We start from the raw sequence: 1,147,424 nt of genomic DNA on the forward strand, positions 1-1,147,424 counted from the left end.
AAAATGAAGGGGGTCGACAATGCAGATTGGCGCCGGGCCGTGTTCCTCACTTGTGCAGTTCAAAGATCTACGGTCTGATAAAGAATCTACTCATGCCTAGTGAGGCGAGGAGTTGTGTACATTGGTACGGGAGCACCTCAAGCCAGACGACGGCATCATCATCTCGAGATACAGGTTTTATACACACGTTCGATCAGAGGGTCAGAGCGCGGCGGAATTCGTTTCTGACCTGAGACGTCTAGCGGGACTGTGCAAGTTCGGGACGTGTTGGCAGACATGTTGCGGGACTTCTTTGTTATTGGTATCAACCACAAGGTGACCTCTGGCGGTGGAAGAGCTGGATTTAAAAAGTACCATCTAGATCGCTCAATCATGTATGACGACGGGCAGGAGTTTAAAGCAAATATCGGTGAAGAACCGAACCTCGGCAAGTATTGGAAATGCGATTGATTTGGCATTCGGCAGAGCGGCACATGGCAGGGCCTATCCAGCTGCGTTCGCGAATGATTCGGCATTCGAGCGGCACATGGCAGGGCCTATCCGGCTGCGTTCGCGAAACCTGTGGCTGCCCAAAGTCCGCCAGAGGGAATGTATCTGACTTCTCTGTGTTGGCATTGTGGGGGAAACCATCGGCACCAGTAATGCCGATTTAAGCAATATGGTTGCAAAGGCTGTCTGAGAGTGGGGCATCTCCAGTGCAAGTGTCCGCAGTAGAGCAAGCGAGCTGAGACATACCACATGGAGGGTGAGAGTCAGACTAGCGCGGATCCGAATACGCACTCCGAGATGCCAGAGGAGGAACTGTATGGACTGTACTCTTTCATAACCAAGAGTAAACCAATTTTGATTAACGTGAAGTTTAACGGGATACCGGTATCGATGGAACTGGACACAGGGGCGAGTCAATAGATCATGAACGAGAGGGCATTTAATAAGCTGTGGGATACTGTGAGGCCCAGGCTGAGCCCTGTTAATGCCAAGCTGCGCACGTACACCAAAGAACTGATAAAGGTGATTGGCAGTGCACAAATGAATGTACGTATAACAGTGCAGTTCACGAGTTACCGCTGTGGATTGTTCCAGGCAACGGCCCAACACTGTTGGGCAGAGCTGGTTGGAGAAAATCAGATGCAACTGGAACGAAGTAAAGGCTTTGTCATCGGAGGAAGATACATGTGTCCAAGCATTGAGCAAGTTCCTCTCGCTGTTCGAACCAGGTATCGGCAACTTCACGGGAGCCAAGGTGCAGATCCACGTGGATTCAGATGCAAGACCCGTCCATCATAAAGCTTGGGCAGTGCCGTATATGATGAGGGAGAGGGTCAAAATTGAATTGGACAGATTCCAGCGTGAAGGGATCATATCACCGGTTGAATTTAATGAATGGGCCAGCCCCATTGTTCCTGTGCTGAAAAGAACAGTCAGAATCTGTGGAGACTACAAGGTTATGATCAACAGGGTTTTGAAACAAAATCATTACCCGTTACTGAAGGCTGATGACTTGTTTGCTATGCTAGCCGGAGGGAAGTCGTTCACAAAACTTGACGTCAGCCTATATGACACAGGAGTCGGTCGAGACGTCAAAGAGACTTATGTGCATTAACACGCACAAAGGACTGTTTATTTACCACAGGTGCCCGTTTGGAATTCGCTCGGCTGCAGCAATATTCCAGAGGAATATGGAAAGTCTGCTGAAGTCCGTTCCCAGAACCATTGTGTTCCAAGATGACACCCTGATCACCGGTCATGACTCCAAGGAACATCTGAACAACCTGGAAGAGGTTCTACTGCGTTTGGACAGAGTGGGACTCAGACTTAAACGCTCGAAGTGCGTCATCATGGCACCGGAGGTCGAATTACTCGGGAGGAACATCGCCGCTGATGGCATCAGATCTACTGACGTGAAAACCAAAGCCATCAAGAATGCACCCAAGCCGCAGAACGTGATGGAGCTGCATTCGTTCCTGGGTCTACTCAACTACTTTGGTAACTTCCTACCTAAATTGAGCACCTTACTTGAACCACTGCACATGCTATTGAGAAAAGGCAACAACTGGGTGTGGGGTGCATTGCAAGACAGAGCTTTCGAGAAAGCCACCAATCTGCTTTACTTGAACAAGCTGCTGGTGCATTATGACCCATGTAAATGTTTAGTTTTGACCTGTGACGCATCGTCATATGGAATTGGTTGCGTGTTACAACAAGCCAATGAGTCGGGGAAACTTCAACCTGTCACGTATGCATCCAAAAGTTTGTCTAAAGCAGAAAGAGCCTACAGTATGGTAGAAAAAGAAGCTTTAGCGTGTGTGTACGGTATTAAAAAGATGCATCAACATCTGTTCGGTCTGAGGTTCGAATTAGAGACCGATCACAAGCCGCTCATTTAATTGTTTTCTGAGAGCAAAGGTATCAATACCAACGCTTCATCAGGTATCCAAAAGGTGGGCGTTGACATTATCTGCCTATGATTATGTCATTCACCACAGACCTGACACAGAGAATTGTGCTGATGCTTTGAGCCGGTTGCCGTTGCCCACACCGGAGTTGGAAACGCCACAACCGGCAAATTTAATGTTAATCATGGATGCTTTTGAGAGTGAAGGTACCCCTGTCATGGCTCAACAAGTTAAGACCTGGACCAGCCAGGACCCAATATTATCGGTGGTAAAGGGTTGCGTCCTCAAAGGGGATTGGTCTGCCATACCTAAGCAAATGTGCGAGGAGGCCAAACCGTACATTCGTCGCAGATTGTATATTGTGGGGCAATCGAGTTGTAATTCCTAAGATAGGGAGAGAGAAGTTTGTGAGTTATACAGCACACATCCTGGTACAGTGATGATGAAGGCCATTGCCAAGTCCCACATATGGTTGCCAGGAATTGATTCTGAGCTGAAAGCATGCGTGCAACACCTGCATGCAGCTCAGCAAAGCACCAGCGGAATCGCCGCTGAGTCTGTGGTCATGGCCATCCAAACCTTGATCCAGGATCCATGTAGATTTTGAGGGCCCTTCTGTGCAAGATGTTTTTAGTGATGGTGGATGCTTATTTGAAGTGGATAGAATGCATAATCATGTTATCCAGTACGCCCACGGCAACCATGGAGAATCTCAATGTCATGTTCGCGACACATGGTCTGCCTGACATAGTGGTGAGCGACAATGGGTTGTGCTTCACCAGTCAGGAATTTCAGGAGTTTGTAAAACTTAACGGCATAAAACATGTAAGGTCAGCCTGCGTCCAATGGGCAAGCAGAACGTGCAGAACAAATTATCAAGCAAAGCATGAGGAGAGTAACTCAAGGGTCACTGCAGACCCGCTTGTCTTGCATACTGCTGAGTTACAGAACAAGACCTCACACACTCACAGGGGTCTCGCCTGCTGAACTCATGATGAAAAAAGGTCTTCAGACCAAGTTATCTCTTTACACCCGGATTTAAGTAATCATGTTGAATACAGAAGACAGAGTCAACAAGGATACCACGATCGCGCAACTGTGTCACGTGAGATTTCAGTTGATAATCCTGTATATGTGTTGAATTATGGTCAGGGTCCCAAATGGATCACTGGTACGGTCATGGCCAAGGAGGGCAACAGAGTATTTGTTATTAAGCTCAAGAATGGGCAAACTTGCAGGAAACACATGGATCAAACAAAGCTGAAGCACACAGACGAGCCAGAGTAGTCGGACGAAGAAACCGTCGATGACCAACCAACCTACCAGCAGCCTTCAGTGGACTCAAGGGTCATCAGTGAACCCGGAATTTCCATTACGGACTTGTTCAATAAAAATGGACTTGCAATTCCTGGCATGGCCACTGCCACCCCCAACAAGTCAGCCATCTAGCCACCAGCCACAACTCCGCACATTCACCCAAGGCCAGAATCGAACTGAGACAGTCAACCCGGGAGCGTAAAGCACAGACCATCTCAACCTGTGAAAGACTGTGATAAGATCTCAGAGGAGGGTATTGTCATGTATGTACATGCTGTTTGTAGGCACCAGAAGGTGTCATTGTTGGAGGCCATTGAGCAGCACGCACATGGTGCTGCTCTAGTATAAAAGGCCGGCCATTTTGTGAGTCAGGCACTTTGGGCCTGAATAAAGCAGAGCATGTTGTGCCTTGCTTGGTTAAACAGTACTCAGTTTGAACCTTTATTGCATACATAACAACAACTTTGATGACACTCTCAAAGTGACAGTAATGGATGAAAAACTCAAGGCATCATCTGTTTATTGACTACATAGGAAAAAAAATACTAATAGATGTGACTTATATCCATATTACCAAGTGCTTAATCAGCACCAATATCAGCCAACACAGGTAGGAATCATTCTCACCATTATATAAATACAGATTGGAGGTGAGAGTTTGCAGGAGGATTAATGCAAGTTGGAAGGATGAAGAAGAATGAAAAAAAAGAGATTGTTCTTCCTTTGTGGAATTAGCATTCGTTCAGATTATGGAACTGCAATTGCAGATCATAACAATTCTCTATGATATTTTCCATTTGCTGTGTCAGAGATAATGGGGGCTAAATTGGGCTGTGTAGAGCTCATTTTTAGGTACTGCGCAGTCACCCAACATCTCAAAAATGGGGTCCGAGATGCACGTGCGCACACTTCCAATGTGGTGAGGGGAGATGAGAAAGTAAGAAGCGCGTGATTACGCCATCTGCAGCTTGTGATTCAGAAGAGATTGTGAGATGAGGAAGAAATGGGAAGTGAGAAGGAGGATTAGGTATGCTACCCTCATCATTAATCTCTCCAGCCCTGCCAGTGGCCACAGCCTCAGCAATGCCCCTTGCCACAATGGCCAGCACTGTCCCCTCCAAGGGGATTAAAACATACAGGCGCGTTTGTCCTCCTCTAGTCCTTTTCTGCTGCCTCCTGTTATGCATCACCTTCTTCTGCAAGAAAGAAGTGTGTCAGTGAGTTTCCTGCAATCGATTTTGGGTGATGTGGCTGTCTTGGTTGAATGCTGTCAGTGTGTGTGGGTGTGAGGCTTGTAACAGTGCTAAATGTGAGAGGGTGAGGTAAAGCAAATTAATTCAATGATTGAGTATTGATTGATAGAAATTGTTGGTAGGTGGGTGATAGGGATGTTGTGATTTGAACATTGTAAGAGGCTAATGGTGCAGTTGGTAGGATATGCCATTTGAAGATGAACTCACTCACCTAGACAATTCGTGTCAGACCATTAAACTTTTTCCTGCACTGCATCCATTTTCTTGGAGCTACACTCCTGGCATTGACCTCCACTGCTTCTTCTTCCCCTTGCCTCCTGACTATATGTCTGGAGGGTTTCCTGATGCCCTGCAGATACAGGATGTCTTTCTTTCTCTCCACGTCTTGCCCAAGTCCTCCAGTACAATGTTAAAAAACCTTGGTGCTCGCTCGCATGTTCAACCATTCCTCAAAGTATCACAGCCCAGATTCAAATAAAATAAGATATAAAAATCTATCACCACTTCTTGCAGCCACAATGCACCTCCCCTTTAAGAGGTGCAGGCTGCATTTAAGTAGCGCTAGTGCAATATAGAGGGCCCCTGCTGATGCAAGCTCTGGCTGCATGCAGCAATCATTTAAAACAGCAGGCAGCACAAATTTAATGTTCTGCCTGCATTGCAATGAATAGGCGCAGGTTAATCGCCTACCACAATGCCCACGCCCGTATTTGGGGATAATCCAATTTAACCGGCAATGACTAATGAGTGTTCGTTTGGCTCAGTTGGTAGCACTCTTACTTCTGAGGCAGGAGGTTGTAGATTCAAGGCGTAGCACAGGCTTTAGCATATAGGAATTGCATAAATACTTAAAGGAGAAAAAAATTGCACAGATATGAAGAAAGAGCATGGGAGTAGGCCTAAGTGGATTGCTCTTTGAAAGAGCCAGCACAGACTCGATGGGCTGAATGGCCTCCTTCTGTGCTATATTATTCTATGATTCGATGATAACCTGAGCTGAGTGCAGTCCTTAGAAAGTGCTGCATTACTATTGGTCCCTGCATCTGTACTCGATAAGATGTTAATCCGAGATCCTTAGTGGCTGCTCAGTTGGACATAAAAGCTTCCACAGCAATATTTAAAGAAGAGCAGGAACTTCTCCTGGTGCTCTGCCAAACATTTTTTCAATCAATACCACTAAAAACAGATGATCTGGCCATTCATTAATTTTCAGATTGTGGGACTTTGCTGTTGGTAATCACAGGTTCCTTGAGGGCAGCTTATGGAGTCTGAGACTGAGCTCCTGTCTGTGTAGAAAAATTGTGAGAATGAGGGTGTGGGGCAGAGAGGCAGACTGAAGTAAAGCGAGAAGCAGACTAGCCAAGTAGGTAATGGTCAGAGGCACTCGACAGGTGACAGCCCACAGCTCAGAATGGGCTGACTGATCACAGATGCCAATTCGTAAGGTCCATAGGAGTGGGGATGGGAGTGCGGGGGCGGTGGGAGGGGAGGGCTGCTAGCAGGGTTCAAGAGACTGTCACCCTAATGGGCAGGTAGGCAGCTGTTTTGGCATGGGGAGCCACACAGGATTGAGCAACCTCTGTGTGGAGATGGTTGAAGCAGTGGGCTGGAGTACAGTTAAGGGAGAGGAGAGGTAGATAAGGCCATAAGAAGGAGCCATGGCATTGGAGGAGAGCAAATGCAAGCCTGACCAGGAGCCCCAATCAGGCAAAACTGCGGTTCAGGGAAATGAAAATCAATATGACAAATTATACGATATGTAATTATCAAATGTATGGGGGAGAAATTGGGTGCATTTGTGCTTCTCAGGGGACACTAATGGGGTGCAAATGAGTTATCGACCGGGCATGGCGTTGTTAACGACTCCTGCCGTATTGGTCAGGAGTTTAGTGGCGGCGCTACGGCTTTACGCCGCGGTCTCCTGCGCCCGGAGATCGTGACATCATCACCGCGCGCATCGCCCCGTTAGCGCCCCGGCCCTGAAACTGACTTTCGACCCCTGCAGCAGCGCCAGGCAAAAACACCAGCAGTTGCAGAAAGCGTGTCTCGGGCGGCCGGCCACTGGGGCGAAAATTAAAGGTGGGGTGGCCGAGTGCAAAATTTTTAAAAACTTACCTTCCTGTTGCCACTACTGATTCGGTTTCTTTGCGGAGTCCTGGCCGCAATCGCTCAGCCCAGCACTCTGCTTAACTGCCGGGCTGATCGCACGATAGTCCTGCTCCATGGTGGTCCAGGTAGATGCCTTTTTCTTCTGCAGAGTCAGCAGCAGGGACCCTTCCCTTTAAGTGAGGGAAGAGCCCCTCGGACATGGTAGCACTGCATGCCCGAGGAAGGAATTGGAACATTTTGATATAGCGATCCACTTCCTTCTGGGGGCGGTTACTCGAATTTCTGGAGGGGACGAGACTTCAGCACTTGGCACCAGGTCTTGCGCCTCCCGACTGTTACCACCCACAAACGGGGCGATACTGAATTTCTCCCCCTATAAGTTTTATACAGAGTTGAATGGCCAGTTACCTGAGGAGAAAAATAATAAAAAATATCATTGACAGACAGCTCAGAAAGCTGTTTTACAGTCACTTGTGACTGCTCAATCTGCGTAACAAATTTATATAGGCAAAGCCCATAACAAATGTGGACATAGGAAGTTATAATAGGAAAAGTTGACACAAAAAGTGTGATAAATCTGTGACAAAAGGAAGACAAGTGGTGCAGACAGGATGTGTATTCAGACGTGGGAAGTAGGCCATTCAAAGGTATAATTTTTTCAATATATTATAGATATAATCCATCTCCAATGTTGTTACACATAGGATTCAAGACCAAGTGTCATCTTCAAGTGAAATGGCACGAGAGGGTGGGGGATAATTTGACCATGGTGTGTAGATGCAGTGCAATCCCCATTTTAGGTTTGTCCATTCTATCCTTGTTTTCATATATCTCTGATATCAGTTCCTACTTTTGGGAGTTACTAAATTTGTAACATAACCTATGTGTTGCAGAATCCCTTTCTTGCAGCATAAATGTTATATCACAGTGGTTTTATTCCCAAAGTGATGCCTCTGTATAGTTTAAATGAGAACACCTGCACTGTAAGCCTGTGTTAGGCACAAGTGTCTCCGGAAGTACAGGAGGATTTCAGGCTAAATTACAAGTCTGCTTATATTAGCATTAATTACTAATTTCTGAAAAAACTTATCAGATTATGAAACATCTATCACCACATTTAGCAAACAAATCTTTTTACACACTAGCTTGCAATTTAACTGAATTGCCTCAAGGACATTGTAATCCAGCAAGGTGCAATCTCTTTTTGTCCTAAACCCCAAATTACAAACTACCACACTCCTGCATTACCATTAGTACTTAAACAATCAAGCAGTCATAAATTTCAACAGGTTTAGGAGATTCATTTATCAATTACAGATGACATGCAATAACAAATCATGGGTAGATTTTTCAAATATATAGCTGTAAGAAATTACAATTTCAATGTTTTCGCAAAATCTCCTTTATGCTAGCAAGAACTCTTAATAAATATAACATCATATTCCACCCCTTTTACACACTTGTAGATGGCTCACAATTACTAAAGACACTTTAATTCTCTCTTGCCTCCTCCTTTTGTTAAGATCCTTGTGCAAGAAGAGCACAACCGCATCAACAGTAGGCAGCCAAGAAGCTCAGAGGCTTTTGAAAATACCACTGTGTAATCAGATGTTAGAAGTACATTGGAACATTTTGGAATTGCAGAATCTCTGATTTCTCTGTCCCCCAGGGGAGAAGCACTACTTGGTATCTCACCTGATATCAGGATTAGGACTGGGAAAGAGCACTGTATTAGCACAATCTATCTCTTTACCAGTTGAAGTTAAAAGCTTCGTGTTTCTTTTCCTGGTAAATTTGCAAGTAATGTGTGTGTGTGTGTGTTAAAAATATTACATCTGCGCACATTTCATGTCAACAAACTTTACCTCCTGTTATGTTTTTTGGTCACACCTTTGTATGTCAGCTTTTCCTATTGTAAATTTCTATGACCATATTTGTATGTCAACTTTTACCATCAGGGCCTGTTGATGAACCAATAAAATCACTCAAAATGATCTTTCATTTTTTTGGGGTCCCTATTATTTTCTCAATAGCTGAAATTTAAGATATCCAAAATATTATTGAAAAACAAAATTTATATATATATATATATATTTTGCAATAATATGATTCCTCATTAAATAGCTTCAAGGTCCTAAGTCTGTTTCAAAAGCTTGGGGGTCTAAATTCGGTTGGTACCGCCAGCTGATACCGCCTGAGTAAGGCGACAATGGCTGCATTAGGCGAGGGTGCCGCCTGATGGGAAATTCAGTTGTCCTTTTTCAAGGGTGTAAAGATTTGCCGCCCCAGCGGCTACCACCATGGAAATCCTGACGTCAGTACGCATGCAACGCCTCACTTACTGGCTGGCACGGCAACATGCCACAAAAAGTTGTTGTTCACAAGTCAAGGTAAAGATTCGGGTTAGTATTTAAAGGGAGTTGCAGCTGGGCCATAGAGGTCGCGGTCAGTGCTGCGTTCTCTCCTCGCAGAGTGCATAGGTGTTGGCGTGCTGTGACTACTCAGCTTCGCAACTAGCATTTCACAAAGATTGGTGGCTTTCAGTCGAATACATTGGCGACTAGCACATCGCGGCTACATTCTGCAACTTAATGGGGGCAGGGATGGCAAACTACAGCATCCTGCTGCAAAGACTTGAAAGGCGCCATCTACAGAGATGGCTTCAGGCCAATCTAGGTCCATGCCAGAGGAGAGGCCCCAAACCTGAGGGCAGGAGGCTGCACGGATGCAGGGTTTACCGTGCACATTATTCTTATCTTGATATGTATGAGGAGCAGTGCATAAGAAGGCTGCAGTTCTGCAAGGAGGTGGTCACGGAGCTCTGCCACCTCCTGCTCACAGAACTCGAAGTTGAAATTGGCACCAGCTGTCAATGGAAGTTGCCCTCAACTTCGATGCTATCGGTTCTTTCCAGTCTCCTGTAGGTGATATATGCAACATCTCGCAGTTTGCAGTACATTGCTGCATTCACCAGGTGACCAACGCTCTCTACAGCTGACTCATGAACTACATAAAGTTCAGTATGTCCAGGCAGAGCCAGGATGAGCGCTCCCCTGGCTTCGCCAGGATAGTGGGCTTCCCCATGGTTCAGTAGGCCATTGATTGTATGCATGTGGCATTGCTGGTCCCGCCTCACCTGGCCATCTGCTGAAGACATTGCGCCCCACCCCTCCAAGCCTCTGTGTATATAAATGGTAAGATAAGATGGTGACAAATTCAACAAATTTTTATTTGCAACAAAAACCATCGTGTGCAGTAAAGAAGCACTATAGGATGTTATCATTCACAGCAAATAATAATTGAAACCAGACCCCTTCAAACATTATCACCCACATCCACGTGCAACTATTCACATTAGTTCATAATGGAACAAGGGCAGCATCTCTGGCTAGCATCACACAATCCTCTAATGGCTCATGCAAGTGGAACTATTGACACAAGTTCAGATTCGAGCAAGGTCACCATTTCTGGCCACTAGCACACACATATTTAATGTCTCTTTCTCAGTGCTTTCCCACTCTTTCCCTTCTCCCCCCTCCCAGGCCTGCTGCTCCTCCTCAATGGGGTCTCAGTGCCTGCAGCAAGGCTGATAGAAGGTCACTGTATTGGCGTCGCTGCCACAGCTGATGGCTTAGCAGGACGTTCCGCACCAGCTCGGGCCCTGGAAAGCCTGGATGCAGACTACATCACCTCAGCATGAGCGGCAGCACTCTGTGGTGGATGGGTTACAGAGAGCGGCAGGGACAAGGGCAGAATGATGTTATCCTGAGAGAGGACATCATGTTCCAACAGGCCCGATACGCTGCTACTCCTCCGGGGCAGAGCTTCAGCATCTGGAGCTATCTGGCTGAGCACAGATTGCTCCTGTGCTTCACCAACGTTAGTTCCCCGTGCAACTGTTGGGACCCCAGACATGATGGCAGCGGTCAGTGCCTGCGTGGATTCAAGATGGCTCTACATCAGGGCAGACTTAGACTGCAGCACACCACAGAGCTGATTGATGCCACCATACACTGATTACATGACAGTCTGCAGGCCTACCATAACATTGGCCTGATTCTCAATGTCTACTGCCACGTCAGCCATAGCCCATGCCACCATGTCTGGGACCCCATGGTCACTTGAAGAATCCAACATCAATTGGTATCTACCAAGGATGGGCTCGATGGGCTGCTGAGACACAAATGTGGCCTCCACCACACTCAAAGCAAGTGCATTGACACTCTGGGGCACCATTGACAAAACATCCAGCAGATCGCTGTGCATCTGCAATGACTTTCTTGCAAGATCCTTTAATTTGGGCTCATCATCAGAGTGCTGCTGAGCATCACTCAGGCGCACGCTTACCCTCCGGGGAGCTGACCCCCTGATCTCCCCATATCCGCTGCAGGCCACTGGGTCCTGGAGCAACACTCACATCCATCTCCCTTATCATGCCTTCTGCCAAAAAGCTGCTGGCCCCGCTCTCTGAGGACGCTGGATCCTCTGTCATGTCCAGAGAGGTGTCTGCCACTTCCTCGTCCTCTCCACCGTCACCCAATGGAAGGCTGATGTGCAGACCCCGGCCGTCTGTGTCATCATCTGAAAGCATAAAGCCAGAGAAGAGTGGTTACCTGCATGGAAGGGGGCTAGGACTGGGAAAGGTGTTCGCAAATACCAGTCTCATGGACAGTGGTGAAGGATTGTGGTGTCAGGGCTAAGTGGCCTGCTAGAGGCTGCAAAGGAACTCAGCATACCGTCACTGTCCCGAGGGGGCTCGGCCTCACCCACCGCCACCGCACCCACTTGTGCGCCCATCAGGGTCGATACGCAGTGCTCCACCCGAGTGCACCTCAGAGTTCCCTGCTCCACTCTGAATCTGGTATGTTCTGATCTGTGCGAGCTTGGCCTGTATGATTAAAGAGAACATCAGAGTTAGTGCCCTTCTATCCGTCTGTCCGACAGGCCTTACATAGTTCAGAACATGCTAGTGTATGAGTCTTTAAAGGTCGATGTAACTTCCATTAGCTGTGAGTACTTGGTATAGAAACATGGAAAATAGGTGCAGGAGTAGGCCATTCGGCCCTTCGAGCCTGCACCGCCATTCAACAAGATCATGGCTGATCACTCCCTCAGCACCCCCCTCCCGCTTTCTCTTACGATTCCCCCAACCGTAAGGGCCATATCTAACTCCCTCTTGAATATATCCAATGAACTGGCATCAACAACTCTCTGCGGCAGGGAATTCCACAGGTTAACAACTCTCTGAGTGAAGAAGTTTCTCCTCATCTCAGTCCTAAATGGCCTACCCCTTATCCTAAGACTATGTCCCCTGGTTCTGGACTTCCCCAACATCGGGAACATTCTTCCCGCATCTAACCTGTCCAGTCCCGTCAGAATCTTATATGTTTCTATGAGATCCTCTCGCATCCTTCTAAACGCCAGTGTATAAAGGCCCAGTTGATCCAGTTTCTCCATATATGACAGCCCAGCCATCCCTGGAATCAGTCTGGTGAACCTTCGTTGCACACCCTCAATAGCAAGAACGTCCTTCCTCAGACTAGGAGACCAAAATTGAACACAATATTCCAGGTGAGTCCTCACTAAGGCCCTGTACATCTGCATTAAGACCTCCCTGCTCCTATATTCAAATCCCCTAGCTATGAAGGCCAACATACCATTTGCCTTCTTTACCGCCTGCTGTACCTGCGTGCCCCCTTTCAGTGACTGATGAACCATGACACCCAGGTCTCATTGCAGCTCCCCTTTTCCTAATCTGCCGCCATTCAGATAATATTCTGCTTTCGTGTTTTTGCCCCCAAAATGGATAACCTCACATTTATCCACATTATACTGCATCTGCCATGCATTTGCCCACTCACTAACCTGTCCAAGTCACCCTGCAGCCTCTTCGCGTCCTCCTCACAGCTCACACCGCCACCCAGTTTAGTGTCATCCACAAACTTGGAGATATTACACTCTATTCCTTCATCTAAATCGTTAATGTATATTGTAAAGAGCTATGGTCGCAGCACTGAGCCCTGCGGCACTCCACTAGTCACTGCCTGCCATTCTGAAAAGGACCCGTTTATCCCGACTCTCTGCTTCCTGTCTGCCAACCAGTTCTCTATCCATGCCAGTACATTACCCCCAATACCATGCGCTTTGATTTTGCACACCAATCTCTTGTGCGGGACCTTGTCAAAAGCCTTTTGAAAGTCCAAATACACCACATCCACTGGCACTCCCTTGTCCATTTTGCTGGTCACATCCTCAAAAAATTCCAGAAGATTTGTCAATCATGATTTCCCTTTCATAAATCCATGCTGACTTGATCCGATCCTGTCACTGCTTTCCAAATGCGCTGCTATTTCATCCTTAATTTTCCCCACTACTGATGTCAGGCTAACCGGTCTATAATTACCCATTTTCTCTCTCCCTCCTTTTTTAAAAAGTGGTGTTACATTAGCTACCCTCCAATCCATAGGAACTGATCCAGAGTCGATAGACTGTTGGAAAATGATCACCAATGCATCCACTATTTCGAGGGCCACTTCCTTAAGTACTCTGGGATGCAGACTATCAGGCCCCGCGGATTTATTGGCCTTTAATCCCATCAATTTCCTGCCTAATAAAGATATATTTCAGTTCCTCCTCACTAGACCCACTGTCCTCTAGTACATTCGGAAGGTTATTTGTATCTTCCTTTGTGAAGACAGAACTGAAGTATTGGTTCAATTGGTCTGCCATTTCTTTGTTCCCCATTATAAATTCACCTGAATCCGACTGCAAGGGACCTACGTTTGTCTTTACTAATCTCTTTCTCTTCACATATTTATAGAAGCTTTTGCAGTCAGTTTTTATGTTCCCTGCAAGCTTCCTCTTGTACTCTATTTTCCCCCTCTTAATTAAACCTTTAGTCCTCCTCTGTTGAATTCTAAATTTCTTCCAGTCCTCAAGTTTGTTGCTTTTTTTAGTCAATTTATATGCATCTTCCTTGGTTTTAACACTGTCCTTAATTTCCCTTGTTAGCCATGGTTGAGCCACCTTCCCAGTTTTATTTTTTACTCCAGACAGGGATGTATAATTGCTGAAATTCATCCATGTGATCTTTAAATGTTTTCCATTGCTTATCCACCGTCAACCCTTTAAGTATCCTCTGCCAATCTATTCTAGCCAATTCACACCTCATACCTTCGAAGTTACCTTTCCTTAAATTCAGGACCCTAGTTTCCGAATTAACTTTGTCGCTCTCCATCTTAATGAGAAATTCTACCATATTATGGTCACTTTTCCCCAAGGGGCCTCGCACAACAAGATTGCCAATTAGTCCCTTCTCATTACACATCACCCAGTCCAGGATGGCCAGCTCCCTGGTTGGTTCCTCGACATATTGGTCTAGAAAACCATCCCTAATACACTCCAGGAAATCCTCCTCCACTGCATTGCTACCAGTTAGGTTAGCCCAATCAATATGTAGATTAAAGTCGCCCATGATTACTGCTGTACCTTTATTGCACACATCCCTTATTTCTTGTTTGATGCTGTCCCCAACCTCACTACTACTATTTGGTGGTCTATACAAAGCTTGAATGGGGCAGCGAGGATCCAACAGTTACTGTGAGGATAGTGTCTTCCAGATGCAAATGAAAACTCAGAAGGTAACAAAATGAGGGGTGGGTCTCCACAACAGACTAGGAAGGTTAACAGCGCATGCAGGCCCTTGGAGTGGGTGAGGCTGCAAATGCGAACCTTGCATCTGGCCTCACCCACGTAGAGCATAGGGTCAGCCACATTCACATTGAGGAGAGACTGCACATTGAACTCAGAGCATAGCATGCTCAGGTTACTGAAAATATACTCACCCTCAACAACAGAGTCATGTCTATCCACTTCTGCCGACATTGGGTCGCTGTCCTGAGCACAGTGTCAGTCGCAGACACCATTTCAGTGACCCTCCCGCCAGAGCCTTTGAGTTTTTGGGCCTGTGGCCTCCTTCCAGCTTCCGTGCTGAGTAATTCTTGACGCCTCTCCAGTGCATCAAGCACTGCATTGAGAGCGGCGTCGGAGAAACGGTGAGTGCGCTGGCGAGCTGCTGCTGCATATGCCATCTTCACCCTGTGAGTGAGTGAGTGCGTAGGAAGCAAATATACGCTCGAGGTGGTGCTGCGACCAATCACCGCCTCAACTGAATCCAGGTGGCGGCAGTATGTCTATGGTGCAGTTACAAATGATGATTGCCGCCTGGATGTTGCTGCCTCACTTGCCGCCCCACTTACCACCGCTTACCGCCTCTAGAGTGGAGTGCAATGCCTGATTTGATGCTGCAATCCCCTTTTCAGGCAGCAAAACTGAATTTTGCAGTTCGAGGCGGCAACCGCTGCCTGGCGTTAAAATCTCCATTCAGACAGTGACACCGGCTCAAAAATAGTGCCACCGAATTTCGACCCCTTGGATTTTGAATTGAAAGCTAGAAAGGTTTGTCCCCGCATCCTGTGAGAATTTCAGAGTTTCTTTGTTTCCCAAAAAATGTTTACAGAAACTGGAGATTGAATTCTCAAAGTTTTTATTTCAGGCAAATGGTGAGTTTATTGAAACACATCGTCAATTTTGCTTTTCTGTTATGATATCCACACAGACAAACAACTTTGAGAGATAACACGTGTGAACAGGAAGGCTGTTTTCATGATTTCTTTGTTGATGGTTAGAATAGAAAACAAACAAGATTTTTTTATTAAGAATGGGTGGGGGGGGCAAAATTGCGCTCCTTTGCGCCTCCCTGTTAGCACTTCCAGGGGGGCGATAACGGGGTGCCAATGGGTTTGCAACTGGGTGCGGCGAGATCAGCGACTCCCGCTAAATTCGGCAGGAGTTTTGCGGCGGCGGTATGACGATGTGTCCCAATCACGTGCGCCCGGAAATCGCAGCGCACCGGTAGAACCCCAGGTGTCAAATTCCCTCTCGCTCCCAGCTTGTGCGCCTGCCGTTAACAACGACAGGTAAAGGAGGCGGCTTTCAGTCGCATGTCGGCCGGAGGGGCACTATTTAAAGGCGTCAACATCCGATTTAGTTTTAGTTGCCCAACAATGCTGCCTTGTTACTTTCACATAGGCAAACAGGCCGTTTGACCGATTTGAGCGCTATGAGGTCTGGATCCGCATGGTCTCTCTGGGAGTCCACCATCCTCTGCAGAGTGGAAATGATGGGCTCCATGGTGTGTGCAAAGCTCTGTGCAATGTTGGAGGCGGACTCCTCCACATTCCTTACAATTGCCGAGAGACTCTTGGGCACCCTTGCCATTGTACCTATCATTCCGGAATGCATGGCGATCACCCTTCTTGTGTATGCCTCCCCATCGAAGTCCTCATCTGAGTGCTGTGCAGCAGAACTCACGTGCAAACTTGCCCTCCGGGGAGCTGGCTCTCAAGGTACCCTTTCCCCTTGGCCTTGCTGCAGCCCATTCGTCCCCAGTATATCACCCAGTGCAGACCCCTCTAGTAAACTTGCCCCTAAAGATCACATAGTGCCAGTATCTGAGATGATGACTGTGGGTGAGAGATGCAGTGACGCAATGCTTTGCTCCTCTTCCTCTTCCTCTTCCTCACTCTCAGTGATGGGCTCAGGGACAAGCTGGTCATCTGGTTGCTGATCATCTGAATGCACAAAGGCACAAGACTCGTGTTCAGGTGAGGCAGGGGAGCAGAAATGGAGCAAGGAATGCAGACATTATTAGGAGCTGGAAAGTGATAAAGACTTGTGGCATGAGGGGGAAGTGGGATGAAAAAAGGAGGGGATGAAGACACCATTATTGTTCCCAACAGGGTCGACAGCGCCCACTACCTGCTGCCTAATGAATCATAGCACTCGCTCCTCAAGGTCTGAGAGTTACTGAAGACGCGCATCACCACCACCTGCTGCGCCCTCCTATTGTGGGTCATCTTGGCCTGCTAAAGAAACTAATATGTGTGAGTCAGAGTGCAGCTATGTGTTTGGGAGATATGCTTGCCATTGTTGAATAGCTGTGATTGTAGGCAAGGTGTGAGATGTGGATGTGAGTTTGAGTAGGTGCAGATGTTTGGTGGTGGAGTGGTGGGGTGTGATGCTTTGTGCAATATGCACAGACTGAGATTCAGTTGCTGGTATGTAGGACCTGTTGAAGCATGTTCTCACCTTGAACACCCAACTGAGGTCATTGAATTTCCTCTGGCACTGTGTCAGGCAGTATTGCACCATACTATTGACCGAGACCTCCTGGTCCACTTCCCTCCACATTGCCCTGAAGACCTGGGGCAATGACCTCCTTCCAGTGGCCGGGAACAGCATTGCCCTCCTTCGTTTCACTTCCATCACCAATGCCTCCTATGCCACGTGAAACGATGATCTCTCTCCCTGGGAGTCGGATCAGCCATTGCTATTAGGGGTTTCAGTTGGTTGCATGTTGCCTTCAGAGCCAGCAATGCTGAAAATGAGCATCTGCACAATGCTACAACCTCCCCTTTAAGAGCTGGAATTAGCCCGTGTGAAGGATTATTGCTGAGTGCATTGCACCTGAAATCCATTATTGTTCTGCTGGTAACACCTCTGTTGCACCCTACTGAGGTAATTCAAACTTGTTTTAGCATGCCACTTCCTTCCTGGGGCGCTAACACCCAATTTAGTAGAAGTTCAAAATCATTAGCTCCTGGCACTAAAATTTCAAAATTTCAAAAGTTAGTGCCCCGAATTTCTCCCCCAGGATTTTGTATTTAGTTAATCATCTCTTTTTGGTTGCATATATGCAGTTTAATAAATGTGTCTCTCTTGAAACATTTTTATAGTTTAAGGAATTTGTTTATGCAGTTTCTGAGTTTTATAGAAAACTTATGAACTTTTAAGCATTTTATGAGGTAATTGTTCTTTTATGAAAATTTGTGTTTAATGAAAGTCAGAAGACTTGCCAATAATGCATTAAATTTCTCCTGGTTGACGCTGGGAATGCATATCAGGAAACTGTGCATTTCACGCCTGTGATTTTCTGTCCGTTAATTATAAGAAGCAGAAAATTTTCATTTGTATGTTTTAAGGCAGCAACATAAAGACAGTAACTGGCTGATGAAGAGGAAAGTGGCTGTGGGCATATCTGAGGGTGGAAAGGGCTGTGGAGGGTCAGGAAGGAGGCAGATAGGCAGCAACTTGTAAAGGTTTGAGTCTTGATCTCAGGATTTGCCCCAGTAGTCCCAGACCAAGGTCTAAAAATCGTGGCTGCCTCTTCGCCACCAGACAGGTGTCCAAAATTCAAAATCCATCGCCTTGTCTTCTGTTACCTTCAATGCTGGTAAGTCTATTAGATATGTTTATGGGTTTTCAAATTTCAAACCAATAAAAATGTACATAATTAAGAGTTTTGCTTCTGGCAACTGTCTGTGGGGCATGGAAGAGTATCCAAATGCCTATAGGGTATGAAATATGTTGATTGGATCTAATGTCTCATTCATTAAGAAGCACAATCAAAAGCTGCCACTTGTGAAAAACACAGTTCCTTATTTTCACTATTGTTAAAACATTTGCTATTTTTTTATTTTAAAAATCCATTCAGTAAGAAGTAACCAATGATAACGAGAAACCACCAAAAAAGCAACCAATCAAATCTCCCATTTTTTTCATATTATTTTCAGCAGTGAGTTTGTTCCTCACTCATCCCACTATGTATCTGTAATCATAATATTTTTAACATAATAAACTCATTCAAAAATTTAAACTTTACCCCTAAAGTTACTTACCCTACTCAACCTATTTTACAAATCCCCTTCAACAACTTTCCCCTCAAAGGATCCCCCTCGCCCAGTGGCCTTAGGCTTTATTCCTGGGGCTTGGATCCTAAGTTTAGAACCCCAATGTTATGGACATTTGCAACCCAAGTGCTGTTTGGTGGCCTCATTGTCTCTCAGAATCCCCCACTCTCAGGTTCAAAATTTTGAAGCAGACACTAGCCCTCCTGTCAATAGGCATCATCAAAAAGAACCAGGGGCTGTTGCTGCAAGGGATCCTTATCTAGCCCAGAGATGGTGGCCTGGAATTTGCGATCGGAGCTTGCTGCCCGTGTACGCCTCCGAAGTGCAACAAAGCTCCACACTTACCTGCTGCCACCGGAGCTTCGAACTCTTGCACTCTTGGGCCTACAGGCATACACCTGTGTAAAGGCCCACGGATCCCAGGGGCACAGGCAGTTTGCAAGCATCCCTGGGATCACATGGGCCAGGCCAACCAATCACAAAGGGGGATTCCTATTATGCTTATGGAGATTCCATTTATGTACGGAATCCCCATAAGCATAATAGAAATCACCTAAAAATACAATTTCACAACACTGAAATAAAATAAATGATCACAGCTTCAAAATTAATTGAAATACCCTTTAATTAAACATTTAAAATTAAAATGTAAATTTTTTAAAAATAAATATAAACATTTTTAACCAGGACAAAATTGATCTAAACTCATTTTAAATGTAAGTGAATGTTTAAATCATTTTTAAAAAGTTATTTAAACTCTTAGGTTGGTGAAAGAAAGCCTTGCCCCTGCTCTTACCAACTCTGCGCCAGCGAAAGTGAATTTCCAGTGCATGAGTACGATCTGTCAAGGAGGAACTTGACAGATCGCAAGTTCTGGGTTTTCGCGCATGTGCATCGCATGTGGAAACCCAGAACTTGCAGGTCACTTGGGCCCCGTAAAATCTGGGCCGGTATTTTTAAACATTCCTGTAGTGATCGCTTACTCTGCAGCAGCCGTGGGAACTTTCTCTTTCTTCTCACAGGGATTATGTGTTAAAAGTATCTCCAAGTGTAGTGTCAAATAGAAAAATTAAACAAATTAACCTGAACTAGGAAGCAAAATAACAATGATTTAAAAACAGACAATGCAATTTAAAAAAGAATTGTAAAACAAACAGCAAAAATTAAGTGAGACAAAAGTATATGTAAACAAAAGAATAATAACATCAAAGAATCTGGAAAATAACATTTAAAGTAAAATAAAAATAAGAAAGACAAAATAGTTTTGAAAGACTTGGATTAAAAAAATATTTCTCCATGGGTTACAACATTGGGACCAACTAGTGTTATTATAAAATAAAAAAATAGTTGTCGAATGCCATGTACCAATTTATAATGTGTGGCATGTACTGTGGCAAGTCCTGTATACAATATCCATTTTCAAAAATAATTTGAACATTGAGATCTATTATTCATACAACAGCAGGATAGGTACAACTGTAATAAACTACTCTGGATCATTCCTGTGAGTTATGTAATCCAATAAAACACAATGAATCATATTGCGGTTTCAACTGATCCACATAAATTATTATAGATATGTCATACAGAGAAGCTATTAATCCAGCAATTACACATTACTGAGTTTATATCACTGTGTAAATGGCACATAATTCATACACAGCATAGTTGTGAGAAAATCATGCGCTTTTTCTTACAGGTGACAGAAACACAGTAATCGCCTGGAAATGATACAAAACGTCATATACTTTCAGGGTGCTAATGACCTACAATATATATAAAAAACTTCAGCACATTTTTAAAACACTAGTGGATCTTCTAAGGTGATACTCACCAACTTATATGGAAAGGGCTCTTACCTGTCTCCAGTGATATCTGTGGATGCTACACAGCATGTTGCAGTTATAAGTACAGCTCAGGTTTAGGCTGAGATCCTTGAATTTTTTGTGCCTCTTCCTGAGTTACATATGACCTGATATTGTAGCACATACCTTGTTCCTTGTTGCTTTTCCCAGAAATGCTTTTTAAAAAGCAAAAGATTATTGTAATTTAATAAAGAAATTTGCCCGCATTTATCGCAGTTGCTAAAATAAATAAATCTCCCAAAAAGATCCCTTGGACTCAACTGTCCGCTGAGACTTGCACTGCGCTGAACACAATCATAGTTTGAGAAATTGGGGCTCGAAGTTGCAGGGGACAGTGACAATGGACTGGGGATCCAGGGATGGGGGCTTGGGGAGACAGGGATACTGGGAAGTGGGCGGTTAGAGCTTGGGCTGATAGGAGAGAGGAAGATTGGGGGTTAGGAGGGCGGGGGGAGCAGGGTTTGGAGCTTGGGCTCGAGAGGGTGGGGGTGGGGGGTGTGGGTTGGGAAATAAAGAGAGACTATGAAATGGGGTGGGTGTGGTGCCTAGAATTTCCTGCAGAGCCGGGAGCAACAGCAACAACGTGGTGAGTGGAAGAGACTTCCATTCCGACCTCTCTGTCTGGGGCCTCCTACACTGTTCCAATGAAGCTCAATGTAAGCTCGAGGAACAGCACCTCATCTTTTGATTCGGCACTTTACAGCCTTCCGGACTCGACATTGAGTTCAACAATTTCAGATCATAACCTCTGCCACCATTTTTCAGATGGCAGTAGTTGATGATTCTGCCATTCCTATTTACACATCCTCTAGACCCATTTTTTGTTTATTTACTTGTCCCATTACTATCTCCTTTTGCCTTACACCATCATCCATTTAATCTCTCCAGCCTTCCACCCGATCACAGACCTTCCCTTTAATATTTTCCTCCCCTCCTTCCTTTCCTTGCCTCTGTACTTGTTTAAAACCTGTTACATCTCTAATTTTTTTTCCAGTTCTGAAACATTAACTGTTTCTTTTTCCACAGATGCTGCCTGACTTGCTGAATATTTCCAGCATTTTCGTTTTTATTTTGTATTTATGAACCCTAGTTCTGGTCTTTCCCACAAGTGAAACCATCTTTGCTATGTCTACTCTACCAAACCCATTCATAATCTTAAAGAGCTCTATCAAGTCACCCCTCAGTCTTCTCTTTCCTGAAAGGTATAACCTCTCAGTTGTGGTATCATCCTTGTTTAAAAAAATTCATTAATGGGATGTGGGCGTTGCTGGCAAGGCCAGCATTTATTGCCGATCCCTGAGCCACCTTCTTGAGCCATTGCAAACCATATGGTGATGGTACTCCCACAGTGAACTCAGGTCGGGAGTTCCAGGATTTTGACCCAGCGACAATGAAGGAACGGCGATATGTTTCCAAGTCAGGATGGTGTGTGACTTGGAGGGGAACTTGCAGGTGATGGTGCTCCCATGCACCTGCTGCCCGTGTCCTTCTAGGTGGCAGAGGTCATGGGTTTGGAAGGTGCTGCCGAAGAAGCCTTGGCGACTTGCTGCAGTGTATCTTATAGATGGTACACACTGCAGCCACGTTGCGCCAGTGGTGGAGGGTGTGAATGTTTAATGTGGTGGATGGGGTGCCAATTGAGCGGGCTGCTTTGTCCTGGATGGTGTCGAGCTCTTGAGTGTTGTTGGAGTTGCTTATCCAGGCAAGTGGACAGTATTCCATCACGAAAGCTTTTTGGAACCATCTCCAGTGCCTCTGTATGATTTTTATATTATGGAGACCAGGACTGTTCACAGTACTCCAAGTGTGGTCTAACCAATGTTCTATATAAGTTTAACATAACTTCACTGCTTTTCAATTATATCCCTTAGAAATGAACTGCATTACTTTGTTTTTTTTATAGCCTTATAATCCTGCGTGTTACTTCAGTAATTTGTGTATCTGTACCCGCAGATCCCTTTGCTCCTCTGCCCAATTTAGACACTTATTTTCCAAGGAGTATATAATCTCCTTATTCTTCCTACCAAAATGTACGATCTCACCTTATCTATATTGAAGTTTATTTTCCAATTACATGCCCATTCTGCAAGTTTATTGATGTATTCCTGTATTTTGTTGCAATCCGCTGCATTAACAATGCCCTCCAATTTGGTGTCACCTACAGATTTTGACATTTTACTTGTGATTCCCCAGTCCAAATTGCCACTCTGAGTAACTACCTTTAACCCCTACTCTCTGTTTCCTGTTTTGTAACCAGCTTGCTATCAATTCTGCTATTTGTCCCTGAAGTTCTTGTATAACAGCTGCTGGTGCGAAACCCGAGCAAAGATGTTCAACTACAAAGGACCCAACTGCATAAGGTAAATGCAGTAACATTTGCAGACTTCACGTGATCAATTCTCTCCATAACCCCAGAGTTGGAAACCATACCCAGACTTGTTCTTGATATTTCCAGACGTCCGGTGGTTGTGAAAGGCGCTGTATAAATGTCAGTCTTTCTTTCTTTACGAACACTTTGTACGTGTTTGTGCCTCTTCAATGAGTAAGACAAATTTAAACAAATGGAGATGTGTTCACTTTTAAAACAAGGTATACTTTTAAACCCAAATAACTAAGTGGCTCTTTCACTCCTTAAAAAAAATACAACTGCTGAGAATTCACCATGCACTAGCCAGGTTTGAGGCATTCCGCGACCGATGGGCACAGGGTATAGAATGTATTGCAGACACCAATTACAATATTATAGTAATTGGTGTTCATTTTCTGTTGCTTACCAAGCATATTATTTAATTGGATGGTTTGTGTTTATTTATTACATTAATGGTGCCCTGCACACTTGCCCCATTGATTTTATGTTTCAATTTAGTGACACTGGGGCAACTTCATGTCACCCATGCATGCCAGCCGTGGCTCAATAGGTAGTACCCTTGCCTGTGAGTCAGAGGGTTGTGGGTTTAAGTCCCACTCCAGAGACCCGAACACAAAAAACTAGGCTGACACTCCAGTGCAGTACTGTCGGAGGTGCTGTTTTTCGGATGAAATGTTAAACTGAGTCCCGTCTGCTCTCCCAGGTGGACGTAAAAGATTGTGTGGCACTAGTTCAAAGAAGAGCAAAGGAATTATCCCCTGTGTCCTGGCCAATATTTATCCCTCAATCAACAGCTGTAAAACAAAACAGATTATCTGACCGTTATCACATTGCTGTTTGTGGGAGCTTGCTGCGTGCAAACTGGCTACCGCGTTAACGACATTACAACAGTGACTGCACTTCAAAAAAAAGTACTTGATTCGCTGTAAAGCGCTTTGGGACGTCCGGTGGTCGTGAAAGGCACTAGATAAATACAAGTTGTTGTTGTTATAAATGCAAGTCTTTTTCAAAGTTTCAACCACAGTGGGCGGGGGCAGAAGGAGCAGCCTGGGCATGCGCAGAACGAGGCGGCGATGACGCAGCGGTGAGGAGGAGCGAAGGAGGAGAGCGTGCGCGCAGGCGCGAGGAGCAGCGGTTGGCCGCACGCGCGGGTGGCAGTTGGTGTCGGCAGCGCAGGAAGCGCACGAGAGGCGAGTGCCGGTTTCCCGAGCGACTGAAGGGGCGAGGGCGGCTAAATCCATGACAGAGCCGCCGGGTTGGTTTGTCTGGTGATTTCTTTTACATCTCTAAATAAATAAAGAACCGGTTGTTGGTTTGCGAGCGAGTCGGGGCCGGCGGGGAAGATGATGTGCGAGGTGATGCCGACGATCAGCGAGGATACCCTCCAGCAGCGGGGCTCGCAGAACGGCTCGGAGGACGCCAATTTTGAGCAGCTGATGGTGAACATGCTGGACGAGCGCGACAAGCTGATGGAGACCCTGCGGGAGACGCAGGAAACTTTGTCCCTCACTCAGGACAGGATGCAAGAAGTGGCCCACGAGAGGGATCTGCTGCAGCGCCAGCTGAATTCCGCTTTACCCCAGGTAATGGGCGGCCGGGCCGGTCGGTGCACTGGGGTTGTCTGCATTTATTTCAACAACAAAAAATGAAAGCACCACCGCAATCTTTTAAAATTGCAGAGTTGTGTTACGCAAAAATGTTCGCACGGGGATTGCAACGGGGTGCTGGGATCGCAAGGGGATTCTTTTTGTTATTTGTGCATTGCCTCGTAATTATATACGGTTGAAATGATGTGATGTTGCACCCATTGCAGCACCTAGTCTGTGATCAATATGGGACTGTCAATGTGGGCAATTATCGACAGCGTCCAATATATGAAAGCAGTGACTGCACACCTTTGGTTGAAGCTCATTGCACCTATTTTAGTGAATGGAAGGCGGATTTGGAGGTGAATTTTATATACGAGGACCTGATTTCTGTTTCTGAAAGATGTAGGAAACTCTGGAGGGCGGTTCGACATGTCAATGCACCTGTCTTCAGGTAGATGGGTGAGCGGAGCGGAGCTAACGGTTTTGAAGCTGTTAAATACCTGCCCGCAGTATGTCTGCATGCCACCACCAGGGGGCTGAAGCTTTAACCAAGAACTGATTTATTTGCGAAGACTGCAAATCATTGTTTTTCTTTCCCGTCAAAATTTATGTTTGAGATTTTATAGTTGTGTGTGGAGCTAGCTATTTTAAAAGTCCGACTTGTCTTCACAGATTTTGAAATGGTGTATATGTATTAATACTAAAGTGTTCAAGGGCCATCCTATTGATCATACTGCAGTGTCATATTTATATATTCTGAATTAAATCTCTCCTGTGCAGTTCCAGATAGGGATGTAACTGAATATCTCAAAAGACTGTACAATAACTTATTTTTAATGTTGCTTTAATAAAATTGTGACTTTTTCTTTGATGAAGTTATTTTGTAATGGTTTATTGAAAGGAAAATTTATTAGGATCTCATTTTGACATGGAACACCATGTTCACAATGTGTCCCTGATGGTAGCTTCTACCATATGGAGCAGCAATGACAACTGAGGGGAAAACCTGCAATACAGTGAAACTAATTACACAATACTCTGGCAATAAAGATTTAATATAGAAAATTATAAATGGCTGGGACTATGTTGTCAAGGCTATAGGACATAGATTCCAGATTATATCATCCAAATGCAGAGTCTGTTCAGTGTCTTGCTGGAAAATATGATTTTTCTCTCTTCCCCCATCATTTGATTTTTGTCTTTGAAGCTAGTACGTCTTCTGAAGATGAGCTCAACTGACTCAACGGAAGATGAGCACAAAATAGTCTTTCAGAATATTTATCATGTCCTCCTAGGATTTTCAAGGGAAAACACGAGAAACATGGTTTTCCCCAAACAAAGATACCTCCAAGTAATAATTACTTTGATATAAATAAGATTAAAGTCCTAGTTAGGCTAGATTGACTCAATACAAATAAGTTCCAGGGGTGGATGGTATTTATCCCAGAGTGTTGAGAATATCTTGGGAACAGTTTTGTGTGGCATTGACTAATTATGAGGGAGTCAATGGAAACCGGGGAGATACCAGTAATTTGGAAACGGGCTACCTTTTGTTTGCACTCATTATTTTAATCACTTTATTCTTGAATATTATATTAATTTTTATCCTTTGCATTTAGACAGGTTTCTCATGTTCCTAACACATCACAGTTTCCTACTGCCACAATAGCTTCCAGTTCTGGCATCTTGTTTCTAATGCTTCTCATGTTCACATATATACATCGTATTGTAGATTTGTTTCCACTTGCGTTCCTTAAGTGTCTACCTAATTCTGGTCTCTAGTTCATGTGTTTCTCTTTCAGTATTTATGTCCATACCAACTTGTTGACAGCTTTCTATCTTACGATCTGTTTCATCTTGGATGCTGTTTCCTGTCAGTCTTCTTTCTATCCTCCTTCCCCCCAAACAATCTAGTTTTAATAATTTTCTATTGCTGATTCAATGCTCCTCGGATGTTGGATCATGGATTAAAACATTATTAATTATTCTTCAGCTGTAGTCAGTTTTCTATATAAAATTGTTGCAGTCCATTTATGTCTGGGACATACAGCCTTGATAAGATGCCAAAAACATAAGCAAGGTTGAATGATTTTAGAACTCTTAGCTGAGTTCCTTGATACTACTTATAAATTATTGTCCTGTGTCTGTTCGTGTCACATGCTGTTTTAGGCCTGCTCCCGTGCGTGCAGCTGGTGTTGATGCTGTCTGTATGCTCTAAATGGCTGAAGTATGAGGAAAGGTTCAAGCAGAAGGGAAAAGTCCCTCTGATATAAAATACTTCTGCTTCTCCAAATTACATAATGTTGCACCTCTGAACTGGTATGAAATAATTGGAGGTAAAGTTTATCTTTCTCCCCCAACCTTCTCTGGAGACCCCTGATAGGTCAGGTCTTCCTCCCCTGGCCCCAAGCAGGGAGCTGCTTTGTTGATGGGACTTGTGGGAACATCAATGAGCATTTCAAGTCAGGAAATGTATAGATAGGTGCTCTTCCGTGGCTCACATATCTTCCAACAGGTACCTACGATTGGGAAATGTACTACTGATCAATAATAAACATCTGGCTCAGATGCCTCAAAGCATGGCCTGAAAGTCAGAAAGATGTTCAATATAATTGCTCCAGGAAGCTGAGCGGCGTTTCAAAATGGCAGGTTTCCATTTAGACTGGAGGAGGGGGAGAGCTATAAAATTATAGCTCTATCCTTTAAGGAGATTTTTTTCCATTAACAGTACAGGTTAGAGGGGAAAGAGTACTTATATTTATGCTTCTGCTCCCACTTTATTTCACCTTTTTAATGATTGTGACAAGTTTAACATGAAACCATGCCTATCTAGGAATTTGAGTGCCCATTATATTACGATATGCAAGTCAATGAATATATATATTTTTTTAAATGCACAAAAAAAACAAAGATATGATTAGCAACGTACTCGTTCAACTTCATTTTTAAAGTCTGAGAATTTCACAGGGTATTTATGTTGTGCCTTTAACATCCCAAGGAAGAAGCATCCCAAGGAAGAAGCAATGTAACTGATCAGGAATAGTAGAAAAATTCTGGGATGTGACCAAAGGAACAGACTGATTTTGAGGAGTCTTTTGAAGGCAAGGCAAAGAAATATCGAGTGAAAAAGTTTGTTAAATGCAGTGATTTTGGGAGAAAGTTGCCAAGACCTTGGTAGAGGGTTCAGGTGCAGATCATAGTGGACTGGGTTCAGAAGATTAGAAATAGAGCATGGAGGAATTTAAATGAGACTGAGAATTTTAAAATTGATGGACTGGGGGACAGGGAGCCAATGAAAGTCAGCAAGAACAAGGGTGATATGTTTGTAGCATAGAATACAAGAAGCTGAAATTTCAATGGGTTGGAGTTTATGTTGGGCTGAGCCTTGAAGACTGACGAGAGAATTAACCTTTAGGGAGAAAGACGGGTATTAGGGGTTCAGCAGTTTGGGGTATAAGACTGAGGCAAGGGTCACCATAGCTCCATGCGTAACAATTAGTGACAATTAAAACGGGAGGTAAATTTTATGCACCCAGCCAAACGGTCTATTAAAAGATTAAATTCAATTGTACATCTAAAGCAGAAGGTGGTACGACAAGTACAGCATCAGAAATTGTTTGTGAACTGACTAAGCAGCAAAGGAAAGAACATTGCAGCGTGAAGAGGCAAAGGAAGATGAGATTTGTTTGAATTGTTTAAACTGGAGACTTGACAAAAGAGCAGAATAAAACAGCAGAAAATGCACAGCACTAGAAATAGAGGAAGGAAATATGTTGCCGATGATCAATAAGTGAGAGTCCAGTGGATTCAGCCCAAGATTCAGTATATAATTACTTTGTTAAATCTAATTTTATTCCAAAATTTACGAAGATGAATTAATTAAATTCTTCAGAGCTTTCCAATTGTTAATAAACTACAGAACAGGGAAAAGAAATATGAGGAGAGAGACTAGTACAGTACTGTTACTGAGTGCTATTTAGTGCATTTTCAATGTATGTATCAAATGTACAGTTGCAGCTGTGATGTAAAATGGGAAATTGTTTCTGCTTTTGAACTTGTGGCAGATGCATATAGGTGTAAATTTAAGAACATAAGAACATAAGAATTAGGAACAGGAGTAGGCCATCTAGCCCCTCGAGCCTGCTCTGCCATTCAATAAGATCATGGCTGATCTGGTCGTGGACTCAGCTCCACTTACCCGCCCTCTCCCCATAACCCTTAATTCCCTTATTGGTTAAAAATCTATCTATCTTTGACTTGAAAACATTCAATGAGCTAGCTTCAACTGCTTCCTTGGGCAGAGAATTCCACAGATTCACACCCCTCTGGGAGAAGAAATTCTTTCTCAACTCAGTTTTAAATTGGCTCCTCCGTATTTTGAGGCTGTGCCCCCTAGTTCTAGTCTCCCCTACCAATGGAAACAACCTCTCTGCCTCTATCTTGTCTATCCCTTTCATTATTTTAAATGTTTCTATAAGATCACCCCTCATCCTTCTGAACTCCAAGGAGTAAAGACCCAGTCTACTCAATCTATCTGTAAATGTAGATTCTTTTCCTCAGTCTGGTTCAGTAAAATTACTGAGTCGAATACCTATTGTGCTTTAAACAAAGCAGTCTTTATTTTACCGGCCGGCAAGACTTATCAGACAGAAGATATACTCTCTCGATAGAGCGTACACACTCCCAAGGATAAGTGACGTTACATTGTCAAGGCACGATGGTTATACATTTTTGGCAAAAGATAACAAGATAGGGCTAGAGTGACATCCCAGCTCAGCCCATCTCTTTTGATCCCTCCTTCCCTTCGTCCACTCATAAGCCGACCCAAGCATGGTCCAATTTTAAACAAAGACCTTCTGTCAATGTTTCAGGTTAATAACATGATTTAATAAGACCTTGAGGTTTTTCTGCAAGCTGTGGGTTTTGTTTCAATATGTGTTAGTATTGTAACATTTCGCAGTCTCGAGTCTGAGATGTCATGACTATTCCTCCATGAATTGTTTGTTAGCTTATACTGTCCCTATACAATGCCCACGTTCTCAACTTCAATGTCTCTATACATTTTTAAACATTCACATATCATCATAAGGTAACCCCCTCATTTCTGGAATCAGCATAGTGAATTGTCTCTATACCCCCTCCAGAGCTAGTATATCCTTAAGTAAGGTGACCAAAACTGCACGCAGTACTCCAGGTGCTTTATATTTATATTTTATACTTCAGATGCATTATAAAGCTAATTGCCATAGTTATGAGTTCTGGTGCAGTGGCCTATATATATTTGGGTACATCAAATTCTCTTAAGTGGGTGGCTATGTATTGCGAGAGGAAATGGTGCCATTTCAAGAATTTGCCAGAAGGAGCTGAGTGAACGTACTGCTTTAACAGTCATTCCAGTTGTATCTATTGTAAATTAGTACTTGTGCTGTATAATATGTCTATCTCTGCTTCTGTCAACTAAGTGTAAATGCACTTTCGTAGTTTTAGCATTAATGAGGTGAGTCTACTGTCTGATGTTTTCTGCGTTCCAGATTATCAAGAGGCAGTAGGAATCCTGTGTAAGTGCTAGTTGCTGTTTAAGGTAATTGTTAGCCCTGGTCTATGCGGACTAAGATTTATATTTCCATTTCTAGATGCGCTGAAGGGGAATCTAGTACACTGATAGGAAAATAGTGTCTAAATAACTTACAGTTTTGTTGTTAGCTATCAGATCATTGGATGGAAAGCCCAATATGATGTGGCCAGGTAACTAAGTGAGGAATTCTTGTCTTGCACACGTGCAAGTAGAGAATGATGTAATGGGCTGAGTCTTACTGGGAAAATAAGGGCGTGTTAATGACGCTCACTGTTAATGTGTAAATTAGCCAGCAAGTTCAGGGGATTAAAATATATTGAGAGTTGCGAATCTCCAGAACTTGCTGGTTGATTTACGCCGCAACTGTTTGTGTTTAATTTAGTTCCTTCATCCAAATAGCTCCGGAACCGTTGCTTACCAGTTTCACCCTCTGATGTGATCTGTACTTTGTTCAGACTGAAGTAATAGTTAAAATACAAAAGGATGAACAAGATCAGGATTTCTTGTTTCATTTCTGAAGAGGACTGCGAGTAGCAAAGTTCATTTTCATGTTGACCAGGGTGAAGAATGCCCATATTGGCGAATGCAACACTCTTTTTGGTATTTACTGTCAGCACTGAGCACAAACAAACACAAAGTTACATTTCTTGTGCACTGATTCGTGCCTCTGAAGATCACCCTACCCTGCACAAGTGTGTGCAGCCACTGTTACTTTTCCAGGTGAGACTGCCTGTTGTGGACAGTTTCTGAGCTGAGGATCTGCAGCCAAATAGAACTGGCTTGGAACTTCCAATTGGTTTCTCACGTAGGACACTTGTGTCCTGCCCAACAAAGAGAGAAAAAGATGACTCATTTATTAACTTTATTTTAAGGCATTACTTATGATTCACAGGTAACAACAACCCTTCGGTATCCTTGTAAAGTGGACGTGCTTCATATCTGTGCCTAAATAATGAGTGTCAGCAGACTACTGATTTCGGGAGATTGAATTTTGCTGAGCCTGAATCTGATCCTGTCTGAATCTATCCAGAAAGCTTGGACACCTCAAGTGTATGGAAACTCTTGAGTTGAGAACAGGCCATAAAATTAATGCTAACTTGGGAAAATGTACAACTTTGAGTTTCTAGCTGTTTTAATTTAGGGCGACAGACTAGTGCTAATAAAAACCTCAATGTCTGTACTTGATATGCAAACGTTAATGGACCGGCATTTTATTGTTTATCTGTGACTGAATAATACCTGCATTTGGATGAGTCATTAAACCGAGACTCTGTCTGCTCTCTCAAGTGGACATAAAAGATCCCATGGCACTATTTCGAAGAAGAGCAGGGGAGTTATCCCCAGTGCCCTGGCCAATATTTATCCCTCAAACAATATAACAAAAAAAGCAGATTATCTGGTCATTATCGCATTGCTGTTTGTGTGAGCTTTCTGTGCACGAATTGGCTGCTGCGTTTCCCACATTACAACAGTGACTACACTCCAAAAGTACTTAATTGGCTGTAACACGCTTTAAGATGTCCAGTGGTCGTGAAAGACATTATATAAATCCAAGTCTTTCTTCTTTCTAAGGTGTCTGTTGCCTTTGAAATGGATTACAGTTAAATAATTCTAATTGCTGCAGCAAAACTATATGTGCTAATTGTTATACTGAGTATATGCCAAATCTTTTATCACTGCATTTATGTGAGAATGGTAAGAAAGCAAATTAAAAATGTACAGTAAGTTTTGGTGTTAAAATGCATGTTTAAAAGAAAACTCCATGAAGTCAAACCTTTGGAAAGATGTCACTGCATGCTTGGATCAGTTCATTATCTGTGTGCTGTGATTATAAAAATAAATTATTTTAAAACAAAATTGATCAGAACTGTTTTTTCTATGTTCATTTAATCGAATTCATTGGGAAAACTAGCTACGGAATTCAAATTGACCCTATTTATAACTGTTGGCTGCTATATTCTTGCACATAATGGGTCATTTGTGAATTAAGTGGTTTTACTGTGTATAGCATCCAAGAGCAGTTGAATTATTTCTTTACTGGTTGGGTTTGGAATTGAATTGTGCCAGTAACTTGAAAGTGCCAATTACATGTTTACCTTCATCTGTTTTTAGTTGAACTGCTGGGTGAGAGCTGAGTACTGTGGGTGGAAAATGGATGAAGGAATTCATTTTTACTTGTCTTCTCCACTGCTCTTCTGCTTTCCCCCAGTTGAGCAGACTATCCCATCCAGCTGAATAGAGCAGTTCAGTAATTATGCAAGTCTAACATGTATTTTACCTTCACAAGGTGTCTGGAGGCAATTGGCTGATAGATGAAGTAATCTTGTGCAAAGACTGTGAGCTTCTGTGTATAGATAGTGGATCTCCTGCAATGTTGTTCACTGGTGATGCGGAGATGCTGTCTTATGCAATGAAATGAGCAATATATTATCTGCGCCATCTATTAAGAGTATTGTCGAAGTGTTGAGTGACATTTTTAGAATCCAATGTAGTAAAGTGTTAGGAGGATAGCAACAGACTTCAGGAGGACATAGATGAGTGAAATGAGTAGACATGGCAGATGAAATTTAATGCAGAGATGTGGAAGAATGAGGTGAGGCAATAACTATAAACAAAATGGTACAATTTTAAAGGGGGTGCAGGGACAGAGGCACCTACACACACAAGTATTTAAAGGTGGCAGGAAAGGTTGAGAAAGCTGTTAAAAAGGCACATTGGATTCTTGACTTTACAAATAGAGGCATAGAGTAAATAAGCAAAAATGTTATGCTAAATCTTTATTCAATACTGGTTAGGCCCCAGCTGGAGCATTGTGGCCAATTCTGTGCACCACACTTTAGGAAGGATATCAAGGCCTTGGAGAGGGTGCAGAGGAAATTTACTGGAATGGCACCAGGGATGAAAGACTTCAGTTATGAGACTAGAGAAACTGGGATTGTGTTCTCCTTAAAGCAGAGAAGGTTGAGGGGAAATTTAGTACAGATGTTTAAAATCATTCAGAGTAAATAAGGAGAAACTGTTTTCAATGGCAGAAGGGTCGGTTAGCAGAGAACACAGGTTTAAGGTAATTGACAAAAGAACCAGAGACGACATGAGAAAATATTTTATGCAGCGAATTATGATTTGCAATGTGCTGCCTGATGGGTGATGGAAGCAGACTCTATTTTTAAATGGGAATTGGAAAAATACTTGAAGTGAAAAAATTTGCAGGGCTATGGAGAAAGAGCAGGGGTAGGGGACTGATTACATAGCTCTTTCAAATGAGGTTTGACCAAGGCTCTGTACAACTGAGTTTTCTATTCCAACCCCTGGAGAAAAAGGCAAACGTTCCATTGGCCTTTTCGATTGCTATTTGTTCCCGTGCACTGCCTTTTGTGATTTGTGCACCTGGACACGCAAATCCCCTTTTCTCCACAGATCCTGGTCTCTCGCCATTAAGAAAATATTTTGATTTTACTTTTTGGATCCAGTGTGGATGACCTCGCACTTCCCCACATTGAACTCTGTTACTGTTTTTCCCACTCACTTAATCTGTCTCTGACCCTTTGTAACTTCCTTCTCCCATCTTACTATTACTTACTGTGCCTCCTAACTTGATGTCCGCTGCAAACTTAGATATTTTCATACCTTCTTCCAAGTCATTGATGTCGACAATGAAAAGGTGAGGACCCAGTATAGATCCCTAGGGAACACCATTTGTCAAATTCTGTCGATCAGAGTATGCTCTCTTCATCCCTACTTTCTGTCTCTTCTTAACCAATTACCAATCCATGTAACCTAGTTATCTCCAATTTCAAGAACGTTCATTTTTGTGAAAAATCCCTTGAGACTTCTGGAAGTCCATATCGCCAACATCTGTAGACACTCCCTTATTCACCAGGTTAGTGACCTCCTCAAAAAATTCAACTTAATTAATCCGACATGATCCACCCTTCACAAACTATTCGATTAGCTGATACTTGTCCAAATGCTCAGTTGCTCTGTCTCGGCTGATAGTATTCTGTAACTTCTTCTCAACTGATGAGTCTGTAGTTTCCTGGTTTCTCCCACCCTCCTGTCTTGAATAATTGAGTGACATTTGTAATTTTCTAATCCAAAGGGACAGTTCCTGAATGTCGGGAGCTTTGTAAAATTATGAATAATGCATCTGCAATTTCCTCCTATTTCTTTTAATACCCTTGGGTGGCAACCATGAGGTACTGGAGATTTGTCTATCTTAAGCCCTATTATTTTGTCCATTACAATTTTTTACTTTTATTAAATTCAATTAGTTCCTTTTGAATTATTTTTGTCCTCTTTCTCCACTGTGAAAATGGATACCAGTGTTCATTTAACAAGTCTACCATTTCCTTACTGTCCATTAGTCTTGTCTGCAGCTGTGTTTGCCTCTCTTTCTCAACATAGTTACAAAGACTCTTGCTATAGATTTGATATCCTATTCATGTCTTCTTTCATATTCCCTTTTTGCACCCATTACTTTCTTTGTATCCCTTTGTTGCTTTTTTTATTTCTCCCAGCCCAGTCTACTGGATTTCCATTTTCTTTACATTTGTGTAAGCCATTTTTTTTCTTGAAATGGTCTCTCATATTATTTGTTGACCATGGTTGTTTAACCACACAGGCGAAGCCTTTGCCTTTTAGGGGTATGCACTGGTTTTGTATCATACTAATATTTTTTTGAATACTTAATAATTTGGTTATAGGTTTTATCCATTAATAGTTCAGCCCAGCTTACTGCCGTCAGTTAATTTCTCATCCCTTCGAAGTTTGCCGTACTTAAATTTAAAACCCTGACTCTCTCAAACTTAACATCAAATTCAATCATGTTATGGTCATTGTTCGCAATTTGTTTCATTACTGTTAGATTATTGTTCGTTACCCATCACAATATAGAATGGCCTCTTCCCTTAACTGCTGCCTTGATTTTCATATTTATACATCCCTCCCTCACTATGGGCCCAAGTTTCCACATGATTTGCACCTGATTTTTAGGAGCAACTGGTGGAGAACGGACTATCTTAGAAATCGCAATTCTCCACATTTTCTTTTTCTGCAGTTCTAGTCAGGTAGAACAGTTCTACTTTGGAACATAATTTTTTCTTCAAAAGGGGGCGTGTCCGGCCACTGACGCCTGATTTGAAAGTTTCTACAGTGAAAATGTACTCCAAACTAAAGTAGAATGGAGCAAGTAAAGATTTTTGTAGAACTGAAAAAACCTGTTCTACACATTAAAAAAATCAGGAAAATCAGGCGCAGGTTACAAATTAGGCGTCCAGAACGAGGTGGGGGGGAGGGGGGAAGGGAAGTCATTAAATTCTATAATAAATCCTTATTTATACTTATACAAATATTATACAAATAAATCCAACCTGAATAAACATTTATAAGCAAAGAAAAGATTAAATAAACCATCTTCCTACCTGTGTGAAAGTGCTTCAGGCCCTGTCTCCAGCACCAGATTTACAGGTAGGTGGCGTTGGGTTGGGTCGGGGAGGGGGGCGGGGGAGGTCAGGTCGGATCCAGTCCGGGACCGGGAGTCGGGTCGGGTCCAGTGGGGGGGGGGAGGCGGGAGCGCGGGTCGGGTCAGGTCCAGTCAGGGAGGCGGGGAGCGGGAACAGGAGCGCGGGTCGGGTCCAGTCGGGGGGTGGGGGGGCGCGGAGTGGGAACAGGAGCGGGTCGGGTCCAGTCGGGAGGGGGGGCGGAGCGGGAACAGGAGCTCGGGTCGGGTCCAGTCGGGGAACGGGAACAGGAGCACGGGCCGGGTCGGGTCTGGGGGTGGGGGGGGGGTGGGGGGTGGGAGCGGGTGTCGGGTCTGGTCCAGAGGCAGCGGGGGGGGGGGGGGAGAGCGGGTGTCGGGTCTGGTCCAGAGGCAGCGGGGGGGGGGGGGGGGGGAGCGGGTGTCGGGTCTGGTCCGGAGGCAGGGGGGGGCGGGGAGCGGGTGTCGGGTCTGGTCCGGAGGCGGCGGGGAGCGGGTGTCGGGTCTGGTCGGGGGGGGGGGGAGCAGGAGCTGGCCGTGGGAGGAGCCTTATTCACGCAGCCCCAGTGAGGCCATTCGGCCAGGGCTAGGGGCTGCGTGCTTCGGGCCCCTCCCACACAGTTCGGCGCCTGGAGCTACTGCACTTGCGTGCCCACTGTAGCGGCATGTGCAGAGGTCCCGGCACTGTTTTCAGCGCAGGAACCTGGCTCCGCCCCCCCACAGCTCGTGCTGGCTGCGCCGAGGGCCAGAGGACCTGCAGGGAGGTGGAGAATACGGGGGATTTTTTTAGGTGCACTTTGTGGCGCGAAAAACGGGCATCCAGGTCGGGACTGTGCCGTTCTAGGCGCGTGTGGAAACTTGGGCCCATATATTGCTATTATCTGTAGATAACTCCTATCAGAGTCTTTCATCCTTTGCTGTTGGTTACCGCTACCCATACTGTTGCCACTACTTGATCACCCTTGCTGAAATCCCTTCTATCCACTGCAGTAATTCTGTCCTTTTATTAATATTGCTACTCTTCTTCCCTTCTCAATTTCTCTGTCCTTTTCTAAAGATCCGACAGCCTAGAACATTTCCCTCCCAATAATGTTCTCTGTGCAGCTTGGTCTTTGCAATGGCTAATACATCATACCCCTCAAGCTGAATTTATGTTCCAACTCATTTTGTTTCATTTCTTATGCTAATTGCATTTGTGTATAGAGCTTTTATTTGGGTAACTGTCCCCACCTGCCCATATGTCCTGATGATGGACTCTTTTTCTCTCAGTTTTTGACATGCACGGGATTGTCCCCTCCCACCCCCTATCTGGTATGCAACAGATAAGTTTTAAGGTAAGATTGAGTCAGGAACTAAAGGCCATAAATTTAAGATTGCCAAAAGAATGAAGAGAGAAGTCAGGAAAAATGTTTTTACACCGAGGATCAGAAACTGGTTGAAACAGAATCCATAATCTCTCATACATATGAAAATTCTTATGTGAAATGAAAATTGCTATGTAAACATTTTGTCTGGGATTTGGAATATTAAAATGTTCCGTTGTCCTGATTCCTTGTGATGTCTGTAGATGGTGCTTTAATGGGAATTATGTTAATTTGATGAATCGGTTGCCAACAGCAGCTTCAGCTGTACCACCAGATGGAGCTGTAGAGCATGCTGATTGCAACTTTCCCACAGCTGCATCCTATGCAGTTGTGAATAAATTACTTTGACCCTTTTAACAGCTTAATTTAAAATTCACTCCTAATTGAAGCAATCTCTGCAGCCCTTACATTTGAATTGGTGACAGTGCTACTTGCTACTGTTGTACAGGGTATTGGTGAGGCCACACCTGGAATACTGTGTGCAGTTTTGGTTTCCATATTTACGAAAGAATATACTTGCTTTGGAGGCAGTTCAGAGAAAGTTCACTAGGTTGATTCTGGAGATGAGGGAGTTAACTTATGAGAAAAGGTTGAGTAAATTGGGCCTCTACTCATTGGAATTCAAAAGAATATGAGGTGATCTTATCGAAACGTATAAGATTATGCGGGAGCTTGACAAGGTGGATGCAGAGAGGATGTTTCCACTGGTGGGGGAGACTATAACTAGAGGGCAAATCTTAGAATAAGGGGCCGCCCATTAAAAACAGAGATGAGTAATTTCTTCTCTCCGAGGGTTGTAAATCTCTTCTTTGAGGGTTGTGGATCTGTGGAACTCACTGCCCCAGGGAGCTGTGTAAGCTGGGGCATTGAATAAATTTAAGACAGAATTAAACAGTTTCTTAAATGATAAGGGGTTATGGGTAGTGGGCAGGGAGGTGGACCTGAGTCCATGATCGGATCAGCCATGATCGGATTGAATGGCGGAGCAGGCTCGAGGGGCTGTATGACCTCCTCCTGCTCCTATTTCTTATGTTCTTATTGATGCTGTGGAGTTGAGAGAGAAAACATGAGGCTGTTGGGGATTTTCTTTAACTGTGTGCTGTAGCACAATTAACTTTGTTCAGAAAGGGCTGCCTCCAGACTGCACTGGAAAATTCCAATCACCAGCTAGTTAAGGAGTGGGTAACCTTCTGGTATTACCAGCTGAATTCTAAAGTTTAAAAAAAAAATTTCTTGGGAATGCTGGTAAGGCCAAATTTATTGCCCATCCCTAGTAGCCTTGGACCTTCTTGAACTACTACAATCCTTGTGATGATAGCACTCCCACAATTGTGATTCGTAGTGGATTTTAAGATTTTGACATAACACTGATGAAGGGATGGCAATATATGTCCAAGTCAGGATAATATGTGATTTGGAGAGGAACTTGCCATGATCTTGCTGCGCACATCAGTTTTGGTGGTAAAAGGTTGTGTTGAAGTAAACTTGATGATTTTCTGCAGTGCATACTTTAGATAGCACATATGACAACCACATCACATTGGTGGACAAGAGGCTCAACCATACCTCAGCAAAACGGATTGCACGAGCTCCATCTTAGGAGCCCAGGAAAGGTTCACCATGAGCCAGCAACGAGATCGGGGCACAGGAAAGGTTCACCACGGGCCAGCAATGAGGTTGGGGCCCAGGCAAGGTTCACCACGAGCTAGCAACGAGATCGGGGCCCAGAAAAGATTCACCATGGGCCAGCAGCGAGATTGGGACCCGAGATCGGGACAGGAGGCCAGAATACGCATGGTAACCAACGACCAAAGCTTGAGCGGCTGGAGAGAGAGTGGAAAAAGTGCAGCAGAGCCAGCTCATGGAAAGCAGTGTACTAAAGCTGGAGCCGGGTGGCCGGGGGTACAGTGTCAGTAGTGTGCCGGGACACTGAGAGACCCAGTTAAGAGAGCCCTATACAGCCAGCGCCTCACAGCCAATCTGGCATGCCTTGATGACCCTGAGATGCGGGGAGGGGGGGGATGGAGGAAGAGCAATAGTGGTAGGGGATTCGATAGTTAGGGGAGCAGACGGACGTTTCTGCGGCCGCAGACGTGACTCCAGCCAGAGGTTGTGGTCCACATCGACACCAATGACATAGGAAGAAAGAAGAAAGAGGGATGAAGTCCTTCAGGCAGATTTTATGGAGCTAGGAGAGGGATTTTAAAAAGCAGAATCCAAAAGGTAGTAATCTCCAGATTACTCCGGTGCCACGTGCTAGTGATTACTGAAATAGGAGGATAGAACAGATGAATATGTGGCTTGAGAGATGGTGCAGGAGGGAGGGCTTTAGATTCCTGAGGTAGTGAGACCGTTTCTGGGGGAGATGGGACCTGTGTAAGCACCTCAATAGAGCTGTGACTAATATCCTCACGGGTGATTGCTAGTGCTGTTGGGGAGGGTTTAAACTAGTTTGGCAGGGAGAAGGGAACCTGAGAGCATTGTCAGAAGGGAGAGAAGCCAAGCTGGAAATGGTAGAAAATTAGTAAGCAAGTTTGGAAGGCAGAGGAAACAATAGCTAGAAAAAAGACACCAAGGCAGTTTGGCAATGCTAAATGGCATATACTTTAATGCAGGGAGTCTAGGAAATAAGGCAGATGAGCGAAGGGCACAGATAGTCACGTGGGATTATGATATTTCAGCCATTACTGAGACATGGCTGAAAGAAGGGCTGAAATGGCAGCTCAACATTCCTGGTTACAGGATTTTCAAGCGAGATAGGGGGTTTAAAAAAGGAGAGGGATTGCAGTATTGATTAAAGAAACAATTACAGATGTGAAGGGATGATATGTTAGAAGGATCATCAAATGAGGCCTATATAAGTTGAACTAAAGAACAAAAAAGAGACAATCACTGCTGAGAGTGAACTATAGACCCCCAAACAGTCTGAGGGAGATAGAAGAGCAAATTTGTAGGCAGATTTTTGACAAGTGTAAAAGCAGTAATAGTGGGGGATTTCAATTACCTTAATATTAACTGGGATACTATTAAGTTTTAAAGGTGCAGAGGGCACATAATTCCTAAAAATTGCATTCTGAAGAACTTTTTTTTTAGCCAATGCGTAGCAAGCCCAACAAGAGGGGGTGCAGTTCTGGATTTAGTGTTGGAATGAAGCTGGGCAGGTGGAAGGAGTATCAGTGGGAGAGCATTCTTGTGGTAGTGAACATAATTCAGTTAGTTTTAGCATAATTATGGATTTAGGACAAAGAAAAAAACAGGAGTAAGGGTTCTAAATTTGGGGGGGTGGGTGTAAGGCTGAGGTGATTTTGCAAAAGTGAACTGAAAACAGTTACTTGAATGTAAATCAGTGCTAGAGCAGTGGGAGGCATTCAAGAGAGAGTTCAGGGTAAACATGTTCCCACAAAGAAAAAGGGTAAAACTGCCAAAGGTAGAGCGCCCTGGATGATGAGGTGCAAACAGGGTAAGATAAGGCAAAAAAGGGGAACCTATATCAGATATCGTGAGCTCCTACAGAAAGCCGAGAAGAGCATCGAAATGCAGGGGTGAAATTAAGAAGGAAATTAGGAAAGCAAAAAGAGGGCATGAAAAAATACTGGCAAGTAGAATCAAAGATAACCCAAAGATGTTTTACAATTATATAAAAAGCAAGAAGATAACTAAGGAAGGTGTAAGGGTCTAGGGATCAAAATGATGGTCTATGTGTGGAGACGGGCAGAGGATGTGGGTAAAGTATGAAATAAATACTTTCCGGCTGTCTGAAGAGGACGATGCCGAAGTTTAGGAGGAAGATAGTGAATTATTGAGCGGGGAAGTAGATAAATCGCCAGGACAGGATGTAATATATACGAGGCTATTAAAAGAAGCAAAGGAGGAAATTACAGAGGCTCAGACTATCATTTTTCAGTCCTCCCTGGCTATCGGAGTTGTGCCAGAGGATTGGAGAACTGATAATTTGTACCATTGTTCAAAAAGGGAAGAAGGGATAAGCCAAGTAATTACAGGCCAGTTAGTTTAAGGATGTGTTTATTTGTACAGGTGCAGCGTCCAAAATCCAGAGTTTCGGAATCCAGAATGTTCCGGACCGGAGTTTGGACCGATCGGTGGCAAGGCCGTCCAGAAAACGTAAAATGTTTCGGAATCAGAACCCACCAATTTCTGGCCTCGCTGCGTCCCGCTCGCCGCTGCCGCCCTTGCCTCGGGGCCCCCCGCCGCTGCCCTTGCCTCAGGGCCCCTTCACCGGCCCGCCCCACCGGCCTGAACACCACTTCCTCAGCGGGGGGGGGGGGGGGGACCAACCCCACCTGAACACCACCAACTCGGCGGGGAGGGGGAAAACGACCTGCCCGAACACCACCTTGACGTGATCGACCTTCTCGACGGGGCCCCGCCCGAACAGCTCCACCTCGATAGGGCCGGTGGCCCGAACAGCTCCTCGGCGGCGACTCTCCCCACACCCCCCTTTCTGACGTTACAAAATCCGGAAATACCTGAAGCTGGGTTCTGGTGTTTCCGGGTTCGTGACGTAAGAAAGATGATCTAAAGTCCGGAAAATCGTGAAATCTGGAACGGCCTCGGTCCCGAGGGTTCCGGATTCTGGACGCTGCACCTGTACTAACTGTGAATGGCAGCTGTTTTTCTGATTGGCTCTCCATTATTACATGGCCTATTGCTGATTGGACCCTTGGAGGATAAACCCTGAGGTTGCTCTGGAATGTGAAACTGGAACTGCTCAGCCCACGTTCTGACTGACTTTACAATTTGTAATTCGATCCATTTTGACTTCAGAAGCCACAGAGGATAGATCTCCCGAAAGGCCACCAAGTTCCAGCTGAAGTCCCTTACCCCAGCGCAAGTGTATCCCTCCCCCAGCTGAAGTCGCTTACACCAGCACAAATACTGCCTCCGCCAACTAAAGACCCTTACCCCAGCACATGTGCTGTCTCCCACAGTCGAAGTCCCCTCGCTGCCCACACCTCCCCTACCCTCCCAGCCATTAATGGGGCATTGTGTGCAGATTGTTAACAGGTTTATTGGGTATGAAGTGAATAGTAACAGTGTCATGACTTCTGGATTTCATCCATCCCAATAATGTCCCTTGTAACATACACATCGAGCTTGCACACACCAGGGGGCTGGAAGAACGTAATTTGTCTTCCCTGAGTTCCCTTGTTCTCCACCAATTCCCCCCCACCTGTATCTCTTATTCCCCCCCCACAAGGTGCTCGCTCCTCTCCTCCCCCCACAAGGTACTCTCTCCTCTCTTTCCCCACCCCCCCCCACAAGGTGCTCTCTCCTCTCTTTCCCCACCCCCCCCCCCCCCCCACACCGAGGCGCTCGCTCTCGCCCTTTCTCCCCCCCGCCTCTCCGCTCAATTTTGGACATCTGGTGAACTGTGTCGGGAGTTGCAAGACATCTTTGAACGGAGAGACAAATCGGATCGGGCGTCATTACAATACCTCTGACACCTGGCCTAAGAGCGACAATGGCTTGGAAATGTATTAGTTTATCGACAGCAAACATGAGTAGCTTAATGGGACAGACTTCTGAGAGCACTTGGACCGCCTATATATATATTTACCATACAATGAAGTATTGCTGCTTTAAAAAAAAAATGTATTACTTACCTATTATGTATCTTCTTTAGGCGCTTCTAACTTGTGGTCATGAAATTCGGTCTTATTGGAGTGGTGCTGTACTGACCTTGATACAACACTCCCGTTTATTCTCTCCATGTGATGCCAAATAGGAACAGATCTGTTTTCTGCATGTGTGCGCAGCATAATGATGCCATTTCAGGTCTCTTTCAACCAGATGTTTTCATCTATCAGCAATTGATGTTATGACATTTGACACACTAAGCTGGCCATGCATGTTTACTAACCAAGGCAGATCAAGAGGTGGGCAAAAAGTCTCAACATTTTGAGTCTCTCCTGTCATTCAGAGCAATGACTGTTGTGTTCTTCACATTTGCAGATGCAGCCAATACTGTGAGAAATAGATATTTGCTTTTGGCTTCATTTTACAGGACAGGAGGGAGGCCATTCAAATCATTGTGCGAATGCTGGCTTTCTGAAAGAAAAGACAGCCCAAATCACCTGCCTTTCCCTCATACACTTAAAAGAAACTTATTTTTGATCTTAAATTAATCCCTTGAATTACCAACTCTGTGAAAATAGTTTGTCAAAGCTCTCATAATATTGAACATCACTATTAGAACTTCTTTTAATTCTTGTTCTGATGAAAAGACCCCCAGTTTCTTTGGGCCCAAGTTTCGGGCCGCACCTAGAACGGCGCAGCCCCGACATGGACGCCTGTTTTTCGCGCCACAAAGTGCGCCTAAAAAAAACTTCCAGATTCTCCGGCTCCCTGCAGGTCGTTTGCAGCTGGGCACGGTGCAGCACAAGCTGTAGGGGGCGGAGCCAGGTCCCTGCGCTGAAAACAGTGCGACCTCTGCACATGCGCGCTACAGTGGGCGCGCATGTGCAGTAGCTCCAGGCGCCCAAAACTGTGTGGGAGGGGCCCAAAGCATGCAGCCCCTAGCCCTGGCCGAATGGCCTCACTGGGGCTGCGTGCATAAGGCTGCCTCCCACGCCCAGCTCCTGCTTCCTCCGGACCCGACCCGACTTGACTCCCGCTCCCACCCACCCCCCCCACCGGACCCCCCCCCCCCCCGACTGATCTTCCCCACCCCGACCGATCTCCGCCCGCCCCCCCCCCCGACTGATCGCCCCTCCCCCCGCCGACTGATCTCCTCCCCCCTCTTCCCCCCCCCCCCCCCCCCCCGACCGACTGACCCTCCGCCCTGACCCGCGCTCCCCCCGATACGTGCTCCCGGACCCGACGCCACCGACCTGTCAATCCAGTAAGTCTAAGCCCAAAGTCTTGGGCCCGGCCGGTCCCAGCCTGTTCAGCCTCCCTCTCCTTTCTTTCTCTCTCTCTCTCTCTCTCTCTCTTCCCCCCTCCCTCCCTTCTCTTCCCCTCCCCTCCCTCCCTCCCTCCCCTTCTCTCACCCCCCCTCCTCCCTCCCTTCTCTCACCCCCCCTCCTCCCTCCCTTCTCTCACCCCCCCTCCTCCCTCCCTTCTCTCACCCCCCCCTCCTCCCTCCCTTCTCTTAACCCCCCCTTCTCTCCCCTCCTCCCCTCCTCCCCTCCCCTCCTCCCCTCCCCTCCTCCCCTCCTCCCCTCCCCTCCTCTCCTCCCCTCCTCCCCTCCTCCCCTCCCCTCCTCCCCTCCCCTCCTCCCCTCCCCTCCTCCCCTCCCCTCCTCCTCTCCTCCCCTCCCCTCCTCCCCTCCCCTCCTCCCCTCCCCTCCTCCCCTCCCCCTCCCCTCCCCTCCTCCTCCCCTCCCCTCCTCCCCTCCTCTCCTCCCCTCCCCTCCCTCCTCCTACCTCTCCTCCCCCCCTTCCCTCCCTCCTTTCTCACCCACTTCCCCTCCCTCCTTTCTCACCCCACACCTCCCGCCCTTCTCACCCTCTCTTGTCCCCCCCCCCCCCCCCCCCCGGCCCCCTCTTGTCGCCCCCCCCCCGGCCCCCTCTTGTCGCCCCTCCCGGCCCCCTCTTGTCGCCCCCCCCCCGGCCCCCTCTTGTTCCCCCCCCCCGGCCCCCTCTTGTCGCCCCCTCTTGTCGCCCCCTCTTGTCGCCCCCCCCCCCCCCGGCCCCCTCTTGTCCCCCCCCCCCCCCCGGCCCCCTCTTGTCGCCCCCCCCCCCCCCCCGGCCCCCTCTTGTCGCCCCCCCCCCGGCCCCCTCTTGTCGCCCCCCCCCCCCCCCCGGCCCCCTCTTGTCGCCCCCCCCCCCCGGCCCCCTCTTGTCGCCCCCTCTTGTCCCCCCCGGCCCCCTCTTGTCGCCCCCCCCCGGCCCCCTCTTGTCGCCCCCCCCCCGGCCCCCTCTTGTCGCCCCCCCCCCCGGCCCCCTCTTGTCGCCCCGCCCCCCTCTTGTCGCCCCCCCCCGGCCCCCTCTTGTCGCCCCCACCCCCGGCCCCCTCTTGTCGCCCCCACCCCCGGCCCCCTCTTGTCGCCCCCCCCAAGGCCCCCTCTTTTCTCCCCCCCCCCACCGCACCGCCCTTCCTTCCCCGCCCCCCCCGCTCCTCTCTTTCCCCCCCCCCCCACCGCACCGCCCTTCCTTCCCCGCCCCCCCGCCCCTCTCTTTCCCTTCTCCCCCCCCCCCCCCCTCACCTGTCAGAAACACAGACACTAACAGAGAGAGAGTGAGAGACACTAACAGAGACACACTGGGTGGGTGGGTGGGGGGGCGTCTCAGCATGCTGTTGGAGGACTCCCAGTGCTGCAGTTAGTAAGTAGAAAATGTTTTTTTTATTTGATTTTTTAAAAATTTATTTTTTATTAATTTTTTTGATTGATTTATTTGTTGATTTATTGATGTATTTATTATTTATTATTGATGATGACTCTTTTTGTAAAATTGAAGTGCTTAATGTTTGTAAACTTCCCTTTAAACCCCCCCCGCCCATTCCCTACACCTGATTTGTAACCTACGCCTGATTTTCTAAAGTGTAGACAAGGTTTTTTCGAGCGTACAAAAATCTTCACTTACTCCATTCTAAGTTAGTTTGGAGTAAGTTTTCACTGCCGAAACTTTGAAAACAGGTGTAAGTGGCCGGACACGCCCCCTTTTGGGGAAAAAAAATTCTGTTCCAAAGTGAAACTGTTCTAACTGACTAGAACTGGAGCAAACTAAATGCCGAGAATTTGAATTTCTGAGATACTCCGTTCTACACCAGTTGCTCCAAAAAATCAGGAGCAACTGAGGCCGAAACTTGGGCCCTTTAGTCTTTCCTTATGACTAAAATCTCTTATCCCTGGTAGTTTTTCATACCATCTTGCATTTCACCCAACTATTTGCAATATAATGTATACACATCTTTTATGTACTTTTAAAATTAAAAAAAATGTATTCATGGGATGTGGGCGTTGCTGGCAAGGCTGGAATTTATTGCCCATCGCCTTACCCTCGCCTTGCCTTGAACCGCTGCAGTCCTTGTGGTGAAGGTACTCCCACAGTGCTGACTTTGTCGTAGCGGTTTGGTACAACTGTGGCATGCTAGGGCATTTCAGAGTGCAGTTAAGAGTCAACCACATTACCGTGGGTCTGGAGTCACATATAGGCCAGACCAGGTAAGGGCGGCAGATTTCCTTCTCTAAAGGACATTAGTGAACCAGATGGGCTTTTACGACAATCCAGTAGTTTCATGGTCACCATTACTGACACTTGCTTTTTATTTAATTAACTGAATTTAAATTCCCCCAGCAACCGTGGTGAAATTTGAACTCGCGTCTCTGAATTATTACTAGTCCAGGAACATAACCACTACGCTACCATACCCCTGATTGGTCTAGAGTTAGTTTGCTACATAATAACTATGCCCGTGATATTCTTTACGGCCTTGATTAAAAACAAAATGAAACACCCATTGTTTATGGTTAAGTATGTTACATTCATAATATGCTTGGTCCATGGTGTTTTTCTTATAAGTTTGGTAAGCCATATTTTCAGATTTGCCTGTGTACCATATATTAGCCACATTTATCTTATTTTTTTAAATTGCAGGACAACCTTTATTGATCAGTTTCAAAATAAGCTGCGTGTTGATTTCTTTGGCATCCCTGAAACCATGCAGGAAAAAGGCAGAATTAACAATGAAGAAATCAATGAAGAAAGGAAAAGTGAAGGAGAGGCAGGGGTAAGAGAAGGAAGTGAAAACAACTAGAAAGTTAATGGGGTAAATAAAGAATATAAAACGCCCAAGGGAAGGAAGATTTGGACACTGATGTAAAGAATTACAGAAAACTACGGTTTCTTTTTCATTTTTAGGAAATGTCCTCTTTTTCATTTTGTCTTCCTCTGATTTCACTGAGATAGATATTGTGGCATTTCCAGGTAAAAAATTTTACAACAAATAAAATATGTATGAAATAACTGTTTGCCAAGACTCTAGAATTTGCGGGGAAATATTCCATTCCTTGTTAACTGAACTCTGAAAATTTAGATATAGCTAATGTTATTTCTGTGTACATTTTTTATAAAATTGACATTAGAAGTGATACAAGACAGAAATTAAGTAAATAAAAACAAAAGTGGTGATTGAGCGAGTTTTACAAGAAACTCGCTATAAAATGAGTATATGAAACATAGAAACATATAGAAACATAGAAAATAGGTGCAGGAGTAGGCCATTCGGCCCTTCGAGCCTGCACCGCCATTCAATGAGTTCATGGCTGAACATGCAACCTCAGTACCCCATTCCTGCTTTCTCGCCATACCCCTTGATCCCCCTAGTAGTAAGGACTATATCTAACTCCTTTTTGAATATATTTAGTGAATTGGCCTCAACAACTTTCTGTGGTAGAGAATTTCACAGGTTCACCACTCTCTCTGGGTGAAGAAGTTTCTCCTCATCTCGGTCCTAAATGGCTTACCCCTTATCCTTAGACTGTGACCCCTGGTTCTGGACTTCCCCAACATTGGGAACATTCTTCCTGCATCTAACCTGTCGAAACCCGTCAGAATTTTAAACGTTTCTTTGAGATCCCCTCTCATTCTTCTGAACTCCAGTGAATACAAGCCCAGTTGATCCAGTCTTTCTTGATATGTCAGTCCCGCCATCCCGGGAATCAGTCTGGTGAACCTTCGATGCACTCCCTCAATAGCAAGAATGTCCTTCCTCAAGTTAGGAGACAAAAACTGTACACAATACTCCAGGTGTGGCCTCACCAAGGCCCTGTACAACTGTAGCAACACCTCCCTGCCCCTGTACTCAAATCCTCTCGCTATGAAGGCCAACATGCCATTTGCTTTCTTAACCGCCTGCTGTACCTGCATGCCAACCTTCAATGACTGATGTACCATGACACCCAGGTCTCGTTGCACCTCCCCTTGCACCTCTACTAATCTGTCACCATTCAGATAATAGTCTGTCTCTCTGTTTTTACCACCAAAGTGGATAACCTCACATTTATCCACATTATACTTCATCTGCCATGCATTTGCCCACTCACCTAACCTATCTAAGTCACTCTGCAACCTCATAGCATCCTCCTCGCAGCTCACACTGCCACCCAACTTAGTGTCATCCGCAAATTTGGAGATACTACATTTAATCCCCTCGTCCAAATCATTAATGTACAATGTAAACAGCTGGGGCCCCAGCACAGAACCTTGCGGTACCCCACTAGTCACTGCCTGCCATTCTGAAAAGTACCCATTTACTCCTACTCTTTGCTTCCTGTCTGCCAACCAGTTCTCAATCCATGTCGGCACACTACCCCCAATCCCATGTGCTTTAACTTTGCACATTAATCTCTTGTATGAGACCTTGTCGAAAGCCTTCTGAAAGTCCAAATATACCACATCAACTGGTTCCCCCTTGTCCACTCTACTGGAAACATCCTCAAAAAATTCCAGAAGATTTGTCAAGCATGATTTCCCTTTCACAAATCCATGCTGACTTGGACCTATCATGTCACCTCTTTCCAAATGCGCTGCAATGACATCCTTAATAATTGATTCCATCATTTTACCCACTACTGAGGTCAGGCTGACCGGTCTATAATTCACTGTTTTCTCTCTCCCTTTTTTAAAAAGTGGGGTTACATTGGCTACCCTCCACTCGATAGGAACTGATCCAGATTCAATGGAATGTTGGTAAATGACTGTCAATGCATCCGCTATTTCCAAGGCCACCTCCTTAAGTACTCTGGGATGCAGTCCATCAGGCCTTGGGGATTTATCAGCCTTCAATCCCATCAATTTCTCCAACACAATTTCCCGACTAATAAGGATTTCCCTCAGTTCCTCCTTCTTACTTGACCCTCTGACCCCTTTCATATCCGGAAGGTTGTTTGTTCCTTAGTGAATACCGAACCAAAGTACTTGTTCACTTGGTCTGCCATTTCTTTGTTCCCCATAATGACTTCCCCTGATTCTGACTGCAGGGGACCTACGTTTGTCTTTACTAACCTTTTTCTCTTTACATATCGATAGAAACTTTTGCAGTCCATTTTAATGTTCCCTGCAAGCTTCCTCTCGTACTCTATTTTCCCTGCATTAATGAAACCCTTTGTCCTCCTCTGCTGAGTTCTAAATTTCTCCCAGTCCCCAGGTTCACTGCTATTTCTGGCCAATTTGTATGCCACTTCCTTGGCTTTAATACTATCCCTGATTTCCCTTGATAGCCACGGTTGAGCCACCTTCCCTTTTTAATTTTTACGCCAGACAGGGATGTACAATTGTTGTAGTTCATCCATGCAGTCTCTAAATGTCTGCCAATGCCCATCCACTGTCAACCCCTTAAGTATCATTCGCCAATCTATCCTAGCCAATTCACGCCTCATACCTTCAAAATTACCCTTCTTTAAGTTCTGGACCATGGTCTCTGAATTAACTGTTTCATTCTCCATCCTAATGTAAAATTCCACCATATTATGGTCACTCTTCCCCAAGGGGCCTTGCACAACGAGATTGCTAATTAATCCTCTCTCATTACACAACACCCAGTCTAACATGGCCTCCCCCCTCGTTGGTTCCTCGACATATTGGTCTAGAAAACCATCCCTTATGCACTCCAGGAAATCCCCCTCCACTGTATTGCTTCCAGTTTGGTTAGCCCAATCTATATGCATATTAAAGTCACCCATGATAACTACTGCACCTTTATTGCATGCACCCCTAATTTCTTGTTTGATGCCCTCCCCAACATCACTACTACTGTTTGGAGGTCTGTACACAACTCCCACTAACGTTTTTTGCCCTTTGGTGTTCTGCAGCTCTACCCATATAGATTCCACATCATCCAAGCTAATGTCCTTCCTAACTACTGCATTAATCTCCTCTTAAACCAGCAATGCTACCCCATCTTCTTTTCCTTTTATTCTATCCTTCTTGAATGTTGAATACCCATGGATGTTGAGTTCCCAGCCCTGATAATCCTGGAGCCACGTCTTCGTAATCCCAATCACATCATATCCGTTAACATCTATTTGCACAGTTAATTCATCCACCTTATTAGGGATACTCCTTGCATTAAGACACAAAGCCTTCAGGCTTGTTTTTTTAACACCTCCATGGGTCGTTGACCTCCCTGAGGCACAGATCAGACCTGCCATGTGCTCCTCCAGGTCTGTCCGAGGCATTGCTCTGGATGGACCGCCGCCTGTCCATTGCCGTTCTCGGCGGTTGTGGGATATCTTTCCATGAAGAAAATATTTCTGTAAATTATGGTTGTCAGTTAGCAGTGATTGTAGATTAGAATTCCTGTTGTTTGGCCGTGGTGTCAGAACTGATTGTGGAATAAAACCATTGGACGCCGTTCGAAAATCCTGTTGTTGACAGCGGTGGAAAGTGTAAGCACTGCCGTGCACCAAATGACAAATAGTTTCTGAAGCAGCTTGCACAGTGGTTATAGCGATTTGTGAGGTGCTGCTTTTTTTTCACGTGAGATTGGGGATGTACACGGTTCGGGCACCACCTTGATCCGCTGTTCGCGGCGGCTTTTGATTACCTCATTGTTCAAGCTGGTTTCCATCAAGCTGAATTCACAGAGGTCTTTAGTAGCTGAGCTTGCTGACCTGTTGCTGTCCACTCCATTGCCCAATATTTGTTGATTGCAAGGGAAAAATATTTTAGTTCTGTTGAACAATTCTGCAGGTGAGATGTTGAGTGTAAAACCTTCCTTGTTTCCCTATGATCAGCTTCAAGGAAGTGTATGAAAATGTCCCAGAAAGGCACTTCCCCTCATTTTATTTATAGCCCCTCCTTTTCTGTGGTTTACCACCCGGCTTTCATGCCTCTTAATTCTGCTGATGTGGAGAACAAAATGGGAGAATCATGGACACCGGTCCACATACGAGCATTCTGCATTTGCTCAAATTTCACAGCACCTAAATTATGTCTCTGCTGCGGTGAAGTTGAATAATCAAGCTGGAATTGGTACACCAGTTATAGATTTAAATTGTGAACCTAATGTTCAACACCCTGCAGAGAGCAAAATTCACCAGAACCCCCCCTGTGTTTGGGCTCATTCGAAAGGAAATTTAATTTGGGACTATCTCCCGAAAAGTTTGGAACTCTAAAGTGCTTATCGAAGAAACTATGAACTTTTGCAAGACACATTCAAGCCTGTGGGCGGACCTAGGGAACAAAAGAAGCCCACTTGATTATTGGGACTGTCTGGGTGTGAGGACTGAGCTAACCTGTCTGGAAGAATGAGTCTTTGGAAATCTTCCTCCACAAGAGACATTACTATCACAGTATCACCCAGAGATAGCTCCCCATCAACATGGGTCTGGACAAACCATTTTCAAAGAGGCCCAATCCAGCCTGTATGTGAAAGACTAAGAACAAAAGGACATTGCAATTACCAAACTAATATTTCCATCAGGAAACAGTTTTTCGACGATCAACCCACCCAAGACATATCAACTTTAACGACAAAATATTACAAAGAAGAACCAAGCCTGCCAAAATTATACAAAGGATTGTGAACAGATTGGGCGGCAAGATTAGAACACTGAAATTGTATAACTGCCCCTGTTTTCAACAGAGGTTAGTGTGGGGGAGAGAGGTGGTCGCTACTACCTCATTAACAAAAGGAAATAAACCAACGTGACGGTTGTAAAACTAACTTCTCCAGCCTTGAAGTCCTGAAGGAAGGAAGAACATCACCATCTACCATTAACTATCAAAAGGATTGGTAAGCATAAATCCCTGCCACCCTGGAGTCTAACCTAGCTAGAGTTAGGTAGTGGGAGGTTTAATTTTACTGCAACCCCCTTTGAATGTGTAGTGTATGGCACTTTATTAGTGATTATGAATTTGACCTTGTACCTTTCCTTGCATTGTTTTTTATTAGTGATTAAGTTTGGCTGTGTATTTTCTTACTAGAGTAATAAGCCTGTATTACCTTGACTATAATAAAACCAAAGTTCTTTGCATCAAACCAGCATCCTCTGCACTTTAGTCACACCCCCCAAATAAATCCAGAGTACAGAATCCATAGGGAGGGGGAGCGATTTGAAACCGCTCAAGTTGGTCAGAAGGGAACCTGACCCTCTCATAGAGACCACAGCACACCATAGCTTACCCCCCCCCCCCCTGTTACAACCCTGAATGTGGAGCAGGGTGTCCAGTCTACAAAAGAACATGGATGGGTCACTCTCTAACTGTTATGATCAGTCAAGGCCCATCTAAATCAGAGAGGATCATTAATGGTTTAAGTGCTTAAGTTTAACGTACACATCAAAACCAAAATAAAGTTGTTTTTTGATATCTTGTGATAACTGATATTGCACTTATGACTAGTTTTTACAATAAAGATACATTATTCTTCTTTCGTATGGTAGTAGCAAATCAAACATCAATATCCAGGCCAAAGCTTCTGGTGTAATAGCGTGGATATTTTGTCGGCTGCCTGCAAATTTCCTCCAAGGGCAGTGCTCAATGATGTACTTCAGGGTCTGATTAGGAGCTCCACAATCTCATGATGGGGATGCTTTAATCTTCCACCTATGGTGAAGGTGGCAGCATCTATCATGACCAGTTTTGAGGCAGTTGATTGTTGTCCATTGATGGCGAGGAAGATTTGATCCTACAGGTTGTACTTTGGGGTCCTCTGTGAGGAATCTATTCTGCATGTCGCAATTCTTCCAAGCATTTTGCCACCTGTCATCAAGGCTGAGGGGAGATTGCTGAAGATCTTCAGCGATGGTCCAAAATGGCCGCCTAGATTTGAAACGGGTTGGTGGTAGGTTGTTCAAGTCTGCCTGGATTGGCATGTCTTTGCTGGCGTAGTGGTTGGATTCTCTGGAGAATGCATATTCGCGGCGTAGGTGTGGTGGTGCGATGTTTGCAAGCATGGGGAACCAAGATGTTGGTGTTGATAAAAGCGTACCGGTGGTGATAGTAGAATTCAGCTGGACATCAACGGATTTGATGTGGTCTTGATAGCCATACCGCAGAGCAGTACTCCGATGTAGAATACACCAGGGCGAGTGCTGCTGTATGGAGGGTTTGAGCGTCTGCTCCCCATGTGGATGTGGATCTGGATCAAGTTGACCCTACTCTTTTTAGATTCTTCCCAAGGTTCTGGAGATGTTGTCTATATGACAGGGTGCGATTAAGCGTGACCCCAGCGTGATCAAGTTGCATTGAAATGGAAGATTAACAAGTGTTGGATATGTACATACGGATCTGTGATCCTTACAAGTGAATGAAGATCTATTGGATAGACTAGTGACGAATGGCAATGATAGCTTGTGTATGTATTGCATTGTCAACAGTTAAATCTGCAACACACACACTGAAGGACTCTTATAAAAGTGAATCAGATGAACTTGTTTCAATGCTTTGGTGAGAACAAAATGCTGTGCCTGGGGAGTTTGTCATCCAAGTTGTTCTGCCTTTCCTAATCTTTTGTTCAATTATTGTTCCACCCTCTAATTGGAGGAATCACCATGGATGCAATTCACGCAATGCTCCTTCAGCCTTTATTGAGAGATGTCCTGTAATCAAACACCTGGCATGTTTGTCAGGTAATACTCAGCATTTATCCGTGTCAGTTGTTAACAGTATAATATCCATTTAGTGATTACTCCTTCGGTGTCCTGCTTTGTTCCAAGCTGTTGCATTATTTTCCGATTCTGGCTTTTCTAGAAGCTTATGCAGACAGTTTATTTCAATACATTTTTTATTTGTCGTCTTTTTGTTCTGTGCCATCAATGCTGCTATGAATTTTCATTACACTTTCACTTCGGTTAGAGGTGCTGTACTGTTGTAAGAGCTTGGTCACTGGGCTAGAAATTCAGTATTTGATTTTTAACGTCATTTTTGGGGAAAAAATAATACATTTTGCCATTTTTTAAGGGGGTCATCATCTTAGGCAGTCCCTTGAAATCGAGGAAGACTTCCACTCTAAAGTGCTTCCACTCTAAAAGTGAGTTCTTAGGTAATTTAACAGTCCAATATGGGATTTACAATCACTGTCACAGCTGGGACAGTTGAAGGAAAGGGTGGGTGGGTAGGCTGGTTTTCCGCACGCTCCTTCCGCTATCTGCGTTTGGTTTCTGTATGCTCTCGGCGACGAGACTCTAGGTGCTCAGCGCCCTCCCAGATGCTCTTCCTCCACTTAGGGCGGTCTTGGGCTAGAGATTCCCAGGTGCCGTTGGGGATGTTGCACTTTATCAAGGAGGCTTTGAAGGTGTCCTTGAAAAGATTCCTCTGCCCACCTGGGGCAAGTTTAACGTGTTGGAGTTCCAAGTAGAGCGCTTGCTTTGGGAGTCCTGTGCCGGGCATGCGGACAATGTGGCCCGCTCAATGGAGCTGGTAGAGTGTGGTCAGTGCTTCGATGCTGTGGATGTTGGCCTGATCGAAAACATTGACGTTGGTGTGTCTATCCTCGCAGTGGATTTGCAGGTTCTTGCGGAGGCAGCGCTGGTGGTACTTCTCCAACGCTTTGAGTTGTCTTACTCTATGTGGTCCACATCTCTGAGCCATATAGGAGGGCTGGTATCGCTACTGCTCTGTAGACCATAAGCTTGGTGCCAGGTTTGCGGTCCTGGTCTTTAAACACTGGCTTCTTCAGGCGACCGAAGGCTGCGCTGGCACACTGGAGGCGTTTGATGTTGGACCTAGTTGTCGATGTCTGCCCTTGCTGATAGTCGGCTCCCGAGGTATGGAAAGTGGTCCACGTTATCCAAGGCCGCGCCATGGATTTTGATGATCGGGAGCAATGCTGTGAGGTGGGATCAGGTTGGTGGAGGACTTTTGTCTTACGGATGTTGAGTGTAAGGCCCATGATTTCGTAAGCCTCGGTAAAGATGTTGACGATGGCTTCGAGTTCAGCCTCTGAATGTGCACAGACGCAAGCATCATCCGCATACTGTAGTTCGATGACAGAAGATGGGACGACCTTGGATCTAGCCTGGAGGTGATGAAGGTTGAACAGGTTCCCATTGGTTCTGTAGTTTAGTTCCACTTCAGCAGGGAGGTTGTTGAGTGAGATGGAGCATTGTAGCGAGGAAGATCGAGAAGAGCGTTGGCGCGATGACGCAGCCCTGCTTGACCCTGATCCGAACGTGGATTGGGTCTGTGGTGGATCCGTTGGTCAGGATCACGGCTTGCATGTCGTCGTGGAGGACGGTGACAAACTTTTGGGGGCAGCCAAAACAGGAGGACGCTCCATCATCCCTCACTGTTGACTGTGTCAAAGGCCTTTGTGAGGTCAAAGAAGGCCATGTATAAGGGTTGGTGCTGTTCCCTGTATTTCTCTTGTAGTTGTCGCCCGATGAAGATCATGTCCGTTGTACCCCTTAGTGGACAGAATCCACATTGTGACTCTGGGAGGAGTTCTTCAGCCACAGGGAGAAGATGGTTGAGGAGGATTCTAGCAATGACTTTTCCAATGGCCGACAGCAGGGAGATTCCTCTAGTTGCTGCAGTCGGACTTGTCCGCATTTTTGAAGATGGTCACGATTACGGCACCTCTGAGCTCTCCCGTTATATTCTCTTTCCAGATAAGAGAGATTAGGTCATGCATTCGTGCCAATAGTGCTTCGGCGGGGATTCCATCTGCTCCTGATGTCTTGTTCTTGAGCTGACAGATGGCCTTTGCTACCTCGTTCAGGGCTGGGTTTTGCTGAGATAGTGGCAGGTAGCATGCTACGGGATGGAGTCGAGGACACTCGTGTCAAAGGCAGTGTCTCGATTAAGGAGGTCTTTGAAGCGGGCCCCGACTGCCTTGCTGTCCTTAATGAATGTGTCCTCGTTCCTGGCCAGCAGTGGGGTTGATGTCTTGGGTGCTTGGGCAGTAGGTCAAGAATCCTCGCACGTCATGTCTGTTGGCCAGCTGCTGGATCTCGTGCTTTCTCCACCCACCATCTATTCTTTTGGTCGCGGGTTTTTTGTTGGACCTCGGCCTTCAGCTGTCTGTAGAGCTGCTTTGCTGCTCCAGAAATGGGTGGTTGCTTTAAGTTCAGAAATGCACTGCGCTTGCGGTTTATTAGCTCTGGATCTTTTGGTTGTTCTTGTCAAACTAGTCTTGGTGTTTCCTGGTTGAGTGGTCGCAGGCGCTGGTTATGGTGGCCTTGAGGGCAGACCAGGCGCTGTGGGCATTCTGCGTCTCGGGGTCATTGAGGGTCGCCAGGTTGGCAGTGAGACGCTGGCTGTATAGGGCTCTCTTAACTGGGTCTTTGAGCACCCGGGCGTTGATTTTTATGTGGCATTGCTTCTGTTGCCATCGTCACTTTGGGGCTGTATTAATGTTGATGACGGAGCGGATTAGGCGGTGGTCCATCCAGCAGTCGTCAGCTCCTGTCATGCCGTGACTGATGCGCACGTCCTTGCGGTCCCTCGCTCGGACAATGACATGGTCGAGCAGGTTCCAGTGCTTGGAGCGAGGGTGTTGCCACAATGCCTTGTACTTGTCTCTCTGGCGGAACAATGTGTTGGTGATGACAAGGTGCAGGGTACCGCTGGAGTTGGTTTTCCCTACCATCTCTCTGCCGATCACGCCTCCCCAGAGGTCTGTGTCCTTACTGATTCTGGCGTTGAAGTCGCCGAGGAGGATCAGTTTGTCATCTGTAGGGACTCGGGACAGGGATTGTTCGAGGCTGGAGTAGAATTCCTCTATGGCCTCCTTTGTTGCGTCGAGTGTTGGGGTGTATGCGCTGATGACTGGCGCACTGGTTCCGGGATAGGGTGAACCAGAGAATCATGAGACTTCGCTTATCACGCAGGGGGAGTCTCTGAGGCGACCGACCAGCTCGTTGTTGATGGCGAAGCCAACTCCATGGAGGCGGTGTTCTTCTGGTTTGCCTTTCCAGAAGAAGGGGGTAAAATTGGCACAAAAATAACACCTATCGATAAAAAATCGGCGTTGCAAGAGGATTCGCAGTGGGAACTGCAATCTCGCCGCCAACTTTAGCTCGAGGCCTATCAATGCTAAAAATACAGGCCCTAGGAGGGGCGAAAACACAAAAAACAGCAAAAATCAAAAATCAGAAAACATTTACTGAAATAATAAATCGCTGAAAAAGAATTAAAAAAAATAATAAAAATAAAAACTTCAACTTTTTTTTTTGTAGGTCTTCCTACTTACCGACGTTTCTGAGGCTGCAACGACTGCTTTTCTCGTGCGTTGTTCTTTCACCAGAGTATGGGTTCGCCGAACGGCCAAATTTAAGTGGTGCGTTTATTTTTGGCGTTGCACCTTGGCGATCCGCTTTTCAGCGATATTTCAAAACCGCCATTGTTAACCTTTGGGGAATTTTGTGAGGTTTCTTTTAACGACAAAAAAGCACTTTTAACGCAAAAAAATCGCATTAAAATGTGCGTTAGGCTGGTGAATTTCTAACTCTGTATTTTTACATTTTTAATACTGTATGCTGTCTTTTTTTTTAAGTCCTTGGGATATGTGCATCGATAGCATTTATTCCCCATCCTTGGCTGCCCTTGAGAAGGTTGTGGTGAGCCACCTTCTTGAACCTCTGCATTCAAGATGTGCAAACCTCTCAAATCGATTGGAGGCTTTCTTGATCGATTAGTGTTATCTTCCTTGAACTAAGTGTTGAATTCTGTCATCTCTGCATTTCTCTTCAAACACATTCCAGTGCTAAATGTTTACTCTGGGCGGATGGTTATAGTTCCCCTTGTGGTGCTATTGCAATATCATCAATCTGATTTAACAAAATTTGCACTTGTGACTGCATAAATGCAAGTTTCCCCTTTTTTTTCAGAGATAGAACCTGTTTTTATTAAAGATTACTAGGCCAGAACTAATGAGTTTTATTTTTGTACATATGGCATTTTGCAGCTGTGCCAGTGGCAAGTGGCAATTTTCAGGCCAGGTTTGAAAGATACGTATTTGCTTGGGGACTGGTTGTTACCAGTATACAGAGCACATCTGTTTTCTCCAGATGAGCTTTTAAAAATAATTCTCTTGCATTCTTCTTCCCCTGCCCCTGGGGCATATGTAGAGAACTGTACATACTAACTGCTCTCTACAGTACCTGCAACATCTTCACTATCCAAGCTGAAGAGGTAAATGCCCTGAGATGTGATTTGAGGGGCTGTGTAGAAGCACAAACATTTGAAGGTGGCAGGACAGCTTAATAAAAAGCATATGGGATCCTGGGCTTTCTAAATAGAGGCATAGAGTACAAAAGCTAGCATGTTATGCTAAACCAATATAAAACACTAGGACACCAGCTTGTGTCCAATTCTGGGACCACACTTTAGGAAGGACGTGAAGGCTTTGGAGAGGAGGCGGTAGGGATTTACTAGAATGGTTACAGGGATGAGGGATTACATTTATGTGGATAGACTAGAGAAGCTGTGGTTGTTATTCTTGGAGCAGATAAGGCTAAGAGGAGATTTGATAAAGGTGTTTAAAATCATAAAGGGTTTAGATAGAGTAAATAAGGATAAGCTATTTCCAATGGCTGAAGTCAATAACAAGAGAGCACAGATTTTTTTTTGATTGGCAAAAGCACCAGAGACAAAATGAGAAAACATTTTGTTTTAGCCACAAGTGGTTAAGATTTGAAATGCACTGTCTGATGGCAGATTCAAAGTAATCTTCAAAAGGGAATTGGATAAATTCTTGAAGACAAAAAAATTGCAGGGTTATGAGGGAAGAGCAGGGGGAGTGGGACTAACTAGATTGCTCTTTGAAAGAGCCGGCGCAGACTCAATGGGCCAAATGGCTGCCCTCTATGATTCTATGGTTTGGCCATTCCTGCTTCGCTCCAGTTTTGTTCCGAATAAAGGAACTATTGGAATGGGCAAAACCATTTGTCCCATCCAGATTATTCCACCAAGTGGATGACTACTGACTTAGGCATTTATCTTCTACATATTTCTCCTATTCCCTGTAAGGCTTTTACTGTCCACATCCTGGAATATGTTTTAAGCTTATATAGAATGAAGAATGTTTTTTGTGAAATCTGCAGACCCATCCAGTATATATTGCATTGAATAGTAGTGTATTCATTATCTTAATCCTCTGAGAAGTTCCTTCTCATTTTTTGAATGGAAAGGCTGCTGGCTAATGAAAATAATTTAGATTGAGAATGCTGCTTCTAATGGGATGCTTTAATAGAGCAAACTGTAACTAAACCATTATTGGCTTAACAGCTTTGAGAGACGAGGAACTGTGGTCATTTCATCTAGCTGTACTTGGCAAAGTTTCATAGACCTGGAAATTCCTTCACCATGTGCTGGGTTTTTCAGTGATATTTTGCCATTTTTGGCGGAAAACGGTGTGGTGAGAAATTCCCTGAAGTCTTGCGCCGGCGGTTTTGAAATACCGCTGGGGAGCGGACCTCCGGCATGCAAGACTTGAAAAAGCACTTTCGCCTGATATTTGGCTCAGCGGTGACCCGTAGATAGGACCAAAAAAAACGCCAGGGAAAAACCTGCGTTGCAGCCCTTGGAACAGTCGGTTTGAAGACCTGTTTTTTAAAAAAAAAAGGTAAGTTAAAGTTTTTATTAATTCTTTTGCAGCAATTCGCTAGAAAAGGGTCTTATGAATGTTTTGTGATTATTTTTTGTTTTTTGGATTTTTTTCCCCCCCTTCCTAGGCCCAACTCGCAGCGGTATTGGCCTTGGACAAAAGTTGCAGAAAATTTGCGGTTTGCGCCGCGTATCCTCGTGCAACGGCGGTTTTTACTGCTGGGTGCATTTTTCCCAAATGCTAGGCCTCAAAATCATAGTGGTGTGATTTGTGGTATTTTTGGTGAAAAATGCTGAAAAAATACCCCATGACCAAAAAACGAATTTCTAGCCCTATATAGTCTTGTACAATGTGATATGCTAAAAATGGATGAGTGTGTGTAAGTAAAAAGATGCTCAATTATCAGTTCTAAACTCTTGCAATTTTCAATGAAGAAATGCTACTAAAGGTGGGATAATGAATGTTTTGGCTGCTTTCAAGTAATGTTACTGATATGCAAATGATTACGCCTACTTTGAATTACATTTGCTCAAGAGAAACAGCAGATGGAGGAATTTTACCTTGTAGAGAAATCCACATTCCATGGCACCAGCTGTTTTTTTTGAACTTTTGTTTCACGTGTTTCCTTGGGTCTACTGATCATTTTTGCTAATTTATCGAGCTGTGTTTTCGGTCGCCAACCAGGTCAGATCAGTTTGTGAAATAGTAATATTGGCTCGGATTTTGCAGTCATCGGCGAAGGAACGGTGCTTGCTGTTCATCAAGCTTACAACTGCCCAGACTTTTTGCAGGCTTTTGAGAGCAACTTGCTATCATTGGGCATCTGATCCAGGAAATCTGTGACGTGTCTGAGCAGACCAAGAATCTTCACTGAGACATGCAGTCTGTATCAGGAAGTATAAATTAGAATATTTCATTCATTGTAAAATCATGTATAGAAAGTGATGTCAATAGAGATGGAATTAAGAGAGACACAACAGACAGAAAAAAGTTTAAAGAAAAAATTACTTTCTTTTTTGTTTAATAAATCTCCAACAATAGTTAAAATTTAAAGGAATGAGAATCCACAGTTGCAAAATGAAATTTTCAGGGCTAGCGAGGCTACTTGGCAGTTATTATAACTGATCATGCTGCTAAAAATTCACTTGCACCTGATTGCACCAGCCCTCACTTTTTCTGGTGTGTCTAATGGGTGAGTACAGCAACTTCGGCTTTACATGGAGTTCACTGCCATGTCTCTCTGTGAGGCACTGGTGGCGTGCAACTTGTGGAGGAGCAGTGTAACTCAGACAGCAACTTCCTGCGTTCCGCCTTTAATTGCATGTGCGAGCTATGGAAGTTTCTGTCTGATTTACTCCATAATAACAGTGAGCGTTACCGTTAATATTAATATAACATCATGGCCAGTGTTTTGATATTGAGTTAATGAACTGGAACCATATTACAGATGGGTGCTTTCTAGTCTATTAAGAGCACCGTCTGGATGCTGGTTAAGTTGCTGGGGTGGGTGTAAGGCAGGAATGTTACAAATGATTAATTAGGCAGAACATCCATTTTCAAGTAGTGATTGCAATTTTTCCCCACCCCTTAAAAATTACTGGTCCTCAGCCAGGAAACAGAAGTTATTTGTCACTTGAACTCCATTAATGGACTTCATAGTTTAATAATCATAAGAAGTACCTACTCCTGTGCTTTAGATGGCATCACTTTACAGTTGAATCAACAACTGCAGTGTGTGTTAGCCAAGAAATGTTCGTCTGGTTCCATTCTTATCTATCGAATCATAGCCAGAAAGTCACCTGCAATAGCTTCTCTTCCCATTCCTGCATCGTTACCTCTGGTGTCCCCCAAGGATCTATCCTTGGCCCCCTCCTATTTCTCATCTATATGCTGTCCCTTGGCGACATCATCCGAAAACACGGCGTCAGTTTCCACATGTACGCTGACGACGCCCAGCTCGACCTCTCCACCACTTCTCTCAACCCCTCCATGGTCTCTAAATTGTCAGACTGCTTGTCCGATATGTACTGGATGAGCAGAAATTTTCTCCAATTAAATATTGGGAAGACCGAAGATATTGTCTTTGGTCCCCGCCACAAACTGTGTTCCCTAGCCACCGACTCCATTCCTCTCCTTAGCATCTGTCTGAGGCTGGACCAGACCGTTCGCAACCTAGGTGTCACATTTGACACTGAACTGTGCTTCCGGCCACATAGTCGCGGCATAACTAAAACTGGCAATTTCCACCTTCGTAACATTGCCCGTCTTTGCTCCTGGCTCAGCTCATCTGTTGCTGAAACCATCAGCCATTTTTGAAGGAGTGATGTCCCAAGTGGATAATGAGACACCTTATGATCTAATGTAACTAGACTACCAGAGAATGTTATCCATGGTGAAACCGGGAGGTAGGTAGGTAAATAACTGTCTACTAGTGAGTAATGTCAGGCTAGTGAAATGTACTGTTCATTATCTATGTCTGACCTGGATTTGAAATATAATTTGCAGATACAAAGCATCATGAGGCATAATGGTTAAGTTTGACGAGGTAACCAAGATACTGCAGAAGGATCTGAACAAAATTTGTAAGTGGGCAGAAATATGGCAGGAAAAACTTTAATATGGATACATGCATAATGTGAAGCATTACAAGGAAAGAATGGGGAACACATTTCTCAATCAATGGTGTTGAACAAGCTAGTTAGTGGTGAGGCTGAAACAAGTTCTGGGAAGGATAGATTTGCCCGGTCATTTGTGAAGTAACAATCAATAAAGTTAAGACAGTGCTGAGCCAAATCAGTTGAGTACATACTGAGGTTGTCATGCTAAAACTGTCACAAAGCTACCAGAACTCACTATATGGTACTTCATCAATCAAGGCTGAACAGTTCCATGTTGGGCAAGTTTAAAAAAAAAATCCTATCTACACTGTGAAGAAAATAAACCTGATTAAACTTTATCAGATATTGAATAATTAGTGACGTAAAGAAAGGGGGAAAGACTTGCATTTATATAGCACCTTTTATGCCATCAGGATATCCAATCAATAGTCAGTCAATAAATTACTTCTGAAGTGTAGTGACTTGTTTTATAGGTAAGGTAAGCTCTGCGGTCATGCATCACTTTCTCATGTGTGTGATTTCTGTGGTAATTTTCTGTTTTATTTATAAATTCATAATTCAAAGTGTGAGACTGAAGAGCCCAGAAAATGGCACTCAATGGATGAAGAACTGAAGTGCTCTAGTGTATTAACCAAACAGATCTTTATGGGGTATGTCTCTCATCATCCTGCCCTTCTCTTTAATTGCTAGCATCATGCTAAATTTGGATTAGGAATTCTTTGCACAGCAAATCTGTTGGACAGACTGCAGCAGAATGTCCTTGCCCACCCGTGGCCCCGGTTTCTTCTGGCAACATGTCGGAGTTGACCGATATGGCAGTCTTACCATGCAGCTTGCCCAGAGAGAGGCAGCTCCCACTGGATTAGATACATCGGAACTACACAAGCAAAAACACTCACATTCTATCCAGCTGTGTAATTTTCGCGTCTGTTTTGAACTTTGTCTGTCACGCCGTGTCCCTGTCAGCTTTCATGAACTTCATTGGTCCAGCATCTTTTAATGGCAAGACTGTCAATAGTCGGGGGTAAGGTGTGACAGAGTCCAGCCATCAGCTAAAACAAGTCATAGACTTCAACCAATTGAATTGTGCAGGGCGACTATCAAAGATTTCCTATTGCATTGTGCATGCCACCTGACTATATCCAGCCTCTATTCGTCCCGAGCGCTTCGGTTCCTGGGCTTCACCTGTGCTCCATTTCCCGGCTTCGGCTCGTCTACTGGGATCTTCCATGGTTCATTTCTACACTTCGTGAGATATTTACCCAGTCACTGGGACAGCTGGATGTGTTTCAGAGAGGCGGGAAATCGAGGAACAACGTCAGGAGGCCTTTTAAGGCCAGCGGGGAGTTCGGGAGGCAGTCGGAGAGGCCAGCTGCTGCAACTGCAGCAGGGAGAGAAGGCAAAAAAGGAGTAGAAAGAAATCAAAAGGTGACGTCGCAGCCAAGGGGGTAAGTGATTGGCTGGTGATTGGTGAGTAGTTTTTCTTTTCTTTATTAGTAAGTAACCTTTTAGCATTACTGTTGCCAAATTAAGTTAATCTAAGGGTTAAGTCATGGCAGGAGACCTCGGACACGTGTTATGCTCTTCCTGTACTATGTGGGAAGTCAGAGACGCTTCCAGTGTCCCTGACGACTACATGTGCAGGAAGTGCATCCGCCTGCAGCTCCTGACAGACTGCATTGCGGCACTGGAGCTGCGGGTGGATTTACTCTGGAGCATCCACGATGCTGAGAATGACGTGAATAGCACATTTAGTGAGTTGGCCTTACCGCAGGTAAAGGGTACACAGCCAGAGAGGGAATGGGTGATCAACAGGAAAAGCAGTGGAAGGAAGGTAGTGCAGGGGTCCCCTGTGGTCATCCCCCTGCAAAACAGATACACCGCTTTGGGTACTATTGAGGGGATGACTCATCAGGGGAGAGCAGCAGCAGCCAAGTTCATGGCACTGTGGGTGGCTCTGCTGCACAGGAGGGCAGGGAAAAGAGTGGGAGAGCTATAGTGATAGGGGATTCTATTGTAAAGGGAATAGATAGACGTTTCTGCGGCCGCAACCGAGACTCCAAGATGGTATGTTGCCTCCCTGGTGCAAAGGTCAAGGATGTCTCAGAGCAGGTGCAGGACATTTTGAAAAGGGAGGGTGAACAGCCAGTTGTCGTGGTGCATATAGGTACCAATGATATAGGTAAAAAACGGGATGAGGATCCGACGAGATGAATTTAGGGACCGAGGAGCTAAATTTAAAAAGTAGGACCTCAAAAGAAGTAATCTCAGGATTGCTACTAGAGCCACGTGCTCGTCAGAATAGGAATAGCAGAATAGCTCAGATGAATACGTGGCTTGAGAATGGTGCAGAAGGGAGGGATTCAAATTCCTGGGACATTGGAACCAGTTCTGGGGAAGGTGGGACCAGTACAAACCGGGTGGTCTGCACCTGGGCAGGACCGGAACCAATGTCCTAGAAGGAGTGTTTGCTAGTGCTGTTGGGGAGGAGTTAAACTAATATGGCAGGGGGATGGGAACCTATACAGGGAGACAGGGAAATAGAATGGGGGCAGAAGCAAAAGATAGAAAGAAGAAAAGTAAAAGTGGAGGGCAGAGAAACCAGAGGCAAAAAGGACCACATTACAGCAAAATTCTAAAGGGGCAAAGAGTGTTCGAAAGACAAGCCTGAAGGCTCTGTGCCTCAATGCGAGGAGTATTCGGAATGAGATGGACGAACTAACTGCGCAGATAGCAGTTAACGGTTATGATGTAATTGACATCATGGAGACATGGCTCCATGGTGACCAAGGCTGGGAACTCAACATCCAGGGGTATTCAACATTTAGGAACAATAGACAGAAAGGAAAAGGAGGCGGGGTGGCACTGCTGGTTAAAGAGGAAATTAATGCAATAGTAAGGAAGGACATTAGCTTGGATGATGTGGAATCGGTATGGGTGGAGCTATGGAATACCAAAGGGCAGAAAACGCTAGTGGGAGTTGTGTACAGACCACCAAATAGTAGTAGTGAGGTTGGGGACAGCATCAAACAAGAAATAAGGGATGCGTGCAATAAAGGTACAGCAGTTAGCATGGGTGACTTTAATCTACATACTGATTGGGTGAACCAAACTGGTAGCAATGCGGTGGAGTAGGATTTCCTGAAGTGTATTAGGGATGATTTTCTAGACCAATATGTCGAGGAACCAACTAGAGAGCTGGCCATCCTAGACTGGGTGATGTGTAACGAGAAAGGACTAATTAGCAATCTTGTGCGAGGCCCTTTGGGGAAGAGTGACCATAATATGGTAGAAATCTTTATTAAGATGGAGAGTGACACAGTTAATTCAGAAACTAGGGTCCTGAACTTGAGGAAAGGTAACTTCGATGGTATGAGGTGTGAATTGGCTAGAATTGACTGGCAAATGATACTTAAAGGGTTGACGGTGGATAGGCAATGGCAAACATTTAAAGATCACAACGATAAACTTCAACAATTGTACATCCCTGTCTGGAGTAAAAATAAAACTGGGAAGGTGGCTCAACCGTGGCGAACAAGGGAAATTAAGGATAGTGTTAAATCCAAGGAAGAGGCATATAAATTGGCCAGAAAAAGCAGCAAACTTGAGGACTGGGAGAAATTTAGAATTCAACAGAGGAGGACAAAGGGTTTAATTAAGATGGAGAAAATAGATTACGAGAGGAAGCTTGCAGGAAACATAAAAACTGACTGCAAAAGCTTCTATAAATATGTGAAGAGAAAAAGATTAGTGAAGACAAACGTAAGTCCCTTGCAGTCGGATTCAGGTGAATTTATAATGGGGAACAAAGAAATGGCAGACCAATTGAACAAATACTTTGGTTCTGTCTTCACGAAGGAAGACGCAAATAACCTTCCGGAAGTCCTAGGGGACTGAGGGTCTAGTGAGAAGGAGGAACTGAAGGATATCCTTATTGGGCGGGAAATTGTGTTGGGGAAATTGATGGGATTGAAGGCCAATAAATCCCCGGGGCCTGATAGTTTACATCCCAGAGTACTTAAGGAAGTGGCCCTAGAAATAGTGGATGCATTGTTGATCATTTTCCAACAGTCTATCAACTCTGGATCAGTTCTTATGGCCTGGAGGATAGCTAATGTAACATCACTTTTTAAAGAGGGAGGGAAGAGAGAAAACGGGTGATTGTAGACCAGTTAACCTGACATCAGTAGTGGGGAAAATGTTGAAATCAATTATTAAGAATGAAATAGCAGCGCATTTGGAAAGCAGTGATGGGGTCGGTCCAAGTCAGCATCGATTTATGAAAGGGAAGTCATGCTTGACAAATCTTCTGGAATTTTTTGCAGATGTAACTAGTAGAGCGGACAAGAGAGAACCAGTGGATGTGGTGTATTTGGACGTTCAGGAGGCTTTTGATAAGGTCCCACACAGGAGACTGGTGTGCAAAATCAAAGCACGTGGTATTGGGGGTATTGTACTGACGTGGATAGAGAATTGGTTGGCAGACAGGAAGCAGAGAGTCGGGATAAACGGGTCCTTTTCAGAATGGCAGACAGTGACTAGTGGAGTGCCGCAGAGATCAGTGCTGGGACCCCAGCTCTTTACAATATACATTAATGATTTGGATGAAGGAATTGAGTGTAATATCTCCAAGTTTGCAGATGACACTAAACTGGGTGACGGTGTGAGCTGTGAGGAGGATGCTAAGAGGCTGCAGGGTGACTTGGACAGGTTAGGTGAATGGGCAGATGCATGGCAGATGCAGTATAATGTGGATAAATGTGAGGTTATCCACTTTGGGAGCAAAAACACGAAGGCAGAATATTACCTGAATGGCGGCAGATTAGGAAAAGGGGAGGTGCAACGAGACCTGGGTGTCGTGGTTCATCAGTCATTGAAAGTTGGCATGCAGGTACAGCAGGCGGTGAAGAAGGCAAATGGTATGTCGGCCTTCATAGCTAGGGGATTTGAGTATAGGAGCAGGGAGGTCTTACTGCAGTTGTACAGGGCCTTGGTGAGGCCTCACCTGGAATATTGTGTTCAGTTTTGGTCTCCTAATCTGAGGAAAGACGTTCTTGTTATTGAGGGAGTGCAGCGAAGGTTAACCAGACTGATTCCTGGGATGGCTGAACTGACATATGAGGAGAGACTCGTTCAACTGGGCCTTTATACACTGGAGTTTAGAATGATGAGAGGGGATCTCATAGAAACCTATAAAATTCTGACGGGAGTAGACAAGTTCGATGCACGAAGAATGTTCCCGATGTTGAGGAAGTCCAGAACCAGGGGACATCGTCTTAGGATAAGGGGTATGCCATTTAGGACTGAGATGAGGAGAAACTTCTTCACTCAGAGTTGTTAACCTGTGGAATTCCCTCCGCAGAGAGTTGTTGATGTCACTTGATTGGATATATTCAAGAGGGAGTTAGATATGGCCCTTACAGCCAAGGGGATCAAGGGGAATGGAGAGAAAGCAGGAAAGGGGTACTGAGGGAATGATCAGCCATGATCTTATTGAATGGTGGTGCAGGCTCGAAGGGCCGAATGGCCTACTCCTGCACTTATTTTCTTTGTCTATGTTAAGTGGTTTGGCAATACTGTGGTCTGATTGACTAACTTGGAACTATTTAAATTTTTGTGATAGAAAAAGAAAAATGAAATTGTATTCCCTCCACCCTATTCACAGTGCTGGATTTTAACCATCCCAGCATTCAGATGGAGTGAGGAAATATACATCTTATGGAGCATTTATCACTTCCAATAGAGTTCTGTATTTTTTTTAACCTATTGAATGAATCTGGCAGCATAAAGATGGCAACCTGGACAATGACCAAGTACATGGTCGGTCCTTCTACTTATTTAAAAAAACAGAAGGTCCAGAATTGATTCAGAATACATCTTTGTAGAGAGATGTAAAAGTGGATCAGAAGAGTGACTTCTAAGTTAGCCCAAGCCTCCGAACAAGTAGGTGAGCCGTAAGTACGTGGAAATTACAAATGATTTGTTTCCACAGTAGCCTATGTGTATTGAATGTCACATTTTTAGATACAATGTAGACTACAGTTTTCTATCTAATGTCTGTAACTGCTAGATGTTACCATGCTGTTTATGTGGGAAGGTGATGCATTTATCACTTAACAGTAACCAAGATCCAGAAAATGAACTGATGAAGATGTAGGATCTGTGAAAAATAGCAGTGCTGTAGTCATCTTCACACCTTGTGTACAATTGCGTAGGTTGAAGTATTCATGGATTTTCAATTTAGAAAATGCACTGTCGGTAATGAGGAGGAAACCAACTGGATGTCCAATATCATCGCAGGGACACAAAAATTACAGCCCTGACTTATTCTAAAAGCATGTCATATAGCAACAGAACTGTACCATGGAAACTTATACTTGTCAGGATGGTTTATTAGACTTCTGTGGTACTCGTAACACATTTTGCAAATAAATAATTTCTCGGGAATAGGTGAGCTGAAAAATTGAGGCTCCAGTGCCCAGTGAATTCTTGTTTGAACTAAATTTATGCCTTTTTGCTTGAATTAGAAGAAACATTTAGGCATTGTAAATCTGTTGGACAAATTAGTCAAAATATGTTTGCTGTTGATGGAAAATTTTATTTTCCTTTGAGGAATCTACTCATCATCACAAGCAGTCCCTCGGAATCGAGAAAACTTGCTTCCATTCTAAAAATGAGTCCTTAGGTGGCTGAACAGTGCAATACGGGAACCACAGTCCCAGTCACAGATGGGACAGATAGTCGTTGAGGGAAGGGGTGGGTAGGACTGGTTTTCCGCATGCTCTTTCGCTGCCTGCGCTTAATTTCTGCATGCTCTCAGCGACGAGACTCAAGGTGCTCAGCGTCCTCCCGGATGTACTTCCTCCACTTAGGGCGGTCTTTGGTCAGGAAGCCTCAGGTGTCAGTGGGGATGTTGCACTTTTATCAGGGAGGCTTTTAGGGTGTCCTTGTAACATTTCTTCTGCCCACCTTTGGCTCGTTTGCTGTGAAGGAGTTCCGAGTAGAGCGCTTGCTTTGGGAGTCTCGTGTCTGGCATGCGAACAATGTGGCCTGCCCAACGGAGTTGATCAAGTGTGGTCAGTGCTTCAATACTGGGGATGTTGGCCTGGTCAAGGACGCTAACGTTGGTGCGTCTGTTCTCCCAGGGGATTTTCAAGATCTTGCGGAGACATCGTTGGTGGTGTTTCTCCAGTGACTTGCGGCGTCTACTGTACATGGTCCATGTCTCTGAGCCATACAGGAGGGCGAGTATTACTACAGCCCTGTAGACCATGAGCTTGGTGGCAGATTTGAGGGCCTGGTCTTCGAACACTCTTTTATCGCAGGCGGCCAAAGGCTGCACTGGCGAACTGGAGGTGGTGTTGAATCTCATCGTCAATGTCTGCTCTTGTTGATAAGAGGCTCCCTAGGTATGGGAAATGGTCCAAGTTGTCCAGGGCTGCGCTTGATGAGTGGGGGGCAGTGCAGTGCGGCGGGGACAGGTTGGTGGAGGACCTTTGTCTTACGAATGTTTAGTGCAAGGCCCATGCTTTCATATGCATCAGTAAATACGTTGTTTATGACTTGGACTTCAGCCTCAGTGCGTAGACGCAGGCGTCGTCAACGTACTGTAGCTCGACAGGTTGGGGTGGTCTTGCACCTGTCCCGGAGTCGACGAAGGTTGAACAGGTTCCCACTGGTTCTGCAGTTCAGTTCCACTCCAGAGGGGAGCTGGTTGAGGTGGAGCATAACAGCGAGGAAGATTGAGGCGATGACGCAGTGCTGCTTGACCCCAGTCCGGATGTGGATTGGGTCTGTAATGGAACCATTGGTAAGGAACACGGCCTGCACGTCATCGTGGTGGAGGATGGTGACGAACTTTTAGGGGCAACCGAAACGGAGGAGGATGTTCCATAGACCCTCGCGGTTGACCGTATCAAAGGCCTTTGTAAGGACGAAGAAGGCCATGTATAATGGCTGGTGCTGTTCCCTGCATTTTTCCTGCAGCTGTCACACTGTAAAAATCATGTCCGTTGTCGGAGACGAAAGCTGCACTGTGATTCCGGGAGGAACTCCTCAGCCACAGGGAGAAGACGGTTGAGGAAGTCTCTAGTGACGACTTTCCCAGTGACTGATAATGGAGATTCCTCTGTAGTTGCCGCAGTCGGACTTGTCCCCTTTTTTTTTTTAAAAAGGGTGAAAGGAATCAACTCCTATATAGATGGTATGTATTTTTGGTTAGTAGATGTTGGAAAATTTTACAAGGAATGCATGACTGGACTCTAGTTATTGAGAAATAAAGCACAGAATGATCTATTAGCTGCAATTCACAAGGTGGCATATATTTGGTACAGTAAACAAAATGTATGCTCGATTTCAAAGTGCTATCTTTTGGAAGATTGTAAATTTTTCATGGCGAAATGGTACTGGTGTCATAGATGATTTGCCAAATAAGATTATATAGGCTTAAAAAAAAAGCTGAAATTTTCTGATTGGCAATATAGTTTCTTGTACAACAGAGGGGATCAAATTGATCCACAAAAACTAGCCAGCTTTCCTTGTCCAAACTGCAGCAGAATTCTTGTGATTGGTTCCAATTGTTTTCTTTCACAGACTCACCATTTGTTGTCCAACCACAGTTGGTGATTGGACGTAGCAGTTAATCCAATAAAAAGTCATGGTCATTACAAAGGCCAGGGAGGTGGCTGTTTTACTGGCATGCATGCCAATGTAGAAAACTAGCACAAGCTGACAGAACCTGGAAAAAAAGCTAACTGGTCACAAATGTACTTAAAATATAGGCCTTGACATATGAAGAGAAGGAATTGGGCTGAAACTGTCGTGGTGGAGGGAGTGAATGTAGTGGATGGGGTGTCAGTCAAGCCTGCTGCCTTGTCCCTGGATGGTGTTGAGCTGTTTCTGTTGCTGGAGCTGCACTCATCCAGGCAAGTGGAGAGTGTTCCATCACACTCCTGATTTGTACCTTGTAGAGGGTGGAAGACTTTGGGAAGTCAGGAGGTGAGACACTTGGCGCAGAATACCCAACCTCTGACCAGCTTTGTTGCCACAGTATTATGTGGATTGTCCAGTTAAGTTTCTATCAATAGTGACATGCCTTCCCCCCCCCGCCGGGGGATTGGGCGATGGTAATGCCATTGAATGTCAAGGACAGTTTCTAGATTCTCTTGTTAGAGATATTTATTGCCTGGCACTTGTGTGACGCGAATGTTACTTGCCACTGATCAACCCAAGCTTGAATGTCATCCAGGTCTTTCTGCATGCAGGCATGGACTGCTTCATTATCTGAGGAGTTGTGAATGGAACTGAACACTGCAATCATCAGCGAACATCCCCAGTTCTGACCTTATGATAGGGGGGGAAGGTCATGATGAACTAGCTGAAGATGGTTGAGCCTAGGACACTGGGCTCCTCCTTCAGTAGGACTTACACAGACTGGTGAAATGGGCAGGCACATGGCAGGAAATTTAACGTAGAGAAGTGTGAAGTAATTCATTTTGGTAGGAAGAATGAAGACAGGCAATATGAACTGAATAATATAATATTGAAGGGGGTGCAGGGACTTGGAGGTGTATATACACATGTCTTTGAAGTTGGCAGGACAAGTTGAGAAGGCTGTTAAAAAGGCATACGGGATTTTTTAGTTTTATAAATAGAGACATGGAGCACAAAAGCAAGCAAGTTAGGCCCTCACTTGAGTCTTGTGGCCAATTCTGGGCACCACACTTGAGGACGCACGTCAAGGTCTTACAGAGCGTATAGTGGAGATTTACTCGAACGGTTCCAGGAATGAAAGACTTCAGTTATGCAGTGAGACTGGAGAAACTGGGTTTGTTCTCCTTTGAGCAGAGAAAGAAAGGGGAAATTTAATAAGTGTTCAAAATTATGAATATTTTTGATAAAGTAATTAAGGAGAAACTCTTTCCAGTGGCAGGATGATCGGTAACCAGAGGACACAGATTTAAGGCAATTGGCAAAAGAACCAGAGGAGGAAACAAAATTACGCAGTGAGTTATGATCTGGAGAGCACTATCTGAAAGGGTGTTGGAACCAGATTCAGTAATAACTTTCAAAAGGGAATTGGATAAAAACTTGAAAAGGAACAATTTGCAGGACTATGGGGAAAAAGCAGGGAGTGGGACTAACTGGATAGCTCTTTCAAAGAGCCTTCACAGGTATGACCACCTCCTGTGCTGTATTCCATAATTGGGAGTCTGTGAGCATGCATCCCCTCCCCATAAATGGGTTAAATCTTCTGCTAAAATAATGGACAAACATGTTATATAAACATATTAACCATAATTGCGCTATTGCCAACAGTAATACAAGGGACTGCCTAAGAGAGAGAGAATTTCTAGTCAATATTGCTTTTTTGACTTTTATTTAAATGCTTCATAGTCTGCTACTGAAAATAAAAATCATTAGATACGATAATTTTAAAGAAACTGAGGAGCACAAAAACATGGTTTGCAGATCCAGGCATCATGAGCTGATTGTGTTCACAAATGGATCTTAGACTATAATGTATACTCTTACAAAAGCAAAATACTGCGGAGGCTGGAATCTGGAATAGAAACAGAAAATGCTGGAAATCTCAGCAGGTCAGGCAGCATCTGTGGAGAGGAAGCAGAGTTAACATTTCGGATCAATGACCCTAAACATTACTAATGTATACTCTCTGCCTTTTTTTTACAATACAATTCAAGCTGTTGTGGAATCTGAATTAGTACTTTGTTTAGAACATAATGGATGCCACTTCAAATGTCAATTGGAGGAAATTAACATTTATTTTGTACATGATATATGCTGATCTCCATAAGTGACTACCTTATTTCTCCCGATGAACCATGCCGAGTTTTTGTTTGGTTTTCTAACTAGGTGGCCAGTCATCTTGTAATGTAATCACTTTGGGTCCTAATACAGTCGAGCCAGGTTTGTACCTGTTCAGAGTTTACAGTATTCAGTCTATTGCATACACAATAAAGATAATGAAAGGGTTTGATAGGGTAAACGTAGAGGAGGCTGAGACCAGAACTAGGGGCCATAAATACAAGATAGTCACTAATAAATCCAATAGGGAGTTCAGGAGAAATTTCTTTATCTAAAGAGTGATTAGAATGTGTAACTTACCACCACAAGGGGTAGTTGAGGTGACGAGCTTCGATGCATTTAAGGGGAAGCTAGATAAACAGAGGGAGAAAGGACTAGAGGGATATGTTGAGGGGGTTCGAAGAAAAAGAGTGGGAGGAGGCTGGTGTGGAGCATAAAGAAAGACTTGTATTTATATAGTGCCTTTCATGACTACCGAATGTCTCAAAGCCCTTTACAGCCAATGAAGTATTTTTTGGAGTGTAGTCACTATTGTAATGTAGGAAAGGCGGCAGCCAATTTGCACATAAGCAAGCTTCCACAAACAGCAGTGTGGTAATGACCAGATAATCTTTTTTTTGTTATGTTGATTGAGGGATAAATATTGGCCAGGACGTCGGAAATAACTCTTGCTCTTCTTTGAAATAGTGCCGTGGCATAAACACTGGCATGGACTGTTGGGCTGAATGGCCTGTTTCTGTACTGTAGTTACTATGTAATACTGTACTATGTCATTCAGGATTAGATGGGATAGGTGCACGAAGCAAAAGGGGTTGAAGTGATATGGGAGCAGGGTGGGTAAATATGATTACCCTCCACTTGAACAAATAGTTCTAAAGGCTGACTCAGACTGGCTGGGCTGAATGGCCCGTTTCCTTGTTGTAACTACTGTCTACATTCAGGTATTATATAACACTTTAACGTGCTCATTTTTTTTTTTACTTCGTTTACATTCTGGCAAAGGGTCATCGACCTGAAACGTTAACTCTGCTTCCTCTCCACAGATACTGCCTGACCTGCTGAGATTTCCAGCATTTTCTGATTTAGTTAATTTACAATAAGTGTATGACTGCCAAAAAATAGTGCATCACCTAAAAGAGTCTGACCTAGAAATTCGAGACAGCTAAAAATCTGCTGGTGTCACCGTGGGCCGGAGTTAACAGCCGCCAAATTTAATGGCGCTGGCAGGACCGGGATTTTGACGCTGGTTGCTAATTTGGGGAAGTCCAGAAACAGGGATCACAGTCTGAAGATAAGGGGTAAGCCATATAGGACCGAGATGAGGAGAAACTTTTTCACCCAGAGATTTGTGAACCTGTGGAATTCTCTGCTGCAGAAAGTTATTGAGTCCAGTTCATTGGACATATTCAAAAGGGAGTTAGATGTGGCCCTCACAGCTAAAGGGATCAAGGGGTATGTAGAGAAGGCAGGGATGGGGTTGCATGATCAGCCATGATCATATTGAATGGCGGTGCAGGCTCGAAGGGCCGATTGGCCTGCTCCTGCACCTATTTTCTATGTTTCTGTTTCTATGTCATGATTGGGATGCATTCTGACGAAACACGTTTTTTTTAATGCTGTCCAACGGACCAATGTGCTAAATTTTTCAAAGGCATTCATATTAACATTACAGCTTGCCGAATTGAAGAAGTATGATGAAACATTGACATGTTTTATGTAAATTCTGTGTTCTGAAGAACTAATTAAAAAAAAAAGTTTAGGGAAAGATTTCGGAGTAATTTATTTAGTGACTCCTGTGCACTGTTGAATTTTGACTTGCATTTGTTTTTCTCGCAGATTTGTACCTACTTTGTAATTGAGTGGTACAAAACTTCAAATTTGTGCAACCTTGATTTAATCTGGTATAGGGTACTAGTCAGCATCGTGGGTTATAAAAGATGCAGAGGTGTGTAATGGAGAGATTTTTTTTCCTTTTTAATAAACTAAGCCCTCCTGCTCGTCCTCCTAGCTTCTTTCCCTAGAAATATATTTTGGTTGGGGTGGGAGTGGCTGATATAGCAAATACTTCAGCACATAAGACAATATTTTACCCAACTAGTTCAATTTTACAACTTCAGAATTTAATTACTTTTGGCCAGGTTATTGATAACTCTGCCATTCCAAGACTTAATTTCTTGTTAGCATACACCTAACCAGCAACACTTCCTATGGGTGAATTGAATTACGGGACTTGTGACCTCAATGCAGAGGCCATCTCTATAGTTTCCTTGAATCTCCGATTTCTTTATTTTAAGGATAGAATCCGTATATTCTCACAGGAAAGTGAGTAACTATAACTGTGCCCTCTGAATCCCACATCTTTTGACGCTGTCACTGCCTCTGATTTGTCACGCGGCTCTTCCGAAATCCAATATTGGATGAGCAGAAATTTCCTCCAATTAAATATTGGGAAGAACAAAGCCATTGTCTTCATTCCTTGCCACAAACTCCGTTCTTGAGCCTCTGACTCTATTGCTCTCCCTAACCATTCTGAGGCTGAACCAGACTTTAGAACCTTGCTGTCCTACTTGACCTTGAGCTGAACGTCTGGCCCCATATCCTCTCCACCACGAAGACTGCTTACTTCAGTCTCCCATAACACTGATCGTCTCCACCCCTGCCACAGCTTATCTGCTGAAACCCTCATCCATGCCTCTGTTGCCTTTAGACTTGACTATTCACATACTCTCCTGGATAACCTCCCCACTTGCACCCTCCATAAACTTGAGCTCATCCAAAACGGTGCCCATATCAAGTTCGCATCAAGTTCCATTCACCCATCACCCCTGTGCTCGCTGAACTATACTGTCTCCCAGTCCTCAACTTTAAAATTCTGCTCTTTGTTTTCAAATCCATCTATGGCCTCGCCCCTCCCTATCTCTGCCACCTCCTCCAGCCCTACAGTCCTCTGAGATTTCTCCACTTCTCCAATTCTGGCCTCTTGAGCATCCCTGACTTTATCACTCCAGCATTGGTAGCTGCCGAGACCTCTCTTCAGGCCCTAAGCTCTAGAATTCCCATACCTGCTTATGTGGCTCATTGTCAAATTTTGTTTGATAACGCTACTGTGAAGCACCTTGGAACGTTCTTCTACATTAAAGATGCTGTGGTAGTAGTAGCAGTAGAATTGACTTTATAATGCCACCTTCACAGTATAATTCAGAGATGAATGACAATCTTTGGTCCTTATACCAAATCAGTTTAATTCAGAAATGCAGTAAAGATGGTATAACATCAAGAGCATTTATTCTCCCAACATTCAAGATAGTTATGAAGATCTTCTGGATTTCCTTCCATTCTATTGAACATGTTTGTACTTGATTATTACAGCAAGATTAAAGCATGTGCTGTGGATCGGTCAATTATATCAACGCAGTACCCAAATCTAGCAATAGGGTGACCCTGGGATTTGGGCAGTGATTTGGCTTTATAATATATGGATTAATGACTTGTATCAAGCAATCTCTAAGAAGGTAGCAATGAGAATGAAATTGGATGTTAATCCTTTGCTTAAAAAAAAAACCACGAGAAAGAAATAATAGCTGCTACTTCACTGAGGAATGGTCTTGTCTGTTGCCTCAGCCCACCTGCCCCCTTCCCTGCCCATCCTCTTAATATTTTAACCATGTAGCAAAAAAATTTATAAATTAAAGATCAGAATGATTGTTCAAGAAACAATTTCTCTTTCCGATACATTCAGGTTGAAGGGCATTTGAAATGCTGTGGCAGCTAAAGCTGTAGTTTGAACAATTGCTGAAAGAATGTGTTTTAGGCCTTTCATGAAAAAAGTTGGTGTTTCCAATAAATTTACTTGATATTTATAAAATTTTAATCTTCCAAAAAGAGTCTGAAAAGAGCTGTACCCGAGTGAATAGTTTCAATGGGCTGAAATTTCAGGTTTTGAGGTTTTTGGGCGAAAACGTAGGTGATATGTAAAAAATACAATTTTCGCTGCTTTACCGATTTTAGGCTGAACTTTGGTGTCAACGCATTGCAAAGAGAGGCGTTGCACAATTATTAGCGTCGCAAAATGCAATCCTCTACACTCAACAACTTTAATGCAGGGTTGGGAGCGGTGCGAAAGAGGCCTTGGGGTGGGGGGGGGTGGGGGAAAACATTCAATGACCATTCAAAAAACATTACCAAGACCCTTGCCTAATAAATTGCTGCAAAAAATTAAAAAATTAAAACTTTAACTTACCTTTTTTGCAGGTTTTCTAACTTACCGCGCTACTGGCAGGGCTGCATCGTCGCTGTTCTGGGCGCGGCATATGGGTCAGGAGAGTGCCGAAACTTGGACGGTAATACGCGCCGGTACTTTCCGTCGCCGCAAACAAGGAGCTGAGGATCGTGCCCGGGCTTTGTGACTGGGTTTTCAATGTGGAGGATCAAAACGGGGCAAAAACCCGGTTACAAACCCCTCGAACATCCAGTCCAATATGTTTGTGAGATTGATCTAAAGTTGTGCATTTTGAATGTCTGAAGTGATAAAGATCTCCATTTCAGTGCACAAGTCCTCCCCCTTTCATTTTGAAGCTGAGAATGATTTGCTCATGTTTCCAACAGGCAGAATGGTTAATTATCTACATGTGGCAGGTCTATTTTGGTACAAATGAAAAACTTCAAAGTGAAACTCAGCTTCTGAACTCAAGGGGAATATTAGGCTTTCAGGTGGATTTGTCACTGCAGTGCACCAAACCGTTTGTTATGAGTGGCAGAGTTCTTCTGTCGGAAATGAAAGAATCTGATGACTGTTGAATTCATTGTCGGAATGCCCAGGGTTTAATAAACTGAGGTAAGTTTTCTGATGGAAAGCAGTTTGGTGGATTCTACATTCTTTGCAAAGCCTTCATACCAAAACTGTCTGAACCTTGCTTAACAGAAAATAAAAAATCAGTTTAAACAAAAAAAACTTGCAAGTTAAAAGTTACAGAAGGTTGTATACTTATCTACTGGTAGCTTCTTAAAAAGAAAGATGCTGTCAGAGCTGGGTGAATGGTTCACAATCACCTGGTGGCCAGAGTGACAATTACAATGTGACAATTTTATTGCTTTTTCCATTATAAATGTAGATGCAGGAATTAATAACGAATAAAAGTGTCACAATAAACAGGACCATATGATGCAAGATTTTTGTTGTATAGAGACAGGAAGTGCACGCAGATGTAAGATGTAGATAGAGGTCCTTGTGTGAATAAAGATTCCCAGATTTAGATAGTTCAAACAGAATTAGATATGAACATGATATGTGTGCTCAAAGGTTAAACGATTTTAAGTAAAATGTCCATGGGCAATTTGCAATAAAATATGGAAAATGCTGGAAATGTACAGCATGTCTTCAGTATCTGAAGATAGATCAACTCTTCAGGTATAGACTTTTTGGTCAGAGCTCTCAATAGTTCTTATTCAATGCCCAAGAACCGTAGAATTTTACAGCATATAGAAGGCATTGAGCCATTCTTTTTTGTGCCAGCTCTGTACTGTAGCAAACCAAAACTAATCCTACTCTCCTGGTGTTTCCCTATTGCCCTGCAGCCGCCTCTGTTTCAAATGTTTATCTACTCTAAGAAGTAACTACCTCATATGGGGCTCAATTTTCCCCAAAGCATTTTTTCGGCGTACTTGGAAGAGTTCCGCCAATTTTTGGGGGGCCTAAGTAGGCCAAAAAAAAATATTCTAATTTTCCCCGTTAGATTTCTTCTTTTTGACGTGGCATTTCCTGACCTTTAGTTTTGGGGGTGGAGCCTTGATCGGCGCCAATAAGATCAGGCTGCCATGGTAACCAGGGACACAGTGCAAGCTGAGGCTGCAAACTGAACCATACAGCCAGCTCCCAACACATTAAAAGAATTGAAAAACACAAAGCAGCAACTTACCTCCAACCCCGCCCGATCCCCATTCTCCCGGTCGAGTCTGGTCTGTCGTCTCTGTCTCTGTCTCTGTCTGTCTCTCTCTCTCTCTCTCTCTCAACCAGGAGAATGGAACAACCTTCGGGCGGGCTTGGAGGTAAGTTGCTGCTGTGTTTTTCAATTCTTTTAGTGCGCCTGGCCATATGCTGACCTAAGCCCAACTGGAGTAACTCTCAGCTAGCCAAACTTCCCTAATTGGTGTAGGTGGCTGATAACGCCCCTTTTGGCTGAAAAAAAAACTGAACAAAAAAAATCATAACTGAGTTACACTGGTGCAAATTGATTGGGGAAACTATGGTTTTCAACTTAGGCCAAAAAGAGCAGCCTGCTCCAAATGCCATTTTTTTCGAGCCCATGCTCTCTCTGCTCCAGCTACTCTCCATATCAAGAAATTTCTCAAGCTCTCATGGACAGTTTTAAATTGATGACCTCCTTGGCACTCCTCCCCAACTAGAGGAAGTAATATTTTCCTGTTCACCCTATCAAAACTGCAGAGTATTTTTAATATGGCCTAACCATTGCCTTGTACAAATATATTAAACTCTGCACTTGTACTCTTGCCGTTTATAAAACTCAAAATGCTACTTTGTCTTTATTTACCTGCACTTGCATTTTTAATTATACATTTGTACCATGGGTGTTTCTTCCTCCACATCCTTCAGCAACTTTCCACTATGTTTTTATTCCCATTCCTTGTTTACTCCCAAAATGCATTACTTCACACATCTCTACACCAAGTTGCATCTGCCAACTGTTCCACAAGCCTTTGCCAATCTGAACATTACCCACCAATTTGAAAACTCTAACCCTTTAACAAGTCTCGAGACACCTTACTAAACACCTTCTGAAAATCCATATGTACTACATCTCGGCCTATAAACAATTAATCACATCTTCAAAGGGTATGCTGTATCATCTCTGACTTCCTGCAACAGCAACGGGTATAATACCATATGGGCCCAGTGACTTGCCTAATTTGAGTTCTCCTTTTCTCAGAACCAATTGCTTTTTTACTGTTGACTCTCTAACAATTTTCCATATCCTTCTAGACACTCCCTTCCACTATCATTTGCAAAGACTAATGCAAAATATTTTAATATCTCTTCCATATCTTAATCCTCCACAAGATGATTCCTGCCTTCATCCTAGAGTGTTCCGACTATCTAACTATTCGGTTACTACCGGTATTTACATGCTTCTAGAAGTCCTTACTTCATTTTGTATTATCTGCTCATATTTTTCATATTCCCTGTTGGCCCTTCTAAATCTGCATTTTTACCTCCCCACCACACTACCTTCAATATTGTTAGCCCTACTTTTACCATATGGCCTCCATCATGTTTCAGATTAATCTCTTTATCCATAGAAATCTATCTTTTGAGGCACACGTTTTTTTATCTTGTAAGAATATATTCATTTTGTGCTCTCATATTTGAAGATTCCCCACTAATGACTTATTGTCCTACACATTTTTTCCTGGAATGTGGGGGTCGCTGGGAAGCCAGCATTTATTGTCCATCCCTAACTGCACTTGAGAAGGTCGTGGTGAGCCACCGCTGCAGTGAAGGTACTCCCGTAGTGCTGTTAGGGAGGGAGTTTCAGGATTTTGACTACGTTAAAAGTGCTATATAAATAAAAGTTGTTGTTGTAGGAACGACGGTATATTTCCAAGTCAGGATGGCGTGTGACTCGGAGAGGAATTTGGAGGTGATGGTGTTCCCATGCCCTTGTCCTTCTAGGTGGTAGAGGTGGTGGGTTTGGGAGGTGCTATCGAAGAAGCTTTGGTGAGTTACTGCAGTGCATCTTGTAGATTGTACACACTGCAACCACAGTGCACCGATGGTGGAGGGAGTGAATGTTTAAGGTGGGATGGGGTGCCAATCAAGTGGGTTACTTTGTCCTGGATGGTGTCGAGCTACTTGGGTGTTGGAGTATTCCATCACACTCCTGACCTTGTGGATGGTGGAAAGGTTTCGGGGAGCCAGGAGCCAGGACACTTGCTGCAGAATTCCCAGCCTCTGACCTACTCTTGTTGCTACAGTATTTATGTGGCTGGTCTAGTTAAGTCAATGGTGATGCCCACGATGTTGATGTTTGGGGATTTGGCGATGGTAATACCATTGAATGTCAAGGGGCAGTGGTTATATTCTCTCGTTGGAGATAATCATTTGTGCAATGCGAATGTTACTTGCTACTTATCAGCCCAAGCCTGCATGTCATCCAGGTCTTGCTGCATAAGGTCATAGACTACTTTATTATCTGAGGAGTTGCGAATGGAACTGAACACTGCAATCATTAGCGAACACCTCCACTTCAGACGTTATGATGGAGGGAATGTCATTGATGAAGCAGCTGAAGAGGGTTGTGCCAAGGACACTAAAACATAGAAACATAGAAATTTATAGCGCAGAAGGGGACCATTCGGCCCATCGTGTCCGCACCGGCCGACAGAGCCACACGGCCCTTGGTCAGCAACCCTAAAGGTTACATATAAACCTATGAATAATGATGGAAAGGCAAAGAGCATCCAGCCCAACCAATCTGCCTCATCACAACTGCGACACCCCTTATACTGAAACAGTCTACACTCCACCCCAACCAGAGCCATGTGATGATCTGGGAGAGGCAAAAACCAGATTAAAAACCCAGGCCAATTTCGGGAGAAAAAATCTGGCAAAATTCCTCTCCGACCCATCCAGGTGATCGAAACTAGTCCAGGAGATCACCTTGGCCGTATTCTATTCCCCTGCAGTACTTACCATTATATCTGCGCCGTCCAACAAAAGGTCATCCAGTCTAATCCCAATTACCAGCTCTCGGTCCGTAACCCTGCAGGTTACTGCACTTCAAGTGCCCATCCAACCATCTCTTAAAAGTGGTGAGGGTTTCTGCATCCACCACTCTTCCAGGCAGCGAGTTCCAGATCCCCACAACCCTCTGTGTAAAGAAGTCCCCCTCAAATCCCCTCCAAACCTTCCACCAACCACCTTAAATTTATGCCCCCTCGTAATAGACCCCTCCACCAATGGAAATAGACCCTTACTATCCACTATGTCCAGGCCCCTCAATATTTTGTACACCTCAATGAGGTCTCCTCTCAACCTCCTCTGTTCCAATGAGAACAAACCCAGCCTATCCAATCTGTCCTCATAACTAAGATTCTCCATTTCAGGCAGCATCCTAGTAAATCTCCTCTGCACCCTCTCTAGTGCCATCACGTCCTTCCTGTAATACAGCGACCAGAACTGCACACAATACTCCAACTGAAGAACTCCTGCAGCGATGTCCTGGGCCGAGATGATTGGCCTCCAACAACCACAACCATCTTCCTTCATGTTTGACATGACTCCAGCCAGTGAAGAGTCTTTCCTCGATTCACATTGATTTCAATTTTACTTGGGCTCCTTGTTGCCACACACAGTCAAATGCTGCCTAGATGTCAAGGGCAGTCATTCTCACCTTACCTCTGGTACTGAGCTCTTTTGTCTGTGTTTAGACCAAGGCTGTAACGACGTCTGGAGCCGAGTGGCTCTGGCGGAACCCAAACTGAGCATCGATGAGCAGGTTATTGGTAAGTGTTGCTTGATAGCACTGTTGACAACACCTTCCATCACTTTGCTGATTGAGAGTAGACTGATGCATTGGATTTGTGCTGTTTTTTGTGGACAGGACATACCTGGGCAGTTTTTCACATTCTGGTAGATGCCAGTGTTGTAGCTGTACTGTAACAGATTGGCTAGAGGCGCGGCTAGTTATGGAGCACAAGTCTTCAGCATGACAGCCGAGATATTGTCGGGGCCTGCTGTAGGCATTCGGCATCAGCTGAATATAATGATGGGAACCCCGTTCGTCAAGTAATGAACTGGGGCTGACCGAGCAATGACCCTGTGAGGCCCACTACCAGGAATGCCTTGCATACAAGATAATTATAACGAACCATTATAGTACACTGGTATAATCAGTGACTTCACACAGCCGAACCCCGAGGAACAGAGATAAGGGAAGAACCTGCCTCACATAACGAGGTCATTAATCAGCCCGAGCTGACAAAACTGAACATACAGCCCCTGAGGTATCAGGGAAATTCTATTGGGTTAAAGAAACCTATATGTAATCTATAATTATGATTGGATTGTGTCCATCCGAAGTGGGCTGAGTAACTAAAGAACTATTGTAAAACATATAAATATCGATGAGTTTCATTGTTCGTCGGAGAGAAGTGCCTGGATCCAGTCCTGAGGCTTCCTCCCCGCTAGTGAAAATAAAGGCCGCATTGGCGTTGGAACCTACTCTGAGTGTTGAGTGATTCTTCCGAGAAAACATTCACGCTAACAGGGCTCATAGCCTTTGCTGTATCGAGTTCCTTCAGTCATTTCTTGATATCGCATGGAGTGAATCAAATTGACTGAAAACTAGCTTCTGTGATGGTGGGGACCTCAGGCAGAGGCTGAGATGGATCATCTACTTGGCACTGCTGAAGAATGTTGCAAATGCTACAGACTTGTCTTTTGCACTCGCATGCTGGGCTCCACCATCATTGAGGATGGGGATGCTCAAAGAGCCTCTTCCTCCTGTCATTTGTTTAATGGTCCACCACCCATTCACAACTGGATCTGGCAGGACTGCAGAGCTTTGATTTGATTGTTGGTTGTGGGATTGCTTATTCTGTCGAGAGCATGCTGATTCCATTGTTTAGCATGCATATAGTCCTGTGTTGCAGCTTCCCCAGGTTGGTACCTAATTTTTTTAGTACACCTGGTGCTGTTTGTGGCATGCTCTTCTACGCTCCTTATTGAACCAGGGTTGGTCATCTGGCTTGATAACTGTAGAGTGAGGGATATACCAGGCCATGAGGTTACAGCGTGATGGAATACAATTGTGCTGCTGCTGATGGCCCACAGCACCTCATGGATGCCCAGTTTTGAGCTGCTAGATCTGCTCTGAATCTATCCCATTTAGCATGGTGGTAGTGCCGCACCACACGATGGAGGGTGTCCTCAGTGTGAAGGCGAGGTAGATTGGTGAGGACGAAGTGTTGGTTCTCGCACCAACTGCTGCAGGCCCAGTCTCGCACATCCTTCAATGCTCGGTCACTATTGGTGCTACCGAGCCACTCTTGATGATGGACACTGAAGTCCCCCACCCAAAGTACATTCTGTGCCCTTGCTACCCTCTGCTTTTTCCAAGTGGTATTCAACATGAAGGAATACTGATTCATCAGCTGAGGGAGGGTGGTGGGTGGTAATCAGCTGGAGGCTTCCTTGCCCATGCTTGACCGGATGCCATGAGACTTCATGGGGTCCGGAGTCTGTTGATTCCAGGGCCACCCCCCCCCCCCCCCCCGACTCTACCACTGTGCCGCCACCTCTGGTGGGTCTGCCTGCTGGTGGGACAGGACATACCCAGGGATGGTAGCATATTGGTTATATTACTGGACTAGTAACCCAGAGGCTTGAACTAATAATCCAGAGACACAAGTTCAAATCTCACCATGCAGCTGGGAATTTAAATTTAGTTAATTAAACAAATCTGTTTTTTTTTTAAAAAACTAGTAGTCGTAATGATGACCATGAAACTACTGGATTGTTGTAAAAACCCATCTGGTTCACTAATATTCTTTAAGGAAGGAAATCTGCCGTCGTTACCTAGTCTGGCCAAACGTGACTCCAGACGCACAACAATGTGGTTGTCTCTTAACTGCCGTCTGAAATGGTCAAGCAAGCAACAAACCGCTACGAGAAACAAAAAGGAGAATAAAACTGGACGGACCACCCGGCATCGAACTGGGCACCGGCTTTGGACATGACAACGGCTCACCCAGCCCAGTCGACCATGCGACGTCCTCCTCGCCAACATCTGGGAACTTGTTGCAAAATTGGGAGAGCTGTCTCTCAGACTAGTCAAGCAACAGCCTGACTTAGTCATACTCACAGAATTATATCTTTCAGCCAATGTCCCAGACTCTTCCATCACCATCACATTAACTTTTCTGCCCAGTTAATTTGGACAAGATCCCCATTTGTCATTGAGCTTGACCGTTTTCTCAGTCCAGCACCTTTATTTCTGTCAATTCATTATTATTCCCGTTTTCACAATGAACCCAAATGCTGATGTGATCATGATTTCCCAATACTTCGGCTGTCACATCAGTTATTTGTCCCACTTCATTTCCCAGAACTAAAACAAACTGCTTCTTCATTTGTTCAACGAGAAATATAATGATCTGGGAAGCAGTCTTGGATGTCTACTCCTGTTCCTATGGAAAAAGCATGACCTTTATTTGTTGATCTTGGGATAAGTAAAATAATTTTGCTGCTGCAAAATACAAGTTGTAATTCATTATTGTCTTGTTTTTCATTTCTACAAATTTCCTCCTTTATCATATCTCCACGGTTCAGTGGTCTGTAATGCACACTGAGAATTGTAGCATTTCCCTTCATATTCCTTAAATCTATTCATCTGATCTTAACAACACCTACGAGAACATTTTTGCATTCTAGCGTTGATATAATTCTTAATTAATACCAATGCACATTCCCCTTTTCTCTTTCGTGCTCTCCTGAAAACCAAGAATATTAAATTCTCAGTTATTTCCACAGCTGAGCCCAACCCGACAGAGATACTTTATCATACCCCTTCAAAGTTACTTCTGCTTCCACCTCTACGCATTTGTTCTGAAAGCTTTATGCATTCACATACAAACCACTCTATCCTGATTCAGATTTTTTGTAATCTTATCCTTTAGTTTCTCCTGCTTCTGCTCTTCACTTGTGTAGTGTCTATAGGAAAGGATCGGCAATGTTTCTCCGTCTTAATCTCCCACCCAGAGAAATTACGCTGAATTCTAGAGCAGCCATCTAGCCCATAATGCACACTGCCTCCCTGATCAGCTATCCTTCTTTGTATATTTCTTTGGTCTCGGGAGTCATCTTTCTTGATGCAGCATTCAAAAATGTAACATTTATGTTGCAAACAGTATCAGATGACCGAGAGAGTTCAGTTTCCCTTCAGATTCATTTTTACACATTAGCCCATTTTAATTTTACATACGAACTTATTGAAATGTTAGGAATGTGTTGTAATTGAGACACAGCTTTCTAAAACTACTTAAAATTGTTTTCTGTAATCATTGGTGCTGATACTTACGCAATAGTTTTCAAAAATTGGTCATGTGCACCTAGACAGCGAATGCCAGTGGGTTATTTGATTACAAGAATAAATACAACCAAGCACAATTCAGTCCCCTCATCCATGATGACCCAGCTGGATCAGGAATGAGACCCTGGCTGGCTTTTTCCTTCTGCACCCCCCCCCCCACCCCATCCCAAGATTACCTAATTCAGTGCAGATCATCAAGTCTGGTACCTTCCAGGAACACAATATATTTCCCACAGACCCATCAGTGTCAATCTTTTCACTTAGCTTTATAACCTCAGGAAAAGGTATCCCAACCCACAATTGTAAAAAAAAAAATTCTGCAGTTGGTTAAATGGGCAGCTGACATAAAAATAAATGTTCTTCTTCAGCATTGGTGCAAAGGACATAAGAAATAGGAGCCCCTCGAGCCTGCTCCACCATTCTATAAGATCATGGCCGATCTGATCCTGGCCTCAACTCCACTTCCCTGCCCGCTCCCCATAACCCTTGATTCCCTTATACAAAAATCTGTCTATCTCCACCTTTAATATATTCAAAGACCCAGCCTCCACAGCTCTCTGGGGTAGACAATTCCAAAGATTCACGACCCTCAGAGAAGAAATTCCTCCTCATTTCTGTTTTAAATGGGCGACCCCTTATTCTGAAACTATGCCCCCTAGTTCGAGATTCCCCATGAGGGGAAACATCCTCTCTGCGTCTACCCTGTCAAGCCCCCTCAGAATCTTACATTTCAATAAGATCACACCTCATTCTTCGAAACGCCAAGGAGTATAGGCCCAACTTGCTCAACCTTATGGACTTAAATGTGTCTCCAGTATCTAGTGTAAGAGTATCTATTTCGAATGGGCCTTTCTAAAGTAGAGATTTTACACTTTGCTTTTAAATAAATGATTCGGACTTGAATCGATATACTGATGTTCAGTCTACCCAAAGCTCATTTGGAAAGGTACAAAAGCAAAATACTGTGAAGGCTGGAAATCTGAAATAAAAACAGAAAATGCTGGAAATACTCAGCATCTGTGGAGAGAGAAACAGAGTTAGTGTTTCAGGTCAATGACCTTTCATCTGAGTTCTACGTTTTAATCACAGGCATCAAAACCAGCTTTTTGCACTTCACTTCAATGTGATTATCAATGGTGATGCTGTAATTTACTATACTGCTGGTGATTTTAATTTTCATGCTGCATACTGTACTTACCAAATGACAGTTTTGGGTCACTGCAACTTAGATAAAACCCAATATTGTCACTATGGAAAAACAAATTCCATTTATATTTGATTTGTGTCTCTACAATGATAAAGATAAATTATCCACACTCTTGTAGAATATTTGTAGAAATAGCCAAGTTAAACCTATCTCTAGTCACTTTTTAACAATCAGGATTGACTGTAAACCAATATGGTGGGTATATTGTGTTTAATTAGTTTAAGACAGAATATAACACACTAGTTATACAGCAAAAACATACAACCATGACAAGTAGTTAGTATCGTTCCGATCGGACAAATGGTTGGCGCACGTGAGCAGTTCTCTAGTTTACGGCCTCTTTCTTTCGTCTGGAGCCTCCTTCGGTAGAGCATGGGATCACTCTGTGTTCGACCAGCCCAACTTTTGGTTCTTTCCTCCACTGTCTGTGGGGATAGTGTTTTTAGGGGTGGGCATGGAAGGGGATCTTGATAACACCTTTTGGCCTATAGAGGCTCCTCTTAAAATACGGTGTCCAATAGGACGTTGAGTTTTTTGTCTAAACTTGCTGATGAAGACCTACCCTTGTTTATAGACTTGAAGACCAATCCATCCACCTGGACCCTCTTGTCTTGTCTGGCCCTCTCCCCCAAAAGCTATAGTCTTTTATCTCATCCTGCCTTGTCCTCCCTGGTCCAGCCGGTTAATACGAATTAATTTTTAATTATCTTTACAAACTGTTCTGTTAAACAACCTCCAACTTCTACCAGAGCGTTATAATTGGTTATTAGCAATAATGGAAGAAACATAGGTTGGCCTTCATTGGCCAAATTAAACACCAAGTCAAAATCCTAACAACAGGCAAGGCCATATCATGCTGTGGGCCCCATTTGCAATGTTATGCATTCTCTAATCTAACTCATTAAAAACTGTCTCACTTCTAATACAAATCTTCCTAGGAAAATAAAACTTAAGCAATCACAGCTAAAACATATCATCATAGGCATTCCCTCGAAGCAAGGATGAATTGCTTGCACACCAAAAAGGGATGAGTTTCAATGAAGGACCTAATATTCCAGATCCCAAACTACATCGTGAAGGATGGAAGATGCCTGTGCTTGGATTTTTTTAATGTGTGGTGGCCATTGCACACCAGCCACCACGCGGACTTGACCGAGCTTGATCTTGGTCCAGTGGCAAGGATTACCCAAGACTAACTGGAGACAGCTCTGCTGCACAGACCGAGCACGCGCACATATCGCAGTGTGGGCTGGCCCATGCTGCCCCTGGGCCCTCACCTCTTCTGGGCGCCAGATTCACGCCTCTCCTGTGCTCATCAGTTCCCTCTACGGACTCTTACCACTCCTTCGCCCCTCCGGCTGTGCCTGCCTGCACTGCAATCAGCGATCTGGCTTCGTAGCCGTCGCCCTCCTGCAGCAGCACGCGCGCTGCTCCCTGCAGTGGTATGCCGCCGCACACTGTTCCCTCCAATGGCCCCAGCCTGCTGATAGTCTTGCAGGCCAGGACCGTGCCGATTTCTGGGCCGGGCCACTGCACACTGTTCCCTCCAATGGCCCCAGCCTGCTGATGGTCTTGCAGGCCGGGACCGCGCCGATTTCTGGGCCGGGCCACCGCACACTGCTTCCTCCAATGGCCCCGGCCACCAAAACATAACCCTTTAATTGTTTTGAACCCTTTGTATGTTTCTGTTCGAGACAATTAATCATTTAAACAAAGTGTTATTTTTAGGTACCCCGAATTTCTAACAAATATTTGAAGTTATTTAACTGAGGGAGTCCAATGAAACATTTATACTGGAGCCCTCTTAGACTCAGGATGCTGGGAATGTTTACTTTTGCTTGCAGTATTGGACTGCATATGAAGGTTGGTCCTTACTTTCTGAGTTTTCATTTTTCACCACAGCAAATGGACAAAAACTTGGTTAATCATCTCACCCAAAAGAGTAGTTGTTCCAATAATTGCACTAACCCTGTAATACTGAACTGGAACTAATACAGTACTGGAATCTACTATCGGAGGCAGAGTGACTGAGCTCTTGGCCACCTATCAGCTGAGCAAAGAGAGTCCGCATTGATTTGTGAAGGTTGGGTCATGTTTGAGTAATCTAGTTGGATTTTTTGAGGTCACTAGCATGGTGGATAGGGATGTCTATGGATGTTGTCTATATGGACTTCTAGAAGGCACTTGATAAATTTTAGCAAAAATTAGAGTGCATGGAATTAGAGGTAACTTGAGACATGGATCAGTTATTTGTTGGGTGGTAGGAAACCGTCAAGACAAAGTGAATATTCTCCCAGCTGCTCCACCCGATCCCTGACCCTCGGCGGCGCCCAGCGAGCTAGGTGAACATCCGGCCGGGCGTTCGGCCCCCCGGCGGCGGCAGCTGTGCCTCTCCTCCGCAGTGGCGTTTGGGCCTCCTCTTTCGTGGCGGCGGCTGGCCTTTTCCCCCTCCTTCAGAGACGGCTGGGCATCTACGTCACAACAGGAATCCAGGTGTGGTCTAACCAGGGCTTCGTGCAGCTGCAGAGGGCTGGCAGCACCCATGGAACAATACCAAAGGAAGTAACTTAATATTAACTTTAATTTTAAACTTTTAAACAACTTGGGAAAATATTTTAAACTTCAGGGGAAACTTTTAAGCAATTTGGAGAAACTTTTAAAACCTCTGGAGAAACTTTTAAACATTTTGGAGAAACTTTTAAACAATGTCAAGGAACCTTTAAGAATTATTTTCTTAGAACATTTTTTACTAAGGAATTGAATACTGTACCCCAATCTAACTAGGAAATATTTTGGTGTGATTTATTAGCATCATTTTCAGTCATTTGAAACCGGATTACTCATGATGCCCGGAGAGCAGGTGAGCCTCCGACCAGTCGACCAGGATATCATCCCCTCCCCCCACCCCCCCCCCCTCCTTGACCGGGCTTTCATCCCTCCTGCGGCGAGCCTTCATCCCTCCATCATGGCTATGACTCTTCCACTCCTTGCTGACCTCCCACCAGGAACTCCAGCGGACAACTGACCCTCCTCATGCCTGCCCCCAACCAAGCCTTGAACCACCCACCATCAAGGGTGCTACTCGGCGCCGAGCTTGCGGCAAACATCTTGCCAGAGACAGTTAGGCTTATACAGCAGTGCCTGGTCTCCAGTCATCTTGAAACCCCTTGCCGCTGGACCAAGACCTTTCTCCGCTTAGCCCGTGTGGTGGCTGGTGTGCAATGGCCATCCCACGTTAAAAGAACTCGCGCACAGGCATCTTCCACTCCATTAACATGAAGTTCGGGAGCTGGAACGTCAGGACCCTCATGGACAACTCCAACAGCGACAAACCAGAATGCTGCACTGCCATAGTTGCCCGGGAACGTAGACGCTTTGACATCGACATTGCCACCCTAAGTGAGATCCGGCGGGCAGGAGAAGGCCAGCTCGAGGAACAAGGTGGAGGTTCCACCTTTTTCTGGAAAGGGAAACCAGAGGAAAAACGGCGCCTTCACGGAGTCGGCTTCGCCATCAAAAATGAGCTGTTCGACTGCCTCAAAGACCCCCCCCCACACCTTATGACTCTTCGACTCGTCCTATCCCGGAACCAATATGCCACAGTCATCAGTGCATACGCTCCAACACTCGATGCAACGGATGAGACCAAAGAGGGTTTTTATTCCAACCTCGAAACATTCCTGTCCCGCGCCTTCACGGGCAACAAACTGATCCTCCTATGTGACTTCATTGCCGGGATTGGCAAAAACACAACCCTCTGGGGAGGCGTGATTGGCAGAGAGGGGGTAGGGAAAGCCAACTCCAGCAGTATACTACTCCTAACAAAATGTCTAGAACATGAACTCCTCATCACCAACATCCTTTTTTGCCAGAGGGACAAATATAAGGCATCGTGGCAATACCCTCGCTCCAAACACTGGCACTTGCTCGACTTATGTCATCGTCCAAGCTAGGGATCGCAAGGATGTGCGCATCACCCGCACCATGACAAGAACTGACGATTGCTGGACAGACCACCGCCTAATCCGATCCATCAACAACATCAACATAGCCCCAAAGCAGAGGGGACAGCAGAAGCAGTGCTGCAAAAAAAGTAAATGCCGGGGCATTTAAAGACCCAGCTAAGAGAGCCCTATACAGTCAGTGCCTCACATGCATGCCTTGATGACCCTGAGATGCAGAATGCCCACAGCGCTTGATCTGCCCTCCAGGCCTCCATAACCAGTGCCTGCGAAGAGACACTTGGTTACTCAACCAGAAAACACTAGGACTAGTTTGAAGAACATGATCAGGAGATCCAAGAACTAATAGATCGCAAGCGCAGAGCATTTCTGAGCTTCAAGCAACAATCCAACTCGGGAACTGCAAAGCAACATTACAGGCGGCTCAAGGCTGAGGTCCAACAAAAAACCTGGGACGCAAAGGTGATGGATGGAGAAAGCACAGGAGATGCAACAACTGGCCGACAACCATGATGTGCGAGGATTCTTCATCGCAGTCAAAGCCACCTACGGTCCAAACTCCCAAGGCCCCACCCCACTGCTGGCCAAGAACGGGGAAACACTCAAGGACACAAAGGCAGTCAGGGCCCGCTGGAAGGAGCACTTCGAAGATCTCCTCAATCGAGACTCTGCCTTTGACTCGAGTGTTCTCGACTCCATCCTGCAGTATGCGACCCGCCACCACCTCAGCGAAACCCCAACGTTGCATGAGGTAGGAAGAGCCATAAGACAGCTCAAGAACAAGGCTACGGGAGCGGATGGAATCCCTGCTCAGGCGCTGAAGTATGACGGAGCGGCGCTGTTGGCGCGGATACATGACCTTATCTCTCTCATCTGGAGGGAGGAGAGCATGCCGGGAGATCTCAGTGATGCAATGATCGTGACCATCTTTAAAAAAGGGGACAAGACCGACTGCGGCAACGACAGAGGAATTTCCCTGCTATCGGCCACTAGGAAAGTTGTCGCTCGAGTCCTCCTCAACCGTATTTTAACTGTGGCCGAGGAGCTCCTCACGGAGTCGCAGTCCGGATTTCATCCCCTATGGAACACAATGGACATGATCTTTGCAGCGCGACTGCTGGAGTAAAAATGCAGGGAGCAGCGCCAGCCCTTATACATAGCTTTCTTCGACCTTACAAAGGCCTTTGGCGCTGTCAACCGCGAGGATCTATGGAGCGTCCCCCTCCGTTTCGGATGCCCCCAAAAGTTCGTCCACATACTTCGCCTGCTCCACGACGACATGCAGGCCGTGATTCTTACCAACGGATCTATTAGACCCAATCCACGTTCGGACCGGGGTCAAACTGAGCTGCGTTATCGCTCCAACCCTCTTCTCAATCTTCCTCAGTGTCATGCTCCACCTCTCAGTCAACAAGCTCCCCGCTGGAGTGGAACTAAACTACAGAATCAGTTTAACCTTCGCTGCCTCCAGGCCAGATCCAAGACCGCCCCAACCTCTGTCGTTGAGCGACAGTACGCGGATGACACCTGCGTCTGCGCACATTCGGAGGCTGACCTCCAGGATATAGTCAACGTATTTACTGAGGCATATGAAAGCATAGGCCTTACGCTAAACATCCGTAAGATAAAGGTCCTCCACCAGCCTGTCCTCGCCGCACAGCACTGCCCCCCCAGTCATCAAGATCCATGGCGCGGCGCTGGACAATGCGGACCATTTCCTTTTGAATATATCTAACGAACTGGCCTCAACAACTTTCTGTGGTAGAGAATTCCACAGGTTCACCACTCTCTGGGTAAAGAAGTTTCTCCTCATCTCGGTCCTAAATGGCTTATCCCTTATCTTTAGACTGTGACCCCTGGTTCTGGACTTCCCCCAACATCGGGAACATTTTTCCTGCATCTAACCTGTCCAATCCCGTCAGAATTTTATGTTTCTGAAATCCCTTCTCATTCTTCTAAATTCCAGTGAATATAAGCTTAGTCAATCCAGTCTCTCCTCATATGTCAGTCCTGCCATCTTGGGAATCTGTCTGGGGAACCTTCGCTGCACTCCCTCAATAGCAAGAATGTCCTTCCTCAGATTAGGTGACCAAAACTGTACACCATCAACGATGCCTCTGCAAGATCCTACAAATCCCCTGGGAGGACAGACGCACCAACATTAGCGTCCTTGACCAGGCCAACATCCCCAGCATTGAAACATTGACCACACTTGATCAGCTCTGCTGAGCAGGCCACATTGTCCACATGCCAGACACGAGACTCCCAAAGCAAACGCTTCACTCGGAACTCCTTCATGGCAAACGAGCCAAGGGTGGACAGAGAAAACGTTACAAGAACACCCTCAAAACCTCCCTGATAAAGTGCGGCATCCCCACCGACACCTGGGAGTCCCTGGCCAAAGACCACCCTGAGTGGAGGAAGTGCATCCGGGAGGGCGCTGAGCGCCTCGAGACTCATCGGCGAGTGCATGCAGAAAACAAGCGCAGGCAGCGGAAGGAACGCGCGGCAAACCTGTCTCACCCTCCCTTACCCTCAACAACTGTTTGTCCCACCTGTGGCAGGGACTGTGGCTCTCGTATTGATATATTCAGCCACCTAAGGACTCATTCTAAGAGTGGAAGCAAGTTTCCTCGATCCCGAGGAACTGTCTATGATGATTCTCCAATTGGCAGGATGTCATAAGTTTCGCAGGGATCTGTACTGGAGCCTCAGCTTTTCACCATATATATTAATGACTGAATGAATAAATAGAGAGTCGTATGACACACAGGTAGAAGGTATAGTAATTTTTGGATGGGATCAGGAAATTGAAAAGCGACATAGACTAAGTGCATGGGCAAAATTATGGTAGATGGAGTTCAATGTGAGGAAAATGTGAGGTTTTTCCACTTTGGATCAAAGAAAAATTGGAATATTTTCTGAATGGCGAGAGCTGTGGACAAGCAAGGGGATATAAGTGTTCAGGTACACCAAGCACTAAAAGCTCATGCGTAGATACAAAAAGGCAAATGGAATGTTGTTCTTTATCTCAGGGATGAAATACAAATGTGAGGAAGTGATGGTTCAGTTGTGCACTGCCTTGGGTAGACCCCATTTGGAGTATTGTGTTCAGTTCTGGGCATTGAATCTCAGGAAAGATTTGAATGGGGTACAACACCGATTCACCAGGGCTTCAAAGGTTAACTTATTAGGGCAGGTTGCTTAACCTTGGCTTGTAGATTCAGGGATGACGTAATTCAGTTGTGTAAAATGATAACAGCATGCGATAGAGTAGATACAGATAAACTGTTTCCTCTGGTGGGGGAATCCAGAACAAGAGGTGAAAATAAAGTTAAAGCCTTGCCATTCAAGAGTAAAATCAGGAAGCATTTTTCACACACAAGGTAGTGGAAATCTGGAACTGATTCCTCCAAATGGGTCAACTGAAGTTTAAGACCAATAGTGTTTGTTTTTTAGCTAAGGGTATCAAAATATACAGAAAATGGAGTTGATGATCATATAATAATACAGCACAGAAATAGACCATTCAGCCCATGTCTGTGCCAGCTTGTGGAAAGAACTATCAATTAGTCCCACTCCTGTTCTTTCCCCATATCTGTAATTTTTTTCCTTTTCAAGTATATATCCAGTTCCCTTTTTGAAAGTTTTTGAATCTGTTTCCACCACCCTTTCAGGTAGTGAATTCCAGATCATAATATACTATGTTTAAAAATAAATTCTCATCTCTGGCAAAGGAACTAGAGCAATCATAAATCTGTGTCCTCTGGTTACTGCCATTGGAAACAGTTTCTCCTTATTTACTCTTATCAAAACCCCATACAATTTTGAACACCTATTAAATCTCCTCTTAACCTGAGGGGATAGAGCTTTGGGACATGCTGGAGGTGATTGTGGCGTGAGGGGAGAAGCCATTGGAGATGAAATGTGGGCGCAGCCATAATCTAATTTTAATTGTGAAATGGGCTCGAGGGGCTGAATTTGCTCCCCACCCCCGTTCCTAATGCAACATCAAAATGGATTCAAATCTGGCCAGCATTTCATCTCGAATGACTTTTCTTCACAGGCCACACAATCGCCTCCATCCACTTGATTGGTGTTATGCCTTGGCAACATCATCCATAAACCTGGAGTCACTTGTCAGAAGAATGTCAATTGTTATGCTCATAATAAATGGTCAGACCAAGTACTGTGTGTAATGAGCAAATGTGACCTTAGCTCCTTTATTGTAGTTCCAGAGTGCAGGTACCTCGTGGGTGGTCTGCTTATATACTGTGCTCCCAAGGGATGCTGGGATCCCTTGGGACGCCAACAGGTAAGCCCTCTGGTGGACAGGTGTGATGTCGGTTACAAGGGGTTAAATACATAACATCACTCCCCCGTGAAGTCAACAATACACTTATTTGTAAGGTGAGACGATCTGGGGCTCTGTGCTCCCTTGTCGATCGTCTTGGTACAAATGTCGGTGTGGTTGGGCTGGTCAGTTCTTCACTGGGCTGTTGGGTAGCCAGCCTTGCCGGGCTGCTGGGGATGATGAGTTCTGTTTCGTGGTCAACTGTGATGTCAGTTGCCATTTGTGTGTGTGTGTTGGAAGGTCAAAGTTGGTGGTGTCCTCTTCAGGTTGTGTATAGCTGTTGGTGAACCGCAGTTTAATTTGATCCAAGTATTTCCTGTGCGTTTGTCCATTGGATAGTTTGACCTGAAACACCCTACTCCTTCTTTGGCTGTGACCATGCCAGCAAGCCATTTGGGACCATGTCCAAAATTGAGCACAAACACAGGATCATTGATCTCTATCACGTGACAAGTTTGTGCGGTTATGGTACACACTCTGATGCCATTTGTCCTCCACGTGATCATGTAGATCAGGGTGGACAAGAGAGAGCCTTGTTTTAAGCGCCCTTTTCATGAGCAGCTCGGCTGGGGGAATCCCTGTGAGTAAGTGGGGTCTGATGCGGTAGCTGAGCAGTACTCGGGACAACCGGATCTGCAGGGAGCCTTCTGACATGCGTTTCAAGCTTTGCTTGATGGTCTGGACTGCCCGTTGTGCCTGGCCATTGGATGCGGGCTTGAACGGCGCAGATGTGACATGTTTGATCCCGTTGCAGGTCATGAATTCTTTGAATTCGGCACTTGTGAAGCACGGCCCATTGTCGCTGACTAAGACATCGGGCAGGCCGTGCATGGCAAACATAGCTCGTAGACTTTGTGGTGGCCATGGACGTGCTTCCAGACATTATTGCACATTCAATCCATTTTGAGTAAGCATCCACGATAACCAAAAATATTTTGCCTAGGAATGGGCCTGCATAGTCTGCGTGGATCCTCGACCACGGTTTGGATGGCCAGGACCATAAACTTAGCGGTGCCTCTCTGGGTGCATTTCTCAACTGAGAGCAAGCATTGCACTGGCGTACACATGACTCTAAATCTGAGTCGATGCCTGACCACCACACGTGGGATCTGGCTTATGGCTTTCAACATCACGATGCCTGGGTGGGTGCTGTGTAGTTCCCCAATGTATGTGTCTCTGCTTTTCTTGGGCAAGACCACACGATTGCCCCACAAGAGACAGTCCACCTGCAGGGACAGTTCATTTTTGCGTCTGGAATGGCTTAATCACTTTCTGCATCTCCACTGGGACACTGGACCAGCTCCCATGGAGGACACAGTTTTTTTTTTACCAGTGACAGTAAAGGATCCTGGCTGGTCCAGGTCCTGATCTGGCGGGCTGTAACAGGGGATTTCTCGTTCTCAAATGCCTCCATGACTATAAGCAAGTCTGCTGGCTGTGCCATTTCCACCTCGGTGGTGGGCAACGGTAGCTGACTGAGAGCATCTGCACAGTTCTCTGTGCCCAGTCTGTGGCAACTTACATAGTTGTATGCCGACAGCGTGAGCGCCCATCTTTGGATGTGGGCAGAGGCATTGGTATTGATCCCTTTGCTCTCTGAGAATAGCGATATGAGTGGCTTGTGGTCTGTTTCAAGATCGAACTTGAGGCCAAACAAGTACTGGTGCATTTTTTTTACCACGTAAATGCACGCCAGAGCCTCTTTTTCAACCATGCTGTGGCGGCCCTTTCGGCCTTGGACAAACTCCTGGATGCATTTGTGTTAATACGGATTCTTTTTCCCTCAATCTGCTTCAGCGAATACACTGACACACGAACACCTTTGTTGCCTTTTCAGTAAAAGACCTTGATTGGAGATTCTCCGGCCAGGACTTATCAGAACAAAGGAATGCTCTCCCTCAGAGTGCGCTCACTTCCTTCGGACAAGCCCCGTTACAATGTAGGGGCGCAACGGTTATACACTTTCGTTACGTAATACAATTGAGGGACATTCAGTTCACCCTATCCTTTTGTGATCCCTCCTTCCCTTTGTCCACTCATGAGCCGACACCTGGCCTTCCTTGCCCAATTAGATACGGGCAAGTGGTTATGTGTAATAGCAACTGTTTTTGCACAAAGAGCTTTTCACCCATTTCCTTATTTGGGCTTGCTATTGCAACAATTTTACTGGCTTGACTAGTAACCAAGACCTTGAGCAATTCTGCTATTCGTGCCAATGTTGTAACATTTGCAGCCTGACATTCTTTTGGTTATCCTTCCATGATTCCTTTGTTCACTTCACTGTCTCCATTGCTATATGTTTTCACACATTCTCATTCCCCCCTTTTATCATTCCTTGATAACCCTGGTGACGATTCCAGGAGTATCGCATTCATCCGTTCGCACTCTCTTTCCTGATCCTCCTTGTCGAATAGGTCTTTAGTTTGCTGGATCATAACCCGGGAGCCCATGGCCACAAGAGGGTTTGCTAACCTTGCCATCATGACTTTACAACAAAGGTTAAAGCAACCAATAATCAAGCAAGAGGTAATTATTACTATGATGAGAATAATTGCCCCATGCATTAGATAGGATCCCCAGGATCCACCTAATAGCCAATCAAACCAGCTAGATTCTCCTGGTGTGGATAACTTCTTCACCTCCCTTCTTATGTGATCAGCAAGATTGGTTATGTTTTCTGAACTATCGGGAATGTAAGTGCAACATTCAGATCCTATCAGGGCACACGTTCCCCCTTTCTCAGCTAACAGATAATCGAGGGCCATTCGGTTTTATAATGCCACGGTCCGTATTGCTACCATTTCGGCCGTGATGTCCTCCAGAGCTTCAGCAGTATAGTTAGCTATCTGTTCCAATACCCTCTCTAGGTTCTGTACTTCATCCATGGTGCGTCCTATCCCGAATGGGAACATTATGACCCCAAAGAACCTCTCGACGGGGGTGAGGGCTTGCCTGTGTCGGCTGGAGACATGTGCTTCCGCCAGGGTACGTGTTTGCCGCACAAATGGCACCACATATCCCAAATAGCAGGATCCTGTCCATCGCCTAGGTAACCAGGGATATGCCCTATGCTCGTACACAAAATACGTGCCGTTATATGTTGCCTTTTTATATATTGTGTTGGGGTCCCAAGACTGGGCCCACAGACCTCCACCTGTTTTATTCAGAAGGCGAGAGAGGATAGTGACTCGTGCACCTGTTGTGATGTTGAGGTTGTGTGGGCAATCGCTGTACCGTATGATATGTCCCTTGCTGCTGGTGTCATTTCGGGTTAAACATATGGTCCCGGTTGGCCTCCCGATCTCCGAGGTATTGGTCAGGACTAAGAATGGGGGTTCCTTTTTATGGTCATAGGGTGGTTGGTACCATCCCTGGAACGTTTGACTAATGGGGTACCCAACACTCTCCCACTCGGTGACGTCCCCGTGGTTGTCCACACGGTAACGGTATGATGCTCCTCCTGCCCTCCGTGATCCCTCTCTTGACCCGCCTTTCATCTTTCGTATTTGCATTGGCCCCCCCTCCTCTCATGCTAGTCTGGCTCAGAAGCCACTTGACAGTCTCAGTTAGGGTCAGTGGAACGGGGCGCAAAGGAATTCCCGCTTTGGAATGTATAGGGATATGTGAGCACGCCCAGCAACGAGAAAAGTTCCCATTTCGCGCATAAACATAAGACGTATACAAAAAGGTGTTTACATGGAGCTCTCGCTTCAGTCTCGTTTCCCACGCGCTGCACTTGACGTACACCAACGCTACTATACAGACTGTGGCACACAGACACAGTTTCATCTTATCGCTCTAGGTTAACAATTACTCGAGAACAAAATGTTTCTTGTAGCGTCTCTATGGACAAGGATAAATAATCTGAATATTTTGCTGATTCAAGAGTTCGGTTTTCTAGCCTCTCTTCTCAGGTCACCGTCGGTGTGGCTGGTTGTCTATCACTACGGGCAGGGGTTCAAACTGTTCTCCTCGGGATCCACTCGGTTAGTCGGGACACTCCAAGGGATGACCTTATTCAGCTATGGAGAAGAGGAAGTCTGGAACAGAAACGGGTTAGGACAACCATAAAATAGGTTCATTAGAGGGTGATGAGCTTGCAGTGGTGCAGGTGAACCCAAGCGCTTCTCCCCTCAACCTTAGCTGCAGTGGGGGTAGTAAGTAACACCTGAAAAGGCCCCTCCCATCGTGGCTCTAATCCCTTTCGAATCCATTTCTTAATCAGGACATACTTCCCTGGTGCCACGAGGGACGATTCGGGCAAAACTGGGAGGTCGAGGTGAGCATCTCGAACCTGGTTGTGGGCGATTCGCAGAGCCTGAGTCAGGGAAAGAACATAGGTGGTCATTTCCTCAGTCATGTGGTGGAATTGGACAGTGGAGGGGACATTCTGATTCCATGGGGTCCTAAGGGCTCTACCATAAATGACCTCCGCGGGGGTCAGTCTAGCCTTACCAATAGGAGTAGTATGGATCTGGAATAGGGCTATGGGAAGGAGTTTGAGCCAATTGAGTCCAGTTGATGCTACCAGTTTGGCAAGCTTAGTTTTAAGAGTTTGATTAGCATGTTCAACTAGTCCCGCAGCTTGGGGTCGGTAGGCACAATGCAGCTGCTGGTTAATGCGCATCTGGGAACAGAATTCCTTGTTAACTTGGCCAATAAAGTGAGGGCCATTATCGGAACTCAGTCGAGCTGGGATACCATATCTAGGAACAATTTCCCTCATTAACACTTTAACAACAGTTTGAGCCTTATTGTCCAGGGTAGGGTAAGCTTCGATCCATTTGCTAAACACATCTACTATTACTAACACATATTTGTAACACTGAACTCTTTGCAACTCAATGTAGTCCAACTGCAAGGTCTCAAAGGGACCTTCGGGTAGGGGCGTCTTACCCCAATCACAGGGGACTCCCTTCCCTGGATTATGCTGTTGTCAAACAAGGCAGCGACTACTGATGTTCTGGGCCAGCGCCTGGAGTCGAGGGTGCCACCAAGTGGCCAAAAGCGTGTCACTTGTCCTTGCTCCACAATGAGTAGCAAAGTGCATAAATTCAATAACCCATAGGGCCAACTCGTCAGACATGCAAGTCTGTTCCGCGGGAGTTGTCCAGAGTTTAGAAACATTATCATAAGTACATCCATAATCTTTCCACAACAGTTTATCTTTTTCAGGAGCGTCCTCCTGTGCTTTAATTACATCTTGGATGGTTGGCATTGGTTTTTCCGAGGCTGACTTATCTTTTGCAAGGTTTTAGTCTGACGCATCTTTTATCCATGCACGTCGAGGTCACTGTGAAATCGGAGGTCAGGGTTAGGTTGGGTTTGTGGACTCCCCGCCGTGGGGTACATTGGCTCTTTTGCCACAGGTGATGGTGCTATGGCTGTGCACTGTACTATCTGTATCTGTCTGGTCCCGTTTTTTAAAAAAAAAAATCTCTTTCAGCTTATTTATCTTAGCCTTTTAACTCTTGAATTTGTTTTGTTTGAGTATCTATTTCTTTATTGTATCAGGCAAGTATTATTACATAAGCTAGTTCTATTTTATTCTGACTATCCCACCATTTCCTTTATCTGTCAGGTGAGTCTTTATTCTATTAAGAAATCCAAATTAATACTGTTCAGTATAAAACGGCTGTCGATGGAAAGGGTTAACTCCTTTACAGGTTTGTAAGAAGAGCTGATGTCATTACGTGACTTCACGTAATCATCTGGAAAAAAAAAAACATTTTTTTTTAAGTCTTTGTGCCTTCAAAACTTGCTTAGAAATTAGGAATCCGTTAAACAGCAGAAATCATTAGTAAAGCTGTATAATAAAAGTCTTCTCATCAGGAAAGGCAGCATTTTAGATTAAATTCCAAATTTTTTTTTAACTTCTAATTCAAGTACTTGCCAAAGATTTTTTTTAAATTGATTTAAAACGAGACCACACATTTTTAATCGGTATTTGTTTACTGAAATTCAATTTCGTTATCAGCCTCGGTCAATGCAAGGCCAACCATTTGACTACGTAGTCTATCAATACCCTTTTCAGAGGTCCGAGTGGAGCTCTTGGTACGTTTTTCGTGCGTGCACTCTTTCTTTAATACACCTCGGGGTTCAACATGTCCTCCTTCCATTAATGAGAGTGCGAACTTAGTGGGGTTTTCCTGCCAACTTGACAGAAGTGATTCATCTTTTCAAACTGCAGTGGAACTTTCTCATAATTTAAAATCATTATCAATGGAGAGTGTCTTTTACCTCTTCCAAAATTTTTTCAATAAAGCCAATATATTTTTCACAGCAAATATCAGCTAGTATTTAGTAAGTTATGTCCTTTTCCATCTCAGAACACTTTTTTTTCTTTCAGCACCTATTTAGTACGTTACGTCTTTTTTTAAGATCTCCTTTCTTCAAATTAGGTTTTGTATTTTACACAGAGGGCTCGTGTCTCGGTAAATTTGTTAATTTAAAATCATCAGACATTCGAAGACACTTTTTCTTTCAAATTCGTTCAATTTGTTTTCTTTCAAGGTTGCGTCTTTTTTTTCCGTCTTTTCCATAACTAGAGGGGAGTCTGGCACGTAGGCTGAGAGGGCTGCTTTTTGTTATCTCAATTGTTCCAGTTTCAAGGTCGTTACAATGTCTCTTCTAAACTGCTAAAGCTTGCTGTTTTTAACATTTTTCAAAAGTCCCTTTAACACCTTCGCAGATAGCTCGCCACTCGCCCAGGAGTTTGACCTGATCCCTGAAGGTATTTCTAGATTGTTTCCAAACTTTTTAGTTTTATATCTCCTATTTTCTTTGAGATCAGATTTAAGATCATTTTTTTTTTTGAATCTAACTCAGTATTTTGCTGTGCCTTCTCTTAATATCTCAAAATCCCAATTCAAATTTTGTAATTTCAATCTTTATTTAAAACTTTTTTTTTGAGCTAGAAGCTTTCTTTTTTAAAAGGCATTCTTTACCTCATTCCTAGACTAAATTTATGTCTTTCAACCCAATGTAATCAATCATTGCATGTTTTCTTTCGACAAGTAAGTGAGCGTGTCAAATAAATTCTTTTTTTTTTCAACCACCGGGACCATGTATTTTTTATCTTTTACTCAACAAATCTATCCTTTGTGCATTTCCTAGCTCCGTAACTTATCATCCGAATATATCCACACCTGCGTTCCTAACTTAAAATGTAATTCAATAAGGTTCACACTCTTAAACTTTCCACATACAGGACAACACTACGAAGGGTTTAAAAAAAACTTTCACTCTTTGAAAAAGTGGGTGGAGCTAAAACAAACCACAACTCTCCGGTTTCCCAAACAGGCTTTCATTCTGCAGTCAAAATCACACAAGTACTTCTCATTCAAAACAGACGTTCACAAAAGTCTCTCTTCTTTCCTATTAATTGTTTTGGCCGGCTCTATTTTTGGATCCATGATTGCCCATTCCCGCGTTGCCCCGCGGTAAAGAAATATTTTATCCTTGCACAATTCCTCACGTAGCCTCACATCGCCCCGTGATTTAGTTTTACACAATTGACCATCATCTAATAATTTGTTCAAGGCTCCAGATAACAGTCTAAATTGTCCAGCTCTTTCAGGGAATTCTTCACATAACTTCTGTAGCGGACTACCCGCATCCATAGTTTTATCTAAATGATTACCCATCCTCGCGTCGCCCCGCGTAGGATCAGGGTCCTAATTAGTCCCGATTGTCCCCACGTCGTCCCGCGGTGGAATAAGTTATCTTATCCAGAGCCTAGGTGGACCAAGTGATATACAAGATCGACGCCGTACCTGGCATAAGTACAATTTTAAATTTACACAGTCCCGCGTCGCCTCGCGATTTCCCTTTCCCTCCCGCATCGCCCCGCGGTAACTCGTTTAAGTCCAATCAGCGCCTAGACAGGCCAAGTGATATACAAGGTCGACGTCATACCTGACTTGGACACTTATTTCCCAAGTTTAGAAGGTATTCGCCAGATTGACCTGGATCTCGTTCAGACGCTACCTGAGAACCAGCGAGTGGCCAAACTTTCCTCAGACTTTTGGAACTGAAGGAAATTGAAGTGGTATTTTAAAGGGTACTCACTCCAGTGGCCACTTTCCTCCCGTCTCGTCCAAGGCTAGTCTGGCTCTTAAGTCGCAAGCTTTCGGCAGTCGTCTGTTGAGATCCCACTTCTGACACCAAATGTTAATACGGATTCTTTTTCCCTCAATCTGCTTCAGCGAATACACTGACACACGAACACCTTTGTTGCCTTTTCAGTAAAAGACCTTTATTGGAGATTCTCCGGCCGGGACTTATCAGAACAAAGGAATGCTCTCCCTCAGAGTGCGCTCACTTCCCTCGGACAAGCCCCGTTACAATGTAGGGGCGCAACGGTTATACGCTTTCGCTACGTAATACAATTGAGGGACATTCAGTTCACCCTATCCTTTTGTGATCCCTCCTTCCCTTTGTCCACTCATGAGCCGACACCTGGCCTTCCTTGCCCAATTAGATATGGGCAAGTGGTTATGTGTAATAGCAACTGTTTTTGCACAAAGAGCTTTTCACCCATTTCCTTATTTGGGCTTGCTATTGCAACAATTTTACTGGCGTGACTAGTAACCAAGACCTTGAGCAATTCTGCTATTCGTGCCATTGTTGTAACATTTGCAGCCTGACATTCTTTTGGTTATCCTTCCATGATTCCTTTGTTCATTTCACCTTCTCCATTGCTATATGTTTTCACACATTCTCATACGCAACCGGTTGCAAAATTCTCGATTCATTAGCCTGTTGTCACACACACCCGACCCCGTATGACGACGCATCATAAGCTAACACTAGTTGTTTACAGGGGTTATACAGGACAAGCAGTTTGTTAGAACGCAGTAAATTTCTGGCTTTCTTAAAGGCAGCCTCTTGTGAATTCCCCCATACCCAGTCGTCTCCCTTGCGCAGTAGCGCATGCAGGGGTTCTAGTAGGGTGCTTAACCCAGGTAGGAAATTACCGAAGTAGTTAAGGAGTCCCAGAAATTACCAGCTCTATCATGTTCCATGACCGTGGTGCATTCTTGATGGCCTCCATCTTGGCGCGGTGGGTCTCGTGCTGTCTGCTGCGATCCTCCTTCCTAATAATTCGACGTCCTGTGCCAGGAAAACACACTTCGAGCATTTCAAACTGAGCCCCACGCGATCCAACCGACTAAGAACCTCCTCTAGGTTCTTCAAGTGCTCCATGGTGTCCAGACCTGTAACCAATATGTTGTCCTGGAAGACCACTGTACAAGGAACCGACTTCAGCAGGCTTTCCATGTTTCGCTGGAAGATCGCTGCAGCCGACCGAATCCCAAACGGGTACTGGTTGTAAATAAATAGACCTTTGTGCGTGTTAATACAGGTGAGGCCTTTCGAAGACTCCTCCAACTCCTGCGCCATCTAGGCCGAGGTCAGGTCCAGTTTGATGAATGTCTTTCCTCCAGCCAGGGTCGCGAATAGGTTGTCTGCCTTGGGTAGCAAGTACTGGTCCTGCAGCGAAAAACAGTTAATCGTTACTTTATAGTCACCGCAAATTCTAATTGTACAGTCCTCCTTGAGTACCGGAACAATCGGACTGGCCCAGTTGTTGAACTCCACCGGTGCGATGATGCCCTTGCGTTGCAGCCTGTCTAGCTCGATTTCCACTTTTTCACACATCATGTATGGTACTGTCCGAGCCTTGTGGTGGATGGGTCACGTACTGGGAACCAAATGGATCTGCACTTTCGCCCCCGAGAAACTTCCAATGCCTGGCTCGAATAATGATGGGAACTTGCTTAGTACCTGGGTACATGTGGTGTCATCCACTGACAAAAGCGCTCGGATGTCGTCCCAGTTCCAGCGGATTTTCCCCAGCCAGCTTCTGCCAAATAACGTGGGGCCATCCCCTAGCACAATCAATAGCCGGAATTGGTGTACTGCTCCATCATAGCAGACTTTGACTTCAGCACTGCCAATTACTGGGATTAGTTCCTTTTGTATAAGTCCTTAGCTTCGTGTGAATGGGGCTGAGCTTGGCCCTGTATGCCGCCTTCCCCCACAGCCTGTCGAAGGCCGTTTTACTCATTATGGACTGACTTGCCTCCGTGTCCAGCTCCATGACACTGGAATACCGTTCAGTTCAACTTTCAACATTATTGGTGGGCATGTTGTCTTGAACATGTGTACCCTGTACATCTTTGCCTCCTCCGTACGAGTTTCTAATTCTGTCTGATCCACTGTGGACCGATCTTTCTCTGCAACGTGGTAGTTTGTAGCTCGCCTGCACATTCTTTGGAGGTGTCCTATTGTTTTGCAGCCATTGCGCGCATAGTGCTTAAAGAGACATTGTTGGGGCCGATTATCACCCCCGCAGCGCCAACAGGGTGTTAACTGCCTCGCATTAGCAGATGATGACGGACTCTGGGTCAATTGAGGTCGGGCCACAGCAGCCGGCGTGTACATTCTCCCCTGTACATTTCTGCTCAAAACCGACATTACTTTATGCACAGTACTGGCCAAAGCTTATTTGTTCTGCGAAATCTGCTTGGTGTTGTCGCTGATGGACATAAATGCTTGGGCTATCGTTATGGCTTTGCTCAGATTTGGAGTTTCTACAGTCAACAGTTTGCGAAGGTTTGTCTCATGTCCGATGCCCAGTACAAAAAAGTTCCTGAGCATTTGTTCTAGGAATCCCTCAAACTCTCAATGTCCTGCAAGGCACCTTAGTTCGGCGACATAACTCACCACTTCCTGGTCCTCCGATCGCTGACACGTATAGAACCGATATCCCGCCATCAAAACGCTTTCCTTAGGATTTAGGTGCTCCCGGACTAGGGTACACAGTTCATCGTAGGATTTCTCTGTTGGTTTAGCTGGGACCAGGAGATTCTTCATGAGGCCATATGTAGTGGCTCCACAGACGGGAAGGAGGATCACCCTTCATTTGGTCGCATTCTCGTCCCCTTCCAGCTCGTTGGCTACGAAGTATTGGTCGAGTCTCTCCACGAAGGCCTCCCAATCGTCCCCCTCCGAGAACTTCTCCAGGATGCCGACTGTTCTTTGTATTTTCGTGCGGTTCGTTATCTTGTCGCTAATTGTTATACTCATAATAAATGGTCAGACCGAGTACTGCGTATAATGAGCAAGTGTGACCTTAGCTCCTTTATTGTAGTTCCAGAGTGCAGGTACCTCGTGGATGACCTGCTTATATACTGTACTCCTAAGGGATGCTGGGATCCCTTGGGACTCCAACAGGATGATCCTCTGGTGGACAGGTGTGATGCAGGTTACAAGGGGTTAAATACATAACACCAATGACTCCAACTTCACCTCTCCACCAACCTGAACTAGCTGTGCTGCAACTTTCTCCAACTCATAGGGAAGTTGGAAGCCACCCTCCATTCAATTTCCCCCTATCCAGTTATTTGCTTAGGTTGAATCTGACATGACATAACCTCAGTATGCCATTTTTATCCATGAGCTAAACTTCAAAGCCACACCCACCCCTTTTATTCTTTCCTCCCCTTCCCCCTTTTCCTGCCTCTGAATCTGGTTAAAATATGTTAACCTCTCTAACTTTTCCAGTTCTGACAAAGGGTCACAGGCTTGAAATGTTAACTCTTGTTTCTCTCTCCACGGATGCTGCCTGGCCTGCTGAGTGTTTACTGCATTTTCAGTTTTTGTTCCACCTTCTAGACTGTTTGCATTCATCTTGTTTATGCCATTGCCTATAAACCAGTCCCACAGACCCTTATTCATGCATTAAAAAAAAGTGAATGTGCAATTTCTGCAGCACTCTCCATGCCAGCTTCCTAAACTCCATTTAATTCAGAATTCTGCAGCTAGTATTCTATCCCATGCCAAGTCTCGCACACCTATTATCCCCGTCTTTGCCCACCTTCACATAGGCCTATATACCTAAGCAAATCGACTTCAAAATTCTTATCCTCAAACCTCCTGGCCTCACTCCATCTGATTTTTGCAATCTGCATCCTACATCTCAGTACACACCATCCGCTCTTCCAGCTGCAATCTGTATCTAGCCGCTCACTGGCAGAGCCCTCACCCACAACATCCCTACACTCGAACGAATTCAACACTTGTACCTTCCCATCTCTCCCATATCTTCAAAGACTACCTCCCCTTCAGTCACCTCACATAACTTACAAGCCTACTTTCTGCTCCTCGCGACATGTATTACGTGAAAGACTCTATACAAAGTCTAAGCTGTTATGACCAAATCATTAGCCACATTTAAGGACATCAGAGTATATTTTCAATTTGCAGAGAATTGCTTGGAATGTACGCTTTCAGCAGAAATACATTCTGTTGGGCAGCTCTGACAGCTTCCAAGCAAACTACTCAAAATTGGACTTCATTGGGAGACTTGTCAAAGTTGTCATCATAGCCATGTACTCTGGGTATGTTACTCAGTAACTCTGCTGAGTCATCGAAATCCATGGCTCGGCCTTGGACAGCGTGGACCATTTTCCATACCTCGGGAACCTATTATCAGCAAGGGCAGACATCGATGACGAGGTCCAACACCGTCTCCAATGTGCCAGCACAGCCTTTAGTTGCCTGAGGAAGAGTGTGTTTGAAGACCCCAGGACCTCAAATCTGGCACCAAGCTTATGGTCTACAGAGCAGTAGTGATACCCGTCCTCCTCTGGCTCAGAGATGTGGACTATATACAGCAGACACCTCAAAGCGCTGGAGGAGTACCACCAGCGCTGCCTCAGCAAGATCCTGCAAATCCACTGGGAGGATAGACGCACCAACGTCAATATTTTCGATCAGGCCAACATCCCCAGCATCGAAGCACTGACCACACTTGACCAGCTCTGTTTAGCGGGCCACATTGTCCGTATGCCCGATTGAGACTCCCTAAGCAAGTGCTCTATTCGGAACTCCGACATGGCAAGCGAGCCCCAGGCGGGCAGAGGAAACATTTCAAGAACACCCTCAAAGTCTCCTTGATAAAGTGTAACGTCCTCACTGGCACATGGGAATCCCTGGCGCAAGACCGCCCAAAGTGGAGGAAGAGCATCCGGGAGCGTGCTGTTCACCTCTAGTCTCGTCGCTGAGAGCATGCAGAAACCAAGTACAGACAGCAGAAGGGGCAAACCAGGATCCCCACCCACCCTTTGCTTCAACTACTGTCTGCCCCACCTGTTTCAGAGACTGTAATTCTTGCATTGGACTGTACAGCCACCTGAAAACTCACTGAGTGGAAGCAAGTCTTCCTCAATTTTGAGGGACTGCCTCTGATGATGATGAACTCTGCCGAGCTTCAATTTAATTGAGAATCAACCGAATTCAACCAGATTTTTCCCTCAGTCTATTAACAATCCTAAACATTTTAAACACAATATTCAGCTAATCTGCCTCCTAAATCAGCAACCACAAGTAGTAAGACATTTAAAAAGGAGATAAAAAAAAGCCCATTACACCAAGGTGTCACAAGGGAATAGAACAATCATTACCTGTTGGAGCGCTGAGTGACTGGGCAGCATTCAAACTCTGAAATTATATTCACTTCAGATTAGCATCAAGAACTGAGCACAAGGGCAAAGGTGGCAGAGGGTCACATTATACAGAACATAGATGGCATGCATAATTGGAAAAATAAGTTCGGCACCCTGGAAGCTCATTGTAAAGTGCATGAAGGTTTACAGTGATGATATGGAAAAGATTTCATTGCAAAGCCTTCATACATATTTTTTTGGCAAAGAATGTCAAACCCACCAAACTGCTTTCTGTCAGAAAACCTACCTCTGTTTATTAAACCCTGGGCCATTCTAACAATGAATTCAACAGTCATCAGATTGTTTCATTTCAGACAGAAGAACTCTACCACTCATGACAAGAGGTTTGGTGCACTGCAGTGACAAATCTACTTGAAAGCCTACTATTCCCCTGAAGTTCAGAAGCTGAGTTTCACTTGGAAAGTTTTAATTTGTACCAAAATAGACCTGCCACATGTAGATAACTAAGAATGGATTCTAATATCCATTCTGCCTGTTGGAATCATGAGCAAGTCATTCTCAGCTCACAGGACTTGTGCACCAAAATGGAGATCTTTATCACTTCAGACATTCAAAATGGAAAACTTCAGATCAACCTCAGCCAGCAAACACACAACTTTTCACTCAGGTTCAGCTCTTTTCAGAGTCTTTTTGGAAGATTCAAGTTTTATAAATATCAAGTCAATTTATTTAAAACACTTTAACTTTTTTCATGAAAAGCCCAAAAAACATTCTTCCAACAGTTGATAAAACTACAGCTTTGGCTGCCACAGCATTTCAAATGCCCTTCAACCTGAATGTATTGGAAAGAGAAATTGTTCCTTAAACAATCATTCTGATCTTTATTTTATACAGTTTTTTGCTATATCGTTAGGATATTAAGGGGGTAGGGGGAGGGGAGGCAACAGACAAGACCATTCCTCATTGAAGTAGCAGCTGCTACTTTCTCATGATTTTTTTAAGCAAAGGAATCACATCCCATTTCATTCGCATTGCTACCTTCTTCGGGATTACTTAATACAAGTCATTAATCCATGAATTTTCAAGCCAAATTAATGCCCAAATCCCATAGTCACCCCATTGGCTCTTGGCTCTCCTGCTCTACTTCCCTTGGCTTTTCTTTATTCACCTACTGGCTGATCTCCTCAATGTATTTCTGTGCCATTGGCATCTCTCCTGCTGGATCTTGCTCTGGTCTTTTCCTGCTTGTTCTTGCTACCATTGCTCTGACCTCGCTGCTCAGTTGGTCTGCAGCCTGTTGAGCCATTCTCGTCATAGTTGCTTTATGCCCCTGGACAAGTATTTTTCACCGAAAATAGGCTCTTCAGGTGGGGGAAGGAAAAAAAAATTGTTTCAGCCTTTGCTCAGTTGTAGAGATGTACCCTCTGAATTAGGTCATGGATGCAAGCCTCACTCCAAACATTTGAGTGCATAATCTAGTAGCAGTGGATTTTCTTTCAATGTCTTGGGCACCATTTATTCCTCAGACAACATAATTAAAAACTAGATTCTCACTTTTATGTAGGAATTTCTGTGTGCAAATTAGCTACTGTATTTGGCTACAAAACAGTGAGTACATTTCAAAAGTATTTAATTGTTAAGTGATTTAGGACATCCTGAACAAGTGAAATTATATTGTAATATGAAAATCATGTACAATATCTTTTTTTTCCCTCTATCCTGATCGGTAGACATTGATATCTGTAATGGATGATAACTTGTATTTATATAGTACAGCAATGTAGAAAAATGTTTCAAGGTGTTTCACACAGGCATAATCAGAAATAAATGTCTAAAAACTGGTGTTTTAAACAGGTTATGAAAGGAGGAGAGGGAGGTGGAGAGGCAGCAGTTTTTAGGGAGGGATTGATGGAATTCCAATGTATGTGACATATGCGAGGAGCTGGAGAATATCGGAGTTTTTTTTCGGCGTCCAGGTCGGGGCTGCGCCGTTTTCGGCGCGGCCCAAAACTTGGGCCCTAGAAGTGGGCTGCAAAGTTTTGGATGAGATGAAGTTTACTGTTGGTAAAGGGTGGGAAGCTGGTCAGAGGGCATTGGAATGGGAAAATGAGTCTGGCAGTGATAATGTCATAGATAAGGTTAGAGTGAAATATATAAAGTGATAATGTAATCCTCTTGGTCCTGAACACACATTTTACTTTAAAGGAGCTTATATTTAGGAGTTTTAATATTTAGACTTTAACCTCTTCTCCAGCCTAGTATTTCATCATGGAAAATGTAGGTCAGATCCATTTTGATCTGTCAAAATCTGACCTTTGTAAGCTGTCTGACTTGGGAGTTTTTGTTCAGTGTGGATGCAATGCAGATTTTACTCGAGAACAGATAGTGTGTTCGTGCCTTGTCTTTCCTTCCCTTCCTTTCCCGCTTTGGTTATATTGAATGGAAATAATCCTACGTGGCTGTTCAATTTTGAGTTGGTTTAACAGTAATGCATGTACACTACAACTAGCATTGCTCAGACATTAAAGCTGCAATACAAATCCAGACTTGGACCCTGACCTGACTCGAGAAAACCGATGAGAGCCCTGGAGTGGTTGTCTTGCACTGTTTAGGTTTGACACTGCATGGAGTATAACTCGTGTGTGTGGTGTCAAAACTCTTTTTTTTTTTTAATTGCTCAGGGGCACAATATACCTTCTAGACACTCATAAACTTAAGCTAAAATTAAATGTTGAAAGTGCAGGCATCCTAAATGTAAATTTTTTAACTATTTGAAAAGGAGCTCTGCTTTTGTGAATGACCACATGTACAAAGATCTTCCCAGGCAGTATAAACTCTGCTCTCCAGCTGGAACTCAAACTGGCAGCTGCAGTATAAATTGCAAAAAAGAATTCATGATATACAGGGGGGAAAAAAAGACTACGTGCTTAAGCGCAATGCAGGTATGAGCTGTTCGAATGTCAATTTGACAAATCAGGGAATTGTCTTTTCCCAGTGAGGATATTACAGTTGCATAGATAAATGTATTTAGTGTCAAAGATTTTTAATAAAACTGGTCGTAATTTGTGCTGTTTTATTAATGACTGTTGGAACCACACTTTCGCCAGCACCATTTATGATAAATGATCAAGAATTAAGTTGCTTTTAAGAACATAAGAATTAGGAACAGGAGTAGGCCATCTAGCCCCTCGAGCCTGTTCCGCCATTCAATAAGATCATGGCTGATCTGGTCGTGGACTCAGCTCCACTTACCCGCCCTCTCCCCGTAACCCTTAATTCCCTTATTGCTTAAAAATCTATCTATCTTTGACTTGAAAACATTCAATGAGCCAGCCTCAACTGCTTTCTTGGGCAGAGAATTCCACAGATTCACAACCTTCTAGGAGAAGAAATTCTTTCTCAACTCGGTTTTAAATTGGCTCCTCCGTATTTTGAGGCTGTGCCCCCTAGTTCTAGTCTCCCCCACCAATGGAAACAACCTCTCTGCCTCTATCTTGTCTATCCCTTTCATGATTTTAAATGTTTCTATAAGATCACCCCTCATCCTTCTAAACTCCAATGAGTAAAGACCCAGTCTACTGAATCTATCATCATAAGTTAACCCCCTCATTTCTGGAATCAGCCTAGTGAATCGTCTCTGTACCCCTTCCAAAGCTAGTATATCCTTCCTCAAGTAAGGTGACCAAAACTGCACGCAGTACTCCAGGTGCGGCCTTACCAATACCTTATACAGTTGCAGCAACACCTCCCTGCTTTTGTACTCCATCCCTTTCGCAATGAAGGCCAACATTCCATTTGCCTTTCTGATTACCTGCTGCACCTGCAAACTAACCTTTTGGGATTCATGCACAAGGACCCCCAGGTCCCTCTGCACCACAGCATGTTGTAATTTCTCCCCATTCAAATAATATTCCCTTTTACTGTTTTTTTTCCCCAAGGTGGATGACCTCACACTTTCCAACATTGTATTCCATCTGCCAAACCTTAGCCCATTCGCTTAACCTATCCAAATCTCCTTGCAGCCTCTCTGAGTCCTCTACACAACCCGCTTTCCCACTAATCTTAGTGTCATCTGCAAATTTTGTTGCACTACACTCTGTCCCCTCCTCTAGGTCATCTATGTATATTGTAAATAGTTGTGGTCCCAGCACTGATCCCTGTGGCACACCACTAACCACCGATTTCCAACCGGAAAAGGACCCATTTATCCCAACTCTCTGCTTTCTGTTCGCCAGCCAATTCTCTATCCATGCTAATACATTTCCTCTGACTCCGCGTACCTTTATCTTCTGCAGTAACCTTTTGTGTGGCACCTTATCGAATGCCTTTTGGAAATCTAAATACACCACATCCATCGGTACACCTCTAGCCACCATGCTCGTTATATCCTCAAAAGAATTCCAGTAAGTTAGTTAAACATGATTTCCCTTTCATGAATCCATGCTGCGTTTGCTTGATTGCACTATTCCTGTCCAGATGTCCCGCTATTTCTTCCTTAATGAGTTTCAAGCATTTTCCCCACTACAGATGTTAAACTAACCGGCCTATAATTACCTGCCTTTTGCCTGCCCCCTTTTTTTAAACAGAGGCGTTACATTAGCTGCTCTCCAATCCGCTGGTACCTCCCCAGAGTCTAGAGAATTTTGGTAGATTATAACAAATGCATCTGCTATAACTACTGCCATCTCTTTTAATACCCTGGGATGCATTTCATCAGGACCAGGGGACTTGTCTACCTTCAATCCCATTCGTCTGTCCAGCACTACCTCCCTAGTGATAGTGATCATCTCAAGGTCCTCCCTTCCCACATTCCTATGATCAGCAATTTTTGGCATGGTTTTTGTGTCTTCCACTGTGAAAACGGAAGCAAAATAATTGTTTAAGGTCTTAGCCATTTCCACATTTCCCATTATTAAATCCCCCTTTTCATCTTCTAAGGGACCAACATTTACTTTAGTCACTCTTTTCCGTTTTATATATCTGTAAAAGCTTTTACTATCTGTTTTTATGTTTTGCGCAAGTTTACCTTCGTATCTTTGTTTTGAAAACCCATGTAACGGATTGCTGTGTCAAACCTGTTGATACCCAATATTTTCAAATTAGCATTTTGCTTTTTACAGAAACTTGGTTCTATGATTTTTCAAAATTAACACAGTATGTCACTATGTTGTACTTCACAGGATTGAGAAGTTTGTTGTTCTGAGGCCAAGATAACGTAGTTATTGTGCAACCATAAGTTAAAAGTCTTCAATGGATAATGTGTTGTCTAGAAGGGAGCTTGGTTACCTAGATTCTTGATTTTCTGAGGGTGCATTCCCATCCAGGAAGCATTCTAACCAGTTCATCAAGAAGTTGTGTTGGCCATTGTAATGTATTTGCTTCATGGGTTCTTTGCTTAAGAATTCATAGCAACACATTGCTATTAAATACTAGTTGGTTTATTAACAAAGGTTAACAATCATACTACACATTACCAGTTCATCCACTAGGCTCAAAACTGCATACCTCATCGTGGATGACCTAGACCCAACTGACTGGGGTTTTATTGAGTCTTGTGAACATCACATGACTGATTAAGCCACTCACAGTGCAACAGCTCTACAACTATTTTTAGTGCATACTCACAGGTACATACATTACAGCTATATCCATAGGTTGATATGTTTTCGCTTCCCAACTAAAATCCTAGCATGTAGGATGAAATAGCAAAGGAGAGGGAACTGATACAGAAGGAAACCTGAAATAATGAGCTACTTGTACACAAGACTATGATTAGAGATATTTATAACCAATGTGCCGGTCTTCACAATCATCCAGGTTGGATAACTGTGAATGATTAGATTTTGTTAAAGTAAGTGGAACCAGTTGAAAATGTACTGAAATCAAGGGAGTGTTAGTCATTATTACTAGAACAATGAAGAGGGATACTTTTCACCTTCCAAAAATAGATTGATTTTGCAGTTGGACAATTATGGTTCTCGATCTGTCCAGGTTTACCATCCTATGTGACGCATGGACTTGGAGAAAAGTGGACCTCTGTTCAATGTGCTGTAAATATATTGTTTTTCTTTTTGAGTACTACTAACTGAAATCCAAATAAAAGATAAATACACAATATTGGCATCTGAATGAGAAAAGATGGGTTAACGTGTTGGGTGTAAGTCAGTTGTAAAAAGTGACAAAGGGTTATATCGTCAACTTTCTGATGCACATTTCTAGTAGTTTCTTGGTAGAATTTCTGCTTCAAATTTAAGAAATGAATATAAAACTTCTCTTGATCAGACTGCATGGAATTGCTGGAAGTTTCCATTTGTTTTTATGAAGTGTAATTTGCAGATCTAATGGGATAGAATGTAAATTGTTTTAAGAGAACAGGAAATACAGGTGCCTTGCTACTCTGATCTTTATATAAGAAAACACTTTTGCACTGTCTGATCTGCTGTATTCACTTCTGAGTGTCTATTCGGTTTTTTTAAAGTAAAAGAGCTGGGATTTCAGGAAAGTTTTCTGTAGATTTATTACAAAGCCGATTCATTTTTGTCAAACAATCTATGCTTTTTATGACTGAATTCAGTAAACTGTTGCTAAGTATTGGAATTTCTTTACAAGATCTTATGAATATTCACTTTGAATGCAACAAACCTTGGTAGATCACAACAGTAGGCAAGACTTTAAAGTCATTGATAATTGTGTCCACTTAAGTTTGGTGTGATTACTTTAAAAGCCAAATAAATGAGTTTTATGGTGAATTTTTTTTAAGTAATTGTTAAAGTAGATACAGTGCCACTGTCTGGCTGAGCATCAAGGCAGATAATCCGAATGCAAGTTAGAATATTTACTGCAGCTGTGCTTATTGAGCTGTCAGCTGTGCATTATAATCACTTGTTTAGCTTTCTAAGTGTGAGTCAGCCCTTCAGGAATGGTTGTAAATTATATTAACGCCATTACTTCTGTGAATCTGGGTGTTTCAGATGGCACAAAAATACATTTTGTTTCTAACCAAACAATGTAAATGCAGTGGGATTTGTGTGAAGTGGCCATATTTTAACTTTAATCTCAATTTCAAACTCTGATTAATTTCCAAGATTATGGGGAGAAGAGCAGCTGCAAGTGCAAATTGTTTCTCTCTGCCCCCCCCCCCCCCCCACCCTTGAGCCTCCCCCCATATCTGGCTGGCAGGAAGTGCTGTTCAGCTGAAGTCCTTTCACATGCTGCAGTGCTGGGGAAATAGCCAAATCTGGAACGGTTATCTCAGGGCAGCATCAGTTTCTGCAGCTGCAGTTGCCATGATTGTAGTCGTCTAACTTGAAACAAAACGAAGGGTGAAAGAATATTGGTAGCAGAAATAAACTGCTTCAAGGACAGGGATCCAATTTCCAAATGTAATTTTTTTAAGGTTATTTTGTGCTCATCAAAATTCGGCTATCTGTGCTGGGAAATGGAAAACTTTGTTGCTTTTGGCCTCTGTCGTCAGTAGCAGGCATTCCCACCGGGCCCAAATTTTCCCCAGCACTGGGTGCTGTTTTTATTTTGGCGCCCAGTGATATTTCTGGCGCTAAAGCTCAGTTTGAAGATTTCCCAATGTTGGGGGGCCGGTGTCTACTACCGGCGCCAGATTGTTTTGCACCAAACATTCTGGTGCTGGTCTACCTATAAAGAAGGCTCCTGTGCTATTTCTGTGCATAAGGCCAAGTTTCCTCCCGAAAAATGTTTTTTAAACCGGCGCACAGACCCTAGAAGCACTGTAGGAAAAACCCTTACCTTCAATTACAGAAACCCGTGCTGGCCCACTCCTCTCCCCGGCCGAAGGGCCTCCCCTGCTATTTTATATACACTTTATGCATCTTAAAAATAAATCAGATAAAGCAAAACTCGCCATTAATGCTCCGAAATCTAAAGAAAAGAAATCCAAAGTCTGTGTTGACTGCTGCTAGAGTGACGGTAGGAAAATAAAAGAAATCCAAATAAAATAAAGCCAAAGCTAGGGTGACTGTTTGCTGGAGTATCAGCCAAGAGAGGTCCCCTAAAAGGGCGCAAAGTTTTTTTAAAATTTTCTTCATTTTTTTTTATGCGCATTTGTATTTAGGTGGCCATTTATTTTTGAAGAGCATGTGTGGTGTACATTTCAGGCGCATGCTTGAAGCCCCGTCCTGCCGGAGGGAATCGGGTAGCCCCGGCGCCAGAAGGTGTGTTGGATTAAGAAAATTTAGGATTTTTATTTTCAGCGCCGAGGGGCCTAAAAACAAACCCGCCGTCCAGGTGAGTGAGCGCCACTATTTTTATTTTGGGGAAACTTGGGCCCCAGGCATGTCAAGGGATGGATACAGAGAAGAGTTCCCTCGACTGTGCCCAATATTGCCTTCACCTCAAGGACACTTCATACTGCACCATGTGGCACTTTGACTTTTCATGCCAGCTGGGCTTGTAGTCTCTGAACTTGAATGCCAATTTAATATTACTCAGTGCAAACTGAGCAGTTTGTGCCATGGACAAAAGCCTAGGCAGAACTGGTTGAACTGCCAGACTTATTTCAGAAGGACTCTTGCAACTGGTGAGAAGAGAAGACTTTCATTCATCAGTCTGAATTAAGAAGTTGCACTCCGGTGTCAGACAGAAATGTTCAAGCGCTTGTTAGTTGCAGGAAGTTTTGGAATTCATTAATAAAAATGCAAATTTATTTTTGACTGTAGGATGAAGTTGCTGAGCAACACAATCCAATGACACAAATGACTCGAGTTGTGTAAGCCCCCTAATTGTGCTATTGTTGTTGTGTCTCTCCCATCTGTTTATAATTGTGTAGCACTGTAAGTTTTGTACATAATTAGTAATCCATGTAATCCTTTTCTGTGACGATGTCAAAATAATGTTTTTAAATGAGAAAGGTCGAGTAGAGAATGAAGCTGTGCCATTAAATCATGCTATTTGCTGTAAAATATCTTGGTCCATTTTTTAAAAATTCCTTGCTATGGTTTTCTTGACTCCTATATTGTCAGGTTATAATTGATTCTAATATGTGGGGTGCTCAAGGAGAATGACTAATAAGAGCACGTCTAACTGTGAACATTCTTCACAGACTCTTTTCAACCTTAATTAGAATTACTGCTTATTGCAGAGGTTTTCCGATACTTAACCCCAGAAGCAAGCACCTTCCATTGCAACATCAGCCCTTGTTTCTCTTTCTGTTCTGACTCTTGAATAGGAGTGTGAAAAGTTGGATATAGTTGTGAACACCATATTGTCCACCGAGGTCATTCTAATCATCAATGTTCTGTGTGCCAAAATATGTTTGAGGTCATCACCGTTGGATAATGAACATGATCAAATAAAAGTTCTGTATAAGCTGAAGTGAAATAACAAGAAGTTGAAGATTTTAATTGATGCTAAATGTATGGGTGTGACCTGTGAGTTGTTTTTGGAAAATCAGTTGCAGTTAAGGTAAATTAAAATAAATAGAAGCGTGAAATGGCGAATTTTCTGTAGTGTACTCTGCAAGTATAGCTTCAAATCATGTTTTTTAACTTTTAGCTTTGCTATGGATTCTGTACATAAAGGTGTAATCCTCTTATCAGAGTTCAGTAACTTGATTTGTTGGAGTTTCTGATGCCAGTTTTGTGCTAAATACTACTGTTGTCATTTGCATAATAGCAGAAATCAAAACCTATAGGCCCCAAGTTTCCACACGCTACAAAACAGGTGCCCCTCCGAGCTGGGCGCCCGTTTTTCACGGCAAAAACGCCGACTGAAAAAAAACGCGCGATTCTGGAGCGCCCTGCAGCTCCATGGCTGCTTGGCGCGGCGCCCAGGGGTGCGGAGCCTACCATTCGCGCCGATTTTGTAAGTGGGAGGGGGCGGGTACCATTTAAATTAGTTTTTTTCGTGCCGGCAACCCTGCGCGTGCGCGTTGGAGCGTTCGCGCACGCGCAGTGTGAAGGAAACATTGGCACTCGGCCATTTTTGTAGTTCTTTGTAGCTGTTTAATTTTTGAACATTTTTTAATAAAAGCACATTGCCCTTCTATGATCAGCACTGAGGCTTCTTGCAGCAGTGAGAAGGCTGCAGGAAGCCTCAGAAGTTGAGGCAGCCGTTTCCCGACGGCCTATCCCCCCCCCCCCCCCTGCCGTCGGGAATGGCTGCTCAACTTCTGAGGCTTCCTGCAGCCTTCTCACTGCCTCCTTCCTCCCCCCCCCCCCTGCCCGCCGTCGGGAACGGCTGCCTTCTCCCTCCCTCCCGTTCGCGGGAACGACGCCACACCGCTGAGCTGACTGTAAAGCTTCCACCTCAAGTGGAAGGCTGCACAAATGCCTGCTTCCTGCCCGACTGCCCCTCCTTCCCTCCCGTTCGCGGGAACGACGCCACACCGCTGAGCTGCCTGTAAGGCTTCCACCTCAAGTGGAAGGCTGCTTACTGCCCCTCCCTCCCGTTCGCGGGAACGACGCCACACCGCTGAGGTGACTGTAAGGCTTCCACCTCAAGTGGAAGGCTGCTTACTGCCCCTCCCTCCCTCCCTTCCTCCTGTTCCCGGGAACGACGCCACATCGCTGAGGTGACTGTAAGGCTTCCACCTCAAGTGGAAGGCTGCTTGCTGCCTGCTTACTGCCCGACTGCCCCTCCCTCCCTCCCGTTCGTGGGAACGACGCCACACCGCTGAGCTGACTGAAGCACTTTCACACAGGTAGGAAGATGGTTTATTTAATCTTTTCTTTGCTTATAAATGTTTATTCAGGTTGGATTTATTTGTATAATATTTGTATAAGTATAAATAAGGATTTATTGTAGAATTTAATGACTTCCCCCCCCCCCCCCCACCTCGTTTGGATGCCTAATTTGTAACCTGCGCCTGATTTTTTAATGTGTAGACAAGGTTTTTTCAGTTCTACAAAAATCTTCACTTGCTCCATTCTAAGTTAGTTTGGAGTACGTTTTCACTGTGGAAGCTTTGAAATCAGGCGTCAGTGGCCGGACACGCCCCCTTTTGAAGAAAAACTTCTGTTCCAACTGACTCGAACTGTAGAAAAAAAAATGTGGAGAATTGCGATTTCTAAGATAGTCCGTTCTCCACCAGTTGCTCCTAAAAATCAGGCGCAAATCATGTGGAAACTTGGGCCCATAATGTTGCAAATGTATAGCAGATTGGGTCATCAGTTGGAGACCAGGTTGATATGTGTTTCTAGATGGACTCTTCCCAGTACTTTATTTCCAACTTCCAGTAGCTGCTGTAAGGTACTTCATGTACTTCATCTCCACTTTTCTCAAGGGCAAGTGTCAAAGACTAATGTGCATCAATTAACAAATCATTGGCAAATAAGGACAGATGATAGATTTTGAATGGCCTTGAAATGAAATCATAATTTTGTGAAGGGTGGGAGAACTGTTCCATTCATTTATTCTGCCAGCATGGAATACTGAAATTCAGAAGATGAGCAAGTGAAATGTCACCAAAAATATTTTATCCTAGAATGTAACCTTTTTTCATTGATGCCCATGTCCTTACATACTGGCTCTTGTATAATTGGTTGTGGACTCCCATCAATGATAATTTGAGATCAAAAACATTTTTTTGTTGATGGAACGAACTAATGTTTATTTTTCATAAAACTTTGTGGGTAGAGAAGCTGTGTAATTACAAATGACATCCAGCTCCCATGTAATGCACGTATTAAATATGACTGAGTACACTGGTATGAACTGTTTTATATATTGCTTGATACATCTTGTGAAATGCTTTAATCATGAGATTCCATCAATATTATTTCAGTTTTTTCCCCTCAAACTCTTGTTTTTTTTTTGAGGATGTGCCAGACGATAAATTCCACTGAAGGGAATGGCTTTGAACATGAAAATGAAGGCGACTTGTGGGATTTGATGTTAAGAGGTGATGTTAACCGGGATCTGCTAATATAAAGGCCTGTACAGAAAAACGATTAGTTACAGTGACTGCATCTGTTGTACTTGCCTTTCAGCTACAAAATTCTGGACTGTAATTGCTTGGTTGAGCAGCTCTGGGTGAGTGAATTGGAGCTCTTAAGTTGCGATTAATAGATTTTTGTTAGGTAAGGGTATCTAGGGATATGGAGAAAAGACTGGTAAATGAGGTTGAGGTGCAGATCAGCCATGACCTAACTGAATGGCAGAGCAGGCTCGAGGGGTTGAATGGGCTACTCCTGTTCCTATGAAGTATTGTAAAATACAACGGAGATTTGAAGAGATCAGTTTGCCATTTGTTTTTGTCTCTTTTTTTTTTGCATAGTGGAGTCAGGAAGTTCTTAAAAGTTGAAATGTTCAAATGTTAACTGTATTGCTGATCCTGTATACATCAGTCGAGTAACTTGGAGTAAGCTGTGGCTTGCAAATAAATGAGATATGGTGGAATATCCATTAGCTGCCATATTGGAGTGTCTTGATGGATTAGAGTCTCCAAATGTTGGTGTTGCATGTGTGGTGCAGCATTAATCTAAGCACGAGAATAAAGACATGTAATATAAACAACATGAATTGAACTTGAGCTTCAAGGTTGAGTTAAGTGGAGATTGACAGACTGTACAGTGAGGCTACATCTCGCACGCAGTTTTCGCCTGAAAAATTCTTGCAGATAATCAGAGCGTGAATAATAGAGATTCCACTTTAAATCATCATCTGTGTAACATCATTTAATTGTTAGTGTTTTGGAAAAGAGAGTATAATTGCCATTGAATTATGCTTTAGTTTAAAATTTTTTTTTACATTATGCAATCCGTTATGAAAGATGTGAGGTATGTTAACATGCTGATTCTTAACAATACTTTTGTATTTATCGAGAAGCACTGAACATTTTGCTGTGAATTTCAGTGGACAAACCTTCAACACAATCCATACTGAAACTGTCAGTCACATTTGTTCACGCTTCTGTCTAAAGAGTTTCCATGACTGACCGGTTCCACTTCAGAAGAGTAACTGAGTACAAATGCATTGCTTGGGAACCCCTTTCTTGCTAAGGCTGAGTATATGACCACCTAATCCTCCTCACATTTTAAGGCTTGTTAAATGAAACCTTCATTAACTGTCTTGTGATGGGCACTGATAACTATTGTAAGCATTAAAGAAGGCTGCCCTTGATTTTAATGCAACATGACGTAGAGAATAATTTGGGAAGTTCTAATAATTGTATATTGTGGTATCTTATCAGTACAAGTCCTGTAATTATAACGAGGCATTTATTGTTGTTTGGCATGATCCTACTTCATCCATGGCATATTTGCTGAGAAAATGCCATTACAGAAAAAGATCTGTGACATGGAGAATAACAATAAAGACAGGATGATAAAAGGCTTGAACAAATGCTCTAATTAATGACATGGTGGAGCATACTTCAAATATTAGGGGCAATCCAGTGTCAGAAGTTGAGACATTATTTTGAGAATTCTTTGGGAAATTTTCCAGTTGAAGCATACAAACCAATTATACAGAATGCACTTAAAGGAGTACAATAGTGAAGGTTAAGTGGCCTTTGAAAAAGCTCTTAAGGTTATTATACTTGAAGAATTGAGCAGCTTTGTCAGATTTTGAAAGATTCAGACCTATTTCAATGCTCCTCCTGGACAAATTAATCATGTCCACTCTCAGATCTACCGATCGTGGAGCAGTCAGACTATGCTGAACCAACCTTCCCGGGGTCGTCGCCGTAATGGATTCACTGGAGGTGTCCTGCAGCAAAGTGCTTGGCCCCGCTACCTCCTCGGTTGAGGAGGACGTGGCCACAGAAACACTCAAAGCTACTGCTGCTGCAGGCTCCTCCTCCACCTCTTCACTGTCCTCAGTGGAGAGGAGGACCTGCAGCACGACAGGCAAGATACGAGATTTCTTGCCCCCAGAAATAAGTACGACCGCAGCTGAATCCATTGGTTGATGCGGTGGTTTCACTTGGACAGCCTGTGCTCTTGGCTGAGCTAGAAAACATGAGGTAATTAGAGGAGAAGTGGGTGCTAGGGTTACATGGGAATCCAAACGCTATATGCATGAGAGCAACACTACTGCTATAAGAATGATGACGGACATCTCATTTGAAGAAAATCATAGTACAAAATCTGCATTATAATGATTTTCATGATCCCATCATTAATTATATAACATTACATAACATAACATTGCATCAATAAATCATATATTATACAGATATGAGTGGCATTAATTTACTTTACATCACCCAATGGTTTTTACTTTACTCCTGTCGCATGAGGACAGGTTCTGACGCAGCAGGAATGGCCGATCGGTTGTGGATCCCCACAAGTGCCAACGCCTGCTCCTCTAGATTTGTGAGGGCGGATAGGTCTGCTAGGCCGCCACCCATGCACCGCTGCTCGACCCTATTCTTTGAAAGCTTTTTCTGCAAAAGGTGACAACAGCATGGCATAAGATCATTGCCAGGTACTTTTACAGATACAACAGATAGTAAATAACTGACAGATATTTTTTATTATTATTAATAATATTACACAACACAACACACATGCTAGTCCACCATAAAAGCTATACATCGCATGCATGGTTATATCTACCTTCTGCAAATAAATTGTTTAAGGTTGCGATTAAATGATTACTGATCTAACTACAATGCATCAGATCTGCTTTTTAAATTAATCATTACAATTACATAAATATAACTAAATTTTACTTACACTGTCGGAACCAACCAGATCATTCCAGCGCTTGCGGCACTGGTTGGGCTTTTTGACCTCCTGCATGCCAGCTAAAATCACCTTGGCACTCTCGCCCAAATTTATTGATAAACCCAAGGCAGTGGTTTTCCACGCCCACCCCGGGTCAATTGTGGCCACCTTCGTTCAACCTCGGCCACTAAGGCAGCATTGGCCTCCTCACTGAAGTGTTTTGCACGCCTATGTTCACCCATCTCTCCCGCCTCCGCCACTTTGACCTCCTCCTCGCTCATCCTTACTTCGCTGACTTTACTTGCATCTATATCTATCCACAACTCTCAAAAAAAACCTCAAAAATCTCCAATCCACAGCACTACACCACCACAATCCCTCACCAGCTTTCTCCTCTCTCTCTCTCTCTCTCTCTCTCTCTCTCTCTCTCTCTCTCTCTCTCTCTCTCTCTCCCTCCTGCGCATGTGCAGATGACCCCTAACCTCCTGAAATGCGGGAAAAGACCGTTGCTATGGACGACGGCCTTTTACGACTGAAAAAAATGCTAACGTCCATTTCACATTGCTCCCGCTAACGCCCAAATTATAAAGTGGAAACTAGCGGGTTTGAAAATGGGTGATATTCCGGTGATCACTTTTGGGCGATCTGGACACTAATGCAAAGTCTAGCCCAATACCTCTATTTATGAAGCCCATGATCCCGTAACCCCGTTTAACTGCTTTCTCAACCTGCCTTACCACCTTCAACGATTTATGCACACACATACCCCCAGGTCTCGGTTCATGCACCCCCTTTAGGATTGTACCATTTAGTTTATAGATAAATTCAGTAAATAGATCAAAAGGTGACAAAATGGAAAACTAAGAAAAAAAAATTTAAGGTGGCATTTTTAAAATCTCCCACAACAATTCCCTACCTGAAAGAATGAGACTGCACACTTTTAATTGTTCACTTTCTGCCTCAGCAAGGTTGATTGGCAGTTATTAACAATAATCAAAATTATGGTACTTGTTATTAATTATTAGACTTAACTTTTTGTGGCGAGTTTAATGGGCAAATAATTTGGAAATGCAGCAATTTCATAGAACTCTGAGGTTAAAGGCGAGATGCTGTTTTCGCGAAGCTAATGGCGGAGTGGTACAAATCACAAATCATCCAACTTTTGGCGATTCGCAATTCACCGGATATCACTTCTTCATCCCAAGTTGTTGGCTGATTTTCATGTTAAAAACTGCGTGCATCGGTCACGCACTGTTATTTTTTCAGAAAAGTCTGGCCCATAAAATTCTGAAATTTCTAATTACCCAACTTCACTTCTTGGCCCCCATGTTCTTGTTCCACTAGTACTGATCCTCTCCCTGTCAAAACTACGGTTGTCATCCCTTTCCACAAGGAATCCCACCCTTGAACCCTCTGTCCGCCCTTTCCTCTCCAATGTCCTTGAATGTGATGTCATCTCCCAAATCAGTGCCCGTTTGAATCTCTCCAATCATGTTTCCGCCCCTGTCGTGACCAAAGTCACAAATGACATAGGAACAAGAAAAAAAACAAAGAAAAAGACCATTGATTTATTGAATCTGTACCATTGTCATGTTGCAACTAAGTATCATAAACCCCTGTGTTACCTTCTCCCTGCAGCCATGTAATCTCCTATGAGGAGCAGGAGCCAGATTTAAAAGAAACCCAAGGCCAATTTAGATCTCATTGTTGATGTTTGGATAGTATCTCTTCTCCTCCCCCTTCCTCCCTCCCCAACTCCAGCAGCTTCTTACAACACAGACTTAGCCACAGGTCATTTCCTAGATCAGGCTAGTTTTCAGGTTCTAAGTAATAAATTTGTCATGATCCTGTCATAGGATCTGTTCAGCACAACTGTAGCTTCTATCTGAGAAGAGATGTGTAGACTAGAGGGAATGCTGTGTCTGGTAGAAATTCACTCTTCCATAACTATAAACAGACTGCAATGGGTATTCACCAATCAGGAAAGGAAGGAGCAATTTGAACTTGGTATATGTAGAAACTGGGATGTTAGGGAGAATCTATTTTTGAAGACAATCCCATAAATGCTTTTTAAATAACTGCTTCAAAAGGAGGGATATTGGGGTAAGATTAGATGAGCTGGCTTGCGTGGATAAAAACACTGGCACAGACAAGTGCGATATGTCCTTTTTCTGTTGCTGTAACATTATGATTCTATGGAAGCTGCCTTCCTGAAGCTGTGGCAAGACTGTCTGAAGATCTGGAATAGAAGAACATTAGCCAAATAAATCTAAATATATCTCGGTGGAAGCTCTGAGTGATAAAAGCAACATCAATCACATTTGGGACAGCTTTTCTTCAGTTAGTCCCAAGTGGAATTCCAGAGTCACTGGGAGTTGATGCCCATTCATGGAGAATACAGACCAGTAAGATGCACGTGGGCTCCACCAATATCATCGCTGCTTCCAGGTCCGACTGGGAGATAATGATCGATAACATTCAGTGCAAGAGAAGTTGTTTGAAAATACCAGTCCTGAGGATAAACTATCTAATGTAGTGCAAATTCCAACCAACGCAAGCACCATATGACGATAAATGGAGAATTCTTCTCTCAAAGATTCCTCGTTAGACAGGACATCAACCTGGTGTCAGACGTTAAAAACTGATGGGCAGGGGGGAAAACACAAACAATTACTTGCATCCCCTTTATACAAGACCACAAGATCAAATTCAAATTGAAAAAATAAATACTGAATAAAAATAAGTACATTGCCACCTTTATAATGTAATTGAAATGTCTCAAATCACCTCACACAGTGAATTGCTTTGAGTGGAATGACTCTTAATAACATCAGCATAATCCTGATGTAAACCTTTCCTACAAAGTTGAGACCCAAATCTAGATCTGTCTTAAATATCTTTGATCACTGCATTGAGAAAAATGACTGGTTCGAAATTGTTTTCTTAAATTGATGTAACAAACTCACATGATTTATCTTCATTTTTCTCTTCTTGAACCCAAATCAAAAATGAAGTATTTAAGAAATCTGCAGCAGTTTGCAGTCGATCTTTTCTTTGCTCTCCGACATCCTGCCTAAAATTTCAACAGGAGAAGCATGCAGTGTATAGATCAGTGTATCTCAAACTGGGGTCTGTAGAGACTTTCCAGCGGGTCCGTGACCCGAGGTAATTTGAAGCCTCTGACACTGATTCAGTTCTTGCAAATTATTCCCAATGGCTGGGCCAGCCTCCTCACTCACTCACTGCTCTCACTCACCATGTAACGAGCACTCCTTGCTGGTCAAGCCAATTCCTCTCCCTGGCGCCGTGATCAGAGTGTCTGCGGGGCCCTTCAAACACGTAGCTGAACGTGGTCACGCATATACGTACAACCCCATTGTGCAGCTGTTAAAGAACATGCCAGTGGGGCTGTATGGCAGTGAGTCCAGCAGCATCCCAGCACGTGCACGGGTGCTTGTGCTCTCAGTGCAGAGGCCAGCCTGCTGACGGCTTTAAGGATTGTCCAGCACTAAGTGACGAATGGTGGCCATCTATTGTGGAATACTCCGAACTGGTGTGAGAAGCAGGCACACCCATCTCACTGATATCTAAGTAAGTACCTGTGTTCTTAAAAGTATTATTAAAACACTCCTTGCATGCATTGAGTATTATGTAGTATTATAATTTAGATGGGGGGGTGGGGGGGTCAGCGATTAATAATCCATTTGTAAAGGGATCCTTCAACTAAAAAAGTTTGAGAACCACTGTTGTAGATTACAGCCCAGCTTTTGCAAAATAATGAGCTAGACAGGAGCAGATACTGTGAAGAATGACCATTATGTGTGGTGCTGTAGCAGTATCGAAAGGGCTATTTGTGCAGCTGGATTTCCCAGCTGTAATTTTCAAGTTGTATTTTGTGGAGAGTGGCCATGGCATCCAGATCCCATGAGTTTAGCCCTTTTAGGAAACAACTTGCAGAACTGAAATCAGTGTAGTGACTAATATACAGGCTTCCAACTTTGACATTGAAGTTGAATTTTGACGCCATTGCTGTGCAGATCTAATGTTTACTTCGTCGCCTCATGGTTAACAACTGTAGCAAAACCCTAGTTTACAAAACAAATGAGATTGCACAGCTATTATATGCTGTATCTTCACCACATAGAGCTCTGATGAACTTAGCTGTTTACTATTAATCTATTTTCCCACTGCAAAGCAGTTTCTGGTAAGGAAGTATTGTTCAGATGTAAACAAACCAGTTATTTAAAAGACACAAAGAAGATTTTGCAATTGTTGTTGAGATGTTGATACAGGAAAGGCCAATGATGAGCTTCTGGTAAGCAACTTTCAGATTAATGATCTATTGAGAAAAGGCTCAGCATTGCTTTGATCTGAGCCATAGTTTATCTGATTAATACTTACCAACACTTTTCCTTATACTGTTATTAGTTTCAATGCAATTATTGTTGTCCAACCCTTCATTCTACTTTGTGGAGCTCCCTACTTCATTTACTTTTGTCTCAACCACACCCATTTCCTCAATATGGTGTAAATGTGAGCTGTAACCTTAACATTTTTCTAGATAAGACGCTGTTAAAGTTATTTGGAAATATAAAACGCGCACTTTTTCTCCACACTTGACCTCTTTTTCAAATGGTGTCCAAGATGAACTTAAAGGTATTGTATTTATGTAGTTTTACCCAGTGTTCTGGAAGAGATTGCAGTCAAGAAAGTGGAAGGATGACTTTCGGATACAGCAAAATCTGGATAAATGGATACCTCCAAACAATGGATTCCTGCAAAATACAGGCACTACATGACAGTCTCAAATAACTTGCATTATAAAAGATACAAGAGGCACTCAAACGACGGACATACAAATTACAAACTATGGGCAGCCTTCAATGTACCGAACCCTATTTACTTGGTGTGTTTTGCACCTCGAACCCAGGACACTTCATAATGGTCCTATATCTGAGTCAGGTAGCCACCACCGAGCTGCTCCTGGAATTTGTGCACGTTTCAGCTGCCAATCAACGTCTTTGTGCAGTTGCGCAATCTCGGTGGCAGTTTGGTTGCTCGGCAATAGGAGAATGATGCACTTGCAAAAAGATAAGACTCAAACAGTTCCTGCTGTGGTATTATCTGCCAGATGAGGCTAGGAAGACTGGGGGCGGTGGGGGTTACTAAAGTCGGGAGAGAGACGGGTACTGCCCATCAAATGAGGCCAGGGTGAGAGGGGCACTGCCTGTAGGGTGAGGGCAGGGTGAGATGGATACTGCCCGACAGGTGAAGCCGGGGGTGTGGGCTACTGCCCACAGAATGAGGCCGGTGCGAGAGGTGGGTACTGCCCATTGGGTGAGGCCGGAGAGAGGGGGTGGGGGTGAGGGCAGGAAGAGGAAAGGTACTGTCCAGCGGGTGAGGCTGGGGCAAAGGATGGGTACCCGTCTGGTGAAGCCGGTGAGAGGGAGTTGGGGTACTACTTGTCAGGTGAGGCTGAGGGGGGTGGGGTACAATAGTGCCATTCTCTCGGAGAGCACTGCACATGAAGCAGATTACCTTTGATGTGGTAGCAAGTTCCACGTTCTTATCACTTTGGGTAAAGAAGTTTCCTATTGGATTTATTAGTGACTATCTTGCATTTGTGGTCCCTAGTTTTGCTCACCTCCACAAATGGAAACATGTTATCTGCATCTACCCTATGGGCATATGAAGAATGGGTATATGATTGGCAAATAAAATTTAACACTGATAAATGTGAGTTATTACATTTTGGTAAGAAAAATAGGGAGGTCATATATTACTTGGAAAAAATAAATCTAAGTGGGGTAGAAGAGCAAAGGGATCTCAGAGAAAAAATACATAAATCACAAAGTAGCGGTGCAGGTGAACAAGGCCATAAAAATAGCAAACCAAGCACTAAGATTTATTTGTTAATAAATAAATAATTAAGGCATTGTTAATGGTTCTCTCTCCTCAGGTACTGTTCCCCTCTCCTTCAAATCTGCTGTCATCACCCCTCTCTTTTATAAAAAAAAATCCTCGACCCACTGTGCTTGCTAGCTATCGCCCCACCTCCAACCTCCCTGTCCTGTCCAAAGTACTGGAACGTGTTGTCGCCTCCCAAATCTGTGACCATCTTTCCATGAATTCAATGTTTGACTCCCTTCCATCTGATTTCCGCCCCTGCCACAGTACTGAAACAGCTCTCATCAAAGTCACAAATGACATCCTTTGTGAGTGTAACAAAAAGGTAAACTATCTCCTCCTCCAATGCCTCTCCACCATCATCCAGCTCGGTTGGACTGCACTCACCGGTTCCATTCTTATCTATCTAATCGTAGCCAGAAAATCTCCTGCAATGACTTCTCTTCCAACTCTCGCATCGTTATCTCTGGTGTCCCCCAAGAATCTGTCTTTGGGTCCCCTCTTATTTCTCATCTATATGCTGCCCCTTGGCGATACCATCCGAAAACAGAGTCAGTTTCCACATGTATGCTGACGACACCCAGCTCTACCTCTCCACCACTTTTCTCGACCCCTGCTTGGTATCTAAATTGTCAGATTGCTTGTCTGACATGCAGTTCTGGATGAGCAGAAATTTCTTCAATTAAATATTGGGAAGACCGAAGCCATTATATTTGGTCTCCGCCACAAACTGCATTCCCTGATCACTGACTCCATCCCTCTCCCTAGCATCAATCAGAGGGTGAACAAGACTGTTCGCAACCCAGGTGACATATTTCACCCTAAAATGAGTTTCCAGCCACATATCCGCGGCATAACTAAAACCGTCTTTTTCCACTTCCAAAACATAGCCCGCCTCTGCTCTTCTGCATCTGAAACCTTCATTTATGCCTTTGTTGCCTTTAAACTGGACTACTTCAACTCACTCCTGGCCGGCCTCCCACATTCCACACTGTGTAAACTTGAGGTCATCCAAAACTCAGCAACCCGTGTACCAAGTCACGATCACCCATCACCCCTGTGCCTTCTGACCTACATTGGCTCCCAGTTAAACAATGCCTTGATTTCAAAATTCTCATCCTTGTTTACATATCACTCCATGGCCTCACCGCTCCCTATCTCTGTAATCTCTTTCAGCCTCACAACCCCACAAGATATCTCTGCTCCTCAAATTCTGGCCTCTTGAACATCCCTCATTATAACTGCTCAACCATCGGTGGACGTACCTTCAGCTGCCTGGGCCCTAAGCTCTGGAACTCCCTCCCTAAACCTCCGCCTCTACCTCTCTTTCCTCCTTTAAGACACTCCTTCAAATCTACCTCTTTAAACAAGCTATTGGTCATCTGTCTTAATTTCTTCTTTTGTGGCTCAGTGTTAAATTTATCTGTTTGTCATGAAACACTGTTGTGAAGCGCCTTGGGATGCTTTACTGTTAAAGGAGCTATATAAATAAAATTTGTTGTTATTTCTAGAGGGATTGAATTGAAAAGTAGAGAAGTTCGGCTAAACTTGTATCAAACCACATTTGGAATACTGTGCACAATTCTGGTTGCCATATTATAAAATGATAGAGGCACTGGAGATGGTGCAAAAAAGATTTACAAGGATGATGCCAGGAATGGATGAACAGGCTGGGTGTCTCTTTTGAAAAGAGAAGGTCGAGAGATGACCTAATAGAGGCCTTTAAAATCATGAAAGATTTTGATAGTTTAGATGCAGAGTGTGTATTTCCACTTGTGGGGAAGAGCAAAACCAGAGGCTATCAATATAAGATAGTCACCAAGAAATCAAATAGGGAATTCAGAAGGAACTTCTTTACCCAGAGAGTGGTGCGAAAGTGGAATTTGTTGCCACGGGGAGTGGTTGAAGCCGAACAATATAGATGCATTTAAGGGAATTTGAAATCTAACTGCTCACCTTTCCAGGTATATTTCCAATTGAAAGAATATCTAAATGTTTCCGTGGTGCTTTTGGCAGCCAAATAGTAAACATGAGTTTGAAACCTTTGACTCATATTCTCAGAAACCTGTTGACCCAGATGCAGACTTCTTCTGAAGCAAGGTTGACTATTCATCAAGCCCAAAGTCCTTGGAATGCCTGTGCGGTTTAAAATACATGAGGTAATGTTAAGATTCCTGGGTCCACCAAGCCCTTGTTTACTAGAATCTCTGCTTAACTAAATCTATTTGTGTATAGAAACATAGAAAATAGGTGCAGGAGTAGGCTATTCGAGCCTGCACCACCATTCAATATGATCATGGCTGATCATCCAACTTCTTCAGTACCCCATTCCTGCTTTCTCTCCATACCCCTTGATTTCTTTAGTCGTAAGGCCCACATCTAACTCCCTTTTGAATTTTTCTAACGAACTGGCCTAAACAACTTTCTGTGGTAGAGTATTCCACAGGTTCACAACTCTCTGAATTAAGAAGTTTCTCCTCATCTCGGTCCTGTATACTGTAGAAATGCACACAGTGAGCTGCCCCGACCTGTATGAGAACACCACCGCAGGTCAGGGCTATAAATAGAGCTGGAATGCCGGGCCCTGGAAAATCGTGGGCAAAGGTGCGGCGAATGACGGTACGGGGCCCAGAAGAGCCGATGGCCCAGGGGCAGCACGGGCCTGCCCACACTGCGATATGTGCGCGCACTAGGTTCGTGCAGAAGAGCAGGTCTCCAGTCGACCCGGTTCAACCCTTGCCACTGGATAAAGGCCAAGCTCTGACGAGCCCATATGATGGCTGATGTGCAACGGTCACCACACGTTTAAAAAATCCACACACAGGCTTCTTCCACCCGCTCAATTGGAGTTCAGGACTGGAACATCAGGTCCTTCATTGAAAAATCTGTGAACTCTTGTGGAAGCAAGTCATCCTCGTTCGAGGGACCGTCTATGATGATGAGAAATGCACAGCATATAAAATATTGAGGCTGGAGGATAGTTTTGTATCTGTATAAGAAAAAGTACTGTAACCGGATTATGTGATCTTCCTATAATGGGTGATGACGTCATATGGCATTGAGCTGCTGTGTTCTGTGGTGAAAACTGAATCATCATCATTCACATAGCAGACGGCAGTAGAATAGCTTGCTGTTTATAACCAAGGATGGAAAAGCAGCAAAAGGTTTCAGATTCTTAGTTTTACGAATACGAGTGTTAATTCCTTGAGCCATGCAGCTTTGCACATCATTTAGAAATAGAGCAGCGGATGCATTTATTTTTGTTCAAAAAATTGTCCTGATTTAGGATCCTGATGTACATGGAGCACAATTAATTATATTGCCATGGTTTTATTTATTTTTTGATTATATCTCTTTTTTAAATCACAGAAGACAAACACTTTTTTTACAAAATCAAAATATTGCAGATGCTGTAATCTGAAATAAAAACACAAAATGCTGGAAATCTCAGTGGGACAGACAGCATCTGTGGAGAGAAAAACAGTTAACGTTTCGGGTCGACGGCCCTTCGTCAGAACTGACGAATGTTCGAAAAGAGCACATTCTTAAGCACTGAAAGGGGGAGAAGAAGAAAGAACAAAAGGGAAGGTCGGTGATCGGCTGGAAGGCAGGAGAAATTAGAGAGACAAAAGGAATGATGGGCCTACAAACATTTTTTACTTCAATTGATGTTTTGGAAAAGTTAGACCAAGATTATATATGAATGAAAAACATTTACATTTTTTGCTGTTCTTTCATTGTCGATGCGTTAAAATCCTGAAACTCTCCGATCTAACAACATTGTGGCAGTACCTTCACACACGGACTGCGGTGGATCCCGAATAAGGCCCACCACCACATTCTCAGGCCACTCGGTCTTGCTAGCATCCTGAGTGTGATTTCCTTTTAAGTGACAAGATAAATGGAATTCTATAATGTGGCGTCATCAATTTATTCTGGTATCAAAAATGTTTCTTATTGCAACCTGGGCGGGCAGAGAATGATGGGAGGAAGAGGCAGGGCAACCAGAGCAGAACTGGGAGATAGCAGAGATGGTGGGTGAAGGGGACAGGGAAGAGAGGAGGATAGAAGGGGATGGGGTGGAGGACACAGGAGCAGCAGAATTGGAAGGGTGGAGGAGCAAATCCATCGTAGTCTTCCTTCAGAATTATAATATTCCCAAAGGCAAGTCTGCTTCTGGTCCAATATTCAAAAATGTATTTGACTGTGTACTGAATATTATAATGGCAGGAAGATTTTCCTGTCATTGGTTATACAGTATTTGTGTATATACACACATTGACTTGATTTCATAATGCCTGAGCAATTCTTGCCGAGTACCCCAAAATATGCCTTGTTTATCACATCAGATGAGCACATTGTTCTGGAGTCTTATTCTTAAATTTATGTTCAATTTATAATAAATGACAGTGGGTCACAGAAACGATTTATCTGTCGGATGTAATGTATCAGTAAAAAGACCACGAAGCTGGATGATTTGTATCCTGCTGTCTTTATATTAAAAAAAAAGGAATAAAATCAGTTTGGGTCTAGGCTGTCTAAGTGGTTTGATGTTTACATTAAGACAGTGGATTCCAGATAGATTAATTTGGCAGCAGTTGCTAGCTAACCATGTTTTCAAAATATATTTCTAAGTCAGAAATTGTTCTTGTAAACATCTGTGCATATAATTGTAAAACTTGCTAATTATTTATTTTTATGATTATTCAAAATATATTGATCAGTACCTTTACTTTGAACATAAGGGGTTTGCTTGATTATTTGAGGAATTTTAAATCTGAGCACGGCTGCCATGAGAATATATAATATCACTGCACTTTCGTCTGCCTTACTTACGGCAAGTGAGCTTTAATTCAGCTCTATCAACTTTATGTACCAGATTTGCTTTGATAGATGTGTTGTGGGGAGCAGTGGTGGCTGCAAATGGGCCAATGGCCTCATCCTCCTGATGATGTATACTGCCTCCAGCATCATCTGGTAAACTAAAATTTGGACAGCCAGCGACATTTGCAGTTTATTATGGCCAGCACAAAGAGCTGGCTTTCATAACATTATGAAAGGTGAAATGTATTGGTCTGATAGTTTAAAGGGGCATATCAACATGCTGATTAGTATCTTGGTTACTTCATGGCAACCAGTTAGATAACCTATATATTTTTTGTGTGACTTGTCGACCTGCTGAGAACAAAGCAATATTTCAGTAGGTGTCCTGGCGAATATTTATCCCTCAATCAACACAACAAAAACAAATTATCTGGTCATTATCACATTGTTGTTTGTGGGAGCTAGCTGCGTGCAAATTGGCTGCTGTGTTTCCCACATTACAACAGTGACTACACTCCAAAATTACCTAATTGGCTGTAAAGCACTTTGAGACGACTGGTGGTCGTGAAAGGTGCTATATAAATGCAAGTCTTTCTTTAGGTGTACTGCAAGCTACCTTCGGTATCATCACAGCTGCTACCTCCTTGCTGTAATGGGGATCTTGTCTATAGGTCAGTGGGGCCAGACATTTGGTTCCCAAGCATAGCTCACTAGGACATCAATAAGCTAAAACTGAAGGCAGAATAGTTGACACTGGATCGTTAAAATTCAGAAAGTACAGAACATAGAGAAACTCTAATTCCAATATACTGGTGCCTAATCAGTTATCCACCTCAAAGTTGCTTTCCATCACCTTGCCCATCTCCTGTGGATGAGCAATGCCGCAGTGGTGGTGTAAATTGTTAAAGGGGAGAGGAGCACATGTACTCCAGATTTTATTTCTGCCTGCCTTAAAGTACAGATACAGAAACACAGTTGTGTGCTGATTGTATAACATCTGACCGATGGAGGGTATCATGACTGAACTCCTTTAAGCAGTACGATTCAGTCTTTCAATTAATCCTCCTGAGTGCCATGATTTTCACAATCCTTCATTTTTTTTTCTGAAAAAATCCACAAGTGGCTGCATTCCCTTGAACCTGGTGGACATGGAGCTGTCCAAATAAGATCAGATAGTTCACCAGGTGTTCAGGGCAACATTCTTCCCTCACCCAACAGCAACTTTACTAGTCTTTGATCTCATTTTGAGAGACCTTGCTCTGTAATTTGGCTGCTGTGTTTGCTTACATAAGTGACTGCAGTTCAAAAGTAATTTATTGGAGCATACTGAGGATGTGATGAGATGCTATATAAATGCAAGTTTAAAAAAAATGTTCCAGGAATATTGATTTGTCCAAAAGTATTTCCCTTGACTTTTTTTTCCCAACTCTAGTTAATTAGGTGGAGAATAAATAAAGTCAGTTAGTAAACTTTGTATGACTGCCTAAATAGAGATTTATATACACCTCTCAATCTAATGCTTTTGGTGATATGCAGTGGAGCTGCCGAGCCTCAGTTTAAGGAAACAATTGTAATATACAGGTACATGTTTATTTTACAAAAGGAAAATACTGCGGATGCTGGAAATCTGAAATAAGGACAGAAAATGCTGGAAATACGCAGTGGGTCAGGTAGCATCTATGGAGAGAGAAACAGAGTTCACGTTTCAAGTTGATTACCTGAAATGTTTTGACGAAGGGTCATCGACATAAAACGTTGACTCTGATTCTCTCTCCACAGATGCTGCCTGACCCGCTGAGTATTTGCAGCATTTTCTGTTTTTATTACATGTTTCTTTACTTGTCCCATTACCACTTCATTTTGCCTTGGACATCATCCATCCCTTTTGTCCTTTTAATTTCTCCTGCCTTCCATCCTATTATAGACCTTCCCTTTTGTTCTTTCCTCTCTTTACCCCTCTTCCGCCCCCCCCCCACCCCCAACCTTTCCCTACCTCCTGTACTTGCTTAAAACCTGTTGTATCTCTAACTTTTTTCAGTTCTGACGAAAGGTCATCACCTTGAAACGTTAACTGTTTATCTGTTAACTGCCTGACCTGCTGAGTATTTCCAGCATTTTCAGTTATTATGTAATATACACACATGGTCCACTTCAGTATTGGGATCTAAGGCTGTTGAGCAGTTTAGCTTTAAGTGTAAACTGTCTGCATTTTAGACGGCTGTCTTGAAACCATCTGTACTGAATTTCTAACCGACTGAAATAGGAAAGAATTTTAAGCAGTCCAGTTGAAATAACCCAATGATTTAAAAAAAAATAAATGGGAGGTAAAATTAAATTTGCATTTATATCTGCTCTAACTTGAATTGATAAATTCAAAGAAGTGGTGCTTCAAAGAAGTAGTAGCATGGGGCCAATTTGCTCTTTTTTTGCAGAATTGTTCTGCTACCGTGGCTGTCTGGGGCTTTTCTAAATGTGTAACCATTCCAGGGTTATCCTTGTACAGCAGACAGCTGTACACATGGCCTTGGCATTGCTTTCAAACTACCTGCCTTGTGCTATAATTATAGCAGACCAACAATAGAGGAGTTAGTATTGGGGCTTCCACGAGAATGCCGTAACTAGCAGGTGCTGTGATAATTTCCACTTCATTGATCACAGCAGGGAAAATGTCTGGTCAAGCTGAAGGACAAATGTATTCGTAGTCATAGTACATGAAGCTGTGACCTGAAGTAATCTATTATAATTCTAATTGTGACAGAAATGGCGAAGCTATTAAATTTGATAATTATATTACCCAATTATAGGGACGTTTTAACTTGGCTGCATCCAGAACTTGCAGTCATTTTTCCAGCTGCCACAAAGCCGTGCTTCGTAGATTATAATTTGATACTGAAATATGAATCAATAAAACTTGCATTCACAATAGATGTACAATCTCGAAGCAAGTGTAATAATCAATGACTACAAACAATTATCAATATAAGAAGTCCCATGCAGCCAAGATTAGATGCCCAAGATCTCTCAGCATCACAGAAAACTACGACTCTGAACTGAACCACTTATTCACAGCCACTTTGGAAAAAAAAATCCACTCTTCCTCCAAATGTTTTCTATAACTTGGGCCTATTAATCTTCAGTTCAATTGAGATCAGATTTTTAAACACGCACTAATTGAATTTCTGTTACTGGATCCTGTATTTTTCCTGCTTTGGCTTGCTCTCTCGTTTCTGCTCCATTTATGTTCTTGCCTCCTGCTGCTTGCCTGCAATCTATATTGTGAGGTGATCAGCTCATTTTCTCCATGCTGTCAGACAACTGCTGTTTTGCTGATGGGATGGCAGACTTCCATCGGCTCTGCTCACCTTCACTGGTGTGTGGCTTCCCTCATATACAACTGTGAATTGTGGCTACTCGTTCTGTACATCATGCAGGTGGGTTGGGAAGTTGGGTCCTGTTATGTTATGATGCAGTGACTAATACAGCTGTAAAATATGCACCTGAATGCTTGGCTCCGGTATCCATGGATTAAACTAGTCCCCAAATAATGCTGTGCTTTCCCAAAGCATTACCCATAGATCCTTTGTAGCTTGTATATTTTACTGCAGCACCCTTTTCACAGTATGAATGATTCTATCGGTTTCCAAAGTTTTTCTTGATTGACATCTCAATTTTGCCAGCGCAACTCAAATACATAAAGGATAGGGGAAAAGCAGCAAAGTTGTTATGAGGAAATGGGAATAAAAGGGGTGGGACATTTCTCCTAATCTCTTCACTCTGCAACAATTTTAAATTTGTAACTCCTCATCACTAACTCACAAAGTGGACGAAATAGTCTTTCCTATGCACTCTATCAAAACCTTTCATCATTTTAAAATATCTCCAGTAAATCTCGACTTTATCTGTTACATTGGAAATAATACCAGTATTTTGAGCCGATACTGATAACTATAGTATTTTTATCCATTGTAACAGCCTTGTGAAACTTTGCTGTGGCTTTAGTGTTCTTCCCATAATGGTGTTTCTAAAACAGTACACAGTGATCGAACTGGCTTATCTATTTTCAGAGTACACTGTAAATCCAAAATGGCTTCAGACTTGTAGGGGGTCAGGTTCACGTCTGACCTTCTGAGCGGTTCGAATCGCTCCCACTCCCTGGGTTCTAGACTTTGGATTTATTTGGGGATGTGACACAGTGCAAGAGACAACTGGTTTAGGTGCAAGAAACTTCGATTTTATTAAGGAAAAGAAAGTACAATGTCAAAACTTAAAATCACTAGAATAAGGAACACGTTCAAAAGGGGTTACAGAAAATACCTCCCAATGCCTAACTCTGACTCGGTTGAACTCTAGGGCAAACAGGGATTATGCTCACCAATCCTCTTGTCAGTTAGCGGTGGTTCGCGGTTTCGGGGTTCGCTGGACTCTGTAGGTTCTGCTTGCCGTACCCCGAACGTCGTGGAAGATTTCTTACTGCGTAGTCTTCAGTTGTGTGGTGTCTGCTGATGTGGTAGGACGCGTATTGGATTTATGGGGTGAGTACCCACTTCCTTCCATCAGCAGTAGGTTTTAAAGTTCTTTCAGGTAATGCTTCACCTGTTGGTCGCTAGGAATAGATTATAGAGTGGAAACTTTCGAATCTTTGGTTTCTTGAGTTTTTTTCTTAGAATTTGTCGATCGCGGTGGTTCGATGTTACCACGTTGGCTGTGGTCAGTTGTTGCTGCGATGATGATGTCCGAAGTTGCTGGGAACTGCTTTTCTCTGCCTGTTTGATGATGATGATCTTCCTCCTTCGGTGGCAGAGCAGGGTAGCCCAGGAGTGTCGTTGAGGCTGAAGACGTTGATCTCTCGGAAAGTTGTTCTCAGAAAGCTGCTTCCTTTTTTTTCCCGACCGGTAAAACAGGGCCCCAATTATACTTTGAGAGCCTTTATAATCTGCGTGCTAAATCAGGCCTGATTCTTTGTCTTAATTTTGGCGGGCTTAGTAATTCTTTGTTATATTTTGGCGGACTCGTTAACGATAACTCGTTTCGGATGTGCCGATCTGTTGAATTAGTTTTTCGATTGGAAAAATTAGTTTTGGTATTTATGGTATCTGCCTAGGCCTGGGTTTTCCATGCGGGCTGGATGGGTGATTAACATTATGCATGCGCTGGATGGGTTTCATTCTTAGAGCTGTGGCTGACTTTGGGTCGATTGTTGCTATGTTAATGTCTCCTGGGGAGAAGGGTTTTTGAATTTACACAATTCTCCAGACAATTTGTTTTAGCTCTAATGTCCCAGACAGCTCCAATACCCAAAAACTGATCTTTTCAGAGGTTAATGTTCTCCTGGTTTTTGCAGTCCTTTCCCCTTGCAGACCCATGCATCCCTTAAAATCCCAAACTTGGTTAAAACTCGTAGATTTCTTCCATGTGCATCTTAGGATCCCAAACTTTCTGCTTGATAGTCCCAACTCGAATTTCCTTTTCAATGAGTCCAAACACTGGGGGGGGTTTCCCACAAATTTTGCAACCTTACAGACTATTGAATACAGTTCTGATGAAAGGTAATCGACGTGAAACATTAACTATGTTTCTCTCTTCACAGATGCTGTCTGACCTGCTGAGTATGTCCAGCATTTTCTGTTTTTATTTCAGATTTCCAGCATCCGCAGTGTTTTGCTTTTGTGCAAAAAATTCTGCCCTATAGGAGAGCGTAGTTGGAAATCTTATGGTGCCGGCCTTGGGTCAGTGGTAGCACACTTACCTTTGTCAAAAGGTCGTGGGTTCACTTGAGCACATAATCCAGGCTGACACTTCAATGCAGTACTCGGACAGTACTGAGGGAGTGCTGTACTATCGGAGTATCCTTCAAGGAGACGTTAAGGCTGTGTCTACCTGTACATTTCTTTTTTTAAATCCCATACACTATTTGAAGAAAAGCAGGGGAGTTCTCCCTGTGTCCTAGCCAATATTTATCCCTCAACCAACATCACATGGAGATTATCTAGTTGTTTATTTAATTGCCATTTGTGAGACCAGGTTATGATAGTGACTACACTTCGGAAGTACTTCATTGACTGTGAAGCGCTTTGGGATATTCTGAGGTTGTGAAAGGCGCTCTGTGTAAATGCAAATCTTTCTTGCATTTGTTAGCACATGTCTTCAGTATCTGCAGACTGGCTTACGTGCACTTTGGAAATTAGGATGAGTAGCAGAAGGTCAAGAGCTGAAAACCGTGATTAGAAATCAGCTGGCACATGGGTTGTAAAATAATCCCTTTTAAGATAATTAAAGTAACAGAATTGTAATACCCCTGTACTGGAAATGATCTGCCACACTTTGAGCACTGAGGTTGCAGCAAGAATTTTCTTCTTTGTACGTAATTTTCTTGCATCTTTGAGGAGAGAAATGAGGCAACCAATGATGGGCAGAAGTGAATATATGGCAAAGTCTTCAAAACCTCTTAGTAAATCAGTGAAAACAAAATTCCATTTTACTTGGTATGAAGAGGAGGGCTTTATTTGGATTGGAAAAATCAATACAGAAGCGTATGCAAAAAATGTGACTGAGCATATTTCAACATCCAGAAGTTGGTCCTTAATGATCCCAAATATGTGTGTGTAAAAAGAAACCCTGATCTTCAGAGGCAAGTAACTTTCCAGGAAAATTACCTTCAATAGATTACACTTAAATACAGTGTTGTTTTAGAAAAAATACCATGTGAGGGGCACATTATTGGTTTCATTGTAGCAGGTAAGCAGGCGCCCAGAACGGCAGCTCCCTAGGGCCTAGGGAGCTCCGCTGACCATCTTCACCCGTGGCCATCCGAGACCCTATCTCCCCGCCCTCCCCTCCCCCCCACCCACCACCTGCACCAGGCGCCTGTGAAGCCTACCAGCCGGATCCCCGGGTCAAGAAGAAGCTACAGCCACCATCGGACCTCTCAGTTTTGAATCTGTCATCTGTGTCGCTTTGGCCAGCTCGGTGTCCCTTCAGCCCATCTGGAACCGGCGACTCGGCGTCATTTCAACCCGCTCGGCGTCCTTTCGGCCCACCTGAAACCGGTGGCCTGGCGTCCCTTCGGTCCACCTGGAACAGGCGACTTGGTATCCCTTTGGCCCACTTGGAACTCGTGGTGCGGGTAATGGCGGCGGCCTTCCTGTCCTCTCCAGCCGCTCACCAAGAAACAAGGTGGAGCGGGATGCAGCCAACAAAAGTGAACAGAGCCCCAGTGGCTCCCACCCTCACCCTACACACTTCGGGTCCCTCACCACCTTTCCTGAAGGCGCTGCTCAGTGCCGAGCTTATGGCTCACATCTCACCTACTAGGCTCATACAGTAGAACGTGGCCTCCAATCCTCTCGGACCCCTTTGTCACTGGGCTAAGACTTCGCTCTGCTAAGCCCGTGTGGTAGCTGGTGTGCAACTGCCACCCCACGTTAAAAGAACTTGTGCACAGGCATCTTCCACCCTTCAAAATGAAGTTCGGGACCTGGAACGTCAAGACCCTCGTGGACAACCCGAACAGCGACAGACTGGAATGTCGCACTGCTATCGTTGCCCGGGAACTTGGACGTTTTGACTTCAACAGCATCGACCTAAGTGAGACCCGACAGGCAGGGGAAGGCTAGCTCAAAGAGCAAGGTGATGGTTATACCTTCTTCTGGAAAGGTAAACCAGAAGAAGAACGCTGCCTCCATAGAGTTGGCTTTGCCATAAAGAATGAGCTGGTGGACAGTCCCAGAGACGACTCCTACAGGATATTCGAATGTCTCATGACTCTCCGGCTCATGCTAGTCCAGAACCAGTGCGCCACAGTCATCAGCGCATATGCCCCAACACTCGACGCAACAGATGAGACCAAAGAGGAATTCTACTCCAGCCTCGAACAATCCCTGTCCCGAGTCCATACGGAAGACAAACTGATCCTCCTCGGCGACTTCAATGCCAGAGTCGGTAAGGACACAGACCTCTCTGGAGGCGTGATCAGCAGAGAAGGGGTAGGGAAAACCAAGTCCAGCGGTACCCTGCTCCTGAAAAAATGCCTAGAACACGACCTTGTCATCACCAACACCTTGTTCCGCCAGAAGGACAAGTACAAGGCATAATGGCAACACCCTCGCTCCAAGCACTGGCATCAACTCGACTACATTATCGTCCGAGCGAGGGACCGCAAGAATGTGCACATCACCTGCACCATGACAGGAGCTGACGAATGCTGGACGGACTACCGCCTAATTTTCTCCATCATTAACATCAATATAGCCCCAAAGCAGCGATGGCAACAGGAATTAATGCCGCAGAAAAATCAATGCCGAGGCACTCAAAGACCCAGTTAAGAAAGCCCTATACAGCCAGTGCCTCACTACCAACCTGGTGACCGTCAATGACCCCGAATTGCAGAGTGCCCAAAGCGCCTGGTCTGCCCTCAAGTTCTCCATAACCAGTGCCTGCGAAGAGATGCTTGGTCACTCAACCAGGAAACACCAAGACTGGTTTGACGAGAATGACCAGGAGATCCAGGAGCTAATAAGCCACAAGCGCAAGCTGAACTTAAAGCAGCAACCCAACTCTGAAGCAGCAAAGCAGCTCTACAGACGGCTGAAGGCCAAGGTCCAACACAAAGCCCGCGACCTAAAGAATAGATGGTGGGTAGAGAAAGCACAAGTGATCCAGCAGCTAGCCAACAACCATGATGTGCGAGGATTCTTCAGCGCAGTCAAGGCCACCTACGGCCCAAGCACCCAAGACCCCACCCCACTGCTGGCCAAGAATGGAGAGGCACTCATTAAGGACACCGAGGCAGTCAGGGCTCACTGGAAGGAGCACTTCAAAGATCTCTTTAACAGAGCCTCTGTCTTCGACACGAGTGTGCTCGACTCCATCCCGCAGCAAAGGTAGAAAAGGCCATCTGTCAGCTCAAGAATAAGGCATCAGAAGCAGATGGAATCACCGGCTGAGACACTAAAGTACGGCAGAGAAGCAGTATCGGCAGAGAAGCAGTATCAGCACAAATGCATGACTTCATCTCTCTTATCTGGAAGGGGGAGAGCATGCCAGGAGATCTCAGATGCCATAATCGTGACCACTTTCAAAAAAGGGGACAAGTCCGACTGCGGCAACTACAGAGGAATCTCCCTGCTGTCGGCCACTGGGAAAGTCATTGCAAGAATCCTCCTCAACCGTCTTCTCCCTGTGGCTGAAGAACTCCTCCCAGAGTCACAATGTAGATTCCTTCCACTAAGGGGTACAACGGACATGATCTTCACCGTGCGACAACTACGAGAAATGCAGGGAACTGCATCAACCCTTGTACATGGCCTCCTTTGACCTCAAAAAGGCCTTTGACACAGTCAACAGTGAGCGACTATGGAGCGTCCTCCTCCATTGGGGCTGTCCCCAAATGTTTGTTACCATCCTCCGCCTGCTCCGTGACGACATACAAGCGGTGATTCTGACCAATGGATCCATCACCGACCCAATCCACGTCCGGACCGGGGTAACGCAGGGCTATATCATCGTGCCAGCGCTCTCCTCGATCTTCCTCACTGCAATGCTCCATCTCAGTCCCAACAAGCTCCCCGCTGGAGTGGAACAAACTATAGATCCAATGGGAACCTGTTCAACCTACGTCGCCTCCAGGCTAGATCCAAGGTTGTTGCAACCTCTGTCATCGAACTACAGTACGCGGACGACACTTGCATCGGCGCATATTCAGAGGATGAACATAAGCTATCTGTTATGTATCCATGGCTCCAGGGTGACCAAGGCTGGGAACTCAACATCCAGGGGTATTCAACATTCAGGAAGGATAGACAGAAAGGAAAAGGAGGTGGGGTAGCGTTGTTGGTTAAAGAGGAAATTAACGCAATAGTAAGGAAGGACATAAGCTTGGATGATGTGGGATCTGTATGGGTAGAGCTGCGGAATACCAAAGGGCAGAAAACGCTAGTGGGAGTTGTGTACAAACCACCAAACAGTAGTAGTGAGGTTGGGGATAGCATCAAACAAGAAATTAGGGATGCGTGCAATAAAGGTACAGCAGTTATCATGAGCGATTTTAATCTACATATAGATTGGGCTAACCAAATTGGTAGCACTACGGTGGAGGAGGATTACCTGGAATGTATTAAGGATGGTTTTCTTGACCAATATGTCGAGGAACCAACTAGAGAGCTGGCCATCCGAGACTGGGTGATGTGTAACGAGAAAGGGCTAATTAGCAATCTTGTTGTGCAAAGCCTCTTGGAGAAGAATGACCATAATATGGTAGAATTCTTTATTAAGATGGAGAGTGACACAGTTAATTCAGAGGCTAGGGTCCTGAACTTAAGGAAAGGTAACTTGGATGGTATGGGACGTGAATTGGCGAGAATAGACTGGCGAATGATACTTAAAGGATTGACGGTGGATAGGCAAACATTTAAAGATCACATGGATGAAGTTCAACAATTGTACATCCCTGTCTGGAGTAAAAATAAAACGGGGAAGCTGGCTCAACCGTGGCTAACAAGGGAAATTAAGGATAGTGTTAAATCCAAGGAAGAGGCATATAAATTGGCCAGAAAATGCAGCAAACCTGAGGACTGGGAGAAATTAAAAATTCAGCAGAGGTGGACAAAGGGTTTGATTTGGAGGAGGAAAATAGAGTATGAGAGTTAGCTTGCTGGGAACACAAAAACTGACTGCAAAAGCTTCTATTAGATATGTGAAGAGGAAAAGATTAGTGAAGACAAATGTAGGCCCTTTGCAGTCAGAATCAGATGAATTTATAATGAGGAACAAAGAAATGGCAGACCAATTGAACAAATACTTTGGTTCTGTCTTCACTAAGGAAGACACAAATAACCTTCCGGAGATACTAGGGGACCGAGGGTCTAGCGAGAAGGAGGAACTGAAGGAAATCCTTATTAGTCAGGAAATTGTGTTAGGGAAATTGATGGGATTGAAGGCCGATAAATCCCCAGGGCGTGATAGTCTGCATCCCAGAGTACTTAAGGAAGTGGCCTTAGAAATAGTGGATGCATTGTTGATCATTTTCCAACAGTCCATTGACTCAGGATCAGTTCCTATGGACTGGAGGGTATCTAATGTAACTCAACTTTTTAAAAAAGGAGGGAGAGAGAAAATGGGGAATTATAGACCGGTTAGTCTGACATCAGTTGTGGGGAAAATGTTGAAATCAATTATTAAAGATGAAATAGCAGCGCATTTGGAAAGCAGTGACAGGTTCAGTCCAAGTCAGCATGGATTTATGAAAGGGAAATCATGCTTGACAAATCTTCTAGAATTTTTTGAGGGTGTAACTAGTAGAGTGGACAAGGGAAAACCAGTGGATGTGGTGTATTTGGACTTTCAAAAGGCTTTTGACAAGGTCCCACACAAGCGATTAGTGTGCAAAATTAAAGCACATGGTATTGGGGGTAATGTATTGACGTGGATAGAGAACTGGTTGATAAAAAGGAAGCAGAGAGTCGGGATAAATGGGTCCTTTTCAGAATGGCAGGCAGTGACTAGTGGGGTGCCGCCAGGGCTCAGTGCTGGGACCCCAGCTATTTACGATATACATTCATGATTTAGATGAAGGAATTGAGTTCAATATCTCCAAGTTTGCTGATGACACTAAGCTGGATGGCGGTGTGAGCTGTGAGGAGGACACTAAGAGGCTGCAGGGTGACTTGGACAGGTTAGGTGAGTGGGCAAATGCATGGCAGATGCAGTATAATGTGGATAAATGAGAGGTTATCCACTTTGGTGGCAAAAACATGAAGGCAGAATATTACCTGAATGGCGGCAGATTAGGAAAAGGAGAGGTGCAACGAGACCTGGGTGTCATGGTACATCAGTCATTGAAAGTTGGCATGAAGATGCAGCAGGCGGTGAAGAAGGCAAATGGCATGTTGGCCTTCATAGCTAGGGGATTTGAGTATAGGAGCAGGGAGGTCTTGCTGCCTTGGTGAGGCCTCACCTGGAATATTGTGTTCAGTTTTGGTCTCCTAATCTGAGGAAGGACGTTCTTGCTATTGAGGGAGTGCAGTGAAGGTTCACCAGACTGATTCCCGGGATGGCAGGACTGACATATAAGGAGAGACTGGATCGACTGGGCCTATATTCACTGGAGTTTTGAAGAATGCGAGGGGATCTCATAAAAACATATAAAATTCTGACCGGACTGGACAGCTTGGATGCAGGAAGAATGTTCCTGATGTTGGGGAAGTTCCGAACCAGGGGTCACAGTCTAAGGTTAAGGGGTAAGCCATTTAGGACCGAGATGAGGAGAAACTTCTTCACTCAGAGTTGTTAACCTGTGGAATTCTCTTCCGCAGAGAGTTGTTGATGCCAGTTCGTTAGATATTTTCAAGAGGGAGTTGGATATGGCCCTTAGGGCTAAAGGAATCAAGGGGTATGGAGAGAAAGCAAGAAAAGGGTACTGAGGTGAATGATCAGCCATGATCTTATTGAATGTTGGTGCAGGCAAGAAGGGCCGAATGGCCTTCTCCTGCACCTATTTTCTATGCTTCTATCTTGCATGGCCACCGTTGGTACTATATCAAAGTGTGCTACCAGAGAGCACAGCAGTGGTACAGATGCGCCTGGTCTCGTGTAAAAGGCAGGCCATCAGGTGTAATCCTTACTCTGCAGTTAACTAATAAAGGATTAAGGTCACTACAGTTCAAGTCCAACACACTGCCTTGTGGAGTCATTGTTAGAGCATCTAAAGACACAACAACTGACGAGGAGATTACGAACTTTCACGCGGAAATGGCTACCCTTGGTACATTGCAGCAGTTTGCCGATGGCGATGATTGGGACGCCTTTGTGGAGAGGCTAGAACACTTTTTCACAGCAAACGACTTGGCAGGAGATGACCTTGCCGCACTGGCTGATAAGCGCCGGGCTATCCTGCTAACCAGTTGTGGGCCCAATGTCTATGGCCTCGTCAGGGACTTGCTGGCACTAGCGAAGACAATGACCCAAGTCATACAAGGAGCTCGTAACCCTGATCCAGGAGCAACTCAAGCCCAAGGAGAGCATCCTCACAGCCAGACACCGGTTCTACACCCACTGACAGCCCGTAGGCCAGGAAGTCGCGAAGTAAGCCACAGACCTCAGGAGGCTGGCGGCACCGTGCGAGTTCGGCATCCACCTCAACAAAGCGCTGCGGGACACTTTTGTCATTGGAATCGGCCATGAGGGCCTTCTTCACAAGCTACTGTCGGCAGATACCACAGTCACACTGCAGAAGGCCATCTCTGTGACCTCGACCTGCGGCTCTAGGCAGATGCCTCACCCTCTGGACTCAAACCCGGCAGGTACTGTGCTCAGAATGGCGCCATTCAGGAGCTGAACTGTAGAGCGCGAATCCTCTTGGGGACGAGAGAACAAGCCCCCGAGTTCCTTAACTCAGAGTCCTCCGAGGGGGGCTAATCGAGTAGCACCATGCTGGCGTTGCGGAGGGAATCACTGGGCTCACCAGTGCCATTTTAAAGATTGTTTATAAAGGCTGCAGCACAAAGGGCCACCTCTAGCGAATGTGTAAGAGAAATAGGACTCACTGTGTCGATGAGGAGTCTGCAGATGGCCACGAATCCAGCATGGATTATGTATTGTTAGACACAGAGGCAGCCCCACGTGGAGGTTCATAGCATGTTTACCTGCACCACCGAGTGCTCCCTGCTGAAGATGGAAGTCGAGATTGAGGGAAGTCCGGTCTTCATGGAAGTGGACACGGGGGCGAACCAGTGATGAATCAAGGAGCCTTTGAGAGGCTATGGGACAATCCGGCTGAACGACCCGAGTTGGCCCCGGTTCAGGCAAAGCTGCGCACCTACACCAATGAAACCATCCCAGTCGTTGATGGTGTGAATGTGAAGGTACCCTGTGATGGCGCGGTACACAAGTTACCTCTGTGGATTGTTGCAGGTGATGGACCAATGCTGCTCGGCAGAAGGTGGATGGAGAAGATCCATTGGAAGTGGGAAGATTTCACTCCTCCAGCAATCGAAGCCCTCTGCGCTCAGAGGCAAAGCAAGCCCTCACCTGAGGGTGGACCTGACACCGATGAGCTGACCAGCACGGCACCCGAGACACAGACCGCTCAACACGACTGCGTGGAGATGATCCAGCTGAGACGACCCGAACCTTCCAGGCTCGAGTGGCAGGACTCAGGAGGGAGAAAATCGGATCCAGCAGCGACCTCCCTACTGCGGAGGCAGAACCCGGGGAGAAGAGGATCACCGCAGTCGACATCGTGGACGAAGAAAAGATGGCGCCCGAACCACGAGGTGATGAGCTGAAGACAAAGATGGATGCGGCCAGACCACAAGGTGCAGCACTGATGGAGCAACACGTGGCACCAAATGCAGAAGCGGATTGGTGTAAAGCAAGCAAGGCTCTCTTAAAGGAGGCCTGCAACCCACTACAATTAAAGGGACAGTTCCACACACTTAAGCAATGTAACAAGAATTGTAAGTTAGAGACTAAAGGTGGAACGGATTATATAAAGTGTACAATTGACCATGTAAAATGTGTAACTGATAATCAGAATTGTACATAAGCAACCAGCGAGGAAAAGTCACGCAACCGTGACCGGACCCCTCGAGTGTCCATCATAAGTAAGGAAAAGCTGTGCAATGCAGGATTCCCACTGCACGCAGCCAATGCAGCGGGCGGACACCCATCGGGTGCACACAGGTCCGGTGAGCTACCCAATGCTGTAGCCTGCGTCCCGGGGACCAGAGTCATGCACCACGAAGTGCGGCCACACACGAGCTGCGAAGCAAGCGATCCCAGCAAGGCAACGGCAATGGTAGTGATACCATGCCCTGGGTCGGCTCCATCTCTCAGGCAACCGATGGCACCAACTGTCACGAACCATGAAGGAGCAGACTGCACCAAGGCCATACCCCTAGATGTAAGGTCACCTGCCACTGTGTTTCCTCAGAGGAAACAAGCACCAGCCAGGATCCTTCAAATCCACTGGGAGGACAGACGCACCAACATCGGTGTTCCCGCTCAGGCCAACATCCCCAGCATCGAAGCACTGACCACACTTGACCAGCTCCGATCCACATTGCCCACATGCCCAACACGAGACTCCCTAAGCAAGTGCTCTACTTGGAACTACTACACTGCAAGTGAGCGCCAGGTGGGCAGAGAAAACGTTTCAAGGATACCCTCTAAGCTTCCTTGATAAAGTGTAAAATCCCCACGGCACCTAGGAATCCCTGGCCCAAGGCCGTCCAAAGTGGAGGAAGAGCATCTGGGAGGGCGCTGAACATCTCTAATCTCATTGCTGAGAGCATGCAGAAACCAAGTGCAGACAGCGGAAGGTGTGCGCGGCAAACCAGACTCCCCACCCACCCTTTCCTTCAACCACTGTCTGTCCCACCTGTGACAGACTGTAATTCCCGTATTGGACTGTATAGTCACCTGAAAACTCACTGAGTGGAAGCAAGTCTTCCTCGATTTTGAAGGACTGTCTATGATGATGATTGGTTTTATGTAACTAGTGCTGTTGGACACACAGATGAGCAACCAGTTTGTGAAACTGAAGACGGTGGTGATTTGCTGAAATGTAACTGTTGGGAGGGAATTAGATTGTAGCAATTTGACGAAACAATCCTGTGATCCTCCGAATGAGCTGTTTATTGAATAATATTTTAAAGACAGTGGTGTGGTTTTATTCCAGATGTGATGGCGTAAATTCTGCGATCCAGCACTTGTGGAGGGAATTGTGTGAGGGGGGTTGCCGGGGGGAATTACGGTCTGCTCATCTGTGATTTCTTGGTGTGCTCCCCACAAGTGCTGCTCCCTGCTGGGAGTGCTTGATCTTAGAATCACTCTTTTGTACAACGACTGGGGTACATACAGCAGTGGCTGTCATTGATTTTTGAGTCAGTATACATCAACCTGGAAACATCAGTAATTTAACAGATGAAAAGAAAAACTGATGCTAAAAATGAAAGGGAGACCATTAATATCTTGAGAAAAGACATTAATATCTTGTGTGAAGACACATTGTTCGAACTCTAGTAATTGGTTGAATATAATTTATTCAGTGATGTTGTTCAATGTATTGAAAAGGTACAAGTGGTTATTGTTTTGGTTGGTTACTTGAGAAGCGATGCCAATGTTGCATCAGAATGAGTTGAAATTATAAGCAATGAGGTCTTTGAAGATCCATGAGTAGAAACAGTCCAAAATTGTTGAAAATTTGCATGTGCTGAGAAAATCTGTCGAGCATAAGCGTTTTTGGAAATGCAGGATGGGAAGAAGTCTTGTACACAACATCTGGCCAAACTTGATCATTACAGATGTGTAGGAATGAGCAAATTAATTATCTGCCGTTCGCCATTTCAGGGATTCTGTTGGCTACAAACAACAGTGGAATTTTCTGACTCAAGTGAAAGGCTAGTTTTTAAATCTAGAAAACCCCATTCTTCCTGCTGCAAGTGATACTGAAAATGAATAGTTTTGGGGACTTTGCAGTAATTGAGTGTGCACTTGCCATGTTTAGACATGGTCAAAAGTGCAAGAGATCCTGGGAAATTTAGCTCCCTTCGCTTGTTGAGTGTAACTTGTTGCTTTACTTTCTAATTTTTTTCATGTCATCTGCTGATCGACCCTTTTGTTTTTCCCTGCTCCATCTGAGGAAGTCTGCCACTCTTGCCCTGAACTCTTCTATCTTCTCTATCATTTAATAAAGCTAAGAATTGAATTTCAATGTATACAACCATTTCAAAATGGAGACAGAGATTCGCTGAGAAAATATGCCCCTGCTTCCCTACCTCTTTGTTTTCTTTGCCACTTGATCTAGTTAAGAAATATTCTTCTCTTCTCTGGTCCTACTATGTGGCAAACAGCATGTCGCATCCAAATAGACTTATATAGCAAAATTGCTGAGCTCCAAATGGCGAGCGGGTGCAGTTCCAGTTTGGACTCACTCAACACATCTGTCATGTGTTTAAAGTGAAACGATCGTTTCTATAAATGGGCTCTCTCATGGACCACTGAACTGTCACCCACTGTCTCATTGTAGATTCCCCATCTGAATCCTAATCTATGAATTCCAGCCGTGTTAAATTTAACTCTTTGCGATTTAATATTTATCGAAATGGTCGCATTTTTAACGTAGATTACACTTTTACCCCCCCCCCCACCCACTCCGTCCCAATGAGGCATGGTCAGAAATCCTAAAACGTGATCGACAATTTTGAAACATAGCCTCTTTTAATATTGAAAACTGGGTTTAGTGGATAAATCATTGGTATGTCACTGAGCTATACAAACTGAGATGGTTCAGCCCCGACTCCATGCAACATTGGCTGATCTCGTATGGGTGGTCAATGTCCTTCAGTAGATGTTAGGAACTTTGAGTTTACCAGGGAGGAAATTCAACTGATCTCTGAAAATTCCACATGTATGAATTGGGCTTGGCTGTGATGTTTCCTTTCCTACCCTACGCCATGCCACGGTTGAATAAGCTGCTGAAACTGCTCACGTGTAGAATTAGCCTCCTGAAAGGGGCATTGGTAGGCTGTTTGCTTGATTACTACACTGCTTTTAGAAGAGGAAGGGAGAAAAAAATGACACCTGCACTACCGAATGAATGCTTCCTTCAATTGAATTTGCTGGAAAATTTGTCTTGCCCCCACCCCACTCCCTTTTCAATGTCTGATAATTACTGACTGACACACTGGTGTTTAAAAGGAACGTTGGAGATCTCTGGTTCTCAGCAATTACACTGCCTTTCTCGGGTCAATTTTGAGAATCTTCACTGCCTGCATTCCTTGGAGAGAGTCTCGCAGAGAGCTTCATTAAAATTTTCGAGCCTATCTGCTTCACATTGTATGTGTCCTCAACAGCTCACGACCGTAGCTCCATAAATGTCTGTGAAAACTATGAGGAGGGTGTTAAGATGAAGCTGATGGGAAGAGATTTTAGATTTAGTGCAAAGCTTGTAAAAATTAAAATCTTTAATTTTCTTCATGTACTTGTACATGTTAAGTGTGTCCAAGAGAAAAGGCAGGCAAAGCTGCTTTAGACAATTTCCAGTGAGAGCTCAGGAAAGGTCCAAAGGCCATCCTGTTTTACATATTGCATAGGATTGATTACATAAGATGTGCAGCATTAAAACGGGCCATTTGGCCCAACCAGTTCATGCCGGCGTTTATGCTCTGCTCGAGCATCCTCCCGTCTTTCTTCATCTAAATCTATCAGCATAACCCTTTATTCCTTTCTCCCTCACATGCTTGTCTAGCCTCCCCTTAAATGCATCTATACTATTCGCTTCAATCACTCCTTGTGGCAGAGTTCCACATTCTCACCACTCTTTGGGAAAATAATTTTCTTCTGAATTCTCTATTGGATTTCTTGGTGACTATCTTGTATTGATGGCTTCTAGATATGCTCTTCCCCACAAGTAGAAACATTCTTTCTGTATCTACTCTATCAAAACCTTTCATCATTTTAAAGACCTCTATTAGGTCACCCCTCACCCCTCACCCTTTTTTCAAGAGAAAAGAGACCCAGCCTGTTCATCGTTTCCTGATACGTATACTCTTGCAGTTCTGGTATCATCCTTGTCAATCTTCTCTGCACCCTCTCCAGTGCCTCAATATCCTTTTTATAATATGGCAACCAGAACTGAATGCAGTACTCCAACTGTGGTCTAACCAAGGTTCGATACAGGTTTAGCATAAATTCCCTACTTTTCAATTCTATCCCTCCTAGAAATAAACCTTAGTGTTTGCTTGGTTTGCTTTCTTATGGCCTTGCTAACCTGTGTTGCAACTTTTCGTGATTTGTGTATTTGTACTCCAAGATTCTTTTGTTCCTCGACCCCACCCAGATTCGCACCCTCCAAGTAATGTGACCTCCCTATTCTTTCTACCTCACATTTATCTGTGTTGAAATTCATTTGCCAATTATATGCCCATTCTGCACGTTTATTAATGTCCTCCTGTAATTTGTTGCAGTCCTCCACAGTATTGATTATTCCCCCCCGCCCCCCACCAATTTGGTGTCATCAGAAAATTTAGAAATTGTTTTTGATTTCAAAGTCTAAATCGTTAATGTAAATTGTGCAGCAGTGGTCCCAGCATTGATCCTTGTGGAACACCACTACCCACTTTCTGCCACTATGAGAAGCTACCTTTTATCCCTAATCTATGCTTTCTGTCTTGAAGCCAGCTAGCTATCCATTCTGCTACTTGTCTCCTGACTCTGCATCATCTGACCTTGTTCATCAGTCTATTATGGGGTACCTTATCGAAGGCCTTATGAAAATCTGGGGTAATTAGATCTACTACTGCATTACCATTGTCTACTTTGTCTGTTACCCCTTCAAAAAAAATCGAAGGCTGGTCAAGCAAGACTTTCCCCTTTTGAAATCCATGCTGACTATTCATTACTATATTTTTTGTTTCTAGATGTTCTTCTATTTCTTCCTTCAGTAGGGATTCCATTATTTTTCCTACCACCGATATTAAGCTGACTGGTCTATAATTCCCTGGGCATGTTCTAACCCACTTCTTAAATATAGGTATTGCGTTAGTTATCCATCAGTGCTCTGGCACTACATATTTTTCTAATGAATTATTAAATATGTGTAGTAATGCCTCTGCTATATCTTACCTAGATTCTTTTAAAAGGCATGGATACAATCATTCCAGACCAGTTTGATTAGTTTATTTAATATATCCCTTTTTTTATTTTAAATGCACATCCCATTACTCATCTCATCATCCAATGTCATGTCCACCAGTTCTATCTCCCTGGTTAAATACAGAAGCAAAATAATGATTTAATATTTCTGCCATCTCCCTATCGTTACATGTGGTATTATCCTGACTATCCCTTATTTTCCCTATTCCCATCCCAACCTTCCTTTTTTATTGATGTGCCTGTAAAATATTTTACTGTTTTGTTTTATGTTCTTTGATAATTTAATTTCATAGTTCTTCTTTGCCTTCCTAATTGTTTTTTTTTACTTCTCTCCTAATCTCTTTGTATACTCTCTTCTCATGCTGTCCCTGCTGTCTATGTATTTAATGCATGCCTCTTTCCTTGCTCTCAATTGTTCCCTTATGGCTTTATTGATCCATAAAGTCTCATTAGTGTTTAGTTTATTTTCTTTTACCTCCCTAAAGGGAACCGCTGTGTCATTTCGACTTTCGGCAAGATGGAAAGTATGTGGTAGCAGATAGGCTGCCAGTTATCTCTTGCCGCCCTCCCCCCATCTGATTTTTCTATTGCATTAATGGGAGAGAAAATTTAGTTTGAAGACTAAATACAGATCTGCTTCTCTCAAGATACAGAACAGTCAGGAAATTGAGCCAAAAGATCTGCTCTCACTGATGGCTGTTCAGGGTCATAGGAACAGGACCACTGAGCCCCTTCCACCATTCAGTCAGATCATAGCTGATCTGTACCTCAACTCCATGTACTCGCTTCTTCTCTATATCCCTTGACACCCTTGTCCAACAAAAACCTATCAACCTCAGTCTTGGAAATGTCATTGACCCAGCATTCAAACTTTTGCTGGAAGAGAATTCTAGATTTCCGCTGCGCATTGTCTGACAAAGTGTTTTCGGACTTCATTCCCAAATTGCCGAGCTCTTAAGATTGTAATTTTAAGATTGTTCTGGATTTCCCCACCAGAGGAAATAGCTACTCTGTTGAATCTCTATCATTATAAGCATTTCAATTAGATCAGCCCTCAACTTAAATTCAAGGGAAAAGAAGCAACTTGTCCTCATAATTTAACCTTTTAAGCCTCTGTATCATTCAGGTGAATCTGCACTGTACCCCTTCACAAGGCCAATATAACCTTTCCAAGTTTGCAGAGGACCATAAGCCATAGTAAGTTTGGTAGGTGGGAGCACGAAGTTACAAAGGGGGACAGATTGAGAGAGTGTGAGGTCATCCATTTTGGATTCAATAAAGACAAAGTGGAGTATTTTCTTAAAGGTGAGAGACTAGGAGATGTCGAGGGGCAAAGGGACTCGAGTGCCCAGGTACACAACTCAGTGAAAACTAGTGCACAGGTTGGAATCTTGGCCTCTACTTGGAAGCTGGAATATAAAGAGGAGAAAGTGATACTTCAGTTGCACAGAGTACCGACGTATTCGATGGTTCAATGGGCCTGAATTTGCGGTCGGAGGATTTCCGTGGGCGAATGCCTCCATACCTCAAGAAAAGTACGAACCTACCTGATGGTCCCGGAGGTTCGGACACTTGTGCTCCTGTGGCATTATCCTGCGTAAAGGCCCACGTATCTCAGGGCACACGCGGTTCGCGAGCACCGCACGGATCACGTGGGCCAATGCAATCAATCAAAAAAGGGATCCCTATTATGCTTATGGGGATTCCATTTATGTATGGATTTCCCATAAGCATGATTCGGAATTCCCTAAAAAAAAAAAATTACATACCATTTAAATAAAAAATAAATTACATGTTCAAAATTAATTAAAATACAATTTAATCTAACATTTAAAATGAAAATTTAATGTAAAAACACAAACGAATGTTTAAAGAGGCTAAAAATAATCTAAATTAATTTGAATGGTTTTATGATGTTTAAATGTTTAAAATTTAAACAAATATTTATTTAAACTCTTATGCTGGTAAAAAGGCCTTATGCCTGCTTTTACCAGGTTTAGAGTTTCGCTGGGCTGTAGCTGGGCAAATAGTAAATAGCCCAACTGTCCACAAGCAAATGTTCATTTCCCGGGAATACGATGGATTGGCCAAGCTGAACCTTAACCGATCGCAAGTTCCGGGTTTTCGCGTAGACTTCCTGGGCTCTGGAAAATATGGGCCAATTAGTTGCATTCAAACAATGTCAGAATAATTTGCTTCATTAGTCCACAGAACAAAATGAGTTATCATGGCTGCACAGTTCTAAGGAGTAGAGCATTGCAGTCACATTTGTTTCTCCTCCCTCCAGCCAAGGATGCCCGGCCCCACTGAGATAACGTTACACAAATCCCAGCACAACTCCATCACGTCGCCAAAGTGGCCATTTTGGATTGTGCGCCAGGATGCATGTTGGAATTCCTGCAGAATGTTTGCATGTGGCATCAGTTATGTTCTGTGAAGTCCCAACATAGCAATAAGTGAGGAGGGAGAAAGAATAAAAAAAAGTGAAATAATAAGTACAGTACAATAAAGTAAAAATGAACAGGGGCACCTCAATAATCACAATCCTGCTATTCTTCAGCTTCAAGTACCAGTATGACTGTCACAAAAGGATCAATTAGGACTTCACTTCCTCCAGCATAAATGGAGTTATTCTTAAACAGGCCTTGCAGCATAATGATGAAAAGGACTGCAATATTTGTGTTCAGTTAAATCTTCCAACCTCCTCCTCCCCTGACCCTCATTTCAGCTGACAGAATGCGAGAGAGCTACAAGGCACTGCAGGAAGAAACAGGAGTGTGGAAGAACAAACGTGGCAGCAAGTGCAGAATCAAAAGGCAGAGTGACAAGTTAGATTTAAGACACTAGTCAGACAAATCATTTTTTTTAATTGAGAGGTGGAATACATTTTTGTTAAACTACAATAAAACATGGGACTCTTGCATTTTATGGTTTACCTTGCTGAAAGAAATATGCTCGCAATGAATCAATGCACAGCATTTCAAAGTTATTTGAGAGAAAAATGGAGGTTGGAGTTTTATGATGCAGCATGCAAGAGACACCAGTTTGTTCCGCCTGATTTCTCACTGCTGCTGTACTATCTGAAGGAAGTAATGGACAGAGATTCTGATGAGGTAATCCTCACATTTGGTGGGGTTGGAAGGTGGTCGCAGATTGGCTGCCCAATATGCGCCCAGCCTGGCCCGGCCCCCTCCTGGTCCGGCTTGATTGACCTTGCTATATTGATTTATAACTGACATGGTGTGTAAAACTACTTATAATCATCTCTTAAACTTCCAGCATTTTCCCATATGAGTAATGGGTTGCCCTTATTAATGGTTTATTTAAAATAAACCTATATTCCAAGGAAAATCAGGCAATTAGTGCCATGCATGATCCAAAACTGCTAAGAATCTTCAGGAGTTTCGTTACAATTATTCTGCCTGCTCTTGTATTCAGTAGAGCCGCTCAGTGTTGTATAAGATGCTTTAGTTGTCACTTAGCTTTCTTTCACAAGTGTGCTGCAACACATTCCTGACCCAAGTGTTGGACATGCAAATTTAAGGCAAGAACATGAGTGCACTGACTTGCATTTCCAGGACAAAGCAGCCGCCTGATTGGCACCCCATCCACCACCTTAAACATTCACTCCCTCCACCACTGGCGTACTGTGGCTACAGTGTGTACCATCGACAAGATGCACTGCAGCAACTCACCAAGGCTTCTTTGGCAGCACCTCCTAAATTTGTGAACTCTACCACCTAGCAGGACAAGGCAGCAGGCACATGAGGACACCATCACTTCCAAATTCCCCTCCAAGTCACACACCATTCTGTTTAGGAAGTATATCACCATTCCTTCATCGTCGCTGGATCAAAATCTTTGAACTCCTTCCCTAACCTTCACTACACAGACTACAGCAGTTCAAGAAGACTGCTCACCTCCACCTTCTCGAGGGAAATTATGGATGGGCAATAAATGCTGGCCTTGCCAGCGACGCCACATCACATGAACAAGTATTTTTTTTTTAATTGCTCTGAAGTCAGGCATCCTTCGGGAGAAACATAGAAAATAGGAGCAGTAGTAGGCCATTAAGCCATTTGAGTCTGCACCGCCATTCAATGTGATCATGGCTGATCTTAGATCTGAAAACCATATTTCCCCTTTTTCCCCATACCCCTTGATGTCTTTTGTTTCTAGAAATCTATCTCCCTCTTAAATATATTCAGTGACTTGGCCTCCACCGCCTTCTGTGATAGAGAATTCCAAGGTTCACCACCCTCTGAGTGAAAAAATTTCTCCTCATCTCGGTTCTAAATTTCCTACCCCGTACCCTGAGACTTGACACCTTGTTCTAGACTTCTCAGCCAGGGGAAACATCCTCCCTGCATCCAATCTGTCCAACCCAGTCAGAATTTTGTGTTTCAATGAGCTCCCCTCTCATTCTTCTAAACTCTCGTGAATACAGGCCAAGTCGATCCAATCTCTCCTCATATGGCAGTCCTGCCATCCCAGGAATCAGTCTGGTGAACCTTCGCTGCACTCCCTCTATGCCAAGTATATCCCTTCTGGGGTAAGGAGACCAAAACTGCGCACACTATTCCAGGTGCGTTCTCACCAAAGCCCTGTGTAACTGTAGCAAGACATTCTTGCTCCTCTATGCCAATCCTCTTGCAATGAAGGTCAACATACCATTTGCCTTCCTAACTGCTTGCTGCACCTGCATGTTTGCTTTCAATGACTGGTGTGCAAGGACACCCAGGTCCCTCGATACATCGACACTTCCCAAGCCATCACCATTTAAATAATACTTTGTCTTTATGTTTTTCCTACCAAAGTGGATAACTTCACATTTATCCACATCATACTGCATCTGCCATGTGTTTACCCACTCACTCAACCTATCTAAATCGCCTTGCAGCGTCTTTGCATTCTCCTCACAACTCAAAATCCCACCTAATTTTGTGTCGTCAGCAAACTTGGAAAAATTATATGAATAGCTGGGGCCCAAGCACTGATCCCTGTGGTACCCTACTAGTCACTGCCCGCCACCCTGAAAAAGACCCATTTATTCCTACTCTCTGTTTCCTGTCAGTTAACCAATTTTCAATCCATGCCAATACATTAATCCATAACCGGACGGTCTGCACCTGGGCAGGACTGGAACCAATGTCCCAGGGGGAGTGTTTGCTAGTGCTGTTGGGGAGGAGTTAAACTAACATGGCAGGGGGATGGGAATCTCTGCAGGGAGACAGAGGGAAATGGAAGGGGGGCAGAAGCAAAAGATAGAAAGGAGATGAGTAAAAGTGGAGGGCAGAGAAACCCAAGGCAAAAAGGACCACATTACAGCAAGATTCAAAAGGGGCAAAGTGTGTAAAAAGACAAGCCTGAAGGCTCTGTGCCTCAATGCGAGGAGTATTCGGAATAAGGTGGATGAATTAACTGCGCAGATAGCAGTTAACGGATACGATGTGATTGGCACCACGGAGACATGGCTCCAGGGTGACCAAGGCTGGGAACTCAACATCCAAGGATATTCAGCATTTAGGAAGGATAGACAGAGAGGAAAAGGAGGTGGGGTGGCGTTGCTGGTTAAAAAGGAATTCAGTGCAATAGTAAGGAAGCACATTAGCCTGAATGATGTGGAATCAGTATGGGTGGAGCTGCGGAATTCCAAAGGGCAGAAAACGCTAGTGGGAATTGTGTATAGACCACCAAATAGTAGTAGTGAGGTTGGGGACAGCATCAAACAAGAAATAAGGGATGTGTGCAATAAAGGTACAGCAGTAATCATGGGCGACTTTAATCTACATATTGATTGGGCTAACCTAACTCGTAGCAATGCGGTGGAGGAGGATTTCCTGGAGTGTATTAGGGATACTTTTCTAGACCAATATGTCGAAGAACCAACCAGGGAGCTGGCCATCCTAGACTGGGTGATGTGTAATGAGAAGGGACTAATTGGCAACCTTGTTGTGCGAGGCCCTTTGGGGAAAAGTGACCATAATATGGTAGAATTCCTTTTTAAGATGGAGAGTGACAAAGTTAATTCGGAAACTAGGGTCCTTAACTTAAGGAAAGGTAACTTCGACGGTATGAGGTGTGAATTGGCTAGAATAGACTGGCAGAGGATACTTAAAGGGTTGACGGTGGATAAGCAATGGCAAACATTTAAAAATCACATGGATGAACCTCAGCAATTGTACATCCCTGTCTGGAGTAAAAATAAAACTGGGAAGGGGGCTCAACCATGGTTAACAAGGGAAATTAAGGATAGTGTTAAAACCAAGGAAGAGGCATATAAATTGGCTAGAAAAAGCAACAAACCTGAGGACTGGGAGAAATTTAGAATTCAACAGAGGAGGACTAAGGGTTTAATTAAAAAGGGGAAAATAGAGTACGAGAGGAAGCTTGCAGGGAACATAAAAACTGACTGCAAAAGCTTCGATAAATATGTGAAGAGAAAAAGATTAGTAAAGGCAAATGTCGATCTCTTGCAGTCGGATTCAGGTGAATTTATAATGGGGAACAAAGAAATGGCAGACCAATTGAACCAATACTTTGGTTCTGTCTTCACAAAGAAAAATACAAATAACCTTCCGAATGTACTAGGGGACAGTGGGTCTAGTGAGAATGAGGAACTGAAAGATATTCTTATTGGGCAGGAAATTGTGTTAGGGAAATTGATGGGATTAAAGGCCAATAAATCCCTGGGTCCTGATAGTCTGCATCCCAGAGTACTTAAGGAAGTGGCCCTAGAAATAGTGGATGCATTGGTGATCATTTTCCAACAATCTATTGACTCTGGATCAGTTCCTATGGATTGGAGAGTAGCTAATGTAACGCCACTTTTTAAAAAAATGAGGGAGAGAGAAAGCGCGTAATTATAGACTGGTTAGCCTGACATCAGTAGTGGGGAAAATGTTGGAATCAATCATTAAGGATGAAATAGCAGCCCATTTCGTAAGCAGTGACAGGATCGGACCGAGTCAGCATGGATTTATGAAAGGGAAATCATGCTTGACGAATCTTCTGGAATTTTTTGAGGATGTAACTAGTAGAGTGGACAAGGGAGAACCAGTGGATGTGGTGTATTTGGACTTTCAAAAGGCTTTTGACAAGGTCCCACACAAGAGATTGGTGTGCAAAATCAAAGCGCATGGTATTGGGGGTAATGTACTGACGTGGATAGAGAACTTGTTGGCAGACAGGAAGTAGAGAGTCGGGATAAAAAGGTCCTTTTCAGAATGGCAGGCAATTACTAGTGGGGTGCCGCAGGGCTCAGTGCTGAGACCCCAGCTCTTTACAATATACATTAACGATTTGGATGAAGGAATAGAGTGTAATATCTCCAAGTTTGCGGGTGACATTAAACTGGGTGGCGGTGTGAGCTGTGAGGAGGACGCTAAGAGGCTGCAGGGTGACTTGGACAAATTAGGTGAGTGGGCAAATGCATGGCAGATGCAGTATAATGTGGATAAATGTGAGGTTATCCATTTTGGGGGCAAAAACAGGAAGGCAGAATATTATCTGAATGGCGGCAGACTAGAAAAAGGGGAGGTGCAACAAGACCTGGGTGTCATGGTTCATCAGTCATTGAAAATGGGCACGCAGGCGGTAAAGAAGGCAAATGGTATGTTGGCCTTCATAGCTAGGGGATTTGAATATCGGAACAGGGAGGTCTTACTGCAGTTGTACAGGGCCTTAGTGAGGCCTCACCTGGAATATTGTGTTCAGTTTTGGTCTCCTAGTCTGACGAAGGACGTACTTGCTATTGAGGGAGTGCAGCGAAGGTTCATCAGACTGATTCCAGGGATGGCTGGGCTGTCATATGAGGAGAGACTGGATCAACTGGGCCTTTATTCACTGGCGTTTAGAAGGATGAAAGGGGATCTCATCGAAACATATAAGATTCTGACGGGACTGGACAGGTTAGATGCGGGAAGAATGTTCTCGATGTTGGGGAAGTCCAGAACCAGGGGACATACTCTTAGGATAAGGGGTAGGCTATTTATGACTGAGATGAGGAGAAACTTCTTCACTCAGAGAGTTGTTGACCTGTGGAATTCCCTTCCGCAGAGAGTTGTTGATGCCAGTTCATTGGATATGTTCAAGAGGGAGTTAGATATGGCCCCTACGGTTAAGGGGATCAAGGGGTATGGAGAGAAAGCAGGAAAGGGGTACTGAAGGAATGATCAGCCATGATCTTATTGAATAGTGGTGCAGGCTCGAAGGGCCTACTCCTGCACCTATTTTCTATTAACCCCAATACCATGTGCTTTAATTTTGCACACTAACCTCTTATGTGGGACTTTATCAAAATCCTTCTGAAAATCCAAATGCACTACGTCCACTGGTTCTCCCTTATCTATTCTATCAGTTACATCCTCAAAACTCCAGTTAGTTTGTCAAACATGATTTTCCTTTCATAAATCCATGTTGACTTTGTTTAATCCCGTTGATATTATCTAAGTGTGCCATTATCACATTCTTTATAATAACTCTAGCATTTTCCCTACTACTGATGTTCGGCTAACCGGTCTGTAGTTCCCCGTTTTCTCTCTCCCTCCTTTTTTAAATAATGGGGTTACGTTTGCCACCCTCCAATCTGCAGAGATGATCCTGAAGTCCTAAGTCGCATTTCAATCTCTGACTTCAGTGCATGAACCTGACAGGTTTTTTTTTCATTGTTTTCTGGCAACTCTGATGTTCTATTGCTTGTACAGGTACTGGTTGGTTAGAGAAGGATGGCTTGCTTAGTTTTCCTTTCTATGGAGATTAGAAATAGAGGGCCCGAATTGGATGACGGTCTTCGGCCGCTCAAAGGACTGCCGATGGCCGCCAAGGTCCCTGACTGTTCTTTGGATGGGGTTTTCATCACTCCGGTTCCTCGAAGGTCGGTGGGTGACAAATTTGCGACATACGCCGCCAATCTGGGCAGCAACCGGCAGGAGCTCTCATTCTCGGTGGCAGAGGCGCTTGCCGCCCACGGAGGATCGAAGAACTAAAAATAAAAAGCATCAAAAATTTAAAAAAAAACATCAAAAGACCTTCACGGAACACCATTGAGGTAAGTCACTGTGAACATTTTTTTTAAAGTTTACTAACCTTTTTTTCAGGATCTTCATACCTACCGTCGGGGACAGACCAGCCTCTAGCCAGCGGTCCACCCCCGTTCTGGCGCCGACTCCCGCCTGCATGAATATCACATCTCGGCGGGCGGGAGTCTACTTACGCCACTCAGCCATCCGCTGACGTCAGCGGCGCTTCCCGGTGGGTCCCCGCTCCAGCCCACATCGAAAGTGGCACTGGGTAGATCTTCACGAGGAATGTGGGCGGTAAGGTGATCAATTTTGGGCCCCAAGTCTGCATTTTATTCGGGGTTGACAACAGAACAGACTGGATAAGCATGCAGTCAGTGCTGTGTTAAACTGTGCTTCAATTATTGAGTATGTTTTACATGAAGGGAAATACCAATCAATTTCTAAATGATCCTTAATTGCCATTCACTGGCTAGTATTTTGCCTCCTATTATAGATCTGCTGAAGTGAAATTCAAATAAAAAATGTTATACCTTTGAATGTGGCTTTCGAAGAATATGATTTATTAGAAAGTTCTAGGTGTGGGAGAGGGGGTGACAGTGATGGTGGTGAGAGGTGGCTTTTCTGAAGTTTCTTTAAATGCGAATACTCTTCAGGAATGTTTGAGGCAGTAATCAAGTCCTGCACTGTTTAGGTGCTTGGGCAGTGATTGCACGCAGTATAATGCAAGAGTGAAACTACTTCAAGTTTAGTCTGTTTGAGGTGTACTCTCCCATAATGGCTCTCTCTCCCCCTCCTTTGAAAGAAGACAAGTTGCTTTGGTTTGCTTTGGGCCCAAGTAAGCCCCAAAAGAAAGTTCTAAGTTTCCACGTTGGATTTCTTCATTTTGGCATGGCCTAACCTGACCTTTAGTTTTGGGGGTGGAGCCTTGATCTGCGCCAAAAAGATCGGGCTGCCATGGTAACTAGGGACACAATGCGGGCTGAGGCTGCAAAGTGAAACATACAGCCAGCTCCCAACACATTAAAAGACATTGCATCAATTTAAAAACACACTAAAATATATTGCAGCAACTTACCTGCCGGTTCGCTCCCCCGCCTAACATCCCAAAAAATGGCCCCCCGGTCTCTTCCCCCTCTTTCTCTCTCTCTTCCCTCTCTCTCTCTTCCCCCCTGCAGAGGCCTCATACGCTGGCCTAAACAGAATTGGAGTAACTCTCAGCTGGCCAAACTTGTCTAAATGGCTAGAATTGGCGTGGGTGGCAGGTTACGTCCCCTTTGGCTGGGATAAAAAACATACCTAAAAAAATCATAACTGAGTTATGCTGGTGCAAATTGATTGGGGAAACTGTGGTTTTTTAAACTTAGGCCAAAAAAAGCAGCCTGCTCCAAAAAAGGGCGCGAAACACTGGGGAAAATTGAGCCCTATATAATCGCTTGATGGCTAGCAATTTACACAATTATTCTGCAGCTGCACACTTCAAGACTCAAATAAACTGGCACAACAACGTACGTTGTGTGAACCTTTCCATTCCAGATGTGAAGGCTGCTTATTTTTAATTACAATTTACTACAGTTGCAGCATCTAAAATCCAGAACCCTTGGGACCAAGGCCGTTCTGGATTCCGGGCTTTTCCGGACTTTCGATTTGTTTTCTGACATCAGGAATTTGGAAACACCCGAGCCCAGATTTGGGTATTTCTGGATTTCAGAATATCAGAAAGGCAGGGGAATGTTGGGGGGGGGGGGAGAAATGTTGGGTGGGGTGGGAGGGGTGGGGGGGTAGGGTGGAGGGGGGATTCCAGGCCGAAATGCTGTTCAGGCCATCTGGCCCCGCCAAGAAGGTTGTCTGGCCCCGCTGAGGAGGATGTCGTCAGGTAGCCCCCGCTCAAGCGGGCGGGCCAGCTCTGCCGAGGTTGTCGGGCAGGGCCCTGCGGAGGTGGTGTGCGGGCGGGTCGGACCCGCCGAGGTGTTTGGGCCGGCCGACCCCGCCTACGAGCTGTTCGGGTGGGCTGGCGGGGGTGGCCCCGAGGTAAGGGCAGCGGCGGATCAGATTGCAGAACATTTGACGGATTCACGACGACCCTGCCACCGATCGGTCTGGATTCTGGAACATTCCAGAACTCCGGACTCTCGACGCTGCACCTGTAATTGTAGGAAAACAGTGTATGTAATAAGGTTGGGTCATGTAAGAGACTGAAAGCCTATCCTCCGACTGACCAGCAGCAATCCCATGGGAGGTCTGCTCGTCATACTATAGCAACAAGTATACACTTCCTGATAGATGCACTTTTGTCACTACATTTTGTAGATTGGCTCAAAGTTAAACAGCAACAAAATCACAACTGAAGAAAAAAACAAGGAAGTGGATAGAAAACTGCCCATGAGGATTTTTAAATGAAAAATCTACAAAGACCAAAAAGGTGAACCAATTGAATCGTCAACACTTCTGTAAAAACAATTATCCATTTTTCTCAGCAACTGAAATTTCTGTCCAAAATAGTTAAAAACAAAATAAAAAGCCCAGTTACATCTTTCACAATAACATGATTACATTTGCCCATTAATTTGTCTTTTAAGATCTCAAAGTTTTTGTCAGAAGGATCTTGACTCTGTTAATTGAAGGCAGATTCTGCAGTCTGAGCAGCTGAGCAATTTGCCGAGATGAATCAGTTAGCTCAACTATGTCAGTGCTTTGCCAGGCTCTAATGCAGTGGTGGGCAAAATATGGCCCGCGGGCCATATCCAGTCCGCCAAGTCATTCTATCCGGCCCGTTGAGTGGGACAGAAATAGAATGTGAGCTGGAGCTTGAGCTACACATTCATCTATCCACTTTCACTTCTCATGGGTCCGAGACAGATCCGAACTGCAGCCAAGGAAAAAACACAGCAATACTTCATTCAAATAAAAAATTTGCAAAAGCGATTCTCCCTTGCCCGATCTTAAGAGGGTCCGTTGCGTGATTCTGCACCCCAATGGCGGACGTCAGTACCCAAAATGCACTGCATACTTGAATATGCACTATACATATTTGAGTGGAGTCATGGCTACTCCGCTCCACAACTCTTTTACCTAAGAAAGTGACCGGCGCTGTATCTTTCCTCTCCCGGTATCCAGAGTACGATGGCAGGGGAGTTTTCATCTGGCACCATTGGGACGGCATTAGCAATCTTTTCAGAGGGGCATAAGGATGATGGAGGTGTGAAATTAATGCAGTCACAGGCTCTAAATAGGGTACAGTTCTATTTCGCAGCACTGATTTACAGAGACCAGAGGATACCACAACATTGTCAACTTTTATCTTTGAATGATTTCTAAGCAGTATCCAATACATGCTGTGTATGTAAGATGTATATGTTTATGCAATATATCCTCTAATTTTTTTCGCATGTGGTCCCTTTCAATTTGCTGCGTGGCCGGCCACAATGCAGCCGCGCATGCGCAGTATCTCTTCCAGTGGCAGGAGCCGGGGAGCGGTCTGCGCGGGACCATGCGATTGTTGCGCGACTGTGCAGCCACGCGTCTTAGGGGAACATTGGTGGGCGGCCCTTAATAGCTCACCAAAACTTATTAAGTGGCCCTCCAGTCCAACTAATTGCCCATCCCTGCTCGAACGCTATCAAAATTATTGGAAGATGTGTAAAGAACAACCTATTTCAAAATGACCAATGGTATCAATTATACACCTGTTGTAACTTTATTCATGTTCAAATTCTCAGTGGAAACGTTAAATTGTGTATGTGCATTAACAGTTTGCAATCCTGTTTTAGTTCCATTTTAATATATGGACAATACAGTATGTCATATATTCAACTGTCATTGTAACCCATGTATAAGCTGACCTAAGTTGTATACCTTGAGAACAGGGGGCGAACTTGTGGGAGACACTCCTAACCTGGACTTTCCGGTATAAAAGGGGAAGCTCCACCTACAGAATGATTTATGACAAAAATCTTGGCTCAAATGCGGCAAACGACCAGGGAGTCAACATTGTTAACGCAGCACACAGTTCTCTAGGCAGACAAGGGCAATCGGACATGCCCCAGCATGCAGTCGAACCCAAAGGAGGAATTCAACAGAGACAATGGCTAGCTGAATGGCGATTCATGCCATCGCAATGGACAATGCGGCCAGTAATGCGGCTATCAACACATGTTAACGGTGCGCTTAAGGACAGTTACAGAGACAGTCAGAGACGATCGACTGGTAATGGACCTTTTGTTTCCAACAAAGGGGCCTCCAGCTCATGCTAGAGGTGTGGAGGTAAACACTCAGCCAGAGCTTGCAGGTATCAGCAATATACCTGCAGAAACTGCAACGTCAGCGGTCACTTGGCGTGTATGTGCAGGAAGCCTGCAGCCAGGTTGATGTACGAGGAGGACGGGCCCGATGTAAGCCCTACGAGGCCAAATGAATACTGGGGGAAATCGCTGGAAGCTGAAGTTCAGCGAGTTCATGTGGAGCACATACACAGTTCATATACCGCGACATCACAGATAATGATGAAAGTGTTCCTCAATGGCATCCTAGTATTAATGGAGCTAGACACGGGGGGCCAGCCAGTCCCTGATGTGTATCAAACGGTTCGAAAGGTTGTGGGTGTCCAAGGCCAGGAGGCCAAAATTATTGCCGATTGACGCACTGCTACGGAGATCATTCCGGTGCTAGGCAGCGCCCCATGGTAGTTGTGACCCACAAAGATTCGGAGAACAGGTTGCCACTCTGGATTGTCCTGGGGGACGGTTCCGCAACTTCTGGGGAGGAGTTGGCTTGCTGTCATGAACTGGAAATGGGGCGATGTCAATGCAATTTCTTCTGTGGAGCGAATATCATGCTTTCAGCTCCTGGACAAATTTGACTCGTTATTTCAACCCGGCATCGGCACTTTCATGGGGACCAAGGTAGTGATTCACATAAACCCGGATGCCAGGCCAGTACACCACAAGGCCAGAGCGGTGCCGTACGTGATGCGGGAAAAGATAGAATGCGAATTGGACCACCTGCTGAGCGAAGGCATCATCTCGCCAGTCGAATTCAGTGACTGGGCAAGCCTGATCGTGCCGGTGCTCAAGGTGGATGGATCAGCAAGGATATGTAGCGATTACAAGGCCACCATCAATCGGGTGTCACTCCAAGACCAGTACCTGCTACCGAGAGCGGAGGACCTCTTTGTGATGCTATCCGGTGGCAAACTTTTTTCAAAATTGGACCTGACCTCAGCTTGCATGACCCAGGAGCTGGCGAGTGACTCAAAGAAGCTGACCACCATCACGACACACAAGGGATTGTTTGAGTATAACAGATGTCCGTTCGGGATTCGTTCGGCCACCGCGATCTTTCAGCGAAATATGGAAAGCCTCCAAGTCGATTCCAAGGATGGTGGTTTTCCAAGATGACATCCTCATCACTGGTCGCGATACTGAAGAACACCTCCACAACCTGGAGGAGGTGCTACGCAGACTGGACCGGGTAGGGCTGCGACTGAAAAGGGCGAAGTGCGTCTTCTTAGCTCCAGAGGTAGAATTCCTGGGGAGGAGGGTAGCAGCAGACGGGATCAGACCTACTGCGTCCAAAATGGAAGTGATCCAGAGAGCATCCAGACCCCGTAACACGACAGAGCTGCGTTCGTTCCTGGGGCTCCTGAACTATTTTGGCAACTTTCTTCCCAAATTGAGCACACTGTTAGAGCTGCTACATGTGCTCCTACGCAAAGGTCTGGGGGGGACAGCCAGGAAAGGGCTTTTGATAGAGCACGCAATTTGTTATGCTCCAACAAACTGTTAACGTTATTTGACCTGTATAAGAAACTAGTTTTAACGTGTGATGCGTCGTTCTATGGGGTCGGGTGTGTGTTGCAGCATGTGAATGCAATGGTCAGTTACAGCCGGTAGCTTATGCCTCCAGAAATCTATCCCGGGCAGAAAGGGGCTACGGGATGGTAGAAAAGGAACCGCTAGCATGTGTATATGCAGTAAAATAAAATGCACCAGGATCTGTTTGGGAGGAAATTTGAGCTGGAGACAGATCACAAACCTCTAACGCCCCTTTTGGCCGACAACAAGGCCATAAATGTGAATGAATCGGCCCGCATACAGAGGTGGGCACTTAGGTTAGCCGCCTATGACTACACAATTCGGCACAGACCGGGCACTGAAAACTGTGCCGATGCACTCAGCAGGTTACCACTAGCCACCACTGAGGGGGCAGCTGAGCATGATGCTGAGATGGTCATGGCTGTTGAAGCTTTCGAAAGCGAAGGCCCACCTGTGACAGCCCGTCAGATTAAAGTCTGGACAAATAAAGACCCGCTACTGTCTTTAGTTAAGAAATGTGTCCTGAATGGGAACTGGGCAGCCACATACGGGGCATGTCCTGAGGTGTTTAAACCATTTCATAGGCGCAAGGATGAATTCTCAATTCAGGCCAATTGCCTACTGTGGGGAAACTGAGTAGTCATGCCCCAAAGGGACAGAGAGGTGTTTATCAGAGAACTTCGCAATGAGCACCCGGGCATTGTCACGATGAAGGCAATTGCCAGATCACACTTTTGGTGGCCAGGGATAGATGCAGACCTGGAACTTTGTGTTCGCAGGTGCAACACGTGTGCTCAGCTGGGCAACGCACCCAGGGAAGACCCCCTTAGCCACTGGTCCTGGCCTGCCAAGCCATGGTCACGCATCCATGTGGACGACGCAGGTCCTTTCATGGGAAAAATGTTTTTGGTTGTAGTAGACCCCTGCTCCAAATGGATTGAGTGTGCCATTTTAAATTCAAGCACATCTCGTCTACGGGCAATGTTCGCCGCCCATGATCTACTGGATGTCTTGGTCAGTGACAATGGCCCGTGCTTCACAAGCAGTGAATTCCAGGACTTCATGGCAGGCAATGGAATCAACCATGTCGGAACTGCACCGTTCAAGCCGGCCTCAAACGGCCAGGCGGAACGAGCAGTGCAGATAATCAAACGGGATGGTCAGTAACCAAGGGGGTTCCCTATTAGCGAACAGGAGGCGCTTATCACGCCTCCTGTTCGCCAATAGATCCCGACCACACTCGCTCACAGGGTTCCACCCGCAGAGCTGCTAATGAAAAGGACGCTCAAAACCAGGTTATTCCTTATACACCCTACTATGAAAGAAATTGTTGAAAGCAGGCATCAGTCACAATGTGACTACCATGACAGGAATGCGAGGGCGCGATGTATTGATGTCAATGACCCTGTTTTTGTCCTTAATTACGCTGCAGGGCCCAAATCGCTTGCAGGCACTGCGATTGCCAAAGAGGGGAATAGGGTTTTGGTAGTTAAACTTACCAATGGACAAATCTACCGCAACTACGTGGATCAAACTAAAAGGAGGTTCAGCAACCCCATAGAAGAAGCAGAGGAAGAACACGACGTAGAGTTTACTCCACCACAGGTGACCGAACACCAGAACCAAGCGGAGGAGAGCCCAGTCACTGTGGGCAGTCCGGACAGGCCTGAGGCACCGCAAACAGCAGACACTCAGGCCAGCGCCCAACAACCGGAGCCCCAACTCGGGCGCTCTGCAAGGGAGCGAAAACCACCAGAAAGACTTCACCTATGATCCCAATAAGACTTTGGCGGGGAGGTGATGTCATGTATTCAACTATCATTGTAACCCATGTATAAGCTGACCTAAGTTGTATACCTGGAGAACACTGATCACAGGGGGCGAACTTGTGGGAGACACTCCTAACCTGGACTTTCCAGTATAAAAGGGGAAGCTCCACCCACCGTCTGCCTCTTGAGGTCTTGGTAATAAAGGTAACTGGTCACAGAGTGATCTTTTCTCAAGTATGGGCCTCGTGTGCATTTATACTGTATAGTATAACCCCTGAAAGCCAGGTCCCAATCATTAAAGGGACTTATAATGCATCATTTATCAGTGGTATTTGATTGTTTTGTCTATCGAAATGTTCCATTCCTTTTTAATGTGGCACACAGTTAGCTGTTTATTGCATGGATTTGCGGAGCCTGAATCCCACAGCATGACTCACCATTGCTGAGTGATGTTTCTGTTTCAAAATGTGTCTCTGGATTTGTATTCTTACTGCCACGGTGGGAAATGTTGCTAATATTGGGGGTGAAGCTCAGGTGTTGCAAGAAAATTGAGGAATTTCCACTATTTCTCAGCCACATCTTGATTGAATCTCCCTATACCATTGAAGGCATATTGCTTTATTCTTATTAACGTTCATCTTGATGAGCTTTTATTTCTTGATTTTAAAAAGAAATATCTGATCTTTAAAGTGTTTTAAAAAAACAAAACCTCATTGTTGTGACTGTTGACATTTGTGTGAATAATTGAGTATTTGACCCTGGAGGGTTTTGAGAATGTGTTGGTGGTTTGTGGCAGGGCTTTTCAAAGATCAGTACAACCAAGCTCTTCAATTAAAAGTAAACGAAAATGCTAAGTACCATGCACAATCGCCCATATCAGAATGGTTGACCGGCAATTACAGGCTGCAGGTTGACCTCGCTGTGATTTATTGGTCTTTTTTTAAACCAGAAGTTCATTGCTCACAAACCAGGTAAACTGTAAAGCCTCACCATGGTTTTAAAAAGCTGGTACTTAATATAGCTTGTATAACAGCTGACTGTCCATATGATTTTAGTTAATAGTTGCAACTAACAGTGAGGAACATAGGAACAGTCGGCCATTCAGCCCCTCGAGCCTGTTCTGCCATTCGATGAGATCATAGCTGATCTGTGACTTAACTCCACATATCAGCCTTTGGTCCATATCCCTTAATACCTTTAGTTAACAATAAGTGATCGATCTCTGATTTAAAATTAACAATTGATCTAGCATCAATTACTGTTTGCGGAAGAGAGTTCCAAACTTCTACCACTTGTGTGTAGAAGTGTTTCCTAATTTCACTCCTGAAAAGCTTGGCTCCAATTTTTAGACTATGCTCCCTAGTCCTGGAATCTCCAACCAGCGGAAATAGTTTCTCTCTAGCTACCCTATCTATTCCCCTTAATATCCTGTAAACTTCTATCAGATCATCCAATAACCTTCTAAATTTTTGGGAATACAATCCTAATTTGTGTAATCTCTCCTCGTAACTTTAGCCTTGTGAGGGTGTATATGTGGTTCAACCTCCAACAGAAGCATTCCTCTTCATTCCTTTCATCATTGAATAAACCTGGTTAGAGGTTACTTTCTTGAAGAGTATGAAGAACTAATCTGTGAATTTGACTTTGTAAGTCCTTCACTCGTAGGCCCCACACCATCCTCAACATTGGTAGCTTGGAAGGGGCAAGTAAGCTTACTTAAAGTTACTGTTAATAGGACGACAGAGAAAGCAGTCAAAATGGAGAGCGCATCAGGAGATTGGCAAGAACATTCAGATAGATTGATATAATTAGGCAGACCAGTGAGAAATTATATTGGAGATAAATGTGAAGTATTACACATTTGAAATGTGGCTCGAGTTAACAATGAACGGAACTGATTTAACAAAGGGAAGCTTGGAAAGGGAGCGGAGAGGCACAGTAGACACTGGACTTCGGCTGTCCAGATGATTGGGGAAGCAATTGAAAAAGGTAGAATGTCAATATATAAAACCAGGACAAGAGTCAACAGAGGTCATGCTAGGCTTTGCAATGCTACAGTCAAATGACACTTGCAGTGCATTCTCACTACAAGTTTAGTGTCTATGCCTCACATTTTTGACTTCACATCAATACTGACTTGGAATGTAAATTGGGTTTTAAGGCCCAAACTGACTTGGAAGCCAAGTAGAACTCGACTCTCTTCTCTCGGGAGCTTTACTCCTTTCTGCTCCTCCCTCCTTGTTCCCCGCTCCTCGCCCCTCGTCCCTTGCTCCTGCCCCTCCCTACCCTCGCTCCTCCTCCTCCTCCCCCCCCCCTCGTTCCTTGTTCCTTGGTTCCTCGCTCCTCCCCCCTCGCTCCTTGTTCCTCGCTCCTCCCCCCTCGCTCCTTGTTCTTCGCTCCTTGCTCTCCCTCACTCCTGCCTCACTCTTTCCTCCCCCCCCCCCCCTTGCTCTGGCTCCCTCCTCCTTTCTCCACGCTCCTCACTCCTCGATTCAATCTCCTCTTCTCTCCATTGTCTGGATGAGGCCTGATTCTGGATTCAGGCTGCATAATTACAGCATCTGTACACAGCAAAAGCCATGCTCCAGTTAAGTGTGAATGCACCCTTCAAGAATTATTCAGTTATGGTTATCACCGTACAGGTTGAACCTCTTATCTGAGACTCCCTTATCCGGCACCACTCCTCGTCTGGCAACATTTCCCGGGTGGCGCATGCGCAGAACTCCGACCCTCCCCCCCAGGTTTCCATTCCCTATTTTAGGCACACTGGTGATATCTTTCCTTTATTGTTTAATTAAATCATTCACGTGAACAGCAAATCCACAAATTTACTAGAAAGAAAGTGATTGGCAGTAGCAAAAGCCCCCTCAACCGAGAGTACGTCGGGGACCACTCGGGCCACCGACACATTGAGGCCCGCTCGGCTCGCCAACACCTCTGGACCCTCCGACACCTGAGGGCCCATTCGGGCCGCCGACTTCCTCCCTCCGCCCACCCCCCCCCGGCCCCCTCGGGCTGATGACCTCTCCTCATCCGGCAAAATCCCTCAAGCAGCACAGGCCAGGTCCAGAGGGTGCCAGATAAGGGGGAGGTTCAACCTGTACAAATAAGCATAAATGCACAGAGAAAGGCAACAAGCCTGGTCGCATGCATAAATTATGAGAAAGTTCAGAAGTTTCAGCTTTACTGTCTGGAAAGGCAGCTGATGTGGATGGGGGAGTCTCATCGAAGTATATGAAACATTAAACGATGTAGATAAGACACTGATATTTTGGCTCAAATTATACCAGGAAAGTTGGATGAGAGAACATAAATTGGAAATTAGTAAATCTTAAAAAAAACACAAGACTGGAACAGTGTCATTTTACTCAATGTTAGAAAAGGTAGGATAATCTACCAGGCATGATGGGAAAGACAAAAGTGTTATGATTGCTTCAAAAAAAAATACAGTTGCATGCTGTGAAGAGAAAGTTAGGGTAGGAAGGAAAATAGGAACAGGTGTAAGCCATTCAAATCCTCGAGCCTGTACCGCCATTCAATTAGATCATGGCTGATCTGCATCTCAACACCCTTTTCCCGCCTTTGCTCCATGTCACTCGATACCCTTATCTAATAAAAATCTGTGTGTCTCAGTCTTGAAAGCTCCAACTGTCTCAGCCAAAAGGGTACTAAAGGGATCAGCTTTGATGAGCTGAATTGCTTTTTCATGTGCATCGGTCTGTTTATTTTCCTGGGTCCTGCCTACCATTCTCAAGCCACACCTCATGGACCCTTTTCTTTTAGTTGTATTGTATTTGAACAGTTGTGAGTGAGAATAAATCTTAGAAGTTCCAGTGCTTTGTGGACATGAGTTGGTTCTGTGGTGTCTCCAGTGTCTTTATCTTGGATTGATATCTGGCTGCATTCTTCACGGCTTTGCAGAAAATCCTGGGAGTGGGGGCTGGGTGGTGGGTATTGGAAAGGAAACATTGAGTTCCATCATGAAGCAATGCTGCTTTTCCATTTTCATTTTTTTTTGTTTTTGAAGTTTTTTTGAGTAAAACTTAGCATGTTTATGATCAATGGGTAGCCAAGTTCAACATACTGCAGTTTTATATGGACGTGAAATTTTACAGAAGTAAGCCACAAACCCGTCGGTTATTAGGTGAAATCAAGATCATCTCTATTGGCTGTCAGTAGGTGGGGAAGAAAAGTGTGGTTGCCCAATTATTTACTTTATTTCGAATGCATTAGTACATAAACAACTCATTTCTTGAATCCTAAGCATGTGATGAGCACTGATAAACAATTGCTGCACTATCTATGCATTTCAACTGAGGTGACGATTAATGAACCAGGCCCTTCAGCCACAAGTACATTGATGTGAAGTCCTGACCTTGGCTCCGATATACTAAACTTAAAGCCAGATTGGCAACAGTCGCTGTGAAAAGGTTTGAGATGATGGGCCAATTTTGTCATAAAGACCTGTTGCCTTGTCAGTTTTTACAATGGAGTGGATATTGATTATGGACTTGTGTAGAAGATTCAGAAGCAATCTTTTAATGAGGCGATAGGACCACTCTGGAAACCTGTGGTTTCATGTCCATATAAAACTGCAGTATATTGAACTTGGCTACCAATTGGTTATAAACATGCTGAGTTTTATTCAAATCTAGTTTACATTTGAAATGAGTATTTTTATTGACAGGTTCATTTACAGTCAACATGATATCCTCTTGTGATCCCTCAGCCCCTAGGTGGTTAATGAATCCTACAGTGGTTGAGTTGATGAATAAAGAATCAGATAATGATCCCATCTCCTCACTCACATTCGGAGAGGTGGGATGGAAGGAGAGGGAATCCGAAGTCCATTTTAGAGGTGGATCAGCCATTTTAGAGGTTTACTTAGAAGTCCAAGGCAATTTATTTCTTGAATTATTTTTTATTTGATAAATAAATGCAGTTTTGTAACCTGGAATATGTACCTCCTTTATCTACAACTTTCAGCTATGTTAAAAATTATATATAAATGCAAGTTGCTGTTGTACGATTAAATTCTCTCTTTTTTTCAAATCGTCATTTCATGGTAACAAATCAATTTCCCACTGTTTTCATTTCTAAGACTGATGAATTATCTTGTTTTATTCCTGACAAGACAATACACATGGGAATACAATTCATAATCTGGATACTCAGTACTTGAACTCAACAACCAAAGTTACTTGTGTGGAAAGTCCATTATAGGTTCTATTGTTTTGTGGAGGTAGTGGTCAGTAAATGGGCCAAATTATTACATTTGGAAAAATAGATGAATCTGGGATCCTAAATCCTATGCTAGTTGATTTAATTGCTGCAAACTTATATCTATTTTTAATAATGCTTGATTAATTTTTTCTGGCTCCTCATGTCCTCTACCATCTTCAGTCGAGGACCTCCTCAACCCAGAGTTTGTGTTTAAATAGCACTATTGCTTGATTGCTTGGAGAGGCTGTTGTGCACATCCATTGATATCAATAGAATAAATCTGTAGTTGAGAAATTACTATGTCTTGGAGAGGCTGTTGTGCACATCCATTGATATCAATAGAATAAATCTGTAGTTGAGAAATTACTATGTCTTGCTATGACAGTGGACTCCTATAAGAACAATGGAAACACTGGATTAAAGACCAAAATGCTGAGCATTGAAGATTATTAAAGATGTAATAGCAGCGCATTTGGAAAGCAGTGACATGATCGGTCCAAGTCAGCATGGATTTATGAAAGGGAAATCATGCTTGACAAATCTTCTAGAATTTTTTGAGGATGTAACTAGTAGAGTGGACAAGGGAGAATCAGTGGATGTGGTGTCTTTGGACTTTCAAAAGGCTGTTGACAAGGTCCCACTCAATACAAAATTAAAGCACATGGTATTGGGGGTAATGTATTGACATGGATAGAGAACTTGTTGGCAGATAGGAAACAAAGAGTAGGAATAAACGGGTCCTTTTCAGAATGCCAGGCTAGTGACTAGTGGGGTACCGCAAGGTTCAGTGCTGGGACTCCAGCTATTTACAATATACATTAATGATTTGACAAAGGAATTGAATGTAATATCTCCAAGTTTGCAGATGATACTAAGTTGGGTGGCAGTGTGAGCTGTGAGGAGGATGCTAAGAGGCTGCAGGGTGACTTGGACAGGTTTGGTGAATGGGCAAATGCATGGCAGATGCAGTATAATGTAAATAAATGTGAAGTTATCCACATTGGTGGCAAAAATAGGGAGGCAGAATATTATCTGAATGGTGACAGATCAGGAAAATGGGAGGTGCAACGAGTCCTGGGTGTCACGGTAAATCAGTCATTGAAAGTTGGCATGCAGGTACAGCAGGCGTGAAGAAGGCAAATGGCATGGTGGCCTTCATAGCGAGAGGATTTGAGTATAGGAGCAGGAAGGTCTTGCTGCAATTGTACAGGGCCTTGGTGAGGCCACACCTTGAATATTGTGTACAGTTTTGGTCTCCTAATCTGAGGAAGGACATTCTTGCTATTGAGGGAGTGCAGTGAAGGTTCACCAGACTAATTCCCGGGATGGCAGGACTGACATATGAAGAAAGACTGGATCGACTAGGCTTATATTCACTGGAATTTAGAAGAATTAGAGAGGATCTCATAGAAACATATAACATTCTGATGGGATTGGACAGGTTAGATGCAGGAAGAATGTTCCCGATGTTGGGGAAATCCAGAACCAGGGATCACAGTCTAAGGATTAGGGGTAAGCCATTTAGGACCAAGATGAGGAGAAACTTCTTCACTCAGAGAATTTTGAACCTGTGGAATTCTCTACCACAGAAAGTTGTTGAGGCCAGTTCGTTAGATATCGTCAAAAGGGAGTTAGATGTGGCCCTTACAGCTAAAGGGATCAAGGGGTATGGAGAGAAAGCAGGAGTGGTGTACTAAAGTTGCATGATCAGCCATGATCATATTGAATGGTAGTGCAGGCTCAAATGGCTGAATGGCCTACTCCTGCACCTATTTTCTATGTTTCTATCTTTATCAGTGTCTTCTTCTTTATCAGTGTCTTCCAGTCCTCCATACTGCTGTCCATGTTCTAGTTTAGTAATTAAGGTGCAAAGCCTTCTTGCCCAATAATGGTGCTCTGTATTGGATAACTGTCTGGAATGTGTCTAAAAGCGATGTGCATTTTAAGATTGCGATTCCATCATGAGGCATGAGAGCAAAATTGATGCGGTTTATTATTTGGGCTCTTAAAATTATTATTTTTTTGCAACACCTTTCAGACTGAGTTCGTATAATAAGGAATATCATTATTTACTGTTTTTCTTTTAGCGAACAGTGATTGACGTGTCCATGAACAATTCACTTCATTGGACAGAAGTGACATTGTGTAATTTGGGGTTTCATTTCAAGACAAAAAATTTTGCAATTTATGCATATATTGCACATTTTCACTTTTTTTTCATATTTCGCATATTTTCTCTCATTTTGCATATTTTCACATTTCCAGTAAAGTGAGTTTCTGTACATGATTATAATTGTGCTCAAGATGCCTGTAAACTGTACCTGCATATACTGTCGAGTCGGAAACGCACAGCTTTGTATATAAGTTCCAAATAGTGCTGTATAAAGCACTAATGGACCAGAATTTGCTGAAGCGGGACATCTTGCAGCATGCCACGTGAGACTTTTTCCCTTGCCCTTCAACTGGAAAATGATTTGCCCTGTAAGTTGCTGGAAGTACAAGCTGATAACAATGCAAAGAGACAGAAAGGAAAAGTAAGAAAATTAATCTTTAATTTAAAAAAAAAATCTAGAACAAAATAATTTGCTACCTGAAGGAGGGATACATCATCGTTTCAGATGCTCCCTATCTGGGCCAGACAGGTTGAATGGTATTACAGAAACATAAATCTCCTCATTTAAAAGATACTTACACTGTTAAGTACAAGCCCTAACTTTCATTGGCAATTAATGTGCAAATTCAACAACTTTTTGAAACTCAGGGGGAGGTTGAGGACGATCTGCTCTTTTCTACCTTTTAAGCAGCTTCCTTTAAAACAACAAACTATAAATAGAATAAGGTACAAACCTGTAGGTAATAGTTCTGATAAGATAAACTACCTTACACCTCAAGACTACAACCAACATGGATGTGTCAGTTATTAAGCCAAGTATCACAATTTCATGTTGAAGTGGGACACAAGTTTCAATTTTTTTCTTTTGTTCCCTTCAAAGTGAAAATATACAAAATGTGAAAAAATGCAAAAGTTTGCAATATGCGTGGAGCAGTGCAAATCATCCAGAAATGTGTGGCGACTAGCAATTTATGGGGTATCTCTTCCTCGCCATAGGTTGTACAATTTACACACTAATAACGGTGACACCATTAAACTTGCCATTATTTTGGCACCAATTCTGGGTAATTGTTTTTGTACAGGTGTGTATGAATAAACATGCTACTGGTGTTGCTAGAAAGGATGTAATTATTTAAAGAATTATTTTGTGTTTCAATTGACCTTTCCTTGATGAACTAGCATGGTAGAATAGTTGCTGAATAGCAGTTCAAAGTAGTTTTCAATTCCCTGTGGCATAAACATCTTGAATTTAATTTGCTATAAGAATGAAGTTAATAGTTGCTAACTGTGCTCTCGATTTCCTGCATGCTGAAATCATGTTAGTTAGATGGGGTAATGGATAGGAAGTGTAATAATAATTTAAAAAGCTGCAGCATATTTTAGCTTGAAACTGGCTGGTAGATCATGTAAATCAATGTGTTAGTGTTTCATTGAGAAGTGACTTTGAAGGGAACAAAAGAAAAAGATTGAAACTTGTGTCCCACTTCAATAGGAAATTGTGATACTTGGCTTAAGAACTGACACATCCATGTGTAAGTTGTTGTCTTGAGATGAAGGTAGTTTATCTTATCTGAACTATTATCTACAGGTTTGTATCTTCTTCTATTTATAGTTTGTTGTTTTAAAGGAAGCTGCTTAGAAAGTAAATATATCACTTCAACTTTGTTACAGGTACCATCTATTGCAAGCATGCTGACCTAGAAAAGCTGACCCATCAGTTCAATAAAATATGACATAGCCCCAAGCAGCTGACAACTAAAGAATGGCCCTGATTATAAGCCTATAAACATGTCAAAACATAGTCAACCAAAGGTTTGTAACTTAAGATGTTGGCACAGCCAACTTTCCTTTGTTTATATTGGAGCAATAGAAAATGCAACTTCTGAAAGCCTGACGGGGAAATTCAAATGCTTAAAATTGATGGGACATTTCTAAGGTGTTGGAGAAGGGTAGTGGAAATCTGGAACTCTTCCCCCACAAAGCTGTTGAGCCTAGGTCAATTCAAAATGTCAAAATAAGTTTGATAGATTTTTGTTAGGCAAGGATATTAAGGGTTACGGAACCAAAGCGGGTAGATGGAGTTAAGATACAGATCAGCCAAGGTTGAATTTAGGACCGAGATGAAGAGAAACTTCTTCACTCCGAGAATTGTGAACCTGTGGAGTTCTCTACCACAGAAAGTTGTTGAGGCCAGTTCGTTAGATATATTCAAAAGTGTGTTAGATGTGGCCCTTACGGCTAAAGGGATCAAGGGGTATGGAGAGAAAGCAGGAATGGGGTACTGAAGTTGCATGATCAGCCATGATCATATTGAATGGTGGTGCAGGCACGAAGAGCCGAATGGCCTGCTCCTGCACCTACTTTCTATGTTTCTATGAATGGTGGAATGGGCTTGAGGGGCTGAATGACCACCTCCTTTTCCTATGTTTTGCGAAATGTTTCTATTAAAAATGTCACAATGTTAGGCATTTCTGTATTTAACAATTGATAGATTTTTAAGCTAGAAAAGGAAAAACAAATTACCTTACAAATTACATTGGATTTTCAGCAGACCAACCAGGCCATCATCATGAGTTCAAAAGTAGGACACATCAACCCCCACTCCTAAAGTGTACTGTACTTCAGAAATAAAATAATAAATGGTCACAATCTACATGCAAAATCATTGTCTTCAAGTTGACCATTGTCTATGGAGTATCCTTTCCTCCTTGTTCCAACTGTAGAAGCTAAATTGGTTAATTATCAGCCTGGAATTTCCACTCGGTTGTGTTTTTTTCAGAGCAATTCGCCCAAAATCGGCCAAATCAGTGCAAAATATTGCGGTATTTCAAGCGCAAATTACATCCAACGCAAATAGAGTTTCCGCAATCTTTTGCGCTAGTTTAAAAACATTGCGTTAGGAGCTGGCCCTGCCACAAACTGGCCATGCCCCCAGAACAAATTAATCACTATTACGTGTTTTCAGTAATTGTGCCCGTTTGCGGGCCTTCGATGAGGCTCTTAAGATTAAGCTGCTGCTTTTGGATGTAAGACATTAGTAAGCATGTTTTAAAATCTTTTGAATAGTAAACTGACTGCTGTACATCATTATAACTAGAAAATGGTTCTGTATAGTTTTTAAAAGCCATTTTCAGTTATTTAAAATCGGGTTGCTCATAGGTGGTGGACTAGACACTGATTAAAATCCTTTTTTTTGATAAACCCATTTTCAGCTGCATTAATAAAACTTCAAGTTACCACCCTTAAATATATCAAGGAATATTTTTAAAGCAAAACATATTTATAAAATTACGTTCTAAAACACTGCCTGATTGCGCTGGTTCATGGCAGATTTTACATTTGGTGATATGTAAATGAGTTTGAGCGGAAACTTGAGAAAAAAAACACTTCTCAAAACTATTGCGATTTTGGGTGCAGTTTGCGCTTGGATCACTGATTGTGCCCAAAGCAGAAACTCTACCTCATCATTCACTGAGGGTTCCAGCCAGCTTGTCTCAACTCAAATCCAATTGGGAACAGTTCCAGCTCATTAAATACCCTCGGATATAGTGCTCAGAGCTTTTAGGCGACGGCAACATTCAAATTTAACTGTCAGTTATGCGTACAACTGACAAAGTTACGCAGTATGTCTTTGAATGTGGCTTGGCTTCTTCCAGCCTTTTTTGTTACAAAGCAGACCAGCCAGGCCTTGCAATATATGTATCGATTTAGGCTGGGAACATGGATTTCAAATGCAGCTGCTTTTAAAACTCCTTGTGTCGTCTGATTGAATTAAAGGAACCTCTACCAAAGTAAAACAAAAACCAAATAATTTTTCTTCTGTTTTGTCTCCCGATTGTCTGAAGACACTTGCTGCCAATGAGTCTGTGCTTTATCACTTGTGCCATTTGGATGCTGGCACTCTGCAAGATGTGTATGAGAGCCTTCGCTGTGGTGGTTGTGCATAAATAGAAAGAAGCAAGAGAGAATGCAGACTGAAGGCAGCTGTTAATGGGGTATTACATAGAATTTATACACAAACAGGCCATTCGGCCCAACTGGTCTGTACTGGTATTTATGCTCCGCACAAGCCTCCTCCCACCCAACTTCATCTAACTTTCCAATTCAGTTTCCCTCGTGTGTTTATCTAGCTTCTCCTTCAATACATCTATGCTATTCACTTCAACTACTGTATATAATAGCAAGTTCCACATTCTAACCAGCCCCTGGGTAAAGAAGTTTCTCCTGAATTTCTTATTGGATTTATTAGTGACTATCTTACATTTATGATCCCTAGTTTTGGACTCCCCCACAAATGAAAACATTTTCTCTCGGTCTATGCTATCAAACTCCTTGATAATTTTAAGGACATCTATTAGGTCACCCCTCAGCCTTCTCTTTTTTTTTCTCGAATAAAGGACCCCAGTTTGTTCAGTCTTTTCTGATAGTTTTCACCCTTCAGTTTTGGTATCATCCTTGTGAATTCAATAGCAAGAATGTCCTTCCTCAAGTTAGGAGACCAAAACTGTACACAATACGCCAGGTGTGACTTCACCAAGGCCCTGTACAACTGTAGTAACACCTCCCTGCCCCTGTACTCAAATTTCCTCGCTATGAAGGTCCGAATGGACGACTCCTGCACCTATTTTCTGTTTCTCTACACCCTCTCCAGTGTCTATCCTTTTTTGTAATATGGAGACCAGAACTGTTCACAGTACTCCAGTGTGGTCTAACCAAGGTTTAATGCAAGTTTAACATAACTTCTCTGCTTTTGAATTATATTCCTCCAGAAATGAATCCCAGTGCTTGGTTTACATTTTTTATGAATGTTGGATACTGTGTAGTCAGAATACAATTTTGCAGGGTTTTGTTTAGTTCCTGAGTTTGGATTTGTTCGAAGTACAGATGATGGGGTTTTACTTTTGTGGTTATATTGCCAAATGAATCTAAGTGATAAATTACCACTATTAATTGTATCTCCAGACACATGGACAAGGCAAACCGCATATGGCTTTACACAAAATATTACAACCATCAATAATCATCCGCTTCCACAAAATCTACGCATGCACATTTACCCTTGCACTTCACTGAAGAAATCAAGTGTCATTCACTTCACAGGAACTTTGGGCTAGAATCTGAACAAAATCCGCCACCACCGGATTGCCGTTAAAAAAAAAACTGCTAAGATTATTAAATTAGCCCGACGAAAAATTGATCGATTAAAAAAGGAAAAAATTCCACCTGGCGAGAAAAATGGGTCATGCATGCAGATTCTCAGCGGAAAACGCGATCCTGGGCAAATTGGACGGTATTTATTCAAATTTAGTCCGAGGCTGCGGGTTGGGCCTAGGGACAGGCGGGGGGGAAAACGCGCACAATATTTTTCCAAAAAAAAAATCGGAAAATATTCTCAGGATCCTTTTCCACTTAATCGCTGTAAAAGAATTTAAAAAAAACTTTAACTTGCCTTTTTTTGCAAGGCTTCATACCTACTGCCCACCTCCAGCTGGTTTCTCGTAGAAATTTTTTTTCTACTCCCCTACGGGTCACTGCTGTGGGCAGTAGTGGTTTTTTCGGCGGTGCATGCAGGTGGTCTGCTCCCCAGCGGTATTTCAAAACCACCGGCGGAACTCTTTGGTGAAATTCCTGCCGAGTGGTTTTCCGCCGAAAATGAAGAACACCACCGAAAAACCCGGCGGAAATGGTGCTGAATTTCTAGCCCTTTTGTTTTTCTTTTCTTGCTAAAGGCAAAGGATTCATTAGATCTCAGTCTACATGCCCCTTATTTCATACTAGAGTACGAATATAGGTCATCTCCTTACAGATGATTTATAAAGTTATCGTGAATGTTGATTGTAATGCCCTCCTTTTAATCACTGCTTGTGATAGATGCCTGATATAGTATAATTGTCTGAGCTAATTTGTGTGCGAAACACCCATCAACTGGGTTTGGGCTGCTGGTTCTCACTTATGGCTAAAAATGAACAGAACTGCTAACATCCCATTCAAACTGGACACACTCTGCGGAGCTGCCTCATCACTCATCTGTTTTAATGCACACGCACTGTCACGCTATGTTTTCCTATAATTGGTGGATTGAAGTCATGGAGGAATGAAGTATGGAGTCTGTAACACTCGAGAACAATTGCTTTTGGCTTGAAAGGCAGAATTGCTTTCATTACCAGAATGCTTGAAGCAAGTGTCAAAAATCAAACTGTCCTGGACGGCGCTCTCTCAAATCTCAAGGCCCTCATCAACCATATCATCTTCATAAATTTATACATTTATCACTGCTGCAAAGTACACTATTTTGTATTTTTTAATACCAATAATAAAGCGATGAAATGTCAGATATACCTGCAGTTTAAATGACCAAGTCCATTTCCCACACTTTCAGTGCTGTTATTTTTTTGGATGCTTTTCGTCACATTTGTATGTAGGTTAAACTGATCAGCTGCCAACTCAACGTAGCAATGTGCTTCTTTAAAGCTCTTTAAAGCATAATAACAGTGTACAGTGTAGCTCAATTATAATGGAGTTAACCAATGAAATAACCTAAAATGACGATTTGAAACAAAATCTGTACTTTTCCTGTGCTGATGCAGAGAGTATTTCAGTCCTTTTATGTACACCGTTCCAGCTCATTTAACCCCTACAGATTTTGATGTTATTTGTAGATTACCTCCTACGTATATTTCTGATATGGAACAAATTAACCATTTCTGTTGGAATTTAAGATTAATGATGGGTGCAGCAGCTAACTACATCTTGACCATTGCAGTATAGTTAAAAACAACAAATTTGCTTCCAGTACTTATTAATATTACACAACTCCTTCAGGGAACAAATGTGTAACATTAGCTCAGTTTATCTTGATGTTCCTGCAACAGCTGGTCCTGCTTTAAAATAACTGGTTACATTTAAGACATAGCTTGCGACATTTGGTTGGCGGCTGAACTACATTGGGAAGTTCCGCACCGGCTTTGCTGGCATATGAGTGAGCTGAGCTTCTAGCAGGAAATCTACATTGAATTTATGTTGTCGTTGGGCAGTGCTACTTGAGACCCTATCAGTAACAAACTAGGAAGGTAAATGCAGCATTAGTTTCAAGGACAAAAGTTTAGTAGGTCCTAAATCCCTGCCCAGTTTGTGCAAACATAACCAGGTTTGAAAACTTGAGTACAGTAATATTTGATAAGCAAACCCTGCATTCACTCTTCATTAATTGTTTGTTTATTTTTTGTAAGACTGAGGAAAACCTGCATTCCTGAACATACCTGGCAAATTACTGTCATTGTGTCGGTCTCTGAATTCAGCTAGCTTTAGTATTTTATTTCCCTTGAGTTGCTTCTCTGTATCCATACTGTCCTCCGTGCAATGGCTCAATCTGTGACATCTCTAATCTACACCTTTAAGGATGCGTGAATAGATGGCACCCAGCTTAAGATCTGGCCGAAGACTGGCAAACACACATTTCCAAGGAATGACGAACCTGAACATCCGTTAATAATAATGAGATTTAAACAGCTCCATATTGGTGTTACTGGGCTCCCAATCAGTCTCCCAATTTTAAATTGCCAGTTTTCCTAGAAGTGACACAGTAACTCTGTCTCCACCGGAGCTGGTATGACCACTGCCATCTCCACTCTGGAATCTTTCTAACTAAGAAAATGGGATTTAGCAGAAAGAAATCACTAACTCTTTCACAACTCTAACACATACTCACTCTTTTTACATATATTCTGTGGATCCCTTGAGTCAAATTGTGCTGCGGTATTTCTTTGGCTTCTGTTTTGTTTTTTGGGGGCAAGATTTAGTGCTCGTGGTGAGCAATGTCAGTGCGAGGGACTAGTTATCAGTGTTACCATTGGATACTGCTTGGCCATATACAACTTGGGTTATGCGCTGAATATTACAGCAGATATACGGCACCGAAACAGGCCAATAGGCTCAACCAGTTCATGCCAGCGTTTATGCTCCACTCGAGTCTCCTTTTGTCTTTCCTCATCTAAATCTATCAGCATTACCTTCTCTTCCCTCCTTCCTCATATGCTTGTCCAGCCTCCCCTTAAATGCATCTATACTATTCTCTTCAATCACTCCCTGTGGTAGTGCGTTCCACATTCTCACCACTCTGGGTGAAAAATTTTCTTCTGAATTCCCTATTGGATTTCTTGGTGACTATCTTATATTGACCTCTAGTTATGCTCTTCCCCACAAGTGGAAACATTCTCTCTATATCCAATCTATCAAAAACTTGCATAATTTTAAAGACCTCTATTAGGTCACCCCTCGGCCTTTTTTCAGGAGAAAAGAGACCCATCCTGTTCATCCTTTCCTGATATTTATATCCTTGCATTTCTGGTATCATCCTTATAAATATTCTCTGCACCTTCTTCAGTGCCTCTATATTCTTTTTATTAAATGGCGACCAGCACTGTACACAGGACTCTTAAATGTGGTCTAACCAAGGTTCGATACAGGTTTAGCATAAATTCCTTACTTTTTAAACTCTATACCTCTAGAAATAAACGCTAGTGCTTGGCTTGCTTTTTTTATGGCCTTGCTAACCTGTGTCGCAACTTTGTGATTTGTGTATTTGTACTTCGAGATCCCTTTGTTCCTTTACCCCACCTGGACTCGCATCCTCCAAGTAATAAGTGACCTCCCTATTCTTCCTACCAAAATGTAATACTTCACATTTATCTGTGTTAAACTTAATTTGCCAAATTTATGCCCATTCTGCAAGTTTGTTAATGTCCTCCTATAATTTGTTGCAGTCCTCCTCAGTATTGACTCTCATTCCTCTTCCCCCCCCAATTTGGTGTCATCTGCAAATTTAGAAATTGTGTTTTTGATTCCAAAGTCTAAATCGTTAATATAAATTGTGAACAATAGTGATCCCAGCACTGATCCTTGTGGAACACCACTACCCACCTTCTGCCACTGTAAATTTACCTTTTACTCCGACTCTCTACTTTCTGTCCTGAAGCCAGCTCGCTATCCATTTGGCTACTTGTCCCCTGACTCTGCATTCTCTGACCTTGTCTATTATGGAATACCTTATTGAAGGCCTTTTGAAAATCTAGATACATTTCATCTACTGCATTACCATTGTCTACTCACTCTGTTACCTCTTCAAAAAATTTAATGAGATTGGTCAAGGAAGACTTTTCCTTTTCAAATCCATGCTGACTATTCATTACTATATTTTGGGTTTCTAGATGTTCTATTTTCTCCTTTAGTAGGGATTCCATTATTTTTCCTCCCATCGATGTTAAGCTGACTGGTCTTTAATTCCCTGGACATATGCTATCCCCCTTAAATATTGGTATTATGTTAGCTATCCGCTAGTCCTCCGGCACTACGCTTTCTTCTACGAATTATTGACTATGTCTTATAATGCATCCATTATCTGTTATCTAGAATAAACTGCTCTCAGCACTGTCCCAAAAACAAACATTAATTGCACTCAAAAGAGCAACATCTACTTTACCGCTGTGTAGTTTTCCATTTTTCATATTGCCTATTCTTGTAGCCCGTCTGCCAATATAAGCAGTTTTGTGACAATGGCTCTGCATCACTAAGAAATGGTTTAAGATTGCCTAAAATAATTTAAGATCCTTACAGCTAGGAGTGAGCGAAAGGAGACTTTCATCCTAGCATGTTTTCTGCTTGATTTGAGTCCAGATCCCAAAAGTGACAGGAAAGTGTGCCAGTCCATTGCACGGCCTGGTCCCCTAGGTGTACATTATTTCCAAAGAGCAAGTTTAGTCTATATTTTTGACGGAGGGAAATCTGGTAATATTGAGACATTTAACTGTTCAACCCACAAAGCAATTAGTTCAGCTTGACTTTATTTGTGCTTTGGCACCATTCAATGGGCCCAAATTTGGCCCTCCCGTTTTTTCCATGCACTCACGTTGGGTATGCTGACTTCCCACGCTCAATACGGCACCGAAAAGATGTCCCTGTATTCTCCCCGCTCTGTTGACTGTCCTTGTGCTTGGCGCGGCATGGCAATTCTATTGAGGGGGGCGGAGCTTGGGCCGTGCGGCTGAAAGAGTGCTGGCAGGGGAACAGAGCTAGGGCCCAGCGCGTGTAAGAGTGCCGGCAGCATTGCTCATGCGCATTGGAGCGTTCGCGCATGCGCAGTAGGGAATAACATTGGCAATCGGCCATTTTTAAAGGGAAAGGCTTCTGATTGATTTTTGGTGCCTGAAGGAGTGGTGTGGAAGAAATCAGCTGCTGGAATTAGTGAGTGCTTTGTGTTGCTGCTAAAGTTCCAGAAGGCGTGCTGCACAGGTGAAAATCATTGCTGCATGCAAAATAAGGACCGTGTGTTTTGAAAAATCACTGAGTGTTAATTCAATACAGCAATGCAACAATGTGCACCAAGAACGAAGAATTTCTTGCATGACGAAGTGGAGATACTAGTTAATGTCATTGAGAACAGATGGCAGGAGCTGGATACCAGCAACAGAGGTTGCACAAAAGTGCCACCCAAAGAAATGAAACGCTGGAGCGAAGTTGCAGAAGATTACTGCGCAGTGGTGAATACCACAAGATCTGGAAGTCAGTGTAAAAAGAAATGGCACGACCTAGGTCAAGTAGTTAGTGTAAGTAATATTTTAATTTATTCAATGCAATTGCAATTGTAAATGTGACCAGCTGTATATGTTCCATCCAGCAGAAAGACACCGTCTTTAAAAAGTTGTATTTTCATCTTTGCAGAAGAAATTGTCCCACAACAAAAGGGAAAGAACTCGAACAGGAGGATGCCCGTCAAATCTACACCAACTGACACCCTTGAAAGAGAGGGTCGCTGCTTTGATGGGTCCTACCTGGAGAAAAACAATGTACAGCACAAGCTGGGTCCACTCGCGAGGGAGAGGGTAAGTCCTGAAAATTCATCGTGGCCCTTCAAATCAACCTGTTGCCTGGCCTGCTACGTGTGAGCCTACTCATGCCACCCATCCTGCCCCCTCCTCTGCTGCTAACCATTTGACTGTTCTGTTATATTTTGCAGAACCTAATGCCAATCCTGAAGATCCAGAAGAAGATTCAGACGCTTATGAGCCAGACCAACTTGGGGGGGTGGCGGGGGTTGGAGTGGGCATGGAGATGTATGAAGGGGAGAATGTTGAAATTAATATGGTTGAGGCCATGGTACAGGACTTTGCGTTGCCAAACACTTCCATGAGTTCTGGTGCAACATTCTTTGGTTTCAGCCTGTCCCCGTCTACGTATCGTGCTTTAAGTTCTGATGTGACATTCCATGGTTTCCCAAGTTCCGAGGTTGCGGGTCCCAGTGCTGGTGGAGTGCAGCATGGAACACCCAGGGCCCCACTGTCCCAGCCTGCACCTCCCACTGGGGGGGGGGGGGGGGTGCCGCGAGGCAGACCCAGGGTGAGGGGAAGGAGAAATCAACCACGCTCTCCTGAGATGCAGGATGCAACAGATGTGGTTCAAATGATGGCATCGGGTGTGGAGAGCAATGGCCTTACCTGATCATTCGTGCACACCATCAGTGGGGTGGGTGATGAGGTAACGGGACTGTCGGGAGAAATGACAGTAATGACACGGGAAATGGGAACGATTTCCGGGAACATCAGAGAGGGAATAGTGTCCCTGAGGGAGGGAATGTCAGAGGCAGCGGAAACGACGGTACAGGCCACCAGAGAAGGCATGTGTGAGGTAGCTGCTGCAATAAGGGAACACAGCCAGGCCATGCACCATTGACAGAATCAACTGCCACTCCCACTGCAGCCTCTGAAGAGACCCAAACCGGGCCCTCCACATTAACACCTGCCCGCTATCTCTCCCGCCGCCGCCCCCCCGCCCCATGAAGAAGTGCACATTCACTGAAATGTGGATGAGAGATGAGTGCAGCCTTTCTTTGCTGCTGCTGCTGTTGTTGTTGATACTGTTGTAACTGTTTTCAAATTGAAAGTTTTTTTTGAAAGTTTTTTAACTTTACAAGTTTATAAGTGATAAAGTTTTTAAGTGATCTTAAAGAGTCGTATTAAAGTAAAGTTTGATACAAGAATTATTTTATTACACTAAAGTGAAGTACATTGTAAACTTTTCAATAAAATATATTTTACATTAAAACTGAGTCATGTTCCATGAACACAACACAACATTTAGGAACAAATGCAAAAAATTAAATGTCATGCGGAATAGTTGTCGCTGAGCCCTCAGGCATCAGTAAAGCGTTCACGGATGAGCTGCTGGTGCAAGGCTCAAGCAATCGTTAAAGGAGCACGATGGCCCGCCCTCCTCCGACGTCGTGCTCCAGCCTCAGGCACGTGCATGGTTTCCTGGTCATCGTCATCCTCCTCCTCCACCACCTCCTCCTGTTCGTCACCTGCATCTTCCAAATCATTATCATCAGCCACTTTCATCGTGGGTCGTCTTCTTCCACTATGTATATGGACCACATCCAAAAGGTCTTTTGTTCTCTTCCCCCTCCCCCCTTCAGTCATGTGACTTCTCTCTCCCTCCTCATCCACCACCTACCCACCCCCCCCCAACCACCCCCCACCCAGCCTGTTACAGCCTGGTTCATTTCTGCTGCCTGTGTGTTCTGCCAAGCCCAGTCCCCCCCTTTAAGTTGACTCCTGCAGCTGCCGTGATCTGCAAGCCCAGCCTGATGTGTGTTGTGTGTGGTCAATTCCCTGCATGCTCTCTCCCACCCGGGCGTCAGGAGGAGTGGCCTCTCGCACCGGCAGGCCCGCTGACTTTCCGGGCAGAGTTCTGAAGGTGGGACTTGAGTTTTATTTTTTATTATTTATTTATTTATTATTTATTATTGATGGTTTTTATGCTTCTTGAATGTTGTTGTGAAGGTGTTTAGTGCTTTGCAAGGTCCTCTCCACTTCCCTTCCCCCTCCTCTCCCCGTGCCCCCCCCATCTCTGGCTACCTGCGCTGATTTCTTAACTCTGCGCAAGGGTTTTCTGTGCGGCCACAAGTGGCCACATACACTGGCCTAAGTTAGTTTGGAGCAACTATTAGCTGTCCAAACTGGCTTAAATGGCCAAAACTAGCGTAGCTGGTAACGCCCCCTGTTGAAAAAAAAACAAAACTAAAAAAAATCCTAACTAACTCACTTACACTGGCGCAAATTAAATGTGCAGAATGGAGATTTTTAAGATACTCCAGAAAAATCAAGTTGCTCCAAAAAAAACCGGAGCAACTCCTGGGCAAATTTGGGCCTAATAATTGAACATTCCCATAAAACATTCATATTAAATTTAATATATGCAGAACACAAATTGTACAGCCAGTGTGAGATGAAAGATGCTCTGCTGCTTGAATTTACTTTTCTTCATTTTGTAAAATGATTGTCACTTGTTTTTTCTTTCTGACTCCTTTCTAGAGGTCTTTACTGCATCATTCACAGATTGAGAGTATAGGGATGGGACAGAGGTGATGTGATACCAAGCAGCTGTCAGTACTTGCAGAATAGCATTTGCACAAGTGCAGCCTATGTTGCTGCCTCAGTCTGGTCCAACCAACAGTGGGATTTACTCTGTGCCTGGCATAACAAAACAGTAAACCTTGTTCTTTGTAAATGGGTTCACAATTTTGTTAAACATAATACAGAGTACACATTGTAATTACAAACTTATGCTTTGCCATTCTGTTGGTATTTTCACAAATCAGGGCCTTGGAAACTGTTGCAGGGCAGTGTCCTCGACCCAACCATCTTCAGTTGCTTCTATAATAACCTTCCCTCCATCATAAGGTCAGAAGTGGGGATGTTCGCTGATGACTGCACAATGTTCAGTGCCATTCGCAACGCCTCAGATAATGAAGTAGTCCATGCCCACATGCAGCAAGATCTGGATGGCATTCAGGTTTGGGCTGATAAATGGCAAGTAACATTTATGCCACACAAGTGCCAGGCAATGACCATCTCTAACAAGCAAGAGTCTAACCACTGCCTCTTGACATTCAACGGCATAACCATCGCCGAATGCCCCAGCATCAACGTCCTGGGGGGGTCACGATTGACCAGAAACTTAACTGGACTAGCCACATAAATACTGTGGCAACAAGAGCAGGTCAAATGCTGGGTATTCTGCGGCGAGTGTCTCTCCTCCTGACTCACCAAAGCCTTACCATCACCTACAGGGCACAAGTCAGGAATGTGATGGAATACTCTCCACTTGCCTGGATGAGTGCAGCTCCAATAACACCATCCAGGACAAAGCAGCCCACTTGATTGGCACCCCATTCACCACCTAAAACATTCACTCCCTCCACCACCGGCGTACCGTGGCTACAGTGTGTACCAGCTACAAGATGCACTGCAGCAACTCGCCAAGGCTTCTTAGACAGCACCTCCCAAACTCATCCCATGAACGAATAAAAAAAACGGCATTAAAAATCATGCCTCCTTTCTTTCTTGTCACATTATCAGCAAGTAATTTGGCACCTATCTCACCCATTTCATTCCATCAGTACTGAGTGCTAGACTACTTTAAGCTGCACAGAAATATTCACCACAAAAAATAGGCAGGAAGTAGCTTAAAAATGCAAAGCACTCTAATTACAAGTTCACCAACCTGTGAAATAGTTTTTCCTGACTTGATTTTGTAAAAATCCCTCAATTTTGAACACGTCTATCAGATTTCTTTTTAGCCTTTTTCCAATGGAAATAGCCCGTTTCACTGGTCTCCTCATACCTACAGCTTCTCATCCTTGGTTTCATAGTGAAACTCTTCAGTTCCGTCTCCATGGCCTTGACATATTTCCTAAAATAAGGTGGCCAATACTGGACACAATATTCTAATCATGGCTTAACCAATGATTTGTATAGACGTAGCGGTACTTTGCTTTTGCACTCTATATATCTTGGTTATAAAACCTTGGATCTTATATGCTTCTTGTTTTTAAACATCTTTGTCAACTTTCTTTGCCAGTTTTAAAGATGTGCGTATCTGAACCCCCCCAAGTCACTTTCCCCCTCTTATTGCTTTAAGTTTAACCATTTAGTGCCTAGGACTCCAAATTGGTCCACCCCTTTTTTCTGTGCACTCTAGAGATGCGGTGACTCTGTGGGCTGAAAAGAGCATCGATAAAATGTCTCCCAATTCTGGCCGCTGTGTTGCCTCTCCCGGGGCTTGGCGCGGCCAGTTGATTGGGGGGCGGAGCTAGGGCCCTGCGCCAGAAACAGTGCTGGCAGCTCTCCACATGCGCGTTGGAGTGTACCCCTGTGTGTGTGCTGCAGCGTGGGACCCGATGCGTCCTACCCCTATCCCAGGCCGAGTGGCCTCCCACACAGGCCGGCCCGCTGCCTTCCTGGGCTCAAAGGCCACAACAAGCAAGTTGGTATGGCGGAGATGGTGTGGGGGGGGGTGGAATTCCGAACTGCAGGGTGGGTTCGGTCACCGACCCCATGAGAGTAGGGGGTTCTGATCCCGTGGATGGTCCAATCCCTGACCTCTAGGAAAGATCTGATCCCCAGTCGTGTCCGATATCTGACCCCAGGTGCTGTTCTGATCCTGGAGGGTCTGATCCCCGACCTCGGGAGGTAGGGTTGTTTGTAAGGGGCCTGGCTGATGGTGGGTGAGCTTAGGCGGCTGGGAGAACATAAGAACATAAGAATTACGAGCAGGAGTTACTTCTATTTTCTTTTAGATATTTTGAAAAAATTATGTAAATATGTTTTGTCTCTTTACTATTATTTTTGTAGTTTAAGCTTCCATGAATGCTTCTGTTGTATAGTAAATTAACTTTGCGAAGTTTGTCTTATGTTCTGTATAGCTGTTTGATTCTATTCACATTCTTTAATCAAGTCATTAAGTTCTGCTGGCCTCCGATGTACCTACCTACGCTGATTTCTTAACTCTCTGCAAGGGTTTTCTGTGCGGCCACAAGTGGCTACATACGCTGGCCTACGTTAGTTTGGAGTAACTATTTGCTGTCAAAAGTGGCCTAAATGGCCAAAACGGGCGTAGGTGGCTGGTGATGCCCCCTTTTGAAAAAAAACTAAACTAGACGAAAAAAATCCGAACTAACTCACTTACACTGACGCAAATTGAATGTGCAAAATGGGGATTTTTAAGATACTCCTGAAAAATCAAGTTGCTCCAAAAAAAACGGAGCAACTCCTGGCCAATTTTGAGCGCAGTATCCTCTCCTCCTTGATCCTCCCAAAATGAATCACTGTTGATTTCACTGCCTTAAATTTCATCTGACCTGAATCTGCCCAATCTACTAACGTGTCTATGTGCTCCTGCAGTCGCTTACAGCCCTCGTCACTGTTAACCATATTCCCTACAGTGTCATCTGATTGGAGGGTGTAATTAAAATGACATAGGAAGTTTCTCTTATAAATATGGACGTAGAATTAATGGAAAATATAAACAGGAAATAAGTGCAAATGTAACATTTTTAATGTATCTTGATTGATTACGCTGGAGAATTTTCCTAACACTGATCCCTGGGGCACCACTGTTTACACCCTCTTTCCCCGCTCTCCTCCCACCCTTCCTAGTCCAAAAAACAACCATTAACTACCACTCTGTTTTCTGTCCTATTAATCTGCTTCCTATTCATGTTGTCACACTACTTTTTAATACCATGTGCCGAATGTTATCCACAAGCCACCTATGTTATCAAATGCCTTTTTGAAAATCCATGTATTTAACATCCATGTTTCCTTTATCAACACAATCCATTATTTCCTTTCAGGACTCTCTTAAATGTATCAGCCACTGCTTGCTTTTTACAAACCCGTGTTGGCTGTCCTTATTTAACCCACATCTTCTCAGGTGTTCATTTTATTCTGTATAATGGCCTCTACCAGTTACCAATACCAATAAGTTGAATTTTCTACAATTCATGGATGATCCCTTCCTCAGTTTTTGCACCAACAGTGTTTGATTGACGATCCTCCAGTCCTTTGCCGCAACCTCTGTTTCCAAGTATGTTTGAAAGATTGCAGTCAGAGCCGCCGCCTCTTTTCACTCTTGGATCTCCCTCAGCATTCTACGATACATGCCATTAAGGCCCAGTGCATTTTTCTTCATTTTTTTTAAACTGTTACTTCCTTATCTATTATTCTATCTAATTGCTCTACTTCCTCTTGCATCCTTTCATTCCTAATGCAGTACTCCTTTGCATACTAATCCAAAGTACCCCTTTGATATATTAACCATTCGTTCAACCTTCACTATGTCTCTATTTAACCTGCCAGTTTTTCTTCATACCCTTTCTGAGCCTTTCTAATCTTTTTGCTTTCCCTTTGTTTTCTATATTTGGTTTGATTTTCCTTTTGTAATAACCCCTGCTATTTTAAAATCTCATTTTAATTTTAATTTCTCTCTTCATCCAAGGAGCTTAGCTTTTGCTGCACCACCTTTTACTACTTGTGTAGCCTATACCCTAGTCATCTCCTGTTTGAATATTTCTCATTGCTCGTCATGTTTGCCAGTTTTTCTTTTCCAGTTTATGTGGGAACACAAGTGCAAGATGTTGCTGGGTTGGGGAAGTGCTGCTTACACCAGTTTGGAAGGAAAAACAACCTGAAAACTGTGCTTTTAATGTACTTGTTTGCGTACTCAGATTGCCAGTGACATTAAAAATGAAAAGAATGAAGTTAACATTTCAGGTGGGAGAATTCATCAGGCCCTTTTGTTTCAGCATTTAAGGTTTTTTTAATGTCTATTATTTGTGCTCTGTTGCATATTTACTTCAAATTGGGTAAGTTTGGAAGGGTTACACCTTGGTGCGAGCCCCAAGGAATGCGCACTATTTGGGTTTAAAAAAACATACTGATTATAGCTTCAGATTCCAAAATAATTTACTCAAAAGACCTGCAGGAGCAGAAGGAAGTTGAAAAGCCTTGGTTGGGGCAAGTACTAGAATGCCATCACTTGTATCTTCGAATTTTAAATTCAACAAGTGTGCAATTTTTTATGTTATAGAAACGTCCTACAGTTTGAGTTGTTTCACTGTTAATATTTTAGTTTCAATTATCTTTCTGTCGAGGACGGAATAAAACTAGTATGGTCTGTCTGTTTCAGGTACGTGGAGCAATAAATACGTATTGGCCCTTCTGAATTGTGTCTGCCGTTAAGCAATGGACCCATTATTCCTTTTTGCATTATGCATTCTAAGCAAGTGCGAAGTGTGACTTTGATCATTTCTAGCCAGAAGACAAATCTCATGAACCATCTTGTGTTCCATCAGTCCCAATTATTTTAATGAGAACTTATTTATTCCTCCACTCCTCATGCTCAATACTAGTGTCTCATTTTATTGTGACTTTAGTTTGGTTTATTATCTTGCCTATGGGAAAATATCTGCTGTGGAGTTCAGCATTGCAGTGTGGGTTTAGATTCAGTACAGTGGGAGTTTCTTGCTGTCTCTAGAAATTAGTGTTCAGATCACTCCTACCATTGTCACTGCTGCAGGCATCTTCCTCCAATAGTTTTAAATCACCCAGTGAAGATTGGATTTGATTTACCTGAAATAAAAATTGACATGAGTCCTTACTACAATTTTAAATTTTCAGGTTGCAACATATGTCGAACGATATCAACAGCAGCAAAATACGATGGTTCTGTGGCTCACAGATTGTTGTCATCGAAATTTGTGGTTTCTTTTGTAATTGTAAGAGAATGACATTTCTAAGTGTTTTTATATACCAAATGTAATCATACGATTTCAATGTTATGAGAATTTTCTATATTTTGACATTATGTAGGCCCACAATTTCATGCAATGGCTAGATGGATGACAGACAGCAAATTCCGCCATCTAGCCCATCGATCTCTCGCTGTTGATAAATTTTCCTACCTCTGTAATTAGAATCATAGAAATTTACAGCACCGAAGGAGGCCATTCCGGCCCATTGTGACCGTGCCGGCCAATAAGGAGCTATCCAGCCTAATCCCACTTTCCAACTCTTGGTTTGTAGCCTTGTAGGTTACGACACTTCAATTGCACATCCAAATACTTTTCAAATATGGTGAGGGTTTCTGTCTCTCTCACCCTTTTAGGCAGTGAATTCCAGACTGCCATCACCCTCTGGATTAAAAATTGTCCGCCCAAATCTCCTCTAAACCTACCAATTATCGTAAATCTATGCCACCTGATTGTTGACTCCTCTGCTAAAGGTTCTATCTCGGCCCCTCATAATCTTATACGCCTCAATAAGGTCTCCCCTCAGCCGCCTCTGTTCCAAAGAAAACCTATCCAATCTTTCCTCATAGCTAAAATTCTCCAGTCCAGGCAGCATCCTCGTAAATCTCCTTTGTACCCTCTCTAGTGCAATCACATCTTTCCTGTGACCCGAACTACACGCAGTACTCTAGCTGTGGCCTGACTACTGTTTTACAGTTCAAGCATAACCTCCCTGCTCTCGTATTCTATGCCTCAACTAATAAAGGCAGGTATTCCGTATGCCTTCTTAACCAGTTTATCTCCGGCCTGCTACCCTCAGGGATCTGTGGACATGCACTGCAAGGTCCCTTTGTTCCTCTACACTTCTGTGTCCTACAATTTAATGTGTATTCCCTTGCCTTGTTGGCCCTCCTCAAATGCATCACCTCACACTTCTCGGAATTGGATTCCATTTATCACTGTTCTGCCCACCTGACCAGTTCATTGATATCTTCTTGCAGTCTACAGCTTACTTCTAATTATCAACCACGCAGCCGATTTTAGTATCATCTGCAAACTTCTTAATCATACCCCCCACATTCAAGTCTAAATCATTGTTATATACCACAAAAAACAAGGGACCTGTGGAACCCACTGGAAACAGCCTTCCAGTCACACAAACAGCCATCAATCATTACCCTTTGCTTCCTGCCTCTGAGCCAATTTTGGATCTAACTTGCCACTTTGCCCTGGATCCCATGAGCTTTTTATTTTCATGACCAGCCTGCCATGTGAGACCTTATCAAAAGCCTTGCTAAAATCCATATACACAACATCAAACGCACTATCCTAATTGACCCTCCTTGTTATCTCCTCAAAATATTCAATCAAGTTGGTCAGACACAACCTTCCCTTAACAGATCCATGCTTACTGTCCTTGTTTAATCTGTGTCTTTCTAAATGAAGATTTGTCCTGTCCCTCAGAACTTCTTCCAATAATTTACCCACCACCGAGGTTAGGCTGACTGACCTGTAATTACTCGGTCTATTTCTTTCTCCCTTTTTAAAAGAAAGGTACAATGTTAGCAGTCCTCCAATCCTCCGGCACCGCACCTTTAGCCAGGGGGGATTGGAAAATGATGGTCAGAGTTTCTGCTATTTCTTCTTTTGCTTCTCTTAATAGTCTGGGATACATTTCATCCGGGCCTAGGAATTTATCCACTTTCAAAGCTGTTAAACCTGTTAATACTTCCTCTCTATGTTTATTTCATCTAATATTTCACACTCATCCCTGATTGCAATATCTGCATCGTCCCTCGCTTTTGTGAAACAGATGCAAAGTATTCATTAAGAACCATACACATAGAAACATACATAGAAAATAGATGCAGGATTAGGCCATTCGGCCCTTCGAGCCCGCAAAAATTTCTTTAGACACACTAACAAGCAGCAAAATCCCGCGAAGAAACCGTCTGCACAACACCGAACATAGTTAAAACGTTTGGTTTGTGACAAAGTACAAATGGCATTTTCTCAACATTTTTCTTCTTTGAAAAACCCATGACAAAGAAGCAAAAGAAGAAATAGCAGAAACTCTGACCATTCAATAAGATCATGGCTGATCATTCCCTCAGTACCCTTTTCCTGCTTTCTCTCCATACCCCTTGATCCCCTTAGCCATAAGAGCCATATCTAACTCCCTCATGAATATATCCAATGAACTGGCATCAACAACTCTCTGTGGCAGGGAATTCCACAGGTTAACAACTCTGAGTGAAGAAGTTTCTCCTCATCTCAGTCCTAAATGGCCTAACCCTTATCCTAAGACTGTGTCCCCTGGTTCTGGACTTCCCCCAACATTGGGAACATTCTACCCGCATCTAATCTATCCCGTCCCGTCAGAATCTTATATGTTTCTATGAGATCCCCTCTCATCCTTCTAAACTCCAATGTATAAAGAGCCAGTTGATCCAGTCTCTCCTCATATGTCAGTCCAGCCATCCCGGGAATCAGTCTGGTGAACCTCTGCTGCACTCACTCAATATCAAGAATGTCCTTCCTCAGATTAGGAGACCAAAACTGAACACACTATTCCAGGTGAGGCCTCACCAAGGCCCTGTACAACTGCAGTAAGTCCTCCCTGCTCCTATACTCAAATTTCCTAGCTATGAAGGCCAACATAGCATTTGCTTTCTTCACCGCCTGCTGTACCTGTATGCCAATGTTCAATGACTGATGAACCATGACACCCAGGTCTCGTTGCAACTCCCCTTTTCCTAATCTGCCGCCATTCAGATAATATTCTGTCTTTTTTGCCTCCAAAGTGGATAACCTCACATTTATCCACATGATACTGCATCTGCCATGCATTTGCCCACTCGCCTAACCTGTCCAAATCACCCTGCAGCCTCTTAGCGTCCCCCTCACAGCTCACACCGACACCCAGTTTAGTGTCATCTGCAAACTTGGAGATATTACACTCAATTCCTTCATCTAAATCATTGATGTATATTGTAAAGACCTGGGGTCCCAGCACTGAGCCCTGCGGCACTCCACTAGTAACTGCCTGCCATTCTGAAAAGGACCCATTTATCCCGACTCTCTGCTTCCTGTCTGCCAACCAGTTCTCTATCCACGTCAGTATATTACCTCCAATACCATGTGCTTTGATTTTGCACACCAATCTCTTGTGTGGGACCTTATTAAAAGCCCTTTGAAAGACCAAATACACCACAGCCACTGGTTCTCCCTTGTCCACTCTACTAGTTACATCCTCAAAAAATTCCCGAAGATTTGTCGAGCATGATTTCCCCTTCATAAATCCATGCTGACTTGGACCGATCCTGTCACTGCTTTCCAAATGCGCTGCTATTTCATCCTTAATAATTGATTCCAACATTATCCCTGCTACTGATGTCAGGCTAACCGGTCTATAATTACCCACTTTCTCTCCCTCCCCTTTTTAAAAAGTGGTGTTACATTAGCTACCCTCCAGTCCATAGGAACTGACCCAGAGTTGATAGACTACTGGAAAATGATCACCAATGCATCCACTATTTCAAGGGCCACTTCCTCAAGTACTCTGGGATGCAGACTATCAGGCCCTGGGGATTTATCGGCCTTCAATCCCATCAATTTCCCTAACACAATTTCCTGCCTGACAAGGATATCCTTCAGTTCCTCCTTCTCACTAGACCCTCGGTCGCCTAGTACTTCTGGAAGGTTATTTGTGTTTTCCTTCGTGAAGACAGAACCAAAGTATTTGTTCAATTGGTCTGCCATTTCTTAGACTGCAAGGGACCTGCATGTATGTGGAGGCGGAAGATATCCTCATCTGTGTCATAAAGACACATTGCCTTTATGGTCTCTAATCGGCTCTACTCTTTCTTTAGTTATCCTCTTGCTCTTAATGTATTTATAAAATATCTTTGGGTTTTCCTTGATTTTACTTGCCAAAATGTTTTCATGCTCTCTCTTGCTTTCTTAATTTCCTTTTTAATTTCATCCCTGCACTTTCTATACTATAGTTTTTGCAGTATTGAGCCTTCGGTATCTGTCATAAGCTTCGATCCTACCCTGTATGTTCCTAGATATCCAGGGGACTGTAGATTTGTTTGTCCCACACTTTTTCCTTCTTGGGCTTGCCGTTCTCTTTATCTCAGCTCCGGTAGTCCTCATCTCAGAGCCGTTCAAAAGCATTATTGCATTTAGACAATCTGTGATCGTCATCTAGGAGCGCATCATGTAACATGCGGATGACACTAAGTTGGGTGGCAGTGTGAGCTGCGAAGAGGATGCTGTGAGGCTGCAGAGCGACTTGGATAGGTTAGGTGAGTGGGCAAATGCATGGCAGATGAAGTATAATGTGGATAAATGTGAGGTTATCCACTTTGGTGGTAAAAACAGAGAGACAGACTATTATCTGAATGGTGACAGATTCGGAAAAGGGAAGGTGCAAAGAGACCTGGGTGTCATGGTACATCAGTCATTGAAGGTTGGCATGCAGGTGCAGCAGGCGGTTAAGAAAGCAAATGGCATGTTGGCCTTCATAGCAAGGGGATTTGAGTACAGGGGCAGGGAGGTGTTGCTACAGTTGTACAGGGCATTGGTGAGGCCACACCTGGAGTATTGTGTACAGTTTTGGTCTCCTAACCTGAGGAAGGACATTCTTGCTATTGAGGGAGTGCAGCGAAGGTTCACCAGACTGATTCCTGGGATGGCGGGACTGACCTATCAAGAACGACTGGATCAACTGGGCTTGTATTCACTGGAGTTCAGAAGAATGAGAGGGGACCTCATAGAAACATTTAAAATTCTGACGGGGTTAGACAGGTTAGATGCAGGAAGAATGTTCCCAATGTTGGGGAAGTCCAGAACCAGGGGTCACAGTCTAAGGATAAGGAGTAAGCCATTTAGGACCGAGAGCGGAGGAACTTCTTCACCCAGAGAGTGGTGAACCTGTGGAATTCTCTACCACAGAAAGTTGTTGAGGCCAATTCACTAAATATATTCAAAAAGGAGTTAGATGAGGTCCTTACTACTAGGGGGATCAAGGGGTATGGCGAGAAAGCAGGAATGGGGTACTGAAGTTGAATGTTCAGCCATGAACTCATTGAATGGCGGTGCAGGCTAGAAGGGCCGAATGGCCTACTCCTGCACCTATTTTCTATGTTTCTGTGGTGATTGTTAATTGGATTATGTTGACATCCACTTTGATTTGTAAGTTTTAAACTAAACAGCTAAAGGTTGGCCAATATTTTCCTGATGTACTGAACTGCTAGTGAATCACAGCTTAACGAATTCGCAAGGATATTGGAATTTTTTGAATCTAATTTTATGATCTTTTCACTAATGAAGTAGTTATCAATTGATAAGATGCAGTGATTGACATGCAATTTATATTCAAAATATACTGGTTGCAGGATAAAGGAATTTACATTAAACTTGAAGCAACTGATTTTTTAATCTAAATTTTCAAGAGTATGAAGGGAATCAACAAATTGGATACAGGAAAATTGTGCCCAATGTTGAAGGGGTCAAATGCCTATAAGGTGGTGCAAGTGTTCCTGTTGAATGTGATTTCCTTTTCTGAACAAATTGTGTTTGAGCGAATATTTTAATTCATGTGGACTTTTCTATGCATACGCTTCAGGTGTTGATGCATGCGTTTATCTACCTATCTTATCTATATCTGATCTTCAGCCTCCTTAGTTGTGCATGGTAACCATTGTTGAACAGCTGTTTTTTTTTCTATTGAATTGCAGTCCCCTTTAAACCTATACAGGAAGGACTTCTGTTTGTCATGATTTGCAAATTTTAGGCTGATTTCTCCCTCCGCCCTCCCCCGCTCCCAACCACCACCATCCTTTACACGTCCAGTTAGCCCAAAGGTGATTTTAATTTGGCTGTAATTGCCAATAAATCTGTCAGGTAATTAAGACAGATAGTGGGGAAGTGGAAAATATTACCTTCCTGCAATGGGGTGAATTCTGAGTGAGTTAGAGGTTTAGGTACATTGTCAGAGTAATGACGAGGGGAACTGAGTGTAAAATCATGGCCTCTATCAAACCTGCTCTGGGGTGTGCCCATTGGTTGTGATGACTGTGCAGAGGCAGAGATTTTTCTTGGCTCCAAGGCTGATTAGCAGAAATCCATGCTAACAAATTTAATATGTGATCTGGATGTGTGTTATGCTAGATGATCACAGATATGGCCACATTTCCAGTGTAGAAGGTATCGCTTTCCATACTACTTAAAGTATACCTCTTCTGAGTTCAGAAATATGGTTTGATCTGACATTGACTTGTGACCCAGCCTCAGTTTTAGAATATGCTGTCCTTATCAATCTGCTCCACACTTTGATGCTTAATTTCCTCCTTTATTTTGTACTTAAAGGAAGAATTCTCTCTATGATTTTTTAATGAGTCACTCTATGGCCCTGCAGATTCACTTCCCCACTGATCAATATTGAAATTGTACTTGATGCCATTTTTTGTCTGACTACACCTGTCAAGTGAGACAGTTTTCTACATTAATGGCACTATACTGTTCGAAGATGGGAAAGCATGAGGATCGCATATTGTGGGCGTGTGTAGAAGGTCAGGCTGTTTAATCCTGCTGGAGCCTTGCTGCGCTGAAATAAAATCCTAAATTTAAATATAGATTATACATTTCAGAGATGTGGTGAAGCACTTCTGAGGACTGCAATGAATAAGAGGGGGTGGGGGGGGAGAAGAGAAGTCACAAGACCTTGGGTGTGGTCCATCCATACAGACCTTGTGGAGCGAGAACTGTGAACCTGTCCTGCCTGCTTTCCTGCCGGTTTGAGCTTTCAAAGGTAAAATTTAGTATGGGAACAATACTGACAATGTCATACCTTGTGCGAGCCTTCTGCATCATGGAGATAATTGATTCAATGTCATCTAATCAGGAACATCAGAGCCCATAGGGTGTTGGGTAAGAGGCCTTACCCACCTTGGGTATATCGAGACAGGCATTCGTACCTCCACCTGAGTGATGCAGATTGTGTCAGAAGGCTGCGTTTCCGCAAATAAGTTGTAACTGAGATCTGTGAGTTGGTCAAAACAGACCTGCAACCTAGAAGTATCAGGAGGACTGCTTTGTCAGTTGAAGTGAAGGTTACAGCTGCACTTTCATTCTATGCCTCCGGCTTGTTTCAAGCTACAACTGGGGATGTGTACACATCTCTCAACATGTAGCACGTGTCTGCAATTCGCCAGGTGACAACTGCACTGTGCGCGGAGGAATGACTTCATAAAGTTCCTCATGATTACCCAAGCAATGCATGACGTGGCTGTGGGCTTCTCCAGGATTGCTGGCGTCCCAAAGGTACAGGGCTGCATTGATTGTACCCACATCGCCTTGTGAGCACCTTTGGAGGATTCCGAGATGTACAGGAACAGAAAAGGCTTCCACTCCATTAATGTACAGCTCAGGTGTGACGACATGCATTGTATCATGTCAGTCGATGCAAGATACCCTGGGAGTACCCATGAAGCATTCATACTACGCGACAGTATTATATCTGCAATGTTTCAGCAGCAGCCAGAAGGGCAGAGCTGGCTACTGGGGGACAAAGAGTTCGGCCTCGCCACCTGGCTCATGTCGACCCAATGGGTAACCCGGATGGAAGCTGACCATGAATACACCATATGTCACACATTGCGACACGCAGTATCATAGAGAGGACCATTGGCATCTTGAAACAGCGTTTCCGATGCCTGGACCATTCCAGAGGCTACTTGCTTTACTCCCCTGAGATTGTCGGTCAGTTCACTGTTGTGTGCTGCATTGTGCTTAGCCATCTTAACCATCATGAGGCAGTACCACCTGGTCGTGGAACACCCACCTGCGGTGAGAATGGCTGATGATAATGATGCGGAAGATGCAGATGACAAGCAGGAGGAGGATGAGGAAGCCGTGCAAGTGCCTGAGGCCTGAAGCGGACCATTGTGCCCCTTTAACGATTGCTCGAGCCTTGCACCAGCAGCTCATCCATGAACTCTTTACTGCTGCCTGAGGGCTCAGCGACAACTATTCCACATGGACCATGTTTACTGTTTGGAGCTGTTCCGTAATGTTGTGTTGTGTAAATGGAACATGATGGAAATTATTCTTGTTTACTTCAAGAGTTGTTTTAATAATCAAACAAATAATGGAAATGATTCAGTTTTAATGTAAAATATATTTTTTTCAAAAGTTTAACACAGTTCTTTTGTACTTAACTTTAATAAAATTATTCTTCTTTCAAATTTTACTTTAAGATCACTCTTTAAAATCATTTAAAAACTTTAAGATAATTTACAAATTTTTAAACTTGTAAATTTACATAACTTACAAAAAACTTTTAATTTGAAAACAGTTACAACAGTAGCAACAATAATAACAACAATAGCAGTAAAGAAAGGTTGCACCCACCCATCTCTCCTCCACCTAAGACAGCCCGCTGCGCTTGGTCTTGGATACTCCACCATCCCTTCCCGCAGGCAGTGGTGCAGTGTTTCTGGGTTTAGTACCAAGCTTATTCTTTCTAAGATCTCGGCTACTGAGCACCTGTTGAGGGGGTGGGTCATCGGGTCCTTCTCACACCCAACTGCCTCTTTAATAATGGCTGATTGCCAACTTAGAGCTGTACTTCGCATGCATGTCCATTGCAATGACGTCGGAAACTTAATTTTTTTTCTGCGCATGCGCAGAAGGTGTAACATCGTTTTTCAGCGCAGACAGCAGGCTCCATCCCCCGAGATGACTGGACACGCTGCGCGGTGCCAAATTGGAATCCTAGATCGGAGAAACTTTGGCAAATTATTTCTGCCATATTTCTGGCCTAGAAAAACGGGCGTAACTCTGGCAATATGCCGGAAAACAGGCTTCGGCAAAATTGAACCCAGTTTCTATTCCATGTCAGTGAATAGTTAGCATCAGTTAATTAAGCTTTTTATGTGACCTGTCACCACCGGATAGTACAGCCATTAAAACATTTTGTTATCTCAATAATTAGTTGAAATTTTAGTGGGCTCGTGATGTTTTTTGATTTTAATATTGGAATGTGTGGTTGAAAGCAAATATGAAACACATTTGAAATGTTGATGCAGTAAATCCTATTCAATATTCTGAGTCATGTATTTTAAATCAAATTCAATTTTATTGCAGATTGAACTGCAAACTACCAAAATAGCCAATGGTATAAATATTGTCAGATATCCGATTCCAATATGCATAATATCAGCATCACTAACTTCGAAAGCAAACATTCAGATAAAATTCCACCTTCTACTCCTGCATTATTCATTCACTGTAAAGCAACAAATGGAAAACACTCGAGGGAAGAAAGGCAAGGAAGGGGGAATGGAGAAGTCACTGTCCTGCCCCAGATTGGCCCTGTATTCTCCAGGGTAGTTCCCCAATGTTTCTTGATGCGAAAAGGGATTTGATCCTGAATGAACTAGAAGGAAGGCTCCCTCTCTTTTTTTCATAAACCCCTCTCAAACAGAGGATTTTCATCCATCAATCTTGTATTTAAGGTGCTTGATATTCTGTTTGATCAGCTAAGAAAGGATGAGCATGCAGTCTGTTTTTGTCAGCAGTAAATCCCACCCGTGAGAGGCCAAACTAAGTAATAGCACAAAACATTAATATTCCCCATCACAGTGAAACTATCGGCTGCATATAGTGACACCGCAAAATGCGGCTTTATTGGAAATGATTGGGTAATTTTCCCGTCATTCACGCCTGGACACCACACTGGGTGACTGCGATTGATTTTACCCATGTAACTATCCTCACCGCATTTTGCTGGAGAAATAATCTTGCTCTTTTTGGGAGACTCTGCTGTCGTTTCTGCAGTTTGAGTTCTGATTGCTGTATTCTGTACAGACTCTATTTCAGTGGATGCTGTTTGCTGGGTAAATAGACTGTTAGCTGTAAATTCTGTCCTGCTCTTGAACTTGTTGGCTGACAAAGTGGTGTCAATATTTAGTTTATAAATTATATTTCAATCACATACTTGTTGGACGTGTTAGACACTTAGCATGTTAGGAATGAATAGATAATTGTACAACTGTGCTGCTTATAGAAAACAACAATCTTCGTCCATGTAGGATCAGGAAAGTCCATGATTTTAGCAAAGAACACCTTGTAGTTCCATGTGTTTCTGAGAATATAAGAACTTTAACTGGAAAGTTAAAGTTAAATAGTTTTGTACTTATCCTGCAGTACTACAAACCTTCAAATTGAACCTGTGAAAAAGTAGTGATACCCGTTTTGGAGGTTGGGGAGACATTTCCAAATTTTTGGTCTGCTTCCTCAGGTGATGGATTGAATTGGTAAGATTCCATAATGTTGAATTGCCTGCAGTCCAGGCTTAATTTAGGACTTCCTGTCATCTCCATCCTATATTCACATCACCCCACATCAAAAATACCCAGCAAATACCAGTTTCAAGAGAAGCTATTTACAAAAAAGCAACTTTAAATGATTTATTGTGTTAAAGAACAAATACTCCAGTTGGGAGTTGAATGCTGGAATTAAATCTTCAAGGCTTCGTGGACATTTATAAATAGTTTTCATGGTTGTGACATTACGGTCCCGAAACCTCTCTTAAACAATTACTCCATCTCACCCTGGCCATTCCTCCAGTACAGCCCTGATCTTCGCTCTCTTAAGTCCAAGGGACGCAGACTTGAACAGATATGTGGACAACTGGTTTTGCCATTCATCACCAGATCTGGCTGGACCACAAAGCATTATGGGGTCCTGCTCTCATCTGCCAAAATTGCTCACTATTCCAGAATCATTCTGGAATGTAAAGATAAACCCTGACTTCCATTCTCTACTGCTAACCGAGTTTTTAAACCCTTCTCCCCAGCCTCTACCTTCACCTCTGAGAATAAGTGTGAGGAGCTCCTGGACTACTTTGTCTCTAAGATTGAGACCATTCGTTCAGCCACCTCTGCCAGTTCCTTTCCTTCCCCTAGCCCACTGGGCCAAACTTCCTCTAAGGATCCTTCCCTTGCCCTGACCTCACATCTTCCAACAATTTCTCTCCGATCTCCCCATAAGATCTTTCCGAGCTCATCCTGTCCATGAGACCCACTTCCTGCTCCTTTGACCCTATTCCCACCAAACTGCTGAGCACCCAACTTCCTTTTCTGGCTCCCATGTTTGCTGACATTGTTAACGATTCTCTCCTCAGATACTGTCCCCCTCTCCCTCAAATCTGCCGTCATCATCCCTCTCCTCAAAAAACTAACCCTCGATCCCTTTTGCCCTTGCAAACTACCGCAACATCTCCAACTTCTTTTTCCTCTCCAAAGTCCTTGAATGTGTTATTGCCCCCCAAATCCGTGCCCATCTCTCTCCAGTCTGGTTTCCATGCCTGCCAAGGTACCCAAACGGCTCTTGTCAAATTCACAAATGACATCCTTTGTGACTATGACAAAGGCAAACTATCCCTTCCCGTCCTGCTTGACTTGTCTGCAGCCTTTGACACGGTTGACCACTCTATCCTTCTCCAACGTCGTCCATTTGGGTGGAACTGCACTCGCCTGGTTCTATTCTTATCTACCTAATCGCAGCCAGAGAATCACCTGCAATGGCTTCTCTTCCCACCCCGCATCATTACCTCCGGTGTTTCCCAAGGATCTATCCTTGGCCCCCTCTTATTTCTCATGTACATGTTGCCCCTTGGCGACATCATCCGAAAACACAGCGTCAGTTTCCACGTGTGCGCTGATAACACCCAGCTCTACCTCACTACCACTTCTCTCGACCCCGCCAAGGTCTCCAAATTGTCAGACTGTTTGTCTGACATCCAGTTCTGGATGAGCAGAAATTTTCTCCAATTGAATATTGGGAAGACCGAAGTCACTGTTTTCGGTCCCCGCCACAAACTCCATTCCCTTACTCCACGGACTTCATCCCTCTCCCCAACTTCTGTCTGAGGCTGAGACTGTTCGCAACCTTGGTGTCATACCCTGAAATGAGTTTTCGACCACATATCTGCAGCATAACGAAGACCGCCTCTGTATCATCACCCGTCTCCGCCCTTGCCTCAGCTCATCCGTTGCTGAAGCCCTCATCCATGCCTTTGTAACCTCTAGACTTGACTATTCCAATGCATTCCTGGCTGGCCTCCCACATTCCACCATATGCAAACTGGAGGTGATCCAAAACTCAGCTGCTCGTGTCCTAACTCACACATAGTCCCGCTCACCCATCACCCCTGTGCTTGCCGACCTGCATTGGCTCCCGGATAAGCAGCGCCTCGATTTCAAAATTCTCATCCTTGTTTTCAAATCCATCAATGGCCTCGCCCCTCCCTTTCTCTATAATCTCCTCCAGGCCCCACCAGGGCTCCTCTAATTCTGCCCTCTTGATAACCTTGATTATAATCACTCAACCATTGGTGGCTGTGCCCTCTATTGCCTAGACCCTAAGTTCTGGAATTTCCTGCCGAAACCTCTCCGCGCCTCTACCTCCCTTTCCTCCTCCAAAAAGCTCCTTAAAACCTACCTCTTTGACCATACTTTTGGTCACCTGCCCTAATTTCTCCTTATGCGGCTCGGTGTCAAATTTTTTATTTCATTATACTCCTGTGAAGCGCCTGGGGACGTTTCACTATGTTAAAGGCACTATGATGAGTTGTTCTGACAGGTACTGAAAATTCTACTGCATTCTGAAATAATTTACTACTTTTTAGTAATACTTTGTTATAGCAAAAAGAAAATATTAACTTGACAGATTTTAATTTACATTGGAATCCTGGTATATGCAGAGGAATAGAACAGAAGAGTGTGTTGCTTCTTACACTTGAGGACCAGGGTACGTCCAGGGATGACTGCTGTACAAAAATCTCCACACACTTCCTTTAATCCTCTGGGGTAGCCAATCTACACGCTGGTTTTCTGCCTCAAGGGATCTGGTCAGGAAATGGCAGCTCTTCGGCTTTTTGATTATGTTCTCGAGACAATTGTCGGCTGCAGATCCTGTCTGATGGAACTGCTTTGTTCTAGGAATGGTTTCTGTGCTGCTGGGAATTCCTGGTCTTGTAATAGATCAACAATTGCTGTGCTATGCAGGGGTGGCGTCAGGTGAAAGATCCATCCAGGACTAGACCTGAAAAGAGCGCCAAGGATGGAGTGTGCCAAAGGAGAGTGGCTGGGCTGGAGGGGATAAAAGTGCTTTTATGAAGAGGTGAACAAGAGTGCCTCTGTGAACCTTTGATAGAGGGATATGGGGAGGGGGGCTGGAGTGGCGGCTGCGGGGCAGTGGTGTGGTTAAGGGGATAAATGCCTCTGTGAACTGAGGCGGGGGGGGGGGCGGCGTTAGAAGGAAAGTGCTTCTGTGAAGGACAGTGACTATTCAGGTATCTTTTGACGCAGCAATGCTCTGCATGATTTGTTGAATATGGATGAACCCATTTAACAAAAAAATGTAAAACTCTATCATTTGCAAGATAAACATACTTAAATGAACTGGAATACACACAACTTCAGATTTGTGTTGATAGAAGTGGGGGTGGGATGTGGATGGAGATGGAGAATTCTAAATTTCCTATTAATGGCCTTGGTGCGATGGTGTTAGCAATGCTGAATAATTGAGCTGTAATGCAGCAAGTAGGTCATGCATTGTGCATTACCCAATGTACAGTGTTGCGATTACATGTTCTGAGTACATGCTGTTGGATGGCTTATTCCAGGTGTTCGCCTAAGTGTTTCCCTTGTATATAAATAAGTTGTTCAGTGCAGTTAACCGTTAAAAACTATTCACTTGAATTGGTGTACAGTATTGTACAAAGTTTTATTTTGTACTCATACAGCTCCTGATGCTGTGGAATCTGCTCCATTTATATTCAAACTCCATGGTGCTGGTGCCTAATGATGCACAAGCAAATCCATTTTTTTGATAGGTCTTGCTATCTCTGGAGGCTGAAACAGTTCCACCTCCTAGACCTTAAATGTGTCAGCTGTGGTTCAGTTGGTAGAACATAAAAACATAAATAGGAGTAGGCCATTTGGCCCCTCAAGCCTGCTCTGCCATTCGGAACCAACCAGGGGACAAGCTATCTTAGATCTGGTGCTGTGTAATGAGACAGACTTAATACACAATCTCCTAGTAAAGGATCCCCTTGGAATGAGTGATCATAGCATGGTTGAATTTCAAATTCAGATGGAGGATGAGAAAGTTGGATCTCAAATCAGCGTAACAAGCTTAAATAAAGGAGATTACAAAGGTATGAGGGCAGAGTTGGCTAAAGTGAACTGGGAAAATAGATTAAAGTGCAGGACGGTTGATGAACAGTGTTGTACATTTAAGGAGATATTTCATAACTCAAGAAAAATATATTTCAGTGAGGAGGAAAGGGTGTAAAAGAAAAGATAGCCATCCTTGACTAACTAAAGAAATAAAGGATGGTATCCAATTAAAAACAAGGGCATACAAAGTGGCCATAAATAATGGGAGGATAGAAGATTGGGAAGCTTTTTAAAAACCAGCAAAGAACGACAAAAAAAAATGATTAAGAAAGGGACGATAAACTATGAAAGTAAACTAGCACAAAATATAAAAACAGACAGCAAGAGTTTCTACAGGTATATAAAAAGGAAAAGAGTGGCTAAAGAATGGATGAAACCGGGGAATTAGTGATGGGGAACATGGAGATGGCAGAAACTCTGAACAAATATTTTGTATCGGTCTTCATGGTAGAGGACAGCAAAAACATCCCAACAGTGGATAGTCAAGGGTCTATAGGGGGGGAAGGAACTTATCACAATCACAATCACTAAGGAAGTGGTACTCAGTAAGATAATGGGACAAAAGGTGGATAAATCCCCTGGACTTGATGACTTGCATCCTAGGGTCTTAAGAGAAGTAGTGATCGTGGATGCATTGGTTGTAATTTACCAAAATTCCCTAGATTCTGGGGAGGTCCCAGCATATTGGAAAATTGCAAATGTAATGCCCCTATTTAAAAAAGGAGGCAGACAAAAAGCAGGAAACTATAGACCAGTTAGCTTAACATCTGTGATTGGGAAAATGTTGGAGTCCATTATTAAAGAAGCAGTAGCAGGACATTTGGAAAAGCATAATTGAGTCAGGCAGAGTCAGCATGGATTTATGAAGGGGAAGTTATGTTTGACAAATGTACTGTCATTCTTTAAGGATGTAACGAACAGGGTGGATAAAGGGGAACCAGTGGATGCAGTGTATTTGGACTTCCAGAAGGCATTTGAAAAGGTGCCACATAAAAGGTTACTGCACAAGATAAAAGTTCACGGGGTTGGGGGTAATATATTAGCACGGATAGAGGATTGGCTAACTAACAGAAAACAGAGAGTTGGGATAAATGGTTCATTCTCGGGTTGGCAATCAGTAACTTGTGGGGTGCCACAGGGATCAGTGCTGGGACCTGAACTATTTATAATCTATATTAACGACTTGGATGAAGAGACCGAGTGTAACATAGCCAAGTTGTCTGATGACACAAAGGTGGGAGAAAAGCAATGTGTGAGGAAGACACAAAAAACCTGCAAAAGGACATAGACAGGCTAAGTGAGTGGGCAAAAATTTGGCAGATGGAGTATAATGTTGGAAAGTGTGAGGTTATGCACTTGGGCAGAAAAAAAATCAAAGAGCAAGTTATTATTTAAATGGAGAAAAATTGCAAAGTGCTGCAGTACAGCGGGACCTGGAGGTCCTGGTGCATGAAACACAAAAGGTTAGTATGCAGGTACAGCAAGTGATCACAAAGGCTAATTGAATCTTGCCCTTTATTGCAAAGTGGATGGATTATAAAAGCAGGGATGTCTTGCTACAGTTATACAGGGTATTGGTGAGGCCACACCTAGAATACTGCGTACAGTTTTGGCTTCCATATTTAAGAAATTATATACTTGCTTTGGAGGCAGTTCAGAGAAGGTTCACTCGATTGATCCTGGAGATGAGGAGGTTGACTTATAAGGAAAGGTTGAGTAGGTTGGGCCTCCACTTATTGGAATTCAGAAGAATGAGAGGTGATCTTTTCGAAACGTATAAGATTATGAGGGGGCTTGACAAGGTGGATGCAGAGAGGATGTTTCCACTGATGGGGGAAACTAGAACTAGGGGGCATAATTGTAGAATAAGGAGTTGCCCATTTAAAACTGAGATGAGGAGGAATTTCTTCTCTCAGAAGGTTGTAAAATGTGGAATTCGCTGCCTCAGAGAGCTGTGGAAGCTGGGTCATTGAATAAATTTAAGAGGGAGATAGACAGTTTCTTAACCGATAAGGGAATAAGGAGTTATGGGGAGAGGGCAGGGAAGTGGACCGGAGTCCATGATCGGATCAGCCATGATCATATTAAATGGCGGAGCAGGCTCGAGGGGCCGTATGGCCTACTCCTGCTCCTATTTCTTATGTTATTCAGTAAGATCATGGCTGATTTTCTACCTCAACTCCACTTTTCTGCACTATCCTTTGATTCCCTTAATATCTCTAAAATTCCCTTAATAAACCCCAAATTCCCTTAATAAACCCCAAATTCCCTTAATATCCAAAAGATTCCTTTTAATATCCAAAACTTATTTTAATATCCCCCAAAATTCCCTTAACAGCACTCTCACCTCTGAGTCAGAAGGTTGTGAGTTCAAGTCCCACTCGAGGGACTTGGGCATAAAATCTAAGGTGACACTCCAGTGGAGTACCAAGGGAGTGCTGCACTGTCAGAGAGGGGCTGACATTCAGATGAGACATTAAACCGAGGTGGATGTAAAAGATCCCATGGCACTATTCGAAGAAGAGTCGGGGAGTTATCCCTGATGTCCTGGCCAACATTTATTCCTCAATCAGCATCATAGAAACAGACAATCTGGTCATTATCACATTGCTGTTTGTAGGTCCTTCCTGTGAGCAAATTGGCTGCCAGGTTTCCTACATTACAACAGTGAGAACAGTTCAAGAAATACTTCAGTGGCAGTAAAGCGCTTTGGGATGTCCTGAGGTCATGAAAGGCACGATATAAATGCAAGTCTCTTTTGATACCGAACCACCATTCACCCCACCCCGGGGAACTGCATCACATCATCCCATAACTATTCAAAATGGAAAATTGCTGGAGATTATGCTGGCATAAGAAAAGAGCTAAAGGTCTGCCAGTGGTATGAGAATGGTTAGTGAGGAGACTGATTTGCTCAGCACAGCGAAGTGCTTCAGTGCGCTGGTTGAGGAAAACATTTCTTGGAGGCTGACTTTTTTTTGTCCTTCTAAAGCTTGGACAGCCAAGCAGCTTAGTGGAGAACATTTACATGAATAGATCTTTACATTGCTGTGAAGTTGTATACAGTTTTTAAAAATGGTTTCACTCTGGATTTCACTGCACTAATTTGCTTTTTTTCTTCCTCTCACTTTCTTTGCTTCTGCCTGGCTGGTTCCAAAACGGCACTGCTGCCTGTCTCCGTCTTATTCTCCACTGGATTTCAGGTATGTGTCATCTCGTAAAAATTGAAGAGAAAAACAAAACATGTGAAGTACATTTTTAACACTTGGTCTTGGGTGAATGTTTCTGAAAAGGCATATTATTCATAAAAGCATAGGACTCATTTCTCATTAATAATGCATTGAAATGCTTGGCGTGGGAGACCCTTTTATGTTGCTATATTTGGCTTTGATTACTGAGGTGTGAAATTATGTAATGTTATAAATGTATTGGTTCACTTTTACACAGCACCATATCACCATGGTCCATCCATGAGGGTGGAAACTAGTCTCTTTTGTTGATGCTCTGGAGAGGGGGTCTTTGGAATTGAGCAGCAGGGTCAATTGGCAGTGTTGAAGAGTATTTTCTGTTTGTGTTAATTCTGTTTCCCTAACTAATTGAAAGTGCACCCTTTTATTGGGATGAACTCCATATTGATCTAAAATGTGTTCAAGCACAATCATATTTTCCCAAATCCCACTATATTCTGAATTACAGTTCCAGCCTTGTGCTATAATCTCAATATAAGTTCAAGACCTGTTGAAGACAGATAATGAGAAATTCATACTTCACCTGGCATGTTATCATTCATTACTAGACAAATGAGTGAGTGGCTAGTAAAATCATTACCAGCACAGATGTATCAAATAAAATTGCAGGGACTTGTTAGCAATTTACACAAGAATATATTTTTAGGAAAATTCCCTTGCCACTGGACCAAGACCTAACTCTGTCAATCCTGTGTGGTGGCTGGTGTGCAATGGCCACCACACGTTTAAAAAAAAATCCACGCACAGGCATCTTCCACTCTTCCAGACATAGTTCAGGACCTGGAATATTAGGTCCTTGATTGAAACACCTGTGAACTCATCCTTTTTGGCGTGGAAGCAAGTCATCCTTGTTCGAAGGACTGCCTATGATGATGAATAAATTGTACTTTCTATAGTTCCTGAATATTTCAGTTGCACTACACACACAAACTACTTTATCTCTGTAAAATAGAAAATCTTGCCACATGTCACCAGGTGGCTTTTGTGTAACAGCCCAGAACTATCTGGGCAATCCAATATATTCTCCAATCTCGGTCAATATTTCTGAATATTATCTGCACCTCCACCGACTCTCAATTGTTCTTGTTTTGATCTCATCAGTGCTCCTATCGTTATTGCTTCTCTGAACCTTGCTCTTTTTTCCTCCAAAACCCCTAAATTCCCATCCTGGATATTTTTCTCCTTCTGGCATTGCCTCTGTGTTGAAATCCAGGCTCATTTCACATACATGCAAATCAAGAAAAATGAGCAAAAGCTGGTCTGGCTCCTAAATAGCTGATAACTCAGCCATGTACTCATTATAACGTATAACCTATGACCTTGGAAACAAATAGCTACATAGGCTTTGTAACTTAAGCTGTAGGTATACACCGCATGTATTAGGGGGTGGGGTGCACAGCAAGTACACAAGGCCTAAAGATAGACACAACAACTCTTTCTTGCATTTATGTAACATCTTTAACATACAAAATGCCCCATAACTCGAAGAGGGACAAAATGCTAAGGCGGGGAGATTGAAAACTTGAGTGAAAAGATGGGTTCTGGGTAAGTTTTTAAAGGAAGAAAGTGAAGTAGGGGTGAAGAGGTGTAAGGTAAGAGTTCCAAAGAGCAGGACTCTAAGCTTATGTCTCCAAGTGGGACGCAGTAAGGGGCAATGCAACAGAGCCAACGGTATGGGAACTCGGAGGTTGCAGAGGTCAGGTACAGTGAGTCATGGAGAAATATGATGGAGAATTTTAAGCTTAATGTACTGAGGGTTGGAAAGGTAAGAGTGGAACAAGTTGCGTGCCGTCCCACTGAGCTGGACAATGGGTGAGAGGCATTGGAGTAGAATTGTTGTGGTCGACTGTATTGAAGGCACCAGAATGAGGAGTGATGCACCACACTCACAGTTACCTGACCTCTCCAGAACCTGATTCGTCTGAATTTTGTACAATGGTTTTGATAGCACTCGCACACGTGAATGGTGCTTGTCTACAACTGAGGACGTACATCTGTACAACGCACTTTTGCTGGTCACATTGTTAGGTAGATTTTGGTTGAGCATTTTCAGATGTGTGATGGTTGCAGTGAATGCCTTATTGTGCAATGAAATTCAAAGACTTGAGTAATTGCCACTCTCCATCTGTTCAACTCTACAATGTACAGCCATCTCCTCAGGCCAGGTACTAAGAGTGCATTTATTAAAACAAATGTATTATTTGAAGTCTTTTTCACCCCTTTTTTTAAAGTGGAATTTTAAATGTGGTGACCAATAGATCAAAAGAGATGCTTTTTTAACGTACCCACATATCTATTTAATCTCCTGCATTAGCTGCAACAGCTATGCAGCTTTGGATATTTAAAGCAAGGTTGAGTCATCCATTTCTGCTGAACTTGCTTCAAGCCATTCCCGGCATTGCTGTGGAGCAGAGGGAGCATAGCTAATAAAGAAGCACCTTTGGCTCTTTGTGAATTGAACGCAAATGACACATTGAGCTCATGAGTAATTGTACAGTGCAGCTGTGAGTGAAAAAATACAAAAATTCAGTCTTCAGCTTTTTCATTTAAAAAAAATTATATTTCAACACCTTCTGATGTGTGCTTTTTAGCCTTGGTTCATTTTGTTTGCATAAATTCTCCTCCAATGCCTCTGCACCAATGTCCAGCTAAGTGGAACTGCACTCGCCTAGTTCCATTCATATCTATCAAATCGCCAGAAAGTCTCCAGCAATGGCTTCTCTTCCCACTCCTGCATTGTTACCTCTGGTGTCCATAAGAACATAAGAATTAGGAACAAGAGTAGGCCATCTGGCCAATCAAGCCTGCTCCGCCATTCAATAAGATCATGGCTGATCTGGCCGTGGACTCAGCTCCACTTACCCGCCCGCTCCCCGTAACCCTTAATTCCCTTATTGGTTAAAAATCTATCTATCTGCGACTTGAATACATTCAATGAGCTAGCCTCAACTGCTTCCTTGAGCAGAGAATTCCGCAGATTCACAATCCTCTGGGAGAAGAAATTCCTTCTCAACTCGGTTTTAAATTAGCTCCCCCGTATTTTGAGGCTGTGCCCCCTAGTTCTAGTCTCCCCGACCAGTGGAAACAACCTCTCCGCCTCTATCTTGTCTATCCCTTTTATTATTTTAAATGTTTCTATAAGATCACCCCTCATCCTTCTGAACTCCAACGAGTAAAGACCCAGTCTACTCAATCTATCATCATAAGGTAACCCCCTCATCTCCGGAATCAGCCTAGTGAATTGTCTCTGTACCCCCTCCAAAGCCAGTATATCCTTCCTTAAGTAAGGTGACCAAAACTGCACACAGTACTCCAGGTGCGGCCTTACCAATACCCTATTCAGTTGCAGCAGAACCTCCCTGCTTTTGTGCTCCATCCCTCTCGCAATGAAGGCCAACATTCCATTCGCCTTCCTGATTACCTGCTGCACCTGCAAACTAACCTTTTGGGATTCATGCACAAGGACCCCCAGGTCCCTCTGCACCTCAGCAAGTTGTAATTTCTCCCCATTCAAATAATATTCCCTTTTACTGTTTTTTTTCCCAAGGCGGGTGACCTCACACTTTCCGACATTGTATTCCATCTGCCAAATCTTAGCCCATTCGCTTAACCTATCTAAATCTCTTTGCAGCCTCTCTGTGTCCTCTACACAACCCGCTTTCCCACTAATCTTTGTGTCATCTGCAAATTTTGTTACACTACACTCTGTCCCCTCTTCCAGGTCATCTATGTATATTGTTAACAGTTGTGGTCCCAGCACCGATCCCTGTGGCACACCACTAACCACCGATTTCCAACCCGAAAAGGACCCATTTATCCCGACTCTCTGCTTTCTGTTCGCCAGCCAATTCTCTATCCATGCTAATACATTTCCTCTGACTCCGCGTACCTCTATCTTCTGCAGTAACCTTTTGTGTGGCACCTTATTGAATGCCTTTTGGAAATCTAAACACATCCATCGGTACATCTCTATCCACCATGCTCGTTATATCCTCAAAGAATTCCAGTAAATTAGTTAAACATGATTTCCCCTTCATGAATCCATGCTGCGTCTGCTTGATTGCACGATTCCTATCTAGATGTCCCGCTATTTCTTCCTTAATGATAGTTTCAAGCATTTTCCCCACTACAGATGTTAAACTAACTGGCCTATAGTTACCTGCCTTTTGTCTGCCCCCTTTTTTAAACAGAGGCGTTACATCAGCTGCTTTCCAATCCGCTGGTACCTCCCCAGAGTTCAGAGAATTTTGGTAGATTATAACGAATGCATCTGCTCTAACGTCCGCCATCTCTTTTAATACCCTGGGTTGCATTTCATCAGGACCGGGGACTTGTCTACCTTGAGTCCCACTAGCCTGTCCAGCACTACCCCCCTAGTGATAGTGATTGTCTCAAGGTCCTCCCTTCCCACATTCCTATGACCAGCAATTTTTGGCATGGTTTTTGTGTCTTCCACTGTGAAGACGGAAGCAAAATAATTGTTTAAAGTCTCAGCCATTTCCACATTTCCCATTATTAAATCCCCCTTCTTATCTTCTAAGGGACCAACATTTACTTTAGTCACTCTTTTCCATTTTATATATCTGTAAAAGCTTTTACTATCTGTTTTTATGTTTTGCGCAAGTTTACCTTCGTAATCTATCTTTCCTTTCTTTATTGCTTTTTTAGTCATTCTTTGCTGTTTAAAATGTTCCCAATCTTCTAGTTTCCCACTAACCTTGGCCACCTTATACGCATTGGTCTTTGATTTAATACTCTCCTTTATTTCCTTGGTTATCCACGGCTGTTTATCCCTTCTCTTACCACCCTTCTTTTTCACCGGAATATATTTTTGTTGCGCACTATGAAAGAGCTCCTTAAAAGTCCTCCACTGTTCCTCAATTGTGTCACCGTTTAGTCTGTGTTTCCAGTCTACTTTAGCCAACTCTGCCCTCATCCCACTGTAGTCCCCTTTGTTTAAGCATAATACGTTCGTTTCTGACACAACTTCCTCACCCTCAATCTGTATTACAAATTCAACCATACTGTGATCACTCATTCCGAGAGCATCTTTTACTCGGAGATCGTTTATTTTTCCTGTCTCCTTACACAGGACCAGATCTAAGATAGCTTGCTCCCTTGTAGGTTCTGTACATACTGTTCTAAGAAACAATCCTGTATGCATTCTATGAATTCCTCCTCCCAGGCTACCCCGTGCGATTTGAGTTGACCAATCGATATGTAGGTTAAAATCCCCCATGACTACTGCCATTCCTTTTTCACATGCCTCCATTATTCCCTTGATTATTGCCCGCCCCACCGTGAAGTTATTATTTGGGAGCCTATAAACTACGCCCACCAGTGACTTTTTCCCCTTACCATCTCTAATCTCCACCCACAATGATTCAACATTTTGTTCATTCGAGCCAATATCGTCTCTCACAACTGCCCTGATATCATCCTTTATTAACAGAGCTACCCCACCTCCTTTCCCTTCTTGTCTATCTTTCCGAATCGTCAGATACCGCTGTATGTTTAATTCCCAGTCTTGGCCACCCTGCAACCATGTTTCTGTAATGGTCACCAAATCATACCCATTTGTAATAATTTGTGCCGTCAACTCATTTACTTTATTTCGAATGCTGCGTGTGTTTAGGTAGAGTGTTTTAATCCTAGTTTTTAAACCATGATTTTTAGTTTTGACCCCTCCTGCAGCCTCTTTATATTCAGTGGCCCTTTTTGTTTTTTGTCTTGGGTTTCTCTGCCCTCCACTTTTACTCATCTCCTTTCTGTCTTTTGCTTTTGTCTCCTTTTTGTTTCCCTCTGTCTCCCTGCATTGGTTCCCATCCCCCTGCCATATTAGTTTAACTCCTCCCCAACAGCACTAGCAAACACTCCCCCTAGGACATTGGTTCCGGTCCTGCCCAGGTGCAGACCGTCCGATTTGTACTGGTCCCACCTCCCCCAGAACCTGTTCCAATGCCCCAGGAATTTGAATCCCTCCCTGCTGCACCACTGCCCAAGCCACGTATTCATCTGCACTATCCTGCGATTCCTACTCTGACTAGCACGTGGCACTGGTAGCAATCCCGAGATTACTACTTTTGAGGTCCTACTTTTTAATTTAGCTCCTAGCTCCTTAAATTCGTCTCGTCGGACCTTATTCCTTTTTTTACCTTTGTCGTTGGTACCAATGTGCACCACGGCAACTGGCTGTTCTCCCTCCCTTTTTAGAATGTCCTGCACCCGCTCCGAGACATCCTTGACCCTTGCACCAGGGAGGCAATATACCATCCTGGAGTCTCGGTTGCGGCCGCAGAAACGCCTATCTATTCCCCTTACAATCGAATCCCCTATCACTATCGCTCTCCCACTCTTTTTCCTGCCCTCCTGTGCAGCAGAGCCAGCCACGGTGCCATGAACTTGGCTGCTGCTGCCCTCCCCTGATGAGTCATCCCCCTCAACAGTACTCAAAACGGTGTATCTGTTTTGCAGGGGGATGACCGCAGGGGACCCCTGCACTACCTTCCTTGCACTGCTCTTCCTGCTGGTCTTCCATTCCCTAGCTGGCTGTGGACCCTTCACCTGTGGTAAGACCAGCTCGCGACACGTGCTACTCACGTCATTTTCAGCATCGTGGATGCTCCAGAGTGAATCCATCCTCAGCTCCAATTCCGCAACGCGGACCGTCAGGAGCTGAAGGCGGACACACTCCCCGTGCACGTAGTCGTCAGGGACACCGGAAGTGTCCCTGAGTTCCCACATGGTACAGGAGGAGCATATCACGTGACCGAGCTCTCCTGCCATGACTTAACCCTTAGATACACTTAAATTGGCAACAATGTTAACAAGTTACTTACTGTTGTCGGAGAGAAAAAAGAAAAACTACTCACCAATCACCAGCCATTCACTTACCCCCTTGGCTGTGACGTCACCTTTCTGTTTCTTTCTACTTCTTTTTTACCTTCTCCCTGTAGCTGCACAAGTACGCCTCTCCACGCACCTCCTCGACGCTGCTCCCGACTGCCGCCGACGTTGGGCCCCGGACTCCCTGCTCCGCCTTTTATAGGCCTCACCCAAGGATCTGTCCGTGGTATCCCCTTAGTTCTCATCTACATGCTGCCCCTTAGCGATATCATCCGAAAACACGGAGTCATTTTCCACATGTACGCAGACGACACCCTCTCCACCACTTCTGTCGAACCCTTGCTTGGTATCTAAATTGTCAGATTGCTTGTCCAACATCCAGTACTGGATGAGCAGAAATTTTCTCCAATTAAATATTGGAAAGACCGAAGCCATTATCTTTGGCCCCGCCACAAACTGCGTTCCCTAACCACTGACTCCATCCCTCTCCCCAGCATCAATCGGAGAGTGAACAAGACTGTTCACAACCAAGGTGTCATATTTGACCCTGAAATGAGTTTCCAGCCACACATCTCCGGCATAACTAAAACCGCCTGTTTCCATCTCCATAACATTGCCTGCCTCCGCCCCTGCCTCAGCTCTTCTGCTGCTGAAACCCTCATTCATGCCTTTGTTACCTCTATACTTGACTACTCTAACTCTCTCCTGGCCGGCCTTCCACGTTCCACACGACGTAAACTTGAGGTCATCCAAAACTCAGCAGCCCGTGTACTAACCCGTACCGTCAAGATCACTCATCACCCCTGTGCTTTCTGACCTACATTGGCTCCCAAAATTCTCATCCTTGTTTTCAAATCATTCCATGGACTTGTCCCCCCAACTCTCTCAACCTCTTTTTCAACCTCACAATCCCACAAGATGTCTGCGCTCCTCAAATTCTGGCCTCTTGAACATCCCTCATTATAACTGCTCAACCATCGGTGGACATGCCTTCAGCTGCCTGAGCCCTAAGTTCTGGAATTCCCTCCCTAAACCTCTCCGGCTCTCTTTCCTCCTTTCTGATGCTCGTTAAAACCTACCTCTTTAAACAAGCTTTTGATCATCTGCCTTAATTCTGTGGCTCAATGTCAAATTTATCTGTTTTGTCTGTACCACTGTTGTGAAGTGCCTTGGGACGTTTTACTACATTAAAGGCGCTTTATAAATAAAAGTTGTTAATAATAAATATTAAAAATGTAGCAAGAGGAGGGGTGGGGCGGGTTAGGGACCAAAAAGGAGACCGACGCATGGAGGCAGAGGTACTAAATGAATACTTTACATCTGTCTTCACCAAGGAAGAGGATGCTGCCATAGACATAGTGAAGGAGGAGGTGACACTTCGTGGAGACACTTGATAGGGTAAAAATTGATAAAGAAGAGGTATAAAGGCTGGCTAAACTTAGTCGATAAATCACCAGGAGCCTATGAAATGCAACCTAGGATGCTGAGGGAATTGAGGGTGGAAATCGTGGAGGTACAGGCCATAATATTCCAATCCTCCATAGATACGGGGGTGGTGCCAGTGAAAACGATGCATCATTGTTCAAAAAGGGTGTAAAGATGACCCAGCAGCTGCAGGCCAGACAGTTTAACCTCGGTCGTGGGGAAGCTTTTAGAAACCGTAATCGGGGACAAAACTAACTCACTTGGATCGGCGTGGATTAACTAAGGAAAGCCAGCACGGATTTGTTAAAGGCAAATCGTGTTTAACCAACTTGTTCGAGTTTTTTGATGAGGTAACAGAGAGGGTTGATGAGGGTAATACGGTTGACGTATGGATTTGCAAAAGGTGTTCGACAAAATGCCACATAATTGGCTTGCCAGCAAAATTGAAGCAAATGGAATAAAAGGGACAGTGGCAGCCTGGATACAAAATTGGCTAAGTGACAGGAAACAGAGAGTGGTGGTGAACAGTTGTTTTTTGGACTAGAGGAAGGTATACAGAGGTGTTCCCCAGGGGTCAGTTCTAGGACCACTGCTTTTCTTGTTGTATATTAATGACTTGGACGTGGGTGTATTTGCAGATGACACAAAACTTGGAAGTATAGTGAACAGTGAGGAGAGTGATAGACTTCAGAAAGACATAAACAGGCTGGTGAAATGGCTGGACACGTGGCAGACGAGATTTAATGCAGAAAAATGTGAAGTGAGGCATTTTGGTAGAATGAATGAGGAGAGGACAAATAAACTAAATTATACAATTCTAAAGGGGGTGCACAAACAGAGAGATCATGGGGGAATGGGTGCATAAATCATTTGAAGGTGGCAGGGCAGGTTGAGAAAGCAATTATAAAGGCTTGTGGGATCCTGGTCTTCATAAATAGAGATATGAGTACAAAAGTGTGGAAATTATGATGAACCTGTATAAAACAGTGGTTCGGCCTCAACTGTAGTACTGTGTCCAATTCTGGGCACCACACTTTAGGAAAGATGTGAAGGCCTTAGAGAAGGTGCAGAAAAGATATATGAGAATATACGAGATAGGCTGGAGAAGCTGGGACTGCTGAGAAGATTGAGAGGAGATTTGATAGAGGTGTTCAAAATCATGAGGGGTCTGGACAGAGTAGATAGAGAGAAACTGTTCCCATTGGCAGATGGGCCAAGAACCAGAGGGCACAGATTTAAGGTGATTGGCAAAAGAACCAAAGGCGACGTGAGAAAAAAAAATTATTACGCAGTGAGTGGTTAAGATCTGGAATGCACTGCCTGAAAGGGTGGTGGAGGCAGTCTCAATTTTATCTTTCGAAAGGGAGTTGGATACATATTTGAAGGAAAAAAATTTGCAGGGCTTATGGGGAGATGGCAGAGGAGTGGGATTGCTGAGAGTCGGCATGGGCTCGACGGGCCGAATGGCTGCCTTCCGTACTGTAACCATTCCATGATTCTACTGGTGGCAACAAAGTTTGGTTGTTGTATCTTGCCCTTTTCTCTTGCACAGAAAATGCATTCATGCCTCTATTTTAGAAGCTTGATAATGGCCAAAGAGTTACAGTCGAAACAGAATCATGAAATCTGACATTTCACACTGTCTGAGAAACTGCAGACCATTGGCAAACCATTCCACTAGGCTATTCAGTCACTGCCCTTTGCTTTTCTTGGATGACTCAAGATCATGGGAAGTGAGTGTGCTCCAGGCTTTTTCCCTTTGAAAGGTGTTGATGGTTTGACTGTGCAGTCTGGAGTATGCTACATGCATAGTAGTAAAAAGATAACTATACCTTCTAAAGGCACTTGATCCTCCCCCCATGTGTTAAATGAGGGTGCTCCCCACATTGCTCTGGAGTTGACTTCAAAATGATTCATTTAAAAACATTTATTGCTCTGGTTATAAGGCACCTTCTCTAACACAGCTGGTTCTGTTTCCCTTCAGATTATTTGTGGGTTAGTGAGGGTTTCCCGTCTCTTGGTGCCCTTTGGGCAAGTGGATCAGAGAGAAGATGGGTAAGAAGGTGCAGCTTCCATTTGCTCACTCCTTCCCAGCAGTCCTGCCTGATATTGAAAGTGGACAGCCTGATGAAATGACAAGGCTGTTATTTTGCTTGTAGTCAACTTCTCTATCTCCACATTTAGGAGTGTTGCATCCAGCAGTGTCGAGGCACAAAGTATGCTAATTGACTCAAATGTCCTATTGACTTAAACAACCAATCAAGATCAATGTACATTTGTTGAAAAAAATCTGTTAACTATCTCTTTATAAAAACAATCAATTCGCTATAAAAATAACCAATAGATAAATAATCATTAACATGAAAACAATCCATGAAACCCCTGGAAAAGAAATGTCAACGACCTTTCGGCAGCCATTTTGGTGGTTCACCTGCAACATGATATGTCCCAAAATATAAACACAAACCCATGGACAGTTGAATTAAATAGTTTGAGAATTACCCATCAAATATCCATTCCATATTGTAATCGGTCCCACAACATCCCGACACTCAGCCAGGTTGCATGTGACTAATTAACATACTTGATCTTGGGTCATAGACAGGTCTGCTTCTGCGTTGCCTATAATAATAAAAGCATTGGTAATTTATGTATCTTAATGATTTTTCTGGCCCTTCACTTTGCAGGTATTTGCTGGCAGCAGGTGTGGTAACAGTGGCCCCCTGCCTGGCAGTGACCAGCGCAGTACATGTGTCCTTACTGAGAAAATGATGATCTTAAGTTTGAATGACAATCAAGTACTGAGTGAGGAAATTGGAATCAATGTATTTTAAATTGGCAACTTGTAAGCCAAATTACAGTTAACAATTCTGCCAATTAAACTGCAGTTTTACTAAATGTAGACGGATTTATTTTTCTGTCCTGTTAAATATGGAAATGCAATTTCCGGTGACGCCAGCAGTGCGAAGTGGTATTGAACTGAAGCTGAGTCGGTTTGGCGGGTTTGTAATGTTAGCCGAGATGCAGCTGCTGTGCAGCGTAACATTAATTACTGTGTTTGCATGTGTTGAACATACTGAAGACTAGGAATTTGAAACTAATCGGGGTTAGCACATGCAAAGAGCAAACGGGTCATTGAGGTCTTCCAACTGGCACATTTCAGTTGCTATTGTGGAAATCTGAGTCAGATGCTGCATCATTGACTAGTCTTGACTACAGTCGTGAGCTCATCAGTGCTTCTGGCTCCAAGTACAATGGAGCCAATTAAGATCAGTTGCAGTCTCCCAGTAAAATAAGTTTAAATAATCAGCATGATTAGATCTGAATTGATCTTAATGCATAGAATGGAGACCGAACCTTAACTTCCGTATCGGCTGCAAAAGAAAAACATTGACGCACATTTGCTCCAAGTCACTCGATGCTGGTTAAAGAAATCCCTTCTGAATTATATTTATCAGTGTGTATTGTTGTAAGACATAACCTCTCTGATGCACAACCATTCTGTGGAGTAAACTCTGATTCTTTTCATTACCTACACATCAGCAAAAAATTATATTTATATGGTGTATCTATGAAATATCCTCGAGCTTCATATGCAGGGAAATCATTGAAGTGCAGTGACTGCTGGGCAAGCAAACACCGCAACCATTTTATGCATTAGATCCTACAAGCACCAGAGAGATGAAAGACCATTTAATCTGCTTTGGTGGTGATGGTTGAGAGAGGAATATTTACTCTCACACAAGGGAAGTTCCTTGCTCTTTGAATCGTACCATATGAGCTTCAACTTTTATCTGAACCACTCACAGACAGATGAGGCCATGGGTTAACTTCCCATATAGCACTGCCTCAGAACTGCACTGATGTGTCTGCTCAGATTGTATCCAAGTCCTGGTATGGGGCCTGAGGCCAGAGTGCTACCAGCTGAGCCAAGCTGCTAATGAGCAGCCACAATACATGGATAATAAAATAAAATACTTCTGTAAACTTCACCTGCATGTGCACAGAATAATGAGTTGGAGCATGTTAAAATGACAAAAGGTGTGATGTTTCAGAGGGTGATAAACTCCTCGATTTCCTCACTCCAGACGGTGGTGAATCTTTGACATTCTCTACCCCAGAGGGCTGTGAATGCTCAGTTGTTGAGTATATTCAAGACAGAGATCGATAGATTTTTGAATATTAAGGGAATCATGGGATATGGGGATAGTGCAGGAAAGTGGAGTTGAGGTAGTAGAAGATCAGTCATGATTTTATTGAATGGTGGAGCAGGCTCGAGCGGCCAAATGGCCAACTCCTGATCCTAATTCTAATGTTCTCAGACTTCTCATGATTGTGTGGCGGTCTTTGAGGCCTTGTGCTACATTTCAACTTGATGTGTAATCTTTGCAGTGCACTACCGAAACCATTAGATTTTTAGATATATTTGTTCTTTGGTCAGTGTAAAGATAGGCTAATGTAAGAACTGCGACCGACTTTTTCGTTTCCCTCCAGGAGTCTGCAGTGAATGTAATAAGTGTTCAGAGCAAGGGGTTCAGTGGAATGCTTGAGCACTTTTTAAACCTGGCTTCACGCTGTACTGGAGCACTACTTGACATGCTGTCAAGTTGAGGCAGCTCCCCCAAGGTGATCACACAACAGTCGTCTTAGGTTTCAGATCAGAACCTGTCTCTGGAGTGGAGTTGCTGCCTCTGCATTGACGTATGGCTGAAGCCAGTTTACACCAACATGAACATGGTATATAACTGCATCATTAGATTGCAGGGCGGGGGAGTGGGGGGGTGGAGGAGGAGAAGCATCTTGGGTCAAGAATTATTTTCCCCTCAGAATTCAAGAATAACATTATCAGAAATTAAAACTAGGTGTAACAGCCAAATTAGTTTCATGAATTAGAAGAAGCTTTAATTTTCTTTGATATTTCTAATTTATAAGGGAAAAAAGAATCTGACTTTGCTATCAGATTTCCTTTTTGGTAAGGCAGTTATTTTTGGCAGTTTACCTTCACTCCAGACAGTTGTGTAATCACTCTTGGAGCCAGTCACGCTCTTGTTCTGCTTTTTCTTCACATGGTTCACTTTTCCGCGGTAATGATTACTTTGATGTTTGGAGCATGTGATGCTCCACAATATTTGTTAATTATTTTTCCAAAGACACAGATTTTAAGATAGCCACCTAGTGGGATGACCCCATCAAATCCACTGCAGCAAGGTTTGGATGTAGGGATACCATTTTACTGACCTGCATGCTATTCGCTGATGGGCTAATGGGGCCAACATTAACTTCAATTCAAGCTGAAATGACCTCATTCTGATCCCACTGTGTTGTTTCCATGAGGAGCATGTTAACAATCTTTCCTCCCAAACCAAGTAGCTTACTTTTCAAATGGATTGATATTTTATGAGGAATTACTTCAGAGGTGTTGTTACCCCATTTATTTACATGTCCCATTCTCTTGGGTCTGTAACCCCACATCCACTGAAAATGACTAAGTAGTTGAAGGAAGTCTTCCCAGAGCTTGATATGTGAACAGTCCATGGAAGTGGCTCCTGATGCAAGCACCAAGCCATGACCAATAGCAGCCTAGATTATGGGCTTAAGTCCTGGAATGGGGCTTCAACCTGTGACCTTTTAACTTAAACGTGAGTATGCTACGAACAGCACCAATGTGGTACATGCACGCTCTTTAATGCACATCCTCTTGTGCACATCCCAGTATGACTGCCATGTCTTTCCCTATGTAAACAATCCTTATGAAATTACGTCATTTTCAATTTTATTGATTACATTTGTAGTTGCATGTGAATCCGATAGCTGGTGCTCTAATAAGAATTTCCAAATTTAGCAGACTTGGGTAACATTCTATTTTTTAATTAACTTACTTATTTATAACGTATTTATTCATTTATTTTCCCCATTCCAAAATTGTCATCAGCCAATTTCCCTCCCAACTTATAAAGCAGTTAGTGTGCATGTCCCTTGCTCCTCTCATCCTTGTGTTTAAATCCTTTCATGATCTCACCCCTCTCTATGCTGCTAATGTGGAACTGTTTTCCTTCAAGACAGTAAAATGTCATTGCTGTTAACTAAACATAGTCGAGTGTCAGTCCATCATCGGTTACGAATGACATCCTCTGTGATTGTGGTGCACGATCCCCCTCATCCTCATCTTCCTCCTCATCATCCTCCTCCGCATCCTCCTCCGCATCCTCCTCCGCATCCTCCTCCGCATCCTCCTCCGCATCCTCCTCCGCATCCTCATCCTCATCCTCATCCTCATCCTCATCCTCATCCTCCGCATCCTCCTCCTCCGCATCCGCATCCTCCTCCGCATCCTCCTCCTCCTCCTCCTCCGCATCCTCCTCCTCCTCTGCATCATCCTCCTCCTCCTCCTCTGCATCATCCTCCTCCTCCTCCTCTGCATCATCATCATCCTCCTCCTCTGCATCATCATCATCCTCCTCCTCTGCATCATCATCATCCTCCTCCTCTGCATCATCATCATCCTCCTCCTCCGCATCCGCATCCTCCTCCTCCGCATCCGCATCCTCATCCTCATCCTCCCTGCAGCCTCTAACTTTGTCAGGTCACACCATCCTCCCCTGATGCCTCTCATCTGTTTTCCAGCTCAATGAGACTGCCCTCACTTAGTTCCGCTATTCCATTGTAGACAGAGCATTTACAGCGATAGCTTCAGTACCTGATCTTGCAGTGTTCTGTCTGGAGTCTCCCAAAGTTCTATCCATGGCCCGTCATCTTCCTCATCCACATGCTGCCCTTTGGCAACATCATCCAAAGACTTTGGGTCAGCTTCTATAGGTACGCTGATGATATCCAGCTTTACCTTTTCACTACCCCTCTCTACCCCACCTGCTTCTGTGTTGTCAGACTGCTTGTCCAACATCAGATTTGGACAAGCTGAAATTTCTTCCAGATAAATATTGGGAAGACTGAACCCCTTGTCTTCAGCCGCAACCATAAACTGTGTACACTTACCACCGATTCCATCTTCCTCCTCGACCACTGTCTCCAGTTGAACTAGATGGTTCACAACTTCAGCATCCTATTTGAACTGAGCTTCCGACGATATATCCTCTAAAGAAAGACCTCAAATTTCAACTCCAGCATTACCTACCTATCATTTCGCCCGCACCTTTCTTAAAACATAGGAACAAAACATTCAGCCCCTCCAGCCTCTCTGCATCTGGATACCTCTGTCGGTTTGTTGTATCTAAGCAGTAAGCAGTTTGTTCTCCTGAAGGTCTGCGCTAGTGTTCTGTAGCTTAATATCAAAGTAAGCGTCAACAGGACTGCAGAGGCTCTCAATTGCCCACAATTTGTTTCGAAAGCCAGGACTTAGAACGATAAAAATACAGTGAGGCTTGATAATGGGCTAGTTACTCTTGATTAGAAACTCTGGTTAAAACATAAGGTGGTTCTAAGCCAATCCATACATCATCAAATCCTGTGAAAATGTTCCATCAAATGTGTGCCTAACATTTATAATTCACTCAGATTTCTTCATGGGTCTTCTGACTAATTACCCTTGCAGCAACTTTTAAAACAGCAATGCCTTTCTAGTGGAGTGGGGGCAGAGAAAGTCGTTTAATGTAATTTAAAGATGAAGTTAAGCTGGTAGCATTATGAGATGTGGTTCACGTCTGGGGCAGCTATAGTTTGCATTTTGTGTTGATGTGAAATGGGTTTAGCTTTGCAGCAACAAAAAATTTTCAACTGAAGTGTCATGAATCAAATTTAGGTCACCAATTGAAGACTATCTTATGGAAATACTGTTCTTTCCCTGCTACTTGCTACGTTATAACTGCAGCCAGTGCGGAGTGAAGTTTGAAGGTTCCCAGACTGTTGGACACCCTGAGAACTTTATGAATTTTATTTTAATATTCGAAGCGATGACCATCCCTCTGGCTCTGATTCCACCTTAGCTGCCACCCTGGCTGAATCAGCAAGTGCCGAGCCTTGGAATACTGAGCTTTATTTTTCCTTCCCTTCCTCTCCCCCTACACAGCTGACAAAATCTTTGAATGTGCCTTTTTAGTTCGACTTTTCTAAAACTCTCCCAGTTAACCTCTACCCTAATTTCCGTTCAGAACACTGCAGCCCTCGTCCTCAGCATAGCTAAAGTTGGGCAGCCCCATCACCCCTGTACTCTCCAATCTCTGCATGCTCCCTGTTTCCCAATGAGTTCATTTTAAAATTTTGGTCCTTGTTTTAAACCTCTTCATGGTCTTGTCTCACTTTCCCTTAATCTCCTCCAGCTTTGCAGCACACACCAGGCTTGTCATTGTCTTCCTCTCCACCATTACCTTCAGCATGTTCCTGTTCTCTCCAAGGCCCTGTCCAGTTCCCAATGCCTCCCCCTCTCCTCTTTATGCCCACCATCTTCACATTACCGTTTCCACTCTTGCTCAGTGCTTCTTGTTGTGTCCTCAATGTGAACACTGAGCCGGAGTGCCAACGGGGTATCGGGTCTTCCTGCAAATGAGGAGAACTGTGGGAATGCAAGTTGCTGACTCTTCAGAATAACATTTTAACCGGCAGTCAAATGTCCTGTTTATTAGTTTATCCTGGCGAGAGAGTAGTGTGGAGCTGGCAGTATAACGTGGATCTGCATTTTTCTAACCAGCATGAAACTTTCAAACATTATGGTACCTGTCGTGTAATGATATATTTGACTGCAGGAGATCTGTTCAATATAATTATCAGCACATGATGTGGCTTCTGAAATGGAGACATTTTAATTGGAATAATTCCAATTGCGGTTGGTGAAGATGTGGGATCTGCTAAATGCCAAGTTTCACCAGTGGCACCACAGAGCGACGCGGGCTATTGTACACCATCTGCTTCTGCACCCGATGAAGTCATGCACACCAATCACCATGCATTCTGCATGAGTAGTTCAGTATTTAAAAATAGCACAGTAAATAAAAAATGAGGATGGCATGTTATTTCTATCAGTGATCTCATTTCTCCAGTGTTGCTGCCGGTATGTAACATGTTCATTGGGAGGCACTTTATTAATGCGGTGGGTGGAGACTGCAAATGACAATTTAATTCTGCTTGTTACTGACAGCTGCAGTGTTCTAACTACTGCCTGATGAAGTTGCATGTTCACCATGGTGTTAATTACTGCTTAGAGCTGCTGTTTGATTTCAAGCCAGACTCGAGGGACCTGCGATTACATTTACCTGTTCTGTGCCCGTGACACAGGAGTCGGTCGTTGCGTTTGAGTGCTGAAGTAAAAACCAATACTGGTTGTTCTTTCCGAAAGCAATTTAATCCACCTCGCCCCCAAAAGAGGAAAAAAATCCTCTCATTAGGATTAATATCCCACTGTTAACTGAAAGCCTCATTAATAGTGGGAGATAGAAACACAGAAAATAGGTGCAGGAGTAGGCCATTCAGCCCTTTGAGCCTGCACCGCCATTCAATGAGTTCATGGCTGAACGTGCAACTTTAGTACCCCATTCCTGCTTTCTCGCCATACCCCTTGATCCCCCTAGTAGTAAGGACTACATCTAACTCCTTTTTGAATATATTTAGTGAATTGGCCTCAACAACTTTCTGTGGTAGAGAATTCCACAGGTTCACCACTCTCTGGGTGAAGAAGTTTCTCCTCATTTCGGTCCTAAATGGCTTACCCCTTATCCTTAGACTGTGACCCCTGGTTCTGGACTTCCCCAACATTGGGAAAATTCTTCCTGAATCTAACTTGTCTAAACCCATCAGAATTTTAAATGTTTCTATGAGATCCCCTCTCATTCTTCTGAACTCCAGTGAATACAAGCCCAGTTGATTCAGTCTTTCTTGATATATCAGTCGCACCATCCCAGGAATCAGTCTGGTGAACCTTCGCTGCACTCCCTCAATAGCAAGAATGTCCTTCCTCAAGTTCGGAGACCAAAACTGTACACAATACTCCAGGTGTGGTCTCACCAAGGCCCTGTACAACTGTAGTAACACCTCCCTACCCCTGTACTCAAATCCCTTCGCTATGAAGGCCAACATGCCATTTGCTTTCTTAACCGCCTGCTGTACCTGCATGCCAACCTTCAATGACTGATGTACCATGACACCCAGGTCTCGTTGCACCTCCCCTTTTCCTAATCTGTCACCATTCGGATAATAGTCTGTCTCTCTGTTTTTACCACCAAAGTGGATAACCTCACATTTATCTATATTATACTTCATCTGCCATGCATTTGCCCACTCACCTAACCGATCCAAGTCACTCTGCAGCATCATAGCATCCTCTTCGCAACTCACACTGCCACCCAACTTAGTGTCATCCGCAAATTTGGAGATACTACATTTAATCCCCTCGTCTAAATCATTAATGTACAATGTAAACAGCTGGGGCCCCAACTCAGAACCTTGCGGTACCCCACTAGTCACTGCCTGCCATTCTGAAAAGTACCCATTTACTCCTACTCTTTGCTTCCTGTCTGCCAACCAATTCTCACTCCACGTCAGTACACTACCCCCAATCCCATGTGCTTTAACTTTGCACATTAATCTCTTGTGTGGGACCTTGTCAAGTCTTCTGAAAGTCCAAATACACCACATTAACTGATTCTCCCTTGTCCACTCTACTGGAAACATCCTCAAAAAAATTCCAGAAGATTTGTCAAGCATGATTTCCCTTTCACAAATCCATGCTGACTTGGACCTATCACCTCTTTCCAAATGCGCTGCTATGACATCCTTAATAATTGATTCCATCATTTTACCCACTACCGATGTCAGGCTGACCAGTCTATAATTCCCTGTTTTCTCTCTCCCTCCTTTTTTAAAAAGTGGGGTTACATTGGCTACCCTCCACTCCATAGGAACTGATCCAGAGTCTATGGAATGTTGGAAAATGACTGTCAATGCTTCCGCTATTTCCAAGGCCACCTCCTTAAGTACTCTGGGATGCAGACCATCAGGCCCTGGGGATTTATCGGCCTTCAATCCCATCAATTTCCCCAACACAATTTCCCGACTAATAAGGATTTCCCTCAGTTCCTCCCTCTTACTAGACCCTCTGACCCCTTTTATATCTGGAAGGTTGTTTGTATCCTCCTTAGTGAATACTGAACCAAAGTACTTGTTCAATTGGTCTGCCATTTCTTTGTTCCCAGTTATGACTTCCCCTGATTCTGACTGCAGGGGACCTACGTTTGTCTTTACTAACCTTTTTTCTCTTCACATACCTATAGAAGCTTTTGCAGTCCATTTTAATGTTCCCGGCAAGCTTCCTCTCGTACTCTATTTTCCCTGCTCTAATCAAACCCTTTGTCCTCCTCCGCTGAGTTCTAAATTTCTCCCAGTCCCTGGGTTCGCTGCTATTTCTGGCCAATTTGTATGCCACTTCCTTGGCTTTAATACTATCCCTGATGCGACATGATGGAGCATTGTGTGTCAACTGTGGCTCAGTGGGTAGCACCCGCACTGCTGAGTCAGAAGGTTGTGGGTTCAAGTCCCACTCCAGGGACTTGAGCACACAAATCTAGGCTGACACTGCACTTGGCTAGCTCTGCACTGTCGAAGGTGCCGTCTTTTGAATGAAACATTAAAGCGAGGCCCTGGCTGCCCCCTCAGGTGGACGTAAAAGATCCCATGGCACTATTTCGAAGGGGGAGTTATCCCCGGTGTCCTGGCCAATATTTATCTCTCGATCAACATTACTAAAACAGATTATACTGTCATTATCACATTGCTGTTTGTGGGACCTTGCTGTGCGTACATTGGCTGCCTACATTTCCTACAACAGTGGCGACACTTCAAAGAGTACTTCATTGGCTGTAAAACATTTTGGAACGTCCGGTGGTCGTGAAAGGTGCTATATAAATGCAATTCTTTTCTGTCATTGCTCTCGTGCCACTTACTTTTATGTCTCTAGTAAACTGTAAATCAAAGGGAGTGATTTATTCTAAGCATTGCTACGTTTGCGATAGTGGGTAAACTCCATGTTTGGTTGAATGCACAACTTTATTTGGGTGCACTGATTGAACAATCCATCTTCTCTCTTCTGTCATGAATATTCTGGTGATGCACTTTCTTCTGCAAGTACAGACTATTTAAAGGTTAAGAATGAGGGAGCACTACAGAGCAAAATGGTACAAGGCTACTTATGACTGGGAGTGGAATGAGCAATGGGTGAAGAAACATCTCATTTGAAGGAAACAGTATGCTCTTACTGGGAAGCTGGTGTCTTGGAAAGGAAGTGTGTGAAGTTGTATTTTTGAACATCACGCTTAAGTAGAACTTAATATAGAAGAAGTAACCTATATTTAATAGTTTAAAAAAGTATGTCAGTGAAACACGTACCCCACATAAACAAGCTCATTAGTTGGTGGTGTAGAACTGGAGACAGTTGTTAATTAACTATATCTGGCTTAGCAATGGACAGCATCACATGACTCTCGACATTGTCCTCATCGGGTAGAGGAGCCTGGGCCTTGCACTGGTGTCTGTCAATAATGGTGGTTATTTTACTTTTATATCCATATTTGGTTTATTCAAACATGCTCGTCAGTTTTATTTATCAAATTTGAGCAAAGTGTCAGCTGTGCAGTGGGCTGTAGACAGAGTTTTGAAGGTTGATCAAAGCTGACATCGGTAAAAGTTGGAATCCTACCGCAAATTGGTATTAGTTTGTGATTTCAGCATGACAGCTTTCGGTGCAGGGATAGTGAAATCTCACAGAAGCAGGCAACATATTGTCACTGGACTAAATTTTGAAAGTTTGGCTAATTCTTCTTTGTCCTGCTGCACACCATCTGTCAGTGTATGATGTGGTCAGTGATCGGTGTCCGTAAATGTTATCTGTTCATTAGAATGTGTAGAATGTCTTTCGGACAGTGTTTCGTATATTATTTTTCTTTATTTTGGGGGAAAAAAGTTGTATTATCTCCAGTGTGAACCACCCCACTGAATTCAAAAATGTCTGCAGTTATATTTAAAGTAAACTGATTTCTGTCTGTGTACACTCTGTATAGGTTTCAATTCAAAGCTTACACCATTTTAACTATGTCGTCCCTATGTCTTGTAACTGATATAAATTCATATTTAGATTACCTCGCGTCTGCAAATCACTAACCTCATTGCCCTAGTAATAAGAACATACCATAAGAAATAGGAGCATGAGAAGGCCATACAGCCCCTTTAGCCTGCTCCACCATTCAATAAGATCATGGCTGATCTTTGACCTCAGCTCCACTTTCCTGCCCGATCCCCATATCCCTTGGATCCCCATATCCCTTGATTCCCCAAGACTCCAAAAATCTAACGATCTCAACCTTGAATATAGCAACGACTGAGCATCCACAGCCCTCCTCGATAGATAATTCCAAAGATTCACAACCCTCTGAGTGAAGATATTTCTCCTCATCTCGGTCTGAGATTGTGACCTCTAGTTCTTGACTCTCCAGCCAAAGGAAAGAGTAATTTGTAATTACTCCGTGTAAATTGTCCCTAATGTAAGAAGAACTGTTGAATGGTACCTAATTAATGATGTCATAAGGGCCTGGATATCTTGCTGAATTGAGTTTGCTGTGGAGTAAAGGAGGAAATCACATCCACACAAAGACAGACAGGCAGCGATAGTGATAAATACTCAGAGGGACAGGTGGACGTAGAAAGCTACAGAGAGAGTGAGAGCCACATGAATCGAGGGGAAAAAGAACTCTGGATACCCATGTGTAGAGATAGAGAACCACAGGGAAAACCAGAGAGGAACAAAGGAGCACAGGTATACGCAGGGGTAGATGGAACTGAGAGAACCACATGGAGAGCATCACAGGAAGATAAAGAGAAAGACACATCAGAGGCACACACAAAAAGGGTGATCATGAGAATAAACCACTGATACAGAGGGGAGTGAGAGAGATGAAGAGAATAATGCATAAAACCCAGGGACAGACAGAACCAGAGATGCACACAGATACTGTGCGCATGTGCATCGGGTCCTTTATGATCAAGGATGGACTGATGACTTGAGCATGGTAAAAATATGTTAATTTGGCTCCAACAAAATGAAGTGTGCCCACCTTGGTTAGAGGTGTCGTGGGAGTAGCAATAATGGCTTCTCTATCTGTCTCTCCTGGAGCTTAAATAGTAAGTTCAGTTACAAACTGCTACTGCAGTGTATAACTTGGGTGGCTTCGGGACATTTTCAACATACTGTAATCTCTAATATCCACCAGAAGCTGCCAGACTTATTTCGTTGGCAGTATAGTCACGAGCAGAAGACAATCTAGTTTATTGCCAACTTCCCCATTTTATTACTTTTGGCCTGGCCCGATGCTTGTTTTCAAAGCCTTTCCCAGCCAGAGTAGGTGAATGGGCAGTCGGCCAGTTTGTGAAAAGCAATCACTATTCCTTGCACTTGGCTGTTACCAATTTAATTTTGTGAATGTAAAAACATTCAGTGTTGCCCTCACCAACCTGCCAATGATGTCACCTAAGCTTTTATTGGGGTGATTTTTCTCCTGATTTGTTGCCACAGGCTGGTTGGCATTTGCTGCTAACAGGGACTGCTGCATTCTTGCAGGCTTTCTGTTGGGGCACAGGATTTCCATAGGCACAACCAAATTGGGGAGGGGTCTGGGGGCTGCAGGACAAGGAGGAGAGTCTATTCTCCATGGTTTGAATCCAATTGAAGAGTGAGAGCAAGACCCAAAATAAATATATTTGTTTCCCTGCAGTGCAGCACACTGAGGTGGCAAGGTGGCTACCTTTGGGACACGATGGTGCACAAAGCAACCATTTTATCCACTTTTAGACAAAAAAAGGTGTTTGTTACTGGGAAAACTACCTTGATGTGATGGGCGGGGTAGTCCGGGTCCAGCATTCTCCATTAACTTTCTCGAGGATAAATATTTAAAGCTTGAATCAACTAACTGTCAAAGTGTGGCACAGGAAAACACATCTCCCTTAATAGTCTCCATTTTTTTCTTAAGAATATGCAAGATCTCTGTGTGGAACGAGTCCAATATTGTGATGTATTTGGGCTGCTAAACATCTCTGCAATGCTGTATTCAGGAACAAACGTTGGGTGAACTTGGGGAGAAATACGAGCTGTGTGTTTTTGTCTGTGATCACACATGCAGATGATGCAGTGATTTTTTTTTGTGATTTATGCCATCATATATATTTGAACTTTATGTTCAATTATAAACACTTCTTCATGAAGACACTGTTCCTTTGAAAACCCTTAATACTTCAACAGTAAATTTCTCCAGTTCACCTTCTTATCCATATATCTGACGCAGCGTTATGATCGCTTTACAAAAGTTTATTGAAGTCCAAAGTGACAAAAGGATGTTCAGCCCAGAAAATCTACTCCATTTAGATGAAGTCTGTACAAGGCTCACTTATTATGTCGATCACTGCCCACTCCAACCATCTAATCCCTAATTTGAATAAAAATCAAGCAACGTTATTACTAATGCCTCCCTAACACAGTCATTGATCACTCTCTGTTACAAATATCCACTGTCCTGTGAGGGGGAATAAAATCACGTTTCCAATTTGTAACTTTGTAAATGTTGCATTTGTGTCTTCTAGTCCTGAGTCCACTGTTCAAATTAAGGTAGAATAAAGCAAAGATACTTGCACCTTTCAATATTAAAAGACCTGTATCATGTTTCTCCTGAGCGAAAATAAGTTTCATGGCTTGAGCCTTCCTGCATAACCTGATCCTCTAAGGGTTGGAATCTATCATCGTGTCATCTTCTCTGAACTCTTTCAAATGCGTCTATTTACTCTTTGAGATAGGGTCACCAAAACGTGCTCCAGAACTAGTTGTGTCATTATCTGTTCGATGTTACTAATTCCATTCCTTCCAGATCTTATTACCCAATTTGCCATATTGGTAATTGCTCCACACTGAGCAGGTACCTTGAAGGTATGATCATAAAGCATTCCAAAATCTTATTCCTTTTTAGTCTCTACCAGTGCCCTCCTTCATGTTCTGCACACATTTATTGTTTCCTGCTTCTATATGCACAAACCACATTTAAAATCTGTCGTATTTCAACTAATTTACATAATTGGTCCAAGTGTTTCTAAAAATAATCAACTCCTTTCTGCGTATTACCTGCTCATATAGCTTTGCATCATCAAATAGTACTACGGCACGTACTGTTTCATATCATTCACAAATATTGTCGCCACCAGGGCTTTTGGAACCGGTCCTTGTGAAATGCCACTAGTTACTATGTTCCAAGCAGAGCATTTATCATTTTCCACCGCCCTCTGTCTTCTGTTGTTGAGCCAATTCTCAACGCACCCGAACAATTTGTCATCTGTTCCATTAACCATAACCTTCCCCAATAGTTTCACATGAGGAATTTTGTTGAATGCCTTTTGAAAATCCAAGAAAGCTATAGCTTCTGGATTACCCTCATCCACTGGCTGAGTTAACCCCTCAAGGAATTCCAGTAGTTTTGCAAGGCAAGACCCATTAATTCCAAAACCACGCTGAGTGCTGTCTCTCATGATGTGCTCATAGATGCTCATTTAGAGCATCCTGTGGAATGGCATTATTAATTTTTTTCCCCACTCTGCATGGGATGGGGGACGATGAGAATGTTCGTATGGTTGATTTGGAGGGTGGGTCGAGGGAGAAGAATTGGCTTGAAGGGGCAGGGGATAGAAAACAAGTGCAGGTTGAATTGGGGGGTGGGAGTAAAAGAGAAATAATTGCCAGTGTCAATTGTAGGGAAGAGAGACACATGCCAGTTTGAACTGGGTGAGTTGGAGGGGAGAGAATGGCGAAGGTAGGAGAGTTGGATGGGACACAGTTCTTTGTGAACTGGGTCTGATGAGGGTTGAGTGCCTCTGTGCACTGTGAGGTTGAGGAGGGGGCTGGACGTGGGAGAGTGACTGTTGAAGTGAGATAACCTTTAGGGAAGTGATCTATCAATTGATGTGACAAAAATGCAAATGTCACGTTTCTATTACATTAAAAATCTATTAATTGTGAAGTATGGAAGTGATTGAAATTGACCAATGCATGTAATATTACATTTAAAATTGTGAACTTTTCTAAGGGAGTTGCCTAAAAGTCCACCACTAATTTTGTGCTTCCAACATTTTGATTGTCCCTTCAGGCTGTCATGTACTTGGGTGTTTTACCTCCAATACAAGTGTTCAATCTCCCTATGTGTAACTACTTGTGTTTACATGTTGTAGGATTTACAAGTTTATTGTGTTGTTAGCTTTTATTTCAATGCTGTTGGACAGCTTTTGCTAGTTTTCTTTTTGAACCTGGTACACCTTTCTCTCTCTAAATGTCCCTCTCTCTCTCTCTCTCTCCAATTTCCCCCTCCACCTTTCTCCAATTTCCCCCTCCACCGTTCTCCAATTTCCCCCTCCACCGTTCTCCAATTTCCCCCTCCACCGTTCTCCAATTTCCCCCTCCACCGTTCTCCAATTTCCCCCTCCACCGTTCTCCAATTTCCCCCTCCACCGTTCTCCAATTTCCCCCTCCATCGTTCTCCAATTTCCCCCTCGCTCCAATTTTCCCCTCGCTCCAATTTTCCCCTCGCTCCAATTTTCCCCTCGCTCCAATTTCCCCCTCGCTCCAATTTCCCCCTCGCTCCAATTTCCCCCTCGCTCCAATTTCCCCCTCGCTCCAATTTCCCCCTCGCTCCAATGTCCCCCTCGCTCCAATGTCCCCCTCGCTCCAATGTCCCCCTCGCTCCAATGTCCCCCTCGCTCCAATGTCCCCCTCGCTCCAATGTCCCCCTCGCTCCAATGTCCCCCTCGCTCCAATGTCCCCCTCGCTCCAATGTCCCCCTCGCTCCAATGTCCCCCTCGCTCCAATGTCCCCCTCGCTCCAATGTCCCCCTCGCTCCAATGTCCCCCTCGCTCCAATGTCCCCCTCGCTCCAATGTCCCCCTCGCTCCAATGTCCCCCTCGCTCCAATGTCCCCCTCGCTCCAATTTCCCCCTCGCTCCAATTTCCCCCTCGCTCCAATTTCCCCCTCCCTCCAATTTCCCCCTCCCTCTCCAATTTACCTCTAATTTTGTGTCTCTAATTTCTCTCTCTCTCGCTCCAATTTCTCAATTAATCGAACAATGGGCTGCCTTTAAAGAGGAGATGGTTCGGGTACAGTCGAGGTACTTTCCCACGAGAGGGAAAGGTAGGGGAACCAAAGCCAGAGTGTCCTGGTTAATGAAAGACATAGAGAGTAAGATAAAGCAGAAAAAGGGCACGTAGGACAGATGTCAGGTTGAGAATACAAGTGAGAACCAGGCTGAATATAGAAAGTTCAGAGGGGCTGTAAAAAATGAAATGAGGGACAAAGAGAGAGAAAGAGAATTGACTGGCAACTAATATAAAAGGTAATCCAAAAATCTTCTGTCGGCATATAAATAGTAAGAGGAGGGGTGGGGCTGATTAAGGACCATCTGTCCTATGTATGGAGGCAAAGGGCATGGCTGAGGTACTAAATGAGAAGATGCTACCAAAGTCACAGCAGAAGAGGAGTTAATTGAAATACTGGATGAGATAAAAATTGATAAAGAGGAGACACTGGAAAGGCTGGCTGTACTTAAAACTGCTTTTCTTGATGTTTATTAATGACTTGGACTTGGGCATACAGGGCAAACTTCAAAATTTGTAGATGACACAAAACTTGGAAGTATAGTGAACAGTGAGGAGGTTAGAGATAGACTTCAGTAGGACATAGACAGGCTGGTGGAATGGGCGAACATGTGGCAGATGAAATTTAATGCAGAAAAGTGCAAAATGATACCTTTTGGTGGGAAGAACGAGGAGAGGCAATATAAATTAAAGGGGATGCATGAACAGAGAATCTTCGGGGTATATGTGCACAATCTTCGAAGGTGGCAGGACAGGTTGAGAAAGCGGTAAAAAAGCATTTGGGATCTTGGGCTTAATAAATAGAGGCATAGAGTACAAAAGCAAGGAAGCTATGATGAACCTTTATAAAACACTGGTATTGTGTTTAATTCTGGGCACCGCACTTTAGGAAGGATTCAGAAAAGATTTCCAAGAGTGGTTTCAAGGATGAGGGACTTTAGGTGTGTGGATAGACTGGAAAAGCTGGGGTTGTTCTTGGAACAGAGAGGATTGAGAGAAGATTTGAAAGAAGTATTCAAAATCATGAGGTGACTAAGAGAAGATGGAGAGGAACTGTTTCCATTGGCAGAAGGGTCGAGAACCAGAGGACACAGATTTAAGGTGATTAGCAGAAGAACCAAAGGCGCCATCAGGAAAACCATTTTTATGCAGCGAATGGTTAGGATTTGCCTGAGAGGGTGGTGGAGACAGATTCAATTGTGGCTTTCAAAAGGGAGTTGGAAAACTACATGAAGGAAATAAATTTGCAGGATGTGGAGTGAGACAAGCTGAAGTACTGCTGCAGAAATCCGGCACGGGCGCGATGGGCTGAATGGTCACCTTCTGTGCTGTAACCATCTATGATGCTGGCTCTCGCGCTCTCGCTCTCGCTCTCGCTCGCTCGCTCTCTCTTGCTCTCGCTCTCTCCCTGTGTGTGTCTCTCCAATTTCTCAACCCCCGACAAGATTGCCGCTTCTTCCACTTTCCCAAGTTCACATTGGCCCCTTCTCCCCAGTCTACACTGGCACTATTTTTGTTCCATTTCTCACTTTCCACTGCACCCCCCCTGAAGTTCACATTGTCTGCTTTCTTATTGCTCCGCCCCAAGAAGGAAGAAGGGGGAAATCTGGTAGCGGAGTGATTCTGTGCTGCTTTTCGCCCTCACATAATAGACTAGGCCCTCCAAATGCAGATTAATGCATCCTGCATTCGAAGAGTGAAAACCATCCATTCCATGCAATCCACTCCTTATAACTTGACGGAGTGAAGTGTTTGTGGAACTGCAGACTGCAGTTCCAGCCCACTTATTAAACATTTAAATTGTGAAGTGTGTGTTTTCAGAGCTTCAGTTTATATTTTGGCTAATATTCTCCATTCCTGCAGGTACTGACTGGTTGGGATACCTTCCAGTCTATGTGAGAGAGTCTAGACATTGTCAGGGGGTTGTTTGATTGTGGGACCATATCTTAGCCATAGCCTATCCTGCTCTCTCACAAGCCATTTTCATCACACGTGTACATTCCAACAGAGCACCTTGGAGGAATTAGGAGCAGTAGTTGCTTTTTTCCACTGAGAAACTTTGCACTACACTGGAGAGGTGGATGGGCTACTTTTAAGAGTCTGCTCCCAGCAATAAGCCTGTCTCCTACGGCACAAATCAGAAATTTGAGTGTACACTGCCCACGGAAAATAAATCATGGGCAGTACCTCCCTAGATTTAATTTATTTTCAAGATGGCTGCTTGTAGGAGTAACCTTGTCTGGGTAACTTTATGATGAGCCCCCCAGAAATCTCTCTTCCTCTAACTTAAACCCACCATTTGGGGCCATACCTTTAGCCATTTTGGCCCTAAGCCCTGGAATTCCCTCCCCAAACCCTACCCCAAGCCTCTCCACCACCCTCTTCTCCTTTAAGGCATTCCTTTAAAATCCACCAATGTGACCTAGCTTTAGATCACTAATTCCTAATATTTCCTCTTCTGGCTCAGTTTCAGTTTCGGCCTTTGTGAATGCCTTGGGACATGTTTGTATGTTACAGGCATGTACTTTAAGTTTTGAATGAACAGAATACTTAAGGGGTGGAATATACAAGAGGTTTCAATCTAATTATTACAACTCGGCCTGTTTACAGTACATTTTGCATAGTATTGAGGCTGTTGGGGAAACGATCATAATGTTTTAACAACCTCTTGTGGATGAAATTAAGTACTACAAGATTTGACTTTTTTGAAGTTTTTCCCCCTCATTGTATGGCCAGAGTTGATGTCTGGACCCAAGGCAGATACCTAGTACCAGATGCATGCATTTTATTTTGGGCTGGCCATTATGAGGTGTGAGATGCTGGACATCCCTGTGATTTACTTCTATTATGTCATAATAATGGGACTGAAGCCTCTTGTACATTGCATCTCCATCGCTTTTCATTCGCTTCATATTCAGTTCATATTAAAAAAAAATCTTAATTCTTACTGTGTCTCTATTATAACAACTTGCATTTATATTAACCCAAGGCACTTCATAGAGGTAATGAGACAAAAATTGAGTTAAAATATTTTAAAATGCTGAATACATACGTGATGCAGTACATCCCAGTAAACAACGTTTTTAGATTGATGTTGCTTAACCTCAAGACTTGCTGCTTTAAACAATATGCAGGAGACTACAGTGCTGTGTACTGCTCAATTCGATGCGTGGCAGGGAATGCTGACTGGACACTGATGGGATGCAATTCCCACACACCAGCAAAATCGCTGAGACTGGCAAGAGTTTGGATTCAGAATTTTTGCAGCAAAAAATGACATCATTGTTGGCTGGCTGCCAGTTGCCATGGTAATGTGCTCTCGGGCTAGCAGCTCGTCTTCCTCTGACAGAAACTATCTTAGGCTCTCACTGATGGACTGAATGCAGTTCAAAAAACCACATTAGCTCAATTAGTGTTGAAGATTTCTGGGCTGGGCAATGGGTATTTGGTGTCACCAAACAATTGATATAATAAAATGAGTAGAAGTCAACCCAGAACAGCAGCACTGGTCCAAAAGAGGTCATTGCATTAATAACTAGACAAAGAGCTTGTTTTTGATTATTTTCTCCCTTCCTCTCCTGAAGCTGTTAAATTCTTTCAGCATACAGTTGTAAGGACATGTCAAGCCCACTTCGATCAAGTGGCCATTCTTCACTTATGAACCGAGCTGAGAGAGGTGTATTGGGTTCAAGTCCCACTCCAGGGACTTGAGCATACAAATCTAGGCTGATACTCCAGTGCAGTGTTGAGGGAGTGCTACACTATCAGAGTGCTGTCTTTTGGATGAGACGTTAAACAGAGACCCCGTCTGCCCTCTCAGCTAGACGTAAAAGATCCCATGGCACTATTTCGAAGAAGAGCAGGGGAATTATCTCCAGTGTCCTGGCCAATATTTATCCCTCGATCAACATCACTAAAACAGATAATGTGGTCATTATCACATTGCTGTTTGTAGGAGCATGCTGTGCCCAAATTGGCTGCTGCATTTTCCACATTACAACAGTGACCACACTCCAAAAGTACTTCATTGGCTGTAAAGCGCTTTGAGATGTCCAGTGGCTGTAAATGGAACTGTATAAATACAAATCTTTCTTTTGCTATTCAACTCTGTGAGGTGTTGCAATGGAGTCTGATCCTGTTCTCATCACCTGATGTCCCTACATGTGCACTTTTTGGAGGAGTCACTGGATAGAGATTTGTATTGAGGATCTTGATAACCCTCCATCCCCCCACAAATCCCAGGTTAATAGTAGAGCCACAACTACAGGACAAGGATTGAATCTTGTGCTTTAGATGATGCAGATAGAAGCTTTTTTTCTCAGCTGATGGCTCAATTGATAAAGCCAGTGTGTATCTGAGACATGCAGAGGACCCAAGATTTAAAATCTTTGTCTCTGTTGAGTTAGCTGCATCTCAACCACTGTGGCACCAGTGAGGGCTGTGATTGGCCGCAGCACCGCTAGGGAAGGGTTAGGGAAGGACAGCCGTGGTTCCTGCTTCTGAAGCGTTGTTTAGTGTCCTCTGCTGACAAGTGCACGTGTGTGAACATCAGGTGAGGACAGGTTGTGATGTCCTCTATGGTAGAATTAGTGAGGCTGGGGTTAGGTTCATCTGTGATGCCTTCCATGGTTGAATAAATTGACAGGGCTCACTGACTGTGCTTGCGTGTGAAGAATAACCCACTTGAGCACAATATCAGTACCTGATGCCTGGGGAATTGAACTTGAACAGAAATCACTGCGTGCAGCGGGAGAAGTTGAGACAAAGTGCACAAAATTTGAAACACTTTTTAAAAAAAATTTTTACTTTGCGCAGAATTGCAAATATTGTGCAGAGCTGGTCAAGTGTGAGACTCGATGCAATGATGAAGTGCACTAATTAATTGGTGCCGGTTGACTCTGCGCAACTGGCAAGTTTCCCTGCAGCTGGGACCATTTTCAAGCGGAAATGGTGTTGTGTTGTCTGCAGAGGCGATGTTCGCAGGTTTTTCTGACCTTTGCAGTAAATGCATTGCCGTTGACCTGATTAGTGACATGGAGGGAATTGCTGAGCCCCTTCTTCTGTTGGAAGCACAGGTGATGTCCTCGCTGGGTGGTGATAGACTGTCACGAATGCATGAAGGTGCTCTGGGCAGCAGATTGTTACATCCGTGACATCCCAACACTGCTTCAAGTTGCTTCTTTGGTGACGCCATTAATTACAGGTTCCTCAGCAACTGCACTTTGACTCCAGATGGGGCGGATTGAGTTGCAATTCATGGTATAATATTATAGGTGACCCCCCCCCCTCCCCACCACCACCACCCCTACCTGTTGCTTACTGCGCTTTAAATCTTAACTCATTCAGATATATCCATTATTGTATTTGTTTAATGAAAGTTTACATCAAGTGTAAGCACACTTGTTAAGAATAAGTAATTCTGGGGAGCATTGTACTTCAGGGGAAGAATAGCTGTGATGTGCTCTATAAGGTATTAGGCTGGATTTTCCTCTGATGTATGGTTTCCGCCAAAGGTGGGTCGGGGTGGTACAGGTAGAACGTCCGAAATCCGGAGTTCTAAAAACTGGAATTGTCCGAAAACCGGACATTGTGCAGATTGTTGTCTGGAATCTGGAAATATTTCCTGAAAACTGGACTTTTAAGCTGCACATAACTTTTTCAAATATGAATCCAAAAAAATACGCACACCGGCGCGGCCTTGAGGTTGCTGGATTCGGGCCGTTGGGTGAAATGCTCCGAAATCCGGAAATACAGGTTGTAACTCTCCAGTCCAGGACTCTCTAATCCGGAAACATCTGTGGTTTAGCATCAGTTGAGCCTGAAGGAGAGGAGGGTTTATTTTTTTTAAAGTTTTGATTGGCTGGAGCAGTTGTCAATCAGTGAGTGTGTTCGGCGATTGGCTGGAATGGCTGTCAATCGTATTGTGTCGGTACACCATTCAAACATGGTAATCAAGAGGGAGAGGGAGGTCAGAACTTGCCCTGGATTGGAGGTACAGTCGAGGCTGAATGGACCCATACTGCATATCTGCAGTGCTGCAAAGTAGAAGGGGCTTCAAAGTTGTTAAAGCAGCTTTCATTTTCTTAGTAAAACAGGACAGTGAGCAAAGACATTCAGACATGTGTTCGGCGATCGGCTGGAATGGCTGTCAATCAGTGAGTGCGATCGGCTGAGGGAGCCGACCGCATGCGCGCACACACACGGGAGCCTGGGGGCTATCGACAGGTACTGGTAAGTGTTAACTCCCGTGGTTCAGAAAATTCTCTGTTCCCGCACCGGTCAAGTCCCGAGGGTGCCGGATCAGACAGGTCGAACTACACAAAAGTTGGCTCAAGTGTTTCTGGATTGGGGATGTTGGATTGTCTCCGAAATCCGAAAATACCCAAAGCTCGGCCCAAGGGTTTCCGGATTCGGGACGTCGGATTTCTTCTCCGAAATCCGGAAAAGCCTCGGTCCCAAGGTTTCCGGTTTCAGGACGTTGTACCTATACTTTTACCTTCTGCTCCAACACCAACATGACCGCAATCCATCTTCCTAGAGGGTCCCATCACTGATACAGTGCGCACTCCCAGTGGCCTGTCACTCCAGTGAAGAATTTAATATCAAGGCTCCTACTGAGCTGCAGGCCCCCTCCCTTTAACAAGGCCTTTTTGTAGGCGTACAACTCCTGCTCCCTCATGTACTGCCACATTTCTCGCTGACCATGTGCCCCACCCGACTTTCCTGAGGATTGGGTGGCTGGGTTCTCTGCCTGGTGAGTGTGAGGGTAGTTGGGAATGAAAGATTTCTCGCAATGTTTGGAGGGGCCGGGATCTGGCGGCCAAGCTTCCCTGTCCCTTCTCCGATTTACCAATTCTCCATGTGGGTGATGGAGCAGTGTCCAATCTTGCTGTTTGCACTTGTTCTAAGCTGAACATTTCTGGAATGAAACTGGGCATGTGGTCTCTCTCCCTTTTTAAGCATAGAAATCCATTTCCTTCTGTGTCTCATGACCTGGAGCTATTACTCATGAAACTTACGAAGGTGTTCACTTAATTTTGATCATCAGTAAAGCCAACATCAAAACGCGTCATGTTGGACTGCCAATCCATCCCGGTTCTGACTGCTGCCCAGTCTTCGGAAATGCTGCCATTCTAATAGTTGGCAACTGTGTCAGCAAGCAAGCGTTTTACGAACAATTTGGAAAAAAATATTTTAAAGTTATGTTTGTGAAAGACTGATGAGATTTCCAATTAAGCCTTCACTTTGCTTGACCACTGAAGATGCCTCCGACAAGACTGGGCCATATTCAGCCTTCCCTGTGGTTCGCTTGCCACAGAAAAGATGCCTAACTCCAAGCAAAATCTGACTCATGCTTATGAATGAAATCCCTTCAGAATGTAGACTCTATGCTCCACATTGGTGGGAGTGACCTGCTTGTACGTACAATCCTCTGGTGAGTTCCTTATCCCAAGTCATGTTGCACAATATAGATGCTATTCACATGGAGGGAAAATTACAGGCAACTCAAAATGTGCTTGCTCAGCTAGTTTTGGCGGGACGGTGGGAAGCCTGGGAGCGGGTTGCTGTTTATCCTCTCCTCTAGGAACTGTTATTGGCATAGGGAGAACCCAGGCAGATAGAAAATGGGCTTTTCAATCCACGTCTTCTCGAGCAACTGAGGATATCGGGTAACCATGGGAGCAATTTCTTACTTTCCTTTTTTTTTATAAAACGAGACAATAACGAATGTTGTGGTTTCGGAATGGTTTGTAAATCATGCCACGACATTGGTGTATGAACCAACTGCAAGTATGTTGCCTACTATCCCGGATTTCCCGATCCTTGTCAATGGAGAGCTGTTAAATAGAAATTCTATTAGTTTTTGTTAACTAAAAAGGAATGACTGGCCTTGTCATCAATTCCAACTCTAGATAATCATTAATTGTTCCTGCTGTAAATATCGGGGCAGAATTTGCGGTCAATACGACGGCGTACTCTGAGTACATTGTCATTCCACCTTTGAAATTGACTGCAAGTTGGGCATTTCTGTATGTGTTAAATCCCGAACTTGCCATCTGTCAAGTTCCGATTCGACAGATCATCTGCTGCAACTGTCAAATTCTCATTGCTGGCGTTGGTTGGACAAATTGCGCAACAGTTACGCTGGAAAATTTTACGACTGGTGCAAACAGGCGCAGGAGCGTGTTTGCGTGGCGCAGGGAAGGGGGATGAGAAAATTGTATAACTAATTAAAACCGAATCTATAAAAGCAGTGTATCAACCTACCAGGCAGCTTTAAAGGCTCAGTTTGAGGGGCGAGATTTTTTGTTAATCTTGCAGAGACTTCCAGTAAAGTACTGTACTTATACCAAAGTATTCCCTGTGCTTTTTAAAGCCAAGTACTATACTTATAAATATAAATAGTCACACCGTTTAATTTAGAAGTTGATTGTCGGGTATCGGAGATTTTGGTTTCCTAATTAGCTAGTGAAAGAAGCACCGCCCCTTGTGATCCCAGGTACGATTGCACTTAACGGTGCGCCCCTTGGATCCATGGGCAACTAAACTGTGCACAACTCCGCAGCATTTTAAAGCACGTTTTCGTATGGGGCCCTCGCACAAGCTAAGTGCAGATTTCGTTCGGAGGTTGGCAACGTACTCCTTAGCTACGCCGTCGACTGCAATTTCAAAAAGAAAGACTTAGATTTATATAGCGCCTTTCACGACCTCCGGACGTCTCAAAGCACTTTACAACCAATGAAGTACTTTCGGAATATAGTCACTGTTGTAATGTGGGAAACACGGCAGCCAATTTGCGCACAGGGAGCTCCCACAAACAGCAATGTGATAATGGCCAGATAATCTATTTTTATGTTATGTTGATTGAGAGATGAATATTGGCCAGGACACAGGGGATAATCCGCTGCTCTTCTTTGAAATAGTGCCATGGGATCTTTTACATCCACCTGAGAGAGCAGACGGGACCTCGGTTTAACGTCTCATCTGAAAGACGGCACCTCTGACAGTGCAGTGCTCCCTCAGCATTGCACTGGAATGTCAGAGCCATTAAGTTCACTGATAATGTGAGGAAAGAAGTTGCCAGCACTGTTGAGCAGAGGTGACTAACAGGTGAGTTACGCATTGCTGTGGTCAATTTCTTAGATATTGTAGGCGGTCTGACAACAAGGCGGTCATTGGAGGGAGGTGACCGTGATGATTAAAATTGTGCTTGTGTAAGTATGTGTGGTTCCGAGCTCTCTAATGCTGTTGAGGGGCGGCAAGCCTGAACAGTTACTGAGGGGTACTTGCACTGTGTAAACTGTTGATTGACTGCATATGGTTGGATAAGGCCTTTCTTTCAGGGAAGCAGGATTACTGGGGCGAGTAATCCTCCTAATTACTGTCACTGCAGGTAGCCATCGCAAACACTTCCTATAAAAGAGAAGTACCAGTGTATTTCCTGCAACATGTCGCCTTCATACAGCAGCCTCTAAACTTTCACTGATACTTTTGGCGCAGTGCAGTGTAAAGTGGATTCTGAATGGGATCATTACATGAAATCCTAACATCACCTGGGAATCCTTCCTGAGGCTTTTGTAAAACATTTAAATTGTTGCAGTTAATTGGGTTGATTAAGAGGCTCTTGGTTGCAGGAATCAACTGTTCCAGTGTTTACAGAGCTATCTTTACTCTCCATCATTTCAAAGGTGTCTGACTGACGACCTGTTTATTGAAGTGCAGCTCTGGGAGTTTTAGACTGAGGTGAATTTTGACACATTCTGGTTTACGCACTCAGCTCTCATGTAGCACAATCAGTTCTGTGCTAAAATTTCTCCTGGTTGTGAGCTGCCATCCCTTGATAAAATTGCCCTGACAATGTAGCTGTATATGTTGCACGGAGCCACACTGTGAACTAATGAGATTAAGATATTTTGTAGATCCCATCACAGAATTGTCGAGGCTGTGATCTAATCTATCGTGGTTCATGACTGCTGGACTCTTGAAATATGCTTGCTGCCTTGCAGTCACAAGATTAATACGGATGAGGAAGACTTTTCGGCTCCTAGGTCCACAAAGACTTCGCCCACCCCCGCGTCCCGTCCCCCTGTCACAATCCAAGCGTATCTTAAATTACTCGTTTCCTACGATACCTGGCAGTCCATTCTGCTTGATCACTGTAATCAATTTTCAGTTGTCTGATGCTGGTTTAAGTTTCTATGCCAGTATCTGTTCTCTGTTTATCTTGCTCCTGTGTCAACCCAATTTAATCGTTTTAAGATGTGTGGTGGTGGTGGTGGTTTTGGGACTGACTGGATATCTCTGTTACTGGTATTCCAATCGGAGCAGGCAGCAAGTCGACGGAAGGACAATCTCCCAGTGGTTGGTTAGAGGCATTGAAAGGGTCCTGGGAACAAGTTGCCTCCTAATTCTGTTGATTCAGGGAGTGACTTCTGATGTGGAGACCTGGGATAGAAAAGGAAGCAAAATTCCTTGCCATTCCACGCCCCTCCCCCACCCCCAAAGATGATTTTATAATTGACCATTAGGGCTCATCCTGCAGCTATGACAAATGTTTACAATTTTGTATTCTGCATAAATGTATGTTCATGAATTACAAGTGCTTCCGTTGCCTGGAGTGCTGGCTGAGAGAGACCAGGGAGATTTGTGAGGCTCTGGTGACCTTTGAGAGAGTCACTGGATACTGGCAAGGTACCAGTCGATTGGAAACAGCCCAGTTTGGCATCCAGGTTTAAACCGAGTGACAAATGCGACACTGGCAGCTACCGACCCATTAATCTCACTTCCGCTCCATAAAATAATTATTGGGACACAACGTGATTATCTGGTACAAGAATAATCTAGTAAATATCAGTCAACAAAGATTTAGAAGGGGATGATTCTGTCTGACCAACTCTTCGATGACTATGAGGAACGGATATCCTATGTGGACTGCGGAAGGTCCTACAACATAGGTTTCCGAAAGGCATTTGACAAAGTTCCACACGCAAGATTATTAATGAAACTCAAAGTAGGACAGGTTGCAAAATTGAAAAGTTAGCTCAGAAATTAAAGAATGAGAGCAGAGCGATGGCAAAGTACAACGTGCGGGATGGGAAAAGTGGAATGGTGTTGAAATAGCTGAAAAACAACAACAACTTGCATTTATATAGCACCTTTAATGGAGTAAAACATCCCAAGGCGCTTCACAGGAGCGTTATCAGACAGAATTTGTCACCGAGCCACAGAAGGAGATATTAGGGCAGATGACCAAAAGCTTGGTCAAAGAAGTAGGTTTTAAGTTGCGTATTAAAAGAGAAAAGAGAGGTAGTGAGGTTTAGGGAGGGAATTACAAAGCTTAGGACTCAGGCAGCTGAAGGCATGGCTGATAATGGTGTAGCGATTAAAGTCGGGGATGCTCAAGAGGCCAGAATTAGAAAAGCGCAGATAGACGGAGAGAAGCTGAAGAAGACCCAAAGGTCATAGTAGAATTAACACTAACCATGTGCAACCAATGTAGGGCGGCAGTCAATTACATCTTTGGGATGTTGAACTATGTAGACAAAACAGTAGAATATAAGCCTGGAAAAAGTGATCAAACGTCCATGCTCTGGTTAGACCACACCTTGAATATGCCATGCAGTTCTGGTGGCCAAGACACAAGGGAGGATTAGTCTTTCTAATCATTACTAGGCTCGACCAAGTATGGGGTTAATAGATTAGCGTTTGTCTGTAGCTTAATATAATCATATAAATTAGGCAGTCCCTAAAATTAGGATCTAAATTCCAAGAAATAGCAGTTCACTGGCCGATGCAAAGTTTAAAAAAGTTGGATTGCTCATCAGACGACAAGCCTTGTCCTATATTCTGTCCAGAAATTTTAGAGATTTTAGAAGAGCTTACTATATATAGGAGCAATACTCAAGTGTTGGATGGGGCTTGCAAAGTTTGAAGGCTCTTCACAAAACCGTAATAGACCATTTTGTTACCTGCTGATGTTACCTGTCGTATTGTAAGAAGACGACCTCTGGGTTTTAGTATCCTGACACATACATGCCGAGGAACCAGACAAATCCTTAATGCCTTTGCTAAGAGCCGTCTGGTGTTTATGTCCCTGTGTAGGCTAAGGAGTGAGTGGTGCCTGTGTCAGCTCACGCAATGATCCTTGCACTCACCAGTTCGGATTAAATTAAATCTTTAGTTAGACCCTCAATTACGCTACGTAATACAGTGTCAGCTGTGGCTCAGTGAGTAGCACACATGCCTCTGAGCCAGAAGGTTGTGGGTTCAAGTCCCACTCCATGGACATGGGCACATAAACCTAGGCTGACGCTCCAGTACAGTGCTGAGTGAGCGCTACACTGTCAGAGGTACTACCATCTTTCGGATGAGATGTTAAACCGAGGTCCCGTCTGCGCGCTCAGGTGGATGTAAAAGATGCCATGGCACTATTTTGAAGAAGAGCAGGGGAGTTATCCCCGGTGTCCTGGCCAATATTTATCCCTCAATCAACATAACTAAAGCAGATTATCTGGTCATTATTACATTGTGGTCGTGAAAGGTGCTATCTAAATGCAAGTCTTTTACCTGCAAGCTACTGAGTGAATTAAACCTTTCTTGCCGAAGGAAGGACAATGAGTCATGCACTATAAGACTGTTTATTGGTTAATGCACTGGCTGAAGCTCACATCAGACCTGGGAATGAACCTGGGGCCTTGCTGCTCTGTGTTGGTTTAGTTCCACACTAAACAGTTACTGTCTGACAATTGGGGATGGTTCAGTGTTTTATTTCTTTAGTTATGAATGCTGATGTGTGAGAGCATCTTTGTATTACTCATGTCATTGCCCACATGAGTATCAAAAAAAATGTGTGGACCATTATATTTGCGCATATATGTATTTTCTGTTAACTAGTGGATCCAGGGTAATTTTTATGGATGGATAAGATGTTCATGCTTTGACATTTTTTAGCAGACTGCATAGATGGAGATTGACCAGCAGAGGGTGCAAAAGTACAACAAACTACAGTGGTTTTCACTGAGGAAAGGTCAAATAATCAGTTCTCTGCATGAATGCTGAAAAGAAAGTGCTACCTCCAGCTGTGTGCGTTGATGACTTTTTAAAATGCAAATTGCAAGTGGAAAAAAACCTTTCACAGTTACATTATTTCTTGGAACCCTGCCCTACTTCCCCCATGTGCTTCCATGCTCAATCTCACAAGGCGGCTGCTGCTCTCTGTGCAATCAGTTTACATTTTCCTTCCACGTCACTTCTGTAATAACCTTGGTGTATGTACTGTCGAAGCCTTTCAACACAAGGCTGCAGTAGCAACCCCTGGTGAGGAGCTCCTGAAGGGAGCTTGTTGAAGGATCTCCTCAGTCAACTTGTGACCTTAGGCCAGGCTGCGGAATCTAAAACAACAGCTTGCGTTCGTATAGCACCTTTAACTAAGTAAAACGTCCCATGGAGCTTCACACATGACTTTGCCAGACAAAAATTGACAGCAAGCCACATAAGGAGATATTAGGACAGGTGAGAAAAAGCTTGGTCAAAGAGATAGATTTTAAGGAGTGACTTAACTGGGGAGAGAGAGGTGATTGGGCGGAGAGGTTTAGGAAGGGTTTTCCAGAGCTTAGGGTCTAGGCTGCTGAAGGCACGGCCGCCAATGGTGGAGCAATTGAAGTCAGGGGTGTACAACAGACCAGAATTGGAGTAGCGCAAAGATGAAGTGTTTGAGGCAGAGTCTGGCAGAATCGCTCGTGGACCGCGTTGCCTACTTTTAACATGTAATCTCTTGCCTGTTCAAGTTTATAGAGCTTGGCTGTGAAGGCCTCGATAGTCAAATAGTCTGTCAACTCTATATGTGGACCCACACATGATAGAGGGAAGGGTTGCAGAAAACCTTGAAGGATGAGATGCAAAATAATGTTGAAGAATTGGCGGTGCTGAGATGACCAGACAGAAAAACAAATAGACCAGTGTTGGTGGAAATTATGGCGAGTGTGTGTGTGTGTTTCTGTAAGGTGGTGATTGCTATAGATTTCTGATCATCTTCCAAATGGACTGATCCCATTCACACCAGTGTTTAGCCAATGCAACGCAGGGGTTGTCCTGCTCTGCATGACTCCAATGCACCTGTGTGAAATGGCTGATTGAAAACACCATGGAGAAGCATTGTAAACAGGACATTTCCACAACATAGATCAATTTTTTTTAAATCGCTTGTCTTGTGGGAATTGTAATTCGTAGTAATTAATACTGTGCTGCAGTTCTCACTTAAACAATCCAGTGTTGGTATTTTCTCAGCCAAATGACATAACTAGTAATTACCAATTCCTTATTAATCTGCCAGCTCAGTGACTTTGCAGAAAGCTGTCCAAGTTTGTGAATTACTGCTAATCTCAAATGTATATCTGAAAATACTTTTGTGTTTTTTTTCTGTTCTTGTATTTACAAAAGGATTTTTACTTTTAACCAGTTAGAAATATAAATTATTATTGCAAAATTAAAAATTAATTGTACTTTAAGGATAAAGCAGCAGCTTCTGTTTTCTTGGGTCTGTTGTATTTGCAATGAGGATTCAGTAGAGGGCGCCAGAGATGGTGTTATGCAAGCGATCTTAATGTTATCAACTTTGTACAGTTTAACCCTTCATTGCCTTTATCGTGGCTTCTAGCATATATTGCTGATTCTTTCTTTCTCTTGGCATGGGTGTAGGTACCAACCTTATTTTTGCAAGTGATTTTTTTTTACACCAACGGGACGGTGCAGATTTTATTTTCTCTGCCGGTTTCCCTTCTAATTTGTCCTTTCAGTGCAGACAAAGCCACATTTATATATAAAAAAGAAAGACTTGCATCATTCTTCTTTCATATGGTAGCAGCAAAGCAAATCAAATATCAATATCTAATTTGGATATCCAGGCCGAAACTTCTGGTGTAACAGCGTGGATATCTTGTAGACTCTCTGCGAATTCTCTCTGAGGGCAGTGTTCAATGATGTGCTCCAGGATCTGATTAGGAGCTCCACAGTCACATGTTGGGGATGCTTTAATCTTCCACCTATGGAGAAGGTGGCAGCATTTACCATGACCAGTTCTGAGGCAGTTGATGGTTGTCCACTGTTTGCGAGGAAGGTTTGATCCTTCAGTTTGTACTGTGGGGTCCACTATAAGGAATCCATTCCGTACGTCGCAGTTCTTCCAAGCATTTCACCATCGGTCATCAAGGCTGAGGGGAGATTGCTGAACGGCTTCGGCGACGGTCCAAAATGGCCTTCTAGATTTGAGACAGGTTGATTGTTCAAGTCGGCCTGGATCGGCATATCTTTGCTGGTGTAGCGGTTGTATTCTCTGGAGACTGCATATTCGCGGCGTTGGTGTGATGGTGCGATGTTTGCAAGCACGAGCAGCCAAGCTGTTGGTGTCGATAAAAGCGTACCGGTGATAATTCTCATAGTAGAATTCAGCTGGACATCAACGGATTAGGCATGCGGACTTGATAGCCATGCCGGAGAGCAGTACTCCGCTGCAGAGTACACCAGGGTCAGTGCGGAGGGTTTGAGCGTCTGCTCCCCATGTGGATCCGGCGAGTTTCTGAATCAAGTTCACCCTACTTTAGTTTCTTCCCAAGGTTCTGGAGATGCCTATATGATAGGGTGCGATCAAGTGTGGCTCTTAAATAGGAGGGTTTTTGGTATGGTTTACCTCTGCACCGCAAACGGAGACTTTCAAAGCTTGGTTTGCTTGATGGGTGTTGAGGTGGAATGTCAAGGTGGTAGTCTTTGGCCAAAGTCGCCATTGGCGCAAGTCTGCCTCCATCCTCTGTAAATCACTGGTTATGGACTCTTCGGTAATGGACGGATTGATGTTTTGTGAGGTCAAGGCAATATCATCGTATTTGAACTTGCAGGACTCTATTTCGGGCATGTCACTGGTGTAAACGTTGAATAACATGGGTGCCAGGACATAACCCTGTGGGAATCCGTTGTTCAATGTCCTATAATCTGCTCTTTGAAGTGTTGTAATGTAGGAAACATAGCACCCAATTTGCGCGAAGCAAGCTCTCACAAACAGCAATGTGATAATAGCCAGGTAATCTGTTTCAGTGATGTTGTTTGAGGGATACAATACTGGGGATAATTCCCCCTTCTTCGAAATAGTGCTTTGGGATCTGAGAGCAGACGGGATCTTGGTTTAACGTCTCATCCAAAAGATGTCATTTCTGACAGTGCAGCGCTCCCTCAGCACTGCACTGCACTGTCAGCCTAGAATTTTATGCTCAAGTCCCTGGAGTCGGACTTGAACCCACAACCCTCTGACTCGGAAGTGAGAATGCTACTCACTGAGCCACAGCTGACACTACAATTTATTGCCCATTAACCGGGTGGTGGTGGCCTTCTCCTTGAACCGCTGCTGTCCGTGTGCTGATGGTGGCCCAGGATGGTTGTTGGGGAGTTCCAGGATGTTGGCCCGGCGATCATTATGTAGTTAATCTAGAAGTCCTGTACCCAATTCTTACGGACACCCGGCATTCCAAATGTTGGAGGTGTATTAAACCTGCTGTCGTTTTCAAGGTTGTTGACCAGTAAACACTTCCATTCTAATGGAAACAGGAGCTGATTCTGGGTCCCATTTTCCATGTAAAACGATGATTCAATGAAACCTAATTCTTGTGCGTTGCAAGAAGTCAGCGGTAATTGTGACCTTGATTAGGTCTTTTTCGCTGCTATAAATTATCGCGGTGTTGCAAGCAGAGCCGGTGACAGCTCCACAGCTACATCATCAGGAAGGAGCAATCCCGTGCTCCTTCCTGATGATGTAGCTGTGGAGCTGTGTCTCACTGCACCATGGAGTAACGATCTAAACTCTGCATGTGTAAACGTTGTGACGTATGTGCACAACGGTTGCCAGGTCATTTAAAGATACCTTGTTTTGCGTCATTTGATACAGAGGAGCCCTGGCCTTTCTAAGTGCTTTACGAAAGAAAGCTCTTGTGTATCAGGAGGGGTTGCGGAGCAGCAATGCTAGCAGTCGCTGTGTGCTTTGCTCACCTCTTCCTTCTATTTGTGCAACAGCCCCAGCAGCAGAAACCGGGTGATTTTACCAGGAAGAGGATTGAAGTGCAACTGTGTACTGTAAATGGAACATTTGTGTAACCTGTCTGATGGGCCAGAATTGTTGTACTTCGCTTTACATTACTTACCTAATAAATTAATTGGTGCTGATGATGCCAAGGTCGCGGGTTCGATCCCCGTACAGGCCATTAGCAGTTTCACTAAAAAAAAACAGATTATCTGGTCATTATCACATTGATCTTTGTGGGATTTTGCTGTGAGCAAATTTATTGTCGTGATTCCTACGTTACAACTGTGACCTGCACTTCAAAAAGTACTTCATTGGCTGTAAAGTGCTTTGGGAAGTCTGGTGATTGTGAAAGGCGCTATATAAATGCAAGTCTGTCTTTCTTTACCTGTGGTTCTCGACTGAAGTAGGAAGTATTGGGGACACATTCGACAGTTACACAGAACCGGGCCGTTTGGCCTAACTGGTCTGTGCCCCACACGAGCATCCTCCCACTCTACTTCATCTCACCCTATCAGCATATCCTTCGATTCCTCTTCTCCCTCTGTATCTATCTAGCTTCCCCTTAAAGACATCTGTGCTATTCGCCTGAACTGCTCCCTATGGCAGTGAGTTCCACATTCTAACCACTCCCTGGGTAAAGAAATTTGTCTTGAATTCTTTATTAGCCTGTGATTTAGAGCAGGAGGGAGAGGGGGGCATAACACATGGCAAAATCTGGGGTGGGGGCAAAGAAGGAGAGAGGCGCATACACACTTCTTCCTCCAGTCTCCCCACTCTCCCCCCACCCCACCCCCTGTCCAAAGTGGTTGTGCGGTTAACTTGAGACATTATTGTATTGATTTACTCAGAGCGATATTTATGTCAGCAAGTAACCAAACTGACAATCAGGGGACAAGGGGCCCAAGTTTCCCCAGGAGTAGCTCCGTATTTTTTTGGAGTATCTTAAAAATCGCAATTCTGCCCATTTAATTTGCTCTAGTGTAAGTGAGTTAGTTAGGTTTTTTTTTTAAGTTTCGTTTTTTTTTCAAAAAGGGCCGTTACCAGCCACTTACGCCTGTTTTGGCCATTTAAGCAAGTTTAGACAGCTAAAAGTTACCAAATGAACAGGCTAGCGTATGTGGCCACTTGTGTCTGCACAGAAAAACCTTGCGATGAGCTAAGAAATCAGCGCAGGTAGCCAGAGATAGAGAGTTGAAGAGAAGTGAGAGGACCTTGCAAAGCACTAAACACCTTCACAATAACATTAAAGAAGCAATAATACATTTAAAGCACCAGGCACTAAACAAAGCACAAAAATAAGCATTCAATGTAAAAAAAAATACAAGGAAGCTGAGAGGACCTGCACCTAGCACCAAGACTTACAAAGCACTAAACAACTAGATTAAAAATGGATTGGTAAACTAGCAAATACGTTATAGCAAGTCCTGTAAATAAGAGTTTCAGCCAAATTATTTTACAGAATTCCTTTTGAAAGCAGATGAAAAGTAAGCTTGAATGTATTGTCTTCCAAACACAGATGAGACTGCACACAGTTAAAGTAACAGTGACCTCAGTCTTTAATAAGACACCCCAGAGTGAGGAACAGGCCTTGGGGGCCGGCTTATATACAGTGCTCCCAAGGGATGCTGGGATTCCTTGGGACTTCAGGGGATGAGCTCCCTGGTCATGCTTTACAGATACACAACATCACTCTTTTCCCCCCCCCTCTCCACCCCAAAGTCAAAGTGAAAACTATTTACAAGGTGAGACGGTCGGGAGCCTTTCTTTCCCTGGTGGACCGCCTTGGTACAAATGTCTGTTCTGGTGTGTTGGCTGTGCCCTCGCTGGGCTGGCGTGTTGTTGGCCCTGCAGGGCTGCTAGTTGAGCCTGGCTTTGTTGGGCATGATGGGTTCGATTTCCTGGTCCGGCATGGTGTTGTGGATCCTTTGGGTGTGTGTTGTGGGCTCGAAAAAGGTAGTGTGTGCTGTGGGTTGTTCAGGGCAGTCTGTGAGCCGCAGCCTCGTTTGGTCCAGATGCTTTCTGCATATTTGTCCATCAGCTAGTTTGACTACAAACAACTCTATTCCCTTTGGCTATCACCGTGCCCACGATCCACTTGGGACCATGTCCATAGTTTAGCACATACACAGGGTCATTCAGATCAATTTCCCGTGACACAGTGGTGCGGCCATTGTTTACATTTTGTTGCTGCCGCCTGCTCTCTACCTGATCATGCAGGTTGAGGTGAACCAGCGAGAGTCTGGTTTTAAGTGTCCTTTTCATGAGTAGCTCAGCCGGGGGCACCCCTGTGAGGGAGTGGGGTCTCATGTGGCAGCTGAGCAGTACTCGGGGCAGGTGGGTTTGGAGTGAACCTTCTGTGACTCGTTTAAGGCTCTGTTTGATGGTTTGTACTGCCCGCTCTGCCTGCCCATTGGAGGCTCGTTTAAACGGGGCCGAGGTGACATGTTTGATCCCATTGCGGGTCGTGAATTCTTTAAATTCAGCACTGGTGAAACATGGCCAGTTGTCACTGACCAGTATGGCAGGCAGGCCGTGGATGGCAAACATGGCCCTCAGACTTTCAATGGTGGCAGTGGTGGTGCTTTCCGACATTATTTCACGTTCAATCCATTTTGAAAAAGCATCCACCACCACCAGGATCATTTTACCGAGAAACGGGCCCGCATAGTCGACATGGATCCTCGACCGTGGTCTGGAGGGCCAGGACCACAAACTTAGTGGTGCCTCTCTGGGCGCGTTGCTCAACTGAGCACATACGCTGCATTGCCGTATACAGGACTCTTAAGTCAGAGTCGATACTGGGCCACCACACGTGGGATCTGGCTATCGCTTTCATCATTACTATACCCGAGTGTGTGCTGTGGAGATTCAAGGTGAACGCCTCCTTGCCCTTTTTTGGTAGCACTACACGGTTACCCTACAACAGGCAGTCTGCCTGAATGGACAGCTCGTCCTTTCGCCGCTGGAACGGTTTGATTGGCTCTTGCATTTCAACGGGGATGCTGGCCCAGCTCCCATGCAGTACACAGTTTTTTACAAGGGACAGCAGAGGATCTTGGCTGGTCCAAGTCCTAATCTGGTGGGCCGTGACAGGTGATTTATCATTTTCAAATGCTTCCATGACCATCAACAAGTCTGCGGGCTGCACCACCATCAACAAGTTTGCAGGCTGCGCCATTTCCACCTCCGTGGTGGGCAATGGTAGCCGACTGAGAGCATCCGCACAGTTCTCGGTGCCTGACCTGTGGCGGATGGTATAGTTATATGCTGATAATGTGAATGTTTAAAAATGTATAGAGACATTGAAGTTGAGAACGTGGGAATTGTATAGGGACAGTATAAGCTAACAAAGAATTCATGGAGGAATAGCCATGACATCTCAGACTCGAGACTGCGAAATGTTACAACACTAACACATATTGAAACAAAACCCACAGCTTGCAGAAAAACCTCAAGGTCTTATTAAATCATGTTATTAACCTGAAACATTGACAGAAGGTCTTTGTTTAAAATCGGACCATGCTTGGGTCGGCTTATGAGTGGACAAAGGGAAAGAGGGATCAAAAGAGATGGGCTGAGCTGGGATGTCACTCTGGCCCTATCTTATTATCTTTTGCCGAAAATGTATAACCATCGTCCCTTTACAATGTAATGTCACTTTGTCCGTAGGAAGTGAGTGCGTTCGAACAGACTTTCATTCCTTCTGTCTGATAAAGTCCCCGATCGGGATTTGCTTTTTAAATAAAAGCTTGCTTTGTTTAAAGCACAAACGGTATTCGTTTCAGTAATTTTGCTGAACCAGATTGAGGTAAAAGAATCCAGAAATCAACATCTGGTGTCAGAAGTGGGATCTCAACAGACGACTGCCGAAAACTTGCGAATTAAGAGCCAGACTAGCCTTGGACGAGACAAGGGGAAAGTGGCCACTGGAGTGAGTATGATTTCAATACTGCTCCAGTTTCCCCCGGTTTCAAAAGTCTGAGGAAAGTTTAGCCACTCGCTAGTTCTCAGGTAGTGTCTGAACGAGATCCAGGACAATCTGGTGAATACCTTTCAAACTTAGAATAGGGATAGAGATAGGGAAATTGCGCGATGACGCAAACCAAGCGGCGACTTGGAAAAATAGGTTATAGTTAGAGCTAGATAGGGATAGATGATCAATCATGGATCCAAAAATTAATAGGAAAGAAAAGAGACTCTTGTGAACGTCTGTTTAAATGAGAAATGCTTCTGTGATTTTTACTGTTTAAAAAAAAAGCCGGGGAGAAGTGGTTTGTTTTAGCTCCACCTACTTTTTCAAACAGAATGAAAGTTTTTTTAACCCTTCGTAGTGTTGTACTGTATGTGGGAAGTTTAAGAGTGTGAACCTTATTGAATTACGTATATTTGGATGATAAGTTATGGAGCCAGGAAATGCACAAAGGATAGGTTTGTTGAGTAAAAAAAAAAGAAAAAAATACATGGTCCCGGTGGTTAAAAAAAAGGATTTAACATGCTCACTTACTTGTCGAAAGAAAACATTCAGAGAAGGCACAGCAAAACAACTGAGATGGATTCAAAAAAAAATATATTAAGTAACACGACCTTGAGGCTGGAACAATTGAGATAACGAAAAGCAGTCCACAGCCTACGTGCCAGACTTCTCTCTAGTTATGGAAAAGACAAAAAAAAAAGTAACGCACTAAATAGGTGCTAAAAAAAAAATGTTCTGAGATTTTAAATTGAGAAAAATTCCACTGCAGTCTTAAAAAAAAAAATCACTCCTGTCCAGTTGGCAGAAAAACTCCATTAAATTAGGGCTTTCATTGACTGATTGGATTTAAACTGCGCAGTGACGCGAAAGGATAGGGAAATTTGGAGACTAAAAGAAATTAAATAAGGCTCATAAGAAATCAAATTTAGAAAATTAGGCTCTCAGGGAATTAAGTAAAGTTTATGGGGAATTAAATAGAGGATAGGTGTTCAAGTCAGGTGTGACGTCGACCTTGTATATCACTTGGCCCGTCTAGGCACTGATTGAATATAAATCACGCAGCAACTTGAAAGGTAGGGTGAGAGAAGCGCGCGGCGGCGCGAACACGCAGCAACGCGAGACGTGCGGCGGCGCGAGCGTGCGGCCGAGTGGAGGAGGGCTGACGCAGACACGCAGCAGCGTAAAACGCGTAGCGACGCGAGATGTGCGAGCGTGCGGCCGAGTGAAGGAGGGCTGACGCAGACGCGCAGCAGCGTGGAACGCGTAGTGGCGCGGGACGTGCGGCGGCGCGAGCGCGCGGCCGAGTGAACGTGGGACGACGCGAACGTGCAGCAACGCGAACCGCGGGGTGATATAAAAGTCAGTGCTGGTTTCAGTAAGTCTCTGTTTATTTTAAGTGTTTTAAAGTGTTTTAAATCGCGCGGTGACGCGAACCGCGGGGCGACGCGGAAGTCAGTGTTAGCTTTAGTAAAGTCTGTTTATTTTGAGTTTGTTCAAAGTTAGTGTTAGTTTCAGTAAAGTCTGTGTTTATTTTAAGTTTGTTCAAATCGCACGACGACGCGAACGCGTAATGACACGGTAATACGAGGGGCAGCGTGAAAATGGGTAATCAGTTGGATAAAACAACGGATGCGGATAGTCCGCTACAAAAGTTATATGAGGAATTCCCTGAAAGAGCTGAAGACTTTAGAAAATTATCAGGAGCCCTGAACAAATTATTAGGAGATGACCAGTGGCCTCTAGATGGCACTAGAAGCGTAGAGGTAGCAAAAAAAAGTACAGGGATTGTCAAAAATTAAAATTAAAAGATGCATCACTTCTGTCAAGTTAGCAAATAAATGCTATTAAATTAGGACTCTCATTGACAGAGGGAACACATGTTAAAACTGTAGACGTCTTAAAAAAAGAATGTGCGCACGAGAAACTTACTAAGAGATCCTCTGGGACCTCTGAGAAAGGTATTGACCGACTACGTAGTCAAATGGCTGGCTTTGTGTTAACCAAGGCTGATGATGAAATTGATGAGTGGTCACTGACTCAGCGCCCAACGGCGCCTCCCGCACCCCCTGGCCCCTTGCTCCAGTCCTCTTCCCAACACCCTCCATCTTACACTCCGGCGAGAGGAGTTAAAAATAACCCCATACCACCAAAGCAACAAACCCAAACTGACTCCTCATCCTCTGATAGCGATTCGGATCCCCAGTTCACAAGCAATATAGCCGAAAGGACCAGATCTCACACTCAAAAGGGCAGAACTATATCTCGATATCACAGACAGTCCCGTAAATCTTCGAGTCAATCTACCAGTCCAAGTTGTGAAAGACATAGCAAACATCCCCGCCGATCGAGACGCAGAACTGTCAAGCAGTCACACAGCTCCGAAACATCCTCCGACCTAGAAATGATTTCCAAGATCCCAAAGTCCCGACACCGATTCCCTGTCAGACCAATGCCAAACCCTGATGCACAACAAGCTGCAGACCACCCCACTATAGATGTCTATGTGATCTTCGAACAACTATTTCAGTTTATAATGCAGAATCAAGGGACCTGTGGGCCTTGGTAAAGCAAACCTTGAGCCCAACTGAACACACCCGATTTCTAACTCACCTAGGACGTGCTACTCATGATGCATTGTTGGTTGCTCACCCTAACGATATCCAGGATCGCCTAAACGCTATCTTCAATTCTCTCACCACGACCCTTCAGAAGCCCATCAGTATGGCCACAGTATTAGAAACTAAACCCAAGCGTGAATAAACTGCCGATTGAAATATACGGGAGTCAATCAGGAGATAATGCCTTCAGGGCAGGAGAGGATTCTCCTCAATTTTGCACTATCCTACTTCAGTGCCTGCCCTATTCGGTTGCTCACGCTATTCGGACAAATAATTGGGCAGATAATAGTAAAGCCCAGATGGAAAGGGCGGTTAGATATTATTGGCAGGAAAAGAGAGGAGAGGGGGGAGGTGCGACCCCAACCCGGGTCAAGACTGAATACGTGACTAGAAAGGATCAATAGAACCGCAGTGTTGCATACAGGATTGGATGGATAAGCAAGGATACGGTTATACTAAACAACCACACGGCCCGAGCCCTGTTAATAAACCTCCCTATTGTCCCCGGCCTGGTATGGGAAGAGGTCGGGGCTGGGAAAGACGAGATGGATGTTTTAATTGTGGGCAGGAAGGACATTGGAATAAAAATTGCCCCTACCGTCCGCGTGGAAAAGGAAGAGGAGGAAGAGGAGGGGGGCAAGGGGGGAGAGGAGGATCTTACACTAACTTCTCCCAGAACAACCCCTTTGGCCAACCGTCCCCCGATTCGTATTGACTGCGCAGGGACCCTCCCCGGATGACAAACCGATGATATTGTTAAAAATTCGGAATGAGTGGCAACCCTTCTTGATAGATACGGGAGCCTTCATGTCTTCTGTACAATCAAAGCTTAAACTCCCTGCCTCTACTGAAACACAGGAACTTTCAGGATTCCTGGGACAAATCTCGACATTCCCGGTGTCAGAACTGGTTAAAATGGGTTACCAGGAAGAATCGGTGGAACATCGATTTGTTATCACAACCAATCTGGACTGTAACTTGATGGCTAGAGACCTCCTCTGCAAATTCCAGTTGCATTTGGAGTGCGGAGATGATGGGATTATTGCAAAACAGGGAACCCTTAAGCGGCAGTATTATAACACTAGAACCCCTCAGTGGTGGTCTCTGGACCTGCCGCAGGCACCCTATCACGTGACCCTAGCATACGATCCCAGTGGAAAGAATCAGGACCTGCAGAACTTTTATCAGGATCACGAAGGGGAAGTGAAGGAAATTCTATTAAGGACTAGAGTGACTGGACCGGAAGGGAAGGCAGATTTTGTGGAAATGGACAGCCCCCAACGGTGGCACCACATATTACTCGTGAAGTATTATCTCCCCACCACGCTAAAGATTTGGAAGTTATGGTGCGCCAGGCTATAGACGAGGCTGACCCTACCAGCCGGGATGTGCAAATACCTGACTATGTGGATCCTCATGTGTGGGCAGAGGACCACTCCCAAGTGGGTTATACTCCTATTGATCCGATTGAGATCCCAGTGCAGGGCAATGTGGACTGGCCCTCTATCCGACAGAACCCACTGAAATCACAGGCAATCCTAAGCTGACCTTTCGGCACTGTACTGCAATTAATCCGGCCTGTTTTCTTACTGAGCCACCCCAAGATGAGGAAGAACCCAGTCATGATTGTTTATCTTTAATTCAAGAGGCCACATCAGTCAGGGAAGATGTTGACGGAAGTTCTTCTATTAATCCAGAAGGTAGACGAATCTCAGGATACGCCATAGTAAACCAGGAGAACCAGGTCTTGGAATCTGCCGCTTTTGAAACCGCCTATTCTGCCCAACAAGCTGAACTATTCGCCCTCACCCGAGCCTGTATCTTGGCCAAGACCTCAAAGTCAATATCTATACCGACTCTAGGTATGCCTTTGGGGTGGCCCATGATTTTGGACAACTATGGAAAAATAGGGGATTCCTAACCTCACAGGGGAATGAGATATCCCATAAGCAACTAGTATCTGATTTGTTGCAAGCCCTCATGCTCCCTAAGCACATTGCCGTTGTTAAATGTACCGCCCACACCACCGGAAAATCCCCGGTTGATATAGGGAACCACTGTGCTGACAAAGAGGCTAAACAGGCCTCTCGTGACCAACAGATGGTAGTGCCCAAAATGATGAGTCAGACTAAAAAAAATCCTGCGAAGGATAAGTTAGCCTCGGAAAAACCAATGCCAACCATCCAAGATGTTATAAAAGCACAGGAGGACGCTCCTGAAAAAGATAAACTGTTGTGGAAATATTATGGATGTACTTATGACAATGTTTCTAAACTCTGGACCACTCCCGCGGAACAGACTTGCATGTCTGACGAGTTGGCTCTATGGGTTATTGATTGTATGCATTTTGCTACTCATTGTGGAGCAAGAACCACGAGTGATACACTTTTGGCTACTTGGTGGCACCCTGGACTCCAGGCGCTCGCCCAGAACATCAGTAGTCGTTGCCTGGTTTGCCAGCAACATAATCCAGGGAAGGGAGTCCCCTATGATTGGGGTAAAACGCCCCTACCTGAAGGTCCCTTTGAGCTATTTCAGTTGGACTACATTGAGTTGCAAAAAGTTCAGTGTTACAAATATGTGTTAGTAATAGTAGATGTGTTTAGCAGATGAATTGAAGCCTACCCTAACCTGGACAATAAGGCTCAAACTGTTGTTAAGGTGTTAATGAGGGAAACTGTTCCTAGATATGGTATCTCAGCTCGACTGATGACCACCTATGTTCTTTCTCTGACTCAGGCTCTGCGACTAGCTCACAACCAGGTTCAAGATGCTCACCTCGACCTCCCAGTTTTACCCGAATTGTCCCTCCTGGCACCAGGGAAGTATGGATTCGGAAGGGATTAGAGCCACAATGGGAGGGGCCTTTTCAGGTGTTACTCACTACCCCCACTGCAGCCAAGGTTGAGGGGAAAAGTGCCTGGGTTCACCTGCACCACTGCAAGCTCACCACCCTCTAACGAACCTATTTTACTGGTTATTCTAACTCCTGTTTCTGTTCCAGACTTCCTCTTCTCCATAGCTGAACAAGGCCGTTGGCATCCTAATTGGAACGTGGACCAGTTTGAACTTTTACCCATAGTGATAGACAGCCAGCTACACTGACGGTGACCTGAGAAGAGAGACGGGAAAACTGAACTCTTTTAATCAGCAAAATAATTGGACTATTTATCTGAATCCTGAGCCATAAGATGAAACTGTCTTTATGCCACATTCTGTATAATAGTGTTGATATATGACAGTTTCGGCGCATGGGAGGAGAGACAGAGACGAGAGCTACATGTCTTATTTTTATGCGCAAAATGGGTACTTTTCTGGATATTAGGTGTGTTCACATTTCCTAAGCATTTTACTCCTAGAATGATCCTAAGTGTTATCATGGAATGATAAAAGGGGGGAATGTGAATGTTTAAAATGTATAGAGACATTGAAGTTGAGAACGTGGGAATTGTATAGGGACAGTATAAGCTTGGGTCGGCTTATGAGTGGACAAAGGGAAAGAGGGATCAAAAGAGATGGGCTGAGCTGGGATGTCACTCTGGCCCTATCTTGTTATCTTTTGCCGAAAATGTATAACCATCGTCCCTTTACAATGTAATGTCACTTTGTCCGTAGGAAGTGAGTGCGTTCGAACAGACTTGCATTCCTTCTGTCTGATAAAGTCCCCGATCGGGATTTGCTTTTTAAATAAAAGCTTGCTTTGTTTAAAGCACAAACGGTATTCGTTTCAGTAATTTTGCTGAACCAGATTGAGGTAAAAGAATCCAGAAATCAACAATAGCGCGAGTGCCCTTTGTATGCGGGCTGAGGCATATTAGTATTTATCCCCTTGTTTTCAGCGAACAGGGATGTGAGAGGCTTGTGATTGGTTTCCAGCTCAAATTTGAGGCCAAACAGATACTGATGCATTTTCTTTACCCCGAACACACACGCTAATGCCTCTTTCTCAATCATGCTGTAGGCCCTCTCGGCCTTCGACCAGCTCCTGGAAGCATAGGCGACAGGTTGCAACTTCCCCGCAACGTTAGTTTGTTGTAATTCACAACCGACGCCGTACGATGATGCATCACATGCTAGCACAAGTCTTTTACACGGGTTATACAATACCAGCAGCTTGTTGGAGCATGAAATGTTTCTGGCTTTCTCATAAGCAATTACTTGCTTTTTTTCCCCATACCCCGTTCGCACCTTTGCGCAATAACACATGTAGGGGCTGTAAAAGGGTGCTTAACCCCAGTAGGAAGTTACCAAAATAGTTGAGGAGTCCCAGGAACGACCGCAGCTCCGCGACGTTCTGTGGCCTGGACACCTTCCTGATAGCCTCTGTCTTGGCATCTGTGGGCCGAATGCCGTCCGCCGCGATCTTTCTCCCCAAAAACTCCACTTCTGTTGCCTTAAAGACGCATTTTCACCTCTTCAGCCGCAGCCCTAAGTGATCCAGTCGCTGGAGGACCTCCTCCAAGTTTTGTAGGTGCTTGGCGGTGTTCCGACACGCGACCAATATGTCGTCCTGAAAGACCACCGTGTGTGGTACCGACTGGAGTAGGCTGTCCATGTTTCTCTGGAAGATCACTGTAGCCGAGCGAATTTCAAATGGGCATCTGTTGTAGATGAACAGTCCCTTGTGCGTGTTGATGCAGGTGATGCCCTTCGAAGACTCCTCCAGTTCCTTCGTCATGTAGGCTGAAGTCAGGTTGAGCTTGGTGAACGTCTTGCCTCCTGCCAGCATCGCACATAGGTTGTCTGCCTTCGATGGCGGGTATTGGTCCTGTAGCGAGAAACGATTAATAGTTACTTTATAATCGCCGCAAATCCTGACCGTGCCATCACTTTTGAGTACTGGAACCATCGGGCTGGCCCACTCGCTGAATTCCACTGGGGAGATGATGCCCTTGCGTTGCAGCCTGTCCAGCTCGATTTCCACTCATCATGTGAGGTACCGCTCACGCCTTGTGGTGAATGGGTTGTGCCTCTGGGACCAAGTGGATCCACACCTTCACCCTGGAAAAGTTTCCAATGCCTGGCTCAAAAAGGGAATGAAATTTGTTAAGAACCTGGGTACATGAGGCCTCATCGACATGTGATAGCGCTTGGATATCATCCCAGTTCCAGAGGATTTTGCCCAGCCAGCTCCTTTCAAGCAGTGTGGAACCATCGCCCGGGACAATCCAGAATGGCAGTTTGAGCACCGTGCCCTCGTAGGTGACCTTGACCATGGCGCTGCCCAGGACAGTGATAAGCTCTTTGGTGTCTGTCCTCAGTTTCGTGTGGATGGGCCTTACTGAGGGTCGTGTCTCTGCAATCAAAAGTTTATGTAGGATGGTCTCGTGGCCAATGCCCAGTACAAAAGTCTCTGAGCATTTGCTCCAGGTAGCCATCAAACTCGCGTTGTCCTGCAAGTCGCCTTAGCTCGGCGACGTAGCTCACCACTTCCTGACCTTCAGATCGCTGGCACGTGTAGAATCGATACCTCGCCATCAGCACGCTCTCCCTCGGGTTAAGATGCTCCCGAACCAGTGTACACAGCTCCTCATACGACTTATCTGTGGATTTCACCGGAGCCAGAAGATTCTTCATGAGGCTGTAGGTCGGTGCCCCGCAGACTGTGAGGAGGACCGCTCTCCTTTTTGCAGCGCTTCCTTCTCCGTCCGGCTCGTTGGCTACAAAGTACTGGTCTAGCCGTTCGACATCGGCTTCCCAGTCCTCATCCTCCGAGAACTTCTCCAGGATGCCCACAGTTTGCTGCATCTTTGCGTTGGATTTGTATACTCGTCGCCAGTTATTGTGGTCCTGTCACAGATGAGACTGCACACAGGGAGGTTAAAGTAACAGTGACCTCAGTCTTTAGTAAGACACTCCAGAGTGAGGAACAGGCCTTGGGGACCGGCTTATATTCAGTGCTCCTCAGGGATGCTGGGTTCCCTTGGGACTTTAGAGGATGAGCTCCCTGGTGGCGGAACGTGGGAGTACATGCTTTACAGATACACAACAGAATGGAAATCAAACAAGAATTTAGGACCACATAATCAATCAATCAATCAATAATTAAATACATAAACAAATAAAAAAATAGAAGTCCTACCTTCAGCAAAGCTTTACTGCCGAAAAAATATGACGGAGCCCAGTTGGCCAGGGCTAGAGGCGGTAAGACGCACACCGGGAGGCTAGGCTCAACATGGCATCGGTAAAGGGGGAGGGTTGGGGTGAAGGCTGAATGCGGCATCGGTAAGGTGGGAGGGTGGAGCGGCTGAACACGGCATTGGTAAAGGGGTGGGGGAGGGGCTGAACGTGGCAGGGAAAACCAATGAGGGAGCCCATTCGACCAGGGCTATGGACGGCGTGCTTCAGGCAGTTTTAACACGGAATAAATACGACTAAGTGGGCGTACCTGATCATACCCTTCCTAACACTTAAAATGAGTTGCCGGGGGAACTGGAGTTCTAAATATGCATTGAAGCGCGCATGTGAACTGGAACTCTCCCACTGCATCTCGCCAACAGTCAGACTGAGGTCAGTCCGCAGCATGACGAAGCTGACATACGCTTTCTGTCAAATGCTCATCTCAAATTGGAATCTGTTGTCTTGCTGCAACCTAAATCATTAATAAGCTACTGAAAGTCTTTTGGATCAGTGAGAGAGAGACGGGAAATCATTCAGTCATTGATATGATATGCTTGAGCTGAACGCAGTAGGGAATGCCATTGAGGGAGCCCATTCGGCCAGGGCCCCTCCCACACAGCCTGCAGAGATTGTGGGGGCGAAGAGCTACTGCACATGCGCGCGCACTCTGGTGCGCATGTGCAGAGGTCCGCCCCCCACTATTTGTGCTGCACGACGGCAAGGGCCTGTGACATTCCAACAGTGGGGAGAATACAGAGGTAAGTTTTCGGCGCGGTTTTTACTCATGGAGGTGCGCCGTTTTAAGTGGGGGGGCAAACTTGAGCCCATGGATACTAATGACCTCTTGTTCATCTGCTGTTGTCGTCGTCGTCATCATCATCATAGGCAGTCCCTCGGTGGGACAGTCAGTGGTTGAAGGAAAGGGTGGGCGGGGAGTCTAGTTTGCTGCACGCTCTTTCCGCTGCCTGCTCTTGATTTCTGCATGCTCTCGACGACGGGACTCGAGGAACTCAGCGCCCTCCCAGATGCACTTCCTCCACTTAGGGTGGTCTTTGGCCAGGGATTCCCAGGTGTCAGTGGGGATGATGCACTTTATCAGGGAGGCTTTGAGAGTATCCTTGTCACATTTCCGCTGCCCACCTTTGGCTCGTTTGCCGTGAAGGAGTTCCGAGTAGAGTGCTTGCTTTGGGAGTCTCGTGTCTGGCATGCGAACTATGTGGCCTGCCCAGCGGAGCTGATCAAGTGTGGTCAGTGCTTTAATGCTGGGGATGTTGGCCTTGTCGAGGACACTAACGTTGGTGCATCTGTCCTCCCAGGGGATTTGTAGGATCTTGTGGGGACATTGTTGGTGGATTTTCTTCTACAAAATTCCTGGAGTTTTTTTATGTGGAGGAATGTCTTTGCTATCCAGGCAGAAAATATCATCTTCAGGGGCAGGAATTAAGTGAGCAAGATACAGTTTGTGTTCAGACCATGTGCAGATTATCCTGAAGATGGTTTTTATTCATAATTACAATGGTCTGGATTGTACGGTCAGCGGCAAACGAACGGCACAGTCGTTCATTGCACTTACACCTGCCCACAGACTTTAAACCGGGTTTGCACTGGTACTTGTGGTAATTCTAGAGCCTTCTACAGGGGATCTGGTACCTGTACCTGTGTGAATAGGGCAAGCAACGGTGTGTCTCCTTAACCAATCAGATTGAAAAATCCTCACTGAAGCACACTCAGTCGGAACCAGAAAGTGTAAGTTAGAATAGACAACGACAGCTTGTATTTATATAGCACCTTTAATATAGTGACGCATCACAGGAGTAATCAATTCAATGTCAAATCATGTGCAGAAAGTGAAATTTAGGGCTCAATTTCGGACGCCTGCTAGAACGGCGCACATCGGAGAGGCCTGCCTAATTTATAGAACAACAATTGCGCCGAGTACTCACCTTGCGATTCTCCGATGTCTGTAGGCCCATTTCCACCTTGGCGCGACGCAGCAGGAGCTGCTGGGGGCGGAGCTACAGCCCTGCGCCAAAAACAGTGCTCGCAGCTGCTAGGAGACAAGCCCTCCTACCGCGTCCTGTCTCCTGGGCGACGACCCTATTCCAGGCCGAAGGGACGTTGCCCCTATCCCAGGCCGAGTGGCCTGACGTATCTTACCTCGGCAGTGGGCCCGCCCGCCCAGCCTCTCGCTGGGGGCAGGCCCCGCCCGAAGTCCTCGGCGTGGCCCGGCATTGTCATCGTCGTCTTCTCCCCCACCGCCCCCCCCCCCATCATCATCTTCCTGCCTCCCCCCTCTTCTCTCCCCCCCCTCTTCTCTCCCCCCTCCCTCTTCTCCCCCCCTCCCTCTACTCTCCCCCCTCTCCCCTCCCCCCTCCCTTCTCCCCCCTCTCCTCTCCCCTCCCCCACCCCTCTCTTCTCCCCGGTGCTGCAGTCGGGGAGTAGAAATAATGTTTTATTTATTGTGATTTTTAAAAACATTTTTTTTATTTGAATTTTTTAATTTTTTTTATTGATTTATTGGTTTATTTATTGATTTATTTATCATTTATTATTGATGATGGCTCTTTATTTGTAAAAGTGAAGTGTTTAATGTTTGTAAACCCCCCCCCCCCACCCCCCTATCTCTCGTTCCCTACGCCTGATTTCGAAGTGTAGGCAAGGTTTTTCTGAGCACACAAAAATCTACACTTACTCCATTCTAAGTTAGTTTAGAGTAAGTTTTCTCTGCCTGAACTTGCAAAACAGGTGTAAGTGGCTGGACACGCCCCCTTTTGAAATAAAATCTATTCTAAAATGGAACTATTCTAACTCACTAGAACTAGAGCAAACTAAATGTCGAGAATTGCAATTTCTAAGATGCTTCATTCTAAACTATTTGCTCCAAAAAAAATAGGAGGAACTCAGGCCGAAACTTGAGCTTTTTAAAGAGAGGGAAAGAAACATAGGATTAAGAGAGAGAGAGAGAGAGAGAGAGAGATAAGAGACAAAGGCAAAGTGAACTTTTTTTTCCAACAATAATTAAAATCTGATGGAGCAAGACTCAAACACCTTGTAAAAGTTAATTTTCAGTACCAGAGCGATTGTTTGGCAGGAATTAAGACTTATCAGGCCATTAAAAAAAATTACTTACACTGGAATGGCAAGCCCTAACTCTTTATGGTGAGTTTAGTGGGTATTTATCACGTATGTAGTGCAACTTCACACTGTTCCATGTGTTTCAATGTCGAGTCTCTGGTAAAGCAAAGCTTCTGGAGGAACAGGGCAACTCAGACACAAAATTCCTGATTATCACATTTAACTGCCTGTGTATGGTTGCCGGAAGTTGCTGTCCGATTTACTGTTCAATAACGGTGAGCATTGATAACCTCACTGTTATTTCTACTGCAAAATCCAAGCCAAGGTGTCAGTTGTCTCTTCCTTTTTTGGGTCTGTTTGTGATTTGACCAGTAGCTGGTGCTGGAGGACAAGAAATCTGCTGTGAGTTTTCTTAAACATAAGAGAGTGGCTCTATTAGAATTAACAGATAAACCTAAAAAGCAGTTTGAGTTTAATGATACTGGTTGTCACACTGGGTTGGTGCCCTTGTCACAGCTCCTTTGTTAGCTGGCAGATGTTTGGTGTCAGCCAGTGGCTCAATGGGTAGCACCCTCACCTCAGAGGTTGTAGATTCAAGTCCTACACCAGAGACTTTAGCTCAAAAATCTAGGCTGACACTCCATTGCAGTACTGAGGGAATGCTGCACTGTTGGAGGTGCCGTCTTTCGGATGAGACGTCAATCCGAGGCCCCATCTGCTGAATTAAGTGGACATAAAAGATCCCGTGGCACTATTTTGAAGAAGAGCAGAGGAGTTATCACCAGTGTCCAGGACAATATTTATCCCTCATAACTAAACATAACTAAAACAGATTACCCGGTCATTATCACATTGCTGTGTGCAAATTGGCTGTCGTGTTTACTACATTACAGCAGTAACTACACTCCAAAACTACTTAATTGACTGTAAAGTGCTTTGGGACGTCCGGTGGTTGTGAAAGGCACTATATAAATACAAGTATCTTGCTTTCTTTTCTTAGTTGTCAAGATAAACTGATAATACAAGTTGAACGTGAAGGACCATGGAGGTAACACAACACTATGGGGTTCTGCAGCTTTAAATAAATTGATGTGATAGATCATTTTGCTTTGCCACTCATGGAATCGGCTGCAGTGTTTGTGTGAACCTCTCGCAGCTACTGTATGTTTGCAAAGTCCTGGGACAGGCAGGATGGATGGTGGTAGGGTGTTCATGACATGACCTCCAGTCCTTACTCCCTCTGCACCTCCAGTAAGTGATTGCAGGGATTGGCCCTCCATGGCTATCCGTTTCACGCACTGTTTGTTCTTGTGCGGACAAGAACTTCCTGATGGTCCATATTTGTACTAATTTGAATTTGTGGCTCCCTGTCAACTGTTTTAATTTCAATTTGTGTTCCAAATTATGTTTTTCTGTATCTTTTACAATCTTTATTAAGCTCCGTAATAAAGAAACACTTGCATTTATATGGCCCCTTTCACGACCACCGGACCACAGCTAGTGAAGTACATTTGGAATGTGGGAAACGCGGCAGCCAATTTGCGCACAGCAAAGTCCCACAAACAGCAATATGATAATGACCAGGATAATCTGTTTTTGTTATGTTGATTGAGGGATAAATATTGGCCAGGACACCGGGGATAACTTCCCTGTTCTTCTTCGAAATAGTGCTATGGGATCTTTTGCGTCCACCTGAGAGAGCAGACGGGGCCTCGGTTTAACGATTCATCCGAAAGACGGCACCTCTGCACTGCACTGGAGCATCAGCCGAGATTTTTGTGCTCAAGTTCCTGGAATGGGACTTGAACCCATAACCTTCTGACTCAGAGGTGACAGTGCTACCCACTGAGTCGCAGCTGACACTCGATGTAACCTTTCAGTCACCTGTTTCTCCAGTCTTTATTCATAGTGCAGTTGTCTGATGCTAAAGATCAATCCAGTGGCGCTTTGCACGTGTTCCCAAGGCTTGAATGTCACCTTGTGCACTTGTAACCGGGACTGGGCACAGTACTTATGGTGTGGTCTGACCAGAGTACCGCACAGTTTAAGGATTATTTCCTTTGACTTGTATTTCACTGATTTCATTACCTGGACAGCATTCTCTCTCTATGTTGAATGTCACTCTGCAATTATGGGACCTGCTGAGTGACGACTCCAGTAATGCTCCTTGATCTATTTATGTCACCTGAGCTGTTTCAGCACCATTCATGGAGTACTTGGATCACCATTATTTCCTACTTGCAGCACTTTATACTTGCATATCCTTATTAAATTTCATCTGCCGCTGTTCTGCGCATTTTGTTGGACTCGTTTTGTAATCAGACACATTTGGGATCCCAAACCAATCACTGAGTCACTTCATTCAGCACTTCCCCTCCCCCTCAGCATCACTCACCTGACAAGTACCCGCTGCTTCTGCACCTGCGTCTAATTTCTTATTTATTCCCAGGTTTTGAAGTGAATTCCCTTATGCTTCAAGCTCTAGTAGTGGTCTTTGGTGTGGCACTTCCTCAAAGGTGTTTTAAAGTGTAGGTACACTGTTTGAGCTTTCCACAGTCACTTACTCAGGAAAAAGTCAAAGAAGGCTATGGGGAAAGAGTAGAGGAGTGGGACTAATTGGACAATTCTCTCAAAGCCCAGCACAGGCACGATGGGCTGAATGGCCTTCTGTGCGATTTGATTCCATGTTTCTATAGGTTGGTCAGACCGGAAATTCCCCTCCCCTTCTGAATCGATGTTAGCTGCTATTTACTAGATTAGAACTATACAGGCAATCACTTTTACTTAATAAATACCAGGCAAAATAATGGAATCTATGTGAGATTAATGAGTCTGTAGTTAACTTCATTTTGTCATTCTTTTGAAAATGGGTGCCACATTAACTTGTTTTCAATCTGGAAAGATCTCGATATGTTGTGTGTATACTTTGGACTGTGCAGTGTGCAAAATGTTATTGACTTCCACTGCTCTTGAGTGCCAGATTATAGAATCATTGGGCCCAAGTTTCGGCCTCAGTTGCTCCTGATTTTTTGGAGCAACTGGTGTAGAACGGAGTATCTTAGAAATTCAAATTCTCGGCATTTAGTTTGCTTCAGTTCTAGTCAGTTAGAACAGTTTCACTTTGGAACAGAATTTTTTTTCAAAAGGCGGCGTGTCCGGCCACTTACGCATGTTTTCAAAGTTTCAGCAGTGAAAACTTACTCCAAACTAACTTAGAATGGAGTAAGTGAAGATTTTTGTACACTCGAAAAAACCTTGTCTGCACTTTAGAAAATCAGGCATAGGTTACAAATTAGGTGTAGGGAACGAGGTGGGGGGAAGGGAAGTCATTAAATTCTACAATCAATCCTTAGTTATACTTATACAAATATTGTACAAATAAATCCAACCTGAATAAAAATTTATAAGCAAAGAAAAGATTAAATAAACCATGTTCCTACCTGTGTGAAACAGCAGTAGCCTTCGAGCTGTTGTGCTTCAGGCAGGTCTTTCATGTTGGAGACAGACAGGGGTATGGCGTCAGTGTCTCGACGGCAGCCCCAACAGCGGCAGCAAGCAGCCTTCGAGCTGAGCTGCTGTGCTGCAGGCAGGCCTTCATTCTGTTCATGGCTGGCCGGCAGCCAAAGGATCAACACCGGAGGCACGCAGCTTTCCAAGGGGGTTTGAGGCCATTCAGCCATGGGATAGGATCGGCGTCTGTGGCTGGCCGGCAGCCGAAGGATCAACACCAGACGCACGCAGCTTTTCAAGAGGGTTGAGGCCATTTGGCCACGCTTAAGGAGCGGCGTCAGTGGCTCGACGGCAGCCGAGTCCTTTTAAAAATGGCCGAGTACCAATGTTTGTTTGACACTGCGCGTGCGCGCACGCTCCAACGCGCACGCGCAGGGTTGCCGGCACCACGTTGGCTTATTTAAATTGGACCCGCCCCCCACTACTTACAGAATCGCAAGTGTTTGGCTCCGCCCCCCGCTGTGAAGAGCGCGCCGCGCCAAGCTGAGATCGAGCTCCGAGGAGCCGGAGAATATTGAAGTTTTTTTCTAGCGCACTTTTAGGCGCGAAGAACAGGCATCCAGCTCGGAGGTGTGCCGTTTTCGGCGCGGGCCGAAACTTGGGGCCATAGAATGGTTACAGCACAGAAGGCAGCCTTTTGGCCTGTCAAGCCTGTGCCGGCTTTCTGCAAAAGCACTTCCCCGTAGCCCTACAAATGTACTTATCCAATTCCCTTTTGAAAGCTACGATTGAATCTACCATCCTCTCAGCAGTGCATTCCAGATCCTAACCACTCGCTGTGCAAAATAAGTTCCTCATGTCATCTTTGGTTCTCTGCCAATTAATTTAAATCTGTGTCTTCTGGTTCTCAACCCTTCTGCCATGGGAACAGTTTCTCTCCAGTTTCGCTCCAAGGCGAACAATCCCAGTTTCTCCAGTCTAACCACAAAACTGAAGTCCCTCATCCCTGGAACTATTCTTGTAAATCTTTTCCACACCCTCTCCAAGGCCTTCACATCCTTCCTAAAGTGCGGTGCCCAGAATTAAACACAATACTCCAGTTGTGGCAGAACCAGTATTTTATAAAAGTTCATCAACTTCCTTGCTTTTGTACTCTCTGCCTCAATTTATAAAGCCCAGGATTCCATATGCTTTTTTATCAGCTTTCTCAACCTGCACATACACCCTAGGTCTCTCTGTTCATGCACTCCCTTTAGAATTGTACCCTTTAGTTTATATTGTTTCTCCTCATTCTGCCTACCAAAATGTATCACTCGCACTTTTCTGCATTAAGTTACATCTGCCACGTGTCTGCCCATTCCACCAGCCTGTCTATGTCCACTTGAAGTCTATCACTATTCTCCTCACGGTTCACTATCCTTACAAGTTATGTGTCATCTGTAAATGTTTTAATTGTGCCCTGTACACCCAAGTCCAAGTCATTAATATATATCAAGAAAAGCAGTGGTCCTAGTGCCGACCCCTGCGGAACACCACTATATACATTCCTCCAGTCCGAAAAACAACCATTCACCACTACTCTGTATCCTGTCACTTAGCCAATTTCGTATCCATGCTGCCACTATCCCTTCTATTCCATGGGCTTCAACTTTGCTGGCAAGCCTATTATGTGGCACTTTATCAAACGCTTTTTGGAAGTACATCTACACCATGTCAACCGCATTGCCCTCATCAACCCTGTCAACAAAAAACTCAGTCAAATGATAGAAATAATAAATGGATGAAAATATAAAGGAATATTCCCAAAGAGTCATTTGTAATGGTACAGTGCATGGGGAATGAAGCACTTTATGTCACAGAGTTCTCTTGGCCCACATGGCAAATCTTTTGTCTTAAGTCGGCCATTGCAGGGAGGCAGTGAGCAGAGGCAAAGTACGTACTAGCTGGGCTGGGGAAAAGGTCAGTTAAAGTTGTGTATGTAGTTGTTGTTGAAGTTAAAATTTTAGATTGATGTGAGCCTGAGAAACACCACTGTCATATCCCTTAGCACACTCGTCTCTTTCAGGAGCTTGTTAATTCAAGATTCATTCCAATGACTTATGCACCTAATCCAGGTTTATGCCTGAGGGCACTACTGAGGGAGCACTATATTGTCAGAGGTGCCATCTTTTGGATGAGACATCAAAGCAAGGCCCTGTCCACACCTTGGGTGGATGTAAAAAATCCCATGACTATATTCTAAGAAGAGCAGAATTCTCTCTATGTCCTGGCGAACCAATACCACTAAAATAGATGGTCTAGTTATTCATATCATTGCTGTTTGTGGACCCTTGCTGTGCACAATTTGGTTGCTGTTTTTGCTTAGACAACAACAGTGATTACACTTCAAAAGTACTTGATTAACTGTGAAGTGCTTTGGGACATCTTGAGGATGTGAAAGCTGCTGATAAAAGCAAGTTTATTTCCTTATTTACAGTTACTTATTTGCTAACAAATTGAAATTTTGGAATTGTTAAACCAGATATCGGATATTCAATGAAACGCACTTCCAATGTGCCAATTAAAAACTTTGACTTTGGCCACAGCTATTTTTCTTTGAAGCGTTTAACAATATTACGAGAACTTTCAGTCTAATTACTGCAGGTTTAATTGGTCTCCAGCCTAATCTCAGCAAAAAACAATCTTGTAATGTTTGTACACTGTGGGGAGATAAGCACTGTGATATAATCACACTGTCCCACCTGTGTAATGTTTCATTAAAGCAAGACAAATCATACTTGTTCAGCAAGTTTTGAAGGCTTGAGCTCAGTGCTTTCGTCTGTTTCTATTTGTTTTTGATGGTCAAGTACAGTAAGTGCTGATGTGATGCAGGAAGGAAGAGACTCTTTAATAAATAATCTGTGCTGTGACCTTACCATAGTAACTGCAAATTATAGAGATAATGGAGAGAGGGGGGGGTAAATTCAAGTATTCAAAATTTGGTTCTCTACCCTACTGGCATCCAAGGACTGACCGGGTCTTAGGAATACAGGACTTGTAACCTTCATGATTAAGAGTCTCGGCCATAGCTCAGTGGGTAGCACTCTCACCTCGAAGTAGAAGGTTATGGGTTCAAGTCCCACTTCAGAGACTTGAGTACAGAATCTAGGCTGATAATTCAGTACAGTCTTGAGGGAGTGCTGCACTGTCAGAGGTGCCGTCTTTCGAATGAGACATTAAGCCGAGTCTTTTGAGCATCCCGAGGCCATGAAAGGCGATCTATAAGTGGAAGTATTTTTCTTTCCTTGCCTTGCTCGACTAGAGTCAGCAATGATGTGGGAACTCATTTTATCTTATTAACTAAATTTACGCAGTGCTATAGTTGCAGGTTATTTTTTTTAAAGGATTCAAAATATAGGTTTAACTTTTGTGTACCCTGTATTTGGGAAAGGTTATTTTTAAACTGCAGTAGCCCTTTTAAGAAGTAAGTGGACTTTGATGATTGAGGCTGTAACATGATAACATTGCATGACTCCTGGTCAGCGCTGCATTAATAAGATGTCAAGTATGAACATTTGTTCAATAAACACTGATTAAATGAAATGTGCAACATTGTTCCTTTGACTTTGAATGTCGGAGACGATCTTCATTCTGACAGAATTTATATGAACACTCCACTTCATGGCATCGATGGATCACGGAATTACTCTCTGCTCACATACTAGGGTAAGTAAATATATTGTGGCCGGATATTGTTGGAGCGGGGAATCTTGCTGCACGCCCTGTTAATTAGACTGTTTTTCTGCACCCTTTAGAAACTGAGGAGGGTGAATTAGTCAAATCAGGTACAGAAAGAGAAATAGAGAGGGAAAGAAAGATTGGATTAAGAGAGAGCAAAAAGAGATAGAATAGATGACATTTTAAAAATCTCTAAGAACAATTTACCATCTGAAGGCATGAGACTCCACAACTTAAATTGTTCCCTTTCTGGGCCAGAGAGGTTGATTGGCATTGCAATAATAATGATCACATTGTTAAAATGATACTTGCATTGTTAATTACCAGATTTAACTTTCTATGGCAAGTTTAGTGGGCAATTAATGTGCAAATCCAGCAAGTTCTTAAAAATAACGGGAAGACTAAGGGCGAGATACTGTTTGTGGGAAATAATTGACCAAGTTCTGCCGATTCGCAACTCACACTGTATCCCTTAATCCCCTGAACTTGCTGGCTGACACATTAATAGCTGCATGCATCGTTAAAACGCATTACTTTTCCAGCAGGATCTGGTCCATTATCTGTACTGGAAAAAGGAAAACTATGATCACTATACACTGATGTATAGAGTAAGTTGTTCTCCAGTTGGAACTACCTGTATTAAATCCTAAAAGAATTAATTTTGTCACCTCCTCTTTCAGAGGGTCTAAGGAGGTGAAGACAAACTCTTGCCCAATCCCCAATATCTGTTTCAAGCAGTTTTGCTTCCAATAAATAATGCTTTCTATCGACGAATAAATTTTTCCAAATTTTAGTCAGAAGGCAGAAGTGTACAACTGAAATTTTCTGAAAATAAAGGTGTAATCTTAAAGACTGGAATACACAACAGGTCAGGTAGCAGATGTGAAGAGAAGGGAGCGGTTAATGTTTCAGGTGCAGATGTAAGGGAACAGGTAGCATAGTGGTTATATTATTGGACTAGTAATCCCGAGGCCTGGACTAATGATCCAGAGACGTGCGTTCAAATCCCACCATGGCAGCTGGGGAATTTAAATTCAGTTAATTAAATAAACCTGAACTTAAAAAGCCAGTATCAGTAATGGTGACCATGAAACTATTGGATTGTGGTAAAAACCCATCTGGTTCACTAATATCTTTTAGGGAAGGGAATCTGCCACCCTTACCTGGTCTGGCCTATATGTGCCTCCAGACCCACAGCAATGTGGTTGACTCTTAACTGCCCTCTGAAATGGCCACTCAGTTGTCTTACCACAACCTTCTCAAGGGCAATTAGGGGTGTGCAATAAATGCTAGCCTTGCCAGCAACGCCCACATCCCAAGAATGAATATAAAAAAAACATTCTTCATCAAATTAAAATAAGGAAAAACAAAAATCATTAAAAGTAGGTGGGTACTGTGTCAGGAAGAGCAGAGAACAAGTGGAAGTAATCTATTGAATTAATCCTCAACCTAACTGCACTGAGGGACTAGCTCATCATCATCATCAAGGATGACTTGCTTTCACACTAAAAATGATGAACTCATTTTAAATGGTGGAAGATCGCCTGTGCATGAATTCTTTTAAAGTGTGGTGGCTGTTGCACACCAGCCACCATACGGACTTGATGGAGCAAGGTCTTGGTCACTGCAGCAGCAGAATCAACAACAATCGTAAGAGTGCAACAAAATCAAAGTGGGCGACAAAATTAGACATCATCAGAATGCAGGTAGATGATTGGTGGCATCTCGGAACGTGGTGGAGCCTAGTGGAGGGGTTGGAACCAAGGAGCAGGAATAGGAGAAGCAGCGGTTGGGACGGGCGGAGTCCAGTGGTCCAGACGGGCGAGGTCTGGAAGTCGGAAGCGGAGAGGAGAGGACAGACGAGGCAGAGCCCAGAGGTGGAGCAGTGTGGACAAAAGCAAGGAAGGTGCAGCACGGGCTTGTGCCAGTGGCAAAGGGATCCAAGATAACTGCCGACCAGGCTCCGCCGCATGTGCCAATACATGCACACAAACTCAAACATGCTCCTATTATCCTTCCTTCCTCCTTCCCACAGGACCACTCTCTACATGGAAATCATAGTACGCAATGTGAGCCTCATGACCTTACGGCCTCACTATTGGCCCGTGCTGCGCCTTCCTTGGTTTTGTCCACACTGCTCCACCTCTGGGCTCTGACCTCTCCGCTCCTCCATGCCTCGTCTGTCCTCTCCTCTCCGCTTCTGACTTCCGGACCTCCCGTCCGGACCGCCCGTCCCAACCGCTGCTTCTCCTGCTCCTGTTCCTTGGTCCCAACCCTTCCACTAGGCTCCACCACGCTCCGAGATGTCACCAATCATCTACCTGCTGATGTCTAATTTTGTCGCACTCTTACGATCGTTGTTGATTCTGCTGCTGCGGTGACTAGCTTTTTTTGATTTGCCCACACTCCAGCCTCGCGCTCCAAACTGCTCCTCTGACTCCCCAGAGGGGACTAGTTACCTCATGTCAGTAACACAGTGCAATATCATCTCAACCAAGCAGTCTCTGTGTCCATTGGGTGTTGGTCTGCAACACAAAACTACCATGAATTAAATATTATTTGGCAATCTCAGAGGCCACGGTGATAGCTGCTGTAGGAAACAAATGTCACACTGATGTAGGTGAAGCAATCTACATATTTTAACTTTTGCTCTGTATTTTCGACTCAATTCCAATTTTCCATTCTAGCTCATGGACAGTTAGTTTTTGATTTGGTCATTAATGCGGTGGGTTGTTTATATTAGGTAATGGAATACATCTCCATTTTAGGCACCCAGTGATAGCATTGAGCACGCCCAGGTTCGGGTGTAATGTGATCAGACTATTGCCCCCTTTCCTCTGCTCTGATTACATTTATGCAACCCCAGCCACTGTAGAGGATCCTTAATACATCTGTGAGATATTTGTAGCAAATATCCAAAGCAAATTAGGTCAACAGTGTAACAGCAGCATTATGTCCACTGGCTGGTTCCATTGGCGTTCGACAACAAACATTTCGCATTTCAACTTATATATGATGATGTAGCAGAAAAGGCCCTGATAGATCCAGCCTTTCCCATACAACTATCTTGTGCATCACATTATATATATTCCCGCCACATCCTGAAGCCATGTGATCTCCTGGGATTGATGAAGAAACATATAAAACCCAGGTCAATTAGGGAAAATAAAATCTGTAAAATTCCTCTCCGAACCCTATAGCCCGCTCTGGCCTATATTTAATGTTACACAGTACCTGCCTTTTGTATGGACTGATCTGCGCCCCAGCCAGAAACTGGCCCAGCTCTCACTTGAAGGAACAATGCAAACGAGTTCACCACACGAGCTGGCAGTCTGTTCCTGAGGCCATCTATCCTCTGGGGAAAGAACTGCCTCCTGGCATTAATCTAGTTCCAGCCTTGCATAACTTGAGATTGTAGCCCCTGGTGCTCCCTAACTTACTTACTGGAAATAAACTGTTGACTCAGCACCTTTGCATAGTTGTGCAGCAGTTTTGGTCGTGCATCAACATGATTTGGTGATAACAACTTGGGCCTGATCTGACATTCACGTACTCTAAAGACAAGCGGTTATGAGAATTTCTTCAAGAAACCCCCTCATACCATCTCCTGTAGAACTCCAGTCCAATCTTTTTTTTAGGTTTTGAGGTGGGAGCTTTCAAAACATTTGCGGAACCTTCCAATTTCTAGGCAAAGTGAACAGTCCCACAGATATCAAAGTTAAACTAGTTGCCGGGGAGTGGAGCTCTGTGTGTGTGGTTGCATTGCATTGCATTGCTCTGCAGGGGCTTGTCAGACTGAGGCCAGTCTGCAGTCACATAAGGTTCTGCCGATCATTCATTGGACATCTCCGATTGGTAGCTGCAGTGTCCATTTCTTGCTGGATAGGGAAAATCGCACATTTTGAAATGACACTGCAACAATTTTCAAACCAAGTCCAATTACCCTGTACTGCTATGTGGCAGAGCTCAGTCTCGGTTTAATTCGCTCCTTCAGTAATCCAGAGGGAGTTTTTAATGCACTCATCAAATTGATTCAACAGTTATATTATTGATACGATGGTGTAGGCAAAGGATTTTTATTGGTGTTACGCTCTCCAATGCACAATTACCAAATTTGTTGAAAATAGGCAGAGAGTTGTTCTTATTACAATAGTGTTACATATTTGTTGCAGCCTTTAAAGTACAGGGCCTCGACATTCCTGGGAGCTCACTTTTGTGGCAGACCAGAGTTTTCCTCCTGCTGAGCCCTAGGCTGGGAGGCCCTGTCTCCAATCTTTACATGGTCAGGGTGGGCTGCTGATGCCTATAAGGGCGCATTAAGGAGAAGCTGGATAAGTACATAAGGGAGAAAGGAATCAAAGGATATGTTGATTGGGTGAGATGAGGTAAAGTGTGAGGAGGCTTCTGTGGAGCATAAACCAATTGGGCCGAATATACTGTTAACGTGTTGTAAAACTATGTAATACTATTAGTGGTACTTGCCTCAAGCTAACCATGTAAGGTGAAACGGTACATAGCCATTATACCTCAGGACCCTTCCAAGATCCAACGAGGCTAAAGAGTTTCAAGTTTTGAGCTCCAAAAGAAATAATTTTTCTTCCGGGATCAGTTACTTTATTCTAGAGAAGGTTTGGAGGCTTTTCAGGAGACCTTTAAAGGATTCACACCATTGCTCAGCTGCCCTGAGTTCTTATCGGGCTTTTTAAGAGAACAAATGATGGTATTTTCCAAGGTAAGCTAAGATCTCTCCATGACATGCCTGCTTGACGTAAGATCTGCCCATTCCCACTGCCTCTCCCCACTAGAAGTTAAAGGATTAGTCTAAATGAGGCAAAATCCCAATCTGAAGAGCCTCCGCATGTTCAGTCTGCCCTGATGGTTGTGGCAGGCAATAGTACTAAACGAAGTACTAAAGTGCTGTGTGCACTGGTGAAACAGAGTTTTGTTGGGTTGGCGCCCAGTGTAGATGCAGCCCTCAAATTCTATGGTTTCTCCCAACAGCAAAGTCGTTGAGAAGCTGGGTCAGAAATGGGACTCTATATTTCTACCACCGATACCTTATGCTTTGATGTTTAACATGTACACAAACGATACTCAGCTCTAACTCACTTACCATCTCTCTCTCGAGTTCTCCAAGGTCTCTAATTTGTGTCATTGGATGAGTAAAATTTTCCTCCAATTAAATACTGGAACACCAAAGCCATTGTCTTCGGTCCCTGCCACAAACTCCATTCCCGAGCCACCGACTCCATCCCTTTCTCTGGCACCTGTCTGAGGCTGAATGGACTGTTCACAACCTTGGTGTCATATTTGACACTGGATGAGCTTCCGACCACATAGCCGCTTCATCACCAAGATTGCCTACTTCCACCTCTAATATCGTCCGACTCTGCACAAGCCTCAGCTCATCTGCTGCTGAAACCCTCATCCATGCCTATATTACCTCTAGAACTGAGTATTCCAAAGCTCTCCTGGCCGGCCTCTTGTCTTCTACCCAACATAAGCTGGAGCTCATCAAAAACTCAGCTGCCCATATCCTAATTCGCACCAAATCCTGTTCACCCATCAGCCCTGTGCTTGCTGACCTACATTGGCTCATGGTCCAGTAACGCCTAAATTTAAAAATTCTCATCCTTGATTTCAAATCCTTTCATGGCTTCACTTCTCCCTATCTCTGTAACCTCCTCTCGCCCTACAAACCTTCTAGATCTCTGTGCTCCTCTAATTCTGGCCTTTTGCACATCCTGATTTTAATCGCACTGCCATTGGTGGTTGTGTCTTCAGCTGTCTAAGCCCTAAACTCTGGAACTCCCTCCCTAAACCTCTCCACCTCTGTACCTCTCTCTCCTCCTTTAAGACGCTCCTTGAAACTTGCCTCTTTGCTCAAGCTTTTGGTCATATGTCCTGTTATATGGCTCGGTGTCAAATGTTTGATAATGCTCCTGTGAAGCACCAGTTATTGTTGTTGAATTGAGAGAACAGCAAGCATCACTTGATGAGGGAGGTACAGCCACACACCCTTATTCTGCCACTCAGGTTAAGGTACTTGGTAAGTTTAATTAACCTGGATATGTTTCAAATTAAGCTGAGGAAAAGAATATATAACGTGCCAGATTTTTCTGTCAAAATAACAATGAGACTAATGGCACTCTCTTATTTATGTGCAAATGGTACAGCAACTTCAGGCAAGGGGCAGGTACACAATTAAATTCAGAAATCTAACAGTTGCTGTTCACCATTAGCTTTGTGAAAACGACATCTCGCTGTCGGGCTCACCATTGAAAAGCATTGAATGTATTTGTGTAGTGGATGCGAACTAAACTCGCCATAAAGTTGTAATTTCAAGTAAAAGTAAGTGTTAATAACTGCCAGTCAACTTCTGGCACTGAAAATTAACTCTTACAAGTATGGAGTCTCATTCCTTCAGATTTTAATTCTTGGAGATTTAAAAAATGTAGAATTAATTTTTTTCTTAACTTTCTGTCTCTTTTTCTCTTAATCCAATCTTTCTTTCCTCTCTTTCAATACCTGATTTGGCATTACATTCACCCACTCTAATTTACACTTCCTTTTCAGTCCTTGCACTGTTAAATTCACAATCCTTCAATTTGATTGGTTATGGAAATGCATAGTTGCTTGCCCTGTTCTCTCAGATCACAGTTACCCTGTTTCCCTCACTGCGACACTCTCAGCTCGCACTTTCAGCAACTTGCCACGCTAAAATATTAAAACCTAAATGTGCAAGGGCAAGTCTAACGAACAGCATACGGTGTTAGATGCCCCATCACAGCAAATTACGGCCCAATGCATTTGCTTTCTGGTCATCGACTTAAAAGAAAATTACATTCTAAACTTAAAAACAAAATTGTGGCTCCAGCTTACCTGGTGCTGACGCACTCTGGTTCTGTGTCACTGCCAAAGGGTTCAAATACTAGAGGCAGCCATTTATTTTTGGCACCATCAAAAGTGGGGAGAGTGCTGATCAGTGCATGTAGCAGAAGAAAGTTGGTCCCTGAGGTACATTTGTGAGTACTGGGGGTGGGATCCTATTTCAGGATTTGAGAGGAGATACCTGGTTCCAGGAGCACAGGAAGAGGTGTCCTCGGGTCCAGGAACACTGGGGCGTAGAAAAGCAGAGTATTTTTTAAACGGTGAGAGATTGGAAAATGTCAGTGTTCAGAGGGACCTGAGTGTCCTTGTACACAAATCACTGACAGTTAACATGCAGGTGCAGCAAGCAATTAAGAAAGCAAATGGTATGTTGGCCTTTTACAAGGGGATTTGAGTACAAGAGTAAAGATGTCTTACTGCAATTATATAGGGACCTGGTGAGACCGCACCTGGAGTATTGTGTACAGTTCTGGTCTCCTTACCTAATGAAGGACATACTTGCCATTGAGGAAGTACAATGAAGGTTCGCCAGACTGATTCCTGGGATGGAGGGGGGGGGCGGTGGTTGGGATTGTCCTATGAGGAGAGATTGAGTAGACTAGGCCTATATTCTCTAGAGTTTCGAAGAATGAGAGGTGATCTCATTGAAACATACATAAGGGTTTGACAGGGTAAATGCAGGAAGGATGTTTCCCCTTGCTGGGGAGTCTAGAACCAGGGAGTCACAGTCTCAGAATAAGGACTGAGATGAGGAGAAATTTCTTCACTCAGAGGGTTGTGAATCTTTGGAATTCTCTAGCCGAGAGGCTGTGGATACGAAGTTGTTGAGTATATTCAAGACAGAGATCGATAGATTTTTGAATATTAAGGGAATCAAAGGATATGGAGATAGTGCAGGAAAGTGGAGTTGAGGTAGATCAGCCATGATCTATTGAATGGGGGAGCAGGCTCAAGGGGCCGAATGGCCTACTCCTGATCCTATTTCTTATGTTCTTATAGGTCCAAGGGTTTAGGAGTAAAGGGAACGGAATCGAGAGATTGGCAGCCCTGTGATGAGGGATTAGCAGGGCCTAAGATAATGTGAGTCAGCCCACCCCCAGCCCCTGTATTGGCTCTGAGCAGTCAGCTTGGACCCCAGCTTGAAGCTTGCATTCGTATTGTACTTTGTGCCAATACTATTTTTGCTGACTGCACACACATGTTTAGCAAATACAGGACTGAAGTGTGAGCAGTGCTACAAAATGTGTCTCTCTATCTCTCACACGCACAATCTTAAAGCTTTCATTAAGTAAAATGTTTTTGTAATGTTTTCTCATGATCAAAAAACACTTTTTGAAAAGCTTTTGTATTTCAAAATTCAATGCATTTGTTTTTATTTTGAAAAAAACAGAAAAACTCAAATTATAAAGTCTGTCTGTTTCTCTGTTTCGCTGGCCAGCTATCTGGCTTTTGCTGTCTTTGAGCTTAAAAAATTTACACTTGATAAAATGTGAAATTTTACCTGAAAATGTCATGCCACAACTTGTTTGTAAATAAATTTGAGAAACTTAAAAATGCTTTGACACTTTAAGATGTACTCTTCTTATGAATCAGCCTGCCACTGGCATTGACCGGACCCGACCGATGCATAAGAACCTAAGAAATAGGAGCAGGAGTAGGCCATACGGCCCCTCGAGCCTGCTCCAATGGACTCAGCTCCACTTCCCCGCCCGCTCCTCATAACCCCTTATCCCCTTATTGTTTAAAAAAACTTTATTTCTGTCTTATATTTATTCAATGTCCCAGCTTCCACAACTGTCTGAGGCAGTGAATTCCACAGAGTTATAACCCTCTGAGAGAAGAAATTTCTCCTTATCTCTGTTTTAAATGGACGGCCTCTTATTCTAAGATCATGCCCTCTAGTTCTAGTCTCCCCCATCAGTGGAAACATCCTCTCTGCATCCACCTTGCCAAGCCCCCTCATAATCTTATACGTTTCAAAAGATTGCCTTTCATTCTTCTGAACACCAATGAGTAGAGGCTCAACCTACTCAACCTTTCCTCATAAGTCAATCTCCTCATCCACAGAATCAATCGAGTGAACCTTCTCTGAACTGCCTCCAAACAAGTATATCTTTTCGTAAATATGGAAACCAAAACTGCACGCAGTATTCCAGGTGTGGTCTCACCAATACTTTATATAGCTGCAGCAAGATTTCCTTGCATTTATACTCCATCCCCTTTGCAATAAAGGCCAAGATACCATTGGCCTTCCTGATCACTTGCTGTACCTGCATACTATTTGTTGTGTTCCTGACACAGATTAGACTGCACACAGGGAGGTTAAAGTAACAATGAGCTCAGTCTTTTATTAAGACACTCCAGAGTGAGGAACAGGCCTTAGGGGAGATGCACTCTCTGGTGGCGGAACATGGGAGTGCATGCTTTACAGATACACAACATCACTCCGCCCCCCCAAAGTCAAAGTGAAAACTATTTATAAGGTGAGGCTATCGGGAGCCTTTCTTTCCCTGGTGGACCGCCTCGGTACAAATGTCTGTTCTGGTGTGTTGGTTGTGCTCTCGCTGGGCTGGCGTGTTGTTGGCCCTGCAGGGCTGATGGGTGAGCCTGGCCTTGCTGGGCTGTTGGGCGTGATGAATTTGATTTCCTGGTCCAGGGTGGTGTCGTTGATCCTTCGGGTGTGTGTTGTGGGCTCGAAAAAGGTGGTGTCTGCTGCAGGTTGTTCAGGGCAGTGTGTGAACCGCAGCCTCGTTTGGTCCAGGTGCTTTCTGCAAATTTGTCCATTGTCTAGTTTGACTACAAACACCCTACTCCCTTCTTTAGCTATCACCGTGCCCGCGATCCACTTGGGACCATGTCCATAGATTAGCACATACACAGGTCATTCAGATCAATTTCCCATGACACAGTGGCACGACCATCATATACATTTTGTTGCTGCCGCATGCTCTATCTGATCATGTAGGTTGGGGTGAACCAGCGAGAGTCTGGTTTTAAGTGTCCTTTTCATGAATAGCTCAGCCGGGGGCACCCCTGTGAGCGAGTGTGGTCTTGTGCGGTAGCTGAGCAGTACTCGGGACGGGCGGGTTTGGAGTGAGCCTTCTGTGACTTGTTTAAGGCTCTGTTTAATTGTTTGTACTGCCCGCTCTGCCTGCCCATTGGAGGCTGGTTTAAACGGGGCCGAGGTGACATGTTTGCTCCCATTGCGGGTCATGAATTCTTTAAATTAGGCACTGGTGAAACATGGCCCGTTGTCACTGACCAGTATGTCAGGCAGGCCGTGGGTGGCAAACATGGCCCTCAGGCTTTCAATGGTGGCATTGGCGGTGCTTCCCGACATTATTTCACATTCAATCCATTAAGAAAAGGCATCCACCACCAGGAACATTTTACCGAGAAATGGGCCCGCATAGTCGACATGGATCCTTGACAATGATCTGGAGGGCCAGGACCACAAACTTGGTGGTGCCTCTCTGGATGCGCTGCTCAACTGAGCACACACGCTGCATTGCCGTACACAGAAATTTAAGTCAGACTCGATAACGGGCCACCGCACGTGGGATCTGGCTATCGCTTTCATCATTACTATACCCGGGTGTCTGCTGTGGAGATCCGAGATGAACGTCTTCCTGCCCTTTTTGGGTAGCACTACGTGGTTACCCCACAACATGCAGTCTGCCTGAATGGACAGCTCGTCCTTTTGCCGCTGAAACGGCTTGAATAGCTCTTGCATTTCAACAGGGATGCTGGCCCAGCTCCCATGCAGTACACAGTTTTTTTTTATACTCGGGACAGCAGAGGAGCCAGGCTGGTCCAAGTCCTAATCTGGCGGGCCGTGACAGGTGATTTATCATTTTCAAACGCTTCCATGACCATCAATAAGTGTGCGGGCTGCGCCACCATCAACAAGTTTGCAGGCTGCGCCATTTCCACCCCCATGGTGAGCAATGGTAGCCGACTGACAGCATCCGCACAGTTCTCGGTGCCTGGCCTGTGGCGGATTGTATAGTTATACGCTGATAGCGCCAGTGCCCACCTTTGTATGCGGGCTGAGGCATTAGTATTTATCCCCTTGTTTTCAGCGAACAGGGATATGAGGGGCTTGTGATCGATTTCCAGTTCAAATTTGAAGCCAAACAGGTACTGATGCATTTTCTTTACCCAGAACACACACGCTAATGCCTCTTTCTCAATCATGCTGAAGGCCCTCTCGGCCTTAGACAAGCTCCTGGAGGCATAGCGACAGGTTGCAACTTCCCCGCAACTTTAGCTTGTTGTAATGCACACCATACTCCGTACGATGACGCATCACATGCTAGCACAAGTCTTTTACACGGGTTATACAATACAAGCAGCTTGTTGGAGCATAAAATGTTTCTGGCTTTCTCAAAAGCAATTACTTGTTTTTTTCCCCATACCCAGTTCTCACCTTTACGCAATAACACATGTAAGGGCTCTAAGAGGGTGCTTAACTCCGGTAGGAAGTTACCAAAATAGTTGAGGAGTCCCAGGAACGACCGCAGTTCTGTGGCCTGGGCGCGTTGCTGTTTGCCTCTGTCTTGGCGCCTGTGAGCCAAATGCTGTCCGTCGCAATCTTTCTCCACAAACACTCCACTTTTGTTGCCATGAAGACGAATTTCGACCTCTTCGGTCGCAGCCTTACGCGTGGTACCGACTTGAGTAGGTTTTCCATGTTTCTCTGGAAGATCGCTGCAGCCGACCGAATTCCAAACAAGCATCTATTGTGGCTGAACAGTCCCTTGTGCGTGTTAATGCAGGTGAAGCCCTTCGAAGACTCCTCCAGCTCCTGCATCATGTAGGCCGAAGTCAGGTTGAGCTTGGTGAACGTCTTGCCCCCTGCCAGCGTCGCAAATAGGTCGTCTGCTTTAGGCAGCGGGTATTGGTCCTGTAGTGAGAAACGATTAATAGTTAATTTATAATCGCCGCAAATCCTGACTGTGCCATCACTTTTGAGTACTGGAACAATCAGGCTGGCCCACTCGCTGAATTCCACTGGGGAGATGATGCCCTCGCGTTGCAGCCTGTCCAGCTCGATTTTCACTCTCTCCCTCATCATGTGAGGTACCGCTCGCGCCTTGTGGTGAATGGGTCGTGCCTCTGGGACCAAGTGGATCCGCACCTTCGCCCCGGAAAAGTTTCCAATGCCAGGCTCAAAAAGGGAAGGAATTTTGTTAAGAACCTGGGTACATGAGGCCTCATCGACATGTGATAGTGCTCGGATGTTATCCCAGTTCCAGCGGATTTTGCCCAACCAGCTCCTTCCAAGCAGTGTGGGGCCATCGCCCAGGACAATCCAGAGTGGCAATTCATGCACCGTGCCCTCGTAGGTGACCTTGACCGTGGCGCTGCCCAGGACAGTGATGAGCTCTTTGGTGTCCCTTCTCAGTTTCGTGTGGATGGGGCTCAGGGCTGGTCTGAGTGCCTTGTTGCACCACAGTCTCTCAAACATCTTTTTACTCATGATGTATTGGCTAGTGCCAGTGTCCAGTTCCATGGCTATGGGTAAGCCATTCAATTTTACATTTAGCATTATAGGTAGACATTTCGTCTCAAATGTGTGCACCCCGTGTACTTCAGCATCTGCCTCCTCTCTCTGAGGCTCGAAATTGCTTTGATCCACCATGGACCGGTCTTCCTGTGCCACGTGCTGATTGGCAGGTTTTTGCAGAGCTAGCAGCTCGCCTGCAAGCTCGTTGGAGGTGTCCCATTGTTCCACAGCTCTTGCAAACATACCCTTTGAAACGGCATGAAAAGGCTGAATGGAAGCCTCCACAATGCCAACAAGGTTTAAATTGCCTTGCATTCATCCTTTGTTGCGGACTCTCAGATTGCAGCGGTTCAATAAGGCGGCTCACCACCACCTCTCGAGGGCAATTCAGGATGGGTAATATATGCTGATTTGCTATCGACGCCTAAATCCCATGAATGAATAAAAAATAAGCAAAAAAACAAGGGGGCCACGCGGGAACACTCAAATCCTTGCTGACTCCTCTGGGCAGCTCTGTGCTCAACCCGCCTACCGTCTGCCCATTGGTCATTCACACGTGAAAACCAGCCCCTTGTGTATTGTCACTGAATTTATTGGGCAGACACTATTGCTTAACTTTTGTTAGTTATAATATAAATTACTATTTTGGTTCTGTTCTTTTGGCTTTTCTGATTTTACTGCTCATTTTTCTTTGATTTCTTTTACGCTCATCTTCAGATTTCCTTCTCTGCCAGTCTTCATTCTCCTTCTCCACTTTGCTTCTATCTCTTGTTTTTCTTAAATGGGTTTCCATTGTTCCTTTGTTCCCATCTATTTTTTAGGGTGAGGGCAGGAATAGAGTAAAATAAACCGATGTGTGAAAGATCAGTGCTGAATTGATGGATGCCCATAAAATAACCCATGCCGAATGTAAGCTACGGTTTTACATCGACTAAAACTTTCATCTTGACCAGAACTCGGGCAAGTGGATTGTCAACATCAGACATGTGATGATTTCCATGAATCTCTCTGCTTACTCTGTGTGGAACAATATGTTGCCCGAGTGCCATCATTTTTCAAAGCAAGTCTTTGAAGCAGTGAGAATTCTGGTATCTGAGTGATGATGAATCGCTGTCTGCAACAAATCATTCCAATGAAAATAGAAAGCATTGACAGGTGCATGCTGATGTAAGATTTTTTAATATCAATGAAGAGAGATATATAATCCATTTACGGGATCAGTTACATTGATGTTTTTCATCGACAAAGTTAATGTTTTAATGACTCGAAGTGCAATTTATAGAATCATCAGATAAAATTTGAAAGTGGTTTGTAGAATATATGTGGGGATTTGAATTTATTCTTGTGTGTATGGCAAGCAGTTACTGAATTGTCAACAAATACAATTAGAAACTAGACCTACCTGGAAATGTTGATTTCTGGATTCTTTTACCTCAATCTGGTTCAGCAAAATTACTGAAACGAATACCGTTTGTGCTTTAAACAAAGCAAGCTTTTATTTAAAAAGCAAATCCCGATCGGGGACTTTATCAGACAGAAGGAATGCAAGTCTGTTCGAACGCACTCACTTCCTACGGACAAAGTGACGTTACATTGTAAAGGGACGATGGTTATACATTTTCGGCAAAAGATAACAAGATAGGGCCAGAGTGACATCCCAGCTCAGCCCATCTCTTTTGATCCCTCCTTCCCTTTGTCCACTCATAAGCCGACCCAAGCATGGTCCGATTTTAAACAAAGACCTTCTGTCAATGTTTCAGGTTAATAACATGATTTAATAAGACCTTGAGGTTTTTCTGCAAGCTGTGGGTTTTGTTTCAATATGTGTTAGTGTTGTAACATTTCGCAGTCTCGCGTCTGAGATGTCATGGCTATTCCTCCATGAATTCTTTGTTAGCTTATACTGTCCCTATACAATTCCCACGTTCTCAACTTCAATGTCTCTATACATTTTTAAACATTCACATTCCCCCCTTTTATCATTCCATGATAACACTTAGGAACATTCTAGGAGTATCGCATTCATCCGTTCACACTCTATTTCCTGAATCATATTGTTGTTAGTGTCGAGTAGTTCTTTAGTTCGTTGGATCATAACTCGGGAGCCCTTGACCACAAGAGGGTTTGCTAACCTTGCCATCATTACTTTACAACAAAGGTTAAGGCAACCAACAATTAGATAGGATCTCCAAGATCCATCTGATAGCCAATCAAACCAGCTAGATCCTTCTGCTGGTGTGGATAACTTCTTCACCTCCCTTCTTATGTGATCAGCGAGATTGGTTATGTTTTCTGAACTATCAGGAATGTAAGTGCAACATTCAGATCCTATCAGGGCACATGTTTCCCCTTTCTCAGCTAACAGGTTATTGAGGGCCATTCGGTTTTGTAATGCTACGGTCCTTATTGCTACCATTTCAGCTGTGATGCCCTCCAGAGCTTCAGCAGTATTGTATTGGCCCCCCTCCTCTCGTGATAGTTTGGCTCTGAATCCATCTGACAGTCTCAGTTTGGGTTAGTGGAACGGGGCGCAAAGGAATTCCCCCTTTGGAATGTATAGGGAATGTATAGGAAATGTGAACACACCCAACATCTAGAAAAGGTCCCATTTTGCGCATAAACATAAGACATGTACAAAAAGGTGTTTACATGGAGCTCTCATCTCTCTCTCCCCTCCCATGCACCGAAACTGTCATATATCAACACTATTATACAGACTGTGGCATACAGACAGTTTCATCTTATGGCTCAGGATTCAGATAAATAGTCCAATTATTTTGCTGATTAAAAGAGTTCAGTTTTCCCGTCTCTCTTCTTAGGTCACCGTCGGTGTAGCTGGCTGTCTATCACTACGGGTAAAAGTTCAAACTGGTCCACGTTCCAATTAGGATGCCAACGGCCTTGTTCAGCTATGGAGAAGAGGAAGTCTGGAACAGAAACAGGAGTTAGAATAACCAGTAAAATAGGTTCGTTAGAGGGTGGTGAGCTTGCAGTGGTGCAGGTGAACCCAGGCACTTTTCCCCTCAACCTTGGCTGCAGTGGGGGTAGTGAGTAACACCTGAAAAGGCCCCTCCCATTGTGGCTCTAATCCCTTCCGAATCCATACTTCCCTGGTGCCACGAGGGACAATTCGGGTAAAACTGGGAGGTCGAGGTGAGCATCTTGAACCTGGTTGTGAGCTAGTCGCAGAGCCTGAGTCAGAGAAAGAACATAGGTGGTCATCAGTCGAGTTGAGATCTAGGAACAATTTCCCTCATTAACACCTTAACAACAGTTTGAGCCTTATTGTCCAGGTTAGGGTAGGCTTCAATTCATCTGCTAAACACATCTACTATTACTAACACATATTTGTAACACTGAACTTTTTGCAACTCAATGTAGTCCAACTGAAATGTCTCAAAGGGACCTTCAGGTAGGGGCGTTTTACCCCAATCACAGGGGACTCCCTTCCCTGGATTATGTTGCTGGCCAACCAGGCAATGACTACTGATGTTCTGGGCGAGCGCCTGGAGTCCAGGGTGCCACCAAGTAGCCAAAAGTGTATCACTCGTGGTTCTTGCTCCACAATGAGTAGCAAAATGCATACAATCAATAACCCATAGAGCCAACTCGTCAGACATGCAAGTCTGTTCCGCGGGAGTGGTCCAGAGTTTAGAAACATTGTCATAAGTACATCCATAATATTTCCACAACAGTTTATCTTTTTCAGGAGCGTCCTCCTGTGCTTTTATAACATCTTGGATGGTTGGTATTGGTTTTTCCGAGGCTAATTTATCCTTCGCAGGATTTTTTTAGTCTGACTCATCATTTTGAGCACTACCATCTGTTGGTCACGAGAGGCCTGTTTAGCCTCTTTGTCAGCACAGTGGTTCCCTATATCAACCGGGGATTTTCTGGTGGTGTGGTCCCGGTACATTTAACAACGGCAATGTGCTTAGGGAGCATGAGGGCTTGCAACAAATCAGATACTAGTTGCTTATGGGATATCTCATTCCCCTGTGAGGTTAGGAATCCCCTATTTTTCCATAATTGTCCGAAATCATGGGCCACCCCAAAGGCATACCTAGAGTCGGTATAGATATTGACTTTGAGATCTTTGGCCAAGATACAGGCTCGAGTGAGGACGAATAGTTCAGCTTGTTGGGCAGCATAGGCGGTTTCAAAAGCGGCAGATTCCAAGACCTGATTCTCCTGGTTTACTATGGCGTATCCTGAGATTCGTCTACCTTCTGGATTAATTCCGTCAACATACATAATACAGTCTGGATCTTCCATTGGTACACCAACAAAATCTTCCCTGACTGATGTGGCCTCTTAAATTAAAGATAAACCATCATGACTGGGTTCTTCCTCATCTTGGGGTGGCTCAGTAAGAAAACAGGCCGGATTAATTGCAGTACAGTGCCGAAAGGTCAGTTTAGGATTGCCTGTGATTTCAGTGGGTTCTGTCGGATAGAGGGCCAGTCCACATTGCCCTGCACTGGGATCTCAATCGGATCAATGGGAGTATCACTTGGGAGTGGTCCTCTGCCCACACATGAGGATCCACATAGTCAGGTATTTGCACATCCCGGCTGGTAGGGTCAGCCTCGTCTATAGCCTGGTGCACCATAACTTCCAAATCTTTAGCGTGGTGGGGCTCTTTTTTCAACCACGCTGCCCCTCGCTGCAGGAGGAACGCCATCTTGCCTCTGTCCTCGAGGTCGACTGCCTTGATCCTTCTCTCCCGCGATTCTGCCACAACCGCTGGAAGGGTACCTATGAAATTGATCATCTTCTCCAGGAGTCCTGCCACTGGAGCTGGGAAGGTATTTTTAGATCGTTCCAGTCGGATCATTGCCACGCAGTCGTGATGGATGGTCTGTGGCTCAGGTGCTGCACTGGTCTGTTCTCTGGTGCCTGGCCCAAGCAAAGGTGAGGTTTTGCTCTGCCTCTGAGCATGGGGGACATCGATTGCTGGAGTGAAGAGGTCTTCCCATTTCCACTGGGATCGTATGCTAGGGTCACGTGATAGGGTGCCTGCGGCAGGTCCAGAGACCACCACTGAGGGGTTCTAGTGGTATACTGCCACTTAAGGGTTCCCTGTTTTACAATAATCCCATCATCTCCACACTCCAAATGCAACTGGAATTTGCAGAGGAGGTCTCTAGCCATCAAGTTACAGTCCAGATTGGTTGTGATAACAAATCGATGTTCCACCGATTCTTCCTGGTAACCCATTTTAACCGGTTCTGACACCGGGAATGTAGAGACTTGTCCCAGGAATCCTGAAAGTTCCTGTGTTTCAGTAGAGGCAGGGAGTTTAAGCTTTGATTGTACAGAAGACATGAAGGCTCCCGTATCTATCAAAAAAGGTTGCCACTCATTCAGAATTGGTTCGTCGTCCGGGGAGGATCCCTGCACAATCAATACGAATCGGGGGACGGTTGGCCAAAGGGGTTGTTCTGGGAGAAGTTAGTGTAAGATCCCCGTCCTCTCCCCCCTTGCCCCCCTCCTCTTCCTCTTCCTTTTTCGTGCTGATGGGAGGGACAATTTCTATTCCAATGTCCTTCTTGCCCACAAATAAAGCATCCATCTCGTCTTTCCCAGCCCCGACCTCTTCCCATACCAGGCCGGGGACAGTAGGGCGGCCCGTAATTAGCAGGGCCCGGGCCAATTGGGTGTTTGATATAACCGTATCCCTGTTTATCCACCCAACCCTGCACGCAATACTGCGGTTCCATCTGGTATCCCCTTGGGTCGGGTTTTGGTCCTTCCACCCGAGGCGGTTCTTCCTTTCTAGTCACATATTCAGTCTTGACCCGGGTTGGGGGCGCACCTCCCCCCTCTCCTTTCTTTTCCTGCCAATAATATTTAACCGCCCTTTCCATCTGGGCTTTACTATTATCTGCCCAATTATTTGTCCGAATAGCGTGAGCAACCGAATAGGGCAGGCACTGAAGTAGGATAGTGCAAAATTGAGGAGAATCCTCTCCTGCCCTGAAGGCATTATCTCCTGATTGACTCCCGTATATTTCAATCGGCAGTTTATTCACGCTTGGGTTTAGTTTCTAATACTGTGGCCATACTGATGGGCTTCTGAAGGGTCGTGGTGAGAGAATTGAAGATAGCGTTTAGGCGATCCTGGATATCGTTAGGGTGAGCAACCAACAATGCATCATGAGTAGCACGTCCTAGGTGAGTTAGAAATCGGGTGTGTTCAGTTGGGCTCAAGGTTTGCTTTACCAAGGCCCACAGGTCCCTTGATTCTGCATTATAAACTGAAATAGTTGTTCGAAGATCACATAGACATCTATAGTGGGGTGGTCTGCAGCTTGTTGTGCATCAGGGTTTGGCATTGGTCTGACAGGGAATCGGTGTCGGGACTTTGGGATCTTGGAAATCATTTCTAGGTCGGAGGATGTTTCGGAGCTGTGTGACTGCTTGACAGTTCTGCGTCTCGATCGGCGGGGATGTTTGCTATGTCTTTCACAACTTGGACTGGTAGATTGACTCGAAGATTTACGGGACTGTCTGTGATATCGAGATATAGTTCTGCCCTTTTGAGTGTGAGATCTGGTCCTTTCGGCTATATTGCTTGTGAACTGGGGATCCGAATCGCTATCAGAGGATGAGGAGTCAGTTTGGGTTTGTTGCTTTGGTGGTATGGGGTTATTTTTAACTCCTCTCGCCGGAGTGTAAGGTGGAGGGTGTTGGGAAGAGGACTGGAGCAAGGGGCCAGGGGGTGCGGGAGGCGCCGTTGGGCGCTGAGTCAGTGACCACTCATCAATTTCATCATCAGCCTTGGTTAACACAAAGCCAGCCATTTGACTACGTAGTCGGTCAATACCTTTCTCAGAGGTCCCAGAGGATCTCTTAGTAAGTTTCTCGTGCGCACATTCTTTTTTTAAGACGTCTACAGTTTTAACATGTGTTCCCTCTGTCAATGAGAGTCCTAATTTAATAGCATTTATTTGCTAACTTGACAGAAGTGATGCATCTTTTAATTTTAATTTTTGACAATCCCTGTACTTTTTTTTGCTACCTCTACGCTTCTAGTGCCATCTAGAGGCCACTGGTCATCTCCTAATAATTTGTTCAGGGCTCCTGATAATTTTCTAAAGTCTTCAGCTCTTTCAGGGAATTCCTCATATAACTTTTGTAGCGGACTATCCGCATCCGTTGTTTTATCCAACTGATTACCCATTTTCACGCTGCCCCTCGTATTACCGTGTCATTACGCGTTCGCGTCGTCGTGCGATTTGAACAAACTTAAAATAAACACAGACTTTACTGAAACTAACACTAACTTTGAACAAACTCAAAATAAACAGACTTTACTAAAGCTAACACTGACTTCCGCGTCGCCCCGCGGTTCGCGTCACCGCGCGATTTAAAACACTTTAAAACACTTAAAATAAACAGAGACTTACTGAAACCAGCACTGACTTTTATATCACCCCGCGGTTCGCGTTGCTGCACGTTCGCGTCGTCCCACGTTCACTCGGCCGCGCGCTCGCGCCGCCGCACGTCCCGCGCCACTACGCGTTCCACGCTGCTGCGCGTCTGCGTCAGCCCTCCTTCACTCGGCCGCACGCTCGCACATCTCGCGTCGCTACGCGTTTTACGCTGCTGCGTGTCTGCGTCAGCCCTCCTCCACTCGGCCGCACGCTCGCGCCGCCGCACGTCTCGCGTTGCTGCGTGTTCGCGCCGCCGCGCGCTTCTCTCACCCTACCTTTCAAGTTGCTGCGTGATTTATATTCAATCAGTGCCTAGACGGGCCAAGTGATATACAAGGTCGACGTCACACCTGACTTGAACACCTATCCTCTATTTAATTCCCCATAAACTTTACTTAATTCCCTGAGAGCCTAATTTTCTAAATTTGATTTCTTATGAGCCTTATTTAATTTCTTTTAGTCTCCAAATTTCCCTATCCTTTCGCGTCACTGCGCAGTTTAAATCCAATCAGTCAATGAAAGCCCTAATTTAATGGAGTTTTTCTGCCAACTGGACAGGAGTGATTTTTTTTTTAAGACTGCAGTGGAATTTTTCTCATAATTTAAAATCTCAGAACATTTTTTTTTTAGCACCTATTTAGTGCGTTACTTTTTTTTTTGTCTTTTCCATAACTAGAGAGAAGTCTGGCACGTAGGCTGTGGACTGCTTTTCGTTATCTCAATTGTTCCAGCCTCAAGGTCGTGTTACTTAATATATTTTTTTTTGAATCCATCTCAGTTGTTTTGCTGTGCCTTCTCTGAATGTTTTCTTTCGACAAGTAAGTGAGCATGTTAAATCCTTTTTTTTAACCACCGGGACCATGTATTTTTTTCTTTTTTTTTTACTCAACAAACCTATCCTTTGTGCATTTCCTGGCTCCATAACTTATCATCCAAATATACGTAATTCAATAAGGTTCACACTCTTAAACTTCCCACATACAGTACAACACTACGAAGGGTTAAAAAAACTTTCATTCTGTTTGAAAAAGTAGGTGGAGCTAAAACAAACCACAACTCCCCGGCTTTTTTTTTTAACAGTAAAAATCACAGAAGCATTTCTCATTTAAACAGACGTTCACAAGAGTCTCTTTTCTTTCCTATTAATTTTTGGATCCATGATTGATCATCTATCCCTATCTAGCTCTAACTATAACCTATTTTTCCAAGTCGCCGCTTGGTTTGCGTCATCGCGCAATTTCCCTATCTCTATCCCTATTCTAAGTTTGAAAGGTATTCACCAGATTGTCCTGGATCTCGTTCAGACACTACCTGAGAACTAGCGAATTGCTAAACTTTCCTCAGACTTTTGAAACCGGGGGAAACTGGAGCAGTATTGAAATCATACTCACTCCAGTGGCCACTTTCCCCTCGTCTCGTCCAAGGCTAGTCTGGCTCTTAATTCGCAAGTTTTCGGCAGTCGTCTGTTGAGATCCCACTTCTGACACCAGATGTTGATTTCTGGATTCTTTTACCTCAATCTGGTTCAGCAAAATTACTGAAACGAATACCGTTTGTGCTTTAAACAAAGCAAGCTTTTATTTAAAAAGCAAATCCCGATCGGGGACTTTATCAGACAGAAGGAATGCAAGTCTGTTCGAACGCACTCACTTCCTACGGACAAAGTGACATTACATTGTAAAGGGACGATGGTTATACATTTTCGGCAAAAGATAATAAGATAGGGCCAGAGTGACATCCCAGCTCAGCCCATCTCTTTTGATCCCTCTTTCCCTTTGTCCACTCATAAGCCGACCCAAGCATGGTCCGATTTTAAACAAAGACCTTCTGTCAATGTTTCAGGTTAATAACATGATTTAATAAGACCTTGAGGTTTTTCTGCAAGCTGTGGGTTTTGTTTCAATATGTGTTAGTGTTGTAACATTTCGCAGTCTCGAGTCTGAGATGTCATGGCTATTCCTCCATGAATTCTTTGTTAGCTTATACTGTCCCTATACAATTCCCACGTTCTCAACTTCAATGTCTCTATACATTTTTAAACATTCACAGAAAAATGCGAATGTGAATGGCGAAGAATGTTCTCCCTGGTTCGTTCCATTTGGTCATCCAAATCACTGCCAAGCTGAATGCCAAACTGCGTTCCTCGGATTTAACTTGGTTGAGATAGGAAGTCGTGATCTTTTTGGATATTTTCAAGCATGTGGAGTAGGAATTAGTTAAACTCTAGATTAGCAATTGTCTTGAGTTGGAAGCGGATTGAGAAAACTAAATATGCAGGCCTTCCATTTAATTCCAGCCATATGATTTGAGTTCAGGGTGAACTTTGTGCAGCTAACTTGCAAGAATGTAACCTGCCACACCAAGCACTTGGCATTAGAGGCAATGCAGTAACATGCATCAGTATTACCACGGAACTTCATTAAAAAAGTACAAGCGTTTATCTAAAACACATTTCTTTATTTGTACTGCTTTAGATATGACCGTGATTTCTCCTGAAGGAAGGTAAGCAAATATTGGGGTTGCTAGTTTTTAAATTGCATTGTTGAGGGTGCGCAGTGGGTTTATGTAGGTGGCTATCTGCCGACACACAGACCTCCCAAGTCTAGCTCGCAGTGCTGATTTTAACAGTTGAAACCCTTATTTGACTGACTAACCCTGTGGGAGACTAATGCCAATACAACAAGGCAAAAGTTTAACGATTGTGTAATTCTGTTCATTGCCATGTCATAATGCCTCCGATTTTATGTCTGGAAAGCACTGTAGTGTACTGTTGTGATTTTCATTTATCTAATCCCTGGATAGCTGACAGTTTGAGGGATTTGTATTTGAGCGATTTGTATTAAATTTTCAGCTCAGAAACACCTTAATGCTGCAAGAAATACTAATATTATGGGAATATAAGTGTACTCATGCCAAAAATAGTTTCATTATTGTAAGGAGAGAGGGATTTTCTACAAAACAAATTCTTAAAAATAGTTTTCCATGAAAATAGGGCAAGAGTTTCCTTCAATTGATTATGAATCGGTGGGAAAGCTCACCAGTAAATCACATATTTTTGATTGTTCTGTACTCCCTCTAGTCCATTTTCATCTTCCCCATTCTCCATCCTATTTTTTATTGCCTCAATGTTGCTATCTAACCTAACCTATTCTAACCTCTTGCTCTTCTAACGACTTAAAAACTCTTGATTTTCCTTCCTCGTGGTGTCCAATGCCTGTTTTGAAAAGAGAAGCTGTCCAAGCCTTGGCTGGAGAAAGCCTCGGAAAGCCTAATTTTAGCTAATGAAATTCCCAAGAATGAATATTGACCTGGAGTATGACGGTAGTGACCAGGTTAGTCTTGGATACAGAACAAACCGACCACATCATGAAGAGTTGTTAACAGGCAAGTGAACTCGGGGGCAGGCTATATAAACCAATCTTGGGACTATACCACAGACAGTACAGAAGGAGGCCATTTGGCTTAGCCTGCCTGTGCTAAGTTGCGCAAGCAATTCAAAACTAATCCCACTTCCCTGTGCTCTCCCCATAGCCTTGTATCTTTATCTGCTTGAAATCAATGCTTATTCAAATTAACTTCATGCAGAAGTCTCTGCCTCAACCACTCCTGTCACAAAGCATTCCATGCTCCAACAGCCATTTAGAAACATGTAAACAGGAGTAGGCCATTCGGTCCCTCGAGCCTTTTCTGCCATTCAATTAGATCATGGCTAATCTGTATTTTAACCCATCTTGTTTCCAGAAACCCATCATACCCTTGCCTAACAAAAATCTATCAATCTCAGTTTTGAAATTTTCAATTTGCATAAAGACATTTCTACTCATTTCAAATAAAAACAGAAGATACTGGAAACACTCAGCAGGTTAGGCAGCAACTGGGGAGAGAGAAACAGAGTTTAACGTTTCAGTTGGATGAACTTTCATACGAAGTGGCAGATGTTGAGAGATGAACAGCTTTTAAGGAAGTACAGAGCCAAGGAAAAAGGGGCACTGAAAAAAAAGGTCCTAATCTCTATCGTCACACTCTCACTTGTAATTATCTATTGACAATCCTTTGTCACTGACTCCCCAATTGGGGGAAATAGTTTTTTCTGACTCACTTGATCACAAACCTTCATCATTTTAAGAACCTTTATTAAATCTTCTCTCGGTCTTCTCTGCTCCAATGGAAATAGTGGCACTATCTTGAGCCTTTTTTTGTAATTATAGAATCGCATCTTTGGCATCATCTTGGTGAAACCGTGCAGTATGCTCCCTATGGCTTTAATATCCTCACTGTAGTGGGGTGTCGAAAACTGCACAGTCCTCTACTCATGGCCTACCCAATGTTATGTACAAACTTAAATTAGCGCTTGTATTCTGTGCTCCTATTTATAAAACCCAAAATATTGTTGCGACAACTACTCACCTTGACGTGGTGAAACACCCCAAGGTGCTTATTTTAGCCCATTTTAGGGCTTTGTCTACCTGCACTTTCAGAGAATTATGTATTTCATCCACAATGTCTTTCCATTGAGGGTCTCCTCCCATTTCTTGTTTATTCCTGCAAAATTTATTCCCTCATGTATCCACATTAAATTGCATCTGTTACCTTCCTGCCCATTCTACGAACCTGTCTGTTTTCCCTGAAATCTTTCTCAGTCCTCCTCACTGCTTGCCATCCGTGTTTGGAACTCGAAGGGTTAAAATTGTTCTCTCCATTGAAAATAATTTTGCAGGTGTGAAGGAAGTGCTGATGCCTGTAAAGGTGAGATAACTGAATTTTATTTTGTGAATCTGATGAATTGGTTGCTTAAGTGTTTGTAATGGCAGGCCCCCCCTGTGTCAGGCTTTGAATTGCTTTCAGTGTCTGCTCTATAAACAAAAACCGAGCTGCTCCTGTCAGTAGATAAATCTTAGCTGGGATTTTCAGCAATTTCAGATTTTAAACAAATGTAGTTGAACGTCTCAAGCTGAGTCTGTCTAATAGGCCAGAGGGGATGGTCAAGTAGAATTAATGTCCGTGTCTTCCTCCATTTTTCTTTTTCTCCATTTTTGTTCATTTTCATTTATCGTAATCTCTTTCTTTCTCCCTCATGTTGTTTTACTCTATCTTCCCCCACCCCCCCCCCCACCCAACTGTCTCCTGTTCTCCCAAAGTGACAAAATCAAGAGATGGTTGACTCTTTCAATAACAGGATTTAGGAATTGTTCCAAAAGGCCTGCGGAATACTCCTCCTCTTTGGCAGGGTGGGTGGGGGGGTTGGTGGTGAGTGTCTGGCCACCCATTGCAGTGAGTATGTACGTTATTTCTGTTGGGATGTCCCTACTGGTGAGTAAAACAAGACCCGTCTCCTCGCCCTCAATCACTGATGTGCCGATCAGTATGTTGGACCAGTGTTAATGGATTGTGAATAATCTCATTGACTTTGCCGTTGAGCACACCACTGGATGCATCATCATCATAGGCAGTCCCTTAAAATCGAGGAAGACTAGCTTCCACTCCAAAAGTGGGTTCTTTGGTCCAATACGGGAATTACAGTTTCTGTCACAGGTGGGACAGACAGTTGTTGGAGGAAAGGGTGAGTGGGGAGTCTGGTTTGTCGCACGCTCCTTCCGCTGCCTGCACTTGTTTTCTGCATGCTCTCGGCGATGAGACTCGAAGTGCTCAGCACCCTCCCAGATGCTCTTCCTCCACTTAGGGCGGTCTTTTGGCCAGGATGTCGGTGGGGATGTTGCACTTTAACAAGGAGGCTTTGAGGGTGTCCTTGAAACATTTCCTCTGTCCACCTGGGGCTCGCTTGCCGTGTAAGAGTTCCGAGTAGAGCGCTTGCTTTGGGAGTCTTGTGTGGGTCTTGCGAACAATATGGCCCGCCCAACGGAGCTGATCAAGTGTGGTCAGTGCTTCAATGCTGGGGATGTTGGCCTGATCGAGAACACTGACGTTGGTGCATCTGTCTTCCCAGGGGATTTGCAGGATCTTGCGGAGACATCGTTGGTGGTATTTCTTCAGCGATTTGAGGTGTCTCCTGTATATGGTCCAAGTCTCTGAGCCATACAGGAAGGCGGGTTTCACTACAGCTCTGTGGACCATAAGCTTGGTGCCGGATTTGAGGGCCTGATCTTCGAACACTGTCTTCCTCAGGCGGCCGAAGGCTGCGCTGGCGCACTGGAGGCAGTGTTGAACCTCGTCATCGATGTCTGCTCTTGCTGACAATCGGCTCCCGAGGTGTGGAAAGTGGTCTACGTTCTCCAGGGCAGTGCCATGGATCTTGATGACCGGGGGGGCAGTGCTGTGTGGTGGGGTCAGGTTGGTGGAGGACCTTTGTCTTACGGATGTTTCGTGTAAGGCCCATACTTTCGTACACCTCGGTGAAGATGCTGACGATGACTTGGAGTTCAGCCTCTGAATGTGCGCAGACGCAAGTGTCGTCCGCCTACTGTAGCTCAACGACAGAGGATGGGACGGTCTTCGATCTGGCCTGGTGGTGACGAAGGTTGAACAGGTTCCCACTGGTTTTGTAGTTTAGTTCCATTTGTTGAGTGTGAGGTGGAGCATTGCAGCGAGGAAGATCGAGAAGAGGGTTGACGTGATGACGCAGCCCTGCTTGACCCCGGTCCGGATGTGGATTGGATCTGTGATGGATCCATTGGTCAGGATCACGGCTTGCATGTCGTCGTGGAGCAGGCGGAGGATGGTGACAAACTTTTGGGGGCATCCGAAATGAAGGAGGACGCTCCATAGTCCCTTGCAGTTAACAGTGTCAAAGGCCTTTGTAAGGTCAAAGAAGGCCATGTACAGGGGTTGGTGCTGTTCCCTGCATTTCTCTTGCAGTTGTCGCGCCGTAAAGATCATGTCCGTTGTATCCCGTAGTGGACGGAATCCGCACTGTGACTCTGTTAATTCCTGGATTCTTTTACTTCAATCTGGTTCAGTAAAATTACTGAGTCGAATACCTCTTTTGCTTTGAACAAAGCAGTCTTTATTACCGGCCAGTAAGACCTATCAGACAGAAGATATACTCTCTGGATAGAGCGTACACACTCCCTACGGATAGGTGAAGTTACATCGTAAAGCGTTAACAGTTATACAGTTTTGAAATCAGATAACAAAATACAAATGGATTGACAGTCTAACTCAGACACTCATTAGTCAATCTATATGAGATGTTCTTCTTGAAAGCTCAAGTATTGCCTCCAAATGTTTCAATCTAATGGTGTGACTATTTACTGAGACCTTGCAATTCTGCAGATGTATTTCATGTTACAATTATATATTATTGGCAGGATTAGTGACTTGAAACCTTGAGACAGATTGTTAGCTATGCTGATGTTGCACTATTTGCAATCTGACATTCTCCCAGCTATTCTTCCATGGCTTATACATTTTCATATATCCCGTTTACTTTACTATCCTTAATTCCATATATTCCGTTCAGATATCCACAACTCCAGGAGGAGCTCCTCAGCCACAGGGAAAAGACAGTTGAGGAGGATTCTAACGATGACTTTCCCAGTGGCTGATAACAGGGCGATTCTTCTCTAGTTGCTGCAGTCGGACTTGTCCCTTTTTTTAAAGATGGTCACGATTACTGCATCTCTGAGATCTCCCGGCAAGCTCTCCTCCTTCCAGATGAGAGAGATGAGGTCATGCATTTGTACCAATAGTTCATTGATGAGAATGACCAGGAGATCCAAGAGCTAATACATTGTAAGTGCAGGGCATTGCTGAACCTAAAACAACCACCCAACTCTGGAGCAGCAAAGCAGCTTTACAGACTGCTTAATTTGTGCCAGTAAGGGATTCCATCCGCGCCCGATGCCTTGTTATTCTTGAGCTGATGGATGGCTTTTTCTACCTCTTGCAGAACTGGGGTTTTGCTGAGATGGTGGCGGGAGGATGCTACGGGTTGGAGTCGAAGACACTCGTGTCAAAGGCACAGTCTCGATTAAGGAGATCTTCGAAGTGCTCCTTCCAGCGGGTCCTGACTGTCTTGGTGTCCTTGATGAGTGTCTCCCTATTCTTGGCAGCAATGGGGTGGGGCCTTAAGGGCTTGGGCCATAGGTGGACTTGACTGCGGTGAAGAATCCTCGCACATCATGGCTGTTGGCCAGCTGCTGACTCTGTTGTGCTTTTTCCACCCACCGTGTATTCTTTAGGTTGCGGGTTTTTTGTTGGACCTCGGCCTTAAGCCATCTGTAAAGTTGCTTTGCTGCTCCCGAGTTGGGTTGTTTTAGGTTCAGCAATGCCTTGCGCTTGCAATTTCTTAGCTCTTGGTCATTCTCATCAAACCAGCCCTGGTGTTTCCTGGTTGAGTGACCAAGCGTCTCTTCGCAGGCACTGATTATGGAGGCCTGGAGGGCAGACCAAGCGCTGTGGGCACTCTGCATCTCGGGGTCATCAAGGGTTGTCAGGTTAGCAGTGAAGTGCTGGCTGTATAGGGCTCCCTTAGCTAGGTCTTTGAGTGCCTCGGCGTTAATTTTTCTGTGGCACTGCTTCTGCTGCCGTCGCCGCTTTGGGGCTATATTGATATTGATGACGGAACGGATTAGGCAGTGGTCCGTCCAGCAGTTGTCGGCTCCTGTCATGGCGCGGGTGATGCGCACGTCCTTGCGGTCCCTCGCTCGAACGATGACTTAGTCGAGCAGATGCCAGTGTTTGGAGTGAGGGTGTTGCCACGATGCCTTGTACTTGTCCCTCTGATGGAACAAAGTGTTGGTGATGACAAGGTCGTGTTCTAGGTATTTTGTCAGGAGCAGGGTACCGCTGGAGTTTGTTTTCCCTATCCCCTCTCTGCCTATCATGCCTCCTTACCGACCCCGGCATTGAAGTCGCCGAGGAGGATCAGTTTGTCGTTCGAGGCTGGAGTAAAATCCCTTTTTGGCCTCATCTGTTGCGTCGAGTGTTGGGGCGTACGCACTGATAACTGTGGCGCACATGTTCCAGGATAGGGTTAGTCCCGTAAGGAGAGTCTCTGAGGCAGTCAATCAGCTTGTTCTTGATGGTGAAACCGACTTCATTGAGTCGGCGTTCTTCCTCTGGTTTGCCTTTCTAGAAGAAGGTGTAACCTCCACCTTGTTCTTTGAGCTGGCTTGTTTTGCTTGTAGTCACTGTTTGCTTTGTGGGAAAACAAACTCTTACTTTCTTTTCAAGCTTATAAGTAAATAACTGCAAGACAGCTAATTGCAAACAGAGCTTTGTATATTGCCTGTAAACACCTACTTAAAAATTGTATGAACCAATGAGAAGAAGGCTATGTAGTGACCTATATATGCACCGCAGCGTAATGCCTGTATAATGAACAGGGCTTGCAGCTGCTGACCCTGTTGGTGTAAATCTCGCTTTATCACACTCGGCCAAGCCCCAGATGCACAGTCCTGATGCATACTGCGATGTAATCTGGAAATGATTTATGTTTGAGCAGTTTTGCTCCTGATGTGTGTTCGTGGATTTACAACGGGCTTTGACAGCAGATCTCATTCTGCCTAAAATCCAAATGTTCTTTTCACAGGTAATTTAGTGTCACTGTGGTAGGTAAGGGTGGGAGGAGAGTTAATGGCTGCCAAACAAAGCTTGCATGGTGAATTGCTAAATTACCTTGTCAGTCATTCAGAAATCATTGCCACCGTACAGGTCTGGAGATATGATCCTTGTGCAGGTCTCCGAGCTGTAATCGTGCCAGTAATAATGCAGCAAATTATAAATATCAGTAGTAGTGAGGGTGATGGGTCATTTGGGCTTGCCAACACTAATGTCCAGCAATTAAGGAAGCGTCATGCAGTAGATTTGAATTTCTGTCAGGTTGCCCACTTACTTTGCCCAAACCCAAAGACTTTGTTCATCAGAAGCTTCATAGCACTGAAACAATAGACTATCAGCAGATGGAGCATTGCCAGTGTACATTTTGTTAGTCCCTCCATCCTTACAGACTCATTAATGGTTTTTTATATTAAGACTGGTTAAAACTAACTTGTACAAGAGCAAAATACTGCAGATGCTGGAATCTGAAATAAAAACAGAAAATGTTGGAAATCTCAGCGGGTCAGGCAGCATCTGTGGCGAGAAACAAAATTAACATTTCAGGTCTGTGACCCTTTGTCAGAACTGGTGAATGTTCGAAATGAACAGATTGTTAAGGAGCACTGAAAGGGGGAGTGGAGGAAAGAACAAAAGGGAAGGTCTGCGATAGGATGGAAGAGATTAGAGAGACAAAAGGGATGATGGGCTGACTTGAGATGGTAATGGCAGAAGTTAGAAAAAGGTTAGTCTGGATAGGGTGTGAGTGGCAGAATAATTACCAGCTGCCACGGGAGACAGAGAAAAAAAATTACATAAGATCGCGGGGGCAGGTTAAATAAAGGAGGAAAGGGAGCCAAATATGGGCAGAGGTTATGGTCTGAAATTGTTGAACTTGATGTTGAGTCCAGAAGTCTGTAAAGTACCTAAACGAAAGATGAGGTGCTGTTTCTCGAGATTGCATTGAGTTTCATTGGAACAGTGTAGGAGGCCGAGGATGGAGATGTCGGACTGGGAGTGGAGCAGGGAATTAAAGTGACAGGAGACCAGAAGCTCGGGGTCATGTTTATGGAGATGTTCCGCAAAGCGGTCACCCAATCTGCATTTGGTCTCCCCAATATAGAGGAGACCACATCGTGAGCAGTGAATACAGTATACTAAATTGAAAGAAGTACATCATCATCATCATCATCATCATCATAGGCAGTCCCTCGGAATCGAGGAGGACTTGCTTCCACTCCCAAAATGAGTTCTTTGATGGCTGAACAGTCCAATACGAGAGCCACAAACCCTGTTACAGGTGGGACAGACATTCGTCGGGGGAAGGGGTCGGTAGGGCTGGTTTGCCACGTGCCCCTTCCGCTGCCTGCGCCTGGCCTCTTCATGCTCCTTGCATTGAGACTCAAAGGGCTAGACTTTCCACTTTCAGGCTAAGGCCGAAAAAAACGGGCCTTGTTCCAGTGATGCGGGACCTATCGCCTGTGCTGATCGCCGGCTCAAGGCTCTTTTTTTTTGCGATTTTGCACTCGACCTTAGCCCAGCGATGTCAAATGGGCAATGTCATTTCTCGGCGATCTCCTGATCGCCCAAAGAAAACGGAAGTGAATGGAAGAAAATGCTTCCCTAGCAACGCATTACTGCGCATGTGCAGGTTGATTTTTTTTTCAGGTTGATGCTTCTTCCTGTGTTTTGAGAGGTCAAGGGTCTTCACACATGCTCAGAAGCTCTGGGTGGATCTGGGAGAGAGAGAGAGAGAGGAGAAATGAAGCAGGTCAGAAAGTCTTATCCAAATTACAGATAAATTTAAAGAATGGAGGGAGGTGCAGGAAAGAGAAGGGTCAAACCCTTCAGCGAAGAGGCAAATGAGGCCCTTATAAATGCTGTCAGCTCCAGGTGGGAGAATCTGACACGGGGTTGGCAGGGGAAACCTCCACCCCATGCATATCGAAGGAATTGGTCCGAAATAGCCGACGTAGTCACATCGGCCTCCAATGAAACGCGCACACCGGACCAGTGCCACAAACGGTGGAACAGCCTACTGGCAGCTGCGAGAGTAGTTGAAATTTATATTTATGTATTATTTAATGATCTAAATAGTAACTGGAATCTGCAATGTTATTGGGTTACATTTAAACATAACTAAATTTTACGCAACCCAGCATAAAGTTAAATGTTCACTTGTTATTGTAAATTCCCGGATTCTTTTACCTCAATCTGGTTCAGTAAAATTACTGAGTCGAATACCTCTTGTGCTTTGAACAAAGCAGTCTTTATTATTACCGGCCAGTAAGACCTATCAGACAGAAGATATACTCTCTGGATAGAGCGTACACACTCCCTACGGATAGGTGAAGTTACATCGTAAAGCGTTAACAGTTATACAGTTTTGAAATCAGATAACAAAATACAATTAGATTGACATTCTAACTCAGCCACTCATTAGTCAATCTATATGAGATGTTTTTATGAAAGCTCAAGCATTGCCTCTAAATGTTTCAATCTAGTGGTGTGACTATTAACTGAGACCTTGCAATTCTGCAGATTTATTTCATGTTACAATTAGATGTTATTGGCAGGATTAGTGACTTGAAACCTTGAGAAAGACTGTTAGCTGTGCTGATGTTGCACTATTTGCAATCTGACATTCTCCCAGCTATTCTTCCATGGCTTATACATTTTCATATATCCCGTTTACTTTACTGTCCTTAATTCCATATATTCCATTCAGATATCCACATTATCATTACTTAACTGTTCCTTTTCCTTTCTTTCTGAAATGGTCACTTGTTGTCATCACTGAAATGGTCACTTGATAGCATGACTGAAATGGTCACTTGATGGCATGACTGAAATGGTCACTTGTTGTCATGATTGAAATGGTCACTTGTTGTCATGACTGAAATGGTCACTTGTGGTCATGACTGAAATGGCCACTTGTGGTCATGACTGAAATTGCCCTCTCTAAGACCCTGAAAAAGCAACTATTTTTGAGCACTCTTTTGGGCCTTGCATCGGCCCAGCAAAGTGTATACTAAGTGCTGAAACTTGGGATGGGCCTTGTGTGGGCGATCATTTGGGCGATCATCTCAGCGATCAAAGTGGAAACTTTGGGGGCCTATTTTTCCGGCGATATTTTGGGCTTAGTTTCCACTTTTTGCTCAAAATGGCCGATAGAGGTCCATTTTGGGCCATAGATGGGCCTGAGATGGACGATGTGAAATGGAAAGTCTAGCCCATGTGAGCTCAACGTCCTCCCAGATGGACTTTCTCCACCTCGGGCGGTCTGCGGCCAGGGTCTCCCAGGTGTCAGTGGTGATGTCGCACTTTACCAGGAGGGCTTTGAGGGTGTCCTTATAACGTTTCCGCTGTCCTCCTTTGGCTCGTTTACCATGAACAAGCTCCGCATAAAGCATTTGCTTAGGGAGTCTCGTATCTGGCATGCGTACTATGTGGCCTGCCCAGCGAAGCTGATCGAGTGTGGTCAGTGCTTCAATACTGGGGATGTTAGCCATGTCGAGGACACTGATGTTGGTGCGTCTGTCCCCCCAGGAGATTTGCAGGATCTTGCGGAGACATCGTTGGTGATATATCTCCAGCGACTTGAGGTGCCTTCTATACATCGTCCATGCCTCAGACCCATGCAGGAGGGCGGGTTTTACTGCAGCCCTGTAGACCAAGAGTTTGGTGGTAGATTTGAGGACCTGGTCTTCAAACACTCTTTTCCGCAGGCGGCTGAAGGCTGCGCTGGCACACTGGAGGCGATGCTGAATCTCTGCATCAATGTCTGCCTTTGTTGATAAGAGGCTCCCGAGATATGGGAAACGGTCCACGTTGTCCAGGGCCGTGCCGTGGATCTTGATGATTGGAGGGCAGTGCTGTGCGGCGGTGACAGGCTGGTGGAGGACCTTTGTCTTACGGATGTTAAGCGTAAGGCCCATACTTTCATGTGCCTCAGTAAATACATTGACTATATCCTGGAGTTCAGCCTCTGAAAGTGCACAGACGCAGGCATCGTCCGCATAATGCAGCTCAATGACAGAGGTTGGAGTGATCTTGGACCTGGCCTGGAGGTGGCGTAGGTTAAACAGCTTCCCACTGGTTCTGTAGTTTAATTCCACTCCAGCAGGGAGCTTGTTGATTGTGAAGTGGAGAATGGCGGCGAGGAAGATTGAGAAGAGGGTTGAGGCGATGACGCAGCCCTGTTTGACCCCGGTCCAGACGTGGATTGGGTCTGTAAAGATCACGGCCTGCATGTCATCGTGAAGCAGGCGAAAGATGTTGACAAACTTTTGGGGGCATCCGAAACGGAGGAGGACGCTCCATAGACCCTCACTGTTGACAGTGTCAAAGGCCTTTGTAAGATCGAAAAAGGCCATATATAAGGGCCGGCGCTGCTCCCTGCATTTTTCCTGCAACTGACGCACTGCAAAGATCGTGTCTGTTGTGCCTCGTAGGGGACGGAATCCGCATTGTGATTCCGGGAGGAGCTCCTCGGTCACAGGAAGAAGACGCTTGAGGAGAACTCGAGCGACAACTTTCCCAGTGGCTGAAAGCAGGGAGATTCCCCTGTAGTTGCCGCAGTTGGACTTGTCCCCCTTTTTAAAAAGAAGTGCAAGTAAATCGCTGTTTCACCTGGAAAGGAGTATTTGGGGACCTGGACATTGGGAAGGGAGGAGGTAAAAGGGCCGATGTTGCATCTCCTGGCGCTTGCATGGAAAGGTACGGTGGGAAGGGGAGGGGCTACTGAGGGTGACTGCAGAATGGACCAGGGTGTCATGGAGGGAGTGGTCTCTTCGGAATGCTGAGGGGAGGGGGAAGATGTGATTTTTGGTGAGATAACGCTGGAGGTGGCGGAAATGGCAGAGGATGATCTGTTGAACGTGGAGACTGGTGGGGTAAAAGGTGAGGACAAGGGGAATCCTGTCGTGATTCTGAGAGGGAGGGGAGGTGGTGAGTGCAGAGGTGCGGGAAATAGAACGGACATGGTCGAGGGCCATTTTAACCACAGCAGAGCGGAATCCTTGGTTGGGGAAAAAGGAAGACATGTCAGAGGCACGAGTGTGGCTGGTGGCGTTGTCTGAGCAGATGCGACGGAGAAACTAGGAGAATGGAATGAAGTCTTTATAGGATGCGGGATGGGAGGAAGTGTTGTCCAGATAGCTGTGAGAGTCAGTGGGCTTATAATGAATGGTTGTCAGTAGTCTAGCCCCAGAAGCGGAGACAGAGAAGTCGGAGAAGGGAAGGGAAGAGTCGGAGATGGACCATGTGAAGGTGAGGGAAGGGTGGAAATTGGATGCAAAGTGAATGAAATTTTCTAGTTCAGGGCAAGAACAGGAAATGGCACCGATGCAGTATTAATGTACTGGAAAAAGAGGTGAGGGAGGGGACCCGAGTAGGACTGGAACGAAGAATGTTCCACTCTGACTCTCACTCCGACATCTCCGTCCTCGGCCTTCTACACTGTTCCAATGAAGCTCATCGCAAGCTCGAGGAACAGCACCTCATCTTTCGTTTCGGCACTTTACATACAGCCTTCTGGATTCAACATCAAGTTAAATAAATTAAGACCATAACCTCTGCCCATACTTGGCTCGCTTTCCTTTTTTTTTTAACCCCCCCCCCCCCCCCCCCACCAGATCTTATGTAATTTTCTTCTCTCTGTCTCCCATGGCAGCTGGTAATTATTCCACCATTCACACCCTATCAAGACTAAGCTTTTTCTAACTTCTACCATTACCATCTCAAGTCGGCCTATCATCCCTTTTGTCTCTCTAATCTCTCCTATCTTCCATCCTATCACAGACCTTCCCTTTTGTTCTTTCCTCCACTCCCCCTTTCAGTGCTCCTAACATTCTGTTCATTTCGAACATTCACCAGTTCTGACGAAGGGTCATCGACCTAAAACATTAACTCTCTTACTCTAGCCACAGATGCTGCCTGATATATTATAGACAAGTAACTTGTGCCCATCTCAATCAACTTCACAATAAGTAATTGATATTTTGTGGAAATTGGTTTCCAGATAAGCTTGTGTTGATTTCCCAATGCCTTGGCCTGCTTACTGAGTGTGACTTGAAAACCAGTGGGCCTTAAGTTCAGTTGTTGGTACTGATACACTAGAATTGCCCCTAGGTTGGGGCAGGGACAATCAGCCAGTACTGCTGAATCTGATTGCTACCTGCTGCAAGCACAGGTGTGCAGTTATTGGCTGAAGACTGGAAGGAAGTAACCTTAGAACTATACAGCATAGAAGGAGACTATAGGGCCCATCGTGCCTGTGCCAGCTCTTTGAAAGAGCTGTCCAATTAGTGCCACTCACCTACTCTAGCCCCATAGTCCTGTAAATTTTTCCTTTAAACCATCCACATACGGTTCTGTGAATCGTGGATCCATATCTTCCCTTCCTTCATTATATCTTAGCAAGAAATTGCAAGGTGGCATAAAAACCATTCAGAATCCCCCCCCCCCCCCCCCCCGTTGGTAATTGGATGCTTAGGTTGTGTCTTTAAAGAGGGGGGTGCGCACTGCAGTATCATTAAATAGTTCGACCTCGGACATGGCAACAACCATACGAACCAAAATCCACATGACATGAAGAACAAAATACAACATTGGTTGCACCTTCTGCACTAAATTGATGGCAACTGCCTGTACCCATGATGCCCATATTGGCACAGCACACAAAGCTGCAACACTGCCTATAAAAATGGATTAGAATCAGTTGCGTTTTGTGCGCTAGCACTAACGTCAACCAGTATGTTAGAAAATCTTGGCTTGCATAATTTTCATTTCATTTCCTTCACTGGTGTTGAAGGGTTGATTCAAATGGAAAGCCTCTGCTTTTTATTTCCCTTTTTGAAAATAGTGACATGGCAGCAACACAGTTGTACTGACGTTTAGGCACTCAACAGAGCAGTGCTCTTATTATATTTGACAGTGAGTGTGATTGTGCTCTCCTACTTTCTGATAAATAAAAATATCCCACAGTTTTTAGAGTGAGCTTACAAATACTGTATTCTAAATCTATTTTTTAAAAGTATGTAGCAGGTACTCTACAATTTCTGTGGTCAGAAATGATCAATTCTAACCTTAAACTTATGAGGGTTTTATGCTCCCGAAATGGTGGCTGTTTCACCAAAGCATCATATTAACCTGCTTCTGTTCTGATGTCATTACTGCAATATCACAAGGGAATTACTTTCAGATCACTGTCATATTCAGGGTTATAGTTGGCTGGCAGTGAATTAAAACCTCAAGTCCATGAGGGTTAGGATGACCTCATGAATAGTTGTATGTCAAGCACCATGTTAGATGGAGGTGATGGCTCAGCATTAACAGTGGTGACAGAAGAGCTTAAGGTATGTGTATCATGTGACTGGCACTGTGGTAACATCAGGTTTTTTTTTAAGATGCTGGCAAAATTAAGTGTTTTTTTCCCCATTTCTTCTTGTCCAGAAACTGATTAATGCGTGGGGTATAGTTTCTTGGGTACCTGCTGCCCTGTCTAACTTGCCAGTGATGTTGTACCAATTGTACCACCGAGTCCCCAAAAATATATATATTTTTAAAAAGGTTATTTTTACTTTTGAAACATTGATGGGGCAGGAAAATTAATAGTAGGACAAATAGTAGGAAAGTTTGCCTCTTGCATGTTAAAATCCTCAGTAGGTGATGTCCTGATGTTGTTTGCCCAATTATACTATCATTGTTGTGATGGCTAAACACAAAAGTAAGGACTCCAGACGCACAGATCACAAAGGTCCCAGGTCGGAATCATTCTCAGTTGGGGATGAAGTCAGGGCACTTCATTGGTCTCTATGTCCTCTGGGTTGAGTTGGCAGGGGGAAACATTGATGAGGATTCCAGCAGAAAAAGAAAATAAAAGAGAAAGTAAACTCAAATATTTGAATACCATTTTTTGTGTGTAATGAAAGCTAAATATGGAGGAAGAATAAACAGTCATACCTTGTTTGTTGATGATTCAGGACATCTTTTCGAGATTCATCAGAAAAACATCCACGTTCAAGGCTGCTGCTAAAGAATGCAGCGTTCATTTTGTGCAAGTAGAACAGTTTTAAACAGTCAGTACACCTTCATTTGTGACGGAGGAGAAAATTATTTGTTTAAAATGATTGTTGATCAAAATGTTGAACAGTAATTGCCCAAGCAGTTAAGTTTGAGCATTAGTCCGGAAGTTGAAGACAGCTCTGAATCCTACTCTCCCGTTCTCTCAATGTGTTTTATTAACTTGTCAGTTGTGGCTGTCAACATGAGAGAATGCAGAAGAATCTGGCGATGGCCCAGAGAACTGGTCTGCACTTACTCATGAACCTTGCAGCCTTGATATTGCAACCAATTACTGGAAAGTTAATGCTGCAATTTATATTGAATATTCTGTGCATGAGTAGATTTTTTAAAGGTCATCAGCAATCAGTGGTGAGAAAGCTTTTTAGATTGGAAACACAGTACTTGATGTTTATTTTTCAAGCACCATGCCAGTGATTGATTCAGATAACAGCAGTATGTTTCACAGCTTGAGACTGAACTTCAGTGTACTTGATCTGTACAGTACAGGCCCTCTTATTGGTCAACCAGTTTCATGCAATATATTGGTCATTTTACTGCATCCTTTTTAACGAACTGAGCATTGATGTATATTCCTAATTTTAAGGTTACCTTGCAAGTAATAATTCTCTGAGAAGATTCATCCACTTTAATGGTGTGGAAATGAATGCCGTTGAAATCATTGAGGAAATATATGGCTTCCTAGATTAAAGGTGCTGCCAAAAGCTAATACTCATATTTCTTCAATCTTGGTTGGTGTTCGAGAATATATTCTTGACTGAAATATCTGTAATTGCAGAATAGGCACTTCCATTGCGTGTGTGCCTGGAGAACTTGTACAATTATAGATGACTATCAATGAGATCCAATCCTGCAATTAAGTTGTGGGGTACATAATTAATCACGAAAACCATGCTTAATTATTTTAGAGTGTCATTTACTCTGGAGGTTTCTGACTTCATAGGTAACCAGAGACAGAATGAATGACTTATACTGCTCATTTTCTTGCAGCTACCGGTGGTTTGATGTGTCTAAAGACTGCTGTTGCAAAGGTTAATATCAATTTTAAACAAAGTGAGTGAAAAGATGAGTGGATTTGCAGGTGTGTAGTTCAGTTCATCACTTCATAAAGAAGAAATTGGGATTTGAGATCATTGGTATGGACTGAGATGATCAAATACCCCGTGGAATATGATGTCTATGGCAGGGAGCGATAGACGGGTGGGACATCAGACCATGGTTGAATAATGGAGATGAATGAATAGGCACACATCATTTCAATAGTTTTCCTTGATGACCTTTGAGCATCTGGAAGTAGATCTGTAGAATTATCCTTTAGGAGATTAAATGGGTCGGGTAGAGTCTATGGGTAGGTCGTACATGGTCTGTGGAAGGCTTAATGGGCCAAGTGACTTCTTGTTCTGTGCTTTATGTTCTTATATGAAAGTACAGCATATATTTGAATACATTATAACGAGCCTCAATTGTGGGACGGTAGACAGTGAGTTGTTTTTTGCTGACATTTTATATACAGTATATATAAAGTAGTAGTGCTGTATCTTTTTAAAACCAAGTACGTTATTTGTCACCTAAACGTTCTTCTTTGCAGATGAGCCTATTTTGCAATGGTGAACTAATGCCGTAATGTTTCCTTTTTTTTAAAGTCTTCTTATTGAAGGATGTGAAGTCACAGCGATGAAAGCTTGGTTGTGTTACCAGTCATGGTTAGCAGTGGTAAAATAGGATTCCAACTCTGATTTGTTAGTGGAGAAACTCTAAAATCCCGATAGATCTGTATGTTATAATTCCTGAATTGGGGAGCATGTTTGGGATACAGTCTAATTAGTGGATTCCTGTTATCCACATTAGGCAAAATAGGGAGAAGCGGAGTTGCATTTGAAGGGATGTCTCCTACTGATAGCTCAGAAAAACAGAATTGATGATGAGCGTCAGATGTGTATTATCTTAATCTTCTTGGGCGGTCCCTCATATCGAGGATGACTTGCTTCCACACCAAAAAGGGATGAATTCACAGGTGTTTTGATGAAAGACCTGATATCCCCGGTCCCAAACTACATGGTAAAGGGTGGAAGATGTCTGTGCGAGGATTTTAACGTGTGGTGGTCGTTGCACACCAGCCACCACATGGGCTTGACCGAACTAGGTCTTGGTCCAGTGGCAAGGATTAACCAAGACGACGGGAGACCAGCTCTGCTGCACGGGCCAAGTGTGCACACATATCGCAGTGTGGGCTGGCCCATGCTGCCCCTGGGCCCTCGCCTCTCTTCGGCCCCGAACTCACGCCTCTCTTGGGCCCCGATCACGTCACTCCACGATTGCTTGCTGCTCCTTCGCCCTGACCTCGCCGCTCCTGCTGTACCTGCCCACGCTCCAATCAGCGACCTGGATTATGGTGACGTCCAATCCAGTTGTCCGCTTCGTTGCCATCGCCCTCTTGCACCAGCTTGCGCTGCTCCCTAAAGTGGTATGGCTGCCACACTGCTCCCAGGGGCCGTCGCTTGCTGCTCCTTTTATGGCCCCGACCTGGCGCTGATGGTTTCTCAGTTAATGTTATAACTGAGCTATTCAAGTCAAGGTGGTTATGTGCAAATAAAGCTTTCACTAAAAACTTGTATTTTACCCTTTAAAACTCAACAGGGCAGAGAATTATAACTTCAGAAAGAGTCGCTTATTTATACTGTATATGCTGATTTAAGACTGGAACATGTTTGGATATGGTAGTTCAAACGCTTAGGACTGGGTCTTGGCTCTGCGGTGGTGGCATGATTAAAGCTCAGCTACACATCCCGTATTGCAGGTCTCGAATTCTACCCCTCCAAAGCTGCAGTAGCAATACACCACAGTTGGCTGAAAATAGTTCCATGTCAATGAAAGGATTTGAAAATAGCTGTGAGCAAATATTTAAATGGAATGTAATACAAATTTATAAATTTTAATGCGGGAATTCTCTACATTTCATAAACTTAGTCTTGGGTTTATTTTGTGTGCAGTAGAATGGAAGGCAGCAGCAACCAAACAGGCTAAAAGTGCTGAGGGAGTTGGAAACGAATTTAAAAAGCAGAGAGCTCACCTGACAAGTGTTGCAACTTTTATAGAATAGCCGTCTGCTTCCCCACCCAAGGAATTAAAGTATTTACAAATCATCCCAGTTGATCTATATACAGCATATTTAAAGCATCCATTTTTAAATGGCATCTGTGGAGAGAGAGTCTGTTGAACTGAACACATATCCAGTGACACAGAGGCTGCCACTTGTTTCTTTGTTTCAAATGGATTTGGATATTGGTCTCTGATTTGAAGCTTGTGTTAAATGCCAGAAGCAGCCATTTTGATTTATAACCCGTGACCATGCATGAACACCAATTTTTTGTGACTACAGTTTGGGTTTATTTAGTTCGAGGAAAACTTGATGCTGTTATTGGAACAACATCAGCCTCATTAATATTGAAAACCTGTGGCCCTGAAGCTTACAGTCTGACAGGATCAAAGGTTAAGGGTTCAGCAATACTCGTTTTAGTAGACCAGTAAACAACTAGCAGTAACCATTGTATAAAGGTAATAGACTTGGTATTCAAACGATAATAAATACTTCAAATGCACAACGAGATCTGCTGACTATTAATGTAATACAGAGTAGTGTGTTCTGGTCATGAATTCATAAATGTACGGAAATGAGTGCAGGAGTAGTGAGTGCTGATTGATTTGCTTATTCTTTGGTCAGTAACCTTTCCAACCTTACACACTTGTGATTAAATGTTCACAAAAGTATGTGAGATACTTTATAGCACAGATGATAATATGGGTGTAATACTCTTGAAATGAAAACACCCTTTCACACTGTGATGTGAATGCATGTGGTTCAAAGGAAGTTATAAGCCCAAAGTGAAAATCCTAAGTGGAAATGATTAGAAACTGCAAGGATGGTAAAACTGTATATGCTGAGAAATGGTTTCGTTGTGTGCATTGATTATGACAATCACTGAAGCTGCTTTCATATTATTTAGAATATCAAATATCTTGAAGCTGTGTAATGTAATCAAATACATGGATCATTCTCGTATAACATGTGGTAATTGTAATCATAAATTATGCTCACCAGAAACAGGACCATCCTGCACAGTGATGTTGATACAAAGCAAATGCAGAGTTGGAACTGCTGTGGCCTGAGATGGAAGAATGGCCCAATGATGTATTGCACCGCCTCACTGCTAATTTTAACAAAAAAGCCAGACCTGCGTATAAAGTGATGTTTCCCAGTTTTATGTCAATAATTTTTTGCTAAAGTGTATGAAAGGAGGAAAATGGTTGGGGTGCTGGCCTAGGGATGCTGTACATGGAAGGCACTTGAGAAACATTTGACCCTGAACACTTTTATACTGCAGCTTAAAGTAGGCCATGAAGACAAAATGTAATATATATAACTCCACCCAGTGGACTACTGTGGCATTGCAGCCATTGCTGTTTACAACAATAAAGAGGGAGTCCCCTGACCGTTCCTCAAGTTATCAGCCATCTTAAAGCCTGTTTATGAGATCGTACTGAAAAGTTATTGACAACTTCTAACTTGACTTTTGATTTAGCTTGTTAGACAGCTATGTCAATGGACATGGCCGACCAATATTCCCGAGAATTTCGTACCATTTCCAGTCGTCAGACAATCGAGGTGAATCGCCTGCAGGTTAAAAGTAAAAGGCAGTTGGGCCTCAAGGTCTCGGCAACTGGCAATGATAACAGAGCATTGAAGTCATGCTATCGGTGCCTGGAACAACACATTGCTCAAAGTTGTCCATATGTGAAGGCAGCGTTTCTTCTGTAGGAAAACTGGGCATCTTGCGAAGGCATGCCGACTGAAGAGTAAACCAACTTTCAAGGCTATAAGTAGAAATCTCCAGAGACTATATTGCATGGAAGAAAACCAACAGGACGAGGAGGTTTTAGAGCTACACATCATCAGGAGCACGAGGGTATCCAACAACGATTCAAAAAGTATCATCATCCACGTAGATGTTGCAGGAACCAAGATACCCATGGAAATTGACACTGGTGCATGGTGTGAGTGTAGTACCGGAATCGCTATACCGCGACAAATGCGTGATTTCCCATTGGAGAAATCTAAGATAGAGCTGTGAGGCTACTTGGGAGTGCACATTCCTGTGGTAGGCCGTGTCACCGTACCAGTGAAATACAAGGATCAATTTCAGAGCTTGCCTCTCTTAGTAGTTGCAGGAGACAAGCTTGTCTTACTAGGAAGAATTGGTTGAGTTAACTGAAGCTGGATTGGAGTAAGATTTTTTGTGTTGAAACGAGATTTGCATCAAAGGATGATGTCATCAAGAAGTATCCAAAAGTGTTCTGCGAAACAGGCAGTCCGATCCAAGGCTTCAGGCAAGTGTCAGGGTACAGAAGGATGTTAGACCACTTTACTGCAAGCCACGCCCCGTACCATATGCACTCAAGGAGAAAGTTGAGCAAGAGCTCAAAAGACTAGAGACTGAGAACATTATTAAGATAGATCTATGTAATTGGGCTACACCATTGTTGTTGTACCTAAGTCTGATGGTAAGGTAAGGTTGTGTGATGATTATAAAGTAACTGTAAACCAGGTTTTGGAGGGTAATCTCCCCAATACATTGCTAAGTGCAGAAGATTTGTTCACAACACCGACAGGTGGTCAGATTTTCTTCAAAGTTGGATCTTACGAATGCCTACTTACAACTTGAACATGCTTGACTATAAGTACTCATCTAGGCTCTATCAATTTAATAGGCTACCGTTTGGAGTGTATTCCTCCCCCGCCATATTCCAAGGGGTGATGAACCAGATTTTGCAAGGTATTGAAGGGGTAGTATGTTGTTGAGATGACACAGTAATTTCAGCACCAAACAGGCAAATTCAGAATATCATATTGCATGAAGTCCTCAAATGGCAAGAAAAGCACAGAGTACGAGTGACTGCTCGCAAGTGAGAGTTATTTCAAAACTCAGTGGAGTACTTAGGGCACAGAGCAGACAAAGATGGTTTACATCCAACCAAGAGAAAGCTGAATGCAATCAGAAATGCACCCACTCCCAAGAATGTCACTGAACTTTGATCATTTTTGTGTTTTTGAACTATTATGGGAAGTTCCTACCAAATTTGGCTACAGTGTTACATCCATTGAATGAACTATTGAAAAAACAGGTCCATTGGAAGTGGTCAGAAGAATGCGATACAGCATTCAAGGAGTGTAAAAGTCAATTGGTAGAGAGCACCATGTTAATTCACTATGAGGTATCTAAGTAAGTCAAGCTAGCATGTGATGCCTCTCCATATGGAGCTGGGGCAGTGATCTCTCATGTACTACATAGCGGGGAAGAGAGACCAATTGCTTTTACTTCACGCACTCTGTGCCAGTGAGCGTAATTATGCGCAAATCAAAAGCGAAGCTTTGGCATTAATTTTTGGAGTCAAGAAGTTCCATAAATACTTGTTTGGTCATAAGTTTAATATTGTTACGGATCATAAACCCCTGACCGCAATCCTCCATCCAAAGTCCCCAGTTCCAACATTAGCTGCAGCCCGAATGCAGAGATGGGCTTTGATTTTGTCAGCATATACATATGATATTGAATACAGATGATCAGCTAATCACAGTAATGCTGATGCTATGTCTAGATTGCCTTCCCCATCACGTTACACCCGACAGTGAAGAAGTGTTCTATTTTTCATACATTGATGAACTGCCAGTCACAGCTGAAGAGATTGGTAGAGCAGCCAAATGTGACCCAGTTATGTCAAAGGTGTATGATTACATCGCAAATGGCTAGCCAAACCAGGTAACAGAGAAAGATATTCATCCATTCTTAATTTGTAGGAATGAATTATCAGTCGATAAAGATTGTATCATGTAGGGTGCAAGAGAGTTCATACCAAATAAATTCAGGTCCAAATTATTAGGAGATCTTCATGACCAGCATCTGGGAATGCGCTTCACAAAGAGTTTTGCACGCAGTTACTGTACAACATGTCAATCAGTCAGTGTACAACATGTCAATCGGTAAGCAAGAAACCACCATCAGTATCATTACAGCCATGGAAATGGCTTCCCAGTGTGTGGTAACGGTAGCCATTTGAAATGGGTTGAGCTGTTTCAGACCAAAACTGTACACAATACTCCAGGTGTGGCCTCACCAAGGCTCTGTACAACTGTAGCAACACCTCCCTGCCCCTGTACTCAAATCTCCTCGGAGGAAGGACATTCTTGCTATTGAGGGAGTGCAGCGAAGATTCACCAGACTGATTCCCGGGATGGTGGGACTGACCTATCAAGAAAGACTGGATCAACTGGGCTTGTATTCACTGGAGTTCAGAAGAGTGAGAGGGGACCTCATAGAAACGTTTAAAATTCTGACGGGTTTGGACAGGTTGGATGCAGGAAGAATGTTCCCAATGTTGGGGAAGTCCAGAACCAGGGGTCACAGTCTCAGTATAAGGGGTAAGCCATTTAGGACCGAGATAAGGAGAAACTTCTTCACCCAGAGAGTGGTGAACCTGTGGAATTCTCTACCACAGAAAGTAGTTGAGGCCAATTCACTAAATATATTCAAAAGGGAGTTAGATGAAGTCCTTACTACTCGGGGGATCAAGGGGTATGGCGTGAAAGCAGGAAGGAGGTACTGAAGTTTCATGTTCAGCCATGAACTCATTGAATGGCGGTGCAGGCTAGAAGGGCTGAATGGCCTGCTCCTGCACCTATTTTCTATGTTTCTATGTTTCTATGTTTCCAATTTGGAAAATAACAAGTAAAACATTAGACATTTTGCGAAGATTATTTTCTTCATTTGGCATCCCAGAAGAAATTATTTCTGATAATGGACACAATTTTGTTCAGAAGAATTTGCACAGTCCATGAGCAAAAATGGTGTGAAACATACCAAGGTTCCACCCTGCTTCAAATGGTGTAGCAGAGCGCACAGTACAAATTGTAAAACGTGCCCTCATCAAACAGATGTGGGATCCAAATCCAAAGAAACGACAGTTGTTATTGGACCACAAACTGGCTAATTTTCTAATTACTTATCATAATATTCCTCATACAACTACTGGTAGAACAACAGCAGAGTTGTTTCTCAAACGACAGCCACAAACCAGATTCTCGTTGTTGAAACCAAACTTGGCACAGTCCATAGAAAAGAAACAATTAAGACAGAAAGAGAATCATGATAGAGGTAGAGTAAAAGAGAGAAGTGTGAAATTAAATCAGAAGGTGAGAGTGAAGAACCATCACCATAAATGGTTAAAGTAGTTACTAGAAAGAGTGATGAAGATATGTGGACCTCGCACATATTTGTGTGAGGACCACATATGCCAAAATGCTTGATCATGGACAGGTTAGGTTTGTTCACATTGATCATATTTTACCTACAGATGTAGAAGGAGTTGAAGGTTGGAATGATTCGATAATTTCTGACATCAGATAGTTTTGATACAAGTACCAGTAGCATATTCCACATCAAATGTACTAGAAACAAGTCCAAGAGAAAGTCAGAATTTAAGTCCGAGTCCGAGTCAGGCAGACAAACAGTCTGAAATTATAGTGAGTTCAAATGTAAATCATGGGCATCTTTTGGAGGAAAACTTTCCTCAGGATCAGCCTCGAATGAGTCTAAGTTCAGCACCTGTTCGAGAGCAAAGGTATCCTCTTCGAAACAGAAAACAAGTGGTTAAGCTTGATTTCTAAATATTGCCAAATCAGTCCATATCTTTTGTTATGTATAACCATGCAAGTTATGTATGATGATTGTTATAATTACTTATTCATTAAGGAGGGAGAAGTTTAATTATAAATATATATATTTATAAATATATATATAGCTCCACCCAGTGGACTACTGTGGCATTGCGGCGCCATTGTTGTTTACAACAATAAAGAGGGAGTCACCTGACTGGTTCCTAAAGTTATCAGCCATCTAAGAGCCAAAAACATAACACAAAAGATACACTTTGTGGAGAAACTCTGGATCTCCACTTCCCAGCTTAGCACTTCAAAGTACTTGTGTACAAGATCCAATGTGCTACAATATAAAAAAAGAGGCTTTTAGGGATTTCATGTTTCAGCTAAAATTGTCCTATTGTTCAGGAATAACACTCAAGCTCTATTACACATTTCGGCCATGATTTAGACATAAGTGGCGGGATTGATGTGGTTGGGGTTGGTTGCATGTGGTAAGCCCGCTCTCTGTCCCAAATCTTCCGATGATTGGTCTTATTAAGCCCGCCCTGCGGCTTCCTGGCCAATTAAGAGGAAGCCGGTCTGATGACATCATTTGAAGACGCGTCATCAGCTGGTTTCCTTAAAGGGACCGTGTCCACAATGATTTTGACAGTTGTTCTGTCAGTGTTCTGCAGCATTGAGGTGCTGCAAACACTAAGAAGCACTACACAGAGGTGCACAACTGCAACCAGGCCTCTCCCATGACTCCCCCCTTATGCTTCTGGAGGGAGTCATAGCATGCAGGGAGGGCCTCTTCCCTTCGCATGGGCGGAAGAGACCTCGCCAGGACACCCACGCAGCCTGGTTGCACATTGCACAGGAGGGCACTCTCAGGGATGTCATCAGGAGGAGCTGGCTTGAGTGGCGTAAACCTTTCAATGATCTCTGGATCATGAAATGTTACTGCAAAGCTACACTCAACCTCATCCTGCTGTGCCATTCATTACATCCCCATCACCTCTGCCTTCCCTACCCAATTCTGCACATCCTGACATCAACTTACCTTGCACCTCCACCCATCGCTGTCTCTCTATCTACATTATTACTTCCTCAATCCACTAGCCACCCTTCACACTCTCATCCTTGTCCAGTCATACCAACTAACAACACACAAGGGTAGGGACTTTGTATTTTAGCCAATGTTCATGTGAAGTTGTTGTCAAACATGGAGCTCTTTATTTTCAGCATTTCGTGTTCTTGGACAGATTTGGGGGCACCGTTAAAAGTGGCTTAGTGAGTTATAGTGATTGGTGAGACATAACAGTACCTCCCATAATGGTGATGAGTGTGAAAGGAATGGCTTGGGCATTGCAGGGCTACTTTATGGAACTGGTGTGGGATGGTGCCAACCTGGCGCATCATGTGGCCGCCAGGGTGTACAGCGTCAAATGAAGTAAATGTGGCCATGGTGAGGCCTTCCCGGCCAGCAATGTGATCAGGTGCTGATGCCCTGTGTCCTGTGTAGCATCAGATGATTGTGGAGAAGTTTGCTGTTGATGATGCTAGTGTGTTTAATGATGTTGGTGTTGGGGCTGATCATGGTGGGATTCTGAGGACAAAGGTGAGATTTTTTCAAGGGCACCGATGTTACTGGAATAGATGGCAGGTGGGTTTGAGATGACAGAAGTGCCCTGTCAATGGTGAGAGAGGTTGCTCCAAGGAGATGACAGTGAATAGAGAGTTCACTGCAAACACTTCCAAACTGCATACAAGTCAAAAGTCTCTAACAAAACCTGAAGGCTTTAGCTTCTGACATTAGAAAGTGAACAACTGTGAAATGGTAGTTTTTATACCATTTCTGCAGCTGTCAACTAGCCAAAGTGATGGAGAGTCACTGAGAAGCCGACGCATTTACCTGGCGTGTTCTCCGAGGGATGGCAAACCCATCAAAAGTTTGGTAAAATTGTAAGTGCCTGGTTTTAAGCCTCTAACTAGCATTCAGCTTACCTTTTAACGACCTTAATTAACTGGCTTGCCACTTGCTGTCAGAAACTCTGACAGAGACTGGTTTAGACCGGGTTCCCAATCCGCTGTCAATCAAGGCCATTTTGACAGCAGGCCTACCTTCAAACCGGGCTGGGAAGATTCCGACCTGTGTATCAGAAGACAAGCCAGTGTGCTAAAAATTCTCTTTGTTCTGGTCTGTATCCGAACACTCTTGTCCAACACGGTTTTCCAGGAGATCTGAAATTGAACATTAGGAACGGACTTGTCCTCTTTCAGTAAATTTGGCATTGATTTGTGTGTAATGCTGGTTAGAGGTTCCTCAGTTGTTCAGCAGATGAGCGTTGAAGCAGCTCTTGGAAATTAGTCATGGTTTAGAAACCATTCATGGCCAGAGCTTACAGGCATCAACTCAATCAACTTTCCCTGTACAGTGAGCCAGGTGGTTCTAGCTGTTCCCAGTCAGTCGGTTAACCAGCACAAGTTAGGAGTTTTGTCATGTTAAATTGAAAATTGACATTTTATTGTTAAATGCCTTCGGGAGTAAGATTGTGTCATGTGTAATGACCGAGGCAATCTTCCCCATTGTGACTGGTTTTTAAAGCCATTTTCTTTTCCAACCTTGGTCTTGTCTAACTACCACGAGTGATACTCCCAGTACAGCTCGCTTCCCCCTCACCCGTGACACTCAAAATGACTACTCCTTGTTTCCTTGGGTCCAAATGAGGGTGTAACGAGCAGAATGGATAAGGGGGAACCAGTGGATGTGGTGTATTTGGATTTCCAGAAGGCATTCGATAAGGTGCCACATAAAAAGTTACTGCACAAGATAAAAGTTCACGAGGTTAGGGATAATATATTAGCATGGATAGAGGATTAGCTAACTAAAAGAAAACAGAGAGTGGGGATAAATGGTTCATTCTCTGGTTGGCAAACAGTGACTAGTGGGGTGCCGCAGGGATCGGTGCTGGGGCCTCAACTATTTACAATCTATATTAATGACCTGGATGAAGGGACCGAGTGTAATGTAGCCAAGTTTGCTGATGATACAAAGATGGGTGGGAGAGCAAATTGTGCGGAGGACACGAGATCTGCAAAGGGATATAGACAGGCCAAATGAGTGGGCAAAAATTTGGCAGATAAGAACATAAGAACATAAGAATTAGGAACAGGAGTAGGCCATCTAGCCCCTCGAGCCTGCTCCGCCATTCAATAAGATCATGGCTGATCTGGTCGTGGACTCAGCTCCACTTACCCGCCCTCTCCCCGTAACCCTTAATTCCCTTATTGCTTAAAAATCTATCTATCTTTGACTTGAAAACATTCAATGAGCCAGCCTCAACTGCTTCCTTGGGCAGAGAATTCCACAGATTCACAACCCTCTGGGAGAAGAAATTCTTTCTCAACTCGGTTTTAAATTGGCTCCTCCGTATTTTGAGGCTGTGCCCCCTAGTTCTAGTCTCCCCCACCAATGGAAACAACCTCTCTGCCTCTATCTTGTCTATCCCTTTCATGATTTTAAATGTTTCTATAAGATCACCCCTCATCCTTCTGAACTCCAAGGAGTAAAGATCCAGTCTACTCAATCTATCATCATAAGGTAACCCCCTCATTTCTCGAATCAGCCTAGTGAATCGTCTCTGTACCCCTTCCAAAGCTAGTATATCCTTCCTTAAGTAAGGTGACCAAAACTGCACGCAGTACTCCAGGTGCGGCCTTACCAATACCTTATACAGTTGCAGCAACACCTCCCTGCTTTTGTACTCCATCCCTTTCGCAATGAAGGCCAACATTCCATTTGCCTTCCTGATTACCTGCTGCACCTGCAAACTAACCTTTTGGGATTCATGCACAAGGACCCCCAGGTCCCTCTACACCACAGCATGTTGTAATTTCTCCCCATTCAAATAATATTCCCTTTTACTGTTTTTTTTCCCCAAGGTGGATGACCTCACACTTTCCGACATTGTATTCCATCTGCCAAACCTTAGCCCATTCGCTTAACCTATCCAAATCTCCTTGCAGCCTCTCTGAGTCCTCTACACAACCTGCTTTCCCACTAATCTTAGTGTCATCTGCAAATTTTGTTGCACTACACTCTGTCCCCTCCTCTAGGTCATCTATGTATATTGTAAACAGTTGTGGTCCCAGCACTGATCCCTGTGGCACACCACTAACCACTGATTTCCAACCGGAAAAGGACCCATTTATCCCGACTCTCTGCTTTCTGTTCGCCAGCCAATTCTCTATCCATGCTAATACATTTCCTCTGACTCCGCGTACCTTTATCTTCTGCAGTAACCTTTTGTGTGGCACCTTATCAAATGCCTTTCGGAAATCTAAATACACCACATCCATCGGTACACCTCTATCCACCATGCTCGTTATATCCTCAAAGAATTCCAGTAAATTAGTTAAACATGATTTCCGTTTCATGAATCCATGCTGCGTCTGCTTGATTGCACTATTCCTATCCAGATGTCCCGCTATTTCTTCCTTAATGATAGTTTCAAGCATTTTCCCCACTACAGATGTTAAACTAACCGGCCCCCTTTTTTAAACAGAGGCGTTACATTAGCTGCTCTCCAATCCGCTGGTACCTCCCCAGAGTCCAGAGAATTTTGGTCGATTATAACAAATGCATCTGCTATAACTTCCGCCATCTCTTTTAATACCCTGGGATGCATTTCATCAGGACCAGGGGACTTGTCTACCTTCAGTCCCATTAGTCTGTCCAGCACTACCTCCCTCGTGATAGTGATCATCTCAAGGTCCTCCCTTCCCACATTCCTATGACCAGCAATTTTTGGCATGGTTTTTGTGTCTTCCACTGTGAAGACGGAAGCAAAATAATTGTTTAAGGTGGAGTATAATGTGGGAAAGTGTGAGGTTATCCACTTTGCCAGAAAAAATAGAAAAGCAAATGATAATTTAAATGGAGAAAAAGTGTTGCAGTACAGAGGGACCAAGGTGTCCTTGTGCATGAAACACAAAAAGTTAGTATGCAAGTAATCAGGAAGGCAAATAGAATGTTGGCCTTATTGCAAGGGGAAGGAGTATAAAAGCAGAGAAGTGCCACACCAAGCGTACTGCATACTGTTTTGATCTCTATATTTCAGGAAGGATATAGTTGTATTGGAGGCTGTTCAGAGAAGGTTCACTAGTTTGATTCCGGAGATGAGGGGGTTGACTTATGAAGATAGGTTGAGTAGTTTTTGACTTTGACTCATTTTGACTCATCAAAGTAACAAATGACATCCTTTGTGATTGTGACAAAGGTAAACTGTCCCTCCTCGTCTTTCTGGACCTGTCTGCAGCCTTTGACGCAGTTAAGCACTCCATCCTTTTCCAATGTCTCTCTACCAATGTCCAGCTAGGTGAGACTGCACTCGCCTGGTTCCATTCTTATCTATCTAATGGTAGCCAGAAAATTTCCAGCAATGGCTTCTCTTCTCACTCCCGCATCGTTATCTCTGGTGTCCCCCAAGGATCTGTCCTTGGTCTATTCTTATTTCTCATCTGCATGCTGCCCTTTGGCGATATCATCCAAAAACACGGAGTCAGTTTCCACATGTACGCAGACGACACTCAGCTTTACCTCGCCACCACTTCTGCTTGGTATCTAAATTGTCAGATTGCTTGTCCGACATCCAGTACTGGATGAGCAGAAATTTTCTCCAATTAAATATTGGCAAGACCGGAGCCATTATCTTTGGTCCCCGCCACAAACTGCGTTCCCTAACCACTGACTCCATCCCTCTCCCTAGCATCAATCTGAGGATGAACAAGACTGTTCGCAACCTAGGTGTCATATTTCACCCTGAAAAGAATTTCCAGCCACATATCCGCGGCAGAACTAAAACCACCTTTTTCTACCTCTGTAACATTGCCTGCCCCCGCCCCTGCCTCAGCTCTTCTGCTGCTGAAACCCTCATTCATGTCTTTGTTACCTCTGGACTTGACTTCTCCAACTCACTCCTGGTTGGCCTACCACATTCCACACTACATCAACTTGAAGTCATCCAAAACTCAGCAGCCCATGTACTAAGTCATGATCACCCATCACCCCTGTGCTTTCTGACCTACAGTGGCTCCCAGTTAAACAACACTTTGATTTCAAAATTCTCATCCTTGTTTCCAAATCATTCCATGGACTTGCCCCTCCCTATCTCTGCAATCTTTTTCAGCCTCACAATCCCACAATATGTCTGCACTCCTCAAATTCTGGCCTCTTGAACATCCCTCATTATAACTGCTCAACTATCAGTGAACATGTTGATTCTGGATTCTTTTCCCTTCAATCTGTTTCAGCGAATACACTGAGGCGAACACCAAAGAAGCTTATAACAAAGCAGTCTTTATTAATTGTTTCATCGGCTGGGACTTATCAAAACGAAGGAACGCTCTCCCTCAGAGTGCGCCCACTTCCCTCGGACAAGCCCCGTTACAATGTAGGGGCGCAACAGTTATACACTTTCAGTACGTAATACAATTGAAAGACATTCAGTTCACCCTATCCTTTGTGATCCCTCCTTCCCTTTGTCCACTCATTAGCCGATACCTGGCCTTCCTTGCCCAATTAAATACGGGCAAGTGGTTACAGCAACTGTTTTTCACAAGGAGCTTTCTCACACATTGCTTGTAAATGTTACAATTTTACTGGCGTGACTAGTAACTAAGACCGTGAGAAAGTCTGTTAATTGTGCTGATGTTGTAATATTTGCAGTCTGACATTCTTTTAGTTATTTTCCATTATTCCTTTGTTCACTTCACTGTCTCTATTGCTTATACTTTTTCACACATTCACAAACATGCCTTCAGCTGCCTGAGCCCTAAGGTCTGGAACTCCCTCCCTAAACCTCTACGCCTCTCTACCTCTCTTTCCTCCTTTAAGGCGCTCGTTAAAACCTGCCTCTTTAAACAAACTTTTGATCATCCGCTTTAATTTCTTCTGTGGCTCGGTGTCAAATTTATCTGTTTGTCTGTAACACTGTTGTGAAGCACCTTGGGACGTTTTTCTACGTTAAAGGTGCTATGTAAATAAGTCATTATTATTACAATAAGTTGGGCCTATACTCATTGGAGTTCAGAAGAATGAGAGGTGATCTTATCAAAACATATATGATAATGAGGAGGCTCGACAAGGTGGATGCAGAGAGAATATTTCCACTCATGGGGGAAACTAGAACTAGGGGGCGCGTTTCAGAATAAGGGGCCGCCCATTTAAAACTGAGATGAGGAGAAATTTCTACTCTGAGGGTTGTAAACCTGTGGAATTCTCTGCCCGAGAGAGCTGTGGAGGATGGGTCATAACAGGAATCACCCTGTTATCAGCCACTGGGAAGGTCATCGCTAGAGTCGTCCTCCATCGTCTTCTCCCTGTGGCTGAGGAGCTCCTCCGGCGCCACAGTGTGGATTCCGTCCACTACAGGCTACAACGGACATGATCTTTACAGCGCGACAACTGCAAGAGAAATGTAGGGCACAGCACCAATCCTTGTACATGGCCTTCTTTGACCTTACAAAGGCCTTTGACGCTGTTAAACGCGAGGAACTATGGAGCGTCCTCCTTCGTTTCGGCTGTCCCCAAAAGTTTGTCACCATCCTCCGCCTGCTCCACGACGACATGCAAGCGGTGATTCTGACCAACGGATCCCAATCTACATCCGGACCTGGGTCAAGCAGGGTTGCGTCGTTGCGCCAACCCTCTTCTCCACCTCACACTCAACAAGCTCCCCGCTGGAGTGGAACTAAACTATAGAACCAGTGGGAACCTGTTCAATCTTCGTCGCCTCCAGGCCAGATCCAAGACCATCGTATCCTCTGTCATCGAGCTACAGTACGCGACGACGCTTGCGTCTGCGCACGTTCAGAGGCTGAACTCGAAATCATCATCAACATCTTCACTGAGGCATATGAAATCATGGGCCTTACGCTAATTATCCATAGGACAAAGGTCCTCCACCAACCTGACCCTGCAACACAGCACTGCACCCCAGTCATCAAGATCCACGGCCCAGTCCTGGACAACAAGCAAGGGCAGACGTCAACGACAAGGTTCAACACCATTCCAGTGCACCAGGGCCATCTGAGGAAGAGAGTGTTCGAAGATCAAGCCCTCAAATCTGGCACCAAGCTGATGGTCTACAGGGCTGTAGTGATACCCGCCCTCCAGTCTGGCTCAGAGACGTGGGGCATATACAGTAGACACCTCAAATTATTGGCGAAATGCCACCAACGATGTCTCCACAACATCCTGCAAATCCCCTGGGAGGACAGACGTTGGTGTTCTCGATCAATTCAGCATCGAAACACTGACCACACTCGACCAGCTCCGTTGGGCGGGCCATATTGGTCACATGCCTGACACAAGACTCCAAAAGCAAGCGCTCTACTTGGAACTCAGGTGGGCAGAAGAAACATTTCAAGGACACCCTCAAAGCCTCCTTGATAAAATGCAACATCCCCACCAACACCTGGGAGCCTGCGCTGAGCACCTTGAGTCTTGTTGCCAAGAGCATGCAGAAAACAAGCGCAGGCAGTGGAAGGAGTGTGCGGCAAACCAGACTCCCCATCCACCCTTTCCTTCAATGACTGTCTGTCCCAGCTGTGACAGAAACTGTAATTCCCATATTGGACTGTTCAGTCACCTAAGAACTCACTTTTAGAGTGGAAGCAAGTCTTCCTCGATTTTGAGGGACTGCCTATGATGATTGAATATATTTAAGGCGGAGATAGACAGATTTTTGAGCGATAAGGGAATAAAGGGTTATGGGGAGCGGGCAGGGAAGTGTAGCTGAGTCCATGATCAGATCAGCCATGATCTTATTAAATGGCGGAGCAGGCTCGAGGGGCCAAATGGCCTAATCCTGCTCCTATTTTTTATGTTCTTATGTAAATTCACGGTCAATAGTTCTGAACGTGTGTTGAAAAAAAAATGTGATGTTATATTCCATGGCCACCATAGACATGAATATTGAGGAGGGCGGAGTAATGAAATTAGTTCCGGAGGGACTGAATGGCATTTCTATCTTTGCACACTGTGGACAAGGGAGGATATTAACATCATGTGTTTATAAACTGAGCTCCATATTAAAGCAATGAAAGCAATCTCCTTCCAGGCTTTTCCTTCCCTTTTAACTAATAGTAGCAAGCAATTATGTTACTTCGTTGTCAGTCTGGCATTTTGCATTAGCATCATCAATTTTGAGTCTAAGAACGGATGATCTACTTTCCTTGTTCAAGTTTACTGCAACGGAATATTAAGGGTAGTTGCTGGACTCAGGCCCAGCTGCAGTATGTATGCATGTGTCTACCCTTAGGAAATGGGGGAACCTTGGAGGGAAACGTTATACAGGGAATTAATACCTTAAGTTGATCTGACCTTTTGAGGGAGAATTTTTTTTTTCTTCGCAAAGGATTTGGGAATGAGTTATGTTTAAGGGCTGTGTTTTAAAGCTGTGATTTTTCTCAAGTTTATTTTGGCGCGCGTCACTTTTTTGGCGCAAGTTAAAAAATTTAAGTTTCCCCAAGCTATGCGCCAGCGTAACTCAGTTAGTTACAATTTTTTTAGGTTAGTTTTTTTTTTGCGTCATAGGACACGTAACTTGATGTCTGCGCCAGTTTTTGTCAATTATGTAAGTTTGCCTCCAAAAATGTTCTCCTAGGTCGGCGCATGTGACCACTCCCGAAAAACCTTCTGGTGAGTTAAGAAAAAGTGGCACACGTTGAAAAATCGGCGCAGAAAGATGCCTTTGTATTTCAGCAAAGTTTTGGAGGGAGTCAAGAACACTTAAATATGCATAATAGAGATTTTTTTTCACCTTATAACGCAGTAAATGGAAGTTTGATGGAATTCTTGAAGTTTTCATTTTTTTTCAACTGACACGCCACCACCGAATTTCTGCAACAGGGCTCGAGGGTTGCTGCGTCGGCCGGCAGAGTCGATCCTGGGCCCGGACACGGGCTCGGTGCTTGGCTGCAAAAGAAACCCGTTTGGGGGTGGGGGGGGTGGTTGTGAGACACCTATGGAAGGCATCAGAAGCCTGCACTATGCATCAAATCAAGCTCAGGTGAGTGGGGGGCTATGGAAAGCATACGGAAGGCATCAGAAGCTTGCACTATGCAAAAAATGTAGCCCTGGGGTGGGGGGGTGTGGATTCCTGATCACTAAGCCTGCTCAGACTAGGGTGTGGTCCATACAGACCTTGTGGGGAGAGAAAACAAAGAACCGCTTGCAAAGGTAAAATTTAAGCATGGGGGCAATACTGACAATGCCATACTTGCAAAGCCTTTTGCATGCTGGTGCTGCGGAGGAGATAATTGATTCGACATCATCGCACGAGGAACTTCAGAGCATGTAGGGTGATGACAGGAGGCTTTACCCACATCGGGTATATCAAGACAGGTGTTCATACCTGCACCTGATTGATGCAGACTGTGTCAGAAGGCTGCGTTTTTGCAAAGAAGTTGGAACTGAGATCTGTGAGTTAGTAAAAGCAGACCTGCAACTTAGAAGCGTCAGGAGGACGAATTTGTCAGTTGAAGTGAAGGTTACAGCTGCACTTTCATTCTATGCATGTGGATCGTTCCAAGCTACAACTGGGAATGTGTGTGCCATTTCTCAACATGCAACACATATCTGCATTCGGCAGGTGACTGCTGCACTATATGCCCAGAGGAATGATAACATAAAGTTCCCCATGAGCGCCCAGGCAATGCATAATAGGGCTGTGATCTTCTCCAAGATTGCTGGCTTCCCAAAGATACAGGGTTACATTGATTGTACCCACATCACCTTGCGAGCACCATTGGAGGATTCCAAAATGTTCAGGAACAGAAAAGGCTTCCACTACGTTGATGTGCAGCTCGTGTATGACTACATGAATTGCATCATGTCAGTTGATGCGAGATACCCCGGGAGCATCCATGATGCGTTCATCCTATGCGAGAATGGTATATCTGCCTTGTTTCAGCAGCAGCCAAAAAGGAAGAGCTGGCTACTGGGAGACAACGGGTACAGCCTCGCCACCTGGCTCACGACACCCCTATGCGTAACCCGGACGAAAGCTGACCGGGAATACAACATGTCGCACATTGCGACGCGCAGCATAATAGAGCGAACCATTGTCATCTTGAACCAGCGTTTCCAATGCCTGGACCATTCCGGAGGCTACTTGCAATACTCCCCTGAGATTGTCGGTCAGTTCGCTGTTGTGTGCTACATGCTGCATAACTTAGCCATCATGAGGCAGCAGCAGCTGGTAGTAGAAGACCCACCTGAGGTGAGAGTGGCTGATGATAATTATGAGGAAGATGCAGAGGATGAGGAAGCCATGCACCTACCTGAACCCGGGGCACGACGGCGTAGGTGGGCGGGCCGTCATGCCCCTTTAATGATTGTTCGAGCCTTGCGCCAGCAGCTCATCCATGAACGCTTCGCTGCCTGAAGGCTCAGTGGCAATTATTCCACGTGGGCCATGTTCACTGTTTGGACCTGTTCCGTAATGTTGTGTTGTGTTAATGGAACAAACGATGGAAATGATTCTTCTTTACTTCACAAAGTTGTGTTAATAATGGAACAAATAATGTAAATGATTCAGTTATAATTTAAAATATATTTTATTCAAAAATTTAACAAACATTTGTTTGTATTGAACTTAACTTTAATAAACATATACTTGTATCAAACTTGAAATTTTTCACTTAAGATCGCTTAAAAACTTTAAGATCACTTACTAACTTTAAAACTTGCAAATTTACATCACTTACAAAAAACTTTTAATTTGAGAACAGTTACAAGAGTAACAACATCAATAATAACAGCAGCAAAGAAAGGCTGCTCCCATCACTCCTCCACCGTAATCGAAGACCGCTCGCTGCGCTTGGTCTTCATGACTCCACCACCCCTGCCTGCAGACGATGGCGCAGCATTTCTCGGGTTGGTACCAAGCTTATTCTTTCGAACATCTCGGGTGGTGCGCACTTCTTGATTGGGGGGGGCGGTGGGGGATGGGTGGTGAGGTGGAAGGGAGCCGGTAATGTGGAAGGCCCGGCTTACATAGCAAATAGCTGCAGGAGTAGGAGTAGGTGCAGGATAGACAGAAAGGAAAAGGAGGTGGTTACTGGTTAAAGAGGAAATTAACCCAATAGTAAGGAAGGACATCAGCTTGGATGATGTGGAATCTATATCGGTGGAGCTGCGGAATACCAAAGGGCAGAAAACGCTAGTGGGAGTTGTGTACAGACCACCAAACAGTAATAGTGAGGTTGGGGACAGCATCAAACAAGAAATTAGGGATGCGTGCAATAAAAGTACAGCAGTTATCATGGGTGACTTTAATCTACAGATAGATTGGGCTAACCAAACTGGTAGCAATAAGGTGAAGGACGATTTCCTGGAGTGTATTAGGGATGGTTTTCTAGACCAATATGTCGAGGAACTAACTAGAGGGCTAGCCATCCTAGACTGGGTGATGTGTAATGAGAGAGGACTAATTAGCAATCTAGTTGTGCGAGGCCTCTTGGGGAAGAGTGACCATAATATGGTAGAATTCTTTATTAAGATGGAGAGTGATACAGTTAATTCAGAGACTAGGATCCTGAACTTAAGGAAAGGTAACTCGATGGTATGAGACGTGAATTGGCTAGAATAGACTGGCGAGTGATACTTAAAGGGTTGATGGTGGATAGGCAATGGCAAACATTTAAAGACCACATGGATGAACTTCAACAATTGTACAACCCTGTCTGGTGTAAAAATAAAACAGGGAAGGTAGCTCAACCATGGCTAGCAAGGGAAATTAAGGATAGTGTTAAATCAAAGGAAGAGGCATATAAATTGGCCAGAAAAAGTAGCAAACCTAAGGACTGGGAGAAATTCAGAATTCAGCAGAGGAGGGGGAAAATAGAGTATGAGAGGAAGCTTGCTGGGAACATAAAAACTGACTCAAAAGCTTCGATAGATATATGAAGACAAAAAGATTAGTGAAGACAAACGTAGGTCCCTTGCAGTCAGATTCAGGTGAATTTATAATGGGGAACAAAGAAATGGCAGACCAGTTGAACAAATACTTTGATTCTGTCTTCACGAAGGAAGATACAAATAACCTTCTGGAAATACTAGTGGACCGAGGGTCTAGTAAGGAGGAGGAACTTAAGGAAATCCTTATTCGGCGGGAAATTGTGTTAGGGAAATTGATGGGATTGAAGGCCGATAAATCCCCGGGGCCTGATAGTCTGCATCCCAGAGAACTTAAGGAAGTGGCCCTAGAAATAGTGGATTAGTTGGTGATCATTTTCCAACAGTCAGTCAACTCAGGATCAGTTCCTATGGACTGGAGGGTAGCTAATGTAACCCCACTTTTTAAAAAAGATGGGCGAGAGAAAACGGGTAATGATAGACCGGTTAGCCTAACATCAGTAGTTGGGAAAATGTTGGAATCAATTATTAAAGAGAAATAGCAGCGCATTTGGAAAGCAGTGACATGATCGGTCCAAGTCAGCATGGATTTATGAAAGGGAAATCATGCTTGACAAATGTTCTGGAATTTTTTGAGGATGTAACTAGTAGAGTGGACAAGGGAGAACCAGTTGATGTGATGTATTTGGACTTTCAAAAGGCTTTTGACAAGGTCCCACACAAGAGATTGGTGTGCAAAGTTAAAGCACATGGTATTGGGGGTAATGTACTGACGTGGATAGAGAACTTGTTGGCAGACAGGAAGCAGAGAATCGGGATAAACGGGTAGCCTTTTCAGAATGGCAGGCAATGACAAGTGGGGTGCCGCAGGGCTCAGGGCTGGGACCCAGCTATTTACAATATACATTAATGATTTTAGATGAAGGAATTGAGTGTAATATCTCCAAGTTTCCAGATGACACTAAGCTAGGTGGCGGTATGAGCTGTGAGGAGGACACTAAGAGGCTGCAGGGTGACTTGGATAGGTTAGGTGAGTGGGCAAACGCATGGCAGATGCAGTATAATGTGAATAAATGTGAGGTTATGCACTTTGGTGGCAAAAACATGAAGGCAGAATATTATCTGAATAGTGGCAGATTAGGAAAAGGGGAGGTGCAACGAGACCTGAGTGTCATGGTCCATCAGTCATTAAAAGTTGGCATGCAGGTACAGCAGGCGGTGAAGAAGGCAAATGGCATGTTGGCCTTCATAGCTAGGGGGTTTGAGTATAGGAGCAGGGAGGTCTTACTGCAGTTGTACAGGGCCTTGGTGAGGCCTCACCTGGAATATTGTGTTCAGTTATGGTCTCCTAATCTGAGGAAGGAAGTTCTTGCTATTGAGGGAGTACAGCGAAGGTTCACCAGACTGATTCCCGGGATGGCAGGACTGACATATGAGGACAGACTGGATTGACTGGACCTGTACTCACTGGAGTTTAGAAGGATGAGAGGGATCTCATCGAAACATATAAAATTCTGACAGGACTGGACAGGTTAAGTGCAGGAAGAATGTTCCCGATGTTCGGGAAGTCCAGAACTAGGGGACACAGTCTAAGGCTAAGATAAGGGGTAGGCCATTTAAGACTGAGATGAGGAGAAACTTCTTCACTCAGAGAGTTGTTAGCCTGTGGAATTCCCTGCCGCAGAGAGTTGTTGATGCCAGTTCATTGGATATATTCAAGAGGGAGTTAGATATGACCCTTGCGGCTAAAGGAATAAAGGGGTATGGAGAGAGAGCAGGAAAGGGGTACTGAGGTGAATGATCAGCCATCATCATATTGAATGATGGTGAGGCTCGATCATTCAATATGATCATGGCTAATCATGCAACTTTAGTACCCCATTCCTGCTTTCTCTCCATACCCCTTGATCCCTTTAGCTGTAAGGGCCACATCTAACTCCCTTTTGGAATATATCTAACGAACTGGCCTCAACAACTTTCTGTGGTAGAGAATTCCACAGGTTCACAATTCTCCGAGTGAAGAAGTTTCTCCTCATCTCGGTCCTAAATGACTTACCCCTTATCCTTAATCTGTGACCCCTGGTTCTGGACTTCCCCAACATCGGGAACATTCTTCCTGCATCTAACCTGTCCAATCCCGTCAGAACTTTACATGTTTCCATGAGATCCCCTCTCATTCTTCTAAATTCCAGTGAATATAAGCCTAGTCGATCCAGTCTTTCTTCATATGTCAGTCCTGCCATCCCGGGAATCAATCTGGCAAACCTTTGCTGCGCTCCCTCAATTGCAAGAATGTTCTTCTTCAGATTAGGAGGCCAAAACTGTACACAATATTCAAGGTGTGGCCTCACCAAGGCTCTGTACAACTGCAGTAAAACCTCCCTGCTCCTATTCTCAAATCCTCTCACTATAAAGCCCAACATGCCATTTGCCTTCATGCTGTACCTGCATGCCAACTTTCAATGACTGATGTACCATGACACCCAGGTCACGTTGCACCTCCCCTTTTCCTAATCTGTCACCATTCAGATATTCTACCGCCTTGTTTTTGCCACCAAAGTGGATAACCTGACATTTATCTACATTATACTGCATCTGCCATGTGTTTGCCCACTCACCTAACCTGTCCAAGTCACCCTGCAGCCTCTTAGCATCCTCCTCACAGCTCACACTGCCACCCAGCTTAGTGTCATCTGCAAACTTGGAGATATTACATTCAATTCCTTTGTCTAAATCATTTTAAATAGCTGGGGTCCCAGCACTGAACCTTGTGGTACCCCACTAGTCACTGCCTGGCATTCTGAAAAGGACCCGTTTATTCCTACTCTTTGTTTCCTGTCTGCCAACCAGTTCTCTATCTACGTCAATACATTACCCCCAATACTATGTGCTTTAATTTTGCACACTAATCTTTTGTGTGGAACTTGTCAAAAGCCTTTCGAAAGTCCAAATACACCACATCCACTGGTTCTCCCTTGCCAACTCTATTAGTTACATCCTCAAAAAATTCCAGAAGATTTGTCAAGCATGATTTCCCTTTCATAAATCCATGCCAACTTGGACTGATCCTGTCACTGCTTTCCAAATAGGCTGTTCTTTCATCCTTAATAATTGATTCCAACATTTTCCCCACTACTGATGTCAGGCTAACTGGTCTATAATTCCGGTTTTCTCTCTCCCTCCTTTTTTAAAAAGTGGGGTTACATAAGCTACCCTCCAATCCAGAGGAACTGATTCAGGGTCTATAGAAGCTTGGGCCTCTTCAGAGGCTGGTCAGGAGATTGGAATGGGAGTGGCAGTTGATTCTGTCAATGGGCGCGGGGTCTAGGCATGTTCACTTACTGTGGCAGCTAACTCCAACATTCCCTCCCTTATGTTCGCCGACAGTGTCTCGCCTACCTGTGTCATGCCCTCCTTCATATTGAGAAAAAGTGTGTCAACTACCTGCAACATTCCCTCCCTCATGTTCCCGGACTGCGTTCCCATTTCTCGTGAGAATGTTGTTACTTCTTCCGACAGTCCCGATACCTCATCACTCACTCCACTGATGGTGTCCAGGAGTGATTGGGTAAGGTCAATACTCTCCACACTCATTGCCGTCATCTGGACCACATCTGTTGAATCCTGCACCTCAGGAGAGTGCAGTTTAGCTCTCCTTCACCCAGGGTGTGGCTCGCAGCATCCCAGTGGGACCCCCAGCCTCAGACTGTGGGAAATCATGGAATGTCCCACCAACACTCAAACCACTGCTCTGGGAAGGGGCTAGCACCTCAATGGGCGGCACCTGCACCTCCTCCAAAGTGAGTACAACAGTGGGGACTTCAACCATCCCCTCGACCTCACGCCCCCTGCTCTTGGTCTGGAAGGTGGGACGGAAGATGTTCTCCTCTTCAGGCTCGTACTCATCTGAATCATCTTCTGCATCGTCAGGGTTGGCCTCAAGTTCTGCAAACTATAACAGAACAGACAAATGGTTAGCAGCAGAGAAGGGGGCAGGGTGGGTGGCATGAGTAGGCTCACAGAGCGCTGGCAGCAGACTGATTTGAAGGACCACGATGAATGATAGTATATTGCATCAACCGAAGCGTAGCTGACTGAGACATCCCCATGAACCGAAGCATGGCCATCCCACACAGTACTTAATTACCAAAGCCAGACTGTGGAATTTGCAGGACTTACTCTCTCCCTCGACTGTGGGCCCAGCTTGTGCAGTGGTGGTTGTTTTTCTCCAGGCAGGACCCATCAAAGCAGTGACCCTCTCTTCCAAGTGTATCAGTGGTGCAGATTTGCCCGGCCTCCTCCTGTTCGAGTTCTTTCTCATTTGTTGTGTGCCACCTTCTCTGCAAAGATGAAAATATAACTTTTTAGAGAGGGTGTCTTTCTGCTGGGTGGGACATACAGATGGTCACATTTCCAATGGTAATTTCATTGAAAAATGTAAATATTACTTACGCTAACTACTTGACTAAGATCCTGCCACTTCTTTTTACACTGGCTCCTCTGGGTGGTCACCATTGCACAGTAATCTCTTGAAAGTTGGTTCCAGCGTTTCTTCATTTCTTTGGGTGGAACTTTTGTGTGACCCCTGCTGGTGTCCAGCTCCTGCCATCTGCCCTCAATCACAGTAACTAGTGCCTCCACTTCATCCTGTAAGAAATTCTTGGTCCTTGCACTGCATTGCATCTTGTATTGCAGCTCCGATTTTGCCAATGATAATTAAAGTTCTCACACAGCACTTAAAATTCTCACACACACAACTGGCTCTTCAAAAATGGCCGATTGCAGACCGGGAACTGTATTGCGCATGCGCGTCCATAGGAATCACGTCAAAAAGTCTTTTTTTTTGCGCATGCGCAGAAGGGACAGCATATTTTTTCGTCGCAGACATTAGGTCCCACCCCCCCACCCCCCACAAGGCTACAGGACAGGCTGCGCAATGTCAATTAAAAAAAATAGAGCGGGGAAACATGGCACGTTTATTTTTGGAACAGTTGTGGCCTCGAAAAACGGGCGTATCTCTGGCAATACACCAAAAAACGGCTTTGGGCAAAATTGAGCCCGAAGTGTTGATTTGTTAATAGACCAGGCATTTAAGATGTTTATTATAAAACAACTTGCATTTATATTGCGTCTTTAACATAGTAAAACATCCCAAGGTGCTTCACGGGTGTAATCAGACAAAAATTGAGACTGAGCCAAGGAAGGATATAGTAGGAGAGGTGACCAAATGCTTGGTCAAAGAGGTAACTTTCAAGCAGTGTCTTAAAATAGGGACGCGAAGAGGGGGTTTGGAGAGGGAATTCCAGAGCTTGAGGCCTAGACAGCTGATGACACCGCTGCCAATGGTGTGACAGAGAATGGGGAAAGCATAAAAGACCAGTGCTGGGGGAATGCAGAATTCTCGGAGGGTTGTCGGGCTGGAGGAAATGACAGAGATAGGGAGCAGTGAGGCCATGGAGGCATTTTAATATGAGGATAAGACTTTTAAAATTGAGGAGTTTGTGGATTGGGAGCAAATGTAGCTCGGCGAGCACAGGAGTGATGGGTGAACAAGACTTGGTGTGAGTTAGAATATTATAGTTAGATGAACCAGTTTATGGAACGTCATGGCTTACAGACTACTTCAAACGGAGACATGAGCTACAGTTGATCCTTTAAGCAGATGGTGCCCTATTCACTTGGAAAATATCAGGAGATAGTTTTTTAAGATTCTTCTGCTTTGTGTTTTTTTGTCCATGTACTGAAAGGTTGGCAAAGCTCACGAGGGCATGTATGAAACACAAAATACTCAGTTCCAATCGCAAGGGGATCCTAGTGTTACATCCTTACGTTGCACTATTATATCATTAGATATTGAGCTGTACTTGTACACATGGACCACTTAAAGAAATGATCAGCACCACTGTACCTGAAGCTTGTAAGTCTCCTTCCCCCAAGCCAATATGGAGGTACCACTTTTTAAAATTCGTTCTTAGGATGTGGGTGTCGCTGGCAAGGTCAGCATTTATTGCCCATCCCGAATTGACCTTGAGAAGGTGATGCTGAGCCACAGCCTTGAACTTCTGCAGACTGTGTGGTGAAGGTACTCCCACAGTGCTGTTGGGGAGGGAGTTTCAGGATTTTGATCCAGTGACGATGAGGACCTTATGGGCATTGTCTCGGTGGGCAGAGGGCCTGTTTCAAAAGGACTGGAATTTCAACTTGGCTAGAGAGCACTGGAGCTTCCTGTTCTTAGGAGAGAAAAAAACCTATATTACAGGCTGGGGATGAAAACTTTCCAGCCTGCAAAAGATTTCCCAGACTTTGGCAGCTCTTAGGTTGATTTCAATTTGTTGTCTCCTCTTCTAGAGCTGTTTGGGGCACAAAGTAAGTTCCTCATAATTGACCACCAGAGAGGTGTAAGAGGGACAGAGGGTTCAATTTTCCCCAGTGATTTGCACCATTTTTTTTGGAGCAGGCTGCTCTTTTTGGCCTAAGTTGAAAAACCACAGTTTCCCCAATCAATTTTCACCAGTTAGTTATGATTTTTTTAGGTCAGTTTTTTTTCAGCCAAAGGGGGCATAACCAGCCACCTACGCCAATTCTGGCCATATAGGGAAGTTTGGCCAACTGAGAGTTACTCCAGTTCTGCTTAGGCCAGCGTATGTGGCCTCTGCAGAAAAACCTTCCGGAGAGTTAAGGAAATCGGTGTAGGTATGGAAATTGGCGCAGCAGATGCCTGGATACACTAAAAGAATTGAAAAATACATAGCAGCAACTTACCTCCAACCCCACCCGAAGGGCTTGCCGGTTCAGTCCTGTAATGTCCTTACACACTACTATAAATTCCACACGAGACACATTCTGCAGACAAGAAGGTCACTCTGTGACCTGAACCTTTATTCACAGGACCAAGAAGTGATGACCCTGCGTGGGACCTCCCTTTATATACCTGGATGACCAGGTGAGGAGTGTATCCCACAAGTTCACCCCCTGTGGTCAAGGTGTGCATTTCTTATGTGTATACAGTATGCAGTGTTGTTATGAAGGTTACAGTTACATGAAGGTCACATACATGACCGGTCTCATTCTCGGTCCTCATTCTCCCGGTCTGGTCCCATTCTCGGTCCCCGGTTCACGAGAGAGAGAGAGAGAAAGAGGACCGGCAAGCCCTTCAGGTGAGGTTGGAGGTAAGTTGCTGCTATGTGTTTTCCAATTCTTTTAATGTGTTGGGAGCTGGCTGTATGCTTCACTTTGCAGCCTCAGCTCACATTGTGTCCCTGGTTACCATGGCAGCCCGATCTTTTTGGCGGAGATCAAGGCTCCACCCCCAAAACTAAAGGTCGGGTTACACCACCCCAAAATGAAGAAATCCAACGGGGAAACTTAGAATTTTTTTTGCCATACTTAGGCCCCAAAATATTAGGTGTAACTCTTCAAATACGCCAAAAAAATGCTTTGGGGGAAAATTGAGCCCAGCGATCCTACCCTAAGATCTCCATACTGCCATGAAGGTTGACATTTTTTTATATTTAAAAAAAAATCAAATAAATTTGAACTAAGCATTTCAGTGCTTCAAATAGAAGTACTCCCTGGATGTATCCCTTCCCTTTAAGTATATTTGTTATGTATTTTTTTCCTTCCCATCATTTCTCTTTCTCTTTCACTGCCTCTCTCCACTGTAGTGGACTAATATGGGACATGGAGATCTCCCTAGTTACTGTATAATGCCTTGATCAACCAGAAGTGTGCAGATGCTTATCCTGTGATTTCTTCCCCACCTCATCCAAAAACAAAGCCACCACCAAACTTTTGCTACCAGAAGGAGATTTTCCCAGAGAAGGACGGAGATTCAAATGTCTGAGGCAAGGATTTAGGCTTGGGGCCCACTGTGACGTAAATGCTCTATAGCTGAAGCAAAGAACTGCCTGACAATTGAGGAATTTGTACTATCGTGAGCCACAATTGGAAAAACATGTTTCTGAAGTTGATGTTTTCTGCTCATTATCAGAAGTATTTGTGCTTTAACAGCTGCCTCTTGTGAGGCTCAAGTGACCAGCAACAAAGGAACCATTTGTTCTGGAAATATTCAACCGGTCAGGCAGCATCTGAGGAGAGAGTAACAGAGTCACCATCTCAGGCCGGTGACCCCTCATCAGTTCTGAAACAGTAACTTTTTTTTTCTCTCTTCACAGATGTTGCCTGGTCTGCTGAGTATTTGTTTATATTTCAGGTTTCTAGCATCTGCACGTTTTTGCCTTTGTAACCATTTGTTGTAGTTGGTTAGGTGAAGTGTTTTTTTAAAGATTTGATTGGCCTATGAATTTGAGGAACATTGCTGCAAAATCCCACCTGATTTTACCCAGAACGTGCGCTGTGCTGATTTAACTCAGTGGACTGAGCTTGTAAAACAGGACTAATAATTGCTGTGGAGCACAAAGCTATTGGAGAGAAAACTGTCAGTGGGAGTAATTTGAGGAAGATGAAGCAGAACATTTCATTTAATGAAGAGAATCGTCTGACATGGGGAATTTGCAGCACTGAGCAACTGATGTGACATTGTGTCTCAAGCAAGTGAGCAGCTTTCAAGTCTTGAGGGTGCTAGATCGATGATGGAGGCCATCATTTAAATGGAGTTCTTCTCTGCGTTCTATGTTCTGTCTATTTGCAGGACTGGATTATTGATTTATTGTCTGACCTTTTTTTAAAAAAATAATTTATTTCTGGCAGTTGAATTGTTGCCTGCTGAGCTTAGTGCCCTGGGCCAGCATAGAGTTAGTCAGCTCCCCACCTTATTCAGCCTCGAGGCTGTTCAGTGGTGCAGCAGCAATAGGTGCAAAAATCACACAGCGTTTTACCTTTTGGGCAATCTGCCTATTTCATAGCTTTCAAATTAGCCTTTTGTTTTCTGTTACTGTTGGTTGGTAAAGCGGATAAATCAGTCAATATGTAATGTGTTGTAGTGGTTTTACATGGTAATTGAGGATTTTAAGAAGTCGAATGTTTTTTACATTGACAGTAGCTTACTGACAGACAGCATGGTTACATTTAACGAAAAGGGACTTGCTAGTAATGATTTGGCCTGTCCTTAATCTACTTAATTCCTTCTGATTTTTTAAAAGTTTTAAATTAAAACTTTTTAAGTTGCATTAAAACTTTTTAAGTTGCACTGAGTCCAAGTCATTCCAAAATCAGGTTCTCGAAATGAATTTATTTTTTCGAAATGTTCTAATTTATTGATAAACATAGCAGTCAATTTGCGCACAGCAAGGCCCCACAAACAGCATTGAAAAAGTAACCCGTTAATCTATTTTTGGCGGTGCTGGTTGAGGGAAACATATTGGAAGAAATCTCTGTTCTTTAAATACCTCAATAGAGTCTTTTAAGCCAATCTGCACAGGCAGACAGGGCCTTATCCAAATCTTATCCAAATGACTCACTTCTGACAACACAGTGCTCCCTCAGTACTGCAACAAAGTGTTAGTCTAGATTACTTGCTCAAGTCCTGGATTGGGGCTTAATCCCACAACTCCAACAGGGATATGGAGATCGGTCGGGAAAGTGGCGTTGAGGTCGCTGATCAGCCATCATCTTATTGAATGACAGAGCAGGCTCGAGGGTCCGTTTGGCCTACTCCTGCTCCTATTTCTTGTGTTCTTATGTTCTTAACTCGAGGTGAAGTGCGACTGCTGAGTTAAATTGACATTTCAATTTTGACATTTCCTCAATTTTATTGGCACTTTAATGTCATTGTGAATTAAGGATTGGATCCTGGTTTTATTAACCATGGGTCATTCTGACCATGGTTGTAGACTACACACTCCTTCCAAATACTGTCCCCACACAGTATGCCTCCACACAGTATGCCAACAATGGTGTCTTTCTAGATGATCGGGGGCAACTGCTCCAGAACATTTTGAATTTTTACATTTAAAATAGAGCATTCTGTTCATTTTAAACACTTTATTTTTACAACACTTTATTTTTAGCTTGACAATTAATTTTTTTTAACCTGAGAAAAAAATACAAGCAACATTTGGGCTCTCAACAGACCATCATTTCCCCCAAAGACTACCTGATAATACTCTCCTGCGTACTGGACTGAAACATTTTGCCCACTGTCTCACCCAAAGTTCACGATCACACAATCATTGTTATCCTTTGCCCCTCCCCTGCCTCAAGTTCACAGTGGCACTTTTTCCTCCAGCTGTCCCTATCCCCATCCAGTTCAGACATTCTCCCTCTCCAACACCTTTTAATTGAGATGCTGTACACCTCAAGTCCTCTTCCCCTGTTTAGAGACAGTCTCCCCTTCAGAACCAGCACCACCCCTACCTAAGTTCACACTCTACCTCCTCTAACCCTCCACTCACTTCAGAGGCATCCTTTCTATCTGCTGCCTGTTCATGTTGGCACTCTTCTCCCTCTTCAGTATGAGGACTTTTCTCCCACTCTCTTCTCCCCCTCAAGTTTCAGCACAGATTTCCTGCCTCTCCCACACCCCGGCTGGTACTCTTTCTGCCCCATCCCAGTTCACATGGGTGATTTCATTATCTTCCATCAGGTGCAGGTGAGAATTTGTGACTGCGTGTTCAGTGGCATTCAATCCTTTGGATGGGCAGCAAAAGTTCGGAGCCAGAAGTGATACTGCGGTAGAAGGAGCCGGCAACAGCGCTGATAACCAATGGACAATGTGCATGCTGCCCTGAAAACACTAACCAGAGTCCAGAACCTTTCAATTGATATCTTAATGTACCCTCACTTAGAAATAAATAAACTCCTTCTTTAGTATTTGGGTTGAGGATGTCATAATGCAGTTGGCCCCATCTTGCTGAGTCTGCCTCTCGGCCAAGTAGTGACATGCAGACTAATGAGAGTATTATACCTGTCCTTGTGCCTTAGCTTGATTGGGAGATGGGCTCAGAGTACACTGTCATTATTGTCTCAGCTCTTCCTGATGCCATGATGAGAGAGCAGAAGCAGTGTTCCACATTTAGGTAAAAATATTAATTTTCTGTATTTTTTTATTTGAACCATTCCTGTCACCTGAGTGAACAACCTATTTTCCCAGTAAAATGCCATCTTCCTGTCACATGGTATGAAGCTGCATGGTGTGTGTGTGTGTGTGTGTGTGTGTAACTTTCGGTCTGTGAAATAAGCTCAGCAGTTGAACTGAGACGACATCCATAGAAGGTTGAGTTAATTGGAGAGAGCAGTTTTCCATTTCTCCTGCAATTTTCAGGGATTGAAACTCCCAGCTTGGAGTCACCTAACCACTAGTTCTTTATTTACCACTTGTCTTATTTCAACCTCAGTTGTTTTCTGCAAAATCAACCTTGGCTCTTCACCTTGGATTCTGAATGAATTGTACTGTCCATGGTTCTGATCATATGACATTTCTACTGGTGGATCCAGGTCGGAGGGTGCAGTTTGAGGCAATTGATTAACAGTAATGATCAGGATGCATACTGACTTCAGTGCAAACCTTGCTGTGGTATATTGACATCTGTTCAACAAATATGCCTGATTGCAAGTCGTACTCAACTAATTAAGCTGAACCACTGTGGTGAAAGAAGCCAGCTGTGTCAGTGGCCATAATACCATCTCCCGATAGTAAAGTGCTCAATGTTTACTTATCTGGTTTTTGTAATGTAATCAGAACCTAGGCAGTAATATATATTATGGCCTTGCCCCTCCTGAGCTCTTTAACATCTTCAAGCCCTGCAGTCCTGAAAGAATTCTATGTTCCTCCAACACAGGCCTCTTGGGCATCTCCCATTCTGCCCACCATTGATGGCCGCGCCTTCAACTGCTGATGTCCTAAGCTCTGGAATTCCCTCCCTAAACCTCTTCGCCTTCCTACTTTTCTCCCCTCTTTCTCCTCTTTTAAGAACCTCCTTAAAATCTACCTCTTTGACCAAGCTTTTAGTCACCTCTCCAAAAATCATCATCTTTTGGCTCCGTGTCAAGATTTGCTTGATTGCAAGTGCATTGAGACATGTTCCTATATGAAATGCACAATATAAATGCAAGTTGTTGTTTCTCATTTACTTGTGAATTTGTACTGTGTATAGAATGACTTTGTAATGTCCTTCTGTCATGAAATGAAAAAACTCTTAGAGTATTATGTAACAAAGAATTGTGGTAATGATTTCCTGTGACATGCATGATTTCTCCAATAGCATTCAATGTGCATCAAAGGAGATGCTACAAAGAAAATCAAAATGACAAAGATTGCATGTGTTCAAAATAAATGGGCGTCAGTGAGTTACTGGACAGTAATCCAGTTTGGGTATTCAGGTTACATGTGCGAAATAATACCCGCCCTCCCGTACGGCTCAGAGACATGGACCATGTACAGTAGACACCTCAAGTTGCTGGAGAAATACCACCAACAATGCCTCTGCAAGATCCTGCAAATCCCTTGGGAGGACAGACGCACCAACATTAGCGTCCTCAACCAAGCCAACATTCCCAGCATTGAAGCACTGACCACACTTGATCAGCTCCGCTGGGCAGGCCACATTGTTCGCATGCCAGACACGAGACTCCCAAAGCAAGCACTCTACTCAGAACTCCTTCACGGCAAACGAGCCAAAGGTGGGCAGAGGAAACGTTACAAGGACACCCTGAAAGCCTCCCTAATAAAGTGCAACATCCCCACTGACACCTGGGAGTCCCCGGCCAAAGACCACTCTAAGTGGAGGAAGTGCATCCGGGAGGACGCTGAGCACCTGGAATCTCAACGAGAGAGCATGCAGAAAGCAAGCGCAGGCACCGGAAAGAGTGTGCGGCAAACCAGTCCCACCCACCCCTTCCCTCAACGACTATCTGTCCCACCTGTGACAGGGTCTGTGGTTCTCGTATTGGACTGTTCAGCCACCGAAGGACTCATTTTTAGAGTGGAAGCAAGTCTTCCTCAATTCCGAGGGACTGTCTATGATGCTGATGATGGACAGTAATCCAGCTTGGGTATTCAGATTACATTAGTTTATTATTTCAACCACCAAGATTTGTTCACTGTTGTATTCACAGCCGTACGATATTATTTATAATGTTTTGTGGCTAATTGTGGCTTTGTTGTTGATATCTGATTCTTTTCATGGCATATGATCAGAACCTTGGACAGTGCAACGCTAATGATTTTCTTCATCAAAAAACCAAGCTGGAGAGCCAAGACTATTTGCTGGAAACCACCAAGATTGAATAAAGGGTAAAACTAGTGGTAAATAAAGAAATGGAGATTTGGTGACTTTAGCTGGGGCTTTCAATGCCTGTAGATTGGCAGAGACAGGGAAGACTGCAGAATCTAATGTCCACAATTTTGAGGTTGTAAGAGAGAATGCAGACAATACATGCTTGGTACAAGGAATGGACTTGATGCACTGAATGGCCAATGTTTTGTGTGTTCCTTTGTGTCATCACATTCTGATTGATACTATATTGAAAATTAAATGTCTAAATAACATAAAATCCATATAGCATAAAATAGCACCACAGCTGATTAGCATTTCTTTTCCTCTTTTATGTTCCTCTGCCCCCAGCCTCCAAAGCACAGTATTCACTGGCTGAGAAGATGGGTAATGGAAGAAATAGGTGATGTAATCAGACTGGGGTGACCAAGCTTCTCTTGAGCAATAGGAGGTGCCCAAAGCATCCTGGTTATTATCCTCCCTGCTGATTTTCTCTCCCACTCTATATATGTCCCTATCTGCTTGTTGGCCCTCGAGCCGCTCCCAGTGCTGGGCACTTTAGACATGAACCTGTTGTGTTTCATTCCATGTCACTCTAACCAGTAAGTAACCTAATCTGCAAAAGCAAATCAAACTCACTGCAATCCATGTCTAAGACAAAACATTCTGATAAACTATTGCTTATGGGGAGGGAGTCGACTGCAAATGATATTTGCGACTAAATATCTAAACACTATTTGGAAAGAGGTTTCATTGATGTGCCAAAGTTAGGGATACCAGAAGCACAGCTGGAGAGCAAAAATATACTGGCAAATGCTGGGAAAAATTACAAGAGCACACCATGGGGAAGCGTGATCATAATATGGTAGAATTCTTTATTAAGTTGGAGAGTGACACAGTTAATTCAGAGACTAGGGTCCTGAACTTAAGGAAAGGTAACTTCGATGGTATGAGACGTGAATTGGCTAGAATAGACTGACGAGTGATACTTAAAGGATTGATGGTGGATAGGCAATGGCAAACATTTAAAGAACACATGGATGAACTACAACAATTGTACATTGCTTTCTGGAGTAAAAATAAAACAGGGAAGGTGGCTGAACCGTGGCCAACAAGGGAAATTAAGGATAGTGTTAAATCCAAGGAAGAGGCATATAAATTGGCCAGGAAAAGCAGCAAACCCGAGAACTGGGAGAATTTTATAATTCAGCAGAGGAATACAAAGGGTTTAATTAGGAGGGGGAAAATAGAGTATGAGAGGAAGCTTGCTGGGAACATAAAAACTGACTGCAAAAGCTTCTACAGATATGTGAAGAGAAAAAGATTAGTGAAGACAAACGTAGGTCCCTTGCAGTCAGATTCAGGTGAATTTATAAGGGGAACAAAGAAAGGGCAGACCAGTTAAACAATACTTTGGTTCTGTCTTCACAAAGGAAGACACAAATAACCTTCCGAAAAGACTAGGGGACCGAGGATCGAGTGAGAAGGAGGAACTGAAGGAAATCCTTATTAGTCAGGAAATTGTGTTCGGGAAATTGATAGGATTGAAGGCCGATAAATCCCCGGGGCCTGATAGTCTGCATCCCAGAGTACTTAAGGAAGTGGTCCTAGAAATAGTGGATGCATCGGTGATCATTTTCCAACAGTCTATCGACTCTGGATCAGTTCCTATGGACTGGAGGGTAGCTAATGTAACATCACTTGTTAAGAAAGGAGGGAGCGAGAAAACGGGTAATTATAGACCAGTTAGCCTGACATCAGTAGTGGGGAAAATGTTGGAATCAATTATTAAAGATGAAATAGCAGCGCATTTGGAAAGCAGTGACACAATCGGTCCAAGTCAGCATGGATTTATGAAGGGGAAATCATGCTTGACAAATCTTCTAGAATTTTTTGAGGATGCAACTGGTAGAGTGGACAAGGGAGAACCAGTGGATGTGGTGTATTTGGACTTTCAAAAGGATCTTGACAAGGTCCAACATAAAAGATTAGTGTGCAAAATTAAAGTACATGGTATTGGGGGTAATGTACTGACGTGGATAGAGAACTGGTTGGCAGACAGGAAGCAGAGAGTCGGGATTAACGGGTCCTTTTCAGAATGGCAGGCAGTGACTAGTGGGTTGCTGCAGGGCTCACTGCTGGGACCTCAGCTCTTTACAATATACATTAATGATTTAGATGAAGGAATTGAGTGTAATATCTCCAAGTTTGCGATGTGAGCTGTGAGGAGGACACTAGGAGGCTGCAGGGTGACTTGGACAGGTTCGGTGAGTGGGCAAACACATGGCAGATGCAGTATAATGTGGATAAATGTGAGGTTATCCACTTTGGGAGCAAAAACACAAAGGCAGAATATTATCTGAATGGCGGCAGATTAGGAAAAGGGGAGGTGCAACGAGACCTGGGTGTCATGGTGCATCAGTCATTGAAAGTTGGCATGCAGGTACAGCAGGCAGTGAAGAAGGCAAATTATATGTTGGCCTTCATAACTAGGGGATTTGAGTATACGAGCAGAGAGGTCTTACTGCAGTTGTACAGGGCCTTAGTGAGGCCTCACCTGGAATATTGTGTTTAATTTTGGTCTCCTAATCTGAGGAAGGACGTTCTTGCTATTGAGGGAGTGCAGCGAAGGTTCACCAGACTGATTCCTGGGATGGCAGGACTGACATATGAGGACAGACTGGATCGACTGGGCCTGTATTCACTGGAGTTTAGAAGGATGCGAGTGAGATCTCACAGAAACGTATAAGATTCTGATGGGACTGGACAGGTTAGATGTGGGAAGAATGTTCCCTATGTTGGGGAAGTCCAGAACCAGGGGACATAGTCTAAGGATAAGGGGTAAGTCATTTAGGACTGAGATGCGGAGAAACTTCTTCACTCAGAGTTGTTAACCTGTGGAATTCCCTACTTCAGAGAGTTGCTGATGCCAGTTCATTGTATATATTCAAGAGGGAGTTAGATGTGGCCCTTACGACTAAAGGGATCGAGGTATGTAGGGAAAGCAGGAAAGAGGTACTGAGGTGAAAGATCAGTTATGATCTTATTGAATGGTGGTGCAGGCTTGAAGGGCTGAATGGCCTACTCCAGCACCTATTTTCTATGTTTCTATGTTTCTATAGATCTGAAAGATTGAAAACCGGGGAGATAAACCATGGGAGATTGGACTATAGTGGAGCACTGAGAATGACAGAGAAATGGTCATGAAAATTTCTATGTAATTACTGTAAATTATGATGAGCCAGTTTGCAGAGTCTGCAAAAGTGTTTGATTGATCACCAGCATCTCCTAACTATTGTAGTATCCCGCTGAGTGTCGGAGACATTTTATCAACTGATTTGAAATTTAATGAGCAGCATGTACGTGCATTTCTGAGTAGTTTGATTGGCAGATATTGAAAGGAAAAGGCACCAGTTGCGCATGGACTGTTTGCATACCTTGCAATGTGATCATGGCCCGTCAGTCAGCAGGGAAGCATAGGCGTTCGCCGCTGGCCCCGAAGTAAGCTTCACACAAAGATCTGGCATTCCCTATGGCGAGAAGTTCGGCTTTTCCGATGCTCTGTTGAATTCAGTGTAACGGAATGGGGAATTCCTTGTGCGAGCTGCTGTGATGTCAACAAGCCATCTAAGCAGCCAATCATAATGCAGAATTCTCACTGACCAGGAAGTGAATGAGCTCCTTTTATTCTAACTTTTTAAAAAAATGTTAGAGAACAAAACAAAGATTAACGGGCTCACATGGGGAAAAGGTAAACCTGAAATAAAAAAACTTCACTTTTTTTTTTAAAGTTTCTTTAAAAATATTTTTTTATTAAAATGGATAAATTTGACACAGCACCCTATTAAAATTAGTTTTTCAAGGCCATAATGTTTGTTAAGCAGTCAATGCGTTGTTAAAACTCCAGTTACACCTAATCCAATGAAGTCTAACTTTTTTAATGGGGTATTTAACAGCAGCGTTAGACCACACCTGGAGTACTGTGAGCAGTTCTGGGCACCACATCAAAGGATATATTGGCCTTAGAGGGAGTGCAGCGTAAATTCACCAAAATGATACCCATGTGGGGGTGAGGACCAAAGCGCAGCCAGTGTTGGAGCAGTGAATGACTGACCGCAACTTCAGGAATTCCACGTTGGGATGTGCTAAATCCTGAAGTTGCAGTCAGTTTCAAACTACCCACCACAAATTTCAGGCCATTGTGTTCAGCTCATCACTACAACCTTAGTGTGTGATATGTAGTTTGTTATTTTGAATAATGGATTTAAAACTAATGTTTTGTTTCACTGATCATGTCAGTAAGAATGAAGTCTCACCAGCGGTGGTTTACACAATGTGACCGAGCAGATGACAAAAGTTTATGCTTCTCTCCATGTATTTTGCAAAACCTATTTGATTGTTTTTGTGATATATTCACAGAGCACAGCACATACCGCTTCCTAACATGGCAGGCAGCTCTCTCGGAAGTCTCCGGAATTGCCTGGTTATGTTTAATGATTAACTCTGCAATTGCAGTACACAATACGTCCACATCCACAATGTGGAGCTACAAACATTACACGCTTACAGACATTACACTTCTCCCTCCTTAATGAAGAAGCCATCATAACAAACATCATACATAACTTTCATGTTTATACATAACACAGGATATAGACTTATTTTTTTCTTTCCATATTTACAAATTTAACTTTACCACTTGTTTTCTGTTTCGAAGAGGATACCTTCGCTCTCCAACAGAACCTTCCAAACATGGTGTCGATTTCACACTCATTCGAGGCTCATCCTGAGGAACGTTTTCCTCCATGGAATTTCCTTGATTTTCATTTGAACTCTCTCTAACTTCAGGCTCTTTGTTTTCCTGACTCAGACTCAGACTTTCATTCTGATTCTCTCCTGGATATGTTTCCAGTACATTGGATTTAGGATTTGCTACTGGTGTATCAAAACTATCTGATGAGTCAGAAATAATTGAATCATTCCCACCTTCAACTCCTTCCATGTCTGTAGCTAAAATATGATCAATATGAACAAACCTAACCTGTTCATTATCAAACATCTTTACCAAATATGTACGAGGACCACATATCTTCACCACTCTTCCTGGTAACCACTTTAACCATTTATGGTGATGGTTCTTCACTCTCACCTTCTGGTTTAATTTCACACTTCTCTCTTTTACTCTACCTTTATCATGATTCTCGTTCTGTCTTAATTGTGTCTCTTCTACGGACTGTGCCAAATTTGGCTTTAACAACGAGAATCTGGTTTGTGGCTGTCGTTTGCGAAACAACTCTGCTGGTGTTCTACCAGTAGTTGTATGAGGAGTATTTCGATATGTAATCAAAAAATTAGCCAATTTGTGATCCAGTGACAACTGTCGTTTCCTTGGATTTGGATCTAACATTTGTTTTATGAGGGCATGTTTTACAATTTGTACAGTGCGCTCTGCTGCACCATTCGAAGCAGGATGGTATGGTGGAACCTTGGTATGTTTCACACCATTTTTGCTCGTGAATTGTGTAAATTCTTCTGAACAAAATTGTGGTCCATTATCCAAAACAATTTCTTCAGGGAGGCCAAATGAAGAAAATAATTTTCGTAAAATGTCCAATGTTTTACTTGTTGTTATTTTCCACATTGCAAACACCTCAACCCACTTCGAATGGCTATCAATCACAATGAACAATTGTTGTCCTTCTAACTCAGCAAAATCAATATGTAGCCTTTGCCACACCCTGGGAGGCCATTTCCATGGTTGTAATGGTACTGGTGGCTGTTGCTTGCTTACCGATTGACATGTCGTACACTGGCTCACGATGTACTCTATATCTTTATCAAGAACTGGCCACCATAAATAACTGCATGCAAAACTCTTGGTCAAGCACATTCCCAGGTGCTGGTCATGGAGGTCTCCTAATAATTTGGACCTGAATTTATTTGGTATAACCACTCTTGCACCCCACATGATATAATCTTTATTGACTGATAATTCATTCCTACGAATGAAGAATGGATGTGTATCTTTGTCCGTTACCTGGTTTGGCCATCCATTTGCAATATACTCCCAACACCTTTGACATCACTGAATCACGTTTGGTTGCTCTACCATCTCTTCAGCTGTGACTGGCAGTTCATCAATGTATGAAAAATAAAACACTTCTTCCCTATCGGGTATAACTTGTGATGGGGAAGGCAATCTAGACATTGCATCAGCATTACTGTGATCAGCTGATCGTCTGTATTCAATATCATATGTATATGCTGACAAAATCAAAGCCCATCTCTGCATTCGGGCTGCAGCTAATATTGGAACTGGGGACTTTGGATGGAGGATTGCTGTTAAGGGCTTATGGTCCGTAACGATGGTAAACTTACAACCATACAATATTTGTGAAACTTCTTGACCCCAAAAATTAATGCCAAAGCTTCCCTTTCAATTTGCGCATAATTACTCTCACTGGCACTGAGAGTGCGTGAAGCAAAAACATTTGGTCTCTCCTCCCCACTACTTGATACATGAGAGATTACTGCCCCAACTCCATATGGGGAGGCATCACATGCTAGCTTAATCTCCTTAGATATGTCACAGTGAACTAACATGGTGCTCTCTACCAATTTGCTTTTACACTCTTTGAATGCTGTATCGCATTCTTTTGACCACTTCCAATGGACCTGTTTTTTCAAAAGTTCATTCAGTGGATGTAATACTGTAGCCAAATTTGGTCGGAACTTCCCATAATAGTTCAAAAGACCCAAGAATGAACGAAGTTCAGTGACATTCCTGGGAGTGGGTGCATTTCTAATTGCATCCAATTTTTTCATGGTTGGATGTAAACCATCTTTGTCTACTCTGTACCCTAAGTACTCCACTGAGTTTTTAAATAACTCACACTTACGAGCAGACACTCGTACTCTGTGCTTCTCTAGCCGTTTGAGGACTTCACTCAAAATGTTATTATGAATTTGCCTATTTGATGCTGAAATTAGTATGTCATCCAAGTAACATACTACCTCTTGAATACCGTGCAAAATCTGGTTCATCACCCCTTGGAATATGGCAGGGGCGGAAGACACTCCAAACGGTAGCCTATTAAATTGATATAGGCCTCGATGAGTATTTATCGTCAAACATGATTTGGACTTCTCATCTAGTTCAAGCTGTAAGTAGGCATTCGTAAGATCCAGTTTTGAGAAGACCTGACCACCTGTCAGTGTTGTGAACAAATCTTCTATATTCAGTAATGTATTGGGGACATTACCCTCTAGAACCTGGTTTACGGTTACTTTATAATCACCACACAATCTTACCTTATCATCGGACTTAGGTACACCAACAATGGGGGTGTAGCAAAATTACATCGATCTATCTTACAAATAATGTTCTCAGTCTCTAGTCTTTTGAGTTCTTGCTCAACTTTCTCCTTGAGTGAATGTGGTTTGTAGTAAACCGACCTAGCATCCTTCTGTACCCTGACACTCGCCTTGAAGCCTTGGATCGGACTGCCCATTTCGCAGAACACCTTCGGATACTGCTTGATAACCTCATCCGTTGATGAAAATCTCACTTCCACACACAAAATCTTACTTCAATCCAGCTTCAGTGAGCTCAACCAATTTCTTCTGAGTAAGGCAGACTTGTCTCCTTTCACTACTATTAGAGGCAAGTTCTGAAATTGATCTTTATATTTCACCAGTACGATGATACGACCTACCACAGGAATTTTCTCTCCCGAGTAGCCTCGCAGTTCTATCTTGGATTTCTCCAGTTGGAAATCACGCAATTTGTCGCAGTACAGTGACTCAAGTACTACACTCACGGATGCACCCGTGTCAATTTCCATTGGTATCTTGAATCCCACAACATCTATGGATTTTGATGCTTTCCGAATCGCTGTCCGTTAACCTCGTGCTCCTGATGACATGTAACTCTAACATCTCCTCGTCCTGTTGTTGTTCTTCCAAGCTATGTAGTCTCTTGGGATTTCTACTCATAGCTTTGAACGCTGGACTCATAGCTTTGGAAGCTGGTTTACCCTTCAGTCGGCATGTCTTCGCAAGATGCCCAGTCTTCCTGCAGAAGAAACACTCTGCCTTCACGTATGGACAACTTTGAGCAATGTGTTGTCCCAGGCACCTATAGCACGACTTCGACGCTCTGTTAGAATTTCTAGTTTCTGAGTCTTTCGGCCATGCCCGTCTTTTACTTTGAACCTGCAGGTGATTTACCTCGGTTGACTGACGACCGTAATTATTATTTAATTCTCGGGAATATTGTTCGGCCATGCCCATCGACCTCGCTGTCTGACAAGCAAGCTTAAAAGTCAAGTCATCCGTCATCAATAACTTCCTTCTGATCACATCATTTTTCACCCCACAAACAAAACTATCCCGTAATGCTCGGTTTTGAAAGTTTCCAAAATTACAGTGCATCGATAGCTTTTTTAATGCTACGATGTAATCACTGATACTTACATCAGCCTTTTGATTCCGAATCCCGAAACGATAGCGTTCAGAAATTTCTAACGGTTTGGGGTTATAGTGCTGTCCAGCTTCGTTAAAATCTCTTTAAGCGTTGTGTCCTTTGGCTCGTCAGGCACAAGCAGATTTACAAGGGTTTCGTATAATGCCGGACCTGCCTCCGATAAGAAGATCGCTTTCTTACGTTCCAACACAGCCCGGTTCTGGACTGCATTGTCTGGAACTTCAATTATGTTATTTGCAGTGAAATACATTTCTTGCCGATCCACATTTGCTTTAAAACGTTCCTGGTCGTGTCGATATTCCCCCAAATATCCCAATACACCTGCCATTTTAATCTCTAGCCGTTCACACCACATTCTGTATTTTACCTCGGATTTTGTAGCTTTTTTCCAAAGACACAAACTTCCAAAGTCTCTCTGTCGGCTGGCTGAATCCTTCACCAACAAAATTTAAGCTTTAAATCATCCGAAAAATCCCATCTTCCGTCGCCAAATGTGATATATTCACAGAGCACAGCACACACAGCTTCCTAACATGGTAGGCAGCTCTCTCGGAAGTCTCCGGAATTGCCTGGTTCTGTTTAATGATTAACTCTGCAATTGCAGTACACAATACGTCCACATCCACAGTGTGGAGCTACAAACATTACAAGCTTACAGACATTACAGTTTTTAAGGTTTATTTTAACAGAACCACGTGATGCTGTGGAGCCTGCTGGTCCTGGGCTCTCAATTCTGTACAGCTCCATCTGCTGTGTGAGCTTGAGTGTTTTTATTTTAAAATGTAAATGTTTTTTTAATGGCAGTTTCAGCATTGTTAGGCATTGTATGAGTGGACCTGAATTTTCCCTCCCTCTCGCCCTTTACAAACATTGCTCCAGGCCCATTTCCAAGTGGGAAATTATTTTATTTTAAATGAGTAATTGTTTTTAAAACTTGAATGTTTTGCATATTTTGTGGTTCGCAACTGATGTCCTGCTGTGATAGCCAGTCCCTACCCAGTTTGTCCATCCCTGTTGGCTGTACCCAATCCTGCCCATGATGTGTGTCCACATCTCCCCCCTCCCTCCCCCCCCCCCCGACCACGTTTGGCAGCATTGGCCTCCGGTTAGAAGCAATTTTCAATTGAATAATGTATTTTAACTTTCTTTTTATTCCTGCCTTGTATTTTATCCCGAGCTTCACACCTACTGTGTCTGCCCCTCCCCACGATCTGCCCGCCCCCTCCCCGCGATCTCCGCGCCCCCTCCCCGCGATCTCCGCGCCCGTGATCTCCGCGACCGCGATCTCCGCGGCCCCTCCCCACCATTTCCCCGGCCCCTCCCCGCCATCTCCGCGCGCCCCCTCCCCGCCGCCTCCCCGCCATCTCCGTGCCCCCTCCCCACCATCTCTGCACCTCCTCCCCGCCATCTCCCCGCCATCTCCGCGCCTCCTCCCCGCCATCTCTGCGCCCCCTCCCCGCCATCTCCGCGCCCCCTCCCCGCCATCTCCGCGCCCCCTCCCCGCCATCTCCGCGCCCCCTCCCCGCCATCTCCGCGCCCCCTCCCCGCCATCTCCGCGCCCCCTCCCCGCCATCTCCGCGCCCCCTCCCCGCCATCTCCGCGCCCCCTCCGTGCCATCTCCACGCCCCCTCCCCGCCATCTCCGCGCCCCCTCCCCGCCATCTCCGCGCCCCCTCCCCGCCTCCTCCCCGCCATCTCACTGCGATCTCACCGCCCCCTCCCCGCGATCTCGCAGCCCTCTCCCGCAGTCTCCGCTTGCCCCCGTCCCCTCGATCTCCTCGCCCCCGCGATTTGATCTCCGTGGCCCCTCTGATCTCTCCACCCCTTCCCCGCGATCTACCCGCCCCCTCCCCACGATCTGATCTCCGCTCCACCTCCCCATGATTTCTGCGCCGCCTTCCCGCGATCTCCATGCCCCGTCGCTGCGATCTGATCTCGCCGCCCGCTTCCTGCGATCTCCTCACCCCCTCCCCGCGATCTCCTCACCCCCTCCCCGTGATCTCCCCTCCCTGCGATCCCCCTCCCCGCCATCTCTGCACCCCCTCTCTGCGATCTGATCTCGGTGTCCCCTCCCTGCGATCTCGGCACCTCCTTCCTGCGATCTTGGTGCCCCCTCCCTGCGATCTCCATGCTCCGTCCCTGTTAGTTTGCGTCCCTTTGGATTCATCAGGTCACGGTCTGATTTCATCCACCCCATTAGCTGTGCCAACCCCGTGGACACAGTCCAATATCACGCCTTATTTGAAATCTCTCTCCTCAACTCCTATTATTCGAGATCAAATTGGCAATTTCTGAATTGGCTGCAGGGCATTGAAATTGAATTCAAAGTCAGCTCAGACTTTGGATATTTCAGATGTCTGGAATCCAGCCAGCATAATTAAACAGATGGGTTCCGCTGCCAAATTCCCAGTAGTTCCAACAATATGGGTGGCCATCTAAAGATTCCTCCTGTCCACCTGCACTGTTGTTTTCTCTAATTCAGAGTTTACATCTTTAAATAAATATTTTAGTCACCTCAGTATCTAATTTTAAATACAATATGCTAGAATTTGAAGCAGGGAGTCTTCTAGGTTGGGAGAAGAAAGGGAGGAGGGAGCAGCTGTCTATGGGATACTGCAGAAGCAGTCATGGTATCTGAATTAAGTAGATTTCTGCCTCTATGCATCTTGCACCAGAGAATAGAGAAACAGAAGTGCACAAACAAACGGGAGAAAAGAAAGGAAACAAAAAACAGGACAGAGTTAATTCGAAGAGCACACAGTCACGCAAAGTGTCAACATGAAGATGGTTTCCTGTTGTCATTTTTTTGTCAACTTTTCCATTATAAATTCTTATATCCATGTTTATGATGGGGCAATCTCTTTCTGAAGTGATTCTTGTCAACAGCAACTTGTATTTATATAGCACATTTAACGTAGTAAAGTGCTTCACAGGAGCGTTATCAAAGGCAATTGGCACTGAGCTGAAGGTGGGTGACAGAGGCTACCGGGAGCAAAATGGAGGCAGTCCTCCAAAACCACGTTGGCTGGCATTAAAATTATTTTGGGGATGGAGCAGTTATTTTCATGACTGCTCGACCCCCACTGGGTTCGCAACTGGCATCACTTGCAGATTACTTGAACCTCTCGTGTCTCTTAACTTACCACCTGTAATTCCATTGATACTTCTGACAATCTGTTGCACACTTGTCTTGCTTCCTCTTTAAATACCCTTGTTTCCATCAGACCTCCAATTTAGGCAATAAGTTTGAATACATTTGGAAAGTGACTAATCTTGCTGTCCGCGTCTTTGCTTTGAAGGCATGCAGTCAGCCCTCAAGTCCTCGCCTTCAAATCCCTCCACTGTCTTGCCCCATCCTACCTCAGTGATCTCATCCCTGTGCCTGCACTGCACTTCTCCAACACTGGCTTACTATCTGCTCCGCTCTTGATATCCATGCCTTTGGCCATCAGACTCCTTGTACATTTTTAAAATTTTGATGCAGTCTACTCTTATTCCACTGAGGGGTGAAGCCAAAGCAATATTGGCGCAATTTGATTCGTCTGGAAGTATTTGTTTGCACAGTATAAAATAAATGGCATCCAAAACGATCAGGGAACCAAACTCCAACATCATTTGCAGTAGTGACAGCATTATAGCTGAGCGATGGTGAATGGATTGTATTATTGTCTTAAATTCAGTGAGAGGTGACTGCATTTATAACGATGGATGGAGAGGAAAAGGCCACCTGGTCCATCAGGTTCACTCTGCCGAGCAAGCCATGTACAGTTTGCAGTTCCGTGAATATTTCCTGATTTGATATCCTTGCAAGGGAGGTGAATATCCATGAGTAAGACTTGCACAATAAGGACACTGACTACCTATTTCCTGAAATTAATTAACCGAAAATTACAGGACGAGAGATGGAACATATTCTTTTTTAACTCTGACCAGTTGAATTCCATGAGCTATTTTCATTGCCCAAGCCAGAGTGGATTCATCGACAACTTCTAATTCATTGTTGTATAGATAATGTAACTTAAAAAGTTCAGTTCTTTGTGAAATGTTTCCACAAATAATTGTCTACTGAATTTCATTCAAATATTTCAGATGGTTTAACTCAATTTTCTATTTCTAATTGTATGTGGATGATAATGCCTTAATGTTGAGAAGGCAGGTGTTTATGATATTAAGCTTAACTTATACAGCTTAACTTAATATCATAAACACCTGCTTTCTAAACATTAAAGCATTATTATCCACATATAATTAGAAATAGAAAATTGAGTTCAACCATCTGAAGTAATTGAATGAAATTCAGTAGACAATAATTTGGGAATTCACTTCACAGAATTTATAAACAGAGCACGATTGGTATTGGGGGGCACTATCTGGTGCTGAAACACTCTTCCATGACTTTGTTACCTCCAGATTTGATTATTCCATGCTCTCCTGGCTGGCCACTCACCTTCAACCCTCTGTAAATTTGAGCTCATCCAAGTCCAGTTGATCCATCACCCCTGTGCTTGTTGACCTACATTGGTTCCCAGTCCGGCAACGCCTCTATTTTAAAATTCACATAATTGTGTTCAAATCTCTCCATGCCTTTGCCCCTCCATATCTCTGCAACCTCCTCCAGCCCTACATAATAGAAACATAGAAACGTGAAGGAGTAGGCCATTCGGCCCTTCGAGCCTGCACCGCCATTCAATAAGATCATGGCTGATCACTCCCTCAGTACCCCTTTCCTGCTTTCTCTCCGTACCCCTTTCCTGCTTTTCTCCATACCCCTTGATCCCCTTAGCCGTAAGGGCCATATCTAACTCCCTCTTGAATATATCCAATGAACTGGCATCAACAACTCTCTGCTGCAGGGAATTCCACAGGTTAACAACTCTCTGAGTGAAGAAGTTTCTCCTCATCTCAGTCCTAAATGGCCGACCCCTTATCCTAAGACTATGTCCCCTGGTTCTGGACTTCCCCAACATAGGGAACATTCTTCCCGCATCTAACCTGTCCAGTCCCGTCAGAATCTTATACGTTTCTATGAGAGCCCTTCACATCCTTCTAAACTCCAGTGAATAAAGGCCCAGTTGATCCAGTCTCTCCTCATATATCAGTCCAGCCATCCCGGGAATCAGTTTGGTGAACCTTCGCTGCACTCCCTCAATAGCAGGAACATCCTTCCTCAGATTAGGAGACCAAAACTGAACACAATATTCCAGGTGAGGCCTCACTAAGGCCCTGTACAACTGCAGTAAGACTTCCCTGCTCCTATACTCAAATCCCCTAGCTATGAAGGCCAACATACCATTTGCCTTCCTCACCGCCTGCTGTACCTGCATGCCAACTTTCAATGACTAATGAACCATGACCCCGAGGTCTTGTTGCACCTCCCCTTTTCCTAATTGCCACCATTCAGATAATATTTTGCCCGGAAAATGGATAACCTCACATTTAATCCACATTATACTGCATCTGCCATGCATTTGCCCACTCACCGAACCTGTCCAAGTCACCCTGCAGCCTCTTAGCATCCTCCTCACAGCTCACACCGCCACCCAGTTTAGTGTCATCTGCAAACTTGGAGATATTACACTCAATTCCTTCATCTAAATCATTGATGTACATTGTAAAGAGCTGGGGTCTCAGCACTGAGTCCTGCGGCACTCCACTAGTCATTGCCTGCCATTCTGAAAAGGACCCGTTTATCCCGACTTTCTGCTTCCTGTCTGCCAACCAGTTCTCTACCCACGTCAGTACATTACCCCCAATACCATGCGCTTTGATTTTGCACACCAATCTCTTGTGCGGGACCTTGTCAAAAGCCTTTTGAAAGTCCAAATACACCACATCCACTGGTTCTCCCTTGTCCACTCTACTAGTTACATCCTCAAAAAATTACAGAAGATTCGTCAAGCATGATTTCCCTTTCATAAATCCATGCTGACTTGGACCGATCCTGTCACTGCTTTCCAAATGCAATGCTATTTCATCCTTAATGATTGATTCCAACATTTTCCCCACTACTGATGTCAGGCTAACCGGTCTATAATTACCCGTTTTCTCTCTCCCTCCTTTTTTAAAACGTGGTGTTACATTAGCTACCCTCCAGTCCATAGGAACTGATCCAGAGTCGATAGACTGTTGGAAAATGATCACCAATGTATCCACTATTTCTAGGGCCACTTTCTTAAGTACTCTGGGATGCAGACTATCAGGCCCCGGGGATTTATCGGCCTTCAATCCCATCAATTTCCCTAACACAGTTTTCCGCCTAATAAGGATATTCTTCAGTTCCTCCTTCTCACTAGACCCACTGTCCCCTAGTACATTCGGAACATTATTTGTGTCTTCCTTCATGAAGACAGAACCAAAGTATTTGTTCAGTTGGTCTGCCATTTCTTTGTTCTCCATTATAAATTCATCTGAATCTGACTGCAAGGGACCTACGTTTGTCTTCACTAATCTTTTTCTCTTCACATATTTATAGAAGCTTTTGTAGTCAGTTTTTATGTTCCCTGCAAGCTTCCTCTCTTACTCTATTTCCCCCCTCTTAATTAAACCCTTAGTGTACCTCTGTTGAATTCTAAATTTCTCCCAGTCCTCAGGTTTGTTGCTTTTTCTGGCCAATTTATATACCTCTTCCTTGGTTTCAACACTATCCTTAATTTCCCTTGTTAGCCACGGTTGAGCCACCTTCCCCGTTTTATTTTTACTCCAGACAGGGATGTACAATTGCTGAAGTTCATCCATGTGATCTTTAAATGTTTGCCATTGCTTATCCACTGTCAACCCTTTAAATCCTTTGCCAGTCTATTCTTACAAATTCACGCCTCATACCGTCGAAGTTACCTTTCCTTAAGTTCAGGACCCTTGTTTCTGAATTAACTGTGTCACTCTCCATCTTAATAAAGAATTCTACTATATTATGGTCACTCTTCCCCAAGGGGCCTCGCACAACAATCTCAGTGCTCCTTCAATTCTGATCTCTTGAGCATACCTGATTTCCATCGCTTCACTGTTGGTGGCTCTGCCTTCAGCTGTCTAAGCCTGAAGCACTGGAATTTCCTCCCTAAACACCTCTGCCTCGCTGCCTCACTCTCTTTTAAGATGCTATTTTTTAAAATCTACCTCTTTGACCAAGCATTTGGCTACCTGGCTTGTATCTCTTTATGTGGTTTGGTGTGGAATTTTGTCTGGTAACGTTCCTGTGAAGCACCTTAGGGGATGTTTTTACTATCTTAAAGGTGCTCTATAAATGCAAGTTGTTGGTCGGGTGAGTGGGATAGGGAATGTCACTGTGCTGGGAATGACAGATATCTGTGAAGCCCAACCTGCGATGGAAGCTTTAGTTACTTGGGAGCAATCTTTCAGAAGATATTAAGCGGGAACATGAAGTTCAAGTGGCTTGTAAGTGTTGCCTAAACAAAATTGTTCCTCACTCTCCACTGTTTGTAATGTATGTTTTCAGAGTCACATGGGATTTTTTTGGTCTTTCTGTGGTGACAGTGATGCCGATGCATGATCATATAGGGAGGGTTAAAGGTCACGACCTGAAACGTTACCTCTGTTTCTCTCGTCATAGATGTTGCCTGACCAGCTGAGTATTTCAGCATTTTCTGTTTTTATTATTTATGGTTACAACATTATTTCTGTGAATTTATTGAGAAATAATCTGCAGTTGATTACCCATAAATTCAGCACACAGTATATAGAATATTCCTTCTAATCTTAGGCTACAATACCTCTCAACCATGAACAAATTATGTTTTATTGGCAGCTACGAATGTTAATTTTTCCACTGGCCACTTAGTTATTTTTTGTGTCCAAATGTTACAAGAACATAAGAAATAGGAGCAGGAGTAGGCCATATGGCCCCTTGAGCCTGCTTCGCCATTTAACACGATCATGGTTGATCCAATCATGGACTCGGGTCTACTTCCCTGCCCGCTCTCCATAACCCCTTATTCCCTTATTGTTTAAGAAACTGTCTATTTCTGTCTTAAATTTATTCAATGTCCCAGCTTTCATAGCTCTCTGAGGCAGCAAACTCCACAGATCCACAACTCTCTGAGAGAAGAGATTTCTCTTCATCTCAGTTTTAAATGGGTGGCCCCTTATTCTAAGATTATGCCCTCTAGTTCTAGTCTCCCCTATCAGTGGAAACATCCTCACTGCATCCACCTTGTCAAACCCCCTCATAATCTTATACGTTTTGATAAGATCACCTCTCATTCTTCTGAACTCCAATGAGTAGAGGCCCAACCTATTCAACCTTTCCTCATAAGTCAACCCCCTCATCTCTGGAATCAACCTTGTGAACCTTCTCTGAACTGCCTCCAAACCAAGTACATCCTTTCGTAAATATGGAAACCAAAATTGCACTGATATCACTGACTCCATCTGTATATTATGTTCTTGGACACTGGAATGTTGACACGAAGTGGCCGTAATTGACTGAAAAGCACTGGCCAATCCATGAAGTAGGAGGAAGGAGAGCTTTCTTTCCAATGCCATGTCCTATTCTATTCCTATTCACCACCAACACTGGGAGTGCAGCAATGCATATTTCAGCACAAAGGAAAGACAGAGCATGGTTGGCAATTGAGACTTAGATTATAACTGGGGTCAACAGTGCAGCATTCTGACATTGCAGGTACTGGGGACACTGCAGGTGTAAGTTCAGATACGTCTGGCTTTCATTCGAATGGATTCGAAATTGAATAATGGACAGAAAGCAGAGAGCAATAATCAACTGTTGTTGTTCAGACTGGAAGGAAGTGTGCAGTGGTGTTTCCTTGGAGTTAGTGTTGGGATCGCTGCTATTTTTTGATGTATATTAATGGTCTGGATTGTGAATACAGGGCTTCATTTCAAATTTTGCAGATGACACAAAACTCAGAAATGAGAAGGATAGTAGCAGACTTCACATGGACATAGACAGACTGATGAAATGGGCAGACACATGGCAGGAGAAATTTAACACAGCGAAGTGATTTGGTAGGAAGAATGAGGAGAGGCAATGTAAACTGGTACAATTTCAAACGGGCTGTTCGTACACAAGTCTTTGAAGGTGGCAGGACAAGTAGAGGAGTCTGGTTAAAAAGACTTTCACTTTATAAGTAGAGGCATAGGGCTAGAAATTCATTTTTTGATGAAAGCAGTATTTCTTTGCCAAAAATACCGCTGCGAGGCCTAAAATTCAGGCTTCGATTTGTGCAGCAGTAAAAATTGGCGCTGCACGAGGATTCGTGGTGCAAATTTTCTGCAACTTTACTCTGAGGCCGAAAGAGGCCGGCCTTGGGAGGAGGAAAACACAAATAAAAATGGCAAAAAACCAAAAATTTTAAATCACAACATTCACAAGACACTTAACTAGCGAATCGCTGCAAAAGAATTAAGAAATTAAAACTTTAACTTACCTTTTTTGCAGGTCTTCATACTTACCGCTGCTCCAAGGGCTGCAACGCAGCTTTTTACCTTGCGGTTTTTTTCATCCTAAATACGGGTGAACTGTGAGCCAAATTTTTGGCGAAAGCTATATTTCGAGTCTTGCACGGCAGCGGTCTGCTCCCCAGCGGTACTTAAAATCCGCCGCCGCAAGACCTCCCCGAATTTCCCGCCGCACCAAAATTGCAGGTCTATGGAGAAAGAGCAGGAGAATGTGACTTATCAGACACGATGGGCCAAATGGCCTCCTGTTTTGTATTATTTTATGATTCTATGAGTGAATAACAAACTGAACATTATTATGTCCTCGAACCACAGTGCAGCTTTTAAATAAATGTTCTCGGATTTTGTTGTTTGAACTTGTGTGAATTATAAATTAGCAGCTAAGTCCTGTTGGATAAAGTTGGTGTCAGCTGTGGCTCAGTTGGCAGCACTCTCGCCTCTGAGTCAGAAAGTTGTGGGTTCGAGTTCTACTCCAGGAACTTGACCAATAAAGCTAGGCTGACGCTGCAGTGCAGTGCTGAGGGAGTGCTGCACTGTCAGAGGTGCCGTCTTTCGGGATGGGACGTTAAACCGAGGTCCCGTCTGCTCTCTCAGGTGGACGTAAAAGATCCTCTAGCGCTATTTCAAAGAAGAGCAGGGGAGTTATCCCCAGTGTCTTGGCCAATATTTATCATAAGAACATAAGAATTAGGAACAGGAGTAGACCATTTAGCCCCTCGAGCCTGCTCCGCCATTCAATAAGATCATGGCTGATCTGGCCATGGACTCAGCTCCACTTACCTGCCCGCTCCCCGTAACCCTTAATTCCCTTATTGGTTAAAAATCTATCTATCTGTGATTTGAATACATTCAATGAGCTAGCCTCAACTGCTTCCTTGGGCAGAGAATTCCACAGATTCACAACCCTCTGGGAGAAGAAATTCCTTCTCAACTCGGTTTTAAATTGGCTCCCCCATATTTTGAGGCTGTGCCCCCTAGTTCTAGTCTCCCCGACCAGTGGAAACAACCTCTCTGCCTCTATCTTCCATCCCTTTCATTATTTTAAATGTTTCTATAAGATCACCCCTCATTCTTCTGAACTCCAACGAGTAAAGACCCAGTCTACTCAATCTATCATCATAAGGTAATTCCCTCATCTCTGGAATCAGCCTAGTGAATCGTCTCTGTACCCCCTCCAAAGCTAGTATATCCTTCCTTAAGTAAGGTGACCAAAACTGCACGCAGTACTCCAGGTGCGGCCTCACTAATACCCTATACAGTTGCAGCAGGACCTCCCTGCTTTTGTACTCCACCCCTCTCGCAATGAAGGCCAACATTCCATTCACCTTCCTGCTTACCTGCTGCACCTGCAAACTAACTTTTTGGGATTCATGCATAAGGACCCCCGGGTCCTTCTGCACCACAGCATGTTGTAATTTCTCCCCATTCAAATAATATTCCAAATCTAAATACACCACATCCATCGGCACACCTCTATCCACCATGCTCGTTATATCCTCAAAGAATTCCAGTAAATTAGTTAAACATGATTTCCCCTTCATGAATCCTTGCTGCGTCTCAATTAACATAACAGAAACAGATTATCTAGTCATTATGACATTGCTGTTTGTGGAAACTTGCTGTGTGCAAGTTGGCAGCTGTGTTTCCCATATTACAACAGTGACTACACTTCAAAAGTACTTCATTGGCTGTAAAGCACTTTGAGATGCCTGGTGGTCGTGAAAGGCGCTGTATACGTGCAAGTCTTTCTTTCTCAATCAACATTACTTTTTTTTTTAAAAGATTATCTGGTCATTATCACATTACTGTTTGTGGGAGCTTGCTGTGTGCAAATTGGCTGCCGCATTTCCTACATTACAACAGTGACTACATTACAACAGTGACTACACTTCAAAATAATTACTTAGTTGGCTGTAAAGTGCTTTGGGACATTCGGAGATTGTGAAAGGCGCTATGGAAATGCAAGTCTTGGGTTGCCTTTGACTGGATACAATTATCAGTGAAATGGTTAAATTAGAACACATTCATGCTGCATAGTAGCAGATGGAGAATTTCACATCCTATGTTTAATGGAGAACAACAATAATGGAGAATGGTAATAAAATGTAGCTAAAAATTAACTATTGAAGCACAGAGTTAATATTAATAAACTTGTTCATAACATTCATACAAAATAAATTGAGATCCTTCTATTTTATGGTTACTGTTTTTGCATTTTAGTAGGTGACTATTAGTAGTCATTTGCATATCCCTATTAGAGATGTTAAATGAGCAAATACTGATACAAAATAAAATTGTATTTTTGTTTCTTGTCGTAATTTTGATTGTACTACTAGCAAGTAAAGTACATTATAAGCTGGCTATACCACATTTTTAGTGTCCTGTTTGGGTTGAGGCAAATTGGCCCAGCAACAAATTCCAAGCCCACGACTGCTGTCGACCCCAGTCATGCCTGACCCACATTTTGATTTTGATGTAAACAATAGTTGTTCAGCTGAAAGGGTTCTGGCTGGGCAGGAACACTGAAAGAATTGCACTGTATTCTGTTCGCAGCCTTGATTGAAGGGGCTTCCTATTTCACTGGATTTAAAAGCAAACTTTCTAGAACTCTTGCGAAGAGAACTCAATATTCAAGGGCTGTAAGGATCCATGAGTCATAGTCTTAGCCTGCAGTAATCTTGTGCTTTTTTTCTGTGAAAGTGGGTATTACTATGATTTAAAATCTTTCATTATCAAAGACCCTTCTCAATATAATAAAATGTAGAGCTGCTTCAGTACCTGGAGACCATTAAATGTGCCTTTGTTGAATGGATAAATTGGCTGCTGCAACTTGCTTATTCAATAGTTAATTATGCACTTAATTTAACACAGCGCATATATATTTGTGGTGTCGCAAATTCGTGTTTAACCTAGACAGTGTACTTGCTCCTGTTGGTAACGCACTAATGCCTCTGTAAAAATATGGAAATCTGCTCTTTCAGCTAAGCCTTTTGAATCTTTTAAACCTGTGATCTGATGTGTGACAGCCAGAACGATGTGTTTCAGTGTCAACGCGATCCTGTAAAACTAGCAGCATAATGGGAGCAGTTAAACACAGAGAGCTCAATGATTACGTTTAAAATCAGCTGTCACTCTTCCCATCCTGGGTTTAATTAGAGCCCTTACAATGGTGGGGGTTGGGGGGGGTGCAGTACTGTTGGTGGGCTCGGTTAACCGGCTGTAAACGTGTTGGACCGCAGCAGGATCGGCTTCCTGAAGTACCGTCTGCCGCCATGCTCGCCCGTGCCCACGCTGGCTGTTGGGCCGCTTGGCTTCTGACACGGGGGTGTAATCAGTCACCTGGCTGTTCTGAAGGCATGTGATTATCAGAGCGAGCAGATGGGCAGCTCCTGTGCGCTCTGAATGCCTCAATGTGACATACTCTCTCATGATCCCTGTCCCAGCTATAATTTCCTCATGTTTTACATCACCCGTCCATTCAGCGAGGGACTGTTTTTTTTTCCAACGACAAGGGAGCTTATTGGCTGGCTCCAGCTAAAGCTAACCCACCCTTGTGGGGGTTAAAATTTCCCTTGATTATCCTGCTCCAAGTTGGAGAATACAGAGCAGTTTCTGTGAGAACCCCCACATACTACAGCAGGAAGGATTTAAGCTTTGCAACTCTCTACCGTTGTGGATTTGTTGATTACTGTGGTGCTGGAGTATGATTTTTTGCGACATGAACTCGGGGACTAACTCCATAAAGATTCAGCTGCAGAATGGAATCCGCTTTAGCACGTATCAGGTAAACCACACTGTACTTGAGCAATTAGGGGGGAGATTTAGTACAGAAAATAGAACAAATGAAGTGCTTTGTTAGAAAAGCTCTTGATCGTGGGTTTCTTGATACCCTGCAAAATTGGGTGATGTAGCTATGGAAATAAAATTGCAGTTTTTCTTCGAATTCCTAATCGATAAATCCTTCCTCGTTTATAAGGTTGTTACAGAAGGTCAGTGTGAGATTATCGTTATTTTACGACTGCTGGTCACAGAGGCAGCTTTTATACTCACAGAAGAGATTTTGTAAAGCTGAATGCAACACAACTGATTCATATTCAATCAAAGATGTCGAGGAGTTAAAGCTAATGAGTTATAGTATCAAATCTATCCAATCTGTGACAGTAGGAGTCCCACAGATGAATAATAAACTAAATCTAATAATTTCTAAATAAAAGCCACTGAGGAGGTCCATGGAGTGTGTCACAAAATGGGGATGGTTCTGGAAGTTTAAATGCCTTGATATCAATGTGTTTGGCACGAAGATTATTCCAACTCGTTTGTTGATTTTAGGTTGTCAGAAAACAGTGTATTTGGAGGCCATGTGATTGAGATTAGTTTGGATGTCGTATAAAGTAAGAAGAGTTGCTCAAAATATTTTTGACAACTGGAATAATTTCCCCTTTAGTCTTTCTCAATTGCTTCATGTGATCCTTCTCTCACTTTTTCTGTTACTATATATATCTATATATTTTTTTTAACTATTGCTTCCCTTATCTACAAGTTTTGTTCTCGTGTATTCTTTGCCTTTGTGTTTCTGAAATCCTCATATAAGCCCTCCGAGGGTTCTCGTTTATGCTGTCAGGAGCGAGACTGGGGAGTGCCTGCAGTTCACTGCTGAAGTGGGTCTGGTGGCAGCATTGCTTCGGCTCTGACTTACAGAGCCGAGATGCTTCTATTTTATCTAACAGCATGCTTAAGCTAGGGAGCATCTACAAATTGTTAGAACAATTGTTTCATCTGAAGAATCTCTTACAGATGAGGCTACCTTATAAATGACATGTCATCGTTTGCAGATTTTGTTTATGATCTGACCAAATAGAGAGGGAGATTGAGAGACTTGTTTATCTGACAAATACTTGGTACATAATTGACAAAAAAACTTAGTTGTAGGGGTAGATTCTCTGAAGTGATTATCGCAAAGGAAGCAGAGTGGGAACTGAGGGCATGTTTATTTGTTCCGGAATTGACTGATGTGACATTGCTGGGACTGGGTCAGTGTGTGCAAGTGTATCGAACTCCAAATTCAGCTGTGCTTGTGCTCAGGACTGGCACGGTCCTGATGTTCCATCCATACACACTGGCATCCTTGTTGCCCTTGATGCGTTCTGCAAGGCTAACACGGTGTTTAATGATGCCTGCAGTGTGTTTTGGGCCTGTAATCAGTGTTTTTAATTGTCTTGGCCCCTGGTCTGAACCCAGCTAAAGGGAATTAGTCTGCAGAGGTAAAGCTATGCAAGATTTTGGAGAGTGAAGCTGCTGTTAACTGAGAGTGCAGTATGACTTTAATTTTATAATTTACAAAATAGTTTTCTGTTTTAATTGTAACCACTATAAAAATTATCGCTAGGTTCTGTGGAAAAAATACTTCACAAATTAAGTAGAATTCATGTAATATTGGAATGTTACTTCAATATTTTTTTAAAAAGCACTAAGCTTAAGCAACAAAAAACATAATCCCCGATTGCACAAATATGAAAAGGGTGCAGTTTTTTAATTTATTGGTTCCTGGGAGGTGGGCATCGCTGTTAAGGCCAGTATTTATTGGCCATCCCTAATTGCCCTCGAGAAGGTGGTGGTCTTGAACTGCTTTTCTTTGTAGTGTTTTTTTACAACTAAGTGGCTTGCTAGGCCATTTCAGAGGGCAGTTAAGAGTCAACCACATTGCTGTGAGTCTGGAGTCATATGTAAGCCAGACCAGGGAAGGATGGCAGATTTCCTTCCCTAAAGGAACCAGATGGGTTTTTACGACAATCTGGTAGTTTCATGGTCACATTTATTGATGCTAGTTTTTTTATTCCAGATTTATTTAATTAAACAAATTTAAATTCCCCAGCTGCCATGGTGGGATTTGAACTTGCGTCTCCAGATCGTTAGCCCAGGCCTCTGGATTACTTGTCATAGAAACATAGACATAGAAACATAGAAACATAGAAAATGTTGTCTAGTAACATAACCACTATGCCACCATTAATAGGTCATGATTTCTATTCAGTTACATATTTAATTAAAACTTCATAATCTAATTCTTTAAATCCCTAAAATCGAGGTCTTTAAAAAAAATGTATAGCAAGGGTAATTACTCTCAGGGTAGGAATTTTTTTGGTGTGGGATTGAAGGATGGATAAAGGGGACTGGGCAAAAAGTGTTGCGCAACAATCCAATCTGATGCAAATCTAAGTGACTTATATTAGCGGTTCTTCCCAGTGTGAACTTCAGGGAGATTGATGGTGGAACCATCCCCAAGAGGCGTTAAGTTGTGGCGTATCTGCAGGAGACTTTTTCTTTTAAGAGGAAATTAACTTCAGTGTTGTCAATCATGTAGCCTGTAAGTCTGTTTTTGCTGATATTTTTGACCGTAATGTCATGACTCATGATGCTGATTGGTCATTGAAATAAAAAATAAAACTGGGGACTTGGGTGAAAAAGCTTGATTGTTGATCAAATTAAGAATTTTGCTGGCAAAGATGGTTAGAAACCCCTTTGAAAATAATCTGGTTACCTAAAGATGTAGGTTAAAGAGTGTGGATGTTACTGAAAAGACAACAGCAATGACCCGAACTCCAAGGTTCACATTGAAGTGTTCCTTCCTTTGTGCTGATCATGATGGAGATGCATTTGTTTGAGGAAACATAAATTAAATTTCAACCTGATTTATTTTTGAAGGAGGTTTTCCTCAAAATTGAGGAATTTTGTAACGGGTTGCTAAGTGAGTGTTAATCGGTAAAATGACATGCTGTTTTCGTGAGAAGTGGAGTCTCCTGGGTGACGCTGCATTCGTGGAAATTTTGTGCAGTTGGTGGAGTGATGTGTCTATATATGGTGTTATTGTGATGCTGATAATTAGAATAATCACATCCTAATATTACAAAAGGGTCTCAACACAAGGAGTTGATAATTGTAGGTCTTTTCAAAAAGTTGTCAAGTTGCAACACAGAAAGTAAATTGTACCTTGTTATGAATAATATAGATTATAGAATCATAGAAATTTACAGCACGGAAGGAGGCCATTTCAGCCCATTATGTTAGCGCCGGCCAACAAAGAGCTATCCAGCCTAATCCCACTTTCCAGCTCTTGGTCCGTAGCCCCGTAGGTTATGACACCTCAAGTGCATATCCAAGTACTTTTTAAATATAGTCAGGGTTTCTGCCTCAGGAAGTCAGTTCAAGACCCCTACCACCCTCTGAGTGAATAAATTTCCCCTCAAATCCCCTCGAAACATTTACCAATTACTTTAAATCTATGACACCTGGTTGTTAACTCCTCTGCCAAGGGGTCTATCTAGGCCCCTAATAATTTTATATACCTCAATAAGATCTCCCCTCAGCCTCCTCTGTTCCAAAGTAAACAAACCCAGCCTATCCAATCTTTCCTCATTGATAAAATTCTCCAGTCCAGGCAACATCCTCGTAAATCTCCTCTATACCCTCTCTAGTGCAATCACATCTTTCTTGTAATGTGGTGACCAGAACTGCACACAGTATTCTAGCTGTGGCCTAACTAGTGTTTTACACAGTTCAAGCATAACCTCCCTGCTCTTGTATTTTAAGCCTCAGTTAATAAAGGCAAGTATACCGTCTGCCTCCTTAATCATCTTGTCTACCTGTGCTGCTACCTTCAGAGATCTGTAGACATGCACGCCAAGGTCCCTTTGTTCCTCTACACTTCTGTGTCCTACTATTTAATATGTATTCCCTTGCCTTGTCCCAATTGCACTTCAACTGGATTGAATTCCATTTACCACTGTTCTGCCCACCTGACTAGTTTATTGATTATCTTCCTGCAGTCTACAGCTTCCTTCTTCATTATCAACCACACAGCCGATTTTTGTATCATATGGAAACTTCTGAATCATACCCCCTACATTCAAGTCTAAATTATTGATATATACCACAAAAATCAAGGGACCAGTACTGAGCCCTGCAGAACCCCACTGGAAATAGTCTTCCAGTTACAAAAACGCCCATCAACCATTACCCTCTGCTTTCTGCCTCTGAGCCAATTTTGGATCCACTTGCCACTTTGCCCAGGATTCCATGGGCTTTTAATTTCATGACCAGTCTGCCATGTGGGACCTTATCAAAAGCCTTGCTAAAATCCATATACGCTACATCAAATGCACTATCCTCATCGACCCTCCTTGTTACCTCCTCAAAAAATTCAATCAAGTTAGTCAGACATGACCTTCCCTTAACAGGTCCATGCTGACTGTTCTTGATTAATCTGTGTCTTTCTAAATGAAGATTTATCCTGTCTCTCAGAATTTTCTCCAATAATTTGGAACCACCAAGGTTAGTCTGACTGGCCTGTAATTACTCAGTCTATTCCTTTCTCCCTTTTTAAACAAAGTTACCACATTAGCAGTCCTCCAGTCCTCTGGCATCACAGCCAGAGAGAATTGGAAAATGATGGTCAGAGCCTCTGCTATTTCCTCTTTTGCTTCTCTTAACAGCCTGGGATACATTTCATCTGGGCCTGGTGATTTATCCACTTTCAAAGCTGCTAAACCCCTTAATACCTCCTCTCTCAATATCTTTATTTCATCTAATATTTCACAATCCTCCTCCCTAATTGCAATGTCTGCATCGCCCCTCTCTTTTGTGAATACATATATTCACAAAATATATATAATAGAGTAGATATATATAACATATATATAACACCATAACTGGCACAAGCCCAGTGTTTCCACACAAGTGACTATATTCATCTGAATGAGGGGCCATTTTGCCTATCTTATATTCAACATTGACTGACATATTGAACTTGCCAAGTGGGGAAACACTGATGCAAAACCCTTATACTTGCAAGCTATGTGGTGCAGTTTGTAGGTGCACATTGCAAATTGGGGCTTTTCCCACTCCTGTCTGATGTCAATAGCAAAGATAGATGTTAAAACCACGAGATAAGATGAAACTGCCAGTTTAAAAAAAAAATCTATGCCTGTTTTCCAGCCCTTAAAAATGGACTGAAGTTTCTGACACTTTTTTTGAAAACTGAACTGTTTCATTTTAAATTCTTTTAAATTCCTTTTTAATGAGCTTTTGGGGAAAGACCTTGTGGTTTTCCACTGAGGGAAATTAAAACACCCTCATGGGAATGAGCTCATCTATTGAGCTGGCACTAATAGATATAGAGTCTAAACTGGTGAAGTATCTGTTCAACATATGTTTTGCTGCAGTTTAAAATTAATTATTTTTGTCTTGTGAATACTGGGCGATGACTTACCAGGATTGTGAGCTCCACTGGAGACTGAGCACCCATCCCATCAACTACCACCAGTTAGCATTGCACTTTCAGACATGTTTACTACCCTCACCTGCACTTGAATCAGCTGAGCAAAATCCATAAAATAATTTAGCAGTAAATTATTCAAAAACTCAGTTTCTCCATTTCACCCTCCCTCATGGGAAACCACAACTTCCAAGGTTTGGTTGTTTAAATTACTAGAGATACAAAGCAGGCCAAAACTAATCAAGAAATTAATTCAAATCTAATCTTCATTATAAACTAAACCAGTAGAAGTGGCAAGTTTTAAAACTTGAATTGCAGTATAAAATTTGCTTCTGATTACAAATCCAAGTTGGTTACATGCATGAGCAAATGCCCATCTGAGCACATTGATCGATAAATCAATACCAAAATACAGAAATGGCCGTGTCACTGAATTGGGACATAGAACTGTGCTGCTCTGCTTAACCACTTACAATTTCCTGCTCATCAGAGCTGGATTGACATTCTTGTGTGTTAAATAATGAGTCACGTGAGGTGTGTGAAATAAGTCTGTACAGTCACGTCCTGATTGCTTTCTGCTGGTAAAACTATCTCTGCAGCCACCTCTTTTAGAACCCTGGGATGTAGGCTATCTGGTCCAAGGAATTCATCAGCTTTTAGCTCATTAATTTTTCCAGTACGCTTTCTTCACTAATATTAACTACTTTAAATTCCACACTCTCGTTAGACTGTTGGTTCCCCACTATTTCTGGTGTGTTTTTTGTGTCTTCTACTGCCGTTTCCTTACACCCCAATATCATTTCTCATGTCTCAGCCTCTAAGGGACCCATGTTTACTTTTGCATTGAATTGCAATGTGCTCTCTTTTTCACTCCCATTCTGTACAATTGACATGGAACAAATCACTCCTATTAAATTTGAATCCTCTTAAATCAAACCACGTCCAATTGCCTCTCATTATTTCGAATTCCAGTTCACAGGCATCAAATCACTGCTCATTACATAAAAGATAGTGGAAAGAGCAATCCATTTGACTTTAAAAGGGTACACGAAGTACAATGCCTCTTCAGAGACTTGTAGCGCAAGTCAGAGTTGGGGAGAAGGAATTAGTTAGATGACACATTGGCTTAACAATAACAAAACAAAATATAGTGCGAAATACAGAATGGTGATTTGTGGACTTCCACAGGGAACCGTTCTTGATCCTCTACTTATTGCAGTTTCCAACAATGACCTAGATGAAAGGATTAAAAGACACATTTCCAAATTTTCTGGTACCAGAAAATTGTGTAGGTTGGCAAAATGCATAATGGAAGCTTATATTCTAGGGATTTGGAGCTGCTTAGCAGTTGGCCAATGATTAGTAAATTATGTGTACTATGGATTAATGCAAGGTAGTGCAAAATTCATCAAAGAGAAGGCATAGTCTGACGAGAGTTCTTTTGATTCTAAGTACCCTCTTTTTTATGTGAGGGCATGATGTGTTCACCAGAATGTTCTGTGTGTCAAATAACAAATCTGTCAGTAGTACTTGTCCCAGAAAAGAACATCATAACATAAAAAATAGGAGTCGGCCATTTGGCCTCTTGAGCTTACTCCACCATTCAATAAGATCATGGCTGATCTGATCATGGACTCAGCTCCACTTTCCTGTCCGCTGCCCATAACCCTTTACTCCCTTATTGCTCAAAAATCTCTCGATCTCCGCCTTAAATATATTCAATGACCCAGCCTCCACAGCTCTCTGGGGAAAAGAATTCCATAGATTTACAACCGTCTGAGAGAAGAAATTCCTCCTCATCTCAGTTTTAAATGGGTGGCCACTTATTCTAAGACACTGTCCCCTAATTTTAGTTTCCCCTATGAATGGAAATATCCTCTCTGCGTCCACCTTGTCGAGCCCCCTCATTATCTTATATGTTTCAATAAGATCACCTCTCATTCTTCTGAACTCCAATGTGGATAGGCCCAACCTGTCTTCATAAGTCAACCCCCTCATCTCCGGAATCAACCTAATGAACCTTCTCTGAACAGCTTCCAATGCAAGTATATCCTTCCTTAAATATGGAGACCAAAGCTGTACGCAGTACTCCAAGTGTGGCCTTACCAATACCCTGTACAGTTGCAGCGGGACTTCTCTCCTTTTATACTCTCTCCCCCTTGAAATAAAGGCCAACATTCCATTTGCCTTCCTGATTACTTGCTGTACCTACGTACTAACATTTTGTGTTTCATGAAATCAATGCAATTGTAAGGAAGGACATTAGCCTGGATGATGTGGAATCGGTATAGGTGGAGCTGCGGAATTCCAAAGGGCAGAAAACGCTAGTGGGTGTTGTGTATAGACCACCAAATAGTAGTAGTGAGGTTGGGGACAGCATCAAACAAGAGATAAGGGATCTGTGCAATAAAGGTACAGCAGTAATCGTGGGCGACTTTAATCTACATATAGATTGGGCTAACCTAACTGGTAGCAATGCAGTGGAGGAGGATTTCCTGGAGTGTATTAGGGATGGTTTTCTCGACCAAGATGTTGAGGAACCGACCAGGGAGCTGGCCATCCGAGACTGGGTGATGTGTGATGAGAAGGGACTAATTAGCAATCTTGTTGTGCGAGGTCCCTTGGGGAAAAGTGACCATAATATGGTAGAATTCCTTATTAAGATGGAAAGTGACAAAGTTAATTCGGAAACTAGGGTCCTGAACTTAAGGAAAGGTAACTTCGATGGTATGAGGCGTGAATTGGCTAGAATAGACTGGCAAACTATACTAAAAGGGTTGACAGTGGATAAGCAATGGCAAACATTTAAAGATCACATGGATGAACTTCAGCAAATATACATCCCTGTCTGGAGTAAAAATAAAACTGGGATGGTGGCTCAACCATGGCTAACAAAGGAAATTAAGGATAGTGTTAAAGTCAAGGAAGAGGCATATAAATTGGCTAGAAAAAGCAGCAAACCTGAGGACTGCGAGAAATTTAGAATTCAACAGAGGTACACTAAGGGTTTAATTAAGAGGGGGAAAATAGAGTACGAGAGGAAGCTTGCAGGGAATATAAAAACTGACTGCAAAAGCTTCTATAAATATGTGAAGAGAAAAAGATTAGTAAAGACAAATGTAGGTCCCTTGCAGTCGGATTCAGGTGAAATTATAATGGGGAACAAAGAAATGGCAGACCAATTGAACAAATACTTTGGTTCTGTCTTCACGAAGGAAGATACAAATAACCTTCCGAAGGTACGAGGCGACAGTGGGTCTAGTGGGAAGGAGGAACTGAAGGATATCCTTCTTAGGCGGGAAATTGTGTGAGGGAAATTGATGGGATTGAAGGTCGATAAATCCCCGGGCCTGATGGTCTGCATCCCAAAGTGCTCAAGGAAGTGGTCCTAGAAATAGTGGATGCATTGGTGATCATTTTCCAAAAGTCTATCGATTCTGGATCAGTTCCCATGGACTGGAGAGTAGCTAATGTAACACCACGTTTTAAAAAAGGAGGGATAGAGAAAACAGATAATTATAGACCGGTTAGCTTGACATCAGTAGTGGGGAAAATGTTGGAATCGATCATGAAGGATGAAATAGCAGCGCATTTGGAAAGCAGTGACAGGATCGGTCCAAGTCAGCATGGATTTACGAAAGGAAAATCATGCTTGACGAATCTTCTGGAATTTTTTGAGGATGTAACTAGCAGAGTGGACAAGGGAGAACCAGTGGATGTGGCATATTTGGACTTTCAGAAGGCTTTTGACAAGGTCCCGCACAAGAGATTGCTGTGCAAAATCAAAGCACTTGGTATTGGGGGTAATATACTGACATGGATAGGGAACTGGTTGGCAGACAGGAAGCAGAGAGTCGGGATAAACGGGTCCTTTTCAGAATGGCAGGCAGTGACTAAAGAGTGCCACAGGGCTCAGTGCTGGGACCCCAGCTCTTTACAATATACATTAACGATTTGGATGAAGGATAGAGTGTAATATCTCCAAGTTTGCAGATGACACTAAACTGGATGGCGGTGTGAGCTGTGAGGAGCTCGCTTAGAGGCTGCAGGGTGACTTGGACAGGTTAGGTGAGTGGGCAAATGCATGGCAGATGCAGTATAATGCTGATAAATGTGAGGTTATCCATTTTGGGGGCAAAAACACGAAGGCAGAATATTATCTGAATGGCGGCAGACTAGGAAAAGGGGAGGTGCAACGAGACCTGGATGTCATGGTTCATCAGTCACTGAAAGTGGGCACGCAGGTACAGCAGGCGGTAAAGAAGGCAAATGGTATGTTGGCCTCCATAGCTAGAGGATTTGAATGTAGAAGCAGGGAGGTCTTACTGCAGTTGTACAGGGCCTTAGTGAGGCCTCACCTGGAATATTGTGTTCAGTTTTGGTCTCCTAATCTGAGGAAGGACGTTTTTACTATTGAGGGAGTGCAGCGAAGGTTCACCAGACTGATTCCAGGGATGGCTGGGCTGTCATATGAGGAGAGACTGGATCAACTGGGCCTTTATTCACTGGAGTTTAGAAGAATGAGAGGGGATCTCATAGAAATATATAAGATTCTGATGGCACTGGACAGGTTAGATGCGGGAAGAATATTCCCGATGTTGGGGAAGTCCAGAACCAGGGGACATCGTCTTAGGATAAGGGGTAGGCCATTTAGGACTGAGATGAGGAGAAACTTCTTCACTCAGAGAGTTGTTAACCTGTGGAATTCCCTGATGCAGAGAGTTGTTGATGCCAGTTCACTGGATATATTCAAGAGGGAGTTAGATATGTCTCTTACTGTTAAGGGGATCAAGGGGTATGGAGAGAAAGCAGGAAAGGGGTACTGAAGGAATGATCAGCCATGATCTTATTGAATGGCGGTGCAGGCTCGAAGGGCCGAATAGCCTACTCCTGCACCAGTTTTTCTATGTTTCTATGCACAAGGATCCCCAGGTCCCTTTGTACTGCAGCACTTCGTAATTTTTCTTCATTTAAATTATAATTTGCTTTTCTATTTTTTCTGCCAAAGTGGATAACCTCACATTTTCCCACATTCTGCCAATTTTTTGCCCACTCACTTAGCCTGTCTATATCCCTCAATTTGCTTTCCCATCCATCTTTGTATCATCATCTGTGTACATTACACTCAGTCCCTTCATCCAAGTCATTAATATAGATTGTAAATAGTTGAGGACCCAGCGGCACCCCACTAGTCACTGTTTGCCAACCGGAAAATGACCCATTTATCCTGACTCTGTTTTCTGTTAGTTAGCCAATCCTCTATTTATGCTAATATATTACCCCCAACTCCATGAACTTCTATCGTGTGCAGTAACCTCTCATGTGGCACCTTATCGAATGCCTTCTGGAAATCCAAATACACCACATCCACTGGTTCCCCCTTATCCACCCTGCTCGTTACATCCTCAAAGAACTCCAGCAAATTTGTCAAACGTGATTTCCCTTTCATAAAACCATGCTGACTCAGCTTGATTGAATCATGCTTTTCCAAATGTCTCGCTACTGCTTCCTTAATAATGAACTCCAGCATTTTCCCAACGACAGATGTTAGGCTAACTGGTCTATAGTTACCTACTTTCTGTCTGCCTCCTTTTTTTAAATAGGGGCGTTACATTTGCGGTTTTCCAATCCACTGGGACCGCTCCAGAATCCAGGGAATTTTGGCAGATTACAACCAATGCATCCACTATCTCTGCAACCACTTCTTTTAGGATGTAAGCCTTCAGGTCCAGGGGTCTTGTCCGCCTTTAGTCCCATTATTTTACCGAGTACTACTTCATTAATGATCGATTGTATTAAGTTCCTCAATCCCTATAGCCCCTTGATTATCCACTGTTGGGATGTTTTTAGTGTCTTCTACCGTGAGAACTGATACAAAAGGTTTGTTCTTGGGGTGTAGGCATGCTGATAAGGCCGTATTTATTGCCCATCCCTAGTTGCCCTGAAAAGAAGTTGGTGAGCCTTCTCCTTGATCTGTTGCAGTTCTTGTGATGATGATAATGGTGTTAGGTAGGGAATTCCAGGATATTGACCCAGCGACGATGAAGGAACCGAGATATATATATATAAGTTAGGGTGGTTTGTAACATGGAAGTGATTGTGTTCCCAAGTCATCAGTGCTCCTGTCCTTCTCTGTGATGGACTTTGTATGGGAGGGAATTGCGGTTAAAGTAACCCTGGTAAGTTGTTGTAGTGCAGTCTGTAGATTGTACATACTGTAGGCACAGTGAGCTGGTGATGGAGGGAGTAAATTTAGAGTCCAATGGCAGGGGCACTGATCAAGCGAGCTGCACAGCCCTGGATGGTGTCATTGTTCCTAAGTGTTGATGCAGCTGAACCTATCCAAGCAAGTGGTGATAGATGATGGGAGGGCTTTGAGGAGGTGAGCCACTTGTGGTAAAGGACCCGACCTCTGCCCTCCTCATAGCCATGGTGTTGATAAACTTCTGGTCAATTGGGACTTCCAGGATGTTGAGGGTGGAAACTCTGATGGTATTGAAGGCCAGGAGGAAGTGGCTGGGCATGTTCTTATTTGAGATGACCAATTTCTGTAACATAGAAAAAAGGTGCAGGAATAGGCCTTTCGGTCCTTCTAGCCTGCACCACCATTCAATAAGATCATGGCTGATCATTCACCTCAGTACCCCTTTCCTGCTTTCTCTCCATACCCCTTGATCCCTTTAGCCGTAAGGGCCATATCTAACTCCCTCTTGAATATATACAATGAACTGGCATCAACAACTCTCTGCGGCAGGGATTCCACAGGTTAACAACTCTCTGAGTGAAGAAGTTTCTCCTCATCTCAGCCCTAAATGGCTTACCCCTTATCTTCAGATTATGTCTCCTGGCTCTGGACTTCCCCAACATCGGGAACATTCTTCCTGCATCTAACCTGTCCAGTCCCGTCAGAATTTTATATGTTTTAATGAGATCCCCTCTCATCCTTCTAAACTCCAGTGAATACAGGCCCAGTCGATCCAGTCTCTCCTCATATGTCAGTCCTGCCATCCCGGGAATCAGTCTGGTGAACCTTCGCTGCACTTCCTCAATAGCAAGAACGTCCTTCCTCAGAATCGGAGACCACAACTGAACACAATATTCCAGGTGAGGCCTCTCTAAGACCCTGTACAACTGCAGTAAGACCTCCCTGCTCCTATACTCAAATACCCTTGCTATGAAGGCCAACATACCATTTACCTTCTTCACTGCCTGCTGTACCTGCATGCCAACTTTAAATGACTGATGTACCATGACACCCAGGTCTCGTTGCACCTCCCCTTTTCCTAATCTGCCGCCGTTCAGATAATATTCTGCCTTCGTGTTTTTGCCACCAAAGTGGATAACCTCACATTTATCCACATTATATTGTATCTGCCACGCGTTTGTCCACCACCTAACCTGTCCAAGTCACCCTGCAGCCTTTTAGTGTCCTGCTCACAGCTCACACCGCCACCCAGCTAAGTGTCATCCGCAAACTTCGAGATATTACTCAATGTCCTCATCCAAATCATTAATGTATATTGTCCAAAGCTGGGGTCCCAGCACTGAGCCCTGCGGCACCCCACTAGTCACTTCCTGCCATTCTGAAAAGGACCCGTTTATCCCAACTCCCTGCTTCCTGTCTGCCAACCAATTCTTTATCCACGTCAGTACATTACCCCCAATAGAATGTGCTTTAATTTTGTACACCAATCCCTTGTCAGAAGCCTTTTGAAAGTCCAAATACACCACATCCACTGATTCTCCCTTGTCCAATCTACTTGTTACATCCTCAAAAAATTGTAGAAGATTTGTCGAGCAGGATTTCCCCTTTATAAATCCATGCTGACTTGGACCGGATCCCGTCACTGCTTTCCAAATGTGCTATTTCATCTTTAATAATTGATTCCAGCATTTTCCCCACTACTGATGTCAGATTAACCGGTCTATAATTATCCGTTTTCTCTCTCCCTCCTTTCTTAAAAAGTGGTGTTACATTAGCTACCCTCCAGTCCATGGGAACCGATCCAGAGTCGATAGACTGTTGGAAAATGATCACAGATGCATCCACTATTTCTAGGGCTACTTCCTTAAGTACTCTGGGATGCAGACTATCAGGCCCCAGGGATTTATCGGCCTTCAATCCCATCAATTTCCTTAACACAATTTTCCACCTAATAAGGATTTCCTTCAGTTCCTCCTTCTCACTAGACCCTCGGTTGCCTAGCATTTCCGGAAGGTTATTTGTGTCTTCCTTCGTGAAGACAGAACCAAAGTATTTGCTTAACTGGTCCACCATTTCTTTGTTCCCTATTATAAATTCATCTGAATCTGACTGCAAGGGACCTACGTTTGTCTTCACTAATCTTTTTGTCTTCATGTATCTATAGAAGCTTTTGCAGTCAGTTTTTATGTTCCCAGCAAGCTTCCTCTCATACTCTATTTCCCCCCTCCTAATTAAACCCTTTATCTTCCTCTGCTGTATTACAAAATTCTCCCAGTCCTCAGGTTTGCTGCTTTTTCTGGCCAATTTATATGCCTCTTCCTTGGATTTAACACTATCCTTAATTTCCTTTGTTAGCCACGGTTGAGCCACCTTCCCCATTTTATTTTTACTCCAGACAGGGATGTACAATTGTTGAAGTTCATCCATGTGATCTTTAAATGTTTGCCATTGCCTATCCATCGACAACCCTTTAATTGTCATTTGCCAGTTTATTCTAGTCAATTCACGTCTCATACCATCAAAGTTACCTTTCCTTAAGTTCAGGGCCCTAGTCTCTCAATTAACTGTGTCACTCTCCATCTTAATAAAGAATTCTACCATATTATGATCACTCTTCCCCAAGGAACCTCGCACAACAAGATTGTTAATTAGTCCTTTCTCATTACCCATCACCCAGTCTAGGATGGCCAGACCTCTAGTTGGTTCCTCGACATATTGGTCTGGAAAACCAGCCGTAATACACTCCAGGAGATCTTCCTCCACTGCATTGCTACCAGTTTGGTTAGCCCAATCAATATGTAGATTAAAGTCGCCCATGATAACTGCTGTACCTTTATTGCACGCATCCCTAATTTCTTGTTTGATGCTGTCCCCAACCCCACTACTACTGTTTGGTGGTCTGTACACAACTCCTACGAGCGTTTTCTGCCCTTTGGTATTCCGTAGCTCCACCCATACAGATTCAACATCATCCAGGCTTATGTCCTTCCTTATACTATTGCATTAATTTCCTCTTTGACCAGCAACACCACCCCACCTACTTTTCCTTTCTGTCTATCCTTCCTAAATGTTGAATACCCCTGGCTGTTGAGTTCCCAGCCTTGGTCACCCTGGAGCCTTGTCTCCGTGATGCCAATTACATCATACCCATTAACTGCTATCTGCGCAGTTAATTCGTCCACCTTATTCCGAATACTCCTCGCATTGAGGCACAGAGCCTTCAGGCTTGTCTTTTTAACACCCTTTGCCCCTTTAGAATTTTGCTGTTATGTGGCCCTTTTTGATTTTTGCCTTGGGTTTCTTTGCCCTCCACTTTTACTTTTCTTCTTTCTATCTTTTGCTTCTGACTCCATTTTATTTCCCTCTGTCTCCCTGCATAGGTTCCCATCCCCCTGCCATATTAGTTTTACCCCTCCCCAACAGCACTAGCAAACCCTCCCCCTTGGACATTGGTTCCAGTCCTGCCCAGGTGCAGACCGTCTGGTTTGTACTTGTCCCACCTCCCCAGGACCAGTTCCAATGTCCCAGGAATTTGAATCCCTCCCTTCTGCACCACTCCTCAAGCCACGTATTCATCTGAGCTATCCTGTCATTCTTACTCTGACTCGCACGTGGCACTGGTAGCAATCCTGAGATTACTTCTTTTGAGGTCCTACTTTTTAATTTAGCTCCTAGCTCCCTAAATTCGTCTTGTAGGACCTCATCCCATTTTTTGCCTAGATGCACCATGACAACTGGATGTTCACCCTCCCTCTTCAAAATGTCCTGCACCCGCTCCGAGACATCCTTGACCCTTGCACCAGGGAGGCAACATACCATCCTGGAGTCTCGGTTGCGGCCGCAGAAACGTCTGTCTATTCTCCTTACAATAGAATCCCCTACCACTATAGCTTTCCCACTCTTTTTCCTGCCCTCCTATGCAGCAGAGCCACCCATGGTGCCATGAACTTGGCTGCTGCTGCTCTCCCCTGATGAGTCATCCCCCTCAATAGTACCGAAAGCAGTGTATCTGTTTTGCAGGGGGATGACCTCAGGGGACCCCTGCACTACCTTCCTTGCACTGCTCTTCCTGTTGGTCACCCATCCCCTATCTGGCTGTGTACCCTTTACCTGCTCTGTGACCAACTCACTAAACGTGCTATTCACGACATCCTCAGCATCGCGGATGCTCCAGAGTAAATCTACCCGCAGCTCCAGTGCCGCAATGCGGTCTGTCGGGTGCTGCAGGTGGATGCACTTCCCGCAAATGTAGTCTGGAAGCGCCCCTGACTTCCCACATAGCACAGGAGGAGCATAACACGTGCCTGAGCTCTCCTGCCATGACTTGACCCTTAGATAAACTTAATTTGGGTGGAATGAATGTACGTGGGTGGAATTAATTTTACCTTTCACTTGGCAGCCTAAGACTCGATATTATCCAGGTCCTGCTATGGACTGGCATGGATGGGTTAGATTATTTTTGTAGATGGAAAATACATGGACAATCTCTCACATTGTCGGGGAGATGCCAGTGTCTTAACTATACTGGAACAACAATGGAAGAAGCTAGTTGTAGTACACAGGTTTTCAACACTGCAATCAGGATGTTGTTGGTATGGCATTTGCTGTGTTCCGTGCACTCAGCCTCTTTATGTCAAATAAAGTGAACCATTTGGCTATACTGCCATCTATGATGGTGGTCACCTCTGGACGAGGCTGAGTAGGATCGTGCACTTGTTGATTTCTGGATTCTTTTCCCTCAATCTGGTTCAGTGAAATCACTGAGTCGAATACCGATTGTGCTTTAAACAAAGCAAGCTTTTATTTAAAAAGCAAATCCCGATCGGGGACCTTATCAGACAGAAGGAATGCAACTCTGATCGATCGCACTCACTTCCTATGGACAAAGTGACGTTACATTGTAAAGGGACGACGGTTATACATTTTCGGTAAAAGATAACGAGCTACAATTAGAGTGACATCCTATTTCAGCCTATCCTCTTTGATCCCTCTTTACCATTGTTCACTCATAAGCCGATCTAAGAATGGTATGATTTTACACAAAGGCCCATTATGAGTTACTAAGACCTTGAGGTTTTTCTGCAAGCTGTGGGTTTTGTTTCAATATGTGTTAGTATTGTAACATTTTGCAGTCTCGAGTCTGAGATGTCATGGCTATTCCTCCATGAATTCTTTGTTAGCTTACACTGTCCATATATAATTCCCACGTTCTCAACTTCAATGTCTCTATACATTTTCAAACATTCACACACTCGCCACTTTTAACTGAAGTCACTTGAAAACATTTCAGCCTTGTCTCTTGCATTTATGCTGGACTTGAGGATGGGGCTATTCATGCATTCTCTTTCTTCGATGATTTGTCTATTACCATTCTTGAATGGATATGGTAGACCTACAGAACTTTGCTCTAATCTGTTAGTTGTGGAACTGCCTAGCTCTATAGCCTGCTGTTATAGATCGAGCTAAATTTTCAGCATACAGGTAATTGCTTCACTTCTTTGGTACCTCTCCTGGAATGCCCTTCTATATTATTCTTCGAATCAAATTTGGTCTCCCAGCTTGATGGTGATAGACGAGTGAGGGATTTTCCAGGCTACAAGCTAACAATTCTGCTGCTGCTAATAGCCCACAGTGCTTCATGGATGCCAAGTTTTCGGTATCAGATCTGTCCTGTTTCACTTAGAAAGGTAGTTATGGCACAGTGCATGATGGAGGATATCCTCACTGTAGCGATGTGACCTTGCCTTCATAAAGACTGGGGTCGTTCGTTCTAACTGCTATAATGGACACACATGTCGATGTCAGGTAGGTTGGTGACAATGAGGTCAGGTTAATTACTTTCTTCGGTGTGTACCCTTACCTTCTAATACAAGCCCAGACTAGCAGCTATATCCTTCTGGACTTAGACAGTGATGGATATCACTCTTGGTGATCGATTTTGAAGTATCCTACCAAAAATGCATTGTGTGCTCTTGCTTTCATCAGAGCTTCTTCCAAATGATCAAGTAAGAATACTGATTTGTTAGTTGGGCAGGAGAGACAGTAAGTGATTAGCGGGTCGTCTTGACCTTGACCTGAGGCCATGATGCTTTGTGAGGTCCAATGTCAATGTTGAGGACACCAAGAGCCGTTCCCACCTGACTGTGTTCCCACCTCTAATTTGTCTGTCTAGGTGGGACAGGGCATACCCAGGTTGGTGATGGAGTCCAGACTGTTAGCTTGTAGATAATAATTCAGAGTATAACTGTGTAGGGCTCTTAGTTGTCTCATCTGTATGACAGTTCTTACAACTTAGGCATTGAGCTCTGAATGTTAGTGCGGAGGACTTTACAGACTCAACTGCACTGAGATTGCCCAAAGCTTGTTCAATGGTGTAATGGTGAGCACTCTGGACTCTGAATCCAGCGATCCGAGTTCAAATCTAGTACATCAGTCATTGAAGGTTGGCATGCAGGTACAGTAGGCGGTTAAGAAAGCAAATGGCATGTTGGCCTCCATAGCGAGGGGATTTGAGTACAGGGGCAGGGAGGTGTTACTATAGTTGTACAGGACCTTGGTGAGGCCACACCTGGAGTATTGTGTACAGTTTTGGTCCCCTAACTTGAGGAGGGACGTTCTTGCTATTGAGGGAGTGCAGCGAAGGTTCACCAGATTGATTCCCGGGATGGCGGGACTGACATATCAAGAAAGACTGGATTAACTGGGCTTGTATTCACTGGAGTTCAGAAGAATGAGAGGGGATCTCATAGAAACGTTTAAAATTCTGACGGGTTTAGACAGGTTAGATGCAGGAAGAATGTTCCCAATGTTGGGGACGTCCAGAACCAGGGGTCACAGTCTAAGGATAAGGGGTAAGCCATTTAGGACCGAGATGAGGAGAAACTTCTTCACCCAGCGAGTGGTGAACCTGTGGAATTCTCTACCACAGAAAGTTGTTGAGGCCAATTCACTAAATATATTCAAAAAGGAGTTAGATGTAGTCCTTACTACTAGGGGGATCAAGGGGTATAGCAAGAAAGCAGGAATGGGGTACTGAAGTTGCATGTTCAGCCATGAACTTATTGAATGGCGGTGCAGGCTCGAAGGGCCAAATGGCCTACTCCTGCACCTATTTTCTATGTTTCTATGAAAAGATGTCGGGATCATTGCCAATTGGTCCAATTTTATTCTACTTTTGAACTTGCTAATGATTGTTTCCAACTGGCTTGGTTGGCCACTCAAGGGGGAAATTAAGTCACCTAATTCGTGTGGAATTGGAATCACATTTAGACCCAACTGGGTCGTGGTGGCAGACTCTCTTTCCATCAGGACACCAGTGAGCCAGTTGGGTTTTTACGGCAATCTGGAAGTTTTCATGGTTATCTTTCTAGTACTAGTCCACAAATGACCAGGTTTATTGAACACTGCAATTTTGTTGCTTTCGTTGGCACAGTTTGGAGGATCTACTCTGTAGGAGTAGAGTTACATGTAGCCATGATTCAACAATCTCATATTCCACTCCTGCCTATGATCACCACAGGCACGTCCTGAGTCGCGCCTTCTGGGATGCATTTGACCAAAGCTGTTTTATTGAAAAATGCAGCAAGAGGTGATGAAGGCTGGGAAAGGTTAGCTTTTTAATTAAGAAAAGATTAAAAACACTGGAGTACTAATATAATGGGCCTAAAATTGAGGTCGGAGGCTTCCTTCATACGAACACCTCCGACCTGAAAAAAATCTCCAAAAGTACCTGGTGGTCTCGGAGGAACGAAAGATCCTGGTCGGAGACCTAGATTCGCTGTGCAGTGCATGGGGAGATGCCTTTCAGGTACGTAAGTCCAAGCTGGAGTTACATGAGCCTGGATAACCAATCATGATGCAGTGTTCTCATTGATAAAAATGGGAACTCCGTTTGTACGAGTTCTCTTCACTATAAATGAGACAAAACCCTAAAACACCCAAACATACCATAATAAATAAATAAAACATGTCACATTTAAAATTGATTGAAATTAAATGTAATTAAATGTTTTAGAAAAATTTGGGGGAATTTTTTTTAATGTGTTTTAATAGTGTTAAAAATAAACTTGCCTGAATGGACAAGATTTTTACTATAAAAATGTGTATTTAAATGTAATTTTTATATGTTTTAAAACTCTTACGCTGGTAAAAGTAGGCAATGCGCCTACTTTCACCAGGCATAAAAGTGTGAAGGATATTCGCTGGGCATGAGTTGGGCAGATAGCCCAATCTCTCCTATGCGGATGTCCTTCTCCCAGGGATGTGGAGGATCTGTCGATAGAAATCTTTGACAGATTGGAAAAGCCGATTTTTGGTGCATGCGCATCGCGCCCCAAAAACTAGTGCTTACAAGGCCTTGCTGGGTCTGTGCGCACTTCATACGGACCCGGCGAGGCCGGAATTTTAGGCCCATTATATATGTTTTTCTCCCTTCAATTTCTTTTTCTTTTAGCAATTTCATTGCTTGTAATATGACCCATGGCCTCTAACTTTGGACATAACGCCCTCAGCAGAGTGTTGAATTAGCCGACAGCCCCACTCACTGCTCAGCTGGTGAGGGGCAGACACTATGGAGAGTGAAACACGGCAGTGTCTGTATTCCATCTTCATTAGCTCTTCCACTCCTGGCTGTGAGATGGTGAATCATATACGCGGACTGCCTGAAATGTCAATTAATGCTGGCGTGCAAAAACATTGTGACAGTTGTGTGAAGTATCTTTATTGCTGCACTCCCGGGTTATCGAACTCAATATTCTTAATCCATCTAACTGTCTTTTGTAGAAGATCCAGACTTGCCCCAAATCAAGATTTTATTTTTTATCCTTGCCTGTTGAATTCAAATTATTTTGGCTGAAGTAGTATTTTCATTTAAACTCCTTTTGTGTGTCCATGCAGCAGTTTCACAACAAATGATCTTAATTTACTCGACATTTCTTTAATCTGGTGCCTTTATTCTAAACTTAAACTACTTTCTAGAGCAGTCCAATGTGAATTCCCTTCATGTACCCATAAAGCCAAGTGCACCTTGTTATATAACAATGTACACAAGGCTGAAAATGGGGACTTAATCGGGGTGCGTCTGGATAGAACATAGAAGTTTATGGCACAGAAGTAGACCTTTTAGTCCATCATGTCTATGCTAGCTCTTTGCAATTCAAAACTAATCCCACTACCCCACAGCCCTGTATCTTCTGTGCTTCAAATATTTATTATTTTCTGAAATGATCTCTGCCTCAACCATTCCCTTGGTAAAGCATCCATTCCCCAACAATATTTTGTATAAGATTTTTCTTCTAAGTCCTCTGCTTAATCTCTCAGTAACTATTTAAAATTTATGGCCCCCTTGTCACTGACCCCACCACCAGAGGAATTAGCGTTTCACTATTCTATCAAAGTGCTTAATAATTTTTAATGCTTCTATTAAATCTTCTCTTAGCCTTCTCTGCTTCAATGGAAATTGCTCTAGCATCTCAAGTTTTCCATCCCTGGCATTATCTTGCTGAATCTATGTTGTATGCTCCCTATGGCTTTAATGTCCTTATGTCCTTTATATAAAGGCTGGCCAAAACTTCCTTTATTATTGACCTTAACCAAAGTTTTGTACAAATTTATCATGACTTTGTCACTCGTATATTCTCTGCCTCATGTCAGCTTGACTCATTGGTTTACTACACGATTAGTAGATGACTTTTCTACACATCTTCGTGTATTCAGAAAAGCTCAACAAAAGATAGAAGACTCAAGACAAAAAAAAGATGCCTCGGAGGAATTTGTTGAAACTTTTTTTGAGGTTGAAGTGGAAATGGAAAGAGTCTCACCTCTGAGTCAGCAAGTTGCATGTTCAAGCCCCACTCCAGGAGTTGAGCGCATACTCTAACCTGATACTTTAGTGCATATTGAAGGACAGTGGGATTCATTGGAAAGCACTCATAAAGAGATGACACAGGCACGATGAGCTGAATGGCCTCCTTCTGTGCTGTATCATTCTATTATTCTATATTGAGAGTACTGCATTATTGGAGGTACTGTCCTTTGGATGAAACATTTAGCAGAGGTCCTGCCTATGCTCGGGTGGAAGTAAAAGATACCACTTTGAAGAATAAGCACGTTATCTTTCAATCAAAACCACCAAAATAGATGAGCTTTGATATTTATTTCATTGCTGTTTGCAAATTAGCTGCTGCATTTGCCTACATAAATAAAGTATTTGGTCAGCTGTTAAGTGCTTCGGGGCTTCTTGAGGTGTGAAATGTGTGATGAAAATGCAAGTTCGTTCTTTGCTACTTTTCCTTATTTTTCTTCCTTCTATAAAATCCAAAATGCTTTTTCTTCCTTTTTTTTTGCTTTACCTACTTGCGCTTGCATTTTCAGGGATTTAAGTTTTAAATCATTTGGTCTCTTTGTTAATCTATGCCTTCATGTCTTTCCATTGAATGTATACTTCTCCTCATTTTTCCTCCCTAAAGTATTACTTTCCCTCCCAAAAGTATTACTTAACAGTTATCAACAACACCAACTTGCATTTATATTGTACCTTTAACGTACAAAAACATCCCAAGGTGCTTCACAGGAGCATTATCAAACAAACATTGACACTGAGCCAAAGAAGGAGACATTGTTGATATATCAACATTAAATTGCACCTTCCATCTGTCTGCCCATTCTTTTAGCCTGTCTGTTTTTCTGAAGTTTTTTATTGTCCTTTTCACTGTTTGCCAAATCTCCTACAGTATCATCAGCAAATTTCAAAGTCATGTTCTCTTTACCCATGCCAAATAGTCTTTGTGTATATATATCAAGAGACCGCATGGATGAATTACAACAATTGTACATTGCTGTCTGGCGTAAAAATAAAAAAGGGAAGGTGGCTCAACCGTGGCTATCGAGGGAAATCAGGGATAGTATTAAAGCCAAGGAAGTGGCATACAAATTGGCCAGAAATAGCAGCGAACCTGGGGACTGGGAGAAATTTAGAACTCAGCAGAGGAGGACAAAGGGTTTGATTAGGGCAGGGAAAATGGAGTACGAGAAGAAGCTTGCAGGGAACATTAAGGCGGATTGCAAAAGTTTCTATAGGTATGTAAAGAGAAAAAGGTTAGTAAAGACAAACGTAGGTCCCCTGCAGTCAGAGTCAGGGGAAGTCATAACGGGGAACAAAGAAATGGCAGACCAATTGAACAAGTACTTTGGTTCAGTATTCACTGAGGAGGACACAAACAACCTTCCGGATATAAAAGGGGTCAGAGGGTCTAGTAAGGAGGAGGAACTGAGGGAAATCTTTATTAGTCGGGAAATTGTGTTGGGGAAATTGATGGGATTGAAGGCCGATAAATCCCCAGGGCCTGATGGACTGCATCCCAGAGTACTTAAGGAGGTGGCCTTGGAAATAGCGGATGCATTGACAGTCATTTTCCAACATTCCATTGACTCTGGATCAGTTCCTATCGAGTGGAGGGTAGCCAATGTAACCCCACTTTTTAAAAAAGGAGGGAGAGAGAAAGCAGGGAATTATAGACCGGTCAGCCTGACCTCAGTAGTGGGTAAAATGATGGAATCAATTATTAATGATGTCATAGCAGCGCATTTGGAAAATGGTGACATGATAGGTCCAAGTCAGCATAGATTTGTGAAAGGGAGATCATGCTTGACAAATCTTCTGGAATTTTTTGAGGATGTTTCCAGTAAAGTGGACATAGGAGATCCAGTTGATGTGGTATATTTGGACTTTCAGAAGGCTTTCGACAAGGTCCCACACAGGAGATTAATGTGCAAAGTTAAAGCACATGGGATTGGGGGTAGTGTGCTGACGTGGATTGAGAACTGGTTGTCAGACAGGAAGCAAAGAGTAGGAGTAAATGGGTACTTTTCAGAATGGCAGGCAGTGACTAGTGGGGTACCGCAAGGTTCTGTGCTGGGGCCCCAGCTGTTTACATTGTACATTAATGATTTAGACGAGGGGATTAAATGTAGTATCTCCAAATTTGCGGATGACACTAAGTTGGGTGGCAGTGTGAGCTGCGAGGAGGATGCTATGAGGCTGCAGAGTGACTTGGATAGGTTAGGTGAGTGGGCAAATGCATGGCAGATGAAGTATAATGTGGATAAATGTGAGGTTATCCACTTTGGTGGTAAAAACAGAGAGACAGACTATTATCTGAATGGTGACAAATTAGGAAAAGAGAAGGTGCAACGAGACCTGGGTGTCATGGTACATCAGTCATTGAAGGTTGGCATGCAGGTACAGCAGGCGGTTAAGAAAGCAAATGGCATGTTGGCCTTCATAGCGAGGGGATTTGAGTACAGGGGCAGGGAGGTGTTGCTACAATTGTACAGGGCCTTGGTGAGGCCACACCTGGAGTATTGTGTACAGTTTTGGTCTCCTAACTTGAGGAAGGACATTCTTGCAATTGAGGGAGTGCAGCGAAGATTCACCAGACTGATTCCCGGGATGGTGGGACTGACCTATCAAGAAAGACTGGATCAACTGGGCTTGTATTCACTGGAGTTCAGAAGAGTGAGAGCGGACCTCATAGAAACGTTTAAAATTCTGACGGGTTTGGACAGGTTGGATGCAGGAAGAATGCTCCCAATGTTGGGGAAGTCCAGAACCAGGGGTCACAGTCTAAGGATAAGGGGTAAGCCATTTAGGACCGAGATGAGGAGTAACTTCTTCACCCAGAGAGTGGTGAACCTGTGGAATTCTCTACCACAGAAAGTAGTTGAGGCCAATTCACTAAATATATTCAAAAGGGAGTTAGATGAAGTCCTTACTACTCGGGGGATCAAGGGGTATGGCGTGAAAGCAGGAAGGGGGTACTGAAGTTTCATGTTCAGCCATGAACTCATTGAATGGCGGTGCAGGCTAGAAGGGCTGAATGGCCTGCTCCTGCACCTATTTTCTATGTTTCTATGTTTTTATGTTTACCCTTCGTCGATGTTTAATACAGCAGCCGCTTTCTGTTCTTTAAATCGTTACACCTCTCTCTGGCACTTCCCCTCCCCCAATGATCACTGAAATGCTACGCCGTAGGCTTCTGCACAAAGTCGTTGTCAGCGGTGGGTGAATTGGGACTAAATGCTACGCAGTAGTCTTCTGCATAGCGCATGCGTAAATCCAGCTTCGGAGTCGGGACGCCATCTTGTGAGGCAACATTCAATAAAACAGTGTGGAGAAGGAGCGTGGTGGGAATTTTGGAGCGTGGCAGAGGCGGTCAGGGGCACGAGCGCTGTCATCAGGACCGGGTAAGTCGAGGGTCGGCGTGACCTCCCGTCATCCGGCAAATTCTCTTGTGCGGCACAGGCCAAGTCCCGAGAGTGCTGGATCAGAGAAGTTCAACCTGTACATGAATCTTTCTAAACTAAATTGGACACGAGTCACCATATAGACCTGTGTGTGTTATGGGCTGGAGGATTGAATGTTTCCTCATCCATAATAGATGACCGCAGTCTCTTCCCCAGATGAATCCAGCATTGAATATTCCTGACTGAAAGTTCAGACATTTTTCCATAGTCTGGAGATGGATAGAAGATGGGAGCTCAGTTATTGAGATGAACTCCTGACGAAAATGTATTTGGTGTTGCCTCTTGAACATATAAAGAGAAGTTACTTTTTTTCTGTTATATTGTGCATATATTGATTGTGACGTGTCCCAATAAGGAATTGTTTATTGACTCTCTCGAGCTGGTGGAAATTACCTCTGGTAATATTTTCAAATCAATCAGCATGATGTTCCCTTTCATCTGCCAAAGCAACCAATCAGCTGCAAAGTACCATACAATGGACTTCTTAGCCTGTATAATGAAAAAATCTGTGAATGATTTTGGGATTATGGTGTAATTTGAAGGTTTAGATGAATGTTATGAACAGTTCAAGCTTCACTTTTAATGTTTGTGATCAAATCTAAACTTCTTGTGATGACTGCTTAATTTATTCCATGCACAACATCTGCAAAATTTTACTCTTTGCTTTATACGCTGAATAGTAAATCTAGACTTTACAAGATTGACCGGATTAGTAATGTTGCAATCTAAGAGTTAATTTATATTGTGATACTGAGTCACGTTGGCTTTCTCCTTCAAAGTTTAGAGAGATCTCCTGCAGAAATTTTCATTTTTTTTTTATTACCGAGTTTACAGCCAAGTAATAAAATTGAGTTAATTATGTCTGTGTTCAGAACCGAGTAAATAAAACAGGTTTCTGAATAAATGTCGTGCCTTAAATTGATGACTAGAATCTGCAAAATAATTGCTCACATTTGTAATTCTGGACATGAAATGCTCCATTACATCGGTCTGAAGGAGGACATTCCAGAAGTTAGGATGAATCCTGATTATAGAACTCGAGAAGATTTTGAGCCATGTTTGAGCAGGTCCCTACCCCAACAGGGTTTGGTGTTGTTGAACATGAGGCAGAAACACATGAATTATTAATAAATATCCTCATCATTACACCGAGCAGCATGTGGCTAAGCTGAGGGGTTTGTTCATCAGTCACGTTGATGTTTTTTATGTGGTTCATCTCAGTACATCGATAATGGGATGCTTCAATGCATGTGACGGTGGCAATGGGAAATGGGATGGGGAGAGGAAATGGAGGAGTTCTTCTTGCTTCTGTTGATCCCAAGGGCATCACCATTGTCACAAATTCCTCAGTTTTCAGGTAAATAATAAATTGAAATGGCATTGAAACTGAAAATAAATTGAAATTGGGATGCGTCACACTTTATCCAGGACTGCAAAATGATGGAAATCCTTACCTCCCTCAGTCTTTCTCCTGCAATCAGCAGGCTTTTGGTATTCAAGCTTGTCACCACCCAATCACAACTTACTGACTTATCTTTTCTGTGTTACTTTTTTCAACATTTGTGATATCCTGAAGTGTGAGCTTTGGCCTTTCACCAGTTCTTTTTTAAAATATATTCTGTTTGATCGTCATTTTCACGATGGCTAAAAATATCCATTTGCCAAATCAAAAACAGGGAGAAAATGTTGTCTGGGTTTTTCTTAGGATGAGATGTTAAACCGAGGCCCTTTCTACCCTCTCAGCTGGACGTAATAGATCCCATGGCACTATTTTGAAGAAGAGCAGGGGCGTTATCCCCGGTGTCTGGGCCAATATTTATATCTCAATCAACATCACTAAAAAAAACAGTTTATCTGGTTTGTGGAAACTTGCTGTGCACAAATTGGTTGTTGCATTTCTTACATTGCAACAGTGACTACACTCCAAAAGTACTTCATTGACTGTAAAATGCTTTGGGATGTCTGGTGGTCGTGTTGATACGGATTCTTTTCCCTCAATCTGTTTCAGCGAATACACTGATTCGAACACTTTAAAGTTTAGTTCAGACTAACTTTATTCAGGCTTCATCGATGAGGTCTTGCTCTGATAAAGGGGCACCGACTTCATGAGTCTGTCGAATCCATCAGAGCAAGCAAAAATCATTACGAAATCAATACATTTATACAGTTTGTGAATGGTACCACCCCTTTTCATTGTCCTATCACATCAGCTACTGTGGCATAGATACAAGCTAAATTAGTCATTTACACAGTTAATTAAGCGATGCCCCTAATCATGAGAGAATATTAAGTCATCTCCAGCTTATCTTTGTTTTGCAGGCAAGGAAGACACAGTTCTGCTTCTCTGGGTATTCCCACAGTTTAGCTCCTATAGCTGTTGCTACATTCCCATGATCAGACGGTTCCTCAAGGTTGTTTAACAAAGACAAGTCACTCATTGTTTTCCTCTACAGTGAGATCTAAAGAGGCAGCAATAACCATGAGCGGCCATTTTAGAAAGAGTTAATACATTTGAAATTAGTACGGATAATACATATAAAATTGGTAGCTACAGTGATACAGATTCTCAGTCGTAAAGGCGCTATATAAATGCAAGTCTTTCTTTTAGAAAAAGTTATTACTGAAGCAGTGCTATTCAGGATCCTTCTCCAACTGAAGAATTTTAAGATAGCAATTATCTCTATGTGCATTTCTATATTTTCACTGTGTTTAGAGGTTTCTTTTGTAAGAGTTGGTCCTGTAGGTTTTCTTTAACCCTAGTAATAAGATGATGAACACAAGGGCGAGCTAGGTAAGTACGTGAGGGGTGAATGGAATAGAAAGATATGCTGATGTGTTAGATGTAGTAGGGTGGGAAGAAGATTGTGCGGCGCACAAACACCAGTTGGGCCGAAGGGCCAGTTTGTACACTGTAAATTCGATGCAATTCTGTGCAAAGCTGGGGTGCTGATTTGTTATATTTGAAGGTTATGTAGCTGGCAGCTGCGATTATTTTTTTAAATTCCATCAGTGAATCTGAAAACATTATCTGTCTCTTTACACCGCTGTCCCCAAAGTGACAGTGCACATAGGCACCGCTGGTAAGTTTGATTGGTTGGATAGCTTCTAAAGGTTCCTTGTAGATGCACTGAAAGAGAGTTCAGGACAATCAACTGCTTGAATCCTGACATGTGAGCGGCCAAGGTATGTTAGTACCACGTTGTAAAGGTGTGCAATTTTTTTCTCCCATTTGATGACTAATTGGCTTGCAGGGCAGCTGAGATTGGTGAAATTATATCAACCCTGTGTTGTACATAGATCTGTTCACAATTCTGGCAAAGGAACTTAGTGGACTCCTAACAAGGCAGCAAGATCTATTTAAGTTTCAAGATGTTAGATGTGTTCTCCTCATCGCCAGATCAATCCATTCGATATCCTCACATGGAGCAAGTAGACCAAATAATGAGAAGACAAAAAAGACAGAAAATTAATTTCTGTAAAGTTATACATTATTTGTTTGTCTGGCAGAATATACCACATCCAGAATAATCTCAAACTGTAGCACATCAGAGCCAAATTGCTATGTACATGCCATAAAGATGGTGCATGTTATTTAGGCATCTATTTAAATGTGGGGTAGAATTTCTGGAAGGGTTTTCCAAATTTCCTTCCATAAATTTTGCGCAAAAATCTGCTGAAATGTTGAGAAACCGCATAAATGACTTTCTGCCAAAGTTATGGTGGACGTTCAGGAGAACCCCTGTGGAAATTCCGATCCTTAGTCTATACTGTAAATATTTACCACTCCCTCACCGCCTTCTGAATGGGTAGAAAAGTGTTCCTCAACTTGAAGGGTTGACCAGGTCAGGGGTGCATATGCTTTAAGCAATTGTCTACTGCTATATTATCAGCTGTACCATCAAGTGTGAAAGAATGCTATACTTAGACTGTATAGGGCTTTGGTACATCCATGCTTGGAATATTATGTCCAGTTTTGATTCCCGCAGATTGAGACTCTGGAGAAGGTGCAGAGGAGGGTGAGCAGAATGATGCCCTGCCTTGGGTTTCATGGATTTCATGATTTAAGGCTATTTACTTTGGAAAACAAGAGCTTAGAGCTTAGAAGGGATATGATAAAGATTTTCTAAAATGAAGAATGTATTGGACTTGGTCTGGATCAATTAAGATAGTCAAAGTCGAGGGCTGCGTACAAAATATATTGGCCAAATGGTAGGCTAAATGCCAGAAAGTATTCTTTTGCCCAGAGCGTCACTGTTCTCTGCAGTAGACTGTCTCCACCCAGTGAGTATGGATTCACTGCTGGCCTTCAAAAGAGAACTTGACAGGTTCCTGAGTGAAGTGAATATTTCCAATTACAGAGGGTAAATTGCGAGCACTTGAGATTGAGGGTTTAAGAAGACCTCAGAGCTTTGCTTGATTTGCCTTAAGGAGACTGGGAGGAATTTCCCAGAGATTTTCATAATTGACCAAAGGATTTTTCTCCCTTCTTTTTGGCTCTCCCAGAAGGTTGTGTAACCACGCAAGGAAGTAGGTCAGTTGTGAGTGGTTGCTCCATGTCTGGAGAGGGGATGCTTGATGAGCCGGATAGGATTTGAAGACCCTTGTTTTGGATGTATGCTGTGTGTCCAGCATATTAATGTCGCTGGAAGTGATGCATTTACAGACTGGTTATGTCCCAATAAGAGCTGGTTAATTAAAATAATCAGTAACTACAGTGCAAAAGATGGTATGGGTAACAATCGGATAAGAATCCCATCATTTGATGTAGAGAACAGTGCAATGGGATAGCTAAATGGTGTCATGTATTAATTGTATTCTGGTTAAGAGAGCCCTATACAGCTAGCGCCTCACTGCCAATCTGGCGATTCACGATGACCCCGAGACGTAGAGTGCCCACAGCGCCTGGTCTGCCCTCAAGGCCATCATAACCAGTGCCTGCGAAGAAACACTCGGTCACTCAATCAGAAAACACCAAGACTGGCTTGACGTGAACGACCAGGAGATCCAGGAACTAATAAACCGCAAGCGCAGTGCATTTCTGAACTTAAAGCAACAACTCAACTCAGGAGCAGCAAAGCAGCTCGACAGGTGGGTGAAGGCTGAGGTCTAACACAAAACCCGCGACCTAAAGAATAGATGGTGGGTGGAAAAAGCACAGGAGATTCAGCAGCTGGCCGACAGCCATGATGTGCGAGGATTCTTCAACACGGTTAAGTCCACCTGCGGCCCGAGCACCCAAGGCTCCACTCCACTGCTGCCCAAGAATGGCGAGACACTCATTATGGACACCGAGGCAGTCAGGGCCCGCTGGAGGGAACACTTTGAAGATCTCCTTAATTGAGACTCTGCCCTTGACACAAGTGTCCTCGACACCATCCCACAGCTTGCTACCCGCCACCATCTCGGCAAAACCCCAGCCCTGCACGAGGTAGAAAAGACCCGCCCTCCTGTATGGCTCAGAGACATGGACCATGTACAGTAGACATCTCAAGTCGCTGGAGAAATACCACCAGCGATGTCTCCGTAAGATCCTGCAAATCCCCTGGGAGGACAGACGCACAAACATTAGCGTCCTTGTCCAGACCAATATACCCAGCATTGAAGCACTGACCACACTTGATCAGCTCCGCTAGGCAGGCCACATAGTTCACATGCCAGACACAAGACTCCCAAAGCAAGCGCTCTACTCGGAACTCGTCCATGGCAAGCGAGCCAAAGGTGGGCAGAGAAAACGTTACAAGGACATCCTCCAAAGTCTCCCTGATAAAGTGCGACGTCCCCACTGACACCTGAGAGTCCCTGGCCATGGACAGCCCTAAGTGGAGGAAGTGCATTCGGAAGGGCGCTGAGCTCCTCGAGTATCGTCGCCGAGAGCATGCAGAAATCAAGCGCAGGCAGCGGAAGGAGCATGCGGCAAACCAGGCTCCCTGTCCACCCTTTCCCTCATGACTATCTGTCCCACCTGTGACAGAAAATGTGGTTCTCATATTGGACTGTACAGCCACCTAAGAACTCATGCTAAGAGTGGAAGCAAGTCTTCCTCGATCCCGAGGGGCTGCCTATGAATGATGAAAAAAAGAAAAGGCCATCCATCAGCTCAAGAACAGCAAGGCATCAGGAGCAGATGGAATCCCCGCTGAGGCACTAAAGTATGGTGGAGAAGCATTATTGGCATGAATGAATGACCCCATCTGGAAGGAGAGCATGCTGGGAGATCTCAGAGATACCATAATTGTAACCATCTTCAAAAAAGGGGACAAGTCCGACTACAGCAACTACAGAGGAATCTCCCTGCTGTCGGCCACTGGGAAAGTCATCGCTCGGATCCTCCTAAACCGTCTTCTCCCTGTGGCTGAAGAGCTCCTCCCAGAGTCGCAGTGCAGATTCCATCCACTACAACGGGGTACAAAGGACATGATCTTCGCCGCGCAACAACTGCAAGAGAAATGCAGGGAACAGCACCAACGCTTGTACATGGCCTTCTTTGGCCTCACAAAGGCCTTTGACACTGTCAACTGTGAGGGACTATGGACCGTCTTCCTCCGTTTCGGCTTCCCCCAAAAGTTTGTCACCATCCTCCGCCTGGTCCACGACAACATGCAAGTCGTGATCCTGACCAATGTCCCAATCAACAGACCCAACCCAAGTCTGGACCGGGGTCAAGCAGGGCTGCATAATCGCTCTTCTCGATCTTCCTCGCTGCAATGCTCCATCTCACTCTCAACAAGTTCCCCGCTGGAGTGGAACTAAACTACAGAACCAATGGGAACCTGTTCAACCTTTGTCGTCCCCAGGCTAGATCCAAGGTCGTCCCATCCTCTGTCATTGAACTACAGTATGCGGACGACACTTGCGTCTGCGCACATTCAGAGGCCGAACGCCAAGCCATCGTCAAATCTTCACCGAGGCGTAAGAAAGCATGGGTTTTACACTAAACATCTTAAGACAAAGGTCCTCCACCAACCTGGCCTCACCTCACAGCACTGCCCCCCTCCCCCCCCGCTCCCGATCATCAAAATCCACGCCGCGGCCTTGGAAAATGTGGACCAATTTCCATACCTCGAGAGCCTATAATCAGCAAGGGCAGACATAGGCGACGCGATCCAACACCATCTCCAGTAACCTTTGGTCACTTGAGGAAGAGTATGTTTGAAGACCAGGACCTCAAATCTGGCACCAAGCTTTTGGTCTACAGGGCAGTCGTGATACCTGCCCTCCCATATAGCTCAGAGACGTGGACCATATACAGTAGACACCACAAATCGCGGGAGAAGTACCACCAGTGCTGCCTCCGCAAGATCCTGCAAATCCACATGGAGGTTAGATGCACCAACGTCAGTGTTCTCGATCAGGCCAACCTCCCCAGCATCGAAGCACTGACCACACTCGACCAGCTCCGTTGGGTGGGCCACATTGTCCGCATGCCCGACACGAGACTCCGAAGGCAAGCGCTCTACTCGAAACACCTGCACGGCAAGCAAGCCCCAGGTGGGCAGTGGAAACATTCCAAGGACACCCTCCAAGCCTCCTTGATAAAGTGCAACATCCCCACCGGCACTGGGAATCCCTGGCCCAAGACAGCCCAAAGTGGAGGAAGAGTACCTCGAGTCTCGTCGCCGAGAGCATGCAGAAACCAAACACAGACAGCAGAAGGAGCGCGTGGTAAACCAGACGACCCACCCACCCTTTCCTTCAAACACTGTCTGCCCCACTTGTGACAGACTGTAATTCCCATATTGGACTGTACAGTCACCTGAGAACTCACTGGGCCCAAGTTTCCACATGATTTGCGCCTGATTTTTAGGAGCAACTGGTGGAGAACGAACTATCTTAGAAATCGCAATTCTCCACATTTTTTTTTTCTGCAGTTCCAGTGAGGTAGAACAGTTCTACTTTAGAACAGAATTTTTTCTTCAAAAGGAGGCGTGTCCGGCCACTGATGCCTGATTTCAAAGTTTCCACAGTGAAAACGTACTCCAAACTAAAGTAGAATGGAGCAAGTGAAGATTTTTGTAGAACTGAAAAAACCTGTTCGACACATTAAAAAATCAGGCACAGGTTACAAATTAGGCGTCCAGAATGAGGTGGGGGGGAGGGGGGGGGGGGAAGGGAACTCATTAAATTCGACAATAAATCCTTATTTATACTTCTACAAATATTATACAATTAAATCCAACCTGATTAAACATTTATAAGCAAAGAAAAGATTAAATAAACCATCTTCCTACCTGTGTGAAAGTGCTTCAGCCATCGTTCGACGGAAACCGCCGTTTGTTGCCGCGCAGGGGCGGGAAGGGAAGGAGACAGCGGCTTGTTGCCGTGGAGAGAGGGGAGGGAGGGGAAGGAGACAGCGGCTTGTTGCAGTGGAGGGAGGGGAGGAAGGGGAAGGAGACGGCGGCTTGTTGCCGTGCAGGGGAGGGAGGGGAAGGAGACAGCGGCTTGTTGCCGTGCAGGAGAGGGAGGGGAAGGAGACAGCGGCTTGTTGCCGTGCAGGAGAGGGAGGGGAAGGAGACAGCGGCTTGTTGCCGCACAGAGGAGGGAGGGGAAGGAGACAGCGGCTTGTTGCCGTGGAGGGAGGGGAGGGAGGGAGGGGAGGGAGGGGAAGGAAACAGCGGCTTGTTGCCGTGGAGAGAGGGGAGGGAGGGGAAGGAAACAGCGGCTTGTTGCCGTGGAGGGAGGGGAGGGAGGGGAAGGAGACAGCAGCTTGTTGCCGCGCAGAGGAGGGAGGGGAAGGAGACAGCGGCTTGTTGCCGCGCAGGGGAGGGGAGGGAGGGGAAGGAGCCAGCCGTTTGTTGCCGGGGAGGGAGGGGAAGGAGACAGTGAGAAGGGAAGCCTCAGTGCTGATGTGCTGATGGCAATGTGATTTTATTAAAAAATGTTCAAAAATTAAACAGCTACAAAGAACTACAAAAATGGCCGAGTGCCAATGTTTTTTTTCACACTGAGCATGCGTGAACGCTCCAACGGGCACGCGCAGCGTTGCCGGCAGGAAAAAAACTAATTTAAATAGTACCCGCCCCCTCCCACTTACAAAATCGGCGTGAGTGTAGGCTCCGCCCCCCTGGGCGCCGCGCCAAACAGACAAGGAGCTGCAAAGCGCTCGAGAATAGCGCGTTTTTTTTCTGGCGCCGTTTTAGGTGTGAAAAACGGGCGCCCAGCTCGGAGGAGCGCCCATCTTTTATCCTGTGGAAACTTGGGCCCTTAGAATGGAAGGAAGTCTTCCTCGATTTCGAGGGACTGCCTATGATGATGATGATGATTCTAGTGTTGGGTATATGTGATTTATTTGGTTAGAGCTGTTGTAAAATGTGCAAAGTTCATGGCAGTTTTTTTCACGAGGTGACAAAGGGATAAAGCAAGTTTAGTACAAGAGCTAAGAATAAAAGCTGCCTCTGTCTATGGCATGTTGAATCATTGTGGGTGGAGGTTAGAGATAGTAAGGGCAAAAAGTCACTGGTGGGCATAGTTTATAGGCCCCCAAATAATAACTTCACGGTGGGGCGGACAATAATCAAGGGAATAATGGAGGCATGTAAAAAAGGAACGGCAGTAATCATGGGGGATTTTAACCTACATATCGATTGGTCAAATCAAATCGCACTGGGTAGCCTTGAGGAGGAATTCATAGAATGCATACGGGATTGTTTCTTAGAACAGTATGTTACAGAACCTACAAAGGAGCAAGCTATCTTAGATCTGGTCCTGTGCAATGAGACAGGAATAGTAAACGATCTCCAAGTAAAAGATCCTCTAAGGATGAGTGATCACAGTATGGTTGAATTGGTAATACAGATTGAGGGTGAGGAACTAGTGTCTCAAACGAGCGTACTATGCTTAAACAAAGGGGACTACAGTGAGATGAGGACAGAGTTGGCTAAAGTAGACTGGGAACACAGACTAAACTGTGGCACAATTGAGGAACAGTGGAGGACTTTTAAGGAGCTCTTTCAAAGTGCTCAACAAAAATATATTCCAGTGAAAAAGAAGGGCGGTAACAGAAGGGATAACCAGCCGTGGATAACCAAGGAAATAAAGGAGAGTATCAAATTAAAAACCAAAGTGTATAAGGTGGCCAAGGTTAGTGGGAAACTAGAAGATTGGGAACATTTTAAACGACAGCAATGACTAAGAAAGCAATAAAGAAAGGAAAGATAGATTACGAAAGTAAACTTGCGCAAAACATAAAAACAGATAGTAAAAGCTTTTACCAATATATAAAATGGAAAAGAGTGACGAAAGTAAATGTTGGTCTCTTAGAAGATGAGAAGGGGGATTTAACAATGGGAAATGTGGAAATGGCTGAGACCTTAAACAATTATTTTGCTTCCGTCTTCACAGTGGAAGACACAAAAACCATGCCAAAAATTGTTGGTCACAGGAATGTGGGAAGGGAGGACCTTGAGACAATCACTATCACTAGGGGGGTAGTGCTGGACAGGCTAATGGATCTCAAGGTAGACAAGTCCCCTGGTCCTGATGAAATGCAACCCAGGGTATTAAAAGAGATGGCGGAAGTTATAGCAGATGCATTCGTTATAATCTACCAAAATTCTCTGGACTCTGGGGAGGTACCAGCGGGTTGGAAAGCAGCTAATGTAACGCCTCTGTTTAATAAAAGGGGCAGACAAAAGGTAGGTAACCAAAGGCCAGTTAGTTTAACATCTGTAGTGGGGAAAATGCTTGAAGCTATCATTAAGGAAGAAATAGTGGGACATCTAGATAGGAATAGTGCAATCAAGCAGACGCAACATGGATTCATGAAGGGGAAATCATGTTTAACTAATTTACTGGAATTCTTTGACGATATAATGAGCATGGTGGATAGAGGTGTACCGATGGATGTGGTGTATTTAGATTTCCAAAAGGCATTCGATAAGGTGCCACACAAAAGGTTACTGCAGAAGATAAAGGTACGTGGAGTCAGAGGAAATGTATTAGCATGGATCGAGAATTGGCTGGCTAACAGAAAGCAGAGAGTCAGGATAAATGAGTCCTTTTCGGGTTGGAAATCTGTGGTTAGTGGTGTGCCACAACTGTTTACAATATACATAGATGACCTGGAAGACGGGACAGAGTGTAGTGTAACAAAATTTGCAGATGACACAAAGATTAGTGGGAAAGCGGGTTGTGTAGAGGACACAGAGAGGCTGCAAAGAGATTTAGATAGGTTAAGCGAATGGGCTAAGGTTTGGCAGATGGAATACAATGTCGGAAAATGTGAGGTCATCCACCTTGGGGAAACAAAAACAGTAAAAGGGAATATTATTTGAATGGGTAGAAATTACAACATGCTGCGGTGCAGAGGGACCTGGGGGTCCTTGTGCATGAAACTCTTTTAGAGTCTACCTGCAAAACATAAACATTAAACTGTGCCACCCGACCTGGGTGACACACCAGACATTTACAAGGCCCTTTTTTTCCTTTTTTTTTTGTGTTTTTGGTTTTTTTTGTTGTTTTTTTGGGCACTAAAATCACAATTTCTCCGGTGCCCCCTATAAAAGGGAAGGGGACACTAAAAGCACCGGCAATTAAAACAAATTAAACTTTAAAACGTAAAATCAAATTAAAATTTGGTTGCCGGGCGTGATGATGCACTCCAGTCCCTCCGGTGCCCACCTCTCGCGGAAGGCCGCGAGCGTACCGGTGGACACCGCGTGCTCCATCTCCAAGGACACCCTGGACTGGATGTAAGAGCGGAAGAGAGGCAGGCAGTCAGGTTGAACGACCCCCTCAACCGCCCGCTGCCTGGACCGGCTGATGGCACCCTTGGCCGTGCCCAGGAGCAGTCCTACGAGGAGGCCTTCGGACCTACCCGCTCCCCTCCTTGTGCATGAATCCCAAAAAGTTAGTTTGCAGGTGCAGCAGGTAATCAGGAAGGCGAATGGAATGTTGCCCTTCATTGCGAGAGGGATGGAGTACAAAAGCAGGGAGGTCCTGCTGCAACTGTACAGGGTATTGATGAGGCCGCACCTGGAGTACTGCATGCAGTTTTGGTCACCTTACTTAAGGAAGGATATACTGGCTTTGGAGGGGGTACAGAGACGATTCACGAGGCTGATTCCGGAGATGAGGGGGTTACCTTATGATGATAGATTGAGTAGACTGGGTCTTTACTCGGAGTTCATAAGGATGAGGGGTGATCTTATAGAAACATTTAAAATAATAAAAGGGATAGACAAGATAGGGACAGAGAGGTTGTTTCCACTGGTCGTGGAGACTAGAACTAGGGGGCACAGCCTCAAAATACGGAGGAGCCAATTTAAAACCGAGTTGAGAAGGAATTTCTTCTCCCAGAGGGTTGTGAATCTGTGGAATTCTCTGCCCAGGGAAGCAGTTGAGGCTAGCTCATTGAATGTATTCAAATCACAGATAGATAGATTTTTAACCAATAAGGGAATTAAGGGTTATGGGGAGCGGGCAGGTAAGTGGAGCTGAGTCCACGGCCAGATCAGCCATGATCTTGTTGAGTGGCGGAGCAGGCTCGAGGGGCTAGATGGCCTACTCCTGTTCCTAATTCTTATGTTCTTATGTTATGTTTCGTGCTAACTGGTGCTCTGATGCATTGCTCAGGAACTTACTTTTCTTCCGTGCTTTATTTGGATCAATTGATGATATCTGCCATTTTTTGCAAAGAGGCTTAGCTGGTAAGTGCACTAACTCCACTGTGCCACTGTGTCCTATGCAGAAGGACTTTCCCAGGTTTGAACTCCAGCCTATACTGGCCTGTCTTATCTTAACCAGGGTGACAAATCGGCCTTAATATCCCTGGGCTGGGGAGGGGCAAAATCAGCTAGGATTCACACTTCTGATACCAATCGAGTGACCCCCGCTGTAAAATGTGTTGGGCTAGGTTATCATGTCTTTCACACTCGAATGGCCTGCTAGCATTTCTTTTCTGCACATGTCCTTGAAAAATGGCTATTTGTTGAGGTTTCGGAGGGCGGGCAGTGCCTGTGAAGCATTTACCTCAGCATGAGTTAGCACTATTTGGGAGATGGTGGGTGCAAATTGAAGGCCAATTTAAATGAAAATAAATTGTTGCCTATACCAGTTGTGGGGATGCTGTCCCCTCCCTGTCCTAACTAAAAACAATGGCAACTGCCTAAAGAAAGAAACCATGACATTATTGCATTATTATGTTCTATTCGTATACGGCAACAGAGTTAACATGCTAGTAAGTAAATAAACACACAAAAGGCAGAAATCTGATCCCCTTGTCAACACCCAAAGGTCCAGAGATGCAAGTTCGATAGCCTATGATCTAAACATTGTCTAACCTCTCCTCTCATGAGGCGCTGAGGACTTCTGCTAATGTAAAAGAAAGTAATACCAACAATTATATATGCTGATATTGCAAAGTGCATGGGCTGGATTTTCAGCGACTTTGCGATCGGGTTTTCGCCGTGATTTGACCCTCCACGGCGAAAACCCGGTGGGATCTTCGGGCATCTTTTTGCAGCGGCACTTCCACGTACCGCCGGGGAGAGGTGTGCTGACGTGCAATGACGCGGATTGCATAACCGTTGCACTTTCGGCACTCTCCCGACCCTTGCGCCACGGCCAGAATACCGACGGGGTCAAACCCTGTCGGTGCAGCCCTGCCAGCAACGGTAAGTATGAAAAGCTGCAAAAAGGTAAGTTAAAGTTTTTAATTTTTTATTATTTTTCAGTGATTTAGCAGGTAAATGTTTTTTTAAATGTTTTTTTCAATTTTCTGTTTTTCCACCCTCCCAAGGCCTCTCTCGCAGCACTACTGGCCCCGGACGAAAGTTGCCGAAACTCGTGGTTTGTGCCACGAATTCTCGTGCAACGCCGATTTTACCACAGGCGTAAAGGCCGAAAGTTAGGTCTAAAAACGGTAGCGCAGCGAAAATGATAATTTTGGCATAAAACCCTACCGTTAACCGAAAATCTAGCCCTTTTGGTATAACTATAAAATATCTCTATCAAGCACAATCGGAGTCACTAGATGGATATCGGGAGTAGGAATTCAAGCCGATTTTGGCCCCTCCTTGGCCTAAGGCATGGAGGCAAATTTTGCCACTATTAATGCTCTGGGTAAGATCAGCTAAGTAGTATGGATATGGGTTTGAACCTGACCTTTGCAATACAGTGAAAAGCCATTAATTTCTTCTCTGTTGAACTCCGGATGGTTCTGACTCTTGCTTCCACAATCAATTCCAGTACAACTACCTCAGTAAAGCTAGTTTACAAATTTTGGGCCTGTCTTTTGTTCTCTTAGAATCATTGGTGCTGGTCACTCCTGTAAGTGGGCCCTCTGTTACCTAAGTTCAGGAGTTTGCTCATACTGCCCAATATCTAATTATGCGATGGTGAGAACCGGGTCGGGGGGGGGGGGGAAGGGGGTTGGTGGTGTAACAATGGGATCTACCTTGTTATCTGAGGGGATACCGGTTCTTTTTGATGTGCCGTAATGCGCGCTTCTCCAATCTTGGAATGGTCGAACTGATTAAAAGTATATTGAGGCGGAGCCAGATACCAATTGGTGAGCTGCTTTATTTTACAGTCAGCAAGTGGACGTACAGATAAACAAGTTACAGCAAATTGTTCAGTTGCGTTCCCCGTCACATGGTGGAAGATGTAGAGACTCTGGAAAAGAATCAGAGGAGGTCCATTAGATTGATACCGAGTTTAAAAATCCCTTGCTATTACGATGAGATCAGGGAGTTGGATCCTTTTACTCTATAAAATATAAACTTGATTGACATACTTAAAACAATAATTAGATTTGGTTGTGTACATGTGGACAAGTTATTTGAATCAGATTAATTCGGGCGAATTAGGAGCTATGTGTATAAGTTACATAAGCATGGAACTAGGTTAGATGGCAAGTCGTTGTTTTTACTGTCACCTTTCAATTAGTGGCCAGCTTGTGCAGATTCACTGGAAATATTTAAAATAGAGCTGGTCGAGTCCCTGGAGGGGACTGTTATCACAAAAAAAAAGATAGGTGGAATGTTGGGTAATGTACATCGTGGTCACTATAATCTTCTGGAACTCGTTTTTAATCACTTTCAGGGGTTGAAAATAAATTTCCCAGAATTCTTCCCTAAATTTGCTAACCAGTTTTTTAAAAACCATTTCCTTGTGTCTCCAAAAAGATGACCGGGCCACCGCTAGGTGGAATGCATCAAGGGTTGGATTGCCTAATTTCAACATGACTAAGTGGGACAGGCTCAATGGACCAGCTGGTCTTTTCCTGCCTTGTTTCATACATTTTACGTGTTTTGTAAAGTCCCATACTTAAACTTAACCTTGGGCCCTCCGCATAAAAAAGAAATCAGACCACCCTGCCCCAGTTTGCGAGCTAAATATACTGGCTTTTGGTCAGTCTTCGCATTGAACCAAATTGAGACCTTTGCTGGCCTTAGACCAGTCTATTCTGAACATGAACTCTTTTCTGTCAGCCGACTTCACCATTGACCTTTAACATGTGGGGCCTTATTCTTTTGATCCCTGTGCCCACAGGAAGTGGAGAGAGGCAGACTTGCCCTCGAACCCCTTGTGTTCAGGGGTTGGTCAACAGGAATGCTAATTAAGCTAGCTAGCCCCTCCCATGCGTGGATTTTAAGCAGACAGCCCGTGCTGCGTATGCAAAAATAATACCTACTTGTGCGAGTGGCCTACTCGAAGTCTGAAACATCGTCCCATGTCATTGGAGAAAACAGGCTCAATGAGTACCTCATTAACATACCAATTCCCTCTTTGTCCAAAGGGCTTTAGCATTTCCCCAAGTTAAAAGCAACCAGAAAGTTGTATCTTTGTGAATTAATTCTTAAAGTCCAAACCTGAGATTATGGTGGAATCCTGTTGCAGTTTTAAAAAAGATCTCCTAAATCCAGTAGCCAATAATCCCTAATCGCACCTGCTAGAAAAATAAACATTCCTGTACAGAGAAAAGAGCACTGGAAGTTTCCAGGGTCCATTGAAAACGATATTAACACCATAAATCACGGTTGAAGGTGTCTACTTTTCACCGTTTCCCACTTGGAATTGAGGTGAGACCAAATATTGAACAGAACCAATTGACCTCCTGAGAATTTTTAAAACGTCGCTTCATGCTGGGCAGTGTGAGATTTCTTCTTTGGAGTGTCTCGTAACTTTTGTCAAAGTATGTTTTGCGTGACTTCATGCTCAAATTATACTGCAGTTTGCATCAATGAAAAGTTTTATTCTCTTGTCTCTTGTTCTCCTTCAGCATTTGTTTCCTTTGGCTTTGTATCCCCTTGTCCTTCCTATTCCTGTGGAACTCAGTTTATCTTCTTGCCTGACTTTATTCCTTTATCTCTTACTCTCTTTCAGTCGTTGCTCTGGACCTTTCCCTCTCATTTCCTTTCACTGTATGTTACTCCTACATTTGTAACTCATAAACTGTCCAACCCCAGTCAGACCAGCAGTTGTCGGTGACAGCACGTAACACGATTAATCCAAAGAAACACCTGTTGCACATAATTAGTGCCTGTAATCAATGTTACACTGTAATGTTACGAGCCAAAGGTGGGCAGAGGAAACCTTACAGGGACACCCTCAAAGCCTCCCTGATAAAGTGCAACATCCCCACTGACACCTGGGAGTCCCTGGCCATAGACTGCCCTAAGTGGAGGAAATGCATTCAGGAGGGTGCTGAGCTCCTCGAGTATCGTCGCCGAGAGCATGCAGAAATCAAGCGCAGGCAGCAGGAGGAGCGTGCGGCAAACCAGGCTCCCTGCCCACCCTTTCCCTCAATTACTATCTGTCCGACCTGTGACAGAGACTGTGGTTCTTGTATTGGACTGTACAGCCACCTAAGAACTCATGCTAAGAGTGGAAGCAAGTCTTCCTCGATTCCAAGGGACTGCCTATGATGATGCATGGGATTGGCAAAAGGCAGATGGCGAGGTCGAGTTTGAAGCTGCAGAGGGCAGTGGGTGAGATTCTATTGGACTTCATGGTGTTCCATTTTAAGAGTTAGCATTAAAAAAACTGTCAAAATTGCACAAAAATGCATTTCTTTTTGAAAATGAGCGACTATTAAACCATGAAAGAGTCTTGGGTTTTATTTGTGGATTCATTCTGGCTGAATGTAGTCTCCAAACTAATATTTTTGAAACAGTCTGAATACATCCCAAACAGTTAGATTTTATATCAGTTATTTTGAATAGTGCAATATTTTGACAAACAGCAGTCTTATCAATCACTGACAGAGCTTAGTGGGACATCCTGCTTTTTTTAATGGATTTGGAGGAAACTGCAGTCAGTCTGCACAATAACTTATAAACTCCACGCCAAAGCAGCCAGTCTTCCTTAATGCTACAGTCCTTTTTCTTTGGATTTATTTAACTATCTTTATTCATGGTCCCAGGGAATTCCAGTCAAAGCTTATTTGGAAGATTATTCAAGTCTGTTTTTGTTACCAATTTAAAAAAAATACAATTTTTACAGGTTTTAATTTTACTGTAAAAATGGGAGAAAATCAATGGGGGAAATACTGGACCCTAAAATTGATTTCATTTTTAAAAAATTATTTATTGGAACATTAGAAAAAACTTAAGAAAACAAGCAAAAGACCTGAAATGAAATGTGCAGTCAAGCTAAATGATAATCCACAATTTCCTACACAGTTCACGGTCAACACTTTAATGGGACCTCTCTCGTTCACACACACGTACAACATGGAAAGCATGTGGAACAGCATGTTTGTGAGGTGGGCCAGAAGTGAAATTGAACTGTATTATGAGCACTACTGTTTTACAAACACAGGGACCAAGTTTCGGCCTGAGTTTTTTTGGAGCAACTGGTTTAGAATGGAGTATCTTAGAAATTGCAATTCTCGGCATTTAGTTTGCTCCGGTTCGAGTCAGTTAGAACAGTTTCAGTTTGGAACAGATTTTTTTTTTCAAAGGGGGGCGTGTCCGGCCACTTACGCCCGTTTTGAAAGTTTCGGCAGTGAAAACTTACTCCAAACTAACTTAGAAAGGATTTTTGTACGCTCAGAAAAACCTTGCCTACACTAAGAAAATCAGGCGTAGGGAATAGCGGGGGGGAGTTTAAAGGGAAGTTTACAAACATTAAACACTTCAGTTTTACAAATAAAGAGCCATAATCAATAATAAATTATAAATACATCAATAAATCAACCAATAAATCAATCAAAAAAAATTAATAAAAAATATATATTTTTATTTAAATCAATAAATAAAACATTTTCTCACTGACTACAGCACCGGGAGCTCTTCAATAGCGTGCTGGGACGGGGTCCCCAGTGTGTGTCACTCTCTCTCTGTCTGTGTGTCTCTCTCTCACTCTGTCTGTCAGTGTCAGTGTCTCTCTCTCTGTCCGTCAGTGTGTTTCTGACAGCGAGGGGGGGGGGAATGGGGGGGGGGAGAGAGGAGAGGGAGGGAGGGGGAGGAGAGGGGGAGAGGGAGGGGGGGAGAGGAGAGGAGAGGGAGGGGGAGAGGGTGGGGGGGGGAGGGGGAGAGGGTGGGGGGGAGAGGAGGAGAGGGAGGGAGGAGAGGAGAGGGGGAGAGGAGAGGGAGGGAGGGAAGGAGGAGAGGAGAAGAGAGGGGGAGAGGGAGGGAGGGAGAGGAGGAGAGGGAGGGAGGGGGGAGAGGAGGAGAGGGAGGGAGGGGGGAGAGGAGGAGAGGGAGAGAGGGGGGGGAGAGGAGAGGAGAGGGAGGGGGGGAGGGAGGGAGGAGAGGGGGAGAGGGAGGGAGGGTGGGGAGAGGAGAGGGGGGGAGAGGATGGGGGGAGAGGAGATGGGGAGAGGGAGGGAGGGTGGGGAGAGGGGAGGGAGAGGATGGGGGGAGAGGAGATGGGGAGAGGGAGGGAGGGTGGAGAGAGGGGAGGGAGAGGATGGGGGGAGAGGAGATGGGGAGAGGGAGGGAGGGAGGGGAGGAGAGGGGGAGAGGGAGGGAGGGGGGAGAGGAGGGAGGGGAGGAGAGGAGGGGGGGGAGGAAGAGGTGGGAGGGGAGGAGGAAAGGAGGGGAGAGTGGGAGGAGGGAGGGGAGGGAGGGGGGAGGGAGAGGGAAGGGGGGAGGGAGAGGAGAGGGAGGAGGGAGAGGGAGAGAAGAGGGGGGAGGGAGAGGGAGAGGAGAGGGAAAGGGGAGAGAGAGGAGGAGGGAGGAGGCTGAACGGGCCCGGTTGACTTGAAGAGGCCGGGCCCAAGACTTCGGGCGGGGCCCACCCCCAGCAAGATGCCGGGCGGGCTCCATCGAAGGAGATAAAAGTAGGTGGCCAGGGGAAGCGGGAGCTGGGGGGGGGGGGGGGTCCCGCGAGCGGAAGCTGGGGGGAGCGGAAAGTGAACGGCGGGGGGGTAGCACAGCGGGAGCTGGGGGGGTGGACGCGGAGCGGGAGCTCGGTGGGGGTCGGAGCGGGAGCTGGGGGGGCGGGGTGGGGGGTTGAGAGAGCCAGCTGGAGCCAGAGCAGGAGCTGGATGAGGAAGGTGCAGCCTGATCCTCGCAACCCCAGTGAGGCCATTTGGCCAGGGCTAGGGGCTGCATGCTTCGGGCCCCTCCCACACAGTTCCGGCGCCTGGAGCTGCTGTACATGCGTGCCCACTGTAGCGCGCCTGTGCAGAGGTCCCGGCACTGATTTCAGCGCAGGGACCTGGCTCCGCCCCCCTACTGTTCGCGCTGCCCAGAACTGCAAAGGACCTGCAGGGAGCCGGAGAATCTGCAGGAATTTTCTGGCCGCGAAAAACGGGCGTCCAGATCAAGGCTGCGCCGTTCTAGGCGCGGCCCAAAACTTGGGCCCATAGTTACTGTAAACTCTTCCTCTGGTCCCCGGTGATGTATCTGCTTTGACTCTCATGAATGTGCGATTGCAGATAATAGTTGAAGCTCTTCAGCTTCTCTTCTCTCCTAAGATTAAAATCACTTAATTGCAGATTTACATAATTTAGAAGGGCTGCCCAAGTTGATCACGCTGACGAGACAATTACATGATTCCATCCTTCCAAATTTGGTGTAATTATCACAACTTGATGCAAAAATTTTTAATTGTGGTCACTTCTGAACAGTAAAAAGAACATTTCACACACAAACTATTTCCATGTTGAAAGATGTATCACCTCAGCCTATTCGCTGGACTCTCAATTGCTTGAATACTTTTAGTGATGGGATTCAAGTACTAGATTTTTTTTAAATCAGTAGGTTGAAAACCATGATAATGACCTTGTTCATAAGATCATGTCACGAAATGTACAACAAAACTGATCGATCAATGGACACAGGTTAAAACAATTAGAAATATCAATGCAAGTGTTTTCAATTCAGCGAAATACTCAACACAAACAAAGTACCTGAGGAGAAATTATAATTGACTGCATCAAGACGATTCTGTAATACCAATGGAACCCTTAAAGATTATTTCATATTTGACAATTAAGATCTGCTAGAAAGTGAAGAGACTCCTCCAGTAACAAAGATGAATTCATCTTGTGAGTAACTGAGCCATCAGACCAAAGAATGCCCAATAGAGATCCATGGTCTATTAGAAGATATTTGATCTTGGTAAGGGTGCTGCACTTTCCTACAACCTGCTGGATTATAGAGGGGAAAGTTGTCCAGGGTTACAACTCTTAATTTGTATTCATGACATGGATATCTGGTGAAGATAGAATTGTGATCGGATCTATGGTCAAATAGCCTGCGTGTACCCGTCACACTTGAACAGAGACACTTGGATGATGTACTGGATGGTGTCTGTGGAACTTGCAGCACATAACAGCCCAAGCACTTCGGGAATGAAGGAAATTGACTGGGGAAAAAAATGAAAGTGGAGAGAACCCAGCTAAGGACTTAGGCTGGAAGGAAGGAGACAGTTTAATACCTTGCTTGTGTTTTGTTTCTAGACTCGGATGAAGTAGCAACCACATTTATCACTTTAAACATTTGTACAGTGAAGCTGCCAGATTAAATAACATGTTTAAATGTAATGGTAACAATGACATAATACTGCATGGAGGTTTGCGAAGAATGCCTGCCACAAGAGATGATGTGATTAAAGGATGATTCCAGTTGCTAATTGGAGTGTAATCATATGCTCGCATTTATAGTACTGTGTGAGCTCCAGTTTCACAACACTAATATCATAAAACCAATCCCAAAGGAATAAACTCGAACTCTTTGTAGTCCTAGACTGTCGCAGAGTATAAAGGGAACTGTCTTTGGATGCTTTATACTGATGATTTTTCCTGTCACTGGCTGTAACTTGCTATAACTCAGGTCCCTTGCAGCTGGAAGTTCAAAAACCTTGCATTGTGTTAATGGGAAACATACAAAGCAGATAGAGAATTGCAGCTTAAAAAAATCAGCTGGCCCATGAAGCCGGTCCTATTCCGATATCGTGCAGCCTATTCACACCATTAGTTCCTTGCCCTGCCCCGGCCCCCACACAGTCATGCATTTTCCTGGGAGAGCAGGGGAACCGTGGGCGAATTTAGGAGAAAACTCTGGGAAATTCCTCTCTGCCCCCCAAAGGTGACCAAGCAAGCTCCATGTGACTGCGGTGTCTGATATCAATAGTCCCAGTTAACCCTTCTGTAACTCGAGTGTGGCAGAAATAAGGAACAGCCTGCTATGGTACTTAATGACTTATTGGGCCGAAAATTGCGGTCGGAGGTTTCCTTCGTACAAACGCATCTGACCCGAAAAAAATCTACGAAACTATCTGTTGGCCCTGGAGTATCATACGATTCCAGTCGGAGGCCTTCATTCGCTGCGCAGCGCACTGGAAGATGTCTTCCATGTACGAACGCATCTGCTGTAATCACGTGGGCCTTACGTGGGCCTGAACCACCAATCATGATCTGGTATTCTCATTGATAAAAATGGGAACTCCGTTTGTACGGGCTCCCATTACCATCAATGAGACTAATCTCCAAAAACAAGAAACACTGCACAATAAATTTAAAAAAAACACCACATATTTAAAATTAATTGAAATTAAATGTTTTAGAAAAAAAATATTGTAATGAATTCATTAAATAAGCTTACAATTTGAGCAATCACGATTTGTCAGCCTGGTAAGTTGAGATGTAGTTCAATGATATAAAAACAGAGGGCCCAAGTTTCCACATGATTTGCGCCTGATTTTTAGGAGCAACTGGTGGAGAACGGACTATCTTAGAAATCGCAATTCTCCACATTTTTTTTTCTGCAGTTCTAGTCAGGTAGAACAGTTCTACTTTGGAACAGAATTTTTTCTTCAAAAGGGGGCGTGTCCAGCCACTGACGCCTGATTTCAAAGTTTCCACAGTGAAAACGTACTCCAAATTAACTTAGAATGGAGCAAGTGAAGATTTTTGTAGAACTGAAAAAACCTGTTCTACACATTAAAAAATCAGGCGCAGGTTACAAATTAGGCGTCCAGAACGAGGTGGGGGGGGGAAGGGAAGTCATTAAATTATACAATAAATCCTTATTTATACTTCTACAAATATTATACAAATAAATCCAACGTGAATAAACATTTATAAGCAAAGAAAAGATTAAATAAACCATCTTCCTACCTGTGTGAAAGTGCTTCAGCCACGGAGAATTCTGCAGTCAGCCTGAGGCGCCCGTTCTCCCCGCGGGGGGGAGGAGGCGCCCGTACTTTCCTGCGGGGGGGGTAGGAGGCGCCCGTTCTTTCCCGTGGGGGAAGGGAGGAGGCGCCCGTTCTTCCCGCGGGGGGGGGGAGGAGGCACCTGTTCTTCCCGCGGTGGGGGGCGGGGAGGAGGCGCCCGTTCTTCCCGCGGTGGGGGTAGGAGGCGCCCGTTCTTTCCCGGGGGGGGGAGGCGCCCGTTCTTCCCGCGGCGGGGGGGGGGGGGGGGGAGAGGAGGCGCCTGTTCTTTCCCGTGGGGGGGGGAGAGCCGCCCGTTCTTCCTGCGGGGTGGGGAGGAGGCGCCCGTTCTTTCCCGGGGGGGGGAGGTGCCCGTTCTTCTCGCGGGGGGGGGGGGGGAGGAAGCGCCCGTTCTTTCCCACGGGGGGGGAAGGAGGCGCCCGTTCTTCCCGCGGGGGGTGGAGGAGGCGCCCGTTCTTCCCGCGGGGGGAGGGGGGGGAAGGAGACAGTGAGAAGGCTGCAAGTGCTGATGTGCTGATGGCAATGTGCTTTTATTAAAAAAATGTTCAAAAATTAAACAGCTACAAAGAACTACAAAAATGGCCGAGTACCAATGTTTTTTTCACACTGCGCATGCACGAACGCTCCAACACGCACGTGCAGCGTTGCCGGCAGGAAAAAAACTAATTTAAATAGTACCCGCCCCCTCCCACATAAAATCAGCGCGGCTGTAGGCTCCGCCCCCCTGGGCGCCGCGCCAGGCAGACAAGGAGCTGCAGAATGCTCCAGAATCGCGAGGTTTTTTTTAGGCGCCCTTTTAGGCGCGAAAAACGGACGCCCAGCTCGGAGGGACTTGGGTCCATAAAATGGTAGAAATACTCAGCAGGTGTGGAGAGAGAAACAGTTAACATTTCCGGTCAATGACCTTTCATTAGTTAACTCTCTTTCTCTCTCCACAGATGCTGCCTGACCTGCTGAGTATTTCCAGCATTTTCTATTTTTTTCAGATTTCCAGCATCCGGGGCATTTAGCTTTTGTGTTGTGGTTCAGATTATTGAAAAGGTAATTACATTTCTCTTTCAAGTAGAGAGTTCGAAAATTAGAACAGTACAGACATAGAATGAAGAAAGCGGAGTTCAGAGGAAGTCTAAAGCTGTGCCTGCAATGGCAGTGAATGCTGATGAATGAAGTTCTATTGTAATCCCTTGATACTTCTGAGAGCAGCCACACATGACATGGTTAGACTATGATCGAGTACTGTGTGCAATTTTACAGAAATGATATTTAAGTCTTGGAAAAGGTGAAATGTAGATAGGATACTAAGGTTAGAAGATATAGTTACGGTGAGAGTCATTAAAAAAAGCAAACACCTTGGGCTGCATTTAGAGAAGACCAGGTTAAGGGGGATTTGGAATGCACTGCTTGATAGGGTGGTGGATACAGATTCAATGGTAGTTTTCAAAAGAAGGAGAAAAAAATGCAGCGATATGGGGAAAGAGCAAGGGAGTGGGACTAATTGCATTGCTCTTCAGTAGAGCTGGCGCAGACTCAATGGACCGAGTGACGACCTTCTGTGCTATACTGTTCTATGAGTCTATGATCTAAGAGGTCAACAATGAAGGTCTGCAAGGCTAAATAGTGAAAAATGATTTCAACTGGCTGGTGAATTTGGCACTGTATCTGGGTCATAAATTCAGGATTTGTATGAGAAATGTAATGGAGAGTTGGAAGGTTTTGTTCATGTAAAGGGGTATTGGCATAAAACCATAGAAGCTGTCGAGCTTGTTGTACGTATGCTGTTTGTAATTTCCTACCAGAGCTTTCTGTCCTTTGTTTTGTTTCTTTCCCCATACCCTGTATCATTTCTCTTCAAACATTTAATTCCACCTTAAATCCCCTGGTTGACCTGACTTCAATAGCTATTTGTATCATAGCTCGCTCTTTGCATGGTTGGAATGTTTGTTAATAGACCATATATCACATTGTAATACATGTTGCATGTAACTTTCAATAAAAAAATGCATTTAAAGTAAATGTCATTAGGGATTTGAACTGGACAAGATAAAATGGGCCGCCTGCTTTAATAAGAAAAGACCAGGCGGAATTGTTGAAGAGCGGGTACAAAATGCCTCTGGTAATCTCGCAACACTGCAGTAACAGATGTTAAGTAATGCCTTGATTTCAAAATTCTCATCCTTATTTTGAAATCCCTCCATGGCCTCCCTATCTCTGTAATCTCCTCCAACCCCACAACCCCTCGCGATGTCTGCGCTCCTCTAATTCTGCCCTCCTGATTATAATCGCTCAACCATTGGTGGCCATGCCTTCTGTTGCCTAGGCCCCAAGCTCTGGAACTCCCTGCCTAAACCTCTCCGCCTCTATACCTTTCTTTCCTCCTTCAAGACGCTCCTTAAAACTTACCTCTTTGACCAAGCTTTAGGACACCTGCACTAATTTCTACTTATGCAGCTCGGTGTCAACTTTGTGTCTCCTAGGAAGTGCCTTGGGACGTTTCACTATGTTAAAGACACTATATAAATAGTTGTTGTGTAGCTTTAGGCAGTTTAGAACCATGGGACTGCAGTTACCATAAGTAGTTTTTGTGGCTTCATTCTATGAGACTGAAGATTCTCTGAGCTACTAGCTTAACTCAGCCATTGTATATTTTAAATTGAAAAGCAGTGAATGGTACCTTCACACTTGCAGTACTCTTTCTAAAGTTGTTATCCTACACTTATCCAGTTAAGTTGACAAAATGTGCAGCGCTTTGCGTGGAGTTGAAATGAGCCTAAAATTACCGTACTATAAGGCAGCCAGTAATTCTACAATTATGTTATAAATTCGACTGTCTGTTTTCTTAAAGGGGAAGGATATCTGGACTTGGTCAAGTATAACAAACAGAGTAGTTGCAAACCATATTCTGGTTTCTGAATTGAACCGCTTACACTATCCAGCTCACATGCCACTGAAGTACATGTTTAAGATTCGTCCAAGCCATTTTCATCTGCCTTTTGTGCTAAGCCCTTACTGTCGGGGGAATGGGGAAATTTGCCATTTTCTTTTGGAATGCTGCAACATATTCAGCATTTATTATACTAGATACCGGTCTCGTATCAATGTGAAGTAATTTCAGCTCCATACTAATGCTAAACTGGCAGTGTACATTCAGAGTCATGACCTGACCTTGACTCCAAAGTGAATTGAAACAAGACTCTCCGGAAGGGGTAGTCTCAATTCCCTTTAGTTCGACATGGAATATAAATTCAATGCGGTGTTGAGCCAGGTTTGACGAGTGCTTTGAGGGGTCTATTAGACACTTAATACAGATATATAACCTTAAGGAAAAAAAAGAAGAAAGACTTGCATTTATATAGCGCCTTTCACGACCACCGGATGTCTGAAAGCGCTTTACAGCCAATGAAGTACTTTTGGCGTGTAGTCACTGTTGTAATGTGAAATGATAGAGAGTGGAGACTGTCTTGTCCCCACACTACACATATAAAATTCTGTGCATGCATGCATGTATCGAGGCATGTGTGGGGCTTCATCTAAAGTTCCAGCCAGGCAGGGGGTCAAGCAGTGTGAACAGGGTTTTGCCTGATTGGAACTCGAGCCAAGGTTACCAGTCTTAGGCCAGTCACTGCAGTGTGAATGCATTGAGAGTTCTTCATGAGCTGTCCATTGTCCTGAATGAATTCAAACCATTCTGTTTGTTCAGCTAACTTGCTTGGTGGAATCAAACTGCTTATTGTGTAATCTACCACAGACCAGAGATGACCTTCATCAGACCTTCTGAAGCATGGAAGTGAAAGGGAATGATCATTGGTAGAGCAAGCTTAAATTCAATGAGGATTAGGATCAGTTATCGACTTATCCAGCCTGCTGTTGATCAGTTATGTACAGAAAATAAAAAGACATTTAGAACTTTAAATTATAAGTTCTCAAATTTCATTCAGCGATGACAAACCCAATACAAAAGTTATTTGTCTTCTCACTAGTGGGTAATTAACTGAGAAATTTGAGACCTTTGGATATGACATAATGAAGGGAGGAGGAGAAGTTGTGTTGTTCATGGTGTTTCATTTGTCATAGTTATTTTCACAATGAGCAATTTTTAAAAAATGAGTTAGCAGTTTGGACAGCTCTTGCAATAGTTCACTTGAAGGTTCCACCTACTCTGGAGTTATTAAATAAGCGTGAGTGTATCAAATGAAACTCATTAGTCAAACTGGTTAGTTACAGATATTACTATCCGTGCAGCAGCCACCTCCGCCACCCAACTGTAATTAGCTGCTGAAATTGGATACAGGTGCTACCTTTAATATCTGAGAACTAATTTCAAGTACTGATGATGTTTGACACGGTTTGTAAGAGTAACTTTTTCTGGCAGTTCAGTTAATTAAACCTCTCTGTATAAAGTGCTGTATGATTTTATGCAGTAATTGACAAATGATGAGCACAACTTCATGGGCAATGATGTCCCACCAGTGATTCAAAAGTAGTGCAATATTTTAGACAGCTAAAATGAATGCTTTGTGCTTTTAAATAATGTTAAAAAAAATACACTTACTAAGCCTAGGACTGCTGAATTGTGTTACTCCCATGAGCTTGAAAACTCCATAATGCATTGAAATGGAGGCATGAAGTATTCACTGATCTGTGCTAACTGGAGTTCGGTGCATGATTTTGAAATTGATTCTATTACAAGGTATGTGAGCAATACAAAAATACTATTCTGTCTGAATGAATGACTTCCTGTGTTCATTTTTGTGAAAGCATATGGTTTAGCCTGTGAAATGCTCACGAGAGAGAGAGCACTCCTGTGAGAGGTTATAAAGGTTTTTGAACAAACATTATTTGTTTATGCATTCCAAACTTTTGGATTTGTGACTCACTCTGATGTACAATGCAGCAATCATTTTGGATAGTACTCTCGGCATTACTTGCCTTGAGATGCATATTACTTGTGTTAAATGAGAATGAACCCTTGGTGCTGGAAATTAGTATGAGAATAAATCAGTTGTATTATTATCAGTAACACTATTACTTGGATAATAAGGATACTCTGTCGTCTATGTTACAGTGGGCTTCAAAATGGTCACCACTGTGATGGTATTGTGATCTTGAGCTTACTCAGACTCCGCCTTCAATGACTTATGGACAGGTATTGATCATTTCTAATTGCCTAAAGCTTTAGTGATTAGCAGTTGATTAGTGATGACTTCAATAAGATCATTGAGGTGATGTGCACTGAACAATGTTGGAGTGCCAATAAGGTGTTTGGTCATTACATGAACAGTTAATAGTGTAATCTTTATCAGGATGAAGCCCTCGCTTGGTCCTGCTGACCTGTCACCAATGACGAAACATAAGGTTTCAGTTTGTTTCCATGCACAATAAGCATCACCTACTGCTCTGGAATTAATGCATGGGGTGAAGTAACTGAGAAGCTGTTCCTTGAAGATTAGAATGGTTGAATGTGGGCTGTACCTTGTTATGTATGTAAATAAACAGACTAACTGAAATAGGAGTCGTGTAACTTACTGTGTCCTTTACAACAACAATCAAAATGGTGTCCCAAAACCAGCATGAACCAGAATGTTTATAGCAACTGTGAATAGCTCCCGCAGGGTCCTAATGTCCGTCTAGTGTCCTGTAACAAACAAATAGAGTATGAACACAATATACCTGTTTGCTAATCTAGCTCTTGCCTTGTGTTACATAATTTAATCATCTTTTGAACATATGGGGCCACATGTTTAAGCAAGAAGATCAGAGTCAATGGTAGTATTCTGTCCATGATATGCTGTTGTTCATAATGCTTTTTTAATTATTTAGGCTGACAAGATGCAAAAAGGAAAACACGTGGGTTTTTGGGTGTGCATGATTTACTATTGCTCGTCCCAATTTATGTTTAAACTATAGAATAAATCAGAAGAAGATACAGCCTGGTTGAATTTAGATTTCCTTCTCAAGATGTGATTTGGGCATTTTCCTGCATTGATGTAATGTTGACTTTAAAAGATATTCCTGCAGATAGTTGATTGAAGTCAGTACTAAGGGTTATTGATTTCATTGCAGTGCTGATTTGAGATATGAAAACTCTAATTGTCTTTTCTTTTGTCCTCATCATTTATGAGGGGAAACAACTGACGGTACAACTAAGGTAAGAAACTCACGGATGGAGAATCGAGGCCACATATCTGACCCCTGCCACTTCATGGTCAAATGTGTTAGGATGGCAATGTTGTTTAACAGTATTTTATTACTGGAGCTGTTTGGGGGGACAGGTTTCAATTGAACTTGTTTAAAGAGCAAATAGCTGAATGCCACAGGATGCAGTAATATGCCCTTTGTTTAACATGTGTGAAATAATACTTGATGAATAAAATGGCCTATAGTGAAGCAAAGTTACCAGCAGTTGGATATTTGGTGAAACAAATTTTGAGACATAAAACAAAGGAGGACAGTAGTTGTGAAAGGTCTTGTTATGACTGTCTTCAGTATCATTGCTATTTCTGACTGTTGCCGAGGCTCATTATTCTGAATCTTTCCAGATGGCAGTATACTCTGCTCCTGCTGAGGTTGGGTCTGATGCACATACACCAGGTTTGACATAAAGCAAGGATAATTGCAGTTTTGTAGTAATGGGTTAGAACTTGAAAACCAGACACACTCAAACTGTTTTTGCGTCCTGTCTGACTGTTAACAGACAGATTGGAGCAAGCAGACTGCTAGAAACTGAATTCCACTCGTAGGAGATTTTAACTCCCCCTGCCCAATAAAAATGAGGCGCTAGCAAAATTAAAATGGGGGATGGTGGACTTCATCACCCATTCGTGCTCTGCCGCCATGTTTCCCGGGGCCTTTGCTGGATGGCCAAGGTGCTCGACTGAATCCAGTGAGAGCATCATTATCACATATGGGGGGTTCAGGCATGTCCATGGGACCCCAATGCAATATAATGGCCGTCTGGGCTCGGTCACTGGCTCATGAATTTAACATTTTTATTCTTGTGTTCAAATCTGTCCATAGTCTCGCCCCTCCCTATCTCTCTCACTTCCACCAGCCCTACAATACTCGGATATCTCTGCTTCTCCGATTCTGGTCTCTAGCACATCCCTGATTTCCATCACTCCACCATTGGCGTCGTGTTTTCAGCTACCTAGGCCCTAAGCTCTGGAATCCCTCCCTAAACCTCTCCGCCTCTCTATCTCTCTCTCTCCTCCTGTTAAGACGCTCCTTAAAACCTACCTGTTTGACCAAGCTTTCAGTCATCTGTCCTAATACCTCCTTATGTAACTCGGTGTTAAATTTTGTCCAACGATCCTGTGAAGCACCTTGCAATGTTTTGCTATGTTAAAGGCTATATAAATGCAAGTTGGTGTTGGACGGTGCGTGTGTCATGGATGCTCTCCTCAGGAAAAACCTGGCGGCACTGCAAGAGGGATCTAAATAGGTAAGGAATAAAATTATTTTTGTGGGGCTGCACAAGAATAACACGAGTCCCTTGGTACCCTAGACTCTTGGAAATGGCCCACATTGTTTCCCAGTGGCTCAGTTGGTAAAACATACTGTGTGGTGTGGTACTAAGCCACACCAACCAAAAGGTCATGTTTTGACAAAGGGTTATCAGCGTTTGTAGAACTACGTGCGAATACAAGTCACCATTTAAAGGAGAGAAGACAACTTTGGTGGGGGAGCGGGAGGTTGCGGGGGAGGAAAATTATAGGCCTTTTTGGATGATCGTATCTCCACATTTAAAAAAAAAACTATTTCTTACACTATCAGACAAGCTAACGTTTGCAGAACGATATTAGCAATTGTGGTTTAAAATAAATCAAAAGGTGCTGAAGTGCCGATAATTCTTGTCGCGATTTCCTTTGTTTTTTTTAAGAGGTATTGAAGTTGAGGCTTTGTTTTAAACTGAGTTGAACTCTGTTTCATATCTCCATTCGTCACCATTGAGAGTTTTTGAAAGTAATTTTCTTGTCAATAAAGTGGAAGCAGAAGCTTTTTTATTGTAGCCCAGCAGTGGCCTAACAGAGAGGTTCCGGGATTTCACTGGATTCAAATAATGGGTTGCTGCTACGGGTTTCAAAAAAACTCATCTCGATACCCTGGAGGTCAGTGAAAAGAGTCTCAGTTACATCACAGGAGTGAACAAAATAAAACACCAACATCCCAGGTCTTCAGTTTTATTATGGTCATCATCAATAAACAAACATCACCAGAAAATGGTCTCTTTAAAAAACTGTGTTCAAAATCTCTACAACCAGGTTAGCCTTTTGTTGTGGATAACGTCACTGATATTGTGAGTCATGGTGAGACTTAAAAGAAAAGAAAAGCTGAAAATATATTTTTGTCGTATACATATCAAACAAATTTATTGACTTTATCGTCTTTGACTTTTTATCTAATAAAAAATATACACTTTTTGTAACTGCATGCATTTGCTGTTGTCACATTTAGTTCCTGTGTGATGATTTTTGCATGACTATGTTTAGTAATGCCTTCTATTATTTTTAATAATGCTGTAATGTATGCTTACATCACTACTAATCCATACAGTTACAATTATTCTTAGCTTTGTCCTAGATGCTGCTGTGGCACCAGTCCTGCAGCATTTTGTTTCTTTGTCCAATTTTCAGGTGTTTTCTTTTTGTCCCCAGGTCTGTTTACATTGTTTTGTGAAAGTGTTTGTAGCCACAAGGTCAATTTATTAACTAAAGTGAAAGGGTCTGTTTTTGATGCCCCTCTCCCTCCCGCCCCATCCCCTCCTGTGCCACTGCTTTATTTACGGAGTACCATTTATTTATGAAATCCCTCCCCCTCCTGCTGTGTAGAAACACATGCTTGCCACCCCATCTTCTCCTGTTTGTGTAATGAGACTGTACTACTATTCTTCAGTATACTTTATTCTTGCTACACCGCAAGCAAAGTTCATTTTCAGATGCCAGAATTCGCTTTATGAATGAAAATTACAAAGTGAGTATTGACAACACTGTGTCAGCCATGAGTTGGAGGCGGGACAGGACATGCAACAGAGTCTATTTAAGCAACGCACTACAACAAACACTCTATTTACTCTGATGAGTCTCTACAGACGAGAGCAAACAGAACTCGTGACTGAAACTACAGCAAAGTCTCCTGATAAAAGCCAAATTATTTCTCCAGCAAAATGCAGCGATTGGAGGATAGTTACATAACACAAATTATGTGCGTAAAATCAGTCTCTGTCACTTAGAGTGCGATCTCCAGGCGTATTGACGAATTACATAATCATCTCCATTCTGGCCAGGATTTGTGGTGTCATTATCTGCAGCCTTACAATTAACTGGGGTGCTCTTTGTCTTTCTATGGATTTCTTTCGACGTGATCAGTGTTTCAATCCAAATGTTTATTTCTTTCCCCTTGTTTTGTTCAACCTATCAGAACCTCGGTTAGTCTTCAAGGTGACGTTTCCAGAAGCTATATAACCCTTCTACTCCCCGTCCTCTGTCCAAACGTAGTTTCTGCATCATTCTGTCTGAATTTGTCTGTTGTGACGTGTCAAGTGGCAACTATTTCCTTTCCAGTGTCCATGTGTTTTATGAAGGCCCCAGTACCTGCAGAGTGTGGCACCCTTTTCCCTTTTCAAACTGCCGTAGTTATCAATCTCAACTTAAAATGTGTTGAAAAGCTGCAATTTAAATCAGCACGTGGGTTATTTTATTTGTAGAACAGGAGACATAATGTATCTCGTAATCATGATCTTGGCAATTTGAGACTAGTTGATGTAACCCGTACGTACGATGTGCCACCTATGAGTGATGCAGTGACGTTTTATAACAGGCAAGTTGCAATTGTGTTGAGTGTTTGAACAGAGCCCCAAGCTGTGCCTTACAACTTTACAGCAGGCTTCCATTCGCAGCGGATCTGTTAAACTGAGGCACCAAGCCGAGGTGAGCTGCCGCAGTCGATTCCTATAAATGGTTTCATGATCAGTGATCCAGTCATGTGTATCACGATTTACTCCCTGACTTAATTTAATCTTTGTTACAATTTAAAAATAAAATACAAAGCACAAAGCAAAAATTAGCAGTGTGCTGCAGAGGGTTGGGTACTGACATTTCACCTCTGGTACCCAGATTCAAATCAGACTCTAAACAAAAAGCTCCTTTGCCTGCTGACGACATTGGTTCTGTGGAGACCTGTGAACTTCACCACGTATTGTCCCTCATTACATTCAGTTCCCTTCACGGGACACTGCAGATTAATTTTGTTTGTCCTCACCAGTGGTTAAAATACTGAAGAGTATGATTTATAAGCCACTGCCCGAGGGGATTGCAGTGCATACTGCAGTCGTGATCCTGTGATGAGATCTCAGCTCCCCACCTCTGACAAACAGTGCAATCATGAATGCCATAATGCAAATCAGATGTTCACTGTTGCTGTTAGTGACTTGTACAATGGTTCTTTCTCATTTGGTGTACAATTAGTAGTGTTGTACCTTTTGAGACTTCAAACAATTTTCCCCAAAGCTTTTTTTTGGCGTACTTGGAGTTACGCCCGTTTTTTGGGGGCCTAAGTACGCCAAAAAAAAAGCTCCAAGTTTCCCCATTGGATTTCTTCATTTTGGCATGGCCTAACCCGACCTTTAGTTTTGGGGGTGGAGCCTTGATCTGCACCAAAAAGATCGGGCTGCCATGGTAACTAGGGATACAATGCGAGCTGAGGCTGCAAAGTGAAACATACAGCCAGCTCCCAAAACAGTAAAAGACATTGCATCAATTTAAAAACACATTAAAATATATTGCAGCAAATTACCTGCCGGTCCGCTCCCCCGCCTGACATATCAAAAAATGACATCCCCGATCTCTCTCTCTCTCTCTCTCCCTCTCTCTCTCCCACTCTCTTTCTCTCTCTCGTTCTCTCTCACTCTCACATTTTTCTCCCTCCATTTGCTGCACTTACCTGCGCTGATTTCCTTAACTCTCCAGAAGGGTTTTTTCTGCAGAGGCCACATACGCTGGCCTAAGCAGAACTGGAGTAACTCTCAGCTGGCCAAACTTGCCTAACTGGCCAGAATTGGCACGGGTGGCAGAAAAAAAACTGAGCTTAAAAAAAATCGTAACTAACTGAGTTAGTTGATTGGGGAAACTGTTTTTTTTAACTTAGCCCAAAAATAGCAGCCTGCTCCCAAAAAACGGCGCAAATCATTGGGGAAAATTGAGCCCAATATCTCTACGTTTTCTAAATGTTACACCGTAGTTCTGATCTGTTGTGAGTAATACATAAATTGTAAATTATTTTGTGGGTTTTTGAAGTGGCAAAATTGCAATATAAGTATGACCAGAATATGTGGCTGGCATTTTTGTGTGATTCCTAGGTTGTGGTGTCAAATCCACGGAAGTAAAAATATGTTTACTGTGGAGTTTCAGCTTTGTATCGTTTGTTTTTTTTCCCCCAGTGAAACGAATCAAAACATTCCTTCCAGCTGGTTTTATAATAAAGTGCACATTCATCTCGTGCCCTCCACCCATCCCATGTAATGCTCTGTGACGTAAAAGGAATCCTGTACTGAAGCTAATGTATGTTTTCAAATCCTACAGGATTCAGGTGATGGGCAGTAAAGAGTTCTGAATGTTTTCTAGTAGCACATAGTAAGTAGGTTGCTAACCATGTATTGTGCAGTATGTAGACCTCGCTTATTACCAATTCTCCAGGAATGTTCTAGAGACCTCAGGAATTAAAGATGCATCTCCAGGAGATCGCTGCAGAGATCAAAATCAAAGGGACATTAAGAACATTGTTTCTTTCTCATTTTTCTTTGGAGATGGACAGAAAGGTTGTTTGATTGGACGGGAAGGTTGGAGGTGGATTGTCATGTGAGGAAACCTCCAGGAATATGTCCAACCAGAGCTGGCAACCTTAACTATCATATCTATGGGCACGTGCTCAAAATGGCCCAGAATCCTCTTGCTGGTTACTTTTCTGTCCCAAATTTTCAAACTTGATAAAGGGTCCAACCAATGCTCCCTCTAAACTGCATGCATGCATAGCTACTTAGCGATTGGGAAAGTACCGCATAAGCTGTTCCCTCAAAATTACAAATTTAAAGGTATTGCGCACAATAAACAATTTAGAAGGAACATTGGCCCATGCCCAAAATGTTCATTACTCTTTCCTCTCCACAGATTCTGCCTGACCCGCTGAGCATTTTCTGATTTTTTTTATCTTTCAGATTTTTGCATTTATTTTTCTTTTCCTCTATAAATATCCCACGCGCCACCATTGAATCATACTAAATATACGCAGAAATGACCTGAACATCTATAATATAAGTACTGTATTACTGAGGCCTGTAAATCCCTTGAGGACATGTTGTGTAAACCGTAAATAATGTCCAAGTATAAAATACAGTGAAATGTCAGAAGGTACTTGCATTTGTATAGAGTTTTATCTCATCCCTGAAATATATCACAACATTTCCCTTGGTGAAGTACCTTTCACAGTGCAGTTACTGACATTTTTATTTCGTCTTTACCCCACCGAGATCGCACAGTAGCAGCATCCCTGCCAGTGTTCTGTCACCTGAATCCCTCTTGGCTGATGCAGGAAAAGAGTAAGAAATTCTGAAATGATAAAAAGACTCCGGGAGATTTTATTTTCTCTCTGTGATGAGTGGATCTCCCATGGCACTGCTGTTGTAGTTTGAGATCTGGAGCATGGTTGTGACTTCTAGCTGTTTACCTGGCCTGTACCTTAAAGAGAATACACTAGCAGTGGACAAAATGGGCAACTCCAGGTAACTGGCCGTTTCTAAACATCTGCTATCAATGAGAGTGCTGTTGGGCTTGCAAACCTGGACATGGTGAAGAATAAGAATGCAGATTCTGGTTCACGAGGGATTCATTCTGTTATGCAAACTGTGATCTAACCGTGAACACAAGTTCAAGTGTTGGGAAACAGCCCAAGCTGTAAGAGTGTGATACTCTGATATATCAGACTGGCTAAACTCACAATGGGAACATCACAATTTGGATTGTGAAGACTGCTAATTGATCAGACTTGCTTGATTCGTTTCGTTTGCTTATTTTCTTACTTGATGGAACAACGGAAAAGATTTGGACTGTCCTTTTTCTAATTAACCAGGGTGAAAGAATGATCTTGTCCAGCTTAAATCACACCCTGCTCCCAATGGGGTTAATCGTGTGTGGTCTGCACTCGGCCTGAAGAGGCTGCATGGATGTGAGCAGTCTGCCAAGGGAAAAATCGTAATGCATTTGAAAGTGGAAAGAAAACAAATAAGCGAGGAGGAAAATCTAAGGGCCAAGAGATTTAGGGGCACTTTACTGCTCATCCTGTGAGCTAATTTATAGTGTGCAAGCTCGGGAGCTGTAAGGTGTGTGTCAATTGAGAGTCAACATGGCAGACGTGCATCAAAGCTTTACATGCCTGTTGGTGTCACCACTTCATATACAGGACACCGAGTTGATCAAATAGGGTTAGCCAGGCTTGTTGGCACCTGCATCAGGCTGTGACAAATCTCTGTATTATCCTCCAGCAGGCATCCCAATGCACATTCTTCAGGTTGTTTTTGTGCACCCAGCGACTAGCCAGATCAAATCCTTGCGAATTTGCTCTCATTAGGATGTAAAAGATCCCATGGCACTTTGCGAAGAACAGCAGGGGAGTTCTCCCCAATGTCCTGGCCAGTATTTATCCCTCAACCAACTGCACAGGTTATCTGGCCATTATCTCACTACTGTTTGTGGGAGCTTGCTGCGCACAAATTGGTTGCTGTGTTTCCTACATTATTACAGTGACTGCACTTCAAAAGTAGTTAAATGGCTGTAAAGTGTTTTGGAACATCCTGAGATTGTGAAAGGCACTATATAAATGCAGGTCCATCTTTTTTACTGCTTCTGTCCTTTGTACCAAAACCCATGTTAAATGGGGGAGAGGTGGAAGACTATTGATGGAGAGGTGTTAACGTCATGTCACATATGATGAGCAGAATTGACAATTTGTTATGACAAAGCAAGTCTGGAGTAGAACAAAAACAACTTTTATTTATATAGAACTAGACCTTTTAGCGACTTCAACTAACTCATTGAAACACACGCTTGGAGACTGTGGAAATGATGAAAAACTATAATTTAGCAGTGGCTAATAACTGTCTGCCAATTATTGCTGCATGGTAACGTCTCTGGGATCTCAATGGGCCACTGTCATCCTGGGAATAATGAAGAGACAAGCAATGCCAGTAAGTGGCTAGAACTTTAAATTGGGGTGTCCAAGCTTTTTGTCTTTGTGTGTGAACTGAATAATCGCATTATGAAGTTTAAATCTATTTTCCCATTAATTCGTATATATTATTCAACTTCCTGACACTAACGGGTCTTGATGATTTAGGATCCATGAACGAGGGAATAACACTTAGCAGCTCTTTACAAACCTTGAGGCCCACAAAATTCAAAAAAGACAAACTAGTAAATAAAAATATCGTCAGATAATGTCAGGGATAGGAGACTGGAATTAAGAGGAGAGACTTGAGATGTTGGGACTGTTTTCACAGGAGCAGAGAAGGCTAAGAAGAGATTTAATCGAGGTTTTGACATGGTGATTAGTATTCAAGATAGTTCCTCTGGTTGGGGAGTCATTGACAAAGGGTCAGCAATTTAAAATGAGCGTTAAGAGCACAAGAAGAGAGGTTCGGAGAAATGTCTTTATGCAGAGGGTTGTTGGAGCGTGGAAAGCTTTGTCGGGGGGAAAAGTTGAGGCAGAGACCATTGCATCTTTTAAGGGAAAAGTGGATAAATCTTTGAAGCTGAGGAAAATACATGGCCAAGGAGAGAGAGCGGGACTGAGAGATTCGTTTTGGATTGATGCAAGGTTATGGGGAGAGCACGGGATAGTTGGATTTGTTGTGGATTGTTATAGCAAAGAGTCAGCACAGACATGATGGGCTGAATAGCCTTGTTCTGTGCTGTAAACCCCAATAGTTCTAATAAGAAATAAACTGTGCAAATCACTGAGCTCTGTGGGCGAAACTGGCGAGGTGGGCCACGGGTTACAGGATGGACATCTTTGAATCATAGAAATTTACAGCACGGAAGGAGACCATTTCAGCCCATCATGTCCGCACAAAGGGCTATCCGGCCTAATTCCACTTTCCAGCTCTTGGTCCGTAAAGTAATGGTGTAAGTAATAGCTTCTCTTAGGCAGTCCCCCGGAGTCGAGGGTGACTTGCTTCCACACTAAAATGACTTCTAAGGTGATTGATGAGACCTAGGTCTCTGTCACAGGTGGGGCAGATGGTGGAGGGACAGGTGGGTGGGGTGCTTGATTTGTCGTACGCTCCTTCCGCTGTTTATACATGGCTTCTGCATGCTTCTGGCGAAGAGACTCGAAGTGTTCGGCGCCTTCTCGGATGCTTCTCCTCCACTTTGAGCGGTCTTGGGCAAGGGCTTCCCAAGAGTCAGTGGTAATGTTACATTTTTTCAAAGAGGCTTTGAGGTTGTCCTTGAAGCATTTTCTTTGCCCTCCTGGGGCTCGCCTGCCGTGACATAGCGCGGAGTACAGTGCTTATTTCGGGAGTCTAGGTATTGGGCATGTAGACAACGTGGACCGCCCATCGAAGCTGATTGAGCGTGGTCAATGCCTTGATGCTGGGGATGTTGGCCTGAGAGAGAATACTGACATTGGTGCGCCTATACTGCTAATGAATTTGCAGGATTTTGCAGTGGCAACGTTGGTAATACTTCTCCAGTGCTTTGAGGTGCCGACTGTGTACATAGTCCATGTTTCTGAAGCATATAGGATGGCAGGTATCACTACTGCTGTGGAGACCTTGAGCTTGGTGCCGGGCTTGAGATCCTGGTCTTCGAACACTCTCTTCCTCAGGTGGCCAAAGGCTGCACTGACACACTGAAGGCGGTGTTGGGACTTCGTCATCGATGTCTGTTCTTGCGCGGACACGATGGGCTGAAATGTTCTTAGGCTCCCAAGGTATGGGAAGTGGTACACATTGTCCAAGATCTCATCATGGATCTTGTTAATCAGGGAGCAGTATTGTGTGGCGAGGGCAGGTTGGTAGAGAACCTTTGTCTTACTGATGTTTAATGTAAGGCCCAGACTCTAGTACACTTCAGTGAAGGTGTCAACGACGGACTCCGAGTGTGCACAAATGTAAGCGTAAAGTAATGGTGTAAGTAATAGCAATATACTCATGACTAGATGTCTAGTCATGACTAGTGTGCAAACTTTCCAAGAACAGACTTGCAATCTGCTGTAAGTTGGACAGTGCAAAATAGAATATTCACACCTTGACCATCACCGTCCATGACGCTGCACAAAACCTTTCCTTTCTGGTTGCAATGTCTCCCTTAACTCTTAACTTTGGAAAGCACAACATTGACCTCTCTTGGCTTTGCCTATAGTTCTCTAGGAAATGCTGTGGTGTATCACTCTTAATTTTTTCAATTGTACATCTCAATACTGATATAACTAGCAAATATTTTACCTGCATTTGGAGCTGAAATCTAAAAGCACAAGCGCCTATGGTTTTAAAAAATAATCAGAAAACTTTTATAGTTTCCAATTTAAGTAAGAGCCTTTTTCAATCTGACTGAAGGACATTATTAAAAGAGTTGTAAACAATCCAGTTGCGACACACTTGCATTCTATGCACAGATTTTACTGGACTACATTTGAGAGTCATTGCCCATAGATTTATATTCTGAGTTACTTTAGAGAAGGTTACCAGCCTTACGAGAAAAAGTTTCATCAGAATGGAAAGATAATTGTATTCTTCTGTGACTCCTTAATACTGATCTGTCACTAATGAGTACCTTGGCCTTGTCTGGTCTCAGGAGGGTCTCTTCTGAGCACACCAAATTGTTCTAATTTGGCCACCATTACAATTAGAATGGCTTTTTATTCAAGGTTCGAGAATGAGTGTGAAAGAAGCTGCCATTATTTTTAATTGAAGTTGTTGATGCCAGCATGAATAGTGTGATTTTTAGATTCTTTCTGATTTAGGATAGAATTGTGGCACAAAAGGGGATTGTTTTCTGACACTATAACGTTCATGAGTAGATGTGTAATCTGCAACCTCAATGTAAAAAAAAAAGGTCATTTTATTTTGCCTTATCTCTTGTGAGGCTGGTTCTCTTTGAAAGTGCTGCTGGGAGCTGTCCCTTCTTTTGCCAACCAATCCAGGAATACTAGCCTGTTGGCTGAAGTGGTTTATTAGAATTTTGCCTCACTTGGACCACCTCTGTGGACCATCCTCGGCACAAAGTTTTGTTGCATCACACACATTCTTTAAGTGTCATCGTGTTTAATAATTCTGAAGTTTATAAATGTTGACACTTTACCTCAGAGACACAAATAGGGCGACCCGCTGAATTGTTCCAGTAATAAGGCATGACTGTGAGGCTGTTGAAGCTAAAATCCACCACGTTTTGCAGAATGGGTGCATAATTGTTCTGGGTACTGAATCCAATGAGAGGAATGTTTGCTGCCATTGGATGTCTGAATGAAAAGTGTTCTATTCCCCAACATTACCAACCACACCTTGATGAGCAGAAAATTCACAAACATCTACAAAAGAGATAAAAATAGGACTGAGGTAGTTGAGCTGCATAAAAATCCATTTTAGTCCTACTTAAAGCCCATTAAAAAGGATGCACTCAGTGTGCAGAAAATCTTGTCCACTAGACCTGCACAGAGGTCTAAATTCTTTTAAAGCTACAATTGATGCAAATGGAATATCCAGTCCAGCTCAAACTGTTTTTCAATTGCAGCTTAATCTCATTTCAAATCCATGTGCAGAGTCTAATCCTCTGGGCCTACCTGCAGTTCAGTCATCATTTTCATTCTGTTTGTATTGTATTTTTCACTTTTATGTGTAGCAATTAGGGAAACAACTGTAATTATATTGACCCAAGATATGAACATAATTGTAATGTATGCAGAGTTTGCCCTGACCTGTTAGTCAAACTTGTTTTTTAACAAGTGGATTGCCAATTGACTTCTGATGAACAGCACTCAGTTTGTGTTGTGCGGCTTGCACTGTGTCGAGTTTTTTAAATTCATTCTCGGGATGTGGGCGTCGCTGGCAAGGCCAGCATTTATTGCCCATCCCTAGTTGCCTTTGAAAAGGGGGTGGTGAGCTGCTTTCTTGAACCGCTGCAGTCCAGGTGGTGAAGTTACACCAAAGTGCTGTTAGAGAGGGAGTTTCATTTTGACTCAATGACGATGAGGGCACAACAATATATTTCTAAGTCAGGATGGTGTGTGACTTGGAGAGGTACTTGGAGGTGGTGGTGTTCCCATGCGCCTGCTTCCTTTGTCCAAGGTGGCAGAGGTCATGGGTTTTGGAGTGAGAGTTTTTGTATGTGCAAGTGCGAGCAGCAGGAGTCCGGGGACGTTGGAGCGGCCTATAAAGGCCCAGAAGTCGTCCAGGAGGCGGGAATGTGAGCAGCAGGAGTCCGGGGATGTTGGAGCAGCCTATAAAGGCCCAGCAGTCGTCCAGGAGGCGTGCCAGTGCAGCTGCAGCAGGGAGGCAAAAAAGTCAAAATTGAAAGGTAACGTCACAGCCAAGGGAGTTGGTGATTGGTAAGTAGCTTTTCTTTTTTCTTTTCTCTATCAGTAAGTAACATGTAGCATTGTTGCCAATTTAAGTTTATCTCAGGGTTAAGTCATGGCAGGACAGCTCGGACACGTGTTATGCTCCTCCCGTACCATGTGGGAAGTCAGGGATGCTTCTGGTGTCCCTGACGACTACATGTGTGGGAAGTGCATCTGCCTCCAGCTCCTGACGGACCGCATTGCGGAACTGGAGCTGCGGGTGGATTCACTCTGGAGCATGCACGATGCTGAGAATGATGTGAATAGCACATTTAACGAGTTGGTCTTACCGCAGGTAAAGGGTCCACAGCCAGACCAACAGGAAGAGCAGTGCAAGGAAGGTAGTGCAGGGATCCCCTGCGGTCATCCCCCTGCAAAACAGATACATCGCTTTGAGTACTGTTGAGGGGGATGACTCATCAGGGGAGAGCAGCAGCAGCCAAGCTCATGGCACCGTGGCTGGCTCTGTTGCACAGGAGGGCAGGAAAAAGAGTGGGAGAGCGATAGTGATAGGGGATTCAATTGTAAGGGGAATAGATAGGCGTTTCTGCGGCCGCAACCGAGACTCCAGGATGGTATGTTGCCTCCCTGGTGCAACGGTCAAGGATGTCTCGGAGCGGGTGCAGGACATTCTGAAAAGGGAGGGTGAACAGCCAGTTGTCATGGTGCATATAGGTACCAACGATATTGGTAAAAAACGGGATGAGGTCCTACGAGACGAATTTAGGGACTAGGAGTTAAATTAAAAAGTAGGATCTCAAAAGTAGTAATCTCAGGATTGCTACAAGTGCCACGTGCTAGTCAGAGTAGGAATCGCAGGATAGCTCAGATGAATACGTGGCTTGAGGAGTGGTGCAGAAGGGAGGGATTCAAATTCCTGGGACATTGGAACCGGTTCTGCAGGAGGTGGGACGGTCTGCACCTGGGCAGCACCGGAACCAATGTCGTAGGAGGGAGTGTTTGTTAGTGCTGTTGGGGAGGAGTTAAACTAATATAGCAGGGGGATGGGAACCTATGCAGGGAGACAGAGGGAAATAAAATGGAGTCAGAAGCAAAAGATAGAAAGGAGAATAGTAAAAATGGAGGGCAGAGAAACCCAAGGCAAAAAACAAAAAGGGCCACATTACAGCAAAATTCTAAAGGGGCAATGTGTGTTAAAAAGACAAGCCAGAAGGCTTTGTGCCTCAATGCGAGGAGTATTCGGAATAAGGTGGATTAATTAACTGCGCAGATAGCAGTTAATGGGTATGATGTAATTGGCATCACGGAGACATGGCTCCAGGGTGACCAAGGCTGGGAACTCAACATCCAAGGGTATTCAGCATTTAGGAAGGATAGACAGAAAGGAAAAGGAGGCGGGGTGGCGTTGCTGGTTAAAGAGGAAATTAATGCAATAGTAAGGAGGGACATTAGCCTGGATGATGTGGAAGCGGTATGGGTGGAGCTGTGGAATTCCAAAGGGCAGAAAACTCTAGTGGGAGTTGTGTGCAGACCACCAAACAGTAGTAGTGAGGTTGGGGACAGCATCAAACAAAAAATAAGGGATGTGTGCAATAAAGGTACAGCAGTTATCATGGGCGACTTTAATCTACATATTGATTGGGCTAACCAAACTGGTAGCAATGCGGTGGAGGAGGATTTCCTGGCATGTATTAGGGATGGTTTTCTCGACCAAGATGTCGAGGAACCAACTAGAGAGCTGGCCATCCTAGACTGGGTGATGTGTGATGAGAAGGGACTAATTGGCAATCTTGTTGTGCGAGGCCCCTTGGGGAAGAGTGACCATAACATGGTAGAATTCTTTATTAAGATGGAGAGTGATACAGTTAATTCGGAAACTAGGGTCCTGAACTTAAGGAAAGGTAACTTCGACGGTATGAGGCATGAATTGGCTAGAATAGACTGGCAAACTATACTAAAAGGGTTGACAGTGGATAAGCAATGGCAAACATTTAAAGATCACATGGATGAACTTCAGCAAATATACATCCCTGTCTGGAGTAAAAATAAAACTGGGAAGGTTGCTCAACCATGGCTAACAAAGGAAATTAAGGATAGTGTTAAAGCCAAGGAAGAGGCATATAAATTGGCTAGAAAAAGCAGCAAACCTGAGGACTGCGAGAAATTTAGAATTCAACAGAGAAGGACTAAGGGTTTAATTAAGAGGGGGAAAATAGAGTACGAGAGGAAGCTTGCAGGGAATATAAAAACTGACTGCAAAAGCTTCTATAAATATGTGAAGAGAAAAAGATTAGTAAAGACAAATGTAGGTCCCTTGCAGTCGGATTCAGGTGAAATTATAATGGGGAACAAAGAAATGGCAGATCAATTGAACAAATACTTTGGTTCTGTCTTCACGAAGGAAGATACAAATAACCTTCCGAAGGTACGAGGCGACAGTGGGTCTAGTGGGAAGGAGGAACTGAAGGATATCCTTATTAGGCGGGAAATTGTGTGAGGAAAATTGATGGGATTGAAGGTCGATAAATCCCTGGGGCCTGATGGTCTGCATCCCAAAGTGCTCAAGGAAGTGGTCCTAGAAATAGTGGATGCATTGGTGATCATTTTCCAAAAGTCTATCGATTCTGGATCAGTTCCCATGGACTGGAGAGTAGCTAATGTAACACCACTTTTAAAAAAAGGAGGGATAGAGAAAACAGGTAATTATAGACCGGTTAGCTTGACATCAGTAGTGGGGAAAATGTTGGAATCGATCATGAAGGATGAAATAGCAGCGCATTTGGAAAGCAGTGACAGGATCAGTCCAAGTCAGCATGGATTTACGAAAGGAAAATCATGCTTGACGAATCTTCTGGAATTTTTTGAGGATGTAACTAGTAGAGTGGACAAGGGAGAACCAGTGGATGTGGTGTATTTGGACTTTCAAAAGGCTTTTGACAAGGTCCCACACAAGAGATTGCTGTGCAAAATAAAAGCGCATGGTATTGGGGGTAATATACTGACATGGATAGGGAACTGGTTGGCAGACAGGAAGCAGAGAGTCGGGATAAACGGGTCCTTTTCAGAATGGCAGGCAGTGACTAAAGAGTGCCACAGGGCTCAGTGCTGGGACCCCAGCTCTTTACAATATACATTAACGATTTGGATGAAGGAATAGAGTGTAATATCTCCAAGTTTGCAGATGACACTAAACTGGGTGGCGGTGTGAGCTGTGAGGAGGACGCTTAGAGGCTGCAGGGTGACTTGGACAGGTTAGGTGAGTGGGCAAATGCATGGCAGATGCAGTATAATGTGGATAAATGTGAGGTTATCCATTTTGGGGGCAAAAACACGAAGGCAGAATATTATCTGAATGGTGGCAGCCTAGGAAAAGGGGAGGTGCAACGAGACCTGTGTGTCATGGTTCATCAGTCACTGAAAGTGGGCACGCAGGTACAGCAGGCGGTGAAGAAGGCAAATGTTATGTTGGCCTTCAGAGCTAGGGGATTTGAGTATAGGAGCAGGGAGGTCTTACTGCAGTTGTACAGGGCCTTAGTGAGGCCTCACCTGGAATATTGTGTACAGTTTTGGTCTCTTAATCTGAGGAAGGACGTTCTTGCTATTGAGGGGTGCAGCGAAGGTTCACCAGACTGATTCCAGGGATGACTGTACTGTCATATGAGGAGAGACTGGATCAACTGGGCCTTTATTCACTGGAGTTTAAAAGGTTGAGAGGGGATCTCATAGAAGTGTATAAGATTCTGACGGGACTGGACAGGTTTGATGCGCCAAGAATGTTCCCGATGTTGGGGAAGTCCAGAACCAGGGGACATAGTCTTATGATAAGGGGTAGGCTATTTAGGACTGAGATGAGGAGAAATTTCTTCACTCAGAGAGTTGTTAACCTATGGAATTCCCTGCCGCAGAGAGTTGTTGATGCCAGTTCATTGGATATATTCAAGAGGGAGTTAGATATGACCCTTACGGCCAAAAGGATCAAGGCGTATGGAGAGAAAGCAGGAAAGGGGTACTGAGGGAATGATCAACCATGATCTTATTGAATGGCGATGCAGGCTCGAAGGGCCGAATGGCCTACTCCTGCACCTATTTTCTATGTTTCTATGTAAAGACTGATGCCTGATTTTGGGACTTCAAAACAACCATAAATGCATCTGCTCTTCATCGATGAGCAATTGATCCCTGAAATCCTGTTTTACCAAGGTGTTAAACTGAGCGATACAGAGAAGGTGTGCAGAGTTGTATTGAGTTTCAGCATGCCAGTGACTGATCTCGTATGAAGCGAAGCTGAGTGTTAAAACCGAGACGAATGTACAGCTTTGAGTCTGTAGCTGTTACGAAATTATTGGCTTGTTTAAATTATTTTTCGTGGACTGATTTACTGGGCTCCACAGTGGTAGCTCTGGTGCGGATAATTAAGGGTCTCGTGAGCTTTTACAACAGTTCCCTGCCAGTCCTGACATCTTTGTTATCAGTGCCAAGAATTAAATCTGCTGCTACCTTTTTTTCAAAAGCTTAATTGTATTTAAGATATTTCATTCCATTAATATGGGTTGACAATAAATCGTGTCAATCGTAGATAAGGCCAACTCTGACCACTTCCTTGTATCGCTCTCCACCCACATCCCTCTTCCCCAACCCTACTTCCTTCTGTGTCCGCCCCTGGGAAAAACTCTCTCCCAACTGCATTTACGAAATCCCAACTGTCCAACCTTTGGCCCTCCATTCACCACGACATTTCTGCAGCTACCGATCTGCTCAACCACACCCTCACCACCACCTTTGATGCCCTAGTCCCTATTAAAACCATTACTCTCTCTCAGCCTGGCTATTGCCACTGGTACGGCCCTCATCTTCACTCCATTAAGTCCAAGGGACGCAGACTTGAATGGATAAGGCGGACAACCGCCAGATCTGCCTTGACCACGTTAAGCATTATCGGGCCCTGCACTTATCTGCCAAAACTGCCCCCTAATCCAGGATTATTATGGAATGTAAAGATAATCCTCGGCTTCTATTCTCTACTGCTAACCGTCTTTTTAATCCCTCCCCCTGTCTCCTCCAGCGTCGCCTTCAACAACAAGTGCAAGGAGTTCATGAACTTCTTTGTGTCTACGATTGAGACCATCCGATCAGCTGCCTCTGCCTCTGCTTTCCCTTCCTTCCCTACCGGGCCAAACTTCCTCAAAGGTTCCCCCCCCTGCCCTAGCCCTGAACTCTCATCTTTCTCCAGTTTCTCTCCAATCTCCCTTTATGACCTCTCCGTGCTCATCTTGTCCATGAGACACACTTCCAGCTCCCTCAACCCTATTTCCATTAAACTGTTGACCACCCAACTTCTTTTCCTGGCTCCTATGTTAGCTGACATTGTTAACCGTTCTCTCTCCTCATGTACCATCATCCTCACCTTCAAATCTGCCATCATCACCCTTCTCAAAAAAATCAACCCTTGACTCCCCGTCCTTACAAACTACCACTCTATCTCCAACCTCACTTTCCTCTCCAAAGTCCTTGAACATGCTGTCGCCTCTTAAATTTATGGCTATCTTTCCCAGAACTCCATGTTTGAATCCCTCCAATAAGGTTTCCATCCCTGCCATAGTGCCAAAATGGCTCTCATCAGAGTCACAAATGACATCCGTTATAACTGTGACAATGGTAAACTAGCCCTCCTCATCCTTCTCGACTTGCCTGCAGCCTTTGACATGGACCACTCTATCTTCCTCCAACACCTCTCCACAGTCGTCTAGCTCAGTGGGACTGCACTCGCCTGGTTCCATTCTTATCTATCTAATCATATCCAGAGAATCATATGCAATGGCTTCACTCCATATCGTTACTTCTGGTCCCCCAAGGATCTATCCTTGACCCCTCCTATTTCTCATCTACATTCTGCCCCTCGGCAACAACATACAAAAACACAGCGTACATGTATGCTGATGACGCCGAGCTCTACCTCACCACCACTTCTTTTGACCCCTCCACAATTTCTATTGTCAGACTGCTTGTTCGACATCCAGTAATCCCAAATAAATATTGGGAAGACGGAAGCCATTGTCTTCAGTCCCCACCACAAAGTCCATTCCCAAGTCACCAACTCCATCCCTTTCCTTAGCATCTGTCTGAGGCTGAACCAGACTGTTTGCAACCTTGGTGTCATATTTGACCCTGAAATGAACTTCAAACCACACACCCTATCCTCACCTTAACTAAGGCCATCTATTTCCACCTCCGTAACATCGCCTGTCTCCGGCCCTGTCTCAAATCATTGCTGCTGCTGAAACCCTCATCCATATCTTTAGTACCTCCAGATTTGACTATACCAATGCAATCCTACGCAGCCTCCCACATTCTAATCTAAGTAAACTTGAGGTCATTCAAAACTTGGCTGTCCGTGTCCTCACTTGGACCAAGTCCCGTTCAACCATCACCCCTGTGCTCGCTGACCGACATTGGCTCCCTGTTAAGCAATGCCTCAATTTTAAAATTCTCCTCATGCTTTTAATCTCTGCGTGGCTTCGCCCCTCCCTATCTCAGATGAATACGTGGCTTGAGCAGTGGTGCAGCAGGGAGGGATTCAAATTCCTGGGGCATTGGAACCGGTCCTGGGGGAGGTGGGACCAGTACAAACCGGACGGTCTGCACCTAGGCAGGACCGGAACCAATGTCCAAGGAGGAGTGTTTGCTAGAGCTGTTGGGGAGGAGTTAAACTAATATGGCAGGGGGATGGAACCAATGCAGGGAGATAGAGGGTAACAAAATGGAGATAGAAGCAAAAGACAGAAAGGAGATGAGTAAAAGTGGAGGGCAGAGAACCCCAAGGCAAAAAACAAAAAGGGCCACTTTGCAGCAAAATTCTAAAGGGTCTAAGTTTGTTGAAAAGACAAGCCTGAAGGCTCTGTGCCTCAATGCGAGGAGTATTCGGAATAAGGTGGACGAATTAACTATGCAGATAGCAGTTAACGGATACGATGTGGTTGGCATCACAGAGACATGGCTCCAGGGTGACCAAGGCTGGGAACTCAACATCCAAGGATATTCAATATTTAGGAAGGATAGACAGAAAGGAAAAGGAGGCGGGGTGGCGTTGCTGGTTAAAGAGGAAATTAAAGCAATTGTAAGGAAAGACATTAGCTTGGATGATGTGGAATCGGTATGGGTGGAGCTATGGAATAACAAGGGGCGTAAAACGCTAGTGGGAGTTGTGTATAGACCTCCAAACAGTAGTAGTGATGTTGGGAGGGCATCAAACAGGAAATTAGGGGTGCATGCAATAAAGGTGCAGCAGTTATCATGGGTGACTTTAATATGCATATTGATTGGGCTAACCAAATTGGAAACAATACGGTGGAGGAGGATTTCCTGGAGTGCATAAGGGATGGTTTTCTAGACCAATATGTCGAGGAACCAACTAGGGGGGAGGCCATCTTAGACTGGGTGTTGTGTAATGAGAGAGGATTAATTAGCAATCTCATTGTGCGAGGCCCCTTGGGGAAGAGTGACCATGATATGGTGGAATTCTACATTAGGATGGAGAATGAAACAGTTAATTCAGAGATCATGGTCCAGAACTTAAAGAAGGGTAACTTTGAAGGTATGAGGCGTGAATTGGCTAGGATAGATTGGCGAATGATACTTAAGGGGTTGACAGTGGATGGGCAAAGGCAGACATTTAGAGACCGCATGGATGAACTACAACAATTGTACATCCCTGTCTGGCGTAAAAATAAAAAAGGGAAGGTGGTTCAACCATGGTTATCAAGGGAAGTCAGGGATAGTATTAAAGCCAAGGAAGTGGCATAAAAATTGGCCAGAAATAGCAGCGAACCCGTGGACTGGGAGAAATTTAGAACGCAGAAGAGGAGGACAAAGGGTTTGATTAGAGCAGGGAAAATAGAATATGAGAGGAAGCTTGCAGGGAACATTAAAATGGACTGCAAAAGCTTCTATCGTTATGTGAAGAGAAAAAGGTTAGTAAAGACAAACGTAGGTCCCCTGCAGTCAGAATCAGGGGAAATCATAACTGGGAACAAAGAAATGGCTGACCAATTGAACAAGTACTTTGGTTCGGTATTCACTAAGGAGGACACAAACAACCTTCCGGATATAAAAGGGGTCAGAGGATCTCGTAAGAAGGAGGAACTGAGGGAAATCCTTATTAGTCAGGAAATTGTGTTGGGGAAATTGATGGGATTGAAGGCCGATAAATCTCCAGGGCCTGATGGTCTGCATCCCAGAGTACTTAAGGAGGTAGCCTTGGAAATAGCAGATGCATTGACAGTCATTTTCCAACATTCCACAGATTCTGGATCAGTTCCTATGGAGTGGAGGGTAGCCAATGTAACCTCACTTTTTTAAAAAAGGAGGGAGAGAGAAAACAGGGAATTATAGACCAATCAGCCTGACATCGGTAGTGGGTAAAATAATGGAATCAATTATTAAGGATGTCATAGCAGCGCATTTGGAAAGAGGTGACATGATAGGTCCAAGTCAGCATGGATTTGTGAAAGGGAAATCATGTTTGACAAATCTTCTGGAATTTTTTGAGGATGTTTCCAGTAGAGTGGACAAGGGGGAACCAGTTGATGTGGTGTATTTGGACTTTCCGAAGGCTTTTGACAAGGTCCCACATGAGATTAATGTGCAAAGTTAAAGCACATGGGATTGGGGGTAGTGTGCTGACGTGGATTGAGAACTGGTTGGCAGACAGGAAGCAAAGAGTAGGAGTAAATGGGTACTTTTCAGAATGGCAGGCAGTAACAAGTTGGGTACCGCAAGGTTCTGTGCTGGGGCCCCAGCTGTTTACATTGTACATTAATGATTTAGACGAGGAGATTAAATGTAGTATCTCCAAATTTGCAGATGACACTAAGTTGGATGGCAGTGTGAGCTGCGAGGAGGATGCTATGAGGCTGCAGAGTGACTTGGACAGGTTAAGTGAGTGAGCAGATGAAGTATAATGTGGATAAATGTGAGGTTATCCATTTTGGTGGTAAAAACAGAGAGACAGACTATTATCTGAATGGTGACAGATTAGGAAAAGTGGAGGTGCAACGAGACCTGGGTGTCATGGTACATCAGTCATTGAAGGTTGGCATGCAGGGACAGCAGGCGGTTAAGAAAGCAAATGGCATGTTGGCCTTCATAGCGAGGGGATTTGAGTACAGGGGCAGGGAGGTGTTACTACAGTTGTACAGGACCTTGTTGAGGCCACACCTGGAGTATTGTGTACAGTTTTGGTCTCCTAACTTGAGGAAGGACATTCTTGCTATTGAGGGAGTGCAGCGAAGGTTCACCAGACTGATTCCCGGGATGGCGGGACTGACATATCAAGAAAGACTGGATCAACTGGGCTTGTATTCACTGGAGTTCAGAAGAATGAGAGGGGACCTCATAGAAACGTTTAAAATTCTGACGGGTTTAGACAGGTTAGATGCAGGAAGAATGTTCCCAATGTTGGGGAAGTCCAGAACCAGGGGTCACAGTCTCAGGATAAGGGGTAAGCCATTTAGGACCGAGATGAGGAGAAACTTCTTCACCCAGAGAGTGGTGAACCTGTGGAATTCCCTACCACAGAAAGTTGTTGAGACCAATTCACTAAATATATTCAAAAAGGAGTTCGATGTAGTCCTTACTACCAGGGGGATCAAGGGGTATGGCGAGAAAGCAGGAATGGGGTACTGAAGTTGCATGTTCAGCCATGAACTCATTGAATAGTGGTGCAGGCTCGAAGGGCCGAATGGCCGCCTCCTGCACCTATTTTCTATGTTTCTATGTTTCTATCTCTGTAATCTTCTCCAGCCCCATAACCCCCGAGATATCTGCACTCCTCCAATTCTGTCCTCTGGAGCATCTTTGATTTTAATAGCTGAATTATTGGTGGCCATACCTTCAGTTGCCTATGCCCTCATTCTTGAACTCCCTCCCTAAACCTCTCCGCCTCTCTATCTCTCTTTCCTCCTTTAAGACGCTCCTTAAAACCGAGCTTTTGGTCATCTGCCTAATTTCTCCTTATGTGGCTCACTGTCAAATTTTTGCCTTATACCACTCCTGTGAAGCGCCTTGGAATGTTTTACTATATCAAAGGCGCTATATAAATGTAAGTTATTGGACAGCTGCAGGTAAAATGCAGGGAGCAACGCCAGCCCTTATACATGGCCTTTTTCGATCTTACAAAGACCTTTGACACTGTGAACCATGAGGGTGTATGGAGCGTCCTCCTCCATTTCGGATGCCCCCAAAAGTTTGTCAACATCTTTCGCCTGCTCCACGACGACTTGCAGGCCGTGATCTTTACTAACGGATACATTACAGACCCAATCCACGTCCAGACCGGGATCAAACAGGGCTGTGTCATCGCTCCAACCCTCTTCTCAATCTTCCTCGCTGCCATGCTCCACCTCACAGTCAACAAGCTCCCTGCTGGAGTGGAACTAAACTACAGAACCAGTGGGAAGCTGTTTAACCAACGCCGTCTCCAGGCCAAGTCTAAGATCACCCCAACCTCTGTCGTTGAGCTACAGTACGCGGACGACGCCTGCGTCTGCGCATATTCTGAGGCTGAACTCCAGGATATCGTCGATGTATTCACCGAGGCATATGAAAGCATGGGCCTTACGCTTAACATCTGAAAGACAAAGGTTCTCCACCAGCCTGTTCTCATGCACAGCACTGCCCCCCAGTCATCAAGGTTCACGGCGCAGCCCTGGACAACATGGACCATTTTCCATACCTCTGGAGCCTCTTATCAACAAAAGCAGATATTGCTGCGGAGATTCGGCCGCCTAAGGAAAAGAGTGTCCAGGCCCTCAAATCTACCACCAAGCTCATGGTCTACAGGGCTGTAGTAATACCCGCCCTCCTGTATGGATCAGAAGTATGGACGATGTAAAGAAGACACCTCATGACGCTGGAGATATATCACCAACAATGTCTCCGCAAGATCTTGCAAATCCCCTAGGAGGACAAGCACACCAACATCAGTGCCCTCGTCCAGGCTAACATCCCCAGCATTGAAGCACTGACCACACTCGATCAGCTTCGCTGGGCAGGCCACATAGTTCGCATGCCAGACACGAGACTCCCTAAGCAAATGCTCTATACGGAGCTCCTTCACGGCAAATGAGCCAAAGGTAGTCAGCAGAAACGTTACAAGGACACCCTCGAGGCCCCCCTGATAAAGTACGACATCACCACTGACACCTGGGAGTCCCTGGAGAAAGTGCACCCGGGAGGGCGTTGAGCTCTTCGAATCTCAACGCCGAGAGTGTGAAGATGTCAAGCGCAGGCAGCGGAAGGAGCGGGCGGCAAACCAGTCCCACCCACACCTTCCCTCGACGAATGTCTGTCCCAACTGTGACAGGGTCTGTAGCTTTCGTATTGGACTGTTCAGTCACCAAAGTGCTCACTTCAGGAGTGGAAGCAAGTCTTCCTCGATTCTGAGGGACTGCCTATCGTGATGATTTTTTTATAAGTAGAAGTGCACTGCAGATACCAAACCTTCTCATAATTTTAACCAATTTTCTTAATGCCTGTCTTGGTTTAATTTTTCTTCTAAATTGCTGACAAAGTTCATAGTTGCAAAATGTATTAAAATCACACAAACCCAAAAAGCAAGTCACATTTAAATCCAGGTTCTCTATTTTCTTTCCCTACCCCTGCAAAATACTTCCCACCAATCTCATCCAACGAAGTACATAAGAACATAAGAAATATGAACAGGAGTAGGCCATAGGGCCCCTCGAGTCTGCTCCGCCATTCAATAAGATCATGGCTGATCGTTGACCTCAAAATTCACTTTCCCGCCCAATCTCCATATCCCTTGGTTCTCCTAAACTCCAAAAATCTATCTTTCTCAGCCTTGAATATATTCAGAGACTCAGTATCCACAGCCCTCTGTGGCAGAGAATTCCAAAGATTCACAATCCTCTGAGTGAAGAAATACCTCCTCACCTTTGTCTTAAATGGCCTACCCCTTATCCTGAGACTGTGCCCAAGTTCCAGACACTCCAGCCAGGCGAAACAATCTCTTACCATCTACCCTGCCAATCACCTTCAGAATCTTGTATGTTTCAATAAGATCACCTCTCGTTCTAAACTCCAGAGAGTATAGGCCCATTGTACACAATCTCTCACCATTAGACAGCCCTCTTATTCCAGGAATCAATGTAGTGAACCTTCATTGTACCGCCTCCAAGGCAAGTATATCCTTCTTTAGATAAGGAGAGCAAAACTGTGCACAGTACTCCAGAGCAGACATTGATGACGAGATTCAACACCGCCTCCAGTGCGCCAGTGCAGCCTTCGGCCACCTGGGGAAAATAGTGTTCGAAGACCAGGTCCTCAAATTTATCACCAAGCTCATGGTTTACAGGGTTGTGGTAATACCCACCTTCCTGTGTGGCTCAGAGACATGGACCATGTACAGTAGACACCTCAAGTCACTGGAGAAATACCACCAACGATGTCTCTGCACGATCCTACAAATCCCCTGGGAGGACAGACGCACCAACATTAGCGTCCTCATCCAGGCCAACATCCCCAGCATTGAAGCACTGACCACACTTGATCAGCTCTGCTGGGCAGGCCACATTGTCTGCATGTCAGACACGAGACTCCCAAAGCAAGCGCTCTACTCGGAACTCCTTCACGGCAAACGAGCCAAAGGTGGGCAGAGGAAATGTTAAAGAACACCCTCAAAACCTCCCTGATAAAGTGCAACATCCCCACCGACAACTGGGAGTCCCTGGTCAAAGACCACCCTAAATGGAGGAAGTGCATCCGGGAGGGCACTGAGCACTTCGAGTCTCATCGCCGAGAGCATGCAGAAATCAAGCACGGGCAGCGGAAAGAACGTGCAGCAAATCTGTCCCACCCTCCCTTACCCTCAACGATTATCTGCCTCACCTGTGACGGGGACTGTGGCTCCCTTATTGGACTGTTCAGCCACCTAAGGACTCATTTTTAGAGTGGAAGCAAGACTTCCTCGATTCCTATGATGATGATGACAATACTGCAGGTGTGGTCTCACCGAGGCCCTGTACAATTGTAGCAAGACTTTCTTACTCTTTACTCCAACCTCCTTGCAATAAAGGACAACATGCCGTTTGCCTTCCTTATTGCTTACTGTATCTGCATGCTAGCTTTCCGTGTTTCTTGCACGAGGGCACTCAAATCTCTCTGAATACCAACATTTAAAAGTTTCTCTCCATTTAAAAAATATTCTGTTTTTCTATTCTTCCTGCCAAAGTGAATAACCCCACATTTCCCTACATTATACTCCATTTGCCACCTTACTGCCCACTCACTTAATATATCTATATCCCTTTGCAGACTCTCTGTTCTCCTCATAGCTTACTGTCCCACCTGTCTTATATCATTAACACACTTGGATATATTATACTCGGTCCCTTCATCTAGGTCATCAATTTAGATTGTAAATAGCTGAGGCCCCAGCACTGATCCTTGTGGCACCCCACTAGTTACAGCCTGCCAACCTGCAAAAGACTTGTTTATCACTACTCTCTATTTTCTGTCTGTTAACCAATCTCTATCCATGCTGATCCATTACCTCCAATCCGATGAAAGGGACAAGATGGGCTTAGCCCAGGAACTTCAAGACCATCTCTGCTGCTGCTCTGTAATTTACTAGCATGCCTCACTTTGATGCGACACTGCAGAGGTCTAACTGGATGACAACCAACAAAACACCTTGCAGAGGATTTCTTCAGTTCGTGCAACAAGGATTCCTGAAATTAAAACGTGTAGTTCCTCTGGCTCAGAGTTAAGAATTGAGCCTTCCAAATGGCTTACTATCAGAAGTTCTAAAATTGGACTTCCCACCTAACTCATCAAGATCCATTATTTTAGAAAAGTAAATACCAAAGTCTAGTTCTGTGTAGTGCCACATGAAATGAATGGTGGACTAACATGGCTGCTTTGAGGCCTGACTCCAAAATATGACCAACATTGTTGGGGTGAAATCAGGCCAATAAATCAGCTTTTATAAATCATCTCGGAACATAGGAACAGGAATAGGCCATGCAGCCCCTCGAGCCTGTTCCGCCATTTAATTAGATCATGGCTGATCTGTATCTTAACTCCATTTATTCGTCTTGGTTCTGTAACACTTAATACCCTTGCCTAACACAAGTCTATCAATCTCAGTTTTAACATTTTCAATTGACCTAGGCTCAACAACGTTTTGGGGAGGGTGTTCCAGATTTGCTGGACCCTTTATGTGAAGAAGTGCTTTCTGACATCAACCCTGAATGGCCTAGCTCTAATTTTAAGGTTACTTCCCCTTTGTTCTGGACTGTCCCATTGAAGGAAATAGTTCGATTAGATGATCCCTTCTTCTATACTCAAGGAATAACTAGCCTAGTCTCTACAGCATGTCCTCAGAAGTAAATGGTTTTAGTGGTGTTAAAGCCTGCCACCACAATAGCAGTAAGTGGTAGTACAGAGGGCCGGACAGCAGTTAATTAACTGGAACACCTCCAGAAAGTGCCAATGGCTTTGGGCAGTAGAGTGCTGACAAGGAGGAGTAATGGGACCCTTGATTGATGAAATGCCATCAAAAGGTGAATAAGCTAATCCTTGAATTGGCTAACAGCATCCACAAGTATTTTAGTTGAACCCCTGTAAATCAAATGCCCCCTCATTAAAGGGGCACCAAAACCGACAAATGAACAAATTAAACTTTAGACACTAACAGATCAAATTAAAATTTGGTTGCCGGGGGTGATGATGCACTCCAGTCCCTCCGGTGCCCACCTCTCGAGGAAGGCCGCGAGCATACCATTGGACACTGCGTGCTCCATTTCCAGGGACACCCTGGCTTAACAGCATCCACAGCCTGCAAATGGTGACACAGCTGCAATTATCCATCGAATCAGTAAGGGAGAGCTTTCTCACGAGAGCGATTCCAGAAATATCCTCCTCTGTTGTCTCAGTAGGTGTGCCGCTTGCACTGTAGTCTGTGCACTAGGTCCGTGCAGCAGAGCTGGTCTCCAGTTGTCTTGGGTAATCCTTGCCACTGGACCAAGACCGAACTCTTGTCAAACCTGTGTGGTGGCTGGTGTGCAATGGCCACCACACGTTTAAAAAAATCCATGCACAGGCATCTTTCACCCTTCAGGATGTAGTTCGGGTCCTTCATTCGAAACCCCTGAGAACTCATCCTTTTTTGGCGTGGAAGCAAGTCATCCTCGTTTCGAGCGACCGCCTATGATGATGATGACACAATAAGTCAATGAAAGAGCAAGCTCAGATAATAGTCAGTCATTGATGATGATTTTAATTGTTGGCACATAGCTTCTTTAACTCAAATTAAGTTTGACTATAAACCAATTGAAAGATGGAATTCTGCAACAGGCTTAATATGTCATATACCGTCCCTTCAGATGACCAGGTAGCAACAGTTAGCTGAGAGAATAAGAACTGATGATTGCTGGTCGGAGAACGTAAACTGGATTAAAGCTGGTTTTGTCCAGTGCTCAATACTGAAAGAAATCAGTGTGTTAGTAACAGTAAATGTTTCATCTGAATACGTGTAGCTGTGAGATTGAAGAGCTACTGAGGATTGCGTGAATTACTTCTCGTATGTTAATCTTGTTGCGTGCAAGATTAAAGTGAATGCAATCCCTGAGTGTCTGTCTAGATTTATTCTGCAGAGGTGTAAGAGCCCCTAAAGTGCAAGGCTCTGTAGTACAGTGCGTTTCATAATATTTTGAAGCCTTACATTAAGCAGAATTTATTTGAGCAGAGGTTTTAGGTTCTTGAAGTTGAGGTACCACTGCTCTTAAGATCTATTTCCTCTTCACGGGCTTTTATCATTGTATGAAGCAGTGAACATTGCAAAAACATAAGCCCAAGTTTATTGTGCTCTTTTACCTGCCCTGAGTGAATAGAAATTCAAGAGATGTGGGAGAGATAATGAACAACAAGTCTGTACAAAGGCTGTTCAGAAAGTTTAATTGACAGACCCAATTACAAATGTGAAGTGATCTGAATGGACTATCTCGTATTAACTCACTAAATACCGTACTTGGCCCAGTTGGGACCGTGTTGGGCCTTGACTGATAACACAGCCTCTGTATAAAATAGTACCGTATAGGTCTTAAGAGTAATGAAGCTGTCAAAATTAAATTGGATCGGTGGATGAAGAAAAAGGGATGAATAGGTGGGTAGATGTGATTAGGACTATTTGCTCACCTGAAGGGTAAACTCTGACATGGACTGATTTGGGCTGATTAGCCTGTTTCTGTGTTGTAACTTCTATGTACTTCTATACAGGGGAGTGTACAAGCTGATTCTATTCCATATTTGCAAACCATGTAACTGTTTATTGCCACAGGCTAATGTAATAAATGTTATACCAGAGAGAGCTACCTCAACGGGTTCAATTTTGCCCAAGCCTGTTTTCTGGCGTATTGCGGCCATTTTTCCAGGCCAGAAATATTTTGTCAAAGTTTCCCCGATGTATAATTCAAATTTGGCACCGCGCAGCGTGTCCAGTCGCCTCAGGGAATGGAGCCTGCTGTCTGCGCCGAAAAAGCGATGCCACGCCTTCTGAGCATGCGCAACAAGAAAAGTGACGTTTTTGACGTTATTTCAATGGACATGCATGTGCAGTATAGCTCCGGGTTGGCAGTCGGCCATTTTTAAAGAGCCAGTTGTGTGAGAAGGAGTGCTGTGTGAGTGCATTGGAAAAATCAGATCTGCAGCAATACAAGATGCAATGTGGTGCAAGGACCAAGAATTTCTTACAGGACGAAGTAGAGGCACTAGTTATGTGATTGAGGGCAGATGACAGGAGTTGGACATCAACAGAGGTCACATAAAAGTTCCACCCAAAGAAATGAAGAAACGCTGGAACCAAACTGCAGATTACTGTGCAATGGTGACCACCACGAGATCTGGAGGCCAGTGTTAAAAGAAGTGACAGGACCTTGGTCAAGTAGTTAGTTGTAAGTAATATTTTCATTTATTCAATGGAATTGCAATTGTAAATGTGACAAGCTGTATATGTCCCACCCAGCAGAAAGACACCCTCTTTAAAAACTTGCATTTTCATCTTTGCAGAGGAAGGCGGCACATAATAAAAGGGAAAGAACTCGAACAGGAGGAGGCCCGGCAAATCTGCAGCCACTGACACCCTTGGAAGAGAGGGTCACTGCTTTGATGGGTCCTGCCTGGAGAAAAGCAACCACCACTGCACAAGTTGGGCCCACACTCAAGGGAGAGGGTAAGTCCTGCAAATTCCAGAGTCTGGCTTTGCTAAGTGTTAAATACTGCACGGGCTAGCCATTCTTCCGTTCCTGGGGATGTCTCCATCAGCTACACTTTGGTTGATGCAATGAGCTATCATTCATCGTGGTCCTTCAAATCAGCATGCTGCCTACGCTGTGTGAGCCTACTCATGCCACCCACCCTGCCTCCTCCTCTGCTGCCAACCATTTGTCTGTTCTGTTGTATTTTGCAGAACTTGAGGCCGACCCTGACGATGCAGAAGAAGATTCAGACAAGGACGAGCCTGAAGAGGACAATATCTTCCAATCCCACCCTCCAGACCAAGAGCATAGGGGGGAGGGGATGGAGATGGATGAATCCCCCACTGTTTTACTGACTTTGGTGGAGGTGCAGGTGCCACCCATTGAGGTGCCAGCCCCTTCCGTGACTACTGGTTTGAGTGTTGATGAGACATTCCATGGTTTCCTAATGTCTGAGGCTGCGGGTCCCAGTATTGGGGTGCAGCAAGGCACACCCAGGGCCCCACCTTCCGAGGATGCGGGTCCCAGTGGTGTAGTGCAGCGACGCACACCCAGGGCCCCACCTTCCGAGGATGCGGGTCCCAGTGGTGGGGCGAGAGCCACGCCCATGGGGAGGAGGGGAAGGAGAGCTCGACCATGCTCTCCTGAGGTGCAGGATCTAATAGATATGGTTCAGATGATGGCAATGAGTGGTGAGAGCATTGACCTTACGCGTGATCACTCCTGGACACCATCAGTGGAGTGGATGATGAGGTAACAGGACTATCAGGAGAACTAACAGCAATCTCACGAGAAATGGGAACGATATCCGGGACCATGAGTGAGGGAATATCTCAGTCAGCTGAAACCATGTCAGTGACCACGAGGGAGGGAATATCACAGGTAGCTGATGCGTTGTCAGTGAACATCAGGGAGGGAATGTCAGAGATGGTGCAAACACTATCACTGAACATGAGGGAGGGAATGTCACAGGTAGATGATACAGTTGTGCTCAATATGAGGGAGGGAATGTTGCAGGTCGTTGAGTCACCGTCAGGGGCGTATGAGGGACGGCATGTTGGAGTTAGCTGCTGCAATCAGAGAACACGCCCAGACCCCATGCCCATTGACAGAATCAACTGCCACTCCCACTCCAATATACACTAGCCTCTGCCCAAACTGGGCCCTCCACATTGCTGCCCCCCCCCCCCGGCCAACAGATACGCACTAACTGAGATCCTAGAAAGAATAAGCTTGGTGCCAACCCCAGAAACACTACGCCATCACCTGCAGGCAGGGGCGGTTGAGTCACCAAGAAAAAGTGAGGCGGGCGGACTTAGAATAAGGTGGAGGAGAGATGGGTGCAGCCTTTTTTTTTACTGCTGTTGCTGTTATTGTTACCATTGCTCTCAAATTAAAAGATTTTTGTAAGTTATGTAAATTTACAAATTTAAAAGTTAGTAAGTGATAAAGTTTTTAAGTGATCTTAAATGATCGTAACTGAAAACTTTAAAGTTTGATACAAGAATAATTTTATTAAAGTTAAGTTAAGTACAAAGAACTTTGTTAAACTTTTGAATAAAATATATTTTACGTTAAATCTGAATCATTTTCATTATTTGTTCCATTATTAACACAGCAAGCAGGACAGGTTCTTTGTTCTCTCTCCCCAAGGTCTGTATAGATGGACCACACCCAGGTCTTGTGACTTCTCCTCTTTTCCCCCCCCCCCAACACATTGCAGCCTTGTGCCTTCTCCCCTTCCCCCTCCCCCAGACACATTGCTGTCTTGTGCCTAGTGCAGCAGCCTTCCGATCGCAACCTCCCTCTCCAGGCTCAGTGCAGCAGCATTTTGATCGCCACCTCTCTCTTTCCCCGCGTCCCCCCCCCACCCCCCCAGGCTTGTTTTCCAGCCAAGCCCTGAGCCCCTGTGTCCGGGCGCGGGGCCGATTCTGAAGGCCATTGCTCCGACCCCCCTCAAGCCCTGCTTAAAGTGGCTGGCGTGTGAGTAAAAAAAAAACTTCAGAAATCCAAGAAACTTCCATGTACTCCGTGGAAAGGTAAAAAAAACGTGAGCTTGATTATAGCGATTTCAAGTGTTAGAGACTCCCTCCAAAAACTTTGATAAAAAACAATGGCGTACTTTTTTCAATGTGCGCTGCTTTCTGTTGACTCACCAGAAGGTTTTTCGGGACTGGCCAGGTAAGCTGACCTCGGATAAAAAACATTTTGGGCAAACTACGAAAAATGCTCAAAACTGGCGCAAACATGAGGGAACGTCAAAAAAACCTAACATAGAAAAATCGTAACTAAAGCAGTTACACTGGTGTAGATTCCAGGGGGAAACTTCGAATTAAATAATTACGCCAGAAAAAAACTACACGCCAAAAAAACGGCGCAAATGACCCAGGAAAATTGAGCCCTAGAAGAGGTCTGAGCAGAAATCATTTCTAGTTATATTTCTAACTCATTTCAATAGATAATTAGTTCTGTTACAATGTTTCTAGAACAAGTTGTTATTTGTGTCTCATACAATGCCATGCCACAAATGGCTCCAAATGGACACTTTGATTTCATATGACCTAGTTTACACTGCTGCTCACCATCTCGAACACATCTGCTTTGCAATTACATATCTGCTGTGACAGATGTATTGTCTTTGTTTATTAAAGGTAAGGGAGAGTGTTGGGGAAAGCGCTTCCAAGTGAGTGAGAGTATTAATAATTGCAAGAAAAATTCTTTACCTTAAGAACATAAGAACGTAAGAAATAGGAATAGGAGTAGGCCATACGACCCCTCAAGCCTGCTCCGCCATTCAATAAGATCATGGCTGATCTGATCATGGACTCAGCTCCACTTCCCCGCCTGCTCCCCATAATCCCTTATTCCCTTATTGTTTAAGAAACTATCTATTTCTTTCTTAAATTTACTCAATGTCCCAGCTTCCACAGCTCTCTGAGGCAGCGAATTCCACAGATCTACAACACTCAGAGAGAAGAAATTTCTCCTCATGTGGTTTTAAATGAGCGGCCCCTTATTCTAAGATTTTGCCCTCTAGTTCAAGTCTCCCCCATTAGTGGAAACATCCTCTCTGCATCCACCCTGTCAAGCCCCCTCATAATCTTATATGTCTCGATAAGATCACCTCTCATTCTTCTGAATTCCAATGAATAGAGGCCTTTCCTCATAAATCAACCCCCTCATCCCCGGAATCAACCTCGTGAACCTTCTCTGAACTGTCTCCAAAGCAAGTATATCCTTTCGTAAATATAGAAGCCAAAATTGCACGCAGTATTCCAGGTGTGGCCTCACCAATATCTTATATAGCTGCAGCAAGACTGCCCTGCTTTTATACTCCATCCCCTTTGCAATAAAGGCCAAGATACCATTAGCCTTCCTGATTACTTACTGTACTGGCATACTATCCTTTTGTGTTTCATTCACAAGTACCCCCAAGTCCCACTGTACTGCAGCACTTTGCAATCTTTCTCCATTTAAATAATAACTTGCTCTTTGATTTTTTTCTGCCAAAGTGCATGACCTCACACTTTGCAACATTATACTCCATCTGCCTAATTTTTGCCATCTCACTTAGCCTATCGATGTCCTTTTTCAGATTTTTTGTGTCCTCCTCACAGATTGCTTTTCCTCCCATCTTTGTATTGTCAGCAAACTTGCCTATGTTACACTCAGTCCCTTCTTCCAAGTCGTTAATAATATGTCTCTACTTATCTGTAGAATAACTTCACGAGGCCTAGTGTTGTGCTTGAGCTGCTGTGACCTTTGTCTCTTTATTGTAACTCAGAGTGCCAGCACAGCATGGGAGGCCTGCTTATATACAGTGCTCCCAAGGGATGCTGAGATCCCTTGGGACTCCAACAGATGCGCCCTCTGGTGGTGGTAGAATGCTGGTTACAAGGTGTTGTATACATAACAGTTAATATAGATTGTAAATAGTTGGGGTCCCAGCACTGATCCCTGCGGCACCCCACTTGTTGCTGGTTGCCAACCAGAGAATGAACCGTTTATCCTGACTCTCTGTTCTCTCTTAGTTAGCCAATCCTCTATCCATGCTAATATATTACCCCAACCCCGAGAACTTTTATTTTGTGCAGTAACCTTTTATGTGGCACCTTGTCAAATGCCTTCTGGAAGTCCAAATACACCACATCCACTGGTTCCTCTTTATCCACCCTGTTCGTTACATCCTCAAAGAATTCTATCAAATTTGTCAAACATAACTTCCCCTTCATAAATCCATGCTGACTCTACCTGACCAAATTTTGCTTTTTCAAATGTCCTGCTACTGCTTCTTTAACAGATGTTACGCTAACTTTTCTATAGTTTCCTGCTTTTTGTCTGCCTCCTTTTTTAAATAGGGGTGTTACACTTGCAGTTTTCCAATCTGCTGGGACCTCCCCAGAATCCAGGGAATTTTGGTAAATTACAATCAATGCATCCACAATCCCTGCCGCTACTTCTCTTAAAACCCTAGGATGCAAGCCATCAGGTCCAGGGGATTTATCTGCCTTTAGTCCCATTATCTTACTGAGTACCACAGTGATTGTGATTGTGTTAAGTTCCTCCCTCCTCCCCCGCCCCCCTCCCTATAGCCCCTTCACTATCCACTGTTGGAATATTGTTAGTGTCCTCTACCGTAAAGACTGATACAAAATATTTGTTCAGAGTTTCTGCCATCTCCATGTTCCCCATTACTAATTCCCTGGTCTCGTCTTCTAAGGGACCAACATTTACTTTAGCCACTCCTTTCCTTTTTATATACCTATAGAAACTCTTGCTATCTGTTCTTATATTCTGTGCTAGTTTACTTTCATAGTCTGTCTTCCCTTAATCATTTTTATAGTCGTTCTTTGCTGGCTTTTAAAAGTTTCCCAGTCTTCTGTCCTCCTACTAGTTTTGAGCATTTTGTATGCCCTTGTTTTTAATTTGATACCATCCTTTGTTTCTTTAGTTAGCCACAGCTGGCTATCTTTTCTCTTACACCCTTTCCTCCTCACTGGAATATATTTTTCTTGAGAGTTGTGAAATATCTCCTTAAATGTACACCACTGTTCATCAACCATCCTACACTTTAATCTATTTTCCCAGTCCACTTTACCCAACTCTGCCCTCATACTTTCATAGTCTCCTTTATTTAAGTATGCTGGTTAGAGATCCAACTTTCTCACCCTCCATCTGAATTTGAAATTCAATCATTCTATGATCACTCATTCCGAGGGGATCCTTTACTAGGAGATTGTTTATTATTCCTGTCTCATTACACAGGACCAGATCGAAGATAGCCTGCCCCCCTGGTTGGTTCCGTTTCATACTGCTCAAGGAACCCATCCCTTACGCACTCTATGAACTCCTCCTCAAGGCTACCCTGACCAATTTGATTTGTCCAATCAATATGGATGTTAAATTCACCCATGATTATTGCTGTTCCCTTTTTACAAGCCCCCGCTATTTCCTAGTTTATGCTCCGACCAACAGAGGGGGCTGATATACTACGCCCTCCAGTGACTTTTTCCCCTTATTGTTCCTTATCTCCACCCAAACTGTTTCCACCCTTATCATTTGAGCCAATATCGTTTCTTACTATTGCAATGATTCCATCCTTTATCAATAGAGCTACCCCACCTCCTTTTCCTTTCTGTCTGTCCCTCCAGATTGTCAAGTACCCCTGAATATTTAATTGCTAGTCCTGGTCACCTTGCAACCACGTCTCTGTAATGGCTATCAGATCATACCCATTTGTCTCAATTTGTGCCGTCAACTCATCTGTTTTGTTATAAATACTACATGCAGTTAGACAAAGTGCCTTTAAGTTTGTTTTTTTATCCTTTTTTCCTGCTTGCTTCCTCTCTCCTTCAAACTCACTTTCTTTATTTTTGCTTTCGAATTCCAGCTTTACTCCCCTCCTGACTGAATCTATTTTCAGGTTCCCATCCCCCTGCCAAGCTAGTTTAAACCCTCCCCAACAGCACTAGAAACCCCCCCCCCCCCCCCACGAGTATATTGGTCCCAGCTCTGTTGAGGTGCAACCTGTCCAGCTTGTACAAGTCCCAACTCCCCCAGAAGCTGTCCCAATACCTCAGGAAACTAAAGCCCTCCCGCCTGCACCAGCCACGTATTCATCTGCTCTATCCTCCTATTTCTGTACTCACTAGCTCGTGGCACTGGGAGTAATCCGGAGATTACTACCTTTTGAGGTGCTGCTTTTTAAGCTGTCTCTTAGCTCCTAAACTTTACCTGCAGGACCTCATCCCTCTTCCTACCTATGTCATTGGTACCGATGTGGACCACAACCTCTGGCTGTTCACCCTCTTCCCCCCAGAATGCCCTGCAGCCGCTCAGTGACATCCTTGACCCTGGCACCGGGGAGGCAACATAACATCCTGGAGTCACGTCTGCGGCTGCAGAAACACCTGTCTGCTCCCCTGACTATTGAATCCCCGACCACTATAGCTCTTCCTTCCTCCCCCCCCACCCCCGTGGAGCTGAGCTACCTGTGGTGCTGTGGACTTGGCTCTGGCTGCACTCCCCAGAGCCACCATTGCCCCCACCAGTACTCAGAATAGAGTACCAGTTGGAGAGCGAGGTGGACTCAGGGGACTGCTGCACTACCTGCCTAGTCCTCTTCTGTCTGGCGGTCACCCACTCCCTCTCTGCCTGCACATGCTTAACCTTCCTGTACTAGGCAACATCAACTGAGTACAATCTGCTATAAAATGCATTCATTTGTACAAAGGGCATTCTTACACAGTATCTGAATGATCTGGATGGGCTGATTGGTTTTGGCTCAGCATATTATTTTGTTCTCGAGTGTTTGAAGCCTCCATTGAAATTGCTTCTTGTGTTGTGTTTCTGATGTGACTTTGTTTTTGAACCTAGTTTGTTTAATCATCTTTTTGACGAGTTCTTTATTTTACTGTTTGCTGGTTCACATTTCACTTGCAGGATCCATATTTCATTTTTATACTGCTCCAAGGGATACTGGAAGCATAGATTGCTCAGAGGTGCATACAGGGAATCACTCCTGCCATATTGAACCTCAAAGGCAGAACATTGTTCATGTAGATTCAAACACAGAATGCTCCTGACTACATTGTGAGTGAGATATTTAATGATGGAAAGTATGTGTGTGGATGTTAGGTGAAGACAGGCTGTGAAGTAATGCATTGTGAACAGTCTGATGTAACTTGCAGTCCAGCTCACACTGAAGAACAACCACTTGCGTGATGTACCCGCTTGGGTCAATTTTAAATTCCCACCCTTGTTTTCAAATCCCTCCATGGCCTCACCCCTCCCTATCTCTGTAACCTCCTCCAGTCCTACAACCATCCAAGATCTTTGCACTCCTTCAATTCTGGCCTCTTGTACATCCCTGATTTTAATCGCTCCACCACTGATGGCCATGCCTTCAGCTGCCTAGTCCCTAAGCACTGGAATTCCCTCCCTAAACCACACTGCCTCTCTACCTCGTTCTGCTCCAAGTCGCTCCTTTCAACCTACCTCTTTACCCAAGCTTTTGATTAGCTGATCTAGTATCTCTTTTCGTGGCTCGGTGTCAAATTTTGTCTGATAACACTCCTGTGAACTGCCTTGGGGCATTTTTACTAAGTTAAAGGTGCTATATAAATGCAAGTTGTTGTTGTAGTAGAGGACTGTAGACATCTGAAGTAACTTATCCCCAGTAAGGATTGAGGCCCCCCAGAAAAGCAGAGAGGAAAACTGTCTTAAAACTGTTTGGTAGCAGCTCAGGCTGTCTAAGAGCATTCACCTTCAAAATGAATGCCTTGGCGCTTTGAAACAACTGCCTTCACACTGCATGTACCATGCATCTTTCAGGTTGTCCCTCTGCCCATGGGTATTTACTCATTTCTTGTTACAGTCCTACTCAGGACCCCTCCCTCAACTCTTTTTCCGGTACATGGATGACGTTTCCTGCTCTCGCCCTGAACGAGAAAATTTCATTCACTTTGCATCCAATTTCCACCCTTCCCTCACTTTCATATGGTCCATCTCCGACTCTTCTCTTCCCTTCTTCGAATTCTCGTTCTCCATTTCTGTGGATAGACTTTCGACCAGTATCCACTAAAAGCCCACTGACTCCCACAGCTACCTGGCCTACACTTCCTCCCACCCCGCATCCTGTAAGGACTCCATTCCATTCTCCCAGTTTCTCCGTGACACCCTGGTCCATTCCGCAGTCACCCCCAGCAGCCATTCCCTTCCCACGGCACCTTTCCGTGCAAGCACAGGAGATGCAACATCTGCCCTTTTATCTCCTCTCTTCCCACCATCCAGGGCCCTAAATACTCCTTCCAAGTCAAACAGTGATTTACTTGTACTACTTTCAATTTAGTACAATGTATTTGCTGCTCATGATGTGGTCTCCTCTACATTGAGGAGACCAAGCGTAGATTGCTGAACACCACCGTTCAATCCGCAAGTGTGATCGAGCTTACGGTCGCCTGTCACTTTAATTCTCCACTCCATTCCTATTCTGACGTCTCCGTCCTCAGTCTCCTACACTGTTCCAACGAAGCTCAACGCAAGCTCGAGGAACAACACTTCATCTTTCACCTAGGCACTTTATAGCCTTCTGGACTCAACATTGAGTTCAAAATTTCAGAGCGTAACCGGTGCCAATCTTTGGCTCCCTTTCAGAGCATGTTTCCTTCTTTCGTTTTTCTTTGTCTCGAATGGCAGTTGGTCATTATCCCACCATTCACACCCTATCTTGACTAATGTTTTTCTAACTCCTAGCATTATCGTTGAATTTGGGCCATCATCCCTTTTGTCTCTCTAATCTCTCCTGTCTTCCATCCTATCACAGACCTTCCCTCTTGTTCTTTCTTCCCCTCCCCCTTTCAGTGCTTGTTAAGAATTTGTTCTTTCCGAACACACTCCAGTTCTGATGAAGGGTCATCGACCCAAAACTTTAACTCTGTTTCCTCTCCACAGATGCTGCCTGGCCTGCTGAGATTTCCAGCATTTTCTATTTTTATTCCAGATTCCAGCATCCGCAGTATTTTGCTTTGGTATTTACTCACTTTATGTAAAGTCCTGATCCTGCAGTACAGACTTACATGAGGCACATGCTGAAGTCAAGGTCACTCTGGACTTGCACCTTTATTTCACAGCTCTCGAGTGCCACACTTGCCTGAGACCTGCCTTTATATACCTCTGTGGAACAGGTATGCAGTGTCTCCTGGTGGTAAAGTATGCTTGTGGTTACAGGTCATATCTAGTTGCAATCATGTATAACATGATAAGATACAGTTATATACAGTGGTGTGAGATACATGACATCACCCTCCCCCAAGGTCTTATTGTCTTTATAGATTCAGTATCTCAGGTGGTCTACGCTCTCGCGTGGAGCATCTTAGTTGTGGTTCAGTTGTTTGCCTTGGTGCCTGTTTTTTTTCCGGTGTGATTGCTGGTATCGAGCCTGGGCTGTCTGTTGAGACTGCCCTTTCCTCAGGTTGTTCCCTCTGTCTGTCCACCAGGTGTGGTGTGAGTTCCACATTGTAGTCTGCCTCTGGTTCTGCAGCGTTGTTGGTGAATCTACTTTTTACTTGGTCTACACGCCTCCGGCAGGTTTGGCCATTGTCCATTTGTACGACCAGTAGCCTGTTTCCTTCCTTGCCTGTTACTGTCCCTGCAAGCCATTTGGGACCCCTGCCATAGTTTAGCACAAACACTTTGTCCCCTATCTCATTTCACCTCCCCCTCAAATTTCGGTCATGGTACTCAGTTAGCTTCCGGCGCTTTGCCTCAACAATTTCATGCATGTCTGGGAGGATTAACGAGAGCCTAGTCTTTAAGGTCCGTTTCATCAATAGTTGCGCGGGGGGGACCCCAGTCAACGAATGTGGACGAGATCTGTATGCCAGCAGCAGTTGCGACAGGCAGCTCTGCAGCATGGGACCTTGGATTTTTTAGCATGCCTTGTTTAACGATTTGAACTGCTCGCTCCACCTGACCATTGGAGGCCAGCTTGAACGGTGCTGTCTTAACGTGATTTATGCGGTGGTCAACTATAAAATCTTGAAATTCTGTGCTGGTGAAGCATGGACCATTATCACTGACCAATATGTCAGGAATTCCGTGCATTGCAAACATGGTTCTAAGGCTCTCCACAGTGGTGGAGGTGGTGCTCGAGTTTAAAATGGTGCACTCGATCCACTTTGAAAATGCATCGACGACTCCGAGGAACATTTTGCCCATGAATATGCCCGCATAGTCTACATGCACCCGCGACCACGGTTTGGTGGGCCAGGGCCAGGGGTTTAGGGGGGCCTCCCTGGGGGCATTACTGAGTTTGGCACAAATGGTGCACCGCCGGACGCAGAGCTCCAAGTCCGCGTCAATACCAGGCCACCAGACGTGGGATCTGGCTATGGCCTTCATAAGGACGTTCCCCGGGTGATCGCGGTGGAGTTCCCGGACAAACATCTCTCTGCCTCGCAAGGGCATAACTACTCGGCTGCCCCACATCAGGCAGTCTGCCTGCAGTGATAGTTCATGCATGCACCTATGGAAAGGTTTGATCTCCTCAGGGCAGACATCGCGAGCCTCTGCCCAGTCGCTAAATTCCACGGGTGAGATAATGCCTTCCCGCAGAAGCCAGTCTAGTTCGTGTTCAATCTTTTCCCTCATCACATAAGGCACAGCTCTAGCCTTGTGATGGACCGGTCTGGCATCCTGTGTGATGTAAATTTTAACTTTGGCCCCTTTGAAGGTGCCCACACCTGGCTGAAAGAGATGTTCAAAATGACTCAGAACTGTTGAGCAGAAGGTCCGTTCCTCTGACGACATAGCGTGAACATCATTCCATTTCCAATTTAGTTTTGCCAGCCAGCTCCTCCCCAGCAGTGCTGGGAGATCTCCGGGGACAATCCACAGGGGAAGTCGGTTCACTTTCCCTTTGTGTGTGACTGAGAGCATGGCGCTGCCAAGGACTGGGACGATTTCTTTGGTATAGGTCCTTAGTTTGGTGTCGATTCTTGTGAGTTTTGGTCTGTAGCTTTTGTGCGGCCACAGCTGTTCATATTGTTGGACGCTAATGAGAGATTGACTAGCTCTCGTGTCCAGTTCCATGTTGACGGGTATCCCGTTGAGTAGGACCCTCATCATTATTGGAGGCATCTTGTTGTAAGAACAGTGGACATTGATCGTGTTGATCCGCTGTACCTCGGCGTCCCGGGCACTGACCCTGTTGATTTCTGGATTCTTTTACCTCAATCTGGTTCAGCAAAATTACTGAAACGAATACCGTTTGTGCTTTAAACAAAGCAAGCTTTTATTTAAAAAGCAAATCCCGATTGGGGACTTTATCAGACAGAAGGAATACAAGTCTGTTCGAACGCACCCACTTCCTACGGACAAAGTGACATTACATTGTAAAGGGACGATGGTTATACATTTTCGGCAAAAGATAACAAGATAGGGCCAGAGTGACATCCGAGTTCAGCCTATCTCTTTTGATCCCTCCTTCCCTTTGTCCACTCATAAGCCGACCTAAGTATGGTCTGATTTTAAACAAAGACCTTCTGTCAATGTTTCAGGTTAATAACATGATTTAATAAGACCTTGAGGTTTTTCTGCAAGCTGTGGGTTTTGTTTCAATATGTGTTAGTGTTGTAACATTTCGCAGTCTCGAGTCTGAGATGTCATGGCTATTCCTCCATGAATTCTTTGTTAGCTTATACTGTCCCTATACAATTCCCACATTCTCAACTTCAATGTCTCTGTACATTTTTAAACATTCACATCCCCACCGTCTTCTGGTCCGCTTTCCAACCCTTCCGATTCGTATACCAGCCGAGCTGCTGTTTTTCTGCACATGCAAGCCAGATGCCCTGTATCGTTGAAGTTTCTGCAAACAGCATGCTGAAATTGACACCCCTTGTTGAGTGCCTTTCCCCTCATCTCCAGCACAGTCCACTTCCATTGTTTCTGAAGGATGAGCTATGTCTGGCTGATCTCTCTTGAGCTTCTCAGTCTGTAGTTGATTGCTCGCATTGTGGGTTGATGAGGTGTGGACGGCCGTTCATGTGGCCCTTGATGGCTTCTGGCGTCACTGCCTGCTGTTGAAGGCCTGCTCTCCTGCCTTTGTCTGTGTGTGGGGGTAGCGGCTTGTTTCACGCTGTGAACCCCTTGTTCCGATGTTTCATTAGTTGTCGTACCCGCAGTATAGATCAACCTCGTTTCTTCTTCTCCTGCCAAGAATGTCTGTGCGACCAGTGCTGCTGCCTCTAGGGTCAAGTTCTTGGTCTCAATAAGCTTTCGGAATATGCCTGCGTGGCCTATTCCTTCAATAAAAAAGTCTCTCAGTACTTCTCTCCTTAGTTCATCGGAGAACTCACATAAACTAGCCAGCCTCCGAAGTTCTGCCACAAAGTCAGGTGTGCTCTGGCCCACACAGCGTCTGTAGTTGTAGAACCTGTGTCTGGCCATGTGTAGGCTGCTCGCTGGCTTCAGGTGGTCTCTCACCAGTGTGCTCAACTCCTCAAATGACTTGCTTGCTGGTTTCTCGGGTGCCAGCAGGTCCTTCATTAAGGCGTATGTTTTCGAGCCACAGCTGGTCAAGAGATAGGCTCTTCTCTTGTCTGCCTTATCGTCTCCCAACCAGTCTTTGGTCTTTGCTGGAGCCTTTCTATAAAGTCCTCCCAATTGTCTCCAGCATTGTATTTCTCATCTGAGCCGTTGGTAGCCATTCTGTAGATTCTGTGATTCCGTAACTCGTCGCCACTATAAAGTCCTGACCCTGTAGTACAGACTGACACGAGGCACATGCTGAAGTCAAGGTCATTCTGGACCTGCACCTTTATTTCACAGCTCTCTAGTGCCACACTTGCCTGAGACCTGCCTTTATATACCTGTGTGGAACAGGTATGCAGTGTCTCCTGCAAGTGCAGCCCTGGTGGTAAAGTATGCTTGTGGTTACAGGTCATATCTAGTTACAGTCATGTACAGCATGGTAAGATACAGTTATATACAGAAGTGTGAGATACATGACACTTTCGACCACACTTTTGGAGTTAGATTGATTCCCAAGAGGACGCTACACTGATGCCAGAAGCACTGTTTAAAAGATCTTATTTTGCTTTGTAAGGGTACTTTACCTCGGGATGTTTCAATTCACCACATTGCACCTTTATCTGGTACAGTTAAATTTGAATGCCAGGCTAGTTCGGGATCAATACATGTACATTCATTGTGCTGGGAGAACTTTAAGAAAGAACTTTAAGTTCAGTTGTTTCCAGTGGATGGAGTGAAGCAACTTTCTACATCTGTCTTTATATTGGAAAAAAATCCATGAGTATCATTGACTTGTACAACAACCACTAAATAATTAACTCTCTAACACGGTGGGAAATGCTGTTAACTTTCTTCACTCAACATACAATCCAACTTTGCTGTCAGTCACTATTTCTAGGGCCCAGATTTTGCTGAAAAAATATAGGCATCTGAACGACGCCACCATAATTTATGTGCAACTTGTGGCGAGGAAGAGATACCCCGTGAATTGTGAATCGCCACAAGGTGCTGGACGATTGTTCTGCTCATAGGATTACATAGGATATACGGCACAGAAACAGGCCATTCAGTCTGACCATTGCGCTGCTTATGCTCCACTCGAGGCTCCTCCTGCCTTTCCTCATCTGGCTCTATCAGCCGAACCCTCTATTCCCTTCTCCCTCATATGCTTATCTAAGCTCCCATTAAATGCATCAATACTATTTGCCTCAACTACTCCCTGCGTAGCGAGTTCCACATTCTCACCACTCTTTGGGTAAAGAAGTTTCTTCTGAATTCTCTATTTGATTTCTTGGTGATTATCTTATACCGATGGTCTCTAGTTATGCTCTTCCTCACAAATGGAAGCACTCTGTATCCACTCTTAGTTTTAAAGACCTCTATTAGGTCACCCCAAGAGAAAAGAGACCCAGCCTGTTCATCCTTTCCTGATAGGTATACCCTTGCATTTCTGGTATCATCCTTGTAAATCTTCTCTGCATCCTCTCCAGTGCCTCTATATCCATTTTATAATATGGCGACCAGAATTGTGCGCAGTGCTCTATGTGGTCTAACCAAGGTTTGATACAGCTTTAGCATCACTTCCCTACTTTTCAATTTCAGTTAGCTTTGCGAAAATGGCATTTCGCTTTTACCTCCCCGTGAGTTTCATGAAGTTGCTTCATTTGCACATTAATTGCCCATTAAACTCACCACAGAAAGTTAAGTCTAATAAGGAACAACCCTTTTAACGATGTGATAATTGTTAATGACTGTCAGTCAAACTATCTTACTTGGAAAGTGAGCACTTATAAGTGTGAAGTCTCATTCCTTCAGGTTGTGAATTAGTTTAGAAGATTTTAAAACTGTCATTTTTAATTTTTCAATTTTTTAAATACTTTTCCTTTCGGTCTCTTTTTTTCTCTCTCTCTCAATCCAATCTTTCTTTCCCTCTCTCTCCTTCTGTACCTGATTTGACATTGAATTCACCCACTCTAATTCACCCTACTTCTCAATCCTTAAATTGATTGGAGAGATGCACTGTTTGTTCTGACCGCTCAGGTCCCAGATGCCTTGTTATTTTCGCTGCGCCGTTGTCAGCTCGCACTTCCAGTAACTCCGTGGGCAAACATTTTTTAAACCTAAACACACACGAACAAGTCTAACTAAATCTGGGCTAATATCTCACATTGAGGAGATGTGTGTAGTAGCTCTCATTCAGTGTGACTACTCTTTAAAATTGTGGTAGAACTGTGTTACCAATTAATAACTATCTGAAGCAGCCTAATTCCTTGTGTGGAGGTGAGGTAGTATAGCTGAGCTTGATCCTGTTTTTCCTGCGTGTTTTCAGTAGGGATCACTGCATAGTGATTAGGAGCAGGAACCCTTTCTGGCTTTGCCCTCTGTAATCCAGTGACACTGAAGCTAGTATTCTTTATCTGCCATCTTGCCTCAGATCAGATAACTCCACTAACACTGCAGTTTGGAGCTAGGACGATACTGGATAAACTCCCTGAGCCACTGCAGGATCTCTAAATCTCATCTTGTGCTGCTGGCCAGTGAAATATCTGCTTGTATACAGCTCCAGTATTTCAGACACTGAGTGCTACCAATATTGAACAACTCCTCGGTGTGGAAAAACCTTAACCTGAATACAAACACGGTTTAAAATAGCAAGCCGTGTCTGTCACATGTGCCACCCATGAATGTATCCTCGTCTCTTTTCCTCGTTTTTCTCAACTCTTGGTTTTCTATATTTGTCTTTATCTCTTCACAGCCCATCTGGCCGTGCGATTTGCAGATGTTTTCTTGATGGAGATAGCAGTACAGGCAGGGCGCTCTCTGCTGAAAAATACAACATTAAATGAAGAAATTTAAATACCACATTAAAAATAAAATAGTGAGATACTTTGTAATGCAATCAGAACAATAACCAGAAGGCACAGATTTAAGATAATTAGAAACCAATATGAGGAGAAATATTTTTACTTAACAATTTGTTATTGTGTATCTGTAAAGCATGCACTCCCATGTTCCGCCACCAGGGAGCTCATCCCCTGAAGTCCCAAGGGATCCCAGCATCCCTTGGGAGCACTGTATCGAAGCTGGCCCGTAAGGCCTGTTACTCACTCTAGAGTGTCTGATTAAAGACTGAGGAGGTCACTGTTACTTTAGCCTCCCTGTGTGCTGTCTCATCTGTGTTAGGAACACAATAGTTAGAATCTGGAATTCACTGCCTGAAAGGGTGGTGGAAACAGATTCAATAGTAATTTTCAAAAGGAAATGGGATATATACTTCAAAAGGAAATATTTGCACGGCTATGAGGAAAATCTGGGGAGTGGGACTAATTGAATAGCTGTTTCAAAGTGTCAGCATTGGCTGAATGGCCTCTTCCTGTGCTTTATGATTCTATGAATAAGATGCAGGGACTTAAAAAAAATCAGCTTACAGTATACCAAGCACGAAAGTGATGGAGTGAATTGAAAAATGTAATTGAAGCTTAGGATATCTGCTGATTTTTTTTTTTCAAACTGTTTGAGCTCAGAAATCTTCAATGTATGATGTCATCAAAAGCCCTGGATTGATTTAATCTTATAATTCCCTCCAGAGCATCCATTATTCTGTATTTATTCAGAGTGCTGTCACTTATTAAATGATCGATGGTTCCTTGTGTCTCTCTGCAGTGAAAACGGTCTTGATTCACTCAATAAAGATGTGCTGCACAATTCACAGGGTGACTGGCAGCAACTGTAATGAACACCTTCGGTATGAGTTGGGTGAAAGATTATATTGATCAGTCGTGATAATACAGATCACTTATTGCTGATCTTAGTAACACACTGCAAATCCATGGAGGTCAAGCAACAATCTAATTTGACTAATATCACAAATTTGGGCCGTAACTCACTGTTGCATGTCTTTGTTAAACAGATATTTATTTACCTGTTAAAGATCAAACTCCCTGGATTGATTTAATCTTGTAATTCCCTCTAGAGCATCCATTATTCTGTATTTATTCAGAGTGCTGACACTTATTCCATCAGATTCACACTAAAGAGAATGTGTTTCTTGGCATTGAGCAAGCATCTGTGAAAACAAACAGAAATTGTGTATCTGGTGATTAGTTTGGAGTTAAAACATTAGGCTAGATTTTCGGTTCTCAGCGAAAACGGTAGTTTTCCGCCAAAATTACTGTTTTCGTTGCGCTACCTTTTTTAGGCCTAACTTTCGGCCTTTACGTCTGTAAAGTCGGCATTGCACAAGGATTCACGGTGCAAATCGCGAGTTTCGGCAACTTTAGTCCAGGGCTGTGAGAGAGGCCTTGGGAGGGGGGAAATACAGAAAAAAAATTGCAAAAAACATTCACAAAACATTCAAAAAACCCTTATCTATTAAACTGCGGAGAAATAATTAAAAAAATAGTAACTTTAAATTACCTTTTTGCAGGTCTTCATACTTGCTGCTGCTGGTAGGGTTGCACCGATAGATTTGACCCTGTTGTTATTTTGGGTGTGGTGTACGGGTCCCAAGAGGGCCAAAAGTGTGACGGTAACGCAATCCGCGGAGTTGCACATTGTTTCACGCGGCGGTACGTGAAAGCACCACCACAAAGAGGGTCAAATCGCGGCAAAAACCTGGTTGCAAAGTCGGCGGAAATCTAGGCCAAGGTATTAATGAAGTGTTACATTGTCCAAGGTCTCCAAAACAGATTGTATCCAGAGCAGTTTAAGTTCTGTTATGTCTGTATCCCAGCTCAGTTTACTGCACCTATTGGATACATGGAGGAAGGTTTCATGCAGCAAAATCACAGTTACAAAGAATGCTTTCAGATCCGTGATGGACATCTTGGAGAGTTGAGGGTTAACAATCAAACTGCCTTGTATCTTAGTGAATCAGGAGTTCTAAGATAAACAGGAAAGCAGTGGAGTGCCAGAGATAAAAGTCGGACATTTTCTGCTCCAAAGGTCTGAGTATTACAGGTATCTATAAGAAATGCTTGTGCAAGGAAATAAGTGACTGGGATAACATCAACCATGAGTGATTAAAGTAGAACTTTAGAGGCTAGTGTAATAAACATAGGCAGAGGGATCAATTAATTATAGCAGAGAGGGAATGTTTAGGGAGATAAGTTGTCAGTAAAATTACTCGCCAAAGGATTCAAGATCAGGAAATCTTGGTTATGGATAGTCAGTTCTCAAAGGATTCAGGAACTGATAAATCATGAGGTCTTATTTTTGAAGTAGGCAAATTAAGGCCTAAAAAGGATCATGGTTTTAAAGAGTTAGTTGGAGAGCTCGAAAGATAGAAAATCCGAAAGCTACTCTCTCTTGTACGTTATAGATTGATCATCTATGCTCTATATGAATAAAGTCTGTTCCGTATACTCCACCATCAAGTATCTCGTGCTTATTTGAAGCGTATCGTTGTGAACTATAGCAGGAAGGAGGTTCACTGACAGTTGATCCAACAACCTGGTGCCCAGATGCTTTCACACCTGGTGTCCAGAGAAATCGCCCCATCCCCTCCCACCCTGATCCCAGTGGGTAGTCTGTCGGAGAACTGCACTATTAATTGTTTAACGTGTATCAAAAATAAAAAAACAGTAAATGCTGGAAACACTCAGCAGGTCAGGCAGCATCTCTGGAGAGAGAAACTGATTTAAGGTAGTGTAAGAAACCATTATTAATTCATGACTTTGTTCTCTGACTTCTTTGATAGTGGGCAAGAAAGAGTTAATTCATTCATCGATGGGTTGTTGGTGGTGATGTGAATGTAATTTGTAAGACAGTTTGAGCCAAATTTGGGTATCGTTCACTCCAGCCATAAGCAGTAGTAAACCCAGAAGGTTCCTTGATGAGTTCAGGTAAAGGGTTAAGGATTCGTCTGCCCTTGATAAATATTCTTGTCTGGGTCTATGGGCCCAAGTTTGCCCCCAGGGTTAGAACGGCGCACCAGAAACGGCGCCTATTATTTACCTTCGTATTCTCCCCGCAGTCCAGTCGATCCAGGCCCTTGGCGCAGCGCAGCAGAAGGCGTAGAGGGCAAAGCCAGGTCCCGGCGCTGAAAACAGTGCCGGGACCTGTGCACATGCGCGCTAGAGTGTGCGTGCATGTGTAGTAGCTCCTCGCAGCCCGAATCTCTGCAAGTTGTGTGGGAGGGGCCCGAAGCACGCCGCCCCTAGCCCTGGACGAATGGGCTCCCCCGATGCCATGTTCATGTGAGCAGGCCCCCAATGGCCCTAGCAGCATTATTTCAGTGGCTGTGCTTATGTGTGGGCGCACGCTTTGATTTAAAGTACCTTGAATATTTTGACGATTGCGATCTTTACAGCATAACTTGCCGAACGCATTATTGTCAACCAATAAGTCAAAGGCAGGAGATGCTCGGCAACAGGGTTAACGTGCGTGTGGGGCACATGAAGCATTCAGAGAGTGGGGGCGGCTTCATGCAGTGTGTGAAAGTGAAGGAACAGGCCAAGAGGGGGCGGAGCAGATGGGGACCTGGCTCGAGCTGAATTACCAAGCTGTCTAAGGCCAGAAAAACAAACTTTGAGCGAACCAAGGCAAACAACCAACAGCTGCTGGCACCAATCCAATATTGGTTTGTGGCATTATTTTGTTGACCAAATCGAATACATTTCGTGCCTGTGTGTGTCTCTTTCTATCAAACCCCCCCCCCCCCCCCGTTAAAATGCCGCATTCTCCCGTACCTATCCCAGGCCGAAGGGACTCCCGCACGGCCAGCCGCTGCCGAGTTTAGTTGAAGGTAGGATTTACTTCAGTTCTTTATTTCATTTAATTATTTACTTCAGTTCTTTATTTTTTATTGAATGCTTATTACTTTGTGTGCTTTGTTTGGTGCTTGGTGGTGCTTTAAATGTAGTTACTTGCGCCGATTCCTTAACTCTAGGTAAGGTTTTTCTGTGTGGACAGAAGTGGCAACATACACTGGTCTAAGTTAGTTTGGAGCCACTATTTGCTGGCCAAACTCGCTTAAATGGCCAAAACAGGTGTAAGTGGCTGGGAACGCCCTCTTTTGGGAAAAAAAAATTAAACTTAAAATAAACCGAACTAACTCACTTACACTGGCGCAAATTAAATGCCAGAATTGCAACTAAAAAGATACCCAAGAAAAATCAAGTTGCTCAAAAAAAAAAACGGAGCAACTCCTGGGGAAATTTGGGCCCTATCCCAGTGTTATTACATGTTCCTGCATTTATTAGCTCCAGAGTGTAACCTTGTATCTAGGGGGCCATTTTCCAAAGAGAAATGCTGGGAATTATTTGCTGGTTAAACAGCTGGGGTGATCATAGTCCTCAGATGTTTTTTGAATATAAAGATTTCCAACTCTGTTGGACCACAGGGCTTTTTACTCAAAGTTTTAATTGCTGCCTTCATCCATGATTTTAACTAAACTGTCATCTGGCTAGTTTGGATATTCCCATTACCCCTCAAGGTAGAGCTCAGACAGCACTCCCAAGTATTGTCATGAGGAATGTGCAGTATAATTTGGGGATTTCAGTCACATCAGGGGCAGGAGCACCAATTAAGTCCTGCAGAAACCATGTTTTGCTATCATCTCCCTTTACTGTGTGCACATTAGTGAACCAGATTTGCCTACTCTAGCTTGCTCTTCAAAACAAAAAGTATTTCATTGGTTGCAAAATGTTTTGGGATGTATTGTGAACATAAGGCACTATATAAACACAAGCTCTTTCTTCTTTCCTTACCCAATCTCAGTCAATGTGTCTCATCCTTTGGCAGGGTGGACAGTTAAAAGCATGGTTGAATTTTAAAAGCCAAATTGTGTAACTTGAAATTTGCCTCAGCATCTATGCATCAAGCTCATCATCTCTGGTCTAATTTTCAATAAAAGGTTTTTCACATTTTATGAAAGTTCGCTAACCTGAAAGTGGAAGATGTAGCATTTTCCATCTATCTATACTACTCTGCCTACCAATCAATAATCTACCTATATTGCTCAATGTCCATTAAAATACAGAGCACTAGGATGCCTAAGTACATAATTCTCAGATTTTGGGATTTTTTATAAAGGTCTCCATTCTCTCTCCTGCGACAGTTGGAGCTGGTGCTCTCCACTCTCTCGTCCTGTGACAGTTGGAACTGGTGCTCTCCACACTCTCTCCTGCGACAGTTGGAGCTGGTGCTCTCCACTCTCCCGTCCTATGACAATTGGAACTGGTGCTCTCCACTCTCCCGTCCTGCAACAGTTGGAGCTGGTGCTCTCCACTCTCTCTCCTGTGACAGTAGGAATTGGTGCCCTCCACTGTCTCTCCTGTGACAGTTGGAACTGGTGCTCCCCACTCTCCCGTCCTGCGACAGTTGGAGCTGGTGCTCTCCACTCTCTCCTGCGACAGTTGGAACTGGTGCTCTCCACACTCTCTCCTGTGACAGTTGGAACTGGTGCTCTCCACTCTCCCGTTGGTGTAGGAGGGAGGGCTTTAGTTTCCTGCACAATTGGGACCGCTTCTGGGGAAGGTGGGACCTGTACAAGTCGGACAGGTTACACCTCAACAGAGACGGGACCAATGTTCTCACGGGTGGTTTTGATAGTACAGTTGGGAGGGCTTTAAACAAGCTTGGCAAGGGAATGGGAACCCAGGAGAGGGCTCTGAGCTAGTTAGAGTGGGTGAGAGCTCAGATGAACAGAACCCCAAGAAAGAATGCAAAAGGCAGGAGGCAACAGAGCAGAGTAGCGCTGGGGTAAGTGTAAACCACAAGGTGATAGGAAGGGACAATATGTATGAATATAAAGGGGCTGCAGGAGGGGTCAAAACTAAAAATCATGGTTTAAAAACTAGTATTAAAACACTCTACCTAAACGCACGCAGCATTCGAAATAAAGTAAATGAATTGACGGCACAAATCATTACAAATGGGTATGATTTAGTGGCCATTACTGAAACGTGGTTGCAGGGTGGCCAAGACTGGGAATTAAACATACAGGGGTATCTGACAATTCGGAAAGATAACAAGAAGGGAAAGGAGGTGGGGTAGCACTGTTAATAAAGGATGATATTAGGGCAGTTGTGAGAGACGATATTGGCTCTAATGAACAAAATGTTGAATCATTGTGGGTGGAGATTAGAGAAAGTAAGGGGAAAAAGTCACTGGTGGGCGTAGTTTATAGGCCCCCAAATAATAACTTCACAGTGGGGCGGGCAATAATCAAGGGAATAATGGAGGCATGTGAAAAAGGAACGGCAGTAATCATGGGGGATTTTAACCTACATATCGATTGGTCAAATCAAATCGCACGGGGTAGCCTTGAGGAGGAATTCATAGAATGCATATAGGATTGTTTCTTAGAACAGTATGTTACAGAACCGACAAGGGAGCAAGCTATCTTAGATCTGGTCCTGTGTAATGAGACAGGAATAATAAACGATCTCCAAGTAAAATTCAACCATACTGTGATCATTCATTCCGAGAGGAATTTGTAATACACATTGAGGGTGAGGAAGTAGTGTCTCAAACGAGCGTACTATGCTTAAACAAAGGGGACTACAGTGGGATGAGGGCAGAGTTGGCTAAAGTAGACTGGGAACACAGACTAAATGGTGGCACAATTGAGGAACAGTGGAGGACTTTTAAGGAGCTCTTTCATAGTGCTCAACAAAAATATATTCCAGTGAAAAAGAAGGGCGGTAAGAGAAGGGATAACCAGCCGTGGATAACCAAGGAAATAAAGGAGAGTATCAAATTAAAAACCAATGCATATAAGGTGGCCAAGGTTAATGGGAAACTAGCAGATTGGGAAAATTTTAAATGACAGCAAAGAATGACTAAGAAAGCAATAAAGAAGGGAAAGATAGATTACGAATGTAAACTTGCGCAAAACATAAAAACAGATAGTAAAAGCTTTTACCGATATATAAAATGGAAAAGAGTGACTAAAGTAAATGTTGGTCCCTTAGAAGATGAGAAAAGGGATTTAATAATGGGAAATGTGGAAATGGCTGAGACCTTAAACAATTATTTTGCTTCGGTCTTCACAGTGGAAGACACAAAAACCATGCCAAAAATTGCTGGTCATGGGAATGTGGGAAGGGAGGACCTTGAGACAATCACTATCACTAGGGGGGTAGTGCTGGACAGGCTAATGGGACTCAAGGTAGACAAGTCCCCTGGTCCTGATGAAATGCATCCCAGGGTATTAAAAGAGATGGTGGAAGTTATAGCAGATTCATTCGTTATAATCTACCAAAATTCTCTGGACTCTGGGGAGGTACCAGCGGCTTAGAAAGCAGCTAATGTAATGCCTCTGTTTAAAAAAGGGGGCAGACGAAAGGCAGGTAACTATAGGCCGGTTAGTTTAACATCTGTAGTGGGGAAAATGCTTGAAACTATCATTAAGGAAGAAATAGCGTGACATCTAGATAGGAATAGTGCAATCAAGCAGACGCAACATGGATTCATGAAGGGGAAATCATGTGTAACTAATTTACTGGAATTCTTTGAGGATATAACGAGCATGGTGGATAGAGGTGTACCGATGGATGTGGTGTATTTAGATTTCCAAAAGGCATTCGATAAGGTGCCACACAAAAGGTTACTGCAGAAGATAAAGGTACGCGGAGTCAGAGGAAATGTATTAGCATGGATCGAGAATTGGCTGGCTAACAGAAAGCAGAGAGTCGGGATAAATGGGTCCTTTTCGGGTTGGAAATCGGTGGTTAGTGGTGTGCCACAGGGATCGATGCTGGGGCCACAACTGTTTACAATATACATAGATGACCTGGAAGAGGGGACAGAGTGTAGTGTAACAAAATTTGCAGATGACACAAAGATTAGTGGGAAAGTATGTTGTGTAGAGGACACAGAGAGGCTGCAAAGAGATTTAGATAGGTTAAGTGAATGGGCTAAGGTTTGGCAGATGGAATACAATGTCGGAAAGTGTGAGGTCATCCACCTTGGGGAAAAAAAACAGTAAAAGGGAATATTATTTGAATGGGGAGAAATTACAACATGCTGCAGTGCAGAGGGACCTCTGGGTCATTGTGCATGAATCCCAAAAAGTTAGTTTGCAGGTGCAGCAGGTAATCAGGAAGGCGAATGGAATGTTGGCCTTCATTGCGAGAGGGATGGAGTACAAAAGCAGGGAGATCCTGCTGCAACTGTACAGGGTATTGGTGAGGCCGCACCTGGAGTACTGCGTGCAGTTTTGGTCACCTTACTTAATGAAGGATATACTAGCTTTGGAAGGGGTACAGAGACAATTCACTAGGCTGATTCCGGAGATGAGGGGGTTACCTTATGATGATAAATTGAGTAGACTGGGTCTTTACTCGTTGGAGTTCAGAAGGATGAGGGGGTGATCTTATAGAAACATTTAAAATAATGAAAGGGATAGACAAGATAGAGGCGGAGAGGTTGTTTCCACTGGTCGGGGAGACTAGAACTAGGGGGCACAGCCTCAAAATACACCAATTTAAAACCAAGTTGAGAAGGAATTTCTTCTCCCAGAGGGTTGTGAATCTGTGGAATTCTCTGCCCAAGGAAGCAGTTGAGGCTAGCTCATTGAATATATTCAAATCACAGATAGATAGATTTTTAACCAATAAAGGAATTAAGGGTTATGGGGAGTGGGCAGGTAAGTGGAGCTGAGTCCACGGCCAGATCAGCCGTGATCTTGTTGGGTGGCGGAGCAGGCTCGAGGGGCTAGATGGCCTACTCCTGTTCCTAATTCTTATGTTCTTATGTTCTTATTAATGTTGGGGAAGTCCAGAACCAGGGGTCACAGTCTAAGGATAAGGGGTAAGCCATTTAGGACCAAGATGAGGAGGAACTTCTTCACCCAGAGAGTGGTGAACCTGTGGAATTCTCTACCACAGAAAGTTGTTGAGGCCAATTCACTAAATATATTCAAAAAGGAGTTAGATGTCGTCCTTACTACTAGGGGGATCAAGGGGTATGGTGAGAAAGCAGGAATGGGGTACTGAAGTTGCATGTTCAGCCATGAACTCATTGAATGGCGGTGCAGGCTCGACGGGCTGAATGGCCTACTCCTGCACCTATTTTCTATGTTTCTGTGTCAAGCAAATAAGGGTGTGGATGAAATTGAAGCACCAAATGACCTGTGTAGCAATTATCCTTTAACACATAAGTGAGCGAGCTCCAGTATCTATTCAGAGTCTATTGGCAGTGATTGTAATTGCTGCTGAGGAGCTGCAGTGGTAAGCAGATCAATTGTCCCTTTTGTTCTTTCCTCCCCTCCCCCTTTCACTGCCTGTGCACTTCCTTAAGAATCTGTTATATCTCGATCTTTTCCAATTCTAGCGAAGGGTCATAGACCTGAAACGTTAACTCTTATTTCTCTCCACTGATGCTGCCTGACCTGCTGAGATTTCCAGCATTTTCTGTTTTTATTTCAGTTCAATTTATTACTTGACTAGCTCAAAAATGTAACCTTTGTAAATCTTGATTTTGGAAAGATACAACAGTCATTTACACTGCTGCTTCGGGCAACCACAGGGAGATGTATCTCCAACCCTTTACATGACTCAGATTGATGAAGCACTTGTTCCAATACAAAGCAGAGCTAATGTAGGGGAGGGGTGGAGAGTGATTGTGTTCCTCCCCCTAATATTTGAGTGAAGAGAAATTGAAATTGAAGCATCAGAAAGATTCTGAAATATTTAAGAAATTCACTATTTTAAACCTAAACACACGCTGTTTAGAAATATAGACTACGTGCTCAGTGGCAACTTTGCAGTAAGCATTTAATGAGTTAAAGGGCTCCTTTTCACAATAATGTAAATCCCTGCTAAAGTGTTGTTGAGTGAGACATGAGCTAAAACTGCAAATTTTGAGGAATGTTTTGTACGTTTCTTGATTATACACTAAAGACAGATTTTACCCTCGACTGCCAACAGGTACGGGGAAACTTTCGTCTCCCCCAGGCTGACTGGTTTCATTTGCTTTCAGCTCCCGATTGTGATGCTGAATTAAACCGCACTGTAACAAAGCTATTCCAACATTGGCAATAGCTATGTTACTGTAGTACCAACATTATACTACTATATTAAATACCTAACTCACAATGTCACACAAAAATAAATATTTGAAAACATTTACATCTGATTGTCCTACTGTCTGCTTTTCATCATCATCATCATCATCATAGGCAGTTCCTCGAAATCGAGGAAGACTTGCTTCCACTCTAAAAGTGAGTTCTCAGGTGACTGTACAGTCCAATACGGGAATTATAGTCTCTGTCACAGGTGGGACAGACAGTGGTTGAAGGAAACGGTGGTTGGGGAGTCTAGTTTGCCGAGCGCTCCTTCCGCTGTCTGCATTTGGTTTCTGCATTTGGTTTCTGCATGCTCTCGGCGACGAGACTCGAGGTGCTCAGCGCCCTCCCGGATGCTCTTCCTCCACTTAGGGCGGTCTTGGGCCAGGGATTCCCAAGTGTCGGTGGGGATGTTGCACTTTATCAAGGAGGCTTTGAGAGGGTGTCCTTGAAATGTTTCCTCTGCCCACCTGGGGCTCGCTTGCTGTGTAGGAGTTTCGAATAGAGCGTTTGCTTTGGGGGTCTGCTTTTACCATCCTATTGTAATCATTTCTAGTTTTTTTTTAAACTTCAAAGTATTTCTGGCTACTTACTCTCACTAAGCATTTGAAGTGGATCATTTTTTTTTAAGGATTTTCTTGTCTGAATCCAGCTTTAAAGGCTGTCTGTCTACCAAATGGAAAACCTTGGTTGTGAAGATTGATGATTCAATTTTTGATGTAACAACTCGGATTAAGACTAGGGAGTGCTTACCACTGAAACACTTGGACCCGCACAATACAACAGTGCCCAAACAAGTGAACCCATTGATGGCCCCACAGTGCCACAGTGAGCAAGCTTGTCAGCAGTGCTTTGAGGGTTAACTCTGCCTATTATTTCAGGTGTTTTACTTTGAGCCTTACTGTTCTGGAACATGAGTTTTATCATTCGTGAAAAATTACTGAAAATCAAGTAATCTATTTACCCCTCAATTATATAAATGAAGACTAATGGCTGCAGGATTGAGTCGGAGTACAAAGGCACCTCTGCTCCAGATATGTAGAGCTGGTCGGCACTTCACAATGATTGCAATATATGAGCATATAAAAATTAAATGTTGGCCCCTCAACAAAAGAATAGAATTCCCATCGCATGCATTATAAATGAAAGAGAATTCTGTTCCAACAGTTGAAGGAATGTTTTTCCTGTGTATTGTAAAGCTGACGGAAAGTAGCATAAATGAAACGGAGTGACTCCTGCGCATGTGCAGTTCCAAACAAGCTGAAGTGACACTTGGTGCTGTTTAGTTTGAACTTTCTGTGCTTGAACACGCAGCTGGGATAACTCCGTATTGAGAGGTTAGATTAAGATTGCTCTTTATGTTGAAAGCATTTTTTCAGTTTGCAAGATGAAGCTCGAAATTAAATTGTTCAATTCAAATCGAGCCAAACAATGAAACACTTCATAAAAACATCTTGGACAAATAAAGTCAGAATTTATTTTAAAAAGGGTGCCATGTTGAGGTGAAGTTTTGCTACTTTCCTTTAGCAGAGCGATCAACAACCAGGATGCATAAATTGGTAAAAGGTTTAGAAGGGATTTGAGGGGAAATTTCTTCACGCAGAGGGTTGTGGGGGGTCTGGAACTCACTGTCTGAAAGGGTGGTAGAGGCAGAAACCCTCACCACATTTTAAAAAGTACTTGGATTGCACCTAAAGTGCCATAACCTGCAGGTTTACAGACTTAGAGCTGGAAAGTGGGATTAGGCTGGATATCCTCTTGTTGGCCAGCATGGACACGATGGGCCAAAATGGATTCCTTCTATGCTGTAAACTTCCACGATTCTATTATGACATCAATTCACAACATAATCTAGTTTCTTTTCAACCCAATTGCTTCTTTAGTACTGCTTCATAGATACAAGCTCAACCGTGTCTGAGGACTGGTTCAATCCAGTTGTGCAATTAACTAACATATGTGGTATCTTCAACATCTTGAGCAACAAAGAACAATGCCGTTTTCTTGTCCAAACTGTGCATCATTACAGCAGCAGATCACTTGATCAACAACTGGGAGGAAGAATCTGCTCCAACACTAAACCTGACATATTTGATTCTTTCTAATTACTGTAATATCATAGGATAATATTGCTCCCCGGTCTTCCTCTTTTCATTTTTCCTTCTCTTCTCCCTTTATCTTGTTATTCCCTTTTTCATATCCCGCACAAGAATTGGACCAGTTTCTGAGTGATCCTAGCATACAGAGTAGAGTCGCCAAAGGCATCACCCAAGATAAGTTGGGTCTTTCCTCATGGATGTAGCTCATACTTCTAATGTCATTTAAATGTCTCCAAGGCTTTTGCTACTCTACAGTAGCATTTATTGCCCATCCCTAATTGCCCTTGAGAGGGTGGCAGTGAGCCTCCTTCTTGAACTGCTGCAGTCCGTGTGGTGAAGGTACTCCCACAGTGTTGTTATACTACTTTGTAGCGGTTTGGTGCAACTGAGTGGCCATTTCAGAGGGCAGTTAAGAGTCAATCACCTTGCTGTGGGTCTGGAGTAACGTTTCGACCAGACCGGGTATGAATGGCAGATTTACTTCCCTAATGGGAACGAGATGGGTTTTTGTGACAATTCGGTAATTTCATGGTCACCATTACTAACACAAGCTTTTTGTTCCAGATTTATTTAATTAACTGAATTTAAGTTCCCAACTGCCATGGTGGGATTTGGATCATTAGTCAAGGCTAGGATTACTAGTCCACTAACATAACCACTATGCTACCATACCCTCGTATGTTTATGGAACAAATGTATCAAAGTGTGTGACTGCACTTCCTTCCAGTGCAGCTACCTATATTTTCCTGTATTCTACCACAGGAAGTAAGTTATTTCCTTAGTACTAGCCATGTGATGCTGCACACCTTCAAGTGTGGGTGCCACCTTTATGAATTGCCCTGCTATCTGTATTAATTGAATTTCCCTTTTGAACAACTGCAGAGATATACTGACAGAAATTGCAGCCAGTACCAATTAGCAAATCAAACCAGTTTTTGCAATAAATGAAGACCCTAGTTGGTATGTGCTGTGAAAGTCTGGCAGAGATTTAAAGCGACCATTTTTCTTCAGAGGCCCATGGTGGACAACATCTCAAAGCTTGAATCATCATCATAGGCAGTCCCTCGAAATGAGAATGACTTGCTTCCACGCCAAAAAAGGATGAGTTCATAAGTGTTTCAATGAAGGACCAGGTCCTGAACTACATCCTGAAGGGTTGAAGGTGCCTGTGCGTGGATTTTTTTAACGTGTGGTGGCCGTTGCACACCAGCCACCACACGGGCTTGACGAAGGCTAAGTCTTGGTCCAGTGGCAAGGGTTATCCAAGACGACTAGAGACCTGCTCTGCTACACGGACCTAGTTCGCACACATATCGCAGTATGGGCTGGCCCGTGCTGCCCCTGGGCCAGCTTGAAAGAGTGGGCTAGAACACAGGATAACACAGGACTGATGATAATATGAAAATTATCACTGGTACGCTTTAGTTCTAAAACACTGCTTGAACCAGTGCAATCGGGCAGTGTTTTAGAATGTAATTAAAAATATATATTTTTTTCTTTTAAAAGTATTTTAATCAGTGTCGAATCCACCATCTGTGAGTTGCCCGATTTTTAAATAACTGAAAATTACTTTTTAAAAAACTGTACAGAACCATTTGCTAATTGTATTGGTGTATAGTCAGTTTCTTATAAATTTTGAAAAAGTTCTATTCAAAAGCTGTTAAAACGTGTTTATTAGTGTCCTTGTGCCCCTCCCTCAAAAAGCAGCTTAATTTTAAGAGCCTCCTCGAAGGCCTGCCAAAGGATGCAATTAGTGGAAATTCGCAGTGGTGATTGATTTGAGGCGTGGCCAGTTGCGGGCGGGGCCAGCTTCGAGCTCAACGTTTTTTAAACTAGTGCAGAACTTGACTTGTACTGAACGTAATTTGTGTTTAAAATTCCACAATATTTTGCGCCGATTTTGGGCGAATTGCGCAGAAAGAAATAGTGCAACCGTACGGTAACTCCAGGCCAAAATCTGTGCTGTCAAAACATATCTGTTTCCCTGCTCATGTCTCGTGCTTTCTCTGGCGGTGATGTGCTGTTTGCTCGTGGCACGTTTGTTATTTCTAGTCTTCTGCTTTATGCCTTGTGGTGAGGGCTGACTGCTGGTAATATATGCTATTAATACAATCTGAGTCTGCAGTTCTGTGATATCAAGGGGCACAAATGAGAATCTTTTACTTTCTTACACTAATTGTGAAGGCACCTTAAAAGCCTCAAAGCAACTCTTGACCTAACAAAATACTTTGAGAAATCTGACAGCTGTTGGGGACCTTATGTAAAGCCCACTGCACAATGTCCCAAACCTTCATCCTAAATTAAGTTGCCATAGTTCATAGCAACATAGAAACTTACACGATTGAAAAAGACCACTGCATGTCACCTGGCTGGGGATCCAAGGAGGATATCTGATTGTCCTTTTATGTTGGAGAACTGCTTCATGAATTGTTTCTGTGCTGGGTTCGAACACTGTGGAAATCATCCTGTAACGAGATAACGTATAGCGGCCTCTAGCTAGGAGGTATCGATATAATGTATCGGACCATCTCGCTAGGAGGTATTGGAAGCTGTATTGAGAAGGAGGGTCTGTGAAGGAATGCCATCTTAAGCTCCACATGGCTGTTTCAGATCTCCCAAATAAAGAGAGTTAAGTTGAATTCAGAGTGTTCAAGAGACTACAAAAAACATGGTGTCAGAAGCAGAGACTTCCGATCTTTCGTCGAACGCATCCACGACTGAAATATTGGAACTATAAAACTTTTTCGAGCCAATTGAAATCGACATTAAGCAGTGTAGTGCAGAGCGTGCTTCCAACACATCACACGTGGATACGTGAAGGGCAATAAATAGTCATAAACTTGTAAAATAATCTCGAGGTATTAGTAAAGTAAACTTAAAGGGGCATAAGCTATTGTAGAGCCTCGATTGAAAAAGTATTTTGACAAATACATGGCTACGATATTTTACTATGAGACCTGTTCTAGTCCTCTGGGTATTTGAACTGTATACATGTATGTGACAAACTCAAAGTCCTAAACTGTAGTGAGCTATCATGACCACCACGGTGCCAACTCCTGGGCACATTCCTCTCCCACCTCCATTGCAGGTGACGGATGATTTGAAAGCCAACTGGAAAAAATTCAAACAGTTGTGGGACAGCTATGAAATTTGTGGAAAAATCAGATAGAGTTAGGGTTGCAACGTTTATCACTGCCATTGGCAGCAGTGCCATAAATATCCACAATAATCTTTCCTACAAATCAGCGGAAGGCGAGCAGGAAATTGAGATTATTTTGAAGCTCTGGGAAGAGCACTGTAAAGGTAAAATCAACATCATCTATGAACGGTACCAGTTTAACAATTGTGTACAAGAGGACGAGCAGCTTGACAGATATCTCGTGACAGTGAGAGAGCTAGCATTGTCTTGTGATTTCAGCAATTTGAGGGATGATTTCATCAGAGACTGCATAGTCTGCGGAATATCTGATAACACTCTGCGTAAGAGACTGTTGGAAGAATCGAGCCTAACACTCGATAAATGTGTGATGCTCTGTAAAGCTACAGAGGCCACAGTTACGCAAATGAAATCCATGAAGCTCACTAAAACAGACTCTGAAGATGTCAAAGCTGTCAGACAGAAACCCCGACCCACAAAGAAAGAATTCACATACACATACAGGAACACTTGCAGATATTGTGGCACATGAGCTGTCTGGCAAAAGACATGAGCTGTGAAAAACGAAATGCCCAGCGTATGGGAAGACGTGCACAAGTTGTGGCAAACGAAATCACTTTTCTCAAAAGTGCAGACAGAGTGGATCGAGGCAGAAGTCTACACATAACCCTAAATATAAGGGCAAGCCAAAAGTTCATGCACTATATTGTTGTGTATCTGTAAAGCATGCACTCCCATGTCCGCCAAGGGATCCCAGCATCCCTTGGGAACACTTACATAAGCCGGCCCCTAAGGCCTGTTACTTACTCTGGAGTGTCTTAATAAAGACTGAGGTCACTGTTACTTTAACCTCCCTGTGTACAGTCTCATCTTTGTTAGGAACACAACAACTGGCGACGAGTACACGAATCCAATGCAAAGATGCAGCAAACTGTGGGCATCCTGGAGAAATTCTCAGAGGGTGAGGACTGGGAAGCCTATGTCGAACGGTTAGACCAGTACTTTGTAGCCAACGAGCTGGACGGAGAAGGAAACACTGCAAAACGGAGAGCGGTCCTCCTTACGGTCTGCGGGGCATCGACCTACAGCCTCATGAAGAATCTTCTGGCTCCAGTGAAACCCACAGATAAGTCGTATGAGGAGCTGTGTGCACTGGTTCGGGAGCATCTTAACACGAGGGAGAGCGTGCTGATGGTGAGGTATTGGTTATATACGTAGCAGCGATCTGAAGGTCAGGAAGTGGCAGAACATGGGAGTGCATGCTTTATAGATACACAACATATATGAAGAGAGTTATGATTCTGATTTTGAAGTCATGACTGTAAATATGCTTGGTAAAGTTGATCGCACAGAGAGTATCCTAACAAGATTATGGCTACATTCGCCATTAAAGGTCAAATGGTAAAAATGCAAACAGATTGTGGGGCCACATGCAATGTGCTATCTCTTAGATACTTATCTAAAGGCTTAAAGATAAAAGAATCTAAGACAATACTGTCACTATATGATAACCATGCAACCACTCCGGTAGTCGGGGCTTGTAATGTGCCACTGGAAAATACAAAGAACAAGCAAAAGTACGTTGTGCCCTTTGTGATCACTGAGGGCCAAAGTGCACCACTGATTGGTTCACGCACTGCTCAACAGCTACAACTGATAAAAGTGCAGCATCAGAATATCGCGGTGGTAAATGAACCACGTGAATCGCAAACTATGAACAAGGCAAACGTCTCACAAACTGATGTCAACACTGCGAATCCGGATGTGTTTAAGCGACTTGGACACATGCCAGGGACAATTCACCTTGAACTTAATGAATCAGTGACACAGTGGTAATGCCACCCAGACGATAAAACAAACGCTGAAAGAGGAACTCGATCGTTTGGAAGAACGACAAATCATCACGAAAGTTGTTGAACCGACGGACTGGGTATCCAGTCTAGTGACTGTACAAAAACCAAATGGAAAAGTACGAGCATGTATCGACCCTCAACATCTGAACAATGCCCTGAAATGTGGACACTATCCACTTCCTGTAATCGATGACATCTTGCCACAGATGTCAAATATAAAGGTCTCCACTAAAGCAGACTGCAAGGAGGGTTTCTTGTAATGTGAACTAGACACAGAGTCCTCCTACCTCACAACCTTCCAGACTCCATGGGGACAATATTGATATGATAGAATGCCATTTGTCATCAATCCTGCCCTGGAAATCTTCCAGCAGAAGCTAGACCAGAACCTCAAGAGTCTAGATGGAGTCTACAAGATTGCAGATGATATCTTGATCACTGGACACAGTGAGACACTTAAAGAGGCCAATCACGATCATGCCACAAACTTATGCAAATTCATGCAGGATGCAGAGAACGAAACATCAAATTAAACTTTGATAAGTTCGAATACAAGAATCCAAGTGAAATACATGGGACACATACTGTAGTGATGGACTCAAACTGACCCAAGCAAAGTGATCGCAATCAACGAAATGCAGAAACCACAGGTTGTCACAGGTGTACATTGATTTGTTAGCATGACAAAGTACCTCGTAAAATTCTTGCCAAATCTTTCAGGCCTCTGCGATGGCTTACTCATAAAGACACGGTCTGGAAATGGATTGAAGAACAAGACAAAGCGTTTGAAGCTATCAAACAATGTGTGACAGATTCTCCGGTGCTCAGGTCCTTTGGCCACAAACTTGAAATCGAAGGTCAAGGAAATGCTTCAAGCAAGGGTCTTGGGTTCGTCCTTCTGCAAAGGGACAACCAATTGCATACGCGAGCCGAGCGCTCACTCCAGCAGAAACGCGATGCTCTCAAATTGAAAAGGAGCTGCTTGCTCAAGTCTTCGGAATGGAACAAAACCATCAATTATGTATGCGGTCGCAAGATCACACTATTAACAGACCATAAGCCTTTGGTTGCTATACGATGCAAGCCGTTGTCTGCAGCACCCAAGCGACTACAACGTCTGCTCATTCGACTCGACCAATATGACGTCGAAATAAAGTATCAACTAGGAAAAGAAATGTATCTAGCAGACACCCTCTTGTGTGCATACCTTGAAAACGTGGAGAGTTCACTGACAGAAATTGCAGTGGAATGCATCCACATGATGGACTTTCTCTCACTCTCCAAACAAGGACTGACTACCATACAACGCACAACTGCAAGCGACTCCACACTACAACTGGTCATACAATAAATCACAAAGGGATGGCCAGAAACGACACATGAATGCCCGCCTGAAACACATGCATACTTCAAAGTTCGTGACGAACTCACAACACAGAATGGCATATTCTTCAGAGGCTATCGCTGTGTCATACCAAAATCCCTGAGATCCGACATTTGTCAGCAACTTCATATTGCTCACACTGGCGTCGAGAGCATTCTTCGACGTGCCAGAGAATCCATTTACTGGCCAGGACTGAACAGTGACATAAGACTATGGGCTAAAATTTCCATTCTGCCCGGCGGATTACCACCCAGTTAAGGCCGGTTACCGTCCTTTTTTGCAAGAAATGCAAATTACTGCCTGATACTGCCCGTTGTAGTCCCGAATATCGTCAGCGGTAATTTCAGCCTACGATTACTGTTGGCGTTGCTGCACGTCGCCCGACCATGTTTCCCATCCAAAAAATGAAGAAAATTCCCCTCCAGCGCTAAATTCCCTAATTCTGCTGTTTTTACCGCCCGCTATCGCTGAGGAGCTGTACCACCCATTTTTTAGGTACTTGTCCCAGCGTTATGCCTCCATTTTAGATGTTTTTTTTCTGTGGGGGTTGGGGGGGGCGGGAAGAGGAAGAGAGGTTGTGTAAAGTTGGCAACAGGCTGGAGTTTATTTTTTATTGGTTTTCACTGAGGGACTTTGATTTTGAATATATTGTGGATAATTGACTCATTCTTTTGCGGACATCTGAACATACTTGTGTGCTTTAAAAGAAATGGGACCTGTAGTTTCACTGCCAATATTGCTGACTACTTACATGATGCAGAATAGAGCTGGAAGAAGGTTCATTGAAGAGCACTATGTGCCCAATCAAGTAGGACACAGACTCTTGAGGAGGAGGAGGCGACCTTACCCTTAACGAAATTACAGGGAGCACTATTCATACCTGTACCTGACCGATACACAGTGCATTAGAAGGCTGTGCTTCCGAAAAGAGATCATAAGAACATAATAGGAACAGGAGTAGGCCATACGGCCCCCGAGCCTGCTCCGCCATTCAATAAGATCATGACATATGCGGAATATCATCACTGAGATATGTCAGCTTATTAAGGCAGATGTGCAACCTACCAGCACCATCAGCACCGCACTGCCTGTCGAGGTGAAGGTGACTGCTGCACTATCTTTCTATGCATCTGGTTCATTTCAGTTATCAGCTGGTGACATGCGGTGTTATATATGTGGACTTGTATTTACTCTGTACAGCAACCAGAGGGCTCATTCCCCGGAGTCCCAAGGGATCCCATAATACCTTGCGAGCACAGGTATTTAAGAAGGCTTCACAGATTGGAGAGGCACTCTGGAGACCTGCAATAAAAGACTACGGTCACACTTTACTTTGAGCTCTCAATGTTCAGTCTGACTCTTTCTCCATACACTACATGCGGAATATTTCAATATTCTACACATCGTTGCATTCGACAGGTAACTGATGCGCTGTATGCACACAGGATGGATTTTATTAACTTTCCAATGACCAAGGAGGCACAGAGTGAGAGGGTTTTGGGTTTTTCGAGAATAGCAAACTTTCCCAAAGTCCAGGGTGCAATAGACATGTATGCACATCGCCCTGCGGGCACCTTTAGAGGAAGTGGAGGTGCACCGAAATCGAAAGGGATTCTACTCCCTGAACGTGTCGACCACAATCAAATAATCATGGCAGAAAATGCTAAATTTCCAGGGAGCGTTCATGATGCGTACATCTTGCGTGAACGCATTGTCTCTGACCTGTAAGAATCAGCCACAAGGTCATTGTTGGATGCTGGGGGATAAAGGATATGGCCTTGCCAGCTGGCTCATGACCCCCCTGCGAAAGACTCAGACAGAAGCCGAGAAGTGCTACAACAAAAGCCATATAGCCACGTGCAATATAATTGAAAAGACAATTGGAGTGCTGAAGCAATGCTTCTGATGTCTTAGACCACTCCGGAGGTAGCCTGCAATACCATCCTGAGCAGGTTGCGCAGTTTGTTGTGGTGTGCTGCATGTTGCAGAACCTAGCCATCAAGCGGGGACAGGAATTGGCAAATGGGACTGCTGGACCACCTCAAGAGAGAGAGGTGAAGAAAGTGCTTCCTCCTGACGATCAGGTGCTGTCACCATTGGTGGTATGGCAACTTGGGGTGCAGTGCATATCCCAGGACCATCAATTGCCATATTGGCATTGGCGGACTGGGTATTCTCCTTCATCGCCACAATCAGCTCCACCATGTCCTCCGATTGGCGGGCTGCTAAAGCGGCGATGTTTGCGGACAACCCAGCAATGGCCTGGAGGAGCTTTCGACTCAAGTCTCTGCTCATCCTAGACAGTCCCACCATGTCCAGGTTTTCATCTGCCTGTCTCGCACGTTCCCACCTTGCCGGATCCGCCGCCGCGGATTCAGGATGGGGGTCGGTGTGTGCCGTTGCATGCTGCTTGGTCCCGCTTCCTCAGACCGGAATCCAAGAAAGTTTGATTCTAACGAGGAACCGGTAGCCGCAGGTAGAAAGGACCCTTCAAGTCCCGTCACCCCTCCCTCCTCCTCCACCACCACTGTTACAAAGTTTTGAGGAGTGTTCTCCTCCTGCTCCTCAACTATCTGTTCTATCACCGACTCTTTCACCACTGTCTCTTCCATCCTCATTTGCTCCAATAACTCTTCTCTGGCAGGGGCAGGCGGCTGTAAAAACTGTGCAACTGTAAAAACATAACATTAATGGTTGGCGACAGGGGAGGGGAGGGTCAGAGCTAACATGAGAGCAATTCACTTTGCACAAGCTTATATTACCGAGAATCATTACATGAAACTATCATAAGCAAAGTAGACAGAAACTACATGACATAACAAAACTGAGTCCCAAACAATATGTTGCTTTCCAAGTGGCAGAATGTGATCAACCAAAAATTCATGTCAGAACTAATGACATTTTGTGCTCCCAGCATTACATTACATTCTACATTATATTGACATAACATTAAATTACATGACTGCAGTACAGCCCAGGGATTATGCAGACTTACCCTCCGCGATAACCGGTTCGGCACCGACACACATAGCGGTGCGATCATACGCTCCCGTCAGGGCTGTAGTGCGTTCTTCGAGGTCCGTCAATTCAACAGTCTTCGGCGGAGCTCCGCCCTATTGCCGGCTAATTTTATCTGCAAAGGTGACAAAAAATATGTGTAAACTAATTTCACAGCTACTATTACGGAACACCCACATATATAGGTAGACATCCCCAATTAACCATCCCCATTCCTTTCGTCAACGAGTGTACCATTTAAGTTCCGTTAGGACGCAAGTGTTGCATGATGAACACATGAAAATACAGAAGACTAACACAATGAGATTGATGGGAAATAAAAAATGACCTCAAGCCTTACAACATAATAAAATGTGACACTACTTAAGAGTATGATAAAAGTTCTTACTTACTCTCACTGACCCAACGATGTCATTCAACCGTTTTTGGCACTGGTTCGGCCCCTGCATCACAGGCGCGATGGACGACATCGCCTCAGCGACCTCTTGCCATATCCTCTGGTACACGTTTCCACGTCCACCTCGTGTCAACTGCTCCCAGTGGGCCTCCACTTCGTGCACCAACGATTCCTGGGCTTCTTCATAGGAACACACAGCTCCCCCTCCCACCTACCTCCCTCTCCACTTCCGTATCTTGTTTTTGCAGTTTAATTCTTTATTATTTATACTGATATTTATATTTAAATAATTATTTATTATTTCTCGTTTTTTATGTTGTGGCATTATTATATGTTATGCTCCAAATCGTTTAGAAATAGTAAAATAACTCCTCTCTCTCTTTCTCTTTCCACACAATCGATCTCTACCTCAGCAACCCTCTTTCACTGTTCTCTGCGCATGTACAGGGTCACCTCTGACCCCGAAATCACGGGAGAATTCCCGTGCATGCTCAGAGACAAAAATAAACGCTTGTTTCTAGGTGTCTGCTTGCATTTATAAAGACAAGCAGATCGTCGACTTTCAGGGACTTCGCCACCGCCCGCTACCGCTGCACACCTCCACCGCTGAGAATCATCTCGCAAAAATCTCAGGATCACGCAGCAGCGGTATTCCGGTGGTTCAAAAGACGCAACCGCCAAAATACCGCTCAGAATCGGGCAGGAGCGATCGGAATGTAAATTCTAGCTCTATGTTTCAAAATGTGAACATGTAACACCTATCAATTGAGCCAACTAAAAGAACCATTGATAAGTCATGACCTCCCTCAGAGACCGTGGGAAAAGATTGGTTGCGACATATTCACACTCGATGGCAAAGACGACATATGCACAGTGGACTACTACTATTTCGAGATAGACAAACTGCATGGAAAGAAAGATGCCACTGTCATCATCAAACACCTCAAGAAACACTTCTCTAACCACGGCATTCCAGACAAGGTTCAATCCGACAATGGACCTCCCTTCAACTCACAACAGTTTACAAACTTTGCCACAGAATATGGATTCGATCATGCAACAAGCTCACCAGAATATCCACAAAGTAACAGAAAGGTTGAGAACACGGTTAAGCTCGCAAAGCGGTTAATTAAGAAGACAAAGAAAGTCTGTGGCGACTTCTACATGAACCTTCTCATCTGGCGAAACACACCAACTGAAGGCCTTGATAGTTCGCTAGCACAACGCTTACTCGGTCTCCGCACAGAGCCAAACATCCCAATCGCAAATTAACTACTCAAACAAGAATCATACACGACGTCAATGTCAACAAAGAAAGGAACCATGTCAAACAAGCACATTACTACAACAGAGGTGCAACGGCACTTCCTGCACTCCAGGAAGGAGAAACAGTGAGATTCAAACAAACGCGAGAAAGCAAAGAGTGTCAAAAAGCTCAGGTTCAGAAACAAGTCGGCATTCGATCATGACGGGTCATTACAGAAGATGGCCGTGAGTATCACAGAAATAGGAAACATCTGAGAAAGAGCACTGAGACATTCATCGAAACTCCAGAGATCTCAGTGACACCCACACGCGATCCGTTGACTACACAGTCAACTAACACGCAAAACAGCACTTCAAAGACAAAACTTGAAAACAGGGATATGTTGCCTGATATTTCCCCTAAGAGCACTGATAAAGGGACTAAAGCGATCAGTGCACAGAACACCACTGAAACAACCAGTTTGAGATGAAACAACAGAATCCGCACAACACCAAAATATCTGGAACACTATGTACAGAAATAAGAAATCATGGACACTGGACACTTGAATAAAGAATTAACAAGACAAGAATTTTGTTGTTTAATACATGTATTCATAAGAATTTAACTATCCATTTATATTGAAGCTAACTTGAATTCATTTTTGTTTCTTATGAAAGTAACAGTGTATTGAGATGATGTATAGCGCCCTCTAACTAGAGGGTATAGGGAGCTGTATAGAGAGAGAGGGTCTGTGAAGGAACGCCATCTTAAGCTCCATATGCTTTCTGAGATCTCCCAAATAAATAGAGTTAAGTTGAACAAAGAGTGTTCAAGCAACTATAAAAAAACACATCCTATTTATATTAAAATGACGGCTCCATAACAGCGATAACAGAAGAACCATTTGAAGTTGTAATTTGCAGCAACACCCCCTGGTTTTCTTTACTGCACTGTTGAAAGTTGAGGTTCCTGCCACTGGCAACATGGTGATGTAAATGTAAGTGATAGCAGCAGACATTGAACAGTGGGAGGAAGGTGCATGCATTAGGGTTTCTAACTCTAGTTTGACATATCCTGGAGATTTTATCGTGTGACATTTGATCACTGGGCATTCAATCATGTGACACCACTCATGATGCTGAATCACGTGACATTTGATCACGATATTAGCCCACTGTTTGCAAATATTGTTGCATTTACCTGAGTTGAGTGTCTTAGACTACCAAGCCCTGAATAAAGTGTTTGACTTTTTGTTTTATAATGAGATGAATAGCATAATTTATAAATCAAAGAAAGAACACAAAAGAATAGAAAGATTTAAGGTTAAGTAATCTTTAAATAAAAATTACTTATGTGATATTTCTACAATATCGACTATTGACTGCAATGAGAAACATCAAGTATCACTGATTCAACAAAAACATCATTGATACCAGTAATGTCTAACTAAAGCTTTGGTACAATTTTATGACTTTTTACAATGTACAGCAAGTTAGAGAAATGATCAATAAAACCAAACCAAATTCAATTCACTGACTCCCACACATCACTGCTGAAGCCCAGCTTCAGAGAAGCACCAAAGCTGCCTAACTCTCACAACAGAACACATTATGTAACAGCACTTATCACAGGCCAACATGAAATATCTCTTGCATAGATTGTGTTTCAGTCCCTCTCCTCCAGTTTGTGTTTCTCTTTCTCCAGGAACTTGAGCACATAAATCTAGGCTGACACTCCAGTGCAGTGCTGAGGGAGTGCTGCACTGTCAGAGGTGCTGTCTTTCAGATGAGACGTTAAACCGAGGTCCTGTGTGTCCTCTCGGTTGGATGTAAAAGATCCCATGGCACTATTTCGAAGAAGAGCAGGGGAGTTATCCCCGGTGTCCTGGCCAATATTTATTTCTCAATCAACATAACAAAAACAGATCATCTGGTCATTATCACATTGCTGTTTGTGGAAGCTTGCTGTGCACAAATTGGCTGCCGCATTTCCCACTCATCATCATCATCATCATCATAGGCAGTCCCTCGGAATCGAGGAAGACTTGCTTCCACTCCTGAAGTGAGTTCTTTGGTGGCTGAACAGTCCAACACGAGAGCCACAGAATCTGTCACAGGTGGGACAGATAGTCATTGAGCGAAGGGGTGGGTGGGACTGGTTTGCCGCACACTCTTTCCGCTGCCTGCGCTTGATTTCTGCATGCTCTCGGTGTTGAGACTCGAGGTGCTCAGCGGCCTCTCGGATGCACTTCCTCCACTTAGGGCGGTCTTGGGCCAGGGACTCCCAGGTTCAGTGGGGATGTCGCACTTTATCAGGGAGGCTTTGAGGTGTCCTTGGCGCATTTCCCACATTACAAAAGAACTTCATTGGCTGCAAAGCACTTTGAAATGTCCGGTGGTCATGAAAGGCGCTATATAAATGCCAGTCTTTCTTTTTTCTCTCTTCCCCCCCCCCCCCTACAGTTTGTGTTTCTCTCTCTCTTGCCCCTCTCTCCCCAGTTTGTTTCTCTTCTCTACCTCCCCCAGTTTCTGTTTCTCTCTCTTTCCCTCTCTCCCCATTTTGTTTCTCTTTCTCTATGTCCCCAGTTTGTTTCTCTCTCTCTCCCCAGTTTGTGTTTCTCTCTCTGCAATTCGTGTTGTGCGCTCTCTTTTCCCCCAGTTTGTGTTTCTTTCTCTCTCCCTCCCTCCCCAGTTTGTGCTCCCTCCCCAGTTTGTGTTGCGCCCTCTCTCGCCCCCCCCTCCCCAGTTTGTGTTGTGCTCTCTCTCTCCCCCTCCCCAGTTTGTGTTGTGCTCTCTCTCTCCCCCTCCCCAGTTTGTGTTGCACGCTCTCCCCCTCCCCAGTTTGTGTTGTGCGCGCTCTCCCTCCCTCCCCAGTTTGTGTTGTGCTCTCTCCCTCCCTCCCCAGTTTGTGTTGCGCCCTCTCTCCCTCCCCAGTTTGTGTTGTGCCCTCTCTCTCTCCCTCCCCAGTTTGTGTTGTGCCCTCTCTCTCCCTCCCGAGTTTATGTTGCTCCCTCTCTCCCCTCCCCAGTTTGTGTTGCACCCTCTCTCTCTCCCTCTCCCCAGTTTGTGTTGTGCCCTCTCTCTCCCTCCCGAGTTTATGTTGCTCCCTCTCTCCCCTCCCCAGTTTGTGTTGCACCCTCTCTCTCTCTCTCCCTCTCCCCAGTTTGTGTTGTGCCACCTCTCTCTCTCTCTCTCTCTCTCCCCAGTTTGTGTTGTGCCCCCTCTCTCTCTCTCTCCCCCTCCCCAGTTTGTGTTGTGCCCTCTTTCTCTCTCTCTCTCCCCAGTTTGTGTTGTGCCCTCTCTCTCTCTCTCTCTTCCCAGTTTGTGTTGTGCCCTCTCACTCTCTCCCCAGTTTGATTTGCACGCTCTCCCCCTCCCCAGTTTGATTTGCATGCTCTCCTCCTCCCCAGTTTGTGTTGTGCGCTCTCTCCCTCCCCAGTTTGTGTTGTGCCCTCTCTCTCTCTCCCCTCCCCAGTTTGTGTTGTGCGCTCTCTCCCTCCCTCCCCAGTTTGTGTTGCACTTTCTCTCTCTCTCTCTTTCTCCCTCCCCAGATTGTGTTGTGTTCTCTCTCTCTCTCTCTCTCTCTCTCTCTCAAGGCTTTCAGAGTTTCCAAGTCACTTTTGTGGTCAACAATGCTGTCATCCTCACAACCGGTAATGAAGTGGTGAGTTCCAAATAGCGGTCTGACCAGCAGGAACCAGACAGTGGGGTTTGGTTGCGAGAGTACTGTGCATTGCAAACTGCACATACAAGGACTGTATCTCCCGAGTTGCCAGCAGTAGTGCTTGGGGGACCAATCACCCATTCCAATAGATACCTGCCCAAAGCAGGAAGATTGGGAACCCTAGCATGCACTCTTGAATGAAATTTAAAGTTTTTGCTTCAAATAATTATATTTATCAATGGATTCATTGCTTGCTGAAATTTGCAAAGCTTGGTGATGATTAAGGAGCGGGTTTCCTTTGCTTTACTTTACATTGTTTGCTTTACTTTGCTTTAATTTGGACAGTGTGTTGTATTATATAGTGAAGCAGATTATGAAGCCAAGACCTAAGTCTCAATATAGTGAATATGCTAGAATCCTTTATTTTAAAAAAAAACAGCTTTTCTTGTCATTTGTCAAGCAGTTACATATGGCAGATTGAACTTGAAAATGAAACATGGCAGCAACTGAACAAACTAGCACAGATTACAAAAGGTCTAAATGTAGGTGTAGCAGTGTCCTATAAAATTGATGAGTTTGATGGTGACCAGTCATCTATAACAATTAAAACTTGTTTTCCAAATGATCAACCCTTCTGATACTATTTGAAGTAAGTCTGACTGACCTTCCTTTGGTTCACCACTTTAATTCCCTCCCATTCTAGCGTGACCCTGAGCTTCCAGTCGCTTGTCAATTTAATTCTCAATCCCACTCCCACTCTGACCTATCTGTCCTGGGTCTCCTACACTGTTCCAATGAAGCTCAGTGGAAGCTTGAGAAACAGCACCTCATCTTTCGCTTAGGCACTTTACATCCTTTACAGCTCAACGTTGATATCAATAACTTCAGATCATGCCCAAAACATAGGTGCAGTGGTTATCAGATGCTGGTAATGGTTCTGCTGCTGCCTTGTACAGCTCCTCTAGACCCATCTTTTGTTCCTTTACTTGTCCTATTACCACCTCCCATTTGTCTTGCTCCATCATCCCTTTTGTCATTTCATCACTCCCGCCTTCCACCCTATCACAGACCTTCCATTTTGTTCTTTCCTCCCCTCCCCTGTTTCCCTGCCTCTGCACCTGGTTAACTGCTATTACATTTCTAACTTCTACCAGTTCTGACGCAAGCTCATCAACCTGAGACGTTAATTCAGTGTCTCTCTCCATAGATGCTGCTTGACCTCATGATTTCCAACATTTTATGTTTTTATTTCAGATTTCCAGCATCTGCAAACTTTTGCTTTTGTTTTATTGCAATAATAGCTGTTAATTGTTCTTGAGTAGTTAACCGTCAAAAATCCTGAGGATGACTGACTATACTGTGAAGATACAAGGAACCCTGCTCCAATTGTTAATTGATATTGATCCCGAGCAGTCTTGGCAAATGCCAAATTCAGCCTGGACACAGTTCTTTGTAAAGCAAAAAAGGGGTACTGAGGTGAATGATCAGCCATGATCTTATTAAATGGTGGTGCAGGCTCGAAGGGCCGAATGGCCTACTCCTGCACCTATTTTCTATGTTTCTTTGGGACTCCATTGAGAAAGGGCAAAAAGCGCTTAATTCTTTCTGCAAGTATGGCAAAGTCCTACAGCTGTAGTGTACAGAACAGAGAAAGCCCATTCAGTCCAACTGGTCAATGCCAGTGTTTATGCTCCACATGAGCTTCCTCCCACCCTACTTCATCTAACCCTGTCGCCATATTCCTTTCTGCCTCATGTGCTTATCCAGCTTCCCTTAAATGCATCTATGCTATTTGCCTCAACTACTTTTTGTGGTAGTGAGTTCCACATTCTCACCACTCGTTGAGTAAAGTGTTTCTCCTGAATTCTGTATTGGATTTATTAGTGACTATCTTGTATTTATAACCACTAGTTTTGGACTCCCCGACAAGTGGAAACATTTTCTCTACCCTATAAAACCCATTCATAATCTTCACCCCTCATTCTTTTCTTTCCTCATGATCTCCCTGGCGAGAAGTTTGCCTTTTGCAATGCCTAAGAGATTGTAGCACTCTATCGTGGGGAATCCCTACCATGGTCTGCTGTTTAAGCAGCCAATCACAATGCAGAATTCTCAGACAAGGAACCAGGAAGTGAACAAGCTCCATTTTATCCCAACTTTTAAAAAATGTTAGAGAGCAAAACAGAGATTGGGCTCTCGCATGGGGAAAATGTAAACTTGAAATAAAGGTGAACAAACTTTAAAAAATATTAAATAATTAAAAAAAATTTCTCATAGTAATTTTTATCATAATGGAGAAATTTGACATTCCACAAAATGAAAATTAATTTTTCTGCGCTAAAATGATTTTTTTTAGCAGTCACTACGCTATTAAAATCCTAATTACACCTAATCGAATACTGCCTAACATTTACTGAGGTATTTAACAGCAATATTGCTGCAGAAAAGCCAAAATTCATCAGTTTCACTGATTTCCCTGATTACACTGGTTGCCGGCTATGCGGGGGGAGAGGTGGGGGGCACTCAGCGCTGCCCATTTTGGAACAGTGAATGACTGACTGCAACTTCAGGATTTCCGCCATTAGATGCGCATGTGTTACATTCTGAAGTTGTGGTCAGTTTCAGAGGGGTGATAACAGCAAACGATGTCAGTTCGCCATTATTACACACCGCAAATTCTGGACCTCTGTCTCCCTACTCTCTCGCTGCCAATCCAGGATTTAATGTTTACATAGGATATACGGCACAGGTATGGGCCATACGGACCAACTAGTCCATGCCGGCATTTATGCTCCACTCGAGCCTCCTCCTGTCTTTCCTCATCTAAATCTATCAGCATAAACCTCTGTTCCCTTCTCCCTCATATACTTGTCTAGCCTCCCCTTAAATGCATCGATACTATTCGCTTCAACCATTCACTGTGATAGTTAGTTCCACATTCTCACCACTACTTGGGTAAAGAAGTTTCTTCTGAATTCCCTATTGGATTTCTTGATTATCTTATATTGATGCTTCCCACAAGTGGAAACATTCTCTCTATCTGCCATAATTTTAAAAATCTCTATTAGGCCACCCCTCAGCTTATTTTCAAGAGAAAAGAGACCCAGCTTGTTCATTCTTTCCTGATGAGTATACCCTCGCATTTCTGGTATCATCCTTGTAAATCTTCTCTGCACCCTCTTCAGTACCTCTATATCCTTTTTATAATATGGTGACCAGAACTGTATGCAGTAGTGTGGTCGAACCAAGGTTTGATACAGGTTTAGCATAACATCCCTACCTTTCAATTCTATCCCTCGAGAAATAAATCCTAGTGCTTGATTTTTTTTTTTTATGGCCTTGCTAACCTAAGTTGCATAACCTTGATTTGTGCATTAGTACTCCGAGATTTGTTTGTTCCTTTACCCCACCAAGACTCGCACCCTCCAAGTCATAAGTGACCTTCCTATTCTTCCTGTCAAAATGTAATACCTCATTTGCCAATTATATGCCCATTCTGCAAGTTTATTAATGTGCTCCTGTCATTTGTTCCAGTCCTTCTCAGTATTGATAATTCTACCCCTCCCCCCCCCCCCCAATTTGCTGTCATCCACAAATTTAGAAATTCTGGTTTTGATTCCAAAGTCTAAATCGTTAATATAAATTGTGAACAGCAGTAGTCCCAGCACTGATCCTTGTGGAGCACCGCTCTGTTTATTTTCATAGATTAAATCAACACTTTAAAAACACACCAAAGAAAATTATATACTTAGAATAACAGAAATTACTATAATGACCCAGTCATAATTTGAAATTCTAGGCTCTGGCAGCAGCCTGTAATTAAATTGTCACTGCACTGATAGCAACCAAAATCCTTTATAGGACCAAACTGCATCAAGGAGTCTCACATGAAAGGAATTTTAAGAGAAACGGAACCCTAGGTAGTGAATGGTAACTTTTCATTCATTTCCTTACCCTCAAAAATGTAACAAATAATCTTTAAAAATGCTCTTGTAGTTGGGCTCAAGCCCCTCTCCAGGGCTAGAGCATGTCATCTAGGCTGGTATCAATGCAGTCCTGAGGGAGTTTTGCATTGTGGGAGTTTTCTTTCCTTGGATGAGACATCAACCTCTTCTTGTAGTTGAAATGGACATTAAAATAGTGGCACTTTCTGAGCAAGGGCAAGGAGTACTGGCCATCATTTGGCTTTCAAGCAACACTATCAAAAATAGATGACCTGGTCAACCATCTTATTGCTGTTTTGGGGACTCTCTGTGAAAAGGCTACTACATTCTCTGACATGACAGCGAAGTGCTTAGTAATGTTTCTACGACATGTAGTAAAAGAAAGAGAAAAGATAGACTTCCATTTATATAACAACAACTTGTATTTATATAGCGCCTTTAACGGCCACCCGACTTCCTAAAGCGCTTTACAGTCAATGAAGTACTGTAAGCACATTTTTGAAATGTAGTCACTGTTGTAATGTAGGAAATGTGGCAGCCAATTGCGCACAGCAAGCTCCCACAATCAGCAATGTGATAATGACCAGATAATCTGTTTTTGTTATGTTGATTGAGCGATAACTATTGGCCAGGGCAGCGGGGATAACTCCCCTGTTCTTCGAAATAGTGCTATGGGATCTTTTACATCTGCCTGAGAGAGCAGACGAGGCCTCGGTTTAATGTCTTATCCGAAATACGGCACCTCCGATAGTGCAGCACTCCCTCAGTACTGCACTGGAGTGTCAGTCTAGATTTTTGTGCTGTGGTCTCTGGAGTGGGAGTTGAACCCACAACCTTCTGACTCAGTGTGTGTGCTATGTAAATGCCATTTTTTGTGAATATATTGCGATGCAGAGTGCTTCCATGTATTCTTTCTGCATTTTCATACAGTAAAAACCAGCTCCAGAAAGAATGTCCAGTGCATGACCACCAGCTGCTAATTGAACATGGCATGTCTAACTACATTAAGTTAATCAACTGTTCCGGCGCTTCAAAGAACAGCAACTAATTGCTGAGGTGCAACACAACCATTCTGTGCTGTGTATTTTGAACGCTCTTATCTTCAGTCATCTTTGAATGCTCACAGGAAACAGAAATCAGATGGGAGAGGCTGATAGATCTAGCATTAAAAAGGATTGCACTGACTCTCCGGGTCATCAGTCTTGTTGGTTTATTAAACTTGCTGCGTATGCAATAACTCAATAGGCTTAGTACCGTGAACTCAATCAGATGCGACCTGACTCTACTTTATTAGCTCTCAAAGTGAGGATTAAACATGGAGGCTTTCTTTCTATACAAGGGCTGCACGTGTGTGTCTGTGGCCCAATGACCTCTGACAGTCGCTCCCCCTGGTGGCAGGTAAACTCAGGCATACATACATTACATCATTCCCCCCCAAGATCTTGGTATCAGTCCTATTTACAAATTGAGACGGTCCGGGGCTTTCCACTCCCTAGTTGATCGTCTCAGTTCAATTCCAGATCTGGGTGAGCTCTCCGAGTCATTCATGACTTGAGGCTGGGTAGCCGATCGAATGGAAATGGCAGTGTCCATGTCGGGGACTGAAGGTCCAGATTAATTGACAACAGCAGGGTCTTCTGATGGCTGAATATGAATTGGTTGGTCATTGATGGTGTCTTCTCCAAGCTGTTCTGGTTCGTCTGTGTGCCGCAATTTCGTCTGATCAATGTGCCTCCTGCATGTTTGCCCATTAGTGAGCCTGACAATAAGCACCCTGTTACCCTCCTTGGCCGTAACAGTGCCAGTGATCCACTTCGGGCCTTGACCATAATTTAGCACATAGACAGGATCATTAATACAGATGTCGGGTGACACGGCAGTGCGATCATGATACCACTGCTGATATTGACGTCTGTTTTCGACATGATCCGTTGTTGCTCACAACGATGTCGGGCAGACCATGAGTGGCGAACATGGCACAAAGGCTCTCATTGGTGGCTGTGGATGTGCTGGATGACATGATTACACATTCTATCCATTTGGAATACGCATCTACCACCACCAAAAACTGTTGATGAGCCTGGTCTTGAGACCTCTCATCAACAGTTCAGCAGGGGGGACCCCAGTAAGCGGGTGGGGTCTCGTCCTGTAACTAAGCAGTATGCGTGACAAGCGAGTCTGCAAAGAACTGAGAGTTATGCGTTTCAGGCTCTGCTTGATGGTTTGGACGGCCTGCTCTGCTTGACCATTAGACATGGGTTTGAATGGTGCTAACCTTACATGCTTGATACCATTGAGTTTCATAAACTCTTGAAACTCCAAACTCGTGAAGCACGATCCGTTGTTGCTCACAACGATGTCGGGCAGACCATGAGTGGCGAACATGGCACAAAGGCTCTCAATGGTGGCTGTGGATGTGCTGGATGACATGATTACACATTCTATCCATTTAGAATACGCATCCACCACCACTAAAAACATTTTGCCCAGGAAAGGACCTGCATAGTCGATGTGGATCCTCGACCATGGTTTGGATGGCCATGACCATATGACCACGGAGATTCCACTGGTGCATTGCTTAACTGCATACAAGAGTTGCACTGATGCACACATGACTCCAAATCAGAGTCAATGTCAGGCCACCAAATATGAGACCTGGCAATGGCCTTCATCATCATCATACCAGGATGGATACTATGTAAATCCCGTACAAATCTCTCTCTGCCTTTCTTGGGCATAACAACACGATTACCCCATAGCAAACAATCAGATTGAATGGATAGTTCGTCTTTGCGACGGTTGTAAGGTTTGGTCTCATCACACACTTCCCTGGGAATGGCCGACCAATCACCACTAAGGACGCAACGTTTTACAACCAATAAGATCGGATCCTGGCTGGTCCAGGTCCTAACTTGTTGAGCAGCGACGGGCGGCCCTTCACTCTCAAAGGCATCCATGACCAACAGTAGGTCTGCGGGCTGTGGCGTTTCCACCTCCGACGTGGGTAACAGTAAACAGCTCAATGCATCGGCACAATTCTCGGTGCCAGTTCTATGGCGAATGACATAATCATAGGCAGATAATGTCAGCGCCCACCTCTGGATGCGGGACGACGCATTGGTATTGATACCTGTATGCTCTGAAAACAAAGATATGAGCGGCTTGTGATCGGTTTCAAGCTCGAAACGAAGCCCAAACAGATACTGGTGCATCTTTTTAACCCCATATACGCAGTCTGAAGCTTCTTTCTGTACCATGCCGTAGGCTCTTTCCGCTTTCGACATGCGTATGCAACGGGTCGTAATTTGCCCAACTCATTGGATTGTTGGAGCACGCAACCAACCCCATGTGATGAAGCGTCACAGGCCAATACTAAATGCTTGCACGGGTCATAATGTACCAGCAATTTGTTGGAACAAAGCAGATTTCTAGCCTTCTCGAAGGTGCTGTCTTCAGATACACCCCAAACCCAGTTGTCGCCTTTTCTGAGCAGCATGTGCAGTGGCTCTAATAATGTGCTCAATTTAGGTAAGAAATTACCGAAGTAGTCGAGAAGACCAAGGAACGAACACAGCTCCGTCACATTCTGGGGTCTGGGTGCATTTTTGATGGCCTCTGTTTTTGAGTCCGTAGGCCTGATGCCGTCAGCAGCAATCCCTTCCCAGGAATTTGACTTCCAGTGCCATAAAGATGCACTTCGAACGTTTCAGCCTGACCCCCACTTTGTCCAGACAACAAAGAACCTCTTCCAGGTTGTGCAGGCGTTCGGCAGTGTCACGACCCTGTGACCAGAATGTCATCTTGGAACAGCACGGTTCTAGGGACGGACTTCAGTAAATTGTCCATGTTTCTCTGAAATATGGCTGCAGCCGAGCGAATTCCGAAAGTGAACAGCCCTTTATTGATATTGCGTATTGATGCACGTAATTTCTTCGATGATTCGACAAGCTCATGTGTCATATAGGCCAACATCAGATCCAATTTGGTGAACGACTTTCCCACAGCTAGCGTTGCAAACAGGTCATTAACCTTTTGTAACGGGTACTGATCCTGTTTCGAAATTTGGTTGATTGTAACCTTGTAGTCTCCACAAATCCTGACAGTGCCATCACTCTTCAGCAGAGGAACAATGGGACTAGCCCATTCATTAAATTCGACCGGTGAAACATTGGAGTTTTTCCAGTTCGATTTTGACCTCCCTCATCATGTACGGGACCGCCCGGGCTTTGTGATGGACGGGTCTTGCATCCGAGTCCAGGTGGATCTGCACCTTGGTTCCTATGAAGTTGCCGATGCCCAGTTCAAACAGCGAGGGAAATTTGCTCAGCACTTGAGCACACGAAGCGTCATCCACCGATGACAAAGCTTTAATATCGTTCCAGTTCCACTTTATTTTTTCGAGTCAACTCCTGCCGAACAGCGTTGGACCCTTGCCTGGAACAATCCACAGCGATGGATCATGAACCGCCCCATCGTACAACACCTTGACAGCTGCACAGCCAATCACTGGTATGAGCTTTTTGGTGTAGGTATGCAATTTTGCATTTACTGGACTCAGCTTGAGTTTCACAGCCTTGGTGTCCCTCAGCTTTTCGAAAATCCTCCAGCTCATAATTGACTGACTCGCACCCGTGTCTAATTCCATAGATACCGGCATGCTGTTCAATTTTACTTCAATCATTATTTGTTGGCTCTTTGTCAGGAACATAGAAAATAGGTGCAGGAGTAGGCCATTCGGCCCTTCGAGCCTGCTGATCATGCAACTTCAGTACCCCATTCCTGCTTTCTCTCCATACCCCTTGATCCCTTTAGCCGTAAGGGTCACATCTAACTCCCTTTTGAATATATCTAATGAACTGGCCTCAGCAACTTTCTGTGGTAGAGAATTCCACAGGTTCAGAATTCTCTGAGTGAAGAAGTTTCTCCTCATCTCGGTCCTAAGTGGCTTACCCCTTATCCTTAGACTGTGACCCCTGATTCTGGACTTCCCCCAACATCGGGAACATTCTTCCTGCATCTAACCTGTTCAATCCCGTCAGAATTTTATATGTTTCTATGAGATCCCCTCTCATTTTTCTAAATTCCCGTGAATATAAGCCTAGTCGATCCAGTCTTTCTTCATATGTCAGCCCTGCCATCCCGGGAATCAATCTGGTGAACCTTTGCTGCACTCCCTCAATAGCAAGAATGTCCTTCCTCACGAATGTACACTATGCACTTCCTCCTTGGGTATCTCGGGTTGCATTGCTGGATCCGCTCCGGATCGGTCATCATCATCCACGTGGTGTGTCGCAGCACGCTTGCTGAGCTGCGGACACATCCGCTGAATGTGCCCCATTTTCGCACAGCCTCTACAAATATACTGTCTGAAACGGCACTGATGAGGCCAATGATTGCCCCCACAATGCCAACAGGGTGAAATCGGATTCGTGCCCAATGGCGGACTTCGAGCAGCTACAGGTTTCGCAAACACAGTCGGGTAGGTCCTGCCAGGTGCAGCTCTGCCAATCAACGACACAGTCTCGTGCAGAGTACTTGCCGTGGAGTTCCTACTCTGCGAGGATATCTGCTTTGTACTATCAACCATGGTCAGGCAAGCCTGGGCGATCGTGATGGCCCTCCTCAGATCCAGCATCTCCGCAGCCAGCAGCTTCCGCAGGATCACCTCATGGTTTATGCCTATTGCAAAGACGTTGCGCAGCATGTCTTCCAACACGGTTCAAAACTTACACGGCCCATCGAGACGTCTCAGGTCGGCAACAAATTCCACCATATCCTGGCCCTCAGAACGAACAGGCTTGTAAACGCGATATCTCAAGATAATGATGCCTTCTTTAGTTTTGAAATGGTCCCAAATCAGAGCACACAATTCCTCATAGGTCTTTTCCGTTGGACATGCAGGTGAGAGCAGATTCTTTATGAGGTCATAGATTTTTGGACCACAAACCATGAGGAAAACCGCCCTGCGCCTAACTGCATCAGTGGTCTTCATCCATCTTGTTGGCCATGAGGACTGGTCGAGGTGATCTGTAAAATTCTCCCAGTCCTCCCTCCACAAATCGCTCCAGGATTCCAATGATGCTCATTTTTTTGTGTGTGTGAAAGTTCGTATTGAGCCTCGTCACCAAATGTTGCATATGCAATAACTCAAAAGGCTTATTCTCATTCAGGTGCGACCTGATTCTACTTTATTAGCTCTCAAAGTGAGGATTAAACATGGAGGCTTGTTTTATATACAAGTGCTGCACGTGTGTGTCTGTGGCCCAATGACCTCAGACGGTCGCTCCCCCTGGTGGCAGGTGCACCCAGGCATACATAAATTTCACCAAGAATTTTGTAATGTATCAGTTCTTGGCCTGGTTGAATTCTGCCACATCTCAAGAATTAATTGGAAAAAATGGAGACCGTACTAAGATCCTATTGACAGCACTGATGTGCCAGATATACCATGGTATTTTTGACTATGTAATGATGGTTAAGAGCTGCATTGTGGTCTGTGTATAGCTCTGTTATAGCAGGTCATGTAAAGGAAGACATATTGCAGACATGAATGAAGACAATATGGGCTGGATTTTCAGTCTTCTGCCACCCCGGTTAGCACCCCGGAAGGGTGGCAATGGCGGCAGTAAGCACTTCCGGGCGGCCGGCCGGCCAGCTTCCAGCACCCCGTCGGGACATTTGGTGCCAGTTTCAAGGGGGCGCGGATCATTACTGCCCTGAAGTGGAGAGTCGGCATGCAACGCTCTTTGGTTGCGACACCGGCTTGATATTTGGATCGCGCGCAAACCGTAGCGCTCCGTAGAGCGCCCTGGTGGAACGCCCGTGGAAGCTGGTGTTCCAAGCTGTAGTGGCCGCAGTGAGGTAAGTAATGTCGACCTAAGGTAAGTGTGATTGATTTTTTTTTGCGATTTATGTTGTGGTGGCATGAATTAATTTTTGGGAATGTTATTGATTTTTTTTCCAGATTTTGTTTTCCCCCCCGAGACCCCTCTTGGGTCCCTCCGAGGTCGGCTGTTTAGCTCGGGATTGTCACTTGCTCAGCCGGCCTAGCGCCCGAAAAGAGGTGTGCATTGCCTCCCTTTGCGCTCCGCTCCATCCCAGGGCCCAGCTGATGAATTTTGTGGCGGCAGACGCAAACCATTTGCCGTCACAAAATTTAACGCTCCGCTTGGAGTAATGCCGCAACAGAGGCGTGAACGAATTTCCACCCCTATGGGTTCACAATGATATAAATCGACATCTATTCATTCAACCTTTTCTTTGGGCTTTGCATTAGCCCAAAAAAGTGAGCATGCTCTTTCATGGTGGCTCTCAACCATGGAAATAATATTTGGTTGGCCAAGAAACATAAATTGAGTTCAGAGTCCAGTTGCTGTTTACAGAGAATGCACATGGTTGTTTCAAGAGGCCTCGGGAACAGGCACCACAGAAAAGGTGATATTTCAGTGTGACAACAAAATTAATTCAATTTACAATTGTTGGCCTCCAAATAAGCAGTGCTGTATTTTTTGGCTATGTGAAGCTGGTGCAGAGTATTGCGATGTTGATGCACTAGTCTAGATGGCCAGTCTTAATAATTGGGTTAGACAGGAGGCACACTCGGTTAGAAATCAGAGAAAGGCCTTTATTGCTGCTGTCCCTGACAATATTTTGTGCTTTTCATCAGAAGGCCCTGAAATATTGAATCGACAAGGCATTGCCTTCTGCACACTCACATTTTAGTAAGTCCAGCAGTTACACTGTCAACAAGGATGAGCTAAATGTAGTTGGCAATTTGCAGACACACAGCAGGAACACACCAGAAACTCATGAAGACAAATTGAACAAATAAATACATTGTGTCAGTTGCTTGCCCCTTCCTGCTCTTTATCCATTTTTATCCTGGAGGATCAGCACTTCTTGTATGAACGTGCTGATTTCTTATGGTTGGTCCTATGAATTCCCATCTGTCTTCATTTTATTTTGCATGTGTGATTGCTTCACATCATCAGATGCTGTTGCAAAGTGGCCATTAAATCATCACTTCCATTAAATTGTTGCAACAACAGTGTTATATGAAGACTCAACTTGTTTATTGGAAAATTGTTCATCTCAAATTTATCTCTGAGGAACAACTGTGTGTTGCTTGTGATCGCCTCTTTCTATCTTGGCCTATTTATTGCTGGGTTTCTTTGCTGGCAGAATGAAAGCAGCAATAATCGGTACTTTCTGATGAGAGACGGAAGCTTTGTGCCGCGGTATCAATCCCATTCAATATGCTACAAAAATGTTGCCTTCAGAAATGACCCCTGCACCTGCAGTATTCATACATTTAACAGTGGAGTATTGATCTAAACTAATGGTATTTGGATTTAAATGTCTCCTCCAATCCCTTTTCTAGCTCCAGGGATTGCCTGTGTTGCACTAAAGAGAGTAAATCTGCCTTTTCCACAGTAGGGTATGGCTCAGCCAGCTCCAAAGCACAGCAGTTTAAAGAAAGCAGCCCATTTCACAAAGAAGTCAGTGCCTGTACCTATTCACCTGTACAATCATCACCCATTCCTCTGAGCCCTGTGATGCTACATTGTGGAGATGTACAGCTCATAACACAGGATATTTTCACAGTGAGGGACTTGAAATCATAGAATGATACAGCATTAAAGGAGGCCATTTGGCCCAGTATGTCTGTATTGGCTCTTTGCAAGAGCCATCCAAATTAGTCTCCCTTCCCTGCTCTTTCACAATAAACCCGGCAAATTTATCCATTTCAACTAAATATCCAATTCCCTTTTGAAAGTTATTATTGAATCTGTTTCCACCACCCTTTCAGGCAGTGCAATCCAGATTGTAATAACCCACTACATTAAAAAATTCTCCTCATTTTCCCGCTGAAACAATTTAATTGATCAATTATCTTATTGCTGCGTGTGGGACTTTGCAGTGCTGCGTTGATTCTCTACATTGTAATAGTGACTGTGCCCCAAAATGTGCTTCATTGGCTGTAAAGCAGTTTGGGACATTTGGAGGTCGTGAAAAGTGCTATATAAATGCAAATTCTTCTGTTCTTTTTTTTGTCCTTTTCTTTTAAGCAGTTGCTACTTGGCCAGTTCTCTTCTACTTGAACATCTTATAGCATCTTTTTCTCTTTCTGCTTTGATGCATTGTCATTTTTACGAGCAATTTTTTTTATTATTGTAGATAGAGCTTTTTCCTCAATTGAGTATAAGATCACAAAAATAATATAGCTACAAGAAGGATCTAACATAAAGAAGAAAGAGTTCTCAAAGTGCTTTACAGCCAATGAAGTACTTTTGGAGTGTAGTCACTGTTGGAATGTAGGAAACGCGGCAGCCAATTTGCGCACAGCAAGTTCCCACAAACAGCAATGTGATAATGACCAGATAATCTATTTTGTTGTTATGTTGATTGAGGGATAGATATTGGCCAGGACACCAGGGATAACTCCCCTAAGAACAGAAGAACATAAGAAATAGGAGCAGGAGTAGGCCATTTGGCCCCTCAACCCTGCCCTGCCATTCATGGCAGATCTTTTACCTCAACTCCGCTTGCCTGCACTATCCCCATATCCTTTGATTCCCGTAATATTCAAAAATCTATCGATCTCTGTCTTGAATATACTCAACAACTGAGCTCCCACAGCCCGCTGGGATAGAGAATTCCAAAGATTCACAACCCTGAGTGAAAAAATGTCTCCTCATTTCAGTCCAAAGTGACCGACCCCTTAGTTTGAGACTGTGACCCCAGGTTCTAGACTCCCCAGCCAGGGGAAATATCCTCCCTGCATCTACCCTGTCAATCCCTGTAAGAATTTTGTATGTTTCAATGAGATCACCTCTCATTCTTCTAAATTCTAGAGAATATAGGCCTAGAATCTGGTTATTAAATACCACCAGTTTGATTAATAAGGTAAAATTGTATACTAATCATAAGCCACAATTAATATATCAAGACTCGTATGTATAATCTAAATACAGTTTGGTACTGAGCATGCTGTATTATTTGGGAATGCTGTGCTTTGGATTAGGTGTGAAACTGAGGTCCCATCTGCTGTTAAGATGACAATAAAGATTCTATACGATAAAGATTCTATCCTCATTTGAGGAAAGAGAGGGGTTTTCTCTGGTTCTCCCAGTCCCTCAAAGGACACCAGCAAGAAAAGACTAACAGTTCATCTCATTGTGATGTGCAAAACTGCTGGCGTGAAATGGCTGCCATGTTTGCCAAAATAAATCTCTTTAAAAAGTGGTTTGTTGTGTGAAAAGCTTGGAGATGTTTTGAAGAGATGCGACATAAATGTAATTATTACTTTTGAATATCCTGTTAGAACAGTTGTAGCAGAATAATGGAGCGCATGTAAGGTAACCTTTCCCTCAAGCCTTGGCAGATGAGAAAAGGGGAAGATGCCAGATGAACAATAATTGTTGTGCTGTTTAGAGCCTCGGCCTTGTATTTCCCTGAGCCATCCGTTACACATCTGAAAATGTGCACATCGGCAGATGGAGGAACTAGTTATTTCAAACTTCAATTAGTTACTAATACAGCAGCCACTGTTGCATCAGCTTGTACCCGGAAGAATGACACTGGGTAAATTGCTGAGTGTTTTGTATATTTTGAAGAATGAAATTATATACAAAACCACTGCAATTGAGAGAGAGGCAGTCAAAGTGCAACAAATTATGGAGATATTAGAGATGCAGCTGCCAGTATGACTTTGAAAAACATTTTTTTTTAATTACTTTCTCATTTCCACTGTACATTTTTATTGTGTCTGTGCATTACCATTTCTCTTCCAGTATTTTTTTTTATATACAGATGTAGTATGCTTCTTTCTCAGGGATTTTTTAATCCAGTTTGCATTTCAATACATGCAGTATTGATGTTATGGTCATGGTTCAATCATGATCCATGTGATTAATGCAAAGGACAAATGACAAGGCGTATGATAGCATGGTGGTATAATCACCCACACTCCCCCACACACTTCCCGCCTCACCCCCAATATCCTGATTTTAGCCGTCTGATTGTAACGGTGGTCCCACTGAGCAGAGGCCATGGCCCTCCACAGGGAGGGCAATCAGAGGGTGATCTTGGTAATAAGGTTACCAACCCATATTTGTGGTATGGAATGGTGTACAGCAGAGAATACCTAACAAAAGGTAGGCGACAGAGAGTGAGTGTCTTGCTGATGAAGCGGCAGTAACAGAATGTCTTTACATGCACCGAGATTGAATAAAACAAGACAGGAAGGAAAACTTGGATTTATATAGCGCCCTTCCCGACCATTGGGCTTCTCAAAGTGCTTTACAGTCAATGAAGTACTTTTGGAGTGTAGTCACTGTTGTAAAGTTGGAAAAGCGGCAGTTAATTTGCACACAGCAAGCTCCCACAAAAAACAATGTGTTAATGACCAGATAATCTGTTTTTTTTTGTTGCATTGATTGAGGGATAAATATTGTCCAGAACACCGGGGATAACTCTCCTGTTCATCTTCAAAATAGCGCCATGGGATCTTTTACGTCCATTTGAGAGCAGACGAGGCCTCGGTTTAACATCTCATCTGAAAGACGGCACCTTGGACAGTGCAGTGCTCCCTCAACACTGCACTGGAGTGTCAGCCTAGATTTTCCTTTGTGCTCAAGTACCTGGAGTGGGACTTGAACCTACAACCTTCTGACTCAGAGGCGAGTATGCTATCCACTGAGCCACAGCTGACAATGTAGAAGCCCAATAGAATGGACAATAGAATGAAATTTATTGCTAAAATATCTAATTTATGCAAGTCATGTATTATGTTTTAGAACATAAGAACATAATAAATAGGAGCAGGAATAGGCTATTTGGCCCCTCGAGTCTGCTCTGCCATTTAATAAGATCATGGCTGATCTGATTTTGGGCTCAGCACCACTTCTCTGCCCGCTCGCCATAAGCCTTCACTCCCTTATCTTTCAAAACTCTGTCTATCTCCACCTTAATTATATTCAATGACCCAGCCTCCACAGCTCTCTGGGACAGAGAATTCTAGATTTATGACCCTCTGAAAGAAGAAATTCCTCCTCATCTCAGTTCTAAAAGGGCGATCCCTTATTCTTAAACTATGCCCCCTAGTTCTAGATTCCCCCACGAGTGGAAACATCTCTCTGTATCTACCTTGTCGAGCCCCCTCAGTATCTTATATGTTTTAATAAGATCACCTCTCATTCTTCTAAATTCCAATGAGTGTAGGCCCAACCTGCTCAACCTTTCTTCATAAGTCAACCCCTTCATCTCAGGAATCAACCTAGTGAACCTTCTCTGAATTGCCTCCAATGAAATTATATCCCTCCTAAATAAGGAGACCAAAACTGTACGCAGTACTCCAGATGCGGTCTCTCCAATACCCTCTACAGTTGTACCAGGACTTCCCTGTTTTTATACTCCATCCCCCTTGCAATAAAGGCCAACATTCCATTTGCCTTCCTGATTACTTGCTGTACCTGCATACTAACATTTTATGTTTCATGCACAAGGACCCCCAGGTCCCTCTGCACTGCAGCATTTTGTAATTTCACTCCATTTAAATAATAATTTTCTTTTTTAATTTTCCTGCCAAAGTGGATAACCGCATGCTTTCCCACATTATACTCCATCTGCCAAATGTTTGCCCACTTGCTTAGCCTGTCTATATCCCTTTGCAGATTCTTTGTGTCCTCCTCACAACTTGCTTTCCCACCCATCTTTGTATTATCAGCAAACTTGGCTCCATTACACTCGGTCCCTTCATCCAAGTCATTAACATAAATTGTAAATAGTTGAAGTCCCAGCACCGATCCATGTGGCACCCCACTAGTTACCGTTTGCCAACCAGAAAATGACCCATTTATCCCAACTCTGTTTTCTGTTCGTTAGCCAATCCTCTATCCATGCTAATATATTATCCCCAACCCCGTGAGCTCTTATCTTGTGCTGTAACCTTTTATGTGGCACCTTATCGAATGTCTTCTAGAAATCCAAATACATCGCATCCACTGGTTCCCCCTTATGCACCCTGCTCGTTACATTTTCAAAGAACTCCAGCCAATTTGTCAAACATGATTTCCCTTTCATAAAACCATGCTGACTCTGCTTGACTACATTTTGATTTTCCAAATGTCCTGCTACCGCTTCCTTAATAATGATCTCCCAACGACAGATTGTTAGGCTAACTGGTCTATAGTTTCCTGCTTTCTGTCTTCCTCTTTTAATTACATTTGCAGTTTTCCAATCTGCTGGGACCTCTCCAGACTCCAGGGAATTTTGGTAGATTGCAACCAATGCATCCACTATCTCTGCCGCCACTTCTTTTAAGACCCTAGGATGCAGGACATCAGGTCCAGGGGACTTGTCTACCTTTAGTTCCATTATTTTACCGAGTACTTTTTCTTTATTGATAATTGATTCTTTTGAGTTCCTCCCTCCCTATAGTCCCTTGATTATCTATTATTGGGATGTTTTTAGTGTCTTCTACTGTGAAGATCGATACAAAATATTTGCTCAAAGTCTCTGCCATTTCCCTGTTCCCCATTATGAATTCCCCAGTCTCATTCTCCAGGGGACCAACGTTTACTTTAGCTACCCACTTCCTTTTTTATATCCCTGCAGAAGCTCTTACTATCTGTTTTTATATTTCTTGCTAGTTTACTCTCATAATCCACCTTCTCTCTCTTTATTAATTTTTTAGTTATCCTTTCTGGTTTTTAAAAATTTCCCAATCCTCTGGCCTCCCACTAGTCTTGGTCACATTGTATGCCCTTGTTTTCACTTTGATCCCATCCCTTATTTCCTTTGTTACTCACGGATGGTTATCCCTTCTCTTACAGTCTTTCCTTCTCATTGGGATATATTTTTGTTGCGAGTTATGAAATATCTCCTTAAATGTCTGCCACTGCTCATCAACCGTCTTGCACTTCAATCTATTTTCCCAGTCCACTTTAGCCAGCTCTGCTTTCACACCTTTGTAATTGCCTTTATTTAAGATCAGGACACTGGTTTGAGACCCAGATTTTCACCCTCCAATTGAATTTGAAATTCAACCATGCTGTGATCACTCTTTCCTAGATGATCCTTTACTATGAGATCATTTATTAATCCTGTCTCATTACACAGTACCAGATCTAAGATAGCCTGCTCCCTGGTTGGTTCCACAACCTGCTGTTCAAGGAAACCATCCCGGATACACTATGAACTCCTCCTCAAAGCGACCTTGGCCCATTTGATTTGTCCAATAAATATGAAGATTAAAATCGGCCATGATTATTGCCGTACCTTTCTTGCAAGCCTTCATTATTTTTTGATTTATACTCTTTCCAACAGTGCAGCTACTGTTAGGGGGCCTATAGACTATGCCGCCAGTGACTTCTTCCCCTTATTATTTCTTATTTCCACCCAAACTGATTCTACATCTTGATCTTCTGAGCCAAGATCATTTCTCACTACTGTACTGATCTCATCCTTTATTAACAGAGCTACCCCACCTCCTTTTCTTTTCTGCCTATCCTTTCGAAATGTCAAGTATCCCTGAATATTCAGTTCCCAGCCTTGATTACCTTGCAACCACATCTCTGTAATGGCTATCAGATCATACCCATTTATTTTTATTTGTGCCATCAATTCATCTATCTTGAGCCTTTAATTTTGTCTTTTTACCATTTTTCCCTACTCTAACCCTTTTTGCTGGTACACTCTTATGTTTGTATGCTCCGCCCCTTCCTCTCACACTCTGGTAATCATTACTCATATCGCTACCCTGCACTATTGCTTTGTCCTATCTCTTTAACTTTCTAAATTTCCCCTCACTTGAAATCTCCCCACCCCCGCCCCCAATAGTTAGTTTAAAGCCCTGTCTACAGCCCTAGTTATTTGATTCACCAGGACACTGGTCCCACCACAGTTCAAGTGAAACCCGTCCCAACAGCTTGCTGTTTCCCCAGTACTGGTGCCAGTGCCCTGTAAATTGAAACTCATTTCTCCCACACCAATCTTTGAGCCATGCATTCAACTCTCTGATCTTATTGACCCTATGCCAATTTACTCATGGCTCAGGTTGTAATCCAAAAATTGTTACCTTTGTGGTTCTGTTGTTTAATTTAGCCCCTACCTGCTCATACTCCCTTAGCAGTACCTATTTCTTAGTCCTACCCTATGCCGTAGGACTAAGGCGCGATACTGAGCCGCCTATCCAGTACCTGCTGCCCTTCGGCCAGCCGGCCCAGCCCAACAACGCACTCTGGGTCCCTTTGGCCAGCCGGCCTGGCCCAACAACACACTCTGGGTCTCTTCGGCCAGCCGGCCCGGCCCAATGATGCACTCCGGGTCCCTTCAGCCAGCTGGTCTGACCCAGCCTCGCACTCCAGGTCCCTTTGGCCAGAGGGCCTGGCCCAGCCTTGCACTCTGGGTCTCTGCAACCAGTTGGCCCGGTGCAACGACGGGCTGTACCTGCCCTCAGTCAGTAGCGGTGAACACTAACTTTTAAACAACTTGATTTACATTTTAGACTTTTTTAATCAACTTTTATTGAACTCTTAATCTATTTATTAAACCTTCAATCAACCTGTGTAAGTATTTTTTTTAAACACTTTGGAAATACTTTTAAACTCTTAAACTTTTAAAACAACTTGGAAACCTTTGGGGAAATTTTTAAATAACTTTGGAAACCTTGGAAGAGACTTTCTAAAACATCTCTCGGAACCCCAACAGACAGCTGACCTTCCCAATGCCTGCCCTCCAACCAAGCCTCGGGCCATCTACCATAAATGGCGCTACTCGGCACCGAGCTTGCAACCAACACCTCGTCGTAGGCAATTAGGCTTATACAGCAGTGCCTGGTCTCTAGATGTCTTGGACCCCCTTGCCACTGGACCAAGACCTTGCTCAGCTAAGCCCGTGTGATTGCCGGTGTGCAGCGGCCACCCCACGTTAAAAGAAGTCACGTACAGGCATCTTCCACTCCGTTAATATGAAGTTCGGGACCTGGAACATCAGGACCCTCATGGACAATTCCAACAGCAACAGGCCGGAATGCCGCAACGCCATAGTTGCCGGGAACTTAGACATTTTGACATCGACATCGCCGCCCTAAGCGAGACCCGGCGGGCAAAGGAAGGCCAGCTCAAGGAACAAGGTGGAGGTTACACCTTTTTCTGGAAAGGAAAACCAGAGGAAGAATGCCGCCTTCATGGAGTCGGCTTCGTCGTCAAAAATGAACTGGTCGACCACCTCAAAAACTCCCCCTGTAGGGTTAACGAACACCTCGTGACTCTTTGCCTTACCCTATCCCAGAACCAATGCACCACAGTCATTAGCCTGCAATGGATGAGGCTAAAGAGGGTTTTTATTCCAACCTCGAGACATCCCTGTTCCGCGTCCCCACGGGCGACAAATTGATCCTCCGAGGTGACTTTAATGCTAGGGTCGGCAAAGACACAGCCCTCTGGGGAGGCGTGATTGGCAGAGAGAGGGTAGGGAAAACCAACTCCAGCTGTACCCTCCTCCTGTCTAGAACATGAACTCATCACCAACACCCTGTTCCGCTAGAGGGACAAATACAAGGCATCGTGGCAACACCCTTGCTCCAAACACTGGCACCTGCTCGACTATGTCATCGTCCGAGCCAGGGATCGCAAGGATGTGCGCATCACCCGCGCCATGACAGGAGCTGACGACTGCTGAATGGACCATCGCCTAATCCGATCCATCATTGTTATTAACATAGCCCCAAAGCAGAGGGGACAGCAGAAGCAGTGCCGCAAAAAAGATAATGTCGGGGCACTTAAAGACCCAGCTAAGAGAGCCCTATACAGCCAGCGCCTCACAGCTAATCTGGCATGCCTTGATGACCCTGACATGCTGAATGCTCACAGTGCTTGGTCTGCCCTCCAGGTCTCTATAACCAGTGCCTGTGAAGAGACACTTGGTTACTCAACCAGAAAACATCAGGACTGGTTTGATGAAAATGATCAGGAGACCCAAGAACTAATAAATCGTAAGTGCAGAGCATTTCTGAGCCTCAAGCAACAGCCCATCTTGTGAGCAGCAAAGCAACGTTACAGACGGCTCAAGGCTGAGGTCCAACAAAAAACCCGGGACCTAAAGAACAGATGGTGGATGGAGAAAGCACAGGAGATACAACAACTCGCCGACAGCCACAATATGAGAGGATTCTTTATTGCAGTCAAGACCACCTACAGTCCAAACTCCCAAGGCCCCACCGCACTCCTAGCCAAGAACGGGGAAACAGTCATCAAGGACACCGAGGCTGTCGGGGCCTGCTGGAAGGAGCACTTTGAAGATCTCCTCAATCGAAACTCTGCCTTTGACTCAAGTGTTCTCAACTCCACCCCGGAGCATGCGACCCGCCACCACCTTAGTGAAACTCCAACGCTGCACGAGGTAGGCAAAGCCATAAAACAGCTCAAGAATAACAAAGTGACGGGTGCGGAAGGAATTCCTGCTGAGGCGCTAAAGTATAGCGGAGAGGCGCTGTTGGCATGGATACGTGACCTCATCTCATCTGGAGGGAGGAGAGCATGCCGGGAGATCTGAGAGATGCAGTGATCGTGACCATCTTTAAAAAGGGGGACAAGTCCGACTGTGGCAACAGGGGAATCTCCCTGCTTTCAGCCACGGGGAAGGTTATCGCTGGAGTTCTCCTCAACCGTGTTCGTCCTGTGGCCGAGGAGCTCCTCCCAGAATCACAGTGCGGATTTCGTCCCCTACGGAACACAACGGACACGATCTTTGCAGCGCGACAGCTGCAGGAAAAATGCAGGGAGCAGCAGCAGCCCTTATACATGGCCTTTTTCGATCTTACAAAGGTCTTTGACACTGTAAACCGTGAGGGCATATGGAGCGGCATCCTCCATTTTGGATGCCCCCAAAAGTTTGTCAACATCCTTTGCCTGCTCCATGACGACATGCAGGCCGTGATCCTTACCAACGGATCCATTACAGACCCAATCCACATCCGGACCGGGGTCAAACAGGGATGCGTCATCGCTCCAACCCTCTTCTCAATCTTCCTCGCAGCCGTGCTCCACCTCACAGTCAATAAGCTCCCCGCTGGAGTGGAACTAAATTACAGAACCAGTGGGAAGCTGTTTAACCTACGCTGCCTCCAGGTGAGGTCCAAGATCACCCCAACCTCTGTCGTTGAGCTACAGCACGGGGACGACGCCTGCGTCTGCGCACATTCTGAAGCTGAACTCCAGGATATAGTCGATGTATTCACCGAGGCATATGAAAGCATGGGCCTTACGCTTAACATCCGTAAGACAAAGGTCCTCCACCAGCCTGTCCTCGCCGCACAACACTACCCCCCAGGCATCAAGATTCACGGCGCGGCCCTCGACAACGTGGACCACTTCCCTTACCACGGGAGCCTCTTATCAACAAAGGCAGACATTGATGCAGAGATTCAACATCGCCTCCAGTGCGCCAGTGCAGCCTTCGGCTGCCTGAGGAAAAGAATGTTCGAAGACCAGGCCCTCAAATCTACCACCAAGCTCATGGTCTACAGGGCTGTGGTAATACCCGCCCTCCTGTATGGATCAGAGGCATGGACGATGTACAGAAGACACCTCAAGTCGCTGGAGATATATCACCAATGATGTTTCTGCAAGATCCTGCAAATCCCCTGGGAGGACAACGTACCAACATCAGTGTCCTCATCCAGGCTAACATCCCCAGCATTGAAGCACTGACCACACTCGATCAGCTTCGCTGGGCAGGCCACATAGTTCGCATGCCAGACACGAGACTCCCAAAGCAATTACTCTATGCGGAGCTCCTTCACGGCAAACGAGCCAAAGGTGGGCAGCGGAAACATTACAAGGACACCCTCAAAGCCTCCCTGGTAAAGTGCGACATCACCACTGACACTTGGGAGTCCCTGGCCGAAGACCACCCTAGGTGGAGAAAGTGCATCCGGGAGGGCGTTGAGCTCTTTGAATCTCTACGCCAAGAGCGTTAAGAGGTCAGGTGCAGGCAGCAGCGGAAGGAGCGTGCGGCAAACCAGTCCCACCCCCCTTCCCCCGACGAATGTCTGTCCCACCTGTGACAGGGTCTTTGGCTCTCGTATTGGACTGTTCAGCCACCAAAGAACTCATTTTAGTAGTGGAAGCAAGATTCCGAGGGACTGCCTATGATGATGATGTTGATACCTACATGCCGTTGGTACCTACATAGACCACGACAACTGGATCTTTCTCCTCCCTATCCAAGTTCCTCTCCAGCCATGAGGAAATGTCCTTAACCCTGGCACTGGGCAGGCAACATAGCCTTTGGGACTCACGCTCTGGGCTGCAGAGAAAAGTATCTGTCCCCCTAACTATACTGTACCCTACCACTAAAAATTTTTTTTTAACTCCCCCAACTTGAATGACTCCCTACACCACAGTGCTGTGTTCAGTATGCTCATCCGCCCTGCAGTCCCTGCTCTCGTACACACAGGGAGCAAGAACCTCGTATCTGTTGGACAAGTGCAAGGGCTGAGGCTCCTCCAATGGTACCTTCTGTATCCCCCTACCTGCCTCACTCGTAGTCACACTCTCCTTTCCCTGACCACGGACCAAATCTGAAGTGCTTAACCTAAGGGGTCTGACTGCCTCCTGAACAGAGTCCAGGTAACTTTCTCCCTCCCTGATGCATCGCAGTGTCCAAAGCTCAGACTCCAGCTCATCAACTCTGAGCTGAATTTCCTCGAGCTGCAGCCACTTACTGAAGATGTGGTTGCTGTGGATCACACTAGTGTCCACCTCTCCCACATGCTACAGCTGCAACACATCACCTGTCCTGCCATCTCTATTGTATTTTATTTAACTAATTAGGGTTTCAAGTTTTGAAATATCACTCAATTATCTACTTATAGTTATTAATCTAATTTATTAAATTTAGTTATATGCTTTAGGTCTTTACTGTAACTTAGCACACAGTCCTAATTTAACCCCATTTGTTTATAGTTATTTTTTATACATCAAGCAAGCACCTCTTACCCCCACCTCTCCAAATTCCCACACTCACCAAATTCCCTTGCACTCCGTTGAAATCTGTACTCAGGTGAAGCTGCTCTGCGCTAATACTCTTATTATTTATTCACTTACTTTTTTACTTACCCCGATTGAAATGTTTAATTTCCTGGTTCTTAGTTTAAACCAATGTCCTTGTTTGGAGAGAAAAAAAAATACTCATCAACCAATCACTTACCTGCTTTTTTGTGACATCACACTTTGATTTCTCCCAGCCCCCCCCCCCCCCTGCTGTTTTGTCGCACTCTTGAGTCGAAAGCAGTATGTCTGCTCCAGCTGCTGCTCGCAACTAGTTCGGTCTGGGCCTCGGGCTTTATTGAAGTGCTCCACTGCCGCCAGTTCCCTCACAGATCCATCCGCTCCCGCAGCTGCTCACAACTCCCAAATGGTGACAAGATGGACTAAAGCTTAACTTCTCAAAAGCCTAGCTTTAACCCATTCAGCATTCTTTCTCAGCTTCTGACAATGAATCCTCGGGGGATAGGGGAAGAGATGGAAGTTACCCCCCAAAGCAATAGCGAGCACTCCTCTCTCTGCTGTAAAACCACCAAACCTGGGCATCATTTGATTCTGAGATTGAAATTGGTAAAACATATTGATATGAATTGCTATTCAAGCTTGCGAGAAGGATAAAAATCAGGGGGTGGAAATTTTATCGCGCCTCTGTTGTGGCGTTAACCCGGCTGGAGCAGTAAACTTTGCGCCAGGAAAAGGTTTGCGTCTCCAACTGCAAAATTCAGCAGCTGGGCCCTGAGTGTGGAGCAGAGCTCTAAGGGAGGTGTTCCACATCTCATCGGGTGCTAGGCTGGCTGAGCAACTGAAGATCCCTAGCTGAACAGCCGGCCTTAGAGCGCAGTAAGAGAGGCTTCCGTGGAAAAAAAAATCTGAAAAAGAAACACCAAAAGCATTCCCAATACATTACTAACGCCACATCAACATAAATTGCAAAAAAATTTTAAAAATCACATTTACCTCAGGTCGACATTACTCCACTCACTGTGGCCGGTACAGCTTCCCGGAACACCCACTTTCACAGACGGTCCTACTAGGGCGTGCTATGGGGTGCTACGGATCAGGTGCGAAACAAATATCGAGATGGTGTCGCAACCGAGGCGTTGCATAACAGCTCGCCTCTCCCGGGCATTACTGCACAGTGCCCCTGCAAACCCAGCACCGAATATTCCAGTGGAATGCTGGAAGCTGGACACCTGCCCGGAAATGCTTTCCACCGCCATTACCTCCTCTCTGGGGCGAAAACTGAGACGGCAATAAGCTGAAAATCCAGTCCCTGATGTTTTATTTCATAATAAGAATCCATTCTAGGTGGTTCCTGTACAATGCTGTTTTTTTGTGGGAAGAAAATTAACATTGACATGTCTAACAATACCAGTCCTGTTTGAACCTGTGTTTGGTGTCGAGCACCAGGGAGACTGTTGTGCTAAAGGTAACTAACATCACTCAGCTTGCCCTTGGAATCGGTATGTTCTTGAAAAGATAAAATGGACTTGGGCACAATATAATGGGATATTTTTTTGAAATAAAAACCAAGAGTATAAGTAAATTACATGAAAATGTACTGATATATTGGACCAAACTGGGAACTTCTAATCTATGTTTTAAAGAATAATGATTTTTAGTTTATTGAACGGTAGTGCTCCTCCAGGGTTTATGAATAAGTTGAAATGGTAATATAATGGGATGTATAAAATTGGACTACAGGAAGTGACTGAGCGGATAAGATAGAAACAGGAAAATTACACCATCAAATGGAGTCTAAGCTCTTCACCCTAGGTGATTATAGGTGATTATATGACCAGAAGAGTTTAGGGAAAAAATGTGGAGTGTTCAGTGTATATACCATGCGTGTGCCGTGTATCTACCGTCAGTGTGTTCTGTTTATTTGGTCAGTGTGTGGTGTGTACTGACAGTGTGTTCTGTATAATCTGTCAGTATGTGGTGTATCTACTGTCAGTGTGTGAGTATGTTCTATATACTTTCAAGGTTGCCTTGGCAAGAGAAGGAGACAGTGAAATATTTTTGCATGTTCTAAATGCATGAAAGTTCCTTCTCTTCAGGACATTTGTAAGAATCTGAAGCAGGTGGATGAGTTGAAATATTTACTGGACTTTAATGAGCTCCATGGCAAATCTGCAAGTTAGTCACTTCCTCAGTTGGCGCATTCAATATCAGTATTACACTGAACTCTTCAGTTATTTCCTCAGATAAGTTCACTGTACTGAGAGAATTGGATAGTTTCCAGTCGAAGTGAAGATATTTCTCAAACTAGCAGCAGTTCGACTGATATATCTATCTCTTATTGTCAAACATACTCAACCAGCTACCAGGGATAAGGGAACTGTGCAAATTACAGGTGTGCTGAATAAAGCAAGGTGTATGGGAAAAGGGGTAAGTAATCAAGCCTTGTTAGTTGGCAACTCCATTTTTCAATATGCAGCCTGCAATCATTCTCGAGCACTCTTGTGTACCAAGCTGAAGGATATAGATAGCAGGCTGGGCTCCTTAATGAAGGGGGAGTGAGAGTGAAATGTGATGGGTTTTGCATGCAGGGTACCATATTATGGATAGAGTGTCTCTCCTTGTGAAGGCAAAAGGCCACAAATGTAATTAAAAGATAAATGTATGGCCTCTTGGATTTTATCCAGAATTACTAGATCATCAGAAGAGCAAGGCAGGAACAATTGTTTGGAGGCACAGGGGTAGATTTTCATCTTGCTGTCCATTGATTTCATTGGAAAGAAGAATCAGATGGTTTCTATAATGGCTGCCTGTTCCGCGTTGTCCATTTTGCGCGCGAACAACAAGCTGAAAATGTACCCCACTGTGTCAGAAGGAGGAACTGGTGTTTGTGAACAACTAGAGGACATTTTCTGGAGGAGGTCTAGTTTTCAGGAGCGAGGAGTTTTATTTGAACCTGAGCAGTTTGTCCTGGATGTGGAAAAAAAAATTAAGAGGTGGCCTGTAACTTTTTGGGATACAATACATGAGTAATTTGAGACGTGACATGCGGTAAGTATAGCTGGGGGAGATTTTAACCTTACTCGCTCAGCAGGAACCTGGCAGGTGGGCAGTTAAAATCGCCCTGGCTCTGACCTGTCCAAAAGCTGCAACATCTGCAATTTTAACCTGCTCTCCTGAGCAGGCAGCAAGGATGCGTCCAGAGCCAACAGCATCCTTCTGTACCGATGCATGTTGCAGCCCGATGACGTTATTGAGAACCAAACTTGGGCCTGAGTGGGCAATCCATTTGGAGTTAATATTGGGGCCAACCCAAAGCTCTCCACTACTCGTGTTTTCCTCACCTCATGTCTGCCTCTGTTGTAGACTAATTGCTAGAGATTGATTGCCATGATTAGTCAACAATCAACAACCAAGATGGTAGAAGGCAAACTGGATGGACTTTAGTCTTTTCTCATGTACCAATTCAATGTACCTAGGATGCATTGAAACAAACTAGTTTGGGGGCTAATTTAGTTAATGGGGTGTGTAGTACCTAAAGGTGAGTTGTGTGAATCTACTAAATGGAATGGCTTGTTAAACAGAGTGTAACGGGAAATTGGTGACAGTTGGAATATGGTGCAGAGGGGGAAGGAGGTTCTAAGTAATTTAAACCAAGGGACAATAGTAAATATATAAATAATCAGAGTAATTAAATAGATCAAAAGGGATTTTTTAAAGTAAAATGATGGGACAGCTGAGACCCGTTACTTGCAATTCCTGTGCCATGTGGGAACTCCAGGCCGCTTCACGTGTCCGGGATAACCACGTGCGCAGGAAGTGCCTCCAGTTGCTTGAACTCAAGCTCAGGGTTTCTGAGGTCAAGCAGCAGCTGGAGTCTCTGCAGGGCATACAGGAGGCTGAGAATTTCCTCAAGTGCACATTCCAGGAGTTGGTTTCCTCGCAGCTACAGAATGTTCAGGAGAATAGTAAGTGGGTGGCCATCCGGCAGGGTAGGAAGATGCAGGCAATGCAGGAATCCGCTGGGATTGTGGCACTCTCAAAGCGGTTTTCACCACTGAGTGCCAGTGAAGGTGGTGACAACTTGTGGGAGTGCAGTCCAGAGCACATCCACAGCACCGTGGGGCAAATGACTGCACAGGACAAGGGGGGTGGGGGGAGCACAGCAAATTGTAGAATCGCAGTGGCCGCAGGGAATTTGATAGTCGGGGAATTGACAGGTGTGAATCACACAGGTGTGTTGCCTCCCTGGTTCCAGGTTAAAGGTCATCACTGAGAGGGTTAAGAACATTTTGAGGGAGGAAGAGGAATATCCAGACCCCGTGGGAACCAATGACCTAGGATGGAAAAATGTTGCAGTCCTGCAGTCAAAGTTTCAAGAACTTGAGAGGAAGTTTAAAAAGCAGCATCAGAAAGGCAGTAATTTCTGATTACTCCCATTACCATGCACTAGTGAGTATAGGAATAGTAGGATAAAACAGGTTAATGTATGGCTGGAGAAATGGTGCAGCAGGGAGGACTTCAAATTTTGGGGGCATTGGGACCAGTTCTGGGGCAGAAGGAACCTGCTCAAGGTTGCATCTCAACAGAGCTGGCACCAATGCCCTTGCAGGAAGGTTAACTAGTGCTGTGTGGTGGGTTTAAACTAATTTGGCAGGTGGATGGGAACCAGGATGCAACATTAGAGAGGAAAAACAAGGTGCACAGGGGACTGGGAGAGGCAATTATCTCCTTCCCCCCCATCTCCTTTCCCCCCCATCTCCTTTATCCCCTTCTCTCCCCTCCCCCCTTCTCCCCCCTCCCCCCTTCTCCCCCCTCCCCCCTTCTCCCCCCTCCCCCTTCTCCCCATCCCTCCCCCTTCTCCCCCTTCCCTCCCTCTGCTCCCCCCTCTCTCCCTCTGCTCCCCCCTCTCTCCCTCTACCCCCTACCCTCTGTTCTACACCAGTTGCTCCTAAAAATCAGGAGCAAATCATGTGGAAACTTGGGGCCATAGAATCTATTTGGTTAGAATTAAGGATCAATAGAGGATCTATTACACTACTGGGTGTATACTATAGAACACCAAATAGTGGAAAAGAGATAGAGAAGCAAATTTTCAGACAGATTACAGAAAGATACAAGAGCTACAGTGTAGTGATAATGGGAGACTCCTAATATAGACTGGTATAGTAACAGTGTAAAGGTTAAAGACGGGGAGGAATTCCTGAAATGTGTTCAAGAGAACTTTCTTGATCAGTGTGTTTTCAGCCCAACGAGGAAGGAAGCAGTGGATCTGGTTCTGAGGAATGAAGTGGAGCAGGTTGGGCATGTTTCAGTGGTAGAGCATTTGGGGAACAGTGATCATAATGGCCCTGAAATTCCGTTCGACCTCTTCCCGCGGGGAAACTACCTTAAAAAAAGCATTTATCTGCTGCTGCTGCGACTGTCCGAACTTCCGAGTCTGAGGCCCAGAGGTGACTGCGCGCACAGCTCGTGTACGTGGGGATGTGCGCAGGCCGGGATCTAGTGACAGTTGCCAATCAGGTACAGTATAATTTCTCATTCATAGCAATAGGAGTTCCGTAAGTACCTTTAATAAAACACCTTAAAGCCAACCCTCAAGTACTTTGCAATATGTCAACATAATTTCAATATTACTTACAAATACAGATATTCTGGAAGTATGGAACTCCTATTGATATGAATGAGAAATCCCCTACAAACACTTAAAAACCAATAAAAAATAGAAAATAAAGTACACACTTAACATCCATTTAAATTAAAGTTGTTATAAAAAAAAGTTTTCCGACTTAAAATTTTTTTTTTATTCACACTTAAAACAAACTTACCATAGTGGGGAGAGTTTTTAAACATAAAAAGTGCTTTTATAACTTTATTTTTTATTTGTATGTGTATTTTTAACCACTTGCATCAGTAAAAGTAGGCTATACGCCTGCTTTTTCAGGTGCAGGATTTTAAAGGACATTTGCAGGGCAAGATATTCGTAAATATTGGAAATCTTACCCTGCAGGTATCCTAGCTGCCGAGATGCAGCCATCTGTCAAGACCAAAAACTTGACTGATCAGAAATGATGGTTTCCAGCGTATGCGCATTACGCGCTGGAAACAGGCTTTTCCAATGCCTTCCCGGGTCTATAGGAACTTCTTACGGACCCGGGACATAGGAATTTCAGGGCCATTATCATTAGGTTTACAACAGTTATGGAATAGGACAAGTCACAATCAAGCATAAAATACTTAACTGGAGAAGAGCTCATTTCAATGAGTAGAAAAGGGATCTGGTCCAGGTGGATTGGAATCAAAAATTGGAAGGCAAAATAGTAATTGAACAATGGGAGGCCTTCAAATATGAGATGGTTCAGGTACAGAGTAGACACATAACCTTGAGGGGGAAAGGAAGGGCATCCAAACCTAGAGCTTACTGGATGACTAAAGATATAGAAGTTAAAATGAGACAGCAGAAGGAGGCTTATGATAATTGTACGATTCCTAATTTAGTAGACAGCCAAGCTGAATATAGAAAGTAGAGAGGAGATCTAAAAAAGGAATGAGTGGCAAAGAGCGAGTATGAGAATAGATCATCGGCTAACATAAAAGGAAATCCAAAATTATTTTATAAACACATAAATAGTAAAAGGGTAGTCAAAGGAAGGGTGGTGGGAATCTTCTTATGAAGGCAGAGGACATGGCAGAGATATGAAATGAGTATTTTGCATCAGTCTTCACGAGAGAAGAGGATGCTGCCAATGAGGAGGCAGTAGCAATATTGGATAGGATAAAAATAGATAAAGAGGATATACTTAAAAGGTTGGCAGTCCTCGAAGTAGAAAAGTCACCTGGTCCGGATGGGATGCATCCTAGATTACTAAGGGAAGTAAGGGTGCAAATTGCGGAGGCTCTGGCCACAATCTTCCAATCCTTCTTAGGGAGTGGTGCCTGAGGACTGGAGGATTCTAAATGTTACACCCTGTTCAAAAAAGAGGAGGGGGAAAAATTCGGTAACTACAGGCTGGTCAGCCTAATGTCGTCAGTGGGGAAACTTAGAGACAACACTTTAGTACAAAATGAATTGTTTTTGACTTACTTGATTGAGTTCTTTGATGAAGTAACGGAGAGGGTTGATGCGGGTAGTTCAGTTGATGATGTTTATAACTTTCAAAAGGCATTTGATAATGTACCACATAATGAACTTTGTAAACAAAATTAAAGCCCATGGGATTAAATGTACAGTGGCAGCATCGATATAAAATTGGCTAAAGGACAGAACGAAGAGAATAGTGGTGAACGGTTGTTTTTTTAGATTGGAGGGCAGTATATATTGATGGTTCCCCAAGGTATTAGGACCACTGCTCTTTTTGATTTATATTAATGACCTGGATTTGGGTATACAGGGCATAATTTCAATGTTTGCAAATGATATGAAAGTAAAAAATGTAGTAAACACTGAAACAGGTAGTAACAGACTTCAAGAGGATATAGACAGTCTGGTGAAATGGCAAGACACGTGGCAGATGCAATTTAAAGCAGAGAAGTGTAAAGTGACACATTTTGATAGGAAGAATGAGGAGGGACAATATGAACTAAACTGTACAATTTTAAAGGGATCACAGGAACAGAGAGACCTGGGGGTATATGTATACAAATCTTTGAAGGTGGCAGGACAAATTGAGACGACTGCTAAAAATCATATGTGATCCTTGGCTTTGTTAATATAGGAATAGTATACAAAAGCAAGGAAGTTATGCTAAACCTTTATAAAGCACTGGTTAGCCCTCAGTTGGAGTATTATATTCAATTCTGGGCACCACACTTTAAGGAGGATATCAAGGGCTTGGAGGGGGTGCAGAAGACGTTAACAGAATAGTACCAAGGATGAAAGACATCAGTTATGTGGAGAGATTGGAGAAGCTGAGATTGTTCTCCTCAGAGCAGAGAAGGTTAAGAGGAGGTTAAGAGGTGTTCAAAATCATGAATGATTTTGCTGGAGTAAGTAAGATGAAATGGTTTCCAGTGGCAGAGTGTTGGTAACCACTGACACAGAGTTAAGGCCATTGGAAAAAGAGCCAGCGGCGACATGAGGAAACACTTTTTTTATACAGTGAGTTGATGTGATCTGGAATACACTGCCTGAAAGGGTGGTGGAAGCAGATTCAATCATAACATTCAAAAAATAATTGGATAAATACTTGAAGGGAAAAAATCTGCAGGACTATGGGGAAAGAATAGGGGAGTAGGATTAATGGAATAGCTCTACCAAAGAGCCGACGGTACGAAAGGCCCAATGGCATCCCTCTCAGCGGTACCATTCTATGATTCTAGGTCAGAAGATCAGAGCACGATTAACTAATACAGTCTCATTTAGATTAGCTTACAGGGATCAAGGTAATTAATGTAGAAAATCTTTTTGGGACAAGTAAGAATGAATTTTAAAAGCTTCCATATCAATTCTGAAAGTAAAGCTAGAAATAAATTGTTAAATTGCCAACTTTGCTGAGGAACCTGGAGATAATTAGAATTTCCGAAACATGGTTAGATATAAACATCAGTCCTGAAATTCATTTAAAAGGGTACAGGTGATAGGTCAGGGCAATAGGGAGAGCCAGCAGCTCTATTTATTAGAAAGAAAGACTTTATATAGCGCCTTTCACGACCACCTGACATCTCCAGGTGCTTTACAACCAGTAAAGTACTTTTGAACTGTAGGAAACGTGGCAGCCAATTTGCGCAAACAGCAATGTGATAATGACCATATAATGTGTTTTTTTGTTATGTTGATTGAGGGATAAATATTGACCAGGACACCGGGGATAACTCCCCTGCTCTGCTTCGAAATAGTGCCATGGGATCTTTTACGTCCACTTAAGAGAGCAGACGGGGCCTCGGTTTAATATCTCATCCGAAAGATGGCACCTCCGACAGTGCAGCGCCTCCTCAGCACAGTTTTGGAGTGTCAGCCTGGATTTTTTTTTTGAGCTCATGTTCCTGGAGTGGGACTTGAACCCGCAACATTCTGACTCAAAGGTGAGAGTGCTACCCATTGAGCCACAGCTGATACTAATAAAGAGGATATAGATTAAAGAGGATAAAGGACAATAATGGTGAACAGAGAGAAATTTGTACGCTGTTCAATCTGCCCGTTGTCCAATGTTGACTTATGTAGGACTACAGAACAACATTTTCAATAAGAGCGGGAACTCTGTGAACAAATTAGAAGGGCTACAGAGTAGGGCAGTGTATGGTATGGGAGGACTCAATTACGCAACCATTAAATGGTCTGATGGAGAGAAAGAGCATAAACATTTGTTGATACTGATTGCTTCCATACTCAGCATGCTGAGGAGAATACCAGAGGAAATAATCTACTGTAATTTAGTCCTCAGCAATGACTCTGGGATGATATCAGGGGCAAGGGTGTTTCTCTGCAATCCCGTCCAAGACAGTATGAGATGGCAGTGGTGGGGGAGATGTAGTAGTGAGGCCTACCAGTGTAGACTGATAAGTCACCAGGACTAGATGGGATGCATTTTGGGATGCTGAGGGATGTAAAGGTAGAAATTGCAGAGGTAATGGCCATAATCTTCCTCTGTTACGTAAGACAAAGGTCCTCCACCAACCTGACCCTGCCACACAGCACTGCCCCCCAGTCATCAAGATCTGCGATGCGGCCCTGGACATCGTGGACCACTTTCCATACTTTGGGAGCCTATTATCAGCAAGGGCAGACATCGACGACGAGGTTCAACACTGCCTCCAGTGCACCAGCGCAGCCTTCGGCCGCCTGAAGAAGAGAGTGTTCGAAGATCAGGCCCTCAAAACTGGCACCAAGCTTATGGTCTACAGGGCTGTAGTGATACCCACTCTCCTGTATGGCTCAGAGACGTGGACCATATACCGTAGACACCTCAAATTGCTGGAGAAATACCACCAATGATGTCTCCGCAAGATCCTGCAAATCCCCTGGGAGGACAGGCACACCAACATTAGTGACCTCGATCAGGCCGACATTCCCAGCATCGAAGCACTGATCACACTCGACCAGCTCCGTTGGGCGGGCGACATTGTTCGCTTGCCTGACACAGGACTTCCAAAGCAAGTGCTCTACTCGGAACTCCTACACGGCAAGCGAGCCCCAGGTGGACAGAGAAAACATTTCAAGGACACCCTTAAAGCCTCCTTGATAAAATGCAACATCCTCACCTACACCTGGGAGTCCCTGGCCAAAGACTGCCCTAAGTGGAGGAAGAGCGTCTGGGAGGGTGCTGAGCACCTCGAGTCTCGTCATCGTGGGCATTCAGAAAGCAAGCACAGGCAGCAGAAGGAGCGTGTGGCAAACCAGACTCCCCACCCACCCTTTCCTTTAACAACTGTCTGTCCCACCTGTGACAGAGACTATAATTCTCGTATTGGACTGTTCAGTGACCTGAAAACTCACTTTTAGAGTGGAAGCAAGTCTTCCTCGATTTCGAGGGACTGCCTATGAATCTTCCAATCCTCCTTGAATATGTGGGTGGTGCCAGAGGACTGGAGAATTGCAAATGTTACATTCTTGTTCAAAAAGGGGGTAAGGATAAACCCAGCGACTACAGGCCAGTCAGTTTAACCTCGGTAGTGAGGAAGCTTTTAGAAACGATAATCCGGGACCAAATTAACAGTTATTTGGACAAGTATAGATTAATTAAGGAAAGTCAGCATGGATTTGTTAAAGGCAAATCGTGTTTAACTAACTTGATTGAGTTTTTTGATAAGGTAACAGAGAGGGTTGATGAGGGCAATGCGGTTGACATGGTGTTCATGGATTTCCAAAAGGCGTTTGATAAAGTGCCACATAATAGGCTTGCCAGCAAAGATAAAAACCCATTGAATAAAAGGCACAGTGTCCTTATGGATACAAAATTTCTCACTTCTACCTTGATCTCATCCTTTATTAACAGAGCTACCCCACCTCCTTTTCCTTTCAGTCTATCCTTCCGAATTGTCAGATACCCCTGAATATTCAGTTCCCACCTTGCAACCACTTCTCTGTAATGGCTATCAAATGATACCCATTCATATCTATTCGTGCCGTCAATTCATCTATCTTATTACGAATGCTGCGTGCATTCAGATAAAGAGCTTTTAATGTTGTCTTTTTACCATTATTCCCTGCTTTGACCCCACTTTCTGATACACTCTTATTTTTATACATTCTGTCCCTTCCTGTCACACTCTGGTTATCATTTCCCCCATCGCTACCCTGCTCTAATGCCTTCTCCTTGCTCTTTGACTTTTTAAATTTCCGCTCACCTGAACCCCCCTGCCATATCTGTACATCTCCGTGTTCCTCTTGATTGTGATAGACACTTTTACTTTTAGTCCAGTTACAAGACTGCCAATAATTTGATTCCTTTTAAAATTTGGTTGAAGTCAATCCAGAATATTTCCAATTACCATAAAATCTGATGCATTACTTGTACTTTAAGACAAATGATTACAACTTGTGACCTTGGGGTTGTGACTTTGACTTTTACTGCTTGACTGATTAACATGATGACACACTGCTGAAATGTGCGCACCAAGATATTTTGGTCATGAGTTCAGACAAAGCGCTTTTCTAAAGTTGTCCCTCCCTATTCTTTTGGGATAGACAGTGCTACAGCAATTAGTATTACACTGTATCGCTTAAAGCAATGCAATAAGCTGAAAGTGTGTTTGCACTGCTTGCTACACTTGGGTTTATACTTTTGAATTTGAATTGTTTTTGCACATTAGTAAATGGCCCGTGATGCCATCCATGATCTGCTGATGAACATAATATTCTTCACATGTACATGGAGTTGGGAGAGACTTCAGAAAAAAAATTCCACAGCATCACCTACCCACCAGAGCATGGCATAACATTGTTACAGGCAGCTGTTTACATGCAAGGTTTCTATTCTAAATGTTTATTTGTACTCTGAATGTTAAGTATTGAGATCATAGTGTGACAAAAATAATGATAAAAGGAAGTGTGGTGCACACTAGCGTGACATTTCAGAATTTTTGACTCTGCCGACCCAAAGGGACCTTAGTATAATATACATTAAAAATGCTTCTATTGAGTTAATTCTTAGCTTTAAATCCACAGGACCGGGTGACATAGATTAGGATTCAGGTGGAGCGTCTCAATCAACGTTCTTCAGTTGTCACATTGTGCAGAGCTTGTAAAGTTGGCCACCCTACAGCCACACTAATCTGAAAATGCCTGATCTTGTCTGATCTTGAAAGCTAAGCAGAGTCAGGCCTGGTTAGTACTTGGATGGGAGACCACTTGGGAATACCTAGGTGCAGTCGGCTTTAACCAAAAGAGTTGTAAAGTTGGCCATGTTAGCAGAACTGTACAGTGGACACAGCGGGTGTGCTTGGTGTCATTAATTATGATGACAATTGACATGGATGACTTAGCAGATATAATTGGCCCCAATGTAGGTTGCTCACCTGTTAGAGATGCTTCAGCTCACGTGGATTGTACGGTTAGTAACATCTTGAAAAGAAGAAAAAAAAGCTCATTTGTGTCCATTCAAATGTTTAACACATACAACAGGCCAGACATGACCTGCTTTTACTTGGGCACAACAAGGAAGAGTTCTGTATCTGAGCATTTTGTGTTTAATGTGATGAACGGAGTCTGTTCACGGGGTAGGGCTGCCAATTGTGTGCTCAAACGCCTGCTAGGTGCGAGTCTGTCCAAATGGCATGTTTTTCCCCCTGCTAGAATCAACAAAATAATTTAACATGCAGACTCTGCTTTTCATGGAGCTCCTCAGCAGAGAATCCCAGGAATGGAATAGATGCCATTTTCTTTGACTCAATTTCCAGCATTAATTTTTCACAAAGATTACAAAGCTACATTTCTGCGAGAATGAGGTGGAAAATGTCATCAATGAGGTTCAGGGAAAGAGAAATTATTCTGTTTTCCCTTTGCGAGAGCAGTTAATATACAGGTATTGAACCGATGCACATTACATGATAAATTTCGAAAAGGAATTAATTAGGAATTGGGGTGGTGGTGGGGTGGGGGGAGGAAAAGAGTCGAAATACTGATGGGCATAGATAAATGATCAAATGAGCCACGGAAAACCAGTACAAATAGTGACTCCGCAATGGCTCAGTTGTTGAATGCATGTTGTGTTGCAGTGCGGAGCTGTATAGACCAGGCGCTCGTAGATTTGATTCCTGGTCTGTGCTGGATTAGCCAACTTCAGCCAAGGGGAGTGAGGCATGTTTTGGGGTATTACTATTTGAGGCATTCCCAAGCTAGGAAACGGGGATTAAATCTTGCGCCTGATCATTACCCGGTGACCCTTGCTGGATAGAGGACATTCGGTGAAGACGGCATGGGATTCAGCTCTACCGTCTTCAGGGGTAACTATCCTGCTGACACTCCTGGGCTCGGACTGGGGTGGGTTACTGGATGGTTGCTGGCTAAGCTTGATTTTTTTTTAAGTCCATGTGAAATAATATTTAATTGAATTTAATCAGTTTATGTATGAATGGTCTGTTTTTATCGCACTTTGGTTGGCAAATGACCATTTAATGAAGTTTTCTTCCATAAACCCTTTCCAAAGTGCCCCTTCTTTCACCTCCCCCCATTCATTGCTCATTGAGGCAATGTCTAACCTAATGTATCTTCTGTCATTTACTGGAGGGAAAAGATTACGGCAACTAAATATACTTATTCCCCAATTTATGCAGATATTAGGTTTCTCTGGGTAAATTTTATAAATGGGTCCTGAAATCCTGAGGATGTAGTCATGGTGGTTGTACTGAAATTGTGCAAGACGGAGCCCTCCAGCACTGACCCCGCCAGAGTTTGTTTGGTCAGCGGGTGGCGGGGGGGCGGGGGGTGGGGGCGGGTGCCAGGAACACTGCAGGTGCATCTGTGGTGTCTGCCTACCTCATGCTCATGGAAACTTTGTCATTGGTATAACCATGGGACGGGAGGAGGTGAGGGGCCTTGAACACCAATCATCCGATCTGCTCCCTGAACAAGCAGGTGAGATCAGCCCAGACTCTCCCCCACCCCCTCCCCCCAAAAAATATTTAAGCCTTTGGGAGTCCAGACCACTTAGCTGGCCTGAATCCTACTGGTGGGGCCCACATATTCCCTCACGGAGGCCGCTAAGTCTCCACTCACTTATTGCACTGGTCGCCATTAATATGCCAGCTCCTGAGGAGAGGGAGTTCCCACCCACGCCTTCCAGTTGACATTTGATTTGTGAGGGATGGGCAAAGATTCTGCTCCATACAAGACACTGAGATGGCTCCAGAAAATGGCGGACACCTGATGCAACTGGGATTCCGCCATATTCTTGGTGGTTATACCACCACCTCTGGAGTTACAGCAGGAGACTGGCAGAACCCCTATGGAATTTCAGGGCCCTCGTAATGACAATGGCCTGCACAAGATGAACAATTTAAAAGCAAAACTTGTACTGAGCAATAAATAATAGTGGAGTTCACACACCAATACAAATGAGAATGGGCCGAGCAGTTACTTGACTAGATTTGACTTGTGGCCCAGTGGTCTTCCTGCATTCTCTAGCTTGTTTTAACTCACATGGTTCCCCAATGTCCTCTGCAGTACTTGCCTTTTTCAATTTTCTTTTAGCATTTTTCATTCAGAATTGCAGACCAACAATTTCTTCGAAATAGGTGCAATTTCCTGGTGCAAAATGTGGTACTTCTTTGTGACATAAGTCAAAACCGAAGAGGAGGGACACTCGAATGAAAATTCCAGCGCAGCATGATCACCTGAGGAAAGTGTGCAACAAATTTTCAGTTGCGAGCCATGATGGAAGAGTACACAGTAAAGGAATGTTGTTGCTATAAAACCTTTGCATTTTTCTCCTGAAAGTATATCTGTTGACGTTTGTTGCTTACAGCAAGTCGGATAATATGTATTTCTATGCAATACGTAATGCATTATTCCACAGCTGAAGTGGAACTATATCTCTTTAAGGTTATTTCTTTGGTGATCGTATCTTCTTGCTTAGGAATTTTCAGGCACTCGGCACCTCTCCACGTACAAGCACTCTCATTGCATCTTCAATATCGAATTTTCTCCCATGTGTCATTTATTTCACAAACAGTTGGGTCAAATCTTGATCCTGCGCCGTTAGTTAGACTTTTTCCTGCACCTTTCAGCTTGAATATAATTTGCGCCGTAACTTCAGGAAGTGCGAGCTGATAACAGCACGGTGACGGCAATAGAGCATAGCAGAGTAACGACGGAGAAGGAGTGTGAATTTGTCATGTATCTTACATTATTATATATAACTGTATCCTAACATGCTATACATGACTGTAATAAGATATGACCTGTAACCACCAGCATACCTTACCACCAGGGGTGCATTTGCAAGAGACAGGTATATAAGGACAGGTCTCCAGAGCTGTGAAATAAAGGTGCAGGTCCAGAGTGACCTTGACTTCACAACATGCCTCGTGTGAATCTGTACTGAGGGGACAGGACTTTACAGAATTCGAGTCAAATCAAGCGCAGGAAGATAATTAAAGAGGGAGAAAGAAAGATTGCATTAAGAAAGAGAGAAAAACAAGACACAGAAGGGATTCTAAATTTTAAATTTTTTAAATCTCTGAAGAATTTACTACATGCAGGAATGAGATTCAACTGTTAAACTGTTCCCTTTCTGGGCCAGAGAGGTTGATTGGCATTTCATTAACAATTATCATGTCGTTAAAAGGGTATTTGCGCTGCTAATTATGAGCCCTAACTTTCAGTGGTGAGTTTAATGGGAAATTAATGTGAAAATCCAGCAAGTTCTTAAAAAATAATGTAGAGGCTAAGGACGAGATGCCATTTGTGAGAAGTAACCGGTGGAACGGTGCAAGTCAACCAACAAGTTCGGGAGATTCGTAACTCACTCTCTCCATCCTCTGAATTTACCGGCTGATTTGCACGTTAATCATGGTGGGAACGTCGGGAATTCAAAGTTATTGTTCCAGGAAGATTTGGCCCATTGGTCAGTTTTCTTCTTCCTTGTTGGTTAAGTGTTTAAATTTCCATGTTTTGTCTCCTTTTGAATTGATTATTTTTTATTTTCAATATTCACCAATTATATGAAGCTATTCTTAAATTTTCTGTCCATTTAGATTTCACTGATAACGAATTCTACGTACCACCAAAAATTCCATACCATCAAATTCGCTTAAAACATTCTCCAAGATATCACTGCCATGGCAATTCCCTACCTCCTCCACTCTTTAAAAATATATGTATATATTTCTATCATCCGAAACATAAATAATTCAGCATTCACGAAACACAAAAAAAAGTCTTGCATCTATATAGCACGTGTCACGATTACCGGATGTCTCAAAGCGCTTTACAGCCAATGAAGTTCTTTTGGAGCATAGTCACTGTTGTAATGTGAGAAACGTGGCATCCAATTTGCACACAGCAAGCTCCCACAAACAGAAGTGTGATAATGACCAGATAATCTCTTCTTTTCGTTATGTTGATTGAGGGATAAATATTGTCCAGGGCACCGGGGATAACTCCCCTGTTTTTCTTCGAAATAGTGTCATGGGATCTTTTACGTACACCTGAGGGGCAAACGAGACCTCCGTGTAACGTCCCCTTTGACAGTGCAGTGCTTGTACTTGAGCAAATAAATCTAGGCTGACACTCCAGTGCAGTGCTGCTGAGGGAGCATTGCACTGGAGTGTCAGCCTAGATTTATAGCACTGCACTGGAGCGTCAGCTTGGATTTATGTGTTCAAGTTCCTGGAGTGGGACTTGAACCCACAATCTTCTGACTCAGAGGTGAGTGTGCCACCAACTGAGCCACAGCTGACACTACAGAAAATCTGCACACCAGCAGGGATTGCCTCTGTGCAGCAAGCATCAAAACTCCCATTACTCTCTTTCAGCCAAAACCTCAGCACTAATTTACCCCGAAACTTTCCCATCACCTTTTCCAATTGCTTTAAGATCAATGTCTCTCCTTTCCCTCCAGTGCATGGCGCAATTTACCCTGCCAAACTTTATGGGCATCCCTGACCTCTGGTACACACTATTCGATATTTCACAATGCAACCCGCTATGAGCCAAACTATCACAGTACAACTCCTATGAGCCAATGCGTGGCAGGCATCGATGACGAGATCCAACACCGCAAGTGCAGTCTTCGGCCGCCTGAGGAAAAGAGTGTTTAAAGACCAGGCCCTCAAAACTGCCACCAAGCTCAGGGTCTACAGGGTTGTAGTAATACCTGCCCTCCTGTATGGCTCAGAGACATGGACCATGTACACCAGACACTTCAAGTTTCTGGAGAAATATCACCAACGATGTCTCCGCAAGATCGTACAAATCCCCTGGGAGGACAGGCGCACCAACATCAGCGTCCTCATCCAGGCTAACATCCCCAGCATTGAAACACTGACCACACTCGATCAGCTCCGCTGGGCAGGCCACATAGTTCGCATGCCAGACACGAGACTCCCAAAGCAAGTGCTCTACTCAGAGCTCCTTCACCGCAAACGAGCCAAAGGTGGGCAGCGGAAACGCAACAAGACATCCTCAAAGCCTCCCTGATAAAGTGTGGCATCCCCACTGACACCTGGGAGTCCCTGGCCCAAGACCGCCCGAAGTGAAGGAAGTGCATCCGAGAGGACGCTGAGCACCTTGAGTCTCAACGCCGAGAGCATGCAGAAATCAAGCACAGACAGCAGAAAGAGCGTGCGGCAAACCAGTCCCACCCACCCCTTCCCTCAATGACTATCTGTCCCATCTGTGACAGAGTCTGTGGCTCTCATATTGGACTGTTCAGCCACCAAAGAACTCATTTTAGGAGTGGAAGCAAGTCTTCCTCGATTCCGAGGGACTGCCTATGACGATTATGGGTCTGATCTTGGTTGCAATGAGTGCAATTGTACTATGAAGCTGCTGTGACATAAGCAAACAATCAGATTACAACTTCCAGAAGTCATGATGTGACCGCAGGCCCTGGACCTTCCTATCCTGCAGTAGTCCCTACTCCAATACCTGCTGCTTTCTCCCAGAATCGAGCCCTTACTGTCCTTACTGACTTCCTTTTCCCAAGCCTGCTCTTCTGAATTGAATGATCGACTCTCATTCTCTCTGTTGATATCAGCCTTTTGCTCCATTTCCCTCAGTTCTGTGACTCTTGCTGTCCCTGCTCCTGCTTCGGGCTTCTCGATTGTTTCCCTTTGCTCCATCCTGACCCTCACAATTTATAGACTTCCTTCCTATGGTTATTTTTTACTCAAAAATGCGTTGGATTGGTTTATTTAAAAAAAGGCCTCTGATTTAATCACAGCTTCTGCTTTTGGTACAAAATTTAAATACATACAAGCTGATTATTAAATAGCAAGATAAAAGTAAACATACTTTAAAGCAATACAAGAAATCATGGAAGAAGGATAATTGCTTGAGTACAAAGAGGAACTGAGATTGCAAGCTGAATAGTGAAGAAAAGAGACATTTTAAAAACTAATTGATGTAGAGAACAAACAAAATACAAATAATTGGGGGATAATGTATTTTTAATATATGTAAATTATGTTTAATAGCACCTGGGAAGTCGACTAGTTAATATTTACGTTTATGAGTGTATTTTTGCATTGTCACAGCACACTTAAAAAAAAATATTTGTAATTTTTCTACATGATTACAGCAGATGTTTTGAATTTAATAGGTCTGATATGTCCAATAGCTCTGTAATCTATAATGTAACAATTATATTCTAAAATGAAGTCAAAACCTAATTAAATGGAACATTGTTTCGTGTGTTCTGTTTTGCTTACCTGCAGTTGGGGAGATGCCAGTTGCAAAAATAAAGTGGCGCTCTAAAACAAGAATCGTTCAGTGCTGCTACCTTTCACACAAATTTAGTGATTCCAAAATTTCAATTACTTCAAAGCTGAAAAATTAATTAAAATGACCAAATCAGGAATGACAATTGGTTTGTGTCGCAGCCATCCAATTATAGAGATGTGCATTGCATTTCTATGCTCCAATAGCAAAATGCACTTGACTCGTATATAATTCTGGGCCATTGATTTAAAAAAAAACACAATTGTTTTTTGCAACATATAGTACATCTTAGATCAGCTGAGGGTGAGCTGCTTGGAAAATTCCAAAGTAAATGTTCCATCCCTTCTCCATGGATGGTGCTCACGTTTGAATGTGTGTAGAGCAAGCTCCCCTTCAACAAGCCTCTGTGGTGAAGCATGAAATTATGATCCAGCTTCTGTCATCTGTGAAGCATATAATGAGCTGATTTACACCCATCTCCTGATGTTGAAACTAGTTGAAAGAATGAAAGATGTGCATTTATATAGCACCTTTCACAACCACTGGACATCTCACAGTGCTTTACAGCCAATGAAGTACTTTTGGAGTGTAGTCACTGTTGCAATGTGGGAAATGCAGCAGCCAATTTGCACACAAGCAAGCTCCCACAAATAGCAATGTGATAATGCCCCCATAATCTGTTTTTATGTTGATTGAGGGATAAATATTGGCCAGGACACCTGGGATAACTCCCCTGCTCCTCTTCGAAATAGTGCCATGGGATCTTTTACATCCACTTGAGAGAGCAGACAGGGCTTCAGTTTAACATCTGAAAGACAGCACCTCGGACAGTGCAGCACTCTCAGCACTGCACTGGAGTATCAGTTTAGATTTATGTGCTCACGTGGGACTTGAACCCACAACTTTCTGACTCGGAGGCGAGAGTGCTACCCACTGAGCCACAGCTGATACAAATGCAGTATGTGTACGAACTTATCTACATGTGGCACTTCATGCCATTAAATGTTTTTTGGCCTTAATGTATCATGCAGCATTTCTGAATGTCCAACCTAACTTTCTCACCCGTTTTATTTTTCCTTCCTCCCTCCCTCCCCCCCTCAGAGGCTGCCTTGTTTCGGCTGGCATCTCCCCACAGCATTGCTGTGTATTGCAAACCGCGTCCCAGTCATTTAAAGCGGCCATCAAGTTTCCTGTCATAAACTAAGCCACTGCGTTTGAATGAGAAGGATATCTTCAATGAAGGGGTAATCTCACCAGCTGCAGAGACTGGAGTAGTTGTAACATAATAGACATTTGGGAATGAAGTAGCAAAACCAAAGCGGATTATGCTCTTTGGGTGCCAACTGGAGGATTGTGCTGATTTTCATAGTGTCTCCATTCCTGCCTCCTGTACGTTGAGAGGATGTGTTCTCCAACTTTGGTTTGAGGGAAATACCAGTCAGGCTTGTTGTCTGATTCTAGCCTCATGGTTTCTTCGTCATGAAGTTTTGCAACAAAACCCACCAAAACTGTCCAGTATCCCAAGACTTCTCCCAACATTTCCCTGTCAATCTCACTTTATTTTAAAAAAATACAGGACAATGCCATGGATTAAAATTATACCACAAAAGTCAGGTGCAAAATGCATTCAATTGAAGGAATGGCAGTGTCATCAATTATAATGAGTGACGGGAGTCATTCTGATTTGAAAGCTTCACTCATAATATCCTCACATAACTGCAGCTAAAACAAGACCTATATTAGAATTTAAACTGACTATTCAGAGCAACTTGGTTGTATAATGTTCAAAGATGGCATGATTCTTTTTCACAAGATTGTAACATGGGAGAAATCAGAGTGAATGAGAGCTGGATGGCACATCGCACTGATAATTAGTTGTATTAATTAGTTATAGATATGGGATATAGCCTGGCAGCTGAAGGCTAAGAGAGAAGCTCAAGAGTCTTTTCAGTTTCACATTATAATTTGTAAGTGTTTTAGTCACAAATTGATGGTCTATTTTTAATTTTATTTTAGTACGTGGGATAAAATGTGACCAGTAAAAAGGAGGTAAATGTGAACACATAAACACTAATTTTTTTCCTGTTTCAAATAACTGCATTGCTTGACCATTAATAGCTTTCCATCTTGATAAGTTTTGAGATTTATTGGATAATAACTGCAGATAGTCAGAACCGTGGTAATTACTTTTTATGTCCCTTGTTTCATCCGCCCCAGAAGATAGCTGGTACATAAAATTGCCCATCCAAGAAGGATATTAAGAAAATCAAGTGATATGGGAGTAGTGCGGGAAGTTGGAGTTGAGGTAGAAAATCAGCCATGATCTTATTGAATGGCCTACTCCTGCTCCTATTTCTTATGCTCTTATGAAATGTTGCTGATCTTGTATGAGCAGTCATACCTGTTTCCTAGTTCAGATTAGAAATTTTAACGGTGCTTCGCATTAATGTGTACACTAGAGTTGTTTACTGAGTGATACAGTTGTAAACAGCAAATCTAGTGCAGGAGGCAGTAATGGCTGATTTGAAAGGACAGATGGAATAGTCAGTGGTCAGTAGGTACTTGGCTGAAGGCAAGGAATCACATTGACTGCCCTGAGATAGAGACAGAGACTTTGTTAATCCCTGATTGCATTCTAATCACCTCTTGATGTTTGATTACGACAGAAAATGTACAAATATATAGCGATTTTTAAAGTAACTAACAGAAAATAGATAACATATCTGTCGTAGAATGCTTGGGCGGTATTACTGGCACCGGGGAGCAGCATGGAGGCCCCGACCTGCGTGAGAACACCAGCGGCAGGTCGGGGCCATAAAAGAAGCGGCGAGCAGCTTCGGGGAGCAGCGTGGAGGCATACCACTACAGGGAGCAGCGCGAGCTGGTGCAGGAGGGCGACAGCAGCGATGAGCGACGTCACCAAGGTCCAGGTTGGTGATTGGAGCATGGGCAGATACAGCAGGAGCGGTGAGGTCGGGGCGAAGGAACGGCGAGAGACTGTAGAGGGACGTGATCGGGTCCCAGGGGAGGCGTGAGTTCGGGGCCAGGGCCCAGGGGCAGCACGGGCCAGCCCACACTGCGCTATGTGTGCACACTAGGCCCGTGCAGCAGAGCTGGTCTCCAGTCGTCCTGGGTAATCCTTGCCACTGGACCAAGACCTAACTCTGTCAAGCCCGTGTGGTGGCTGGTGTGCAACGGCCACCATACGTTAAAAAAAAATCCACGCACCAGCATCGTCCACCCTTGAGGATGTAGTTCGGGTCTTTCATTGAAACACGTGTGAACTCATCCTTTTTTGGCGTGGAAGCAAGTCATTCTCGTTTCGAGGGACCACCAATGATTATAACAGCTCATTTAAACTGGCAACATTTCATATTTTCTTTGTATGTTTGAGACCAGTTGACTTCTCAGCCGTCATGTTGAAGGGTGCAGGGGTGTTTTCACAATCGGTGCACATTATAGGTTCACGCTAATGAAGAAACTCCAAGTGGCAATGATTTTTTTCCCACAATACAACTTTTATTTATGTATTCAGTGTTGAGGGGAATGAGCATTTTTAAAGGATTTCTGGTATTGAACAAGATCTTCTGTTACACATAAAATGCACAAAGTCAGTGCACACCCCAGTAAGATAGAACAGTAAAGGATCTATTCTCCAAATCAAATGGAAGATCCATGGACTTCGACAAATCAGTATAAGATTTGAACAACTTCACATCGCCTGGTGAAACCATATGGCTATTTACTAAAAGCTTATGTAGCAAATATTCTTCACTGCGCTGTTTGAGCTCAATCGCACAAATTAAATGATGTTTCAATATTATCTTTCACACTGTTACTAATCTCCTTTTCATTGTAGAATTTTGCAGGCAAATGAACTTTTGATTATATTATAAAATACAGCATATTAGTACACATCTTAAAAAAAACTAAACGACATTCGCTCATCAACTTGTGTTTACAGATTCCACCAATCCTTCGCTATCTTCAACCACATTGAAGGTCACCTCCACACTTTATTGCTTTAATTGGTAATGTTTGTGCAAGTCAGTAATCAGCACATGGTCAATGCTCCGAGTCATTACATAAAAGTGGCAGATATTGTCACAACATTGTACAATTAAAAAAAATATATTAAACCTTTTACTGCCAGTCATTGCCACAGTTTTAATAGCCAAAGACAGTGCTCTATCTATAAAACTAATGGATGGTTTGTGTAGGTCATAAGGCTGTGATTTTGTTTCAAGTAACCTAGGTTGATTTACATGTATCTTTGTACCCCAAAAGTAAATTACAGAAACAATCCTCACTTGACTATCAATGTTTTTTTTGCTTACACAAAAAGGAAATCCGAAATAAAAACTGCAAATACACAGCAGCTGCCAGCTTCTGATAAAATAGAAAGACAAGTTAATGTATTGGTGAGATTGGTCACGCCTAAAATGATAATCCATCCTTCTCTTTCAGATCCTGATCAACTTGCTCCGCGCGTTTCTCACATTTTCTGTACTTTCCTTATTTGTGTTTGCGTTCCGTAGTCTCACTATGCTAGGCGTCAGCGAAGTGGATGAAATCTATCTAGGCCTCTTGCACTGCTGCTCTGAAGTGTCTGCCAGCTTCCCCAAAGTGCCAAAGATGAGATCAAGAAATCAGTAGAGCCGTTAACTCGTTAGTCTATGGCACAGCGTGGTTGTGCTCCAATACACTGCACTATCCAGAGCCATCAATAATTTGTTACAATATTTACTACAGCCCGGCATATAAATTATGTTGGTAAGGGTTAAACGGTTCCTGAAATAGGAAATGCAGAAAAACGGAGAAGCTAATGTGATCTCATTACAGCAGACTAATTTCACAGGAAGGTATAATAAGAGAACTATTTTTGTGGTTGTAAAGCCGGATTATAAAGGAATTAAGCTTTTCGTGTAATTATATACAGTAATAGCATTGCTGAAAATATTAGAATTTTGTAGAATCTTGTCTTGGCTCACAATATGGCAGAGCAGCAGCCAAGCAGTTTGCATTTTCAGAGGGATGTGTGAGAAATTGAGTGTGGCCTCTTATCAAATTGCAACAAAGAACTCCCAATGAATTACTTTAAACCACCATTTTGTTTAATATATATGTCAAACTAACAAGCAAAAGATTAAAATGCATTTGGAAATGTTACAGTAGAAGTAAAGCCTTTTGTGACTTATTGTTAGTTTCTTCAAGTTGATGGTGTTCAGTATATCCCGTGCTATTTTTTGTTCTCTTCCCCCCTGCCATGTATGTAACCACAATGTAACACCACTGTATTACTGTATACACTCAACCTAGATGCACACCTTAACCACAAGAGGTGAACTTGCGGGAGACACTCCTTACCTGATCACACAGGTGTAAAAAGGGAGGTCCCACACAGGGTCATCGTCTTCGGAGTCCTGTGAATAAAGAGTTAAGGTCACAGAGTCACCTTGTCCCCAGAATGTGCCTCGTGTGGTTTCATACTGTAGAGTAAGGACTTCACACCCACCCCCCACTCCCAGCCCCAGCCATTTTTCTATCCGCACCTCCTGTCCAACTTCCTAAAAAGCTGCAATGCGTCTGAAGTGTCTGTGCTTCTGTATAAATACAGGAAAAGGTGGAAAATAATACTGTTCTGTCGTCGTTTTTGTCCTCAAATCATGTAGGAAGAGTACTAATGCCCTTGAGAGCAGGAAACACTGAAGATGATTTTGATTATCTGGAAATTAGGTTTGTTTTGTTTGGAGGTGACCGAATTTTAAATATTACAAATTGCAATGGTAATTGACCTAAGCAAATTGTTCACCAAGGTCAAAGAGCTTGTGGAATAAATTCCATGGAAAGGTCATTGAAGTGGAGAATATCATTGGGTTCAAGAAGGATGGATGTCTGCAGAGAGGAGAGAATGTAGGTAGGAGTAATCTCTCAGAAAAGAGCATGCTTGGTGGGTCGCATTGGGCAGGATCTTGCTGGTAAAATAACATTCTAAATGTGAGATCGGTCAGCACATTCAGGGGATTAAGACCATGAGTTGCGAATCTCCTGAACTTGCTGGTCAATTTACGATACTCGGTCATTCGCTTCACAAATGGATTCTTGTCCTTGGTCTCTCTCTTATTTTTAAGAGCTTGCTGGGTTTGTGCATTAATTGCCCATTAAGCTTGCCTCAAAATTCAGTCTGGTAATTAAGAGCATAAGTACCTTTTTAAAGACATGATCATTATTAACGCAATGCCAATCAACCTCCCTGACCGAGAATGGGAAAAAATTAAAACATATTCCTGCATGTAGTCAATTGTTGGAGATTTTAAAAAGCCAAATTTTAATTAATTTATTTTCTTACTCTTCCTTTCTCTTTTCTCTCTCAATCTAATCTATCTTTCTCTTTCTCTTTCTGTACCTGATTTGACTCTAATTCATCTTTCTTCCTTTTTCTTTCTCGATCCTTAAATCTTATTGGTTAAGGCGACAAATTGTTTGTCCCACCGTTCAGAGGTTCCAGATGCCCCGCTGCACTCGCCCTGCCCTCATCAGATCCAACTTCCAGCAAGGGACAGTGCAAAAAAGGTTGAGCAGAAGGTTGCAGAAGAAAGACTAACTAACTAGCGGAGTGCGCCGTGAGATGGCCCGCTCTAGCACGATCCAGCCCATTGTCTTTTCCTGCCCTAAAAGTTCTCGCATTTAGCTTTGTAGTTGAACCTGAACATGTGCTTGTGGAGCAATTGCTCGTGGCACCATAGTTGGTAGTAATTTAAAATAATCCCAGCTGGAAGAGTGAATTACACTGCCATTTCCACTTGATTGCAAAGCTGAGCTTGATGGGTGACCAAAGCATAGAATTCTAGCTCTTTAGTTAACAGTTGATTTCTAATCACATCTTTTTGCTTAAACTTTACATTTTATTCTATTCCTTTCTTTGCATGTTGCATACACATTATTATGCAGATGGAAATTTAAGGGGGCAATGAGACAGAAAAAATATTCAGTTTCATAGCAACTGGATAATTTCTATCATGAAAGTATGCTTGGTTAGTTTGGCATCACAGGCATTATATTTTTGCTGATTCAGTGCCCAAGATATTGCATTAATCAAAATCTAAGTTGTTTTTAATACACTCACTACTGTTTCAGCAATCCGATAACTAATATGGTTCATCCAGTTCCAAAATATACTGACTGTACAATTAGCAGCTGAATTTTCAAAACCTTATCGCTCTCGTGCTTTGAATTTTCTTTAATGCTTCGTGTTTCTCTCTCCTGCACGGACCCTTCGCTCTCTCTCTCACTCCCCTTGTTCTTCCTCTCTCTCTCCCCTCCCATCCCCTCTCTCTCCCCTCCCATCCTCCCCCCTTCCCACTGGCCCCCTCTCTCCCCCTACCGCCCTCTCTCCCTCTGCCCCTCTCTCTCTCCCTACCTCTCTCTCTCTCTGCCCCCTCTCCCCCTCCTTCTCCCCCGATCCCCCCTCTCTCGACCCGGCTTTCTCTCCCTCCCACTGCCTGGCCCCCTCTTTTTTTCTCTCTCTCCCCTTGCCCCTTTCTCTCTCTCTCTCTCTCTCTCTGACACCCCCCCCCCTGTCCCCAGCTCTGTCTCTCCCTCTCTCTCTCTCCTCCCCATTTCTCCCCTTCACTCTCTCCTCCCTTAACCCCTCTCTCTCCCTCTATCCCCTGCCCCCGCTCTCTATCCCCCTGCCCCCGCTCTCTAACCCCTTGCCCCTGCGCTCTATTCCCCCTGCCCCCGCCCTCTATCCCCCTGCCCCTGCTCTCTATCCCCCTGCCCCTGCTCTCTATCCCCCTGCCCCTGCTCTCTATCCCCCTACCCCCGCTCTCTATCCCCCTGCCCCCGCTCTCTAAGCCCCTGCCCCCGCACTCTATCCCCCTGCCCCCGCTCTCTATGCCCCTGCCTCCGCTCTCTATGCCCCTGCCCCCGCTCTCTATCCCCCTGCCCCCGCTCTCTATCCCCCTGCCAGCGCTCTCTATCCCCCTGCCCCCGCTCTCTATCCCCCTGCTCCCGCTCTCTATCCCCCTGCCCCCGCTCTCTATCCCCCTGCCCCCGCTCTCTATCCCCCTGCCCCCGCTGTCTATCCCCCTGCCCCAGCTCTCTATCCCCCTACCCCCGCTCTCTAACCCCCTGCCCCCGCGCTCTATCCCCCTGCCCCCACTCTCTATGCCCCTGCCCCCGCTCTCTATGCCCCTGCCCCCGCTCTCTATGCCCCTGCCTCCGCTCTCTATGCCCCTGCCCCCGCTCTCTATGCCCCTGCCTCCGCTCTCTATGCCCCTGCCCCCACTCTCTATCCCCCTGCCCCAGCTCTCTATCCCCCTGCCCCCGCTCTCTAACCCCCTGCCCCGCGCTCTATCCCCCTGCCCCCGCTCTCTATGCCCCTGCCTCTGCTCTCAATGCCCCTGCCCCCGCTCTCTATCCCCCTGCCCCCGCTCTCTATCCCCCTGCCCCCGCTCTCTATCCCCCTGCCCCCGCTCTCTATCCCCCTGCCCGCTCTCTATCCCCCTGCCCCCGCTCTCTATGCCCCTGCCCCCGCTCTCTAACCCCCTGCCCCCGCTCTCTATCCCCCTGCTCCCGCTCTCTAAGCCCCTGCCCCCGCACTCTATCCCCCTGCCCCCGCTCTCTATGCCCCTGCCCCCGCTCTCTATGCCCCTGCCCCCGCTCTCTATCCCCCTGCCAGCGCTCTCTATCCCCCTGCCCCCGCTCTCTATCCCCCTGCCCCTGCTCTCTATCCCCCTGCCCCCGCTCTCTATCCCCCTGCCCCCGCTCTCTATCCCCCTGCCCCCGCTCTCTATCCCCCTGCCCCCGCTCTCTATCCCCCTGCCCCAGCTCTCTATCCCCCTGCCCCAGCTCTCTATCCCCCTGCCCCCGCTCTCTAACCCCCTGCCCCCGCGCTCTATCACCCTGCCCCCGCTCTCTATGCTCCTGCCTCCGCTCTCTATGCCCCTGCCCCCGCTCTCTATGCCCCTGCCCCCGCTCTCTATGCCCCTGCCCCCGCTCTCTATCCCCCTGCCCCCGCTCTCTATCCCCCTGCCCCCGCTCTCTATCCCCCTGCCCCCGCTCTCTATCCCCCTGCCCCCGCTCTCTATCCCCCTGCCCCCGCTCTCTATCCCCCTGTCCCCGCTCTCTATCCCCCTGCCCCCGCTCTCTATCCCCCTGCCCCCGCTCTCTATCCCCCTGCCCCCGCTCTCTATCCCCCTGCCCCCGCTCTCTATCCCCCTGCCCCCGCTCTCTATCCCCCTGCCCCTGCTCTCTATCCCCCTGTCCCCGCTCTCTATCCCCCTGCCCCCGCTCTCTATCCCCCTGCCCCCGCTCTCTATCCCCCTGCCCCCGCTCTCTATCCCCCTGCCCCTGCTCTCTATCCCCCTGCCCCTGCTCTCTATCCCCCTACCCCCGCTCTCTATCCCCCTGCCCCCGCTCTCTAAGCCCCTGCCCCCGCACTCTATCCCCCTGCCCCCGCTCTCGATGCCCCTGCCTCCGCTCTCTATGCCCCTGCCCCCGCTCTCTATCCCCCTGCCCCCGCTCTCTATCCCCCTGCCAGCGCTCTCTATCCCCCTGCCCCCGCTCTCTATCCCCCTGCTCCCGCTCTCTATCCCCCTGCCCCCGCTCTCTATCCCCCTGCCCCCGCTCTCTATCCCCCTGCCCCCGCTGTCTATCCCCCTGCCCCAGCTCTCTATCCCCCTACCCCCGCTCTCTAACCCCCTGCCCCCGCGCTCTATCCCCCTGCCCCCACTCTCTATGCCCCTGCCCCCGCTCTCTATGCCCCTGCCCCCGCTCTCTATGCCCCTGCCTCCGCTCTCTATGCCCCTGCCCCCGCTCTCTATGCCCCTGCCTCCGCTCTCTATGCCCCTGCCCCCACTCTCTATCCCCCTGCCCCAGCTCTCTATCCCCCTGCCCCCGCTCTCTAACCCCCTGCCCCGCGCTCTATCCCCCTGCCCCCGCTCTCTATGCCCCTGCCTCTGCTCTCAATGCCCCTGCCCCCGCTCTCTATCCCCCTGCCCCCGCTCTCTATCCCCCTGCCCCCGCTCTCTATCCCCCTGCCCCCGCTCTCTATCCCCCTGCCCCCGCTCTCTATCCCCCTGCCCCCGCTCTCTATCCCCCTGCCCCCGCTCTCTATCCCCCTGCCCGCTCTCTATCCCCCTGCCCCCGCTCTCTATGCCCCTGCCCCCGCTCTCTAACCCCCTGCCCCCGCTCTCTATCCCCCTGCTCCCGCTCTCTAAGCCCCTGCCCCCGCACTCTATCCCCCTGCCCCCGCTCTCTATGCCCCTGCCCCCGCTCTCTATGCCCCTGCCCCCGCTCTCTATCCCCCTGCCAGCGCTCTCTATCCCCCTGCCCCCGCTCTCTATCCCCCTGCCCCCGCTCTCTATCCCCCTGCCCCCGCTCTCTATCCCCCTGCCCCCGCTCTCTATCCCCCTGCCCCCGCTCTCTATCCCCCTGCCCCCGCTCTCTATCCCCCTGCCCCAGCTCTCTATCCCCCTGCCCCAGCTCTCTATCCCCCTGCCCCCGCTCTCTAACCCCCTGCCCCCGCGCTCTATTACCCTGCCCCCGCTCTCTATGCTCCTGCCTCCGCTCTCTATGCCCCTGCCCCCGCTCTCTATGCCCCTGCCCCCGCTCTCTATGCCCCTGCCCCCGCTCTCTATCCCCCTGCCCCCGCTCTCTATCCCCCTGCCCCCGCTCTCTATCCCCCTGCCCCCGCTCTCTATCCCCCTGCCCCCGCTCTCTATCCCCCTGCCCCCGCTCTCTATCCCCCTGCCCCTGCTCTCTATCCCCCTGTCCCCGCTCTCTATCCCCCTGCCCCCGCTCTCTATCCCCCTGCCCCCGCTCTCTATCCCCCTGCCCCCGCTCTCTATCCCCCTGCCCCCGCTCTCTATCCCCCTGCCCCCGCTCTCTATCCCCCTGCCCCTGCTCTCTATCCCCCTGTCCCCGCTCTCTATCCCCCTGCCCCCGCTCTCTATCCCCCTGCCCCCGCTCTCTATCCCCCTGCCCCCGCTCTCTATCCCCCTGCCCCAGCTCTCTATCCCCCTGCCCCCGCTCTCTAACCCCCAGCCCCGCGCTCTATCCCCCTGCCCCCGCTCTCTATGCCCCTGCCTCTGCTCTCTATGCCCCTGCCCCAGCTCTCTATGCCCCTGCCCCCGCTCTCTATTCCCCCTGCCCCCGCTCTCTATCCCCCTGCCCGCTCTCTATCCCCCTGCCCCCACTCTCAATCCCCCTGCCCCCGCTCTCTATCCCCCTGCCCCCGCTCTCTATCCCCCTGCCCCCGCTCTCTATCCCCCTGCCCCCGCTCTCTATCCCCCTGCCCCAGCTCTCTATCCCCCTGCCCCAGCTCTCTATCCCCCTGCCCCAGCTCTCTATCCCCCTGCCCCAGCTCTCTATCCCCCTGCCCCCGCTCTCTATCCCCCTGCACCCGCTCTCTATCTCCCTGCCCCCGCGCTCTCTCTCTCTTTCCCCCTGCCCACTTCTCTCTCTATCTCTCTTCCCCCTGCCCCCGCTCTCTCTCTTCCCCCCACCCCCGCTCTCTCTCTCTCTCTCTTCCCCATGCCACCTTCTCTCTCCTTCACCTGCCCCCTTTCTCTCTCTCCCTCTGCTCTCACTCATTCTCTCTGTCCATCCTCTCTCTTTCTCTCTCTCTCTTTCCCCCCCTGACTGTCTGTCTCTCTCTTCCTTGTCACCTCCCTCTCTCTCTTACCCCTGCCCCCCTCCCTCACTCTCTCTCTCTCAGGAGGCAAATTGTCCCAGAACATTACTGGGTACGTCCTACTGGCTGGTTGCAAAACATGAGATCTAATTCACCTGCCCAGTATTTACACCAACAAAGCTGTGCAGAGTGGGAAAATGTAACGATGTGACTGAAGACATTTTCAACGAATTAGTTGAGCAATGTAAGCTTCACAACATTGGAACTGGTAGTGTACTTGCTCTAATGCTCCTTTGATTTGTTGTGATTTCAATGACTTCTTGTGTATCTCCCGGCCCCCTCCAAAAACATAGTTACGAAGCACTGTTTTATCTATTTTTGTTCTCTGGTCGAATTCAGTATCATTATTAGGAATGTAATTATTTTCTTCCATTTTTCTGCACTGGGTATCAGTGCAGCACATGGCAGACGTATGGTAAAGCTTTCCCTTTTTATTTCCAAAATCTCTTCGACTGCAGCCTCAGAAAAGTATGCTTGACCATATCAATCAGTTCTTTTTGTTTCCCATTAAACATTCTTTTGAGAGAGATTAGCAATTTGCATCAAATTCAGATTATTTTCTGCAATATTTTAATTTAGATTGTGCTGGTCATAACATTTGGGGGAGGGGCTGAACCTGACCATGTGATCACTGATTTGATGGTCAACAACTTTGCCCTTGACCCTTAAACTCCTCTTCAGCATCTGATCAATTTGGGAATGCTGGCACGGGCCTTTGTCCCTATTCATAATACCTATTCATATTACCTTGGAATACCTTGTTTTCAAGATCAAGGCCATTCACAGAGCAGCTGCTGCCTCTTTTGCTTATCTCTCAATTTCTGTGTTCTCCCCAATACCCAATTTCACCTATGTTCCACCTACTCTCACTCCTCACCTCTGCAGTTTCTTCCCTATCTCCCTTCAGTCCTCAGTGTGCTGATCCCCTTCATAAAACCTACCATCTGCTCCCTCAATCTCTTCATCCCAGCTCTTGACCACCCTATTACACTGTTTGCTGAGACTATCAACCTGTGACTGTCCTCTAGTAAAAATACTCCTGAAGCTGCTGAGTTGTCGTAAAAACCCAACTGGTTCACAAAAGTCCTTTTAGGGAAGGAAACATGCCGTCTTAATATGGTCCAGCCTACAGGTGACTCCAGTCCTACACCAATGTGGTTGACTCTTGACTGTTCTGTGGAGTGGCCTGGCAGGCCTTTTGTTTGTATTACAACACTGAGCGCCTTCACCATGTGGACTGCAGCGGTTCATGAAGAAGGTCCACCACCAACTTCTGGGGATGGCCAATAAATGCCGGCCTCATCAGCAACACCCACATCCTCAGAATTAATTTTCAAAGATAATTAGTATTGGTAAGATCAAGGGCAAAGGGCTTGTTCGCAAGTGAATGGACAAAGCCACTCCTCGCAGTGTCCTGTCAGCATCTACGAGACTCTAGTTTTGATTGCATCAATTTCCCCAGCTGCCACCTCAGTCGGAGTTGGGGAGTGCTGAATCTTGGCATACTGCTTGTCACCAAGCTCATCTTCCTTCCCTGAACCCTCCTCATTCACTCTGTCAAGGCCACTTCATTTCACCTTTGTAACATTGCCCATCTTATTTTCTCCTCCCTCCTCTCTGGCTGCTAAAATCCTAGTCCAAGGCTTCATTATCTTGTGGCTACATTTTTATAATTCTTCCTCAATTGGTGTCCCTCCATAAGTTTGAACTTATTCAAGACGTTGCAGTCTGTGTCCTCAATGGCACAAATTCCTGCACACCCTTCACCCCCAATGTCTCCTTGTGCCCCAGCGATACGATTTCAAAATTCTGATCTGTGCTTTCAAAACAAACTACTTTTTGCCCTACGCTACCGGAATGATTTTCTCCAGCCTTGTGTCCTTACCACACCATCTGTTCCTCTAACACCAGGCCTATCCTGTTCCACCATTGATGGTTGCTTGTTCAGCTCCTGCCTACAGGAGCTCTCCATTTTGGTTCCCCCCTCCACACATCTCTGTCCAATCATCTTCATTTCTCTCTCTTCATTTACTGCTTTTTATCTTGATGTTAAAGGCTTGGAGGCATCTTCCTGCATTGAAGAGCACTGGAGAAATACACGTTGTTGCTGTAGGGCAACCTTTATGATGCTGAAGAGGAAATTCTCCTCGTTATCAGCAATGCAACAACATGTAGATAAATAACAACTGAATCTGTTACAGGAAGCCTAATATTAAATTGGTCCTGGGAGAGTGTAAGCAGTTAATGCCACTATTCTTCAGTATGACGCATTCATTGACACTGGGCAATGGAAATAATTGAATTCCTCCTTTCCACTGAGTTTCAGTTAAAGTTTTTTATTCCCAATTTATGCCTGATTCCTCAACCATTTAACTGCATTGCAGCATGTGTTGTTAGCACAGTATGACTTCTTCATAGCCGCCTTTAAGACATTGACATTAGAGACTGCAATAGTTTGCCTTTTTCTACACAGTATTCCATTTGTTACCGTCCTTTCTGATGACTTTACCAGAAGTGAATGTCTCTTTTCTTGAGCCAGAGTGTTCCATTTTTGACCATGGGGCCCAAGCTGATGTAAAGACGCTGATGTTGGGGGCATGCCCACATGGCGACAACAGGCTACTTCCTAGGGATTCATGATCTGTCAGAAGGAAATACAAAACATAGTGCTGGAGATGGAGTATTTCCCATGTGAGGTACGGACTGAAACTACTTGTATTCTACTCAACTGTTGAAGCGGATGCTTCATTTTAATTTACCACATCAGGCATTTTTGAGTGAGATTACCAATTTAGTGCAAACTGGTGTGAAATTGGAGTTGGTTTTGATTCTCTGGGAACTGGATTAAGAAACCTCAAATTTATTTCACCTAACAGCTTCCCACATTCTTCCCTAAGTAAGCTTGAGGTGATCCAGAACTCGACTGCCCATGTCCTAACTCGCACCAGGTCTCGTTCACTCAACACCCCTGAACAACATTGGCTCCTGGTTAAGCAACACCTCGATTTCAAAATTCTCATCCTTGCTTTCAAATCCCTCTGTGGTCTTGCCCCTCCCTATCTCTGTATTCTCTTTCAGCAGCACAATCCCCTGAGCTATCTGTGCTCCTCTAATTCTGCCCTATTGAGCATCCCTGATTATAATCGCTCAATCATTGGTGGCCGTGCTTTCTGTTGCCTAGACCCCAAGTTCTGGAATTCCCTGCCTAAACCTCTCCATTTCTCTACCTCTTTTTTCTCCTTTAAGATATGCTCCTTAAAACCTATCTCTTTGATCAAGCTATTGGTCACCTGCCCTAATGTCTCCTTATGTGACTTGATGCCAATTTTTTTGTCTTTTGTACTCCTGTGAAGTACCTTGGGGTGTTTTACTACATTAAAGGCACTATATAAATGCACGTTGTTGTTGTTCTGGGTTTAAAAGGTTCACCTGATAACCTTCTCCACTACCCAGTCCGCAGAATAGATCTGACAGTAATGAGCTTCCATTGTATTTAATTTAGATATCTCAATGCTTTACTGACTGCATAACTGCATGAGCAGAATTTTTATAACTATTCTTTTACACCTCGGCTATTATGTCATTTTCCCTGTGATGCTTTCCACTCATGTTCCTTTATTAACCCCATTACCACTTTGTCATGGAGCGATAAAGACTCTTTAGTTGAGTATCCAGGAAAAATTCAATGTACCTTTTATAAAAATGTCAGCTCTTTTTCTGGTTGACAAATTAATTACCCTGGTTATTATGATAAATGGAAATGAAAGGTATCATGGCCTTTCAGATCTGCCTTACCAGTAGATGATGGTGTCTCCAATAAAGCTTAGTTGAATATATATATAAGCAGTGTGAATAGGTATGTTAGCCTTTATTGCAAGGAAGTTGCAGTATAAGAGTAAGGAAGTCTTGCTCCAATTATGTAGGGCTTTGGTGAGGCCACACCTGAAATATTGTGTGCAGTTTTGATCTCCTTACCTAAGCAAGGATATACTTGCCTTAGAGGGAGTGCAATGAAGGTTCACCAGACTGACTCCTGGGATGAGAGGGTATCCTATTAGGAGAGATTGAGTAGATTGGGCCTATATTCTCTAGCGTTTAAAAGAATGAGAGGTGATCTCATTGAAACCTATAAAATTTGTAGCGGGCTTGACATGGTAGTTGCTGAGAGGTGGTTTCCCCTGACTGGACAGTCTAAAACTAGAGGACATAGTCTCAGGATAAGGGATTGGCCATTTAAGACTTAGATGAAGAGAAATTTCTTCACTCAGAGGGTTGTGATTCTTTGGAATCCTCCACCCGAGAGGTCTGTGGATGCTCAGTTGATGAGTATATTCAAGGCTGAGATCGCTAGATTTTTGGACACTCAGGGAATCAAGGGATATGTGTATAGGGTGGGAAAGGAATTGATATTTAAGTTCAACCATGATCTAATTGTTCGAGGGGTCATATGGCCTACCCCTACTCCTATTTAAAAAAGGAGGGAGAGAGAAAACTGGGAACTACAGACCGGTGCTTATGAATAGTAGTTGATTATTTTCAACCTTTTTTTTTAACTTGGGGTCAGCATAGCAATACTGTTAACTGTCAGCGATCATACATAACCAGATATTATTTTGAACAAATGTATTTTTGCTGCAACATATTTTATCATTTAAATTCCATGTATGTGTTCCATGTAAGCAAACTATTAAAGTATAAATGGGACCCCTTAAAGTTCAGACAGTGGATGAGGGAAAATTTGGCAGACTCGGGAACAGGCTATCTTAGATTGGGTATTGTGTAATGAGAAGGGGTTAATTAACAGTCTTGTTGTGTGGGGTCCTTTAGGGAAGAGTGACCACAACATGATTGAATTCTTTATTAAGATGGGAAGTGAAGTAGTCCAATCCAAAACTAGGGTCCTAAATCTAAACAAAAGAAACTACGAAGAATGAATTGGCTATGATAGATTGGGAAGATTCATTAAAAGGCATGACGATGGATAGGCAATGGCTAATATTTAAGGAATAAATGCATGAATTGCAACAGTTATACATTCCTTTCTGGTTTAAAAACACAAAAGGAAAAATGGCCCGACCATGGCTAACAAAAGAAATTAAGTATAGTGTTAGATCCAAAGAGGAGTTATACAAAGTTGCCAGAAAAAGTAGCAAGCCTGAGGATTGGGAGCAGTTTAGAATTCAGCAAAAAAGGACCTAGAGATTGATTAAGAGGGGAAAAATAGAGTATGAGAGTAAACTTGCAAGGAACATAAAAACCGACTGCAAAATTTCTATAAGTACATAAAAAGAAAAAGATTAGTGAAGACAAATGTAGGTTCTTTACAGACAGTAATGGGAGAATTTGTAATGAACAAGGAAATGGCAGAACAATTAAATAAGTACTTTGGTTCTGTCTTCACGGAAGAGGATACAAATAACGTCCCAGAAATGCTAAAGAACTAAGGGTTTAGTGAGCAAGAGGAATTAAAGGAAATGATAATTAGTAAGAAAATAATGCTGGATAAACTAATGGGACTGAAGGCAGATAAATCCCCAGGGCTTGATGATCTGCATCCCAGAGTACTAAAAGTGGTAGCCATGGAAATAGTAGATGCATTGGTTGTCATCTTCCAAAATTCTATAGATTATGGAACAGTTCCTGCAGATTGGAGGGTGGTAAATGTAACCCCACTATTTAAAAAAGGAGGGAGAGAGAAAACCGGGAACTGCAGACCGATTAGCCTAACATCAGTAGTAGGGAAAATGCTGGTGTCTATTATAAAGGATGTGATAACGGCACACTTAGATAATATCAACGGGATTAAACAAAGTCAACATGGATTTATGAAAGGAAATCATGTTTGACAAACCTACTGGAGTTTTTTGAGGATGTAACTGATAGAATAGATAAGAGAAAACCAGTGGATGTAGTGTATTTGGATTTTCAGAAGGCCTTTGATAAAGTCCCACATTAGAGGTTAGTGTGCAAAATTAAAGCACATAGGATTGGGGGTAATGTATTGGCATGGATTGAAAATTGGTTAACTGACAGGAAGCAGGGCTCAATTTTGGCCCACCCCTTTTTTCGGCGCACTTACCGGAGATGCTCCGCTTTTCTCCCATCAGAAGTGCGGCAAAAAAATTGCTCCGCACTTTGGCCACTGTCCGGCCTCCTCCCTTCGGTCGCGCAGCGTGGCCAGTTGAGTTGGGGGTGGAGCCAGCGTCCTGCGCTGAAAACAGTGCAGGGATGTCTGCACATGCGCAGTGGAGTGTCCGTGCATGCGCAGTAGCTCCTCGCCCCTAAACTCTCCGTGTCTTGCTGCAGCCGCTGTGTGGGAGGGACCTGATGCCGGTCAAATGTTGCTGTGAGTAGGGGTAGTTGATTGGAAGCTTTAATCATCTAGAAATCGCACCAGGAGGCCACTCGGCCAGGGCTAGGGGTGGGCGGGCAGGCAGGTGTACTGATAGTGCTCCTGCCTGGATGATGATCAATCCAGTATAATCATTGCAAACAAATAGTTGTTTAAATTAGTTGTTACATTGGGGCAATTTAATTCAACTGTCTTTTACTTCTTTTATTTTTGTAGTTTAAGCTTCCACGAATGCTTCTGTTGTATAGTAAATTAACTTTGTGAAGTTTGTCATACGATGGTCTGTATAGCTGTTTGATCCTATTCACATTCTTTAGTCATTAAGTTTCTTTCTTAGTGACCAAATTAAATTTTAATCTTTTGAAACTCACTCGGCCAGGGCTAGGGGTGGGCGGGCAGGAGAACTGATAGTGCCCCTGCCTGGATGATTTCTATCAGTTCTCCTGCCCGCCCACCCCTAGCCCTGGCCAATGGCCTCTGATGTACCTACCTGCGCTGATTTCTTAACTCTCCAAGGGTTTTCTGAAGTGACCACATACGCTGGCCTAAGTAGATTTGGAGTAACTATTAGCTGACCAAAGTTGCCTAAATGGGCAGAATTGGCATAGGTGGCTGAGAAAAAAAAACGAACCAAAAAAATCGTAACTGACTCACTTACACTAGTGCAAATTGAATGTGCAAAATGGGGATTTTTAAATTACGCCAGAAAAATCAAGTTACTCCCCCAAAAAATGGAGCAACTCCTGGCCAAAATTGAGCCCACAGAGAGTAGGAATAAATGGGTCTTTTTCAGGTGGTGGGCAGTGACTAGTGGGGTACCACAGGGATCAGTGCTTGGGCCCCAGCTATTCACAATATATATAAATAATTTGGATGAGGGAACCAAATGTAATATTTCCAAGTTTGCTGACGACACAAAACTAGGTGGGATTGTGAGTTATGAGGAGGATGCAAAGACGCCGCAAGATGATTTAGATAGGTTGAGTGAGTGGGCAAACACATGACAGATGCAGTATAATGTGGATAAATGTGAAATTATCCACTTTGGTAGGAAAAACATAAGGACAAAGTATTATTTAAATGGTGATGACTTGGCAAGTGTCGATATACAGAGGGACCTGGGTGTCCTTGTACACCAGTCATTGAAAGCAAACATGCAGGTGCAGCAAGCAGTTAGGAAGGCAAATGGTATGCTGGCCTTCATTGCAAGAGGATTTGAGTACAGGAGCAAGGATGTCTTACTACAGTTATAAAGGGCCTTGGTGAGACCGTACCTGGAGTATTGTGTGCAATTTTGGTATCCTTACCTAAGAAAGGTATACTTGCCATAGAGGGATTGCAGCGAAGGTTCACCAGACTGATTGATTCCTGGGATGCAGGACTGCCGTATGAGAAGAGATTGGGTCGACTAGGGTTTAGAAGAATGAGAGGGGATCTTATTGAAACGTATAAAATTCTGACTGGGTTGGATAGACTGGATGCGGGGAGGATGTTTCCATGGCTGGGAAGTCTAGAACAAGAGGTCACAGTCACAGGATACGGGGTAGGAAATTTAGGACCGAGATGAGGAGAAATGTTTTCACTCAGAGGGTGATGAACCTGTGGAATTCTCTACCACAGAAAGCTGTGGAGGCCAAGTCACTGAATATATTTAAGAGGGAGATAGATAGATTTCTAGAAACAGAAGGCATCAAGGGGTATGAGGAAAAAGCGGGAATATGGTGTTGAGATAGCGGATCAGCCATTATCATATTGAATGGCGGTGCAGTCTCAAAGGCCAGAATGGCCTACTACTGCTCCTATTTTCTATGTTTCTATGTAAATTTATTTTTTTTGTGCCAGATTTTTCACCATAGGAAATAATAGTGTTAATTAAAGGGACTTTAAGACTTATAAAATAATTAACATAACTATTTTAGTATCAACCAGAAAAGGAACTGACATTTCTCTAAGACACACAGAACTTTTCCTGGATACTCAACTAAGGCGCCATTATCATTTCATGACAAAATGATAATGGCGGTCAATAAAGAGCATGAGTAGAACGCATTACAGGGACAATTAGGTAAGAAAAAGTATGTCAGTTACACTTGAGATGTGCCATGCATGCAAAGTATTTGGTACACTTGTGTTTAATTGACTCAGGTGTTATACTCATAAAACAACAAGAAATCACAACCATGCAGTCTTAAAGATACACGAGAGAAATAAAGCCAAGAATATTTTTGTTGGTTTCTGATGATGCCTGAACTGGTCGTTTCTGAAAGGCAGGAGAATTTACAAGCAACTGGCAATCCAGAGGGCTGGGACGCCTATGAGCTATTCTGTTCTGCTGTGTCTTGGCAGAAAGATGAACATGGCAGCTTCCAGAGCTTTCTTTGTCAGACAAACCTTCCTCAGCAACAGCAATGAGACTGTAACTGGCCTCAAGATGAGCCTATTTACAATACTCCATTGAGTAGTTGTACAGATAGATTAGATTTTTTGCTCTGCTTCGGTTACCTTTGTTGGCCTTACAGGATGAGGCTGGATTAAAAACAACACCTTGGGGCCGATTTTGATGAACCTGCCGCCCAGTGCTGCTGACACTGCTCGAGCTGCTCACTGTCACTTTCGACGTGGCCTGGTGCGGGTGGGAGGGGAGAGCCGCCGGGAAGTGCCCGCCGACATCAGCGGTCGGCCGGTGCACATAAGTGACCTCCCGCCCACCGAGATGCCAGATTGGTGCGGGCTGGAGTCGGCAGCAGGATAGTGATGGACCGCTGCCTGGAGGCTGCTCTGTCCTGAATTGCAAGTGTCAAGATCCTGTTTTAAAAAAAAGGCAAGTGGAACGTTTTAAAATTATTTCTTCACAGGTACTTACCTGGATGGGGTCCCCTGAAGGTCCTCAGATGTTTTTTTTTGTTGGTGATGATTTTTATTTTTACCTCTTCGACCCTCCATGGGCCCGACTCCATCCTCAGCAGCACTTGGGCAGCAAGCGCCTCTGTCGCCGAGAATGAGACCCCCCCGACCGCTGCCTCCCAGATTGGCGGCATACGTCGTTGATTTGCCGCCTGCCGACCTTCGAGGGACCTTGACGATGAAAACCCCGCCAAAAGTACCGTCCAGTACATCGGCGGCACTTGGGTGGGCAGAGGCCTTGACCAAATTCGGCCTCCTTGGATTAAGGGAATCAAGGGATGTGGGGATAATACAGGAAAGTGGAGTTGAGGTAGAAGATCAGCCATGATCTAATTGAATGGCAGAGCAGGCTCAAGAGGCTGAATGGCCTACTCCTGCTCCTATTTTTATGTTCTTATGTAGCAGGCATTATCTTTCTTCCTATTAGGAAAGGGCTACCCACCTCATGCAATATATTGTGTGTTATGTGCTGCAATGCTCCTCTAATTATGAAACAGCATATCATTTGAGTTAATGAGAGATTGGCACTGGGGAACATCCACTGGCTTATTTACAACAGTTAGTGGTTATAAGTAACATAGCAGAGGATAGATATCTAAAATAAGAACTTCCAGGGGACTGGAGAAAGTAAGGAGGGTGTAAATCAGATGACTAGTAGTAGCCTAAAGGTAGCTGTTGTTGTTGTTGAACAACTGTTGCCAAGGATTCAGTTGACAATATTTATAAACAGCGTGATCGTGATGTGATAAGACTAGTCTCTGATAGCAGGTTATGTGAGAAAGTGACAATATTGAGAATTCCTGAGAGACTTAAGACTGGGCAGATGAATGCGTGGACAGCAAAAAAAAGTAAGATAATACAGCGGTGCCGAAAATAGCGAATGTGATTAATGGGACACTCCTTTTGGAAGGTGAGTCATAGGGCTCAATTTTCCCCAGTGATTGGAGCCATTTTTTTGGAGCAGGTTGCTTTTTTTGGCCTAAGTTTAAAAAAACAGTTTCCCCAATCAATTTGCACCAGCGTAACTCAGTTACAATTTTTTTAGGTAAGTTTTTTTTTCAGCCAAAGTGGACGTAACCTGCCACCCGTGCCAATTCTGGCCATTTAGGCAAGTTTGACCAGCTGAGAGTTACTCCAGTTCTTCTTAGGCCAGCGTATGTGGCCTCTGCAGAAAAACCTTCTGGAGAGTTAAAGAAATCGGCGCAGGTAAGTGCAGCAGATGTCCAGACAGCAGCAGCAGGAAAGGTAAGTGAGAGGTGGAGAGAGAGAGAAGAGGGGGGTAGGGGAGAGAGGGGACCAGGAGGGAGGAGGCCACTCGGACTGGGATAGGGGTGGGGAGTGGATCGGGAGGCCGGTCAGCCTGGGCTAGGAGTGGGACCGGCAAGGCACTCTGGGCTGGGGAGGGGGAGCTGTGGCTGGACCAGCAAGGGGTGGGGGGCATGAGACCGGCAAGACCTTTGGCCAGGGCTAGGGGCAGGGGAGCGGGACCGGCACCGGCAGGGCACTCGGGTGCGGGGGAAGCAGACTGGGATGCCCTTCGGCCTGGGATAGGGGCGGGAATCGGCACCAGCATCGGGAGTGGGAGGGGGACTTTAATAATAGGAGGTAAGTTGCTGCAATATATTTTAATGTGTTTTTAAGTTGATGCAATATGTTTTTAAGTTGATGCAATGTTTTTTAATGTGTTTTTAAGTTGATGCAATGTGATTTAATGTGTTGCGAGCTGCCTGTATGTTTCACTCTGCAGCCTCAGCCCGCATTCTGTTCCTGGTTACCATGGCAACCTGATCTTTTTGGCGCAGATCAAGGCTCCACCCCCAATACTAAAGGACAGGTTAGGCTGCACCAAAATGAAGAAATTGAACGGGGAAACTTGGAACTTTTTTTTTTGGCATACTTGGGCCCAAAAAAACAGGCGTAACTCTTCAAGTACGCCAAAAAAAAAGTTTTGGGGAAAATTGAGCCCATAGAAATTATATAAAAAAAGACTTGCATTTACATAACACCTTTCACAACCACCGTGCATCCCAAAGCTCTTTACAGCCAATGAAGTATTTTTTGAAGTGTTGCCACTGTTGTAATGTAGGAAATGTGGCAGCCAATTTGTGCACAGCAAGCTGCACTGCAGCAAAGCAGCAATGTGATAACCAGATAATCTGTTTTTGTTATGGTGATTGAGGGATAAATATTGGCCAAAACACTGGGAATAACACCTCTGCCCTTCTTTGAGATAGTGTCATGGAATCTTTTATGTTCGTCTGAGAGAGCAGATGGGTCTCGATTTAACATCTCATCTGAAAGACAGCATTTCCGAAAGTGCAGCACTCCCTCAGTATTGCACTGGAATGTCAGTCTAGATTTTTGTTCTCAGTCTCTGAAGTGGGTCTTAAACCCACAACCTTCTGAGGCGAGGTTGCTACCCACTGAGCCACTGGCTGAAAGTGGAACTGCAGCTGACATAAGCGCAATAGTTAACCATTGAAAGTATCAACACAGCCTATGGTAGCCCTTACATTTGGACAAGGGTGATATTGGTGCATAGAACATCATGTGACGCTGACTTTTTTTTAATAGCACATGGCATATCGGGTTCAGATGGTATTGCAAATTTGAACCTGTAGAGGATTCAGAAAAATGGCAACAAAGGTGATTACAGATCTTGGGTCATTCAGTTGTTCATTGAAGCTAAGGAAGCTTATTCTCATCTCATTTCAATAAAAATGATTAAGGAGGGATGTGACTGAAATTTTAAAAATAATTCAGCATTAGTTGTAAAGAGGTGGTGTGTGTAAAACCTGGATGCAAAAACACACAGGTGTGATTTTAAATTGAGGAAGTCTTAAAATGAACTTTTGCTGAACAGACATTGACTTATGGAATTGCTTGCCATTTAGTGCAGGAAATAATGACCCCCATTGAAGCATTAAAATTGGATTGAATAAACTCCTGGTTCAGTAAAGAGATTGGGTCTTGATATTGGAACAAAGTGACGGTGAGATGGATGGGTTGAATGATCTTTCTGTTTTTTATATTTTTGTAATATTACTATATAAAATCCTTTGATAGATTGCCAAGATAGTAATCAAGGAGTTCTGATGATATAAACCATTATGATTGTGCTATGTCTGTGGGTTAGTGGCTCATTCTTTAAAATAGAGAACCTTTTACATGGCAGACGTGCTGAGCACTATAGGAAGCAGTGAGATGTAGATGGAAGGATAAAAAGGTAGCCACTTAGGAAGTGAAAATATTTTACATCATTTAAACTATAGTGTTATCGGTTTGTTTCTTGTATTAGAATGTGCTATACATTCCTTCTAGTGTGATGATGCTAAGCATTGTGCTCCAAATACAATGTGCATTGTAAAAAGTTGTAGATCTCTGCATTACTGTGCATATCCTCTGTTTGAAGCATTTTAATAAATATCTAAATTATATCAGAGTTAAAAATGTAAGCATTAAGTTCTTTTCTGTCTGTAGAAGCTACCTTGTCCATTTGATTTAGGCATTTTCCCTTTTTAAAAAAACTCTTACGGTGCATGCTTTTTGCCCATAGATTATGGACCAGAATTTGATTAATGTGCAAATCGTCCCGCAACTTGTGGCGAGGAAGAGATGCCTTGTAAATTGTGAATCACCATAAGTTGTTGGCCGATTTGCTCTGCTCCACTATTAGCTTAGCAAAAATGGCATCTCGCCCTGAGCCTCCCTGTGATTTTCATGTGGTTGCTGCATTTGCATATTAATTGCCCTTTAAACGAGCCACAAAACATTTTTTAGTAAATAGTCTAGTAATTAATAGTGTAAGTACCCTTTCAATGGTGTGATATTTGTTAATGACAGCCAATCAACTTCACTGGCCAGAAAATGGACAATTAAAAGTATGGACTTCGTTCCTTCAGGTAGTAAATTGTTGGCATTTTTAAAAATGTCACATTTTAAATTATTTTTTTTCTTTCTTCTCTGTTCTGTGTCTTTTTCTTCTCTCTCAATCCAATCTTTCTTTCCCTCTCTCTTCTTTTGACATTTAGTTCACCCACTCTAACTTATTCTCCTTCTCAGTCCTTCCTATGTTTATTTCATGGTCCCTAAATCTCATTGGTTAAGGAGATTTGCAAACATGGGTCTATTGCATCTGCTGATGTGGGCAGCTGTAGTTCTTTGTACTAGAATGTCCCTTTGTGCTCTAATCCATCATCCACCCTCTCTTCCTCCCATTGTACTGGCAGGGTCTCCTTGCAGGTTGTTATCAATTCTAAAAATACAAGTTCCAAAAGAGGAAGGAAAAGCTATTGCCTTTGCTACCAAATCACATAAAGGTATAGCCTGGCAGCCAAAGACAATTTCAAACTGTACTCAGAAACCGCAGGATTCATCATTTATTGCTCAGTTGACAGCTTAAACTGAAACCTAATCAAAGTATTTAAATTGGCAAATTATTGTTAATTTAATGCAACACTTGTGTTTTCAGATGATTGTACTATTTCAGCTGTTTCAGAAGGAAATTGGCAATTTATTTTGCATAATACCTTATGATAACATTGGCATAAGCCTTGTAAATTGATTTAAATATTGGATTCTAGAAGATTGAAGGAAGGTTCTGTGCAAATCAGTTCCACATATGTGGATTGGGGAGGAAGAAATTTAAACAATAGTAAATATTTAACCAAATTTTACAAAATATTGGCAATGCCAAGGTTACAGTAGAAGTACTTATTCTGTGTGGACTGTTAATTTTCTTGATACCTGTACCTCATTGAACTGATGAAATGAAGGATGTTTGTAGTAATAACTTTTATAGTAAAACATCCCAAGGTGCTTCACAACAGTGTTACAGACAAACATAAATTTGACACCGAGCCACAGACGAAATTAAGGCAGATGATCAAAAGCTTGTTTAAAGAGGTAGGTTTTAATGAGCATCTTAAAGGAGGAAAGAGAGGTAGAGAGGCGGGGAGGTTTAGGGAGGGAGTTCCAGAGCTTTGGGCCCAGGCAGCTGAAGGCATGTCCACCAATGGTTGAGCAGTTATAATGAGGGATGTTCAAGAGTTCAGAATTTGAGGGGCGCAGACATCTTGTGGGATTGTGAGGTTGTAAAAGATTAGAGATAGGGAGGGGCAAGTGCATGAAGTGATTTGCAAATAAGGATGAGAATTTTGAAATCGAGGCGTTTTTAACTGGGAGCCAATGTAGGTCAGAAAGCACAGGGGTGATGGGTGATCTTGATGGTGCGGGTTAGTACACGGGCTGCTGAGTTTTGGATGACTTCAAGTTTACGTCGTGTGGAATGTGGAAGGCCGGCCAGCAGTGAGTTGGAGTAGTCAAGTGTAGAGGTAGCAAAGGCATGAATGAGGGTTTCAGCAGCAGAAGAGCTGAGGCAGGAGCAGAGGCGGGCAATGTTACAGAGGTGGAAAAAGGCGATTTTAATTATGCCGTGGATATATGGCTGGAAACTCATTTCCGGGTCAAATATGACACCAAGGTTGCGAACAGTCTTGTTCACCCTCAGATTGATGCTAGGGAGAGGGATGATTAGAGAATGCAGTTTCTGGTGGGGACCAAAGATAATGGCTTCGGTCTTCCCAATATTTAATTGGAGAAAATTTCTGTTCATCCAGTACTGGATGTCGGACAAGCAATCTGACAATTTAGATACCAAGCAGGGTTCGACAGAAGTGGTGGAGAGGTAGAGCTGGGTGTCGTCTGCGTACATGTGGAAACTGAGTCCGTATTTTCGTATGATATCGCCAAGTGGCAGCATATAGATGAGAACTAAGAAGGGACAAAGGACAGATCCTTGGGGGACACCAGAGGTAACGATGCAGGAGTGGGAAGAGAAGCCATTGCAGGAGATTTTCTGGCTACGATTAGATAGATAAGAATGGAACCAGGCAAGTGCAGTCCCACCTAGCTGGACATTGGTCGTATAATTTCAAAATTCTCAGAGTGTAGTGAATGCAAATGAAAGGATATGTTAAGGTGCACTGAAAGTTTGGTTATAGTTTATTACGAAACTGATGCCAATCCTAAATCATTTTCTTATTTTCAAAAAATAGTACCAGAAAAATGTAAGTATGACAAGGAGGTTGAAATCTTAGGCCAAACTTTACACAGTTTGCGCTCAGTCATCAAGCCCATGTTCTCCTGTGTATCATGCCATGAAGATCAGGATGGAAAGTCGAATGGAATTCGAGCTAATTACTACCACTTTAGTTATTATATGGGATGGAGTGCCTGGGAGGATTGACTGCAGTGACTGTCGCCCTAGTTGACTTGGCATTCTTTGCAAAATGTATATCTTCTTCAGTTTTTGCTGATGATTTTAAAATGACATCTGTCGGTGGCAGTACTTCTATTATCTTGGGTGCAGTGGTCTAGTTTTTCATTTAGAACATGGATAAAATGTCTTACGGAAAATGGAAAACAAATGACCTTTTAGCTATGAACAATTGCACTGATGAGAACATGAAAATAGCTTTCTTGTTGTCTTGCCTTCTCCAAGATCGAGACCAGAACTTCCCTGAGCTAATCAACATGGTTCTACAGCCAATGCTAGGAGGGGATAAAGGATTAAGGGGTCAAAATTGGTTATGGCGTTTGGAGGCGGTGTCACTGTCTAAGTGCTGATTTTAGGTGCAGCCTCAAAATGCCAAATTCAGTTTGTACACCCAAAGATGAGAGAGCAGCGCTAAAAGTGGTATTGCACACTCATCCTCGGGCGCCACCGGGGCGGGAGTTCAGGATGCCTACTGAATTTTGTGACGGAAGGTTGCCGGCATGCGAGCTGGAAAAACAGGAAGAAAAAAACCCTCAAAACTTCTCCGACCCACACACACACACTTCCCCACTGGTACAACTAGTAAATAAATGTTGAAATAAATAAAGAAAAAAACGTACATTGATCTCTAGGCGATTCCGCCCGAGATCCACTAAGTTCACACCACTTTTTGCAGGTTGTATGAACGCCTGCCGGTAAGGTCACGTAGCAACGCAATATTGCTACAGCGGCGCCAAGGGGGAGTTGCAAGCTGGATGACTTCACTACGTGGGTAGCATTGGAGGGCGCAGCATTACCTCTTGGCACCTCCACCAAAGACCAACTCAATTTCGCCGGAGGCGTGGACACCGCCTACCGCCGATGGTAGGCCTTTGCCGCCCATCATTGGCATTAACGGGCGCTGGTATCAAGGGAATTTCGGCTCCTAAGTGTTAGCTGCTGGTACAGTACTTTCAATCTGAAGCATTCTTAAGGGACTTGACAGGGTAGATGCTGGGAGGATGTTTCTCTGGCTGTGAAATCTAGAACTATGGGGTCACAGTTTCAGGATAATGGGTTGGCCACGTAGGACTGAGATGAGGAGAAATTTCTTCACTCAAAAGGTTGTGAATCTTTGGAATTCTCTACCCAGAGGGCTGTGGATGCTCAGTCGTTGAGTATATTCAAGACTGAGATTGATAGATTTTTGGATACAAAGTGAATCGAGGGATTATGGGGATAGTGCATGAAGGTGGAGTTAAGGTACAAGATCAGCCATGATCTTATTTAATGGCTCCTAATTCCTATGTTCACATTTTGTATAATTGGTTTAAATAGTGCTTGTGTTAAGAGAAGAAAACCAGGTCCATTATACTTGTCCCTTTAATGTTTGAGGAGGAAAGCATCAATTTGGTGGTTTTGACTGTATGTTTGTTAAAACTTAATTGGAGATTGTCAATTCCTAACTGTCGGCTATTTTTTTAACATTCTAATTGGTCCAATAGCAGATGATCAACCTGTCATTAAACCAGTTCCATCTTCTACATGAATTATAACTTGCATTAAACTTAAAAGTATAAAGCAGGAACCAAGGACAAAAGTGGATTGAGAGAGACGTCCTCTCCAGGAAGCCCCTCTCAGCTTTGTTGCAGTGTCAGGTTGGAGCCCATTACTGGATTCAAGCTGCATTTACAGTAACAGTTACACTGTGGATCCACCTTTGGACAAAAGGAGAAAGCATCAAGAAAATGAAAAATCTTTCTTCCTTAGCTCTGTAGCTGGCTTGAGTGTCACATTTGATGCTTGAATGTTCAGGAATATTCTGTTGTGGTGTTCTTGCAAGCTAATTTACCAAGTTGTATCAGCAATGTGCACCATGATAAGATGCAATAATATAACAATGATAGAAAATATGCCCCCAAAAGAAAGCTTGGCTTAAGTAGCATCATCCTCCCCACTCCCCAAAATAACAAAGTTCAACCAATTGCTTAACATGGGCTACTTACAATTTTGTGAAATTAGTGATCATTCATCCCACTGTAATGTGACATTAGGAGCAAAGAAAAAATATTCTGCCCTGGGAATGCTGAATGCATGTGATTCTCATGGAGATATTTTTGAACATTCTCTTAATCAGCATGTTTTATCTCTTTTTTATTACATTAAATCTTAAACAGAAAGGTGACTGCTTCTTATTTGTTTTGTGCTTCAATAGTTTTGATCCAACCCCATATTATCAAATAAACTGCATAGCAGGTCTGTCAGCTTTGGTTCATTTTCAGGGTGAGATACTTCATCACAACAGGTATAATAAAGCAGGAGAAGTCTTTTTTGGATGAATGACCATAACAATGAAGGGAGGGGAGTTCAAATATACTAACTACCTTCAAAAATGGATTTTGTAGGCTAGAAATAGATTTTAATGGCTAGATGGAATTACAAATTGATGTATATGGCATAAAGATTACCGAGGACAAGCATGTAATGTAGCATTGATGGATAAAGCACAAGTTAATTTGGCTCCAACATGCAAGGGGAAGCAACGGAATGATGCCAATCCTCAATGAGGAAACAATCTGCTTCTAATAACACCTTTCATTATCTCAGGACATTCCAAAATGTTTCACAGCCAATGAAGTACTTTTGAAGTGTAGTCATTGTTGGAATGTAGGGAAATGCCGCAGCCAATTAGTGCACAGCAAAGTCCGACAAATACATGCATCCTTCTTATCCTTCTCAAGGCAAACTATGCATTTTAACAATTCAGGCAAATTGAGGAGATGGTTAAACTCCAACCTTGAAGTCCAGAGGGCTGAAGAATGTCCAGGAAGAGGAAGGGGTCCTGGTTTTTTGTTTGTGCTGAGGTTCATTGGAGCAGTACAGGAAACCCAAGAAAGAAGATTTGAAATGAGAATCGGAGGAAGAGTAGATGTAGTCAGGATTATGCAGGTGGATATGTACAGCAAAGATGCATTTGCTCTACCCATTATAGAGGCTACTCACGGTGACAAATAGAAATATATGCCTTTATCTTATGCCCTCCAAAATATTACAAAGTGGAAATGATTAAGGTTACAGGTAAGCAGGTAGCCAATGAAAGAAATCACTATGATCTCTTTAGCTAAGGAACCAGATTTTAAGTATTAAAGAATACGGCTTGACCGATAGGGATGATTGGAATGCGCATATTAGATGCAAATTATTTTATATTTTGTAATTACTGAGCTAAACCTTGGTTAATTGTAACTAATAATTGGCATCATTATCATTGAGTGTTCCACTGTTGCTTTGGTTGCGAATTGAAGTAAAAATGATCATCCTCAGCAGTTGTGATTCTGCTTCAAAAAGGGCCCCTTACAATCCAGCTAATCTTCAATTCACATACCTTTATAAATTATGCAGAATACAAATGCAGTGACCAATCATCTTAAGTAAATTACGATCAGAGGTTGTTACCTCGTATTTGCTGAGAAGAGCTGCCAGAAATTTGGACTTTGATCTTTTTTGGCAGAAGAGTCGAACAAGTTTAGATATTGTTGAAGATTTGGTATTGTAGTGTATTAGAATCTCCGCATCTTTTGCTTCAATGTATTTTAAAAAATCAATAAATCTAAACAAGCAGTTTATCCTATGGAGTCGTTTGTCTTCTAATGAAAGAATAAAGTAGGCATCCCATATATTCTTCCGTAACTGGCTTGCTGTGGTTCAGAGTTCATTGTTAAACCTGTTATTAAGCAGAGAATGAAGACACAAATTTTGGTTGATAGGAGACTCATTCTGCTTATGCAAACTGCAACTTACCTGTGAGCATGAGCAAGATGCCGGGTGGTAGAAGCCTGAGGTGTAACATACAACATGGGCAGTGAATACAGCATGGTACTTTAGAAGAATTACATGTAATCTACTGTGTCATATGGAAAGTATGCTTGAGGCCCTAGTGACATTGTGGTAAAATGTGAATGGACAGATATTGCATCTGTTTTAGTTGCAAAATAAAGTGCCTGGAGAGAAGCAAGCAGCAGTGGAGTTACGGAAGAATGAGCAGGAGCTGTTGTTGTGATGGTCTTTTGACAAGAAGATAGGGGTGGCTAAGACATGCTTGAAACAAAGGCCATGTTTTTGATAGCTCATATGGTGGAAGATGATGTGATAGATTTAGAGATCTGTCATCATTATATGTATTCAGTTGGCTCAGTTTATAGCAACCTCGTCCCTTCAATCCTCACTCCAGGACTTGAGCACATAATCCAGGCTGATGGTTTGGTGTAGTATTAATGGATGCAGCATTGTTGATCTCGTCTTACAGCGAGATGTTGAATTATGCGCTCTGTCTGCCTGTGCAAATGGATATAAAGGGTCCTGTGGCATAATTCATAAATGATCATGGAATACTCCTGTTGTCCTGGACAACATTAATACCTCAACCAACATCTCAAATGGGGGCCTTTTACCTTTGACGGGATGGAAGTCTTGTCTGTCTGCTGTTAGGGGGTCCTGTGTGAAATGAAGTTGGGTAATCTCCATCCAATTCCTAGTCAGCATAGGCCTACAGGCCAAACAGGTAATAATGCCAATTTTGATCAGGAAGGCCTAAGGATGGTTGGTGTGAGATATTGAAACAATACTACACTGGTGGGTACAGTAGAGAGTGCAGAGTGGAGCAAGCTTTGTTGTGCATCTGGCTATGCTGTACTTGACCAGGGAGTGCTTACTGCTGGCACTTGGAACACTTTCCCTTTTAAGGCACAGACACCCCCACTTTGACCACAGAAAATAAATAGATTGCCTCAAATATGATAGTGGAGTGGGGTAATGCCAATGCGTTTCCTGGAGTGGGGTAATCCTCCTCATAAAGTGATTTGGCATCCTACATTGTTGTGCATAGTTAGTCCCAGTCAAAGACAATTCTGTTTTTCATCTGCAACCATTTATTCTTTTTTCATAAGGAATGATCCATCACATTTCATTCAGTCATGTCCAAAGAACTGTAGGAATAAGTCAGATCTTGAAAAGTGATGTCCCAATGCAGCAGTGACATTCCGAGCCCGTTTAATGTGATTTCCCCACTTGATGAGATTGGAAGGAAATTGTTTTCACATTGAGTGAGTATGTGGAGCAGACTCTCGGCAATTTGCAGTCATGTACTGTGCTGGCGAACTCCTTTGAGAAGAGCTGAACGTACGTCTAGCTATGAATGGGATTGAAGGGAAAGGGATAAATATTGTTTGAAATCACAAAGTTCTTCATATTAAGAGAGAGTGGGAGGAGGAGGCTGTTTTCCTGCAGAACAGCCAGCCAGGGTGTTATATCTTGTGACACTCTTGTTAAAGGAGCTCTGAGAATTCGATTATTTATGCACATATCAATAGGTTTAAATGATTCTTCTTTGTTTCATACTTAAAAAATGAAATGGGGAGCATTTGCTGGTATTGATACTTTGATACCTACTCATGATTATAACCATAAATCACGTCTAGAAACAATCTCATACTTAAACATATCTTCCATCCAGGTGGTGCACTTCCAGTTTACTGACCTAGACTATGTTGACTTGTGTACATTGAACAATGTGTGACTAGAAGCACACACTTTTTTTAAACAAAAGAATTGTCTGAATTTGTTAACCAATAAGTAGAACTACAATTTAACCACCATTCTCATTAAGTTTTCACCTGAACTTGTAATGCTCCCATACATGCCCACTATCAGTGCTTTGGGGACCCCATCAGCATTTGTTGGCAGAATCAGTGTAGCCAGGCCCCTCTCCTTCCCTGCCCCTCTCCCCAGTCCCACTCCTCCTGAGGCCAGTGATAAATGCACCAAAACAGATCCCTGTCTGTCCTTTGTGCCACTTCCAGCAGTAACGGCCAGAACTGTGGCCTCTGTATTATAGCTAGGGACACTTGTGAGAATGTTGGTTCCCACATACAATACACAAACACTACAATCCTAGCTATTAATGTTGAAAGTAGAACAGAGAAGAGATGAAGCAGGTGAAGGGGGGAATGTAGGACATTAAAAGTGGGTGGAAGAGAAAGAAAGAAAGGTTTGCATTTATATAGTGCCTTTCACAATCTCAGGATGCTTCAGCGCTTTACAGCCAATTAAATACTTTTGAGGTGTAGTCACTGGTGTAATGTCGGAAACATGGCAGTCGATTTGCACACAGCAAAGTCCCACAAACAGCAATGTGATAATGACAAGATAATCTATTTTGTGATGTTGGTTGAGGGATAAATATTGTCCAGGACACTGGGGAGAATGCCTCTACTCTGCTTCGAAAAATGAATCTTAAAACATTCACCCGAGTGGGCAGACGGGCCTCGGTTTTCCAAAAGGTGGAATAAATGACATTGAACGGAAGAGGGAAAGTGAACTGAAGGAGGGTAAAGCGGAAATGAATGAAGAAGAATATGTTTTATCTATTAAATAATTATCAGTACAAATGTGGTTGGGAACCTTTTTTGGCTGGCTGCCAAAATTGAAGAATATATTTAAAATTGTTAATTTGGCAAATTATCAGCCTCGAGCCAGTACTCACTGTTAAATAAATTAACCTTTAACTCTTGTATCCGAATGTGGTCCTGAATATTGCAGCTAGTTTTAAATGCCCACCCATATGGCTTAGTAATTGTGCTTGAGCAGTGGGAACTCTTGCAGCTCTCATCCAATTTGAAATTTTTACTGAAAATAGAAAATTGCATGTAATATGTGGGGAAAAAATATCAGCTTTAATTGTACTGTAAAGTCATTCGAGTACCGATCATAGTTTTGGTGTATTATTCATCCACCCATAACTTGCATGCGATTCTCCCCTCCCCTCCTGCCCAATTTCCATCACTGAATACTATTCAGCTATTAGTACCCTGATGAAGAAATAGAATCATAGAAATTTATAGCATGGAAGGAGGCCATTTCGGCCCATCGTGTCCGCGCTGGCCGAAAAGGAGCTATCCAGCCTAATCCCACTTTCCAGCTCTTGGTCCGTAGCCCTGCAGGTTACGGCACGTCAAGTGCGCATCCAAGTACTTTTTAAATGTGGTGAGGGTTTCTGCCTCTACCACTCTTTCAGGCAATGAGTTCCAGATACACACCACCCTCTAGGTGAAGAAATTTTCCCTCAAATCCTCTCTAAACCTCCTCCCAATTACTTTAAATATATGTTCCCTGGTTGTTAACCTCTCTGCTAAGGGAAATAGGTCCTTCCTATCCACTCTATCTAGGCCCCTCATAATTTTATACACCTCAATAAGGCCTCACCTCAGCCTCCTCTGTTCCAAAGAAAACACTGACAGTCTAATATCGGTTGATTAGTTTCTCAGTGGAGAGGTACTGAAATCAATTTTGCTCTTGTTCTGTTTCACAAATTTAACAATGTTTCCATAGAAATTTGCATCTGTATTTCACCTTTCGCCCAACCTTTTGAAACTGCTTCCATGAATAACAGTACATTTACATTTCACTCTTGGACTCAGATACCTGGATCAATGGTCAATGACTTTGAAATCTTTGTGGTCAGACATTGTGGAAAAACTGCAGCATGAACAGTTACCTACGGAAGCAAGTATTGCCACCAAGGTTTTGAAATGATTAACTTGATGCAAAATCCAATGTGACATTGAGACAGACATCAATTGTATCCTTCAAGGAAAAATGGAGTAAATGTTAGAAGCAGATAAAATGTAGAGCTATGGGGAGACAGCAAGACAGTGAGATTTGTTTTCGATTGCTCCAGCAAAATGCTGGCACAGACATGATGGGCTGAATGGCCTCCTGTGATGTAAACGTGTATGGTTCTATGCAGCTTCATGGATGTTCATGCTTTTCTAAAGAAAGGAGTGTGACTGTAAAGTAACACTGTGATTTGTACAGTGGATTTTACAATTGGTTTCCATCACTGCATGCAGCTAGGACGAATGGAAAGTGATTCTAATTTCTAACTTTGTCCTCACTCCTCAGCTGGTTGCATTGTGAAACATGCTGGCACCAGTTCTCCTCTCTGGTTGGGAAGTGCTATTCAATTGAGCTGTTTTAAATGTAGAGCTAATTAAACTGATTAAGCCATGTTCTTTGACCAAAGAGGTAGATTTAAGGTGCGTCTCAAAGGAGGAGTGCAAGTGGAGAGGCAGAGAGGTTTAGGCAGGGAATTCCAGAGCTTAGTGCCTAGACAGCTGAAGGCACGGCCGCCACTGGTGGGACGAAGGAAGTTGTGGATGCACAAGAGGAGCACAGTGCTCTCGGAGGGTAGTTTGGCTGGAGGGGGTTACAGAGATAGGAAGGGCAAGGTCATGGAAGGATTTGAACATGAGGATGAGAATTTTAAATTCGAGGTGTTGGTGGACTGGGAGCCAATGTCGGTCAGCGAGTGCAGTGGTGATGGGTGAATGAGACTTGGTTGAGTTAGGATTCGAACAACAGAGGTTTGGATGAGTTAAAGTTTATGGAGGGTGGAAGATGGGAGGCTGGCCTGGGGAGTATTGGAATAGGCAGGTCTAGAGGTAACAAAAGGATGGATGAGCATTTCGGCAGCAGATGAGTGATGTTATGGAGGTGGAAGTAGGCGGTCTTGGTGAAGAAGACAATATGGGTGTCAGCAACTCAGATCAGGGTCAAATAGAATGCCGAGGTTACAAACAATCTGGTTCGGCATTAGACGATGGCTAGCGAGGGGATGGAATCAGTGGCTCGAATGGAGTTTGTGGCGGCGACCAAAGACAATGGCTAAGGTTTTCCAAATATTTAGTTGGAGGATATTTCTGCTCATCCAGTCCTGGATGTCAGACAAGCAGCCTGACAAATCAGAGGCAGTGGAGCAGTCGAAAGAGGTGGTGGTGGTGGTGAGGTAGAGCAGAGTGTCGTCACCATGCATGTGGAACCTGACATCGTGTTTTCAGATGATGTCGCCAAGGGACAGCAGGCAGATGAGAAATCGGAGGGGGCCAAGGATAGTTCCTTGGGGAATTCCAAAAGTAATGGTGCAGGAGCAGGAAGAGAAGCCATTGCAGGTGATTCTCTGTCTATTACTGGATAGGTGAGAATAGAACTAGGTGAGGTCAGCTGAGAACAGAGGACAGGTGTTGGAGCAGAGTGATGTGGTTATTCATGTGAAAAGCTGTAGATAGGTTGAGAAGGATGGGGAGGGATAGTGTATCATAGTCACAGTCACATAGGATGTAATTTGTGAATTTGTTTAGGACTGTTTCAGTACTGCGGTGGGGCAGAAACCTGATTGAAAAGGTTCAAACATGGAGTTGCGGGAAAGATGGGCATGAATTTGGGAGGCGACAACATATTCAAGGACTTTGGAGAGGAAAGTCCTCTTTGAATGACCTCTGTTTACACTGCAAGTAAAAGACAAGATAAATGAATGAATCAGAGAGAATTTGCCAGGGGCCTTGCGCTTGTATGTGATATCTAAAAATCAAAGTATGTTGTGTTCCTAAATTTGTGGTTATATATGGGTATTGATCTGCTTGTTGGTTTATACAAAGTGAGTTTTACTATCAAATTTGAACTGGTCTAGGGCTTACAATAGAAGCTTGAGAAATACTGCTGGATGTAGACTGGCAAAACAGTACAGTGAACTTAAATGCCCACCAGCAGTAGGTCTTGAAACTGTCTCTAAGTGTGTACATTAAGTGCTGTGATGTAGTTGGTAAGTGCTATCTTTGCTGTAAGTACAATTATTAGAGAGGGAATTTGATTTTTGGAGATTGTTGTGTTGGAACATGCTGATATGATCTGTGCTTTTAGCATTCTATTTATTCATATTTAATGGGTAAAGCTGGCCATCCAGCGGAGTAGGGACATCCCTTGAAGTTATATGAATTCTGTGGTGGTGAAGAATTTATTGGCAATATATGTGGATCAGTAAATTACATCTGTGATTTTAAACTCAGTTAGTGGTATGCTGACTTAAAGGAGACATGTCGGGGCCGAAATTGCCCCCGCGCTGGGTTTGGGGCGGTCAATTCGATTTATGAGAGTTTTTTTGCACCGGGGTGGGAAGCTCCGGCCTTGACACGGAATTGGCATCTTTGGTTTTAAAAAATGTTGCTTGCGCTAATGGAGCGTTCACACGGCGCTCGCTGATCACATCAGCGCAATGCGGTCGTGACCCGTCATGGTGACGCGTCACAACATCCCTCCCCTTCTTTTAGGCCACTACAAACTCTGCAGCCTCTTAAGTGATGCCCACTGGGCCATCAGGGAGGGTGCCGGACTGAATGTTGGCGGCCTGGCTACACCAGCGGCCTGAAAAGTCGGCCGACCGAAAAAAGATGTTGGCTGCCGCACTACCACCTCCCCTTTAAGGGCGGCCAGGGCGCCACAGCCACCACAGCTGTCGATGGCATCACCCCATGCTGACCTCACGTCCTGTGAGGCAATTTCCCCCGAGGGACGCATAAGGGGTCGTCGCATATGCCGATTACGTCATCGCCTTGTGCGCTGCGCCGCTAATCGCAGGGGACAGTTCAAACCACTTTGCACCAGCGGAACCCTGGGGCAATTCCGGGGAGAGGGTGGGAGGGCACTCTGGCTGACGCACCCGGGCAGAAACCGTTTCGCGCCCTGTTAGCACGGGCCTTTCTGAGAGGGAAATTTCGGGCCCGTATTCGACCAAATTGCCCCATGATCCTGAGCTACCATAATAATAATAACTTTTATTTATACAGCACCTTTAATGTAGTAAAATGTTCCAAGGCGCTTCACAACAATTTTACAACACATTAGATATTGACCATTGAGGGAAAGAGAGAAAAAGTGTGAGAAGGAAGTGTAAAAAGAGGTTAAAGGCTCGGGTCCAAAGCGGCAGCCAAAAATGCGCACGCAGATGGTCACGACTATCTTTATTCTCTTTCTCCTCCCCTTTCCCATGTGAATTCATAAATAGGAGCTTTGAACTGAGGCAGCAGCGTTGTCACTAGAGTAGAGCTTCTTGGTGTCTCGTATGGGGAATCTTTGTACAAAATGATTTCTCTCTGCCTGCCTCTGGGGATAATTTCCCCACAAAAGGGCAATAGAAAAACATCAGTATGTTTTCTTTTATCTCCATTGATAACGTTGACAGAGTATGGACAACTCAGTCAAACGTACTTCACCTTTACAGTGACATTGCTCCCCGGGACAGTATTTGGCAAATGTTTTTCTCATATATTTACCATACACCACATTGGCTAAATTTGCATTGTCCTGCCACAGAATGATCATTGATGCATTGTGCATTGAAATTGATATGCAAACACTGATGATCTTCCTCATCCCAGGTGATGATACCCCATGAATGTGAATGTTTGTTTCATAAAAACAGGCTTTATTATTTTTACCCGAACGCTCCTTTTCAAGTGAATGCATTTTAAAATGTTCATGTTAAATCATTATAGAATTGAATTGTAAAAATTTAAAAAAAATAAAAGGCTATCGTTCTCCAAGGTCGTTGGCATCACAAGTGTTAACTCGCCCACTCAGCTCTTTCTCCTTTTGGATGAACAGTGGGCAACCCAAAGGGTTGCTGTTGGCACCAAATGTTAAAAGGGAGCAAAGGCAAAGTGTTTAGCAACTGAACAGTAAACACCATATGCTATGTGAACACTGCCCCTTTATTTTTCATGAAGCATGACGTTTGATGAAAAATTCTGTTAATGAAACATGATTTTTAAAATGAGGCTACAGATTGCCAAACATCTGTACAGTTTTAGTGGGATCTGCTGTGAAGTCAGGGATTTTTTAAAGTCTTGATTTTCAATATTTATGTCATGAAAGATCAAATAGAATAATGCACCAGCTGGGACTGGTCCTCTTCATGTATAGGATTTGTTTTACACAAGAAGTTGTACTTCCCAAATGGTGCTGAAAATAGCACAGGACACCAATCACACTTGCACTTCAATGTTCTGCAAGTGTGTTAATGTCAAGCAGCCCACAATAGGTGCAGATGTTTTCTGATATATTCCTGTTCAGGGAGTCTGTGTAGCAGGTTAACTTGATGTGTTAAAATACCAATCCCTCTTCTACCTGATGAGATGCGAATAAGCAGATTTTCTGGACTTTATTGCTTGCTGTTGAAGTTTGGAAATTTAGTTTCTGCTGTTTTGCTGCAAGATGTGCAGATTATACTTGTGTTTAATTATACGCACCACCAGCTTCCAAAATTATTAAAGTAATTTACCATTGATCCACGTGTTTGTCTTCAAGAGTAAAATGTGAACCGTGGTATTTGCGATAGAAATAATAATGCCTCATAATTTACTTTATCGTATCTCCTTTTTCTCAACATTAATAGTGTCCTGTTCAATGCACGTTGGTATGCCATCTCGGTTTCTTCATTAAAAATTATTTTACAGTTTCCTCCAGGACCATGCCCCGAAGATTACAGATGGACATTCAGATTTTGGAGTTAGAGGCTTGAAACTTGGATATGCACGTCAAAGCAGGAGAGTTTTTTAGAACAGCAGGGAATATGCTTTTGTTTCCCCTCCTCAGCTGTCACAGTTAGTGACTTGCAAGACTGTTTAGTGTGTGGGGCAGGGTGAAAGGGAGAAAAGAGCAGCTGCTGTGGCTGCCTGGTGCACAAGTACATAGGTACGATGGAGGATTGAAGGTACTTGTCTAGCTTTCAGAGATTTAAAAAGAAGCTTTTAAAATATACAAGAAAAAAATCCTAATACTAATTGGACCAGAATCTGTGTCTTCTAGCACATGCAGTGCCAACTATCATCAGAGTCTGTTCAGGCTTCTGATTACTCTCGTCTCATTCATTCTTAGTATTCTGCCTTCGGCAAATTGAATGAAAAGGTCTTTTTTATTTGGGTTATTTTTGTTTCTGCTCATCAAGTTGAAAGGACATTGGTGAAAGCGTTTCCATTTTGACCATCTCTTGGCAGCAGCAAGTAGTAAGCCAGACACAGATTGATGTGACAAAAATTAAGCATTTAAAAAAGAAATTAGCAGGGTATCAAATCCTTTAATTTTGTTATTGTGTGTAAAGGTTAAAAAACACTGATGTATACCATATCTTTAGGTTAACTTGATACCTTGTTACAGATTTTAATTTTTACCCGTGCCTGATGCCTGAAAGAGGCACCATGCCATTCAATTTTAATACAAACATTTTGTGTGGTTTATTTGAATGTGTTCCCGGCAGCATTTAAAACAATATATTTGGGTCTACTTGATCCTGATTACTTTTTGAAGATATTTATGAAGCTATTCTGATGAAATCAGGAAATCTAACCAAAGCCATTTAAATAGTGATATTCAGATCAGATTGCTTTGATAAATTATGATAAAACGAGAAGAACTACTTAAGAATGTTACTTACATCATAGTTTAGCATAGCAGTTGTAAACTCTTATTATTTTCTATCACATGAGAAGTTGATTAAGTTTATTGTTATTGTGAAAATTTGGTGCCAATTCCCAACATCAATTTTTGCCTGTGGCTTAACCATAGCCAATATAAGGTAAACATTCACCAGATTTGGCTGGACCACATAAAGCACTACCGGGTCCTGCTCTCCTCTGCCAAAACTGCTCACTTTCCAGGATCATCCTGGTATGCAAAGGTAACACCTGGCTTCTGTTCTCTACTGCTAACCAGTCTTCTTAAGTGCCTCTCTCCTGCCTGCTCCACCCTCACCTCCAATAAAAAGTACGAGGAGCTCATGGACTTCTTTGTCACTAAGATTGAGACCATCTGTTCAGCTGCCTCTGTCACTTTCCTCCCTTACCCTAGCCCACCAGACTAAATTTCCTCTAAGGTTCCCCCCTGCCCTAGCCCTGAACTTGCATCTTTCTCCACTTTCTCTCCTATCTCCTCTAATTCTCTCTCCAAGCTCATCCTGTCCATGAGACCAACCTCCTGCTCCCTTGACCCTATTCCCACTAAACTGCTGACCACCCAAATTCTCTTCCTGCCCTCATGTTAGATGATATTGTTAACGGCTCTCTCTCCTCGGGTACTATCCCTCTCTACTACAAATCTGCCATCATCACCCCTTTCAAAAAAACAAAACCTTGACCCCTTCATCCTTGCAAACTACCGCGCCATTTCCAACCTCCCTTTCCTCTCCAAAGTCCTTGAACGTGCTGTCACCTCCAAAATCCATGCCCACCTTTCTGGGAACTCCATGTTTGAAGCCCACCAATCAGGTTCCCGCCCCGCCATAATACCGAAACAGCTCTTATCAAAGTCACAAATGACAACCTATGTGACAGTGGTAAACTATCCCTCCTTGTTTTTCTTGACCTTTTTGCAGCTTTTGACATGGTTGATCACTCAATCCTTCTCCAACACTTCTGCACCTTTGTCGAGCTGTTGGGACTGCACTCGCCTGGTGCAATTCTTATCTATCCATTTGTATCCAGAGAATCACCTGCAATGGCTTCTTTTCCCGCTCCTGCACCACTACCTCTAGTGTCCGCCTCCTATTTCTCATCTACGTGCTGTCCCTCAACGACATCATCTGAAAATACAATGTCAGTTTCCACATGTACGCTGATAACACTGAGTTCTACCTCACCACCGCCTCTCTCAATCCCTCCACGGTCTCTAAATTGTCTGACTGCTTGTCTGACATCCAGCACTGGATGTGCAGAAATTTCCTCCAACTAAATATTGGGAAGATCAAAGCCATTGTCTTAGATCCCTGCAACAAACTCCGTTCCCAAGTCACTGACTCCATCCCTCTCCCTGGCAACTGTCTGAGGCTGAACCACTGCTCGTAACGTTGGTGTTGTATTTGACCCCGAGGTGAGCTTCGAACGACATATCCGCGCTGTCATTAAGACCTTCTATTTTCACCTCCGTAATGTCGCCCAACTCCGCCCCTGGCTCAGCTTATCTGCTGCTGAAACGCTCATCCATGCCTTTGTTACCTCTAGACTTGACTGTTCTACACTCCTGGCTGGCCTCCCATGTTCTACCCTCCATACAGTTAAGGTCATCCAAACTTTGCCCATGTCCTAACTCACACCAAGTTCCACTCAACCATCATCCCTGTGCTCGCTGACTTACATTGGCTACCAGTTGAACAATGCCTTGATTTTAAAATTTGCTTTCAAATTTCTCCATGGCCTCATCCTTCCCTATCTCTGTAATCTCCTCTAGAGCTATAACCCTTTAAGCTATCTGCGCTCCTCCAATTCTGGCCTCTTGCACATCCATGATTTTAATTGCTCCACCATTGTGGCTATGGCTTCATCTGCTGAGACCCTAAGCTCTGGAATTCCCTCCCTTAACCTCTTCACCTCTCTATGCCCTTTCCTCTTTTAAGACACTCCTTAAAGCCTACCTCTTTGACCAAGCTTTGTGTCATCTGCCCTACTATCTCCTTATGTGGCTTGGTATCAAATATTGTTTGATAATGCTCCTGTGAAGCGCCTTGGAACATTTTACTACATTAAAGGCGCTATATAAATACTTGGTTGTTGTTGTTCTCCCATTTCTTAGCTTTCAACATGGAATTCTGTTTTGAGGAGCAGATGGTCTGGAATGATGCAAGGAGTTCCTTTTGGCACATCCTCTCCAGCTGCCTAGAGGCTGTGGGATTTATGTATTTGTGATCTGTTTACAGATTGTAGTGAAGGATTTTTTTTTCTTTTCCCCAGATAGTAGTTGGTGTTTTTTTTTTAAACAGGACAGTAACCGATTCATAATCTAACCAAAACACATTGATTTCAATATACAAAACATGACCTGCCTGTATGTCAAATTGCTCAGTACATGATATTGGGAATTGTATACTAATCTAATACTTCATGGGGAACAGCGGATAGATTGCAGCTATAGCAAGGCTGATTAATCTTATGGATTCGGGTGATATAATAAACAGGGCAGTTACTGTTACCTGACAGATTGTAGCCTTGAAATCAAGTCAGATGTTCATTATTTACAATATGTGCTGTGGAATTTCCCAGTTAATTTTGATTTCCCAGTTTGGGACTGTTTATTGTGTTGCTGCATGGCTGATCCTGTTTTCCACAGTGCTCCGTGTAGTCAATGTCAAATAATGTCCCTACAATGCATTTGGGATGGAGTACTGTTTTCTCCCCCCCAAGTATACTGTTGAAATGTCACTCTCTGAAGGTGGTCTTTATGAAACATCAAAGGGAAATGATTTTTGTTTGCTAACGTGTGTAATGTCAATAGCGTCAAACCTACCATTTTGTTATGTGTGTCCTGTATTATTGTAATAATCAACCCATGCTTTGTACATTTTTCAACAACAAAAACATTCAGACCCTTTTTTTAGTGGGGTGAGTTCCTCTTAAAGGCATCTTTCACTCCATACATTGAAGACCAGAAGAGTGAGAAAGATGACCTCGAGCTTCCCTTTCATTTTTCTTTACCAACTTACTTAAAATGAGCCAATGGAATTTTCTGCCAAGTGGCTGCCTTTACCAATTACAATACAGTATATACCTGTAATGGCTCTTCACCTTTCTCAGACCAACAATTAGATGTCCAAGTTTATAAAATGAACATGTTTATTTCTGTCTTTCCAAACAAGTCCTTATTGCATTGCTCTTTGTATTAAAAAATACAAGTATCAAAGTCCAGATACTTTCTATGTTTTGTTTTTGGACAAGTACTTGAGAGTGCCAGACAAAGATAGTTTGAGGTTGTGTACAGATACAGCACAACCTTTTATAAAGCACTTGATTTAAGATTGGTAATCGTTTTACATTTGTCCTTTCAGCCAGTCTCACTCTGGCTCAATGTTGGTACTCTGAGTCACAAGGTTGTGGATTCAAGTTCCACTCCAAAGGTTTGAGCACACAATCCAGGCTGATGCTCCAGTGCAATACTGAGGGAGTGCTACTTTGTTGGAGGTGCCTTCTCTTGTATGAGATGTTAAACCAAGACTCCGTCTGCTTTCTCAGGTGGACGTAAAAGATCTCATGGCACTATTTTGAAGAGGAGCCAGGGGAGTTTTCTCCAATACCCTGGCCAATATTTATCCCTCAGCCAACCACTTAAAGATTATTTAGTCATGATATCATTGCTGTTTGTGGAATCTTGCTGTGTGCAAATTGCTTGTTGAATTTCCTACATTACAACAGTGACTACGGGCTCAAATTTCCCAGGAGTTGCCCTGTTTTTTTTGGAATAAGTAGCTTTTTTTTGGAGTAACTTAAAAATCGCAAATTTCCCCATTTAACTTGCTCCAGTGTAAGTCAGTTAGTTAGGTTTTTTTCTAGTTTTGTTTTTTCTCTCCAAAAGGGGGCATAACAAGCCACTTATACCTCTTTTGGCCATTGAAGCAAATTTGGCCAGCTGAAAGTTACTCCAAACTAACTTAGGCCAGTGTATGTGGCCACTTTTGTAGGCTCAGAAAAACCTTACCTACATTTAAGAAATCAGCGCAGGTAGCCAGAGATTCGGGGGGGAGGTGAGTTCGAGGATTCTAAAGCGCTAAAGACCTTCACAACATCAGCACAACATCACAACATCTTCAGCACAACAACTGCACAACATCATCAAAAATAAATGAGAGATAAATCAGCAACAGAAAATAGAGCAGTCCTACCTGCTGACTGCAGAACGCACCGGCTAGCCCTCCCGCCAGGGCTAGGGGTGGCAAGCACACATGACTAGGGGTGAGGGATTTTTACTTTTTACAGTTGTCCCTAAATGTTGTGTGGTCCTAATGGAACATGATTCAGTTTTAATGCAAAATATCTTTTATTGGATATTTTATAGTCCACTTCAACAACAACAACAGCAAAGAAAGGCTGCACCCATCCCTCACCCACATCTCAGGGAAAGTGCACTTCCTCATAGGGTCGGTGATGGTGGTGGAGGGGGATTGGGGGCCCGGCTTGGGTCTCACCGGTGGCTGGTGCTTGGATTGAACTGGGAATGGCATTTGAGTACCTGGCCTTTGTGCCCTTATTGCAGAAGCTAGCTCCCTCATGGTATCTGCAATCATTTGCACACCCTCTGAAATGCCCGCCCTCACTTCCTGTCTCAGTGCTGAAATTTCACCCGACAGTGTCGCTACCTCATCACGGACCCCACTGATGGCCGCCACGAGTTATCTTGAAAGGGCATTGGTCTCCTCACCCAATGACAGAACCTGATTAACCTTTCCTGAGGGCTGCATCTCAGAAGAGACTGGTCGGCTTCTCCTTCTCCTCGCCGTGGGTCTGCCTAGTGACATCCCTCCAGCGTGAGGTGCAGGCTGGGACGGTGGGGCACTGGGTGTCCCAACGTGTATTTCACCACCGCCACTGGGACCCGCAACCTCGGAGGGTGTGAAACCATGGAATGTCGCTGAGGAGCTCATGGAGGTTTCTGGCAGTGTGATGCCCTGTACTATCGACTGATTCATATCACGGTCAGCATTCTCCCTGGAACACATTTCCATGGACCCCTCCTCCCCCCCACCCGCCTAGGTCTGGAACGCATGCATCTGGATCTCCTGGTGGATCTTCAGGATGTTGAGGAGTGTCGTCTTCTCCTGCAGAATACAAAAGAACAGTCAAATGGTTAGCAGCACAGGAGGGGCCAAAATGGGTGGCAAGAGTAGTCTGACGCGTAGCAGGCCAGTCAGCAGGTTGATTTGAAGGGCAACTATGCATTTTAATAACTCACCCTCATCCTCGCGTGGTCCAGCTTGTGCAGAGCTGATTCTTTTTCTGCCGGTGTGACTGTTGGTGCAGATTTGGCGGACCTCCTCCTGTTCTAAGTCTTTCCCTTTTGTTGTGGGCCAATTTCTTCTGCAAAAATTAAAATATTAATTTTCACACATGGCGCGCTTCTGATGGGTAGGACACATACAGATGGTCACATTTTCAATTGCAATTCAATTTAAAGATGAAGATATTACTTACACATTGCTTGACCAACGTCCTGCCATTTCTTTTTGCACTGGTTTCCAGATCTTGCGGTATTCACCCCTGTGGAGTATTCTTCTGCAACTAGATTCCATCTTCTTTTCATTTCCTTGGGTGAAACTTTTGTGGGACCACTCTTGCTGATATCCAGCTCCAGCCATTTCTCCTCAATTACAGTCACTAGTTTCTCCACTTCCTCATGGAGGAAATTTTTTGTTCTTTTTGCACACTCTTGCGTCATTCGTGTCTTGGACCTACACTCAGGTAATATTCAAAAATCACAGTCCTCACCTTTCTTCCACCTATCCAGCACTCCTTTCCACTCCCTCAGACACACAAAAATCACTATTTAGACCTTACCTTTATATATGGTCCATTGCCAATGATACTTAGTACGCTTTCCCTTTAATTGGCCGATTGCCAAGCTTCCTGCTCCACTGCGCATGCGCGCACGCTCCACAAGACACTGGGCCCAAGCCCCGCCCCCCTGCCGGCTGCGCTGAGCAAGCGCGGTCGAAGCTTTGCCTCCCGCAGGCTCTGCAGCGCCACGCCAATGGAACCGGATGACGAGTGAGCGGCCAAATCAGCAGGTACATTTTTGCCACTTGCTTTTTTTGCCCCAAAAAGTCAGCGTGCCACCCCTAATTACGCTGCTCTAGGCGGCTGGGGAAATTTGGACCCTACACTTCCAAAGTACTTCATTGGCTGTAAAGCGCTTTGGGATGTCCTGAGGTCATGAAATGTGCAATATAAATGCAAGTTCTTTCTTTCTTGCAGTGGTGACTTTGAATGACATTGTTGTCTGGTTTCTTGGAGCATATTCTTTTTCCTCAATTTGTTTCTTTACTTTTCAAAATACTTCAGCTTTCTTGAAGATGAAAAGATTCTCCACGTGCTTTGGTTGGTCATCAGATCCTTTTCAGTGTTTACTTACCTGACATCTACCCCTTTCAATGTTTAAACCTAACCATTGTCCTATCGAGCTGAATGTGAGTTCAAAGCTAGGATGAGAGCAGCTTTACTGTGATCACTGCACAAATAGGCTGCTTTGATCTGTCAGGATTTGTTTCTGGAGGGCCACTGCTGATTAAATCCATTCTTTTTATTTTTAAAGTCCTCTTCAGAAAAATTAAACTTTATTTTCTTTGATTTCAATGATGCCTTATAATGAGGTGCAGTAAATTGGCTGTTCGAATGAATCTTTGCTTTGTTCTACTGGCATGTCACTTTGTGACTAAAACCCAGAGGTTTATACGCTGGTAGGCAACACTTCAGGGAATGGCATTCTGTCGCTATCTTCATAAAACCAATCCCAAAAGTGCAGAGTCAAGATGCCATCCTTAGTGTATTGGAATACTTCCAAAAGAGGCCACCTACAAGCTGTGGTCTTCAAACAGATTGAAGGTTTGCCAGCAGCAATGTAATTGCTGGCTTGGATCACTGAACAGCTTCTGTGCCACACAGTTAACTTTTATGTTCAGAGATATTTACAGACTCTAGCTAGGCACTCTTTTGATAACTAAAATTGCCACTAGAATACCCAGCACATGATGCACAAGGCAGTGTTTGATGAAGCTCCATTCGTATCCTCTCAGTACTAGTGTCAGCAGCTGGTGTCATTGGCCTGGCCTGTGAAGATACATGTGGGCAAATTGGAGCTTGGAATTGGTGTGAAATCGGCTTTATAAGTATAACTTCAGCAATAGAGATTAGGCTCCAGTCTGAAGGTTGAAGGAGAGGTCCTAGATGCTTTCAAAATTGAGCCTTCATTGTCTTCAACTCATCTGTGCAAAAGGGCGAAGCCCACATTATCCAGCAAGCATTCTGAAGAAGTAAAATGGTAAACATAATCAAGTATTAACAGGTCTGCACATCACAGACAGCCTACGTTCGGGATCATAATTGTTGCTGTTAAGCTGCTAACCTGGTCTGTCCCTTTTAAGGCCACTGCTCAAGCACTCCCTGTGTGATTCAAGGTAATTGTGGTTGCTTGGAAACATGATGAGCTTAGCAACTTCCTTGTAAATTTCAGGCTCCACATTAGACGAACTCCGGATAAAATGCCGGGCTTTTTTTTTAAAGATTGGATTGCTTCGACCAAAGTGTGCATATGGAGTATAATGGACGTGAGTTCGATACACAACATTTTACTTTTAGATATAATATTTCTTTCAATTGAGGTCAGTGACTTATCTTATAGTTTTAAAACTGTATTCAATATTTCTTGTGTTAAGCTGTGTTTATCATTGGTCAGTGGATCACTTTATGGTAATCTGCAGCCTGTGTTTTCTCATGCCAGTGGACATTAGCTCCTGTTCTGTTGATTGCCTGAGCCACCCACTGCCTTCTGCTGTCCATTGATGTTAACTGCTCTCCTACACAACGGGTCTGTTTCCATTCATTTGAGGTATTTTGGCTGAAGAGCATAATAAGAGAAACTTGGTTGTGGATTCAAGGTAGCTTACTTCATTGAGGGGAAAGGAACAATATATCTCATGATGAAGTAAAACCTGGCGGTGTTGAGACACAGAGAAAATGAACCGAAAGGGTGTTACTTGATGACATTCCTACTATATTTGTGTGTTTTGTGAAGGGGAGGCACAGATCAATCAGTAGTCTTATTTGCATAATTATGTATAAACTGAGGCTGACTTGTTCAGCCAATAGAACTGTGTCAGTTCAATAACTTGTCTGCTGTGTTTGTCTAAATTGCTTTCTCATTTCAAAATCAACATGCAATGATGTTTTCTTGCAATTACTGTTTCTTTTGTTTGTTGGTTACTGGATAACATTGAAGTGTGTTAAAGTTGTGGTCATCAAGCAATGTAAACTACTCACTTGTCCTTTATCTTCCAGGAGTCTCAAACAGTTGTGTAAGTGCTCATAAAATACAGTGGGTCAGCTGAGAGGCTTAATGTTTAATAAACCTGCGTACTTGGTCCGATTCAAAATAACCCCCAAGTCAGTCTGTCTCTTCTCATCCTCCTCTTTCGCTCGCTCTCTCTCTCTCTCTCTCTCTCTCTCTCTTCCCACCGCCCCCTTTATAGATTTGTATTATATAAAGAATTTCAACGCTTTCTAAATCTGATCTAATAATTATCTTGTGAAGTTATAGTGCTTTGAAGTTTACCATAAGTTGAGCCCTTTTTGAGGGAGGAATTGAATTTTTAATAGGAAAGAAAGCTTAATTGAGCAGTACTCTGAAAATGTATCTTCACTTAAAGATCCTAAGTATCAAATGTTGGGTTTTAACTTCTCCTTCATAAAATACTGGTATTAGTGCCTAATTAAATGCCATAATCTAGAGATAACCATGATAGCTATCACAATTTTATGATTACTTGGTATTTATTTTGAGTTATTTGGGGGCCAGTTCGTCTGTTCCTATGTACAGACAACTCTTGATTATCTGCACACGGATGCAACAGGAAACCGTTGTAACGGCATTTAAAATTGCATGTGTGCGCGCTGCTGCAGCCGCTGTCTCACGCGGCCGCCGCTGACGTCTGCGTCCTTTCGGCCTGGGAACGCAGCGCGCTCCGAGAACCCCGGAGCTAGACAATCTCCTCCTCGAGGCCACCTGCATGCATGCTGGTAATGTCCATATTTAACTGCCTTGTTACTGTTTGTAACTGCACAGTATTTATTCATTGAAGTTTTAACTTTATAATGTCAACTCGATCCAACGGAGAAATCGTTTACCCGGCATAGCCCGACCCCCGAGGGACCCGGATAATTGAGAGTTGCCTGTAGTTTGCACCACAGAATTTCCACTAATGCAAATTTGTCTTGAGTTCAACAATTTCAAACCATAACCTCTGCCCATATTTTTATTCCTTTTTATCCCCTTTTTTCTCTTTCCCATGGCAGCTGATGATGATTCCACCATGCACACCCCCATCTAGACTCCTCTTTTGTTCCATTACCATCTCATTTTTGCCCATCATACCTTAGGTCTCTTAATCTCTTCTGCCTTCCACTCTGTCACAGACCTTCCCTTTTCTTTCCTCCCTCTGTCCCCTTTCAGTGCCCCTGCACTTCCTTAAGAATCTGTTACATCTCAAGCTTTTCCAGTTCTGACGAAGGACCACAGACCTCAAACCTTAACTCTGTTTCTCTGCACAGATGCTGCCTGACCCGCTGAGATTTCCAGCATTTTCTGTTTTTAATTCAGATGCCAGCATCCGCAGTATTTTGCTTTTGTATTAAAGGGGAAGATTCTGCAGTGAAAAGGATTTGCTTCCTTGCATTCCTCCCATTTTCACTGTTTAAAAACTTCTAGCAGTGGTCAAGTGAATTTCCCAGTAAATATCTATTTAGCAACCGATGGGGAAACTATTATTACTAAGAAAATGGAAAAAGCTCCCCCCATGTCCTTGCAGGTAAATCTTGGTATGGTACTGAACCATGCCAAGCAAGAAGCTCCCAGCTTTGATTCTATTCTGAGGTAAGTGATCTCAGCCAGATTGCCCGTAACACGTAACAGACACTATAATACAAATCTCAAACAACTCACAATTACATGCGATTGCAAAAAAAAAAATTCCGATTGGTCCAGAGTGCCCTTGGGATAGGGAATGGAAAGAACTTAGGATATCACAGAGAGAGGGTTGGCATGGAGGGTGTACCCTAGGAAATTGCATGCTTTGTGCCACTCACAAAGTTAGATTGTTCTTAAACCTGTGCTGCTGTTTAGCAATGTTCTACATTGGTCAAGTTCAAAATCAACTGAATCACAAAAGCCAGATGCACAAATACTGTGCTAAACATGTTTGCAATCCATTGCTAGTTTGAAGGTTACCTGAATGCCTTTAATTTCTCTCCTTGTATCTGGTGTCAGCACAAAGGATCATATTAGTTTGCGTTTTTAATTAAGTAAAATAAGATGCCATTTTAGTATGTAATTTCTCAAATGGGTGAGATTTTAGTATTTCTTGCCCAGCAATTTAATTCTGTGCTTCATTTTTTTTCATCCAAAATTTATATCTCGTCTGTGAATAAAGCTGTGATAAGGAGCTACCTGGCTCAGTGTCATTCATGCTAAATGCAGTACTATTGCGAAGGCAGTGTTGAATGTATACGTTTCTGATTTTCTTGAGCACTATTGTTGTTTTGAACAGAGGTGAAAAAATGGCCAATTATTACCCACTGGTTTGAAGTAACTGGTTTTAAAGCCACATATTTCAAATCATTGTCCCATTTGTATTGGCGCACTTGCATCTGTGAGGATTGTTGAAAGATTCAATGCAAATACATGGAGCCATGTTTCATTAACTGTGAGGACATGAAAAGCCCTCCAAGATTTTGAAAAGCTTGACAGTTCTGGAAAGTGAATTGTATAGTCTAAATGGAAAATTAATGATTACAATCTCATCATGGGAAACATTTGTTTAGAGATGTAGCTGTCTGAAGAATGGACCATTTTTCATGGAATCTAGGAAATGGATTTCTTTTGGTTTTGTCAGCCATATGAATTTTTTCAGGGTTCATATAATGTGATATAAGTTTAGTTGAAATGTCATGCTTTGGTTGTCTCGGAAGGCAGCTGAGTGTGATATTGAAGAAAGTCTTGCATTTATATACCATTCATGGGATTCAATAGCCAGGAGAGCAGTCAGGCGTTTCTGTGGCCGCAGATGTGACTCCAGGATGGCATGTTGTCTTCCTGATGCCAGTGTCAAAGATGTCACCAAGCGACTGCAGGGCATTCTGAGGGGAGAGGGTGAACAGCCAGAGGTCGTGGTCCATATCGGGACCAATGACGTAGGTAAAAAGAGGGATGAGGTCCAGCAGGCAGAGTTTAGGAAGCTAGGAGAGAGATTAAAAAGCAGGACCTCAAAGGTAATAATCTTCGGATTACTCCCGGTGCCACGAGCTAGTGAGTACAGAAATAGGAGGATAGAGCAGATGAATGCGTGGCTGGAGAGATGGTGCAGGAGGGAAAGTTTTAGATTCCTGAGGAATTGGGACCGCTTCTGGGGGAGATAGGACCTGTGCAAGCTGGACGGGTTGCACCTCAACAGAGCCAGGACCAATATCCTCGCGGGGGGGAGGGTTGCTAGTGCTGTTGGGGAGGGTTAAAACGAGCTTGGCAGGGGGATGGAAACCTGAGAATAGATTCAGTACGAGGGGAGTAAACCTGGGATTAGAAAGCAAAAATGTAGAAAGTGAGTTTGAAGGACAGAGGAAACACGCAGGAAAAAAAAGAGTAAAAAAAAACAAATGTAAAAACTCTTTGTCTAAATGCACGTAGCATTCGTAACAAAATAGATGAGTTGACGACACAAATAGATGCAAATGGGTATGATCAGATAGCCATTATAGAGACGTGGTTGCAAGGTGACCAGGACTGGGAACTAAATATTCAGGGATATTTGACAATTCGGAAGGACAGACAGAAAGGAAAAGGAGGTGGGATAGCACTGTTAATAAAGGATGGGATCAGTGTGTTAGTGAGAAACGATATTGGCTCAGAGGATCAAGATGTTGAATCAGTTTGGGTGGAGATAAGGAATAATAAGGGGAAAAAGTCACTGGTGGGGTAGTCTATAGGCCCCTTAACAGTAGCTACACTGTTGGATGGCATATAAATCAAGAAATAATGGAGGCTTGTAATAAAGGAATGGCAATAATCATGGGTGATTTTAACCTTCATATTGATTGGACAAAGCAAATTGACCGGGGTAGACTTGAGGAGGAGTTCATAGTGTATCTGGGATAGTTTTCTTGACCAGTACGTTGTGGAACCAACCAGGGAGCAGGCTATCTTAGATCTAGTACTGTGTAATTAATAAGTAATAAAAAATAAATGAGCAGGATTAATAAATTATCTCATAGTAAAAGATCCTCTAGGAATGAGTGACCATAATATGGTTGAATTTCAAATTCAGTTGGAAGGTGAGAACGTTGGTTCTCAAACCAGGGTCCTAAGCTTAAATAAAGGAGACTACAAAGGTATGAGGGCAGTGTTGGCTAAAGTGGACTGGGAAAATAGACTAAAGAATGAGACGGTTGGTGAGCAGTAGCAGACATTTCAGGAGATATTTCATAACTCGCAACAAAAATATATCCCAATGAGAAGGAAAGACTGTAAGAGAAGGGATAACCATCCATGGTTAACTAAGGAAATAAGGGAGGGTATCAAGCTGAAAACAAAGGCATACAATGTGGCCAAGACTAGTGGGAGGCCAGAGGATAGGGACATTTTTAAAAGTCAGCAGAGAATGACTAAAAAAAATGATTGAGAGGGAAGATAGATTATGAAAGTAAACTAGCACGAAATATAAAAACAGAAAGTAAGAGTTTCTACAGATACATAAAAAGGAAAAGAGTGGCTAAAGTAAATGTTGGTCCCCTGGAGGATGAGACTGGGGAATTAATAATGGAGACAGGGAAATGGTAGAGACATTGAATAAATATTTTGTATCGGTCTTCATGGTAGAAGACACTAAAAATATCCCAGTAGTAGATAATCAGTAGTAGGGAGGAACTTAATACAATCACTATCACTAATGAAGTGGTACTAGGTAAAATAATGCGACTAAAGGCGGACAAGTCCCTTGGACTTGATGCCTTACATCCTAGGGCCTTAAGAGAAGTGGCTGCAGAGATAATGGATGCATTGGTTGTAATCTACTAAAATTCCCTGGATCCTGAGGCCGTCCCAGCAGATCGGAAAACCACAAATATAACGCCCCTATTTAAAAAAGGAGGCAGATAAAAAGCAGGAAACTATAGACCAGCTAGCCTAACATGTCGTTGGGAAAATGCTGGAGGGCAACAGGTCAGTGCATATCTGAAAGGGAAAGATTCGTTGATGTTCTGGCTGAGACTCTTCAAAAGAACGCACAATCGATGTACATCCTTTAGAAGAGAGAAGAGAAGAAAATCAAAGCTGTCTGAAAGTCTTTTCACTTGCTTCAGGGTGTGTTACCTGTTGAGGAACTCCTCTGCCTTTTTCATATCTACAGCTGAAGGCAGCGAATATACGCTTAACTTAGTCATCACTTTATCTAATAGCTCTGTGGCCTAACCCAGCCAGCCATGCATCTCCCATACATCCACTTCAAGCAGCAGAAGTTTATATAATCAGTGACATAAATTGGTGGAATACACAAAATAATCAGTGTCATTGGACCACATGATTTGTTACAGGAAGAGCAAGGGACCTGTGTACCCCAACATCAAAGAGAAATGATTTAGCAAAGTACACTGATGCAAAGTCATTGATTGTATTTGGAAGAAGCTGCTCATGGGTACGTTGGTAATTAATTCACTCGTAAGGAGTGCATGCTTAGAACAGGAAAAAAGATGGTGGGATGTTTTACATTTCCTGTTTTAATCTTGTATTCCATTAAACTGAAACTGTATTTAATGAAAAACCTTTCCCACGAGTTTATTTAATATTGATTCAGATTCATAAGTGTCGTTAACGGTGGCTGTATATTTTTCCCCGTGTTAAAGATGCAGCACATGCTTGTCCCTCTTCCTCCAATGCATTGGTATAAACATGTTGACAGATTTAAATTACCCCTGCCAATCTTGGTGCCAATTATATTCGACTTCTAGTGTTTAATTCAATTATTCGTGAAACATAATTTACTTCAACAAACCATTGAGAATGGCAGGCAGTGACTAGTGGGGTACCGCAAGGTTCAGTGCTGGGACCCCAGCTATTTACAATATACATTAATGATTTGGACGAAGGAATTGAATGTAATATCTCCAAGTTTGCAGATGACACTAAGCTGGGTGGCAGTGTGAACTGTGAGGAGCATGCTAAGGGGCTGTAAGGTGACTTGGACAGGTTAGGTGAGTGGGCAAATGCATGGCAGATGCAGTATAATGTGGATAAATGTGAGGTTATCCACTTTGGTGGCAAAAACAGGAAGGCAGAATATTATCTGAATGGTGACAGATTTGGAAAAGGGGAGGTGCAACGAGACCTGGGTGTCATGGTACATCAGTCATTGAAAGTTGGCATGCAGGTACAGCAGGCGGTGAAGAAACAAATGGCATGTTGGCCTTCATAGCGAGAGGATTTGAGTATAGGAGCAGGGAGGTCTTACTGGTTGGTCTCACCAAGTACAGGGCCTTGGTGAGGCCACACCTTGAATATTGTGTACAGTTTTGGTCTCCTAATCTGAGGAAGGACATTCTTGCTATTGAGGGAGTGCAGTGAAGGTACACCAGACTGATTCCCGGGATGGCAGGACTGACATATGAAGAAAGACTGGATCGACTAGGCTTGTATTCACTGGAATTTAGAAGAATGAGAGGGGATCTCATGGAAACATACAAAATTCTGACGGGACTGGACAGGTTAGATGCAGAAAGAATGTTCCCGATGTTGGGGAAGTCCAGAACCAGGGGTCACAGTCTAAGGATAAGGGGTAAGCCATTTAGGACCGAGATGAAGAGAAACTTCTTCACTCAGAGAATTGTGAACCTGTAGAATTCTCTACCACAGAAAGTTGTTGAGGCCAGTTCGTTAGATATATTCAAAAGGAAATTAGATGTGGCCCTTAGGACTAAAGGGATCAAGGGGGTTGGAGAGAAAGCAGGAATGGGGTACTGAAGTTGCATGATCAGCCATGATCATATTGAATGGTGGTGCAGGCTCGAAGGGCCGAATGGCCGATTCCTGTACCTATTTTCTATGTTTCTATGTCACTTCCCAATAATGTTTTTGTTGTTAAAAAGCCCTTCTCTCATAAAAATATTTCTCCCTCTACCACTGAGCAGTCATTTTCTCTTGAAGTTGTTGATCAATTAAGCTGTTGTTTTAGAGACAGGGTAACAAAACTTGTCTGTTTCCAGCCTCATTTCTCCTGATGTAATCAACTGATGATTTATTCTTGTGGATGAGTAATTAAGAAATTACATAGAATTTACAGCACATAAATAGATCATTTAGCCCAACTGGTCTCTGGAGGTGTTTATGCTCCACACGAGCCTCCTCCCACCCTACTTCATCGCACCCTATCAGCATACCCTTCTCTCCTTCATGTACTTATCTAGCTCTCCCTTAAATGCACCTATGCTAATTGCCTCAACTACTCAATGTGGTAGCGAGTTCCACATTCTCGCCACTCTTTGGGTAAAGAAGTTTTTCCTGAATTCCTTATTGAATTTTAGTGACGATCTTATATTTATGATTCCTAGTTTTGGACTGCACTCAAGTGGAAACATCCTCTCTATGTCTTCGCTATCAAACTCCTTCATAGATCACCCCTCAACCTTCTCTCTTCTCGATAAAAGAGATCCAGTCTGTTCAGTCTTTCCTGATAATGATAAGCCTCTCAGAAAGTCGTAGATTTAAGATGTAATTGTCTTACCCATTTGATTGCGTGTCTTTTTCTTGCACTGACTGGTTAGAAAGTTAGCAAAGATTTCAGGCGTCTTACAAGGGAGTGTTGTATGTGGATGAAAGAGTTCTTGTCACTGTAAAACCTTGTAAGCTAAGCAAATACTGAAGTTTTCCCTTTTGGTAGAACTATGAACTGCATTATTTCAGTTTATTTCATAAATCCAGTAAATTTGTACATAAACAGATCGTAACATTTCAAGCACACAAAAAAAAACAAGGTGCAGATGTCAGACAGGTGACATTTTCTAATGCTGATGATAGCCATCACAGATAATGTTACTAGGCTACAATATAACTGACAGAATTTAGATGATTTCATATGAGAGCCAAGTTTGAGGAAATTGTTAGTCACCTAAACTGAGATTGATTGTATTGCAGCTATGCAAAGGTCTACAAACCAGCTACTTACTATATATACTTGTAGTTAAGGAGATGGGTGATAAGGTTTCAGAGTCCAGTGCTGCTTCGTAGTTGACAGGCAGGAGGCACAGTTGAAGTAGAACAAGCAAGCTGATGCTGATTCCCCTTCCCTTAAGGTGCAACATTGTTTTGTCAGTGTTCTATTTCCATGTGAGTGTGTTTCCGGGTGCCCAATATACATGTCGAAAGCGGTACTGTCATTACACCACAAGGAAGTGGCTGCAATGCATTGTCATTGGACTAAATTCCCTCTAGACCACCATAGAAATGGATGGAAACTCCCACTCAACTACCAACAATTGAACACATTATCCCCTCAAACACAGCACCAGGGGAATGGTCACATTGGTTGATAAGGCACAATTCTGCCAAATGTTTGCCATCAGTGGATCTGGTAAACGCTCAATTTACTGTTTTGAAGTTGACAATTCAATTTTCTATTTAGCCCCAGCTGAGAGCTGACTAAACCCATCCAACTGATGCACGCAAGTTCAAGTGAGTAATAACCATGGGGTTTCATCATGCAACTCTAGGCATGAATTGAGTTCAATTATTGCATTTAAAATGAACATTCAACAAACTTGTATTTAAGGAAGCTTCTAATTTGGGTGCCGGGAATAACGATGAGATTACTTTGATTCCTTCCCCACTCCTTCCTTTGATTCCTTAACCCCCCCCCACAACCCTTTCCTTTATCCATTATTTTCTTCTTTTTACTCTCTAATAGATTGATTTTCTGAGTTCCCCTTTTCTCATAAGCAATAAGTTGCTCTGTTGCAAGGTTGAGGCAGACAGGGTCTTTTTTTTATTACCGCCATTTAAAAGGCCATGCTGTCATTTTGTGGTGCACTCAATTATAGATATTCAGTCTTTATATCCATTAATTCCAGATTTTTAAGTTCAGTGCTGTCCTACAAATAAAGATTGATAGCCACATTAAGTATGAAGAATGGAGCACACAGCTGCCATAAAAGAGTAAATGTAAAGAATTGCCATCTTAAGGCAGTGAAATCTGCAGTTCTCCAGCGTGTGTGTCACAGACAATGACTGCTATCCTATTAAAAAAAGGAGACACTAAACAAATACTGCCCAGTAATTTTCCAAATGGTTTGATTGTGCACTTTTTATAGGGTTAGGTTTTACTTTCTCCTCTGATGAACATTAACAATATTAAACTGTCCGGCTGGAATCTCTCTGATGACTGCCTGGCATGCAGTTACTTTACATCAAATTGGCATTTGAATTGTCTGGTAATGATGTTTCAGTGGGCAGCAGGCTTCTGTGCCTGACCCCAAAGGGTAATGAACAAGATTGTTAAGGCTTGAGTTTTGCTATTAGGTTTTACTTGAAATGGGGAAGCTGGGGGAGGAAGAGGGAAAAGTACAACTCCAGAAACACCTGGGGATCGAAATCTATGACAGCAATTCTCTCCCTCCATTCAAACTTGAACAATGCTGCCCTGCATTTTCAATAAAGAGCATTTTGCTTTTAGGTGAAGTATAGCAAACCAAAGTAGGTGTTGTAGATCACCTAATGAGCAGCTGACACTGAAACCAGAGGTGAAAATCCCAGCTGGGGCTTGCTCTGTTCGACTGTTCAGCACTTGTCTACAGGGCAACTCGCTGGAGCCTCACAATCGTCCACTTCAAAGGAGACAGGGAATCGAGATAATCCCACATGGCAAAAGCGTACCTGTCTTCAACCAGCTGTGATCATGGAGCATCATTGAAGGCAGTGGAAGAGAAATCTGCATCAGCCTTTCCATTCCATCCTCCCAGCTACAGAAGTGAGCACAGAATTGGGACCCCACAAATTTGGGGGCAGGGAGGGGAATGGCAATTATTGAGAGAAAACCAACCATCCCCAAAGTGACATTGTGGCCTTGAATGTTCCTGAATCCAGAAATCCACTGCACACACCTAACGGAGCTAAAATTTGTTCTATCTGAGTCTGCTTTGTTCATGGCAGGGAACAATGGAATGGCAAGTTGCAAATGTCATGTATTTCCTTAATTGGAACCACTGTGCCGTCTCAGTATAGCTAATGCACACTATCCTAGTGCCTGTGCTATTTTGGGAAGATACTGCAAATAAACTCATCCAAAAGACAGAAATGTAGTCTCCAATAAAAACAAAATATATGCTGGAAATACTCAGCAGGTCAGGCAGCATCTGTGGAGAGAGAAACAGAGTTACCGTATCAGGCCGATGACCTTTCATCAGAACTGGAAAAAGTTAGAACAGTAACAGTTTTAAGCAAGTACAGAGGCAGGGAGGGGAGGAAAGAACAAAAGGGAAGATCTGATAGGATGGAAGGCAAGGGTGATTGAATGACAAAAGGGATGATGGTGCAAGGCAAAATGGAATGGTAATAGGACAAGTAAAGAAACAAAAGCTGGAGCTGGAGGAGCTGTAAATGGCAACAGCAGAATCACTATCATCAGCTGCTGTCCGGAAAAATGGGAGCGGTGGTTATGATCTGAAATTGTTGAATTCAGTGGTGAATTTGGAAGGCTGTAAAGTGCCGAATCGAAAGATGTCCGAGAAGCTTCCATTGATCTTCATGTAGGAGGCCAAGGACAGAGAGGTCCGAGTGGGACTAGGGCTGAGAATGAAAGTGACAGGCGACTGGAAGCTCAGAGCGACGCTTGCGGACTGAGTGGAGGTGTTCCGCAAAGCAATCTCCCCAATGTGTTTGATCTCCCCAATGTAGAGGAGACCACATCACGAGCAGCAAATACAGTATACTCAATTGAAAGAAGTGCAAGTAAATCGCTGCTTCACCTGGAAGGAATGTTTGTGGCCCTTGATGGTGCTTGCATGGGAAGGTGCCGTAGGAAGGGGAAGGAATGTTGGGAGTGATTGAGGAACAGACTAGGGTGTCACAGAGGGAACGGTCCCTTCGGAATGTTGAAAAGGGAGGGGAGGGGAAGATGTGTTTGATAGTGAAATCACGCTGGAGTTAGCGGAAATGGCGGAGGATGATCTGTTGAATGTGGAAGCCAGTGGGGTGAAAAGTGAGGACAAGAGGATCCCAATTTTGGTTCTGGGATGTAGGCGAAGGAGTGAGAGCAGAACAGCGAGATATGGGATGCACATGGTTGAGGACTCAGTCAACCACGCAGGAGGGGAAATGCTCAGTTGATGAAAAAGGAAGACGTATCGGAAACTCTAGTACGGAAGGTGGCATCATCGGAACAGATGCGACAGAGATGGAAAAACTGGAAGAACAGAATAGACTCCTTACAGGCGATGGGGGTGTAGTCAAAGTAGCTGTGGGAGCCACTGGGCTTACAGTAGATATTAGTCAGAGATGATAGCTTCCAGCCTATTATTAGTATATGCTAAAGTAATTTTGGTTCTACTCATATTTCTGAAGTCTGTATTCCATGCCTCACTGCAGAAAATTGTTTAACCTTGTTTATATAAATCTTCTGTAAGAATATGCAGCTAGCCGTTTATAGTAGCTACAGAGCATGTTATTTAGAAATGCTTATGATTGTTCCAATAGTTGCAGAATAAATGTGTGAATTGTGATTTAAAATATACATGCTGTTGCCACAGGGCTAATTTCTGAATCTGGCTTGCAATATAGTGCTCATTGGCCTTCGACTGGGTGCAGCGCAGATTCATCAGAATGATACTGAGCTAAAAGGGTTAAATTATGAGGACAGCTTGCATAGACTCGGCTTGTATTTCCTTGAATACCGAAGATTAAGGGTTGATCGATACAGTAGATAGAGTGAAACTATTTCTTCTGGTGGGGGAGTCCAGAACAAGGGGGCATAACCTTAAAATTCGAGCTAGGTCGTGCAAGTGTGACGTAAGGAAGCACTTCCTGACATGAGGGAGGATATAGGTAAGGGAAAGCAATCAGAGGCGACCATATCGTTAGAATTGAGGAATGAAAGGACTTCAAACTATAATGGGAATTGTCTACAGGCCTCGTGATAGCAACAATGTAGTGTCAGAATATATTAATTCAGAGATTAGAGAGTCTTGTAACAAAATCAGAATTGTTTGAATAGGAGGCTTTAATTATCATACGGATTGGGATGAGCAGAGTAGCTCAAGCTAGAAAGGTAGTGAATGTATTGAGCACATTCAAAATAGTTTTCTGGAGCAATATGTTCCAGAACCAACAAGAGAGCAGACTCATTACTCATGACTAGAATTAGTAACGAACCAGACTTAGTTCATCAAACAGTAAGGGAACACTTAACTCACAGTGATCATAATATAATCAACTTCAGTGTTCGCTTTGAAAAGGAGCAATGTGACATAGTTACAGATTTCAGGATAAGACAGAGACTGATGACATCAAACTGGTCAAAACTATTATCGGATAAACTACAGATGGGAGCTATTCAAAAAAGGGTTGACAAAAGAGGTACGAGTTCACATAAAACTAAAGGAAAGAGCTTAGAAACTGGCAAAAAAGAATGTCGATCCAGATGGACTGGGAGAGCCATAAAGAATATCAAAGATAGTAAAAGAAAAAGATAATAAGAGCTGAAAAAAGGAATATTAAGAAAAAGTTGTGAAGATTAACACACAGAGTTTGTACAATTATATTAGAAGAAAAAGAGTAGTCAAGGGTAATGTTTGCCTTTTAAAGATAGATGTGGGTAATATTGCAAATGAAGATAAGGAAATGGCAGACTTGTTGAATAATTATTTTGTGTCAGCCTTCAAATTAGAGGAAGAGGATAATATATCTGACATTCCAGGGAAACTAATAATGAATCAAGGAGTGGACCTCACTACAGTTAATGTAAGCAAGAAAACAATATTAACAAAAATAATGACACTAAAGGCGGATCTTCCAAAGATCTCGATTCAGGAATTGTCCCTTTAGATTGGATAATTGCAAATGTAATTCCATTGTTTAAGAATGGCGAGAGAGGGAAACAAGGAAATTATAGACCTTAACATCTGTTGTGGATAAATTATTGGAATCTATAATTAAAGACAGAGTGACTGAGCACTTCAAGAAATTTGAGCTGATTAGAGAGAGGCAACATGGAGTTGTAAATGGTAGGTTATGTCTAACGAACCTAATTGAATTTTTTGAGGAAGTAACTAAAGTAGTAGGCAGGGGAATGTTTATGGATGTAGTTTATATGGACTTCCAAAAGGCAATTGATAAGGTTCCATATAAGAGACTGTTAGATAAAATTAAAGCTCGTGGAATTGAAGGTAAATTATTGACCCGGTTAGGAGATTGGTTAGGCGGTAGAAGACAGAGAGTAGGGATAATGGGTATGTACTCGAATTGGAAGGAAGTGACTAGTGGTGTTCCACAAGGATCTGTGCTGGGGCCTGAACTTATTCACAATATTTATTAATGACTTAGATAACAAAATAGAGAGCCATATATCCGAGTTTGCTGACGACACAGGTTGGTGTCATAGGGCCCAAATTTAGCCAGGAGTTGCTCCGTTTTTTTTGGAGCAACTTGATTTTTCTGGAGTATCTTAAAAATCCCCATTCTGCACTTTTAATTTGCGCCAGTGTAAGTGAGTTAGTTAGGATTTTTTTCAGTTAAGATTTTTTCAAAAGGGAGCGTTTGCAGCCACCTACGTCTGTTTTGGCCATTTAAGCCAGTTTGGACAGCTAATAGCTGCTCCAGACTAACTTAGACCAACGTATGTGGCCACTTGTGGCCCACACAGAAAACCCTTGCAGAGTGTTAAGAAATCAGTGCAGGTAAGTACATTCTAAAGCACCAAGCACTAAACAAGGTATAACAAAAAAATAAGCATTCAATAACAAATAAAAAATACAAGGAAACTGAGAGGACCTGCACCAAGACTTACAAAGCACGAAACAAAGCACAAAAAGTAATAAGCAATTAATTAACAAATAAAAAATAGAAGGAACCCTGCACCTAAAGCACCAAGACCAAAGTAATAAGCAAGCAATCAAACAATAACAAATAAAAAATAGCAGTCCTACCAAAACATGGTCCGGGAAGGCAGTGGGTTGCCAGTGAGGGAGCTCATTCGGCCAGGGATAGGGACAGCTCGCTTCGGCCCCTCCCACACAGCCTGCAGCACACTCTCACAGATTCTGGGGACAAGGAGCTACTGCACACGCGCGCACACTCTCGCGCGCATGTGCAGAGGTCCCGGCACTGTTTTCAGCGCCGTGACCTGGCTCAGCCCCCAAATCCGGTGGCCACGCTACGCCACCATCGAGGAGAAGCTGGGGAGTGGCCAAACTCGGCCCTAAGATTTTTGGAGCACTTCGAGGCGGACAAAAGCAGCGCACCTCTGATGAGTGCACCAGAAATCTTTACTACCCCATAGTAAGCAGTTTAAGTGAGAGCATAACATTGCAAAGAGACATTGATAGATTAAGTGAGTGGGCAAAACTGTAGCAAGTGGATTTCAACGCAAAAATGAGATAGATCCATATATTTTTTAAATGTTGAAAAGTTATGTGGAGGTCCAAAGAGATTTAGGGGTGCATGTACACCAATAACTGAAATTTAGTGGAATGTTAGCCCTATAGGCTTAGAATATAAAGGGGAGGATGTTTTGCTACAGCTGTACAAAGTCTTGGTTAGACCACCCCTGGAGTACTGTGTATAATTCTGGGCACTCCACCTTAGAAAGGATATATTGGCCTCGGAAGGAGTGCAGCGCAAATTCACCAGAATGTTATCGGGGTTGCAAGGGTTAAATTATGAGGAGAGATAACAGAAACCAGGCTTGTACCAGGAGGATTGGAACCTGAGAATAGATTCAGTAGGGAGGGGAGTAAAGCTGGAATTAGAAAGCAAAAATAAAGAAAGTGAGTTTGAAAGACAGAGGAAACAAGCAGGAAAAAAGGGTATAAAAAAACAAATTTAAAGGTTCTTTGTTTAAATTGCACGTAGCATTCATACCAAAATAGATGAGTTGACGGCACAAATAGATACAATTGGGTATGATCTGATAGCCATTACAGAGACATGGTTGCAAGGTGACATGGACTGGTAACTAAATATTCAGGGGTATTTGACAATCGGGAAGGACAGACAGAAAGGAAAAGGAGGTGGGGTATCTCTATTGATAAAGGATGGAATCATTGCAATAGTGTGAAATGATAATTGACTCAAATGATCAGGATGTTGAAACATTTTGGGTGGAGATAAAGAATAATAAAGGGAAAAAGTCACTGGTGGGCGTAGTCTATAGGCCCCCTACCATTAGCAACTCTGTTGGTCGGCGTATAAACCAAGAAATAGTGGGCGCTTGTAAAAAGGGAACAGCAATAATCATGGGTGATTTTAACCTTCATAGTGATTGGACAAATCAAATTAGTCAGGGTAGCCTTGAGGAAGAGTTCATGGATTGCATAAGGGACGGGTTCCTTGAGGAGCAGAATGTAACGGAACCGACCAGGGGGCAGGCTATCTTAGATCTGGTCCTGTGTAATGAGACAGGATTAATAAACAATCTCCGAGTAAAGGATCCCCTTGGAATGAGTGATCATAGCATGGTTGAATTTCAAATTCAGATGGAGGGCGAGAAAGTTGGATCTCAAACCAGCATACTAAGCTCAAATAAAGGAGACTACAAAGGTATGAGGGCAGAGTTGGCCAAAGTGGACTGGGAAAATAGATTAAAATGTAGGATGGATGATGAATAGTGGCGTACATTTAAGGAGATATTTCATAACTCTCAAAAAATATATATTCCAGTGAGGAGGAAAGGGTGTAAAAGAAAAGATAGCCATCTGTGGCTAACTAAAGAAATAAAGGACGGTATCCAATTAAAAACAATGGCATACAAAGTGGCCAAAACGATTGGCAGTACAGAAGATTGGGAAACATTTAAAAACCAGCAAAAAATGACTAAAAAGTGATTAAGAAAGGGAAGATAGACTATGAAAGTAAGTATGGATTTATGAAAGGGAAATCATGCTTGACGAATCTTCTGGAATTTTTTGAGGATGTAACTCGCAGAGTGGACAAGGGAGAGCCAGTGGATGTGATGTATTTGGACTTTCAAAAGGCTTTTGACAAGATCCGGCACAAGAGATTGGTGTGCAAAATCAAAAGCGCATGGTATTGGGGGTAATGTACTGACGTGAATAGAGAATTGGTTGGCAGACAGGAAACAGAGAGTTGGGATAAACGGGTCCTTTTCAGAATGGCAGGCAGTGACTAGTGGAGTGCCGCAGGGCTCAGTGCTGGGACCCCAGCTCCTTACAATATACATTAACAATTTAGATGAAGGAATTGAGTGCAATATCTCCAAGTTTGCAGATGACAGTAAACTGGGTGGCGGTGTGAGCTGTTAGGAGGATGCTAAGAGGCTGCAGGGTGACTTGGACAGGTTAGGTGAGTGGGCAAATGCATGGCAGATGCAGTATAATGTGGAGAAATGTGAGGTTATCCATTTTTGTGGCAAAAACACGAAGGCAGAATATTATCTGAATGGCGGCAGATTAGGAAAAGGGGAGGTGCAACGAGATCTGGGTGTCATGGTTCATCAGTCACTGAAAGTGGGCATGCAGGTACAGCAGGCAGTGAAGAAGGCAAATGGTATGTAGCTAGAGGATTTGAGTATAGGAGCAGGGAGGTCTTACTGCAGTTTTACAGAGCCTTAGTGAGGCCTCACCTGGAATATTGTGTTCAGTTTTGGTCTCCTAATCTGAGGAAGGACGTTCTTACTATTGAGGGAGTGCAGCGAAGGTTCACCAGACTGATTCCAGGAATGGCTGGACTGTCATATGAGGAGAGACTGGATCAAGTGGGCCTTTATTCACTGGAGTTTAGAAGGATGAGAGGGGATCTCATAGAAATGTATAGATTCTGATGGGACTGGACAGGTTAGATGCTGGAAGAATGTTCCCGATGTTGGGGAAGTCCAGAACCAGGGGACATAGTCTAAGGATAAGGGGTAGGACATTTAGGACTGAGATGAGGAGAAACTTCTTCACTCAGAGAGTTGTTAACCTGTGGAATTCCCTGCCGCAGAGAGTTGTTGATGCCAGTTCATTGGATATATTCAAGAGGGAGTTAGATATGGCCCTTACGGCTAAGGGGATCAAGGGGTATAGAGAAAGCAGGAACGGGGTACTGAGGGAATGATCAGCCATGATCTTATTGAATGGCGGTGCAGGCTCGAAGGGCCAAATGGCCTACTCGTGCACCTATTTTCTTTATTTTTATGTTTCTAAACTAGCACGAAATATAAAAACAAATAGCAAGAGTTTCGATAGGTATATAAAAAGGAAAAGAGTGGCTAAAGTAAATGTTGATCCTTTAGAGGACGAGACTGGGGAATTAGTGATGGGGAACATGGACATGGCAGAAACTCTGATCAAGTATTTTGTATCAGTCTTTACTATAGAGGACACTAAAAATATCCCAACAGTGGGTAGTCAAGGGGCTATATGCGGGTTGGGGGGAGGAACTTATCACAATCACTAAGGAGGTGGTACTCAGTAAGATAATGGGACTAAAGCAAATGATCAGAAAGGCCAATGGTATCTTGGCCTTTATTGCAAAGGGATGGAGTATAAAAGCAGGGAAGTCTTGCTACAGTTATACAGGGTATTGATCTAATTGAATTATGGCACAGGCTCGAGTGGCTGAATGGCCCAACCCCCCCGCAACCAACCTGTGTTTGTGTGTCTTGAAACGAGTAGCAGTGAAACTAAATCATGAAGTTGGCTGCAGTTTCAAGAGAGATGGAGAACTCAGGAAGCACAGCACAAATAAACAAGTATTACATCTTCAGGCAATTTTGGGCGAGGAAGAGTTACAGCAGGAATGTGTTTGGTGGACTGCCGCATCCTGCTGAATAATTCCAGTTGGGCTCAATTTTCCCCAATTATCTGCGCCGTCTTTTTTGGCCTGCACCGTTTTTTTTTGAGTAACTTAAAATCTCCAAGTTTCCCCAAAGTTTCTGCGCTAATATAATTCACTTAGGTAGGAATTTTTTAGGCTACGATTTTTTTAACCTCATTTGGGGCATAACCTGCCACCTGTGTCAATTCTGGCCTTTTAAGCAAGTTTGGCCAGCTTCGATTTACTCCAATTTTTCTTAGGACAGCGTATGTGGCCACTCTGGAAAAACCTGGGCAGTTATAAAAATCGGCGCAGGCAAGAAGTGCAGCAGATGCAGTTCCACTTCCCGGACAGCAGCAGCGGAGAGGGGGGAGGAGGGGTCTGCCTTTCGGTCAGGGCTAGGAACGGCAACCGGCACCGGCAGGGGACGGAAGCCTTATGGCCAGGGTTAGGAGCGGCACCAGGAAGAGGGAGACCCTTTGGCCAGAACTAGCAGCAGCAACTGGCATCGGGAGGAGGGAGGTCCTTCGACCAGGGCTAGCAGCAGCAACCGGCTTCGGGACGAGGGAGGTCCTTCAGCCAGGGCTAGCAGCGGCAACCAGGAGGGAGAGGCCCATCAGCCCAGGTTAGGAGCGGCACCCGGCACCGGGAGGCCTTTCGGCCAGGTTAGGTGTGGCACCGGCACCAGGAGAGGGGGATAGACCTTTGGCATAAACACTGATGATGGAATGCTGCTGCAATGTGCAAAGTACTTGTGTAGATTGCTGTGAGCTGGTCAGAATGTATTGTATGTTTCACTTTCCAGCCTCCGTCTGCAGTATGTCCCTCATTACCCTGGCAACCCGATCTTTTTGGTACAGATCTTAGGCTTCACCACCGAAGCTAAAGGGCAGACTAGGCAGCACTAAAATGAACAATTCAAACAGGAAAAGTTGATTGATTTTTTTTTGGCGTAGTTCGGCCCCCAAAAAATGGGTGTAACTCTTCAGTTACTCCAAAAAATGGCTTTGGGGAAAATTGAGCCCAGTGTGTGGTGAATATGAGCAGCTGAAGCTGTGAGTTGCTACATTCATTTGCAGCAGTATAGTTTAAATATTCACTCTATTGTGTCTCGTGCATCTTTTAGACACAATTTTAGGGGCTATATTCTTCAACATTATTACTTCATGATTTAGTCATTTATATATGTGGTGATTTGCATACCTATAAATGTTAATATATTGCATTTTTGTAATGTCTGTAGGCTTGTAATGTTTGTAGCTCCACACTGTGGATGTGGATGTATTGTGTACTGCAACTGCATAGTTAATAATAAACAGAACCAGGCAGATTTCCGGAGGCTTCCGAGAGAGCTGCCTGCCATGTAGGAAGTTGTGTGTGCTTGTGCTCTGTGAATATATCACATTTGGCAGCGAGATGGGATTTTTCAGATGATTTAAAGCTTAAATTTTGTTGGGGAAGGATTCAGCCAGCTGACAGAGACACTTTGGAAGTTTCTGTCTTTGGAAAAAGCTACAAAATCCGAGGTAAACTACAGCACACGGTGTGAACAGCTAGAGATTAAAATGGCAGGTGTAATCGGACATTTGGGGGAATATAGACACGTCCGGGAATGTTTTAAAGCATATGTGGATCGGCTAGAAATGTATTTCACTGCAAATAACATAATCGAAGTTCCAGACAATGCAGTCCAGAACCGGGCTGTGTTGGAACGTAAGAGAGCGATCTTCTTATCGGAGGCAGGTCCGGCATTGTATGACACCCTTGTAAATCTGCTTGTACCTGACGAGCCAAAAGACACACGCTCAAAGAGATTTTAACGAAGTTGGAGCAGCACTATAACCTCAAACCATTAGAAATTGCTGAAAGCTATGGTTTCGGGATTCAGAATCAAAAGACTGATGTATGTATCAGTGATTACATCGTAGCATTAAAAAAGCTATCGATGCACTGTAATTTTGGAAACTTTTAAAACCGAGCATTACGGGATCGTTTTGTTTGTAGGGTGAAAAATGATGCGATCAGAAGGAAGTTATTGACTATGGATGACTTGACTTTTGAGATTGCTTGTCAGACAGCGAGGTCGATGGGCATGGCCGAACAATATTCCCGAGAATAAAATAATAATTACAGTCGTCAGTCAACCGAGATAAATCACCTGCAAGTTCAAAGCATCGAAGTCATGCTATAGGTGCCTGGGACAACACATTGCTCAGAGTTGTCCATACGTGAAGGCAGAGTGTTTCTTCTGCAGAAAGTCTGGGCATCTTGTGAAGGCATGCCGACTGAAGGGTAAACCAGCTTTTAAAGCTATCAGTCTAGTGTTCAAAGCTATGAGTAGAAATCCCAAGAGACTACATAGCATGGAAGAACAACAAGAGGACGAGGAGATGTTAGAGTTACATGTCATCAGGAGCACGAGGTTAACGGACGGCGATTCGGAAAGCATCAAAATCCACATAGATGTTGCAGGATTCAAGATACCAATGGAAATTGACACTGGTGCCTCCGTGAGTGTAGTACCGGAGTCACTATACCATGACAAATTGCGTGATTTTAAACTAGAGAAATCCAAGATAGAGCTGTGAGGCTACTCGCGAGAGAAAATTCCTAAGGTAGGTCGTATCACCGTACCGGTGAAATATAAAGATCAATTTCAGAACTTGCCTCTAATAGTAGTGAAAGGAGACAAGCCTGCCTTACTAGGAAAAAATTGGTTGAGCTCACTGAAGCTGGATTGGAGTAAGATTTTTTGTGTTGAAGCGAGATTTTCATCAACGGATGAGGTTATCAAGAAGTATCCGAAGGTGTTCTGCGAAATGGGCAGTCCGATCCAAGGCTTCAAGGCGAGTGTCAGGGTACAGAAGGACGCTAGATCAGTTTACTCCAAGCCATGTTCCGTAACATATGCACTCAAGGAGAAAGTTGAGCAAGAACTCAAAAGACTAGAGACTGAGAACATTATTTGTCAGATGGATCGATGTAATTGGGCTACACCCATTGTTGTTGTACCTAAGTCCGATGGTAAGGTAAGATTCTAGAGGGTAAACCAGGTTCTAGAGGGAAGTGTCCCCAGTACATTGCCGAATATAGAAGATTTGTTCACAACACTGACAGGTGGTCAGATCTTACGAATGCCTACTTACAGCTTGAACTAAATGAGGAGTCCAAGTCATGTTTGACTATAAATACTCATCTCGGCTTACATCAATTTAATAGGCTACCGCTTGGAGTGTCTTCCGCCCCTGCCATATTCCAAAGGGTGATGAACCAGATTTTGCAAGGTATTGAAGGGGTAGTATGGATGACATACTAATTTCAGCACCAAATAGGCAAATTCATAATAACATATTGAATGAAGTCTTCAAACGGCTAGAGAAGCACAGAGTACGGTTGTCTGCTCGTAAGTGTGAGTTATTTAAAAACTCAGTGGAGTACTTGGGGTACAGAGTAGACAAAGATGGTTTACATCCAACCATGGAAAAATTGGATGCAATTAGAAATGCACCCAATGCAATTAGAAGTGCATTCTTAGGTCTTTTGAACTATTATGGGAAGTTCCTACCAAATTTGGCTACAGTATTACATCCACTGAATGAACTTTTGAAAAAACAGGTCCATTCGAATGGTCAAAAGAATGCAATACAGCATTCAAGGAGTGTAAAAACAAATTGGTAGAGAGCACCATGTTAGTTTAGTATGATATATCTAAGGAGATTAAGCTAGCATGTGGTGCCTCTCTGTATGGAGTTGGGGCAGTGATCTCTCATGTACCATGTAGTGGGGAGGAGAGACCAATTGCTTTTGCTTCACGCACTCTCAGTGCCAGTGAGAGTAATTATGCGCAAATTGAAAGGGAAGCTTTGGCATTCATTTTGGGGGTCAAGAAGTTTCACAAATACTTCTATGGTCGTAAGTTTGCCATCGTTACGGACTATAAGCCCCTAACAGCAATCCTCCAGCCAAAGTCCCCAGTTCCAATATTAGCTGCAGCCCGAATGCAGAGATGGGCTTTGATTTTGTCAGCATATATATATGATATTGAATACAAACGATCAGCTGATCACAGAATGCTGATGCAATGTCTAGATTGCCTTCCCCATCACAAGTTACACCCGATAGGGAAGAAGTGTTTTATTTTTCATACATTGATGAACTGCCAGTCACAGCTGAAGAGATTGGTAGAGCAACCAAACGTGACCCCAGTGATGTCAAAGGTGTATGAGTATATTGCAAATGGATGGCCAAACCAGGTAACAGACAAAGATACACATCCATTCTTCATTCGTAGGAATTAATTATCAGTCGATAAAGATTGTATCATGTGGGGTGCAAGAGTGGTTATACCAAATAAATTCAGGTCCAAATTATTAGGAGACCTCCATGACCAGCACCTGGGAATATGCTTGACCAAGAGTTTTGCACGCAGTTATTTATGGTGGCCAGGTCTTGATAAAGATATAGAGTAGATCGTGAGTCAGTGTACGACATGTCAATCGATAAGCAAGCAATCACCATCAGTACCATTACAGTCATGGAAATGGCCTCCCAGGGTGTGGCAAAGGCTACATATTGATTTTGCTGAGTTAGAAGGACAACAATTGTTCATTGTGATTGATAGCCATTTGAAGTGGGTTGAGGTGTTTCCAATGTGGAAAATAACAACAAGTAAAACATTGGACATTTTACGAAAATTATTTTCTTCATTTGGCCTCCCTGAAGAAATTGTTTCGGATAATGGACCATAATTTCATTCAGAAGAATTTGCACAATTCACGAGCAAAAATGGTGTGAAACATACTAAGGTTCCACCATACCACCCTGCTTCGAATGGTGCAGCAGAGCGCACTGTACAAATTGTAAAACGTGCCCTCATAAAACAAATGTTAGATCCAAATCCAAGGAAACGACAGTTGTCATTGGATCACAAATTGGCTAATATTTTGATTACATATCGAAATACTCCTCATACAACTACTGGTAGAACACCAGCAGAGTTTCTCTAATGACAGTCACGAACCAGATTCTCATTGTTAAAACCAAATTTGGCACAGTCCGTAGAAGAGACACAATTAAGACAGAAAGAGAATCAGGATAGAGGTAGAGTAAAAGAGAGAAGTGTGAAATTAAACCAGAAGGTGAGAGTGAAGAATCATCACCATAAATGGGTAAAGTGGTTACTAGGAAGAGTGGTGAAGATATGTAGTCCTCGCACATATTTTGTAAAGATGTTTGATACTGGACAGGTTAGGTTTGTTCATATTGATATTTTACCTACAGACATGGAAGGAGTTGAAGGTGGGAATGATTCAATTATTTCTGACTCACCTGATAGTTTTGATACACCAATAGCAAATCCTCAATCCAATGTACTGGAAACAAATCCAGGAGAGAATCAGAATGAAAGTCTGAGTCCGAGTCAGGAAAACAAAGAGCCTGAAGTTAGAGAGAGTTCAAATGAAAATCAAGGAAATTCCATGGAGGAAAACCCTCCTCAGGAACAGCCTCGAATCGACACCATGTTTGGAAGATTCTGTTCGAGAGCAAAGGTATCCTCTTCGAAACACGAAACAAGTGGTAAAGTTAAATTTGTAAATATGGCAAAAAATAAGTCTATATCCTGTGTTATGTATAAACATGAAAGTTATGTATGATGTTTGTTATGATGGCTTCTTCATTAAGGAGGGAGAAGTGTAATGTCTGTTAGCTTGTAATGTTTGTAGTGCCACACTGTGGATGTGGACGTATTGTGTACTGCAACTGCATAGTTTATAATAAACAGAACCAGGCAGATTTCCGGAGGCTTCCGAGAGAGCTGCCTGCCATGTAGGAAGCTGCGTGTGCTTGTGCTTTGTGAATATATCACAATTTTCACATTGTTTTAATGCACATGTTTGTACTTCAAGCATTCATATCAATCCATTTGTCTTGATCTTCTTGATAGCAGCACACTGCCCGTTTTTCTTCCTAAAGGCTGTGCATACTGCAATAAAACAGTAGTTCTATTGAAAAGTGGAAGAATTGAAAAGAAACTTTTGTATTAAGCAAGTAGAAAATAACTTGGTGTCTTTCAGAAGTTATATTTCATCATTTCTTTGCATATTAACATTTGTTTCTAGATGGATAAAAAATATTATGACTGACATGGATACACTTTTTCAGTGCACTGGAATTACAGTTACGAATTACGAATAAATTTAACAAAAGGTGTTCACAATTACGAGGGGTTTTGATAGAGTAAATACGAAAAACAGTTTCTACTGCTGGGTGGGTTGGTAAGCAGAGGACACAATTTTAATATAATTGGCAAAAGAACCAGAGGAGAGATGAGATTTTTTTGTTACGCAGCGAGCTCTGATCTGGAATGCACTGCCTGAAAGGGTGCTGGAATTTTCAAAAGGGAATTGGATATATACTGGAAAAGGAAAATGTTGTCGGACTATGGGGAAAGAAGGTGGGAGTAGGATTAATTGGATAGATTTAACGAGCCGGCACAGGCACAATTGGCCAAATGGGCTACTTCTGTGCTGTGAGATTCTATGGGCCCGAACTTGGTGGAAGCTAAGTTCCGCCCAAAGGACCGCTGAGAGATCTGACGGTACTTTGGGCAGGAGTTTCGTTAAAAAGTCCTGGAATGACCGCCCGGCGGCAAATAAACAACTTATGCGGCAGTGGGCGGGAGCTCCCAATCTCGACGGCAAATGCAATCCTCGGCAAAGTACCGCCGAGGATTGAGTTGGGACCAAGGAAGGGAGGAACACACAAAAATAAAAATGTACGCAAAAAACACCCACTGGAAAATCTTCAGGGGACCCCATCCACCTGAATTGCTGTAAAAAAATAAAGAGAAGTTTATTAACCTTTTTTTGCAGGTCTTCATACTTACCTGCCTCCATGCGGCGGCCCTTCCCTCTGCTGCCGCCGACTCCCGCCCAGGGCAAATTGACAGCTCAGCGGGCGGGAGGACACTTATGCACATTGTGTGCTAATGGTCTTCCCTCCCCACCGGTGGGAGGTCTCGACGAAACTGGCACCAAGGGGAGATCGCCCAGAAAACTTGGCGGCAGTCGGCGGCAGCGGGCAGTGAGTCCACCAAGTTCGGGGCTTATGAGTCTAAGCTTCTGGTACTCGATAATGTATTGTTTGGCTATGTCTGACAGTCGCAGTTGTTAGATGGATTTCAAAAACTTATTTTAATCAAAGTTGGTACCATTGATGACATAACTATTGTAGCTATTGCTCCTAGTGATTTGCAATGTTTACCACATTGTTTTTACATCTGGGATATTGTTGATCAAACTCAATATATTCTATATTGTAAAGCCATTCTGTATCTGTTGTTCCTATACATAGCTTCTTTAGTATGCAAGGTGAAATGATCTTGGACTATCCTCCTGATTCCATGATCATCTGAAAGTTTATTTCAAGCAAAACGATACTAGTTCTGTCAATTCCTTCACTTTTTGAACTTTGACAATGTTGCCCATTGTGGTCATTATCCTTCATTTTGGTGTCTCCATTTAAAAGAAAAACATAATTACAAGTTAGACTTCTCAGTTGTGGATGGAATACATAAATGTTGTCTTGAAATGCAGTGAATTGGTGTTGATACACATTGAAGTAAACTGCCCTCATACATTTTAGCTCATCGCTGCGCACACTGTAGCGTGCAATTGTGGCACCATGATGAAGGCTTTAGTTGGAATTCAAGGCTGCTTGCTTAATCAAGGATAAACTTCTTGGCAAAGGATCAATTTTTATATTCTGATGTATGGGAAATCAATGCCATTGTGATGTATTATGGACTACTTGGGACATTGCTTTTGAAACAGCCACAGTTTGCATGCAAGAGAGGGGGACTTTCAGATAACATAGAAACATACAAACATAGAAAATAGGTGCAGGAGTAGGACATTCGGCCCTTCTAGCCTGCACCGCCATTCAATGAGTTCATGGCTGAACATTCAACTTCAGTACCCCATTCCTGCTTTCTCGCCATACCCCTTGATCCCCCTAGTAGTAAGGACCTCATCTAACTCCTTTTTGAATATATTTAGTGAATTGGCCTCAACAACTTTCTGTGGTAGAGAATTCCACAGGTTCACCACTCTCTGGGTGAAGAAGTTCCTCCGCATCTCGGTCCTAAATGGCTTACCCCTTATCCTTAGACTATGACCTCTGGTTCTGGACTTCCCCAACATTGGGAACATTCTTTCTGCATCTAACCTGTCTAACCCCGTCAGAATTTTATATGTTTCTATGAGGTCGCCTCTCATTCTTCTGAACTCCAGTGAATACAGGCCCAGTTGATCCAGTCTTTCTTGATAGGTCAGTCCCGCCATCCCGGGAATCAGTCTGGTGAACCTTCGCTGCACTCCCTCAATAGCAAGAATGTCCTTCCTCAGGTTAGGAGACCAAAACTGTACACAATACTCCAGGTGTGGCCTCACCAATGCCCTGTACAACTGTAGCAACAACTCCCTGCCCCTGTACTCAAATCCCCTTGCTATGAAGGCCAACATGCCATTTGCTTTCTTAACCGCCTGCTGCACCTGCATGCCAACCTTCAATGACTGATGTACCATGACACCCAGGTCTCTTTGCACCTCCCCTTTTCCTAATCTGTCACCATTCAGATAATAGTCTGTCTCTCTGTTTTTACCACCAAAGTGGATAACCTCACATTTATCCACATTATACTTCATCTGCCATGCATTTGCCCACTCACCTAACCTATCCAAGTCGCTCTGCAGCCTCACAGCATCCTCCTCGCAGCTCACACTGCCACCCAACGTAGTGTCATCCGCAAATTTGGAGATACTACATTTAATCCCCTCATCTAAATCATTAATGTACAGTGTAAACAGCTGGGGCCCCAGCACAGAACCTTGCGGTACCCCACTAGTCACTGCCTGCCATTCTGAAAAGTACCCATTTACTCCTACTCTTTGCTTCCTGTCTGACAACCAGTTCTCAATCCATGTCAGTACACTACCCCCAATCCCATGTGCTCTAACTTTGCACATCAATCTCTTGTGTGGGACCTTGTCGAACGCCTTCTGAAAGTCCAAATATACCACATCAACTGGTTCTCCCTTATCCACTCTACTGGAAACATCCTCAAAAAATTCCAGAAGATTTGTCAAGCATGATTTCCCTTTCACAAATCCATGCTGACTTGGACCTATCATGTCACCTCTTTCCAAATGCACTGCTATGACATCCTTAATAATTGATTCCATCATTTTACCCACTACCGATGTCAGGCTGACCGGTCTATAATTCCCTGTTTTCTCTCTCCCTCCTTTTTTAAAAAGTGGGGTTACATTGGCTACCCTCCACTCCATAGGAACTGATCCAGGGTCAATGGAATGTTGGAAAATGACTGTCAACGCATCCACTATTTCCAAGGCCACCTCCTTAAGTACTCTGGGATGCAGTCCATCAGGCCCTGGGGATTTATCGGCCTTCAGTCCCATCAATTTCCCCAACACAATTTCCCGGCTAATAAGGATTTCCCTCAGTTCCTCCTCCCTACTAGACCCCCCGACCCCTTTTATAACCGGAAGGTTGTTCGTGTCCTCCTTCGTGAATACCGAACCAAAGTACTTGTTCAATTGGTCCGCCATTTCTTTGTTCCCCGTTATGACTTCCCCTGATTCTGACTGCAGAGGACCTACGTTTGTCTTTACTAACCTTTTTCTCTTTACATATCTATAGAAACTTTTGCAATCCGTCTTAATGTTCCCTGCAAGCTTCTTCTCGTACTCCATTTTCCCTGCCCTAATCAAACCCTTTGTCCTCCTCTGCTGAGTTCTAAATTTCTCCCAGTCCCCAGGTTCGCTGCTATTTCTGGCCAATTTGTATGCCACTTCCTTGGCTTTAATACTATCCCTGATTTCCCTTGATAGCCACGGTTGAGCCACCTTCCCTTTTTTATTTTTATGCCAGACAGGAATGTACAATTGTTGTAGTTCATCCATGCGGTCTCTAAATGTCTGCCATTGCCCATCCACAGTCAACCCCTTAAGTATCATTCGCCAATCCATCCCAGCCAATTCACGCCTCATACCTTCAAAGTTAGCCTTCTTTAAGTTCTGGACCATGGTCTCTGAATTAACTGTTTCATTCTCCATCCCAATGCAGAATTCCACCATATTATGGTCACTCTTCCCCAAGGGGCCTCGCACAACGAGATTGCTAATTAATCCTCTCTCATTACATAACACCCAGTCTAAGATGGCCTCCCCCCTAGTTGGTTCCTCGACATATTGGTCTAAAAAACCATCCCTTATGCACTCCAGAAAATCCTCCTCCACCGTATTGCTTCCAGTTTGGTTAGCCCAATCTATGTGCATATTAAAGTCACCCATTATAACTGCTGCACCTTTATTGCACGCACCCCTAATTTCCTGTTTGATGCCCTCCCCAACATCACTACTACTGTTTGGAGGTCTGTACACAACTCCCACTAACGTTTTTTGCCCTTTGGTGTTCTGCAGCTCTACCCATATAGTGTGAAGATACCTTGGGAACCAATTCGAAAGGCTAATTTGGTCATGTATTCTCCACGAACAAAGAGAACATTATTGTAATAAAATATATGCAAAATATTTATGCAGGTCAACCATAGTACCAAGCTCAGCTAATATGTCAACTGTAAATATTTTTAATTCTTGATTTTAAGCCCAATATGAAAATGTATTGTCGGATTTTATCAAACATCCCTTCTGGTGATACATGTGTTATGCCAAGCTGCCAGGCACATGATACATAGTGCGATGATATAGATGTTCAGGGATGTCTAGTTCTGCTAGCCTGGTTTACTGTCACCTGTTTCATTGCTGAAAACAAAATTCATGGATATGCCAAAGGGGCTTGTTCAGGTTGATGTAGCTTAGATTAACAAATCGTCACCTTTACTGAAACAGCTGAAAGGTATGCTTAAACACGGCTACAAATAAATGTATTAATCAGGAAATTGCTCTGTATTCTCACAATACCTTTCAAATACTGCTGAGTGACCACTGGTGCCTTTACTGTTAAATAGGAATTAATCATAAGTGCCCTTCCTTCAATTAAAGGAATTTTTCTTAGATCTTAATTGCTCCCCAATGAAAATAAATTAAACCTTATTTAAATGAGACTGGTTGTTAAGTCAGTGGTTTGTATCTCCAATGAGCTGCTGTTGCAATCCTTTTCAAACCATCAGGCTAGACATGGCTGAAATTTTAATTACCCCATATATCCTTATTGCTGTATTATGGGGTAGTAAATGTTTTAATTTTCTCACCAATCTGCTGATCTTTGTGCTGTGGCAGAGAAGCAGGAATAGTGCAGGTGACTTATTCCCATCTTTCTACCAATGCCACTTCGAACCCAGCTGCTAAAGAAGCATGGAAATGGCTTGGGAATGATTTGGCTCCCGAGTTTTCCCTTCTCCTGTGGTAGAGCATCTCACCATGGCAAGATATTTGTGGCGTGGGAAATTAATTTGTGCCCCAGCAGTGATGCTTTGCATTCGTGTTCCAATTTGCCGTTCTTATTTTAATGTTTCTGGTTTATACAATGTAGAAAGTCCAATTACGTTCTATGCCACAATGTGACACAATCATTTCTTTCAATTCAGAATTTTAAAAATTCAGATCAAACGTTTTGTATGAATATCATGCAGAGTACGGAGGTGGAGAACTCGTGCCCCGACTCTCATCACTCACTTGCTCCTGTGGAGTTCAAGCTAGTGGTTGGCACCATTCAGTTTATTTTGCATGAACTACAAGTCCCTGATATCTATCTTCAAATTGAATGCCTTTATTTTCTGCAGTTACTCCAGTTAACTAACTTGTACTGGAGTACAATTATATTGCAAAATACCTTTGGTAAATACCCATTATTCATGTCTGCTGTATAAATAACAACAACTTGCATTTATATGAATCACAAAGCTTTAGCATGTATTATGGGGGCCCTGGTCCCCAGGTTCCTGAGCCACATCAGCTGGTTTGCTCTTTCCTTAATTAGTGCCATATCTACTTTAGTACTTTTAAAAAAAAATTCCCAAAAAATTAAATGTTTACCATTCTGTGGCTCGCTGTGAATTAATAGTTTTTCTTCCCTCTGTAATGTTCATAACCTCTCGGAAGGCTAGAAAACAAGTAATACTGGATTTATGTGCTGTTGACAGGTTTGTTGGAATATTGCTACAGCATTTACATAGTGGCCTGGATTTTGCGGTCCGACCTGCTAAAAATATACGAACTTACCTTCAGGCTCCCAGGCTGCAGCGAATTCAAGTCTCTGGCCTGCAGGCGTTTGTCTGCGTAAAGGCTGACGGATCCCAGGGACGCAGGCGGTTTGGAAGCGCCTCTGGGATCATGTGGGTCAGGTCCTCCAATGAGAAAGGAGGATTCCATTGCAGCCATTTCTTAAAGGAATCCTCTAATAACATGCAATGGAATCCCCAAATAATTAAAGAATTTACACAATTCTAACAAAAATAAATCATCTCATTTTCAAATTTTATTTTTTTAAGAAGTCCCTTCAATACATCAAACACATTATAAATGTAATTAAAAAAAATAATTTGAAAGATTTTAATCTGGACCAAAATTTACATAAAGTAATCTTAAGTTTGTGCATCATTTTTAATTTTAAAATATTTAATTTAAGATTTATATTATCCCTTACAAAGGTTAAAGCAGGCCTTATGCCTGCTTTTATCATCTGTATGAATTTTGTGGGTATTTACTGGGCAGTAGTTCGGCAAATAGCCCATAATCCAACTCTGCGTCAGCGAAAATGATTTTAATTTCAGTTTGGTGGAACTGTCAAGGTGCACCGTGACAGATTGCAAGTTCTGGGTTTTCGCGTGTGCGCAGAGCATGCGGAAACCCGGAACTTGCGGGGCATTTGAAGGATAGTCCACTGTCATCGGGAGATCAAATTCCGGGCCAATGTCAATTGTGTGTCCAGGCACAAACTGCATTCAAAGTACAGCACAGGAAGTTTTCATAAGAAATAGGAGCAGGAGTAGGCCAGGAGTAGGCAGGAGTAGGCCCCTTGAGCCTGCTCCGCCATTCAATAAGATCATGGCTGATCTGATCCTGGCCTCAGTTCCACTTCCCTGCCCTCTCCCCATAACCCTTGACTTCCCTATCATTCAAAAATCTGTCCATCTCCACCTTAAATATATTCAATACCCAGCCTCCACAGCTCTCTGGGGTAGAGAATTCTAAAGATTCGCGACCCACTGAGAGAAGAAATTCCTCCTCATTTCTGTTTTAAATGTGCGACCCCTTATTCTGAAATTATGGCCCCGAGTTCTAGATTCTTCCAAGAGGGGAAACATCCTCTCTGCATCTACCCTGTCAAGCCCCCTCAGAATCTTATATGCTTCAATAATCCCACTTCTCATTCTTCTGAACTCCAATCAGTATAGGCCCAAACTGATCAACCTATCTTTATATGACCCCTTCATCTCAGGAATCTACCTCGTGAATCTTCTCTGAACTGGCTCCAATTCAAGTATATCCTTCCTTAAATAAGGAGACCAAAACTGTACGCAGTACTCCAGGTGTGGTCTTACCAACGCCCTGTACAGTTGGAGCAGGATTTCCTTACTTTTATACTCCATCCCCCTTGCAATAAAGGCCAACATTCCATTTGCCTTCCTGATTACTTGATATACATGCATGCTAACTTTTTGTGTTTCATGCACAAGAATCCCCAGATCCCTCTGTACTGCAGCATTTTGTAATCACTTCCCATTTAAATAATAATTTGCTTTTTTATTTTTCCTACCAAAGAGGATAACCTCACATTTTCCCACATTATAGTCCATTTGCCAAATTTTTGCCCATTCACTGAGCCTATCTATATCCCTTTGTAGATTCTTTGCGTCCTCCTCACAACTTTCTTTCCCACCTATCTTTGTATCATCAGCAAATTTGGCTACGTTGCACTCGGTCCCTTCATCCAAGTCATTAATATAGATTATAAATAGTTGAGGCTCCATCACAAATCCCTGTGGCACCCCACTAGTTACAGTTTGCCAATTTGAAAATGATCCATTTATCCCGACTCTCTGTTTTCTGTTGGTTAGCCAATCCTCTATCTATGTTAGTATAGAAACATAGAAACATAGAAAATAGGTGCAGGAGTAGACCATTCTAGCCTGCACCGCCATTCAATGAGTTCATGGCTGAACATGCAACTTCCGTACCCCCTTCCTGCTTTCTCACCATACCCCTTGATCCCCCTAGTAGTAAGGACTTCATCTATAGAAACATAGAAAATAGTATATTACCCCCAACCCCGTGAGTTCTTATCTTGTGCAGTAATCTTTTTATGTGGCACCTTATTGAATGCTTTCTGGAAATTCATACATTAACCATGATACCAGATAACTGATCTTTACTATATTATATTAAATGATAAATCTATCAAACTTGATATTAAAGGTTGTACTCTGGTCTGAAAATGATTCAGGGTTGTACTTCATGATCTGCCTCTTCCGGACCACAGGACAAATATGTGGAATCTTTCCAAGGACTAAAGCTGCTGTTACTTTAATCCCAGAAAGTACACAGTAAAGATAAATCCTTCATTTTATTCTCTCTCTCTCATTCCATTGCATTTCTGTTGTGCGGCCTCTCTAAATTTCCCGTTATTAAATTGTAACTGTTTGACAATCTGCAGAAAGGATTAATCGAGGAGGCTCTGATCTGCTTGTCTTAGATCTGTATTGGGGCTGCTGACCAGGAGCTTGCCTGACTGTAACTTTATAGCTCAATTTAATTCCTTGCCATGCTTTACCCACTTTGTTCAATGAAGGTATATAGATTATTCTTATCTTGTTCCACACCATAGCCATACAAATTCGACGTTATTTTTGGTGTCCAGGTTTGCAGTACGTGGTGAAAGTGATACTGTGAACATAGTGAGAGCTTTCTGTGTGTATTTAAGAATCTTCAAAAAGAGTACTGGTCTTGGGCCATAAAGGAAATACCATGTAAAGTACAATTAGAGCTAAGGGTGTCAGATCCTGCTAGTTTCACATTATCGTCCATCAACATTGATCTCCTTCAGAGCCACTTTTTTTTTTAATGGTGCACTGCCCAAAGTTCACCAGACTGGTTCTTGGGAGGAGGGGATTGTCCTATGAGGAGAGATTGAGTATACTAGGCCTATATTCTCTCGAGTTTAGAAGAATGAGAGGTGATCTCATTGAAACATACAAAATTCTTAAAGGATTTGACGGGGTAGATTCAGGGAGGATGTTTCCCCTGGCTGAGGAGTCTAGAACCAGGGGTCACAGTCTCAGAATAAGGGGTTGGCCATTTAGGACTGAGATGAGGAGAAATTTCTTCACTCAGAGGGTGGTTAATCTTCGGAATTCTCTACCCCAGACGGCTGTGGATTCTCAGTCGTTGAGTATATTCAAGACAGAGATCGATCGATTTTTAAATATTGCGGGAATCAAAGGATATGGGGATAGTGCAGGAAAGTGGAGTTGAGGCAGAAGATCAGCCATGATCTTATTGAATGGTAGAACAGGCTCGAGGGGCCAAATGGCCCACTCGTGCTCCTAATTCTTTTGATCTTAATTGCACGTGGCAAGGGTAGATTGACCTGTGCTCTGGAAAAAAGTGGCAAGCTAACGTCTCCAGCTGCTCATGATGTATGTTAGTGCTTGCCTTGTGATAGACCTGCTGTAAACTGGATTAATGCTTGCAGTAGCTTGCTGAATACTTTGTGTTTAACGGACAGAATAATGTACCTCGTGAGTGAATAGGCATTCCTCTAAATATAATGATGCAGTTTCAAGGACAACATGCAGATTAATTTTGATTATTTCCGTTTATCATCAGGAAAATATGACTTAAGTAAAAAGACTGTTTCTGTAGCTGCTGACAGATAAATGATCCTGGTTCTTGTAAGGTCTGCGGAAGATTGCAGTTGGAACGGGCATTCCCATTGATTACCATTCAAAACCTGTAAAATGTGAATATTTGCAAAGCCAAAGTTCCAACCGTTCTTGTGCACAAATTGCATCAGACCTCGAGCACATTACACTTATTGTACAAATAACAAAACTGGGATACATTCTCCACACGGCGAGGGATTAGATCCTTGCATACAATGATAACAAAGACAAAGGCAATATACCTGTGGAACTGATGATATAGCCTGAAAGCCATTTGAAGCCTCCTCCCCACAGACTGAGGGCCTCATGAAAGCTGGTACAGGTAACAGGAGAGAGAACTAAATTTAAAAAGAACTGCAAATAATCTGATTGAGTTTACTGCAAGTCTCTGAGAATGGCCCTTGAACAAATCACTGTTGAGGATTGTGGGTTTCAACAAAAGGTTGATCTACCTCTGTGCTTACACATTAGCACATTACTGGCATGGATAACAGATGCCACCTCTGTCAAGAGACTGCCTTGGTTTAGATCCCCTCCAACTAGACTACCAAGCTTCAGATATTTACAGTAGGTATAACTATATTAGTGCCATAGAAACATAGAAACATAGAAAATAGGTGCAGGAGCAGGCCATTCAGCCCTTCTAGCCTGCACCGCCATTCAATGAGTTCATGGCTGAACATGAAACTTCAGTACCCCCTTCCTGCTTTCACGCCATACCCCTTGATCCCCCGAGTAGTAAGGACTTCATCTAACTCCCTTTTGAATATATTTAGTGAATTGGCCTCAACTACTTTCTGTGGTAGAGAATTCCACAGGTTCACCACTCTCTGGGTGAAGAAGTTTCTCCTCATCTCGGTCCTAAATGGCTTACCCCTTATCCTTAGACTGTGACCCCTGGTTCTGGACTTCCCCAACATTGGGAACATTCTTCCTGCATCCAACCTGTCCAAACCCGTCAGAATTTTAAACGTTTCTATGAGGTCCCCTCTCACTCTTCTGAACTCCAGTGAATACAAGCCCAGTTGATCCAGTCTTTCTTGATAGGTCAGTCCCACCATCCCGGGAATCAGTCTGGTGAATCTTCGCTGCACTCCCTCAATAGCAAGAATGTCCTTCCTCAAGTTAGGAGACCAAAACTGTACACAATACTCCAGGTGTGGCCTCACCAAGGCCCTGTACAACTGTAGCAACACCTCCCTGCCCCTGTACTCAAAACCCCTCGCTATGAAGGACAACATGCCACTTGCTTTCTTAACCGCCTGCTGTACCTGCATGCCAACCTTCAATGACTGATGTACCATGACACCCAGGTCTCGTTGCACCTCCCCTTTTCCTAATCTGTCACCATTCAGATAATAGTCTGTCTCTCTGTCTTTACCACCAAAGTGGATAACCTCATATTTATCCACATTATACTTCATCTGCCACGCATTTGCCCACTCACCTAACCTATCCAAGTCACTCTGCAGCCTCATAGCATCCTCCTCACAGCTCACACTGCCACCCAATTTAGTGTCATCCGCAAATTTGGAGATACTACATTTAATCCCCTCGTCTAAATCATTAATGTACAATGTAAACAGCTGGGGCCCCAGCACAGAACCTTGCGGTATCCCACTAGTCACTGCCTGCCATTCTGAAAAGTACCCATTTACTCCTACTCTTTGCTTCCTGTCTGACAACCAGTTCTCAATCCACGTCAGCACACTACCCCCAATCCCATGTGCTTTAACTTTGCACATTAATCTCCTGTGTGGGACCTTGTCGAAAGCCTTCTGAAAGTCCAAATATACCACATCTACTGGTTCTCCTTTGTCCACTTTACTGGAAACATCCTCAAAAAATTCCAGAAGATTTGTCAAGCATGATCTCCCTTTCACAAATCCATGCTGACTTGGACCTATCATGTCACCATTTTCCAAATGCGCTGCTATGACATCCTTAATAATTGATTCCATCATTTTACCCACTACTGAGGTCAGGCTGACCGGTCTATAATTCCCTGCTTTCTCTCTCCCTCCTTTTTTAAAAAGTGCGGTTACATTGGCTACCCTCCACTCCATAGGAACTGATCCAGGGTCAATGGAATGTTGGAAAATGACTGTCAATGCATCCGCTATTTCCAAGGCCACCTCCTTAAGTACTCTGGGATGCAGTCCATCAGGCCCTGGGGATTTATCGGCCTTCAATCCCATCAATTTCCCCAACACAATTTCCCGACTAATAAAGATTTCCCTCAGTTCCTCCTCCTTACTAGACCCTCTGACCCCTTTTATATCCGGAAGGTTGTTTGTGTCCTCCTTAGTGAATACTGAACCAAAGTACTTGTTCAATTGGTCTGCCATTTCTTTGTTCCCCGTTATGACTTCCCCTGATTCTGACTGCAGGGGACCTATGTTTGTCTTTACTAACCTTTTTCTCTTTACATACCTATAGAAACTTTTGCAATCCGCCTTAATGTTCCCTGCAAGCTTCTTCTCGTACTCCATTTTCCCTGCCCTAATCAAACCCTTTGTCCTCCTCTGCTGAGTTCTAAATTTCTCCCAGTCCCCAGGTTCGCTGCTATTTCTGGCCAATTTGTATGCTACTTCCTTGGCTTTAATACTATCCCTGATTTCCCTAGATAGCCACGGTTGAGCCACCTTCCCTTTTTTATTTTTACGCCAGACAGGAATGTACAATTGTTGTAATTCATCCATGCGGTCTCTAAATGTCTGCCATTGCCCATCCACAGTCAACCCCTTAAGTATCATTCGCCAATCTATCTTAGCCAATTCACGCCGCATACCTTCAAAGTTACCCTTCTTTAAGTTCTGGACCATGGTCTCTGAATTAACTGTTTCATTCTCCATCCTAATGCAGAATTCCACCATATTATGGTCACTCTTCCCCAAGGGGCCTCGCACAATGAGATTGTTAATTAATCCTCTCTCATTACACAACACCCAGTCTAAGATGGCCTCCCCCCTAGTTGGTTCCTCGACATATTAGTCTCGAAAACCATCCCTTATGCACTCCAGGAAATCCTCCTCCACCGTATTGCTTCCAGTTTGGTTAGCCCAATCTATGTGCATATTAAAGTCACCCATTATAACTGCTGCACCTTTATTGCATGCACTCCTAATTTCCTGTTTGATGCCCTCCCCAACATCACTACTACTGTTTGGAGGTCTGTACACAACTCCCACTAACGTTTTTTGCCCTTTAGTGTTCTGCAGCTCTACCCATATAGATTCCACATCATCCAAGCTAATGTCTTTCCTAACTATTGCATTAATCTCCTCTTTAACCAGCAATGCTACCCCACCTCCTTTTCCTTTTATTCTATCCTTCCTGAATGTTGAATACCCCTGGATGTTGAGTTCCCAGCCCTGATCATCCTGGAGCCACGTCTCCGTAATCCCAATCACATCATATTTGTTAACATCTATTTGCACACTTAATTCATCCACCTTATTGCGGATACTCCTTGCATTAAGACACAAAGCCTTCAGGCTTGCTTTTTTAACACCCTTTGTCCTTTTAGAATTTTGCTGTACAGTGGCCCTTTTTGTTCTTTGCCTTGGGTTTCTCTGCCCTCCACTTTTCCTCATCTCCTTTCTGTCTTTTGCTTTTGCCTCATTTTTGTCTCCCTCTGTCTCCCTGCATAGGTTCCCATCCCCCTGCAATATTAGTTTAACTCCTCCCCAACAGCACTAGCAAACACTTCCCCTAGGACATTGGTTCCGGTCCTGCCCAGGTGCAGACCGTCCGGTTTGTACTGGTCCCACCTCCCCCAGAACCGGTTCCAATGCCCCAGGAATTTGAATCGCTCCCTGCTGCACCACTGCTCAAGCCACGTATTCATCTGCGCTATCCTGCGATTCCTACTCTGACTAGCACGTGGCACTGGTAGCAATCCCGAGATTACTACTTTTGAGGTCCTACTTTTTAATTTAGCTCCTAGCTCCTTAAATTCTTTTCGTAGGACCTCATCCCTTTTTTTACCTATGTCGTTGGTACCAATGTGCACCACGACAACTGGCTGTTCTCCCTCCCATTTCAGAATGTCCTGCACCCGCTCCGAGACATCCTTGACCCTTGCACCAGGGAGGCAACATACCATCCTGGAGTCTCGGTTGCGGCCGCAGAAACGCCTATCTATTCCCCTCACCATCGAATCCCCTATCACTATCGCGCTCCCAATCTTTTTCCTGCCCTCCTGTGCAGCAGAGCCAGCCACGGTGCCATGAACTTGGCTGCTGCTGCCCTCCCCTGATGAGTCATCCCCCCCAACAGCACTCAAAGCAGTGTATCTGTTTTGCAGGGGGATGACCACAGGGGACCCCTGCACTATCTTTCTTGTACTGCTCTTCCTGCTGGTCTTCCATTCCCTATCTGGCTGTGGACCCTTCTCCTGTGGTAAGACCAACTCACTACATGTGATACTCACGTCATTCTCAGCATCGTGGATGCTCCAGAGTGAATCCACCCTCAGCTCCAATTCCGCAACGCGGACCATCAAGAGCTCGAGGCGGATACACTTCCCACACACGTAGCGCCCAGGGACACCGGACGTGTCCCCGAGTTCCCACATGGTACAGGAGGAGCATATCACGTGACCGAGCTCTCCTGCCATGTCTTAACCCTTAGATAACCTTAAATTGGTAGTAACAATGCTAAAGTTCACTTACTGATATAAAAAAGAAAAAGAAAAGCTACTCACCAATCACCAGCCAATCACTTACCCCATTGGCTGTGACTTCACTTTTTGATTCCTTTCTACTTCTATTTTGCTTTCTCTCCCGCTGTAGCTGCACCAGTATGCTTTTGACAGGTCGCTCCCCTCTCACCAACTGCCGCTGGCTCTCGATCTCCCGCTGGGCTTTTTATAGGCCGCTCCCCTCTCACCAACTGCCACTGGCTCTCGATCTCCCGCTGGGCTTTTGATAGGTCGCTCCCCTCTCACCAACTGCCGCTGGCTTTCGATCTCCCGCTGGGCTTTTGATAGGCCGCTCCCCTCTCACCAACTGCCGCTGGCTCTCGATCTCCCGCTGGGCTTTTGATAGGTCGCTCCCCTCTCACCAACTGCCGCTGGCTCTCGATCTCCCGCTGGGCTTTTGATAGGTCGCTCCCCTCTCACCAACTGCCGCTGGCTCTCGATCTCCCGCTGGGCTTTTGATAGGTCGCTCCCCTCTCACCAACTGCCGCTGGCTCTCGATCTCCCGCTGGGCCTTTTATAGGTCACTCCCCTCTCACCAACTGCCGCTTAGTTGGGGAGCTAAATGGTGATGTTGCCTCTCCAATAAAGTAATGATCTTGCAGGCTCCAAAGATGATGAAAGTGGAAGAAAATAAGCATTTGACTAACGATGGGATGAAAGTCAGGACCAAAAATGGAAAATTAAATTTTTTTAAATTCATTCTTGCATTTATTGCCCATCCCTAATTTCCCTTGAGAAGGTGGTGGTGAACTGCCTTCTTGAACCGCTGCAATCAGTGCGAGTGTTGTTCGGGAGGGAGTTCCAGGATTTTGACCCAGCGATATGTTTCCAAGTCAGGACAGTGTGTGACTTGGAACGGAACTTGCAGGTGGTGTTGTTCCCATGCACCTGTTATAGTCTGTCCTTCTAGATAGTAGAGGTTGTGGGTTTGGGAGGTGCTGTCGAAGAAGGCTTAGCGAGTTGCTGCAGTGCATCTTGTAAATGATACACACAGCAGCCACAGTGCGCTGGTGATGGAGGGAGTGAATGTTTAAGATGGTGAATGGGGTGCCAATCAAGCGGGCTGCTTTGTCCTGGATGATGTCTAGCTTCTTGAATGTTGTTGGTGCTGCACTCAACCAGGCAAGTGGAGAGTAATCCATCACATTCCTGACTTGTGCCTTGTAGATGGTGGAAAGGTTTTGGGAAGTTAGGAAGTGAGAGACACGCCACAGAATACCCAGCCTCCAATCTGCTCTTGTAGCAACAGTATTTATGTGACTGGTCCAGTTGAGTTTCAGGTCAATGGTTGATGGTGGGGGACTCGGCGATGGTAATGCTGTTGATTGTTAAGGGGCGGTGGCTAGACTCTCTCTTGTTGGAGATAGTTGTTACCTGCCACTTGTGTGGCGCGAATGTTATTTGCCACTTCTCAGCCCAAGCCTGAATGTCATCCAAATCTTGATGTATGGGGGCATGGATTGCTTCATTAGCTGAGGAGTTGCGAATGGAATTGAAGACTGCAATCATCAGCAAACATCCCCACATCTTACCTTATGATGGAGGGACTGTCATTGATGAAGCAGCTGAAGATGGTTGGGCCTAGGACACTGTCCTGAGGAACTCCTACAGCGATGTCCTGGGGCTGAGATGATTGATTTGCAACAACCACAAACATCTTCCTTTGTGCTAGGTATGACTCCAGCCAGTGGAGAGTTTTTCCCCAGATGCCCATTGACTTCAAGTTTACTAGGGCTCCTTAATGCCACACCCAGTCAAATGCTGCCTTGATGTCAAGGGCAGTCACTCTTAGCTCACATCTAGAATTCAGCTCTTTTGTCTATGTTTGGACCATGTTTGTAATGAGATCTGGATTTGAGTGAATCTGGCAGAACGCAAACTGAGCATCAGTGAGCAGGTTATTGGTAAGTAAGTGCCTCCTGATAACATGGTCAATGACACTTTCAATCACTTTACTGATGATTGAGAGTATATTGGTAGGGAAGGTAATTAGTTGGATTGGATTTGTCCTGCGTTTTGTGGATAGGATATACTTGGGCAATTTTCCACTTTGTCAAGTCGATCCTATTGTTCTAGCTGTACTGGAACAGCTTGGCTAGAGGTGCGGCTAGTTCTGGAGCACAAGTCTTCAGCCGGGAAGGTGTCGGGGGTCCATAGTCTTTGCTGTATCCAGTGTGCTCAGCTGTTTCTTGATTTGATAAATGGAGTGAATCAAATTGGCTGAAGACTGGCTTCTGTGATGCCTGGTAGCTGAGGAGTAGGCTGAGATGTATCATCCACTTGGCATTTCTGGCTGAAGATGGTTGCAAACACTTCAGACTTGTCTTTTGCACGCACCTGTAGGGCTCCGCCATCATTGAGGATGGGGATGTTCATGGAGCCTTTTGCTCCCGATAGTTGTTTAATTGTCCACCACCATTCATGTCTGGATGTGGTAGGACTGCAGAGCTTTGATCTGATCCATTGGTTGTGGGATTGCTTAGCTTTGTCTATAAACATGCTGCTTTTGCTGTTTAGCATGCATGTAGTCCTGTGTTGGAGCTTCACCAGCTTGGCACCTCAATTTTAGGTATGGCTGGTGCAGCTCCTGGCATGCTCTTCTACACTCCTAATTGAACCAGGGTTGATCACTTGGCTTGTTGCTAATGGTAGAGCGAGGGATATGCCGGGCCATGAGGTCACAGATTGTGGTAGTATACAGTTCTGCTGCTGATGTCGAACAGTGCCTCATGGATGCCCAGTTTTGAGCTGCTGGATCTGTTTTGAATCTAACCCATTTAGCACGGTGGTCGTGCCACACAACATGATGGAGGGAGTCCTCAGTGTGAAGATGCACCTTCTAACCTTATGATGGAGGGAAGGCCATTTGATGAAGCAGCTGAAGATGTTTGGGCTTAGGACACTGTCCTGAAGAAAGGGTCTTCTTCTTCACAAAGACTGTGCGGTGGTCACTCCTACCAATTATGTCATGGACAGATTGCATCTGCGACAGTAAATTGGTGAGGACGAGGTCAAGTAGATTTTTCCTTCATAGAAATTTACAGTGCAGAAGGAGGCCATTTCAGCCCATCGTGTCCACACTGGCCGACTAAGAGCCACACGGCCCTCGGTCAGCAGTCCTGAAGATTACATATAAACCTATGAGAAATGAAAAATGGCGGACAGGTAAAGAGCATCCATCCCACCAGTCCACCCCACACAACTGCAATACCCCATGTATCGTAACATTTTACACTCCATCCCACCCGGAGCCATGCAATCTCCTGGGAGAGGCAAAAAAACAGATAAAAAATCCAGGCAATTGGGGGAAAAAAATCTGGGAAAATTCCTCTCCAACCCATCCAAGCGATCGAAACTAGTCCAGGAGATAACTCTGGCAGTATTAGATTCCCTGAAGTACTTACCATTGTATCAGCGCCAGCCAACAAGAGGTTATCCAGTCTAATCCCACTTACCAGCTCTAGGTCCGTAACCTTGCAGGTTATGGCACTTCAAGTGCCCATCCAAGCACCTTTTTAAATGTGGTGAGGATTTCTGCCTCTACCACCTTTCCAGGCAATGAGTTCCAAACCCCCACAACCCTCTGCGTGAAGAAGCTTCCCTTCAAATCCTCCCTAAACCTTAAACTTATGTCCCCTCATAATTGACCCTTCCACCAAGGGAAATAGGCCCTTCCTATCCAATATATCCAGGCCCCTCAAAGTTTTATACATCTCAATGAGATCTCCTCTCAGCCGCCTCTGTTCCAAGGAGAACAAATGCAGCCTATCCAATCTGTCCTCATCGCTAAGATTCTCCATTCCATGTTGGTTCTCTCACCATCTGCTGCACGCCCAGACTGGCAACTATGTCCTTCAGATCTCGATCTGTAGTGGTGCTACCGAGCCACTTCTGGTGATGGACATTGAAGTCTCCCACCCAGAGTGGATTCTGTGCCCTTGTATACCCTCAGTGCTTCTTCCAAGTGGTGTTCAACATGGAGGAGTACTGATTCATCAGCTGAGTGAGGGTAGTAGGTGGTAATCAGCCCATATTTGACCTGATGCCATGAGACTTCATGAGGTCCGGAATCATTGTTGAGGACTTCCGGAGCTACTCCTTCCTGACTGTATATCACTGTGCCGCCACCTCTGGTGGGTCAGTCTTACCGGTGGGACAGGACAAACCCAGGGATAGTGATGGAGGAGTCTGTTCTTCAGTTTCCTTGACCTCCAGTGAATTGCTGTAGGTTTTTGCACTATGTCAGAACTGTCTTGCCAGGGTTGGGATACAACTGCTCAACCGATGACTCTGAACTCTCTGGGGAAGTTGGCTTCAGAGCCTCCGAAAAGCTGGCCTTCAGCTCACATTGTTGGCGTTAAATGGAATTTTATTTATTTATTTGGGTGGAGTGGGGCAGATTCTGTCATCAGTCACAGAGCACTGAACATGCTCAAGTCCTTATATGGCCCTTAGAGGTAACTTATCTGGATATAACATTGGGTAGGTTTTGTTCTAATTGGCAGTGATGGAAAACTTATAATCCTATATATTTATCATCGAAATGGAGTGTGAATGGACCGGTTATTTTGATTGGACACAGTAATTTGTGGTGATCATGCAATGCTCATTTCAATGGCCAAGACCTAAAAACACATAAACTGAGATACTGCTCCTCAGGGACCTTCCGTGGCATGAAAAATTGAATATCTTTGAGAGTAGGGATTACTTGTTTGGAAATATTGCATTGGCATGAAAGAACCTTCCTCTGCCCTAGCTACATAAATTAGTAATGAGGCATTTGAGCTGTTGTGTAACCTTTTAGGTCTGGAGTATTAAGTTTGTGTTTGCAAATGGAATTCCACCTCAACTTTAACTGGAGCTGCTCAGTTTAGCCGTTTGAAGATGAGTTCCTGAAATTCTGCTTCTGAATGCCCCTGCTGCACTGTCATATTGGCTGCTGGAGAGAGCTTGCATTGTAACAGACCCTGTGCTTGTAGCAGAGTGAAAATTTACAATGAGGTGTGAGTGTGTGTGTCTCTGTGTGCGTAATTATTAAACTTGAGATGAACATGATTTGTACTGAAACATGCAATGACAATATTCTACCTTTTTCTGTTCATAAACCACGGGCTGGATTTTCCACCCCTGGCTGCCTCTGTTTTCGCCCTGGAGTGGCGGCAATGGCGGCGGTGAACTCTTCTTGGTGGGAGGCCAGCTTCCAGTGCCCTGCCAGGGCTTTTGGGGCCGGTTTCGGCGGGGCACAGAACATTATCGCCCGGAAGTGGCGAGGCGGTGTGCAACGCCCCTGGTTGCAACACCAGATCGATTTTTGCCTCCCGCCTGACCGTAACACTGCGTAGAACGCCGTGCTGGGACCGCCTGTGAAAACGGGCAGTCCAAGCTATAGCAACCGCAGGGAGGTAAGTAATGTCGACCTCAGGTAAGTGTGATTGTTTTTTATTTTATTTTTTTTGCGATTTATGTAGTGGTCATGGCCTCAAATTTCCCCAGGTGTAGGTCCGTTTTTTTTTTGGAGCAACTAGATTTTTTTGGAGTAACTTAAAAATTGCAATTCTCCCCATTTAAGTTACTCTAATGTAAGTGAGTTAGTTAGGTTTTTTTTTTAGTTCCTTTTTTTTTTCAAAAGGGGGTGTTACCAGCCACCTATACCTGTTTTGGCCATTTAAGCAAGTATAGCCAGCTATAACTTACTCCAAACTAACTTAGGTCAGCGTAATTGGGCACTCTTGTACGTTCTGAAAAACTGTGCGGTGAATTAAGAAATCAGCACAGGCAGCCAGAGATAGCTGGGGGGAAGGGGACCTTGCAAAGTACTAAATACCCTCACAACAACATTAAAGAAGCATAAATACATTTGAAGCACCAAGCACTAAACAAAGCAGTACCTTTGCACCAAGCACTAAACAAAGCACAAAAAGTAATTAGCAATTAATTAACAAATAGAAGGAACACTGCACCAAGACCAAAGTAAGAAGCAATCAATTAATAAATAACAAATAAAAAATGAAGTCCTACCTTAGGGAACGCAGCGGGCCGCCGATGAGGGAGCCCATTCGGCCAGGGCTAGGGGCGGCGTGCTTCGGGCCCCTCCCACACAGCCTGCAGAGCGTCGCACAGATTCGGGTTGCCAGGAGCTACTGCACATGCGCGCACACTCTAATGCGCATGTGCAGAGGTCCCAGCGCCGGGACCTGGCTCCGCCCCCAATCCACTGGGCCACACTACGCCACCACCGAGAAGAGGCTGGGGAGCGGCCAGAATCGGGAGGAAGATTTCCGGCGCACTTCGAGGCGGACAAAAGTGGCGCACCTCGGGTGAGTGCGCCAGAAAAAGGGGTTAGGGAAATTTGGGCCCCATGTGAGGTATTTTTTGGGAATGTTTCTGGTGGGGTTTTTTCAGGGTTTTTTTTCTCCCCTTAGATGCTTCGAAGCCGGCTCTTTAGCTCGGGATTTTTGCATGCTAAGCCATCCTAGTGCCCAAAGAGAGGTGTGCAATGCCTCCCTTAATGCTCCATCCCACACTCAAGGCTCAGCTGCCCAATTTTGCTGACTGGGGCTCAAACCTTTTCCAAGCAGTATCAGGACTAACCCGCCGCCAATAACACCCTGAAATCTTAAAAGCCGAAAATCCAGCTCTTGGTATCTTGAAAGATAAATGACTGTGATGGCATCACCCTTTCATCGCAGAGCATCTATCATTTTAGTTGAAATTATTAGAATGAAATCTTGGGCTTTGTCTGTTGTGAACACTCGATAGAATCATAGAGATTTCAGCCCAGAACAAGGTGGTGACCCACCATGTTGCTTCCAACTTCACACCAGAGTTACTGACTTTTATCCCATTTCCCTGTTTTTTTTCTCTATATTCTTCAATGTTTGTCTACTACTCTCCCTAATATTATAAGTAACTTGCCTTCAATAGCTACGTGTGGTAATGCATTCCCTATCCTACTTTAACATGGAAACATTTCTACTTATCTTCCCCTGTGTTCATCTAGTATTCATACTAAGTTTGTGCCGCTTTGTTACCAATTCGGCAACCGGGGAAAATTTCACATGCAATTGTCAGGGGGTCAGGGGGTGGTGAGGGTGGTTCATCGGGGTGGGGAGAGGAGGAATCTTCACTCTTAATCTTTCATTATTGTACCCTTTCAAAAGGTTTCATAATGTTGAACACTTCTGTTAAGTGTTAACTACCTCACCTCCATTGAATACAGCCCTCATTATCAAGTCTTTCTCAGCAAAACTATATCTTCTCATGTCTGCTCCCATTTTAGTAAATCTAAGTTGCACTTTATCCTTTCTGAAATCAGTACTCAAAATTGCTGAGTACTGCAACTGCAGCTTGATCTCGTTTACAGATTGCTAACGATGCTAATGATGTAACAAATTGCAGAGGCCTTTTCTTTTTATGTTGAATAAGAAGATAGATTTTGAAAAGGTGGAATTTGTCTCCTTGGACAATGTACTCAAGGTGAGAATTCCTACCCTCCCACATTACTGAAGTACATGATTGACATTTACTTAGAAAAAAATTATCATCGTACCATAGGCAGTCCCTCAAAATCGAGGAAGACTTGCTTCCACTCTAAAAGTGAGTTCTCAGGTGACTGTACAGTCCAATACGGGAATACAGTCTCTGTGGGTGGGGAATCGGGTTTGCCGCACGCTCCTTCCGCTGTCTGCACTTGTTTTCTGCATGCTCTCGGCAACAAGACTCGAGGTGCTAGGCGCCCTCCCGGATGCTCTTCCTCCACTTAAGGCGGTCTTTGGCCAGGGATTCCCAGGTGCCAGTGGGGATGTTGCACTTTATCAAGGAGGCTTTGAGGGTATCCTTGAAATGTTTCCTCGGCCCACTTGGGGATCGCCTGCCATGTAGGAGTTCTGAGTAGAGCGCTTGCATTGCGAGTCTTGTGTCGGACATGTGGGCAATGTGGCCCGGCCAACGGAACTGTTCAAGTATGGTCAGTGCTTCGATGCTGGGGATGTTGGCCTGATCGAGAACACAGACGGTGCGTCTATCCTCCCAGGGGATTTGCAGGATCTTGCGGAGACATCATTGGTGCTATTTTTCCAGTGGTTTGAAGTGTCTACTGTATTTGGTCCACATCTCTAAGCCATACAGGAGGGCAGGTATCAATACAGCCCTGTCGACCATAAGTTTGGTGCCAGATTTGAGCGCCTGATCTTCAAATACTCTCTTCCTCAGGCGACCAAAGGCTGCGCTGACGCACTGGAGGCGGTGTTGGACCTCGTCGTTGATGTCTACCCTTGCTGATAATAGGCTTCCGACGTATGGAAAATGGTCCACGTTGTCCAAGGCCGTGCCGTGGATTTTGATAACCGGGGGGCAGTGCTGTGTGGCGGGGGACCTTTGTCTTATGGATGTTTTGTGTAAGGTCCATGCCTTGATGAAGATATTGACGATGGCTTGGAGTTCAGTGCAGCTGCAAGCATCATCCGCGTACTGTAGTTTGACGACAGAGGATCGGACAGTCTTGGATCATGCATTCACGCCAATAGTGCCTTTCTGCCATACTTTAGTGCCTCAGCGAGGATTCACCTGCTTCTGATGCCTTGTTCTTGAGCTGACGGATGGCCTTTTCTACCTTGTGCAGGGCAGGGGTTTTGCTGAGATGGTGGTGGGTAGCATGCTGCGGGATGGAGCCGAGGACACTCGCGTCAAAGGCAGAGTCTCAATTAAGGAGATCTTCGAAGTGCTCCTTCCATGGGCCCTGACAGCCTCGGTGTCGTTGATGAGTGTCTCCCCGTTCTTGGTCAGCAGTGGGGTGGGGCCTTGGGTGCTTGGGCCATAGGTCGACTTGACTGCGGTGAAGAATCCTCGCATGTCATGGCTATTGGCCAGCTGCTGAATCTCCTGTGCTTTCTCCACCCACCGTGTATTCTTTGGGTCACGAGTTTTTTGTTGGACCTCGGCCTTCAGCCGTCTGTAGAGCTGCTTTGCTGCTCCCGAGTTGGGTTGTTGCTTTAAGTTCAGAAATGCCCTGCGCATGCAGTTTATTAGCTCCTGGATTTCCTGGTCATTCTCATCAAACCAATCCTGGTGTTTCCTGGTTGAGTGACCGAGCGTCTCTTCGCAGGCACTGGTTATGGTGGCTTGGAAGGCAGACCAAGTGCTGTGGGCACTCTGCGTTTCGGGGTCATCAAGGGTCGCCAGTTTGGCAGTGAGGCGCTGGCTGTAGAGGGCTATCTTAGCTGGGTCTTTGAGTGCCCCGGCTTTGATTTTTCTGAAGCAGTGCTTCTGTTGCCGTCGTCGCTTTGGGGCTATATTAATGTTGATGACAGAACAGATTAGGCGGTGGTCCATCCCGCAGTCGTCGACTCCTGTCATGGCGCGGATGATGCACACATCCTTGCGATCCCTCACTCAAATGATGGTGTAGTCAAGCAGGTGCTGGTGCTCGGAGCGAGGGTGTTGCCATGATGCCTTGTACTTGTCCATCTGGCGGAACAAGGTGTTGGTGATGACAAGGTCGCGTTGTAAGCATTTTGACAGGAGCAGGGTATCGTTGGAATTGATTTTCCCTACCCCCTCTCTGCCGATCACGTCTCCCTAGAGGTCTGTGTCCTTACCGACTCGGACGTTGAAGTTGCCAAGGAGGATCAGTTTGTCATCCGTAAGGACGTGGGACAGGGATTGCTCAAGGCTGGAGTAGAATATCTCTTTGGCCTCATCTGTTGCATCGAGTTTTGGGGCGTACGCGCTGATAACTGTGGCTCACTGGTTCCAGGATAGGGTGAGCCGGAGAGTCATGAGATGTTCGCTAATTCTGCAGGGGGAGTCTCTGAGGTGGTCGACCAGCTCGTTCTTGATGGCGAAATTAACTCCATGGAGGTGGCGTTCTTCTGGTTTGCCTTTCCAGAAGATGGTGTAATCTCCACCTTGTTCTTTGAGCTGGCCTTCTCCTGTCTGCCGGGTCTCGCTTAGGGTGGCGATTTCGACATCGAGGGGTCTAAGTTCCCAGGCAACAATGGCAGTGTGGCATTCCGGTCTGTTGCTGTTGGAGTTGTCCATGAGGGTCCTGATGTTCCAGCTCCCAAACTTCATTTAGAAGGGTGGAAGATGGCTGTGCGTGAGTTCTTTTAATGTGGGGTGGCCGTTGCACACCGGCAACCATACGGGCTTAGCAGAGCAAGGTCTTGGTACAGTGGCAAGGGGGTCCAAGACTACTGGAGACCAGGCACTGCTGTATGAGCCTAGTTGCCTACGGTGGGTTGCCAGCCGTAAGCTCGGCGCTGACCACTCTGTGAGTGGTGAGAAAATGAGTCCTGGTTGAGGGCAGGCATTGGGATGGTCAGGGTTCCATTTCGTTGAAGGAAGAGAGATCAGATTGGCCACAGCCATAGTGCACACCACGTGCTCGACAGAGACTCCGCCGTTGAGGGGGCCGGGGGGAGGCCAGGACGTCGCTGGAGGAATGAAGGCCAGAACGTTGCCAGAGGAATGCAGGCTCAAATGTTGCCAGTGGAGTGAAGGCCCGAACGTCGCCGGTGGAGTGAAGGCCCGAACGTCGCCGGTGGAGTGAAGGCCCGAACGTCGCCGATGGAGTGAAGGCCCGAACGTCGCCGGTGGAGTAAAGGCCTGAACGTCGCCGGTGGAGTAAAGGTCCGAACGTTGCCGGTGGAGTGAAGGTCGGAACGTCGCCGGTGGAGTGAAGGTCGGAACGTCGCCGGTGGAGTGAAGGCCCGAACGTCGCCAGTGGAGTGAAGGCCCGAATGTCGCCGGTGGAGTGAAGGTCCGAACGTCGCCGGTGGAGTGAAGGTCCGAACGTCGCCGGTGGAGTGAAGGTCCGAACGTCGCCGGTGGAGTGAAGGTCCGAACGTCGCCGGTGGAGTGAAGGTCCGAACGTCGCCGGTGGAGTGAAGGTCCGAACTTCGCCGGTGGAGTGAAGGTCCGAACGTCGCCGGTGGAGTGAAGGTCCGAACGTCGCCGGTGGAGTGAAGGCCCGAATGTCGCCGGTGGAGTGAAGGTCCGAACGTCGCCGGTGGAGTGAAGGTCCGAACGTCGCCGGTGGAGTGAAGGTCCGAACGTCGCCGGTGGAGTGAAGGTCCGAACGTCGCCGGTGAAGTGAAGGTCCGAACGTCGCCGGTGGAGTGAAGGTCCGAACGTCGCCGGTGGAGTGAAGGTCCGAACGTCGCCGGTGGAGTGAAGGTCCAAAGGAGGGAAGGCTCGTGCGTGAGGGCGAGGAGTGAAGGTAGGGCCCAAACCTGTGGTTGGAACTGGTCGGGGGTTCTCCGCTGTTGAAATTGCTGGGGTTCGGTTGGAGCAGCTGAGTCGGCCAGTTGGAGGGACCCATTCCTTCTTCTAAGAAGGTTTAACGTCTCATCAGAAAGATGGCACCTCCAATAGTGCAGCTCTCCTTGTACTGCACTGGAATGTCCGCATTGATTTTTTTGTGCTCAAGTCCTTGGAGTGGGACTTGAATCCACAACCTTCTGGTTCAGGGGTGAGAGTGCTATCCACTGAGCCATAGTTGACACTCAAAACAAGGGACTTATCTCCTGCCCTGGTTATCAGTGGGGAAAATGCTAAATAAAAAGAAATCAAGACTGCTTTGCTCCATTTTACAGTGACTGGATTGCAGAGTGGAACTGCTTGGTTGGGTTTTGAGTAGTACATATGTTGATTGATGAGTGCAGCTAGCACTCAGTAGTGTCTTGGGTCTTGACTTCAGCTCTTGCTGGTACTTGAGGTTGCCCATGTGCATCAGGAATGCTAGACTTGTTTATTCAAGGTCAATTATGCTTGAAACGGGCGTAGTTTATGCTGCCAAGAAGCCTTTGAAATGCAACTTAGAATAGACATAAACCTTATAGGCACCATGAGCCCCTTCCAATTCAAAATAATAATTCAAACCCATTCCTGTCAAATTATGACCTCTGCACCTCTTAACCAACAAAACAACTGAAAAAATACTTATTGTGCAGCAGTATGCTTACTGTAAAAAAATTTTATATCTGATTATGACTACGTTTTTTTTCTGGTTTGTCGTCTTTATTTACTTTCAAATTAATCTCTTGTATTCCCACACAGACACCTTCATGAAGAAGAATGTGATTATATCGGCTGCTGATGACTCATTACTTTTAGTTTGAAATCTTTGGCTGAAGTGAGACATAACTTGATTGTTATGCAATAGACTGCACTGATCTATTTCAGTGATAGACAGTTCTTTTGGAAGCTGTGGTCAGTAGTTTTGAACACCCTGCTCCTCATACGCTTGGTCCACCGGAGCATTTCTTTATTGGACCTTTCATCCTCCTTCCTCCTTGTTTCCTGCTGTCTGTAACATTTACTGATAGTCACCTTGCTCATGACCTACAACTTGCTTACAGTACAGAAGTTGCTTTTATAACTTTTAAATGATATGCTCTGTGACTGTGATCGTCAACTGTCCATCATCATCCTCTGAGATCTTTTTACTGCTTTTAATGATACTGCTCGTGCTATCTTCCCCTTCTGTAATGATGCTGTTTATGCTATCTTCCTCTCCTGTAATGATGCTGTTCATGCTATCTTCCCCTCCTGTAATGATGCTGTTCGTGCTATCTTCCTCTCCTGTAATGATGCTGTTAATGCTATCTTCCTCTTTTTTAATGATGTTGTTAGTGCTATCTTCCATTTTTGGTAATCCAGCTTTATTGGTTCCATTTTTACCTGTACCAGTGTCGTCATTACATCTCGAACATTTTCTCCTCCTGTAACCGCCCATGTCACTCCTCCCTCCACTCTTTTTCCTTGTCTTTTGTCTTCCCCTTGGTGACTTCCCCTGTAGTACAGGACCAGTTTCCATATGTATGCAAAAGACATTCAGCTTTATCTTTCTGCCTGGTCCTTTTTTCCCAATGCAATTCTATATCTCTCCAATTGTCTATTAATCTTAATTCTTCAGTGCCAACATTTCTCCTAAATTGATATTTGAAGAATAGAAAACATCCTTTTTGCCCCATAAAGTCCTATGAGCTTCTGCTCACTCAATTGACCTCGCCAACTGCAACCTCATTTTATAGCTACCACTGAGGATTCTTGCCATACTACTCAATCTGACCTGCGTTTTCTTCCCCACATCTGCATTCCTCCACCACGATACATTACATTTCTTCACCCACTTCTTCTCCCTTACCAGTGCCCAGACTCCAATTAGTGCCTATTGAGGTTAGACTTGCTGGTCCTTTTGCTTCCATCCTCCTCAACCTGCAAACTCATCCAGCATTTGTACCTTTGCCAAACAGAAACCGTGCACTTCAGTGACCCTGATCCCTGCCAGGCTCCGTTGCTCCCTATGTCTCAAAAAATCAATTTCAGAATCCTTTTCTTCCTACAAAACTTTGCACTACTGAGTCTCGGTGACCTCCTTCAGTCTTGTGTCCCTACTCTCAGCCTTTGCTCCTCTGATAGTGTTCTGCCCCTCATTTCCCCATCCTCTAATCTCCACCATTGCTCTCTGTTCTATTTGCCAACTTCACCAGATGCCTGGTACTCCCACACAAAAGCCCTTTGTCTTGCCTCTTCCCTTTCTGCTTTCAAAAACCTGCTAAAGTCTTTTCAACAACTTTGGCTCTGTCCCATAATCCATTTTATCTATTCTTCCCACTCAGTGTCCATTTCATTTGTCGCTTTTGTAAAGCACTCTGGGACATCTTTCCAATACTAAGAGCACCATATAAATGTAAATTGTAATTGCTGTATCGTGCCGTTTAATAGGTAATAACTCACTTGTGTATGATTCTGTCATACATGCTAACATGCAAAATTTGGAAAAGCTGACAAACAGCTTCAAAAAAATTAACACAGGCCAAAATAAAAGCTGCAACCTCAAGCAATATATAGCCAAAAAAAACACCCTGAATAGGCATCTGACCAAGGTCACTGCTTCAAGGCAAGTTAAGTTATAACTGGAAAACTGAAGTACATAAAAATCCATTTTTTTCAGTTGTGGATTTAAGTATTTTTGAGGGAAACAGTAGATTAATGGTGCAAAATTCATTTCCATGTTGAGGGGTTGGTGGTTGGGGTGGAGTAGTGGGGGGAGGAGGAGGTGGTGTGAGGGTAATCTACATTCAGGTAATTGTAATTTTTGACATTTGTCTGCTGCATTTTACAGTGTACTATGATTCAGCATTTGAAGCCAAAAATAATTTGCACAGTCGAGACGAGAACGCTTGTGAGAACACGAATTCCTGCGTTCGATATACACATGTGGCACTTTGGACCATTCGCGCTGGAAGCACACATGGGCAGGGTCGGGTACGTTCGCCTCTTCACTCAGGAAGAGCAGGATGGGGAAAGAGGTTTGAATTCCACTGATTTCAGGCTCCAAATGCCAATTGTCCGTGTAAGAGTGAATGGTTGGCATGCATGAAGATCAGTGTCAGGTGGTGGGCTCCTGAACAGGAGACTCCTCACTTGCTTTGAGGAGGAAGCTTTTCAGATCCTGTGGTGGGATGTCTTAATCTCAAAATATCAGTCATTTATTTCACATCCTGTGCTTCTAGTTCAAATACTAAGATGGTCTATCAATTGGTTCAAATAGATTATATAACACTTGTTTCAAACTGGTCTGGGATTGTTGTTTTAAGCACCATTTAGGGCCACAGCGACTGCCTTGACAGTTGATGAACAAGTTTTGGAGATTTGGTGAAGTTGCCCCACAAGCTTCCTCTCTCCTGCACCTGTGCTGGAAGAGGCGATGTGTGACTGCTTCTGGAAACTTCCCTGAGCCTCAAAACAGCTGAGTATTAACCTGCCGTACAAGCAACCTCAAGAAATGCTGACAATCCATGTGAAAGGCAGATTGTTGTCAACTATGAAATCACAACAGGTGCAGCGATCAGATATAATAAGCTGGGCTAAAGAGAATAGCTCCCAACTGACGAGATGCAAAGGGAGAACTCGCAATGGTGCACTTTTGATGGCTGTCGCAAGAATTGCTGAAACAATATGAAAATAGAAAGAGCAGTTGTAAAATTTCTTTTTTTTTAGTCCTTTGTTTTAAGAAGGACAAGTGACAAATTCCATGTCCCAACCGGCAATCAAATCTATTTGAATTAATTTACAATTCCGTGAATTTGGTCAAATGCTCGTCACTTTGGACTTGAATAAGCCTCTAATTTAAAAAAAATGCTCCCATGCGTGTACAGAGAAACAAAATGTCTTTGTACACGGAGCTATTCTGCTAATCTCATCAGCTGCTGTCTTTCAAGATTTACAGATGACCAGCAACAAAGTTATTTTCCTCTCAGTTCAGTGGGGGCATTCACAATGGTTGAGAGGATACATCTGTTTCTCGAGTGGGAGACCGATTGGAGAATATCCGTGAAAGTATTATAGAATAAGAATGTTGCAGCATAGAAGGTGGGTATTTGGCCCATTGCTATCTATTTAGATCCACGCCCCTGACCTTTCGCCACAGCCTTTTACTTGTTCAAATATTTATCCACTTCCCTTTTAAAAGTTATTATAGATTCTGTTTTCACCCTGTTTCTGGTAAGGTATTCCTTCTCCAGACTGCTTCTTTTGATAAATTAATGCCCTTTTACCAAGCAGTGGATATAGTTTTGTTCTCTCTCAATGTAGCTCTTCAAAACGTACTGTAATTTTCAACACATCTCTCAGATCACCATCTTCCCTGTACTACTGACAACGGCTCTAGTTTCTCCAGTTTCTCCATATAATTAAAGCCTCTCATCCCTTTTATCATTGTGAATTTCTTTATCCTCTTCAACAGCTTGACATCTTTTCTAAAGCAGGGTGCCCAAAACTTGACCCAATATTCTTATTGTGGCCTAATCAATGACTTGTGCATGTTTCGCAAGACCTCTTTGTTTTGGTCCACGACAAAACCTACGGTCTTATTAGCCTTTTTGCGGCTTCACATGCCTTCAGTCCTAAAACAGTGCAAATCCATGCTCACTACTGGTATTAAGAATATAAGAAATAGAAGCAGGAGTAGGCAGTACAGCCCCTGAAACCGGCTCTGCCATTCAATAAGATCATGGCTGAACTGCTGCCAACTATACTTTCCCACCCTGTTCCCATATCAGTTGATTCCCTTTGTGCCCAAAAAAATCTATCGATCTCAGTCTTGAATATGCACATCGACTGAGCATCCGCAGCCCTCTAGGTTGCCCCTTCTCTCTGACCCCATTCCCCGCTCTGGAACCTCATTTCCCCCTCCCTCTCTGATCTCATTACCCTTACCCTGACCCCCATTTTCCCTCTCTCTCTGACTTCCCCCGAGCCTCCAATCCCATTCTCCAGTCTTCCTCTCTCCCTGCGACTCCAGAGGCCATCACTGACTCTCATCGGCTGCTCGCGCCTTGACCATTTTTAGCAATGGGTATGTGATGATTGATATGTCCTTACTATACAGTATAAATGCACACGAGGCCCAGACTTGAGAGAAGGTCACTCTGTGACCAGTTACCTTTATTACCAAGACCTCAAGTGATGAAGGTAGGTGGAGCTTCCCCTTTTATATCTGAAAGTCCAAGTTAGGAGTGTCTCCCACAAGTTCACCCTCTTGTAGTCAATGTTCTCAAGGTGTACAACTTAGGTCAGCTTATACGTGGGTTACAATGATAGTTGAATACATGACATCACCTCCCCCCCAAAGTCTTATTGGGATCACAGGTTAAGTCTCTCTGGTGGTTTACGCTCCCTTGTAGAGCGCCTGAGTTGGTGCTCCGGTTGTTGGGCGCTGGCCTGAGTGTCTGCTGTTTGCGGTGCCTCAGGCCTGTCCGGACTGCCCACAGTGACTGGGCTCTCCTCCACTTGGTTCCGGTGTTCGGTCACCTGTGGTGGAGTAAACTCTACATCGTGTTCTTCCTCTGCTTCTTCTATGAGGTTGCTGAACCTCCTTTTAGTTTGATCCACGTGTTTGCGTCAGATTTGTCCATTGGTAAGTTTAACTACCAAAACCCTATTCCCCTCTTTGGCAATCACAGTGCCTGCAAGCCATTTGGGCCCTGCAGCATAATTAAGGACAAAAACAGGGTCATTGACATCAATACATCGCGCCCTCGCATTCCTGTCATGGTAGTCACATTGTGACTGACGCCTGCTCTCAACAATTTCTTTCATGGTGGGGTGTATAAGGGATAACCTGGTTTTGAGCGTCCTTTTCATTAGCAGCTCTGCAAGTGGAATCCCTGTGAGCGAGTGTGGTCGGGATCTATTGGCCAACAGGAGCCTTGATAAGCGGCTTTGTAGGGAACCCCCTTGGATTCTGAGCATCCCCTGTTTGATTATCTGCACTGCTCGTTCCGCCTGGCTGTTTGAGGCTGGCTTGAACGGTGCCGCTCTGACATGGTTGATACCATTTCCTGCCATGAAGTCCTGGAATTCAATGCTTGTGAAGCACGAGCCATTGTCGCTGACCAAGACATCCGGTCGACCATGGGCAGTGAACATTGCCCATAGACTTTCTACCATGGAGAGGATGTATTTGAATTTAAAATGGCACACTCAATCCATTTGGAGTAGGCGTCGACTACAACCAAAAACATTTTTCCCATTAAAGGACCTGCGTAGTCCACATGGATGCGTGACCATGGCTTGGCGGGCCAGGACCAGTGGCTAAGGGGGGCTTCCCTGGGTGCGTTGCACACATGTTGCACCTGCGAACACAAAGTTCCAGGTCTGCATCTATCCCTGGCCACCAACGTGTGACCTGGCAATTGTCTTCATCATGACAATGCCCGGGTGCTCATTGTGGAGTTCTCTGATGAACATCTCTCTGCCCATTTGGGGCATGACTACTCGGTTTCCCCACAGTAAGCAATCAGCCTGAATCGAAAGTTCATCCTTGCGTCTATGAAACGGTTTAAATTCCTCAGGGCATGCCCCGTACGTGGCTGCCCAATCCCCATTCAGGACACATTTCTTAACTAAAGACAGTAGTGGGTCTTTATTTGTCCAGACTTTAATCTGACGGGCTGTCACAGGTGAGCCTTCACTTTGGAAAGCTTCAACAGCCATGACCATCTCCGCATCATGCTCAGTTACCCCCTCAGTGGTGGCTAGTGGGAGCCTGCTGAGTGCAGGTCTGTGCCGAATTGTGTAGTCATAGGCGGCTAACATGAGTGCCCACCTCTGCATGCGGGCTGATATATTTGCATTTATGGCCTTGTTGTCGGCCAAAAGGGACGTTAGGGGTTTGTGATCTGTCTCCAGCTCAAATTTCCTGCCAAACAGGTACTGGTGCATTTTTTTTTACTGCATATACACATGCTAGCGCTTCCTTTTCTACCATCCCGAAGCCCCTTTCTACCTGGGACAGACTTCTGGAGGCATAAGCTATCGGCTGTAACTGATCCTTGGCATTCACATGCTGCAACACACACCCGACCCCATAGGATGACGCATCGCACGTTAAAACAAGTTTCTTACACGGGTCATATAACGTAAGCAGTTTGTTGGAGCATAACAAATTGCATGCTCTATCAAAAGCCCTTTCCTGGCTGTCTCCCCAGACCCAATCGCGACCTTTGTGTAGGAGCACGTGTATTGGCTCTAACAGCATGCTCAATTTGGGAAGAAAGTTACCAAAATAGTTCAGGAGCCCCACGTACGAACGCAGCTCCGTCGTGTTACGGGTTCTGGGTGCTCTCTGGATCACTTACGTTTTGGATGCAGTAGGTCTGATCCCGTCTGCTGCTACCCTCCTCCCCAGGAATTCTACCTCTGGAGCTAAGAAGACTCACTTCGCCTTTTTCAGTCGCAGCCCTACCCGGTCCAGTTTGCATAGCACCTCCTCCAGGTTGTGTTCTTCAGTATTGCGACCCGTGATGAGGATGTCGTCTTGAAAAACACCATCTTTGGAATCGACTTGAGGAGGCTTTCCATATTTCGCTGAAAGATTGCGGTGGCCGAACGAATCCTGAATGGACATCTGTTATACTCAAACAACCCCTTATGTGCCGTGATGGTGGTCAGCTTCTTCGACTCACTCAGCAGCTCCTGGATCATGTAAACTGAGGTCAGGTCCAATTTTGAAAAAAGTTTGCCACCGGATAGCGTCGCAAAGAGGTCCTCCACTCTCGGTAGCGGGTACTGGTCTTGGAGTGACACCCGATTGATGGTGGCCTTGTAATCAGCACATATCCTGACTGTCCCATCCGCCTTGAGCACCAGCACGATCGGGCTCGCCCAGTCACTGAATTCGACTGGCGAGATGATGCCTTCCCTCAGCAGGCGGTCCAATTCGCATTCTATCTTTTCCCGCATCACGTACGGCACCGCTCTGGCCTTGTGGTGTCCTGGCCTGGCGTCCGGGTTTATGTGAATCACTACCTTGGCCCCCATGAAAGTGCCGATGCCGGGTTGAAATAATGAGTCAAATTTGTCCAGGACCTGTGAGCATGATACTCGCTCCACAGAAGAAATTGCATTGACATCGCCCCATTTCCAGTTCATGCCAACTCCTCCCCAGTAGTGCGGGACTGTGCCCCGGGATAATCCAGAGTGGCAACCTGTTCTCCGAATCTTTGTGGGTCACGGCTACCGTGGCGCTGCCTAGCACCGGAATGATCTCCTTTGTATATGTCCGTAGCTGTGCGTCAATCGGCAATAATTCTGGCCTCCTGGCCTTGGACACCCACAACATTTCGAACTGTTTGATACTCATCAGGGACTGGCTGGCCCTCGTGTCTTACTGCATTAATACTGGGATGCCATTGAGGAGCATTATCGGTGGCGTCCTGGTATATGAACTGCAAATGTGCTCCACATGAACTCGCTGAACTTCAGCTTCCAGCAATTTCCCCCAGTATTCATTTGGCCTCGTAGGGTTTACATCGGGCCCGTCCTCCTCGTACATCAACCTGGCTGCAGGCTTCCTGCACATATACGCCAAGTGACCGCTGACGTTGCAGTTTCTGCAGGTATATTGCTGATACCTGCAAGCTCTGGCTGGGTGTTTGCCTCCCCATCTCCAGCATGAGTTGGAGGCCCCGTTGTTGGAAACAAAAGGTCCATTACCAGTCGATCGTCTCTGACTGTCTCTGTAACTGTCCTTAAGCGCACCATTAACAGGTGTTGATGGCCCCATTACTGGCCGCATTGTCCATTGCGATGGCATGAATCGCCATTCAGCTCGCCATTGTCTCTGTTGAATTCCCCCTTTGGGTTCGATTACATGCTGGGACATGTCCGATTGCCCTTGTCTGCCTAGAGAACTGTGTGCCGCATTAACAATGTTGACTCCCTGGTCGTTTGCCGCATTTGAGCCAAGATTTTTGTCATACATCATTCTGGTCTCTTCCTCCCCTGAGATAAATGTCTGGAGTATCAGAGCCGCCGCTTCCAAGGTCAAGTCTTTGGTCTCAATCAATTTCCTGAAAACCCCAGCGTGCCCGATGCCCTCAATAAAAAAGTCTCCCAGCATCTCCGCTCTGCGTGCATCTGGGAATTTACATAGGCTCGCCAGTCGCCGGAGATCTACCACGAAGTCTGGAACGCTTTGCCTTTCTCGCCGCCGTTGCCTGTAAAACCAGTGTCTCACCATGTGCATGCTGCTCCCTGGTTTAAGGTATTTCCCGATCAACTTACTGATCTCTTCGAACATCTTGTCTGCCGGCTTCTCTGGCGCTAGAAGGTCCTTCATCAGGGAGTAGGTTCTGGATCCACAAACCGTCAGGAGATGAGTGCTGCGTTTGTCGGCCGAATCCTGTCCCAACTATTCCTTCGTGACAAAACTTTGCTGTAGTCTCTCAATAAAGTCGTCCCAATCATCACCAACACAGTACCTCTCTTCTGTGCTGCGAGTGGCCCTGCTCACATGGTTTGAATCCCAGTTTCTCGTCGCCAATGATCTCTCCTTACTATACAGTATAAATGCACACGAGGCCCATACTTGAGAGAAGGTCGCTCTGTGACCAGTTACCTTTATTACCAAGACCTCAAGTGATGAAGGTGGGTGGAGCTTCCCCTTTTATACCGGAAAGTCCAGGTTAGGAGTGTCTCCCACAAGTTCACCCCCTTGTGGTCAATGTTCTCAAGGTGTACGACTTAGGTCAGCTTATACATGGGTTACAATTATAGTTGAATACATGACAATGATGTTATTATAGAACCTTAGGTTGGTTATGCACCAGCATTTGGCGATCAAGTTTCAACTAAAATAATACTCAAGTTTTAAGGGTTGCTCTCAGGTTTTCCAGAGAGAAGGAGAGACAATCTTTGATATATGAGTTCATTAATTATTGCTTGGCATGAATAACAACCACTGTTTTGATACCAAACATCATAAGTGTGTGCATGGACAGTGTCAAGTGCTGAAGCCCGATGTGATGTGAACTGCTGTTTGTTGTGGATGCAGTGACTTGGCATCTGAACAGGAAGTGTCTTCAGAAGTGCTAGGCAACTGAAGAATGTGTTATTCTGTATGAGGCTCTGTGATTCACTTTGAATCAGTGCTGTTGTTTCGGTGGGTGGTTTGCTTTTGCAAAAATAGGTATCATCCCCCTCCCCGTCCTCCAAGTACTGCAATTTGGAAACTGAGTTTTGGACAGATTGGAAGCTATTTTGTGTTTTAAAGAGAATGCAGTTATGACCACAGTAAAATAAAGAAAGAACCAGTTGAATAATAGAGGGTTGAATGGTGGCACATAACTGAACAGCAACTGACACTTTCACATACAAAAGCAAAATACTGCGGATGCTGGAATCCGGAATAAAATCAGAAAATGCTGGAAATCTCAGCAGGTCAGGCAGCATCTGTGGAGAGGTAGCAGAGTTAATGTTTCGGGTCGATGACCCTTCGTCATATTATTTATGACACTTTCACATACCTGCGAACTCCATTTTGCACTGTGTGCATGGTGGTTCCTGAAACACTTTTCCACGGTTGATCCCCATGGCCTAACAAGGCGAATGAACCTCTACGCTTTAGGCAGTGGAATCAGCCAGAACTGGAATCCGCCCCGCTTACAACCGTGAACAGGCGCCAGTAAAACCTCAAAAAGCAGACTCTTGCCAACCGTGTGCTGTCAGTCACAGCCCTGTCTTCAGTTATAAGTGATGGCATTGAGTGGTGTTGCAGGGTTCATTTCAAGACTTGGTAATCTGAGTAGATTTTCAGAATGGAACATTCTTGTTTTCAATAAAATGTCACCAAGGATCACGGTGAGTGTCAGTCATTCGATTGCTATAATTGAAATTCTTGTAGCTGTAAAGTACATATACTGAACATGTTTGAAAGGCAGGAGGAATGCAGAGAACATTTTAATAGAAGATTTTTGTCCAGGTGTAAATTTAATTCAAAGATTTCTGCTTTATCATTTTTTAACAACTGCTACAATAAATATACAAAACTGGTGAATGTAGAAACAGTGGATCAGGAGTTAGGTTATTTTCTAGGGCTTCTATATGTAATGAGACAGCTCAGTTGAAAGTTCCAGCCACAGTCTGGTCATCAGGAGGAACAAAACACAGCACTGGTTAAATCTACTCCATTCTTGGCTCACCCCAAAGGTATTGAAGATAGTTTGATGTAAACAAATAATTGCTTTGTTATACATGTGCTTAGTGAAGAATTAGATGATGGAAAACATAAGCATCAGGTAGAGAGCAGTAACTTGGCTTTAAAATTGCAAAACACATTAGCTGTGTTTAATGTAGAAAAACTAAGTTCTAAATCACAGCCGGAGGTAGGTTTAATGGCATAGCATGTTATGTCAAACAAAAGCAAAATAGTGCGGATGCTGGAAATCCAAAATAAAAAGAGAAAATGCTGGAAATACTCGATAGTTACATCTCAAACTTCCTCATCGATCTGAAATGTTAATTCTGCTTCGTTCTCCACAGATGGTGCCTGGCCTGCTGCGTATTTCCAGCATTTTCTGTTTTTATTTATGTTAATTTGTGGCTGAGAGTTGGAAATGTTAGAATTGTTCAGTTTATGTTATAAAGTGATGGGTAGAAATTGACCTCTTCCTGTTTAAGTCTACATCCATACATGAAAGAAAAATCTGTTGTCCCCTGTTGTAGCATCTGGGATACGTCTCAAGTAAGTTGTCTGTAGTTTCCTTCTTTTCTAGTTTGTCTGCAGTGTTCTAACCTTGAATGTTATTTACTATCACACAATGCATCTTTCAACACAAACACTGTCGAATTTTACACCTATAGTTCTGGGAAATGTTGTATTATGAATATGGAGACAAATATTTTTTCACATAGAGAAGATGTTTCCACTTGTGAAGGAATCCAAAAGCATGGGTCATATAAATATGAGATAGTGACTAATAAATCCAATGGGGAATTCAGGAGAAACTTCTTTACCCAAAGAGTGGTAGGAATGTGAAACTTGCTACCCGAAGGAGCAGTTGAGGTAAATAGCATGGATGCATTTCAGCGGAAGCGAGATTAGCACATGAGGGAGAAAGGAATCGAAGGATATGCTGGTAGGGTTACATAGAAACATAGAAAATAGGTGCAGGAGTAGGCCATTCGGCCCTTCGAGCCTGCACCACCATTCAATATGATCATGGCTGATCATGCACTTCAGTACTCCATTTCTGCTTTCTCTCCATACCCCTTGATCCCTTTCGCTGTAAAAGCCACATCGAACTCCCTTTTGAACTGGCATCAACAACTCTCTGCGGCAGGAAATTCCACAGGTTAACAACTCTTTGAGTGAAGAAGTTTCTCCTCATCTCAGTCCTAAATGGCTTACCCCTTATCCTGAGACTATGTCCCCTGGTTCTGGACTTCCCCAACATCGGGAACATTCTTCCTGTATCAACTGCTACAATAAATATACAAAACTGGTGAATGTAGAAACAGTAGATCATTAAGGAAGAAATAGTGGGACATCTAGATAGGAATAGTGCAATCAAGCAGACGCAGCATGGATTCATGAAGGGGAAATCATGTTTAACTAATTTACTGGAATTCTTTGAGGATATAACGAGCATGGTGGATAGAGGTGTACCGATGGATGTGGTGTATTTAGATTTCCAAAAGGCATTCGATAAGGTGCCACACAAAAGGTTACTGCAGAAGATAGAGGTACGCGGAGTCAGAGGAAATGTATTGGCATGGATCGAGAATTGGCTGGCGAACAGAAAGCAGAGAGTCGGGATAAATGGGTCCTTTTCGGGTTGGAAATCGGTGGCTAGTGGTGTGCCACAGGGATCGGTGCTGGGACCACAACTGTTTACAATATACACTACACTCTGTCCCCTGGAAGAGGGGACAGAGTGTAGTGTAACAAAATTTGCAGATGACACAAAGATTAGTGGGAAAGTGGGCTGTGTAGAGGACACAGAGAGGCTGCAAAGAGATTTAGATAGGTTAAGCGAATGGGCTAAGGTTTGGCAGATGGAATACAATGTCGGAAAGTGTGAGGTCATCCACCTTGGGGAAAAAAACGGTAAAATGGAATATTATTTGAATGGGGAGAAATTACAACATGCTGAGGTGCAGAGGGACCTGGGGGTCCTTGTACATGAATCCCAAAAAGTTAGTTTGCAGGTGCAGCAGGTAATCAGGAAGGTGAATGGAATGTTGGCCTTCATTGCGAGAGGGATGGAGTACAAAAGCAGGGAGGTCCTGCTGCAACTGTACAGGGTATTGGTAAGGCCGCACCTGGAGTACTGCATGCAGTTTTGGTCACCTTACTTAAGGAAGGATATATTGGCTTTGGAGGGGGTACAGAGACAATTCACGAGGCTGATTACGGAGATGAGGGGGTTACCTTATGATGATAGATTGAGTAGACTGGGTCTTTACTCGTTGGAGTTCAGAAGGATGAGGGGTGATCTTATAGAAACATGTAAAATAATGAAAGGGATAGACAAGATAGAAGCGGAGAGATTGTTTCCTCTGGTCGGGGAGACTAGAACTAGGGGGCACAGCCTCAAAATACGGGGGAGCCAATTTAAAAGCGAGTTGAGAAGGAATTTCTTCTCCCAGAGGGTTGTGAATCTGTGGAATTCTCTGCCCAAGGAAGCAGTTGAGGCTAGCTCATTGAATGTATTCAAGTCACAGATAGATAGATTTTTAACCAATAAGGGAATTAAGGGTTACGGGGAGCGGGCGGGTAAGTGGAGCTGAGTCCACGGCCAGATCAGCTATGATCTTATTGAATGGCGGAGCAGGCTCGAGGGGCTAGATGGCCTACTCCTGTTCCTAATTCTTATGTTCTTATGCTCTTATCTAACCTGTCCAGTCCCGTCAGAATTTTATATGTTTCTATGAGATCCTCTCTCATCCTTCTAAACTCCAGTGAATAAAGGCCCAGTCGATCCAGTCTATCCTCATATGTCAGACCTGCCATCCCGGGAATCAGTCTGGTGAACCTTTGCTGCACTCCTTCAATAGCAAGAACGTCCTTCCTCAGACTAGGAGACCAAAACTGAACACAATATTCTACGTGAGGCCTCACCAAGGCCCTGTACAACTGCAGTAAGACCTCCCTGCTCCTATACTCAAAACCCCTAGCTATGAAGGCCAACATACCATTTGCCTGCTGTACCTGCATGCCAACTTTCAATGACTGATGTACCATGACACCCAGATCTCGTTGCACCTCCCCTTTTCCTAATCTGCCGCCATTCAGATAATCTGCCTTCGTGTTTTTGCCCGCAAAGTGGATAACCTCACATTTATTCACATTATACTGCATCTGCCATGCATTTGCCCACTCACCTCATCTGTCCAATCACCCTGGAGCCTCTTAGTGTCCTCCTCACAGCTCACACCGCCACCCAGTTTAGAGTCATCTGCAAACTTGGAGATATTACACTCAATTCCTTCATCCAAATCATTAATGTATATTGTAAATAGCTGGCGTCCCAGCACTGAGCCCTGCGGCACACCACTAGTCACTGCCTGCCATTCTGAAAAGGACCCGTTTATCCCGACTCTCTGCTTCCTGTCTGCCAACCAGTTCTCTATCCACGTCAGTACGTTACCCTCACTACTATATGCTTTAATTTTGCACACCAATCTTTTGTGTGGGACCTTGTCAAAAGCCTTTTGAAAGTCCAAATACATCATATCCACTGGTTCTCCCTTGTCCACTCTACTAGTTACATCCTCAAAAAAATTCCAGAAGATTTGTCAAGCATGATTTCCCTTTCATAAATCCATGTTGATTTGGACCGATCCTGTCACTGCTTTCCAAATGCGCTGCTATTTCATCTTTAATAATTGATTCCAACATTTTCCCCACTATTGATGTCAGGCTAACCGGTCTATAATTACCCGCTTTCTCGCTCCCTCCTTTTTTAAAAAGTGGTGTTACATTAGCTACTCTCCAGTCCATAGGAACTGATCCAGAGTCGATAGACTGTTGGAAAATAATCACCAATGCATCCATTATTTCTGGGACCACTTCCTTAAGTACTCTGGAATGCAGACTATCAGGCCCCGGGGATTAGATGAAGAAGGATGGGAGGAGGCTCGTGTGGAACATAAATGCAGGCATCGACCAGTTGGGTGGAATGGCCTGTTTCTGTGCTGTAGACTTGTAACTTGATTCATTGTGGCCAGTGGTGAGAAGGTTTTTAAACCGGGTCTTAATAACAGCTGTCACTTGTGCATTGACAAGCTTACTTTGAGGTTGCCATTGGCTGCGCAAGAACAACATGTTGGGAGCTGGCACCAATGTTACTTGAGAAGTGAGGATTCTTGTCAGTTGAGTTGAGAAGGTTAAGTGATGATCTGCTAGCAGTCTTCAAGATTAGGGGTTATGAAAGGGTAATGGTGATACACTTATTCCACTGGTTTAGTAATATGTGGGTTTAAATTCAAGATGTCTGATGCAAGGTTCCCAAAGCAAGCGCTCTACTCGGAACTCCTACACGGCAAGCAAGCCCCAGGTGGTCAGAAGAAACGTTTCAAGGACACCATCAAAGCCTCCTTGTTAAGATGCAACATCCCCACCGACACCTGGGAGACCCTGGTCAGAAACCGCTTTAAGTAGAGGAAGTGCATCCAGGTGGGCGCTGAGCACCTCGAGTCTCGTAGCCAAGAGCATGCAGAAATCAAATGCAGGCAGCAGAAGGAGCATGCGACAAACGAGACTCCCCACCCACCCTTTCCTTCAACGGCTGTTTGTCCCACCTGTGACTGTAATTCCCGTATTGGACTGTTCAGTCACCTAAGAACTTACTTTTAGAGTGGAAGCAAGTCTTCCTCGATTTTGAGGGACTGTCTATGATTGATTCTGTGAACATTTAAGTTAACTCCAAGGGGGTTCAAATGATTTTGAGGGCACATTTTAAGTCCGGTTTAACACTGCTTCATATTGATTCTAAAGCTGTAGTCTAAGCCCATCAACAGTGTAACATGGCAGTTGACTCCACAGTATGGGCAGGGGAAGAAGCGGAAGGTATTTTATCTTATTGCTTCTCTGATCAAATCCTTGTGGCCTGGTTATGCAATAAGGCTGAAGCCAAATCGCACACATTATTAAAAATACTTGTTATTGTGAGCCTTTTTTTGTAGCAGGGGTTATAATGTACTCACTGCCCACAGTTAATTGGTCAAACGTAATATTGTGCGGTCTTGCTTGTGAAAATTAAAATCTTGCCGCACAAATTTCTATGAATTTTCTCTATGTATTAAATTTTTTTGTGATTATAAACAAAACATATAATTGAGAACAAATATACAGTTTTTATTTGACAATTAGTAAGACCTTTTATAAGCCATTTGTGACATTCCTGGTTTCACTCTTTCAGCACACTTGCTGTTCCAGTATTTCCTTATGAATTATTCTGTTTGCCTGCCTCCAGTATATATCGAAGCCTTACTTAAATCGTTCGATTGAGGTTTGTCTGCCTTCCTAATGTTTATGGTTACAATCTGTGTGTGCATATTAAGTCCCAGACACGATTAGATTAGTTTCCACAAATCAATATTGACTGCTGTGGTCCTGACATTCACTACTCTCCCTCAATAAGCAGGTTTGCAGGAGATTAGGACTGTCCAGGAGATTTTAAGCTGAAATGTGGTTGCAGCAAAATTCTGGTCTCAATGTGGTGAATTGCAAGGAATGCTTCCTGAAGACAGACCATAGTGTTGTATGCCTCAGCTAATCATATTAATATGCATGCTCCCATGAGGAAAGGTGAGAGAATGGAAATGGCACATCAAATAAATCCTACTCTGCAAATAAAATAATAACATGGGGCTCAATTTTCCCCAATTATCTTCGCCGTTGTTTTGGTGTAAATAAAAATCTCCAAGTATCCCCAAAGTTTCTGCGGCAGCGTAATTCACTTCGGTATGATTTTTTTTACGCTACGATTTTTTTGTGTCATGGGGGCGTAACCTGATGTCTGCGGCAGTTTTTGACATTTAAGCAAGTTTGGACAACTTACATTTTTTCTACGGTGGCATATGTGACCACTCCCAAAAAACTTTGAGCACTTAACAAAAATCAGCACACATTACAAAATTGTTTTTAGCCGAAGTTTTGGAGGGAGTGAAGAAGGCAGAGAATATGCATCATAAATCTTAATTTTTTGAAAGTCAAAAACACAGGACCTTGGGGCTCGGCTTCAAAAGAAGCCCGGGGAGGCAGTGGGGGTGTGGAAGCCGAGTCCCTGTGTCCGGGCGAGGGAGTGATTCTGCCGGCCAACGCTCTGACCCTCAAGCCCAGTGACGAGAGGTGAGGTGGTGAGGTGGTACTTTAAAAACATTTCAAGAATTGCATTACACTTTGTTGCCCCAAATGTCTTTATTGAATGCCTAGATTCCCTTTGTAAGCAAGCCCATTGCGCATGCGCAGACCAGGGTGTGGTCCATACTAGGAGAGAGAGGGAAGAAAAGTTGTGAGTACTTTTATCTTACTGTTTTGAGGTTGTTGCATAGCTACAATTTAATTATGTGGGCAATATTGACAGTGCCATACCTCGTGCAAGCCTTCTGCATGATGGTGCTGCGGAGGAGAAGATTGATTAGACAGCATCACCTGAGGACCCTCAGAGCATGTAGGATGATGGGCAGTAGGCCTTACCTACATTGGGTATATCGAGACAGGTATTCATATCTGCACCTAGGTGATGCAGACTGTGTGAGAAGGCTGCGTTTCCACAAAGAAGTTGTAACCAAGATCTGAGAGTTAATAAAAACAGACCTGCACCCTAGAAGCGTCAGGAGGACTGCTTTGTCAGTTGAAGTGAAGGTTACAGCTGCACTTTCATTTTATGCATCTGGATCATTCCAGGCCACAACTGGGGATGTGTGCGTCATTTCTCAACATGCAACACATGTCTGCATTCGGCAGGTGACTGCTGCACTATATGCCTGGAGGAATGACTACATAAAGTTCCCCATGACCGCCCAGGCAATGCGTGACCTGGGTGTGGGCTTCTCCAGGATTGCTGGCGTCCCCAAGGCACAGGACTGCATTGATTGTACCCATATCGCCTTGCGAGCACCTTTGGAGGATTCCGAGATTTACAAGAACAGAAAAGGCTTCCACTCGATGAACGTGCAGCTTGTCTGTGACAACATGCATCGTATCATGGCAGTTAATGCAAGATATCCTGGGAGCACCCATGATGCTGTCATCCTATGCGAGAATGCTATATCTGCCATGTTTCAGCAGCAGCCAGAAGGGCAGAGCTGGCTGCTGGGAGACAAAGGGTACGCCTCGCCACCTGGCTCATAACGCCCCTACCCGAAACCCGGATGGAAGCTGACCAGGAATACAACATGTCACACATTGCGATGCGCAGCATAATAGAGAGGACCATTGGCATTTTGAAACAGCATTTCCGATGCTTGGACCATTCCGGAGGCTACTTGCAATACTCCCCTGAGATTGTCGGTCAGTTCACTGTTATCTGCTGCATGCTGCACAACTTAGCCATCCTGAGGCAACAGCATCGGGTAGTAGAAGACCCACCTGAGGTGAGAGTGGCTAATGATGAGGAGGAAGATGCAGATGATGAAGATGAGGAGGAGGAGCAGGAGGAGGACGAGGAAGCCATGCAACTACCTGAACCCGGAGCACGACAGCGGAGGAGGGCGGGCCGTCGTGCCCCTTTAACGATTATTCGAGCCTTGTGCCAGCAGCTCATCCGTGAATGCTTTGCTGCCTGAAGGCTCAGCAGCAACTATTCCACATGGACCATGTTTACTGTTTGGATCTGTTCCGTAATGTGTTGTGTTAATAATGGAACAAATAATGTAAATGATTCTTCTTTAGTTCAAAAAGTTGTATTAATAATGGAACAAATAATGTAAATGATTCAGTTATATTAAGTATATATATTTTATTCAAATTTTTTTTTTGCTGTTTGCTGTGAAATGTGCATTCATCTTGCTGTTCTGATTCTGTGTGAGTTCAAGTGTGCGTGGGTTTTATTGGATGTTTGTGAAAGACTTTGGTTGCTTATCTTTGAGAAATGTTGCCTTTGAGAACTTGGTTGATGGAATTAGTTAAAAAAAAAATTCAGTTGCACATCCATTAGTCTGTCGGTGATGTGAGAATCGTATAGATCTTGCAGCTTGTATATACATGGATCTACTCTGCCTCTCCTGTTTGATGTTGGTTTACTCTGATGTTCCTCTTGTGTGTTCATTTTGGCCTAGTCTGATGTGTCTCTTTGGTTTGGTCGACTTTGACATGCCTTTTGTGTTTGATGTTGTTCCACTCTGATGTGCCTCTTGTGTTTTGTTGTGCTCTATGTCTGCATGTTAAATCAGTGCAGTGCTGCTCATAATACAGCCTTCAGTCCAGTGATCTTCCACCTCCGCCTCACGTGGTGCTCAGTAGATGTGGACCTTCATGTGGTCCTTCGTGTGTGTGTAGGACCCTCTTTTTACAGCTCACTGGTTGTGAGAACCTGGATTCAAAGGAGGAATGGTAGGCTTAAGATTGTGACCGTCACCAAAATGTTACTGAGTGAACTGGTAGAGTTTGGTGTACCTCTTGTGTTTAATGATCTAGTCTGACATGCCACTCATAAGAACATAAGAAAATGAATTAGGAGCAGGAGTAGGCCATTCGGCCTCTCGAGCCTGCTCCACCATTCAATAAGATCATGGCTGATCTTTACTCCACTTTCCTGCCCTATCCCCATATCCCTTGAATCCATTAATATTCAAAAATCTATACTCAATGATTGAGCCTCCACAGCCCTCTGAGGTAGAGAATTCCAAAGATTCACAACCCTCTTGAGCGTAGCAATTTTGCCTCATCTCAGTCCTAAATGGCCGACTCCTTATTCTGAGACTGTGACAACTGGTTCTAGACTCCCCAGCTGGGTGAAACATCCTCCCTGCATCCACCCTGTCAAACACTGTAAGAATTTTGTATGTTTCAATGAGATCACCTCTCATTCTTCTAAACTCTAGAGAATATAGGCCTAGTCTACTCAATCTCTCCTCGTAGGACAATCCCCCCATCCCAGAAATCAGTCTGGTGAACCTACGTTGCACTTCCTCTATGGGAAGTATATCCTTAGATAGGGAGACCAAAACTGTACACAATACTCCAGATGTGGTATCACCAGGGCCCTATATAATTGCAGTAAGGCATCTTTACTCTTATACTCAAATCCTCTTATAATAAAGGCCAGCATACCATTTGCTTTCTTAATTGCTTGCTGTACCTGCATGTTAACTTTTAGAGATTCGTGTACAAGGACACCCAGGTGGCTTGGTTGGTTTACTCTTGTACTTGGTTTACCTGTGCAAACAGTGTAGGCTACATTCTCCTGCCCCCAACACAGGACAGGAGCAGTCCTGGCCAGGAGTCTCTGCACCTCAGGCACAGGTCCCTGGCAGGGCCTCGAGTTGCTGGAAGGGACTGGAAAATGAGGTGCATGTCAGGTCTCGGAATCTAGGACCTCCAGGCTGAGCATAGGTATCAGCAGCCAGAAGTTCCTGATTTGACCGAATACCCTGGCAGGTGACTGAAACATTCAAAAAAATGTGCTTCTCTGTTCTTCAGCCTGTTCCTAGGACCCCCAGAACCCTTCTTGTCCAGAGGCAGATCACAGTGCCATATTTCTCTGGGTGCCCCCGTTCTGAGCAACCAGCAAGCATTTTCAAGCTGGCATCTGAGGTGAAAGGCCTGGAAAATGTCTTCCTGCCTCATTTGGATGGCTCCAATTGGCCTGTAGCTTCTGCAGGTACAGGCTAACTCTTCCTCCCAAGGAGAACACCAGAAATTTTGAGCCAAGGTCAAACCATTTCTTGTTGAGAAAAATTATTTCTCTCATTTGTTTTTATTTCATCATTCCTGATAGACATTTTCAGTGAGATTGCATGCAGTGAAATATTTCACATGAATAAGATGTCTTTGAATTAAAATACAGAAACTAGCCTGTGTTGGGTGACTGAATCCCGCTGATTCTTTTGACCTATCTCCATGTGAAATTCTTTCACTAACTGTGCAGCGGAACACCAGAATTGAGATTTTGAAGTTCACAATACTGTGGCTTTGTGCTTCAGTTCCTTCAGCATTGACACAGTTTTCAACTAAAACCAAGGCAACTGGGACAGTTGGGTGAAACATTGTCACCATGCTCGGACAGCTCTGTTGTAACTGGAGCTGTCGGATGTGAAGCTGGCCTAGAACTTCTCATTGTATTCTCAATTCTACAGCAGTATGAAAACAATGTTCTTAGAGACAGTTGTCAGGGCCATTCTTCGCATTCTGGAATTTGTATTGTCTAGAATCCCTTAGTTCTTGATGGTAGTGAATACATGTCATTAAAACAATTAATATTGCTGGAAAAATAGAGTTGTTTAATCCTTGGGCATTATTGCAGACATGTTTTTCATCGGCCTTGGCATTTTTGGCACCATACAAGATTGCCACAATTTTGTTGTATGTATTCATATTTAATAATAGCTTTCCATTTCATTTGAGTTCATTTATTTGCTTTTTGGCCTCCTTGCAATAGATTAATGATGGTCTTTGTGTTTTCTCTCTCTGCTTTGTTTTGATTTAATGTGAAGTCAACACACTCAAAGTCTGTGAGAGGTTTGGTTTATGAAGTCAATTGGATTATGTTTTGAGCATCTACACTAACTTCTATTCAAGATATGTTCGGTTGCTGGTTTGATATTGAGTGTTCGATTAAAAGATCCTTGGCTGATGGGGCTGATTTTCTTTTGTCTTGAAGATGGTGATTTATGCAAGAGGATTGGTCCCATGGGTGCTGGAAGCTATCTGGTCTGCATGACGATTCTTCCTATTTAGGCTCAGATAGCGAGTGCCAGCAGTCTGTTTAAGATGGAGAAGACATTGTGGCCAAATCTAAAACTCTTCTCATTGATATCTAAGCTCACACTTTCCATCAGTTGTCACTGGATTGTAATCAAGAGTTGGAATCCACACTTTCTCCCATGGTTTTGTAGACACCCTTTATCTGCCTGTTCCCCTAACTTGAGGACTCCTATCCTAACTGTTGTGTCCTTAGTGTTACTCCAAGACGAGCCACGTCCGCACAGAGCTGAGACTGAACCTGGGTGTGTCTCGATCCACGTGGCTCAGCACCAGGTCCTTTGATGGGCTGATCCAGTGGTGTGCCACCTGATCCTGCAATGAGCTTCTTTGCAACATACATTCCATCACCATGACTGCAGCCTTCTACCTTGGAAACATCCCTGCCTTTCTCCCTCACTCCTGCTGAGAGTCTAATTAAAGTCTATTACCTTGAGGCTAGAATTCTTCAATGCTTTACTAGCCAGCCTCCCTACTTCCACTCGACATCAATTACAACTCATTTAGAATGTCAATGCCCATGTAATTACTTGTTCAAATTCCATTACCCCAGACAGGTACCACTGACTCCCTGAGCACCTACAAATCAGTTTCAAAATCCGTATCCTTATCATAAGAGCTTTGCTATACATCTGGTGTCTTGGGTTCCAACTTGCCTACTTTATTCCTCTGACAATGATCAACTCCTTTCCTGTCCTCTTCACACCACCAAGGACTTGGTACCCTTTACCGTCTCCCTCATATCCTGGTACTCGGTCCCAAAATCCCTCCACCTTACAACCTTCTTACTGCTTTCAAAAGCCTTAAAAAAAAGCTATATTTTTACTAGCTCTATCAACCCCATTCCTTTTCTTTCCTCCTGTTCAACATAACAGTGCAGGTTTTGTATTATTGATAATGATATGAATCTACCTTATTGGTGTCAAACTGTAATACAATTATCTACTTTTACACTCCCTTCACATGTACTTATGCAGTCCCATGCACTCTTGTGCCGTTGTGCACTCTTACTCACCTGCCAGGTTATAACCCCTCGGTTGCCGTATGTGGTTCCCATGTTACTAATGTTGAACTGAGGTCAGTGATCTAGGAGTGGCAGCTAGCTGTTCCTAAAATGGCTTTCCAGTGCAAAAACAGGAGTGTATTGATAATGGGGAGGCCTTTTTCTTTTTGGAAAAAACAGCAGACTTTATTTTTTCATGACCACGTTGGAGCATTCAACTTTTGCAGTTGTTAGTGATCTGTGTGGATTCTTGATAGAAGGAGCAAGTTTACCGAACTTCACCTGGAACAGATAATTCCTGACTCCAACATATATTTTTGATTTCCATTAAATGCTTGAATGTATTGTATTGAATTATTAGAAAACTGATGTGCCAATCTTCTGTTTCCTTTTGCAGGAGTTTGCCGCACTCACAAAGGAATTGAATGCCTGCAGGGAACAACTTTTGGAGAAAGAGGAGGAGATCTCTGAACTGAAAGCAGAGAGGAACAATACCAGAGTGAGTAGACCAATTGGATTTTACAGGATGAGTTGAAGGAATAACTGTTACGAGGTTCAACTTAAAAGGACATTGGCAGTAGTTTCAAACAGCAAGTCTGTGCAGAGGGAAGTACAACAGCATGGACCACTTGGCCCGAATGGCCTCTTTCTGTGTTGTACATTCTATGGGCTCAAGTTTCGGCCTGACTTGCTCCTATTTTTTTGGAGCAACTAGTTTAGAATGGAGCATCTTAGAAATTGCAATTCTCGGCATTTAGTTTGCTCCAGTTCTATTTCATTTTAGAACAGATTTTTTTTTCAAAAGGGAGCGTGTCCAGCCACTTACACCTGTTTTGCAAGTTTAGGCAGCGAAACCTTACTCAAAACTAACTTAGAATGGAATAAGTGTAGATCTTTGTACGCTCAGAAAAACCTTGCCTACACGTTAGAAATCAGACGTAGGGAACGAGGGGTGGGGGGGGGGCGAAGAGGGGTTTACAAGCATTAAACACTTCACTTTTACAAATAAAGAGCCATCATCAATAATCAAGGATAAATAAATCAATAAGTCAACCAATAAATCAATCAAAAAAATGTTTTTTAATTAAAAATAAAAAAAAATAAAAAAATTAACAAATCAAAAAAATTAAAAAAAATTAAAAAATCAATCAATAAATAAAAAATTACGTTTCTACTCACCTACTGCAGCACCGGGAGCCCTCCAACAGCGTGCTGGGAAGGCCCCCCCCAGAGATGCTGGTCAGGCGGGCCCGGTCACCGCCGCCGAAGCTGGGCTGCCGCGGAAGACTTCGGGCGGGGCCCGCCCCCAGCGAGATGCCGGGCGGGTGGGCCCGTCGCCGATAAGGTAAGAGGTGTCAGGCCACTCGGCCCGGGATGTGGACGACGTTCCTTCGGCCAGGGATAGGGTCGTCGCCTGGAGACAGGATGTGCTGGGAGGGCCAGGAGCTACTGCGCACGCGCGCAGCTGCCTGCACTGTTTTTGGCGCAGGGCTGTAGCTCCGCCCCCAGCAGCTCCTGCTGTGCCGTGCCGAGTTGGAAACGGGCCTACAGACATCGGAGAATCGCGAGGTAAGCATTCGGCGCAATTTCTGTTCTATAAATTAGCGGGCCTCTCCGATATGCGCTGTTCTAGCGGGGATCCGAAACTTGAACCCAATGTAACGTGTACGTGGCTGCTGTTATAAATGTATTGTATTGAGGATGAGCTAAGGTATTTTTCCATTTCCCCCAACTATGAAACCAAGCTTTAGGAGTTGAGCAGGAGCATGACAGTAGCGGCCTCTCCCACTGATTTTTCTTTCTCTCCCAGTATGCAAGTTTCTGAATTGCACTCAATACCTCCCAGAGCAGCTGGGATCAGGTGTTTGGTGGGTGATGTATTGTGTTGGTCTTCTGAAGCTCTGTAGTGCAGTATAGTTGTGTTCTCTAAGCTTTCCACCACTTCCCCCTTCTCATTTGCTGACGACAGTCTCAGGTTGTGGTAAAGTTCTGTGGATGCCAAGAACTCTTGAAATATTTCTTTCAAGCGATCATTCTCGATGTGCGAGTCTACAAGCTCCTTGACTTGGGAGGGAGACTTATCAAAGCCAAGCCCGATACTGTCTTCACTCAACATCGTACCTTCCAGTAGGCTCAGGATACTTCTTAAGAACAGAGACATTCCTGTTTTCCTCTCCAGCCCCTAATTACTCCCAAGCTTGAGGACAGCTTCCTTAACGCACACTGAAGATTAAACTTCAATCCTTCCTAGTCTGGGGATAGGGCAGGAAAATGGTGTTGAGGTCGTAGATCAACCATGATCTTATTAAATGAGCAGGCTCGAGGAGCCGTGTGGCCTACTCCTGCTCCTATTTCTAATGATCTTATGTTCTTGTGTATCACACTGAGCAGTGAATTTATCCACTGACCCCCTCGGTTAAAATGCAATGACAAAACATCTCTTTAAATGCTTTGGAGAAGTTCGTATTGTGACATGACCTGACCCCGGCAACCAAACTGGAGGAGTGTCAGGTGACCTTTCAAAGCTAACTGTTGTAGAACTTTGCCTGAAAATGCCTCAACATGTTGGCTTATAAACAAACTTTCTTTCTTGATCTCCAGTACAGCACCAATGATGACTGAAGATCAAACAGTAGTTATTCGGTCCTCCATCTGGTCAGACTTTGTACAACACAGCAACCGAGCACCCCATTTAATGGTTAGCTTTAGGTTTTGATAGTAACTCATCGATACTGGTTGTAACGTATTCTTAAAAAGTCCTTCATTTGTGCACTCATCTCCCAGTTTGCCACCCATTCATTGCTTTAAAATCAGCTCTTCTGAATTTGAGTACATTCATTTTATGATATTTTCTGGCCCATGACATGATGTTTGATCGATTCACTATTTGATTGGCGACACCCTGATGCATCCGTATCTTCTCATTTTCTCTACCTTGGGCTCATTACAGTGTACTAAGTAATGAATCGAGTATGCTCACTTCCCAAAAAAAACTGTAATGTGCTTAAAAACAAAAACGAAAACAAAACTTTTTTCAAGGCTGACAAACCTGTTGTGCATTTCCATAATTTCTGTTGTTAATTTTGGGACTCCTGCATCTTTAAACAAAAATTCTCCATCTTCTTGTCTTGTATCTTGTGTGCGCTTTTCTGTGCTTTTAACCAACTTGGGTGCCCAAGGAAGTTTGTCCACATCATCGAGCTGTTTCATGACAACATGACAGGTGAAGTGCTCTCAGACGGCACAACCACGGGCCCATTTGCCATCTCAAATGGAGTGAAACAAGGTTGTGTAGTCGCTCCAGTTCTGTTCAACCTATTCTTTACCTGCGTCTTGAACTATGCCATAAAAAACTTGGAGTTTGGGGTCTACCTGAAATATCGATTAGATGGTTCACTGTTCGACCTCCGCCGCCTTGCTGCAAAGACCATAGTACGGAAACGACTCATCCTAGAGGCACTCTTTGCTGACGACTGCGCCCTTATGGCACACAAGGAGAGTGATCTACAATTCATACTCAACAATTTTGCTGAGGCAACAGAATTGTTTGGCCTAACCATCAGCCTTAGTAAAACCGAGGTTCTCTATCAGCCTGCCCCTGGCATCACAGCACCTGCTCCCACATTCTTCATCGGCAGTATACAACTAAAGTCAGTGGACAGCTTCAAGTACCTTGGCAGCACCATATCAAGTGATAGGTCCTTGGACAAGGAGATTGATGCAAGAATCTGTAAAGCCAGCCAGGCACTTGGTCGCTTGCGCACTAAGGTTTTGAGTCACCACCACATCCGACTGTCAATTAAACTGTTGGTGTATCGAGCAGTCGTTCTCTCATCTCTCCTTTGTGGATGTGAGATCTGGACACCCTACAGGCATCACATCAAAAAGTTGGAAGCTTTCCATATGCGCAGTCTCAGATCTATACTCCACATCTGCTGGCAAGACCGGGTGTCAAACTTTGAAGCTCTGGAGAGAGCACAATCAACTAGCATTGAGGTGATGATCATGCGAGCCCAGTTCCGGTGGGCTGGACATGTCATCCGCATGGATGAGTCAAGGATCCCTCGTCAGCTTATTCACGGCGAGCTCTGTGAAGGTCGAAGACACCAGGGGTGCCCCCGGAAGCGCTACAAAGATTGCATCAAGGCTAACCTCCAGTACTGTGGCATCCGACCAAAGGACCTCGAGAATACAGCAGCTAATAAAATCCAGTGGCGAACTCTGATGAGGACTGCCTGCCAGACCTTCGAAGAAAGCCGATGTCAACGCCTGCGGGACACTAGAGATAGACGACATCAGGTGGCAGCACTGTCAGCATCAGGCACATCGAACTTCCCTTATCCGACTGCAAGAGACTATGTGCATCCAGAATTGGCCTATACAGCCACTTGAAGACAAATGCCATTGATGATTAGCACATCAACGTCTTTGTTGGATACGACAGACTACCAAGATATAAAAATATAAACTTGCTGTTGTTGCTAAGCCATTCCAACTAATCATAATCCACTAATAAAAACGTCATTGTTTTCAAGGAAGGGGCAAGAACAGTTTTTTTTTGTTTTCTATTCAAATTGAGTCATATTTTGCTTCATCTAAGATAACTCAACTTATGGATAGCTGTCAAGTTCTTAGAAATTAGAAACTAAGATCCATTTAATCTCCTCTTCCTTTCAGAATCTTCAAATGTTTTTTCATAAAACTTAATTCACTCCCCAGCTTTAATGATGTTGTCATTCAGTCAGTTATACTCCACTTCGTATTCCAACTGCCACTTTCAGCTTCCAGTACTAAATTTCTTATGATCAATTAATTAGTGTGACAGCCAACTTCATTTTCTTTTTACAAGATGGCCAGGTTTTTTCTTTAAATAAGCCTTTGATTTATTAAAGCGTCCCCATCCTTACCCTGGCTACTTACCTTTTCTAGCTCCTATTTACTTATGTGTTCCATCCCCTAATTTTTATTTTTGGCCATTTAAAATTTTTATATTCATTTTCCTTCTCTCTCCAGCTCTCCCTGGGCCAATTCCCAGTCAAAGGGGAAGGCCTGCTGCTGTGCCTTAGGCCTTATTATTTCTGACTCGACTGCTGGATTTGTTAGACTAACTTAACAGTGAGTCAATCTCCATTTATTTTCCTTCTCCCCTACCCTCCCCTCCCCCAGACTTTGGTGAAGATTTTTTACTGAGACGTGAGCCAGTATCAATCACTTGATGTATAGAGGCAGTCATAGGCTCAAATGCCCATCCTGCCATTCTCTGGTACAATGGATTGAAACATTTGTGCACTTTAACATGACTCTGTTCAACCCACCCCAATTCACATTTTCATCCATTTCACCTTCCTTTGACTACTCTTCAACTAATTGTTAAAGCCAGCTCCTTCACTCTTCCTTTCATCATCTTTTGTCAGCAGTGCCTTTAAACCAGATATCGCTGCTGATCTTTTGCTATTTGCCAGCCTTGTTTTCCAAAAATTAAATTCTTACGCAGTAGAGTTTGTTTATAATTTGGTCCATCACAATACATTTCAGTATGTCAAGAGCTGGATGATTGTACTGTATGTTAGATATATTAAATTGGAATCAGACAGAGTAGTCAAAGCTCGATCAGGATTAAAGGATAAAAAGCAATTGAAAGATAGCTTAATCAGTTTATTCGCCTGTGCGGTAAAGTATACTCTGGATCGGATCCAGAGAGGTAATGTCCTTCCTCTAGCTTTCTGATATTTATTCTATTCTATACCCTTTCCATCTTGATAATTCTGTTCTACCTACCACTCCCTCGCCCTCTGCCTAACCCTCTTCTGCCTGCCCCCTGCCTGCCCCCCTCTGCTTGCTCCTCTCTGTCTTGCACACACTTTTTTTTCTTATGCTCTCTCTATTTCTCTGTCTCTATCTCATGCTCTATCTCTGTTTCTTGCACGCTCTCTCTGTCTGACGTGCTGCTCTCTCTTTGTGTGCCTCTTTCCCTCTCTCCCTCTCCCCCTCCCTCTCTCTGTCTCTCTGCCTCTCTCCCTCTCTCTCTCTGCCTCTCAATCTCGCTCTGTGCCTCTCGCTCTATGCCTCTGGCTCTCGCTCTCTGGTTCTCGCTCTCTGGCTCTCACTCGCTCTCTGTCTCTCTCTCTCGCCCTGTCTCTCTCTCTCGCCCTGTCTCTCTCGCCCTGTCTCTCTCTCTCACCCTGTCTCTCTCTCTCTCGCCTTGTCTCTCTCTCTCTCGCCCTGTCTCTCTCTCTCGCCCTGTCTCTCTCTCTCGCCCTGTCTCTCTCTCTCGCTCTGGCTCTCTCTCTCGCTCTCTGGCTCTCTCTCTCGCGCTCTGGCTCTCTCTCTCTCTCTCTGGCTCTCTCTCTCTCTCTGTCGCTCTCTCTCTCTCTGTCTTGCTCTCTCTGGCTCTCTCTCTATGTCGCTCTCACTCTCTCTGGCTTTCGTTCTCTCTGGCTCTTGCTCTCGCTCTCGCTCTCTATGGCTTTCTGTCTTTTTTGGCATGTTCTCCCTCTGCTTTTGCTGCTGAGACTATGGCATGATGTTTTTCAGCTGCTTTGTCCAACATCAGATGTGCTAGCTTTGTGTTGCTATCTTTTTCCGCACAAAGAATGTCGCTGAAAGAGGTGATGCACAATTATATCTAAATAGTGTCATCTTTAAAGCAACTGGTTTTGCAGAAATTAAACAGTAACTAATGGCAAAACACCAATCATTATAAACAAACACTCAAATTCAAACAATCTTCAACAATTAGAAGTCACTTTACCTTTAGTTACCAAGCTATCCCAAGAATCAATCTGGTGCACTATGGAGGATAACGGATACTATGGAGCACAGCAGTGGTGAGAAAAGTGATAGGAAACTCAGGAAAGGACCAGAGAGTAAAAGAAGTAACAGAGCAGCTGCTAAATAAAATGGGGGGAATAGATACCATAAGCACACATTAAAAATAGACAAACTTGACCAAACCCCTTTACTACTTGAGTCTTGTGGGGGGAGTAGAGGGTGGAAAGGGAAGACGAATCCTCACGATAAAAAAAACTACAAATTGGGGTGACCTATATTAAACCAGGATGTCCCCTATGTAGCAACGAGAAGAATACCATATCAACATGAATACAAAAGCAAAATGCTGCAGATGCTGGAACCTGAAATAAAAACAGAAAATGCTGGAAATCTTAGCGGGTCAGGCAGCATCTATGGAGAGAAAACAGATGCTCTCTCCACCGATGCTACCTGACCCGCTGAGATTTCCAGCATTTTCTGACCATATCAACATGAACTTGGCCCAGTGAACAACAACATTTATATAGCACCTTGAGCATAGTAAAAAATCCTAAGGTGCTTCACATCAGTATTCTCAAACAAAATGTGACAATGGGCCACATCAAGAGATATTTGGACAGGAGACCAAAAGCTTGGTCAAAGAGGTAGGTTTTAAGGAGCGACTTAAAGGAGGTAGAGCGGCAAAAGAGCTTACGGGAGAGAATTCCAGAACTTGGGGCTCAAGCAGGTGAAGACATGGCTGCCAATGTTGGAATGAAGAACATCAGGGATGCTAAAGAGGTCAGAATTGGAGGAGAGCAAAGATCGTGGAGGGTTGTAGGGCTGGAGGTAATGAACAGTTAAGGCAGACAATCAGGATTTAGTCTGATTGGGCTATTATCCATAATATCTCCACCCAGGTGGAGCATAGAGACATGCCACCTGACACCGAAAGGCTTGGAGAGATTGATGCACAGCAAAAAGGGGCAGATCAATCCGGTGCCAACCAGAAATTTCTATTGGCAGCCATAACACACAGTGAAATGGCTTGGCTTGATCACAAGACCAAGGTGTGCTTCCGACCGCGGATCTGCTCCATCAGCAAGACACAGAAACATAGAAAATAGGTGCAGGAGCAGGCCATTCAGCCCTTCTAGCCTGCACCGCCATTCAATGAGTTCATGGCTGAACATGAAACTTCAGTACCCCCTTCCTGCTTTCACGCCATACCCCTTGATCCCCCGAGTAGTAAGGACTTCATCTAACTCCCTTTTGAATATATTTAGTGAATTGGCCTCAACTACTTTCTGTGGTAGAGAATTCCACAGGTTCACCACTCTCTGGGTGAAGAAGTTTCTCCTCATCTCGGTCCTAAATGGCTTACCCCTTATCCTTAGACTGTGACCCCTGGTTCTGGACTTCCCCAACATTGGGAACATTCTTCCTGCATCCAATCTGTCCAAACCCGTCAGAATTTTAAACATTTCTATGAGGTCCCCTCTCACTCTTCTGAACTCCAGTGAATACAAGCCCAGTTGATCCAGTCTTTCTTGATAGGTCAGTCCCACCATCCCGGGAATCAGTCTGGTGAATCTTCGCTGCACTCCCTCAATAGCAAGAATGTCCTTCCTCAAGTTAGGAGACCAAAACTGTACACAATACTCCAGGTGTGGCCTCACCAAGGCCCTGTACAACTGTAGCAACACCTCCCTGCCCCTGTACTCAAATCCCCTCGCTATGAAGGCCAACATGCCATTTGCTTTCTTAACCGCCTGCTGTACCTGCATGCCAACCTTCAATGACTGATGTACCATGACACCCAGGTCTCTTTGCACCTCCCCTTTTCCTAATCTGTCACCATTCAGATAATAGTCTGTCTCTCTGTTTTTACCACCAAAGTGGATAACCTCACATTTATCCACATTATACTTCATCTGCCACGCATTTGCCCACTCACCTAACCTATCCAAGTCACTCTGCAGCCTCATAGCATCCTCCTCGCAGCTCACACTGCCACCCAACTTAGTGTCATCCGCAAATTTGGAGATACTACATTTAATTCCCTCGTCTAAATCATTAATGTACAATGTAAACAGCTGGGGCCCCAGCACAGAACCCTGCGGTACCCCACTAGTCACTGCCTGCCATTCTGAAAAGTACCCATTTACTCCTACTCTTTGCTTCCTGTCTGACAACCAGTTCTCAATCCACGTCAGCACACTACCCCCAATCCCATGTGCTTTAACTTTGCACATTAATCTCCTGTGTGGGACCTTGTCGAAAGCCTTCTGAAAGTCCAAATATACCACATCAACTGGTACTCCTTTGTCCACTTTATTGGAAACATCCTCAAAAAATTCCAGAAGATTTGTCAAGCATGATCTCCCTTTCACAAATCCATGCTGACTTGGACCTATCATGTCACCATTTTCCAAATGCGCTGCTATGACATCCTTAATAATTGATTCCATCATTTTACCCACTACTGAGGTCAGGCTGACCGGTCTATAATTCCCTGCTTTCTCTCTCCCTCCTTTTTTAAAAAGTGGGGTTACATTGGCTACCCTCCACTCGATAGGAACTGATCCAGAGTCAATGGAATGTTGGAAAATGACTGTCAATGCATCCGCTATTTCCAAGGCCACCTCCTTAAGTACTCTGGAATGCAGTCCATCAGGCCCTGGGGATTTATCGGCCTTCAATCCCATCAATTTCCCCAACACAATTTCCCGACTAATAAAGATTTCCCTCAGTTCCTCCTCCTTACTAGACCCTCTGACCCCTTTTATATCCGGAAGGTTGTTTGTGTCCTCCTTAGTGAATACTGAACCAAAGTACTTGTTCAATTGGTCTGCCATTTCTTTGTTCCCCGTTATGACTTCCCCTGATTCTGACTGCAGGGGACCTACGTTTGCCTTTACTAACCTTTTTCTCTTTACATACCTATAGAAACTTTTGCAATCCGCCTTAATGTTCCCTGCAAGCTTCTTCTCGTACTCCATTTTCCCTGCCCTAATCAAACCCTTTGTCCTCCTCTGCTGAGTTCTAAATTTCTCCCAGTCCCCAGGTTCGCTGCTATTTCTGGCCAATTTGTATGCCACTTCCTTGACTTTAATACTATCCCTGATTTCCCTAGATAGCCACGGTTGAGCCACCTTCCCTTTTTTATTTTTACGCCAGACAGGAATGTACAATTGTTGTAATTCATCCATGCGGTCTCTAAATGTCTGCCATTGCCCATCCACAGTCAACCCCTTAAGTATCATTCGCCAATCTATCTTAGCCAATTCACGCCACATACCTTCAAAGTTACCCTTCTTTAAGTTCTGGACCATGGTCTCTGAATTAACTGTTTCATTCTCCATCCTAATGCAGAATTCCACCATATTATGGTCACTCTTCCCCAAGGGGCCTCGCACAATGAGATTGCTAATTAATCCTCTCTCATTACACAACACCCAGTCTAAGATGGCCTCCCCCCTAGTTGGTTCCTCGACATATTGGTCTCGAAAACCATCCCTTATGCACTCCAGGAAATCCTCCTCCACCGTATTGCTTCCAGTTTGGCTAGCCCAATCTATGTGCATATTAAAGTCACCCATTATAACTGCTGCACCTTTATTGCATGCACTCCTAATTTCCTGTTTGATGCCCTCCCCAACATCACTACTACTGTTTGGAGGTCTGTACACAATTCCCACTAACGATTTTTGCCCTTTCGTGTTCTGCAGCTCTACCCATATAGATTCCACATCATCCAAGCTAATGTCTTTCCTAACTATTGCATTAATCTCCTCTTTAACCAGCAATGCTACCCCACCTCCTTTTCCTTTTATTCTATCCTTCCTGAATGTTGAATACCCCTGGATGTTGAGTTCCCAGCCCTGATCATCCTGGAGCCACGTCTCCGTAATCCCAATCACATCATATTTGTTAACATCTATTTGCACAGTTAATTCATCCACCTTATTGCGGATACTCCTTGCATTAAGACACAAAGCCTTCAGGCTTGCTTTTTTAACACCCTTTGTCCTTTTACTGTACAGTGGCCCTTTTTGTTCTTTGCCTTGGGTTTCTCTGCCCTCCACTTTTCCTCATCTCTTTTCTGTCTTTTGCTTTTGCCTCATTTTTGTCTCCCTCTGTCTCCCTGCATAGGTTCCCATCCCCCTGCAATATTAGTTTAACTCCTCCCCAACAGCACTAGCAAACCCTCCCCCTAGGACATTGGTTCCAGTCCTGCCCAGGTGCAGACCGTCCGGTTTGTACTGGTCCCACCTCCCCCAGAACCGGCTCCAATGCCCCAAGAATTTGAATCCCTCCCTGCTGCACCACTGCTCAAGCCATGTATTCATCTGTGCTATCCTGCGATTGCTACTCTGACTAGCACGTGGCACTGGTAGCAATCCCGGATTACTACTTTTGAGGTCCTACTTTTTAATTTAGCTCCTTAAATTCTTTTCGTAGGACCTCATCCCTTTTTTTACCTATATCGTTGGTACCAATGTGCACCACGACAACTGGCTGTTCTCCCTCCCATTTCAGAATGTCCTGCACCCGCTCCGAGACATCCTTGACCCTTGCACCAGGGAGGCAACATACCATCCTGGAGTCTCGGTTGCGTCCGCAGAAACGCCTATCTATTCCCCTCACCATCGAATCCCCTATCACTATCGCGCTCCCAATCTTTTTCCTGCTCTCCTTTGCAGCAGAGCCACCTACGGTGCCATGAACTTGGCTGCTGCTGCCCTCCCCTGATGAGTCATCCTCCCCAACAGTACTCAAAGCAGTGTATCTGTTTTGCAGGGGGATGACCACAGGGGACCCCTGCACCATCTTTCTTGCACTGCTCTTCCTGCTGCTCTTCCATTCCCTATCTGGCTGTGGACCCTTCTCCTGCGGTAAGACCAACTCACTACACGTGATACTCACATCATTCTCAGCATCGTGGATGCTCCAGAGTGAATCCACCCTCAGCTCCAATTCCGCAACGCGGACCGTCAAGAGCTCGAGGCGGATACACTTCCCACACACGTAGCGCCCAGGGACACCGGAAGTGTCCCCGAGTTCCCACATGGTACAGGAGGAGCATATCACGTGACCGAGCTCTCCTGCCATGTCTTAACCTTAGATACCCTTAAATTGGTAATAACAATGCTACAGTTCACTTACTGATATAAAAAAGAAAAGAAAAGCTACTCACCAATCACCAGCCAATCACTTACCCCATTGGCTGTGACATCACTTTTTGATTACTTTCTACTTCTATTTTGCTTTCTCTCCCGCTGTAGCTGCACCGGTACGCTTTTGATAGGTCGCTCCCCTCTCACCAACTGCCGCTGGCTCTCGATCTCCCGCTGGGCTTTTGATAGGTCGCTCCCCTCTCACCAACTGCCTACTTCCACCTCTAACGTCGTCCAACTCCACCCCTGCCTTAGCTCATCTGCTGCTGAAATCCTAATCCATGCCTTTGTTACCTCTAGATTCAACTTTCCTGGTTGACCTCCCATCTTCCATCCTCCATAAACTTGAGCTCGTCCAAAACTCTGCTGCCCGTCTCCTAACTCGTACCAAGTCCAGCTCACCCTACACTTGCTAACCTACATTGCCTTCTAGTCCGGCAACGCCTCAATTTAAAAATTCTAATTCTTGTTTTTAAATCCCTCCAGGCCTCGCCCCTCCCTATCTCTGTAACCTCCTGCAACCCAACAGCCCTCCCAGAAATTCCTCCAATTCTGGCCACTTGCACATCCCGATTTTCATCGTTCCACCATTGGCAGCCGTGCCTTCAGCTGCCAAGGCCCTAAGCTCTGGAATTCTCTCCCTAAATCGTTCCGCCTCCCTACTTCCCTTTCCTCCTTTAAAACGCTTCTTAAAACCTTCCTCTTTGACCAAGCTTTTGGTAAGTCCACTCCAGGGACTTAAGCACATAAATCTAGGCTGACACTCCAGTGCAGTGCTGAGGGAGCACTGCACTGTCGGAGGTGCCGTCTTTTGGATGAGACATTAAACCGAGGCCCCAGCTGCACCTCTAGGGTGTCCTGGCCAATATTTATCCCTCAAACAGTATAACAAAAGCAGATTATCTGGTCATCATCACATTGCTTTTTGTGGAAGTTGCTTGTGCACAAATTGTTTCCCACATTACAACAATAACTACATTGTACATTCAGTGGCTGTAAAGTGCTTTGAGACGTCTGCTGGTCGTGAAAGGCGCTATATAAACATAGAAACATAGAACATAGAGACTTAGAAAATAGGAGCAGTAGTAGGCCATTCGGCCCTTCGAGTCTGCACCGCCATTCAATATGATCATGGCTGATCCTCTATCTCAACACCATATTCCCGCTTTTTCCCCATACCCCTTGATGCCTTTTGTTTCTCGAAATTTATCCATCTCTCTCTTAAATATGTTCAGTGACTTGGCCTTCAGAGCCTTCCATGGTAGAGAATTCCACTGGTTGACCATCCTCTGAGTGAAGAAATTTCTCCTCATCTCGGTCCTGGGGTTTCTTTGGCCAACGTGTTCACTCCCACAAAAAACAACCATGGGATGTTTAACTACATTAAAGGCGCTACATAAATGCAAGATGTTGTCGTTGTTGAGTGCCACAATGGAGGGCCACAAATAAGAGACGGGAGGAGGAAGGAATGCAGACATCGAAGGCCACGCAAGATGGGGTGGCGGGGGTGTGCGGGAGGAGGGGTGCAGTGTATCCGATTTGTCATCACAAAGTATGTAGTTGGTGCCGTTGAACAGGACAGGTGGAATATCTCCCTAAATAACCTTACCTTGTGACCCCGTCCCCCCAACCACTTCCGTCAAAAGCCTCCGTGGACGTGGCTTCGGTCTCTTACCCTCTACCATGTCAGTGTTGCTGAGAGGACAAGAGAAAGCTTGCTCTTCGACCTCTTTATGTTGCCTTGATCCCTTTGACCGGCTGCTGATGGGACCAAGTGTTACCCAGGATGTATTATCCTGTACAATTTCCCCTCATTCCTGCAGGATAGAAACATAGACATAAAAAAATTGGTGCAGGAGCAGGCCATTTGGCCCTTCGAGCCTGGACCTCCATTAAATATGATCATGGCTGATCATGCAACCCCAGTACTCCACCCCTGCCTTCTCTCCATTCCCCCTGATCCCTTTAGCCGTAAGGGCCACATCTAACTCCCTTTTGAATATGTCCAACGACCTGGACTCCACAGCGTTCTGTGGCAGAGAATTCCACAGGTTCACAACTCTCTTGGTGAAAAAATGTCTCCTCATCTCGGTCCTATATGGCTTACTCCTTATCCTTAGATGTGTCCCCTGGTTCTGAACTTCCCCAACATCGGGAATATTCTTCCTGCATCTAACCTGTCCAGTCCTGTCAGAATTTTATACATTTCTATGAGATCCCCTCTCATTCTTCTAAATTCCAGTGAGTATAAGCCTAGCCGATCCAGTCTTTTCTCATATGTCAGTCCTGCCATCTCGGGAATCGGTCTGGTGAACCTTCGCTGCACTCCCTCAATAGCAAGCACGTCCTTCCTCAGATTAGGAGACCAAAACTGTACACAATACTCAAGGTGTGGTCTCACCAAGGCCCTTACAACTGCAGCAAGACCTCCCTGCTCCTATACTCAAATCCCCTCGCTATGAAGGCCAGCATGCCATTTGCTTTCTTTACTGCCTGATGTACCTGCATGCCTACCTTCAATGATTGATGTGCCATGACACCCAGGTCTCGTTGCGCCTCCCCTTTTACTAATCTGTCGCCATTCAGATAATAATCTGCCTTCCTGTTTTTGCCACCAAAGTGGATAACCTCACACTTATCCACATTATACTGCATCTGCCATGCATTTGCCCATTCACCTAACCTGTCCAAGTCACCCTGCGGCCTCTTAGCATCCTCCTCGCAGCTCGCCCTGCCACCCAGTTTAGTGTCATCAGCAAACTTGGAGATATTACATTCAATTCCTTCGACTAAATCATTAATGTATATTGTAAATAGCTGGGATCCCAGCACTGAACCCTGCGGTACCCCACTAGTCACTGCCTGCCATTCTGAAAAGGACCCGTTTATTCCCACTCTTTGCTTCCTGTCTGCCAAACATTTCTCGATCCACGTCAATACATTGCCCTCAATACCATGTGCCTTAATTTTGCACACTAATTTCTTGTGTGGGTCCTTGTCAAAAGCCTTTTGAATGTCCAAATACACCACATCCACTGGTTCTCCCTTATCCACTCTACTAGTTACATCCTCAAAAAATTCTGGAAGATTTGTCAAGCATGTCTAGAAAATTGGTGCAGGAATAGGCCATTCGGCCCTTCGACCCTGCACCACCAGTCAATGTGATCATGGCTGATCATGCAACTTCAGTACCCCATTCCTGCTTTCTCTCCATACCCCTTGATCCCTTTAGCCGTAAGGGCCACATCTAACTTCCTTTTGAATATATCCAATGAACTGGCCTCAACAACTTTCTGTGGTAGAGAATGCCACAGGTTCACAATTCTCTGAGTGAAGAGGTTTCTCCTCATCTCGGTCCTAAATGGCTTACCCCTTATCCTTTGACTGTGACCCCTGGTTCTGGACTTCCCCAACATTGGGAACATTCTTCCTGCATCTACACTGTCCAATCCTGTCAGAATTTTATATGTTTCTGTGAGATCCACTCTCATTCTTCTAAATTCCAGTGAATATAAGCCTAGTCGATCCAGTCTTTCTTCGTATGTTAGTCCTGCCGTCCCGGGAATCAATCTGGTGAACCTTCGCTGCACTTCCTCAATAGCAAGAATGTCCTTCCTCAGATTAGGAGACCAAAACTGAACACACTATTCAAGGTGTGGCCTCACCAAGCCCCTGTACAACTGCAGTAAGACCTCCCTGTTCCTATACTCAATTCCTTTCGCTATGAAGGCCAACATGCCATTTGCCGCCTTCACCGCCTGCTGTACCTGCATGCCAACTTTCAATGACTGATGTACCATGACACCCAGGTCTCGTTGCACTGCCCCTTTTCCTAATCTGTCACCATTCAGTTAATATTCTGCCTTCATGTTTTTGCCACCAAAGTGGATAACCTTACACTTATCGACATTATTATGCATCTGCCATGCAAGTCTTTCTTTTTCTTAAGCTGTCCTAATGTCTCCTTATGTGGCTCAGTCTCAGATTTTGTTTGATAACTCTCCTGTGAAACGTCTTGGGACGTTTTACTATATTAAAGGTCCTATATAAATGCAAGTTGTTGTCACCAATACATTCATTCAAAATCATATTCTTGAACACATGAAAAGGATGTCTAGCACATGCTGGGAAGTTTGTGCTGTTAATTTAAATGTGGAACCGCTTGGTTTTGATGAACCTGATAAAATAGTGAAGTAAAACCCAACTAACTTACGATACCATGTTTATTCAACAGCTATTACTTGAGCATCTGGAGTGCCTTGTGTCGAGACATGAGCGATCGCTGCGAATGACTGTGGTGAAGCGACAATCGCAATCTCCATCAGGAGTTTCCAGTGAAGTGGAGGTTTTGAAGGCACTGAAATCATTATTTGAACATCATAAAGCTTTGGATGAAAAGGTGAGAAGGTAATTGGTGGGACAGGGAAACAAAAATTATGACTGAGGATCACATTTGTGGCTTTGTGAACTCAAAATGTATGATAAAAAGCAAGGTCAGATTAGCATCCAATTCATTAGAACCACGATCAGAGATCTGCTCGGAAACTCTGCTGAAACTTTTTATAAAAGTGAATCGGTTATATAAGAACATAGGAAATATGAGCTGGAGTAGGCCATTTGGCCCTTCGAGCCTGCTCCACAATTCAACAAGATCATGGCTGATGATCTACCTCAACTCCTCCTTTTTTATTGGTTCCTTGGATATGGGCGTCGCTGGCAAGGCCAGCATTTATTACTCATTCCTAATTGCCCTCGAGAAGGTGGTGGTGAGCCGCCTTCTTGAACCACTGCAGTCCATGTGATGACAGTGCTGTTACAGAGGGAGTTCCAGGATTTTGACCCAGCAACGATGAAGGAATGGCGACATATTTCCAAGCCAGGATGGTGTGTGACTTGGAGGGGAACTTGCAAGTGAAGGTGTTCCCATGCGCCTAGTGCCCTGGTCCTTCTAGAGGTCACGGGTGTTGCCGAAGAGGCATTGGCGAGTTGCTGCAGTGCATCTTGTAGATGGTACACACTGCAGATTTATTGTGCCAGTGGTGGACGAAGTGAATGTTTAAGGTGGTAAATGGGGTGTCAATCAAGTGGGCTGCTTTGACCTTCCCACACTATCCCCGCATCCCTTAATTCCCTTTGTTCCCAAAAATGTATCAACCTCTGTCTTGAATATACTCAACGATTGAGCAACCATAGTTCTCTGCGTAGAGAATTCCAAAGATTCACAACTCTTTCAGTTGAAGAAATTTCTCCTCATATCAGTCCTAAATGGTCGACCTCGTAGTCTGAGACCGTGTCCCCGTGTTCTAGATTCCCCAGCCAGGGGAAACATTTTCTCAGCATTCACCCTGTCAAGCCCCTTAAGGATGTTATATGTTTCAATTAGATCACCTCCCATTCTTCTGAGCTCTAGGGAATATAAGACTAGTCTACTCAAACTCTCATCGGGCAATCTGCTCATCCCAGGAAACAGTCTCATGAGCCTTCGTTGCATTCATTCTTAGGCCAGTATGTCTTTCCTTAGGCAAGGAGATTAGAAATGTACACAGTACTCCAGGTGTGGCCTCACCAATGCCTTGTATAATTGTAGTAAGATTTCTTTACTCTTACACTCTAATCCCTTTGTAACAAAAGATAACATATCATTTGCTTTCCTAATTGCTTGCTGTAAGTGCATGTTAACTTTCTGTGATTCATGTACAAGGACACACAGGTCCCTCCAAATGCAAACTTATCTCAGTCTCTCATCATTCAAATAATATTCTGCTTTCTTGTTTTTCTTACCGAAGTGGATAACTTCACACTTTGTCACATTGTATTCCATTTGCCATGTTCTTGCCCACTCAGTCAACCTGTCTATATCTCTCTGCAGCCTCTTTGCGTCCTCCTCACGACTTACTTTTCCACCTAACTTTGTATCCCTTTGTAACTCCTTCTCCAACGCCTCTCCACCATCATCCAGCTGGGTGGTTCCATTCTTATCTATCAAATCGTAGCCAGATTACGGTTGCAACGATTTCACTTCCCACTCCCGCACCGTTACCTCTGGTGTCCCCCAAGGATCTGTCCTTGGCCCCCTCCTATTTTTCATCTACCTGTTGCCCCTTGGCGACATCATCTGAAAACACAGCTTCAGTTTTCACATGTACGCTGATGACATCCAGCTCTACCTAACCATCACTTCTCTCGACCCCTCCTCGGACTCTAAATCCAGTTCTGGATGAGCAGAAATTTTCTCAAATTGAATATTGACAAGACAGAAGCCATTGTTTTTGGTCCCCACCACAAACTCCGTTCCATAGCCACTGACGCCATCCCTCTCCAAATTCTGTCTGAGGCTGAACCAGACTGTTTGCAATCTTTGTGTCATATTTGACTCTGAAATGAGCTTTCGACCACATATCTGCAGCATAACTAAGACTGCCTATTTCCACCTCCGTAACATCACCCATCTCTGCCATTGCCTTAGCTCATCCGCCGCTGAAGCTCTCAGCCATGCCTTTGTTACTTCTAGACTTGACTATTTCAACGCACTCCTGGCTGGCCTCCCACATTCTACCATACCCTACGTAAACTAGAGATGATCCAAAACTTGGCTGCCTATGTCCCAACTCGCACCAAGTCCCGCTCACCCATTACCCCTGTACTCGCTGACCTACATTGGCTCCCCGTGAAGTAACACCTTGATTTAAAAATTCTCATCCTCGTTTTCAAATCCCTCCATGGCCTCATCCCTTCCTATCTCTATAATCTGCTCCAGCCCCACAACCTTCCGAGATTTCTGCGTTCCTTTAATTCTGCCCTCTTGAGCATCCCGGATTATAATCACTCAACCGTTGGTGGCTGGTACCTTCTGTTGTCTAAGCCCTAATCTCTGGAATTCCCTGCCTAACCCTTTCCGCCTCGCTACCTCTCTTTCCTCATTCAAGATGCTCCTTAAAACCTACCTCTTTTACCAAACTTTTGGTCACCTGTCCTAATCTCTCCTTATGCGGCTCAGTGTCAATTGTTTTTATCTCAACATACTCCTGTGAAGCGCCTTGGGACGTTTCACTATGTTAAAAACACTATATAAATACAAGTTGTTGTTGTATCATCAGCAAACTTGGATACATTACACTCAGTCCCTTCATCTAAGACATTGACATAGATTGTAAATAGCTGAGGTGCAAGCACTGATCCTTGCGGTACCCCGCTAGTTACAGCCTGCCAACCTTAAAAAGTCCTGTTTATTCCTACTTTTGGTTTTCTGTCCATTAACCAATCCTCAATCCATGCTAATATATTATCTCCAATCTCGAGTCCCAATTTTGCATAATAACATCTTATGTGACACCTTATCAAATGCTTTTTGAAAATCCAAATACATTACATCAACTGGTTCACCCTTATCCATCCTACTAGTTGCATCTTGAAAAAACACTAACAGATCTGTCAAACACAATTTCCCTTTCATCAAACCATGTTGATTCTGCTCAATCATATTTCAATTTTCTAAGTGCCCTGTTACCACGACGCTAATAATAGATTTTAGCAATTTGCCCTCTAATCCATTTTGCTTCCAACATAAGTGCTTTGGCCATGGGAATACGTTATTCTGTTATGGAAGTCAAACAGTGTACTTAAAATATTTCAGGTGATGCTTCTTTAAATGCTTGAGGTCAGATTACAGTTACCCATTTACTTGAGACCTGAACTGGAATTGGAACTGACCACCAAAGTCACAATGTGATTGACAATCACTGCATGTAACTGAGTTTTGACTGAGTATGTCCAAATGCTGAGAGATGGGAACGCCTGACATTCTCATTAAATGTTAAAGCTTTGCTTGTAGCTCTGAAGGCATCAATGGTTCCAGGAATGAGGGACTTCAGTTACGTGGATAGATTGGAGAAGTTGGGGTGGTGGTTCTGAGAGTAAAGAAGATTGAGAGGAGATTTGACAGAGGTGTTCAAAATCATGAGGGGTCTAGACAGAGTGGATAGAGAGAAACTGTTCACATTGGCGGGAGGGTCGAGAACCAGAAGACACAGACTTAAGGTGATTGGCAGAAGAACCAAAGACGACGTGAGGAAAAACTTTTATACGCAGCAGGTGGTTAGGATCTGGAATGCACTGTTTGAAAGGGTGGTGGAAACAGATTCAATTGTGGCTTTCAAAAGGGAATTGGATAAGTACTTGAAAGAAAATAATTTGCAGGGCTGCAGGGAAAGGGTGGGGAAATGGGACTAGCTGAAGTGCTCTTGCAGAGAGCTGGCACGGGCTGAATGACCTCCTTCTGTGCTGTAACCAATCTATGATTCAATCACTGAAATAATGAAGACTTATAAATTGAATATTTGTTATTTGACAGATACCAAGTGGAATTGTGTTTATTTCTTTGCTGCAATTTTCATTATGTGTGATCTGCTGTTAATCCATTTTGCATCCAACTTAAATGCTGTGCCATGGGAATACTGTATTCTGTTGTGGTACTCCTCTGCATATGAATGAGAATAAACAATGTTGCATAAAAGCAAAATGGATGCTCTAAGTGCTGGCCTAGAATAATGGGATTTAATAACCAATTCCTCAGATTGCCTCCATTATCAAAGAATCATGATTATAGACTCACTGGGAAACTCCTGTTAAAAAGGGATTTTGTTCTAGGACTGTAAACTGTAATTGAAATACTTTGGGTGATGGCTTTTTAAATACTGCTGTCGCCCATTTACTAGAATTGTGAATTGTGACTGACCATCAAAATCTCTGTGGTTGACAGCCCACAGGTGCGACTTTGCTTTTTACCCAACCACCTGTGGCTAATTTCTGGGATAGATAGATTGCAAGCCATATAGATTGGCTTTGTCGGGAATTTCACCCAATCTATTGGGAATGTGAGCCAATCCAAAGTCAGCTACTCTCCTACAGGGAGATAACTGGTTCAGATTCTACTGGCACAATGTGAGGAATAATATTCTTACATAAATTGAAGTTTATTTGCAGGGCTTTGAATTACTCATCTGTAAATTAAGTTGACGACAGTACATTTTTAAATTTGCATCTACATAAACAAATGTAGAGGTGTCGGTGTAAACCGAGTGTACAACTATTTTCCCTCTATAGTTTGAAAGGTCGTATTGCTGGATTTCAGATATCTTATATTGCAAACCTTTTTTGTAAGTAACAGTGTATTTTTAATTCAATCAGTGAAATAAACTATATTTAGTTCCATCACAATTTGCTTGCACGTTAAAGAGGCCATTTGGCCTATTATGTCTGTGCTAGCTTTATGCTAGAGCAGTCCAAAACCAATCCTACTATGCTCTCTGCCCATATCTCTGGTTTCAAATAATTATCCAGTTTTCCCTTAAAGACACATGGTCTCTGCATCAGCTCTTCCCTGTTGCAGAGTTTTGCATGCCCAGTATAAAGGCATTTCTCCTAACCTCTCTCTCTTCGTTTTAAATTGATGAACCCTCATTATCTGATTCCCCAACCAGAGAAAATAGTCTTTCCCTATTCACATTATTAAAACCTTTGTGTAATTAAAAAAAAACTCTATTAAATTTCCTCTTGGCGTTCCCTGCTACCAGTGGAAATAGTCTTCGGGGGGGCGAAATTCGGGTACTTTGCATCTCCTGCTAGCTCCCATGAGAGGGCGCTAACGAGGCCAAAATGAGTTTTTGCCTGCGCGCAGCGAGAACAGCGCTCCCCCACTAAATTGGGCAGGGATTTTGCGGCGGCGGTAACCGTCAATACCCCATTCGGCTGCACCTGGCGATGATGATGTCATTGCCGTGCACAATGTCCCGTTACTGCCCCGGAAGCTAAATTCAGTTGCGTCCCCTATGTTCCCACCTGGCGCTGGCAACGACAGTTTCAGCTGTCGAGTTTCAGTTGGGAGTCGGCCGGAGGAGCGCTATTCAAATACGCCATGTTTTCAGCTTACTTCCACATAGACAGGCAGGCTTTTTGACAGATTTCAGCGATTTTCAGTTGAAGGAGTGTTCTGGCTGTTAAACATTCCTGTCTTTCATTGAGGGCAGATTTGAAATGACAACATTTATATGGTTTCATGGGGCTGTGTTGACACTCGACCTCCTGCTCCGACGTCATCGTCGGAGGCAACTTTGGCAGAGAGAAAGGCAGGATGAATGACTGTGAAATGTCATCAGAGGGCGGAGGTCCAACAGGGCTGTCAACAGGAGACCTGACCCTCTCAGGGTATTCCGGCAGCAGTTCTCCTACATCAATTTTACTGCGGAGCAGTGTGCTTGAAGGTTGCGCTTCAGTAAGGACGTGGTCACAGAGCTCTGCCACCTCTTACAACCAGTCCTCGAACCTCAGACCAGGGTGAGAATGGCTCTCTCAGTGGCAGTCAAGGTCACCATCGCGCTCAATTTCTTCGCCAGCGAATCCTTCCAGTGTGCAACAGGAGACATCTCCAACATCTCCTAGTTTATCGTCCATTGCACCATCTGCGAGGTCACAGATGCTCTCTACAGAAGGAGAAGGGACTACATTTCCTTCCCCATGCCCATAGAGAAGCAGCTGAAGCATGCATGTGGCTTTGCCAGGATAGCAGGCATCCCCATGGTGCAGGGCGCCATTGACGGCACCCACGACGCTTTACGGCACCGCATATCAATCCTGACATATTCCGTAACCTCAAAGGCTTCCACTCACTTAATAGTGTGTGGCCACACACGCTGAATCCTCACCGTCAATGCCCGCTATCCTGGCAGCAGCCACGATGCATTCATCCTGCGCCAGACCGGTGTGCCAGCTCTCTTCCAGCCACCACATCAAGCTTGCAGCTGGTTGGTCGGAGACAAGGGCTATCCGTTTTCCACCTGGCTCATGACTACCATCTACAACCCCAATACTCCTGCCCAGTACTGAGAGCCATGCCGCCACCAGGAACATCATTGAGCAGACCATTGGAGTGCTCAAGCAATGGTTCTGCTGCTTTGACCGCTCGGGAGGAGTCCTCCAGTACTCGGCTGAGCGGGTGTCCCTTTTCGTCGTCGTTTGCTGCATGCTGCACAACTTGGCCATCATGAGGGTGCAGCAATTACCACCTTCCACCACCTCTGGAGGAAGAGGAGGAGCAAGAGGAGGATGAGGAGGGGCAGCAACGGAGGAGGCAGCCACTCAATCACGATTCTCCAAGGGCGGTCCGCGACCATCTCATCAGACTTCGGTTCCAGTGAATTCCATCCCACTTCCCGGTTCCTCTTCAAGTCCCCATCAGCACATTCATTTCCCCTTCGATACCACAGTCCCAGAACTGAAATGAGAGACACCACCAAAGATACAACATTCCCATTAAAATTTATCTCATAACACTTAACAGCATCATAAACAACAAATATATTTAACAATCACCCTTGTGCAATTCCTTATATCCCCTCTTGACACTCGGTTTAACTATTCCAGAGCGCCTCCGCAGTGTGTCCCCTGTGGCTGCAACAAGACTGGTGGAAGGCTTCTGAGTGTTGGAGCCAGACTGCAGATGGCCTTGCAGGACGCCCGCTCGATCAGTTCTGGGCCTAGAAGGCCCGGCTGTAGACTACACTACCTCAGGCTGGGCGGCAGCAGTCTGGGCTGTCTGGGTGACAGGCAGCGACAAGTTCAATGGTGGAGTGGCAGTGGTAGGATCAGGAATGCTGTAATCCTGAGAGAGGACAGCAGGTTCCTGCTCCACTGACCTACTGCCACTCCCTCGGGGCAGCACCTTAGCATCCCCACCAATCTGCTGGAGCACAGATTGATGGCCTGCTGCAACACCATGAGATCCCTGGTCGACTGGTAGATCCAGCGGCGATGGCAGCAGTCAGAGCCCACATGGCAGCCAGCTGAGACTGCATGACAGCTGTCTGAGCTTTGATGCCACCAACCATTGTCTGCATTACAGCAGTAAGACGTTGCGTTGCTTCCACTTGTGCTGCAATGGAAGCTGCCACATTGCCCATGACATGCGTCATGAGGTCTGGATCCGCACGGTCTCTCTGGGAGTCTAGCATTGTCTGCAGATTGGAAATGTTGGACTCCATGGTGTGCGCAGAGCTCTGTGCAATGTTGGAGGGGATATTCTCTATGCTCTTTATCAAAGCAAAGAGTTTCTCGGGCACTCTTGCCATTGCACCTATCATGTTGGAGTGCATGGCCATCAACCTTCTTGTGAACGGTTCTACATCGAGGTCCTCATCTGAGTCCTGTGCAGCAGAACTCGTGTGAATTCTCCTTCTGGGGAGCTGGCTCTCATTGTACCCTTTCCCCTTGATCTCGCTAGGCCCTGGTGCATCACCCAGTGCAGACCCCTTTGCTAAGCTAACCTCCAAGGACTGCATAGTGCCAGTCTCTGAGCTGGTGCCTGAAGGTGAGAGATGCAATGATGCAGTGCTTGGGTCCTCCTCCTCCTCTTCTCCCTCCTCGGTGTGATGGGGGGTTCAGGTACAGGCTGTACATCTGCTAGCTGATTATCTCAAAGCATAAATGTCACAAGACTTACATTAAGGTGAGGGCAGAGGGGCAGGAATGGAGCAAGAAAGGCAGACAGTATAAGGAGCTGGAAAGTGATAAAACCTTCACGTGTGACGGCGGAGTGGGATGAGAAAAGGAGAAGAAATAAAGATATCGTTGCCCCCAGTGGCGTCGACGTCTCCGCCAGCCACTGTACCCATCATCTGCAGGCCAATGAGCCACAACACTCGCTCCTCCTGCAGTTGAGCTTCACCCCTGCTAGTCCTCTGCTGCTCCCTCCGATTATGTGCTGTTTTGTCCTGCAAAAGATAGGAACTTTTGTGAGTAAGAGTCCAGCTATGTATGTGGGAGATATGCCTGCCATCATTGAATAACAGTGAATGTAGGCAAGGTGTGAGATGAGGATGCGAGTTTGACTAGCTGCACATGTTTGGTAATTGAGTGGCGGGGGAGTGGTGGTTTGCTCAGTGTGCACAGACAGAGTTTCAGAGGCTGGTATGTAGGAGGTGTGAAAGCATGTACTCACCTTGACCACCCGACTGAGGTTGTTGAACTTCTTCTGGCACCGTGAGAGGGTTTGATCGACTTCAGTGCTGGCTGACACCTCCTCCCTGCAGTGCCCCACTGAGATCATTAGTGCCTCATTTACCACCCCCCTTCCTTCCTGGGGCACTAAAGCCCAATTTAGCAGAAGTTAGCAATCGTTTGCGCCTGGCACTAACTTTTCAAAATGTTAAGAGTTAGCACCCCAAATGGGGCGCCATCGAATTCCATCCCCGGTATTTCAAGTCTCTCCTCATAACTATAGTGTCCCATTCTCAGGATTATCCTGGTAAATCTATGCTGTAGAGCATATACAGGTCATTCTCTACAGTCAAACTCTGCAGCTTTAATGTCTTTTCTATAAAATGGCACCTGAAACTGCACACAGTGCTCTAGTGTTTTGTAGAGATTAATAATTATCTTTACCTCGTGTACTCTATGGCACTATTTATAAAACCCAAATATTGTTGGCTATTTTTAATGATTTTAAGTAGCACTTTAAGGCAATTATGCATTTGGACTTCCAGATCTCGCCATTCATCCACGCACTTCAACATCTATCCATGCCCAACAGACTCGTTTCTCTCAGAGGCAACATTTCTATTCAAGATTGGCCTTGGACTGATTTGAGTGTTCTCTTTAACGAAAGCTGCTGTGATCTTTTAATTTACTGGATTAAAAAGAGGATAATTGTTTTTTTATACAGGTCATTTTCACAGTTCTGACTACTGGTTCAAAATGGGGCAATATAAAATAATATATTTTAGAAGTAAAAATAATCATAGGAAATACACCTTAAAGGATAACATTTTCAAGGAGAGAAGAACAGAGGGACCTTGATGTGCAGATGCATAGATCATTCCAAGTGACAGCGCAAATCGATAAGGCTGTAAAAGAGGCAAAGTGAATCCTCAGTTTTGCATTTAGAAGCATAGAGTACACAATCAACGAGGCAACTGTTGGAGTATTGCATACAGTTGTGGCCACCCGATTATAGGAAGCGTGTAAAAGTAATGGAAGCACAGAGTCAATAAGGTATTGCCAGATATAAGTAATCACAGTTGTGACAAAAGATTTGAGAAGTTGGGGCTTTTTAAACTAGAGCTGAGAAAGTTTATGGATAGTCTGATGCAGGTCTTTAAGGTTATACAGTTATGATTAGGTAAATAATAATTATTTCCATTGATCAGTCAGATGGTAACAAGAGAACACCATTTGAAGATAATCACTAAGAATTAAAGGACAGATTTCTCTGCCACAAACTGTTGAAGCAAAATCCATAACTTATTTAAATGGAACATAGTGATTTGAAAAAGAGAAATGTTAAAGAGTATGGGGAGTGCAGGAGAGACCATTTAAATTAGCTGGCACATCTGGTGAGAATTGAGGACAAAAAATCAATGTGCTGAATGGCCTATTTTCTGCACTGCGACATTCTGTGATGCTGAGTTGCAATGGACTGAATGGCAATATTTTCTGTAATGTTACTTCCTTAAACCCCTCAATATTGTCATTCTTTAAAATGAATTCCTAAACTCAATAACTAAGAACAGTCTACCTAATTCTGTCAAACTGTGTGTGTATTCTAGTGCTTATAAAAAGTTCAAATCATAAATATGTCCATTAAATTTAATTAAAACATAAATTCTGTTTAGCTGCTGAGCTATTGCCTCATCAGTCAAACAGATTGGATTAATAAATTAAACTGTGGGAATAAATACTTCAACAAAAATTGACAAACTTCAGGATCAGTCATGACCTAATGTACTGGTCTAGGATATTACATTGCTAAAGTGGGAATGTTCCCAAGGCAGTGACCAAATCATGATCTGGTGAGAGAGTAAGGTGATGCATTATGCTGTAGAATACTGAAATGTCAGGTTTCTAAATGCAATTCCCCACATGATGAATTCCCAATCTGCGTATTTTTGGAGTGACTCCTGTAGTGGCATGACTCATGGAGCCCATTAGCATTCTGCTTAGATTAATAGCTTCTTTATCTGTCCACATAAAGCTCATCCAGACAAAGCTCATAATCAATGAGCATTCAACCTGCTGGCATATCAGAAACTTGGGTGGTGTTGATACAAGAAAATTGAAATGTGGCACAGAAGAGATAAAATAGAAAGTGACTGATAGCCATGTACAGCAGACTGCGTTCTTAACATGAGCTGCCACTGATCTCCAACTGTTAATATCACATGGAGCTTCCTGAAGAATCACCATGGAGCTTGAGCACACAGCATGAGTTGAGAACAGGCCTGTTTGTTGCTGCTTGTCACAGTATTTTATTTTAAAGCAATTGGTACTTCTTATCCATTTTAATTAATGGTACTGATCAGTTTATTGATGAGCTGAACAAACAACAATGTGCCAAATAGGAGATTGCTTTATATCCTGTGTAATGTCCTTACACAATACCACAAATCCACACGAGGCACATTTTATGGACAAGGTCACTCCATGACCTGAACCTTTATTCACAGGACCAAGAAGTGATGACCCTGCGTGGGATCTCCCTTTATATACCTGGATGACCAGGTGAGGAGTATCTCCCACAAGTCCACCCCCTGTGGTCAAGGTGTGCATTTCTTATGTATATACAGTATTGCAGTGTTGTTACATAAAGGTTACATACATGACATCACCTCCCCCTCAACATCTTATTGGGATCATAGGTTAAGTCTCTCGGGTGGTCTGCGCTCTCTTGTAGAGCGCCGCAGTTGGGGCTCTGGTTGTTGAGCATTGGTATGCGTGTCTGTCACCTGTGGTGATTCCGGCCGTTCCGGGCTGATCGCCGGGACTGTGCATGCTGCTGAATGTTCTTGTTGCTCGTTCACTGGCGGTGGTGTGAAAACCATCTCATGATCTTCCTCAGGTTCCTCAGTGTCCATGCTGACCTTTTTTTACTTGGTCCAGATGCTTGCGGCATATCTGTCCATTGTTAACTTTAACCACTATGACCCTATTCCCCTCTTTGTCTATTACAGTAACCTCAAGCCATTTGGGCCCCAAAGCGTGATTGAGAACAAATACGGGGTCATCAATTTCTATACATCTCCCCCTTGAATTTCGGTCATGGTACTCGTTTTGGGACTGGCGCTTGCCCTCAACAATGTCGGACAGGACTGGATGAATGAGGGACAGCTGAGTTTTGAGCGTTCGTTTCATGAGTAGCTCCGCGGGCGGGACCCCCGTGAGCGAGTGCGGTCGGGACCTATAGGCCAGCAGGAGGCGCGATAGGCGGCATTGAAGGGAGGGTCCTTGAATCCGGAGCATGCCTTGTGTTAAGATTTGGACCGCACGTTCCGCCTGGCCATTGGAGGCCGGCTTGAACGGTGCTGTCCTGACATGGTTAATGCCATTACCCGACATGAACTCTCGGAATTCGTAGCTTGTGAAACATGGGCCATTATCGCTAACAAGGATGTCCGGCAAGCCGTGGGTCACCAAGACCACGTGCAGACTCTCCACAGTGGTGGATGTTGTGCATGAATTCAAAATGATGCACTCGATCCATTTCGAGTACGCATCAACCACAATGAGAAACATTTTTCCCATGAACGGGCCCGCGTAGTCTACGTGAGTACATAACCATGACCTGGTGGGCCAGGACCACGGGCTCAGCGGGGCCTCCCTGGGGGCATTACCTAGCTGGGTACACGTCGTGCACCTGCGAACACAGTGTTCCAGGTCTGAATCAATTCCTGGCCACCACACATGTGACCGAGCTATGGCCTTCATCAGCACGATGCCTGGGTGCTCGCTGTGGAGTTCCCTTATGAATGCTTCCCTGCCCCTCTGGGGCATGACTACCCGGCTGCCTCATAGTAGGCAGCTGACTTGGATGGAGAGCTCATCCATCCGTCTGTGAAACGCTCTGACCTCCTTGTGGCATGCTCCGTGTGCGGGTGCCCAATCCCCAGTCAGGACACATTTCTTAATCAAGGATAGGAGGGGATCTCTGTTGGTCCAGATTTTAATCTGGCGGGCTGTGATGGGGGAGCCTGCACTGTCAAAGGCATCGACAGCCATGACCATCTCAGCGCTTTGCTCCGCTGCCACCTCAGTGGTGGCCAGTGGAAGCCTGCTGAGCGCGTCAGCATAGTTTTCGGTGCCGGGCCGGTGCCGGATGGTGTAGTCATACGCAGCGAGCGTGAGAGCCCATCGCTGTATGCGAGCTGATGCATTAGCATTGACAGCCTTGCTGTCTGACAGCAGGGATGTTAACGGCTTGTGGTCCGTTTCTAATTTGAACCTCCTGCCAAAAAGGTACTGATGCATCTTTTTCACCCCATAGACACATGCGAGTGCTTCCTTCTCAACCATCCCATATCCCCGTTCAGCTTGAGAGAGCGACCTGGAGGCATAAGCCACAGGTTGTAATTGGCCCTCAGCGTTACCCTGCTGCAACACGCACCCAACCCAATAGGACGATGCATCATACGTCAGAACCAATTTCTTACGGGGGTCGTACAGGGTCAACAACTTATTTGAACAAAGTAGATTCCGCGCCCAGTTGAAAGCCCATTCCTGACAGTCCCCCCAAAACCAATCGTAACCCTTACGCAGGAGCACGTGTTGCGGCTCCAACAATGTGCTTAAGTTCGGCAGAAAGTTTCCGAAATAGTTCAAGTGTCCCAGAAATGAATGCAACTCCGATGTGTTGCAGGGCCTGGGCGTTTATTGAATCGCCTCCATTTTGGACTCAGTCGACCGAATCCCATCTGCAGCAACCCTCCTGCCCAGGAACTCAACTTCAGGAGCCAAAAACACACATTTAAACTTCTTGAGTCGCAGGCCTACCCGGTCCAGTCGGCGTAGCACCTCCTCCAGGTTATGGAGGTGTTCCTCGGTGTCACGACCGGTGATGAGGATGTTGTCCTGAAATACGATTGTTCCGGGAATGGATTTGAGCAGGCTTTCCATGTTTCTTTGAAAAATCGCGGCCGCTGATCGAATGCCAAATGGACACCTGTTGGAAACAAACAGTCCCTTGTGCATGGTAATGGTGGTCAGTAGTTTAGATTCGTCGGCCAGTTCTTGGGTCATATAGACTGAAGTGAGGTCCAACTTGGTGAACAGCTGCCACCTACCAGCGTGGCAAAAAGGTCCTCCGCTCTCGGGAGCGGGTATTGGTCTTGTAGGGACACCTGGTTGATAGTGGCCTTGTAGTCGCCATAGATCTTGACCGAGCCGTTCGCTTTTAGGACGGGAACGATGGGGCTCGCCCAGTCGCTGAATTCAACGGGCGAGATGATGCCCTCTCTCAGCAACCAGTCCAACTCGCTTTCAATTTTCTCCCGCATCACATACGGCACAGCTCTGGCTTTGTGGTGCACTGGTCTGGCATCCGGGGTGATGCATATCACTACTTTGGTACCTTTGAACGTCCCGACGCCAGGTTGAAATAGTGATTCAAATTGCTGTAGGACTTGTGAGCATGAACTCCGCTCCACAGATGACATGGCGTGCACATCCCCCCCTTTTCCAGTTCATCTCAGCTAACCAGCTCCTCCCCAACAGTGTGGGACCATTGCCTGGGACAATCCAGAGCGGCAGCCGGTTCACCAATCCATTGTGTGTGACCGCCAACAATGCACTGCCTAGCACTGGAATGATTTCTTTGGTGTACGTCCGTAATTGCGTCTCAATGCATTCTAGTTTGGGTCTGCTGGCTTTGAGTGGCCACAGCTTTTCAAATTGTTGAACACTCATGAGTGACTGGCTGGCCCCTGTGTCCAGCTCCATGCGTACAGGGATGCCGCTTAATAAGACTTTCATCATCATGGGTGGCATTTTGGTATATGAGCTGTGAATGTTTGCCACATGAACCCGCTGAACTTCAGCGTCCATTGATTTGCCCCAAGCATCATCCTGCCTCACAGACCCCTCATCTGGTTCATCCACCTCTTATATAAGCCTGGTTACAGGCTTTCTGCACATTCTTGCTAAATGGCCACTGAGGTTACAATTTCTGCAGACGAACTGTTAAAACCTGCAAGTCCTGGCAGCTTGTCTGCCCCCATACCTCCAGCATTAACTGAGATTCCCATTGTTGTGAACAAAAGAGCTGTTGCAAGGCATTCCTCGCTGATTGTCCCTTTGACTGCTCTTGAGCTCCCTGTTAGTGGGTGTCAATGGCCCCATCCCGAGCTGCATTGTCCACTGGGGTGGGGGGGGCGTAAATGTCCATTCAGCCTGCCATTGTCTCTGTTGGAGACATACTCTTGGGTCTATTTCTGCCTGGGGTGTGTTGAACTATCCTTGCCTGCCTACGGGGCTCTGTGTCGCGTTTATGATATTGACTCCTGATCCATCGCCATGTTGGAGGCAGAATTGCACGCGTATATTATCTTGGTTTCCTCCTCCCATGCCATAAAAGTCTGAGCCATCAACGCCGCCGCTTCCAAGGTCAAGTCCTTGGTCTCAATTAGCTTTCTGAAAATCCCAGCATGACCGATGCCCTCAATAAAGAAATGCCTTAGCATCTCCCCCCTGCAGGCGTCTGTGAACTTACATAGGCTGGCCAAGCGCCGGAGGTCCGCAACGAAATCTGGTATGCTCTATCCTTCCTGACGTCGGTGGGTATAAAATCTGTGTCGGGCCATGTGTATGCTGCTTGCTAGTTTGAGGTGCTCACCGATTAGTTTGCTGAGCTCTTCAAAGGTTTTGTCCGCTGGCTTCTCGGGTGCTAGCAGGTCTTTCATGAGCACGTAAGTCTTAGGTCCACAGCTGGTCAGCAGATGAGCCCTTCACTTGTCGGCCGCTGCATCTCCCAGCCTGTCCTTCGTGACAAAACTCTGCTGAAGCCTTTCAATGAAATCGTCCCAGTCCTCACCAACACAGTACCGTTCATCTGTGCTGTCGGTGGCCATTCTCATGGGTCGTTGATTCCCGTTTCTCATCGCCAATGTAATGTCCTTACACAATACCACAAATCCACACGAGGCACATTCTATGGACAAGGTCACTCCATGACCTGAGCCTTTATTCACAGGACCAAGAAGTGATGACCCTGCGTGGGATCTCCCTTTGTATACCTGGATGACCGGGTGAGGAGTGTCTCCCACAAGTTCACCCCCTGTGGTCAAGGTGTGCATTTCTTACGTATATACAGTATTGCAGTGTTGTTACATAAAGGTTAGATACATAACACCCTGAATATATGATTCTAACTAATCTTTCTTTACTGTATTTATGGGGTTACTTTAAATTCTTCACTTGCTTCCTGGTGATCCTTTTGTCTCCTGAGATGGATTCAGGGTTCATACTCTTCGTGATATTTATGCTGTTTGAATTATTCCCAAAGCTCTCATTGTCACAAACCCTTATCGACTGCCCCTTTGAAGTCTGTTGTGCTACCATGCTCACAATTTATTAAGAAAACCATTCACAGTGTCGCATAAATGATGAGCACAGTTTTTCTCCGTCCCTCCTTCCTGGTCTCCCAGCATCATGGCTAGCTCAGCATTCAATTATTCTGGCACATTTAGATCACAGCAAAGGAGTTTTTGCTTCATGGAAAAGCTTAACTGGCATTATATATCCGGAGTCAGATTGGCTTTGGAGCATACTTCAGCACAGAGTAAAGTTTCCAGCAGTTTTAGTCCTCAGGTTGAAATTCAGCAGTACAGTATAAGATGGAGCTTCCCATGGTTTGGGTTATGGTCAGACTTGTATCAAACGCGCTGTTCCATGATGGCATTTGTTCTATAGTGTGGCAGCATATTGACATCAGATGTGCACCTATTCAGAGACTGGAAACCCACTTAGGAATCACCAACTAAATCATACCTGTGAGTGACAGTAGGCATTAGATTTATGCAACCATTTGTGCACTTGAAAATGAATTGATCTCTCATCGTAGTGTGCAATATAACCACGCCCTTAGAGGGTGTTGTTCCCACATCTGTGCAGCTTAATGATTGTCTGCTGCGGGGTCATGCTTCTATCCCCAATGCACCTAATAGCTCTTCATGACAGCATGGCTAAGATAGGTAATTTGCTATACTAGGTGGCTGTGGGTGTGAAGCTGGGTCTTACCGTTCCTCAGCACAACATGTTGCTCTAGTACTGCGCTGCCCCAACTCTCTTTCCACGTGTTCAGTTTTATTAATTTAACCTACAACGATGAACCACAAAGTCCTAGAATGCATTTCCTCTTTTTAATTCCTCAAGGTTCGTGAGCGTCTCCGAGTTGCACTGGAGAGGGTATCGACGCTGGAAGAACAACTGTCTTCAGCCAACCAGGAGGTAGGACTGTAAATTTCTACAAGGTTGCTTTGTTGCCTGTCATAACAAAAGCATTAAAGAGTTTAACTATAGATTTGAGACTCGGAGGAAAATTGAAATCTGTTGAGGTGCACTTTGTTTTCTGTGTCGTTTCATTTAGAAAGTACTGACCTCGTAATAGTTATTCTGCACACTTCCTATTCACTCTATCAAATGGAGCCTACAGACAGATCATTTACATCTAGCATCTTTCTGTTCCTTTTGTTTCAAACAATGCAGTTATGTATAAATAGATTGAATTAACCCTTCCCTGTTAAATAAATGCAACCACCATATGGTTAGTGCAACCAAAGCAGTTTGCAGTGCTTTAAGCTGAAATAAAATGTTCTAGCATTCACTTAATATAGGGTTGTCCATCTTTTGAGTGGGCTGCACAGGTAGTTCTGTATTTCAAAATAAAAGTTCACTTTTTCTTTCTTCATTTACTTCTGACCCCTGTTGTGGAGGCAGTAATTATTAAAAACTATTAAGTTTTCAATAAATTTTCATCAGCATCAAAACAAGCATCAGAACCTGAGTAATAATTCCACCAAGGCTGCCAACTCTGGCTGGACATTGCTGGAGTTTTCATCACATGACCTCATGCCTCCAAATATCCCAGCCAGTCAAGTGGCCTTTTTTTTCTCGCCTCCAATTTTTTTAAATAACTGAAACGAAAGTGTGTAAAGAAAATGAACCATACACACAAAATTTTTAATGTTCTGATGAATTTTATCCTGGGCTGCTCGTGGCAATGTCCGAGAGATTAAGCTTCAATTCTTGGAGACTCCAGGGAAATTCCACCCTATGTTCTATGCCTTCATCTCCCACAAATCCTACCATCTAGCCAGTTTGCACATGTCTAAAGATTACGACCTTGCTTGCACAGCTTACAAATTTCAGTAGAGAGAGGTTATTTAGAACAAGTTGAGCATTTGTATATATAATGTCCTCACAAAAAGCAACTGCAGCTCTATTGCAAAAGTAAAACACTGCGGATGCTGGAAATCGGAAACAAAAACAGAAAATGCTGGGAATACTCAGCAGGTCAGGCAGCGTCTGTGGAGAGAGGAACAGAGTTAATGTTTCACGTTGTTGAAGTGTAGTTTCGGACGAAGGTAGAAGATATAAATACGAGGTTTGATTTCATACTGTATTGAAATTGGTGGCTGAAAGTAACCTTCACAGTTGGCTTCCATGCAAAGAACAAAATGCAGCTTTGTGGCTCCAGTCTGCACTTTTGAGTGCCATGAAGTAATTGCACCCACCATCACAGTTAACATTTAGTACAACAATTAATTTCAAGGTGCAGCATTGCGAAGAATGGGCTTGCTTTCCACATGCGTCTAGAGGGACTGTTTTATTTTCTCTCCACTTCCATCCTTTAATAATGAAACAAATGTGAATAAGAAGTGGAAAGTTACTAAGAACAGCTATTCTGTCGAGTGTTGAAGATCATTACATTTTAGAATGTTTATAATAAAACTCTAATATGAGCATCTCATCTGTACTGTCTCAAAAGAGTGAGGCAGGCGGCACTGGTTTGAGGTTTGTGTGCTAACCACAAAATTAACAATCTTCTGGTGCTGATGCTGGAAGACCAAACATGGCCCATGTCGCAGTCCTTTCTAAAGTAGCATGGTATGAAAATCCTGTTGTGGGAATAGAAGTGAATTAGTAAATTAATGTACTGATTGGGATAGTTTATTGAATGGATTAGAGTCTGTTAATAAGCACGAATAAAAGTTCAGAGGATATAACCTATGAATCTGAAGCTCAACTGATTTATTAATATCATCTGAATCCTTTGTTATGTCCGAAACGTATTCAAGCCTTCTTCATTAGTTTTAATGACCTCAATTTTGGCTGAGCCCATTTTTCGGCGCACTTACCGGAGTTGCGCCGCTTATCTACGTTCCGAGGTGCGCCAAAAAATGTTGTTGCCATTTTGGCCGCTGACCGGCCGCTTCACTGCAGTCGCGCAGCATGGCCAGTCAAGTCGGGGGTGGAGCCAGCGTTCTGCGCTGGAAAATGTGCCGGGACGTCTGCACATGCGCAGTGGAGTCTGCTGGTGATGTCCACGCATGAGCAGTAATGCTGTGAGTCTGCAACAACAGTAAGTATATCTGTCAGTTTCAGAGTGTGGCGATGTACTTCCTCCCTGTGTTGCTGGGCTCCTTTAGGTAAAGTTCTCTGCATTTATTCTGCCTCCTTTGTTGGGCAAGGGGCAGGCAGGAGAACTGATAGTGCTCCTGCCTGCCGGTGATTTCAATCAGTTCTCCTGCCCACCCCTAGCCCTGGCCAAGTGGCCACCCGGTGCGATGTCCCGCCCCTAGCCCAGGCCGAGTGGCCTCCCGCACCGGCCGGCCTGCTGCCTTCCCAGGCCAAGTTTAAAGATGAAGGTAGGACTTACTTCAATTTTTTATTTCTTATTGAATTCTTAGTACTTTTTGTTTGCAAGGTTTTGTGGTTTGTAAGGGTTGGTGGTTTAGGTGCAGGTCCTCTCTGCTTCCCACCCCTATCACAGGCCGAATGGCCTCCGATATACCTACCTGCGCCAAATTCTTTAACTTTCCGCAAGGGTTTACTGAAGTGGCCACATACGCTGGCCTAAGTATAAATGGAGTAACTATTAGCTGGCCAAAGTTGCCTCAATGGGCAGAACTGGCGTAGGTGGCTGGTAACACCCCCTTTTGAGAAAAAAAAACTAACCTAAAAAAATCCTAACTAACTCAGTTACGCTTGTGCAAATTGATTGAGGAAAATGGAGATTTTTAAGTTACCCCAGAAAAAACAAGTTACTCCAAAAAAAACGAAGCAACTCCCGGCCAAAATTGAGCCCAATGTCTCCAAGCGGTGTTTGAAACCATTTCTGTAGAGGTTATTTTACCTATGACATTGATGGGTGTCATGATGGACAGCAACTGAATTAGCATTATATTGGGTTTTATTTCACATGTTATAGGGGCACCATATATACTCTCCATATTATATTTTGTGTTCAAACCATAATTACAGGATGAGCACCAGTTCATGTTAGTCTTTCTGGAGGTAGTCAGTTCAGCGTTTCCTGGTTCTGGTTAGGATGAAAAATTATTTTTTACTAGCTAGTAGAATTAAACCATGTGAGATGCTGTGACTTGGCTTACTTGCGACAGAATGCAATTAAATCAAATATCTATGGAATTGCACCCCAGTAATGCAGTTGATATCTCCAGAAGGGGAAGGGGAGAAATCTCCACTGGCAAATTTCTGAGCATTTCCAATCATAATAGTCACAGTGTGTCAATAACTTGCCAACAACAACTTGTATTTACAGAACTACTATAACTTACAGAGCTGATAAAGCATTGTCTTGACCAGTAAAAACCCCATGCATCGAGAATGTAAAGGAACTGATGAATTAGGTCCAAACTGAAACACAATTTTAAGAATGTAACATAAGAAATAAGAGCAGGAGTGTCATTTGGCCCCTTGAGCCTGCTTCGCCATTCAATAAGATCATGGCTAATCTGATCTTGGCCTCAACTCCACTTTCCTGCCTTTTCCCCATAACCCTTGACTCCCCTGTCGTTAAAAAATCTGTCCATCTCCGCCTTGAATATATTCAATGACCCAGCCTCCACAGCTCTCTGGGGTAAAGAATTCCAAAGATTCATGACCCTTTGAGAGAAGAAATTCCTCCTCATCTCCATCTTAAATGGGCGACCCCTTATTCTGGAACTATGCCCCCTAGTTCTAGATTCCCCCATGAGGGGAAACATCCTCTCAGCATCTACCCTGTCAAGCCCCCTCAGAATCTTATATTTCAATAAGATCACCTCTCATTCTTTTAAACTCCAATGAGGCCCAACCTGCTCAGCCTTTCCTCATAAGACAACCCCTTCATCTCAGGAATCAACCTCGTGAACCTTCTCTGAATTGCCTCCAATGCAAGTATATCCTTCCTTAAATAAGGAGACCAAAACTGTACGTAGTACTCTAGATGTCAGAAAAGCATCTATATCCTGCTGAAAAGGAATGCTTTTACTTTTTTTAAACAGCTGCTTTTCAGCAGTTAGTTCCTCCACTGGATCTGCTAGCCTGAGCTGGGAGCAGTGCAGTGCCAATCAACCTCTTGATCTCTTGTGTTTTTAGTGCCTGTTGTCAGTCAGTCTGATGAGCAGAGAGCTTGTATTGATCAACATAGAGCACTGTGGAAACTGAGAAAATGTGATGCAAGGAAAGAGCACTTGCTCCATTACTTCCATATACTATGTACAATTTTCCCTCCAGAGGTGAAAATCCATTAACGACAACGTGTATGTAGTCTGTATATTTAGAAGCAGTTCTGCAGAATAAAGGGACATGAAATAACTCATTCATCTCATCAACTCAGTTCCCTTAATTTTACTGTTTTAGTTGTTCCTCTTCAACTTCAGACCTACAGTATAATGTTGATGAGTAAATGGCAGTTATTTGAATGGGATGCTTTGATAAAGTGTCTTGGAATTGCTTTAAGGAAAGTGATTGGGACTTCATGCACATTTTAAGTCTCTTTTTTGGTTTGAAAAAGCATAAGTAGATGTTCACCTTGCTTCCCTTACAATAAAAGATTCTCCAGACATTGCACAGCAGTAATCAGCAAGGCCAAAATTTGCTGCAGCAGAGCATCTAACAGTGTCTTCTGTTAGTTAGACTTGCAACTGCACCCTTCAGCTCAAAAATGTTTTGCCCACAAAAGGAATGAGACTCCATACTTGTAATAATTAATTTTCAGTGCCGAGAGGTTGTTTTGCAGTCATTAACAGTAATCACGGTTATCTAGGGCTATAGTTTAGGCTTTTCTGTTTTCATGGCGTTAATGGCTGCGGGGCTGGAAAGTTAGCAGCCGGGAATAATTTGCGCTTTAGTATTTAAGTTTGGGCATCTGGTCCCTGCATCAGAGGACGCAGCGCTATGGGAGGCGTTGTACCCCTTTCTTGGTGCAAGGATGCGAAACTCCCGAGATAAACAGCCAGCCAGGAAGCGCTCCGAGAGAGGCCGGGGCGTAGGAGAGAAGGGGGGGGAACTAAAAAAACATGAAAACATTCTTTAAACATTGTCCACGTCACTGCAACACAAATCACACTAAAAATTAAAACTAAAAACATTTGCACTTACTTTTGGAGTCCATTACCTTCCTCTCCGCCGTTGGGGTCGTTGGACCACTCTGATTACTCAGGCAGTCATTGTGGGCGCACTTCTGGGCGGACGGGTCAGGCAAGACTCAAAACTGGCGCCGGTGCCATATAACCCAACCGGAGGATTGCAGCGGGACACTGGAGACCTCACTGCTGCCTTTCACGCCGCTCTGGGGTGAAACCCAGAGCGCAAAGGATCTGAAAACCCAGCCCATAGGCATGTAACGATGAGACATAACTTTCAGTGGCTAGTTTAGTTTGTATTTACTGCGCAAATACAACAACTTCACGCTATTCAATGCATTTTAATGATGAGTCAGACAGCGAGGTGGGTTTTTGCAAAGCCAACGATGGAGCGGCACATCTCGGACAGCAACTTCCTGATTTTTGTGTATAACCTTTCATCTGCCTTTGTCTGAAATCAGGGAAGAGGAGTGTGAAATATTAGATGAAATAAACATAGTGAGAGAGAAAGTATTAAGGGGGTTATCAATTTGAGAGTGGATAAATCCCCAGGCCTGGATGAAATATATCCCAGGTTGTTAAGAGAAGCAAAAGAGGAAATAACAGAGGCTCTGACCATAATTTTCCAGTCCTCTCTGGCTACAGGTTGTTGCCGGTGGCCTGGAGAACTACTATCGTCGTACCTTTGTTTAAAAGGGGGGAAAGGGATAGACTGAGTAATTACAGGCCAATCAGCCTAACCTCGATGGTGGGAAAATTATTGGAAAAAATTCTGAGGGACAGGATAAATCTTCATTTAGAAAGACACGGATTTATCAAGGACTGTCAGCATGGATCTGTTAAGGGAAGGTCGTGTCTGACTAACTTAATTGAATTTTTTTGAGGAGGCAACAAAGATGGTCAATGAGGGTAGTGCGTTTGATGTAGTGTTTATGGATTTTAGCAAAGCTTTCGATAAGGTCCCACATGGCAGATTGGTCACAAAAATAGAAGCCCATGGAATCCAGGGCAAAGTGACAAGTTGGATCCAAAATTGGCTCAGAGGCAGGAAGCAAAGGGCAATGGCTGATGGGTGTTTTTGTGACTGGAAGGCTGTTTCCAGTGAGGTTCCGCAGGGCTCATTACTAGGTCCCTTGCTTTTTGTGGTATATATTAACGATTTAGACTTGAAAATAGGGAGTATGATTAAGAAGTGTGCAGATGATATTAAAATCGGCTGTGAGGTTGATAATGAAGAAGAAAGCTGTAGGCTGCAGGAAAATGTCAAGTGGGCAGAACAGTGGCAAATGGAATTTAATCCGGAGAAGGGTGAGGTAATGCATTTGGGGAGGGCTAACAAGACAAGGGATTAAATGGTAGGACACTGTGAAGTGTAGAGGAACAAAGGGACCTTGGAGTGCATGTCCACAGATCCCTGAAGGTAGCAGGCCGGGTAGACAAGGTGGTTAAGAAGGCATACGGAATTCTTGCCTTTATTAGCCGAGGCATAGAATACAAAAGCAGGGAGGTTATGCTTGAACTGTATAAAACACTAGTTAGGCCACAGCTAGAGTACTGCGTGTAGTTCTGGTCAACCCAGGAAAGATGTGATTGCACTCGAGAGGGTACAGAGGAGATTTACGAGGATGTTGCCCGGACTGGAGAACTTTAGCAATGAGGAAAGATTGGATAGACTGGAACAGTGGAGGCTGAGTGGAAACCTTATTGAGGTGTATAAAACTATGAGGGGCCCAGATAGAGTGGATCGGACAGACCTATTTCCCTTAGCAGAGGGGTCAATGACCAGGGAGCATAGATTTCAAGTAGTTGGTAGAAGGTTTAGAGAGTATTTGAGGGGAAATTTTTTCATCCAGAGGGTGGTGGAGTTCTGGAACTCATTGTCTGAACGGGTGTTAGAGGCAGAAGCCCTCACCACATTTAAAAAGTACTTGGATGTGCACTTGAAGTGCCGTAACCTACAGGGCCACGGACCAAGAGCTGGAAAGTGGGATTAGGCTGGATAGCTCTTTATTGGCCAGTGCGGACACAATGGGCTGAAATGGCCTCCTTCAATGCTGTAAATTTCTATGATGAAGTTGCTGTCGCATTTACGCATAAATAACTGCGAGCGCCATTAGCCTCACTGTTATATTGACAGCAAATTATGGGCTAATCTTTACCTGCACATACATTTTGGGACACAATAGACTTGCAAACCTTTTAGTTTCTTATAAATAGCTGAAAACACTTGTAGGTTGTTCACTTACAACTATAATATTGTCGTTAGTGTGGACTCAACAAAAGGAATGGAGATAAATAGGGAAATTGGGTCTTTGTGAAAAACATGTTTGTAGAACAGATCAAGTGTTAATAAGGTTGACCAGGAGTAAATGTTAGTCTTGTTCTAAAAAGAATAAAGATTGAAAGATCCGGCATCAGTGCAGAAATACGCAGACAGCCTGGTTGAGCCCATTGTTGTAGTTAAAAGCTCTAGAATTGAATAGCCTGGTGCAGGTTTCTGTTCACTATTTCTACAGGCAGTCAGCTTTGTTCCCAATCTTGGCCAATCCACTAGGGAATACAGAGTGCACAGGCTGGCTATGCCCCCAGTGAGAGGTGTTTGCACTAGGGGAATATCTAGACACAATGGGCTAGAATTTTCACTCCATCGCCGCCCAGTTTCTCGGCGGTACTGGCCATTTTGGGCGAGAACAGGGTCGGTGAAAAATTCCCTACCTGAGGCACGCTGCCGGTTTCGAAGTACCACTGGGGAGAGGACCGCCGGCATGCAACGTCCACAGATCGCCCTGGCGCGATCTTTGGCTGAACGGGGACCCGTAGGTAAGTATAAAACATTTTTTTTTAAACCGCCCACGAGGATCAGCAGAGCTGGGCAGTAGGTAAGTAAGTCTGCAAGAAAAAGATAAGTGATTGATTTTTTTACTATTTATTTTCAATATCTGTTGGGCTGATTTAAAAAAAATTTTCGGGAAGTTTTCGCCGCCGATTATCTTCCCAGCCTTAGCGGTTTTTTGGATGGCAATCGGGCACTGGCGAGCTTTGGGGAAATTCTAGCCCATATTGGTGTTGCCAGGGACCTGGGAGCAGAATGCCTGACTTCTCTCTTGGCCAGAAGGTCTTCCCTGGCATGGGGGATTTGAAAAGATAAGAGCTAAGCACTGAAATAATGGAGCTTAAAATAATCTGAAGACTGAAATGTCCTGATTTTTCAGTGGAAAGTAGCAGGATTTACAGCGAGCAGCAGGAACATTTCCTCTCCTCGCCCACTGCAACATTATCAAAAACATGCCTCAAGGTCAAATTATAAACCAGACCCATTGATCCTTTGGTTACGTTAATAACAAAACGAGGATTGTTGTCAGATTCCTTCATAAGAGGAGCTCTTGCTATTTTGTGAGGCCATAAACTGTGTTAATGTGAAGAGAGAGATAGTCTAATCGCTGTATTAAAGCTATAACTTGTATCTTGTATCAGCGGTACTTCAACAAATTCCGACCGCAATCTACTAGCTGAACGTATGTGTTTTGCTCGTGAAATGGAATTTTGTGGAAGGTGACCATGTTTCACAATATATAGTGTCGATTAAGTATTTTTGCAATCTTCTACTATCTGATCTATCTGAAGTAATGATGCGAAAAAGGGTTCCAGTGTATTTCAATGAATGTCATTTGGCAAAGCAGAGGGATTGCTGCCAAAACCTTAGCTCTTACTGCAGCTTATGTTTTTACAGCACCGTTAATGTAGTAGAATGTGCTAAGGTGCTTCACAAAGGAGAAATAGAAACCAACTACACTATGGGGTCAAAAAGAGGGAGCAGTAGCAAGGTGGAGAGGTTTAAAGAGGGAGTTTGGTAGTCGGGCTGAGTAGTCCGTCACGAGAATTTTGAATTTGGTTTTGGGGACAGATGATCTGAAGTTTTGAATAGAAGGAGAATGGCGCCTGTGTCGAGAAGGCTGTTCACCATTTTTGCACGTGTTCGATCTGGGTGGGATGTGAGTGAGGAGTCGAGGGGAAAGGAGGTGTGTATCATCAAGGAGATTAATCTGATGATCCAAAGGGGTGGAGAGATGGGCGCTAATCTACAGAGGGATAAGAGGATAGGAATGAGGGGCAGACAGGACCAGAGGCAGAACATAGTAACTTGAATTCTTCATTCTCTATCTCAGATCACAGACCGCCAAACATTTTTATACAGTAGTTGCAGGTTACTTTATATTTGCATTGTCCTGTTTATCTGAATCGAGTCCAACTGTCTCTGCAGGCTCCAGAGGTATGTCAATCCCCTTACTTATAAAATAAGTGTGGGCTTCAAACAAAAATGTTGGCATTTTAGCAAAGGATATACATGGAAGAACTGTACATAATTCCTAATGCTACATCTTACCTAATTTATAATAACATTTAAATTGTCTGAAGTGGATTTCAACTGGGGTCCTTGATGAGAGTGTGTTAATACCAAATGCAAAGTAGCTGAAGTATCATCATCAGTGTTACCTCATGAAAGCAGGAATAGGGTACTAAAGTTGCATAAATGATCAGCCATGATCATATTGAATGGTGGTGCAGGCTCGAGGGGCTAAATGGCCTACTCCTGCACCTATTTTCTATGTTTCTAAAAGCGTCATTACTTTATATTGTCTAAACTACCACACTGCCTCGATATCAAAATAACAACCACAAGGTGCAGTCATTTGCAGTAGCTGCTAAAGTTAGGATTTTATATATTTTGATCAAATCCCATGGTGGCCGCTTATTACATTTCAGCATTACGGGTGTTCTTGTGGTAGATTCTGTAATTATAGTCTTTCTTACTACGGTAACTGATTGCTTGTCTATCTCGAAGTCCACTTGAAGTAAATGGAAGCTGTCTCTGGTATTTGAGGAGCTCGAAGTGTGATAAATTCTTTGTGATAGCATGTCCTTGTCACTGAACAGTAATTAGGACATTGTGACATTAATCACATTGCCTGCTTCAGGATTAAATGATCATGATAGTTTGTTGGTCACTGGCAAAGCAAAACTGGGCAGTTGTTGTCAGTTTTAGATGGCATAGCTCAGGATTGTTGATCAGCGTATCTTTACATTGTCAGTTTGTGTTTTGGTCAGTGTTCTGTTGCTGACCGTTGGCAGCTTGGTTTAGAGTTTGTACCAAAAATCTGCATGTAACTTACCTGTGGATTCATCATATGTTAGCGTGAATGTTTTCTCAGAAGAATCACTCAACACTCAGAGTCGGTTTCAATGCCAATGCGGCCTTTATTTTCACATGCGGGGAGGAAGCCTCAGGACTGGATCCAGGCACTTCTCTCCGACGAACAAAGAAACTCATCGATATTTATATGTTTTACAATAGTTCTTTACAGTTACTCAGCCCACTTCGGCTGGACACAATCCAATCATAACGATTATAGATTACATATAGGTTTCTTTAACCTAATAGAATTCCTCTGATACCTCAGGGGCTGTATGTTTGTTTTTTGTCAGCTCGGGCTGATTAATGAACTCGTTATGTAAGGCAGGTTCTCCCCTTATCTCTGTTCCTCGGGGTTCGGCTGTGTGAAGTCACTGATTATAGTGTACTATAATGGTTCGTTATAATTATCTTGTATCCAAGGCATTCCTGGTAGTGGGCCTCACAGGGTCATTGCTCGGTCAGCCCCAGTTCATTACTTGACTAACGGGGTTCCCATCATGCTTGGGCAGCCATTTTATATGTGGCCACTTTAAACTTATATGAGTTTAGATATATTCAGCAGGTGCCTAATGCCTAGTGTTTTGATATATTCAGCAGGTGCCTAATGCCTACAACATCATATCATAGAATGGTTACATTCGGCCCTTTGAGCCCGTGCCGACTCTCAGCTAGTCCCACTCCCCCATCCTTTCCCCATAGCCCTGCTATCCAACTCCCTTTTGAATGATAAAATTGAGTCTGCCTCCACCACCCTTTCAGGCAGTGCATTCCAGATCTTAACCACTCGCTGCATAAAAACATTTTTTCTTAAGTCCCCTTTGGTTCTTTTGCCAATCACCTTAAATCTGTGTCCCCTGGTTCTTGACCCTTCTGCCAATGGGAACAGTTTCTCTCTATCTACCCTGTCCAGATTCCTCATGATTTTGAACATCTCTATCAAATCTCCTCTCAAATTCTCCAAGGAGAACAACCCCAGCTTCTCCAATCTGTCAACATAACTGAAGTCCCTCATTCCTGGAATCAGTCTCATAAATCTTTTCTGCACCTTCTCTAAGGCCTTCACATTCTTCCTACAGTGCGGTACCCAGAATTGGACACAATACTCCGGTTGAGGCCGAACCAGTGTTTTATACAGGTTCATCATAATTTCCACACTTTTGCACTCTGTACTTTTGAAACCCAGGATCCTGTAAGCCTTTTTAACTGCTTTCTCAACCTGCCCTGTCATCTTCAACGATTTATGCACACAATACCCCCATGTCTCTCTGTTCGTGCATCCCCTTTAGCATTGTACCATTTAGTTTATATGTCCTCTCCTCATTCTTTCTACCAAAATGCATCACTTTACACTTTTCTGCATTAAATTTCATCAGTCTGTCTATGTCTTCTTGAAGTCTATCACTCTCCTCTCACTGTTCACTATACGACCAAGTTTTGTGTCATTTGCAACTTTTGAAATTGTGCCCTGTACACCAACATCCAGGTCATTAATATATATCAAGAAAAGCTGAACCGACCCCTGGGAAACACCATTGTATACCTTTCTCCAGTCTGAAAAACAACCATGCACCATTACTCTGTTTCCTGTCACTTAGCCAATTTCGTATCCAGGCTGCCACTGTCCCTTTTATTCCATGGGCTTCAATTTTGCTGGCAAGCCTATTATGTGGCATTTTGTTGAGCACCTTTTGGAAATCTATAAACATTACATCAACCGCATTACCCTCATCAACCCTCTCTGTTACCTCATCAAAAAACTTGATTGTGGGTTCTGCTCTGTAGCTGGATAGGAATTTACTGGGTTCTTTTGATGAATACAGTGAAGCTAGTTTTCTGTAGTTTTTCTCCTCAGCACTGACTCTCCGAATTGGCTTTCAACCAACAAGGGCTGACCCTTGATATCAGAAGAAATGATGTGCAAAGCTTTTGAAGTTGCCATTGAAGGATGAACACTAAGCAGTCGTCTTCACTTCAGGGAAAACATTTTGTCTGACTGTAAACAAACCGGTTGTTACTGTAGATTTCATGATGGCTACTACTGGCTACCTGGAGAGCTCAGTAATGATCATGAGATAATCTCCAGAGGGAAATGCATCACAACAGTCAAGTGTCACTTTATGGCATGGTTCCTGCAGAGGTCAAGGATTGATCGTGGGCAATGTCGCTCAGCGTGGAATCCAGGTATTGATTCTGCCTATGTCCAGAATCCAAACCTTTCCATGAAGTAACTTTTTTAATGACACCTTGGTGTCCTTTGTGGGCTAATGTTAGGTCAATGGTCTGCAGTTTATGGGATGGTCTGAATATTGTTTCTTGGAGAATGATCTCACCATTTGATTTACCATTAACATCATCAAGGGGTTGAAAAATGATTTCAGAACACAGCATCGAGGCTTGTGTTGCTTGAACCTGACTTAGTAATGTTGGGCTATTTAACCTGTTCTGAAGACCCGGATCAAGTGTTGCAAGATAGCATTTTTTTGGTCTCGGTGAACTTTCTGCTCAGGCTTGTGAAGGGTTGATGGTCAGTTTTTTCTGTGTGTATAGAAAATGGTTCAACTTGGTCACGGCAGCTATCACTTGATGAGGACTCTCATCCTGAATCCAACTGGCTGGGACACATCTTTTAGCTCTTCCTCCATCCCAGACACTTTCTTTTCCAGTGCTTGTTTTTTCTTTTTATCCCATCCTATTTTTGTAAAGGACAAATTTAATCAGTGAAATGTGATAATTTACTGACCGGTCTTTTCTTTAGCACAGGTTTTAAGATTAAAAATATGATTGTTTCATGAAAATATCTTGTAATCTCTGAATCTATCCAGTTGTGCTCTTACAAGTGAATTCCAGCTGTGACTCTTGCAGTTTTGCTGTGAACTTCTTGTTTGGTCAGTATGGATTGTTTTGGTTACTTCATTGACTGACTGTTCTTGATTTGACTGCCTTGTGTTTAAGAGTTTGAGTTGTGGTGTGTTTTCTGGTGTTGTATGGTGACTTAGGTGGCGAACTCTTACAAAATGCTATTGGTTGCCACATGATGTATGGGATTTACCTCTGGCCAGACATGTTTGTTATCCTCCTCTGTGTCAATAACTTTGCAGTAAATTCCATGGGCTGGATGTTCGGTTGCCTAATGCCTCAGTTAGCGGCCAGAGGGGGCGTTAATGGGAGCCTAAGAGGTTACCAACTGGGAGCGCAGCTTTTAGCGCTCCAACCAAAAATTCATTAGAAGCTCGTCGGGGGCGCAAACCAGTCTTGCCTGGTTGGTGACAATCAGTGCGATCCTGATGTCAGTCCTGGTGCAACACCCACGCTTGCGCCCCAGTCGGTAAATTAGGTGCGGTCGCCAGGAACAATGTCTGGAAAAACTGGCGGTACAAGCTTGCAGAGTCGTTAACTGGTGGCTACTTGAAGGGATGAGGAAGCGCTTCCCTCGGAGGTCACAGTCGGTGCAACATTTACACAGAGCACAGTGCGTGAGCCTCCGAGTTTACAGTGGCAGACAGATGTAACAGTACAAGTTGAAAACAAGAGATTTTGAACATTTTAATGGGTGTATTACTATGCCATGCCTTTAAGACTTGGCTTTTCCCGGGATCTGATTCGGAGTTCAGCGCACGCGCAATGGGTCCACAAAATGTACCAACCAATCTTTCGTTATCGCCACCCCCCCCCCCCCAGCTCTGGTGTTCAACGGCTGATTTATCGCCCCTGTCAGCTCTTCGATTGATTCTGACGAATTTATGGGCGGAGGGCGCAAACTTTTTCAAGGTGCTAAAATTACCGCTCCGCTTGGGGTACCGCCTTAAATGAGGCGCGACTGAATTTCTCCCACCTTGTGTTTCTGGTTGCGACTTTTTTTTGTTCTGGATGTCCTGCAGGTTTTGCATGTTCACATTTGCATTACTGTTTTGCTGTTGATTGTTTAATGTCTGACACTTGAAATTGGGCCATTTCAAAGAGTCTTCTGAATTCCAGTAAGACTGGCCATTACACTGGAGACTCACGGTGCATGTCCAGCATCTCGTCAGGTTTTGGTTAGGCCTGTCAGAACGCATTCACTTCATGCTGACTCGTTCTTTGGCATCAAATATTCATTGAGATTTTGAACAGCTGCATCAGCTCTCCAGTTCCTATCCGTGTTTTAAAAATAAATCATAGACTCCTTCCTTCATGTCTGATGTTGTCTGTTAGATCAAAGGCAGCCAGAAATGTTATGTTCAGTTGATCCAATTTTGTCAACGGAATTAGTCTCAATATTGCATTAACGGGTGTCCTTCGGTGGGCTTTTTTTCAGCAGCATTTGACACACAATCATTGTAACAGGAAATGCAACAACTTCTGTGTCTTTAGTTTTTGAATGTTGTTGACAATGAAATAAATGGACTCAGTGCACTTGGGGTTTAGAAGAGCTGAAAGGTATTGTTCAAAGTTTTTTCCTCAGTGCTGCCTGCTTCCTGCAGCTCACCTCATTTCTGGCCTCTGTTCTCTCGGTCAGACATTCCCCTTCCTGTATCTTCAGCCTATCAATAGAGTCCTCGATGAGATTGCATTAGCCATGGACAAAAAAGTGTAATGAATTAATATTTTGCGGCCATATTTATGGTAACTGCATGAGGCTGCAAGTCTTCTACAGCTATTGCTTTGAGACCAGTAATTTAAAGGATGTGCTTATTTGTAACAACAAATTGCTCTGATTGGGTTCCCTTGATCACATGAGCTGATTGCCGATTGGTCCCCTTGGAGGATAAGACTCGCCCAGCAGTTTCTCTGCCACGTGATCAGTGACTTTGCAAAGTGTAATTCGAGCCATTCTGACTGCTGGGAACAGACAGGGCTTCCTCTCAAGGGGTAAGACCTTCTCCCAGCTCCCCAAACAAGATCCTGCCCACACCCTCCCCCCACCCCCAAGTGCCTGACTTCCCCTCCCAGCCCAAGTGCCTGACCTCTTTCCCCCCCCCCCCCAGCCCCCCACTCTCCAGCACAAGTTTCTGACATCACCCCACCCCCCCCCCCCTTCCAGGTTTCTGACCTGTTCCCCCTGCCCAAGTTCCTCCCCCACAGAATACATGAATTTCTCCCCCCAACAAGCTCCGGATCCCCCCTCCCCCCGCCCCGCACCAGATGGGGCATTGTGTGTGGGCCACGGATTGTTAGCAAGGTTATTGGATATGAAGTGAATAGTGACAGTGTCCTGACTTCCGGATTTGTCCCACTCCAATGATGTCATTTGTCACAGGCGCACTGAGCTTTCCGAGAAATCAATCAGGTGCAGGGTAGGAGAGGGAGAACGAGGTGCGGGTGTAAAGAGGGTGTGGTTAGAAGAACGTGATCCGTCTTCTCTGAATTCCCTCTCTCCTCCTATCCCCTCTCTCCCCCAGTCTCTCTCACTCTCTCCCCCCCCAGTCTCTCTCTCTTTCTCTCTCCCACAGTCTCTCTCTTTCTCTCTCCCACAGTCTCTCGCTCTCTCTCTCTCTCCCCCCCCCCAGTCTCTCTCTCTCTCTCCCCCACAAGTCTCTCTCTCTCTCTCTCTATCCCAGTCTCTCTCTTTCCCCAGTCTCTCTCTCTTTCCCCCAGTCTCTCTCTCTCTCTCCCCCAGTTTCTCTCTCTCTCCCCAGTCTCTCTCTCCCCCCAGTCTCTCTCTCTCTCTCTCTCTCTCTCTCTCTCTCTCTCTCTCTCTCTCCCCAGTCTCTTTCTCTTCCCCAGTCTCTTTCTCTCTCTCTCTCTCTCTCTCTCTCTCTCTCTCTCTCTCTCTCTCCCAGTCTCTCTCTCTCTCTCTCCCTAGTGTCTCTTTCTCCCCCTCACTCCGTAATTTAAATGTGGAGGACTGGCAGATGAGAGCTATACTTTCAGGTTCGAATGACTCTCTGCCCAAGGGAGACAAAGCTGCTTGCATGCACACACCTCTATTCACCAGCAACAGGATGCCGGTTAAAGTTTAATGTCAGTGAAGAGCTGAGGAACCACTTGGCTCTCTGCTAACATTAAAATGGTTACCATTGAAGTTTCTGAGGTAAACATTGCACCAGTTGCAGTGTGAAAATAAAGGAGTACGTGGCTACCTCTTCGAGGTGGTTTGTCAGCATTTGCCTAAATTTGAGCTGGCCTACTTCACTCCTAAATTATGCAACGTGGTTTATGTTGATGCAGAACCAAAATCACTTCATTGCAAATTAATTTATGTCACTGATTTATTAGCAGGTTGTGTTAGCACTGCGTGATACAACACAGGCTTATGCCGATGCATGAATTTTGAATTGTGAGGTGCAAAAGGAAATAAAATCATATTGTACTTTGATAAAAATGATATCTTCCCCCCCATCCCCCAATAAATGAAATGAACTGTTCAGCTTATGAATGAGCATTCAGTGATGATGCACTGCAGGGTGTTATTTTAAACCGAAGATTTTCCCCCCAATACCTCATTTCTGAATGTGTATCTATCTGTGATTCTCAGGCAATCTTTCAATTTAATTTTATTACCTCCAGAAATTCTTACGGCCAATATAACCTTGACAAGCAGCTTAGTTCCCTGTGAATGACTAATCGGAGGGTGATCTGCCATGAGCAAAACCCGCCCACACAGCTTTTCAAAAGGCCTTAAAATTCTTCAATCTCTAAGTAGGGTTACTATTGGAGATGTAAATGAGGTTCAAAAAGATGTACAGCCTGAATCGTCAGAGGAAGATGCTGGCCACTCATGCTAAGTTTACACCTCCCAAAACGTTTGCGCTGAATATTTTTGGAAACTTTTAAATAAAAGATTTTCAAAAGCATCATCACCTTCGAGCTGTCAGGCCTGTTCTGCAAAGCGCAATGCGGATAACCGGCTAAGGGGAGACAGCTGTGGTGACGGCACATTATCAGACTTTCACCACTAATTCTATTTACAGACTGAAGTGCCACATTTGGAAATGTGTTTTAAAAGGGTTGCTACTTTGGAAGACAACTCTTCCATTTATAAATCTAAGTGTTGCATCACCGCATTTACAAACAAGATAATTTTAGTTAACATGCAGTGACCTCTATCACAATCTCTGATCACAATTTTTTGTGGATTATCATTAATGGAGTCATAGAATTACATAGGATTTTACAGCACAAAGGTCTATGCTGGTGTTTATGCTCCACGCAAACCTCCTTGCCTTACTTCATCTCAACCCTATCAAAATATATTTCTATTCCTTTCTCCCTTATTTACTTATCTAGCTTCCCCTTAAATGCATCGAACACGCCTTGTTGTACCAAGTTCCACATTCTCACCACTCTGAGTAAAAAGGTTTCTCCTGAATTCTTTATTGGATTTATTAGTGACCATCTCATATTTATGGTCCCTTGTTTTGTATTCCCTCACAAGTGGAAACATCTTCTCTACAACTACCCTATCAAAACCTTTCATATCTTGGGAGCCTCCTATCAACAAGAGCAGGCATCGACGACGAGATCCAACATCGCCTCCAGTGCGCCAGTGCAGCCTTCGACTGCCTGAGGAAAAGAGTGTTTGAAGACCAGGCCCTCAAAACCGTCACCAAGCTCATGGTCTACAGGGCTGTAGTAATATCTGCCCTCCTGTATGGTTCAGAGACATGGACCATGTACAGCAGACATCTCAAGTTGCTGGAGAAATATCACCAACGATGTCTCCGCAAGATCCTACAAATCCCCTGGGAGGACAGGCGCACCAACATCAGCGTCCTCCTCCAGGCTAACATCCCCAGCATTGAAACACTGACCACACTCGATCAGCTCCGCTGGGCAGGCCACATAGTTCACATGCCAGACACGAGACTCCCAAAGCAAGTGCTCTACTCGGAGCTCCTTCACGGCAAATGAGCCAAAGGTGGGCAGCGGAAACGCTACAAGGACACCATCAAAGCCTCCCTGATAAAGTGCTACATCCCCACTTACACCTGGGAGTCCCTGACCCATGTGGAGGAAGTGCATCCGAGAGTACTGAGCACCTCGAGTCTCAATATAGAAACATAGAAAGTAGGTGCAGGAGTAGGCCATTCGGCCCTTCGAGCCTGCACCGCCATTCAATAAGATCATGGCTGATCAACGCTGAGAGTATGCAGAAATCAAGCGTAGGCAACGGAAAGAGCATGTGACAAACCAGTCCCACCCACTTCTTCCCTCAACGACCATCTGTCCCACCTGTGACAGAGTCTGTGGCTCTCATATTGGACTGTTCAGCCACCAAAGAACTCACTTCAGGAGTGGAAGCAAGTCTTCCTCGATTCCGAGGGACTGCCTATGATGATGATTCTATTCTCTATAGTAAAGAGCCCCAGCCTGTTCATTCTTTGCTGATAGTTATAACCTCTCAGTTCTGGTCTGATCTTTGCAAATCTTTTTTGAACTTTGTCCAGTGCCTCTATATTGTTTTTGTAATATGGAGACCAGAACTGTGCACAGTACGCCAAGGTTCTATACAAGTTTAACATAACTTCTCTGATTTGAATTCTATTCCTCTAGAAATGAACCCAGTACTTTGTTTTCACTTTTTATGGCTTTGTTAACCTGTGTTGCTACTTTAAATGATTTTTGAATGTTGTCCCAAGTTGTACCACTTTGCGCCTCCACCCTATTTAGACTCTTACTTTCCAATGATTATGTGGCCTTCTTATTCCTCCTACCAAAATGCACCACTTCACATTTAACAAATTGAATTAATTTGCCATTTACACACCCATGCTGCACGTTTGTTGATATCTTTGCAGTCTTCCTCACTATTAACTATACCCTCCCCCTCCCCTCCCACCCCCCACCAATTTAATGTCATCTGCAAATTTTAATATTGTACTTCAGATTCCTAAGTCTAAATCATTTATGTAAATGGTGAACAATAGTGGTCCCAGCACAAATCCCTGTAGAATACCACTTCCCACCTTTTGCCAGTCTGAGTAACTACCTTTAACCCCTACTTTCTGTTTTGTGGCCAGTTTGCTATCCATTCTGTTACTTGTCCCCTGATCCACAGACTCTGACCTTAGTCATGAGTCTGCTATATGGTACCTTGTCGAAGGCCTTTTAAAAGTCTAGACATATTTTCTTTCCATATTTATTCTCTCCTGACCGGTGATGGTACCTTTTCTCATATTAAAAAAAATAAGGTGCACGATAGGAGTGGGACAGGGGCTGCAATCATGTCTTGTTACATTTGCTGTGGTAAAAAATAATTTAAAGCCTTAATAACTGTATGGCTGTTTTGAAGTAATTGTTTACGACTTGATCTGGCAGTGGCATCTTCCCCAATGACTTCGAAGGTCCATAAGCTCCTTTCCTGGTCTATATTAAATAGACCAGGAAAGGAACTTATGGACCTATTAAATGAGTGGAGGTACTTACAGCTAGAAACCTGTTGGCAAGCTTTGTGTCGCAGTTGGAATTGGAAACACCATCTTCATAGGTGTGTACTTCCTCCAGGGGAGCCTAGCGCTCTCTTGTTTACATTGTTGGTATGCTGTCAACCATGTAGCTGCCATTTATGACAGACCAGCAATGTAAACATGTAAGTACTGCTTTCGTTAAACCATTAGGCATATGACCAAGTGGCGGCCAAATGGGGGAGAGGAAAAGTTATTAACCAGTTGCTTCTAACTTGTGGGAGCAACAACATCTTGCATTTATAGAGCACCTTTAACCTAGTAAAACGTCCCTAGAAGCTGCACAGGAGCGTTATCATACAAAATTTGACACTGAGCCACATAAGGAGATATTGGGACAGGTGACCAAAAGCTTGGCCAAAGAGGTAGGTTTCCTGAAGCATTTTAAAAGAGCAGAGAAAGGTGGAGAGATTTAGGGAGATAATTCCACAGCTTAGAGCACAGGCAGCTGAAGGCACGGCCGCCAATGGTGGGGCAATGGAAATCGGGGATACTCACCACAGTATCCATTTCTGGCTGGCCATGTGCTAATATTGATTGAGGCCACAGTTGGCTGCCTGTTGTCTCAACCAGAGCAGGTGCTGAGTAACTCCAGTACAGTGGGACCTGGGGGTACTTGTGCATGAAACACAAAAGGTTAGTATGCAGATACAGCAAGTGATCAGGAAGGCCAATGGAATCTTGGCCTTTATTGCAAAGGGGATGGAGTATAAAAGCAGGGAAGTCTTGCAACAGTTGTACAGGGTATTGGTGAGGCCACACTGGAATACTGCGTGCAGTTTTGGTTTACATATTTACAAAAGGATATACTTGCTTTGGAAACAGTTCAGAGAAGGTTCACAAGGTTGATTCCAGAGATGAAGGGGTTGACTTATGAGGAAAGGTTGAGTAGGTTGGGCCTCTACTCATTGAAATTCAGAAGAATGAGAGGTGATCTTATCGAAACATATAAGATTATGAGGGGGCTTGACGAGGTGGATGCAGAAAGGATGTTTCCACTGATAGGGGAGACTAGAACTAGAGGGCATAATCTTAGAATAAGGGGCTGCCCATTTAAACTGAGATGAGGAGAAATTTCTTCTCTGAGGGTTGTGGATCTGTGGAATTCGCTGCCTCAGAGAGCTGTGGAAGCTGGGACATTGAATAAATTTAAGACAGAAATAGACAGTTTCTTAACTGAAAAGGGAATAAGGGGTTATGGAGAGCGGGCAGGGAAGTGGAGCTGAGTCCATGAACGGATCAGCCATTATCGTATTAAATGGCGGAGCAGGCTTAAGGGGCCATATGGCCTACTCCTGCTCCTATCTTTTATGTTCTTATAGGAAAGCAACTTTTCAAAAGCCTAAAGATGTATTTTGTGGAATAATGATTTGCGCCTTTGGTCACAAAAAACATTTTTGATTTAATGTGCTTTGCTTTTATTTCAATCTCCTTCAGAGCTACATACAACCTCAGCAGGCACATTTGAGTTCTTTTCTTCAACTTTTGACTCAATTACTGCAAATAAAGGGCTTTTAGATTTCCTCAATTTAAAGCTAACATTCTAAGCTGATAGAATTTTGAACAATCCATATTGCTCTGGTCTCTGTGCCATCTCCATGTGCAGATTATAAGAACATTCCAGCCAGTTAATCGGCTACAGTTAATGAAAGATGATTTTTTTTTAATTGAGAAAATAAATTCTGGTGTTCTGATTTGGTCCACATGAGCATTTGAAGGTTTAAATAATAAAAAATGTTACTGTAGCTTTCTTGGCAATTTAATTTGTTGGGCTGAAATCTGAAGGCTTTCTCTAGATCCAGAAACATAATCTTGTTGGGTTAGAAGATAATTCTATCACAGTGTTGAATATTGGGTAATTATCATTGATCATTTCTCTACAAAGATTAACATTTAAACAATTGTTTATATTTTGCATTACAGCATTGCCAATGATGGTAATCCTTACACTGTTGGCAATGCGTCCAGTATAAATGAATGCTTTTGGTGATGCAGAGCGCCATCTCAAGAGGTCCATTTCACTATGCTGCAAGAGGCACAGCAAAGTCAGCAACGAACAAACAGACTGCCTGCTATGAGGGCACTGTTCACAGGCCAGCAGTTCAGTTCTTGCATCGTTGATCTCTGCAGACCTTGAGCAAGGTCTGTGGCCATAACATTAGCTGTTGCTGCTGCAGGTGCATTTCAGTATAGTTGCAGCGCATCAGGGAGACCCGAGTGGTTTTAAAAGAGATGTTTTGTTCGTGCTGTAGAATGGAATCCTGCACTTATTTACATCAAAATTCTGGCCAATGAGTCAACACCAGGATTAATAATCATCTAACTATTTGTAATCTGTTTGTGTCATTCGTCACTCAAGGCATTCCAATTGATTCCATGGGTTCAGAGGACAATTCTTGTCCATATTTCCAAAGCATATTTTCCAAATTTCAATAATTTAATAGTGATAAGGTAACCTGTACGTATAAAGGTTGGTGCTATGTGTAACAAAATTGGAAATGCGCTTAAAGTGAGGGTTTATGATTTTGGGAAAAGTGGAATTCTTCCCCGCAAATGTTGTATGAGCAAGATAATGAGTTGGACTCATTTATATTCTAATTAATCTCCCATGGCATTGTTCATGGACAAATCCATCACAAAATTACGATATGATTGGATAAAAACAAAAAACGCTGGATATACTCAATGGGTCAGGCAGCATCTGTCAGGGCCCTGCAGAACTCTGACCAAAGATCAATGGCCCGAAACGTTAACTCTCTTTCTCTCTCCAGAGATGCTGCCTGACCAGCTGAACATTTCCAGCATTTCCTGTTTTTATTTCAGATTTCTAGCATCCGCAGTATTTTGCTTTTGTATATGATTTGGATAATTGCATTCCAGTCCATTATTGGAACTCATGAAGTATGTTTGGCCTCAATTTATTTTTCTGCAAACATCCCAGGCTGTTTCCCTAATGTAGTAATTTTTCACCGAGTGTATTGTACCTAATGAGTACAATAGTGTCGTCATTATGTTACTGGACTATTAATCCAGAGGCCTGGACTAATAATCAAGAGTTGAAATCCCACCATAGCCATTTGAAAATGTTAATTTAGTATTTTTCAAATCTGGAAATAAAAAGCTGATATCAGTAAAAGTGTCCACAAAATTGTTGATTTTGTTGTTTAAAAACCCCAACTAATTCACTAATACTCTTCAGCAAAGAAAACCTGTCATCCTTGTCCGGTCTGGCCGATATGTGACTCCAGTTCCACACCAATGTAGTTGACTTTTAATTGCCCTCTTAAGTGTCAAATCGCTCGAAATGGGGTGACAGACCACCGCCATCTTCTCAGGGCAACTTGCGATGAGCAGTAAATGCTGAGAATGACTTCCACATCTTGAGAATGAATAAATATAAATTGTAAAATAAGAGGAGTCTGAAGTAGCCCATTTTTTAATTAATAATAAAGCCTTCATATAAAGCATTTTTGGAAACGGCTCAATAACTCAGAGCTAATGGAAGAAGTGAAGGAAGTCAATATCTGTTCTACTCTGAGTCAGTAAAATCATGCCACCTGGTTTATTGAGCTGCAAATGAAATAAGTATACACCCTTCTCGCAGCGTGATTTTTGTTTGGCGCTTCGTTCTTTTCTTTCACTCGCTGTTTTCAATCCATCATTATAACCTGCACATTGGATATCACTATAGTGATGAATTATAAGCAGTAGGCTTTGCTAGGGGTGGGAGGAGGGAGAGAGCTTTAACATGATCCCTCAACCCGCCATAGAAGATCAATGTATTATTTATAGTTTTCTTTTACTTTTGTAAATCTTCCTCCTCTTTCACCACCAAAAAACCTTAAACAATTATTTTCCTTCGGTCTTCACAGTGGAAGACACAAAAATCATGCCAAAAATTGCTGGTCACGGGAATGTGGGAAGGGAGGACCTTGAGACAATCACTATCACGAGGGGGGTAGTGCTGGACAGGCTAATGGATCTCAAGGTAGACAAGTCCCCTAGTCCTGATGAAATGCATCCCAGGGTATTAAAAGAGATGGCGGAAGTTATAGCAGATGCATTCGTTATAATCTACCAAAATTCTCTGGACTCTGGAGAGATACCATTGGATTGGAAAGCAGCTTGTAAATGTAGATTCTTTTCTCTCAATCTGGTTCAGTAAAATTACTGAGTCGAATACCTCTTGTGCTTTGAACAAAGCAGTCTTTATTTTACCGGCCGGCAAGACCTATCAGACAGAAGATATACTCTCTCGATAGAGCGTACACACTCCCTACGGATAAGTGAAGTTACATCGTAAAGCGACAACAGTTATACATTCTCGGCAAAAGATAACAAGATAGGGCTAGAGTGACATCCGAGTTCAACCTATCTCTTTTGGTCCCTCTTTCCCTTTGTCCACTCATAAGCCGACCTAAGTATGGTCTGATTTTAAACAAAGACCTTCTGTTAATGTTTCAGGTTAATAACATGATTTAATAAGACCTTGAGGTTTTTCTGCAAGCTGTGGGTTTTGTTCAAATATGTGTTAGTGTTGTAACATTTCGCAGTCTCGAGTCCGAGATGTCATGGCTATTCCTCCATGAATTCTTTGTTAGCTTATACTGTCCCTATACAATTCCCACGTTCTCAACTTCAATGTCTCTATACATTTTAAACATTCACAGCTAATGTAATGCCTCTGTTTAAAAAAGGGGGCCGACAAAAAGCAGGTAACTATAGGCTGGTTAGTTTAACATCTGTAGTGGGGAAAATGCTTGAAGCTATCATTAAGGAAGAAATAGTGGGACATCTGGATAGGAATAATGCAATCAAGCAGACGCAACATGGATTCATGAAGTGGAAATCATGTTTAACTAATTTACTGGAATTCTTTGAGGATATAACGAGCATGGTGGATAGAGGTGTACCGATGGATGGGTGTATTTAGATTTCCAAAAGGCATTCAATAAGGTGCCACACAAAAGGTTACTGCAGAAGATAAAGGTACGCGGAGTCAGAGGAAATATATTAGCATTTTGAGTACTGTTGGGGGGGATGACTCATCAGGGGAGGGCAGCAGCAGACAAATTCATGGCACCGTGGCTGGCTCTGTTGCACAGAAGGGCAGGAAAAAGAGTGGGAGAGCGATAATGATAGGGGATTCAATGGTGAGGGGAATAGATAGGCGTTTCTGCGGCCGCAACCGAGACTCCAGGATGGTATGTTGCCTCCCTGGTGCAAGGGTCAAGGATGTCTCGGAGCGGGTGCAGGACATTCTGAAAAGGAAGGGAGAACAGCCAGTTGTCGTGGTGCACATTGGTACCAACGACATAGCTAAAAAAAAAGGGATGCGGTCCTACGAAACAAATTTAAGGAGCTTGGAGCTAAATTAAAAAGTAGGACCTCAAAAGTAGTAATCTCGGGATTGCTACCAGTGCCACGTGCTAGTCAGTGTAGGAATCGCAGGATAGCGCAGATGAATACGTGGCTTAAACAGTGGTGCAGCAGGGAGGGATTCAAATTCCTGGGGCATTGGAACCGGTTCTGGGGGAGGTGGGACCAGTACAAACCGGACGGTCTGCACCTGGGCAGGACCGGAACCAATGTCCAAGGGGGAGTGTTTGCTAGTGCTGTTGGGGAGGAGTTAAACTAAAATGGCAGGTGGATGGGAACCAATGCAGGGAGACAGAGGGAGACAAAAAGGAGGCAAAAGCAAAAGACAGAAAGGAGATGAGGAAAAGTGGAGGGCAGAGAAACCCAAGGCAAAGAACAAAAAGGGCCACTGTACAGCAAAATTCTAAAAGGACAAAGGGTGTTAAAAAAACAAGCCTGAAGGCTTTGTGTCTTAATGCAAGGAGTATCCGCAATAAGGTGGATGAATTAACTGTGCAAATAGATGTTAACAAATATGATGTGATTGGGATTACGGAGACGTAGCTCCAGGATGATCAGGGCTGGGAACTCAACATCCAGGGGTATTCAACATTCAGGAAGGATAGAATAAAAGGAAAAGGAGGTGGGGTAGCATTGCTGGTTAAAGAGGAGATTAATGCAATAGTTAGGAAGGACATTAGCTTGGATGATGTGGAATCTATATGGGTAGAGCTGCAGAACACCAAAGGGCAAAAAACGTTAGTGGGAGTTGTGTACAGACCTCCAAACAGTAGTAGTGATGTTGGGGAGGGTATCAAACAGGAAATTAGGGGTGCATGCAATAAGGGTGCAGCAGTTATAATGGGTGACTTTAATATGCACATAGATTGGGCGAGCAATACGGTGGAGGAGGATTTCCTGGAGTGCATAAGGGATGGTTTTCTAGACCAATATGTCGAGGAACCAACTAGGGGGGAGGCCATCTTAGACTGGGTGTTGTGTAATGAGAGAGGATTAATTAGCAATCTCATTGTGCGAGGCCCCTTGGGGAAGAGTGACCATAATATGGTGGAATTCTGCATTAGGATGGAGAATGAAACAGTTAATTCAGAGACCATGGTCCAGAACTTAAAGAAGGGTAACTTTGAAGGTATGAGGCGTGAATTGGCTAGGATAGATTGGCGAATGATACTTAAGGGGTTGACTGTGGATGGGCAATGGCAGACATTTAGAGACCGCATGGATGGACTACAACAATTGTACATTCCTGCCTGGCGTAAAAATAAAAAAGGGAAGGTGGCTCAACCGTGGCTATCAAGGGAAATCAGGGATAGTATTAAAGCCAAGGAAGTGGCATACAAATTGGCCAGAAATAGCAGTGAACCCGGGGACTGGGAGAAATTTAGAACTCAGCAGAGGAGGACAAAGGGTTTGATTAGGGCAGGGAAAATGGAGTACGAGAAGAAGCTTGCAGGGAACATTAAGGCGGATTGCAAAAGTTTCTATAGGTATGTAAAGAGAATAAGGTTAGTAAAGACAAACGTAGGTCCCCTGCAGTCAGAATCAGGGGAAGTCATAAGGGGAACAAAGAAATGGCAGACCAATTGAACAAGTACTTTGGTTCGGTATTCACTAAGGAGGACACCAACAACCTTCCGGATATAAAAGGGGTCAGAGGGTCTAGTAAGGAGGAGGAACTGAGGGAAATCTTTATTCGTCGGGAAATTGTGTTGGGGAAATTTATGGGATTGAAGGCCGATAAATCCCCAGGGCCTGATGGACTGCATCCCAGAGTACTTAAGGAGGTGGCCTTGGAAATAGCGGATGCATTGACAGTCATTTTCCAACATTCCATTGACTCTGGATCAGTTCCTATCAAGTGGAGGGTAGCCAATGTAACCCCACTTTTAAAAAAAAGGAGGGAGAGAGAAAGCAGGGAATTATAGACCGGTCAGCCTGACCTCAGTAGTGGGTAAAATGATGGAATCAATTATTAAGGATGTCATAGCAGTGCATTTGGAAAATGGTGACATGATAGGTCCAAGTCAGCATGGATTTGTGAAAAGGAAATCATGCTTGACAAACCTTCTGGAATTTTTTGAAGATGTTTCCAGTAAAGTGGACAAGGGAGAACCAGTTGATGTGGTATATTTGGACTTTCAGAAGGCTTTCGACAAGATCCCACACAAGAGATTAATGTGCAAAGTTAAAGCACATGGGATTGGGGGTAGTGTGCTGACATGGATTGAGAACTGGTTGTCAGACAGGAAGCAAAGAGTAGGAGTAAATGGGTACTTTTCAGAATGGCAGGCAGTGACTAGTGGGGTACCGCAAGGTTCTGTGCTGGGGCCCCAGCTGTTTACATTGTACATTAATGATTTAGACGAGGGGATTAAATGTAGTATCTCCAAATTTGCGGATGACACTAAGTTGGGTGGCAGTGTGAGCAGCGAGGAGAATGCTATGAGGCTGCAGAGTGACTTGGATAGGTTAGGTGAGTGGGCAAATGCATGGCAGATGAAGTATAATGTGGATAAATGTGAGGTTCTCCACTTTGGTGGTAAAAACAGAGAGACAGACTATTATCTGAATGGTGACAGATTAGGAAAAGGGAAGGTGCAACGAGACCTGGGTGTCATGGTACATCAGTCATTGAAGGTTGGCATGCAGATACAGCAAGCGGTTAAGAAAGCAAATGGCATGTTGGCCTTCATAGCGAGGGGATTTGAGTACAGGGACAGGGAGGTGTTGCTACAGTTGTACAGGGCCTTGGTGAGGCCACACCTGGAGTATTGTGTACAGTTTTGGTCTCCTAACTTGAGGAAGGACATTCTTGCTATTGAGGGAGTGCAGTGAAGATTCACCAGACTGATTCCCGGGATGGTGGGACTGACCTATCAAGAAAGACTGGATCAACTGGGCTTGTATTCACTGGAGTTCAGAAGAATGAGAGGGGACCTCATAGAATCGTTTAAAATTCTGACGGGTTTAGACAGGTTAGATGCAGGAAGAATTTTCCCAATGTTGGGGAAGTCCAGAACCAGGAGTCACAGTCTAAGGATAAAGGGTAAGCCATTTAGGACCGAGATGAGGAGAAACTTCTTCACCCAGAGAGTGGTGAACCTGTGGAATTCTCTACCACAGAAAGTAGTTGAGGCCAATTCACTAAATATATTCAAAAGGGAGTTAGATGAAGTCCTTACTACTCGGGGGATCAAGGGGTATGGCGAGAAAGCAGGAAGGAGGTACTGAAGTTGCATGTTCAGCCATGAACTCATTGAATGGCGGTGCAGGCTAGAAGGGCTGAATGGCCTACTCCTGCACCTATTTTCTATGTTTCTATGTTTCTATAGAGAATTGGCTGGCTAACAGAAAGCAGAGAGTCGGGATAAATGGGTCCTTTTCGGGTTGGAAATCGGTGGTTAGTGGTGTGCCACAGGGATCGGTGCTGGGACCACAACTGTTTACAAAATCATAGATGACCTGGAAGAGGGGACAGAGTGTAGTGTAACAAAATTTTCCGATGACACATAGATTAGTGGGAAAGCGGGTTGTGTAGAGAACACAGAGAGGCTGCAAAGAGATTTAGATAGGTTAAGCGAATGGGCTAAGGTTTGGCAGATGGAATACAATGTCGGAAAATGTGAGGTCATCCACGTTGGAAAAAAAAAACAGTAAAAGGGAATATTATTTGAATGGGGAGAAATTACAACATGCTGCGGTGCAGAGGGACCTGGGGGTCCTTGTGCTTGAAACTCTTTTTGGAGTTCACCTGCAAAAACATAAAACATTAAACCGTGCCACCCGACCTGGGTGACACACCAGACATTTACAAGGCCCTTTTTTCCTTTTTTGGGGTTTTTTTTTTTGTGTTTTTCATTTTTTTTGGGTTTTTTTTGGGCACTAAAATCACAATTTTCCCCAGTGCCCCCTATAAAAGGGAAGGGGGACACTAAAAGCACCGGCAATTAAAACGAATTAAACTTAAAAACGTAAAATCAAATTAAAATTTGGTTGCCGGGCGTGATGATGCACTCCAGTCCCTCTGGTGCCCACCTCTCGCGGAAGGCCGCGAGCGTACCGGTGGACACCGCGTGCTCCATCTCCAAGGACACCCTGGACCGGATGTAAGAGTGGAAAAGAGGCAGGCAGTCAGGTTGAACGACCCCCTCGACCGCCCGCTGCCTGGACCGGCTGATGGCACCCTTGGCCGTGCCCAGGAGCAGTCCTACGAGGAGGCCTTCGGACCTACCCGCTCCCCTCCTTGTGCTTGAATCCCAAAAAGTTCGTTTGCAGGTGCAGCAGGTAATCAGGAAGGCGAATGGAATGTTGGCCTTCATTGCGAAAGGGATGGAGTACAAAAGCAGGGCGGTCCTGCTGTAACTCTACAGGGTATTGGTGAGGCCGCACCTGGAGTACTGCGTGCAGTTTTGGTCACCTTACTTAAGGAAGGATATACTAGCTTTGGAGGGGGTACAGAGACGATTCACTAGGCTGATTCCGGAGATGAGGGGGTTACCTTATGATGATAGATTGAGTAGACTGGGTCTTTACTCGTTGGAGTTCAGAAGGATGAGGGGTGATCTTATAGAAACATTTAAAATAATGAAAGGGATAGACAAGATCGAGGCAGAGAGGTTGTTTCCACTGGTCGGGGAGACTAGAACTAGGGGGCACAGCCTCAAAATACGGGGGAGACAATTTAAAACCGAGTTGAGAAGGAATTTCTTCTCCCAGAGGGTTGTGAATCTATGGAATTCTCTGCCCCGGAATGCAGTTGAGGCTAGCTCATTGAATGTATTCAAATCACAGATAGATAGATTTTTAACCAATAAGGGAATTAAGGGTCATGGGGAGTGGGCGGGTAAGTGGAGCTGAGTCCACGGCCAGATCAGCCATGATCTTGTTGAGTGGCAGAGCAGGCTCGAGGGGCTAGATGGCCTACTCCTGTTCCTAATTCTTATGTTCTTATAAAAAAACAATTTATCTCTTCATTTAATTATAAGGGTTGATCGATTGTTTTATCTGGAAAAGTAAGTTTTCATAATTAAAAAAAAAATAATTGGACTGTTATGGGTCATCTCTGAAAATGTACAAACTATTGTAGTCCAGTAGCTCCCTATCCATTAATGGAATTACGAACCACATTACTATACAGTGCTTGGCAGGCTTTAGCTGTTGAGATTCATAAACCAGTCTCATTTTAATTTGGAACTACAGGTCCTTTTACTGCAAGCCTACAAGTAATGTTGTAGTAATTGAAGAATGGCCGATTTGCTTGGTATTTGCCCCTATTCCTCCCTTCCTTTTCTCCTGGAGATATTGGCACCAGCTGGTCAAGTGATATTCTTCATGTGTAAACCAGGAGAAGTGAGTGTTGACAGGCCATTCACTCCTGAAAGGCATCATGGCTAAGTTTCATCCTTTTCTTGTTCAATGTGCTTCGGCTCACTTTCCAGGCACTGGATAGCGATCAGAAGCGGTACTCCAGGTGACTTTTCCTTTCCAAGGGGACAGTAACAATTGAAGTGCACTAACTGCTGCTCTGGCTAGCTGAACAAAAACAGAAATCAAACCTGGGCCTCTGCTCTGTCACACACTCATTTCCCAAATAAGCCATCAAGAGAACTCTCCATGTGGTCTTCAGATGAAGGCTGTCAATGGACAGTCTGACGCAGTTTCTGTCCACATGGCAGATAAACTTTTGGAATTCTGTGAAATGCTCATTTTGCAAATTCCTGCACACTTTTTTGATAGCCCATTTTATCAAGCTTCTCTGTGAATTAAATTAAAATTTGGGTCAAGATCATGCAATCAATCTGTTGCCTTGGATTACTGTACTTCGGTAGCTTTACAGAAGCTGTGGATAGAACCTACTAAAGGTACTAAACTCTACAGCTGCATGGTAGGGCCTCACTAGTCATTGGTGATAGTATGGAATCGTCTGCCAGTTTTCTTGGTCTTGTATTGCTGTGGGGATTTTCTGGACAGCCTAATTTCTGAATTAGCTAGATCTAGACTGCTTGGAAAACATGACCAAGGTCCAATGTAAACCTTTTCAAACAATCATTTAAGGCTAACATTTAAGACAAAAATGTAATATTAGCCGCAGTAGGTATGATTGATGTTTTCCTACATTATGACAGTGACGACACTTCAAAAATATAAGTCTGTCTGTCTTTCCCATCTCCTGTGTGGAAGGTATTCCGTCTTGTGCAACATTTCATCTTCACAATCGAACTTGTATACATTCTCTTAATTTTCTTTGAAAGAATATTCTACTATTGCACTTGTTCAGCATAATGAAAGTTGCAATCAGACAGAAGAGAATCTGTTCTCTACCAACTTCGGTGGTAATAAACATAGAGGTATAGATGTACTGTCAGAAGTGATCTGCAGGATCCAAGGGTAATTCTAGCAGGACTCACTGTAGACTATTTTCTTGTTGATGCTGTATTTTTAATGTGGTCTTTGGATCACTGAAAAGCTTGATGGGAAGCGGGCAGGATTCAGATGAGAAAGAGGAAATACTGCTTAGAAGTAAAAAGAGAAGAATGGCCTTTAAGATGAAGCTCTTTAGCATTCTCATAGCTGTGAGGAGCTTTGATTCTGATGTGTTACATCTGCACCAGCCAGCAACTTATTTGTTGAAATCTCCTGTGCCACAGCTGATGAATTAGCTTCATTATCCATAAAAGCTTCGATCATCTCTGACATCTGCTACATTTCTCTTGAGACGAGGTCCCTTTCATTAGCTCTCAGAAGTCCTACTTGATTCCAGTGTTATCTACTGAATATTTCAAGTGGAAAAATGAATAAGGGATAAGATCTAAAGAGGTGGCTCAGGAGTTTACTTCATGCTGATCTGCTGGTCCCAGGGTGTTTGTGCCTTGTTTATCCAGCATTACATGTGTCAATTGATTTCTGTTCGTTATCAAAAAAAGCCATTTCTTCACAACAATACATTTGCATATCTCATTAAATAAAGCTTAGTGGTCAACCATGCTCGATGTTATAATGTCCCAAGACTGACAGTAGTGAGGAAGTTCCATAGGAAGGTATCAGGGATAGCTATTTTTCTTTTGCTGAATTTAGCGCTCAGTGCGGAGATGCAAGATTTTTCCTTTTCTTGTGCCCAGTGTCAGCATTGACAGAATTGCTAAAGTCACCCTTTGGAGAACTGCTTGAACATGAGTCCTAACATTCCAGGCCACCAAATCATCTGCTTTCTGCTTCAAAAATGAAGACTTTGAAGGGTTTGTTTTTGTTTAGTCCACCTTAATTCATCCATCTCGAACAACCCAACACTCCATCCTGCCCCATTGCTGCATCCAGTTGTTTCTTAAATGATTTCTTCCCCCACCACGCTGCCTGGAAGTCTATTCCAAGTCTTGATTGCTTTCTGCTGATATCAGTCCTAATTTTACTAATCTGAACCTTGTCCACCTCTTTCAGGTTAAATCAAAGCAGTATTCTGGATTAACTTTTTCCATACGGTTACTATCTTAAGCGCCTTGGGACATTTTACTGCGTTAAAAGTGCTACATAAATGCAAGTTGTTGTAGTTGTTAATCACCTATAAGATACCTCTTGTATACCACATTTCCAGGCTGAAAAGACCCCATCGCTCCGGTCTGTCAGTTGAGACTCCTGACAGGATCACCCTTCTGGCTCTTTCCTGCACTACTTCCAGCGTTTAAATGTCTCCCTTGTTTCTCAACTAGAACTGGGCACAGTCCTAGAGGTATGGCCTGACCAGAGCACTTAACAGTTTGATGGCAACTTCTGACTTTTGTATATGTAATTAAAATACTCTGTTGGCTTCGTTGATTGCCACTCTGTATTGGTTGGATACATTACAATGTATTTATAGCTCATGAACAGGCCATTTTGCCCGACAAATCTATGCTGGCGTTTATATGCCACAACTAGCCCATCAATATATCCTTTCTCGCTCATGTGCTTATTTAGCTTTCCCTTAAATGCATCTATGCTATTCTCCTCAACAAATCCATGTGGTAGTGAGTTTCGCATTCTAACCACTCTCTGGGTAAAAAAGTTCCTCCTAAATTCCCTGTTGGATTTATTAGTGACTATCTTATATTTATGGCCCTTAGTTGTGGTCTCGCCCATAAGTGGAAACATCTTCTCTACATCTACCCTATCAAACCCTTTCATAATCCTAAAGACCTCTATCAGGTCACCCCTCAGTCTTCTTGTTATGTCCATAATAAAGTAATGTAACTGAGTACTATAGACGTGAGTAAGTGTGACCTTAGTTCCTTTATTTTAACACCAGAGTGCCGGTACAGCATGGGAGGCCTGCTTACATACAGTGCCTCCAAGGGATGCTGGGATAACTTGGGACTCCAACAGATACGCCCTCTGGTGGCAGTAGGATACTGGTTACATAGGGTTGCATACATAACACTTCTCTTTTCTAGAAAAAAGCGACCCAGCCTGTTCAACTTTTCCTGATAGATATAACTTCTGAATGTTGAGCATCAAGTCTACTAAAACACCCGAGTCTCTTTCAATTACATGAAGTATCTATCTTGCCCTTTTTTCCTTCCTGTGTGCAGAATTTTATGTTCGTCTGCATCAAACTTCATCTGGCATTCTTCGACTTGTTCACATTTTGTTTCGTTCATTGTCGTTACCGAACTGCCACATCTGATTGTACTGCCCCTTCTTCCTTGGAATCAGCTGGAATTGTAACAAATTTGTCCAAGGCATGGATGAAAATTAGAAAGATTAGTGATCCCAATACTGAGACCTTGGCCACCCCAATCGGCATTTCCCCATCCCCTCACCCTGACGCTACTACTCGAACGAGTACCTATACTTTTCTACTCCAGTCAATTTTTTGTATCCATTCCAAAGTTTTTACTCTGAATCTCTGCAGCTTTGATTTTAATTAACAACTTTCTGTGTGCAACTTCTATCAATGCGTTTTGGAAGTTTAACCACAAGCAAGTTGTATTGTCACTTCCTCAAAGAATTCAAGGAGGATCAGGAAAGCCATTGTTCTGCAGATAATCCAAAAGTTTATTTCCGATGATCAATTTTTACATTGAATTGAAGGAAGCCTAATCAGTGTATAGTTGCTCTATCTCTTTTGTCACCCTTTTTGATACATGGTACCTTCTGTTGACTGCATTATAATGATTGTTATTGCCTCACAAATGTCCTCCCTTGTCTCTCCATACACTAGAATGCATTAAAAAATCAGCTGAATGATTTAGAAACACCTTTTTGCTCCTTTCAATACAATTGAATTAGTTTGCCCACAATTATTGGCAGCCTTTGCTGTGATCCTGTCCAGATTTGTTCAGGTTATTAATAGCAAATGTAGCGAGAATATTTTTTTCAGTTACCAAAAAATAATTTCAGAATTGGAAGCCCGATCCTTGCAGTATGATGATTGTGATACTGTACAGAAAAAGAGACACCGTTAACATAATCTTTTCTTTGTGGTTGGAATGTTTTGTTGTAATCTGAGGGCATAGAGCTAATAAAATAAGATTTGTAACATCATAAACACATGAAATTATCTTATTCACAATAAAATGGTTAATCTAACCAATACAGTTTTCCTATGGAATTCCTCCAGTAACTGTCTTTAGAGGGCTGCAATTCTTGTAGGCACCTGGGTTTGAGTTCTTCATCATTGTGTCAGTTATCCTTAACCTTATTGAGGAGGTTCAACCAAGTAGTATTCTACTCTTCACGGGCATCAACAATGTTCATGGTGGACTATAATTACCAGAATTCAATTTCAGGCTGAATTCAGTGACTGTTTTAGGGATGGAGGATTCAAAACCAGGATTTGTTTTTAATAATGGACAGTAAGACATTGCTGTTTGTCAGCCCTATCACTCCCCAACGGTTTCAAAGAAAGGACATGACAGCGCTAAAACCTGGCAAAGCTATTGTTAGCTATTGAAAAGCTTAAGAGAGATATAATATTTTAAAATTAAAATCAATAAAACTGAGAACAACATGAACTTTTGAACTCAGGTCATTTTGATGGGGGGGAAAAAAAATAACTAACTATATACTAAGTGTCCAGTTTTGAATCTTGTTTTCTTCATGGAAATGATTTTGGAATTGAGTTATGTTCAAGTATTGCGTTTTAAAACAAAGTTAATTTACACAGTTTAAAAAAAAAAGCCACAGTCTGCAGGTATTGAGGATATGTATTGAAGTCTGATAGATCGGTTTGTGGAATATTACAACTCGGAGTTGATTCCAATGAGAGCCAATTGTCTCATCGCAGATCCATTATCCAAGATGGGCCCTGGCTGACATCAACTCTTTCAACACAAATCAGGAATGGAACCGGACATGTATGGTTTAGTTACAATCATCTGAGCCATCACGGGGGCCTGTATCTTTTTCTATAGGCCATACTTTGGTTTATATATATTGAGTTATTTTTTAGTTTTCATTCATCAAAGTTTTCTTGAAGGAGCTTGTTCTTTCAGGCCGATGGATCAATAAACTGAGTTTCAACATGAAGACATTGACATGGGGAAGGGGTAGAAAAAGCTGCAAGATTTTCATAATAGTTTGAATGGGCCCAAGTTTCCACACGATAAAAAACGGGCGCCCCTCCGAGCTGGGCGCCCGTTTTTCGTGCCTAAAACGGCACCTGAAAAAAACCTCACGATTCTGGAGAGCCCTGCAGCTCCTTGTCTGCCTGGCGCGGCGCCCAGGGGGGCGGAGCCTACACTCGCGCCGATTTTGTAAGTGGGAGGGGGCGGGTACTATTTAAATTAGTTTTTTTCCTGCCGGCAACGCTGCGCGTACGCGTTGGAGCGTTCGCACACGCGCAGTGTGAAGGAAAACATTGGCACTCGGCCACTTTTGTAGTTCTTTGTAGCTGTTTAGTTTTTGAACATTTTTTAATAAAAGCACATTGCCATCAGCACATCAGCACTGAGAAGGCTGCAGGAAGCCTCAGAAAGTTGAGGCAGCCGTTTCCCGACGACCTCCCCCTTTTGCCGTCGGGAAATGGCTCCTCAATTTCTGAGGCTTCCTGCAGCCTTCTGTCTCCTTCCCTCCCTCCCTCCCACCGGCCGTGTGGAACGGCTTCCTCCCCCCCCCGCCGCGTTCGGCCGGCGGTCGGTTCCCTCCCTCCCTTCCTCCCGTTCGGTCGGCAGTCGGTTCCCTCCCTCCCTCCCACGTTCGGGAACGGCTGCCTCGTTTTGTGAGGCTTGCTACAGCATTCTTCCTGGCTAAAGCACTTTCACACAGGTAGGAAGATGGTTTATTTAATCTTTTCTTTGCTTATAAATTTTTATTCAGGTTGGATTTATTTGTATAATATTTGTAGAAGTATAAATAAGGATTTATTGTAGAATTTAATGACTTCCCTTCCCCCCCTCCCCCCCTTCTCCCCCCCCCCCCACCTCGTTCTGGACGCCTAATTTGTAACCTGCGCCTGATTTTTTATGTGTAGAACAGGTTTTTTCAGTTCTACAAAAATCTTCACTTGCTCCATTCTAGGTTAGTTTGGAGTACATTTTCACTCTGGAAACTTTCAAATCAGGCGTCAGTGGCCGGACACGCCCCCTTTTGAAGAAAAAAATTCTGTTCCAAAGTAGAACTGTTCTACCTGACTAGAACTGCAGAAAAAAAAAATGTGGAGAATTGCGATTTCTAAGATAGTCCGTTCTCCACCAGTTGCTCCTAAAAATCAGGCGCAAATCATGTGGAAACTTGGGCCCAATATGTGGGCATGAATAATTTCTGTGGGGTTTTAACTTGGGTGGCTAACCAGCACCTTTTCATGGTTACTTCTTGCAAAAGGACAAATTAATTAGAGACAAAAGGCAGTGAGGATAGCTGAATAAAACTTGGTTCCATCAGCAGAATAAGGAAGACCTTGATGAACGACAGATAGAAAAATAAAACAACTCAACATGACAGCGACAGGCACAAAATGAATAATGTATCTTCGCAGAATGTTATGCACGTGGCTGAAGTCACCTCAGGAATCAAAACATTATAATACTGTATGTAATTAAATAGAGGTGCCTAGAGCAAAGCATGGAAGAGAACAACTCAACAGAGTTTGTTAATTCACAACGAAGAATGGCACAGCCTGTCTCTTGCACCTGTTATAGGCTTGACTTAGATTTTAGTCATGACAGATGACTGTATTAGTCAGAGTGGTGGACGAACGGATAAAAACAGACACTGCCGCATGACAGATCTTTGTTGCTGAGGCTGGAATAGAACAATGACTTAGCGGAGACTGTCTGGTATGAACAAACCCAGAGAGTTAAAAAAGAACTTGCATTTATATAGCACCTTTCATGTCCTAAAGCATATCACAGCTATTGTTGTTTCACAGACAAATGTGGCAACCAAGGCCCCATAAGCAGCAAGTGAGATGATGACCAATTAATCTGTTTTCATAATGTTGATTGAGGGATGAATGTTGGCCAGGATTGCAGGAGAACTCCCTGCTCTTCCTCAACTAGTATCTTGTGATCTCTGTTCACCTGAATGGCAGACTATTCACTGGTTTAATGGCTAGCCTGAGAGGCAGTGCTTCTGATAATGCAGTACTGCACTGAAGTGTTAGTGTAGATTATGCACTCAAGTCCTGGAATGGTACATCAAACCCACAGCCTCCAGATTGAGGTGAGAGTGTTACTGTTGAGCCAAGCTGATACATGACTAATATGAAAGCATGTCACATGGAGACAGTCATATAGTCAATACAACTGTATCTCTGACAGTCAAATAATTTAAAAAGAACTGCCCCTAGTAAGAAGAAATGGAATAATTACATTTCATTCTGTTGACAATATTCCTAATAGACATTAATTGGTGACACTGAATAAAATGAAGTTATGTTAAGATTCTCGGCTTGGTGCCTGCATTTTCAGAAATAGTTTCATCTTCTTTAGATTTTTCATAATAACTAAAGCAATAAAATGGCTGATCCAGAGAGATGTTAAAAGGAGTAGAATTGTGCCACTTCCGCAGGTATGAGACATTGGTAGAGATCTTTGTCTTAATGAAAAATGTCAAACTCCTGAGCCTCAAACTACTGAAAGTGATCTCCAGCTGTGCACCAAATAGTGATGAGTGTAATATTGTGAGATAGATTTCCCCCATCGTTCATCAAATATATGTGAAAAATATTTTGTGGGAACAAAGGGACAAATCGGCTGAAGAAAATCTCCCAGCTGCAATTGAACCTAGATAAATGCTTAATAAATTTGTCAAGAAATATTGTGCACGGGTCAGAATATCTGTAAACTTCAAGTAAATCAGGAATTCAATCTAAAAATTCAATATGAAAGTATTTCTTCCGAAAAAGTAGTTTGGTTGAAAAAGCTGCTGTTGTGTCTACCTGAGAATCGGAACCAAAGGAAAAAACGATGACGGAGTTTCTGCTTTGGGCGCAATCAGAGATCCGGGCGCAAATGGCTCTCAAAATTACGCTAGTTTCCCAAAGTTTTTTTTACTCAAGTTTCCGCTCAAACTCATTTGTATATCACCAAATGTCAAATCTTCCATGAACCACGCAATCGCACAGCGTTTTAGAATGTAATTATAAAAAATGTTTGCATAAAAAAAATTATTGATATATTTGTGGTAACTTGAACCTTTATTTAATACAGCTGAAAATGGGTTTAGCACAAAAAATAAGCATTTTTAATTAGAGTGTAATAAATAACTGAAAATGACTTTAAAACAACTATAGAGAACCATTTGCTCGTTATAATGACGTACAGTAGTCAGTTTCTTAGTAAATTAAAAACAAATTAAAAGCTTTTATAATGTTTCTGTTCGTGTCCTTGTACCTAAAAAAGAAAACCAGCTTAATTTTTAGAACGTCTTAGAAGGCCTGCAAAGGGACATAATTAGCACAAACTCACCAGTTTTGTGGGAAGGGCTGGCTTCTAGCACGATGTTTTTTAAACTAGCGCAGAAGATCACGGAAATGCGACTTGTGCTGGACGTAATTCGCACTAGAAATTCCTCAATCTTTTGCGCTGATTTGGCCGATTTTGGGTGTATTTCGCTGAAAAAGAATAGCAGAAGCCAACCCAATGTGCACTAAACATTTTTTGGGTTAAGCGTCAAGTGTGTAAGAACATATACAACAAGAAAAGGCTAACCAAATCTACTCTTTCAAGTGGAGTGTTAGCACTTGGCCTTCTCTTAACTTATTTAGTAGATAGAATAACCACCACTATAAATGATTGAAAAGGCAACTCTCAATGGTCTCCTGGTCCTGCAAACATAACTGAGCAAAATCTCCAGCATATCAATCCAAATCTATCAGCTGCAATATTCATCTGACATGTTATCTTTCATATATAAATATAAACAACAGCTGGCACTTCAAATTAATAAAATACCTAGGAACCTTTACAAAAGGGAATCAGGCGTTAAGCAGGAATTTGGGAGGAAGATTAGGGAAAGTGATAGAAGAGCCAGTTGAAGAGGTAAGTTTTGAGGAATCCTTCTGAAAGAGGGGAGCGATATAACGAGGCGGAGGAGAATTCGAGAATGCAAAGATGTGCTGTATGAAGGCTTTGTCACTGAATGGAGAAGTGAAAGCTGAGATGTAGAGCTGGGGGTGGTTGCAAAGGTAGGGTGGAGGACATTCATTGAGTGGTTTAGAAACAAAGATGAGGATTTTGAAATCATTGCACACTGGAGGATGGGCAGCAGGTGTTGACGGGGATAATAAATGCATAGGACTCAGTATCCGATAAATGCCGTGGGGTTCTGGGTGAAGTTGGAGTTTATGTAGTGGAGTCTCAGCAAGGAAAGCATTGGGGAAGTCCAGCATGGGGGTGGTGAAGGTGTGGATAAGGGTTATAATGGCAGTGAGGTAGGGGCAACAACAGGCAAAACACTGACAATGGAAGTAGGCAGTCTGGGTGATTATCTGGATATGATCTTTGAAGCTGAAGTCAGAATAAAATACGACACCAAGCTTGTGTATTGTCTGTTTTGACCTATGCAGGAAACTTAGAAGGGGTTAGAATCTAGAGATAAGAAGATGGATTTTTCATTGGGGCCAAACAGAAAGAATGGTTTCAGAATGTTCTAGTTCATTCATGGCTTCAAATTTAAGAACAGAACGGCTGTGGACTCTAGAGTGGGGGCAGAGAGGTATAGCTCGTGTCACTGGCATACATATGGAAGCTGACTACATGTTTAGATAATTCAGCAAAGAGGCAGCACATAGGGAATAGGAGTGGGGACAAAGAATGCAACTTAGAGTCACAATGGAAGTGGGCATGGGAGGAGAATCTTTTGCAGGAAATGTGCCTCGTACTTTGGGACAGATAGGGATAGAACCATAATGGAGCAGTGCAGTAAGGTGGATTATGGCGGAAATGCAGTTGACGGCAATGGAGCTGGCACAGTCACAGACTATTTATCACTTTATGTAAATGGTGCTGTGGGTAGATTGGAATCCGAATTCATGGGATTAAAACAACATAAGGGTAGCTCAAGGGATGAGGGTGGAGTTGGGTGGCTGTAATACATTCAAGAACCTTGGAGAGGCGATGTGAGGTTAGAGAGGGAAACAATACTAGAAGACAGGGAACAGTTATTGTTGACCATTGGGCTGAACTGACGGAGTTGAGCAATTGGGAGCTGGGTAAGCAGAGTCAAGGGAACAATTGGTGAATCTCATGGAAGAGATAGGTCTGATGAGGGCTGAGGGGCAAGATTGATGAGAAATTCCAAAGGGTGGAGGCTGGAGTATAGCAGGATGAAGATAAGGCATCTCAGTTTTGGAGACGAAGAAATCCACCAGATCGTCACACTTGGTGTATGAGGGAAGGATAGGGTGAGCTAGTGGGAGTGAAGTAGAAGGGAGGCCCTTTGTGGTGAGGATGAGTTTGCAGTTATTCTTTCCCTCCAAGATGGTCCTACATTAGGTCCTACATTAGAAAGGGAAAGGTGATACTTCTTGAACTGGTTCATCCAGATTTGGGTGACCAAATTCCCCATGTACACTCAAGCATGTGGCCCTTTGATTTAAGATTGCAAAGGGAATGTTGTACCGTGGAAGTATGGGTTGGAAGACAGAAATAAGGATGTTGAAAATGAAGGTATAGGGATTGATGGTGTTTGCTAGTGCTGTTGGGGAGGAGTTAAACTAATATGGCAGGGGGATGGGAACCTATGCAGGGAGGCAGAGGGAGACAGAGGCAAAAGATAGAAAGGAGAATAGTAAAAGTGGAGGACAGAGAATCCCAAGGCAAAAAACAAAAAGGGCCACATTACAGCAAAATTTTAAAGGGGCAAGGTGTGTTAAAAAGACAAGCCTGAAGGCTCTGTGCCTCAATGCGAGGAGTATTCGGAATAAGGCGGACGAATTAACTGCACAGATAGCAGTTAATGGATATGATGTAATTGGCATCACAGAGACATGGCTCTAGGGTGACCAAGGCTGGGAACTCAACATCCAGGGGTATTCAACATTTAGGAAGGATAGACAGAGAGGAAAAGGAGGCGGGGTGGCCTTGCTGGTTAAAGAGGAAATTAATGCAATAGTAAGGAAGGACATTGGCTTGGATGATGTGGAATCGGTATGGGTGGAGCTGCGGAATACCAAAGGGCAGAAAACGCTGGTGGGGGAGTTGTGTACAGGCCACCAAACAGTAGTAGCGAGGTTGGGGACAGCATCAAACAAGAAATAAGGGATGTGTGCAATAAAGGTACAGCAGTTATCATGGGCGACTTTAATTTACAAAAAGATTGGGCTAACCAAACTGGTAGCAATGCGGTGGAGGAGGATTTCCTGGAGTGTATTAGGGATGGTTTTCTTGACCAATATGTCGAGGAACCAACCAGAGAGCTGGCCATCCTAGACTGGGTGATGTGTAATGAGAAGGGACTAATTAGCAATCTTGTTGTGCGAGGCCCCTTGGGGAAGTGTGACCATAATATGGTAGAATTCTTTATTAAGATTGAGAGTGACACAATTAATTCAGAAACTAGGGTCCTAAACTTAAGGAAAGCTAACTTCGACGGCATGAGGCGCGAATTGGCTAGAATAGACTGGCAAATGATATTTAAAGGGTTGACGGTGGATAGGCAATGGCAAACATTTATAGATCACATGGATGAACTTCAACAGTTGTACATCCCTGTCTGGAGTAAAAATAAAACAGGGAAGGTGGCTCAACCGTGGCTAACAAGGGAAATTAAGGATAGTGTTAGATCCAAGGAAGAGGCATATAAATTGGCCAGAAAAAGCACTGGGAAAAATTTAGAATTCAGCAGAGGAGGACAAAGGGTTTAATTAGGAGGGGGAAAATAGAGTACGAGAGAAAGCTTGCCGGGAACATAAAAACTGATTGCAAAAGCTTCTCTAAATATGTGAAGAGGAAAAGATTAGTGAAGACAAACGTAGGTCCCTTGCAGTCGGACTCAGGTGAATTAATAATGGGGAACAAAGAAATGGCAGACCAATTGAACAAATACTTTGGTTCTGTCGTCACGAAGGAAGACACAAATGACCTTCCGGATGTACTAGGGGACTGAGGGTCTAGTGAGAAGGAAGAACTGAAGGATATCCTTATTAGGCGGGAAATTGTGTTGGGGAAATTGATGGGATTGAAGGCCGATAAATCCCCGGGGCCTGATTATCTGCATCCCAGAATACTTAAGGAGGTGGCCCTGGAAATAGTGGATGCATTGGTGATCATTTTCCAACAGTCTATCCACTCTGGATCAGTTCCTATGGATTGGTGGGTAGCAAATGTAACACCACTTTTTAAAAAAGGAGGGCGAGAAAACGGGTAATTATAGACCGGTTAGTCTGACATCAGTACTGGGGAAAATGTTGGAATCAATTATTAAGGATGAAATAGCAGCGCATTTAGAAAGCAGTGACAGGATCGGTCCAAGTCAGCATGGATTTGTGAAAGGGAAATCATGCTTGACAAATCTTCTAGAATTTTTTGAGGATGTAACTGGTAGAGTGGACAAGGGAGAACCAGTGGATGTGGTGTATTTGGACTTTCAAAAGGCCTTTGACAAGGTCCCACATAAGAGATTAGTGTGCAAAATCAAAGCACATGGTATTGGGGGTAATGTACTGGCGTGGATAGAGAATTGGTTGGCGGACAGGAAGCAGAGAGTCGGGATAAACAGGTCCTTTTCGGAATGGCAGGCAGTGACTAGTGGAGTGCCGCAGGGCTCAGTGCTGGGACCCCAGCTCTTTACAATATACATTAATGATTTGGATGAAGGAATTGAGTGTAATATCTCCAAGTTTGAAAATGACACTACACTGGGTGTCGGTGTGAGCTGTGAGGAGGATGCTAAGAGGCTGCAGGATGATTTGGACAGGTTAGGTGAGTGGGCAAATGCATGGCAGATGCAGTATAATGTGGATAAATGTGAGATTATCCACTTTGGTGGCAAAAACACGAAGGCAGAATATTATCTGAATGGTGGCAGATTAGGAAAAGAGGAGGTGCAACGAGACCTGGGTGTCATGGTTCATCAGTCATTGAAAGTTGGCATGCAGGTACAGCAGGCGGTGAAGAAAGCAAATGGCATGTTGGCCTTCATAGCTAGGGGATTTGAGTATAGGAGCAGGGAGGTCTTACTGCAGTTGTACAGGGCCTTGGTGAGGCCTCACCTGGAATATTGTGTTCAGTTTTGGTCTCCTAGTCTGAGGAAGGGCGTTCTTGCTATTGATAGAGTGCAGCGAAGATTCACCAGACTGATTCCAGGGATGGCTGGACTGACATATGAGGAGAGACTGGATCAACTGGGCCTTTATACACTGGAGTTTAGAAGGATGAGAGGGAATCTCATAGAAACGTAAAAGATTCTGACGGGGCTGGACAGGTTAGATGCAGAAAGAATTTTCCCGATGTTCGGGAAGTCCAGAACCGGGGACACAGTCTTAGGATAAGGGGTAGGCCATTTAGGACTGAGATGAGGAGAAACTTCTTCACTCAGAGATTTGTTAACCTGTGGAATTCCCTGCCGCAGAGAGTCATTGATGCCAGTTCATTGGATATATTCAAGAGGGAGTTAGATATGGTCCTTACGGCTAAGGGGATCAAGGGGTAGGGAGAGAAAGCGGGAAAGAGGTACTGAGGTGAATGATCAGCCATGATCATATTGAATGGTGGTGCAAGCTCGAAGGGCTGAATGGCCTACTCTTGCACCTATTTTCTATGTTTCTATGGTGGACAGGTAGATATGGATGGTTAAATAGAAGATGTCACATATCTTTGTCGCGGATCAAGACCTCAGATGCAATGAAAGAAAGAAGAAAGATAAACTTGCATTTATGTAGTGCCTTTCTTGACCACAGGACGTCTCAAAGCGTTTTATGGCCAATGAAGTACTTTTGGAGTGTAGTCACTGTTGCAATGTAGGAAATACGGCATTGACTTTTTTGCAGCACTGCTTCTGCTGTCCCCTCTGCTTTGGGGCTATGTTAATGTCGATGATGGATCGGATTAGGCGGTGGTCCGTCCAGCAGTCGTCGGCTCCTGTCATGGCGCGGTTGATGCGCACATCCTTGCAATCTCTGGCTCGGACGATAACATAGTCGAGCAGGTGCCAGTGTTTGGAACGAGGGTGTTGCAACGATGTCTTGTATTTGTCCCTCTGGTGGAACAAGGTGTTGGTGATGACAAGTTCATGCTCTAGACATTTTGTCAGGTGTAGGGTACCGCTGGAGTTGGCTTTCCCTACCCCCTCTCTGCCAATCACGCCACCCCAGAGGTCTGTGTCCTTGCCGACCCTGGCGTTGAAGTCACCGAGGAGGATCAGCTTGTCACCCGCAGGGACACAGGACAGGGATTTTTCGAGATTGGAATAAAAACCCTCTTTGGCCTCATCTGTTGCATCAAGTGTTGGGGCGTATGCACTGATGACTGTAGCGCACTGGTTCTGGGATAGGGTGAGTCGAAGAGTCATGAGGCGTTCGTTAGCCCCGCAGGGGTAGTCTTTGAGGTGGTCGACCAGCTCGTTTTTTATGGCGAAGCCGACTCCGTGGATCTTCCTCGGGTTTCCCTTTCCAGAAGAAGATGTAACCTCCACCTTGTTCCTTGAGCTGGCCTTCCCCTGCCCGCCGGGTCTCGCTTAGGGCGGCGATGTCGATATCAAAGAGTCTAAGTTCCCGGGCAACTATGGTGGTGTGGCGTTCTGGCCTGTCAATGTTGGAGTTGTCCATGAGGTTCCTGACGTCCCAGGTCCCGAACTTCATGTTAGAGGAGTGGAAGATGCCTGTGCGTGTTCTTTTAATGTGGGGTGATCGTTGCACACCGGCTACCACACGGGCTTACCTGAACAAGATCTTGATCCAGTGGCAAGGGGGTCCAAGACGTCTGGAGACCAGGCACTGCTATATAGGCCTAGTTGCCTACGGCATGATGTTGGCCGCAGGCTCAGCGCTGGGTAGCGCCCTTGATGGTAAGTGGCCTGAGGCTTGGTTGGGGGCAGGCATTGGGGAGGGACAGTGGCCCACTGTGGTTCAGAGTGGGAGGGCAGGGGGGGGTCACTGCCATGGTATTCACCACGTGTTGGAGGAGGAGAAGAGGCCAGGTCACCAGTGGGGAAGGAGAGGTCCAGTCGCCGTCGTAGGAGAGGAGGACCCGGTCGCCGTTGACGAGGAGGTCGCCTGTCGCCGCAGGAGGTCCAGCCATCGTCGAGGAGGCCCAGACTCCGTTGTGGAGGAGAGGGCCATTTGCCGTCGCTGTGGGTGTTCCGATCGCCACTGGAGGGGAAGGGGGTGGGGGCGGGTGGCCGCCCGATAGCCAGGTCCAGGTCATAGCCTCCAGAGGCCCAGTCTCCGTTGCCGGAGGCCCAGTCACCGTTGCCGGAGGCCCAGTCGTCGCCGAAGGCACAGTCACCATTGCCGATGGGTGATGTGGTGTGAAGCTTGATGTAGGCCCGAACTCGTAGGACTCTCAGGGATGGGCCTAGGGTAAGGATTTATGTGTTTAGGACCCCCTATTAGGGTCTATTAGGGCTAGGGGAAGTTTAGACAGTGGGAGGAGGGAGATTGAGGGTGGGAAGTTACCGATAGCAGAGGGTGAGAGTTGTTTAGTAGGGGAGCTCCCTAGAGAGCTGCCACCTCGACGGCCATCTTACCTATAGTGCCCGATACAGTCAACACCTCACAGCTAACCTGGCGTGCCTTCATGACCCCGAGACGCAGCATGCCCACAGCGCTTGCTCTGCCCTACAGGTCTCCATAACCAGTGCCTGCAAAGACACGCTCGGTCACTCAACCAGGAAACACCAGGATTGGTTTGATGAGAATGATTAGGAGATCTAAGAGTTAATAGATCGCAAGTGCAAAGTGAGCCTCAAACAACAACCCAACTCGGGAGCAGCAAAGTAGCAGACGGCTCAAGGCTGAGGTCCAACAAAAAACCCGGAACCTAAAGAACAGGTGGTGGATGGAGAAAGCACAGGAGCTACAGCAACTGGCTCACAGCCATGATGTGCGAGGATTCTTCATCGCAGTCAAGGCCACCTACAGGCCAAACATCCAAGGCCCCACCCCACTGCTGGCCAAGAACGGGGAAACACTCATCAATGACACCGAGGCAGTCGGGCCCGTTCAAGGAGCACTTCAAAGATCTCCTCAATCGAGACTCTGCCTTTGATGCGAGTGTTCTCGACTCCATCCCACAGCATGCTACCCGCCACCATCTCAGTGAGACCCCAACACTGCACGAGGTAGAAAAAGCCATAAGACAGCTAAAAAACAACAAGGCTACAGGTGCGGATGGAATCCCTGCTGAGGCACTGAAGCATGTCGGAGAGGCACTGTTGGTGCCAATACATGACCTCATCTCTCTCATCTGGAGGGAGGAGAGCATCCGGGAGATCTCAGAGATGCAGTGACCGTGACCATCTTTAAAAAAGGGGACAAGTCCGACTGCGGCAACTACAGAGGAATCTCCCTACTATCAGCCACTGGGAAAGTCGTCACAAGAGTCCTCCTCAACTGTCTTCTTCCTGTGGCCGAGGAGCTCCTCCCGGAGTCACAATGCATATTTTTCCCCCTACGGGGCACAACGGACATGATTTTTGCAGCACGACAACTACAGGAAAAATGCAGGGAGCAGCGCCAGCCCTTATACATGGCCTTTTTCAATCTTACAAAGGCCTTTGACACTGTCAACGGCGAGGGTCTATGGAGCGTCCTCCTCCATTTCGGATGCCCCCAAAAGTTCGTTACCAACCTCCATCTGCTCCTCGACGCCATGCAGGCCGTGATACTTACCAACGGATCCATCACAGACCCAATCCACGTCTGGACCGGGGTCAAACAGGGCTGCGCCATCGCCCCAACCCTCTTCCCAATCTTCCTCGCTGCCATGCTCCACCTCACAGTCAACAAGCTCCCCGCTGGAGTGAAACTAAACTACAGAACCAGGGGGAACCTGTTCAACCTTCGCCGTCTCCAGGCCAGGTCCAACACCACCCCAACCTCTGTCGTCGAGCTACAGTACGCGGACGATGCCTGCGTCTGTACACATACAGAGACTGAACTCCAGGACATAATAGATGTATTTATTGAGGCGTCCAAAAGCATAGACTTTAACGCTAAACATCTGTAAGACAAAGGTCCTTCACCAGCCTGCCTCGCCGCACAGCACTGCCCCCTAAGTCATCAAGATCCATGGCGCAGCCGTGGACAACGTGGACCACTTCCCTTATCTCGGGAGCCTCCTATCAACAAGAGCAGGCATTGACGACGAGATCCAACACCGCCTCCAATGCGCCAGTGCAGCCTTCAACAGCCTGAGGAAAAGAGTGTTTGAAGACCAGGCCCTCAAAACTGCCACCAAGCTCATGGTCTACAGGGTTGTAGTAATACCTGCCCTCCTGAATGGCTCAGACGTGGACCATGTACAGTAGACACCTCAAGTCGCTGGAGAAATACCACCAACGATGTCTCCGCAAGATCTTACAAATCCCTTGGGAGGACAGACGCACCAACATTAGCCTTCTCAACCAGGCCAACATTCCCAGCATTGAAGCACTGACTACACATGATCAGCTCTGCTGGGCAGGATACATAGTTCGCATGCCAGACATGAGACTCCCAAAGCAAGTGCTCCACTCGGAGCTCCTTCATGGCAAACGAGCCAAAGGTGGGCAGCGGAAGTGTTACAAGGACACCCTCAAAGCCTCCCTGATAAAGTGCAACATCCCCACTGACACCTGGTAGTCCCTGGCCAAAGACCGCCCTAAGTGGAGAAAGTGCATCCGGGAGGGCGCTGAGCACCTTGAGCCTCATCGCCGAAAGCATGCAGAAATCAAGCGCAGGCAGCGGAAAGAGCGTGCGGCAAATCTGTCCCACCCTTCCCTCAACGACTATCTGTCCCACTTGTGACAGTGTCTGTGGCTCTCGTATTGGACTGTTCAGACATCTAAGAACTCATGTTAAGAGTGGAAGCAAGTCTTCCTTGATTCCGAGGGACTGCCTATGTTGATGATGTAGGAAATATGGCAGCCAATTTGCACACACAAAGCTCCCACAATTAGTAATCTGATAATGACCAGATAATCTGTTTTAGTGATGTTGATTGAGAAATAAATATTGGCCAGCCAGGACACCGGGGATAATTCCCCTGCTTTTCTTCGGAATAGTGCCATGGGATCTTTTACGTCCACTTGAGAGAGCAAACGGGGCCTCGGTTTAACGTCTCATCGGAAAGACGGCCGTCCGATAGTGTAGCACTTCCTCAGCACTGCACTGGAGTGTCAGCCTCGATTTTTGTGCTCAGGTCCCTGGAGTGGAAATTGAACCCACAACCTTCTGACTCAGAGGCAAATGTGCTGCCCACTGAACCATAGCTGACACTTTCATGATAAGGTCAAGAGGGTACTTGTGTATGTGAGTTGATTGGGGGGTTGGCGGGGTGGGGGGGGGGGGGTGCAGGGGCGGGGGGGTTGAGGATGGAGGAGGAGTAAAAGAAGAGAGGGAGCAGGGGAATTTAGGTATAGATTAGCAAGAATGAGGATTCAGAGTGCAAAGGCTAAATGATATCAATAGGGAAGAGATTTCAGCAAGGAAGTCTCAAGGGCAATAATGAAGATTTTGAAGGAGACATGGGAAACAGTAGAAAGTGCAATGTCTATGGGAGAATGTCAATCACTTGTGTTCAGAAACTGATTGTTCGATCCTTTAATGACAGCAACGGCTTCTTTGAAATTTTAATATATGAAGATGTACAGGAAGTGAAGTGGACAACGAGATGCTCACTGATTATTGAGCCATGTGAAACCTAGTCTGGAAAAAAATACACGTAGGAAACCAACTTCCAGTCATTAACATGTCACATAAGAACATAAGAAATAGGAGCAGGAGTAGGCCATACGGCCCCTCGAGCCTGCTCCGCTATTCAACGATCATGGCTGATCCAATCATGGACTCAGCTCCACTTCCCTACCCACTCCCCATAACCCCTTATCCCCTTATCGTTTAAGAAACTGTTTATTTCTGTCTTAAATGTATTCAATGTCCCAGCTTCCACAGCTCTCTGAGACAGTGAATTCCACAGATTTACAACCTTCTGAGAGAAGAAATTCCTCCTCATCTAAGTTTAAAATAGGATCCCCTTATTCTAAGATCATGCCCTCTAGTTCTAGTCTCCCCCATCAGAGGAAACATCCTCTCTGCATCCACCTTGTCAAGCCCCCTCATAATTATTGTGTTCCTAACACAGATGAGACTGCACACAGGGAGGTTAAAGTAACAGTGACCACAGTCTTTATTAAGACACTCCAGAGTGAGGAACAGGCCTTAGGGGCCGGCTTATATACAGTGCTCCCAAGGGATCCTGGGATCCCTTGGGACTTCAGGGGATGCGCTCCCTGGTGGCGGAATATGGGAGTGCATGCTTTACAAATACATGACAATAATCTTATACGTTTCGATAAGATCACCTCTCATTCTTCTGAATTCCAATGAGTAGAGGCCCAACCTACTCAACTTTTCCTCATAAGTCAACCCCCTCATCTCTGGAATCAACCTAGTGAACCTTCTCTGAACTGCCTCCAAAGCAAGTATATCCTTTCTTAAATATGGAAACCAAAACTGCACGCAGTATTCCTGGTATGGCCTCACCAATACCCTGTATTGCTGTAGCAAGACTTCCCTACTTTTATACTCCATCCCCTTTGCAATAAAGGCCAAGATTCCATTGGCCTTCCTGATCACTTGCTGTACCTGCATACTATCCTTTTGTGTTTCATGCACAAGAACCCCCAGGTCCCACTGTATTGCAGCACTTTGCAATCTTTCTCCATTTAAATAATAACTTGGTCTTTGATTTTTTTTCTGCCAAAGTGCATGACTTCACACTTTCCAACATTATACTCCATCTGCCAAATTTCTGCCCACTCACTTAGCCTGTCTATACCCTTTTGCAGATTTTTTGTGTCCTCCTCACACATTGCTTTTCTTCCCATCTTTGTATCGTCAGCAAACTTGGCTACATTACACTCAGTCCCTTCTTCCAAGTCGTTAATATAGATTGTAAATAGTTGGGGTCCCAGCACTGATCCCTGTGGCACCCCACTAGTTACTGGTTGCCAACCAGAGAATAAACCATCTATCCCGACTCTCTGTTTTCTGTTAGTTAGTCAATCCTCTATCCATGCTAATATATTACCCCCAACCCCGTGAACTTTTATCTTGTGCAGTATCCTTTTATGTGGCACCTCGTCAAATGCCTTCTCTAAGTCCAAATACACCACATCCACTGGTTCCCCTTTATCCACCCTGTTCGTCACGTCCTCAAATAATTCCAGCAAATTTGTCACCATGACTTCCCCTTCATAAATCCATGCTGACTCTGCCTGACTGAATTATGTTTTTCCAAATGTCCTGCTACAGCTTCTTTAATAATGGACTTCCAACATTTTCCCAACCACAGATGTTAGGCTAACTGGCCTATCGTTTCCTGCTTTTTGTCTGCCTCCTGTTTTAAATAGGGGTGTTACACTTGCAGTTTTCCAATCTGCTGGGACCTCCCCAGAATCCAGGGAATTTTGGTAAATTACAACCAATGCATCCACAATCCCTGCCGCTACTTCTCTTAAGACCCGAGGATGCAAGCCATCAAGTCCAGGGGATTTATCTGCTTTTAGTCCCATTATCTTACTGAGTACCACCTCCTTAGTGATTGTGACATGCCAGAAGTCTGGATTTCTTCACATCTCCACAACAGTTAAATCTCCACAGCATGTGACTTTTAGTTCTAACAGGTTCCCTTGTCAGATAGACAGGCTTGGTTTCCAGTCGGGTGGGAACAATCCGTAGTAGGCTGCAGGACCAGATAGGTCCAGTCCCTGACCCCGGGGAAGGGAATCACCCGATCCCAAAGGGGGTCTGATCCCCGACCCGGGGAGTGAGGGTAGCTTTGTATGGGGAAGGGGTCTGATGATGGGGGAGCTTGGGGTGGGCTGGGAAGAAGCACTCCTCCTCATGGTCCACAAGAAGTGCTCCCCAAGGCTGACCTTGCCTTGTTGCAGCTGCCGGGATTCCCATTGCCTGGGAATTCGTAAAGCAGGTTAATTCCAAAGTTTCCAGCCTCAGTTTTAGAAACATAGAAAATAGGTGCAGGAGTAGGCCATTTGGCCCTTCGAGCCTGCACCACCATTCAATATGATCATGGCTGATCATGCAACTTCAGTACCCCATTTCTGCTTTCTCTCTATTTCCCTTGATCCCTTTAGCCGTAAGGGCCACATCTAACTCCCTTTTGAATATATCTAACGAACTGGCCTCAACAACTTTCTGTGGTAGTAAATTCCATAGGTTCACAATCCTCTGAGTGAAGAAGTTTTTCCTCTTCTCGGTCCTAAATGGCTTACCCCTTATCCTTAGACTGTGACCCCCTGGTTCTGGAATTCCCCAACATCAGGAACATTCTTCCTGCATCTAACCTGTTCAATCCCATCAGAATTTTATATGTTTCTATGAAAACCCCTTTCATTCATCTAAATTCCATTGAATATAAGCCTAGTCTTTCTTCATATGTCAGTGCTGTCATCCCGGGAATCAGTCTGATGAACCTGCGCTGCACTCCCTCAATAGATTTAACTTTCTTAAGTCTAACTGAATTATGGCCACCAGCACCTAAATGCTCTCCCACTGATACCCCTTCCACCTGCCCAGCTTCATTCCTGATAACTAAATTCAGAACTGTCCTCTCCCGTGTTCAGGCTTGCTACATACTGGCTAAAAAAGTTATTTTGAATGCATTTTAGGAATTCCGCACCCTCTGCATCCTTCACATTAATTTTGTCCCAGTTAATATTCGGATAGTTGAAATCCCCTACAATTACTGCCCTATAGTTTTTGCACATCTCAGAAATTTGACTACATATTTTCTCTTCTTTCTCCCTCTCACTGTTTGGGGGTCTATATATTTAAAATGGCAACCCTGTCTCCTGAGAGCGGGTTGGCTGCCTGCCCCTTGTCACGTCTCAGTAAAACCCGGAAGTTGGCAGGTTGGAGCTGGCTTCCCAACACTTGGAATTTTTGCCCATTTAACCTCCCACCTGTACCCGCTCGACCATGTTAAAATTTCACCAATGACCTTAACATGTAAGACATTTTGTAGTAATGACACGGCACAGGCTGCTGATCTTCAGTTCTGATATGTGTGAACTGGAACTTACATCACCCATACACAACTTGTCATCTTCAAGATCATTGAAAGGGATTATATGGTTATTGTTGAGTGCATAAATGGAACAGCTATTTTGGTGCACAGCAAACTCCCACAAACATTAAAAAGATGAATCACCAGTTAATGTGTTTTTGATGGTGTTGGCTGAAGGAGGAGGGTTAGGTCAGGTCTGTGGGGGAATTTGGCTCTTGAAATATACAAAGGAATCTTTTAAGGATGCGTTTATTTGTACTAATTGAAAGACAGCCGTTTCTCTGATTGGCTCTCCATTATCACATGATCTATTTCTAATTGGTCCCCTTGGAGGATAAGCCATACCCTGAAGTTCCTCTGGAATGTGTAACTGAAACCGCCCAACCCAAGTTCTGATTGACTTTTTAATTTGTAATTCGATCCATTTTGACTTCAGAAGACACAGAGGATAGATCTCCCCAAAGGCGAAGTTACAGCCGAAGTCCCTTACCCCAGCACAAGTGCATCCCTCCCCCAGCTGAAGACCCTTACCCAAGTGCATGACCTTACCCCCCGCCATAGATGGGGCATTGTGTGCGGATTGTTAACAGGTTTATTGGGTATGAAGTGAATAGTGACAGTGTTGTGACTTCTGAATTTTATCCACTGCAACGATGTGCCGAGTTTTCACGCACCAGGGATTGGAAGAACGTGATCTGTCTTCCCTGACCCAGTGCTCTCTCATTCCCCCCCTCCCCCGTGTCTCTCTCTCTCTCTTCTCTCCCGCCCCCCCCCCCCACCACCACCACCAGGCTCTATCTCTCCCCGTGTCTCTCTCTTTACCCCCCTCCCCCCCAAGCTCTCTCTCTCTCATGTCTTTCTCTTAACCATCCCCCTAGGCGCGCTCTCCTCGTGTCTCTCTCCTCCCCCCCTGATCCCCCCCCCCCAGGCTCACTCTCCTCATGTCTCTCTCCTTACCCCCCCCCCCCCCCCCGGCCCCCTCAAGCTCTCTCTCCCTGCGTGTCTCTCTCTTTCTCTCTCCTTCCCCCCCCCCCCGCCCCCCACCAGGCTCACTCTCCCCATGTCTCTCTCTCTCTCTTCTCGTGTCTCTCTCCTTCCCCCCCCCCCCCCCCCCCCAGGCTTTCTCTCCCTGCGTCTCTCTCTCTCTCTCTCCTTGTATCTCTCTCCTTCCCCCTGCCGCCCGAGGCTCTTTCTCTGCTCTCTCCCCCCCCCCCCCCCCGTCCCCCAAGGCTTGGTCTTCCTGTGTCACTTTCTCTCCCCGCTCGGGGCTTGGCGGCTTGCGGCGCTGCAGATGGCTCTAGGGAGAGGAGGACGCATGTGCAGAAAAGGGTTAGTGGGAATTGCACTGGGGCGGAGTCAGTGATGTTTGTCCTAACCCTCGCTTCTGCGTACGCGTCCAAATAGTTACTCCGAATCTTTAATCGCCACCTGAACTACCAGAATGGGCAGATGTGATCTTGGTTTAACATCACTTTTGAGAGACAATAGCAATATAGCATTTCCTCAGTATTGGATAAAGTCTCCAGCATAATATAAAATCCTGTGCAGAGATTTTGCTTTCGGGAGTCTGCAGGTGATTTCTGCATCCTCGGAAGCCACTCTCATCACATTGCAAGTTGCACACTACATTGGAGGATTGTGCCTCTTATCTCCACTTTAACTGCCATCTATTAGATCAGCATGGGTGCTGCTTCTGCTGTCTCACTTTGGACCAAGATGAACCCCGCACCAACAACATCAGCAGCAACAGCAACCACAACAGCAGCCTTCTCCTCACCGACCTGATGTTCCACAGGTGAGAGGGGATCAGCACAGGGCTGCACCAAGCTGGAGGCAATACCCCCAACACATGGCAGAGGATGAGCTTCCTGAACATGATTGAGCAGCAGTGCCAAAGGGAGCTCAGGATATCATGCCAGGTCATGGCAGACATTTGTAGCTTGCTGGAAGAAGACCTGCTGTCCAGAGGACCTGGTGGACTCGCGTTTACCAGTGCCTGTCAAAGTCACGACTGCCTTTAACCTCTTCGCCTCAGGCTCCTTCCAGGGCTCTGCAGCAGAGATTTGCAGGATCTTGCAGTCGGCTGCACACACATGCATCTGATGCCATGGTTCACAAGTCAGCCACTTATGTAAACTTTGCCACTCATGAAGCCAGTGTTACTGAACGGGCGCTCGGCTTTGAGGCTCTGGCTGGCTGGCTTCCTACAGGTGCAGGGTGTCATCAAGGCACATCCACATCACCCAGGAGCGTTTGTGAACTGGAATGGCTTGCTGTCCCTCAATGTGCAGCTCGCCTGCAACCATAAAAAGATCATCATGTATGTCTATCAGATTCCCAGGAAGCTGTCATGGCTCTTTTATGTTCCACTAGTCCACCCTCCCTCAGCTCTTCAAACCTCCAAACAGACTTACCGGCTGGCTGTTTGGAGAAAAGGCTGATGACACCCTTGAGGAGGCCAAGCAATGATGCCGAGGAGCCCTTAATGAAAGCCACATGCCCACCAGACGTGGCATAGAGCAAACAATTGGCATGCTGAAGAAGCGCTTCAGATGCCTTGATGGATCTGGAGGAGCCCTTCAGTATGCACCAGTCAGTGTCTCCAGAATCATCGTTGTATCATCATCATAGGCAGTCCCTTGAATCGAGGATGACTTGCTTCCACATCAAGAAGTTCACAAGTGTTTCAATGAAGGACCTAAAATTCCAGGTCCCAAACTAAATCTTGAAGGGTGGAAGATGCCTGTGCATGGATTTTTTTAACGTGTGGTGGCCGTTGCACACCAGCTATCACACGGGCTTGACAGAGCTCGGTCTTGGTCCAGTAGCAAGGATTAACCAAGACAACTGGAGACCTGCTGTGCTGCACGGACCTAGTGTGCACACACATCGCAATGTGGGTTGGCCTGTGCTGCCCCTGGGCCCTTGCCTTTCCTGGGCCCCCATCACTTCCCTCTACAATCTCTTGCCGCTCCTTCGCCCCGACCTCGCCGCTCCTGCTGTATCTGCCCACGCTCCAATCACCAACCTGGACCTTGATGACGTCACTCTTAGAAACATAGAAACATAGAAAATAGGTGCAGGAGCAGGCCATTCAGCCCTTCTAGCCTGCACCGCCATTCAACGAGTTCATGGCTGAACATGAAACTTCAGTACCCACTTCCTGCTTTCACGCCATACCCCTTGATCCCCCGAGTAGTAAGGACTTCATCTAACTCCCTTTTGAATATATTTAGTGAATTGGCCTCAACTACTTCCTGTGGTAGAGAATTCCACAGGTTCACCACTCTCTGGGTGAAGAAGTTTCTCCTTATCTCGGTCCTAAATGGCTTACCCCTTATCCTTAGACTGTGACCCCTGGTTCTGGACTTCCCCAACATTGGGAACATTCTTCCTGCATCCAACCTGTCCAAACCCGTCAGAATTTTAAACGTTTCTATGAGGTCCCCTCTCACTCTTCTGAACTCCAGTGAATACAAGCCCAGTTGATTCAGTCTTTCTTGATAGGTCAGTCCCGCCATCCCGGGAATCAGTCTGGTGAATCTTCGCTGCACTCCCTCAACAGCAAGTATGTCCTTCCTCAAGTTAGGAGACCAAAACTGTACACAATACTCCAGGTGTGGCCTCACCAAGGCCCTGTACAACTGTAGCAACACCTCCCTGCCCCTGTACTCAAATCCCCTCGCTATGAAGGCCAACATGCCATTTGCTTTCTTAACCGCCTGCTGTACCTGCATGCCAACCTTCAATGACTGATGTACCATGACACCCAGGTCTCGTTGCACCTTCCCTTTTCCTAATCTGTCACCATTCAGATAATAGTCTGTCTCTCTGTTTTTACCACCAAAGTGGATAACCTCACATTTATCCACATTATACTTCATCTGCCACGCATTTGCCCACTCACCTAACCTATCCAAGTCACTCTGTAGCCTCATAGCATCCTCCTCGCAGCTCACACTGCCACCCAACTTAGTGTCATCCGCAAATTTGGAGATACTACATTTAATCCCTTCGTCTAAATCATTAATGTATAATGTAAACAGCTGGGGCCCCAGCACAGAACCCTGCGGTACCCCACTAGTCACTGCCTGCCATTCCGAAAAGTACCCATTTACTCCTACTCTTTGCTTCCTGTCTGACAACCAGTTCTCAATCCACGTCAGCACACTACCCCCAATCCCATGTGCTTTAACTTTGCACATTAATCTCCTGTGTGGGACCTTGTCGAAAGCCTTCTGAAAGTCCAAATATACCACATCAACTGGTACTCCTTTGTCCACTTTATTGGAAACATCCTCAAAAAATTCCAGAAGATTTGTCAAGCATGATCTCCCTTTTACAAATCCATGCTGACTTGGGCCTATCATGTCACCATTTTCCAAATGCGCTGCTATGACATCCTTAATAATTGATTCCATCATTTTACCCACTACTGAGGTCAGGCTGACCGGTCTATAATTCCCTGCTTTCTCTCTCCCTCCTTTTTTAAAAAGTGGGGTTACATTGGCTACCCTCCACTCGATAGGAACTGATCCAGAGTCAATGGAATGTTGGAAAATGACTGTCAATGCATCCGCTATTTCCAAGGCCACCTCCTTAAGTACTCTGGGATGCAGTCCATCAGGCCCTGGGGATTTATCGGCCTTCAATCCCATCAATTTCCCCAACACAATTTCCCGACTAATAAAGATTTCCCTCAGTTCCTCCTCCTTAATAGACCCTCTGACCACTTTTATATCCGGAAGGTTGTTTGTGTCCTCCTTAGTGAATACTGAACCAAAGTACTTGTTCAATTGGTCTGCCATTTCTTTGTTCCCCGTTATGACTTCCCCTGATTCTGACTGCAGGGGACCTACGTTTGTCTTTACTAACCTCTTTCTCTTTACATACCTATAGAAACTTTTGCAATCCGCCTTAATGTTCCCTGCAAGCTTCTTCTCGTACTCCATTTTCCCTACCCTAATCAAACCCTTTGTCCTCCTCTGCTGAGTTCTAAATTTCTCCCAGTCCCCAGGTTCGCTGCTATTTCTGGCCAATTTGTATGCCACTTCCTTGGCTTTAATACTATCCCTGATTTCCCTAGATAGCCACGGTTGAGCCACCTTCCCTTTTTTATTTTTACGCCAGACAGGAATGTACAATTGTTGTAATTCATCCATGCGTTCTCTAAATGTCTGCCATTGCCCATCCACAGTCAACCCCTTAAGTATCATTAGCCAATCTATCTTAGCCAATTCATGCCTCATACCTTCAAAGTTACCCTTCTTTAAGTTCTGGACCATGGTCTCTGAATTAACTGTTTCATTCTCCATCCTAATGCAGAATTCCACCATATTATGGTCACTCTTCCCCAAGGGGCCTCGCACAATGAGATTGCTAATTAATCCTCTCTCATTACACAACACCCAGTCTAAGATGGCCTCCCCCCTAGTTGGTTCCTCGACATATTGGTCTAGAAAACCATCCCTTATGCATTCCAGGAAATCCTCCTCCACCGTATTGCTTCCAGTTTGGCTAGCCCAATCTATGTGCATATTAAAGTCACCCATTATAACTGCTGCACCTTTATTGCATGCACTCCTAATTTCCTGTTTGATGCCCTCCCCAACATCACTACTACTGTTTGGAGGTCTGTACACAACTCCCACTAACGATTTTTGCCCTTTAGTGTTCTGCAGCTCTACCCATATAGATTCCACATCATCCAAGCTAATGTCTTTCCTAACTATTGCATTAATCTCCTCTTTAACCAGCAATGCTACCCCACCTCCTTTTCCTTTTATTCTATCCTTCCTGAATGTTGAATACCCCTGGATGTTGAGTTCCCAGCCCTGATCATCCTGGAGCCACGTCTCCGTAATCCCAATCACATCATATTTGTTAACATCTATTTGCACAATTAATTCATCCACCTTATTGCGGATACTCCTTGCATTAAGACACAAAGCCTTCAGGCTTGTTTTTTTAACACCCTTTGTCCTTTTAGAATTTTGCTGTACAGTGGCCCTTTTTGTTCTTTGCCTTGGGTTTCTCTGCCCTCCACTTTTCCTCATCTCCTTTCTGTCTTTTGCTTTTGCCTCCTTTTTGTCTCCCTCTGTCTCCCTGTATAGGTTCCCATCCCCCTGCAATATTAGTTTAACTCCTCCCCAACAGCACTAGCAAACACTCCCCCTAGGACATTGGTTCCGGACCTGCCCAGGTGCAGACCGTCCGGTTTGTACTGGTCCCACCTCCCCCAGAACCGGTTCCAATGCCCCAAGAATTTGAATCCCTCCCTGCTGCACCACTGCTCAAGCCATGTATTCATCTGCGCTATCCTGCGATTCCTACTCTGACTAGCACGTGGCACTGGTAGCAATCCCGAGATTACTACTTTTGAGGTCCTACTTTTTAATTTAGCTCCTAGCTCCTTAAATTCTTTTCGTAGGACCTCATCCCTTTTTTTACCTATGTCGTTGGTACCAATGTGCACCACGACAACTGGCTGTTCTCCCTCCCATTTCAGAATGTCCTGCACCCGCTCCGAGACATCCTTGACCCTTGCACCAGGGAGGCAACATACCATCCTGGAGTCTCGGTTGCGTCCGCAGAAACGCCTATCTATTCCCCTCACCATCGAATCCCCTATCACTATCGCGCTCCCACTCTTTTTCCTGCCCTCCTTTGCAGCAGAGCCACCTACGGTGCCATGAACTTGGCTGCTGCTGCCCTCCCCTGATGAGTCATCCTCCCCAACAGTACTCAAAGCAGTGTATCTGTTTTGCAGGGGGATGACCACAGGGGACTCCTGCACTATCTTTCTTGCACTGCTCTTCCTGTTGGTCTTCCATTCCCTATCTGGCTGTGGACCCTTCTCCTGCGGTAAGACCAACTCACTACACGTGATACTCACGTCATTCTCAGCATCGTGGATGCTCCAGAGTGAATCCACCTTCAGCTCCAATTCCGCAACGCGGACCGTCAAGAGCTCGAGGCGGATACACTTCCCACACACGTAGTCGTCAGGGACACCGGAAGTGTCCCCGAGTTCCCACATGGTACAGGAGGAGCATATCACATGACCGAGCTCTCCTGCCATGTCTTAACCTTAGATACCCTTAAATTGGTAATAACAATGTTATAGTTCACTTACTGATATAAAAAATAAAAGAAAAGCTACTCACCAATCACCAGCCAATCACTTACCCCATTGGCTGTGACGTCACTTTTTGATTACTTTCTACTTCTATTTTGCTTTCTCTCCCGCTGTAGCTGCACCAGTATGCTTTTGACAGGTCGCTCCCCTCTCACCAACTGCCGCTGGCTCTCGATCTCCCGCTGGGCTTTTGACAGGTCGCTCCCCTCTCACCAACTGCCGCTGGCTCTCGATCTCCCGCTGGGCTTTTGACAGGTCGCTCCCCTCTCACCAACTGCCGCTGGCTCTCGATCTCCCGCTGGGCTTTTGACAGGTCGCTCCCCTCTCACCAACTGCCGCTGGCTCTCGATCCCCCGCTGGGCTTTTGACAGGTCGCTCCCCTCTCACCAACTGCCGCTGGCTCTCGATCTCCCGCTGGGCTTTTGACAGGTCGCTCCCCTCTCACCAACTGCCGCTGGCTCTCGATCTCCCGCTGGGCTTTTGATAGGTCGCTCCCCTCTCACCAACTGCCGCTGGCTCTCGATCTCCCGCTGGGCTTTTGACAGGTCGCTCCCCTCTCACCAACTGCCGCTGGCTCTCGATCTCCCGCTGGGCTTTTGACAGGTCGCTCCCCTCTCACCAACTGCCGCTGGCTCTCGATCCCCCGCTGGGCTTTTGACAGGTCGCTCCCCTCTCACCAACTGCCGCTGGCTCTCGATCTCCCGCTGGGCTTTTGACAGGTTGCTCCCCTCTCACCAACTGCCGCTGGCTCTCGATCTCCCGCTGGGCTTTTGACAGGTTGCTCCCCTCTCACCAACTGCCGCTGGCTCTCGATCTCCCGCTGGGCTTTTGACAGGTCGCTCCCCTCTCACCAACTGCTGCTGGCTCTCGATCTCCCGCTGGGCTTTTGACAGGTTGCTCCCCTCTCACCAACTGCCGTTGCTCTCCTGCTCCAGCATGTGCTGCTCCCTGGAGTGGTATGCCTCCATGTTGCTCCTTCTGCTCCCTGGCGCTGCACAACATAGCGCAGCAGTGAGGAATGGAGCTGCTGGAAGAGCAAGGTGCAGAGCCTACAGCCTCAGGAGGAGGAGGAGGAACACTCTTTTCCCCTGTCCCTCCACCAACACCACAAAGCAGTCCTAAAATGACAAAACCATTCCTGTCAACCAAACAACTATTGCTCGAGGTTAAGTAATGTCTCACCATTCATTCCAAGTGACGAGGCCACTTCCCAGGTAGCAGGCAAAAATGCACAAGACGGGAAAGTAGTGCAATGAAATAAATTCATGTGTATCATAAATAGAACTGAAACTTAACACTAACATTTTGGCAAACATTCATGTGCAAACCATTGTGCATCTTCGATTGTGTCTTTTTTCTTTTCTGAGTTCTTTTATGAGGTACACCCCCTATGGCTTCAGCAGCGGTAGAGGCAGGCTGCTCATTTCCCTGCTGCAACTCCTCAGTCACTTTTGGCAGGCGTCCTCTGGGTTTTGGAGCTTGTGATGACCCCGCCACCTGTGCAGGGGTAGACTTAGCCATCGGGATCCGAGGCAGCATTTGGGGCACTGCATGAGGGGGAGGTAATGGGGAAGAAGTGGTTGCGCTTTGAGAAGACGCCCACTTCCGTATCCCATCTCAACATCATCCCTCTCATGGGCCACCTGCACTTTCCCCACTAGCAAGGAACTGGAGAGCACCTTGCTGCACATCAGCGCCGAAAACTACATTGGTATCCCTCCTAGAGATGAGGTCAACGAGAGTCTGCAATTCGTTTTTCACAGCAAGCATGCTCACTTGTGACTGGCGCATTTGCTGTTCAATGCAGGTGGCCATCTTTTCCACGGAACAGCACATCCTCGCTATCGCCTGCGAGGTGGTGCTGGTCATTTTGGAGATGCACTCCTCCATTCTCTGTACAATCACACACATCGTGGCTTGTAAAGCTGCCAGAGCCGCGTGCATTTGTTCCTGCTCTTCCAAGATCAACCACTTTGTCAACAGCTCCCAAGGTCATGTAGTTGAGCAGAGCTGGGAGTGTCCTGCACCGTGCGGCGAGGGTTCTCCACTGCTGTCCCTGTCTCCACCATCTGCTCTTGCTCACTTTTGATATGTGACACACCAAGTGACAACACTACACCATGTCTCGCAGGACCCACCGACGTGCACGTATCTGCGCTGGTGCTGGGTGCGCTTGAGTCTGTTGATGGAGCACCCTCGGAGAATGGAGCTTCCTCTGAGGAGTCATCTTCGTACACCGGCTGGACAGTGGAGAGGGCACTTGCTGGATCTGTGGGAGAATAAAGACATGAATTAGACATTACGCACATGATGATATTTCACTGGCTGCTGACAACTGTCACCATGAGTGACTGTTGTATGCCATGTGGGATATTTAATTGTGTCACCAGTTTGCTGGGAGCCGCCAGCAGCTCTGCCACTCCATTTATTTCGAGATCCTCCTGCTCTGCTGGCATCAAATTTGTATATATTGGAGAGCCACCTCCGGTTCTCTCGCTCGTCTCCTGCAAGGAGGGAAAGAAGGGAACTTCTGGTGAGAGTGATGGAATGAGTGTAAGTGATATATGGGCTACATCTGTAGAGGGTGATTGAGGTAGTGGCGTGACATTGCAAAGTGACCTCTTTCTGTGGCGTTATTTTGTAGGATTGCATTCGGCTGAGGGTGAGGGTCAATAGCGGTTCGGCAGATGGGGATGTGAGTAGGTGCAGAGACAGTGAGGGATGGGCGCACCTACAAGGTAGATTGGTGTAAGGAGTGATGTGCAGGAATAGGCTTGGGAAGGCAGTATTATGGGGTTGGAGTGACATGCACATCAGAATGTAGTTAGATGTGGCATTGTACTCACCTTTACTGACCTCATGAGATCATTAAATCTCTTTCGGCATTGAATCCTGGAGCGGCAGACAAACGCCCCTGCTGCTCACTTCTTGTGCAATCGCCAGCCATGCCCTCTTGCTTTCTCTGGCTGCTCCTTTCCTGCCACTTCCAGGGAATAGGACCTCCCTGCGTGCTCTGACTCCCTAGACCAGGAGTTAAACTTGCGGTGCAGAACGCGCTGTTGAAAACTTCAGGATGGTGGCCCGCTGCATAGCCCGCATGCACCCGCCACAACTCCAAGGTAAAAATTTCGGCCATTGACCTTAAATGGTTTGGACTTTATGAATCAAGCAATGGGTTTTCTCTGAGGCATGAAAACAGAACTTCTACATTACTGAGGAGTTGGTTAAAGAATCGATGGCCTGGAAATTGCAGTCAGGCCCGCGTACACCTCCGAAATACAAGAAAACTCCACACTTACCTGCTGCCTCTAGATCTTCGTTCCTGGACCTGCAGGCGTACGCCTGTGTAAAGACCCACACATCCCAGGAGCGCATGCAGTTCGCAAGCGTCCCTGGGATCACGAGTGTCAGGCCAACCAATCACAAAGGGAGATTCCTATTATGCTTATGGAGATTCCATTTACGTACGGAATCCCCATAAGCATAATAGAAATCACCTAATAAATACAATTTCAAAACACTGAAATAAAAATAAATGATCACAGGTTCAAATTTAATTAAAATACCCTTTAATCAAACATGTAAAATAAAAATGTAATAAAAAAAATCATTTTTAACCAGGACAAAATTGACCTAAACTCATTTTAAATCTAAGTGAATGTGTAAATCATATTTTAACATCTATTTAAACTCTTGCGCTGATAAAAGAAGGCCCTATGTGAAGGGTTTGGTGAGTATTCGCTGGGCAGTAGTTGGGTAAATAGCCCAACTTTGCGCCAGCGAAAGTGAATTTACAGCAGATATGTATGATCTTGTTACGGAGAAACTTGACAGATCACAAGTTCCGGGTTTTCGTCCATACGCATCGCATGCGGAAACCAGGAACTTGCGGGACACTTAATATGTGCATATGACGTCATAGACCCCGTAAATTCTGGGCCATAGATTTTTACAGCATAGAAGGAGGTCAATTGGCTCATAGCGTCAGTGACAGCTCTCAGAAAGTGTCTGGGTCCCATTCCACTGTGTTGTTCCCATACCCTTTAATAATTAAAATAAATATTTATCCATTTTCCTTTTAAAAGCTATTATCAATTCTGCTTTCACAATCTTTTTAGATATAGCATTGCCTATCCTAACAACCCTCTGGGTAGATTAATTTATCCAAACCCCTTTCTGTGTTTCTGATGACTTTCTTAAATTTATGCTCCCTACTTCCGATCTATTCGCCAATGGGAATATTTTCCTTATTTACTTTATCATTGTAGAATTCTTTGGTTATTGTAGAATGCTGAAGGTTTCTTTCTATGCTCCCAGTTGTGGCTGAAATCTTTGTCACATGTTTCCCCTAGCGTATTTGAAATATGATTACAAAGTCAAGGAGATGAATGTTTGTAACTGAAGAGATTTTCTATCCTTATTGAGTAGAAATAAGTGTAAAATGCTGTGGGTCATCATTCAACAGGGTTATTGACTTAACTTTTCTATGCTTAAAATAACAAACCAATTGCCTTCCACTGTCCAATTCTGTCTCTATCGGCTTGTGGTGATTTGGTCATTGTTTCTCGTTCAGTTTTTCGACTGAAACAATATTGCTTTTGATGATATCCATCAGTTTGTTGGTAAAGGTGAGAAACAGAGTGAAGCCCATGTTGAGAGACTGAAAAATTAATGCATCATAAATTAATGCATCAGGAAGGCATGTATTCAGTTCAGTGATTGATTAGACATAGGTTTGATATAAAGCAATAATACACTGATGATTACTTCCTTTGAGAGGCCGATCCCACAATAAATAAAATGCATAGAAGCAATCTTCTTTTTATTTCCTCATAGGATGTGGGCATCGCTGGCAAGGTCAGCATTTATTGCTCATCCCTAATTGTCCTCGAGAAGGTGGTGGTGAGCTGCAGCCTTAAACCGCTGCAGTCTGTGGTGAAGATACTCCCACAGTGCTGTTAGGGTGGGAGTTCCAAGATTTTGACCCAACGATGATGGGGGAACGGCGATATATTTCCGTGTCAGGATGATGTGTGACTTGGAGAGGAACGTGGAGGTGGTGGTATACCCATGCGCCTGCTGCCCTTGTACTTCGAGATAGTAGAAGTCGAGGGTTTGGGAGGTGCTGCCGATGAAGCCTTGGCGAGTTGCAGCAGTGCAGTTGAAAACACTTCAAAAATCAGGAAAGACCATGGCACTGCATGGCTTAATGTGTATGTACAGTGTGTCAAGTGATTTATAAATAAACATCGATCTTCTTAAGATAATTAAGCCTCAAAGTAGTGACACAGTTCAGTTCTATCGGATCGTGGCCAAGCTCATTGCAATTGAACCTACTCTAACAGAGTGAAAGTACTAGTTCCTGCTCACTGACAATGGGAAAACGTAAGGCAAAAGTAACAAGTTGTTACTTTTGAAGAGCCTCATGTCTGTGGAAAAGAAATAAAGTGAAGCTTTGAAACTTCATGTCATACCCAAGGAACTATTGATTATCACTTGGCTTTATAGCACTTGACAAGTTTAGGAGAGGGGAGGAAATGCTTTATTTTGTCCTGATGCCATAATCGAGCTTTATTTCTACCACAAAAATCATGAAATATGGTAGATTACTGAATGAAAAATTTATTTTTGCGAGTCATAGTATGAATCAAAAGCAAAATACTGTGGATACTGGATTCTGGAATAAAAACAGAAAATGCTGGAAATCTCAGCAGGTCAGGCAGCATCTGTGGAGAGAAAGCAGAGTTAACGTTTCGGGTCATCATTTCCAGCATAGTATGAATCATATGACTTCAACCAGTAAAGGTAAGATATATTGACTGCAAAACTAAAGAAAAGTTAGCCTTGCTCGGGTTTTTCTAAAATACAACTATTTAATATTCATTAATATTTCTCAACAATTTAAAAAGTAATGCATTTTACCAGCAGTATGCTGTGAGGACTAATGCTGAAGGCGTTAATTAGGTTAAAATTAACATAAATTTGTCATGTTACTGTGTAAATGAAGACAGAATACTTTTGATTTTAAGAAGAGTGCCTGTTAATGGCAACAAAAGGCATTTTTAGTCAACCAGAACCATTTTGCTTTGTTTTAATAAAATGATAGTTTTACAGGAGAACAGATGGGCTGTTGCAGGATGAGAAGTTTAATTGCTTTCAGGTTTAATGTTCAATCACGTTCAGCCCGTTAAAATGGTCATCAGAGTGCATAAGTAGAATACTTTAAGTGTATTTATTTTGGCAATAAGCATTAAAATCCAGGGGAACATTATTTAACATAATATTTCTTCAGTAATTTAGTGCGGAAACAGGAGTACTTGTCTAGTACTGGGCTGGTGATGATGTTATCTACCTATATAATATGGTACAACATTATCTATATCTTCTTACTGATGTACCTGTACTGTTGGTTGGTTGGCTTACTCATAATAAGGAGTCAAGGTTTAGTTCATATACCAGTTACGTGCTAAAATAAAATTGAGCTTGTCAAGGTGCTGATTTGTGTTGGGACATGGTTCCAAAAGCACCAGGCACCCTCCAATACTTTGCCCAAATAACCATTCTTCATGTGAGAACCAACAGGCTATTAAAATATGGAAGACATCCTAACTGAGCCCCTACCATCACCCCGGATGTTGCTAAATCAGCTTAGACTGCCGAACGACACTGGAAATTTTCTGATCCAAATGGTTCAGTTGCTGACGACAATGCTCCAATCTTACTAAATGGGCCATCAAAGGACCTGCGTGCTGGAGATTCATAGCTCCAAGATAACTTTGAGGGATGGGGAGGGACAAGGAATGTTTCTGAGCAGCATATAACCCATCTTTTTCATTATTTACAGTATAATAGATATCTGAGACTCAATAATTCACTCCCAGCCAATTTGCTATTTTCTATAATGTATTTGAAAGTGCTTTAAACAAGTAATTAACACCGTGTTGCTACAAGGGATTGGGGCAACTGAATCATTGGGCTCAATTTTCCCCAGTGATTTGCACCGTTTTTGTGGTGCGCGCCGCTTTTATTGGCCTAAATTTAAAAATCCAAGTTTCCCCAATCTTTGTGCGCCAGCGTAAGTCAGTTAGTATTTTTTTGCGTCACGGAGGGCGCAAACTGATGTCTGAGACAGTTTTTCACAATTATGCAAGTTTGGTCAATTTACATTTCTCCGAGGACGGCGTATGTGACCACTCCCGAAAAACCTTCTGGGCACTTAAGGAAAACCAACGCACATTAAAAAATCGCGCAGAAAGACACCATTATTTTTAGGCCAAGTTTTGGAGCAAGTCAAGAACACATAAATATGCATAATCAAGCTTCAATTTTGAAACTTAAAATGTAGGAAATGGAGGTTTAATGGAATTCTATGTTTTGAATTTTTTTAAACCGACACCCCACCACCGAACATCTCCAAACCGGGCTCGAGGGTCGGAGCGTCAGCTTGAAAAGAAGCCCAGGGGAGTGTGGGGGGCAGTGGAAGGCGAACGGAAGGCAGGAGAAGCCTTACACGATGCATCAAATGAAACTAAGGGGGGTGGTTTGCCGATCATTGGGGATGCTCAGACCTGGGTGTGGTCCATACTAAGCCATCAACCTTGGGGAGAGAGAGTACAAAGAACCTTGTCCTGCCTGCCATTTTGAGCTTCTTGCAAAGGTACAATTTAATCATGGGGGCAGTACTGACAATGCCACACCTTGTGCAAGCCATCTGCAAGATGGTACTGCGGAGGAGACAATTGATTCGACGTCATCACATGAGGAACCTCAGAGCACGTAGGGAGATGGGCAGGAGGCCTTACCCATGTCGGTTATATCAAGACAGGCGTTCATACCTGCACCTGAGTGAGGCAGACTGTGTCAGAAGGCTGCGTTTCTGCAAAGAAGTTGTAACTGAGATCTGTGAGTTCGTAAAAGCAGACCTGCAACCTAGAAGCGTCAGGAGGACTGCTTTGTCTATTAAAGTGGAGGTTACAGCTGCATTTTCATTCTATGCATCTGGATCGATCCAGGCCACAATTGGAGATGTGTGCTCCATTTTTCAACATGCAAAACATATTGCATTTGTCAGGTGACTGCTGCACTATATACCCGGAGGAATGACTATATAAAGTTCCCCATGACTGCCCAGGCAATGCCTAAAAGGGCTGTGAGCTTCTCCAGGATTGCTGGCTTCCCAAAGGTACAGAGCTGCATTGATTGTACCCACATTGCCTTGCGAGCACCTTTGGAGGATTCCAAGATGTACAGGTTCAGAAAAGGCTTCCACTCCGTTAATGTACAGCTCGTGTGTGACAACATGCATCGCATCATGTCAGTTGATGCAAGATACCCTGGGGAGCACCCTATGTTCATCCTGCGCGAGAGCGTTATATCTGCCATGTTTCAGCAGCAGCCAGAAGGGCAGAGCTGCCTACTGGGAGACAAAGGGTACGCCTCGCCACCTAGCTCATGGTGCCCCTACGCATAACCCGGACGGAAGCTGACCGGGAATGCCGCACATTGCGACGCACAGCATATTAGAGAGGACATTTGGCATCTTGAAACAGCTTTTCTGATGCCTGGACCATTCTGGAGGCTACTTGTAATACTTCCCTGAGATTGTCGGTCACTTAACTCTTGTGTGCTGCATACTGCATAACTTAGCCATCATGAGACAGCAGCAGCTGGTAGTGGAAGACCCACCTGAGTTGAGAGTGGCTGATGATGATGAGGAAGATGCAGATGACGAGGAGGAGGAGGACGAGGAAGCCATACAACTACCTGAACCTGGAGCACGACAGCGGATGAGAGCGGGCCATCGTGCCCCTTTAACGATTGCTCGAGCCTTGCACCAGTAGCTCATCTGTGAACGTTTTGCTGCCTGAAGGCTCAGCGGCAACTATTCCACATGGACCATGTTTACTGTTTGGACCTGTTCCGTAATGTGTTGTGTTAATGGAACAAATGATGGAAATAACTCTTATTTACTTCAAAAAGTTGTGTTAATAATGAAACAAATAATGTAAATGATTGAGTTATAATTTAAAATATATTTCATTCAAAAGTTTAACAAACATTTATTTGTACTTAACTTTAATAAACATATTCTCGTAACAAACTTTAAACTATTCACTTAAGTTCACATACAAACTTTAAGATCACATACAAACTTTTAAACTTGTAAATTTACATAACTTACAAAAAACTTTTAATTTGAGAGCAGTTACAACAGTAACAACAATAATAATAACAATAACAACAACAGCAGCAAAGAAAGGCTGCACCCATCTCTCCTCCACCTTATTCTAAGACCGCCTTCTGCGCTTGGTCTTGGTGACTCCACCCCTGCCCGCTATCTGTGGTGCAGCGTTTCTCAGGTTGGAACATCTCGAGTAATGCGTACTTCTTAGTGGGGAAGGGGAAAGGGTGGGGGTTAAACTAATATGGCAGGGCGAGGGGAACCAATGCAGGGAGACAGAGGGAAACAAAAAGGAGACAAAAGCAAAAGACAGAAAGGAGATGAGTAAAAGTGGAGGGCAGAGAAACCCAAGGCAAAAAACAAAAAGGGCCACTGAATATAAAGGGGCTGCAGGAGGGGTCAAAACTAAAAATCATGGTTTAAAAATGAGGATGAAAACACTCTACCTAAACGCACGCAGCATTCGAAATAAAGTAAATGAGTTGATGGCACAAATCATTACAAATGGTTATGATTTGGTGGCCATTACAGAAACATGGTTGCAGGGTGGCCAAGACTGGGAATTAAACATACAGGGGTGTATGACGATTCGGAAAGATAGACAAGAAGGGAAAGGAAGTGGGGTAGCTCTGTTAATAAAGGATGATATCAGGGCAGTTGTGAGAGACGATATTGGCTCTAATGAACAAAATGTTGAATCATAGTGGGTGGAGATTAGAGATAGTAAGGGGAAAAAGTCACTGGTGGGCGTAGTTTATAGGCCCCCAAATAATAACTTCACGGTGGGGCGGGCAATAATCAAGGGAATAATGGAGGCATGTGAAAAAGGAATGGCAGTAGTCATGGGGGATTTTAACCTACATATCGATTGGTCAACTCAAATCACACGGGGTAGCCTGGAGGAGGAATTCATAGAATGCATACGGGATTGTTTCTTAGAACAGTATGTAACAGAACCGACAAGGGAGCAAGCTATCTTAGATCTGGTCCTGTGTAATGAGACAGGAAAATTAAACGATCTCCGAGTAAAAGATCCTCTCGGAATGAGTGATCACAGTATGGTTGAATTTGTAATACAGATTGAGGGTGAGGAAGTTGTGTCAGAAACGAGCGTACTATGCTTAAACAAAGGGGACTACAGTGGGATGAGGGCAGAGTTGGCTAAAGTAGACTGGAAACACAGACTAAACGGTGGCACAATTGAGGAACAGTGGAGGACTTTTAAGGAGCTCTTTCATAGTGCGCAACAAAAATATATTCCAGTGAAAAAGAAGGGTGGTAAGAGAAGGGATAACCAACCGTGGATAACCAAGGAAATAAAGGAGAGTATCAAATCAAAGACCAATGCGTATAAGGTGGCCAAGGTTAGTGGGAAACTAGAAGATTGGGAAAATTTTAAACAACAGCAAAGAATGACTAAAAAAGCAATAAAGAAAGGAAAGATAGATTACGAAGGTAAACTTGAGCAAAACATAAAAACAGATAGTAAAAGCTTTTACAGATATATAAAACGGAAAAGAGTGACTAAAGTAAATGTTGGTCCCTTAGAAGATGAGAAGGGGGATTTAATAATGGGAAATGTGGAAATGGCTGAGACTTTAAACAATTATTTTGCTTCGGTCTTCACAGTGGAAGACACAAAAACCATGCCAAAAATTGCTGGTCAGAGGAATGTGGGAAGGGAGGACCTTGAGACGATCACTATCACTAGGGGGGTAGTGCTGGACAGGCTAATGGGACTCAAGGTAGACAAGTCCCCTGGTCCTGATGAAATGCATCCCAGGGTATTAAAAAAGATGGCGGAAGTTATAGCAGATGCATTCGTTATAATCTACCAAAATTCTCTGGACTCTGGGGAGGTACCAGCGGATTCGAAAGCAGCTAATGTAATGCCTCTGTTTAAAAAAGGGGGCAGACAAAAGGCAGGTAACTATAGGCCAGTTAGTTTAACATCTGTAGTGAGGAAAATGCTTGAAACTATCATAAAGGAAGAAATAGCGGGACATCTAGATAGGAATAGTGCAATCATGCAGACGCAGCATGGATTCATGAAGGGGAAATCATGTTTAACTAATTTACTGGAATTCTTTGAGGATATAACGAGCATGGTGGATAGAGGTGTACCGATGGATGTGGTGTATTTAGATTTCCAAAAGGCATTCAATAAGGTGCCACACAAAAGGTTACTGCAGAAGATAGAGGTACACGGAGTCAGAGGAAATGTATTAGCATGGATAGAGAATTGGCTGGCAAACAGAAAGCAGAGAGTCGGGATGAATGGATCCTTTTCGGGTTTCGAAATCGGTGGTTAGTGGTGTGCCACAGGGATCGGTGCTGGGACCACAACTGTTTACAATATACATAGATGACCTGGAAGAGGGGACAGAGTGTAGTGTAACAAAATTTGCAGATGACACAAAGATTAGTGGGAAAGCGGGTTGTGTAGAGGACACAGAGAGGCTGCAAAGAGATTTGGATAGGTTAAGCGAATGGGCTAAGGTTTGGCAGATGGAATACAATGTCGGAAAGTGTGAGGTCATCCACCTTGGGAAAAAAAACAGTAAAAGGGAATATTATTTGAATGGGGAGAAATTACAACATGCTGAGGTGCAGAGGGACCTGGGGGTCCTTGTGCATGAAACTCTTTTTGGGTCCTTGTGCATGAATCAAAAAAAAAAGTTAGTTTGCAGGTGCAGCAGGTAATCAGGAAGGCGAATGGAATGTTGGCCTTCATTGTGAGAGGGATGGAGTACAAAAGCAGGGAGGTCCTGCTGCAACTGTATAGGGTATTGGTAAGGCCGCACCTGGAGTACTGCGTGCAGTTTTGGTCACCTTACTTAAGGAAGGATATACTGGCTTTGGAGGGAGTGCAGAGACGATTTACTAGGCTGATTCCGGAGATGAGGGGGTTACCTTATGATGATAGATTGAGTAGACTGGGTCTTTACTCGGAGTTCAGAAGGATGAGGGGTGATCTTATAGAAACATTTAAAATAATGAAAGGGATAGACAAGATAGAGGCGGAGAGGTTGTTTCCACTGATCGGGGAGACTAGAACTAGGGGGCACAGCCTCAAAATATGGGGGACCCAATTTAAAAGCGAGTTGAGAAGGAATTTCTTCTCCCAGAGGGTTGTGAGTCTGTGGAATTCTCTGCCCAAGGAAGCAGTTGAGGCTAGCTCATTGAATGTATTCAAGTCACAGATAGATAGATTTTTAACCAATAAGGGAATTAATGGTTACGGGGAGTGGGCGGGCAAGTGGAGCTGAGTTCACGGCCAGATCAGCCATGATCTTGTTGAATGGCGGAGCAGGCTCGAGGGGCTAGATGGCCTACTCCTGTTCCTAATTCTTATGTTCTTATGTTCTTATGGGCAGGCGGTAATGTGGAGGGCCCGGCTTGCGCCTCTTCAGAGGCTGGTCTGGGGATTGGAGTGGGTGTGGCAATTGATTCTGTCAATGGGCACAGAGTCAGGGCGTGTTCCCTTATTGCAGCAGCTAGTCCTGGGCATCAATCATATTCAGTACCTACCATTATAAATTATTACAAGCATCACCTTGGGCTTCACTGCTGCTTCAGAATGACTTGTCGTTCTGAAAAAGAATTTTTAGCTTGAGCAGAAACGAGATGGATTCCATAGTGGTGACAGGATATAAAAATGACACTGGAAGTGTGGCTTAGTAATAGAGTAAGAAAAAAAATCTGATAATTTCAATTTTGAAATGATGCTGTTTTTAAAAAAAAAATGGGTTTCCGTTACAAAAGAGTAAAGGTCCTACGTGGAATCATAGAATCATAGATTCGTGCAGCACAGAAGGAGGCCATTTAGCCCATCCTGTCTGTGCTGGCTCTTTGAAAGAGCTATCCAATTAGTCCCCCTCCCCACTCCTTCCCCATGGCTCTGCAAATTTCTCCTTTTCAAGTATATATCTCAATCCAAATGTGGATAGCACGAGCATACTCTCTATTCTGCATTAAATTGCCAGTCTGACTCTGAGAGGCGATAAGAGCATAAGTTTGAAAACCAAATAAAGTCGCACTGGTGAATAGCTTACATACCAGGAAGCCTGTAGTTATTACTGTCTCTGTTGATTTCAGCCAGTACTGTAATGTGGATACTGAAATTGGCCTCAAGACACTTGATTTTTTGAGAAAAATTCAGTCAGGGTTTCAGCTCTCGATTCCTATCCACTGGCTATTGCTGGAAGTGTGCATCAGTTGCAGTCTGGTGAGAATAGGATTGAGTTTGGGTGTAACAGCTCCTATCATCAAGTAGGCCACCAGTGAAAAAAAGACTTGCATTTATATAGTGTCTTTCACGACCTCAGGACAACCCAAAATACTTTATAACCAATGAGGTACTTTTGAAGTGTAGTCATTGTTGTAATGCAGGAAACACGGCTACAGATTTGCGCACAGCAAACTCCCACAAACAGCAACCTGATAATGACCAAATAATCTGTTTTAGTGATATTGATTGAGGGATAAATATTGGCCAGGACCCCGGGGATAACTCCCCTGCTCTTTTCAAAATAGTGTTGTGGGATCTTTTACTTCTTTTACCTAAGAGAGCAGACGAGGCCTCGGATTAACGTCTCATACCAAAGATGGCAGCTCCAACAGCGCAGCGCTCCCTCAGTACAACACTGGAGAGTCAGCCTAAATTTGCTCAAGTCTCTGGAGTGGGACATCAACCCACAACCTTGAGACTCAGAGGCGAGAGAGTTACCAACTGAGCCACGGCTGACATATATGTTCATTGTTAAAGCTTGCACATGAAGAACAGTCATTTGGATCTGGTGCCTGTGGGGTCTTTGCAACCATGTAACACCTTCAGGTGAGAAAAAGAAAAAGTTGGGGGAAAAATATAGAATTTAATTTTAGCTTTGTTGTTCTGTTTTGTGTCTTAACTTCTGTTCCAGTCATAGCCAGAGAATCACCTGAAATGGCTTCACTTCCCGCTCACGCACCGTTACTGCTAGAGTCCCCAAAGGATCTATCCTTGACCCCTCCTATTTATTATTTACATGCTGTCTTTGGCAACATCATCCGAAAACACACTGCCAAGTTGTACATGTACACTGAAAACACTCGGAGTTACCTCACCACCACCTCTCTTGTCTCCTCCACTGTCTCGGATTCGTCACACTGCTTGTCCAACATCCAATAATGATGACAGAAATTTCCTGCAATTAAATATTGGGAAGACTGAAGCCATTGTTTACGATCCCTTCCACAAACTAGGTTCTCATGCCACCAACTCCATCCATCTCCCTGGCCACTGTCTAAGGTTGAACCAGACCGTTCGCAACCTTGCATCCTACTTGACTCTTAGATGAGCTTCCAACCACATATATGCTCCATCATCAAAACCATCTATTTCTACCTCCGTAACACCACCCATCTCCAATCCTGCCTCAGCTCATCTGCTGCTGAAACCCTCATCCATGCCTTTGTTATCTCTAGACTTGATTATTCCAATGCTCTCCTGGCCAGCTTCCCATTTTGTACCCTGCATAAACTTGAGCTTATCCAAAATAATGCTGCCCGTATTCTAACTCGCACCAAGTCCCATTCACCCATCACCCCATGCTCGCTGACCTACATTAGCTCCCAGTCTGGTAGTTCCTTGACTTAAAAATTCTTATCCTTGTTTTCCAATCCCTCCAGGGCCTTGCTTCTCCCTATTTCTGTCAGTGCCGACAACTCTCGGATGTCTCTGTGCTCCTCTAATTCTGGCTTCTTGCGCATTCCTGACTTTAATCGCAGCACCATTGGCAACCCATGCCTTCAGCTGCTTAGGCCCTAAATTCTGAAGTTTCCTCCTTAAACTTCTCTGCCTCTCCAACTCTCTCCTCCTTTAAGACGTTTATTAAAACCTACCTCTTTGACCAGGTGTTTGGTCACCTGCCCTAAAATCTTCTTATGTGTCAAATGTTGCTCATTAATGCTCCTGTGAAGTGCCTTAGGTTGTGTTACTATGTTAAAGGCGCGCTATGTAAATGCAAATTGTGTGTGTCTTAGTTTTCACTTTTGTGTCTTAATTTTAGGTTCTATTGTATTTTAGCCCTCTTACTACTCTCCAAATAATGACCACAGTGAAGCCAAAAGACAAGAGCCTTTACTCTGACCATCCTCTGAGTCAATAGATTATTGGTTCAAGTCCCACTCCAGAGACTTGAGCATAAAAATCCAGGTTGACACTCCAGTGCAGTACTGAGGTCTGAGGTCGGAGGTGCTGTCTTTCGCAAGGGGACGTTAAATTGATCTACCCTCTCAGGTGACGTAAAATATCACACGGCACTATTTTGAAGAAGAGCAAGGGAATTATCCCCAGTGTCCTGGCCAATATTTATCGCTCTATCAACATCTTTTTTTAAAAAAACAGCAATCTGGTCATTATCATATTGCTATTTGTGGGAACTTGCTGTGCACAAATTGGCTGGCGTATTTCCCACATTACAGCAGTGACTACACTTCAAAAGTACTTCTTTAGCTGTAAAGCTGTAAGGTGTTATATAATTGCAAGTCTTTTTTCTTTATAGTTGGAACAAGATGATTTTTCTAGTGATACATGGACAAGTTGACACATGGGTTGAAATGCTGTCAGCTTAAATCACGATGGTTGACGTGGGTGCATGTAGCATACGTGATAAGTGAGCAGCACCCAGAATGCAGATAAGTGAGCATTGTGGCAGCTCTGCCAGAGTACTTGGTTTTTGTCAATAAAAAATTGGTTGATTGTATACCCAAAAGAGGAAAATGCAGAAACTTTCAAAGATGACAGGTGAAAATCACATTCTTCATCCCATTTCTTCAACTATTTTTTTCTCATAGCATATGGTGTAGGAAGTTTGGGAACTGTTAATTCTGGAGAGGGTGGCTGCACTAAAGGAAAGCCCAGAGACTTTCTGCAGTGGGTGTCTATTTATTCTTCCTCCAACAACTATTACACCCCTCTCATTTTCCCTGGGTCTGGCAGATAATTTGAAAATAATTTTTTAATATTTTTGTATTTTGGCCCTCTTACTATGATGCTAATAATGACCGCAATGAAGCCAAAAGACAAGAACATTTTCTCTCCTGCTCACTTGACTGTGTTCTCTGACTCTCCTGCCTATATCTTTCCCTTCCTGATCTGCCCTGAGCATGCCTCAGTTCTTGTCTTTTTGGCTCCATTGTTAATATTTGTGCTAACATACAAACAATGGCAGGCAGGAAAAGACCCTCTGGCCCATGCAGCCTGTCTCACACAATTGTGATGCCAATATATACACACTCCACCCTACCCAAATCCATGTGATCTCCTGGGAGAGGTGAAAAAACAGATTTTAAAAAACCCAGGCCAATTTGAGGGAACAAAGTCTGGGAAATTCCTCTTCTATACCTTCGGCGATCGAAAATAGTCTCGGAGATCACTCTGGCCCTGATAATTCTATGCAGCTGTAGTCACCTTTTCTATGAGGTGATCTCCACCCCAGCCAGAAAAAGGTCCAGCTCTCACTTGCAGATATGTAGTTTGATGTTATCTGAACCCTTTGTACTGTAACTGACCTGCGGCTTTCTCCAAGCTCAGTTATATGTATACACTGTAGTTTAGTGTCTTAAAATGGTGCAACACGAGATCTTCATCGTCCATACATTGCTAATTGCCTTTTGTTGCAAGGCTCTCATTACGTATTTCTCTTTACAGATGACTGTACTGAGGCAACAGACAGCACACACGCAGAGGAAAGCAGCAGCTGGTGAGGGACCGGACGAATTACAAATCGCAGACGGCACAGAACCTTCTCAGAAGACAACGTGGAAGGTACATAGTTTTAGCAGTTTGTGCCAGTAGTAACTTGGGTGCATTCTATGATTTTCATCTTTTGCACAAGAATACAAGGAATGCGCTTTTGACTCTTGTCTCTCCAGAGTATTTGTAAAAATTACTGTTAATATCATTCACTGTTTAGTACAGAGATATTTGAAGGTCTTTTCAGCACTTTAGTAGTGCTGATCACTGGAATAGTACAGAAAATGTTGATGTTTGTTTTATATTATGTTGGTTTCAGAAAAATTGAATTTCACAAGGAGAATTAGAACTTTCTGTCCCTCTTGAAGAAACCCTCAGTGAATAAAAACTCATAGTGCACAAAAATACAATATTTTCTCCACATTGTAGTCAGCTTGCCAGAGAATGGATTGAATCTTTAATATTCTTTTTGGATCCAGTCCCAAGGAAAGGGAAACTTAAAAAAAAATAGCATTCAGCTGTCTGATTATTGTGTCGAAATTTGAGAGCAATCCCATCAAAGTCAAAAAAGCTCAACTTTAGTATGGACAGCTGTATCTCAAAATTTATTCTGAGAGGAGCCATCGGTACCAGTCATATTAAATGACTTTATATTAGCAATAATTATTTCAGCTCTCTTTAATGTAATAACATGTAGAAAGGAACATTTTAGGATTAATTAAAGTAAAAAGCCATCGAGTAAAATGTATGTCTGCAGTGCAATATCTACATCTATTCAATTAATGAAATAACCTGAATAACTTACTTGTGAATGTGATTCTCATTTGTCTTTCCATTTGTGGAATGAAAGTCTATGTTACAATGTCATCTCTATAATATTCTATAGTTAAACATTATTGCTCTTATATGAAAAGGGGATATCTAACCACGATCCTTTCTATCTGACTTTCTCTCTCTCAATCCAAAAATGACAAAAATAAGATTACTCAAGACTGCTTTTTCAAAAATACAAATATTTTTCCTTTAAAAGCTGGTTTTGTCATAGGTCATCAAAGGAACATAGGAACAGGAATAAGCCATTCCGTCCCTCAAGCCTGTTGCATCAATCAGTTAGATCGTGGTTGATCTCTATTTGGCTTATGTTGAGGTGAAAGTGTGGAGATGCTATAACAGGAAAAAGATTTATAGCACAGTTATTCACCTTTCCAAATCACCCCCAGTTTTGACTTTCCCACTTCAGTCATTCATTTGTCATGTCAGTTCACTAGCATGGAGATTGAGGAAGCAGTTCAAAATACCTCATGTTATGCTCCTAGTTTAAGATACCAACAAAGTTTCCTATGGACGGGAAGTGATACGATGCACAACAGCAAGATAAGGCAAATGGGATTCTCAGTAATTCCTTGTGGAGCAATGTGTTCTCTCCTCCCACAATATACAAGAGGAACTTGGCTGAAAATTTGAGTGATTGATCACATGCAAAATAACTTGATTGGAAGGTCAAGCTAATAGCAGATGGTTCATGCAAATTACTGTGCGTGTGTGCGTGGCTATTTTCATATGATACATAATGCAGTAATGTACCAAACCAACCACATTAGAAAAGAACTGAGCCATATGTTGGTTTAGACAGTGTAGGTGGGAAATGAAGTTTAGCACCATCAGTTACATCTTATTACAATAAGATAAATGGACTGGTGCAGTTTATCTCTTAATTTCCCTAGACAGTACGAACACTTGTTGCAGTTTTTTTATGAGAACCGGTGGAACTCTTGTTATGCAATAGGTCAGGAAGAAAAAAAAAGCTGAATATAAAATGTTAAGAAAAAGAAAACTCAGCATTTTGAAGGCTGAAAAACAAAATATGCTGAAAATACACAGGAGGTTATTAGATGTGAATGAGCAGAAAGGCTGGGGGTTCAGGTAGGGCAGGATTGTTGCAAATAAATGTTTGTAGCATTTCAGCCCCATTGAAATATTGAACTATTTTTCCGATGCTGACGGATGTGCAGCATCCAGCATTTCCAGCATTTTGTGTTGATATTTCATTGTAATAAATTTGCACACAGCTCTATGCACTGTCTCTTTGGTGCTGCAAGGGGTAAACTAAAGATATGTTCGTAGTTACTTGTTAGTGTCAGAAGATTGGAAGGATGGTCTTCATTCTGGAGAGCTTGCATCTAGTGAAACTCAACAGTCAATGATTTTAATTCACTTACCCTGCAAATAAATGGAACACACTCTTGTTATGAAATTACGAGCCAATTACATTGAAAATCTGAGTGCTACTCTTCCATAAATCAAGGAAATCTGCTGCATCGTGAATATTATTAGCATTTCTAGAGATTGAAAAAACTAATAACTTCCAGTAATATGCTGACTTATGATATTTATTAAACATTTGAAAATCTTTAGTGCTTAGACTGCTGGAAGGTTCAGGGAGATTCCTGTCTCCCTAAGCTAGCTGCCTTTTTAAATGTCTTTCTACCTGTACCATGTAATACTGAAATAAACATGGTCCTAAAGTGACTCAAACAACTCTCGCCATAATAACATTAAACAACTAAAACACCTAATGCAAAATGTTACAAAATAAATAAGTATTTAAATGTTTTACCTTTAGAATTTCTTCTATCTTCTCTTCTCCATCCCCTCCTTTTTATTTTAACTTTAATTTTACTCTTTTAATTAAATGTGTATACTATCCTAACATTTTTTCCCCATTTTATATGAAGTTTAAAAGGTTTCACCTAATTTAATTTTTCTGCTTCTTGACCACCAGCGTCCATCTTGGACTTGGGGAGCAATTTATTTTTATAGAGTGGATTTTTACTGGCTTCCCACTTGCTGGAAGGCTGGTTTCCCATTCAATCAAACCCCTTGATTCTGAAAACCGATGTGCTGACTTTACAGGAGTGATGATGTCAATCTTTGAGGTGGTCAACTGTTTTCAAACTCAGAAGAGCTGCTGCCTGTGTGCATTTTTGTCAATGCTCCTGCAGCCCAATGTTGCCTCGATGAGTAAATTCTCCCGCAGTGCCCAGAGCACTTCAGGTCAGCTGCACTGCAGAGGCAGTCAGGGGATTACAATCTTTCTCATGATGTGTTCAGTGATGTTCACAATAAAGCAAACCAGGCAGCATGTTCAAGTTCCAGAAACAGTCGGAGCGTTGAAAATGCTTTGTTCTTCCTACAGATTTCTGTGTCCTTCCATGAAGTCTCTCACACACAGCTTGTTCCGTTTGTCTTTCTGTAGTGGCCGTTGCACAATTGGCTTTTCTTTTCACTTTGTGTCCGCTCTGGTAAATTTGTTATGCTTTTACTTTAATTCACGGCATCTACTTCACTTTCAGCTCCTGCTGAAATGAAATATTTTCATGGCAAACAGATATCTTGTTCTGAAATTGTTCCACTCTGTCTTATAATAAGTAATTCTGATATTGGTTAGGCCACATTTAGAATACTGTGTGCATTTTTTTACATTCCATTATAGGAAAGACATTAAGGTCATAGAGTTTGCACAGTTTATATTCACCGAGATGATGCCAGGGAACTATAGTTATGAGGAGAGATTTGAGATATTAGGATCATTTGTACTGCAGAGGAAAATATTGAGAAGAAATTTAGTTGACGTTTTTAAAATTATGGAGGATTTTAATGGAATGAATATGGAAAGACTTTCCCCGTGATGGGATGTCCATGATGCAGCATCATCAATTTTAAATTGTTACTAAAACAGTGAAGAAAGAGGATTGGAGAACTTTTTATGCAAGGTTGTAAACTTCATGTAGCTTGAAACTGCCACCAAATGTCTGTTAGAGAATGACACCAGAATAAAAATTAAAATGGCTTTCTGGAAACTGAGTCGCCCAGTTGGTTTGAACATTGTCTGGGCTGAAAGTCTCCTCCTTCTTCCAGCTATAAGGACACTAAACAAAATAGTTTTGAATACTTGGATCCACCACATCAAAACATACAGAACTCGCCCTGATTGATGCTAATCTGTCGTAGTCTGGGTCAAACGATGGAAACATTCACATTTGGTACCTGTTCAAAGTTCTGATTGAGACATGTTGAGAAAATGCTATATTGCATTTCACAGTGCAGTATCTGGCCTGAGACAGGTCGATGCTGACACTGGTTATAAAGTAGTCATTCCCCAGCACTGACATTATTCACCTTGGTGAGCACAAAAAATTACTGCCCTCCGAAAACAAGTAACACATATATATGCACATACCTCAGTAATTACCAAAATTCACTTAACTTATTACAATATCAATGACGCACAGGTTCAGTTGATACATTTTTAGGGAGTCCCTGAGGAAACACCTAAGGCCCACTTCAGATTTGAGCACATAATTTGGGCTGACACTTGCATTGTTGGAAGTGCTGTCCTATGAATGAGGCAGTAAACGAAGACCCTCTCTTCCAGCTTCATTGGATGTAAAACATATCATGACGCTATTCAAAAAACGAGCTGGGAATTCTCCTGATATCCTGGTCAAAATTCCTCCCTCAGTCAAAACCACCAAAAATAGAAAAACTGGCCATTCATCTCATTGCTGCTTGCAGAACTCTGCTGTGCACGTAATGGCTGCCGTCTTTGCCATCATAAGTGATTGCACTTTGAAAGTAATTCATTCAATAGAAGCCCTTTGAGCATCCTGAGAAATGTGGTAATGTATATATATATAAAATGATTACATTTACAGCTCTTCTGATCTCCTATCTAAAGAAAGAAAGACTTGCATTTATATCATCATCAACTTAGGCAGTCCCTCGGAATCGAGGAAGACGTGCTTCCACTCCTGAAGTGAGTTCTTTGGTGGCTGAACAGTCCAATATGAGAGCCACAGACTCTGTCACAGGTGGGACAGATAGTCGTTGAGGGAAGGGGTGGGTGGGACTGGTTTGCCGTACGCTCTTTCCGCTGCCTGCGCTTGATTTCTGCATGCTCTCGGCGATGAGACTCGAGGTGCTCAGCACCCTCTCGGATGCACTTCCTCCACTTAGGGCGGTCTCGGGCCAGGGACTCCCAGGTGTCAGTGGGGATGTCGCACTTTATCAGGGAGGCTTTGAGGGTGTCCTTGTAACGTTTCCGCTGCCCATCTTTGGCTCATTTGCCGTGAAGGAGCTCCGAGTAGAGCACTTGGTTTGGGAGTCTCGTGTCTGGCATGCGAACCATGTGGCCTACCCAGCAGAACTGATCTAGTGTGGTCAGTGCTTCAATGCTGGGGATGTTAGCCTGGATGAGGATGCTGATGTTGGTGCGCCTATCCTCCCAGGGGATTTGTAGGACCTTGCGGAGACGTCGTTGGTGATATTTCTCCAGCAACTTGAGGTATCTACTGTACGTGGTCCATGTCTTTGAGCCATACAGGAGGGCAGGTATTACTACAGCCCTGTAAGCCATGAGCTTGGTGGCAGTTTTGAGGGCCTGGTCTTCAAACACTCTTCCTCAGCCGGCCAAAGGCTGCACTGGCACACTGGAGACCTTTCACAACCTCAGGACCAGTGAAGTGTAGTCACAGTTGTAATGTACGACACGCGGCAGCCAATTTGTGCACTGCAAGCTTTGATAAACAGTAATGCGATAATAACCAGATAAATCTGTTTTAGTGATGGTGATTGAGGGATAAATATTGGCCCAGGCACCGAGGATAACTCCTCTGCTCTTCTTCGAAATAATGCCATGGCATCTTTTACATCCACCTGAGAGAGCAGCTGGGGCTTCGGCTTAATGTCTCATCAAAAGTCTCTCAACAGTGCAGCACTCTCTCAGTACTGCGCTGAATGGAGTGTCAGCCCAGATCTTTGTGCTCTGGAGTGGGACTTGAACCCACAACCTTCTGACTCGGGCGAGAGTGATACCAACTGAGCCATGGCTGACAGCTAAAGCGGCACTACAGATCTCCCTTCCCCAAAATGTACTACTTCAGGCCTTCACTCCTAATTGAAGGAACAGGCCCAGAACTCCATTGCGATACAATCTTTCGAGGGCAGATCCAATGAGATCACCTTTCCCAGGGATCAGGGTTTCTATAAATGCTGAGATTGCTAATTTTGGTTAAGTTCTTTTCCTTTAGAAATGATCAAAAATACAAAAAAGTTAGAGAAACTATCCAATACGAATCCACCTACCGGAGCATCGTTCAGTCCAATCTTTATATGCTTCATGTTGATTTGGCTTTCAATGGAAAGTTCATGCAAATAAGCTAGCTAAAGTAGATTTTTAAGAAGTGTGAAAAGAAACATCTAGAAATGCTCTTCACAGTAATTTGCCATCACAAAGTTAGAGTGCTTTGCTTTTTATCTTAATTAACATCAACTCCGTACAAAGTAACGATCTTCTCATACTGCATGGAGCATTTTCACCTTTTGTCATTCGGAAACCTATTTATACACTAATTGTACAGCCTCTGAGGGTTAGAATAAGCCTGTTGTTTGAACTGTGAATTGCTGTAAGTCGACTGATTTTGAATTCCTTTCTTTAAAGCTATCTCTAATGAGCATTTCATCCTAACTTTATTGCTTAATCAATTTCTAATTGTTATCGATCTGCATATATAAATCAAATGATATTTGAAAAGTGCAAAATACTCGTAGTATAATTTTCAAATTAAATGTAAAGTAGTCTCATTAGTGCTTTCTGCAGTGACGCTGCAACAAGACTATGTATGTGGCAAATTTTTGCTATTTGTTCCATTTTGGACTCTTATTTTGTACCTTTGGATCTTGAATACAACGACTAATTTTCATAAATGCTAAAACGTTAGTAAGCAATCCTGTTGAAGGGTGTTTAATTAAACCAATATTATCTTGCAAGAAAATATTGGTTTTAAAATAAAATCGAGGTTATTTAATTACACTAGTTTCTCACTCAGTCCCATAAAGCCAATTCCCTGAGCCACCAGTGGGATCTAGATCCTTGAGCACAGGCAACCCCTCAGGCATTTCAAACTTGAGCTTGGCTTTACCTCACGAGTAATACTTGATTTTTCTCAACTTCTCTCTTACTTTTTTTCAACTTTTCTACACAGAGGGCTTTGGTTCTTCTCTTGGGCTTCTCAGACAATTAGCAGCACTTCACATCTACTTGTAAGAATGCCGATAAACCACTGATGCCTTGCCTGCAACTGACAGCCGCTCAAAAAAAATATTGAGAAACTCCCCTGGTTACCTGGCAGCCATAAGACTTGAAAAGAGTATTCTGAGCACAACACGCTCCCCACCCCGCTGAGCAGTGTCACATTTTTACACCCTCTGTATATAGCCATCCAGTTCAAATGGTTTAATAATGATTTTTCACTGTCCTGAATCAGCCCTGTTTATACTACAGGTTGGGTTCGTCGGCAACAATAACTTGTATATATATATATAGCGCCTTTAACATAGTAAAACATCCCAAGGTGTTTCAGAGGAGTATTATATGACAAAAATTTGACACCAAGCCACATGGGAAGAAATTAGGGCAGATGACCAAAAGCTTGGTCAAAGAAGTAGGTTTTAATGAGAGTCTTAAAGGAGTGAGAGTTAGAGAGGTTTAGGGAGGGAGTTCCAGAACTTGGAGCCGAGGCAGCTGAAGGCACAGCCACTGATGGTTGAGTGATTATAATCAGGGATGCTCAAGAGGGTAGAATTTGAGGCATGTAGATATCTCGGGGCGGGAGGGTTGTGGGGCCGAAGGAGATTACAGAGATAGGGAGAGGCGAGGTCATGGAGGGATTTGAAAACAAGGATGACATTTTTGAAATTGAGGCATTGCTTAACCGGGAGCCAATGGAGGTCAACGAGCACTAAGGTGATGGGTGAATGTGATTTGGCTGTAGGGAATTATACGTGCACATTCGTGGCTTTGTCAGTCTGGACAGAACCTTTCCCGTTGTAGGGAGGATGTTCTGCCCACGTCAGCTACGTAAAAACCTATTGTTGGCCAGTGCCAGCATGCTGAGAAGTCATCTGAATTTAAATGATGGCCCATATTTCATCTGCACTGGCTGACGGACATCCTGAACAAGCCGGAGGAGCAAAATTGCTTTGCTGGCCTTTTATAAGCCAGGCGCAAATACTCCAGTCACTTGGTCTGTCGCGGGCTATGTATATTGAATACCCAAACATTATGTATATTGAATACCCAAACATAATGTATTGAAAATTGACTCAAAATATAACAATATCATTCAGTAGCCAGGAACATTTACCATAAGCTTTCTGGTGAGACATTTAAGATTCATATGTTTCAAAAAATAATCTCACACATGGTTATGTTTCTCCAAGTTCTTTTCTTACAAGTTGAACAATTGACTATTCTATCACAGAATAAGACGGTCAGTAAATTACAGATCAGATTGGTACATTTTGTAAAGTCTTGCTAACTTTAGGTTGTGCTGTTTTGTTGGTACCTGACAACTAATATTTCCCCCTATCGTTTCTTATAATTGTGTTGCTTCTGTTCAGAACTATGTAGGACAAAGATTTATGAAAGGACTGGGAAAAATTTAAATGTTCACTGTTTGACCACTGTTTATTAACCCTTTAAAGTAATCATTTACATGTCTACCGGTATAGATCAATTTGTATTTCATAGAATCACAGAAATTCACAGCACAGAAGGAAGCCATTCGGCCCATCATATCTGTGCCAGACAGAAAAGAACTATCCAGCCTAATTCTACTTTCCAGCTCTTGGTCTGTAGTCTTGTAGGTTATGGCACTTCAAGTGCATATCCAAGTATTTTTAACTGTGATGAGGGTTTCTGCCTCTCCCACCCTTTCCGGCAGTGAATGGGTGAAAAAGGTTCTCCTCAACTCTAATCCTTCTACCAATTACTTTAAATCTATGGCCCCTGGTTACTGACCTCTCTGCTGAGGGAAATAGGTCCTTCCTATCCACTCTATCTAGGCCCCTCATAATTTTATACACCTCAATAAGATCTCCCCTCAGTCTCCTCTATTCCAAAGAAAGCAACCCCAGCCAATCCAATCTTTCCAATTTGAATCTGTATTAGGAGCCCGCTAGTCAATAAAGACTGTTAAATATGCCTGTTGATTATTGTAAGTACTAAAATATGAAGCTGATTTTAATAGCTTATGTTTCACTTTGATATTCAAAAGTTATAGCTCTTAATTATCACAGTCCCCTATTTTGAACACATGTAGAACACCATGTACATAATGCCTGCTGTTTTGCTATTAACATTGCAGAGGCTTTCAAATGGTTCCATTGATCCCAATGATGAGATTAGTCGGGTTGTGGAGATGCAGGAATTGCTGGAGAAACAGAACTTTGAGGTGACGCAGATGAAAGAGCGCCTGTCCACATTATCAGCGCGAGTGGCAGAGCTGGAGGAAGACCTGGACACAGCCAGGAAAGATCTGATCAGATCAGAGGAGATGAACAACAAGTACCAGAGAGACATCAGGGAGGTGAGATGTGACCCGGTTCAAATAGTTTCAAATGCTAATAATCCTTGTCTTTTTCTCTTCATTGTAGAATGGAAAATATTTTCATCCAAAATGTTAACAAAATTTGCATTTTTTTTTATTGGCCTGCTTGTTCCTCTTTATTGAGTATCAACGTTCTTCAGTGTGAAGACTTTTGACATCATAAGGTTATTTATGAAAACTGCAGTAATTTATGGTTGAGTTTTCCCCTATTACAAATGCCAGCTAATGGGATCCCAATATTATCCAACCTTCTGCTTTAGTAGACGCTTGTTCCGTATGCATCCTTGATTTCATATTACTGCGTGTTTGCTACCATTGAAAAGGTCAAAGATATTCTGCATTTTACTTCCCCCTGGGACACACCATTCCCAGACCAAATGTGTGATAGGTCTGTTGTCAGGAGTCTGATCATCATCATAGGCAGTCCCTCGGAATCGAGGAAGTGTTGCTTCCACTCTAAAAATGAGTCCTTAGGTGGCTGAACAGTCCAATACGAGAACCACAGTCCCTGTCACAGGTGGGACAGATAGTCGTTGAGGGTAAGGGAGGGTGGGACTGGTTTGCCGCATGGTCTTTCCGCTGCCTGCGTTTGATTTCTGCATGCTCTCGGCGATGAGACTCGAGGTGCTCAGCGCCCTCCCGGATGCACATCCTCCACTTAGGGTGGTCTTTGGCCAAGGACTCCCAGGTGTCAATGGGAATGTTGCACTTTATCAGCGAGGCTTTGAGGCTGTCCTTGTAATGTTTCCTCTGCCCAACTTTGGCTCGTTTGCCGTGAAGGAGTTCCGAGTAGAGCACTTGCTTTGGGAGTCTTGTGTCTGGGAGTCTGATGTTATTCTGGATGGTAAAAGTCGACTCTCCCTTTCTGTGGGGAAGAATTTTCATGGCCCGAGTTGAAATTTGGTATTCTTCATGAGGTGAATAGAGACAGAGAGAGACCCTATGGCTGTCCACTTCATAATCTTAGAGGGGTGAGCACAGTAACTCAGATTTTCTTGCTCCTTACTGTTCCTTCCTTTCTGTTTATTCTCCTTTTGGCACACCTCTGCTCTACTGTGGGAGCGGGAATACATTCTATTGCCTGGGCCTCTGTTAAAGCCACTCTTTAACCAGGCACCGGTGAATGCATGAGGGCAGCTGAGATGACTTGCCAACAATTATTTCACCTCCTCAAAGAGCTTCTGTTTGACCACCTTCCATGACATCCAGGTTGAATTCATGATCACCAAGCCAAGAGCGGGGACTTGCCATGGAACAAGATTTCCTCTGTGCTCTCGGTGCAGAGAGATCATAAGCACTTTCTTTTTAAATCCATTTACAATCTTGCTACACCTAGCACAGAGGATCGTTTCCTCATGGGGAAATCTAGATAATACCCAATTTCTACCTACTTTTCAGCTATGGTCATGCTCAAAACTGAGTGTCTGTATGGTCAAAACATGTAGTAGTTGCTTAACTGTGTTGCACTTGTACCAACCATTCGAATACCAGGGCTAAAGCAGAAAACATTGGTGCTGTCGGACTCCAATTATCATAGGCAGTCACTCGAAACGAGGATGACTTGCTCCCACGCCAAAAAGGGATGAGTTCACAGCTGTTTCAATGAAGGACCTAATATTCCAGGTTCTGAACTACATGTTGAAAGGTGGAAGATGCCTGTGCGTAGATTTTTTTTAACATGTGGTGGTCGTTGCACACCAACCATCACACGGGCTTGACAGAGCTAGGTCTTGGTCTAGTGGCAAGGATTAACCAAGACGACTGGAGGACAGCTCTCCAATTATAGAAAGCTTTCAATGACTGGAAACAAGAACAACAGATGCTGAGGTTAAGAGTTGAACTGTTCAATCTGCTGGTGAAGATGACACAGTATGATATAACTGGTGTGGGTGTGCTTGAGCATCTGTATTTCAGTTTTTCATCCTTACCACCAAAAAGAATAACACACAGCTTGGAGTGAGTGTCAAAAATTATCAGTTGAACAATTCAAGTGTTTTTAGGGAGCTTTGTTGATTAAGTCACAGTACTAGCCCTGGTAAAGAAATTGATGATTTCAGAATGACCCAAAGTGCTTCACAACCAACGAAATACTTTTGTTTGAAGTGCATTTACTGTGTGCAAACAAACATGTAGCAAGGTCTCACAAAGAGCAATGAGAATTACCAGTTAATCTGTTTTAGTGGTGTTGATTGAGGGATAAGTGTTGCGTTGTTATTTGATGTCTCCAAGATAAGAGGAGACTAATTGATGTCCTGTTTCTGATTGCTCAATTTTTGATCGGGCTGGAGGAGCAGTGAGAGATCGGGGCCCAGGAGCATCATGATCGGGGCCCAGGAGAGGCGAGGGCCAGCCCACACTGCGATCAGTGAATAGTAGGAGCATGCTTGTGCACTAGGTCCGTGCAGCAGAGCTTGGTCTCCAGTGGTCTTGGTTAATCCTTGCCACTGGATCAAGACCTAGCTCTATCAAACCCGTGTGGTGGCTGGTGTGCAATGGCCACGCCACGTTAAAGAATTATGTACAGGCATCTTCCACCCTTCAGTATCTAGCTCGGAACCTGGAATGTCAGGTCCCTCATTGAAACACCTGTGAACACATCCCTTTTTGGTGAGGAAGCAGGTCATCCTCGATACGAGGGATTGCCTAATACTATACTAATACTAAGTGTTGGCTAGGCTACTGGGAAAACTCCCCAGCTGTTCTTCATATGGTTCCTGAGGTGTTTTTACGTCCGCCTGAAGGCACTTCAGATAATGCAGCGCCCCCTCAATACTGCAGTGAAGTGTCAGCCTTGATTATCAAGGGGCTTGAACCTACAATCTTCTGGCCTGAGGCAAGAGTGCTACCAACTGAGCCAAGGCTGACATACGGTAGAGATCTGCTGGTCCTAGTATTACATTTAACACTCTTTTGTTGGCTTTAGGCAATGGCACAGAAGGATGACATGGAGGAGAGGATTACGACACTTGAAAAACGTTATTTAGCTGCACAAAGAGAGTCGACGTCAGTACATGACCTTAATGACAAACTTGAACACGAGCTTGCAAATAAGGATTCCCTACACCGCCAGGTAAAATGTTTTTAGTTGATACAGAATTAATGTGGATGTTGAAACTATTTATTCAGCTTGTCCATTTCCAACAGATAACAAAATGACATTCACTCCCACCATTTGGCATGTTTTCAGTGAAACCTTCAAGGATTGCTGCATGGATAAAAATGGTTTGCTAAGTAGACGGTGCTGTTATTATACACAAGCACTCTAAAAGACTATGGGCTAGAATTTCCTAACAGCCCGCCAGCGCCCAATTGCCGCCCAAAAGACCGCTAAGATTCCCAAGATTATCGCTGGCGAAAGTTTCCCCCCAAAAAAGAAAAAAAATCTGCCCATCAAAAAAAATCGTCGTTGTACCTCGATTCTTGGCAAAAAAGTGGAATTTAGGGTCGATTGGGCGGTTCTTAAAGAAAATGGGCGATAAATGAAAAATTCACTAAAAATTTACCCCGAGGCTGTGGGTTGGGTCTAGGAGGAGAAAAACACTAAAAATAAAAAATCATAAAAACATTCTCAAGACCCTTTTAACCTAAAACACCACAACAGAATTTAAAAATAATGAGTAAAAAACCAATTACTAACCTTTTTCTTGCAGAGCTACTCACCTACCGCCCAGCTCCACTGATTCTCATGGGCGTTTTTTTTATACTTACTTACGGGTCACCGCTGAGCCAAATAATCACACCATGGCGATCTGAGGACAGAGCACGCCGGCGGTCCGCTCCCCAGCCGTACCTCGAAACCGCCGGCGTTACTCACCTGGGTAATTTCTTGCCGACCTGGTTATCGCCCACAACGGCCAATACCGCCTAGAAACCGGGCGGTAAGGCAATGCAATTTCTAGCCCCTTGGTTCATTTACCCATGTAACTAGGAGATAGCAACTTATTCTAAGATCATTGGGTGTCACAACCAGTCTTTTTTTTCCCCCTTGTTCCTCTTTTGTATGCTGTTCTACCTCCAGCACTGTTTCACTTCTGTTCCAATACAAAGAGGGCAGGTAACTTGCTTGACAGCTTTTTCCAACGATGATGCACAGGGGTGGGTTGGGATAACTCTGCTCCTCTCTGGCAAAATGCAAGCCCGTTCCCCGATAACATTCCTATGATTGGAAACACACCACATGGTAAATCACTGATGTGAACCTATGTCCTGCCACAGCGAATTATACACTCACCTTCTGTGACACCAAGCTGACTAGTTAGCAGCATTTTTAACTATAAAAACCCACACATCGGGCACTGTTCCACATAAATCTGCATGATGAATAGGGCAGCCAACCTGGGGATGTTGAATCAATGTCATAGAATTCAACCCATGAAATGACGTGGATTTTCCCAACGTCTTTTAGTTCCCTTATCCTACTGCTCACCTTGTGTTTGTTTTTATATTGGCAAAAATATTTTCTGAACCATTGTATATTTTGAGTACACGGGGTTTACAGAAGGAGTACATTGGTACATGAAGGTTTTTGATGTAAATGTGCTTGTTCTGGGAATGATATTTATATTTGAGTTGAAGCGGTGGTCCAGCTGAGGATGAGGAAGCCCACCTCTTCGTCATATTGATTTCGGTCACTGTCCTGCTCTGTCTGCAGTTAGATCACTGATGCTGGCTCCTTTCTGCTCCTCTACTCACTATCTGCCTTCTTCTGGAAAGTAGTTTTAAGGGTGATGAGTGGGGTTGTGTTGAGTGGTTCTGTAAGAACTGGTTCCAGACCTCTTTTTATTTCTTAAATTATAAACACAGGGCAAACGTCATTTGTCTCATAGGTGCTTCAGGCATCGTGGGCCGCCTCGACCTGTGTGAGAACACCACCACAGGTCAGGGCTATAAATAGAGCTGGAGCGCCGGGCCCTGGAACATCGTGGGCGAAGGTGCAGTGAATGAGGGTAAAGGCCCAGAAGAGCCGAGGGCCCAGGGGCAGCACGGGCCAGCCCACACTGATATGTGTGCGTACAAGGTCCGTGCAGCAGAGCAGGTCTCCAGTCGTCCTGGTTAACCCTTGCCACTGGATAAAGGCCTAGCTCTGTCAAGCCCATGTGGTGGCTGATGTGCAACGGTCACCACACATTAAAAAAATCCACGCACAGGCATCTTCCATTCCCTCAACTGGAGTTCAGGACTGGAATATCGGGTCCTTCATTGAAACATCTGTGAACTCTCGTGGAAGCAAGTCATCCTCGTTCGAGGGACCACCTATGCCTATGATGATGATGCTTCAGGCACCTACATACCCTTTACTATTCTATATGTAGGTAGGAATTAAAACCTTTGATATAATTTGGTCAAAAATTATAGGTTTTTATTTGAGAAGAACAATAGATGAAGAACAAGAATGAAATAAGTGGCAGAATAGGTCTGCAGTGTTACAATTATTTGGGTATATTTTCCTCTGTCTGCTAATTTTAGTTGAAAAAGTAAACATGAAGTGTTGTACTTAGCGTCACAGCCCTGGGCTCTAACACTATCATTTATTGCAACTTAGCAGACAAAATGCAGAATTTAATAACATCATGTCACACTGCAGAATTTAATGCTGGCTGTTTCTCAATGTATAATAAATGAATTGACTAGCTTAAATTAATATGGTCTTCATCTATTAATGGTGAAGAAATGCAAATGAAGAATAAATACCAATTGTATATAAATACCACAAGTTCTCCCATTTGTTTTTGCTTGTATTCAATCCTTACACAGATGTTGTTTAAAATGCAACTGATGAGTTACAGGGCCTGTAATTTGAAATGTAAATTTTTTGCCTCCATCTTCAAATGGAATGAAAAGAGTTGGGGTTGGAGATCTGGATGTGGACCATACTGATTTAACGCTCCATGTGGTGAGAGTTCACCCTCGCAGCTACTCTTATTTTGAGATCTTTGCCTCAAGCAGATTTTGAAGCAGAGGTAAAGGCCAAGTGCTTCTCTCAAGGACAAATGGAAAATTGGAGTCAATTAGACCAAACTCTGACATTTCAACGCATATATTAACAAGTGGTGAAGGGGAAGTTTTTGGTCATGGACTTAGGGCGAGAGTTGCATATTGTAGGGAGCCAAACAGAAAGGAGAAATAAGGAATAAATAGTTTAAGATTAAAAAAACACTTGCTTTAGTTCTGTGCGCAATATTGAAGGAGGACAATCTGAACCTAAACAACACTCTTTGTATAGTGGTGTAGTCTTCAACACATGCAGTGCAATTAAAAAAAAATAAAATGTATAATTTCAGAGTGGATTGATGCAAATCGTGAATGGTCTCAAGACTAATTTTGAGAGACTCGCTCAGGTGCAGAATGTGGGCTGTGTTTTGCTACTGCGTGCTTCCTCCAGTTTTGGAGAAATGGCTGTGAAGTGTTGGAACATCTGTCAGCAGAATGAACGTTATTGCGGCACTCGCACATTTACAACATGCTGCTGTTGTCTTTTACACAGAGTGAAGAGAAGAGTCGACATATCCAGGAGCTGCTGGAGCTGGCCGAGCAAAAGCTGCAACAGACGATGCGGAAGGCCGAGACCTTGCCCGAGGTGGAGGCTGAACTCGCCCAGCGGGTCGCAGCACTAACAAAGGTGTGTGCTCTCACTGTGATAATTGCTCTTCAAAAAGGAAAGGCAAGCCCCATAATTAAGTCTTTAAAAGCATCCTGTTAGCAACTTGATGACAGCTGCACATTTCCCATCCCTCTTTCAAAAAATTTTTGAGTTTGTGTCTCTTGTGTTGGACCTGCAGCACAAAAAACCTAGTGACATAGTTGAGTATTTTGACAGACAATTTACAGAAAGAACACTCTGGAGATATGAAGAGAATGCACAGCTCTGCCTGTGATATATGGTCTCTGTCTGCAGTTGAGAAGCTTAACTAATTAATGATTTGTCACTCATGTCACAGTAGACACGGCTGTGGAACTTCACTTCATTCAATTCTTCAAAAGCACTTTTGTCCTGATTGACTTTATAGTGTCCATTTAAAACTGGTTGTAGATATCACTACATGACTGAAGCTGTAATATCTAACAGCCTTTATGGTGACATTTTCCCAAGGGCCTCAATTTAGATGATAAGCACTTTTCAATAATAATTTGTCACATCTGCAAATTTCTCTCTCAATTCCAGCTCAGATCAATAAAGATCTGGTTTGACCAATTGCACTACTAAGCTGGTATCATCTGGAACTTGATACAAATCTACTACCACAAGACACACTAAGTCAATACAGAAAAGTTCCAACAATGCCCTTGTGCATCAGACCATGCTGAAAAAGTTGTAAACATTTATCATTTTTAGGAGAAACCCACTCCATTTCATAGAAACATAGAAAATAGGTGCAGGAGTAGGCCATTCGGCCCTTCTAGCCTGCACCGCCATTCAATGAGTTCATGGCTGAACATTCAACTTCAGTACCCCATTCCTGCTTTCTCGCCATACCCCTTCTAGCTTTTCCAGTTGCCGCCACATAGGGCTCAATTTTCCCCAAAGCCCAGGCCGAAGGTCCTCCTGGTCTGCTTCCATAGCCCACCCCGAACGCCTTGCCGGTGCCAGTCCTGCTACCCCGCTCCTAGCCCTGGTTGAAGGGCTTGTTGGTCCCATTCTCGCCCTGCCCTCGAGTGCCTTGCCGGTGTTGGTCCTGCTCCCCCACCCCTAGCCCTGGCTGAAGGGCTTGCCGGTCCTGCTTCCTGCCGCCCCCCCTTGCCAGTGCTGGTCCAGCTACAGCTCCCCCCGCCCCCCCAAGCCCCAGGTGCCTTACCGGTTCTGACCCTAGCCAGGCCCAATGGCCTCCCGGTCCGCACCCCTGATCCAGGCCGCGTGGCATCCCAGTCCACTCCCCCGCTCCTATCCCAGGCCGAATAGCTTCCGCCCTCCCAATCCCTGCATCTAACTACACCCGAAAGGCTTCCCCCCACCCTCTCTATCTCCCCCCCTCCCCTTCTCTCTGCCTTCTCCCTCACCTCTTTTTCACCCTCTCTTATCTTTCCTGTTGCAACTGTCTGGGCATCTGCTGCACTTACCTGCACCAATTTCCTTACCTGCGCTGATTTCTTTAACTCTCCAGAGGGTTTTTCTGCAGAGACCACATACGCTGGCCTAAGCAGAACTGGAGTAACTCTCAGCTGGCCAAACTTGCCTAAATGGCCAGAATTGGCGTGGGTGGCAGGTTACTCCCCCTTTAGCTGAAAAGAAATGTACCTAAAAAAATCGTAACTAACTGAGTTATGCTGGTGCAAATTGACTGGGGAGACTGTGGTTTTTTAACTTAGACCAAAAAAAGCAGCCTGCTCCAAAAAAGCGGCGCGAAACACTGGGGAAAATTGAGCCCATTGAGCTGGCACAGGTGTAGCTCTGAACAAATGCTTGTCGACTTCCACTAAGCTCACAGTGCAAGTGCCACTGGAATCTGCAGAGGGCGGTTCACTTGCTAAATTCAGTATTGAGCTCCAGTAGTTATCAATAAGCCAATCGTTCCATCATTATTTTGCTGTGCTACAGTTGACCCATCTGCCCTTCCTTCCCAAGTATGATGCAGGCAAGGTTTATGTTCCTTAAATCTCTGAAACGTCTGTGACTGCCTTACAATTTATTTTATCTAAAGGATGGATTAGATAGTTTCTGTATTGTGAGGAAGCTATAAATTGTATGTTGAATTGTGGTGAAATGGTGAGGCGCAAGTATTGAAGAAGACAGCCATAAACCATGTGTCGTGGAGAAGGTCAGTAAGTTCCTTTATTTGTGAGAGAGTCATAAACAGCTATGAATACTGTGACACTGCAGTAACCAATATTTCATGTAAAATTAGAGGCTTCAAGAACTATTTTCTTATTGTAATATTAACCCTAAACTACTAAACTGAACACAAGACAAAATTTTACATAAAAAGGAAACTTCTATCCTTTTCTAGTATTCATTTCCTTTTTCCCTCTTCATTCTTTTTTTTACTCTCAATTTTCTTATCTCCTTCAAGATGCATCACCTATTCTACATGTTCAAACCTGCTTTTCTCTACTTCTTTAAATTTAAAATGTTTAATTTACTTGCCCCTTTTCCCTGCATCCCAACATCCATTGTGAAGGAGGAAGAAACTTTAAATTTAGAAAAATGTATAGGCTGAGAAAAATCAACTTTACTATCTAGTTTATCAGCCAACCAAGAGCCTAGTACACAAAGGTTGGGTGGTCACATCACCAGGACAGTTTTTGAAACAAACCAGCAAATGAGTAAACTCATCAGCAGTGCGTACTATCTACAGAATGCACTGTAACAACTCGCCAAGGCTTCGTCAGCAGCACCTCCCAAATCCACGACCTCCACCATTAGAAGGACAAGGGCAGCAAGTGCATGGGCTCGCCATCACATACAGGTTCCCCACCAAATCACGCACCATTCCGACTTGAACATATATCATCGTTCCTTCATTGTCACTGTGCCAAATCCTGGAACTCCCTACCTAACAGTATTGTGGGCGCACCTTCACCACACGGACTGTAACCGCTCGAGAAGGGGGTCCATTACCTTCTACTCAAGGGCAATGATGGATCGGCAATAAATGCCAGCCATGCTGGCGACGCCATATCCTGAGAATATTTATAAAAAATCCATGCAATCCAATGGCATTCTAGAAGATAAATACAACTACCATGTTAGATTCACAGGTTATTCAGTGTTTAAAAGTTGCTAGCTTTTCAAAGATATAAAAAACATAAAATGCTAGAAATACTCAGCAGGTCAGGCAGCATCTGTGGAGAGAGAAACAGAGTTAGCGTTTCAGGTTGATGACCATTAATCAGAACTAAATCATTGCAGTGCCTAAAATCTGTGAAACATTTTTATGTTAAGCATGTAACAGTGAAGTTCAACTTTTCAATTATATTTATACCATTTTAATTTCATTAAAATTATATTTTATTGCATATTCATTGACAGGAAACATCTTTGTAAAAAATAGTGCACAGTAGTTTCTATATTTAATATGTTGATAGTTTCCAGAACAAGAGGCTATACTCTCAGCCCATAATGCTCAATAGGATTCCAAGATTGAGATGCATATTGCTTTTGTGCCGATGCCTCACCATTTGTTTTTCGGTGATCATTAATTAAATTCTTGTAACAGCATCTGAAGTTGGATTGCTCTTTCACAGGCATAATGGGCTGAATGGGCTCCTGCTTTCCAAAAGATTCTGTGCTTCTACTTAAACCCTTTTAATCCTGGCATGCTCTATCTAAACCATTACAGCTTAGAACCTTATTAATTTAACCAGAGTAAACACTTCTGTCTTTATCACAGAAATTGATTTGCACAGCTTTTATAAATCAATATTCAGAGTAAGCACCACAATTAATTTGTTTATTTGCTTTCTGCATGTAAAAGGTATTGGCACTGATCAGTTTGTGGGTAAAATCTGCACTAAATGTTTGATGAGATCCACAGACTTGGGAAACATTAAAGAGGTCAGTCAGTATCTGGGGAGAAAACAGACAAGTAAACATTCTGACTAAGAGTCTACACCTGAACTGTTAATTTGCTTGTTCTCTCTACAGGTGCTGACTGACCTGCTGAGCGTTTCCAGCATTTTCTGTTTTTGTTTAAGATTTCCAGCATTTGCAGAGTTTTTTTTTTTCCTTTCTATTCCGCAGAGTTTGGGTTATGAATCTGTCATTTCATATTACCTGGTTTGCTTTATTTTGGCCATCGCTATAGGTTAGCTGATGGGATTACGACCAAATGATGTGCATGTTTAAGGTAGAGCAGAATCTGTTAAAAGGCAGCAGGGACTTTAGTAATTGCTGCAGAAACAATTACAAATCTAGTGGGATTTTGAGTTGGAGGTAATTACTGTAAATTTTAATCACAAAAATGACTCGTCACCCAATAGGATAGAGGGCTTCCTGGACCGTTTCTCCAAAATGAGGAGTAATGGCTGCAGTCGCTATTATTCTGCAGGAGTCAGTGACATTAAACAGACATGTTGCCGCATGCTAAGAAGTGAATAGAGAAGGGAGGAAGAGATTATAATTTGGGACGGAGTGGACAGAAGGTGTACGTTTATTATTATCTAATTCTAGGAACAATCTGGTCACACTAAATCATGCATGGATTCCAGTACAAACACTTTGTGCTAGTTTAATGGAAGCAGGTACCTTATTGTTGCTGCGGAGATTGGTTGTATATAATCAATAACCAGTTGGCTGTCTCTAAGTGATTACTGTTGGCTAATTTAAGCTTTTGTTTGGATAGTGTTTCTCTTTCATTTTTCAGGTAAATCTATTCTTTTGTCACTGTCTTTATGGAACTCTGAATCTTGAATAGCATCGTAAGCACTTGGGCGCCAGGCAATGTGAAAACTCACTGACTATATAGCATCTAGTTATACATACTCGCTCCAGGGTCACCATCTGCCTGGTGTTAGATTTGAGGGTCTGGTTTTGAGTGAGTGTTGACAGTTCGGTTGTTAAACTAAAAGTCATTTTTTTCCCACTTGTTTCTGGGCCTCATGATGTGGAGATATTAATTATTGAGGTTATTAAAGTTTTTGATGAATCTTCTTCAACAAAAAAACTTTGGAAAATTAAGCAATGATTGAAATCTTGCTCTGCCCCCTGTCTGGTTTTTGACTTGCATTCTTATCTCGCAAGTACAAAATAACCATCACTTGCTAATTTCTCCTTTCTGATAAAGGGAGAATTACTTTATATATTGATTGTAAGATAGGGAAGTGGTATCACTGAGTTTGAAGTGGAAGGATGTCATATATACAAGTGTAAAATGTGTGTTTTAAAAAATAATATTTTTTATACAGTGAGTAATTTGAGACGTGACGCATGGAAAAATAAAAAAGCAAATTATTATTAAAATGGGGAGAGATTGCATAATGCTGCAATACAGAGGGATCTGGGGGTTCTTGAACATGAAACTCAAAAAGTTAGCATGCAGATACAGCAAGTAATTAGGAAAGCAAATGGAATTTTGGCCTTTATTGCAAAGGGGATGGAGTATAAAAGTAAGGAAGTCCTGCTACAACTGTACAGGGCGTTGGTGAGACCACACCTGGAGTACTGCTTCCACTATTGGTCTCCTTATTTGAGGAGGGATACACTTGCATTGGAGGCAATTCAGAGACGGTTCACGAGGTTGATTCCTGAGATGAAGGGATTCCTGAGAGAAAGGTTGAGTATATACTCATTGAAGCTCAGAAGACTGAGAGGTGATCTTATTGAAAAGTATAAGATTCTGAGTAGGTTTGACATGGTAGATGCAGAGAGAATGTTTCCTCTCGTGGGGGAGTCTAGAACTAGGGGACATAGTCTCAGAATAAGGGGTCGCCCATTTAAAATGGAAATGAGGAGGAATTTCTTCTCTGAGGGTCGTGAACCTTTGGAATTCTCTACCCCAAAAAGCAGTGGAGGCTGGGTCATTGAATATATTTAAGGTGGAGATAGACAGATTTTTGAAAGATAAGGAAGTAAAGGGTTATGGGGAGAGGGCAGGGAAGTGGAGTTGAGGCCAAGATCAGATCAGCCATGATCTTATTGATGGCGGAGCAGGCTTGAGGGGCCAGATGACCTAATTCTGCGCCTATTTCTTATGTTCTTATGGTAGGTGTAGCATGCTCGACAGGAACAGATGACTTTGACTCTGTGGTTCCTAAAGCTTTCCACCACTGGGGGTTTACCTCGCCTCATGTCTGGGTCTGTTGTGGACTCAGTAATAAGAGATTGATTGCCTTGTTTAGTCAGCAGTTCCATTATTATTATATTATGTAAACATCAGAATAGTAGAAAGTGAACTAGATGAACCATGGTCTTTTTCTGTTTAGCAATTCGCATGTTCCCAACTACAGTAGTGAGCCTTCCTCCTGAGCGCAAGTGGAAGCTGAACATAGAACAAGTCCCAGCGCAGATGTTTTCATGGAAACTCCCTACAGAGCCAATCACTTGCTCCATTCCCACAGCACTTTGCACAACACCAAATTACCACTTCCAGTTACACATCATCAGCACCTGCTCCAGACTCTGCAGTGCAGTAAATCAAATTTCCTGCACTGGTGGAAATATGCTGTTTGGAGCAGCTCCTCAGAGAGTGGTAAATGTAAAACTGTTTTGAAAACAAATCACAAATTTAGCTGTAGATTAGCAGATCACCTTATACATGAGTATCCTTCAAAGTGAGTAGATACAGGATGAGATTATAGAGCCAGTTTTCCTCATTTTCCTCCAACTATATTGACTCACTTTTAAGTCAAATAAATATTCCGTTGAAGAGAGAGTGCTGAAAGATAGCAGAGGTTATCCAGATTCCATCTTGTTCTGTTTCTGTGCAACTTGGAGTGACAAAATTGTTCTCAATAACGAGCAACATTTTGAAATGATTTAGAAATGCTGAATAATTTGTCCTAAAACCCTGGAATTTATGAAAATATTTTTCTTCAGTGTCTGTTGCTAGGTTTTGATTTGACAATGGTGTCTTGAGCCCCATGTCAGTCAAGGTCACGGAGCTCCTCCAGTCTCTGCAAACTCTGCCTCAGGCATCACTGACCAGGTAAAACAATCTTATGAATGACAAATAACCTTTCACCTCCCTTTTCTGTTAGGCAGAAGAAAGGCACGGGAGCATAGAAGAGCGCTTAAGACAACTGGAGAGCCAGCTAGAAGAAAAAAATCAAGAGCTTGGAAGGGTAAGTTGTATATTGTTAATAAGGGAAGAAAAAATGGCAGCTGCTGTTTTAACTGAAAATGCCCTTGAGGAAATTTGGATTTAAAGTATGACACCTTCTAATGTGTTCATCACTTAGCTGCCTATATATGTCTGTTTTTCATTGCTTGTTTCTACTGTGTTGATTCCACTCTGTGGAATACATATACTGATCCATGAGATATAAAGGTAGGTTTCCTACTTAAAGAGGTACTGTTTAAAAAATCTCATATGGAGATTGATTGGAGCCTCTGAAGACATGAAGATTTTTGAGAGTCTTGTATAATGGTCTGTAGGTAATACTGGGTTCACATGAAACATAAGGAGACATTGGTGAGTTTGAGAGAACAACTTGTAAGGCAGCACAGTCTGTGGAGCAATTTACTGGTCCTTTGTCAAATCTCTACCTTAAGAAAGTGGTGATTGATGGTATCTAGTTATGGAAAGGAAAGAGGGGAGCGAAAATAATATTGACAGGCAGTCAGCAAAAGAGTTGCAGATAGCAGTGCTGCAATGAATCAAACTGATGGAGGCTTGCAAATATTGAACAGCAGAGTAAATAAAGAGAGCAAGAATTTCACTATTATGTAAACTGGAACACTTTGCAGCTTCTGTATGAAAAAGGCAGCTATTTAATAAGGTTATTATTACCTTACGTGGCCATCATTCTGTAAGGCTTGGTCCTGATGGCTTCATCCACATCCATATGTGTTCATACAATTCCCTTCATCTTAAAGTTTTGTGGGGAGAGAACTCGGGGTGAAATTGTGTTAGGGAAATTGATGGGATTGAAGGCCGATAAATTCCCAGAGCTTGATAGTCAACATCCCAGAGTACTTGAGGAAGTGGCCCTAGAAATAGTGATGCATTGGTGATAATTTTCCAACAGTCTATCGACTCTGGATCAGTTCCTATGGACTGGAGGGTTGCTAATGTAACACCGCTTTTTAAAAAAGGAGGGAGAGAGAAAACGGGTAATTATAGACCAGTTAGCCTGATACCAGTAGTGGGGAAAATGGTGGAATCAATCATTAAGGATGAAATAGCAGCACAGTTGGAAAGCAGTGACAGGATCGGACCAAGTCAGCATGGATTTATGAAGGGGAAATCATGCTTGACAAATCTTCTGGAATTTTTTGAGGACGTAACTAGTAGAGTGGACAGGGGAGAACCAGTGGATGTGGTGTATTTGGACTTTCAAAAGGCTTTTGACAAGGTCCCACACAAGAGATTGGTGTGCAAAATCAAAGCACATGGTATTGGGGGTAATGTACTGATGTGGATAGAGAACTGGTTGGCAGGCAGGAAGCAGAGAGTCTGGATTAACGGGTCCTTTTCAAAATGGCAGGCAGTGACTAGTGGAGTGCCGCAGGGCTCAGTGCTGGGACTCCAGCTCTTTACAATATGTATTAATGATTTAGATGATGGAATTGAGTGTAATATCTCCAAGTTTGCAGATGACACTAAACTGGGTGGCAGTGTGAGCTGTGAGGAGGATGCTAAGAGGCTGCAGGGTGATTTGGATAGGTTAGGCAAGTGGACAAATACATGCAGATGCAGTATAATGTGGATAAATGTGAGGTTATCCACTTTGAGGGCAAAAACATGAAGGCAGAATATTATCTGAATGGCGGCAGATTAGGAAAAGGGGAGGTGCAGCGAGACCTAGGTGTCATGGTTCATCAGTCGTTGAAGATTGGCATGCAGGTACAGCAGGCGGCGAAGAAGGCAAATGGTATGTTGGCCTTCACAGCAAGGGGATTTGAGTATAGGAGCAGGGAAGTCTTACTGCAGTTGTACAGGGCCTTGGTGAGGCCTCACCTGGAATATTATGTTCAGTTTTGGTCTCCTAATCTGAGGAAGGACATTCTTGCTATTGAGGGAGTGCAGCGAAGGTTCACCAGACTAATTCCAGGGATGGCTGGACTGTCATATGAGGAGAGACTGGATCAACTGGGCCTTTATTCACTGGAGTTTAGAAGGATGAGAGGGGATCTCATAGAAACGTATAAGATTCTGGCGGGACAGGACAGGTTAGATGCAGGAAGAATGTTCCCGATGTTGGGGAAGTCAGCACCAGGGGACACAGTCTAAGGATAAGGGGTAAGCCATTTAGGACTGAGATGAGGAGAAACTTCTTCACTCAGAGAGTTGTTAACCTGTGGAATTCCCTGCCGCAGAGAGTTGTTGATGCCAGTTCATTGGATATATTCAAGAGGGAGTTGGATATGGCCCTTACGGCTAAGGGGATCAAGGGGTATGGAGAGAAAGCAGGAAAGGGGTACTGAGGGAATGATCAGCCATGATCTTATTGAATGGTGGTGCAGGCTTGAAGTGCCGGATAGCCTACTCCTGCACCTATTTTCTATGTTTCTATGAAAGAGGTGAACACTAAGAAGGAAGTGAAGGAATTTGGGGGAGATTAAAGATATAATATTTATTCTTTAGAAATCTATTGAGGCAGTGACAGTGAGGATATCGTTTTGGAAAAGAGTTCTAGAGTGCAATGGTTGGAGGATTGGTTTTCAATGATGGAAATAATACCCTAAAGTAGGACATTTGTAAGCAAAGGATAGGTGTAAAAGGGTGTTTCTCAGATTGAAAAAAACGAGGTGAGTAGTATTCTATTGGTGTATGTGTTAGGACAACTCCCACTTACTACATATACATAAAAGACCTGGACTTAGGAATTGAAGGGGCAACATAGAAACTTGCTGATGATGCCAAATGGGTGTAACAAATTGTCACGAAGATTGTGAAAGACTGCAGGAGGACAAGGTTGATTAGTAGAATGGGCAGGTGGAAACAGGTTAAGTTTGATGTAGAAACATGTAAAATAATGAAATTTGGATGTCAGAATAGGGAAAAGGAAATCTTATTTTGAGTAGAGGGACAGGTGTGCAGATTTATAGGTCATTAAAAGCAGCAGTGCAAGTAAATAAGGCCATAAAAAAGATCTACGGAATCCTTAGTTTTATATCCAGAGGAGTAGAATGCAAACTGGAGGTAATGCTAAATTTATACAAGACTTTAAGCTGCAGATGGAGTATTGTGAACACTTAGAAGAAGGTTGGAAAAGCAATGGATTCACTCGGATGCTGTCAGAGATGGGAGTCACTGTTCTGAAGCGAGGCTGAGAGGGGATTTTTTTCACGAGAGCTGAGAAAGTTTAGGAGTAATCTAATGAAGGTCTTCAAGCGAATGAAGGGTTAGATAGAGTTACCACTGGTTGGCGAGCTGGTAATGAGAGGGCACAAATTTAAGATGATCACAAAAAGAATTAAAAGCGATGTTAGAAAAATAATTCAGCAGGAAGTTAGGATGTGAAATTCTCTGCCACAGCCATTGTTGAAGCAGAGTCCCTAACTTCCTTTAAAAGGCAATTAGATGTGAAAAAGGAATATTGAATGATATGGAAAGTGAACAGGGAGTCGGATTAGACTAGGTCATGTGGAGAAAAACAGTGGAGCAGACTTGATGAGCTGAACGGCTTATTTATATGCCGTATCTTTATAATTCATGAATTTCTATGATTTAGTGTTGAACCATATTTTTTGCATTGTTTCTCAATCGGGTAGAACAGTATTGTGGATAAAATGAGCTTGTCAAGGGGATAATATTTCGCCACCTTTCTGCTATGACTTTCTAGTTTTCTGGTTGAGAATATACGAACACTTACCATATTGGTTAATACCACAAATATTTGGTTAGCATTACATAAAAAAAAAACTCTCTATTCCATGCGTTTGGTATAAAAGAGCTCAAAATTGTTACGATCACGTTCTGGGTTTCACTCAACTTCAAATAGCATGACACCTCTCCACAGAATGCTGCCTGATCTGCTGAGCATTTTCTGTTTTCATTTTGGATTTCCAGCATCCACTGTGTTTTGCTTCTGACCTTGTTTGCTCAGAAAACTGTTTACGATTGAGTTACCAGACAGCCAGAAGCAATGGGCCATTATTAGTGTTCTTCAAAAATAAACTGTTACAAGTTAGGCTTTCTGGGACCTGGGTGTCATGGTTCATCAGTCCTTGAAAGTTGGCATGCAGGTACAGCAGGCGGTGAAGAAGGCAAATGGTATGTTGTCCTTCATAGCAAGGGGATTTGAGTAAAGGAGCAGGGAAGTCTTACTGCAGTTGTTCAGGGCCTTGGTGAGGCCCCACCTGGAATATTGTGTTCAGTTTTGATCTCCTAACCTGAGGAAGGTCATTCTTGCTATTGAGGGAGTGCAGCAAAAGTTCACCAGATTGATTCCAGGGATGGCAGGACCGATATATGAGGAGAGACTGGAGCAACTGGGCCTTTATACACTGGAGTTTAGAAGGATGAGAGGGGATCTCATAGAAACATATATAATTCTGATGGGACTGGACAGGTTAGATGCAGGAAGAATGTTCCCGATGTTGGGAAAGTTCAGAACCAGGGGATACAGTCTTAGGATAAGGGGCAGGCTATTTAGGACTGAGATGAGGAGAAACTTCTTCACTCAGAGAGTTGTTAACCTGTGGAATTCCCTGCCGCAGAGAGTTATTGATGCCAGTTCATTGGATATATTCAAGAAGGAGTTGGATATGGCCCTTACGGCTAAAGGGATCAAGGGGTATGGAGAGAAAGCAGGAAAGCGGTACTGAAAGAACGATCAGCCATGATCTTATTGAATGGTGGTGCAGGCTCGAATGGCCGAATGGCCCACTCCTGCACCTATTTTCTATGTTTCTATGTTTCTCCAAAGCTCATTTTGAGAGTAAACTATTACATTTATAATTTTTCAAAAGTGAAATTAGCCATAGGTGCTTTCCACTTCAAAAAAAAATCAACTTTGGATAAACTCCATGCTCCACAGACTGATTTACTCATCTGGGCCGTGAGGGCTATTTGCAAGTGTACTTACTTCACAGACTCTTGAACGGCTTGACACCACCTCTGTGATGTAATCGTGTCAATCTTCAGTGTATAGGCTTCGGATCCAACTATTAAAAGTCTGTTTTCATACTGGGCAACCCAAATGTTTTAAACTTGCTCCCACATCCAAAATGGAAGGAGGCAGCCAAGGAGAAGACCAAAGGATAAATGTTTAACAGCTACGATGGGTTAATAATATAGAATAGGTTACATTAACGAGAAAGAAGTAAAATTCAAGTGCAAGGAAAAGCAGAGCAAATGAGAGCGAATAGAGTAAATATGGGTGACAGGATGAGCAGAATTCATTTTAAATTTTATTAAAATAGTAGTTGTTCCTACTCTAAGGTTAAGATTGCAGTCATAAATATACCCCTGACTTTGCAATAGCTATTATTATTATTATAGTGTTTGCATCAAATGTACAGCAGCGTAGTGGTTATGGTATTGGACTAACAACCCAGAGATGGTGGGGTCAGTTCCCACCATGGTAAATTGTGAAATTGGATTCAATAGATCTGGTCATTTGTGGGCTGGCACCAGAGATAAATGACCGAGAAAGTTGCCAGTTGTATAAACCCAATTGGTTCTCTGAGGAGAGATCTGACTGGTTGGCTTAATGAAAAGTAAGTGTACTTTCTGGGGTGTTTTTTTTAACACATCATTAACTGAGCTTCCGTTCATGACTGCAGGCTCGCCAACGAGAAAAGATGAACGAAGAGCACAACAAACGTCTGTCGGACACCGTAGATCGACTGCTGTCAGAATCAAACGAAAGGCTCCAGCTCCACCTGAAGGAACGAATGGCTGCTCTTGAAGAGAAAGTACGTGGAGATGGTGCTCTGTGTGCCTAGAGCTGGGTGTCTGGTGAACAAAGCATTGTTCTAATATCCAGGTCTGAAATGGATCATGTGATCAACAAGAAGGCCTGCATTTTTAAAATTGCTCCATGCATTAAGTTGAACACCAACTTTGTCATAAATATAAAGCAAACACCAGAAAAAACCCCACCACTTTGTACTTTTATCATCTCTTGCATTGATCTCAGTGCACAGAGCAATTTTTATCTACGTGAAAGGAGAAGTGATTCATTTTGGGGAGATGTCAGTTTGAAAGCCTGGGACTTGCACAAATAATTCTATTTTGGCACTGGAAACAAATGTAGGCAAAAGAAATGACATGAATTAGTGCCAATTGTGCAAAGATTTGGCATTAAACATTGTATGTTGTATAATGACTGACAGAATAATTGATTGATGATGAGTCTGCTATATGTGTGTGAATTCTGAGCCCTGCTCCCCCAGCTCTATACAGTTTGCAAACCACATTTGATGTGGTCATGGGTTGCACTAGACAATTCTGGCAATGTGGGATTATAGATATAAGTAATAACATTTAGATTGACCCAAGGTGTCATTTGCAGCAGCAGGAACACAATCTATACCATGTGAAGCCAGGACCTGTGCTTTAAAGGTTTGTAATAAAAGCTTAGATAGCTTATTTGACAGGCATCTGCTGTCATCATTAAGCCAGAAACATTCTTCATCATTTGTTTGAACAGATGACTTCCAGTTCCCGCAGTAGTAGTGACACATGGCATCTAGTGGTATATTACGATACTGCAAGTTCATGTAGGTTCCTAGATCACAATACACATTTTAATATTAACAATCTGAGTTTGATGACAGAAAATTGCTCCAGAAGCAATCAGAACTGTTTAATTTTCTGGTAATTATTTACTTTGGATGGCATCTGTTTTAGTTAATAAAGCCCATCTGCTTCAAGCCTTTTATCGTCTCTTGAACACTCTTGTTGATGTGTGTAATCTGGTTCCAATTTTCGGATTACAAAGTAGAACAAGTATTATTGATTCAGTATAGATCAATGGTGAGACCTGTTCTGGAGTATGATGTGCAATTTTGATCACCTTACCTTGAGTTCAGAGAAGAGGGAAAAGACGAGTAATTAAAGAGAGAGAGATGAAACAGCCTTTCAAAATAATAAAAGGTAAAACAGGGTTGAAGTGAGCAAGCTATTTATGCAATGAGCATAGATCGGATGAGGAAACACATGCTTGATATTCGTAGGCCCTGAGCGAGATTAGGAAAAATAAATTCTCTTCAGGATAGCAGACATGTGGAACAGGCTCTGAGCTAAGGTCTATTGATTCAAGGTCAATTAACAGCTTTAACATGGGAGCTGGATTGATAACTGCTGAGAAGGGGGATTGAAGGTTATCAAGATATTGATAGCACTGCTTGTTTTAAAGTAGGGAATCAACAGGTGGTGTGGGCTATCTTGGGCTCAAAATGCTGAATGCTTCCTGTCCCAGGTTTTACCAACTTGTATTGAAAATTAAAATTTATCTGCCATTCTATGGCCCATGTGCTTCATTGATCCAGGTTTCTCAGAATGTTGCTCACCTTCCTTGTCACCTCGTCATAGAGTTGGTCTTATTAGCATACTTAATATTAAAAGAGGTACTGTCATCCAAATAATTTATGAATAATGAACTGAACTCAAATAGTCATTCCCTTCCCTGCTTAGCTGTTCATTTTTCCTATTAAACACTGCCTTCTGTTTCCTTTTTATCAAGCCAGCTCACAAAATCCAACTGGCTAATTTTCTGTTAATTCTATTGGTTTATCATCATTTAATACTCACGTGGAACTTTATCAAAAGCCTTTTGAAAAGTCAAGCAAATGATATCCTCTCATTTAGTTGCCTCCCTAAAGAATTACAAAAAATAAACACTATTGGCTACTGGTGTGCCTAATGTTATAAATGAGGCAGTTCCATGAAATACAGAAGCAAATCCAAATAGTAAGCCTATATTATAGCACCAGGCATCAATGTAAACAAGGTATATATAGACAACCCAAATTGATTTCATTAATGATTCTTGATCATCTCTCAATTCAGACTTGTAGAGGAGTGTTCCCCATTTTGACAGTTAACAAAATGTGCAAGCTCCAAAAGACATTCAGTACTCAAAAGGGTTAATCATTGCCATTTCATTTCTGTGATGTGTGCCAGTGGCAAAACACTTGCTTTGTTTTTTTATTGCATACCCTCCCCTGATATTTGTCTCCTCATCTCACTTCCCCGCCTCTCCCCTCCCCTCCCCTTTCCCCACCTTGGTTCCATTAACCTTATCCTCTAACCCTACCTAACCTAAATAAAATTGCCTTGACTATCCATGTGCAATGTCATGGGAGATCGGCATAGTTGATTAACAAAAAGAAAGTGAAATGTAAGAATGAAGTGCAATTGCTTGGCAACAATATGTTCTTCATATTGTCTTGTCAAATTTAGTATTGTCTGGATGACTAAAAGACTCAACCTATCCTTCAATCATCTAGGCTGTTCCTCTAGTATGACAGGTCAGTGCACAGACATACACAATACAACGGGCCTTTAATATAGAAAAACATCCCAAGGGGCTTCACAGAAGCGTAACCAGACAAAAATCTACACAGAACCAAAGAAGGAGATATTAGGATGGGTGACTAAAAGCTTGGTCAAAGAGGTGAGTTTTAAGGAGGATCTTAATGGGGGAAAGAGGTGGAAAGATGTGGGTGGGAATTTCAGAGCTTATGGTCTGGACAGCTGATGAAACGGCTGCCAATGGTGGGACAAAGAGATTTTAGAATGCACAGGAGGCCAGAGTTGGTGGAACACACAGTTCTCAGAGGGTTGTAGGGCTGGAGAAGGTTACAGAGATAGGGAAGGGCGAGGCCATGAAGGTATTTGAACACGGGTATGAGAATTTTACATTTGAGGTGTTGAGGGACCTGGTGCTAATGTATGTCAGAGAGCAAGGGGTGAGGCATAGGTTATGGGTAGAAGTTTTGGATGTGCTGGGATTTATGGAGGGTGATGGATGGGAGGCTGGCATTGGAGAGCATTGGAATAGTCGAGTGTAGAAGTGGCAAAAGGTATGGATGAGGGTTTCTGCAGCAGATGGGCTGAGGCAAGGGCAGAGATGGATGACGTTACGGAGGCAGGGGATCTTTATGAAGTAGAGGATATGGGGTCAGCAAATTGATTTGGATCAAATAGGATGCCAAGGTTGGGAAGAGTCTGGTTCAGCCCAAGACTGTGACCGGCGATGGGAATGGAATTGATGGCGAGGGTAAGGAGTTTGCAGCAGGGGCTGAAGAAGATGGCTTCAGTGTTCCCAACATTTAACTTCAGGAAATTGCAGCTCATCCAGGACTAGATGTCGGACAAGCAGTTTCTTAAACCGCTGTTGACTCTCATGGACAAGGTGAGCTCAGAGAGGGGATGGGAGAGATAAAAGCAATTAGATAGCATCATGGGTTTGGGGCTAGGGCAGAGGAGAGCCTTGGGGAAGGTGGCAGAGGCAGCTGAGTGGATGATAATCTTAATGACAAAGATCATGAGCCTCTCACATTTGTTGTTGGAGGTGTCGGTGGATTATCTTTGGTTTCCAGAATCATCCTGGAGTATTAAGCATAATTCTCTTTCACTAAGGTTAAAACTTAGAACAATTGTGATTCAAATATATGCATACATGTTTCTATTAATTTTAGTGTACTGATAACACTCCACGATACTCCAGGGTACAGTGCTATTTACAAGATGTGTTTGGACAGAGGAGGCTTTTTGGTCTGTTTGATTTCATCCTAGCAGAATATTAATTCTCCAGTTAAATATGCAGTACAAATAGTCTAAAATAACTGTGTTGATAGCAAACCGCCATCTCTTAAAATCTTTTCTCTTTTTTCCCCCCCTCCTAGAATACATTAATACAAGAAGTGGAAAATACAAGAAAACAACTTGAGGAATATCATCAGGACAAGGTAGAGGTGTCAGTGTCTCTTTGGGCAGTAGTGACATGCCGAAGCTTGCCTCTTGTTTTCAATATATTTTATCCCTTGTTTGCTTTATTGAGGTAGAGTTCTAGTATTAACAAGATGACACACCAGGTGGAATAAAAAGATAGTATCAGTAATGGTGACCATGAAACTACCGGATTGTCGTAAAAACCTATCTGGTTCACTAACGTCCTTTAGGGAAGGAAATCGGCCTATATGTGACTCCAGACCCACAGCAATGTGGTTGACTCAACTGCTCTCTGAAATGGTCTGGCAAGCCTCTCGAGGGTAATTAGGGATGGGCAATAAATGCTGGTCTTGCCAGCGATGCCCACATCCCATGAACGAAGAAAAACAAAACGTGCACCTGTGGAAGCTTGGAGCTCCACCTTGTGTGGTAGTTTTATTCCCTCCCTTTGGCGACCACCAATGTGGCCATACAAACACTGACCATCCCACCAATATGGCCACACAAACACTGACCATCCCACCAATATGGCCACACAAACACTGACCAAGACATTCTCTGGATATTGGGTCTGTAGTCAGAATCATAAAGTTAACAACATAATCATAGGGCATAAAAACAGAAAATGCTGGAAATCTCAGCGGGTCAGGCAGCATCTGTGGAGAGAGAAACAGAGTTAATGTTTCGGATCGATGACCCTTCATCAGAACTGGCAATAGTTCAAAATGTAACAGATTTTTAAGGAGATGCTGGGGCCCTGAAAGGGGAGGGGTAGAAAGAACAACAGGGAAGGTCTGTGAGAGGGTGGAAGGCAGAAGAGATTTGAGAGACAAAAGGGATGATGGGTCAAATTGAGACGGTAATAGCACAAGTTAGGAAACAAAAGATGAGTCTAGATAGGGTGTGAATGGGGGAATACTTGCCAGCTGTCTTTCAAATTTCTTCTGCCTTCCACCCTATCACAGACCTTCCCTTTTGTTCTTTCCGCCCCTCCCCATTTCAGAGTCCCAGCACTTCCTTAAGAATCTGTTACATTTTGAACTATTGCCAGGACTGACGAAGAATCGTTGACCTGAAACATTAACTCGGTTTCTCTCCACAGATGCTGCCTGACCCGCTGAGATTTCCAGCATTTTCTGTTTTTATTTCAGATTCCAGCATCCGCAATATTTTGCTTTTGTAATCATAGGGCAACTGTGCCTGCCCAATGTCAGTGTAAACCGGGTGAATGCACAACAATAAGCAGCTCCTGGAACTGGTTTAACAGTATCAATTCAGCACTACTCTCATAAGCTCTTTAGAAACCGATTGGGGTTGTTTGCTGTACATTTCATTGTAAAATAATTTGCCTTAGAATTCAATTGGATAGGATGAAATAATGTGATTTTTTTTTAGACATGTGTAGTTTTTGTTTTACAAGCTGTTAAAACTCTTGTTTTAAATGTTTGCATTGTCTCCAATATTAAATCAGCATTGAAATACATGGACTGGGTCTCAAAACCCATTAACTTTTATTCTGCTGACATAGAAAGTGCATGCTAGCAGCGTAGAGGTGCTTTTGATTTTTAGTTACAGATTAGTTTGTAATTGCATATTGACTGCACTGAGAAAACGTTTCGGGTCAATGACCCTTCGTCAGACCTGGCAGTAGTTCAAAATGTAACAGATTCTGAAGGAAGTGCTGGGACCCTGAAATGGGGAGGGGCGGAAAGAACAACAGGGAAGGTCTGTGATTGGGTAGAAGGCAAAAGGGATTTGAAAGACAGTTGGCAAGTATTCCTCCATTCACAATACCATCCCCTTTTTGCTGACCCCGATAACACAATTCAGGCAAATTCTGGAAAAATGAATCTTGGCAGAATCAAGCTTAGATGCATGATTACTTGGTAAGAAGTCATTTTAAGGAAAATCGTCCCATGTTTGCATGTGGTTTAGTTTTGCCATGCTGTCTCGTTCTGGCATGTACCAAGTGATCAATGAATCTCATGAATCTGTGGGGATTGTCATGAAAGAAATGTTGCGAAAGTCACACAATGTACATTTTTCTATATTCCTGTGCATATCCATGCACTCTGATGTTTAACCCTGACTTCAAATCTCCTGATGTTCAAGCTGGCAATGCATTATGTGAGCCCCATGTTACAAATTGCATGTGGCCGCCATTTCTCATCCTTATTTTCAATTCCCGCCATGGCCTCACCCCTCCCTATCTCTGTAATCTCCAGCGCCCTGGATCTCCCTGCCTAAACCTTTCCGTCTCTCTACCTCTTTCCTCCTCAAGACACTCCTTAAAACCTACCTCTTTGACCAGGGTTTTGGTCACCAGCGCTAATTTCTACTTATGCGGCTCGGTGTCAATTTTTTAAATCTCCTAATACTCCTGTGAAGTGCCTTGGGATGTTTCACTATGTTAAAGGTGCTAATTAAATGCAAGTTGTTGTTGTCATAGTGCCTCTATTTTTCACCTCCCCATTTTCAGTGATCAATGTGACCACATTTCTATAATCCCTATTTTAATTTTCAGCATTTTCCAGTAGCAGCATGTTCATGTCCATATGTTGCATCTGTTAGCAACTGTCCATTGAAAGCTGCTTCTCATAGACCAATACCATCTGCATCATTACAGCTAATGTTGCCTAATTTCCCTGCTTTCCCTGCAGAATAGTTCAGCTATCACAAGGCATCTGAAGCTGAGTGGTTTCAACAAAAATCATGTTGTTTAGTTGATTGCTAACTGTTATATGAATGTTAACCCACTGAGATGGAACTGGGCACCAAGGATTAAATTGGCGCCTGCATTTTCATAAGAGCAACTGCACTGACGTCAGGAATCACTGCTCTGCCCTGAACATTGGGCCTGAAATATGTCTGATTTCCAGGGTAACTCAGTTGTTTCTCCTTGTGGGCAGGGGGCTTTTATTTTTACACACAACTCCTCCTTTACATGATTAACAGTGGGAGCATAAGAAAGATATTCGTCACTCGCATTTGTGTTGTTTTCATTTTTTCACAAAGTTCAGCCGTGAGCTGTCCCAGAAATCTAATCACCTTTTACAGGTCCACCTTGATCATAGAAACTCTGTGATTTTATTAAAATGATCGGAGGTATTAAGAAGTTTGTTGATCGGAAAGAAGATTGTGTCTGTCTTTGCGGCACGGGGGGAGGGGGCAGGGGGTCTTTGGTTGCAGTGTCTCAGTAAATACTTGCCTCGGTGTGTGCTGTTTTTTTTCTTTTCTTTGCAAGCTTCCTAGCAGTAATATCTAATGTGCATGTGTCTATTTTACATAGGAGAGATTGGCAAATGAAATAGGGAAGTTGAGGACAGAAGTGGAGCAGCTGAAATTAAGGACTGGAGCGTTCGCGGAAAGTGTACATCCACGGTAATTAGATGAGTTCAATCCTGATCTTGAAAAGGTCATGTTGCTGTTGGTTCAGTTAGTTCCGTTTAAGACTAAGTGGGACATTCCAGCGCGAGAAAACTTGCTCATCAATTTCTATTGGCAGAAGTTCCCATGTCCATTGCTAGTACCTATGCAGTGATCTACATTATAGCTAGCAGTGAATTACTTTCAAGTTTCTTTTAGTGACCAGTAGAGACCAGTTCATTGCATTAAAAAAAAGCAAGCTCGAACCTTATTGGACACCTGGTACAGAGGATTAAAAAGAAATCCACAAGATTGTCTTTCATCATTAAGAAGCAATGCAGCAACAGAAAACAAGTCTTTAAGATGAGGGACTGCTTCCTCTTCACAGGGTTAGGGTACGGTACGGTACAAATGAATGGTGAAAATTAGCACATTCATGGGATAAACTCATTGTGCGTGAGAAATGTTTCTGAACAAAAAAAAATTGAAAAGAGCTGAATTTCATATTTCTACATTTGATAAAAAGAACTGCCATTTATTGCGCCTTTCACGACTTCAGGATGTCCCAAAGCACTTTACAGCCATTTAAGTGCTTTTGAAGTGTGGTCACTGTTGTAATGTAGGAACTGTGTCTAAGCAAGCACTCCCAGGCAAGGTACTGTATAAGCTACACATAAGGTGATGCCTCCTTTTATATGGCTCCAGCAAACTCTTCTCCATCCCACCTCAGACAAATGACCCCTGTGCAAGCTCCACACAGAACAGTCGTGCAGAAACTGCAGTCTCTCCACTGCAAGAGCAAGGTAGCCTGGTGGTTATAATATTGGACTGGCAATCTTGAGTTCAAAACCCACCGTGGCATATTGTAAAATTGAATTCAATAAATCTGGTAAATAGTAGGCTGGTACCAGAAATATGACCATGAAAGCTGCCTGATGTTCGTAAACTGCAATATCCAATCGGATCACACCATTTTCCAGGAGCCACTCTTACCCAGTCTGGCCTGCATGTGACTCCAGTCCTGTACTACATGGTTGCCTCTTAAAACCCGCAGGTCAACTAGGGTTGGGCAATAAATACTACTTTGTCAGTGTTGCATTCAGGTTTTAGAAACATAGAAACATAGAAACATAGAAACATAGAAAATAGGTGCAGGAGTAGGCCATTCGGCCCTTCTAACCTGCACCGCCATTCAATGAGTTCATGGCTGAACATTCAACTTCAGTACCCCATTCCTGCTTTCTCGCCATACCCCTTGATCCCCCTAGTAGTAAGGACCTCATCTAACTCCTTTTTGAATATATTTAGTGAATTGGCCTCAACAACTTTCTGTGGTAGAGAATTCCACAGGTTCACCACTCTCTGGGTGAAGAAGTTCCTCCGCATCTCGGTCCTAAATGGCTTACCCCTTATCCTTAGACTGTGACCTCTGGTTCTGGACTTCCCCAACATTAGTTACTGATCATGTGCTTCTCAAGCTTCACTGATACTTATGGTGTCAGAACTGCTTTTTTGAATTACTTCTTTTAACTCACTACCATCAAATGTATAAAAAAAAACTGCAGTGCCTTTACCACTACTGCTTAATGCATTGAACCATGGATACCCCGGATCTCTATATGGTTCAAGTGCATCTTCCATACTTGAATACACACGCGATGCAGCTACAGAAATGTTGCATCGAGTATACAGCACAGAAACAGGCCATTCAGCCCAACAGGTCTGTGCCGGTGTTTATCCTTCACCCGAACCTCCTCCCACTCACCCTGTCAACAGTTCCTTCTATTCCTTTCTCCCTCATGTACTTATCTAGCTTCCCCTTAAATGGATCTATGCTATTTGCCTCAACCACTCCATGAGGTAGCAAGTTCCACATTCTCACCACTCTGAGTAAAGAAGTTTCTCCTGCATTCCGTATTGGATTTATTAGTGACTGTCTTATATTTATGGCCTGTGGTTTTGGACTCCCTCACAAATGGAAACATCTTCTCTATCTGAAAAAGTATTTCTCTCTTCATTTATAATACCACATTTCCCAGAATTGTGGATATAAAATTAGGTAGTGCTTGTGTTGAAATTTCATGCTGCGAATTAACATTCACTGAAAATTAGGTGAAGGCTTGCAGGATTTGGTTTTATTGGGACCCATTAACAGTTGTCAGTGGAAGAGGATTGTCAGTGCTAAGTTGAGGAAATTACATTGGCCCCATCGAAACATTTCATAGCCTACTTTTTATGGTGCCCCCTCAACCAACTGGTAGGGTATACTAATCTGAGCCTCGGATTCATTGACCACCATGACCACTCCATGATTGCAGAAATGAGGTGTAGCAGAGTGCATCAAACACCGACCACGCCAGCAGAATGGCCAGATTTGAGCTCATTCTCTTCCATTCTATTTTGGAGGTTCAAATGGTCCAATTGATAGTCCCCAGCACTTCTGCTCAAGACATGACAGCAGAAGTTAGAATGGTCTTTGGGGGAGGGCAGAGTACAAGAAGTTCTGAGCACATCAGAAAGAGTAGGATACTCCCTCTAACATCCTTATTTCTGAATCAATGAAATACAACGGTTTGAAGTTAGATGATTTGAGAAAGAGACTTCCAGGTGGGACAGTTGTGTTCATGTCTGACATGAAAACGCGTTCTTGGAAATGTGTTTGCAGAAGTAGAAACAAATATGATACAACTTTAATTTAAAAATAGTAATTGAGCACTTTCTTGTAGATCTCACTTGGGCAGCGCAACAGATCTGATGTACCCGCTCAGTTCTGTGGTCGAGACACCATCTGAACACTACGGGACACCAACAGTGCTGCGGCGAGGTCAGAAAGGACGCTTCACCTCTCTGCTGGATGAACCTACTAAGGTACGGAGGTGGCTTGCTTTGAGCAATGATTGCACAGATTGATAGAACTTTAACTCATTTTTTTTTTCATTTACATTTTTCTGCCCATCTTTTTATTTAAGGAGTCAGTGTTTCTGTTTATAGAGTTCTCAGGCTGAGCCAGTTGCTAGGATTCCAGAAATGACTTGGTCTGAAAAAGCCGCTGCAGTGCTGGCATCTTGGCTATCATGGCAAGTGTGTGCTGCAGCAGCTGCTATACCTGCTGTGGTGAGCTTTGTTTTAACCATTAAAACGAGGATAAAATTGATTAACGGACACCATGAAAAACAATGGGCTGCACAGTAGCATCAGTATGTTGCTGATTGCATTGCTGAGCTCTCTTATACAAACAGGGTAAAATCCTTGCATGTCTGCAGAGTGATCGCAAAATAAGGCAAAAGTAAGTGAAGTAGGGTAAAGGGAGGGGTTGCCATAGTTTAGGATGCTGAAGTGATGGTGCAGCTAAACATACCATGATAATTGGAGACTCGATAGTAAGATATACAGAAAGTGACTTGTACAGAGAAAATAAGGTTACATGTTTGTGGATTGAGAATTTGGAATTTAGAAACAAGGGCTGGTGAGTTAATTTGGGGTGAGGGAGATGGTGAAATTACATGTAGGGAAAAATTATATCCAGTCTCGAGGTCTGAAGAACTAAATAAAAAAGAAATATTAAGGTGCAGGGTGCAAAAGGAGTTCTTCCCTGTGTTTTCTGGGACAAATAAAAAAAATGAGCAGAATAGCTGATGTCAATGGGTGGCTGTTCCATGGTGCATAAAAAAGGAGTTCCTGTCATCCATAACCGCGGAACCTACGTAGGTATGTTAATCTGCACTTAACAAGCTGGGAACTCAGACAATAAGTAGCAGAGGATGCGTGGAATGCCAGATAAGTCCTTTAAGGGTAAAGTTGGTTAGAAATACTATAGAGAATCAGGAAACAGAAAGTTCATTAAATTAAATCCTCATCGCAATTTTCACAGTTGAAAGTTGTACAGATATTCTGGATCCATTTATGTGTCTTTGAGCTTTCTAACTTATGGAGACATATGTGTTATGAAGAATCTCAAGGAATTAAATGTCTCTAGAGAAGCAAGATCAGGTGAAATACCTGGGAAATCTCAAATATATGAATGAGGTGACAAGCAAGGCCCTGGTTATTTCAAAGCGTTCCATGAATGCATTTGAAATGAATCTGAAATCACCAACTGGTGATTTCAGATAGGAAATTTGATATTCAGCAAAGGAGTAAATTTGGAGCTATAGTCGAGTTAGTTTAACTGGAAAGATGTAAATAAAGCAGCAAATAGAATGTTACCAGTGTTCTTCCAAAAATGTACCTTCCCCCTCTCACTCCTCCTCCACGCCACTTTCCCCCCAGTTAAAGTAAATGCTTTTAAACAGTTCAAAATACAAGTTTTCTGAACAGAAAGAACTGAATATACAATATTTGCTATGTCCCCCAATCCTAGAGAGAGGCATCTCACACTTTATATTCTCTTGTCATTGAACTTACCCGTGAAATGCTGTAGAATTCTAAGGGCTAGACTTTCAGCACATAATCGCCCATTTAGCGCCCAAACAAGTGCTGAGATTCAGTTTATCGCCCTTATTTGATGATAAATGGAAACTAACGCCTGATTATCGCCCATTTATTGCCGGCGCAACTTTCGGCAAACAGAAATGAGCTGAATCGCCCAGCCTATTTTTTTAAAATGATGTCATCACTTGTGCAAGGCCCAGAATACTGTTTATAATGGAAACTAGCGCCCAGATTATCGCTGAGCGCTACTTTAGGCATTTCGCCCATATTGCACCCAAATGATCACTCGCCCAAAAAGACGCTCAAGAAAAGCTGCAATCACCTGACCTTAACACAGCAGTTTGGGAGAAGTTTAATAAAAGGCTGCTTGAAGTGCTTGGGATCATTGAAGCAATTAGTGAGTGATTTTAAGGGCGTTTTTGAATCTTGCCAATCATCTAATCACTGTATTTGTTGAGGACAATTTAAGAAGACAGATTAGGGCATTTATAGTGATGGGGCCTGTAATTTCTCAACCAGTATTGATGACTACTCACATACTACAGAATAGGGATGGGAGAAGGTTCATTGAAGAGCATTATGTGCCCAATCAAAAAGGTGGCAGATTGCTGAGGAGGAGGAGATGTTACACCTAATGCATTTACAGGGATAAGCAATCATACCTGGACTTGTCTGTTAACACGTGCGTTAGAAGGCTGCAATTCCGAAAGGAGGTCATCAGTGAGATATGCCAGCTAATTAAGGGAGATCTGCAGCCTACTAGCACCATCAGAACCGCACTGCCCGTTGAGGTTAAGGTTACTGCGGCACTTTCCTTCTATGCATCGGGCTCCTTTCAGGCCTCAGCTGGTGACGTTTGCTGCATCTCTCAGCACGCCACATATTGCTGCATTCGACAGGTGACTGAGGCCCTTTACGCACGCAGGATGGGCTTTATAAACTTCCCTATGACCAGGGAGGCACAGAGTGAGAGGGCTTTGGGGTTCTCGAGAATAGCAAACTTCCCCAAGGTGCAAGGAGCAATAGACTGTACGCACATCGCCCTGCGAGCACCTTTACAGGATGCAGAGGTGTTTCGGAACCGAAAGGGATTCCTCTCCCTGAATGTGCAGCTCATTGTTGACCACAAGCAAATAATCAATGCAGTAAATGCAAATTTTCCAGGGAGCATCCATGATGTGCACATCTTGTGTGAGAGCACTGTCTCGAACCTGTTTAAGAGTCAGCCACAAGATCACGGTCGGATGCTGGGCGATAATGGATATGGCCTTGCCAGCTGGCTCATGACCCCCCTGCGTAAACCCTAGACAGAAGTGGAGAAGCGCTACAATAAAAGCCATATAGCCACATGCAGTATCGTCAAAGACAATTGAAGTTCTGAAGCAGTGCTTCAGATGCCTGGACCATTCAGGAGGCAACTTACAATACCACCCTGAGCAGGTGGCTGAGTTCATTGTGGTGTGCTGCATGTTGCATAACCTAGAGAGGCAGAAGAGGAGGAGGAGGAGGACCTCGGGGAGGACAATCAGACTGGCGATTAACCCATACCCCCCCCACATCACTGGAAAAACCCCATGGTAGTTACACAGCTACAAAACTGTTGCATCAGCAACTCATAAATGAATGCTTTGCGTGAAGTTACGTTGGTGACAGTTACAGTTGCGTTACGTTTCATCCTCGTCTGGCCAGGCCTGGCCATTGTTTGCAACCCTTGCATTGATATTTAACTGTACGTTATTAAAAGACACTGCACAACAATTGTAAAGTTCAGTAAAAATGTTTAATACTTTAACAAGTGACGTTAAACATTTTTTCAACAAACTCGAACACCCATCTCCCCCCCACCCCACCCCAACAATCACTAACATTTTTCCAACAACAATCATTTTTAATTAACGATAACACCCTCCCACAACCCCCAACATTCAACAAATTTTTAAATACAAAATTAGCCTCCCCCCCCACCCCCGCTATCTGCGGCCACACGTCCCTTCTCAACCTTTATCCCTCTTCATCTGAACCCCCCTCCGTCCCTTTCCCACTTAAGTCCCTTGTAACAGGGCTAAGTCGTCTTGCAGTAGAGCACCTTGAGGGCTGCTGCTGTGGGGGCGGGGTGGGTGGTGGGTTGTGACGTTGGCAGATGAACTTCAGGGGGCCGAGGAGAAGACATTTCCGAAGAAACTTCTGAGTCAGAAGGAACTGGTTCCTCCTGACTCGCATCTGTCGAGGCTGATAGTGGTACGGCACCTTGGGGTGCAGTGCCGTATCCCGAAACTATCGCCTGCCGCATGGCATCGACAGATTTGGCCGTTCGCCGCATTGCCACAACCATCTGCCCCATGTTCTCCAACATTCGAGAAAATAGCACGGCAATGTTGCCGGTCAACCCACCAATTGCTTGGAGGAGCTCTCAATCTATGTCGACGCTCGCCCTCGACAGTGACACCATGTTCTCGTTCACATCTGCCTGTCTTAGCGCGTGCCTACCTTGCCGACCAAACCTCTGCGGAGTTGGCGTGGGCACTGGACGACTCGGAGTGCCCTGCTGCAATCCGCTTGGCCCCGCTACTTCATCCGCTGAGGATGATTTGGCTGCAGGTACTACTTCAACCAGCGCATCATCCTCCTTGGTAGTATCATCTTCATCTGTGGTGAGCATGACCTGCAGCAATGAGGGTGATGCTCCAGTGGCCTCCTGTTGCACCTGGGGAGCTGGAAAACAGAATTGAGGTTAGTAGAAGAGAAGGGGAGGCATGAGAATGCTTGCGCTCCACAGGCATATGTACGAGGAGCAACACTAATGTGAACGAGAGACATTACATATAAGTAACATGAGAGTACAGAAGCTGGATCCATAACATTACATCATTCATATATTATAATCAGATGGCTTTAAATTACTTTAAATTACCACTGGTTTACATATTAATCACGTGGTGCAAGAACGGGATCTGCACCACCATGGGTGGCAGAACGTGCCTACTAGGGCAGAGGCTCGCTCCTCCAGATCAGTCAAGGCATGAAGGTCAGCAGACCCTCCTCTGGTCCACCTCTGCTCGGCTTGATTCTTAGATAACTTCCTCTGCAAACATGACAAGAGCATGGAATAAGCTAATTGCTTCGATACTATTACGGAAACAAGCACATATTGTAATCCACAATTAGTCATTCCACATGCTATTCATCATCCACCAACTTAACCAAAAAGGAGATGGTGCCCAAGTTAAAGAGTTGCTCACAGCACACAAGCAGCGATATAATTTAATAATTCTCCTAAATTAAAGTGGTAGAAATGCCGAGTGTTTGCAGTCTGTGTGTTTCCAGTCATTCTTTTGGCCCCAATTTTCGATCAAAGCGTTTAAATAATAATGAAGACTGTCGATTAAGATGTATATCAGGAAGATTAGAGTTAAAAGGTGCAGGTTCCGATCTCAGTCCAAATCTTAACAGGGAAGCTACCCAAGATTACCCAGTTTAATTACAATCTGGCAGATTTACATTCTAATTAATGAGTCATTACAATTATAAATTTAATATTTTAATACTTACGCTTGCAGATGCAACAAGACTTGCGGCATTGGTCTGGCTCTCGTATATCATGGGCCGCCGATGAGACTACCTCGGCAATATCAGCCCATGTTTTCCTGCATGTTCTTGCGGTGGGGGGGGGTTTTCCATGCCCACCCCGGGTTAATTGGACCCACCGAGTCTCCACGTCGTGGACCAAGGCTCGGTCGCCTCTTCGGAGAACGGTCTCTCCCTCCTGCTCCCACCAACCTCCCCAACACACACTCTCTCCCAACTCTTCATGCTCCATTTTCATGTTATCCAAAGCTCCACAATAAGCACCCTTCCCTCAGAAATCCTCTCTCTCCCTTTTGCGTTCTGAACATTTGCAGATGACACCTGACCTCCCGAAGCGCAGGAGAGTTCTTTGCCTAAAAAAAAACGCGCATGCGCAGAACATCCGTTGCTGTGGACGCTAGCCTTGCATGACTGAACACATCGCTATCGCCCATTTCACATCGCTAAGGCTATCGCCCAAATTAAAAAGATGAAATTAGTGCTTTTTAAAATGGGCGATATTCCGGCGATCCTGAAAAATAAAAAATCCACAAAGGCCGGAAATATCACCTGTTTTTGGGGCTTCAGAAATGTGTCAATTTCACATATAACAAATTACTTTTGAAATGCAGTTGCTCATATAAGCAAATGTGGTATAATTTAGCTTGCAGCAAGATAGTACAACAAACAGCAATAAAATGAACAATCCGATGAATTGTTTTGAGTTCAGTTGGTTGAAAGAATAATGTTGGCCAGGAATTTGAGAGAACTGCTGTTATGTAGATAGTGCTATGGAATCTTTAACATCTTCCTGAACCACGTGAACAGGCAGAGGGGCCCTTGGTTTAACATCTCATCTGAAAAATGGCATCTCCAACAATGTAGCACTCCCTTGGTATGGGACTGGAGTATCAGCTTAGATTGGGGTGCATAGATCTTGGTGTTAATTCAGCATCCCAATTTCAGGCAGTGGGTCAAGGACTTTCATTGTCACTTTTTCAAAAGTCTGGCTAGATCCAGTTGGTGAGAATGGAGAATGTAATAAAGGGGTGATTCTGCACAAATGAGGAAGTATGAACTTAGTGTGCGTTGGCTTGTACAGACTGGTGTGATATACCTGAACTGAGGGCAATATTCAGATGAAAGATATTCTTTAAACTCCTGTATACAAATAAATTAGTGACCATTATCTATTGCACGTATATTTAATACGATTTGCATAAGAAAATGACACACATTCCTCAAATGTCATTTCATTTTATAATGGAATTTAATTTTAATAAACCTTTGTCTTGAAATAATTGTCTTAAATAAAATGGTGAAAATAAGATTATTGTTTTAAACTGTCTCATCTTTGATATATATCTTTTACCTCTTTTATATCCCTGCTTTTCAATAGACTTCAATAAATGTGAGTTTTTGCTAATCTTATATTTTGTGCTGAATATATATGCCTTTTGTTGTAATAGGTTTGGGATTGCCTCAACACCCTTCCTATAGTGTGCATCCCAAAACTGTACACTGTACTCCAATTGTGGTCTTACTAGATTTGCCATCACATCTCTAATTTTATATTCTATGGGACCAAAATTGTCCTCCGCCCCAAATGGGGCGCACTTACCGTTTTGTAAGTATTCTGTCCGCCCCAATGCATGGGGCGGAGAATCCGGCGAAATTCAGGACTTAATTTTTTTTCCGGAAGTGGGTTGGTGTTCCTGGGCGGGTGCGGGGCAGAAGTACCATTCTGTCGGCTCGGCCGCCGCTCCAAGTCATCAGCACCCGCTGATGACGTCAGCGCGCCACATTGCGCTGACATGTCGTAACGTCCCTCCCCTTCAATTAAAGGGGAGGGCCGCTGCGAGCTCTGCACCCACTGGGCCACCAGGGAGGGTTTCGGCCGGGCCAGCGGCCTGGTACCCAGGAGGGCCGACAATTAAAATAAAATGGCGGCCGCAGGAGTGCGCCCTCCTGTTTAAGGGCAGACGCACCACTCAGTCATAAGAAGCTTCCCGTCAGGGAAAGCTGTCGGGGGCACTGAGCGGCGGCCAATCCGCTTCCGCGGGGCATTTTCCCACACAGGGTGGAAAGGGGGTTGCCGCTGGTTGCTAAGGGGATGGTGAGTGCCCGACGGGGCGGGAAGATGGCTGGGACAATCCCGTACACTGCTGCAAAAATAATGGAGGACAATTTTCAAAATGTCGGCCCCTCTGCGCCGACCAAGCAGTGAGTCCTTACCTCTTAGAGGCGGCCATGGCTCTTATAGAAAGGGGCAATTTCGACCCCAATATCTCTTGCCATATAACTCAATATTCCATTAGCTTTTTTTATAGCCTTGCCCACTTGAGATGCTGCTTTTAGTGTTTTGTGAACCAAAACCCCCAAATCCCTGTGTTCTTCCACACCACCCAATCATCCTCCATTTAAAGTACAAGTATTACTATTTTTAACCAAACTATGCCACCTTGCATTTACTGACATTGAATTTCATCTGACACTTTTTGCCTATTTTACTATCTTATCATCAACCCCTTGAAGGTTTTGTTGAACCTCAGAATCATGCCTCCCATTTTCATATTATCTGCAAATTTGAACACCACTAGCCCTATATTTCCCCCTGACATCATGCCCAAAACAAGGACCTTATATGGTGGGGTATTGTGGGCATAAATGGAAATCTTGGGGCTTCATAGAACAGGATAGACGTGTTGATTTTAACACAAATCTAAATTCCAACTGCGTAGCCCAGATGCATAATAATTGCAGATATACACCAAGTGGTGACACTCGATGATTGACCTCTATATTTATGCCTATCCAGATTCAAACCCTAAACGAGCAGGACTGGGAGTGCGCTCAGAAAGCAAATGTTCTGGCCAGTGTGACGCACGCCTTTGAAAGTGACACAGAAATGTCTGACATTGATGACGAGGATGGGGAGACAATGTTTAGTTCGGCAGACCTGCTTTCACCCAGCGGACACTCAGACGCTCAGACTCTAGCCATGATGCTACAGGAACAGCTTGATGCCATCAACAAAGAAATCAGGCAAGGCGGATACTGAGCATGGAAACTTCTCAAAGTTGTTGTGGGATGGCTTGGTGCTATAACAACAAGATACTTGCTTCATGAAGTGATGATTTACTCTGCGTCATAAACGCGTCTTTCGATTTGCTTTATGAGCTAGTTTATCTATTATGACTTTTGCCATATACATAATGTTATTGCAGTAATATAATAGGATCCTAGTTGCATGAATTTGTATTTTAACTGGAATTTAAGGTTCAGTTTATTATTGAGAGGTTTTGTAAATAACTATAATATTTAAATAATCATTGACTTTGTAAGACTAACTTGATCAAGTCTTTTTCATGCCAGGATGATCCAAGAGGAGAAGGAGTCCACTGAACAACGAGCTGAGGAGATTGAGTGCCGTGTGGGAAGTGGAAGTATGGATGGGCTAAATTTAACCCGTATTCGAACGGGGACCTCCATTCCAACTTCCCTCACCGCCCTATCTCTCGCCAGTTCTTCTCCACCTGTTAGCGGGCGCTCCACACCCAAACTTACTCCACGCAGCTCGTCCCATGACCTGGACCGTATGGGCATCATGACACTGGTGAGTGCTATACTGAAAGAGAAAGAGAGAATTGAGTTTCAAGGACAGGTGCAGGAACAAACAAGTCGGCTCTAAAACGATACCGAACTGGGTGAATATGGTATAGGTGCCTGCAAGGGTCAAGTCTGTACTTTCAAGTATTTTTGCTATATGCAAGCCACTCCAGTGTGAAATCATGTAGATGGAAGAACAAAGGAGTAAATGTCATTCTAGTTTCTATTATAGCAATTAATCTTAAATTAGAAAAATTGCTGCATCTTATTTACCATCTTGCAATCATAACAGGAAGTTATAAGATTGTGATGATGTTCAGATTTTCATTTTCATAAGCACCTAATATCTAAATATTTCAAACAGTATATTTTGGTAGGTCAAGTAATTGTTAAGGGTGTTGAGTGTACACTGACATTAAGGTAAGCATTCTTTTGCATCCCATGTTTATTTAATGCTCCACATCAATCTCTGTATCTGGTTGCTGTGCACTGCTCACCACAGCAGAGACGCTGATATTGGAGAGCAGAACTGCACACCATACTCCATGTTGGTGATGGAGGAGCCAATATTTATTTGACCAGCACTTCAGGTACTGCATTTCTGAGTGTCTACCAGTTTGCCATTAGCCACTTGTATTGATATGTTCAACGTTTTTATTTAAATAGCGCTGAGTAACTGCAAGGACAATAGCTTTGAGGCATTACCGAGGCTAGCAATTATGAAGAAGTTGAACTATCACCGGTAAAACTTCATTTTCCGGAATACATCAGCCTCAACTTTCCCATCATTAGACTTTCTAACATGTCCAAGTCCATTTCTTTGCTGTTGTAATTAACACTCGCCGTTTCAACAAAATTATAAAAGTATTTCCATCCTAATAAAACACAAAAGTTAGAAGTAATTTGTGACTAATGATTTGAAATCAAGAACTCAGCAAGCAGTTTTCAAATAGACCTGTTGTACATGCAGATATCAAATGTCCTTGCCTTTCTTATCTAATGTTTTATGTGGTAGAGTTAAAAGTTGAATGCTTAGCATAAGTGCTGACTTGACTGAAAAATTGAGGGAGCAGCACTAATAGATGGGGCAACTTTGCAGATTGAAAAAAATCTGAATTGACTGAAAACTGATTCTCCGAGTAGTCTCACTCTCCCCAATATTACCTCTGCCCTGCTGGCAGTGACCCCTCAGATTGGGGGTACATTGCACAGCGTCCCTCAAGTCAGTGCCTATAGTGCTCAGTCTGCGCTGACATACTTGTGTGATTTGAATCCCTTACCTCATTGATTATCTTTCTCTCCTTTTTCCTGCGACCGACGCTCAGCCTAGCGACTTAAGGAAACACCGACGGAAGGTAATTAGAGCTGATAGGCATGCTTGTTGGCAGTGGTATTTTTAAAATACATCTTCCCACATGATTTATTTCCTTCTCCTTTTTCTGTATTCATCTCCTGGTGACTCATGCTGGGGTGCAATCTTGCAGGCAGAGGCAACCATTTAGTACCTTACCCAAGTGGCCATTCTTCATGCCTGAGCTTAAGGCAATGAAAGGTATTTGACTATGGAAGCCTGATCCTGTCCTCAACCAACACCGTAAATTCCAAGGGTCAATGGCTAGCAACTGGGATTGAGAACATGCCCAATTTTTCTCAGGCTGGGGATCCTCAGTGCCCCATGGCCTCACTGGCTGAGATTAGTTAACCTGGGTCAGACCCGGGATCGTACTTGGGATTTTGCTGATCTGGATGGCTCAGTCCCAAACCATATAATGCCTGTGTCTGCTTTATGTTACTTAGGATTGTTTTCTCTCTGTATTTCTGGTCTCTTTATTTTTGTCCTTTTCTTTAACCTTCCTTTCTCCATGGCATGCACCATTTGTTCTTTATTCACAAGGACAAGCCTTTGTCAGTGCCCCTCTGTACCGAGCCACAGGAGGCTCAAGAGAGCAGCATTCAATGGCATCATTGTTGAATTGATGGGAGGCAAGGATTGTCAGGCTGTGGCAAGACGCTTCCTTTTTTTGCTTTTTTTCCCCTTTTGTTCCCCAAATCATTTCTATTTTACTTTGGTGTTTGCAGGTTGGTGTCAAGTTGAGGGGGAACGATCACTGGACACAGTTTTTCGGAATATCAGACTGACAGGGTGGTTGAAGGAGAGGTCAGGGCTTGGCTGGTGTGCCCAGTAATCGTGCCCTCACTGTCTTGCATAGTTTGGGACTGAGCTGCCCTCACTAACCAGGCCATTCTACACCTTAGTCTTTCCTGCTATTTCTCACTCTGTCTCGTCACTTTGAGTCCTTATATGCGATGAAAAAATAGAATGAAAAGAAAAGTGTTTCTGTGATTCTTTGTGTTATTGTGCCCTTGTCCTCTAATAAAACCGATGCCTGGCCACCTGAGCTTCTCCCTTAGTCTTGCCATAGATCTAGAGGCAATGGGTCTGACGAGAGGCCGACGCCTGTAGGGAACCTCCTTCACTTTTTTCCACTGTATCCACTGTTGATATATATTAGTTATTTTGAATAGTTGGAATCTTGTGTTCCAATCTTGATCTAATAATAAATACACATGTTTTGAACAAACTCAATTAAAATCCCATCGAAATGTGCACTTTTTCCTTTTGTGCACACAGCCAACTTGACTTGGAACTTCTTGCACTTGAAACCTATCCTTAATCAGTAGGCTTCACTGACCTCGAAATCACGTTAATATTACAGTTACTGGTTCTGTTGAAACAATATGAATTTGTTTGATTTTATACTGAATGACACCACACAAACATGGCTACTTAAGAAAATAGTTTCTCACCACAGTAGAAAATAGTCTATGTGGGATAGGTGTCATGAAATCTGCTGTTAGTTGCAGCTTGTTGTTGAGGCCAGTTCGTTAGATATATTCAAAAGGGAGTTAGATGTGGCCCTTACGGCTAAAGGGATCAAAGGGTATGGAGAGAAAGCAGGAATGGGGTACTGAAGTTGCATGATCAGCCATGATCATATTGAATGGTGGTGCAGGCTCGAAGGGCCGAATGGCCTGCTCCTGCACCTATTTTCTATGTTTCTTCATGCAGCCATTTGTGATCGATAAATGTGTGGATATGAACTATACATTGGTGAGAATATTCATCTGGCTGTATAAAAATTGCAGGCATCATGTTAACAACTAGTCCAGCATATACTTCTGATGCAGTTGCATCCAAAATATTTAACCAGTTTTTTCTCTTTCAGGTTCTAACTTATTGTGCTTTTCCAGAATTTCTGTTTTCAACCTCAAATGCCCAGAATTTGTAGTGTTCTTTCTCTTTGAATGTATGTCGTAGGTTACAGCAAGTACTATTTAAATCGAGGTGTTTTTCCCAAGATGTTTACAAACTGTGTCAAAGCTGAAATCCATACCCTCACTCGCCCATATCTAGCAGTCTACCCTTATCAAATTAGTTTCTGTCTCTCCTGTTCTGAAGTAGTTTGCTTGTTACTGTGCTGTGGTTTATGGGTGCCAGTCACTTATTATATACAATCGCCCTCCTGTATGGCTCAGAGACGAGGACCATATACAGTAGACACCTCAAATCACTGGAGAAATACCACCAACGACGTCTCCGCAAGATCCTACAAATCCCCTGGGAGGACAGATGCACCAACGTCAGTGTTCTCGATCAGGCCAACATCCCCAGCATCGAAGCACTGACCACACTCGACCAGCTTCGTTGGGCGGGCCACATTCCTGACACAAGATTCCCAAAGCAAGCACTCTGCTCGGAACTCCTACACGGCAAGCAAGCCCAGGTGGGCAGAGGAAACTTTTCAAGGATACCCTCAAAGCCTCCTTGATAAAGTGCAACATCCCCAGCGACACTTGGGAGTCCTTGGCCAGAGACCGCCCTAAGTGGACGAAAGCATGCAGAAAGCAAGCGCAGGCAGCGGAAAGACCATGCGGCAAACCAGACTCACCCACCCTTTCCATCAACGATTGTCTGTCCCACCTGTGACAGAGACTGTAATTCCTGTATTGGACTGTTCAGTCACCTAAGAACTCAATTTTGGAGTGGAAGCAAGTCTTCCTTGATTTCAAGGGACTGCCTATGATGATAATCCTATACGTGTGAGTTTTGATTTTGAATGTTGAGAGAGCTATTCAAGCACTATGACTAGCACAATGTTGTCAAGTTGTGGATGAGCCAGACATTGGGAAGACCAAAGCCATCTAATTTGGCTCAGGGCAAAAATTCTGTACACTTGCCCCTAACTCCATCTCTTTCCCTGCCTTATTACTCAAGTTGAACTGGACAGAGTGCAATTAGAGTTACACTCTGTCCAGTGCAGAGTGAGGACACCACTCCAGCACCATTGAAACCGCTATCCAAATTTTTATTGTCTCCAAACTTCTCCCATGCATTCTCACCAGCCTCCCAAACTCCACTCAACACAAACTCCAAATCCAAAAATCCACTGCCTCCTTCCTATCCCACACTTCGTTGGCTTGCCCATTGCTGCCGTATTCACTAACCTCTGTTGAGTTCCTGCGCCCTAACTCCTCAAATTCCAATTTGAAAAGTCTCATTCTCGCATAAATCTATCCTTGGCCTATCCTCATCTTATTACTACAAACTCTTCCAGCACTACGCCCAGCATGTACTGTTTTGTCCTCTAGCCCCAGGTATCCCATATCCTTCATTCAACCATTCCATTGTATGGGCCCTACTCTTTGGAATTCTCTCCCAAAATGATTCCACCTTGACACCGTTCTCCTCAGCTCCTCAGAAACTGTGGTTTCACCTCTGCTTTCAAGCATCTCTCCTAAGTCTTCTACTACTACTCTGTGAAGAGCCTTGGGGTGTTGTCTAGGTTACGGTTGCAATATAGATGTAAGATGTTCTAACCTTCACAGTTATTCCAGCATCAGGGTTTTTTTTTTACATTGTGTGTTGGAAGGACTGTTTGTATTAAAAGTGCTGTAATTCACCTTGTTGTTGTTGCTATCGGATCATTACTCTGTGTCTCCAGGACAACAATTCTGCCACTACACTCGGTTCACCTTTCAACATGTGCTTTAGTCTCCAGTGACGAGGGATGACAACCGTGAAGATAAAACTACAATCCGTTGTGAAACATCGCCTCCTTCCTCACCGAGATCCATGAGGCTGGAAAAGCTGGCACACTCACTCCAGTCAACCAGTCAAGAAGAAGGTCGCGGGTAAGGAGACTTTCATATTTTGAATCCACATTTCAAATTTAAAAACAAACAAATTATAATCTTAGAAATGAATGAATTTTGAGGTGCACAGCAATCCTAGAGATTGGTGGCATGTAAAAATGTGTCTCTGAATTCCCCCAAACGGAGTTACGATATCAGTCATGTCAATACGGTGCGGTGTCCAGGTGGTGTGAGAAATTAAACCTATGGCAGCCCAGTGTGATAGATATAGAACGCACAATCCCAATACTTAATTTGTCCCATGTGGCACTCGTGTCCAAGAAAACCGCTCCTGGGTAAAGGGATCATCCTCACTCCTTGAAGAAACTCTGCCTCCTCTATACCAAGGAATGTTGTTATTATTTTCTTATTCAAAAATATCTTATTTGCATAGTTTATTCAGGTGTGAGAACTAAGAATAATTTCCTCCTCCTCCAGTTAGTCTCAGGAACTGCCTCTGAATTCTAAAACGGTCTTTTTAACAGTTTGTCGCAGTCTAGCTCTGTGACTCATTTGCACGGTAAATATATTTTTAAATCAGCATTTCAGGAAGGAAGCAACAACAACTTGCATTTCTATAGCGCCTTTAACGTAGTAAAACATTCCAAGACGCTTCACAGTAGTGTTATCAAACAAAAAAAGGAAAGTAAGGAGTGCTTTAGTACAATATTTGCAGTAAATACTCATTCAGTATTTGGAGTAATAAAGGACAATAAGCAGGAAATTCAATCCATAACAAGGTTTTCAAGTATAAAGTTGGTAGACCTTCTGCTGATGGTAATTGAATTTCATGTGTTCCATATGCTGTGTGTGAAGCACCTCCTGACATCAATCCTAAATAGACCTTTCATTTGTTTGAACCTGTGCTTTCTTGTCCTTCCGAGCAGTGTCCCTGGATTGCAGAGGTTTGAAGTCCTTGTCTCTTTCGGTATAATCTGAAAAATTTAGCAGATTGCAGAGATTTGAATTTCATGGAGCTGAAATTGCTCCTGTGGGAAAGGCTGGTAATGGGGTGCAGAAGCACTAACGCACGGGCACGGCGGCCAGAACGCTCATCTCTGGAATTGCCCCCAGAGTGCGAAAAGTGGTTTGCGCCACATCCCGCGATTAACGCACTGGCACGGCGCATGCACGGCGCTAATGTCATCGCTGTGTACGCCGACCCCTTGTGGCTCCACACCCACCACTTTGCGCCCCACGGGGGAAATTATCCTGGGCACTTTTAATGGGAGGTGGTAGTGCCACGGCCGCCATCTTTTTTCTGTCAGTTAACTTTTCAGTCGGCCCGACAATGGCGGCCGCTGGTGTGATAGGGCCACCAACATGCAGATCGGTACCCCCTCTTGGGTACCAGACTGCTGACCCGGCCGACACCCTCCCTTGTGGCCCAGTGGGAGGAAACATGGCAGCCAATTTGCGCACAAGCAAGCTCCCACAAACAGCAATGTGATAATGACCAAATAATCTGTTTTTTTGTTACGTTGAGGGATAAATATTGGCCAGGTATACGGGTGATAACTCCCCTCCTTTTCTTCGAAATAGTGCCATGGGATCTTTTACGTCCACTTGAGAAAGCAGACAGGTCCTCGGTTTAACGTCTCATCCGAAAGACAGCACCTCCGACAGTGCAGCACTCCCTCAGCACTGCATTGGATTGTCAGTCTAGATTTTTTTGTGCTCAAGACCCTGGAGTGGGACTTGAATCCACAACCTTCTGACAAATAAAATATGTTGCCACTGGAGCTGTCAGATCTACAGATAGTTTCATTGTTGTGGCTGGTAAAGTATGAACAGGATCTGGCTGGGAAATGAGTACATTGACAATGTGAGGATTGTGATTTATGGAAATGGGGCATGGGGAATATCATGTATCCTACATGGTTACTGCTTGTACGATTACAAGGTGTGCCACTAGTGGGAGACTTGTAGGTTACCTGTACAGGTGTACCTGGCCGAGTATAAAAGGCAGGCCATCATGTGTGATCCTCACTCTGGAGTTATCAATAAAGGACTAAGGTCACTACAGTTCAAATACAACACATTGCCTCATAGAGTCATTATCAGAGCATCTAAAGACATAACAATTGGCGACGAGATTACGGACCTTCACGCGAAAACGGCTAACCTTGGTACGTTGCTGCAGTTCGCCGATGGTGATGATTGGGAAGCCTTTGTGGAGAGGCTCGATCATTTCTTCACAGCAAACGAACTGGCAGGCGACAATCTGGCCACACTGGCTGATAAGCGCAGTGCTATCCTGCTAACCAATTGTGGGCCCACTGTCTGGTCTCGTCAGGGACTTGCTGGCACCAGCGAAGACAAGACCGAGACGTACGAGGAGCTTGTAACGCTGATCCAAGAGCAACTCAAGCCCAAAGAGAGCATCCTCACAGCCACACACCATTTTTACACCCACTGACAGCCAGAAGGCCAGGAAATCGCAAAATATACCGCAGACCTCAGGAGGCTGGCGGCACCATGTGATTTCGGCAACCACTTCACCGAAGCGCTGCGGGACATTTTTGTCATTGTAATCAGCCATGAGGGCCTTCTTCATAAGCTACTGTCGGCGGATACCACAGTCACACTGCAGAAGGCCATCTCCATGAGCCAGGCATTGATGACCTCGACCTGTGGCTCTAGGCAGATGAATCATCCTCAGGACTCAAACCCGGCAAGTGCTGTGCACAGAGTGGCGCCTTTTAGAGGCTGAACGTGAACCTTCTCAGGGAAGAGAGAACAGGCCCTTGAGTCCCTCAACTCAGAGTCCGCCGAGGGGGGCTAATCGAGTAGCTCCATACTGGCGTTGCGGAGGGAATCACAGGGCTCACCAGTGCCGTTTTGAAGACTATGTGTGTAAATGCTGCAGCACAAAGGGCCACCTCCAGCGAATGTGTAAAAGAAATATGACTCACTGTATTGATGAAGAGTCTGCAGATGGCCATGAATCCAGCGTGGATTATGAAATAATAGGCAGAGAGGCAGCTCAGCCCCACAATGAGGTATATAGCATGTTTACCTGCACCACCGAATGTTCCCAGTTGAGGATGGAAGTCGAGATAAATGGCGTTCCAGTCTTCATGGAAGTGGACATGGGGGTGAGCCAGTCAGTAATGAATCAAGAAGCCTTTGAGAGGCTATGGGACAATCAAGCTGAACAACCCAACCCAGTTCAGGCAAAGCTGCGCACCTACACAATGAACTTATCCCAGTCGTTGGTAGTGCGGATGTAAAGGTACTCCATGATGGGGCGGTGCACAAGTTACCTCTGTGGGATGTTGCAGGTGATGGACCAATGCTACTCAGAAGAAGGTGGATGGAGAAGATCCATTGGAGTTGGAAAGACTTCACCCCTCCAACGATTGATGTCCTCCGTGCTCAGAGGCAAAGCAAGCCCTCACCTGAGGGTGGACCCGGTACCAGAGAGCAGACCAGCATAGCACCTGAGGCACAGACTGCTCACCACGACTGCGTGGAGATGATCCAGCGGAAACTACCTGAACGCAGCTTCCAGGCTCCAGTGGTAGGATTCCGGAGGAAGAAAATCGGATTCAAAGGCGATTTCCCAGCTTCGGTGACAGAACCCAGGGAGAAGAGGATCACCACAGTCGACATCGTGGATGGAGGAAAGATGGCGCCCAAACCACGAGGTGAGGCGCTTAAGCAAAAGATGGCGGCGGCCAGACCATGAGGAGCAGCGCTGATGGAGCAATACGTGGCACCAAACGGAGAAGAGGATTGGGGTAAAGATAGCAAGGCCCTCTTAAAGGAGGCCTGCAACCCACCACACTTAAAGGGACAGTTCCACATTTTCAATCAATATAAGAGCAACTGTGAGTTAGATATAAAATGTGCAATTGATGATCAGCGTTGTGTACATGCAATAAGCAAAGAAAAGGCACGCAATCGCAATCGGAGCTACAGGTTATTTACAATGAGTAACGAAAGGTTTTGCGATGTAGGATGCATCGCAGTCAATGCAGCGGGCAGACACCCATCGGGAGCACACAGGTCCAGTGAGCTACCCAATGTAGCAGCCTGCGTCTCTGGGACCAGAATTATGCACCATGGAGTGTGGCCACAAGCAGCCAATATACACAAGCTGTAGAGCAAGCGATCTCAGGAGGGCAACGGCATCGGTATTGATACCCTGCCCCTGATTGGCTCCACCTCTCAGGCACCCGATGGTGCCAACCGCCACGAGCCTGAAAGAGCAAACTGTGCTAAGGCATAGCCCCCAGGCCCTATCGCCACCAAGGCCATACCCGGGAACGAAGGGTCATCCGCAACGGTTCTCCCAAATGGGGTCGGGACCAGCCAGGATCCCAAACCAAACAGCGCCCAGGCAAGCGAGTCAGCAGTTCCCTGTGCACTGCTAGACGACAGCTCCTCAGGGAGCAGTAGCGACCCACGGCACAAAGAAAGGACAGGGAGGTCACAGGCATCTATGAACCTGCCCGATGCTAGGAGCAACGGCAAAAGCCCCGAGAGCAGGCAACTTGAGCCAACTGGGTTCCCACTGCCAGCACTGAGCACCGCACAGCCACCTGACTACCTGGACACCATCCAGCAGTTCTGGGACTAGCTTGTCCTTACGCACCAGTGCTGACACCAGCACCAATTCCTAGTACGTATCAAGAATGTATCTCACTAGTTGAATGTACTTGCCTCACAACTGAACCACAAATGTAATGATAATGCAAACTTTTTTTTCTGGCCTTGAATGTATATGAATGTAATGAGCCTTAGGCATAATCTATATGTGGGGGGAGAGAATGGAGTGGTCATGGACACACAAACCGAAACCACCAGCACCTCTACTGCCAACGAAACACCAACCACTCGCCCAAGATAGAAACGACTTGCCAACGGTCAACCAGATAGAGCTAAGCCCAGAGCACAGTCAATGCAGAGGTGATTTTCACTAAAGGCTTGGGAGAGAATAATGTAATGTATCCTACATGGTTACTGCTTGTACAATTACAAGGTGTGCCACCAGATGGCACAGCAGTGGGAGACTCATAGGTTACCTGTACAGGTGTGCCTGGCCTAGTATAAAAGGCAGGCCACCAGGTGTGATCCTCACTCTGGAGTTATCAATAAAGGGCTAAGGTCACTACAGTTCAAGTACAATACATTGCCTCGTGGAGTCATTATCAGAGCATCTAAAGACATAATAGGGAAGATACAGGGAGAATTGGCTATGGGAATAGCCGAAAGGTTGGTCTTGGGCTCAAGGTCTTGAGACTGGCTCTAGCAGCTGGGAGTCGCGGCCGTCCCACTAACACCCCACACATTTTTTTTCCTCTAAGAGACCACTTCCCGCACTAGAGCAAAACTTTCATATAATTCAAATTATACGCCTGAAACTGGGCGCAGTGCAATTTCGCCCCCACCATGTCTCTTTCCTCTCTGGATTTGGTCAAGTATCCATGCACCCAGCTTCATTGCTGCTGGGCAGAGAATGATATGGGAACTGGCAATGGAACTCAGTGTGTTATTTAGGAACATAAGAACAAGAGGAGGCCATTCATCCCCTCGAGCCTGTTCTGCCATTCAGTCAGATAATGGCTGATCTGTATCGCAACTCCATTTACCCGCCTAAGTTCCATATCCCTTTATACCCTTACCCAACATGCATCTATAAATCTCAGTTTTTAAATGTTCAATTGACCTAGCCTCAACAGTTTTATGGATCGGGAGTTCCAGATTTCCACGGCCCTTTGTGTGAAGAAATTATTCCTAACATCCCCCGCAGAACAGCCTGGCTCTAATTTTTAGATTATGCCCTTGTTGTGGACTCCCCACCAGAGGAAATATTTTTTCTCCATCTATGCTCTCAAATTCTTTAATCATCTTAATCACCTCGACTAGATAACACATAGGGGGAAAAATTGGGTGCATTGCGCCTCGTATTAGCGTCCCCAGGGGGTGCTGACGGAGCACAAATGACTTTGCGACCAGGCACGGCACAGGACGACAACTCCAGCTAAATTCGGTAGGAGTTTAGCAGCGGTGCTACAGTGTTGTGTTCCGATCTCCTGTGCCCGGAGATTGTGACATCATTGCCATGAGCATCGCCCTGTTAGCATTCGGCCCCCAAATTGGATTTCATCCCCTGAAGCTGTGCCGGGCGATAACAGCGACAGCTTGATGGGATGCGTATCGGCTGCTACTGGGGTGAAAATTAAAGGGGAGGTGGCTGGTTGTTGCGAAAAAAGTCTGCCGTTTTCGTTGTCGCTCCGGTCGCAGTTTTGCAGTTTGTTGGTGGGGTCGGTCAGCCTGGCATTCCCGCTCCCCGGTGGTGCAGGTAGGTGTGTTCCTCTTACGCAGAGTATGTAGCTTGGGCCCTTCCCTTTAATTGAGGGAAGAGCCCCTCGTACGCAGCCCAGTGCGTAGCGCTGCTGAGCTGAGCGCCCTGTTAGCGCTCCACTTCCTTCCAGGGGTCGTAACCCAAATTTAGCGAGTGGGGCGGAACTTCTGCGCCTGCCACATAATGAATTTCTAGCCCTTAAACTTCTATACTCAAGGGAATACAAGCCGAGTCTATGCAATCTGTCCTCATAATTTAACCCATTTAGCTGTGGTATAATTCTGGTGAATCTGTGCTATACCTTGTCTAAGGCCAATATATTCTTCCTGAGGTGCGGTTTTGACTCTGCATTACTTATTACATGGACGGAGACTGGTACCTGCTATATTAGCTGGTCTTTAAATTGCCTTCTGTTGTAGTAGTAGTCCACAATATGATTAAGTATCTTACAAACAGAATTAACAATACTTGACGGCAAGCTTTTGGATACAGAATTTATTGAAAGTGGAAGCAGATTATTAATAATTGATCCTTGGGTATAAGAGGCCTCCTTTCAGTTGTGTAATGTGTCGTCTTGTGATTACCTTGCTTTGTTTTTGATTGCTGTGTAATGGTTGCTTTTTAGCACACTGACAGCAGAGGAGCTGGCTAGCAATCCCAGCAGCAACAACAGCAGCCAGGACTCTTTGCATAAAGGCTCAAAGAAGAAGGGCATCAAATCGTCTATCGGCCGCCTGTTTGGCAAGAAGGAGAAGGCGCGGTTGGGCCAGCTCGGCAAGGAAATGGCGACAGCCCACGGTACGTAGCGACTGGCTTTCAAGAAGTGAATTAAATCTCCTTGAGGTTCAGCAAGTTTTTTCAGTGTGTAACTGAGTTATATAGACCAGGTAGTCCCAGTCTGACTAAAGGTAGTGCTCTTAGCCAGAGAGGTGGTAGTGGTGTTCAACTCGCCTCCAAGTCCTGGGACTCAGGAAGGGGAACTCAGCCAGGCTTCCTGCTGTTGCTGGAAGTATGCACATGATATCAGGCTCTCTAATTGTCCAAAAGCCTGTTGACATTTGCTGTCAAGGCACACACATGAATAGTGGGCAGCTGAGTACAGTTCAACTGGCACCCATGGAATGGTACATCAGTAAATAGAGGCAGGGATAAATTGGTGAAAGAAAAAGTAAATTAAACAAGATCCTATCCTTTCAGTCCATCCATTAATATGGGGCTGCAATGTATTACCTTTGTCAAGCTGGTGTATGAAAACCGGAGGATGGCTGGTTATTCCTTTGTTATGTAATTAATATGGGATTCCCAGGTGTCGGTGGGGATGTTGCATTTTATCAAGGAGGCTTTGAGGGTGTCCTTGAAACGTTTCCTCTGCCCACCTGGGGATTGCTTGCTGTGTAGGAGTTCCGAATAGAGCGCTTGCTTTGGATGTCTTGTGTCGGGCATGCAGAAATTGTGACCTTGATAAAATGCAACATCCCCACCGACACCTGGGAATCCCTGGCCAAAGACCGCCCTAAGTGGAGGAAGAGCATCCGGGAGGGCGCTGAGCACCTTGAGTCTCGTCGTCAAGAGCATGCAGAAAACAAGAGCAGGCAGCGGAAAGGGCGTGCGGCAAACCAGTCCCACCCACCCTTTCCTTCAACGACTGTCTGTCCCACCTGTGACAGAGACTGTAATTCCCGTATTGGACTGTACAGTCACCTGAGAACTCACTTTTAGAGTGGAAGCAAGTCTTCCTCGATTTCGAGGGACTGCCGATGATGATGATGATGAATTAATGTGGGCAGGCCAGAAACCCAAATAACAAATTGCAGGTACCACTAGGAGATGGAGGGGGAGTGGAGAATGGAAATGGCAAACAACAACTTGGATCAGATGCACCTTAACTCACACAGCCACAAATTTCAGATTTCTGACGACTAACAGAATTGTACAGCAAACTATTTCCACTTCATTTTTCCCTCACTCCTTTAATAATATGTTGTATTTTCTTCTGGTGTTGCTTCAGGGTGCAGGAATTACCTCATGATTTTTTGCTTTTGACCTTTGAATGCAACATTACAGCAATACTCAAAATGCTGACCACAATTCCATCATTTATATTGCTCATTGGATTAGTTTGGCTTCTGGTGATGTCTGGACTAAAGTCAGGACACCTGTGACAGGGAGCAGGGAACGTGAGGAGCTCAAACAGTCTGATGAAGTGTTAAAATGAGAGCGGCGGGGTGGGGGGTTGGTCGTGTGGGGGCGCGGTGGCGGGTTGTAACTGGTCTGATGGAATACTTACAGCTTTTGGAATTTGACAACTGTGACCTTTCACCCTTATTCATGTTAAGCTTTGCTCAATTGTAACCTTTACCCTCATGATGTGTAAGATGCTTGTGTTTTACTGCACTTGTTCTGGGCTGCGTGAGAAACACATTTTGGCTGGGGGGGTTTTCGGGGGTGGGGGTGCGCTACATTTAATTTGATGGCTCCTTTTAGTGCCTTTTGCTTAATGAATGTCTGAAATTTTACATTCAATGTTTTTGGGGTTTAATTGGAGTCCACTGTCAGAAAATCTACAATATATATATTTTTAAAAAGCACAGCCACTTAATTTAATACAATACTGAGAGTTACAGGCACCTCTCCCATTTCATTGTGTAAACTGTTAAAAAGCCTGACATAGTCTGGTACAAATCTGTCCAGTTTTGTAACTTGGAACAGTTTAAATTCCCTTTCTTCCCTGCGATTTTTATTTTGTTCAAGAAGAATTGCCGCGTATGCAAGCTGGCATGTTTGCCAATATGCATAGGCTGGGACAATGTGTTCACTGGGATGCTGGCATCAGTCACTGATAATTGCACAATACACTGAATATCAATGGTTTACATTGCTACATATAAACAGGAGTAAGTCCTTGAGCCTGCTCCACCATTCAATTAGATTATGGCTGATCTGAATCTTAACTCCATTTACCCGCATTGGTTCCATATCCCTTAATAGCCTGAACTTACAAAAAATCTATCAATCTCAGTTTTGAGATAGCCAATTAACCTCCTCAACAGCTTTTTTGTTCTGCTCATCTCCCAATCTTGTGTCTACCTAGACCTCTCTTTGTTAAGCTGGTGTGCTGTTGTTTACCTGAGGTGATTCAAAGCGATACAGGGAATGGAGGTCTTTGATTCAATTCTGTTTGTGCTGAGTTACCTGTTCTTGGCTCAGATGATGGTCTGGAGTTACAACTGATTTTTGCTTTGCTAAGTTAGGGAGCAGAAACACTTATCAGGACTTCCACCCCTCATCACTATTTGGTGATCTTCGTTGGAAAATATGCATGCGTGGAGATTGTATGAGGATACAATTGGGTAAAGCCGTGATGCCTTTCACAGCTGAATAGACCACCAGTACTCACTTTCTGGACTCATACTTGGGAATGGTACGAAAAGACATCCAATAACAATTGAACAATATGCCATTATTGAGTCGCAGCATTCAACAGAGGAGGAGCGGGTAAAGGAAATCGTAGGGGAAATTGGAAAACCATCCTGCTTGTGGTTCTGTGGCCTGCCAGTATTATCTGGTCATCATGCTGGACCTCTAGTGCAATATACTTGAGCGGGAGAATAACATTGTATCGTACTAAAAGAGCATTTTAAAATAAGTTGTACATTTTGCATACAAGTAAATCTGCACAATGTTTTATTTCCTCTTTCTCCTCATAGGATATGGATATTTTGGTAAGTAGTAACAATTTAAATGAGTTGCTGAGTGTTTCTAACATTTTCTGTTTTTATTAATTTAAATGATACGGTCTGTGTGTGAGGAGGAAGTGGAGCAAAGTGATATTAGTTAGTTAAATTATATATTTGGATACTTTTGTTGGAAAATATATATGGAGATGTAATTGGATAGCTCAAGAATATAATATATTTTACTGTTACCGATAAAACCATTGTTTTGACTATTGGGATGAGAGTACTCACAAATACTCATTATGGGAAAATTCTCTGGTTATATTTCTTCCAGTTAACCTGACAAGAATTTTTTGCTTTGGGTTACTATTTTTGGACCCTCGAAGATCTATTCTCCCTTTTGTAGGTCTCTCTCTCTTTCTCTCACTCTCCCCCTCCCACTCACACTATACACCTAATTATGAAGAAAAGCAGCCACCCTGCTGCTGGATCTCTGCCAATGACACTCCTGTCTCTTCTATGAGAAGATATGTCAGAATGGCATGGGTGACTTGCCCCGCTATTTTATCTTGCTTCCTGGCCTCCAATCAACACCTTGCAATGACAGCATGGGAGGTAATGTGCCAACTGGAGAGTTGTGAGCATGAATCCCCGTCCTATCGGCAAGCCATTGACGCATCAACATCTTCCACCAATGCAGTCCTTTTGCTTTTGTAGGGCCCTATGTCTGGTTGCCTTGTGCTTTAATCCATCAGTAGATGTAGGAATCTCACTTTCTTTTTAACTGTTGGAACTTGGAGTCAATAAAATCAGTGTTCATTTATTGTTAACTAGGTGGCATATTGGATGCAGAAATGGGCATGCAGGACTCGCTTACTCTTGGAAAACTTGGAACACAAGCAGAGAGAGACCGAAGGCTAAAGAAAAAGTAAGTTTTATGTCATTTTTTTTTAAAGTCCTTATCATGTGGTTGTTTTCAATATGAATTGAATAGTCTTCATTTATTTATTTTCAATGAAAGTAAAGCAATACCTGCTCTAGAATTCATACCTCATCCCCTTGATCCCACTGTATTACACACAATTCCACATCTGGGAGGATAGTTAGACAACCAGCTGCCAGGGACCCGCTGATTGGTTAAAGTCCTCCAGCCTGGACCATTGACTGTGCAGAGCCAATTCTGTGCACTTCCATACTTGTATCATGATTCTATTTCATAGTTCATATTAATGCCAGTATGCTACATATTATGCCACAGAGTATTAACCTCAATGGGTTAGGTGTCCAAAATGACTTGGATTTCCTTTAATGCTACCTATGTGTCCTCCCTGTTCCCCCCCCCCCGCCCACCCCAGGATAAAATGTTCTATGTATGTGTGTAAGACCAACATTCTTGAAAGTCAACAATGTTCAAACCTAATGAAAAATAAAACAAAAGGCCCATCAACATTTGAAAAGAGAAAAGGTGGTCTAACATTTCAAGTGGGACCCTTCCTCAGTAACTTGGAAATGCATCCAGTTCCAGTATGAATCAGCCCTGGTTAAGGAAGGTCTGTTGCCTTGCCTTCAGTATCTCAGTTTTTCAAGGAGCTCTTCTTAGCTCACAGAATCTATATTAATCTTGTATTAGTACTTTCGTTCTGTTTTTCTACAACAAAATCACTTCCTGCCCTTAACACTGCACCGCATGTCCTAACACATGCTTGACTTTTGACTTGAGAAAAACATCAAATCTATGTTTGGATTATTGATATTTTGTGCTATTCTAGTATAGAAACGTACTTCTTTTTTGAACCTGAAATGTATTTTCAAGAAAGAACATCATCAAAACACTAATTAAAGGGATTTGTGAATTGTGTGGCCTATATAACAGCGCAAGACTGACAGAATCACACTCCTGAAATCTCCTCAAATTTCAAATTCGCCACCTGCAGTGTTAAGACAGTTTGAAGCAGCAGGCTGTCAAAACCTGCCTCCACATTGCTGGAATTCCATTTACATACAAAATATAACTTGTGCAGGAAGCCCTGCTTCTGACACTTTGTGACGCAGGTGAATTTTCAGGTTGTTATTGTGCATGCGAGTGAAGATAGAATCAAATAAAATTCTGGACTTTTAGCTGATGTTTCAAGAGTTGAATTTTATCTCCAATCTCCATTCCAGTGGAATATTCCTAAATATTTTGGCCTCCTGTTCCCAGTTCTTAAATTTATATCAGATTCCTGTTTGTAATAAGTAAAAATAGAACACCATTTAAGCTTGTATATTTGATTATTTCACTAATGTGCACTTAGGCCTGAGTCAGCCTATGTTCTCTTATTTACAAAATTCCTTGTAGTTTCATTAAGAAATAACAGTTCACATTTTAGGTCTATGTGTTCTTATTTGAAGTCAATGGTCAAATCATTAACTCAGCAGATAATATTGAGATTAAATCGCAACCTGTCAATCTTGTTCTTGAGAAGTGACCTATTATTTATTTTGCGGTCAGCAGTGAAAGAACAACACTTGCAGTTCACCTCGCTCACAGCAGGCCACAAAGATATGATCGGCTTTAGAACGGTGACTTCCTGTTATCGGGTGTCTTTTCAAGTGCAGCGCTATCTACAGGGGATCTGTGGCATCGGTGAACAGGGAAAGAACAGCGAGACTCTTCAATCAATCAGATTGAAGAATCCTCACTGAGACACGGAGAATCTAAAGCAGGAAATATGAAGCAAGAAATATAAATTCGATATAACTTATGTACAGAAAGCAAAATAAAGATTGCGAAATACAGATGGAATTAAGGGAAAAGATAAGAGACAGACAGAAAAAGTTTTTAATGTTGCAGCAAACATGGAAAAAGTTTTAAATCTCCAACACGAATCTTCTTCTGAGGGAATGGGACTCCACACTTGTAAAATTAATTTTTAAAGGCCAGAGAGGTTGTTCAGCAATAATTGTCACTTATCACGTCATCAAAAACTCACTCCTGAATGCATCAGCCCTAATTTTTTAGCCATATTTAGTGTGGAACAATTGGTTAATACAGCAAGTTAATGCGATTGCAGTCATTTCAATGCCAAGTCTATCGTCGAGGACTCTAACAACGCACCCTGTGGAGGGGCAGGGTATCTCTGACAGCAACTTTTAGATTTCCATGTTTAACTGCACATGTACAGACGCCAGAAGTTGCTGTCCGATTTACCCCATAATAATGGCGAGCGCTGATAACCTCACCGTTATTATTACAGCAAAATCCGGGCCATTATCTTTGCAGCTGGTTCAGAGTTTTCCAACCTGAATTGAATCCAACACTTCGCATTTGGTGAGGCATTAATTAAAGGAACACGAAAAACTGATCTTAATTATAATTGTTTTCTAGGCACGAGCTACTGGAGGATGCTCGGAGGAAAGGTATGCCATTTGCACAGTGGGATGGACCAACAGTAGTATCGTGGCTAGAGGTAAATGCCTACAGAGCTGTCAACCATGGAATTAAGACCATCTGACCATTAAATTTGAGAACACAAATGCATTGCTGTTCCATATTAATTATCCAACTCCCAACCCCCATTTTCCTAGACTCAAATTTTACTGTGATAATTCAAACTAGATATGCAGTACAATTTACTGGATCTTTAGATAATTGGAATTACTGTTTTCCTGGAATGCATTTTCCATTTAAGACTGTGACCAATGAACTAATAATGACCTTTAATTTAGGAAGGCAAATTTAGAAACAAAATAAATTGTCAATCTGATGTTTTCTAAACCACTGAAGGATATTAATCTTTCCTCAACTAATCAGTTGTGACTTGAGCATCTCTAGCAATACCTTCTCTTCACACCTCCAGCCAATCCTCTTGATTCTTCCAAGGGTCTACCTTTGATTCATTATTTATATGCTGCTCCTTGTTGACATCATCTGCAAACATGGGGACAGCTTCCACGTGTACACCATTGACACCTAGCTTTACCTTTCCACCACCTCTCTTGACCTTTCTGATGCCTCTATGCTGTTAGACAACGTGTCCAGCATCCAATTTTGCATGAGTTTTAACTTCCTCCAGCTAAACATTGGGAAGACCGAAGCCATCACCTTCAATCCCTATCACAGACTCCATCCCCATCCCCAGCCACTGTCTCAGATGGAATCATTCTGTTCGCAACCTCCACATCTTTCTTGGCCCTGAGCTCAGTTTCTGACCCTATGTCCTTTCCATCACAAAGACCACCTACTACCTCTTGAACATCATTCATCTCCACCCCATCTCAGCACATTCACCACTGAAACCATCATACATAACTTCATCACTTCCAGGCTCAATTACTTAGATCTTCTCCTTGCTAGCCTTCCATCTTCCACTCTCCATAAACTGCAGCTCATACTAAACTTTGCTGCTGGTACCCTATCCTGCACAAAGTCCTGCCCACTTGCTGCCTCCATCCTCTCTGACTTACAGTGCCTCAAATTAAAAATTTGTATCATTATGTTTAAAGCCCCAAATGAACAACATTGTAATTCTCTCCCCCCCCCCCCCCACCCCCAACCCCACAAACTCAATGCTTTGCTAATTCCAACTTTTTTGCAAACCCTCTTTGGCTGTCTCTTCACCCATCTCCATCCCACTCTGGAATTACCTCCTAAATCCCACCAACTCTTCACCTTCCTGTCCTCCTCTAAAACCCTCCTTAAAACCAAGCTCTTTGAACTAGTTTTGGTCACCCCATCTAATCTCTTCTTTGGCTCAGTGCTCATTTTCTATATGCCTCTGTGCACCTTTGGATGTTTTTCTATGTTAAAGACACCGTGTAAATGCAAAAAGTTTCCTTTTTTATTTGTCTGCACAAGACATTTGAAAGCTGCAGCAAGTACTCCACTTCCATAAGGTGGCATTCTCAGGATTCAAACTGCCTGCTTTATATTGTCGGAGAGATAAACTTTACATTTAAAAGGATTTGCTGAACCATTTGTTAATTTGTTGAGGTAGAATAAACAAGAGAAACTGTGCACCATTTTTGTCTTGATGATGTCACCCCCAAGTCATGTACCGGTTTGTTTTGACATCACTCAGCTCAGAGTGTTTACAAGAGAAAAAAAAGCACAATCTTTGGAAAAAGTGTTTTATGAATCAGGTGCTTCTGAGAGGATGTTTCCCTTTGTGGGGGAATCTAGAACTAGGGATAGCCCATTTAAGATGGAGATGAGGAGGAATTTCTTCTCTCGGACGGTCGTGAATCTTTGAAATGTTCTACCCCTAAGAACTGTGGAAGTTGAGTCATTGAATACATTCAAGGCAGAGATGGACAGATTCTTGAATTACAGGGGAGTCATCATCAAGGGTTATGGGGAACAGGCAGGAAAGTGGAGTTGAGGCCAAGATCAGATCAGCCATGACCTTATTGAATGGCAGAGCAGTCTCAAGGGGCTGTATGGCCTACACCTGTTCCTATTTCTTATGTTCTATCTCCTGCCTACTCTGAAGCAAGCTTCTTGTCTGAGAAGTTTGACCTTTGCTTCTGCTGTCTGTAGGCTGTGAACCTTCTGGAACAAAAGTGCAGCAAAGGGAAATGTCAGACTGTAACTGCCACCTCAACTGAACAGAATTGATTGGGCAGCAAATCCTGTGGGATGCGCTGTCCTCTCTGCCCAACTTCAGGTTGTGTAGGTTTACTGCAATAATTAACACATAAAAGGCCTACACAAAGGCCACTGATGGTGAACCCCTCTTCCTCCCTAAACAGTAGGGTATTTTAAGTTTTAATTGCAGTTGGGCTGCCACAAAATAGAGCACGTTTTGTTTAAGAAAGAAAGGTGTCCAGTATATAAAAGCAGGAAATAATGTTCGTTTTCCATGTTTGCTGTAACATTAAACAGCTGTGGGTGGGAATGCCAGCCTGGTACGTTGCAGCCTGTCGAGCCAACGTGAAGAGTGGTGCTATCATGTCTGCCTTGTCTGACACAGAGATACAGAGGGAGATTGGAATCAGCAATCCCCTTCATCGATTGAAGCTCCGACTGGCAATACAGGAGATGGTGTCATTAACAAGTCCCTCAGCACCACCTACATCAAGAACGGTAAGTTAATGGCAGTACTTTGTGCTTTGAAACTGTTAGTGCAAATGCTTGGAAGCATACTTTTGCATTGTGAAACCGGGCGAGTTAAAAATGCATATTCCAGAGCTGAATGGGGAAGGTAGAGTCTTATCAAAAATGTTCAAGATGGCATAAGGAGCAAGAGCAACACCCGAGTGCTTTAATCAGTTTAAGGTTTCCAATTGCAGATTGGAGGTTGACAAATACAACTGTTGGAAGGTAATTGTGTGCCAATTTGAACTGTAAATAGTATTCCACAGCTTCCCAATTACTATCATCAAAACTCTTAAGCTACCAGTCTTTATTGGAATTATTACCTGATAATTAGCCACTTGCATAACTGGATTGCAGTGTGCTCTGCTGATGTGGAGATAGTTATGATGGCCTCCAACAGTTTTCTCAATATACACTTGGCAGTGATGAATAGGAATACTTGCACTGAGATCGTGATGGTGAGGCAAGAGGTTGGTTGACATACTTGGCATAAAGTGAAGGTAAATGTATGGTAAACACTAACACCACACACCTTCACCTTCCCTGTTGGTGTTGGTTCAAGAATGTTATCATCATATAGTATTTGTAAATAAATGGATGTTCCAATATACATCAGATATTTCAATACTGAACTTTACAGTCAGTCACAGTAGGAGAAAAACAATAAAATGCTTATAAGATAACAAGTGATCTGATACATTTCCTGATGATTTTAAGGCAGTCTTAGTCAACACACATCATGTGTCCAGTCTCCTTATCATCCACCAAACAGTCCACTCCTGAAATATAGAAATTAATCATTGTTAAATGCATATTTTGATGCACTGAGTGACTGATTCTTTGAGATACTAGAATTTTATATTCAGAATATTTTTAATAAAATATTAATGCGATTGTCTCACCCTCAATACCATTTATTAAAAAAAGCATTATGACTTCGTATGGTGATCATATTATTTCTGTACAGGAAAAGAAAATAATAAAACTGAATAACACCCTCAATGCAATTGAAGTTTTTGGGCATATTATTAAAGCTTAGAATCACTGGAGTGGTTTAAAAGCTGCAAACTCAACTTGGGAAGATGGTTGTAAAGTGCCATACACTTGTGGTTTATGATGTCTGAATCCTTCAATTGTATTGTATTTACACAGGTGCATGATGTGCTTCTATTTAATATGTATTCATGTGCTTTATGTCCCTGTATTTATTAAAGCTGGTTTAGAAGCATTAAAATGCAAACATGTATTAGACTTTGAAATCAAAAGGAGTTCTTCCATTCTGATGCTGAGTTCTAAAGAGTAATTCTGTATCCAAATCCAATACAAATGAGTTCATCCTGCTGTAGTGCCTGTTCAGATAATGCAGATAGAAGGGCAGTTTGAAACTCCTCCACACCACTTCACTGTAATGAGTTGTACTGATTTGTTTACCAGTACAAGTTCTATTAGAGCTGTGAGTTCTGAAGGACACGGAGATGAAATGTTCATCCTTTAGACCAGTCAGTGCTGCACAATACAATTGCACAAATAATACAGCCATGTGATGAGGGATTGCTCTTACCAAAGCCCGTCATCTGACTGACAGTTTTTACGTGCCAAATAACTGAAAGCCCTTTCTGGAAGTGTGCCGGCCAAAGGAGGTGGATTTCTGAACTATTATGTGCTACCGGTGAGCAGCAATGGGGAAAAACTGCCGTTGTTTCATTTTGTTGATTGGCTCAATTATTTATTACTTGAAAGCTAGACGTACTAAGTGAAAATGACGTTTAACAATGCGGTTCCATTTAATGGAGGGATGTGTCCTGTGTAGATAGATATATTTTTTAAATCATTTCCAACATGTTCCTAAAGCATGAGTGGAAGCTGAGTGTGGAAGGGGAGAATGGCAGCTCGCGCTTGATCTAGAAAGAGACTGGAGATATGGGGCCCAAATTTCCCCATGAGTTGCACCGTTTTTTTTGGTGTAACTTGATTTTTCTGGTGTATCTTTTTAGTTGCAAATATGGCCATTTAATTTGCACCAGTGTAAGTGAATTAGTTAGGTTTTTTGTTAGATCAGTTTTTTTTTCAAAATGAGGGGGTTCCCAGCCACTTACACCATTTATGCCAATTTGGCCAGAAAAAAGTTGTACTAAACTAACTTAGGGCAGCGTACGTATCCACTTTTGTCCGCACAGAAAGACCTTACTTACAGTTAAGGAATCGGCGCAAGTAGCTACATTTAAAGCACCACCAAGCACCAAACAAAGAACAAAAAGTAATAAGCAATTAATTGACAAATAAAATAGAAGGAACCCTGCCCCTAAAGCACCAAAATCAATCAGTAAATAACATATAAAAAATAGAAGTCCTCCCTTGGGAAACGCAGTGGGCTGCCGATGAGGGAGCCCATTCAGCCAGGGCTAGGGAGGGGGCGGGGGGCGGGGAGGTGGAAGTACCCTCTTGATCAAATGGTACAAATCCTCTGGAAGGTCTGGAGCCAGCCACTTGGACTTCAGTATCCTGAGGATCTTCTCGCCCGAGATACGGTGGATGTTCCCTCCGCTCAGGCGTATCCGTTCCTGCTATCAGGGCCGCTTACTTGGCTGCCTGCACGATGCAGTTACTCCCGTCCTCGCTCACAGAGGGCCTGACTTCACATTTGCGGAACTGATCTTGGAGGGCTTTGGTGATGACCGCTTGCTGATGACAATGGTCCACAAACCCCTTCAGAGTCCTCGAAGCCTAGACTGATGTCCGGCATGGCATCAAACACCCGCATGAATCCCCAGTTTATCTGGTCGAGAGTTACAAACCCAGAGCCCCCAGAAACTCTTCAGGAGTTTTACAATCAGGTCAGAGGCGTCGCCACTGGTGGATTCAAGAACCATCACCACAGGCCCCTCCCAGGCCAAAGTTCCATCTTGATTTTCTTTGTGTTTCTAATCTGTAAATCCCCTAATCTAAGGCTGAAAGGAATCAAATCATCTTTTGACATGAAGGGAAGCAAACAATCAGATGACACAGCTTGCAGAGCACACTCTGGCTGCCGATGAGGGAGCCCATTCGGCCAGAGCTAAGGACAGCGTGCTTCGGGCCCCACCCACACAGCCTGCAGCGCGCGTTTGCAGAAACGGAGGTGGGTGGGGTGGCTTGACCCATCCACCTCCACGGAGGTGTGTGGGGGGCCTGACCCATCCACCTCCATGGCACGAACCTGGTATTGCAGTACTTCCAGGAACGGTGCAGTGGCTCTAGGTGGCTCTAGGCCTTTTGGCTAAGAGCATTGGCGCAGAGTAATCCTTGATGTGTGCAAGGTGACCTCTGGCGTTTGTGATTTGACAAAGAATTGGAAAGATTGGCTACGAATTAAAAAAAAAAACGGCTTGCCAGGAGTTACTGCACATGCGTGCAGACTCTAGCGCACGTGTGCTGAGGTCCCAGCACTGTTTTCAGCACTGGGACCTGGCTCCGCCCCCAATCCATTGGGCCACACTGAGCCATGACCGAGGAGAAGCTGGGGAGTGGCCAGAATATGGAGGTCTTTTTTCGGCGCGCTTGGAGGTGGACAGATGCGGCGCACCTCGAGTGAGGGCGCCAGATAAACAGGTTAGGGAAGTTCTAACCCATGGATAGCAACAAGATAAAGGCATCCTTCGAAGGGAGCTGCCTCGATTGATATTACAGAATATCTACTCGGAGATATTTGAGGCTCAACAGAGGAAAATGGGTTTGTTTAAAAACTATTTTGTGAAAAAATAGCTGTCACTACTCTGGGATTGACGGTTTCCAGGCTTTATCCTAATATTCAAGTTTCTTTCTCCTTTCACTGCAGAAAGTGCAAACTTTTATTGTTAGTTTCTCCTAATTGTTTTGTTGGCTCATGTAGTCGAGTGAGATTTTCTCATTTGGGTCAGCCTGAATGTAAATACAAACCTAAATAATCTCTAACCTTAGTGAATTACTTTTGGGAGATTTCAGCCAGACTGCTGGGGTGGAATGCTTCCTAGATATGGAGCAGTCCTTTGGGGAAGGAGGAGAGGGAACTTGCTGCACTATTACTGATCTGTGAATGTGCATCTTCTGCTAATGAATCACGAAGGATCCTTGGTGTTGAAGTCTGCAGCTCAAACTCTCCATTGCAGAAGGAAAACACAGTTGGGGTGTGGGGGAGCTATTTTTGTTTGAAGGGAATGAATGAGAGTGAGACTTTGATACTCTTTTTCTGTACAGTTTTGTGGCATTTATTCTGGTCGTGACTATGCATGGAAAGTGTGTTTTTAATGAACTATCTCTTGCTTCACTTCTTTCTTTTGTGTGATACTTTTCTCCTCTAACACTGCTGGACTGTCCTTGTGCTGTTTGGGCCTTCCACATAGTCCTCTGGAAATGTCTGGGTGACTCATGAGGAAATGGAAAACATGGCGGCTTCAGCAAAAACGGTTAGTCTATCCCAGTCTGTATTGAAGAACTGTGTCTCTATGATCATTATTTTCATTTAATCTTTTTCAAACTCTCACCTTTTATCTATTTGTAAACATCAACTGATATTTTTTACCTGCAAGGAATATTTTAACTGCTTTATGATGAGACAAATCGGTTGAATGTACCTGTATCTAGACATGCATTTGTGAGGTATTATGGGAATCTGAGCTCCTGAAATCAACAGTGGGAGAGGAATGAATTTTAGAAATATGGAAACACCCCAGACCAAGTGAAATTTCATTTACTTAAAAAAGCCTGGCAAAATGGTGTATTGGTGACAGGCACTGGTTCATGGCAGTGAGTCTTTGTATTGGTGAGTGAAGGCCAAATGCTTCACCCACAGGTTCAAGAGTAGTGTTGGCAGAAGCCAGCGAGGAAGTTAACTATCTAATGTCATGGAATAGTGTAGGAGCAACCTAAAATACACAGAGAACTGAAGAACAACTACTGCACAAACACAGGTGAAAGGGTCAGTTATTTCCCTACTTCAGTGACAAATAAAATTATTTGAAGTGTTCAACGCCAAAGACTTCAATTAGCTAACTTGTTTGTATTAAATTGCTGTGGAAGCTGAGAGACTTGGTGGCACCATGGATTGGAACACCATCTCTTTCACTTCACCAGTTAGGCTTGGATGAAGGAGGTCATTTGATCTCATCGTGTCAGGTAATATCCTGGAATTTAGGATTGAATCCAGTCCTGAGTGATGTGTTGAAAATCTCATCAGTCTGTCAGATGTAAGGGTGGTTTTGGCATTCTCTATCAAACTGCCCATAATTGTGTGACTGTTAGTTAAGGAGGGCAAGTATGGGAAATACAATTGTCACGTTGGCAATGCTGTTATGAAGTTGGGATAACAGTGTGTTACTGAACTACAGTAGGATCTTTACTCTGTATCTAACCCATGTTTTGTTTGATTTACGAGTGTTTGATTCTGAGTAACAAATAGAAAAGTGTTTTATTCCGTCACCTTAAAAAGCACATTTAAATGATTAAAAAAGAAATTGTGAAGTTTGAGATTTCTTCCGGTTGTTCCTATTGAAGGAGAAAGATTTTTGTTTTAAACAGGATGGAAGTGGAGCTTTTTCCTATGAGCAGGTTTATGCACATCTGTTGTGCAATACTTTGTTTCTTGATTTTGTAATTTGTTTTATTGTGATGGCAAGCAGTTTTAGTTCTTGTTATGTATATTCATCGTTCTTGTTTTCAGGATCAATAATTTCCAGTAAACTAATTTTGTAGACATTTTCCAGTGGGTGATGCTTTAAAATAAACTGGTTAATACCTGACTTAACATAATGCCGACAGGGATTTGATACAAGTGCTCATCACAAAATTTCCTGTCAAATCTCGAGTAAGTCAGTCAACATATTCAGGCAATATAAGCCTCATCTATTTTGAAGAGTTCTAGCGTCCAATTTAAATCAGGCTTCAAATCAAATAGTCCAAGTGAGTGCCTCTAACAGTAACAGGCTTAATGCAGCATAGCAAGGGGTCTCCATCATGCAGCTAGAATAGATTACTGAATAAGATGTGGTTTGGGGACTGAAGTCGGGACTGTCTGTACTGAAGTGAACCCTTTCTGCGATTCCTCCTGAGATGATAAAGCTACATCTTAACAAGTAATGTTGTTAGAATGTATCCTGTCAGATATTTTGTGCAGGTAAGTGATTTTAATTCTTTAAAGATATTCCTTATCCTCTACAGAATTCAGATTTTAGCCGATATCATAAATGAAGCAAAATCACATGGACTCATATTACAATCATAGAATGATATAGCACAGAAGAAGGCCACTTCAAGTATTTATCCAGTTCCCTTTTGAAAGTTATTGAATCTGCTTCTACCACCTTTCAGGAAGTGCATTCCAGATCATTATAACTCACTGCGTACATTTTCTTTTCCTGCTGTCACTTCTGCTTCTTTTGCCAATTACCTTGTATCTGTGTCCTCTGGTTACCAACCCTTCTGCCACTGAAAAGTTTCTTCCTATCTACTCTATCAAAACATCTCATAATTTTGAACACCTGTCAAATCTCCCCTTAACCTTCTCTGCTCTAAGGAGAACAACCCTAGCTTCTCTAGGCTCTCCGCATAACTGAAGTCTTTGATCCCTGGTACAATTCTAATAAATCTCCTCTGCACTCTGTCTAAGGCCTTGGCAGCATTCCTAAAATGTAACCCAGAATTGGCCACAATTGTCCAGCTGGGGCCGAACCAGTGTTTTATAAAAGTTTAGCATAACTTCCTTGATTTTGTATGCTATGCCTCTAAAGCCAAGGACCATGTATGCCTTCTTAACTTGTCCTACCATCTTCAAAGATTTGTGTACATACACCCCCAGGTCTCTCTGCTCCTGTGCCCCCTTTAAAACTCGATCATTTTGTTTATATTGCCTCTCCTCATTCTTCCCATCAAAATGAACCACTTCACGCTTCCCTGCATTAAATTTCACCTGCCATGTGTCTGTCCATTTCACCGGTCTGTCGATTTCCTCCTGAAGTCTGTTACTATCCTCCTCACTGTTTGCTACATTTCCGAGTTATGTGTTATCTGCAGACTTTGACATTATGCCCTGAATACCCAAGTTCAGGTCATTAATACATATCAAAAACACTGACCCCTGAGGGATACCACAGCATACTTTCCTCCAGTCTGAAAAACAACTGTTCACCATTACTTTCTGTCCCTTAGCCAATTTTATATCCACACAGCAACTGCCTCTTTAATCCCAAGGGCTTTAATTTTGTTAATGTCTATTATTTGGTACTTTATCAAACGCCTTTTGAAAGTCCATATGCACATCATCACCCGTACTACCCTCAGCAACCCATGGAGTCACCTTCCCTATTCCCATGGTTTATAAGTTAACCAATGTGCTATGTATTGCTCACTTAATTACTTTGCCCAATTGGGGGAAGAATTGTATCTTTTCCAGTGATTAGTTTGGCTGTACTTTTTTATTGAAATATAGTCAAGCATGTCTGCCTTGGCAGTTTCTTTGTCTTATTTATATTTTTATTGTCAGAGACTAAGATAACAGAACTATCTTTATACTGCAGCTTACCCTGGTGCTGCTCGCCCATGTTCACAGACCTTGTTCCCTTACTGTAACGGAGTTTGAATGGCCTGAATTACTGAGGCTGACTGTCTCTTGTTTTGTTCTGTTTTGCCAAATATTGATGAGGTGAAATAATGTTCTAGCCCAGGAATTTAGGTATATTGATTGAACTAATCAAAGTGTTTTTTTCATTTCCTCTTTTCTGTTAATGCTTTTACTAACTTGCTAACCTGTTAGGAGAATGAGGAGGGCAGTTGGGCTCAGGTGAGTGTACCAGACATTCAAATATGTTTGAATTTGACTTGCAATGATTATAATGTGTGTTAAGTAAATCTTTCTAAGATGTCGACCATTGGTGGCAGCCATCTTGTCCCCACACTATGGAACTCCCTTTCCAAATCCCTTCATTATTCTGGCATTTCTACCCAGCTGTAAGATTCCCCTTAATACCTACATCTTCAAGAGCACCTTGCAGCCACTGCCCTAAAATAAAACCCAAGACCTTCTGATCTTAAAGTATTAAAGTTATTGGAGCCCTTATCAACAAGAAGCTTTTGGGGGGCGACTTTCAGTTAGTTCATTTTCACAGTAAAATTGTATTCATATGACACAGGAACTGCGCACTGAAGTCACTTGAGCGTTTATACGTTGTTTCTGCAGGCAAATTAAATTGTAATGCTGACAAAGATGAATTATCACACCTTGGGTGAAAAAATGTGCAATTGAACATCTTGCTGACACTTGGTGTCAAACCTTAAATATGAAGAATGGGCACTTGGGTAATTGTAGCCTAGCTGGCATCGATGGAGACGCACTTCAGAGAGTCAGCACCTTCAGGAGAGATGGGGAGAAAATTGGAGGAGGGGGAAAATATATATACTTTTTAACAGTTTGATTGTGAAAGGAGTTGTTCCAAAAATGATTTATACATCGTCTTACCAGGCTTGCAAATGGAAGTGTGAAGCAATATTCTGCAGCGGGGTCTGTGATCAATGTTTTTTGCTTTATATGTAGTAGCGTCCTGGTGTACCGAGACAAAACTGCCTTCTAACCGCAATCACATCTTAGCTGCAGCTTCAGGGCTTCAAATATTTGATCCATTCACATTAATAAAATGCTGCTTTAAACTCTTGGAGGAAATCCAAAAGGATGAGGGCAGCTGTCACAGTCTGGCTTTGAGACTGAATTTGCATGCTCGCAGTCAGCCTTGCGTCCTGCCTGCCTGATACAGACATTTTTCTTTTTTGACTTTTGTCCAAAAAGTGAAAAGCTGTTACTTCGCATAAGTTCTTACTGTCAATGCTGCAAAGTTTTCCATTTTACCAGAAGTCTTTGCTTGTTGGGTTTGCTAAATTTAACAGCAAAACCCTTTTATTTTCTTCAAAGAAAGACTAGCTGATCTCCAGTGTCATTGCTCACAGGTTGTTTGGAGAATGGCTGTACATATTTAACCACTCATTCGGCATGTGGCTTTAAAACCACACCTCCCTGTGGAGGTAGGTGAGATGGTCTAAATATGTCCTCAGGCCAATTAGCAGCTAGTTATTACTGGTGGGAAGTTTCTCTGCATTGGTAGGTGCTTGACACACCTCTGCAGGCTGTTTCAACAACAGGAGCTAAAAATAATTCTTTCTCTTTTTATAAATGTTTTTCCTCCCAAGATTTGTTGAATTCTGATCTGTTGCCATTATATACAAAATAAGGTATATGGAGCTTGGTGGGCACTTCCAAATCCTGCATGTAAACAGATACATGAACCAGAATACTTCCCAGTCCGTCCTTGATCTAGTTGCTCTGTTCATATTATTAAACTATTGAAAGTAATATAAGAATTCCAATATGTAAATAGATTGAGGGAGCTCAGCTTCTATTTTCCTAAGATAAGCTCAATATGTTTCTATCCTAAATGACTTTGTCTGTGCTTCTCACCAGACTTTGGCTTATGGAGACATGAACCACGAGTGGATTGGTAACGAATGGCTTCCCAGCCTTGGCCTGCCCCAGTATCGCAGCTACTTCATGGAGTGCCTGGTGGATGCTCGAATGCTTGACCACCTGACCAAGAAAGACCTGCGAATGCATCTGAAAATGGTTGACAGCTTTCATCGGTGAGCTGCTGTGTTTTGCTGTTTGATTGCAAATGTATCCATTAGAGGGAGCAATTCAATTGATTAAACTCCTGGCTAAGCTGTAGTAGGTCAGCAAGTAAGAATGTGCAAAGACAGAAAGATCTCCTTAAAAAGGCTTATTAGATTTTTTTCAGAACCCAGATCTACACATTTGTGCCATATCCCTCTTTTCTATTTAAATCCCTCTGTAATGATAAAAGGCTACAGATATGAAGGGAAAATCATGCTTGACAAATCTTCTGGAATTTTTTGAGGATGAGACCAGCAGAGTGGACAAGGGAGTGCCAGTGGATGTGGTGTATTTGGACTTTCAAAAGGCTTTTGACAAGGTCCCACACAAGAGTGCAGAATCAAAGCACATGGTATTGAGGATAATATACTGACGTGGATAGAGAACTGGTTGGCAGACAGGAAGCAGAGAGTCGGGATAAACAGGTCCTTTTCAGAATGGCAGGCAGTGACTAGTGGGGTGCTGCAGGGCTCAGTGCTGGGACCCCAGCTCTTTACAATATACATCAATGATTTGGATGAAGGAATTGAGTGTAATATGTCCAAGTTTGCAGATGATACTAAACTGGGTGGCAGTGTGAGCTGTGAGGAGGCTACAGGGTGACTTGGACAGGTTAGGTGAATGGGCAAATGCATGGCAGATACAATATAATGTGGATAAATGTGAGGTTATCCACTTTGGGGGCAAAAACACGAAGACAGAATATTATCTGAATGGTGGCAGATTAAGAAAAGGGGAGGTGCAACGAGACATGGGTGTCATGGTTCATCAGTCATTGAAAGTTGGCATACAGGTACAGCAGGCGGTGAAGAAGGCAAATGGTATGCTGGCCTTCATAGCTAGGGGATTTGAGTATAGGAGCAGGGAGGTCTTACTGCAGTTGTACAGGGCCTTGGTGAGGCCTCACCTGGAATATTGTGTTCAGTTTTGGTCTCCTAATCTGAGGAAGGACGTTCTTGCTATTGAGGGAGTGCAGCGAAGGTTCACCAGACTGGTCCCGGGACGACAGGACTGACATATGAGGAGAGACTGGATCAACTGGGCCTTTATACATTGGAGTTTCGAAGGATGAGAGGGGATCACATAGAAATGTATAAGATTCTGCCGGGACAGGACAGGTTAGATGCGGGAAGAATGTTCTCGATGTTGGGGAAGTCAGCACCAGGGGACACAGTCTAAGGATAAGGGATAAGCCATTTAGGACTGAGATGAGGAGAAACTTCTTCACTCAGAGAGTTGTTAACCTGTGGAATTCCCTGCCGCAGAGAGTTGTTGATGCCAGTTCATTGGATATATTCAAGAGGGTGTTAGATATGGCCCTTACGGCTAAGGGGATCAAGGGGTATGGAGAGAAAGTAGGAAAGGGGTACTGAGGGAATGATCAGCCATGATCTTATTGAATGGTGGTGCAGGCTTGAAGGGCCGAATGGCCTACTCCTGCACCTATTTTCTATGTTTCTATGTTTCTATTTCCCTCCCAATCGACTTAGTATATTGCAGTTTCTCATTCTGATACTGTAGTACCGCAAGAACCGGTTTGAGACCAGTAATGGCTAAGAGTGAGGTGGAGCCTGCAGATCTGAGTTATAGACCGTGGCTCTGTATCATTCTCCATTCAAGTACATAAGAGCTCTCTTCGTTTCTATAGATTATGTTATGCTTTAATTGAAGAGGTCGCCATTAGTACCTAACTGGAGAAAATGGTGACATTTTTATTGTAACTATGCCGAAAGTGCTACTCCATTCCCGTGTTTGGGAACTCATCTTTCCTTCATAATTTCCTGGATTGCTCCCAATTGAGTAAAGTTAAGCACCAATTGACTTCAGTCGAGTGGTTCCATTCACACTGCCACTCAACGCACCATCACTCTAATAGGCTGGAAGATGGGGAAACAAGATGAGCTGCAAGCATAATGTCATTTATATTACAATGGATAGAACACAGTAGTTAAAGACTGGAACAAAACCTTTTTCCAATTTTAAAAGTGTATTAATGATCTCTATAAAGCTGTACAAAAAGCATTTTGAAAGAATGGGAAGTTTAATAAGGGAACTGTGAACAGTGCATGAGAAAGTAGAGGCCGTAGTGTATTGAAGTGCCTTAAAAATCCACTCCTTTCCTACTCTGCCTAATACAAAGCTAGCTAACTATGTAATAAATATGCCGGGGTTCCCACTAGAGAGTTTTCTATATTTGCATTATCCATGCCACACGCTGCCTCATTATGGAGGCAATGGAATCACTTTTTTATAATTCAGATTATCGTGCTGCACAATAAGAATTGCAGATTGCCAGAACATGTCGTAGTTCAGAATCCTTTTTGCATCAATATGCAATTACAATCTATACACTGGCTTTAGATCTGCATAATAGCTAAAGAGGCTACATTCACTCTAATGTTGTTCATTCACTATATCAGATATCGGGTATGTTTGAATGTTTCATCAAACGTTTTTGTTTGAATCAACTAGTTTGTGCACTTTGATACCTGAAGTAAACTTATTCCAGCAAAAAAAGAACAAACTTGCATTTATATAGCGTCTTTCATGACCTCAGGATGTTGCAAAGTGCTTCACAGCCACTGAAATACTTCTGAAATGTAGTCACTGTTATAATGTAGGGAAACAAGACAGTCAGTTTGCACATAGCAAGATCCCACGAACAACAATGAGATGAATGACTAAATAATCTAATTTAGTGATGTTGTTTGAGAAATAGATATTGGCCAGGACACCGGGGAGAACTCCCTTGCTCTTCTTCGAATAGTGCCATGGGATCTTTTACGTCCACCTGAGAGGGCAGACAGAACCTTAGTTTAACGTCTCATCCAAAAAACAGCACCTTCGACAGTGCAACACTGCCTCAGTACTGTGTTGAAGTGTCGGCGTAGTTTGCATGCTCACGTCTCTCAAGTGGGGCTTGAATCCACAACCTTCTGGCTCAAAGAGTGCTCCCACTGAGCCAAGGATGACGCAAAGTAATCAAAGGGCTTTTTATGAGTTGCACTGAATGATACTTGTCTTGCTTCCAGCACATGTTTACATTTAGGCATCATGTGTTTGAAGAGACTGAACTATCACAGGAAGGATCTAGAGCGGAGAAGAGAAGAGAGCCAACATGAAATTAAAGGTTTGTTTGAAAGAAATACTGCTGTTATTCAGTTTCTAAATGCACTTAAACAAAAACTGGGTATGAAAGCATCTGTGTAATGTTTACTATCTTTGCACAAATGAGTGCGGCAGTTTATTTCTGTGTTCTTTCCTGCCCCCTTCCACATTATGGGGTCAAGTGTCGGCCTGAGTTGCTCCTATTTTTTTGGAGCAATTGGTTTAGAATGGAGTATCCAAGAAATTGCAATTCTCGGCATTCAGTTCCAGTCAGGTAGAACAGTTTCATTTTGGAACAGATTTTTTTTTTCAAAAGGGGGCGCGTCCGGCCACTTACGCCTGTTTTGAAAGTTTAGGCAGCGAAAACTTACTCCAAACTAACTTAGAATGGAGTAAGTGTAGATTGCTGTACGCTCAGAAAAACCTTGCCTACACTTTACAAATCAGGCGTAGGTTACAAATCAGGCATAGGGAACGAGGGGGTGCGGGGGGGGGGGGGTGGCGGGAGAAGGGAAGTAATTACATTTTACAAGCATTCAACAGTCTTACTTATACAAATAAAGAGCCATCCTGAATAAAAAATTATAAACAAAGCAAATACAAAATATTGAATATTCCTACCTGTGTGAAGCAGCAGCAGCCTTCGAGCTGCGGTGCTTCAGGCAGGCCTTTCATGTTGGAGACAGGGGCGGCGTCAGTGGCTCGACAGCAGCCGAAGACACAGCAAGCAAGCAGCCTTCGAGCTGCGAGGGAAGTTGAAGCCATTTGGCCATGGGATAGGGGCGACGGCAGTGGCTGACGGCGGCTGGAGACACAGCAAGCAGCCTTCGAGCTGCGAGGGAAGTTGAAGCCATTTGGCCATGGGATAGGGGCGACGGCAGTGGCTGACGGCGGCTGGAGACACAGCAAGCAGCCTTCGAGCTGCGAGGGAGACTGAGGCCATTCGGCCAGGGACAGGGAGAGGCAGCCAGATAGCCAGTTTGAAACTTAAATTTGCAGAATGGATGCTGCATTGTCAACACCATGGATTATGCAATGGTTCGCCAGCAATTCACTTATTCAACAGTGCTGCTAAAAGCACTCCTTCAGACACAAAAAAATCACCAAAATTCAATCCGAAGCCTTTCTAGGGGCCCACGAGACAAATCAATTTCTTTAAGTGCCTTTAAAAATGGTCGAGTTTCAATGTTTCTGGGCTGCCGGCACGACGTTGCCTCATTTAACTTAGCCCCGCCCCCCTCCACTTGCAGAATCGGCATGACTCTGTGACTCCACCCCCCGCTGCTGTGTGCGCGCCGCGCCGAGCTCCCAGGGACCAGCAAGGAGCCGGAGAATTAAGAGGTATTTTTCTGTCGCACTTTTAGGCGCGAAAAACAAGCGTCCAGGTCGGACGGCACGGCCCAAAACTTGACCCCAATGATTGGGACAAATCCCAATTTAATCAGGAGATTCTGATTGTCCATAGTGCAGAATATCACTGTGTTATTCAATAGTTGCCCAGCAGCTCTTGCAAGTGAAGCCAGGTGGGTCAGACACTGTTAATGTTTTGTCTGTGAACGAGGATGACTTGCCTCCACATGGGTTCACAGATGTTTCAATGAAGGACCCGATATTCCAGTCCTGAACTCCAATTGAAGGGGTGGAAGATGCCTGTGCATAGATTTTATGAACGTGTGGTGACCATTGCACATCAGCCACTACATGGGCTTGACAGAGCTAGGCCTTTATCCAGTGGCAAGGATTAACCAGGACGACTGGAGACCTGCTCAAGCACGGACCTAGTGCGCACACATATCGCAGTGTGGGCTGGCCTGTGCTGCTCCTGGGCCCTCGGCTCTTCTGGGCCCCGGACCCTCATTTGTTGCACCTCCGCCCTGACCTTCCCACTCCTCCGCTGTATCTGGGCCCCGCCGTTGTTCCTGCCCACAAAACATACTGCTCAGCACAGCACCCCATCTCCTCTACTCTGACAGGGTGATGGTTTGAATCTGGATCAGGCTGATAGATTCTTTGGCAAATCTAAGCATCTCATTCAAGTGAATCAGTTTAAGGTATAGTGTCTTTTACATTCTGTTTCTCACTCCACACTCCTCCCCTGATAATGTCTGACAGGCAGTGATACGGTTTTGAATAAGTTGGCTAAGATGGAGACGTGTCCCTTCAAGTCAAAACTGTTCAACTGTTGTGAAGGAAACGGAGTCACAAGTTTAATTGTTGTAAAGTTTTATCAGTTTTAGCTTTAGTCAGACACCCACCCAGCATTAAATTTTCTCTCTTATTTGAAGATTGTTTTTGTATCTGTAATGCTGTCTCTCACACACACACACACTTTCATTAGAATCATGTTCTATTGATCACTGTTTATAGTGATCACATAGGTATGAAGATTGAAATCTGCTTTCTGAAATCACCGTGCTTTCCTGTGTTGCAGTTGTTTGTACGATCAGTACAGTTCCATCACTTTAGTGATAACTTTAACAACAGTTCCCATGAAAGTAAATGACCTCAGTTGTAACATCTACACAATCTTGGATATGAATGGGTAAAAACATTAGTAATGGTAATTGTTTGTAACTAGGGTTAACTGATCAATTTTAGAGGATCCTGAGGATGGCTGCTCTGCTTCACACTTTTCACATCAGAGGAGTGCTCTATTCAGAACTCTGGAAGAAAATAAAAACACTAACCTTATTAGAAGCACTAACGTAGCACAAATGTTCTGAGCAGCATTTAAATCAGCTGTCTGGTGCTGGTTAATGCACCAGTACACTGGGTTCAGCAATATGCATAACATATTATAATATATTGACCAGTTGGTCATAGTGATCAGTTGCAGTATTGGTCATAATAACTGCTTATAAGAACATTATGGAACAATAGTCTTTGTAGCAGTACTTTCAGTATAAAGTATCCGTCATGTATAAAAAAAAACACTAGTCTATTAACCTAGCTCACATAAACCTTCAGTTTATTGAGGGTTTTGCTGCTTGTGGACATGAGCCATTCTGGGTCCTTTAATGGCTTAGATGTCAGTTACTGTCACAAGGTGAATGGTTAGGTTGAAGCACCTACAGCTAGCTTTGACACTGATTCAGAGTGCTGAGCCATCTAGTCATCTGCAGGTTCAGCTGCCCTGGTTATACAAGGAGACCTGAAATGGTGGGTTTCTGTGGGAAGGAAAACGCTTTATTAAAAAGAAGACATCTTAATAGAAGATTTTTTTGAAAGACCTTTGAAGAGGATTTGTGCTGCCACTGGGCTATTTTTTCTGTTTCAATAATTCATTGCTTAACCTCTTGCATAACTAAAGCCTCTTTACGGAATCGAGTGTAATTGGAGGAATTAGTATACTGAGCCATGTCTACTGTCCTATCTAATCTGATTTATACTGTTGCATCACTGAACCAAAGCACCTAAATAGCTCGTGAATCGTTCAGAACCAGTCTTCAGAACTGCCAATCACTGTATATTGTGCAGTATTTCTGTTGTGCTTAATACACAACAGTGTAAGAAGCGTGAAAGTAATCCTCTATTTAAAAACCCCAATTAGTGCAAATAACATTTCATTATAACTGTTACAAATACAATGACCTGTATTTGACTCTTGCTTAGATGTGTTGGTGTGGACTAACGATCAAGTCATTCACTGGGTGCAGTCTATTGGACTTCGGGAGTATGCAAACAACATAGTCGAAAGCGGGGTACATGGAGCCTTGGTAGCCCTGGATGAAAATTTTGATTACAACAGTCTAGCATTATTATTACAAATTCCCACACAAAACACTCAAGTAAGCTCTGTATCCATGTCTGTTTCCTGCGTCTATATGATTTCCAAATAATTATAACTCTGATAGAGTTAAGAATGGATTTTAATTATGACTTTCTAATAGGCAAGGCAGGTCTTGGAGCGTGAATTCAACAACCTGTTGGCCTTAGGAACTGAGCGGAAGCTGGATGATGTGAGTATTAGGGATTCATTCACACTTTCCCTAAAGGAAAATTAGGTACCATCTTGGCCATGTTTAGGTGTTATGAGTTGTGGACCTGCATATGCCAGGAGCTGGGTTCAAGGGAGAGGGAATCTTTAGTCCCATTAGAATGGGCTGGGTTTGAATGCCATGTTGCATTATTCTTGTCCTCCTTAACCTCTCTGTAACATTTGACGCAGTCGACTTTTCCATCTTCTTCCACTGACTTTCCTTCATGGCACTGCCCTTGCTTGATTCCACTTTGACCTATCCTAACATAACCAGCACATCTCCTTCAATAACTTATCTTCGCACCCTGCACTGAAGCCATTCTGTTTGGCTCTCACCAAAACCTCTCAGCTAAATTTCCCAGCTGCATCCCCCCCTCGCTCAGACTGAATCCAGTCTTATCTATCACCAAGACTGCCCATTGCCATCTCTACAACATCACTCACCGCTAGCCCTTCCTTCATCCCCATCTTTGTCAGCTCCCAAGCTTGAACATACATCAGATCTCGCACTAAATCGCACTGACTATTGCCCCATTGCTTCAATCACACTGAATTCAAAACCTTCTATTTGAAAAAGATCAAGTCAAATGAGCATAGGGAAAGGTTAAAGAATGCAATCAAATGGATTTGTCTTTCAGAGAACTGGTACAGGCATTAGGGGCCAAATGGCAGTCTCCTGTGCTGTATGATTCTATGATTCTTCTTCATTTACATATCCTTCCATGGCCTTGGTGTACCTTACTTAGCAGCCTTCTCCAATAGATGCCCTCTGCTCTTCTAACTCTGGCCCTCTGTTCCACTGCCAACCCCCACCCCCTTCCCCACCACCTTTGGTGCCAGTGCCATCAAATTATTGGTCCTTTCTCTGTGAACCCCTCTGGCTTATAATCTCTCTTCCAATCCTCAAATGTATTCTCAAAATTTATCTCTTCAACCATTCCTTTGATCACCTGCCTTATGTTCTACTACTACTCAGTGTCTGTTACTCTTCTGCAGAGTGCGTAGATAAGTTTACTACATTAAGAGCACCATATAGATGCAAGTTGTTATAGTGGTGGTGTTAGCGTACTAACACTATTGGTGGACCAACCCATCATTTTACCAAAATCTTTTGGTTAATCTTAGCCCTCTGTTCTAATAATTCAGGTAAACATTTAAAGGATTCTCAATGCAGTTTGAGACCAAGTATTCCTCAATAAAGGATTAGGTGGGTGAGGTACGGATTTAGGCACTCCATTATAGAAAGATTGGAGCCATGGGAAAGACAACATACTTTCACAAGGGTGATGGGGTATATTAATAATAGGAGACTTGGAAAACTAAGGCTGTGTATACAGGGAAGCAGTCACAGTTAAAGGGAGAATTAATAGAACTATTGCCCTGTATTAGTTCATAATTATGAAGGAGTTTGAGAAGGTAAATATTTCAAGATTATTTCCAGTGTGTTGGTGAATTGGTAGAAGAGGATTATAGACTCAATATCAGTACCACAAGCATTGATGGGCAGTTAGAAGATTTTCTTCTCTCACGCAAAGCATTCTTTGAATATGGAATACATTACCAAAATTGACAATGAAGTTAATTCAATCGCAGCAATTAAGAGGGAGTAGATAACTTTGCTGTTGAGCTAGCAGCAATACAAGTAAGGTGGGCCAAAATCACCTCCTCCTGTGCTTACATTTATTTGATGCTAGGAGGTGACTAACACAGGTAAAACTTTCAAGAGGTTAAAACTCATACTTGAAGCCTGAAAGTAATCTTTGTTCCTGGATAAATTTTCTCACAAATTTGAAGTTTGTGAAAGATATGAGCTGTAGTAAAAACACTGAATGAACTCAATGATATTGGATTAAATTCCAATAAAATCACTTCATGGAATGTGTTCCAAGTTCAGCTTTTTATCTCAACATCACACATGAGAGGCTGTCTTGTCACACATCCTGACATTGAGCTTGTAATGAATACTTGGAACTTTCCAAAAGAAATTCATTATTTAACTGCTGTCATCTGACTGAGTTGCTGGAGTTTCAAACTTTGAGCGGAATAGGATGGAAACTTGACTAGGCCTCATTTGGTGAAGCATCTCTACTTTGCTTTTATAACAGGGTATTTGCATGTTGAAACTTGTAGTTGATGAATTGAATTTCTATCACTAGATACTTTCCCAGATAAGTTACTAATACCTGCCAGTGAAACAGTAATCTGGGCAACAACAATTTGCATTTATATAGTAAATGTAGAAAAATGTCCCACGGCACTTCATAGAACTGCAATCAAAAGAAAATGGATGCTGAGGCAAAGAAGGAGGTATTGGAAGAGGTGACTCAAAACTTGGTCAAAGGGGTAGTTTTTAAAGATGGGCTTAAAGGAGGAAAGTGAAGTGAAAAGCCAGAGAGGTTTATGGAGAGAATTCCAAAACGTAGAGTTTTGAGAGGTCAAGGCAAGGCAGGGAAAAGAAATAGGAGATGCACAAAGAGATGGGGTTTGTAGGGATGGAGAATTTTATGAAGATAGGAAGTGGTGAGGTCATGAAGGGAACTTAAAGCGCAGGGCTAAGAATTCTAAATTGAAGGAGTTGGGAGTCGATGTAGGTCAGCAAGAACAGGAGTGATGGGTGATACACGAGCGGGACCTGTTGCAGGATAGGAAACAGGCAAGAGAGTTTTGGATGAGCTGAGGTTTATGGAGGATAGGAGGCCAACCAAGAGAGCATTGGAATTAGAACTTTGAACAGGAACCTTGACTGGGCCTCATTTGGTGAGGCTTATCTATTTTGCCTTTAAAGCAGGGTATTTGCATGTCTGGAGGTGAAAGAAGCACACATGAGGGTTTACAACAGCAGATGGGCTGAGGCAGGGGCATGGGTAAGCAGTGGAAGTTGCTGCACTTTACAATAGATTAAAAAAGAGTCATGAACTCGGCTCGGGATCAAGTAAGATGCTAAATTTGCGAACAGTTCGATTGGCCTGGGAGGGGGATTGAGTTAATGTCATGGGTATTGAGTTTCTGGTGAGTTGTAGTTGATTCAGGATTCCTAAAAAGTGACTGGAAATAAGGCAATCTCTGTTGTATGTTAACTGTTGAAGACGATAGAGTAAGCCAACTCTTAAATCTCTCAAGTTTTAGTAGTGCCACAGTTTTATTCCTTCTGGTATTACAGGGTGATGACAAAAGTTTCAGGCGTGCGCCATCATGGCGAAAGCGCTTTCGGCCGCGAGAGGTCCACGGTATCGCCATGATGGCTGGGTCTACAGAAACACTGCCCGCAGGGTTCAGGGTTACAGCAATGTCTGCCCCACCTCCTTCAGTACAGCCGAAGAAACTTCAACCAGAAGGTAAATGAAATCCGCCTCTTATCGACTCTCTGCCACCATCGATCCAATTAGCAGAATTACCAATGTGCAAAAGTAGAATCATTGATTCACAGCATGAAAAAAATGTAACTGGGTATGTGATGAGGAATCAGTAACACACAGTGGTATCGTGAAAGAGGAGGTCACAGTTAGTTTTGGTGCATCTGTATTTATCCTTCATAAATCTAATTTTCCATTGCCTGTGTTGCAGTAACATAACATTAACGTGCATGAAACGGGATAGGACCCAGCCTTTAAGATATTTGTCAGGCTCAAAATACAACATCCATTGTTGTATGGATCAGCATCATTGGAGACAGAAATATCAAAGATTTGTTTTATGTTAAAGCCGTGCTGCACTACTTGACAATCCCAGTAAAACATTAATATCTGAACCGAATTACATGCCATGAATTAACATTTCACACAATGCAACATGTGCAACTACACCCAGGGTGATTTATATCTTCTTCAAAAAAAACTTTCTATTGGGACACATGAATTATTAATGATGCGTATGAAATTCTGGAATATAAAATAATAATGGAGCTCTCTCACTCCCTCATTTCTTGTGAGAGTGTCTGTTGTTCCTAGCTTGGTTTCCAGGGGAATTCTGAAAATAAATCCATTTTACTTAACTCGAGCAATCTTTAGGGTTCCTGAAATAATTCACTGAGAATCTTGTTACTTGGAAGACCATTTTTTAAATTGCTTTTTGTAGATTTTACCACGTCTGCAGGTATGCATGGAGTGCTGATCGGGATGGTGAGCTTTTTATACCAGTCGCGGGCACTCTGCAGTCTGTGTGTATACCTCAAGCTGCGGATTGGCAACAAGGCAGAGCTGTGATCCACTTACCCTGCCCATGTCAAGATGCTGACCCTACGCTCTTTTTGTGGTTCAGCTGGTTAAGGTGCCGGTGAAGTAGCAGAGCCAGAGATCCCTGGTCTGTGCTGAGTTAGCTGATCTTAGCCTGGCCTGCACACTGGGTTAGGCCAGAGAATGTCAGCCAGGGTTCTAGCAACCACTGCTGCAGTTCTACGGTTCGAAATGTCAGGTGAGAACAGAACCGGGTTTGGCTGCAAGTGCCCTGTGATTGAATAGCCTGCCAACACTCACTTTCTCGGCTCACATTTGAATAAAAGCCACTAAGTTGAGGTGCCACAGGACAACTGGCACCCATGGAACTGTACACCTCCATAACATCACCCTCCCTACACCCCGGCTCATTACATCTGAGGCTGCACCCCTTACTAATGCTTTTATTACCTCCAGCATCTTACTATTCCATGGCTCTCCTGGTCGCCCTCCCATCTTCCAAAAACTTGAGCTCATCGAATACTCTGCTGCCTGTATCCTAACCCGCACCAAGCCCCATTCACGCCTGTGCTCACTAACCCACATTGGTTGCCGGTCCACCAATGTTGCGATTTAAAAATTCTCATCCTCTTGTTCAAATGCCTCCATGGCCTTACGACTTCCTGTCTCTGTAACCTCCTCCAGCCCTACAACCCTTTGAGAACTCGGCGTTCTTCCAACTCTGGAATCTTGTGTATCCCTGATTTCCTTTACCCCTCCATTAGCTGATGTGCCTTCATTTATCCAGGCCCTCTGTGGAGTTCCCTCCCTGAACCTTTCTGCCTCTCTTTCCTCCTTTTAAGATGCTACTTCAAACCTACCAAGCTTTTAGTCACCTGTCCTAATATCTCCTCCTTTGGCTCAATGTTTGTCTGATTACTCTCCGGTGAAGTGCCTCGGGGCGTTTTCCGACATTAAAGATGCTTATGAATACAAGTTGTTGTTGTAAAACCAGCTAGGTGAAGTAGCAACAGGTGGCTCTTACACACACACACACACACACCACCCACAAGTTTTTACCTTGGCAGCCATGTTAGAAGGAGTTGCTGAGGAAATTATGCTAAACAGTTCCTTACTGTGGAAGCAGGAGAAATTGAAGGCTGTGCTAAGCAGGTTGTACTTTCCAGTAGCCAGCCTTAGAAAGATATGGGCACGTGTACGTCCTATCTAGACTAAGAATTGTGCATGATGTGGGGATTTTTTTTGATATAACCCAGACCCCCCCCCAGGTATTTTACAACATTGTCTGTTTAAATGCTAATGTGGAGGGGCTGGTTGTGGATGGTTAAACTCTGAGCCCCCAGCATTTCTTTTTAATTTTTCTGCCATGCTACTGGATGTAGAAATGGATGATATTGAGGGGAGTTGGGGATAGAAGGAAGAAAGGAGTCAGAGATAGGAATGGGCTGACCACAGAACGTCTGTGCCCCAGTCCGCCCTGTTGCCAATTGCAGGACAAAGCTTGGGCACTGAGCAGCCTTGGAAAGGCAGAAAATGGGTGTTGAAAAGTAACTGGAGAGCACTTGTTTGAAGCTTGGCTTTCTATGTTTGTGCTAATCTGCAGGAATAACTTGCTGTACTTACCGCATGTTGTGTGTGTTTTTTGCCATTTGTCATGACTGGAACATAGTTGGTACATCAGGGACACAGAGGTTAGACACATCGACAGTACGCACATACTCCTGCTGACATCCAGATCAGTCAGGGAGTCAGCAGTGATTACCGTGAGTATACAACCTTTACTTTCTGACTTTCATGGCTATGTGCATAGAACAGAGAATTTGGGGAACTTCTGTTCATCACTGCAGTGTCGCACACATAGAAAGACACAATACTAACCGGGAATTGCTTGCAATCTGAAATTATATATTTGTGATGTTGAAGAATTTCAGTCCTGACAACTTGTCGCTTTCATGTGCCTGGTACAAGCATCAGTCTGCAACTTTTCTAAACAGTATTAATGTTACCAGCATGTGAATGGTAATAACATTCCTTGAGCTAAGTTGCAAAATATGTTATTATTTATAAATCAATCTTATCACTAAATTTCAGACATTTTTTTCTGCTAGTAAAACTTGCAGGCGTCTTCCATTATTAGACAAGGTGATATGATCAGTTCAATCATTGATAGCCCTGCAAATGAATACCAGTCGGGACTCGGGCATAATTCTGCCCTCGCGTGTAATGTACAAATGTAAAATTGGTGCCTTGAAGAAAAGGCCTTGTGAGGGATATATTGAGTGTTGTGGCCATTTCCCACGATGAGCCGGTCTATTCTCATGACTGCGCTCAGTGAATTATGTCAATTGTTTAACCAGCATTGCCTAGCAACAATGTTCTCATGCCCCAGTCAACAAGTTGAGAGTGTCTGATTTTCCAAGGGCAACGGATGAAATAGTTCATCCTTTATGCTGTCTGTGTGTAAGAACACTGTACTTGAGAGTAACCTGATTGTGCAGTGGTGAAGAACAGTTCAGTAAATATATGAACCTTGGCGTTCCTCAGAAGGGTTCACTGTTCTCCAGACTACATCCATAGGCATTTTTCCTGGCTACTAGAAAAATATTGTTGTCGATGATCAAATCCTCTTTTTATGACTATTGTAATCTCGGAAACCCTTCAGTACGCTAACGCTAATTCTTTTTGAAATTTTGAAATGATTTTTTTAATGTTCAGTGGCTCCCATGCACCACAATCAAATTTCCCTCCTCCAGAAATACAGCTGAATGTTTTCTCCCATCCCCAACCCGGTTTTCACAGGTTAAAATTCTCCTACATTTGGGTGCAGATTTCAGCCATGGATTCAAACAATTCCACGGAGATCTAGATATCATTCGAGTTCATTGTTGGTCTCTCGGCATTCAGTTTTTCTGAAGCAGGTTAATCACAGCAAATGAAGTCCGTAATCTACTTCCCACTTTGTTGCTAACACAAAGCTTTACTGAATTTGGTGCTGTCACTCCAGACTAAAAAGGCTTGACAATAGAAAGCAAATTGTTGCGATGGATTGCTTGATTTTGGGATATTGCCAAGGACACTTGCAGTTGCTTCTGATGAATGTTCTGGTTCCAAAAGGAAGACATTCTCATTCTTCACGCTGTAAGTGCAGGATTGATGAGTGTTACAGGCTTGTCCCAGAGCTGCCTGATTCCAACTTTGAACATGTTCTTTTACCGCTTTAACATTGTGCGCACGCAATTTAAAAGGAAGTTTGAAATGAAGAACAAAGCCTTTTCTTTAAAAATGTTAAAAATTAAAATGTATTTGAGATTGGAAACTTATCAAATGCAAATCTTTTTCTATTTTCCTTCAGTTTAAATAGTGCAGAATACATCATGTGGGGAAGTGACGAGCGTGAGATATTCAGTGTGCCGGTGTGTAGAATTAACACTCTCAGTTGGAAAAAAATGTTCTGGATCACAATGGGTCACGGATTGTACTGAATAACTTTCAAATGACTAGCATGTACTGTTGCTCCAGCTCTCTCACCATCAGGATTACAGATTCTGCCGCACTCTTTCTCCCCCCCCCCCCCTCCACCTCTTTGTTTTGAAAATTAATTTCCATTTTTTCCACCTCTCTCTCGCTTTTTAAAAAAAAGAGTGGAATGTTCCAGTTTAAGAAATTTGAAGTCTGATCGCCTTTAGAAAACTGCATTTCTTTCACCATGACTGGTAAAAGCATCTGTAGAGTACAAGTGTGTGGCAGGTATCTGGAAAGTAAATGGTGAAGTGGACTACTTCGTGAGTATTCAGAGCTTGCTAATAACTACTGTCAGCCACAGGTAGACCAGGCCACTGCCAGCTTCCTATCCTGGAAGAGCATTAGTGAACCAGTTGGGCATTTAGTATAATTATTCCTTCCTGGTGCCAGTCACAAATTACCACACAAACGATCTCTAGGTTAATAGTCTGGTACCATAACCATTACTGCACTACCCATGGAATAAATGACCAGTTAATCTATTTTTGGTGGTAGTTGAGGGAGGAAGGTTGTCCAGGATATCGGGAGAACTCCCCTGCTTTTCTTCAAATAGTTTTATGTCCACCTGAACAAATAGATAAGCCCTTGGTTTTAATGTCTGATTCCTCAGTACTACACTGAAATCAATGTGAAAGATCAGGTTTAAAATATAAACCTTTTGGGCCAACTCTACGCTAACTTCACAGAGAAGTTGAGATGTCTTGTGTCTTGTGCAATAGGTATGAAGACCCTAAACATCAACTACACGATGATCTCAACTAGAACATAGCTTAACTCTCCTACCTTAAAAAAATTATATCTCTGATCTTTGAGACAGCTAGAGCAGCAGTTGGGGCATTACAATTGGCCTCAGTGACCTTGACTTGGGAGAGAAAAAAAGGTTCTTACCTCTGCTCATTATCCAATGACTCACCCACTGCAAAGTGTGAGCACATGGAGGTCAGGTGAGGGCAGAAATGCAGTAGCTGTGATGCCTGCCACAGTTGAATAAGCTGCTGATGTTTTCATGTCTAGCTAGCATGTGAAGAATGGCTTCTTGGGCAAAGCACTTGGAGGATTGTTGGTGTCTGTGGAACTGTACCCCTACTCCTCCCAGTAAGGGTCAACACCTTCAGGACAGGAAGGGAGAAAGCTGACGTGGAGAAAAATATAATTAATGATTGGCAATTTGTCTCTTCCAGTGCATTCCCACTACCTGTATGGACACATGCTCGCTGCCTTTCGGGAATAATCCACTACATCTCTGTGAGATCAACAATGGAGGTCAAATGCTGCTGCACAATAATTATAAAGGCACAGATGGTTCGAATGTACATTGAATATAAATGGGCAATAGTTTACTTCAGTTCAGAAAAAAATCTTACACTATCATTTTATTTATCTGGTAATGACTTCCTTTGTGGGATTATCGTTTACAAAGCTGGTAGAGAATTCTAGGGTTCCATTTTTGAGCTGTTTTACTGTAATATTGTTCTGGTACAGTCCGTAGTAAGTTCTGTCAACTTTTAACCTCAAGTACCGTTGTGGTTTCATTGGTTGTAGTAATTTTTCTCAAGTGTATGATACCTGCTGTATGTAAACGTATGGCCATGAAGTGACGCAAGTTTTTTATGTAAATGTATATAAATATGGCTGACTGTAACAACATTTTTTTTTAGATAATTTAATGGAATTTGAAGTGTGTAGATTCAACCTAAATGCTGTCTTAATCATTGATGTTGCTGCCATTTTTATCTTGCCGATACCTTTCAAGGACATCCTGTTCCATTCAATGAGGAATTATTCATTTTCAACGAATGAAGTGTGCGATTATTTGTCTGCCATGTAAATTGTAGCATAACATATGACTGGATAGCTTGAATCATTATTATTTTTAGGTTGTAGTGGAAACGACAGATGTTAGACAGACTCATCCTGTCTGCAGAATTGATTCTCCGTTTGATGGCAGTTCCCAGCTCCTGGAAATTCTTGCTCCACTGAACGTTTTTCAAATACTGACTCCTAATAGTACTGCAACGGGTTTTTAAATCAGCCTTGTGTTTACACAAAGAGTTTGTGTCCTTTAGCTTTGCCTAATGAATCCCTGAGTCTTACACATCATATCCTGTATGTCTTTTCAATTCACTTTCCTAACCTGCACATCAGAACACTTTTCTCTGTTTCTCATTACACCCCACCCCACTTTCATTGCTTTATGTGCAGACCTGGTTACAAAGGATATATTTTTAAAATTATATACAATAGAAATATTACTTCCATTTTTATGAATTTGCAAAGCAGCACAGCATCCAAAAGATTTTAACCTTCAATGCTGACCATTCTGATTTCAGATACAATAGTAAACACAGATGTTGACTGAACAATTCACAGCATTTTGAAATGGGTGGTTTCTGATGCAAAAGGTTCTTTAAATATTCTGCAAGTTGTAGGGTTAAAAGAAAATAATTAGCATTTTATCAACAGATGCCTTGTAATGTTTAAACAAGATATTTCCTGTTGTGATTTCCCACTTTTAGGTATGGTTTCTAAAACCTGAATCAGGGTATTTTGTCTTTTGCCCTATTTTTAAATGAATATGACAATCTAATAGTAGCTGAAGATAAATGTTGCGTGGCAGATGCCTGCTGTTAAAGTAGTCATGCCCTGCCTATCTGGACTAGAGGGAACTGATTTCACAAAGTTAGTATCAAGCTAACACTTACTTCAGCTGGATATTACCTGAAGAATTTAGCCAGGTTCCTGTTAAAGTGGCTCCGCACTGGCACTTTCTGTTCCTTGAGTCTGTGTGACTATCCCTTGAAAAATATTGAGCATTGATAACTTGTATGAGGATTGACAAAATGTTAATCATGTTTTATAAAATTTATTTTTAATAAATTGATAGCTAGTCCTTCTAAGCCAATGAAGGATGCATGGTTTTAATCAGCACTTTGTGGGGAGCAGTCAAAATGATTCTTGAACATAGACTCTTTTGCAAATACAGTAATTAAATATGCTCAGCATAGCATTTTAATTCCCAAGTGCCACAAAGAAAAATGTGCTACCATTTCTTTGCAAGTCTTATTTAACGAGGTCGGCATCCTGTAATGCACAGGGGGTGAATAGGACCACAGAATAGGTACACTGAGCTGCGCTTGTAATTTGCTGTCTGCGAAGGCTATCATTATACATTAAAGCCCAGAAAGAATAGGCAGTCGTAAATACTTATTTTAATAACAGCTGTATTTTTGTCAGCCAAAGTTTTATTGAATTTTTCCAATAAATTTGGAAGATACTATCAGCATATTCGAAATCCAATTTTCTTCTGCCTAATAAATTTGAAAACAGTCTCCACTTCCCTCCTTAGCTTGGAAGAGAGCATGCTTCATAAACATGCATGAAAATAACTTGTCTAATTATGGGAAGGCAGAGTTATTGAGTAGCTGTGTTTTTTATCCTCCATATTTCATAATCAAAATAACTCATCAAAAGGCTAGATTTCCAAAGTTGTTAATAAAATATTTAAATTGTTTAAAAAATCTTTTTTTAAATTATGTTGAATGAACATTGTCTCTGCTTTTTAATATATTTTTCCCTTCTGAAAATACTGACAGTATCCAAGAAATATCTGTGTGCAGGTTAATGACGTTTATTGTCAGCACCATGCACTGAGTTTTCTTGATTCTTGTTTTTACCCGCAGTCACACTAACTGAATTGTGTTTAAAAGATACGTAATACGTTCTTGTAGCAGTTCTGTTCAATTCATCCAATTCATCCAATTAATTTTTATTAATTTTTTTTGTGAAATAATTATATTGCTGCACTTTGTTGTGTTCGCATATGTACTTTTCAAATTAGCGGATTGTGAAGACGCAGCTCAGGAAGTGTGTTGATCAGAGTTTTGAAAGCGACTAAGTTAGCTAAATAAAATGGGGAGGGGCTAATGCCGTCTCATCAAAGTTCAATTCTGCTCTATTTAAAGACACTGCTCACCACCACGCACATCCACTCAAATACCATAAGCACAATTTAAAATCTCTTTGATACGCAGAGCACATTTTGTAATGTGAACTAGGTCTGTACTCCTCCATCTGCCCATAAATTATGACCATATCTAATGAAGTAAAAACTGAAAAAATGAAGCACCTTTCTTTCATCTCTAATAAAATCTCCAGCTCATCAAATGCTTATGGGTATTCTGTTTTAAAACCTTCTTTTTTTCTCTTTCAGGCAGTGATATTATACTCGGTTCTTGGTTTTGCACTTTCATTTATTTTCGCCAAGTTTGCCTTGTCATCTGGTAATTGTCATTTTACCAAATCTTCTAATTCAAAGAAAAAGAATTAATGTACATAAACTGACAAAACGGTGAATGATAACTCTAATGTCATTTGACTGACTGTACAGCATTCTGTTACTTATTATTGCCTGTTTTTTTGACGATGGACATGTCTTCTGAGTGTGCTGTGGTGATGGTACAAAGTTTGGTTAACAGATCTTACCTTGCACCATTTTTATTTAGCAACACACCGATAGTGGGGAGGGGAGGGGCCTCAAAATAAAATCGCCATTGGTAGTTGACCACCAATGCAATTTGATCTCTAAGAAACTAATTACTATCTACTTAGCTGTTGATCAGACCCATGTATTTTTAACTTGTAAATATTACAATCTAAACATCTGTATCCATGGGATTCATCGCTGACGCCGAGTAGACCTTCCATTTTATTAGGTAGGGTATAGTGGGTGAGTTGGCATTGACATAAATCAAGCAGATCAGATTGGAGATCATCCACTTTTTATTAGGGGCAACAGGATAGGTATGTGTTGAAACTGCCATTTTATTGTAACAAATACTTGGAAGAAACTTTTTTTTAATTACGTGGACCAGTCCCTTCACACCAAATCTTTTAAAGGAGATCCTCTTTTGCTTGTCACTCAACACATATACAGAATAAAAAGGGATGTGTTTGCGAGCTGCACACAAACCTTTCAAATATAAATGCACTTTAAAAATGTTTTTTTAAAAACATGTTGAGGTGATCTGTGGATTAAACCTGGAGAATTACCAAGAATCCTTTGAGATTTTCCTCAGATCATGCCACTACAGTGAACGTTAACTGTTAGTGCACAAGTAACAGTGACGATTCACAGTGTCTAACTGTATTTTTGAGGGAGGCTAAATACTGCTTGTTGGAGCTAATAAAGACAAGTGCCACTATTTTGTTTAAGGGATATTGTCCTCTGAAGAGCATGCAGCTTGTGACACAATATCGTGAAATACCTCGTCATGTCAGCTAGAATAAAAAGCAAACAGTAAAAAAGTTGGCCTTAGAGCAGATAAAGCAGCTGCTACAGCATAAATTTATCACAATTACCAATGTAGCCAAATTATCTAATCTTCTAAGAGCTTCACTTGCCTGAACTGCCCCGCCATTATGACCCCTGTAAATCGTGGTGTGACTGGCCTGTTCATGGCTTGTCAGAAAAGACCTAATTTTATGCAGTTTTGTTAACCCACAACATGCAACTGTCTTTTGCGTGCATGTTTCCAAAGCCACTTATCTTGGAGATATGACAGCTTCCTGCTGCTCTGATGTTGTGCTTTGTTAATATATTTTCAACGCTTTGCTGCCACACATCTCCTTGTGTAATTGTATTCCACCTTCTTGAAGTGGGGTGACAAATATGCAATAAGAGATGTGCCTTGCAAGTTTCAAATAAAGGTCCGAGCAGGGCGCTTAACCTATATATCTCCTGCCTTTTAGCTTATTTTAGGTTTTGGGAAGAGAAACTCATTTGTGAAGTGTGTAAATTTGTAATGTATAGTTTTTGTAGCATGTGTAGTGATAGCTGGAATGACACTTGGTGCTAATCGACCCCATTTAAATCTTTAACACTTCATTTAAAGGGCACGTTTTGAGGTAAACAGCCAGGAATGCTTAGCTCTGAAAAAACTATTAAAAGCCCCTTTACCAATACTGCCTGGTGGGGTTTATTTATACTGCAACAGGCGCCATGTTGGGGAATGGTGAACTGCAGAAGGTGTTGGTTTAAATATGTGTCAGCACAGATGTAATGAGTGTTGGGATGAAAGTTTTGCAAATACAACTGAATTTACTGGCCATGAGGAGGTGATCTATGAGTCATAGGCTTCAGTAAAACATTTGTTTGCAAACCTGGTGAACTTCCAGACACTCATCCGATAATAGTTTCTGTTCAACACACACCAAGTGTTTTAAATATTGGATCAAACATCTTTATCATCTACATTACTAATGCAATAGCCAACTTGTTTTATTTTGCTAATGTGATATCTGAGCTGTCTAATGCTGATAGCTATGAAGACCCAATTCACACAATCTTAACAAGTTAGCCTGTTAGAAGGAGGGCAAATAATTCAATTTTAATTAACAGTCAGCTTGTATTGTGGTTCAAAAAGGATGATGAGTTTGGTTTGGTGTAGATTTACTCTTAATAATCGACTTATACATGCAATGAATGAGAAGTGTTCGTATACAGTACATTTTTGGTTTGGGCAAGAATAATTTTGAGACCTCATTATTATGTATAATACTTGAATTATCGGTAAAATTAGTCATTTGAAAATTGAAGTCATTCAATTTTATGAAATTCATAACCTCCAAAAATTAATAGTCGACTCGCATGTGGTCCAAAAAGAATGCAGAACTGGTATAGGATTAATCAGTATTTTAAAGTAATATGTGCTGGTAAGTGCAAATAATATCTAATTTGTACAGTACAGTACTGTTTGTTTTTGGAGTATATTAAAACCTTGAACTTCATGAGCAGCATTCGACATTATCCTGTTTTTAAAACAAAAATCCAATTATTTTGGTTCATGAATAGTTGTGTATCTTTAGATCACTGTACATAATTTCATTATCATCTTACTTATATATATATTTATATTTAAGGCAAACCACCCAAGGTTTCCAGCCTTTTCTCTCGCGTTCCACATTTTATTCAGTATCAATGATAATGGAGAGCAATTAATATTGTGTTTTGATGGTTCTACATATTTCAGCACTATACGCCATGAATAATTCCTGCATCGTTTTATAAAGTATAAATGTTTGTGGAATTTTGGGGACGAAAGACGATTCTAATTTCAGGCAAGTTCAATCGTTAGCTGAGCGATAGACCCAGATGTTTTCTGCTGGAGTTGGTGCACGCTTGGAAAGACATGTCCATCTGTGTCTAACGGTGTGGTCTTCCTTTCTATTGCTTACAGGAATAAAATGTAATTGTTTGCAAGTTTGAGTAACCAACTGAGAACACAACGTTGTGGTCTTTGCACTTGAAATGCTCTTGTTTTGTACAGTATATCCAAATCTTTCGTTTCTTTTGTCACAGTATTATTTGTTGCCTGGTTTCAGTGGACACTAGAACTGAAACCATTATTTTCCACTGCCAATAAAACAAATATCGTAAAAGTGATGTGTTTTGTTTCATCTTTTTATTTTTGTACATACAGTTACATTCTTTCAATCAAACCACAGCATTGCAGTCTTGGAACCAGGAGTCCTGTTTATCTTTTTTTCTTGGCATTTTTGAAATCCAGAATTAATAGAAATCCTGGCCCAACCAGCATATTGTAAGGGGGCCAGGTGTTTTTTTTTCCCTTTCTTCTGAAAGCACTGACTCCTTCCTTGGATTTGATTACATGGACTCACCCGCTCTCCGATACTGCACTCAAGTCACCATTCTTCGAGTGTGATCCTAAGTAGTGAATACCGGCAAAGCCGTACAACCAAGGAGAACATCACTGGGAAGCCCAATCCTATCTTTACCAAATGCCGACATGAACCGTTTCCAGCAGGAATCAATAATTTTTCCTATCTTTTTTTCGCCTGTGAGGGTTGTGTTGACTCGGCACCTCCTTTCTGATGGTTCAGCTGAAACCAGGAACTGAGTACATGGAGAAAAGCAGTCAGAAATCTGCAGCAGCACTGTGATAGTGTGTGTAGTACACCAATACGATGAATCATTCCAACTACCAGTAGGGTTCATCTCACTAAAACCACTATCTGGCTGGATATGGTTGCCACCCTGTCACTTCTGTAATGAAGAGTTGAATTTTTGAATAGGCTGTGCTGAAATTTCTAAAATGTGTTATGGACATTAATAGTTTGAACTTTACGATATCAATCCATTGTTTCATTTACATCCGATATAATATGAAGATGCAAATTTTTTGAAAAAAATAATTTACATCAACAGCAAAGCAACTCTCTGAACCCGAGCAAAGATATCATACTTCTGTCCAGCACTCAATCCATCCACCCACCCACCCACCCCTTTCTGGTATTAATGGCAACCTTCCCCTGGGACCAGGGAAATTATTCAATGTGAACTCTGAAGTCATCATCATCATAGGCAGTCCCTCGGGGTCGAGGATGACTTGCTTCCACACAAAAAATGAGTACTCAGGTGACTGATAAACTCATTTTAAATGGTGGAAGATGCCGGTGCATGGATTCTTTTAATGTGGGGTGGCCTTTGCACACCAGCCACTACACGGGCTTGACGGAGCAAGGTCCTGGTCCAGTGGCAAGGAGATCCAAGACGACTGGAGACCAGGCTCCGCAGTATGGGCCAATACATACACACAAACTCAAACATACTCCGACTGTCCTTCCTCCTCTCTACATGGAATTCATAGTACACAATGTGAGCCTCACAGCCTCGCTATTGGCCCGTGCTGCGCCTTTCCTTGGTCTTGTCCACGCTGCTCCACCTCTGGGCTCCAACCTCTCCATGCCTTGTCCATCCTCTCCTCTCCAATTCCGACCTCTGGACCTCGACCTCTGGACCTTGCCAGTCCCGACCTCCACTCCTCTTCGGTCCCTCCCTCTGCTCGTCGCCGCTTCCGACCTCCGCTCCTCGCCGCTTCCAACCTCCGCTCCTCGCCGCCTCCGACCTCTGCTCCTCGCCGCCTCCGACCTCCGTTCCTCACTGCCTCTGACTTCCGCTCCTCGCCGCTTCCGACCTCCGCTCCTCGCCGCTTCCGACCTCCGCTCCTCGCCGCTTCCGACCTCCGCTCCTCGTCGCTTCCGACCTCCGCTCCTCGTCGCTTCCGACCTCCGCTCCTCGCCGCTTCCGACCTCCGCTCCTCGCCGCCTCCGACCTCCGCTCCTCGCCGCTTCCGACCTCCGCTCCTCGCCGCTTCCGACCTCCGCTCCTCGCCGCCTCCGACCTCTGCTCCTCCGACCTCCGCTCCTCGCCGCTTCCGACCTCCGCTCCTCCCTGCTTCCGACCTCCGCTCCTCGCCGCTTCCGACCTCCGCTCCTCGCCGCTTCCGACCTCCGCTCCTCGCCGCCTCCGACTTCCGCTCCTCACCGCCTCTGACTTCCGCTCCTCGCCGCTTCCGACCTCCGCTCCTCGCCGCTTCCGACCTCCGCTCCTCCCTGCTTCCGACCTCCGCTCCTCGCCGCTTCCGACCTCCGCTCCTCCCTGCTTCCGACCTTGAAAGGTAACAGGTTTGTTACGGCAAGGATTTGATCAAAGTTTATCTGTAGGATTTAAGTGAAGTTCCTCACCATTCATATTTAGTAGTTGGCTTGAAATGTAGTCTAGTCTAAATTTATTTTTTATGTTTTATGGAACTTCCAGGGGAAACGTTTGGAAAACTAGTTTTGAAAAACTGCTGTACATTGCTGGCTAATAGCAATGTTTTTATGGATATGTGGGAATTGTAATCTTCCTCTGCAAATTGTCCTGACAGTAGGAGGGGAAGAATTAAAGGTCAGTCCTAAAACAGTAGTTACCAAGCCTTGTAACTTGATTCTTTTCATCTCCTCGCCCCTTCTTCAACTAAGAGATAGGGCTGCTCCACAGCCACTGCCATTAATACTGGTTTGTAATTGTGTCTGCTTTTCTCTGCAGATTAATTTATTTTGTTCTTGTTGGCCAGGCTGCATTTATTGCATATCACTGGTTTTCCTGGAGAAGGTGTTGGTGGATCGCATTCTTAGGCTGCGATTTCCCCTATCTCGGCAGGTCCATGGCGAGCGAAGTCGATGGCCGGTCCCGACCTCACTGCTGACTCCAGTCTGATGTCCAAAATGATTTCCCCCGACTGGGCTTGTTAAGCCCATCCAGCGCGTTTGCCGGCCAATTGAAGGAAGATGGTCTGATGGCGTCATTCAATGACGCGTCATCAGCCGGTTTCCTTAAAGGGACCATGCGCAAATTTAGTTTGATGGTTATGCTGTCAGTGTTCTACAGCGTTAAGGTGCTACAAACATGGACAAGCACTGCACAAAGACACAGCGTGGCACACAGGCTCTCCCATGACTCCTTCCATATGCTTATGGAGGGAGTCACAGCCCACAGGCAGGTTCTGTTCCCTTCCCATGGACGGAAGAGACTTCCTGAGGAGACCAACGCAGCCTGATTGCACATTATATAGGACACAAGCAGGGATGTTGTCAGAAGGACCTGACTGCAATGGCACAAACCTTTCAATTATCTCAGTAGATCACAAAACGTTACTGCAAAGCCACACTCAACCTCATCCGGCTGTGCTACTCTTCTCATTCCCATCACTCTGCCTTCCATACCCTACTCCTGCACATCCTTACACCAACTGACCTTGCACCTCCACCCATCCCTCTCTATCTACATTATCACTTCCACATCTCACTGGCCACCCCTCACACTTACCCTCATCCTAGTCCAATCACACCAACTAACAAGGGTAGGCACTTAGGTGTTTTATGCAATGTCCATGTAATGTTTCTGTTAATGTGGTATCAAACAATGAAACCTTTGTTTTCAACACTTTGCGTTCTTGGACAAATCTGTGTGCACCTTTGGAAATGGCTTAGTGACTTGCAGTGAATGGTGAAATGTAATGGAACTCCGCAATGGGGATGAGTGTGAAAGGGATGCTTTATGGTTTTTGTGTGGGGTGGTGCCAATCTGGTGCATCATGTAGCAGCCAAGGTGTATAGCATCAAGTGAAGTAAATGTGGCCGGGTGCTGATGCCCTGTGTCCTGTGCGGCATCAGTTGATTGCAGAGAATGTTGGTGCTGCTGTTGTATCTGGTGATGCTGGTGTTGGGGTTCATCATGGTTAGATTCTGAGGACCAAGATGACAGAGTGTAAATCATTCCCATCCTGATGGAGTAGATACCAGTTGAAGGTGAGATGACAGAAGTGATCTGTCAAAGGTGAGACAGGTTGCTGCAATGAGGTGAGCCTAGCTGGAGAGTTTGCTACAAAACTTACAGCCTCAATAAAGCACAATCTGCCTTCCAAGGGGGGAAACCAAGGAGTCTCTGGATTTGGAAAGTGAGCAGGTATAAATGGTGAGGGTTTATACAAGTTTTAACGCTGTCACCAATCAGCCGCTTCAATGGCTACTCAACCTCCGCCTCAGATGAACAGACGGGGTCCAGGAGCAGTGTGTAATCCATGGGTGACCTAGTAAAGTTAAACGGTGAGTAAAATATCACTGTACAAGCCAATAATTAGTTCAGTTGCCTCCCCTGCTGCTGTGTGACGGATCTGTTCAGCGCTGACAGAGCCGACATTTGGGAAAAGCGTGTGGCAGCGGGTTGACAGCGGGGACTTGACCCGCTGTAAAAAAGAACATTTTTCTACCCACCCCGCCACCAAACATGCCTGCTGACCCCCTGAAAAATTCCCCTCAAAGTGATCGTTTGTGCAACTGAGTGGGGAATTAATAATGGAGAACAGGGAAATAGCAGAGACATTGAACAAATATTTTGTATCGGTCTTCACGGTAGAAGACGCTAAAAATATCCCAATAGTGGATAATCAATGGGCTATAGGGAGGGAGGAACTTAATACAACCACCATCACTAATGAAGTAGTACTTGGTAAAATAATGGGACTAAAGGCGGACAAGTCCCCTGGACCTGATGGCTTACATCCTAGGGTCTTAAAAGAAATGGCTGGCGAGATAGTGGTTGTGATTTACCAAACTTCCCTGGATTTGGGGAAAACCACAAATGTAACGCCCCTATTTAAAAAAGGAGGCAGACAAAAAGCAGGAAGCTATCGACCAGTTAGCCTAATATCTGTCGTTGGGAAAATGCTGGAGTCCATTATTAAGAAAGCAGTTGCAGGACATTTGGAAAAGCAAGATTCAATCAAGCAGAGTCAGCATGGTTTTATGAAAGAGAAATCATGTTTGACAAATTTGCTGGCATGCTTTGAGGATGTAATGAGCAGGGTGGATAAGGGGGAACCAGTGGATGTGGTGTATTTGGATCTCCAGAAGGCATTCGATAAGGTGCCACATAAGAGGTTACTGCACAAGATAAAAGCTCACGGGGTTGGGGTAATATATTAGCATGGATAGAGGATTGGCTAATTAACAGAAAACAGAGAGTCGGGATAAATGGGTAATTTTCCAGTTGGCAAACAGTGACTAGTGGGGTGCCGCAGGGATCGGTGCTGGGTCCTCAACTATTTACAATCTATATTAATGACTTGGATGAAGGGACCGAGTATAATGTAGCCAAGTTTGCTGATGATACAAAGATGGGTGGGAAAGCAAATTGTGAGGAGGACACAAAAAATCTGCAAAGGGATATAGACAGGCTAAGTGAGTGGGCAGATGTTTGGCAGATGGAGTATAATGTGGGAAAATGTGAGGTTATCCACTTTGGCAGAAATAATAGAAAAGCAAATTATAGTTCAAATGGAGAAAAATTGCAAAATGCTGCAGTACAAAGGGACCTGAGGTTCCTTGTGCCTGAAACACAAAAAGTTAATATGCAGGTACATCAAGTAATCAGGAAGGCAAATGGAATGTTGGCTTTTATTGCAAGGGGGATAGAATATAAAAGCAGAGAAGTCCTGCTACAACTGTACAGGATATTGGTAAGACCACACTTGGAGTGTTGTGTACAGTTTTGGCCTCCGTATTTAAGGAAGGATATACTTGCATTGGAGGCTGTTCAAAGAAGGTTCACTAGGTTGATTCCGGAGATGAGGGGGTTGACTTATGAAGATAGGTTGAGTAGGTTGAGCCTATACTCATTGGAGTTCAGAAGAATGAGAGGTAATCTTATTGAAACTTATAAGATAATGAGCGGGCTCGACAAGGTAGATGCAGAGAGGATATTTCCACATAGGGGAAACTAAAACTAGGGTACATAGTCTTAGAATAAGGGGCCGCCCATTTAAAACTGAGATGAGGAGAAATTTCTTCTCTGAGGGTTGTAAATCTATGGAATTCTCTGCCCCAGAGAGCTGTGGAGGCTGGGTCATTGAATATATTTAAGGCGGAGCTAGACAGATTTTTAAGTGATAAGGGAGTAAGCGGTTATGGGGAGCGGGCAGGGAAGTGGAGCTGAGTCCATGATCAGATCAGCCATGATCTTATTGGACGGTGGAACAGGCTCGAGGGGCCAAATGGCCTCCTCCTGCTCCTATTTCTTATGTTCTTATGTTCCTGTGCCACTTCAGAGGGAATTAAAGGTCAACCATGTAGTGTGGATTGGAGTCACAAGGGATGGCAGGATTCCTTCCCTGAAGGACATTTGTGAATCCGTTGATTTTTTATGACAATCATGGTTGTTTTTTCAGATGCTATCCCATAAGGTGACCAGATTTATTCCAATGAAGTTTGAACTGAATGCCTTTGGGTATTGTCGCTCTATATCTTAAACAGTACACTCATGGTCCGGGTCATTTTTTTCATTGGTTTCCTTAGATCAACTTATAGTTACTGTGAACCAATAAAGATTGTAAAATGTCCTTGCCATTCAGGCTCTGGGCGTCTGGTTGGCCTGCCAGTGTTCCAGGTTTTGAGGTAATGCTGTCTCGTGATTTTGCTGTTCACGATCAGGATTCAGGGTGTGTGTTCTTCTGATTTGTGAAGAAGCCATTGTTGATCTTTGTCATTGGGAACACACTACTTTTGAAACAAGAGCAACAAAATTATTGTACATGAACAGATCATTGGAGTCTGGAATTGTTCCCTTGGATTGGAAGGATGCTCATGTAGTTCTCATTTTCAAAAGGATACTGGAAACTATAGGCCCATTAGTCTAGGTTAGTGGATGAGGGTATCCTAGTAGACATTGGGGTAGAAATTGCTATGGGTTCAGGTTTTTTTGGTGTAAAACAGACACAAAGCATATACCCATTTATGAGTGGGACAGCCTGCACCCAATTTGCACAGCCTTTGGTCCCAATGCTAAATTCATGGGGCCCAATTTTTAGGCATACCAAGCATATGCCTAAAACAGGCATTAGGCCTCTTGAATATATAAATTAGGAGCCTAACACTTGTTAAAGGACTCCTTTTCAAAATTCATCAGTGATGCGCTGTCTCTACCTCCTCCTGATGACCTGGCTGAGGTTCTGAATTTTCCATATCAAAAGTCCCTCGTCTTAATTAGCTGGATGGTCAGAATCATAGGCAAGTATCTGAGAGCAGCTTGGGACCTGAAGCAGGACCTGGAAAATGTCTTGTCAAAGATAAAAACCCTCCGATGGGCTACTAAGAGTCAAACCTGTCAAGAGTTAAGGGCAAATAAGCAGATGGAGTCTGCCGAGAGCTGGTAATTAGTATTTGAGATGTGAGTGATGTTGATATTGAGACAGCAGTGAGAGAGTTGTAAAGAATACTCTGCTGCTCCTAGATCCTTATACAGCCGCAGCTGTTGTCTTGAATTCCATTGCTGCATTTATTGAATATACAAAGCCCATTAATGAGTTTAAATTAGCCTGTGCATATTCTTTTCAGAGCGAGATCCACCTTCTTTAAAAAGCTGTTCATTGAAGGTGGCTGTGGTGCCGAGAGTGAAGTGACATTCAAAGGCAGCTTCCTGTCACGAGATATTAGACCAGAACATTAGAATCCACATACTGGTTTCATGGTGGGTGTTCTGTTTTAGACAACGGTCCAATGCTGCTCTGCTCATAATGGTAGCCAATACATTGCTTAACTTTTTATAGGACTGGCTGTTTCAATAGATTGAAACACTGTCCTTTAACTCCAGGGATCTGGCCTTGCATCTATCTTAGATTAATAGTTCTGAGACTTCAAATTAGGTTTACCAATCTTGTGAGAGAGTCCATGGTGTAAAGATGCCCATAAGTCATCACTAATCAGCATTCTTAGGGTGTCCACAAGCATATTTGGTCCAGCGGAATTGCTTTTCTAAGAACTAAAGTGCTTTTTGTTGGTGCTGAATAAAGGGAGTTTTACTCGGCACTTGACACTGGCTGCGGAATTTGGTGATGACACTCGGTACCAAAAGTAGATGAGCATCCCATTCCTCAAACTAACATCGCTCACTGTGAGCATAAAACAAAGATCCAATTTTTTAGCAATGAATATTTCTCAATAAAATGCATTGCCTTATTTATCGTTGTCACCATAAGAGGTAAGATTTGCACAAAATACTTGTGTCACAACAGGATTAGTGTAATACATCCAGGTTATTCTTTTGTGCATTCAAAACTGAATAACTGGTGGAGTGAGAACTGAATTTTTAGAATACTGTCCATTATGAATTAGTTTGTATGGGCTCAAATTTGCCCAGGAGTTGCTCCGTTTTTTTTTGGGAGCAACTTGATTTTTCTGGAGTATCTTAAAAATCCAGATTTTGCACATTTAATTTGCGCCCGTGTAAGTGAGTTAGTTAGGATTTTTTTAGTTTCGTTTTTTTTTCAAAAGGGGGCATTACCAGCCACCTACATCCGTTTTGGCCATTTAAGCCATTTTGGACAGCTAATAGTTGCTCCAAACTAACTTAGGCCAGCGTATGTGGCCACTTGTGGCTGCACAGAAAACCCTTGCGGAGAGTTAAGAAATCAGCGCAGGTAGATACATCTGAGACCATTCAGCCAGAGATAGGGGCGAGAAGGGAAGCGGAGAGAACCTTGCAAAGCACTAAACAAAACACAACATTCAAGAAGCATAAAAACATTCAAGAAGAAATAAAAAATAAAACTAAGTCTTACCTTCCTATCAAAACCCGGCCCAGGAAGTCAGCGGGCCGGCCAGTGCGGGAGAGCACTTGGCCGGGGATAGATGCGGGATGACCGGGGAGAGCACAGGGAACTGACCACAGGCTTGCAGAAGACACAGGCTGGCTGGTTGGGCTGCAGGAACCTCACAGACTGCGGGCCGGCCGGTTCGAGAACCCATTCGGTTGGGGATAGGTGCGCTACTGCACATGGGCAAACGCTCTAATGCGCATGTGGACAGCTGTCGGCACTGTTTCTCACGCAGGGCCCTAGCTCCACCCCCCAATCGACTGGCCACGCCGTGCCAAGCCCCAGGAGAGGCAACACAGTGGCCAGAATCTGGGGAGATTTTTTAGGTGCCGTTTTCAGCCCACAAAGTCGGCGCATCTCTGGTGAGTGCACCGAAAAAATGGGTGGGTCAAATTTGAGCCCTAAATCACTAATTGGAGAGAAGCACCATTAGAAACCTGCTGCTTGAATATTGCTAGTCTGGTGTCAGTGGTAAACAAAAGTAATTGCTGCATTTGGGAAGTTTCTACTGTGGATAAGATACAGGTGAAAATCTTCCAGTTAATTCAATCTGGTCCAACATCAATGGGCAGTGTTTTACTCAGTTGTGACAATCATTATCGATATGACGAGATATTCAATTTAAGTTATAAGGGAGCAGTAACAGTTTTGTATTTATTCTGTGGGTATAATGGGCAATTTTACTGTGTAATCAGTAAGTACATTACTTCACTATTGATGGAGTTTTCTAGACACCTTTTTAACTATTCTGGAAAGTAGTATTGTCACTCATTCATGCTCTTGAATAATGTGCCTTTGACGCAGATACGGGTCAGAATTACTGTTCCTCTATCAACAACAAGAACTTATATTTATATAGCACCTTTAACGTGGTGAAACATTCCACGGTGCTTCACAGGAGTATTATGAAACAGAAAATTTGACAGCGAGCCACAAAGGAGAAAGGTAACCAAAGAAAGAAAGGAAGACTTGGATTTATATAGCGCCTTTCACATCCACCGGGCATCTCAAAGCACTTTACAGCCAATTAAGTACGTTTGGAGTGTAGTCACTGTTGTAATGTGGGAAACACGGCAGCCAATTTGCGCACAAGCAAGCTCCCACAAACAGCAATGTGATAATGATCAGATAATCTGTTTTTTTGTTATGTTGAGTGAGGGATAAATATTGGCCACGATACCGAGGATAACTCCCCTGCTCTTCTTCGAAATAGTGCCATGGGTACTCCGTCAGCACTGCAAAGGAGTGTCAGCTTAGATTTTGTTTTGTGTGCTCAAGTCCCTAGAGTGGGACCTGAACCCACAACCTTGTGACTCAAAGGCGAGTGTGCTAACCACTGAGCCACAGCTGAGTCAAAAGCATGGTCAAAGAGGTAGGTTATAAGAAGCGTCTTGAAGGAGGAAAAAGAGGCGGAGAGGTTTTGGCAGAGAATTCCAGAGCTTAGGGCCGAGGCAACAGAAAGCACGGCCACCAATGGTTGAGCGTTTATAATGAGAAATGCTCAGGGGGACAGAATTAGAGGAGTGCAGATATCTTGGGGAGGGGAGGGGTTGTGGGGCTGGAGGGTATTACAGAGATAGGGAGGGGTGAGGCCCTGGAGGGATTTGAAAACCAGGATGAGAATTTTGAAATCGAGGCGTTGCTTAACTGGGAGCCAATATAGGTCAGCAAGCACAGGGGTGAAGGGTGAGCAGGACTTGGTGTAAGTTAGGATATGGGCAGCCGCGTTTTGGATCACCTCTAGTTTACATAGAGTAGAATGTGGGTGGCCAGCCAGGAGCGTGTTGGAATAGTCAAGACTAGAAGTAACAAAGGTATGGATGAGGGCTTCAGCAGTGGATGAGCTGAGGCAAGGGCGGAGACAGGCGATGTTACAGAGGTGGAAATAGGCGTTCTTAGTTATGCTGTGGAAATGTGACCGTAAGCTCATTTCAGAATCAAATATGACACCAAGGTTGCCAACAGTGTAGTTCAGCCTCAGACAGAAGTTGGAAAGAGGGTTGGAGTCAGTGGTTAGGGAACGGAGTTTGTGGCGGGGACCGAAAACAATGGCATCAGTCTTCCCAATATTCAATTGGAGAAAATTTCTGCTCATCCAGTACTGGATGTCGGACAAGCTGTCTGACAATTTAGAGACCATGGAAGGGTCGAGAGAAGTGGTAGTGAGGTAGAGCTGGGTGTCATAAGCGTACATGTGGAAACTGACGCTGTGTTTTCAGATGATGTCACCAAGGGGCAACATGTAGATGAGAAATAGGAGGGGGCCAAGGATAGATCCTTGGGGGACACCAGAGGTGACGATGCGGGGGCGGGAAGAGAAACTGTTGCAGGTGATTCTCTGGCTACAATCGGAAAATAATTCACTCCTACATTTTAAATAATTTTAGAGAGTTGACAGAAGTGAAAAATAAATGGAATGTAGTGTATTTGGCTTTTCAGAAGGCATCCCATCATATGCTTGTACAGTCTATCCAAAGCCCCTCAAGTGGCTTGTTCTGACAAATTCAGGTGTGCGCTTTAAGAGGCTTGTTAGACGCAGCATGGACAGAAAATTGGTTGATGAATAGGAAACCATAAATTAGGATAAATATGCATTGCTTGGATTGGAGAAGGAAGTGGTGTACCCCAGGAAAGAGTGCTGGGTCCACTTTTGTTTTTAGTACATATAGATTATTTGGATTTGAGTAATTTGAAGACAACACAAAAGATAGCAGTTTGGTAAACAGCTGGGAGAACTATGAAAGACTTCAGGAAGGAGTGAACAGGTTAGTAGAATAGGCAAACTGATGGAAGATGCAACTTAATGTGGATATGTGTTAGGTAGGAGAAAAGGAAATTGTAGTATGCACCGTGAAAAGATGCTGATGGGTGCAGATGAACAGAGATCTAGGGGTTCAAATACATGATTCCCTGAAAGTGCAGGTAGATAAAGCAAAAAAAAGGCCAACTTATTTTGGATTTTATAAATACAGGAATAGAGTACGAGAGTATAGAATTAATGATGCATTTATACAAAACATTGTTTAAGCCACAGGGCAGTGTGTATAATTTTGGGTGCCCCATTATCGAAAGAACATTAAAGCCTATGGGCTAGAATTTCCACCCAAAATAGCATTAAGGTTCCCAAAATTAACGCCAATGAAAAATTACCCCCAAAAAAGAAATAAATCCGCCCAGTGAAAAGAATGGGCCTTACGCTCCGATTCTCAGCGAAAAAATGGAATCTTGGGCCAATTGGGTGGTTCTTTAAAAAAAAATGGGCGATAATTACTTAAATTACTAAAACTTTACACCGAGGTAGCGGGTTGGGCCGAGGAGGTGAAAAACACACACAATATTTTTTCAAAAACAAATTAAAAAATCAGAAAAACATTCTTGGGAACCTTTTCACTTAAATTACTGCAAGAGAATTTTAAAATAATTCATAAAAAATCAATTACTTACCTTTTCTTGCAGAGCTACTTACCTACCACCCAGCTCTGCTGCTTCTCGTTGGCGTTTTTTTTTTCAACTTACCTACAGATCACCACTGAGCCAAAAATCACGCGATGGCGATCTATGGATGGTGCACGCCGGTGGTCTTCTCCCCAGCGGAAACCGGCAGCGGAACTCAGCCATGGAAAATTTCACCGATCTTGTTCTCGCCCAAAACGACCAAGACTGGAGATATGAGGGCTATTTAAAGTGGAGCAGAGACGGCCAAGAGAATATTTCTTGGAAATTTTTAAAATTATGAAGGGTTTTCATAATGAATAGACAAAGACTACTTTCTCTGGTTGGGAAGTCACGGAGAGAGGTCAAGAGAAACTACTTTACATAGAGAGTTGTTGGAGGATGGAATGCTTTGTTATGGTGAATGGTTGAAGAACGGACTATTGCATCTTTTAAGGAAAAATTCAATAAATATTTGAGGCAGAGAAAGATAGAAGGCCATAGAGAGATTACAGAGCAATGTGGTTAGTTTTTGGATTGCTCCAGCAAAGAGCTGGCACAGATATAATGAAGCAATGGCCGCCTCCTGTGCTAGAAACTTATGATTCCAAGATCTATCTGGCCATACACATTAAAGGGAAAACAATTATATTCAAATATACAAAAGAGAGTGTCTGAGCAAGATGCTATCTGATAGTTAACAGTATAGCAATTTGTCAGGGCCCGTTTTCAAGCAGTGCACACCCAAACCGGTAGGTCAGCCCGAAATTGGGCCTCGAGCCTCATTTCAATAATTTAGGTGAGCTGTCGCATCTCCACAGATAGCTCACCCATTTCAAAAGAAGAATTTCGTGTCGCTTGCCTCACCAACAACAGCCGTCGAATAATTTCCAGGAGGGGGATGGGGGAAGACAGCGGGGGGAGGGGCGTTGATTGTGGCCGACGACAGCTCTCAGGACTCAGGCTGTGGAGGACCAATTCTGCTACTCTCGCCACAGAAAGGTTTTTACAAATATTTTTTGTAATAAAAACTTACCTTTTAATTGATGGCTGCAGTAGTTGTTGAAGATTCCTGAGTGGGACAGGCCTGATGCCAGATACTAGGCCTCTCATTTGCATATGTAATGCGTGCATGCCTGTTTTGGGCAACCTTCAGAGATGCTTGGCAAATAGCCTGACCCAATTTTGGCCAGTCGGTTGTACTTTCAGGCATCTTTGGTCCCCAAAATTGGGCTCATTGCACCTGTTTTACACCCATAAAATGGGTGCAATATGATCCATTTGCTAACCCAACATCTTTCTTTGATATAAAAACAGAAAATGCTGGAAATACTCAGCAGGTCAGTCACCATCGATGGAGAGAGAAACCAAGTTAATGACGACCTGAAACCTGTTGCGTATTTCCAGCATTTTCTTTCAAATTTCCAATATTTATAGTATTTTGCTTTTATCTTTCTTTGACAATTTTATGATTGAGTTTGTTAGAATCAAGAGTAGATCAGCTCCATTTAGAGTTTGGTAATGGTTTCGTTTTATTAACCGAAAAATCTGACTTTTCTGATCTGTGATGTCGGCAGGGTGGAATTTGCCTTGTACGGTCTTGATTTGGGTACTGGATCAGTTCAGGACCCCAGAAGGTGTCATTGCCCGGATTGCACGGACATAACACCCCTCCTGATTGCTCTGATGGGACAGATCCATACCAACCAGCTCTGCAGAAAATGAGTACGTTAGGCCGAGATCTCAGCCTGGCTAGGCTGACCGGTTAAAGGAACGGGATCCACTTGGGGCCCATGATTGGCTTGGGGCCGCATATAATTGCCAGCTACAATGTCTAGTAAGCAGATTGATTTCAAACCTAATCATTTTCCTGGGAATCCAAAAGTCACAGTTGGTGCATAACATAAAAATCGTGACTTACCTGATCGGCGTTATAGGTTCCGGCTTGTCTTCCAATTGTAGACACATCTGTGACAAAATAATAAGTACTTTTGTCTGTTAGATTATTTTTCAGATTCTTTCTTGTTAAACAGAGGACATGGAAGGTTAAGGTCAGTCACTGCGAGCTGTTTCTGCAAATTGTGTAGAATACTATTACATTCTGGCTATTTTTTGCAATTTAGGATAAGGTGGAAATATATATGGTTCAGGAATACTTTGGTCTGCATGTTTTCATTCATGTTATTATACATAGAAACATAGAAAATACATGTAGGAGTAGGCCATTTGGCCCTTCGAGCCTGCACCACCATTCAATAAGATCATGGCTGATCATTCACCTCAGTACCCTTTTACTGCTTTCTCTTCATACTCCTTGATCCCTTTAGCCGTAAGGGCCATATCTAACTCCCTCTTGAATATATCCAATGAACTGGCATCAACAACTCTCTGCGGTAGGGAATTCCACAGGTTAACAACTCTCTGACTGAAGAAGTTTCTCCTCATCTCAGTCCTAAATGGCTTACCCCTTATCCTTAGACTATGTCCACTGGTTCTGGACTTCCCCAACATCGAGAACATTCTTCCTGCATCTAAACTATCCAGACCCGTCAGAATTTTATATGGTTCTATGAGATCCCCTCTCATCTTTCTAAACTCCATTGAATACAAGCCTAGTCGATCCAGTCTCTCCTCATTTGTCAGTTCTGCCATCCCGGGAATCAGTCTGGTGAACCTTCGCTGCACTCCCTCAACAGCAAGAACGTCCGTCCTCAGATTAGGAGACCAAAACTGAACACAATATTCCAGGTGAGGCCTCACCAAGGCCCTGTACAACTGCAGTAAGGCCTCCCTGCTCCGATACTCAAATCCCCTAGCTATGAAGGCCAACATGCCATTTGCCTTCTTCACCGCCTGCTGTACCTGCATGCCAACTTTCAATGACTGATGCACCATGACACCCAGGTCTCGTTGCACCTCCCCTTTTCCTAATCTGCCACCATTCAGATAATATTCTGCCTTCGTGTTTTTGCCACCAAAGTGGATGACCTCACATTTATCCACTGCAGCTGCCACTTGAATGGGGACCCATCTAACAAGTTATTCAACATTTTTAACACAGATCAATAAGTCAAGCCATTCATTCTCTTCAGTTTGCTTAGCTTGACATAGTGGTCAGATACAAACTGGCTGAGAGAACGTCTTTGAACTTTTCGATAAATGGCAAATGTACTTGTGTGGGAAAATATCTTACGTAATTGACAAACTGTGAAGGGTTGTTAATCGCTTGTAATTAAAATCATCATAGACAGTCCCTCGGAATCGAGGAAGACTTGCTTCCACTCCTGAAGTGAATTCTTTGGTGGCTGAACAGTCCAATGCGAGAGCCATAGACTCTGTCACAGGTGGGACAGATAGTCGTTGGGGGAAGGAATGGGTGGGACTGGTTTGCCGCACGCTCTTTCCGCTGCCTGCGCTTGATTTCTGTATGCGCTCGGCGTTGAGACTCGAGGTGCTCAGCGTCCTCCCGGATGCACTTTCTCCACTTAGGGCAGTCTTGAGCCAGGGACTTTCAGGTGTCAGTGGGGATGTCGCTCTTTATCAGGAAGGCTTTGAGGGTGTCCTTGTAATGTTTCTGTCATGTATCTTACATTATTATATATATAACTGTATCCTAACATGCTATACATGACTGTAATAAGATATGACCTGTAACCACCAGCATACCTTACCACCAGGGGTGCACTTGCAAGAGAAAGGTATATAAGGACAGGTCTCAGGCAAGTGCAGTATTCCAGAGCTGTGAAATAAAGGTGCAGGTCCAGAGTGACCTTGACTTCACTACATGCCTCGTGTGAATCTGTACTGAGGGGACAGGACTTTACAGTTTCCGTTGCCCACCTTTGGCTCATTTGCCGTGAAGGAGCTTCACGTAGAGCACTTGCTTTGGGAGTCTCGTCTCTGGCATGCAAACTATGTGGCCTGCCCAGTGGAGCTGATCAAGTGTGGTCAGTGCTTCAATGCTGGGGATGTAGGCCTGGCCGAGGACGCTGATGTTGGTGCGCCTGCGCTCCCAGGGGATTTGTAGGATCTTGCGGAGACATCGTTGGTGATATTTCTCCAGCGCCTTGAGGTGTCTTCTGTATATGGTCCATGTCTCTGGGCCATACAGGAGAGCAGGTATTACTACAGCCCTGTAGACCATGAGCTTGGTGGCAGTTTTGAAGACCTGGTCTTCAAACACTCTTTTCCTCAGATGGCCGAAGGCTGCACTGGCGCACTGGAGGCGGTGTTGGATCTGGTCGTCGATGCCTGCTCTTGTTGATAGGAGGCTCCCGAGATATGGGAAGTGGTCCACGGTGTAATTAAAAGAGATGTAAATGTCTACCCTCCTTTTGATTCAGTCTGTCTTCGAAGGATGTTGAATTATGTCTCTGCATAAGCCATTATTCTAGTTTGTCTGTCATTCTGAAGCCAACGGGGAGACTGGGCGAGATCAGTGGCAGTTTTTTGCCATATAGGAAGTGACTATTTTTAAAATCAATGTTATGTTGTGAGGTAGCGCAGCAGACGTGTGTTTGTTGTTCTGACATTTCAAGCAGAATAGTAAAAATTGCATCTACTGTAAATATATTGCTTGTACAGAATACTGTTCTTTTACCTGGTTAATGTTGAATAAATTATTCTGTTGATATTTAGCTGGAACCTCAGTTTGATTCCAATGTATATTAATCTGCCGACTGAAGATTAGTAGATCAAGTAGCAGTTAAAAAAGCTTACGTGATCCTGGACTTCATGAATAGAGGTAAAGAGTACAAAAGCATGGATATTATGATAAACCTGAATAAAACACTGGTTTGGCCTCAACTGGAGTATTGTGTTCAATTCTGGGCACCAAACTTTAGAAAGGATGTGACGGCCTTAGAGAGGATGCAAAAAAGATTTACAAGAATGATTCCAGGGATGAGGGACTTCAGTTGCGTGGATAGACTTGAGAAGCCTATGTGAGGTTATCCATTTTGGGGGCAAAAACACGAAGGCAGAATATTATCTGAATGGCGGCAGATTAGGAAAAGGGGAGGTGCAACGAGACCTGGGTGTCATGGTTCATCAGCCATTGAAGGTTGGCATGCAGGTACAGCAGGCGGTGAAGAAGGCAAATGGTATATTGGCTTCATAGCTAGGGGATTTGAGTATAGGAGCAGGGAGGTCTTACTGCAGTTGTACAGGGCCTTGGTGAGGCCTCACCTGGAATATTGTGTTCAGTTTTGGTCTCCTAATCTGAGGAAGGACATTCTTGCTATTGAGGGAGTGCAGCGAAGGTTCACCAGACTAATTCCAGGGATGGCTGGACTGTCATATGAGGAGAGACTGGATCAACTGGGCCTTTATTCACTGGAGTTTAGAAGGATGAGAGGGGATCTCATAGAAACGTATAAGATTCTGACTGGACTGGACAGGTTAGATGCAGGAAGAATGTTCCCAATGTTGGGGAGGTCCAGAACCAGGGGACATAGTCTTAAGATAAAGGGTAGGCCATTTAGGACTGAAATGAGGAGAAACTTCTTCACTCAGAGAGTTGTTAACCTGTGGAATTCCCTGCTGCAGAGAATTGTTGATGTCAGTTCATTGGATATATTCAAGAGGGAGTTAGATATGGCCCTTATGGCTAAGGGGATCAAGGGTTATGGAGAGAAGGCAGGAAAGGGGTACTGAGGGAATGATCAGCCATGATCTTATTGAATGGCGGTGCAGGCTCAAAGGGCCGAATGGCCTACTCCTGCACCTATTTGCTATGTTTCTCCTAAGAGCAGAGAAGGTTGAAAGGAGATTTGATAGAGATGTTTAAAACCATGAGGGATCTGAACAGAGTAGATAGAGAGAAATTTTTCCCATTGGCAGAAGGGTCAAGAACCAGAGGACACAGGTTTAAGGTGATTGGCAAAAGAACCAAAGATGAGTGGTTAGCACTGTCTGAAAGAATGGTGGAGGCAGACTCAATCACTTTCAAAACAGTATTGGATAAGTACCTGAAAGAACATTTTTTTGTAGGGCTACAGGGAGAGGGCAGGGGAGTGGGATGAGCTGAAGGGCTCTTAGAGAGCCGGCACGGGCTCGACGGGCCAAATGGCCACCTTCTGTGCTGTAACCATTCTACGATTCTAAATGATTCATGTTATCTTGTTGTAAGCCAGAATACAGTAACAAGCGTTCTCTATTCAATTCCTGGAATTTGTTACATTTACCTAGATACTGGTCAGATAAAGACATGTTTAGGTTTGTAGGAGACACAAGGTCCACTTACAGATAGGCATTATCACTAAACTGAGATAGTATAAAAATAGTGTTACAAATTTTCTAAAATTATGAATTTTAAATATTCTTCTTTACAGTTTCTTTTGCCTTCATGATTCGAGGCATTGAAGTATTTTGACTAAATTATAATTAATTTCAAAGTCTTACAGTGAGAGATTGAACAAAACAGTTCTTACCTTCAATACTGAATCAACAGACTGTAACATCATTTTAAAGTGTAGATTCTTATGAAAATCAAATCGTATAGAGGGTCATTTGCAACTTCACTGCCTCGGTGGTACCTAGCAGAGCTGATCACCAGGTTATTGCCCAGGAATTGTTAAACATTTCCCCATAAAATTCAAGAACATTTTGCATATCTCCATATATCTCTGAAATAGCACTATTGTTACTAATGTTACTAAAAGCACCTTCCATGTGCTATGTTCAAGAAAGAATCTGAAAAATAATCCAACAGACAAAAGACAAAGACATATTTAAATTTAAGACTTTAGAACCCCGTCTACAAACTTTAATAATGGTACAGTTTTTACAAGTTTTCCCTCCTTCCCTCCTCTGGATTTTTGGGCTTTTTGTGATTTCGCCCGTTTCAGGGGTAAATCACGGCAATTTTGTTTTAGCGCCAGGTTAGCGTTAGCGCCAGAGCGTGCAACTTTTGCCAAATTAAAGTTGCCGATGAGCGTTAACACTAACTCTGGCGTTGCACAACAGATTTTGTACGCTGGAGCCAAAACTTGCGCCCTGGAAAAAAATCGGCCCTTCTGCGCATGCGCAGATATTTTTGGGGGTTTCTTCCCGCGCTTCTGGTCTGCTGTCCGATCGCAAACTCCATTGCAGTCAGGGAGTGGCCGCACGCATGCACAATACACCCGGGGCTGAATCAGCCATTTTACTTTTGAATTTGGTATTGGAGGAGCAGATTATGATGGAGTAGTCCAGACAGCATGTGAGGAGATTCACACCAGTGGCAAACGAGGTTCTAGTTGGGGCTGTGGAGAGGAGATAGGCTCAGTTGTACAGGAGGGGTGGATCTAGATCCCTCCCAGCAATGTTTGACAAGATCTGAAGGAAAATAACTGAGGAGGTCTCTGCCTCCGACACTGTGATTTGAAGAAGCACCTAGTGTCGAAAGAAATTTAACAATCTCACCAGGGTCGTCAGAGTGAGTACCATTTTCATTCATGCACTCCTTCATTACTGAAATTCTAAATCTGACGCACTATTTATTCTGATGCTGTTGCTGGCTCTCAGCACTCTGTGGAATGCCTCGTAAAATGCATGACACATAGGTAGGTTTAGTTTGGCACACTATTTGCCATGAATGATCTTTACACATTATTAAGATTGCTTTCTGAGATCTCATAAGATGTTTCTGCACTTTGATGTCCTCATGATGAACCACGTGCAACTTCTAAGGCCATTAAACAGAGGACTGTATTACATTCACACAGTATGGTATAAGTGCTTTGGTGGCTAGAGCATATGGATCCTCTGGTAACCATTCCCATTTTCATCTTTGCAGGCAAAGAAGTCGCACAATCGGTGATCTGGCTCACACCCTGCCACTCACGAACATCGAGGAGCGAGTGGCAGGCCTCATCGGCGTCTCCGGTCGGGCAACTGCTGGTGGGGATGCTGACCCCCCGATTGGAAAGTGAAGGTAAGTCCTGCATATTCCCTGGGCTGGGTTGGAGCAATATGATGGAGTAGCGGTGATCCTTTACATGAGCCTGTGCTATGTGACCTTGCTCATGTCACCCTGCCCCCTCCCCTGCTCCTAACCACTAGTCTGTTGTTTTCTACTTCCAGATGACCAGTCACAGGCACTGTTAAGTCCTGACTCTAATGTACTGACTTACACGAGACACATGCTGAAGTCAAGATCATTCAGGACCTGCACCTTTAATTCCAGCTCTCCAGTGCTGCACTTGCCTGAGACCTCCCTTTATATACCACAGTGGGACAGGTATGGAGTGTCTCCTGCAAGTGTACCCCTGGTGGTAAGGTATACTTATTGTTACAGGTCATATCCAGTTACAGTCATGTATAGCATGGTAAGATACAGTTATATACAGTAATGTGAGATACATGACATCACCCTCCCCCAAGGTCTTATTGCCTTTATAGATTCAGTCTCTCAGGTGGTCTGCACTCTCGCATGGAGTGTCTTAGTTGTGGTTCAGTTATTTGTCTTGGTGCCTGTTTTTCGTTCGATGTGATTGCTGGTATCTCACCTGGGCTGTCTGTTGAGACTGCCCTTTCCTCAGGTTGTTCCACCTGTCTGTCCACCAGGTGTGATGTGAGTTACACATTGTAGTCTGCCTCTGGTTCTTCAGTGTTATCAGTGAATCTACTTTTTACTTGGTCTACATGCCTCCGGCAGGTTTGGCCATTGTCCATTTGTACAACCAGTAGCCGGTTTCCCTCTTTGTCTGTTACTGTCCCTGCAAGCCATTTGGGACCCCAACCATAGTTTAGCACAAACACTTTGTCCCCTATCTCATTCCACCTCCCCCTCGAATTTCGGTCATGGTACTCAGTTAGCTTTTGACGCTTAGCCTCAACAATTTCATGTATGTCTGGGAGGATTAACGAGAGCCTGGTCTTTAAGGTTCGTTTCATCAATAGTTGCGCGGGGGAAATCCCAGTCAACGAATGCGGACGAGATCTGTATGCCAGCAGCAGTCGCGACAGGCGGCTCTGCAGCATGGGACCTTGGATTCTGAGCATGCCTTGTTTAATGATCTGCATTGCTCGCTCCGCCTGGCCATTGGAGGCCGGCTTGAAAGGTGCCGTCTTAACGTGATTTATACTGTGGTCAACTATAAAATCGTGAAATTCTGCGCTGGTGAAGCACGGACCATTATCACTGACCAATATGTCAGGAATGCCGTGCGTTGCAAACATGGTTCTAAGGCTCTTCACAGTGGTGGAGGTGGTGCTTGAGTTTAAAATGGTGCACTCGATCCATTTTGAAAATGCATCAACGACTACGAGGATCATTTTGCCCATGAATGAGCCTGCATAGTCTATATGCACCCGCGACCACGGTTTGGTGGGCCAGGGGCTTAGGGGGGCCTCCCTGGGGGCATTACTGAGTTGGGCAGAAATGGTGCACTGACGGACGCAGAGCTCCAAGTCCGCGTCAATGCCAGGCCACCAGACATGAGATCTGGCTATGGCCTTTATAAGGTTCGATCCCCGGGTGCTCGCGATGGAGCTCCCGGATAAACGCCTCCCTGCCTCGAAAGGGATAACTACTCGGCTGCCCCACATCAGGCAGTCTGCCTATAATGAGAGTTCATGCATGTGCCTATGGAAGGGTTTGACCTCCTCGCGAGCCTCTGCCCAGTCACCAGTTAAAACGTATATTTTAACTAAAGATAACGTGGGGTCGCTGGTCGTCCAGGCTCTGATTTGGCTAGCCGTCATGGGCGAACCTGTGGATTCAAAGGCATTGATTGCCATGACCATCTCAGTCCTGTTCGTCGGACCCTTCTGTGGTCGCCAGGGGTAGCCTGCTAAGCACGTCGGCACAGTTGTCTGTGCCTTATCGTATAGTCATAAGCCGCCAGCATAAGTGCCCACCGCTGAATGCGCGCCGAGGCGTTGGCGTTGATTGCCTTGCAATCGGATAGTAGGGACATGAGGGGTTTGTGGTCGGTTTCTAACGCAAACTTCGCCCCGAAAAGGTATTGGTGCATCTTTTTGACACCATACACACACGCGAGCGCCTCCTTCTCAACCATACCGTACCCGCGCTCCGCCCACAAAAGTGACCTGGAGGCATAAGCAACGGGCTGCAATTTACCCGCATCATTGACATGCTGTAAAACGCACCCGACCCCGTACGCTGACTCATCACATGTAAGGACTAACTTTTTACCAGGGTTAAAAAAGGCTAAAACACTCTTGGAACATAGACGGTTGCGTGCCTTATTGAAGGCGCGTTCTTGGGTGTCCCCCCAAAACCAATCACACCCCTTTCTGAGTAGCACATGGAGAAGCTCCAGCAGCATGCTCAAGTTCTGTATAAAGCTCCCAAAGTAATTGAGTAGCCCGAGAAAGGCGCGCAGTTCCGAGACATTCCGGGGCCTGGGTGCCAGGCGAATTGCTTCGGTTTTGGATTCGGTTGGGCGGATTCCATCAGCGGCAATCCTTCTGCCCAAAAATTCAACCTCTGGCGCGAGAAACAGACACTTGGATTTCTTAACTCGTAGGCCTACCAGATCCAATCGACTTAGTACTTCCTCAAGATTGTGGAGATGAGAGTCGGTGTCCCTGCCCGTGATGAGTATGTCATCTTGAAACACAACTGTCCCCGGGATGGACTTGAGCAGACTCTCCATGTTGCGCTGGAATGTAGCAGCTGTCGACCTGATGCCGAATGGGCATCGATTGTACACAAAAAGGCCTCGATGTGTGTTGATGGTGGTGAGTAGCTTAGACTCTTCGGTCAGTTCTTGCGTCATATACGCAGATGTGAGGTGAAGTTTCGAGAAAAGTTTTCCTCCAGCCAACGTGGCAAATAGGTCCTCCGCTCTGGGCAGCGGGTATTGGTCCTGTAGGGAGACTCTGTTTATGGTAGACTTGTAATCCCCACAGATTCGCACGGATCCATCAGGCTTCATGACGGGTCGATGGGGCTTGCCCAGTCGCTGAATTCCATGGGAGAAATTATGCCTTCCCGCAGAAGCCGGTCCAGTTCGTTTTCAATCTTTTCCCTCATCACATAAGGCACAGCTCTAGCCTTGTGATGGACCGGTCTGGCATTCTGTGTGATGTAGATCCTAACTGTAGCCCCTTTGAAGGTGCCCACACCTGGCTGAAAGAGATGTTCAAAACAGATTAGAACTGTTGAGCAGGAGGTCCGTTCCTCTGACGACATTGCGTGAACATCATCCCATTTCCAATTAAGTTCTGCTAGCCAGCTTCTCCCCAGCAGGGCTGGGAGATCCCCGGGGACAATCCACAGGGAAAGTCAGTTCACCATCCCTTTGTGTGTGACTGAGAGCATGGCGCTGCCAAGGACTGGGACGATTTCTTTAGTATAGGTCCTTAGTTTGGTGTCGATCTTTATGAGTTTTGGTCTGTTGCTTTTGTGCGGCCACAGCTGTTCAAATTGTTGAACGCTCATGAGGGATTGACTGGCCCCCGTGTCCAGTTCCATGTTGACGGGTATCCCATTGAGTAGAACCCTCATCATAATTGGAGGCGTCTTGGTGTAAGAACAGTGGACATTGATCGTGTTAACCCGTTGTACCTCGGCATCATGTGCACTGTTCCAACCGTCTTCTGGTCCGCTTTCCGATCCTTCCGATTCGTATACCAGCCGAGCTGCTGTTTTTCTGCACATGCGAGCCAGATGTCCTGTGTAGTTGCAGTTTCTGCAAATGGCATGCTGAAATCGACACACCCTGGTTGAGTGCCTTCCCCCACATCTCCAACACAGACCGCTTCCATTGTTTCCGAAGGATGAACTGCATCTGGCTGATCTCCCTTGAGCTTCTTTCAATCTGTTGTTGATTGCTCGCATTGTGGGTTGATGAGGTGTGATCGGCCGTTCATGTGGCCCTTGATTTTGATGGCTTCTGGCGCCACTGTCTGCTATTGAAGGCCTGCTTTCCTGCCTTTGTCTGTGTGTGGGGGTAGCGGTTTGTTTCACAATGTGAACCCCTTGTTCCGATGCCTCGTTGGTTGTCGTACCCGAAGTATAGATCAGCCTTGTTTCTTCTTTGCCTGCCAAGAACGTCTGTGTGAACAGTGCTGCTGCCTCTAGAGTCAAGTTCTTAGTCTCATAAGCTTTCGGAATATGCCTGCGTGGCCTATTCCTTCAATAAAAAAGTCTCTCAGTACTTCTCTCCTTAGTTCATCGGGGAACTCACATGAACTAGCCAGCCTCCGAAGTTCCGCCACGAAGTCGGGTATGCTTTGGCCCACACAGCGTCTGTAGTTGTAGAACCTGTGTCTGGCCATGTGTCGGCTGCTCGCTGGCTTCAGTTGGTCTCTCACCAGTGTGTTCAACTCCTCAAACCGACTTGCTTGCTGGTTTCTCGGGTGCCAGCAGGTCTTTCATTAAAGTGTATGTTTTCGAGCCACAGCTGGTCAAGAGATGGGCTCTTCTCTTGTCTGCCTTATTGTCGCCCAGCCAGTCTTTGGTCACAAAGCTTTGCTGGAGCCTTTCTATAAAGTCATCCCAATTGTCTCCAGCATTGTATTTCTCATCTGAGCTGTTGGTAGCCATTCTGTGGATTCTGTGATCCCATAACTCGTTGCCACTGTTAAGTCCTGACTCTAATGTACTGACTTACACGAGACACATGCTGAAGTCAAGGTCACTCAGGACCTGCACCTTTAATTCCAGCTCTCCAGTGCTGCACTTGCCTGAGACCTCCCTTTATATACCTCAGTGGGACAGGTATGGAGTGTCTCCTGCAAGTGCACCCCTGGTGGTAAGGTATGCTTATTGTTACAGGTCATATCCAGTTGCAGTCATGTATAACATGGTAAGATACAGTAATGTGAGATACATGACAGGCACCACATCCCTCTCATGAACCGTCCACATCAGGCCATCATGTGGAGGAAGAGGAAGAGGAGACCTGTGACGAGTCAACTGCGGGGGGTGGGGGCAGATGCACTCGACAACTCATTTGCCACTGGCAAACACGTCGTCTGAGGATGATCTCACATTCTTGGGCTTTGACACATCCGAGGCTCCTGGGACTCGTGGCGTGAAACAACACAGTTCTGGGGTCGAATTCCGTATGCCATCTCTCCGGACGGTGAGTCGGCAAAGTCGGTCTGCTGACAGACAGGCAGACGTGGAACTGGACATGGTGGGACCCGTTAGCTCCTTGATGTCCTGGGTAGAATTCCCGCGAGCATCGTGAAACTCACTGCAACCCTTACGGAGGTAGGGTCGCAGTGACACTGGAGTGCCCCAGTCTGACACTCAGACACATCCCCACACTACTTGTGACTGGCGACGCTGATCAGAAGGCTCGCCTGTCAGAAGCCGGGCCTTTCATACCACGAGCTTCTCCAATTCATCCCCAGACGGCGTCTCCAATGTCTCTTCCCCACCAATGTAGCAGGACTCTGGCCGCCTTGCTGCATGAACTCTTGGTTTAGGGGCATCAGGCGAGGGAGGGGGATAAGGATAAGGGGTGTGGGAGGTGGGGTGGGGGGTGCGGTGCGGTGTGGAGCCTGTAGTAAAAGTCAGTGGGGCAAGGGTTATTGTTTTGTTGTTTTATTAAAGTTTTCAAAGTTTTCCAATTATGCTTAAATAAAGTTATAAAAGTTCAGAATGTTTATTAAGGTTTCAATGTTTCAAAATTACGCTTACAAATTTCTAAAAGTTGACATTTTTCATAAAATCTGTTGTTCACTTTAACCATGCCCCCTCATTTGCAGAATAAGAGGGGGAATAGTCAACATGGTGGGATAGAGTGGCCAGGCAACGGTCAAACGTGCCGTCCACTCTTCAAGCAAAGCATTCAATTATGAACTGCTAACGTAAGTGATAGGGGATTCGATGGTGAGGGGAATAGATAGGCGTTTCTGCGGCCGCAACCGAGACTCCAGGATGGTATGTTGCCTCCCTGGTGCAAGGGTCAAGGATGTCTCGGAGCGGGTGCAGGACATTCTGAAATGGGAGGGAGAACAGCCAGTTGTCGTGGTGCACATTGGTACCAACGACATAGGTAAAAAAAGGGATGAGGTCCTACGAAAAGAATTTAAGGAGCTAGGAGCTAAATTAAAAAGTAGGACCTCAAAAGTAGTAATCTCGGGATTGCTACCAGTGCCACGTGCTAGTCAGAGTAGGAATCGCAGGATAGCGCAGATGAATACGTGGCTTGAGCAGTGGTGCAGCAGGGAGCGATTCAAATTCCTGGGGCATTGGAACCGGTTCTGGGGGAGGTGGGACCAGTACAAACCGGACGGTCTGCACCTGGGCAGGACCGGAACCAATGTCCTAGGGGGAGTGTTTGCTAGTGCTGTTGGGGAGGAGTTAAACTAATATTGCAGGGGGATGGGAACCTATGCAGGGAGACAGAGGGAGACAAAAATGAGGCAAAAGCAAAAGACAGAAAGGAGATGAGGAAAAGTGGAGGGCAGAGAAACCCAAGGCAAAGAACAAAAAGGGCCACTGTACAGCAAAATTCTAAAAGAACAAAGGGTGTTAAAAAAGCAAGCCTGAAGGCTTTGTGTCTTAATGCAAGGAGTATCCGCAATAAGGTGGATGAATTAAGTGTGCAAATAGATGTTAACAAATATGATGTGATTGGGATTACGGAGACGTGGCTCCAGGATGATCAGGGCTGGGAACTCAACATCCAGGGGTATTCAACATTCAGGAAGGATAGAATAAAAGGAAAAGGAGGTGGGGTAGCATTGCTGGTTAAAGAGGAGATTAATGCAATAGTTAGGAAAGACATTAGCTTGGATGATGTGGAATCTATATGGGTAGAGCTGCAGAACACTAAAGGGCAAAAAACGTTAGTGGGAGTTGTGTACAGACCTCCAAACAGTAGTAGTGATGTTGGGGAGGGCAGCAAACAGGAAATTAGGAGTGCATGCAATAAAGGTGCAGCAGTTATAATGGGTGACTTTAATATGCACATAGATTGGGCTAGCCAAACTGGAAGCAATACGGTGGAGGAGGATTTCCTGGAGTGCATAAGGGATGGTTTTCTAGACCAATATGTCGAGGAACCAACTAGGGGGGAGGCCATCTTAGACTGGGTGTTGTGTAATGAGAGAGGATTAATTAACAATCTCATTGTGCGAGGCCCCTTGGGGAAGAGTGACCATAATATGGTGGAATTCTGCATTAGGATGGAGAATGAAACAGTTAATTCAGAGACCATGGTCCAGAACTTAAAGGGTAACTTTGAAGGTATGAGGCGTGAATTGGCTAAGATAGATTGGCGAATGATACTTAAGGGGTTGACTGTGGATGGGCAATGGCAGACATTTAGAGACCGCATGGATGAATTACAACAATTGTACATTCCTGTCTGGCGTAAAAATAAAAAAGGGAAGGTGGCTCAACCGTGGCTATCTAGGGAAATCAGGGATAGTATTAAAGCAAAGGAAGTGGCATACAAATTGGCCAGAAATAGCAGCGAACCTGGGGACTGGGAGAAATTTAGAACTCAGCAGAGGAGGACAAAGAGTTTGATTAGGGCAGGGAAAATGGAGTACAAGAAGAAGCTTGCAGGGAACATTAAGACGGATTGCAAAAGTTTCTATAGGTATGTAAAGAGAAAAGGGTTAGTAAAGACAAACGTAGGTCCCCTGCAGTCAGAATCAGGGGAAGTCATATCGGGGACCAAAGAAATGGCAGACCAATTGAACAAGTACTTTGGTTCAGTATTCACTAAGGAGGACACAAACAACCTTCCGGATATAAAAGGGGTCAGAGGGTCTAGTAAGGAGGAGGAACTGAGGGAAATCTTTATTAGTCGGGAAATTGTGTTGGGGAAATTGATGGGATTGAAGGCCGATAAATCCCCAGGGCCTGATGGACTGCATCCCAGAGTACTTAAGGAGGTGGCCTTGGAAATAGCGGATGCATTGACAGTCATTTTCTAACATTCCATTGACTCTGGATCAGTTCCTATCGAGTGGAGGGTAGCCAATGTAACCCCACTTTTTAAAAAAGGAGGGAGAGAGAAAGCAGGGAATTATAGACCGGTCAGCCTGACCTCAGTAGTGGGTAAAATGATGGAATCAATTATTAAGGATGTCATAGCAGCGCATTTGGAAAATGGTGACATGATAGGTCCAAGTCAGCATGGATTTGTGAAAGGGAGATCATGCTTGACAAATCTTCTGGAATTTTTTGAGGATGTTTCCAGTAAAGTGGACAAAGGAGAACCAGTTGATGTGGTATATTTGGACTTTCAGAAGGCTTTCGACAAGGTCCCACACAGGAGATTAATGTGCAAAGTTAAAGCACATGGGATTGGGGGTAGTGTGCTGACGTGGATTGAGAACTGGTTGTCAGACAGGAAGCAAAGAGTAGGAGTAAATGGATACTTTTCAGAATGGCAGGCAGTGACTAGTGGGGTACCGCAAGGTTCTGTGCTGGGGCCCCAGCTGTTTACATTGTACATTAATGATTTAGACGAGGGGATTAAATGTAGTATCTCCAAATTTGCGGATGACACTAAGTTGGGTGGCAGTGTGAGCTGCGAGAAGGATGCTATGAGGCTGCAGAGTGACTTGGATAGGTTAGGTGAGTGGGCAAATGCGTGGCAGATGAAGTATAATGTGGATAAATATGAGGTTATCCACTTTGGTGGTAAAAACAGAAAGACAGACTATTATCTGAATGGTGACAGATTAGGAAGGGGGAAGGTGCAGCGAGACCTGGGTGTCATGGTACATCAGTCATTGAAGGTTGGCATGCAGGTACAGCAGGCGGTTAAGAAAGCAAATGGCATGTTGGCCTTCATAGCGAGGGGATTTGAGTACAGGGGCAGGGAGGTGTTGCTACAGTTGTATAGGGCCTTGGTGAGGCCACACCTGGAGTATTGTGTACAGTTTTGGTCTCCTAACTTGAGGAAGGACGTTCTTGCTATTGAGGGAGTGCAGCGAAGATTCACCAGACTGATTCCTGGGATTGACCTATCAAGAAAGACTGGATCAACTGGGCTTGTATTCACTGGAGTTCAGAAGAGTGAGAGGGGACCTCATAGAAACGTTTAAAATTCTGACGGGTTTGGACAGGTTGGATGCAGGAAGAATGTTCCCAATGTTGGGGAAGTCCAGAACCAGGGGTCACAGTCTAAGGATAAGGGGTAAGCCATTTAGGACCGAGATGAGGAGAAACTTCTTCACCCAGAGAGTGGTGAACCTGTGGAATTCTCTACCACAGAAAGTAGTTGAGGCCAATTCACTAAATATATTCAAAAGGGAGTTAGATGAAGTCCTTACTACTCGGGGGACCAAGGGTATGGTGAGAAAGCAGGAAGGGGGTACTGAAGTTTCATGTTCAGCCATGAACTCATTGAATGGCGGTGCAGGCTAGAAGGGCTGAATGGCCTGCTCCTGCACCTATTTTCTATGTTTCTATGTTTCTATGTAAGGCTTTTGCAGCGGCAACATTTCCACGATGCCTCCCCTGTGGTTGTGATGGTGGCGGTGGTGATTTGAGTTCCTCGCCAGGCTCCTCTTCCGCTTCCTGGTCCTCCTCCTCCTCCTCCCCTCACCTCCCTCTCTCCTGAGGTGGTTCTGCAATCCCCAGTGGCAATTCCTGTCCCCTCATGATGGCTAAGTTGTGTAGCACGCAGCACACCACAATGAACTCAGAGACCTGCTGAGGGGAGTATTGCAGGCAGCCTCAAGAGTGGTCCAGGCATTGGAAGCACTGCTTGAGCACTCCAATTGTCTGTTCGACGATGTTGCGTGTGGCTGCATGGCTCATTATAGCGATGCTCGGCTTCTGTCTGAGGGTTCTCGAGAGGGGTGGCGAGGCCATGACCTTTGTCCCTCAGCATCCAGCTCTGGCCTTGTGATTGACGCTGGAACATGCGTGAGACACTGCTCTCATGCAAGATGAAAGCATCATGGTTGCTCCCTGGATATTGGGCATTGACTGCCATGATGCGCTGAGTATGGTCGCAGACAATCTGTACATTCACGGAGTGGCATCCCTTTCGGTTTCGGTAAACCTCTGGATTCTGTAAAGGTGTTTGCAGGGTGATGTGCGTACAGTCAAGAGCACCCTGAACATTGAGGAAGCCAGAAAATCATCCAAAACCAACAACCCTCTCATTCTGGGTTGGTCATTGGGGAGTTTATGAAGTCCATCCTGCTTGTACAATGCAGTAATCACCTGGCGTACGCAGCAATGTGTAGCGTGCTGCGAGACGGAGCATATGTCCCCCACTGATGCCTGAAAGGAGCTGGAGGCAAAGAAGGCAAATGCCGCCGTCACCATCACCTCAATGGGCAGTGCAGTCTTATTGCTGCTGGAAAGCTGTAGGTCTGCCTTTATGAGCTGTCATATCTCTGTCAGCACTTCTTTTCAGAGGCGCAGCCTTTAGGAGATAAGGCCTCTTCCCCCTACTTCTGCGACCTCTACGATTACGTTGAAAATGCTCATCAATAAGCCTTCTTCCAGCTCGACACCGTATAAATATATTAACTAATATGTCCTTGCTATATAGTATAAATGCACACGAGGCCCATACTTGAGAGAAGGTCACTCTGTGACCAGTTACCTTTATTACCAAGATCTCAAGAGACAGACGGTGGGTGGAGCTTCCCCTTTTATACTGGAAAGTCCAGGTTAGGAGTGTCTCCCACAAGTTCGCCCCCTGTGGTCAGTGTTCTCAAGGTGTACAACTTAGGTCAGCTTATACATGGGTTACAATGACAGTTGAATACATGACATCACCTCCCCCCCCCCAAAGTCTTATTGAGATCACAGGTTAAGCCTCTCTGGTGGTTTATGCTCCGTTGTAGAGCGCCTGAGTTGGGGCTCCAGTGGTTGGGCGCTAGCCTAAGTGTCTGCTGTTTGCGTTGCCTCAGGCCTGTCCGGACTGCCCACAGTGATTGGGTCTCCTCCACTTGGTTCTGGTGTTCGGTCACCTGGGTGGAGTAAACTCTACGTCGTGTTCTTCCTCTGCTTCTTCTATAGGGTTACTGAACCTCCTTTTAGTTTGATCCACGTGTTTGCGGCAGATTTGTCCATTGGTAAGTTTAACTACCAAAACCCTATTCCCCTCAGTGGCAATCCATTTGGGCCCTGCAGCATAATTAAGGACAAAAACAGGGTCATTGACATCAATACATCGCGCCCTCGCATTCCTGTCATGGTAGTCACATTGTGACTGACGCCTGCTCTCAACAATTTCTTTCATAGTAGGGTGTATAAGGGATAACCTTTTCATTAGCAGCTCTGCGGGTGGAACCCCTGTAAGCGAGTGTGGTCGGGATCTATTGGCCAACAGGAGGCGTGATAAGCGGCTTTGTAGGGAACCTTCTTGGATTCTGAGCATCCCCTGTTTGATTATCTGCATTGCTCGTTCCACCTGGCCATTTGAGGCCGGATTGAACGGGTGCCGTTCTGACATGGTTGATTCCATTGCCTGCCATGAAGTCCTGGAATTCAGTGCTTGTGAAGCACGGGCCATTGTCGCTGACCAAGACGTCCGGTAGACCATGGGTGGCGAACATTGCCCGTAGACTTTCTACCGTGGCAGAGGATGTGCTTGAACTTAAAATGGCACACTCAATCCATTTGGAGTAGGCGTCTACTACAAACAAAAACATTTTTCCCATGAAAGGGCCTGCGGTCCACATGGATGCGTGACCATGGCTTGGCGGGCCAGGACCAGGGGCTAAGGGGGTGGTTTCCCTGGGTGCATTGCCCAGCTGAGCACAAGTGTTGCACCTGCGAATACAAAGTTCCAGGTCTGCATCTATCTCTGGCCACCAAATGTGTGATCTGGCAATTGCCTTCATCATGACAATGCCCGGGTGCTCATTGTGAAGTTCTCTGATCAACACCTGTCCGCCCATCGAGGGCATGAATACTCGGTTTCCCCACAGTAGGCAATCGACCTGAATCGAGAGTTCATCCTTGCGCCTATGAAACGGTTTAAATTCCTCAGGGCATGCCCCGTACATGGCTGCCCAGGCCCCATTCAGGACACATTTCTTAACTAAAGACAGTAGCGGGTCTTTATTTGTCCAGACTTTAATCTGACGGGCTGTCCCAGGTGAGCCTTTGCTTTCGAAAGCTTCAACAGCCATGGCCATCTCAGCATCATGCTCAGCTGCCCCCACAGTGGTGGCATTGGCACAGTTTTCAGTGCCTGGTCTGTGCCGAATTGTGCAGACATAGGCGGCTAACGTGAGTGCCCACCTCTGTATGTGAGCCGATGCATTCGCATTTATGGCCTTGTTGTCGGCCAAAAACCCGTTAGGGGTTTGTGATCTGTCTCCAGCTCAAATTTCCTGCCAAACAGATCCTGGTGCATTTTTTTTTACTGCATATACACATGCTAGCGCTTCCTTTTCTACCATCCCATAGCCCCTTTCTGCCTGGGACAGACTTCTGGAGGCATAAGCTACGGGCTGTAACTGACCATTGGCATTCACATGCTGCAACACACACCCAACCCCATAGAACGATGCATCGCACGTTAAAACTAGTTTATTATACAGGTCAAATAACGTTAACAGTTTGTTGGTGCATAACAAATTGCATGCTCTATCAAAAGCCCTTTCCTGGCTGTCCCCCCAGACCCATTCGCGACCTTTGCGTAGGATAGCATCGCAAAGAGATCCTCTACTCTCGGTAGCGGGTACTGGTCTTGGAGTGACACCCGATTGATGGTGTCGCCACATATCCTGACCGACCCATGCGCCTTGAGCACTGGCACGATCGGGCTCGCCCAGTCACTAAATTCGACTGGCGAGATGATGCCTTCCCTCAGCAGGCGGTCCAATTCGCATTCTATCTTTTCCCGCATCACGTACGTCACCGCTCTGGCCTTGTGGTGTACTGGCCTGGTGTCCTGGCCTGGCGTCCGGGTTTATGTGAATCACTACCTTGGCCCCCATGAAAATGCCGATGCCAGGTTGAAATAATGAGTCAAATTTGTCCAGGACCTGTGAGCATGATACTCGCTCCACAGCAGAAATTGCATTGACATCGCCCCATTTCCAGTTCATGACAGCAAGCCAACTCTTCCCCAGTAGTGCGGGACCGTCCCCCGGGACAATCCAGAGTGGCAACCTGTTCTCCGAATCTTTGTGGGTCACGACTATCATGGCGCTGCCTAGCACCGGAATAATCTCCTTTGTATATGTCCATAGCAGTGTGTCAATCGGCAATAATTTTGGCCTCCTGGCCTTGGACACCCTTGCGAACTGTTTGATACTTTATCAGGGACTGGCTGGCCCCCGTGTCTAGCTCCATTAATACTGGGATGCCAATGAGGAGCACTTTCATCATTATCGGTGGCGTCCTGGTATATGAACTGTATATGTGTTAAATTAAAAAGTAGGACCTCAAAAGTAGTAGTCTCAGGATTGTTACCAGTGCCACGTGCTAGTCAGAGTAGGAATCGCAGGATAGCTCAGATGAATACGTGGCTTGAGAAATGGTGCAGAAGTGAGGGATTCAAATTCCTGGGACATTGGAACTGGTTCTGGGGGAGGTGGGACCAGTACAAACCGGACAGTCTGCACCTGGGCAGGATCGGAACCAATGTCCTAGGGGGAGTGTTTGCTAGTGCTGTTGGGGAGGAGTTAAACTAATATGGCAGGGGGATGGGAACCTCTGCAGGGAGACAGATGGAAGTAGAATGGGGTCAGAAGCAAAAGATAGAAAGGAGAAAAGTAAAAGTGGAGGGCAGAGAAACCCAAGGCCAAAAGGGCCACATTACAGCAAGATTCAAAAGGGGCAAAGTGTGTTAAAAAGACAAGCCTGAAGGCTCTGTGCCTCAATGCGAGGAGTATTCGGAATAAGGTGGATGAATTAACTGCGCAGATAGCAGTTAACGGATACAATGTGATTGGCATCACGGAGACATGGCTCCAGGGTGAGCAAGGTTGGGAACTCAATATCCAAGGGTATTCAGCATTTAGGAAGGATAGACAGAAAGGAAAAGGAGGCGGAGTGGCGTTGCTGGTTAAAGAGGAAATCAATGAAATTGTAAGGAAGGACATTAGCCTGGATGATGTGGAATCGGTATGGATGGAGCTGCGGAATTCCAAAGGGCAGAAAATGCTAGTGGGAGTTGTGTATAGACCACCAAATAGTAGTATTGAGGTTGGGGACAGCATCAAACAAGAAATAAGGGATGTGTGCAATAAAGGTACAGCAGTAATCATGGGTGACTTTAATCTACATATAGATTGGGCTAACCTAACTGGTAGCAATGCGGTGGAGGAGGATTTCCTGGAGTGTATTCGGGATGCTTTTCTAGACCAATATGTCGAGGAACCAACCAGGGAGCTGGTCATCCTAGACTGGGTGATGTGTAATGAGAAAGGACTAATTAGCAATCTTGTTGTGCGAGGCCTTTTGGGGAAAAGTGACCATAATACATAGAATTCATTATTAAGACGGATAGTGACAAAGTTAATTCGGAAACTAGGGTCCTGGACTTAAGGAAAGGTAACTTCGACGGTGTGAGATTTGAATTGGCTAGAATAGACTGGCAGAGGATACTTAAAGGGTTGACGGTGGATAAGCAAGGGCAAACATTTAAAGATCACAAGGATGAACTTCAGCAATTGTAAATCCCTGTCTGGAGTAAAAATAAAACTGGAAAGGTGGCTCAACCATGGCTAACAAGGGAAATTAAGGATAGTGTTAAAACCAAGGAAGAGGCATATAAATTGGCTAGAAAAAGCAACAAACCTGAGGACTGGGAGAAATTTTGAATTCAACAGAGGAGGACTAAGGGTTTAATTAAGAGGGGGGAAATAGAGTATGAGAGGAAGCTTGCAGGGAACATAAAAACTGACTGCAAAAGCTTCTATCAATATGTGAAGAGAAAAAGATTAGTGAAGACAAACGTAGGCCCCTTTCAGTCGGATTCAGGTGAATTTATAATGGAGAACAAAGAAATGTTGGACCAATTGAACCAATACTTCGGTTCTGTCTTCACAAAGGAAGATACAAATAACCTTCCGAATGTACTAGGGGACAGTGGGTCTAGTGAGAATGAGGAACTGAAGGATATCCTTATTAGGTGGGAAATTGTGTTAGGGAAATTGATGGGATTAAAGGCCGATAAATCCCCGGGTGCTGATAGTCTGCATCCCAGAGTACTTAAGGAAGTGGCCCTCGAAATAGTGGCTGCATTGGTGATCATTTTCCAACAATCTATCAACTCTGGATCAGTTCCTATGGACTGGAGGGTAGCTAATGTAACGCCACTTTTTTAAAAAGGGGGAGAGAGAAAGCGGGTAATTATAGACCGGTTAGCCTGACATCAGTAGTGGGAAAAATGTTGGAATCAATCATTAAGGATGAAATAGCAGCCCATTTGGAAAGCAGCGACAGGATCAGACCGAGTCAGCATGGATTTATGGAAGGGAAATCATGCTTGACGAATCTTCTGGAATTTTTTGAGGATGTAACTAGTAGAGTGGACAAGGGAGAACCAGTGGATGTGGTGTATTTGGACTTGCAAAAGGCTTTTGACAAGGTCCTGCACAAGAGATTGGTGTACAAAATCGAAGCACATGGTATTGGGGATAATGTACTGACGTGGATAGAGAACTGGTTGGCAGACAGGAAGCAGAGAGTCGGGATAAACGGGTCCTTTTCAGAATGGCAGGCAGTTACTAGTGGGGTGCCGCAGGGCTCAGTGCTGGGATCCAGAGAACTTAAGGAAGTCGCCCTAGAAATAGTGGATGCATTGGTGATCATTTTCCAACAAATTATCGACTCTGGATCAGTGACTCTGGATCAGTTCCTCTGGACTGGAGGGTAGCTAATGTAACGGCACTTTTTTAAAAAGTGGGAGAGAGAAAGCGGGTAATTATAGACCGGTTAGCCTGACATCAGTAGTGGGAAAAATGTTGGAAGCAATCATTAAGGATGAAATAGCAGCCCATTTGGAAAGCAGCAACAGGATCGGACAGAGTCAGCATGGATTTATGAAAGGGAAATCATGCTTGACGAATCTTCTGGAATTTTTTGAAAACAATATACATTATACATTAACGATTTGGATGAAGGAATAGAGTGTAATATCTCCAAGTTTGGGGATGACACTAAACTGGGTGGCGGTGTGAGCTGTGAGGAGGACGCTAAGAGGCTGCAGGGTGACTTGGACAGATTAGGTGAGTAGGCAAATACATGGCAGATGCAGTATAATGTGGATAAATGTGAGGTTATCCATTTTGGGGGCAAAAACACAAAGGCAGAATATTATCTGAATGGCGGCAGACTAGAAAAAGGGGAGGTGCAACGAGACCTGGGTGTCATGGTTCATCAGTCACTGAAAGTGGGCATGCAGGTACAGCAGGCGGTAAAGAAGGCAAATGGTCTCTTCCTCCCCTGAGATAATTGTCTGGGCTATCAGAGTTGCCACTTCCAAGGTCAAGTCTTTGGTCTCAATCAGTTTCCTGAAAACCTCAGCGTGCCCAATGCCCTCAATAAAAAAAGTCTCGCTGCATCTCCGCTCTGCATGCATCTGGAAACTTACATGGGCTCACCAGTCGCCGGAGATCTGCCACGAAGTCTGGAACGCTTTGCCCTTCTCGCCGCCCATGCGTGCAAAACCGGTGTCTCGCCATGTGCATGCTGCTCGCCGGTTTAAAGTGTTCCCCGATCAACTTACTGAGCTCTTCGAACGTCTTGTCTGCCGGCTTCTCTGGCGCTAGAAAGTCCTTCATCAGGTAGTACGTTCTGGATCCACAAACCGTCAGGAGATGAGCCCTGTGTTTGTCGGCCAAATCCTGCCCCAACCATTCCTTAGTGACAAAACTTTGCTGTAGTCTCTCAATAAAGTCGTCCCAATCATCACCAACACAGTACCTCTCTTCTGTGCTGCTAATGGCCATGCTCGCGTGGTTTAAATCCCAGTTTCTCGTCACCAATAATATGTCCTTACTATACAGTATAAATACACACGAGGCCCATACTTGAGAGAAGGTCACTCTGTGACCAGTTACCTTTATTAACAAGAACTCAAAAGGCAGACGGTGGGTGGAGCTTCCCCTTTTATACCGGAAAATCCAGGTTAGGAGTGTCTCCCCCAAGTTCGCCCCCTGTGGTCAGTGTTCTCAAGGTATACAATTTAGGTCAGCTATACATGGGTTACAATGACAGTTGAATACATGACAGTAACCATCATCAAGGGCTGACATTGTATGGACCCCATCTTTTAAAATGTCCTTTAAAATGAACTATAAACTCACATAAAACTTCACTATGAAAAACACCCTTCTCCCAATCCTTTTCGATAGTGAATTAGCCAAGACAGCAATGGCCACTATATACTTGGCTTATGTCCCAAGACAATGACAGATGGTTTAGTGACCCTTCTGGAAAGTGCACACGTATGGATGCTGAGTGAGAACACGCTGCACCTGGCCGTGCCTTTCCCTACCCGCCCCCCAAACAGCCTGCTCTATGGAGGTTAGGCGAGGGAATGGAGAAAAGCTGAGGAGGGTGCAAAAAGGAAATGAAAAGATGGTCAGTGGGCAACTGAGATTTCTTGCTCTTTAAAACTTAAATAAAACGGGCACAATTTGTTAGCTGCACGAGACATCGATTGGGAAGGAACCTTAAGCATTGCCAAACGAACATCATTGTAATGTCAGATTGACGCAGCTATGCAGCACTGGAGTGGTGTTTCAAATCAGTCTGACACAAGACCTCGGAATATAAATTCAAGTGATAGAGTGTGGCACTATTTGTTCTTTAACAAATTCTTCACTTTCCATGGAAGGTTGGATTAGATTTATAGATGGCGTTTTAAAGATCCGTTTTATAGATGGCACCGTTAGTGCTGGGTCCGACCTGGGTGCAATTACTTTTTGCTGCAGTGGCTCACACACGCAAAACAAGGTGCACCGACAGAGAAAGCTGTCGGGGGCATCGCTCGGCAAATCAAGGATTTTTTAAGGTAAATTTTGCACAGAGTGGAATGGAAGTATGGGAGAGCGGCTTTGATGACGCGCTTGGGGCAGTCAGCATCAGCGGAGCGGAAGTGGAAGGGAGGTGAATTTGGATTGTGGCGGTCAATGGACTGCAACGCGACGGCCGCTCGACTCCACTGCATAGCCATTGCAAAACAGCAGTAATGGGCCTTATCCAGACCCTGAATTTTGACCCCCATGTGTCAAAATGATTTGATTACCGTAATATCACTGGTATCTAGGTGGGACAGTATAAATCTTGTATTGTGTATTCTTTATGGCAAATTATTGGCACTATGCTTTAACTATCCTTTGTTAATCTAAGACGCGAATGGAAATAAAAATTGCATTTAACAAACCAATTACATGTTGGCCTGGAATTTGCGGTCAGCAGCGAAGCAAAGGCAGTCGATCCTGGCCCCAAAGTGTGTTTTTCACAAGGATCTCGCGATCCCCGTGACGAGAACTTCTGGTTTTCCGACATTCAATTCAAATCAACGATGTTTAGTGGGGATCCCCTTGTGCAAACTGCTTTGACGTCAATAGGCTATTTGAGCAGCCAATCAAAACGCAGAATTCTCACAGACAGCGAACAAGGAAGTGAGTAGACTCTTAAAATTCTAACTTTTAAAAAATGTTAGCGAGAGCAAAAGAAAAATTGGGGCTCTCACATGGGGAAAAAGACAAACCTGAACCAAAGATGGACAAAACCTTAAATATATAATTTTTGTTTAAAAGTTTCTTGAAAATTTAAATTTTTATTTAAATGGACAAATTTCAAACTGCACAAAATTCAAATTAGTTTTCCAGGCCCTTAGCAGTAATAACGCTGTTAAAACGCCTGTTACACCTAATTCCTTTGGGTCTAACATTTAGTGGGGAATTTAACAGCGATATTACTGTGGAAGTGCCAAAGTTTTTGTCTGTTTCCCTGATTGGGATAAAGACAGATTCCCGGCTCTGCATGTGGTGGGGGAGGGCACGGTGGGGGGAAGGGGCATGTGGGGGCACAGCGCAGCCTGTTTCAGAACTGTCAATGACAGACCGCAACTTCAGGATTTTCACATGCACCTATGCATGCATAAAATCCCAAGGTTGCGGTCAGTTTCAAAGACAGAATTATGGCAGCCTTCGCCAGTTTGCCGCCCTCCCGATCGCAATCCTGGGCCGCTAAGTCCGTAAAAGTTATTTAATTACAATATTTGGTGTAGAATTTCCTGAAAAAATGACTTGCTCCAGGTGCACCTTTATCAATAACCAGTTACGGTAAAATAACATCAGTGTGATAGAAACATAGAAAATAGGTGCAGGAGCAGGCCATTCGGTCCTTTGAGCCTGCACCACCATTCAATATGATTATGGCTGATCATGCAACTTCAGTACCCCACACCTGCCTTCTTTCCATTCCTCCTGATCCCTTTGGCCGTAAGGGCCACATCTAACTCCCTTTTGAAAATATCCAATGAACTGGACTCAACAACTTTCTGTGGTAGAGAATTCCACAGGTTCACCACTCTCTGGGTGAAAAAGTTTCTCATCTCGGTCCTATATGGCTTACCCATTATTCTTAGACTGTGACCCCTGGTTCTGGACTTCCCCAACATCGGGAACATTCTTCCTGCATCTAACCTGTCCAATCCCGTCAGAATTTTATATGCTTCTATGAGATCCCCTCTCATTCTTCTAAATTCCAGTGAATATAAGCCTAGTCAATCCAGTCTTCATATGTCAGTCCTGCCATCCCAGGAATTATTCTGGCGAACCTTCGCTGCACTCCCTCAATAGCAAGAATGTCCTTCCTCAGATTAGGAGACCAAAACTGCACACAATACTCAAGGTGTGGTCTCACCTTGGCCAACTGCAGCAAGACCTCCCTGCTCCTATACTGAAATCCTCTCGCTATGAAGGCCAACATATCATTTGCTTTCTTAACTGCCTGCTGTACCTGCATGCCTACTTTCAATGACTGATGTACCATGACAACCAGATCTTGTTGCACCTCCTCATTTACTAATCTGTTACCAGTCAGATAATAATCTGCCTTCCTGTTTTTGCCACCAAAGTGGATAACCTCACACTTATCCATATTATACTGCATCTACCATACATTTGCCCGCTCACCTAACCTGTCTAAGTCTCTTAGCATCCTCCTCACAGCTCACACTGCCATCCACCTTAGTGTCATTTGGAGATATTACATTCAATTCCTTCGTCTAAATCATTAATATATATTGTAAATAGCTGCGGTCCAGCACTGAACCTTGCGGTACCCCACTTGTCACTGCCTGCCATTCTGAAAAGGACCCGTTTATTCCCACTCTTTGCTTCCTGTCTGCCAACCAGTTCTCTATCCACGTCACTACATTACCCCCAATCCTATGTGCCTTAATTTTGCACATTAATTTCTTGTGTGGGACCTTGTCAAAAGCCATTTGAAGGTCCAAATACACCACATCCACTGGTTCTCCCTTGTCCACTCTACTAGTTACATCCTCAAAAAATTCTAGAAGATTTGTCAAGCATGATTTCCCTTTCATAAATCCATGTTGACTTGGACCGATCCTGTCACTGCTTTCCAAATGTGCTGCTATTCCATCTTTAATAATTGATTCCAGCATTTTCCCAACTATCGATGTCAGGCTAACCGGTCTATAATTCCGTTTTCTCGCTCCCTCCTTTTTTTAAAAAGTGGGGTTACATTAGCTACCCTCCAATCCATAGGAACTGATCCAGAGTCCATGGAATATTGGAAAATGACCACCAATGCATCTACTATTTCTATGGACACTTCCTTAAGTACTCTGGGATGCAGATTATTAGGCGCTGGGGATTTATTGGCCTTCAATTCCATCAATTTACCTAACACCATTTTTTGACTAATAAGGATTTCCCTCAGTTCCCTCAGTTCCTCCTTCTTGCTAGACCCTCGGTCCCCTAATATTTTCGGGAAGTTATTTGAAAACAGAACCAAAGTATTTGTTTAATTGGTCTGCCATTTCCTTGTTCCCCATTATGAATTCATCTGATTCTGACTGCAAGGGACCAACATTAGTCTTCACTAATCTTTTTCTCTTCACATATCTATAGAAGCTTTTGCAGTCAATTCTTATGTTCCCTGCAAGCTTACTCTCCCTCCTAATTAAACCCTTAGACCGCCTCTGCTGAATTCTAAGTTTCTCCCAGTCCTCAGGTTTGCTGCTTTTTCTGGCCAATTTATATGCCTCTTCCTTGGATTTAACACTATCCAGAATTTCCCTTGTTAGCCACGGTTGAGCCACCTTCCCCGTTTTATTTTTATGCCAGACAGGGATGTACAATTGTTGAAGTTCATCCATGTGATCTTTAAATGTCTGCCGTTGCCTATCCACCGTCAACCCTTTAAGTATCATTCGCCAATCTATCCTAGCCAATTCACGTCTCATATCATCTTAGTTACCTTTCTTTAAGTTCAGGACCCGAGTCTCTGAATTAACTGTGTCACTCTCCACCTTATTGAAGAATTCTACCATATTATGGTCACTCTTCCCCAAGGGGCCGCGCACGACAAGATTGCTAATTAATCCTCTCTCATTACACAAGACCGAGTCGAGGATGGCCTGCTCTCTAATTGGTTCCTCGACATATTGGTCTAGAAAACCATCCCTTATACACTCCAGGAAATCCTCCGCCACAGTATTGTTATCAGTTTGGTTAGCCCAATCTATATGTAGATTAAAGTCACCCTGATAACTGCTGTACCTTTATTGCATGCATCTCTAATTTCCTGTTTGATGCCATCCCCAACCTCACTACTACTGTTTGGTACACAACTCTCACTAACATTTTCTGCCCTTTGGTGTTTCGCAGCTCTACCTATATAGATTCCACATCATCCAAGCTAATGTCCATCCTTACTATTGCGTTAATCTCCTCTTTAACCGGTAATGCTACCCCACCTCCTTTTCCTTTCTGTCTATCCTTCCTGAATATTGAATACTCCTGGATGTTGAGTTCCCAGCCTTGGTCACCCTGGAGCCATGTCTCCGTAAGCCCAATATCGTGCGATATGAGCATTACTGTGATCATGGTTACTCTATTTTGCATACGACCATAAAAAATAGGAGCAGGAGTAGGCCCTATGGCCCTTCGAGCCTGCTCCATCGTTCAATAAGATCATGGCTGATCATCGACCTCTACTCCACTTCCCTGCCTGATCTCCATATCCCTTGATTCCCCTACACTCCAAAAATCTATCTATCTCAGCCTTGAATAGTCAGAGACTCAGCATCCACTGCTCTCTGGGGCAGAGAATGCCAAAGATTCACAACTCTCTGAGTGAAGAAATTCCTCCTCAACTCTGTCTTAAATGGCAAATCCCTTATCCTGAGACTGTACCCCCTAGTTCTAGACACTCCAGCCAGGGGAAACATCCTCTCACAGCATCTACCCTGTCAATCCCCGTCAGAATCTTGTATGTTTATTTTGTTTCTGTTTCCCTCATTCTTACCACACCAACTGAAGTGCAATCTGGTGACAAAATAAAACGGAGCCAATAATGCCAACTATAATCAACCGCAGTGTGGTAACTGACAGATTTTCAAACGCATGAGTCTCGGGTGCAGAGATTTCTGCGCACCATGCTGCTAGTGATTTAGGGTCTGTCTGGGGAATCTAGACTACCACACATACTTTGTAAGCCTCCTCCAATGTATAGGATTTAAGGAGAGCTCCCTCCCAGGGGTCCTCTCTAGTTTCATATCGAGGGATGAAGAAGCACGGCGATATGAAGCAGCTGCTCTTTCAGCTGCACAGCTTCTGAAAGCAGCACGAGCTGCGTATACCTCACGTGGCAGCATCTCTGCCTGACTCAGATTGTTAATGAGATCTAGACATAAAAGAAACTACTGCTAATTGGAAGGGCTTTGTACGTAAAATATGATTGATCGTTTCATTATTCTCAGGATAGCATTTGGTGTCGGTAATATTAATTTTGACTTCCTCGAATTTCTTTTGACAAGAGAATATTTGCTTTGTTCCACTAAACTCATCTTTTAACAAAACTATTACAAAAGGTAGCACAGACTAGCATTCAGGAATGATCCACACTGATATAATGGAGCTCCTCACTGATGGACATGAGTAAAGCAGCTTGACAAGTTTCAGGATTTGTTTGATCATTTTTGCACAGTAATGATTTGGAAATGAGTTACATTTATGTAGTGTGATTTAGGGCCCATGCAGGATTAGGATTCTCCTTGCAATAATATGCTACAACCACTGAGAAAAAGAAACATGTATGTGTTATTGTGCCAGGCTAATGAGGACGTGTTTACACAATGACGAGGAACAATCAGCAGGTCAGGCAGCATCTGTGGAGAGAGAAATAGAGTTAATGTTTCAAGTCGATGATCCTTCATCAGAACCTTCAGGTCATCGACCTGAAACATTAACTCTGATTCTCTCTCCATAGATGCTGCCTGACCTGCTGAGTATTTCCAGCATCTTCTGTTTTTATTTCAGATTCCAGCATCCGCAGTATTTTGCTTTTGGACTAGGAACAGTAGTTAATTTGTATCTTGTCTCGGGCTTCCTATGAACATCCACATCTATTATTGTCAGGTTGACATATTCATTTGAGCCCAGCATGCACTGTTTGTTGAGCATCCACTCTCACTGGTCATGGTGGGTAGGGGGTGTAGCTGGTTTTATTGTCAGGTCTATTGGCAAATCACTAAACAGCAAAGAAGTTGGAGTGATAGCTCACCTACTTCCTGTGGTTAGAAGTGATGTAAAGAAGGGCAAAACTCATGTTCAAAAGTCAGTCAGTCAGTCCAATTAGATCTGGGAAGGAGCGCAGTCTTGAGCGTGATGAGGGATAACTCATTTACCTTGTGCTCAGAGCTGGTCAGAATCAGAGAACTGACTGGAAAAGTTAGGTTATCTCACTAACTTAGGGTAGTGTGGTATGGTTACTCGTCTTAATCAAGAGGAAGGATTTGAGGCTAAGTGAAGTACGTCAGTTTTGATTATAACTATTGCTTGATATGTTCAATGGCTGTTTGTAAAATAAAGCTGCTTAACAATTCATATCTGACTTCATCTCACCATAATGTTTTCAGTCTACCTACTGAAAGATTGGAGATTGGTTGGCATATGTGAAAGGCATGAAGACGGTACTGTTGTTAGACCTCTGGGTTACACCATTTTATGATTAGATATTGAGTATATGGGCACACTCCTGAACCTAAGACACAGGGACCACTTAAGGAAGTGACTAACACCAATGAACGCAAGAGAATATCTAAGGTAGAGCTGAAATTTGTAACAGCTCTTTGGTGGCATGAGGTAGAAAAGGCCATAAGACAGCTAAAAAACAACAAAGCTATGGGAGTGGATGGAATCCCTGCTGAGGCACTGAAGTATGGCGGGGAGGCACTACTGGCGTGAATACACGACCTTATCTCTCTCCTCTGGAGGGAGGAGAGCATGCCGGGAAATCTTTTTAAAAAAAGGGACAAGTCAGACTGCGGCAACTACAGAGGAATCTCCCTGCTATCAACCACTGGGAAAGTCATCGCTAGAGTCCTCCTCAACCTTCCACCCGTGGCCGAGGAGCTCCTCCCGGAGTCACAGTGCGGATTTTGGCCCCTCCGGGGCACAATGGATGTGATTTTTGCAGTGCAACAGCTGCAGGAAAAATGCAGGGAACAGCGCCAGCCCTTATAGAAACATAGAAAATAGGTGCAGGAGTAGGCCATTCGGCCCTTCGTGCCTGCACCGCCATTCAATAAGATCATGGCTGATCATTCCTTCAGTACCCCTTTCCTGCTTTCTCTCCATACCCCTTGATCCCCTTAACCATAAGGGCCATATCTAACTCCCTCTTGAATATATCCAATGAACTGACATCAACAACTCTCTGCGGCAGGGAATTCCACAGGTCAACAACTCTCTGAGTGAAGAAGTTTCTCCTCATCTCAGTCCCAAATGGCCTACCCCTTATCCTAAGACTATGTCCCCTGGTTCTGGACTTCCCCAACATCGAGAATATTCTTCCCGCATCTAACCTGTCCAGTCCCGTCAGAATCTTATATGTTTCTATAAGATCCCCTCTCATCCTTCTAAATGCCAGTGAATAAAGGCCCAATTGATCCAGTCTCTCCTCATATGACAGCCCAGCCATCTCTGGAATCAGTCTGGTGAACCTTCGCTGCACTCCCTCAATAGCAAGAACGTCCTTCCTCAGATTAGGAGAACAAAACTGTACACAATATTCCAGGTGGGGCCTCACCAAGGCTCTGTACAACTGCAGTAAGACCTCCCTGCTCCTATACTCAAATCCCCTAGCTATGAAGGCCAACATATCATTTGCCTTCTTCACCGCCTGCTGTACCTGCATGCCCACTTTCAGTGACTGATAAACCATGACACCCAGGTCTCGTTGCACCTCCCCTTTTCCTAATCTGCCGCCATTCAGATAATATTCTGCCTTCGTGTTTTTGCCCCCAAAATGGATAACCTCACAATTATCCACATTATACTGCATCTGCCATGCATTTGCCCAATCACCTAATCTGTCCAAGTCACCCTGCAGCCTCTTAGCATCCTCCTCACAGCTCACACCACCACCCAATTTAGTGTCATCTGCAAACTTGTAGATATTATACTCAATTCCTTCATCTAAATCGTTAATGTATATTGTAAAGAGCTGGGGTCCCAGCACTGAGCCTTGTGGCACTCCACTAGTCACTGCCTGCCATTCTGAAAAGGACCCGTTTATCCCCACTCTCTGCTTCCTGTCTGCCAACCAGTTCTCTAATCACATCAGTACATTACCCCCAATACCATGTGCTTTGATTTTTCACATCAATCTTTTGTGTGGGACCTTGTCAAAAGCCTTTTGAAAGTCCAAATACACCACATCCACTGGTTCTCCCTTGTCCACTCTGCGAGTTACATCCTCAAAAAATTCCAGAAGATTCATCAAGCATGATTTCCCTTTCATAAATCCATGCTGACTTGGACTGATCCTGTCACTGCTTTCCAAACCCTTCACTCCCTTATCGCTCAAAAAGCTATCTATCTCCACCTTAAATATATTCAATGACCCAGTCTCCACTGTTCTCTGGGGCAGAGAATTCCACAGATTTACGACCCTCTGATAAGAAATTCCTCCTCATCTCAGTTCTAAATGGGTGACCCCTTATTCTGAAACTGTACCCCCTAGTTCTAGATTCCGTCACAAGGGGAAACATCCTCTCAGCATTTATCGTGTTGAGCCCCCTCAGTATCATGTTTCAATATGATCATCTCTCGTTCTTTTAAACTCCAATGAGTATAGGTCCAACCTGCTCAACCTTTCTTCATAAGTCAACCCCTTCATCTCAGGAATCAACTTAGTGACCCTTCTCTGAACTGCCTCCAATGCAAGTATATACCTCCTTAAATAAGGAGACCAAAACTGAACGCAGTACTCCAGGTGTGGTCTCAACAATAACCTATACAGTTGTAGCAGGACTTCCCTACTTTTCTATTCCATCCCCCTTGCAATAAAGGCCAACATTCCATTTGCTTTCCTGATTACTTGCTGTACCTGCATACTAACTTTGGTGTTTCATGCACAAGGACCTCCAGGTCCCTCTGTATTACAGCATTTTGTAACCTCTCTCCATTTAAATAATTTGCTTTTTTATTTTTCCTGCCAAAGTGAATAACCTCACACTTCCCCACATTATACTCCATCTGCCAAATGTTTGCCCCCTCACTTAGCCTGTCTATATCTCTTCGCAGATTTTTTGTGTCCTCCTCAGAATTTGCTTTCCCACCCATCTTTGTATCATCAGCAAACTTGGCTACATTACACTCGGTCCCTTCATCCAAGTCATTAATATAGATTGGAAATAGTTGAGGCCCCAGCACCGATCCCTGCAGCACCCCACTAGTTACCGTTTGCCAACCCGAGAATGAACTGAGAATTATCCCGACTCTCTATTTTCTGTTAGTTAGCCAATCTTGTATCCAAGGTAATCTCGTATATTACCCCAACCCTGTGAGCTTTTATCTTGTGCAGTAACCTTTTATGTGGCACCTTATCGAATGCCTTCTTGAAATCCAAATACGCCACATCCACAGATTCCCCCTTATCCACCCTGTTCGTTACATCCTCAAAGAACTCCAGCAAATTTGTCAAACATGATTTCCCTTTCATAAAACCATGCCGACTCTGCTGGAGGCAGAAACAAAATTGGAAATAATTCCATATGCACCACCCTAACTGTCATAATTTGATTAAACTTCGTAATGTCATAGCTTCTTAAAAACAAGATTAGTTCTCACTACCCTTAACACTAGACAATGAATTTTAAAATGGCTGTTTTTCCTAGAAATTGCTCATTGCTGTTAATTAATGTGCTGTATTATATTTTAGTTTGCTTGTTCTGGTTAATGCAAAGTCCAAGACATGTACAAATATGCCTACAATAGGGAGACCAAGAGTCCTGCTCCCAGGCCATTTTACATGAACATAATTCAAAAGTGTTTATTCCTCTAATTCTCCTTGTGGGATAGATAACCCTGGGTAACTCCATGGCAAGCTGTAATGTGCAGTGGTAGCATGTGGGCTAATAGCGGTTTTCCCACAAACTGAACACCCAATATCAGCATGCCACCACAGGAAAATATGAACATCATCAAGAGAGATTTGGAGAGAGTGTTTGGATACAGACAGAGAGAGTTGAAATAAAGTCTTGCATTTATAGAGAGCCTTTCACGATCTTAGAATATCCCAATCATTTTACAACCAAGAAGTTATTTTGAAGTGTAGTCACTGTTGCAATGTAGGAGGCCAGGAAGTATTACGTCATGTTGAAATGTGAGAAAAGCGACAGACAATATGTGCACAGTAAGTTTCCATATACAGCAATATATAAATAACCAGTTTTAGATGTTGATTGAGGGATAAATATTGGCCAGGACACCGGAATAACTCCCTTGCTCTTTTTTGAATCGTGCTGTGAGATCTTTTACGTTCACCTGAAAATCCAGTTGGGGCCTCGGTTTAACGTCTCATCTGAAAGGCAGCACCTCCAACAGTCCATCACTCCCTCAGTATGCACTGAGGTGCCAGCCTAGATTATGTGCTCAAGTCTCTGGAATTGAACCCACGACCTTCTGACGTCGAGATGAGAGTGTTACCACTGAGCCTGGATGCTTTGAATACCTCCCAAATGATGGTGTACATGGCCTTCTTCGACCTTACAAAGGCCTTTGACACTGTCAACCACGTGGGTCTATGGAGCATCCTCCTCCATTTTGGATGCCCCCAAAAGTACGTCACCATACTCCGCCTGCTCCACGACGACATGCAGGCTGTGATCCTTACCAACGGATCCATAACAGACCCAATTCATGTCCGGATAGGGTCAAGCAGGGCTGCGTCATTGTCCCAACCCTCTTCTCAATCTTCCTTGCTGCCATGCTCCACCTCACAGTTGATAAGCTCCCTGCTCGAGTGGAACTAAACTACAGAACCAGTGGGAAGCTGTTCAACCTTCGCCATCTCCAGGCCATGTCCAAGACCACTCCGACCTCTGTCATCGAGCTACATTACGCGTACGACGCCTGTCTCTGTGCACACACAGAGGTTGAACTCCAGGACATAGTCGACGTATTTACTGAGGCGTATGAAAGCATGGGCTTTATGCTAAACATTAGTAAGACAAAGGCCCTCCACCAGCCTGTCCTCGCCGCACAGCACTGCCCCCCAAACATCAAGATCCACGGCATGGCCCTGGACAGTGTGGACCACTTCCCCTCTCTCGGGAGCCTCCTATCAACAGGCATTGATGACGAGATCCAACACCGCCTCCAGTGCGCCAGTGCAGCCTTCGGCCACCTGAGGAAAAGAGTGTTTGAAGACCAGGCCCTCAAAACTGTCACCAAGCTCATGGTCTACAGGGCCGTAGTAATACCCACCCTCCTTTATGGCTCAGAGACGTGGACCATGTACAGTAGACACCTCAAATCGCTGGAGAAATACCACCAACGATGTCTCCACAAGATCCTGCAAATCCCCTGCATTCTCGTCCAGGCCAACATCCCCAGCATTGAAGCACTGACCACACTTGATCAGCTCCGCTGGGCAGGCCACATAGTTCGCATGCCAGACACGAGACTCCCAAAACAAGCACTCTACTCTGAACTCGTCCACAACAAACGAGCCAAAGACAGGCAGAGGAAATGTTAAAAGGACACCCTCAAAGCCTCCCTGATAAAGTACGACATCCCCACTGACACCTGGGAGTTCTTGGCCATAGACCGCCCTAAGTGGAGGAAGTGCATTCGGGAGGAAGCTGAGCTCCTCGAGTATCGTCGCTGAGAGCATGCAGAAATCAAGCGCAGGCAGCGGAAGGAGCGTGCGGCAAACCAGGCTCCCAGCCCACCCTTTCCCCCAACGACTATTTGTCTCACCTGTGTCAGAGACTGTGGTTCTCGTATTGGACAGTGCAGCCACCTAAGAACTCATGTTAAGAGTGGAAGCAAGTCTTCCTCGATTCCGAGGGGCTGTCTATGATGATGATGATGATGGTTATCAAGTGTTGACAGTCTTTGACCTCCACCACAAATACCGTACCCTCACCATTGATTCAGTTAATCAAACCACCCTCCTCCACCGGCCATTGACTCAGGCTGTACCAGACTATACTCTTTACTCTTTTATCGGAAAGATTGCCTAACTCCAGCCCTGCCCTTCAACGAGTTAGCCATCTAAATTCTACGTTCTGGATCTCCTTCACTGAACCCATCCATCTCTCCATCTTCCTCTCCTCCTTTAAAACCCTCTGTAAAACCCAGCCCTTTGATGAAGCTTTTGGTCAACCCTCCTAATTTCTTGTTCTTTGGTTCAGTATCCATTTTTGTTTGATTACGCCTCTATAAAACATCTTAGGATGTGTTTCTACATTATGGGAGCAATATACGTGCAAGTTGATGTTGTTTGGTGGAGTAAATGAAAGAGGAAGTACTTTTCATGAGCACGCACATAATGTTCATAAAATCATTAATATATTTTATAACTGTAAAATTTTAAACATCTTTCGCAAACATAACACACACTTATCAATATGATATTTTTATATCTAAAGAAAAAAACTGCAAATGCTAAATTTATGATTAAAAACTGAAAATGCTGGAAATACACAGCACATTCATCAATATCTGTTTTTTTAAAAAAAAGCTGATGATTCATTGTAGCCTTTCTTCAGAACTGGAAATTGATATTTCCTTATTCTGCTGATATGAAGTAAATTGCAGAGATTAAAGTTTTGATGCAAGGAGATTTAAGTCCTTTACTTTTAATAGAAGTCACTTTAAACAAGCAGGTCTCATGTGAATCCGTAGAGAGGCCTCAGTTTCTGACCTGCTTGTGTCACCATGATCTTGGGTCAGCTAACGAACAAGTGCTTCTGTGACATTGGAGCAGCAGCTGCTGTCACTGCTACCACAGTTCTAGCTTTCATCGAGGTCAAAATTCAGTATCGCTTCGTTTGGGGGCGATAACTGAGGTGAGGTGGGACTTCCTGCGCCTGACACGGAGGCCCCACCCCTGCCGCGAAATTGGGGTTACCGACCCGAGAGGAAGTGGAGCGCGATGACTGGCGCTCCGCTTCCTCTCGGGGGCCGTACCAGGGCGGTAAGCGCCGAATTTTCCAGCGATTCGTGGCCCCTCCGTTAAAGACCACACCGCTTTGCAGTGGAGCGATGTTTGATGAGAATGCTCAAACTCTTGTTTTAAGCCGCAAGACCTCGAATGATGAATCCATTTTCACGGGTTGTCGGCAAATCTCATAAAGTCCTACTTATAGCGGAGGGCACAAATAGCACCAAGGCAGCGATGTTCACCAGGGATGTGAGGTGCCATGGCCGCAGCCTGACACAAAAGCGGCGTGCCGGGCTGCACCCTCACGGCACGGACCCTGCTAAATACACCACGAATGGCCAGACCGGTAAGTCGGCCGGGAAAAGAAAATGGCGCTGCGCATCTCCCCTTTACTTTTCGCCCCGTGAGCGGAGTGTGGCCTGCTTCGTGACTCGTGAGGCTGGTGCTCACATCTCCCGCAGCGGTCTCACCATGGGGCAAAAAAAGGGTTGCTGCGCACGCCGATGACATCACGATCGCCGGCTCAGGGCGCTACTGGTCTTGTGCCTCCGCTAACTCCCACACAATTTCATGGGAGCTGATAGCGCCCCCCCCCCCCCCCCCCCCCAAGGCAAGAAATACTTTGCGCCCCAGGGGCGCTAACGGGGCACAAACTATACAAATTACTCCTCCATAGACTTTAAAGGACTGGCATCACCAATTTTGCCGGTTTTAGGCCATCACAGTTCTTGGAACAGCTAGATATAACTGACATTTATATAATACTTTATCACATCCTCCAGAATATTACTTCCCAAACTCTTAGTTGTATGAGAAATGGTCAATTTTTATTTGCTGAAGGAAGTAATTTTTAATTTGGTTTTCAGATATGTCTTTTTTGCTAGTTCACATTAAAAATTATTTCAATGTGACCAGTGATGCTGTTGTTGTCCATGGGACTGCACCCTTCTCCATCTTCTCCATGTATCAGTGTTTCACTGGTCAGACCACATCTGGAGTACTGTGCTCAGTTTTGGTCCCCCCAAATGATGGGTGATGTCAAGGCCTTGAAAAATGTCAAGTGGAGAAGCTACAAGAATAATTCCCAGAACCTCAGCTACTAGGATAGGCTCAAGGACCTGGGTCTATTTACATAGCGCAGACTTTGCGGTGAACTGATCGAGGTCTATAAGATAAGAGGGATGGGGAAGGTAGGTGGGACGGAAGCAGTGTCATGTCATGCAGCTCTGGTGTAGGGTCAGCTTGATGGACCAGCTGATCTTTTCCTGCCCATCAGTTTGTTTGTTCCTATGTAACACGGTAAACTACTGTGCGTCTTATGAATGTAATGCTGCCACTTTAAAATGTACGTTTTATTTTGATGCTAAAAGAAAAAGCAACATTGAAATCAGTATTAGCATTTTTTTTGTATTGTCTGGCTAACTGGTTGGCTGAGGTGGAGGTTTACAGGACTCTGTGGGGCATTTCTGTAAACAAAGATTCCAGCAAAACTGAAATACAGGTGTTTTTTAATATTAAAGAACTCTGTAGGTAAACATCAAGCCATGATGGAACTCATCCAAACAGTTATCCTTTCCATTAATAAAATGAATACGCTTGGTTTAAAACTACAAAGATAATCTTGCCACCAGCAGGAGCAAGAGGCATGCAGAGAAAACAAATGGAATTCAGAAGTTCAGGGTTTTACAGGGCTGTGATAGTAAACAGTTCCTGCCATTGTTTCCGCACTGTTACTTTCAAACTGAATCGCTGTGTAGTGATGTTGTGATGATTAACAGAATGCAAAAGGTCTACTCTCAAGTCACAATTCTTATTCCTTGTGCACTCCAAATGACAATGAAGTGTTTGCCCATTGAGAAGAGGCCTATTAACTCCTAGTACTGTAACTCTTGTTTTAATTGATAAACCAAGGTGAGGGCTAAGGTCCATCGGGACGACACCATCAAGGTTGCAAAGAGAAAATATGAGGTAAACCAGGAAGTAGTGATTGTTTGAGACCAAGGTTTGGTTTTAAAAGCCTGTACATTGTAGGAGGAAAGACCAGAGGGAGGCAAGGAGTTTCCAGGCCTGTTATACAATGAGCTCAAGTAGGAAATTAGTCTTGATTTCACCATTGGGGATATAGGGAATCTGCACACTTAGCATTCTAAATATGTAGAGAACAGTTACTAGAATTGAATTGAAATCAGGTTCCAGGGTTTGATCAGGCAAATATTTTAAATTTAGTTTGTTCTTATTAAAAAGATCTTAATAATAAAAATTTATTTTTTCAGAGGTGTGGCAGTAGAAATTATTGAGTGGAAACTCTTGTACATCATCTTCACTAAAACAAAGTACAATGTACACTGTGTGGCAGCAAAGGAGGGAATGTAGGCATTATGTGACAGTTAATATAAAGAGGCATCATCAGGCCTCAACACATTGTGCTGATACCAGTATTTGGGCCTAGTTCCATAAAGTGATCTGAGTAGTGTTATCAAAAGTCATAAGAACCTAAGAAATAGGAGCAGGAGTAGGCCATACGGCCCCTCAAGCCTGCTCCGTCATTTAATATGATCATGGCTGATCTGATCATGGACTCGGGTCCACTTCCCTGCCCGCTCCCCATAACCCCTTATTCCCTGATCAGTTAAGAAACTGCCTATCTCTGTCTTAAATTTATTCAATGTCCCAGCTTCCACAGCTCTCTGAGGCAGCAAATTCCACAGATTTACAACCCTCTGAGAGAAGAAATTCCTCCTCATCTCAGTTTTAAATGGGCAGCCGTGTATTCTAAGATTATGCCCCCTAGTTCTAGTCTCCCTTATCAGTGGAAACATCCTCTCTGCATCCACCTTGTCAAGCCCCCCTCATAATCTTATACATTTCGATAAGATTACCTCTCATTTTTGTGAATTCCAATGAGTAGAGGCCCAACCTACTCAACCTTTCCTCATAAGTCATCTCCGGGCTCAACCTAATGAACCTTCTCTGAACTGCCTGCAAAGCAAGTATATCCTTTCTTAAATATGGAAACCAAAACTGCACGCAGTATTCCAGGTGTGGCCTCACCAATACCCTGTATAACTGTAGCAAGACTTCCTTGCTTTTAAACTCCATTGGCCTTCCTGATCGCTTGTTGTACCTGCATACTAACCTTTTTGTGTTACATGCACAAGTACCCCCAGGTCCTGCTGCACTGCAGCAGTTTGCAATTTTCTCTATTTAAATAACTTGGTCTTTGATTTTGTTCTGCCAAAGTGCATGACCTCACACTTTTCAACATTATACTCCATCTGCCAAATTTTTGCCCACTCACTTCGCCTGTCAATGTCCTTTTGCAGATTTTTTGTGTCCTCCTCACACGTTGCTTTTCCTCCCATCTTTGTATCATCAGCAAACTTGGCTACGTTACACTCGGTCCCTTCTTCAAGTCGTTAATATAGATTGTAAATAGTTGGGGTCCCAGCACTGATCCCCGCAGCATCCCACTAGTTACTAATTGCCAACCCGGAAATGAACCATCTATCCCGACTCTCTGTTTTCTGTTAGTTAGCCAATCTTCTATCCATGCTAATATATTACCCCCAACCCCGTGAACTTTTATCTTGTGCAGTAACCTTTTATGTGGCACCTTATCAAATGCCTTCTGGAAGTCCAAATACACCACATCCACTGCTTCCCCTTTATCCACCCTGTTAATTACATCCTCAAAGAACTCCAGCAAATTTGTCAAACATGACTTCTCTTTCATAAATCCATGCTGACTCTGCCTGACCGAATTTTGCTTTTCCAAATGTCCTGCTACTGCTTCTTTAATAATTGACTCCATTTTCCCAACCACAGATGTTAGGCTAGCTTGCAGAAGGAAAGACAGCAACAGTGCAATAACCCCCTTAGATGTTCAGTGAAATGCTGTTTTATGGATAGGTATAGGAAAGAATGACTTGCGTTTTATATAGCGTCTTTCACAACCACTGGACGTCTCAAAGAGCTTTACAGCCAATTAAGTACTTTTGGTGTGTAGTCACTGTTGTAATGTAGCAGCCAATTTGTGCACAAGCAAGCTCCCAGAAATAGCAATGTGATAATGACCAGATAATCTGGTTCTTATGTTGATTGAAGAATAAATATTGGCGAGAAACATAGAAAATAGGTGCAGGAGTAGGCCATTCGGCCTTTCGATAACTAGGGATAACTCCCCTGCTCTTCTTCGAAATAGTGCCATGGGATCTTTTACATCCACTTAAGACAGCAGATGGGGCTTTGGTCCAACGTCTCATCCGAAAGACAGCATCTCCAACACTGCACTAGAATGTCAGCCTAGATTTTTTTTGTGTTCAAGTCCCTGGAATGGGACTTGAACTCACAATCTTATGACTCAGAGGCGAGAGTGCTACCCACTGAGCCACAGCTGACACTGGAAGAACTTGATACCTATTTTGATTTTGTTTTAAATAAGAATCTGTTTTTTTTTTTTTTTTAAGGTGGGCATTACAAAAAGCAATGATAATTGTCCCTCTCCCCACCTTTGCAATTCGTACAGAAACTGACTGTAGTAAATAAGTCGATAAATTCTTTTAGATGGTTTCTCCCATTGATGCAACAGTTGTGATTTTTTAACAATAACTTTATTGTAAAAAGCAAAATAAGTTAGCAAAAATTCAAAATAACAAACTCACTCAAAACAAATGAAGAGTAAAAAGAAGACATTTATATTTACATCAGTAATTTAGTTACAAAAGCACACATTGGTCATAAAGCTATAAAAAGGATTGGCCATTTTAAACAGTTTTAAGAATTAGGAATGATTTTTTTTCTAATAAAACAACCCTTTTGAGTCAACAAACCTTATGCACAACACACACCAAAAATGTATAAAAATAAAAAAAGCTTCCTATTATAAAATGATGCATGGAAAGAGCATCTGCTATCAGTCAGTTTGGGGTGTGGTCCTCCAAGTAGCTGCTTGGCGAATCCTCTGGTGTGATACTGTCCACTATAGAGGAGAGAGAACGCAAACTGGTACCTCCAGAAGACTGGACCTTATTCACAGATAGTAGGTGATCTAAAAGAGAACATTGATAATGAACCAATGTCACACTACATTTGTCGATTAATAATCTGAACTGTTATATCATGGAAAGATTGGTGTTTGAATTCTGGTATTTCGAAGGTAAGGATAAAGGGTGCACTAGAGCTCATATATTTGTTGCCTGTTGGAAGATAGCCATTTCCTTCTCATGAATGCTATTAGACAAATGGTGTAACTATAAAGATCTGAGATTTTGCTCCTCCCTCAAAATCACGAATACCAGAAGAGATGTTTTCTTTCTTGGTTTGAACCTCAAACTACGACAATGAGTCTTAATTGGTTGCAATGATAATCTTTATGACTGACTGGGCTGCATTATTCCTTCTTGCTTTACTTAACCTCTCCGTGGAATTTGGTATGATTGATCACCCTATCTTCCTCCACTGCCTTTCCTTTGTAGTCTGTGGCATTTCATGGTTCCATTACTATTCATTCTTACATAGACGATGCATCTCCAGCAATGCCTTTGCTTCACATTCTCAAGGTTCCATCCTTGGATTCCATGCATTTTTCATGCATGCATTGTATTATTCATAAGCATGTCTTAGCTTCCATATATATATATATACACTGACAACACCCAGCTTGTAGCCTTCCACTACCATCCTTGACTCCACGACTTCTTGTGCTGTCGAGCTGTCTGGCTGACATCAAGTCATGGATGAGCCTAAAGGTCCTCCAGCTCAATACTGGGTAAACCAAAGCCATCCTTTTCAGATTCCACCAAAATCATTGTACCATAGACCCCCTCCATTATATCCCTTTTCCTGACTCCTTACTCTGTCTGAACCTGGCAGCACAGTACACAACATGCCCGATTCACCCAAGTAGAGTTTCAAACCTTATATCCAGTCCATCACCAAGATTGCCTGTTTCCACCACCAGAATATTGTTTGCCTCATGCCCAGTGCCACTGATGACCTCCTCCACCCTTTCAGCATCTTTGGGCTCAGCTTTTGCAATGATCTCTTAGTCCGCCTCCCAAATTCCAGCCTACACAAACTTTAACATCCAGTACTCCACAACCCACATCCTATCCCGTTCTAAATCCTGTTTGCTCATCATCCTCCACTGGATCCCCATCCCTCAGCACATTGCTTTCAACATCTTTGTCCTTGTTTACAAATCACTGAATGCCTTGCTCCACCCTACCTCTGCAAGCTCCTCCAGCCCCACGCCCACCTCTCACCCTCTTTTCTCCTGACCTTGATTTACTGTGATTTCCCCCTTTTTCTGTTCCACCATCGAAGGCAGAGCTTCAGTCATTACGCCCTCACACTCTGGAATTCTCTTCCTAAACCATTCCACTTCACTACATCTCCCACTACCTACAAAATTGTCCTCAAAAGCTATCCCTTCGACCACACCATTTTCATCTCCCAACTCTTCTCTCCAAGATTCAATTTTGCCCCTTGTGAATTGCCTTGTGTTAAAGGCAAATGCAAGTTGCTGTGGGTAACAGCGGGGGGATTAGACGTGATTTTGTGTCATTCAAAACAAAATAAAATTGATTCTTACAAAACCTGACTAGCCTATCTCTGTTTAAAAAAAAAAGTGTGTAAAAGCTGCATTTTCTCTAGGCAAACCTGTCTGTGTTATTAACTTATGATATCCTATGTGATCTGATGCTCAGACACAAGGACGACAATGGTTCAAGAAGGCGGTTCATCACCACCACCTTCTCAAGGGCAATTAGGGATGGGCAATAAATGCCGGCCTTGCCAGCAACGTCCACATGCCAGAACGAATATATTTTTTAAAAATACGCGTTGTGCTTCAGATCTAAGACCTGAGTTATTGTGGGCTTCACTTGGATTTCCTTATGAGGATTAATATTACTGGTCTGAGCTGGGTGATTGTCTGAGGAAATGATATCAGGCAGGGGAGCAGCTCCCCTCCCAGTCTATTAAAGTCTGCTTCCTGATGGGCTGGCCAAAGAATGTTGCTGAAATCTATGCAGGTGGCTTTAAACTGGACTGTGCTTTGTTCCTGGCTGACCAAGGACATGTGGATCCTTTACATAAAAACTATGCATGAAAGACAACGAGAAAACTGTGGTAAAGTACATTTTTGCCTGTTTTTTTTAAAAAAGAAACCAGTATTGAAAGGTGGCTATAGTGTGTGAAGAATTAAAAGCATAACATTAGAATACATTGGACAAGATAGCGAGTTGGCAGGTCGTTTGGTAGAAATGTACCTCCTAGGACCCACATTAGCTACAACTGTGGAAGTGCAAATTATATTTCCATTTCACTGCATTATTTATTCCCATTCTCAAGAACAGTAATTTATTTTTTATTTGTTCATGGGATGTGAGCGTTGCCAGTAAGGTCAGCATTTATTGCCCATCCCTAATTGTCTTTGACAAGGTGGAGGTGAGCCACCATTTCAGAGGATAACTTAAGAGTCAACCACATTGCTGTGGGTCTGGAGTCACATATAGGTCAGACCGGGCAAGGACAGCAGAATTCCTCTCTAAAGGACATTAGTGAACTAGATGGTTTTTTTATGATAATCCGGTAGTTTCATGGTCACCATTACTGATACAAGCTTTTTATTCCAGATTTAGTAAAGTAACTGAATTTAAATAATATTAATTTAATTTGAATGAATGAATATGTATAAACAGAATAATTCATATTAATGAGAGGGTTTTCATTTCCACTTTGGAGGTTGACCACAATGTTGCTGAAGGCGATGTGGAAATAAAAAGAACTCGGCAGCGACCTATTGGCTGGGTCCCGCATTCAGCAGTATACCTACCTCTCGGATTGTTGTAAGGGGTGCTGCAGTGGTCGGAGGAGCTGCTCCACTCGGGGCTGCAGGAGGCGCTGTTTGATCCACACTCGCTGGATACGACCATCTACAATTGCAGTAATGGAAAAAATGACCAGGATTGGCATTTACAGAGCGTATTTATAGTAAAAGTCAGACTGCCTTTGAATCTAGTCTTCTAAACATGCTGAGTGACAATATGTCAAGTTTATTATTTTCTTTCAGCAGTTGTTTAAAACACTCCTCAAAGCACCTGCTCCCTCCGTGGCGTCTCTTGTACAAACTGTGATCAAATCACACCAACTTTTACACAGCCCTCTAGGTAGCCTCGCGTGTGAAATGGTTATTTCACTGACACTTTTTCACTGAATTATCTGTCAAAATCACTGGCACATTTAGTGTCAATTTACAGATAGCCATTCATAAGTTGCATGCATTAACTTATTTCAATAAAATGATGTCATTGAAGTACTTCATTGACTGTAAAGCGCTTTGGGACGTCCTGAGGTTGTGAAAGGCGCTATGTAAATGCAAGTCTTTCTTTATCCGTTCCATGAGACAGAGCCACTATATTAAGCTTATTTTCAAATTAATGCTTTCGTACCACTCGTTTTGAAATATTTAATTTGACTCCATTCGGGTAAAAACTTAACATTCAATCTCAACTAAAACCTACCTAGCCTTGCATCAACTCACATTTCCAGATATTTCTGCACAAAATAACTTTGATAATATTAATGTCACTTTTTAATGGGACAGAGCTGAGGTTAGAGGGGTCTGGGTGGATTACTGTTACGGACTGCAGAAACTAGACCCTGCTGGACTTTCGGAGCCGGATTTCCTGCAATACACCAGTGACAATACTTCAAAAAAGCACTTCATTGGTTATAAAGCGTTTTGGGACGCTCTGAGGTTGTGAAAGGCGCAAGATATATAGCAGTCTTGATTTCTTTCTAACCTGAGAAAATTAGGTTTAGCAGACAGCGAAACAAGCACCACGGCCAACAAGAGGCAAACTTTTCTTTTGAAAAAGAGGCCATTTTACAATCCTGGAGATGGTGCCAGAGCAAAGCTGGGCGATGAAAAGGAAATGCCAACTCAGCCCAAACCATTGACCAATATCCAATATTTGCTCTGGTCAGGTCTCCAGGGTTGTTGAGCTGTCTGCACTGGACTATTTGGTCCATGCCCTGTGCTGTGCACGGGATACTTGCCCCTTGGCGTGTGTTGCTGCCACTGTAGTGCAGTTTGTCCTGCTGGTTCAAGGTGCTAAGCAGACCCTGGAGCCTCTCGATGTACTGGATGGCGCTGCGGAGGATCTCCACTTTGGGCAGTCTCTGGTTGGGGTTCAGCAAAGTACTGCGCTTCAGAGCCTCGAAAGCCTCGTTCACTTTCTTCAGCCTCCTCTTCTCCCTCAGGGTAGCCGCCTTTCTCCTGTCCAAGGTCACGGATTTCCTCTTGCAGGTTTTGCAGGCCCACAGCAAGCACTGGCCGGGGCAGCCCTGCTGCTGTTGCTGTTGCTGCTGAAGCTCCGAGACCGGGTACACGTGCTCCTCCAAGCCGGCTTCCAGCGATCTGGCATCGGTGCACAAACCAACCCCCAGCCGGTCCTGGTACACGGGCTGCTCAAACCCTTGCAAACGGGAGGGGAACAGATTTTCATTGTCGAAAAAGCGCTGGTCTGAAAAGTAGTAAGGGTTGGTTTCGAAGAGCTCCATTATCAATGGGGCTTTTTAGTCTCCAGTTATCTCCAGCACCAACTGTAGGAGAGTATGTCAACGCCAACTGTTAGGTGGCATTTAAAGTCTCCACTGGCATGAAATCACCGGGATATATATAGAAAGCGCAGAAATTCTATCCAACTCCTAGCTGTCGACATGCATCAAAACTTCAATCTGATTTCACCTATTCCCAGGAGTGCTGAAAGCGGGGACCAACTCACTGAATGTTATGAATTTTTTAAATAAGTCTTAGTTTTCTAAAATATAACCATTCATTGTGCTGGGGCAAGTTTGGAAAGTCGCTGAATGGTAAAATGTGAATATAATAGCAAACCTGCTCAGGGTTTCTGAACGTTCCCACATGGACTAATAAACTAAACTTCTGTTATTCCCGAGTCAGTAAATAAGGAGAGTAGCTCCTGTAAGATCTGGGAACTGCTCGAGTCAGGTGTGGGACCAGGTGGGAGAGCCTGAACTCATTGGTTTATCTCAAAGTGGAAATATTTAACTCTCAGAAATAATAATACAGACAGTACTGGAGAAAAAAAGTCTTTGTCGTTTAAATTTCCTTTTAGAAATAACCTGCAGCAACCTTCACCGTAATTTGTCCAGTATTATTATTATTATCAATGTTTTAAAATCCACCTATAATGCCACCCTTGACTTATTGGGGCAATGTAAGGGGTAACTGAATGGAATAGTTCAGACCGGCGCGGTGATGTTTGAAATTCTCTGTGTTGATGCGCTTTGGACACACGTGTGTCTCTGGACACGGGCAGTGAAAGCGCAGCCCGAACCCGTTTTCACTTTCACCCACAGCCTTCACACCTTGTAAACTTTCACAGAAAGCCTCAACTATTCCGGAGTCAGCATCAAGTTTCCACATTACTGCCGTGCCCGGGATGGTCTTCATACGCACCAATCAAGAACCATTTCTTTTTTCAAACCCTTTGCAATTCATTCCTGCCCGAGGATTAGATCCCTGTGATGCCTGGTGTCAAGTTAAACAGTGATGGATGATGGCGAATGTTACAATAACACAAAGCCTCCATTGTGCCGATTATTAATGATGAACGTGTTGGAATCAGTCAGACAGAGTCGGCTCCTGCCAACAACAGAGTCCTCTATTACTGGAGATTTGAGCAGGCGCTGCCCTTAACACATACACACCATCTGACACTGAACATATACTTCACTCACAGCACAGAGACAGACTTCACAACGTCACGTCAGTAAATGACTACAAATTTTAGTCAAATCCATTTTTTTTCCAGTTTTCTACACCATTGAATTTGCCAACATAACAGTCATTCATTGTATGGTGAAGGCGCTATATAAATGCAATGTTTTACAATTTATAAAGAGTTCATTGTGATTTGAAATATCTCAAAACACTTTAGATTCATTGAAAGCCCAAGTTAACACCTTAAATCTACTTGTTTCGATTTAAGGTGGTGAATCTTTAATGGACAAACTGGAGAGCCGATGTCCTGATGCATCATAATAGTAAGATATTACAATACCCACCATAGTAAATTTGGAAAATATTTCTTTTAAATAGATGCATTTAAGAGAAATCTAGATAAATATACGAGGTAAAAAGTTGGATATGTTGATTGGGTGAGATGAAGTAAGGTAGGAAGACTAGTGTGGAGCATAAGCACTGGCACATACCTGTTGGGCTGAGTGGCCTGTATTGTGCTATAGATTCTATGTAATTTCAGATAGGATGTTAAACCAAGGCCCCATCTGCTCTCTCAAGTGGATGTAAAAGATCCCACGGCACTATTTCGAAGAGGGATCAGGGAAGTTATCCCCAGTGTTCTGGCCAATGTTTATCCTTCAACCAACATAACAAAAACAGATTATCTGGTCGTTATCACATTACTGTTTGTGGGAGCTTGCTTGTGTACAAATTGGCTGCTGCATTTCCCACATTACAACAGTGACTACACTCCAAAAGTACTTCATTGGCTCTAAAGCGCTTTGAGATGTCCGGTGGTCGTGAAAGGCACTATATAAATCCAAATTTTTCTTTTCTATGTAATTTTACCAGAACTAAAGTATATTAGACAAAAACTAAAAACATATCGAGAGTGAAGCTTTTAAAGTGGTCCCTGCTCATGACAAAATCTTTACAGGTCTCTTTGGTAAACCATGTTAGTTTGTTTATAAAGGCAGTGCAATAATTTACAATCATAGTATTGGGAGTGAAGTAATGAATGCCTGGTCTATCTCTTGATTCTTCCCAAAAATCTTGCTGAGTACTTTTTCCTCAAAATAATGTCATGTCCTGCAGGGAATATCGTGTTGAGATAGAGGATCAGCCATGATTATATTGAATGGTGGTGAAGACTTGAAGGGCCGAATGGCCTACTTCTGCTCCTATTTTCTATGTTTCTAATATATATTTTCATAGATTATAGCTTATAACTAAGCCTCTTCTTCATTTTAAAAGATTAAAAAAAAACTAAATCCCAGTAACTGGTCTTTCCTTTTCTTTCTTTTCTTTATTCCAGATTTTCTTATATTCTGATAATAATTATTGTGTTATGAAACCTCAGTGACAGCTTTTGCCCTGACCATTGTTTTCTCAGTAAGATTATTTTACTTGCAGATTTAGGACTGACAGATCCCCAGGACCTGATGGTTTCCACCCCAGGGGTTTAAAGAAAGTAGGTGAAGAAATTGCAGATGATTTATCCATAATCTTTCAAAGCACTCTAGATTCAGAAATTGTCCCTTTAGATTGGAAAATTTCAAATGTAATTCTTATTTAAGAAAGGTGAGAGAGAGAGAGAGAGAGAAGAGAAAGCAGGAAATTTGAGACTTTAGGCTAACATCTGTTGTGGGGAAATTATTGGAATCTATAATTAAGGACAGAGTGATGAGCACTTAGAGAAATTTGATCTAATCAGAGAGAGTCAGCATGGATTTGTAAACAGTAGGTTATGTCTAACAAGCCTAATTGAATTTGTTGAGGAAGTAACTAAAGTAGTAGAGAAGGAAATGTCTGGATATAGTTTATATGGACTTTCAGAAGGCATTTAATAAAGTTCCACATACGAGACTGTTGGCTAATGTTAAAGCTCATGGAATTAAAGGCAAAATATTGACCTGGTTAGGAGATTAGTTGGGTGGTAGAATACAGAGAGTAGTCCAAAAGGCTAATGGAATGTTAGCCTTTATAACCAGAGGGCTAATATATAAAGAGGAGGAAGTTTTAAAATGATTGCCTTTTATTATATTTTATATTTTAGACACATTGGAATGTGGTAGATATTGTCAAAACGTTTGTTGCTGTTGGGGAGGATTTAAACGAATAGGGCAGGGGGATGGGAACGTATGCAGGGAGCCAGAGGAAAGTAAAATGGGGTCACAAGCAAAAGGTATAAAGGAGAAAATTAAAAGTGGAGGGCAGAAAAATCAAAGGCAAAAATCAAAACGGGCCACATTACAACATAATTCTAAAAGGACAAAAAGAGTATTAAAAAAACAAGCCTGAAGGCTCTGAGCCTCAATGCGAGGAGCATGCATAATAAGGTGGATGAATTAACTGCGCAGATAGCTGTTAACGGATATGATGTAATTGGGATTACAGAGACATGGGTCCAGGGTGACCAAGGCTGGGAACTCAACATTCAAGGGTATTCACTATTCAGGAAAGATAGACTGAAAGAAAAAGGAGGTGGGGTAGCGTTGTTAGTTAAAGAGGAGATTAACGCAATAGTAAGGAAGAAAATTAGCGTGGATGAGGTGGAATCTGTATGGGTAGAGCTGCGGAACACCAAAGGGCAGAAAACGCTAGTGGAAGTTGTGTACAGACCACCAAACAGTTATAGTGAGGTTGGGGATGGCATCAAACAGGAAATTAGGGATGCGTGCAATAAAGGTACAGCAGTTATCATGGGTGACTTTAATTTTTTATATAGATTGGGCTAAACAAACTGGTAGCAATACGGTGGAGGAAGATTTCCTGAAGTGTATAAGGGATGATTTTCTAGACCAGTATGTCGAGGAACCAACTAGAGAGCTGGCCATCCTAGACTGGGTGATGTGTAATGAGAGAGGATTAATTAGCAATCTTGTTGTGCAAGGCCCCTTGGGGAAGAGTGACTGTAATATGGTAGAATTCTTCATTAAGATGGAGAATGATACAGTTAATTCAGAGACTAGGGTCCTGAATTTAAAGAAAGGTAACTTCGATAGTATGAGACATGAATTGGCTAGGATAGACTGGCGAATGACACTTAAAGGGTGACAGTGGATAGGCAATGGCAGACATTTAAAGATTACATGGATGAACTTCAAGAATTGTACATCCCTGTCTGGTGTAAAAATAAAACAGGGAAGGTGGCTCAACCGTGGCTTACAAGGGAAATTAGGGATAATGTTAAATCCAAGGAAGAGGCATAAAAATTGGCCCAAAAAAGCAGCAAACCTGAGGACTGGGAGAAATTTAGAATTCAGCAGAGGAGCACAAAGGGTTTAATTAGGTGGGGAAAAATAGAATATGAGAGTAAGCTTGCAGGGAACATAAAAAACTGACTGCAAAAGCTTCTACAGATACGTGAAGAGAAAAAGATTAGTGAAGACAAATGTAGGCCCCTTACAGTCAGAATAAGGTGAATTTATAATGGGGAACAAAAAAATGGCAGACCAATTGAACAAATACTTTGGTTCTGTCTTCATGAAGGAAGACACAAATAACCTTCCGGAAATACTAGGGGACCGAGGGTCTACCGAGAAGGAGGAACTAAAGGAAATATTTATTAGTCAGCAAATTGTGTTAGGGAAACTGATGAGGTTGAAGGCCGATAAATCCCCAGGGCGTGATAGTCTGCATGCCAGAGTACTTAAGGAAGTGGCCCTAGAAATAGTGGATGCATTGGTGGTCATTTTCCAACATTCTATAGACTCTGGATCAGTTCCTTTGGACTGGAGGGTAGCTAATGTAACTGCACTTTTTAAAAAAGGAGGGCGAGAGAAACAGGGAATTATAGACCGGTCAGCCTGACATTGGTGGTGGGGAAAATGTTGGAATCAATTATTAAAGATGTAATAGCAGCGCATTTGGAAAGCAGTGACAAGATCGGTCCAAGTCAGCATGGATTTATGAAAGGGAAATCATGCTTGACAAATCTTCTAGAATTCTTTGAGGATGTAACTAGTAGAGTGGACAAGGGGGAGCCAGTGGATGTGGTGTATTTAGAATTTCAAAAGGCTTTTGACAACGTCCCACACAAGAGATTAGTGTGCAAAATTAAAGCACATGGTATTGGGGATAATGTACTGATGTGGATAGAGAACTGGTTGGCAAACAGGAAACAAAGAGTAGAAATAAATGGATCCTTTTCAGAATGGCAGGCAGTGATTAGTGGGGTACCACAAGGTTCGGTGCTGGGACACCAGCTATTTACAATAATGATTTAGACGAAGGAATTGAATGTAATATCTCCAAGTTTGCAGATGACACTAAGCTGGGTGGCAGTGTGAGCTGTGAGGAGAAAGCTAAGAGGCTACAGGGTGACTTAGACAGGTTAGGTGAGTGGGCAAATACATGGCAGATGCGGTATAATGTGGTTAAATGTGAGGTTATGCACTTTGGTGGTAAAAACAGGAAGGTAGATTATTATCTGAATGGTGGCAGATTAGTAAAAAAAGAGGTGCAACGAGAGCTTGGTGTCATGGTACATCAGTCATTGAAAGTTGGTATACAGGAACAGCAGGCGGTAAAGGCGGCAAATGGCATGTTGGCCTTCATAACAAGAGGATTTGAGTATCGGAGCAGGGAGGTCTTACTGCAGTTGTACAGGCCCTTGGTGAGGTTACACCTTGAATATTGTGTAGAGTTTTGGTCTCCTAATCTGTGGAAGGACATTCTTGCTATTGAGGGAGTGCTGCGAAGGTTCACCAGACTGACTCCTGGGATGACAGGACTGACATATGAAGAAAGACTGGATCGACTAGGCTTATATTCAATGGAATTTAGAAGATTGAGAGGGGATCTCATAGAAACATTTAAAATTCTGACGGGATTGGACAGGTTAGATGCAAAAAGAATGTTCCCGATGTTGGGGGAGTCCAGAACCAGGGGTCACAGTCTAAGGAGAACGGTAAGCCATTTATGAGTGAGATGAGGAGAAACTTCTTCACTCAGAGAATTGTGAACCCGTGGAATTCTCTACCACAGAAAGTTGTTGAGGCCAGTTTGTTAGATATATTCAAAAGGGAGTTAGATGTGGCCCTTACGGCTAAAGGGATCAAAGAGTATGGAATGAAAGCAGGAATAGAGTACTGAAGTGCATGATCAGCCATGATCATATTGAATGGTGGTGCAGGCTCGAAGGGCCGAATGGCCTACTCCTGCACCTATTTTCTATGTTTGTACAGTTAGATAGATTTAAGTAATTGACTTGGGCATTCAATAAGTTTAAAGTGTCTTAGCTTAAATTTATTGCTCAAGTTTTGGAGGGGAACATGAACCCACAATCTCCTGACTCAGAGGTGAGACACTGCTAAGCTGATAGCATACACTCATCAGTCTCTCATGGTGTTGCACGCAGGGGATCGAGATCAAGCATAGTCATTGAAGGTTGGCATGCAGGTACAACAGGCGGTGAAGAAGGCAAATGGTATGTTGGCCTTCATAGCTAGGGGATGCGAGTACAGAAGCAGGGAGGTCTTACTGCAGTTGTACAGGGTCTTAGTGAGGCCTCACCTGGAATATTGTGTTCAGTTTTGGTCTCCTAATCTGAGGAAGGACATTCTTGCTATTGAGGAAGTGCAGCGAAGGTTCACCAGACTAATTCCAAGGATGGCTGGACTGTCATATATGAGGAGAGACTGGATCAACTGGGCCTTTATTCACTGGAGTTTAGACGGATGAGAGGGGATCTCATAGAAACGTACAAGATTCTGACCGGACTGGATAGGTTAGGTGCGGGTAGAATGTTCCCAATGTTGGGGAAGTCCAGAACCAGGGGACACAGTCTTAGGATAAGGCCATTTAGGACTGAGATGAGGAGAAACTTCTTCACTCAGAGTTGTTAACCTGTGGATTCCCTGCCGCAGAGTGTTGTTGATGCCAGTTCATTGGATATATTCAAGAGGGAGTTAGATATGGCCCTTACGGCCAAGGGGATCAAGGGGTATAGAGAGAAAGCAGGAAAGGGGTAACGAGGGAAAGATCAGCCATGATCTTATTGAATGGCTGTGCAGGCTCGAAGGGCCGAATGGCCTACTCCTGCACCTATTTTCTATGTTTCTATATTTCTAAGTGACGTGGAATTAAGGTGCAGGCAATACTTAGAACAGGGTGTGCAGATGTAATTCAGTATCCCTTCAAATTCATACATCCTGTTATTATTTGTATCTAATACTTTGATTTACTATTATTATTTATAGTTAAATAGCAAAACTTAGCCAAGGTCATTTCCGCTTTGGGCGCTATTGAGAAATTGGGCACAAATTGTGTTGGTTAGGTTATGGTTCAAGTTTCTGCTAAAGTTCATTTGCATAATCACAAATGTAAAATCTTCTATGAAACAGAGCAATTGGTCAGTGTAATAAGTTGTTTGTTATTTTTCTTTGTATTAAAAAATATTCTTTAATATAGTTAAGAGTGGTAACCTAGTGCAGTTTCATCAATGCAGCTGAAAATGGGTTTATTACAAAAAGTAAGTATTTTTAATAAGAGTATCTAATCCTCCACCTGTGAGTAACCCGAGTTTAATTCACTGAAAATGAATTAAAAGCTATACAATACCATTTGCTAATTTCATTGGTGTACACTGGTCAGTTTCTTAGTAAATTAAATAATCTTGAATACAGAAAAACTTTTAAAACCCGCCTCCCAGTGCCTGTGCGCCTAAGAAAACAGGCTCAATTTGAAGACTCTCCTCGAATGGGTGCAATTGGTAGAAACTCGGCAACCTCTTTTCTTCGATCTGGGGCGGGGCCATTTTTGTGGGCGGGCTGGCTTCGGGAAAAATGATTTCTAAACCAGCATTAAAGATCGCAGAATCTCGATTTATGCTTGATGTAACTTGCGTTTAAAATTCCCCGATCTTTTGCATTAGTTTGGCCCGGATTGCACTGAAAACTAACACAAACTAGCAGAAGTCTGGGAAGGAGAGCACAAACTCAGAACAGAGTTCCTAATTAAGGCTGCATGTAGTGACACCAATATTTCACGGCCAGAATGGAGTGATTGGGTAATTCCCCTGTCAATCACGTCTGCTGTAAGTGACTGAGATTGATTTTATGCACATAATTTGCATGATGTAAATATCCACTCTGCATTTGCTAGAGAAAAAAAACCCTACTTTTATCGGGAGACTTTGCTGTAGTTTCAGTCGTGAGTTTTGTTTGCTGTAGTTTGTAGAGATTATTTTTAAATAGACTGTTTGCTGAGTAAATAGTTTGCTGTAAAGCACTGCTTAAATAGACTCTGTTTGCTGTTTACAGAGTAAATAAACTTTGCTGTAAAAAGTCCTGCTGTAAGACCCACCTACCTTCAACTGGCTGACACATTGGTGACAATACTCACATGATCTATTGAAAAAATAAATCTTTGTTACGAGTTTCTCCTTGTTGGACGTTGTGTAATATTCCAGTAATTGGGCTGCTTCTCCATGAATGTTACTTCCAGAATTCCATGGAGGAGCAAGACATTGTTTTGATGAAAGGTTGAAAAAACAGGGAACACAATTAAACCAATGAGAAGGTTAGGAGTAAGAAAAGAAAAGTGAACCTTTTTCTCAAAATGATAATAAAGGGAATAAGTTAACTGGGAAATGGGAAAACCATTGAAACAGCCAGTAAAAATGTGTGCGAGTGGCAATTGGGTGTGTTACTGGAGCAAGGGTGGACTGGCCAAACTGGTGAATTTCTTTAGTGCCCCCGTGATTGGTTCCCCAGTGCTGTATTATTGCCCGCCCCCTTTTTCCATGAGAATTCCAACGAATCCTCTGCCCTTTCGGAGGAAGACAAAGGAGTAATTGAGGATATGATGAGAAAGTGGGTAAGTGGAGTATCTGTCCATAAGGGTTGTTCTTTTACTTATAAAATATTTTTGTAGTGTAGTTACTGTTGTAATGTAGAGTTGTTGTTAAATTATAACAGTAACTACACTCCAAAAGTATTTAATTGGCTTTAAAGCACTTTAATACGTCCTGAGGTCATTATAATGGTGCCATATAAATGGAGATAGGAATCTGATTGCAATCCAATCCAATCATCATTCTTGTTCTTGATATATAACATTTCTGTTGTACATTGAAATAAATGTTTTTAAAGGGCAGTGGCAGGGTTTGCTGTATAAGTGATACCTTGCAGGGAGGAATATAAACAAGTATGAACTTCATTTAGTCATACTCAAAACCTGATATTGTTATTAATCCGTCCAAGATTTTTGCTGCTTTGTGTAATATATACACATCATATGGTATATTTTATGTAATATCCGTGTGTTATGGATTGTTTAAATTTATGTTCATTACATTTTGTGAAGTATATACTATGCATTGCAATATGTACAGCATATTCCAGTTATAGTTTGGATAATATAAACAAGTTATGTACAGATATTTCATTATATAAGATATGCAATTTGTTTTGTGTGTAGAATTCCTTTGAAATTATACTGTCTAACTGTTTTTCACCCTCGTTGCCCTCCATTGTGTGGACTGTGGTGAGTAATATCAGCAAAATGAGGCGTAGTAAAGCATGGGCCTTACGCTAAATATCAGTAAGACAAAGGTGCTCCACCAGCCTGTCCTCGCCGCACGACACTGCCCCCCAGTCATCAAGATCCATGACGTGGCCCTGGACAACGTGGACCACTTCCCTTATCTCAGGAGCCTCCTACTAACAAGAGCAGACATTGATGACGAGATCCAACACCGCCTCCAGTGCACCAGTGCAGCCTTCGGCCACCTGAGGAAAAGAGTGTTTGAAGACCAGGCCCTCAAAACTGTCACCAAGCTCATGGTCTATAGGGCTGTAGTAATACCTGTCTTCCTGTATGGCTCAGAAACATGGACCATGTACAGTAGACATCTCAAGTCACTGGAGAAATATCACCAACGATGTCTCCGCAAGACCCTACAAATCCCCTGGGGGGTCTGACGCACCAACGTTAGCGTCCTTGACCAGGCCAACATCCTGAGCATTGAAGCTCTGACCACACTTGATCAGCTCCGCTGGGCAGGCCACATAGTTCGCATTCCAGGCACGAGACTCCCAAAGCAAGCGCTCTACTCGGAACTCCTTCAAGGCAAACGAGCCAAAGGTGGGCAGTGGAAACGTTACAAGGACATCCTCAAAGCCTCCCTGATAAAGTGTAACATCCCCACTGACACCTGGGAATCCCTGGTCAAAGACCACCCTAAGTGGAGGAAGTTCATCCGGGAGGGCGCTGAGCTCCTCGAGTCTCGTCGCCGAGAGAATGCAGAAATCAAGCACAGGCTGCAGAAAGAGCGTGCGACAAACCAGCCCCACCCACCCCTTCCTTCAATGACTATCTGACCCACCTGTGACAGAGATTGTGGCTCTCGTATTGGACTGTACAGCCACCTAAGAACTCATGTTAAGAGTGGAAGCAAGTCTTCTTCGATTCTGAGGGACTATCTATGATGATTACAAGCCTTTGTGCTGAAAACAAATGGGGATAAAACTCAAAGCTGCCACTAAGCCAAGATTGATCTGAATGGTGGATCCATGGTGTTGATGTTTCTGACGCTTTAAACAGTTATGCTCAGGTAGGTGTTTAGATGCAGCCTTGGATGTTCCAGGTAAGTGAAGCCACAGGGCCCTGGGAAACTGATTACACTGTTAACAAATCAGCAATGTTTCATTGGCAGCCCAACAGTACACTGGTGATAATGTGCAATGTCATAGAGACGGGCTGCAGTACAATGTGAGGAACAATTTTCTGTGTGGAGGCTTCCAAATTTTGGTTGGGTCATGGGGGAAGGCCTGATCCTTCCACCCCCATAGAAGGTGGAGGAGGTACCATTGAATGAGTCAGCTTGGTGCTGCTGTTCCACAGCTCGATGTAGCTGGTTACAGGGGGCCGAGTTCAGATCAGCTCTGCCTGCTCTCTCGGCTGTTCGAAGGTTGTGTAACAGCAGGAAGCACCAAAAGAGGAGTGAAAAATGAAAAAGAAAACTAATGTTTAGATTCAGAAATCCTCAGTTTCTTTTCTCATATATCTGCCGTTTAGATTTGAATTCCTTCAGTGTGTTCAAACTTATAAACAATTCCTTTAATGCAACATTTTGTGATTTTGTGACTGGTACAGCTTACACTTTGTGTTTTATTTTCAGCATATTACCAGGTTATTGTGCACTGTAGCCAGTGGCTATATAATAAATCAGAATATTACAGAATAACAGCAGGTTTTTTTGTAATAAATATACTATATTATTTGTGAAGGCTAAGATGCCTCTGTTTTTGTAATTATATATTGACTGAGTTGAAAACAGATCCAGCATGACTGGTGTTACTATCTGAATCTCTTGATTAGATTGCTCCCTTCTACATATTCCCAAACATCTTTTAAATGTATAAAATATAAGATATAAACTAGGGTAAATTGCAAAACAGTAATACATCAGTGAATTCAGATGATGTTATAAACCACAGTCCTAAGTGGTTTGTCATTGTCATCTGAATATTAAGACGCGTTACTACCTTGAAATACATTCCTGCCTGTGTTATATAGAAAAAGAGTCCTTTCTTATAGCTTTTTACTCAATAAAGCTGGCCAATCTTATCATTCAGTACAGGGATAGTAAATCTATTTCCATGATCAGCACGCTCCTGTAATGTCATCACATGGCTCATACTGAAGATTTATCATGGATTGATAATAAAATTTCATTTCACGCAATGTTACAGGATAATCCTTGTATATCTATTAATATAGTTATAGAATTTTTGTCCATTGCGTACCTGTGTCCATCACACCACACACATCATACTTGAAATGCAAAGTACCTGTAACACTTGCACTTGATCGGCTCAAATTTGACTTGCATAAAACGATCTCAATAATGATTAGCATTATATGGTGCCTTTAATCCAATAAAATGCTTCACAGAGTTGAAAACAGAGATTGAGAATTGAAGGGAGAAGAGGGGAGGTGACCAAAGGCATAGACAAAAAACTAGGTTTTGAGGAGGCTTTTGAAGGAAGAGAGAGAAGTAACAGGGTTGCGGAGTTTACCTGTAACATGACATGCTGATGCTAAGATCTTTGGTCAAGAAAGTTTCAAATTAGCTTATTCTTTTCTTATGTTTTACAATCTTGTCACTTACCAGAAAATTCACACCCATTTGCTATCCTACATCAAGAGCTGCTTCAACCTGTGAAACAAGAATAGCTCCATTTATTTATGCACTATGGTATGTTAGAGCTACAAATCTATTGGTTTTTCTACTTAGAATCATAGAATGGTTACAGCACAGAAGGAGGCCATTTGGCCCATTGAGCCGATGCCGGCACTCTGCAAGCGCACTTCAGCTAGTCCCACTCCCCTGCTCTTTCCCCGTCAATTTTTTTTCCTTCAGGTACTTATCCAATTCCCATTTGAAAGCCATGATTGAGTCTGCCTCCACCACCCTTTCAGGCAGTACATTTCAGATCCTACCCACTCGCTGTGTAAAAAAGATTTTCCTCATGTCGCCTTTGGTTCTTCGGCCAATTACCTTAATTCTGTGTCCTCTGGTTCTCGACCCTTCCACCAATGGGAACTGTTTCAATCTATTCTGTCCAGACCCCTCTTGATTTTGAACACCTCTATCAAATCTCCTCTCACCCTTCTCTGCTTTAAGGAGACCAACCCCAGCTTCTCCAGTCTATCAACGTAACTGAAGTCCCTCATTCCTGGAATCATTCTTGCTTACTGAAAACACAATTTATTTTCTAGGAAACAGTCAAGAAAACACTGAGCAGATCTCTTATATCTTTCCAAATACTTTCTGTGGAGATGCACAATGCTTCCCCACTCCCACAGCCCAGTAACCCCCAGCCATTTTAAATAGTATGACCTTCGACTCACCATGAGCAGCACCACATGAGATCTGCTAAAATTCTTAATTTGGCTGCCATTCGTGATATTACTTGATTTACTTCGTAGATTTTACTTGTTCCATGGAAGGAACAATTTGATGGATAGAATAGTCTTTTATTTCTTTTTTTTTTCCCCCATTCATTTCTGTGATGTCAAGATTATAATGATATGATGGAAAAAAAATCTATAATTATAGTGCATCACGCGACCATTGAAATAACTGACCTTCTAACTTGCTTTGGACTAAATGATTAATGAGCACATTATTATGCAGTTTGTATGTTTCAGTATTAAGTTCCATATAAATTAATAGCTGTGATATGCTGTTAAAGGAATCTGAAGTGTTTGTGGGATGTGTTTAGCTGTAAAGTAATACATAGCCACTACTCAAAGTATGCTGGATTTGCATTCTTGAAGCATCAGGTATCATTGCATGATAATATCTAGTCATGATGCACTGCTACATCATCTTATAAAGTATTTCAATTTGCGGTCAGTGTTTAACACCTTTTGTATCTCTTTTTTTTACTAATATACATATTTTCTTCCCTGCCGCACATTGGTTGAGAGAGCAAATCATGAACGGTTTCCAGTCCTCTTTCAATATACTCATAAGAAGTGACACAAAAGTGGCAGTATAACTCTGGTGTCAGGTCCTCATCATAATGGAACATAGGAACAGGAGTAGGCCATTCAGCCCCTGGAGCCTGTTCCGCCATTCAATGAGATCATGGCTGATCTGTATCTTAACTCCATCTACACGCCTAGGTGCTCCGCTCGTGCCCAGAGTTCCGTTATCACTTCACCTCAGTGCTGGTCAGACTGAGGTTTGTCTGCAGTATATGTAGGCTAAGTGCCTATTTTAGTCAGTAGATACCAGTCCCAGTTCAATATCTGTAATAAAAATAGAAGTTGCATTTATATAGTGCCTTATCACATCCTTAGGATATCGCAAAATATTGTCCAACCAATGAAGTAATTTGAAGTGCAGTCACTGTTGCTGTGTCGGAAAATTTAACTGCAGCTTTAATTGAGTTCTGAATAAACCATCTCTGTTACGACATTAAAATAAATACCAGAATTAATGAAAAAACCAACCCAGAAACTTAGTGACAGGAGCTTCATTTGAACAGGTTCAGTGTCATCCAAACTCAAAGCCAGAACCGCATTAAGAATTCTTGGCCGTTGGGCACCAAGAACATTTGGGTCCCCCTCCCTCCACCCCCTCGCTGCACAACTGCCCACCCCCAATCTATCAAAACACTGCTCACAAGGCTTTTAGAAGTTCTTGCACCGAGTCTTCCTTCCCTGCTGTGAGACCCTGACAATATCTTCCACTCTTCTTAGGTCTCTGCTCACAGGCTTCTTCCATCATGTCTTCCCATTGCTGAGACCATGTGCAGGCTGCAAGGTGCAGGCTGCAAGGCACAGGCACGACCATAGTCAGCTACCTAACCCTCCCCAAGGTTCAAATTCCAATCACTGCCTGCCATACATTACAGTTAATGTAATCAGCAGATAGCGCTGTTTAAGTCTATGGTGAGCTGTATTTATGGGACCCTTGGCACGATCCTCATATTTGGCCGAGACTTCTGGTCCATGTGTTAATGTAGCCTTGCTCTAGGCTTCATGAAACTGTTCCCAATTATTGGTTCTTAATTTTTTGATCAAAAGTTTTAAACATTGCTTGTTTACCTGATTGGACATATTTCTATTTGTCCTGTTAATTAATCATAATGGCGTCACAACCAAGTTTAAAAAAAATGGATTTTCGGGATGTGGTTTCGCTGGTGAGGCCAGCATTTATTCCCCATTCCTAATTGTCCTTGAGAAGATAGTGGTTGGCCGCCGCCTTGAACCCCTGCAATTATTCTTTGCAGTGGTTTGATATAACCGTTAGATGACTTCAGAGGACACTTAAGAGTCAAAAGCTGGCATGGAACTGGAGTCACATGTAGGCCAGACTGGGTAAGGATGGCAGCTTCTTTTCTAAAGGACATTAGTGAACCATTTACGACAATCTTTATTGGTACCAGCTTTTTATTTACACAATTTCCTAAACTGAACTCAAATTATCAAGCTGCAGATTTGAACTCCTATTCTCAGGATTATTAGTCCAGGCCTCTGGATTACTGTTGCAGTAACATAACCACTGTGCTACCACACTCCTGTTGTGTATCACAAAGTGGATATTAGGAAAAGAAAGCTGTGAGTTGTGATTGTTTTTAGGCATTATGCGTTGTATCTTACATGGTTATTCTCTGTACTTTAGCACACATCTATCTGGATAAAAACATTTCTTGTTTTGAAACTTCTCGTTCTGGGATCAGTAAAACGTGTGGTTCGTCATTCTATAATATCCTGATTTTAACAATTAAGCTTTGTAACACACAACGATTCATTGTAAAGAAAAATAGTAACTATTTAAGAAAGCATATACTTTAACACATAGAATTAGATTCTAAAAAGTGTTGCTCTTTCAAGATGGACTTTACGTACTACACTGATCACTAAGAATATTGCAGCCGTAAAGCTTGGGCTAGGAGTTTGTTTTGAAATGCCAGGCTATTTCTGTACAATAGGAATGACTGCAAAGTGGTCAGTATATTGGAACTCTGCATAATAGGAATGGCTGGGATTTGGGTTGTACATTGGAAGTGTGTATAATAGGAATGACTGACATGATTAACATTGGCAACAATGGAAATGTCTTGACAGTAATCTCTGATTATATCTTTTGATTCAAAGTGTTACCATAAAGTTTAGTAGCCAGTTACAATAAAATGTGAGGCTCTTATTACAAAACATCTCAATATTCTGATGCACTCGGCTGCTCTTAAGTTTTTTTCTCCTGCCTTGTGGAAGCATTGACTCTTTGCTGGTATGTGATTCTATTGGCAGTCACACTCCAGTATCTCGCCAGAGTCACCAGTGTCTGAGCCTTGACACTGAGTGCCAGCAGGCTGTTTGATCACAGGGTATATCATAGCTGAGTCTGACCCTGTACTCACCGAATGTCCACACACGTGCACACCCAGTCGAGGCCACTGGATAGATTCAGGGTTGGCCTGTTTACTTCTCTCTAACATGCAGGGCTGAGGCACTTGTATTACATGCAGGGATCAGTTAACTTGGTACAGTCTGGAGAGCAAACCTGGAACTTTCTTGGTCAGTATGTCTCAATTGGCCTCTCTCCCCTCTCATTTTCCTTCTTTTTTAGAGCTCTAGGAATTTCTGTGGTGTATTCTGTTATGTATTTAACCCCTTGCAACCTGTATTACACTATCACCAGAGGGCCTACCTGTTGAAGTCCCAAGGGATCCCAGCATATAAGCAGGCCACCCACGAGGTACCTGCACTCTGGAGTCTTATTAAAGGAGCTAAGGTCACACTTGCTCATTATACACAGTACTCAGTTTCATCCTTTATTGCGAGCATAGCAATTGGTGACGAGGTAACGAACAACTGCGCAAAAATGCAAAGAACAGTTGGTATCCTGGAGAAGTTCTCCGAAGGGGACGATTAGGAGGCCTTCGTGGAGAGACTCGACCAATACTTTGTGTCCAACGAGCTGGAAGGAGACGAGGACGCTACCAAATGAAGGGTGATCCTCCTAATTGTCTGTGGGGCAACAACCTCTGGCCTCATGAAGAACCTCCTAGCTCCGGCAAAACCAACAGAGAGATCTTATGAAGAATTGTGTATGTTGGTCCGAGAGCACCTAAATCCTAAGGAAAGCGTTTTGATGGCGAGATATCGGTTCTACACGTGTCAACGATCGGAGGGCCAGGAAGTGGCGAGGTATATTGCCGAACTAAGGCGCCTCGCAGGACATTGTGAGTTTGAGGGATTCCTAGAACTATTGCTTAGAGACTTTTTTGTACTGGGCATTGGCCATGAGACAATCCTTCGCAAACTGTTGACTGTAGAAACTCTAAACCTAAGTAAAGCCATAACGATAGCCCAGACACTTATGTCCACCAGCGACAACACCAAACAGATTTCGCAGAGTGAAGAAGTTTCGGGCAGTATTGTGCATAAAGTAGCATCGGTTTCGTGCAGAAATATACATGGCAGAACGTACACACTGGCTATTGCTGCCCGACCTCAGATGACCCAGAGTCCGCCATCAATCGTTAATGCGAGGCAGTTAACACCTTGTTGGTGTTGTGGAAGTGATCATCGGCCCCATCAGTGCCGCTTCAAGCACTATGTGTGCAATGGTTGCAGAACAATGGGACACCTCCAGCGAGTGTGCAGGCAAGCTGCAAACCACCACGTTGCAGTGGAAGATCGATCCACTGTGGATCAGGCTGAATTGGAGACTCATACCAAGGAAGCAGAAGTGTACGGGGTACACACATTCACTACAAAATGTCCACCAATAGTGCTGAAAGTTGAACTGAACGGTATTCCAATATCTATGGAACTGGACAGGGGCACAAGTCAGTCCATAATGAGTAAAAAGGCCTTCAACAGGCTGTGGGGCAAAAAGGCACACAGGCCCAAGCTCGGCCCCATTCACACCAAAATAAGGACTTACACCAAGGAACTAATCCCCATAATTGGCAGTGCAGAAGTCAAAGTCTCCTATAACGGAGCAGTACACGAACTCCCGCTGTGGATTATGCCAGGGGATGGCCCCACGTTGTTTGGCTGGGAAAAATCCGCTGGAACGGGGATGACATCCGAGCGCTTTTGTCCGTCGATGATGCCTCATGTGCCCAGGTTCTGAGCAAGTTCCCATCGTTGTTCGAGCCAGGCAGTGGAAGCTTCACGGAGGCGAAAGTGCAGATTCATTTGGTTCCCGGTACGCGACCCATCCATCGCTAGGCACGGGCGGTACCATACATGATGCTTGAGAAAGTGGAAATTAAGCTGGACAGGCTGCAGCGAGAAGGCATCATCGCACCGGTGGAATTCAACGAGTGGGCTAGTCAGATTGTCCCGGTACTTAAACAGGACGGCATGGTTAGAACTTGTGGGGGCTATAAAGTAACGATTAACCGTTTTTCGCTACAGGACCAGTACCCGCTGCCCAAACCTATTTTACGCGACCCTGGCTGGAGGGAAGACGTTCACCAAGCTGGACCTGACCTCGGCCTACATGATGCAGGAGCTGGAGGAGTCTTCGAAAGGCCTCACCTGCATCAACACACACAAAGGTCTGTTCATCTATAACCGGTGCCCGTTCGGAATTCGGTCGGCCGAGGCAATCTTCCAACGGAACATGGAGAGCCTGCTAAAGTCGATTCCTCGCACCATGGTTTTCCAGGACGACATACTGGTTACAGGTCGGGACACCGTTGAGCACTTGAAGAATCTGGAAGAGGTTCTTAGTCGGTTGGATCACGTGAGGCTCAGGTTGAAACGCTCGAAGTGTGTTTTCCTGTGCAGGAGGTCAAGTTCTTCGGAAGAAGAATCGCAGCAGACGGCATCAGACCCACCGATGCCAAGACGGAGGCCATCAAAAACGCGCCGAAACCACAGAACGTGATGGAGCTGCAGTCGTTCCTGTGATTCCTTAACTATTTCAGTAATTTTCTACCTGGGTTAAACATCCTGCTAGAACCTCTACATGTGCTACTGCGCAAGGGAGCCGATTGAGTATGGGGGCATTCACAAGAGGCTACCTTTAAGAAAGCCCGAAATCTGTTGTGCTCAAACAATCTGCTTGTTCTGTATAACGCTTGTAAAAAAATTAGTGGTAGCTTGCGATGCGTCATCATGTGGATTCGGGTGTGTGTTACAACAGGCTAACGAATCGGGGATCTTGCAACCGGTCGCTTATGCGTCCAGGACTTTGTCCAAGGCCGAAAGCGCCTACAGCATGATTGAAAAAGAGGCTCTGGCGTGCGTTTACGGGGTAAAAAAAATGCACCAGTACTTATTTGGCCTCAAGTTTGAGCTTGAAACTGACCACAAGCCGCTCATATCGCTGTTCTCTGAGAGCAAAGGGATTAACACCATTGCCTCTGCCCGCATCCAAAGATGGGCGCTCATGCTGTCGGCATACAACTATGTAATTCGCCACAGACCGGGCACAGAGAGCTGCGCTGATGCTCTCAGTCGGCTGCCATTGCCCACCACCGGAGTGGAAATGGCACAGCCAGCGGACTTGTTCATGGTCATGGAGGCATTCGAGAACGAAAAGTCCCCCGTTACAGCCCGCCAGATCAGGACCTGGACCAGCCAGGATCCTTTACTGTCCTTGGTAAAAAAAAAAACTGTGTCCTCCATGGGAGCTGGTCCAGTGTCCCAGCAGAGATGCAGGAGGCGATTAAGCCATTCCACAGGCTCAAAGACGAAATGTCCTTGCAGGTGGACTCTGTTGTGAGGCAATCGCATGGTCTTGCCCAAGAAAGGCAGAGATACGTTCATATGTGAACTGCACAGCACTCACCCAGGCATTGTTATGATGAAAGCCAGAGCCAGATCCCATGTGTGGTGGCCTGGCATCGACTCAGATTTAGAGTCATGCGTGCGCCAGTGCAACACTTGCTCTCAGTTGAGCAATGCACCCAGAGAGGCACTGCTAAGTTTGTGGTCATGGCCCTCCAAACCATTGTCAAGGATCCACGTGGACTATGCAGGCCCATTTCTAGGCAAAATGTTTTTGGTTGTCGCGGACGCTTACTCAAAATGGATTGAATGTGCGATAATGTCTGTAAGCACGTCCATGAACACTATTGAAAGCTTACGAGCCATGCTTTCCACGCATAACTTGCCTGATGTCTTAGTCAGCGACAACGCTGAATTCAAGGAATTCATGACCCGCAATGGGATCAAACACGTCACATCTGCCCCGTTCAAGCCCGCATCCAACGGCCAGGCAGAACGGACAGTTCAGATCATCAAGCAAAGCTTGAAACATGTGTTGGCAGGCTCCTTGCAGACCCGGCTGTCCCGAGTGCTGCTCAGGTACCGCACCAGACCCCACTCACACACCGGGGTTCCCCCAGCCGAGCTGCTCATGAAAAGGGCGCTAAAAACAAGGCTCTCTCTTGTCCATCCTGATCTGCATGATCACGTGGAGGGCAAGCGGCATCAACAAAGTGTGTACCATGACCGCGCAAATTTGTCACACGATGTTGAGCTCAATGATCCTGTGTTTGTGCTCAATTATGGACATGGTCCCAAATGGCTCGCTGGCACGGTCACAGCCAAAGAGGGGAGTAGGGTGTTTCAGTTCAAATTGGCCAATGGACAAACGCACAGAAAACATCTGGACCAAATAAAATTGCAGTTCACCAACAGCTACAAACAACCAAAGAAGACACCGCCAACTTTGACCCTCCAACACACACACAAGTGGCAACTGACATCATGGTTGACCACAAAACTGAACTCACCATCCCGAGCAGCCCAACAAGGCCAGCTGCCCAACAGCCCAGTGAAGAACTAACCAATTCACCCACACCCGCATTTATACCGAGACGATCGACAAGGGAGCGAAAAGCCCCAGATCGTCTTACTTATAAATAAGTGTACTGCTGACTTCACGGGGGAATGATGTTATGTATTTAACCCCTTGTAACCTGTATTACACTACCACCAGAGGGCCTACCTGTTGGAGTCCCAAATGATCCCAGCATCCCTTGGGAGCACGGGATATAAGCAGGCCACCCACGAGGTACCTGCACTCTCGAGTCTTATTAAAGGAGCTAAGGTCACACTTTCTCGTTGTACACAGTACTCAGTTTCATCCTTTATTGTGAGCATAGCATATTCTACTAAGTATTGAAATTAGGAACATTTTGTATCTGTGTGTGTGATGGGCAAATTGAACAATGTCCCATCATGTGACAAAGTTCCTTTCTAAATTCAATGCAATGATCCTCCTCACTCCTATGGGTTTGTTGACTAAAACATGCTACATTGAACTGTGCATTATCATCTGAGACCTGTGCCTTTTTAGCTGGACCTGAATTTTTCCCCTGTACATTCGCGTGCGCATTTTGGCTGCCACTCTGGACCCAAGCCATTCGATACCTTTTCCATTTTTCCCCCTTTTTCCTTTTTCTCTTTATCTCTGCCTGGCCATTCTCTCCTGTCAACCATTGGTGACCGTGCCTTCTGTTGCCTAGGCCCCAAGCTCTGGAACTCCCTACCTAAACCTCTCCGCCTCTCTACCTCTCCTTTAAGATTCTCCTTAAAACATACCTCTTTGACTAAACTTTTGGTCACCTGCGCTAATTTCTACTTATGCGGCTCGGTGTCAAATTTTTATCGCATAATACTCCTGTGAAGCGCTTTGGGATGTTTCACTACGTTAAAGGTGCTATACAAGTACAAGTTGTTGTTGTTGCTGTCTTGCATAAGATTTTTGTTGTAATTTAATCTGGAGCCATTTTGCAGCACACTGGAGGGTCGGTTTCCTGACACCATCAGCAGAGGCTCACAGCAGCCTGCACATAATGGAATATGGCAGATGCATGGCCCAGATCTTTTCATCCATTGATTTCAATGGACAAAACCTGGGCAGCTCGCCTGCAATTCTCCGATAATCAGTGTCCGCTGTGGCTCAGTGGGTAGCACACTCGCCTCTGAGTCAGAAGATTGTGGGTTCAAGTCCCACTCCAGGGACTCGAGCACAAAAATCTAGGCCGACACTCCAGATGCTGAGGAAGTGTTGCACGGTCAGAGGTGCTGTCTTTCAGATGAGACGTTAAACCGAGGCCCCGTCTGCTCACAGATGGACGTAAAAGATCCCATGTCACTATTTCGAAGAAGAGCAGGAGAGTTATCCCTGGTGTCCTGGCCAATAGTTATCCCTCAATCAACATAACAAAAACAGATTATCTGGTCATTATCCCATTGCTGTTTGTGGGACCTTGCTGTGCGCAAATTGGCTGCCGCGTTTCCCACATTACAACAGTGACTACACTTCAAAAGAACTTAATTGGCTGTAAAGCTCTTTGAGATGTCCGGTGGTCATGAAAGGCACTATATAAATGCAAGACTTTCTTTCTATTGCTTGTGTACAAGGCCTCGCTGGCAGCATAGAGTATTGGAATGTTAACCCCTAAATGTGACTTGAATTTTCTTTTAAAATGGTGTTAATTTTCTTCAACGGCGTGTGAATCTGTTTCAGACAGTGTATTCCGATGTCAGTTTTGGATCTCCTATTCTGTTATCAATCCTTCTTAATTTAACCAAGGAATTCCAATGGAAATCTTCCCAGGTGGCTCCCTTCATGGCTCAGCTGGTAAATTCACAGCCCAGTGTGAAACTGGGTCATACAGAATAGGAAGGTCTCAGATTTTATTCCTGGTCTGTGACGAGTTAGCTGACCTCAGTCAGAGTGGTCGCAATTGGGCTGCATTGTCAAAATGGCATAGGATGAAATATAAATTACAACACGGAAACAGGCCGCTTGACCTAAGCAGTCCCCATCATTGGTTATTCTCCATATGAGCAATAGTCATAATCTAACCGGCCTGTCCTGCTCCCATATCCCTTTATTCCCCTTTCCTTCAACCATCTGTCTAACCTATTTTTAAATGTTAAATGTTGACACCAATCACTAAATCCGGTAGTCAATGATCCCTGTAATCTTTTTGGGGCCACGCAGCCCATTAAAAATACCGCACATGTGTGGGTTTACTATTTAAATGATGATAAGCTGACTGCGTGAGACCGCTGGAGTACTGCGCGCCCGCGTAACTTCGAGAACATTGCGGTAGTGCATTCCACTGCCTCACAACCCTCTGTGTAAGAAGATTTCTCCCCTGCTCTGTTGTAAATGTCTTACATTTAATCTTACATTAATGTCCCCCTCAATCAAGATCCCTCAACTGACAGAAACAGTCTGCTTCTATCTACTCGGTCCCATCCCTGCACAATGCTAAACACCGTTACCAAATCAGCCCTTAATCTACTCTGTTCTAACGAAAGCAACCCTAGCTTTTCCAAGTCTTTGTTTTGTACTCCCTCATACCAGGCAGCATTGTGCCCTCATTATTGACTCAACATCCTTCCTGTCGTGTGTCCAGAACTGCACACTCTTGTTTTACTAAGCTTTTATGTAGATTCACTATTATATCTCGACTTTTATATTTTATTACTTCTTGTCATAAAATCCATTAGTATTCTTTATGATCTTATGCACTTTAGGTGCTGTTTTTAATGCTTTGTGAATCTGAACCCCAAATGCCTGTGCTCTTCCACATGCCCAACTTTACCCTATTCTTTAACCAAAATCTACCACTTCACATCTATTGACATTGAATTTCATTTTTCACTGTTTTGCCCATTCCACCATCTTATTAATATCCTTTATCTGTTGTAAATCTCTGCCTTTGGTCTTTCAAATTATTTAGTGTGCCTTCTGTTTTAGTATTGTCTGCAAATTTCGACACAACGCCCTCTAGCTCTTTATCCCATGAGCCAGGTTGTCTTTCCATAACTGTTGCTAGGTTTCTCCAATTGGAATATACGGGTGTTGGATTGGGTTCCTCAGTGATATGCCGCCATGGTTAAATAGCCGGCTAATAATCGCTGTGTTAATTCATGCAAAACGAATATCCATTTGAGCAAGGTATCTGAGGGTGTCTGCTGCCTGATCTCCAAAGCCCAGCTAAAGACAGCATCTATAGGAGATGGGTGGAGAAAATACAGAGCAGCTGATCTATTCAGAAAACAATAATTTCCAGCATGTCCTTACGGGAGGTACAGTTTATTTCCCCATGGCCCACAGATTATTTATGTGACTTTGGCCTGCAGACCACAGGCTCTGCAGTATGTGGTTAATTTAACAAATTAAAACAAACAGAAAAATTTAAATGCATAAAATGGCATAGGAAAAGAACAAACTCTACATTATTTTGTGTTTGAAATGATCTTATAATTTAACTTTATGGGGAGGTGAAACTATTCTTGTGCGTCGGTGCAAAATGGACGATCGCGGATTTTTGCGAATGGCTTCAATGGAAAGAAAATTGGGCAGGGTGTAAAAGGGGTCGCCAATTCACTATCGCCTGTCTTTAGCCCCCAAATCTTTAAAACAAAACCATCAGTGCTAAGCTGTTAACTTCATCCTTACACTGGATTACCAAGAACCCTGCACCTCTTCCCTCCCCCACCCTAATGTAAACCTTTCCTGGGGAGAACAAAGAATGGCTAAAACACAAGGCACTTTCCAGTGCTGGTAGATTTCAGACCACGAATGGAGCTGCGATCATTGTGCGTCTGAGCGATGAGTTATTTGAGGATAAATAAGTTACCACACTTAGGGCTAGACTTTCCCTAAAGCCCCCCAGCTCCGGATTGCCGCCCCAAAAGACCGCTAATATTCTTCAAATAATGCTGGCGAAAAATTGCATAAAAAAGGAAAAAATACCGCCTGCCGAGAAAATGGATCTTACACATAGATTCTCGGTGGTTAAACACGATCCTGGGCAAAATGGGCAGTAAGTACTCAAATTTAGACCGAGGCTGCGGTTGGGCCTAGGGAGGGAGGAACACAGACAAAATGTTATTTTCACTGAAACAAAAAATAAAAATTCAGAAAAAATTCTCAAGACCTTTTTAACTTAATCGTCATAAGAGAATGTTAAAAGAATTATTTAAAAAACCCTTTAACTTACCTATCTTTGCAGGGGTACTTACCTACTGCCCAGCTCTGGCAGCTTTTCGTGGGTGTTTTTTTTTCGATCTTACCTACGGGTCACCGCTGAGACAAAACTCGGGCGGTGGCAGGTTTCTCGGCGGTGCACGTAGGTGGTCTGCTCCCCAGCGGTATTTTGAAAATGTTGGCAGAAGTCTTTTTAAAAAAAAAATGAAGTGGAAACTTTCGCCAGGTGGTTTTCCGCCGAAAACGAGCAGTACAGCCGAAAACGAGCAGTACCGGCAAGAAAACCGCCGAAAACGAGCAGTACCGGCGAGAATACCGCCGAAAACGAGCAGTACCGGCAAGAAAACCGCCGAAAACGAGCAGTACCAGCGAGAAAACCGCCGAAAACGAGCAGTACCGGCGAGAAAACCGCCGAAAACGAGCAGTACCGGCGAGAAAACCGCCGAAAACGAGCAGTACCGGCGAGAATACCGCCGAAAACGAGCAGTACCGGCGAGAATACCGCCGAAAACGAGCAGTACCGGCGAGAATACCGCCGAAAACGAGCAGTACCGGCGAGAATACCGCCGAAAACGAGCAGTACCGGCGAGAATACCGCCGAAAACGAGCAGTACCGGCGAGAAAACCGCCGAAAACGAGCAGTACCGGCGAGAAAACCGCCGAAAATGAAGAGGAAAGTCTAGCCCTAAGAAGCCTATTTTGACGAGCAGGTAAAATGTTCTGAGTTCTTGTTGTTGCTGGCTCTTTATAATTGTCCCGTTTAAATCTCTGCCAGTGACATACAGCAGCAGACTTCGAGCAGCTGTGCACTGAATAACTTATTGTGAAGAAATGCCCAGAACGTGGCTACATTAGCCAAGGAATGCTTTGCTTCCATATCTCACTTTGCGCCTAATGCCTAGAATAATAACAGTTTCTCCACTTACTAACTATCAGAATGAGCTTCTGTATTTGTTCCATGGGACAGGTGCTGCCTTCAGTGAGATGCTCTTACTTCTTTCTGACCAGTGCTTTAAAAGTTTTTCTCTGATAGCGAATTAATCTTTTGATGAGATCTCAGCTCCTATGAAGAGATTTAGAAAGCTATATGCTTTGGCACTCGGAGTGTGCAAGCAATTGAACTCTTGAGCATTAATAATTTCACCAGGGAGAAACTCTAAAGACCCTTTTAAAGAAGTTGTTGGGTTAGATTACCAAGATTTAACAATACCACGTCTTGTGTCCCAGCATTTGGCCACTGTGGGTTCAACAATAGTGATGGCATGCTTCAGATTGTTCAGTTGAATTAATATTTAGGCAATCAGTTATTAAATTAATAAATGTCTGGTAGTTTTTTTCTAAAGTTATGTATCTATTGAGATAGAAAAAAATCCTGAAAACGCAGGAAATCTGAAATTTAAAAAAAAAACAGAAAATGCTGAAAATGTACAACCGATCCAACAACACCTGAAATGAGAAACGACATGTTAATATTCTAGGTGTATGACAATTTGTCAGATTGGAAAAGGAAGACGGGGGGTCATTTACAGGATTATGATATCATGGAGCTCTCCTACTTTTTCTATGTTAATGAAAAGTCTACTTTCAAAATCTCTTCAGATGCTGATGGATTTGCTGTGTATTTCCAGTATTTTGTCTTTTCATATCTAATTTTAATATTGATACAAAAATCAAGCTGGCATAACATATGATATAATAATCACAGGGATTTACAATTTTCAAACTGATGTGTTTGCTTTATCAATAATGCCATACATTTCACTTTTCTAGCCCTACGCAATCTCAGACTGCTGCAATGAGGTGTGCATAATACTGAATCATAAAGTTATCAAATTTTCATGCAATACACAGAGCACATCTTCACCATCTCGCTTTTAGTGCTGATGGATTTTTATGCTGTTGTCTATAATGTAAAAACAAGCTTTAAAGCAAATGTTTCCCTCTTACTGAGATCAGCCAGAAGGTGCATCGCTAACAATCCTTTGGCACCAAATAATGATGGTCTCACACTGCTCACTGAAATGACAGGGAAAGCCAGAACAGCCAGTTTCTAAACTTTCAATAAGGGAACAGGGTTCCCAAACAGATGCCAGTGTGGAGAGGGTGGGCTGGGGCAAGAGGCCTGAGGATTTCTTCCTGCTCCACCTGGGGTTTGGACCCGATGAGATTGGAATTTTTAAAAACATTTTCTCCACCTCCCTTTCCTCTGACTGCCATTGAAACTGTTCCTTGGTGGGGGGAGGGGACATCCTCCTCTCCCCCTCTCGTCTTCCTCCTCCTCTCCTCTTCCTCTCAATCTTGCCTTTTTTCTCCTCTCCCTCTCCTCTCCTCCCCTCACTTCTCTCCCTCCTCCCCTCACCTCTCTCCCTCCTCCCCTCACCTCACCTCTCCCCCTTCTCTCCTCTACCTTGCCTTTTTTCTCCTCTCCCTCTCCTTCCCTCACCTCTCCCCTCCCCTCCTTTTCCTCTCCTCCTCTCCCTTCTCCCCTCTCCCCTCTCCCCTCTCCCCTCTCCCCTCTCCCCTCTCCCCTCTCTCCTCTCTCCTCTCTCCTCTCTCCTCTCTCCTCTCTCCTCTCTCCTCTCTCCTCTCTCCTCTCTCCTCTCTCCTCTCTCCTCTCTCCTCTCTCTCTGTGCTATGCACCTGCCTGATTTCTGGCTGATAAGAAAAGCTCTTTCTCCCTGATGCTCACTTACCATTATTACTGTGGAAACTTTCTCTGCTTCCTGCTCTTCAGCCAATTTATTCTCCAATTCAGAACTTCTTCCTGATATCATGAGCTATTATTTTAACTATACGTCTCCAGTGAGGGACTTTATGTGGCGTTTGTGAAAGTCATGATGTACAGAATCATTCAAATTATTCTCATCCTCTGCTTATTTATATCCTCAAACTGTTCCAATAAACTTATCTGCCAAAATGCGGCTTTTTCATGAACCTTGTTGTCTTTGATATATCAACTTTAGTTTTCAAAGATGCTCTTGAATTGCCTCCTTTATTATTGATTACAGTATTTTCCACAGTACAAGCATCAAACTAACCAGTCTATAATTCCTGGGACCATGTGTTTGACCTTTTCCAAAGATTGTACTCATTTTACTTATTTACCAGTCTGCAACCAAGTCGGATTGTGATTTGTTTTTAACTGTAGTAACCGTGTTTGATGCCTCTTGTCATTTGGTAGACTCTCGTGTATTCCATTTGAACCTAGTGCTTTATGAATTTTTACTCTGCTTCAGGTCATTTTACAATAGTATGAAATCTTCATATTTTTAATTTTCATTTCTTTTTCTACCATATGACAGCCACAAAACCTCTGCCTGTACATTCTTTGTGCCAATAAGGTGGTCATGTAGGCACCAGTGGGAAGCACCATGGTAATAAATACGAGATCCACCCAAATGGTTTCTCATTAAAATTATACTTGCATTGATGTTGTGCATACAGAAATTGTTCCTGAAAAGATTTAAGGATTTCTGTCCTCAGATAGTATAAATGGAAATTTGGATTGCTGTTGTGCACAAAAAGGGGATTTACAGATTGTTACGTAATTGCGGAGGGAAGGGGCAAGATGTAGACAATTTATTAATGCAGTGGGCAGATGTGGAAATCGAGATGTTTTTCTGTATGGAAGTGGAGCAATGGGTGTTCCTCCACATTCTCTTTAGGCTGTGTTGCTCCACCGACTGATCCCCTTGCTGCCTGGTGATGAAGCCTCTTTGTAAGGCAAAGTAGAACAGCATATAGCCCGAACACCATGATCATTGAGTCACAAGCTTGGAGTATATTGTAAGACATTGCCAGATCAATCCAGCAGACCTTCAACATGCCAATGGTGTGCTCAATCCATTAAGCACATCTCCACCCAATTTTCCAATTGACATCACCTGATTTATTCCTGCTAAGCAAGCAAACCTGTTTTGGACAATCCAATCTTGACGATTAAGAGGCAATTCAGCTGTGCTGGGTTTCACAGCTGACCCCAATCCTGTCCTCACCCTACATCAGTACATGTGGATTTTTCAGTGGGGAGTTCACTGGATATAAATCAGGATCGGGAGTCTGTCTGAATTTTATTCTTCCTAGGCAAGGGGTACTGTGGAAAATTACAGTACTTCTATTGCAATCTTGGTTGAGGTCAGCTAACTTAGCACACATTACGGAATGAACCTGGGACCTTCCAGATCTGTATAACTCAGTACCATATCATTTACTCACTGGCCTATTGGGAAGGATATTTAAAGTTTTTAATCTGACATTAATATATGACATGATCTGCTAAATGTTAATGGACTATTTTTATTTTCTTCTGCCCAGCTCTCCTGAAGGCACCTTTAAGAGATAGGGGGGCTATTTTCACCAGATACTTTAGGCACTAAAGAGCCTCTGATCTGACCAAGATGGGGTGTTAAGCTGCAATGCTGGTTTAATTAAGTTTAGCACAAGACATCTTGGTAAAGGAGTTGAAGCTAGCTCTAGGAATGGCTGTTTGGAAGCTTGTTAAACAGCAGATTGCCACTTTAAATGTCTGCTAGTGCTCATTAAAGAGGCTGCACGGCATTTTGGTGCTTAGCGCTTCAACTAATGCCCTCTCCCAACAGCGACCAGCTATTTGGAAGTATAAACGGCGTGGATGTTAATTTTAAGCATTTCTTACCATACTCCTCATTTCATTTTCATTGCTGCTGGAGCTATGAGGAGGACCTCCGAAACACATCGGGAGACTTTCTGGAACACTATCAAGACTTCAACACTCTGGCAACATTTATTCCAGAAATTCTTTGAGGACTTCGCGTAAAAAGGGTCAGTGCTGTGCTACTCCACCTTACTGGACATCTTATAGGAGTCACCAGGAGAAAGGGAGTGCTTGCTCATAGGTGTCTTGCTAGGAGTCTTCCTTGGTCTGCTTGATGGAATAGGAGGAGAACATGAGGCCGGCAGAGCAGCACCAGCTGCTGCAGGAGAGAAGGACAGTGGGGCAAGATAATGTCTTTAGCCCCTGCAGGTATAAGGACATCCCTCCTCCTCTGGACCTTCTTCACTAGAACCCCCAGTGGCGCATCTGAGAACCTGTGTGCCCGCTCCCTCAGTCTCTGAGTCAAACTGCAAGGTGCCACTGTGTGCCAGCCAGAGCACTCCACACCTTCAATTGAAATAGATACGAGGAGCTCACATATACTGCTCCATGAAAATTGCATCTAATCAGCACTTAAGTGCTAAACCTGCAAGTTTCTGGTTTAGCAGCTCCAGGCAAATTGAAATGATAGTAATCAGCAATTAGGAACAAAATTTTGTGCATAATTCAGACTTTGGCCGAGATTTTGCTCACCTGGGTAGGGCTGGTGTCGGTGACAGGTCGCGGACCCACTGCTGGCTCCATCCCACTGCCTAAAATGAACTTACCTCAATGGGACTTGTTAAGCCCATCCAGTGTGTTTCCTGGCCCAATTAGATGGGGCGGGTCTGGTGACATCATTTATGATGGATCTTGAGTCAGTTTCCTTAAAGGGACCATGGGCAACTTTTGACGCTTGTGCTGTCAATGTTCTACAGCACTGAAGTGCTGAAAACACTGACAATCGCTGCACCCAGGTTCTCTCCTTCCACTTCCTCTCCCGCCCCCATGATGGCCTCTCTCTGCCCCCGATCCCCACACCCCCCACACACATCCTGAACGCCAACCTCTCCATGCCGCGATTTCATCCAACGACCCTCCTCCCTCCACCAAGTACTGACCTTCTCCTCTTTTGATTGCAGGGGACCATCCCCAAAGGTCCCCGGTCTCCTCCCACTGGTTGTCCCTCCTGCCGGCTGGTCGGGCTGTCAATTTGGCCGACTGCTGGCCGAGCACCGGAAGACAAAATTGATAATGAGGTCCTGCCGTTAAATTCGGATGGACCTCCGTAACCCCGGCCTCGCCGGATTCTTCGGCCTTTCTCGGTCTCCCTCGCACCCTCCCCAGCTCCCCGTAAACATCGGGGCCTCTGTGTCTGATTGCGCAAGTGATGAATAAGACCTTGTTACCTTTGCACCTCACTGGATTTTGAATCTATGAGCAGTATAAACAGCATTATGCTGAAGCTTTAAAAAATATGTATATTTGTGATGTAAAATCAATTTCACAAACAAAATACCGGGGATTTTCCCAGCTGTCATAGTGCTCAAACTACAGAACAAGTGGTGTCACGTTGAGATTGGAGGCTATAACCCTGGAAGTTTAACAAATAATCCAGCTCATGTTACTGTGCCGCACAGGCCAGTGTAACATTAGAGCACAGTGGACAACCCTCTTTACACTTTCACTGTATTGCCTCTGTGTGAAGGGCTGCTGCATTGGATATCAAATCTCTTCCTCACGTGATTGATCTAGTTTTTTTCTCTTCAGAAAGGTACCAGTGAAAATTGTTGCCACAGGTAACAAGAGCGAGAAAGTATTACAGACCTATTTGTATTATTAATAGTTTAAATCAAATACCAAAGGCATGAGATAGAAAAAAAAAGTAGGAATTTGAATTTCACAACATGAAACTGGACTTGGGTAAGTGAATCTATCTTATGCCCCAAACATAATCTTACGGGAAAGACAAAATGTGACAGAAAGATCCCAAGTACATGGTGATGAAGTGTAGATGCGATTCCCTTGTTTTTATAATAGATTAGACATAAACCAGTTGATTAGAATTCCAAGAAGAATTTCTGACACAGTTGAGGTGCTAAAATATAATTTACATGGACACATATTAGAAAATAATTTTGTTGCTGTGGTATAATTTACAAACTTTAGGTATTACTTTATTATAAGTGTGATGCATTATTTCTCTCAATTTGCAAGTATTTAAAACTATGGTAACATGAGTGAATTATTCGCATGAACATCAGAGTAGAACTTGAATAGGCCACTGTCAAATTCCAATTCGGACTTCACAATGAAGTAAAATCCAGACCATCAGAAAGTATTCTACCAGCCAAACTCAACACAATAAGACATCATCTAAAACTAGAGTTTGATTTAAAAAAAACTAACTTTACTTGCAAATATATTACTCATTAAAGTGAGGGATGTTCATGCTGGGGAATAAAATTCTTCCCAGTCAGAATTCCCAGTCCCAGACCGCCTATTTCTATCTCCGTAACTTCAGCCGGCTGCGCCCCGCCTCAACTCATCTGCTGCTGAAACCCTCATCCATGCCTTTGTTACCTTAGACTTGATCATTCCAATTATCTCCTCGCCGGCCTCCCATCTTCCACCCTACATAAACTTGAGCTCATCCAAAACTCTGCTGACCATATCCTAATTTGCACCAAGTCCCATTTACCCATCAGCACTGTGCTCGCTGACCGGCATTGCGTCAATGTAAAAATTCTCACCCTTGATTTCAAATCCTTCTATGGCCTCACTGCTCCCTATCTCTGTAAACACCTCCAGCCCCACAACCCTCCAAGAGATCAACATGCCTCAAATTCTGGCTTCTGGCGCATTCCTGATTTTAATCGCTCCACCATTGGCGGCCGTGCCTTCAGCTGCCTGGGCCCTAGGCTCTGGAATTCCCTCCCTAAACCTCTCTCCTCCTTTAAGATGCTCCTTATAAACGACCTCTTTGACCAAGCTTTTGGTCATCTGTCCTTGCGTGTCTCGGTGTCAAAGTTTATTTGCTGACGCTTCTGTGAGGCGCCTTGGGATGTTTTACTATATGAAAGGAGCTATATACGCAAGTTGTTACATTTATATAACCTGCCCGCCCGGCAGAAATTGGGTGAGTGGGCAGTTAAAATCATCCGGGTGATTTAACCACTGACGCCCAACTTCCCTCCCGCAGTCTTCAAATTTAATCCACTCTTCTGAGCAGGCGGTAAGGACCACTACTGGATACCAGAGGGGTCCATCTTTAAATATGTAGATTGGGCTTCGATGACATTATTGGGGCCCGATTGCTATTTTAACTAGTGGCCTGAGTGGAGAATCCATTGTGGCTTTCCTACCAGGTGAAGCTAATGGGAAAGAGAGTCAGGGGTCAGAAGAAGCCCAAAAAGGCAAGTTTTTACATTTTTCTTTACTTTCCTTGTGGGTCCTGGAATTGGAGGAGTGCTTCTCCGCAAGAAAAGTTTAGGCCTTTCCTGCCCTGGGCTCACCCCGATTGCAAGGCCTTCATGAAATCCCTCCTTATGATTTACCTGAGTTCCAGGGACATTTCCTTTGGTCCCCGCCGACGGCTTCCTGTTCCCCACCTGCTGCACAGGTGCCGGCTTTGGATGGGTATCTGGTCGCGGGTGGATTTCTTATGTACTTATTCAAATAAAACCCGGCAGTTAAGATTGTCTGGGATCACGCTGCAGAGGTCAGAGGTGTCTGCCGCTTGTCTAGGCCTCCGCCGGCCCGTTTCCCGGCTGAGTTAAAATCAGGGCTATAGATTTACAGGCTTTGGATCCCCATGTCACATTAGTTGGTTGATTAGTTTAACACCATCATATCCTTGTATACATCCCATGCAGTATTTTATTAAGATTATCTGATCTCAAATTAAACCAATTTGGTTTGACCAAAAAAAAACACTCTGATAAATATTTAGCCTGCTCAATGAGCCATGTAAAGAGGGAATTTTGTCAACCAGTGCGACAAAACAGGAGACATTCAAGCAAATACGACTGTTTCGAGGAAGCTCTATCTTTAACAGGATAGACTGGGAAAGTAATAAGTGTAAAAGGTACTGTGATAATATTTAATTGGGATCTAGTTGTTAGGGGTCTCTCAGAATCTGGACTGTTATGAGATGTGATATGACATTTCAGTGATCCCTGTATGATTTCTTGTGACAGACCGACAGCTGCTAGTTGCAGGGTATATGTTGCTATGACTGATTAATGTTGACCCAAATCTTGAGCATAGTGTGCCTGCCATTCATTTCTACCATCTATCATGTTTCATTGTACATCACATTCTTTAATCAACTGGATAATATGAGAAGCTTTTGTTTATTTGCCTAAATTAAAAGGCTAAATGTTGTGAAGTACATGTCCAAATGTGTGTGAACCAAGAGAGAGTGATGGGCTATTCAAGCATGTGTCAAGAGACTGATCCTGTTCTCCCCTGCCATTAGCACCTGTACTTCCAACAGGTGTTGCCAAGGCTCCTTCGGCAGCACGTCCTAAATCTGCAGCCTCTAACACCTAGAAGGACAAGGGCAGCAGGCGCATGGGAACACCACCATCTTCAAGTTCCCCTCCAAGTCACACACCATCCTGACTTGGAAATATATCATTGTTCTTTCATCGTCGCTGGGTCAAAGTCCTGGAACTCTCTCCCTAACAGCACTGTGGGAGTACCTTCACCTCACAGACTGCAACAGTTCAAGAAGGCAGCTCACCTCCACCACCTTCTCGAGGGCAATTAGGGATGGGCAATAAATGCTGGTCTTGCCAGCAACACCCACATCCCATGAATTAATATATAAAAATAAGTCATTGGATGGCAATCAGAAGTGAAAACCCTGTTCATTTCTTTTCTTCCCTAGCCTGGGAAACCTGACACCATATGAAGTGCCCCTATTGTGGCTTGTGAGATTGGCTAACTCAATATGAACCAGGATTAAATCTGGGACACTCTCAGGTTCTTTTACTCACTGAGCTATCATGTTAATTTCAATAATTTTTCTCTGCTTAACATAAACGATATTGTTATGGTAGGTCTTCCCTTAGCTCTCATCAATCAGAGGCTCCTTTCAAGATTAGATTCTATAATGTGCTGTGTTACATTGATGGTAGTACTTTGGAAACGCTGTCTCTTTAGACTGAAGTGCTCGGGAGTCATGAATTGAAATGAAACCGAGGCAAAGGCTTTCAGACAGAGACTCTGATTTAGGACAAAATTGAACGGGAAACTGAGAGGCTTTTTTCTGTTCCAGCAATGAATTCAGGTGGTTGGAAATGGAAAATGGGCAGAAGTGCAATCAGCTGAAACTCCACTCACTTCAGCCCTGATGTAGTTTCCGGGGCCATGGGGGAGAAGCAGCATTGAAAATGTCTACCTCAAAGAGATGGATGCTTCATTTGGAGATGGGAACATCCTGAATGCCAGCATGTTGGCTGGCCATCACATCCATGGGTGCTCAAGGTTGCTGGGTGGCAGTAGATATACGGAAGGTCATGGAAAGGACACCATAATGGTAGGGGGAACGTATTTCAGTCATCCAGGTGAATATTGTATCACGCTCCATTTAAACATTTTTTCTCTGAACCTTTGTGCCAATTGTCAGTTTATGTGCCTCACCACTATTACTGTCCCCAATCTATTTCCGAGCACAAATCTCACTCTGAGGTGTTTGGGAGAAGAGGGAGAACAACCAATGGATATCAGGCATGTCAAGCTGAAAAGAGATCTTTGTGCTCACCTGATGTTACTTGCGCACCCACTTCACCAGACAGAGATGAACTTTGGTAGATGACTAGACCTTTCTCCCTGAAGGAGACGGGGACAGGAGACTCAATTACACCTCTAGGATATGTGGATGTCTGAATAACTGTTGGATGTTTGCACAGAAGCACCCCAGTCACAGTGTGATCTCATTCTCAAACTTAGATTAGTAATTGATGCAACACTTGGTAATGGAAAAGGGCTCAAGACTTATAATTGAATTCTCAGAGTAGTGCAGACCACAGATAAGATGATAAAGAAGCAGAGGACAACTTAATGACTAATTATGTTATTCAGCTTTTTGGTGTTATTAATCATATAGAACCAAAACAAACCACTTTGCTTGAAATGTTATGGAAATTCAGAAATAATGCATGCATTTTATTCAACTAAAAGGACAGCTTGCAAACAGCTATTAATGCAAAAGATTGTTTTTTATTTTATTATGGGGAGACAGTAATATTCAACATTCGGTACAAATTCAATCAACTTTAGCACTGGCACAAAAACTCTATTTTATTTATTTAGGAGATAGGGGAACAGACAGGTGTTTCTGCAGCCGCAGATGTGATTCCAGGATAGTATGTTGCCTCCCTGGTGCCAGGGTTAAGGATGTCACTGAGCAGCTTCAGAACATTCTGAGGTGGGAGGGTGAACAGCCAGGGGTCGTGTTCCATATTGGTACCAACGACATAGGTAGAAAGAGGATGACGTCCTGCAGGCCGATTTTAGGGAGCTAGGAAAGAGATTAAAAGGCAGGACGTCAAAGGTTGTAATCTCTGGATTACTCCCGGTATCATGTGTGAATGAATATAGAAAAAGGAGGATAGAGCAGATGAATGTGTGGCTGGAGAGATGGTGCAGTTGGGAGTGCTTCAGATTCTTGAGGCACTGGGGCCAGTTCTGGGGGAGGTGGGACCTGTACAGGCCGGACGGGTTGCACCTCAACAGGGCTGAAACCAATATCCTCGCCGTGAGGTTTGCTAGTGTTGTTGGGGAGGGTTTAAACTAAGTTAGCGGGGGATGGGCACCAGAATGTAGCATTAGAAAGGAGAAACAATGGGCACAAAGGATTGGAAGAGACAGATAGAACTAAAGCAAGAAATAGTAAGGTATTAGGTGGGGTCAGATTAAGAGAGAACACAGGATGGTCTAAGCTAGGTTTAAAGTGTATGTATGTAAACGCACAATGCATAGTAAACAAGGTTGGTGAGCTGCAGGCCCAAATAGCCACATGGGAATATGATGTTGTGGCAATAACGGAGACCTGGCTCAAAAAAGGGCAGGATTGGGAATTAAATATTCCTGGATTTAGGGTGTTCAGGAAAGATAGGCAAGGAAAGATAGGAGGTGGCGTAGCAGTATTGGTTAAGGAAAATGTTACAGTGCTGGAGAGAGAGGATGTCCTGGAGTGGCCAATGACATAAGAACATAAGAATTAAGAGCAGGAATAGGCCTTTCGGCCCCTCAAGCCCGCTCCGCCATTCAATGATATCATGGCTGATCTTCTATCTCAACTTTACTTTCGTGCACTGTTCCCATATCCCTTGATTCCCTTTATATCCAAAAATCTATCGATCTCTTTCTTGAATATACTCAAAGACTGAACCTCCAAAGAATTCCAAGGATTCACCACCCTCTGTGTGAAGAAGTTTTTCCTCATCTCAGTCCTAAATTGCTGACCCCTTATTCTGAGACTGTGACCCCTGGTTCTAGACTCCCCAGCCAGAGGAAACATCCTCTCTGCATCTACCCTGTCAAGCCCTGTAAGAATGCTGTATGTTTCAATGAGATCGCCTCTCATTTTTTTAAACTCTAGAGAATATAGGCCTAGTCTATTCAATGTCTCCTCATAGGATAATGCCCCCATCCCAGGAATCAGTCTGGTGAACTTTCCTTGCACTCCCTCTAGGGCAAGTATATCCTTCCTCAGGTAAGGAGACCAAAACTGTACACAATCCTCCAGGTGCAGTCTCACCAGGGCCCTATATAATTGCAATAAGACGTCTTTATTCTTATACTCAAATCCTCTTGTAATAAAGGCCAACATACCATTTGCATTCTTAATTGCTTGCTATACCTACATGTTAACTTTCAGTGATTCATGTATGAGGACGCCCAGGTCCTTCTGAACACCAACATTTCACGATCTTTCACCATTTAAAAAATACTCTGCCTTTCAATTTTTCCTACCAAACAAGGACAGAATCTAGAGTCTAGAAATAATGGAGGTGTTATTACACTACTAGGTGCATTCTACAGGTCACCAACCAGTGGGAAAAATATGAAGGAGAAAATACAAAGAGATGCAAGAACTATAGAGTAGCAATAATGGGGGACTTCAACTATTCTATTATAGAATGGAATAATAGTGTAAATGGCAGAGAGGGGGAAGAATTTCTGAAGTGTGTTCGGGAGAACTTTCTTGATCAGTATGTTTCCGGCCCAATGAGGAAGGAGGCAATGCTTGATTTGGTTTTGGGAAATGAGGTGGGTCAAGTGGACCAAGTGTCAGTAGGTGAACATTTAGGGAACAGTGATCATAGTATCATAAGGTTTAGATTATGGAAAAGGACAGGGAGTAAAAATTTGGAGTAAAAATACTTAATTGGAGGAAGGCCAATTTCAGTGGGATGAGAACGGATCTGGCCCGAGTAAATTGGAATCCAAGATTGCCAGGAAAAACTGTAGTGGAACAATGGGCTGCCTTGAAAGAGGAAATAGTTTGCGTACTGTCGAGGTACATTCCCACTCGGGGAAAAGGTAGGGCAACTAAAGTCAGAGCTCCATGGATGACAAAAGCGATAGAGAGTAAGATGAAGCAGAAAAAGAGCATGTATGACAGATGTCAGGTCAAGAATATATCTGAGAATCAGGCTAAGTATAGAAAGTTCAGAGGAGAAGTGAAAAAGAAAATAAGAGGGGTAAAGAGAGGGTGTGAGAATAGAATGGCAGCTAACACAAAAGCAAATCCAAAAGTCTTCTATAGGCATATAAATAGTAAACGGGTAGTAAGAAGAGGGGTGGGACCGATTGGGACTAAAAAGGAGGCAGAGGGTAAGCCTGAGGTACTAAATGAGTACTTTGCATCTCTCTTCACCTAGGAAGAAGATACTGCCATAGTGAAGGAGATAATAGATGGGATAATAATTGATAAAGATGAAGTACTGGAAAGGCTGGCTGTACTTAAACTAGGTAAGTCACCAGGACCAGATGGGATACATTCTAGGGTGCTGAGGGAAGTGAAGGAAGAAATCTCCTTAGAAACAGTGGTAGTGCCAGAAGACTGGAGAATTGCAAATGTTACACCCTTGTTCAAAAAAGGGTATAAAGATAAACCCAGCAACAATAGGCTGGTCAGTTTAACTTCGGTAGTGGGGAAGCTTTTAGAAACAATAATCAGGGACAAAATTAACAGTCACTTGGACAAGTGTGGATTAATTAAGGATAGCCAACATAGATTTGTTGAAGGCATATCATGTTGATCCAACTTGATTGAGTTTTTTGATGCGGTAACAGAGAGGGTTGATGAGGGCAATGCGGTTGATGTGGTGTACATGGATTTCCAAAAGGCATTCGACAAAGTGTCACATAATAGACTTGCCAGCAAAGTTGAAGCCCATGGAATAAAAGGGACAGTGGCCGTATGGATACGAAATTGGCTCAGCGACAGGAAACAGAGACTAGTGGTGAACGGTAGTTTTTCAGACTGGAGGAGGGTATACAGTGGTGTTCCCCAGGGGTCGGCACTGCTTTTCTTGATATATATTAATAACTTGGATGTGGGTGAACAGGGCACAATTAAAAAATTTGCAAATGTCACAAAACTTGGAAGTATAATGAACAGTGAGGAGGATAGATTCGTTAGCTATATTCAAAAGGGAGTTAGATACGGCTAAAGGGATCAAGGGGTATGGAGAGAAAGCAGGAATGGGGTACTAAAGTTGCATGATCAGCCATGATCATATTGAACGATGGTGCAGGCTCGAAGGGCCGAATGGCCTACTCCTGCACCTATTTTCTATGTTTCTATGTTTCTATGATAGTGAGAGACTTCAAGAGAACATAGACAGGCTGATGGAATGGGTGGTCACATAGCAGGTGAAATTTAATACAGTAAAGTGTGAAGTAATACATTTTGGTAAAAAGAATGAGGAGAGGAAATATAAACTAAACAAAGAGACTTAGGGGTATATGTGCACAAATCGTTGAAATTGGCAGGGCAGGTTGAGAAAGCGGTTAAAAATGGTTATGGGATCCTGGGCTTCATGAATAGTGTTATAGAGTACAAAAGTGTGGATATTATGATGAACCTTTATAAAACACTGGTTTGGCCTCAACTGGATTATTGTATCCAATTCTGGGCACCGCACTTTAAGAAGGATGTGAAGGCCTTAGAGAGGGTGCAGAAAAGATTTACAAGAATGATTCTAGCGTTGAGGGACTTCAGTTACGTAGATAGACTGGAGAAGATGGGGTTGTTCTCCCTAGAGCAGAGAAGATTGAGAGGAGATATGATAGAGGTGTTCAAAATCATGAGGAGTCTGGACAGAATAGATAGAGAGAAACTGTTCCCATTGGCAGAAGGTTCGAGAATCAGATGACACAGATTTAAGGTGATTGGTAAAAGAACCAAAGGTAACATAAGAAGAAACTTTTTTACACAGCGAGTGGTTAGGATCTGGCATGCACTTCCTGAAAGGGTGGTGGAGGCAGACCCAATCATGGCTTTCAAAAGGGAGATGGATAAGTACCTGAAAGAAAATAATTTGCAGGGCTACGGGGAGTGGGACTAGCTTTGCAGAGAGGCGGCACGTGCTCGATGGGCCGAATGGCCGCCTTCCGTACTGTAACCATTCTATGATTCTATGATTTTTCTTTGTGGCAGCAAAGTGGCATCGAAATGCAAATACCATGCGGCTTATATCACTTCCTGTTCCTAAAGCGACCGTCATGATCGAAAGGCATGTAAATTCAAATTGTTGTTGTAGTATTGCGAATGAAGGAACTATCTTGTCAGCTTTGTTACTTTATGGAACAGGAACTATTGGCAAATTATTAGAATTTTTTTGCAAAATGTTAGCATAGGATGACTTTGGGTAGTTAGCCACTTGCTGTTAAAGGTCAGGAGTTCTTTGAAATAATGTGACACTTCACCATGGCAGTGCTGTTGAACACCAGGCATTAATCATGTTGACACACGGTCCTTCTAGGGTAACTTTTGGATATTAAATTCGGAACTCAAAACACCAATGTTCTTTTAAAGTTATTGACAATACAAATCAAATGCTTTATGATATTAATGCTGCTACAGTACTTTATTTAAGTTAACTCTTCATTCACCATTGTTGATATCTTGAATGTCAACCCGAGAAAATTTTAAATTGATGCAGAGAAAGGGGGAGTGAGAGTGGAGCGATGATAATAGGAATCATGATATCTCTTATAGATCGGTGATCTTTTCTGCTCATCATAGCTGGAAAGTGATTTGCCCAGGCTCATCAGCGAATACAACTTCAAACCCTCAGTAAATGGTCAAGGTTGAAAAGGCTAGGAGAGAAGATGAGATAAATCAAAAGGCAGTGATTATGTGACACCCAGTTTGGGGTTTAAAAACCTGTGGATTGTAGGGGAATGGAAAGACTGAGGGAGGTAACACCAACCAGAATTGGTGCTATTTTAGCACAGTCGTAAACTGCCATTTATACCAATAAGTGGTAAAATATAATATATAAAAATAAGACACTCACTATGATTATTAAGTGCAAGGACAAAGGATATGACTTTCTTTATGTCTCAAAGAGTCATTTGTAGCCTAGTGTCAGCTGTGGATCAGTGGGTAGCGCCCTCGCCTCTGAGTCAGAAGGCCAGGGACTTGAGCACAAACTCTAGACTGACTCTCAAGTACTGCACTGTCAGAGGTGCCGTCTTTTGGATGAGATATTAAACCAAAGCCCTGTCTGCACTCTCAGGTGGACATAAAATATCCCATGGCACTATTTCAAATAAGAGCAGGGGAGTTATCCCTGGTGTCCGGGACAATATTTATTCCTCAATCAACATCACTAAAAAACAGATTATCTTGTCATTATCACATTGCTGTTTGTGGGAGCTTGCTGTGCATAACTTGGCTGCCGCATTTCCTACATTAAAACAATAGGTTCTTCATTAGCTGTAAAGCGCTTTGGGACATCCAGTGGTCATGAAAAGCACTTTATAATTGCCAGTTTCTTTTTTCTTTTCTTATTTAAATCAAGTAAACGTGAGTCATAAACAGGAAACACCATTTCATACTCAAATATAATTTCTCACAGAAATTAACAAAAGGAGGAAAATAATCCTCCTGCCCCCCGCCCCAACAATCTTCTGTTAGTTTCAGTGAAGCTTTGAACAGCTGCAGACAATCCCGATGACATACAGGGTAACCAAACTTGTTACATAGGGTTACATCAGAAGGTCTTCGCCTGGTGAACTGCCAACACAGGTGCAGTATGTCGCCCAGACACACATGGTGCATAAAAATCACCCAACAGGCAACAGATGCACACGAGTGGAGTCGGCACTCGCAGAGGCTGGCAACCATTTGAAACACAATGATTAGCCGGTCATTCATTGTGGTGGAAATCAATGCCTACCCAATGCAGAAAAACCTGGACTCTTAGGAAAGTAATTGCAGTAAAATGTGGCTGGAGCATTGAACAAAATGCATTGAAATACATTTAAAGGGGCAGCGTCTTCAAAAAGTGTTCAACAATCTTTTTTTTGCTTTGTTTTTCTGGGGAAGAGAAATCCAGAAAAGTCGTGCATCATTTTTGCCATTGTATCACACGTATGCAACACAGTGATGTGTTTCAACATGAGTTTAGAACATAACACGTGTGTATGTAGCCAAAAGACAAATACTATTTTTATGTATGCAGCGCCCCTTTAAAGAAACAATCCGGGCATCAATATCCTTGATTTCATCAAGAAAAATAATGTTACAGAAATGAATAATTGATATCCACTCCCTTTTGTTTATGTCTTTCCGTTGGTGTAAGGTCTGTTTAAACTGTCTGTGCTGATGATATCACTGACACTGGCCTCAGGAGTCACCGAGAATGACTGGTGTGAAACAGCTGAACTGATATTCGCAGAGATTTAGTCATTAGCTCGAGGACTGGTGGGTGGGCTTCAGAGATCATGAAATGTCATCCCTGTTTGTTAATTCTTCTCTCTAATGATGTTGGTCTCTGTACCTTTGTTTTTTTCAAGTTAGTTCACCCAATGTCATCATTACCAATATTTAACAGTACCAATATGAAATAGAGACAAAAATATGGATTTTTATAGAAATGATGGTGAAACTTAGAACCTAAGTATTATTTAAACATAGCTAGCGCTGGATTTTCCATTACTGTCCATCTCTGTGTTTGCCCCAGAGGGGCGGAAATGGTGGCGGTGAGCTCTTCTGGGCAGGTGGTTCCACCGCCCCGCTGGGGTTTTCGGGCCAGTTTCGGCAATGCCCCTGGTTATGACATTGGTTCGATTATTGAGTACCGCCCGACCCGTAACGCTCCCTGCTGGGATCGCCTGTGAAAGTGGGCGGTGCAAGCTGTAGCGGTTGCAGTCAGGTACGTGTGATTGTTTTTTCTTTTCTTTTTGCGATTTATGTTGTGGTGGTGTGGGCTATGTATTGGGAATGGTTTTTTCCCAGGTTTTATTTTTTTTCCCCAGACCTCTCTTTGAGCGCTCCCGGGCCAGCTGTTTAGCTCGGGATTTTCGCATGCTCAGCCAGCCTAGCGCCCTCAGAGGTGTGTAATGCCTCCCTTAGCACTCCGCCCCACACCCATGGCCCAGCTGCCCAATTTTGCTGACTAAGGCGCAAATCTTTTCCAGGTGGTATCAGGACTGCCCCACTGTCATTAACGCCCTTAAAGCCGAAAATCTTGCTGAATTGAGAGTGGATATATTAAGATGCTTTTTCTCCATCTGTACTACAACAATGCTGGTTGTAAGGGATGTGTTCGAGAAGCTATGCTCGATGAAATTGTATTCAGATTCATTTTGAATTAAAGACTCAAAATATTGTGGGTAAAAAGCAGCTTCTTGAGAGATTTGCTGAATATCACCAAAAGCTCCATTTTCTCCAGTGATTTGCGCCGTTTAGTTAGTTATGATTTTTTTTTTAGATTAGTTTTTTTTTGCGTCATAGGGGGCATAACCTGATGTCTGCGCCAGTTTTTCACAATTATGTAAGTTTAGCCAACTTACATTTCTCCTAGGACGGTGTACGTGACCACTCCCAAAAAAGCTTCTGGGCACTTAAGAAAAACCAGCGCAGGTCAAAAAATCGGCGCAGAAAGACACCAGAGTCAAGAACACATAAATATGCATCATCAAGCAGAAAAGTGAAAATGCAGAAAATGGAAGTTTCATGCAATTCTTAAAGTTTGGATTTTTTTAATTAAGTGCCATGCTACCACCGAATGTCTCCAAACCGGGCTCGAGAGTCGGAGCGTCGGCTGGCAGAATCGGTTCCTCACCCAGACACGGGCTCGGGGCTCGGCTTCAAAAGAAGCCCGGGGAGGGTGGAGGGTGGAGGGTGGAGGGATGTGGAAGCCGAACTGAAGGAATGAGAACCCTTATATGATGCCACTATGCAGTAAGCAGCATCAAATGAAGCCCAGGGTGTGTGGGGGGGTGTTTCCTGATCTAAGCAAGCCCATTATTCATGCTCAGATCTGGGTGTGGTCCATACTAGGGCGTCGACCTTAGGGTGAGAGACAACAAAGAAGCTTGTCCTGCCTGCCATTTTGAGCTTCTTGGAAAGGTACAATTTAATCATGGGGTCAATACTGACAATGCCACACCTCGTGCAAGCCTTCTACATGATGGTGCTGCGGAGGAGACAATTGATTCGACATCATCGCATGAGGAATCTCAGAGCACATAGGGTATATCGAGACAGGCATTCATACCAGACTGTGTCAGAAGGCTGCATTTCTGATCTGTGAGTTAGTAAAAGCAGACCTGCAACCTAGAAGCATCAGAAGGACTGCTTTATCAGTTGAAGTGAAAGTTACAGCTGCACTTTCATTCTATGGATCTGGATCATTTCAGGCCACAACTGGGGATGTATGCCATTTCTCAACATGCAACACATATTTGTATTTGGCAGGTGACTGCTGCACTATATGCCTAGAAGAATGATTACATAAAGTTCTCCATGACCCAAGCAATACGTGAAAGGGCTGTGGGCTTCTTCCAGATTGCTGGCTTCCTAAAAGTAAAGGGCTGCATTGATTGCACCCACATCGCCTTGCGAGCACCTTTGGAGGATTCCGAGATGTACAGGAACAGAAAAGGCTTCCACTTCATTAATGAGCAGCTCGTGTGTGACCACATGCATCACATCATGTCAGTTGATACCCCGGGAGCACCCATTATGTGTTCATCCTACGTGAGAGCACTATTTCTGACATGCTTCAGCAGCAGCCAGAAGGGCAGAGCTGGATACTGGGAGATGAAGGGTACGGTCTCACCACCTGGCTCATGATGCCCCTACACGTAACCCGGACGGAAGCTGACCGGGAATACAACATGTCGCACATTGCAATGTGCTGCATTATAGAGAGGACCAACTTGAAATAGCGTTTCCAATACCTGGACAATTCCGGAGGCTACTTGCAATACTCCCCTGAGATTGTCGGTCAGTTCACTGTTACATAAGAACATAAGAAAGAAATAGGAGCAGGAGTAGGCCATACGGCCCCTCGAGCCTGCTCCACCATTTAATAAGATCATGGCTGAGCTGATCATGGACTCAGCTCCACTTCCCCACCCGCTCCTTATAACCCCTTACCCCCTTATCTTTTAAGAAATTGTCTATTTCTGTCTTAAATTTATTCAATGTCTCAGCTTCCATAGCTCTCTAAGGCAGCAAATTCCACAGATTAACAACCCTCTGAGAGAAGAAATTTCTCCTCATCTCTATTTTAAATGGGCGGCCCCTTATTCTAAAATCATGCCCTCTAGTTCTAGTCTCCCCCATCAGTGGAAACATCCTCTCTGCATCCACCCTATCAAGCCCCCTCATAATCTTATACATTTTGATAAGATCACCTCTCATTCTTCTGAATTCCAAAGAGTAGAGGCCCAACCTACTCAACCTTTCCTCATAAGTCAACCCCCTCATCTCCGGAATCAACCTAGTGAACCTTCTCTGAACTGCCTCCAAAGCAAGTATATCCTTTCGTAAATATGGAAACCAAAACTGCGCGCAGTATTCCAGGTGTGGCCTCACCAATACCTTATATAGCTGTAGCTGTTCCTTGCTTTTATACTCCATCCCCTTTGCAATAAAGGCCAAGATACCATTGGCTTTCCTGATCTCTTGCTGTACCTGCATTCTATCCTTTTGTGTTTCATGCACAAGTACCCCCAGGTCCCGCTGTACTGCGGCACTTTGCAATCTTTCTCCATTTAAATAATAACTTGCTCTTTGATTTTTTTATGCCAAAGTGCATGACCTCACACTTTCCAACATTATACTCCATCTGCCAAATTTTTGCCCACTCACTTAGCCTGTCTATGTCCTTTTGCAGCTTTTTTTGTATCCTCCCATTTTTGTATCATCAGCAAACTTGGCTACGTTACACTCAGTCCCTTCTTCCAAGTCGCTAATATAGATTGTAAATAGTTGTGGTCCCATCACTGATCCCTGCGGCACCCTACAAGTTACTGGTTGCCAACCAGAGAAAGAAAACAGAGATTCGGGATAAATGGTTCAATTAGTTAGCCAATCCTCTATCCATCCTAATATATTACCCCCAACCCCGTGAACTTTTATCTTGTGCAGTTACCTTTTATGTGGCACTTTGTCAAATGCCTTCTGGAAGTCCAAATACACCACATCCACTGGTTCCCCTTTATCCACCCTGTTCGTTATATCTTCAAAGAGTTCCAGCACATTTGTCAAACATGACTTCCCCTTCATAAATCCATGCTGACTCTGCCTGACCGAATTTTGCTTTTTCAAATGTCCTGCTACTGCTTCTTTAATAATGGACTCCAACATTTTCCCAACCACAGATGTTAGGCTAACTGGTCAATAGTTTTCTGCTTATTGTCTGCCTCCTTTTTTAAATAGGGGCGTTACATTTTCCGTTTTCCAATCTGCTGGGACCTCCCCAGAATCCAGGGAATTTTGGTAAATTACAACCAATGCATCCACAATCCCTGCCGCTACTTCTCTTAAGACACTAGGATGCAAGCCATCAGGTCCAGGGGATATATCTGCCATTAGTCCCATTATCTTACTAAGTACCACCTCCTTAGTGATTGTGTTCAGTTCCTCCCCCCCATAGCCCCTAGACTATCCACTGTCGGAATATTGTTAGTGTCCTCTACCGTAAAGACTGATACAAAATATTTGTTCAGAGTTTCTGCCATCTCCATGTTCCCCATTATTAATTCCCCCGTCTCGTCCTCTAAGGGACCAACATTTACTTTAGCCACTCTTTTCCATTTTATATACCTATAGAAACTCTTGCTATCTGTTTTTATATTTTGTGCTAGTTTACTTTCATAGTCTATCGTCCCTTTCGTAATCATTTTTTTAGTCTTTCTTTGCAGGCTTTTAAAAGCTTCCCAGTCTTCTGTCCTCCCATTAGTTTTGGCTACTTTGTATGCCCTTGTTTTTAATTGGATACCGTCCTTTGTTTTTTTTGTTAGCCACAGATAATGGCTATCTTTTCTCTTGCACCCTTTCCTCCTCACTGGAATATATTTTTCTTGAGAGTTGTGAAATATCTCCTTAAATGTACACCACTGTTCATCAACCATCCTACACTTTAATCTATTTTCCCAGTCCACTTTACCCAACTCTGCCTCATACCTTCATAGTCTCCTTTATTTAGAAACATAGAAAACATAGAAACATAGAAAATAGGTGCAGGAGTAGGCCATTCGGCCCTTCTAGCCTGCACCGCCATTCAATGAGTTCATGGCTGAACATTCAACTTCAGTACCCCATTCCTGCTTTCTCGCCATACCCCTTGATCCCCCTAGTAGTAAGGACCTCATCTAACTCCTTTTTGAATATATTTAGTGAATTGGCCTCAACAACTTTCTGTGGTAGAGAATTCCACAGGTTCACCACTCTCTGGGTGAAGAAGTTCCTCCGCATCTCGGTCCTAAATGGCTTACCCCTTATCCTTAGACTGTGACCTCTGGTTCTGGACTTCCCCAACATTGGGAACATTCTTCCTGCATCTAACCTGTCTAACCCCATCAGAATTTTAAATGTTTCTATGAGGTCCCCTCTCATTCTTCTGAACTCCAGTGAATACAAGCCCAGTTGAGCCAGTCTTTCTTGATAGGTCAGTCCCGCCATCCCGGGAATCAGTCTGGTGAACCTTCGCTGCACTCCCTCAATAGCAAGAATGTCCCTCCTCAGGTTAGGAGACCAAAACTGTACACAATACTCCAGGTGTGGCCTCACCAATGCCCTGTACAACTGTAGCAACACCTCCCTGCCCCTGTACTCAAATCCCCTTGCTATGAAGGCCAACATGCCATTTGCTTTCTTAACCGCCTGCTGCACCTGCATGCCAACCTTCAATGACTGATGTACCATGACACCCAGGTCTCTTTGCACCTCCCCTTTTCCTAATCTGTCACCATTCAGATAATAGTCTGTCCCTCTGTTTTTACCACCAAAGTGGATAACCTCACATTTATCCACATTATACTTCATCTGCCATGCATTTGCCCACTCACCTAACGTATCCAAGTCGCTCTGCAGCCTCACAGCATCCTCCTCGCAGCTCACACTGCCACCCAACTTAGTGTCATCCGCAAATTTGGAGATACTACATTTAATCCCCTCATCTAAATCATTAATGTACAGTGTAAACAGCTGGGGCCCCAACACAGAACCTTGCGGTACCCCACTAGTCACTGCCTGCCATTCTGAAAAGTACCCATTTACTCCTACTCTTTGCTTCCTGTCTGACAACCAGTTCTCAATCCATGTAAGTACACTACCCCCAATCCCATGTGCTCTAACTTTGCACATCAATCTCTTGTGTGGGACCTTGTCGAACGCCTTCTGAAAGTCCAAATATACCACATCAATTGGTTCTCCCTTATCCACTCTACTGGAAACATCCTCAAAAAATTCCAGAAGATTTGTCAAGCATGATTTCCCTTTCACAAATCCATGCTGACTTGGACCTATCATGTCACCTCTTTCCAAATGCACTGCTATGACATCCTTAATAATTGATTCCATCATTTTACCCACTACCGATGTCAGGCTGACCGGTCTATAATTCCCTGTTTTCTCTCTCCCTCCTTTTTTAAAAAGTGGGGTTACATTGGCTACCCTCCACTCCATAGGAACTGATCCAGAGTCAATGGAATGTTGGAAAATGACTGTCAACGCATCCACTATTTCCAAGGCCACCTCCTTAAGTACTCTGGGATGCAGTCCATCAGGCCCTGGGGATTTATCGGCCTTCAATCCCATCAATTTCCCCAACACAATTTCTCGGCTAATAAGGATTTCCCTCAGTTCCTCCTCCTTACTAGACCTCCCGACCCCTTTTATAACCGGAAGGTTGTTCGTATCCTCCTTCGTGAATACCGAACCAAAGTACTTGTTCAATTGGTCCGCCATTTCTTTGTTCCCCGTTATGACTTCCCCTGATTCTGACTGCAGGGGACCTACGTTTGTCTTTACTAACCTTTTTCTCTTTACATATCTATAGAAACTTTTGCAATCCGTCTTAATGTTCCCTGCAAGCTTCTTCTCATACTCCATTTTCCCTGCCCTAATCAAACCCTTTGTCCTCCTCTGCTGAGTTCTAAATTTCTCCCAGTCCCCAGGTTCGCTGCTATTTCTGGCCAATTTGTATGCCACTTCCTTGGCTTTAATACTATCCCTGATTTCCCTTGATAGCCACGGTTGAGCCACCTTCCCTTTTTTATTTCTATGCCAGACAGGAATGTACAATTGTTGTAGTTCATCCATGCGGTCTCTAAATGTCTGCCATTGCCCATCCACAGTCAACCCCTTAAGTATCATTCGCCAATCCATCCCAGCCAATTCACGCCTCATACCTTCAAAGTTAGCCTTCTTTAAGTTCTGGACCATGGTCTCTGAATTAACTGTTTCATTCTCCATCCCAATGCAGAATTTAAGCTTATTACACTGGTTAGATTTAACTTTCTCACCCTCCATCTGAATTTGAAATGCAATCATGCTCTGATCACTCATTCCGAGGGGATCCTTTACTAGGAGATTGTTTATTAATCCTGTCTCATTACACAGGACCAGATCTACAATAGCTTGTCCCCTGCTTGGTTCCGTTACATACTGCTCAAGGAACCCGTCCCTTACGCACTCTATGAACTCCTCCTCAAGGCTACCCTGACCAATTTAATTCGTCCAATCAATATGAAGGTAAAATCACCATGATTATTGCTGTTCTCTTTTTACAAGGCCCCACTATTTCCTGGTTTATGCTCCGACCAACAGAGTTGCTACTGTTAGGGGGCCTATAGACTATGCCCACCAGTGATTTTTTCCCCTTATTGTTCCTTATCTCCACCCAAACTGTTTCAACACCCTTATCATTTGAGCCAATATCGTTACTTACTATTGCAGTGATTCCATCCTTTATCAGTAGAGCTACCCCACCTCCTTTTCCTTTCTGTCTGTCCTTCCGGCTTGTCAAGTACCCCTGAATATTTAATTCCCAGTCCTGGTCACCTTGCAATCATGTCTCTGTAATGGCTATCAGATCATACCCATTTGTCTCAATTTGTGCCGTCAACTCATCTATTTTGTTACAAATGCTATGTGCATGTAGACAAAATGCCTTTAAGTTTGTTTTTTTACCCTTTTTTCCTACTTATTTCTTCTCTCCTTCAAACTCACTTTCTTTATTTTTGCTTTCTAATTCAAACGTTACTCCCCTCCCTGCTGTATCTATTCTCAGGTTTCCATCCCCCTGCCAAGCTAGTTTAAACCCTCCCCAACAGCACTAGCAACCCCCCCCCTCCGTGAGTATATTGGTCCCAGCTCTGTTGAGGTGCAACCGACTTGTACAAGTCCCACCTCCCCCAGAAGCGGTCCCAATGCCTCAGGAAACTAAAGCCCTCCTGCCCTCACCACCTCTCCAGCCACATATTCATCTGCTCTATCCTCCTATTTCTGTACTCACTAGCTCGTGGCACTGGGAGTAATTCGGAGATTACTATCTTTGAGGTCCTGCTTTTTAATCTCCTAGCTCCCTAAATTCTGCCTGCAGGACCTCATCCCTCTTTCTACCTATGTCATTGGTACCGATGTTGACCACGACCTCCAGCTGTTCACCCTCTTCCCCCCAGAATGCTCTGTTGTGTGCTGCATGCTGCATAACTTGGTCATCATGAGGCAGCAGCAGCTGGTAGTGGAAGACCCACCTGAGGTGAGAGTGGCTGATGATGAGGAGGAAGATGCAGATGACGAGGAGAAGGAGGAGGACGAGGAAGCCATGCAACTACCTGAACCCGGAGCACGACGACAGAGGAGGGTGGACCGTTGATCCCCTTTCACGATTGCTCGAGCCTTATGCCAGCAGCTCATCCATGCACGCTTTGCTGCCTGAAGGCTCAGTGGCAACTATTCCAAATGGACTGTTTAGATCTGTTCCGTAATGTTGTGTTGTGTTGCTGGAACAAATAATGGAAATGATTCTTGTTTACTTCAAAAGGTTGTGTCAATAATGGAACAAATAATGGAAATTATTCAGTTATAATTTAAAATATATTTTATTCAAAAGTTTAACAAACATTTGTTTGTACTTAACTTAACTTTAATAAAAACATTCTTGTATCAAACTTTAAAGTTTTCAATTAAGATCGCTTACATACTTGAACAACATTTGCAAACTCTAAGATCACTTAAAAACGATAAGATCACTTACAAACTGTTAGGGCTGGATTTTACACTTTTGTGCCGATCGCCCAAAAATGGGCGGTAGTTCTGGTGTGGGCGGTAAAAATGGCTTTTCAGATTGACGGTTTGTCGCCCATTCTCAAAGCCCCTAGTCTACATTTTTGAAATTGGGTGTTACCACGAGCAATATGAAATGGGCGGTAGCGTTAAATCTCTCTGACCTTCTGCCGTAAAGTCTTGCCATCCTTAGCAACGGCATGGCAACGCTCGATTCCCGCGATTCAGAAGGTTAAGCATCATCGTGACATGCGCAAAAGAGAAGATAGATTGAGAGGGAGCTGAGAGGGACTGAAGGCGTGTATGGCTGTGGTGTGGCTGCTTTGGGAGGAAGGAGGGAGAGTTTAGAGCTTTAAAGCAAATAGAGGGAAAAAAATTTAGCTGTTACCCGATATTTGCCCGAATTTGGTGCCTATAATGGAGGGAGAGGAGGAAGTGACACTGTGGAGACTGACGCTGGCGAGAGCAGTGAGCTGGGAGAGGAACACATTGGAGGGCGCAAAAGAGCGAGGAGGTTCTCGGACGAGGCAAATGCCTCCCTCCCGCAGGAAGTCGAGTTACGCTGGGATGATTTGACCCAGGGGGGGCATGGGAAACCCACCGCAAAGGCCTACCAGAAGATATGGGCCAAGATAGGAGAGGTGGTCTTGTCAGCGACCAACGAGGTGCGTGAGGGCAACCAATGCCGCAAACGATGGAACGACCTTGGGGGATCCGCAAGTGAGTATTACATTTATTTACATGTACTTATGTATTTATATAATTTGATTTTTAAGAGTCATGAGTGACTATCATCAGATGTGAGGTCTTGCACTTTTACCGGGAATGTTGTACTCAAAGCCTGTGGTCACGGTGCACGTCTTTAGGTAAAGAATGATAATTATCATAATAATCATGATTACATCTGTCAATTATGTGTTGTATCAGTCTCTGTGACAGTACCTAGCAATGATATCATTCAATGATCTCATGCCATGTCATTCTGTCACCTTTTACAGAAGAAGCTATCGACGATGTGTTCCATGCAGAGGCAAACGGGTGGAGGGGCCACCAGTCACCAGCGACATCACTGAGAGAGAGGAATGAGTGCTAGCACTCATGGGGAAGCACCCCCGGACAGCCACGCAAGCATCTGCAGACCCTGAAGTAATGTGACGTGGTAAAGTTTATACCATTGCGTGATGTAAAGTCAATAGATGTCACACCCACTCATATCCGAACAATCATATATGATAGATGATTTTTTAAATTGCCCTATAAATAATGCTGGCCTAATGAAAATCATTGCAATGCAGAATGTGTTAATGGTCATGAAATGTCATGTCTGTGATGATTTTGATAACGGTGGTGCTTTTGTCGTGCATATGCTGTGTGTAGCGCACGAATCACCTTGTGACCTTAGCACCCCCTTCTCCTCTAATAACCTCATTTGTGTTTTGTAGCTCAGCCAGCAGCGCGGTCCCAGGCAAGACCACAGAGGCCAGAAGATGGGGGCACGGGGCCCCGACTCTCCGGACGATCATACATCTGGTGCTAATGAGCTCCGATTCTCGCCTGTCAATCTGCTGGGTCTGTTCTCTACAGATGAGAGCGCTGACTTCGAGGAACCTGCATTGCCACGCTCCAGAAGCCATTCCACCCCAAGGCCATCTAGTACTCGTTCAGTCATTCCCGCCTCCACTCTGGAGGTACTGGGCCCAAGCAGCTCGCCACAGGGCACACCATTTGTCCCCAGGATGGCGCGGACCCCACGGAGGTTTCGTGGACGTGGCAGGTCTGGTCCACGAGCGCCACATGAGAGCGGAGAGATGGTACAGTTGTCCAGGAGGACTGTAGACATTGGTGACCAGATCCTCGATGCATTGGGGGGCATATCCTGACAGTGGCCACCATGTCTGAGTATGTTCCGCGGATAGCGGAGGCCCTGGAGGCGATAGCCAGGAACACTGCTGGCACAGGCTTCCCAGTGGTCCCGGAGCGCTGCACTCCACTCCTAGGTTCCACACCACCACTGCGAATGACAGATGAGAGGCAGGACCAAGATCCTGATTCTGGATCAGAGAATATTCCCCCCTCGGGACCCCCGCTCCCATACCCATGCAAGCACCGGCTCTGCCTTCATCCCCCCCCAATGAGGCACTGCCTGAGGAGCTCTTTGGCCAGGTGGCGTGGAGCGAGGAGGGGAAGGGGTAGAGGTGGGGAGAAGAATGGGAGGGGGGAAGGAAAGTGAGGTGCATGTCTGCAGGTGATGGCAGTCGGGAGCAGCGTCGAGGAGGTGCGTGGAGAGGCCTATAAAAGGCACAGCAGGGAGTCCGGGGCCCAGAGTCGGCGGCAGTCGGGAGCAGCATCGAGGAGGTGCGTGGAGAGGCCTATAAAAGGCACAGCAGGGAGTCCGGGGCCCAGCGTCGGCGGCAGTCGGGAGCAGCATCGAGGAGGTGCGTGGAGAGGCCTATAAAAGGCGAGCTGGTGCAGCTACAGGGAGAAGGCAAAAAAGAAGTAGAAAGAAATCAAAAGGTGACGTCACAGCCAAGAGGGTAAGTGATTGGCGAGTAGTTTTTCTTTTTTCTCTTCTATATCAGTGAGTAACTTTTAATATTGTTGTTGCCAATTTAAGTGTATATAAGGGTTAAGTCATGGCAGGAGAGCTCGGTCGGGTGTTATGCTCCTCCTGTACCATGTGGGAACTCAGGGACACTTCCGGTGTCCCTGACGATTACGTGTGCGGGAAGTGTATCCGCCTCCAGCTCCTGACAGACCGCGTTGCGGAGTTGGAGCTGAGGGTGGATTCACTCTGGAGCATCCACGATGCTGAGAATGACGTGAGTATCATGTGTAGCGAGTTGGTCATACCGCAGGGAAAGGGTCCACAGCCAGATAGGGAATGGAAGACCAACAGGAAGAGCAGTGCAAGGAAGGTAGTGCAGGAGTCCCCTGTGGTCAACCCCCTGCAAAACAGATACACTGCTTTGGGTACTGTTGAGGGGGATGACTCATCAGGGGAGGGCAGCAGCAGCCAAGTTCATGGCACCATGGCTGGCTCTGCTGCACAGGAGGGCAGGAAAAAGAGTGGGAGAGCAATAGTGATTGGGGATTCAATGGTGAGGGGAATAGATAGGCGTTTCTGCGGCCGCAACCGAGACTCCAGGATGGTATGTTGTCTCCCTGGTGCAAGGGTCAAGGATGTCTCGGAGCGGGTGCAGGACATTCTAAAAAGGGAGGAAGAACAGCCTGTTGTCGTGGTGCACATTGGTACCAACGACATAGGTCAAAAAATGGATGAGGTCCTACGAAACGAATTTAAGGAGCTAGGAGCTAAATTAAAAAGTAGGACCTCAAAAGTAGTAATCTCGGGATTGCTACCAGTGCCACGTGATAGTCAGAGTAGGAATCGCAGGATAGTGCAGATGAATACGTGGCTTGAGCAGTGGTGCAACAGGGAGGGATTCAAATTCCTGGGGCATTGGAACCGGTTCTGGGGGAGGTGGGACCAGTACAAACCGGACGGTCTGCACCTGGGCAGGACCGGAACCAATGTCCTAGGGGGAGTGTTTGCTAGTGCTGTTGGGGAGGATTTAAACTGATATGGCAGGGGGATGGGAACCAATGCAGGGAGACAGAGGGAAACAAAAAGGAGGCAAAAGCAAAAGACAGAAAGGAGATGAGGAAAAGTGGAGGGCAGAGAAACCCAAGGCAAAGAACAAAAAGGGCCACTGTACAGCAAAATTCTAAAAGGACAAAGGGTGTTAAAAGAACAAGCCTGAAGGCTTTGTGTCTTAATGCAAGGAGTATCCGCAATAAAGTGGATGAATTAACTGTGCAAATAGATGTTAACAAATATGATGTGATTGGGATTACGGAGACGTGGCTCCAGGATGATCAGGGCTGGGAACTCAACATCCAGGGGTATTCAACATTCAGGAAAGATAGAATAAAAGGAAAAGGAGGTGGGGTAGCATTGCTGGTTAAGGAGCAAATTAAGGCAATAGTTCGGAAGGACATTAGCTTGGATGATGTGGAATCTATATGGGTAGAGCTGCAGAATACCAAAGGACAAAAAACGTTAGTGGGAGTTGTGTACAGACCTCCAAACAGTAGTAGTGATGTTGGGGAGGGCATCAAACATGAAATTAGGGGTGCGTGCAATAAAGGTGCAGCAGTTATAATGGGTGACTTTAATATGCACATAGATTTGGTTAACCAAACTGGAAGCAATACGGTAGAGGAGGATTTCCTGGAGTGCATAAGGGATGGTTTTTTAGACCAATATGTCGAGGAACCAACTAGGGGGGAGTCCATCTTAGACTGGGTGTTGTGTAATGAGAGAGGATTAATTAGCAATCTCGTTATGCGAGGCCCCTTGGGGAAGAGTGACCATAATATGGTGGAATTCTGCATTAGGATGGAGAATGAAACAGTTAATTCAGAGACCATGGTCCAGAACTTAAAGAAGGGTAACTTTGAAGGTATGAGGCATGAATTGGCTAGGATAGATTGGCGAATGATACTGAAGGGGTTGACTGTGGATGGGCAATGGCAGACATTTAGAGACCGCATGGATGAACTACAACAATTGTACATTCCTGTCTGTCATAAAAATAAAAAAGGGAAGGTGGCTCAACCGTGGCTATCAAGGGAAATCAGGGATAGCATTAAAGCCAAGGAAGTGGCATACAAATTGGCCAGAAATAGCAGAGAACCCGGGGACTGGGAGAAATTTAGAACTCAGCAGAGGAGGACAAAGGGTTTGATTAGGGCAGGGAAAATGGAGTACGAGAAGAAGCTTGCAGGGAACATTAAGACGGATTGCAAAAGTTTCTATAGATATGTAAAGAGAAAAAGGTTAGTAAAGACAAACGTAGGTCCCCTGCAGTCAGAATCAGGGGAAGTCATAACGGGGAACAAAGAAATGGCGGACCAATTGAACAAGTACTTTGGTTCGGTATTCACTGAGGAGGACACAAACAACCTTCCGGATATAAACGGGGTCGGAGGGTCTAGTAAGGAGGAGGAACTGAGGGAAATCCTTATTAGTCGGGAAATTGTGTTGGGGAAATTGATGGGATTGAAGGCCGATAAATCTCCAGGGCCTGATGGACTGCATCCCAGAGTACTTAAGGAGGTGGCCTTGGAAATAGTGGATGCATTGACAGTCATTTTCCAACATTCCATTGACTCTGGATCAGTTCCTATGGAGTGGAGGGTAGCCAATGTAACCCCACTTTTTAAAAAAGGAGGGAGAGAGAAAACAGGGAATTACAGACCGGTCAGCCTGACATCGGTTGTGGGTAAAATGATGGAATCAATTGTTAAGGATGTCATAGCAGTGCATTTGGAAAGAGGTAATATGATAGGTCCAAGTCAGCATGGATTTGTGAAAGGGAAATCATGCTTGACAAATCTTCTGGAATTTTTTGAGGATGTTTCCAGTAGAGTGGACAAGGGAGAACCAGTTGATGTGGTATATTTGGACTTTCAGAAGGCTTTCGACAAGGTCCCACACAAGAGATTAATGTGCAAAGTTAAAGCACATGGGATTGGGAGTAGTGTGCTGACATGGATTGAGAACTGGTTGTCAGACAGGAAGCAAAGAGTAGGAGTAAATGGGTACTTTTCAGAATGGCAGGCAGTGACTAGTGGGGTACCGCAAGGTTCTGTGCTGGGGCCCCAGCTGTTTACACTGTACATTAATGATTTAGACGAGGGGATTAAAAGTAGTATCTCCAAATTTGCGGATGACACTAAGTTGGGTGGCAGTGTGAGCTGCAAGGAGGATTCTATGAGGCTGCAGAGCGACTTGGATAGGTTAGGTGAGTGGGCAAATGCATGGCAGATGAAGTATAATGTGGATAAATGTGAGGTTATCCACTTTGGTGGTAAAAACAGAGAGACAGACTATTATCTGAATGGTGACAGATTAGGAAAAGGGGAGGTGCAAAGAGACCTGGGTGTCATGGTACATCAGACATTGAAGGTTGGCATGCAGGTACAGCAGGCGGTTAAGAAAGCAAATGGCATGTTAGCCTTCATAGCGAGGGGATTTGAGTACAAGGGCAGGGAGGTGTTGCTACAATTGTACAGGGCCTTGGTGAGGCCACACCTGGAGTATTGTGTACAGTTTTGGTCTCCTAACCTGAGGAAGGACATTCTTGCTATTGAGGGAGTGCAGCGAAGGTTCACCAGACTGATTCCCAGGATGGCGGGACTGATCTATCAAGAAAGACTGGATCAACTGGGCTTGTATTCACTGGAGTTCAGAAGAATGAGAGGGGACCTCATAGAAACGTTTAAAATTCTGACGGGGTTAGACAGGTTAGATGCAGGAAGAATGTTCCCAATGTTGGGGAAGTCCAGAACCAGGGGACACAGTCTAAGGATAAGGGGGAAGCCATTTAGGACCGAGATGAGGAGGAATTTCTTCACCCAGAGAGTGGTGAACCTGTGGAATTCTCTACCACAGAAAGTTGTTGAGGCCAATTCACTAAATATATTCAAAAAGGAGTTAGATTAAGTCCTTACTACTAGGGGAATCAAGGGGTATGGTGAGAAAGCAGGAATGGGGTACTGAAGTTGCATGTTCAGCCATGAACTCATTGAATGGCGGTGCAGGCTAGAAGGGCCGAATGGCCTACTCCTGCACCTATTTTCTATGTTTCTATGTTTCTATATCTCCATCTGGGTGTATGCAATTTATTGTAATGTATGGGGGGAGGGGGCCACCCTCCTGCTTTGCCTTTGTATTCTGTGTTGCTGGACATGTTGACCATTTGATTGATGTCAATGGTTGGAAAAGTGGGGTGTGGGTGGGGTGTTTTGGGCCATGATACTTTCGATTTCAGGCCAATGTTCGTATAAAAGTTTTTAAATTCAACATAACCTTGTTGTGCATTGTCTCAGATAACTGGTGATTCTGTAACATGAAAGGGTTAAATAAAACTTAACTACAATCAACTTAAACATTAACTGGCACCAAGGTGATGCCCACCATTGATGTCTGAGCTGCACACACACAGCAGGGTTGTGTCATATGTTATCACTCACAGCAACGTTTTTACAGGCAAATCGTTCAGATATCAGCTCTTGACGTAAGAGTCTTGCAGCTATGCGGGCCCTTTCTTGCAGTCTGGAGGGGGGCGTGAGCATGGTTGCACAGCCAGCCTGATTGTCTGGCCCTAGGTCAGCGTCCAGCCCCTCGTCCTCCTAGTCCATCTCAGGAGTGAGAGGAAGATCAGTCCCTTCAGGCAATTCTTGTCCCCTTCTGATAGCCAGGTTGTGCTATGGAGCACACGACCACGAATTTAGCTACTTGCTCAGGGTTGTATTGTAGCTCCCCTCCTGAGTGCACCAGGCATCTAAAGTGCTGCTTAAGCACAGTTATTGTTTTCTGGACCACATTGCGTGTGACTCTGTGGCTTTGGTTGTATCGCTTCTCGGCCTCGGTGTTGGTGTCACACACGAAGGTCATCAGCCCGGTGGCTAGGCCATATCGGTTGTCACCAAGCATCCAGCATTGTCCTTGTGGCTGACTCTTTAATATGTCAGAGACAGCGCTCTCACGCAGGATGTGAGCCTCATCGAAGCTGCCTGGACATTTGAAATTCATTGCCATTAAGATCTGGTTGTGGTCAACAACTATTTGGACCTTCAGGGAGTGAAATCCTTTTCTGTTACGAAAAAGCTCTGGGTCCTGAGATGGTACCCGCATGGCGATGTGAGTGCACTGTATTGCTCCCTGCACCCTGGGGAACTTAGCAATGCGGTAGAATGCTCCAGCCCTGTCAGTCTGAGCCTCCGTGGTCATGGGGAAGCTGATAAAGTCTATCCAATGCACGTACAGGGCCTCCGTGACCTGTCTAATGCAGCGATGTGTGGCATTGTGAGACAGAGGGGAAATCTCAACTGCGGAGGCCCGAAAGGAACCGGACACGTGGAAAGACAATGCTGCAGTGACCTTAACCTAGACTGACACTGATGTCCTGATGGCAGGCTGCATATATGGCCTGTTGAGCTCACATATTTCATTGATCACCACCTTGTGGAAGCGCAGTCTCCGAAGGCAGGTGTGGTCGGTCACGTCGAGGTAAAACCTCTTCTCCCTGCAAGTGCGGGGTGTGTATGGTCTGGACCTCTTCCCCATTCTGGCACATCTTAACTTGGGCACATAATGATGTGCATTAGACATTGAGCCATTTACATTCTGCAGCATCTGCGTATTAATGCAGGCTGAGAAATGGCTGGCCCCATTGCAATGAAAGTATAATAGTGATTGATCAGAAGCAATAATTTCCACACTAAAATACACCAAGAGTAAACCCCAATAGTCCAGAGTCTGAAAATATGTCTGTTGAGACATATCACTTTACCTGAGAAGAACTCCAGAGTCAATCTAATTCCCCTGAAGTTGAAGCAGCCTTTTGAATGAAGCGACCTGCGATTTTAAAAATGGCGCCCACACCGCTGAGATTCGTGCAGAAAAGTTCCACTTTTTCTGAGCGGTGTTTTGGGCGAGCAATATTGTGGGCGAGATGTGTGCGAGGTGGTGAAAGTGTCGCTGTGTGTTAGTTTTGGCAAATGTGATCTTTGCGACAAAAAAAAGTGGACGGGTGGCATTATTGAATCTCGGCATTAATTACGTGTGGAAAATAACGCTGGCCGATATTATGGATGTTGGTTCCACCCATTCTGATGATTCCGCCCAAAAAAAGTGGGCGGGCGGTATTATTTTCTCCCGGCGTTACGCACATGGGGAAAGTAACGCTCGCCGATAAGTGTTCGAAAAATGGCCGTCAGTTTCCATTTTCTGGCAAAATGGGCAATATCTGGGTGTTATACCTCATTTCAGTAGTAAAGTGGGCATTATGCATGCAAAAAAAGTGTAAAATGTAACCCTTAAATTTGTAAATTTACATAACTTACAAAACACTTTTAATTTGAGAACAGTTACAACAGTTACAACAGTAACAACAATAATAACTACAACAGTAACAACAATAATAACTACAACAACAACAGCAAAGAAAGGCTGCACCCAACTCTCCTCCACATTATTCCAAGACCGCCCGCTGCGCTTGGTCTTGGTGACTCTACCCCTGCCCGCAGGCGGTGGCGCAGTGTTTCTTGGATTGGTCCCAAGCTTATTCTTTCGAACATCTCAGATAATGCGCACCTCTTGATGGCGGGAGGGTGGGGACGGAGCCGGTAATGAGAAAGGCCTGGCTTGGGCCTCTTCAGAGGCTGGTCTGGGGATTGGAGTAGGAGTGGCAGTTGATTCTATCAATGGCCGCGGGGTCAGGGCGTGTTCCCTTATTGCAGCAGCTAACTCCGGCATTCCCTCCCTCATGTGCCCTGATGGTGTGTCAACTAGCTGGAACATTCCCTCCCTCATGTACACTGACAGCGCATCAGCTACCTGCGACATTTCCACCCTCATGTTCCCGGACACTTGTGAGAGTGTTGTTACTTCTCCCGACAGTCCCGATACCTCATTCCCCACTCCACAGATGGTGTCCAGGAGTGATCGTGTAAGATCAATGCTCTCCGCACTCATTGCTGTCATCTGAACCACATCGTTAGATCCTGCACCTCAGGAGAGGGTGTTGAGCTCTCCTTCCCCTCCTCACCCTGGGTGTGGCTCACTGTGTCCCAATGAGACCCGCAGCCTCGGACAGTGGGGCCCTGGGTGTGCCTCGCTGAACCCCACTGGAATCCCCAGCCTCAGACTGTGGGAAACCATGGAATGTCCCAGCAACACTCGTACCACCTAGGAAAGGGCCTGGCACCTCAATGGGCGGCACCTGCACCTCCTCCAAAGTGAGTATAACAGTGTGGGCTTCATCCATCCCTTCCCCCCCCCCCCCCCCCCATACCCATGCTCTTGGTCTGGAAGGTAGGATTGGAAGATGTTCTCCTCTTCAGGCTCGTCCGTGTCTGAATCTTCTTCTACATCATCAGGGTTGGCCTTATGTTCTGCAAAATATAACAGAACAGACAAATGGTTCACAGCAGAGAAAGGGGCAAGGTGGGCGGCATGAGTAGGCTCACACAGTGCAGGCAACAGGCTTCTTTGAAGGACCACGATGAATTGCATTAACCAAAGCGAAGCTGACGGAGACATCCCCATGAACCGAAGCATGGCTAACCCGCGCAGTACTTAACACTTAGCAAAGCCAGACTGTGGAATTTGCAGGACTTACACTCTCCCTCGATTGTGGGCCCAGCTTGTGCAGTTGCTTTTCTCCAGGCAGGACCCATCAAAGCAGCGACCCTCTCTTCCAAGTGTGTCAGTGGGTGCAGATTTGCTGGGCCTCCTCCTGTTCGAGTTCTTTCCCGTTTGTTGTGTGCCACCTTTCTCTGCAAAGATGAAAATATAACTTTTTAGAGAGGGTGTCTTTGTGCTGGGTGGGACATATACAACTCGTCACATGTACAATTGCAATTCTATTAAATAAATGAAAATATTACTTGCACTAACTACTTGACCAAGATCCTGCCACTTCTTTTTGCACTGGCCTCCAGACCTCGGGGTGGTCACCATTGCACAGTAATCTTCTGCAAGTTTGTTACAGTGTTTCTTTATTTATTTTGGTGAAACTTTTATGTGACCTCTGCTGGTGTCCAGCTCATGCCATGTGGCCTCAATTACAGGAACTAGTGTCTCCACTTCATCCTGTAAGAAATTCTTGGTCCTTGAGCAGCGTTACATCTTGTATTGCGTCTCCAATTAAAGTTCTCATACACAACTGGCTCTTTAAAAATGGCCGAATGCAGGCCGGGAGCTGTACTGGACATGCGCGCCCATAGCAATCACGTCATAAATGTCCGTTTTTTTCCCGTGCATGCGCAGAAGGGGAAGACATTGTTTTTCAGCACAGAAATTAGGCTCCACCCCCCGAAGCTACAGGACAGGCTGCGCGCTGCCAATTTCAAAAAATAGAATGGGGAAACTTGCTACTTATTATGGAGTAGTTGGGGCCAAAAAAAAGGCATAACTCTTGGCAATACGCCAAAAAACGGCATTGGGGAAAATTGAGCCCCAAATCTGTAAGGTTGTAACCGTTGTCATCGAAAATAGGATTGGATAATTCTAATCTTCTCATGGATACATCGATTTGATTTTTTCTGTTCTTGTAAACAGACAAGATAGATTATGTTATGTCCTGAGACCATGCTATGAAGACTTTTTGAGTCTTTGGTATGCTGAGCTAATAATACCCAATGTATTAGGCTGGTGGGCCTGACAATCTCCCTGGTGGCCCAGTGGGCGCCTCTAAAGAGGTTGCGGAGTTCACAGTGGCCCTCCCGCTGGGGAAGGATGTTGTGACGCATTAGCGTGGTGCGGCACGTATGTGTCGTGCGAATGTCATCAGCGTGCTGCTGATGTGCTGAACGTGGCACATTGCGGCCCGCGTACACTCGATATGTGCAAGGGACATTTGTTTTCCTCTAAGAGACCAATTCTGCACCAGGCCCTGTGCTTCCTGTGCCAGCATGAGTTCTGCGCTCCAAACCCAACATGGGGCATATTCGGCCCCGATGTACTGGCCTTCGACCTGAGCTTAGAAAACGAGACCATTGTAAGAAAGTTAGAAGAAGAAACAGAAGGAGGGGAGAGTGTGTTGAGCTCACGTGGCTGTAATGTCGTTCTGCTGCAGCAAAACATCTCTTATAATCTTGGTGCTGGCTGTGAGTATGTATGTTCAGTTAACCCTTAATTAATCTGAAAGTGTTTGACTCATACTCATTCTTGGTACAGAGGCTCCGCAGCCTCTGTCTATATTATTACAGAAAACATTTCCAACCTATGCCTGTGTGTCTTTGGAATCAATATTGCTAAAGGTTCAGACGAAGCTGGGAGGCGGGTGGTGGGGTGGGGGTTGGGGGAGGGTATCAATTGCCTTGGGGAAACTGGCCCCTGGAGAAAACTGCAACATCTTTGACTTTCTGCATCTTTTTGGCCTGGTCCACTCGCACAATAGCAGGGCTCCACTGTGAATCCCTCCCTCCAGCAGAAGTGGGTGTTTCATGTGCCCTTGACCCTTGACCTTCGGAGAGAGTTCGTGCATATTTATGGGGTAGGTGGAAGTTCCACTCCACCCCAAATCTGGTTTCAAAATCCCTAGGTCACTGTCTTACAATTCAGAAACCGTAGTGATAATCTGTCCTTGGCAGTGTTGACCCGAAGATCAGTAATTACCCAATTGGCAATGAATTGTTTATTGGACCAAGCATAACCATTACTGTATAAGCTAGAAAACTTCTCAGTTCTTTACCTGATGCTAGGATTTCAGATGTTTTAGGTATCTGATCAGCAGAGGAAATTGCTTTTGCATGCTTATAGATTAGGCAAAGAGAATATGGAAGCTAAACTCGATAGCCACTGAAAATGGCTGTGGTGATCGTGATGTGTTATTAGCCCTCGCCTGTTGCTTCCGTTGCAGGCAGCAAATCAATGTGTAATGTATGTACCTGCAAGTATGCTCACAGGTTTGTGGAACTGTTGCATTGTGAATGGCTTAGCCAGTCATGTGATGTTCACAAGACTCAATAAAACCCCAGTCAGTTGGGTCTAGGTCATCCACAATGAGGTATGCAGTTGTGAGCCTAGTGGATGAACTGGTAATGGAACTTGGTGGCTTTTGGGGAGATTTATCCTCTGTGGCTTCTGAAGTCAAAATGGATCGAATTACAAATTGGAAAGTCAGTCAGAACTTGAGCTGGGCAGTTCCAGTTACACATTCCAGAGGAACCTCAGGGTGTGGCTTTATCCTCCAAGGGGAACAATCAGTAATAGGTCATGTAATAATGGAGCGTCAATCAGAGAAACGGCTGCATCTCAGTTAGGATAAATAGATGCAGCTGTGTGCTTGCTCCTCCTGCTAGTCTGTACTGCTGCTGAACATGTGTTCAGCAATGCGAGGTTAAGAGAGAGCATCAGCTGGAGTGTTGAGCTCCGAAGGGGCACTGCTGGGGTCAAATCAGTGTTGCACGCTGATTGACGTCATGTTCTGCCAGCTCTGCATACTTCCGGCGGGCGTTCACTGCACGCACACTAATGCTCTCGCCAATATAATGTTCAGCGTGACACCATTTTGGCACCCAAACCACACCTGTCGTGCCCAAACAACAGGTGCTACTGATCTGAATTTTGCACCTCAGTGTCTAGTCGTCAGCTCTCTTGCAGTACAGAGCCTCAGTGACCTCCCTTATGCAACAGTGGACGGCAAACTGTGAGATGTTACAAATATCTCCAGCTCCAGCCTGGAAGGAGCCCGGCGCATGAAGGTTAATCGCCACAGTCACCTTCACAGCCACTGGCTATGCAGTCCTTACCCTGCTCTGAGGTTGCAGTTGGGGCTGAAGCAGGTGGAAGATTGAGTGAGACGACTCACATTTTGTTCCTCGCTGAGGTTCAGGTAGGAGAATTGCTCCCTGAACACTCTGGGTGGATAAAGCTTCCAGCTGATAGCCCTTCTCCCATTCCTCCTCCTCCCTCTTCCAACACCTTGTCCTTCTCTATGTCATCCCTGCACATTCTCCCTGTCATGCTGTGTTCCCAGGAGAATGCATATGACTGCACCTATGTCTGGGAGCAAGTGTCTTGTGCAGAAGCCTTGAAGGCAGGAAAAGGCCTTCAGTACGTGCCACGCCACTCCCTGTCGACACCACTCCCTGCCGACACCACTCCCTTCAAACACCACTCCCTGTAGACTCTTACAACTTGAAACAACTATAGAAAGCACCAAACACACTTAGAATTGTAGCAACGTACAATAGAAATCAATCAGCAACTAACTTATAAGTAGGCAATGATCCCTTTAAATAGCACTGGTAAGAGGTGTTTACTGCTGCTGAACACGTGTTCAGCAATGCGAGGTTAAGAGAGAGCATTAGCTGGAGTGTTGAGCTCTGAAGGGGCACTGCTGGGGTCAAAACAGTGTTGCATGCTGATTGGCATCATGATCTGCCAGCTCTGCATACTTCCGGCGGACGTTCACCGCGCGCACACTAATGCTCTCGCCAATATAATGTTCAGCATGACACCATTTTGGCACCCAAACCACACCCGTCGCACCCAAACAACAGGTGCTACTGATCTGAATTTTGCACCTCAGTGTTTATACTGACAGTAGTAGATTGGAGGGCTTGGTCAGTGGGTCAGTATTTGTTACCAAAAATCAGCACAATCTAGGCTTTTCTCCTCTCATGCCTCTTCGACTCGAATCCATACATGCCATTAGTCAGTGTTTCATGTTAATGGCATTTTGGTGGCCTGGATAGCTTATAAAGATCAGTCCAAGATAGGTCCATCTCCCCCTACCGTGTCACATCTACCCAAACTGCTATTGTCCCAGCCCAGGTCTCTCTCCCTTCACTGCCATTCCTAACGCTAATGGCAGGAATTGTGGCCTCTGTATATTGTAGGTAGAGAGTATCTGGTAACAATACACAAAGGCCACAATTCTGCTCAAGTGTGAGAAGCGAGAAAGACCTGGTCCAGTGTTGTTACCAGCTAGACACAGTAAGGGCAAACTGTGGGTTGGGTGGGTGGGGGAACTGATGGCAATTGAAGGAGGAAAATGGGTGGCAATAGAAGAGGGAAATGGATGGCAATGAAAGGGAGGGAGATGGATGGCGATGTAGAGAGGAATTAGATGGTAATGAAGTTGATAATCGTCAACTCCCGGACGATTTGGGAGGCTCCATAACCAGCTCCCCTTCCGCCACACCTTTCCCTGCACCTGTCCTTGCTTAAAACTTGTTACACCTGTAACATTTCACAGTTCTGATGAAGGGTTACAGACCTGAAACGATAATGCTGTTTCTCTCTCCACAGATGCTGCCTGACCTGCTGAGTATTTCCAGCATTTTCTGTTCATAGATTAGATTTCCAGCATCTGCAGTATTTTGGCTTTTGGCTTTTGGCTTGATAACACTACCTGAGTCTTGAAAATGTCAAAACTAAGATTGGTAGACTTTTGTTAGGCAAGAGTATTAATGGTGACAGAACCAAGGTGGGTAGATGGAGTTAGGTCACAGATCAGCCATGAATTTATTGAATGGCGGTACAGGCTCGAGGGGTTGAATGGCCTAGTCCTGTTCCTATGTTCATATGAAAAGGACCAGGGAGGGAGAGAAGCTGGGGGCAGTGCTCTGAGGTAGGGAGGAAGGAAATGGTCAGAATTAACTGAGAGTGTTGTGGAGGGAGAATGACGGCGGTAGGAAAGAGTGGCAGAGTGAACTCTGAAGGAAGGCAAAGGAAGGGAAGAATGTCAGTATGGAGAATGGTTTGTATTTTTTTCCATTCAGCCCCTCAAGCCTGTTCCGTCATTCAGTTAGTTCATGGCTGATCTGTGTCTTAACTCCATCTACCCACCTTGGTTCTGTAACCCTTAATACCCTTGCCTAATAAAATCAACCAAACTTAGTTTTGAAATTTTCAATTGACCTCGCCTCAACAGCATTTTAGGGGAGAGAGTTCCAGATTTCCTTTGTGTGAGAAGTGCTTCCTGACATCACCCCTGAATGACCTAGTTCTGATTTTAAGGTTATGCCCCCTTGTTCTGGACTCCCCCACAATCAGTAAATGATTGCAGGGCTAGAAACAGATGCCTGTGTCAAATATGGCGCTGTGCTGCACACCATACCTCTGTACAAATAAGGCAGGAATGGCGAGCATGAGTTACTGCAAATACAAAGTACATTTCTCCCGGTTTGCCAGCAGCAGCGGCAGGGAGATGGATTGCCGATCTCGGTAGTCTCCAGGACAACCTGGGAGGTTGGCAACCCCACCCGAGTCCCGTGTTCACCGAAACGGAACTAATCTGGCCTTGCCTTTGAATAAATAAGCAGAAAGCACTTTTGATGCATCTGAGCCCTAAGATGACTGTACAATGTAAAACATTGAATTGGCTGCCCTCTTGTAGAATATTTTTGGTAGAGGGTGATGAACACTGGTGGTATGCTCACATTCATAGACTTATTATAGCCAACTGTTGACTACAAAAAGTCAAACTTGCCCAAGCCTGTGATGGTTATATTTAGTCCCGTGAATGCTCCTGGAATGACTGCAATTGTACACTCTGTGGGGAAGGTTGTCGGAAAATATTCAATTTTATTTTAGAACTTGGCTTTAAATAAAACAATGTTGTGATCCATTGAATACTTAGGGAGAAAAGAAAAGCAATAAAACCAACTCGTGCTTTTCTGCTTTCACCTGTGATTGGTTCAGATGGAAGACAACTGTGAGACTACATTAACCAACTTGGCCCAGAGTTTCCTGGAAATCGCACTCAAAAATCTGCCCAAAGCTGCACTCATTTTGCCAATGTCAAGTTGCGCCAAGTATTTCATTGGAATACGGCCAAACTTAAAATGGCCGTAAATCAGCAGAAACATGGGGCCCTTTCACACACATCAGGCACATTGTTTAATAACCTGCAATCAGGAAAGCTGTTTCATTTTTAAAGTGACTTGTACTTATGCTTTAAAGATATATTAAAAGAAACCGATAATACGGGGCGTGTCTCTTTGAGGATAATTTTTTTTAAATGCTCAAGTACAGAGTTGGTAAAGTGGTGAATGCAATTTTTTTATTGTTGTCTGATGGAGTTATGCTGCCTTCTCCACATAATTCCAGTGGAAAATCTAGGCCTTTGGATTTGATTTACATGGAAAATGTGTATTTTTTCATGTTTTTATTATGTTGTAAATTTATTTCTGGCAGCAAGTACTCAGCTCAGCAAAGAAAGGAATATGGGAACTGAAAAAATATTTTGAGCGTTTTCATTGATTTGACATTTTTTTGAATTGGTAGCTTTTGTTGATTGAGTATTCTGGATTTGATTGTTTCCTCAGTAGTTTTTCATTGGAAGGTTATTGTTATGTTCAGAATAACTCCACAAGACTGTGTGCTGTAAGCTCAAACTGTTGTGACCTTGGTCTCTTTAATGTAATTCCAGAGTGAGGAAGGAGCATGGTAGACTGCCTTTTATACCTGCTTGCCCAGGGTGTACAGGTGGCCCTTGGGTCGCCCACATGTGCACCCCCTGGTGGCAAGTCTTACACACTGGTAAAGTTTACATACATAACAGTTATCTACCTGTTTTTCCCACATTTGATTTGGAACATTTCAACAGATTGGGAAATAACAGCAACAGTCAGGAGGGAACAGAGTTAGGAAGAGGAACGGCTGATAATGGGGGAGCAATAATGTGAATAGAGTGGAGGTGGCAAGTGTGGTGAAGGGTTGCAATGGGCCTGGGAGTGCTGCTGGGAGGTCCAAGGCTGCAACTGATTACATAGTCAACTCTGCCAGTCAGAGGTGATAATAAGAGTATAAGCAATCCATAATACCACAGCAGTCACCTATGAGACTCCGTATAAGAAATATTAAAATTTAAACGTAACAGTAACTAAATTAGTAAACTATGTCAGAAAAGTATTACAAAAAATAAGTATTATAGGAAGTGCACACAAAGTTTTTTTAAAAATCAGTAAGAAATCCAAGCATAAATAACATTGAGTTGCCTGAGCTGGATTTGCAGAGCCCTAGGGCCGTATGGGCTAGACTTTCCACTTCACATCGCCCATTTATGGCCCATATATGGCCCAAAACGGACCTCTATCGCCCATTTTGAGCAAAAAGTGGAAACTAGACCCAAAATATCGCCCGAAAAACAGCTGCCTAAGTTTCCATTTTGATCGCTGAGAAGATCGCCGAAATTATAGCCCACACAAGGCCCATCCCAAGTTTCAGCATCTAGCATGCACTTCGCTGGGCTGATGCAAGGCCCAAAAGTGCTGAGAAATAGTTGCTTTTTCTGGGCTTAAGAGAAGGAAAATGGGCACTACGGACGCCATTTTGACTTCAGAGGAAGAGTGGAGGATTCGTTTTGAGTTATTTAGAGAGTTAGTTGTACTCAGAATATTAGGACAAGGAATATAAATAGGTATTATTACGTTATTTTTAGTAAATATAATAGAATTTAATATGTTTTATATATTGAATTGATTAAATAGCTTTTACATAGTGAAGTTATTTACTGATATTGTTGGGGCCTATCATACTGACTGGTATACAGTGTAGAGAGGGTAGTGTGCAGTGATTAGATATTGCTGAGAGATTATTAAAATTAGACATCAGCATGCTATACACTGCTACATTTGAAGGTGACTGAAGCGCTTTACGCTTGTGGAGGGACTTCATGAGCTTCACAATGACCAGGGAGGCACAGACACCGAGTACTTTTCGGTTTCCATAGAATAGCAGACTTCTCCAAGATGCAGGGAGCAATATACTGTACGCACATTGCCCTCAAAGCACCCTTAAAGAACGCGGAGGTCTTTCGTAACAGAAAGGGGTTCCACTCGCTAAACGTGGACATTCAGATGTTGATTTACAGTTAGGGTTAATCAAAAGTTTCAATTGCATGGGGTGTCCTTGTTGTCTTGCCTGCATTGGCCTATCATCAGAATTTATGCTTATTTTATAAGGATAAGTGTTACTAAAGTACTCGTATATTAAAATAATAAACAAATATGGAATAACATCTGTATAGTAGATAACTAATGTAACTAAGATGGAAGACACAATTTATTGAATTAATTCATTCCACCTTCAGCCACCTACCTCAGGCTCAGGAATTCCCTCTCTGAATCCTTCTGCCACTCGACCGCGCTCTCCTCCTTTCAGACACTCTTTAAAATCTACCTCTTTGACCAAGCTCCCTCCTAATAACTCCTCCTTTGACTTGGCATTCATTTCTCGTCTGATGTGACTTTTTCTTGGTCATAGGTGCTTTATAGATGCAAGTTGTTGTTGTTACTTGATTTAGAAAGACCGTTACCTGAAACTCTGTGGGTGCTGTCTGAATCTCCTGCTGTGAGTGACATATGATCGGTGGAATAGTATAAATTACCTTTTAGGTCATTATACTGGAGTTCCAGCAGTCTCCTGGTGAGGAGATCGCAACAAACGCTACAGAAATTTACGACCAGCATCTGTAGTCCTTGTATTCTTCTCAGCGATTTCATAGAAACATACAACCTTTAGTGGTATCAACATAAAATTATTCTGGTCTGATAATCAAAATGTTAACAGTTGTAACATCATCATCAACAATGGAAGAGTGGCTGGTGATTGTGGTGCTCCTTCACTTTGGTGGCTTTAACACCTGATCATAATGGGAAACTATGAGGTGAATTTCCTCGGAATGCTCTCCCGATCGATTGGCAAAGGGTTTCTGCTGATCTTCTGCCTAAGCTATGGTGGCCGATTGGGAGAAACCATGAGGAAATTTGCAGCGTTCATTCCTGTCTGTGCCATCACATCAGGAGGAATGCAGCTAACAGATTCCACGAGGCAAGAGAGGGCTTCCTGAGGATCAAAAACTGTTTTTGCTTCATAGATCTCTGGGAGTCCACCTTAGTATTATGACAACTTTGACATTATATATACATGTCTAACAGGACGAAAATGTAATTATTTTTTAAATCACAGGAGGGTCTTCAGTTGAAATGCTAACCAATTTCATTTTTTATCAGCTGGATGGAGCTGCTCTCTTTCAGCATCTTCTGTTTACTCTCATGAGCGTCATTTTACTGTGACTTCCCATCCATTGAAAGACCAATAAAAATACTAGCATTTCTACAGCATCTTTCATGACCACCAGACATCCCAAAGTGCTTTACAGCCAATGAAGTACTTTTTGAAGTGTAGTCTCTGTTGTAATGTAGGAAACGCGGCAGCCAATTTGTGCACAGCAAGCTCCCACAAACAGTAATGTAATAATGACTGTATAATCTAGTTTTTAGTGATGTTGATTGAGCGATAGATATTAGCCCAGACAGTGGGGTTAACTCCCCTGCTCTTCTTCGAAATAGTGCCATGGGATCTTTTATGTCCACCTGAGAGAGCACATGGGGCCTCGGTTTAACATCTCATCCAGAAGATGGCATCTCTGACAGTGCAGCACTCCCTCAGTACTGCACTGGTGTGTCAGCCTAAATTTTTGTGCTCAAGTTCCTAGAGAGGGACTTGAGTACAAAAATGTCCACAGGACTTACTGAACAAAGTTAACTGGTGGGAGACATGAGAGTCAGCATCTCAATCGAGGGGACCATCCCTTTCCAGCAACTTTAATGAGGGAGCATAAATAACCTATACTACACTGGAAGGCGTGATAATTTATTACATTCCTAAAATCCGACATATATTTTATAAGAACATAAGAATAAAAGAATTAGGAACAGGAGTAGGCCATCTAGCCCGCTCCGCCATTCAACAAGATCACGGCTGATCTGGCCGTGGACTCAGCTCCACTTACCCGCCCGCTCCCCGTAACCCTTAATTCCCTTATTAGTTAAAAATCTATCTATCTGTGACTTGAATACATTCAATGAGCTAGCCTCAACTGCTTCCTTGGGCAGAGAATTCCACAGATTCACAACCCTCTGGGAGAAGAAATTCCTTCTCAACTCGGCTTTAAATTGGCTCCCCCGTATTTTGAGGCTGTGCCCCCTAGTTCTAGTCTCCCCGACCAGTGGAAACAACCTCTCTGCCTCTATCTTGTCTAGTTTCATTTGGGCACAACAGTATTTTTAAAGCATTTAAATCTGTAACAAGCTTCAATTTTGTATTTTTCCCCTCTGATTGTAACATTTCTTTTACATGTTAATAATAGGACAGATACAAAAATAAACTTTGTAGATGTTGAAGAGCGAAGAGATATTGAGCTCTTAAAAAGATGTTCGGTGCTACAAAGAGCTACGAGTATTTGGAGTTGAGATTAACTGCCTCCACTGGGCACCATCACATGTCTCTGGCATGCGTTAGAGGCACGTGATGCGCATCAGGAATATCCTGAGGGTCAGCCAAACATTGCTCATCAGACCGCACATTTGGTATGAAGTATGAACTGAAGCAAGTGGAGTCCATTGATCTGTCAGGACCAGTCAGGAATAGTTAGTGACAGGGCTGGTTAAAATGAAGGAACATAAATATTAATATTGGATGCTCCCATTTTACGTCTTTGTATTTGTTATGGTTCTTATACACGGTTTTCCTGTTCAGTGAATGATGTCAGTTTCTGTGAGTGGGCCTTGTCTTTATGATTTGAAGTCTCTTTTTGTTTCTATCTCCTGCGTGGGTCCAGAGATAAGAAATTATTCCAATTACAGGATTGCTACTGGCTTAAATATTGTCTTGTGCTGCACTTCCAGACTCAGTTTGACAGATGGTTAAAAACTATACGCAGATCAGTGATTTTATGATCACATTTACTTAAAAAATATAGTGAACTAAACTAATTATGAGAGCATAAGGTAGCTTTGATTTATAGTTCATTAGTTCATTAGTTTTCTCACTAGCCCTTCTCTAGCACTTAAAATATTCTTTGGAATAAAGCAGTAAAGGTCCTGAGATATATCTGTACATATTTTAAGATTTGATTAATTATATTAATATGCGATGTGAAGATTTTTTTAATAAGGCATTGAGCAGTTTTTGAATATTAGCCCGGTCCCGAGGTGTGTCATTAATGTGCAACATATTTGGGAATGCAGTGTTCTTGATAATGAATATAAACATGATGAGCTGTAATTTGCGGCTCCTGCTGGCACGTACGAGGTGCGCACGAGTCCGTAAAGGCCACGCAAGTTTTGGGTTTTTGCAGGCAAGGCGCATGCGCGAGAATCCGTAACTTGTGATCTGTCAAGCATTTTCTTGACAGATCCAATGCATCCCTGGGAAAAGGGCTTCCGTGGGCTATTTGCCCAACTTCTCCCCAGCGAATGCCCAAGAAATTCTTACGCCTAAAATTTGATCAATCATTTATGCATTTAAAACTCTGTGCAATAAGGTAAGTTTATTTTTACATAAGAACATAGGAAATAGGAACAGGAGTAGGCCATACGGCCCCTCGAGCCTGATCCGCCATTCAATAAGAGCATGGCCGATCTGATCATGGACTCAGCTCCACTTCCCTGCCCGCTCCCCATAACCCGTTATCCCCTTATCAATTAAGAAACTGTCTATTTCTGTCTTAAATTTATTCAATGTCCCAGCTTCCACAGCTCTCTGAGGCAGCGAATTCCACAGATTCACAACCCTCTGAGAGAAGAAATTTCTCCTCATTTCTGTTTTAAATGGGCGGCCCCTTATTCTAAGATCGTACCCTCTAGTTCGAGTCTCCCTCATCAGTGGAAACATCCTCTCTGTATCCACCCTGTCAAATCCTCTCATAATCTTATACATTTCGATAAGATCTCCTCTGATTCTTCTGAATTCCAATGAGTAGAGGCCCAACTTTGCCTCATAAGTCAACCCCCTCATCCCCGGAATCAACCTAGTGAACCTTCTCTGAACTGCCTTCAAAGCAAGTATATCCTTTCATAAATATGGAAACCAAAACTGCACGCAGTATTCCAGGTGTGGCTTCACCAATACCCTACATAGCTGTAGTAAGACTTCCCTGCTTTTCCCCTTTGCAAAAAGGCCAAGATACCATTGGCCTTCCTGATAACTTGCTGTACCTGCATACTATCCTTTTGTGTTTCATGCACAAGAACCCCCAGGTCCCGCTGTACTGCGGCACTTTGCAATCTTTCCCCATTTAAATAATAACTTGCTCTTTGATTTTTTTTATGCCAAAGTGCATGACCTCACACTTTCCAACATTATACTCCATCTGCCAAATTTTTGCCCACTTACTTAGCCTGTCTATGTCCTTTTGCAGATTTTTTTGTGTCCTCCTCACTCATTGCTTTTCCTCCCCTCTTTGTAACATCAGCAAACTTGACTACGTTACACTCAGTCCCTTCTTCCAAGTCGTTAATATAGATTGTAAATAGTTGGGGTCCCTGCGGCAACCCACTAGATGCTGGTTGCCAACCAGAGAATGAACCATTTATCCTGACTCTCTGTTAGTTAGCCAATCCTCTATTCTTGCTAATATATCACCCTCAACCCCGTGAACTTTTATCTTGTGCAGTAACCTTTTATGTGGCACTTTGTCAAATGCCTTCTGGAAGTCCAAATACACCACATCCACTGGTTCCCATTTATCCACCCTGTTCGTTACATCCTCAAAGAACTCCAGCAAATTTGTCAAACATGACTTCCCCTTCATGCTGGCTCTGCCTGACCGAATTTTGTTTTTCCAAATGTCCTGCTACTGCTTCTTTAATAATGGACTCCAACATTTTCCCAACCACAGATGTTAGACTAACTGGTCTATAGTTTCCTGCTTTTTTCTGCCTCCCCTTTTAAATAGGGGCATTACATTTGCAGTTTTCCAATTGGTGGGACCTCCCCAGAATCCAGGGAATTTTGGTAAATTACAACCAATGCATCCACAATCCCTGCTGCTACTTCGCTTAAGACCCTAGGATGCAAGCCATCAGGTCCAGGGGATTTATTTTTAGCTCCTTTAAAACATGTACATTTATTTTTTTAAACATTAAATTTTTATTTAAATATTTAATTAAATGCCAATTTAATTAATTTTAAGTATATAGGGCTAGAAATTGGTCTTTTGGCAATAGCGGTATTTTTTCATTATTTTTTTGTCAAAAATACCGTTACGGATACCGCTATTTTTTTAAAGGCCTATAATTGGCAACAAAATGCGCCTGATGGTAAAATTCGGTGTTGCACAAGGATTTGCGGTGGGAACCGTGATCCTCGCCAACTTTAATCCAAGGCCAATTTGCGCTAAAAAGACAGACCTTGGGGGGGGGGCGGGGGGAAATGCACACAAAAAAATTGCAAAAAATAAAAAATCACAAATCACAAAACATTTACAAGACCTTTAACTAAACGCTGCAAAAGAATAAAAAAATAAAACCTTTAACTTACCTTTTTTGCAGGCCTTCATACCTACCGCTGTTTCAGGGACTGTCTCGGGCGTTTTTTTCGCGCAGAATACGGGAGCGTCGAACGGCCAATTTAAAGCGATATATATTTTTTTGGTATTGCACGACGGCGGTCTGCTTTTCAGCGGTATTTCAAAACCGCCAGCTCACAACTTTGGCCAATTTAGGTGAACACCTTTTACTGTCAAAAAAGGCGAAATATCGCCGAAAAAAATGGGTGCAAGGCTGGCCAATTTCTAGCCCATAATGTTTTTAAAAAATATATTTGAAGTGTAGATGTATTTTTGTGGGATTTCCCATTCAGGCTTATGGGGTTCATGTACATATGGGGTAAATGGGGTAGGAATTCGTCTCGGGCTATGTTGTACCTGGTGCCTGTTACACTCCGTACCTGATGCTCCGTTCCATTCACTTCAATAGAACTGAATATCAGGCAGCCTTTTAACGCTACTTAGACAACTTTCTACCCCAGTGATTTCTGATTTTACCTATGTTCAGTTTACCCTCTTTTATTTATGTTGTTTTTTTCCTGTGGGAATGTCTTCGCAGACAGTGATGGGTCATCAGCCCCAACTCATGGTTCATTTTTACAAGTCAAAAATGATATCAGTATTTGGTTTACCTGCTGTCACGGGGAAAAACCATGTGTTCCAAGGTGCTTCATATTAACCTAGGATGACAAGCGCTCTGATTTTCCCCTCCCTCCCTCCCTCCTTGAGGGGAAATCGTTGACTTCATCGGGGAGCCTTCAACTGTGGCACTCGAGATCAGGAACTCGCCATATGGCAAACCACTGCCACAGATCCATATCCTACCAATTCCTGCCACAAAGCACCGGCGTTTCAAAGCACTGGGCCACACACGTGCCATGTTTGTTTCATCTCTTGAGGAAGATGGATAAAAAGAGGTAAAACTTCAAAGGAGAGAAAACTCTTTGGAAATTCTTCCTTGGCTCAAGGCAATCAAGCAACCCACCAGCATCAACATCTAACATTACGTAACCACCGCCTCCTCAGTGCGTGCTTTAAAGAGGCCGGCAACATATTCAGTTCTTTACAAAATAACATAAAAAGTGGCCTGATTTGGAGTTGGTGTTGGTTTCATATTAGACTGCTGAACAAAACTTTTTTACGCAGTGAGTGGTTAGGATCTGGAAAGCACTGCCTGAAAGGGTGGTGGAGGCAGATTCAAATGTGGCTTTCAAAAGGGAATTGGATAAGTACCTGAAGGAAAAAAAATTGTAGGGATATGAGGAAAGGGCGGGGGAGTGGGACTAGCTGACGGCAGAGTACCAGCATGGGCTCGACAGGCCGAATGGCCTCCTTCTGTGCTGTAACCATTCTATGATTCTATAACATTGATACACACATATCTATACAGAAAAATGGTGAGAGGATATCCGATTGGCTTCCAAATATGACTGTGCCAAACAAAGGTATTATGCCTACCATGAAAACTTGGCACAATTAAAGTTGTAAACTCAACATACAATTGTCAAGCAGCCAAATGATTTAATAGTAGCATCTATTGGCCTTATTGAAGATTGACCCTATGTGGTGTGCAGAAAGCCAATTAGCCGTGCCCAGTTTTCATGGAAACGCTCTATTCATAGTGTAAGATCTTTTCTTACTGGTTTGGGTCCCAGAAAACTTGTAAACAAAACATGACAACAACTGATTGTTAGAAAGCTCCAAATATATTCACCATTTCCCTGCGAATTGCTGGTTGCAGGATTGCAGGTTATCTTCTGCTACATCCCTTCACTCACCAATACCTTTGTCTTCCATCTGCACACATGGTAGTTCTTTCCAAAACCATAATTAACCTACATAACATTTTTATACATCTCAATCGATACTAACCTTTGACACCACTAATTGCAGGTTCTCTCTGTTTCAAATCTAATATTTCTGATTGCAACTGTGCCGTGCTCGTCCATAACCATCAGAAACGTTGACAGTGCATCATGCAAACAGTTCAAAGTGGGAAAACCACAGGAAACATTCCCATCTGCTCTTCACCTCTTCCTAGCACACACCTTTGCTAAGTGTGGTTGTAGTGTTGTAGGAATAAATGGGTAATTTTCGGGTTTGCAGACTGATCAATGCTTAAGCCTCAGCTGTTTACAATCTACATCAATGACTTAGATGAGGGGACCAAATGTAAGATAAGCAAATTTGCTGACAATACAAAGTTAGGTGGGAAAGTAAGCTGTGAGGAGGAGGCAAAGAGGCTGCAAAGGAATACAGACAGGCTAAGTGAGTGGGCGAGCACATGGCAGATGGAATATAATGTGGAGAAATGTGAAGTTATCCACTTTGGTAGGAAAAATAGAAAAATAGAGCATTTTTTTAAACGGTGAGAGATTGGGAAATTTTGGTGTTCAGAAGGACCTGGGTGTCCTTATACACGAACCATTGAAAGTTAACATGCGGGTACAGCAAGCAAATAGGCTGTTAGCCTTTATTACAAAAGGATTGCAGTATAAGAGTAAAGAAGTCTTACTACAATTATATAGGGCCTTGGTGAGACCACACCTGGAGTAATGCGTACAGTTTTGGTCTCCTTACCTAAGGAAATATATACTTGCCTTCCAGGGAATGCAACAAAGGTTCATTAGATTAATTCCTAGAATGAGGGGATTGTCCTATGAGGAGAGACCAAGTCTATATTCTCTAGCGTTTAGAAAAATGAGAGGTGATATCATTGAAACACATAAAATTCTTAAGGAGCGTGTTGAGGTAGATGCAGGGAGGATGTTTCCCCTGCCAGGGGTCACAGTCTCAGAATAAGGGGTCAGCCATTTAGGACTGAGATGAGGAGAAATTTCATCACTCAGGGTTGTGAATCTTTGGAATTCTCTATCCCAGATGGCTGTGGATGCTTGTCATTGAGTATATTCAAGACAGAGATCCATAGACTTTTGGATACTCAGGGAATCAAGGAATGCAGGAAGTTGGAGTTGAGATAGAAGATCAGCCATGAATTTATTGATTGGTGGAGTAGCCTGGAAGGGCTGTGTGTTCTACTTCTGCTCTTGTTCTTATATTCTTATGTTCCGTGATCCTGGCAACTATGATTATTGAGTGCCTGCTGGATGCAATTCCTTTATTAAATATTTACCCAATGTGTATGGAAATTATAAGACATATTTGTCCTTTCATAAATCATCACATCTACAGAAGATTGCAAGTATTAAAAACAATGGCCTAGAAATTCAAGTAGGCCTGAAACCTGCCAGTAACAGAGTCGGCCAAGGCTAAAGGCCGCCCGCAGATAGAGTACAGGCAGCACCGATATTGTAGAGCGGAGAATCTATTGTGCGATGCGCTCTTTCCAGCGCTAATCTGAACAAGAGGCCGAAAGTCGTGGCTGTTATCACTTGGATCTAAGGAGAACGAGGAACAAACGAGTCAACCTGTAGCCCGTGTACGGAACAGTTGCTGTATTTATTGCAGCAATCTACCAGCCACCCGCTCACTAATCAGTTACAGCATTGCATTCAGCTCTTGTCATTTGAAGTACATCAAAGTGACATAGGCAAAGCTCCGCAACCTAGCTACAGAAGCGTGTTATCTTTTCAATCAGCTCATGCTCTGGCTCTTAACATTTCTACAGATCGAAAAAGGGGTTCGGAAAATTGTTTATTCGTTTGTGGGGAATCTGTCGACTGCACCGGGAAAGTCTGTGTTTTGATCGTAGGTTGGGTTTTACGGAATCCTCCTTTGATATTCGGAGAACGGGGCAGGGTGTGGGTGTAAAATTGGGCTAATTCATTATTTTGTTTGTACTGTAGTCTGTATCTCTCATTGCATGGAAGAAGGCAAGCAGCATTCAGTGTTGTTTAAAGAGAAAGCGCTCACTACAGACACCATAGCTAAAAGGGAACACTGCTCACTTTGTTTTGCCATTGAGCCAAGATGGCTCATTTAATGCTTTCAAGGACTCTCCCCATCATTTCACCCACACATCTCATTCTAAAGGAATAGAGACTAAACAAAGCTCTTTATTTTAAATGCTGTTTAAATTTTCATTGAGCAGGAAGAAAAAGATATAGCACAAGAACGGTCAAATCCAGCGCTTTGTCGTTTTTGAAACCATTATACTGTAGTCCTAATTTCACTGATATACTGAGGTCACTTTAGTCACTGGCTTAGGAGGGTCTGACAACTGAGGGCCATTTACTATTCCATGGTGAGGAGAGAGCACTCATAGCTGATAACTTAAGGAAGTTGAATTCACACTTCAGATTTCAGAGATTGAAAGACTGAATATCCATAGGTGATTCCTAATCTAAACCTCAAGTTTACTCTTAATGACCTCAATTTTCCCCAGTGATTTGCGCCGTTTTTTTGGAGCAGGCTGCTTTTTTTGGCCTAAGTTTAAAAAACTACAGTTTCTCCGATCAATTTGCACCAGCGTAACTCAGTTACGTTTTTTTAGGTACGTTTTTTTTCAGCCAAAGAGAGCGTAACTTGCCGTCCGTGCCAATTCTGGCCATTTAGGCAAGTTTGGCCAGCTGAGAGTTACTCCAGTGCTTCTTAGGCCAGCGTATGTGGCCTCTCCAGAAAAACCTTCTGGAGAGTTAAGGAAATCGGTGCAGGTAAGTGCAGCAGATGCCCGGACAGCAGCAGCAGGAGAGGTAAGAGAGAGGCGGGGGTGCGGGGGAAGCCTTTCGGGTATCGTTAGGTGCGGGGACCAGAAGGGAGGAGGCCATTCGGCCTGGATAGGGGCGGGGGAGCAGACCGGGAGGCCCTTCGACCTGGGCTAGGGGTGGACAGGGGAGCAGACCGGGAGGCCACTCGGCCAGGGCTAGGGGTGGACAGGGGAGCAGACCGGGAGGCTACTCGGCCAGAGCTAGGGGCGGGCAGGGGAGCAGACTGGGAGGCCACTCGGCCTGGGCTAGGGGCGCGCAGGGGAGCAGACCGGGAGGCTACTCGGCCAGAGCTATGGGCGGGCAGGGGAGCAGACTGGGAGGCCACTCGGCCTGGGCTAGGGGTGGACAGGGGAGCAGACCGGGAGGCCACTAGGCCAGGGCTGGACAGGGGAGCAGACCGGGAGGCCACTCGGCCAGAGCTAGGGGCGGGCAGGGGAGCAGACCGGGAGGCCACTCGGCCTGGGCTAGGGGTGGACAGGGGAGCAGACCGGGAGGCCACTCGGCCAGGGCTAGGGGTGGGCAGGGGAGCAGACTGGGAGGCCACTCGGCCTGGGCTAGGGGTGGACAGGGGAGCAGACCGGGAGGCCACTCGGCCAGGGCTAGGGGTTGGGGAGTGGACCAGGAGGCCACTCGGCCAGGGCTAGGGGTGAGCAGGAGAGCAGACTGGGAGGCCACTCGGCCAGGGCTAGGGGTTGGGGAGCAGACTGGGAGGCTACTCGGCCAGAGCTAGGGGCGGGCAGGGGAGCAGACCGGGAGGCCACTAGGCCAGGGGCGGGCAGGGGAGCAGACTGGGAGGCCACTCGGCCTGGGCTAGGGGTTGGAGAGTGGACCGGGAGGCCACTCGGCCAGGGCTAGGGGCGGGCAGGGGAGCAGACTGGGAGGCCACTCGGCCTGGGCTAGGGGTTGGGGAGTGGACCGGGAGGCCACTCGGCCAGGGCTAGGGGCGGGCAGGGGAGCAGACCGGGAGGCCACGCGGCCTGGGCTAGGGGTTGGGGAGTGGACCGGGAGGCCACTCGGCCTGGGCTAGGGTTTGGGGAGCGGACCAGGAGGTCACTCGGGCAGGGCTAGGGGTTGGGGAGCAGACCGGGAGGCCACTCGGCCAGGGCTAGGGGGCGGGCAGGGGAGCGGACCGGGAGGCCACTTGGCCAGGGCTAAGGGTGGGTGAGCGGACCGGCAAGCCACTCGGGGCTAGGAGCGGGCGGGGGAAGCAGACTGGCAAGGCGCTAGGGCCAAGGGAGCGGACTGGGAGTTTCTTCGGCTTGGGATAGGGGCGGGGATCGGCACCGGCATTGGGAGGGGGGGGGGGACACTTCAATAATTGGAGGTAAGTTGCTGCAATGTATCTTAATGTGTTGCAAGCTGGCTGAATGTTTCACTTTGCAACCTCAGCCTGCATTGTGTCCCTGGTTACCGTGGCAACCTGATCATTTTGGCGCAGATCAAGGCTCCAACCCCAAAATTAAAGGACAGGTTAGGCTGCGCCAAAATGAAGAAATCAAACGGAGAAACTTAGAATTTTTTTTTTGCCGTACTTGGAGCTCCCAAAAAACGGGCGTAACTCTTCAAGTACGCCAAAAAAAAACTTTGGGGAAAATTGAGCCCACAGTCACTCAGAAGTAATCAATTGCAATGTTCTGCATCTTCCCATTTGTTACACATTTAGCCATACAATCGCAGCCAGGACAGTTTCAAATAAGCAAATCACGAAGAAAAAAATGTAGCTTTACCTACAAATCCCAAGGGTTAGCTATCAAGACCTAGGTTTGCGATTAATATAAACACTACATTAGCTACGTGGAAATAATTTTATCTTTACTTTCTAGCTGTCTTAAATTTGTCACTTGAAGTGTGTTGCTTACGCTGGTGAGGCACTGTTGGCGGATGTACCCATTGGCATGCTTTGGAGAGGGCGGTAAGAAGAGCGGCGATCTCCAAAATGGGTAAGCGGGTGTCAATTCGACACGGTGATTAACATGATGCTTCTACTAACTTCAATACTTTTGGCGAGCGCAGGCAACGGCAGCGCAGGTAATGGCAGCGCTGCTGACCTCCCGAAAATGACGGCAACCGCGGGACCCGCTGGCAGCTAGCGGAAGTGAAGCAGCCGCCATTTTTTCCCCCTCAAAATGAGCCTAAACAGTCAGCACTAACACTCCCAGTGGTGCATAGAATTCTTTGAAAATTGGAAAGAATATTTAGAACTGAATGGACTGAGTGGGAAATAATCCAAAATTGTAGTCTTAATAAAGAAGTTGCAAAAAGCATGCCTTTAATTTTGAGAATGTGAAACACGTCAGCCATTCACTGTAAGCAGGCAACAGGGACATATGGTTTACTCATTACTGAAGCTCCTAAACAATGAGGTCATATAACTAACAAGCAACTGCTGGGGCTTAATGCCTGCGTGAGGCAGGGCTGGGCTCTGCATAGCTCCATCCACTTGCTGGAAGGTCTTGTGCGGTTAACAAATCGGTGCCATGGGTCAAACCGGAGGAAATTGCTTATCTCTTACATAATGCCGACAGCTTGAATGTTACGTAATGTAGGCAGTTTTAATTGGAAGAATTAATTCCATATTAAGTCCTATATTAACTTGGAAATCTTCATGTTTATTCCAATCAGTCTGATGGCCATACAAGGTGACTAAATCACATCTAAAGTCTTGTACATCAGTGATAAGACATTGCAACACATACACCCACTCAACATACAGACACCATCAGATTGACTGAGACTGCTCGGTCTTGCCCTTTGCTTATTAATAGTTAACGTGGTGATTTACTACCAGTGCACAGGCAGCTTCCTTCCCTTTGATTTGGCTTCTTTTGAAATTAGTTACAACATTTTTATTCCTGAATTTCTTAAGGGGGGGAAAAAAGTATTAAATTAGCTGTGAATCACTTTGTATAATGGTATAAACATTTACAACTAATAGCATGAGAATATATTCCTGAAAATATTGTGACATGCTCATCTTAATAAAGGGCTGTCACCCTAAGCACTTAGTAACTGAGCAAAATGTAAGAGCAATATGTAGAAAGCTGCATTTTCAGCACATTCACCTGTCAGTGATTTTCTTGCTGTGGTTATTACAGAATACTTTCACACAGCAGATTGATGGAGAAGATTGGGCAATGTGTGATGTTATTTCACTGAGAGCATTTAATCTCTGAGAACACCTGGTCGGTCGTTGGCTGATTAGTTGGAAAATCCCTTAAAATACACGGGTAGTTTGCACGTCTGACACAACCAGCAACCTGACTGATTTGATGAACCAGCTTATTATTTATTGATATTTAAGATGTATTGCTTTGCAAAAAATTGAGGTTTCCAGATTGGATTGTGACACTATCATCATCAAGACTTTTTTTTTATAAAAACAGGTAAGCAGTAATGTTGATGTCCTCATTGTGGATGCAGCTGAATTAACAAACATTGAAGAGCTCCCGAACAATGTTGGGCAGAACATCTCCTCCCACCACTTCTCCCAGTGATGCCATCTATTTAAGTAAAAACATTCAGGAAATAAACAGACAGTAATAAAACAGAAATGTTGATGATAATTGTAACTCTTTCCTTTACAAAAGGACCCTACCGTTAACACATTTTGGAGCATTTAAGGATCTGTTTTCTTTTATTATTTAGAATGTCTTGTTGATTTACATTAGACCGTTTGAGTGTCAGAGCCATCCTATTGAAATACAATGATAATATATGCTACTTATTTAACATAATACAATATAATGTAATGTAATATGGTATTGTATACCATAATATAACGGATGGCTGGCAGTGAATTACAAAACGGTTTCAATACTTACATTTCTGATGAGACAAAGGTCAAGTAGGTTTTTGAATAGTAGGTTGAGAGTTTAATATAATGCCTTAAACACCCTGGTAAATGCTTCCTTTTCCTTTTTGTATAGGTTGAGGCTTCATCAGCAGATAATCATTTTCCCCAGTTCTCCTCTCGCTGGTCCGGTCCTGAGAAATTCTCTACATCCATCCAGTCATTCATTTCATGATATTATAAACCTGTAGGGATGCATTCCTCTCCTCGGCACAGGGCTCGACTTTCTCCCATTTCCATTCAGTGGGTGGAAAGCCGAGCATTGCATGACAAAATATAAATCCCTGTCTTATATGTACATCACATTCTCTTACATACTGCGTTCCCTCATGGACATAACATTGCTCTATATATGCAGCACATACCCCAACATAACCACCACATTGCCTTATATTTGTCCAAATTCCCTTGGGCCCGAAATTCAACAACTTACTGCCCACTAACGCCCACTACTGCCCAATTACCGCCCAGAAATACAAGTTTCATCAAAAAAAAATTACATTTACCACCCAGATACCGCCCGGCAGTAAATTCATCAGTCATTACCGCTGAGCGGTATGCGATATTGTCCGCCCATATATTACTGCCCAAAATGGAAGTTTCATCCTTAAGATCCGTTTACCACCAGACCTTAATACTGTCCTGAAAAAGTACTGGATCTTAAGTGGGCTGTATGAACACAGAGCTGACAGGAATAATTGTTTCACAGAAATGTGGCATATTTGATATTACACAGATCGTTATAGTTCTCTACAGTTTGATGTATTTTTAAATGGATTGGTTTTCTAGTGTTAGCCAATAACACAGCTGGAATCGCAATATAACCACTGAGAGCTCCGGTCATCGCTGAAGGAGGAGGGGGAGCCAACCGTCGTCGTAGAAGAGGAAGACACGGTCTCCGTTGAGGAGGAGGTCGTCTGTCGCCGCAGGAGGTCCAGCCGTCGTCGGAGAGGAGAGGCCCATCTGCTGCCGCTGGAGGTGTTCCGATCGCTGCTGGTGGGGGGTGCCCAATCGCCAGGTCCAGGTCTTTGCCGCTGGAGTCCCGGTCTTTGCCGATGGGTGATGTGGTGGGAAGCCTGAGGTAGGCCCGAAATTGTGGGGTTGGGTTTAAAGTACGGGTTTAAGTGTTTAAGACCCCCTATTAGGGTCTACTGGGGCAAGGGGAAGTTTAGACAGTGGCAGGGGGGAGGTTGAAGATTGAAAGTTGCTGATGGTAGAAGATGGGAGTTGATTAGCAGGGGAGCTCCCTGCCATCTTGTCCAAGACTTCTGTCGTCGAGCTACAGTACGTGGATGACGCCTGCATCTGCGCACATAAAGAGGCTGAACTCCAGGATATAGTCGACGTATTTACTGGGGCGTACGAAAGCATGGGCCTTACGCTAAACATCCGTAAGACAAAGGCCCTGCACCAGCCTGTCCTCGACGCACAGCACTGCCCCACAGTCATCAAGATCCACAGCACGGCCCTGGACAACGTGGACCATTTCCCATACCTCGGGTGCCTCTTATCAACAAAAACAGGCAGGCATTGATGACGAGATTCAACACCGCCTCCAATGCACCAGTGCAGCCTTCGGCTGCCTGAGGAAAAGAGTGTTTGAAGACCAGGCCCTCAAAACTGCCACCAAGCTCATGGTCTATAGGGCTGTAGTAATACCCAACCTCCTGTATGGCTCAGATACATGGACCATGTACAGTAGACACCTCAAGTTGCTGGAGAAATACTACCAACGATGTTTCCGCAAGATCCTACAAATCCACTGGGAGGACAGATGCACCAACATTAGCGTCCTCGACCAGGCCATCATCCCCAGCATTGAAGCACTGACCACACTTGATCAGCTTCGCTGGGCAGGCCACATTGTTCGCATGCCTGACACAAGACTCCCAAAGCAAGCACTCTACTCGGAACTCCTTCACGGCAAACGAGCCAAAGGTGGGCAGAGGAAACATTACAAGGAAACCCTCAAAGCCTTCCTGATAAAGTGCAACATCCCCACCGACACCTGGGAGTCCCTGGCCAAAGACCGCCCTAAGTGGAGGAAGTGCATCCGGGAGGGCACTGAGCACCTCGAGTCTCATCGCCGAGAGCATGCAGAAATCAAGCGCAGGCAGCGGAAAGAGCGTGCGGCAAACCAGTCCCACCCACCCCTTCCCTCAACGACTGTCTGTCCCACCTGTGACAGGGTCTGTGGCTCTCGTATTGGACTGTTCAGCCACCAAAGAACTCATTTTAAGAGTGGAAGCAAGTCTTCCTCGATTCCGAGGTAGTGCCTGTGATGATGATGATAACCACTGAGTCTGGAAATTGTGTGTGTTCATTAGAGTGATCTTATTTTATAAATTATCTAATAAAGCCTTATTTACTCATTTATTAATTAACTATAATAAAAATTTTATTAGTCTCTCTCATCCCACAGTCTCTCCCCACCCACATCGATCTCTTCCCCCCCCCCCCACACCGATTGCTCTCTCTTCCCCCTCTCCCACAGCGATCACTTCCCCCCTCTCACACAGCGATCTCTCCCCCCGCACACAGCGATCTCTTTCCCCCCCCACACAGCGATCTCTTCACCCCCCCCACACCGCGATCTCTTCCCCCCCCGCACACAGCGATCTTTCCCCCCCCACACAGCGACCTCTTCCCCCCCCCACACAGCGATCGCTTCCCCCACCCCCACACAGCGATCTCTTCCCCCCCCACACAGCGATCTCTTCCCCCCCCCCACACAGCGATCTCTTCCCCCCCCACACAGCGATCTCTTCCCCCCCCACACAGCGATCTCTTCCCCCCCCACACAGCGATCTCTTCCCCCCCCCACACAGCGATCTCTTCCCCCCCACACAGCGATCGCTTCCCCCACCCCCACACAGCGATCTCTTCCCCCCCCCACACAGCGATCTCTTCCCCCCCCACACAGCGATCTCTTCCCCCCCCACACAGCGATCTCTTCCCCTCCCACACAGCGATCTCTTCCCCCCCCCACACCGCGATCTCTTCCCCCCCCCACACAGCGATCTTTCCCCTCCCACACAGCGACCTCTCCCCCCCCACCCCACACAGCGACCTCTCCCCCCCCACACAGCGATCTCTTTCCCCCCCACACAGCCATCTCTTCTCCCCCCCCGCCTCTACACAGCGATCTCTCTTCCCCCCCCCCACACAGCGATCTCTTCCCCCCCCCACACACAGCGATCTCTTTCCCCCCCCACACACAGCGATCTCTTTCCCCCCCCACACAGCGATCTCTTTCCCCACCCCCACACAGCGATCTCTTCCCCCCCCACACAGCGATCTCTTCCCCCCCCCCACACCGCGATCTCTTCCCCCCCCACACCGCGATCTCTCCCCCCCCCCACACAGCGATCTCTTCCCCCCCACACAGCGATCTCTTCCCCTCCCCACACAGCAATCTCTTCCCCCCCCCCCACACCGCGATCTCTTCCCCCCCCACACAGCGATCTTTCCCCCCCCACACAGCGACCTCTCCACCTCCCACCCCACACAGCGACCTCTCCCCCCCCCACACAGCGATCTCTTTCCCCCCCCCACAGCGATCTCTTCCCCCCCCCCCACACAGCGATCTCTTCACACCCCCCCCCCACACAGCGATCTCTTCTCCCCCCCCGCCTCTACATAGCGATCTCTCTTCCCCCCCCCCCACACAGCGATCTCTCTTCCCCCCCCCCCACACAGCGATCTCTTCCCCCTACCCCCCCACACACAGCGATCTCTTTCCCCCTACCCCCCCACACACAGCGATCTCTTCCCCCCCCTCTCACACAGCGATCTCTTCCCCCCCCCCAAACAGCGATCTCTTCCCCCCCCCCCCCCAAACAGCGATCTCTTCCCCCCCTCCCACACAGCGATCTCTTACCCCCCTCCCCCCACAGCGATCTCTTTCACCCCCCACACAGCGATCTCTCTCTCTTGCCCCCCCCCCCCAATATAACAGCGATCTCTCTTCCACCCACCCCCCCACAGCGCTCTCAGGCCGCAGTCTCTGGCCTCTCGTCGGTGCTTCTCGGGGGTGGAGCTTGACAGCCGTGCGCGCGTGCGCACAACTCGGGAGCCGATGATTCCAGAGTCAGAAGACCTCCTCTGCTCGCCACAGCCCGCTGCACTCCGCTCCCGCTCCCACTGAGAAAAGTGGGATGAATCTCCCACCCACTCGGCCCCAGTGGTATCAGGCGGTAAAAAAACAAACACCACCCGGGTACCGCCGAAAAGCGGGCAGAACTTAGCTTTCATCAATTTGGTCCCCCTTTTATATATACAACACATTCTCTTGCACCATTGTGCAGCAAATTACCTTGTATGTTTCACATTCTCTTATATACATGTGGTTCCTTATATATACACACCACTTTCCCTGCCACGTACATCTCATCTTTCGTCTACACCACAATCACTTATGTGGCAAAAGTGGAGGTTTTGTGCATCTGCTTTACAATCCCAGTAATTTTGATCCCGACATTAATTGAATTACAGGTTTCTTCAAGGACAAGAAATATTTTATCTATTAATTCAATTCCAGTCACTCAGAACGGTCAGGAAGTTCGAGACTGTCCAGAACAAAGCAGCCCGCTTGATCAGCACCCTATCCACCACCTTAAACATTCACTACCTTCATCAGTGGCGCACTGCGGCTGCAGTGTGTACCATCTACAAGATGCACTGCAGCAACTCGCTAAGGCTTCTTTGAAAGCACCTCACAAACCCATGACCTCTACCACCTAGAAGGACAAGGGCAGCAGGCGCGTGGGAACACCAACATCTAAGTTCCCTCCAAGTCACACACCATCCTGACTTGGAAGTATATCGCCGTTCCTTCATCGTCACTGGATCAAAATCCTGGAACTGCCTCCCTAACAGCGCTGTGGGAGTACCTTCACCACAAGGGCTGCAGCGGTTCAACGCAGTGATACCACCATCTTCTCAAGGGCAATTAGGGATGGGCAATAAATGCTGGCCTTGCCAGCAATGCCCACATTCCATGAATGAATTTAAAAAAATGACAGCATTTGTACTTTACTATTTCTACTGGGTTTTGAGAAACCGTGCAGCGAGGAAGGTGTGAATACCATTTAGAAGAACCTTGTTTCTTGGACCATTAATAAATGGTTTGCAATGAAGTATGTTTATCAGGGCAAATTATTAAAGGTTCTGCGTTTACATCAGACACAAACTATATAACTCGTAGATCCTCTCAGGGTCTATAGTTCCCTTGTCGCCGAGGTGTAATATTCGTTTTCCATTCACACCACCACACACTGCATTTGCAAGGATTTTCTGAGACAAACTGCAAGGGACTCTCGGGGCGAAATTGTTCCTTTTTATAGGCCCATTAGAGCCTCTGAGGGGTGCTAATGGGGTGGAGGAGAATTTTCACCCGGGGAGGGGGCGCTGTCGCCTCCCCGGAAATTGCCCGGTGTTTCTGGAGGCACTGTAATGGCAGCAGTCATCCCACGGTTAGCCACCCGGGCTGCGAAGCAACTGCCGATGACGTCATTGCTGTGCACGGCGACCCCTCACCGCCCCACACTGACCCCTTAATTTCCCACGGGGGAAAATTGCCCACGGGTCGCAAAGCTGGCCGACATCCGCTCTCGGGGCGCTCCTTAAAGGGGGAGAGCGCTAGTGCCCCGGGCCGGCATCTTTTTACGTCAGCCGATTGTCGGGTCGGCTCAACATTGACGGCCCTAATGTGGTCAGAGCCATCATCGTGCAGCCTGGCACTCTGTTTTGGGTACCGGGTTGCAGGCCCGATCGCACCCTGCCCTGGTGGCCTAGTGGAGGCCATGAGAGGCCTTGCAGAGTGCGCCGCAGCTCTCCCCTTTAAGCCAAGGGGAGGGCCATTGAAGTGCATCAGGGCTACGCGGAGCATCCGCTTAGCGCTTCCCTCACCACCCCGTTAGCAACCCGGTTATCGCTCCCAAAGGAAGTGGAGCGAGCGAGATTGCACTCCGCTTCCTTCGAGGGGCAGTAAGGGTAATTCCATGGCGGGTGCGGGACTTCTGCGCTGGGCACTAAATATCCCGGCCTCAGAAGGTTACTGTCCCCAATTGGAGCGCAGGGCAATTTCGCCCCCTCTGTCTTTTTTAATTTGGTGGATAAGTCAGCTCTTGTGTTGTGTAAATTTGTTTATTGTAGTATATTCTTATCTTGCAACGTATTTTTGCTTCTGTACATTTCAGCTGTAAATAACGTCTAACCATCAATTTTAGCCTGTACGCATTGGTTGCCGATATGTTATATTCTACCATTCTGTGGTAAATGTGATGGTCACCTTATGTATTCTCCATTAAGTGCCTTATCCTGTTTCAAGGTTCATTCTTCAAATCACCGTGAGTAATACGAAACCAGAAGAAGTAAAGTATGAACTGAGAGGTTATACCTATCAGGAAAGGTTGAACAGGCTAGGGCTCTGTTCTCTAGAAAAGAGAAGATGGAGAGGTCTTCACGATTATGAAAGGGGTTGATAGGGTAGACATAGAGAAGATGCTTCGACTTGCAGGCGAGAGCAGAACTCGGGACCATAAATATAAAAGCAAAATACCGCGGGTGATAAATCTGAAATCAAAACAGAAAATACTGGAAATACTCAGCAGGTCAGGCAGCATCTGTGGAGAGAGAAACAAAGCTCACATTTCAGGTCAATGACCTTTCGTCAGTACTGGATCTTGGAGATATCTGTAATCATGGGTGGATCCAAAACATGAATCCATGGGGAATAAGTCAGAGCCAGAAATAGTTGCTGAGGAAAGAGATGAGGCTGTGAAAGCGAGTTTTGGTAGATTCCTGATCAAGTACGAGAATGGAAACAGAAAGCAGTGAAGGTGAGCAAAGGTTAAGGAGACAAACGGGAATCCCATCGGAGAGAAGAGCAGACCTTCTTCAAAGTGGGCATTCCTGGGAGTGAAGTGGCAGTGAATTAAAGATGCATACAAAAGCAAAATTTAGTGGATGCTAGAAATTGGAAATAAGAACAGCAATGCTGGAAATCCTCAGCAGGTCGGGGCAGCATCTGTGGAGAGAGAAACAGAGTTAACGTTTCAGGTCAATGACCATAAATATAAGATAGTCACTAATAAATCCAATTAGGAAATCAGGAGAAACTTCTTTACCCAGAGAACTCACTACCACAAGGCGTAGTTGAGGCGAATAACATATATGCATTCAAGAGGAAGCCAGATAAGTACATGAGGAAGAAAGGTATAGAAAGATATGTAAATGAAGAACAGGTTAGGTGTGGAGCATAAACACCGGCATGCACCAGTTGGGCCGAATGGCCTGTTTCTGTGCTGTAAACACTTTATAATATTTTGTAAATGGTGTCGGCAGGTGTCAGATATCCTCCCCTCCCCCAGATGCTTTGAAGTTCCAACGGGGACCAAACAACCTCAAATGGGTATTTCTCATCATTAAATAAAGCTATCAATCATTCGTCGGATTCAAAACACAGAAATAGTCTGCTGTCACGGAATTGCATCCCCGATGCATCAACAAATTGTAAATTGATCAGCACACCTCCTGGCTCTGAACACTTGCACTGTGAAATATTGCCTTATTTGCTGAACAATTATCTTGATGAATTTTAGAACAAAACAAGCAGAATCTACAGGAGGGCTAAATTCTGCCTGCAGTGAACACATCACAGCGACTTAACAGACATGGACTCCAATATTATTTGTCCAATCAGAGAATTGGGATGCATCATTAAACCAGTCGAATTATGGGCTTGACTTTGTGATCCCACCCTCCCTGACCACTATTCGACTCAGTACAAGGTGGCAGTGTTTCTTTGCATTACCACTCCAGAGAGATTTGAGTACAAAAATCTAGGCTGATACTTCAGGGCAGTACTGAGGGAATGCTGCATTGTCTTTTGGATGAAACATTAAACCGAGGCCCTGTCTAGCCTCTCAGGTGGACGTAATAGATCCATTGGCACTATTTTGAAGAAGAATAGCGGAGTTATCCCCAATCAACATAACTGTCTTGTATGTAGACCATGTATACTAACTGTATAATCACATAAGGTGTGCCACCAGAGGGCACTGCGGTGGGAGACCTGAGGGTCACCTGCAGGGCCCAGTATAAAAGGCTGCCCACCATGTTTGTTCCTTACTCTGGAGTTACAATAAATGGGACTAAGGTCACAACAGCTCAAGTACAATACTAGACCTCATGGAGTCATTCATAAGAGTATTAAAGACATAACAATAACAAAAACAGATTATCTGGCCATTATCACATGGTTGTTTGTGGGAGCTTGCTGGGTGCAAATTGGCTGCTGCGTTTCCTACATAATGATAGTGACTACATTTCAAAAGGACTTCATTGGCTTCAAGTACTTCAAGTAAAGCGCTTTAGGACATCTTGAGGTCATGAAAGACACTATATAAATGCAAGTCTTTCTTTAGTTTTTTTCAGTCCACCAGTAACAGAAGCTATGAGATTGATGCATTCTGGAAGTTGTAGTCCTTCAAATACAATATTTACAGTGCCATTGGTGCATTCTGGAACGTCTCTGCTACTTGGTTGAGCCTCATGAATTAGGTAAGACCCAGGTACACAACACAAGTTTGGAAGGCAGCAATCCTCAGCTTCAGGTCCCAGAGAGAGGAGCAGACCTATGCAAGGGCAACTTCTTGGAAGTATTCTGGGGGAAAATTTGGTACTTTAGCGCCTCCAATTAGCACCAGGTGGGAGCGCTGAGGCAGTAGCACCACGGTAAGGCGAATCCAGCGATGCACGACAAATCTGGTCCCTCCAGTAGCGCTGCTGCTACAAGTTAGCGCTGGGGACTTCAGCGCCCGGCAGATTGTGACGTCTGTGAGCGTGCAACGCTCACTGCGTGCTTGATCTGCAAAATTTGTTGTCGCCCCCTGCCTGAGTACCTTACCCTAACAGTGACAGGGAGAGGAGGCATCAAGCAGATGCATACTGGCTCCAGGAGCACTACTTTAAAGGGATTATGAGTAATGAGTCGCAGCTGTCAGGTTAGTGCTGTTCCATTGCTTCTTTGTCAATTTGACAATGTGCAACAGTTGAGTTCAGTCATTTAAAGGTTGCTTAATCGCCGAAGTGTTGTGATGACTAAAAATTAGTGACATTTTTATTCTCATAACATATCAAAGTGCTACACTAGAATAAGGTTCTGCAGCATCAATGAACCTCCCCTTTAAGAACAGGAAAGAGTCTGTGGCAATGATGACTTGCGATTAGACTGCACCTGATATTGCTTAGCGCTTTGAGTCTAATGCCACTGAGCTCGACCATTAATGCTTAATTTAGCACTCCAAGCCTTTCTTTGAACAATGAGACTTAATTTTGCATCCAGCCTTAGCTCCTGGCTCGAAATCTCAAATTTTTCTAAAGTTACCGGCCATTCCTGGGCTGTAATGAATTTCTCCCCATCTGAACGACTTTATGGATAAGCTTTGTGTTTTTGTTTCAGAACGATTTAATTTTTAAATGGATTTATTATGTTATAAATGGTATGTGTAGTTGTATAAAATGGGATTTGTAAGGAATCAAACTCAACCCATCTGAAAAAAATGTTGTCAGGGATTTGATTGGTCGGCTATGTGGCGGATGCTAGCTCATGATCAATAGCTTTTCCTGCCCGTCTTGCGGCAGTTGAATATTTGATCAACATGGTTAACTGAACAGAGTGTGGTTATTTAGGCCAATCGACATTTAAAGTGTAATGGATATGGCACCTGGGCTTGGCATACAGAATTAACACGCTAGACATTTAATTCTATGGGCTATATTTTCGACAGGATTACGACCGGTTTTTCGCCTGGGCGAAGCGGAAAAGCACATTTTTTTTGGCGCTAAATGAGTTGTACAACATCTTACTCCCGGGTAGAAATTTTGGCGGTGGTTTTGCAGCGGCGCTAAAACTTAGCGCCCGCTCGATGTTTTCACCATTTGGATGACGTAATTTGGCGTGCAACGCTGCGCTATTGCCCCGGGCGGAAAATTCGGCGATATCGCCCGTTTTACCGTCCACTCGGAAACCCACCCGAAAAAATCAGTTGCACCCAGGGTGCACCCAGCGCTAATGGTGCCATCTTGAAAACGGAGCAGAAGTTCAGTACATAAAAGGATTTGCAGAAGAAGGCTGCATTTTACACAGTCAAGTTTTATGTGAGCTTATAGTTCATTTTAACGGATATTTAAGGGCATTTTAAAAAATGGGGGCTCTACTATGTCGGCCATTACTCCTGGCTGCTTTTTCTGGCATCAAGCTGGAAGAAGGCTTATTGATGAGCATTTTGAGCGTAATCAAAGAGCTCGCAGACGTATGGGGAGGAGGCCTTGCCTCCCATGAGTTTACAGGGAACATCGCTCATACCTGCAGCTCTCTGAGGCAGAAGGCTGCACCTCTGAAAAGAGATGATCACAGAGATATGCTAGCTCATAAAGGCAGACCTACAGCCTACCAGCGGCAACAGGACTGCACTACCCATCAAGGTGAAAGTGACTGTGGCACTTGACTTCTATGCCTCCGGCTCCTTTCAGGCATCAGCGGGGACATATGCTCCATCTCGCAGCACGCTACACATTGCTGCATTCGCCAGGTGACTACTGCACTGTATGCACGCAGGATGGACTTCATAAACTTCCCAATGAGCAAGGAGGCACAGAATGAGAGGACTGTAGGTTTTGGACGAATTGCTGGCTTCCCCAAGGTTCAGGATGCCATTGACTGTACACACATTGCCCTGCGAGCACCTTTGCACAATCCACACCTTTACAGAAACTGAAAGCGATTCCACCTCTGCGACCATACTCAGCATATCATGGCAGTAAATACTCAATATCCAGGGAGTATCTATGATGCTTTCATCTTGTGTGAGAGCAGTGTTTCATGCATGTTTGAGCATCAACCACAAGGCCAAAGCTGGATGTTGGGGGAGAAGGGTTATGGCCTCGCCACCTGGCTCATGACCCCCCTCCAGAACCCTCAGACAGAAGCCGAGCATTGCTATAATGAGAGCCATGCAGCCACATGCAACATCGTCGAACAGACAATTGGAGTGCTCAAACAGCGTTTCCAATGCCTGGACCACTCTGGAGGCTGCCTGCAACACTCCCCTCAGTAGATCTCTTGAGTTCATTGTGGTGTGCTGCATGGTACACAAAGTCTTCATGAGGGAACAGGAATTGCCAATGGGGATTCCAGGACCACCTCAGGAGAAAGTGGGGAGAAGGACGAGGACAAGGAGCCTGGCAAGGAACCCATGCCACCACCACCACCACCACAACCGCAGGGGAGGCCTCATGGAGCTTTCGCCGCTGCAAAAACCTTACGTCAACAGCTCATAATTCAATGCTTTGTTTGAAGAGTGGACGGCATGTTTGACCGTTGCCTGGCCACTCTATCCCACCATGTTAACTATTTCCCCTCTTATTCTGCAAATGAGACACTACACAGGAATGGTTAAGGTGAACAAAATAATTTATTAAACATTGTAAACAGAATTGAGAAATTGGAATAAAATTTATCAAACATTATTGTGAACTTTTATGACTTAACAGAATTGGGAAACTTTTAAAACTTTTATAAAATGTCATCATCATCATAGGCGATCCCTCAAAATGAGTATGACTTGCTTCCAGGCCGAAAAGGGATGAGTTCACAGGTGTTTCAATGAAGGAACTAATATTCTGGATCCCGAACTACATGCTGAAGGGTGGAAGATGCCTGTGCGTGGATTTTTTAAACGTGTGGTGATCATTGCACAGCAGCCACCACAATCATTGATGGCAAATAAGGTGCAACACTAAGCCTACCTATACCAACAGATGTCAGATTTATAATTTAAGTAATGAGGGAGTGCATCAATAAGAATATTACTTGCTCTATGAACCCTGCAATGGTCTTTCAACCTCTTGTGGCACTGGGTGTGGGTCCTTCGGATGTCGTCGATATAAGACACCTCGTCAGCGATGCTGGTCCAATTACCCCTCCTGTTTAATTCCGCCCATCTCCTTACTACAGCAGTGAGAAGGGCCTCGTTGGCCTCATTGCTAAACTTTCTTGCTTGCTGCCTGTTCACATCTCCTTCCATTGTGAATGCAATCTGAAATTGGCTGATTCAGCCCTGGGTGTACTGACAGCTGACCAGAAGCTCAGGAAAAAGAAAAAAATGGCAAAAAAATAAATAAAAATTCGCGCATGCGCAGAGGTCCGATTTTTTTTTCCAGTTGCAAGTTTTGGCTCTGCGCACAAACTCAGTTGTGCAATGCTGGATTTATCGCTATCGCTATCGCTTTTCACTGTTTGGTGAATTTTGCGAGCTCTGGCGGTAATGGTACCCTGGTGCTAAAATAAATGTTGCCGTGATTATTGGCCAAAAATGGGCGAAATCGCTAAAACCCTAAATTCTAGCCATAAAAATCGCTAGACCTTGTATATATTTTGTAATTTCTTATCTAGACTCGACTACTGCAATGCACTCCTGACTAGACTCCCACATTCTATCCTACATAAACTTGAGGTCATCCAAAACTTGGCAGCCCATGTCCTAACTCGCACCAAGTCATATTCAACCATCACCCCTGTGCTCGCTGACCTACATTGGCTCCCAGTTAAACAATGCTTCGATTTCAAAATTCTCATCCTTGTTTACCAATCCCTCCATGGCCTCGCCCCTCCCTATCTCTGTAATCTCATTCAGCCTCACAACTCCCCCAAGATATCTGTACTCCTCAAATGCTGCCCCCCAGAGCATCCCTGATTATAACTGCTCAACTATCAGTGGACGTGCCTTCAGCTACCTGGGCTCTGAGCTCTGGAACGCCCACCCTAAACCTCTCCACCTCTCTACCTCTCTTTCCTCCTTTAAGACACTCCTTAAAACCTACCTCTTTAACAAAGCTTTTAGTCATCTGCTGTAATTTTTTCTTATGTGGCTCGCTGTCAAATTTATTTATTTTGTCTTATAACACTCCTTGGGATGTTTTAGTGCATTAAAGATGCTATATAAATACAAGTTGTTATTGTTGTATGTAGTGCTATCTTACCCACTTCCTACTACAATTAGCTCAGTCATGTGCTCCGGTGCGATCTTAATTTTTCATGTCTTTATGAGCTTTATTTTTATTAGATTTTAATTATTTTGTGCTCATTTTCTCCCCTCTCTCCTAAAGGATTTCTGCTGGGATACAGTTCCATGGTCATTGCTCATCCACTAGTACCCTGCTCAAGGGACCATTCTTCATGTGCACTGTCTGCACTTTGAAAGGCGATTAATCCTGGTGACAATACAACCAAGCCTGATTCTGTCCTCACCTGATATCCTCACACCTACAATGTTCAATCAGAGGTAATAGGAGCCCTGAGGCATTGGAGTCAACTGTAGTGTTCCTATGGTTATGCTAAGACCAGGTATTGGTGAAACCTTTTGGTGGGCCTCATGTACATTCTAGCTTTACAAACTGTTGAGCTCTGTTCAAACTGTTGTTAACACAGTCACTGCACAACCAGAGCATGGTGGAAAAGCTTGTCCAACATCCAGTACTGGATGAGCAGAAATTTCCTCCAACTAAACATTGGGAAGATCAAAGCCATTATCTTCGGTCCTTGCCACTAACTCCATTCACTAGCCACCAACTTCATCCCTCTCCCTGGCAACTGTCTGAGGCCGAACCAGATTGTCCACAACCCTGGTGTTGTATTTGACCCTGAGGTGAGCTTCTAACCATATGTCCATGCCATAACGAAGACCGCCTACTTCCACCTCTGTAGCATCGCATGACTCCGCCCCTCTCTCAGTTCATCTGCTGCTGAAGTCCTCGTCCATGCCTTTGTTAACTCTAGACTTGACTACTCCAACACACTCCTGGCTGGCCTCCCACCTTCCACCTCCATAAAGTTTATTCAAAACTCTGCTGCCTATATCCTAACTCGCGCCAAGTCCTGTTCACCCATCACCCCTGTGCTCGCTGACCTACATTGACTCCCAATCCAGCAATGCTCCGATTTTCAAATCCCTCCATGGCCTCACCCCTTCCTATCTCTGTAACCTCCTCCAGCCCTACAACCTTCTGAGATATCTGCACTCCTCCAATTCTGGCCTCTTGCGCATCCCTGATTTAATCGCTCAACCATTGGCGGCCGTGCCTTCAGCTGCCAAGGTCCTAAACTCTCGAATTCCCTCCCTAAACTTTGCCACCTCTCTTTCTTCCTTTAAGAACATAAGAACATAAGAAATAGGAACAGGAATAAGCTATATGGTCCCTCGAGCCTGCTCTGCCATTCAGTAAAGTTCCTTAAAACCTACTTCTTTGACCAAGCTTTTGGCCATCTGCCCATATATCTCCTTATGTGGCTCGGTGTCAAATATTGTTTGATGACGCTCCTCTGAAGCACCTTGGGATGTTTCACTACGTTACAGGCACTATATAAAAGCAAGTTGTTGTTGTTGAACATTTAATTACATAAAGAATCAAAATGGTGATGTAGGATTGTGGCGAGGTTCATAAACCATTTCAGAATCTCTCAGTCTGTGACATCACCAGGATTAACAGAACCAACACATCTTTCCATCTTGGACGGTGCTTTGTAATTCACTGAAATAATCTATTGCTCCATATTTGTTGAAGTTTTGCCTTTTTAACACCACACACTTTTTTTAAAGCTTTATTTGCGATTTAAAGAGAAGTGTGCCAAAAGCTCAATAAGCTGCGATTCATCATTTTCATTGCCATCATCAGAGACTTAAATAGTAAAAGAAAACCCACTTCTGAGGAATAAAGCAGCTAATTGGAAAAGGACACAAAAAATCTGCAAAAGGCCATAGACAGGCTAAGTGAGTGGGCAAAAATTTGGCAGATGGAGTATAATGTTGGAAAGTGTGAGGTCATGCACTTGGGCAGAAAAAAATCAAAGAGCAAGTTATTATTTAAATGGAGAAAGATTGCAAAGTGCTGCAGTATAGTGGAATGGAGTATAAAAGCAGGGAAGTCTTGCTACAGTTGTACAGGATATTGGTGAGGCCACACCTGGAGTACTGCGTACAGTTTTGGTTTCCATATGAACGAAAGGATATATTTGCTTTGGAGGCAGTTCAGAGAAGGTTCACTAGGTTGATTCCGGAGATGAGGAAAGGTTGAGTAGGTTGGGCCTCTACTCATTGGAATTTAGAAGATTGAGAGGTGATCTTATCAAAACGTACACGATTATGAGGGGGCTTGACAAGGTGGATGCAAAGAGAATGTTTCCACTGATGGGGGAGACTAGAACTAGAGGGCATAATCTTAGAATAAGGTGCCGCCCATTTAAAACTGAGATAAGGAGAAATGTCTTTTCTCAGAGGGTTGTAAATCTGTGGAATTCGCTGCCTCAGAGAGCTGTGGAAGCTGGGACATTGAATAAATTTAAGACAGTGATGGACAGTTTCTTAACTGATAAGAGAATAAGGGGTTATGGGGAGCGGGCAGGGAAGTGGAGCTGAGTCCGTGATCGGATCAGCTAAGATCGTATTAAATGGCAGAGCAGGCTCGAGGGGCCGTATGGCCTACTCCGGCTCCTAATTCTTATGTTCTTATGTTCTTAATTGGACTTTCTTTGTGTACGTCCGATAAATGACTATGGAGCACCACACAGTGGAGAGCAGCGGTACTGCAGCCAAATAAGTCATTTATGAGAGATAAGGAGTAAGACAACGCTGGAAAACTGAAATAAAAGCAGGCATTTCTGGAAATGCAGAGCAATTCTGTCAGCATCTAAAAGATGAAGGATCCCTACTTAAAACATTAACCCATCCTTTTTCTTTCAGACACTGATAGGTCTGTCATGGATTCACAGCATTTTCTGTTGCTATTTCAGTTTTTCATTTGCAATGAAACTTTCCAAATTCACGATCAGTAGAATAAACGAGGAAACACCATTTCCTTGGTGTGTGGCAGTGATTCTGAAACCATCTGAACTCAGCTTTTAGTTTATTGGTAAGTGATGGCTGCAGCTTATGGACTATTCATGGGTTTCTCGCAATATTTCGGAGGTATTGGGGGGCTGAAAGAAGGCACATGTCAAATAGACGTGCTTCATACCACAGATCAACCAAATTCTGGAAGTTAATTTCAGTGAGGTTATTGGATTAACATCAACCACCCTCCACATGATCCATACAAAGCAATGCTCAGGTATTTGGGGGTACAATAGCACTTCATGGGTTTATTGGGTGTTCTACAGTACAACTGTTGAATTTTATACTCGGTAAAGAGAGGGGTTAGAATTCTTTTCATTTTAAACGGGTCAGGGCCAGTATTACACACTGCCATGTCAGGTATCGTGCAGGCAGGACATACAGCACGATCTATTTCTTCTCATCCAACTTCATGTATGAAGCTCGACTCACAGATCAGCATGCCTGTGCAGCGACAGAGTGACATTTCCAAAGTGGCCATCAAGGCTTTACCGAGTGAGAGTTCTTGCTCAGTACCAATTAATAGTGATGTTTTGTCCTGTGGAACAGGACACTGTCTCCGCGGACACTAAAATCTGGCTTCCCAAATTCACTTGGGACCTTTACGTGAAAGGTAACTGTAATGTATTATCATGTGGTTTGGTATGAGTATGCTCAGTTCGCTTTGGCCTAATAAAGCAAGCACATGGACTGGCAACTCATCCTGTCTCTGTCCTTCATTTGTTCTACCCACTTTCATCCAATCAGCTGGACTTGAACTTTCCCCTCAGAAGCGAATTGACACTGCTGTAATCCGCTATACCACCCAGGCCCTTGTGTATTGTTTCCATGCCTTCAGGTCTACTTTCAACAGATGTTTGCACAAGTATTCCTCATTGTCTTTTTGCAGGAATGCACCAACTTCATACACTTTGTCATGTATGTACTTTTGGGATCGTTAGCCACTAGATGGCATCACTGTTGGAGCCCAAGTATAAAAGGCCAGCCATTTTGAATATTAGTTACTTTGGGCCTTAATAAAGCAGAGACAAGGTTATACCTCTTGGAGTTAAACAGTACTCAGTCTAACAGTTATTGCATACACAACATTTGGCGACGGGGCAACAAGAACCTATGCATGCAAAAATGAGCACAATTGGATTGTTGGAGCGATTTGTGGAAGGAGAAGATTGGGCAGACTTTGTGAGCCAGTTCTTCGTGGCCAACAAAATGGAGCAGGTCGGTGACGCAGATCGACGCCGGGCGGTGTTCCTCAAGGTTTGCGATCCAAAAATTTATGGTCTGATAAAGAATCTACTCCTGCTTGTGAGTCCAACAGAGAAGATGTATGAAGAATTGTGTACACTGGTACAGGATCACCTTAAGCCAGATGAAAGCATCATCATCTCGAGATACAGATTTTATTCGCACGTTTGCTCAGAGGGCCAGAATGTGGCGGAATTCGTTGCCGACCTGAGACGTCTAGCGGGACTGTGTAAGTTCGGGGCTGTGTTGGCAGACATGCTGTGGGACTTCTTTGTAATCGGCATCAACCACGAGGTGATCCTGCGTAAACTACTGGCGGTGGAGACGTTGGACTTGAACAGGGCCATCACGATCGCTCTGTCATGCATGACGACGGATAGAAGTCTAAAGCAGATATCAGTGAAAAATCAAAACTCGGTAAGTACTGTAAATATGATTGATTCGGCATTCGGCAGAGCGGCACATGGCAGGGCAACCCGACTGCGTATGTGAAACCTGTGGCTGCCCAAAGACCACCAGTGGGAATGCATCCGATTTCTCTGTGTTGGCGTTGTGGGGGAAATCACCGACATCAGCAGTGCCGATTTAAGCAATATAGTTGCAAAGGCTGTCTGAGAGAGGAGCATCTCCAGCGCAAGTGTCCACAGATGAGCAAGCGTGCTGCGACACACCACGTGGAAGATGATGGTCAGACTAGCGCAGATCCGGATATGCAATCCGAGATACCAGAGGAGGAAGTTTATGGACTGTACTCCTTCCTAACTAAGAGCAAACCGATAAAGATCAACATGAAATTTAATGGGGTGCCAGTATCGATGGAATGGGACACAGGGGTGAGTCAATCGATAATGAGCCAGAGGGCATTCGACAAACTGTGGGATACTAAGGCTGTGAGGCCCAGGCTGAGTCCAGTCAATGCCAAGTTGCGCACGTACACCAAAGAACTCATTACGGTGATTAGCAGTGCCACAATTAAAGTGTCGTATGACGGTGCGTTTCACGAGTTACCGCTATGGATTGTCTCAGGCAATGGCCCAACGTTGTTTGGCAGTAACTGGCTTGAAAAAATTAGATGATTGGAATGGCATCAAGGCGTTGGGCATCGGAGAAAGATACATATGCCCAAGTACTGAGCAAGTTCCCCTCGCTGTTCGAACCAGGCATCGGCAACTTCACGGGAGCCAAGGTGCAGATCCACGTGGACTCGGATGCAAGACCCGTCGTCATAAAGCTCGGGCAGTTCCGCATGTGATGAGGGAGAAGGTCGGAATCGAACTGGGCAGACTCCAGTGTGAAGGGATCATATCACCGGTTGAATTTAATGAATAGGCCAGCCCCATTGTTCCTGTGCTGAAAAGTGATGGACCATCAAAATCTGTGGAGACTACAAGGCTACGATCAACAGGGTTTCGAAACAGGATCAGTACCCATTACCGAAGGCTGATGACTTGTTTGCAATGCTAGCCAGGGAGAAGTCGTTCACCAAACTGGACTTGATGTGGGCCTACATGACACAGGAGCTGGTCGAGACGTCGAAGAGACTTACGTGCATTAAGAGCATAAAGGACTGTTTATTTATCACAGGTGTATTGTTGCTGACGGCATCAGGCCCACGCACGCCTAAACCAAGGCCATCAAGAATGCACCCAAGCTGCAGAATGTGACAGAGCTGCGTTCGTTCCTGGGTCTACTCAACTACTTCGGTAACTTCCTACCTAAATTGAGCACCTTATTAGAACCACTGCACATGCTGCTAAGAAAAGGCGACAACTGGGTGTGGGGTGCATCTCAAGACAAAGCTTTTGAGAAAGCCACTAATCTGCTTTGCTCTAACAAGCTGCTGGTACATTATGACCCATGTAAACATTTAGTATTGGCCTGTGATGCTTCGTCATATGGAATTGGTTGCATACTCCAATAAGCTAATGAGTCGGATAAACTTCAACCAGTCACGAATGCTTCAAAAAGTTTGTCTAAAGTGGAAAGAGCCTACAGCATGGTAGAGAAAGAAGTTCTAGCCTATGTGTATGGGGTTAAAAAGATGCATCAGTACCTGTTTGGTCTTCGGTTTGAACTAAGACAAATCACAAGCTGCTCATTTCACTGTTCTCTGAAAACAAAGGTATCAATACCAATGCTTCATCCCGCATCCAGTGGTGAGCGCTGACATTATCCGCTTATGATTATGTCATTCACCATAGACCTAGCACCAAGAATTGTGCCGATGCTTTGAGCCATCTGCCGTTGCCCACACCGGAGGTGGAAACGCCACAACCGGCGGACCTATTGTTAGTTATGGATGCTTTTGAGAGTGAAGGAATCCCTATCACGGCTCAACAAGTTAAGACCTGGACCAGCCAGGTCCCGATTTTATCGGTGGTGAAGAGTTGCATCTTCAAAGGTGATTGGTCTGCCATACCCAAGCAAATGTTCGAGGAGACCAAACCTTAATTCGTTGCAAAGACGAACTGCCTATTCAGTCGGATTGTATACTGTGGGGCAATCGTGTTGTTATGCCCAAGAAAGGGAGAGAGAAATTTGTACGTGAGCTACATAGCACATATCCCGGCATTGTAATGATGAAAGCCATTACCAGGTCTCATGTATGGTGGCTGGGAATTGACTCTGAGCTGGAATCATGTGTGCATCAGTACAACACTTGCATGTAGCTCAGCAAAGCACCAGCGGAATCACTGCTGAGTCTGTGGTCGTGGCCGTCAAAACCATGGTCCAGGATCCACATAGACTTTGCAGGTCCCTTCCTGGGAAAGATGTTTTTAGTTGTGGTGGATGCATATTCGAAGTGGATAGAGTGTATAATCATGTCATCCAATACATCCACAGCTACCATTGAGAATCTCAGTGTCATGTTCGCGACACATGGTCTGCCTGACATCGTTGTTAGTGACCACGGATTGTGCTTCATCAGTCAGGAGTTCAAGAGTTCATGAAACTCAATGGTATCAAACATGTAAGGTCAGCATCATTCAAATCTGCATCCAATGGGCAAGCAGAACTTGCTGTCCAAATCATAAAGCAGAGTATGAAGCGAATAACCCAAGGGTCACTGCAGACCCACCTGTCATGCATACTGCTTAATTACAGGACAAGACCACACACACTTACTGGAGTCTCACCTGCTGAACTAATGATGGAGAGGTCTTAAGACCAAGCTATCTCTTATACACTCTGACTTGAATAATCATGTTGAATATAGAAGACAAAGTCAGCAAGGGTATCACGATCACGCAGCTGTGTCACGCGATATTTCTGTAAATGATCCTCTACATGTTCTGAATTATGGTCAGGGTCTCAAGTGGATCGCTGGTACTGTCATGGACAAGGAGGGCAACAGAGTATTTATTGTCAAGCTCAAAAATGGGCAAACATGCAGGAAACATATGGATCAGACAAAGCTGTGGCACACAGACGAACCGGAACAGTCGGAGGAAGAGACAATCGACGACCAACCAACCTACCCCCAGTCATCAGAGGACTCAGTGTTCATCAGTGAATTGGGACTTTCAATCACTGACATGCTCAATGAAAATGGACTTTCAATCCCTGACATGGCCATTGCCACTCCCACCAGGTCAGCCACCCAGCCACCAGTCACAACAGACTCTGAACACTCACCCAAGGCTGGAGTTGAACTGAGATGGTCAACCCGGGAGCGTAAAACACCGGACCATCTCAATTTGTAAAAGACTGTTAATATCCCACTGGGAGGGTTGTTACATATGTGGACTTGTATTTACTCTGGACAGCCACCAGAGGGCTCATCCCCTGGAGTCCCAAGGGATCGCATAATCCCTTTGCAGCACAGGTATTTAAAGAGGCTTCACAGGTTAGAGAGGCACTCTGGAGACCTGCAATAAAAGACAAAGTCACATTTTACTTTGAGCTCACAGTGTTCAGTCTGACTCTTTCTCCATACATAACAACTGGTGACGAGATACAGAAAGCGAACCCAAAGATGCAGAGAACAGTGGGCATCCTAGAGAAATTTTCGGAGGGAGATGATTAGGAAACTTTTGTGGAGCGACTTGACCAATACTTCGTGGCTAACGAGTTAGATGGGGAAGAGAGCGCTGCCAAATGAAGGGCGATCCTCCTCACCGTCTGTGGGGCACCAACGTATGGCCTCATGAAGAATCTGTTCACTCCAGCAAAACCCACAGAGAAATCGTACGACAATTTGTGCACACTGGTCCGAGAGCATTTGAACCCGAAGGAAAGCGTTCTGATGGCGAGGCACCGGTTCTACACATACAAAAGGTCTGAAGGCCAGGAAGTGGCAAGTTATGTCGCCGAGCTAAGACGCTTTGCAGGACAATGCGAATTTGAAGGACATTTGGAGCACATGCTCAGAGACTTTTTCGTACTTGGCATTGGCCACAAAACCATACTTCACAAACTTTTGACTGTAGAGACCCCAACCTTGAGTAAGGCCATAGCGATAGCCCAGGCATTCATTGCCACCAGTGACAATACAAAGCAAATCTCTCAGCACACAAGTGCTGCTACAAGTACTGTGAACAAAGTGATGTTGTTTTCAAATCATAACGTACAGGGCAGGTCACACATACCTGCAGCTGCACATCCGCAGATGACTCGGAGCCCACCATCAAGGGTGATGAATGCAAGGCCATTAACACCTTGTTGGCGCTGCGGGGGTGATCATCGTTTCCATTCATGCCGATTCAAAGAGTACATTTGCAAGGGCTGTGGAACAATGGGACACATCCAACGAGTGTGCAGACGAGCTGCTAAGTCTGTTAGACCTGCAAACCACTATGTAGCAGAGGAGGACAGATCCATGGAGGATCACAATGAACCAGAGCCTCAGATAGAGGAGGCAGAGGTACATGGGGTGCACACATTCACCATGAATTGTCCCCCGATAATGCTGAATGTTGAACTAAATGGGCTCCCGGTGTCAATGGAGCTGGACACGGGCGCGAGCCAGTCCATCATGGGCAAAAGAACATTCGAAAGGTTGTGGTGCAACAAGGCCTCAAGGTCAGTCTTAACTCTAGTTCGCACGAAACTAAGAACTTACACTAAAGAACTGATTGCTGTAATCGGGAGTGCTACCATAAAGGTCTCCTACGATGGAGCGGTGCACAAGCTACCACTCTGGGTGGTACCGGGTGAGGGTCCCACGCTGCTCGGCAGGAGCTGGCTGGGAAAGATACGCTGGAACTGGGACAATTTCCTAGTGCTCTCGCCCAGTGACGACACTTTGTGTGCCCAGGTCTTAAACAAATTTCCTTCGCTGTTCGAACCAAGCATCGGGAAATTCCAAAGAGCAAAAGTGCAGATCCACCTAATTCCGGGGGCGCGACCCATCCATCACAAGGCGAGAGCAGTACCGTACATGATGAGAGAAAGGGTAGAGATCGAGCTCGACTGGCTGCAAAGAGAGAGCATCATTTCACCGATCGAGTTCAGCGAGTGGGCCAGTCCTATTGTCCCAATCCTCAAGGGAGACGGCACCATCAGAATCTGTGGCGATTACAAAGTAACTATCAATTGTTTCTCCCTGCAGGACCAATACCCACTACCAAAGGCCGACGACCTCTTTACAACGCTGGCGGGAGGAAAGACATTCACGAAGCTGGATCTGACTTCTGCCTACATGACACAGGAACTGGAGGAGTCATCGAAAGCCCTCACCTGCATCAACACGCACAAAGGTCTTTTCGTTTATAACAGATGCTCGTTTGGAATCCAATCAGTGGCGGTGATATTCCAGAGAAACATGGAAAGTTTACTGAAGTCAGTCCCGTGCACCGTGGTCTTCCAGGACGACATCTTGGTCACAGGTCGGAACACAGTCGAGCACCTGCAGAACCTGAAGGAGGTTCTGAGTCGACTCATCCGCGTGGGGCTCAGGTTAAAATGCTCGAAGTGTGTTTTCCTGCCACCTGAAGTGGAGTTCTTGGGAAGGAGGATTGCAGCAGAAGGCATCAGGCCCACCAACATGAAGACAGAGGCAATCGAGAATGCACCGAGGCCACAGAACGTGACAGAGCTGCGGTCGTTTCTGGGACTTTTGAACTACTTTGGTAACTTCTTACCAGGTCTCAGCACCCTGCTAGAACCACTGCAGGTCTTACTACGAAAGGGGGCGAATGGGTTTGGGGCAAAAGCCAAGAAAATGCCTTTGTAAAAGCGAGAAAATTGTTATGTTCAAACAAATTACTTGTGTTGTATGATCCATGTAAGCGTTTGGTACTAGCATGTGAAACATCGTCATATGGCATCGGGTGTGTATTGCAACAAGCTAATGATTTCGGGAAACTGCAATCAGTTGCTTATGCATCCAGGAGTCTGTCTAAGGCTGAGAGAGCCTACAGCATGATTGAAAAAGAAGCGTTAGCTTGTGTCTATGGGGTAAAGAAAATGCATCAATACCTGTTTGGGCTAAAATTCGAGTTGGAAATTGACCACTTGTATCCCTGTTTTCCGAGACTAAAGGGATAAATACCAACGCATTCGCCCGCATCCAGAGATGAGCGCTCACGCTGTCCGCATACAACTATGCCATCCGCCACAGGCCAGGCACAGAAAACTGCGTCGATGCTCTCAGTAGGCTGCCATTGCCCGCTACGGGGGTGGAAATGGCACAGCCTGCATATCTAGCCATGGTTATGGAAGCATTTGAGAGTGAGCAATCACCCGTCACTGCCCGGCAGATCAAAACCTGGACAAGCCAGGACCCCTTATTATCTCTAGTCAAAAGCTGTGTGCTTCACGGGAGCTGGTCCAGTGTCCCAGTGGAAATACAGGAAGAGATAAAGCCGTTCCAGCGGCGCAAAGATGAAATGTCTATACAGGCAGGCTGCCTTCTGTGGGGCAATCGAGTAGTGGTTCCCAAGAAGGGCAGAGACACCTTCATCAATGACCTCCACAGTACACACCCAGGCATCGTAATGATGAAAGCGATAGCCAGATCCCGCGTGTGGTGGCCCGGTATCGATGCAGACTTGGAGTTCTGCATTCACAGATGTAATACATGCTCGCAGTTAAACAATGTACCCCGGGAGGGGCCGCTAAGTTTATGGTCTTGGTCCTCCAAACCGTGGTCTCGGGTACACGTCGACTATGCAGTGTCGAGGTGTACCCTGGGTAAAATGTTCCTTGTGGTTGTAGACGTGTACTCCAAGTGGATTGAATGTGAGATAATGTCGGCTAGCACGTCCGCTGCCACTACTGAAAGCCTGCGGGCCATGTTTGCCAATCACGGCTTACCCGATGTTCTGGTGAGCGACAAAGCCCCATGTTTTACCAGTGCTGAGTTTAAAGAATTCATGACCCATAACGGTATCAAACATGTCACATCTGCCCCATTTAAACCAGCGTCCAATGGTCAGGCAGAGAGAGCAGTGCAAACCATCAAGCAAGGCTTGAAGAGGGTAACTGAAGGCTCACTGCAGACTCGCCTATCCCGAATCCTGCTTAGCTACCGCACGAGACCCCACTCACTCACTGGGATTCCACCTGCTGAACTGCTCATAAAAAGAGTACTTAAGACAATGCTCTCGTTAGTTCACCCTGATCTACATGAACAAGTAGAGAGCAGGTGGCTTCAACAAAATGCATACCATGATAGCGCAAATGCGTCACGCGAGATTGAAATCAATGATCCTGTATTTGTATTAAATTATGGACAAAGTCCCAAGTGGCTTCCCGGCACTGTCGTGGCCAAAGAGGTGAGCAGGGTGTTTCGGGTCAAACTTTCAAATGGACTCATTCACCGGAAACAGTTGGACCAAATCAAACTCAGATTCACGGACTATCCTGAGCAACCCACCTTGGACCCTACCTTTTTTGATCCCCCAACATACACACCAGTGGCAACTGGCACCACGGTTGACCACGAAGCAGAACCCATCATCCACAGCAGCCCTGCAGGGCCCAACACACCAGGCAGCCCAGCAAGGCCAGCTGCACAGCAGCCCAGCGAGGGCCCAACAAATGATTCAACAACAGCAGCTTTCACACCGAGATGATCAACCAGGGCAAGAAGGGCCTCAGATCGACTCACATTGTAAATAGTTACACTATTGACTTTGCGGGGTGGGGGGGTGGGGTGCGGGTGGGAGAGTGTTGTTACATATGTGGACTTGTATTTACTCTGTACAGCCACCAGAGGGCTCATCCCCTGGAGTCCTAAGGGATCGCATAATCCCTTGGGAGCACAGGTATATAAGGAGGCTTCACAGTTTGGAGAGGCACTCTGGAGACCTGCAATAAAAGACCGAGGTCACACTTTACTTTGAGCTCACAGTGTTCAGTCTGACTCTTTCTCCATACACAACAGGGGTATTGTCATGTATGTACTTTTGAAATCAATAGCCACTAGATGGCGTCACTGTTGGAGGCCAAGTATGTGCAGCCCAAGTATAAAAGACCAGCCATTTTGTATATTAGGCACTTTGGGCCTTAATAAAGTAGAGCCTAGGTCATATCTCTAGGAGTTAAACAATACTCAGTCTAACAGTTATTGCATACACAACACACTTGACCTGCCATATTGAGGTTCAACATAAATTACATTATCTAGTTGGTTAAAAAAAATTCGAGCAACATATTTCATTTAAAAAAGAGACCTTAGTATGAAAGCTCTTTTTTAAAATCCTACTTTGTGCACTGTCCTTCTAAGTGCCATGATACCTCCCCAATATAAAGAGCTGCATTTGCTCCAAAATGCTCCTTCTTATGATCTGTGTGCTGCTCAGCTGAAGTGAAGGCATTGAAAATATTCTGCAGGCCAGCCTCAGAAATTGTAGCTGTTATCCCTCAAATATCCAGCCAATTCGCCCTTCAATTTTTCGATACTATTTTGCTCCACACGCTCTGTACTCTGCATGAACTAGTTAAATTTAAACAGTCTGCGCTCTTCCCTCTTCTAAACTTTACCTCATGTCAACAACAGATTATCAGAAATTCTCGAACTGTTTGACATGAGTTAAAGTTTAGAAGAGGGAAGGTGTGCAGACAGTTTAAATGTAACTATCTGTACTTCATGCTGTTGCTTTTAAGGAACGATTTAAAAGAGGAGAGAGAGATGGAGAGGTGGATAGGTTTAGGGAGGGAATTCCAGAGCTTCGGGCCTAGGCAACTGTAGCTTTTTCCCCCGTGTTTTTTTCCTGTGGCTTTTTCACTGTTTTTTTTTCCCGTGGTAAACCTCTAACTGCCAATAATACAGCCTAGTGTTATAGAGCTTAAATGTTCTCTCCACATACATAACAATGTTCTCACCATACATAACAGAAGTTTAGTAGGACAGGATCTGTAACGGCATTGCTGGATGTTTATCACATGAACGTAGTACATTAATATCTTTCCTTCTGTGATGCCTGTAATGCACTTATGAATGTGTTGTACTCAAACTGTCATGACCTTGGTCCTTTATTCGTAACTCCAGAGTGAGGCAAAAGCATGGTGGGCAGCCTTTTATACTGGGCCCTGCACACCTCTGCAGGTGACCCTCAGGTCTCCCGCCGCAGTGCCCTCTGTTGGACAGCCTCTGCCACAGGGGCAGGAAACCCGATCTCCAACAATTGCACCCTCTAGTGGTGCCAGCATATAAACCTTATTGATAGTACATCAGGTAACAAGTCTCCATCTTATGAAACTATACAGTGACTACACAGAGAGTATTTCTATAGTCTGTATATATAACATTACTCTCCCCAAGTACCTTGTGCCGATTACCTTTGCACTATGTGCTCTGGCTTAGCTCTCCCCAGACTTAAGTGCCAATAACCCTTGCATTTTGCAATCTCCTCAGGTCGGCGGTGAGTGTAGAATTTGTGCTTGGCCGTGAGGATGCTTTGTTTTGGTTTTAGTTGTTCGCGAATTAGTTCAGTCAGCTCATCGTATGTCTTATCCTTGACCTTCGTGGGTGCCAGCAAGTCCCTGATGAGGCGGTAGACCTCGGGCCCACAACTGGTCAGCAGTATAGCCTCCCCTGCCAGGTCATTTGCCACGAAATATTGATCGAGCCTTTCCATGAAGGCATCCCAATCATCACCCTCTGCGAAGTCTTTTAATGTGCCAAAGGTAGCCATAATCGCGTGAAATAATCGCGAATAATCCGTAGTCTCGTCGCCAGTTGTTATGTCTGTAATGCACTTATGAAATACTCAAACTGTAGTGACCTTGGTCCTTTATTCATAACTCCAGAGTGAGGCACAAGCATTGTGGGCAGCCATTTATACTGGGCCCTGCACACCTATGCAGGTGACCCTCATGCCCTCTGGTGGACAGCCTGTGTCACAGGGTCAGGAAACCCCAGTCTCCACCAGCTGCACCCTCTAGTGGTGCCAGCATTGTATATACACAGTGTAAACCTTATTGATAATACATCAGGTAACAAGTCTCCATCTTATGCAACTATACAGTGACTACACAGAGAGTATTTCTATAGTCTGCATATATAACACCTTCCTTTTTACTTCCATCCTTCCCGCTTTCCTTCCCTCCTTATGGTTTTATCCTGATTGGATAGATGATTACCCAAAATAACTGGAGTGTAACAACTGTTAAATGTTCAATGTGGAGACCAACAGCAGTGCTTGTGGTGGAGGTGTGCTTTGGCTGCCTAGTGTTGGCTTCAACTATGGAACCTCTGGGCATCCAGCAACAAGGTTAGTTGATGTAAATTCAATTCCCATTTGTTTCCTAACGTGGGGGATTGTGAAAATCATTAATATTGCAGGTTGAGCACATAGAACACACAATACGTGAGATTATCAGGCACCTCGAGTGAGTTATATAGATCTTTCTACCTCTTCACTTATTCATAAGTAGCATTGTTTGCCACATAGGCTTATATTGTGCAGCATGAGAAAGGCAAGGCTGTGAATTTCTCATTTAAAACCTTGCAAGGCAGAAACTGTGATAGACTGGAGGAATGCAGAATTGTAACAGACAAGTAGGCTCCAGCAATGCTCGGTACTGTTTCAAACATTGGTATAAATTGCATATTTGAAACTGTTTTCAATGTATTTAAAAATTATGGGAGACCCTCTGACACGGAGAAGATAGCAATAAATTGCAAGGTTTTATTACAAACTGATCGTACTTCTTAAATAAACAAGTATTTAGCACACAAAGCTCAAAACTACTGAGCAGTGACACTTTTTGTTGGTGCAGCATCTGTTTGCACATGAATAGAGCACCAACTGACATTTATTCATAAGTGACAACATCAACAATGTTTAATCTAATTTGTTCCTGAGGCAACTGATACACCGCAGAATAAATAAAGGCTACACACTGGGCAATAGGAACAATAATGGAGTCTCCTATAAGGAGAAATTCAAGCACATCCATTCTTCGCTCATGAAAAACCAAGATAATGTTTAAAAAACTTGGTGAAACTTTATGATGGTATAATAGAACCATAGAAACATAAAAAATAGGTGTAGGAGTAGGCCATTCAGTCCTTCAAGCCTGCACCACCATTCAATAAGATCATAGCTGATCATTCCCTCACTACCCCTTTCCTGCTTTCTCTCCATACCCCTTGATCCCTTTAGCCGTAAGGGCCATATCTAACTCCCTCTTGAATATATCCAATGAACTGGCATCAACAACTCTCTGCGGCAGGGAATTCCACAGGTTAACAACTCTCTGAGTGAAGAAGTTTCTCCTCATCTCAGTCCTAAATGGCCTACCCCTTATCCTAAGACTATGTCCCCTGGTTCTGGGCTTTCCCAACATCGGGAACATTCTTCCCGCATCTAACCTGACCAGTCCCGTCAGAATCTTATACGTTTCTATGAGATCCCCTCTCATCCTTCTAAACTCCAGTGAATAAAGGCCCAGTTGATCCTGTCTCTCCTCATATGTCAATTCAGCCATCCCGGGAATCAGTCTGATGAACCTTCGCTGCACTCCCTCAATAACAAGAACGTCCTTCCTCAGATTAGGAGACCAAAATTGAACACAATATTCCAGGTGAGGCCTCACTAAGGCCCTGTACAACTGCAGTAAGACCTCCCTGCTCCTATACTCAAATCCCCTAGCTATGAAGGCCAACATACCATTTGCCTTCTTCACCGCCTGTTGTACCTGCATGCCCACTTTCAGTGACTGATGAACCATGACACCCAGGTCTCATTGCACCTCCCCTTTTCCTAATCTGCCGCCATTCAGATAATATTCTGCCTTCGTGTTTTTGCCCCCAAAATGGATAACTTCACATTTATCCACATTGTACTGCATCTGCCATGTATTTGCCCACTCACCTAACCTGTCCAAGTCACCCTGCAGCCTCTTAGCGTCCTCCTCACAGCTCACACTGCCACTCAGTTTAGTGTCATCCGCAAACTTGGAGATATTACACTCAATTCCTTCATCTAAATCGTGAATGTGTATTGTAAAGAGCTGGGGTCCCAGCACTGATTCCTGCGGCACTCCACTAGTCACTGCCTGCCATTCTGAAAAGGACCCATTTATCTTGACTCTCTGCTTCCTGTCTGCCAACCAGTTCTCTATCCACATCAGTACATTACCCCCAATACCATGCGCTTTGATTTTGCACACCAATTTCTTGTGCGGGACCTTGTCAAAATCCTTTTGAAAGTCCAAATTCACTACATCCACTGTTTCTCCCTTGTCCACTCTGCTAGTTACATCCTCAAAAATTCCAGAAGATTCGTCAAGCATGATTTCCATTTCATAAATCCATGCTGACTTGGTCTGATCCTGTCACTGTTTTCCAAATGCGCTGCTATTTCATCCTTAATGATTGGTTCCAACATTTTCCCCACTAATGATGTCAGGCTAACCGGCCTATAATTACGTGTTTTCTCTCTCCCTCCTTTTTTAAAAAGTGGTGTTACTTTAGCTACCCTCCAGTCCATAGGAACTGATCCAGATTCGATAGACTGTTGGAAAATGATCACCAATGCATCCACTATTTCTAGGGCCACTTTCTTAAGTACTCTGGGATGCAGACTATCAGGCCCTGGGGATTTATCAGCTTTCAGTCCCATCAATTTCCCTAACACAATTTCCCGCCTAATAAGGATATCCTTCAGTTCCTCTTTCTCACTAGACCTACTGTCCCCTAGTACAACCGGAAGGTTTATTTGTGTCTTTCTTCGTGAAGACAGAACCGAAGTATTTGTTCAATTGGTCTGCCAATTCTTTGTTCCCCATTATAAATTCACCTGAATCTGACTGCAAGGGACCTATGCTTGTCTTCACTAATCTTTTTCTCTTCACATATTTATAGAAGCTTTTGCAGTCAGTTTTTATGTTCCCTGCAAGCTTCCTCTTGTATTCTATTTTCCCCCTCTTAATTAAATCGTTAGTCTTCCTCTGTTGAATTCTAAATTTCTCCCAGTCCTCAGGTTTGTTGCTTTTTCTAGCCAAATTATATGCCTCTTCCTTTGCTTTAACACTATCCTTAATTTCCCTTGCTAGCTATGGTTGAGCCACCTTCCCCGTATTATTTTTACTCCAGACAGGGATGTACAATTGCTGAAGTTCATCCATGTGACTTGGTATATGATGATAATTGAAGCAGAGTAGACTTAGAGGAGACCTGATAGAGGGATATAAAATAATGAAAGGGTTGGATTGTGTCCCTAGTTTTGCAGATTTGGGAGGACCAAGGAACATGCGCTTAAACTAAACAGAAGTAGGAATAGGCTATATGCTAGGTGGTTGTTCTTTTCCCAGAGAGTAATGAGCCTCTGAAATGGGTTGCCGGCTTGTGTGGTCCGTGGTGACTCTCGTACGCCTTCAAGAGGGAACATAGGAACAGGAGTAGGCCATTCAGCCGCTCGAGTCTGTTCCGCCATTCAATGAGATCATGGCTGATCTGCAATCCAACTCTATATACCAGCCTTTGCCTCATATCCCTTAATACCTTTGGTTAACAAAAAGCTATCAATCTCCGATTTAAAAATTAACAATTCATGTGGAATCAATTGCTCTTTGCAAAAGAGAGTTCCAAACTTCTACCAACTGGGAGCGGGACCAGTTCTTGGCTGGGCAGTGATCACGTCATATAGAAGGTAAGCTGATTAACAGATAACGTACGAATGGCCAATGTGATCTCATGGACTGGTTTTGATCGCCTGAAAGGGTCAGAGAGGAATTGGCGCTGGGATTTTTTTTTTGCTACTCCCAGGAGTAATCTGTGCGTGTAGCTGACACATCTGCCGCGGTCCCTAGTCATGGCACTTCAGCCAGCATAAGTGTGGGGCAGGCTTGATAGACCAGCTGGTCTTTTTCTGCCTGTCATTTTTATATCTTCATTTGTTCATAATGTGGTAGATAGACTTTATCCTGAATTTCAGACAGAATTTGAAAAGGTCCCTCACCAGAAACCAGGGCTTAAAGTGGAATCTCCTGTAGATATAAGTTGAATAATGAATTGGTTGCACTTGGTGGTTCTTAAACTGTGAAGACACCTCCCTCAGAGGTATGGGCCTGTTGCAGGCTTGTGGGGTTAAGTCCTGCAGTGGGCCTTGAACTCATGACTTTCTGACTCAATGGCGAGAATACTGCCACTCAGCCAAGCTGACGTATTGGAAAGTTGGCAGGGAGGATATTGAAAAAAAATCAAGTCTTGAGATGATGGAGCATAGATAAGGTTTTCAAAAGCTCTCGGGTGAGGGAGTGGAAGTAAGTTGTCTTGGTAATAGACTGAATGTGGGAATTAAAGTTCAGCTGAGAGTGATGCACAGTTGGGTTCAGTCTGAGCAAGCAGCCAGGGAGGGAGATGGAATTGGCACCCAAAGTGCTAGATGGTTGCCAAGAGCCAAAGAAGATGAATTTGGTCTTACCAACTTTGACCTGAAGGAAGTACTGTCTCATTTGGGAAAATATGTCTGAATACAGCAGTACAGCATTGTAAAAATCACAGAATCAATGATAGTTGGGTGTCATTGCTGAATATCTTGGGCTGGATTTTTGGCTTTCCCGATTTCGGGGCGTTAATCACGACAGGGCGGTCTCGATACCACCTGAAAAATGTTTGCGCCCTTGACTGGAAATTTCGGGAAAAAATGAAGATCCATGATCGGGGCGTTAAATCAAGCTTTACACAACGGGTTTTGTGCGCCCGAGCCAAAAATCGCGGCGTTAAAAAGGGCATCCATTTTGCGCATGCGCAGACGTGCTTTAGTTTTCCCGGGCGCAGACGTTATTTCAGGGCGCGGCAGCTCCCTCCGCGCATGCGCAGATGACCCGCCCGACTTCTGGAACTTCTGCAGAGATGGCGCAACAGGAAGGCAGGCAGCGTGCCAAGCATTTTTCAACGGAGGCTACTGGGTCCTTAGTCCATGCAGTGAAGAGGAGGTGGACATCACTCCATCTGGGTGGGGGAGGGAGGCCGCTGCTGCTAACCATTTTTAAGAGGTATGGCATGAAATTGCACAGGATGTGTCTGCGGCAGAAACGGTTGCCAGATTGGGCACTTAATGCTGCAAAAAGTTCAACAACCTTACCAGGATCTTCATGGTGAGTACCTTTCATATTTACGTATGCCTGCTATCCTTCCAACATGAATGTCAGACACTATGTGAAGCCTTTGATGGATCTGCTCCTTCTCAATGTCTTGCACGCTGTGGTGTGGGTTGCACAATGCATCAGAAAGTTGAAGGCTTACTTCTCCAGCCATTGCCTCTTAATTAAGGATGCACATACTCTCTTGTTGCCTAATCATTGAGAACCTTCCCCGCAATACACTCCCACTGTTGATATGGGTTTCATAAAGTTCATCTTGAGCCCCTATACTACCTCCCTCTCACCTCCTTCCAATCGCTCAGAAAGCTCATGAAACATCCACACAGATTGAAGTGAAGACATTTGCACATCCGCACACTGGCAACTATTGAACTATGGTAGGCACATGTGGCACAACAGGAGGTTGACCCTTTCTGAATCCTTCCTATTTTTCTCATTGCAGGTGAAGCTCTCACACATCAGGTGTGAGCAGTGCCGGACAGGCGGCAGTCCACCTCAGCTCCTCGAATTAACAGATGTGGGGGAATGGATGTCGGCCCTTATGGGTGCACCAGCTTGGATAGTTGCCGGGAGTGATGCTGAGCCCTCTTCAGGTAGTGAGGGTATGTCAATGGATCGCGCGACTGATGTGACTTCATTGAGACCTAATATGAAGTGGCGTAGACCCTTTACATGTACATGTCCAATGCCACCTTCCTGCTATCACCCTGTCCCTTCCCCTGCTGCTAACCACATGTCTGTTGATTTCTGGTTGCAGACGACAGCCACAATCGCGACAGGCGTCCAGGGAACCATCGACATCTGGCCATGGGGGAGATGATGAGACATGCGAGGGGACTGCAATGCCTGAGCCATAGAGCCCACCAGTTGGCCTGTTGCAACAAAGCATATCTGGGGACAAGCCCGCTTTCCCTGGCTTTGAGTCGTCGGAGGCTCCTGGCCCCAGTCGCCTACAGCAACGCGCAGCGAGAGGGGAATCTTGGAGGTCAGCTCTCCGGAGGGTGCATCGGCAAAGTAGGTCTGCTGAAGAACAGGCAGACATGGAACTGGACTTGGTAGAAATGTCCAGGGAAAACACAGACATGCTCATGGGTGCAAAGGGTTGGATTCCAGAAAGCATCGACAACCTTGCTGTGACTGTTGCGGAGGCAGCGTCAAGCATTGTCGGTGCAACACAGGACTCCAGCGAGGCCATCATTGCCCACTCACAGAGGCAGGTGGCCTCTAGCAGCGACATTGGTGCTCCAGAGTTTGTGGCATGTGCCATTGGTCACATTGCAGCATCAATCGAATCGCAGGCACAAGCTACGCTGAAGCTTGGTGATGTGATGCAGTTGATGACTGCTGCCATCCTTTTTGTGTTCCCCACTGTTCAATGGGAAAGGGACCATTCCGAAGCAGACCAGCAAGTTGTGGAGATACATTGAGCTCCGGATGTTGAGGCCCAGCCCCGTCGGAGTGTCAGTGGCTCCCAGGAAATGGAAGGTGCTGTCCTTCCTCAGGATGACAGCATTCCGGCTCCCACCACTGACTCTCCAACCATGCACCATACACGGTCCACACCCAAGCCACCAGAGACTGCTTCTGCCAATACTGAGGCTCAGCAGTCTGTAGCAGGGCATTCTAAGCCCAGAGCTGGTCTGGGGCATCATCATACACTGTCTGCACAGTCTGCCTCCTAACACAGCAGCCCTCAAGCAGCCTTCTGGGCTCATTGAGGAAGAGCAGCAGGCGTGTGAGGGGAGGTACAAGATAGGGGTGGAAAAGCACTGGGTAAGCCCAATAAGGAGTCGCACAACGAGATACAAATGCATTCGGATATGATGAGTGCTCCTGTAGATACTTCATTTGTAACAATTTAACTTAACTTGAGTAAGTTGCAGCAGGACGCTGTTTATTGTATAGTTTTATTTTGATGGCTTGAAGTGTCATTTGTTTTTGGTGTTTTATAATGATGTGTTCAAATTGTTTGTTCATTGAAGGCACGCAGTATAAATTGCATTTGATGGGGGGGTCATCTTTGATACTTTTGTCCATTAAATTATAACTTTGAGCCTTTGCCGTGTTGTCTTAGAAACATAGAAAATAGGTGCAGGAGTAGGCCATTTGGCCCTTCGAGCCTGCACCACCATTCAATAAGATCATGGCTGATCATTCACCTTAGTACCCCTTTTCTGCTTTCTCTCCATACCTCTTGATCCCTTTAGCCGTAAGGGCCATATCTAACTCCTTCTTGAATATATCCAATGAACTGGCATCAACAACTCTCTGCGGTAGGGAATTCCACAGGTTAACAACTCTCTGAGTGAAGAAGTTTCTCCTTATCCCAGTCCTAAATGGCTTACCCCTTATCCTTAGACTATGTCCCCTGGTTCTGGACTTCCCCGACATCGGGAACATTCTTCCTCCATCTAACCTATCCAGTCCCGTCAGAACTTTATATGTTTCTATGAGATCCCCTCACATCCTTCTAAACTCCAGTGAATACAGGCCCAGTCGATCCAGTCTCTCCTCATATGTCAGTCTTGCCATCCCGGGAATCAGTCTGGTAAACCTTCACTGCACTCCCTCAATAGCAAGAACGTCCTCCCTCAGATTGGGAGACCAAAACTGAACACAAAGGGCCCAAGTTTCGGGCCGCGCCTAGAAAGGCGCAGCCCCGATCTGGACGCCCGTTTTTCGCGCCACAAAGTGCGCCTAAAAAACACTTACAGATTCTCCAGCTCCCTGCTGGTCCTCTGCAGCCGGGCGCGGTGCAGCACGAGCTGTAGGGGGCAGAGCTAGATCCCTGCGCTGAAAACAGTGCCGGGACCTCTGCGCATGTGCAGTAGCTCCAGGTGCATAAAACTGTGTGGGAGGGGCCCCGAAGCACGCAGCCCCTAGCCCTGGCCGAATGGCCTCACTGGGGCTGCGTGCATAAGGCTGCCTCCCACGCCCAGCTCCTGCTTCCTCCCGACCCGACTCAACTCCCGTTTCCCACCCCCACCCGCCCCTGGACCGGACCCAACCCCGACACCGACCCGACTCCCGCTTACCCCCCCACCCCCAGACTGGACCCGACCCGCGCTCCCCCCGACCCGCGCTCCCGACCCCGGACCCCGGACCCGACCCGACCCAACGCCACCTACCTGTAAATCTGGTGCTGGGGACGGGCTCTGCCCGGCCCGTTCAGCCTCTCTCCCCCTTCTCCTTCCCGCCCTTCCCCCCTTCCCCCCTCTCCTTCTCCATTCCCCCTTTCCCCTTCTCCTCTCCCCCCCTTTCCCCTTCTCCTCTCCCCCCTTTCCCCTTCTCCTCTCCCCCCCTTTCCCCTTCTCCTCTCCCCCTTTCCCCTTCTCCTCTCCCCCTTTCCCCTTCTCCCCCTTCCCCTCCTCCTCCTCCCTTCCCCTTCTCCTCCTCCCCCCTTCTCTCCCCCCCTCCCCTTCCCTTCCCCTACTCCCCATCCCTCCCCCTCCCCTTTCCCTCCCCCTTCTCCCCCATCCCTCCCCCTTCCCTCCCTCCCCCTCTGCCTCCTTCCCTCCCCTCCCCCTGCCCCCCTCTCCCCCCTCCCCCCCCACCCCCCTTCTCCCCCTCCCCTCGCTGTCAGAAACACAGACACTGACAGACAGAGAGTGAGAGACATACACAGACATACAGACAGGGAGATAGAGACACTGACAGAGACACATTGGGGGGGGGCATCCCAGCATGCTGTTGGAGGGCTCCCGGTGCTGCAGTCGGTAAGTAGAGAATGTTTTATTTATTGATTTAAAAAAATAATTATTTCTTATTAATTTTTTTTGATTGATTTATTGGTTGATTTATTGATGTTTTTATCATTTATTATTGATGATGGCTCTTTATTTGTAAAACTGAAGTATTTAATGTTTGTAAACTTCCCTTTAACCCCCCCCCCCCATTCCCTACGCCTGATTTGTAACCTACGCCTGATTTTCTAAAGTGTAGACAAGGTTTTTTCGAGCGTACAAAAATCTTCACTTACTCCATTCTAAGTTAGTTTGGAGTAAGTTTTCACTGCTGAAACTTTGAAAACAGGCGTAAGTGGCCGGACACGCTCCCTTTTGAAAAAAAAATTCTGTTCCAAAGTGAAACTGTTCTAACTGACTAGAACTGGAGCAAACTAAATGCCAAGAATTTGAATTTCTAAGATACTCCGTTCTACACCAGTTGCTCCAAAAAATCAGGAGCAACTGAGGCCGAAACTTGGGCCCAATATTCCAGGTGAGGCCTCACTAAGTCCATGTACAACTCAGTAAGACCTCCCTGCACCTATACTCAAATCCCCTAGCTATGAAGGCCAACTTACCATTTGTCTTCTTCACTGCCTGCTGTACCTGCATGCCAACTTTCAATGACTGATGTACCATGACACCCAGGTCTTGTTGCACCTCCCCTTTTCCTAATCTGCCACCATTCAGATAATATTCTGCCTTCGTGTTTTTGCCCCAAAAGTGGATAACCTCACATTTATCCACATTATACTCCATCTGCCATGCGTTTGCCCACTCACTTAACCTGTCCAAGTCATCCTGCATCCTTTTAGCATCCTCCTCACAGTTCACACCGCCTCCCAGCTTAGAGTCATCTGCAAACTTGGAGATATTACACTCAAGTCCCTTATCCAAATCATTAATGTATATTGTAAATAGCTGGTCCCAGCACTGAACCCCACTAGTCACTGCCTGCCATTCTGAAAAGGAGCCGTTTATCCTGACTTTCTGCTTCCTGTCTGCCAACCAGTTCTCTATCCACATCAGTACATTACCCCCAATATCATGTGCTTTAACTTTGCACATCAATCTCTTGTGTGGGACCTTGTCAAAAGCCTTTTGAAAGTCCAATTACACCACATCCACTGGTTCTCCCTTGTCCACTCTACTAGTTACATCCTCAAAAAATTCCAGATTTATCAAGCATGATTTCCCTTTCATAAATCCATGTTGACTTGGACCGATCCTGTCACTGCTTTTCAATGCGTTGTTATTTCATCTTTAATAATTGATTCCAATATTTTCCCCACTACTGATGTTAGGCTAACCGGTCTATAATTATTCGTTTCTCTCCCTCCTTTTTTAAAAAGTGGTGTTACATTAGCTACCCTCCAGTCCATGGGAACTGATCCAGAGTCGATAGACTGTTGTAAAATGATCACCAATGCATCCATTATTTCTAGGGCCACTTCCTTAAGTACTCTGGGATGCAGACTATCAGACCCCGGGGATTTATCGGCCTTCAATCCCATCAATTTCCTGAACACAATTTCCCGCCTAATAAGGATATGCTTCAGTTCCTCCTTCTCACTAGACCCTCGGTCCCCTCGTACCTCCGGAAGGTTATTTGTGTCTTCCTTCGTGAAGACAGAACCAAAGTATTTGTTCAACTGGTCTGCCATTTCTTTGTTCCCCATTATAAATTCACCTGATTCTGACTGTCTTTTTAACACACCTTGCCCTTTTAGAATTTTGCTGCAATGTGGCCCTATTTGATTTTTGCCTTGGATTTCTCTGCCCTCCACTTTCACTTTTCTTCTTTCTATCTTTTGCTTCTGTCCCCATTCTACTTCCCTCTGTCTCCCTGCATAGGTTCCCAGCCCCTGCCATATTAGTTTAACCCCTCCCCAACAGCACTAGCAAACACTCTCCCTAGGACATTGGTTCCGGTTCTGCCCAGGTGCAGACCGTCCCGTTTGTACTGGTCCCACCTCCCCCAGAACCGGTTCCAATGTCCCAGGAATTTGAATCACTCCCTTCTGCACCACTCCTCAAGCCACGTATTCATCTGAGCTATCCTGCAATTCCTACTCTGACTAGCACGTGGCACTGGTAGCAATCCTGAGATTACTACCTTTGAGGTCCTACTTTTTAATTTAGCTCCTAGCTCCATAAATTCAGCTTGTAGGTCCTCATCCCATTTTTTACCTATATCGTTGGTACCTATATGCACCACGACAGCTGGCTGTTCACCCTCCCCCTTCAAAGTGTCCTGCAACCGCTCCGAGACATCCTTGACCCTTGCACCAGGGAGGCAACATACCATCCTGGGGTCTTGATTGTGGGCGCAGAAATGTCTATCTATTCCCCTTATAATAGAATCCCCTACCACTATAGCTGTCCCATTCTTTTCCTGCCCTCCTGTGCAGCAGAGCCACCCACGGTGCCATGGACTTGGCTGCTGCTGCCCTGCCCTGATGAGTCATCCCCCCCAACAATACCAAAGCGGTGTATGTTTTGGAGGGGGATAACCGCACGGGACTTCTGCACTACTTTCCTTCCACTACTCTTCCTGTTGGTCATCCATTCACTATCTGTCTGTGTAACTTTTACCTGCGGTAAGACCAACTCACTAAAAGTGCTATTCACGACATCTTCAGCATCGTGCATGCTCCAGAGTGAATCCACCTGCAGCTCCAGTGCCACAATGCGGTCTGTCAGGAGTTGCAGCAGAGTACACTGCCCGCACATATAGTCATCAGGGTCACTGGAAGCGTCCCTGAGTTCCCACATAGCACAGTAGGAGCATGACACATGTCTCGAGCTCTCCTGCCATGACTTAACTCTTAGATTAACTTAATTTGGCAACAACAATGATAAAGGTTACCTACTGATCGGGAAAAGATAAAGAAAAACTACTCACCAATCATCAGCCAATCACTTACCCCCTTGGCTGTGACGTTACCTTTCGATTTCTTTCTACTTCTTTGTTTACCTTCTGCCCCTGCACTGGCTGGCTGCTTGACTGCCCGAACTTCTCCTCGACGAGCCTTTATTTGGCCTCCGACCCCGGACTCCCGCTGCTCGATCTCCTGCCTTCTTGACTCCTGGGCCTGTTATAGGCCTCTTCGACGCTGCCCCAGACTCCCGTCGCTCGATCTTGTGTAACATTGTGGAGCACAGCATAGATGTGCCTTTATGGCGACACGTAGCATGGCCAGTATTAGATGCATCCCTGAGCATCTTCCATTCAATCAAACTGGTCCATTATGGCTGGCTTGCTCCCATCCATCATCATAGGCAGTCTCTCGGAATCGAGGAAGACTTGCTTCCACTCTTAAAATGAGTTCTTAGGTGGCTGAACAGTCAAATACGAGAGTCACAGTCCCTGTCACAGGTAGGGCAGATAGTCATTGAGGGAAGGGGTGGGTGGAACAGGTTTGCAGCACGTTCTTTCCGCTGCCTGTGCTTGATTTCTGCATGCTCTCAGCGATAAGACTCGAGGTTCCCAGCGCGCTCCCCGATGCACTTCCTTCACTTAGGGCGGTCTTTGGCCAGGGTCTCCCAGGTGTCAGTGGGGATGTTGCACTTTATCAGAGAGGCTTTGAGGGTGTCCTTGTAACGTTTCCTCTACCCATCTTTGGCTCGTTTGCTGTGAAGGAGTTCCGAGTACAGCGCTTGCTTTGGGAGTCTCGTATCTGGCATGCGAACAATGTGGCCTGCCCAGCGGAGCTGATCAAGTGTGGTCAGTGCTTCAATGCTGGGGATGTTGGCCTGGTCGAGGACACTAATGTTGGTGCATCTGTTCTCCCAGGGGATTTGTAGGATCTTGCGGCGACACTGTTGGTGGTATTTCTCCAGTGACTTGAGGTATCTGCTGTACATGGCCCATGTCTCTGAGCTATACAGAAGGGTAGGTATTACTACAGCTCTGTAGACCATGAGCTTGGTGGCAGATTTGAGGGCCTGGTCTTCAAACACTCTTTTCCTCAGGCAGCCGAAGGCTGCACTGGTGCACTGGAGGCAGTGTTGGATCTCGTCGTCAATGTCTGCTCTTGTTGATAAGAGGCTCCCGAGGTATGGGAAATGGTTCAGTTGTCCAGGGTCGCGCCGTGGATCTTGATGACTTTACGCTGCCTCCCCCATGGATGGGGTGTGTGTGCAATTGGGGCATTGCTTGTCTTCGTCGTCCTCCTGCTCCTGAGATGGCCTGAAATCCCCATGGGAATGCTTGGCCCCTGATGAGTGCCAAGTTGTGCAGCATGCAGCAGGCACAATGTACTTGGAGACCTGTTGAGGGAGACATTGAAGGCTGTCTCCAGAGTGGACCAGGCATAGGTCTGCCTGTAGCGGATGGCATATCTATGTTGGCACTTCCTTTCCGAAGCGCAGCTTTCTCCCACACTGCTCATCAGAGAGCTGGAGGTATGAGCGTTGGTACCTGTAAACCCATGGGGGGTAAGCCCTTCTCCCCAGACATCTTCAGCCCCTCCTCATCCGTGGCCTGACATGGCCAGCAGCCATTCTTCTAGCTTGATGCCGCCTAGCAATGACAACCAGCATGATACGCTCGTGTGCTAGTAATGCCCCATTAAATTCTTTCTCTGACATTATTAGGAGACTGTAATGGCAGATAAAAGTAGCACTTGCAAGTCTGACATTCATGCAGCGTTCTATCCCGAACTGTTGCAGTCAATGTGAGCTGCAATGTAGGATCTTCATCTATCTATTAAAAACGCCGCCAATACTGCCTGCTGCACCCTGGGAAGGCCTGTTTTTTCAGACGTTTCCTGGGCGGATGTTAAATGAGGTGTAAGGGCCAAATTTTTCATCCAGGGCGATAGTGCAGTGTTGCACAACGATTGACGTAATTGATCTCAGTGAAACTGGAGGATGGACTGTAAGTTTTTCTGCCGTTGCAAAACAGGATCCTAATTTACTGGCCGGATATTGAAACCTGTATTCCCAGTGTAACGCTCTGAAGCACCATTTACCGCCCTTACGGGGAGCAAACAGAAACACAAAGCAGCCGAAAATCCAGCCCATAGAAGACGACCTATGAATGCTAATGATCTAGCCAAAGGGCAGCCCTTTAACTAATAGCAAATTCAGATATATTTATAATTAGTATTTTCTTGCAGTGTATTTCACCACCGCCTTCTCAAGGGCACTTAGGAATGGGTAATAAATGCTGGCCTTGCCAGTACCGCCCACATCCCGTTAATTAATAAAATAAAAGAAGTGCTTCCATGGAGGCGTTCAATAGTGAATTCTTTCACTGTTGAGTAATCTGTGTGGCTGAGATGGTATTTAATAGCTCTAATACAGTGGCTTCTCAGAAAGCACTCAGTATAAATGCAATTGCAACTGGAATTGAATGTTTTACTGAATATTATGACACATCCATGCAGACACTCTTGATTAATAGTATGAATACCAACATAAAGGAAAATGTATCTCATACTGTTGCTGAACTAAACATGCAAGTGCTCGGTCCTGATTGAACTTTGGGCCATAATTTACTGTCAGGATTACAGTGAGGCTATGGCGCTGGCTGTTATTTATTCACGAATGCTTCAGCAACTTCAGGCATGGGGCAGATGCACGGTTAAACTCAACTATCCAAAAGTTGCTGCCCGAGTTGGGTCGCTCCGCCATTAGCTTGGTGAAAACGACATCTCGCTGTCTGCTTCACCGTTGAAATGCATTGAATGGCGTGATGTTGCTGTATTTGTGTGGCAACTACGAACGGAAGTCACCACAGAAAGCTAAGTCTTGTCCATTTCAGTCTAGGTACCCTTTTAATGATGTGATAACTGTTAATTACTTCCAAACAACCTCTATGGCACTGAAAATGACCTAATACATGTGTGGATTTTCAGGGGCTGGATTTTTCCCTTCCGATAAGCGGCGGCCATGGGGCGACGCGGAATGGCCGTCGACTCTCCATGGTGGGACCGCCATTTTAGACATTGCCCTTGCTTAGGGTGTAGGGGACCGCTCTGCCCCTTTCCCGCCGCGGCGTGCACGCGCCAACCCCTTGCCGACCGGCGGCGACCCCTTCCCAAAATTGCCCTGGGGGAAATGTCCCTTTTGCAGAATTGCCCCGCGGGAGCGGCACTGCTGCCATTCAGTGTCCCCGACAGCTTTTTGTGTCGGTGCACTCTGTTGTGTCCTTGGATGCTCTAATAATGACTCCGCGAGGCAAAGTGTTGTACTTGATCTGTAAGTGACCTTAATCCTTTATTTGTTAACTCGAGTGAGGATCACACCTGGTGGCCTGCCTTTTATACTAGGCCAGGCACACCCGTACAGGTAACCTACAAGTCTCCCACTGCTGTGCCCTCTGGTGGCACACCTTATGATAGTACCAACAGTAGCCATGTAAGATACATGACATCACTCTCCCCTAAGCCTTGAGTGCAAATCGCCTCTGCATTGACTGTGTTCTGGGCTTAGCTCTATGTGGGCTTTATCTGGTTGACCCTTGGCAGGTTGTTTCAATCTTGGGTGAGTGGCTGGTGCAGTAGAGTGCTGGTGGTTGCTGTTTGTGTGTATCCATGACCATTCCATTCTCCCCCCACCCCCCGTTCCACCACACATTTCGATTGTGCTGGAGGCTCATTGCATTCATATACATTCAAGTATATGAATGTATATGAATGCAAGTTTGAATTACATTTGTGGTTCCATTGTGAGACTGGTGAGATGCATTATCGATGCGGTGACCGGTGCATAAGGACAAGCTAGTTCCAGAATTGCTGGATGGTGTCCCTGCAGTCTGGTGGTGGCGCGGTGCCCAGTGCTGGCAGTGGGAACCCAGTTGTCTCAAGTTGCCTGCTCTTGGGGCTGTTGCCGTGGTTCCTAGCGTCAGGCAGGTTCACAGATACCTGTGACCTTTCTTTGCACCCTGGGTCACTGCTGCTCCCTGAGGAGCTGTCATCTCGCAGTGCACAGGGAACTACTGACTCGACAGCTGTTTGGTTTGGGATCCTGGCTGGTCCCGGTCCCCTTTGGGGGGACTGTAGCGGGTGACCCTTCGTTTCCGGGTATGGCCTTGGTGGCGATGGGGTTTGGGGGCTGCGCCTTAGCACAGTTTGCTCTTTCAGGCTCGTGGCGGTTGGTGCCAATGGGTGCCTGAGAGGTGGAGCCAATCAGGGGCAGAGTATCGATACCAGTGTCGTTGCCCTCCTGAGATCGCTTGCTCTGTAGCTAGTGTGTATTGGCTGCTTGTGGCCACACTCCATGGTGCATAACTCTTGTCGCAGGGATGCAGGCTACAGCATTGGGTAGCTCGCTGGACCGGTGTGCTCCTGATGGGTGGTTGCCCACTGCTTTGGCTGCGTGCAGTTGAAATCTTACATCGCACAACTTTGCATTTTTTATTGTGGATACTCTGTAGCTCCGATCGCGATCGCGTGACTTTTCCTTGCTTATTGCATGAACACAACACTGATCGTCAGTTACACATTTTATCTCTAACTTACAGTTGCTATTACATTGCTTGAGTGTGTGGAACTGTCCCTTTAAGTGTGGTGGGTTGCAGGCCTCCTTTAAGAGAGCCTTGCTTTCTTTACCCCAATCCTCTTCTCCGTTTGGTGCCACATGTTGCTCCATCAGCGCTGCACCTCGTGGTCTGACTGCCGCCATCTTTTTGTTCAGCGCCTCACCTCGTGGTTTGGGTGCCATCTTTCCTCCATCCACAATGTCGACTGCAGTAATCCTCTTCTCGGGTTCTACAATCGAAGCTGGGAAGTCGCCTTTGGATCCGATTTTCTTCCTCCGGAGTCCTGCCATTATAGCCTGGAAGGTGCATTCGGGTCGTCTCAGCTGGATCATCTCCATGCAGTCGTGCTGAGTGGTCTGCGCCTCGGGTGCTGTGCTGGTCTGCTCTCTGGTGCCGGGTCCACCCTCAGGTGGGGGCTTGCTGTGCCTCCGAATATGGAGGTCGTCGATCGCTGGAGGGGTGAAGTCTTCCCACTTCCAATGGATCTTCTCCATTCACCTTCTGCCGAGCAGCGTTGGTCCATCACCTGTAACAATCCACAGAGGTAACTTGTGCACCATGCCATCATGGAGTACCTTTACATTCGCACTACCAGCGACTGGGATAAGTTCATCAACGTAGGTGCTGAAGGAATGCAAAATTCACAAGAAACCCCCCCTGTGTTTGGACTTATTTGAAAGGAAATTTAATTTGGGACTATCTACCGAAAAGTTTGGAACTCTAAAGTGCTTATGGAAGAAACTACGAACTTTAATAGAATTTTGGATTTTAAAAGACAAACTCAAGGCTGTGGGCGGACCTACGGAGCTAGCAAGAGTCAGTCTAATTAAGTGAAGCTACCTGTGAGTGAGAACTGAGTTAACGTGTCTGGAAGAATGAGTATTTGAAAATCCTTCTCCACAAGAGACATTAACATCACAAAATCACCCAGAGGTAGCTCCCCATCAACATGGGTCTGGACAATCATTTCAGCATATACATCACAAAGAGGCCCAATCCAGCTTGTATGTGAAAGACTAAGCACAAAAGGACATTGCAATTACCAAACTAATATCTCCATCAGGAAACAGTTTTCGAACATCAACCCACCCAGGACATATCAACTTTTAATGAGCCCGACAAAATATTACAAAGAAGAACCAAGCCCGCCAAAACTCTACAAAGGATTTTGAAGAGATTTGGCACTAAGATTAGAACACTGAAATCGTATAACTGGCCACTGTTTTCAACAGAGGAGAGGTGGTTGCTAAATAGCTGCAAGGCTGCCACTACCTCATCAAGACAAGGAGAGAAACCAACGCGACAGTTGTAAACTAACTTCTCCAGTCTTGAAGTCCTGAAGGAAGGAAGAACATCACCATCTACCATTAACTATCAAAAGGATTGGTAAGCATAAGTCCCTGCCTGCTCTGGAGTCTAACCTAGCTAGATTTAGTATTGGGAGGTGGGAGGTATAATTTTACTGCAGCCCCCTTTGAATGTGTAGTGTATGGTATTTTATTAGAGTGATTATAAGTTTGACCTTGTACTGTCCTTTATTAGATTGATTGTAAGCTTGGCCGTGTATTTTCTTACTAGAGTAATAAGCCTGTATTATCTTGACTGTAATAAAAACAAAGTTATTTGCATCAAACCAGTGTCCTTTGCGCTTTTGTCACCCCGCCCAAATAAATCCAGAATGCAGAACCTAAGGGAGTGGGAGTAATTCGAACCACTCAAGTTGGTCGGAAGGGAACCTGACCCCCTCAGAGAGCAACCCCCCCCTTACAGTGCACAGCTTTGCCTGAACAGGGACCAACTTGGATCGTTCAGCTTGATTGTCCCATAGCCTCTCAAAGGCTTCTTGATTCTTTATTGACTGGCTCGCCCCCCCATGTCCACTTCCATGAAGACTGGAAAGCCATCTATCTCGACTTTCATCCTCAACGGGGAACACTCGGTGGTGCAGGTAAATATGCTATATACCTCATCATGAGGCTTAGCTGCCTCTCTGCCTATCGATTCATTATCCACACTGGATTCATGGCCATCTGCAGACTCTTCATCGACACAGTGAGTCATATTTCTCTCTCACATTCGCTGGAGGTGGCCCTTTGTGCTGCAGCCTTTACACACATAGTCTTTAAAACGGTACTGGTGAGCCCTGTGATTTCCTCCACAACACCAGCATGGAGCTACTCGGTTAGCCCCCCCTCGGCGGACTCTGAGTTAAGGGATTTGGGGGCCTGTTCTCTCTCCCATGAGAGAGTTCGCGTTCTACAGTCCAGCCTCTAAAAGGCGCTACTCTGTGCACAGTACCTGCCGGTTTTGAGTCCTGAGAGTGAGCCATCTGCCTGGAACCGCAGGTCGAGGTCGTGAATGCCTGGCTCACAGAGATGGTCTTCTGCAGTGTGACTGTGGTATCCACCGACAGTAGCTTATGAAGAAGGCCCTCATGGCCGATTCCAATGACAAAAATGTCCCGCTGCGCTTCGGTGAGGTGGTTGCCGAAATCACACGGTGCCGCCAGCCTTATGAGATCTGTGGCGTATTTCACGATTTCCTGGCCTACGGGCCGTCGGTGGGTGTAGAACCGGTGTCTGGCTGTGAGGATGCTCTCCTTGGGCTTGAGTTGCTCATAGAAACATAGAAACATAGAAAATAGGTGCAGGAGCAGGCCATTCAGCCCTTCTAGCCTGCACCGCCATTCAATGAGTTCATGGCTGAACATGAAACTTCAGTACCCCCTTCCTGCTTTCTCGCCATACCCCTTGATCCCCCGAATAGTAAGGACTTCATCTAACTCCCTTTTGAATATATTTAGTGAATTGGCCTCAACTACTTTCTGTGGTAGAGAATTCCACAGGTTCACCACTCTCTGGGTGAAGAAGTTTCTCCTCATCTCGGTCCTAAATGGCTTACCCCTTATCCTTAGACTGTGACCCCTGGTTCTGGACTTCCCCAACATTGGGAACATGGGTTACGAGCTCCTCGTACGTCTTGGTCGTTGTCTTCGCTGGTGCCAGCAAGTCCCTGATGAGGCCATAGACGATGGGCCCACAACTGGTTGGTAGGATAGCTCTGCACTTATCAGCCAGTGTGGCCGGGTTGTCTCCTGCAGGTCGTTTGCTGTGAATAAATGGTCGAGCCTCTCCACAAAAATGTCCCAATCATCACATCTGTGAACTGCTGCAACGTACCAAGGGTAGCCATTTTCGCGTGAAAGTTCGTAATCTCGTCGCCAATTGTTGTATCCTTGGATGCGCTAATAATGACTTCACGAGGCAAAGTGTTGTATTTGAACTGTAGTGACCTTAGTCCTTTATTTGTTAACTCCAGAGTGAGGATCACACTTGGTGACTTGCCTTTTATACTAGGCCAGGCACACCTGTACAGGTAACCTACAAGTCTCCCACTGCTGTGCCCTCTGGTGACACACCTTGTGATAGTACCAACAGTAGCCTTGTAGGATACATGGCACACTCATTGTTGATCGGTGGCACGGCCGCCCTTAAAGGGGAGGTGGCGCTGCTGATGATGCCATTTAAATTTTTATTGTTGGCCGACTGCCAGGTCGGCCCGACAATTATGTCCAACAGGCAGCCAGGCACCCCCGTCTTTGGTGCCAAGCTGCGGCCCAGCCAAAACCCTCCCTGGTGGCCCAGTGAACCAATATAAAAAATATGCAGAGCTCGCAGCGGCTCTCCCCTTTAACTGAAGGGGAGGGATGTTGTTACGCATCTGCGCGACACGGCACGTTCGCATTGCGTTGATTACTGGTCGGGACAGTCAACCCGCTGCAAGGGCATGTCCGTCTCTCAGCCGGCACAACATCCGCCCCGACTGGAAAAAACCTTCAAAGTGCCGATTACCAACAGCATCTCCGTCGTATGGTTTGCAGCAGAGGAAAACTTTAAAAACCGGGGGTGCTGCTCGGTTTGGGCGGTGGGCAATTTCAGTCCCTCATTCTTTCAGGTTTTAATTGTTGTTGGAGATTTTTCAAACTTAACATTTTTAAGCTTGAATTTTTAAAAAACTTTTCCTTTCTGTCTCTTTTTTTCGCGTTCTCTCAATGCAATCTTTCTTTCCCTTTCTTTATTTATCTTTCTGAACTTGATTTGATATTGAATTCACCTACTCTAATTTACACATCCTTCTCTATACTTGTGCTGTGTATTTCACAATCCTTCAATCTGATTGATTAAGGAGATACACACATTTGCTTGCCCTGCTCACTCAGGTTCCAGATGCCTGGTTTCCCTCACTGCGACGTTGTCAGCTCGTACTTTCTGCAAAAAATGTAAAAACTAAATGTACAGGGGCAGGTCTATCTAACGGCAGATGCTGTTAGATGCCCTGCTACAGCAAAATCTGGGCCAATATTTTCTTGGTCATGCCAGCCACACAATTGGCCCTGCTGCTTTCTCTGAAACCTAGTGGAACACTGCTCGTGAATAGACTACGCGCTGTCTCCCACACTGCATACATGCCTGTCCGTGTATTGTGGATCTCCAGGTTTTAGGGGAAATAGGGTGCTTAGAGTGCACAGCCAGAATAACCAAGCAACGCACACACTACCAATGTGCTGGTACCTCAGATTTGAATCAATACGTGTTGTGTATGGAGAAAGAGTCAGACTGAATACTGTGAGCTCAAAGTAAAGTGTGACCGTAGTCTTTTATTGCAGGTCTCCAGAGTGTGCCTCTCCAACCGGTGAAGCCTCCTTAAATATCTGGGCTTCCAAGGGATTGTGGGATCCCTTGGGACTCCAGGGAATGAGCCCTCTGATGGCTGTACAGAGTAAATACAAGTATACATATATAACAACATTCTCCTCCACCCCCCCCCCCCCCAAAGTCAATAGTGTAACTATTTACAATGTGAGTCGATCTGGGGCCCTTCTTGCCCTGGTTGATCATCTGGAATTATTGAATCATTTGTTGGGCTCTGCTGGGCTGCTATGGATGGTGGGTTCTGCATCATGGTCAACCGTGGTGCCGGTTGCCACGGATGTATATGTTGGGGGGATCAAAAAAGGTAGGGTCCAAGGTGGGTTGCTCAGGATAGTTTGTGAATCTGAGTTTGATTTGGTCCAAGTGTTTCTGGTGAATGAATCCATTTGAAAGTTTGACCCGAAACACCCTGCTCACCTTTTTGGCCATGACAGTACCGGGAAGCCTTGTCCATAATTTAATACAAATACAGCATCATTGATTTCAATCTCACGTGACACATTTGCACTTTCATGGTATGCACTTTGTTGAAGCCGCCTGCTCTTTACCTGCTCATGTAGATCAGGATGAACTAACGAGAGCCTTGTCTTAAGTGCTCTTTTCATGAGCAGTTCAGCAGGTGGGATCCCAGTGAGCGAGTGGGGTCTCGTGCGATAGCTAAGCAGGATTCGGGATAGGCGAGTCTACAGTGATCCTTCAGTTACCCTCTTCAAGCCTTGCTTGATGGTTTGCACTGCTCTCTGCCTGACCATAGGATGCTGGTTTAAATGGGGCAGATGTGACATGTTTGATCCCGTTACGGGTCATGAATTCCGTGAACTCAGCACTGGTAAAACATGGCCCGTTGTTGCTCACAGGACATCGGGTAGGCCGTGTGTGGCAAACATGGCCCGCAGGCTTTCAGTAGTGGCAACGGACGTGCTAGCCGACATTATCTCGCATTCAATCCACTTGAAGTACGCGTCTACGACCACAAGGAACATTTTACCCAAGAACGGGCCTGCATAGGCGACGTGTACCCTAGACCACGGTTTGGAGGGCCAAGACCATAAACTTAGCGGCGCCTCTCTGGGTACATTGCTCAACTGCGAGCAGGTATTACATCTGTGAATGCAGGACTCTAAGTCCGCATTGATACCGGGCCACCACACGTGGGATCTGGCTATCACTTTCATCATTACGATGCCTGGGTGGGTACTGTGGAGGTCATTGATGAAGGTGTCTCTGCCCTTCTTGGGAACCACTACTCGATTAACCCACAGAAGGCAGTCTGCCTGTATAGACATTTCATCTTTGCGCCGCTGGAACGGCTTTATCTCTTCCTGCATTTCCACTGGGACACTGGACCAGCTCCCGTGAAGCACACAGCATTTGACTAGATATAATAAGGGGTCCTGGCTTGTCCAGGTTTTGATCTGCCAGGCAGTGACGGGTGATTGCTCACTCTCAAATGCTTCCATAACAATGGCTAAATATGCGGGCTGCGCCATTTCCACCCCTGTGGTGGGCAATAGAAACATAGAAAATAGGTGCAGGAGTAGGCCATTCGGCCCTTCTAGCCTGCACCGCCATTCAATGAGTTCATGGCTGAACATGCAACTTCAGTACCTCATTCCTGCTTTCTCACCATACCCCTTGATTCCCCTAGTAGTAAGGACTTCATCTAACTCCTTTTTGAATATATTTAGTGAATTGGCCTCAACAACATTCTGTGGTAGAGAATTCCACAGGTTCACCACTCTGGGTGAAGAAATTCCTCCTCATCTCGGTCCTAAATGGCTTCCCCCTTATCCTTAGACTGTGTCCCCTGGTTCTGGACTTCCCCAACATTGGGAACATTCTTCCTGCATCTAACCTGTCTAACCCCGCCAGAATTTTAAACGTTTCTATGAGGTCCCCTCTCATTCTTCTGAACTCCAGTGAATACAAGCCCAGTTGATCCAGTCTTTCTTGATAGGTCAGTTCCGCCATCCCGGGAATCAGTCTGGTGAACCTTCGCTGCACTCCCTCAATAGCAAGAATGTCCTTCCTCAGGTTAGGAGACCAAAACTGTACACATTTTGGTGTGGCCTCACCAAGGCCCTGTACAATTGTAGCAACACCTCCCTGCCCCTGTACTCAAATCCCCTCGCTATGAAGGCCAACATGCCATTTGCTTTCTTAACCGCCTGCTGTACCTGCATGCCAACCTTCAATGACTGATGTTCCATGACACCCAGGTCTCTTTGCACCTCCCCTTTTCCTAATCTGTCACCATTTAGATAATAGTCTGTCTCTCTGTTTTTACCACCAAAGTGGATAACCTCACATTTATCCACATTATACTTCATCTGCCATGCATTTGCCCACTCACCTAACCTATCCAAGTCGCTCTGCAGCCTCATAGCATCCTCCTCGCAGCTCACACTGCCACCCAACTTAGTGTCATCCGCAAATTTGGAGATACTACATTTAATCCCCTCGTCTAAATCATTAATGTACAGTGTAAACAGCTGGGGCCCCAGCACAGAACCTTGCGGTACCCCACTAGTCACGGCCTGCCATTCTGAAAAGTCCCCATTTACTCCTACTCTTTGCTTCCTGTCTGACAACCAGTTCTCAATCCATGTCAGCACACTACCCCCAATCCCATGTGCTTTAACTTTGCACATTAATCTCTTGTGTGGGACCTTGTCGAAAGCCTTCTGAAAGTCCAAATATACCACATCAACTGGTTCTCCCTTGTCCACTTTACTGGAAACATCCTCAAAAAATTCCAGAAGATTTGTCAAGCATGATTTCCCTTTCACAAATCCATGCTGACTTGGACCTATCATATTACCTCTTTCCAAATGCACTGCTATGACATCCTTAATAATTGATTCTATCATTTTACCCACTACCGATGTCAGGCTGACCGGTCTATAATTCCCTGTTTTCTCTCTCCCTCCTTTTTTAAAAAGTGGGGTTACATTGGCTACCCTCCACTCCATAGGAACTGATCCAAAGTCAATGGAATGTTGGAAAATGACTGTCAATGCATCCACTATTTCCAAGGCCACCTCCTTAAGTACTCTGGGATGCAGACTATCAGGCCCTGGGGATTTATCGGCCTTCAATCCCATCAATTTCCCCAACACAATTTCCCGACTAATAAGGATTTCCTTCAGTTCCTCCTCCTTACTAGACCCTCCGACCCCTTTTATATCCGGAAAGTTGTTTGTGTCCTCCTCATTGAATACCGAACCAAAGTACTTGTTCAATTGGTCCGCCATTTCTTTGTTCCCCGTTATGACTTCCCCTGATTCTGACTGCAGGGGACCTACGTTTGTCTTTACTAACCTTTTTCTCTTTACATATCTATAGAAACTTTTGCAATCCGTCTTAATGTTCCCTGCAAGCTTCTTCTCGTACTCCATTTTCCCTGCCCTAATCAAACCCTTTGTCCTCCTCTGCTGAGTTCTAAATTTCTCCCAGTCCCCGGGTTCGCTGCTATTTCTGGCCAATTTGTATGCCACTTCCTTGGCTTTAATGCTATCCCTGATTTCCCTTGATAGCCACGGTTGAGCCACCTTCCCTTTTTTATTTTTACGCCAGACAGGAATGTACAATTGTTGTAGTTCATCCATGCGGTCTCTAAATGTCTGCCATTGCCCATCCACAGTCAACCCCTTCAGTATCATTCGCCAATCTATCCTAGCTAAATCACGCTTCATACCTTCAAAGTTACCCTTCTTTAAGTTCTGGACCATGGTCTCTGAATTAACTGTTTCATTCTCCATCCTAATGCAGAATTCCACCATATTATGGTCACTCTTCCCCAAGGGGCCTCGCACAACGAGATTGCTAATTAATCCTCTCTCATTACACAACACCCAGTCTAAGATGGCCTCCCCCCTAGTTGGTTCCTCGACATATTGGTCTAAAAAACCATCCCTTATGCACTCCAGGAAATCCTCCTCCACCGTATTGCTTCCAGTTTGGTTAATCCAATCTATGTGCATATTAAAGTCACCCATTATAACTGCTGCACCTTTATTGCACGCACCCCTAATTTCATGTTTGATGCCCTCCCCAACATTACTACTACTGTTTGGAGGTCTGTACACAACTCCCACGAATGTTTTTTGCCCTTTGGTATTCTGCAGCTCTACCCATATAGATTCCACATCATCCAAGCTAATGTCCTTCCGAACTATTGCCTTAATTTGCTCCTTAACCAGCAATGCTACCCCACCTCCTTTTCCTTTTATTCTATCTTTCCTGAATGTTGAATACCTCTGGATGGCAGCCTACTGAGAGCATCGCCGCAATTTTCTGTGCCTGGCCTGTGGCGGATGGCATATTTGTATGCGGACAATGTGAGTGCCCATCTCTGGATGCGAGCCGATGCTTTGCTATTTATCCCTTTACTCTCAGAGAACAGGGACATAAGTGGCTTATGGTCAGTTTCCAATTCGAATTTTAGCCCAAACATGTATTGAAGCATTTTCTTTACCCCACAGACACACGCTAACGCTTCTTTCTCAATCATGCTCTTTCAGCCTTTGCCAAGCTCCTGGATGCATAAGCAACCGGTTGCAGTTTCCCGAAATCATTAGCTTGTTGCAATACACACCCGACACCATATGACGACGCAGCACATGCTGGTACCAAATGCTTACATGGATCATACAACACAAGTAATTTGTTTGAGCATAACAATGTTCTCGCTTTTACAAAGGCATTTTCTTGGCTTTTGCCCCAAACCCATTCGTCCCCTTTTTATAGTAAACATGCAATGGTTCTAACCGTGTGCTGAGATCCGGTAAGAAGTTACCAAAGTAGTTCAGGAGTCCCAGAAACGACCGCGGCTCCATCACGTTCTGTGGCCTCGGTGCGTTCTCGATTGCCTCCGTCTTCGTGTTGGTGGGCCTGATACCGTCCACCGCAATCCTCCTTCCCAGGAACTCCACTTCAGGTGCCAGGAAAACGCACTTCAAGCGTTTTAACCTGAGCCGCACATGGTTGATTTGACTAAGAACCTCCTCCAGGTTCTGCAGATGCTCGACTGTGTTCCGGCCTGAGACCAAGATGTCGTCCTGGAAGACCAGGGTGTGCAGGACCGATTTCAGTACGCTTTTCATGTTTCTCTGGAATATCGCCACCGCCAATCGGATTCCAAACGGGCATCTGTTATAAACAAAAAGACCTTTGTGTGTGCTGATGCAGGTGAGAGCCTTCGATGATTCCTCCAGTTCCTGCATCATTTAGGCTGAAGTCAGATCCAGCTTCGGAACGTCTTTCCTCCCGCCAGCGTTCAAAGGGGTCTTTGGCCTTTGGTAGTGGGTATTGGTCCTGCAGGGAGAAACAATTGAGAGTTACTTTGCAATTGCCACAGATTCTGATGGTGCCGTCTCCTTTGAGGACTGGGAAGATAGGACTGGCCCACTCATTGAACTCGATCGGGGAAATGATGCCCTCTATTTGCAGCCAGTCTAGTTCGATCTCTACCCTTTCTCTCATCATGTACGGTACTGCTCTCGCCTTGTGATGGATGGGTCGCGCCCCCGGAATTAGGTGGATCTGTACTTTTGCTCCTTGGAATTTCCCGATGTCTGGTTCGAACAGCGAAGGAAATTTGTTTAAGACCTGGGCATACAAAGTGTAGTCAGCGGGCGATAGCGCTCGGACATCGTCCCAGTTCCAGCTTATCTTTCCCAGCCAGCTCCTGTCGAGCAGCATGGGACCATTGCCTGGTACCACCCAGAGTGGTAACTTGTGCACCGCTCCATCGTAGGAGACCTTTACGGTAGCACTGCCGATTTACAGGAATCAGTTCTTTCGTGTAAGTTCTTAGTTTCATGCGAACTGGAGTTAAGACTGGCCTTGAGGCCTTGTTGCACCACAACCTTTCGAAAGTCTTTTTGCCCATGATGGACTAGCTCGTGCCCGTGTCGAGCTCCATTGATACCGGGAGTCCATTTAGTTCAACATTCAGCTTTATCGGGGGACAATTCGTAGTGAATGTGTGCACCCCATGTACCTCTCGATCTGAGGCAGTGGTTCGTCGTGATCCTCCGTAGATCTGTTCTCCTCTGCAACATGGTGGTTTGCAGCTTTAACAGGCTTTGCAGCTCGCCTGCACACTCATAGAAACATAGAAAATAGGTGGAGTAGGCCATTCGGTCCTTCGAGCCTGCACCACCATTCAATATGATCATGGCTGATCATTCCCTCAGTACCCCTTTCCTGCTTTCTCTCCGTACTCCTTGATCCCCTTAGCCGTAAGGGCCATATCAAACTCCCTCTTGAATATATCCAATGAACTGGCCTCACCAACTCTCCACGGCAGGGAATTCCGCAGGTTAACAACTCTCTGAGTGAAGAAGTTTCTCCTCATCTCAGTCCTAAATGGCTTACCCCTTATCCTTAGATTGTGTCCCCTGGTTCTGGACTTCCCCAACTTCGGGAACATTCTTCCTGCACCTAACCTGTCTGGTCTCGTCAGAATTTTATAAGTTTCTATGAGATCCCCTCTCATTCTTCTAAACTCCAGTGAATAAAGGCCCAGTTGATCCAGTCTCTCCTCATATGTCAGTCCTGCCATCCCTGGAATCAGTCTGGTGAACTTTCGCTGCACTCCCACAATAGTAAGAACATCCTTCCTCAGATTAGGAGACCAAAATTGAACACAATATTCCAGACGAGGCCTCACCAAGGCCCTGTACAACTGCAGTAAGACCTCCCTGCTCCTATACTCAAATCCCCTAGCTATGAAGGCCAACATACCATTTGCCTTCTTCACCGCCTGCTGTTCCTGCGTGCCAACTTTCAATGACTGATGAACCATGCCACCCAGGTCTCATTGCACGTCCCCTTTTCCTAATCTGCCACCATTCAGATAATATTCTGCTTTGTGTTTTTGCCCCCAAAGTGGATAACCTCACATTTATCCACATTATACTGCATCTGCCATGCATTTGCCCACTCACCTAACCTGTCCAAGTCACATTGCAGTCTCTTAGCGTCCTCCTCACATCTCACACCATCCAGTTTAGTGTCATCTGCAAACTTGGAGATATTACACTCAATTCCTTTATCTAAATCGTTAATGTATATTGTAAAGAGCTGGAGTCCCAGCACTGAGCCCTGCGGCACTCCACTAGTCATTGCCTGCCATTCTGAAAAGGACCCGTTTATCCCGACTCTCTGCTTCCTGTCTGCCAACCAGTTCTTGACCCACTTCAGTACATTACCCCCAATACCATGTCCTTTGATTTTGCACACCAATCTCTTGTGTGGGACCTTGTCAAAAGCCTTTTGAAAGTCCAAATACACCACATCCACTGGTTCTCCCTTGTCCACTCTGCTAGTTACATCCTCAAAAAATTCCAGAAGATTTGTCAAGCATGATTTTCCTTTCATAAATCCATGCTGACTTGGTCCGATCCTATCACTGCTATTTCATCCTTAATGATTGATTCCAACATTTTCTTCACTACCGATGTCAGGCTAACCGGTCTATAATTTCCTGTTTTCTCTCTCCCTCCTTTTTTTAAAAGTGGTGTTACATTAGCTACCCTCCAGTCCATAGGAACTGATCCAGAGTTGATAGACTGTTGGAAAATGATCACCAATGCATCCACTATTTCTATGGCCACTTCTTTAAGTATTCTGGGATGCAGACTATCAGGCCCCGGGGATTTATCGGCCTTCAATCCCATCAATTTCCCGAACACAATTTCACGCCTAATAAGGATATCCTTCATTTCCTCCTTTTCACTAGATCCACTGACCCCTAGTATATCCGGAAAGTTATTTGTGTCTTCCTTCGTGAAGACAGGACCGAAGTATTTGTTCAATTGGTCTGCCATTTCTTTGTTCCCCATTAAAATTCACCTGAATCCAACTACAAGGGACCTACTTTTGTCTTCACTAATCTTTTTCTCTTCACATATTTATAGAAGCTTTTGTTTTCCCTGCAAGCTTCCTCTCGTACTCTATTTTCCCCCTCTTAATTAAACCCTTAGTCCTCCTCTGTTGAATTCTAAGTTTCTCCCAGTCCTCAGGTTTGTTGCTTTTTCTAGCCAACTTATATGCCTCTTCCTTGGTTTTAACACTATCCTTAATTTCCCTTGTTAGCCACGGTTGTGCCACCTTCCCTGTTTTATTTTTACTCCAGACAGGGATATACAATTGTTGAAGTTCATCCATGTGATCTTTGAATGTTTGCTTATCCACCGTCAAACCTTTAAGTATCCTTTGCCAGTCTATTCTAGCCAATTCACGCCACATACCGTCGAAGTTACCTTTCCTTAAGTTCAGGACCCTAGCTTCCGAATTAACTGTGTCACTCTGCATCTTAATAAAGAATTCTACCATATTATGGTCACTCTTCCCCAAGTGGCCTCGCACAACAAGATTGCTAATTAGTCCCTTCTCATTCCACATCACCCAGTCTAGGATGGCCAGCTCTCTAGTTGGTTCCTTGATATATTGGTCTAGAAAACGATCCCTAATACATTCCAGGAAATCCTTCTCCACCACATTGCTACCAGTTTGGTTAGCCCAATGAATATGTAGATTAAAGTCGCCCATGATAACTGCTGTACCTTTATTGCACACATCCCTTATTTCTTGTTTGATGCTGTCCCCAACCTCACTACTACTGTTTGGTGGTCTGTTTCGTCATGATCCTCCTCTGCAACATGGTGGTTTGCAGGTTTAACAGCTTAACAGCTCGCCTGCACACTCGTTGGAGGTGTCCCATTGTTCCACAGCCCTTGCAAACGTACTCTTTAAAATCGACATGAATGGAAACGATGATCACCCCACAGCGCCAACATGATGTTAATGTCCTTGCATTCATCACCCTTGATGGTGGACTCTGAGACATCTGCGGACGTGTAGCTGCAGGTGCCTGTGACCTGCTCTGTATGTTACGTTTCGAAAACAACATCACGTTGTTTACAGTACTTGGAACAACACTTGTGTACTGAGAGATTTACTTTGTATTGTCACTGGTGGCAATGAACGCCTGGGCTATCGCTATGGCCTTACTCAAGGTTGGGGTCTCTACTTTCAAATGTTTTCCAAGTATGGCTTCGTGGCCAATGCCAAGTACGAAAAAGTCTCTGAGCATGTACTCCAAATGTCCTTCAAATTCGCAATGTCCTGCAAGGCATCATAACTCGCCACTTCCTGGCCTTCAGACCTTTTGTAGGTGTAGAACCGGTATCTCGCCATCAGAACGCTTTCCTTCGGGTTCAAATGCTCTCGGACCAGTGTGCACAAATTATCGTATGATTTCTCCGTGGGTTTCGCTGGAGTGAGCAGATTCTTCATGAGGCCATATGTTGGTGCCCCACAGATGGTGAGGAGGATCACCCTTCGTTTAGCAGTGCTCTCTTCCCCATCTAGCTCGTTGGCCACGAAGTATTGGTCGAGTCGCTCCACAAAAGTTTCCCAATCATCTCCCTTTGAGAATTTCTCCAGGATGCCCACTGTTCTCTGCATCTTTGTGTTCGCTATCTGTGTCTCGTCACCAATTGTTGTGAATAGAGATAGAGTCAGACTGAGCACGGTGAGCTGAAAGTAAAGTGTGACCGTAGTCTTTTATTGCAGGTCTCCAGAATGCCTCTGCAACCTGTGAAGCCTCCTTAAATACCTGTGCTCCCAAGGGATTATGGGATCCCTTGGGGCTCCAGGGGATGAGCCCTCTGGTGACTGTACAGAGTAAATAAAAGTATACATATATAACAGTAGGTATGCATAAATAGTGACTGTGCGTTTGATTTTGTCTTTGTGTTACACTGGACCTGACGTGAAACAAATCCACCCACCAGATCACCACCATGGGAGGTTCTGGATTTTCCGCCTACCTTGAGATTTTGTGTTGTATTTGCACCACTGGAAGCGTACATCCAACATTTTATATTGTAGCATAACAAGGCTTTAAGCTTTTCAATGTGAGAACAAAGTACTGTTATGGGCTGCTGTGATGATGGAGTCACTATAAAACAAAGTGCAATGTTTTTTAAAAAGCTAGACCAAAGTAATAAAGTAAGAGGATGCGCTATAAAATTCTATGAACAACAGACCAAGGCTCAAGTTGTGTTATACATAATGAACAAGAGTCTTTAAGGGAAGCGCTATAAATGGAAGGTAGTGGCATCCTGTTCTCACTCAGGTTATGTTGCATTGAGCCTCACAGAGAAAGACTGCTTCACAGTTCAGAGAAAATTACTTTTCATGAGAGCAATCCACTCAGTGCATATTCCTGGTGCATCTCATCAATGAGATAATAAGAAAAAAAGACTTGCATTCATATATCATTTACAACCACCGGACGTGCTTAACTGCTTGATTGTTGTAATGTAGGAAACATGGCAGCTAAATTGCATACACAAAGCTCCCACAATCAGCAATTTGATAATGACCAGATAATCTGTTTTTTAGTGATGTTGATTGAGGAATGAATATTGGCCAGGGCACTGGAGATAATTCCTCTGCTCTTCTTCAAAATAGTGCCATGGGATCTTTTACATCCACCCAAGAGAACAGACGGGGCATCGGATTAATGTCTCATCCAAAAGATGGCACATCCGACACTGCAGAACTCCCTCAGCACTGCACTAGAGTGTCAGCCTAGATTTTTGTGTTTGAGTCTCTGGAGCAGGACTTGAACCTACAACCTTCTGACGTGGAAGTGAGGGTGCTATCAATTGTGCCACAGTTGACACTTGTATCAGGTGGAGCCAAGGTTGAGGTAGGTCTTGTTGCTGGTTGCGGCTCAGGCGTTATGATGAAATTTCTAATCTTGTACTTGATGTGCTTTTCTATTTAGTAAAGCTGTAAATACAACTAATTCAGATGGCACTGGTTTTGAAATGAATCCTGGCTTCTGATCAATGAAACAAGCATGGGGGTTTAAATTGGACAGCCCCCGAAAATGGTGCAGGGATCGTGATGCTCAATTAACCCACGCCCGTTGATTGAAATGCAGGCAGAATGCCAACTTCATGCTGCCTGTGCATTACCATTGTATCTGCGTGCAGCCAGCGCTGTTCATTGGCTGCATGCATCAGCAGGTGGCCCAATCTCATTAGTGCCATGCAATACTCACAGCTTGCCTGCACCTTTTAAAAGCGAGATGCATTGTGGCTGCTGGAGGTGATACGATCATTGGGAGTAGTGTGTTGTACAACAATCAACAATGGCTGACTATTGGTGGAATGGAGGAGAGATGTCTTGTATCTTCAGGGGGCAGGAGGCCTTTCAGGCACTTGCGCAGATGTCAAGAGATAGTGGTGAGGTCAATGGTAGAAGTATAGCTCCAAGAACATGGATGTGGTGCAGGAAGAAGTTTAATGATCTCACATGGGTAATCAAGGTCAGTGAATGCATCTTCAAATGCCATGTCCTATCAACTGCATCACTAACCTCAGTCACTGCTCAATTCAACAACTCCCCCCCCCCCCCCGACCCTACCACCTACCAACAATCTCTATTGATCAGGACTCGTACCTCAAATTCATATGCTTTACCTTACCCTCATACACTTACCATTGTTGCAAACCTCAAACACACATCTCGCGTTTTGCACACAAAGGCAGCTATTCAACCATGACAACCACATCACCCAAACAGATTGCACGACACTCACTGACACACTTCCCTCTCTCTTGCAGGAGAAGGAGATGCACAACTGGAGGCAATGGGAACTAACTGGAGGAGGCACACCTGCATGTTCGAACCCCCATGGAGGAGAGGCTGCCGGCCATTATGGGAAGGGCCATGTCTGAGGCCATGGTCACCAGCGTGACTGAAGGCATTGAAGATGAGGCTATCCACATACCTAATCCTCCTTCTCTCATCCCACAGTCTCCTCTGACTGAGAAGCCGTAGCTGGTGTAAACTATGAACTTCTTACTTTCTCCTCTCCTCACACCACAACTCTACCCTTGTCCCTTTTTCCTTTTAGATACCCAAGATCTGCAACCTGCCCAGGCAATGGAGGAAGAGCAAGAAGACAGTGAAGATGAAGACACACCGTCACTTGATTTCACAGTCACCAGCTCAGATACTGACACTGCGCGTAATTGAGAGGATAAAATAGAGGCGGGATTTGCATGTGGCGAGACACTGAGCACAAGTGCACTGCAGCTAGGGCAGGGGGAAAGGATAGTGCAGGTGCCAGCTCACCGAGGACTCAGATGATGACTTCGATGGGCCAGACTACAGAAGGAGGCTGATGGCTATACACACCCAATTGCTTGGTGCATTGGAAAGTCTGCCAGAAAGCCTGCATTCAGTGTCAAGGAGCATGGAGCAGTCCAGCACTAATTTGCCACAGGGTTTCGCACAGAGCTTGGAGCCCATCCTTTTCAACATGGAACGTGTGGCTACCTCCAGCAACACACCTGAGGAACCAACCATGATGCAGCGTCTGATGACCGATGGCACAGCTTCTGCAGTGCTGCAGTGGAAGCTCAAACTGATGTCATGCAATCTCAGCTTGTTTCCGTGCAAGCTCTGACTGCTGCCATCATGGCTCTGGAAACTACTGTTCAAAGGGGCTTCCAGGGCACCACAGCAATCTGCTCTCCAACAGAGTACTCGGATGGCTGAGGCGCCGCCCCAGGAGAGTGGCAGTGGCTCCATGGAGTACCAACCTGCCATCCTCTCTTAGGATGACAGATTTCATGCTACCACCTCTGCCACTCCACCAGTGCCCTTGCTGATGCGAGTCAGTCAGTCAGCCAGCTCAGACAGCTGCCGCCTATGCCAAGATGGTGCAGTCTGCAGCCAGGCCTTCAAGGCCCAGAGCTGCTCGAGGTGGCCATCCAAGGCGATGTGCAGTCTACTCCACTGAACGTCAGTGCCTGCCACCAGCCATACTGTAGCCACTGGGGAAGCACATCGTAGGAACACTAGGAAGGCAAAGTCACATGGAAGAGGCACTAAGGAATGCACAAGGGTGATTAGTTTATTTTTGTATGTACTATGGCATGATTTAATTTATAAAATCAATTTGGAATGTGTATTTTGTGTGGGTTTTTATTTTTGCATTGTGGGAAATAGGTTGATGTGATGGTCAGTGACAGAGGAAAGGTAAGGAGGAATGGGGAATGGGGAATGTAGGTTGAGGTTACTGGTATCACTCATTAATTATTTGTTCATGTAGAGTCCAGGGAGAAAGAGGCGGTCTAAGGTGCATCCTTCCTTCATGTTCCTCCCCTTCCACCTCCTCCTCCTCCTCCAACCACCTCCTCCTCCTCCTCCAACCATCTTCTCCTCTTCCAACCATCTCCTCCTCCTCCACCTCCTCCTCCTCCAACCACCTCCTCCTCCTCCAACAATCTCCTCCTCTTCTACCTCCTTCTCCTCCAACCTCCTTGTCCTCCAACCATCTCCTCCTCTGACCTCCTCCTCCTCATGCTCCAGCTCCTCAGCATCTCAGGTGGTGGCAAGGACTGTTTCCTCAGGATGGCAAGTATAACACCACAAAGCCTGGAGCACTGCAGGTCCCCTCCAGGGCGGTCCAGGAATTGGAATCGTTGCTCCAGAACACCAATGGTCAGCTCTAAGATTTATTGTGGCAGCGCGGCTCTCATTGAATGCCTGCTGTGCATGTGTGCGTGGGTTGTGCACTGGAGTCATGAGTCATGTCCTCCACGGATAGCCCTTGTCGCCCAGTAATCACCCTTTTAGCTTGCCGTGGTGGTTGAAATACAGCTGGTACAGAGAACTGCAGCAGAATTAACTCATCGTGATAGCTGCCAGGATACTGGACTTTCAGAAGGCTTTCGACAAGGTTCCACACAAGAGATTAATGTGCACAGTTAAAGCACATGGGATTGGGGGTAGTGTGCTGACATGGATTGAGAACTGGTTGTCAGACAGGAAGCAAAGAGTAGGAGTAAATGGGGACTTTTCAGAATGGCAGGCCGTGACTAGTGGGGTACCGCAAGGTTCTGTGCTGGGGCCCCAGCTGTTTACACTGTACATTAATGATTTAGACGAGGGGATTAAATGTAGTATCTCCAAATTTGCGGATGACACTAAGTTGGGTGGCAGTGTGAGCTGCGAGGAGGATGCTATGAGGCTACAGAGCGACTTGGATAGGTTAGGTGAGTGGGCAAATGCATGGCAGATGAAGTATAAAGTGGATAAATGTGAGGTTATCCACTTTGGTGGTAAAAACAGAGAGACAGACTATTATCTGAATGGTGACAGATTAGGAAAAGGGGAGGTGCAAAGAGACCCTGGGTGTCATGGTACATCAGTCATTGAAGGTTGGCATGCAGGTACAGCAGGCGGTTAAGAAAGCAAATGGCATGTTGGCCTTCATAGCGAGGGGATTTGAGTACAGGGGCAGGGAGGTGTTACTGCAGTTGTACAGGGCCTTGGTGAGGCCACACCTGGAGTATTGTGTACAGTTTTGGTCTCCTAACCTGAGGAAGGACATTCTTGCTATTGAGGGAGTGCAGCGAAGGTTCACCAGACTGATTCCCGGGATGGCAGGACTGACCTATCAAGAAAGACTGGATCAACTGGGCTTGTATTCACTGGAGTTCAGAAGAATGAGAGGGGATCTCATAGAAACGTTTAAAATTCTGACGGGGTTAGACAGGTTAGATGCAGGAAGAATGTTCCCACTGTTGGGAAAGTCCAGAACCAGGGGACACAGTCTAAGGATAAGGGGTAAGCCATTTAGGACCGAGATGAGGAGGAATTTCTTCACCCAGAGAGTGGTGAACCTGTGGAATTCTCTACCACAGAAATTTGTTGAGGCCAATTCACTAAATATATTCAAAAAGGAGTTAGATGAAGTCCTTACTACTAGGGGGATCAAGGGGTATGGCGAGAAAGCAGGAATGGGGTACTGAAGTTGCATGTTCAGCCATGAACTCATTGAATGGAGGTGCAGGCTAGAAGGGCCGAATGGCCTACTCCTGCACCTATTTTCTATGTCTATGTTTCTATACGCTGCCTGTGGTCACACACCAGATGCACCTTGAGGGAGTGGAATCCCTTTCTGTTCCGGTACATGGCAGAAGTGACAAGAGGCAGATGCAAAGCAATGTGCTTATGGTCAATGACACCCTGCATCATGGGGAAGCCTGCAATCTTTGCAAACTCCCGTGCTGACTTGCCCTGCCTCTCACTGGCAAGAGGGATGAGCTGAAGTTGTCTCTTTGGATAGAGAGCCTCAGTGACTTCTCTTGTGCAGCAGTGCACAGCAAATAGCAAGATGTTGCTAATACCTCCAGCAGCAGCATGGAAGGATCCAAAAGCATTGGCAGCCACAGGCAGTGCGATCCTTGCCCTGCTCTGAGGTTGGAATTGTGGCTGCAGCAGGTGGCAGATTTTAGTCCCTTCCCCTTCAGTGAAGCGCAGACGTCTCAAGCATTGGTCACCGCTGAAGTTCAGGTATGAGAATTGCTCCCTAAACACCCTCTCTGGATATGGCACTCTGCTGAGAGCCCTTCACCCCCTCCTCCCCCTCCCTCTTCTAACAGCTTGTCCTGCTGTGCGTAGCCTAAATTCATTCTCCCAGTCATGCTCAATGCCAAGAGGAACCCCTACTAGTCCACCCATGTCTGGGAGCAACTGGACTGTGCCGAAGCCTTGAAATCAGCAAAAAACGACTTCAGCACCTGCCACACTATTGTCTGTAGACTTTTGGAACTTTAACCAACTATAGAAATCAGCCAAATTGCAGCAACAGACAGAAGTAGTTGATACCTCCTTTAAGTAGCGCTGGTGAGGATGGGTGGGTCCTTCATGCTGCTTAACATCATGCTCAGCTGTGTGAGGTTAAGAGAGAGCATTGGCTGGAGCATGGAGCTTCAAAATGGCAGCACTGGTGCCAAATTGACATCCTTCTCTGCGTGCTGCCGGTGGAGGTTAGGTGCATGCGTTCAAATACCTTTACGAAGATGACGTCCGGTGCACTTCCTGTCGGATATGTGTGTGTGTGTCGTGGATACCATTTTGGGCACTTAATGGCGCTACCAAGCCCAATTCCGCTCCCCCCCACCCACCTCCTGTTTCTCTCTCTTCTGTTTCATGGATTACTGATAGCAGCAGTCACAAAATGTTGGTCTCCTTGAGGCTGTACTGTTTGAAGGTAATCACCAAGAGCTAAAGAATGGGAAGAACATCCTGCTAAATAATCACATAATCCCAACTCGTAGAAAGGGTGACCGGGAGTCCTTTGTGTCATCCTCGTTTCTTGCATTTTATGCTTTCTGGACCAGCACAGCCTGTGAGCACGAATTTTGTATATAATTCCCACAACCTGCCCTCCATCCATTCTACTGCTTTCATTTGTATAAATAGAAAGAAACACTTGCATTTATATAGTTTCTTTCATGATGTCAGGACTTCCCAAAGTGCTTTACAGCCAATGAAGTACTTTTGAAGTGCACTCAGTGTTGTAAGTGCCGAATAATGGGTGTTTACCACTAATCACACCTTGCCATTGGCATTCCGTGATTGGGTTAGGTACCCAAGCGACTGGTCTATCAGGTGATGGCCACAGAGCTCCCCCTTTTAGATTGTGGCTTAAAACTCGACTTCCCAGATAACATTGGGGCGTGCTCTCCATAGTGATTTGTAGGTCTGGGATAGTTCAGTACTGCATGCAAGAAGCATTCTCCTGAAATGAGTGTAATTGAAGTCACTGGCTCTCCTCAGAATATAGATTTCGCTCTTTAAAACATTAATTTTTTGGAGCTCTTAAATTGGGCAATTTGTTGAACCCAATTCCCAAAGGTCCTGTTTATTACACTCCAAGGCTTGTTGCAGTAAGGAAGGTTAAAGTTCAGATGAAGTGTACCTGAAAAGTGGATGAAACATCTAACTAAAATAAAAATGCCTATAGCATATAGGATAATATAATCAGAATTGTTTATGTCAAATATTATCAATGACTCCCATTGCTGCTGATATTTGACATTTTGTTTTATATAACTTTGCGAAGGTTTATGGATAGATGTACTACAGCCTGTTCCAATTAGGATCAGCTGCTCTTTTCAATTTATTTTCGACTATTTGTTGAAGTGTTTTAATTTCCCCCCTTTGCATCCCTCCATTCCATGCATCAGTCTTCAAGTAATTGAACTGTGCATTATTTGAATGATCAGATCATTTTTTAAGCACAGAAAAATGACTGAATTATCAACAATAGACTGCTTTCCATGGCTGAAAAGATGCACAGATGCCTTTGAGCTTCAGTCAGTGTTATTCTTTGTGTGAGCTTTAAGGGCTGCACCTGAGTTTTCGAGGGCTGACTAGTGATCCCCGCTCCTTCACTGAGGGGTTGCCAGGTTTCTGTCCATTGCTTCCTCCTGATGACATCGGTGAGATTGAAACTTTGCCTCCCAACCGCCAGTCAGAACCTAGTTTGAAAATTAACTTTGATGTTTTTGCCTCTAAGGTAAGAAGGAGAAAAGGAAACATTTGTGGCAGATGAACACTAAGGGGTCGAAATTCGATACCCCTGTTTTTGAGGCGGCGACACTGCTTGAAGGGTAATTTTATCGCCTCAAAATGCCAAATTCAGTTTTTCCCGCCCAGAGATGAGGGATCAGCACTAAAAATGGCGTTGCACACTCATCCTCGGGTGCCAACGGAGCGGTAGTTCAGGAAGCCGACTGAAATTTCCGACGGTAGGCTTGCGAGTTGAAAAAAACTGAAGAAAAAAAAGTTTCCGAAAACTTCTCTGACCCACACCCACACTTCCCCACCAGTGCCGTTAATACATAAATGCTGAATAAGTTAAAGATAACAACTTACCTTGATCTCTGGACGGTACCGCCCCGGGATCCCCGATGTACCGACAGCTTTTCCAGGCTGTACTTGCGCCAAGGGGGCGTTGTATGCTCGATGATGTCACCACGTGGGTGGTAGTAGAGCACGCAGCGGTAACTCTTGGTGCCGCCCACACCACCCAACTAAATTTCTCCGGAGGCGAGGAACCCAATCTCCGCCAATGGGAAGTCCTTTGACGCTCATTAGCCGCCTCTCTCTGGCTCTAATAGCTGGCATTATCAACCGAATTTCGACCCCTAATAATCTGCACAGTCCTCATGGAAGCAGCTCTGACAGTTTGGAGCCAAGATGTAAGTTACTCGTGAGTTACCAGCAACCTCTGCTTGTGAAATAATCATAGCCAGCCTGCCTGTTCAATATCGGTGAATAAACTGCAGAACATGACAGTATTGCAACAGATAATAACTTTAACAATAAAGCAACTATCAAAATTTCATTTTAAAATACTATCAATCTACTAATTTAAACCTCATCTTGATGGAACTGGCTCGTCAAAACCGAAAAAAAGCCATAAGATGAACAACTTGAACTTTTTACGAAAGTATTAGGTAATGGGGCCCAAGTTTCGGGTGGAGTTGTTCCTATTTTTTTGGAGCAACTAGTTTAGTTTGGAGTATCTTAGAAATCGCAATTCTTGGCATTTAGTTTGCTCCAGTTCGAGTGAGTTAGTTTAGTTTTGCTTTAGTTCAGTTTTTTTTCAAAAGGGGGCGTTACCAGCCACTTACGCCTGTTTTGCAAGTTTAGGCACCGAAAAGTTTCTCCAAACTAACTTAGCACGGAGTAAGTGTCGACTTTTGTACGCTCAGAAAAACCTTGCGTACACTTGAGAATTAGGCGCAGGTAGGCAGAGATAGCGGGGGGGGGGGGGGGGCGGGGAGATGGGAAGTTAGAGGGAAGTTAGGGGATTTTCCAAAGCATTAAACACTTCACTTATGAAAAAAAAGAACCATCATCAATAATAAATGATAAATAAATCAATAAATTAATAAATAAAAAATAAAATATCATTCAAAAATCAATAAATAAAAAATAAAAAGTTCCTACTTCACCTACCCATTCGGGAGCCTGACCAGGGCTAGGGGCTGGTGCTGCAGGCTGGTAATCTGCCCACTCCAGGAGCCCATTCGGCCAGGGCTCGGGTTGGCGTGCTTCGGGCCCCTCCCACACAGCCAGCAGCACACGCCGACAGAATCTGGGGGTCAGGATCTTCCGCGCACGCGCGCAGCTGCCGGCACTCTTTTTGGCCCAGGGCTGTAGCTCCGCCCCTCCTGCATCACGCTGACTGCTGAACAGGCCTGCTGCACTTGGAGAATCGTGAGGTAAGTTTTTGGCACGCTTTCCATTCCACAAAATAGGTGGGCCTCTCAGAGGTGCATCGTTCTAGCAGATATCGGAAACTTGGGCCATAGTGACAAGCTCCATTTAACAAGCAAGGTATGTTTCTTGTGTACAATGGAAATCTCCGCACCCCCCCAACCTGGATTTAGGATTTAATAAGCGCAAGAGGGACCCACAAAGTTGAAACTGAGGCATACAGACCAGGAAGATGTCAGATGAAGTGCTCAGTTTGTGCTGGATTACCTGATCTCTGCTGCAGTGGTGCTGGTAGGGAAGGTGCAATTAGCCTCAGTAATTATAGGTTAGAAAGGGGGGAAATCAGTCAGGGTTCCTATACCTGATCTCCGTCCACTGACACCTGGTGGAAATTTCACATGCGCGATGGCTGTATTGGGACAAGATTGGTTTTGACTTCAATGAGTCGAACAGCTTGCTAATACTCATTGCCTATGTTTGTGCATCACGAATGGATACCCAGGAAACTACATATGCTGACTGTGCAGCTGTGTACCTCGCTAGGACCCAGTGTTTTTAAAGGAGAAACTGAGCAGATGAAATGTAAATAACTCAATCAAAGAGCCAGACACCCTCCAAACATAAGAACATAACAACATAAGAAATAGTAGCAGGAGTAGGCTACCCGGTACCTCGTGCCTGCTCCGCCATTCAATAAGATCATGGCTGATTTGATCATGGACTCAGCTCCACTTCCTTACCTGTTCACCATAACCCTTTATTCCCTTATCGCTCAAAAATCTGTCTTATCTCCGCCTTAAATATATTCAATGACCCAGCCCTCACAGCTCTTTGGGGAAGAGAATTCTATAGATTTACAACCTTCTCAGAGAAGAAATTCCTCCTCATCTCAGTTTTAAATGGGCGACCCCTTATTCTGAGACTGTGTCCCCTAGTTTTAGTTTCCCCTATGAGTGGAAATATCCTCTCTGCATCCATCTGGTCGAGCCTCCTCATTATCTTACTAGTTTCGATAAGATCACCTCTCATTCTTCTGAACTCCAATGAGTATAGGCTCAACCTATCTTCAGAAATCAACCCCCTCATCTCTGGAATCAACCTAGTGAATCTTCTCTGAACAGCCTCCAATGCAAGTATATCCTTCTTTAAATACGGAGACCAAAACTGTAAGCAGTACTCCAGGTGTGGCCTCACCAATAACCTATACAGTTGTAGCAAGACTTCTCTGCTTTTATACTCCATCCCTCTTGCAATAAAGGCCAACATTCCATTTGCCTTCCTGATTACTTATGTACCTGCATACTCACTTTTTGTGTTTCATGCACAAAGACCTCCAGGTCCCTCTGTACTGCAGCACTTGGCAATCTTTCTCCATTTAAATTATAATTTGCTTTTCAATTTTTTCAGCCAAAGTGGATAACCTCACATTTTCCCACAGTATACTCCATCTGCCAAATTTTTGCCCACTCACTTAGCCTGACTATATCCCTCTGCAGATTTTTCTGTGTCTTCCTCAAAATTTGCTTTCCCACCCATCTTTGTATCATCAGCAAACTTGGCTACATTACACTTGGTCCCTTCATCCGAGTCATTAATATAGATTGTAAATAGTTGAGGTCCCAGCACCGATCCCTGTGGCACCCCACTAGTTACTGTTTGCCAACCGGATAATGACCCATTTATCCCGACTCTCTGTTTTCTGTTAATTAGCCAATCCTCTATCCATGCTAATATATTACCCCTAACCCCGTGAACTTGTATCTTGTGCAGTAACCTTATCGAATGCCTTCTGGAAATCCAAGTGCACCACATCCACTGGTACCCCCTTATCCACCCTGCTTGTTACATCCTCAAAGAACTCCAGCAAATTTGTCAAACATGATTTCCCTTTCATAAAACCATGCTGACTCTGCTTGATTGAATTATGCTTTTCCAAATGTCCTGCTACTGCTTCCTTAATAATGGGCTCCAATATTTTCCCAACGACAGATGTTAGGCTAACTGGTCTATAGTTTCCTGCTTTTTGTTTGCCTCCTTTTTTAAATAGGAGCGTTACATTTGCGGTTTTCCAACCTGCTGGGACCGCCCCAGAATCCAGGGAGTTTTGGTAGATTACATCAAATGCATCCACTATCTCTGCAGTCACTTCTTTTAAGACCCTAGGATGTAAGCCATCGGGTCCAGGGGACTTTTCCGCCTTTAGTCCCATTATTTTACTGAGTACTACTTCTTTAGTGATAGCGATTGTACTAAGTTTCTCCCTCCCTATAGCCCCTTGATTATCCACTATTGGGATGTTTTTAGTGTCTTCTACCTTGAAGACCGATACAAAATATTTGTTCAACGTCTCTGCCATTTCCCTGTTCTCCATTATTAATTCCCCAGTCTCATCCCCTAGAGGACCAACATTTACTTTAGCCACTCTTTTCCTTTTTAGATACCTATCGAAACTCTTACTGTCTGTTTTTATATTCCGTGCTAGTTTACTTTCATAATATATCTTCCCTCTCTATCATTTTTTTAGTCATTCTTTGCTGGCTTTTAAAAGTTTCCCAATCCTCTGGCCTCTCACTAGTCTTGGCCATGTTATATGCCCTTGTTTTCACTTTGATACCATCCCATATTTCCTTAGTTAGCCATGGATGGTTATCCCTTCTCTTACAGTCTTTCCTTCTCATTGGGATATATTTTTGTTGCGAGTTATGAAATATCTCCTTAAATGTCTGCCACATCATCAACTGTCCCATACTTTAATCTATTTTCCCAGTCCACTTTAGCCAACTCTGCCTTCATATCTCTGTAGTCTCTTTTATTTAAGCTTAGGACATTAGTTTGAGATACAAATTTCTCATCATCCAACTGAATTTGAAATTCAATCATGCTATGGCCACTCAATCCTAGAGGATCCTTTACTAGGCGATCATTTATTAATCCTGTCTCATTTCACAGTACCAGATCTAAGAAAGCCTGCTCCCTAGTTGGTTCCACAACATACTGTTCAAGGAAACTATTCTGGATACACTCTATGAACTCTTCCTCAAGGCTACCCTGGCCAATTTGCTTTGTCCAATCAATATGAAGGTTAAAATCGCCCATGATTATTGCCGTTCCATTTTTACATGCATCCATTATTTCTTGATTTAATACTCCATCCAACAGTGTAGCTACTGTTAGGGGGCCTATAGACTATGCCCACCAGCAACTTTTTCCCCTTATTATTCCTTACCTCCACCCAAACTGATTCAACATCTTGATCTTCTGAGCCAATATCATTTCTCACTAACGCACTGATCTCATCCTTTATTAACAGTGCTACCCCACCTCCTTTTCCTTTCTGTCCTTTCGAATTGTTCAATACCCCTGAATATTTAGTTCCCAGTCCAGGTCACCTTGCAGCCACGTCTCTGTAATGGCTATCAGATCATATCCATTTGTATCTATTTGTGCCGTCAACTCATCTATTTTGTTACGAATGCTACGTGCATTCAGATAAAGAGCTTTTAAATTTGATTTTTTTTACCATTTTTTCCTGATTTGACCTCACTTTCTGATTCACCTTTATATTTATACATTCTGTCCCAAACAAAGTTTTCATACGTGTGAGAGGACTTTGAAATGAAACAAAGGCTTGGGGGTCATTGACACAACAATGCCCTCTCCTGTTGAAACTAGGTCATTTTGTTTTTGTTCCCTTGACTGCATTTTCCTCTTCAGAGCTATTGAAATGTCTCCAGAGAAACTTTTAAATAACTTTGGAAAACTTTGGAAGAAACTTTTAAAACATCCCTCGGAACTTCAGTGGACAATTGACCTTCCTAATGCCTGCCCCCAACCAAGCCTCAGGCCACCTACCGTCAAGGGCACTACTCGGCGTCGAGCTTGCAGCCAACATCTCGCCGTAGGCAACTAGGCTCATACAGCAGTGCCTGGTCTCCAGTCGTCTTGGACCCCCTTGCCACTGGACCAAGACCTAGCTCTGTCAAGTCCGTGTGGTTGCCAGTGTGCAGCGGCCACCGCACGTTAAACGAACTCAAGCATCGGCATCTTCCATTTCATGAACATGAAGTTCGGGACCTGGAATGTCAGGACCCTCATGAACAACTCCAACAGCGACAGGCCGGAATGCCGCACCACCACAGTTGCCCGGGAACTTAGACGCTTGGACATCGACATCAGGTCCAAGATCACCTCAACCTCTGTCGTTGAGCTACAGTACGTGGATGATGCCTGCGCCTGCGCACATTCTGAGACCGAACACCAGGATATAGTCGATGTATTTACTGAGGCATATGAAAGTATGGGCCTTACGCTAAACATCCGTAAGACAAAGGTCCTCCGCCAGCCTGTCCTCCAGTTATCAAGGGCGCGGCCCTCGATAACGTGGACCATTTCCCATACCTCGGGAGCCTCTTGTCAACAAAAGCAGACATTGATGCGGAGATTCTACAAGGCCTCCAGTGCACCAGTGCAACCTTTGGCCACCTGAGGAAAAGAGTGTTTGAAGACCAGGCCCTCAAATCTACCACCAAGCTCATGGTCTACAGGGCATTAGTAATACCTGCCCTCCTGTATGGCTCAGAAGCATGGACGATGTACAGAAGACACCTCAAGTCGCTGGAGATATATCACCAATGATGTCTCCGCAAGATCCTGCAAATCCCCTGGGAGGACAGGTGCACCAACATCAGTGTCCTTGTCCAGACTAACGTCCTCAGCATTGAAGCACTGACCACACTCGATCAGCTCCGCTGGGCAGGCCACATAGTTCGCATGCCAGACACGAGACCCAAAGCAAGTGCTCTATGCGGAGCTCCTTCACGGCAAATGAGCCAAAGGTGGGCAGCAAAAACGTTACAAGGACACCCTCAAATCCTCCCTGATAAAGTGCGACATCACCACTGACACCTGGGAGTCCCTGGACAAAGACCGCCCTAAGTGGAGAAAGTGCATCCGGGAGGGCGTTGAGCACATTGAGCCTCAACACAGAGAGCGTGCAGAGGTCAAGCACAGGCAGCAGAAGGAGCATGCGGCAAACCAGTCCCACCCACCCCTTCCCTCAACCACTGTCTATCCCACCTGTGACAGGATCTGTGGCTCTCGTATTGGACTGTTCAGCCACCAAAGAAATCATTACAGGAGTGGAAGCAAGTCTTCCTCGATTCCGAGGGACTGCATATGATGATGATGATCTTGTTTTTGCACTGAGGTTTCTGCTGTGATTGACAGGACCTTTCCACAGCAGCCCCCTCACCTCACACCTCTCCTCTCCCCTCCCCTCTAGTGCTGACACCCTTACCATTAATGAGTAATAATAAAATCAGCAATAATCACAACTATAAAAAGCCTGTTATAAATTGGAGCGGCAGAGTTACAGGATGGTGTCGGTGGGCAGAGCTGTACCTATGATATTACTCCTCATGGGCTGCTGGCAACAGAAATACTGTGATCTTCTGTATGATGGCAAAATCAGTTGAACCATGATTGATTGGGCAAATTCAAGCTGCTGAATGTTGGACTGATTTTCATATCCAAGTTGATCTGGTTAGTCCAATGATAGATAGTTGATGTAGTTTCGAGCCATGCTCTTGTACAGCCAGAACATCAGAAAAATGCTCTTGCTGAATCTTTGTGATCAGCACTGACAATGCAGCCAGCCCTTCATCCATCTAAACTAACCTGATGTAGAGGTCGGGTGCAAGCAGACAGCAGTTTGCAGTTTCCTCGTGGGTTAAACACTGACTCTCGAGACCAATCAGCAACTGGTTTAAAGTCTTATGGGAACCCCCCATATCAAACTGGAGGGTGGAGTGAATGCAAAAGTAAATCAAAAGTTTAAATAATACATACAGATAAACAGAGAATGGGGGAAAAGACAAGATAGGCAGAGCTGAAATAAATATTTTAAACCTGTATCCTAAAAGGGGTAAGGGAATCCAGAGAGGAAATAGCAGAAGCTCTGACCATAATCTTTCAAACATCTCATTGAAACATATAAGATTCTGAGAGTCTTGACAGGGTAGATGCTGAGGGGTTGTTTCCCCTGGGTGGAGAGTCGAGAACTAGGCAGCATAGTCTCAGGATAAGGGATCGGCCATTTAAGACTGAGATGAGGAAAATTTTCTTCACTCAGATGGTTGTGAATATTTGGAATTCTCTACTCAGAGGGCTGTGAATGCTGAGTGGTCGAATATATTCCAGGCTGAGATCGATTTTTGGACTCTAAGGAATATGCGGATCGGAAAGGAAAGTGTTGTGGGGGTCGAAGATCAGCCATGAGCTTATTGAATGGCGGAGCAGGCACGAAGAGCCATATGGTACACTCCTGCTCCTAATTCTTCTGTTTCGTATGTTCTAATATCCTCAGATAGAGAAGTTGCAAGGGTAACACCTCTTTTCAAAAAGAGAGAAGGGATAAATCAGGCAACTAACATTGATAGTAGGTAAGCTTCTGGAAACTATAACACAGGATAAAATTAATACTAACATAAAAAGGCAAATTGAGGTCACCCAACAAGGATTAGTAAAAGTTGGGTGGAATTTTAACCCCCTAAAATGAATGGGTTTGGGTCAGGTGGGATGTAAAGGTGTTAAAAAATTTGAAACCCTACCCCAATCTGCCTCCAACTCGCCCACTTCTGGATCCAATTTACCTGTTTCACCACCCCCCCCCCCCCCCCCCAACACTTCCAATCTCCTGCCGATCTTTACGATCTCCCTCCTGACCCTTCTGATCTCCCCCAATCCTTCCAATCTCCCCTCCGACCCTTCCGATCTCCCCTTTAGCCTCTGATGTCTGCTCTGATCTGGATCTCGTTCTTTCCCCAACCCCGGTCTCCGATCTCCCATCTGGTCTATAATCTTTCCTCCCCTCCTCCCCCTGGCCTTTCCGATCCCTCCCTCCCTCCTTTCTGCTGCTTGGCTGTTAGAAATTGCCTCCTTACAGCTATTTCTGGTCACATTAAATAATCAGGTTTGAGTGCAATGCACTATAGTGCATGTATTGTGTTTAATCAGAGTTGAAGACCCTCTCTCTCTCTCTCTCTCTCTCTCTCTCCTTCAGTCTGTGTGCCTCCTTCTCTTTCTCTGTTTATTACGTCTGTGAGTACAAGCTTCCGGGAGGTCACTTTTAACCTATTTTTAGGGGTGGGCCTGAACCTGAATACTGACAAGACATTTTGACCTATAGAGGTTCCCCTAAAAACTTAATATCCAAGAATGCTTTGTCTCAATTCTTGTTTCAAGAACCTGCCTTAAAGATGTCTTACGATTTTGGTCACTTGTCATCGTTTATACCTTCTCAAAGATGCTTTTCTGTAGAATTGCTTTCATGTCTCTCTGTCGCTATTCCTTCGGGTACAATCAATACAAAGCCTAATCCTCTATCCTCTGAACGACAAGGCCCAAACCAGAAAACTGCCCGTTCAGCGTCGTTATCTCTTTTATGACATAGCAAACTGCCTGTGTTTACATTACTTCCTAAAAACTTCCTTCCATTCTAATCCTTTCGAGACAAATTGTCTTAAAGATACATAAACAAACAAGCTTTTTGAAAACCACAGATAATTTGCATTTCTAAGCATTCCTTATCATTCTAAGGAGACACCTCGTCTCCAGTTCAAAACAACGATTTAAAACACAGCATCCGTATCAGTTTTATACATCATATCAGTTTTATACATCCATATCAGTTTTATACATTTTTAGGCATCTTTAGTTTCTAACAGCTGTGGCCTAGTACCGAAAGCCTACCTGCCATTCAGCCAGCCAGCTATCTTCTCAATCTGGCTGGCAATGGCCGAGTAATGAAGACAAAAATGGTAATCAGGTCCTTCTGTTAAATTTGGCAGGACTTGAGGAAAATCCGTTCTTCCGAGTTTCACGATTGCAAAATTGTCCCCCCCGTCTCCGGCCTCTGCTCCTTCCCCGCCTCCATGATCAGATCGGAACCATTGTCTCTCACAAATTTAGTAAGTTCTTTGAGGAAACAGTGGAATGTATTGATGAAGGAAATGCAGTGGATATTATGAGTTTGGATTTTTCAAAATCATTTGCTGCATTGTTGCTTATATTAAAGTGACAGTGTTAAAAGGAGCCTGGCAGGATGGATAATAAATTGGTTAAAGGGCAAAAAACAGACAGTATTGGTTCATGGATGTTTTTCAAATGGGAGAGATGTAAACAGTGGCGTCCTCCAGAGGTTATTGTTGGGACCATTGTCTTTCATAATACAGTATATATAAATGAATTAGACTTGCGTATGGAACACAACATCAACATTTGCAGATGACACAAAAATGACACAAATGTGGTTAATTGAAGAAGAATGTAATTGATGTCAGGGGAAGATAGATGGGTTAGAGATTGGGCAGAAAGATATCTGATTAAATTTAATGTCGAGAAATGTGAGGTGATACATTTTGGGAAGAAGCATAAGGGGCTGAATTTTCGCCACCATTCTGAGCTGTTTTTTGGCTTACGCTGGGTTTTTTTGGGCAAACTAAAATCTGCAAGTTTTGCCAAAGTTTCTGCGCCATTCTAAAGTAGGTATGTCCGATTTTTTTAGTTCCCGATTTTTTGACATCACTGGGGACTGAATCTGCCGGGTGCGTCATTTCTGGCCATTTAAGCATGTTTGGCCAAGTATGATTTTTTTCTAAAATGGCACATTCCACCCTTCTGAAAAATCTTCCCTACACTTAAGGAAATCGGTGCAGAGAAGAGAAAATTGGCGGAGCTGAAGACACAGCAGTGGGCAGGTGCAGGGTCCTTTCGGTCTGGCATAGGTGCGGGCCGGTGCAGAGTTCTTTCGGTCCGGGATCGGTGCGGGTTCCTTTCTGCCCGGGATAGTTGCGGGCTGGTGGGGGCTTTTCGGCCTGGGATAGGTGCGGGCTGGTGAAGGCCTTTTGGGATTGCAGCGGCATCGGCACTGTAGAGGTCAAAAAAATCTATAAATGCTAAAAAGGAATAAAGGAATTTCATATTGTTTCATATATTGAGATTCAGTCTGCTGTCTCACTTATTGTTCTATTTTACAAAGAAGAAATGCTTTATTTGTGCCTCAGCCCTTCAGAGCATCCCTCGTTACCCTGGCAACATCAGTTTTTGGTGCAGACCTTAAGCTCCACTCACAGAGCTTTACAACCTCTACAACTGCGCCAAAAAAAGTCCATGTTGGGATTTTGGGCCCAAGGTGAGGACAGATACATTGAATGGTAAATTTGATAAGTAGTTGATTCATGCTGCATTTTTAAAATAGCATATGGATTTTCAAGTTTTATGAATAGAGGTATAGATTACACAAGCAACAATGTAATGCTGACCCTATCCAAATCATTAGTTAACCTGAAGTTAGAATATTGTGTCCAGTTTGATGCCTTACTTCAGAAAGAATGTCAAAGTCATGGAGAGTGTGCAGAAGAGATTCACTAAGCTGATACCTGAGCTTGGGAGGCTTTAGTTAAGAGGAGAGACTTAGGGCTCAATTTTCCCCAGTGATTTGCGCCCTTTTTTTGGAGCAGGCTGCTTTTTTTGGCTTGTTAAAAATCCACAGTTTCCCTAATCAATTCCCAATCTGAGCGTAACTCAGTTAGTTACGATTTTTTTGGGTAAGTTTTCTTTTCAGCCAAAGGGGGCGTAACCAGCCACCTACACCATTCTGGTCATTTAGGGAACTTTGGCCAGCTGATAGTTACCACATTTCTGCTTAGGCCAGCATATGTGGCCTCTCCAGAAAACCCCTGCGGAGAGTTAAAGAAATCGGCGCAGGTAAGTAAATCGGAGGAGGCCATTCGGCCTGGGCTAGGGTCGGGGAGCGGACCGGGAGTGCACTCGGGGCCAGGGTCGGGTGGGGGAGCGGATCGGCAAGGCCTTTGGCCTGGGCTAGGGTCGGGCAGCGGACCGAGAGGGCACTCGGGGCCAGGGTCGGCCGGGGGAGCGGAGGACAGAGAGGTCACTTCCATAATGTTGTGTTTTGTTAATGGAACATGATTCAGTTTTAATGTAACATATATTTTATTCAAAAGTTTACAATGTACTTAACTTTAATACAATTATTCTTGTATCAAACTTTACTTTAATATCATTCTTTAAGATCACTTAAAAATTTTAAGATCATTTATAGTAACTTTACATAACTTACAAACAACTTTTAATTTGAGAACAGTTACAACAGCAACAGTAATAATAACAACAACAACAGCAACAAAGAAAGGCTGCACCGATCTCTCATCCCCCTTATTCTAAGACCGCCCGCTGCGCTTGGTCTTGGACACACCACCACCCCTGCCCGCAGGCAGTGGCGCAGTGATTTTGGGCTTGGTACCAAGCTTATTCTTTCTAACATCTCGGGTACTGTGCACCTCTTGAGGGTGGGGGTGTCAGCATCAGGCGGCAAATTAGAGGGTTCGGCTTTGGGCTCTTCAGAGGCTGGTGCGGGGATTGCAGTGGGAGTGGCAGCTGATTCTGTCAATGGGTGTGGGGTCTGGGCATGTTCCCTTATTGCAGCAGCTAACTCCAACATGCCGTCCCTCATGCACCCTGACAGTGTCTCAGCGGACAGCAACATTCCCTCCCTAATGGTCTGTACTACCTCTGACATTCCCTCACTCAATGCCAGTGTCGTGGTTTGCACTACCTCTGACATTTCCTCCCTCATGGACACTATTCCCTCATTGATGGTCCCAGCGAGTGTTGTTACTTCTCCCGACAGTCCCGCTACCTCATCACTCACCCCATTGATGGTGTCCAGGAGTGATTGGGTAAGGTCAGTGCTCTCTGCACTCAATGACATCATCTGAACCACATCTGTTACATCCTGCCTCTCAGGAGAGCGTAGTCGAGCTCTCCTTCCCCTCCTCACCACGACTGTGCTTGCACCCCAACACTGGAACCCACAGCCTGGGACAGTGGGGTCCTGGGAGTGCCTCACTGCACCACACCATTGGAACCCGCAGCCTGGGATGGTGGGGCCCTGGGTGTGTCTTGTTGCACCCCAACAATAAAGCCCACAGCCTGGGACGGTGGGGCCCTGGGTGTGCCTTGCTGCACCCCTGGGACCTGCAACCTCGGAAGGTGTGAAATCATGGAAAGTCCCACCAACACTCAAACCACTAATCATGGAAGGGGCTGTCAACTTCATGAGCGGCACCTCCTCCAAAGTCAGTACAGCAGTGCGAGCTTCATCCAGCTCCATCCCCTCCCCCTCACCCCCATGGATGGATTGGAAAATGTTCTCCTCTTCAGGCACGTCCGCATCAGAATCATCTGCATCTTCAGGATTGGCCTCAAGTTCTGCAAAATATAATAGAACAGTCAAATGGTTAGCAGCAAAGGAGGGGGGGGCAGGATGGGTGGCATGAGCAGGGTCACGTATTGTAGGCCAGGCAGCAGGTTGATTTGAAGGGCCATGATGAATTTGCAGGACTTGCCCCCTCCCTCGAGGGCAAGCTTGTGCAGTACTCATTGTTTTTTTCCAGGCAGGACCCATCAAAGCAGTGACCCAAGGGTGTCAGTGGGTGCAGATTTGTCGGACCTCCTCCTGTTCAAGTTCTTTCCCTTTTATTATGACCCATTTTCTTCTGCAAAGATGAAAATACAACCTTTTGGAGAGGGTGTCTTTCTGCTGGGTGGGACACATACAGCTGGTCACATTTGCAATTGCATTAAATAAATGAAAATATTACCTACAGTAACTACTTGACCAAGGTCCTGCCATTTCTTTTTACACTGGCTTCCACATAGAAACATAGAAAATAGGTGGAGGAGTAGGCCATTTGGCCCTTCGAGCCTGCACCGCCATTCAATGAGTTCATGGCTGAACATGCAACTTCAGTACCCCATTCCTGCTTTCTCGCCATACCCCTTGATCCCCCGAGTAGTAAGGACTACATCTAACTCCTTTTTGAATATATTTAGTGAATTGGCCTCAACAACTTTCTGTGGTAGAGAATTCCACAGGTTCACCACTCTCTGGGTAAAGAAGTTTCTCGGTCCTAAATGGCTTACCCCTTATCCTTAGACTGTGATCCCTGGTTCTGGACTTCCCCAACATTGGGAACATTCTTCCTGCATCTAACCTGTCTAAACCCGTCAGAATTTTAAACGTTTCTATGAGATCCCCTCTCATTCTTCTGAACTCCAGTGAATACAAGCCCAGTTGATCCAGTCTTTCTTGATATGTCAGTCCCACCATTCCAGGAATCAGTCTGGTGAACCTTTGCTGCGCTTCCTCAATAGCAAGAATGTTCTTCCTCAAGTTAGGAGACCAAAACTGTACACAATACTCCAGGTGTGGCCTCACCAAGGCCCTGTACAACTGTAGCAACATCTCCCTGCCCCTGTACTCAAATCCCCTCGCTATGAAGGCCAACATGCCATTTGCTTTCTTAACCACCTGCTGTACCTGCATGCCAACCTTCAATGACTGATGTACCATGACACCCAGGTCTTGTTGCATCTCCCCTTTTTCTAATCTGTCACCTTTCAGATGTCTGTCTCTCTGTTTTTACCACCAAAGTGGATAACCTCACATTTATCCACATTATACTTCATCTGCCATGCATTTGCCCACTCACCTAACCTATCCAAGTCACTCTGCAGCCTCATAGCATCCTCCTCGCAGCTCACACTGCCACCCAACTTAGTGTCATCCGCAAATTTGGAGATACTACATTTAATCCCCTCGTCTAAATCATTAATGTACAATGTAAACAGCTGGGGCCCCAGCACAGAACCTCGCGGTACCCCCACTAGCCTGCCATTTCTGAAAAGTACCCATTTACTCCTACTCTTTGCTTCCTGTCTGCCAATCAGTTCTCAATCCACGTCAGCACACAACCCCCAATCCCATGTGCTTTAACTTTGCACGTTAATCTCTTGTGTGGAACCTTGTTGAAAGCATTCTGAAAGTCCAAATACACCACATCAACTGGTTCTCCCTTGTCCACTCTACTGGAAACATCCTCAAAAAATTCCAGAAGATTTGTCAAGCATGATTTCCCTTTCACAAATCCATGCTGACTTGAACCTATCATGTCACCTCTTTCCAAATGCGCTGCTATGACATCCTTAATAATTGATTCCATCATTTTACCCACTACCGATGTCAGGCTGACCGGTCTATAATTCCCTGTTTTCTCTCTCCTTCCTTTTTTAAAAAGTGGGGTTACATTGGCTACCCTCCACTCCATAGGAACTGATCCAGAGTCAATGGAATGTTGGAAAATGACTGTCAATGCATCCGCTATTTCCAAGGCCACCTCCTTAAGTACTCTGGGATGCAGACCATCAGGCCCTGGGGATTTATAGCCTTCAATCCCATCAATTTCCCCAACACAATTTCCCAACGAATAAGGATTTCCCTCAGTTCCTCCTTCTTACTAGACCCTCTGACCTCTTTTATATCCGGAAGGTTGCTTGTGTCCTCCTTAGTGAATACTGAACCAAAGTACTTGTTCAGTTGGTCTGCCATTTCTTTGTTCCCCGTTATGACTTCCCCTGATTCTGACTGCAGGGTACCTATGTTTGCCTTTACTCATGGTGTTCACCACTGCGCAGTAATCTTCTGCAACTTAGTTCCAGCGTTTCTTCATTTCTTTTGGTGAAACGTTTATGTGACCTCTGCTGGTATCCAGCTCCTGCCATCTGTTCTCAATCACAGTAACTAGTATCTGCACTTCTTCCAGCAAGAAATTCTTGGTCGTTGGTCCGTGTTGCATCTTGTACTGCTGCAGCTGCGATTTTTCCAATGCTCTCACACACACACAGCACTCTTTCTCTCACACACACACAACTGGCTCTTTAAAAATGGCCGATTGCCAAATCCCAGCTGTACTGAGCATCTGTGTCCATTGTAGCGACGTCAAAAATGTAAGTTTTTTTCCCCGCGCATGCGCAAAAGGCCCATCTTTGTTTTTCGGCGCAGACAGCAGGCTCCACCCCCCAAGGCGACTGGACATGCTGCGCGATTCCGGATTCGATTTACAGATCGGGGAAAGTTTGGACAATTATTTATGGCACATTTCTGGACCTAAAAACCCAGCATAACTCTGGCAATACGCCAGAAAATGGGCTTGGGCAAAATTGAGCCCTATAGAACCGGGGCTCTTTTTACTTTCGCGGAAATCTGATAACAACAATCAGAATTAAGAGAAGTTTTGACAAGGAAAATTCGGGTAAGCTCTTTCTACTGGTTAATGAAATGGTATAGAGGGCATAACTTTAAAATCGGCAGCAAGAGAATAAAGGTAGGGGTTGAAGTTTGTTTTCTGTGCAGAGTTGTTGGGACTTGGAATGCCCTACCAGAAATAGTGGTGGAAACAGAATACTAAATAACGTAAGCATTGAAGTAGACAAATACTTGAAAGAGAAACATTTAGAATGGTCTGGGAAAAGACAGGGGAATGGGATTAAGTGATGTCTCTTTCAGAGAGCCAGCATGTGCACAATGAGCTGAATGATCTCCTCTGTGCTGTAAAATGCTGTGATTCTATAAACCATTTAATTTTTTTAAACCATTGAAGTTGCTAATTAGTAGTGTAAGAGTAATATAGTAATCTACTAATATTTGAATAGTATTATTAGTGTCATCATTACAACAGTCACTACACTCCAAAAGTACTTCATTGGCTGTAAAACGCTTTGAGACATCTGGTGGCCGTGAAAGGTGCTATATAAATGCAAGTCTTTCTTTAATAATAGGGTTTAGAATCACCGTGTGAGAACTGAAATTATTTTTTTTAAATCTCCAAAGACAGTATAAAATTCCACAGGGCTGCTGGTTGTCAAAGAGTTAATGAAAATGTGTTTGCTGTGATCGATAGCCTTAGCAGAAAAATAGAAACTGCTTGCACTTGGCCTTTTTTGAATCGATTTATCATGTTAATTTAAATGAATGAGGGGCTGGCTGCACTGGTAATGCTGATCAAGACTGAGGGTCAACACTATAATCTTCCTGAGATTCAGGCTGTGCTGGCTTAACACTGGATGAACTGCCCATCAGGTGGAGAGCTGGTAACTCCAGCAACAGTCAGGTTTAATTTTTACTTAAAAAATTGCAATTTTCTGTGTAAAATTGTGCGTAATATCCTAAGATAATTGGAATTTTGAAATGTAAGAAAGGAGTAATCTGCGTATGGGACAACTGTATGGAATCCATAAAGAAGGAATCTCATCATCAGGATCTTTATTAAAAATGAAATGGTTGGGGAACTGGCTGATGCTTTTCTTTAAACACTCCCCTTTCACCTTTAGGTGATGCAATAATTTAGATCAGGGGTGGGCAATTATTTGGGCTGGTGGGCCACTTTACAGGTTTTGGTGAGCTGTTGAGGGCCGCTCACCAATGTTTCCCCGAAGGCGTGTGGCCGCATGGTCTCACACCAATTGCATGGTACTGCGCAGGCCGCTCCCCAGCTCTTGCCGCCAGAAGGACCGGAACCAATGTCCGAGGGGGAGTGTTTGCTAGTGCTGTTGGGGAGGAGTTAAACTAATATTGCAGGGGATGGGAACCTATGCAGGGAGACAGAGGGAGACAAAAATGAGGCAAAAGCAAAAGACAGAAAGGAGATGAGGAAAAGTGGAGGGCAGAGAAACCCAAGGCAAAGAACAAAAAGGGCCACTGTACAGCAAAATTCTAAAAGGACAAAGGGTGTTAAAAAAGCAAGCCTGAAGGCTTTGTGTCTTAATGCAAGGATTATCCGCAATAAGGTGGATGAATTAACTGTGCAAATAGATGTTAACAAATATGATGTGATTGGGATTACGGAGACGTGGCTCCAGGATGATCAGGGCTGGGAACTCAACATCCAGGGGTATTCAACATTCAGGAAGGATAGAATAAAAGGAAAAGGAGGTGGGGTAGCATTGCTGGTTAAAGAGGAGATTAATACAATAGTTAGGAAAGACATTAGCTTGGATGATGTGGAATCTATATGGGTAGAGCTGCAGAACACTAAAGGGCAAAAATCGTTAGTGGGAGTTGTGTACAGACCTCCAAACAGTAGTAGTAATGTTGGGGAGGGCATCAAACAGGAAATTAGGGGTGCATGCAATAAAGGTGCAGCAGTTATCATGGGTGACTTTAATATGCACATAGATTGGGCCAGCCAAACTGGAAGCAATACAGTGGAGGAGGATTTCCTGGAGTGCATAAGGGATGGTTTTCTAGACCAATATGTCGAGGAACCAACTAGGGGGGAGGCCATCTTAGACTGGGTGTTGTGTAATGAGAGAGGATTAATTAGCAATCTCATTGTGCGAGGCCCCTTGGGGAAGAGTGACCATAATATGGTGGAATTCTGCATTAGGATGGAGAATGAAACAGTTAATTCAGAGACTATGGTCCAGAACTTAAAGAAGGGTAACTTTGAAGGTATGAGGCATGAATTGGCTAAGATAGATTGGCTAATGATACTTAAGGGGTTGACTGTGGATGGGCAATGGCAGACATTTAGAGACCGCATGGATGAATTACAACAATTGTACATTCCTGTCTGGCGTAAAAATAAAAAAGGGAAGGTGGCTCAACCGTGGCTATCTAGGGAAATCAGGGATAGTATTAAAGCCAAGGAAATGGCATACAAATTGGCCAGAAATAGCAGCGAACCTGGGGACTGGGAGAAATTTAGAACTCAGCAGAGGAGGACAAAGGGTTTGATTAGGGCAGGGAAAATGGAGTACGAGAAGAAGCTTGCAGGGAACATTAAGGCGGATTGCAAAAGTTTCTATAGGTATGTAAAGAGAAAAAGGTTAGTAAAGACAAACGTAGGTCCCCTGCAGTCAGAATCAGGGGAAGTCATAACGGGGACCAAAGAAATGGCAGACCAATTGAACAAGTACTTTGGTTCAGTATTCACTAAGGAGGACACAAACAACCTTCCGGATATAAAAGGGGCCAGAAGGTCTAGTAAGGAGGAGGAACTGAGGGAAATCTTTATTAGTCGGGAAATTGTGTTGGGGAAATTGATGGGATTGAAGGCCGATAAATCCCCAGGGCCTGATGGACTGCATCCCAGAGTACTTAAGGAGGTGGCCTTGGAAATAGCAGATGCATTGACAGTCATTTTACAACATTCCATTGACTCTGGATCAGTTCCTATCGAGTGGAGGGTAGCCAATGTAACCCCACTTTTTAAAAAAGGAGGGAGAGAGAAAGCAGGGAATTATAGACCGGTCAGCCTGACCTCAGTAGTGGGTAAAATGATGGAATCAATTATTAAGGATGTCATAGCAGCGCATTTGGAAAATGGTGACATGATAGGTCCAAGTCAGCATGGATTGTGAAAGGGAGATCATGCTTGACAAATCTTCTGGAATTTTTTGAGGATGTTTCCAATAAAGTGGACAAAGGAGTACCAGTTGATGTGGTATATTTGGACTTTCAGAAGGCTTTCGACAAGGTCCCACACAGGAGATTAATGTGCAAAGTTAAAGCACATGGGATTGGGGGTAGTGTGCTGACGTGGATTGAGAACTGGTTGTCAGACAGGAAGCAAAGAGTAGGAGTAAATGGGTACTTTTCGGAATGGCAGGCAGTGACTAGTGGGGTACCGCAGGGTTCTGTGCTGGGGCCCCAGTTGTTTACATTGTACATTAATGATTTAGACGAGGGGATTAAATGTAGTATCTCCAAATTTGCGGATGACACTAAGTTGGGTGGCAGTGTGAGCTGCGAGGAGGATGTTATGAGGCTGCAGAGTGACTTGGATAGGTTAGGTGAGTGGGCAAATGCGTGGCAGATGAAGTATAATGTGGATAAATGTGAGGTTATCCACTTTGGTGGTAAAAACAGAGAGACAGACTATTATCTGAATGGTGACAGATTAGGAAAAGGGAAGATGCAACGAGACCTGGGTGTCATGGTACATCAGTCATTGAAGGTTGGCATGCAGGTACAGCAGGCGGTTAAGAAAGCAAATGGCATGTTGGCCTTCATAGCGAGGGGATTTTAGTACAGGGGCAGGGAGGTGTTGCTACAGTTGTACAGGGCCTTGGCGAGGCCACACCTGGAGTATTGTGTACAGTTTTGGTCTCCTAACTTGAGGAAGGACATTCTTGCTATTGAGGGAGTGCAGCGAAGATTCACCAGACTGATTCCCGGGATGGTGGGACTGACCTATCAAGAAAGACTGGATCAACTGGGCTTGTATTCACTGGAGTTCAGAAGAGTGAGAGGGGACCTCATAGAAACGTTTAAAATTCTGACGGGTTTGGACAGGTTGGATGCAGGAAGAATGTTCCCAATGTTGGGGAAGGCCAGAACCAGGGGTCACAATCTCAGGATAAGGGGTAAGCCATTTAGGACCGAGATAAGGAGAAACTTCTTCACCCAGAGAGTGGTGAACCTGTGGAATTCTCTACCACAGAAAGTAGTTGAGGCCAATTCACTAAATATATTCAAAAGGGAGTTAGATGAAGTCCTTACTACTCGGGGGATCAAGGGGTATGGCGTGAAAGCGGGAAGGGGGTACTGAGGTTTCATGTTCAGCCATGAACTCATTGAATGGCGGTGCAGGCTAGAAGGGCTGAATGGCCTGCTCCTGCACCTATTTTCTATGTTTCTATGTTTCTAAGAGATACTGCGCATGAACGGCTGCACAGCAAATTTAAAGGGACCCTGCGTGAAAAAAAATTAAAAGGAACATTGTATAAACATAAACATTGCATAAACATAACTTCAGATAGTAGTCAGATGATATATTAAATACACAACAGGTATTCGATACTGTTTATAAATGAATCAAAGATAAAAGTTGAACATGTTGTGGTATCTTCTGCTCTCTGTAAATCAGTGTTGTGAAATAGAACTGTACCCTCTTTAGAGCCTGTGCCAGCATCAATTTCCCACCTCAGTCATCCTTATGTCCCTCTGCAAAGATTACTGATGCCATCCCAATTGGTTCCCAATGAAAACTCCCCTGCCGTCGTAGTCTGGGTACCGGAAGAGGAACGATTCAGCGCCGGTCACTTTCTCCGGTAAAAGTTTAATGGAGATGAACAACCATGACTCAACTCTAAACTGGATAGGGCATATTCGAGTACGCAGTGCATTCTGGGTACTGATATCCACCATTGGGGCCCAGAATCACGAAACAGATCCTTTTACGATTTGGCAGGGGAGAATCCCTTTTGCGGATTATTAATTTGAATGAAGTATTACTAAGTTTTTTCCTTGGCTGCAGTTCGGGTCTGTCTCTGACCCATGAGAAGTGAAAGTGGATAGAGGAATGTGCAGCGCGAGCTCTGGCTTGCGTTCTATTTCTGTCCCGTCCAGCAGACCGGATAGAATGACTTGGCAGGCCAGATATGGCACGTCGCAATCTCTGATTTCAACATGGTGACCTAATTATTTTTATTCCGTGTTTTGCGTCTCCACTGATGCGCACCCACAAAGAGGGCCAATCCAAAGAAGAAACTTGGAAGAGTTGGGAGGTTTTGGAATGAGAAGAAGAAACCTGCTGCTGTCACCAAGAAGGTGTGGCTCGGGGTGGCCGAGGAGGTCAGCAGCAGGAATAATAGGCCGAACATTGCGGCTTCGCCAGGTACGTACATATGCGCCGAGAACCGTCTTTTCCAATCTGTTAAAATTTCTTTACACAGATTCTACGCAACCCCACAGGAAGGGCTACTTTCACAACTCTTGCCCAGCAAATGTCCTTCAGCCTGGTAAAAGCAGGCGTATAGCTTACTTATATCAGTGTAACACTTTTAAAACGTAGAAAAATTAAATTTAATCATTCATTTTTATATTTACAAATCCTGTCCATTATTATGTAAGTTTATTTTTAATTCTATTAAAACACATTAAAAAAAATTTCAAAATATGTTTATTTTTTCTAAAACATTTAATTACATCTAATTTCAATTAATTTTAAATATATGTAGAATTTACCAATATTTCGCAAAGATTCCTTGTAACTTTCCCCTGCAGAGGAGAAGAATCCCTTTTTGGACTTTTAAAATGGAAGGAAAAACTTCGGGTCACAAATGAGTTTAAAGGGCAGACGAGGCCTGCAGGGTATAAAAGGGGATGCATTCATGGAGACCCCCCGCCGCTCCCCCCCCCCCCCAGTGTTTGGACTCATAGGAAAGGGAATTTAATTTGGAACTCGATGAACATTTTGGTATCCGAGGAAAAACTCTGAGGAAGATACCTAAGAGCTTTACAAGTTTAAGATCTCTAAAGGAACATGTTGGAACAGACTGCCAGAACAGAGGGTGGGACTTCACTCAGGAATTGGGTTTTGGAGCTAATTCAATTTTTCTGGGAGAATGAGTCAATCGATAACTAACAAGAACTGTGAGGCATAAGAATTCTCTCCCTAGGACATAAAAGCATCAAGAGCTATCAGGCTAATCACCGGAGACCATTATTGGCATGCATGTGCAAATAGGCCTATAGAAATCACGGGCCCAGCCAAATGGCCCAAGAGTTTAAACACTGCTTCAACAATGCCAACTGATGATTTTCCACATTACCACATCATAATCAAATTACTGCTGAACGAGCCCGCCAAATTCTGACAAAGAAGAGAGCTCAAAGCTAATGAACAGCTCCCTTGAAACAAAGAGGTGGGCCAGATTTGGAGGGAGATAAGGAAGTCTTTTTGGGGTACATCTATTCCCAGTTTTACAAGAGAAAAATCCCCTCGCTGTGAAGGCCAACATGCCATTTGCTTTCTTAACCGCCTGCTGTACCTGCATGCCAAACTTCAATGACTGATGTACCATGACACCCAGGTTTCGTTGCACCTCCACTTTTCCTAACCTATCACCATTCAGATAATAGTCTGTCTCTCTGTTTTTACCACCAAATTGAAAACCTTCACATTTATCCACATTATACTTAATCTGCCATGCATTTGCCCACTCACCTAACCTATTCAAGTCACTCTGCAGCTTCATAGCATCCTCCTCGCAGCTCACACTGCCACCCAACTTAGTGTCATCTGCAAATTTGGAAATACTACATTTAATCCCCTCGTCTAAATCATTAATGTACAATGTAAACAGCTGGGGCCCCAGCACAGAACCTTGCGGTACCCCACTAGTCACTGCCTGCCATTCTGAAAAGTACCCATTTACTCTTACTCTTTGCTTCCTGTCTGACAACCAGTTCTCAATCCACGTCAGCACACAACCCCCAATCTCATGTGTTTTAACTTTGCACATTAATCTCTTGTGTGGGACCTTGTCGAAAGCCTTCTGAAAGTCCAAATACACCACATCAACTGGTTCCCCCTTGTCCACTCTACTGGAAACATCCTCAAAAAATTCCAGAAGATTTGTCAAGCACGATTTCCCTTTCACAAATCCATGCTGACTTGGACCTATCATGTCACCTCTTTCCAAATGCGTTGCTATGACATCCTTAATAATTGATTCCATCATTTTACCCACTACCGATGTCAGGCTGACCGGTCTATAATTCCCTGTTTTCTTTCTCCCTTTTTTAAAAAGTGGGGTTACATTGGCTAACTTCCACTCCATAGGAACTGATCCAGAGTCAATGGAATGTTGGAAAATGACTGTCAATGCATCCGCTATTTCCAAGGCCACCTCCTTAAGTACTCTGGGATGCAGACCATCAGGCACTTCATCCCATCAATTTCCCCAACACAATTTCCCGACAAATAAGGATTTCCCTCAGTTCCTCCTTCTTACTAGACCCTCTGACCCCTTTTATATCGGGAAGGTTGTTTGTGTCCTCCTTAGTGAATAACGAACCAAAGTATTTGTTCAATTGGTCTGCCATTTTTTTGTTTCCCGTTATGACTTCCCCTGATTCTGACTGCAGGGGACCTACATTTGTCTTTACTAACCTTTTTCTCTTTACATACCTATAGAAGCTTTTGCAGTCCATTTTAATGTTCCCTGCGAGCTTCCTCTCATACTCTATTTTCGCTGCCCTAGTCAAACCCTTTGTCCTCCTCTGCTGAGTTCTAAATTTCACCCAGTCACCGCGTTCGCTGCTATTTCTGGCCAATTTGTATGCCACTTCCTTGGCTTTAATACTATCCCTGACTTCCCTTGATAGCCACGGTTGAGCCACCTTCCCTTTTTTATTTTTACGCCAGACAGGGATGTACAATTGTTGTAGTTCATCCATGCGGTCTCTAAATGTCTGCCATTGCCCATCCACTGTCAACCCCTTAAGTACCATTCGCCAATCTATCCTAGCCAATTCACACCTCATACCTTCAAAGTTACCCTTCTTTAAGTTCTGGACCATGATCTCTGAATTAACTGTTTCATTCTCCATCCTATTGTAGAATTCCACCATATTATGGTCACTCTTCCCCAAGGGGCCTCGCACAACGAGATTGCTAATTAATCCTCTCTCATTACACAACACCCAGTCTAAGATGGCCTCCCCCCTAGTTGGTTCCTCGACATATTGGTCGAGAAAACCATCCCTTATGCACTCCAGGAAATCCTCCTCCACTGTATTGTTTCCAGTTTGGTTAGCCCAATCTATATGCATATTAAAGTCACCCATGATAACTGCTGCACCTTTATTGCATGCACCCCTAATTTCCTGTTTGATGCCCTCCCCAACATCACTACTACTGTTTGGAGGTCTGTACACAACTCCCACTAGCGTTTTCTGCCCTTTGGTATTCCGTAGCTCCACCCATACCGATTCCACATCATCCAAGCTAATGTCTTTCCTTACAATTGCATTAATTTTCTCTTTAACCAGCAACACCACCCCACCTCCTTTTCCTTTCTGTCTATCCTTCCTAAATGTTGAATACCCCTGGATGTTGAGTTCCCAGCCTTGGTCACCCTGGAGCCACGTCTCCGTGATGCCAACCACATCGTATCCGTTAACTGCTATCTGCACAGTTAATTCGTCCACCTTATTCTGAATACTCCTCGCATTGAGTCACAAAGCCTTCAGGCTTGTCTTTGTAACACACTTTGACCCTTTAGAATTTTGCTGCAAAGTGGCCTTTTTTGTTTTTTACCTTGGGTTTCTCTGCCCTCCACTTTTACTCATCTCCTTTCTGTCTTTTGCTTCTGTCTCCATTTTGTTTCCCTCTGTCTCCCTGCATTGGTTCCCATCCCCCTGCCATAGTAGTTTAACTCCTCCCCAACAGCACTAGCAAACACTCCTCCTAGGACATTGGTTCCAGTCCTGCCTAGGTGCAGACCGTCCGGTTTGTACTGGTCCCACCTCCCCCAGAACCGGTTCCAATGCCCCAGGAATTTGAATCCCTCCCTGCTGCACCACTGCTCAAGCCACGTATTCATCTGAGCTATCCTGCGATTCCTACCCTGACTAGCACGTGGCACTGGTACCAATCCCGAGATTACTACTTTTGGGGTCCTACTTTTTAATTTAGCTCCTAGCTCCTTAAATTCATTTCGTAGGACCTCATCCCGTTTTTTTACCTATATCGTTGGTACCAATGTGCACCACGACAACTGGCTGTTCACCCTCCCTTTTCAGAATGTCCTGCACCCGCTCCGAGACATCCTTGACCCGTACACCAGGAAGGCAACATACCATCCTGGAGTCTCGGTTGCGGGCACAGAAATGCCTATCTATTCCCCTTACAATTGAATCCCCTATCACTATCGCCCTCCCACTCTTTTTCCTGCCCTCCTGTGCAGCAGAGCCAGCCATGGTGCCATGAACTTGGCTGCTGCTGCTCCCCCCTGATGAGTCATCCCCCTCAACAGTACTCAAAGTGGTGTATCTCTTTTGCAGGGGGATGATCGCAGGGGATCCCTGCACTACCTTCCTTGCACTGCTCTTCCTGTTGGTCTTCCATTCCCTATCTGGCTGTGGACCCTTTATCTGCGGTAAGACCAACTCGCTAAACATGCTATTCACATCATTCTCAGCATCGTGGATGCTCCAGAGTGAATCCACCTTCAGCTCCAATTCCGCAATGCGGTCTGTAAGGAGTTGGAGGCGGATACACTTCCCACACACTTAGTCGTCCCTGATTTCCCACATAGTATAGGAGGAGCATAACACATGTCTGAGCTCTCTTGCCATGACTTAACCCTTAGATTAACTTAAATTGGCAAAACAATGCTAAAAGTTACTCACTGATATAGAAGAGAAAAAAAAACTACTTACCAATCACCAGCCAATCACTTACACTCTTGGCTGTGACGTCACCTTTCTATTTCTTTCTACTTCTTTTTGCCTTCTCCCTGTAGATGCACAAGCTGGGCCTTTATAGGCCTCTCGTCGACCACGAACTCACACCTCAGCGACGCACCTCCCGACTGCTGATCTTGCGGCCTTTATAGGCCTCTCCCCGACCCCGGACTCACGACTCAGCGATGCACCTCCCGACTACTGAACTCGCGGCCTTTATAGGCCTCTCACCGACTTTGGACTCGCGCCTCAGCGATGCACCTCCCGACTGCTGAACTCGCGGCCTTTATAGGCCTCTCGCCAACCCCGAACTCACGCCTCAGCGACGCAACTCTCGACTGCTGAACTAGTGGCCTTTATAGGCCTCTTGCCGACCCCGGACTCACGCCTCAGCGACGTATCTCCCGACTGCTGAACTCACGGCCTTTATAAGCCTCTCGCCGACCCCGGACTCACGCCTCAGCGACGCACTTCCCGACTGCTGAACTCGCGGCCTTTATAGGCCTCTCGCCGACCCCGGACTCACGCCACAGCGACGCACCTCCCGACTCAATGATGTTAACTTGATTTTAGCACCGAATGAAATATTATCATCTTAATTATGCTAAGTAGCAACATTTTTACATTGCAATTACTAATTCATATCTCATTTCTCCTTCAGACAAAGAACAGCAGCCTGTGGACCTTCCGGATGGTGATTTCTCAGAGGAGCTGATTCGTTCTGAAGGAGCATCTTTACAGGAGACATGGCAACAGGAATAGTAGCATAGTGATAAAGTTACAGGACTAGTAATCCAGAGAACTGGACTAATAATCCAGAGACATGAGTTCAAATCCTACCATGGCAGCTGGGGAATTTAAATTCAGCTAATTAAATACATCTGGAATTTAAAAAGAAGCCAATGTCAGTAATAGTAGCAATAAAACTACTGAATTGTGGTAAAAATCCATCGAGTTCACTAATGTCCCTCAGGAAAGAAATCTGCTGTCCTTACCTGTTCTGGCCTATATGTGACTCCAGATCCACAGCAATGTAGTTGACTCTTAACTACTGTCTCAACTGGCCTAGCATGCCACTCAGTTGTAATAAACTGATACAAAAAACAAAAAGAATAATAAAACCAGACGGCCCACCTGCCACCAACCTCGGCATCGGCTTTGGACATGACAACGGCACGACCAGCAAAGTCCTCCGCACTAACATCTGGGTACTTGTGCCAAAATTGGGAGAGCTGACCAACAGATTAGTCAAGCAACAGCCTGACATAGTCATATTCACAGAATCATACCTTTCAGCCTATGTCCCAGACTCCCCAATCACTATCTCCGAGTATGTCATGTCCCACCGACAGGACATTGTTGGGAAAATGCTGGAGGCCATTATTAAGGAAGCAGTGACTGGACATTTGTTAAAGCATGATTCAATCAAGCAGAGTCAGGGCAGTTTTATGAAAGGGAAGTCATGTTTGACAAATTGGCTGGAGTTCTTTGAGGATGTAACGAGCAGGGTGGATAAGGGGGAACCAGTGGATGTGGTGCATTTGAATTTCTAGAAGGCATTCAATAAAGTGCCACATAAAAGGTTACTGCACAAGACAAAAGTTCACGGGGTTGGGGGTAATATATTAGCATGGATAGAGGATTGGCTAACTAACAGAAACCAGAGAGTCGGGATAAATGGGTAATTTTCCAGTTGGCAAACAGTAACTAGTGGGGTGCCACAGGCATTGGTGCTGAGTCCTCAACTATTTACAATCTATATTAATGCCTTGGAAGAAGGGACCGAGTGTAATGTAGCCAAGTTTGCTGATGATACAAAGATGGGTGAGAGAGCAAGTTGTGAGGAGGGCACAAGAAACCTGCAAAGGGATATAGACAGGCTAAGTGAGTGGGCAAAAGTTTGACAGATGGAGTATAATGTGGGAAAATGTGAGGTTATCCACTTTGGCAGAAAAATAGAAAAGCAAATTATAATTTAAATGGAGAAAAATTGCAAAGTGTTGCAGTACAGAGGGGGTCCTTGTGCATGAAACACAAAAAGTTAGTATGCAGGTACAGCAAGTAATCAGGAAGGCAAATGGAATGTTGGCCTTTATTGCAAGGGGGATGGAGTATAAAAGCAGAGAAGTCCTGCTACAGCTGTACAGGGTATTTGTGAGGCTACAACGAGAGTACTGCATACAGTTTTGGTCTCCGTATTTAAGGAAGGATATACTTGCATTGGAGGCAGTTCAGAGAAGGTTCACTAGATTGATTCCGGAGATGAAGGGGTTGACTTATGAAGACTGGTTGAGTAGGTTAGGCCTATACTCATTGGAGTTCAGAAGAATGAGAGGTGATCTTATCGCAACATATAAGATAATGAGGGGGCTCGACAAGGTGGATGCAGAGAGGATATTTCCACTCAGAGGGGAAACTAAAACTAGGGGACATAATCTCAGAATAAGGGGCCACCCATTTAAAACTGAGATGAGTACGAATTTCTTCTCTCAGAGGGTTGTAAATCTGAGAATTCTCTGCCCCAGAGAGCTGTGGAGGCTGGGTCATTGCATATATTTAAGGCAGAGAAAGCAGATTTTTGAGCGATAAGGGAATAAAGGGTTATGGGGAGAGGGCAGGGAAGTGGAGCCGAGTCCATGATCAGATCAGCCATGATCTTACTAAATGGTGGAGCAGGCTCAAGGGGCCAAATAGCCTAATCCTGCTCCTATTTCTTATGTCCTTATGACCTGATGACTTTATGACAGACCCACAAGACAGAAGGGCATGGCGTTGGGAGTCCTCAACATTGCCTTTGGACCTCATGAAGTCTCATGGGCAAGTTAACCCCGTGCTGATTACCACCTACTGCCCTCCCTCAGCTGAAGAATCAGTGCTCCTCCATGTTGAACACAACTTGGAAGAAGCACTGAAGGTAGCAAGGGGACAAAATGTACTCTGAGTGGGGGATTTCAATGTCCATCACCAATAGTGGCTCGGTGGCATCACTACTGAGCAAGCTGGCCAAGTCCTGAAGGACATAGCTGCCAGACTGGGCCCGTAACACATGGTAAGAGAACCAACATGAAGGAAAAACCTACTTGACCTCGTCCTCACCAATCTACCTGTCGCAGATGCATCTGTGCATGGCAGCATTGGTCACCACACAGTCATTGTGGAGATGAAGTCCCGTCTTCACACTGAAGACACCCTCCATCGTGTTGTGTGGCACTACCACCGTGCTAAATGGGATAGATTCAGAACAGAACTAGCAGCTCAAAACTGGGCATCCATGAGGCACTGTGGGCCATCAGCAGCAGCAGAATTGTGTTCCACCACAACCTGTAACCTCGTAACTCAGAATATCCCTCACTTCACCATTACCATCCAACCCTGGTTCAATGAGTAGTGCAGAAGAGCATTCCAGGAGCAGCAACAGTTGTACTTAAAAATGAGGTACCAAACTGCAGAAGCTGCAACATACATGCATGCTAAACAGCGAAAGCAGTGTGCTGTAGACAGAGCTAAGCAATCCCACAACCAACGGATCAGATCAAAACTCTGCAGTCCTGCCACATCCAGTCGTGAATGGTGGTGGACAATTAAACAACTAATGGGAGGAGGAAGCTCCATGAATATCACCATCCTCAATGATGGCAGAGCCCAGCAAGTGAGTGCAAAAGACAAGGCTGAAGCGTTTGCAACCATCTTCAACCAGAAGTGCCAAGTGGATGATCCGTATCGGCCTCCTTCTGCGGTCCCCACTATCACAGAAACCAGTCTTCAGCCAATTCAATTCACTCCACTTGATATCAAGAAACAGCTGAGCGCACTGTATAAAGCAGAGGCTATGAGCCTTGACAACATCCCGGCTGTCGTGGTGAAGATTTGTGCTCCAGAACTAGCTGCACCTCTAGCCAAGCTGTTCCAGTACAGCTACAACACTGGCATCTATCCGACAATGTGGAAAACTGCCCAGGTGTGTCCTGTGCACAAAAAGCAGGACAAATCCAATCTGGCCGATTACCGCCCCATCAGTACGCTCAATCATCAGCAAAGTGATGGAAGGTGTTGTCAACAGTGCTATCAAGCGGCACTTACTTACCAAAAACCTGCTCACCGATGCTCAGTTTGGGTTCTGCCAGATTCACTCAGCTCCAGCCTTGATTACAGCCTTGATCCAAACAGACAAAAGAGCTGAATTCCAGAAGTGAGGTGAGAGTGACTGCCCATGACATCAAGGCAGCAGTTGACCGAATGTGGCATCAAGGAGCCCTAGTAAAATTGAAATCAATGAGAATCGGGGAGAAAACTCTCCACTGGCTGGAGTAATATCTAGCATAAAGGAAGACAGTTGTGGTTGTTGGAGATCAATCATCACAGCCCCAGGACATCGCTGCAGGAGTTCTTCAGGGCAGTATCCCAAGCCCAATCATCTTCAGTTGCTTCATCAATTGCCTTCCCTCCATCATAAGGTCAGAAGTGGGTATGTTCGCTGATGATTGCATAGTGTTCAGTTCCATTCCCAGCTCCCCAGAAAATTAAGCAGTTTATGCCCGCATGCAGCAAGACTGGGATGACATTCAGGCTTGGGCTGAGAAGTGGAAAGTTACATTTGCGCCACGCAAGTGTCAGGCAATGACCATAGTCTAACCATCGCCCCTTTGATATTCAACGGTACTACCATCCAGGCAAGTGGAGAGAATTTCATCACACTCCTGACTTATGGAAAGGCATTGCCAAATCCCCCACCATCAACATCCTGGGAGGTCACCATTGACCAGAAACTTAACTGGACCAGTCACATAAATACTGTGGCAATAAGAGCGGGTCAAATGCTGGGTATTCCGTGGCGAGTGTCTCTCCTCCTGACTCCCCCAAAGCCTTTCGCCTTTCCATAAGTCAGGAGTGTGATGAAATTCTCTCCACTTGCTTGGATGAGTGCAGCTCCAACAACAGTCAAGGCGCTCGACACCATCCAGGACAAAGCAGCCCGCTTGATTGGCACCCCATCCACCACTTTAAACATTCACTCCCTCCACCACCAGCTTACCGTGGTTGCAGTGTGTACCATCTATAAGATGCACTGCAGCAACTTGCCAAGGCTTCTTCGGCAGCACCTCCCAAATCCGCAACCTCTATCATCTAGAAGGACAAGGGCAGCAGGCGCATGTGAACACCATTACCTGCAAGTTCCCCTGCAAGTTACACACCATCCTGACTTGGAAATATATCGCTGTTCTTGCATCGTCGCTGGGTCAAAATCCTGGAACTCCCTCCCTAACACCACATGGACTACAGCAGTTCAAGAAGGCAGCTCACCACCACCTTCTCAAGGGCAATTAGTGATGGGCAATAATTGCTGGCCTTGCATTGGAAGTGGGTTGGGATCGGGTTTCTGATTTTTGAAATTTTAGCCTACCCCTCTCACCTGTTGTGGGGGGTCGAAATTTCCTCCTATATGACAATCTCAGCCAGTGAGGTCACAAAATAATTGGTGTAACAAATGGAAAAATGCCACATTGGTAAAATAGGGGTTCTGAAGCTACGGCTGAGGCATGTTATTGGTGTAGAGTGAGGATGAGGCACAAGAATAAATCTTTTTCGTTTCACAGATTTGTTAAACCTTTTCAGGTCCACACGATCTGACGGCACCATTCTTCTTTTACAATGGCTATAATTGCATGCACACCTTTCAATGGGTTCAGTAAATTCCTCAGTGATGCCAGCTTGTTTCATTTTAGTTCCTCTTCCACTTTAGTTATTCGAGAATGGAACTCTTAGTGGTGGAAATTTGGTCCCGCCCATTTTGAGGTGTTAATCCGGGCGGAGCGGTGAGTATAGTGCCTTGAAAAACTTTGTGCCTCCCGCTGAGAAATTTGCTGGAACTGGACCAAGAGCTGAAGGGGGCGCTAAATCAGCCGTTACACACCTGACCTGGGGAGGGGGAGCCACTAACGAAAATCTTGGCGTGAAATTTTGTCAACCATTACGCATGCTCCGAAGTCCGATTCACATGTGCAGCTCCACCTCCTCAGTGTCTTGAGAGCGGGAAAATGGAGGAGCAAGGAGGAAGGCAGACAGTGCACCGATCTCAGCCACGGCCCTTGAGGCCTTGCTTGAGGCTGTGGAGAGGCACAGCAATGCGCTACATCCTGGAGGGAGCGAAGGCCACTGCCAAGGGTGTTCAGGAGGCTGTGGAGGGTAGTGGCCCAGCATGTCTCTGCCCACGACGCGGTGACCAGAACAGCAACACAATGTCGGAAAAAGATCAACGACCTCACTAGGGTCCTCGGGGTGAGTATCCTTTACATTGACCTTGCAATGCATTCATATGAGCCTCACTGTCTTACACAGTGTAAAGGCTTTACTCTGCACACCCCTTCTCTATGTAGCAGGCCATGCTCCTCATTGCTGGAGATAACCTAAAAGCTCTCTATCGCCTCACCAGACTTGCCCCACCCATCCAAGTGTCTCACCTTCTTGCTCCCGACTCAGCCTGAGGACACCTACCAACACCTTTTAACTCTTCAATGCAGTCACAGGCTTTCAGCCTCATACTCATAGCTCTTTGACCCAAAATCCCACCATTGACACATCCACTGTGCGCTGCTTCACATGCTGAGATGCAGAGATGCACACCTCGTGACATTAGTATCGACTCACTTACTGCAGACACTTGTGGCACACGCGTAGCTACAGACCGACTGACAACTTCTTGTTTTGGTCATTGCAGGCCAAACTTGCCCACAATAGGCGAGGACAGCAGAGGAGGGGAGCCAGACCTCCAGGACTTCACCAACATCGAGGAGTGAGTTTCTGTCCTCATCGGTGCACCAGTTGGGGCGGTGGTGGCCGGTGAGGCAGAGCCGCGCTCGACAGTGATGGTTTGTGAATGAGATGGGCATTTTCTGTGAGACCCCTGACCCTTAAACCCACATGCCTTACAACATGTAGTTCTAAAATAACGATGAGGAGGACTTGAAGACAAATATGGCCACAGAGCGGGACCCGTCCTCAGACCAAGTGAGTGGGGAGACCAGCTCAGTGGAAGAGCCCGCTCCCAGATGCTGACGCTCCTAGCCCCAGTGGTCTGCACAACACCCAGCGCAAGGGGAAGCTCAGGGACCAGCTCTATGGAGGGTAAGTCGGCCCAGGAGTCCTGCTCAGACACAGGCAGATGAGGACCTGGATTTGGAGGCTTCTTCCAAGGAGTCCATTGTAGCTGCACCGTGAGCTTATGGGTGCACTGGAGAGGGTGCCGCAGAGCGTGGATGCACTTGCTGTGAATGTGATAGAGGCTGCTTCAAGCATTACCCATGCCTCTCAGCATTCCAGTGAGCCCACCCTTGGCCGGCTAAACCGTAAAGTGGGCTCAACGAACGACAGTGAGGCCCCAGAGGTGATGACGCGTGCCATGGTTGAAGTGGCAACAGCCTTGACATCACAAGCCGAAGCCACACAAGATCTTCGTGATGTCATGCAGTCACTGGTTGCTGGCATGCACTCAGACTGCTGCGTTTCAAGCGCAGTCTGCTCTGACGCAGTCTTAGAGAGATGCCATGCAAGCAGTGACTGCTGCCATCCTTTCTGCCATCCCCACAGTTGGACGGGGAACAGACGGTGCCGCAGCAGGTCAGCAATCTGTGGATGCACATATTGTTCCTGATGCTCTGGCTCTGCCCCGGAGTGGCAGTGGGCCGCTGGAAATGGAAAGTGCTGTCCTTCCTCACGATGACAGCATTCCCGCTCTTACCCTGCCATTTTGCCTTTGCACCCAACACTGCCTGCACCCCAGCCATCTGACACTGCTGCAACCTATTCTGAGACGGTGCAGTCAGCAGCCGTGTCTTTCCAGGCCCACAGTTGGTCCAGGGCATTCTCGTAGGCCCTCTGTCTTGTCTCCCTTGGACACAGAGCAGCCCTCAAGCGGCTTTGCTGCAGGCACTGAGGCCACATTGAGGAGGAGCAGTTGGCGTGGGAGGGTGGGTGAGGCAGAGGGATGGCAAATGCCTGCACAAGATGCAGTAATGACATGTGTCCCCATGGGAATATGTCACTGTTGCTGGTCCTCCTCGCCTTGCTGGACATTCTGGGCCTTGCCAGGCTCCTGTTCCTCTGACTACTCCTCCTCCTGAGGTGGGCTTGTGATCCCCACTGGCAAGGCCTGGATCCTCATGATGGCCAAGTTGTGCAGTATGTTTTTAAGTCGGTTCATGGGCTCCCAGGCCACCTGCAATTTCTGCGGTCTGGAAGAGTCCGTGCTCCACGTGTATGTTGAATGTGTCAGGTTGCAGCCCCAATTCCAATTTTTGAAGTGGCTGTTCCTCAAATTCTGGTTGCACTTCAGTCCCACACTCCTGATCTTTGGGCACCCTGTGCGGAGGGGAGCGGGCATGTCGTAGGACTGCTCCTGGGCATGACCAAGGTGGCCATTAACCGGTCCAGGCAGCGGGCGGTCGAGGTGCTCGTTCAGCCCGACTGCCTACCTCTCTTCCGCAGTTACATCCGAGCCAGGGTATCCCTGGAGATGGAGCATGCGGTGTCCACCGGTACGCTCGCGGCCTTCTTCAAGGGATTGGCGCCGGAGGGATTGAAGTGCATCATCACCCCGGCAACCAAATTTTAATTTGATCCTTTAATGTAAAAAGCATTATTGGTTAATTTGTCAGTTCTAGTGTCCCTTTAATAAAGGGGCTCTTGATTTATTGTTTTACACCAAAAATAGTTGCAGCACACCACAATGAATAGCGAGATCTGGTGAGGGGAATATTGAAGCCTGGCCCCAGAGCGGTCCAGGCATCGGAATTGCTGCTTCAGCACCCCCACTGCCTGCTCAATGAAGTTGCTCTCATTGTAACATTCCTCCGTTTCTGTGGTGGGGTTGCGGAGGGGAGTCATTAGCGAGGTGGCCAGGCCGTAGCTCTTGTTCCCGAGCAGCCAGCCTCGGCCTTCTTGTGATGGCTGAAACAGTTGAGGCACAGTGCTCTCCTGCAGGATAAAGGCATCATATGCGCTTCCAGCATAGCGAGCATTGACTGCGAGGATGCGCTGCGTGTGGTCACACACCAGCTGCACATTTAGGGAGTGGTATCCCTTTCTGTTTCTGAATACCTCTGCAATCTCGAATAGTGCTCGCAAGGCCACGTGCATGCAATCAGTTGCTCTTTGAACCCTCGGGAAACCCGCTATCCTGGCAAACCCACATGCATACTGATTCTGTTTCTCCCTGGTCATCGGGAAGTTAACGAAGTGCATTCTGTGTGCATAGAGAGCCTGTGACGTCGCGGATGCAGCAATGTACCTCAAATTGGGAGATGCTGCGTATGTCCTCTGATGCAGTCTCGAAGGAGCTGGAGTCATAGAAGGTGATACCATGACCTTCAATGCGACGGGCAGCGCAGTCTTGGTGCCGATGTGAGGCTGCAGGTCTGTCTGCAGGAGATGGCATATCTCTGTAACTACCTCCTTTCGGAAGCGCAGCCTTCTGACACACTACTCCTCGGACAGGTCCAGGTATGAGCGTTACTGCTGGTAAAGCCGTGGAGGGTAAGGCCTCCTGCCCTGACATCTAGGGGCTCTCCTCCTTTGGCCGGCGACATGGCCAATAGCCTTTCTCTCTTGATGCCACCTTGCTAGAGCATGTAGAATGTGACACTGGTGGCATAGCAATGCACCCATTAAAGTTTTCAAATTCACTTGTTTTCAAGCTGTACTGGTAGGCCTGTCTGCCACTGCAAACTCGGAGGCTCACGCACTGTGCTGTGTGTAAAGATTGCACCGACTGTGACCTCCGAGGGAAGTGTTTCCTCATCTCTTTAAGGAACCACCAGTTAATGACTCTGAAAGGTTGGACTGACTATTTTTTCAGATGTGATTAGTGGCGGTCGCTAAAGAAGGCGACCGCACCTAATTTAGCGAGCGGGGCACAAGCGTGGGCGTTGCACCAGGACTGACGCCATGATCTGACTGATAGTCAGCAGCCAGGTGCTAGCATTTTGCACTGCCGGTAAACCGCAACTAAATTTTCCAGCGGGGAGCTGCAAGCTGCATGCCTGGTCGGTAAGTTATTACGCTCGCATTAACGCCCCTCCTGCCCGCTAACTGAGGCACTAGACAATGAATTTCCACCCCTTAGGTTGTACCACCCTCATCCTTAAGCACAGTCTTTACAGGCTCACACTTTTGTGGGAAATTGAAATGTATATCAAGGTACATTTATATTCTCTGTGTGAATCATACATTCAAACTTTCTTTGTGAGTTGTGAACATTAGAACAAAAACTTAAGTGAATCATGAGAGAATTGCCAGTGTTGCCAGTGCTACTGTAGAGAGCTGTAACTGCTTTTAATGTGTAGCAATAAATTTCTTATGCGTTGTTCAACTTTGTGCAAAGTCCCATTTGAACAAATTAAAGCGCCTGGAGCCATCCTGGACTGGAAATAGGGTGCAGCATCTCATCATACAAATAGCCAGGAGTGATCGATTTAATGAAGATCAATAAAATAAATATTTTAAAACATAAATATGGACATTGCAGTTAAAGTTAAAGTTGTTTTAAGACAGCAGACAAAATGCTGCAATTGTGGGAATAGTAAAGCCAATATCAAATCGTTTGTAAATTTATGAAATTACTGATGAATTACATTAAAATGAAAGCACACTGTAATAAAATTTGCAATCCATTGAAACCTTGGACATTTTCATTTTAAAATGGCTATTCTGCACTTTATTTTTAATAAATTAAATCGAATGATATTGAATTTACAGCACAGAAACAGGCCATTGTGGCCCAACAGATCTATATCCTCCACATGAGTCTCCACATGAGTCTCCTTCCACTGTTCTTCATCTCACCTTATCAACAAATCTTTCTATTCCTTTCTCCCTCATGTACATATCTAGCTTCCCCTTAAAGGCATCAATGGCCCTGAAATTGGAGTTTCTATGGACCTGGGAAGACATCAGAAATGTGCCTGCACTGGAAACCTGCATTTCTAATCTGTCAAGTTTCTGGCTTGACAGATCGTAGCCAGATCGGGAGCGATGACACTTGTAAGTGTAAATTTCCGATATTTATGCTTACAAATGTCCTCAAAAGTCTTGCGCTGAAAAAAAGTGTTTTAAAAAACACAAAAACATCTAAAAATAAAGTTATTAAAACATATATTATCATTAAAAACCCTCCCCACAACAGTAAGTTTACTTAAAAAAACTTTTTTTTAAAATTGGGAAATTATTTTATTTTAAGACTTTAATTTAAATGAATGTAGTGTCATTATTTTCTATTTTCTATTAGTGTTTTGGGTGTTTGGGGCTGTGTTTTGGGTGTTTTAGGTCCATCACAATCATAGTATTAGGAGTTTAGGACCCTGCGGAACGCCTATTACTATGATACCTTACCTGATTGGCTGCCCAGAGCCATGTGACGCCAGCTCCAACACTGCGCACGTCCCCACGTGCATGCGCTGCGTCTGCCAGTCGAAGGAGGCCACAGGCTCGGAAGTGCAGACGTGGGCAGCAGCTTAAGGTAAGTGCAGATCTTTTCTCTAAAATGCCCGGGGGAAGGCCAAATCGGAATTTCAGGGCAATCGCTATTCGCCTCAACCACTCCATGCGGTAACAAGTTCCACATGCTAACCACTCGCGGAGTAAAGAAGTTTCTGATGAATTTCTTATTGGATTTATTGTAACTATTTTATATTCATGGCCTCTAGTTTTGCTCTTCCCCATTAGTGGAAACACTCGCTCTCTGTCCAATTGGCTGGATATTAATTTAATTCTTCTAAAAGGCATTGAAAATGTGCAGCAGTTTCAGCAGCTCCTCCAAGGACAGAAAATGGGTTAGCAAGTCAGGTAGAGGGCCTGTGTCAGAATACATTCATCATTATTAACAATATCCTTCTCCGTGCCATTTTGTGAGGTGGGTAATTCATTCACGTTTACCCCAACCTTGTTTCTTCAGATCACCATGCAGAGTGAGTAGACAACTTGCTTCTTGAGCTCTTTTGTGTGTTCCTCTGATGTGGCGATGAGAGGATAGACTGCAGTGTGGGAATGTGGCCCCGAATATAACTTCAGGTCGATTCCCCACTCAGGCTTGAGTTAAAATTACAGTCACGTCAATGATGTCATTGGGCGACAACATGCATAGGTAAAGAAGGACCCTGTTGGCTTCGGGCACGTGTCCTTGCTGCCTGCTCAGGAGATCAGGTTAAAATTGCAGATGTTGTGATCATGCTTTTGGACAGGTCAGAGCCAGGGCGATTTTAACTGCCCACCCACCAAGTTTCTGCCGTGCGAGTAGGGTGAAAATTGCTGTTTTTTATGCTCCTAACAAGATCTCTACTCCGATCTTCCTGAACCTTGGGAAACTAATGCCGTTGTATTGAAGCCTGGGTACCTCTAAAAGAAAAAGACTTGCATTTACATAGCGCCTTTCACGACCTCAGGACATCCCAAAGTGCTTTACAGCCAATGAAGTACTTTTGAAGTGTAGTAACTGTTTTAATGTAGGAAACGTGGCAGCCAAGTTGCACACAGCAAACTCAAACAAACAGCAATGTGATAATGAATGCTGTTGGTTGAGGGATAAATATTCGTCAGGACACCGGGGGAAAATCCTCTGCTCTTCTGCGAAATAGTGCCATGGGATCTTGTACATCCACCCGACAGCCTCAGTTTAATGTCTCACCCGAAAGACAGCACCTCCACATTCCTCCCGTACTGCACTGGAGTGTTGGCCTAGATTACTTGCTCAAGGCTGGAGTTGTTTTCTTTGGAATAGTGGAGGCTGTGGGGAGGTTTAATTCAGGTGTATAAAGTTATTAGGGACCTCGATAGAGTGGATAGGAAGGACCTGTTTCTCTTAACAGAGAGGTCAATAACCAGGGGGCATAACTTTAATGTAATTGGTAGAAGGATTAGAGGGGAGTTGAGGAGAACTTTTTTCACCCAGCGGGTGGTGGGGTCTGGAATACACTGCCTGAAACGGTGATGGAGGTAGAAATTCTCTTGAAAGTGCCGTTAACTGCAAGGCTACCGACCAAGAGCTGGAAAGTGGGATTTGGCTGGATCGCTCTTTTTCAACCGGTGCCGACACAATGGGCCGAATGGCCGCCTTCTGTGCCATAAATTTAAATGCTTCTATGAAGTCTCTGAAGTGGGACTTGAACTTAGAACTTCTGACTTTGAGGTGAGAGTGCTACTGAGCCATGGCTGACACATTATGGCCCTGAAATTCCAATGTCCCAGGTCCGTACGAAGTTTCTACGGACCCGGGAAGGCATCAGAGAAGCCGGGTTTCAGCGTGCAATGTGCATACGCTAAAAACCGGCTTTTCCGCTCTGTCAAGTTTCTGGCTTGACAGATCCTCCGTATCTCGGGAGCTAGGACACTTGCAGGGCAAGATTTCTGATATTTACGAATATCTTGCCCTGCAAATGTCCTTTAAAATCTTGCGCCTGAAAAAGCAGGTGTATAGCCTACTTTTACAGGCGCAAGTGTTTAAAAATACACAAAAACATTTTTAAATAGTTATAAAAACACATTTTATTGTTTAAAAACCCTCCCCACTAAGGTAAGTTTATTTTAAGGCTTAATTAAAAAAACTTTTTAAAAAGTGGGGTAAATATAATTTTTCATAACAACTTTAATTTAAATGAAAAATATGTAGTTTATTTTCTATTTTTTATTGTGTTTTGGATGTTTGGTGGGGTTTCTCATTCATAGTAATAGGAATTCCGGACATACGGAACTCCTATTACTATGAATGAGAATCTATGCTACACCTGATTGGTTGCTGTCACAAGCTCCCGGCCTGTGTACGTTCCCACGTGCACACGCTCCGACGCGCAATCACGGGAGGCCTCAGGCTTGGAAGTTCCAACGGACGCAGCAGCAATAGGTAAGTGCGCATCTTTTTTCTCTTTTTCTGTCGTTTGTCCGCAGGAATAGCTCGACCGGAATTTAAGGGCCATTATTTTCCACTAACTGAAGAACATTGCCACCGCAGATTAAAGCTTAGTAGGGGGATAGTTACAGAACTGTGCCATCCTCTGCAATATTTACGTACACACATAGAATGATATAGAATATACAGTAAATATACAGCACAGAAACAAGCCATTCAGCCCAAACAATCCGTGCTGATGTTTATGCTCCACTCGAGCCTCCTTCCATCCCTCCTCATCGAACTATTCCAGCTCAAACCTTTTATTCCCTTCGCCCTCAAATGCTTATCTAGCTTCCCCTTAAATGCATCTATACTATTCGCTTCAAACCACGCCCTGTGGTAGCAGGTTCCACATTCTCACCACTCTTTGTGTAAAGAAGTTTCTTTTGAAGTCCCTATTTGATTTTTTGGTGAGTATCTTACATTGACGGCCTCTAGTTTTGCTTTTCCCCACAAGTAGAAACATTCTTTCTCTGTCTACTCTAAAGCTTTTCATAATTTTAAAGAGGTCACTTTAATAAACAGGCCCAGTAACAGATTTTCTGGGTATTGCAATAGGACTGTTCCTCCTCACCTCTGCTATTTTCAGAAGCTCACTCTCTACAGCCTCGAGGGTGTGTATAAAAGTGACACGCTGTCTTGCTTGGAGACTACAAAACCAGAAGACACTAAATCTTGAACTGCTGTTGCAAAGAAACACCTTCAAGCAGTCTTTACAATGCAATATATTTTGTGATGCCGTTAAAGTTGGGTGTATGCCCGTGTGGTGTGACAAATAATGATACTAGCCCCGAGTTCTGGAAAGTCTTCATCTTCACTCTCCTCTACTCTTTCCATGGTCTTGTATCCAATAATGGCCAGGTTGTCACCTTGTAGAAGTTGGGACCACTTCATTTTTTATCATACATCATCTTGTATCTGGCACTACCCCTCATCCAGCACCATTCCCGGCCACTCCGACATGAACAAATTGAACAAATTGAAGTCCTTTCTCATTGCTGACTCTTGCTGGCCTGACCCCGCGATCCACCACCCCCCACGATCTCTCTGCCGCACTCCCAGTCCCAAACTAGCCAGCCCCGATATCTCCTTGCTCAGTACCTGTACCATCCAATTTAACGTGACCGCCCCTCATCCGGCAAAATCCCTTCTCCGGCACAGACCAGGTCCCTAGGTTGCCGGATAAGAGAGGTTCAACCTGCAGTAGTCTTGAGACGTTGCAAGTTGAGGTAGCCACAACAGTAATGTATAGTTGCCGCTCTCCTTCCCCCCACCCCCGCACCTTTTCCCCACCTCCAGCAGCCCATCTTGTTTGACAATAAATGGCAACTGGGTTAATTTACAAGCTGTATCAGTAGTTTGAGCAGTGCACCAGGGACTGTTAACAACTAATGTGCTTCTGGTTTTATTGTCGCCTTTCATTTCACTGATGCTAACACCATCTTGGAGGAACTGAACATATAATGAACCGATAATTTAATAATTGTAATGGCAGCTAGTGCTAAGACTTCAGGGGATGTGACTTGTGTTGGATTCTGTGCTTGCCAACTATATGTTGCGCTGCTCAGTAAATTCTGAATAAATTCCAGTGTAAAGATCCTTAGGACAGTGCACAGTTCACATACATGAAGGACTAGTTCTGCACCTGTGGATGTCAGGTGAGGAGACGAAGTGGATGTATTACTTCCAAGGCAAATAACCTGCTTAAGGTCTTGGCTCGCATATGGTCAATTATATGGGAGGGCTATGGGTGGAACTGTACTCCTGTCTTCAGGCGAAGTAGGCAAGGGGATTACATTGGAGATGAATTACAAAAGGTTTACCTTGCTTGATAACAAACTACTGTTCAATCAGTAAAGGATAAAATGAATGATCTTTGTCAAACCTCACCAGTTTGTAATGTTGAGGTATGACTGTAGCTACATTCCTCATGTGATGCACAGAATTCTATAGTTACCGTAACATGAAATTCACTGTAAAGTGAGATAGGGTTGAAAGTTTGCACCAACAGGGTTTCTTTTCATTCTATAATTGTTATTAAACTTAACCACTTGATGGCAGCAAACAGTTGAGCTATTCAGAAAGAATTCCTCATCTACGTGAAGCGGATAGTCTGCTTTTAGGTTTTTTTATTCATTCATGGGATGTGGGCGTTGCCGGCAAGGCCAGCATTTATTGCCCATCCCTGCAAACAAGCTACATGTTCCATTGATCAATCTTGAAGATGCAATTTAACACAGATAACTGGCAAAGAGAAATACGCCTCACATGTACTCCATGAATGATGTTGAAATAGCTAAGGATGAAGCTGAGAGACATCTTGGAGTCTTAGTGGACTTGACGCTCAACAACTCAAGTTTCTAAATACATTTTTAATCACAAATTACCCTGTTAACATTAACCTTTTGTGATAAATTACCCTCTTAGCATTGATAGCTCTGATGAAGTTAGAAGTTATATTTCTTGTTCTCTGGATCCCGCTTGGGGAGAGCTTGGATATGATAAATCCATTTATAGTGATAAGATTCTAAAGCGGGTGCATGAACAGAGAGACCTGGGTGTATATGTGCACAAATCGTTGAAGGTGGCAGAGTAGGCTGAGAAAGCGGTTAAAAAAGCATATGGGATCCTGGGCTTCATAAAGAGAGGCATAGAGTACAAAAGCAAGGAAGTTATGATGAATCTTTATAAAACACTGCTTCAGCGCCAACTGGAGTATTGAGTCCAATTCTGGGCACCGCACTTTAGGAAGAATGTGAAGGCCTTAGAGAGGGTGCAGAAACGATTTACAAGAATAGTTCCAGGGATGAGGGACTTTAGTTCCGTGGATAGACTGGAGAAGATGGAATTGTTCTCCTTAGACAGAGAAGGTTGAGAGGAGATTTGATAGAGGTGTTTAAAATCATGAGCGGTCCAGACAGAATAGGTAGAGATAAAGTGTTCCCGTTGGAGGAAGGGTCGAGAACCAGAGGACACAGATTTAAGGTGACTGGCAGAAGAACCAAAGGCAACATGAAGACAAACTTTTTCCGCAGCGAGTAGTTAGGATCTGGAATGCACTGCCTGAAAGGGTGGTGGAGACAAAATTGTGACTTTCAAAAGGGAATTGGATAAGTACCTGAAGGAAAACAACTTGCAAGGCTTCAGGAAAGGCCAGGGGAGAAGGAGTAGCTGAAGTGCTCTTGCGGAGAACCGGCATAGGCTCGATGGGCCGAATGGCCTCCTTCTGCGCTGTCACCATTCTATGATTCTATGATTCTAAGATGCTAAAATCACAGTTGTCTAACTACATTATAAATGAAATTACATTTCTGCTAAAGTGAAATGATTGACTTGGAAAGATGATTTATTCAGCTGTACTCAGCCGAAGGAGCGTTTATTCAGACGCATCAGAACAGTGACAGAGAGGCAGATTGTACTAGTGCTGGGTTAGGCGTTCCAAACCCCTAAGGTGTGTGGGTGCACAGCTGTGCATCAATCCGGAGGTCCTGCACAGGCCGCTCACAAATTGTTGACGCTGGAAGATTTTTGCAGCAAATTTAAAGGGACCGCGCATGAAAAAAATTAGAGGGAGCATTGATGCTATGTGAACCACTATTCCCTGTTCATTTGTGTAACATCTCAGGTAGGTATGGCAGCTATTTCAGAGGTGTGTACTGCCTGTGCTAATGGAGTACAACTCTGGTGCCGATGATATTGAGACTTAAGTATTCTGCACTGTGCTCCTCGTGCTCTGTGGTGTTACCACGCATGCGATTGTAGGTATTTTTGCAGCACTTTATAGCACTAATGCAATTTTCCAAAATACATTTGGCAGAAAATTGAGAATCTAAATTTCAGGCAGGAAAAAAAAGGACTGATTGACGATGAGCAGCATGTGGCCTACATATTTCCAAGCTGAGCTTCTTTCAGATTTTATTGCACCTTATGTGGTTGCCCAAGTTACTTTCATCCTGGCCAACATTCACCTTTACAGAGTACATTTTTGATGAAGTTGAAACTTTTTGGTTTGTTTATGCAGCAGCTGATACTGAATTATGAATTTCTCAACTGTGTGTAAAATTCAATTGGTTGGTTAAACTCAAATGCAGCTGAACTAATAAAGTGGTCTCGGAGGAATAAGGCAATTTCAATTGAGGTTCCTTAATCAACATTGAATTTTAATTCCGATGTAGGAAGTCTCACCTACTACCCCATTCCTTGGATTTCACCTTCAATCTTTCCTAAATTATGGACATTCTCCTCTAACCTTAAACAGAACTCCACTGGCGAAGCTGCCTCTAACAAGCTTGGTTTCCTCTTTGATGCAAAACATCTCACCAAGACCTAACTCTTACAGTGTGCAAGTGGGTCCCAGGCTTAAATCTTGCTCCCCTGTAGGGAAGGCTCATCCAGCAGCTTTATTGCATTCATGGACAGGACACAAGGAAAGAATCGTCATCTGACAGGCAATTCTTCTCTCACCTCTGCCTTCCAAACCTCCTCTCTTTCCATCTCAAGCTTTCTTGTCTCCCTTTTCCTACTGATATACTGTGTTAACTGGTCCTCTGCACATTTTTTCCTTTTCCTCCCAAGCTGCATATAACCCGCCCTACACCCCTTGCAATCCCGAACCTGTTCAAAGTCCCAAAGTTTCCTGTTCTCACCAAGCTTTTTCCAAACAACTCAAAACTGTTCCTTATCTCTCCGTGCTCCTTCCTCCTACTTTCTATAAGCTTTTGAATCCAAGCTTACCATCACGTAACTTTTATGTTCATAATAAAGTGGTGTAACTGAGTACTGTAAATGTGAGTAAGTGTGACCTTAATTCCTTTATTCTACTCCAGAGTGTTGGTACAGCATGGGAGACCTGCTTATATACAGTGCTCCCAAGGGATGCTGGGATCCCTTGGGACTCCAACAGTTACGCCCTCAGGTGGCAGTATAATATTGGTTACATAGGGTTGCATGCATAACATCACTCCCTCCCAAAGTCAATAGTACACTTATTTACAGGGTGAGACGATCTGGGGCCTTTCGCTCCCTAGTCGATCGTCTCGGTACAAATGCAGGTGTAGGTGAGTTGGTTGGTTCTTTGCTGGGCTGCTGTGCAGCTGGCCTTGCTGGGCTGCTGGGGATGGTGAGTTCAGCTTTGTGATCAACCGTGATGTCGGTTGCCACTTGTGTGTGTGTGGGAGGGTCAAAGTTGGTGGTGTCCTTTTCGGGTTGCTCGTGGCTGTCTGTGAATCACAGTTTGGTTTGGTCCAAAGGCTTTCTGCACGTTAGTCCATTTGTGAGTTTGACCTGAAATACCCTACTCCCTTCTTTGGCTATGATAGTGCCATCAAGCCATTTGGGGCCATGTCCATAGCTGAGTACAAATACAGGGTCACTGACTTCAATATCACGTGACAAATTTGCGCGATCGTGGTACATGCTTTGTTGATGCCGCCTGTCCTCGACGTGATCATGGAGATCAGGGTGGACAAGAGAGAGCCTTGTTTTGAGTGCTGTTTTCATGAGCAGCTTGGCTTGGGGAATCCTGATGAGCAAGTGAGGTCTGGTGCGGTAGCTGAGCAGGACTCCACACAGGTGGGTCTGCAGGGAGCCTTCCGACATGCGTTTCAAGCTTTGCTTGATGGTTTCGACTGCCCGCACTGCCTGGCCGTTGATTGCGGGCTTGAACAGGGCAGATGTGACATGCTTGATCCTATTGCGGGTCATGAATTCCTTGAATTCAGCACTAGTGAAGCACGGCCCATTGTCGCTGACAAGGACACCAGGCAGGCCATGGCTCGTAGGTTTTCGATGGTGGCAGTGGACGTGCTTACAGACATTATTGCACACTCAATCCATTTTCAATAAGCATCCATAACAACCAAAAACATTTTGCCTAGAAATGGGACAGCAAAGTCAACGTGGATCCTAGACCAGGGTTTGGAGGGCCATGACCACAAACTTAGCGGTGCCTCCTTGGGTGCATTGGCGTACTCAAGACTCCAAATCTGAGTCGATGCCGGGCCACCACACATGGGATCTGGCTATAGCTTTCATCATTACTATGCCTGGGTGGGTATTGTGTAGGTCATGTATGAACGTTTCCCTGCCTTTCTTAGGCAAAACCATGCGATTACCCCACAAAAGACAGTCCACCTGTATGGACATTTCGTCTTTGCGCCGCTGGAACGGCTTGATCTCTTCATGCATCTCCGCTGGGACGCTGGACCAGCTCCCATGGAGGACACAGTTTTTTACAAGGGATTGTAGGGGATCCTGGCTGGTCCAGGTCCTGATCTGGCAGGCCGTATCAGGTGACTTTTCGTTTTCAAATGCATCCATCACCAAGAGCAAGTCTGCAGGCTGTGCCATTTCCACCCTGGTGGTGGGCAATGGTAGCTGACTGAGAGCATCAGCGCAGTTCTCTGTGCCTGGTCTGTGGTGGATTACATCGTTGTATGTAGACAGCGTGAGCGCCCATCTTTGGATATGAGCAGAGGCATTGGTATTAATTCCTTTGCTCTCTGAAAATAGCAATTTGAGCGGCTTACGGTCAGTTTCTAACTCAAACTTAAGACCAAACAGATACTGGTGCATTTTTTTTACCCCATAAATGCATGCCAGAGCTTCTTTTTCAATCATGCTGTAGGCCATTTCGGCCTTGGACAAACTCTTGGATGCATAGGCGACTGGTTGCAATGTTCCCGATTCGTTTACTTGTAACACACACCCGACCCCGTATGAAGACGCATCGCAAGCTAGCACTAAACATTTACATGGATTATACAGAACAAGCAGCTTGTTGGAACATAACAGATTTCTGGCTTTCTCAAAGGCAGCCTCTTGTGATTTCCCCCATACCCAGTCATCTCCCTTGCGCAGCAACATATGTAGGGGTTTTGGCAAGGTGCTTAACCCGGGTAGGAAATTACCAAAATAATTGAGGAGTCCCACAGGAATAACCACAGCTCCATCATGTTCTGTGGTCTCAGCACGCTCTTGATGGCCTCCGTCTTGGCGTCGGTGGGTCTGATGCCGTCTGCCGCGATTCTTCTCCAAGAACTCGACCTCTGGCACCAGGAAAACACACTTCGAGCATTTCAACCTGAGTCCCACACGACCTAGCCGACTTAGAACCTCTTCCAGATTCTTCAAGTGTTCGACGGTGCCCTGACCTATGATCAATATGTTGTCCTGGAAAACCACGGTGCGCGGAACCGAGTTTAACAGGCTCTCCATGTTCCTTTGACAAATAGCCGCGGTCGATCGAATCCCAAATGGGCATCTATTGTGGATGAACAGATCTTTGTGTGTGTTGATGCAGGTGAGACCTTTCGAAGATTCCGCCAGCTCCTGCGTCATGTAGGCCAAGGTCAGGTCCAACTTGGTAAACGTCTTTCCTCCTGCCAGGGTCGCAAATAGGTCGTCTGCCTTGCGTAGCTGGTACTGGTCCTGCAGCGAAAAACGGTTAATCGTTACTTTATAGTCCCCACAAATTCTGACCGTGCCATCGCCTTTGAGAACTGGAACAATCGGACTGGCCCACTCGTTGAACTCCACCGGTGCGATGATGCCCTCTCGTTGCAGCCTGTCTAGCTCGATCTCCACTTTCTCTCGCATCATATATGGCACCTCCTGTGCCTTGTGGTGGATGGATCATGTACTGGGAACCAAGTGGATCTGCACCTTCGCCTCCGATGCCTGGCTCAAACAATGACGGAAACTTGCTCAGAACCTGGGCACATGAGGTGTCGTCAACGGACGAGAGCGCTCGGATGTCGTCCCAGTTCCAGCGGATTTTCCCCAGCCAGCTTCTGCCGAACCATGTGGGGCCATCTCCTGGTACAATCCATAGTGGGAGTTCATGCACTGCTCCATCATAGGAGACTTTTACTGCTGCGCTGCCAATAACAGGGATCAGCTCTTTCGTGTAAGTTCTCAGCTTTGGTGTGAATGGGGCTAAGCTTGGGCCTGTGTGCCTTGTTGCACCACAGCCTATCGAAGGCCTTTTTTCTCATGATGGACTGATTCGCACCTGTGTCCAATTCCATGGATACTGGAATTCCGTCCAGTTCGACTTTCAACATGATCGGTGGACATTTCGTGGTGAAGGTGTGTACCCCGTACACTTCTGCTTCCTCGGTTCGAGTCTCTAGTTCAGTTTAATCTCCCATGGATCGATCTTCCTCTGCAACGTGGTGGTTTGCAGGATTTGCAGCTCATCTGCACATTCACTGGAGGTGTCCCAGAGCCACAGCCTTTGCATGCATAGTGTTTGAAGCGGCATTGATGGAGCTAAATACCTTGTTGGAGCTGCGGCTCAATGATCACTTCCGCAGCTCCAACAAGGTATTTAACTGCCTCGCATTAACGTTTGATGGCGGACTCTGGGTCATCTGAGGTCATGCAGCTGCAGGTGTGTACGCTCTGCCATATGCATTCCTGCCTGAAAACAACGTTACTTTGTGTACAGTACTTGCCGAAACCTCTATGCTGCAAAATTTGTTTGGTGTTATTGCTGGTGGACATAAATGTCTGGGCTATTGTTATGGCTTTGCTCAGGTTCGGTGTTTCAACAATCAATAGTTTGCAAAGGATAACCTCATGGCCAATGCCAAGCACAAAAAAGTCTCTTAGCATTTGCTCCAGGAATCCATTGAATTCGCAATGTCCTGCGAGGCGCCTTAGTTCGGCGATGTAGCTCACCACTTCCTGGCCTTCAGACCGTTGACATGTGTAAAATCAATACCTTGTCATCAGAACGATTTCCTTCGGATTTAGGTGCTCCTAGACCAGCGTACACAGTTCTTCATAGGATTTAGTTGTTGGTTTCACCAGAGCAAGAAGATTCTTCATGAGGCCATAGGTTGTTCCCACAGACGGTGAGGAGGATCGCCCTTCGTTTGGCAGTGTTCTCATCCCCTTCCAGCTCGTTGGCCACGAAGTATTGGTCGAGTCACTCCACGAAGGCCTCCCAATCGTCCCCTTCTGAGAATTTCTCCAGGATACCAACAGTTCTCTGCATTTTCGCGTGATGATTCGTTATCTCGTCGCCAGTTGTTACATTCATAATAAAGTGGTGTAATTAAGTACTGTAGACGTGAGTAAGTGTGACCTTAGTTCCTTTATTCTACTCCAGAGTGTTGGTACAGCATGGGAGGCCTGCTTATATACAGTGCTCCCAAGGGATGCTGGGATCCCTTGGGACTCCAACAGTTACGCCCTCAGGTGGCGGTATAATACTGGTTACATAGGGTTGCATACATAACAGTAACCATTACCTTTTGCTATGTGGCGGGGTCAGGTTGGTGGGGAACCTTTGTCTTACGGATGTTTAGCGTAAGGCCCATGCTTTTGCATGCCTCGGTGAAGGTGTTGATGATGGCTGGGAGTTCGGCCTATGAGTGTGCGCAGATGCAAGCATTGTCCGTGTACTGCAGTATAATGACAAAGGATGGGACGATCTTGGATCTAGCCTGGAGGTGACGAAGGTTGAACAGGTTTCCATTGGTTCTATATTTTAGTTCCACTCCATCGGGGAGCTTGTTGCTAGTGAGATGGAGCATTGCAGCAAGGAAGATCGAGAAAAGCGTTGGTGCGATGAAGCAGTCCTGCTTGACCCCGGTCTGGATGTGGATTGGGTGTGTGGTGGATCCGTGCGTCAGGATCACGGCTTGTATGTCATTGTGGAGCAGGCGGAGGATGGTGACAAACTTTTGGGGCAGCCGAAACAGAGGAGGAGGCTCCATTGTCCCTCAGGGTTGTCAGTGTCAAAGGCCTTTTTGAGGTCAAAGAAGGCCATGTACAAGGTTTGGTGCTGTTCCCTGCATTTCTCTTGTAGTTATCCATGGCTCGGCCTTGTACAATGTGGACCATTTTCCATACCTCGTGAGCCGACTATCAGCAAGGGCAGATATCGATGACGAGGTCCAACACCGCCTCCAGTGTGTCAGCGCAGCCTTCGGTCGACTGAGGAAGAGAGTGTTTGAAGACCAGGACCTCAAATCTGGCACCAAGCTTATGGTCTATAGGGCAGTAGTGATACCCGCCCTCCTATATGGCTCAGAGACGTGGACAATGTACAGCAGACACTTCAAAGCATTGGAGAAGTACTGCAAGATCCTGTAAATCCACTGGGAGGATAGATGCACCAACGTCAGGGTTCTCGCTCAGGCCAACATCTCCAGCATCAAAGCACTGACCACTCCATTGCGGGGGCCACATCGGCCGCATGCCCGACACGAGACTCCCTAAGCAAATGCTCTACTCGGAACTCCTACATGGCAAGTGAGCCCCAGGTGGGCAGAGGAAATGTTTCAAGGACACCCTCAAAGCCTCCTTGATAAAGTGTAACATCCCCACCGGCACCTGGGAATCCCTAGCCCAAGACCGCCCTAAGTAGAGGAAGAGCATCTGGAAGGGCGCTGAGCATAGAAACATAGACATAGAAAATAGGTGCAGGAGCAGGCCATTCAGCCCTTCTAGCCTGCACCGCCATTCAATGAGTTCATGGCTGAACATGAAACTTCAGTACCCCCTTCCTGCTTTCTCGCCATAACCCTTGATCCCCCGAGTAGTAAGGACTTCATCTAACTCCCTTTTGAATATATTTAGTGAATTGGCCTCTACTACTTTCTGTGGTAGAGAATTCCACAGGTTCACCACTCTCTGGGTGAAGAAGTTTCTCCTCATCTCGGTCCTAAATGGCTTACCCCTTATCCTCAGACTGTGACCCCTGGTTCTGGACTTCCCCAACATTGGGAACATTCTTTCTGCATCTAACCTGTCTAAACCCGTCAGAATTTTAAACGTTTCTATGAGGTCCCCTCTCATTCTTCTGAACTCCAGTGAATACAAGCCCAGTTGATCCAATCTTTCTTGATAGGTCAGTCCCGCCATCCCGGGAATCAGTCTGGTGAACCTTCGCTGCACTCCCTCAATAGCAAGAATGTCCTTCCTCAAGTTAGGAGACCAAAACTGTACACAATACTCCAGGTGTGGCCTCACCAAGGCCCTGTACAACTGTAGCAACACCTCCCTGCCCCTGTATTCAAATCCCCTCGCTATGAAGGCCAACATGCCATTTGCTTTCTTAACCGCCTGCTGTACCTGCATGCTAACCTTCAATGACTGATGTACCATGACACCCAGGTCTCGTTGCACCTTCCCTTTTCCTAATCTGTCACCATTCAGATAATAGTCTGTCTCTCTGTTTTTACCACCAAAGTGGATAACCTCACATTTATCCACATTATACTTCATCTGCCATGCATTTGCCCACTCACCTAACCTATCCAAGTCACTCTGCAGCCTAATAGCATCCTCCTCGCAGCTCACACTGCCACCCAACTTAGTATCATCCGCAAATTTGGAGATACTGCATTTAATCCCCTCGTCTAAATCATTAATGTACAATGTAAACAGCTGGGGCCCCAGCACAGAACCTTGCGGCACTCCACTAGTCACTGCCTGCCATTCTGAAAAGTACCCGTTTACTCCTACTCTTTGCTTCCTGTCTGACAACCAGTTCTCAATCCACGTCAGCACACTACCCCCAATCCCATGTGCTTTAACTTTGCACATTAATCTCTTGTGTGGGACCTTGTCGAAAGCCTTCTGAAAGTCCAAATATACCACATCAACTGGTTCTCCTTTGTCCACTTTACTGGAAACATCCTCAAAAAATTCCAGAAGATTTGTCAAGCATGATTTCCCTTTCACAAATCCATGCTGACTTGGACCTATCATGTCACCATTTTCCAGATGCACTGCTATGACATCCTTAATAATTGATTCCATCATTTTACCCACTACTGAGGTCAGGCTGACCGGTCTATAATTCCCTGTTTTCTCTCGCCCTCCTTTTTTAAAAAGTGGGGTTACATTGGCTACCCTCCACTCCATAGGAACTGATCCAGAGTCAATGGAATGTTGGAAAATGACTGTCAATGCATCCGCTATTTCCAAGGCCACCTCCTTAAGTACTCTAGGATGCAGTCCATCAGGCACCTCGAGTCTCATCGCCGAGAGCATGCAGAAACCAAGTGCAGACAGCGGAAGGAGCGTGCGACAAACCAGGCTCTCCACCCACCCTTTCCTTCAACCACTGTCTGCCCCACCTGTGACAGAGACTGTAATTCCCGTAGTGGACTGTTCAGTCACCCGAGAACTCACTTTTAGAGTAGAAGCAAGTTTTCCTCGATTTCGAGGGACCGCCTATGATGTTGACCTATTGATTTACCTTATCTTCTAACTTACTCTTGTTGGTGTCCTACACTTTGGGATTTTGCTCTCTACCTCGGTTTCACAATAGCAAAAAGTAGACAATGTTTCAGCTCCTTTTACAGAAACCCTGTAATCTAATTCAGTGCCCAAAATAGTTATCTCCCTCTACTATTTTGATTTCCAAAAGGTACTTGGCAAAGTGCCAAGTAAAAAGATATTAATTAAACTCTCAGCTGTGGGGATTCAGGATAATCCCTGGGAATGGATAAGAAACAGGCTGAAGGGCAGAAAATAACTAGTTCAGAAAATACTGGAGACACTCTGCGGGTAAGATGGTCTCTGTGGAGAGAGGAAGGTAAGGTTAACGTTTCAGGCTGATGATCTTTCGTTAGAAGTGGTAATGGTGTGACAAAACAAGGCAATAATGAGAGAAATAAAATCTCTAAAAGGATACAGCAGAATAGCAGAGGGACAGAGAACCATGATGATGGAGAGGGGCAGAGAAACATGCTGATATAATTTATCACCTCATATCCCCCACCTAGTCACAGAGCATTCTTGTTGTCCTCCCCGTCCTTTTTCCCTCACACTATTCCTCCTCATAAGCTGCTCATCTGTAACATCGCCTGGTTCTGTTGGAAGGTGATCAAGCTGAAAGGTTAACCCCACCTTCCCTCTCTCCACAGATGCTGCCTGACCTGCTGAGTGATTCCAGCATTTTCCATTTTTATTTTGGATATCCTGAACCATCTGCAGCATTTTGCTTTTAATTTTATTATTAAATAACTAGTACACCTTGGAGGAGTTGGAACCGGTGGATAAATAACGTGGAATCAGGGGGCTGGAAATTGCTCTTCACCCCAATTGGTGGCGGTAACCTTCCAGGGCTGCACTTCCTGTGCCCGGTCTGGAAGTCCCGGCCCCGACGCGGAATTGGCCCGGGCGCCCCTCAACAGAAGCGGGGCGCTCCGCTTCCTTGGAGGGGTGCTCCCAGTGGGGCGCTGAGTCCTACTCTTCAATTAAAGGGCAGGGCCGCTGCGCACTCTGCAGCCCTTTGGTGGCCGGCACTGGGCCACCAGGCACGTAATCAACCGGGCCAGCAGCCCGGCAACTAAAACGGAGTGCCGGGCTGCACGATGGTGGCCCGGTCAACGCGAGCGCCGCCATTGTTGGGCCAACGCAAGAGTCAGCCGATAAGTAAATATGGCGGCCCAGGGTGCAAAAGGCCTTCCCTTTAAGGGGCGCCCCGGCGGTAGATATCCCACGAAGCTTGCGCTGACATCTGCCCGTGTCTGTTCTGTGCCTCTGCCTTTTACTACATGTTATTCTGTGTATCTGTTGCTTGCTGCTCTGGGCCTCTGCTGCCTGTGGTCTACTTACTGCAACAATGTGCTGGGCAAGGCAGCCCTTAATGAAACAACACGATTAGGAAAATATGTAGTGCTGTATTTATAGATACCACTGAAGTGCTTCTTGAGATCTAAGATGCATGGAAACACTTTTGTCGATTTTAAAACAAAGAAGATGGTTTCAAGTGGACTTCCAGCTGACCTTTCAAATATGAAGGAGATGATTGGCAGCTATTGCATTTGTTCAGACGAGAAAGGCTGAGATGAGAACCCGCTAGTTTACTGTGACGGTCAGGGCTGTAATGTTGCCGTTCATCAAGCACATTATGATATCTTGCAAGTACCCACTGGACCATGGTTTTGATGAAAATGTGAGTCACGGGACAGCTCGTTGCAGCAGCACCAATCGACTGGGAGGATAAGAAGTTAAAAGAATCAAAGTGTGATGTCACAGGAAAGCAGGGACGTGATTGGTTGGTCAGTATTTATCTCTTTTTTTCTTGGGCATTGGTTTAAATTAAGAGCCGGGATTAAAAAGTAAACATTCAAAGCGTAATTAATTAATTAATTAAATACATTAGAGATGGCAAGGCAGGCGATGTGTTACTGCTGTAACATGTGGGAACTGGTGGATGTCATTGAGGTCCACGGCGACCACATCTGCAGTAAGTTTTGGCGGCTCGAGGAACTTCGGCTCCGAGTTGATGAGCTGGAGTCCAAGCTTCAGATACTATGAGACATCAGGGAGGGGGAGAGTTACCTGGACGCTGTGTTCCAGGAGGCAGTTACACCCCTTATTAATTCAAATTAATTCAAATTTGGTGTATAGTCAGGGATAGGAGGGTGTGACTATGAGCAAGGCAGGTATGGGGACCCAGGAAGTAGCGATGGAGGAGCTTCAGACCTTGTTCTTGTGCAACAGGGACGAAATTCTTACTCCTTGTGTGGACGAGAGCAGGGTCTGCAGGGAAGATGAGAAAACTGACCACAGCACTGTGGTACAGGGGGCCATTCAAGTGGGGGGAGTAAAAGGAAAGGTTTTCGTGGTAGTGGACAGTATAGTTAGGGGGATAGATACCATTCTCTGCAGCCGAGAGCGTGAGTCCTGAAAACTGTGTTGCCTACCCGGTGCCAGGGTTAAGGACATCTCCTCTGGGCTGGAGAGGAACTTGGAGTGGGAGGGGAAAGATCCAGTTGTCATGGTCCACGTGGGTACCAATGACATAGGTAGGACAGACAAAGAGGTTCTGCTGAGGGAGTATGAGCAGCTTGGGGCTAAATTAAAAAGCAGAAACACAAAGGTAATAATCTCTGGATTACTACCTGAGCCACGAGAAGATTTGCATAGGGTAAATAAGATCAGAGAGATGAATGCATGGCTCAAAAATTGGTGTGGAAGAAATGGGTTTCAATTCATAGGGCATTGGCACCAATACTGGGGTAAGAGGGAGCTGTTCCGTTGGGATGGGCTTCACTTGAACCAGGCTGGGGCCAGAGTCCAGGTGAATCGAATAACTAGTGCTGTAGATAGGGCTTCAAACTAAGTAGTGGGACCGGAGGGGTCCGATGAGTGGAAATGCAAAAAGAGAAAAGAGAAGGCAAAAGTGCAGGGCAACAATAGGAGTAATGTTAACCAGAGTGTGACAGGAAGAGACAGAGTGTATACACAAAAGAGAAAATTAAAAGCTGTATATCTAAACACACGCAGCATTCATAACAAGATAGATGAGTTGACGGCACAAGTAGAAATAAATGGGTATGATCTGATTGCCATTACAGAGACGTGGTTGCAAGGTGACCAAGGGTGGGAACTGAATATTCAGGGGTATTTGCCATTTTGTAAGGATAGACAGAAAGGAAAAGGAGGTGGGGCATTTCTGTTAATAAGGGATGAGATCAGTGCAGTAGTGAGAAATGATATTGGCTCAGAAGATCAAGATATAGAATCAGTTTGCGTGGAGATAATAATTAATAAGGGTAGGAAGTCACAGGTGGGGGTGGTCTACGTGCCCACAAACAGTACCTATACTGTAGGACAGAGTATAAATCAAGAGATAGTGGAGGCTTGTAAGAAAGGTACGGCAATAATCATGGGCGACTTTAATCTTCATATTGATTGGACAAATCAAATTGCCGAAGGTGGCCTGGAGGAAGAGTTCATAGAGTGTATACGGGATGGTTTCTTGGAACAATACATTGTGGAACCAACCAGGGAGCAGACTATTTTAGATCTGGTAATGTGTAACGAGTTTGGATTAATTAATGATTTCATAGTGAAAGATCCTCTTGGGAAGAGTGATCATAGCATGGTAGAATTTCAAATTCAGTTTGAGGGTGAGAAGCTAGTTCTCAGTCTTGTGTCCTGAACTTAAATAAAGGTAATTACAAAGGTATGAAGACAGAGCTGGCTAAAGTGGACTGGGTAAATATATTAAAGGGTAAGACTGTAGAAAAGTAGTATCAAACATTTAAGAAGATATTTCATAACTCTCAGCAAAGATATATTTCAGTGAGAAAGAAAGGGCTAGATTTTACACTTTTGCGCAGATCGCCCAAAAATAGGCGTTATTTCAGGCGAGGGAGGTAAAAATGGTTTTTCAGATTGCCAGCTTATCACCTATTCTCAAAGCCCCTAGTCTCCATTTTTGAAATTGGGCATTACCGCGAGAGATATGAAATGGGCGGTAGAGTTAAATCTCTCCGACCTTCTGCCGTAAAGTGTAACCAACCTTAACAATGGCATGGCAACGCTCGATTCCTGTGATTCAGAAGATCAAAGGTCATCATGATATGCACAGGAGGTAGAGAGAGAGGGAGCTCAAAAGGCGTGTGTGGGTGTGGTGTGGCTGGTTTGTGAGGAAGGAGGGAGAGTTTCGAGCTTTAAGCAAATTGTGGAAAAAAAAATTAGCTGTTACCAGCCAGATATTTGGCCGAATTTGGTGCCTATAATGGAGGGAGAGGAGGAGGTGACACAGCACGCTGTGGAGACTGACGCTGGTGAGAGCAATGAGCTGGGAGAGGAGCAGATTGGAGGGTACAAAAGAGCGAGGAGGTTCTCGGACGAGGCAAATGCCTCCCTCCTGCAGGGGGTCGAGTTACGCTGGGGTGATTTGACACAGGGAGGGTGTGGGAAGCCCACCCCAAAGGCCTACCAGAAGATATGGGCCGAGATAGCAGAGGTGGTCTCGTCGGCGACCAACGAGGTGCGTGAGGGCAACCAATGCCGGAAACGATGGAACGACCTTATCGGATCCGCAAGAGTAAGTATAACATTTATTTACATGTACTTATGTATTTATATAATTTGATTTGTAAGAGTCATAAGTGACTATCATCAGATGTGAGGTCTTTCACTTTTACCGGGACTGTTGTACTCAAAGCCTGCGGCCATGGTACACGTCTTTAGGTAAAGAATGATAATTCTCATAATAATCATGATTACATCTGTCGGTTATGTGTTGTATCAGTCTCTGTGACAGTACCTAGCAATGATATCACGCAATGATCTCATGCCATGTCGTCCTGTCACCTTTTACAGAAGAAGCTATCGACGATGAGGTCTGTGCAGAGACGAACAGGTAGGAGGCCACCAGTTCCCAGCGACATCACTGAGATGGAGGAGTGGGTGCTCACACTTGTGGGGAAGCACACCCGGACAGCCACGCAAGCATCTGCAGACCCTGAAGTGATGAGACATGAGTAAAGTTTACACCATTGAGTGATGTAAAGTCAATTGATGCCACACCCACTCATATCCGAACAATCATATATGATAGGCGATTTCTAAAATTGTCCTTTAAATAATGCTGGCTTACTGAAAATCATTGCAATGCAGAATGTGTTGATGGTCATGAAATGTGATGTCTGTGATGATTTTGATAGCAGTGGTGCTGTTGTTGTGCATATGCTGTGTATAGCGCTGGAATCACCTTGTGACCCTAGCACTCCCTTCTCCTCTAATAACCTCATTTGTGTTTTGCAGCTCAGCCAGCAGCGCGGCCCCAGACAAGACCACAGAGGCCAGAAGGTGGGGACGTGGGGCCGGACTCGCCGGACAATCCTACATCTGGTGCTGAGGAGCTTCGATTCTCATCCGTCAACCTGCTGGGTCTGTTCTCCACGGATGAGAGCGCGGACGTCGAGGGACCTGCATCGCCACAGGGCACCCCATTTGTTCCCAGGACGGCGCCGACCCTGTGGAGGTTTCGTGGATGCGGCAGGTCTGTTCCATGAGCGCAACGTGAGAGCGGAGAGATGGTACAGTTGTCCAGGTTGACTGTAGACATTGGTGACCAGATCCTTGATGCATTTGAGGGCATATCCCGATAGCTGGCCACCATGACTGAGTACGTTCCGCGGATAGTGGAGGCCCTGGAGGCGATAGCCAGGAACACTGCTGACACTGGCCTCCTAGTGGTCCCGGAGCTCGGCACTCCACCCTTAGGTTCCGCACCACCACTGCCAATGACAGATGAGAGGCAGGCCCAAAATCCTGCTTCTGGATCCGAGAATGTTCCCAGCTCGGCACCCCCCACTCCTGTACCTGTGCAACTACCGCCTCTGCCTTCATCCCCCCACAATGAGGCAGCGCCTGAGGAGGTCTTCGGCCAGGCGGCATGGAGCGAGGAGGGGAAGGGGGAGAAGAAGGGGAGGGGGGGAAAGAAAGTGAGGTACATGTCTGCAGGTGATGGCTGTGTTATAGCCCCAACTGGGTGTATGCAATTTGTTGTAATGTATAGGGGGAGGGGGCCACCCTCCTGCTTTGCATTTGTATTCTGTGTTGCTGGACATGTTGACTATTTGATTGATGTCAATGGTCAAAAAAGTGGGGTGAGGGTGGGGTGTTTTTGCCCGTGATACTTATGATTTCAGACCAATGGTCGTATAAAATGTTTTTTATTCAACTTAACTTTGTTGCGCATTGTCTCAGATAGCTGGGCCGTAACACACTGGTGATTCCTTAATATGAAAGGGTTAAATAAAACTTAACTTCAATCAACTTAAACTTTAACTGGCACCAAGGTGATGCCCACTATTGATGTCTGAGCTACATACACACAGCAGTATGTCAGCGTTGTCACTCACAACGTTCTTTCAGGCAAATTGTTCAGTTATGAGCTCCTGACATAAGAATCTTGCAGCCACCACGGCCCCTTTCCTGCGGTCTGGAGGAGGGCATGGGCATGATTGCATAGTCAGCCTGATTGTCTACCCCTAAGTCAGCGCCCAGCCCCTCATCCTCCACTTCCTCTCTCTCCTGAGTGAACCATCAGTCCCTTCTGGCAATTCTTGTTCCCTCCTGATAGCCAGGTTGTGCAGCATTGAGCACACAACCACGAATTTAGCTACTTGCTCAGGTTTGTATTGTAGCTCCCTTCCTGAGTGCTACAGGCATCTAAAGCGCCGTGTAAGCACAGTTATTATTTTCTGGACAACATTGCGTGTGTCTCTGTGGCTCTGGTTGTATCACTTCTCGGCCTCGGTGTGGGTGTCACGCAGGTGGCTAGGTAATATCGGTTGTCACCAAGCATCCAGCATTGTCCTTGTGGCTGACTCTTAAACATGTCAGTGACAGCGCTCTCACGCAGGATGTGAGCCTCATCGATGCTGCCCGGAGATTTGGCATTCACTGCCAGTATTATCTGGTTGTGGTCAACAACTAGTTGGACCTTCAGGGAGTGAAATCCTTTTCTATTACGAAAAAGCTCTGGGTCCTGAGAAGGTGCCCGCATGACGATGTGAGTGCACTGTATTGCTCCCTGCACCCTGAAGAATGGGCGTCAGTTTCCATTTTGTGGCTAAATGGACGATATCTGGGCATTATACCTCATTTCAGCGGTAAAAAGGACATTAAGTAGGTGTTATGCATGCAAAAAAATGTGTAAAATCTAGCCCAAAGACTCTAAGAGAAGTCCATGGCTAACTAAAGAAGTAAAACATGGTATCAAATTGAAAACAAAGGCATCCAATGTTACAAAGAACAGGAAGATGCAAAGAATCTACAAAGGGTTATAGATCAGCTAAGTGAGTGGGCAAAGATTTGGCAGATGGAGTATAATTCACTTTGGTACGAAAAATAAAAAAGCAAATTATTATTTAAATGGGGAGAGATTACAAAATGCGGTGGTACAGAGGGGTCTGTGTGTCCTTGTACATGAAACACACAAAGTTAGCATGCAGGTACAGCAAGTAATTAGGAAGGCAAATGGAATGTTGGCCTTTATTGCAAGGGGATAGAGTATAAAAGTAGGAAAGTCCTGCTACAACTCTACAGGGTGTTGGTAAGACCACACCTGAAGTACTGCATACAGTTTTGGTCTTCTTATCTCCATATAAGGAAATATATACTTGCTCTGGAGGCAGTTCAGAGAAGGTTCACAAGGTTGATTCATGAGATGAAGGGCTTGTCATATGAAGAAAGGTTGAGCAGGGTGGGCCTATACTCATTGGAGTTCAGAAGACTTAGAAGTGATCTTATTGAAACGTATAAGATTCTGTGAGAGTTCGACAGGGCAAATGCAGAGAGGATATTTCCCTTTGTGGGGGAACCTAGAACTAGGAGGCATAGTTCAGAATAGTTTAAAACAGAAATGAGGAGGAATTTCTTCTTTCAGAGGGTCGTGAATCTTTGGAATTCTCTTCTACTTCAGAGAGCTGTGGACGCTGGGTCATTGAATGTATTTAAGGTGGAGATAGACAGATTTTCGAAAGGGTTATGGGGAGTGGGTGGAAAAGTGGAGTTGAGGCCATGATCTTATTGAATGGCGGAGCAGGCTCGAGGGGCCAAATGGCCTACTCCTGCTTCTATTTCTTATGCCAAGCCATGCGAGTGAAATGTGAACTTTGTCCTCATAAGGATGGCGCTCTCAAGAGGTGCAGTTTGCAAATGTTACTACAATGGAACCCATTGCACTACAGTGGATCCCCATGAGGAAGCAGATTGGGACATGGTTTATCGTCTCATCTGAAAGACGGCACCTCCAACAGTGCAGCACTCCCTCAGTACTGCACTGGAGTGTCATCCTAGATTTTTGTGCTCAAGTCCCTGGAGTGGGACTTGAACCCACAACCTTCTGACTCAAAGGTGAGAGTGCTATCCACTGAGCCATGGGTGACGCCTTAATATTTGATTATATTTTTTGACTTGTAATGTTATTTTTGTTGTATGCAAATAAAACAGATTTTCTGGGGGGAAAATTGATAGCATGGCACTTGCAGTAAGGTTGCAGTGCTCCTGTCCCTGAGTAATGCAGTTGTATTTTTTTAACATGAACCGATTCTCAGGTGTAACCATCAGTCTGGAACCTTAACCTTTTTCCTTTGACTTCTGTTCCAGCAGCTCTCACAGAGCCGCACCAGTTTAATCTCTTTGTTCTTTTAGTTCTGAATTTAGTGATCATCAAGGGGAAAGATGTAGTACTGGGGAACAAAGTATTTTCTATTTCGGGCACTCAGTACTGGCATGAAGCATTTCAAAGTTAAGAATGGCATAGTTAGTTGCAGAGTAAAGCTCTCTCTATTCTGCCCCAACTCAAATTGCAGAAGAGTACCTCCGACTGTACCATCTCTTCACTTCCCATACCAGTCACCTTGTGTGTTTGAGTGAGATTGTCAATTGGTGCTGAATTAGAGGTGGTTTTCCCACTAGGAGCTGTGTCGAGATGGCCCAAGCTTATTTTGTAGATAACCTGATGGTCAACAGACAGAAGACACGTTTTTCTAGTCAGCCTGAGCTAGATTTCAACCCAAGTCCCAAAAGGAGCGGCAAGTATCCAACCCAGTTCACCACCGTCCCCCAGCCCCATCATTTCTAATTGTTTAGAAGTTATCTCTGTATGTTGGTCATGTAAACTTTTCTCATTGCCTGCTAATCCTTTCTAAAGTAGAGTTTATTCAAACATAAATACAGGTGTGAATTCTTTTCATCAATTAAGAACTGCTATAACTCTACACGATGAATGTATGGGGAGAAGTAGTATTGAAGTAAATCTCAGACAGACTAGTTAAGCAGTATATAACTCTGCAAATACATAGTCTAATGATTCTGCTGTGTTCTTGAAGATGTAAAGCAATCAGCACGCAGATCGCAAGTTCCGGATTATATCGGAGTCCCCAAAATGCAGGTGTGCATTGATTTGCAAAAATGGGCACTGCTTTACGTTCTCTCTGGGCAGAAACTGTTTCCTCAACATATTTCACACGTGACTGTTGAATGACTTTTCGCTCGTCACTGGATCATTCAGATTGCCTTGACTTAAGGTGAATATAGATTGGAAGAAAATAATTTAAAAACAAATCCTTAAAGCAAGAGCAGTATGTAAACATGATGCTTTAAGGACAAGGTAAATGATAATATCCATCATTGAAAATACAATCTAGTTCCAGCCTGTTTATTGTATTTGGAAATCCTGTCACTGTATATTTGCTCAAAGTTGATGGATTTATGACTGAGACAATAGAGGGGATTACACTTTATTTTCAAAGTTGTTCTATTGAATAGGAATGATCACTTACCTGCCCTAAAATCAGACCCAATTTCGATATGTGCTAAAATGTCCTTTTTAAACTGGCTATTGTATCTCACGCATCTTCTTCCCATCATACTCCCGAATTCAAAAAACTAAAATGAGCGCAAAATTCTGAGGTTTGGTGCTGGCCGATAAGGCTGGTTTTGTTGAAAAAGTGGCGGCCAGCTCGCGTGCGGCATGAAATATGGGGATGTCGTTAGTGCTGCCATTGCCTGCACTCGCCACCTACATGTAAATATGCAGATTGTGATGTCAATTGATGTATAATGCCTAAATTGATGCATGAGTGGGATTTTGGATGTCACCCCTCTGGATTCCGTCCTCTCCAAACCACGCACGTTAGAACGTGTGTGCAGCAGCACCACAGTGACGCTGCCACAGCCTCTTAAAGGGACACACACATTTTCAGCTAAGTTTCGATTTTAGCTTTTGGACTTTTTTAAAAACATTTTATTGGAATACTGGCTTTGTGCAATGCATCAACAAAGTTGCTAAAGTATGCAGGAAGTACAGGGAGAGCTACTGGATGCTTCCAAGGCTTTGGATGTTAAAGGAAGGCTTCTGAAAATATCACATGCTCACAGTCCTGGTGGCTCTAGTTAT

At 44.4% G+C, this 1,147,424-nt stretch overlaps 2 protein-coding genes and 1 pseudogene across 3 annotated transcripts; 2 read left to right on the forward strand and 1 right to left on the reverse strand.

Annotated features, from left to right (window-relative positions):
• Positions 1-24,135: 24,135 nt before the first annotated feature.
• Positions 24,136-870,868, forward strand: ppfia4 (PTPRF interacting protein alpha 4). Its single transcript, XM_070858909.1, has 27 exons — positions 24,136-24,641; positions 664,863-664,964; positions 680,630-680,794; positions 697,585-697,659; positions 774,413-774,529; positions 783,664-783,885; positions 786,830-786,976; positions 790,391-790,525; positions 797,536-797,619; positions 803,231-803,362; positions 807,302-807,364; positions 810,637-810,728; positions 813,440-813,581; positions 821,527-821,753; positions 822,084-822,324; positions 827,371-827,510; positions 834,449-834,621; positions 837,531-837,545; positions 838,335-838,428; positions 840,868-840,949; positions 843,364-843,564; positions 853,034-853,209; positions 856,273-856,370; positions 859,961-860,136; positions 860,239-860,307; positions 863,488-863,662; positions 869,203-870,868. The coding sequence occupies exons 1-27, from the start codon at positions 24,402-24,404 to the stop codon at positions 869,250-869,252; spliced, it is 3,633 nt and encodes a 1,210-aa protein (XP_070715010.1). The 5' UTR covers positions 24,136-24,401; the 3' UTR covers positions 869,253-870,868.
• On the forward strand, positions 536,364-536,483 carry LOC139228337 (5S ribosomal RNA; annotated as a pseudogene).
• A 35,170-nt stretch (positions 870,869-906,038) lies between the features above and the next one.
• On the reverse strand, positions 906,039-935,920 carry myog (myogenin). 2 transcript variants are annotated; one of them, XM_070858910.1, is made up of 3 exons: positions 935,030-935,920; positions 933,804-933,903; positions 906,039-906,463 (listed from the first exon to the last, which is right to left on the reverse strand). In XM_070858910.1, the coding sequence occupies exons 1-3, from the start codon at positions 935,531-935,533 to the stop codon at positions 906,303-906,305; spliced, it is 765 nt and encodes a 254-aa protein (XP_070715011.1). In that variant the 5' UTR covers positions 935,534-935,920; the 3' UTR covers positions 906,039-906,302. The 2 variants fall into 2 exon arrangements, with proteins under 2 accessions (XP_070715011.1, XP_070715012.1); XM_070858911.1 differs by lacking the exon at positions 906,039-906,463 and adding an exon at positions 930,620-931,013 and having other exon boundaries at positions 935,030-935,671.
• Positions 935,921-1,147,424: the final 211,504 nt, after the last annotated feature.

The sequence above is a fragment of the Pristiophorus japonicus genome, chromosome 17 (genome assembly GCF_044704955.1).
Source record: "Pristiophorus japonicus isolate sPriJap1 chromosome 17, sPriJap1.hap1, whole genome shotgun sequence".
NCBI lineage: Eukaryota > Metazoa > Chordata > Chondrichthyes > Pristiophoridae > Pristiophorus > Pristiophorus japonicus.

What these genes read in the sequence shown, in the direction of transcription:
- ppfia4 (XM_070858909.1), top strand. Translation starts at nt 24,402, where the DNA reads ATGATGTGCGAGGTGATGCCGACGATCAGCGAGGATACCCTCCAGCAG. An exon ending in TGTCTTCAGCCAACCAGGAG is followed by an intron (nt 697,660 to 774,412) that starts GTAGGACTGTAA and finishes TTCTCTTTACAG; the next exon opens with ATGACTGTACTGAGGCAACA. An exon ending in TGGCTGCTCTTGAAGAGAAA is followed by an intron (nt 803,363 to 807,301) that starts GTACGTGGAGAT and finishes CCCCCCTCCTAG; the next exon opens with AATACATTAATACAAGAAGT.
- myog (XM_070858910.1), bottom strand. Translation starts at nt 935,533, where the DNA reads ATGGAGCTCTTCGAAACCAACCCTTACTACTTTTCAGACCAGCGCTTT. An exon ending in GCAGCAACACACGCCAAGGG is followed by an intron (nt 933,904 to 935,029) that starts GCAAGTATCCCG and finishes CTGCAATTGTAG; the next exon opens with ATGGTCGTATCCAGCGAGTG. An exon ending in CCCTTACAACAATCCGAGAG is followed by an intron (nt 906,464 to 933,803) that starts GTAGGTATACTG and finishes ATTATGCTGCAG; the next exon opens with GGCCCAAATGGATTGCCACT.